General features: G+C 35.2%; 1 protein-coding gene and 4 long non-coding RNA genes across 38 annotated transcripts; 2 read left to right on the plus strand and 3 right to left on the minus strand.

Moving 5' to 3' along the window:
- Positions 1–93,227: 93,227 nt before the first annotated feature.
- Positions 93,228–906,710, minus strand: ADGRL3 (adhesion G protein-coupled receptor L3). 33 transcript variants are annotated; one of them, XM_053901514.1, is made up of 28 exons: positions 905,869–906,448; positions 726,147–726,215; positions 605,738–605,972; positions 586,283–586,486; positions 506,026–506,239; positions 424,787–424,896; positions 370,630–371,430; positions 325,827–325,907; positions 248,131–248,418; positions 245,944–246,047; positions 236,713–236,898; positions 233,656–233,694; positions 216,199–216,382; positions 215,156–215,278; positions 208,296–208,504; positions 207,110–207,286; positions 184,935–185,144; positions 181,631–181,851; positions 169,945–170,011; positions 167,786–167,877; positions 150,259–150,291; positions 142,427–142,453; positions 139,694–139,862; positions 129,138–129,263; positions 121,613–121,709; positions 102,190–102,318; positions 97,541–97,558; positions 93,228–95,627 (listed from the first exon to the last, which is right to left on the minus strand). In XM_053901514.1, the coding sequence occupies exons 3-28, from the start codon at positions 605,790–605,792 to the stop codon at positions 94,828–94,830; spliced, it is 4,764 nt and encodes a 1,587-aa protein (XP_053757489.1). In that variant the 5' UTR covers positions 605,793–605,972; positions 726,147–726,215; positions 905,869–906,448; the 3' UTR covers positions 93,228–94,827. The 33 variants fall into 33 exon arrangements, with proteins under 33 accessions (XP_053757489.1, XP_019324308.2, XP_053757498.1 ...); XM_019468763.2 differs by having other exon boundaries at positions 248,131–248,433; positions 905,869–906,445; XM_053901523.1 differs by lacking the exon at positions 102,190–102,318 and adding an exon at positions 119,146–119,187 and having other exon boundaries at positions 248,131–248,433; positions 905,869–906,444.
- LOC109278524 (uncharacterized) lies at positions 305,434–323,467 on the plus strand. The gene is made up of 3 exons (XR_002085706.2): positions 305,434–305,539; positions 315,853–316,064; positions 322,692–323,467. It is a non-coding gene; the product is annotated as an uncharacterized LOC109278524 (long non-coding RNA).
- A 3,769-nt stretch (positions 906,711–910,479) lies between the features above and the next one.
- On the plus strand, positions 910,480–923,267 carry LOC109278527 (uncharacterized). The gene is made up of 2 exons (XR_002085709.2): positions 910,480–911,540; positions 923,025–923,267. It is a non-coding gene; the product is annotated as an uncharacterized LOC109278527 (long non-coding RNA).
- A 33,236-nt stretch (positions 923,268–956,503) lies between these two features.
- Positions 956,504–970,253, minus strand: LOC109275462 (uncharacterized). Its single transcript, XR_002084166.2, has 2 exons — positions 970,162–970,253; positions 956,504–956,587 (listed from the first exon to the last, which is right to left on the minus strand). It is a non-coding gene; the product is annotated as an uncharacterized LOC109275462 (long non-coding RNA).
- A 33,491-nt stretch (positions 970,254–1,003,744) lies between these two features.
- On the minus strand, positions 1,003,745–1,011,167 carry LOC109275470 (uncharacterized). 2 transcript variants are annotated; one of them, XR_002084183.2, is made up of 3 exons: positions 1,010,724–1,011,164; positions 1,005,782–1,005,875; positions 1,003,745–1,003,878 (listed from the first exon to the last, which is right to left on the minus strand). It is a non-coding gene; the product is annotated as an uncharacterized LOC109275470 (long non-coding RNA). The 2 variants fall into 2 exon arrangements; XR_008421486.1 differs by lacking the exon at positions 1,003,745–1,003,878 and having other exon boundaries at positions 1,010,724–1,011,167.
- Between the last annotated feature and the right edge of the window lie 142,266 nt (positions 1,011,168–1,153,433).

The following is a 1,153,433-nucleotide window of genomic DNA, read 5'->3' on the forward strand; positions in this document are numbered from 1 at the left end:
TCTTAACCCGGGCGTGAGAACCTAATAAATAAAGAATAGCATCTTTTAAATAAATAAATAAATGGGGCGCCTGGGTGGGTCAGTCGGTTGAGCGTCCGACTTCGGCTCAGGTCATGATCCCACAGTTCGTGGGTTCGAACCCCGCATCGGGCTCTGTGCTGACAGCTCTGAGCCTGGAACCTGCTTTAGATTCTATGTCTCCCTCTCTCTCTGCCCCTCCCCTGCTCATGCTCTGTCTCTCTGTCAAAAATAAATAAACATTAAAAAAATAATAAAAACAATAAATAAATAATAACAAACAAACAAATAAATAAACCTAATAAAGAAGGATAGCTTCCTGAATGAGGACCTAGCCATTCAGAGACAAGCACCACAATGCAAAAAGGCCTATTGGTTACCTTGGGCCATCTGAATAAATGAAAAGTTTAGTTCTAACATGAGCTACTTGCTTAAATAGTTAAAAACAAATTATCTTAGGTGCTGCCAAGTTCAGTCAAAATGTGTTCAACTCAATTACTAACAGGCCTGATTAGCAATGAGTAGAAATCATAGCAAATATTTGTAAAAGTGTGTTTTTTTTTAAACATAAATTTGCTTTCATAAAATATATATGCATGATTGGAATATAAAAAAAATCATAAGTGCCAGGACTTTCCAGATCCCTGAGCAAAAATGTAAAATTAGTAACCTCAAACAATTAAAAATTATTTTAAATAAGTAATGTTTTAAAAATCATATATGTGATAATGACTTTCATATTATTTAGTGATTTTTGCATTTCCTCTTGCTATTATATTTATAAGACTAGAAATACCTTGAAATTAAAAAAAAATATCCTATAGCACTATTTCAAAATTTTCAATTGGGTGACATTGAGAATCTCATAACCTATTTTACTCTACCATAAAGATACTTGGAAAATAAATAATTTATTTCATCAAATAAGTATAAGAATGAAAGACAGTCTGAAAACTTACATACTAAAAATTCTAAAAATGAAGAAATATTCAAGTTGAATTAATTCTATGTCATACATAAACATGTAGATACATGCATAAATGAACAGCTCTTCCCATTATTTGTCCTTTGAATTCTATTATGTTTAGGGAACATATTGCAAATAAATAGACACATATGGAGGAAAATTTGTATTATATTCGTGTCTACAAGTGTGTGCACACATGCATGCACGTGCATGTGACACACGTGTGCGCCATACACTTATATGTATATTTCAGTCAAGATGCAAACGATAGAACCCTTTCAGGCAGGTTCCATAGAAAATGAATATATTAGTGAGTAGGTGGTCCCAAGATTCTCTGGAATCATGCTCAGAAGCTACATAGTTAGAGACATTTCCCAGAAAAATAATAGAAGCTGATCATGGACACAGACATTAGGGTCTCTGCTACTTAGATTCCAAAAAACTGAAATCTCTTCAACAGGCTGTGCCACAACTGCCAGATAGATCCTATGAGTGCCTCCCTCTTCATATCTCTCTCTTCCAAACAGAATTCTTAAATAGTGTGTCTGGTAGCATTTAGGTCACATACCCATATTTTAGCTATAAGAGAATCTGGAAAAGTAGAATAAATACTATCCATTTTCTAGCCTCCCAGCATCACCAGATATTTTTCTTGCACATTTAAATTTCAAACGAGAAAGTGCCCCACCTAACATATTGCAAAACTATTCTTCATGCATATGAAAATACAAGTGCCCTTATTCTCAAAGAGTGACATACCCAAAGCCTCATAGGCTTCAGTATCCAGTTCCAAATCAAAGATAGTATCTAGATGATAGTCATAACTCTTCTAAGTGTATGATAATGCCATCTTAATGTTTCCTAACTTGTGAACTAAATTGTAAAATATAAATATATAAATATAAATTAATAGGGGAAAGGAAGAGAAGAAAAATATTTGAAGGTATGTAAATACGTGTAAGATACTGCAGGGAGTATGAATAGATACTATATTCCCCATTTCTGGAATTGTTCATTATATCAAGTTTTGATTTTCTTTTTCCAATATATATTTGAGGTTTCTTTTTCCTTCAAACCATTCCTCAGTTGTTCAAGGTTCCGATTTGTGACGGAAAACCAAATTTTATTTCTTTTTTTTTTTTAATTTTTTTTTTCAACTTTTTTTGTTTATTTTTGGGACAGAGAGAGACAGAGCATGAACGGGGGAGGGGCAGAGAGAGAGGGAGACACAGAATCGGAAACAGGCTCCAGGCTCCGAGCCATCAGCCCAGAGCCTGACGCGGGGCTCGAACTCACGGACCGCGAGATCGTGACCTGGCTGAAGTCGGACGCTTAACCGACTGCGCCACCCAGGCGCCCCAGCAAATTTTATTTCTTAAATACAGAAGCATTGGTGGTCCTTCTTGTGTATTTCTATCTATGGTAGTCTTCCATTCACTATACCACTAGCTATAATAACACTATTAAGATGAGAATATATCCTATATTTCAAATATTTATTCCTATACCCATTGTGTAGTCTCTCCTTATCTTTGATAATCAGGATCAATCATCCTATCAACATTCTAACTCCCATTACTGGTCAACTTATAAGAAGCTTGTAATGATCACGAAGCACTTTCAGCTCCTAGTTCTATAAAAATATAGTTAAGTGTCAGGGAGAAGCATTATTCACTTGGCTGCTAAGACTTCCAAACCAACAGCCATGAATCATAATTTTTGCCAATAGGTCATAAGGAGTAAAAGTAGAGGTGATATTCTGACTCCTAACATCTTTGTTCCCAGATTGTTGGAAGAAAAAGCACCATATACTAATTAGTGGCACATAACATATGCCACATTCTTCAAGGTGGCATACCAGTCATGTCACAAGATTGGTACCATAATGTGTATTCAATAATCTTTTACACATCTATCAAGACAAGCTGCTTTTGGGTGATAGAAGTACATAGCTGGACCTCTAAGTCTAGTATGTCTAATACGTCTATGCTGTAATTCTGTCCCTGTAAAATCAGTTCCTTGGTCAGAAGCAGTGGTACATTGGCTATCATAAAGGCAGACAAGACATTCAATTAATCCACAGATATTATTCCTGGAAAAGAAAGAATGTAACTTTAAATATCCAAATCCAAACTAGTAATTTATTTCAGTGAGTCCAAATCACTGTCTAATTCATAATAAGTTGTCACACACAACAATGTGGGTTGTTAAGGATTATATCAGGGTTAAGCGTTTTGCTGCCTGAGACTTCTATCACTGGCAAACTTCAAATGTAACATAATCAATAAATGGCTAGATCGTGTTAAGGAAGGACATGTTGATTTGGTACATATTCTCCACACTGAAAGCAAGAATGGGCCCATTCAGTATTGGCGTAATTACTGACATTTATTAGTGAGGTCATCTTTTGTATCTGAATATTAATAACCTCCTTCACAGTGAGAGCCCTTAGTTTATCATTAGTGTGGGAAACAAATAGTCTCACATTCTAGGTACATTTTGTTCTCCATCTAAATAGCTCTTCCTTAACATGTCTTGTCAGCAGCCCTCCGTTCTCATTTCTTCTGAGTTTGAGTCCATGCTGAATTATTAATCAGTATCTATGAATGGGTATAAAAGGTACTTCGAGTCTTATTTCCTTCTAAGTGGGCAATGAAAGATATTGCCCAAAATTCTTCCCTTTAGGATATTAATTCTCCACTGTCTTTTAGGTACATCCCTGAGTACTATTCTAACACTGCGGAGGTCCATATTTCTTATATACCATGCAGGATGGTCTATAAACCAAAGCAAGTTCAACCTTTTCCTTCTTTGTTAATTAGTCATTGGGAACTTCTAATGAGATCATAGGAATAAATTAATGCAATGGATGAATTCACTTGATGATGGAGACTTACTATACATGCCCAAATTTATGATTTGGTACATCAGGTAACACCTCATACATAATGGTAGCTCCTCGTCCAAATGAAACTCAAATAGATGCTTTGAATTGGCAGAGCCTTCTAATTCCATGATCCAAGTTGCAAGGAAGGCTGGGAAAGTCAATACCTGGTATTTTCCTTGAGAAGACAGGACTTATAAGGAAGAAAATCACCCCAAACATGAAAAGGAGTGTTCAAAATGTGGTGAATAACCACTAAATATGAAAAATAATCATGGCAACATACTCATAGATCCTAGATGCAGATAGAATTCTCATCCAAATTAAAGATATTGAGACAAAGAATCAAATAACGACATATTACATACTTTTTGGTAGAAGATAGTGGTAAAAAAATAAAAGAAAAAGCTAAATTGTCTGATCTAGATATTCTTTCAAAGGAAGTTCAAAAAATCCACTGGAAAGAGTAATTCATTTATCTGTGCTATTTATTTAGAGCATATGACATGATGACTTCATTGCTAAGCACTAAAGTTAGAACATTGCCTGCATTCCAGTAGGAAAGCTTAAAGAATCATATAATTTGAAGTCAGACAGAACTCTATGATACAGACCCTCAAAGCATTGCCAAATATGGAGCTAGTCCCAACAAATGAGGCAAGTCTGTTGCTTACTGAATAAAAGTGAGCAGAGACAGCAAAATTAAAGATAAAAAACTCTATTAAAAAAGAGAGAGAATTTTGATGTCATCACAAAAATGTGTTTGTCCAGAAATGCAATGAGCTATATTGAATGGCACTAATTTCTAATCCATTCCTTCATAGTGATTAAAGAACTTAGTGAGATGTCTTGGTTCTTTCTGGTCTGTAATGTTTTCTAGGCATTCTTTCGCAGTGCCAATAGCCAGAAACAATGAAAGAATGAATAAAATGAAAATGACAGAGTCATTGATTTTTTTGGTCAACAAATTCCAAGTTGATAAATTATTTCCAGGTCAAGCTTCCAGTCAGGGTGTGAAATGTTTCTCTGGCTAAACTTTTTTTAAAAAGGCACTATATCACGCATCATCTTATTTCATTTTATTTTATTTTATTTTATTTTATTTTATTTTATTTGCTTGCTTACTTGGGAACATTTTTTAAATCAACCATATTGAATATAACTGACAAACAGCAGAAAGCACCCATTTTAAGTGTATAGTTCAATGCATTTTGGCAAATGCATACAGGCATGTAGCCACCACCATCATCAAGTTATAAAACACAATTATCACTCTAAAGTAATCCTTTGTTCCCCTTTCTGTTTATGATCCCTCCTCCTGCCTCCTCACCATCTTTTATTTTTAACCTACAAAAACCCCTAACATTTGTATTTTCAATTATTTTTTAATCTAAAAAATGGTATATATATCCTAAACTTCTAGATGGACATTTCATTGTCTCTGCGTCTCTGTAGCCTCCCAAATTTGTCTTCTCATAACAGCTGACAACAGTCTTCACAAGGTTAAACTCATTCTACACTTAACCATTATGTTTGTCTGTCATGGAATGTTGTTAAATCTGTAGGCGTATATCTCTTTATGCCTGCAATAGGGAAAAAAATCATTTAAATCTTTATATCCCTGTATTTCAAATATTATTGAGAATTTACTTTGTGCCACACATTATATTTAGTGTCAAAATATGGTGCTGAAAAGATTAAACAATGTCCCTGCCTTCATGTATATTACAATCTAAGGAATTGAATAAATTTACTATAAACAGACCCAATATTCTATTGAATCCTATAGTATATCATGTACAATTTTGACACCAAAAATATTTTAGCTGTACAGAATTTTCATATATGTTATATGCATATAATTAAATCTATATAATCAATAAGTCCTTTCATAAATAATAATTGCATATTGAATTATTAAATTTAACATTTATTGACTTCATTCATTTGGTTGGTTTGAAGAAGTATGATCTGCATGTATATACAAGAGAGTGGTTTTGAAAACTAGTTGTAAGAGTCTTCTTTCATTGAAAGTAATTAACAAGATACATTATATGGCAGCCAAACACTTCCACCAACATCTCTTCATTTTCTCCCCCGTATCTGCCAGCTTCCTTATCAATTTGACAGTTGAAAAGATTTTTAAACGCTTCTGTTATTTCCCATAATATTCTGACATTTAAAAAAAACTGTTAAAGATTAAACTTCATTATAAATGTCTTTCTTCTGAGTTAAAAAAAAAAAGTCAAAATCAACTCTACAACAAAAGATAGAAATGGCTCCACTGAATGTGTGCAAGCCAGGCAGCAGAACAGGCACAATCTGTATTATATGTTGCTCGATGAAATAGAAATGGATGATAAACTGAATGAAAAAAATATATACAAGCAAAGATGGAATACAGCCAGAGAGCTAGTAAATGGAAGGTTGTAATTAAGCAGGCACCTAGTGGATTAGAGGAAATTAGACCACTGCTGCTGTGTTTCTGCTGCCAGCACAGAATGCTTTTTAACTCAAAATAGTCAACAGCCTACCAAGAGGACTGTAATTATATATTTTTAATTTTATTTCACAGGGTATGATTGCAGACAAGAAAGAATGAACAAAAGTTGAGAAAAGGGCCTATGACTATCAATGATACTAAGCTTGATAAGTATATCAATGTGAGAAGACTTATTAAACTTTAAGTTTAAAAAGTTAGATTGTTTATTTCTTTTCATCGCAGTCATGTGACAGCCAGTCAAAGCCTCCCAGATAAAAATCAAAAGGTAAATATGCGAAGAATTTCATTGCCAGCATCCTGCACAAGAAACATCTGGCATCATAATCCTAAAATAACATATATAGAGAGCAAATGCCTCGAGCTGAATAAATAAATTCAAAGCATCTCAGGCTAGAGTATCTACATTTTGAATTAACTCAGTTTCCTTTGGAACTTTGACTGGGGGCCGGCTTTCACGGAAACTAAGGAACTCAAAAGTTTCCAGACTTGTCTATTAACTCCCTCTTCTCTTTATGCCAAGCCTGCCACCCACCAATGGGTCTATAACTCCCATTCAGTTATTTACTTCCCATGGGCTCTTTCAATGCTAGTTCCCCACAATATTCCCCAAAATGGCTCTGGTTTACTGTCCTTAATGTCAGAAACAAACCCAACAATTTATTTTTTAATGTTTATTTATTTTTGGGAGAGACAGAGTGCAAGCAGGGACGCACAGAGAGAAAGGGGGGACAGAGAATCTGAAGCTGGCTCTGTGCTGACAGCAGAGAGCCTGATGCAGGGCTTGAACTCATGAACTATGAGATCATGACCTGAGCTGAAGTCAGATGCTTAAAGCATCTTAAAGGACTGAGCCACCCAGGCAACTCATGAATCTGACAATCCCAAGACTTAAATCACTGATTTACATGCTACTCATTCTAAGAAAACATCTACTTCCAGCAAGTATTATGACAACTGCAGATTGAGTGGTAGAGGATAGTTAAAGCAAAGACTTCAAGAGATTGGAGACAAAAATTCCAGAAATCAATGCCTTGTCTAGTAATCTCTGGCCATCCTTTTTTTCCTCCTCCCCGCCCCCCCCCCCCCACCCCCAGCTCCAAATGCCACTGCTTAGGTTATAAATCTGCCTGCTTCCTCTTCCATTGCCATCACCAATTTTAACATTATGAATGGTTTGTGACTGGTTATAATTCAATCAACCAAGTTGCTATTGAGCACTTAAAATTATATAATTTTAGAATTGGAAAGCACTTTAGAGATGATTTAGCTAAATACTTTCATTTAAAATATGATGGTATTGAATCCCTGAGATAAAAATCCATTTGCATAGGGTAGCACAAGTTAAAGCTGGAAGGTCTATGTCTCCCAATTTTCAGAGTAGCACCTTTTTTTGAGAACAGTGAAAATGGAAACAAAGAATCGTTTCATGCCGGTCAATTCACGGAAATGAAAATGATTATTGAACATGTATTTTTCTTCATTTAAAAGAAAAATAATTTTATTAAGACTACGAAGAAAAAAGCATATTCTATACATTATATTGTTAACAGAGGTTATTTCTGAGGAGGGAGATAACTGAAAAATTTCACTTTCCATGTTGCATATGTAACCAGAATATCCCACAGTCTTTCAGCCTTCCAGAGTTACCCTTTATTAACATCTTCACAAAATCAACTCGAGTCTCCATTCCATAAAACTGGAACAGGTTCGTTCCTACTCTTGCTATCTCTGAACCTTCCTGAGATGCCATACAAAAGGGTCACAAAGGAGCACATAGACCTGTCCAGATACTTTGTTTTAAATCCCTGCTCCTGACTCAGTTTTCCATTACTCAGTAACACCCAATACTGCCACAAGTTGCTTCGGTTTTCTATGTGTCATTTTATCCGACATCTTTTGTTTAATGTTTATCATATGCCTAAAAGTGGTATAAGAACTTTATATGCATTAACTGATTTCATCCTGAGTACAACTCTATGGATTAAGTACACTTTACCTCCATTTTGGGGCTTAGGTAAATGAAGCACAGAGAGGTTGGTAGTTGTATTGTTGGAGCCTAGATTTGAACCAAAATAAGCCTGGCTACAAAGGCTGAGATCTCAAACATGTCTGTACTGCTTCTATTTCACTTCCAAAGGTACAACTAATATAATGCTGTTATGCAAATCTTCTACCAGATCCATAGTATGCTGGAGCATAATTACTGCAGTGCAAAAAATAAAAAATAAAAATTTAATGACAGCATTGTTTCTAAGTTCCTAGACATCTCTGCCACAAAAAAATCTCTTTCTTTTATTTGTTCTCCAATTTCTCACATTAAAAAAAAAATTAATGTTTATTCATTTACTTTGAGAGAGTGAAAAAGAAATTGAGCAGGGGAGGGACAGAGAGAGAGAGACTGAGAATCCCAAGCTGGCTTCACGCTGTCAGCACAGAGGCCGATGCAGGGCTTGAACTCACAAACCATGAGATTTCACAACGTGTGAAATCAAGATTTGGATACTTAGCCAACTGAGCCACCCAGGTGCCCCCATAATTTCTCGCATTCTTGTTCCCCTTTTAGGGTCATCTTTTCCTCTTTTTCCTCTTGACTTGAATCGTTGGAGCAAACCAGTTTTCTTTCTTGAGTCTTTTTTTTTAATTTTTTAAAATGTTTATTTATTTTTGAGACAGAGCATGAACAGCGGAGGGTCAGAGAGAGAGGGAGACACAGAATCTGAAACAGGCTCCAGCCTCTGAGCTGTCAGCACAGAGCCCAACGTGGGGCTCGAACTCACGGACCGTGAGATCATGACCTGAGCTGAAGTCGGACGCTCAATGGACTGAGCCACCCAGGCGCCCCAATCTCTTGGGTCTTTAATAGACAAAGGACAGCTCAAATATCATATTATTGTTTTGAATAAAAACTATTTCTCTTTTGTCTCCTCTCCACAGTAGCCTGGGCTTTAACCTTCATAATCAAAACTCTATTATTCTGAGTTTCCTTTAAAGTTTCCTCTTTTTAAAAATTTCTACTTTTCCTTTTAAAATGAGACTGTGAATATAGTTGAATTTCAGTTGACATTCTTCTTCCCATTGCATGGATTTTACAAAAAGAACAGATTGTTTGGAAACTAGAAGAAATTATTCTAAAGTTATAAAGTTGGATTTACACTTAATTCTTTAAAGTGTCAATATGGAAATTGACACTGTTTTCTAGCCACTAAAATGTAATACTGTGATACATTCTACTGGAATAGTAAAGAGTCCTTTCTGCTTTTTCATTCTGGGTATAAATGAAGGACTCTACTATAAATCAAATGAACTTATGTCTGTTAAGCTATGGGATATTAGGATATTCATAAAGAATCCAAAACAAACAAACAAACAAAAAAGTTACTTGCATGAATTTTTTTTTCTTCCAACTTTTTAAAAATGTTTATTTATTTATTTATTTTGGAGAAAGAGCACAAATAGGAGAGGGGCAGAGAGAGAGAGAGAGGGAGACACAGAATCCAAAGCAGGCTCCAGGCTCTGAGCTGTCAGCACAGAACCCATTGTGGGGCTCGAACCCATGAGCCATGAGGTCGTGACCTGAGCCAAAGTTGGATGCTTAACTGACTGAGCCACCGAGGTGCCCTGATGAATTATTTTAATGTAATAATTAGAAAATGTTCATCTACTATGCAATCATCATTTCAACTATTAAAAAATAATCATCTATAATTATTTAAGATGTTTTTTGCTTTTGATTACTAGCTTAGAATTTGATGAAAACTAAAGACTCTTTATGGAGAAAAGTATACATACATGTAGACAAAAAGAATTTTGTGCAAAATAATGGAAAGTTGATCCACTTTAGGGTCCAGGCATCTACTGATCTCTAGGTTTAAATTCTAGTGTCATGTTAAAATTATTTTTAAATGTATATTTTATATAGTTTATTAATCTTACTTTTAGTAATGAATATCTTTTTCTAAATTTAAGGTGTATTACTATATTTAATCAGATCAAAGTTAACTTCAATTGTAACAAGGCTCCTTATTTTATGTTTCATGAAGAAAAGAATCATCCAATTTTAACTGTAGGATACCACTGATTGTAAGATGTCTACAGGTTTCAGAGATATTAAAAATGTTTTAAAAAGTGCATCTTAGGGGTGCCTGGGTGGCTCAGTTGGTTGAGCAGTGGATTCTTGATTTCAGCTCAGGTGGTGATCCCAAGATTATGGGATCGAGCCTGGAATTAGGCTCTGCTGTGAGAGAGTGGAGCCTGCTTGGGATTCTCTCTCTCTCCCTCTGTTCCCTCCCTTTCTCTCTCTAAAATAAATAAAATGAAAAAAAAATTAAGTGCATCTAAGAATCAATGAATTATGGTATTTCATTTTTTATTTTAGATATGAATTTACTTCAAATAAATGAATATATGAATAGTAGGTCTTAGAGTCTTTGCCATTTTTCTCTATTATTTTCCAAGAACTGAATTCACTTTCCTTCAGAAATTCATACAGGTGTACCTGATTTTATTGTAGACCTATTATTTCTGAAAGATTATTTTAGCATGTCCGACCTTATCCTGCAAGCTTCCAACCTCCTTCTTGCTTAAAATGATATCTCATGACCTTAGCCCACCCACTGTAGGAGATAGTATAAAACAGGGCAGAGGCCAAACAGCCTTCAAGTTCTAGAATCATTTTTGTTCTCCTATTACCTAGAAGTTGAATTCTATCTTCTGATATTTTTCAGTTGGATGTCTTTGGATTCTAGGACTGAGATGTCTACCAGACTACACCTATTTTGGTCCTGTCTCCCTTATCAGCATTATGTTGAAATAAAAGGCTTCTGAATCTTTGATCCAAGTCTCTGCTTCAAATAAGTCCTAACACCCCCTTCTGATCCATCTCTGCCAGAAGTTATCACTAATGCTGACATTAACCATGGGGCTGGCAAGGAAGGTTTCCAATCCCAAAACCATCTGGATCATGGTTTTGGAATTGGATGGCTTTTCCTCCTTGTTTCTTCAAAAGCTACATTTCATATCATTATCTCCATTGTCATACACCAAAGGTCAAGAGTAAGTAAACCAAGAGAAAGCCGGAAAAGTTTAAACATTAAAGTACAGAAAGCACTTAGCCATACCAACATCTTGTGGTTTCTTTCTGTTCGTGTCCAGAAAGAAACCACAGGTGGGAATGTTGACAGGAATTAGGCTAAATTATTTGTGTTTTAATATCTTTAATTTGCTAAGGGCTCGAGAAGTCACTTGACTGATAAGATCTATCCAACTCATCAAATGTGTAAATAGTAGAAAAAAATTACTTCAATCTGAAGTATCTTTAAACAAAGGAGTGCAATTAATACTTTAGATAATTAACTTTCAATGTAATTTAGAAACTGAAAATATTATACAGGAGTTGGACACTAGCTTTTTATACTAAAAACTTGAATAATGGCTAAGAGATTTTGACATAGCTAAGCAAAACCCACAAATGATAAGCAATTCATAGACGTAAAAACATATTCGAAGTATTAGCAGTTAATCCAGAAAATCAAATATAGGAGACATATAATTTCCTACATTATGACATTTATCTAATAACAGAAATATACTAAGAATTTTAAACATTGAAAGGTGTCGATGCCACTACAGAATTTTTGTGTATGTTAGATCATTGACTTACATTACTATGACTTCAGGGTTTATATGCATGTGTATGCTTTACAGTTTTCAGAATTACAGCAGTACTTGTCAATTCTAAATATATATGTGTGTGTGTGTGTGTATGCAATATATATATGTATATATATGCATGATATATATGTATACATATATATGCATTATATATGTATATGTATACATATATATATATATATGCAGTCTATCTTCATTGTTCACAGATTTCATATTTATGAATTTATCTACTTGCTGAAATTTATTTGTAACCCCAAATCAATACTCTTGGTACTTTTGCTGTCATTTGCAATCATACTCATGCACAGAGCAGCAAAAAATTTCAGCTGCTGGACATTCACATTCCCAGCAGAAATTAAACAAGGCAACACTCTGCCTTCTTGTTTTAGCTTTCATACTGCAAATGTGTCCTTCTTGCAGTTTATGTAGCACCACATTTTTAAAAAACATTTTCGTGCTTTTTGTTGGTTGTTTTGCTTTTTAAAATGTTCCCTAAGCACATTGGCAAAGTGCTGTGTAGTGTTCCTAAGGGCAAGAAGGCTGTGGTATGCCTTAAGGAGAATATACATGTGTTAGATAGGCTTCATTCCAGCATAAGTTATAGTACTGTTGGTCATAAGTTCAATGTTAATGAATTAACAATGTATGTTAAGTAGGATGTCTTTAAGCATAAACAGAAATAAAAAGAAGTTAAGTATTGATCAGCTGATGAAAATGTGATCAAAGGCTCACATGAACCTAATTCTGTATTTTTCCCCGGGTGTAATGCTTAGTATTCACTAATCCTTCAGTGTTCAAGGAGATTTTACAGAATATAACTACCACAAATAACAAGAATCGACTGTATGTATGTATGTGTGTGTGTGTGTGTGTGTGTGTGTATAATGGAATGCCAAGTTCAGAGGACATCTGTTTTTCTTCAGTTTTCCACTACTCAAGATTTCTTCTTATTTGATGGAGAAGATTCTCCTATTATTTAAGCCTTGGTTGGCATGTAAGTTGGCAAGCTGAAGAGATCCAGATATTGTCTCTTCATAATCTTGGCAGTAAGGGTATAGTCACCTGACAGTTTCAGTCATTTGAAGGGAGATATTGAATGTTGAGTTAGGATGTGAAGACAAAGGTGTGGTTTTCAATATATTCTCGTGGGCAACCATCAGTAGTAATAGTATTTGGTCACAAAGACCAGACCAGACCAGACAACTTTGCAATGTTTCCAGAGCTTGGAATCTTGATACTAATGCTTCCTTGTTTCCTGTCCATTTTCTGAGCCTGATTCACCAGTCTTCACAACAAGATGGGCTGATACACTTCCAATAAATTTCTTTTCTGATAAGTTAGCCAGACCTTGTTTTCGTCACTTGCAACCCAGAATCCAGACTGATGTAACTATCATATGCCAAATGTTACACCAAACACTATCAAGTTATATTGAAAATCTATATGAATTTGGGATTATTTTAGAAAATATAAAACATATATGAAGTAAGTGTATTTCCCTTAAATGATTTATCATTTTATGTCTACCCTTTATCTAATATTTAATCTAAATTATATTGGAGAGAACCAGAATTTTTAAAAGGTACTTAATATATTTTAAAAGATTAATATGTAGTCAATAAAACTATTAAAATCTATATCAAAGGGTTAGAATAACCTTGAATTTGAGTCTAGATGTTAAATTATTTCACCGATAAATCGATTTAATTTTCACTTTCTTAGAAAGACCTTTCAAGATTTTTTACCTTTCTACAATCTTCTGAACCTTAGGGTTTGACATTTTCTCCTGCCAAAGTATCTTATAATTATAAAACATCATAAATTACTTTTCAATTCCATCAAAATGTATAAAAATTTATCTTACTAGGAATTAAAAGTTAATAAAGTCAAACAACTCTTCCATAGATGTTTCTTACAAATATAAGTTTAAGTAACTTGATAAAATCTGTATATTGATTTGCCACAGATAATTCAGTGTTTATAGGGTGATTTTCCTGGCATAAGGCATAAAGCCTTTTGCTTACACCCTCTTTCCTATTAAGCTGCATATTAAGTATCTAAATCCACCAAAAACATGCCTGTAGATAATTCTTGTATTTTATAAGCTATTCAGTGTCATGGTGCCTTTGGTTTTGTTTTGTTTATTTCATTTTCACATTTCAGAAGTGTTGAATAATAAAACTGTTTTCACAGATTATGTTACTCAAAAATTGTTTATATCTACTTGCAATTTCTCTCATTTCTTAAAAAAGATGGCTCTTGGTCCCACATGTTGAAGTGTTGAAGGCCCCAGGAGGAAGAAATAAGAGTTTTGTTACTCCTAGATTAAGCTTATTACTGAAAGCAGTAAGAATTACTCTTCACATATTGGAAATACAACTGTCAAGTTCTAGAAATAACAGTCACCAACCCCACCTGAGATATAAAGCTGACACAGACCCAAAAGAAGCCTTGTGGTTGCTGAATGTCTTGGCAGCTTCTAAAGCCAATGTTTCTGGGTATTTGTAAACTAAGTGAGCATATCAGGCCATCAGTGAAATATGCAAGTATGTCACCTATTCATATAAAACCGTTAACATTGAAAAGGAATTATACCAATGGTAACATGGTGACCAACCAAAATGACATGGCCCTTCTTCATCCACACTGTAGAAGACGGAAAAGCCACAGGCCAACCAGATATTCTGCATCCTATTATCTACACTCTCTGGAAAATTGCCCCTTTCACTTGCAATTTTTTAGACATCTTTTCCTGGAAATATATTCAAATTCCTAAAAAATCAGTTTTACGTAACAGGATATTGGCATTATTTTTCCAAATGTTTTCAATTGTCCAGTAAGACATTTTAACAAATATTGTTAATCCTAAGTATTGTTAACAAATATTATTAGCATTGTTCAAGTGTCCATAGCACCCAAAGCCATTTATAGATTTAATGCAATTCTTATCAAAATTCCAATGGTATTTTTTACAGAAATAAAGACAACCATCCTAAAATCCACATGGAATCACAAAAGACCTCAAACAGCCAAAGCAACCCCAAGAAAGAGTCCAAAGATAAAGCATTACCTTTGCAATCAACTAATATTTGACAAGTGAACCAAGAATAATCAATAGGGAAAGGATAGTCTCTTAAATAGTGTAGCAAAAACTGGACAGTCACAGGCAGAAGAATAAAATTGGACCCTTATTATACATTGTTCACAAAAAAATAATTCAGAATAGACTTAAACATAAGACCTGCTCCCAGAGATTAAAAAAAAGGGGGAAAGCTACTTGACATCGCCTTGGCAATGCTTTTTGAATATGACATCAAAAGCACAAGCAAACAAAGCAAAAATAAGTTAGACTAAATCAAACTGAAAAGCTTCTGCTTGGCAAAAGAAACAATTAACAAAATTAAATAGCAACCTATGGAGTGGAGAAAATAGTTGCAAATCATATATCTGATAAGGGGTTAACATCCAAATTATATAAAGGACACTTACAGCTCAACAGCAAAATAATTAACAATATGATTTATAAATGGGAAGAGGATCTGAACAGACTTTTTTCCAAAGAAGACATACAAATGGCCATCATGTATGTGAAAAGATGCCCAACATGACTAATCAGGAAAATGCAAATCAAAACCACAATGAAATATCACCTCACACCTGTCCGAATGGCTACTATCAAAAAGACAATAGATAAGAAATGTTGACAAGAATGTGGAGGAAAGAGGAAACTTGTACACTATTGGTGGGAATGTGGATTGATTTCTGCCACTATGGAAAATAGTACAGAGGTTTTTCATGATTCTATGATCCAGCAATCCTGCTTCTGAGTATATGTCCAAAGGATCTCAAAGAGATACCTGAACTCTAATGTTCATTGCATTAGTCCACAAAAGCCAAGAAATGGAAACAAGCTAAGTGTGCATCAGTGGATGAATGGATAAAGATGCAGTACATATATACAATAGAATATTATTCCACCATAAGAAAGAATGAAATCTTGCAATTTGCAAAAACATGGGTGCACCCTGAGGATACTATGTTAGAATAAGTCCAATAAAGCAAAATAAATACTGTATGATATCATTTACGTATGGAATCTAGAAAAAAAATCTAACTCATAGAAATAGAGTAAATGAGAATTGTCAGGGGTAGAGGTAAAGGATATAAAGGGATAGTAGTCAAAGAGTACAAACTTCCAGTTATAAGATGAATAATTTCTGGAGATCTAACACATAGCATGGTAACTACATTTAACAATACTGTATTATGTGCTTGAAAGTTGCTCAGAGAGGATATCTTAAATGTTCTTGCCACAAAAAAGAAATGGTTATTATGTGAGGTGACAGAGGTATTAACTAACCCTACTGCAGTAATCATATTACAGTATGTAAGTATATAAAATCATCATGCTTACAACTTAAAATTACACAAAGCTCTATGTCAACTATGTCTTTCTAAAGCTGGAAAACATGTCATATATTAAATGACAATAACTTATATGAAGAAACAAAGAAAGGGGCAATGTATAGAGAATTTCAGATGCTAGATGATAGATATTGTCTTTTCTCTGTGTGGTGACAGTTAAGAATCACATGAGAAATACCCATGAAATCTCTTGGTGAAGAGCACAATGAGAATAGCAAGTGAAAAGCCCTCAGAAAGGAACATGTTTTGCATATTCAAGAAACTGCACGTTGGCCAGAGTATTTGAACTCAGATGAAACCAGGAGGAAAATAGAGGATGAGATCGTAAAAATGCCATGGAAGCCACATCATTAGGGCTTCAGATTTTAGCCTTGTGGAGATGGGTGACAACTCTAGGGCTTTGTAGGGAATGGCATGATTTGACATGTTAAAAAGAATCCTCCTGGTTGTGTGAAGAGACTGAACTGTAGTGAGACAAAGGTGATGATAGGTCAGTTATAAGGTTATTGCAAAGGCCAGGCAAGAAATGATGGTGTTTTGGATGAAGATGGTAGCAATGGACGTGGTAAGAATTGCAGTGGAGGTGGCGAGAATGAGTCAGATTCTGTATTGTATTTCAAAGACAGACATGATACAATTTGCTATTGGTTTGGACGTTGGGATGGGACTATAGAGAGAAGTCAATGATAACTTTAAAGACATTGGCTAAAATTATGGAAACAACCTAAATGTCCATCAACTGATGAATGGATAAAGAAATTGTGGTTTATATACACAATGGAGTACTACGTGGCAATGAGAAAGAATGAAATATGGCCCTTTGTGGCAATGTGGATGGAACTGGAGAGTGTGATGCTAAGTGAAATAAGCCATACAGAGAAAGACAGATACCATATGTTTTCACTCTTATGTGGATCCTGAGAAACTTAACAGAAACCCATGGGGGAGGGGAAGGAAAAAATAAAAAAAGAGGTTAGAGTGGGAGAGAGCCAAAGCATAAGAGACTGTTAAAAACTGAGAACAAACTGAGGGTTGATGGGGGGTGGGAAGGAGAGGAGGGTGGGTGATGGGTATTGAGGAGGGCACCTTTTGGGATGAGCACTGGGTGTTGTATGGAAACCAATTTGACAATAAATTTCATATATTAAAAAAAAAACATAAAGACATTGGCTAACTAGCTTGAGTAATTAAACTGATTTTTACTAGGATGGGGAATTGCAGGGGGGAAAAGCAACTTTAAGAAAGAAAATCAGGAACTTGATTTTCGATACATCAGTCTGAGACATCTAAGTGAAGATGTCTATGGCAGTTTGATAAACATGCCTGGATTTCATGGAAACAGTTTAGGCTGGAGCTAGAAATTCGGAATCATCAGAATATTGATGCTTTTTGAAGCCATGTGGTCCAATGAGGTCACTGGAGGTGAGTTGCTAGATTGACAGGATAAAAGCTTCAAGACTGAGCCTTATAGACATTTTACCTGAACCTGTATACATTATAAAGAGTGGAAGCAACACGAGCAGGCTGAGGAAGACCAGCCTGTGAAGTAGGAAAAAAAACAATGAGAGAGAATTTTATCCCAGAATTCAGGAAAGAAAGTGTTTTAAGAAAGGAGTGATGAAATACTGCAAATGTTGCTGTTGGGGCTCGGGACATGTTACCTCAAAATACAACACTTTGATATATTGAATATTTTAAGCAAAAGGAGTTGGAGAAAAGAACAGGAGCAGGAAGATCCCTCTGACCTCTACTACTGCTCATACTTTTTCCCCTGAAACAGCCATCAAACCCTCAACTGAGATGCCTATACCTGGGGGAAAGGAGCATCCTTCTCTGCAAAAACAAAGGGACACCAAGAAGAATCCTAACAAACATCCTGCTACATTTCCTCCAGTTTATTACAATTACCTCATGTTTCTTAATTTACATTTCTCCATGACTGCACTCCTCAACAAACCTAGCATGAAATACTCAGGTCCAACTGTTTTCTAAGGCTTCATTTTCTTATGAAGGCTTCCATGTGGGAGACTATGAGGAGACTTCTAGAGAAAGAATTGTTTTACATGAAGCAGGAAGCCAGAAACCTCCTCTTTCCTAAGATTATGCAGCAAGAAATCCCTTCCCATCCATAGTGAAGGCATCATGAACAACAAAATGATCTGTTTGTCTCTCTTTTAATTCTTCTCGCATCCAAACATGAGACCACTAATTTTACCACACAGAGCACACCCTGCCCCAGGTGTACTTCTCAGAGCTAACCAAGTTCCACTATCCGTGCAAAACTAAAATCTGATAGAGATTAGATTAAATAGCAGTGGAACTAATCAAGGGGATACCTCCTGAATCATCAGGCTATGTTTCAGGTAGAGGATGAGTGAAGTAATTCTGGATTGACTGAGTAAACAAATCAAAATCACTTAAGTTACTTCATGGTTTACATAGGCTTTTTGTAATTCAGAAATAAGTTATATCAATGCTACCAAGCATGAAAGTGGCCTAGGGGTAGGTGCTTCATAAAGGTGTTACCAAAATAGTTTCATTTAGTATGTGGATAGTTGTGATGGGCCTCAGTGTCCCTACCCTGATTGACTGTTCAGATGTCTTGCAGTTTACTCCTGGTTTTATAGGACTGGGGCACAGACTATCTCTTAATACTTCTGGGATCTTAAGTCACTTGCATTGACCAACATCTCTGTAATACACTTCCTGAAGGTGTAGGTTTCATCTCCTGTTACCTATCATTTAGATTATCTGGCCCCCAAACACTTGTCCTTTTAATAATACCACTAAGGAGGTACAGAAAGGCATAGTTATCACCATCTGATGCTGGAAAATTGAGAAAAATCTTGCTGAGCATTTTATTGAAAAGCAAAGGAGGGTGCAGTTTTCTCTGCTTTTTCAAGTTGATGCACTTTGTTTCCATTTAAAGGATAAGAAGTATCATGTTTTTCATAAAATTACAAGAGATCAGTTTACAAGATTAACTATGAAGTTAATGTAGTTTACACTTCAGGGCTCTCATTAGACCACACTTCTCCCAAGGCCCTGGGAGGAGGCCTACTACGTGTGTCTTCCTAAGTTTGTACTTTATGTCTTACAAAGGGCTCCCGAAATGTTAAACAGGCTTCAGGCACCACAAAATCTGTATCCACCCTGCCTAAAAGTCTCCCATTTGATGGACACAGGGCAAAACAAATCTAGTCACATAGTACTAAGTATCATTAATTAGCATTTGTTGAATAAATAAATCCTCATAATTTTGAAAGAATATAATCTCTATTTTGTTTAATATGTGAAACGATATGTTTGAAGGGGAAGTAAAAGAATGAAATTTATTATGATCAAAGTGAGAACCAAAGTTGTAGGTTTATGTCACTTTCTGAACACTTTCAAACTTATTTTAGGATTATTGCCCCATTTTATCCAATAGTTCTTTTTGAGTAGGAATGATATGCTTCATTTATGTGGTAACAGTGTATAGGGTTTCATGTTTTAGTATAGTAAGCCATCAATAATAAAATCTTTGATTGTAGGTCTTAGGAAGACTATTTAAACTGGCATTTCTTTATGTGATCTTAATCTTAGTTTTTGTTTATCTCTAAAACTAATCAAGTAACATCTATGACTACCTATATGTTTGCAAAGCATAGTGACTCATTTTATGGAAATCCTTTCATTTTGAGACAAAAGATAACGTGAAACCTTCATCTATCTACTCTGTCTGCAATGACTTGTCAGTCTTTGATGTACTCATCAATCCTCCCCTGGCCATCCTATAATTTAAAAGTGGTCACTGGGACTAAGACAGAACTTCACTAAATATTGTTCAGTTTGCTCAGGGAGGATAAACTAAAATGAGTTTTAGAAAAAAGTGTTCGTGATTTTTATGTGTATAAATTCAATCTCTCTTTTCACATTCTCCCAAACCCAAAGTAAACAGGCAGAATTCAGCTTCCTCCTGACTCTTTTTCCAAATATTGTTTGACTCCATATCTGGGTTTTTTTCCCCTCAATTCCACAGTTGTTAAATGAAGTTGGATCGCAAGCTCAAAATGAAGAAAACCTAATTCTTGTTTTGCATGAAGCTATAGTTCTGAGAAGTAAACACCCCATCCACATGGGGAATTAAAGGCCTATAAAGCATGTGCATGATGGGGGATTTTTCTCTTCAGTTGTATTTTATTGCTTCACCTATTGACTTGAACATATTAATTCTCATGCATTTAATTTCTTGCACAGATGAGAGCATTAGGGTGAAAAGAGCAAAATTAAAAACTACTCGCACACATAAAGTATAATGATGCCAATCTTTCTCGCTTTTTTCTCTCTCACCCCCCCCATTTCTTCCAAAGCCCAAAGAACTGGAAATAGAAAATGTTATTGATAGGAAACACAGCATATGCATGGACTATCCCTTTGTCTTTAAAGAATGTGAAACAGAAGCAAGAAATAACTTTCCTATTAGTCTCTACAGACCAAAGTGATGAATAGAGCCCAACTGCTTCCCTTGTAAATAATATTACAGAGTTTCTGGCTCTCAGCTCAACTTTGTTTTTGACTATGAGCAGAACTGAACGTTCCTTGGTATTATAAAAATATTCTGAAATTTAAAAATTCTGATTGCTCATCAAATATATTACTGACCATTTTAGTTTTCATAGATAACTATGTATTGCAAATGACCATACTTGTAAATCTCTGATCTCTCTGGTTCTTTCTCTTGCAATATGCCTCTCTCTTCTTTCTGCAAAATCACTTAGAAATTTTAGTTTAGAAAACTAAATTTGCTCAAAGCAGCAAAAAAGATATTGGTAGAGATGGGCATATAAGATGTGTCATCTAAGCTATGAAATTTAATAAATATATCAAACCTTAGTAGGGGAAAGGATTTGAGTCAGCTATCCTGGCAATTTACATCACATTACCCACAATGCCCAGTACTTGGAATAGTGCTTAAGAAGTCATGATTACATAGGAAAGAATAAAAGAAAACCCTAAAAAAATGTCTGATTAAATCATTGAATCAAATTTGTGGTAATCACCTATTAACTTGTGCTGATAAATGCTTTTCCATGCTGTTTGTAAATAAATTTTAAAAAGAACATGAAAGAAAGGTAATTTTGTCACACAATAAGGGATTGCATTTTAATGCAAAAGCAGGTCTCTACAGGGCCATCAGACAGCTTCCTGGAGTGGAATAATTAAGTTTGAGATTGCCGGAGGAGACTGCAACGGTATTTTAGTTTATAGCCCCAAAGCCAAGGGGACCCATTAAAATGAAATAAGTGAAATTGTGCTAGTTCCTTGTAGGCCAAGTACCTGAGTGATGTCACCATCATCAAGGTAACGTACTTAAATGATACCAGGCTACATTTAATACTAACGGAATCTCAGACAGCCTTTCTGCCATACAGGGTAAAACAGTGCTCTAAGGAAAGAGACCTGACAGAAAATAAGCCATGAATGGGGGGAACAATTAATTAACGAGTCATTTGGGAGTTGAGAGAGCTGATAAACAGTCATGAGAAAGTCACTAAAATCTGATATTAAATGTGATTTAGCTGAATTCTCTTAGAAGGTAATTTCACATTGTGACTTCCAGACAGTCTGTCTCTAAAACCCAGTTTTCTCATCTCCAGTGGGAGATGTGGCGGACACAGCAGTGTTCTGACCCTGAATGACAAAATCTAAGCAACATAAGTGGGACTCAAACTCTTCTGGGGATCCCTACGTTTCAAAATGAACTGTTATACCATAGCCTGAAATAGTATGGTGCACACACGAAATGTTGAGCATGTATGATTCAAACTTTCTAATAATGGAAATGATAGAAACTAAAATGTTTCCATTGAGTGCTAAGTACTATTACACCCTATCTACGCATTGATGGCACTATAAAAAATATGTTGCGTTAAAAAAATGAATCAGTTAACAATATGGGCACTGATTGCTTGGATTCTAGTTAAGCAGCCTAACTTGTATGATGAACAAACAGGACTTGAGACATGAATAAACCAAGTTTCTTTTGCTCTCTCACCACTCTTTTAAACTGTCTTCAATACAGTCCATCTTTGTGTAGACCTGGAGCGAGGCTCAGGCAGGTGCTGAGGCTTTTTGCACATTCCTGAAGAATAGATCACAATATGATCGTTTTAATTGCAAATAAAATTTAAGTTCAGCAGTCAGAATACCCACCGTAAAATATTTGAAACACTCTAGTCTTGATATAGGTTTAATTCTCTTCCTTGCCCCCAACTAGAAGCTCAAGGAAGGTGGGCTGGGATGGTGCTTAGTGCTTCTGCTATCTGCCACTGGGTCCTATCTTTCCTTTGCTTGCAAGCTGTTATTTGGCTCCTTACTAGATTTGCTTCACGGGAAAGCCCTTAACAGATGATGAAAGCTGATTCTCATGACCTTGATTTTATGAGCTGTGGAATGGTTCTGTTCCGCCTCTTACCTAAAATTCCCTTGTCCTGGGTTGATTTGTCTCTGCTGTAAGTGAACTCTTGTGACCGTCTCCTAGTCCCAGGGTATTACGAGGGTGCTTCCAGCCTTCATGTCTATTAGATCCCTAATAAACAAAGCCCCTGCAAAACAAACAAGCAAACACAAATCCTCATGGTATGGCCCACATCTGGTTCCCTAGAAAATCACACACCTCCTTGCCTTGATAAGCCTGGAGAGGGAGGGCCAATCCCAATGAAGCCACCAAAGCTATTTAGTCAGAACTTCTCTCTTCCTCTTGATTTCCTGGTCAGGAAAGACCTCAGAACACATTCTGCTTTAGCTTCCTTTGTTGTGGTCAGGCACTGGTAATCAAAATTTCCTGATTATCTTAAAGATCTTCAACTCCAAGCCTAGGAGCTCCTCCTCTTCAAGCTAGGGATTGAATTTCTCTCCTTCAAAAAAGGATGGAAGAGAGGCTCCTGGGTGGCTTAGTCAGTTAAGTGTCTGACTTCTGCTTAGGCCATGATCTTCCAGTTCATAGGTTTGAACCCCATGTCGGGCTCTGTGCTGACAGCTCAGAGCCTGGAGCCTGATTTGGATTCTGTGTCTCCCTCTCTCTCTGCCCCTCCCCTGCTCATTCTCTCTCTCTCTCAAAAATAAATAAACATTAAAAAAAAAGAGGATGGAAAAGTCAACAGCTCTCTCCAAAGAAATCTCTTTACTAATCCCCTTCATAAAATCCTCTCTCGAGACCATGATCCTCTTGTATATTCTCTAAGTACACGAAGGTGTTCAAAAAGTACAAGAGTGCATTCTTAGTTTCTTTTAAAATCCCTATGGGTAGATATTTCTCATACTCACTTTGGTATCTGATATTATGAAAATAGAGTCTAGGCTGAAACTGAAGCAGGAAGAATCCAATACTATCACACAGCCTAGAGTCATATAAATGTCATGTTATCTTTGACTAGAGATAAGCTTATTAAGCTTACTAAATTAAATCATTAGAATGCACAAATGAAATGTACAGCTTTCAGGAATGTCACTTGGATGGTGTTGAATGGCTTGGAAATGAAGTGGGACTAGTCTGTATTTGAGCAGGGCCTGTCAAAGCCAATAGTGTTAGTGGATTTTAATCACTGAAGTAATGTATTGCCTCCATCAGTTAAAGGGCAAGATAATTCATTTATTCAGTGAAACACTGAAAATGAAGGGGAAATTAAATCTTTTCCTGTGGAATTATATAGAGGCAGAAAGCTGGGGCTTCAGGGGAACTAAAGGTGTTGGGAGTCATAGACCATCAGAATTTAGAATCTGATACCTAATGCGAAATACACCCCTCCAAAAAAAAAAAACAAACAAACACACACACACACAGACACACACACACACACACACACACACACACACACAGGCTTAAAATTATTGCATACAATTTCAGTCATGAACTTTAGTTTAGCACCCCTCAGGGACATGACAGTTATTTGTTAAGTGAGGTTGCTGCTTAGAGGAGCAATTTGTGTGTTAGATAACACTGTGGTTACATCCTTTGCCTAACGAACTTCTGTTAGTGGATCCCTTCAATAATTAGAGTCCATAATAGAAACGTTTATGAAAAACAATATAAAGGTATTCCTCCTGGAGTTTGCTCCTGCTCATCTATAATGGCAACCTGGGCTTTATTTCAATCTCCAAATTTAGATATTATATCACAGATATATAAAATTCTATAAAACTCTATGGTGAGGACAAAAATAATATGAAAATACAAAGTAAAGAGAATGAAGATACAGAAATGCCTGTTCTAAAAATCACTTTATTTTTGTTGCCCAACTCACTAAATGTACCCAAGTGAAAAACACAAATCTTTAAAATAAAATATAAATGAAGTTTCTATAATTGCTGAATGGGGAGAAATCTTAGGTATAACCCCATCCTACACTTTCTCTTCCTCACAACATCTATACTGCCTCCTGAATATATTAGATGCCCACCTTACATGTGCAAATTAAGCAAACATTTAGTTTAAATTATTACTAAAAATTGCTGTCTTATTTTTCAGTTTTATTAAGGGGATTTTTAGAAATGAGGAAATAGGAAGAACCATCTATAGACAAAAGGGATAAATAACTAAAAGGGAAAAGATCAGATAATTGGCTTCCTGCAATTTTATGCCTTCTGTATCTCTTTGGGAAATTTTTCTGACAAGTGACATTGATCTTCATAATGAGAATTTTCCCCATAATATGTGCACAAGTGTCTGTTTGTATGTGTGTGTGTGTGTGCATGTGTGTGTATATATATATATATATATATATATCAGATAATATTTGACCTCATTCTATGAAACATCTATGAATTCTCATTACTATTTTCACCTTTTCAGCATGTGCTCACTAATTAGAAATTCAATTAGAGAAGTAAAGCATTTGAAAATTAAATGACGTATTCTCTTTATAATGCTGGAAATGCTTTGCCATGTAACACTGAGCTTAACCAATTTATTAGTTTGCATTTTAAAATTTCCTCAGTCTCATTAATATTTCAATTATAACAAAAAATATTTTGTATATATCTAAAAATAACGAGACGATATTTAGGAAGCTGTATTTCTCTCATTTTAAATCTAGAGTTGAAAACTTTATCTAGTCAGGAGACCATCAAATGAATAGGCTCTCTGGCCACTGGTCTCAGGTTGAAGTTTCCACTATGCTATAAGTCAAACCAGATTATTTTAGGCTCCTGTTCCTCAGAAAAGAATACCATAATCTGAGGACAATGGTGTGGTAAAGGACATACCAGATTTATACACCAGGGAATAGATGAAGATCTATACATGTACATACATAAGGACTTCAGGATTTCATAGATCTCTAGAAGTGGGCATAGATCAGTGCTATCAAACCAACTTTGTCTTTTTATAACAAATATTTGCAAATTATTTGCAAGTACACACTTTAATACCCAGAAATGAAGATCATAGATACGAAGATCTACTTACACATAGATTTTTAAAATTTTTTTAAAGTTTATTTGTTTATTTTGAGAGAGAGCAAGAGAGGGAGATAGTGCACAAGAGTTTGACTGGGGGAAGGGCAGAGACAGGGGGAGAAAGAGAATCCCAAGCAGGCACCACGCTGTCAGCCTGGGCCCACGTGGGGCTGGAACTCATGAACCATGAGATAATGACCTGAAATGAAATTAAGATCAGATGCTTAACCGACCAAGCAACCCAGGAACCCCTACACATAGCTTTTTAAATATATATAATGCCCTGTCTGCAATTTAATTATAAGTAATAAGAAAGCAACTTAGGAAAAACAATCTGACATTCAGTATGTATACTTTTAGGCACAACTACACAAGAAGATTCATGAAATAGGTGCTGATCTCTATGTGTATAATCACGTAAATACGAAACTATAAATGTTGTCTAATTCAGGTGTGAAGCATTGAGGACTAAAATTCTATGAACAACTTGCTATTGCTAAAATGATTTTTCTGGAACAGCAGCTGATACTTGATAATTCTGGGTACTATTCTAAATAAAATAAAATGCAATAATCCCTCGATATACACAGTAATTTGTTTTGCTGAAAAAAAAATCTCTGGAATTATGCAAAAAAACTATTTATATCTCTCTCTATAAAAACATGCTTGAATTTCTATTCAAATAAATCTGAACAATCTTTTTTTTTTCCTGTGTGAATGCCCTATGTGTCATTTGAAAATCATATGGAACAAAGAACAATTGAATATATAACATTTCTGGTCACTTCTCACTAAAACAGCAAGTTGCACCTACTTCTAATCATTATGAAAAAGAAAGGCCTCAAATAGTATCTAAATGATACAGAGAATGGATGCATGGCCAATTAAATACAGAATGAACATTAAAGGCTATCTAGCAGAGGTTAGTGAGTGGTTTCAAGAAGATCTGCTGAAATTGGTTTGACAAATGATGTCAATGCCTCAGGTAGGTATTGAAATTCTTAGGTTGGTCACAGATTCCCCATTTATACTGATTATTCTATGCTCACTTTCCCTTCTAGCTCCTAAAATCATATAAGTAAAAAATACCTGATTTTAGTCCAACTTCTCATTTTATAAAAAACTAAGTTCAAAAGTGAGTTGGACATTGAATAACAGGGAAATCAAATCTTCTAATTTCTTTTTCTCTGGAAGGATCTAAACCCACAAACTTGACAATAACAAGTGGAGGGATTTCACGTAAAGCACATGTAACTGGTCATTGAATGAAACGTTTTCCAATGTCCAAGAATCAATGTTCAATGTCTGAAGTTGAAGACAAAGAGGCACTGACTATTCAACATTTTAAAGAGATCTGGTCAACAGCTAAGAGCAATCACAGCCCTCACTCTCACTCCTGAGCTAATTATGGTTTTGGAGAACCAGCCTTAACTTTGCACCCAGCTACTATTCCATCATTTTTCCTAATCTAAGAAAGAGGGTGGGTCAATGTGGAGTAAAAGATACATACATTAGGTTGTGTTTCTTGCAGAAACTGTAAGCTCTTCGAAGAAAATGATTACTCTCTGTTCCCACAGGGAAAGGGGTGCTGCTCCTCAAAAACTCTGAAACCATGTGATACTCTTAGAAATAGATTTCCTGCAAGAAAGGGAGCCTGGCATAACAGTACTTAAGTTAAATATCTGTTAGGCTGTAGACCCTTCATAGCAGGACAAGAAAATTAAAGAGGGGTGTGTGTGGAAGCAGAAGGAATAGAGTGGCTTCTCTTCAGTATTTGGCATGTTAAGAATATGTGGATTTCTCAGAGTTCAGGGAAATATAACTGAATGTCTGTGCTATCTTACCAGTATACCATGTATGAGGACTGACCCCAAAGCAAAAGGAAGACAGCGGCACAAAGTTTTAGAGAGACTGCTTGCCACAGGAGCTAAGAGAGGAAGGAAAGCTGAGCTTAAGACTCACCTTCCAGATCAGAAAACTTAGAGTGGGGATATTCCCTACCATTCTCTTAATAACTCGCATATGCAATCCAACATAGCAAATATTGGATGTCTGCCACAGAGGTGTCAAGAATACGTCTGTATTTGTTTCCTAAGGCTATCATAACAAATTGCCACAAATGAAGCAGCTTAACCCAACAGAAATTTATTAGCACACAGTTCTCGAGTCCAGAAGTCCAAACTCAAGGTGTCTGTAGTGTTGGTTTCTTCTCAAATATCTAAAGGTGTTGTTCATGGTGGCTGCCAGCCATTCTTGATGCTCCTTGGCTTGCAGATAGAAAACTCCAGCTTCTGGTTCTACATTCACACAGCCTTCCTCTCTGTATGTTTGTGTTTTCTCCTTTTCTCTCTATCATCAGGACACTCATCATTGGATTTAGAGACCACTATACATGCAGGAGAACCTCATGTTGAGATCCTTAAATTAATTACATCTGCAAAGACCCTATTTCCATATATGGTCACATTCACAGGTATCAGGGGTTAGGACATATCTTTTTGAGGCCACTGTTGTGTATCTTGAGAAGCTGTATGTGCCACAGAAGGGGATTTCATCACTTCCCACCTAAATAATAAGATAAGTCTTGTCTCCTAAGTTTTGCTCCCAGTTCTTGACAGAGAATATTTTGGACCTGGAAGAGAGTGGTGGAGGATGTATCCCAGAGCCACACTACACTTCTCAGTGCTGTCATCATGTCCTACAGCCAGGAATCTAGTCTGTTCTGAGGAGAGGAGAGGAGAGGAGAGGAGAGGAGAGGAGAGGAGAGGAGAGGAGTGAGGAGAGAAGAAGGGAGGGGAGAGATGGGAGGAGAGGGGAGGAGGAGGAGGGGAGGAGAGGGGAGGAGATTTAAATGTATTTGAGGCCCAATTTTCTAACTGGACTGCTTTAATAGTGAGAGTGACAGGGTTTAGAAAATCTCCCAGATACTGCTTAAGGAACCAGAAGAAGAGATTTGTTATAGTCTAGATGAAAGCAATGATAGAAGAAAAATTAAAAAAAAGAAAAATAAAACTGCTTATGTTTTTAGGCAATTGAATATAGACAGTTCAACAGATTAGTTACATGAACTTCAGAGTTTTAAATATATATATATACATATATTTAAAATATATGTTTTAAATATATATATATTTAAAATATATGTTTTAAATATATATATATATTTAAAATATATGTTTTAAATATATATATATTTAAATATATGTTTTAAGTATATATATATTTAAACATTTTAAATATATATAATATATATTTATATATTATATTAAATATATATTAATATATTTAATATATTTTATATTAATATTTATATTATTTATAATATTTTTATAATAATACATATTTTAATAATATATAATTATATATAATTTTTATAATAATATATATTATATAATATATATTACATATATTAATATATATTATAATAATATTATTTATTAGTATTTATAATATTTTTATAATAATATTATTTATAATATTTATATTTTTATATTAATATATTTAATATAATATATATAAATATATATTATATTAAAAAAATATATATATATATGAAGTTTGAAAAGGGTAGTCAAATTGTTAGAGGAAGGGGGAAGTGACAGGACACCAGTAATCAGATCACCTCCCCACCCAGAATGTATCCCCACATCCAGGACGAAAATCTACCTGACACATTATAACCTCTTGAATCATGTATTTAAAAATTTATTAATATGTCCTTTCTCCTATCTCTGGTGTTATGTTTTTCATGAATATACAAATACATGGTATCTTTTCAACCAGGATTTGTGGGTAAATCTGAGCTGAAACAATTGCATGTTCTATTTTATGGCCAGAATTTATAGAGGATGAATAGTAAAGTGGTTAGATGAAGAGTGTAGGAAATTTATCTCAAGACTGCAAAATATAACTTAAGTCTTAGTTCATCCTTTGGATAAGTGAAAAGGGCTGAAATTAATAATAATTTCAATATTTTTAATGGATAAAAATCTCACACCATCTAATCAGAAAAAAATCCATTGGAATATATATCAAATTAAATTAAACTCAATTACATTAAATCTTAATTACTTATGTATTACTGTGAGTAGTACCAAGAAGGGAAAAGACACAGGTCCTGTCTTGATGGAAATTAAAAGCTAACTGGAGACATTAGACCTGGAAAAGAAACCTGAAGAATTTAGATACCAGTGTGGAAAAATTTATAAAGAGTATTTGCAAAACAATAACATAAGATTTCAGAGAAGAGACGGTTAAAGAGGGTCAAAAAGGATGTCCTTTTTGAAGAAGTATAATTTGAAGAAGAAAAGATTTATCATAGGAAAGAGTTGCCAGGTGAGGGAATCATTTCTGTAGATGCAGATTCATTTTTTCCAGACATGGTAATCAAAAACCATAAGTTTTAGAAATGCCAATTATTAAGATAAACACCTTGACATTATTTTAGCTTCATTTTAGAGTCTGATATGTTTACCATTATATTAAAATGTACTCACTAGGGAGTGAGCACATCTATTTAGGGAAAAATGATTATTGACCAATTCTTCCAGAATTTTTTGTTATTGAAATAGTCTATTGAAAAGCTTTTATAAATATGAGAGAATTTCTATTAACAAATCTGCTGAGCTATTTCAAAGACACTGATCTCTAAGTATTGATGAACCCTTATAAAAATATGAAAAGCAATTTTTTCAACTAAGATGATGTGTAAGAGCTATGTTTTATGGGTATCAATGTATTTTTCCTATGCTAAGAATTTTTTTCATACAATTTGTGGCAAGTTTCATATGCATTCTTATTCTCCATGTGATACTCATAACACTGCCACTTTTATAGCTTCCCCCCCATTTATCTAATGTTCCTAAGAACTAACTTCCTTGCTTTTTCAATAGTCTCTGTCATTTATATGCCAGTTGATACTTATAAGATCATTATCACAAGCTTGATAGAAAACTAGGCCAAAAATAGAATTATATCTTATTTCTGGTTAATTGACTAAGAATTCGTGTTTATTTAACCAAATATATCTTGCAAATTATTATTGCTAAGTATTTACCAGGGGTTGATACAAGTTTTATAGAGCCTAAAATTCATATAACTTGGGGCTCTATTTAAGAAAAATAAACTTACATTCTTCAAAAAGCTGACTGTAGCATAAAATCAAAATTTAAGGGGAAAAATATTTGTATTAGTTAAGTACCTAACACTTTCATACACCTTTCCTGTATATTCTGAAAAATATATAAAATTAACAAAATTAAGACATACCGTGTAATTTAAATTTTCTTCTAGATTATACTGACCTACATAATTATGTAATCAAATTATGCTTATATTCTGTGAATGATAGCAGAATTTATTGATCCAAAATATCCTTTCTTGGCATAAGTATTATTTTGAGATGATTATTTTGAGAAACAGCAGACATAGGAGAAGCTCTGGAAACAAGTAGAAGTTACCCTTTTGAAAAGGAAATTTATATTTATAAAGGAAATCTCCATTTATAAATGTGTCTTCAGCTAAGTACCAAGAAGCGAAGGATGATTTTATTTATTTATTTGATTGTTTTTATTTTGAGAAGGATGACTTTAAATCACAGGAAAATCTTATCATTGGAGAAGGCCTCACTTAAATCTGTATAACAAACTTTACCCTCCTTTGCTTTACTTTTCCTGGTAACCTCTATAACTAGCCTCACCTCCACCCTCTACACACACACACACCCCTTTCTTTTTGTGTGTGTGTCCTTAGCTAAAGATGGTATTTAAGCCTGAGTTCTAAGCCATCTCAGAGTTATTCATTTTCCCCTGGATATCTCCCATGTATACATGAGGTATACATGTTAATAAATTTCTGTTTGTTTTTCTCTTGTTAATCTTTTATTACAGCAATCCCAGCTAAGAACTCAGAAGGGTAAAGGGAAAATTGTTTTTTCCTGCTCTACATCTGTATTCTTTGTTTTTCTACATTTACATATCCAATTGTAATTGAGTTAAAGAACAATTAGCAAAAGGTCAACCCAGCTACCTCTCCTTTCTCCCATTTTCACTTTCCATGTTCTAATATTTAAGAGTGTGTGACAGTATAAAGAGAGGCTAAACAAAGTAGATATGAATTAGTGTCCTCATTCCAGCCATTTCTCTATTCTTCCAATGAATGAATGAATGAATAAATGAATGGATCCTATGCAACATTTAACACAACATTCTGGGCACAGTGTCTGAAACATAGTAAGGACTCCATTCTTTTCATGGGCTTCAGCTATTCTTAAGAGCCCTTTAAAGGGTCAAAGACCATAGAAATAGTATACTTTTAAGATTACTTCTTGTTCTTACATCAATGTCTTAGTGAACAAGTGAATTTACTATTATTAAAGAGCCACAAATGAAAAAAAAATGATCTTAGACTCTCCTTCAACCATGGGCAGTCTCGTACAATGCTCTTATGCATGTTTCAGATGCAACAAGGCTGAAATACACACGAAGTCAGGTGTTTGCAATGATCAGAGATCTTGTGATATGCTTCCCTTTGAGACATGTTCTATCACCACATCACATACATTGCCATATCCAGTTATGATTTTCATCCTCTTAGGTTTTTTTGCAATCCACAAAAATACCCACAAAGTCTTTCTTTATTTGATCCATTCCTTTTTTAGTGCAAAACTAAGACAATGCAGAGAAAGCATAATGAAAATAAAATTGGATTTATAAATATAAAATCCTAGGTCCAGGGTATTCTCCAGGTTTGACTGTTTTTCTCCTCTGCAATGACAAAAAACAGTGTTATAATCAACATGCACAAATATTGGACAAGCCAAACTTGCCTAATCCGACTGTGAATTTTAGTCAGATTTAATGGGGATTCATGGCCATGACACAGCTTCCTTATATATCAGGGACTTAAAATACTGTCAACTGCACTTTTACTGAGCCTTTAAGTCATGTGTTGAGCATGCGAAGGTGAAGGATTCTATCAATTTTATTCCGCTCTTCCCTTGCCCTCTACATCGCACATCTCTGAATAGATTTTTCAAATAATTTCACTGAAATCAGGATTCTTAGAGTCCCCTCTGGCAGATCTATAAATCATATGCTGTAATAATGACTTCTATTTTCTGGGCCTTCTCTATTTTTCTATTTAGTTTGCACATAAGATTTTGTTGTCAGCCTCTCAACCTCCATGAAATATAAAGTTAAATCATTTAGCATGGTGTTCTGATTTTTTCTGGATCAGCTAATTTCGCTCTTTACTTTTGTCATGAGAGTAATAGTAATTTATCTTATACTCTGTCCACAGCTGCTTCTGAACTTCCAAAATTTCTATTGCTATTACAGAATGCACGTCTCTAACAGCAATGATTGAGAAACTTTTCTGAGCCTGTTAGCTAACAAAGAAATTGCTGGGCCAAAGAATTCACCTTATGATAAGTGGTCAAGTGCTCTAGAGTTGTTATCCATATAAAACAAAGAACCCTTGAGATGAGATGACCTTATAGAAGCATCAAAACCTGGCAAAGGAATAAGTAAATTTAATTGCCAAAGATATATACTTAGGAAGATAAAGGGGGCAGAGAAGACTAAACTATACAGATAACACCACAAACTTCATTTAATCATTACTGACACATACTCTAGCAGTTTTGATGCAAGCTGGCTGGGTCTGAGGACCCAGAGGGGTCCAGTAGGGCTAGTCAAGTGGGTCCTTGGCTTCGCACAGGATGGAAATCAAACTCAAGCTGAGAGGCAGTAAGAGCAGAGTTTATTAAAGATATATAGAGTATAGAAATGAACAGAGTGTCCAGGAGACTCAGAAAGGAAAGAAGAGTGAGTTTAATCTTTGCTTGGGGTCTAGGGTTTTTATTGAGGATGGTGGTCTTGTGCACATGCTTTCTCAGTAATCCAGGAACAAAGATGAGTGTTTAGGTGTCCTCCATAAGTCACTTATGGACAAAGCCAAGGGTCTTGATGAGTCAGTGGTCTTGGAACCATTCATGATGACCCTGCCCAGTCACTCCTTAGATGTTATCTATTGTGCCTGAAGATTCCAAAGAAATCATTAACTCCTTGACTTCTACAAGCAGGACATACATTCTGTGTTCTATAAGTTGTGTGTAAGACAGGGGTGTAGGTCCTAGCAAGAATAAAAGCAAGAAAAGGAGCAAAAAAAAAAAAAAAAACAGTTTTTCATGGGGTCCCCTTAGTTCCCCGTCTCAGTTTTATCTCTGTTTTTTTCTTTCTTTTTTAAAGTTTATTGATTTATTTTTGAGAGACGGAGAGAGAGAGAAAGAGAGAGAGAGAGAGAAAGAACAAGCAGGGAGGGCCAGAGAAAGAGGAAGATAGAATTCCAAGCAGGCTCCACACTGACAGCACTGAGACCAACGAGGAACTTGAACTCACAAACTGTGAGATCATGACCTGATCCAAAACCAAGAGTCAGATGCTTAACCAACTGAGCCACTTAGGCACCCCTATCTCTCCTTTATTTCTACATGATGCTTCTGAAATGGGATGCAGCAAGCAAAGTGAATCTGCAAGGGACAATGGAAATGGAAGGAAAAGTGATAGTTGTGAATTGTCCACAAATAAGTTGAGTGTCTTTTTAAAAAAAATCTAAGTTGGTAGCTGGTACATAGCTTCAGTCCTGAGATGATGGCAGATACCTGTTGTTGTGATTTTTTTTTTAATGAGAAAGAAGTTAAAAGCAAATTCAAGCTAATCCACAGAAAGAAAATGGCACCTTGTAGAATGACTTCTTTGAAAGTATTTAAATACTCAATGAATTAGAAATCTGGAGGAATATTACTTGGCAGACTTTCTTGGGGAAAAAAAAGTGAGTATAAGGATTGTAATGTAGCCAAACAATAAATGAAATAGAGACAAATTCATTTCTAAATATAGCACTTCGGTTTACAAACTCAAAACAATCATTTCTGAATTAAAAAAAAAATAAAAGCACAAGATGAAATTAAAAAGATAAGCCATCGAATCTCAAGGGTCCTTAAAGACTGAAGAGGCAAGCAGAAGAGATTCCACCTACACCTGCCTAAATAACCCAGAAAACCGCCAGAGGATTAGCAGAACGGAGTCTCCAGAGCCAAGCGCAGACGAGAGGCCCACGGAAGAGGGTAGGAAGGGCGGCGAGGCGGTGCGCGCTCCACGGACTGGCGGGAGGGAGCCAGGGCGGAGGGGCGGCTCGCAGACCAAGCAGAGCTCCCGAGTCTGGCTGGCAAAAGCGGAGGGGCCGGAGGACTGTGTTCTGACAACAAGCGCAACTTAGCGTCTGGGAGGTCATAAGTTAACAGCTCTGCTCAGAAAGCGGGAAGGCTGGGGGACAAAGGGAGGGAGAGCTGCTGAGCCCCCCGACGACAGAGCTCAGTTTGGTGGGGAACAAAGGTGCTCGCCAGCGCCAATCCCTCACCCATCCCCCAGCCAAAATCCCAAAGGGAACCAGTTCCTGCCAGGGAACTTGCTCGCTCCACACAAACACCCAACTCTGTGTTTCTGCGGAGCCAAACCTCTGGCAGCAGATCTGACTCCCTCCCGCTGCCACAGGGCCCCTCCTGAAGTGGATCACCTAAGGAGAAGCGAGCTAAGCCTGCCCCTCCTGCCCCCGTGCACCTTGCCTACCCACCCCAGCTAATACGCCAGATCCCCAGCACCACAAGCCTGGCAGGGTGCAAGTAGCCCAGATGGGCCACGCCACCCCACAGTGAATCCCGCCCCTAGGAGAGGGGAAGAGAAGGCACACACCAGTCTGACTGTGGCCCCAGCTGTGGGCTGGGGGCAGACATCAGGTCGGACTGCAGCCCTGCCCACCAACTCCAGTTATACACCACAGCACAGGGGAAGTGCCCTGCAGGTCCTCACCACTCCAGGGACTATCCAAAATGACCAAACGGAAGAATTCCCCTCAGAAGAATCTCCAGGAAATAACAACAGCCAATGAGCTGATCAAAAAGGATTTAAATAATATAACAGAAAGTGAATTTAGAATAATAGTCATAAAATTAATCGCTGGGCTTGAAAACAGTATAGAGGACAGCAGAGAATCTCTTGCTACAGAGATCAAGGGACTAAGGAACAGTCACAAGGAGCTGAAAAGCGCTTTGAATGAAATGAAAAACAAAATGGAAACGACGACAGCTCGGATTGAAGAGGCAGAGGAGAGAATAGGTGAACTAGAAGATAAAGTTATGGAAAAAGAGGAAGCTGAGAGAAAGAGAGATAAAAAAATCCAGGAGTATGAGGGGAAAATTAGAGAACTAAGTGATACACTAAAAAGAAATAATTGGGGCACCTGGGTGGCTCAGTCAGTTAAGCATCCGACTTCAGCTCAGGTAACGATCTCGTGGTCCGTGAGTTCAAGCCCCGTGTCAGGCTCTGGGCTGATGGCTCATAGCCTGGAGCCTGCTTCCGTTTCTGTGTCTCCCTCTCTCTCTGCCCCTCCCCCGTTCATGCTCTGTCACTCTCTGTCTCAAAAATAAATAAACGTTAAAAAAATTAAAAAAAAAAAAAAAAGAAATAGTATACGCATAATTGGTATCCCAGAGGAGGAAGAGAGAGGGAAAGGTGCTGAAGGGGTACTTGAAGAAATTATAACTGAGAACTTCCCTGAACTGGGGAAGGAAAAAGGCATTGAAATCCAAGAGGCACAGAGAACTTCCTTCAGACGTAACTTGAATCGATCTTCTGCACGACATATCATAGTGAAACTGGCAAAATACAAGGATAAAGAGAAAATTCTGAAAGCAGCAAGGGATAAACGTGCCCTCACATATAAAGGGAAGACTCATTACTGATCTCTCTTTTGAAACTTGGCAGGCCAGAAAGGAGTGGCACGATATCTTCAGTGTGCTAAACAGGAAAAATATGCAGCCGAGAATCCTTTATCCAGCAAGTCTGTCATTTAGAATAGAAGGAGAGATAAAGGTCTTCCCAAACAAACTGAAGGAATTTGTCACCACTAAAACAGCCCTACAAGAGATCCTAAGGGGGATCCCGTGAGACAAAGTACCAGAGACATCACTACAAGCATAAAACGTACAGACATCACAATGACTCTAAACCCATATCTTTCTATAATAACACTGAATGTAAATGGATTAAATGCGCCAACCAAAAGACATAGGGTATCAGAATGGATAAAAAAAACAAGACCCATCTATTTGCTGTCTACAAGAGACTCATTTTAGATCTGAGGACACCTTTAGATTGAGAGTGAGGGGATGGAGAAATATTTATCATGCTACTGGAAGCCAAAAGAAAGCTGGAGTAGCCATACTTATATGAGACAAACTAGACTTTAAATTAAAGGCTGTAACAAGAGATGAAGAAGGGCATTATATAATAATTACAGGGTCTATCCATCAGGAAGAGCTAACAATTATAAATATCTACGTGCCGAATACCAGAGCCCCCAAATATATAAAACAATTACTCATAAACATAAGCAACCTTATTGATAAGAATGTGGTCATTGCAGGGGACTTTAACACCCCACTTACAGAAATGGATAGATCATCTAGACACACGGTCAATAAAGAAACAAGGGCCCTGAATGATACATTGGATGAGATGGACTTGACAGATATATTTAGAACACTGCATCCCAAAGCAACAGAATATACTTTCTTCTCGAGTGCACATGGAACATTCTCCAAGATAGATCATATACTGGGTCACAAAACAGCCCTTCATAAGTTTACAAGAATTGAAATTATACCATGCATACTTTCAGACCACAATGCTATGAAGCTTGAAATCAACCACAGGAAAAAGTCTGGAAAACCTCCAAAAGCATGGAGGTTAAAGAACACCCTACTAACGAATGAGTGGGTCAACCAGGCAATTAGAGAAGAAATTAAAAAATATATGGAAACAAACGAAAATGAAAACACAACAATCCAAACGCTTTGGGACGCAGCGAAGGCAGTCCTGAGAGGAAAATACATTGCAATCCAGGCCTATCTCAAGAAACAAGAAAAGTCCCAAATACAAAATCTAACAGCACACCTAAAGGAAATAGAAGCAGAACAGCAAAGGCAGCCTAAACCCAGCAGAAGAAGAGAAATAATAAAGATCAGAGCAGAAATAAACAATATAGAATCTAAAAAATCTGTAGAGCAGATCAACGAAACCAAGAGTTGGTTTTTTGAAAAAATAAAATTGACAAACCTCTAGCCAGCCTTCTCAAAAAGAAAAGGGAGATGACCCAAATAGATAAAATCATGAATGAAAATGGAATTATTACAACCAGTCCCTCAGAGATACAAACAATTATCAGGGAATACTATGAAAAATTATATGCCAACAAATTGGACAACCTGGAAGAAATGGACAAATTCCTAAACACCCACACTCTTCCAAAACTCAATCAGGAGGAAATAGAAAGCTTGAACAGACCCATAACCAGCGAATAAATTGAATCGGTTATCAAAAATCTCCCAACAGGGGCGCCTGGGTGGCGCAGTCGGTTAAGCGTCCGACTTCAGCCAGGTCACGATCTCGCAGTCCGTGAGTTCGAGCCCCGTGTCAGGCTCTGGGCTGATGGCTCGGAGCCTGGAGCCTGTTTCCGATTCTGTGTCTCCCTCTCTCTCTCTCTCTGCCCCTCCCCCGTTCATGCTCTGTCTCTCTCTGTCCCAAAAATCAATAAAAAACGTTGAAAAAAAAAATTTTTTTTTAAATCTCCCAACAAATAAGAGTCCAGGACCAGATGGCTTCCCAGGGGAGTTCTACCAGATGTTTAAAGCAGAGATAATACCTATCCTTCTCAAGCTATTCCAAGAAATAGAAAGGGAAGGAAAACTTCCAGGCTCATTCTATGAAGCCAGTATTACTTTGATTCCTAAACCAGACAGAGACCCAGTAAAAAAAGAGAACTACAGGCCAATATCCCTGATGAATATGGATGCAAAAATTCTCAATAAGATACTAGCAAATCGAATTCAATGGCATATAAAAAGAATTATTCACCATGATCAAGTGGGATTCATTCCTGGGATGCAGGGCTGGTTCAACATTCGCAAATCAATCAACGTGATACATCACATTAACAAAAAAAAAGAGAAGAACCATATGATCCTGTCAATCGATGCAGAAAAGGCCCTTGACAAAATCCAGCACCCTTTCTTAATAAAAACACTTGAGAAAGTTGGGATAGAAGGAACATACTTAAAGATCATGAAAGCCATTTATGAAAAGCCCACAGCTAACATCATCCTCAATGGGGAAAAACTGAGAGCTTTTTCCCTGAGATTAGGAACACGATAGGGATGCCCACTCTCACCGCTGTTGTTTAACATAGTGCTGGAAGTTCTAGCATCAGCTATCAGACAACAAAAGGAAATCAAAGGCATCAAAATTGGCAAAGATGAAGTCAAGCTTTCGCTTTTTGCAGATGACATGATATTATACATGGAAAATCCGATAGACTCCACCAAAAGTCTGCTAGAACTGATCCATGAATTCAGCAAAGTTGCAGGATACAAAATCAATGTACAGAAATCAGTTGCATTCTTATACACTAACAATGAAGAAATAGAAAGACAAATAAAGAAACTGATCCCATTCACAATTGCACCAAGAAGCATAAAATACCTAGGAATAAATCTAACCAAGGATGTAAAAGATCTGTATGCTGAAAACTATAGAAAGCCTATGAAGGTAATTGAAGAAGATATAAAGAAATGGAAAGACATTCCCTGCTCATGGATTGGAAGAATAAATTTTGTCCAAATGTCAATACTACCCAAAGCTATCTATACATTCAATGCAATCCCAATCAAAATTGCACCAGCATTCTTCTCGAAACTAGAACAAGCAATCCTAAAATTCATATGGAACCACAAAAGGCCCCGAATAGCCAAAGTAATTTTGAAGAAGAAGACCAAAGCAGGAGGCATCACAATCCCAGCCTTTAGCCTCTACTACCAGGCTGTCATCATCAAGACAGCATGGTATTGGCACAAAAACAGACACATAGACCAATGGAATAGAATAGAAACCCCAGAACTAGACCCACAAAAGTATGGCCAACTCATCTTTGACAAAGCAGGAAAGAACGTCCAATGGAAAAAAGACAGTCTCTTTAACAAATGGTGCTGGGAGAACTGGACAGCAACATGCAGAAGGTTGAAACTAGACCACTTTCTCACACCATTCACAAAAATAAACTCAAAATGGATAAAGGACCTGAATGTGAGACAGGAAACCATCAAAACCTTAGAGGAGAAAGCAGGAAAAGACCTCTCTGACCTCAGCCGTAGCAATCTCTTACTTGACACATCCCCAAAGGCAAGGGAATTAAAAGCAAAAATGAATTACTGGGACCTTATGAAGATAAAAAGCTTCTGCACAGCAAAGGAAACAACCAACAAAACTAAAAGGCAATCAACGGAATGGGAAAAGATATTTGCCAATGACATATCGGACAAAGGGCTAGTATCCAAAATCTATAAAGAGCTCACCAAACTCCACACCCGAAAAACAAATAACCCAGTGAAGAAATGGGCAGAAAACATGAATAGACACTTCTCTAAAGAAGACATCCGGATGGCCAACAGGCACATGAAAAGATGTTCAACGTCGCTCCTTATCAGGGAAATACAAATCAAAACCACACTCAGATATCACCTCACGCCAGTCAGAGTGGCCAAAATGAACAAATCAGGAGACTATAGATGCTGGAGAGGATGTGAAGAAACGGGAACCTTCTTGCACTGTTGGTGGGAATGCAAATTGGTGCAGCCGCTCTGGAAAGCAGTGTGGAGGTTCCTCAGAAAATTAAAAATAGACCTACCCTATGACCCAGCAATAGCACTGCTAGGAATTTATCCAAGGGATACAGGAGTACTGATGCATAGGGGCACTTGTACCCCAATGTTTATAGCAGCACTCTCAACAATAGCCAAATTATGGAAAGAGCCTAAATGTCCATCAACTGATGAATGGATAAAGAAATTGTGGTTTATATACACAATGGAATACTACGTGGCAATGAGAAACAATGAAATATGGCCTTTTGTAGCAACGTGGATGGAACTGGAGAGTGTGATGCTAAGTGAAATAAGCCATACAGAGAAAGACAGATACCATATGGTTTCACTCTTATGTGGATCCTGAGAAACGTAACAGAAACCCATGGGGGAGGGGAAGGAAAAAAAAAAGACGTTAGAGTTGGAGAGAGCCAAAGCATAAGAGACTCTTAAAAACTGAGAAGAAACTGAGGGTTGATGGGGGGTGGGAGGGAGGGGAGGGTGGGTGATGGGTTGAGCAGGGCACCTTTTGGGATGAGCACTGGGTGTTGTATGGAAACCAATTTGACAATAAATTTCATATATTAAAAAAAAAAAGATAAGCCATCTTAGTAGTAAAATTTATGGATTGCTTTACGAATAGGACTGGCTTCTTTTTAAATGTTTAGTCAAAAAAATTGCATTCAGATGAGTTCAAAACAACATCCTATCACCCCACTATTATTTAACCATTGAATTATTATTAGAACTATAGCCTGTGGCTAAAGAACATATCCTTTTAAATTTTTCTTATGCAACAAAGTTGTGAAAAACTAATTAATTCTTCACCATTCCTACTCCAACCATATTCGTTGTCAATCTAGAGGATTCATGTGGTGACATTTTATGTTCCAATTTCAATCTTAGTCACAAAAGCAAGTCTTCTAATTCTGTCACCATTTCATGATAGACAGATGATTTTGCACTCATTCGACCTTTTCCATGCTCTGTTTGATTAGCAGCCCATTCCAGGTCTCTTACAATAAAAGGTAAAATGGATTAGCTGGTCAGAATTCAGAGTATTTAAGTAGTTAAAGCATAACAACAGACCACTGCTGGCATGTAATGCGCACATTAAAATTCTAATGACTCATTCCCCTGTCACAGATGAGGAAAGGAATAGAAATAGACATAACATGGATCTGTTCTTCTGAAACTAATTATAACAGGAATTTGCGATGGTAAAGACTTCATCCATTCATGTAAATCAGTGTTTCCTTTAGCTTTGGTTTGAAGCTCTTGGAGTTTACCAAAATTCAGATTTTCCGGGTATGGAATCAAGTTATTCTAGGATTGAGTATTAAAAGAGATTTTTTCAGGTGAAAGAACAGAAAGATGTGAAAGAAGGAAGAAAGAAAAGTTATAAACAAAGGTAGACTCTCTTTACTGACAGGCATAATTTAACAGAAAATTAAATATTAAAAAAAAGAAGAAATCAGACTCTAAGAAAAAGTTGTAAACATTCTGTCAGCAAGCCCTCTTGATCAACTATAGACCCAAACAGTTAAAACCAGAAATAGATAAGACCACTTACCGCATGATCTAAAACCCATTGTGCTTATTTCTTATCACACTTTCTTGAGGCATTGACAGACATTTTGCCATGATGGGAATATTCCATTGTCCAGACCAGAAAAGCCCTGATAGTAACAGAATGCATAGATCACACCCCACACAACCCCTTCACTACCCACCAATGCGCACTGAACACATACTGAGCCCCGCCCATGATCACAGGCTTCCCTCCTGCTATCTTGCATGTGTACCCCTAAACCTCTCTCTCTATAAAACTCTGGGTGTCCCTCTTGGTGGAGGAGGGGTCAGTTGTTAAAGCTTTAGCCCATAACCTCCCCCAGATGCTGGCACCTGAAATAAATTTCTCCCTTTCTCTTTTTCAAACTCTCATCTCTTGATTTATTGGCTTCTCTTGCAATAAGTTTATCTGGGTTTTGTTCAGTAACAGTATTGGCAAACCCAGCCAGAAGCTATGCTTTTGATTTGTCCAGCTCCCCCCCACCCCGCCCCAGGATTCCCTGGGATGAAGCAGGTGGCTATGGCAGCAAGCCAGGGCTTACCCATTCGTTTTCTGATTTAGTGACTATGATAGGTCAGTAACAATTCTATGACAAGTAATGAATATCTACACAAGATATTTCCTTTTTTTTTTTACCTATCATAGTGTAATACTAGATATTATAAATTACTATTATCTTACACTATAGGAAATAATAGTTAAAACAATCCAATAAATATATTTGTTGAATTTGTGGAGGTGCTTTGCAATGCACTAGTGATATCACAGAGACTAAACAGAACGTGTTTCCTGTCCTGGCCTGTACTGAGTCTCTAAGTGAGTTAGTAAGAGTGACATTAATCAAATGATCACACAAAGAAATATAATGCTGCCATTTTAATAAGTAATATGAAAGGTACCAGAATATGCCTCTCCAAAATACGCCCCTTTTGCTTATGGATTATTTTGGTCTTTTGTTTTCTTTTGTTTCTGTTTTGTTTTGTTTTGCCATTGAGGACCAGGAGATGCAGGAAAGCTCTAAAAACAGGGTACAAGTTTTTAATTTTCCTTTATGAAGGAAAATTACATTTGTAAAGGAAACTCCTATTTGTAAAAGGCCTCCCTCTCCCATGCCAAGAAGAGGACTCTTAACAACTTTTATCGACAGAGAAGGCTAGACTGCTTAAATCTGCATAGCAAACCTTACCGAATGAACCTTGTTTACTATACTTTTCCTGGTCATCTTGTCCCTCTTCCCCAGAAGCGTAAAACCTCTCTTCTTTCGTCTTAGCCTAAGATGGCATATAAGCCTAAATTCTGTTTTTTAATTGAAATATAATGGACATGTGTTTGTTATGTTAGTTTTGGGTGTGCAGCATAATAATTTGATATTTGTATACATTGCAAAATGGTCACAGGAAGTTTAGTTAACATGCATCACCACACGTAGTTACAGGTTTTTTTTTCTTATGATGGGGACTTTTAAGATTTACTTTCTTAGCAACTTTCAAACATGCAATACAATATCGTTAACTATAGTCATCAGGCTGTACATTACACCTCTAGGACTTACTCATTTTATAACAGGAAGTTTATACCTTTTCATGACCTTCACCCATTTCTCCTACCCCTTACCCCTAAGCCTAAATTCTAAACACCCTTTTGGGTTATTCATTGCTGGGTGATCCCATGTACACGTTCATGATGCACATGTTAATAAACTTCTGTTAGTTTTTCTCTGGTTTGGGCCAGTCTAATTAACAGAGCCCCAGCTAGAGAATTCACACATATGTGTGGAATATGACTAGATTTCTACTTAAAGCACCACATTAGTATATCGTGGAAAATGGGTTGATGGATGATAAGGCAACAGGAGATGTATGGGGCCCAGTTAGGAAGCTGTTGAGACTGAGGTGATTATAACCAGGATGGAGCAGAAGATGGTAAAGAAGAAAAGAAGTTTGAGGATACACGTGATGAAGCACTGGAGGGTTCACAATTACTGTCTAAAACTGAGAGGCAGTTGGATAGTTTAAGAAAAGACTAGAAGTTGTGAAATTTAATATATACATGATGCTGGTAAAAGATAAACAAGACAATCATAAAACTAAGAATTATTTAATCATTCATATTATCTTTTTTACTCATCATCACTTCAGGGAAGTGGAAGTTATTATTCTTTTATTATTTATCTTCAATTTGCGTATGGGGAAGCTAAACTTTAGAGAATTGAGGTGTCTCCCCTGTGATCACTCAGGTAAAGGGTGACACAAATAGGTTCTGACTCCAAGGTTGCAGCCTGTCTAAGGATTTCATCATCTCCTGTTTGAAATATGTTGGCTGGTTGTTGACGTAAGCCATTAGAGGATATCTGTGATCCAATAGGTAGCATATTGTCCATTTGGGGGGATGGTTTAGAATAACATTTTCCAATGTGCCTAGTATTTTATTACTCATTACATAAAAACAAAAAGAGCTCTATAAAAAAAGTTGCACAATCTTTATTGAACAGTGTTGTTTTAGATTGAATTAGTACTCTGAAACTTTTCACTTCATTGCCTCCACATACTTACCATGGCCTCAATATGGGTATGTTTTACCATCCCTTGACTTTGGACTTGATGAAATAATTTTCTTTGACCAAGGACATATAAGCAGAAGTAACAATGCCAGTGCTGAGCATGGACCTTAGGGGGTCACACATGTTTGTGCTGATTATTTTGCACCTTTGCCAGTGCTGTGAGAGGCAGGGACATCTCTGACTACCTCTCTGACACAAGAAGAATGAGAGACACTGAAGCAGGGCTATCCATTCTGTCTTCAGTCTCACTACTGTGTGTAGCCTGCTACCTAGTAATGTCCAACCGAGATTAGCCAAGTCCCAGAAGACAAACAGATGACCAGAATAAATGAGTGTTATTTTAATCTATTGAATTTTGAAATGGTTTGGTACAGAGCATTTTGTGATTTCTCAGAATCTTTAAAACACTGGGAGTCTGACGACCCCTCTTTTGGAGTGCTCCTCTAAACTGGCATTAAGAAATACTATGTTAGGGGCGCCTGGGTGGCTCAGTCGGTTAAGCGTCTGACTTCGGCTCAGGTCATGATCTCGCGGTCTGTGAGTTCAAGCCCTGCATCGTGCTCGGTGCTGACAGCTCAGAGCCTGGAGCCTGTTTCAGATTCTGTGTCTCCCTCTCTCTCTGACCCTCCCCTGTTCATGCTCTCTCTCTGTCTCAAAAATAAATAAATGTTAAAAAAAAATTAAAAAAAAAAGAAATACTATGTTAGAATGAGAGCTAGCAATCAGAAATAATATTTTTCAAAAAAAAATACTTTTCACTAAGTCTATCTTAGTTCAGTATGCTTTAGCTTTTCTGAGCAGCAAATGAGCATAGTAATATATGCCATGTTATCAGCTTGAAAAATTGCAAGATAGTCACCAATCACCAAAACTGCAGATAGTAGGTGAAATATTACTCCTGCATTCAAAGAGAGCTACAAAAATATTCCCACAGAAGTTACTAATATGTGATTAAATTGGTCCTTGACTGTTAGCTACCATCACCCACTTCCCGGTCTCTGTTAAAAATGACTGGAAGGTTCATTGAGGAAACTACTTAAAGGAAATCTGTAAGAATAAACAATGCTGTGATGGCTTCTCTCTTTCCTTCCTCTGTGGGGAGAGGAGGGTGTGTATCTCCACTGTCCCACCACCATCATGTGAAGAGAGATGCCTGAGACAATCATTCATAGGGATGACAGTGAAGTCTGCAAGAAAGAAGACTACATCTCTTTCACTAACTGGATCTTAGGCTTGCTGAGCTACCAATCTCCTAGTGATATAGAGCATCAGAGAATTCTTAGGAAAAAGTGGCATGAGTCCCCAGGATTTGGGGCAATATGTGAGGAGAAAAATATGGTACACATTTCCCTCAGGAAATTCAGAAGGTAGGATGCCAGCCAAGGAAGTACTTAATGACAAAGTAAAGGGAGTGGACAGTATAGGAATCAGGCCGTGGTGCACCTTCGTTTTTCTGCACAGCAAATGAGCATAGTAGGATATGTTATGTTTTAGGATGTTGAACATTTCCTATCAACTCAAACAACTTGGCTAAATTTATAATTTTGTTCAGCCAGGAAGCATGAGTTTCCTTGGGCCACTTGATCTGGAGCTGTGGACGAGTGGCCAGAACCACTGGGGTTTCACCCAAGAAAAGGGTGAAAGGAGGGCCAGCCAAAAAGTGTTACGTGCAGTGTATAAGCTTACATAAATTCATAGACACCCAGCACGACACACCGTATTGGTAGATTACAGTGGTATTCAACCAATAAAATATATGTCCTATTTCTCTGTTGCATTCAAATCCTACCTTGGTAGTATCAGAAGGACTGGGAAGGAGGTGGAGCAGGAGAGAAAAACAAAATTAGGCCTCATCCCTACTGCAGGTACCAGGCTACAGATCTGGTATGAGGAGAGGGAGAGAAAAAGCTTTAAAATGTATTTAAAAGCAAAAGAGATCATTTTTAAAATAGACAGTGACTATATACAGCTACAGAATCTGCCAGAGATATTTCTATCAGGTAGGGAAAGGAGACCTATATCAGAAGACAGTAATAGGTAAAGAATAAAGAATAAGGCTTTTCTTTTATTTCACTTTACTCATTTAAACCCATTAAAAAAAACTAGCCATACATGTGTATATGAGCGTATGTGTGTATGTATGTCTGTATGTATAGCACCTGTGTGGTAAAGACTTGGCCTTCCTTAGAGAGAGGTCTGGCCTTTGCCCTCAGCTTCCAGAATGTAATCTATGTCTTTGTTGAGAATTGGGGGCTGGCCACACTGGATCTTACTGTGGGACTGGGCATCCTAGAAAAACCAACCACATGATTTAGGGTAGGCACTCTGAGTCACATGGTATCAGTTGACCTGGTATGAGGGGTTGACTGTGTTTCCCCAAACTTCATATGGTGAAGCCCTAATGCCTAGTATTTGGAGATGGGGCTTTTGGGAGATAATTAGGGTTAGAGAAGTTAATGTGGGTACAGCCCTCGTCTGATGAGATTAGTGACTTTATAAGAAGAGACACTAAAGAGCTCTATCTCTGTGAACACACAGCAACAGGGTAGCTACCAACAGGCCAAGAGAAGAGGCTTCAGAATAAAACCCACCTTACCAACATCCTGAGCCTTAACTTTTCAGCTTTCAGAACTATAAAAAAATAAATGTCTGTTGTTAAAGCCACATAGTCTATGATATTTTGCTACAGAAGTCCAAGCAGAGTAATACACCTGGTGACTGAGTTAAACTGCACGGGCAACAAACAAGTGAAGCCTCAATAAAAACTGTGGACACTGAAACTCAGGTGAACTGCCTTACTTGCCAATGCTTGGAGTATGCTGTCACATACCAATGACAGGAGAGTGACTCGTCCAAAAGGCAAGGGAAGCTTCATGATAGATACCTCCCAGATTCTGCCCAATGCATCTCTCCCTTTGGCTGATTTTTTACTTTGTATTATTTCCCTGCAATAATTCATAACCATGAGTATGCTAGCATTCAGTGAGTTCTTTGAGTTCTTCTACCAAATTATTGAGATCAATAGTGTTGGTATGATGAAACTGATGGTTTTGGTTACTCCCACAATTTGCAGTCGATGTCGGAAGTCTTGGCCAGAGTTAGCAGTCTGGAGGACTGTGTCCTCAAAACTTACAGTTTGGCTAACTCTGTAAGAATATTTTTCAGTCTAATGGAATTCACATAAGTAATGTTGTCAATACAACTGATCTGATTAACACATTACTCATGTATATTTTTCTGATATACCAAACAAAAAGTAATACATGTCACTTTAGAAAATTTTAGGTAAATAAAATAGAAAATAAGAAAGAAAATTAAAATCATCAGAAATCATACCATCCAGGTATAATGCAATATGAGCATGTTAACATAGTAGTGTATTAATTTATATATTCTGGGTCACATGAGATAATATTACTGAAATATTGCTCTGCAGAAAGGTTGAACTACCTCCTAGGCACAGTTGGATTCCTAGGCTCAAATAATGTCATGTTCTAATATCTTTATTTGTTTACTTGTTATGCTCTTCTTTCTTCTATATGTAAACTTTATTCTCAGACTTGACCCAGTGATAAGATGCCTGCAGTCTCTAACTTCATATATTCTCAGGTTCAATTTCAGGAGAAAAGCTTCTGTACTAATAACCCTGGGAACATCCAAGATCTGAATGGATCCTCACAAGACACATGCCCAGCCATGAAGTACTGATTGGTTTGAGCCTAGATTACATGTTTCATCACCGGGGTACAGGCTGGAGTCTCTAAATAACTTTCAGGGCCTTTGTCAGAAGAGGGGGAAATAACTGTTGGAAAGTTCAAGCAAAAATCAATCAATGAATCAATCAATGGTTCATCACATTATACTTATAGACTATTAGTATTAGTATTATAGGCCACTAGCATTTCTCTATGAGCTATTTACAAAATTCACCAAAAATTTGTAGAGTTTCTTTGGGGAATGTTTTTTAAAAAAGTAAGGTATTGGGGCGCCTGGGTGGCTCAGTTGGTTAAGCATCTGACTTCAGCTCAGGTCACGATCTCACGGTCCGTGAGTTCAAGCCCCGCGTCAGGCTCTGGGCTGATGGCTCAGAGCCTGGAGCCTGCTTCGGATTCTGTGTCTCCCTCTCTCTGACCCTCCCCCATTCATGCTCTGTCTCTCTCTGTCTCAAAAATAAACATTTAAAAAAGTAAGGTATTAAGGTAATACATTTTTGTCTGTTATATTTCTTAAACATATAATTACTTCCCAGTTTTTCATGTACATTTAATTCGAATAATTTTTTCATATATAGAAATTTTTCTAAGGGACCAAAACTGAACATCTTTTGTAACTTCTTTCATTTTTTTTTTCTTAAAGTCCTCCCTGTAATAAAAATTTACCTGTTGGGGGCACCTGGCTGGCTCAGTTGGCAAAGCATGAGACTTTAATCTCAGGGTAGTGAGTTCAAGCCCCACATTGGGCATAGGGCCCAGTTAAAAAAAATGTTTTTTAAAAAATCACCTATATATTCTCATATTGTTTATTGTATTATTTTTGCATTTTGTTTTGTATTGTATATTTTTGAATAGTAATTTCATACTTGTTTATTGTTTTCTGTATAACATACAAAGGAAAACACATTGGCATGCTGAAAGAGTACTGCATATCTTCCTGAAATTTGACCTGCCTGGTTTTTGCTGTTTGAAAATGCACAGAACTGTGTAAACTGTTCATATCCTTTAATAAAAAATTAAAGAATCCTGTCATACTGTAGAAACCTAAGAATTGTGCTTCTTCCACATTGTTTGCAAAGACCAGCTGTCCATAGAGCTTTGCAACCACAGATCTTACCAATTCCCATCATGACAAGGGATGAATTCCTAATGACTGTATAGTGTGTTTTGTGGTCATGTTTGCTATTATTTGACAGTCTAAGGTCATTCCTCAGAAGGGAGAGGAAGTAATCCATTGGATAAAGATTTTATCTTATCTCCTAGTTATAGAACCTTTTACTCTTGTCTTTTTCTTATTTGGATTTCCTCAAAATTCAGCACCTTGCAATATCCTGGAATCACACCAGGAAACAATCCTGAAAATACTGGAAGACAGGAGCAGAGTAGGAAAATTTTGTCTCATTGTCTGGAACAAGACCATTGCCTCTGATACCTCTTAAATAGCAGAAGGAGACTGTCAAGATCCTCTCAGTTAAAACATTCCCAAGGGCTTCACTAAAATGCCATAGTCTTCTAAATAGCATGACTTTCTGACTAATTTGTAGCCATCTGTTTTCTATCTTTTTCTTGATTGGTGGGGCCTGTGAGAATTAGCACCATCTAATTCTATGGGAGCATTGGAGAAACCCAGTGAAATGGTTTAAACAATGATTGTAATAAATGTATATGTGCAACAGGGGCCTAATTGAAGGGCCAGATATTGAGTACACTATGAATTCTGTACTTCTTTTAATGCAAAAATGAAAAGTCTCCTTAGAAAAAGTGTGAAAGGACCCTAAATTCTGGCAGGTAACCTAGGAACCCACAAAAATCTATGCATGAGATTTACGTTCAAACAAGCTTCATATACTGTGACAATTACCTTTTACCTAGTTCTTAAACTTGTCCACTTTATCACTCTGGCCATTTTATTTTTTAAATTTACTTATTTTGATGAGAGAGCGAGAGAGAGGGGGGTGTGTAGGGGCGGAGAGAAAGGGAGAGAGAGAATCCCAGGCAGGCTCCGCACTGTCAAGAAAGACCCTGACACGGGGCTTAATCTCACAAAATGTGAGATCATGACCTGAGCCGAGATCATGACCTGAGCCAAGATCAAGATTTGGACGCTCAACAGACCAAGCCACCCAGGTGCCTCTCACAATTGCCATTTTAGAATGAAGCCACCATCATGCCTCAATTGTATTACTGTACTACGATCCATGCTGCCCCACCCAATCCATGTTCAATCTTGCCATTTTCCTCCTTTCCATTGTAACATGAGTGAAAGAAAGATCTTCCTAAACATCAATCTTAAAATAGCTTTCCATTTCAGGGACTTGTCTTTGCTCTTTCTATGAAATCTAAACATCTTAAAATGACCCCAGTGTCTTCATGATGTGGCTAACCTCTCCAGTTTTCTCTCTTCCCCGTCTCCTGGCATATGCAATTTAGCCATACTGAAGCTTTCGAATGACACACACTCTTATTCCCCAAGTCTTGCTTCAGGCTTTTCTTTCCTCTTTGAATATCATATTCTCCTTGCAGCCATATGTCTTATCTTGCATTTTACTAGTTTAAGGAGAGATGATTCTTTAAATCTTATCCATCAGACACTCCAAGTTAGGGTTAGCTGCCTCTCCTTTGTGGGCCTGAATATCTAATATTCCTTAGCATATCACTCTGTATTACTATTACCTGTTTTCAGTTTTGTTTTGGGTTTTTTGGTCATACTTACTATGAACTTCTTAGGCAGAGACTGGAGCTTTTGTCTTTATCAACCCTGTCCTGATGTAAACCAGATTTTTGGTCATTATTTATGTCCTGACAACAGAGAACTCACCCTGTGTTTGGCAAAAGGAAAGTTGTCATCTCAAACATCTTCAGTCGAGGAGGCAGCTGATGGTAATGTCCTCTAATCTAACCTGAGGAAATCTGCTTGAAGTGCCTTATTGAGAAGGCTAGAAGAGACCTGTAGATGTCAATTAATACAGGAGTGTGCAACATTAAAGTTGGTAAAAAAGAAAGAAAAAATAGAAACCTAGGTAGAAGGGACCAAAAATGGGTCAAAGCATCAGAGCAATGAAGAGGTTGGGAAAAAAGAAGTTTTAGAAGTACCATAGAATGTAGAGGTGCCTACGTAGGATCTTGTGAGGAAAAGGAAGAGATCCAGGTGTGCTTGGAACTCCAGTGATTGCACCAGGTGATGCTCAGAGATAAAGACAATGTTTACCTTTATTGCCTTTGTCATCCATATTCTTTGAATAACATAAGATGCGATGGTGTGGCTGTAAGGGAAGCAAGTAATATCTATGTGTGTAATAAAAAATTGGCCCTATTTCATAATAATCATATAGCTGCTAGCATTTACTAGCATTCACTTAAGGCCAGACAAGGTGTGAAATACTTTGTGTGCGTCATCACAATTAAGGTAGGCTGAATAATGGCTCCTAAATTTATCTACATCCTAATCCCAGAACCTGTGAATATTTCATTATCTAGTAAAAGGGACTTTGAAGATGTGATTAAATTAAGTATCTTGAAATGGGAAAATGATCCTGGATTATCCTTGTGGGTCCTAAATATAATCACCAGGAAGCCACCAGACATTGAAAAAAGCAGGAAACAGATTCTCCCCACTGAGCCTCTAGAAGGAACCCACCTGACCAACACTTTGATTTTAACCCAGTGAAACCAATATAGGACACTCGAGTCTAGAAATGTAGGAGAATCAACTTGTGTATTTATGTCACTAAGTTTGTGGTAAATTGTCACAGCAGCAACAGGAAACTCACCCACCACTTAGTTCTCACAACTACTCAAACCATTATTGGAAGCACAGAGAAGTTGAATACATTGACAGAAGCACGATTCAACTCAGGCAGTCTGATTCCAAATGCCTTGTCCTCAAACCACTACACTGCATTCCATGGCAAGAAAACCTCCTGAGTACGTATTCGTGGTCGGTCCAACCACATGCGGGTTTTTGATTAACCAATGTAATAAGTATACAAAAATGGAAATGTACATTTTGGGGAAATTTTTTTGGAAATGGTTTCAGTTACTTTTATGTTTCAGTTTCCAGACTGATTCCCACGTTAAGATAATGATTCCTTCTATTTTATTAAAGATTTTTAAAAACTATCCTAAGACATATTAACTCATTTGTGGTTATAATCATGTTGTTATTATATTTACATAAACAATACACTCAACTGTAACTAATGCATGATTCCATTCCAAACAAAAAAAGATATTAAAAAAATTCCTGATGTGCATAGTTGAGTACTAGAAACTTGAACCTGTAAGTTAGGAGACGTGAATTTCAGCATCAGATTTGTTTCTTAGAGTATAACCTTGAACAAGCAATTTAACCTCTCTTGATTCCCTTATCTATAAAATGTGTCATTTGCCCTTTCAGCCACCTTTCTTTTCTAAGATTCTATGAGTCTGTGATTCAATTTTCTCCTCAAGCATATTGGTGACACTGGATTTTTCCATATAAAAAGTTATATTTTGCCCTGTCCTGAACATATTGCTTATAGTTTGCTTCTAAACAGAAATCCATCCTTTGGCCTATTAACAACTGCTTTGGTCTGTTGGGAACTCTGATTTAGTAGCAGACTGAGACATTTTTAGTGACACTATCTGCATAGCCAAAATTTGGTAGAGGTGGTGGGGGAGCATTTATTTGGTGATTAGCATCTAACAAATACTTTTGCAGATTATCTCTAATCCTTGCAAAGACCCTTCAAAATAAGTGCATCCTCCTAATGAAATAATGAAGAATTTGTCAGATAGTAAATAATTTAACAGGATCTTTAAGTTAATAAGTGGCAAATATTGTTATCCCAAATCCTTGTCTTTCCCACAATTCATAATATATGATATAAAAATAATAGTTTCTGTATGTTGAACACCGTGTAAGGTTTTATTTTCTAAAGATGTTTACACAGGGGCACCTGGGTGGCTCAGTCGGTTGAGTGTCTGACTTCAGCTCAGGTCATGATCTCGCAGTTCATGAGTTTGAACCCCACGTCAGGCTCTGTGCTGACAGCTCAAAGCCTGGAGCCAGCTTCAGATTCTGTGTGTGTGTCTCTCTCTGCCCCTCCCCCATTCATGCTCTGTCTCTCTCTGTCTCAAAAATAAATAAACATTAAAAAAAATAAAGATGTTTACACAATGTATGTACCCCATCCCATATGTTCTGGCAATGTGACTCAAAATCTTCTCACCAAGAGGTGGGGTATCATTGTATGTGGGCAGGGGGTTGTGGCTGCTCTAACCAATGGAGTATGAGAGATTGATTTTATGTGACTTCTGAGGCTACATTTCATAATAAATGCAGCTGCCACCTGGCACCCGCTCAGGACAGTCATCCTTGAACCCCAGCCACTATGCTGTGAGGAAACTCAAACTAGCTCTCACGTGAAGAAGCTCATGGGAGGAGACATTGAGGCCCCCAGGTAGCAGCTAGCATCAACTCTAGACATATGAATTGATGATTTCTTAAGTTAACTCCAGCCTCCATCTTTCATCTCAGGCCAAGGACATTGTAGAGTGGATACAAACCATCCCCACTGTATTTCTGGACCTAAGGAACCCACAAACATGGATGTTTTGCACCGTTAAGTTTTGGAATAATTTGTTATTCCAAGCAAATTCCCTCTACTGGGAAGCCCCAGTAACTAGAATAAGTATGTAACATGTAACATGTACAGAATAACTTACAAATTTTCCATTTTACAGAAGTGAAAACAGGCAGAGATTATATGACTCACTCTGAGCCACACAGTTAATATATAAAGATACTAAATTAGAAATCAGGCTGTTTTGGGGTGCTTGAGTGACTCAGTTGGTTGAGCATCCGACTCTTGATTTTGGCTTAGGCTATGATCCCAGGGTCGTGAGATCGAGCCCTGCACAGGGCTCCGCATTGAGCGTGGAGCCTGCTTAAGATTCTCTCTGTCTCTACCTCTGCCCCTCTCCACTGCTCTCGCATGCTCTCTCTCCCTCTCAAAAAAAAATAATGAAAATTAACAAAAAATCAGAACTTTCCCCCCAATACTCATGTCCCATTCACTCTATTTTATTATCTCCTAAAAGAACAGCAATTTGGAAGTTGTTGAACTTTATGGATACTCACCAGCCTATATGACATTAAATTATATTATTTGGTAAGTCCAAGGCCATTCTCTATATGTAATCTGGTGCATCAAAAAACAAGCAAAAGCAAATAATATGATTTTAGGAAACCATATTATTTCTAGGCCATTTATATTTTGTATCTATTTTATCAGTTTCAATGACTTTGGTATATATTTTTATTTTGTCATTTTACATTGGAAAGCATAGGATTTTGTTTCATTTTGTTTGTTTTTGAGAGTTTTAGCCTTCACAAGATGGACAGCAATTAATACATTAATATAGTAATGCAATAATGTTATACTTCAAATACATTGAATAATTTGACTACATCAAAATTGATTTCAAATAAGCACTTGGAAACATATGTGGTTGGTTGTCTATCCAAAAACTATTTATTCTAGCTTTGATTTTGCTCTCAGAAATCTGATATTTTTTGGTATTTACCAGCCCTCTTTCCTGCTGGGAATAGACTGTTTTTAAAAGTAAGTAAAATAAAATTTGCTAATCTAAAGATTTTTGTCTTCCCGGAAAAGAATCTTTAAAAGAAATAATATGACAATTAGGAGGAGGAACTTCTCAAATAACATTTTAAAGTAAAACTTAAAATTCACTGACAAAATATATATCCTATATTTATTGCATTCTAACCCCAACCATTATTACAAAAAAGTCCTTAATATTTCATTTTTTATCATTACCATTTTCCTTGTACTTTAAGGGTAGTTTATTATAAACAGCTCTTCCTTTTTAAAATGAAGTCACTGAAACACTAAAAATAGTACTTTGTTCTGATTATTTCTTTTAAATGTTCTCCCATAATATGTCTTTTGCATTTCCTCTCTGAAGTCAGACATTTTTTCAAGTTTTTTAACCAACTGTGGAAATAGGTCAATAATTTCACTGTGAGATTAAATGTTGACCTTCCTGACCTTAGACATGAAAAAATATAAATGCTGGTATATGGACTCTCTAAATCTTCACTAGATTTAGAGTACAATACACAATTCCTTTTCAAGTACAATACACAGTTCTTTTTTTAGAGGAGAGTATTGTCCTTAGAGTAAATAAAGTATTTTGATTGATGCAACAGAAATTTGAGACAAGTTTTAAGATGTTGTGCCTTTTAGGAGTAATTTAATAAATTCAAGTGCCAGCTAACTTCCTGAGAAATTTTTGTCACTGAGAGAATCTGGCTCACAATGAATGAAATGGGAAGCATTTTAAAACCAAACATATGTTTCTAATAACTCTCTTGTGTATGCAATGCAGTGTTTTCAATGTAGATGAGGTACTCTGGTGACATCATCCTTTAAATTCTCTTTAGGCAAACCAGATGGTTGAATGTGTATGCAGTAAGAATGCTGTTAAGTTGTCCAGAGAGAATAGTTTAATAATCTTTAAGAATGTCACTAATATCCAACATGTGTATTTTTGAACGGGTGTTTGTATTGAAAAAAACTGAGGTCCCAAATCTGTCTCAGACAATTCTTAATTAAACTAAATGATAAAAGTTGCAGAACTTTTTTTTCAAAAAGCAACCTTTCCCTAAGAAATAGTCTTAAAAACTTTGATTAAGATACATTTCTGTATAGCAGCTAGCAATTTTGCTGCCATACAATAAAATGAATGACATTAAAATTTGTACCATACTACAAGTAAGGAGCTGTAATTTTTTTTCATGTCTAAAAACACAAAGAAAAGAAACTACTAAAGAAGTTTGGAAGGGAAACACACAAACAGGAAAATAAAAAATGGGAAAGGAGAAGCAGAACTCAAGCTTCTCTGTCCACTCAGGAAACTTTATAGCCCAGAGATTTGACAAATAAATCTTGTCTCCGTGGTTTTCTTATGCATTCCACATACACAATGTCATGGGAAGAGATTAGTTTCTTATGATGAAAGAATAAGTTTAACTGAGGTTGGAACTGGAGGAATCAACATAAATCGAGTCGATTCAATGAAGAAGAAAAGTAAAAATAAATTCTAAATTTGATACTTGGAATTTTTTTATCAACACGATTGCATTGTAATTATTGGTTTGCTCTGGATCCTGCCCAATGAGATTCCTCCCACCCTGAAACTTGAACTATTAGAAGGGAAGTTGAGCAGAAGAAAATACATGCAGTGAGAAGTGTTTTAGTAAAGAAGGTGCATCCTTCAATTGTGAATGGTAAGAGGAAATTAACAGCATTTTAATTATACATTCAATGTCAAAATAAGTCTGAATTCATAATTCCAACATTTGGGCTAGATTTTACTTCTCTGAGGATGTCACAAATCACTACTTAATCTTATATAAAATATAAAAGGACAATTAAAATTTCAAGTGAACGATCTATCCTTATCCTGAAAACTACCCAGAACATTAGAACGCCATTATTTACCAGTGCTTAGGATGTCTTCAATTCCATAGTGGTATAAAGTTTGATGGCATCTCACTGCATTACCATGAGAAAAAAAATGCATTGAACCTCAAATTACCTTGATCACAGAAGGAGGAATGACTTTCCTGATGGTGATTCTGGAAGACAGAACTGAGCGTGAGACTGTTGGCAACTTCAATGCTTCTATTTTGTCTGTAGGAGGCACCTATTCTGGTCTGTTTGCAGTCCCATTCAAAGGTATGGGAAGAAGTATGCTTTGTCTACTCTGGGAATGTGCAATATTCCCATTAATGAGTGAGTCTAATAGAGATTAATTATTAACAAACTGATTTACCCTTACATCTAAATTCACCTTTTCCAGTTAGTCATGAGAGAAATGAATGTGACATTTTGCCCTTTGTTTGACCTTTAAGTCTATCTTTCCATTGGTTCCAAACTTGAGAACAGAATGAAACTTGAGAAAAAAAATAAAGAATTCTATGTGTTTTATGCAAAGTACACTCTACCTGAATTTTTCATCGTATGAAATACATGAGAAATAAGAAACAAAATATTGAATCAAAATAATATTCCACCTAACCTCATGTCCTACAGAGATATTAAAGGATATTTGCAAAGTTCTTTAAAATCAATTTTTATGAGATCAAGGATTGCCTTTATGATTATAGGAAGGCAGAAATTTACCACAAAACTTGTAACCTGGAGGTTCTAACCTCTAAAATGTTGCATGAGGGGTGCCTGGGTGGCTCAGTCCATTCATTGAGCCTCCGATTTCGGCTCAGGTTCTGATCTCACATTCATGAGTTTGAACCCCGTGTCAGGCTCTGTGCTAACAGCTCAGAGCCTGGACCCTGCTTCAGACTCTGTGTCTCCCTCTCTCTGCTCCTCCCCTGCTTGTGCTCTGTCTCCTTGAGTCTCTCAAAAAATAAAATAAAACGTTAAAAAAGATTTTTTTAATGTTTCATGAATTATCTGCAGCAAATCTAACATTGAACCAGGAAATCAAGAAGCTGAAGTTCTATTTATGGAAAGGAAGCTTTGCAAAAAATATATAAACATCATCAAACAATCTCTTCCATGTTGTCTTTTTTGTGCTTACCTGTTTCTGAGTAGTACATATACATGGTGTAAGATTACATGAAGTCAACCTAAACAAAGGCTCAAATTAAAAACTCGAAATGGGAATTCATAATCAAATAGAGACAGCATACACTGTTTTCATGTTCCCATTCAGGAAGGAGACCTAATGGCAATAAATATCTAACCCAAACCAGCTATACTTGTCTCAGTAAAAAGAGGCTTACCAAAGAAGAAGGCTTCTTTTTGCAAGATGTTAGATTGAGTAAAACCATTTCCAAAAGTAACACGAGAACACTTGCTGTCATGAGCCAAATGAAATTAAGTAATGGTGAGCATATAAGTTAAATAATTATAATAATAACTAATCCTTACCGAGGCTAATCTTACGTCAGGACATGTACATTTATTTTCTCTTTTAATCCTCACAACTCAATAAAAGTATTGTAACTATTGTGTCCACTTTACAGACAGGGAAATGAAGCCTAGGAGGTTGATATAAGAAGCCTAAGCATAGGCAACTAGTAAAACATAGAACCCAAATTCAAATCCAGGGCAGTCCAACGCCATATCCCAAGCTCAAGTTAAAATGTGTACCATGATGATAAAAAAGAAGAAGAAGAAGAAGAAGAAGAAGAAGAAGAAGAAATAAAGAAAAGGGAAAGAAAGAAAGAAAGAAACATTAGTTTCTAGGTTACTAGTTAAAAAAATTCTATTTGCAAAATTGCAGTTATAGTGGATCAAATCTGAACATGACCAAAAAATCTCTGTAAATCTATGTAAATTATTTATTGTTTTTATTTTAGAGAGAGAAAGAGAACACTTGAGTCAGTGAGAGGGGTAGACTGATAGAAAGAGAGAGAGAGAGAGAGAGACTCTTAAGCAGATTACATGCTCAGTGGAGCTCAATCCCACAATGAAATCAAGAGTTGGTTACTTAACTGACTGAGTCACCCAGGCACCCCTATATAAATTATTTAGAAAAGCTTCTGGCTTGTAAAAAAAACCTTAATAATACTTGGCTAATAATTTTTTACTCTACAAGATGTACTTACACAAAAATTAAGGTAAGCTCAGTTAAGTGTTCGACTCTTGATTTTAACTCAGGTCATGATCCCAGGGTTATGAAATCAAGCCCCATGTCAGGCTCCACAGTGAGTGTTGAGCCTGCTTAAGATTCTCTCTCTCTCTCTCTCTCTCTCTCTCTCTCTCTCTCTCTCACTCTCTCTCTCTCTGTCTCTGTCTCTCTCCCTCTTTCTCCCTCTGCCCCCTTCTTCCCACTCCCTCTTTCTCTCAAAAAAAAATTAAAAATTAAGATATATTTTACCTCAGAACTGAAGATTTCCAATATCATAAATACCTACATCAAGGTTACCTGGATTACTTGTTTCCATTTGAGTTGTCCATTCAGCTATTATTTTTTGTTAATGAATATAAATATGTCATACCAGTAAAATTTAGAGATGCATTATCAACGGATATATTATGCTATCATTCATATATAAATTTGGAACTATTGATTCAAAGTATTAGGATCTGAACCTTAAATTGTTTGATTTTTCCACTAGTATGAATGAATTTGTAGTGATCTATAACTCTCAACATTCCCTTTATGTTATAATTACATAATATATAAAAAATTATGCACAAAAACATTTGATAGAGATTCTTCTTGGATATAAAGGGTTAACTCAAGAAATTAAAGGATTATATCTGATTAAGAGTAAAATGTACCTTGAAATAAAACCAATTTTCATGCACCTGATGCTGACTAGAAGCATGTTTTTAATTTTTAATGTGCATATAAATCACTTGAGGATTTATTAAATGCAAATCGTGATTCATAAGGGATAGGGCAGGCCTGAGATTTTAAATTTCTAACAAACTCCCTAGTAATACCAGGGTTGTTCCATTGACCTCATTTTGAATGGCAAGGGGTTAGAGAATGCAGCGACTGTTCACATACAAGAGACCCTGAATAAATTATGTGCCAATATCTCTTTTCTGGAAATATTCCTTTTTCTTTCCCTCAATACTGGTACAATGGCAGTCATCATGATAATACCTGATTGTCATTCACACGTCAGGGGTGTGCCCTGAGCTCAACCAATCAGTTACTTTTCAAATATTGAGACCTGAGGCACAGAGAGAATCAATTTAGTAATTCTCAATGACCTTGTGACTTTACATAAATTTCAGAGCAAGTGTTTTTGGTCATTTTCTACCTAGGGGACAGGGAAAGAGAAAAACTGTTTTGCAATGAAGGAGAAAAAATAAAGTACGATATACAGACAGAAATAGACATGAGAGGCACCAAGAGAGTAACTTAATGGATTTTTTAGTGTGTTTGCATTCAAATTCTATTCCCGAGGCCCAAGTATATTGCTGCCTTAATAAATTACCTTTTGCTCAAGCCGAGTGGGTTTCTATTTCATACAACCTAAGGAGTGCTAACTTTACACTCTAAAGTGTAATGTACTTTATCTTTATACATCTAAAAGCACGTGAGCTTGGGATCCATAATCACAGCCTCATTTACGTGAAGTGCTAGGAATCTGCACTAAGTATGTATATAATAATATATGTTACACACATGGACATTATTGTAATGAATTTTTGCATCAAATATTTTACTTCAGTACATCTGTTACTTTAGAATTTGGTTCTAAATAAATAAACATAGCACTCATTTAACTTACAGATGTGCAATGATAGAAAAATCTATTAAATGATATATAAGAGTGAATATTATATTCCATGAGCTAAACAAACTGTCTTTTAAAAATGTATGCATTTCTCCTTTCAAAAGCTCAGTAGTTATTATAATGATGAAAATCTCACATTAAATACATGTGTTGATTGCTAACAAAGGCACCAGAATGGTATTTTCCTTTAGATAAAGGTATTTTAAACTACTCCATATTATTCACAGTATCTATTCATATTTAACTGCTTGAAAGTTTAGCCTGATTAAGCAAAATGTTTACAAATAAGCAATGCCATAAAAACATCTCCAGTTTTGGGGCTCTGGCCAAATCAACTTCCTGTAAGCATTTAATGATGAATTCTATAACTGAATAGCTAATAAACCCATCTAAACTTAAATCTTATACTGAATCCACACATTTGTAGCAATCAGATCATTTCAGTAACACAGGTGTTATAAAACTATCACAGAAACTAGGATCTAAGGGACAGATCAGACTTATTTTTTCTCAAATATTTATATTAAGTGCAATGTAAGCTTAAAGTGTGGTTGTTAATCTTAAACAGAACTAATTACATTGTTTGAATAAATCACCAATATTAAATTACAGGAGCAAATCTATAGAATTGGCTTTGTGAAGCAGTAACTCAGACTGGTCCTCTGGTGAATTGGCAGCCCAGATTCACATTGGAGAGTTAACCCAAAACAACAACAGCCACAACAGCAACAACAAAAAACAAAACAAACAGAAAAAAACACCACCACCACCAACAACAAAAGCAACTTGTCATAAATCACGGTAAAGTTATTGGAGATTGCCAAGACTTCCAGGGATCTGGAAGAGGCAAATGAAATCTTCTCTAGAGGACCAAACTCTATCCTAGGACTCAAATAATTCCCATGAATAAATTCCCTTCAAAACATGAGCAGCACCAATAAGAATGTCAAAAAGTCCTCAAAAAATTAAGACACTATGTGTAGAAACACACAGACATGTAAGTATAGTCCCTTATGTAGCACATATCAAACAGTGGATTTATTTATTAGAGACCAGAAATAGATGATAAATTCATCATATACTCACGTTATTAGAATAAAAAATAATTATGCTGACTAAAATTAAAGAAAACACTAGTTTGAATTTATGTTCAAGGAACTAGAAACAATAACAACCAGCAGTTTTGAAAAAACATATAAAAAAATTGTATTTTTAACTTTCATATAAATATGAACATTGAAATTAAAAGCTCAATGAATGGTTATAATATTAAATTAGACACAACAGAAGGAGAGTTAGTAAAATGAAAGATGGAAGAAGTTACACATAGTGCAGCACAGACAGAGCATAGAAAATGTATCAACTTTATGACTTAACACTAGTAATATGTCAATTTATTAAGGATTTCAAGTAAGTAGACACTGGGAAGAAGGTTAAGAGATAATGAAGTTAACTGAGAATGTCTAACATAGTTCTATTTGGTGATCCAGTAAGAGAGAAGGGCATTAATTGGTGAAAAGAACAGGGATGGGAACATTCTATAACTAATGTAAAATATCAAACAAAAGATTCCAGAAACCCAATGCAGCATTTTTAGAATAAATTTTTAAAAATCCATACACAGGAACATCTTAATGAAACCACAGAACATCAAATAAAAACTCAGAGTATCAACATGGGGTAAAGAAAAGGAGAGGTTATTTCCTAAGGAACTAAAGATAGTTAACTTTTTAACAATAAAAAGTGAATCCAGAAGATAAGACAGTTCTATCCAGTTTTCAAAGAAAAAAATCATGCCAAATATTGCAGACAATAGAAACCAGGAAGTCTTTCAAACTCATTCCACCATTTCTAGATAGATCTGACATTAAACTCAGAAAAATTTATTGTAAGAAGGAAAATTAGAGAAAGATTTCTCTCAAGATAGATGCAATATCCTAAACAAAATAGCACATTGAAGCCAAATGAATTTTTCAAATAATATATCTTGGCCAAATGGTACGCCAGTTATATGAGAATAGGTGAATATTATCAAATTCATACATGTAATTGAACATGTTAACAGGTTAAAGGGGAAAAAAGTAATCATCTACTTGAGGTTGAAAAAAATGTTTAATAAAATCCAATACTGATTTATTATAAATATTATTAGTAAATAGGAATACAATAGAATGTCTTTAACCTTATAAAGAGGAATAACATTCTGAAAGGGGAAACATTAGAAGAGTTCTCTTATAATACTAGTGCTTTTATGCAGCATTGTATTAGTAGTCTTAGCAAGTATAAAACAAGACAAAAAAATGAATATAAAGATGCAAAGTAGAAAGTATATCATTACATAGAAAATCAAAAGGTCTGTAAATTGCTGCAAATAATTTAGTAAACTGGCAACACATACAACTAATATTTAATTAAATAGGAAAACGAAATTTATAGCAGTTGCATTTCTAATTACTAGTAACAAACAACCTTAAAATGCAATTAAACAGATATCACAATTTATAATACTGTCACAGGCTATCAAGAATATTTAAAAATGTTCAAGACTGCTCAGGGAAATTTTTTTAAGGTTTTATTAAATGATATTAAAAAACATCTAAATATAGGGAGTGATGTACCATGCCATTGGCTGGAAAACCTGATACTTAGAAATAGTACATCTCCTGATCATGTCCATTACAATTCCAATGTGTAACCAAGTTATTCAAAAAACATAAGATTATTCTAAAATTTTATATGGAAGAGTAACAGACTAATAGTAGCCAGAGAACAGGGGGAAATGAATTGCCCACCAAATTACCAGGAATTATTACAGGATAAAATGGCGCAAGGATAAAGAAAACGACAACCGAAATAGAAAACTCAAAAACATTTCCACACGTGTTGACATATGACAGAGGTGACATTTCAGATTGGTTGGGAAAGGAAGAATGTTTGGGGAAAAAATGGCCATCCATATGGAAAAAAGATTAAATTGAAACCACTTCACCCCATGTAAAAGTGCAAAGAAATAAAGACTTAAATGTCAGAAATGTAATGTTTTAAATGTCTTGGAGAAAAACCTATCTGAAATGTTTTTAGATTGAGGGGTATGGAAAAGTTTCTTAAAAATACATTTAAAAAAGGTTGACCATAAATAAAAAGACTTATAAAATTGAGTACATCTCAGTTGAGAATGGTTGTTAAGCAAAAGACACATTAAGTGAAAAATGTTATAAAGTGGAAAAAATATTTACAATATAAACAACGAAATATTCAAAATATTGAGATGTCATAAAAAAACTTCCACAAATCAATATGAAAAACTTTTAAATGATAAAAAAAAAATGGTCAAAGGGATAAAAAGTCTTTCCCAAGAAAAATTCATATGGCCAATAAGAGCATTAGTAGTGACCAGGGCAGTGCAAAATAGTACCACAGTGAAATACCATTTTATATATACTTAATAACAAAGATTAAAATGAATAACCATTCCAAGAAGAAGAGATAGAAACAAATCCGGGTTTTGTAAAGGGCCAGACGTTTATTTAATTTCTCTCTCTAAGAAAAAGAAAGAAAGAATAATAACAAATTAGGTACAATATATAATATTCATTTAGAATGAGAAAATAAATCATAACAAATTACAAGTTTTAAAAAGCTGATAAATACTACAAAACAGAAGCCAAAACAAATACTTCCTTGTGGTCACAGCTACATAATAGTATTTGCCTAGATCTTGGGGCTGCATACTTTTTTATGGCTTCTCATGTAATAACAATTTTGGAAAATTTCCAGTAAACAGAAAAGAAAGTTACTTCCAATATTTTCAAGATGGTTGAGATTTGTTTTTAATGTTCAGAGCATAGAAAATGTATCAACTTTATGACTTATCACTAGTAATATGTCAATTTATTAAGGATTTCAATAAAAATTAGGAAAACCTCTAAATTTGTTTCATACGTGAGCTGGGAAATTTCAGGGCATTTAAAATTTTCCTGTGCAGAGAAATATATTAAAGAATTATGTATTCATTAACCAAATTATTTTTGATAGCCTCATTGTATGGCATATTTATAGATGCTAGTATTTGTGGTCACATTAGCAGAAAAAAAAATATATATATATTTAATATAAGCCATGTCATCTGAAACATAAAGGACAAGATGCATCAGATATTCTAAGATGTGGTCCTTTATGTTGAGATGCATAAAACGTAAGATTGAACACAATGGTGTGCTTATTTGTAGCATCCTTACAGGCTTGTGTCCTATAAAACACAGGAGGTCTGATAGATTCTACTGTGTCATATAATATTTTAAACTGTATATTTATAATTGTACATGTGAATTATTGAATATACACCTGCCAGGATAGAGCTTCTATTCTAACCAAGCATCAAGAAGAACCAAAAAAATAAAAAATAAAATAAAATAAAATAAAATAAAAGGGAAGAAAAAGAAGAACCAAATCTTATGCTGACAATTTTAAACCTCTTTGATTAGAAGAATTTTCCACGGCTAAATTCCTGCATTCATACTTTTCAAAACTCATTTTTCCTCCACTTCACACAAATTTTTGGTGCCAAGTATTGTAGGAAAAGTTCATGTGGCAATTCAGTGTCAGGGTCATAAGTTCTGTGCTATGATGTCAGCTAAGTCAGCAAGATGTACAGTCTGAGGTCTTCTGGAAGGCATTCTGACACCAATATGGCAAATGAGAATTAATATTCAGGACAGTGACTCTATAAATTATGCAAACATATCTTTCTACACCTAGAGTACTTCTCACTTTAGCTGAACTACCCTCCCAAATTCCATGGCCACTCTATTGCCATCCATCTAGTGGAGAATACGCAATCGGTAGTTGAAAGAATGAGGGAATTAGCAGTGATACACAACCTATTTTCAGCAGATGCTCATTTAATAAAGTGACTTGAAGGGCTAATTGAAGAGTCATGGTACAGAAAACGGACTGGTTTCGTGGCCATGAAGTTCACTTAGATAGACAAAGAAACCTGAGTACTAAGTTAAACTGTTTAGTTTTGTTCCCAAATAAAATGTTCTCAAGTTTTCTCAATCTCATTACTCATTGAATGTAAAAGTATTCAACAACACACCTGCTTGTCTCACTCAGTCTTTATTCTTCCTCAGAGTTTAAAAGAGAGGGTTATCTAGTAGATGCTGGATATAGATTGGAATTAACAACCAAATTTGCACAGAGAGTGCCATTATGTAACTATTTTCTATTATCTAATCTCTTTTATCTATAGCTAGGCTGGATGCACAAGATCATCCGAAACCATTTCATTTTTTTGTTATTCTTTATTGTATTTTAAAGTCAATATATTTGTTTTGAGAGAGACAAACAGCACAAGCAGAGGAGGGGCAGAAAGAGAGGGGGACAAAGGATCCTAAATGGGCTCTGCGCTGACAGCAAAAAGCCTGATGTGGGACTTGAACTCACGAGCCCGTGAGATCATGATCTGAGCTGAAATCAGATGCTTAAGTGTCTGAGCCACCCAGTCTCCTCCATCTGAAAACATTTAAAAAATTATTTTATTTTAATTAAGGCTGGTGCCTTAGTTAAGTGACTATGTCCTTCATGCTGCAAAGTGACCTCCTGCCAAAAGCATTTCATTCAACTGAGAATAAGGACATCTGACACGACTTCCTCCTAAAGGTAGTGCGCATGCATCCTGTCCTGGGCACCGCAAACTAAGTTCTATTAAAAGTAATGAAGTAGGAATGTCAGTACAATTATTTGCAAACGGTTTGTTTCTGTCCAGGTTTTTTTCACAGTTCAGGGTAATAGCTGCTGCAGGCTTATAAAATTCCTATGCAGCAAAGCCTTACTGCATGATGTTTATGCGGACTTTAACCCGTAGCTGGCTGGGTTTTTTAGACACTGAAATGTCTTACCTAGAAGATGATATTGGCCTCAAAATTAGTCCCTAGCAATGAAATAGCAAGCGTCGCGATATTTAAACAAAGACTTAAAAAAAATCAAAATGTTTTGTTTATGATGTAGTCATGGAATTGAAGACAGGCCAGATATTTTTTACTAGTTGTAGGACTTGGGACAAGTTACTTAGATTCTCAAATACAACACGAAGGAAATAGTATCACCTAACTCATAAGACTGTGCTAGTAATCTTATGTGACTACCAAGTGACATAAACATGAACGACGTTTTAGTCTGGCATTGGCCATACAGTTAGGTTTAGTAAATGTTAGCTTATCGTTAAGAGTAAAAATATTACTAAAAATACTAAAAAGAAAATATTGACATAATTTTATCCCCTGCATCTCTAGATATAATTTTATTGATAATGATTTATAAATGCTTCTTTTCTTCTAGCACTCTCTATTGTATAGATAAGCCAAGGTTGCAGAATCATTCCAGAGAGTTGTAGGCAGACTTCTAAGATGGTCTATAATGATTCCTGCCTCCTGTTATTCCAGTCCTTTTATGATTCCCTCTACCCGTCTGTGGCATGAACCTAGTGATCTGCTTCCGAGGAAGTGAATCCAGCAAAGGAGATAGGATGGTACTCCTAACACTAGATTAAAATCTGACGGCCATTGCCAGCTCACCTTCCACTTTTCTTCTTGCTTGTTTGTTCTGATGAAGCAAGCTGCCAGGTTGTGAAGTGTGCTAGAGAGAGGTCTAAAGGGCAAGGAACTGAGGGCGGACTCTGACCAACAACGAGTGAGAAACTGAGGCCCTGAATTTGCCAACAAGCCGGTGAGCAAACCTGGAAGTGCAACCTTAGTTGGACTTTATGATGACGATGAGGATCTTGGCTGATATCTTGATTGATTGCAACTTGAGCCAAAACACCTAGCCAACCCTCGCTTGGACAGCTGATGGACTGAAACTGAAATAATAAATATTGTGGTTTTAGGCCACTAATTTTCAGAGTTGTATTGTATGCAGCTATAAACAACCAGTGTAAAGAAGAAGGACTTGAAACCTGAGCCATGTTTTCCAATATATCAAATGATCTTTAAAAGTGAATTGGGAATGTGAGTGAGAAGTCTTTTATGTATAAACTCCAGCAGCAACCATTTTGTAAAAGAGATTATACCTACCCTGTTTTTTAAAGATATAAACCTCCTTCTTATTCCTTTTTAAGTATTTTTCTCCCATAAAAATGAATCCAAACAAAAATTATTTCAAAAACTGTCTCTGTGCCCAACTGATGTATTTATGCTATTAAAAATGACTACTTCTGTGGGTTTAAAAGGCTTTATAAAGATTTATATATGATTTTTCTGGAGGAAAATTGGCAATAAAAAAGGATAACCATAGGATATTAGGCAATAAGCTCTCAAGTCCAGAAACAAAGTAATTTCTCTTTGTAGACTAAGCAGGTAGCACAGAATGCAGCACACAGACCATGGCACATGTTTGTTTTTCTTGCTGAATGAAAGCAACTGGATTTTTAAAAAAGAACGGTGCAAATAGAACATACATTTTGGAACCACCAGCAAAGTTAATTCCAAATGCTGCCTCTGCCCACACCATTATATGACCTCACGCAAGTCAATTATTTCCTTAGAAAGTGAAAATTACCCCTAAAATTTAATCTGATAGAACAAAAAAAAAATGAAAATGTGTCAAGAGAGACATAGTCTTTATAGATATTAAAATATATTATAAAGATAATAATTTTAAATGAAAAAAAACAGAAAAAAAGTAACCTAATTTGTTTAAACAGAAAAAAAATGACCTAATTTGTTACTATGCTAAATAGTAAAAGAATACAATCTGTTAGAAAGATGTTCAAAGGATGTAAAGCATTATTTCACAGGAAAATATACATGATTTGCTTAATACAACCATGAAAAGACCTCAAATTACTTCTTCTTTTTTAAGTTCATTCATGAAAAGTAACCTAAAACAGGGTTGCACAGCTGTTCATTCATAGGCCACCAAAGATAAAAACTAATGATGATATCTAATGTTAGCCAGGTTGTCAGATAACAAACTCTCATAATCTTTATGTAAGAGTAGAATGAAGTAGACTTTACTGAGGAAAATTTGCCACTATCAAAATTAAAAATCTACACACCCACTCTTCTAGAAAATACTAAAGACATGGTTGTGGTAGCATAATGTTGTATTTTCCAAAATTCCACCATAAAAAGAGACAGAGAAACTAAGATAGCAAAACCAAAGCCTCACAACAGGCAACTAGAGTCAAAATGATGAGATAGTATCTCTTTGGGCTCTCTATGGAGATAAACCACCTGTCACCATAAACTTGCAATGCATAGCACCTATAGGAGGGATAAGAATGAAGGAAATGGGCATCCGAATGACCTGAAAGAAGAAAGCCCAAATTCCAACAGGGTCTCACTAGAAAGCACAACTGAACACAGACAAGCTTTTTGCACAATCTGATTCCTGGTGCTTGAGTTCCACAACAGTCTCACAGGATGGAACAGTCTGGTTTCCATAAACACTCAAAACTAACCAGTGGAAACTTCCATCCTGGACAGAGTTCCACAATGAGAAGAAATTGTTGGGAGTAGAATCCAAGGTGAGCAAGACAGAGACAACATAGGTGAAAAAAGAGTATGTCCAGACAGGGAGAGTTCAGAGAGTATAAAATCCTATTTTTTAAAATTTTTATTTATTTATTTATTTTGACAGTTTGAGAGCAGGGGAGGGGGGAGAGAGAGAGAGAGAGAGAGAGAGAGAATCCCAAGCAGGTTCTGGACTGTCAGTGCAGAGCCCAATGTGGGGCCCAAACCCACGAACCGTGAAATCATAACCTGAGATGAATTTAAGTCAGATGCTTAACCCACTGAGCCACTCAGGGGCCCTAATTTTTTTTTTTTAATTTTATTTAAATCCAGGCACGTTAACAAATAGTGTAGTACTGGTTTCAGGAGTAAAATCATATTTTTTAACATCTCATGAAAATAAGAAGGAGCCCTGGAACTAAGAAGTTAGAAAAGGTGTTCTGACACACCTCTCCTTCTAACAGTTCAGGAAAAGCAATTTCACATAAGAAACAGGCGACAGAAAGGAATTGGTTTGAAGCCTATACAAAGTTTTTGGAAGTAACAAAAGAAAGTGGAGTAAAAAACCACCTACGGACAAGAAAGTAGGCCAGAAATGCTCAAAAGAGATGAAAATTATTAACTAAAAATTTCAAATGAATTAAGAAAATAGTTAAATAAAAGAAGTTATAGAAGAACAATATAGATTAGAATTTTAAAAGTTCATATAAGGTGACTGAACTCAGAAAAAATTACAAATTAAAGGAAATATAAATTCAGTAATAAAAATAATTATAAAAAACAGGTGGGCTACTAAACTCAGATAATCTTAAAAGAAATACAAAGGAAAAAGGAAAATTGTACAAACAAAAAAAGTAAGAAAAGCAATAAGAAATTTTGAGGGAAAGGCAGACTTTTTATTTTTTTTAATGTTTATTTTTGAGAGGGAGAGAGACAGAGTGCAAGCAGGGGAGGGGCAGAGAGACACAGAATCTAAAGCAGGTTCCAGGCTCTGAGCTGTCAGTACAAAGCCTGATGCTGGGCTCCAACCCACAAACTGTGAGATCATGACCTGCGCTGGAGTCAGCTGCTTGACCAACTGAGCCACCCAGGTGCCCTGGGAAGGCATACTTTTTAAAATGGGAAAATAAGCTCCAATATATCTAGAACAGGAATTCAATAAAATGAAATGGAAGGAAAATTAACTCTAAAATATGTATAACAGAAGTATCCAAACAAGAATATCAATACCAAGAAATAGAAAAATATTAAAAATTATAATTCAGGAAATAACCATATTGGAAAGGTATGCATACTGGAAAACTTGAACCATAATTGCCAACTTTGAGAACGTATTTTAATATTGTTATAGATATTTGCAGAAAAAATGAAAAAATAGCTCTGTGAACATTAAGGCAAAAATACCAAGTTACCTATGAGGAAAACAAAATCAGAATGTCATCAGATTTTTAATAGCAGCATTTTATGCCAAAAGACCAAGGATAACATATTTATATTTTACATACTCAAAAAAGCAAATGTGAGTCAATAATTTTTTTCAGCCAGATTGTCTTTCCAGCATTTATGACTTTTGTCACAATTACACTTTTTGAAAATCTATGAATTCAGCAAATATTGCTTAAAATGAATCTTCCTTGAGAAATCCACTGAGAAATTAGCCTCAGGCAATGAAAATGACTGGAAATATATTGAGATGAATATTGATGTGATTATCAGTGGCTACTAATACCTTATAAAGAGAGATAACCAGACATTATTTGCTTCCTGATGGCATAAAATATCACCTATGAAAGTCTTGCCAAAACTATTTTACCTGAATCTACTGAAGTTTCTGGATTCAACGATATTGTTGTAGAAGACATTCAGAGAATGAAGGAATATTGCAAAGACACCACAATGATATATCAAGCAAAATCCAGATTGTTGTAAACATCACAGAACAAACAACATGATTTCTTTAAGGTACACACACACACACACACACACACACACACAAGGCAAGAAAACAACAACAACAACAACATAAAACTTGAGAGATCTAATCTGTGAACTATATCTGGTTCCTGATCCAAACTATAAAACAATTGGCAGTTGAAAATATAAACGCTGACTAGATATTTTAGGATTTTAAAAGAATTATTTTTAATTTAAAAAAGAGCAAATGGTATCAGCTACATTTAAGTTAAAACAGTCATCATCTCTTAGAAATACATATTGAAATATGTATGAATGAAATGGTTGAATTGTTTCATAAAAAGGGATGTAAATTATAAAGATTATTTCCTTCAAAATGAAATAGGAGAGGAGGACATGGATAGGAATATAAATGAAACAACACTGACCAATTTTTGATAATGTTTGAAGATGGTCAGTAAATCTATGGGGGGTTATATTTATCTATTTTATTATATGTTAAATATGTTCCATAATAAGTTACAAATGCACACGCTTCTGACTTGGCAATTTTACTTCTAGAAGTTTATCTACAGATATGCTAACCGAAGTATAAAGATTATATGTAGAAAGGACACCAGAAGTCTAGAATTAACTTAAATTGAAGGTTGAACTTGGTTGAAAAACCTACTATTATAAAAACTGAGGGACGCCTGGGTGGCTCAGTCAGTTGAGCATCCGACCCTTGATTTTGGCTCAGGTCATGATCTCACAATTCATGGGTTCAAGCCCTGCATCCAGCTCTGCACAGACAGCATGGAACCTGCTTGGGATTCTCTGTCTCCCTCTCTCTCTTTACTCCTCCCACACTCACACACGGGTGAGCTCTCTCTCTCTCAAAATAACCATTTTAAAAAGATGAAAAAATATATATATATAGCATAAGAAGCTGTCTATGGACTACTTATAATGTAAAAAATTGCAGAAAATTATTTCTCATACCATATTAAATATACATATTAAATCTGTATATATAATTGTGGGTCAGTGAAAAATATATAATTACATAAGATGTATATATACATATATATATGCATGAAGACAGACATATACATGTCTGTAAGTACATACACATTGGCACATCCCCAGAAAGGTTTTAGAAGAATATACACCAAATTGATACCTGTGGCAAATTTATAAAATGCTATTTTTAAAATTTTTATTATTGCTTATCCATTCATCTACTCATCCATTCAACATGTATTCATACAGGCCTTCCCTGTGTCGTGTGCTATTCCAGGAACTGGGAACAAGGAATAACACAGACATAAATCACAATCCTCTTGAAAATAGAACGTGGAGGGACAAAGTATATGCCAGATAAATAAGTGAAAATGTTATGTGATAAGAAAAAGTCAAGAAAGAGAGTAGTAGGGGAAGATTGCTGGATTTTTCGATAGGTTTGCTAGCACAAGCCTCACTGAGGAAGTGTGTGAAGCAACTATGGGGATTTGGTTGGGAAGGAGCACCGCAGTAGAGAGAACAGCAATTGCAAGTTCCATTAGCAGGAGCACATCTTCTGTCCTTGAGGACTAGCAGCACAGAGAAGTGTGGCTGAGAGGACAGGGCGAGGGGAGAGTAGTAGGAGCTGAATGCAGAGGGTGCTGCATGTAGTTCGTCATGTAGGGCCGTGTAGGTCTTAGTATGGATTTACTTTTGGTTGCTGATGAGATGGGAGAGGCCGTCAGATGATTTTTGTGGTTTTGCAACCCTAGCTTTGAGGATTTTGCTTGTGTAGCTATATTGCTGTGATTTATAAGTTTGTATTGTTTCCGTACGAAAATATTTATAAAAAAACATCTGCAACTGTCTTCATATAATTTGGAAGTCTGACCATTTCCAAAAAAAAGAAAACATTGGCCTGCCCGTCAGCTGGCAGTCATCTCTTTAAGAAGCTATCAAATCAAACTTTGAGTCGTTTTTAAATACTTGGGTGTTTACCTCTAATAATCTTCACTATTTTTCCTGGTAACCACTTGCTAAAACTAGTCTCACCTGCTGCTACATCTAATTATACTCCTCCTGCTTGCTCCTCTTAATTCTCATAACAGAGTTATGTGCATATGGACAAAAGACGGAGAAGGTAGATACATCCAGAAATGCCTCCCTAAGCAATGTTTTACCAAGTGGTTTTACCAAAAGGTAAATATTTATCATCTATAAGTGATTATATCATGCCAGTCATGGTGTGTCATGTGTTACATGAACAGAGAGGTCCATCTTACTCAAGACTTCCAGTAAAATGACATGGCCTTATCAGGAGAAAAGCTAAATTACCTATGTGGCCATCAGCCCCCTAATAGGATACTACACCATTTGTTAAATGCCTCCTCATGGTGTGTTTGCGACTATGGCCCCTGCTAAGCCTTCTCTAGGGCTGGTTTCTAATTGAGTGATCAAGTGTTGGTATAGACAGCTTTTCTACATGAGTCAAGAAAGAAAAGAACGATTTGTGTTGCTACTGAGTTTTAATTGAAGCATACTTTAGTGTCTTTTGACTACTTCATTGCCGTTCTCACAATGATTACAACCTTGAGAGGGAACTCTTCTGATAACTGCTGGCTAGGCATGAGAAATCATGCTGTGCTGCAGCTAACTGATAGCTGAGATTTTCCCCACAGTAATACATACTCCATGAAGAGATTAGAATTAAATGGAATGGTCCTGTCTTAAACAGTCTACAGTGAGACCTTGATGCAAGCTGCAGTTTAACGTTGAAATGTAAGGCCCTGTCACTTTTATGTTTAAAAAAAAAATGGCATGATTGGTTTGTGCCTTGGGTCTCTGGCACCCTCTCCATCATCATCTTCGGAAGCATCTCACATTATTTCCAAATATTTCTTGGATAGGCAAGGACCAAATGCCAAAAATCCTCAGCTAATTGTATTAATCTGCCTGCTTTTGCCTTTTAAAAAATGGCATTAAGATGCCCTCTTCCTATTTTGGTCAAAAAAAGAAAACAAGTTTAACTGACTTACTACTCTATCAGTTAGGAATTATGGCTAGTTGCATGTGACAGAAAAGTCTAAATAACAATGACTAGAACAACATGGTGATTTATTATTGATCACGTTAAAATATAGGTCTGAAGGTGGACAATTCAGGGCCATACAGGAGCTGCACAGTCAGCAGGGACCTATGCTCCATCAGTCTTTCTGCTTTGCCATTTTTAGCATAGCTCTTTTCTTTTTCAAGGTGACCTAATGGTCCAAGATGGCTGCTAGAGTTCTAACCATTATGGTTATGTTCCAGCAAGAAAAAAGAAGTAGGGAAAGAAGGGTAAAGAGCAAACACACTGCCTCGCTGAGGCAACCCCCTTTAAAGAAACTTCCCAAAATTTATCCAAAGGATACAGGAGTGCTGATTCATAGGGGCACATGTACCCCAATGTTTATAGCAGTGCTTTCAACAATAACCAAATTATGGAAAGAGCCTAAATGTCCATCAACTGATGAATGGATAAAGAAGATGTGGTTTATATATACGATGGAATACTACTTGGTAATGAGAAAGGATGAAATCATGCCATTTACAGCAGTGTGGATGGAACTGGAGGGTATTATGCTAAGTGAAATAAGTCAGTCAGAGAAAGACAGATATCATATGTTTTCACTCATATGTGGATCTTGAGAAACTTAACAGAAGACCATGGGGGAGGGGAAGGGGAAAAATAGTTACAAACAGGGAGGGAGGGTGGAAAACCATAAGAGACTCTTAAATACAGAGAGCAAACTGAGGGTTGATGGGGGAGTGGGGGAGAAGGGGAAAATGGGTGATTGGCATTGAGGAGGGCACTTGGGATGAACACTGGGTATTGTATGTAAGCGATGAGCCATGGGAATCTACCCCCAAAACCAAGAGCACACTTTACACACTGTATGATAGTGAATTTGACAATAAATTATATTTAAAAAAATAAAGAAATAAGGAAACTTCCTAGAAGCAACATTAACGATTTCTACCTATGTCTCATTTATCACCTGTAGCTATAAAAAAGGGTAGGTAATAGAGATTTTTAGCTGGACAAATTGCAACTGTACTATAACATCAGGTCCTATTGGTAATAATAATAATAGTTTAATTATACACATTTTATGTGTGTCAGGCACAAATGTGTATCACAATTTCTAAGTGCTTTTCATAGATTAATTTGCTTAGTTTTTGGAACAACCCTATGGAGTAGATAAAATTATTATTTGTTTTGCAGAAGAGGAAATTGAGGCACTGAAGGATTAAGTAACTTGCCTAAAGTCAAATGTGAGCCAAGATTTGAAGATCGATTTTTGGTTGTGAAGTGTGTGCCCCTAACCACCACTCTTCCCACCTTTTTTTTTAAAGAGCCAGCTACTAAATATGTTAGGCTTGTCAGCCATGAGGTCTTTCTGAAGCTATGCATCTCGGCACTGTCACTCAAAAACAGTCACTGATGCCACAAAAGGAGTGGGCATGACTGCGTTCCAGTAACAGCTGCAGGCCATACTTTGTTTATCCGCTGCAAATATCCATCCTTCCCCTCCAAAAGGAGCAGTGATGACTGGGTAGGTAACACTGAGTTGTTTGCTCACCAAAGAGTGAGTTTATTCTGCCCCCAACACTTGATGTGTAAAATAGAGCACAACTGAAATCCTGCTTATCGAGAACTAAGTTTAGACATCAATGGATCATGGACTTAGTAATGGATGACTAATGTTTGTTCTAATTTGGTTTCCTTCTTTTATATCCTATCCTCTTAATAAATATTCAGTTTATGCTTTCTTGGAGGAGACTCACAATGAAGGTTAGTATATTAAAGCTTTTGTGGATTTTGTGATTAAGAAACATGTTTATTTTAATTTGGTCTTCCTGAATTTCCTTGACCCACAGAGTTCCCCCTACCCATTACATTCCCCCCTCCCACACCCCCACAATGTCTCAAAACGGAAGTTTATTAAAGTAGGTTGGGAAACAGTGACCTAAGTCTTCGAGTAACTTCCTTCCAGTATGCTTCCTTGCTGTGGAAATGTCATCATGATAGAGATCATTTTGAAGGCTGATAACTTCTTCTAAACTCTTTGAATAAGAGGTGTAATATAAACATCAATTTACAGGGGAACCACTAACCTTTGAGCTCAGTAGATCATTTTTTCTTTTCTTTTGAATAACTACAAAATGGAAATAGTTATCCAAAGGTTTTATCTCTAGTGCTTTGTGTCTCCGTTTTCAACACAGTAAACACTCTGTTGCCAAGCTATGGTAGATTTTGGCAGAGAAAATAACCCTAGGAGGATGTATTTAAAAAAGAAAGAAGAAAGAAAGAAAGAAAGAAAGAAAGAAAGAAAGAAAGAAAGAAAGAAAGAATAAAACCTGTTTCTTGCCAGCGACCCTCCACATTCTTTCATTTCTCTGTTACTTTTCTTCCCCAAACCTGCTTAATGTAGTTTGGGGTTCAGGTTAAAGTTCTAAGTTGATCGCTATAGGTATATATTACGAAGGAAGACAGATAATACCAGCCAAATAAAATGCAGGTCAGGCCACCTATCTTCTCATTTAGGAAAACAAAAAACAAAAAAACAAGAAATGCACTAAGAGGATGCCTGCTATGTACAAGGCATTGTTCTGGGTATAATGTTAAATGTTTGTGAAATAATTGGAAATAATTATTTGGGTAAGCTGTTTCTATCTAGCAGTAGTTATGTATTTATTAGTCTACTGACTCTAATGGTATACTGTAACTTAATATGTAGTAGTAAATAAATATCTAATGGGATAATTAAATCTCAATAGGGATATAATTGCCGAATAGCATACTAAAACTCTGGAGCCATCAGAGCTTCAGCTCATTTATTCAATAGGGTTTTATTATTTGCATAGACAGCTTATCTTTTCCCTCTAAAGGATGGCCTTTACAGCACCTATTTTCTGTAACAGTCACATCAAGATTTATTTGTAGCACTGTATGCTTTGTTACAATAGTCTTGAGAGTTATAATCCTCTTAAGCTCTCCCTTCTCTTAAAAGCATTTTCAAACACTTTGGGCATGAGACTATATAAGTCCCAAATGTGATTTAATCCTCAGTATTTTGGTTTGTTCTTGAAGGTGCTATTCCTAGTGAAAGTATATGTCGGTTTTGTATGTTGTTCGCATTTATGTAGGATAATGAGAAATGATCATCCTATCACCTTAAAAATGTTAGTGTCCTTAAAGTATGCAACTGCTCTAACATAAAGCCCATATACATAGACAAAAGAATAGCCCCTTTCAGCAGATTCCACAATTCCAAAATCTAGGCATTTAAATCTAGCAAACTTTCAATAAAGCATTACCATTCAACTGAATTTTGTTTTTAAACTTGGCAAAATTTAATCGTATGTGTAATTAAATCACAATTAGTCTTTAATTATTCTAATTAAAGATTCGTATCATTTCCTTATGATGGTCTCCCCTGTAGTTTGTTTTAAATTAAATCTACTGGAAATAATAAGTAATTTCTTCTGATGTATGTCCAAGTGTCTGCATCTCACATTTGGAACACTTCAATCTATCTTTTTATTGAGGCCACTCAATTAGTTTTTCCTTCTGTCTATGGAAATGCTGGAAATGCTTCAAAAGAAAAATCAAAATTTAGTAGCACTTCTACTTTGTTTATTCACAAAAACTCAACCACTTCCACTTAGAATAAAACTGAAGCTTCTAATAAATAAAACACAACTCTACACACATAAGGCTCATTGAGCAAAAGAGGCAGAACTGTAATTGTTTTTCACTTCTGACATTCTTTGGGTAGTGCTGGAAATCCTATGGCATTATACGAGACGTTGGATCTTTCCCTTGACTCACGAAATACACTGCATACATGTTCTTCCTCAAGTATTTGTGAAAGTGGGGGGAGGGAATGCTAAGATTTCTGTTTTTTTACTAGAATTGCATATATATATATATATATATATATATAATATTGTTTAACTTATTTTTCTTTCTAACAGTTGCATGTGAGTATGTGTATGGGTGTGTGTGTGTGTGTGCTTGTTAGATGATAAGATAAGCAATCCATATTTTAAAAAATGCTTCATTACAAAGTATACCTTTGGAAAAATCCCCACAATGTTATCTCAAAGATTATTTCTAACTGGTAGCAGCATTCTTTTAAACTGTTATTTTATTTAGATATATATATGGTGGTGGGGTGTATCCCTCAGCTCTTAGCCTTCAGGCTTGGTGAGAATACCAGCTTTTCTGGCTATCTCTTGCTAATCCTGGATTAAACCTAATAGCATTTTTATTTCTACCCTTTTTTTCAGGAAGAGCTTTCATCAAAACCAATTTAATTATCTTTTCAAGGACATGTAAGTGTTTAGAAAAAGTAGTATTTCTCTACTTCAAATTTCCAAACTTACAGAGTGAAATTCAGGACCTCGGTATAAGAGAAGAGTCCATAGAAAAACTAAGTATTCATTTCTGATTTTCAAATGTTTACAATTCAAGTTTATTAAGGAGAAGATAGAAATTAATTGTAACCAACATAAATATGCAGCTTTGCAATTGCAATTGAATTGTGAGTTTAATAGTTGTTTTAAATTAGCATTACACTGGTGAGATAGAAATGGAACTGAATAAAGATAACAGAGGTCAGTTGAATATGAAGCATAATATAGATATGAAAGAATGAAGTTTACAAGGCTCATGTCTCAGATGGACCATGCAAGCTGTAGCATTGTGACAACTGATAGTAGCCTAGGTGTCTTTGTCCAGCTTCCCCCTCACATCAGCTTCTGGTAGGACTTTGCTGCCCTAGTTGGAGATGTAACCAGTAACTTAGGCTGTGCCTATATTATGGTAGTCAATCCCTCAGGCAAAAACTGGTCCAGGGTAAGGAGTAAACCAATCATGGTGAATCTAAATCCTTCCTCGGGCTTTTCTTTTCTTTTCTTTTCTTAATTTTCTTTTTTTCTTTTCATTTTAAGTAGACTCTACAGCCAACGTGGGGTTTGAACCCACAACCCTGAGATCAAGAGTCATGTGCTCTACTGCCTAAGCCAGCCAGGTCCCAGTTTCCTTGGATTTTTCCTTTTTTTCTTTTTAGAGAGAGAGAGAGAGAGCAGGGGAGGGGCAGAGGTAGAGGGTGAGAGAGAATCTCAAGTGGGCCCCATGCCCAGCATGGAGTCTGAAATGGGGCTCCATCTCAGGACCCTGAGATCATGACCTGAGCTGAAATCTAGAGTTGGATGCTTAACCAACTGAGCCACCCAGGCACTGCAATCCTTGGATTTTTCTAAGCGGAGCCTTTATATATTTCCATGGAGCTATTTGATTGAAAATCCAAAGCTTCTACCAAACATGACTCTGTCTATAAAAAGAGATTGGCCTGTTACTACAATAAGAATAGGGAACAATTCTTAAGATTTATTTTGTGTCAAGCACTGTCCTAAACACTCCAGTAACTCATGATTTTAACTCCATTATTCCAAAAACCCTATTCAGTAGATTTTATCATTATCCCTATTTTACAGAGGAGGGAATTTGAGATACAGAGAGGAACTTTCTAGTCACAAAACTAGAAAATGGAGAAGGATGCTTTCAACCCAGGCAGCCTGTATTCAAAGCCTGGGCACTTGACCACCATAAAATACTGACTCTTAGTGGGAAAAAAATCAAGCTGGCGCATAGGGAAAACAAGGAAAAACAGAGAAATCAGACACAGGGAAAGTCTTTGTGTTCATTGTCTAGTTTCCAATTAGCCCTTGACTCACCTTTTCCTTCCCTGATTAAGGTGAGTCAATAAATCTCATTAAAGGTATTTTATGTTTTTATTTGTTTAGCTTAACTAAGTTTGAATTATGGTTCTTTATTTAAAACCAAAGGCTCTCAAGGGCGCCTGGGAGACTCAGTAGGTTAAGCGTCCCACTTCGGCTCAGGTCATGATCTCAAGGTCCATGAGATTAAGCCCCGCCTTGGGTTCTGTGCTGACAGGTTCTGGAGCCTGCCTCGATTCTGTGTCTCCCTCTCTCTCTCTGCCCCTCCCCTGCTTGCACTCTCTCTCTCCCTCTCTCTCTCTCTCTCTCCTATATATAAACATTAAAAAATAAAGACAAAGGATCTCAAAAAATACTCTAGTAAGAGAAGAGAAACTAGATCACATGTGAGGCAGACATATTGTAGTAGGAGGACTTAGCCAGGAAAATATGAAGATGAGAAATGAACTGATCAGGAAATTCTGATCCAAGAATTAGCTCCAGTGTGAATGAGGTATGATATTGAACAATCACATGTTCTCTGTAGTCCTCAGTGTACTCACCTGTGAAGTAAAGGGATTGAATTAAATGATTTCAAGGGTTGTTTCACATCTGCAATTCTGTGAATTTACACTGTACATGGAAAATAAGTAAATAAATGAATAGCTTAGAAAGCAGGGAAACAGGGGCGCCTGAGTGGCTCAGTCAGTTAGACATCCGACTTTGGCTCAGGTCATGATCTCATGGCTTGTGGGTTCGAGCCCCGCATCGGTCTCTGTGCTGACAGCTCAGAGCCTGGAGCCTGCTTCAGATTCTGTGTCTCCCTGTTTCTCTGCTTCTGCCCTGCTCACACTCTGTCTCTGTCTCTGTCTCTCTCTCAAAAATGTATGAACAGTAAAAAATATATTAAAAATTAGAAAGAAGGGAAACAAAGCAAATTCCTGGCTGGTGAGTTGATCTCAAGGCTGAGTAAGAGAAGATGCTGATTTATGGAGCAGAGAAACATCAATTAATATGTAAATGACCTTTACAAAACACAGAAACAAATGGGCAAAAAGAGTAAGGCTAAGATTAAACATAAGACACAATGGAGAACTACGTGGCAATGAGAAAGAATGAAACATGGTCCTTTGTAGCAACATGGATGGAACTGGAGAGTGTTATGCTAAATGAAATAAGCCATACAGAGAAAGACAGATACCATATGGTTTCACTCTTAGGTGGATCCTGAGAAACTTAACAGAAACCCATGGGGGAGAGGAAGAAAAAAAAAAAAAAAAAAAGGAGGTTAGAGTGGGAGAGAGCCAAAGCATAAGAGACTCTTAAAAACTGAGAACAGGGTTGATGGGGGTTGGGAGGGAGGGGAGGGTGGGTGATGGGTATCGAGGAGGGCACCTTTTGGGATGAGCACTGGGTGTTGTATGGAAACCAATTTGACAATAAATTTCATATATTGAAAAAAAAAGATTAAACATAAGAGGCAGACTTAGATTGATATGTAGGAAAGATTATAAAAGAGAAAAAGGCTTCCCCATTTCTATGAGAACTGGATGGAATTTAGGCCGAATGTGAGGGAGCCTGGTGAGGGATGTGGTCAGCTGGAGGTGATGACCGGCTAGAGCAGAGAAGAGCTCAGGTATGGCTTTGTGAAAAATAATGGGATAGAAAATCATTCTAAACTCAACCCAGTGGATACCATAAAACAAACATGTGGAAGAAGTGGAATAGATGATGTAAATAACTTTTCTTCTTCCCTTGTGCACTATTTTCTATTGCATAACTGAAGTAGCTGTCATAAAGAAGGGGTGGAGCATGGGCAAAATAGGTGAAAGGGATTAAGAGATACCAACTTCCAGTTATAAAATAAATAAGTCATGGCAATGACAAGTACAGCGCGGGCAATATAGTCAATATTATACTAATGCTGTTTGGTGAGTACGCTTACCGCGGTGAGCAATGAGACACACATTCAAGTGTCAAATCAGTATGTAGCACACCTGAAATTACTATAACTAGTGTAATTGTTATGTCAATTACGTGCAAGAATAAAAAGGTTTTTACAAAGGAGTTAGGGCTCTAGGTTCTTCTAAAATAGGAACATCTGATATTTCTATTCACAACTTCTCTCCCAGGGAGGGCATATAAATTCCATGTGAATTGATGGATCATTTCCCCTCTGGTCCCCTTCCCTGATTGTAACAGATACAAATAATCCATCATCGAATTCTTTCTTACTAATTTTGGGTAAAGCCTATTGAAGACAGTGCTCCAAGCAGGCATTACCATTTTATCAGTTGCCAAGAGAATAAAAACTTATTTGACATTCTGTTACTCTATCCGTGAACGTTATGTGTTAAGTATCTAGGGAATTTAGAATTCACTTTAACAAGGATATTTTGGGATAGCTGTGACACTGTGCTGAATACCACGTGTATATACATGGTCTGATAACAAATATTCAGAGAAATCTTGAAGAAGCTTTTGATCCATGTAAACAATTCCTGATATGTGTCTGTGAATTTTGCCTGATGTAAAATTAATAACTGACTTTTTTTCTGCTATGATAGTATTTATGGACTTTGAAACTAGTGATAGGAACCCAGATATTTTGAATAAGAATTTTTCTTCCGTTCATTAAATAATGAAAGATATGGGTAATAATCTAGCTGAATTTTATTTGAACAATATGTTATCCATTTTCATAAATTGGGAGGAAAAGCTTATTTAGGTGATTAACTAGATTCATCTGAGGATGAGAAGTTTACTATTTTGGTCTTTCCCATACATCTTCCCTGCTTCAAAAAAAAAAAGAAAAGTTGTGTAATATTTAAACATGATTAATGCAGATACTTATCCAATATTTATTAAACAGTTAACTCTGTGATTCTTAGCCCAAACTGCACATTAAATCACCTGTGAGCTTTTAAAATTAACTTATACCTGGGCACCATCCCTAGAGATTCTGATTTAATTGATATGGAGTGAGACATAGGCTATTTGTTTTTTAAATATGCTCTAGGTGATTCTAATTGAAGCCAGAGCTGGGAAACACTGAACTATTTTTATTGACCCTCATAATAACATATAAACATAGCAAAATAAGCTAATATCATTCTGTTTTCAAAATAAGTGAATAAAATATAACATTGAATTAGTGTGTTTTACACAGGGATTTGAATTAGTCTTGAGTCCTCAATCTTAGATATTACTCCGATTTGAATTTTTAAAGCCAAATGTTATTAGTTATTATTTTTAACCTTTTAGGCAATTTATAAACTACAGAAACTATGTACTCAATTTACAACTGTAAACACATTAATTTAAAAATTGTACATTATAGAAAAATAACATTCTATACTTAAAATTTTATTTAAAAAATTTTTTTTTAACATTTTTTATTTATTTTTGAGACAGGGAGAGACAGAGCATGAACAGGGGAGGGTCAGAGAGAGGGAGACACAGAATCCGAAACAGGCTCCAGGCTCTGAGCCGTCAGCACAGAGCCCGGCGCGGGGCTCGAACTCACTGACCGTGAGATCATGACCTGAGCTGAAGTCGGCCGCGTAACCAACTGAGCCACCCAGGCGCCCCTATACTTAAAATTTTAAAACAAAAGACCAAGCTTAAAAAGAAAGTTTATATTCTTTTTTCACTTTCCTATTTCTTCTTGGTAGGTTTTTCTGCATTAACAGAATTAATGGAATTCTGTTTTCATCAGTTACAATGAAATTGTGACAATCACCACTGTGCTAAAGACTTTCTAAGAATGTGAGAAATTATTAGCTTTAGGACGTATAAAGCTTATATTTTAATTCACTTTACCTTTCCACAACGCCCCCCCACATTTAAAAATAACTGTGAATTTCTAGACCATGACTTAATTGGTAGAATCAACAGTATATACTAAGTAAAAAATACATATTGTCATATCTTATATAAGCAAAGCATGAATATCAAAATAAAAATAATAATGAGGTTTAGTGAGATGTTTTCACCATTTGGAAATATAAGGAGAATTATTATTTTGGAGATCAGACAGGGTTCTTGCTTTTTAAAGAATCGTGATTATCTGAAGATCATGTTCATTAAAATCTAATTCATAATTATCCGGGCATTTGTCTTTAATACCATGGTGTGTTTGACTTCAACACACTTAACACACAATTACCAATATAGACAAGATCTTTTATTTCAATTTATACATAACATCTTCGGAGCCTGTTAACATTCTTGATACTTTGGGATAGATATTAATATTTTCTGATCCTGTGACTGGGAGTGAATCCTAGGTAAAGCATCCCAAGTAAGTAGAAAACAGTGAGCTGACTTTCACCTCATTAGATATTATACTGAGACAAGATTCTTCACTGTCAAAAAACAACAAACTTTTTAGTATTGTAATGAAACACATAATTATAACTATTTTTAGAAATGGATTTATCTATAAAATTCAAGATGATGTAACTTTCTGGGCATTCTTTAACTTTTCGATTTTTGCTGCATCTACCTGTGTGACTATTTCCCACTCTACATACAAATAGAAGACCAGCAAGTATCTCTAACTGCAACAATGAACTCTTTTACATACTCAAAAAATTAGTTTAAAATTTTCTAGTAAATATTTCTAGTGTGTTATATATAATGTTAATGAGGAAAATTCCACTTTGCTAAGATCTTTCTTATAGGCAATTGCTACATATATGTCTTTTACATATACATGCAATTACACATAGACACAAACACAGAAACACACACACACAGTCTCCCCATTTTTCCATGTTATTTTGGACCAAAATGATGGAGTAGAACAGTAATGGCTTCTGCTTCAGTTCTACTATATCCATAACCTACTTTGAGAATCCACTCCATATATATTTTCCAAAATATTAATAGATTTTTTTTTGGTAAAATTGAGAACTTTCTTGATTGTCCACAAAGAGAAACTTGTTTCCCCTTTTCTATAATATATCCCTTAGTATCCAAAAATAACCAGTTAGGGGAAAAATACCCTAAGGCATAATGTGTTACTGGGGAAGAAACAGAACGAGACAGTCGAAAACCTTGGTATTGGGAGGAGTGGCCACGCAAATGTGTGAGCGCTTGTTTGAGATTGAAACCCCAGACTACCGGACTAACACAAATCAAAATTTGCATTATTTTTTTAATGTTTATTATTTTTGAGACAGAGAGACAGAGCACGAATGGGGGAGGGGCAGAGAGAGAGAGAGGGAGAAAGAGAAGGAGACACAATCCGAAGCAAGCTCCAGGATCTGAGCTGTCAGCACAGAGCCTGACAGGGGAGATCATGACTGAAGCCCAAGTCGAACACTTAACTGACTGAGCCACCCACATGCCCCCCAAATTTGCATTTTAACAAGATTCTCATGTTATTCATGTGCACTTTACAAATGAGAACCACAGTTGTTGAGAATGAACTCTGTCTCCAGTTGCTGTAGCTAAATGGACTGGTAGCATTAGAAGATAGGGAACTATGCTAAAAGGAAGGGAGTCAATGGTTAGGGCAGAATTCTTATGGCAGGACTCATTTCATGAATTGTTCTTCCTCCACCTAAAGATTGGGACCAGACATTAGCGGGAATAATGTTACTATAACATTATCTTATCATGAGTTATAAAGTTATAAATTAATATTGGAGGGCGTCACACCTCCAGTATTTCATTAACATAAATTAGGGAAAAAAAAACTCAGTTGTAAGAAAAATATTTTGGGTGGTGTATCACAAACTGAGTTCCATGGGTTAATAGTGCTCAATGCATTGCTCTTCAGGTTCCTTGAGGATTTCAGGGCCAGATAGTTTTACGAAAGAGCGCAATATATAGTACTGTTTGCAATGTGTTCTCTGAAGTCTGCAATTAAAAAAAATATCTATTTTACTTTGTTTAATCTGGCATCTCCAAATATAATTAAACTTAGAACCATTTTTTTCCATCAAATAAGACCATTTGAAAACAGATTATAAAATGGTGTATTTGATCACTAGAAGTACAGCTGTTAAAACCGTTTTATAAAGATTAAATACTGAGAAATTGCATACATAAAGACAAAGAAACGTGCAGTTATTATGCTGTTTTGATAAGGGATGAAATAATCCTATAGATCAGTGTGAACCTTTCACTAGAATTTGATGTGGGTGTATAGTACTATTCTTTATCCATTATGTGTATTGGGGGTGAGGGTGTAAAAATACAAACAGGATACTAGTACTAACTCAGAATGTGTTTCAGAATTTTCTAAATAAGGGTTTCATGTGCACCAAGTACAGCATATATATATATATATATATATATATGGTGATACATATATATCACGCTATATATGTAATACACTTTTACACATATATATCACATACAAAATAGATAGTGTATTTACATTGTTTTGTTTATTTTTTCAGATATTATATTTACTTTAGAAATGAGCTTAGAAAAGTAATTTGTTCAAAGATAAAGAATTGGTGAAACCTCAGTCCGCCAAGTAAAATGGAGTTTACATAAACTTTGAGTGTCTTAAAAGTAGATTCTGTATGTTTTCAATGATTCCTTGGCTGTCTGTTACCCCCGGCTTCTTATTTAAATGAAAAGGGCTGGGTTAATTTTTTTTCAACGAATCATTTAGTTGATACAGTATAACATTGTAAAAAAACTCAAAATGGACTTTAGGCTGCGAGAGTGTGTTTCAAAACTCACTAGCTCTATGACTGTGAGATCTGAATTTCAATGTCCTCTGTAAAGTGAGCATGAATAAAAATCCATTTCACTGTATTATTAGAGAGATTAAATGAAGCAATGCAAAGTACCAGGCACATCCTGGGCACTCAGTATCTGAGGATTCCTCTTAATTTCTTTTCAAAATATCTCTTATGAAAATGTATTTTTAACATTATAAGGGAGAAATATCTGGATTAGATTTTCCCAGCTGATATTTTGTTCATTTTTCTGATGCTCAGTGTTAGTAAACTAAATAATCAGAATCCCTGACACTACAAAATGATGATTATATAATGTCCGCAACATACACTAATATTGATAGGGCCCTTTATTCAAAACAGGAAAAGCATGTCACAGCACAGACCTCTGTAGTCTTCTGTGCACCAAAGTCATCAGTGACTGACTGTCCTTACTTCTACCCAACAATACCCTAGTTTGAGGTGGGAAGAAATAAGATCAGGGGACAGATATGACTACATTTGATTATATCTCAGTATCGGCCGACTTTAAGGGCACGCAGTTCTTAATTTAACTTCCTATCTTTTCTGGAAAGAACAAATAACCTCATAGATACCTTGGGTGGTGGCAGCTCTCTGAAAAAGTTAAAAGAGAAAAAAAAGAATAAAAGCCCTTGCATTTTACTTTGGATGTGTGAAGAGAAGGGTGGCAGGGTGTAGGGATAGCAAGGAAATATATTAGGAGTCTATGTTTCAATTATCCTGCAGTCTGAAATACTGTCCCAAAACCAAAGTTTTGGTACTCCCATATAATAACAGTGACTACATCACTTATTGTTTACTGACATTTTTTATTGAGGTTTGTAGCTCATGATTTTACATGTGATTGTACAGAGCATTTAAGAAAAAAAAAAAAAAAGAGGTTGGAAAGGTTGTACAAGGGAAAAAAATCCAATAGATAGAAACCTGGTAGGTGTATATGATAAGATTAATTCCACATGTAAATATATGAGAATGGTAAGAGACCAGAGCCTGCGATAGCTATATTCTTGTTCCTAAAAAGAGAAATCGTTCCTATAAATGAGAAATAACTTAATTAGTTGTTATTTTTAAAAATAAACTATCATTTTAAAAAAAGATATATTTTGAATTAGATTTAATGATTGGCAAGTGGGAAAACAGTGTGGAAAAATGTCCCAGATTATCCTTCTACTTCCAATGCATTTACAGAAGCCAAATGAAAGGAAATCCAGCTGACTCTTTCTACACTTACTGATTTTGGAGGTCATAGGCAAAGAATAGTGTTAGAATATACAAAGACTTGTTTATAAATGAACACATTCTGATTGTCTACAGCTGTTTCAAGACACATCATTTTTATTACTTAGAATGGTAAAGGAAATCTTTATTCTGAAATGAGGCATGAAAATCAACTTTAAATGTTTTTTTCCTCATCTTTCTTGATTCATGATGGTATTTAAAACATAAGACATTGTGACAACTTGAAATTCAAGGCATTAAAAATGCTCTCCAACATGAGGCAGTGGTCAGCAGAAGAGGACATTGTGTTCTAGTCACTGTATTCTGTATCCCCAAAGACCTCTACCTACTGTTAAAGGGTTGATGACATTCTTGATTTTTGCCAAACACCTTTTGAAGTCAACCAGTCCATTTCATTTTGAAGCCAGGATCATTTACCAGTTTTACCTTCAGAAGAATCAGGGAATTTTTAACCTTTAAAAAGCTACTTCAGGTATGGATTTCAAACACATTTCCTTGCCAATGTAGTGTGAAATTCTGCAGTCTTGGGCCATTGAGACAAACTTAACTCTTTTTAAATTTAAAATCCTCCAATATTGGACTAACTGTAAAATTTTAATAACCTCAGATCACAGAGTGGAACATTCTCATTTTAAAATCACTCATTCTGAATGGCAATGTTAATCTAAATTAGATCCTTAGGAGTCGGCTTTCCTTTCCTCTTCTTTCAAGCTCTTTTCTTTAGCATTCTAGAATGAAAGAAGCATTGGGAATACTTTTAGACACATTTGGATTATGGAGTACTTTGATACATGTCATACAACTGTCTGCAGAATTTTATGAATTGGCTACAATAATTGAAGAGAGAAAGGACTTGAGAGTAAAATTTTCAGCTGTGTAATTATTTGTTCAGTCTCAATGTAATATTCATATATATAATAAATTAGCCTATAATATGCATATTGCTTGGTTACGGATTATTTTGCACAATGTACGTAATTCCAATTTAATATTAATTTAATGTTTATTAGAAAGATTCATAATAAAGCTCTAAAAGGTGCATAGCTACTGGTAGCATTAACTGTGTTGGCATACAATAGAATAAGCAGATTAGAGAGTGAAAGTGAATTGAGGCAAAAATACTTATATTTAAGAAACATTTATAAAAATCCATGTGTCCTTGAGATAAGGTGTGGCTAGACAAGAAATATCTAAGGAGTGCTGAAAGTGTTTAGAGTTTCCTGTGTAAACAGCAGGATAAAATTATCATATGGTATACTTCAATTTTTGTTTTAACACACCAGTAGCACTTGTTACACTGTTTAAAGTTTTTACCACTCTAAACAATTTCATTATTTTTTCCTGGATTTTTTTTTTCTTTTGAACTCGAATTTAGGTCCTGCTGCCTCACCATAAGTATGCCAACTTGGATCTGCCCTTCTGTTCATATTGTGATGGAAAAGACTTGCTTATCCCAACAGAGGTTTTTCCTTGTGTAGTCTTCCTCAACTTCTCCATTATAAATCAAAGTTCTCCTTTCACGTGCCTTCTTAAAAATCATAGTTTGCCTTTACCTTTGAAATACTCTGATGGGACACAAGTGAAATGAGAAAAGTTTGTGTGACATACTATTAAGAGAGAAATAAACATCAAAACATAGCTGAAATGAAGACATTTGAATAATAACCTACAGGTCCTGGATGTTGGAGACGTGTTTTTAATTTTTTTAAAGAGGGTAGGGCAATAAGTTTATTGAAAATGAAAATATGCAAAACTATAGTAACTACCTGTTATATTGCAAAAATCACAAAGTTTGCAATATTGTAAACAAGCTATTTCTTCTGCAAGCTGTAAATAAAAGGAATCAAAGTATGTAAGTGTATAGGTGAAAGTTAAAGATTGATTTCCCTTTTAAAGCAAAAGTGAAGTAGAAACTAATCAGGTTAATTAGAAAATAGGAAAGATTCCTCTTATGGCCTAAGCAGGAAAGAAGCAGCTACCAACATTTTAATTTAGAAATGAAAATTTAGATATTTATCAATATTTTTTCAGATGGCTTCAGAAGTATGTATTTGCTGATTACAAAATTGAATTTCTGGTTGGGATCCATCAAATCTATTTTATGAGCTCAAAGAAGCTTTCCACGTAGAATTCATTTGCACAAAAATGCTTCCATAAGCTATTTTCTAATGTTGCTGTTTCACTCTTGTGCTCCCATGTTCCTAACTAATTTATTAATGTGCAGAAATCTAACAGAGGATGTATGTAAAGTATTTTTAGAAATGCATAGTAATTTTTTATGTTGTGAGTTATAATTATGAACCACTAAACATGAACTCATCAAATCTTAATACCTTGGTACTACATATACTAGAAGATCGTACATATTGTTATTTTATCTCAAATAGTTTTGTAACAGAAGAAAGGACATTCTTGTCAGTATTTTTAGAATTGCTCAAAATCAGAGTCTGGGTTTCTTTCTTTCTCTCTCTAAATTTGCAGTAATATAGTAGTTCTGTAGTGTTTTTGTTTTTTCTAAAACACCTCAATCAGTAGCACTTTGGTATAATACTAACGCACAACTTCTGAAAACAAATGCTTCTTTCACTAATAGGAGCTGATTATTGATTAGTCTGGAGTTGATCTTTAGACAACCCAGAAACTGGTTTCCCTCTCCCTTTTGTTCTCTATACTGCAGAAAGTCAGTCTTTAAAAGTTTTTAATGTCATTTTTTAAACTAAGTAAACCTTTGTCAATGGATTGGAACATGTGTGGGGGAAAAAGCTGAAGATACTGGCTAAAATTAAGTCCATGGGTTCTATATGACTATTACTAATTCTCTTATATGTTTATCTCTATTACCATGGAAAGTTTCATCACACCAACTAATTTTTTAAAAACACTTAATCTTAAAAGATCTTTTATCAATATGTTGACATTTTTAGGTTAATGGGGATTTTCAAAGTATATATCATAAACTACACTTTAGTTTTGAGTCTTTGTGAATTTGCCTGATAGGAAGTTAAGGATATTTCCATTATCTACATTTTATTAATACAGTTTCCTGATTATTTGCACTTTGACATAATTGTTCTCATGCAAGTTCTTTTTTGTCATGATTATTTAAGCATGGCAATTTATTATTCAACTATAGTATTTTTTACTTTTAATAGAGTGGAACTGGAGAGATGTTCAAAAACTTAAATTGAAATTCAAATCTATTTTTCCTTCACAAAATGTAGTTTTCTCCATAAATACTATCAATTAGGAACATGGGCTTTGCAACAATCCAACAGTCTGTGAGTCAACTAGACATGAGATCTGTTAGCTAGTGTCCTGCAAAGTACCTTGGGAGATAGACCTCAAAAGAAAAAAAAAAAAAAAAAAAAAAGCTCGAGAGTAAAATATTACAAAAATATTATTTTACTAGGAAATAATAATTGGTTTGTTTTATTGGCATAACTTTTACTTCCAGCTATCCAAATGATGTGCTATGTAGGTACAGTCCGTCTGCTTGATGAAAATTTAGTTTTTTATAGAATTTCAGATAAGTATATCAGAAGTAGGCAGATAAGTAAGTCATGAATGGCACAGGGTATTGAAGTATAGTCAACCAAAGGTGGCAAAAAAACAATAAACTTTTTAAAAATTATTAATTTATCAATAGCTATGCATGAAAATACATGTGAAAAAAAGTCAAGTTTAGGAACTCAAGCCTTGCTAGTATAAAAAGGACTAAATGAATACATGTTAGATATACACAAATTTCTATTGAAATGTACACATAATTAGCTCCTATATCTACTGTTTTGTTTCAGTATAGTCACATAAAACTTGAGGGAACAATCTCTTTCTGTAAAAGTCTTTGGGATCTTGTCTCTCTGATAGCACATCAATTGTGATGTATTCGAATTCAAACATCTCACCCTTTCATCTTTATGCAAGGGCTTGGTAGTAACTGACAGTCCTAAATGGCCTTCTGCACCAGTTATGTATTCAAGTGATTTTCTTCAGTTGGTCTGTGTAAAGCTGGGGAGGCTACCTGTTTCAAATTCCATGTAATGACACATAAAAGATAGCGGGCAGGGAGGTAGCAATATCAGAAAATCAGAATTGGCAGCCTCAGCAAGCTGACTTGAGGTAGTTTCCCCATTGTTCTGTGAAACTAGCTTCTTACTGACGAGCTGCTTTCATATAGATCTCTGCTGAATTGGCGAAACAAGCATAAGCGCTCATAATCCACAGGCCAACTTTAGACAAGTTGTCTAAAAGGGGCTTTTTCATTACCAAATGTATTCTATGCAACAGATAGGCAAACCACCTTTCAGGTGCTAATATTGCCACAGTGTGGGATGTGAAAACCTAATTACCATTAAAGCTTGAGGTTCTCCTGCAACTCAAGAACAATTCTAGAGACTTAAAAATTACTCGTGTTAAGTGACTAAAAAGGAATGATGCATAAAATATTCTGAGGTGAATATTAAGATTATGATGTACTCTGGCCCAGCACAGAATTCTTTCTTTTGTCATATATTCTTAAACTATATAGAGATTACTGGTTATTCCATAAACTATTCCATCTCATCTTAAGTTAAGAAATTAATTAATAGGTAGGTGGTGTTCAGATTTGGGGGGGGGGGGAAGAAGTCACCAAAATATCATACACTACAAGATAAATTACAATTTGGCAAATTCATTCTAGCTTTGCTCTAGAAGGGACTCTATGTTTAGACACTGCTGGTAAAGGTTCTTCAGTAATTGGAGATCTAGAAAGTTTCTTTGAAAGGACTTTGTTTCATATATGGGGCAAGAAAAATTAGCATAAAAATGTCTTCTACTATCTTTATAAAATGGATATTCTCTTTGCCATTAAACTGGCAGCTTTGAGCCAACTGAACGACTTTAAATTTCTGACATCAAAATAGAACTTACAGGAAAGGAAAATAAGTGACTCACCCCCTCTTCAATTCAATACATAAATCTCTGATTGAAGCTGGTTTTTATAGTAAGCATGATGGCTGCTGCTTATAAAATAAGCACATAGTAGCTTATATTAACCTGCTTAAAAGTAAGTTATGCATCTTATTTCATTCAACATAAACATGCCCATCCCATTTTTCTGGTTTACTTTGTCTGCAAAAATGGTAAAATTTTGTGCTTAGGTTATTCTTCTAGGCAGATCTGATTTCTATTGCATGGCTCATTTGGGCCATAGAGTAATCGATTAGCAAAGTATATATAATGAAAACAGAAGGAAAGACGAGAAAAATGAAAAGAATAATTCATCATATAGTACATACATCAAAACAATGTCTTCTAAATCTCAATCAGTTGTTTATTGGTTGGCAAACAAGTTTCACTTTTACAACAAATATTAGTAATGAGGTCATCCAACTTTGAGACCATACAAAATGGATCATAAATTTAAAAAAAAATTATATGTGCTGCTAATTTACCTCTTGTATTCCTACATTACTTAAAATCCTGTCAAATAAATAAATTTTCCTGTTAATAAACAGAAGAGTTTAAAAAAATCACTTCAAAATAACTTGACCTTTCATTTCTTACTACAAGGGAGTGAATTTCCTTTAAAAATTGGTAGTGCGGGTGCCCACTTGGGGATCAGACTGAGCATTCAGCACTTTAATGCCTATGGGATACCGTTTTTTTTTTCACATGCAGAAGCCCCACTAGTTCTATTGACGCCTCTTGACTTCTAGAATCATAGCTACTGTCTTGGTGATCAACTGCTTGCCAAATATACTTTGCATTACAACAGATGTATACTGTAAACATAAAAGTTCGTCCTGCTCTAATCTGCAAAAATGCTCTTGGAAATATTCTGACTGAATAAAGATATATAGTGAGGGAAGGAAGTCTAATTTTATTTATTTTATTTTTTTGTAAAAAATAATTTGTTTGCATTACTAGAAAATGATTCTTATAAAGTGATAGTTTCATTTATTTATTTATTTATTTATTTTTTTTGCCAGGTGAAATTTTAAAGAAAAAATAAGGAAAAATAAAAGGAAAGAAAAAAAGAAGAAAGGAAAAAGAGAAGAAAAAGCAAAGAAAATGAAGGAAGAAAGAAAAGAAGGAAGGAAGGAAGGAAACTTTGCTCTCTTACTGGCAGACAAACTTGCAAGACCAGCACGAAAGAAAAAGAAAAAATATCTCTTTTTTTCCACTACATTAACAGGACTCAAATTCTGGAGGAACAGAAAGCTGACTATATGTGCAATGCTAGTATCTGTACATTACATAGAAATTGTTCAATTTTTTTTCTGCCATTAGTTTTATCATCAGTTAATACAGCAAATCATAAAATATGCATTTAGCATATAATTCTAGAATTCCCCTCCATTTCATTATTAATTTGTTGTTTTATTTTGTATTCCACAGCTATTCCCACTGTGGTGAATTCAGGTTGTGAGTGACTAAAAACCACTATGTGATACAGTTTTGCTTTGTTTTTATGTTTGTTTGTGCAGCACTCCAATCTAGATGCAGCATTGTTACTAATGTCAAACAACTGTTCTGGCCTTTTAAAAATCAGGTCCTTGTAATTATAGTAACAGAGCATCAGAGATGTTAGAACAAACACAACATAATTCAACAAGGCCACAATGAGCGCCATTTTCTTCATATCTCGTTCATTAACATAATGAAGTCTCCATCTGAGGGGGAAAAGACAAGAAAGGAGAGGGCACAGGGGAATTTCAGCAGTTATCTTTCTCCCCTGGGCTGACCTAAAAATCCCAGTTTAAAAAAAAAAAAGTCTGAAAGTTTGTGTTTGTCTTTCAAGAACAGCATAAAGATTTAGGAGTACACACATTATTACCACTGCTTATATCAACTCAGAACAGTCAACCAGGTGTTAGCAGTTTTGTCGGTTTCAATTTCTGTGTCATCTTCTATAGACTAGTGACCAAATGAGCTGGTCCTTTTGAACTTCCCTCTGGAGGGGTCCCATCTTTGTTTGGAGGAACTATAAATCCATCACTGCTACCGCGACCTAGCTGATAGTAGGTGTGCAGCTGATGGACGTGGTTTCTGGAGCCTAGGTTTGGCATGCTTTTGTAGTAAACATCTTCGGCATCACCACATTTGGCCGGTGGGGGTTCGGTCTGGGTGCTGGTGGTAACGCTCTCTGTGGCAGGCACACCAGCCAGTGCTGGCATGCTGGTGTACAGAGAGTCCCTATGGGGTGACTGGAGATCTTCTGTGTGCTCGTTGGTTAGCAAAGGGAAAAAACTCTCACTGTGGTCTTGGGGGAGCCGCCTTCTGGTGTAATGGTGTGGCTGGTGGTTCTCTGTGGAGTAGACTCTTGGGGGAAGCAAAGGAGCATCAGATTCCTCATGAATGAGTTCCAGGCCCAAACTCTCCTCGTGGTTGAAGGAGGTGGCGTCATCCAGGACAATGGCATCATCTTCACTCCCACTGCCAAGGTTATTCACCAGCTTGTTCATCAGATTCCTGTTCTGTTCACTGGAGCGCTCGTGGTTGTTCAGGTAAGACGGGATATAGTTGGAAGTGAGTTCCTTCAGAATCTTTTTCTCTAGGGCGGTCTCATTGTGGTTATAGCCACGGTCTATGATTTGCACACAGTTGCTCAGGTATTCGCCACTGGCAATGCTGTAACTATTGCCATGGTTACCATTCAGTGGTAGAGTATCCATGACACTTGTATCCCTGGCATTGTTCAGAAGCCCCTCTGAAAAAGATTACAAAACACTATGACATTTACATCCATTTGGCCACAGAACACACACACAAACACAAAGGCAGAAACATCCGACTATGAAGTATGTATAAATTGCTAGCACGTTTAATTAATTATAAAATGGTTGGAAACAAAACATACTATTAAGTCTATATGTACACATTTCTATATACACTCGGGGACAATTGATAGGAACCTTATAAATGGAAAAGTATCTAAAATAATTCTTTAAAATAACAATTTAAAAAACCTATAAATTTGTAGTTTCCACACAAACATTGCCTGATACTATTTGAAACATATTTGGTTATAACTTAGAAAAAAAATAACGCAAAATTTTGGTGTAATCATTCATAGCTTTCAATTTATACACATCAAAGTCAATTTAATAATTCATTACCTTTAATTTTACATGTTGTTTTAACATTAAAATAGGCATAATATTAACATAATTCATGTGTGGTACTTTGAATATTCTGGTCAAAAGTGAAAGAATCAAGCAGCTTGTAATAATTTGATATATAATTTTGCAAGATTAAACATAATTCCTACACACAAAACCACAAAAGGATTATGTTAAATTTGTCAAAATGATGTAGTCATGAAATAATGCTTAGTCAAATAAATGGCACATCAAAATAATATGCATCTAGGAACTTTCAAAACAAAAATATTTAGATTTACTTTCTAATATCATTTTCTACATATTAACCCATTAGCGATTATTTAGGGTCATTAGGTAATACTACAAAAGAATGTGTAAAGACACAGGTATCTGATTCCTAAAAACATAGTGTCAGTATTAAAGATTCCATGTCATAATGAGTGATGACTTTGTGTGCATATTAAACTTTGAATTTAAAAGAGATTGAACATTTTATTCTGGGAAGAAATAGTTGCAGTGAAATAAAATTTAACCACGTGCTTCTTCAAGGTTTTTGCATTCTCTTGAATGAACAGAAATCCAAGAATCTATAATAGTTCCAAAATCAGTTCAAATGCAACCACGAAAGAAAATAAAACACAAACATTTAACCAATACTCATAAGTAAGAAAGGATATTTCTTTACAGAACAATTAATTGAAGAATTCTATTAAACTTCTCAATACACTGCTAACTTGTGAAAATATAACATTCATTCTATATCTGTGATGCAGTTATGTTTATCAAAACTGAACTCCTTCTTTGCTGGTTTAAATAAAGTGTCCCAAATGTATCAATTTATATATGGACTTTTGCTGCATACTCTGTATTCAAGTAACAGTTTCTAAAGACAGCAATGCATAAAATTCATTAAAAAGCAGCCATCACAGACATAGGGTGAAGCGATTTATTTTCATGTTATAAGATATCTTGTAGACAAATCCACAATGTTAAGAAAAATAAAAGTAAATGTTCTTTAAAGGGCCATATGTGATGGGTGATTGCTGCTGTGGAGGCTGCCATGGTATGCATGATGGTTACGGCTGAGTGACTGATGCATTGAAACGTGTGTATTACTTCCGTTGTCAATGCATTAGGTACAGGTCGGAAACAACCATAGTAAAATAAAGTGGATATGCTGCATGTGACATATATGTGTATGATGGAATGTAGTAATAAAAAATAAAAGCTTATGAATTACTTAGCAAAAATAAATGCTTAATTTAAAAACAATTTAACTCACACAAACATTACATGAGACTTAACAACTATGTTGATTATGTGACACAGTAAAAGAATCAGACAACAAAAGCGTCTAATCTCTATTAACGTAAATTTATATAAGTCGATTCATAGGCTCTTTAGTTTTTAAATTGTGAGATGAACTGTTTTTAATAACTACATCATCTATATGTGATGCAATAAAAGTGAACTAAAAAAAATTACATTTGATATGCAATGTTTAGCTTTACTCCCATACTTGTCTCTCTGTAGGGCTCTAAACGACAGCATGAAGAAAAGGAAAGAAAAAACAACAAGTAAGCTTACAGCGACAGTAGAAGAAACATGAGTAAAAAGCAAATTGATGATATGCAGAAAAAAGAGTCAAAGGAAATAATTTCCACTGCCCCCAAATTCATGAGTCTGTGTTACATGGTTTATCATAATTAAAAATACTGAAATGTTAGTCAAAAAATAAGAACCCCCCCTTAACACATGCTAATAAAATGAGTCTTTAATAAGCGTTTCTACAGTTTATAACAAATTTTAAACAAAAACACATCTATTTTAAAGTTAAGATTATCACACCAACCAAGGAGAGTAAAGATTTGAAGGCAAGCCATGACGATTCCCACAACTGCATTTCAATATTGCATATATTTACGTGTATGTATGTTTGAACATACCTGCTTCTAAGAAATGTTATTTAATTTTAAAAATTTTCAGTAAAATTATAAATAAAATCTTTAGCATGTACACAGAGGAAAAAAACACAGTTGTAGTTTTCCATATTTGTGTCTTTTTTCCTTTATGAATCTTTTTTTTCCACGTAAAAAGGTTATATTTCCCCCATTATAACTATCCAAATGCTTCTTATCATTTGTGAATAATACTGATCAGAACTGTCATTTCTGGAGCTCATATTCAAAAGTCGTGAAACTTTGAAAAAAGAAAATGGTTAAATCCAACTGTTATTCTGTATCAAGACAACAGGAGGGGAAGAAAAATACCACCATCAGTGTCCGGTTTTCTTCTGGATTCTTGCACAATCATGCAATCAAACATTTTTAGAACTGATCCTTTAAAAAACAATCCTGGCAAAATTATTTTTTAAAAAACACTCCTATTTTAATCAGGTCATGAAGGACGGCTCTTGCTGATTTTGTTTACAGGAAGGTTAAATCATCCTAAAATCAAAACCAGGAAATTCATTGGGCTAGATCGTTTCAGGAGATTCCAGCTTGTTAGAATTTCACCATTCCTTTAAGAGATGGTTTTTGCACTTAAAAGTTGATTTGCTTTTCAGAAAAAAGACTGACTTTATTTCAGGATGGAGAGGAAGGTTCTCTTAATAAAGTTTCAAAATAGCTTTAGAAAAAATAATTTGAAATAAAGAGCCAAGCCAGTATACTAACAGATGCAAATCGTTTGTAAGCTCATTATGGCTCCTTCCTTAAATGACAGAATTTTAGAACTGGAAAGCCTATGAGAGATAACTGAAGCTCAATTCCTGCTTCTCAGAGATGAGGGAACTCCAGCCAAAATAGGCTGAACCTTATCTAACTCCACCCTGCTAACAGTGGAAGAACTGAAATCAAAAAGAAAATCTTGTAGATTTCCTCTGTGCCCTACTATCTAATTCTTCCACCTGCCTTAGGCTTTGAAGCCATCATAGAACATTTATTTATATATTTTATAATATAATCTTGTATTCTTACCACCTATCATGTATTCTTCATTATATCCTGTCCTAAGGGTATGTCTTTCTTTAAGTTCTATGGTAGAATTAGTTACTTTAAAATGTAAATTATTTTGTGAAATCATGACTTCGGCTCTATATGCTCTCTTGATAGGTTAATCTATAACAAGATTTATCTTGCAAAAATTGAATTTTCTAATCCTGATAAGAATATAATGGTCCAGAAATACAATGCATGAAGTTTTCAAAAATGTCCACAGATAGAATCTCAATCCAATATAATAAAAGCATATTAGTCATCTTTATTCCTAACTCTATATGCTTCAGTAACTCTATGAACACATCTCTACATATTTTAAATAAAGGCATTACAAACAAATATGGATACTTATATCTGAATGCTCCTTTGCTTGGATGGTCTTAGTGCAACTGAATTAGAGGACCCAATAGAACAGAACCAAGTGGTACTTCAACATAAACCACTCCAGTACATACCGAGCCACCTATATTTCATGTAAGATTTCCCCTTGCCAGTAAGAATATTAAGTGCATTCATCTGAAAGCATAAGATTAGTAGCAATATGACAATCACTAAGATTTATTTGGGGTCAGTGGTAAAAAGAATGATTTTAAGCACTACCATAGTTTAATATCTTAAAAAATATTAAAACATTAAGCCATTAAATAATTTCACCTCTGACTCTGAGAAACATTAATAAAAATTGTTTGCTCTTGTTTTTAAGAAAAGTCAGTAGTATTTATTTAATTTGCTGGGAAAAACAATAAACCCATTCAGAAGAATTTGTGTATTTATTGATCATCGTAATAGCAATATCCAGTAATAAATTCCACAGGAATAAAACCTTATATGGATATGGTATTACTTTAAATTCGCATCTACAGAATTTCACTTTGAGAGTGTTTACAATAGTGTTCCATCCTTAGAAAAATCGCCTAATTTATGATTCCAGTAAAAATAAAACAGGACAAGAAAGCAGATATTGAATTAGGGAAGACATACAGATTAATAATTGTTAGTTTTTTGTTACATAAGACATTAGAAATTATATCTGAATAATCAAAAAAGCTAAACAAAACGTGGTCTAAATTTTTACATGTTCTGAAACAATATTCAATAAGTAAAACAATTTTTAGTGTTTCTCCAACTCTGCGTAAAGTGAATAATGTAGAATAGATTTAATTTGCAGATATGGTATAAATCTTCACTTAACATCACTGAAAACGTACTAAGATGTCAGCACATTGCAAAATGTTTATAATGACACAATTATCTGTAACTTAACCTAATTTAAAAACAAAAAACAAAAAAAACCCAGCCTGTATAAGGTCTGCTGACTTGTTCTGTTAAGCCACATTTGTTATGTTGTGAAATATACAACAAGTGTTATGTACACTTCACTGAGGGCCACAATAAAATAGGGGCATTGACAGAGGAAAGACAATTTAGAGAGGGAACCACCAGGAAGGACCCAGAAACTATCTCGTATTGATGGCACCGGGGTGATTTTACTGGGGAAATGGAGGACTCAAAGAAGCCAGATCAATTGCTTTCAAAGTATTTAAAAGGATTGACACAGAAAGCAGAATACTTTGCTCTTCCTTGCTCTAGAAGGCAAATCAAAGTATCATGGTCAGAGGCAAATTTCAGCTCAGTGGAAGGAAAAAATATACATAACAAATGGAGGATTTCAACAACTGAATGTATGAAATCCTGAGGGGAGAAGGGTCCCATTAAAGGAAATGGGCACAGGCTGACAGAATGTCAGCAATGTGGTGAAGAGAATTCATGAGCTCTAACCCTGCTTTTGATTCTCAAAGTCTGATTCTTAGACATGCAGGCCTTCTGAAACTTGATAATTCAAAAATTCGCTAATTACTTCATCCTACTGAGATACAGTTTGAGCATATTCCTGAAGTCACTCTGTATTACTGACTTCAGAAATTTTGAAATAATTTAAAATCATCCTTTGTCCCTGGCAAGGTATCTGGGAAACTCAGAAGGTTTTAGACACCCAATTTCAGTTCTGCAACAAGCAAACTTTCATGGGATGGCCACTCACACCAAGTTTTACACACTCATGCCACTAATCTTTTATCTCTGACTGAGAAGGAAAAGAAAACACAGAGATTCCCATAAAGAATAATAGAAATTTTATTCAGAATTGCCTAGGAAAGCTAATATACTGCTAATCTGTCACATCCAACTTCAAACAACCACTTTTAAGTCTCTTTGTTATAGTGAATTTTCTTTCAGATATAATATTACATAAGTGGATCCCTAACTAGGACTTTTCTTTTAGGAAAGTTTTATTTGACTAATTTTTTTCCTGTGGTTTCTTCCAAATGATATGAATTGTTTTAATTTCTTGTGCCCCAGTACATCTTTATTCTTAGAGAAGGTAATGCCTGTCCAAACACTCATATTGTAAGTGGTTTTAAAGAGATTTATGCTTATTTGTTTGGGATGTAATTAAAATTTTATATCATTTAAAGTAATTAAATTTTCATATCATTCAGAAGAACCATATCCCAAAGCTTTGTTTTTCACACGTAGCCACAGCAGGAAAAAAAATCCCGACTGTCCTGAGTCACTCACACAGGCAATGGCAAGCTAGTGTGGAACCTAACTTGGTATTGTTCAGTTCAATAGCAAACGGAATGGATCTTTTCTCCGTGGCTTAGCTCAATGTAATTTTCCATGGAGCTGATCTAAGTGCTTTCAACAGTACTGATGCCTTGCACCTAGAGTATTCTTCATGGCATAACAAAGATTACTTTCTTGATCTTATACCATTAAGACTATCAAATCAAGTCTTTCTTTATTTTACTTACCTTAGGCAAATTCTCATTTCTCAAAATACATACATGGGTGTTTAATATAGAAATCAATCAACAACAAGACAAGCACTGACACGACACAATACATTTTATAACATTACAGAGAAACAAACACGTATTGGTGAATTAAGCATTTGTTTATCAGAAGGAGGGAAACCATTTGTTACTAAAGGAAACCTAAGGAAAATGGAAAATAAAAGCACCAAGAGGGGTGGAAGGCAAAGGGAGTCTGTGTGTCTGCTTCCAAAAGAAAGAAAAGGCAGTGGAAAGAACGCAAGATAGAATGTGGCCATAAAAGCTACATAAAATGGGACTCTCACTTGAAAAAATTAAGATAAACTCCAGCACACCTTGTGCGTTGTACATGCTGACAGAAGGGTTGTTACAGACCGCCGGTTCCCCAAGCAATGTATTATAGGGATTGTTAGTACCATGCGGACGAAGCAGAGCATTGCTTATAAGATGATTAGCCATGGCTCCTGGAGCAGCCCCATAGAAAGACAGAGAAAAAAAAAAAAAAGGTCAATCAGGCAAATGTGTTTGAAAAAAAGAAAGGAAACATTTAGAATGACAACAGTTGATATAGTCCTGATTACAGGCAGGCAGCTAATTAGACTCAAAAATATATGCCACTAAAGCACACATGTTTCCAATAATGCACATATCCAAGAGTCAATGGGAAAGAAATAAAATGGTTTATGATGTTGATTAAGCCATATATAGGGTGTTCTCTTTCCCAAAGTATAAGCAAGAGTATACTCCCATGCTTGCTAAAAATAAAAAATAAAAAAATGAAAGCAAAATATAGTCTTCCATATAAACAAAACACAAAACAAAAGCTGAAAAAAAAAGTTTAAAACACGGAAAGAAAAGCCAAAATAAACAAAACATTCCCTCATTCACAGAAACCGTTGGGTTGTTTTCAATGAAAGTAAAAAAGAATAAAAGGCAACATTTACAATAAAACACACATTTGGAGAGCAGTTGTGGACACAACAGAAGAATTTGACATTTCTTAAAATTCTAAGAAAAGGAATCCCTTACATCAAAATAAGATATAATCACTCTCGTTAGTACACTGTAGTAAGCATACTAATTAGGTGATTTTACAAATCTAATAATCATATGGATATTATTTTAAATATTTCAAATAAAGTATTGACTTCATAATATCCAGCATATATATAATTCCATTTTCCATTTTCCAACTGGTTGTTTGAACTTTGGCACATAAAGTAAGAAAGCTAAATTATTTCATCTCTTTGTAAATAGATGTACCTAGTGCCTAATATATCATTAGTATGAGTTGCAACCTCCAACCTCCAAAATTGTTTAACCAAAAAAAAAAGCAAAATATCAGAGGAATAGTTTTATTAAACATAATTAGGCCATGTGTAAAAAATGATAGACAGAATGCATGTTTATGTTAGATGATAAAGAAAGAAAATGTGACTGAGGAGAGGAAAATACAAATTGTATGAGGATAGTCAGATTGAACACAAGTATTTGTTAATTCAGTATATACATTAGAGAATGAAAATACAATCAGTAGACCAGGAGAAAATATTTGCAAACAAATTTACAAATATTTGCAATCCAAGAAAAGTTAGTATCTGGAATACAGGAAGAACTCTTAAAAGTCAACAGTAAAAACAAACAAACAGACAAACACCCAAACAACCCAAAGCAAAAAACTAACAACAACAACAAAAAACCCAATCTAATTAGAAAATGGGCCAAAGACATAAAAAGACATTTTACAGCCAAGGATATACAGGTGGCAAACAAGACCATGAAAAGAATTGCTATTAGCTATTAAGAAAATGCAGATTAAAACCACAATGTGGGGAGCCTGGCTGGTTCAGTTGTTTTAGCATCTGACTGGATCTCGACTCAGGTCATGATCTCACAGTTTATGAGTTTGAGCCCTGTGTCGAGTTCTGCACTGACAATGTGGAGCCTGCTTGGAATTCTCTGTCCATCTCTCTCTGCCACTCCCCCACTCGTGCTGGGTCTCTTTCTCTTTAAAAATAAATAAACTTTAAAAAAAATTATTAAAGAAACCAATGTGACATCACTACACACTTAAAATTTAAATGGTGACAACATTAAATGCTGGCAAGGGTGAAGAAAACTGGATCTTTCCTACTTTGCTGGAGGAATGTCAAATAGTATAGCTACTCTGGAAAATAGTTATAAAAGTAACCATTCAATTACCATACCACCCAGCAATTGTACTCTTAGACATTCATCCCAGATAAAATGGAGATTTATGTTCACATAAAAACCTATACATGAATGTTCATGCAGCCTTATTTATAATAGTCCATAATGGAAACAGCCCAGATATCCTTCAGCTGGTGAATGGTTAAGCAATCTGTGGCACATCCTTACCAGGAAACACTATTCATTAATTAAAAAAAGAACAATTATTGATACAACAAACTGGATGAATCTCTGGATAATAATACAGAGTAAAAAAGACAATCCAAAAGGTTATGTACTAACTGATTCCATATATATATATATATATATATATATATATATATATATATATTTCCATATAGATATACATAAGATTCTTAAAATGACAAAATGATAGAAATGGAGAACAGATTAGTGGTTGACAGGGGTAAAGATGCAAGGGGGAGGGAAGTGGAAATGGTCATACACGGGCAACATGAGGCTTCCCTGTGGCTATGGAGCTATTCTGTATGTAGGCTATGCTGGTATAACACAAACCGAGTCTTGATAGATAGAATTGCATTGAACTAAACACACACACACACACTCACACACACACACACACACACAAATGCAATGAAATATAAGTAATATTGAAGACATCTGAACAAGACTGCTGGGTATCGGTCAATATTCTGGCATGATTTTGTAGTATAGTTTTACAAGGTATTATTGAAGAACACTGGGTACAAGGAACACAATCTCTTCACTATTTCATATAACTGTAAGGGAATCTACAATTATCGCAAAATAAGTAATCTATATTGAATGAAACAAAAATATTTATTCATAGAAAATGCAAAAAATGAGAAGAAAAAACTTGGCCATGATAGTTTTATTTTATTTTTTTTCAAAATCATAGTTCTTTGTTATATAGCAAATTATCAATCAAGTAACACCTATTTTATCTATTTTTTTAAGTAAGCTCTATACCCGATGTTGGGGTTGAATTCATGATCAAGAGTCGCATGCTCTACCAACTGAGACAGCCAGACACCCCAAATAACAGATATTTTAACCTCAAAATTGGGTAAGTGAACATCTCTAGATTTAAAGTACAATATAGCTTGTCGGATTTATAAAACTGGAAGGTTACAATTCTTTCAGGAAATAAGCCATGTGTTTGCATCCTACACATTCCACACAGAACTAGCACAGAAGTAGCACAAAATTTTCCACTTATTAAATGCTCGATGAGTATTTGCTGAAATTGTACAACATACACATTTAAATGTTTTTAACAGAGTGAGACGGCAGATCTCCACTTTATCGTACAATGGATCAATCAGGATGTCACTTCCCACTGATAAATATATAGAATACCAGCAAGAAAAACTACAAAGAGTTGGCTATTGTGCCATTCAGATAAGAAACAGAATACTATACATCTTAAACATGTGTATCGTTGATGTTACACAAATTTATGATTGTTAGAGACCAGATTTGGCCTGCACAACATTTTAAAAAAGCAAACTACCTGTAAATTGCACCTGCTACTAATGTTTATTATTCTAGCCTTCAAGTTACAATACAATTACAATTCTAGCCTTCCAATACAAATAATTACTTTCTAAAATTACTCTAAGAATTTTAACAGAAAATGAAAGGTGTAAACAACTTAAAATGAACTAGGGTAAAAACCCTAAATATATAAAATTGCTAAAATTCATTATTTTCCCTCATAGATCAAATAAGGGTTAGATCTTTATGGCTGGAGCATCTATCTGTATTTCTTCTTCTTCTTCTTCTTTTTTTAAATGTTTATTTATTTTTGAGAGACGGAGAGACACAGAGTGCGAACAGAGGAGGGGCAGAAAGAGAGGGAGACACAGAATCCCAAGCAAGCTCCACACTATCAGTGCAGAACTCAACGTGGGGCTTGAACTCAAATCACGAGATCATGCCCTGAGCCAAAACCAAGAGTCAGATGCTTTACCAACTGAGCCACCCAGGCGCCCTATATCTGTATTTCTATATATTTTCCTTCATTACTACATATTTCTTAATTTGAACTGATTAAAAAACAAACAAGCTGGGAAGATTGCATGCTACTTCTGCCCACTTGCTTCACGTAGATTGCCAAAGAAAATATTCCTTTGTCATATCTGTCTCTCTCTATATGTATATATATTTTTCTATACCAATGTAAAAGAATATGCTCTGTGATTTAAAATAAGGAAACAATTGAGTTAGGAAGAACCAAACATAAGCAAAAAGCATGTGACTCAATATTTTTTCTGGCTGTCATTCAGTTTATTTAAAGGTTAAAAATATAAGAACAAACAATTTAATCACACAAAAATGGAGTTCTGTAATTGAATTCTAATGAAGCTATCAAAATTTTTGATAGATAGGCCATCTGGTCATAGCTTTCCTAGCATAAAGTTGTTTTTAGTTTTGCTAAGTGTGTTCTAAGTTTTGAATATACCTAAAGACACTCTTATTAGTGAAATTACTAATGTAGGAAGACTGAGTTTTTTTTTATTTGTCAATTCTTGCTAATCTGGAAAGTCCAGCAACAATAACAGAAATGCTATTGGTATACAGCCATGGAGTGATACAATGTTGACTAAATGGAACAATATTCAGTCCCAGCCACATGGCTTTGGAAGGTAGCTTCCTCAAAACCAAGTGTAACCCAGATCAGGTACAGATCTATAGTCACAATGAGTGACATACAGTCATAATTAAGATCCACCTGCTTTTAAATCTAAAACTACACAAATACTGATAAAAATAATCTAGAACTTTCCAACAAAATACATTTTCTTCTTTATCCTTGGTATTAAGAGCCTTTTTCCTGATAGAAGAAGGATCACTGGTTAAAGTTGCTTTTTTATGATGACTCACCTTTTTACATCTTATGCCCCATTTGAAATCAAGTTAATTAGTGTCACTATAACTGACCTTAACCCTAAAAATTGAGTTAAAATATAAGTGAGGGCTCAGTAACAGGAACTGAGGAATAGGATATCAAATTTGATCATTAGAGTTTTGCAGAGTATGAAGTTGTGGATAAGCTTTATGGGTTTGCTGGTTTGAAAGAATGAGGGATATGTTTGAGTAACCAGTTATCTGTGGTTTGATTCCCTAGTGTTAGAAGGCAATCATTTTCCATCATTTTATGGACACTCAAATCTTGCAAGAGGCTGTTTTTCCTGTTGCCATTCCAAACAAGTGCGATAAGGTGTTTTCGCATGGTTCCTACAGTCCATGCTCACATTTATGCATTTCAATTGTACCTTTGAAAGGTGGCCCTGTGTCAAAAACACTGGCTTGTTGCCAATGCCTAGATCTCTTAACTAAAAACTTGTACAGAACCTGTCTTCTTGGGTCTTTTGTGTACAAAGTTACATTTGTCTTTTTCCATAGCTGCACTACATTTCACTTGTCTTAGCTGAAGCCTATTCTGTTTGCTTCTGGCTGTTTCCCCAATTTACCCAGGTCACTTTGAATTCCGATACTATTTTCCAAGGTACTGTCCATCCTGTCTCTTCCTCTTCCTTCCAACTAACTTCTGATTTGTAAACTTCCCTTCTAATAGCTATGAAATTGCTGCAGACTTCCAAGAAGATCGGTGTTTACAGACCATCTGTCACTGTTTTTCAGCTAAAAAGTTAAGCTTACTGGTTAGTCAGGTTGAAGACACAAATAAGCTGATGTTGCTGGGTAGAGAAGATAGTTACAACACTACATATGAGAAAAGAATGTTTATGTACAAATTTCATTGGAATGTAAACGCCAGAAAAACAAGGAATACACTGGGTTTTATTACCGCTCTATACCAAGGGTCTAGAATAGTTCCCAGAGCTTGGTAAATACTTGCTTAAATAATGAAAAAAAGCCCATGTGAAATCTATGGCATCTTTAATGTAACAAACTAACACAAGTCATTTTACCAATTATGAGCAGTTTTATAATTTGAGTAAATTTTTTACAAGTGCCAATTGTCTAATTCCTAATGTGATTTATTTCCTTCTAACACTATACCAGGTATATTTAAAGCAGGAAAAAAACACTCATGTAATTATTTGGAAATACAAATTGCTACTTGAATACTAGCTGCAGATAATATGACAAGACGGGGGGAAAACTCAGCACAACCTACTGTGACTTAAAATAAAAAGCTCAAATTGGGTAAAAAAAAGCTCAAGGTAAAAATCTCAAAGCAGTAATATAAGAATAGTTGTTTCTTAATTATCTGACACACTAAATCCTGGGTACAGTCTAGTCAAAACTGCCTATTTGCTGTCAGAAACAAGGGTAAGGTCTTTAATAAAACCATGGAAAAGGAATTAAGTTGACTTTCAATATATGTGAATCGTCAACAAAACTGTCAACAGAGAGCCAACCAAGAGATCTTTATTTCTAGTAAAAGCATGATACAAAGCAAAAAGGGATTTTCATATTCCATGCTGAAAAACATAGGGAAGTTTTTCTGACAATTATTTGCAAGTCAGATCCCAAACCTACTGAAAAACATGAAGTGTAAAATCATAGTCATTTTAAGAAGAGTCTTTTTTACTTTATTTATACCTGAAGATAGAGATAGACATAAAAGTTTCTGAATGAGTGAAATTTGAATGGGATAATAATGAGTACACCCTTTTCAAATGCACAGGTTTACCACAAAAGTGTTGTATTTTTTTTTCCTTATGAAAATAAAATAGGTGTTTTGACACGGGCAGGCCTTGAACGACAACACTGTCTAGGCCAGTTCAGTGTGATACACGTAATTGAGGCCTGAAAACTGAAGGAAGAGCTGCAGGCTTTGAAAGTGTGAAGTGAAAAAAAGATCTGAAAAAAGATGACAGTTGAATCCCACTTGAATCCATATCATATCATTCAGAAACATTTTCAAACGTTTCTTCTTGACAGCAGGCTAACCACAGTACGCTGAAAAGCTCTTAAAATAACTTGAATTGTCACTCTGCTCGGCCCCTCACTTTTTTTTTTAAATGTACTTTCGTTCTTATTTGTCTTATTGGACAAGCAAAGGTGTATAGTTCTAGACCCTGGTGTTCTAACGAACCAACTGAATATCCCATTCCTGAGAGTCTCATACCAACATGTCTAATTTTCAAATTCTTGTTATTTATGAATATATAGGATGATAAATTTTTTGTTTGTTTTATTTCAATAAAACAGTTTCACCTGGATAATTCTTTCTTCTTTAATATGTTTTGTCCTCCATTCCATCCCCTCATGGTTCTCTCTCCCTTGATTCGACATATTTTTTGTTTTATGAAGCCATTTCCATGACATGGACTGACTAATGCATATCATTTGGAGTTATAAATAAAGCAAAGTTACTACTGGATAATGCCTCTGTGCTTCTGTCTTCAGAACATAATTTTGGCCCATCACGGAGGCTTCATTTTGTACAAGTAAAAAATAGCTTCACTAGTGACGGTATTTTCTACAGAGTTAAAATACTAACTTGAGCGTTAAACAAAGGGTCTTTTACCAGGAGATGGAGGGGTCAAGTTGTGACCCCCTTAAAATTGTATGTAAAATGGTTTAGGTGCATGTTTGTGAAGCCAGTTGGGCACCCACACATGACTGCTTTTCTTTCTGGTGAAAGGGTCCTATGGCTTTGATTTCCTTTTCAAAGAGCTAAGAAAACTGGCATAAAGAAAAAATAAAAAAGGTAAGCCTTTTTCTTTAGTGAGTTAACTTTATTTTAAAATTTTTTTAACGTTTATTTATTTTTGAGACAGAGAGAGACAGAGCATGAACAGGGGAGGGGCAGAGAGAGAGGGAGACACAGAATCGGAAACAGGCTCCAGGCTCTGAGCGGTCAGCACAGAGCCCGATGCGGGGCTTGAACTCACGGACCGTGAGATCATGACCTGAGCCAAAGTCAGACGCTTAACCGACCGAGCCACCCAGGTGCCCCTAGTGAGTTAACTTTAATACAAAGAAGAAAACTGGAAAAAATGAATCAGAAGGATCCCACACACATCTTATGTATGTAGGTATTACCCGATGAATTGCAGTATAACGTAATGGAAGAAAGTTATAACTCAGAATTTAGAAGTGAATAAGGTTTTAACATTATCTAATCTACTACCATCATTTACTACATAAAGAAACAGGTCCAAAGACATTCATAATCTGTTCAAGGTCACACCTGACTCTGGTGATTTTATTTAAACATATTTAAACAGTGATGTTTGAATATTTTTAGCATCCTCTCCCAAAATTATGTTTTTTTATTAATGTTTATTTATTTTTGCAAGGGGTGGAGGGGCAGAGAGAGGAGGACAGAGGATCCAAAGCAGGCTTTGTGCTAACAGGCTAACAGCAGCAAGCCCGATGTGGGACTTGAACTCATGTACTGCGAGATCGTGACCTGAGACAAAGTCAGATGTGCAACTGACTGAGCCATGCAGGTGCACCCCACAAACGTGTTTTGATAACATTTTATTAGGAGCCTTATAGGAGTGCATTACTTTTCTGTAATGGTCAATTATTTAATTTTCATATTCATGTGTTAATTTATATAACACAAAGAAACAAAAATGAAAGTAAATCGATAAGAGACTTGCACATCTATGGAAAACTGATTGAATAGGCATTGTCTATTTTAAGTACTTTGTTTCCTGTTTTTTCTTTTTCTGTGTAACAATGAAATATCAACATGCACACACAATCTACAGACAGTGCAAAAATGGTAAGTTCAACTTTAAAGGCTTATTTTATAAAATAGGAACAGCCATATAAATCAAGACCAAGTTGTTTATAATCATTAACAAAACTAAAAGAATCTGCATGCTATCCTTAAAAATTATATAAAATAATTTTAAAAACCACAGAAACCATAATTTTATATTTTGTACTGCTTTTATTCAAATAATTAATGAAATTACAAAGTGTCAAAGAAGAAATATTTTATTGAAAGCCAAGAAACCTTCATCATTTTTTTCTGAAGTCATAAATTGAAGAGCTGACATCTTGATTTATCACACTGTGCACTTTTAATAGCCAACAAGTTTGCTATTAAATTTTAATCAACCTGCCTATTAAATTTCTTTCAAATGGTTCGGAGATACCTCAGCTTTTTTTAATAGAAAATTCATTCACTGGGAATCTATTAACATGGACTTCAATGATATGTTTTCTCCAAAGTACAGATTTGGGTTATTGTTAGTTCAATACGAAATTAAATATTCTGAATGTAGAGGTGTTGTTCTATTGTAATATAGAAGTTCAAAGATTTAGATGTGGGAACCCTAGACATTACCTTGTCTATTTGTCTTTATTTTGTGCTAGATGACATTATATAGGTCTTCTTGTCCAGACGCATGGTTTTTTCTACAATAAATACTTAGAAGTCAAGTTACTGGGCCATATATTGCTCACATTTCAATTTAGAACATATTGCCAAAATTCTGTCAAATGTATTTGTATCACTTTACACTTCCATGAGAAATTAAATTTCTCAGATTCTTACTAGGACTTAGTATTGTAAGCCTGATATTTTTGCCAATTTCATACAAGTATCACACGATATCTCATATTACTATTATGCTTTGCACTTCCCTGATTACCAAAGAGATGGGGTCATTTTTCATGTTTATTGGCCATAAGGGTCTCTCATTCTGTGAATTGCCCGTTCTTATCTTTTGCCTGTATAAATCGGTTTATAGACATTCTTTATACAATGTAGGCATAACATTTTGTGTGTTATATGTTGTTTACTCTTTCTCCCAATATCTTACTGTTATGAATACTGTTTACATTTTGAGGCAAGAACATTACTTTTTGTTATAGTTCATAATCTTTGTTATTTTGTTTTTAAGAACTCCTTCTTTAATCTAAAATCTAAAGTGTATATATATATACACATATATATAGCTTTAAAGTTTAATTTTTTGTATTATATATTTATATTTTATATTATATAATATATATTGCATTACATATTATAATTATATATAATAATTTTACATAATTAGCTGAAAGCAAAGCTTCTCAAAGATCTTGGGTTTTCTGACAGCTCAAGACAAATATGGTAGAATTGGAACTTAGAATTCTTGGTGAATCTTGGCTGCACAACAGTGTAAGTGGTTAATCTGTAACGGAAATGATGAACCTATACTATTCAGTCATTCATCTCTAAAACTCATCCTTTGTAATCAAAGGGATATCTTTCTGTGTGCTGTTAAATTGGGACGTGTTGAATACATTTGGTCGTTTGTGAATACATTCCATAGTACTGAAAACAAAAAATACTAAGCCTAAAGATAACCAGCTGAGTTTGCTTAACCACAGGCAAAATAGCAGTAAATTACAGTTCTTTTTAGTAAATCAAAGGCATTTAGCATAAGAGTATTTATCTTTGTCATTCACACTATATTTAATTCATTTTCTCTACATCAGATTATCTCTTGATATCTGTTAATGGTATGTAGCCAATTCCACAGCTATATTTATTTATAAATCACACACAGCTTGTGCATTTTCATTTAATAAAACACACTTCAGAAAAAACCCGAAAATATAGTAACTACTTAACAATAGGAAATGATTTACCAATGTGAAAAAAATCTGACTTTTTGTATAATGCTCTGTACTATATTGACAGACTTTCCTATATTGAACAAATTGTATAGCTTACATGCAGAAAGTCTATCCTGGCTAAAACCTGAATATTAAATTTAGAACCAACATTTTAAAAACATGTCTGAGAAAAGTAAATTCAAAGAAGTTATCTATGAACAAAGAGATTCTTAATAACGTTCAGAGAAGGCCTATTTCATCATATAATCATAATTTTGTCCTTCTTAGAAATGAGGCTGTTTCAGGAAACTTACATTGTTTCCATTTGTCTACATCAAGATTAACTATCTTCTTTCAATCTGTGTATCCTCTCAAATCTTTCTTAATTCTCCAATGATTTTCCAGGGTTATAAATTACTTCCTATGAATGTGATGGGTAACTTATCTTAGTTTTTGAAGCACCCACATTCCTTATAATGATAAATTATGAAGAAAGACTATTAGGAAAATCATAGGAGAACCTATCAGATAAACACACTTTCAAATGACATGCAGTATATAAGGTTGAGCTATGTAAAGTATATGCTTCTGTATGTAATGTAGTTCAATAAAATAGAAGCTATTTTAATCAGATACTACACAATTATTGGTAATGACAATTTAAGTACTATATCTTTCTTTTTTCTTCCTTTTTTTAGTGTTTTTTTTTTTTTTTGAGAGACAGAGAGAAAGAGGAAACAAACAAGTGGGGGATGGGCATATAGAGAGGAGACAGATTATTCCAAGCAGGCCCTGTGCTGTCAGTGCAGAGTCCAATGTGGGGCTCAAACTCATGAACCGTGAGATCATGACCTGAGTCAAAGTCAAGAGTCAGATCCTTAACTGACTAAGCCACCCAGGTGCCCCATAAGTATCTTTTTCTAATGAGGGCTCTCTTTGGCTAACCCTCTTCCACAATTTAATTTTTCATATAATTGAATTAATCTCTAATTACTTTGAAAGTAGCAGATATAAGTTAATACAATCTATTTCTTAGAAAAAATAATTTGAACAAGTAATGATTTTGTTAATTAACTTTGGATGCTATAACTACATTATATCATCAGAACCTTTATGTTTATAATCCAGTAGAAACATTTTTCCAGATGAGAGGTACAGTCAGGTTTTGTTTTTAAATTTTAAGACAGTCCATAGTTTTTGTGAAAACTGGAATTAGCACATAAAATAGTTTAATTTATACATCATCAGTGTCTTTTTGAAGTTAACTCAAACAGATTTTCTACTCGTTCTAGGCATTTTCACATTGTCCTGACAAGGGACAATATCAAATTCAGGAGTATAAATAGCTGGGGAAAGTTGTATCTTTGGTTGGTTCTAATACTAAATCATTATAGGCAGAAACTATTTACCTGATTTTTTAACAAAATTTTTCCCTGACCAAAATGTTCATTCATCCTTTTACTGAAACATAAAAAATTAAAGTTAAAGGATTCTACCAGTAAAGTACCTTGAGGCCTTCCAGGAAAGAAGACAATGATTATAAAAATCTTCTTGCAACCTAAGTCCTAAAACTAGGACAATAATGCATAGCAAATCAGCATATTCCATACCAAACAGTTTTGAAAAGTATGGCCAACCCATTTCTCCATATATTTACAGTGTTTTAAAGCTTTTCTTTCACTAAATGAATAGGCTGAAACCACACTAAAGAACTATACCTAGAGCAAAATAAAGTAGAAGGAAGTCAATGGTACATGAAGGAAATTAAGAAATAAAGATGTTATAACTTGTGGTTTTAAGAATATCTTAATTCCATGTGAAGTGATAAAAATCACTTTGAAATACATTCTTGGAAAATATCTTTATTCTAATCTTAGCAAGCTTCATGAAAAACTGTCATAATAAGAAAAGAGTGAAAATTTTTGTTGTCATGAATAGGGTTTTGTGCTCAGATAGATCTTGTTTGGGATCTAGATTTTGTCCTTTAGGAATCATTTCACAAACCTGGCTTCTTCATGGAAATAAAGACAATGGATGAATAATGAATAGTGTACAATAGGCAAATTTGTAGCTGTACACATTAAAAGAGAAATCCCAAGTTGATCAAAAACTATAAAGAGCCATACTGTGTTCTATTAGAAAAAAGAATACCAGCAATTTCGGAAGAGAAGTTGAGTATGTGTGTTTAGTTGTTCAAAATATATATTTTTTGAAAAATTATATCTTCAGCGATGAAACAACAGTAATATTTCAAAAATCAGTGGAAATGTTTTATAGTGTTACATTTAGAAACTATCAAGGTATTTCACTGCAGCTTGTTTGACTAATAGTAAAGAAGTATGAGGGGGGCACGGGGATGGCCCAGTCAATTAAGCATCCGACTCTTGATTTTGGCTCAGGTCATGATCTCACGGTTCTTGAGTTTGAGCCCTGCTTTGGGCTTTGAGCTGACAGTGCTGAGCCTGCTTGGAATTTTCTCTCTTCCTCTCTCTCTGCCCCTTTCCCCTCTCTCATTCTCTCTCTCTCTCTCTCTCTCTCTCTCTCTCTCTCTCAAAATAAATAAATAAGCTTTAAAAGAAATAAAGAGATAAGAGATAGTGCGAACTATATATAAGGCAGTCAGATAATAAACCATAATAAAAAAGAATCTACACAGAGAATTCTCTTTGTGAAGGGATCTATAAAAGCTATAATAATAATAATAGTAGTAGTAGTAGTTGTAGTAGTAGTAAAATACAAACCATTTTTGCTACTGTAGAGTTGATTATGAGAGGCTGGATGGTTATGATTGAAATGATTTACATCAAAGAGACAAATTTAAAAGCAAAGCATAAGAAGGACTCACTGGACAAGCATTTTAAAAGTCTTCTTTTTCAGTTCCTACCAACAATTTATAGCAAGAATATTTGCCCCAATTGTGTAGAAATCAATATTTAATATACTTAATTTTGTAATGGAGAATTTATTCTGAAAGTTATTTGGTCTCCTTGAGTTAGGAATCAAGATACTAATAGCATTGTTTACTTATCTATTTGACATAGCATTTCACTTTTACAACCTGTAACTATTTTACTTTTGTGTTATTAAACTGATTTTCCTAACACAGAAGATTTCCTTATTTTTTGTACATTTTCTGATTATGTCTTTATTGATGACATGTATAAAGGAAAGGAATTAACACAGGAAGCAATGTTGCCTCATTTACAAATGAAGAATGTAAACGTCAAAAAATACTAGATATAAATGTAATGTGAATTTCATATGAAAACTTTATCCATGTCATATATACTTATATTTGTACTCATAATATCACAATGCTTATTCATAACAAAAAGTAATTTGTTATACAGGTTGTACTCTGATTTATTAGCTATGCACATCATTTAACTCTTGCAAATTCCTCAAATAGACGTCAAGTTATAGCAGGATCTGGTTAATGTTTACAAACAATTTTATAATCCTTCAAAGCAGCAAGGCTTTTGAGAAATATGACATATTTTATGCATATAAGCCAAATTTTATTTACTGACATTAATAAAGTGCAGTGAATGAGTATAGGGTTTCACCCTAGTGCGCTCTAATTTATAGAAATCATTAATTGCTGTGAAACACCACTTACACATCTTCATTTGCATTTTTCTTTAAAAACACAAAAGCAAAATAAGTTGAAAAGCCTGAATATTAATGAGGTGACAGGTGATTTATTGTGAAGTTTCTTCTGCCTCAGTGATCAACCTCCCGGGAAAGACAATACAGGCTCTGAGAAGACATGAGTTTTAAAATGGGAATGAGTCACATCCCTGCTCTGCTACACCACTGGTTATTTAGCAGGACTGTTTGAATTGAACTAGTGTTCTCTAAGCTTCTGAAGGGCAGGATAGGGCTTGGAGGAAAGAGAAGACAGTGTTTGCTTATTTTATTATCTAAGGTAGGGAGAAGAAATATTTTACCTTTATTGCTTCAATGCTAAAATATGGTTACAAATCAAAAGTGGAAAGCACAACTAGGCAGATGTAATGTGCATTTAACTTCTAATTTAGAATAGACAATTCAGTTTTATTAGTTTATCTCTTTTTTTTAGCCTCAAGGGTAGCACCACTTTAGATAAATTATTATTTCTTTTACTTGGCATTCAGGTAACTACTGTATTCTGACTACCTATTACTAGAAAAAAAAAGGGGAAAGAAAACCTTCAGTAGTGAATGATGAATTTTTATATCTAATTATCTCAGAGCACTGACAAGGATCAGTTTTCATTTGTTAGAAGATATAAGTGAACTTCTGAATAAAATAATGATAATAGTACTTGTGTTCCAGGCACTGTAGTAAGGAATTAACATATGTAAACTCACTTGGTCCTGTCAAGGTCCCTGTGAAGAGGGTGCTATTTATATCCTTATTGCATAGACACTGAGAAAATAAGCAATTTACCAAAAGTCACCGGATCGAAACCCCATTCTCAAAACTACTATGAAAACTACAATGAGTAAGTCAACAATTTGCAAATGTCTATTTGATGATGCTTTCCCCCTTTGTATCAACAATGTCCCTAACAGGTGATGCCTTTCAGTAGGTAGTTGTGCCACTGAGAGCCAAGATTTACCCCTAAAATTGATGAAAAGATCGTCGTAGGCCATCATAATTGTACTGATTACATAAATTTACTGAGAATGCATGTGTAGATTAATATGAATCTGCACCTTGAATGGAGAATCCCATCAACATTAATAAATAAGTGCTGGACATCTACAAAAGAGACAGTTTTCAGTCATACAACACATAGATTTGGCTTAAATAAATCTAGCTTTACCAGTCAGATCTCCATGTATAAAAATCTAAATTGCATTAATTTCTGTGGGAGGTTGATAAGACAGAGGGTGGGAGGTAGGGGGAAACAAAAATCCACCTTTGCTGGTCAAGCTATTGTTTCAAAAGAAGAAATGCCTTTTTGCTAATCCTGCCACTACAATGGGTTACATTTTTGTAATAACTCCACAGCTGAGGAGGGGTGGGCATAGGACACTTGTCATAATTCATACAACATCATATTGGTAGCAGCTATCTAGCAAAACTAGATTTTAAACTGAAATTTCTGATGTCAACTCAACTAATGAAATAAAAAGAAAATGGGAAATGCAATTATATTATTCACAATGAGATAAAGCCTAATAAAATCTAATTTCAGAAAATACCCCAATTTCTATACGGATCTATAAAAAGAGAGGAAATGTTTAACCATTAACTGAACTAGCAGAGCAATTTCTCAGAAATGCTTCAGTTTGGGATGAAACTCAAGTTTCAGAGGCATTGATGGTCTAACTCATTCAGGGCAAGGTTTGGCCAGTAGAGATTGTGGGTAGGAGATATGAGGTGAAGATTACTCTAGCTACATATTGTTTCTACCACTGCTGGGAAGTTGGAGCTACTGGAAAGTTGGGTGAGATTTCCAATACACCTGGGGGAGGCTCAGGGATTGAGGCCTGACTTCAAGATATGAACAAATAGTAAATATTTAAATGAACAAATAAATGAACCCTCCTGTGGCATTTGTAAAATCTTGAGTTTGGATCAGAGTTAAACTTCTTTAAAACTTTTTATACTCAACTACCACATTAATGCTCTTGAAAAGCTCCTTCAAACTGTGTAGGCAGTGGCATCAGGGAAATTAACTTGATAGTTGCCCTGGGGTACCGGCCTCAAGGAATTCTTAATTTATGAGTGAGTAGCATTGTAGCAAACAAGTCAGAAGCAGAAAATATGTCTTAAAACGCACAGGGAACCTTTGCAAAAACCCCTTCATGAATATACAGATTCAAAGGACAAATGTAATGGAAGGTTTTAAAGAGATGAGGTGACCAAATAACAAAATTCCAAAGAGAATATATAAGAATGATTACATGAACTGAAAATTATCAATAAATCTTCCAAGGTTTTGCATGATTCTAAGGAATAAAATCCCAACGGTAATCAAGTTGATCACACTGGAAAATCTAGGCAGGTAATCCGATACATAGGATATAACAAGTTGGTGCAAGAACAGAATATTAAAGATGGTTTGAAAAAATAAAAACCCTTGAGAAAGAGTTCTGTACTGCATGGTAGATGTTTTATTCTTAATGGATCCCAAAGATGATAATGATGAATTCCTGTTTGGAAGAATAGATGGTAAGACATACAGAATTATAAAATAATTATTCTTTTGATGAATTGAGCAGTGGTATGAATACGAAAGAAAACCTAAGGTAAAAATAGGAGTAGCTTTTAGACAACTTCTTGTAGTTTTCAAGGGCCAGAACTGTTCTAAAGACAAAAATAAGAAATTTAATATAACTGACTTGGAAAGAAAGGAAAATGGGGTTTAAATTAACAAAAAATTGCCAGCTGGTAAGAAACTAAGAATGAATGGGAAGTTAGAATATATGAAGATGCAAAGATGCAGTGCCTAGAATTTTTATTTAACAGAGAATATAATCTTTCGATTAAATAATGGTGAACAATTATGTTGCTGAGGTGACTGAAGGGTTTATCTCGAAAGGTGAATCTTGGATTCCACCTACCTAAATATGATACACACGCCTGAATGCAGGGAAGATAGGACCCTGGGAAATAAGACAAGATTAAAGAAGGAGGTTAAAGACGAACTTCAGAGATATACTATGAAGAAATAAAATTTTAAAGTACTCCAGGCATCTAAGACAAAAAAATAATGAGATGAGAATAAAATGAGTTTCTGACTTGGGGGAATGGGGAATTAATGTGAGAAATCAAGAAGATCACTCTGATGTCTACCACCATTAAAGTCACTGAGTGAAAGGAAGAATATATATCCTGAAGGAAGAGATCACTGGCTGGACACACTTCAAATCATAAATTCAATTTAACCCCCTCCCCAAAGTCAACATTAGAATAACTTATTGGGTGTCACAAGAAATTTTATACCATTCTTCAAGAGTAACTTTAAGAAATACTTTTAAAACTAAAGATTTTGCAACCAGATTTAAACATATGATTGGTCAATATGAAATATTATTTCCTTTAAATATACTTCAAACTGACCCAGTCATCCACATAATTACATATTCCAAGTTGATGAAATTCGTTACAAGGGACTAAAAAGTGTACAGAATGTTATTTGTGATTGACCTGAAAATCAAGGTCATGAAAACGTGTCCATTTAAAACAATTTTTAGTAAAGTCACATACCTTACAATCTTTATATAAATTTAGATCATAATACTAGACAACATAATAATTTTACATATTTTAACCATCTTTGCGGTAGGCAAATAAACAGTACATCATTAGAATACATGATCTCATCTTTTGTTGAAACAACAATTGTTCTATGGTTACTGTGATCATTAGATGCAAGATACTTCTAATAAAAAATCCTATTCATAAGGGTATCTTTCTTTCTAGTAACATACTGTAAATTTTCCATCTGTGGGATTAGACAATAAACAAAGTCTGTCACTATGAAAGCAAATTAGTTTCTAAATGTTGAAGGCATCTGTAAGTAATTTGTATTGTATGATTTGAAAGTATGTCTTAAGTTAGAGTATTCATATTAAAATAAATTTTCACAAACTAACCATTAAAATAAAACTTGAAAAAGAATATTTAGATGATACTATGTAAATCAAAATCTAGCAAATAAAAACAGATTAATAAAGAAACAAAATACAAAAAGGTATTTTTTGGAGGAATAATTGCACTCACTATTCCTACTCAGGCAGAAGTGACAGAGAAAATGTAATATCATTATTAGGTTATAGTTGTTATATCACTGCCCCAAATAACATATTAAGATTACATATAACATGGGTCCCTGTATCAGGTTCAACTTGGACACTATTAGTCCCAACTTCTTTTATGTAAATAAGATGCAAATTAATTGAGTAAAAGTAATTAAGAGCCACACCAGGATCTAAATTTTTCTGAATCATAACCCATGATTGTTAATTGTTTGTTTCTAAGTAGCATTTAATGTAACAAAAAGCTAACAGAAGCAGGTTTAAAACCAACTAATAATCCTAGTTCGGGGATAAGGAAAAAAACAATGTTGTACTCAATATATGTGTACTCAATATATACTTAATATATGTATCAAAAATATCTGTTAGGACACTGTGACTGGAATAGGCTTATGCAAATTCCACCTTTCCAGATAAAACTATACTCTAAGTATTCCCCAGCAATGTCTACAGTGTCCTCTAGCTCTAGACAAACATAGCATTTACTCATTTTGACTGGAGTTGATTTAATTCTAATCACCCCTGCCCCCAACACACACATACACTGAATAAGAGGGAGGGGAGGAGGGAAAGAGGGAGACGGAAAGACAGAGAAGAATAAAAAAAATCAACCACAAACAAAATAGTAGCTTAAGGAAACTTCACTTTCAAAGTCTAAATTGATGCCCTAGGCACATGATAACCAGAAGCACACACACACACACACACACACACACAAATCATAATATATGTATATATATATTTTTTCCTAGATCTTTAAATATGCTGGATAAGTTTGTAGATACTAAGATCAGATGAGATTTTTACCCCAAATACACAGGTTGTCTCAAATATGTATTAGACAGTATATTTTTACTTCCACAAAGACTATGAAATTGCTCTATGCCTGGGACAATGTGGAACTCTATGATGCTTAGCAGACTATATAGCCACATAATTGCCCATTTTCACTGCTTCCAATGAGGCCTGACAGCTCACCAGTTTATTAAAGTGGCAGATGACTAGAAAAGGAAAGTTCTCATTTTCTAACTTCCTTTCAGAAAAGATTTCCTGAAAACTCAGGATTCAAAAAAAAAAAAAAAAAAGGCTTATGAATAATGGAACATAGTGCTACACTCAGCCAGGTTTTATATCCTTGCAATATTCCTATCACTTGGAACAAGGTCCAGAAGTTCCGAAAAGAAAAAAAAAGAAAAAAAAAAGCAATGCATTTAAGAACTTCATAAAGTAATCACAAACATACTAAATAGGAAAAATCATTTCTACTTACCTCTGTTGAGTGACGCTGAACTGTTTATGTCTCCAGTAATGAAGGAAGACTCCGACTGCTTTCGGACTGTGTCATTCCACATTCTACGAATTCGGCTCTGGATGGGGTAAAGGCACAAAAGGAAATGAACTCACCAGGCAGTGAAGTTTCACACAAATCGTTCTGTTTCTTTCTGTTGTAGTTATACGAGACCTTTGGTCCAGCATCTGGCAAATGTGTAACTTTTACATGCTTGCAGTATGGTAGCATAAGAATATCAGAAACTAAATTAATGACAATAATTGGTTCTCATTAAGTGTCTTCTGAAATGCTTATACCAAAAATAATTGTAACTGAAAAAGCAATAAATGTAATGTACTATACCAATTGAAACATGTTGAAAGTATATGGAAGTGTCCTCTAGACAGTTAGAATTTTAATAATTTTAGTTTCCAGAGTGAAACAATTATTTTCATTGTAACTTTTATGGGAATGGATATTTAAATATGTATTAAATTGTCAGTTTTATTAACAAAAGATTTAGTTCAAGAATTCAGAAACTTGCAAGAGAGAAAAAGGTTAGTAAGAAAAGAATAGAGTATTATTAAAATGCGACTAAACTCAATATTTTCCATAAATTTTTTAAGATCAGTGTAATTTCACAGGTTATATATGATTTTGACTTTTCTTTCTCTCAAAGGAGATAAAGGAAGTCAGTTCACCCTATTCATTTCTTCACAGTAGGTAATTTGTAGAGAAGTGAAAATTCTTACATCATTATTTATATTCTCAAATTCAGTTTCTAAGTGCCAGATAACTGAAGCAGTGTAATATTTGTCTATTATTGGGAGGTGGATTTTTTCTACTTTATTGTTTTGCTATTTTATTGAGTTAGGGATCAAAAAAGTATTAACAATCCTGTGATGAGGAAACAAAATATTTTCAGTTTTTCCAAGGATGAATATAGTTTTAAGAACTATTACTCCTAGTCATGGTAGTGGTAAAACCAAGCTCTCAAATGGATTATGTTCCAAATATATTTGAACACCGTGAATAAGAGGAGTACCTAAACTTAAAATATTAGACAATTGGTTTTATAAATCTTGGGGCATTTCTACATTGTGTATATTGTTTTATAGGTCAGCAACCACACACAAAGAAACACACGTAGACACCAGACACACACACACACACACACACACACACACACACACACACAGAACAAAACTAGTAAATAAAAGAATAAGAGAGGTGCCTGAGTGGCTCACTGAGTAGAGCACTTGACTCTTGATCTCAAGGTCATGAGTTCAAGCTCATGCCTACTTAGAAAGAGAGAAAGAGAGAAAGAGAGAGAGAGAGAGAGAGAGAGAGAAAGAAAGAAAGAAAGAAAGAAAGAAAGAAAGAAAGAAAGAAAAAGAAAGAAAAGAATAAGAAAACTGGTGCAGGATTATAGATCCTCAGCACTTGAACACTTTCTATTGAAACATACTTTAAAACTTCAAACTGAAATACTGGGGACAATTCTCTCACATTTGTTTCTATTTGTCATTTAATTAATTAAAAATATTAATTAGGGGGCACCTGGGTGGCTCAGTCAGTTGGGCGACAAACTACGGCTCAGGTCATGATCTTGTGAGTTAGAGTTCCGCGTTGGGCTCTGTGCTGAGAGCTCAGAGCCTGGAGCCTGCTTCCTATTCTGTGTCTCCCTCTCTCTCTGCCACTTCCCTGCTTGCTTTATGTCTCTCTTTCTCTTCCCCCCAAATAATAGACAATAAAAAAAATTAAAAATATTAATTACCCTCTACTGCATACCAAATGCTACTCCAGAAAATACAAAGGGGAAAGGCAAACAAAAAAATATCTTTATCTTTGTGGAACTACTAGGTTAGTAAGTGATAGATACAACAAATTACCACAAAAATAAATGCCAAAGTAAACAATGTGCCCACAAATCTCCACAGAACCATTAATTATTATAGCTGAAGACTACAAACCCGAATGACTGTCAGTGGTAGAATGATGTATAGAATGATACAGAATAAGAAAAATAGAAAATCAACATAGCTTTCTGCAGCAACATAGATGTCTGAGGACAGGAAGAAAATAGAAGAGAATATGTGCTGGATGATGTCCTGTGAATAAGTATCACACACATGCAAAACAAAATACGTGAAAAATTAAGATGGTGGATATGTTTGAGGTGAATGATGGGGAAAGGTCCAAAGGGTTTCTGAGGCACTCCCAACATTCTAATATTTAACCTGGGGAGAGGTACTAAATCACTGTGCATACACTTATCTTTTGTATACTTTTGTTAATGTTTGTTATACTACATAATTAAACAAAATGTTTCAGTGCATATGAGAGGATACATCCTTGGCTGGGAAGTCTGTGAGCACTGCACTGAAGAAGTGATTTCTTAACAGATTTGAAGAATTTATGATTGTTGTTAGGCGACATTTGTATGAGCTACCCCATTATCTCAGCTTCTGTTAGTCTCCCCAACCTGAGTACCCACACTGGTTCTCTTGCCATTCCTTAACAAGCTAAGTATGCTTCTGCCTCAGGCTTGGTACAATTGCTTCCTCGGCCTGAAGTGTTCTTCCCTCAGATACACGTATGGATAACTCCTTCTTCTCTTTAAATTTTTGCTCAAATATTTTCTCCTTGAACGGACCTAACTTGATCATCCTATTTAGAATTGTATTCCACCCACCTAGCCCTGCTTTCCCCCCCATAGTCATTATTATGTTACACAACATGACCTATAACTACAATGTATTTATTTCTTATATTTATATATAATGTCCATTATTTAACATCTAATGTCTGAATTAGATCTGAGACTATCAAAAAAGAGAAGTTGTGTCTTTTTTGTTTATTGATGTATCACCACCCTGAAATACTATGTGGTACAAGATAAAGATTATATGTATGTATATGTAAAATATGTATTTATATGTAAAATATGTACTTTAATTAAATCTATGGAATTAGAATTAGAACCTAGAATTCTAGGTTATATACTATGTGTTTTTCATTTATTCACTCATTGAAATCACACAAGAGTTCCTTGAGGCAAGTACTCTTAGTGATTAGAAAATTGAGGTTCAGAATTTAATTAGCATGTCCAATGTCACAGGGCTAATAAATGACAAAACCAACATTTGAATCCATTCAACTGGCTCCTGATCTAGGAGAAAAAGGTGAAATATTGCAGGCAGAGGAAAAGTATACATTATATAGCACAGAGACAACACTTAAATGTTTATGGAATGAACTAGGATAATGTGGGGGTGAAAAGAGCAAGTCACAGAAGACAACATATAGTAATATACCACTTAGAAAAAAAGATTTTAAAAAGTAACACCAAACATCTTTTTTGGAGGGGGAGAAACTATTAGAATACATCAAGGAAATGAAGAACAGAAGTCTTCTCTGGTTGGAGGCACAGGAACTAATTCAAAAGAGGTTTCAAGAAGGCAACATATATGGAAAATGTTCAATTTCTGAGTTGGATGTTCACAGGTATTCATTTTATTACGATGCTTCACAATTTAATAGACATTACATACACGGCTTATGTTTCAAATTCATGTGATAAATATAAATATACCTAAAAAGTCAAAACAAATAGGAAACAAATGACAGATTAAAGAAAGGTCAAAGAGGAAGGATAATACTTTAGTCCATAGTTTTTATAAACACATACAAACACAAACCAATTCTATACATATGGCTGTGAATATCTGTCTGTGTGATTTGGGTACTACAGAGCTTTTGTAAGTGTTTATTAGCAACATGTAGGTAGGGGGAGCAACAGGTAGAGAGGACTTTCACTTTTTAGTCTTGCCAGTCAATGTCCCTCCGCTACCTACATGGAGGCCACGTGATCTTTGTCATACGTGGATGATCTCCTGCCACTTCCTGTCCTAAATCATCTCATTGGCTTTCTAAAGTATTCAAAATAAAATCTAAATTTCCGTACTCTTACAAACAATTACTGATCCATGTCTAGCCTTCTTCTTTGACTTATCTCCTATTCACTTTCACCCAATTTAGTCAATGACATTCTTTCCATTCCTGAGTTTGCCTGTCTCCTCTATCTTAAGGGCTTTGCATTAGATGTTCTCTCACCTGGAATTCTCTTCCCCTGAATTTCCTTCCTGTCATTCAGAATCTTGGTGTCAATATCATCCTCCAAAATAGTCTTTTTCCAGCACTTAATCCAAGTAGCCACCTGGAATTTCTGTATCAAATCACCATACTTGGCTCTCTACCAGCTTTTATAATCTGGTATTTTCTGTTGGTTTATTTTTTAATAAGTTTTCTATCTTCCACAATTAGAATGAAAGCTCTAGATCACAGGGGAAGGTATTTGTCTTTTAACCACTGTAACTTGAGAGCTTAGAAGATTGTCCTGCCATTAAATACAGGACATTCAATATTTTTTAGTAAAAAAATTATATATATATATATATATATATATATATATACACACACACACACATATAGGGATTGCTAATTTACAAGTTTTCTGACATGGATAAGGCATCCGTAGTCTCAAGATTTTATCTAAATATCAATGAGTAGTTTAGACTATGGAAGGTCACAGTTTATATGAAATACATTTATGATTTTTACTTGAAAAGATGATTTAAATAACTATTACTTTATGTAGGGTTGGATGGTCAGTTAATCAGAATTAGTATTATAGTCAGCATAAGGAAACAATGTAAGGTTTTTTATTTTGGAGGACTAGAATTGTGATATCAGAAATATAATAGTGAAGAAAAAATATGATACAGCTTTGAAATATATATCTGATATTCTATTCTGTAATAATGACACTAATAAGGGATAGCTGCTCCAATTTATTGAGTCCTCACAATTTAAGTGTTTTGAATACATTACCTCAATCTTCCTAACAACGTAACAAATAAGTATTATTACCACTGCTTTATAGATGAAAAAACTGAGGGTCAATAACATTAGTAACTTGTTTTTGGTCATGGATGATACATGCCAAGGCTAGACTTCTAACCATGGGCTACCACACAGCAAATTTATGATTATTCTGTTAACCTGCATTGCTCTTTTACCTTAAAAGTATGGCTAAACATTACACAACTCTGTTGTAACATAATACGTGAAACTTTCAAGTTGGATTGTTTCATTAGTGACTTTTGTCAAATGTCACAAGATGGTGGCTGATGAACTGAGTTATATGAAAAACATGTAGGAACTAATCAAGCTAGATGGCACACAGGATCTAAGCAATGTCAATTTCAAAGTTGTGGAAAAGATTATTACAAAAAGGGAGGTAAGGATTATTGGTGTGAAAGTAAAGGTGTGGAGGAGAAGAGCCTCATGCTAGAAGCATCATCCATGTGTACCCATAAAATTATGTGAGCCCTCAGATTATTAAACGTTTATTTATTTATTTTGATAGAGACAGAGAGGGAGTGAGTGGGAGAGGGGCAGAGAGAGAGAGAGAGAGAGAGAGAGCGAGCTAGAGAGAGAGAGAATCCCAAGCAAGCTCCACACTGACAGCACGGATAGAGCCTGATGCAGTGCTTGATTTCACAAACCATGAGATCACGACCTGAGCCAAAATAAAGAGTTGGACGCTTAACCGACTGAGCCACCCAAGTGCCCGGAGACTTCAGATTTCTAATTGGCTGATGTATTTAGTAGTCCTACACTCAGAAATCTCAGCCCACCTAAATTGATACATCTGTTCCCCCAAATTTGCAACTTTGTAACCTCAGTAAGGTATAGAAATAAAAAAAAAATTCAAACTGTTAATGATTGTGTATTATATGTAGGGAGAAGCTTCAGGATCATTATGATAATTTGTGGTTATTAATTTAAGTGTTAATAGTTGGGTAGGTTTGACAGTTACACGTTAGTTTTAAATGTTTAGTTACAAATGTTAGATTGATATTAAATATGTGGTTTTACTCATAAAAGAGAACTCCATCAGTTTGAAGAAAGTATTTCTTTATGAATATATTGTGCATTATCTTTCATTTATAAGTAAGAGTCATTCCAGTGCTACTTAGGTGTACATAATTGTCCAATCTGACATATAAATCAGACATATTAAATTTGTAAATGATATCCAAAGGTCAATGATACTTAATTTTCTTTATTTTTTAATGTTTATTTCTTTTGAGAGAGAGGAAGAGAGAAAGCATAAGTGGGAGAGGGGCAGAAAGAGTGGGAGGGAGAATCCCAAGCAGGCTCTGTGCTGTTAGCACAGAGCCCAACATGGGGCTCAATCTCAGGAACCGTGAAATCATAAGCTGAGTTGAAATCAAGATTTGGACGCTTAACTGACTGAGCCACCCAGGCAGTCCAAGGATATTTAATTTTCTAAGCACAAAAATGGAATTGTTGGTAAATTTAATCTGTTAAGTTTACAAGACAATCAAGCATTAAACAAAGAACACCTAAAGTGATCTTTCTTATTTCATATAAAATTACCAAATTTATAAAAAAATTAAGATCCACAGGTTGAGCTGAAAGGGTTAAGAAAAACTAAGTTCCTGATTTACAACTTTATCAATTTAAATTTAAGCCTTCTTTAGAAAAAAATAAAATAAATTGACAACCCTGAAAACATGATTGCTTTTCCCACTGGATCAGGAAATCTCCAAAATATTAGTCTGCTAGTCTGAGCTCAAACTCACCCATGGCCCACATAATCTTGGCATTTATTTATTTTTTTATTTTTATCATTTTATTTAGTTAGGCTACATGCCCAGTGTGGGACTTGAACTCACAATCCTGTGATCAAGAGTTTCATGCTTTACTGACTGAGCCAGCAAAGCACCCCAATCCTGTCTTATTTGATTGGCTCATTTTAGCATCCTGGAGTTGCTGAAATTTCTATATAATAATCTTTGGACTCAAATTGTGGCATGGGAAAAATGTCAGTCAGGTTACTCAAAAGTTTACAGCTTCCCAGGTGACAGTCAATGCAGCTGCTACCTGGAGTGCTGGATGGCCAAGGGCAACAGGTAGACCAGTTAAGCCAATGCTGCTGTTAATGTGTCCTTCACAGCTTTGAACTGTATTCAACTTATCACCACATGATAAATATAATATGAATTAGGGCTGTTTTTACTAAACATAGCATTCAATAAGTACATATTTTCAGTATGTGATAGAGAATTACTCTCCTGGTTAAAAGAGGTAATTCACTTAAGAATCATATATATAAAATATCCCTTTCTTAGACTTTTGGGGAAAGTGCCAAATTCCTTTCCTCACCATCTATATTCATTCAACTAGGAATAATCTAAAATCATTAATTATCATGCAAACTGAGACCCTAAGTTTCATAATTTTATTGCAATGTGGCTTCTTAAATTTTTGTCATAATGGTTCTTGTGTGAGACACTAAAACAACAGCAACAGCAACAACAACAAACTGGATGTATTAAACACTTGGGATAGAAGATAGTTCTGATCGAGGACAGCAACGTGTAACAGAATATAGGTAAGAGATATCTCATTTTGATTAACAAATGCTAGTTACCTGTGAGCCCGTGGAGTAGCGTCCAGGAGTTCGAGAACCAGATGTTTTCCCTGAGCCAATGGAACTCTCTGTACTTTTGCCACTACAACAATGCGTCCGCAGGCATTTCCCATACTCTTTCCGTACCTAGCCAATTAAACATTAACTTCTGTTAGCAAGTAATTCATTTCAGCTGGGAACTGTGGTATAAAATGTATGTTTTATTTTTAGATAATTAATATAATTATTTCCTTGCCCTTTTCAGATACAAGAAAGTCTGTTCAGCATATATTTTCCAATATAAAATGATACTCAAGTCATCAAGCTTGAAATTTTGCATAACTGGAGCCTTTTAAAACATGCACTCATGCACACGCACATGCCCAATCATGCCATAATGATACTACCTCTTAGTTCGAAGAATAAAAATGTAAGACTTTTTACGACCCTATTTTTAGCTTCATAAATTTGATTTGAAGTAGCCTATTGGTGCAATTGTTCTTTAAAGAGAAACTGAATGAAAAAGCTACAGAAAGAAGACGGGAGGGAGAGAGGGAGAGAGGAAAGGAATGTCTAAACACAGGAGAAAGGAATTTCCTTGTTTCTTTCATTTCTCTTAAAAGAGGTCAAATTTATAAACTTTAGAGTATAAAATTCAAAATAATTTAAATTTATGCCCTCATAATAGTTCTCCTGAATAATTACAGTTCACTCTTCTTTATTAAATTCTTAATCCTGCTTGTAGTATAAAATCATAGGAAAAACAGGAGATAAACATTTTTTAGTGGATGTTTTCCAGCAGGAAGACCTATCAACAGTTTCTGGGAAAACTTTTATCATGTTTAAAATTTTTATTACTGCCTATTTAATTAAACAAGACATACAAAAATAAAATAGTAACTGCCCTAAATCATCCTTCCACTATCTACAACAAAAATACTCCCTTACTCTGTGTTCATCAACTAAAAACACATTCTGGGACATTTTATTGGTTCTACATTCCAAATTTGCGTTCATTATGAAATAATGCTGTATATATAGTTATTCTTAGCTCTTTATCTATTGAATTCACATGAGTTCATCCGTTCCATAATACATGACAATGTCATATTCCAATGTAATTTTATTTAAAGCGACGTTATACGCTTTTCTAAGGGATGTTATTTAGAAGCAAAAGCAAAAAAAAAAGGAATGTGGATCATACATTAATAATAGCATTCGAAACTGAAACATTACATCTTAATATTGGAAAGCTCCTTCTATGAAAGATATAGCAGAATCAGAGATAGAATAGATTCAGAATTGTTTGAAGAATTCACATTTATTAAATGTTTATTCTGTGACCAGAACAAAAATATGGAGACAGGTGAATCAAAGCATGGAGGAGAAGTGCCTGCTGACAGTAGGTCAGAGCCCCAAGGAAGACTTCTCAGAGAAGAGGACTTTTGAGAGCACCTTCAAAAGACAAGTTGGAACCTGTCAGGTTGGACAACGAGGTTGAAAGAAAGGACAGACAAGAGAGACAAAGGCATTCCAGGTGTTGTGAACAGTGTGAGCAACTTTGAGGACTTTCTCTGACCCAGGATGCCAACATTACATTCTTTAATATACTTGAAATTATATTGATATGTTTTTCAATCTCTTCTATGCTACATTTATGATTAATTAGAAATGATTCGTTCTATTCAGTGTTTAAAAGCCAATTCATATTTTGTTAGTTTTTAAAAGAAATGTCTGTACCCACTTGTGTGTGTATCCAAGATATATGTGAACTAGGGAGTATGGAATGAAGAAGCTTCTAAATTTTTTAAAATTTTATTTTAGAGAGAGACAGAGAGAGAGAGAGAGTGCATCAGTGGGGCAGAGGGGCAGAGAGAGAGAGGGAGGTATGGAGAGAGAGAGAGAGAGAGAGAGAGAGAGAGAGAGAGAGAGAATCTTAAGCAGGCTCCACACTCAGTGCAGAATCCCACATGGAGCTTGATCCCATGCCCATGGGATCATGATCTGAGCTGAAATCAAGATTGGAGCACCCAGGTGCCCCAATAAGCTTCTGATTTTTAATTGCTATTTACTAGAAATTGTGCTAGGTCCCGCCCTCAAAATGACTCTGGGGAATAATTATTACCGACATTGAACAGATAAGAGCACTGAAAAGTTAAGCAATGAAAATAAACTGAAAGACTGAAAAGATTAAGCAATATATGCCTTATGTGAAAAAATCCACTTCTCATAGGTGCTTTACGATCAGAAAGTTCCTTCTAAGAGGCCACATTTCTAATATTAGTATATTAACATTATTATTAAAGCAATCTATTAAATTATCCCTTTCTCTGTATCTAGAAAAAATAAGGGCAGATGCTTTAGTTAGAATTTGAGAAACTTAAAATAATCTCCACCCAAAGGTAAGCATTATCAATTATAGTTTAATATTAGTCCTGAGTTAATAAAGTATCTCCAAAAACCTAAATTTTGATCATAACCTACATCCCACTTTGTTTTTCCTAAAGTACTCAACAAGTATATTTTTCTTTTTAGAAAAGAAAGTGTTTTTTAACGAAGTGATTTAAATCTAAACAAATATTTTAGGAGATAGAGATAGAGAAAGAAAGAGAGAAAGGAACCACTCCCTTTGTACACTCCTGGAACAAAGGAACCACTCCTGGTACAAAGGCAGCAATAGTGTATAAGCCGTAGGAATTCATCATGAACTATTTATATTTTTCAACAAAGGTTATATGTTCTAAACTGATTATATAAATAACCAGCAAATCAAGATATCTAGTGATGTCAAGTTCCAAATTCAGGTATAATTCTTACTGAATCTTTACTGATTTGACTTTATTTTTCTGCTATTAGATTTGAAACACTAAGCATGTGTTTTAAAAAGAGAAAAAATAAAATAACATGGGCTGTTTCTATGACAGATTTTCCTTTGGATTAAAATAAAAATTATTTGATTGTTCGATCATATCCATATTCTAATCCACTAATTCACATGATATTCCTCTTATCCCAATCAATATATCTTATTTTACTAATATTGTTCTAGGATAAAGAAGATGGGAAAGAAACTGTATCTTACCAATATACTCTCAGATCAGAAATAATGTAATATGATACCCTCTGAGATTTATCACATAATTGATTGTATAACAAAAGAAAAAGTAACAACTTTAATGTCTCCAGTATTACTGGTATCAGTAATATCATGCAATCCACACTCAGAATAGGACTGATAACTCAAAGTTTGATTTTTGTTAATGAGTTGAATCAATCAACAAATAACCCTATAAGCCAAAATATTTCAAAAATGGAATATTTCATATTTCTCTAATCAAAGCATATGACAACTACATTAGTATGGGTATATTATTGAATTCGATCAAATGGCTTAAGAGAAACTTCTTAAGAGAATTACGATTGTTAAAATGTCCATACTACCCAAAGACCTCTATAGATTCAATGCAATCTCTCCAAATTCCAATGTTTTTTTTCACAGATACAGATAAAAACAATTCTAAAATGTGTACAGAACCACACACACACTCACACACAGAGAAAGTAATTCTGAGAAAGAACATAGCTGGAGGCATCACACTTCTTGCCTTCAAACTATATTACAAAGCTACAGTAATCAATACAGTATGGTGTTAGTATAAGCCAAGAGACCAGAATTAGCCTTAAAATAAATGCTTCCATTTACTGTCAACTAATATTTTACAATGAAGCCAAGAATATTTGGTGGGGAAAAAGACAAACTCTCCAATATATAGTTTAGGGAAAACTAAACATGCAGAAGAATGAAACTGGGCCCTATCTTACACCACTCACAAAATTTAACTCAAAGTAAATTCAGGACTTAAACATATGACCTGTAACCATAAAATTCCTAAAAGAAAATAGAAAAGTTCCTGGCAATTGGTGCTGGCAATGATTTCTTGGACATGACATCAAAAGAACAAGCAACGGAGCAAAAATAAGTGGGACTACATCAAACTAAAAAGCTTCTGCATAGCAAAAAAAAAAAAAAAAAAAAAAAAAAAAAAGATCAACTAAATGAAAGGGCACTCTACAGAAAAGAGGAAAATATTTGCAAATCCTATTTCTCTAAGGGGTTCAAATCCAAAATATATCAAGAACTTGTAACACACAATGGCAAAACACCAAACAATCTAATTAAAAATGAACAGAAGAGGAGCACTTGGGTGGCTCAGTCAGTTAAACCTTGACTCTTGATTTCAGCTCAGGTGATCCTTTCACAGTGAGATTGAGCCCTACTTTGGTCTCCACACTGACAGTGCAGAGCCTGTGTGGGATTCTCCCTCTCTCTCTGCATCCCCCGTGCTCTCTCTCTCAATAAATATAAAACATTTTAAAAAATGAAGAGAGTAAATGAATAGACATTTTTCTTAAGAAGACATACAAATGATCCACATGAAAAGATGCTCAACAGCACTGCTCAAGGAAATGCAAATCAAAACCACAATGAGATATCACTTCACACCTGTTAGAATGGCTATCATCAAGAAGACAAGACAAAAAGAAAAGAAGACAAGAGATAGTAAGTATTGGTGAGGATATGGACAGAAGAGAGTCCCTGTGCACTGTTGGTGGGATTGTAAATTGGTACAGCCATTATGGGAAACAGTATGGAGTTTCCTTATAAAATTAAAAACAGAACCAGCAATCGATGCAGAAAAAGCATTTGACAAAATTCAGCATCCTTTCTTAATAGAAACCCTCGAGAAAATTGGGATAGAAGGAACATACTTAAACATCATAAAAGCCATTTATGAAAAGCCCACAGCTAACATCATCCTCAATGGGGAAAAACTGAGAGCTTTTTCCCTGAGATCAGGAACACGACAGGGATGTCCATTTTCATCGCCGTTGTTTAACATAGTGTTGGAAGTTTTAGCGTCAGCAATCAGACAACAAAAGGAAATCAAAGGCATCAACATTGGCAAAGATGAAGTCAAGCTTTCGCTTTTTGCAGATGACATGATATTATACATGGAAAATCCAATAGACTCCACCAAAAGTCTGCTAGAGCTGATACATGAATTCAGCAAAGTTGCAGGATACAAAATCAATGTACAGAAATCAGTTGCATTCTTATACACTAACAATGAAGCAACAGAAAGACAAATAAAGAAACTGATCCCATTCACAATTGCACCCAGAAGCATAAAATACCTAGGAATAAATCAAACCAAAGATGTAAAAGATCTGTATGCTGAAAACTATAGAAAGCTTATGAAGGAAATTGAAGAAGATATAAAGAAATGGAAAGACATTCCCTGCTCATGGATTGGAAGAATAAATATTGTCAAAATGTCAATACTACCCAAAGCTATCTTACATATTCAATGCAATCCGAATCAAAATTGCACCAGCATTCTTCTTGAAGCTAGAACAAGCAATCCTAAAATTCATATGGAACCACAAAAGGCCCCGAATAGTCAAAGTAATTTTGAAGAAGAAGACCAAAGCAGGAGGCATCACAATCCCAGACTTTAGCCTCTACTACAAAGCTGTCATCATCAAGACAGCATGGTATTGGCACAAAAGCAGACACATAGACCAATGGAATAGAATAGAAACCCCAGAACTAGACCCACAAAAGTATGGCCAACTAATCTTTGACAAAGCAGGAAAGAACATCCAATGGAAAAAAGACAGTCTCTTTAACAAATCGTGCTGGGAGAACTGGACAGCAACATGCAGAAGGTTGAAACTAGACCACTTTCTCACACCATTCACAAAAATAAACTCAAAATGGATAAAGGACCTGAATGTGAGACAGGAAACCATCAAAACCCTAGTGGAGAAAACAGGAAAAGACCTCTCTGACCTCAGCCGTAGCAATTTCTTACTTGACACATCCCCAAAGGCAAGGAAATTAAAAGCAAAAATGAACTGTTGGGACCTCATGATGATAAAAAGCTTCTACACAGCAAAGGAAACAATCAACAAAACTAAAAGGCAACCAACGGAATGGGAAAAGATATTTGCAAATGACATATCGAACAAAGGGCTAGTATCCAAAATCTATAAAGAGCTCACCAAACTCCACACCCGAAAAACAAATAACCCAGTGAAGAAATGGGCAGAAAACATGAATAGACACTTCTCTAAAGAAGACATCCAGATGACCAACAGGCACATGAAAAGATGCTCAACGTCGCTCCTTATCAGGGAAATACAAATCAAAACCACACTCAGATATCACCTCACGCCAGTCAGAGTGGCCAAAATGAACAAATCAGGAGACTATAGATGCTGGAGAGGATGTGGAGAAACAGGAACCCTCTTGCACTGTTGGTGGGAATGCAAATTGGTGCAGCCAGTCTGGAAAACAGTGTGGAGCTTCCTCAAAAAATTAAAAATAGACCTACCCTATGACCCAGCAGTAGCACTGCTAGGAATTTACCCAAGGGATACAGGACTGCTGATGCATAGGGGCACTTGGACCCCAATGTTTATAGCAGCACTTTCAACAATAGCCAAATTATGGAAAGAGCCTAAATGTTCATCAAATGATGAATGGATAAAGAAATTGTGGTTTATATACACAATGGAGTACTACGTGGCAATGAGAAAGAATGAAATATGGCCCTTTGTAGCAACGTGGATGGAACTGGAGAGTGTGATGCTAAGTGAAATAAGCCATACAGAGAAAGACAGATACCATATGTGTTCACTCTTATGTGGATCCTGAGAAACTTAACAGAAACCCATGGGGGAGGGGAAGGAAAAAAAAAAGGTTAGAGTGGGAGAGAGCCAAAGCATAAGAGACTCTTAAAAACTGAGAACAAACTGAGGGCTGATGGGGGGTGGGAGGAAGGGGAGGGTGGGTGGTGGGTATCGAGGAGGGCACCTGTTGGAATGAGCACTGGGTGTTGTATGGAAACCAATTTGACAATAAATTTCACATATTTAAAAAATAAAAAAAAATAAAAACAGAACCAGCATATGATCCAGCAATCTCACTTCTGGGTATATATCCACAGGAAATAAAATCAGGAACTCAAAGAGATATCTACACTCCCATGTTGATCGTGGCATTATTCACAATAGCCAAGACACGTAAACAACCCAAGTGTTCATCAACGGGTGAATAGATAAAGATGATGTGGTACATACAAACAATGGAATATTGTTCAGCAACCAAAGAAGAAAATCCTGCCATTTGTGACAACATGGATAGATCTTGAGGGCATTGTGTTAAGTGAAATAAGTCAGATGGGGAAAGACAAATATTGTATGATATCACTTATATGTGGAATCTAAAAAAGCTGCACTCATAGAAACAGAGTAGAATGGTGGTTACCAAAGGTTGCGGCTGGAGGAAATGAGAAGGTGTTGGTTAGAGTACAAACTTCCAGGTATAAGATGAATAAGTTCTGTGGATCTAATGTACAGGATGATAATTATAGTTAACAAACGTGTATTATATACTTGAAATATCTTAAATGTTCTCACCACCAAATAGAAATGGTAATCCTGTGAGTTGATGGAAGTATTAGATAACACCATAGTGCCAGTCATTTCGCAATATATGTGTATCAAATTAACACACTGTATGCCTTAAACTTGCACAATATTTATATCTCATTAATATGTCAATTTAAATAAAGGAATAGAAGAAAAATCTCCTAAGATATTTCTGCAATTTCGAACAAAATTACCTGTTTTTTGTTTTGTTTTTTGTTTTTGTAGGGAGAAAGTTTAAACAATTCCTTTTCTATATTCTGTGATGTTGGGTCATGTTCTTGATACCCAATAAAAATGCCATCAAAATTTAAAATTCAAAACATAAAAATGAATGAAAGAATAATATGCTTATTACTTGTTATTATAAAGCATAAAAGAAAGCTTCTCAGTCAGGGATTGGTAAATTTTTTCATGAAGGGCCAGATAGTCAACATTCAGGCTTTGTCTACAAAGAGGCAACTAGAGATGCTGCTTATGTACTTATTTTAAATTTTAAATGTAACCATTTAAAAACATAAAAACCATTCTTGGTTAACTGGCTGTAAAAATTAAAAGGCAGCTGGACAGATTAGGCCCATGAGCTGTTTGCTAAACTCTGTTCTAATGAATCACAAAATTGAGTTTGATCACATATATTTTTTAAAATTTCACTTATATTAAATATACTAAAAATTCTAGACTTGTTTTTGGATTCTGAGGTTTAATATCTCTTCCTGGATACCAAATGCAATTCCTACCTATACCAGTATGTATATTTGTAAGATGAGAGAAATAAAAATAATTATTGGGAAAACCCTATTAGATACTGGCCAATAAAAAATACTCAACATCAAAATAATTAATATATACAGTACAAAAAGTATTCTCTGCTCTAAAGAAAATTTCTATATAACATTCAAACTTTTAATTTTACTAGCCCAAATTGCTAGCTAATACATAAAATAAAAATAATAGGTAAATCTGTTTCACTATATTTGAAGATGTTATAACTGTTTATGATGGCTCAAGGTTCAATATTCCCTTATTTACACAGACAAATGCTACCTTTTCCTTAATCTCCTGATTTTGCTCCCATCTTTTTACATATATTTCTTGTGACAATCAGTTATGACCTTCTTCTATCAAAATGTAGAAATTTTTCCCAAGTGCTTAGTCTCTCTGACTTCTCTGAAATGTTTTATAATACTGGCTGTTGTCTACTTCTCGACATTTTCTCCTATCTTTAATTTAGTGTATCATCTTTATACTCATTCTTCTCATCGGACACTTCCTTTTTTCCATCTCTATTCCTATGCATCATTTACATGTCCTACTCTTTATACTCAAAGAGTAGGTAGACTGCTAGCTGTTTACAATACCTAATTCCTCATCTTCCTGAGGTAAAAAAGCTAGACTATATTTTCCAGTCTTCCTTGTAGTTTAGGTGGTACCATTGATAGGGTCTTATCTGATGGAAGGTGAGTACAAGTGAAGTAAGCCTCTTTCAGACCTTTTACACAAGATCACCTCTTACTCAGAGTACCTACTTGATGCCAATATTCAAACTGACTGTGGAAATCATATATTAACGTTGGTTGAGATTTCATCATCCTACATCCCTCCATGAGGAACCACCATCAACTGGGCCATAAGAATAAAAATAAATATTTACTGAATTAAGCAACTGCAATTTTAGGGGTGTGTATACTAAGTATTTGGGAGGATCATCCATTCTAATACAACCTCTTTTCTACATTAATTCTAATCCATTAGGTTAGAATCCATCCACTCCCTGATAACCTCTACTTTTCTGTAAGCTACATTTATAGGTCTGAGTCATCATTACTATTCTAGCGTTATTTATGATCATGTCAACACATTTATGTGTTATTTATAAATATAAATAATTATTTATAATTTATAATTATAATATATAATTTATAATTATAATAATTTATAATTATTTATGATTATGTCAACACATTTTTTGATACATACCACCACATACAACTGAAACAGAAGACAACTGGACTCATATTGACAAGCAGACACCCTCTCAAGTTTTGTCTAAGATCCCATCAGTCTCTCAAACCAAAATTCATAGACATTGATATATTTACTTTTTATTTATTTTTTTGTTGTTTTCCAAAGAAAAATTTTAGGTGGTGTTATTTCTTCCTTAGAAAATATTTTCACATTTTGACATTTCATTTTCAGAGCCACCTCTCAATATCTCATAATTATTTTTCTTACCTTCATGTTACACATGAAGAAACTGGGGCATGAGAAGGTTAATTAACTTGCCCACAGTCACATAAGCTTTTAAGTAGAAAAACTAGGATTTAGACCCAGACAGTCTTGGCTCAGGGGTCTATGTGATTGGAACTATAATGACCACATTTTTAATAGAGTTAAAAAGTATAAGATGAGAAAATCAATCTTGAGATTTCTAAAAAATGCAATGAAAGTATTTAGGGGCTAAAATTAACTTTGAAAATGAATATTTTAAGTCATTGTAAATGTGAAAAATCACAAAAATAGACCAGCATAAAAAATTAAATATTGCATTCTAATCATCTAACTCATAGATTTTATAAAAATAGGTTTTAAAGAAAAGAAGTACACAGACATTTACTTAGTACTTCATTATTCATTTAGGAAACAAATATTATTATAAAATGTTAAACATTTATATTTTCCAGTATATGCAAACTGTTTTTTAAAGAAAAACAGAAAAAACATATTTCTTATGCCATATACACTATCTCACAGCTCCATAATATCTTAGAAAGCTATTTCCAATACACAAATTCCATGTGTCTGACAATAACAATATTAAAGTCTATAAGGTCAAGCCTACAAGAATATACTTTTATTCATTGTCCAAATCAGAAAATATTTTGATTATTTTTGCAGTTAAATACATTCACTATTACACATCTATTTTGTGTCTTTTATTTTTACTATTGTAAAAATAAAATTAATAAAGTAATATATTCATTTCTTAGAGGCCAAAATATCAAGAATGATTTATATTATGGTTGGTTTGTTATCATGAGATACATATGCCATTTATTCTTGAACAGAGAATTTTTGCTTACCTTCTTTTGTAGGACACAATGGAAAATGAATATAAACATTCCCTGTAGAGAATTGAAAATGGTGAAGAGATACGCCATGATGACTGTGCTTTCATTAATATACATGAGTCCAAAGGCCCAGGTCAATCCTAACAGGCAGAGAAGAGCTATTGCACCTATAACCCATGACCTGTAGAGAGAAAAGAAAATTAAAGGTTATCAAATGATCGGTCGTTAATTAACACAATCATATAATATCAACAATACTGACACTGAAAAAAATGTTACGGTAAGTTTATTGACAGAAAATGTAAGACAGGTGGTATAAGTACTTTAAGATTTTAATGGGGACTACAAGTTTTCAAATTTGAGGAGATATACATGAATGAAAATGTTATGAACACAGAAATTCGTTTGAGCAAAAGCAGATTTGTACTATTCAATTATTCATGTATTTGCAGCACATATGCAAATGATATGGAGATGTAATTATGGTGAATGGCAAGGGGGAAAAAGTCTATAAAGCTATGTTAGTTTTCACTGGCCTCATTGTTATGATAACATTTGTTTGATTGGACTCTCTCCATTAGTGCTTCATCTGATACGCTTTTACCCCATTTTTCCAAATTTCCTCTTTTTCCATAAAAATTTTAGTATTACTGACAAAAATAGAGCTCATATTAGAAGGAGCCAGTATATGGAATATATGTATGAATTTTAAGAGCTCTATTTGTCTGTTTCTATAGTTATGTAAAACAAATGTGATACAGCGGGTGGGAAAAATTGTTCCACTCTGCATTGCAATCTACTTTGCCTTTGGATTGCTGTCTTCTAGGTTAAGCTGGACTAGACTTTGAAAATCAGGCAACTGGCAGCTTTGTTGAAAAGAATCTTAAAAGCTCAGGGCACCTTCATCTCTTTGAAGGGTCTATAAATTCGAAGGAGAAGATGGAGCTGAGAATGGGATGGAGCGGCATGAACAAAGTAGGCTAGAATGGAAGACAATTCTCACTCTCCATTCCCTTAGTTTCCTCCAGCTGCCATTCGCAATAGTAATCAACGGGTGACATAAGTCCATATATTCGTGGCCATGTGTTATGTACTTACTATCAAGGTAGAATGAATCTTTCCAATAGATGGGAATTCAATATGTGAAAATGGAATCCTTTTCAACTCCTCTCTAAGTGTATGGGAGAATAGGACCAAACCAGTCTAGATTTCTATATCCTCATGAAACCACCCTTTCCTTTCCCAACACACCTCATTTGAACAGAGTAAACTAATATTTCTTTTCATCAGACTACACTCCTCCACTTGCGTTGTCTAAGGAAGAAATGTTTATCGGGATTGAAACTTTGCAACATGAAGGGGTTAAAAAGAAAACACATGTATTTACTATAATCTGAAGCTGGGTTGAGTAAAGTTTTCAGAGAGAACTACATCTTAAGAAAGATATGGTCCCAAAGTAGTCAATTAATATTAAAGTCTTGTTAAAATAAATCATGAATATTTACTATTTTTCTTCAACAACCATCAGCTACTATATTCCATATTTAAATATCCACTAAATTTAACATGTTCAATTTAAAACATTAACATTATTGAATAAAGAATCCCTACAGGAGGTTTGCCATTGTATGTGGAATGTTTGCTTATATGAATTAGAAAACATCTTAGATATTAATATTTTATTCTATAACTAGATTAAAAATATGGGAACTTTCAAGGTAAAGCTCTCAGCTTCTTCTTACAGACATTGGAAAAAGGAAAAATGGAAAGAATACCATTAAATCAAGGCAAAATTGCTATTTAAATTTAGAAATACAAGTATAGGATAAAATCCTCAAGTTACTAGTATCTACTTGTAAACACATGATGGGCCCAAGAGTTAATAATATAAAACTGCAATGAGCCCAATTTCTAAAGAAAAAAATAAGCAAGAGCATGAAGAAGTAAGTGAAATGTCATTGGAGAAAATGAAAACAAAGGACTCTTCACCAGAAGAACAAACTGAAAGTCTACAGTAAGGTCACTCCTTGGTTGCCAATCAAGTTTATTGTGGCAGGACACGTAATTTTAAAATGTACAAAAGAAAAGAGCCCAAATATCAACACTTATGTTTACTCTTATCAGATTAGTACAGACTTGTAGCTTTGTGTCAGAAATTTAAAAGGTATATTCATAAACAATTAGATCATTAATCCAATGGCATGTGTCAAAATTAAAAGAGGTAAATTTGCATATGTAAAATTGAATTTTTGAAGGAGGCATTTTTTTTCCTTTTTGGATATTTAAAAGAGAAATCCAGTAATAACCAATGCAATCGGGTAGTTTCATACTCGTAAGGTCATTTTGAAGGTACCCCGCTAAATCACAAAATAATTTTAGATGAGTGATGTCCAAACAAACAACAGAAATGACAACATATGCAGCACAGAGGAACACGTCACAATGAAAGGAGAAAGCTACGAAAAGCGAAACAAGTCTGTACCACATGAAGTTGCTATTACTGTGGCACTGATTTCAGGTGATATCCAATTAAAAGAGGTGAAGCAGAATTTGTTTTTGGCAATACACCTGCAGCATATTTATTCTGCATACAAGTTGTATGCCTGATTATTTTCCTGCACAGTTTGCTTTTCTGCCTCAATGTGAATGACAGAAGCTCTAATGATTTTTCAGTACTGATCTGACAGCTGGTTCATGGGACCACACTGATAAATGGAATTTATCAGCCATTCAGGTCATTCTTACTTGATGAAGGGTCTGTTATCCTCATAGCTAAAGAATGCATAGACATAAAGACAAGAACACCAACATTAGCATTTTATGACAAAGATTTCATATGAAAAATATTCTCCTGGTCCCCAAAAGCCTCTGTACCCCACCTCCCTACAAGGCATCATAGCCTTCCCTCTGTATCCAGAAGGTAAATCCTAAAATGACCATGAGAACTTACATAACAAGGAATAAAATCAATTTTACAATACTGCAATAGCCCTTATGAGACTAAAAAATTCCACTTTTTCATCATGTGCTCATATTACTTGTGACTTGACATAGACATTTATTTCTTAGAGATCGCATTTCTCTAGAGAATGAGAAATCTTATGAGCAATCTGGAAAAGGCTTGGGGGGATACTTAGAATGACAGACTCCTTGTCACCTAAAGGTATCCTTATTCTGTAATATTAGTAGGTAAGATTACTTAATTATGGACAGTACATTTCTAAGTAATTTTAACTTGCAGATGATTGATCTGAGATAAAACTGAACACTATAGCCCTTTGAAAATAATCAATCCTGACCACTTTAAAATTCTTTCTGTTAGTGTATTAAGAAAAAATCTGAATAATTTTTTTCTAGTAATAGGAGCAAACATACAGCACCCGTTCATGATCACTTATGTTAACTAATTTGTTTTGTATCATTCTGATAAAGTAAGATCCCAGTGCCAAATTAGTAAAGATTAAGTTAGGGAACATTTCAGATCATCCTTTTGTAAACAGTCTGTTCAGTGAATTGTGACAGAATAGAAAAGAGAAACTCTCTGCTCTTTTCTCTTGCTAGGGGCAATCATTTCCAATATTACGCATACACAAATAAAGCCCTTGGGCCCCAACTGTGATGCATTTTTGATTAAAGAGAACAACTGATGGGAAACCTCGCTTCTCCAAAATGATGACAGAAGAAAGAATGGAGTAAGATCCTGGGATTTAAAGCCAGTTTGTTTGGAAATTACATCCTAGATAAGCCACTTAACCAGTTATTTGATCTCAGGCAAAAATTAACTAACCTGCGGTTGTGTCAGTTTATATATCTATAAAATGGTAATAATCATACATAGGTTTCTTGTAATTATGGAATTATATATTATATATAAAGTTCTCAGAATGGTTCCTGGTATGTATTGTGTACAGTAAATATTTTGTTACCATTAGACTATTTAAAGCTCGAGTAAAGTCACACTGAAAATATAGAATCTCTCACCCAAAGAATAAAACACCAAATAATAGACATTGAGTAGTCAAATTCACTTGAGGACATTTCAGGAGCAATATTATGCAGTAAAATAGATGCGGCAGAAATAAGTTTGTAAATGGAGCAGGGAATGACTAACTGTGCGGTCTAATATGGTGACTACTGGCCACATGGGTTTATTTAAATTTAAATTCTTTAAAATGAAATAAAGCTTAAAATTCAATTCCTTAGTCACACTAGTCACATTATAAGCACTCAAAAGCTTCAGTAGCTGCCATATTGAACAGTGCAGTTTTAGAACATTTCTGTGTTCACAGAAATTTCTATTGGACATTGCTGGACTAAGACATTCAAAGAAGGTTTTAAGCCAGAAAATGGAATTCCAAGTGATATTTAAATAATGCCATGGATATGTGAAAGGTAAAGAGTGAAGAATTTCTTAGAATTGTTTTTAATAGTTGTAAACTGTTCCTACAAAGAAAATCTTGTACTTAGGTTAATATTGAAATGTTATAGAACATAATACTATGAGACTTATCCCATTATATGCATTCCCACTGCATCCATATATTCCACCTGTAATTCCAAGGTTATGATTGGAATAACTATTTCTACCTTCATCGGTATAGCGGAACGTCAAGTAAAGAAAATTTCAGAGGCTGGCATATAGGAATATATGCAAACACACTGTACGAAATTGTACTGAGCTATCTAAACGTTTCAAAAAATAAAATACAAAACTTGCACTGTAATCGCTGGAGTGAGATGTTTTCCCATTAATAGGAAATATCAAAACAGGGTACAATTCAGCAGTTTTTGTTGGCAATTGTGGGAAAGCACCAGTTGTTCCACTCAATAACCCAGATTGTAATCCCAGCTTCACTTACAGTTAGCTACAGCCATGCATTTAAGTAGTGTCCACTGGGATGCGAACAGAAGCGAATTGTGACATTTCTGGGTCTTGCCAATTAAAGGATTGCAGTCGGGCTTCCCTTGACCAGTTTTTCCTCCCCCCCTTTGCTAGGAGAAAATGACAGGAGAGCCTCAGATTCAGAAATGGAAGCTGTTTACTGATGTGGAGCTGGCGTATTAGATTTAGACCACTTTTAAACAACAAATTTAGGCCACTATATTTTAGAGTATTCTTTTAACTGGGGCTTAGCCTGTGCAATAACTGATAAAGCATTTAATTTGTATATTTTAGCCATAAGAATTACCAGTTCATATTGAATATGAAATCCATGCTCACGGACAAAGAACCATTCATTATTTCTAGAATATAATAAATAATATACAATAATTCAAAATCTAAAGAACACTGAGGATTACCTAAAATATATCAGCGCTTTCCATCATCTTGTCAGATATTCTGTTGGCTTAGAGGATCTAGTTTAATAATGTCTTTCTACTAAATTCAAGTTAAATTGATCGTAATGTTGCTACCATTTATGGCGGCAAAACTGTATGCTATTGATTCATCTTTTTATTTATCTACAAAACTAGTCTCTAAAGCTCAATAATTTTCATTCTGATTTACCAATGAAAGCTTATTGAAATAAAGTCTCATTCCATGCTGTATGACGAAAACAATTTCAGTGCAGTTATCTTAAGATTTTATAAAAATATGGACACAAAGGCCTAACATGCTCTTGGCAGATGTTAACAGGAATTTTCAGGTTACCTTATAATTTCTAAGTGGTGACTTTCTGAAAATGAAGTAAAATGTCTTGTACATACAATTTTTAAGAAACAAAAAGAAACCATCCTTTCTTTAGCAAATATATTTTTTTGCCAAACATTTTAGTTTATTATTTTATTCAACTAACATCTAAAATTAAAAGCTTTAAATATTAATGTCATAAAATTATCTTAAACTGTGATCATTAGAATCAATATCAGAATCAAATTTTTATGGGTCTTTGCACAGGTTGATAATAATTATGCATATATTTATGTATTTTATAACAATTTCAAAGCCCACAAAAGGGCTATTAAAATCTAGCCCCATGGAAACAACTCAGAATACATCTTCAAGAGGACTGATTTCTTAGCCAAAATATTAACTGATACATACTAATACTGTGATATAAAGATTCATAATACAGAATATCAGTATAGACAGATAATGAAAGGATAGAAATAATGTGAATGAGTCAAGTTAATTGTCGGATATTTTTTTTCAATTTTAAGAGTTCAAAAGAGAACGTTTTTTGGGAGATATTTTTTGAAGGAAATATCTAAAATTCAAGATATAAGGAAGATAGATTAGTTAAATAATTTAGAACTTTCCCTTCTATTATATTTACATATAGAATTTTTGTTGTTGTTGTTGTTGTTGTTTTAAGTAGTGGGATGGGTAATGTTTGGTGTGAAGGAAGATGGAGTGATGGGAGGTGTATTTGAGAATTTAATCCCCATGCCAAAAGATCTGATCATTAAGTCACAGCAGGTAAAGGAAAATGAATGGCTTAGGCAGAATTGTAGATAGCATCAACATTCATCCCACTCATCCTATCAGGATGAATGCATTCTGGGTTGCTTGGGTGACTCAGTTGGTTAAGCGGCCAACTTCGACTCAGCTCATGATCTCACAGTTCCTGAGTTAGAGCCCCACACAGGGCTCTCTGTTGTCGGCATGGAGCCTGCTTCAGATCCTGCCCCCCACCTCTCTCTTTGTCCCTTCCCTGCTCACACCCTCTCTCCCCAAATAAACATAAAAAAAAAAGATGAATGCATTCTGGGATCCTCTGGAATTGGGTAGTTTGCTAATTGTTGTTGGTAATTGAACTGTATGTTTAATAGTGAGAAAGAGAGCTATCAAAGTGTAGATAGATATCCTGATTAGTATCCCAATATTTCCACATTCAGTATGCAGCTAAATTTACTTTCTCTGGTGTGAAACTAATTGTATCAAAGGAATAAAGACATTTCCCCTTGAATTTGGTTTAGGTTACCATAGCAATGAGAAAGGTATTGTCAGTGAATTTCTTATATAAATATGTATCTTATATAAAGTGTATTCTTCATTCTTCATTGAAGAAAAAATAAAAAGCTAACAAATACTTCTGCGTCTGTATGATAAGCAGGTTTTCTACTGTTCTTTAATCAGTTCCCAACTGAGGACTAAGAAGGATTCAGTTACCCACATTCTAAAAGGATCTGGCAACAACCCACACTAATGGACTTCAGGTAGAAGTAATCTTTGAGACACTGGTTTGCCAAACTACCAATCTGGGGTTCCCCAGTCTTTACAACTGGAATCATAGAGACAAGGTCTTTTAGGACTATAATGTTCACAGACTACAGGAAGCAGTGGAAAGAAAAAGGAAAGTAACACCTTTACTTGTACTAATTCCCCAGCAACAAATCTTAGCAGACAATGGGAATGTTTTAAATGGGATATATTTTTCGAGTTTTAAATTGATCAGACATTTAAACACCAGAATAGCCTGGTCAAGTAGCCACATCTAAGACAGCATTTAGAGATCTGCTACCCAGTGGTTAAGGAATATTTAAGATAGCATGCCTCAAAGAGTAGTGATCAGAGCAAAATCTAAATATTTCATGTTTCTACCTCACTCTGTTAAAAATGCTTAATCAATTAGTAACAGGACGAAATCGTGACTGTTTTATATTTCTTTCAAATGTATTTTATATATCAGGACTATACTATCCTAGAATTATATTCAATTCTCTCTCTTAACCACTACAGGAAAATTAAAGAAAAGTCATTTAGAATATAATTCAACATTTCTGAGTAAAATATGAAAAATGTTTCATTATGGTCATATGTTTAAATCACTAAGTATTAAAGACATTAAAAATTCTTAGAAAAATATGAAAGTCATATAACATCAATGTAGAAATTATCAACGGCAGAGAAGATGATTGTATTTCAACTATGGATTTTATTGCAATGACAGTATTACTGTTAAAAGCTATATTGCTACATTTTGTTCATACAAAATTTATTAAGAGGAGAATGAAATGAACCAAATAAATAAAATAAATAGCTTAGAATATATCATGAACACTTTCATTCCCATGAATCAATGTCCCTATAATAATATTACAGATTTGAAAGCATACACCAATATTAAATTTTTAATCACAGATTTCACACTGCTGATGAATTGGGTAAGTCTGAAATTAAGCAGAATTGAGTATAATAAATCAGGATCAATAAATATTAAATCAATGACTGATAAAACTTTAATTATATTATCTTTACAACTCAATGTTATGCAAATTTTTACAACCCAATATAATATGGTTAAAGAATTAATTTATATATGAAAGAAATTAAGGATATCAATTATGAGAATGAATAATGAGCATATATTGTACATAGCTACAATTTTATTACAATTCAGTGTCTCCATCTACCAGGTTTATAAAAAATGACTTGGTCATTTATGGTCATTTATGATTCATGCAAATAAGATATCAAATTTTGGAATCTTATGTTGAAAGCAAATAATATCACCCTATGATAATGTGTTAATTTTAATGTATAGAAGATAGTATAGGCAGGTTTTTCCCACTATCCTATGAAACCTGTCATAAACTCAGATGGTGTAAAGCAATGAAGGAGTTACATTAATTTATATGTAAATTTTTTGAGTGTTCCTACACCCCAAAAGTAATCTCTCTTGGACTTGTCTTTTTTTCCCTAAAGTTTACTTATTTTTTTAAGCAATATCTACATCCAGTGTGGGGCTTGAATTCACCATCCCGAGATCAAGAGTTGCATGCTCTTCTGACTGACTTAGCCACGTGTCTCTCTCTTAGGTTTTTCTGATCCCCTACAACACATCTTGCTAACAGATGCACAACATAAACTGAGACAAAGCACAGATGCTCACAGATACAATTCAAAGCTATGGTGACTTGATGCTGAGATGCTGAGCGTAGTTCCCAGGGAAGGAGCTTGGCAGCACCGCTCTTGTTGCTCAGGATGTGCACTGCTTCTATAACAGCTCGCTGCACGACAAACACTGAGCTCTAGTTTTGCTTTTCACCTTTTTTTTTTCCATAAAACGAATATCCTGTTCAGATTTTTTCAATTAGCAAAAATAGCTACCAATGTAGGCCTTTTGCAAAAACGAAATAGATTAGCAAAAACTTTTGAAAGTAGGGGGATACCTGTCATAGTAACTGAAAGCTTGGACTTGTGAATCATCTTGGCCTGAGTTTGAAAGCCAGCTGAGACTTTTACTAACTCTGCAAACTTGGGCTAATTATTTGACTTCTCTGATCCTCACATTCCTCATCTGTGAAATATGGATGAATACACAAAATTTTCCCCATTTTTCCATGTTGTGTATATTAAATAAAAGGGCTTCATTGGCAATCTTCAACACACACAAAAATATGCAAATTTACAAAATTTTAATTTACAAAAGTACCATATAAATATTTGCTATATTATAATAAATAATTACTGCTGTATACTGACCTTCTGACTTCAAAAAAGGGATCAAGGGAAAAATACAAACACAGTGCTACATCAGGTTTCCTTTTAAGTGTTTTGGAAATTCATATATTAAGTAGAAATCCAAAGGGGAAAAGGGAGTCACTGACTCTTTTTGAAATGATCCTTGGTTTTACCTTTAAAAAGCCTCAGTTTATACAATGTTTCATTGAAAATTTTCTTTGGGCATAGTAAATGCTGTGAATTTTTACATTCTCATTTGAAATGGGGTATATCTGGATTCCTAATGAACATTAAAGTCAAATCCCAGAATTCTCTGAATTAGATGAGAAAGCTAAATTTAATTCATAAACATGGTGTATCCTCAGTGTCAAAAAGTGCACTGAGGAACCACAATGTCCATTAAATGAAATCATTTGAATATACAGAATAAAAGACATAAAATCACATGTGAAATGTTCATAAAAACTCATTAAGAGATATCTGTTCTAAAATAGGGCATCATTAATATTTTGATGACTTTTTTGAAAATTTTAAATCATGAATAGGAAAAGATGAGATAAATGCTATCTATATAAAGAGAAATTTGTGTTTCTTTTTGGTATGTTTTATCTTGTAATCAGTGAAAAATGTGGCTTTAGTCCATAATATCTCAAAATCCATAAAGTAATAACTACAAGTTGAAATATCTTCTTTATTGATACTTGTAATTAAAACCACAATGTTTACTGTTCATTGTCTGAGGGCCAGTGTTTTTTAGACTCCCACAGAGTTTTAGAATTTTCTGTTTCTTCAGAACATGTGATTACTGGGCTGGTAAAATTTGGTCATTGCAATGCAAGGAGATGAAGTTCTTTAAAGAATATACTACATACTTTCAGGATTTCTTTTTTTTCAATTTAGAAGATGCACAAACTTTTAAGTTAAGTAAAATAACTCAGGGAATTAATAACTTTTTTTGTATTCGTGCCAAATGTGTTTTGACAAGTTGAATTGCTATTATACTCTTTCTCATGCCATATGGTATCATCACCTCTTGTTGCAACAACTTGTGATAGAAACATTCATCATACCCCTTCTGTGAATAAACACCTTATTATAAACTGCTTGTAAGAACAACTAAAACATAAAAAAAAGCACAACCGAGTATTTAAAACATGTCTGTACTTACTAAAGATTCCAATAAATGGAACCAAGGGAGGCACTGAAATACAACAGAAAGCAGACAAGTTTTATTTAATTGTGGACAAGTAAGGTAACCTTCATAAGCTTTAGTTTACTCACCACCACAATGAGTAAAATAATCTCGCTAGGATCTTTTCAGGGTTAAATGGAACCAAGGAAAGAATAGCCTATGGCTCTTAGGTTATCAGCTGGTATAAGCTATTGAAAAGCACTCTGAATTCTTGAATTTTTCATTCATAGGAACAGTGAAGGTCTGTTGGTAAAGAATTTGAAGAAGTTGCCCCCACACATATAGGGCATAAGAACTAATTCCTTGGACAGTGAGTAGGCCTAATTAATGATCCAAGATTTCTACCACATTCTACTTTTAATAAGATGTTGTTATTTACAATTAAATTTGTTACTGGGAATGTAATCTTGAAATTATGTCAATGAAGAAAAAAATTAAGCAATATAATAAGTAAATCCAATTTTGTAGATATATAAAAAGCTCCAAATAGCAAAGTTTGCTCAATAAAGGGCAGCCTCAATAAAGTACTAAGAATCAATATTAATCAGAAGGTATTCTCTGATGATAATGAAATCAAATTAGAAGTCAATTACTAATAAAATATGCATACATACACATGAGCAATTATCTATCTGTTGCTACTTCCAAAAATTCTTCAAGCCCCCCAAAACATTTTACAAATAAATTCTATCTAATATTCAAGTAATAAATAATTCTTTTCTTGCATAGGTTAGGCCTAAAAAGAAAAGAAGAAAAACTTTATGAGACTACTATAACTTAGCAAGTAAGGAAAGTTTAAGAGAATAAAAAAACAAATTATAACAACGTTTTACTTAAGAACTTACATAAAAATCCTAAATAAGCTATTAAATAGCAACATCTAATGGCACATAAACATCATGATCAATTACGATTTATCTCAGAAGGGTAAGGAATGCATTAAAAGAATTTAAAAGCTAATTCTGGAAAATATGTGGAAGACTAATAAAAGTCTATGAGTAGCTAAGGCAATTCTGAAAGACACAATCAAAATGGGAAGTCTGACTAGAACAGATATTAAGCAAGTTCTGGTAATAACATGGTGCTAGTAGAGGAACAAAGTGTACTCCATGGAACAGAAGAGAGGGCACAGAAACAAAGCTTTGATACAGGATAGTGTGGCAGCACACATCTGATGGGAAAAGATGGATTATTTAGCAAATGATGTTGGAAATTTGGCTCACTAGAGAAAGAATTCCAAATGTCCTCCAAAGACTACAAAGGCACACACTGTAGAGGGAAAAGTTAACTGTTTAAAAGTATGTACCTCTTTGTAACAAAGACAAATTAATAAAGACTGGACCCACTGGGCAGAGACATAACAATGGCAAAAGCATCCAAATTGTGTATCAGCAAGTGAAAGAAAAAGTGTACAGGAAAGATAATAGGAAAAATAGGAAAACATTAAAACTTGTTATAACAAAAACAAAAACAAAAAAACAGAGGGGTGTCTGGGTGGCTCAGTTGGGTCAGCATTCAACTTCAGCTCAGGTCATGATCTCTCGGTTCATGAGTTTGAGCCCCAGCTCAGAGCCTGGAACCTGCTTAGGATTCTATGTCTCCCTCTCTCCGTGCCCCTCCCCCACGCAGGCTTTGTCTCTCTCTCTCTCTCTCTCTCTGTCTCTGTCTCTCAAAAATAAATAATAAAAACATTAAAAAATAGAAAATTTAGCAGGAACAAATGGGCATAAATATTTTACTAATAGGGTTCCTCTGAGTATTACTAAAGATGTTACATATGTGCTGTTTCATTATATTGTACTAATGAAAGTTACTGAATGCAAGATCTGGCAATTTTAGAAACCTTTGTGCAGCTAATTGAATAGAATGTGGCAAATTCAAAGAAGGCAGAAAAATGTCATTTTTGACTTACATCTTGGTAGAAGTAATATATTACTATCCAATGATGTCAATACTTTTGCTGATAACTTATTACCTTCTATGCTCAAGGCTTGTTTTGTTGTTTTTTTTTTTTTTTTTTTTGATCTCGTAATTAAGCAGTTTTAAATTACAACCTTAAACTATCAATCTTCAGTTCTGGAACTGAGAAGACTTTTCTATTAGCACATTGAAGGATCTGATTGAAAATATTAACGTCCACAGAAAACATTCCAGAGTATTCTAAAATGCATACTCAAATAGCACATTTATAAAAGTTCCAGAGACTTTGATGACAGACCTTATTTAAAATACATAATTGTATGTAGTGGAAAAATCCAACAATTGGGACTCAGTCAAGAGAAAATTAGATTAGGAAATTTTCAAGTGCAGACTGAGAAGCTCAAGACACAACATCCTACAATACTGTCTGCACATTTTAATTACACATTCAATGATTTAATACATAATCCTTTATTTAAAGTAACTACAATTTATATGCTTTCACCACTTTTTAAAATGAGGTAAAGAAAAAAAATTATCATTTTAAAACACGGTAACACTCTTGTAAGAAAGCACTCCTGGAAATAGGAAAATGAGAAAAGTTGAAGTCTGAAAGAGTTGTTATTATCTTATTCCCTTGTTGTTGTTTTTACTTAAATGAGAGGTACACCCCTGCAATTAGGGGAAACTGAAATGCACTCAGACTATGTTGGTAAGACTTTCAGTCCATCTGTGTAGTCTACAAACCCTTGTGATGATTAATTTGCTAATCAGTGATCATTTATTTATTTTCTTTAATCATAGAGCATTTTTGTCTCCTTTTATAATTTGGAATATATTTAAGTAGTTTGAGCTGTGATTCTTAAGACTTATGTATCTCAGTATTTTCTAGGATTTGGGGAGAATATGTATTTATCTAAAGGCAGAGTGTAAGCAGCATTGTCACCCATCCAGGGACTTTTCTATCACCAGTTGATACTGGATAGGGACTCTATTGCCCAAGATGGTAAGTGCCCGCAAAAAGATAGTAAGTAATGAATTTGGACAACAAAAATGGTTACAGGCTTATTACTTCCATTTATTTTTTGGGGGCGGGGGTATATCTGTTAATCCAATCCAACTCTCCACCATTTCCCTTCCTCTCCCCACATTCCATCCTGTCCTTTGGAACTCACAGTCAAATATCAACCATTCCCCCTCTATACTAAACTTCATCTCTAGGTGTTTCTATAATCCTCATGCTTTAAGTGAAATTGTCCCCTGAGGACAGCACTTTCCCCAAAGACCACACAAACTCAAATATTTGTTCTCTCACAACCTTTTGGCAGTAGAAGTGCCATGGCGAGACCATGATCCCCCAGCTCCTTTGAGGTTTTTACCATCAGATGTTTATTACCACTTCAGACCTCCCATTTTTCCTACTCTTCACTTTTTCACTTTAAATCACTCCCTTTGTGTTCATACTTTCCTCCATCGCTAACCTTGATCCTATGACTTCTTACTTTCTTACCTCCTCTTTCACCTTTAATGATTCTAAGAAGCCCCAACTTTGGATAGGCAGGCATTGTTGGGGGGAAAAATAAAAACACAACCAAAAAAAAACCAGGAAGAAACAAAACAAACAACCATAATTACTTAAGACATGCTAAATTCATGACAACACAACAGTGACACTTAACAATGGCTGACATGCCAACTATTCTCTCCTAGCATATATGTTTTTCTACTCTCCATCTTCCTTCAGTGTCAAACTTTCTTGTCATCCTAAGCTCTCAGTTGAATATTGTCACCTATTTGCTTGAAAAAAAAAATGAAAGCAACCTGATATTTGCAAACACACTGGTGCACTGTGCAGACTTCACAATCTCTTGTAGAGCTCCTGAATCTATCCTCTAGCTGCTGCACGCTCAGCTACTAAAGGCTTACCCCTGTGACCTACGGATGACTGTCTTTGGGCATGAGAGCTATTATGCCACAGAGTCAGAAGTACCTGGGAGTTTACATTCCATTCACACCACACAGGGAGCCTGTGGTCAATTACTAACAGGTGTGAAATTATACAATACCAGCTCCTTTGCCTCAAGGTTGGAAAGTTGCAAAGTATAATTTACACTCCAGTGCTCCCTTTGGCATCTGGGTCAGTCTGAGACTTCACCCAAAATGACAACCTTGCGCGCTTTTCCCTCTTTCCTACACTGCTTTCCCTTACTTTCTTACTGATTTCTTCTGAAAGCAGTTCCTAAATAAATTGTTTGACTGAATCCTTGATTCAGAGTCCACTTCTGGGAGAACTCTACCTAGAATACTGACAGAAATGTTCCCATCTTCCAACACTAATCAATCAACTGTCTTCAACAGCACCCCTGCACACTATCTTCCCTCCTATTATAATGAAAGAAGTGCCTTTGTTCTTATAAAGCCAACATATCTGCTCATCCAGATGCTTCTAAAGAACTGTGCTTCTGTAGTGATTGTTCTCTCTCCTGCTTCATCAATGTCTTCTTCTCTATTGGTTCATTCTCACCAGGAAACATACTCTAATATTCTTTACTTTGAAGAAACAAAAATACCTTCTTCCTAGATCTCAGACACTCTCCAGACTCTCAAAGAATCTTAAGCGTTATCTTTTACTGAAAAATTTATCAAGTAATCCATACTTGATCACTTCTCTTTCTTAAAAGCTACTCTCTTTAGGCATCTTTACCCACAAAATTCCACAGTGCCCCTTTCATTGACAGAACCATTGTTAATTTTTTCCATATTATATTTGCCCACTCAGAAATATTCTATGGTTGACAACTTGTTCTATTCTTGGGCTTCCATGACATAATGTTATTACATTTACCTTGTTGACTATACTTTCTGAATCACCATTCCCAGAACAACATTCTTCTTAGGTGGTTTTATTCAGTAATTCACCCTAAATAACAGTAACTCTGAAATCTCTATTTCTAATCCTCATAAGACTGCTGTGCCATTAAAAATCCTGATAATTGCATTTTCCTTCATGATTTTACGGTCCATAACTTAAAATACTAATAGAATCACAGGTTTTTAAAGATGGGGCCCTTAGTGATCATGTAATCCAATCACTAGATTTAAAGATTCATAAGCACATACTCAATATAAAATGATGCTTACTGAAAAGAAAATCATCTCTTTTAAAATTAAACGCAATTTATTTATAGATGTGCAATGTGATATAACAAGGAATATACAGTAATGGTTAAGGAAATGGACCCTCAGGTCTGACAATCTGCTGAAATCCTAGTTCTGGCACGAACTAGCTATGAGATCCAAAGGTGAGTTAATTACCCTCTTAGAAACTTAGAAGGTTTATTGCAAAGATTAAATTTACACATGAGAAGGACTTAGAATTGTGCCTAGCACACAGTAAAACTTCAACAAGTTAACTAATTGTCTTATTATTTTGCACAAAATTTCAAATAGAAACAACACATAAAATCTCAAAGTGCTATCTGATCAAGTACAGCAATTACAGTAGACTTAGGGGCAGAACCAGGGAGTAGTGGAATCTATGACTAAATTTTTACTTACAGTATGTGACTGAAAATACACCATAGTATTTAACTTAATATTGCCTACAATATTTTACTTTAAATATCTTCAAGAAGCATTTGAAATGGGTTGATTTGGACTTGGAAGCTAACAGTCTTTCAGCCCAATATTACTTATTCAAAGTTTCCCACAGCACATTTTCAAAATCAGTAAATTTTGTTAAATTTTCAGACAAATTTATATATAGTCACCGAACTAAATAAAAATTACAATTTAAAATAATTTGTGTCATTTTAAAGAAAGCTCTGTTAGGAAAAAAAAAAGTATTTCCAGTTAGTTCTGATTACAGTAACCAAAACAAACTTTTAAAAGCCCCAAAATTATGATACGAGTGAGATTTCTTGTGTACTTCATTCAGCCTTTGGAAGTACTCATATCTTCTACATAATACTTCAAAGAACTATCCCTTAAATAACGACTGGGTAAAAAATGGCTTTTGTATTGAAAAACAATGATCTGCTTGGAAGTAATCAAAAGTGATTCAAATGCTTTCATTTATATTTGGAATCTACAATTCCAAATTTACTCATTCCTTATATAATTGTTTATAAGCTGAAACTACATTAAAATAATATATTAAAAGTAAATGAAATCATGTTTGTGAGTTTTACCCATAGTACATACGAGTTCATTTTACAAAATAGAATTAAACAAAATACCGGGTGCCTGAACGGTTCAGTCAGTGAAGCGTCTGACTCTGGATTTTGGCTCAGGGCATGATCTCACGTCATGAGTTAGAGCCCAGCATCGGGCTCTGTGCTGACTGTGCAAAGCCTGCTTGGGATTCTCTCTCTCTCCCTCTCTGTGTCATTCCCCTGCTCGTGTGCTCTCTCTCTCAAAATAAATAAATGAACTTAAAAAAAAAAAATTAAACAATACATTGCTAAATATTTTTAACCTTTATTCAAATGTTTAAAATTCAAGGAAAATAAAGAGCAATTATATTTTTAAATGAACAAAAAATATAAACATAGAGGAGGTTAAAAGTTTTTTATCCCCAGAGATGCCTGGGTGGCTCAGTCTGACTTTGGCTCAGGTCATGATCTCGCGTTTCATGAGTTCAAGCCCTGCATTGGACTCCACACTGACAGAGCGGAGCCTGCTTGCTTTTCTCTCTCTCTCTCTGCCTCTCCCCTTCTCTGCCTCTCCTCAATTTGAGTGCACTCTGTGCCTCTTAAGACAAATAAGAAAAAATTATCCCCAAATTGTAACTAGATTCTTACATTAATTTTTAAATGATATATATAAAGCAATTTAAAACACTATTTGGAGACAAATGAATTTTACAGTAATTAAATGTTCTCATTTTCAGAAGATTTGATTAAATTTTCATTATGTAGCTATACACACAGTAGCATATTAATAGAAAATTAGACTTGAGTTTTGGAAACTTTTTCAGAAGTTAGAAATACAGGATGACTCGGAAAAATGACATTCTTAGGCTGTTCTATCACTAAATGTTTATGGACATAATGTAGGGCAAGCCATTTTCAAGGAAAATTTTGTATGAGTACTATAATATTCACCATACTAACTTCAAAAAATCAAGATTGCTGTGGTATAACAAAAAAATAAATATTTGGTCTTTGTTCCTGGGGCAGACTTTCTCAAACCCTTGAAATCTCTTGAGTGATAACAGTGTCTTTTGTATGCTAATGAATGATGGGCAGAGAGAATAGGAAAGAGTGGAGGTGAGCAGAAGGGACAGGTCTGGAGAAAAAGCCGTGATTAGAGGCTTGGAACTTTCAGCCCCACTCCTACCTACAACTCCACCCCTAGTAAAGGGTGGGGGCCCAGAAATTGAGTTCTATCATTATTGGCCAAGGATTTGATCAATCACATCTTTGTAATGAAACCTCCACTAAAACCCCTAACAGATGCTGCAGTTCAAGGAGCTTCTGGGTTGGTGAACACTTTAGAAGGGCTGGAGAGTAGACTCCAGAGAAGCCACGCAAGTTTTACACTGCTGCCAACTCAGTCCCTCCCCCTTATGCGTCTTTTTTTTTTTTTTAAAGTTTATTTCTTTACTTTAGAGAGAGAGAGAGAGAACACAACCAGGGGAGGGAGAGAGAGAGAAAGAGACACAGAATTTTAAGTTTATAACAAGTATATATATTAATATTCATGTTAATATATAAATAGGGAAGTAGAGGATTAAAATAATCTTAGAATAATGTTATAGTTTTCAACGTTATATAACTTTCTTCCCAGGTAGACGAATACTTCTAGACATAATGGGTACTTATACGTATGAGTCATGATAGTTTACTACATTACTTTAAAGGAAAACATCTGCTGGCCAGTAAGTTAACAGAACTCAGTCATAATTTTATCATATAAAGGAAGAACTGTTTTGTCTATACTCCTTCTTATATAAGACGAACCTTCACTGTACACATAGATCCCATCCCCCTGCCTACTCAAATGTAGAAACCACACAATTCTCCCCTCTTGCCAACATCAACTACTTGTCCATTCTTACCAGATTAAAAGGAAGAGGCTGTAATCTCTATCATGCTGAAAATTAACCAATGGATAAAACACAAACAAAACTCCCTTGATCTTACATTTTCCTTCAGCTACTACATATCTTGGCTCTTATTTACAGAAAAAGATCTGAAAAGAGTTGTGTTTACATGTCATTTTTAACTCCTCTCTTCCTTTTCTCCCCTCAATCCACTCTAATAAGGCATTGTCAATCACTTTGCTAAAACAGCTTTTGTCAAATGCACAGGGATCTCCAGGTGGTCCAGTGATAATGGTTAAGTTCCCACCTTAACTGAAAGGCTTGATTCACCTAGCTTCCAGAATCTCTAGTCCTCTTCCTCTCTCACTGGATGCTTTTTCTAAATCTATTTTGTAGGCTCGGAATTTCTAATATGTCTAAAATTTAGTGACACAGGGTTATTTATAGTCATTGGTGTTATTATTTTATTTTACCCAATATCCCTTTATTTTATCCAGTATCATATAGATTTAAAAAAAAAAAATCCACCTTGACCAATTTTCCTGAGATTGCAGCCAGTACCCACACTTCTAGGTCTGAGGAGTGGCCACAGGGAAGCTGTTTGTGGGAAGGATAGCTGGAGCTTAGGTCCTGACTAACATCAGTGAGCTACCGAACTGACTCTGGAACCATCTAGTTCTGGATTGTTTGGGCCCATAAACCATCAGTGTCATAATTTAGACCACAATATGGGTCAGCATTTGATACTTACGGCAGGAGCTATCCTAACAGAAACATACGTTCTCGTGACTAGTGAGGGAAACCAGTGTGACTAGAATATCACTATCTTATTACACCATCACATACCACTTTTATATATATAGAATATTATATGATTTGAAAAAAATATTATATTAATGATATTAAATTATTTATATTAAATATTATATTAAATGATTTGAAAAAAAATATGCCACATACTTATCACATACCACTTTTACTATTTTACTGCTTTTTTTTTTTTCAAATCATTTCACTCTGCTTAATTTTTAAAGGAGATGTATTGCTGTGACAAACAAAAAAGGATTATTTGACATTATGGAAAATAATAAATATACAGAAAGAGAAATCAATACTAAACACAATTGGGGGGCCTGGGTGGCTCAGTCGGTTGAGCATCCGACTTCGGCTCAGGTCATGATCTCACGGTTTGTGAGTTCGAGCCCCATGTCAGGCTCTGTGCTGACAGCTCGGAGCCTGGACCCTGTTTCAGATTCTGTGTCTCCTTCTCTCTCTGCCCCTTCCCCCCTTGTGCTCTGTCTCTCTCTGTCTCTCAAAAACAAATAATTGTAAATGTTTAAAAATAAAATAAACACAATAAAATATAAAACCACTTCATGCAAACATAAAATAAAACAGACCTACACAGTGATGAATCCAAATTGAAATCTCCAGGGTTCATTGTCATTGCTCCAACGACCTACTCCACGTCGACACTGAGATGTTCAGTCTTTCAAAGTTATGTTGTTGAAAAAACCTCTCTTGACTGACACCTCATGTATTTTTCCTACAGCTTTCCACATCTTAGTAATAACAACTCACCCTTCCAGTACCCCAAGCAACAAACTTTGAAATCACAATCCACTCCTTTCTCTTATAGCCTATATAAAATAAATTCACAAATTGTCTTCAAAATAAATCCAAAATTTTAGTACTTCTGATTTATTAAATAAATTAATGAAAAATTAAAAAATAAAAATCAAATAAAAGTTCCTATATAAAAATTAAATAAAATCTGAATAAGATGGAATACTAATGTTATTTACTTATAATTTTCACTCAGACGTCTTCCACTCTTATGAAAATTTGCACTTAACTATTTTTGGGGAAAATGAATCTTATTGACTTCAGAAATGTTGGTTTCATAAAAAAATTCCATTTCCCAAGCTCTTCCAAATTCTGACTGCACACCTCACGTAGGATACAAAGGAAATCTCAGTCTAAGTCACATATAAAAAAAAAAACTGCTAATTTTTATGTTTTTTACTATAAAGAAGAACTACTTTTCCCTTAGGTAGGCAGCCTTTCAGGCTTTCTCATCCTTAGACTGTAACTGACTCTCCTAAATTTGATATGAATTTTATGTGATTATTTTAGGGAAAAGTGAAACTATTATTTGATCTTAAGTATAATGCAGAACAGTTCCAGTATGCCTACGACAGTCATGCTTCAAACTATTTTCCTCAAATGTCAGCTCTCCCAGTGTATAAAACAGTGATGCATAAACCACCTGGCTTCTAGAAAGATCATATGGGGATTTAAATACACTTTAATGAAAAAAAAAATTAGGAAAAAAAAGAGAGAGACAAACACTTTTACATTTCAGAAAACTTTAAAAGGCATGATTCAACGAGACTGGCAACAACACTTGCAGAATGCACACCTTTGTGAATCTGTGGCTGAAATTCATTTTCCAGATAAGTAATTGTGAAATGCTTTTACTGTGGAAATTAACTTACTCAGTAAAAGACTAACGGCTACTTACTACCTTAACTTGTTAGAAACAAATCTAGTGGTGTTATATCAATACACAGAACTGCACACAGTGTTTTTTAGACTATTACTCTTCAGAAACACCTGGATCATTTATGATAATGTTATGATGCATTTCCAGGGATCTTTAACCACAGACCAAGGAAGTGGAGGAAGACTGGGAAAAATGAAATAACAGATAGATGATATACCTTTCAGAATTTTCTTGAACATTATTGGATCTTATTATAATCAATAAAATAAATCAATGGCTATTTCTACTCTTTCTAGAATGAGAGTGCTTATGGGATATATGGGGATGAGCAGGTTTACCTGATTAAAAAAAATATATTTGGTGAAACACATCTTTACTATAGTGTGCTGACCCAGTAATCTTTTTATAAGAGAGGTGACAGTTTTTAAAAACCACATCTCTAAATATGTAAAATACTTAGAAATTGGTAAAATTTTCATTGGAATTTAGCAGCATCCGTGGTGAAAGGTAAACTATGAATAAAATCAATTGCTTGGAGATATAAGCTATTTTTTTAAGTCTTCATGGACTATATGGACTATACTGACCTTCCTTGTAAAAAACTTAATATTTCAACATTTTTATATCACTAGCTAATATTCAGAGAAAAATGAGAAAGTACTAAAACCATTTTCATAAAAACTCATCTGGAAACTTCGAAACGGATCAATACTTTTACTAAACACAACTCAGAACTAGACTTACTATCCTCATAAAGGTTCGAACTCTTTTTAGGATATTGCTCTGACCACAGTATAAAGATGATACCTGCTGTTTGAAACAGTGGCTGGCTCTCTCCTTTCTCCTTTCTCCCACATACCCTCTCTCTTCTAGCTACATATACATATATAGCCATCTTAATGTATTAACATAAGGAGAAAACTTAAAGCCTTAAAATATTCTGGTGATATTGTTGCATTTTTCAAGATTAAGTCAATTTGCTCTTCTGTCTTCTATTTACAGAGCCCTACACCCTAACGCCATAAAGTAATAATGTAATACTGGTAATAATGTAATAATGTAACATATTATATTCAAGCTGAATGTAATTCTGAGTTAACTGTTTCCAGCAACATCTAGAAACATAGTCCTCAAAGTGAAAGTTACCTTTAAGGAACAGAATAAGTAATTACTGACACTGGTGAGGTATAACTTTTTTAAAATTATTATTCGTCCCTTAAGTTATTTAGAGCCTTCTTAGATTTCTTTATGTATGGCAGGTGTCCAAATTCACTGAGCATACTTTTTTTTCTTCAGGACTAACCATAAAATTTGCTATTTAATAGTTAAATGAACGTTTTACTCCTATAGCCAATTCTTTCATAATAGAATAAGTTTGTTTTTTTTTAAAGCCATCCTTAACAACATTCTTAATGATACCTCATGGTAAACAAATTCTAGGCAGTCAAATTCTAACAGGATTTTGATATGAAGTTGAGCAGATTTGACCATGGAAAACACAAAGAGCCAAAGGAAGCAGTGTATTTCTACATCATAGTTAAAAATAATTATACCATTATGTATGGGCACAAATTATGTGATGTATGCATTATACATATAATTATATTTAATTATCTCAAAGCTCTACAAAGTAGACACAATTATGCCCAATTCAGAGGAGAGCCATGATGAAACTTACAAGGTAATATAACCGTTACAAGACTGAAAAGAAAATCAAACCCAAGTGTGTCTGACACTGAAGTCATCGCTCCCCTCTATTATTGTCTTCCCTTAGCAATTAGAGCACAGGGAAGAAGGAAGAAAAGTGAAAGTATTTCTTTGAACCATGTGACAATATGTTTGCCAACCCACCACTCCTGCTAAACCTAAGGTAAGAGGAGAGACCAGAAATCAGAAAACATGACTAAGGCAAAACTGGAAGTCTCGATGCCAAATTCTATATATGGGAAAGGGCAAAGGGACAAACACAAGAAAGGGAAGCTTAAGTTGACTCCTTGTCCCTCCATCCAGGCACTGATTTTCTTTCTTAGGCCTAAAAGCCTCTACTATGACTTTTTAGTCTTTAAAGTACCCGTGATGTTATTAAACCAATAATAGAAGAAATAGTTGATAACCATGTAAACAATACATTTTTATTTTGAAGGTAATTGTCAAGAGTGTTATAAATGCTCCTCAAGAAGTAAAGTTTTAGGGGGCACCTGGGTGGCTCAGTCGGTTAAGTGTTCAACTCTTGATACAAGCTCGGGTCATGATCTCACAGTTCCTGAGATGGAGCCCATGTTGGACTCTGTGAGGATGATAGTGCGGAGCCTGCTTGGGATTCTCTCTCCCCTTCTCTCTCTCAACCATCCCCCCCCCCACCGCTTGTGCACTCATGCACATGCTCTCTCTCTTTCAAAAAAATAAATAAACATTTTTAAAAATAAAAAAAAATAGTTTTACACATCATTATACTTCAGCAACAATGGAGGTTGACTTTGTGCTGGTAATAATTCAATAATTATTTTATTCATATTTACACATATGTATGTATTTAAAATTAGATTTTTGCTATGATTACTGTAAGCTGCAATTTCAACTTGTCAGAAACTCAACCAGAAACTGATAAAGACTGGAATTACTTTTTTTTTTTCAAATGATTACCTATTTTGATGAAAAAGAGACAAAAGACAAGCAAACAGTAAATAGAAATGTAGTTTTAAATTTTAATTACTTATTTAGAAATCTGAGAATTGGCATACCTCAGTTCCTCAGTAATCATGTTACCTATAGTAATTCACTCTATTATTTTTTACAGAGTATAACATTAATATAGTAATGAGCCAGCCAAATGAATTCTCTAAACTAACACAAAAATGTGCTTATTTTACTGATGATGAAATAAATTTTGATTTAAAATATAATTAAATTATTTTTAAAAAAATTAAATTAACTAAGGTAAATTGGAAGTCAGCCAGGCATAGTGTTAGGGAAAAGAAAGTGTTAGGGAAGGGAAACAGCAGAGTTAAAACCTGAAGCAAAAGAGAGTACATCCAGAGTGCCAGAGGGGCAAATGGCTTAATAAGAGGCCAGGGACACCTTGGTTGCTCAGTCAGTTAAGCATCAGACTTTTGATTTTGGCTCAGGTCATGATCTCACCGTTTGTGAGATCAAGGCCCTCATCAGGCTCTGCACTGATAGTTCAGGGCCTGCTTGTGGTTCAGTCCCTCTCTTCCTCTCTCTCTGCCCCTCTCCTGCTCACTCTTTCTCTCTCAAAAATAAATGCATAAATATTTACAAACAAAACAAAACAAGAGGTTAAAGAAAGAAAGAAGCGACTAGACCAGGAAGGTTTTGTAGGGTGGGGTAGGGAGTCTGGACTTTTGTGTGACAGTAACAGGAAGCCACTGAAGAGTTTTACCCAAGGGAGTTGCACAGTGGGATTTGCTTTTAAAGAGATCGCTTTAGCTGAAGGTGGCAGCAAGAATCAATACAAGGAAAGATATTACAAGACCACTGCAGTGGTTCTGCAGAAGTTGATGGTGGCTTTTAAAAAATGGTGGCAGGGGTGCCCAGGTGGCTCAGTTAGTTAAGTGGCTCAAGTCACGATCTCATATGAGTTGGAGGCCAGCCTTGGGCTCTCAGTTGAGAGCTCAGAGCCTGGAGCCTGCTTTCAATTCTGTGTCTCTGTCTCTCTCTGCTCCTCCCTTGCTCATGCTTTCTCTCTCTCTCTCTCTCTCTCTCTCTCTCTCTCTCTCTCAGAAATAAATTTAAAAAAATTAACTAACTAACTAACTAACTAACTAACTAACTAACTAAATGGTGGCAGTGAATATGGGGAGAAGCAAACACATTTTAGATAAAGGAGAGATCTATGTGTGAAAGAACATGCATAATGAAGGCAGTAAATATTTGATAATTGAATGAATGGTTTTAGAAAGATGTTGACTTTCGAAAGGTCTTATATGTTGGCTTTTTTTCCTCAATAAAGTGAACAATCTTAATAAAGTGGCTCATCTTAATCATTTTACAAAAATACAAAAAAAAAAAACAAGAAAACATTATTAAATTTTATACCCTGTCTTATATACTGAAAAAAAGATTATCCAGATAAGTTTATAAATTTATAAAATTTATTTATAAATAAATACTCTCATATCACCTGTAATATTTAAAACTACATTATTATACAGATCCTTGCGAATTTTTCAAAATAAAAAGGATGCCAGGCTTTGTGCTTTCCCTAGTGATCAAAATCATTATTACCTTTTTAAAATTCTTCTTTCCTTACCAATTATGCCCTGTTGATTTCTTTACAAGTACTTCTTAAATAGTTAATATATTTTAAATAAAATGAAATGTCCTTCAGATTCTGGGAAGTGCAAGGAATATTTTCTTGAGATTGCTTTCCTATTTTCCCACATGCCCTTGTGCCCTGCAAATGGCCTTCTTTCCTACTTGATAGAGGAGAGTGGGCAGAAATCCCTCAGTTTACTGCCCTGCCCTGCTTCTCTACCATATCTACATCATCTACATTACTTATTTCATCCAGTCTCAGTGGAAAAGAACACCCTTTCTTCTCTTACCTAGGTAGAAAAGCGTCCTTCATGTAATCTAATAGAGTAGAATTGGTTGACCGCTATTCTGGATCTCATTCTCTACAATTCCTCAAGTCGCAGCTATAACAGTGATTCCCTTTCTTATGTTTCTAACCACTCTGTTACTGTTCTTCTCCATCAGCACGTCCATACCCTGTTTTTTCCATCTCAAAACTATCCCTTCTAATAACTACTTAATTTCTCTTCTTGCGTTATTGACTCTTTAGAAAAAATCATCAAAGGCTGTATATATATTCCTCTGCTCATTTGATGGTTGGGTATGTTTCATTATTATACCCATTTTGTCTTATTTTTATTTTTACAAGTAGGTTATTTATTTATTTATTTATTTATTTATTTATTTATTTATTTATAAGTAAGCTCTGCGTCCAATGTGGGACTTGAAGTCACAAACTTGAGATCAAGAGTCACATGTCTACTGACTGAGCCAGCCAGGTGCCCCATTATTGTACTCATTTTAAAAGGACAGGAAGGCTTCACAAGGTTAGATAAATTTTCCAAAGGCTATAAACTATAAAGCAGTTTGGACAGAACTTAAATCAAGATATTCTCATTTAAGGCTTTACTTTGCTTTGTAATATAAAGCTTAATGCCATCAATGTCATTCATGTAATTATTGCCATTTGTGTGTTTATTTTTCTAAGCAATAACATCATAAAGACTTGACCCATATCACCTGAAGAAATATATATGAATAATTACAGAACAAATTGGTCTTTTAAAATATGTGACTATAATAAGCACAAGACCTTTTTTTGTGCTTTTTTTTGTGCTTTTGATTTTTTTATGTTGTAAAAGTTGTTACATAGATACCAAAGTATTCACTTTTGATAGTACTTTAAAAACAACATAAATGGTAATAAAGTATTACTTGCAGTTTGCTTTATACCATAAAATAAGAGACAAAGAAGTTATCATTTATACTAAAGTAATAAAAGTATGATATGGCAAAGAAAACTTATTTTATAAGCCTATGTATTTATTTATTTATTTACTTACTTACTTATCTAAATTCAATTTCATCAGGAACAGACAGTCCAAGGAACGAATACTACAGTTTAGAAGGGCAGTCTAATTGTACATAATTCAAGAAAGTAATGACTATTATCACAACTAAGTAACATTACGAACTACAAAAGTCTACTACTCATTGTAGATAATTCTTATTTTCCTCCATTATATTATTTCTCTAATTTCTTAGCTATCCTTTTCAGTAAATTTAAACAGATGACTCCTTCAACAAAATTAACCACTTAGTGTCAATACACTTTTGTCACTAAAGTCCTTAATGTATTGCTTTATTCTATAACATTCATTAAAGGCCTACTATGGGCAAGAAACTGTGTCAGGCACTAAATGTAGATGAAAAATGGGTGACATAGCTGCTATCTGAGGTAGTTCGAGGAGAATGTTCAAAAGTCACAGGTGACCTCATGAAACGTCTGAAAGTACATTCATTTAAATAAAAACATTTAGCCAGGTTAATACATAGCACAGGCAAATTATATACAATTACAATTTAATATATTACATATATTAATGACTAATGTACATCTCCCCATTACAATCTCTCTCAAGTGTCCCAGCCTCTGAAGGGACAACATAAAAATTTGGTTATACTGAGAAAGTATTTTTCTTTTCAGAAAATGTAAATTAGCTTCTTTTGTATATATATAAAACAAGTACTACTAGTGTGGAAAGGAATGTGAATATTTTCATACCTCTGCATGGCAAGGGCTTTCTGAGCATAGAGAAATAGAATTTGGATTAAAGGACAAACCTTGGAAGTTAAAAGATAGCTGAGTAGATAGAGAGACTTCTGGAGTGATTTACCTCCCAAGAGGGAAGCGTTAACATTTCAAAGGGGTTAAAGCCTGGAGCTATATATTTATATACCATAGGACTTTCCATGGGGAGTTGGGTTTTCTCTTCCTCTCTCAGAAGGAGAGGGGGGCCAGCTTCATAACAGCTCCTCTACAATTGCCCAGATTAATAATCTTGGGGTTCTTCTCCTGTGGTGTAAAATCTCCCTTGTGCTGCTCACAGGGTCACCATTCTACTCTCTTCACATTGCTCTGAAGGGGGAGATGGGGTGTTGGTAACTGATGTGGTTACTGCTCCAAGAAACAACAGTCTATCCAGATACAGAAACTTTGTATTGGCTCAGGAAAAAAATAATAAATGTACATCTTAAGAGCTTCTCATGTTGAAAATCAGAGTTTTGGGAAAAAGTTTTTTTGAAGACAAAGCTTCATTATACTTATTTTCAGGCAGATCAGGTCATCTCAGTAGTCAATAAATGATCTTATTCAGCAAAGACAACACATCGATCCTCATCATTCTGTCACAAGATTTCAATAGAATTAAAAGTAGGGATAATTTAGAGTACCAAACTTAGGATGGCTAAAGAAAACAAAAAGAAAAATCACTTACTTGATATTATCAAGGCAGCCCGATTCAGGTTTCAGAATGGCAGTATGATGAAACATTTTATATAAAGCAATCCCAAGGAAGATTACATTAAGCTGTAATGTAAAAGGTACTATTATGTAGCATAACTGGAATAAAAAAAAAAAAAAAAAGTAAGTCTATTCTCCATAACAGATGAGTTGTTCTGGGAAATTAGCTCTCACTATACTTATAAAGGAATTGGATCATAGATGATTGCCTAGTATTTTAGCAAAGGCAAGAAGCCACTTTAGGGAGTTGGGATACCAATGAGTTACAAAGCACCATTATGCCAAAATACATACAAATAAAAAATCAGCAGCAGTTGGAATGATGCTGTGGAAATTGTAAAATAACTCAAAGCCAGGTATATGTTGAAAAAAATGGGCGTCTGGGTGGCTCAGTTGGTTAAGGTTCCAACTCTTGATTTCTGGTCAGGTCACGATTTCTTGGTTGGTGAGTTCAAGCTCCATGTCAGACTCTATGCTGACAGCATGGAGCCTGCTTGGGATTCCTCTCTCTCCCTTTGTCTCTGCCCCTATCCTGCTTGTGCATGCGCACGTGTTCTGTCTTCTCTCTCTCTCTGTCTCTGTCTCTCTCAAAATAAATAAACATTAAAAAAAAAAAAAACAAAAAAAATTATTCCAGGTGTGTTACTATTTCTGCCCACTGAACGTGGCCCCAAATTTACTGTTTGGGGATATATTTTGTGAACACAGCCCCAAATTTACTATTTGGGGATATATTTTGAAATGTTACATTCCAAAAACATAAATACTAAAATCAATAATATATTTTTGAAGAGCTAGATCAAAAGGATTATAAAATGGTGGTAAATTCTAATGCTACAACAAACTAGGATTAAAGTCCAGAAAACACTCAATGATACTGTTATATCACTAGAATCACCAGAGAGAGGATAGAACTTAAAGCAAAACAAAACAAAAAGTTCCAGTGTAAATTCCACATATTACATATATACAAACTATAGAAAATATATTGAACTGCCCTTTGTGACCTGGTTTGTTTTAATATGTTCCAAAATTTAGGATTGGTGGGGTCGAGGAAAATCCAGTTATAAGCCCTACTGAAGTTCTCTCAATAATACAATTCTACAATCCTTTATCAAATCCCAAAAAGTCTGAAAAGTGAGAGTATTAAAAAATTAATTGAGTGGCCAAAAAGCCTAACCTTAACTAAATCTATTTGGTGGGAAAACCGAACTTGTACTGACATAGGGTTCTTCTATCTTTATTCGATTTGCTTTTACTTTCCCATTTTTTTTTCTGCTGAATTATTACTGTTTGGTTTTAGAGTCCTGCCTTGTCCCTACTGTTGATATTCATTGATGTGTTTGCTTTGGGCAACTGTTTATTCTCTACTAGGAATTCTATCTAATATGCAGTACATGTACCATATTGTCTTTCTGAAGTTTGAAAACTTTCTGAATTCTAAAATATGCCTGCTTCAAAGGATTTCAGATAATGAATTGGATATCTTTATCTTATTCAGAATCAAGAGGCCATTTTATCTGGAGAATGACTTTGTATTATAAAATGATGAGTATATAAATAATGCCAAAAATAGAAACTAAATTACAATAAATAATTCATATTTGAAATCAAGATATTATGCATCCAAAAATACAAAAAGAAGTATGATTCCGAACACTTGTGTAACTTATTTGTGCCATTCTTAAGTGAAATCCTTCTGAATTTTAAAGTTTTTGAGATTTATATAAAAAACAAAACTGGAAGGAATAGTAAGGTATATTGCCACATTTCCAATTTCTGATTTCATTCATAGTTCAAATTATTTAAATAAAAGACAGGAAAAATATACTGTTGTGAAACTTGAAGTCATTGCTGTTCAAAATCCTACAAAACCAAATAGATTATGTTGGATCAGACTCCTAAGGAACTATGGTACTGCACAAATATTTGCAAAGGCATGTTTTCTACTCCAACAGTGTTGATTACATTTTTTACAAGATAAAAGTAGACTCTAATGAGTGTCTAATTGCTTGAGTCATATAGGGTCAAAAAGTAGATGCTTTTCCCAAATTCACCTATGTAAATTAAAGATGGCCAGATCATAGAAGTTTTATCTCTTGACCTGGGAGACACATAGTGAGGAGTTCTTACCATAATTATCAAGGTCGCTGGTCCTATAAAGCTCCAAATGAAGTAGGTGTCAAGTCGGAGCCAACATCTGCAATGAAACACAAGGGAGAGAAGGGATTAAGGACTGGGTATGGGACATACATCAAAAGTGAGAGAGTGACAGAGAAGAATGTGAACTGCAAAGCATCCCACTGGGAGACAGGAAATATTACATTGCTTGTTCATTTAAATGCTGAATTATGTGCCCAATTTCTGACAGCACTATTGATGGAGTAAGATAATTACCCCTGGAGGAAGCAGGGAAAAAATGGCACTAGGCCTATTTGCTAAGTCCTTTTGTGTCTGTCATAGGACCCTTAAAAAAAAAAAAGAAAAGAAAGAGAGAAAAAGCCATACACATAGCCATTAAATCGAGTAGCTTTAAGCTATCCTTTTCTCTCCAATTATGGTGCTACATAACCTGTCTATCAGCTGTCAGGCAAAGTGACATTTTCCTGTCAAGAAGATCTGAGGAAATTCAGTACAAAGAAGAAATAAATTTGGTATCAGAAGATTGAAGTTTAATTAGGTTGGGCAGCCAACCTTTGAGAGTTCTTGAGTCTGAAAAAGTGCATTGTTACTGCCAATGCTTCTGGGGTTGCAAATGATCCTTAGCATCCCGTGAAGTTGATTCATGACCCAAAAGTAAATTATTAATCACTTAATTTCAGTCACATTTAATACTCCCCCAATTCTTAAAGCCTCTGGGAAATTACATTTTCATTCTTCAGGATGACAGGAAGACAAAATGGAAGTGACTAGTTATGAGAAAGATTAATGTAAATTTTGAACAAATTACATTTGATGTTAAAAATCATATCTTGAATTATTTGCCATTTTGCTATATTTGAAGAATAATCAAAAAAGAAAACACCTCCAGTGGAAAATATTCAAGAGTGGTTTGCTAAGTAGTCTAAAACTGCAAGTCCAAAGTAGATAAACATTTGATTATTATGAAAATGTTACTTAAATCTCAGCAATAATGGACTACCAGAGAAGGTATGAAGAAAGGAACTTATCAATGTCCATCGGTAGAGGAATGGATCAATCAAATGTTTTCTATTCATATGAGGAAATGTTATAAAACAGGTAAAAGGGAGGAGGTGGACTTTTATATGTCAACAAGAGAGATCATAACAACAAATGCCTTACACCTTTGAACATGCATTTCACCCTTGAACAACATAGTTTTGAAGTGTGTGGGTCCACTTCCATGTGGATTATTTTTTGATAAATACAGTATAGTGCTGTAAATGTACTTTCGCTTCCTTGGGATTTTCTTAATAACATTTCCTTTCCTCTAGCTTACTTTATTGTAAGAACACAGTGTATCATATATATAACATATAAAATATGTGCTAATTGACTATTGATATTATCGGTACGGCTTCTGTCTGGTCAACAATAAGCTATTAGTAGTTACGTTTGGGGGGGATCAAAAGTTATACGCAGATTTTGGACTGCACAGGGGTCAGCACTCAGAGCTCTTCAAGTGTCAAGTGTATATTTAAAATATTACTTATATTTTTGACAGATATACACACACATATAAGTAATTTTATTTAATTGAAAGGGAAAAAATCAAACTCATATTAGTGTTTGCCTCTCATATGAGAGTAGGAGGACTAAAAGTGGACCAAAGGGCTTAACCATATGTTTTATTTTAATAATTACTGGAAACAACATGCCAAAATACAACAGTCTAACATCTGAGTGATTGAGGCAGTGATGTTTATTATGTTTTTCTTTTGACTTTTCCATAACTTATTTTTTTAAAAAAGGTTAAATCCTAAATTTTTAAGCAAATTAAAAATAACCATATACTCTGAAAACATCAATTTTAAAACAACAAAAATCCAGCTTTCTTCTACTAAGTTAAATATATGTAATTTCAACAGAAGTTTAATATTTGTCCACCAAAAAGAAACTGACTACAAGTTCATATTTTTTACATAGATGGATATTTTTTCCTATATTCAAGATAAACATAACAATCCTACTTGAAAACATGCTATCATGGAAACAATAAACACTTAAACTGCTAGCTCTTAGCTTGCTTGAGTAATTAGTTATCTTTTTGTTGGTCTGTTGTCCAAAAACTGTGGTCATGGAAAATAAAAGTATGGTGGTGCCAATAAGCAGAATCAAACCAGAAAATTCAGGTTTGAAATATGAATATTATCTTCATGCTGACCACAGGGTAGTTTGCTATCACCCTAATACAGGTGTGTGTGTGTGTGGAGGGGGAAGACCAGAACAGAGGAAGTATTCATGAATCTTTCTTGGTTCTCATCAAAGACCATATTTTTCTTCAAGACCTCAAGATAAGAACAATAAAAGACAAAGCATGGACATTTGCCCATATTAGAACACGAACACACACACACACACACACACACACACACACACACTGTCCAAGAATGCTGCTGAAATTATAACATGATACAATACTAATAAATTTTGTAATGACTGTTAATAGTATAGCTCCTGTTGTTTTGTAGGTCAAACATGTTTTTGAGAGCTAATCTAAGACATAAAACACATCTTCAAATTCTTTTTAAAAGAAAATGTGCTTCAAGAACTTCTGAAAAAAATGTTACTCTACAGGTTAAGGATTCTTATAAAGATAATTTAAATTATGTTATTACAGAGTGCTTTGGACTAGGTAGGGAATTTAAAAATTTTAAATCATCTCACCAAATGTGTTGTTAAAATGAAATAATGCCATTAAATTTTAGCCTTACAAAGCTTTACTTTTTGGAAAACAGTCTCAGCAAATGCTTTATTTGGAAATAAACATGCTTTTGGCATAGTGATCTTTAAATGTGGAACTGAAATTACTTTAGAAATTATTATTTTTTTATTTTTTAAGAAAGTGCTACAATATCTATTTGGTGTAATAGATTTAAATTCCCTTTGGAGAGGATCAGTGAAAGAGGCAATATGAAACACTTAAAATGTACTGAGTAAATCATCCCTTCTTGAGCACTCTCTGGGCTTGACTATCTTCTGGAAGGCAGTGTGGCAAAAATCCCTTTTCTAATTCGAATGCCATATGGCCACACCTGCTGTTGTTTTTGGCCACATGCTGGTTTTCTCAAAGCTTTCTCTCTTTCCCATTAACTACCTTAAAAGTTTGAATGATTCCTGCCCCGAGTTCCCTGTGACAATGTTGAAAGAATTCACCTGGCTTTAAGGTAAAGGAGAGTATTATGTCAGGTGTTTATTACATGCATGGACACATATATCCCATGTCATGGTATTCAAGAAGTCTAGGCCATTCAGTGTGATGTGGCTATAGTGAAAATGCTCAGGTTAAGAGGAGACAAATGTGAGAGGAACAACTTACTTCATGAAGCACAATAAAGTCCAGCTTGCAAATGGCTAGACAGACCTGTTATTGAAGAATATGATTTATCTGAAAATTGCCTTCATCCACTAAGCAATATTTAATTTGTGAAGTCATTAATGTTAATAGACCATTCTTGCTAATTTTTAAGATATGTCAATTTCTTTTTCTAATGAAATTCAGTCATACGAATATAATTTATAAAGGATGTTTATACCAGTACAAAAGAGATGGCTTGCAGTTGAAAAAGCAAGTACATTCTGACCTCACTACATGCTTATTTGAAGTCATGTTGAAAAATATTGTGAGATCAGATATATTTTGGAATTCAAAGGAGCACTTGTCATATATCATAAACCTTGACTTTTTTCCCATTTGTCTAATACAAAGAAGTCATAAAAATTATCTTTTTGTAGCATTTTTCAAATTGTAAAACCAGAATATATTGTTATATATTTGATGAAGTCTTACTATATTAATACAAGTTTACTGATTAAATATTCAAGAGAACTGACACTAATCCACAAGGACATACTATTATTTTATTGCAGAATTATTCTCTTCAAAAATGTAAGAAATCATATTGCAAATTAAATAATAAAGTGTTGATATTGGATCAGTCTTCCATAAAAATGTCAATTATCAATCTAGCCTTTATCACCTTCATGTATACACAGAAATAATAAAACAAATTAATTTCTCAAAACAAGACAAGAGAAATAGACAAGAACATACTTCTAAAGCTTATTTTCTTTTACTATTAAATTACCATTTTATTATCATTAGTCATTTTAAAAAATGTCTGATTCTGTATTTAGAAAACTGGTAAGTTAATTACCCAACGTATATTAAGTGCCACCTAAAACATTTGTTTTACAATGCTTTTAGATTTCAGTAACATTATCAGAATCTACTTCCTTATGTCAAATTAGCATGTTTAATATAGTGTCATTAACATGCTCTGGGACATTATATTTTGTTGCCTATTTAATTTACTCTTATCCAACTAGATATCTGACTATTCTCCAGGGTCTGAAACAACGTAAGTTAACAATGGTGTTTTCTTCATTTTCTACTCGACTCCAAATTGCAGACTGAACCATCCTTGGTGAGTATTAAATGTAGCCAGCAAACAATATTTGGCTACTACTAGACCATAAAACTTACAAGGCTTAATTATATCAGGTTGTTTATGAGAGTTTGTATAATACATAATATTTCTTTTCTCTGTAACATATGCAGATCTCTTTATATTTGTACTACAAATATCTGGCAAGATTGAGAGAGAAAAGAAGGAATAAAGAGAATTGGGGCAAGAAAAAAAGGAAGTGAGGGGGAAAAGGGGCAAATGTATACTTCAAGCATAATAACTTTGGTTCTAAACTCAGTGCATAGTATGTCTGTTAAGATTTTTTTAAGTTTATTTATGTATTTTGAGAGAGAGAGAGAGAGAGAGAGAGAGAGAGAGAGAGAGAATATCCCAGGCAGGTTTCATACTGTCAGTGCAGAGCCTGATGTGGGACTCTAATTCATGAACTGTGAGATCATGACCTGAGTTGAAATCAAGAGCCAGATGTTTGACTGAAGCCACCCAGACGCCCTTGTTAAGACTTTTTTTCCCCCTGTTCAGATTTTTTTTTTAACGTTTATTTATTTTTGAGATAGAGAGACAGAGCATGAACGGGGGAAGGTCAGAGAGAGAGGGAGACACAGAATCCAAAACAGGCTCCAGGCTCTGAGCTGTCAGCACAGAGCCCGATGTGGGGTTCGAACCCACGAACTGCGAGATCATGACCTGAGCTGAAGTCAGACGCTCAACTGACTGAGCCACCCAGGTCCCGCCCTGTTCAGATTTTTTAATGCCATTTTCATCACAGCACACTCATGCATCTAATCTTGAAATACTTTGTGAGCAAGTATATGAACTGGAAAAAATATTAGCAGAGTGATGCAGGAATGGAGTGTGACCAGTGGTAGTCAAGACTAGCATTTGTGGTTCACCTACAGCTTGGGATCGTAGAATTCAGCACTAGATCTCATACATGAAATGCAGGTTATATTATCTTCATGTCCCCAGTATGTTACTTGAAAGATAAATGTTTCACTACTTCATCAGCAAAATACATCCTACACTTTTAGGGTGGACTACAAAGGTTAGAAAAGCTTTATTATTACTAAATGTTGGAATATATCCCACGGTCCCACATTGCTTAAGTTAATTGAGGCAACAACATAAGAATTGTAATCACTACTCTATAAATGGATGTTTTTAATACAATTTATTGTACTAAATTAGAACAATGTTGCTAATCATAAAATCTGTATTTCTTTATTTGTATCAGACAAATAATAGTACCAGTAACAATAATATTTCTAATTCAACAAATGCTTATATATACCAGATACTTTACATATATGCTTACTTATATATAGGGGCGCTAGGTGGCTCAGTTAAGCATCCGACTTTGGCTCAGGTCATGATCTGGCACTTTCTAAGTCCGAGCCCCACATTGGGCTCTCTGCTGTCAGTGAAGAATCCACTTTGGGTCTTCTGTCCCCCTCTCCCTCTCTGCCTCTCCCCTGCTCACACTCTCTCAGAAATAAACATTTATTTATTATAAATTTAAAAAAGATATATATATATATTCATACACATACACATATACATATCTATTTAATCATATATACAAAAACACATATTCTCAAACTTTGTAATAGTTTTGCAAGATGCTTATAGATTGGAATTATAGATTGGAGAATGAAACTCTGGAAATCTAAGTGACCTGTCCATAGCTACAGCCCCTGAGGTGGGGCTGGAGCTCAAGGCCCCAAGATCTGAGTCACATGCTCTACCCACTGAGCCGGCCAGGAGTCCCCATCCAATTCAATGTTATTTAGCTGGGCTCCTTGTTTAATAATATTATAATCTAGTATTTAAAAAATATCAAGGGGCTCAGTTGGTTAAGCGTCCAACTTCGGCTCAGGTCATGATCTCTCAGTTCATGAGTTCAAGCCCTGAGTCAGGCTCTGTGCTGACAGCTCAGAGCCTGCAGCCTGCTTCGGATTCTGTCTCCATCTCTCTGCCCCTCCCCGACTCGTGCTCTGTCTCTCTCAAAAATAAATATTAAAAAATATTTTTAGGGGTGCCTGGGTGGCTCAGTTGGTTAAGCATCTGACTTCAGCTCAGGTCACGATCTCACAACTCATGAGTTCAAGCCCAGTGTCAGGTTCTGTGCTGACAGCTTGGAGCCTAGAACTGGCTTCAAATTCTGTGTCTCTGGCTCTCTCTGCCCCTCCCCCACTCATGGTCTGTCTCTCTCAAAAATAAATAAACATTGAAAAACAATTAAAAAAAATCAATACTCACTTTTCTACCCAAATGATTACATTGGTTGAATAATGAAGTGAAAATAAAAAACTGGGGGTGGGGGTTTTTAACCAGCACAGGGGAGACTACCTCTTTTAGAGTTGTTCTTAAACTATTGAGCTAGGGAGACAAATATAAGACTTAATAGATGATTTATAATAATTTTCAGATCATAAAATTTGATTTCAATTATTTTTAAGACCTTGGTTATGCTTCTAGTACTCAATGATGTTCTGATTCACTATAAATGTTTATGACCTAATTGACGTATTTCGGAAACCCCTTACAAATACTCAAGCCCACGTTTTAAATCTTGGGCTATTCTTTGGGCTTTACTCTGTTCCAAGCCCTCCCTCCTCCTGGAACCTGCTCCCAATCCTTTTCCCATCTACCCATCATGTTAACCACTCCTTTCTCTTATATTATTTGATTGTGAGGAAAGTGGTATAAACTATAAATGTGATTTTCTCTTTAAAGAAAATTTAACTGTTAAAATGGTTTGCATTTTTTTGGTAATATTGAGGTAATTAAAATTTACATGAACTAATTAGTTTCAGGTCATAAAATAAAAGTATCTAGCACAAAAATTCCAAATCAGCTCTGTTTAAATTATCGTTAAGTCAATGCCAGCCTTTATTGTCTGACAGTATCATTTATTGGATGACGTCACTGAACGTGCATACGGATAAGAGTGTAAGAGAGACTAAGAGAAGAAACAACAACAGAGATAAAATTGAATAAATGCCCATTGTTAATGGTACAATTTAGAATGTAGTCCACCAGCTGAGAGTTACTTATTTTTTTAAATGACTATACTGGTCTTCTAAACTCATTTTTTGAATGTCCAATTATTGTGACTAAATGTAATTCTAAGTACATTCTCGAGAATACTGTCAGCACAGATAAAAAGATTTCACTAAACGATATCAGAAAATAATAATAAAATTATCTTACAAGCATTGTAAATTGATGGCAAACTAAGCAACTTCTCAAAAACAAATTATGTGTGTTTTGTGTGTTTGTGTTTAGTAATCAACAACCCTAACAACATTTCATAGAAAAACACATCATAACGCATCAGCCATATGAAATATGATAGTTACCACTATCTGCATCAAAATAACATTTATTTAACCTACAAAAGTAATTTTATCTCTGATTTTATCTCCTACCATTGATATGCTTCTCTACTTTTTAGAAATGTAAGCAATTATTACTATTATTATTATTATTAAAGGTTTCAGAGATAAAATCTCATTGGCAGTATAGTAAAATATAAGTACATTAAGAGGAGAGAAAAGGGAAAAAGGTTTATTATTATTTGGATTACTATAATATATATTCAATGGTTTTATTCTAGATGTACTCTAAGTGGTTGAAACTGAGGAGTAAAAACTTAATAATAATAATAAAGTTCCAATAATAAGTGAAATAGATTTCCAAGACATAAAAATTCAATGTATTGAGCTTACTAAGAATTTACAGAAAGTGGCTGATAATATGTTCTGAATTCTGGCTAATTCCAATTTATTTAAGACTGGATTTGTATTTTAAAAAAAGTCAATGTAGCATATAAGAAGGGGCCGCTGGTAAACAGACAAACAAAAGGAACAGTGCAATTGAGATAGTAGATTTACATGAAAAAAAGAGTCAGGAGATGAACAGGGAGTCAGGAATGCCATCCAAAGTCAAATAAAAGCAATGAACAATAGTAACAGAAACTGGAACAACAAAGACAGATTTGATAATAAGGAACAAGATATATAATTCTATACATAGAAATCCTTCGAGTTGTGTAAAAATTCATTGCTTATATTTTTCTTTGAGAAGATATCTTGATTAAACACCTGATACAAAACATGATCTGTTCATTTCAGCTTCTCAAGTAAATACAAATGACTGAATAATGTTTCTTTCTCCACACCTGCTTCTTCAATGGGCAAAATAGACACTGGATTGGATGAATTCCCAATCGGTAGAAGTTAAACATTTTTTTCCATGTATTCTGAAGGTCTCTCTGTGGACAATGTATTTAAGATGCACAAAAGAGCCACCAAATGCTCTATGCCTGCCTATGATAGAATTTTAAGCAATTTTCCTTATTCTCCTCTCTCCCTCTTTCATCTATCCTTCCTTTTCTCTATATCTGCTTTGTTGCTCTTTGTGTTGGGAAAAATCATAATTGTGGAACCGAACTATTATCAAGGCTTATTTTAAATCAGTGCCTGGGAAGTAAATTAGCCTCTATTCCCACACAGTAATAATGTCAGTAAATGAGAGCTTCCAGTTATGGTGCAGGAAATTAAAGCAATGATGGCCAAAGATTGAACAGTCACAAGAGACTTACATATTATTGATTCTAAGAAAAGATAGATTCCTACTATCCAGAAAATGACATCTGTCTCAAAATAAATGACTAAAACACAAAGCAAGCAAGTCTGAGTCAGTTTAGTAACAGGAAAATTTGGAAATATCTAAAAAGAAAAAAATAAATAAAATAAAAGCAAATCAGGAACTGCAAGAGAGTAAAATGAAATTATTGAGAAGAATATTCGAATGCTATAAGGTCACAAATAATTACATATCACTCAATTTAATATCTGAGAGGGGATGTACATTAATTAAAGTATAAAATCCGATGGCCTAAGTGTAGTGACTGCTAGAGAGTTCCTTTTTAAGTTGATGAAAACGTAATAAAATTAGACGGTGGTGATGGGTGTATAACTGTGAATGTACTAAAATCTACTGAAGCATACACTTTGAAAGAGTGAATTTTATGGTATGTGGATTATATCAATAAAGGTGTTATTAAAAACAACAACAACAACAACAAACTTTTGATTTAATCCCCCCACCCCTAAGAGGTCTTTAGAGGCAAACATTTTTAATGTCTTTGATCCTAATTTGTTCTACAGTGGTCACTGGGATCTACAAAATGAACTCAGACTTGACCACAATTCATAAAGGTCAGGTTAAGAAATTATTATTGTTGCATTTAGACAAATGGCCTCATATAGCCTTCACCGTACTCTGGGCGGGGGTGGGGGGGAGGGGGGACAATCAACAGAAGTGAGACAGTCTTCTTTCAATCACAGTGTTCATGCCTCGGAACAGACATGTATTCCACTTTAACTATGCTCCCAGTAACACTTCTGCTTGTCTTCTCTCCTTATGAATTCTCTCTTCTGGGAAGTGAGCTGCTTTATTGCCAGCATATTCAGGCTGCTGATTGCTGGTGGCAAGTCATGAAATTTGGCTTATTAACTTCTGTACAAATTGATGTTATCTAACCTCATCTGAGCCTTCACTACTGCTTGGAAATCTTATTAATGTCTAATTGGCTCCTTAACACATTTTCCATAGTGCTCATTTCAAGGCTTTTCAAATCTCCTGTCCTCTCCAAATGACCTCACCTATTCACTCAGCCGAAGTCAGGTTCTTCTGCTTGATGGAAAAGTTCTTCCACTTCGAAATTTACCTTACCTTTTCTTTCCTTTATACTCATCTCAGAAGAGAGGGGTCATTTTACTCTTCCCAAAACATCCTAGTTTAGTGGAAATAAATCTGACCTGTTTTATCACACACATCTGCCACTAACTAGCTCTAGCATCATGGGCCTGGCAATTAATTATCTGATCTTTGATTTTTTTTCATCTGTAAAATTAATGTCTTGGACCACGTGAATTCCAATGCCACTTTCATTATTAAATAAGGTTTTCCTAATCTTATGTACAATCTTATGCCTTTCTATCCCCCAGGACCTTTCCTTTTCATTCAGCCTCTCTCTATATTAAATACAAATGAAGCATAAGATATTTTCTCTCTATTAGTCTCCTCCTATCAACTTGATTCTTCCCACCCTAGACATTCTTCGGACATTATTTTTAAAAATTCTTCTTCACTACTGTTATCATGAGTTAATCCTTTCATTATTTCTCAAACTTTTTCAGGGTGCAGGTAATACTTGAAAACTCTACTTTCTTGCTATTGACTTCTCTCTTTGAATCTTACAATTTGGTTTCTGCTTCCAGCGCTAGCAAAATAATTGTTGCAAAGGACAAATCATTTTTCCTCAGTGCTTATCCTACTTGAATTATCTTTGATATAGAACACTACAGATGGTGTTCTGAAACACCATCCTGAAACTGCCTTCTCATTTTCCTCATGATTCTCTTTCAAGGCTCTGGTCACCTCTCGCCTTTCTCTATTTTTATTTTCCCGCCTCAATCTATGTCCTAAATGTGGGTATTCATCAGAGATCTATCTTGGTCTTCTTTCTAATGTTTTTCTATTGAAACTTTCATTCATGCTCAGGGCTCCAACTGTTATATTGATGTGGATTACAAAAATATTTTTCACTGAATTCCTTTCCAGTATGTTGGACATCTCTACATGTATGTCTCACCAATTTGAACATATACTGAAACCAAAATTCATCTCTATGACCCATTACTCACCTAGGGAAAAAAAAGGGAAAAATACAAGCTGCCCCTGTTCCTATTGTCTCTCTTTCTGTTAATGATATAAATTTATTTCCAGTAACTAGAGCTGACAGGTAAGGAAGAACAGAAGCCATTAATATCAGGGACTACACTGTCCTCTGAATACACAGTTTCTGACATAGCTAGTTCTACATTTGACAAATGTCTCAATGTTCTGAAAGATATTAAAACAATCATCTTCTTATAATTACTCAAGGGTATGATGTAGTTGTGGGACAATTAAGTTCTTTTCTAACAGAATCATACTGAATCTCAAGGTTTTTTCCTCTTTCTACCTCATAACAAAAGTATACTCATGAATTGAATTACCCCCATTTGCTTCTCCAGTTCAAACATCTATTGCTATGAGGTGACATAAAGACCTTAGCTTCCAAGAAAATACAAGGCATTTATTTGAACTAGATTTCAAAAGAGAAAAGAAAAAGAAAAGGAAAGAAAACATAAACTCACACTTTATCTGTTCCATAACTTCTGTAGTCTACCGCCGCGGACACAGCCACTATGAGCGCAGGCATCCCATAGCCAACCAGGTAAAAGTATTTCCTCCGTGAATGCTCACTCTCAAAAACCTCCACCAGCATGATATAGAGTTGCACTCCCTCCAGGAACATCCAGGTGAAGGCCGCCAAGAAGAAGAAATGTAGTAGGGCAGCAAAAACTGCACAGGCAATCTAGGAAAGAGAACAAATGATTTGAATGACAACCAAACGAAATATCATCAACTACCATAACATCAAAATAAATATTTATCAGGGCGCCCGGGTGGCTCAGTCAGTTAAACGTCTGGTTCTTGATTTCGGCTCAGGTCATGATCTCATGGTTTGTGAGTTCGAGCTCCGCATAGGGCTCTGTGCTGATGGCATGGAGCCTGCTTGGGATCCTGTTTCCCTCTCTCTCTCTCTCAAAGTGAATAAAAATAAACTTAAAAAATTTTTATCAAGACTGCGGTAATACAATAGGTCTGCCAAAAAATAACCTAAATAAGATTCTTAAATTTCAGATATTAAAACCTAATTAAGTATAACCTACCTTTCAAAACTATATCTAACATTCTGCTAATAATGTCTTACAGATGACAGCATAGTATTATAAGGAAAAATAATAAAATTTAGGAAAAAGTTCTAATAAGAGCCTAGTTATTGAAAATTATTTCTGAGATTAACGTTTTAAAAATACAACTATGAATTATTTTTCTTGGCCTTAATCATGGGTGTTCTAACATATTAAATTCTTCAATTGTAAATGAAAGAGAAACATTAAAACCAAGGAGAATAAAAGCTCGTAAAATTCAAAACGAGGGGCACCTGGATGGCTCAGTTGGTTGAGCATCTGACTCAGTCTCAGCTCAGGTCACGATCTCCTAGTTCCTAGGTTGCAACCCTGCAGCAGGCTCTGTGCTGATGGCATGGGGCCTGCTTGGGATTCTCTCTCTCCCTCTCTCTCTGCTCCTCCCCTGCTCATGCTTGCTGTCTCTCTCAAAATAAATAATGATTAAAAAATAAAAATAAAATAATTATAGTATTTTGTGATGGGATCACCAATTCATTTTTATTATTTGCTTGTTTATTTCTTCCCTGCTTGATTTCAGAAAGGATTTAAGGTGGCATTGGGAAGTTCATACTAAAAAGTATAAAAGTAGGTTTAAAATAAAATAAAATAGAAGGCTCCAGAGTACTTTCTTTCCCTCTATTTCTTTCTTTCTTTCTTTCTTTCTTTCTTTCTTTCTTTCTTTCTTTCTCTTTCTTTCTTCCTTCCTTCCTTTCTTTCTTTCTTTCTTTCTTTCTTTCTTTCTTTCTTTCTTTCTTTCTTTCTTTCTGTTATTGTAAAAAATGTTGGCCTAGAAGACAGCCAGCCCCTACCTTGGCATATTCTCTAAGGCACTACGAGTTTCAGCTGACCATATATTAGTTTTCTTATGTGAGTTCTGGAATTCTCACTCCTTGGGGAAGCAGCAGTCTTTATTTTTAATTTAAGAAATTCTAGTTAAAAATCTATAGCTCCTACTAGAAAAAGGCAACAAATTTATAGAAATCATCAGATTATTACAGATTCAATGATAAGTATGATCCTTGAGACAGAGACAAAGGCCAAGTCAGTTTCACCAAGTAAGAGAGATGGCGATGAGGATGTCTCACGTCACCAGGCTAGAGACAAACCCGAGCCTACTCACCGTAGAAAAGGCAGGAAGAGGACACTTATCCAGCAACAAGAAGAAAGACAAGTTGGGCTAAGATGCACTCTACTCAACTTTTTCATATCAATCTTTGTTCTCTAGGCTACTTGTCAGAAGTTAGTTTGTGCGGCACACAACGTGTGGTGAAGTTTGTCATACCACATGTACATTAGGAAACAAAAGTATGAATAAGGTTTCTAAATGAAAAGAAATCACACAGCATTCGAATTGCAGGTTAACAAGAGAATGAAATGATTTCTTCTTGGAAATAGCACAGTTTTCCATTTCTTGCTTTTTAGAGTTAGAACCTCAACTATTAATTTTTGTTATCAGAAGACTTAACTCTTTTGGGAAAGCAATGTGCACTTTGATTGCTTATTCATATGTATGCATTTATGGGAAAAGCTGTCACATTTGTGTATGATAACCAATTAAAAGTAAAATCACCATAATTGTACCCTTTACAACCATTAATCATGAATGTGTAATCACAAACATGAATCCAACTGCATTTTTATTATAAAGTACTCCATACTTATGGACACATACCAGAGAACAGCATTAAGGGAATGAATTATTTATTATGCCTACACATCTTCTAAAAAAATGGAAGTTTTTTTTTCTCAATTGCAGTTTAGTCATGAAGCAAACCTGCGCTATGTGCATGAATCCTAAGTAAATAGAACGGGCCTCACAAAAAGTATAAGCAGGCATAGAGTCTGTTGAATAATTAGATACTATCTGTTATTCACGTTTTCTGTTTGGTTTCACCCAAAACAGTTGGCTGGTGCAGTTCCTTTCCCCCTTTTACTTTTTCTACTTCTTCCCTTCCTCTCTTTCATTTTCTGATGACCGAACATAGTTAGTAGTAAAGTACAAAGCTGGCATTAAAGATGTAAAAACAGAACTTGCACAAATGTGTGTCAAACAAAATTTGGGAAGAGTTTATAAATTCTAAAAATGACCTACGGTTTAAACTATTTTCCAAATAGTTCAATTAAAAAAACTCATTTTATACATGAAGTTTTTAATGTGATATAAACTGATTTTTTTTTTAAGTATATGATGGGGGCACCTGGCTGGCTCAGTCAGGAAAGCATACAACTCTTATGAGGGTTGTGGGTTGGAGCCCCACACTGGGTGTAAAGATTACTAAAATAAATAAATAAATAAACTTAAAAAAAAAGAGTATGTGATAAACTTTGAAAAATAACAATTGTATCTATCAGGAGAGATATTCTTCAATGCCCCACATGATTTTATTTAACATTCATCAATATTCTGCTCTGATAAAAACAAAATGAAACAAACACCCACACATACAAACTAATGAGGAGATACAGTTCCTTAGAATTGCAAGGTTATGAACAGAATTTCTCAAGAAATGCACATTCATACATCCCTAACATTCACTGCCTCTTTACAACAATGGGGTATGAAAAAGGGAAACTGAGTAAGATCTGAAAATTAATAATTATCTTAGACAACCAGAAGAGAGGATACTTTCAAACAAGAATATTTTGGGTATTAGAAAGCTGGAGATGGAGACATTTTTTCCTAACATCAGTGGAAGCTGCTTACTGGTTGGTCCGTTCGATTGATCCCAATCAGGAAGAGCAGTTCAGCTACAAAAAGGCTGATGCAGAGGTTCTTGTGGATGGTGTTACGGTCACTCTGGAGCCCACGGAAAAAGCAAAATGTGAAGATGCAAATCAGGAGACAAACAAGGGACAGCAAAATTCCAACCCACGTGATCACATCCAGAAGAAGGTCATGGACCGCATCACTGTGCTGGAAATACAACAGAAAAGCCATAAGTTGCACTTAGCATAACAGATTGTGAAGTCTTACGAGGGCCTGGATTCATAAAGCATGATTATCATAATGCGCTAAATATCCTATGCACACACAATGAATAAGATAACTTATTGTTCAGGTTTTCTAGTCCACAGGTAAAAGATTTTATATTTTCTGAGGTTTAAATCAGTTTGCTATTCAGGGATGTCAGTGGTGTTTGTACCTTTCTTGATTAAATATGCTTTTAGGATGCAAATGGTTGAAGCAACCTAACTTAATTCTGGCCTAAGATTTCAGGGAAAATTTTATTTTTTCAACTCATATCACTTTTTTAGGTTAATTCTTTGACAATTCCCACTAGGGAATACTCTATTTAAAAAATTAAGCTATATGCTTAAGGAAGTGGTGTCTCAACTGAAATGCTTTTTCAATCACCAAGGGATTTTTTAATAAAAAAATACAATTCCTCTGTTCTGTAGGTTCTTTATTAAAATTTCTAAGGTTGAGTTCATAAAAGTATGTATTTTTATAAAGATTCCCAGTTAATTCTGATGAACAGCCACATATGCGCACCATTTATTTAGTGGAAGATCTAAAAGAGTGAGGATATTCACTGGATTTATATTCATATTGAATGGCTTAAGGAGATCAGGAAGTTTGATCCTTGAAGGGTTTGCATGAATAGAGCCTGTTATACATAGATGGAAAATAAGCATTCAGTATTACTATACCCCATAGCAGCATAAAACAGATAGAGCTAAGAAAAAGAAAAAGCTCATAAAAGCTTCTGTACTAAAACTGCATTTTTTTTTGGTTCTGTTAAAATAATCTTGTGAGTTCCATACCATCCATGTTCCTTGTTCTTTGTACTATCTCATTTCTGTCCTTGTTCCAAGATTCCAGATTCTATTCCTTCCCTATGGTAGACCAACTCTACCCAAAACACTTCTGTGAAGCATTAGAATATATAGTGGCCCACACAGCAGCATGCCAAGGTATTGGAGCAGAGTTCAGAAATTGTCCATGACTGTCAATGCCTCTTTTCTTCACAGGTTTCTGGAAAAGCCGTGAAGACCTAACTTCCATAAGTAGGACTTCTTCTCAAAAACCTAACATTAGATTTTTTAAAAATGTAAGTGGCAAAGGGATCTTTATGATGCCATTTATACAAAATTTTAAAGGACAAAAAAAACCCAGTGACTTCGATTTTTATGGATATGTGCATAAGCAGTGCAAGTGTAATATGAGGATGGGAAATTTTTTAGTTAAAAACAAAGAAATGCATTTCTAATTGACATCTTTTTCCACTGTGTAGATCATACACGTTGATTGTTATTTTAGGATGGAGGTTACTACATTTGGTTGTCTTCCACACTGTTAACTCACTTTCAAAATACATAAATATCCAGGTTTTCCAGGGTTACTTGTGTCTATTCAAACTTCATACTTTTAGGTTTTTTACAAACGTCATACAAAGATTATTCTGAATATGAAAATTCTTACAAGTGAGTCCCTATGCTGTAACCTAAATCATAGCTCTTCTCAGATTGCCAGATGAGACTTCACAGTTGTTATTTGATACAGAACTCTGCTAGCACACTGTCAATGAAACCGTTTTGAAATATTCCTGCATAACTCTAGGTATATTTCTCGGAAGGAGCTGAAATCATGAAAAGAAAACTACATGAAATTTTGCTTTAACTGCTTTGTTCTCCAGGGGACACTACTAACATAGTGTTGGGTCTCAGATAGCTTAAATTACTTTTACTATTTGAATGTGGAGAGTGGTTAGTGCTACCCGGTTCCCTGAACAGAGGGCTATTTGCTCTCTTCTTTGACTCAAAGGAAAGATGCTGTGTTTGAGTATCAAGCACCAATGTTCAGCACAGCAGTCTTCTATAATGGGAAAGATGGCAGGTATAATACATTCTCAAATGTATCCTAAAGACCTAAAACACTAACAAGAGAGAGAGAGAGACAGAGAGAGAGAGAGAGAGAGAGAGAGAGAGAAGGAAAGAAGGAAAGAAAGAAAGAAAGAAAGAAAAAAGAACAAAAGAAAGAAAGAAAGAAAGAAAGAAAGAAAGAAAGAAAGAAAGAAAGAAAGAAAAAGAAAGAAACCAAAAAACTCCTGCCTTTGTCTGGGTAGTTGCATTATTAGAAATGTATTTACTTTACTCAGTGCCTTCATAAGTCCATCAAAAACCCCATGCAGAGTTATTAAGAGAAGAATACCAGATGTCAAAACATCAGTAGAAAAAGTACATTACACTCAAAGACAGAACAAAAAAAGTCTAGTGATTAATTCACCTTTCAGGTATTCGTGTCTAGCTCAGAAATCATCAACACCAACCACCCTGTGCTTACTATACTGTGATAGCAGCACCCTTCAGGATACAACTCACCACTTGAATTTTATAAATAAGATGAAAGGAAAAGAACAATGGATATTAAATGCCAATAAAAGCTGTAAGTATAGCCTTCTTTATCATAGCGTACCATAACAGAACTTTCAGAAGGCCAAGCTACGAAAAAAACCACATCCCCTTCAAGAGGATGGCCAATTGAATAAAACTTAGGCATGGTGTAACAGTATGATGATGGATCAAGTATTCTTATTTCCAAGGTTTGATGTTTGTGAGCACTATATAACTCAATCACCCATAACATGTACTATACGTAACATTATGTGCCTTGAAATCTTATTAATCTTATGTCTTATTAATGTTTTAACCCAACATGTAGTACTACTAGGTTTGACAAATGAAAAATCCTTAATAAATATTTGTTTTTGAATGATGATGATAATCGCACTCTGCTTAGACCAAATGCCTTAGAGCTGAATTACCTATATCAGTATAGGTTTAACATCCCTTTAATCTCCAATGAATGCTTAAAAAGGTTTCAAGTATTACATGTTAAAAACTGAGATCCTCATCATATCCTGTTTCTCCCTCCACCCTGCAAACAAACACTTCTTCCCTCTGTTTTCCCATTTCAGTAAACAACAACAACAACATTCTTTGAGGTATTCTTGCCAAAAATTTATGAGTCACGTTGATTCCTCTCTTTCACATGCCACACTTTATCCACCAGGACATCTTGTGGGCTCTGCCTTCTAAAGCTGGTATATGCCCATCACTTCAACTACACCAAAGTGGTTGGAGCCATCCATTTTTTTAGTAGCCCCCTAACTGATCTCCCCACTTTGATCCTCACCCCCCTTCCCTCTATATACAACAGGGAAGAGAGATTATTTTCAAATATAATTCAGATGATATGACTCATTGATGAAAGGCATCCAATGTCTTCTATCTCAATGACAGTAAAAACCAGTCTTTCAAAGGTCTGCAAGGCACTATAACATCAGCATCTCCATGGCACCATTTCCTATTCTCCCCTTCATTCAGTTAATTCCACTGAGTTGTCCTGCTCCATTCTTTGAATATGTCAAAGACGTTCCAGGCTCAGAATCTTTGCATTTGCTGTTCCCTTCGCCTGGAATGCTCTTCCAAAAGGCAGATGCATGGCTTACTTGATACCCTCTTTCAGTCCCTCTTTCAAATGGTACCTTCTCATAGTTTTTCTGAGTCACCATATCTGAAATTGCAACCACATTTTCCCCATTCTGACTCTTTCTCTATTACTTTTCCTGCATTATTTTTCTCATCAGCACTTATCTACAGTATATATTTTGTTAATATTGCTTGTCTACTGTCTGTGTCTCCCTCTAGAAATTATACTCCAAGAGAATAAATTGTTTTATCTTTCTAATCACAATTGTATCCACAGGTATAACACAAAATTATATACCATAGAGTGGATGCACAATATGTTGACTGAATGACTGTCTAATTATCCCCATCTTCTAGAATGGATTTAAATTATAAACTAAAATTTGTATCATGCTGTCCATTCATTGCACAATCTTTGGAACTCTTTGGTTTTTAAATCACACACTCTAAAATCTTAACTAAAAGGTAAAGAAAATTAGAGCTGAAGAATGAGAAGGATGTTACACCATAATATTTTAAGATATGTTGAAACGTCAAGGTGTTACATTAATTATGACAATTGAGGCCAAACTATGCAGCGAAGCAAGAAGACTTCAGAAATAAGTCTTAGGGTCTAAAGGCATGGATTTAACCCTGCCACTCTAACTTCACAATTGTTACCTTGAACAAACTACTTAACCTTTTGAGTATCAAAAGCCCCATACACATAGAGATAAAATGACTGAGGCTTCAGCGTCTTGTGATAAGTAATTAAGATAATATATATGAAAGCAAGAAAGTCAATGTTTCTTATTTCCTTTTTTAAATTTTTTTATTGTTTATTTATTTTTGAGAGAGAGAGACAGAGAGTGAGCCAGGGAGGGGCAGAGAGAAAGGGAGACACAGAATCCAAAGCAGGCTCCAGGCTCCCAGCCATCAGCACAGAGCCTGATGTGGGGCTTGAACTCACAAACCGTGAGATCATGACCTGAGCTGAAGTAGGACGCCTAACCGACTGAGCCACCCAAGTGCCCCTCTTATTTCCTTTTTTAATTTGAAAATAGTCTGGATTATTTTCTTGTTTGACAGCAGCCTTCATTTAAATAATCAAAAGTCTGTATGAATGATAAGTGTTGGATCAGAAAAATAATAACTGTGACAAGAATAAATGTTAATGTTATTTTAACTAACATTAAACATTGGACACAAAACATTATTCCAACCAACTGATGAATTACCTAAGTTCACTTTGTAACATTGCCAGTTTATTTTATGTTAATTATATTTGTGCTATTGATGAATTAAGGTCACAAAGTGCCTGCATTATCTGAAGGAGGCAGATTTTAACTTTAGAATCTGAATTCTACATACACTATTGCACAAATGTGTTTATAACTTTTACATAATATAACACAAAGGTGCTCAATTTCACCTTTATATTCTTCTTTAACCTATAACAAAAAGACAAAGTAGCAACGGAAGATATATACCTAATCCCCACCCCCCCAACCCAGAGTCTGACCATACATAGATTACTATAATCTGTTGGGAAGAATTCTTGAAAAACTCACAAAAAAATTTTTTAAGACAAAAAATCCAAAGATTCAAGGAGATTAACTTCTTAAGAGAAGATGGAGAGGTGTGAAAGGAAATCTTCAAGCAGAATGACAGAATGATTCCCAGAATGATATTCCAGAAAGAAGATACTTTTGGAAAATGAAATGATTCTATACTCTCTAGAAAGAAATTTTTATTAAAACAATATTTGTTTTTCAGGTTTTCTATGACATTTCTACTTATATTTGAAATGCCAAATATTTTGTCAAATCTACACAAAGTGTGTGATTTTCTGTTTTCTGTTTGTCTCAGTGAATTTGCTTTGCCTATCACCATGGAGAGCTTACAGAGTAACACAAATGTCACAAAAGGGTGAGTGTCACATTTGGGGGAAAAAATGCCCTAAACAATGATGTTTTGTGGAAGACACTCTGTCAATGTAAAATACTCAAAGATACAAACAGGTACATTTAATGAAACTAAATCCAAATCTATGGAAAAGGAAAACGTGACTTTCGTCTCATGATTTTAAAATAATTAATCTGAGTACACTAAGACCTTTGGTGGAAGTCTTGATGTTTCTAACTTTATTGTCCAAAAGGCAAGTCAACAAACAAGATGGAGAAATAGATTGTGAAATGTTTTTCATTTTAACTGCATAAGTGTTTCCAGATGGGACATGAACTATGTGAATTAATTTGTAAACCCTCCGGATGGTTTTTCTTTTATCATAATTTTAGAAAGTTATATTTTCTAGACACTACTTAAACAATCACTCCATATAATTATTAATTCTGGGCCTGTAATTATCAAGAACCTGTTTAACTTTCTGCATAATAATGTATCATTTAAATGTTCAGTCAGATTTGTTAAAGCATAATAATATGATTTTTTAAATTGCCTCTTAAACATTATCTCTTTCTGAAATATTTGGAACATAACTAAAATAAATTTTCTTTCTTTTTTGCAAAAATATGAGCACTTGCTTTGCTATTAATGTATCACAAAAGCATAAGGCCAGTAAGGTTACAGAAGACTATTTTCTGATGAATGTTGTGTAAACTGTGTAAATCAGTTCCTAGCATTGCTCTAACTCTTGGGAGACAGGTCATCAGACACAGTTCACTCTGCAAATACTTGCAAAAATAAAGGGTTCAATGCACTCAGGAAATTAGGATTTCCTTGTGGAAGAAGATGAAGGTCAAGGTTGAGTAAGACAGTGAGACGAACAACATAACCGCATTTAATATTTTCACAGTAAATTAACCAAAAAATCAGCAAAACTTTTCAGATTTGTATTACATTGAAAAAAAAAAACAATCTAAATATTTTCAGGCGTTTATTGCTAAGAGAGAAATACTGGCACCTAAGAGCACACAAAAACATACATAACCAACTGTCCTTTGGATTCAACAGAACTTATTCAGCAAATCTTGGTTTCAAAAGTGTAGCATAGCAGCCTCAAAGTTATTTGACATTTTCTTGCTTTGAATTAAAAAAAAATAATTCACCACATTTGGTGAGCCAAATTTACAACCACCATAAAGTAAGGAAACGGAAAAGAAGATAGTAGAAAATGTAGGAACTAAGTAAGTATCTTACTGGCGCTGCGTTAAACACAGTAATAGGTTAAAAAGGGTAGATTAAAGTTGATGAACCAATAATAGATTAGTGATCAGTTAGAACTTTTCAAAGGCAATGAAATGACTGAGCAGTAAATAAGAAAGAAGATTTTATAAGTATCTGGGATGAGGGTAGGGAATGAAGCTAGGCAGACAGAAAATTCCATCCTTAGTGTTTCTAAGTAAAGTAAGGTGATGATGATGATGATAGCCAAAATATAACTTTTAAAATGTCATACTGTGTTCGAAGTGCTTATTTGTTTTATTTGGATATGCAATCACATAAAACATTATGATGTGATATTATTATTATCTCCAAGTTATAGATGAAGGAACTGAAGCACAAAGAACAAGTAATTTACTCCAGATGATTCACCTAGTATGCAACAGAGAAAGGATTAGTGGTAGGGTAAGTAACTGTCGAGGTTTGCTCAGGACTATCCTAGCTTTATGTTTTCGAATGCTGGGAAAGATCCTTCATGAAAGGATCTCAGCCTTTAGAGATGCTTCAGAAGTTTGGGAGAAAATTATAAAATCTGTATGATAGTCTGGCTGAACACAGGCTGGAAGCTATACTATCTGCAGTGTCAAATTCATGTAGCATTGATTACCCATTTTCTTTAGCGACTCCTGCTGTTTTTCACCCTGACTCTTGATGTTGGCATCCGTTATTTGCACTTCCCAGTATCGGATCATCCAATGTTGCATCCCTCTGAGTGATAACAGTTTCACTGCTTGTGATCATGTCTTCCTCTTTGACTTTGGATTGATTTTGGTATGTATCCATTTGTATGTATCCATTGCTTTGTATGGATTGATTTGTATGGTGCTTTGTGCTACTTCAAGTCTTAACACTGTAAATATTGTGACCATGTTTCTAACAATTCATTACTGAAACTGAGAATGACAATAATATAATAAGATGACAATACTAAAACAGGCCAAACAACTGTGCTATTTTAAAGACACATGGAGGGGGCGCCTGGGTGGCTCGGTCGGTTAAGCGTCCGACTTCGGCTCAGGTCATGATCTCACGGTCAGTGAGTTCGAGCCCCACGTCGGGCTCTGTGCTGACAGCTCAGAGCCTGGAGCCTGTTTCTGATTCTGTGTCTCCCTCTCTCTCTGCCCCTCCCCTGTTCATGCTCTGTCTCTGTCTGTCTCAAAAATAAATAAACGTTAAAAAAAAATAAAGACACATGGAAGAATTCATGAAACCATATTGGAGAAGTAAGCAAAGTAGAGCATTTCGTACAACATGCAGAAATAAATTTGGGACCACACATGAGAAAGAAGGTTGTATGAATGTGGATATGGAGGTTGAATCTCACAAGTTTAGGATGAGGCAGGAAAGTTTTTATAAAACCAAAAGTTTGTTTTTAATCTCCCCCCAAAAAAGACACGAATGCTCAGTTGAAATGAACACTCATTGAATGCATTGGAGTATACCATAAGAATAAACATTCATTACTGTTTGTTCCCATTATTGTTTTGTTCCTGACTTGGAGATTGCACATTGCAGTGCTGTGAGAAAACAAAAGGGGAAATTTGGATAGCCAATGTTTTGTCCCTTCATAGTGTAGAGCTGATTCTGTCAGATCTTAACCAATGACCATACTTTCTCTAGTATATCAGGTGACATATTGAATCATGGCAACAAAACATGTTTCCCCTAGCTCTTAGGTATTTTGATTTGAAACATGGGGTTTGAACTTTCTTTTTTTTTAATGTTTATTTTTGAGAGAGAGAGAGAGAGAGAACCTGTGTGAGAGGGGAGGGGCAGAGAGAAAAGAAGAGAGAAAAGAAGAGAGAAAAGTCCAAGAAGGCTCTGTGCTGACAAGCACAATGCAGGGCTTGAACTCCCTAATTGTGAGATCATGACCTGAGCCCAAATCAAGAGCGGGACACTTAACTGACTGAGCCACCCAGGTGTCCCAAAACATGGAGTTTGAAATCATTTTCTTGATTTCTATAAAAGTTTTAATGGAACTTCAGAAGACATAAAACAAAAGATTGTTGACACGTTGTCCAGGCACAAAATAGACTTTGCACATCTATGTGCATATTCAATAGACAGTGCAAATGTAAATTTTGGAAAAGTCAATCCAGCCTATAAACTTCTTACCTACTAAATGTCCTGTATACCTTGTACACAAGGTAGCTATAAGGAGATGTGGTTTGCTTACTATGATAATGAAGTTTCATAATGAAACTTTTTGGTCATTTTTCAGTTCCCTCAAAATGGGCAGAGGTGTTTTTTTTTCCTTTTCTTCTTTTTTTTTAAATTTTCTAGAAAGGGAAGGAGACAATCTCCTAAGACATGTACCTACAAGATGGATATCATTGCTGCTGGCCATAGAGAAGACGTGAGAATATTGGCCTTCTATAAAATCATATTTTCAAAGTGTGGGACAAGAAGAATGTCTTTCCCTAATTTCCCTAATGACATTCCCTAAGAATGTCTTATATGACAGATAAGAATGAAGAAAAAGATTATAATAAAACAAATTTTTATGACGTTTCTCCAAAGCTACTGAACTCTGAAAAAGCTATAAGGAACCAAGAAAAAGATAGACTGACTCCATTTGAGTTGCATGAATTTCTGTGTAGGTTAGGACAAAACCCCATACAGAGAAAACATTATTGGGGATTTAAGATTTTCCAAAAAAAAAAAAAAAAAAGTCACTAGAAAGGGCAATCAAGTTAAACAGGACTTTCTCATTCCTTTATTAAAACCTTTATTATTATTTGGAAACCAATCTTGATTTCATAAAGTAAAGTCACCTCACTGCTTTAAAACCATTATCCTTGATAGTGTTTTACATTATTTAACAACCAGTGTGCTTGGAAGTGTTTAAAAATGATGAATATTTTGGACACGGAGATGAATTCACAGATGCAAAAGAACTGATTGACAAACAGCTGGTCTACCAAAAGAAGCTTCTAGATACAAAGTGGAAGGACATATTTAGAGAGATGAGAACTAATTCCTACAAATCTAAAAACCTATTAGGTAAAGATATTAAATAAAATCCTTTGTATTCTATGCTCAATATTTTTCTTGAAGGTTTTATTTTTAAGTAATCTCTACACCCAATGTGGGCTTGAACTCATAATCCCAAGATCAAGAGTTGTATGCTCTACCAACTCAGTCAGGCACCCCTAGGCTCAACATTTCTGTTGAGAAGATATTTAGTTTGATGTCATCACATTGGATAAAACATAATACTAGGAATCTATGTAATATGGGCTTGGTAAGAGCAGAACCATAGGTCAAAGTGAATTTTACTTCTGACTTTATTCAATTTTAATTCTCAAAAAAAAAAAAAAAGACAGAAAAAGAAAGAAACATGTCAGAGCTATTTCTATTAAATATGAGTAATCTCTCTCTCTCTCTCAAAAATAAATATAATTTTTTTAAGGGAGTGCCTGGGTGACTCAGACGGTTAACATCGACTTCAGTTCAGGTCATGATCTCACAGTTTGTGGTTCTGAGCCCCGCGTCAGGCTCTGTGCTGTGTCTCCTCCTCTCTCTGCCCATCCCCACTCACACTCTGTATGTGTGTCTCTCTCTCTCAAAAATAAACATAAAAAAATTTAAAAAATATGAGTCATATCTGTTTAATTATGTACTAACTTTTTGAAGTCTCACACTTACATATCTTAAAAATACACAATAACATAGTCCCAAAATTCAAATATCCAATAAAATTCACAATATCAGAGGACAGAAAGACACATATAAAAATGTTTTATAGTTTTTCACACTTATTAGCCCTACTATTAATTAGTGTTAAAAACTATTAATGTCATTATTCAGTAGCAATAACACAGATGTACATAATTACTCATTAAATATTAAGTATATTTTTGATCTGGTAGTGCTGTTTCCCAACAAGCTCTCCAAAAAGTTGCTCACTCTAACTGGTGGCCAACTACTCCATGCTTTTAACAACTTCACCAACAGTGGAGAGAACCACAGATCCTCTCCCATATTCCTTTTCTGACCAATTTTACTAAGTTCCTTAGAAATGGACAGGGCCAGGCTTTCAAAGGTAAAAACTTCCTTAAAATATCCTTTGAATGCAATGATTAAATCTAACAGTTTTATTAACACGGTTTGCCAGTGATTATTCAGCAAATTTCCTAATTCTCATACAAAATGGGTAATCTCTACTAAGATTGTTTCCATTAACACACACACACACACACACACACACACACACACAATTTTTGAAACTACATCTTAAAGGGGTTAGATGATATGGAATATCATAGAGGAGCTGAAGTACAATGAAAGGAAACAATGGAATAGCCAGACTTGAATTATGCAGATATGTTCATTGTTATATATGTATCATTCTTCTCATCCAGTAATTTCCTTCTGCATGTAAGCAAAGATAAATTCACCACAATAAGAAAGAAAAGTTTTAAAATAGAAACAAATCAACTTAGGTTTAAAAGAGAAAGTAATTTTGCATAACTAGATTATGAAAACCATACAGATAGAAACTACACCAAACCCTAAATATATACTAAAATTTTGGTAGATTCATGCTAAGAATATTCCTTGTATGCCTGCTATACTTCAGGTACTAAATAAAACAGAATGTAGATATAAACACTCAGATACACACACACGTGCACACCTCTTATTTTTACACCATTATTCCATTTTCATTTGATTTTCTTAACTAAAGCAATTTCAGGAGAAAGAAAAACGGGATAGTAACTAGGCTTTCTTTTTTCCACTCTCATGAATAAATTTATTGCATTTTAAACAGAATAGGGGTCTTCCAGATAATAACCCTGGGGACAATTACCACACAGGCCTATAGACAATAACTTAAGCTAACATTAAATTTTACAAAATTAACATCTTAAAAGTTCTATGAACTGGTAGTTAAATCAGTAAGCAAGCGACCATAGAAAACCTTTAAATAGTAATGCTTACACTATAAGGATACATGTAGTAAACTGGCAATTCTTTGAATTGTCTATAACAAGTTAGGAAAAGTGGTTCAGTTCAGCCACATCTTTGTTCAAATGCTTTTCAAATCTCATTTATACAAGTAGACCTAGTTGCCTACCTTAGAAAGCTATATAAATAACTATTCTGGAAAGCCTAGCCTAATTCCTCTGGAGTCCAATAGTTCTCTAGCTTTATCACTTTTTTTACTACACACAATGGAATGAAATAGGCTAGGCAAAAAGAAGAACAATCGCTGAATAGTCTCAATGTTAGAAAAGAAAGTAAAATTTTGTGATCTGGAACAAATAGAATACAGTTAGTAAACACATCAACTAGTTCTAACGAAGAACAGTATAAGCAATTGAGGATATTTTTAGGACATTAGAATGGAGAAGGTTTTTATGCTTAGTTTATTTGCTTGGTTGGTTGATTATACCTCCTTAAGCATGGGAAAATTGTGTAAGTAAAGTCATTATATTTAAAATAATTTAAAAAATAATCTTTCAGTTAGTCAGTGCCAAAAATTGTTGCATGAATGAAGAAGAGACACAATCAATAAAAAAGATTATGTGTTGATTGTATTAGTATTGATTTATAATTTCACTTAAAATGGAATTTGGGAGTGCTGATAGTGCAGGAATTGACAATGTCCGTCTAACCAACACTTTGAAGGGCTGGAAAGTTATATGCAGTTATGATAATATCTTGCTGGAGATCTAGTATTAGCTATTTCGTTGTAAAAAAAGAATCTGTCACTTCAAAAATTGATGCAAAGCACTGGCCTACACTCTTCTCTTTTTTAGGGAAAACTTAGCTGTGTAGGGTTATATAAAAATCATTATAATTTATTAGAAATAAAACTAAATATTCAGGTCTTGACAGCTAAGTATTCCCAGGCTCAAGAGCTCAAGGGTTTGGAGGTCAGGCAAGCATATAGTGAATTAAAAAATATTTTAAGTGGGGCATCTGGGTGTCTCAGTTGGCTAAGCGTCTGACTTTGGCACAGGTCATGGCCTCACAGTTCATGAGTTCAACCCCACATCAGACTCTCTGCTAGCTCTCTGCTGGCCCTCTGGCTGTCAGCATGGAGCCCACTTCGGATCCTCTGTCCCCCTCTCTCTCTGCCCTTCCCCTGCTGGTTCTCTCTCTCTCAATAAATAAATAAACTTAAAAAAAATTTCAGTAAAGTTTATAATTCTCAACATGATTTTAATATTTTTTTATTCAATCCCTAAAATAATCCTGAGATAATGTTAGAAAAAGTTACTAGTCTTATGTAACTGATTTAATAGTAGGAACAGGAAGTTCAAATGATTTGCCTGAGAACAAGAAGCAATTTCCTTTGAACGGGAATCATGACTCTAAGTCTCCTGATTTTTAATTCTCGTTCTAAGTTCTCTTCAGATTATAAAGTGGGCAAATGAATTATGATGATAATACCTATTGTGGTATTGTGAGCTAAATGAAACAATGTATGTAGACATTAGAGACATGATATTCATCCCTATTATTATAGGATATGGTGCCCTTTCTGAGAGGGGAAGTCCTCACCCAATCTCCAGCTTTGGAATCTCCATAAACTTGATTACTTATCTTTTTTTTATGTTTATTTATTTATCTTTGCGGGGGGGGGGGGGGAAGGGGCAGAGAGAGAGACACACAGAATGTGAGGCAGGCTCCAGGCTCTGAACTGTCAACACAGAGCCCAATGTGGGGCTTGAACACATGAACTGTGAGACCATGTGGGACACTTAACAAACTGAGCCACCCGGGCACACCTTGATTACTTATTTCTTATAAAATATTTCTCACTAGAACTGCAGATGAATCTCCAGTTCCTATTCTCAGTCAAGCTTATTTACTGAAGATGATAAAGAACCTAAAAATTGTAAGTATGAGGATCCACTCTGGGTATGAGAAGACCACAGGTCTCTTTCTACTTAAAAATTCCACTACAACCCAGAACTAAAACAGAGAGAGTGTTATTAGTACTCTTAAAAATACAAATTTTACTGAAAAAATATACTTTAAAACCACAAAAACCTAGGCTCATTTCATGCTACTTCAACCCTGTCTCTCTCATTTTGCTTAAACAGTTATGTGCCTTCATCTAGAACATATTCCTTGACACTTCAAGGACAAGTTAAAGCTTGTTCTTATGTGTTTCCATAGCATCCTATACCACAATGATAAGACACTTCTCACGAAATTCTGATTTTAGTGATTACTTATCTGTATTACTAATTAGACCATAAGCTTTGCCTCTCACAAAGACAATCATCAACCACTTGAGAAACAAATAAAGGGTACAGGAAACACATTACAATTTTTAAAATGAGATTAATAAAATCAAGTTTTCAAATATATTTCAACAGACTCCTCTTAGTTACAAAAAGTTCAATGTCCTATTCAATGTTCTAATAAGGGGCCTCTTGATGCAAGAGGAAGGATATATAGCATTGCCCACAGGGTTTTCTTGCCAAAAATGTTTAACCCAAATCTAATTATGAGAAAATAATCAGAAAGATTGAAATTGTGGAACATCCTACAGGACAAATGGCCTGGATTCTATGAAATGTTCTTTTCCTGAAAGAAAAAAACAGGTAGGAAAGCTTCTACATTAAATAAGGTTAAATAGATGTGGCAATTAAAGGCAAAGTGTGATTCTTAATTGGGACCTACATGGAAAATCAAAGACTATAAAGGACATTATTAGAAGTATTGGAAAAAATTGTAATGGCTTCTGTACTAGAGGGTAGTACTTTATCAATGTTGAATTTCCTGTGTGCATTCATGGAACAGACGAAATGTCTGTGTTCTTAAAACATGTATGCTGGAAGACTTAGGAATTAAGTATTATAAGGTCAGTAATTTACTTTTGAAAAATCAAACAATACTGCTAAATATATATGCATACATACACATAAAAGTCAGAGTCAAATGCAGCAAAAATTTAAATGTAAATTCAGAAAAATGGTGTATAAATTTATTGTATATTTTTTGTTTATTGTACCATTCTTTCAACTTTTAAAAAACATTTATTTATTTATTTATTTATTTATTTTGAGAGAGAGAGAAAGAGAGAGAGAGAGAGATAGAGAGAATGAGAATGAGGGAAGGGACAGACAGAGAGGGAGAGAGAGGAAATCCCAAGCAGGCTTCAGGCTCAGCACAGAGCCTGATGCAGGGCTCCATCCCACAAACCATGAGAAAACGACTGGGCTGAGATCAAGAGCCAGACGCTTATCTGACTGACACCCAGGTCCCCTTCAACTTTTTAATAAAAGTTCTATAAAAAGACTAGAGGGAAAAGTGATAGAAGAATTTTTAAAAAGGGCACCTGAGTGGTTCAGTCTGTTAAGTGTCCAATTCTTGATCTTGGCTCAGGTAATGATCCGGGTTCCTGCATTAGAGCCCCGTGTTGGGCTCTGTGCTGATGGCATTCTCTCTCTCCCTCTCTGTCTGCCTCTCCCCCTCTTGTGTTCTTTCTCTCAAAATAAATAAATAAACTTAAAGAAAAAAGAAAGAATTTTTAATGGTTTTTCTTCAAATCCATAATTTCAGCTGTTCTCTCTCTACAAATAGCTAATTTTGGTTTTTTTATTTAAAAAAAAATTTTTAACGTTTATTTTTGAGAAGAGAGAGACAGAGCATGAGCGGGGGAGGAGAGAGAAAGAGGGAGACCCAGAATCCGAAACAGGCTCCAGGCTCCGAGCTGTCAGCACGGAGACAGATGTGGGGCTCGAACTCACGGACCTTGAGATCATGACCCGAGCGGAAGTCCGACGCTTAAACTACTGAGCCACCCAGGCGCCCCAATAAATAGCTAATTTTGGATGTACCTGCTCCTTTCACAAACTTAAGAAGTTTGACACTGGCCAGTTGCCAATTCCTCTTCTCAAACGCATATGCAAAAAAGTATCCTCCTTGCTATCACCAGATAGGTTACCTTTCTTCTTTTCCTCCCTATCCTGTACAGAGATAGAGGGAAGAATCCATAAAACTTTCCTCTTCTAATAATTTCCCCCTTTTAGAGCAACTTCATCAGAAGTCACACGAAAAAGACTGTAGGCAATTGGTGATCCAGTGTAGTTTAGAGGGAAGTGACAGGGAGACAGCACTCTTCGTTCCTTATTTATGCAAAGGAGCATTAGAGTTGAGATCATGTGGTACTCTGGGAGCCATGGTGGTGACAAGAAAATTCTCCCTTCACACTCACTCATATTTTGAAACATCTCCCTTGCCTACTGCTCACAGTGATATGAAATCGTAAATATTCTCTCTGACCTAGGAAATTAAAAGATGTGTGTTTGCAAGTGTCTGGTACAGAGGGAGGGGTGTAGGTCACTGAGGAAGTTGGTGCTGTCGTTCTTTCATTAACTAAAAGGGATGTGTTGCTTCTTGGACAAATTAACTTAGACAAATTAATGCCTAGACAAAAATGTTATGAGTTCTAGAAAATCACAAACTGGTACAGACTTAGTTCTAGGTATGTTGGACTTCAGACTAAATATAGTAACTGATTTCAAGGAACTTAAAATTCAGAGGAGCTAAAAGAGACACAGAGATAAGCTATCTTGCAAAGTATATATTCCTCAGTGTAAAAACTAACCCACACTTTAAGGAAGTATATATAACATTTAAGGTCTGGGTATGGCTGAAGTTTCGTATGTATTTCAAACTTGTAGATATAAGCCATTTAATATATTACTTATATAACATATGCTCAAAACTCTCCTGCAGCTTTCCATTGTACTTTGAGTAAAACCTGAACCCAAATTCATTCTGAGGTCCTATAAAACCTTCCATTCTAGACCCTTTGGCTTTTTCCACTAACGCACTTTCTCTCTTACTCTTTCCACTCCCACTACACTGTTCTTCTTGAAGTTCCTCAAACACATCAGAATCACCCTTGGTTCAGGATATTGTTCTTGTCCCATGTACCTGGAACAGTGTTTCCCCAGATGATCTGCATGGCTGACTCTTTGATTTCTCTCTGCCCTTAATACCACACTAGTGTATAGTGAGACAGGTAGACAATAAAACAGCATACTAGCCAAGAAATAATTTCAAATTTTAATAAACCTATGAAGGAAATACATCATTATAAAATGGTTCACTACAAAAATCCAAGAATAATTCTTGGTTCCAAAAAGGCTGTCATTTTTTTAATATAAAGTTACTATTCAAGATAAGTAATATAACAAAGTCTTATATGTTTGACCATTTTCTTTTTTGTGGAATATCCCGTATTTGGAAGGTATTCAACCTGTCAGCTTCTAGGTTTTTTTTCTTTAAATAAACACATAGTTTAAAGTACTATATGCCAATTATGATTTTTAATCTCTACCTCTCCCTCAGTCCCATCACCCTATATTGACTGGTAAAATTAAAAAAAATAAAAAAATTTATATGGTAAAATTTAAAAAATGAGCATAAAAATTTGGTAATAGAAGTATATAACCTTAAATATCATAAACTAAGCATTTTATTTTTCACTAATAAAATCATTGCTTAAATTCAAAACAATTTTTATTTTGGCATTTAAAGAATAAATAAAAATACTGTTTTTAAAAAAATAAGCACTTTCCTTCAGGAGCAACCATTGAAACTTGCAACATAAAACTATCTATTTTCTTGGAGCTTGGTAAAAGTTTAACTCTAAAATATTTGACACACAGAATCTATGATATGACACTAAAGTTTTCTAAATTGTCACTATTTTGAATCATTACCAAATAAAGAAATAAATGCAATGATTTCAAACAGCAAAATCAATGCTTATACTTGGACTGGAGTGAAGTTGGGTGGGGACAATACACAAAACACAGAAAAAGAAAGAGATGCAAACATCAAACTAAGGAAAGTAAAGACTTTTAAAAATAATAAAAATCAATATTGAGTTGAACTGACAGGAAAAAGTTTTTTTTTAATTTTTTGTTATTCTTTATTTATTTTCAACATTTATATATTTTTGAGAGAGAGAGCCTCCTCCAAGTGGGGAAGGGGCAGAGAGAGAGGGAGACAGAGGATCCAAAGCAGGCTCTGCACAGACAGCAGCAAGCTCCATGTGAGCTCCAACCATGAGACTGTGACCTGAGCTGAAGTTGACACTCAACCAACTGAGCCACCCAGGTGCCCCGGGGTTTTTTTTTTTTTTTTTTTTAATCTCTCAAAGAATTACAATGTGAGTCGAGGAAGGAGCTAGAGGTGATATAAATGGTCAACCTTATTTTAAAGCATTTATTACAATCTTATTAGAGTAAATAGACAATAGATAATAGAAGCAAACTCACAAATAATTAACCAGCAAGATTGCCACCCTATGGTAGAAGCAGCTCCTTCCTTTTTTAACCTGCCTCAATTGACCCAGCTATTGTTGAAGAAACCACAGACCCCCAAATGGCATCACTTAGGCTAAATCACCAAACTGGGGCTTAATACCTAACCCCAATTGCAGTTTCAACCTACCCTAAGAAATGTAACTCTTAGCCAGTCAGGAATTTTCTGGTTAGTACCCATGAGGTAATCTCTCACATAGGCCCTCTACCACCCCCATCCCCCATCCCCCAAAGGTGAGGTCATTACACCTAAATAGATCCATGCCCTTCCCCCAAGGGAAGGTGACCTTGCCTGAAACAGTCCTTTACTTTATTTTGCTAATAGCTTCCGTGTCCTCTCCTCTCCTATAAAAGCCTTGTATTTTGTACAAATCATCAGGTTTCCTCTCTACTTGTTAGATGGGACACTACCTGATTCATGAATCGCTTATTAAGGCCAATTAGATCTTCAGACTTAGTTGACTGTTTCTTCTTTAAAAATACAAAATCGGGGTGCCTGGGTGGCTCGGTCAGTTAAGCGTCCAACTCTTGATTTTGGCTAAGATCATTATCTCACAGCTGTGAGATCTAGCCCCTTGGTGGTGAGATCGAGTCCCTTGTAGGGCTCCAATTTGGGTGAGCTGGGCATGGAGGCTCCTTAACACTCTCTCTCACTCTCTCACTTTGACTCTCCCCCACTCTCCCCAGAAAAAAAATAATATGAAATCTCTCTTACCACCCCATTCAAAAATCAATGTTAGCCCTTCTTTCCCTTGATAAATTACGACTTGATAAACTACAAAGTGTAGGTCAGGGAACTGTTTTGCCTTATTTATTCCTCAGAGTATTTGGTGGGGGGGCGGGTAGGGTAATCTGAAATTTTAAATAGTGTGGACAGGGTGAGCCTCTTTAAAAGGTGACAGTGAAATAGAGGCTTAAAGGAGTTAAGGAAGTTGGCTATGTGGCTGTTTGGGGGGTAATAGGAGGGGGCGGACTTTCAGGTCTAACTAATAATACCTGATGTGTTTGTGGAAAGCAAGGAGGTCTGTGAAGCCAAGTGAGCAAGAGGCAGAGTAATAGGAAAAAAGGTCAAGAGATGCTCAAGAGGCCAGAATTTGGGATTTGCTCTTATTGAGATAAGGACTCATTCAAATTCAACCAAAGATATGAAGTACATGATTTGCATTTTGAAGGGATTACAGAACTGATTTTTGAGAATGAATCAGACAAGAGTGAGGTCTGACTCACATTTTAAGAGTACCCCTCTGGCAACTATACTGAGAATAAATTTAAGAGGGGGCATAGAGGGAAGCAGGGAGACCAATGAAGGGCCTATAACTAGAATCAGAAGGATAGATGACAGTGGCTGGAATCTAGGTGGTAGTGATAAAGATGCTGAGAATCTGTCAGATCCTGGATCTTGCAGGATATGCTCATAGGGTGAGTGTGCGGTATGAACGAAGGAAAGAAACAAATCAAGGATGGTGCATGGCTTAGGGCTTGAACACCAGGAAGGGCAGAACTACACAGAAGTGTAGCTCTAGAATGGAGACACTTATTAGAAGCCTAAGTGGATATAATAAGTCAGCAGCTGAATCTAGGAGTCTGGAGTTAAAAAATGGAGATACAAGTCTGGGAATCATACGATGTTTAGAGCCATATGAGCATATGAGATCATCTAGGGACAAAGAACAGATAATGCCTATTCTAGATCTAAGATTACACTTGGGCCAGAGAAGCAATGAGAGGTCACAGAGATGAGGAGGGACCAGCAAAGGAATCTAAGAAGGACCAGCCACTGAGGAAGGAAAGAAACAAGAGGGAGGGGTATACCCAAGGTAAAGTGTAGAAAGTGTTGCAAGAATGCGGTCAGTGCAAATTCTCCTCACGTTGCCTTACTAAATGCATCCTATTCATCCTTCAGAACAGAATCATTTTTTGATAAACCTTTTCTGAGCAGCCCTGCCTTAATAAATGACCTTCCTCTGCATTATGAAATCACAGTGGAAATCTCATTTACAATACTTATCAAAATTATGACTGCACCTTCACTTCTCTTCCCTTGCCTACTTCCCTCTCCCCATCAAAAATGTGAGTTTCTTGATGGCCAGAAGCTTCCGTGGAATGCTGGAGCAAAAATTATCTCTGGCAGATGGGAAAGAGGAACTTACAATTACTGGGAGCTTCCCGTGTAGCAGCCAACATGTCAATACCTTTACTTAAGTGTTCAAAATGTTGATTTAAAAAAAAGTTCCATATAAACAGCAAAGATAACATAGATGATAGGTAAGGGCAGCATGTATGGTGCACATGTGGAGTCTGGAAGGAACTGGGGTACCCATGCATCAGGGTACCACAGCTTAACGGCAACTGCTATGAGATTACTCAATTCCTCTTGCTCTCTTCCCAAGCTCATCAAACAAAACTACCCAATGTAATTTCGTTTCCTTCATATATTTTCCTGTGGAGTTAGAAAGTGATGGACAAGCAAACAACAAATATCTATTCCAACTGGCTGCTGTATTTCTCACTCTGCACAGATTAAATTAGTGTTCTATTTTAGAAATTAGTCTAATGTAAGTTCGGTTAGTGTATTTCTTTGGGACTTGTCGTGTTGTTCAAACTGCTTGTTTTCTGTTTTTCAAGTGCCAAAAGCATGCTGTGAGATCAAAATGACGCTGACTGGCAATCATGAGACTATGGTACTGAAAACCAAGACATCTAGGGTGTCTGACTAACAGCTAAGGGAAAATATTTTGCATTTATATTATCTCTTGTTGACCTATAATAATTGTCATCGTCCGAATTCTTGCATAATGGATTGAGGAGATGTTGATATACAAAACCTTGAACAAAAAATGATATTTTTTTTATTGTTTCAAATAAGATCCATTTTGTGTTTGAATTTATTCCCTAAATGGAAAAATAGAATCCCAGAGCCACACTCACACATTTCAGGTTTAAATCTAACATTTGTTGGTATAGCCAGTCTTGCTAAACTAGATCAATTTGTGACACTCTGAGAAAATAGCGCATGTAGTCCTTTCAAGATCAAAATTTCAACTGCGCCGACACAGCTAAGGTAATTTACTTTCAAGATGCTAACAGGGTTTGGATTGGGTCTCCTTCTGGGATATCCATACTATCTCTAAATTCAACAGTGTCAAAGAATATTTTGGATGAAATCATTTGGAAAAATGACATCAAGTAGATAAAACCTTTGCCACAGTTTTTATCTTTGAAAACATGTTGGAGAGTAATCCTTACTCTCTTTTTATTGACATCAGGGAGATGAGAAGAGAAACTGTAAGTATATACTTTCTTGGTACTAACCCATCAATCTCTATAACCAAGCTAATAAACTCTTTGTATTTTTATGTCCTAAGTATATCTGAAATTAAATCCTCTTCATGTCTCCTATGGCAGCCCACATCATGCCGGGAGGAGACTGATACAGCCAACTTAGCTATGTTTTTGACTTCGGAAACTACCTATCACCTGGATTTTTCCTTAGAATAGGGTTTTCTCGAATGGACAAAACCCACTACATTATATTAGAATTTGCTAAGCCCTTTGCATTGCCAGGCATTTTTTATTGTGCTAATGGCTGTTTTCCCAAGAGTCATTTTGGCATATTTAATCCTATGCATAGCTTGTTAGTTTCCAACCTACCACAGATGCTGGGGGTCCTAGTTTGTTTTGTTCATGAGATCTCATTTATTCATACAAAGTAAGAGCAGATGAGACTAAGGGGAATTTTATAAGCACAATTTTATTTTATAAGTGAACTTCAATTTTATAAACTATGTTGATAATAGAACAAAAAAAGGCTTCTTTGAATCATCCAGGAGGATATGGGTTGAACCATAGAGAGTTTCTGAATAGCATTACTAGAAAAGTAGAAAATCTTTGAGTAAGACTGGTCTGTGGAGTTAGGGCTTTTTACAATGGTATCCTGACCATATGCTTAGACATCTTTATTTTATGGTATGTATCTTACCTTAACTTCCACATGTGCCATCAGTACTGCAAAATTGGTTAAGTGGTTACAAGAGCATGTAGTATGTGTCTTATTTGTTGTTAGGAGCCGACAGCCTTGTGTTGACCAGTAACCTGTCATTGTGCGCTTGGAATAGCTCCAAAATGAACAGTTAGGGTTGAAATTCTCCTCGGACTGCTACAGGGAAAAAAAAATCAATAAAGCCAATAACTACTTTATGATCACGTAAATTAGATAGGCATTTTTCTTTACATTTAACACAAGTTCATCCTCTGTTCCAACTTTTATGGAGATGTATACCAGTGTTTTTTGGGTTTTTTTTTGTTTTTTTTTCTTTTTTTTAATATATGAAATTTATTGTCAGATTGGTTTCCATACAACACCCAGTGCTCATCCCAAAAGATGCCCTCTTCAATACCCATCACCCACCCTCCCCTTCCTCCCACCCCCCATCAACCCTCAGTTTGTTCTCAGTTTTTAAGAGTCTCTTATGCTTTGGCTCTCTCCCACTCTAACCTTTTTTTTTTTTTTCCTTCCCCTCCCCCAAGGGTTTCTGTTAAGTTTCTCAGGATCCACATAAGAGTGAAAACATATGTATACCAGTGTTTTTAAAGTAAGTGAGCTTCATCAAGCCTAAGCAAATTTGAATATATGTTGTTTATTTCCTCTGAGTAGAGGTAAGTTTACTTTTTAAAAAATTAATATTGGTGGAATACTAGTATCAATGCCTCAGAATGCCTTCAACTAATTTCAAAGTAGTGTACATTATAACGAATTTAAACAATCAACTTCTGAAAACATGGTCTTCAGAAATCTTTGTTCAATTTACAATATAATCTTTCTACATACATAAAAATATACCTATGTACAAAGACATGATTACTTGTAACATCATATATGAAGTCACGTCCAATTCCACTAAATGTATTGCTAGCTCTTTTTAATTATGGAGACACATTTATAAATCCATCTACAAATATTTTTACCAGAAGCATTTACACGTTAAGGAATTACTATCCTCCTTCATTTCTGAAAAAAAAAATCACCACTATCATTTTATACATAATGAATTGCTTACCTGTTGAATAATAAGAAAAAAATTGAGGGAAAATTAATATACTTCATGTTCATGCTGTAACAAATACAAATAATGCACACAGCTAAATTTAACATGCCATTTTCTTACCTTAATATGTTTAACAGTGAACACCACAGGATCAGCTAAATAAACTTTATTGCTGAACTCTTTGTTTATTGCTGCTGTAATAACAGGGGAATTGACAATAACAGAATGATTGGTGGACATAGCCTCTGTTCCCAACTTCATGCTGGCATTCTCCGTGGACAAATAAGGACCCAAGTTGTTATACAGGACAAAGGCCACTCTAATTTCTCCTGAAAAAAATGTAAATGTGAATTATAAGTTGGGAAGAAACTCTGATTATTTCATACATCCCATTTAATTTAGATAGTGCTAATTACATGATAATCAAATCCACACAGTACTTATTTACAACAAAATTAAACATTCATTTTAACTATAGTGCCAAGTCATTCATGAGAAAAGAAATGTCAAATGATGCTGAAAAAAATTACATTTTGGTATTTCACAAGATGAATGCCAATCCCTACCTCACTCCATACTCAAAACTTAAAGACAGATTATAGACCTCAACATAAAAACCATGAAGTCTCTGGAACAAAATGTAGGATCTTTGTGATCTTGGAGTAGGCAAGGATGACTTGGATAGACCCAAAAATATTAACCATAAAAGAAAAAAAGTGGTAAACTGTACTTTGTGAAATTTAAAAATGTGTCTATCAAAATATAGTATTAACAATAATATATATGAAACTCATGACTCTCTATAGCATTTCTGCTGATCAACAAATAAAGAATAAATAACACATGAAAGTGGCAAAAAACATAAACATATATGTTAGAAAAATCATGAAACATTATCAACATCATTAATAATTATTGAAATAAAAATTAAGGAGCACATTTAGATACCATTTGATACCACTGGAATTTTTAAAATCAAAATGACTGATCACACTAATATTTATAAAGACGTAGAACAACTGGAGCTCCTGGCCACTGCTGAGGCAAACGGAAAATGCTTCAACTATTTGGAAAATGGTGCTTTCTTACAAAGTCAAACATCTACCCCTTCTAGATACGTGAAAACATATATCGGCAAAGAAAAAAAAACTTGCGTACTTGCGTAAGATTGTTAATAGCATTCTTATTCATAATACTCCCCCAATGGAAATAACACAAAAATATATCAATAGACAAATAAATGATGGAATATTAATATAATGCATTATACTATGCATCAATAAAGGATGACTGATAGAGCAAAGAACAAACTACTATTAGAGTATGATGACAGAATCCCCGAAATATTACGTTCAGTTAAATACAGACAGAAAAGAGTACATTCTATCTGATGCCAGTTGTATAAAGTCTAAGAACAGGCAAAATCTGTCTATAGAGACAAGAGTGAGAAGAGAGTAGTTTAATCAGATGGGGAGAAAGGGTAAGAAGACTGGAAAGGAGTAATAATTTCTAGGTAATAGAAGAGATTTGTACCTTATTTTATGTAATATTACAGAAGAAATACAATTATCAGATTCATCAAGCTGCATACTTAAGCTATGTGCATTTTATTGTATGTAAATTTTATCTCAATTGCAATAAAACAAACAAACAGGAATTCAAAATCCTTATCTGTCTTAAAATTCAATTACCATGTTCTTTCAAGGTCACTTTCTCCATACATCCTTCCACCTTATCTTTTCCCTTATGACTATTTCTTTCCATGCAATCTTCTGTAAAATGAACCTTCTTTTAACATATTTTTTATCATATCATTTTCTTTTTTTTAATGTTTATTTTTGAGAGAGAGTGTGCATGCAAACAAGGGACAAGCATGCAACAGAGAGAGAGGAAGAGAGAGAATCCCCAGCAGGCTCTGTGCTGTCAGCGCAGAGCCTGATGTGGGGCTTGATATCATGAACACTGAGATCATGATCTGAGCTGAAATCAAGAGTTCAATGCTTAACTGACTGAGCCACCCAGGTACCCCCAAATGGATTTGTTTCTTAAAATAAATCAATCCCTATGTCTTCCTTCCAGTATGAATTCATATCAGTTCACCAAGTGCCAGGCACTATCCTGACTACTGTGGTTACTAAGATGAGGGTATCTCCATCCTTATCCCTGAATCTTAGAGTCAAGTGAGAATAAAAACAAATAAATTTTAATATATTTCTTTTGAGGAAGGAGAAGGCTGTGCAACATCTACACTGTGCTCCCATGTTTGGAAAATTCTCTACTATTAGGGATTTATAGACACAAAATGGATGTATATCTGTTTTCCCAGCCTGTCTTGCAAAGAGGTTACCCTGGGCAACTCAGCTAGATGCCTTCCATCAGATGCACTAGTCTCTGACTTTGGATGAGGAGCTGGTGACACAAGGAAGCAGGAGTGGAGCAGCACACAGCCTTCACTTGTGCTTCACCTGTGGCAGCAGTGACATCTCACAGCAATGATTCTGTGTGATGATCCAGACTGCTGTCAGCCTCCTTGCTCTTGTATGTTTTCTGGGCCTGATTCTCTAGCATTCTCTGATTCCATGAAATATCTATTATCCTTTCAGTAATTCAGCAAAGAGATTATGATAAGAGCTTCATAAATAAAAGGGGAATTCTTAAACTTCCAACCCATATCTGTTAACCCAGTATTTAGCAAACAATAGTAATTCATTAAATACTTCCGGTCTGTTATAACACAGTATTAAATTTTAGTTTTCTCTAGATCCAAAACAAAAATACTAAATTTTGCAAGGCTATACTTAAGAACATCTATGTATTTTTCTTGTTGACAGTAACAACTTTTATTTTAACTGGTATATAACTGGCTGATAATTCCTATCAATTTCCACCTGTGGGCCAGTGTCATATGCACATTTGCCTTGTTTTACCAATGCATTTGGTCACATATAATTGTTACAGATTCTCCACTCCAAAATTAGTGCTTAAATGTGACCTAAAACATGCGAACACACACACACACACACACACACGCACACACACACTCACACGCACACATTACTTTAGTAAATAAATGAGCACAAAACATAATATGACTAATATAGTCATATTTTTAAAAAATTTGTTTAATGTTTATTTATTATTGAGAAACACAGACACAGCATGAGCATGGGAGGAGCAGAGAGAAGGCAAGACACAGAATCTAAAGCAGGCTCCAGGCTCTAAGCTGTCAGCACAGAGCTGGACACAGGACTTGAACTCACAAATCGCTAGATCATGACCTGACCCGAAGTCAGACACTTAACTGACTGAGCCACCCGGGTATCCCCTGATATAGTCATATTTTAATTGTCATTAGCTCACACGCTTACTTGATAAATTCTTAGAAGTTTATCCATGTGCCAGGCACTAGGGTTACATCAGTGAACAGGTAAGAAAAGGTCCCTGTTCTCATGGAGCTTACTGTCTAGAAGGCAAGTCAGATGATAGATGGGCAACTTAAAAAGAATAATAATAAAGTTTCATATAATAGTAAGTGAATAACTGCTATGAATAGTAAGTGAATAACTGCTATGAAGACGTATTGGTACAAAATGGTTAATAGGAAAAGAGCAATTATGAAAAAGTAATGCCAAAATGCCCAAATGAGAAATGGATAAAAAAGATGTGGTATGTATGTATGTATGTATGTATGTGTATATTACCCAGCTATAATTTGATGGAATATTACCCAGCCATCCAAAAGAATGAAATCTTGCCATTTGCAATGACATGGATGGAGCTTGAATGTATTATGCCAAGCAAAATAAGTCAGAGAAAGACAAATACCATATGATTTCACTCACATGTGGAAATTAAAAAATAAAACAGGGGAGCCTGGGTGGCTCAGTCGGTTAAGCATCCAGTGTCAGCTCAGGTCACGATCTCTGAGCTCTCAGCTCAGGCCTGGAGCCTGGAACCTGCTACAGATTCTGTGTCTCTTTCTCTCTGCCCCTCTCCCACTCGCACTCTGTCTCTCTCTCCCTCAAGAATAAATAAACATTAAAAGATAATAAAATAAAAAATAAAAAGAAAACAGATAAACATAAGGGAGAGAAAAAACGAGAGAGAGTAAGCAAGGGAAACAAATCGTAAGAGACCCTTAATGATAGAAAACAAACTGAGGGTTGATGGAGGGAGGTGGGGGGGGATGTGCTAGGTGGGTGATGGGTTTTAAGGAGGGCGCCACTTGTTATGATGAGCACTGGGTGTTATATGTAAGCAATGAACCACTGAATTCTACTCTTGAAACCAATATTTCACTGTATGTTAACTAACTAGAATTTGAATTAAAATTTGAAAAAAAATTAAATTTTAAAAAAGGAAAGAGTGGTAGACCTTCAGGGAGACAGAGAAAAACTTCCCTTCCTAAAGAGGCAAGATTTATACTGAGCAGTAAATGATAGAGAAGCTTCTAAATAAAAAAATGTATAAATTGCATTCTAGGAAGAAAATCAAAATGCAAAAATCATACACAGAAATACTCTTGGTATTCAAAAAACAGAAGCACGACTAGACAAGAGAATCCTTGTGCACTGTTGGTGGGGATATAAATTGGTGCAGCCATTATGGAAAACACTATGGAAGCCCCCTCCCCACGCCCCCTGCCAATGAAAAATAGATCTAGCATATGATTCAGTAATTACACTTCTGGGCTTTTATCTGAAGGAAACAAAAACACTAACTCAAAAAGATCTCTGGACTCCACATTCATTGCAGCATTATTTATAAGAGCTAAGACATGTAAACAACCTAAGTGTCCATTGATGAATGAATGGGTAAAGAAAATGAAATATTATTCAGCCATTAAAAAGAATGAAATCTTGTCATTTGTGATAACATGGATGGACCTTGAGGGCATTATGCTAAGTGAAATATGTCAGATAGGGAAAGACAAATACTGTATGATCTCACATATAGGTGGAATCTTAAAAATAACAAAACAAACAAAGTAAATTCATAGAAACAGAGAACAGACTGGTGGTTGCCACAGGCAGGGGGTTGGTGGGTAGGCAAAATGGGTGAAAAAGGTCAAAAAGTACAAACTTCCAGTTATAAAATAAATGTCATCATGGGGATATAATATACAGCATTGTGACCACGGTGAATAATACTGTATTTTATATTTTGAAAGTAGCTAAGAGGGTAAATCTTAGAAGTTCTCATCACAAGAAAAAATGTTATAACTATATGTGATGATAAATATACTTATTAAACTATACTTATTGTTGTGATAGTTTCACACTATATACAAATATAGAATCATTGTATTGTATACCTGAAACTAATATAAAGTTATATGTCACTTATATCTCAATTAAAAAAAAGAATCAAGAATAGACTGGAACATAGACAGAATGTGAAAAACAGACATAAAATGGGGCAGATGAGGCAGGAAAAAGGGGATGAGCCCATGGTGTCCTAGTGAAATTATCTGATTTCATTCTGAGTGTAACTGGAAGAGAACTGGTCAGATTTACATTTCAGGAAGATCCCTTTGTCAACAGGATATCCTATTGGGGGGTGGAAAGAGTGGAGGGAGGGAAACCAGTTAGAAAGCTAATGTAGAAATATGACTTTGCTCCACAGAAAATCTGAATGCTGCCTCAAAATTCACATAGTCAGATTAGAATAGAACAATTTATATGCTTAGTCTTATAACATTTCCAACACTTAAAAAATAATTGTGTTCAGCTGACAATAGCCATATTTTGTTTTTCTTGGTATTCTTCTTTTTTTTTTTTTTTTTAATCCCTCACCCGACACTATGAAACACCAGCTCTGAGTTGGTTGCTACAACCTGAGGCTATCTTCCCATTATCACCTAATAGGTCAGAGGATCTCACTTAGTTTGTAAAAAGAATGGTTTTTAGGGGTGCCTGGGTGGCTCAGTCGGTTAAGCGATGGAGTTTTGGTTTCTGCTCAGGTCATGATCTCAGAGTTTTGTGGGTTTGAGCCCCATGATGGGCTCTGCACTGACAGTGTGGAGGAGACTGCTTGGGACTCTCTCTCTCCCTCCCTTTCAGCCCTTCGCACACTCACACTGTCTCTGTCTCTCTCAAAATAAATCAATAAACTTAAAAAAAAAAAGAAAATGAATGTTTTTAAAAATTTAATAGTAGTGAAAAGAATGATTTAAAAATGTAATACTAGTGACACTTGAGACATATTTTCTCTGGATTTATTTTATATTTAAATTTTTTTTCCACAGTTTAGTTCTCAATGAGTTTAATTCTAATTACATTCAGTGAATTTACTCTAGAAATTACTCTAGTATTAAACCGACCTACATTTACCATTTCCTTTTCCTGAGGTCATCTTTTTTTTTTAAGTTTGTTTGTTTGTTTGTTTAGTTAGAGTGAGGGGGGAGGGGCAGAGAGAGGGAGACAGAAGATCTGAAATAGGCTCTGCGCTGATAGACTGTGAGATCATGAACTGGAGCCGAAGTTGGAGGCTCAACTGACTCAGCCACCCAGGCACCCCCAAGGTCATCTTCTCACAGTTAAATTTTCTGTATGTGTTGCAAAGAAAAATCAGAAACACTTTCAAAAATAAGTGAATAAGGAAAAAAAGACATACAATTTTAAAATTGGAATTAAAATGTCCATTAAAAATTTTATAAACTAAATCTGTCAACTCGGGGGGAGTTACTCCCTTGAAGAAAAAAGTCAGATATCTGGATTTTGCTGGTCATTAATTCTCCTCACTTTCAAGTGTCTGACATTTTACTCCAACTGAAAAGGAACAGAACAATTTCCAAATCTGACTGAGAATTTTGTGGACACGTACATTTCAGTGTTGCTGGTGCAGAAGATAAGAGGAGAAAGACAATAGTTGAATGAGAGGAGAGCTTTTGGATAGCAGATATAAACTCCCAAGCCAAGAAACAAGGCATTGATGATAAGTTCAATTTCATCATGCTTAACAAACAAACGCTAACCTACCGTTTCGACCATTTTGTTTTAGAGTATTTGCGGAAAGCTGGATAGTGCTTCCATGACCCATGTTTTCTGGAAATTTTAGGTCTTCTAAGTTTCCTTCTGTGCTCAGCCTTGCAACTTCCAATTCTGTTAATGGAAAGAGTTATCAGTCTTCACTGAGAAATGCATCAAAGCTAAGATGATTTCCTAAATCACTAAAATATTTCTGAAATCAAAACACTGGAATTAATGTTCTATTAATTTATAGTAGTCAAAATTTATAGTACTTCAATGTTTCATTTAGAAAGTATTTCTTTAGTATTTTAAAGTAAAGCAAACCAAGCTATTAAAATCAGGTAAATAAGAATACAAATGTATCAATTATAAAGCCTAAAATTTAAAATTCAAGCTCAAATCCTTATACTTTGTCATTTACATTAAGTTTATTTTCAAAATGTATCTTTATCTTGTGAATTAAGTAAAAATCTTTTTATAATCTAGAGCTGCACTATGATATCAAAATTGATGTGTCTTTAAATCTAATAAGCTTGAAACAGCTTTATCAAATCTTCTGAAATAAAACTGTCAGCTACATCCTTATGCACAGTAAAAATAGATTTACACTCCTTATGAGCCAATAACACAATTACAAAAAATGGTTTTATCACCTTCACTTAAATGACTGATTTCTTTATAGTATATAATTCAGAGACATTCTTATTATAACTGAAGTGACCCATAAGCACTGTATTAGGAGGATAAAAACTTTAAATAGCACAAATACATGCATAGATACATTCAGACATACAAAGCAAAGGACCTCACTGTGATTGATCTCAGGTTAATATATCCAATATTGGAATGTCCTAAGGAGGATAACATACCTGATTATGAGGACCCTTTTAAGCCAATGGCAGGTGATATCCTTCTAATTATAGAAAAAAATCACTGATCTCCACTGAAATAAAAATCACTCATAATATCTGGGCTACCACAGAATTTTTTTTCTTTTCTCTCTTCTGCTGTACAAGGGTCTCTGGCCCTTCTGTATAACAAAGGCCACTTACGAATATTGTCTGTGTTCTCCCTGACAATGTCAGTCTTCAAAAGGTTATCAGCCAGCACAAAAGCGCTTTCCTCCACAGTGTCAAGCAACATGGTGGCTGCACGTAGTTGATCACTTGTAGTCAGGTCTCTCCATGCATTTGAGGCTTGTGGCTGGAGGAGGTTGTTAACTGTCTCGACCATTGCCTACAAGAGGATGAACAGAATGACAGAGGTCTCTAGTGAACTCACAGAGCTGTCAGAAATCCAGGTGTACATGTTGCTCAGCAAGCAAGGATCAGCGGTGTGCATGAGCTCAGTATTGTCCCAGCCTCCCCTGTGACATGCTGCAGCAGAAGCATTCATTATTTTTTTTTCTGTTAAAACCCTAGCTGAGACTGCAAGGCAAGAGAAAAATCAGCTTTTGTTTTGAAGGACAACAAATAGATCTGTGCTTGCTTCTTAGAATCAATAGCAAAGGCTTCAATAAGACTATAATCACATAATTAAATTATTTGGCTGGGGAACTGTTGGCAAGTAATTGAAACCAACACTTTTATCATATTACCCACAGAAAAAAAAAAAAAGATTTTTTTCCTATACATCACCATAAAACTACATGCTGAATACAACAGATGAAAGGGATGACTATAGACAGGACAATATAAGAATTAGTTGCCTATAGGTTGAGGACTCACTGAGCAAAGAAATTTTTTTCTTAACCAGCTGGTAAAATGTCAGAATGGGAAAAAAATATATCAAAGCATACATACTCCCAGGGGCTTTGGATATGTTATGTGTGAAGAAAAACCTTCTTCATGCTGTTTACTGTTAGGGAGGGGAGTAAAGAGTTGGAAATTGCTACCTGTAGCCCTTAGGTGTTTTCCTTTTAAAAAAACCAGCAGTAGGTACCCACAGAGATAAAGCACCAGAGTTCTCATTGCTTCATCCAAAAGAATCATCTCCCTAGTTACAATTTATATATTTCCCGTGGTTAGCTTTATGCTCTAGGTTACAAAGGAAAAAAAAAAAAGTTCTCCCAATAAGGTCTTCCTAAGGTTTCATTCAAACGGAGAATTGCAAAATAGAAAAATATAAAACCTGCAGTTTTAAAGTGATCATCCCTGATCCCGTTGATTATGAAATATGTATCTAATCGTGAAATAAACTTGAATAAACGGCCAACACAGGCACTTTCTACAGAGCGCATGGGTGTTTTAAAACAAGACTCCCGTTACTGACACGCTGGAAGAAGGATTAGGAGAGATTGAAGAAATATCCATTACACTGCAGTGTTTTCTTCTGGCTGGTGTTTTCATAGTAACCAAGTAACAACTGTTAAAAATTCAGCTTCATAATGAAACACCTTGGCTGCCAATTAACACCAGCTTCAAAAACTAATTTGCCTTTTGATAAGAGTTGTTTTTTCTTGATATTTTTCCCCCGCGATTCCAAGTTCTGGCCAAAAAGCAACATCACTGGACGTTTATTTAAAATAGTCCCACTCGCAACTTGAATATTTTGCATCATTTAAAACAAAAAAACTAGCAAAAGAACACCAAAAAAATCTCTCATGAGTTTAATGACTGGGCGTTTTGACATAGTTCTGTCATTTAGTTTTGTCATGTGTTCTGAGTTTAAAGCATGACCTAGAAGTCAGACAAAAGCATTTCCGATCACAACAAAACGATCTGCTTTTCAGGACGTCCTCCATAGGGATAATGCCAACAGGATATGCCAAAAAGGAGGTGCCACATAGGAAATAAATGAACAAAAAAAGTTTAGGTATCTTCAGAAGCCAGAGAACCTCGATCTCTCAAGTGCAAAGCAGTATTCTTTCTGTGATTAGATGATCCTTTGAACTCATTGGAAATGCTCTGAAAACCCCACATGCAACAGAAAGTATGCCTGCTCTTTAAGGAGCAGCCATTTTAACATTATTTAACAATCTTACACTGATTAATTTAAACCTTACCTCAGGGAAAATTTTACTAGGGATAAATGCAGTATTTCTGCTCCACCCTTTATTGTTTTTATTTTTTTTTAATTTCAAAAAATGCAAAAGGAGGAAAAAAGACAATAAAAACAAGAAAAACAAACAACTGTAGTCAACTCTGAAAATGTTCTAAAGGCTACCCATTTACAACAGACTGCTTTAGGTAAAATACCATGTTTGAATGGGTAACAAACCAAAGGTACCCCTTACTAATTTATCTTCGTTTTGCACCCAAAAAAATGTATGTAGTGCAGTATTTTTTATAGTTACAAATTTTAAGTACCATTGCAACTTCCCAAATAAGTTATAATCTTTAAGGAAGCTTTCTATTACAGCCCAAATGATTTCCAAGTTTATTGTAGAAGTGGGAGACATAACATATAGTCCTAAAACCTGGATGGGTTAAGACACAAATCTAATATTTATTCATTCTTCTTTAAAAAGCATCTATTGTGACTGCTTAAGTGTAAATTTAAGGAAATGGCAACACAAGGATTGGGAGACAGAATCCTGTAGTGGTAAAACTGGAGTATGGGATTTGGAACCACATCTCCTGAGTTTGTACCTGGACTGTGCCACTTACTAGCTGTGTGATGTTGAGCAAGTTACTTAACTTGTCTGTACCTCATCTGTAAATTAGAGATGATGATATAACCATTTTATATTGCTTGGCAATATAAATGCATTTATGTTGCCTGGCTCATAACCCGTGCTTAAGGTATAATCTTACATTGACTTTCATTGGATATCCAAATCCAGTTTGGGAGGAGGGGGGTGTTCACTGAATGAAGCACATGTCCTATCTGATAATTACAAAATATCCGTTCTGAAGTGAGATCTGTAAGGAATAACTTCTACAATGCAATCTTCATAAACTGTTTCACTACTTAACTGCTGTAAGACTATGCCACCTTAAGCTGTGAAGAATAGGAGAGTACAGGAACATGTGTATTAAATAATTCATAATGTGTATTTTAGAGGTTTGAAAAAACAGTCCTGTTTTCTGCTAGTGTAATACAGTGTTTAAACTTTCCAAAGTTTGCTGATACGTCCCTGTTACCAGTTTAATGATGCCAATTAAATAGTCACAACTCTTCAGTGACAAAAGAAGATCTATATTTTGTTTTCCTTATACATTTCTGCATTTGTATATTTTACCCACAAATGATGACATGAGGTCAGTGTGTGTGTGTGTGTGTGTGTGTGTGTGTGTGTGTGTGTGTTTGGTCAAACTAGTTATTTGCATTGCTTTCATCAGTTCAACAACATCTCCTTACAAACATATTGACTTTCATTTTATTTGGTTACAAGGAAATGAGCTTACCTATGCTTAGAACCAAAATTAAACAGGGAATGTACAATAAATTTGATTAAAGTAAGGTACTGGGACATCACTTAATGTCCAACAGCTCTCACCGATTTCTCTTTTTCTGCTATATTTTTCTAATCTAAAATTTATATGATAAGTTTGGAAGAAAATATGCTTGGTCTTGCATTTATCTTAAATTTATATTCTCAAAAAAATGATTTGATCTGGGAGGAAAAAAAATCACCTAATGGTTTTGACAGGTACAGACTGAAATAATCTAAAATTCAGAAAAGTAAATTTAATAAAAAATGTACTTGTCAGAAACAAAATGCTAACTCACTTTATTATTTTTTGTAAAACACTAGAAACTGGATAGGAGACAGCACTGGAAATTTGCATTCTAATAGTCACTAAATTTCTGTGTGTCTTTGAACATATTTATGTTTTCTAACCAGTCAACAAAGTGAGAACTACACAAGAAAGTAAATCTCATTATGTTCCAACATGAGGGGTAGTCAGGGGCTTTTGACTATTAGATATTACTCTTATTATACAGTTGTATAGTTTATGGATAGACTCTAAAGTGACTTTTGACTGTTTCTAAAAATCAAAAATAAATTAGAAAGTGTAAAAGTCACTTGAACTCACCCCAGGATCATGGGCATCCCATATCCTTCTGGATACACATTTGCGTTACACACCATTATTGGACCACCAATCATAAAATTCAGATCTTAAACAAATTCATTTGACTAGTTTTACTCATAGCATATAATTGTAGTATGTTTGCTAAAAAATGTTATGAAGTGTATGATAATACTATTTCAAAAGGAAGCATTTACTTAATTGCTATAACTACTGTGAAAAATTTGGGGGAAAACCAGCTATATATCTCTCTAGTAACAGCTTTTGTCATTATTCCAAGAGTTCATGCTTGTGAAATAGTCTAGGATCAGTGATGAGAAACATGTCAATGGCACTTCTTACTCAAGAGGGGGGAGTAAATCTCAAACTAGGAAAGCAAAATCACCTGGAGAACTTAGTGACCCCTCTCTCTTCACTTGAAAACCACCAAAGATCCAAACAGAATGAATGCTTTGTAAAAAGATATATTACTTTACCACCATTGCATTTGTCTGAAGATAGGCTTTTTAATCATAAGCTCTTTTTAGGTTTTAGCTCAAGTACAAAGAGTTCTTCCATTATCAGCATACCTAGGGAGAATCCCCCTGCCTGTAAATCTGTTATCTGTTTTGTTTTCTCTGTATCATGTATCATTACCTAAAGTATATAAAATATTTATCTTAGTTACTTATCCACATGACTAATTTAGATCTCTCACTCAAGAAAAGGTATGTCTCATGAAGGCAGCAACTCTATGTCATTTAGAAGTGCCAAAACTGTGTGGCATAGAAGTGTTCAATAACTTTTTGCTGAATGACTGCCATCCAGTGAAGGTTCATACTTAAGTGAGTTTTCTCCATTTTCATGCTAGCAGGAAAAAATAATCTCTGAAGGTATTGGTTTTATAAGAGCAAAAGATATGTAAGTACAAAGGAAAAAACCCTAGGAACTAGCCAATATTACCTGTATCCTTACCATTTAGAGATTCAATGTCATAATGGATTCCCATTTTAGTACTTATTCACCTTGACTATAACTATCCATACTTGTGGTCTGGCTTTCTCACTAGATTACAATGTTTATAGCGAGAGACTGTGTTCACTGGTGTTTTCCCAAAGTAAATTTTAGTGCCTTGAGATATTTTAGGTACTCAATAAGTGCTCATTGAGCAAAATCATTAATGACCTTATATACAATGGGAAAATGAAAACATCTAGTTCTATAACTTTTTGCCATGTCTCCCAAGAGGTGTTCTGAGGGTATAAAGTGCTCAGATATCATCACATGATTTGGAAGGAAGACAGGCTGAATTAGAGAGAATTAAGAAGACAATCAGAGTTCAAAAGGAGAAAAGCAGAACCAGAGGTTATTGTAGTAAATGCAATCCACTATGCATAACAACAATATATTCTACAAAACAGCTTTCCAAAATGTTTTTAAGTATACCAAAGTGCACTTTCAATGTAATGCAATGAGGTCCTATTAAGTATGTATGATATGCAAACAACTAGGGAAGTCACTGTTGGAAGAGGTTAGGAAAGAGAAGAAAAACATAGAGTCAGCCTTCAGTTTGTCTACACTCCAAGGCAGAAGGTAAGCACAAAATAGAGCTAAAAACTCACAGCATATGGGACAAAAAGTAATGAATTCTTACACAGGAAGAACAAGAAAAGATCCCAGAAGGTGTTTGATTTTGAGTTAGAGACTAAAAGATGAATAAACTTTCCTTGATTATGATGAGGAAATTTGAGGCTAAAGAACATAATAAGCAAGTTAATGATTAGAACAAAACCAAAGCGGTAGGAAGGCAGGGAATGTGTTGAGTTTGGGATGAGGAAAGTGTGTGGTGCCTGTAAAGAGAGTGTGACAAGGTGAGTGTGATGGGAGAAATGGTAGGTACAAGTCAGATCTTAGAAGGTCTTCATTCAGTATGATAGAAGTTTGGGCTTTACTGCATAGACAATATTAAGCCACTAAGTATTTTTAACAAAGGAGCTATATGTTTAGATATCTATTTTTAGAAAATTTTCTCTGAAAACATATCAAAGGATGAATTGAAAGCAGAATTATGAAGATGCCTCCTGCCCCCCCAAAAAAACAGAATAGAAAAGTAATTCTATATTAAGTTTACTCATTATTTTTAAAAGTTATTTTGTATTACAGTAGAACAAACATTTATAAATGTGCAAATTATCATTAGGCAGCCCATTACAAAGTTAAGAGCAATTATTCCCTCTTAGTGCATAAATTTAAGGTAATAAATTGCTGACAAACTTTTGACAAACTCTCCAGTAATTTGAAATTTTATTTTACTCTTTACTTCCATATCTTTGTTTTTTGATGTGTTCTCCTGAATATAGTATTTCTTTGCCAATATATACGGTAATCATTATGCTGAACATTGCTATTTTATTCTCATGTATTATATATACAGTTATGTTTAAATATTTTTCTTCATGTATAAATCTCAGGATATGCAGACAAAGAGAATTAAATGTGTTCATTGCTCCTAACCCCTGCTTTCTAACTATATGTATGTGTGTATATAATATTATATAATATATGACATATATTATAAAACATACAATATATAATTACATATATAATACATAATATAGTTTATACCGATTTATACTTTTAAAAATTAAACAACTTTCTTTAATTCTTCATTTTTGACTTGTTGATATGAAAGTTATCAGTTGGGAATAAAATAAGATAGAGCAAAAGTTTAAAATTGTTGCTGAATAGGGCACATTGTATTCTAATCTACCTTTATATATTGATTCAAATCAAAGTTTTAAAGGTCAAATGTTAGAGGAGTCTTCAAAAACAGTTTTGAACTTGCTGGATTTTTTTTTTTATTAGAAGTCAAGTTGAGTGACTGATATTTACACATCTGATCAATAAACCTAAGGTTCTTTTTACAATCACTGTCATTTAATATTATTAAGCATATAAAAACTACTAATCTCTGAATTCCCTTTTATATTACAGTGAAGTGTTGGCATTTTCAAGTCTTAATTAAAATTAGATTATATAACACGACTGACCTTAATATAGTAATAAGAGCCCTTAACAGTAGAACAAGATGAAACTAAAATTTCATAGAAAAGACTGCCTCTTTAAGACATCCCTTGTTGCTTAAAAAGGTACTCCTTTTAGCAAACTATAATTTATTGTACTATTTAAAAATCTAATTTAGAATTAAATGATTGAATGCTGTCAAATCTATATTGTGTTATAGGAGGTAAACAGAGCTATAAACTTGATTCAAACGTCTTGCTAATTCAACATTTATTCACCAAATATTAACTAAGTACCTTCATTTGAGATGCTGCAAGAAAGTCAGATGTTCTCCTGTCCTTAAAAGTGATTACAATATAGTGAGGGCAGTTAATTACACAAGTACAAACATGGCAAACATTAACATAGTGGAAACAGTGTTCAAGTACTGTATCGAAAAGGCTCCATGAAGTACAATTCCAAGTTTAAATTCAACATGGACCAAACAGGCAAAAGGTAGAGCATGTACATATAGGTCTGGAGGTGAAAGAGAACAAACACCTCCAAGGAACTGAAAAGATATCCTATGGCAGAGCAAAGAGTGCTGAGGGTTCCATGACAAGATAGTATGTGAAGGCTAGTTTTCAAAGATGTTTGCAAAGCATGTGTGCAATTCTTCTTAAAGACAACAAGAAGTCACTGAAAAATTTCAAGTAGAGGAGTGATGTAAATTATAATGGTTAATATTTATTGAGAATATTCCAAACTCTGATCTGAATGCTTTATGCATCAGCTCCTTTGACTTTGACAATAACCCAAGGAGGTAAAAGTGATTATTATCCTCATCTTGTGGTGAGAAAACAGACTGAGAGAACTTGAGTAACTTGCTTAAGGTTAATTAGCTAACGTAGGGCAGAACCAGGGTTCAAATCCATGCATTCTGGCTATGGGGATGAAGAAAAGCAGAGATTTAAAAGAGAAGCAAAGCTTTGTCTATTAAAATGCAGAGGGCATTGAACATAATGAATTCTTGGTTTCCCTATTCTGAATGCTATGTACTTGAACAGCATCAATTTAAAAGGTCTACAGAGGCCTGGTAAGGGAGGAAAAATCTTTCCTCAACTCCAATCTCTTAGGTTCTATAATGGGACCTGACAATTAAACTGACATAAGATAAACCAAAGACAAGTATACAAATTTTATTTAATATTTTTATGTGCATATAGGAACTCACATAGGAAAAAAGATTTAAAGAAGCAGTTAGGACTGTGAGCTTAGATGATTTTTTAAACAAAAGGACAATATATTTGTAAAGAAGTGACAAGATAAAGGAAAAGGGTTTAAGCTTTCAGGAACAGTATATTGTGGGAAACTGACTAGGAAATATATAGGGGAATCTAATGGAAGATAAGGGTTATTTTAGTATGTTTGTTGCTTTCAAATAATCAGTATGCCAAAGTGGTACATCTGGGGCATGTTCTTACCCCCCTCAGCTGCAGCTTACTTAAACATCCATTCTTGACATACACGTTTAGGCAACATAAATTTAAGTAAGAAACAAGCCATTGGTACATCCGACATTACCCAGATAAACTGAGTAGAGGAAGAATTGATGGCCCAGAAACATTAATGATAGAGAAAACGTAGAAAGAACTGTCAACACCTGAGATGAAGAAAAAGGAGCCAGAAGAGTGTTGTATCACAGAAGGGAGGAGAGTTTCCAATGGTTTCAAAATGAATTCAACCATAAAAATATCCAAAAAGCCCTTCTTCTTGAAATAATAATGACTCTAGATATTTTTATGAGAACTGGTAGAATGGTTATAAAATAAAGAGAAAAAACACCCAGAGAAGCTGTTCTTGAGGGAAAAATCGGTTCAGTTATATGAAATTTCACTTTGAAGTAGGGCATCTAAATATATAAAATAATGTATATTAATAAAAAATTTAAAAGTACACACTTGTAATGTATTTTTTAATACAGAAGTATATAAATTAAAACCTGAAAGATGGTTTATGGGATAACACCACCAACCTCACCAGAAAAAGAAATCACTCTAACTGTCATGGATCCTTCCAGACTTACAAATATTTACATGTATATACCAACAAATGTGATTACTACAAGTATGCTTTTATTTGTTTTTTTGCCTCTAATGTACCACACCTACCTTTCTAAATCAATGCAAGATCTACCTCATTTCTTCCATAGCTAAAGAGTATTCCATTATTTGGTGTAGCAGTTTATTCAACCCATTTCCTACTGATGAAGGGTTAAGTTGTTTTGTTGACGTAAACCATGATGCAAGTCTACCTTGTGACTATCTCTACACATTCATTCCTTTCAGTGGAGGAATGCTGCCCCATTGCATGGTTCTGCCACAAGCTAACCCCAAAGTCCTTAATGTAGGCAGAGAGAACAATATGGTTTTGTGATTGTATGACAAGATTGATAAAAATAAAATTGATCACAAAAACATGGATAAGAATAAAAATAGTCTTCTCTGGTAGGATTTTTAAGAGGCTGATAATAGTGATTGCTATAAAGAGCTGAATGCCTAGGGAGATGATGGGGAGATCTTCCTGTTTAGAGATTAGCATGAAGTGATGACTGGAACCTAAGTAGCCATCATCTCATTTTTTTTTTTAAGTTTATTTATTTTGAGAGAGAGAAAGTATAAGTAGGGAGGGCCAGAGAGAGAAAGGGGGAGTGAGAGAGAAGCCCGAGCAGGCTCCACACTAACAGCACACAGACCAATGTAGAGCTTGAACTCATGAACTGTGAGATCTTAACCTGAGCCAAAACCAAGAGTCCGATGCTTAAACGACTGAGCCACTTTGGCACCCCTGCCATTGTCTCATTTTGAGGATGGAAGCGCATGTTTTAAAGATAATAGAACAGAAAAACAGATGAAGTCTTGGTCTCTGATGTGGAATTTTCATGCTAGTCCTGGACTGCATTTCTTTTTTATGCATATGAATAAAACCCTGGTTTGTTTAAGTCACCATAGTAAAGTTTGTGATACTACGAGCTGTATAAAATTCATACATTAGATAAGGGAAAATATCAAAATTATAACTCTGTAGGGAGCAGTACTAAAAAATCATTTGTTTGGTTCCAAGCCATCAGGCAACTACTTTACTGCAAATTACACCTTAAAACTTCCATTTCTTTTCTGACCTGCATCAGAAAAGGTAATGATAGTTTCAGAAAGTAGGGTCTTAAATCTGTAATGCTATTTTTAATATCTGTTTCCTTCTGGTTAGCTATGTGATCATAGAGATATTAAAGAAATAACAAAGTAAACTGATGTCTATCCTTTTTTTTGCACAGAAATAATATTTATATAGTCTATGTATTTAAAACTTTTCTGAAAGTAAACCATTCAGAATTCAATGATGCATTAGAAAGAACGTTAAATTTACAATTAATTAATGACCCAGGCTTTGGTCAGAAAATTATAAGAGAGAATACAACTTGGTGAAAAGAAGTGGGAAAATGTTTTTGTTTCAGATGAAACTATTTTATTTAAAAACAGAAGGGGTTTTTTTGACCCTCATAAGAATTACTTCCCGAAGCATTCATAAACCATGTATATACAAAGAGCAGCTGGAACATTTTGTTTATTTATAGGAATGTGCAAAATGGAAGAGTCGGAAATGACTGTAAAGCAGCCATCACTGCCTGACCTGACACATTCACCATAGGAATTTTGAGAGATTTCCCCAGAATGATGTTCAATGCACGTCAAAGGAGGATCTCCATCATTAACATCTGTCATTTGGAGGTTTTTTAATTATGAGATAGATGAAGTGACCTGTCCATGTTTTAAATGATAACCTGTATAATTTACTCTGCTACATTACATGCTGTTTCACTGTCTTTTGATTCAACGACTGCTTTCTCACAGCATTTAATAACTACAACTTAACAGGAGAGAATTCTTACAACTTCTTTCTCTGAAGAAAACTACTCTGGTTTTGTCGATGGAAGTCACTTTCTTTGATCTCAATGTTTTTCAGCAATAGGTTCAGGGCACCAGAAACACGCAGGGTGCAGATTTATATTTTCTCTCTTACTGACACAAATCAAGTGCAGATTTATCAAGCTGTGAAATATATTAAGTTCACAGGGTTTTAACAAAGGGTTACCAAACCTCAAGAACCTGCTGTGATTCAAACTACTTTCAGATGTCCTTTTAATTATATTAAATGAAAGTTTGGGTTGGCTTTGATGCTTATGGGCAAACATCGAAATCTCTTGAAAGAGCTGCTAAAAGTACTCCCTGTTGCTGTAGTTAATATACTACATTGTATGCACACCACTAGCCAATTTATTCTAGCCACTTTAACAAGGATATCCAGCCTGACAGGCCACACAGAATAGTATCACAAGTCAAGCAAAGCACAAATCATTAGAGGACTCTGAAAGTTGTTTGACATGCACCACGGAGCTCTTTGTCACACAGCCAATTAAGTGACCAAACAAGGAACTTGAAAATACTCATTAATTTCTTCCTAGCAGTATAAATGGAGGTTAGAATCCTTCCTGTCTCATGCACCAAAGGCAGACAAGTAAAACGGGCATAATTCAATTTGCACTTTGTCCAAGATGCAAGTGGCAACTTAGGTTCACAAGAAAGTCTGCATTGGAGACAAAAGAATGAAAGGAATAGGTAAAAAAAAAAAATCAGAAAGTACACATAATAATATAGATATATGGGCTTTGGGATTTTTTTCAATTAATCAACAGTTGACATTACTTTTATCCTTGAAAACCTGTGTCAGCATTTCTGAGCGGATTCAGACATTGACATTATTACCTCCTCTGTGAAATACGAACTGGAGTGGATTCCCGAATGTCATGCTCTGCAGGTTTCCCTTGTTCCTCAAGGCTGTTCTTCAGCCTCTCTTGTTGGTTTCTTTTCTCCCTGACCTCTTAGAGTATGGCAGTATCCTGGGGCTCCGTCCTAGATTCTTTCCTCTTCTCTCTACACTCATTGTGTTGATGTATTCATCTAGCACGTTGGCTGTAAATGCCACTTGAAGTGAAACATTGCCAAATGATGATTTCTAGCCTGATCTCTCAGCCGAACTGCATGCTTATATAACTAACTGCATATTTAACATCTGCATTGCGCAACTAACGGGAATCTCAAAGTTGACATGCCCCAAAGTGAAGTGCTTTTTGTTCTGGTCCCAAGTTGGTCACAGACAGACTGTCTCAATAAATAGTGACTTCATCCTTCCAGAAGCTCAGGCAAAACTTTTTGTCATTTTGACTCCTTTCTCTGACATGTCACATATGATCCCTTAGCAAATCCTGTTTGGTACACTTAAAAAGAAATCCTGAACCTGAGTAATTATCTCAGCATCTCACACTCAGTGAGTCTCAGTGAGACTCAAATGAGTCTATTTGACCCTATTGTGCTTGGTCACCCTGTTTCAGGCTTTAGTTTTCCTCCAGTAATCTATTCTTTACTTTTAAAACACATTAGGTCACATCATCACTCTGCTCTGAAACCTACAGTGGTTTACTGTGTCTCTCTGAATAAAAGCCAGCATCCTTATGATGGTCTGTCACATCTGAGCCCTTGCTACCTCTTTTACCCTCTTCTCTTTTACAGTGCACCAGTTACAGTCCATTAAACGTCCCACTTCGGCTCAGGTCATGATCTCACAGTTCATGGGTTCAAGCCCCGCCTTGGGCTCTGTGCTGACAGCTCCAAGCCTGGAGCCTGCTTCAGATTTTGTGTCTCCCTCTCTCTCTCTGCCCCTCCCCTGCTTGTACTCTGTCTCACTCTTTCTCTCTCTCAAAAAAATAAACATTAAAAAAAATGTAAAATTACAATGCACCAGTTGCACTGGCCTCCTGGAATACCACAGGCATGTTTCTACCTCAGAAATTTTCTGTCTCTCTACGAGAGTGCTTTTCCCCGTGTATCTGCATAGTTCACTCCCTCACCTCCTTCAGAGTTTTGCTCAAATATCAACTTGGTGATGCATTTCTTTTTCTCCTTAGTATTTATCATCATCTCATAGGCCATATTTTTCACATACTTACTGTATTGTTTATATTCTGCCCCTAGAAATATCACAGCAGGATTTTGCCTGTTATGTGTGTTGCTGTATCCCAGTGCTGATAAGGTTATTGGGCTCATGTGCTCAACTATTAACTCCTGAATGTTTTTGTTGTTAATTATTACGTGGTATTTTTCCATAGTCGGAGACAGACATTGTTTTGGCACTGCTGGTGCCTAGCCCAGAGATATCTAGTGGATAATTAAGGCAAAACAAACAAACTAAATTAACAAATCCATAATGAGCAAATCATAGTCATGAATTAAAATTAAAAGTGTGTTTCAAATTCTTTGTAAGCTTTAAAGAACACAAACCATCTGCCTTTGAAGAAAAAGAAGGAGAATGGGAAGGAGAAGGAGAAGGAGAAGGAGAAGAGGAAGAGGAAGAAGGAGAAGGAGAAAGGAAGGAAAGGAGGAAGGAAGGTAGGAAGGAAGGAATAAAACTGTGTGTGTGTTCATTTCCATCTATCTACCAATTTTTTCCAATCAGTTCTCAGCCTGACTGTGCAGGTAATAGCAGCTTCCAAAGGATGACTCAAAAGATTCATATCCATAACTGTATGTTCTTATATTTTCCATTAAGCAAGGTCAACTGCAGAATCTACAGGGCATATGTGCTGCCTCTGAGATCTGGAGAACAAAAAGAATGGCTGATAAATTTTTTAAATATATATAATGCTTAGCTAGGAAAATGTCCTGCTTTTAAAACTGTGAAAAATGAATGCCAGTATGTCTTAATATTTCCTTCTAAAGAAGAGAACAATGCTAACAAACATTACTATTTAAAAACTGGGCACAGGGTTGACAATTGAGAAAAAAATGAATATCTAAGTTCTGGTTTCATTTATACAACATGAAAGCAGTTCTTGAGTGGTTTGAGGTCAACCTGTACTCCCAGAGTCTCATGAAAACCACGGATGTCTCTTTGGAGTCATATGACTTTTCACTGGTTCACGTACCACACTCCCACACCCACCCAAGCCCCCATTCCATGACTGGAGTTAAGGACTTTTGCAATCCACCTGTACTAGAATGACTATACTCAAAAAAGAGAGAAAATAACAAGTGTTGCCGAGGATGTGAAGGAAGTGAAACCTTCATGTATTGCTGGTTGGAAGTGTAAAAGGGTGCAGTCACTTTGGAAAACAGTTTTACAGTTCCTCCTTTAACACAGCGTTACCGTATTTTCTATTTGCTTTTTCCTTTCTTAATATGATGATTTTTTGATCACAGTGTCCTCTGAAAACAAAAGGACCTCAAAGCAAGTTATGTGTGTATTTGAACTTAGCAGTACAAAATTATTACCAAACAGCCATGTGAACTGAACCTCAAACAAGAAGGAAAATAAAACTATTTTATTCTATATCATCCCTGAGATAAAATAAAATAAATCAGTAAATGTAAACCAGTAGATCTATCCTGACTCCTAACACCAAATAATGAAGTCAGTTCTGGAATAGCCATATCTTAGGGATTTGGAACATGAGATTCAGAATCAGGAAGTCCAAGCTTTGAATTCAGGACCCCCTTCATTACTATGGTACGATCTTGTTAAAGTCACTTAATTTTCTCCCTGGGTCTCATTTTCTCCACTCTAAGTTAAAAATAGCAATAATTGGGGTGCCTGTGTGGCTCAGTAGGTTAAACATCTGACTCTCGATTTCCATCCAGGACGTGAACTCACAGTGCATGAGTTTGAGCTCCACATCAGGCTCTGCTCTGACAGTGTGGAGCCTGCTTGGGATTCTCTCTCTCTTTCTCTTCCTCCATCCCTCTCCTGCTCTCTCTCTCTTATAATTATATCAAAAGATTGTTGTGAATATTAAATAAGAATTTATGCAAACTGCTCCACACTGCTCCACAGCAAACTGCTCCACAGGCCACAGAATTAGTGCCTGATAAATGCATTTATTCTCAACAATAAATCACTGTTGATGTTGCAAAAACATTACAGACACGTTAGGACAACAGCATTAGTGCCTTCGGTGCTAGTGGGTGACCTTGGGCCAATCATCTCATCTCTCCAGATCTCAGTGAACTCATTTTCATTTTTAAGGTACCTTTTATTAATATAGGACATCACAGTATGTGTTACAGATGTAACACAAGCCTTACTTCTCTTTCTTGGCATAATACTTAACACTCTCTTCTTGAATGAAGGTATCTATTTTGCCCCAGACATGATAATGATTTTTTTTTTTACTATGACTTGTATCAGTTTCTATCTTTTGGTAGTGAACAAAGACTTTAGTGTAATCTATATTAAAACTAAATGAAAAAAATACTGGACCCAATTTTTTTGTTTGTTTTTGTTAAATTTTTTGAGATACAAGCATACTAGTGTTAGGAGATTCGCATATTATTTAAAAAAATCAAAGCAATCACCTTTTAATTATTTACCTACAGAACAGTATTCAGTTATCATGGCTGCCAGATGATAGTTCAGTTTTTACTGTGCTTTTTATGTTTAATAAACAAATGTAGGAAGTATGAAGAAGTAAAAGACTGATCTAGATAAATCATAGAATAGACACAGTACCTGTAAACAATTAAAAGCTAAATGGATTTGATGGTCAAAGTCAAACCTAGAAGAATCATTGTTTATACCGATGTAAAGGCCACATTTTTAAAGAATCTCATGTTTAAACAGCTACATTTTTTTCAAATTTAATGCATAAAGCACTTCTAGTGTGTTTTAAACCTATCATACACATAGCTCAGAAAGTGCTCCAAACCTAGAAACAATAGGTAACATAAAACAAGTCTTTAAAATTCAAATAAAGTTTAAAGTGTTATTTACCCTAGAATTTCATAGAGTGATCATCTATGTTAAAATGAATAGAAGTAATGCCATGTCTTAGTGAGCAGAACATTTCTACTTCACAAATATTCTGTTTGTATTTGGTCTTATCAGATGTTTAGTCAATAACTGAAACATTTATTCATAGCCAGGCAATTATAACACCAGGAAATCAGCCATTGAATAAACTGTGCTATTAATTTTCCATCAGAGATTCATGTTTGAATGACCATGCATTTCACAGATTTAAATACCAAAAGGCTAATTATCTCCAAGGTCCTATTAAAGGGATAGCATAGATTGCAATCAAAAACAATCCTAAAATTGCTAAAAAATGATCTTCAGCTTTCATTGCTGAAGAATACTTCAATTTCTCTACCTATTATACATATTAAGAGGACAGGAGATATATCTTAAGGGAATATACATATAAGATATATATATATGATATATATATATATCATATATATATGATATATATATCTAATATATATGATATATATATATCTAATATATATATAAGATATATATTAGATATATATATATCTAATATATATGATATATATATATCTAATATATATGATATATATATATATCTAATATATATATAAGATATATATAGAATATATATAAGATATATATATATATAAGATATATATCATATATATAAAGGGAAAAAACAAAAAAACAACTGAATGTTACTTACATTCAAAGATTCATAAATTTATACAGTAAAATGCACATTAAAAGCTTATCTTTCTAATATTTGTTTGATGTAAATTATTGTCTCTCCTCCTTTTTGAAGCCTCAAGTCCTTATCCCATTCCTTAGCTTAGAATAACATTCAATTGCCTGACTGCCTTCCAGTTCATGTCTTTGGGGGGTTCCTGTACATCTGGAATTAAAGTTGTTTTTTTTCTCCTGTTAATCTGTCTTATGTCAATTTAATTATTAGACCAGCCAAAGAACCTAGAGGGGAAAAAGGAAAAAAAAATTTTTTTCAAACCTCTACACTGCCTTCCTGCCTTGTAAAAATAACTATAAAGGTTGTTTCTGTCATTCTTTTCACACAGACCCCATAAACAAAGTAATGGTTTCTACCCTGCTTAGAAACAAATTACAACATGTTAGCTGGAGAAAAATTATATTTATATCAGGACTAAAATGTTCATAATGGGTGGGAAGGTAAGACAGTCACCATGTGGGTGGAATATTTTGGTACAGAAGCACGATGTTCCAAGTATTCTGGACTATTCGTTGTCTTATATGGCTGATTAAATGTCATTTCTGAATGATTTGCTACTCAAATATTAGCTGGCCCAGTGTATTAATGAAATGCTTTCACACACACACACACCTCTGTGAAGAAATTAGAGATTTACGTATTGCACCCAACTCACCTTTTAGTTATGATCAAAATTCTCACATTCCAAGTTACACCTCCTTGTTGGTCTGTGTTCATCTTGGATGACAGAGCATGGGCACTGCCAGATTTCTTTTCTGCACATACCCTTTCATATGTCTTTCTGTCCCCACCCTTCATGCCCTCCCTGAAATCCCTTTAGCTCAACAGGGTACGTTACCGTTTTTCTATCAGATGCCCATCAATGCTATCACCAACAGAGACAATTCAACAACTTAACACATTTATAAAAACGCAGAAAGTACCTGGACATAGGCTCTGCAAGAGCGCTCTCTTTTCTGAAGCTGAATCCATTAAGACAGCAGATTAAACACAGAATAGAAAAAACAAGTTAGTGACAGAAGAAAACAAGAAAAATAAAAGAACGCATCTACACAAAACACCTTATTCTGTTGTACACTACTTTCTAGAGGAGAATGAAAGCTAAGCAGCAGCAAAATGTAAGCCATGGCTTGAAAGACAGTCGCCAACGCCCTTTCAGAATAAGCCAGGTGGAAACCGTATGGTATAAAGTTGTTAATGATGGGAGGAAATCTGGGAATAAATGTAGTAGAAATTAGTAATAATCATTACACTTCAGTTATTAGAAATGATTCATTTCACATCAGGTTAGCGGTTAATTCATGGGCCACAAATGAAGACATGAAGTTAAGGAAGTTATATCAAAACTTTGGAACCCACATTGTTTGTGGTTTAGAGATTATAGAGACGGTTAATATGCACCACAAACCGTATGTTCAAACACAAAAAATTCTGTTTATCAGAAAAATAGAAATGTCCATTCATTATGGTTATTTGATTCCAAGGGAAAGATACCAACAGATAAGTAACTTCTGATTAGAAGAATGTGATTCATCTTCTGACTTATCACTGCTTTTATTTCTTGAATAATTTCTTCTCACAGTTTTGACCAAAAAAATTTATACATTTTAGAAACTTCTGTGGGATAAGAAGCCTGTTTTTATTTGTTTGCATACTGAGTGATGTTTTTCTGGGCAAAAGGTTAACAACAACTCATATTCAATCCCAAACATTTTTTTTTCTGATGATGGAATGAATAATTAATAAGTTTAATTGCCCTGTTTAAATAAATGACACAAAATTTTATAAATTCGATTGTGATTTTCTCCCACTTCCCTATTTTCTTTTTTCCCTTCAGTAGCCTTGATTGTTGAAGGAGAAAATTACCCAGGTTTAAGAAGCAGTTACTCTGATGCCTTTTGTGTGGCTAATACTCTCCCAACTTTAATTCATGCATTCTTCAAAGAGCACACTGCAGTTACTTCTCTACAGAATTAAGTGAGGAATGAGTGCGAGTAAATTGCCAGCGCTGTCATTTGGATCACTGACTCGCATCTTGGTGTTGCAGGACTCTAAACCCTTCAGAATTTCAATGTGGAGTTCAATTGATTTGTACCAAGTTGACTTTGCAAATCTGATGGGTTATAACTGCTTCGGGGAACAGTGGGAACCACAGGATATGAGAGCAAGCCAGCAAGCATGTGAATAACCTTTGCCCTCCCATCTCCTTACCCCATCATGCAAATTAACATATGACAAACCACATTATATAAACAACTGAAAAGAGCCAAATGGGAAACAAAAGAAAGCATTAAAAAGCTTCACAAATGGAAATTTGCCCATTATGTAGTTATTTGATATTCAGAGTAGGCAAGCTGATTAGCTGTAGCCAGTTAGAATGTGACATTAATTGCCAGCTTTACCTGATATTGTCAGACATCAACATCATTTTTAAATAAAGATACAAAGTATTGCTATAACAAGTAATGTTATGGATATGTAACATTAATAGAAATTACTACCTCCAGTACATTAGGATAACAATAGCTGGCGGCAATATTCATTAATAGCATCCAGTCAGCCTGGGTAATAACACATTAAAATCACAGCATGCCCAGATTACATAGGCCGCTGTGGATTACATTTTATCAGGGACTTGGTTGTGATTCTGTCAGGGGTATAAGTGACAAAAATAACTCCTTCATGTTCAGCATGAAAAAAAAAAAACAAACCTCTAATAATAATTTATATCTACTAGATAAAACAGAATCTGTTTTCTGAGGATGAAACTGCAGGAAAAACTGTATTTGCCAGATAAAATAGTAGGCTTTCCTATATCCAACCATCATTATTGGAAAAATTTCTCCATCTTTATCAGTGAGACTTTAGTCTAATAAGACACAAAAGAACTTAACATATTAAAACACCACTCAGAAGTCATTTGTCATTCTAAAGGGGAATGTTCATTTAGTGAATTCCATTGAGGACTTTAGTCTGTTACTGCCAAATTCTTGCTTTATAAAGTAGTAGGACTATCAGACATTCAAGGCCTTAAAATCCAGTTTCCATAATTGATCACTTCTCCTGCACAAATATCTTTCAGGGAACGTATGTCATTTGATGGTAGCAATTCTAGTTTGTTTTTGATCATGGAGTAATTTCACCATGTGATTTTATAAGTAATAAATTATATTCCTTATAAATATGTAAAATATATTGTATGTATTTTATGTAGTTATGTAAGTTAAGTGCTTATATGGTGTATAGGTTATATACAATAAACAAAATGCTTGTATATGTTTATATAATGTATATAAATATATTGTATATTTATAAGTATCAATAAGAATATATAAAATGTATCTCCTCTGAAATTTAAAAATGTATTATTTTCATTATTCAAATTTGCGAAATACAATGAAACCTTCTAAGTGTTAACATAGTGAAGTAAAATCTGAGTAATTTAAATATCAAAAGGAAATACAAATTAAAACCTAATTACTTGCCTCATGAGTTTTTAAGTATAGTATTAATTAGATTAAGTCATTTCATTTTTAAAACATCTTTAATGAATTGCTAATATCCTTTCTCATTGTTGCTATTTTCTAAATTTATACTTATTAGACTTTTGTTTATTGCAATTAGACATTTGTTTTATTGTAATCATTTTAAAATAGAAGTTTAAAAGGAAGAAAAGAAGCAAAATAAATCACATTTACTCGTATTGACCTTGCCAGAATTTAGCATTCAAAACAGTAAACACTAAAGAAAATAGAATTGTAAATTCAAAAAATTTACATTTTTTGTAAAGAGAGAGATTATCATTTATTGTGTCTTTAGAGGCCAAATAGGGTGGGTCATCATTAATAATAAAATAGTGAAGCAGACTGAATGTAACTAGTGATGCTCTTTAGAACGAACGAATTTTATAGAGAGAAATTAACCAAGGAAGGCTCACTGATCCTACTACAGCTTTAAAAATATATAGCTGAAGTCCTTACCTTGTTCAAACTCCGTGCAGCACTATCTTTTCCACCTGGGGTCAAGTTCCGGAGTTGTACATCTAGGAGCCCTACCAGCTGGTCCATGGCACGGACTGAGTAGGTGATGTCTCCAGCATTCAAATGATTTCTTGTTTGTTCAGCCAGCTCTCTAGCTATGTTGGCAGCTGTCTCTCCAGATTTCAACTGCGGTTTTTTGAAAACAGAATAAAAAGGAAAGAGATCTTAAGTAAGGGATTTTATTGGTCTCTGTGAACAATTGTTTTTGCATGGGAATTATAATCATCAAGCCAAGACATAGTTATTTAACTCCAGCTTCACCTGGAAGATAGTCTCAGGTTTTCCTACTAATCCATCTTTTCCCACAATACCTAACTTGAAATTCATATCTTTAGGAAAGTCCCCGTTGAGGAGTCTTCTAAAAATTGTTCTCACCCTAATTATCCATTTGAGTGGTCACATCTAAGGTTTGCCCTATGATTTTCTCTGTGAGTTTCTAAATTGGATGCTGATGAGTTGTGATGATGCAGTTGTGAATCCCCAACCATATTCTAAGTTCTAAGAGACAAGCACAAAGTTTCCGTTGTGCCTAATTTAGCACTTAATACACAATGTATACGGACTGATGCTAAAGTCTGTAAAAATTTGTCCCAAATACAATCCCTGTTTTTCAAAGGGTCTTCATTTTCTTCTTAACTAAATATGGGATTTTGTTCCCACTGCACTAGGTAGCAAATTACTGCTGTTTCTAGCATCTTCCTTTTCTGAAGCTACATGCTTATTTTTCAACTATATTCTATAAAGATATATCAAACTGTCAATATCCCAAAGATGTTATTTAAAAAGACAGATACTAATAACCCATGCTCACGTGAACAAATGTGATAGCTTTGGGTAATAAGAAGATAGGGATATCTTACAGTGTTACAAGTTAAATATATAATAGTGTCATGTTTAGGAAACTTTTTTTAATAATTTTTTTTTACGTTTATTTATTATTGAGAAGCAGAGAGACACAGAGCATGAGTGGGGGAGAGGCAGAGAGAGAGAGGGACACAGAATCCGAAGCAGGCTCCAGGCTCCCAGCTGTCAGCACAGAGCCTGACCCGGGGCTCGAACTCACAAACTGCGAGATCATGACCTGAGCCAAAGTCGGTCAGCCACCCAGGTGCCCCGGAAACTTTTTTTTTTTTTTTGGACAGTCCTATATAAAACTTAGGGTCACACAGAGAAAAGTCCTTTCTGTAAGGTTATCTTCTAGCAGGTATTCAGGCTATAAGGAGCAAGACTAAGACTCTTAGTCATGTAAGTTAACACTATCTCCTCAGGAATGCTCAATAAATATTTACAGCAGGATTGACTATTAAGAAACAAATAAATAAGTTAGGGTTATCGGAACATCTATATCATTAATAATCATATCCTCAAGTATATTTAAAAATCCAAATTGAAAACGAAGCAAGTATAGTAGTAACACAATGTTGGGAAGGATTTGTGGAAATGTCTATCACCCTCACAAACAGCTCCTGGGCATATATATTTGTATAGGCCCCACGTAGAATTAATTACCAATGTCCATTAAATTTTGTAATGCAAAGACTATATAACTGAGGGATTTCTCTTATCACTATCAACCATAATAAATAATCCCACAGATGTAAAAGAAATATTCAAAGATGTTTATTCTAGCTTGTTTAAAATACAAAACAAAATGGATTATGACCTGCAGAAAACTGCTCATGTATATAAATATCATGGAATATTGTACAATGGTTTAAAAGTATAAAGGAGATCAATGTCATTAACATCAAATTTCAACATGCAATGCTGAGTTAAAATAAATGCAAGTATAAAAAATATTTATTTACGCTAATATCTATTAGCATGCTACTTGAAATAAAAATACAAAATGTAAGTAGCATATAAACATGCTATCTATGAAAAAGAAATACAATACATAAAACATGATATTTTTATGTGTTTATTTTACATATATTTAAGCACGAAGTCTGAAAGATGGGAATCAAAGGAAAAATCCTTTTCTGTAATGTTTAAATTTTACAAGAAGAATGGTTAAAGTAGTTATTATATATAATCAGTGTTTTTTAGAAATCCTTAAAATTATAAAACCCACACTAACTTTAATAAATTTGTAAAATATGGTCAAGAGCTACATAGCTAGATACCTGTAACCAAATGGAACATATTATAGGGTTCAAGGATAAGTACATAACAAATTCAATGTGGATCAAAGTAGCATTCATGGCCCACTGACTGTCATGAAAGTATTTTCAAGTGGTCTCAGAGTGAAATAAATGTGGTTATAATTCATACATTTTAATTTTATATACAATGTAAGGCTGTTTACTGGTAATCCAATAATCTGTAAGTGATTTACAAAATTTAGTATTCGTTAATTTAAATCAGTGAGAAGCTAGGTATTCGCAAAGATTTCAAATTCAGTATTCCATTCAGACTTATTGAATGGTGCACATGATACAAGTGCCTGGTAACTTTGAAAAACTCTTAGTGTGCATATGAATATCCAGTGGTTGGAATTCCCATAATTTTCCAAGAGGATGTTCTTTTAATCAACACATGATACACAGTGGGCTGGCATTTGCTGTAGTTTCTATCTATGCTATTCCTCTAATAATGAATATATTTGTAGAATTCTATGGTTTTACTTTGTTAATCACTGTTGTACAATTGTTCTTTTTAAATTTTTTTTAAAATTTATTTTGAGAGAGAGACAGTGTGAATGAGGGAGGGGCAGAGAGAGAGGAAGAGAGAGAGAATCCCAAGCAGGCTCTGCACTGTCAGCACAGAGCCCAGTGCGGGGCTTGAAGTCACAAAATTGAGATTATGACCTGGGCACAAAGCGAGAGTCGGACACTGAGCCACCCAAGCACCCCTGTACAATTGTTCTATACCTTTGTTGGTTGTTATATTGTTTTCTTCTATTTCTTTATTGACATGTATTAGTTTTTCTATGAGAATGGTCAGGGCAGACGGACCTCTAGAGTCTTTTGATTTACTTAAATGGTCCGTGTTGAACAAAGTTTGAGAGGCATCTGGGGTTAGAGGCATACAAGTAAATAACATTAATGCAATGATGCAATTTTATTTTATTTCTTATGTTTATTTATTTATTTGTGTGAGAGAGACAGCACGAGCAGGGGAGAGGCAGAGAGAAATAGGGACACACAGAATCCGAAGCAGGCTCCAGGCTCTGAGCTGTCAGCACAGAGCCCAATGCAGGGCTCAAATTCACAAACCGTGAGAACATGACCTGAGCCGAAGTTGGATGGTAAACAGACTGAGCCACCCAGGGGCCCCAACGAGACAATTTTAATAACAGGATTGTATATGAGGTATTATGGGAATATTAGTAGAGGGGTAGAAAACATCTGGAAATGGGGTGGGAACGCAACCAAAGTAAACAACTATAATAACCATGGTTTGGGAAGACAGGATACTGTAGGTACAACAGAAAGGAAAAGCACACTTTTCCACCTTCAGAACTCAATATTGATACCTACACAGTATAAATTATATTGTCTATGAGGTAAATATGTACTGTATCTTGCTTTAAAAATAGGATGAATATCTCTATAATTTCAACAGTTATTCACTCTACATGTTCATTTGCTTTTTTAACTAAAATTTGAATTTCTAATGGCATCATGCTAAAGTCTGAGGCTATAATACTAAAGAAAATGGTTCCCAATAAAAAGGAGCTTACGTACTAGCAATGGAAAGAACTCTTAATAAATTAGCTACAAAATTATTTAATTTTAATTTTGTGGAGTGCAATACAGAATCCAAGTTTAAGGGCCTTTTACTCGACTGTATGAAGTTAGGGAATAATTTAGGAAATGCTTTTCTAAGGAAGAATGTTTCGTGTGAGGAAAAGAAAGGATTGGGTTAGGATATAGGTGAGGGCCTCTAGGCAGAGAAGACACTTTCAGGAGGGAGGGGCATGGGGTCCTAGGGGAACTGCACAAGGGGTGCTATAACTGGAATTTAGGTGGCCAGAGAAGTGAGCAAGGGGCAGATTAAGTTGTCCCCTTCATAAGTCATGATGAAGATTTTGTGGATCATGCTAAGATCAAGGGAAGGTACTAATACGTCTAAACAGGAGTGATCTAATCAGAGTTGTGTTTGAAATCAAATGCAGGAGAATGGATTAGAGGGTTCAGGAGTGAATGAATGAATGACAGGGTACTTGCTAAGAGGCTACAGCAGCAGAAGCTATTGTGGGTTAGGGTAGCAGCAGTGGAGAACAGTGGAAAGTGGGCTGATTTGGGAGAGACTTATAAGTACACTGACAGGCCTACTCTCTGAGGGGAGGAGAAGGGAAGAGAGGCACTCCATGGTAATGCCATTAACTGGATTCTCCAACAGCCATTATGACCTCAACATTCACCGCTCAGTTCAAAGGTTGCCTTTCCAGATAAGGCTTTCACTGACCATATTCTTTCCAGTGGCAGCCAGAGGTTACTCCCCTGTCCTGATGGCCCTATTTACTTCTCTCACCCCAGCAGTCAGGGACCACAAGTATCTCATTTCTATACAACAAATACATGCATATCTCGAATCTGCCTCAAGCTTCTGCACAGAGGCAGGGTTGAAATAATGTTATTCTGTGTATCTTAGCTTACAGACCTAGTGAAAATGTCTGTCTCTAACATTTCTTTCACTAAATTCTACTGAAGTTATTTCTCAGCAATAAGCACATACACTGAGAAATCTTACGAGTTCTGTGAGGATTAGTAAATTAATACCTGTATTGAAATGGTGGGATTATATTCAGGACTTGAATAGGGGAAGGTAAACCCTGCAGCTTTAGTTGAGGATAATTATGACAGAGATGGATACTATTTACATGTCAAATTTTGACACATGTAAAAACAATTTTCTTTGAAATAAGCTTTGACATTTTATGAGATTTATTACATCAAACATTAATCGGGTGCCAAACCAATTCATGAAGGAGTTTCTCATAGTGTTTAAGTATATAGCTATCATTTCTTTGAAAGATCTACTTATGCTATTTTGCTGTAAATCAGAGTCAAGTAGGTATAGAGACAATTAAATGCTTCTATCTTACAATTGAAAGTAGGTTAAATAAGCCTGAAGTCCTAGAAACCCTACCAATCTCTGATAAAATTAAGAAGCAATTTACAGAATCTCTATGGAGATTAAAAGAATGGAGAAATTAAAATGTGGGTGACAGGATTCGACTTTTTCCTCCAAGGCAGGCAACTGGCTTATTTTATACAATTACATAGCAAAAATTCTAGGTATTCACATCCTTCATTAGAAAACGCAGGGAGAACTCTACTTATCTCAAAATCTGTCAGTAGCTTGTGAACCAACAAAAGACAAGACTCTTCAGTTTGTTAGAAACAGAAAGACTATTTTCCAGTGACAATTCAGTCATTTCTTTTCCATATAATAGTTGAACTAGGCAATGAAGGAGGAAGCTTACCTCACTTCACATGCAAAGAAATATGAAAGCCATTCAAAACTGTAATTTCAAAGAATTTTAAATTGACTGGAGGGAGGGTAAAGTGCAATCAGCTCTTTAAAGGTATGCAACACAGAAAATATAAACTCCTTTCGGAGAATCTGAGTCTAACCTAGAGATCAAGCTGAAGTGAGAAACTGTATTTTAGTAAGCAGTCATTATGGCGAGAAAATACGATATTTTGCTATATATGTGTGAAAAGGCCGAGCTCTGAACCAATCTGCTTGCTGTCAAGAAAAGCTCGAAAATATTTTAAAAAATTAATTTGAAGACTAATCTATTTTTCTATCCACTCATCTACTTATCTTTGAACCTGCCTTTCCTTCTATCCATCCATCCATCCATCCATCCATCCATCCATCCATCCATCCCCCCACCCATCTAACCCTTGACTCATCTATCTATCCACCTACCTACCAATTTTTCTCTCTCCCTCTCTCTCCCACCTCCCTCTCTGTTGCTGCTGGAGTAAAGGCCACGTTGTGCACAAATTTTTGCCTTGCTCTTTCTGTACATATTATGCTTTTATTAAACCTCATCATTATGAAAGTATTCTTGCTCATTTGTAACAAATTTCTTCATGAGATTCTGACTTCAAAGGCTTACATTTTCGCTAATAAAATATAAGCTACACTTTATCACCACACAAAATTTAATCTATAATTTCACCAGTATGGAAGTGGCCTGAATTCATTCATGGATCAGAAGCCATCAAAATTATTTGCCCGTTTTCTCCCTTCTGGCCTGACTGCAGGGGTGGGGGCAGAGGTGTGTGTGCATAACTCATTTCTTAGCAAACATGAAAATATAGTTTGCATTTTCAAACTAAAGTAAGCATCCTGATGCATGTACTTGTGTATACTTGCTGTCTACAGGGGTGCCGGACACACAGTGGGTGGATAGTGTTAGTGATAATGAAAAGAATAGTCCTCCCTGTGGTATAGATGCTGAGACTGTGATCCAGAAGTGTTCTTTCCTTGAAAGCCTTCAGGAATTCCCTGAGAAGTACTGTACAGTCATAAGGGAGGTGCCTCACAGGCTATGATGCATTCACTCAGGAGCTCACGAAGATGGGGACATTGAATACACTGTTTATACTGAATCACTCCCTCCTTTCTTTTCTCATCTGTGCTGTCATTGGGGGTCAAAAATGTTCCTTCATTTTAAAAGTTTGAAGTTCACAAGACTACAAAAGGGGGAAGAGAGAAGGAATGAACCATGAAAGATAACTCTTTCACTTTAATTTTTCAACATGACAAAAAAATCCACTAGAAAAAGGGGAAAAGGCCACTTCCTGGGTCAAGGCCACTTTCCATCCTCCTCCATCTTGCTCTCTGCCCTAGAGGGTGAACTCAGAAGGATGTTATTCAGAGCGCCCCTCTTCTCTGGCTTCCACTGGGCTTGTCCAATGGGGAGGGTGGGCAAGGGAATGGAAGGAGGAGGGAGAGTGAGGTCAGTGTATTTATTTCCCTTTGGTCTTCTTCTGAAAAGTTGCCTGGGGCTAGGCTGAGTCTCTTGTCTGTAGGCCATCTTTCTTCTCAAAGACATCCGCTTGCAATTTTTTGTCACTCCATTTATCCAGCAACAGTGGGCCTGGGGTTGGGAATAGCTCCACCTCTGTTACTAGCACTGGGTTCTTGCTCAATCCCTCGCAGTTCACCTTTGCTCCCCCAATACTGCTAGAAACAAACCCTTTTCCAATGTTCTATCTGTTGTTGGGACTCAGGTACTGAGGGACGAAATGAGCAGAAGTATGAATTCTGTGAAAGATGCTTTGGAGAGTTAGGGAGATAATACGGACAAATCGCTCAGTGAACACTGCACACAAATTCTCTCTTGGAGGTTTACAATGTTAATATTTAAAAGTGTTGGAGTTTTATGGTAAAGAAACCTGTTCAACTACCATTTATATTCAATGGATAGCATAAATATTTGGAGGTATGAGGGGCACACCAGGTAAAAGGGTGGACAAAAGTGAAGAGAGACTAGGGAAGTAAATGTGATGTAAAGGCAGGAATTCTGTGCAGTTTAACCAGTGTTGTGGCTATGCGTGATATCTTGATAAAAGTAGACCCAGCTAAAACCCCAGCTCCAACACTGACGTTGGGCTACTTATATAATCTGATTCAGACTACTCCAAATCCTCCTGTTATTTTTGAAGATTTTATAAACTTATGAAAACTGCAGTGAAGGTATTATTATAAATTCTCATTGCCTAAATTCTATAATCTTACTATAATTATAATCTTACACAATTTTACAGACTCTACAGGATTAAACAGAATTGCTCCAGAATAGTGGAACATATTTGTTATATTAAAAAAAAAAACAAAAAACACCCATCCATAAATCAAATGGGCAACAGCTGTCTGGTCTTTGCAAAGAATTATCTCTTTTGTCATAAGATTAGGAGGTCTGCAGAGGAAAGAAAAGAATTAAGCATCATTATCAGTTAAAGTCACCCAGTAATTCCTGCAATGAAATAGTCTAACCATATTCAGGAATTATCATGAAAACACTCAGCTTTCTAGGTGAATTATTACTGAATTAATATCAACCCCTGGGCTAAGTATGTAGGGAGTATTTTTTAAAAGTTGCTAATGTAAGGAGATATGCTACTGATCTCTTAATCTGATCACATCCAGCAAGAGTTATTTGCCCTGGGGTCTGAGCTACACTGTAATAAAATCAAAGGACATAAAAACTGTGGCAGGAACAGTGCTGAAATTGGAGAAGCATCATTATGAACAGCAACAAGTGTGGAGATGCATATGTAAGAGGGTAACTAGAGTCAATATAACCACTGTTCTCCATGATTTAGGGTAAATAGATAGTTATGGCTCATCTGCTAAATAATCTACTGGGTAGATATTTATGGATTATTATTCAGTATATTACTGAGGATCAGCCTGGTTAAAAACAAATAGAGAAAAGGGCAAATGGCACAGACAGGCTTTTAGAAAGGCCATCATTCGTAATATTTCTCAGGAAAAAATCTCTTTCAGAAATTCCTCAGCATAGCTAATGTGCCATAGAAGGACTCTTCATTTTAGGAGTGCATAAATCCACACAAATTGCTATAATAAGGATTCATCCCATAGCCCTTTTGGCATAAATGCACATCTGGTCTCTGTTTGTAATGAAATCAATTCAAAGCCCCACAGTGCATTAATAATAAAAATGTTCAACATATTGCAACCAAATAAGCCCTGAAAATTTGAGTCTGCAAGATTTTGTCACACGTACATATACTTTTAACACTGATAAATGATTAGGTTACAGAACATTTATCAAATAGCTTAAGATTCCAAAGGTAGACTTTTTTTGGTAATTGTTATTTTCACAGGAAAATCCATATGCATGTATGCTAGATGTTTTGCTTGCTTGATTTATAATACCTCTTGGACTTTTATACCTATAGTTCACAATACCATAAAAATTTTATTATTAATAAAATTATCATAAGCAATACTGCCTGGTTTAGAGGAAGTTCATGGATTTGCCCTTTAAGAACAACAAAATTCTAGATTAGCTCATCGCATATCAAAGGGTGTCATTAAATCTTAAATAAAAATATAATGGAAGAATATTTCCACATTAATTAAAAAAAGATCTTAACCAGTTTGTCTGCACCAGCTAGAGTCAACAGCAGAGGATCTAAGTTTGGGAAAACCTTCCTTGTCAGTCACGTGATTTACCTTTTGTGTTATTTGGTTGACCCAAGGAGAAGAACAGTTGCTAAGATCCGGTCCTTGGGGATCCCAGATTCCATCAGGAGCCAGGCATAGATATGTTGACACTCCTAGAACAATGAGAGAAAAAGGTCTGCTTTAAATACTCAAACCATGTTTCTTACAATGACTTTATATCCATGTTATGTTTAAATATGAACACAGGCAAAATGGAGATCATTAAGCTAAGCTAATGTTTATTGAAACACCACATCCAAAGCCTGGCAGACAATGGACACTGGAGAAATGCAACCAACCAAACAAAAACGTTCAATATTTTTAAAGCACTTGCTGGCAACTACACCAGTTACAGAGGACAATTTCATAAATGAGATAGATGCGGTGCCTGCCGCCATGGGGCTTATCGTGTGGGTTTTCACACAAGGCAAGGTAGCAGTTGAGTCTTAAAGGAATCAGTTTGCAGGTTTTTCAGGAAGACAAGGTAGGAAAGGGCACTCCAGGTGCAGAGAAGATATGTTGTCCTTGGGAAACCTCAAATGTTTTAAATTGAGGTCTAATGTACAGGAGAGTTATGTGTAACGGGCTTGGAAAGGCAGGCATAGTGAGATCATAAACTGCCTGGTCTGCCACCTGTGGGTGCTGGAAAATCAGTGAACATTAAGCAGAGGAGAGAAATGAGCTGATTAAGGTTTTAGTAAGATAACTGTGGCAGCAGCAGAAAGGATGAATTTGAGGGGGAGATGTGAAGGTTTGGGGGACACTATCGCAAAAATTCAAGTGACAGCATGTGTGGGTCTAAACAGCAAAGGAGACAAAGAAAAGGTTAAAAATAAGATTTCAGCATAGGCACATTCACCTGGGAGGGCTCTAGAAGGCTCCCTTTAAATCTCTCTCCCAATTTTCACAGAACAATGGTGACATATTTCTGTCGTGCTTTCAAACTGCTTTCAAATAAAGTACTTCACTAACCTTCACAACAAACATTTGATGGGGTGGTGGGGGGGGGGGGCTGTTATTATTTCTCTTTTTAGAAATGAAGGAAATGAGGCCCAGAACGAAGGGTACAGTGCTAAGAGGCAAGGTTTCAAACTGTTGGAATCACACTGAGTCCAGTAACACAAGTGAATTGCACCCTTTCCTAAAGGGAAAAAAGATTTCAGAATATTTTTAAACACTTTGCTGAAAAAAAAATTAAATGTGCACTTGTGTAAAAGTCAATATTCTTTTTGGTCTTTCTACCGGTTCATATACTATAGAATTCAGAATGCTATATCCCCACTGGAATAGTTCTAAGAGAAACCTGTTTGAAGCAACCAGATCAATAACACCCAAAGGCGTAGTCACTATTGTTAGTATAGTGACATCTATTGTATATTTGCTTTCTTTACATATTTTATGGAATAAGGCACATTTTATTTAGTGTATCAAGTATTAGCTTTATGAAGATCAATGTATGTGACAATAAGAAAACCAGGCATTTTCTGGCTTAACGATTGTAAATAATAATATGGTTACCATTGGGGGATGTTATGAATCGCGACAGTAAAAAAAAAAGGGGGGGGAAGTAGAGTAGAACTATTTAGCTCTTAACTGTCTCTCAGAGGAAACAATGAAGCTTGCTCTCTCTAGTGGATATTGAGTAGTGGGAGTCTGACTCCTGTCTATGTGAAGAGCCCTTGACTGTTAAAGGATGGCTATGATGACTTATGAAAAGGAGAGTCAAACTTCCTCTTCCGTTAAATTTTAGGTAGTTTCAATGATCATCTTCTAATGTAAAAGTCCTTGACCCCATTTTCTGCAATGAACAGTTGATGGTCGGTGCCAAGGACGAGAACTAACTCCCTTCCAATCCATTGATTCGCTCTGGGCTGCTGCACAGAAGGGCTGGCCTTCAGGAGTAGCCAGGACATGCACAGCCTAACTGCAACTCCACCCAGGGACCTCCCCCCGTGGGCGAAAATACTGACCTCACGTGTATCCCCACCAAATCCTCACCAGTGACTTCTTCGGAATGTATTTTCAAACTCTGAAAATACACTGCTTGAAATCGTCACTCAGCTGAGTTCAGAATTCAAGTGAACTAACAAAAATATGTAGTGACAAACAAACAAAAACACTAAAGAAACAATTGCGAGAAAAGCAAGCTAAAGCAACAGAATACCTTTCTTTAGCTTGGCTCTAGGACACACTTACCTATAGTTCCTGCAGGGCACGGCTGCTTTGCCATCTGTCCTTGACGGGTCTTAAACCACATGATTTCTCGGGCTTCCACGGCTTCACAGCTCTCTTCCAGGGCTGGGATTTGGGATGCTGCTGATGGCAGATGTGTGGTAATGTCGTCAAGCACCTCCACAGCTGGAGATGGGGTGCTGGTACTCCGGTTTCTTCTTCCTGACACTGATGGGGTAGTACTCCTGCCTGGGCTCCAAGTTGTGGTCCGCAGGGTGGTACTGGTGGTGGTACTTCCCATGCCAAGAGGTCCTGTGGTAGAGATTTCTGAAATAAAATTCAAAAGAAAAGACCTACATTGCTTGCTCATCGCCTCAAGGTGTCCTCATACTTCAGAAACCATTTTCATTTGAAAATTCCAAGAGCCCTCCACATGGGAAAAATAAGCCAGTGCCAAGGTATCAAAGTGGCACTTCAGGATGATGACGGTCAGCTGACCAGTGACAAATGAAGGCTTGTTCATGGTTCTACTCAGCTCGAATCGCAGAAAAAAAAGTTAACAGCATAATTCAACTCTTTAGTAAGCTTCTTAATGTTTCAAGCCTTTGTAACAATTAGAGGATTAATACTTAAAGCCCTCACCTTAGAATATTCAAACCTGGTACATAGAATGGGAGAAAGCTATCTAAACTAGACTTTTCACATTAAGTATAACATGAGTTTCTAAAGATGAAGCAATTAGGGGGAAAGGATCGTAAAAAAAGGGCCTCAAAAATTAAAGTGCTCTCAAGCTAAAAGAGAAAAGACAATTCTGAGTAGAGTCTCTTTAACTTGACGGTCTACCGATGCTCTTAGAACTGACCCATCTTAACAAAACTGTGTGAAGTATAAGTGGTTTCCAATCAGTCGTGCCATTAATTATTGTCTAACTAGATTTGTTAAAGTCTAGTATGTATTCCAAATTCCAAATAAAACTAGTAAGGCTCCTTGACCAGATGTTAATAGGTTATTAAGCCTATGAAGTACTCAAAGGAATGTTCTAACAATACTATGGAAATAATCACTGCAGAGAATCACCTTTCTGGGAAAATATATTCACATTTCCATCATAGGAATGCAAGAGTATGCCAGGCCTCCACGTACATACATTGCATTCCTCACTGTAAGGTTAGAAACTACGCTTAACCTCACTTACTTGCAATAAACCTAGGGACACCGGCTCTAACCAGATTCAAAGTAGCTCAGGGTTATGGAACTCAGGGAGTCCTGTGCTAAGCCTCCAGATGTTTGTCATTCATTGTCTGCCGTCTTTAACATGTCATCAACTTGACTCTGCTATCCCAGAAGAGAAGCCACATCCATCACAGTGTTTTTAGTACGTATAAAGCTTCCCCAAACAAGACAGAGATCGCGGTTGCAAGGGGGTATGGATTTCCTGAACATTTAATCACTGAATTGTAGCATTTTCTGACGTGATGCTATTTTTCTAGCTGTCTTGCCTATTCTGTTCCTCTTTGTAGCTTTCTTTCTTTCTCTTGTGTTTTCTATGTGAATGTAATGTTCATAAATTCATTGACTCAAAATTCATAAAGGAAGAGAGGGTATCTTTTTTCCTCTTCTTCCATTTATACCATATTCCCCAAACTGCCAAGTCTTGTTGATTCTGTCTCATTTTTTTACTTTTCTCTCTCCCCAATCACCACTATCTGCATTCACCCCACCATCATCAGTGGATGAATACAATAGCCTTTTAACCTTTTTGCCAGTGAAAGCAATACTAGAACAGAATGGCAATACTGGTATTTCCGTATCTATTTTTGCAAAAGCAAAATTCAGAACTCATAAAATAAAATTGACACAATTTAACACAATTCAAATATAAAATTTAGCAACATAACTAAAGTTGAATTCTTAAAATTATAAATAGTAGAAACATGAGTCTAATGTATGTTGTTTGCATTTAAATTTATTGAAATATCTCAAAAAGAAAAATAAAACTAAGAAATATTAATAACTTGAAATTAAATATTATTTAACATTATATTATTAAAATAAATTAATATTAAAATTAAATAATATTGTTCTTAATAATATTAAGTATTAGTCTTAAAAATAACATGTCAGTGGTGTCATGGCTGGGATACAAGAACCTTTTTGTGCAAATTTTTCTGGCTGATGGAAAAATTCTCCTTAACTTTATATTACTTGATAAAATAGTAAGGCAATAGTTAAAAGTTAACGCCAAGTATTTTTTCTGGCTCCTTCAACTTAAAAAATGCCATGTCTCATTTGTAGTTTCTTGAGAATTACATAGATACTCCAGAATGCTTTCTAAATGAGTGAATTTCTTTTCATTTAGATATTTTAATTAGCATACAATGCTCTATGAGGGAGGAGATTCGTTTTGCAAACATTTTTGCCCTGATAAAACTGCACAATACCCCATGTAGCGAAAACATGGACCAGCCTATTGTCTCAATCACACAAATCATAGGAAAGGAATGATGACACATTATCACAAGATGCTTGTCTACTGTGACTCTGGACTTGCCAATTTTGAATAGATTTGTCTTTTAGCATAGATTTAATATATATATCCTATTTAAATGATTGGGATTTCAGATTTTTAAAGACTACAGTATCACACCAAAAGGTACTTAACAATAGCACAGCATAATGGAAATCAATGTTCATTATTTTTCTCTAAAATTATCCCATTGAAATAATTTTCTACCTTTTGCCAGAGGCATCTTGTAGGGTATAAATTGAAATGTGTTACTCCCCAGATTAAAATCCCTTAAATCATTTCTGTCTGCCCTCTGAACACAGATTGGACTCCTTTTCTTCGTGCCTTAAGCCCTTCATGAGTTTATTCCTCTAGCTCATTTGTAATGCTTCTTCATCTTTCAGCTCTACTATTAACCCATACAAAATTACCAGTAATTCCCCAACTGCACCCTGTTCTTTCTGCCTCAGGGCTTTTGCACATGCTGCAGTGTTCCTGCTCCCATTTCCACCTGGCTAATTTCTGTTTAGCCTTTGGGGATTGCTTGGATGCCATCTCCACCAAAGGACCTTTTCAAAGAACCAAGATGAGGTTATATACTAATATGTTTTATACACGATTACTTCCTCAGCTTTTAGCTTTTTGTCTGACTTACAATAAATTAGGTCTTAGTCAAAATAGATGACTATCAGGGATAGGTGAAAGAGGCAGGGGAGAGTCCAGTTCTGAAATGTCACACAAAAAAGGAAAAAAAGATAAATAGAGGGAAATAACAAATGGGGTCATTAAGAGTCCTTATAGTTGATAGGCTAAAAAAGTTATTTTATAAATGCATTTTAATGCTATCATTAAGAAAATTACCAGATAACTCAAATGAAAAGGAGCAAGAACTCTTCTTCCCCAAATTGACTCTATCTTACAACATTCATATTTAAATTGAATACACTCTTGTGAAGCAATGATACCGATAAAAGAGATTTTTTAAAAGTTTGATTTGTTATGCAGTACATCACAAGGACTCAGTTTAATACAGACATACTAATGTTCAGGATCGATATAGAACTTATTTCCTTGGAACTGTGCTGCAGAGAGATGTATACAAGCAGGGCCATTTCATATCATTGGACTTTCAGCAGAATAAAAGTCAGATTTAAAAGCTGTTCCTGATTCCCCAACCCTTCTATTCCATTTACTGCCATGTAAGACTCTCAAGAGTTTTGTTCAGTGCCATCCTTCGGCAGAATAAGTACTAGTGATATACATGTCATCACCAGTGCCCAAGAAAGAACCTGTCTTATTGTAGATACTGTAAAAAAAGATGTAGAATCACTGAAGAGTCATAGCAGCACACTTTGGCCAAGTTCCAGCCCATACCGTAAGCCACAGGAGTTTGTATTCTTCTATCTTCCAGTAAGGAAGAAATGATATGACACTTTTTCACTAGATTCTGTTATCGAGTCTTACCTGATAATGTAGCTACTTTAATAAAACTATGTTATTAAGTGCCTCGTGTGGTTGTGTATCAGGGAAAGTTTAAAAGAATATAAAAGAAAATAAGTGCAAGTGACTATCTGCATATAACACTTTATCAAGCTTGGGTAATTTTCGTTACTATTTTGTCATTGCTATTGTGTTTATTGTACTTATGTAGCTTAGCATTTTCATAAAAGTAACTAAACTCCACATTAATAATTTCCCTCATACTTAACCTATTTCCAGAGGAAAATTTCAATTCTCCTGTTTACTGAAATAGATTGCCCATGGTCTATTTCATTCTTACATTTTGGTTTATTTTGTTTAATTTATGTCTCCTTCAATTTCCTTGAAAGGAATAAATATTATTTTGAATATTACTACAGGTTATAGTTTGTGGAGTACACTCATGGAAAACAGTGAAAATCACCAATATTTGTACGGTGCTTTACATTTTTCAATGTCCTTCTTTATCTCTATTATCTGACTGAATTCATTGCAGAATAATTATAACTATGAATTCCTTATATTATAAATGAGAAAACATAGGCTCAAATGGTAAGTGAATCATAATTAAACATATAGAAAGTAAATCAGTTTCCTCTAATTCCTCCATGTTTTTATAATAAGCTATCAAAATGACATTCTGAATTGTTTCATGCATTCCACAACCATGAGTCTATCATATGCTTTAAGAAGGGACTTAAGTAAATACAATGATTCTAAAAAAGACATTACTACTCTTGATCACAAACCATATTTATTATTTTTGGGATGGACATTGTTAATTTTTCCCCCCAAAGTCGTACATTGAAGCCCTAACTCACCTATAACTACATTTGGAGACAGAGCCTTTAAAAAAGATAATTAAGGTTCAATGAGGTCATAAGTGTGTGGCCCTAATCCAATAGCATTGTTGTCCTTAAATGTGGAGGAAGAGATACTAGGGAGACATGCTCACAGAATGCTCATTTTGATAGCTTATTATAAAAACATGGAGGAATTAGAGGAAACTGATTTACTTTCTATAAAGGCCATGTGAGAAGGTAGCCATCTCCAAGTGAAGGAGTAAGACCTCAGGAGAAACCAACTTACCAGCACCTTGATCCTGGACTTTCAGTTGCCAGAACAGTGAGGAAATGAATGTCTGTTGTTTAAGTCACCTAGTCTGTGATATTTTGTTATGGCAGCCCTAGCAGAGTAATACAGGCATCTTCTAAAAAACTATAAAATTTAAAACAGAAGATTAAATTTCACAGTAGAAGAAATGTTTACCTTCTGCTCATAAAGTGCATGAACTTTCTTTCTGATTCGCCTTTATTTTTTCCTTTCTTGTCTAAGATATGTATCCCCCTTCATGGTTTTCCCTTTTCTAATCTGTGTTAACTTCATTCCAACATATAACATTTGGCTAACTACAGAAACATTTCCTTCTCCCCACCCTCCAAGTATTTATTTAAATCCAAGGTCAGTTATTGAAGAAATCTTCCCAAGGGTTTGATATAGGAAATAAGAAAACTAAAACTATAACAATACTCCAAGTGGCTTTTGGTTATTTGTGTAGTGCTCTGGGTAGAAAGAAATTCTGCCTGGTCTCCATGGATATCAGTTGGTGGCAGCTGATTTGATTATACCTAGTTTTTAAAGAGAAACATCAGTTTTATCTGTCATGAAATTATCCAATTCTCTTCAGAATCCATTCATTATATTTGGCTCAATGGCCTCTTAAGATAGTGAAATTCCACAAATGTGAAGGAATATTTATTTTTGTAATTTAATCTATTTACATTTTCTGATTTTTTCATAGCCTATCATTCTTATTGCAAATAGAGGAAAATATCTGTTCTAATTAAACATGAATTTGTAATAGACTTATTATGTAAAATAATAAGCTAAAATATGGGATTTAGGGGCAACCTATTAAAATTATCTGCTACATATTGAGTCCTACTATGCCAGGAACTATGTGGTATGCTTTATATGTGTTCTGATTTAGTGCTCCTAACAATCCTTGGGTAGATATATTTACCTTCATTTCAGAGATGAAAGAAGTCAAATTAAGTAACTCTCCCAAGCTTATAGACTGTCCAGTGACAGAACCAGGAGTCAGTCCATCAAAGTCCAAACCAAGTCCATCAAAATCCTTCCCTTTTCATTAGGACGGTGGTGGTGTTAACCACGCAGACAAAATTTAATAACAGAAACACATATGTAAAAATTCTTAATGAATGTGGAAATTAATTTGTCCCAAACACCACTAACATGTACTTTTATGGGTATTACTATGGTTCAGACCTCTTGGGCACTTAATGAACTCTTATTATCAGATCAGGCACTATTCTGAGCACTTTACAGGAATTGGCCCATTTAATTCTGACAACAAATCTGTGAGGAGGTACAATTAATTGCCTTCATTGTACAGATGGTGAAACTGAAGCACCAACAGATTCAGTAATTTCTCAAAGGTTAAAAGTTCATAAGTAGAAGAATAGAAAAACAACTGAGGCATGGTTAGAGAGACCTCACTCTTAACCATACTAACCTGGAGGGAACATTGAGAGCCTAAACTTGATCCACAAGAAAGCAGCCTGCCCTCTGCTGTTAAGAATAGAGGAAGTAATCATCTTTGAGCTAATTTCTGTTTATCATTTCTAATTCTCCTAAAGATTCAGGACTGGCTGAGAAAAAAACTGTAGAATCCACAAAATTTAATACATTACTCAGCATTCAAGTAGATAATAAACAAGCAGCAAATAATAATGTGAAATAATAGTTGGCTTTCTTTGAGCATATATTATACACCAGGCAGTGTGCTAACACTTTACATGCGAAATGGAAGTACAGAGAGGTTTTGTGAATTTCCTAGCTTCACATAGTCCATAAGTGATAAAGCCAGCATTTAAATACAAATAGTTTCACTCCCAAACCTTTGTGTATCTATGTTATCTGACAAAAGGTTTAAAGTCCTTTTTTTTTTTTTTAAGTATTATATATGGTATACATTATGTGCCTATAAGGGAGTTCAGTTCTAGGAATTACAAGATAAATTCATTCCATCCATATTTATTAATCAACTATCATGTGACAGGAGTTGTATTGGGAATACAATGTTGAATACAGTTATCATGTTCCTTGCTCTCATGATGCCCCCTCTAAGAGGCTTTTACAGAAAACGCTACTGAAAATGATAGGAAATAGAAAGAAGAGAAATACACCAACTATATTTTTCATTTGGTATACATTTAATAGTGTTTGTCTCATATTACACATTGTGCTGGGCACCAAAGATCCAGAGGCAAAGCAAAGAGTACCACCCTCAAGAAGATTTTAATATACTGCATTTTGTTGAATATACAACATCATCAATTATTCTTTGTACCACTTATAAAAAAAATCTCTAATTAAACTCTGACATGTCTTCAATTGTTAGGTGCACTCTAGCTTATGAAATATTAAAAGGTGAAATCATGAGAATCTTAAAGTTGGTAAAACACTATAATAACAGAAATGTCTTCTTTTAACACACTTAGATAAATACTCAATCATTTAAGAGAGATGTGACTTTGAACAAATTATAATACTCTCTGTGCCTTAGTTTTTTTTTCACTTAGATGGAGGTAATATATATACTTATTTGAGAAAAAAATATACTTATTTGAGAAAAAAATGGCAGTATGGATTTAAAGTACATAGCAAACTAAATGACAGTGAATAATACATTAATAAATATTTACTATCAGTAATAATATTTTTACTTATTCCTTGCTTCAACCAAAAATTACTGATTGCTTACTATGTGCCAAGTGCTATTCTAAATGCTGGGGACATAGAAGTGAACAATAAAAACAAAAAAAGTAAAAATCTCTGTCCTCATGAAGCTTACATCTTAGTAGGAGAGATAAACAGGATAAAAAATTCAAATATACAGTATATTAAAAAGTACTAACGATAAAAATAACAGACAAAGCAGGGGAAAATAATAGAAAGTGCTGGGAGAGGGCAATTACAAGTTTTAATTGGGTGTCAGGCATGGACTTGTTGTTAAGGTGACAAGTGGCGGACTGAGAATCAGGAATAACAGGGGGCCTTCCAGTTAGAGGAGTCAGCCTCTCTAAAGGCCTACGCACAGTGAGGTGGCCAGTGTGGCTGGAGGAATGTGTGTGAGGGAAAACAACTATGAAATGAGACCAGAAAGGTGGTGGGGACTGTAGCACATAGGAATTTATAGGTATGGTGAGGACTTTGGTATTTATCTGGTGTGGAAATTCACTGGAAGGTTCCGAGCAGAGCAGTGACATGATCCGACTTAGGTTTGCTTACACTGCCGTGGTTAAGAGTAACTGAATGGGCGAAGAGCAGGAGTAGGAAGAACAAGTGTTTGTGTGGCCATACATCTGAGGTGCTGGTGACGATGATAACGACCAGCATGCTGTGGGGATCCACATACACCCACGAGAGCACGGGGTCTGATAGAGGAGGTGATGGCTTTTGGGTCTGGATACGATGATCCTCATTGACACATAGTAGGCCTTCAATAATTGTTGACTGAATTGAACTGATTTAACAAAAGGAGAGTTAGTCCTTCTCATGTGAATTCTTCTCTAGCTCCATTCAATTATTATCATTTATTTAAACTTAAAACAACCACATAAACATATTGATCTCATACTGTATAAAAATATTCCTGAGGGCTCCTGAGTTATAATCAACAGAGGCATCTCAGTGTGCTCTTTACTGTAAACCTTCTAGAAGTTTTAATTTATGAGAATATTAAGTAAACCCTGGTGGTGACAAAACCATGCAAACTGGGGAAATCAGTTCAAGTGGGTTTGAGTTTGCTGATTTCTCCACGACCAGTAAAACATTCAAGAAGGGGAAGTAGTTGAATTGCTGTTAGGATTTAGAATAATTCCTTACTTCTAGCCTCAATATTATGTTTTATTCCCCCAGATTTGACATCATTATTATCCAGTTACTGGAGTTATTGCCTGAGATTTGCAGTGACATATGTTTTATTATTAACTTGTGAATTGTAGTTTACCTACAAAGATAAAGTGATACTGAAATAGAAGGGTTATGCATGATTTATTTATAAGCATAAAGTTAAAATAAATTCAAGAAAAACAAAATTATCCTCTGTATTTGGAAATGAAATATTCAAGTGAACAGGGAAGAAGCGTTCATCATTTACGCTTCAAGTTTTTTTTTTAAGGAATGCAATTTTAGTAATTTTGATCTATTGCAGATGTTTGAAAAATATATACATCCTTGTCCTTGTTACCTTTGCACAAGTTTCTAAGAAACTGATAAAACGTAAGCCTCTACTATGGGATAGCTACTGTTCTTGGTTATTTGTTTTTGTTTATGTTTACGGTCTGGAAAAATAAAGGATATTACATTGCTATTTAAGTATCTTGAAATATTTCTTAACCCACCCCCCCTCCAAAAAACTCTAGCATTGATTTTTCATCTAACCTGAGAGTGCCATGAATAGGAGTTCCAACTAGCTGCTAGAATGGGCATATGAGTTTGCATAAAACATAGTCCCTCTCTTCAAGGAGTTTACAGGTTGGGCAATCTAATTTTATCATCAGTTGTAGAAAATCAAAGGGTGGCTCTTCACCATGCCCATCATTTCTCTCACACTGGTGAGTCCAGGAAACAGTCCATTTTTTCACATAATTTAAATAATAAAAAGGAAGGCCGCTGTGTAATTGGCATATAAATGATTAATTTCAAATGCAACCACAACCATATTGGATAGCCTTCTAAATGACTTACTAATCAACATATAGATTAAAGACTTGATATATGAATTAAGTCTATCTGCCAAAATCGCAATTAAACTCTACAATTCTTCCTGAGTACAGGGAAATTTGACATTCTATTTTGTTTCCATACAAATATACTACCTGGGATACATTGAGTACTCACTCATGCATGTTAGGTGAGTGGGAATAAATATCTATGCTTTATTTTGAAAAGAATTTTCTGAAGATCTATGTATATATACTACTATATCTGAATTACATTGACATTTTGATAAAGTTGGATTAAATAATTTGATCAGCTACTCCAGATTACATTTTGTAAGATTTGATATACAACAGTTTCAAATTTTTACATACACAATATTCAAAAGCCAAACTACAACTGTCAGAAACTATATAGACTCAAGAAACTTAAATATTTAAATAGATGCTATTAATTTATAATTAGTTCTCTTGAAAATAAATGTCTTTAAAAAAAAGGCAATATACTCAAAATGGAGTCCATTGTGCTAAGTCCCAAGTCAGCAAACCAAGACTTAAAACTTAACCTAATTGCAGTTTCAGCAGCTCCTAGGAATGTAACCTTTAGCCAGTTAGTCTGGAAATACCTGGTCAGCGTTAATGACTAACCTGCCCTGATAGACTCTTTCTGTTCCCCATAGGAAGGTCACCTTGCTTAAAATATTCCACTTTTCGCCAGAAATTTCCTTTTCCTGTTCCCTTCTGTCTACAAAAACCTTCTACTTTGTATAGCCCCTTCCTAGATGGTGTGCTGCCCAACTCATGAAATCATTGAATAAAACCAATTAGATCTTTTACCTCAGTTAAATTTTGCTTTGTAACAAAGGAAAGGGTAAAAATAGCCCTGTTGAACTGAGAATTAGGCCACTGAATGATTAGGCCAAGGTATTTTCTGTTATAGACTGAGGAACAGAATTCAGGGCATCTAAAGCAAATGTTTCAACTAGTCCTCACGTTGAGAATTTAGCAGCTTCTCCTCACTCATTTATGCACCAAACTATTTTTCTTTCAACCATCATGCCAACCATGCCTACCCATCACCTTCCAAATTAATAGGGTAATAAAACCTCCCGATTTTGCTTTCTCCTGGTTATTATTGTTATTTAAGAGGATGGAGTCGTGCACTCCATAGGTAGTGATAAGTAGGTCAGAGAAGCAAATTGCTTAGGGGGAATCTGCCCACAGGATGATGATTCTCAGGTTTTTCTATTAAAACAGAGAAAGAAAATATACATGTATCTGCACAAATACATGCACATCACACATATATTCCAAACTGCTAGGGAAAAAAAGTAAATAAAATGGATATTTTTCTTCTTGAAAAGAATTATGTTCATTTTCAGAGATCTATGAAGAAACCTCAAAAACTTCATAAAACAGTGCATTTACTGTATTAATAATACAGTAAAAGGCAGTGGTATCCTGGAAAAAGCATTGATTTTAGGTTCAAATATTAGATCATCATCACTAGTTATTTGGCTTTGGGCAAATTAATCCTCCAGAAAGTCAAAATTTCCTTATCTTTAACAATGTGGATCTCTATGTTTACTTTGATAATACTGACACAGGATAGACCTTCAGTAATAATATAACATTATTATAATCAAATTCAGGTTATCCCAAGATGCCATCAACTTTCTTTCAGGAGAATTATCAACAGCCATCTAACTTATGAAGGTGAAATACTTTTTGCGAGTCTATTAACAGAGAAGATAGGCCAGCCTGAAATAAAATCATAAAGCTTATCTTTTTCACCTCAGTCTCTGAATGACATTTAAAACCCCCGTAGTAATTTACCACCCACTTTATCCAACCCAGCTTTAGAAAAGACAACTGAGATTGTTAGTTGTGCTCCAATGGGAAATTATTTTTTAAGACAAAAAATAATATAAATAAAGAAAAAATTACTTCAAAATCATGTGCCTGCTCTGTGGTATTTCAAATTTTAAGATGATCAGATTTGGGAGCATAAAAGATATTTCAAAACATTAAAAAAATTAGTATTTAGCTTTGAAAGTAAAATGGGGGGCTTGAAAGAAAAGAACCATTTTAAGTCAATATTGAAATATATAATATGAACAAAATCACGCTATTTTGGATTCAAAATTGTAGACAGTCCATATAATTTAGGAGTCCACAAGTGATAAAATTCTTCCTGGAGCCTGATCTCTTGGAAATACAACCTGATCTTAATGTAGAAGAGTGTCAAAATTTGTGTAACACTCTCTGCAGGCCAAGTAGCCCAAAGGCCCCATGAAGACAGACTGTTGCTGTTTTGCTTGACCACCATCATCAGCGACTTGACACAGAGGAGAGGCTCAATTAGTATTTGTCCAATAAATGTACTTTATCATCAACTGCCTTGATTCACTGCAAAATATTCATAACAGGACTTGCAAATTTGATCACTGATGTGCTGAGAACATTGCTTTACTTATTCTTCATCACTGTTCCCATTCTTTAAAAAGCCTGTTCTATTATAATAGTCTTAAAAATGAAACTTTTTATTTTGAAATAAGTATAGACTCATAGGAAGTAGCAAAAATAGTAAGAACAACCCCTTCCTTCAGCTTCCCTCAATGACACGATTTTATATAGCTACAGTATAATCTCAAAGCCAGGAAATGGCATTGGTACATGGCTGTACCGGTCTGACTACAGACAGGCTTTATATAGAGGGTTTTACCTGCATTCATTTATGTGTGCATGCTTATGTTCTATGAGATTTTATCTCAGGTATAGATTTGTATAACCACTGTCACATTCAAGAAGCAGAACTGTTCCATCACACAAAAGAGTTGCCTTGTGCCACCTCCTTGTATTCAAATCCGCCCCCACCCTCCCCATAGCTATCTCCTGGCAACCACTTATCTATTCTCCATCTCTATAGTTTCATTCTTTCAAGAATGTTACATAAATAGAATTATAAGCATGACACCTTTTGAGATTGACTTTTTCCACTAAGGATAATGTTCTTGAGGGCCACCCAGGTAGTTGAGGCTATCAGTAGTGAAGTCATCTCCCGACATCATCAAATGAATACCTATAATCTATCTTTCACCTTGTACCTGGAGTGATCTTTGAAAAATGCAAATCTGATGCTGTTGCTCTTTAAAAGCTCCCAACTGATCGTACTATAAAGTCAAAATCTTTAAACATGACCTAAAAAGCCCACTAATCCTCAGCTTGCCTACCTCTCCAGTCACCACTTAAGCCTCCCTGCCTTTGCTCTCTCTCTCTTCTAACCATCCTGGATTTATTTCCTGTGTCCCCAGAAAGGCCCCTTCTCATCTTCAATGATGCAAATGTCTTTCTGGAACACTCTATGCTCAGTTTTAGGTATTCTTCCATCCTGTGTCCCACTCCCTTTACTTGGTTAAATCACTAATCCTTTTGATATCTGATTTAAAGTAATTGTAAGCAGAAATGGGAAAAAATTAATGAAGTTGTTATTTTAGACTACTCATACTTGTATTCAACAAATGTTTATTATTTTTAGGATACAAATTCACAACAAGAATTTAAGATTGCATTCTTTCTGAGAGTGATCATTTATTACACCACTAGCCACATAGAACCACATGAAGAGACATCTGCCTATAGGTACTAGCTCCTGTACATTCTAGCTATGACACTTTGGGCAAATCTCTAAACCAAGATGAGCATTAGTTCTCTTTGAAAAATTTGGCAAAGTAGACTTATGAATGATAATGCAATATTCTACATCCAGTATAGTTCCTGGCACATAATAGGTGCTTAACAAATGTTTTGTGTACTTGCAAATATCCATTGAAGATAAGCAAATGGTGCGAACATAAAAGGAAATCATATGAAGGAAACAAAAAAATCTATTTGTATAATTTCCACATCCCCTAAAATTATGCATTATAAACACAAATGATATAAACTAGAAATTCTGAATTCTCCTATGAAAGTGAAAAGCACACTTGGTACCTATGATAATACTTTATTGGTCATCACATATATATTAAATATCCCAGAATATGTCTTATAGCATATTTAGTACATCAAATGGTATCTGAAAAGAACAATACTTAGTTACACATCTTAAGAGGACACAAATGGATAAAAGATTCGATGTAATCATAAAATTCTTATTAATATTTGCACCTCACTGCTTAACAATGAATCTCTATAATACTACAACCTTTGTAGTATTACATTCCCATCACTAGCATTAATTTCCAACAATGTAGAAATTAATATGGCTTAAAGACAAAAGGAAACATAGCTGCATACAAAGAATAAAGATGCAGCACACATTTAAAGTAAAAGTAAACAGGTACAGTTCCCCAGCAAGTGCCCAGTAAACAAAATTCATTACAACATATTTATTATAACAAGCTAAATTTAATTTATGGAAAGAGGGATTCAATACCTATTTTTGTGTTATGTAACTCACAATACTTTCAGTTATTCGTCATTCAAGTTATCCTATTTACGATTACACATATTTTTTTTTATTTTTACTTTTTTTACAGTTATGTATTTTAAACACAGAACGATCTTCATGACTCACTAGCAGTAATGGACCCAAGACGGCCTTTCTGCTCCCCAAAACCCCCAACACCAACCACCAAATGATGTGAAGATTCTTAATACAGAGAACGAAAATGAAACCAACAGAGAGGTAGGCAAGGTAAAAGTGACAAAATATAGGTCTACAGAAAGAGAGGAACAAATAAACTAGGCAATTTTGTGAGTTGATTATAGAAAGAGCACTTTGATTATTTCAAATATTCTACACATGTGAAAAAAGTAGCAGTGATAGTCACCATGTGACAGTCATCTGTGATCTCCTTTTTAGTTCCCTGAATGACAATATGTGTATTTTACCGTCAAGTATCTTACATTTAGCCAATTAACTTTTAATGGATAGCAACTATTTTTTTTCAATTGTCAAGTTAGTTAACATACAGTGTAGTCTTGGCTTCAGGGGTAGATTCCCGTGATTCATCACTTACACACAACACCCAGTGCTCATCCCAACAAGCGCCTTCCTCAATGCCCATCACCCATTTTCCCCACTCCCCTCAATCCCCTACCCCCCATCAACCCTCAGTTTGTTCTCTGTATTTAAGAGTCTCTTATGGTTTGCTTCCCTATTTGTATCTTATTTTTCCTTCGCATCCCTTATGGTCATCTGTTAAGTTTTTCAAATTACACATATGAGTGAAATCACATGATATCTGTCTTTCTTTGACTGACTTACTCCACTTAGCATAATATCCTACAGTTCCATCCACAGTGTTGCAAGTGGCAAGATTTCATTTTTTTCATTGCCGAGTAGTATTCCATTGTGTATACATACTCCATCTTCTTTATCCATTCATCAGTTGATGGATATTTGGTCTCTCTCCATACTTTGACTATTGTTGACAGTGCTGCTATAAACATTGGGGTGCATATGCCCCTTTGAATCGGCACTCCTGTCCCCTTTGGATAAATTCCTAGAAGTGCTATTGCTGGGTTGCAGGGTAATTCCATTTTTCATTTTTTTGATGAACCTCCACACTGTTTTCCAGAGTGGCTGTACCAGTTTGCATTCCCACCAACACTGCAAGAGGGTTCCCCTTTCTGCACATGCTCACCAACATCTGTTGTTTCCTAAGTTGTTAATTAAAGCCACTCTGACTGATCTGAGCCACTCTGACTGATCTGAGGTGTTATCTCAATGTGGTTTTGATTTGTATTTCCCTGATGATGAGTGATGTTGAGCATCTTTTTATGTGTCTGATTGCCATCTGCATGCCTTCTTTGCAAAAGTGTCTATTCATGTCCTCTGCCCATTTGTTCACTGGATTATTTGTTTTTCAGGTGTTGAGTTTGATAAATTCTTTATAGATTTTGGATACTACCCCTTTAGCCAACATGTCATTTGCATATATCTTCTCCCATCCTGTCAGTTGCCTTTTAGTTTTGTTGACTTTTTCCTTTGCTGTGCCGAAACTTTTTATCTTGATGAGGTCCCAGTAGTTCATTTTTGCTTTTATTTCCCTTGCCTATGTCAAGTAAAAAGTTGCTGTGGATCAAGGCCAAAGAGGTTGCTGTCTGTTTTCTCCTGTAGGATTTTGATAGTTTCCTATCTTACATTTAGGTCTTTCATTCATTTTGAATTTATTTTTGTGTATGGTATTTGAAAATGTCCAGTTTCATTCTCATGCATGTTGCTGTCCAGTTCTCCCACCACCATTTGCTAAAGAGACTGTCTTTTTTCCATTGGATATTCTTTCCTGCTTTGTTGAAGATTATTTGGCCATATATCTGTGGATCCATTTCTAGGTTCTCTATTCTATACCATTGGTCCATGTGTCTCTTTTTGTGCCAATACCATACTGTCTTGATGACTACAGCTTTGTAATACAGAAATAGCAACATTTTTAAAATGCAAAAACAAACAGAATATATAGATTCCCTATGATAAACTGTTAAGTGGCCCCATGATCAGTACCTACTGGTGTTCATACTTTAGTGTAATTCCTTACTCTTGAGTGTGTGTGAGATCTGTACTTGCTGCTACCCCAGAGAATATGGCAAAATTGATGAAATGTATGTGATCATGTACATCATTTACATTATATATTGTCTGCCTTATGAAAAAAACTTATCATTTTGGCTTTGAAAAAGTAAGCTGCCATGTTGTGAGCTGCCTTTAGAGAGAGTCAGAGGACAAGGAGCTGAGGATAGCAAGAAACTGAGGTCCCAGAGTATATAATACTGCCCATGACCACATGCTCTTGGGAACAGATTATTTCCCAGTCCAGCATTCAAATGAGAACTCGTCCCTGGGTGGCACTATTATTGCAGCCTTATAGAAGACTCGCCGAAGCTGAGTCTGGACTCTTGACCACAGAATATCTGAGATGATACATAGGCATGTTTTAGGCCACTATGTTTGTAGCAGCATTGTTATAGACCAGTAGATAATACAAGCCCTAACTCTTTTCCCAGTTTTTGTGAATTAGGATGTGATTTGGCTTCATATCTTTATTTACAGCAAGAATTCCCAACCTTGGTACTATTGACATTTTAGGATATACAATTCCTTGTTGTGTGAGTGTGTATATGGCGTGTTTTCCTGTGCATTGTAGAATGTGTAGCAACATTCCTGGCCTTTATGCACTCGATACTGGTAGTGCTCATTACACCTCCAGTTGTGACAATCAAGAATATCTCTAGAAATTGCCAAATGTCCTTTTGGGATCAAATTAGCTCTGTTTGAGAACTACGGATATACAGGAATTTCTTCATTTACCTCTAATCTGTATTTGTTCAATGAGAGGGCTACTGCATGCTGATAATGGTTTTAGGATATTTTAAATACAAATGAATCTACATATGAAATGGCTCCAAGGTTGCTTCTCAACCTGAGAAATGGCTCAAAGGCTGTAAATAAAAGGAAGTTGAATGGGTTTCAAAAACACCAATTCTGCCTTTTCAATTTCAGTAATTCAATGTGCCTAAGACACGCTTCCACAAATCACACATTAATATTTAAAAATTGATTTCATTTTGCTGTTTTACTTAATGAGGACATGCATCACAATGTAACGGGAAACCAACGAAAACCACAAAATATGAAGCATCCCAATTGCATGCCTGAATGCACTCAAGAATGGGGGTGGGGGAAGGAGTTAATGAGAGAGAAATCAGGGCGGCTTCATGTTTTCTGATTTCAGAGATTACACTACACAGAATGAACTCTGCCCGCCTCTTGCTTGTTACAGTATGTCTGCCTTCCAAAGATGTTCAAATGCCTCTCGTGTCCAGTTGCTTTCTGAGTGAGATATCTGAGGATGACACTTGTTGCTTCATTGCTGCTCCATTCAACGATCACAAATTATTACCTTTCACATAAACATACCTCATAGATGTGTTCTCAAGTTAAACATTTAAGGAAGAAATCATGAAAAACACACAAACTAGCTCTCTGAAACTAGTTTATATCTTCCCCTTCCCATTTATTATACAGTCGGCTTCACATCATTAACATGCAAATCATACTGCACTACAGTGCATTTTAAACAAAGAACTGAAAGCAGAGCTTGTAATTTCCTTATGGGTTGATAAACAGATTTTGCTCTAAGAGCATAAAATAAACTCTGATCACTTTGTGTGCATTCTTTGGATGATGTAATAATTTCAAAACGAAACAAAGAAAATTACTACTTTTCTCACCTTGCCCATGGTCACTGGTTAAGTTGCCCCAATTTTAGTGGGAAAATCTAAGTAGTGTGGTAAACAAAGTTAAATTGGAAAAATAATCTCTTTGTTGTTGTTTGTTTTTTTCTGAAAAATAAAATGTTTTCTCTTGCCCGAATTTCTATTCGTTCTTTAATAAAGTTAACATTGAGACTAGAAACTGACTTGTGAATAGATTTAAATAAAAGTCTGATTGAGGCCATGGGAAAAAAGTCCAAATGAAATAGTAAATAAACATATGTAAATCATACTACCCATCATATATCTTCAGTGTCACCTTTCTTCTAAGTACATGATCATATAAACTATTACGGATAGGGTAGGAACATAAAAAATAGTTTCAGAGACACTCTCTTACTTGAAAGAAAGACAGAGATTGAGTGAAAGAGAAAGGGGGGAGAGAAAGAGAGAGACACAGAGAGAGAGAAAAAATTTTAAAAGACACAATTGCCTGCCTTCGAGAAGGCAACACAAGGAACAATGATCACCTCATTCCCTTGCTCCCCTCCCTTCCATGGTTCTCTCCTATTTATAGCGTCTACGATTGAACTCCTTCGTGTGTCTGTAACAGATCCTCAGTCTCAGGGCTTCTTCCCTCCACAGATCACCCCTCTGATCCAGCTATTTGAGAACCATTGGTACTGCCCAAACATACCAGGTTGCTTGAGATCTGGGTGTATCTGTCACTTTTTTTATGTGAACAAATATGTACTGAATATCCACTACATGCCAGGCATTTTCTAGAGACTAGAGATAAAGCAATAAAATCAACAAGCAAAAGTTCTTCCCTTTTGCTTGGCAAATAATAAATAAGTAAAATAGCTGCATGTTAGACAGTAATACATGCAAAGGAGAACATTTTGAAATTTATTGGTGACCAAAGCAGGCCTAACTGAAAGGAGACATTTGAAGGCGATGAAGCAGTGAGCCACACAGATAACAAGGAAAGCTCATTGCATACAGAGGGGATGGCAGGCAAAAGGAACATGACTCTCTGCATCCTTCTTGCTTTAACTTTTAAAAAGTAACAGCTTTCTTGAGATGTAATTCATATACTCTATAACTACGCCATTTGAAGTATACAATACAATGGTTTTTAGAATATTCATTGAAGTGTGTATCTATCACCACGATCTATTTTAGAACAATTTCATGGCCTGAAAAGGAAAGCCCATACCCATTAGAAGTCACTCTCCATTTTCCCCATACATAGCTCTAGGAAACAACTTGTCTGCCTTCTACCTCTACAGATGCGCCTGTTCCTGACACTTCATAGAAACAGAATTGTGACTGGTTTACCTCATGTAGCATAATGTTTTCAAGGTCTGTCCATGTTATATCAGAAATCAGTACTTCATTATTTTTAGTGGTGAATAATATTCTATTTATGAATATACCATATTTTATTTACCATTCATCTGTTGACGGACATTTGGGTTGTTTCTACTTTTTGTTTGAGTACACTTTTCAATGTGGACAAATGTTTTAATTTTTCTTGGTTATATACCTAAAAGATCAGTTGCTGGGTCATATATAGCTCTATGTTTAATCATTTAAGGATCTTTCAGACTCTTTTCCAAGGTGGCTGCACCATTTTATAATCCCACCAGCAGTGCAAGAGTACTCCAACTTCTCCATATCCTTTTCAACACTTAGTTATCTGTCTTTTGAATACAGCCTATCCAATGGTTACCAAGTGGTATCCCATTATAGTTTTGATTTCTATTTCCTTGACAGTTGATAATGTTGACAATCTTTTTGTGCTTGCCAGACATTTGTATATTGTTTTAAGAGAACTACGCCCAATTTTTAATTGAGCTATTGGTATTTTATTATAGAGTGGTAAGAATCCTTTATATATTCTGAAGACACATTTCTTATCAGTCATGTAATCTGCAAATAATTTCTCCAGCTCTGTGAGTTGTCTTTTCACTTTCTGGACAGCACCTTTTGCAGCACAATTGTTTTACATTTTGATGAAGTCTGATATACCTATTTTTTTCTGTATTACTTGTGCTTTTGTTGCCATAGCTAAGAAACCACTGCCTTATCCAAGTTTATGAAGATTTATTCCTGTTTTCTTATAACAGTTTCACAGTTTTAGCTTAAAAAAATATTCTGCCAAATTCTGTTCTTTACATTTTGGTTCTGTATTACATACACTTTGCTCCAGGTGAACCAGTTTGTGGTTGTCATACAGGTTTTATCTAGACAGGTTTTAATGAGATTATTTGGTTTATGTTTACTGTATTTAAACTGCCATTTATGGGGCGCCTAGGTGGTTTAGTCGGTTAAGCCTCTGACTTCGGCTCAGGTCATGATCTTGCAGTTCACGAGTTCAGGCCTTGTGTCGGGCTCTGTGCTGATAGCTCAGAGCCTGGAGCCTACTTCAGATTCTGTGTCTCCCACTCTCTCTGCCCCTCCCCTACTTGCGCTCTCTCTCTCTCTTAAAAATTAATAAATAAATAAATAAAAACATTTTAAAAAGATAAAAAATAAACTGTCACTTACGTAGGTCCCAGAAATTATTCCTAAATTATTTTAGTTGTAATTAAGAGTGATCTCACCTCGTAGTTTCTTTGCAGAGGAAGTTAATTATTTAAAAAAAAAATGTATGAATTTTACTAGCTAGTTCAAATTGGTCAGTTTATTTCATTTACCTGCATGTTCTTCAGGAAATTTCACTGTTGTTCCCACATATTCTCAACTGAATTGTTGTAAGGATTAAATATCATTGTAGATATGAGAATCTAGCATTTCAACTGACATGACTGCCCTGCATACAGTAGGCACTCAATAAATGTGAGATACAGGGGTACCTGGGTGTCCCGGTTAAGTCGGTTAAACATCTGACTCTTGATTTAGGCTCAGGTCATGATCGAACAGTTAGTGAGTTTGAGCCCTGTGTTGGGCTCTGTGCTGACAGTGTGGAGCCTGCTTAGGATTCAGTCTCCCTCTCTCTCTCTGTCCCTTTCCCCCCTCCTCAAAAATAAATTAATATTTTAAAAAATTAATGTGGGGGCACCTGCGTGGCTCAGTTGTTAAAGCTTCTGACTTCAGCTCAGGTCATGATCTCACAGTTCCTGAGTTCGAGCCCTGCACTGGGCTCTGATGCTAAAAGTGCAGATCCTAATTGGGATTCTCTCCCTTTCTCTCTCTCTCTTTCTCTCTGCCCCTCTCACCCACTTTCTCTCTCTCTTTTTCTCAAAAATAAACATTTAAAAAATTTAAAAAATAGTGAGATACTATTATTTTTTTTCCTGGAAAATAATAATCACAATACCTACTACCTCTTAGTGTTATTATATAAATTAAAACGTGGGTCCTTTCCCTCCTTCCTTCCTTCCTTGCTTTCCTTCCTTCCTTCCTTCCTTCCTTCCTTCCTTCCTTCCTTCTGTCCTTCCTTTCTCTTTCCCTCTCTCCATCTCTTCCGTTCTTTTTTTTTTTCTTTTGAGACAGGAGAGCAACACAGAGATGCCCCAGTCATGAAGACAGCGTGCTGTGGCAGGAGGCAGAGGTGACTGAACTGGTGTGGACGAAAGCACAGGTGCCACAAACACACAAGATACAACATCCCTGTGCCTGATAGAGCAAGAAAATAGCTTGCTCCTATCACCAGCTGGGCTGAAGCTTCTGATTTGCTCTCTGCCCATTCCTCCTTCAGATCAAGTATCATCTCAGTGAGGGCCTTTCTAGGTACATTCTCTAGAATTGCCACACACCTCTCTCTTCCTTGCTGGCATTTCCCTTTAGCTGTTATCATTACTTAACATGTTTTAGCTCTTATGTTTAAGATGAATTTTGAGTTCATTTTTGTGTATGGTAAGGTATGGGTCCAACTCCATTCATTGGCATATGGATATCCAATTGTGCTTGCACTATTTGTTGAGAAGACTACTATCCTTTTCCCATTGAATTGCTTCGTCCTTAAATTCTTGTGTCTGACTCATCATTCAAAGCAACTCAACTTCCATTCATGCTGTCAACAGTTATAGAATTGTGTGACTTTATTGTTTAAATGTTTATTTATTTTTGAGAGAGAGAGAGAGGAGAGAGAGAAAGAGAGAGCATACACAGTTTTGCACAAGTAGGGGAGTGGCAGAGAGAGGGAAGGATAGAGGATCCAAAGCGGGCTTTGCACAGACAGCAGAGAGCCCCACACAGGGCTTGAACTCATGAGCTGGGAGATCATGACCTGAGCCAAAGTCAGTTATTCACTGGCTGAGACACGCATAGAATTGTGTAATTTTAAATCTCACATGAGTGCAAAGAGTTTCCCAAGAACAGGAACTATGTTTTTGTTTGTTTGCCTTTTTTCATTTTGAATCTCTCAGTGCCTGTTATATAATTGGCTCTTAGTAATGCTGGATAAGTTAAAGAAGGACATTTCGAATGGATCTCAAATTATTGGTAGTACTCTGATGATTAATGGTACCAGTGAAAGGATTTAAATTTAGGTTGCGAAGTTATGAAAGTGGGTTGAAGGGATACTTTCCAGTATCTTGAATGTCTTGCTAAGGACTTTAATTGCCAACTAAATTAGAAGTGAAAGATTCTGTGGAGGCTTAGGAAAAGAGAAGGAAGTTCTGTTTTAGGAAAATTAATTTCGCTACAAAATGTGGAATATAAGGGGAAAAAGGAAGAAGAGGTAGAAAGAAGAGTATAAGGGTGATTATAATAAACAGTAGAGTTAAAACAAAATAAGGTCACAACAGCACTAGTAATGGAAAAGATAGTGTACATTTTAAAATGCATTCCTATTATTAGTTTGTTATTGAAACAGAGATGTCAAATGCCGAATTGGAAATTCATAACCAGAGCTCAGAATAGGTTTGGGTTAGATGTGTAGATCTGGTAATTATCTATTCAAATGCGCTAGCAATACATGTGAGGACAGATGAAGTTAATGAGGAGAGAAGGAGGCAGGAAAAGAGAGAAATCTCTTGGTGTTTAAAAGAATCAGAACTGGAATTTAAGATTTCCTGAAGCCTAAAGGGAAAGAAAAGGATGGAAAATATGTGAAGAGCTAGAGAATCTTGATGAAAGTCTTAATCACTGAATTGCCTTCATATTTCTAGGACATTTATAAATGGAAGACATATTTTATTCATTTGTAAACAAAAGCAAACACATTCCCTTGTCCCTGGGAACATATATGTCTCAATTCACATTTTTTTTGTTATGTGTGCATATCTAAAACATTAGCTAAGCTGAATTTTCTATAAGTAAATAGGATTAAAATAGGATATTATAAATTTTCAAGCTAGATAATAAACGATAACATACACAGAATGGAAAAAAAAAAAAAAACACAATACAATCCTTTCTCTTTATGGTGCCACTTAAGGAAATATATTACAAGAGAATTTTATGAAACAAATCCATATATTTATACAAAGTGATGCATATTCATACTGCATATTAGAGAAGAGATGAAAAAATGCAAACACGGTGTGAGAAAGTGGCCTCCTGATTATTGCCACTTTGAAAAGTGCAAAAGATATAGTGATAAATATATAACCTACACAGATATACCTAAGAGTTTATACAAAATCTAAGAAGAAAAAATTTAAAAAAAGTACAAGACCCAACAATACGTACCTAATTATTATAAACATCTAAATACATGCTAAAAGGCATAGTTTACATTTCTGGATTGAATTATGTAGATATGCTAAGTAGTCAATAGAGAAAAAATCTCTGCTGTTCATATTATTCTCTATGGGCTATCTTATATTCTTTGATTTTATCCCATCTCTTTCACTGGGAATTAAATACATGACTATATTTATAGGTATGACTTTATATAGCAATGTTATCAAGAATATTATATTTGTCATACCAATACTGTAATTTATTTAAATCATGTGTATATCACTTATTACCCTAATACTGAATGAGAAAACTCTACAGCAACAACAATGTCATTCTTACTCTTATATATTTAACTAACCTAAATAAAAGATTGTCCTTTTCTGTAAACCTGCATAATATGACACTTAGGAATTAAAAAATAATGTACAATGGCAACATTTCAGTTAAGTGATATTTCCCCTAAATAAGAAAAGATATAAATTCACCTTTATCATGAAGGCAAAAATCCATTATCTCTCATCAAGTACTCCACATGTATTTAGTAAAACTCTAAGATAAAAGTTATTTAAGGAACTTCAAAAAAAATTAACAAGTAATACTGTTTTTTCTCACTAGAACAACTTCAAAGAGCAAACCCAAACTCTTTTCACATTTTATTATAAACATTGGACAAATTTAGCAGTTTAATGTGCTGCTTAAAAGACACCATACCATGAATGCATGAATCAAGCTGCATTTTATAACACCTACTTTATTTTTTTATTTATTTAAAAATTTTTTTTTAACATTTATTTATTTTTGAGACAGAGAAAGAGAGAGCATGAACAGGGGAGGGTCAGAGAAAGAGGGAGACACAGAATCCAAAGCAGGCTCCAGGCTCTGAGCTGTCAGCACAGAGCTCGATGTGGGGCTCGAACCCACAGACCGCGAGATCATGACCTGGGCCGAAGTCAGACGCTTAACCGACTGAGCCACCCAGGCGCCCCAAGCACCTACTTTAAAGAATGTATACATTATTTGATGTTAGACGCCACTAGCTCCTCCTTAAAATCAACTTCATTTAAATTCATTTGTTTGGTAATGTTTTGGGGAAAAAAATATGGCAACCTTTTGGAAAGGCAACGTCAGTAACTATCAAAAACAACTACTTAGAGGGGTTCTTGGGTGGCTCAGACAGTTAAGTGACCCACTCTTGGTTTTGGCTAGATCATGATCTCACAGTTTCGTGGGTTTGAGCCCCGCGTCGGGCTCTGCACTGGTAGCACAAGACTCTGCTTGGGATTCTCTCTCCTTCCCTCGTTCTCTGTCCCTCCCCAACTCGTACTGTCTCTCTCGAAATAAATAAATAAACTTAAAAAAAAAAACAAACTACCTTAGAAATATTGCAGGGAATCAAAACAAGGTCTGTCTGACTCCTAAGGTGGGTCTTCTCTACTTAACTGGGTGAAATTTGCTACTTTCACCCCTTACTACCTTGCTAAGTTCCTGATCACATTTTACGTGCCTTAAAACCCTCTCACAGGCTTCCCTTCTCCACCTCCTGTCTCTCCACCCTTCATGATAGTCTTCCTTCTCTTTTCCTCTTAAGTTTAATTCCTTAACTTACTACTGGGTGTTAATATGAATATCTCAAAAAAATATTTCCATTTAGATATAGGTTTCTGTTTGGTTTAATCTAACCCGTAATAATGCAAATATTCCTTAGCATATCTGTTAAAGAAAACAGATATGGGCTAATATAATCCCTTTTCTGTTTTTTGTTTTTTTTAACGTTAAAAAAGACAGAATTTGAAGGCCAAGTGTTAAAGAATTTTCTGTGTTGTAACCAAGAGAAGCTGGCAACACAGTCAGTATGATACTTACACCGTCTGTACATAATCTCTGCTGTGCCTATAGTTGACTCTCACAGTACAGCTAAATGCCTTAAGCTTCAAAAGAGCAGAGGAGTTTTTCTTTTATTTGGTTTTGTTATTTAACAAGTACTTGGGAGAACTTGTGACACTACCTTTAATCCCTAAAATAGAACTACACCAGAAGTGAGAAAATAATCTTCCCTCCAAGAGGGCTTGAGGGCATGCTCAGGGGAGAAATGCAGTTTAGTTAATGCCAGAAAGGGGAGAGTCTTCAGTGAAAAGAGTTGAGTATAGGGAGTTCCTTAATTATGAAGCTTCCGAAGGCACAGTTGAAAGCTTGGAGACATTTTGAAATCTGAGTGTTTTCCTGACTCACTGTTGACAAGAAGAAGAGAATAGAGTAGCTTTGAGCCAATATCAATAGCATCTGACTTTCTCCTCACATGGAGAACATCCATGCTCAGTCACCAGCTCCAGAGAAGACCAATCTGATGTCATTAAAGACTGCAGACAATCCTAAGTAACAAACATGAAGAACATACTACAGCAAGCATGGTGAGATACTCCACCATCAAGACTAACTTATTTGTTTTCCCTTTGGTTAAACCTAATGAGAAAGGATTTATGGGAGCTCAGTATGTGTGCTCCAGAGTCTGGGGACAAAGAGGAGAAAGAAAGACCAGGATGCACAAGGAATTAGCTATAATTCTACTCTAAAGATGAAAACAAGGCTACATGAGTTTATCAGGGACCAAGAAGGGATGGGGGCTGTCCTTGAAGCACAAGGTGACTTTTTGGAGGTGAAAAGTGGTATCTACATTCCCAGGGGCATAAGGAGGAAATGTTAGTGGTCAACAGCTGAAAATCATTCATATTCACATGAAGCACAGTCAAGTATTTTTCAATGGGGCCATTTGGCTTTCAAAAATCTGCCTAAGCCAGAGATTCATCTTTATGCATCTTCCTAAGAGAAAGCTATTTTGACAAGACTTTTCCTGTGCCTTAGCCCCTCTCCCCTTCTCCCCTCCCACACTTAACCATCTAGGCACCAACAGGAGAGAAGTGGAAGCATTAAGTGAACAAAATGGAGAGAAAGCCTCTAAGCATCCATTTTGCATGGCAAGCATCCCACCTACATCACTGAGGAGAGGGGTAAGTTATGAAGAAATTTTATTGCAAATGAAGTTCAGAAATTTTGCTACATATGGAACTATACATTGAAATTTTAAAATTGGATTGTTCTTAGAACTAAAAATTATGATCATGAAGCAAAGGTGGCTATAAGGGCAGGGGAAGCATATGGTAGAATTAGAATAAATGTGTTTTACGATTGGACTCGGAATCTTTATTGAATGTGCTGATTGCAGTCAGTTGATTATTTTGGTAGATTGAAATGCTGAACCACAGCCTTTCAGACATCCATGCTGTTTTAAAAATCTTGTCCCAGGTACTACCAACTCCAAGTTGATAGGAGGCAAAAGCCTAATAATATTTTGAAGCTACTATGACCTGATATTTAGGGGCTTTTTGTTGTTGTGTATTTGTGTTTTTTTTAAGTAGCTTTGATTGTAGAATGGGGATAGGAGGCAATTGCTAACTTCTTTTAGTTACTAGACAACCAACATATCTCAGATACTCTGGTCTAAAGACAATAGACTATTAAAATAATCATTCATAATACCAATGATATGTCAAAAAGCAAATCAAAACAAAAATCACACCAAGAAATAACCATTATAAAAATAAATGTTGCTATTTATGCCTTGACCAACCTTCCTCTGTGTGAAAGTTATTTTAAATAGCTAAAATATATTAGCAAATTTATTATTTATTTTCATTAGGGAAAAAAAGAGATTAGCCTCAAATATAGTCTAGGAGATCAGCAGGTCTCCATAGGGACAATGGCAATATTTAGAGATATTTTTGATTATAAGAACTGGGAGGGATGACATCCAGTGAATAGAGGCCAAGGATCTCCCACAATGTTCAAGACAGCCCATTAGAACAAAGAAATATCCCACCCCAGGTGTCAAAATGAAAAATAGGCATATGCCCAAAGTGTTGAGGTTGACAAAAGGGAGTTGAGAAGTAGGCCAGAGGGAGAAAAAAGGGGCATAATCTATCTTATTGGACTAATTTTTGCCATTAAATAAAATGTGTGTGTGTGTGTGTGTGTGTGTGTGTGTGTGTGTGTGTGTGTTGTTTCAGGGATACTTGACAAATTTACCTGTTAATCTGAAGTGGAAAAGTGTCAGATGAGTAAAAAATTATCCTACATTAGTATGATTAATAAAAACAAAGTCCTGCTTTGCTTTCTGTGTTGAATATTTGTTGACTTTGCTTCCCTCTTCTTGGGTAAGCATTGCATTTTGCTTTGACAAACTGTCCATCCAGCCTATGTGCCTACAAACTGATAAAATGCCACTGAAGATGCCCTCCCCTTCCCTGGACCAGAAGTAGGTCTGTGAATCAAGCTAGACCCAACTAGATATACTGGGAATCTGCATCCTGGGTGAAGTGATATCAGGGTACGAAGGAGTTAAACTAAAGCCCTGAAGAAACAAATTCATTCAATTCTATTTTGTTTTGTTTTCCCTTGGATGGTTTCAAGTTTCTTACCTGAAATATTCATTTTGTTCTTAAGATCAAAAAAATTTTTTTCATAGTTTATGCCTAGTTTAAATCAAACTCATTCAGTGAGGTATAGGTAAAATATTTAGCAAATTACATTTATATATAAGTAATATCTTCTATATTCCTTTAAAAAATATCTTTTCTATTCTAACCTAACAGCCTAAAAATAGGCTTGTAATGCTTTCTGCATTATCATTTAGATATTTAGGCCATTCTGGATCAAAGTAGTAAACATGTGACAGTGTATGTCTGCTAAACAAAACCACAAAGTACAATTAAATGAAACAATAATAGTATATAAATACTATGTTTCTGATATTGCATTTTAGTTCAACAGATTCACAATTTTATGTTTTTCCAACCTGTTCCTTTTATGTGTCTCTGTGACACTATTCACAGAAGCCTTTCAGTTCAGTAAATGTAACATTTTTTTTTTCAGTCAGTTCTATACAAGATTCAAAAGAATCTTGTTTAAAGATTCCATTTTTTGCTCCAGTTTCTGCTGGTGACTTTAGCTTTATTTGGTGCCTCACCCGTATGAAGTTATTCTAACTGCAAATAAAAGGAAATAGAAGATCAAAATTCTGCCCTTCTAAAGCCAGAATTATTAGTTTCTGCATGTGTTTTAGGCAGTAAGTGATGGTCACAATAACATCTAAAAGCTTGGCTTTCTGGTGAATGAGCTTGATTTAACATAAGTATCTAATACTCTGGGGATTTGAAAATGTTCAAATCAAATGTGAGATAAAGAACCAAGATTTTACATCGGACATGCCAATATTTACGGAGACTCAAGAAAGGCCTTTTGCACTGAAGAGAAAACTAGTTAGCTTGCCTTCTTGCTTTGATAGCTTGAATTCAGTGGGGAAATTGTTATTGGCTTAGAGAAGTTATCTGTCTAGATCAATTTCCAATGTCACTTGCCAATTTACTGATAAATTAGAATACATGACAATCATTCATGAGTAAATTGATTTGAAATGGATTTTTTTAAAGTTTTTACACTAAAGACTTTAATTCAGTAACTGAACTTGTTTTTAATATTTATGTATTTATTTTGAGAGAGAGAGTGTGTGTGTGTGTGCATCTGGAGGGGCAGAGAGAGACAGAGAAAGAGAGAGGGATAGAGAGAATCACAAGCAGGTTCCCTGCTCAGCACAGAGCCCAACTCAGAGTTTGATCTCATGACCATGAGATCATGACCTCGGAAGAAGTCAAGAGTCAGACGCTTAACTGACTGAGCCACCCAGCCACCCCTCAGTAACTGAATTTTCAAGGATGAGATACGTAGATACAGCTCCGTCCTGTACCAGCTAAGTGTTCACCATCTTTCACTTAAATATATTGATACTATTTTCAAGGTTTTGATGAGAGCCTAACTACTAGTCATATACAATGTACTTTATAATAAATTTTGTCAACACAACAACACTTTCCTTGCAGAGCTAAGCGTTCAGAATAATCGATGCTGACCAAAGCTTCACATGGATAACTGCATTTCATTGCAAACACCTGTTAGAGTGTAATTAATTTATAGGTAAAAATCAGTCTTTTCTACAACTATGCCACATAAAAACAGATGTTTATGAAGTGATGCTTGTATGTTTTCAATTGTTTAAACTGTGTCCTCATGCTGGCAGTGAGGTTTTGTGTCTTTATTGAAAATAATGAATCACTGCCCTGAAGTTAACAAAGTATCTTAATTCCTCCTACAACTAATGTGATGTATTTGTAAGACTTGGGTTAAATAATGCTTGAAAATAAAGTAATTACATGTGTACTTAAGTGTGTGCTTGTGTGTGTACTGCTATCAACATAAAATATCCACTTTACCTCGCTTGCCTAAAAGATGTCTATGCCACTATTTCCCCAATCTACTGAAACAGGATAATTCTGGTGATGAAACTTAGGAAGCCGAATTCAGGGTGATTTAAAACCTCCTCCCACCTCCTACTCATCCTGGGATGAGTAACGCTACCCCAGTACTTGTGTTGGAGCAAACTTTCTCAAACTTCAGCAAACACAAGAATTGCCTGGAGAGCTGTCTAAACACAGCGTCCTGGGTCACCTCCCAGTGCTTCTGATTTAGTCAGTCTGGGATATAGTATGTGAATTTGCAGTTCTAATAGGCTCCAAGGGGAGGCTGATGCTACTGGTCCAGGGACCGTACTCTGGATTGCACTGGCTGTGAAGAACAAGAGGATCGGTACATGCAAAGACTTGGAGCAGTGGTTTCCCTGGGGTAGTGTTGGCAGTGGGGCTACATGTAACACCAAGGCCATGTGTGAGCAGACAAGAGTAGGCTTTGTTCTCACCCAGGGCCAGATTACTCAGTATCTTATCATCATAGGCCGGTCTCCTCTTTTAACCCACATTTGACAATGCCAACAAACAACTCTAGTAAAAAGTAGGTCAGGCCAGCTGAAACAAGCCAATGCCATTGGTTGGCTGATCCAGACTCTGGCTTGACATAGTTACGGCTCTACTCCATAGTTTCCATCTTTGGTGCAGACGTATTTTGAGCAACAATATCTTCCTCCCAAGCTCTTTTGAATGTGATCTTGCCACAGAGAAATCAAACTGTCCTGGTTTTCTGGGACTTTCTTTTTTTAAAACTGAAAGAATTATGTCATAGTAACTCCTTCTCAGACCTGGGGAAACGTAGAGAGTTGGCCACTCTACCCTGCCATTTCCCCATCAAAAAAAGAGTCTAATTCACCTTCCTTGAGTCTCAGCTATCTGTCCCTAATAACTGCCTTGCAGCAAGAAAATGTTCCTGAAGTGATTTTATATGACTTGCAGGTCAAGGTCAGAAAAGTTTATGAGGTTTCTACCGTTCTTTTGGGACACGTGTTGAGTGCCTTAATTGGGACACTTTCTTTCAGAAAGCAAAACCCATGCTGAGAGAAGTCACTTCCACATGGAAACACCATATGTAAATGGATGCTCCAGTTGTCAGCTTCCAATAGTGTGTTTGGCCTTCAAGTAAGCAAGCCCCAGCAGTAGCCATGTGAATGGAGAAGTTTCTAGATTATTCCACCTCAGTCATTCAAGTCACCTCTACTGTTCAGGTCTTCTCAGCTGGGACCAAAAATATCATGGGGCAAAAGCAAATCAACTCGACCATGCTCTGGGTGAAGTGCTGACCTCAGAATTCATGGGCAGAATAAAATGAAAGCTTATGCTACTCTATTTGGGGTGGTCTGTTATGCACTAATAAGTAACCACAATCCCATCTACTCAAAAAGGTAGTGTCCTTGTTTCTATTTAGACTTGGTTCTGTGAAGACTGTTGCTCAAGCATGCTGCTTCGCTATTGCATTTAATCTTCCAACCCTTTGAAGCTTTGATTTAATGTAATCCAGCACTCTACTCTATCGGAATACTTCTCTAAACATTAAAAGCGCTGGCTATTCACTAGGCATTACCCTAATTCAATAACCTATACTATTTTATGCGCTCTTCCCAACACCCTGTGATGCTATTATCCCCATTTCACACTCAAGGGGACATCTTATTGGCACTGGATTCCGAATTCAAATATGTGCTTCATTCCCAAATCTTTGCTTTTAACAATCATCTTTCCCCAGTCCTTACCTGGTAATCCTGAAACCGGTTTTCTTAACTGGACTTATTTTTTTGAATGTTTATTTATTTTTGAGAGAGAGAGTGCACAGGGGAGGGACAGAGAGCAAGGGGTACAGAGGATCTGAAGCAGGCTCTGTGCTGACAGTGGACAGCTCAATGTGGGGCTCAATCTCATGAACTGTGAGGTCATGACCTGAACTGAGCCACCCAGGCACTCCTGGACCTGTGTTTTTTTGAAAATACAGGACATAACTGGGGTGCCTGGGAGGCTAAGTCAGTTGTGTGTCTGACTTCAGCTCAAGTCATGATCTCACGGTTCATGGGTTTGAGTCCCCACGTCGGGCTCTGTGCTGGCAGCTCAGAGCCTGGATCCTGCTTTGCATTCTGTGATTCCCTCTCTCTCTGCTCCTCCCCTGTTCACAGAGTCTCTCTCTCAAAAATAAAGATTTTTTAAAAATTAAAAAAAAAAATCAAGAGCACATAACTGCCTTTCTATACCTCTCCTATTCCAAAATTGTGTCTTCTGGCACAAAGCAGCACCCTCCCTACATGCTCACTACACTAGGAAATAGATTTTAATATTTCATATGTAGACATGCTGTCCAATTCGATACAATGTGATGAGTGATTTAACAGAGTAATATTTGGCAGCTTGGCTCAGGGAAGAAAGCAAAGAACTAAGGATTAGACCAAATATAGTTCTTATCTTGGCTCTATCGCTTTCTATTGCTGTGTAAGTTACTTTCCACTTGCTGACACTTAATTTTCTTACTTGTAATAGAAGGATGATGATGATGGTGATAGTGATGATAACAACTACCTTGTAATATTGCGATGATCACTAAACGAGAAAATATAAAGTTCCCAAAAGAGTAGTTGCCACATGACAGGCACTCTCCTGGCAGCTATTAATAACATGAAGGAGCTCTGAGAGACGACTGCCCTGCAATGGAGCATTTCAGTGGCAACTCTGAGCGTAGCACCCAGGGGAGGTACCGCAGATGGAGTGGAGTGGATGAGAAGATTGGCATGATGCTGGCATCAACAAAGGGGCCCAGATATTGGCATCAGCGCACTGTGTCAATGCCAGCATCGTAAAAGTCTCTGCTCCACCCAGATTCAGAGAGATAAAAAGATTAGCTGGCAGCTGTTGTTATCCTATCTCTGCTTGTGGGCAAATTTGTTCATTTTCTGATCAGTAACGCAAATAATTCCACATTTCATTCCAACTCTGATAATATGATTTTGGACAATGCGAGGAAGTAGAAGGGCTTAAGTTTATCTCCATATTGTTATGGAAAAAGACAAAAGAAAGGAGAGAATGGTTAGTTGTCCCACCATAGACACGGAGAAGGAATACAGAAGTGCATGTACACACACACACACAATACACAGCATACCAAAACACATCACACACACATACACACACATCGTAACAACACACACACACACGCACAAATACCACAACATACCCAGCACACCCACCACACCCCCTGTACCCCACGACTGTGTTTCTTAACTTTAAGCTGCATGGTTAGAAGGCCCCTAGGGAGCAGTCAGAGAAAAGACAAATACCACATGATTTCACTCATATGTGGAATTTAAGAAACAAAACAGATGAACATAGGGAAAGGGAAGCAAAAAATAAGATAAAAACAGAGAGGGAGGCAATCCATAAGAGACTCTTTTTTTATTATTTATTATTTTTTTAACTTAAATCCAAGTGAGTTAGTTAACATATAGTATAATAATGATTTCAGAGTAGAATTTAGTGATTCGTCACTTACATATAACACCCAGTGCTCATCCCAAGTGCCCTCTTTAATGTCCCTCGCCCCTTTAGCCCGTCCTCCTTACCCAACACCCCACCGGCAACCCTCAGTTTGTTGTCTGTATTTAAGAGGCTCTTATGGTTTGTCTCCCTCTCTGTTTTTATATTATTTTTGCTTCCCTTCCCTTACGTTCATCTGTTTTATATCTTCAATTCCACATATGAGTGAAGTCATATGATGTTTGTCTTTCTCTGACCGACTGATTTTAAGATGCAGCATTGATATTTGATATGCATTGTTTCATGATATTTGCAATTTACATTATAAAATCCTTCTGTATCAAAAAAAAAAAAAAAAAAGAAATTAAATGCCCTGCTGACTCAATCCTACTGAATCAAAACTCTCTGCAAGTAATTCTGAAGTATATCCAGTAGTTAGAAGATTTGTTTCAAAACCACAAACATAGATATGCACCTTAAATTTCTATTTTTCAAGGTAATTATAAAGATTTCCACTTTGAAAGATATCCATTTTCTTTTAGTATGCTGTTATTTTATTAACATAAAAGCAAATGAGACCATATTTTTCCAACTAAGACAAGCATCAGAAAAAGATAATGTTACTTTTTTAACATAAATGATCAGGCACTAACTTGCCTCCCTTAAAATTGGTTTCACTGATGAGATAACTGGCCGTGTTTAGTGGTTCCCTCTTGACTGCAAATAATGGCACTGTCATGCTACATACTGTAGAAATAGATGATTATCACAGATCCCTAATCACAGCTATGTCCCAGAATTTAATCAGAACAAAATTATAAATACATGTTTAAAAAAATTAAAAAAAAAATTTAATGTTGATTTGTTTTTGAGAGAGAGACAGAACATGAGCAGGGAAGGGGCAGAGAGAGAGGGAGACACAGAATCTGAAGCAGGCTCCAGGCTGCAGGCTGTCAGCACAGAGCCCAACGCGGGGCTAGAACTCATGAACTGCCAGATCATGACCTGAGACGAAGTCAGATGCTTAACCAACTGAGCCACCCAGGCGCCCCTGTTTTAAATTTTTTTGACCTCTGAATTTCCTCTACTTCTTACAAAACTGAACTAAGTTTTTGTTTCTATGTCATGCTTTTCAACAACTTAAAAACTGGAAAGAGGGAAATAGTATTGAGAAAATACAGAGTTTGGTTTACTAAAACTTACTTGATGATTAGGGTCTTAATCACTTTTAAACACCACAAAATTACAAAAAATGAACAAAAACATTTAACACAGTACTAATTTGATCTGAAAATTATTTCAACGATGACAAGAATTTTAGTTTCTTTTCTGCTTCTGTAGGTAGGCAGGGGAAAAACAAAAAACAAAAAAAAACAGCTCCCAAGTTCAGGTGTGAAACAGTTCTAAATAAGGCATCCCAATCTAACCATCCATGCCATAGACGTTTTTCAAATACCTCTATTGCAGGTGGTGCATTAAGCACTGAAAAATACACAAAAGGGTGAGGCAAGAAACGCTGACGGAATAGTAAATATTTTATATAGCTAATATATTTATAAAATAATTACGGGATTATCCATTACAAAACAGGATTTGTTTTACTTCCCAAATCTCTCTTATTGACTCTTATCTCTTAAATTCTGGTGGTTCCTTAGCCATGTCTCAGCCATACTCTTTCCTCCATCAGTTCCTAGGTGAGCTGGTATTCACAACCATCACTTGATATGCTTCCTTATATGCTGATAACAAAACCATTCCTATCCCTACAAACACATTTCTTTGTAGATCAGGGGTCAGCCAATTAAGGACCTTGGGTCAAATCTGTCCACTGGCTGTTTTTGTACAGTCCGTAAATAATTTTCCCTTTTTTTAATAGTTGGAAAAAAATAATATTTCAAGACATGTGAAAACAATATAAAATTTAGATTTTAGCGTTCATAAAGTTATAGTAGAATGCAGCTACACTCCTCTGTTTACATATTTCCATTGCTGCTTCCCACCTATTAAAACAGCACTCAGTAGCTGTGACAGAGACCTTATACAGCCTTTAATGATGAAAATATTTAACACCTGCTTCTTTATAGTAGAAGTTTGCCCAGCAGCAGCTCTAGATCATTTTATTTACTGTCCTTTGGGCATGGTACCTCTGCATCCCATAGATAGCTCAAACTCACTATGTTAAAACTGAATTATCTTTCCTCACAAGTCAAAGTCTGTCCCTTTCAATAATGAAGTCATTTGAGACATCTTTACTCTTACCACTTATCATGGATCAAGTTCCAAGAGATTCTGCCTCATTGAAGTTTCTTGCATTTATCTTCCTCTCTATCATTATTGCTAAAGCCTTAATTCAGACCTCTCACATGGGCTATTAAAAGTCATTCAACACTTTCTCAGTCGTCTACAATCTCATCTCCCTCTAAAGTTGTTCTCAACTTCCTATCCCATCACACTTAAGGGTTGTTGTAACAATACTCTGAGGTGTATTATTTCATCATAGTGGAGGAAATTAGTAGTGTTTGGGTGGTAGAGAGATAAAATATAGTTCCAAGACACTCCAATAGTCAAGGCACCCTCATTGTCCTTGATGAACAGCTGCTAGAATGACTTGATCACATTATTACCTTATTTAAAACTCTAGCTAGGCTTATAAGCTCCATTATAACTGGAGTATGCATGCATTTCCAGGATTTTCTTTTCTAGAACCTTTCTCTTATACAAATTCTGCTTCCAGAATGACTGAGGAATTCTCAAACACTAACGTTGCCTAAGTGTGACCTAGTGCTTCTGGATTATGTCTATGCCTTTGGTTTCCCAGATCTATTGGCATGGTGAAATATACCTAAGCATTGGGACCACCTCTTCTGCAAAGCCTTTTCAGCTATCCCTGATCTCTAGAATTGAGGACTCCTTCAATGCTCTCAATGCACCCAGACAACTAACTTACTTAATTGCTCTTATTGACTGTATGTTCATTGTCCTTTACTAGATTGTAACCTCCTTGACATTAGGGACTAAGTTTGTATCCCAAGACATAGCAATTCGTAGGCATTAGAGAAATGTTGGCTGAAAAAATGAAGGGAACTGCATCTATCACCTTTCAGATGACAATTCGGTAAGTATTCTTTTCTTCATTGATAGCTCATAATCCTCACAGAACTACCTCAGGTTACTTAAAATGGATTATTAAGTCCCAATGTGGGCCATTTGTCTATGTTATTGGTAACAAGTTGCTGGTATGTAAATCTGTCAAGGTATTTTCAATAGTCCCAGGAAATTTCTTGAAAGTAAAAAATAATCTTTATTAATATTCCCTATTGCTATTTCTACATTCTTTATTGATAGTTCACTCACTAAACAAGGTCTTTTATATCAGAACTCTTATCTGTTGAAAGCAAGCAAATACCATACACTTTTTCAGTTTTTTTTTTCTTCTGGATTTGAATGCTTCCAGAAAGTATTGAATCATACAAAAACTTAGTCAATTCTAGAAATGTGAAACTTTGGTCCTGTAATTTTACTTATTTTCTCTTTAATTACCTTTTTATTATGCAATAAAAAGAACCAGGTTCTAGTTATTACATAAGAGTTGTATAGATTCTTTGCACCGGATTCCTATATACGTAGCACTCAGTTTCCCCTATTTTTAACGTCTTACACCACAATTGTAAACTTGTCACAAGCAGTAACACACACATACTGAAGATGTTAAGTAGATTATGCTATCAGTAGTATACAAGTATTCAACAATTCTGTTGTACACCTGAAAGTCATATGATGTTATATGTCAATTATGCTTTAAAAACTCCCACCAGTATTAACAAATTATTATTAAATATAAACTCCATAGTTCATTTGAATTTCATTAGTTTTTCTCTAATGTCTTTTTTCTGTTCTAGGATCCCATCCAGGAAATCACATTACATTACTTGTCATATTTCCTTAGCTTCTTCTGGACTGTGACACTTTTCCACCCTTTCCTTGTTCTTACAGATGTTAACAATGATCAATGCTAACATCATCATTGATAATTACATCATATCAAGTGTCTATACTATTAACATGTTTTATCGATGATGGTGTTAGCTTTGGTCATCTGAGTGAGGTAGTGTTACCCAAGCTTCTCCCCTTTAAACTTACTTCCTGTTTGTTGTTGTTGTTTTTCTTTCGTATTGTAGTTTTTGGTAGCAAGTTATTAGGTGTGACTCACACTAAAAGTGTGACAATTAAGCTCCATCTCATTGAGGAGGGAGTATCTACATAAATTGGAATTTGGAATTCTTTTCCACAGGAGATTTGTTTCTCCTGTCCATTTCTTTATTTATTCAGTGGTTCACTTGTATCAGTATGGACTCGTAGATATTTATTTTATACTCTGTGATGTAATCCAATGCTATGTTATTTAATCTGTTGCACAAATTGTTTCCGTTTTGGCTATGAAAACTGTTTTGGGTTGGTTGCTTTCTTCTCTTTGGCATATTCCCATCATTTTATTTGTTGAGCACTTCCTTACTCTCTAGTACTACAAGATTCTCCAGGCTCATTTTCATATTTTCTGCCCAGCCCCAGACTCAGACATTTTTCCAAGGAGCCTAGTTCCCCCCTTTTTTTTAATATGAAATTTATTGTCAAATTGGTTTCCATACAACACCCATCCTAGTTCCTTTTATTGGAGAATTCTATTAGAAACCAAGACGTGGGTGCTGGATGGTTTCTTTTATTTTCTACTTTGACTTCAGTTTTGTGAGGAAGGTATGGACCAGTGAAATTTCTGGATGTCCTCCATTACAAAGCAATCACTCCTTCTAATGAATATGAATACAATATTCACATACATACGTACTTCTACAAATAAAGAGGCAATAAATTCCCAGATATAATGGCTTAAATATGCAAAGATAGAAGATTTCTTAGAAAATATACCAAACCATATCTGAAAATGATAATTATAATGCATCAACACCCATCACTACCCAAAAAGTTAGATATACTTTCAATGTCAAGCAACAGATCTACTAAATACAGGCCTCAGAAGGGTCTATAAATAAAAACAACTATGTTCATTATAGGTCATACTTCCCACATCTGGCTCTTTCTTGTTGAGTTTTACAAATGAACCTATCCCTTGAGACTATGATTGAGGATACTGGAAAATAAGAATAAATCTCAAATACATATAAATATCAGTGTAGGAACGCAAATCATGTAAAGAGAAACTGCTTCAGTAGGTGGGTCAGAGGCAGAGGACAAAACGTGCTTCTGTAGTGTCTGTAGGAGAAAAATGCATTTTAACATAATTAAAGTAATAATAATACTTTATAGACAGAGAGTGTATTTAAATTCTTCCAGGTATTTTCATAGTCATTATGCTGAAGCCAAAACTGAAATTGTGTAGTAAAATATAAGAAAATTAGCAAATGACGGGGCAGTAGTTCAGTCTGGTTTATTGCTTTTGTTTGCTTCACACTGTGAAAGCTTACTGGTGGTTTGGGAGATAAAAATAGAGTAATAATATTCCACTCTCCTCAGAAATCAAATGGTGGCATGAAAAAAAAAAATTGGTCTTGTCCTCAGTAACTGGCACAGAGCTCTGAAAACCCTTGGAATTTTTCAAGCGGATAGAGTGTCTTTTATTATGCATTAAAAAATCTTTCTAGCATACCTGAGTTTCTGCTAATGAGGTGACTCAGGGTGGATACCCAAGATAGCTTCAGGAGGAAGCTGGTTAACAGAAAGACCGAATACATGATTAGAGTGGATGTTTTAGTCTCATCCACCAACCTCCTGGGAGGGGAGCAGGGTCTGGAAACTGGGTTGTAAAAACTCTTGAACAACAGGTTTCGAGAGTTTCTGGGTTAGTAAACACAGTGATATGCCAGGAGAGTTGTACACTCAGAGAGGGAGGAACCCCACCCCCTCCCCATACACTGCCTTATAAAATACTTCCATTTGGCTGTTCTTGAGGTGTGCCCTTATATTAAAGCTGTGGTCATAACTGGAGAATTTTCTTGAGTTCAAAGCTCTATGAGCTTTGTTTTACCTAATTACTGAAACTGAACTTGTAGTCAGCTGGGCAGAAGTAGCTTGGGCACCCACTTGTGCCTGGCGTCAGAGGCGTAGACAGTTTGCATGGCCTGAGTCTCAAACCTGTGTGGTCTGCTCTTATTCTGGGAGTTAGTATCAGAACTGAATTGAATTGTTGTAAACCCAGTTAGTATCAGAAAACACCACATACAAACAATATGGAAACAGACCTTAAATAAATGACAATATTTATTAAAGATACAGCATTCAGTCCCATTAAGTTCCATTAAGACTGTCTTTTTTTCGTGCCTTCAATTCGGTAATAAGAAAAACAAAAACAAACCAAAGAACTAGGAACTATTGTTATTTTGAAATTACAACTGAAAACTTTTTTTTAAACATAATATTAGGCACTGGTAGCATTCTAAATATATTTTTAGTCAAAGGAAGGAAGTAGCAAACTGAGAGAGAAACACTAGGGATACTTTTTTTCACAGAAATTAAAAAGGAAAAAGCACGATCATGGGCTATGGATCGTTAGCCACTTAGGAGATTGGGCAGTTATGATGCAGTTATTATGCTACAAAAACTTTAAACTTTAAATGGAATGTTAAAATACTGCATGCTTACAAACTCTGAGAATTTGAAGGAGGCCATTTTATAAATAAATATAAAAGCAGGGAGTAAATCCTAAGGAAGCTCTTGAAAAGACCGCATAGCTAACTGCCTAGAACAGTGGTTCCCAAATGCCAGCCCAGGAACACATACCAATCCATTTCAATTTTTACCAGAACTCAAAACAACATCCTTATATCCTTATTCTGAGATTGTGACCTTTATTCTCCCCTTCCCCAGTAAGAAAAGGTCCAGTACAGGTTCTAATATATTCTTTATGTGTGTGTGTGTATATATATATATACATACATACATATATATACACACATATACACAAATATATACATATGTAAATATATATACATACATATGTACATATATATACACTTGCATACTTATATATACATACTTACATATATAAGAATATATATAATTATTATCCTTATTTGGCAAAAGTAAAAACTGGTCAATCTTGTGTTTCTTATCCCTTTTTTGTGTATACATATATTTACTTGGTTAAGTTTTACGGGTACAAGAAGTCTCCTTTAGGGACTTTAGGGCCTGTAATTGTTAGCATTATTTGGGCGAGTTGTGCCAAGGATAGTAACAGATTAAGAAACAAGGCTGGAGCACAGAGTTGGATTTAAAACAATCCGCAGTGCATTTCTTAAAGTTACTTAAGAACAGGCAAATGTCTGTGAGGACTGTTGGTGGCTGTGGTCATCACTGACTGTAGAAAAGGGGTTATTACCACAAGAAGGTGCAATCTTGACTTAGACCATTTTCCTAAGGGGAAAAGTGCGAGGGTGATTAAGAGGATGTTTGTTCCAAGCTTGCATTAAAAATCACTGCCATTCTAGTGAGAGACATTAACTCATTGTTCAGTAGATATTAGACTGCACATGTATTACGTCTATGTTAGTTCGGTCTGGTTTATTGCTTTTGTTTGCTTCACTCATTTTGTGAAAACCACTTGAGGGCATTAATACTTGTTAAATAAATATTGAAAACTTTAAGGCAAGGGATTTCCATAAATTCACTTATTAGCTTTGCAATTTGGGACAAGTTATATTTTCTGGGCTTCAGTTATGCTTTGCCTGCAAAACAGAGACATAGTGCCTACTGAATAAAGTTGCTCTAACAATGTAAAAAAAGGGTACTTAAAAAAAAGTGCGCACAGTGCTGCCTGGCACATGCCCCATAGTTAATAAATATTAGTAACACGAGTCGGCAATAGCAGTAGTAGGGTTAGGGTCAGGATCAGAGGAATAAATGGGCTTTGATTATAAAAAAAAAAAAAAAAATTCCTAAAATGTTTGTTAACAAAGCAAATTCTCTTTCACCATCACAAACCTAAAGAATCAGAACCTCTGAGATGGGTACTGGAATCTCCATACCAGATAATCCTTATGCATATTAAAATGTGAAAACCATCTTAAATAGATACTGGTTTACATTTATTCTACAGGTTTATGTTTCTTTTAAAAACATATTAATTGCTTGAGGCAATCAGTGAGAACCAGAGTATTAAATTTTGCCCCCAAGAGTCCAGACTATAGACATTGTGCTAACCAAGGAGCGCAGAGAAGGATAAGGTGCAGATGGGGACACACTTCTAGGGCACAAAAGAAGTTTCTTCTATAGCCAATAGCTGGTGATGATCAAAAGAAGGGAGTTAAATGCATTTTTAAAAAGCAGGAAGTTGAATTCTAAAATTGGATTCTTTTGTGGAAAAATATACCTTCCCAGCAGTTCCAAACATTTTGAGACTTGATTCAAAGATTTTCCATATTTAATTGTACACATTCTAACTAAATGTACTAAGCAGACTAAATAAACTATGACATCTGTACTCCAAAAACAGGTTTTTTTATGATACTAAACGATGCATCAATGTAATATCTATGCTAACTAGGCAGAGTTTAGAAAGACAAACTTCCACTTTTTTAATCTTAAAAAAAAATCTGTTCTAACAAGGAAATGAAAACAATAATATGACCACCCTCAAATTTGTTATTTTTCATCCTGGAAGCTTCCCAACATGTAAACTTTAAGACCTAAACTTTAAATTGTTTCAGAAAAACTTAAACACTAACAATATATATTTTAACTATGACCTTTTTTTCTCCATAAACACATACATAACTACATAATCAGTTCTGGACGAACTGAAAGTTATGCTGATCTTTTTTTCTAGGTGTATGGCAAAACAAGTCTTCACTATGTTGTATGGTGACAATGTCATTTAGATCTAAAAGGTAAATCTATTGCATCCATTATTTTCTACCCAAAACACATAAATTATTTCACATATCATTGAAGAAGTTGATTCTATATAATATCTCAAAAAGGAAAACAATCTTCAAAATATAATTTCAGGGAAGACCAGTTTAGAGTGATATCCTTTTTCCCCCCTACGTTTATTTCTTTTGAGAGAAAGAGAGTGCACGTGAGTGGGGGAGGGGCAGAGAGACAGAATCCCAAACAGGCTCTGTTCTGTCAACGCAGAGTCCAAAGTGGGGCTGGATCCCACAAACCATGAGATCATGACCTGAGCAGAAATACACAGTTGGACACTTAACCGACTGAGCCACCCAGGTGCCTCATAGTGATATTCTTAACAAAATCTCTACCAGAGTTACTCTGTATAACTGTCACCTACAAATGACACTCAAATGCATGAAACCAAGAACCTTAATTTGTTATTCACACTATAGGTACTTAATAAATGCTCCTGAAATGAATACATATCTCTTTCTGAGCTATACATACCTGCTCACTTAAGTGGCTACTAAGGATTTTCATAATTTTTCTGCATAATATGACTTTTATATAAATCACTGTATTTAAAAATAAATAAAACTTGGATATTAAAACAATATATGTGATAAAAATAGTAGATACACAAGATAGAATTACATCTTTTAGAGTAATAGATATGAACTATTTAATTCAAATTTCCTTTTTTACGCTGAATGATTAAAAATGCCATTGACTCACTTTTTAGTTCACTTTCATTATTAAGAAATGTGTTTTTTTTTTGTTTTTTTTTTTTTTTTCCAGTAAGGTAATGCCTTGGGGGAGATGATTCCATTTGGGGATAGAATTTCCTTTTTAAGTGTTTATTTATTTATTTATTTATTTAGAGAGAATGCATGCATAAGCAGGGGGAGGGACAGAGAGAGAAGAGAGATTCCCAAGCAGTCTCTGAGGTGTAGGCACAGAGCCAGATGGTGGGACTCAATCCCAGGAATGAACCCTGAGATCATGACCTGAGCAGAAACCAAGAGTCTGTTGCTTAACTGACTGAACCACCCAGGTGCCCGAGAACAGAATTTTCAGTAGTAGTATATCTTCATAGTAAGTGATTTATAAATTTGCTTTATCTAAAGTTATTTTTTTTGTCTTTTGCCCTTTGTTGCAGTATATTTTTCACTTAATTACAATCTTTTGTGACATGGAAGATATTTAATGCTGCTACAAAGAAGTCACAGACCAAACCCAAATAGATTATCCACTTCAAGGGTAAAATGCTGAGGGAAAACAAACAAACAAACAAAAGGTGTCTAGAGAGATTCCAGAGAACCAGTGCTGTCATGCTGACATTTTATCTGTCATTAGCAATACGCTTTTTTCTTTCACAGTCTGAAAATCTTTGGCCTAGAACAAAATTAGGCAAAGGATCTAAAATGGATGCGGAGTATTTAGTTAGTTCCTCAAGTTAAGTTTGTCATCTCAGTAAGGATGGTACGAGAAGCTCAAGTCACAGCAGAACCCATTCTAGTGTTTTTATTTCACTGCTGATAAGTTTGTGTTAAATGGAATAATAGCATTTAAAACTAGAACAAGAAACTTGATTACTTAATTCTTCTAGGATTTAGTGTCTATACATATAAAATGGAAGAAAAAATAGCTCAGAACTATTATGAGTATAAAAGGAGAAACAAACACGAGGTGCTTAGCAGAGTGCATAAGGCCCATGGTGTATCCTCAACAAATATTAGCGCATGTGAACTGACCATCACAATGTTCTGAATTAAGGAGTTCCTCTGCTCACCATTTTCATCCAGACCTGTATCAGATGACAGTACATATCTATTAGGAGTTCAGATTCTGATGTCCACAAAAGGAGAAGGTAGGAAAATGCAATAATGCTGAAAATCTGCCTGAATATGCTATATTATGCCATACAACTCAAGTGGATATTTTTAAGTCAGTCTGCTTTGCAAAAGCATTGTTTACATGTAATGTGTTTATACTTAAAATACCCAAGGCAATGTTTACTGGAATATGAAAATATTTTAAGCAGTCCTCAAATTAAGAATAAACTAAATGTGTTTAGTTATGTTGATTGCATTTTCTCTTTGTTTGTAAGAAATGAAGTCACAGCTGGCATTTAGATATTAAACGGATATAATATCTATGAGAAAGAATTGGAAATTTAACCCAAAGAGAATTAAAATCAGAGACAAGGAACAGAAGATACAGAACTATCTCTAAAGGCTACATATAACTTCTATGTAAAATGGATAAGAACACCTTCCAAAAGTGCTGCACAGAGACTGTTTATTGGGGTTACATAGCAGCTGACATGCCAGCTTGTGCTCATTGAATGAAGGGGGATCCAGTGTTTGAACCACATCTCTCAAAAATTATATAAAACATCACTGTCATCACAGAAAAGTAGAAAACACACTGGAATCTATCTTAATGATACAGAGAGCTTCAGCACTAAGTGAAGTTTGGTAATAAAGAGAGCAGGCAGCATTTAGAAGTTTGTGCCCTAAGGAAGCAATACTTCATTGGTAATGCAATCTTAAAAAAAATATTGAATTAAAGTGAAATTTGAGCATTTCTATGGGCAGAATGGGATTTTCACAAATTGTAGTAAGGGCCTTAATAAAGAAAGTGACATACATTTTCATCTTTTTGTGAGAAATGAAAAAAAATAATAAAAACAAAACAAAATAATCAATAGAACTTACAGCAGAAACAAGGAATCCAGACCAATTTAAAATGAATAATATTTTTAAAACAGTGGCTAAGACATTTCACTAGAAGAAAACTGGTTATTACCATCATAAACTTCACTGTGTATTGCTAAGAGCTTAACTTACTAGAATGTTTATACTATACTTCCTCTTTATCCAAGCCGATTCAGTAATTATGAACTATTTAGACAGTTACATAAAGCAGACCTTTAGTGATATGGACAGAAATATGAATACACTGGAGCTCTCTTCACCGCCTTCTGCCATGATCTAGATGCCTGTGACATCAGTAGCATGTCTCAGAAAATTCCTCAATATATTTCGATTTTTCTCTTATTTGTATGCAGGAGAGTTGTTGAAACAGTAGTCATAGGATGCTAAGTTAAGTTTTTAAAAAGTATGATCATTTAATTAGTTTCTCCTTGCATGAGGTAATACTATTAAAATTATCAACATAGGAGGAAAAACTACTATTATCTCATTCCCAAAACTAGTTATAATATATCGAAAAAAAATTTGGATACATGGTATTATGGTTTGACATGTGTCTTCCAAAAAGAGCTTGGTTAAAGTCTTAAAGTTGGTACCTATAAGTGTACAAAATTAGCATCTTGTCAGATACAATCAAGTTAAGATATGGTCAAACTGAAGTTGGGTGGGCCATAAACCCATATCCTGGTGTGCAAAGACAGACAGAGGAAAGGAAGATGGAGGCAGAAAAGGGAACTACACTGATACAAGCCAAGGAACTCTTGAGGCTACCAGAAGCTTGAAGAAGCAAGGAAGGATCTCTTCCTAAAGACTTTGGAAAGATCATGGTCCAGCTGTTACTTTGACTTTGAACTTCTAGCCTTCAAAATTATGGAGAGAATAAATTTCTATTATTTGAAGCCATTAAAATATAGAGTGCTTTGTTACAGCAGCTCTAGGAAACTAATACACATGGTTTCAGAATTAAAAATAAGAACTACTATAACTCAGCACCAAAAATAGGACTGGTTTTATAAGATAAAATTTTAGATATAGGACTTAATTAAAACATTAGAACATTCTGCCTTTCTTCTATCACTGTTTAAATATATATGTGTATATATGTATACATACACATATATATTTACTTATATTTATTTATTTTCATTTAATATAAATTCCTACTTGGGACTTTTCTTTTAAGATTTTATTTTTAGTAAGCGCAATACCCGATGTGGGGCTCGAACCTACAACTCCAAGATCAAGAGGTACATGCTCCACTGACTGAGCCACCCAGGCAACCCCTCGACTTGGGACTTTTAAGCAACAGAATTCTATGATAAAAATTTAACAAATCTTCACAAAAAAAGTGTAATATCAACTTTCACACCACACACACACACACACACACACACACACAGTACCTCCCCCTTGAGTTGGCAAACTTTTTTTTTTTTTTTAATGGTTCTACAGAGTTGGTAAGATTCTGGGTAAAGCTCTGTCTGCTTCCCCATACAGAGCTGCTTAGATTATAAATTGGTATTATATTTCTGCAAAACAATTATCAATGAACATTTAAAAAGGTATTATGGCATTTTGCTATTGTTTAGACATTTCATTACTTAAAAATTTTGTCTAAGGACACAATCATGGATATTTACAAAAAATATAATCATGCAGTTTGCAATATTTATGGCAGTGCTATTTATAACATGAACTAATTGGAATTATCCTGTGTCCCATAATATTAGATTGGTTGAATACATTATATTATACCCCTACAAATAAAATATTATAACAACATGAATAATTTTGTAGAAAAACATTTATTGATGTGGACAGTTTTTCCATGACCTATTTTGAAGTTGATAAAATAGGTTGCAAAACAGAATGTACAATAGTGTTCCCTGTATAAATAGAACAGAAGGCTAGGTAGCTATAAAATAAGATAATAATATCAGTAACTTCTGGGAAATGGGTATACAAGTAATTTTGAATTTTATTCTTTTTTTTAATATGCTTTACATGAGTATGTGTATTGTTTTTTAATTTTTAATGTTTGTTTACTTTTGAGAGAGAGAGAGAGAGAGAGTGAGCGGGGAAGGGCAGAAGAGAGGTAGACACAGAATCTGAAGCAGACTCCAGGCTCTGAGGTGTCAGCAGAGAGCCTGACGTGGGGCTCAAACTCACGAACCATGAAATCATGACCTGAGCTCAAGTCGGATGCTTAACCAACTGAGTCCCCCAGGTGCCCTGAAGCATGTATATGTTTTTAATTAAAAAGTAAGACTTTATGTAAATATAAAATTTCACAAAGAATAAAGGATAAAAAAATGTTATGCCAATAAATGCTGTGAAAGCATACTTAAGACTACACATCAATAGAATAGTACTGGTGGAGACAATTGCTGACAAGAGTTGGCTTACCTGCCATCATGTAAATATCTACATTGTCTCAGTTTAAATATGTTACTAGATCCCTCTAATCTCTTCCAATTTTCCCCCAAATTGCCATATTTCCCAGGAAACTACTGATTTTTATCATTAAAGGTTCATAATACTACTGAGCCAATTCTGGGTTACTAAACAGTGCACAGTGGAGTGATAATTGTTAATAAAAGAGAAGAGAGAAAGATAATGAGAGACCTGACCACTTTTCACGAACAGTCTCTTGATTGTCCAAAAAGGAAGAGGTAAGGTGGTGTTCCAAGAGATTTTATGCCTCAAAGAAAATTAAAATGCAAAGAAAATACCAAAACACAAAATTATAATAAAGCTGTTTGTCATACATATTAGAATGTATTCGATGACTGCGCTTATCCACATAAAAATTTTAAAATAAATATAAACTGGAAAGCTGGCTTTCTTAAAGAAAAATCTCTTCCTTCTTTCCTACTGTCCGTCATTCCTTTTTCTCTCCTAATTTTTAATGGGCTGCTACTGTGTGACCATTAGTCTAGACACCCAAATCCCCTGCAGGAACAAACAGTTCAGTTGTCTTTGGCTGACATGTCAACAATAATTGCACAGTGTGTGGTTAAGTGTTAAAGAGAGATAAATACATGGTAGCACGAGAGAAAGAGGAAGCTGGTCAGAGAAGGGAAAGAAAACAGTCCAAAAGCAGTGAGTGCGGTTTGAGTCTGTTGGAATAACACAAGTGAAGAGAGTTTGCAAAAAGGCAAAGGTAGTTGGAATAGATATGAAGGCTACATTAATGGCAGTATTTAAAGCAGTTCAAACCACAAAACAGTGAGTTTAATGCCAGCACTCACTTTTAGACAGTCTTTTCCTAATTTAGAGAGGAAAAAAAAAGTATATATAGTTAATTTTTATTCTCAAACCTCTTTTGACTGCTACTTTTGTTTTACTGACAGCGACTGCTATCAGTAAAACTAGCACAGGAATAAAGGAAACAAAGATGAAATAGAAAACACAAAAATATATATAATTTTCACATTTGTTATGCATTTTTGAGAGGCAGAGATCCTCGTAAACGTGATATAGGCACAGTCTACTCGTGAAACTGTTATTGGATCTTATGCTAGAGTATAAAAGATGAAGTTTCTCTGTTAGTGACAGAAAATCCAACATAACAAATGGCTAATGCGAGGGATCATTTTATTTCTCTCTCTTAAAACAAGTTTCTGGGCTGGTATGGAAGCAGGTATCTTCTATCATGTTCTTTACTTTTCCTTAATACATAGGGGTCTATTTTGTGATCCATAATGGCTGCTGTAGCATACTGCAACCAGCCCATAGGAAGAATAAAAAAGGGAGGGAGAATGACACCTTTATTCAAGAACAGTTCCAGATATGTGGAACATATCATTTCCATTTATGTGTTATTGGTTAAATCATACCTTAGCTGCAAGACAAAATCTCTTTACTCCTAGTAGTCAGGAGTCCGGCTAAAAATGAAGGCTCCGTTATCACAGAACAAAGGGCAAACAGATACTAGTGGGCATCTAGCTAGGTGTCTATGTTACATGGATTTTGCATCTCTATAAGTTTGTATCTATAAATTAAGAAACAACATTGACTTTGACCCACTTTCTAAAAGTGAAAGAAATTAAACCATTTTATAGCATGAAAAGTAAATCTGTTTCTCTGTTCTATTACACCCTTCCCACCTAGACCCACATTTTGAAAGATTTACTCCCCTGGTTCTCTTTATTTCCCTTGTCCATTTAAATCACTCAATACTTTTACAGAGGGGGTAATTATTATAAGAATTGTAAGTTGCTCTTTTTCTTTTCTTGCACATATTTCCTCATAGCCTACTACTGAAAGCAATTTATAATAGCCCTTTTAGGATCAGCACTGGAACACCTGTTTCCAATCTCCAATGTATAAACTACATCTTCAGTGCAGACCACATGCAATCATGATGAGAAGCATCTATTTAACTGATCTTTTTAAGAAAATGATACCAAAGTCATCAGCTACTGAAAACAGCAAATGATGCATCCTCATACAAAACACAAGCTGCTTTTGAGTAGAGTTTATATAGACTCATCCTCTAGCCTTAGGATTATGATAAAATTGATGGATTTTATTCATCTGAAATCAATACATTAATAAGGTTTTGGTTTTCTAAATGATATGTAGGTTTTTTTTTTTTTTTTTTTTTTTTTTTTTTTAACCGCATACACCTGAGAAGATGGCTCTTTGGCCAGATGCTTTTTTCTCCTGCAGGAGAAAGTCCACAAGTGTCTTTGTGCCTGCGTAACCAAGTGTAAAAGAAACCCAGCTCACTGGCCTTTTCAATCAACCAGTCACTTAAATCTAACCTCTGAACGTACCAAAGCAGAACTATGAAGACTTACAGCTTTTAGAGATATCCCTTTAGTTGTTTAAAAAGTAGATATCTTGTAGATCAAAAAATCCATTAGACAATAACAGAATATAAACTTGATTATATACTTAACTAGGTAGAAAAATTCACAGGAAACAAACAAAAACAGGGTGGGGGAGAATGGAGGGAATTTTAAAAAACGCTCCTAGCCAAAATACGATTTTCTTAGCCATCTGTAAACCTTTACCTTAGTTCTCTCACATGAATAATATTTTAACTTATATAATTTATTTTCACATTTCTCTTTAAGATACTGCTTTTGGTATTTAAAGGTCTCAACTATACAGTGCTTTTCACTAGTACCTTTTTTACATCTCTGTGTTATGAAATTCTGCACACATAGAAATACAGATTTAAATTTGGCTTTGGGAGTTTGCCATTTCATAAAATTTTCCCTTAGGAGTTTCAGCTAATTAAACAAATGATTGCAAAATACCCACAGCGTCAACTTTGCTGGCTCTTACAACTGACTCAAGCCCAATTTCAGTCATCTATCTCTATGTATGCCTGCTTCTCCCCATGCCCCACACCCTCCCACTACAAGTACTTACTACAATAACAACGTGTGCCAAGGTAAGAGTGAAGTTTAGGCAGCAAGGAATTAAAAACTTTCAAGAAAACATCAGGCACCTACACTTAACTTCAGTATTCATACAGGCATGCAGCAATGGAAATCATTTTCTCCTCATGGTAATTTATTTTACTCTATGCGACAAAAATTTTTCTTCCATTCTACAATTTTGAAATTATCTCATGGGTTGAATTATTTCACGGCTGTGTTCCTTCTCCTCAAAAACACTGTGTCCTTCTTGTGTGACATATTCTTTGAAACAAATCTGTCTTGCCCTTACAGGGAGGCAGAATTTGCCACCCCAAAATGTGCCACTTTGGCACGTGGATTATTTCCAGTTTAAGTCAATCAAGACCTAGCAGACTCAAGAAAACCTTGCACCTCTCCTTTGAGTACCTAATAGAATTTAGATAGGGGGCCTGTCCAGAAAGAGGGCTAATACCGATGTAATTTTTTATCTGAAAGCCCTTTCTGTTTGGCAAGACAAACATCTAATTAATAAACATAGACTCTTCTCATCACCTTGTGAATTACCCTCTCCCCACTGAAGTCGCAGGCCTCCAGCTCAATCCTTAGTTCAGGAGGTATATAAGCCTCAACTGACTGATTTGCCCTTGAGTTTCATATCTTTGGGGTCCCCGTACAAATAAAATTGAATTTGCTTTTCTCTTGTTAATCTGTCTTATATCAAATTATTGATGAAATCAGCCAATAAATCCAGAAGGGGAGAAGGGAAAGTTTTTCTGCCCTTATACCTTCTTTAACTTCTTGTTCTCATTTCCATTTTCAAAATCTCTTCAACTATGTGGTGCTGATGTAAAGTTTTAGGTCACTTACAATGAGCAGTTAGCCGAAAAGGTATGGAAAATAGACACTTCAAAACGAATTTCTTTAATGGCACAAGCTACTGTGATTTTGACTTGAAAATCACCTGAGAATATTTGTAAGGCCTAAGGATGTATATGGAAATTTAAGAAACTACATAATTTATATGCAAATATATAAGTGAGCCTCCAGCTTCTTGGAAAGTCCTGGTGGGAACCAGTAATTTTTAGTTATGCCTAAGGAGTTTCATACTTTGAATTTTCAAATATTCAAGGTTTAAACTAGGATTTTTATTGTTGTCATGGTTGTTTTTGATTAGGCAAAATGAGAGACAGAAAAAGGAGAAAGACCTAGAATATAGAAAGTAAGAGGTGAAGAAAGACAAGGGGCAGGGTCAGGGCTGGCAGACCAGCTAATGGCTTGTCTTTCAGAAGAATGTTAGATATTTGACTTTAAAAACCTATCCAATGTAAATTTTTAGTTTACGCTGGTAACAGACACCTGGAATTTAGTTATTACTGTCCCTAGAGATTAGAGGAAGTTCAAGGAGGAAATCTTCATTAGACTTGGAATAGAAAAAGAGGACAGAGGGAGGGAAACAATTCTAAAAGATAAAATTTAAACCCAAACAAACAAACAAACAAACCGCAAACAACTTCTGGTCCTATCAATGAAGAGGGAAACTTTGTCTTAAGTATCATATTTTGGTAGATTATCCAGAAGTAGCAGTAATTCTTTTAACCCTTTCCTTCTTCCAAATTCAGATGCAAACTCATGAACTTGGGCTATTTCCCAAATTATCTGACTCATTCTTCTAGGGGAAAATTCTCATTTCAAGAGGGGACAGTGGGAAAACTAACAAATAACAGCAAACACCTTTATCATAACCTCCCAAAGGCCCCAGCACAGTAACTAGTAAAATAAACACTGAAAAAGAGAAAAGTGAAAATAGAGAAGTTCATTCATGTTTGGCCAGTTAAAGTGATTTAGAAGAGTGAGCTCACACTTAGACTCCCAAAAGGGTATACTCCAGATGTGTTATTACCACTCACGAACTCTTAGACCTTCCCTTTCCCTAATCTGTTAAAACGCATGCCAAAAGGCCCCATATTGAGTCATTTTGCTAAGCCTCATATTACCAAACCAAGACTTAATTACAGTTTTGGCTCTCCCAGAAATGGAACCTTGAACTGGTAAAACAGGAAGTGGCTTGGTCAGCACTAGTTAGGTATGTGGTCTAGGTCTGATAGGCCCCTACCATCCCCTGTAAGGAAAGTAACCTTGCAGTATCCAACCTGCTTTTTTTTTCCCCCTAGAATAGCAGTCCCCTCCCCTTACCTGCATTTTCTCTTTGTGCAGTTTCAGTTATTCATAGTCAACTGTGGGTCAGAAGCAGATGATCCTCTTTCAGAACCACTATCGGAAAGTCAGTAGTAGCCTAATACCACATCACAATGCCTACTTCATTCACCTCACTTTCTGTCATCACGTAGCCATTTTATCATCTCACACCATCATAAGCAGGGTGAGTAAAGTACAATAAGATATTTTGAAAGACAGACCACATTTATATAACTTTTATTACAGTATGTTATACTTGTTCTATATTTTTTTAAGTTTTTTTATTTTGTGAGAGAGAGAGAGAGAGAGAAAAAGAGAGAGAATCAAGTGGGGGAGGGGCAGAGAGAGGAAGAGAGAGAATCCCCAGCAGACTCTGCACTGTCAGTGAGGAGCCTGATGTGGGGCTCCAACCCACGAACGGTGCAATCATGACCTGAGCCGAAATCGGACGCTTAACCAACTGAGCTACCCAGGTGCCCTTGTTCTATTTTATTATTAGTTGCTGTTAATCTTTTACTGTGTCTAATTTATACATTAACCTTTACCACAGGTATGTATAGGAAAAATATAATGCACATAGTGTTTACTACTACCCACGGTTTTAAGCATCTGCTGGGGGAACTACTGTGTAATTTTCTTGTTCCTTTTCCCTTCCGCTCATAAAAATCTGTCATTTTGTATAGCTCCTTGGTGTTCTTTCTATCCGCTCGGTTAGATGCTGCCTGATTCGAACTGAGTGTTGCTTAAGTAAACTCTTATTTAAAAAAAAAAAATGCCTCAGTTTATCTTTTCACATATGTAAATAGAAATTTATATCATTTCATGTGTGTTTGTGAAAACTAAATGACACAACTAGTTAAAAGTTAATTCCTTTAAATAAAAAAGGTAACATCATTCTATGATATTACATGAGAACCTAGATTTGCCTTTTTTTTTTTTTTTTGGCAGACTACAATCTTTCATGGTTTATCTCCAGAACCTATAACTGAATCAAAAGCAACCAACTAAAAGAACCAGATACACTATGGCAATGAAAAAGTTACCATGAGAATAATTTTTCTCATTAGTTAATTCAAGTACCACAGTATAACTACGAACTTTAGTCATATAAAAACAAAGAATACCGTGGGTAGCAGCACACATTTTAAAACTACCACAAAAGTATGAGAGTTTTCAATACTGTAGCACACACCCTCTTCCTGCTCCACTCCCCCACCACACCCTACTTACCAAGTTTCTTTAAAGAAAATCACTCTCTCAACCCAACTCTTCATATTAAGCGATGGTGAAGATCACTTTTGTGTTAGTCTTACTAGGATGCAACTCAGATTTTTTAAAAGATTGTTTCCATCTGCTTTAGGCACTTAGACACAGAAATGAATGAGAGTTTATAGACAGAGCCATTTAGTTCTCATTTGATTGAACCAATCCTTTTATCTCTGCTACAATAAAATATAACAAAAGGAAGTAATCAAATGAATCAGCATCTTCAGTCTTACTCTTAAAGATGAAGGACACAGACCTTTTTCACTTTCAACCAGAGAAGTCATAGTTTTTCTTGTGATAAGATTTCAGTCATTAACATAATACAGCTGATGATTTTTCAATTTTTCTACTCTAAGATGTGACTGATATACATATTTATATATTATATATCTTTATCTATAGTTAACCAAATTAACTCAATTTTACATGTTCCTATGCAGTTTTAGTTTACTCCATGTAAATAAAATTTGAAGTTTCAACAAATAGGAGAATGGTCTTGAGTTTTACCTGCTTGACAATCTTATATTAAACAGAATCCTCAATAACACAAATGCTTCACCACCATGAAAAATTCTATAAAAATTTCCTGTTTATTTCTAAGTTTCCTTTTTTATAGAGCTAGGTTTACATTGCTTCTGGTAAGTCATTTCAAACCACTGTAAACACACTCTTAAAATAGCTCTGCATTTTCAGAACTACTCACGAGGTTTCTTCATTTTAAATTTGATATTTATCTTTATATATAATGAGATGGTCAAAGTGGTTCATGAACACTTCTTTCCCCCTGTGATGAAATCCAGAAAGTGTAATTATTACTAAAAATCATCACAATGTGGTTTATATTTAGCTTCAGCTTGGGGTCTGGGTAATGTGACCCATTGTAATGAGAATCTGATGAGAAACAAACTTTATCAACAACAACAACAACAACAACAAACAACACAGTTCTAAACCTTACTCCTGACTGCATATAAGTATCTGACAAATGGAATTCAACTCACTTCTTTTAACTCTGAAATAACAATGCAAGGCCAATCCCCCTGAAATCCTGTCTCTGGGAAATAAGGCATAATTACTGATAACACTGTGTGTGATCTTGGCTGTTTAGAAGGCTATCTTAATTTTAATTTTTAGGTTGTTTCCTAAGACATACTAGTATTTTGCTACTTTTGTCATAACTTTTACTCACTACAATAACAGTATTACTGTTTACAATCTTTTCCAGAGTCCTGGCTCTAACACTTAATAGTTCTGGATAAGCGACCTCATCTTCTCTAAGCCTCAGTTTCTTATTTGTATAATGAAGATGATGATACTACTTTCTCAAGTTTCCATGAGAATTAGATATAACCAAATGAAGCACCAAACACTGTACCAGGTTTAAAATTGCCATTCAGTCAGTGGTGACCTTTCTGGTTCTTATTTTATTTGCTAATGACATTTCTAATGATGTTTCCTAAGTCTTGGATTTCAATTTTTCTTCTATTATTCAGTGTTACTCCTATAGTTACAGTTGGACAGAAGCTGAGTAAAAGTCGTATTTTAAATTACATGTTTATAAAGGCAAAGATTTCACATGACCGAATAAATGGAAATCATTACCTTTTTTTTCCTAATTGAGAATGTATTAGAAAAGTTCCACAGAAGTAAATTTGTTTCATAATAAATACTGTTGTTTAAAAGCAAAATGTTAATAAGTGCTATAATAAGCATTCATGAATAACATTGTTATTCAAGGAAAAATATTAGCATACGGAAGACATTTGGGTTTTACATTTCTCTTGACTTTAAATTATGGTACTTCAGATTCATATAGTTTTAGAAATGAACAATGTCCTGAATATCACACATTCAGGATCTGATTGGTAAAAGGAACAAAAGACTATAAAGTTTCATTTAATCATATAACACTAATGATTTAAACATATAGCACTACTCCAAATCATACAAGAAAAAAGAAAAACTCCAGTGGATTTTATAAAGGAAACAATGCACTTAAATGGTTTCCACTTGGCTGTATGACTTTAATGATGCCAAGGTCCAAATTATTTGTGTAGCAGATACGATTTGAACAGCACATACAACAATGAGTTTACATAGCTTGATAGAACCTTGTTATAAAACATTTTTCTCAAGGATCACAGGATTTTGAAACTTTAATGTATGAATGGTTTTTCTACTCTAGAAAATAAACAGATCAAGTCACTTGACCTATATGAAACATAAAAAAAGAATAAATCAATAGTAAAAGTATAAATTCTCAAACAATTATGGCATTTTTCTTTAGATATTATTTAATCAATTTCTGCAAAGAAATCCATTATTCCCAAATCCCAGCAGTTTAATGGATATGATTACAATAATGGTCCTAATTATACCCAAGAGGGAAGAGAAAGCTGCTTACATTTTGGAATTACTCCATTTCTTACTGCACTGAAGGTAATTTACATTTAGTTGCCCTATAGCTTAAAAGAGATGCTATATCTCAAAGTTGGCTATTAAATTCATCGAAAATTTATTGGATGACTAGTGTTCAAGGTAAGATATGTAAATATCATTGTTTATAGTCTTTTCATTGTGACCATACACACCCTAAATAAATTATAGTTGACCCTTGAACAATGGTTTTGAACTACATAGCTCTAGTGATATACAGATTTTTTTGATACAGTACAGTACTGTAAATGTATTTTCCTTATGACTTTCTTAGTCACATTTTCTTTTCTCTAACTTACTTTATTATAAGAATACACTATATAATACATATACAAAATATGAGTTAATTTTTTCAATTATTTGTAAGGTTTCTAGTCAACAGTAGATGATTAGTAGTTCAATTTTGGGGAAGTCAAAAGTTACATGTGGATACTTGACTGAGGGTGGGGGGGTGGGGTTGGTGGCCCTAACCCCTGTATTGTTCGAGGGTCAACTATATAATTGGACCACAGGTTTCTTCCATGTTGCTGATTGCAAATGACTGCTATGGTATTTTCCACTCTGTGCTGTTTCATTAAAGAAAAAAAAAATTAAAAAGATTTTCACCTTTAATAATAACATCTTCTCTTATTAAACACTTAAAATATTTTAAAGTACATTTTCTTGCATTTGCTTTGTCACTTCGCAGGGGTTAAGCCCAATATCAGGGTCTATGATAACTGAAACCACTCACATCGTTTTCAAAGACCATAAACATAGGTAGAACAAAAAGGCAGTATTTACCACTGCACAATTTTAGTATGAACCAAGTGCCCTTGCAAGAATTATGCTAGTTTCCAAACAAAATCTCAGTGGAACCCACATTTTTCCTACCACTTATATAACATGATATATGCTTCTATTCCCAATTTAGTCTTGGCAAAACCAGTAACAAATAAAATGAATTTGAGGATAAGTTTACAAATAAATGTGTATTTTTTCTTTTATTTTCTACATGGTAATATCCCTTAATGGTTTTTACTTTGCACAGAAGAGCAATCAAGGTCTTGCCTGCAGACACCGCAGAAACTATATGCGCCTCTACATAAAGCTGATGCTCAGAAAGGTAAGAAAAACAATGATTCTAAACCAGTCAAGTGATTATAAAAAAACAAGTTTTCCAATAAGGTTCCAGATGAACAAGCTAGATATCTGATGTGGCAGATCCAATGAAGCCGTGAGAAAAAAATAGATGTAAGATAATGGGAGAAAGGACAGTAATTTACCAGAGGTCCCTGCCAAGTACCAGATCGGTGGTTTAGAACAGGCACTGAGGTCTAGTCAGTGTCTAGTGCTTGAACTGGCTCAGAGCTCTTCTATGTGAAGCTTACTCTGCAGGGTTTGGAATATTTTGCTAGCCAAATGCGACTGGCTGCCAGCTCCCCCCTGATTCTGCTTACACTTGCCCAAGAGTTCAGATCTGTAAACGAGTGCTGTCTTCGATCCATTCATCTGGGGAGTTTGCATCCCTAAAGAGTCTCAGCTAGAGTAACTTTAAGTCACCTTAGTGTGATTTTTCACCAAATAAATCTGAACAATATTTTCTGGGTTGGTCATTAAAAGATCATCTCCTGTAACCTGAGTATCTTACTGGGCTTTACACTTTACAGTCATTCAAGTCAATGGGATAGTCTATAGACTCATGGGTCTCTTGACCACTGGCAACTACAGAGTAGAAATCAGAGGCAGTTAGGTCAATGCCAAATACAAATTTATTAGTGCAATTGCATTCTTTCACAGTACCAGGGCTTTGAAATTCTTTAGGATATTAGAAACGAATTCACTGTTATATACCACCTATAGCATTTTCCCCTTATTTCTTCTTGATGACATCTTTCAGTTGTGTAAGACAAACATTCTAAATACATGATTCCTTTAAGCTTCTGACTCCATGGAAGAAGTCAGTCTTCGGCCACAATGCTTCCAGTGCAAGTGGTACCATTCATCACCCTGAAAGCCAGAACTGAGTGGAAGACAGCCAGGTCCATAATATTATGACATAGGCAGAAGCTTCTTTTTGGCAGCTCTGGCTGAATTTCATATAGTAAAAAAATAATCCTGCTATGGTATTGGTAGTAAATGTAGATTCATTCTCACACCACCCAACTCTATTATCAGTCTGTTAATATTTTCCTATCTGTAACACTGTTTCCTTCTAATCTGGTAGGTCCAATAGTTTTATTGATTGTTAAATAGTTTTTGAGATTTTTCCCCCCAAATAGTGGGTCTTACCACCACCCCAGTGCTAATATCATTATACAGGAGTTGAGACATCTCTAAAGGGAACTTTTTCATAGATAATAATTCATCAGGAATCTTAACAAGAACCGAAGTTCTAAGAGTGATCTTGAAAATAGACACATACACATAGACTGTATGTTCGCACATTCAAAGAAAAGGACCAGAAGATTCTGAAGATGATAGTAGAGAACACTGATTTTGCTTTTATTTTTATTTTATAGAGAGCGAGTGTGAGCAGGGGAAAGGAGCAGAGAGAGAGAGAGAGAGAGAGAGAGAGAGAGAGAGAGAGAGAATCACAACCAGGCTCCATGCTCAGCACAGAGTCTGACACGGGGCTCAATCCCACAGCTCTAGGATCATGACCTGAGCCAAAATCAAGAGTCAACTGCTCAACCAACTGAGCCAGCCAGGTGCCCTGAGAACACTGATGTTAAAATACTACAAAGTAGTTCCTTTGCTCTTTCTCTCAGCTTCCCTCTCATAAACCTATGCTTCTCTTTTCTTTTCACTCTCTGTCCTGTATATATCAGCCTGTTTGATGACAGTGCCACCTGTGAACATATACTTGTTTACGCTGTCCAGCGGAAAAGTTTTTTAATTGTGTTAAAGAACACATATAAAAATTGACTCTTAACCACATTTTAAACGTATACTACAAAATTGTTAACTATATGCACATCGTTGTACAACAGATCTCTAGGGAGAAGTTTGTTTGTTTGTTTGTTTGTTTCTTCCCTAAAGCACTGTCACTTTACCAAAATCAAACTAAAGTTCCTTAGTAAAGAAAACTGAAAAACTGCACTATTATTTTGGACAGATTGGTACATTCACATACGGAATTTTATATCATATGTGATTCACATTTGCTCTTTTCTCAAATTTGCTAAATATAAACAAATAGTTTTGTATTCTAAAACCCCAAAAAGGTATCGAATTATTTAAATGTGTTTGCAAAAGGGGCCAGCATTAGGAGAAGGAAATTTACAGTGAAAGTGACGTGAATGGACCATTCATTTGTATGGCCACTAATTCCATAGGGCAACTGATCATAAATTAAGTGCCTGACATTCAGTAATAGATGATTATATCTGACATAATGAAGTTATAATGGAAGGTGTTCGCACACTGCTTGACTATTAAGTGCCCATTTATTGTCCCTGCACCAGGTGTGATAGTGATAGGCTATACAAATCATCCAGAAGAAATGTCAAAATAGGCTCCTTTGCTGATAAAGCACCACACATGTTTATTAATACAGCAGCTTGTCTTAGAACTGGCCCATCTGCTCATTTAAAACGAATCTTTTTCCTATAAATATTTCAAAGTTAAGAGCATGACCACTCATAATAGTTTTAGAGAAGTAGGAATGGAAAGAGGAGAAAGGCAAACTCAAATAAAATATTCTGCTCTTCCTTTTACCTGAGGTACGTTTAACAGAAGGGGCAGGGAGGTAGTTTTTAATGTGGCATTTGCTTTGGATTAGTGCTGCATGAGTGTAGGCCATTGAACACGGTCCAGGCTCCAGCTGTTGCTGGTGCCAGGTGGGAAATGGCAAATTTCACCAATGTTTTCAAAGTACACATTTCAATAAAGTCCAAAATGAAGTACTCAATTAAGAAATTCTCCAGAGCAGTAGTTCATATGCATTTAAGCTCATCAGAAAATATTTTAGCTGGGTAGATTTTACAAAGAAAAATAATACTACAAATCTTTCTTAGGGGAGATGATTTTAAAACTCTGAGGGTTTGCTTCTAAGTCCATTTTTTTCTAAGATTTCAACGTCACATTTTTATGTAAGAGAAAAAAAAAAACAACAGAAGCAAAATGTGAATGTTTACCTCTCTTCTTTTTAAGAAATCACAAGTACAAAGCTAAGACATTTTCCATCTGGTGTTCTGAGTTTTATACTCTTGCTGCGCAGCCTGTATGTTCTTTGTTCTATCTTCAAGAATGGTTTTATCTAACCAACAAACAAGTGTGCCCTGAGGCACCCCTCTCAAATGAACACACACATTTGAAATGAAGAAGTAAAATCCTTCAAAATAGTGAAACAAAGGAAAGGCATGGACCATTTGGTAACCAGAGGTGGTTTTCACTCTATAGCCTTGGCTTCATTTATTCATTCATTAAAACCTAAATAAAGTCTGGCAGGCATGCCTTTCAGGTTCCAGGAAAGAACTTTATCAGACTCAGTATCACATAAATCCACTAGTCATACTTTTCTAAATAAATTACATCTTGTGATAACTAACCACCTGGTGACCAGAGGGCCAATTCAATTACTTGTAAAAGGCTAAAGGTCTCAGATACCCTTGAAATTATTTTTTTTTACATCTCCCATACACTGAAAGGAAACAATTTCCAATTATGTTTTATGTTACATGTATTTCCAAAAATTGATAATGGGTGATCTTTAGTTTGGATATGAATTACGTCTGTCTTCCAGAACACCATCAATATCCACCCAAATTATCCAAACTGGAAATCAAATAATTATCTCCTATTTCTCTCTCGTATCCAATCACCAAGTCTTATTATGCTTTAACTACAATGTCTAGGAATCTATCGTGTATTCTTCCTATTGCTACTGTTTTTTATTTCGTACTTTCAAGAAACCTTTCTTGAAATAACTTACTAATCTCTCTGCTCCCAATCCATCCTACGCATTTTAATCAACATTTCTATGCAAATTATGCCTTCTATGCTTATGTCCTTTGTAGTTTCCCAATGTCTATAGGACACTTAGAAATGCTAGGCTTAGTACACATAAAAATCTACTACAATCTGAGCTATAAGCCCTTTTGCCAGTTTCATCCTTCGCAGTTCATACCACATCAATTGTGGACACAATTGTGTCTAGTTCCAGAGGCAATTCAGACTAACCTGACCAACAGATTAACAGCCTCCCAATCACCAGCCAAGAGTCTCAAATGATGCTTGTTTTAACAGAATCAGTATTCTGTGTGTAGCATGAGAATATGATCCTTATGGGTCTAGCAAATGTAGTCTTTTCATTGCTTATGTATTAGTAAGTGCTCTTCTTCCCTGCAGGGACTATAACCCCTCGCTTGGGCATTTATTGGAATCCAGGCAAGTGTTCTATCAGGTCCTGCTTCCAAAGGGCTCAGCACATGGTCCCACAGCAATGTGAATTTGCCTGTTTCCAAATCCTTCTGCTATTTCTTAATCACAGAAGAGAAGTCACACATTATCTTAGGCTAGTAATGTGGAAAATGGAAGGGACAGAAGGGAAGAGAATCTTCAGAGAATTTAAGTGGCAAGAGGGAATTCTGTAAATGAAATTTTAAGGAAAAGCCATACCAATATGATTGGATTTATCTCTCTTTAAGCTACTTTCCACCTAGAATCATCTTTTAAAAATTGAAATCAGATTATGTAGTACTCTGTGTAAAAACCCTTCAGAGGTTTTTAAACCCCTCAGCAATCTTAAAACCCTAGCTCTTGGGGCAACCGGGTGACTCAGTCAGTTAAGCATCCAATTCTTGATTTTGGCTCAGGTCATGATCTCATGGTTCCTGATGAAGGTGCAGGTGTAGCCTGCTTGGGGTTCTCTCTCTCCTTCTCTCTCTGCCCCTCCACCCCCCACGAATAAAAAAAAAAGAAAGAAAAACAACAACAACAAGAACAACAACAACTCAGCTCCTTTCAAGACCTACTAGGCTGACAAAAATTCTTTGCTTGACCAAACTTTAATTAGACACCTGAACCTTCTCTTATGACCCTCTGTGCACTTCCTTGTAAAATCCAGTTACAGTAAGAACCCTACTAAGTCATGTCAGCCACAACCCCCCATTCTCTCCATATCTGATCACCCTCTGTATCTGATCATGTTCCTCATCCTCTACCAACCCCTTGGTGATGTCTGATCACTCTGGCCTGTCTTTAGCAAGAATCCTATCAAGTTGCTTCCAGAGTCCCTCTGGCCCCTAACATTTCTTCTTAATAATTTTCCATCCAGGGATCTCCTACCCTGTTCCTTGGCTATGCATGTCCACTTGTCCATGCTGTATTTGAAGTTGATGCCCACTATATACCAAGGTTTCTTTTCTCCCATTGCAATAGTTCTGGGAAAAAATGTGTTTATACTGTTTTAACTACTGTCCATCTTTGTTTTTATCTTTGGAAACAAAAAAAAAGTGCCTGATCTGAACCCTATGTAAGTACTCTGTCTACATCTCCAGTTGCTCATCTCGCTATGTTCCAGAAGTATCATGTGCATTTATCTGTTTAATTTTTGTTCATTTTAACTTCTCTCCCCTGTCTAGAGTGTATGCTTAATGAAAAGCCAAGTCTTGACAGATTTGTAAACTGCACAATTCCATCAAATCCTGGCATATATGAGGCCCTAATCAGTATTTGCTTAGCGAACAAATGAATTAACATACCATGACTATTCCAATTCAGGGCCCTGATCATACCATCCTTCGACTTCACGTGGCTGACTCATGTTCTTTTGTTTGTTTGTTTGTTTTAAATCATGTTATCATTTTATTTTCTTTCTTTCATCATGGTAAGTGTACTCTTTCATCTCCATCCCGTATTTCCCCATCCCTCCAGCCACCTTCCTTCTAGTAACTATCATTTTGTTCTCTATATTGAAGAATCTGTTTCTTGGTTTGCCTCTCTCTCTTTCTCTCTCTCTTTTGTCCTTTGCTTGCTTGTTTTGTTTCTTAAATTCCACAAATGAATGAGATCATAAGGTATTTCTCTCTCTGCCTTATTTCACTTAGCATTATACTCTCTAGCTCTATCCATGTTATTGCAAATGGCAATATTTTATTTTTTTCAATGGCTGAATAATATTCCATTATACACACACAAACACACAGACACACACACCACCACCACATCTTTATCCATGTATTGATAGACATTTGGGATACTTTCCTAGCTTGGCTATTGTAAACAGTGCTGCAATAAACAGGAATGTGTGTATGTCTTTGAATTCGTGTTTTTGTATTTTTTGGATATTCAACCATGCAATTACTGGATCATAGAGAATTCCATTTTTAATTTTTTGAAGAACCTCCATACTGTTTTTTACATTGGTTGCACCAGTTTGCATTCCCACCAACATTATAAGGGGGTTTTTTCTCCATGTTTTTGACAACACTTGTTTCTTGTGTTTTTGATTTTAGCCAATCTGACAGGTGTGAGTTACTATCTCATTGCAGTTTTTATTTGCATTTCCCTAATGTTGAGGGACACTGAGCATCTTTTCATATGTCTGTTGGACATCTGTAGGTCTTCTTTGGAGAAATGTCTGTCCATGTCTTCTGCCTATTTTTAATTGAATTATTTGGAAAGAGAGAGGACCCAAATAAACAAAATCACTAATGAAAGAGGAGAAATAACAACCAACACCACAGAAATAGAAACAATTATAACAGAATACTATGAAAACCTCCATGCCAACAAACTGGACAACTTAGTAGAAATGATTAAATTCCTAGAGACATATAACACCAAAACTAAAGCAGGAAGAAATAGTAAATTTGAAGAGACTGATTACTAGTAATGAAATTGAAAAAGTAATCAAGAAACTCCCCAAAAACAAAAGTCCAGGACCAGATCGCTTCACAGACAAATTCTACCAAACATTTAACTTTTTAAAAAAATTTTAGAGAGAGAAAGAACACACATGAGTGGGGGATAGGGACAGAGGGAGAGAGAGAGAATGTTAAGCAGGCCCCATGCTCAGCACAGAACCTGATGCAGGGCTGTATCCCACGACTCTGGGATCATGACCTAAGCTGAAATTAAGAGTTGGACACTTGACTGACTAAGCCACCCAGGTGCCCCTCTACCAAACATCTGAAGAAGAGTTAATACCTATTCTTCTCAAACTATTCCTATATATATACATATATATATATATATATATATATATATATATGTATATATATCCTATCTATCTATCTCCTATATATATATATATATCTCCTATATATATATATCTATCTATATATATCTATAGATATATATCCTATATATATATATATCTCCATATATATATATCTATATATATATATCTCCAATATATATATCTATATATATATATCTATATATATATATATATCTTCTAAATTCATTCTATGAAACCAGTATCACCCTGATACCAAAGTCAGATAAAGACACATGATACCAAAGCCTAATAAAGACACCACAAAAAAAGAGAACTATGGGCAAACATATTTTATGAATATAGATGCAAAAGTCCTCAACAAAATATTAGCAAACTAAATCCAATAATATATTTAAAAAAATCATATACCACCATCAAGTGGGATTTTTTCCCAGGATGCAAGCGTGGTTTAAAATTCACAAAACAATCAACATGGTATGTCACATCAATAAGAAAAAAAGATAAAAACCATTAAATCCTTTCAATAGATGCAGAAAAAGCACTTGACAAAGTACAACATCCTTCATGATAAAAACCCTCTGCAAAGAAGTTCTAAAGGGTACATACCTCAACATAATAAAGGTCTCATATGAAAAACCCACAGCCAACATCATAGTCAATGGTGAAAAAAATGAAAGCTTTTCCCTTAATGTCAGGAGCAAGACAAGGATGCCCTCTCTTATCACATTTACTCAACATAGCACTGGAAGTCCTAGCCACAGCAATTAGACAACATAAAGAAATATAAAAGGCACCCAAATTAACAAAGAAGGAATAAAAGTCTATTTGCAGATGACATGATGCTATATATATGAAAATCCTAAAGACTTTATCAAAAACCTAGAACTGATAAATAAATTCGGTAAAGTTGCAGGATACAAAATCAATGTACAGAAATCTGCTACATTCCTATACACTGAAGCAGCAGAAATTGAAATTAAGAAAACAATCCAATTTATACTTGCACCAAAAACAAACAACCAAACAAAATCTAGGAATGAACTTAACCGAAAAAGTGAAACACCTGTACTCTGAAAACTATATAACATTGATGAAAAAATTCAAGACAATGCAAAGAAATGGAGTCATTCCATGATCATGGGTTAGAAGAACAAATACTGTTAAAATGTCTATACACTCAAAGTGATCTATATGGATTTAATGCAATCCCTATGAAAATACCAACAACATTTTTCACAGAACTAGATCAAACAATCCTAAAATTTGTAGGGAACCACAAAAGATCTTAAACAGCCAAAGTAATCTTGAAAAAGAAAAAAAAAACTGGAGGTATCACCATTCCAGATATTAAGTTTTACTACAAAGTGGTAGTAATTAAAACAGCATGGTATTGGCAAAAACCAGATAACATAGGTCAGTGGAATAGACCAGAAAACCCAGAAGTACACCAACGATTATATGGTCACTTAATCTTCAACAAAGGAGGAATAAATGCACAACGGGGAAAAGATCGTCTCTTCAACAATGGTGTTGGGAAAACTGGACAGCAACATAGGAAAGAATGAAACTGGACCACTTCTTTCACTTTTTACACTTATACAAATATAAAGTCAAAATGGATAAAAGACCTAAATGTGAGACCTAAAACCATAAAAATCCCTGAAGAGAGCATAGAAAGCAATCCGACATAGCCTGTAGCAACATTTTTCTAGATTATGTCTCCTAAGGCAAGGGAAACAAAAGCAAAAATAAATCATTGGAACTACATCAAAATAAAAAGCAGCACAGCGAAGAAAACAATCACCAAAATTAAATGGCAACCTACTGAATGGGAGAAGGTATTTTCAAATGACATCTCTGATAAAGAGTTAGTATCCAAAATATATAAAGAACTGATACAACTCAATACACATTCACTTTCATCCTTCACAGTTCAGCTGACAGTCACCTCCCTAGAGTGGTTTTTCTTTTCTTTTTTTTCTTCTTCTGATTTTTTTAATGTTTATTTTACCTTTGAGAGAGAGACCAAGCACGAGTGGGGGAGGGCAGAGAGAGGGAGACACACAATCTGAAGCAGGCTCCCGGCTCTGAGCTGTCAGGACAGAGCCTGACATGGGGCTCGAACCCATGAACCATGAGATCATTACCTGAGATGAAGCCGGATGCTTAACCGACTGAGCCACCCATGCACCCCTTGATTATGTCATTACATAATTGATCTATCGTTAACTTTCTCCGATACACGGTAAAGCCCATGTGGGCTGTATTGCCAGTACCCTGTAAAATGCATGGCAAATAGCTGGCAGTATAGTACTGTCACATCAAAATTCATCTGACTTAAATTCAACGATATGCATTCAGAAAGAATTTGGGGGAAAATCCACTTAGCATTTTAATCAATGACAGCATGGTCCAGAGTGACAGGAGGATAGGGACAGTGTTCCCTCAGTTCTCTGTTTCCCCACACTGTTCACCACGCATCGCCACAGCCAAAGGAGGTTTTAGGTATTTCTATTTTCACATTTCCTGATATCGAGGAATAACTCACTGTTGGATATATTGTATTTTATGGATAATTTAGAGGATGTTTGAAGATGGGTTATATTTTTGTTTTTGTTTTGACCTTGCTCACTAACTTCAGAATCTAACCCATGCATAAGATGCAACCGCATAGAAAATATTTGGTCAGTACTGAAGGAAAGTTAGTCTTTCAGAGAGGCACAGAGAAAAGCTAACATATAGTTTTCTTGTCTGATACGTGTTTGAAATTAAAGGCATAGACATTTACAGAAAAAAAATATGGTTATTTTTAATGTAAAACTACATCATAATTAAGTCAGTAGGATTTGAGGAGGATAAGAACATTGCAAACCATCTTGAGGACTTATTTTCTTGATCTCACCATGTCTGAGCTATACTGAGTCTTAGACTGGAACGATAAAGATTGCTTCTAAATTATATTAAGCAATATTTACATAGCATTTTATAGGGTATGGGTCAGTTTCACATATAATATTTGTTATTTGATACTTAAACAATCTTGGGAAACAGGTTGTTGCTGTGGCTATGCAAGTTTTTCTGTGATCATATAGTTAGCAACCGGGGTGGATTTATCAGATTAACAAGCATTAATATTTAAGCTGTATACTTCCATGTAATTCCATCTAGGAGAATGTGATGCCAAACTTAACAGGAGCATCTGCTCCAGTGAGGGAAATTGTCTTTTTTTTTTTTTTCCCCCTGAACTCAAGGACTGAAAATAATTGCTGGACGCAGAAATACAACTAACAGAGAAAAGTACTTCTTAGTACACACTGGGGGAGATAAGTGTCTCTTGGTGTGAAGGTAACACTCTTTGGGGTGTTACAGGATGAATAATAGCCAAAGTCAACACTTTCAATAGAGAAGAATGTGCCTTTTAGCAGCGGAAGAAACAAGATCCTCATTTGCTGACTAGTGATATGTAAGTGGATGTTGCGTCCTTAACAGTCCCAACGCTTACTGTCCTTACTGTCTAGGGATCCAGATGTATCTAGAGAAAAGAGATCTTACCTAATCTTAGGCAACTGACTCAGAGTAAAAGGTATTTTAAAATTTAAGGACTTATCATATATAAATTTTATCATGTTGTCTTTTACATCTATTGTAAAGAATTGTTATATTAAAGAAGATACTCTGGAAGGGAAGGATCATGTGCATGAGTACACCAAAAAATTGGAAACCCTGCAGCTGTGAACATTCAGTAGGTGGGAATAAGGGTGACTCTTCCATCTGGAAGTCAAAACCTCCTCCTTTGTCCCATGCCAGGCTTTGGTAGTAGCAGTCAACACGACTGTCAGCTAGCTGTCTCCTCCAGGCAATAAGACAATTATTTTTAGTATACTAGTATAAAATTATTTTCATAAATAATAAGAAGCATTTGTGGGAGAGAATATTTAAAACTACAAAAATAGGATATTTTATCACAATGTCTGATTTCTTGTTTTATGGTATGATTTCAAATATTTCTTTTGAGAGAAACAGAAAGATATTTTATGAAAAGAGCAAAAAGGAACAGTGTAACATTAGAACAAAGATATTCTACTTTATTGAAGAAGACAACAGACACACAAACAACTTTTGTGCCATATTCTGTTCTTAAGATGACTAATAGAAATGGGTGAGGATTTTTCTTTAAAATGCCATACTGTGGATAGTTAGACCCCCCCACCCCATCCTTTGTGGTAATATGTTTCATTACTAATTACTGGCTAAAGTATGTTGTTTTGGAAATTAAGTCATAGTTCCTTTTGTATAAACGAAAAACTGACAGAGCAGATTTTTTATAGATGCCTGGGCTTGAACCTGGTTCCAATGTGTAATACTTAATCTGACCTTTATGAAGTTAAAAAAAAAATCTCTCTTCGGCTCAGTTTTTTCATTCACAAAATTACAACAAGAATACTACCTGCTTCATGAGATTCAGGAAATTAATGAAATAACGATCCATATCATATGCTTCAAATACAGCCAGGCACAAATGTTATGTGTAAATATTAAATGTTCTAACCATGTCCACTCAAAAAAGATGGTATCTACTGGAATATTCAGAAAAATATTATGATTGGTTTTCTATGGGAATTGGGAGAGAGGAGGACATATGGATAATTTTCAGTTTGTACAATTTTTAAAAGTTAATTTGAATAATAAATGTTAACTATTATTATTATTACTATCATTATTACTGACTACCGATAAGAAGTTGTGACATTCAGAAAACGCTAAATATTTTCTCTCTGAACAAGATAAAGCAGCTACACTCTCATCTTTTTGAATGAGAATAAAAGCCAGATAAAACAAAGATAAGTCAGTCCTGGAATCCATAGAAGCAATCATAGGAGGGCTGGGCTAGTGAGCAATCTTAGGAGAGAAAACAGGGAGCTGGGGAGGGGCATCAGGTAGGGAAGTATGAAATTCAAGGAACTGAACCCTGGTCATAGCTGCTTAGACACACATCCTAGTTCCAGAGACTTTCCATTCCCTGAGCAACAGGCTCCATGGAGGAAACATCACATTCGAGTCAAGGATCATTACCGCTGGATCTGCCACCAGCCACACTGAACCTGAAGGAGGATGTTCAGATCACAACGATATCAAGCCTCTATTTAATACCTTTTGAGTACTAAGAATATCATTCCATGAGCCAGTGTGGAAGTAGAATCCAAACAATCTCTATCTCCCTTCTCATGCAGGCTTATTGAGAAACTACCAGAACAAGATGACCAAGAACCTACTGCAAAAAACTACCAGGTCACACTACTCCTGGAATAATTATTCTCAACATATGAATTATGTACCACAAGGGCCTGCAGGATTGTGCTAAGTTGTTTCAAATGATAAATGTTGGCTTTTAAATAATAACTTATATTTGCAGAGTATGTTATAATTTATAAAACAGTCACTTATCCTTACAATATTGAATAAAAAGTATATTTTACCATTTAGAATTTAATTTCGATTAAATCCAACCCAATTCAATTATTACCATACAGTGTTACAGGAGTATACATGACTCTAGAAATACGATGATGATGACGAGTAAGTCTGAATGAAAAAGTGATAGTGTCCTTGTAAGACTTAAATGAGACAATGCAGATAAAATACTTTTTCCTGTGTCTGACACAAGACACATACTCCATAAATGGGAATGATGTTTACCATTAACAAGCTCTATATTGTAGGTATTCGCAGTGTACTTTAACACACAGTACAAAAAAATGTTTGGCATTTACAAGTGAGGGAAAAGCACGTTATTTAACGTGGTCAAAGCAATCTGTTATATGTAAGTTTCATGTTTATTCCCTTGGGTTAAGGGTGGCTAAAACTAGGAAATTATGTTCTACCATATAATGTCTGCTAACAAGATAAGTTAGAAAAAAAAAAAAACACACGAAGAATACTAAAAAATAGGCCTGGAGTCTCCTCAATAAGAATGCCAGATGTCTTGTTCTTATTTTATTTTAATCAATCTCAAATGTTTTTACATTCCACTAGACAATATCGTGCGCTAATGTCTCTAATGTGTGATGCTAAATCTTTGGCTATAGCCTATTTTTAATATAGATGCACCAGGCAGGACCATCTGTTTATTTTGAACTTTACAAAATATTTTCAACGTGGATTTGCTGAATGTAATTCCATTTGCACATGAAACTTAATGCCTGGCATTATTCTAGTTCATTGATTATGTGCCAACTGAACCATATTTATATTACTCTATTATAGCAAACTAAAAAAAATAGATGTAATCTCCCAATTACCCAAATATTCTAGCTTATTTGACATTAAGCTTCTAATTAAATATAAGATCTTACCTAAAGAAAGATTATACAAAGTAAACATACTGGTTTCACCAGCTTTATTACTAGTTGTTTACTGTATTGGAAGGTGGAGAGTACCAGTAACTGTCAAACTTTTTATACAGTAGAACATCAGAAGTATCATTCAGACTTTTTCAGAAAAGAATGTCTTTTCTTAGTTCTTGACAGGAATTTATCTAATTTGAACTGCTAGTGATGTTATGAAGAATTCCTAGGTTGGGTTCTATAATTGCTAAGGCTCTCACACAATTACACAGGAAAACCATGAAGCAAAACAACATCAAAAACAAAACAATAAGGTCTCAACTCCAGGGCATGCCTCAACTGGTGTATCTGAATCTCAAATAATAGACACCTCTGCTGATAGGATTCTGATTCAGCTTCCAAACAATCTCCCACCCAAGCACTTCATTGAGTCATTCTGCCCATAATACAGACACACTCTGGGGTAAGAGGTTTTGTATTATGAGTACTAGGGAGGCAAAGGAAAGGTCAGGGACAAAGCACAGTTGGAGAGGACACATGACCTTCAGAACTGCAACTTGGTTTGTTTTTGTTTTTCCAGAACTGCGACTCTTAATGAATCTTGCTAAGAACTCCAATGCGTTGATTCACAAATCTGCTACAAAACCACTGAAGTAGTTTTTCATTCCCAATTATAGTATAAAAAATTGGGAAACATGTCTCAAAAGCATGTAGAACATATTTGCATTCAGAAACATATAATCAATCCCATTAAATTTACTAGAAATTATAACAAACTAGTTTTAATAATGAAAGGTTTAAAAATAATAGTGCTTCTAGATGAGCCTATTTTTTTAAGTCCTGATTAACGAGACATATGGCAAGAAAAATTACTATAGTGGTGAATGCTGATTCAGGATCTTATTTTTATTAAGTAGTTTATAGTGAGGGCTGTGACAATTTTTCTATTTATAGTGGCAGCTCTGGTTAATTACCTTGTAATGTATTGTGACATTAATGCACTAGTAAACTATTGGAATTTACACCCCTATTCAGTAATAAAATCTGTAAATTGAAGAATGCAGATAAAGCCATCACAGGCATAAATTATGTAACCAAATGCCACGTATGATTCCATTAGACTTAAAGAACAGAATCTCTCAAATTTACTTATCTGTGGGTAAGTTCCACAGAATTAATAAACTCCTGCTATTTTGAAATGTAGATTACATTTTATTCAAGGCCATTTAGTAACTTGCTAGTACATTTTCCTATGGTTACTAAGAGCATGTTGGTCAGAATTAAAATGCACAATACTGAAAAAGAAACATATTATGACAAACAAATGCATGAATGTCGTATTTTTTTTCCTAAAAAATGATAGAAAGCTGAAAGAAATCAAGACAACCGAAAGGAGGGAAAATAGTGACACGTGGATTAAAATCAAAATGATTCACAGGTGATAAAGAACTTGAGGGGATAAAAAAAGAAAATATGATAAAAATGTGATTTTTGACATATAATAATTATTATTATTGGTTTATTTTTATATTTTTAAGTTTATTTATTGATTTTGAGAGAGGCAGAAAGAGTGCGAGCTGGGGATGGGCAGAGAGAAAGAATCTCAAGCAGGCTCTGCACTGTCAGTGACATGGGATTCAAACTCACAAAACTGTGAGATCATGACCTGGGCCAAAATCAAGAGTCGGATGCTCAACTGACTGAGACCCCTAGGTATCCCATTATTACTTTTTAAAATGTTCATCTATTTTCAGAGAGAGGGGAGGAGGAGCAGAGATAGAGAGAGAGAGAGAGAGAGAGAGAATCCCAAGCTCTGATGTGGGACTCGATCTCACTAACTGTGAGATCATGATCTGAGCTGAAATCAAGAGTTGGATGCGCAGCCGACTGAGCCACCCAGGCACCCCTGAGATATAATTATTTAATTATTTTTCAGAATATTATTTCACAACACAATTCCAAAGTTACCAATTATTAGCTCACTATCTCAAATACTCAGAGCACAATCACTATATATACATAAAAAAGTACCAACTAATTCAAAATATTTCAGATGAGAACAGAATAAAATGACAAGATATCTGAAGCAATCTGATGTGTTTCTGAGTGTTAGGTAGTTAACATTTTCTATTGAAGAGTCCCTTGTGTTAATATTGGTAACCATATTAATAACATTTTAAACATTGCTGTTTTATTTTATTTTTTTAAATTTTTTTTAACGTTTATTTATTTTTTGAGACAGAGAGAGACAGAGCATGAACGGGGGAGGGTCAAAGAGAGAGGGAGACACAGAATCTGAAACAAGCTCCAGGCTCTGAACTGTCAGCACAAAGCCCGACACGGGGCTTGAACCCATGGACCACGAGATCATGATCTGAGCCGAAGTCGGACGCTTAACCGACTGAGCCACCCAGGCGCCCCGAGACATTGCTGTTTTATATGGCTACTTTAATGAATGTCAGAAAATTAAATATGCGTTTCTTATAAAAATATAAGCCTACAAAATACATAAAGAATTAACATATAAAGCAATAATTCCTAAGACATCAACATGCAGGTAGACTAGTGGAAATTGGTATAGGAAGGGAAAATAAGATAATATAGAGACACAGAATATAGACTTTGAAATATCAGCTCAAATGTCTTATATTCTCAATATGTATATAATTATAGTAGCAGAAAAATGGAAAAAGGAAAGCAGGTTAGGTAATGTCAGTTTTTAGATACTTCAAAGGATATTTTTATATATCTCACATAAAAAAATCCAAGTATTGGAGCTAGAATTCCATATTATTTAAAGAACCTGATATCTTATTGTATAAATTCTTATAAAAACCTAGAATATACCTCAGAATTTCTCTCTGTATTAGATATAGACAGTAATAGACATATCTAGAGTTCATTTATATAATTTGACTGCATACAAAATATCAATTACAGTATATAGTTAATTAAAAATAACAAATGAAGGGGGTGATGGCTGAAAGTTGAAGGGAAATACGTTGTGGCTCCAAAGTAATGGCGTTACTATGGCAACTCTATCCCATTATTAATATTTGTTTTTAAATGAATTACTAGATAGTTTTTTTTTAAAGGCCAAGATTTTTTTCAGTGTTATGGTGATTAATACAAATCTCTTTATTTACCTATTGAAGTGTCCTCTTTTGAATACTGCAGTATTGTGGCACATGAGCTAATAACTCTTAACTGTAATTGTATTAATCACAGAACAGTCTAGGAATGACTCTGGGTCAATGCATGGAAAGGAATGCTAAGAGAACTAGAAGTTATCAAGACAATCATTCTAAGAGTGCGATTTGAGGGAGAGAGCAGCAGAGACGAGTGTTGGATTCTAGTAATTCATTCCTTACCAGGTCAATACCATCACTATTTTGACCAAGATGATGTCATTTTATTTTATTTATTTTTTAAAAAAGTTTAGTTTATGTTGAGAGACAAAGGCAGAGAGAGAGGGAGAAAGGGAATTCCAAGCTGTCAGTGCAGAGCCCAATGTAGGGTTTGAACGCATGAACCGTGAGATAAGACCTGAGCTGAAATCAAGAGTCAGACACAGGCACCCCAAGACCATGCCATTTTAAGGGGTAACTTTTAATAATGCCTACCTACCTTCTAACTCTTCAGGGTCTAGTTTATGCCAAGTATTTGCCAGGAACTTGATACTTATTATTTTATGTAATTACCCTAATGAACTTGGCTCAGGTGACATTATTATCCTTGTTTTACAGATGACAGACAGAAGCTGTTTAAGGTCTTAACTGGTTTGCCTGGCTTCAAACTCCAATTTCCTCCCATATGCTATAGAAGTGACCACAAAAGTACATAGTAATAGCCACATTTTTTATCTAGGGCCTACCACATGACAAATTCTATTCTATATTATCCCTAATCCTCACAAAGACACTGTAAAGTTGTTATTTCTGATCTTCTGCCTAGTAGTTCAGGAAACTAATGATAAAATGTCTGGAACTCCCATGTTTAAGTTAATTGCCTCTAAATCCCTTCATTTTACCAATGTTTGTCTTATTTCACTCTAAATTCATTTTACCCTTTTCAGCTTTGCTATGGTAGTCTGAAATGATCCCAGTTCCCCTCTTTTCTATATCCATGGTCCTTTGGATTGTGGCTTCCCAATCAACATATAGAGTCTTTTTCTCCCTTTTTATGTCTGGGATTGGCTATGTGACTTACTTTGGGCAATGAGACATAACAAACATGATACAAGCAGAGTCTTGAAAAATATTTGATCTTTGGGACTTGTCTGCCTATTGTTGGGAATCCTGTCATAATGAGAATGAGCCTGTGCTAGACTGCTTGGTGATGACAGCCATACGGCCTTCATCCCAGATGACATTAAGGTGACTATCAAGCATGTGACTGAGTTCCTTCCCCTATAAAACCAACCAACTTGCTAGCTCCTAAACATCTAACTTCAGCCAAGTTAGCACACACACAACTCAAGTAAGTGTGAGAACTATAATAAATGTTTCCTATTTTAAACTACTACATTTTGGAGTGTACTGTTATACTACCCTACGCCTGATTTTACCACACTCTTCCCAAATCAGACTGGGATGTCAGAAGAAATGAATTATATTAAAGTCACCAACTTGCATAAATGGACCTCCATCTTTGGTAGGGACAATATTCTACTAAGGATTAACATGTCTAAAACAATGCACCAATTTAAAATTCATCTATTCCTCATGATGAAGGATTATGTCTTAAGCATCCAAGCAGTTAATCCATATTAATTTAGAGGCATTTCTGCTCCTTTTCCCTAAGTCTGTTCACTCAAATGCTATGTCTCTTCAGTATAAAATATGCATGCTGAAAAATAAGACACGGATGTCTTAAATGTAATAACTGAGGCAAGCACAGGGGACATTCAGAGAACAGATACACTCCCTTCTCCCTAGTGCATAGCCAAGGAAGCCCTGACAGAGGAACTGAAGACCTTGCCATAGTAGCAGACACGTTTCTAATTTCCCAGTAATCTTTTACCCGGATGACTGAAACTCCCTCCCCTCTGTTAATCTCTTCTTATCTACACTGGCTTCAGAGATCTTTTTCTTATACCAAGAACATAGTGTTATAACGCAAAACCTCACTAATTTAGAAAAACAATTTTTATTTTCATTTTATTTTAGAAAAAAAAATTTAAAAATTAAAAGTATTGCAGGGGTGCCTGGGTGGCTCATTCAGTTAAGCATTTGACTCTTGGTTTCGGCTATGGTCATGATCTCATGGTTTGTCGATTTGAGCCCCCCTTTGGGCTCTGCACTGAGAGCATGGAGCCTGCTTGGATTCTCTCTCTCCCTCTCTCTCTCTGCCCCTCCCCTGCTCACTCTCTCTGTCTCCCTCAAAATAAATAAATAAACTTTAAAAAAAAGTATTTCGTAACCTTTTTTTTCCAGGATAAAATATAACCTTGCCATGTGATACAGAATCCTTCCCAATTTGCCTTCCCACATCTTTTCAGTCTCTTCCTTGAGAACTGCTCTCATTTTACTGTGCACCAAGCACATTTCTTTAAAATGTCACAACTTTCACAATTTTGTGTTTTGGTTCGTTCTGCTTCCATTTCATGGAATTCCATTATCATCCCTTCTTCCTTTTCTTCTTGAAAAAGGAGGATGCATCCTTCAGAACCTAGGTTGTCACCTTCACTTTCAGTTACTTAAAAATCAGTGTATAAGTTCCTCCTATGTCCAAAGCATAGAGCAGTGGCTGAAGGAGAAATAATAATTATGACACGTTTTGTCCTTGAGGACCTTACAGAAGGAAAGGGAAATATGCATGCTGAAAAATAAGACACGGATGTCTTAAATGTAATAACTGAGGCAAGCACAGGGGATATTCAGAGAACAGATACACTCCCTTCTCCCTAGTGCATAGCCAAGGAAGCCTTTACAGAGGAACTGAAGATAAAGCAGAGCCTTCAAACACTGGCAGAAACTAACTGGGCAGAAAAGAAAAGGTAAGAGATTCCTGGCAGAGGAAAAAACATGTATAGAAAACTTGCTCATAAAAGGCAGACCTAATGACTTTTATTGTATCAAGTGATTGATACTGTTGAAGGTATAAGAAAATATCCTGAATCACTTAAATCTGAAAAAACAAATTAACCTTAGAATATTTGGTATTTATAAAAAAAAAAAGTCTATATCAATTTCATCAACTTTGAACATTATAATACATTTTGAAAATAATTAATAATATTTATTTAAAGGTATAAAAATTCTGTATTTAGATATGGGAAAACAAATGTTACTTTTAATTTTTATTTTGTATGGCTGGTCATTTTTAAAAATCTTTAAACTGATGGTATCAATTTAAAAAACGTAATTTTAACATATATTTTAAAAACTAAATGATGATATTAATGCCATAATGATTTTTTAAAACATAATAAAATATAAAATATCATGTTGCAAGGAAATAAATGTCAATATGACTTAGTTTAAGGCATCTTAATTTCTTTTAAAATAAGTAGAAGAAACTTTTAGTGAAAAAAAAAAGTAATGGTTATCTGGTGATCTCTGAATCTAGGTTAGTTTTCAACTAGTCCTCCATTAGTTGAATCACAATATAGCTCTATTTCTTATTTTGTTTTATGAATATTTCTCAGAACGGTATTTCATATTTTAGTTTATGAATAAGATTTGCTCTTTCTGTTCTCAAATTCTTTATACACAATCCCCACCCCCCACCCCTGCTTTTTAAACAGGTACTGTATTGCAAAATACATATTTATAACTATCTATAATTTAATTGTCTCCATCAAAATAACAAATAGTTTCTTTTTCTTTAAATAATAATAACCATAGTAATAGTAATAATAATAATAATAAACAACTCACCTCTCACAGGGGGTCTTTCTAGCTCAGAGTCCAGGTGAATTGGAGGAGAGATGTATGACACCTGCCCATGATGTGCCTGCCCTGTTGACCCAAAAATAAATATTAAGAAGACATTGAAGTTATGCCTTTATACATATATATATTTGATTTGTGTGATATCACATTATCTTTCTTCACACTGAAATAACTGTCATCAAACTGTGTCGACAGATCTATTCAAACACAGGAGCATTATGCATCATCCAAACACCAACCAATCACATCAGTCCTTTTTTTTTTTTTTTTTTTTTAAATGTTTACTTATTTTTGAGACAGAGAGAGACAAAGCATGAACGGGGTAGGGTCAGAGAGAGAGGGAAACACAGAATCCGAAACAGGCTCCAGGCTCTGAGTGGTCAGCACAGAGCCCGACGCGGGGCTCCAACTCACGGACCGCGAGATCATGACCTGAGCTGAAGTCGGCCGCCCAACCGACTGAGCCACCCAGGCGCCCCATATCAGTCCTTCTTAACTACCATTTGTTTCTTATTATTGGATTACAGACTCATTGTGGAATGACACTTTTAAAAATACAATATAAATGATTTACAAAAAAATAATAAAATGGAAGGAAAAAAGACATGAAAAAACAAGTCCACATTTTTTATTGTTATTAAACAGACAATACGTAATCTGTCAATTTGCCCTGTTTCTAAAGACTTATTCTCAATTTACGCACTTATTTCATTGCAGACCAGTAATATACAGTCTTCAGACTGGCATCAATGTCAAATAACACTCCGATAGCACTTACTTACATAACTTTATAACTAGTTAATTTGTATTTTATTTTTTTATAATTTACTTCTGTTATTTGAAGAAAAGTACCCCTTCGTGCTAAGTGTATTTTTTGGAAAAAACAATAATTAGCCATGATATAAAAAGTAGGCAGATTGTGGCACCTGGGTTATTCAGTCGGTTGAGCGTCCAACTTCAGCTCAGGTCATGATCTCACATTTTGTGGGTTTGAGCCCCATGTCCAGCTCTGTTGTTGACAGCTCAGACCCTGGAGCCTACTGCTGTATCTTCCTCTCTCTCTGCCCCACCTCTCCTTGTGCTCTGTCTCTTTCTGTCTCTCAAAAGTAATAAATAAATGTTTAAAAAAAAGTAGGCAGATGAATTCATTTTCTATTCCTTGTAAAACATTCTGTCAGCTCACAAACATATTTGTAATATGCTTTCTGTCTTACGAGTTAAGGTGTTGATTTGAAGGCCAAGATGCTGATTGAAAAAATTGCTAGCTTAAAAACTAAAAATTTTTCTAATGTTCAAAGTAGCTACTCGTTGCATACTGATGATTCTGTAAGCAATTAGAATCATGAGGTAAGAAAGCACGATCACAGAGTCAGTCCAATTGCTAAAGCTACTTTTTAAAGCTATTTCTAAAAAAGGTTTGGGTATGAGTGGAAGACCCACCACTTTCCTTCTACAATGGGAATATGCAGTTATATTTTACACATTTACTATAGCCATTTACAGGGTTGTTAATCTCTTTTCCTAAACAAGGAAAGTTAATGATACATAGATTATGATAACAGTTAGAGTAACCTTCCCGTTTCAAGTAATATTCGACTTGTAATAAACTCTGCTGATTCCTCTTATGAGGCACATTTCAAATAATTAATATGGCTCCCTGTTGATAGAAGCTGCTGTTCCTCCCAGCATTTTTCTAGCTAACGGCAGACACAGTGGAGACGTAATATACAGAGCCCCTCATAATAGTAACTAAGAATATTGTACATTCATTGGCCATGTTTCAGTGGAACACTAAAGGCACTGTTATAAAAGAAGTAAGACAGTGACTGTGCACTGTTAGCAGTCCATGTGTAATACAGCTTATTAAAAACTTCACATTATCTTAATTATAAAAATGCCTAATGTTTACCTTATTTGCACACTTGATTGCAAAATCACTTTTTATTTTTAAGGTCCTGTGTCATTACAAATGAACTGGTTTGAAACTTTATTGATCATGTAAATAAAAATAAGCATCTTTTACATTATGTTGATTCAAGATAATCTCAGCATATAAAATAATATTGATTTCATGTCTAAGCAAGGAACATGACTTTCACCACGTATAATAAGTATCATGCATTCACACAGACATCATCTCCATTTATGCAACCATGTCACTATGGGAATTAAAGGTAGGTATTATGTCAATATATTCATATTTTAAAATCAAAGGAACAAACAGAGGAAATGGAGTAACTTGCTCAAGCACACACAGCTAGTAAATTGCAAGGCCAGTAGTATTTTGACTCTAAATCTGAAGTGTTTTCAAGTAAATCAGAATATTTTTCTCAAAGAAGGTCTCAGTATACTAAACCTGGGGAAAAAGTCTATAGATTTTAGTGATTAAACTCTGACAAGTAACTGCTTGTGCAACTGTCACCCCTACATTCAGTTTGAAGTAAAAAGTCCCTTTAAATGTCACATTTGCCTCTGTTCTTGGGATAAGCATGTAACTTCAAGAGTGCTCAACAGGGATACTTCAGGTAGCACGAGATCTCACTGTGTATATCCCTAAGGGGGTTGGAATATCAAAGAGGCAGCAGAGTGGGATGAGGATATTGACAGTCAAGTCCTGAACTTGGTTTGCTGTAATTTCCATTCTCTCTCCAATGAGAACTCTAGCAAACTGTGGCTGAGTTGTGGCGGGAAGAGCCACAGTGGCAGGAATTGACAGGGGCTCTCAGCCTTAGAGGAATGGCAGAAAGGCAGCAATAGACTTCAGTTTGGTGATTGAGATTTCTGATCCATAGAATAAAATCCAGAAATTTTGGAGGTTGCTGTTGATTAACTACATAAACCAAATACTGAAAGAAAGATTTCTGCTTCACTTTAGATCAATGATACTCATGCATTTGTCTCCACAAATATACATAAAAAGTTATAAAACCTATTCTAATCTGTGCTTAACTAAGGTAATGACTCTCAGGGAGGTAATTACTTCTCATCAGGGACAGCATTGCACAACATGAGGAGTTACAGTTTGTAAAAAACAAACAACCCAATGACTATCAAAGATCTATCCCCTCATTAAAAATTACTGTAAAATAATAATAATAATAATAATAATAATAATAATAACAATAATAATAATAAACTGTGGTTAAAACAATAACTAACTTCCATGTATCTTCCTCCTAGACATTATGGCAAAGAATATTCAACCAAAAATGTGAAAACCAAAAATCTCCTAAAAAACAAGAGTCCAGAGCTGGACAGCTTTCCAGAGGAATGCTATCAAACATTTAAAGAAGAGTTAACACCTATTCTTTTGAAGCTGTTCCAAAAAAATAGAAATAGAAGGAAAACTTCCAAGCTCATTTTATGAGGCCAGCATTACCTTGATTCCAAAACCAGACAAGGACCCCACTAAAAAGGAAAACTGCAGACCAATTTCCCTGATGAACACTGATGCAAAAATTCTCAGCTAGCCAACTGGATCCAACAATACACAAAATAATTATTCACCATGATCAAGTGGGATTTATACCTGGAATGCAGGACTGGTTAAATATCTGCAAATCAATCAACATGATACATCACATTAATAAAATAAAGCACAAGAACCACATGATCCTCTCAATAGATGCAGAGAAAGCATTTGAAAAATACAGCATCCTTTATTGATAAAAAAAAAAAACAAAAACAAACTCAAGAAAGTAGAGATAAAAGGATCATAAAAGCCTTACATGAAAGACCTACCGCTAATATCATCCTCAATGGGGAAAAACTGAGAGATTTTCCCCTAAGGTCGGGAACACAACAGGGATGTCCACTTTCACTACTGTTATCCAACATGGTATCGGAAGTCCTAGCCTCAGCAATTAGCCAACAAAATGAAATAAAAGGCATCCAAATCAGCAAGGAGGAAGTCAAACTTTCACTCCTTGCAGACAACATGATACTCTACATGGAAAGCCCAAAAGATTCCACCAAAAAAAAAAAAAAAGCAAAAAAACCCAAAAAACTGCTAGAACTGTTCCATGAATTCAACTAAGTTGTAGGACATAAAATCAAAGCACAGAAATCGGCTGCATTTCTATACACCAATAATGAAGCAGCAGAAAGAGAAATCAAGGAATCGATCTCATTTACAATTATACCAAAAAGCATAAAATACCTAGGAATAAATCTAACCAAAGAGGTGAAAAATCTATACACTGAAAACTATAGAAAGCTTATGAAAGAAACTGAAAAAGATATAAAGAGTGAAAAAAATACTCCATGTTCATGGATTGGAAGAAGAAATTTTGTTAAAATGTCAATACTACCCAAAGCAATCTACATATCAAAATAACACCAGCATTCTTCAAAGAGCTAGAACAAACAATGATAAAATTTTTATGGAACCGGAAAAAAACCCAAATAGTCAAAGCAATCCTGAAAAAGAAAACCAAAGCTGGAGGCATCACAATTCCAGACTTCAGGATGTATTACAAAGCTGTAATCATTAAGACAATATGATACTGGCACAAAAACAGATACTTAGATCAATGGAACAGAATAGAGAACTCAGAAATGGACCCAAAATGTATGGCCAACTAATCTTTGACAAAGCAGGAAAGAATATCCAATGGAATAAAGACAGTCTCTTCAGCAAATGGTGTTGGGAAAACTGGACAGTGATATACAAAAGATTGAACCTGGACCCCTTACTTACACTATTCACAAAAATAAACTGAAAACGGATGAAGAGCCTAAACATAAGACAGGGAGTCATCAAAATCCTAGAGGAGAAAGCAGGCAAAAACCTCTTTGACATCAGTCGCAGCAACTTCTTACTCAACATGTCTCCAGAGGCAAGGGAAACAAAAGGAAAAAACGAACTATTGGGACCTCATCAAATAAAAAGCTTCTGCAAGGTGAAGGAAACAATCAGCAAAACTAAAAGGCAACTAAATGAATGGGAGAAGATATTTGCAAATGACATCAGATAAAGGGTTAGTAACCAAAATCTATAAAGAACTTCTCAAACTCAACACCCAAAAAACAAATAATCCAGCGAAGAAATGGGCAAAAGACATGAATAGACGCTTTGCCGAAGAAGACATCCAGATGGCCAACTGCACACGAAAAAATGCTCAACATCACTCATCATCAGGGAAATACAAATCAAAACCACAGTGAGATACCACCTCCCCCCTGTCAGAATGGCTAACATTACCAACTCAGGCAACAACAGATGTTGGTGAGGATGCAGAGAAAGAGGATCACTTTTGCACTGCTGGTGGGAATGCAAACTGGTGCAGCCACTCTGCTAAAAAGTGTGGAGGTTCCTCAAAAACTTAAAAATAGAACTACCCTATGACCCAGAAATTGAACTACTAGGTATTTATCCAAGGGATACAGGTGTGCTGTTTTGAAGGGGCACATGCACCCCAATGTTTATAGCAGCACTATCAACAATAGCCAAAGTATGCAAAGAGCCTAAACATCCATTGACAGATGAATGGATAAAGACACACACACACACACACACACACACACACACACACACAATGGAGTATTACTCGGCGATCAAAAAAGAATGAAATCGTGCCATTTGCAACTACATGGATGGAACTAGAAGGTATTATGCTAAGCAAAATTAGTCAGTCAGAGAAAGACAAATATCATATGACTTCACTAATATGTGGAATTTAGGATACAAAACAGATGAACATAATGGAAGGGAAGCAAAAATAATATAAAAACAGGGAGGGGACAAAACATAAAAGGCTCTTCAGTATAGAGAACAAATTGAGGGTTGTTGGAGGGGTTGCGGATGGGGGATGGGCTAAATGGGCAATGGGGCATTAAGGAAGACACTTGTTGGGATGAGCACTGGGTGTTGTATATGGGGGATGAATCACTGGAATCTACTCCTGAAATCATTATTGCACTATATGCTAACTTGGATATAAATTAAAAAAAATAGTAATAATAAAATAAAATAAAAATGTGATCAATTCAAAAGAGCATAGGAAGATAAAAAGCAAGGCAAATGCATACTGGTTTTAAAGATCTGACTAAAATATTTTAGACAGGGAATATACCTGCCTTCTCATTTATCACTTTCTTTACCATGCTCTACTGTCTTACACTAGACTTGTCTTGTTCTTGTAACAGAAGCTTTATATATCCAAGTGTGAAACCACTGCTCCAATTTTTCCCTTACTTTTCCAAATTAAAAAGATATAGATTTGTTTACTTTTTTTCTCCTGAATTTTATTTTATTTTATTTTTTTGGATTTTAAACTCAAAGAATCATATTGAGATTTTGATTAGAATTGCACTAATTCTTTAATTTGGAGGATAAACTTTTAAAATATTTTGTCTTCACTTTCTTTTAAATGGATCTCCATTTTTGATCTCCAAATTGATCTCCATTGTTTGAATTGTCTTTAAATAAGTTGGAATAAGATAATTTTTGAAAATGTTTGTACTTTGGTTATAATAATATTTCATTGTTTAATCATTCTATTTTCCCCACTTAAACGAAATTTTGAAATTTTCTTAATAACTTTCATTGAACTTTTTTGATGGCTATTGTTGGATTTATTAGTTATTGACTTTGATCTTCTAGTTCCTTCAAGGTAGATACACTGATAACCAAGCTTAGTTATTTTCTGTGATCTTTGTTTCTTATATGAAATATATTCCCAGGTTAAGATTTATCTATATACCCTTTTACTTAATTATTTTGTGCCATGGGATTTAAATTTCACACATTTATATTATAGGATTAATGCAATTTAGAGGAGTTTCCTGGTGTTGCTATTCACCTGTCATTTTACCGTAAGTTCCTACAAAGTATTTACCAAAGGAATAAACAATACTGAATGATAGGTTTCATAAAAGAATTAAAAGGGAGAGAGAAAAAAAAGCTTCATGATTTATTGCTAAAGAGTCAAGGAAAACAATGGCAATAGGGAAATTGTTGGGTAGCTTATGGATTCTGGAAAAGCCATTAATGTTTTATTTTCCATGTCTTTTTCAGCTTTCATCTAATTTCTATTTTATTGAGGAATCCTGTTCAATTTCTACCAATTTCAAATATAGGAAAGGCTTGACTAGCATTAGGTAGAAGAGAAAAGCTTTTTTTTTTCTACTGTCAATACTTTACTTGTACATCAGAGCACAGAAATACATTTTTAGAACCACAGAATTTTGAGGGAGAAAGATATTTGATAGCTTATAGCCCCAACCCACATTTTAGAATGAGGAAACTGACACCTTGAGAAGTTGGTGACTTTCAAAAGTCAAATCAAGGTGGTAGTTGTCAAGAGGATGGTAAGAAAGGGATGCTTTACAGCTAGCCTGCAGAAAAAAATAAACATACCCTCACTGTCTTTTAACTCTGAAGCTTTATTTAGTAAGCCATTATTTTCAAGGCATGTGGGGCATAATCTTTCAGATGTGTTAAGACATTAATTATTTATTTATTATGAAACTACATACATTTTTCTCCTGTAAGGCTATATCTAAAAACCAAAGGCTGTTTAGTATAAAAATAAGATCATGTCCTGGGCACAGAACTACCTATGTTGGTATCTGGACTCTGCCACTTTTTAACCATTTAACCATTAGCCATATAACTAATCAGCCAGGAACTATCAAGTTGTTTAACTTCTATGTGCTTCAGTTTCCTCATGTGTATAATGGGGATTATAATAGCACTTACTTATAGGGGTGTTTTGAAGGTTAAATGAACTTATGCATATGTAGTAATTAGAACAGTGCTTGGTACATAGTAAGTACTTAAAATTTCTAGCTATTATTATTATTATTACAAATTCATTATATAATTAATTAATTTATCAGCCAATATTAGTTGAGTACCTGATACATGACAAATGCCTTTCTAGATACTTGGCATACGTTATACAACAAATTAAAGGCTAATGCACAGTCTTATGTAAGGGGAGACAGTAAGCAATTAATACAATCAATAATACATCAATGATACTTTATGTACAAGATGGGGCAATGGAAACAGAACACACTAAAGGGGATCTAGAGCAGCAGAGGCAAGCTGCAATTTTAAACAGATGATCGAGGAAGGCCTAATGTGATTTCCATGAATAGCATTTGAAGAGTTCAAGAGAAAAGTGACAATATCTGACTCTGATAGGAAACTGTTAAAAGATAAAAGTACAGATAAGGGCCCAAATCTAATATTAATAATGAAGAATAAAATAACACAATGTACTGTATCAGATGCTTTTTCCCCATGCTTTTGTATTTCAAATTGTACACATATTGATAAACATATTAATACTATCACCAATGACCGAAGAAGAAAAGAAGACATAAATAAAATATGGGTATAATTTGGAAATGAACACAACTTTTTTCCTAAAGCAAAAACACACTTCCCACCATAAAGTCCCCATTGGTTTCTCTAGTTACATCATCTTTCAATTCAAATTTTTCTCATTTTCTATACAGTAGTGTAAACAAGTTTAGTAGTATATGGCCCTCTAGGCAGATTTCATGCCTTTTGTTTGTTTGCTTTAAATTTTCAACTGCTAAACTTGATTATTTCCTCTAGAGGCATGACATTCCCCCTCCTTAAAAAACAATAAAATAGATCTCACATTTTTTGCTCTTGAAGTTTTAAATAATATTATCATTTTCCTTTTACAACCTTCTTTAGGATGAGAGCAGGTTACATCTCTGAATCTCTCTGTCCTACGATAATAATGATTTCATGCGGAATGTGGGAATCTACTTACTAAACTACAGTTAAGAATGGCATATGGACTTTTTCTAAGTTTTTCAAACACTCTGAAAGTAGCTAAGTCTCCTTCTCAATGGTAAAAAAAAAAAAAAAGTTTAGTTTCTTGTTGAAAATAATCTCAGCTACTGATAAAAAATATCAGAGGTCAATATGTTGTTTGTGCTGATGGAAAATTGGGTGTGCCTAGCATTATAACAGCTTGCTTTTTTTTGTCTTCAAATCCCAGTCTGACTGTAACCATCTGGCATTTATAAAGTCAGCTTTAAGGTAAAGACGTAAACACCAATCAAAAGTAATCATCAAAGAAAAGAGCTGTAAAGTCGCCAATTTGATACGTATCTTTTTATACTGACTTCCTTTTCCCCCTTTATCTTATTATTCATACTTATTCTCAGTGAGTTTAGTAAAATATGAGGTAGCAAAGAAATCACAACATGCTTGACTTATTGAAGATATAAAGTCATTGATGGAGGCGCAAAGGTCACTGATGGCCTTCTCCCCAGTGGATATTACTTGCATACAGAAAACAGATGGACTAATCTGAAGCAAAAGTAACTTTCTTGTTTGTGTGTACATGTGTGCATTTCATTCAGCAAATGATTTTTCAGGACTCACTTCCTTTAGTGGCCAATCTTAACCATACCATATAAGCAAGATAATACCCCTCCACGAAAGAAATTTAGGTTTAGATGTGGATTAAACAACAATAGTGAAGCATGATACATACTTTGATAGAGATCCGAGAGAAGGGCAGGACAACAGCATCTAACTGAGGTAACTGAAGTAAGAGAAAACAGTACCTGGAGGACACAATGTCAGGTGTTGAAGAAGGAGAAGGAACATTATGCGTGGATGCTTACAGATCATGTGACTTAGAGGGATAGGGGACAGGGAAAAACAGGTGGAAGCAGGCAAAAAAAAAAAGATGATTTTAAAATAATAAACATTTTCAGAAATGTACCCCCCCCAAAAAGAATAAATAATACATCCCTATTACCCAGTTTTAACAATGGTCAATTCAGGGCCTATGTGATTTCCTCTCTGTCCCTCAATGCCCCCTTCCTCATTCCAGAATGTTTTGAAGCAAATCCCAAACATCATATAATTTCACTTGTACATTATTTGAGTATGTATCTATAAACATAAGGCCTTTTTAGAAACAACCATAAGATCATTATGATACCTAAATTAAGAAGTTATATTATGAAAAATCAATTTAATGTCAAATTCAGGAAAGCAACTGTCTGGAAGAAATCAACAATCTGAAAGAAACGAATTCTGCTGGCCTGCAAAATATCTCATTGGTCCTAGTGTTGAAATTGTGTTGGCCTGAGGAATGCTTTATATTAATGATGAATTTCAGGAGCTCACAAATATAAAGGGAAATGTATTTGACAAAACCACACACATATATTTCTCTCTTTCACAAGCATGAAAAATAGATTTGGTAGTTAAATGACAAACATCGAATTCTGGAAGCACCACTTCAAAAATTATTCCATGAAACCTCAAAAACCTATTGTCGCAAGCATTACAACAATAAACCAAAAAAATTGGGGCATTTATCTTCCCTGAATTTCTAGTTTTTTATAATCCTCCAAAAATAAATGGGAATGAATATATTAAAACTGAAGATCGTGTTAATAAAAATGGTTATTTTCTAAGAGCCTAATACTAGAAGCACCCGGCGAGCCAAATATTGTTTCCTATTTTAAAAACGTGAAATCTAAAGCTCAGTAAGGTTAAGTGTATTTTCAAAGGTTACACAATAGTGTGTGTGGGAATCAGGTTTCAAATCCAGAGACCATGTTCTTACTCTATAACTCACTGCCTTCACATCCTATAAATATACCAACGGGGGTGGAGAGAGAAGACAAATATACTATAATTTATGAAACATTAGAAATTTTTAGTTCTCTATTTCTAGACTACCTAAATTTAAGTGTTGATATTACTAAAAGACTAAATCACAGAATAATCAGGATTATAAACTTACTTTTCTTAGACGATGAGCAAAACATTAAATTCTCAACAGGAATGTAGGTATATTAGCCCTCTCCTGGCTCTTTTTTTTTTCTTTTAAATGGATGCCTTCAACAGGGCTAGGGTTCAGTAATACAGATCTCTTTGAATCATTCTGATTTCCAAAAACTGGAAAAAAAAGACTTCAAGTGGACTTCAATCCCCTCCTCTCCAAATTATACCCACACTTACATCTTTGCTGTTTTTTTTTTTATCATCATTGTACTGAGTTCATGTTTGCACATGGTAAAGTAAGAAGAAAATGTTTTACTATCCAAGAGGTTAATATTCAGATGTATAGAACTGAGGGTATGTGTGTTCAGGGTGGGCAGCTATGATAAACTAGATTAGAAAAGATTTTGAGTAACGTAGGCAAACCTAATCAGGAGAACTGTGATGTTAGCAAGAACTTAGGGATCAATAATTCCAGTTGGTTAATTAACAAAGGACATAAAAAAGGCTGTTCCTAAGCCTCCTTCACTGCCAGAGCAACTCTGATTTAATTCTGAGTGTCTGAATTACAGTCACTTCAGATACTTTGCTTATAGCTTATGTTGGGTAGAATAATGGTCCCCCTAAAGATGCCCACTTCTTAATCCTCAGAATCTGTGTCTGTGTTATCTTAAGTGTCATAATGATTTTGCAGACATGATTAAGGTTGAAATGGGAGATTATCCTATCTAACGATGTGAATGCTTGAAAGTGGAAAAGGGAGGCAGAGGAATAAGAGGGATATATTGCAAGAGAGACAAGGCAAGTCATTGATGGCTTAGAAGACAGAGGATGTGGACCAGAACCAAAGAATGATGGTTATTTCTAGAACCTTAAACAGACAAGGATCCTTCCCAGAGTCTACAGAGAGAACTGATTTTAGCCTGGTGAGACTCGTATTGAACTTTTGTTCTAGAAAAATATAAGATGATAAATTTACATTGTTAAAGCTTCAAAGTATGTGGTGATTTGTTCCAATATACAACTTAAGAACTGGCATTTATTTTAATTCTAAAAACTCCTGTTATTCAATGTACTAGTTATTTGAATAGATATTATATGTACATGATACATATTCAACTGGGACAAAATGATAGCATCTAACCCACCTGCTGACTTCCCACAGGCAATATCTCTTTCCAGTATTTTGTATATCTTTGTGGAGTTATTCAATATCTTTATAACACATACCTGCACATACACACATATGCTCACATGATCATATATATATATATATATATATAAATATATGTATATGTATATACATATATATATATATATATATATATATATATTTGAATTGTTGCCTATTAAAGCACACTGATATTCTGCATTTTGTTAAGCCTGTTCTAAAAGGTAGTTTAGAGCTTCAATTGTTTAACCATAATTTTTTTTAATGTATATCGATCCCTACATTGCATTTTAAGAATGCACCATGATCTAAAATGTCACCAATGGCACAGATTTCATGATATTCTTTTAATCAGAAGTAGAACATTTCAGAAGTCAATGTAATAACTTAATGATTGCAAATAAATGGGTGGCAGAGGAATGATCACAAGAAGGATGCTAGAACTCTGTAAGACTAAAGTTATTTGTTATGTTAACTCTCCTAATTCTCTTAATATTTGGGAATATGATTGGCCATAATACAAAGTGCTTTTGAAGAGAGAGAGAAAAAAAAAGATGAGGTGGTTTTTTGATATTTTACCTATGGTTAAATACTACATAAAGGGCATAGTCCATGAATTTCTTGAATCTATATTTTTACTTATAATTCAATTCACCTATCAAAACAATGTCAAAAGAAGATACCAATTATTTAACTTTTTTTAATATGCAGCCTAGGTATCAAATTCCAAAAAAACAAAAAGAGTAAAATAAGCTTTATACTTATTTTATCTATTATGATGGTTAAAAATGTGTGCTCTCCAGAAATTGTGTACCACATGAACAACTGTAAATGGAATGTATGTGTCTACATTTATAATTATATTTATGTTCACATATATGTGCACAAACATCTAGGCTACTTTCAAATTATTCTAGGATTTCTTAAACCTATTTTAACATTTGCTATAATTTTATAAGCAACAAAAAGGGAACAGCCTTTCCCTTTTCTAATCAGTCTTAATTGGAATAGCAATCTAAATGTACACATCTTTTAAAACTTTTATTATTTTAATCTTATTTATTTTGAGAGTGAGAGAGAGCGTGAGTGGGGGGGGGGAGAAAGGAGACAGAGAGAGAGAGAGAGAGACTGAGAGAGAGAGAATCCCACGCAGGCTCCACACTGCCAGCACAGGGACTGACATGGGGCTTAAGCCCATGAACCGTAAGAACATGATCTGAGCCAAAATAAAGAGTCAATGCTTAACTGACTGAGCCACCTAGGAGCTCCTAAATGTACACATTTAGTGAAGACTTTACAGAGGACAATTCAGATATAAAACTCTATGAGGGTTGGAAGCATAGGAACTACAGTTTCCATGCCTTCTCTGTCATCCTAGGACCCACTTGAATGTTTCAGACACTGTAAGAACTCAATTCATTTCTGGAGAAACTTCATATTAATGACCTAAAAGAAATTAAGACAACTATTAACTTTGTTATACTTCTAATCATAAATAAGGCAAAGGGTAAAGCTCCAGGAAAATTTCTTTCAAAACTGGAGACAAATTCACAGTGCAACTAATTTTGCTTACTTGAGAAATGTTACAAATTTGATAACTCCATTAACTTTCTCAGCCTGCTCATTTCTCACAGAAAACATTCATGGGGTTTCTGAAAAGGTCTTTACCAAAGGACACACATACTAATTCCCCAAATATAGACTTTAATTTAGTGTATTTATGTAAAGTAGATTTAAAAAATAGTCTTTTACCAAACATCTAAAGAAGAGTTAATATCTATTCTACCAAACATCTACTGATGTATTTTTATTGATCTTATTTTCCCTGGTAAAATAATTATTATGTAAATGGCAATTACATCATTATGAAAAACTGTGAAAAGCCTGGATAAAGTGACACCATATTTCTATTATTTATCTGTACGTAATGGAACTGAAAATAGTTGATGCCATTAAAGGAAAGACTGAATTTCTCTTTTCAGGAGAAAAGGCTATGGTGCCTGAAAAGTGATATTAAAATTACTTCAAAGGAAAACTAGCAGGTGAAAATTTGCTTCTAGAGCCACAGAAGCAAGTGGCAAGAGGAAAAGTATAGACCAGGGTATTTACAACAAAGAGGTTTGTTCTCCAGAGTACAGAGCCAGGAAACTGGCCTGCTGTGCTTATGTTTTTAAAGTTCTGCTTCAAAGACTAACCCAGCATGCTAAGAAAAACATAAAATGTTAAATTTTCCTGTCCTCCCTGCTGATAGATCAGAAAACATCAAGTAACACTAACTCAAAAAGAAGAATGGTAAAGCATGTTAAAGGTACCTGAAACAAGGTTCATAAATGGAGAGCAACAAAATGGTTAACACCTCCTCTATAGCCACCTCCCCTCCCAAGGAAGGGTCCAAAATATGAAAAGTAGCAGCCTGGATTGGACTGAATAAATGCTACCAGTGAGGAGTATGATGAAACAGATCTCAAAGTAAAAGCTACTCATCATGTGTTACTCTCAAATGATGCCCATCAGGCATTTTTCCTGTCAGCTTCCAAGTAAGTAAAACTTAGAGAAGGTAAATTTATGGGAAGGTTAGAATGAGACCTTTGGATACCAGTCAAGGTAAATTAAATGTACCTCAACTTACTTCAGAGAAGAGTAAAAAAAATTCAAATATATTTATTACAGGAACAGTGTTCAAATTTCTTTATATGTATAATGATAGAATGAGGCAAGATAATGAAGAACCAGAGGAGGTTTTCACAAGAATATATATAAGATTTGTGAAATTAACTGGTGTTTTTAAGAAAAGAGACAGGGAGACGCTCATTTCCGCCACAATTAAGTCAAAATCTCTCCTTTCTTTTTATCAATCCATGTGGCCTGGGGGAAAATCTCTCAAGAAGATAGCCCAGCAGGAGCTGCCAGCATGGTCAGTTAGTTGAATGAGATCAACATATGCCCCAAGTTACCTGGTTTCAGAAAATTCCACCCAAAAGTATTATATGCATAGCCTTACAAAAGGGAGATAAGAATGACCCAAGCATAATAAAACCAGATTGGCACATGGAGAAATAAAAGGATATGGGTATTCTCTTAGGATGATGAGAGCAAAATTTACCACCTAATTCTTTTCAATAAACTCTAAAATATATCATTCTATAGAATGAAACTGCCTGTAGTGAAATTTTGACAACTCCCCTCTGTGTGCTAAAATGCTGTCAGCTGAAAAATTTGAACTCTTTGTGAAAATTGTTCATTTTTGACAGATTTATCCTACTTTTATGTTTGCAGTCTTAATCAAAGGAATTTGAAAAAGTTAGAATTTAGCTTTACACTCAAAGTCTTGGAAGCACTATTAGCATAATTTAGAGGCAGTAGGGCATTTACAGTTATCTATAAAAACTGTAATTATCATAGAAATGAAAATATTTAAAAAGTAACAATACCAAGTTCAAGATTACACACACACATTCTCACACGCACACACAAACACACACACACACACACACACACACACACACACACACACACAGAGCCTGTTTCTGTTTTATTCCTTTGCTCATTGTTACTAAATTGTTAAGAAGCTTAGTCTTGGCTGGACCTTACAAGGCTGAGCTGAGGTAGGTTTCACGAACCCGAATCAAAGTCACATATTCTAGAACACATAAGCTTCTGTGGTGAAGCAGTGTCATGTCATGGTTAAGAACACAGGACTTTAGAGACACACGGCCTGCATGTTTTCATGTAGTTACATCACTTACAGACTCAGTGGCCTTAGTCATACTCATCTTTTAGTGTCAGTTTCTTCATCCGTAAAAATCAAACAATAATAATCCTGTTTCACAGTATTGTGGTAAGGTGTTTTTTTTGTTTTTTTTTTTAAGACATATATACGAAGCAGTGTGCCTTCTACAGAAGCACCTAAATGTTGAACGACTGTCATTATCCTTGTTTATATCATCATTATCTCACACATGTTTCCTCTGAGACAAACAATACCAACACAGCTAATCAAATCCCTTTGAGCACAGGTTGTTTTTTTTGTTGTTGTTGTTTTGTTTTGTTTTCTTAAGTTGGTGATTAGGAGATGGTATTTGGAGTTGATCTTCTTAGCTGAGGATCAAAGCACTGTCTTTAAGTGAGGAACACCGAGCAGATTGGTTAGCCTCTGAGAGGTTCCACGTCTCTATCTGTAACACGGGAATAGTGATAGATATTTCATAGACGAGGGGACAGCCAACTATAGTCCACGGGCCAAATTTGGCCCATGCCAGATTTTGCATGATCTGTGTTCTAAAATTGTTTCTCAATTTTTAAAAGGTTAGAAGAAGAAAAATAAGTAGAAGGAGAAGGGGACGATGGAGGAAGAGGGCCACCAACAGTACCAGCAGCACTAGAGACCAGGTATAATCTGCAAAATCTAAAATATTAACTATCTGGGCATTTATACAAAAAGTTTGCTAATCCCTGTCTTTGAATTACTGTGAATACGCAAGAAGCCAATATAGGAAATATGCTAAGCAGAAGACTTGATATAATTGTAGCTATGTTCTTGCTACTGACATTCTAAGCATTCACATTAACAGTAAAGGAAGCAGTAATTCTTCTTGGGCCACCTGTAACTGCTAATGCGGAAATCTCTTATATTCTAAACTCGTTAGAAACTTTCAACAGTGTTCCTTCTCTGGTTAAAGAAATATGCTAAATAAGGCAGAGGCAAATATACAATATTATTTTTGCCAGGAATCATTTGGCAAAAACAGTTTGGATCATTTTGTTTCATGCAGCTTCACTTAATGGAGTCCTACATCAAAGATCTCCATCAAAGCATAAGAGACTCTTAAAAACTGAGAACAAACTGAGGGTTGATGGGGGGTGGGAGGGAGGGGAGGGTGGGTGATGGGTATTGAGGAGGGCACCTTTTGGGATGAGCACTGGGTGTTGTATGGAAACCAATTTGACAATAAATTTCATATATTGAAAAAAAAGATCTCCATTCAGACACACATATACACATAAACTCACACACACATACAAAGTATTGTGGGTGCTGCATTGTGTGTACCTACAGTTTGTTCAATTTTGTCATAATGGACTATCACATACTATGGGAGTCAGAAATGATAAAAAATTTCCAATGTTATTTGGTATGATTTTAGCTGACTTCAGTTTCTTTTCTTTATTTTAAAGTTTACTTACTTTGAGAGAGAGAGAAAGAGAGAGAGAGGGTGCACACATGAGTGAGTGGAGTAGGAGGCAGAGACAGAGGGAGAAAGAGAGAGAATCCCAAACAGGCTCTGTGCTGTCAGCTCAGAGCCTGATGGGGGGGCTTGAATTCACAAACCATGAGATCATGACCTGAGTAGAAATCAAGAGTCGGATGCTTAAGTGACTGAGCCACCCAGGCACCCTGAGACTTCAGTTTCTGATGTGATCCCTTCATCTTTAATTCAGGGAGAGACACCTCCCCATCTCCACCAAGAATTATTCTGGTAATGAGGCACAGACACTGATGACAGGAGGAAGTCCCTTAAATATTTTGGGGTGGAAAAAAACTGTGAAGAAAGTATGACGAAGATTCAGAATGATTATGGCATAAGAACCTTTCCTAAAAGATCCCTTCTAGTGGGAGAGACAGGCATGTATCCAGACAGTAAATTTACAATGTGTTAATTGCCATAAGAGGTACAACAGCAACAAAAATAGGAAACAAGCATCCCTGTTTTGGGTGAAACCATCACAGAAGAGATAAGGCTCCAGATGGCTTTCAAGTAACGTGACCATAAGATCCTACTGACACCCACATTCAGACTTCCTGTTTGGTTGGCTCCCCTTTTTTTTCTCAAATGTTCCAATGTGGGTGATAAATGGTAAGATCATCACAATCTTAAAAAGTCCTGAGGAGTTTGCCTCTTGAATGAGGAAAGCAGCATCAAGGTAACACCCTGTGGAAAGATTGATTTGCACGCAATAGCACAGGGAACACAACAGTCCATTGTTTTGGGGTACAAACTACTAGGAGTTATGAGATAAGAGCCATAAGCAGGATCAGATGATGGCAGTCTTTTCCAAAATGTTGCAGAATAACTGTTTGGGGGAGTGAAATTAAAAAATAATAATAATCCTTTTTCAAAAAGTAAGTTTCTTTGGGTTTCTCTCTGAATTCAGTACACCTCTAAGAAACAATGGAACCCCAGGAATAGCTGAAAAGTATTCCTTTGAAGAGAGTAGTTGGTACACTGGACAAGTAACTAATTTTCATTATATATTTTATTTTCAAAGTTTGCATAATATATATACCTTTTAGCCATAGTTAAAGGGAGAGGAGTTCAAATGATTTCTTCAGGGTCACATATGAACTGAAGGAATGCACCTCAAGAATTCTAGTCAGTAGTCACTCACTAATCATTCTTGATCTGTTCTTTTTTCAATCCAGGGTGAGCTCAAACTGATTCTTTTCATTTTTTAGAAACTAGTTATTACTGACCCTATTTGATATACAGAAAAATCCAATGAATAGCTCTTCAATTTCTCAACAGTGGCCTGACATAAAATTATTCACGTAAGATGCATTTATTGCTCAGGAATTTTTCTGAGCTGCTTAGGCATGAAAAGAGGTTAAGAGATATGAAGTTATTTATGTGGAAGTAACTGTGAAAGCAACAGCAATAAGTGACTTTCTTAGAATAATTTGCAGTTAAGATCTATGCCGAAAATGGTCATTAGTTCACAAGCAAACATGACAGAAAATTGAAGGAGCCATCACCTAACAGTTTACTTCATTTTAGCTCTGTGACTTACAAATGAGCAAGTGCTTCTTATAACTCTGCTGCTCTATTCTTCGAGGCAGTCAATCATTGCCAAGTATATTTGAGTTCCTCTTCACTAAGAATATCTCCACGGGCAATAGTGAACAATCACTCGTCTTTCCTTTCCAGGAAACTCAATAACAGGAAGTTTTTATTTGTTTCAAATTGTGAGAAACAGATAACCAGAAATGAATCACGGCTATTCAGATTATCATCATCTTTTAAACCTAATTCACAGGAAAACATCACACTCGTTATTTAAGAAGAGACAGGTGTTCTTTTTTAGAATAATTGGTTTAAACCAACCGATTTGGTCTTTTCAGAAAGTATTATAAGCAGAATTTCCTTCCTGTTTTGAATATGTTAGTCAAGTACAGTTCCACTGTACAAGCTCCTACAGTGGAAAAAATACTAAGGACACCATGGTGCAATAATTCATCCACTTACGTGCTTACTTTGTGAGGACAAAATTATCCCCTGACTAATGTTTGGGTAACAAGTGATCCCCTTTCCCACAAACAAGCTTATAAGTAGAGGAAATAGCAAAATGACATTTTGTGTGAGTATTGTCAATGAAACTAGGTCCCAAGTTTAAGACTCTTTTAACCACATAAAAGAAATATGATCTGGGTGGTTCTCTTAAGGCAATATAATGTTATCAACTATGACTGTGTCTGTAAAGTAAGTTATGGCATCATGAAGATGGCACCTAGCATCCTTTTGTGTAAAGCAGATTACCTATGATTGAATATGCTGATCGTTATATATACTATTAGGAATTTATTCTACCTTCTCAAGCTCTTTAATGTATTCAAAATCTATTTTTTAAGTTTAAACTTAAATTATTATTTTTCTTTTTTAAACATCAAGTATACAGAATGCATTCTCATTTATAATATGAAATTAGATGACATTATGACTGCACATTGTTTTTGGTATAGACTATGAGTTGAGGTCATATTTCTTATGATAGACTTCATAGGGTTTTTCATAGAACAATAGGGAGTCAAGAAAATAAACTACAGGATTTAAATTATTGTTTTGAGTTTAGGAAATATTTGGTAGTGGTAACACAGGACAATCTGAGAGTGGAAAGTAAGGTGGAGAGGAGTGTTGGAGACTAGAAACTGGGACTTGAATTAGTTGTTGTCAAGAGGATAGGCAAGAGAGGCTGGGAGCCTGGGATAGTTTCACTTTTCACCCTTCAAATACTTAAAGGAGACACACTTCCATCAGAAACAGTGACACATAATAGCAGCCATTCTCAACAGGTAAAACTCTGAAGGATGAAGGGGTTTCAGACTCTTGATGTGTATTGAGGTGATTATAATACACTGATCCCTCCCACCTCCCACCTGAATAGAGAACCAGTCGTTGAACTAATACAATGGGAGTAGAAAGGGGGATTCCAAGAATATGTGATTAAAAATAAATAAATAAATAAATCTAGTTTTCTAAAATTTGAAGAGAATGGATGCAAGTGAAGTGTTTTTACTGTGTCAACACTATTCTACCTTCTGTTTTTGATGATTTTAAATAATATGGCAAATGCATTTCAGTGTAATCCAAATAATATGATTACATAAATAGATGTAGAGCCCAGCTATTGTCAGAAGAGCTGTGTGATATTCCCAGAGTTTAATTTAGGATTATAACTGTTTATAATGAATATTCGTTTTAAGTTATGAGTAAACAATGTCACAGTAAAGAAAAGAACCTATTTATTTTTAAATGAGAAATTTAAATATGAAATATACAGGACAGGTCAAAACCTACAAGCATAATTATCTGGAGTGACCAAGAAAAAGTTAAAAGTTAAACTGAGTTAACTTTGCTAAGGAAAAAAAAAAAGTGTCATGTAAAGATTTTAGAAAGGATCATTCCAAAATGATTAAAATGTATCTTAAATGTTGTAGTGCTTAAAATTCTCATTTAGATGGAAAATTTATCTATTCAGAATGACTCATTTTCTGAGGGATTCAAATAGGAAAACTTTCATTCTATTTTTAATGATAGGTGCTGAGAAAAGGGCATGGCTCATTTATGCATTTGCAATTTACATTGTATATTCCAGTTTTAATTATGCAACACTTTTTCAGTATCTTCAAAACCTTCAGCAGTTGAGTTACATAATGTATGTTCTAGTGTATGAACATACTTTGGAAAAAATGAAAATAATTAAAAATTAATTACATCTTGCTGGTAATGAAGACTTATTTCACCCCTTAGAGAATTCTTTGAAAGTGGACTATCAGTCATTTTTATTATGAAGTACCAATTAAATACTTAAAATTCAAACTTGTCAATTAAAAAGAAGCTTAGTATTGCTATTATGTAGCAATAATATCCCATGCATAATTAGAAAAACTAAGCAAACAGTAATACATTTTAAACTATGAAGAAATAAATAAACTTTTAAATGTTATATAATTGCCAACATTTTTGATAAAATCAGAAAAGAATCTGAGATCTTCCTTTATCAAACCATAAAGCAATTGTTTTCTTCAGCAAATTCGATAATTAATTGGTCTGTTTTTAAGGGTGTCATATAAAACCCACATAGGACATTTCTGCTTTCTGAGAGTTTCTTCTTTTATTAATAAAGACTTGATAAAGACCTTATATCCATATTTTTCACTTGAATCATTTAGTGAAAACTATGCCCAGAAAATATAAATTCAGAAAATATATACTTTTTATTACAATAATAGGTCTGTTCTAAAATCTAAGGTATATTTATTTTAAGAAAAATATTCTGAAAATAAAAAGTGAACAGTATAAATAGCACCATTTTAATGCATGTGTTTATGCCATAAATGGATACATCTCTAAGCTTCTATATTAAAATTCATTAAATGATTCCTATTCTCTGCTTAAACTTTAAAAGTGAAGAACTGACTTCATATAAGATCCCATAATTTGACTGAAGTTTTAAAATATGTAATATATATATATATATATATATATATACACACACACACACACACACACACACACATATACATATCTGGAGGAAACATAGTTTGATATTTCATAGAAAGAAATCATATTTTGGAAAGTTGTAGTTGGTTTTCTTAACCATAAACTCATCATGAATCAACAAAAGGATGCAAATGTTTAACTTTAATATACCTTTTTTTCTATGTTAAAATGGTTTAGTATTCTGAACAAAGTCAGATGTAGATTAAAATCTTGGCTACTAGACTTACTAGCTATGTGATCATGGAGATAGAGTTAAATCTTGTAGTTCCCAGTTTCTTCATTTGTAAAATGGGAAAAATAAAACCTCACAGTTAATTGAAAAGTTCAAGAAATTTTAGTGGTTACTGTTGATTGTCAAACAACCTCTACAATGATCACATTATAGGTCTATGTTGGGCCTAGTTTGAGAATGGAGATTAAAAAAAAGAGAGAGAGATAAGAAGTCTTGGGAACTATGTCATAAAGATACATGGTTGAATACGAAGGATGTTCAGACTGAAGAAGAAAAGAGGAGACAGGGGCAATTATTAAGTTTGTGATGGGCCATTCTATATTTTTAAAATGATGATTTATTGCATCCAGCTCCAAAGGGAAGTGGGAAGAACTTACTAGGCTGGAACAATGAAGTCAGTTCTCTACAGTGGAATCCAATCTTAAAAGTGGAACCCACATCACACAAGGCAGAAAAAGGATAACCATGGACATTTACAGCAGGTATTTCAGTATAGGGAAAGAAGATGGATATAATAATAGCTCATTGTTTTGTCAACTCTAGTACTTCATAATTATGTATAAACACACATACATGCAGTTACATATATAATTATATATACATTTTATTTATAAACTTATTTATAAATTTTAAATTTATATATATATTTAAATATATATATTTATATTATTTTATAAATATGTTATATATTTATATATTATAAATATGTTATATATATGTTTATTAAAATATTATATTTATATTATACTATATATATACTTAAATGTATATATATTTAAAAGCTCATATTCTCATTTATAGAAATGGATCCTTATTGTCACAATTGTGGCCAGATATCAGGTTATGTAGTATGCATTTTTAGCATCATTACTTCTTTACATTATTTTCTTTATTTTTCTTAGTCTTTTTCAGTTTTAATTTATGTGCTCTCATTCTGTTTTAAGTACCAATGTAAGCCATCTTAACTCTTTCTGGATTTGGGGGGAACTATTCTATATCTTCATTCTGGTAGTGAATTCATGACTGTATTTTCCAAAATTGGCAGAAACCTACACCAAAATGGGTGACTTTTGTTTACTATGTATAATTTATTCTGTCATTAAAAAAAATGAAAAGACATTTTTAAAAGAAGGTAGAGTCTAAATAAAGTAAAGAAAACATATCTCATAAGAAATTCTGGCAATTTACAATTTCACAATTCTTGTAGACTGTAAGAAAAACAGATTTTTTTAATAAAATGTGCATCTGTTTATTTTGAGAGGGAGAGAGGACAGAGGGTAAGTGGGGGAGGGGCAGAAAAAGAGGGAGAAAGAATCCCAAGCAGGCTCCACACTCAGCACGGAGCCCGTGCAGATCTTGATCTCACAACTGTAAGATCATGACCTGAGCCAAAATCAAGAGTCAGATGCTTAACTGACTGAGCCACCCAGGCACCCCTAGAATTACTTGTAATGGGTTTGCTTTAGATATTAAATTCCATTGGATTGTTATTTCTCTTCATAGGCATAAACTAATACTGAAATCCCTCAAAACACTAAGGTGTTACTGCATAATATTATAAAGAACATAACAATAAGATTTTCAAAGAACACAGTGCTAGATATGATCTGACAAAATATTATTTAATTCAAATTCACTGTCATATTCTCTTTTTTAATATGAGTATACATCAATATTTACTAAATATTGATATTTAGTAAAATATTTGCTTTTATCAATAATGATCAAAAATTATCCTATTAATTTATAAGGTTGTCTGTGGGAAAACAAAAAAAAATCATTTTTTTAAATATTCAATGTTCCCACTCTCCAACATGATGATGTCCTTTTCAGGTAGGTGATATGTTAAAAGGTAAAAACAAACAAGTATATATATATATATATATATACATATATATGTACATACATATGTGTATATATGTATATACACATATATATATGTATATATATATATGGAATATAATACTTGGTTGGCTAAAGGCAATAGTAACCAAAGTAAGGGTGCCTTATCAAATATCTTTTTTTTTCCCCTCTCCTTGCTCTCTCACACCTTTTACTTTTTTGAGTACTATTTCATCATTTTATAAATACTTTTCCTATCCTTTCTCCATTTGGTTACTCATTTAAAGTCTGTGTCCTGAACTGGACTGCATTCATTTTTGGCAAGAATCATACTTTTATGTATGTTAAATCCAGACACGATGCCCACCAAATAACCTCACTCAAAACAGAATGAATGAATCCATGAATGGATGCTTGAACTTTAGGAAGAAGAATAAAAGAACTATATACTGAATGCTAAAAACTTTTTACCAATCACATTCCAAACCTTACACATTTCTAATAAGAAGAAATGGGTGCTTTTGAAAACAACAATGGATGAATTTCTACTAGCATTAATGTAGATACGTATCAGTGGAGACACAAAATTAACAATTCTACAGATGAAGCTGTAAAAATTGTTCAGCAAGTAAATATAAGAATATATCACTATCTTAGATATGTAGCCTTCAAGTTTCTAAGGGAAATCTTCCATTGTCCAATTATATAACACTACACATCTAATATCACCGAGCCAGTGTTACTAGATGTGGCAACACTCTTATTTTTCTGGATTACTTATGGATCGCCTAAAAATATCGTAGACTTAGCATACCAGGAGAAAAGATCAATTCCCTTTTAAATACAAATCAAAACCACACTCAGATATCACCTCACGCCAGTCAGAGTGGCGAAAATAAACAAATCAGGAGACTGTAGATGCTGGAGAGGATGTGGAGAAACGGGAACCCTCTTGCACTGTTGGTGGGAACGCAAATTGGTGCAGCCACTCTGGAAAACAGTGTGGAGCTTCCTCAAAAAATTAAAAATAGACCTACCCTATGACCCAGCAATAGCACTGCTAGGAATTTACCCAAGGGATACAGGACTGCTGATGCATAGGGGCACTTGTACCCCAATGTTTATAGCAGCACTCTCAACAATAGCCAAATTATGGAAAGAGCCTAAATGTCCATCAACTGATGAATGGATAAAGAAATTGTGGTTTATATACACAATGGAGTACTATGTGGCAATGAGAAAGAATGAAATATGGCCCTTTGTAGCAACGTGAATGGAACTGGAGAGAGTGATGCTAAGTGAAATAAGCCATACAGAGAAAGACAGATACCATATGTGTTCACTCTTATGTGGATCCTGAGAAACTTAACAGAAACCCATGGGGGAGGGGAAGGAAAAAAAAAAAAAAAGAGGTTAGAGTGGGAGAGAGCCAAAGCATAAGAGACTCTTAAAAACTGAGAACAAACTGAGGGCTGATGGGGGGGTGGGAGGGACGGGAGGGTGGGTGATCGGTATTGAGGAGGGCACCTTTTGGGATGAGCACTGGGTGTTGTATGGAAACCAATTTGACAATAAATTTCATATATTAAAAAAAAAGCAATTCCCTTTTAAGGAAGTAATTTTTTAAAATATCATTTTAAAAGCTCCACTGTTTCTTCATGACCAGGGTTTTACTTTGAAAATGTTAGCATTTTCATTAAATTAATGTTAGCAAGAGAGGTTACACTTAAACCATTAAGAATAATCAAGCAGTATGAGAAGGATGAAGTCACTGCAGTATGACCAGTTACCATAAGAAATCTCTGATAATGTTAGTAGGAGCACTGCATTGATGAGATTTTATTTGGTTGAAGAAAAAGAAAAAGAGAGACCAAGAATATTATTTGAATTTATTCTGAGAATCTCTGGCAGAAAAGCTCCTGGAACAGATTCTATGGCTTCTGGTAACCTCTCTAAGTCAGTTCTATTATCAGTTAATGGGAAGTCATGACTCAACATGGCATATACTCAGTTAGATTCCAAAACATTATTAAGAATATATTTTGTTTCCATGTTAGGAGTTAATAATATTTCTGAAGTTGGGGCACCTGGGTGGCTCAGTTGGTTAAGCATCTGACTTCGGCTCAGGTTATGATCTCACAGTCCATGAGTTTGAGCCCCGCGTCAGGCTCCGTGCTGACAGCTCAGAGCCTGGAGCCTGCTTCGGATTCTGTGTCTCCCTCTCTCTCTGCACCTCCCCTGCTCATGTTCTGTCTCTCTCTGTCTCAAAAATAAATAAAAACATTTAAAGAAAACTAAAAAATATAATATTTCTGAAGTTTGTTCAGACCCTAAAAACACTGTCACCTACTTCGTATGAAGGTCTCATGTTGCAGACTTGTTGAAGCTAATTTTGCAGATTCTGCATCATTTTGGAAGTGACCAACATTTAGGAAGGAGGAGAGCATTGTAGAGTTAAAATTGGCTGAATTATCTTTTTAATTAAATTATGTTTTAGAGAAGAATGTTTATCCTCACCCTATGGTTTTGAACCACTTGCTAATGCTGCCTGTAAAAAGAATGGAGTATAAATACTTTCACATCCACAGAGTTCTCTTCAGATATTTGAAGACACCTTTTCGTTTCCCTCCTAAGCCCCCTTATTTATTTATCAATAATCTCACTCTCCATCCACGTATCTATCTAGCCATTTATGCAGTTAACCCTTGTATGTCACCATGTTATATTCATTATAACTTACATACATATATATATTAACTCACTTCTCCTCAACAAAACTGAGAGGTAAGTACTATTACAATTCCCATTTTATATAAGAGGGTACTGAGGCAAGAGAGACCAAGTAAATTGTCCAAAGTCACACAACTAGTAAATGAAGGAGCCATTTTCAAACCCAGGCAATCAGATTTCATAGACTTTAGCTAAATATTCCAATCATTCAAACTTTCATCAAATGTATCATAGTTCCCAGAATATAAAATAATGGAGATGCCCTCCATTAGATGGCATTGAGCTTAAAATCTGGTGCCCAAAAGTTCTGAACCAAGTTCTTAGGAACCATATCTTAGGAAATGGTCTGACCAAATGGGGAAAACATGAAATTTTATCCATTATTCTAAGTGCTTTATCTTCGTTGTCGTCGTCGTCATCCACATCAACACTGTTGAAGACTGATTTCATCTTTACCACGTCATACCGCAAAATACTGATACAAATTTAATCTGTGGCTCTTCAAATCCTGTAAGCTGGTTACTGACTGACTGTTGAGAGGACTGTTCGAGGCCTTGCATCCCAGTATATTACACAATGACTGGCAAAGAGTTAAGTCAACTATTTGTTGGCTGAAAACGACTGAAGTTCCCCTCCCCACTCCCCTTCCCCCATTGAACAACTGTCTAGCAAAATCTTCTCATTTTGGAATTATATAGCAAACAAACCTAAACAGAGGACTTTACATTTATCTGTGTTAGATTTCAACTTTTTCGTTCTAGGTCCTTGATAAAGTCTGTCCATACCCATTTGATTCCTGATTTTATTATCTGGTCTGTTAGAATATTCTTTCCCTATAATCTGCCATCCAGCATTGCAAATTGTCACATCTTCTATATCTTCATCAAATCTATTGATTTAAAATATTGACCAATGACAAAGTTTGTCAACATGCCCGGAAGACCACCGTCTAGGCAGACTCTGATCAATCTTGCAAGATTTATTATTTTATCAAGATTTATTACATTAATTTGGTAGGCTTTATTAAAAAAATAATACAAAATTTGGTTACTTGCCATGCCTAGATTTTATTCAAGAGTGCTATCTCCCTAACTAAATTATAAGTTTCTCATCTATGGGGCCCACGCTCTTACATCACCTCCCACGACATTCAGGGATGCATTTCGCCCACAACAGATATTCACTAAATGATGAAAAAATGAAATCAAATATTTTTGAGTATGGCCATGACTCATCTAACAAAGATTCTTCATTGGCAGGCTTTATATACAATTTCCTGGAACTATCTATTTTTAAAATATTCTCCTATCACCAATCTAACTTCCCTTTGATTTAATAACTTTTGGCACTTCTTATTCATATGAAGTCCATATATAGGACATTTATAAATAAGAAAAGAAATCCCTTTTTCTGATTAAAAGTAACCTCTCCAGTCTATGGGAATACTTAATCACCCATTCAGCATGGCCTGGAGAGGAGACACTGCTGATGGTGGCATGAAAAAAGAATAAAGTAAAGCAACATCACCTGCCGTAATCCTAATGCATTCACAAAATCAGTCATAGTATCTGCTTAGTTATTAATGCCAAGAAATATAAGTTTAACCTCTGTTTGGCCCTTAGGCAAAATTGATGCTGTATTAACATACTCCAGTATGAGCATTTTCATATCATTATATCAAATACTACATGACACTCTAATGCATAGCCAACAAAAATGAATTTCTGATAACACCAGGTCTAGTCAATGGAGCCTGGGAATAGTTCTCTTATCAAAATCCAGAGTTCTTAAGTGGGCTTATGATGCATCAAAGTCACTTATAATTAGAGGAAAATATCAGCAGTAACTATGGGATTCTTTCCAGTTATGGATTTCCTGGTGCTTGAATTAAGATTTCTTTGGCTCTAACATGAAGCAGACTAACACACTCAGACTATGTCTATCAATATTTCTGGGCTGGAGAGCTCATAGAATTTCAGGATTCTTGGTAAGCTGTCTGACTTCTTTACTGGCAGAGTCTTCTTCTATCGGAGTGAATTCGTTATTAAAAGATAATTGCTTATTTTTTGTTAAAGTAATCTTCCCTTTTCTACCCATGTAGTAGCTTTATGTTACGGAAAAACAAAACAGAACAGGGGAATGGCAGTCACTGTCCTCAGACATGAATGAGTATGTGTTTATCTGTACTATTCTTTTGAAACTGAAAGCAAAGGATTCTAACCTAATTTTTCTTGTAATCTGACTGTTTTCCTCATTTGTCTGAGGCTTATTATGTGTATCTGTGGATGACTACTGTAATATTTTTAGCACTACTTATTAAAACTCATCTCTTGAAGTCTTGCTCAATATTGCTAATTAACTTCTTCATTACCATAAGCAGGCTGCCCCGCCACACTACTGTCATAAAATGTTTTAAATGAATAAACAAAATCATGGAATATAAACAATGATACAGCTGCTCATTGTTTATACAGCTCAGCAAATAATAGCCAAGTGCTGCAGACTGAATCAGGGAATATTATTCCTTCTCATTAATGGAAAGAAGAAAGGAATTTAGTATAAGCATGTCAAAATAAGAGAGTGCTCACAAATTCAGGATGCATCAGCATCGCATCTCTGCCTCCGGCACTCATCGATACTCTGCCACATGATAACTATGCCCTGCTCATCCCATTTCAAAGAAAATATAATCAGTCCACTTGGAGGCTCAAAAGAATAGCTTCAGAATTTAAAAGAATCAATCCCATCACATATTCATTCTTATTCATTTAAGATCTTGAGTACAGAGCTAGACACAAAATTAAGAATTCAGCAAGTATTTGTGAATAGCACATTATATAAAAAAATTTTAGCTTTATTATATAAATTAAGGAAATCTAAAAGCCCTCCAAATTATCTCAGAGCAAATATATTTAGTATCTAAAATAAGTAATCACGATGACTAATAGTGAAACAAGAAACTGATCCACCTTTTAGATTTTCCTTTCTCCTACAGTTTAGAAAAAAACTTACATTTATGTGAGGCTTTAACATCATTTTATTGCTTTTACTATTTCACATTCTTTTAATTTTTTTAATGTTTATTTACTTTTGAGAGAAAGAGAGACAGAGCATGAGCAAGGGAGGGGCAGAGAGAGAGGGAGACCCAGAATCCAAAGCAGGCTCCAGGCTCTGAGCTGTCAGCACAAAGCCCAACATGGGACTTGAACTCGTGAACCATGAGTTCATGACCTAAGCTGACGTCAGATGCTTAACAGACTTAGCCATCCAAGCACCCCTATTTCACATTCTTTTAATTAGGGATAATAGCAGAATTACCTTACATCCTAATCAGAATACAGTCTAAACAAATAAATCAAACTTCACACAATGAGAACGAATGACTGCATTTTTAGCTTTAAATTGGGGGGAGAGTTGGCATAAAATTAATAGAATTAAAGGAAACTAAACAAAAGATCTTTAGAACAAAGAACTCCTACTCACCCTAGCCACTAAGCCAAATATTTCCAGGGATAATTCTGATGATATGTAAAAAAATAGGTGACAGGAAAATCTAACATAAAGAAAAGCTTCTCTTAAAAATAGTTGCTTCATTAAGTGAGATAGCACCCCCATGCACAATTTTAATTGAAAAATGAAAAAGAGATACAAAATTTTGAGTATCCTTTAGCATATCAGAATATTTAATTAAACAGATTCACGTCTGAAAATGGCTTTTAAAGTTTAGAATCTTACTGGGTCAAAGCCACCAGATATTTCTGTCTTAAAGGAAAAAAGTCAGAGCAGCACGGGCTGGCCCAAAGGTTACACATCAGCCTGATTCAGGATGGGCACATTCTCTGCACTTACCCAGATCTCAGCTGGCAAAACTGAGGGCCACTCACGGCAGCCCTGAACAGCCAGAATAAATGACCACAGTCAGAAAGAGTGATTAGAGTCAGGCAGCAGCACAGCATTTCCAAACCCCTCACACCTCTTCCTCTGTCCATGTTTAGGAAAGTCATTGGAAATGGACAGAAGAAGAAACCATCATGTGCCACAGACTATGTGTTAGTACATGTGGAAAATTACAAACATAAATGAAGGGTTCGGAATTCTACCAACTCCTACTTTTGAGTATGAAAGAAAGCTTTGCCTTAAATTAAAATATAGAAGTGTGAGGTTCTGTTCATGGTGAGGATAGGATTCTCCTGCTTACTACATTCCTTCAACTATAGTGACAGGACTAATTTATTTTGCTGCTCATTTTTCACTTGTTTTGTTTTGTTTTGCTTTCCCAACCCACAAACAGACCATGAGTGGTTGCAAAGCACTGCATGATTGCCTAGAGTCTTACTGCTGTTCTCACCGTGTTAATTTATTCCATCTATTCAAGGTGAAGATGAATGGCACCTTGCTTTTGCCAGGACAAGCTTGAGAGGGGACGCTGTTCTTTTCTGTCAACCACACAGGTAGTAATTCTATGAGGACACAAAAGAGGCTCATTTAATAAAGCAAAGTGATACATTTTACTTCCAGAGTAGCCTTAGCCCAGAGAGGGGGTAGTTAGTATATATTTGCTCTACAGGTTCTTAATGCATTAAGACAATATTTGTGCTAAAATGTAAATTCTGTTTAACCATTAAGGAATCTAGAGGAGTGATTCTTTTCCAAACCTAGAACCACCTCTAAAAAACCCTATCCCTGGGCCTCATTTCATATACTGAATCAATGATGGGGTGGGAAACAGACAGGAAACCTGCATTTTAACATGTTTCCCTCAGCAGTGAGTTATATGGCCTCTTTCCAGTAGTCATTAGATAAGAGATGGGGAAACACTTACTTAAAGGTAATCAACAAAACAGTCACATAAATTCTAAAAAACAAAACAAAGCACCTGTTTAATATGTTTATTACACTCTATAGTATATACTAACCTTGTAGGGGTTATGGCACACACAGTAATTCTCAAATTTAGCAGGTTGTTAAAAATAGATTACTGGGATTCATCTCCAGAGTTAACCTGGGATGCAATATGACAATTTGCATCTGTAACAAGTTCCTTAGACCACACTTTGAGATCTATTACCCCATATAACTTAGGTATCAGTTACTTATAACTGATTTGCAGAGTGAAGTTTTATCATACAAAGAAATATAAAAAGAAGCTTCCAGTAAACCAAAATATTTAAACCCACTGATTACTAGAACAAAATTACTTGCCTCCCAAAATAATTACACAAAATTGTGATATAACATTCTAACACTTTCTCTACAATAATTTTTTAATATCATTATACCATGAAAATAACTATTAGTGTTTTTCTCTCATCAAAAATATTCATTGAATAATCTTGTTTTGAAAGCTAAAAGTCAATGTTCAAAGAACATACTTAAGTACCCTTTCCTAGGAAATATAAGGATGGGCATAAAAAGGGCATAGTTGTATACATAAAACAAATAATATTGACTCTTCCTGGTGGGTGAATTTACCTGTTTCACTGTCAAAGCTAAAAGAAAAAAGACTTGTCAATTCTGATTAGAATAGCTGACTCTCCTTTCATTCATATTCAATGTTGGCATAGTTAAGCTATTAAAAAGAAATGACAGACTCAAAATGGAGTCACTTGTGCTAAACCCACATCACTAAACCAGGGTTTAATACTTAACCCAATTCCAATTTCAACTTTCTGTGGGGATGTAGTCTTAACCAGTTAGTCTAGAAGTTTCTAATTAGCACCAATAAAATAATGTGCCACATGGACCCTCTCTATCCCCCAAAGGAAGATGAGGTAAACTGTTCTTTCCTTAATCCTTCCCCTTCTAGCCTAAAAAGCCTTCCATTTTGTACAGCTCCTAGTGCTCCTTTCTACTTCCTAGATGGCTTGCTGCCCAATTCATAAATTGTTCAATAAAACCAAGTAGATCTTAAAATATTACTTGAATGAATTTTTGTTGTTTAACAAAGCTTAGTTTTCTTTTTATGTTTTTTTTTTCCTTTTTCAGTGTTTATTCTTATAAGCAACTGGTGAAAACTGCTGGTTTTAACTGTTTAAAAGTCAAAATCAATAGAGAGTACCACTAGACCAAATAATGTAATGAAACATTGGAACTATTTCTAAGGTCTCTGGAGAGATCAACTTACTCTGTTATTCCATATTTCTGTACGAGAGTAGATTCAATCTGGGTTACATAGTTTTGTAGGGCTCTGTAACCAAGGAGTAGAGGCAAAGTTTCTAGGAATGCCCAAGAAAAACTACACGTTTTTCTTCTTTAGCAAAGAAAAAAAAAAAGAAAATACCAAAAAAAACTAACAATAGATTAGGTCTTCTCTCTTTTAGTTTTGCTCTGTCAGTACGACTTTGGCATTTTCTTATTTGTGTCCTAGTCACCAGGGGGTGCTAATTAGTTGAGTAACTATCCTGACACAATTTGAAGGCCTTCTTACATTCCCTCATAGAATTCTAAATAGATTATCAGTATTCTATTCATGTGGATCAGTTTTCAGAAATGTATTTCACTACTTGAAAGACTGAACATATTCACTAAAGAAATTTGGTAAAACCCAAAAAAGCTCAAACCTGAATAATTTAGAGCTTAACTACCACTAAAATTCTGAATTATATGCTTATTAAAATACATACTACTACTAGGACTGCTAAAAGGCTTGTCCTTATAAATCATTTTTAAAGCTTTATATAGAAATTTTCAAATATAAACAAAAGTAGAAAAAAGTATACTGATCTAAATTCCATATCATTTAAACCTGCTTAAAACAACAACAACATCAACAACTTTAGAAGTACATAATGAACATTTCTCATATTAAATATCCTTATACCATATAACCTTCTTAGTTGTCTTGTTAAGATATTTTAATCAATGATACAATAATTACATGGAAGCTTAATTGGAAAGTGAAAGTCAATATATTCAAGAAGAATAGATGTATTGTTTAGGGGGAAAGTTCTCAGAGAACAAAATTACACAGAAATAACTATGGGACTCTGTTAATATAGAAGAGTTGCATCACAGATACATTTAACTGACATTAATTCAAGAAGTTATGTTAGGCAATTAAAATACTATAAAATATACTTTGTAAATGTACTTTTTAGTATGTAGAATATACACTGCATAATAATATGTCATATTATATCTGTACTCTATAGGGATATGTATGTTAAAGATTCACTGTATTTTATAAACTATAAAGGAGTTTCAAAAATCAATTGCTTCTCTTTAATTTTTACTTTCATACTTTAATGTATAATGCAACTTCACTAGATTAATATTTTTTATATTCTTTATGTGAATTTTGTCTTGAAGTTCAACATTTTATGGCACATCTCTTTTGATTGGTTTATCTTTTTCATTAAACCAGAGAACTAAAACCCTCATCTTCATTCATATATAAATCTTCCTGTTCACTGTTTGGGTTAGACAATTTTAGCTTTTCATGCTTACAAAAATGGGTACTTGAACCTGCGTTGTGGTATTTTAAATTCCTAATTCTGGAACATGTTCAGGAGTCCTGTTCATCCACTGACATACTCTGCCATGTTCCTAAAAACTTAAAAAGTATGGTCATACTAAAAGATATCATGGGAATCCAGAATGCATGGCAAGTTAACACATTCATATTTAGGAAAAAAAATTCAGTGAAGGTGATATAAAAATAATTTTGAAGAAATTAAATTCTCAAGAATTGCTCAATACATTCAATAGTTGCAACACATGATAAGCTACTATGGTTCATGCTTGATTAAAATTCCAGAGTAAAAATTTACTTTTCTGACAAGAGAGGGCTTCTTTTACTAGAAGTGTAATGATTTCAAAGAAGGAGGTAACGGATGTTGGTGCTCTGGGGAAATTATAATCCTGGCTTCTTTGAGTTATTAAAGCAACATGGGGCTATATGACTAGAAAGGGGAAATGCCACTTGAAGATTTTTTCTGACTTACCATTTCATAGGTACCAACAGTTGCTTTGATGTATCAGGTTCTAAGGGAGGAGTGATCACATTACCTGGTCAGTGTGGATGGTAGTGGGACTCTGCCATCCACACTGACCAGGGCTTTTAAAGTCTCTGGTGCCAGCCAGATAGCTGTCACATCCATGCCTTCTATTCCAGTTGCTTATTATACACCTGTGCAACTGCACGCAAGCCTCTCTGTCATCCTTTCCTACCATGCCCTGTACCCTTTCACGGAATGAGGGACGGTCTGGTATAATCTACTTTTATGTTATTTTATACGGCGCTATAACGAACACCTTTGTACAAGCCTGTCTTCATATAAGTATGAAAGTTTCTCTAGGGAGGAAACCTAGAAATAGATATGCTAACATACAAAATAAGCCTATCATTTAAATAAGGGTTTTACCAGACATTGCCAAGATGCTCTCCAAAATGGTTATGACAATTTACATTCCAACCATAGAGGTATAAGCATTCCATACTTTGTCCTTTATTTTATCTTTAACCACTTAAGGTAATTAAATCAATCTTGGAAATAGCTTTTTAACATTTTTAAAGGCATGTTGTTTCATCACCTTCCCTTTGAGAAAAGTGAACTCATTCATTTCCTGACCATTTAGAAAAAGTTTCATGTTTATTTTATTTTTGAGAGAAAGAGAGAGAGACAGAGAGAGAGAGCATGAACAAGGGAGGGGCAGAGAGACAGAGGGAGAATCTGAAGCAGGCTCCCGGCTCTGAGATGTCAGCACAGAGCCCTATGCGGGACTAGAACTCATGAACCATGAGATCATAACCTGACCTGAAGTCGGACTTTTAACCAACCGTGCCACCCAGAAGCCCCTCTTGTCCATTTATTTTTAGGAAACAAAAAATATTTATTTCCCTTTTATTTCTCTCTTCCTTAACTTCTTTCTTCCTTCATTTTGCTTTTCACCATTTTGCCAATCTTACTTATAGAAAACAGAAAAGTTGTGCTAGCCATACATCTAAATGATAAAAATTGAAATAATAATATATGTTAACTAGAATTAAATCTAATAAAAGCCAGTCCCCAAATCTCCATGTGGACCTTCTAATTGTTCAGAATTTCTGCAAAAATTTCTAATTCTTCCAATATTCCAATAATTACATCTGTTTCCTCAAGCATTTCCAAGAACACACATACATATCTCCCACACCATATCCATGCACCATTATATCACATTTTATTGGATGCTTGTGTGCATTATAATTTTTTCCATTGTAAATATAAAATGTTGTGGCTCCATGATTCAGTCAAATAAACCTGAGCTTCTTTGAAATCTACATTACAGGATTCCCTGGCCAGGTGACTGTTTCTGAGACTTAGTTTCCTCACCTGTACCTCAGACCATTTTTTTAAGGGTGAAAGTGTGTGTGTGAAACCTAGTGCAATTTGGTGGGGATGACAGTCCCCTACGGTACCAGTTGCTGTTTCTTGTCCTTACTCTAACTGAAGGTCAGTGTGTCCTTGCTGCCTTGCATTTCTACTTCAGCTTAGCTGCTTTACTTACCTTCTAGTACATGTATATTGCCTCCCTGCCTTCTGCCTTGCTCCTTATGCCTCCCTGCCTTCTGCCTTGCTCCTTAGCTGTGGTACCTGTATTCCTTTCAATCACTGCCAGATGCTAAAGGACATAACAGAAAGTCAGACAGACTAGGATTCTAACCGCAACCCTGGACCATGTATGTGATGTTCGTGTTATTGCCCTTCTCTGACCCTCAATCTCTTCATCTGGAAATGAAGATGGTGCTTTCTTTGCATGATTTTTGTTTGGGTTACATTTGATAATTTAAGTAAATGGCAAGAAAAGGGAACATTCAGTAAATAGTACGTGATGCTACTATTTTTTTGACACCCCCTTTTCTATTTCTTTTAATTTGTTTTTAATATTCTGTAATCTCTGTGAGGATAGGGTCATAGTTCATAGTTGTAGCCACAGAGCATAGCACAATGCCTGGCCTCAACTATACTTAAAGACCTGTTTCCTGAGGGAGAGGCTGGGAGGGAGGGAAGGAAGGAAGGAAGGAAGGAAGGAAGGAAGGAAGGAAGGAAGGAAGGAAGGAAGGAAAGAAGGGCCAATCAATTATTGGTCTTCTGACTTAAACCCAGTTTTGACCTCCTGCTTCTGCTTTCTACAGCAGGTCAGATTTTGTGGATGAATTTCATCTCTGGCTTTTTCTTAGTATTTCCAATTCCACTTTCAAGCTTCCTTTCCACAAACGATTACCACTTATGTCTCTTGGTGGGCTTCTCTATAAAATATAAAACTCTAAATATTTTGTTTAATATGTAAATATGTCTGCTATATGGCAATCTTATTATAGATTTTGAAAAGTTTACTGTTTTAAAAATCAGTCTGTTTTATATTTTTATTAAATACAGGTTTCCAAATAAAAGTGCCATTTTCTTTTTTTCTCCAAGGAAAAAGTTTCTTCAAGGACATTTCTTATCTTTTCAAAAAAATAGCATAAAAGATCAATTTAAGTCATGAAATCAACCAATACCTAACACTTCATTCATGCTTGTGTATTTTTGGTAGAATTGTTTTTTCTAACATTATTTCTAAAAATCTAAATTTTAAGGCTAAAATATTTCCATCACAAGACACTTTGGAGAGAAAGGACTGGATAATTTTAATTTGTCTCTCACCTGAGATATGTGGATGCAAAAAGGTTGCCCATGAATTTGTACTACTGAAGAGAATAATGAGAAACAGGCAGAGTTCTTATTAAGCAAATAAAAGGGAAATGTTCTCCACTTGTTTTCAGGAAAATCTGACATGTTTCTTCCCAAAAATTATACAGCATGTATTTTACCTATCATTTATGTATCTTAAATTATTTGGTCATTAATCAGTATAATTTGAGAATTAGGCTTCCTGATGGAAAAGCCATTAAGAAGGAAATACCTTGGTCCTTATATTCGTACTTTTGATTGTCACTCTATTCTCAAGTACTTGAACATTATCTAAAATTTGAAAACAAAACAAAACACAAAGAAATAAAGCAAATGTCAGACTTTGCTTTATAACAAAATCAATTCTCATTTATCCGTGGCACTGTGGACGGAAGCAGAGCATTCTGAAGCGGAAACTTTGGATAATCAGAAATCTCATTTTAGTCACTATCACCAACCCTGAGGAGATGTGCTAATAACGAAACTATTTCACTTCCACCTGTCTGCCCTCTGCTGGACGTGCTAACGAGCAGTGAAATGGCTACAGAAGGGACAGCTGGTGTGAGTGGGAAGCTTATTCACAAGTCATCTTTTTATGACTGTGTGTTACATGGAGAAATGATTTTGATTACACTTCTAATAATGCTACATTTATCAGGGACATCACTCTGTAGGGAAAAAAATATAAGTTAGTATCATCTGTGAACCTTTTTATCCTCGGCATCTTATCTTCTACACATCAGATTAATGGCTAACACTGGACTCATCGGCTGTAGAAAGGCAGGTCAAGTTTTGCTTTGTACAGGACTGTGGTTTGATATTCAGAGCCTGAGAAGCAAAAGGTGTCATTCTGAAAGGGTTTAACCTTCAATTATGAAGACAGAAAATACAAGAAAAGTAAAAACAAACACAAGAGAATTCGGCTGGTGTGAAACGGCAGCGGAATAGCTCTTGCAAATTTTGCAAGTTTTGGCTGTGCTCCCTGAAAAATCACCAGCAGCAACGCCCTTCAGGCAGCAGCTGTCACTACAGGCAATGAAGCAGCATTGAGAGGAAGAAGGGGGGCTCCTCTGCAGACAGGGAAACAGCTGATGCATAAAAATACAGACTGGGATGAAATTAGCAACAAGTAGCTGACTATTTTTTCTTTTTGTAAAGTTCACTCAGTTACTAAGATAGATGTAAATTAAACTTTAGAGACAATGTGGCATCTCAAGTGGAACTGTGAAGTAATCATAACCCAGAGGCTCAGGACAAGTTTGATTTAAGATCACACTACTTTCAGGCTCTGTTTTGTGATTAGGGTGCATCATATTTAACTAAACCGTTCAGGAAGCGAATTCAGCTACCTATTAAACACGTGACAGTTTCAAAATGCTCAAGATTCTCTGCCCAGCACTCACATTACTCAGCTGTCAAAGTAAAGGGCTCAGATATATGATGTGAAAATTACATTTTAACGAGGTGTCATGTGTGTTTAAAGTTCTTATTCATCACTACATAGTCACAGCTTTTACTGGAGACGCAAATGCACCTAATTAGCATATTATAAGGACAGAAGGTTCACCTTATCTGCATTGTTAAACTGTTATGTGTAGGCTTTTTGTTGCTGTTTTAGATTCTATTATCCTCAGCATATATAAGAATGGATACATTTACATAATCTGAAATGGCTTTCAAGAAAATATGGATTGTGTTAGGGAAGCAGAAGAACAGGCATAAGACAGTAACTACATGTCTTTATTGTTCTGTCGTTCATACTGATTGTTTGATGTGTTCCACTAAATCTCAACCAGTAGACTTTGAGATGTGTTAGGCATGCTGATTTTAGGAAATTTTTGGAAGTGAGCTTCTCTGCCTATTCTTACTGTCAACCTAAATCTACTCCCTCCTTCTTTAGTAGAAAATACTGGAAAACATCTGTATATTTGACAAGGGAAGTACAGATGTTCTGTGGGCAGTTTAGAAGCAAACTGGAAAAGCCAACAAAAAGGTCCCACGTTCCACTGCCAGTCATTAATGAATAATGGACTCAGCACAAGGTGGTTCGTGACAAAGAACTAAAGAGTTAAAGTCAGTCTATATGTCACTTATAACAGCTAAAGGGAAGTGATGCCACTGATTCCCCCACACTGCATGTATCAGGATTCAGGTAGTTCTAGAATTATTTATAATGCCAACCTGAGAATCATTCAAATAACCTGTGAAACAGCTTAGTATTGTTTGGAGGGTTTTAATGTCTATCTTACAAAACAGCTAACTGAAAGCAGTGAAGAATGTATAGTTCATATTGAATCTTTTAAGATAGGAAGGATAAAGGCTTAGTTAAAAGTGCATCTGAAGAAATTTCTAGATCTGATAGCTCTAGGTTTGGTTTTCTGCTCAGAAAAGAACAGAGAAAGCACTTTTGCATTCACGTTTGCATTTACTTTATACTCAGGTGCTAATGCTTACACACATTTCTGATACAGGTGCCCCGAACTGATTCAGCTGTTCAGACAAAATGTATTTTGAACAGAGCATGATTATTACTCATTTCTGAATATGCCACACGTTCCATTTTCTCTGAGTTGAAGAAAATCCTGGAACTCGTCAACTGAAAAATTTGGGAATACGTTCTGAATGTGAAAGTCATTGAACAGTTGCTCACTTTCTTCCCTATTCTAAGACTAGTGACTTTAATTTCTTCTAATTACTTCTGAAAGAAAGCGCATTAGGTGTTAATGTGCTTTGGCACTTCTCCTTAACACCTGCTCAACTTCCTTTAGGTTACCAAAGCTCAATATAATCTTCGTGAAGAAGGGAAGAAGCTGGGTGCAGGTGGTGGGGTGGGGAATAACTGGGATGACTCATAAAACTTCTAGATTATAGGAAAGTGCGGCAAATAGTGAAGATGACAACCTGAGAGGCATATGTGCGACTTTTTCTTTTTAAGCCTATTTAGAGAGAGACAGAGAGAGAGAGAGAGAGAGAGAGAGAGAGAGAGAGAGAGAATCTGTGCGAAGGGCACAGAAAAAGGGAGAGAGAGAATCCCAAGTGGGCTCTGAGCGGTCAGTGCAGAGCCCCAACCAGGGCTCGAACCTACCAACCGGTGATCATGACCTGAGCTGAAATCAAGAGCCAGACACTTCACTGAGCCAGCCAGGCGCCCCTGCATACATGTAATCTTTTTTTTTTTTTTTTAATTTTTTAATGTTTATATTTGAGGGACAGAGAGTGCACGAATGGGAGAGGGCAGAGAGAGAGGGAGACACAGAATCTGAAGCAGGCTCCAGGCTCTGAGCTGTCAGCACAGAGTCGACGCGGGGCTTGAACTTGCAGACCATGAAATCAAGACCTGAGCTGAAGTCGGAGGCTTAACTGACTGAGCCACCCAGACACCCCATGCATACATGTAATCTAATTAAACAAATTTTAGGACTAATATTCTTATTTTCATAATATTCTGAATATTAATATGTATTTTAATGCATTCTTGTATTTCCAAAATCATTCAACAAATCTTGGCAGAGCACCTACTATTTATTTACCAGGCACTCTATAAAGACCTGTAAACCAAAGTGACTGAAGCTATATCAGCAAGATTATTTCAATGTGAATCAAAATCTCATTAGTTCTGGAACAAAAGCTTTTTATAAGCTGGAAATTCTTTGCATTTGTATGTTCTTTACCGTTTGAGGCAGAACTCTATTATTAAAAATTGTTTTTACAAAATGTGCAGGTATAAATTATGTGAATAGCAATATGAATAAATACGGACTCATTTTCCACTACATTCATGCTGGAAAACTACAGAAAATGCTGGCAAACTTGCATTAATATAATGCAGAATAAATGATGACAGTTTTGAAAATGTTTTTAGGCAGAAAGGAGAACAAGTTTGAAGCATTTTAAAACTTTGTCCAGAGGAATAGGCCCATTAAAGCACTTTTCAAGGAGAAACTTCACTTAAAATTAACAACTGAGCATTTGAAAGACAAGTTTAAAAAATAAAATTAATTAATTTAAATGGCTATGGTTGAAAACAACCTGTTTCACCTACCACCATTCCCAGGATGGTTTCATTTGAAAAACAATACAAACAAATGTCCCTAACAAAAGGCAGCGGGATTAGCCCTTTGAGAATGGGTGCTGGGAAAAGTAAGGGAGCAAAGTGAAATGACTTCTGAAGCTACTTTTTAGGATATTTCTGAGACACCATTTTCCTTGATATTCTTCCTTAAAGTTTACCATTTCAAAATTTTAAAAAGGACTCTTGTTAAAAAAGAAAATGCATCTGATTTCATGGCTGAAGAACAGATACAACTTTTTAGAGCACACATCTACAGCAATGTGTGAGAACGACTACAGTGAGAATGACAGATTAGATTTGCATCTAGAGAGTGCCTGGCCTGTGGGGATACTGAGGTCACTTCCACCAGAGGAACAAATCTGGCGACACTGCCTCAGGAAACACACTTTCCACGACAAGTGTCACAGGAGGGAACATGAATCTGGAGTTGAGCTGCCCTTCAATCACTGGGCAGGTTTTGAGTAATATGAGTTATAGTGACTTAGTTTCCTCATTTAGAAAATGTGGCTGGAAATGATTTTTGTAGGGTTGGTGTGCAGCTGTTTGATTGTTATTGCATAGATCGTCTCATTAAAATCTAACAATAATTTCCAGAGGTAGGTGTTATTTTTTCCATGTTATAGTTGAGAAAACCCAGACCAAGAGGCTGAGCAATGTGTCCACAGTCAACACCACAGGCAGAATTCAAGACCAAGTCCTTCAGACTCCCAGGCTTTTACAGAGCTGCATGCTACTTGTGTGGACGTTCCACCCAAGGATTGCTATATATACAAGGGGAACATGTTTGCCCCTTAACTTCTAATACCCAGATCTTTCAATGTATAGAAAAGTGATATTTAGTAGAAGTAGAGCACAGATACCCCTTTGCATAAAAGCTTCAGAAGTGTGAATTTTCATTGATTTAGAGCAAAAATAGCCTGCTTCCAACAGATGGCAACAGCAAACACGCTTCAGATTACAAACTCAGAATTAGACTTCTTGACCCTAACATATTCATGGGGAGTTGGCTTCTGTACATAAACATGTAAGAAGATCCATAGTAAGAATTTACTACAGGCAATTTCTTTGAAAAATGTCAGCCTAATTTACTAAAGAAAAACACCCACCTGAAACTGTCTGTGAGGAGTAAGACAAACAGCCTCTATCAATGCTAATTGAAATTCTCACATCCACACCGACGATGCATAAAATTTACTTCTACAGTTTTTCTTTCACCTTTAAACTGCAGTAAGTCCACACCAAAATACTAGCTTTTCAATCTCAGCATTCATGCATGGAAATTGATAATATTTCTTGCGATTATATTTACAAATTTAATACAGATGAAATCTTACTCGTTGCAAAACAGACAAGGTCTTCATAGATGGAATCTTACTCACTGCAAATCAGACAAGGTCTTTATTGTCTTATAAAAAGAGAGAAAACTGAATCTCCTGGCATAAGTTAGGAATTTGTTTCAAAAGCTGAACTTTATCATTTCTCAATGTTTACCACTTTAATATCATCCTTTTAACAAACCTGAATACTAGTACGTTTGGGCAAAATAGTTCATATTTTAACTCCCATAAAGAGACAGACACATAACATCAAATGAAATAGTGCACTTTTCCTTATGTCCACAATTACAAAGACTTATCCTATATATGTATACACACATATGAGTTTATTACTGTACATTAGAAAAATCTTTGTGTCATTCATCTAAAATGAGACTATGGTATCACCTTGCTCTTTAAGGATAATTTAGAAAGCTAAGAATTTGCTTCAATTCATCAAATCTAAATCTAGAATGCTAATTAAATATAACCTATTCATTATTCTATATAAAAATAATGTATAATATTTTCTATAAATAAAATTTGAAGTATGTTACCATCCCTTCTTCACTGATTAACCACAAAATATGAATTATTATTTCTTTGGAGGCAATTAGAAATTACGTTCTAATGTAATTTAAATGTCAGAAAAGGCTAAGAAACACACAGAGAGTTTTCATTAACAAGATATAAATTTTAAGAATATCACAGCTATGAAAAAAATATTTTCTGAGAGTACTGCAGATGGTTGATTCTTGCTTAGGTTTTCAACTGAAGGGTGTCTTGAATTGAAAAAAAAAAAAAAAAACTTACCTATACAGTGGTGAGCCAGGTACCGTACTAGGTCTAGGAGATTTTTTGAGGATTTAGTAAGGAGAAGTTGCTTTTGTTGCTATTGCATATTTAGGCTTCTCCTTCCATAGGAGGTAGTTCAATATAATACCAGCATCGCTGGCCATGGAAAGAACTGCTGTCACTCTGACCAAGGCCTTTCAGATTAGAGAAAAGGCCAACTAATTTCTCATTCTATCAGAATAAGAAGTGGAAAGCTATTCATTCATTCATTCATTCATCCACTTATTCAACAAAGAGTTACTAACCCTTTATTTTATATATGCCACATATATACTAGTGTCTGATAAAGCAGAAATAATGGCCACATTATATATATATACGTATATATATATATATATATATATATACGTATATATATATACGTATATATATACACATATATATAAAGGATGGGTAAAGGTCACTGGCCATATGGAACTTAGAATCTATTTGTGTAAGAAGATATGTATATAATGAAATAGTTAGGAAGCAGAATGGCATGCTAGTAAAAGCATGGTAAAAGCAATGCAGAAAATAAGTAATATTAACATGTAAGCACTGAAAGACAGAATATAATCTATGAACTGCTATATTACTATCAAAATTCAGATACCTGTACCTTAGTTTTCCATTACACTTTATCATGAAGAAGAGCATTATTGGTAGTTAAAATAATTGAATCTCTAAACTAAGATAATTCTTTTCAGTTATATAAATAAAAGTTTAAGATAATAGAGCAATTTGTCACTATCTTTAGACAATATTAAAAGGAAACAGTATGTCCTAGAGAGGAAAAAGACAATTTCAAATAATTAAAATTAAAAACTATTTGTGGTTTGTTCAAAACAGTGTTTTGCATTGTTGTTTCTTACAAAATTGAGGTCTGTTTTTTTCCTCTATTTACCAGTTATAAACATTTTTCTGTATACGTCCAATTAGGTACACTCAGACATATCTACACGCGAACTGACAATGTTCCCAATAGGAGTGGTCATATACAAAGCTGTCTGCAAAGTGAATATATTGGCGTAGGGCTCCCGAAGCATCATATCAAGGCAGGCCTTGACATTTTTCCAAGTGGAGAGGGCATGTCACAATTAATTAGACAGGATGGCATTCTATTTTAGCAAAGCTTTTGTGCACTTCCCTACACAAAGAGCTAACCAGCTGATAATAAAAATGTCCTTCAAAGAAGGACTTAAGAGTGGAGACTAGCTATACAAAGAAGAGAAAGTTTCTTATACCTTTTTTTAACAGCTGAAAGTAATTAATGACAACATTTTTAGACGAAAAGACAATGAACAATTTGCAGGTACATAGGCCAGAAGGAAGACAATAAAGGTAGTCTAATCACATGTACAAGAAACTTATTGAAAACAAACTATAAATATTTCCCCCTTGAGTATCATCAAAAGTCAAACTTACCTGATCGACTATCCAGAGGTCCAAAATCCAAAGAGTATTTCACGACGTGATAGTTGTTCCAAACATAAAGAAGGTTGTCCCTGGGGTTGTAATCCACAGCTGCTATGTACTGGTATGAATTGGGAAATGGTACATCCACCAAACTATCCTTACTTTGGTCAGTGTTATAAATGTAGTCAATCTTATTCCCTGTGGCCTCATTGTCATCATCCTCATATACAGATTTGACCACATACAGAATCCCACAAATCATAAATGCGTTGGAAGCTGATCTTTTATCATATGCAGTATCCCATGTCCCTTCAATCCGTAGAGTATAAGGGTTCAATTGACTAATGACAATTTTACCATTGTTTTGTTCTGTTGCATAGATCACCCAGAGCCCATTTTCATCCACTGCCAGGTCTATGTCAGATTTGCCTCCCCATCGGTAAGGAGAGGTATCATGGTAATTGGCATTTGCTATGATAGCCTCTCCACTCTTTATCCTAGTCCGCAAATCAAACTTTACTATGTTCCTGGTGCGTTCTTTGTTGAAAAACAAAGCTCCATCATACACTACAAATCCTGTGCCATCCACCCTGTGAGGGAGCTTGTAGGTTGTAGTTGGCCTTCCAGCAATGAAGTCATCCTTGGATGAGTACTCAGTCAGGGTATCAGTTCTGTAGGGAGTCCAGGGCATATAATAAATCTTGTCAGAAGCCTGCAGAGGGTCTTTGCACCATGCCCCAGACTGGTGGTCAGATTCAAACAAATGTTCACTCTGGTATACTCCTTTTAGTAGTCCAGGGCAAAGAAAAACTGTTGGAAGGGAAAGAGTTAAAATAATAAATATATTAATTTGAATATTGTCACATATTCTTAGTTTTTACCAAATGGACTGTACTTCTAACAAGAGATACCCACCACCACTTAATTATTTTGCTGCATTCTTCTGAGTATGCAAACCGTCTTACATATTGATTTTGACTTTTGTTCAAAATCATTTTGATTTCATCTGCTGAAAAATGTGGCCTCTCCATGAGTAGTTGTGTTTTCCTTTGATTTTTACCTTTGTAAACATGTTATACAATATTTTTGGATATACATATATAGATGTGATGTACGTCTATGTATTTTACAAATACAAAGGTTTATATAGAATATTTTTACTTATCTTATTTGGAAATTAAATATATGTATATTGATTTCACTCTGATATTAGCCATTCAATAATTTATCATTAAGAAATAAATATAAATCCAATAGTAAATAAGTATAATAATAAAGGAAAAGCAAAGCCCTGTAGTACAGGCCACTGAATCTTCTAGCAAAAAAACTCTTAAAGCTTCTATAGCACACACAGAGCATGCAACCCATACAATTAAAAATGAGTGATGGATGGATACTGGGAGGAAAAAGAGAAAGGAAGAAAAAGAAAGGAAAGAAGGAATAAGAAGAAAAGATGAAAGGTTACAGAGAAGAACCCAAGATCTAGATTTTAATCAGTTAAAAATGTCCTGTTAAATACAGTAGTATTGGAACTTAAAAACATGTACCTTTTACTGTTACATGAGAAGAACATTAAAAAACAAGATTACTTGCTACAATATTTTGCTGCTCATACTTCAGATCGAAAATGGGCAGGAATTATCTGATTTATTTGATTTTTAGTATGATTCAGTAGCGCATTCTGTGAATAGTGGTAAGAAGTTTTGGCTGGCTTGTAATGAAGGGACCATAAAGCAATGTTTCCCAGAGAGTGGTCCTTGAAGCACCTGTTTCAAGTGGATATTACACAGAAAGAAAACAGAGATCCTTAGCCATATGTTTAAGAAATATCGTATTAAATAGAATTGTGGCAGAGACTTGAATAGCTTTAGTGCATTAGCGAATCTCCAAGGCAGAAGTGGGGGGGGGGTGAGCAAATTTCACAAACTAATTTGATCGTGGAGCCCCCTTCCACAGAGCCTGTTTAAAGTGTAGTGTTCTGTTGAACCTGCTATGGGAAACACTGCTCTAGTATTTTTTTGCAAAGAAAACACACTGAAAAATAATCATGCAGTCCACTGTTATGTTTGAAGTGATTAGAACTGTATTGGATAGAGCAATTAAGAAAGCATAAGGAATTTGAATGTTGACCCATATTTTAATGATTAAAGTATTATTCTCTTGTTATTAGTGATTAGGTCTTCAACAGCAACTATAAGCCTGGATCCAATGGAAAACAATCTAAGATAAAACTCAGCTAGGATGTGCAGGTTATTAAAAAGGAAAGTATATTATTAAAGTGCCCAAAGTTTTACTTTTGTAGAAATGAAAAGTTTGAGGGCAAAGTTGGCTACCAAAATCTTCCATAGCAAAGATAGAGGGCCATCATCAATTTATACTCAATAATAAAGTTGATGATTAGAAGAATTTCACAGGATTCTAATATGATGGCTATAATTATAAAGAATTGGATAGGCATTGTGTCACCATTGCATATAAACTTTAGGTTTGTTAATAATCAGCCCATGGTAACTAAATTAATTTATTATAAGGCATTTCAGAAAACTATCTCCCCTTTTCCCCCAGTAGTTAAAAATTAAAGGAATGGGGAAAATCACACCAGAGCTATGGAAAATTATCTACTAGAGAAATAAAAACAGATCTAAAGTATTCACTATCCATCATCGTCTACCGGATTTCTAACTACTTATTTAAAAGTAAAGAGGAAGAAAATGCACGGTTGAAATTTTTACATGATTAAACTGTTTTAGGATAAAAGGATCAAACCAGCACTGGTCATCACAACAGATTAAAGTGAAGTTGAGCAGCAGAAGTAGTAAATAAATTTTCATAAAATCGATAAGAATTAATACAAAATTATTTTAACTAAATGTTAAACTGTTAAATAACTTAGCCTATAAATAGTATATAATTTATGAAAGGTATTTAATTACCTTTTTGTTCCACTTCTATTGGAGAGAGAGAAGTACAGAGAGAAAGGAGAAAAGAGAATAGATTAATGGTACGGTATTGGCCAAGCACTTTTTATTCACCTCTTCCAAACTGAAAGTTAATAATTTACTTCATTCACACTTGCTTTTTGAACATAATGTTTTTTTTAAAAAAACATTTCCCTAGTAAAATTATTTGTTAAAAAAGCAACCATATTATAAACTTAAAAAAATATAGTACAGACTTGGAAAATGTAAGGCAAAAGTTAATCAAGCTAAGATTGAAAAAAACAAAAAACAAAAAACAAAAAACACAACATACAATTCCAAACTATAGACATAGGAAATTAAGATTCATAATAAGAACACCAATATTTCCCTTTTAAAGTTAGGAAGGTAATTATACATATAAAGCTTTCAAATAGTTTGACTTGCCTCATTTATAAAATATTATAGTTTATATCACCATTCAACATAATAGTCTTGCTTTTTACCCATCTCAAGGATTGATTTCTTCAGAAGAAACTACTCTGTAACTTGTTTCATAAGGCCTAAGATTTTCCATGTCAGTTTTATGAGAAATAAACCTCATGTGGTACACATTAACACGGAATTTCCTCACACTAAATAATGGATTCAGAATCTTTATTGAAGAAACTTCTCTCCCTCCCACTCATCAATATTTGATATTATGGAAAAATATCTTTCAGAAAAATCTGTTATCAGAGGGTTGACATAAATCATGAGCCACCTGTTCTGGCCTTTTCTGAAATTCTTAACTGAATCAACATACTCTTGTAAGAATAAATTCAGATCCTCAACCGTGTTATGGCTATGCATCTTTCAAATTAGATCCCATTATTATTTTTAAGGTACTGACCAATTCAGGTCAGGGAAAATTCTGGGAAATTGTAGCATTCATGTAACCGATCAAGAAGCATCTTGTTTATCTTACGAACATTTCTCTCATTAGAGACAATTTGCCCAAATCACAAAAAGAAGAAAAAAGGACCAACAAAAAACAAGAGGAAGAGTTGGAGGGAGAATGGGTTCATAACACAAACTTAAAAATCACAGATTGCAAATGATAGAAGTCTAAAAAACTTTGAACAGAATGGATAAACCAAAATAGTATTGCACAATAAATAAAACTCTAAGGAAGTTTCAAAACACAGGAGAAATACTGTTTGGGTAATTGCATTTAGGTGAGATTTTGTGCTTTGACCTAAGCTGTTGTCTTCTATTGTCAAAATCACATTCATTTCTCCCCATTCACTTTTTTGAAAGCTCAATATTACATGTGTTAGAACGCAAAGCTAGTATATGCCAAAAGTTATGCTTAAGAAGTTGCAAATGTAGTTTTTTAAAAAGATTCCTTATCTCATTAATACACAAATCTTATTTTAATAGTATTTCTAGGACTCTTTTAGCAATTCTATACTCTTACAATTTATCATTATGTTCAATCTTTACTGAGTGACTGCAGTGTTCATTGGACTATATGCCTCACTACATATCAGTTAAACTCTTAAGACATGCACTTCATGCTCTGAATAGAATACTAACAAATCTGGGTTCAGACTGACAACTAGAAGAAGCATAACTAAGCACCTTAAGAAATTATTCAATCAATAGTCTCAAAAGTTTGGACTCAAGGCACATTACAATGAAAATGGAGGTTGGGAGTGGGAAGTCATACTAAAGTTGACATTTTTTCAACAACTAGGTTACAAAAGAATTTCTAGAACTAATTTTGTTCCTTGAAATACATCTAAATATATATCCTTTTGAGAACTGTATATAGAAGGTTTATATTCTGAAACATCAAATGTGTACTCATAAAACTTGAGTTTTATTTTACATAAAACTCTTCATATTATTCTAAAGCACAGTTACCCTAACTTCTTGGCAACTAGTATTTCCCTTTTCAACAACTACTAAATGAGGAAGATGGGATATGTGATCAAAAGTATTGATATTTGTTATTCTCATCGCTTCTCTGCCTTTTGGCTAAGATCAAGTGTTATTTGTTATTCTGTAAATACTATCTTATAATTTAATGGATATTGTTATTATTTTTAAAAATTTTAATGGCTATTTATTTCTGAGAGAGAGACAGAGTATGAGCGAGGGAGAAGGCAGAGAGAGATGGAGACACAGAATCTGAAGCAGGCTTCAGGCTCTGAGCTGTCAGCACAGAGCCTGATGCAGGGCTCGAAACCACAAGCTGTTAGATCATGACCTGAGCCAAAGTCAGATGCTCAACCAACTGAGCCACCCAGGCATCCCTGGATATTGTTATTTTTAAAGAACTTTTACTTCTATCTTCTCAATTGTCATTAGGTAAAATTTTAATGCTCTGGTCTCAGTCTAAGAATTGGTATAAGCTGTGGCTTAAGTAAAGCGTGTTTCTGTTACTTGCTGGTTACTCAAAATTAAGATTTATTAGGCAGTTTCACTTTGGAGAAAATTATTATGTTCTTGCTTGCCTATGTCATGACTGGCTGTAGCTCATTTATCATTTATTTGCTATTTTCAAGACTCTAGTAAAACAATCCTATAATTTAAGTAGAAACAAGCATACACAAATCATATTCCCTTTAACAAAAACTGGCAAGGCAAACATAATTTGTCACTGAAAAGCTTAGTAAGATCGAGGATTAGCCAGTCACTGTCCATCATGTGGTTCTGACTCTAGAAGCTTCTTTCCCCTGGGGAAACAAACAAACAAACAAACAAACAAAAAACACTCATACAAACAAACTGTATGGACACAAGTTAACACCCTTGACACTATATCCTTCATAATGCCTGGTGCATAAGTACTCAGTGAATAGCTGCTGAATTAATATATAATCAAAATAGAGGTGATTAATTCTGCTTCTTAATGTCTTAAGCATGTAGTAAAAAGAAAAAAAATGGTGAAAAGAATCTAGATTTGCTATATATAATCATATGTGCAATGTATTATCTGTACAATGCCTTTGTATTTTAATGGATGTGGAGGAAGGTGCAATTCATGTGCAATATGTATCTCCAACTAATTAAGTGTAAAACTGGAGGGAAAAAAAGGGAAATAAGAAAAACTATACGAATAGTCTTGAGAATTATATCGGAGAGAACAAAGTGTTGCTATAAAACAGCCTGTAATGATCTAAAAACACAGACCAAAAATACTCCCTTCTCTCCTCTCTGTAATGAGATCATAAATAAATGAATCGTACGATGAAAACTGTGTTCAGCCTTCTTCAGTACCTCCTGTCTTTTGGTCTGGTCCAATATCCTGAATTCTGGCATTATAGTGTCACTGTTCATTTCCAATCCTCTGTGGAACTAGTTACTCTCTTTTTTTCTCTCTTCACTTTTAATCCCCAAACTATTTTTATTGTCCATTCAGCCTCTGCAAATATGTTTATATATTTCCTCAAAGTGATTTCATTGTTGTCCTTTGTCAAACTTAATGTTGTAAGCTATATCCTGTGGTTAGAGTAAATGACAAATTCAAACTAAGGGTAATTTTATTCTGTATAAAAGGCAGAAACAGGAAAGAAAAAAAGACTAGTAAATTTTGTCTTTATTTCCCAACAGTTCATAAAAGAGAAATAATATATAGCCAATAGCCATGTTATTGTTTAGAAAAAATAAGATGTTATTAGTTCTATCCATATCTATACCATATGCAGTACTTTTGAATTGCATTTTTTAATTAGAAAAGGTATGGATGAGAGAGCATATGCACGCATTGCCAGTCTTTTCCAAATTGCATTGCAAATTACAGAGAAATAAAATTGTTGCGTGCTAAAAATTGTTAGAACTAAATTGTCATAACTAAGAACTATGAAATTGTATCTAATTCTAATATAGGTTAAATTTTCTTTTATTTTAAACTGTAAGTCGTACTAGATATTTCCCATCCATGTTATATAATCCAATGATGCCTCTATATTTCTGTAACATACAAATAAAAATATTTATGGGGAACAAGAGATAGTTATACGACATTAAAAATTATAAGTACCTTTTTTATCATTTAAATTTATTATTATTTTAAACAGCATTATTTTCTTGGTTACATTTGGCTTGGACTATTAAAATACCCTTATCACTGGCCAGCTGGGCAGTGAAGGAGACAGCAATAAAGGAAACTAAGTGAGTAATAAAAAATCAGTCTTGGATGAAAATTTGCTGGTGTATCATCTATAAAAAAGGCCATCTATAAGTGAATAATCAGAAGTTTACAATAATACTTTCACTTCTATACCACTCTATACTTTAACAAAATGTTTTCATATGAATCACTTGATTTAGTTCTTCAAACAACACTGTGATGTGGTATTTGTTATTCCTACATCAAAGATGATTCAACAAAAACTCAAGGGTTAAAGGAGTTGACTAAGAACAACCTTGACAGATGGAAGAGTCTGTCATTTGTGTAATAAACACTGGCTCTCACTACCTGTAAACTCAATGAAAGTGTTTGTTGCATTCTTGCTCTCCATTTCCTTTCTGTCAAGAAATTCATGTGAGAGTGCACTTTGGAGGGCATATTTAACACAAATGGAATCTTCCTGAGGGTAAGCACTCTGTTACAAGAACATTCGCTAAGCATGTGTCATGTGCCATATATTGCCCTGAAGTTTTTCATACAGTACTCATTCAATCATCTCTGAGAAACCTTATGAAGTAGATATTCTCTTTATCTTAACTTTTCAAATGAAGAAACAGGTCCCTTCCATCTGTCTCAAAGAGGCACTGCTCTCTGATTAGTGAGTGGTAGAGTTGAAATTCAAATACAAGTGATCTTATCCATTGTTGCATCTCCAATATGCAGCACGTAAGAAAAGTGCAATTAGTGTTTCTTAAGCCTCCATGCAATGATGAGTCGTACTGTAGTATTTTCAGGGAATGAGACTGCATGTCATGTTTTTCAGGGCTTTTAACCCTGAGACTACTGATGCAAAGCCTCTCCAAAGAAGACAAAATAATAATAATTTTCTAAAAAAAAAAAAGTTTCCTCATTTCTTGCCCAAGGAAACAAGATGTTTCTTATCACCAGAAACAAAACTGTGCTGAATACCTCATGTCCTGTTAATTCTCATTATTCTGAAACAGAGAAAATTCTCTTTTTCTATTTCACATACACCAATAAAATACAGAAGCACTTCAGTAAATAGAAATAAAAAAGACCTGTGAAGTTCATTAATTTTGGTATACTTCATATCAAAAATTCTGACAGACATCTGTCTCTTTCAGTAAATAAGGTGCTAATCCTTTATTTAATGAAAAGACATGGGTAATCTCTGCAGCTCAGCTTCTAAATTATGTTTTTCAAGTAATAGCCGTGCACTGGTGAATAAAAGTGCTGCCCAAGCACCTCTGTATTACAATGGCTTTATATAATGTGTTTCCAAAATTATTACCTTCTAATGAATTTCATCTTGGAGTGTGTAGATTGAAAATGTCAATAATTTACAAGATGCTTTCAGTAGCCACATTCTAATTCAAACACTTAAATACAATATCAATAGAGGGTGCAGAAACTGAAACTACTTTTTATTTTGTATTAACTTGCCATCCTTTTGATGGATCTGTAAAATCTTCCTGCTAATTTAGCCTTTTAAAAGAAAACGGTGCTATTAGTAGGCTCTTTGGAGAATATATCAGTAATAGCTTCTAGTAAAAATAATAATTTTTCTAAAATATTATTGGTAGTAAAGACAACATTACATTTGGTTCATCAATGATGTACCCCCATCATAATGACCTGTTACCACTGTGTAACAACAGCATGGCATTTAAAGTTGCTGAACAAGAAACAAAGGCAGAGTCCCCTCAGAGTGTGTAAGACTATAATGTATATTTATATTAGGTCCACTGAATGTACTTGTTATTTGCAAGACCTTTAGAGCTGTGAATACAGAGACATGTAATTATAATCATAACACCTAACTTACTGAATGTGTAACTATGTGAATAGTTTTCCTGAGGATCATTTTATTTAATCCTCAGAGAAACTTTGTGGATTTGGTGGTTCTTTTACGAACATGTTACAGAGAAGGAACTGATCTCTGCCTCAGGAAAAATTGCAGTCTAACAATTGGTGATTTTCAGTGCACTTATTTACCAACAATAAGCTATTCTGAAATGCTTGCAGAGGAACTTGTGTAAAGAGATAAAAAACATACAAAAATAGAAGTGAGTAGCAGAGAGAGGGCATCGTTAAGAGAAGTTGTAGTTAAAAATAAAACAACAGTTTGACTACAAACTGTTCTAACTTCTTGTGTAAAATGTCATCCATTTGTTCCTGAGAAATATATTTTTGACTGATTCCTGTTACTAGGTTCTATGCATCCAGCTCTGGAGATGCAATAAATGAGATCTTTAAAATTCATCTAATCTAATCCTACATATTTAGTAAATATGTTGTAATTACTGTGGTTTGGGGGCTGAATTCTTTTAGATGTCATTTATTCTCAGCCAATATGTTACAAATAAAAAAACAAATGAAGCCAGAGAATTAGATATTAGCCCCAAATCACAATTTACTTTTAAACTCTTAATAGTATTAAAAACAAATTATTAAGTAATGTAATATTTTTTTTTATTTGTTTCACAATTTTATGTATTGTGAGGACAGGAACGACTGCTCTAATTTTACTGATGAGAAAGATCAGAAGCTGAAAGAAATCAAGTTACTTTACTTTTTTTTTTTTACTTTATTTTATTTTTTACATTTTTGAGAGAGAGAGAGCACACATAGGATTTTTCCATTTCTATGTCTTATTAATCCTATAGCCTAATCATATTCTTCATAATGGTTTATTCATTCTTATTTCATATACTCCACACTTCCATATATTTTTCAACTTTCTCTCACTCTGTTGCCCTTGTTCAGAATGCCTCACATCTTCTCCTATTTCTAGTTAAGCCAAATTCTACAGTAGGTTCGAAGTTCTTCCTTCATGATTACTGCTTTATTTAGCAGTCCCATGTTGAATAAATGTGTGATTTCAGCTTAGTTTGTGGGGAGGGAGGTGTCCAATAATGTTCTAGTCTGAGGATTGGCAAGCCTTTTCTGCAAAGGGCCAGATAGTAAATGACACTTTGAGAGACACATACAGGCTGCACTGCATAGCTGCTGTCATCACCGTTGTCGTCGTCATCTTTTTTTTTTTTTTAACATCTCTTAATTAAAAAATGTAAAAGGTATACTTAGCTCATGGGCTAGTAGAAAAACAATCCAATGGATGTTTATCCCATGGCCACTGCTTGCCAATATCTATTCTAGTTCATTTCAATTATACTGTCTCATTTACCATTCTCTTGGCACCCGGTATTTTTGCCTTCTCCTGGAAACATTTGAAGGTTCTTGAAGGCAGAATAGTCTCTATCATACACCCAGGCATTACTGGGTTAGATTTCATTGTCCTGTTATAAGTGGTGGTAAATAAATGTTGGCACTGACATGCTTTTAAAACCACAGGCAAATGGCTCCAAATATAAACTTCGTATGGTTTCTTCAATGATATCAACAAAAGAGAAGAAGACAAATCTTACAGATAGCAAAGCGTGTCTTTTATTTCCGCTAAGAAGGCACAAAAATTCTCCGTAGGTAGAACATCTTATCCCTCTACAGTGGAGTCCATTATCTCTTTAGCTACCTATACAACTGCACATTGCAAAATATTTATTCTACAATCAATTGCTAGGATGATTTTGTAATCTCTGTGAAGTTTCTCCTTAATATTAAAACAATAAGTTTTAATATTAGTAAAATAGTAAATAATGCTATTTACTTAGCATTTATACTATATTAGCCTATTTGCCAAATATATTATCTATATCATCTTATTCAATCTTCACAACAACTCTGTTGAGATTATAGTCACCATTATACAGATGGGGAGACTGAGTACAGAGGCCACTAACTAGCAATTGGTAGAGGTGGCATTTGAACTTCTAGGCCTACACGCTTAACCTCTATGCTTTGCTCTTTGGCTAATAAGAAAGGGATTAGGGCAAAAATAATGAGGATAACTAATATTAATTGAGTGCTTACTGTTTACTAGCTTATGGTTTTAAATAATTTACACATATTATCCACTTAACAATTACATTACTGCCATAAAGTAGACAGTATTACTACTTCAATATTGGAAAAAAAGAAACCATGATACAGATAAATTAACATGACAGACCAGGATCCAATGCCAGGCCTCTGATATCAGAAACCAAGTGCTAAACCACTATCTTACAAGTACATGGTACTTGCATTATTTGTTATCGTTGAATAATTTCATTAACTGAGCGAGGGAATAGAGTTCTCACCTACCTCTATTACTTTCTAAGTGCCAGCCCTGCTCCACCCATTAAGTTATATTTAATGGGTATAGAAAATACCGTTTTTGATGTCCTGCTGTCAGTGACGATATCTGATTGTGATTGCAACAAAGAAACAAAAAGTTTTTTAAAGTTAGTATTAATAACTGGCAATAATGCATATTGAAAAAAATTATTATACTGATTTTTTGCTAAAGAACTTCTCAGAACCATCTAGTTAAGATCTGTTTTCAGACAAGAGGCTTTCTCTGGATATCTTTTAGGGCAGTGTCAGATTCCAGACTCACAAGGCACAGTTGGTCACTGTAAAGTGAGGGGCCAGTGTTTGACTTAAATCAATAATGTCTGCAGAGGTGAAACAAATGCAGGGGTAGAAGGATTAAATGTGCCAAAAAGGAAAGTGGCATACATAAAATCGTTTGCTACTTTTTTTCCTAATTGAAGGGGAAAAAAACATGTTTTATTAATTTTGGAGCTTAGAAAACTATAGAAGTAGCAGTTTTCTCATAGGAGTTTCCTGTTTCTTTAATTCTTCAGGGTCCATCATAGTGTATCTGTGACAATTCTGTGTCAAGACGCCCTTGGCCCAGCCAAACATAGTTAATTGTGTAGTAAACAATTTCTACTTATTTCCGACTTGCAGTGGAAAACATTCACAATGGGGTCTAGCTCAACAATGTTATAATATTTGACCCAGGAACTGTGTGCTCCTGAGAAAGAGGGCGGATTCTTCACAATCTGGTTTCCTTATGGACTTATGTCCTTCCTTTGAAAGACAGTGACAGAAGGAATAAAGATTCCTTAAACGAGAGTTGTGCATTAGCTAGGTCAAAGTGAGGTAACAAAATGAGCAGACAGCCCCCCAAATGTATGTAATGCAGTACAATACCCAAAGCTAAGATATTAAATCTAAAATTAAATTAAAACAAACAGACAACAAAGTGTGTTTTCCCTCCCATTCTTTATAACACTCAACCAACATCTGTTCAGTAATTCACTGAATGCACTTTTTGTTTATTTTACTGAAATGTGTCAGTTGAGAGGAAAAACAGAGTTTTAGGGAATGAAACAAGTCATTACATTATTCTTTTCCTATTGGACTGGTGGCAACATACTTCACTGTCTGTTTAAACTAACTAGCCTCCAACTGTTTGTAGAAGCAGCTCCCTGTAAAGGATCATAAGAATGAATTTGCTCGTTAGAGCACCACGTAAGGCACTATCAGTGGTATAATATTATTAGTGTCTATTGTTGTTGTTTACTTTTTAGTGAAATAACCTTCCTTGGAGACAAAATTAAATAAAAAAGCAATTGATATCTAGTCAACTGCAGTTGGTATTTATTAAAATTTTAATTTCTTATGTGTAGGCACAACATGAAGTATATACAATTTTTATGAAGTATTTATGTAAGTACTATTATTATGTCTACTGTATTAGGTCATTATTTTAAAAAATACAACATTAAATACAAATACATTTCAGATAGAAAATATATCTCCTTAGAAACCCTCACACTGTGACATACTCTGTTAATCTACTAGAAAGTTAGTTGTATATATTCAAGGACTCTCTCCATTTTCTTCACTGCTGTGTCCCACCATCCAGAATAGTACCTGGAATGTGGAAGCTATTCAGTAAATAGTTTGAATTCGTTAAATCAGTACATCTCTTACCTTTGATGCTTTTGAATAAGTGGTATAACTTTACTCATATTACCAAAGGCAAAATAAAGGGAAACGAAATTTTAAAATAAAATGTAGATGTGGATTGTGTAACTGCTATGCTGAAGTGAATATTTTCTAAATATGAGGTTTAATAAATCCATGTGATTTTTAGCTTAATATCTAATTACTAAAACAAAACAAAACAAAAAACTACTATACTCTGTTCCATTGTGCTGCATTTTACAATAATGAATACTGAAAACAAAATAGCTTGCAATTTTGGGCATTTTTAAATATGAATGAATAAATGCATAATTTGAAACAAGCATTTACGACAACAATAGCTAACAGTTGTTGAATGTTTACTGTGTGAAAACACTATTAACTCATTTAATTATCAAAACAGCTCTTTAAGGTAAGTATATATTGTCACCATTTTATAGATCAAGAAAGTATGGGATAGAGAAATTAATTAACAAATCTTAAGGTCACAAGTCTAGTAAGAAACAGAACTAGGATTTGAAAAAAGATAATCTTGGCTGTAAGATTTATGCTCATTGGATGGTCTGCATAGTCTCCCAAGAAGATTACTGGTCATTTTATATTGACTAATTTTTCTCACCCAGAAAATGAAGTAACACAATGGTGCGATACACTATTTCAAACTTAACAAAGTTTGAAAAATAGATTCAAAGTATGATATTTTGCATGAAATCTCAAGTTGTGAATTTTGGCTGATTTGCCACTTATCGAAAAACTACGTGACCTCTGAATCTGGTATCTACTTTTATTCTACTTTGCTTTTACTTTATTTTATTATCATTCTTTTAAGAGAGAAAGAGCATGTCAGTGGGAGAGAGGGGCAGAGGGAGAGGGAGGGAGAATCTTAAGCAGGCTCCATGCTCAGCAAACAGCCTGACACGGGGCTCCATCTCACCACAGACCATGAGGTCATGACCTCAGCCAAAATCAAGAGTCAGAAGTTTCACTGACTGAGCTACCCAGGAGCCCCTGGTATCTACTTTTAAGTAAATGACATATACATTTGGAAATAGAGTATGGAGGTAAGTTTTACGTTTCTTAGATTTCTCACATGGTATTTTTTCATCCCAAACAATGGCGTCTTAACTCACAAGTCTTCCCTGAATATCAGCTCACTTGTTACATGTGTAACATGGATTCATCAGATCATGGTGAGGTTCTATGCTCTATTGTGTCTACCAGTTTTAGAGAGGAGAGATGTGAGATGGGAAATAATAAATCCTTCACAACAACAGTAAGAATCAAGAGCTTATACCATCAAAGGAAAAAGAGAATATAAAATTCTGGTGTGCAGCAGCCTATGAGAATGGGTTTTCCTTCTTTTTGAAATCAAATGTAGTTTCTACACCTACTGAAGAACTGATGTCTGCACATCATGTCTACGTTAAATTTATGCATTTGGAGAAGCCAGCAGGTCTAATGAATCTTCTCCCTCAGCTTAGTCAACTATATATTGTCTATTTGAATTCAGGGCCATTAAATACTTGCAAAGTGTTTACTGCTCTATACATATTATTGGTCCTGTCACTGAACGGTGCCCTCTCTCTGTTTTATAGCTAATGTAGCATTTCTCCATGGCATCAATAGATTAAAACATTTACTACCAGAAAAAGTATGTGAAAACGGAACAAGCTCATTTTGCTACAAGCTAACTCAATAAATCTGTCTAGTTTACTGATGTTCACTTTCATTTAAAATTGGTACATATTTATCTTGCACACTTCAAGAAGGCAGAGAGATAAATTGTTTTTCTGCTTTTGCTTCTGGCAGCAATGCTACTTTGTTAATATTAATAAATGGCAGTTTAATAGGACCAGATCTATATTTCTGATATGTAGTTGGGAATATTCAGAAAGGGCCAATGAAGGGTATATTAAGACTTTAAAAGAATTTATTTATCGTTTCTAGAGCCATATGACTCCTTCACTAGAGAAAGAAGCAAGACAGTTGAAGTTAATTGGTTTAATTTTATGACGTTTGATGCCTTTCTTAAAGCTACCACCAGAAAAAAATGGGTCATTAACAAACTTAGTTTATTTGCATTTGGACAAATAAAAAAGCAAATTCAGTCCATAGTCTTAAACTCATAATGGAAGGATAAACAAAATGTTTGAAATAGTCAGCACTTCTCTTGACAGTATTGTAGAGGGAGAGGGTTTTTTTTTTTTTTTGTCTTTTTGTTTGTTTGTTTTGTTTTGTTTTGTTTACTCTGAAAACAAACACATTCTTGCTTTTTCCGGTCCCTTTCCTCCCACAGAAGATGGTTGTGGACATGGTTTATGTAATTGATCCTCCACAGCCATTCTGACCAGGTAGTCAAACATGCAAAAGTTAGAATAGGTGCATGGGATAATACAACCTGTTTTCTCCCAGTTCTGTGATAATTACTTTATCCTTGGTTATGATAATACAATGGAAGAAAAACATTGATATTCATCAAGCCAGATCATGTATGCAAATGTAAAATAGCTATACTACATCTTTTACACACCTACAAGTCCAAGATATCTAAGTAAATATATGCCAGCATTTTTGTTATGACACATTTTATTTTCCCTCTGAAAAGCTGTGTGTGAATGGATGCCTTGCTTTCATTTTTATATACTATTTTTTTTGCACATAAACTTCCATTTTTACACAAGAAAAAGCAAGTTGGTTATAGGACTACTTTCTCCCTAAGTATCTCTTTTGGATGAAACATAATGATTCTCCTACATCTGTGCCCTTGCACATACCGCTAATTTAATACTGACTTTCACAGTCTCCAACACAGTTATCTAAAATTGGGTAAAATCCCTCCTCTTCTACAAAGTTTTTCACAACTTCCTATGTGAACCATACCTTTCAAGAGAGCCTGCTTTTGAAAGATAAGCTTTAGGTAGAAAGTTCTGCTGAAATTGATCACCTTGAGACTTCTGGAGTAAGACATCACTCCAATTAGTGTGCTACCAAGAAATTCAGTAATCAGTAAAATGGCAGAAAGGCACAGATTCTCATAGTATCGGCCAACTGTTTCAAACATGTAAGTGTTACTGCACCAACAAGATGACAGTTGCTTTCCAAGAAGGTAGACAGTATGTTAAATGTTAAAAGAGGTGGTAAGAAGATTAACGTTTTGTCAAATCAGATTTACAAAAGGCTGTGTGATATTTTCCTAATAACACTAAATAACTAAATGGTTGGCAAATACTTATGGATTGATTATGCCTACAAATGTTTGGAGGTATTCAAACATAATCAATTCAAATGTTCCTATATGGCATAATACTCTCATTTGGAATCCCCAGAAAGTAGAGGACAAGGTAAGGACCTTGATGCAGGTAGTTTATTTGGGAGGTGATCCCAGGAACTAAGTGTTAAGCAACAGGGAGAGAGAGATGAAAAAAGAAGAAAAGCTACAATATGTGTTATTATTGAAGTTGTCACTGTTGGCAAGGAGGACCAAATTCTGCCCAGATCTCTGAAAAATATAAAACTGGGGTAATGATGCACAGGACTTTTCTGCCAGTGACTGAAAACAATCTTCACTGGCATGAACTTCCCTGCACATAAGCAGATGGGTGCTAGCTGAGCAAACTACTGGTCCTCAGGAAGTCTTATGGCAGAATGCTGAAAGACAAGTAGGAGGCATTTGAGTTGACAATTAGGTAACTGGGATAGGCCTGAGTGCCAACAAAATAGTTCACTTTGGGTCTGGGTGAAAACAGAGTTGAGCCAAGGGAATACTATGTATGCCAGAGGCATCTGCTAAGAGTATCTATGTAGTTTCTATGACTACTGAAGAACTGATGTCTGCACATCATGTCTAAGTTAAATTTATGCATTTGGAGGAGCCAGCAGGTCTAATGAATCTTCTCCCTTAGCTTAGTCAACTATATATTGTCTATGTGAATTCAGGGCCATTAAATACTTGCAAAATATGTGTGTGTGTGTGTGTGTGTGTGTGTGTGTGTGTGTGTGTGTGTGTACGCGCACATATGCACATATGTAAGCAAAACAGTACCTACCTTAATCTTGAACTTTTTTTCATAATGCCCATTTTACATTAATTAGTATCATTTCGATTTTGGATACCACAAAAATTTGTTTTAACATAGCAGTTTTTCTTCACTTTTTCTCCAGGTAAAAAAAAAAAAATACTACCGCAATATTTCTAGCTCATTTTTGTAACAGCCTTTCCAGTTACATACAGTTAAGAGTGCAAGTTCAGAAAAAGATTGTAGCTAACGGTCGAAATCATACACGTTCCACAGAGCTACTGCTACAGGCACAGAAAGAGGAAAAATAGAACTTGTTGTAGCTGATTCTGTCTACTCTCATGTCAATGTTGGGAATGGAGAAAGAAGATAAATCACTTAGATCATGACTCTTGAGTTCACAAGCAGCTAAGGCTCAACTGACAAGTGGAACTTCAGCAGAAATAATAATTATTTTCTATTACTTTTATGCTATAATAATGTTCAGTTAAATGAAGCCCTCAGATTGCCCTTCCTATTCTGGTAAGAGAAAATGTGTTTAGAGAGGCCTCCATCATAAGAAATTATTGAAATACTTCCCACATAAAAACCATAGCTCTTTTTCTAGAGCCTTACTTCTTTGGCCTTTTAAAATACAACATAGACCAGCTAGTTAAAACACAGTGCAACACTAGCAGGATTCTTGAATAGATAGTATGAAAGAGATAGGCATGCTTGCAATTTTAATTTATATACTTTCATTTACTAACTTATGTCTGGAAAAGTGAGCCCTTGAAACTTTTAAGATTCCAGGAGAACATAATTTAAATCTATAACTAGATCAAGGTCAATTAATCTACACAGTGAATTAGCAAGTAACTGAGATATTTATAAGCAATTTAAAGGCAACAAAATGCTGCTTTGGTGAACACTGGGTGCACAATAAATACTTGCTGATTTATTGATGTAATGAACATAATGATGAGTTAATAAAAATTAATTTCTAGACTAAGGAAAAACATACCAAAAAAAGGGGGGGGGCATACTCAGTCCTCATCACAGAAGCATAATTGGCTCCAAAATGTTTTCTCATTGGAGGGAAGAAGCAAAAACAATGATTAACTACTGATATAATTAATATAAAACAACACTAGGTGCATGAATGTAAAAATAGAGTCCAGAGTCAAGTTAGTGATATGGTAATAGGCATTCATATTTGCATACTTAAATAATAATAAAGTCTTATCATTATATGTATATATAAGTACTTTTTAATGAGGAAGGCACTTAGAAATAGTTGCAACATCAGTCCCCATAATTTTCCAAGTATCTGGGTGTTATGCAACTCAGATACCTGAGTTTAACTGATAGACAATCTTGAAAGCATATGACAGTCATTTCTGTCACAAAGGATAATCTTAATTTTAAAACAACACATTTCAATGCAGAAATGCAGAACTTAAGTGTACACATGGTGCTATATCAAGAGACAAAAGGAACTAAAATCACAGCAAAGAAAAAGGCTTCATTTGTCTCTATGCAGATGGCAGCCAGCTCTTGAATTTAAATAGGTGACAAGTATGCTCATATAATGTCATCAGCCATGTAACAGTAAGGACCATGAATGGGATGAGAATATCCTTCCTTAAATATGGCACCTTGACATATTAAAGATTTTAAGCTGAAAGCTTGTGTGAAACAACAGGTGCAAGAAGGACTCTCTAACCTTCCCCTCATTACCTGAAGCAGGTCATAAGGCCCTCTTATAAGAGGTGCCCTCTCTGTAACCAGAAAAAAGGAGCATCCTTATCTCTGAAGACAGAAGGATGTCAGGAGGAATCCAAGAGAACAGGCCTAAATTTCCTCCGGTTTATTACCCTTCACTCATACCCTTTTAGTATATCCTGTTTTCCCACAACTTTCTGCTCTTTGTCAAACCTAGTACAAAAACTCAGGTTTAACATTTCATAAGGTCATCATTTCCTTATAAAGATTCTATTGCCATATAGAACTTATGTTAAATTTGTGTGTTTTTCTCTTTTTAATCTGTCTTATCAATCCACCATATAGGTTCCCACCCAGAGAAACTAAACGGGTAGTAGGAAAAATAATTTTTTTCCTCCCCCTAGATAACTGTAAATAAAAACTTGCAAGAATTGGGATACACTGTAGTACATTACACACATTAATTTTTTAAATTCCATTGAGTTGAGTGATTGATTACTATATACTGGGCACTGGGTTAAATATTTTACATATAATTTCTCATTTATTCATTTTGTAGTTATAACTTCATGTTGGGGTTGAGGGATCTAGGGCTCATGAGCAGAATGGCCCAAGGACACATAGCTCCCAGTTGACAGGCTTGGGATTTCAACCCAGATCTGTATGATTTCAAAACCTATACTCTAACTAAAATGATATGCTGCTATTTATGGATATAACACAGGACAGTATCAAATGCAAACATTTAATATAACTTTATGTGCAAGGATTCCTAAAACTGTCCAAAATATTTTTCCCTGATACTGTTTCAAGCCAGGGGTATTCTAATTGACTTACTGAAACAGTGACATCTCTTAGTTTTATAATTACAGCAAAATATCTGAGGCATATGTTTTGAGACAGCACTGTTAGGTTTGCAGCATACCCTATTGCCAAATGGATCCTAACTTTAATAATGCACAGAAAGAACTGAAGGAAGCACCAGCAAATATTGTCTACTCTTTATGTAGAAGGAACTCAACATTGCAGATGAAACACCATCTATAAATGGTGCCGTGAAATACATTCTTCTAATAAAATACCAGACAAATAATATTTGATCACATTGTGATTACTGACAATCATGCTACACTAGGTGTGTTATAAAAAAGCAATCTCTGATATAAGTGGAGCTGTATTAAGAAAATTATGTCTAGGGGGGCTTGGGTGGCTCAGTCGGTTAAGCATCCAACTTCGGCTCAGGTCATGATCTCGCGGTCCGTGAGTTTGAGCCCCATGTTGGGCTCTGTGCTGACAGCTCAGAGCCTGGAGACTGCTTCAAATTCTGTGTCTTCCTCTCTCTCTCTTTGCCCCTCCCCTGCTCGCAATCTGTTTCTCTCTCTCTCTCTCTCTCAAAAAAAAAATGAATAAACATTTAAAAAATTAAAAAAAAAAAAGAAAATTATGTGTCTAATAGGTCATTGAAATAATGGGATTGGTCTTTACCTAGGAATAATATCAACCTTTTGGTAACTTTCCTACACAGTTGACAGAAGTGTATATAACTCATTATATATCACAACTCCTTCACATTCTGTGCTGTCACATTTTGATCAATGTGCAGAATATATCATTAATACATTAATAAGAAGTATTATATCTGTTGCATGGGGTGTTAAATTGAGTGGAATTATGTGGTAACATGTGGGGCACAACTTATTCCAAGTATAGCCAACACCAAAATAAAACAAAATAAACAAAAACCCTGTAATATTTACTTGAAATGTATGAAACTTGCTTCACAATTATGAAAGTGTAATAGGTCAGCAAATAGTTATGTTGACAGGCCAGCACACTAAATGAATATACAGTGCTATATTTGTGAATGAAATTTAATGCACTCAAGAGAACCACCAACATTCTGGTATTTGGATGTGATTTAAATATACACAAGTTCACAACCACTGAGGTATACTCTAAGCATAATCTATAATACCCTTACTCAATATAATTCTTTTGGAATTAGACCTGTTGGCCTGCTACCTGGGCAGACAAATTAATGGATCAGCCATCCAGGATAAAGGCAATGGCTCCTATGGGCAGATACCTGGAATACTGCAGGCTAGGGCCTCCAGAAGAGTAAAGGGACATTACGAAGACAGGCCATAGAAGGCCAGGGTCTCCCCATCAATAAATTTAAGGCTATTTTAAAGTTTAAGACTGGATCAATGGCTGTTCCTCACCACTGACCCCATTGGCTTTTCTTTGTGTACATATCACACAATATCACACTATTGTTTCTGAATAAAGTTATTAAAAATATTTCTTTTATAAATACAGAAATATAGAATTTCACAGAGCCTTTAACTCCAAAGGCTAGGGCAAACGTACCACGTAGCCACTGAATTCAGAACTGCTTTTTTTTTTTAATGTTTATTTATTTTTGAAAGATAGACAGATTGTGAGTGGGGGAGGGGCAGAGAAAGAAGGAGACACAGAATCTGAAGCAGGCTCCAGGCACTGAGCTGCCAGCACAGAGCCTGACGTGGGGCGGGGCTCGAACCCAGGAACTGTGAGATCATGACCTGAGCTGAAGTCAGACACTTAACCGACTGAGTCACCCGGGTGTCCCCAGAACTGCTTTTAATGCCATTGTTTAGATATTTGGATAAGATGAAATACCCATCTCATGTTCCATTAACCAAATTCAGTTTAAGAAATAATAAGCTTGTTTTCTGTTAATTATTTCAAAGCTTCAACCATAGCAAAACCAACTTGGCTATAGCAAAGCCTTATGCTTCTTCAAGTAACTGTTGCCTAGGGAATAGCATGCCCACATCCTGATAAAGGTCACTGGGACTCACAAGTCACTCTAGGAAATTAGAAGTATTTGCCTACCTAAATCCTATACAATTATGTGTAGCTCCATATGCCTAAGTATTAACACCTTGAATAAGGCAGTCATTTGATTTGCAATCATTAACAATGGTTATACTAATCATTACTGGCAGAATTCAGACTGATCTATGAAAAAATAATTTACTCAACAAATAATTCATTGGATGGTTTATTTTCTTTGGCAGGGTAGTGCAGTAGTTGAGAGAATAGGCTTTGAGTCACAATAGTTTCAAATGAGGTCAAATCCTGCCACTACCACTGCATAGCTGTGTATCATTGGATGAGTTACATAATGTTTCTGTGCTTCAGTGTCCTGGCTAAAAAAAAAAAAAAAAAAAAGTATAATAAAATTCTCTACCTCTCCAGCTATTTATGAAGCTTAAACAGAGCCTGGCATAGAGTAAACACCTGGTAACTACCAGGTATCATTATTACTATTGTTGTTTGTTTGATAAAGACATGATTCCTCCTCATTGAATAAGTAGAACATTAAATACATCGGAAAAATCAATAACGTTTAAATAGGAAATAAAGTACCATGTGAGGTATAAACTGGGCTAAGATAATTGGCTAAATTTATGAATGTGATACAAATTGTCAGAAGGGTGTAATATCAAGATCAATTAAGACTCTATGAAATGTCTATGGGTAAAGTAGGGCTTAAACAAAATTCAAGAATTGTTAAGAATGGAATAGATAGAAAATCTTAAAAATCTCTTCAATTTTCATTTATAACTGAAAAAAAATATAAGTAAAAAACATCATCATGTATTTCTCTGAATTTTTCTTGAATTTTCCTATTTCTACTTAAAAAAATACATCTAAGAAAGTCTGGATTTTCAACTTGGAAATTTTGCATTAAAAGGAAATCTGAGACCTGAAGAATGTAAACAACCAATAACTTAGGGGGAAAAAAAAGTACCTGTAGAAACATGTTTTAATCCTCCCTTTAAAATATTAAGAATGCTCAAGTTTTTTTGGTAGTGATAGAGAAAAAAATAAAGCACCCAGCAACTGCAATTAAAGAAATGCATTTGAAAGGTAAGATTTATGACTGTGATACATTTTACTGTACGTAGAATGAGACAATTTATTATAGCTCTAAATCCCTCTACATCCCAAATGACACTTATTGTTGGCACAGACGCCACCTTCTCCCAGTGCCAGTGTAAATTCACATGATATTTTTTATGAATAAACATGAAAATGTCAGCAATACTAAACAAAAGGGAGATGGCAAGCTTGGAAATAAGCCAATAACTGTGCCAAATGACCCATGAAACTTGAATTTCAGAAGGGAGTATCTGAAATTTGGGTAAGTGGAAAGCAGCATTCTGAAGAAAACTTAAATCGCACACTATAGCCACAAAAGAAGGGAAAGAGTAAAAATAAAACAGGGTGACCCACACTGAGTTTGAAACAAAGCAATGCAAGCAGTGACATGGTGAGGTAAGCCCTCCATGGTGCCTGTTAACAGGGTCCTGTTAGGCTTACATCAGGTATGTGCGCACATATGGGCCTATCATCAGGGGGTCTCAGAACAGTGGATGATCTTACATACCACAGAGTACGTGCTGGGATACACATAAAGAGAGAGAAGCACATGAAACTCTGGGTTTTCATTTCTTACCCATAATTAGTTTTCATTTGCTTAAAAAGATTCTCAGTACACTTATTTGTACGTGCTTCAAAGAATTTCTAAGCTCTGATTAGGCACCTAAAGATGTCCACATGCTTGAACAGGGTTAAAGCAACGTAGCCTTAAGAAAATCAAGGTCAAGCACACGCCTTTAAAATCCGTTGAAAACACAGTAATATCAACACCTTAAAAAGAAATTTAAAAACTGCCATTTAATTTTTTAAGTCAAAACTGTCAGTCTGTATTTCACTTGTCTTTGCAAGTATTAGTACTCACAGAAAGGTACGTCATGTGAAAATGTTTACCGATTGGCAAGTGGAGAGACTGGTACATTTTTTTCAATCAATCATCGATTTGCCGTGATATCAAATAACAGAGCCTGGGCCAACCTGACCTTCTTTAGCAATTATAATTTTTATGGTCCCATTAAAATCCTTCAGCCAGTAATGGTGTTGCCCCATGAAGCACTGGTAATTAGATTTCAAAACTGTTACACATTAGGTCTTCTACAGAGCACTGGAGCTGCCCCAAAGAAAGAGTACCCCGCTCAGCACTTTTGGAGCAGGTGATTCTGGGTCCTCAATGGCAATTGACTCCTCCCTCCTCCTAGGGCACCGATACTATTCCTCATCTTTCGTCCATCCTGGCTTCCAAACAAACCTTTCTTTGTCAAAAGGAAAATGGCTAAAATAAACATCAAAGCAAACAATAGAAGAGACATATCATAAAGGAGCATCATATAGTCTGGTGGAGGAAGGGGATATAGATTCTCTGGTGACAGGGTTTGGTCTTTTTTTAGCACCCATTTCGTCTGTCTCTCTGACTCACTGCCCAGCAAGACCGTCCTAATTTGCTCTCCCTAACAATAGAAATAACAGTCTTGATGTCTACCACTTTTATAAATTGATCCATTTTTCCCAATACCAGATCCTGTCTTTCTAATAATACCTGGCATTTTAACTTCAAACTCAGAATGTTTGTGTTTTCAGATGTTGGATGGATAAGCAAAACCCTGCATCATTACATATTTTAAACTGGATGGATGTATCCCACATGCTGTGTGTGTAAAAATAATTAAATACTAGGTTCCCAGAAAAACCCTTACACTCCTCAGACTTAGTAACTGAAGGGAATTTTTGTATTTATTAAACCATTTACAGTTCCCCAAAGCATTTTCACACTAGGGTCGGAAATTGGTCATGTTTCTTAGTCAAGATTAGTGTACCGAAAAAATTAAAAGCAATATTTGTTGAGCATTTACTTTGTGTAAGGTACATTCTAAGCATTTCAATTTATCTAGTTCTCCAACAATTTTATACCATAGATAGTATCATTATCCCCATACTACTGATGAGGAAACTGGGGCACAAAAAATTTGGGCAAATTACTCAAGAATCCAAAGCCACTATGATAAAACTACTTCACAAATGAAGTAATAAAACACAAAGTCAAGTTGTGGGGAAACAAGACAGACAGGTGCCTTTCGTACAAAGAAGGAAATGTATGTTTAGAGAAACATATTAGTGACATTGAGTTAAGGCAAATCAAGATTCTAACATGAATGAGGAAATGGCTCCTAAATGCCTAAACATGAAAATGGAATCACTTACAAACTGTATCAAATCAGTACAACTTTCTTTATAGATAGAAAATCAGAAAACTCAGGTATAAATATTTTACTGGACTCTAAACAGTTTTGACAAAGTTCACTCTGATACATAAGTGGCTAGAACATAGACATAAAACAAAACAAACAAACAAACAAGAACCAAACAACAACACCAACAAAAACAATAGGAATGACTGATTTAAGAGGATTTAAAGGGACACCCAAGGGGTTGGGCACAATAATTGTAGCCAAAGAGATTCCTGGGTAAGTTAAAGTCGCACAATTATTTCTTGTGGCTTTCAGCAAACCTCTGTCCTTCATACTGATCATTTTAATATTAATATTCATTTGATGAAATCAAAGACATAAAAGTAAAATCTGTTCACACAAAGCTAGGAGCTCTAATAAAAAGGAATTCAGAATGAATATTTGAAAAAGTCCTTTAAATGCCAGGCAAGAATAAAGGGCTGATAGTAATAAAATGTAAATGCAAATTCTAAAGTAAAGTTATAAAATAACCTTAAAAAGGTGTTTCATTCATGTATAAAAGTTGTATAATTACTAGAAGAATTTTAAAAATTCATATAAATTGAATACAATTGACTGAAATTCAAAGGGAACAAGCCCTCTGATCATGTTGTCAAAGGAGATAAAACACACAGTGCCTTAGAAAAGACAACTGAAGTACTGTTTTCAGTTCTGAGCAACATATTTTGAGAGCAACATCCATCAAGTGGACAAGACCACAGAATGAAACTGGAAAGGAATGGGATACAGAAACCATGAAAAAAGAAACCGGAACAATTAGCAGGAAGAAGTCTGTCAGGGCTGGTATTCCTACCACTCTTTCCACATCCCAAGTCCCCTCCAGTAAGTGGGCTTTGTAACTGACCCGGCTCCAGGGAGATTTTAACACTCAATCATCAGACTACTGGCTTTACCCTTTTGTTCTAATTCCACAATTCCTGTTTTGTGAGTTTTCTTCATTTGTTTATCCCTAATCCTCATGCTCAGATTCAAACTATTCTTTTATCTCATATCACCCCCACCCTTTGAACATTCCTCATATCTTAATAACTAAAGAGCTTCTCTCTATTGGAATCCTTGTTCTATCACCAAACATGATCCTTTTATAAAAATATTTTCAAATATGTATTCTCTAGGTTAATTTGTTTTCCATTTTATTTAATTTTAGAGAGAGAAACAGACAGCACAAGCCGGGGAGAGGGGTAGGGGGAAAGGGAGAGAGAGAGAATCTTAAGCAGGATCTACGCCCAGTGCAGAGCCCAACACAGGGGGCTTTCACAACCTCGAGACCTCGATCTAAGCAGAAATCAAGAGTCAGATGCTCAACCGACTGAGCCATCCAGACACCCTTAAAATTTTTTTTAAAAGGAAGATGCCTCTAAGCTACCATGGGGTTAATAACTTCCTTTAATTATTTCCCCTTGCCTTTAATGTCCTAATTTGCATTTGTGGTTCTAGAAGATGAGGGGAAAGAGGGTAGTGAGAGCTTATTATTTTGTGTCCTATAAACTTATTTAAGGATGGATAGAATCCTGTCTCCCTTCAATGTCCAGCATGGTTTATGTTCCATAGGATGTACTTTGAGAAATGCTGCTCTACAGAATTCTATAAAGTAATGTACTTCTTTCTCTTTAAACTTCTTTCTCCTGGTTTTTGTGACATTAGGTTCTTTCCTAGATTTTGGATTAACTGGTTTCAACTTTGACATACCTTCTCCATATACATCTTCAGTTTGTTTTTGTTCTCCAGCCCATTAAATTTTCCATATTTTGTTGTCTACCTTTTTTTTTTTTTTTGGTTATTTTCAGACATTCCCATCACCCTCGAAATTTCACTTGTACCTTTATACCAATGATTCTAGGATGTTTAGTCCTTCCTGAGCAGCAGCACAGAGGTGTGGTTCAGTGTATTGACTCTGAAGGAGTTCAAATCTCAAGTCTATGTAGTAGCTGTATGACCTTGGATTTCAGTACTATTTGCTCAACAAGTTTTGAGAATTAAATTAGGTTTCAGGCAAAAACATCTCAAATACTTATTATTAGCTATTATTTTTCTTTCCTAAGCCAAGCTCTATTCTGACCCTTCAGGCTGTCATCACTGTGGAACACTGTAGACGTCACTGGCACCTCAAACTTAATGTATTTAAGACTTCCTTTAAACCCCAAATCACTGAACTCTACAAATCAACATTTCTTGATTTCCTATTGTAAATATTGGTATTAGCACTTGCACGAACACTACAGCTCAAAACTCAGTTCTTTACTTTTTTACCACATTCAAGACTTTGTTAGTTTCTGGGGCACCTGGGTGGCTTAGTCTGTTAGGCGTTGGGACTTCAGCTCAGGTCACGATCTCACGGTCCGTGAGTTCAAGCCCCGCATCAGGCTCTGGGCTGATGGCTCAGAGCCTGGAGCCTGTTTCTGATTCTGTGTCTCCCTCTCTCTCTGCCCCTCCCCCATTCATGCTCTCCCTGTCTCAAAAATAAATAAACGTTAAAAAAAATTAAAAAAAAAAAGACTTTGTTAGTTTCTGTCAAATTTTCTTTCCACCTCACCCCAATCTCATTCCTTTTCGTGACTGTCATTGGTGCCTTGGCTCAGGTGGAATTACTCAGCATTTAGATTGTGGCACTCATCTACTGATTCATTCACCTACCCATTCTTACCAAAATCTAAGGCATGTGAATGTAACTGACGTAGTATTTCCTAAAAGTGTTCTGGCAATACTTTTGTCGCTTTTAAATTGATATTTAAAAGGAAGATTTGTCCTCTCTTCAATCAAAACTTGGTATTTTATATACTACTATTCTCTAATATAAATTTTCCTTGGGTTCTCTGGTCCTGTTAAATTTCTTCTTTCATATTGCCATTTGGTGGCACTCAGGGCATTATGTCTACTAATTCAAGTGTTTTATGAAATTACTTACTTATTTTGATAGACCATAAGCACTCTGAATATAGAAACATTGTCTTATTCACATTTATATGTTCCTTTTCCCCTTTAATTCCAGTGTAGTTAACATATATTGTTATATTAGTTTTGGATGTACAATGTAGTAATTTTATAGCTCCATATGCTACTCAGTGCTCATCAAGATAATTGTACTCTTACTCCCCGTCACCTATTTCCTCTTAAATCACTTTCCATAGTGTCTGGAAAATAACTGACACAGTATGTGAATTTATTTATGTACGTTTCATGAATTGATTCATATATAACCTCTTTCTCTCTCAATGGTAGAGAGAGTCACTTCTCACTAAAGTAATGGTTTTATTTTCAGAACTCCTACAATACCATATCTAGCCCACATGACACGTATCTGAGCACTTTCCTATCAGACTGTAACTTCTTGTAAACATGATTTATCCATAATACTTTCTTTTAAATTAAGCAATTTTCAAGTAGCTCCCGAATGAATGCAATAGCATATTTTATTAGAAAATTCAATACATTTCACATTACTTATTCCTATATAATTGAATAGATTTCTAGAAGTGACTATTATCTGTTTAGGAATCATTTAGCATGTGGTTAAGTGATAAAAGCAACAACAACCAGTATACAATGTTAGAAATTAAAGTCCTAATGGGTTTTCTATGTTCGTACTCTTAAATCCTCTATTTCACAATTTGACTGAGAATGAATTTTTAAATCCCAAGCCTGCTTTAAGCCCTTCAATAAACTTAAATCAAGTCTAAAACCTGTTCTCTAGCTCACAGTACCTATAGGATCTGAATCAATCCTATGTCCTCCTCTCTAACCTCTCCTGATTATATTTTGTTTCCTGCTGCAGTTCGTGCATAATACCACAGGACACAGAGTAGCCAGCTAATAAATTACTTAAAAAATGATAAAGAAAATTAAATGTTAGAATTGATTAGAAAAAAAATATTTCTCAAAACATCATACACTCTTTTGCAGTACATCTGATATTCAGCTTACTCCTTCCAGTTTTTTTTCCTCATTTTTAAATGTTCATTACATTATAATCAGAATGCCGTCTTAAAATCGCTTTTGGAAAACTGAGCTTTTCTCCTTCATCTCCTTTTTCCATCTGTAAATCTGAAAGACTCCTTCTCAGCTTGTGGCTATGTCTCACGGATGTAACATTGCAAACATGAACAAGGTCATATTGGAAGTGCTCAAGACTTATTTGGATGAAAGATGTTACCAAGTAGAAAGTATTATTACCATTTATGATAGGATTACATTCTGATTGGGAAAGTATAAATGGGAGTCCCTGGAGGAAGAAGCACACTAATGGTTTAAGTGAGATGCTGAAGCCTCAAGATAAACTAATTTAAGTCAAAGCTCCAGAGTTAAAAAAGAAAGTAATTTTAACTGGATTAAATAATGCCACCCATCGCGTAAGAATACTCTGCCATTTACATAAGATACAATTTTAAAGTGGATTTTCTGGAAGTCTATGTAATATGCAATTATCTCAGTTTATAAGCAGGGGCTGGAATCAAAGATCGAAATACACTGTGACTGGATGAAGACGCACTCTCCAAAATGATTCTCGAACATACTTCATCACACATTTTTCCTAAGAAAAACTCACATTCTACTAAAACTTATGCATATAATGTATTTAATGTGTAATTAAGAACATTTTCAAAATAAGTATTTGAGAATGTCAAAAGAACTTGAATGAGTATAATCTCTTTTCCACTCTGCAAGGCCAGCGACCAACTGTTTTTCAGTTTGGGCCTCAGCTTTTCGCCCAATGTCTAGCATATAGCACTCAAGCTCAGTAAATGATTTTTTTTTAATGAATCATAAATTTTACAATCATTAAAACTGTATAACTACATATAACAAGTCTGTTTGGGTACTAGCATATCAAAGGAAGAGTCAGAAACCCAACAGACAAAACTAACATGAGTAATGCTCTCTTCTCCAAATCCTAATTTTCAATTGTGGGAAGCACCTTGAACAGCATTTACTTATTCTAAACATCCCTCCATACCTGAGAGATAATGATATAGATCACACTGCTCTGCTACAGTCGAGTGATCTCTCCTGGGCTGCATGTGGCAGAAATGTCTCTGTGGTCAAACAGCAAATGTAACAAGCTACTTTCAGAATAGTTAAGTGAGGTTCCATGTAATAGCACAGGCCCTCTGAAGACGACTTGGAGCGGAAGCTTTGTACCTGCCTTATGGGTTTCCAAAGAGGGCACTGGCTCAAGTTCAAAGACACAGCAAAGTCTCTTAAGTAGAACCAAACTATGGTACAATTCTTAGGCCAGCTCTTGGAGAATTTAGAAATGGACAGAAATCCAGGTGATATAGTTTTCTTGAAAACACCTCTGCTTCTTGTACAGGGTGCTGTGATGGTTCCCTGAAATTTTGCATGCCCCCTCATGGACAAGAAATATATAGTTCATGACCACGTGGGACTTGAGGGATATATCACTTATTATTCATACCAAAGGCATTTAATAAATATTTGTAGAAGGTATATGAGAAAACTTTTCTTCTGTATTAGGTGGAATTTAAAAATATAGCATGTGTTACAAGTACAATTAAAATAGAACCTCGTTGGACAAGTTCCCTAAATAATTACATTAATGAATTATCACTTAAGTCCATGATAACAGTGGTTAAAAAGAAAGAAAGTAGATAATTAAAATCACAGTTGGCCTACTATTTCTTACGGAAGGAAAATGACCATGAAGGTTAAGTATCACCTGCAGGTAACTGGTAAAATTCAGATGGCTAAAATCTTGTCCTAGGAGGCCAACTGCTTCTTAGAATAGGATATGTCCCCTGACTTTGTGGATTCAAAGTCAGATGTCGATTTGGAAATAAATTTAATTAAGAAATTTAACCCTCAAAAATGTACCACCAAACATTTTGCTAGAGCCTTCCTTTGTAATATGTATTACAAATGTAGTTACTGACTATATTTAATGACCATTTGCTACACTACAAAGACAACATCTTAAGGGCAAGAATCTCCTCCATTTTATTCATTGTTCTATGATGATTCCTTAGCGTGATGTCTATATATTAATTGCATACAAGATTAAACTATTGTGCAAATTTTGTAACTTTTTGAGTAAACCAAAAACATAACCTTATTGAGTAAACAGAATATTCACACATCAAATGTGACCAAGTTTTTCGTAAATTAAATTTCTAATTGTTTCTTCTTTAGACATAAAGTCAGAATATTAAGAAAGTGACTATAAATTTTTCGATAAGGCACGGCAAAAAAATGAGATCATTATATGATAGGTGCTGGATTACAAGTAAAATGTGGAAGACATGCTGTTTTGAAATCATTTTCAGTTGCTTGCTTCAGAAATAATTTTGAGAATTACATAATATATACACACATATACAAAAATGCCCAATATTTGAAGAAACAGTGTATACGGATTATCATAAACCAGTTAGACAATAAATATAATACGTAAGACCTGCAGATATATTTCAAACTTTCAGCACTGGGAGACTATTAGAAATCATTAACCACCTTGACAAAGAATTTGGACTTCTTAATGTTCTCTTAAATAGACTCACAGTATATCTGTTCCATATTACTATACATAGTCTTTACCAAATTTCACAAGAGCTATTTAATATCAAGCTGAAGAAAGCTGACACGACCAGTCTTTTCTTGCCAAATATTGGAAAATTTAATTAAATAGACATTTGACTTCAAGAAGGCAATGTTGAAAACTAAATAAACTTTATCCTTTTAACCTTATTGACTGACCAAAGTAACGTGAAAACATCAATACCTCATCCGCAATGAGAACTCATATTGGATGAACTTTGTCTCTGTCAGGGATGTGATTACTAATGGAGGTGGTGGAACCAGACTTAAAATCAAATTACTCTGATGTGACAGCTTAATCTCAGACTTTACATAATCTTGATTCTACCACTTTGAAACTTCTTGGTGATTTAATAATACTGAGTTTAAGGGTCTAACATTACAAGCTTTAGGCATGCCAGTTACAATTCTAGTGTGCTAAATCTTCAGTTTGTCTAAAACGCATATGAAAACACAGAATAAATTTTGGTGGGACTAAAGTTACCCACTTGCTTCGAAACTTTGGAAGAGTGAACATGACAGTTAAAGTATAATCTGGTTATTTTATGTAGGAAACTTAAATAAACAGTGTTAACAGTGAGTGAAAGCATGATAATACAATGGTGTGAAACAAAAGGACATCCTTTGTGTTATTTTTCCAATTATTGCTTTTCTTTTCATAAAAGCAAAGAGCATTAAGCCCTACAAAGCTAAGAAGAAAACAACAACAAAAACTGCCCTTAACGTTAAGTACTTCTGGCCATGGATTTTGGCATTTTCCCCCCGAGTTCTAAATTACTTCCACATGGGGAAGCTTTACAGAAAATGACATTATACAATAGTTTAGGGACATGAAGGGATTATTACAAAGCAATAATAATATTTGTGGTAAAAATTCAAACGTTTCCATGCCAGTCAGGAACACACTGAAGCTACCCACCACACGTTTATTGAAGGAGCAGAATCATTGAATTCTTCAAAGTATAAAATTCCAACTAAGTACAATAATTGTAATATGAGATTGAACAGGAGAGGGGTTCTTCAAAATTTAAAGACATACTGACACTATCAATGAGAGACTTAGAAAGACTGAATGACCAATGGTCAGATAGAACATACATAAAACTCCAACAACCAGGACTGTGATTTTATAGTTTTTTACATGGAGTCTGAGAAATAGAGGGGAAAGAAAGAAAGTACAGAGAAGAGGGAAAGAAAGAAATGCCAAAAAGAACTAAGAAAGAGAAATGAGAGAATGCAACTAGATATTATGTAGAAGATATTTTCACGTAAGTCCGAGGAAGAATTTAGTAAAGGAGGAGGCGATACATGGTCACAACCACTGCAGAGATAAAGATGACTTCTGTGAAAAATGAAGTCTGACCCAAAAGAAAGTTTCAGATGATTTTTTGATAAAACATTATCAGTAAATTCAGGGAGGCAAAAGACTGCAAGGAGGTGGCTACTAAATGCTTAAAGTGTGTCATTGAGGTAAAAAATAAAAACAAAATGTCCAGCTTTGCTGCCACTACGGAAATTAATTCATATGTGTCACAGTCCCTCCTTTTTTTGAGTAGTTCAAAGTTATTTTGCTTCTCCTTTGGTACATGTTTTCATTAAGTGATCTGCACTACCTGTGACAGATGTTATGAGGCACTCCCACAGTTTATGTAATGACAATTTTCCAAATCAAATGACTGTACAGGTACATAAAGCATATGCCTCAAACATCAGCAAAGGCTAGAAACTGTCAATAGTATTGGGTCAGTCACTTTGCTGGAGAAGTAAAGGTCACGGTTTCAATCCCGTTTGGCTTTACTCTATAGCTTGAACCATTAACTCTGGTCAGCAGACAAGTTCTCTTGTGTCAAATGGCAAATATCTCAATACTGTTTGAAAAGTAAGATAAAACACATGATTCTAGCACATCAAGATAACCTTACTAGTAAAGATTTTAACATCATTCACCCTATGATATAAAGAAGCAATAATAATAATAATAATAATAATTATAATAATAACCATGATCAAGTGGGATTCATTCCTGGGATGCAGGGATGGTTCAACATTCGCAAATCAATCAACGTGATACATCACATTAATAAAAAAAAAGAGAAGAACCATATGATCCTGTCAATCGATGCAGAAAAGGCCTTTGACAAAATCCAGCACCCTTTCTTAATAAAAACACTTGAGAAAGTCGGGATAGAAGGAACATACTTAAAGATCATAAAAGCCATTTATGAAAAGCCCACAGCTAACATCATCCTCAATGGGGAAAAACTGAGAGCTTTTTCCCTGAGATCAGGAACACAACAGGGATGCCCACTCTCACCGCTGTTGTTTAATATAGTGTTGGAAGTTCTAGCATCAGCAATCAAACAACAAAAGGAAATCAAAGGCATCAAAATTGGCAAAGATGAAGTCAAGCTTTCGCTTTTTGCAGATGACATGATATTACACATGGAAAATCCAATAGACTCCACCAAAAGTCTGCTAGAACTGATACATGAATTCAGCAAAGTTGCAGGATACAAAATCAATGTACAGAAATCAGTTGCATTCTTATACACTAACAATGAAGCAACAGAAAGACAAATAAAGAAACTGATCCCATTCACAATTGCACCAAGAAGCATAAAATACCTAGGGATAAATCTAACCAAAGATGTAAAAGATCTGTATGCTGAAAACTATAGAAAGCTTATGAAGGTAATTGAAGAAGATATAAAGAAATGGAAAGACATTCCCTGCTCATGGATTGGAAGAATAAATATTGTCAAAATGTCAATACTACCCAAAGCTATCTACACATTCAATGCAATCCCAATCAAAATTGCACCAGCATTCTTCTTGAAGCTAGAACAAGCAATCCTAAAATTCATATGGAACCACAAAAGGCCCCGAATAGCCAAAGTAATTTTGAAGAAGACCAAAGCAGGAGGCATCACAATCCCAGACTTTAGCCTCTACTACAAAGCTGTAATCATCAAGACAGCATGGTATTGGCACAAAAACAGACACATAGACGAATGGAATAGAATAGAAACCCCAGAACTAGACCCACAAACATATGGCCAACTCATCTTTGACAAAGCAGGAAAGAACATCCAATGGAAAAAAGACAGTCTCTTTAACAAATGGTGCTGGGAGAACTGGACAGCAACATGCAGAAGGTTGAAACTAGACCACTTTCTCACACCATTCACAAAAATAAACTCAAAATGGATAAAGGACCTGAATGTGAGACAGGAAACCATCAAAACCTTAGAGGAGAAAGCAGGAAAAGACCTCTCTGACCTCAGCCGTAGCAATCTCTTACTCGACACATCCCCAAAGGCAAGGGAATTAAAAGCAAAAATGAATTACTGGGACCTTATGAAGATAAAAAGCTTCTGCACAGCAAAGGAAACAACCAACAAAACTAAAAGGCAACCAACGGAATGGGAAAAGATATTTGCCAATGACATATCGGACAAAGGGCTAGTATCCAAAATCTATAAAGAGCTCACCAAACTCCACACCCGAAAAACAAATAACCCAGTGAAGAAATGGGCAGAAAACATGAATATACACTTCTCTAAAGAAGACATCCGGATGGCCAACAGGCACATGAAAAGATGCTCAACGTCTCTCCTTATCCAGGAAATACAAATCAAAACCACACTCAGATATCACCTCACGCCAGTCAGAGTGGCCAAAATGAACAAATCAGGAGACTATAGATGCTGGAGAGGATGTGAAGAAACGGGAACCCTCTTGCACTGTTGGTGGGAATGCAAATTGGTGCAGCCACTCTGGAAAGCAGTGTGGAGGTTCCTCAGAAAATTAAAAATAGACCTACCCTATGACCCAGCAATAGCACTGCTAGGAATTTATCCAAGGGATACAGGAGTACTGATGCATAGGGGCACTTGTACCCCAATGTTTATAGCAGCACTCTCAACAATAGCCAAATTATGGAAAGAGCCTAAATGTCCATCAACTGATGAATGGATAAAGAAATTGTGGTTTATATACACAATGGAATACTACGTGGCAATGAGAAAGAATGAAATATGGCCTTTTGTAGCAACGTGGATGGAACTGGAGAGTGTGATGCTAAGTGAAATAAGCCATACAGAGAAAGACAGATACCATATGGTTTCGCTCTTATGTGGATCCTGAGAAACTTAACAGAAACCCATGGGGGAGGGGAAGGAAAGAAAAAAAAAAAAGAGTTTAGAGTGGGAGAGAGACAAAGCATAGGAGACTGTTAAAAACTGAGAACAAACTGAGGGTTGATGGGGGGTGGGAGGGAGAGGTGGGTGGGTGATGGGTATTGAGGAGGGCACCTTTTGGGATGAGCACTGGGTGTTGTATGGAAACCAATTTGACAATAAATTTCATATATTGAAAAAAAATAAAAAAAAATAAAAAATTAAAAATAAATAAATAAATAACAAATAATAATAATAATAATAATAATAATAATTTCCACCAATAGGGGAATGCCTAAATACACTCTCTACATCAAACCATGAACTGTCTTAAAGACCTTAAAAAGAATTAAATAAAATTATTCCAGCTGACTCATGGGGAACTTCATAAGACATCATATAGTGAGACATATATAGTGAGAAAAGCAAGATGTATATAACATGATCCTGTTTTTGTAAATATACACACACAGACCTACTTAAATCAGTATCCATGCAAAAGTCTCCAAAGGACATCTGAGTATATAGAGAACGATTAAGAATATACACTAGGTGTGTGTATACATGTATACACACATACACACGGGCGTACCTATAAATATTTATCCTTCCTTGAAACGCATTGTGTGTACGTATGCATGAAGTGATGCCTAAAAGAATGGTCATTACAAGATTAGTTGAATTTATGTCCAGTGGTCGAAACTCAAGTAAACTTTACTTTCTTCTTCATACGTGGTTATCGTAGCATTTTCATTATTTGCTTATTTATTATTCAGGTAACCAGAAAGACAAAAAGGCATTATATTGTAGGATCAAAAGGCAAGTGGCTTGGCTTCAATTTTATCCACCAGTCTGAAATCAGCATGGACTGCCCAAGTCCACTTCCTCCTAGATATTATATGAGTATTCTGTGATTACTGATACTTGATAATCAGGTATACTTGATTATTGAGAAACAGAAAACAGACATTTCTCCAAGAATGGCATGCAGATGGCCAACAGACACATGAAAAGATTTTCATCATCACTTACCATCAGGGAAATGCAAACAAAAACCACAATGAGGTATCACCTCACATTTGTCAGAATGGCTAAAATCAACAACACAAGAAACAGCAAGTGTTGATGAGGATGTGGAGAAAAAGGAACTCTTGTGCATTACTGGTGAGAATGCAAACTGGTGCAGCCACTATGGGACACAGTATGGAGGTTCCTCAAAAAGTTAAAAATAGAACTACCCTGTGATCCAGCAATTGCACTACTGGATATTTACCCAACCAATACAAAAACACTAATTCAAAAGGATACATGCACCCCTATGTTTATAGGAGGATGATTTTATTCTTTTTTTTTTTTTATTTTAGGGAGGGAAAGAGAGTCCACAAGCAAGGGGGAGGGGCAGAGGGAGAGAGAGAGAGAATCTCTCAAGCAGGCTCCATCCTCAGCACAGAGTCTGAGGCAGAGGTGGGTGGGGTTTTATCCCATGACCCTGGTATCATGACCTGAGCCAAAATCAAGAGTTGGATGCTCAATTGAGTCACCCACCTGCCCCCATAGCAGCATTATTTTACAATAGGCAAGATACGGAAGTAGCCCAAGTGTCCATCTATCGATGAATGGATGGATAAAGAAGAAGTAATATCTATATATCTATATGTGTATACAGATACCTATATTGATATATATAGAATATTATTCAGCCATAAAAAAGAATAGAAATTTGCCATTTGCAACAAAATGGATGGATCTAGAGAGTATAATGCTAAGTAAGCCAATCAGAGAAAGACAAAGACGGTATGATTTCACTCACGTGTGGAATTTAAGAAAAAAAAAAAATGAGCAAAGGGAAAAAATAGAGGGAGAAACCAAGAAACAGACTCTTAAGTATAGAGAACAAACTGATGGTTACCAGAGGGAAGGGAGAAGTGGGAGTGTGGGTGAGATAGGTAATAGCGATTAAGGAGTGCACTTGTGAAGAGCACCAGGTGTTGTATGGAATGGCTGCCTCACTGTATTGTACACCTGGAATTAATACAACACTGTAGGTCAAAAAAAGAGTTTCACATGTGTTCTGTACCGAATTAAAGTTTTAAAAATAAACATCTGTACTTAACTAAAACAAACTTGTGGTGGTCTGAATTATGTTCTCCCCACCCGATGTCCACACCCTAATCCTCAGAACCTGTGAATGTTTTAACTTTCGAGGCAGAAACATGGTTTGGACTTTTTCAAATGTGATTAATTTAAAGATTTGAGATGAGAGGATCCTGAATCACTCAGGGGGGCCCAATCTAATCACAAGGGTCCTTATGCGAGGGAGGCAAGAGAGTCGATGTCAAAGAGACGTGAGGACAGAAGTACAGGTTGGAGCGATGTGCTCTGAAGATGGAAGAAGAGGCCACGTGTCATCAAATGCCAGTAGGTTTTGGAAGATGGAAAAGACAAGGCAACAGGTTTTCCCCTGCCACCTCCAGAAGAAAAGCAGCCCTGTCGGTACCCTGATTTTAGACTTCTGACCTCTGTACCTGTAAGAGAATAGACCTGTGTTGTTTTAAGCCACCATGTTTGTGGTACTTCAATATAGTAACACTAGAAAACTAGTGCAAAATCTCAACTATTAACAGCAACAGAATATTATAAATAATATCCAATTCAGGACAAGAGTTACAGACTAAGCGATAACGACCATTCCACTCACCAACTGCAGTTTTTCTCCCTACTTGTTCTAATGCTAGGCTCCAAACAGTGATTCTTACTTCCTGATGAAAAGTCATTTAAAGTCAAGCACAAGCCACTCTGGAAAGCAGTGTGGAGGTTCCTCAGAAAATTAAAAATAGACCTACCCTATGACCCAGCAATAGCACTGCTAGGAATTTACCCAAGGGATACAGGAGTACTGATGCATAGGGGCACTTGTACCCCAATGTTTATAGCAGCACTCTCAACAATAGCCAAATTGTGGAAAGAGCCTAAATGTCCATCAACTGATGAATGGATAAAGAAATTGTGGTTTATATACACAATGGAGTACTACATGGCAATGAGAAAGAATGAAATATGGCCTTTTGTAGCAACGTGGATGGAACTGGAGAGTGTGATGCTAAGTGAAATAAGCCATACAGAGAAAGACAGATACCATATGGTTTCACTCTTATGTGGATCCTGAGAAACTTAACAGAAACCCATGGAGGAGGGGAAGGAAAAAAATAAAAAATAAAAAGAGATTAGAGTGGGAGAGAGCCAAAGCATAAGAGACTGTTAAAAACTGAGAACAAACTGAGAGTTGATGGGGGGTGGGAGGGAGGGGAGGGTGGGTGATGGGTATTGAGGAGGGCACCTTTTGGGATGAGCACTGGGTGTTGTATGGAAACCAATTTGACAATAAATTTCATATATTGAAAAATAAAAAAATAAAAATAAAAATAAAAAATAAAGTCAAGCACAAGGCTACCTTTTAGGCACCAGAATAGAGGGAAGTAAAATACTTAACGCTTAACCGGCTGAGCCACTGAGGTACCACCCTTATTTTTATTTTTTTTAAATTATTTTTAAATGTTTATTTTTGAGACAGAGAGAGAGAGAGACAGAGAGACAGACAGACAGACAGACAGAGAGCATGTGCGAGTGAACAGGGTAGGGACAGAGAGAGAGGGAGACAGAGGATCCAAAGTGGGCTCCACAATGACAGCAGAGAGCTTCATGAACTGTGAGATCATGACCTGAATCAAAGTGGGATGCTCAACCAACTGACCCATACAGGCAACTTACCCCACACTCTTATTTTTAAATGGGAATTGTACCACCTAAATAAACAAATTGCTGTGAGAAAAAATGATATTTTACACAAAGTAGTTAATGTAATATTGACACTTGGTACTAGCTCAGTGAACCGTATCTATTATCAGAAAAAAAGCTCTTATTTTTCTTCCGAAAATTTTCTTTCCTTTTTGATTAGGACAAAGAGGAAGAAATTAAGTTGAGGAGTTATAGTCTGTTTTTATTAAACACCTCAATATATTCTTTTTTCAATCAGTTGTTTCCTGGGTTGTCAGCCTCTAAGTCATTCCTGTTTCCACTCCAATCAGGAATGAGCTGCTAAATGTTTAATGATTAATTTGCATCAGAGAGTTACCTAGCAACCACCACTAATATAAAATTAGATCAGAGTCTCTGTACAAGTCTATAATCTACTAAAAGGATTCAAAGATAGATGAATACTAGTCAATGTCAGAATTTTAACTCTTAAAAACACACCCAGATAATCTCAAAAGCTCATATTGGGAGGGTACAATATTTTTTATATCTTGGTATTCAGAGTTTTATGGCACAGTGTTTTCAACAATAAGCTAAATATCTATATGGTAGGGAAGACATTAAAATAACAATAGCAAATTCCTATTGAGTGCTAATTGTGTGCTGGAAACTACAGTGAAACCTTGGTTGGCAAGCATAATTCATTCCAGAAACATACTTGTAATCCAAAGCACTTGTATACCAAAACAAATTTCAATAACCATTGGCTCAGTTGTGATCATGTGACATTCTGCATCACGTACTACTCGTATTGCAAGACATCGCTCGTTTATCAAGTTAAAATTTATTAGAAATGTCATCTCGCAGAACACTTGTAGACCAAGTTTCTCACAATCCAACGTTTTACTCTAATTCTACTGTGTATATCACTTATTTTAAGTAAAAGTAACCTTGACGTGTTTGGACTGAAGATATAAATCACATTTCAAAAGCATTAGATTCATTTGGAGATGTCTAGTAAATAATTAGACTCTTCACCCTAATATCCAACATAGAATTAAAAATAAGTCCTGGCCTTCCACTATGTAAGTTAAATAAAATGACAATCATGGTCTTCCCATGTTGGTTCCTATCAACTCTGGATTTTCAACAGTTAGAACCTATGATAAGTAGGATTTTTAGTGAATAGCTCCTACTGGTGTTCAAGATACTGCCTAGGGATAAAGATAAGGTATTTCATCATTTTAGAAAATATCATCTTATTCTCACAAGGAGCAGCAGCTGGTATCCAATCAACTAATATAACTCATCATAAACTCTCGGATTTTATATTAGAATCAGGGCTCCTCACAAATTGAGAGGCAAATATTGATAAATGAGGATTGCTGAGTCCTAAAGACAAAGAATAACATATGTTTCTTGCTTCACAGAATAACATGTTTCTTGCTTTACACTTATCACTCATTCTTAAAAAGAGTAAAACAAGTCATCTGCTGCAGGCCAGTTATTCATAATTTAGGAGATTCAAGCTTGGTATTTGAACCCATTTAATATGAGTATTAGAGAGTTCATGATAAAGAAGGGATGGGGAATTCTTAGAGCTCTGACTTGTAAATATACCCAATAATATTCTTTTACCCGGAAGTTTTCTTTTTTTTTAATTATGCTTTATTAGGTATCTCTTGGTAAATAAAAGATTAGAATAAGACCAAAATACTGCCATTAAAAAAAAAAAAAAAACAGCCTTCTATTAGACTTTGATACACACAAGTAGGCAGTTATCAGTTCTACTGGCACTTGGGCAATCAGAATGAATCCAGAAGAAATAAAATGGATTCATTGTTGTAGGAATAAATGCATTTTGTTTCCAACAAAGTTGAATATGATCTCCCTCCTGAGACTTTCCTGTTATCTTGATGAACTTAACTCAATGAGTTCTCTAAGAGGTCAGGAGAACAGGAAAGGGAACAATAAGTCAAGGAAAATAATAGTAAAGGAAACCTTATGTTCTGGTTTTTGGGGAGAGATTAATTCTTCTATAATCCCATTAGGTGTGTGTGTGTGTGTGTGTGTGTGTGTGTGTGTGCATTTAACTGTGGATAGTTTTTGACATCTATGAAATTTCACTATTACTGAGCACTGAACTTATTTCAAACTGTTCTAAAAACTAAGACAAGAAAACATTTGTCACACAAATTTGGATGCCTATTTGAAGGCTTTCAAAAAGCAAATGGTTAGTGTGTAGTTATTTGGTATATAGCGAACATTAAAGCAAACTGGACAGCCAACCTTCTCTAAAAATGTTTACTCAGGGGCTTTCTGGAGGTGATTTTGAAATAAATTTATGAGGAATGCCATGCAGCTTAAAATCTAGCTCCTTCCACAGAAAAGACTATCCTTTTATAATATGGAGAAAGTTGGATTTTTTGATATCTCAGCATGCCATCATTAATTGTGTTAGTTATGGGCTATATTGAAGGCAAACAAAAACCAAATAATCAAGCAGTCACATTAGGACCATTTTGAATTCTAAAAATTTTCTGGAAGAATTTGAATTAAAATGAGGAACTGGGTTAGACTGCCAAATTTCATTTAAAAATGATATATTCAGATCATTTATATTTTTGAAGGTAAGCTTACTCACTCCTTCCATCTCTAAGCTACAGAAAGACTACTTGAAATAAAAAAAATAGAGTAGCATGATGGAAAAAGAACTTGACTGACAATCAAGAGCCAGTAAGTTCTAACTACATAAACATTGATTATTTTACTTATTCTGAGTCTCAGTTTCTTCACCCATAAAAAAAAAAAAAAATTAAAGATGGGTTTAGATTGCTTTAAAATTGAATTCCACTGTTATTACCTAGAGACAGTATGTGAAGACTCATATAATAGAGGCTCAACCAATATTTGTTGAATGAAATAAATGAATGTAGTCAGGATCCATCTGGACACATTTGAGTACATTGATACATCCGTACCTCTTGCTGTCTATGAGAAGAAATAGGGCTGGAGATAAATTAATTGGTAGTAAAAGCTAACACCAATGATAAAAGTATGAAAATAAAAGATACTATGCCCAAACTCCACGGCAAGCTTGGTGTGATTTATGCAATTGCCAGTACCAGCAGTCAAATCCAAAGAGGTGCAGAGCCTGAAATTTAGGTGATAAAAGAACTCACAGAAACCCAGTGGGCTGAATGTGGATTCAGAAAAGTTGCTGTACAAGTCTTAGTTATCACTTTGGGATTAATAAGAATATCCCCATAAGAAAGAACTGGTTTAAAATCTAAATCATATGCCAGATGCCCTGATCGAGCTCTGAGAAGGACTCAAAATCCAGAGGTGATCTGAAATGAAAAATGGAGAATTAAGACAGAAGTCTGGGAAAATTATACCAGTAGTCCAAAGAACTAGAGAAAGATGTAACTCTACAATGCCTGGGGCTCCCCAAATCCTGGGATAAGTTAACAGCATTAAATAATTTCAAGCCGCAGTGCATGATGGTACTGATTGTCAAAAGACTTTGAAAATGGCTGAGAGGCAACAGGCATATTAAGCTGAATAGCTACGATATACTGGGCATTTCTAATGTGGCTGTCACTGTACAAAGCTTTTAACATATATTTCATTTTAATTTTAAGTTTCACCGAAACTCTGTAAGTTGATTATCATCCCTATTTTCTCTGTGAAGGGTTTCGTTCACAGAGCAGTAAAACAACGTCATTAGGACATAGCTAGTAATTGACAAAATCAGAACGTAAATTCTAAGACTCTCATTCTTAACCACTATGTTATATTCTCCAATGCTTGAGAGAACTTGGTAATGCGAAGACAGGGAAAATGTGGTAGGAACTGATAAAGAGCAGAGGTAATATGTCTTTGCCATAGAGATGCACTTAGAAACAGCCACTTCTTTTTCTTCCGTATCACTTACTATTCTATTCTGCCCTGGTTTCTGTTCTAATTGAAGCTGAAAAGCAATAAGCATAGAGAGAAGATAATATGTTTATAATACATATTAATAAAAACTAAATGGTATTGAGTTTCCTTGCCAGTCTTTGATTCTACATTGATGTGATTACTTGAAGGAGGACAGAATGGTGAGGAGATTATGGGTTCTTGGAGGTTAGGAACCACTCATAGTTGGAGGCATTATTATTGGAGGCATTTGAACACTGTGCAATATTTTGAAGATAACTAGGTTTTCATTAAATGTTGGTAAAACTAAATTATATTAATACATACAGAACAGACTTGGAAGGCCATATATATGGGCTTAATTCAAGTATTATAAGTCAGTTATTGCGAGAAATTCCTCTTTAAAGATACAAGAAAATTTACATGGAAACTCACTACATTTATTCATACTATTTATGTAGTTCATATATTCACAATCAAGTCCTTATTTACTGAATTCATTTTTTTTGCTGCCTCACATAAATAGTAGATATGTGTAATATAGCAAAATTAATTATACTAAATACCAACTTGACTTGGGATTGCCTAGGGTTTGATACATTTATAAAAAGAAGTAACATGATTTCTGTCTGTTTATAATGACGTGCTGCATATCCTACATCTAGCAAGTCTATTACAGAAAGTTTAAATGGTTTTCTTTAAAAGTATCATGAGAGGGGCACCTGGGTGACTCAATCAGTTAAGCATTCAACTTTGGCTTAGGTCATGATGTCATGATTTGTGAGTTTGAGCCCTGCATTGGGCACTCTGCCGTCAGTGTAGAGTCTGCTTCAGATCCTCTCTCTCTCTCTCTCTCTCTCTCTCTCTCCCCCTCACTCTCTCTCTCTCTCTCTCTCTCTGTCAAAAATAAACATTAAAAAAATTAAAAAAATATGAGAAAAATACGATAATCTTTACTTAGAAAGAAAAACTATGTCTTTGTTAGTCCACATCCTAAGTAAACAACAATTAAAAAAACAATTTAATAATTTTAGGGAAAAGATAATATTATAATAAGTTTTATTGGTATCCTACTGCTGTTGTAACAAATTACCACAAATGTAGTAGTAGTTTCAAACACTTACGTCAGAAGTCTGGTGTGGGTCTTAAGGGCTGCAATTAAGAGGGTGGCAGAGGGGCACTTGGGTGGCTCAGCCAGTTAAAGCATCTGACTCTTGGTTTCTACTCAGGTCACGATCTCACAGTTCATGAGTTTGAGCACCACCTCGGACTCTGCACTGACAGCATGGAGCCTGCTTCAGATTCTCTCTCTCTCTCTCTCTCTCTCTCTCTCTCTCTCTCTCTCTCTGCCCCTCCCCACCTCATGCTCTCTCTGTCTCTCAAAATTAATAAATAAACTTAAAAAAAAGAGGGTAGCAGAATTACGTTCATCCTGGAGGCTCTAGGGGAAAAATTATTTCCTTGTTCTCTCCAGCTTCACAGAGGCCACCTGCATTACTTGACTAGTGACCCCTTTCTGTATCTTCATGTACTTCACTCTGCTTCTGTTGTCATATATCCCTACTTCTAACACTGCCTCCTTCTTATAAGGACATTTGTGATTACAGTCAATCTACTTGGGATAATCTAATATAATCTCCTTAACTCAAGATTGTTAATCTAATCACCTCTACAATGCCCCTTTTTGTCATTTAAGGTAAATATTCACAGGTTCTAGGGATGAGGATATAGATTTTTGGGGTGGCATCATTATTGAGTCTGCCATATAAGAATTTAATTGTTAAAAAGTCTTTGGGCTTACAGAGGGTTTTAAAAAATTATTAAGCAATTAAAAATGTTTACAGTGTTCATAGGAACTGTGATATCCTACCATTTGAGAAGTTTCTCAAAAATAAAACTATTAAAATTTACATATATTTTCCCTTTATCACTTTATTATTATTATTATTTTTATTTTTATTTATTTATTTTTTTAATTTAAGTGGGCTCCAGGCCAAGCATGAAGCCCAGTGTTGGACTTGACCTCATGACCCTAAGATCAAGACCCAAGCTGAGATCAAGAGTCAGAGACTTAACAGACTGAGCCACCCAGGAGCATCAACACTTTAGCATTTTAATGAGATATTGTGCTGAAATTTTAATATTTGAATGAAATACTTTCAAACCAACTGATTCAATTTTTCTAGCTTCATAAAATTAATGATTAAAATACAAAAAAAATAACTAGGCGCTTTTATACTATTTTGATTTTACATGTATTTAGAAAAAAATACCTGGACAACTAACTCCACAGGTAAAATACATCATGATGTTTGCTACAAACCCTTTTTAGCAATAAATACTTTGGAAAATAGCCTTACCTTCACATGTTTTCACTAGTTTTCTTCCCATATGCAGTATATTTTAAAAACAAAATGCTATATTCCATGTCTTTTTTAATCCTACATGTTTATGCAATTCAATTAGAGCACCTTATAAAAGTTTCTTTGAATTAAGTTTAAGTGCACAAGCTCTATAATTTTACTATTTCAAATAAAGCAAATGAACATACTTAAGGTAACCTCTCAAAGTTTATTTATGTCTATATAACATTGTACTTCCTAAACCAAATCTTTTCCTAATTCTGGCATTGCAATTAATTCTTTAATACCCTCAATTTATCTTCGTCCCTTATAATCAGCATCTAAGCATACATTTACATAATATTAATCTACTCTAACTATATACAAAGCTTACCTCGGTATTGATGCCATGTGACATTTGGCTTATTTGATGAAAGTTTACCTTTATGTTACTGTAGAATCATGCAATATGTTTCACAATATATACTTTAAAGAGAATGCCAGTTTAATTTCATTCAGCAAACATACTTTGATTCTTAATAAATCCTAGAATCTTCAAAGAAATTTCTGTTTCACTAGCAATGTTATTAACAATATTAATTGCAGGCTTGTAGCTCTCCAATCCACTGGCCTCCATCTTGACTGGACTGTGGTCACACCGACTTTCTATCAGGTATGAGAGCTGCCTGACCTCTTCCCCACCTGGCAGTCTTCATTGCTGCTGCTCTCCCTGCATTGGAAGTTCTTTCCCAGGCTCTTTGTCTGATTGTCCTATCCCCATTCTTCAGGTCTTTCAGAGAAGTCTGTTACCACACCTTACATAATAAGCTGATCCTTTCACTGCTCTCTATCATACAGTCATGTTTATTTTCTTCTTGCATTTTATTGCTATCTTTGATGATTGTATGTACTGGTTCATGTGTTATTTATTTGCCTTATCCCCCAAGCCTGCCAGCTTCACAGGGCCGAAATCTATTTTTCCCCAGCACCTAACCTAAGGACGGACCCATATTGGGCACCAAAAACCTTCTGTTGGTAGAATTATTCTTGGTATAAGAACTTACTATCTTTTGAAAATTAAGAAATATAGTAACAATTTAGAGTGCTTTTACATGTATTAGCACTGATTATATCCAAACTCTAGAATAAGAGTTGCAAAATTTAAGTATCTTCAGAAGCCAGGAGACATTTTAAGTGATTATAGTGAACCACGTAAAATACAATAAATGCTGGATAATACAACAAATAGAGAAGAACAGACCTCATTTATGTTTAAAAAAATTTTTAGCATTTATTATTTTTGAGAGACAGAGCATGGCAAAGAGAGAGAGGGAGGCACAGAATCGGAAGCAAACTCCAGGCTCTGAGCTGTCGGCACAGAGCCCAACATGGGGCTCAAACTCATAGACCATGAGATGGTGACCTGAGCCAAAGTCCGACACTTAATCAACTGAGCCAACCAGCTGCCCCTTATTTAAGAGGGAGCAGCCCCCAGCCAGCTTCAGTCTATCATTGCCCAAGGAAATGCAGGCCCAGTATTGCTCCAGACTTTATGTTAAATCTGTCTTTCCGGGGTTTGAGAGGCTTACGGAATCCCTCTGCAGGCTGAAGCTGGCCCAGAGCCACTACAGGACAGGTTTGCACCCGATTCTACGGAGGGATCTGGTCCTCCTGATCACATTTAGGCTCTTTTCCAGCCCCACTGTCTTTGTATGAAAACACCACCTTGATACTAGATGTCATGCAGTCTTAATGTCCCAACCTAGATCACTACAGGAATTACACCAGATGAAACATTTTTGGAACTAATTCATCTGAACATAATAGAGCCCTTAAGAGACTCTCCACCAGTTCTTGTTCTGTGGCTCATGGGATCTTATTTTTCTGGACCTGGTTGTTACCTGATTCTGGAACTGCTACTTTGTATCCCCCACCACCCCCCCAAAATTTTTTTTTAACTTAAACCAGTAAAAACTGTTTTTTTAAAGATTTGCAAGCATGTCTTATTAACATATCAGTTAATTGCCTTCAGAAATAGTTTTACTGTCTTTTCTGTGATCCACACTGCAATAAGTAATTAGGTCTCACAGGGATCACAGCATACACAGAGGTCATGATTTCCACCTGCCAATCAACAGGTTCATCTCCTGTCACTGTTATGTTCTGTATTTTATGAAAACACCAAACACTTTTGGTTTTACATTCACCATACAGTTTCTTATCTTACATAGTCCCATCTGCTAAAAACGACTGTCGGGGCGCCTGGGCGGCTGAACGTCCGACTTCGGCTCAGGTCATGATCTCACAGTCTGTGAGTTTGAGCACCCCGTCAGGCTCTGTGCTGACAGCTCAGGGCCTGGAGCCCGCTTCGGATTCTGTGTCTCCTTCTCTCTCTGCCCCTACCCCGCTCATGCCCTGTCTCTCTGGGTCAAAAATAAATAAATGTTAAAAAAAATTAAAACAAACAAAGAAACAAACGACTGTCCTTCTCACTGGAGTCTACTCATTCTTTAAGACTCAGCTCAAGGGTCATCTCCTCTAGAAAACCTTCCCGGAAGATACCCATCCCCATCCCATACTAGCCGCTATGGGAAGGGCGTGCCTTCTCTGTACACTGCTAACGTGAAATGCTCCTTTGCTTTGCTGAACTAATGACATTGTAACTTTGGGGACCTTGAGCCCCACCGGACTAAATTCTTTGAGCGCAGAATCTTTTTTCAGAGCTTTCTATGCTAATATGCAGCAATGCCAGCTATATCACAGATGTTGAGTGACGACAGATAAGTGGGAGGTCTTCAAAGCAAATGACATCATTTAGTTGAGAATAATTTCCATAAACATATGAGCAGATAGACAGAGGTACGAGAGAGTTTAGGATTAGGACCTCCAAGAAAGTACAGTCCATCTAAGTTTCTTGTTTTGTACCAACGAGGGCAATTTTTAGGCATATAAGCAGAACTTAAATTAACTATCAGCACACAATTTATGGATTATCTGTTAGGTACAAGATATTGTGAAATAAAGAAAAACTATTTGAAAGAGAAAGAAATAAACTGGGGGGGGGGAGCAAAAGGAGAAAAACAAAGAAAGGAAGAATTTGGTTGCTTTTGTTACAAATATCATTCTAAAAAAGAGAATTTAGATAACTGCTCTTACAGATGGAATAATATTTACGGGACAATACTTGCTATGTTGCATGGAGGCATAGAGAAGAATAATGTGAAAAACAAATGGGTTGCTATTAGCATTCTTGAGGAATACAATCACCAATTTGGAAGAACTAAAATTCATATAATCTATATTTTTACCATAGATCTTCCCTCTGAACTAATAAGGTATTTTCTGTAGATAAGAGCTTCTTGAATTTATCATTAGAGCAATAAATAGAAGGAGCCATTTTGACTAAATTTTCTTTTTTCTTCAATCATTTAATACATATTTCTTGAATGTCTCCTATAGGTCAGAAGCTCAAAAAGGTGGTGAAGCATTGTTATTCAAATTATATCTTGACATTTCTGTGATATCTTAAAAATTAAACATATGGGTTAATTTCAGCACATGAGTTTTAAAATTTTTTTAAAACTTTATTCATTTTTGAGAGCAGGAGAGAGAACATGCAAGTAAGAAAGGGGCAGAGAAAGAGAGAGAGAGAGAGAGAGAGAGAGGGAGAGAGAGAAAATCCTAATTAGGCTCCATGCTTTCAGCATCAGAGTCCAATGTGGTGCAAGAACCCACAAATTTTGAGATATGACCTGAGCTGAAATCATGAGTCAGGTGCTTAACCGACTGAGCCACCTAGATGCCCCTCCGCACATGATCTTTAAAATCTGTATTTTTTACATGATAAGAATCAAAGAATGCATATATTAAAAATGAACTGATTTGACCATTAGTTGCAAAAATATATTTAGTTATTTATAATTAAAGAATTGGTCTGTTTCAAATGCTGAAGAAAAGCGCAGCACTTTTTCTTACAGTAAGAGATGAAACTAACAGATTATGAAATTATTTGTAAATACTGATTTTCCAACAAGATGACATTTTGCTTGTCTTTCCATAGACGATCACAAATAACTCTTCAGATGGCTAATGTGTATGGTGAGAAAGCCTGCAAGTGCTATATAACATGATTGGTTTAATCAAACACTCATTTCGAATAGCTCTCCAAATCGTGCGCTTCCTCCTCCCCCCATTTCCTAAGAAAATCCACCATGAGAGAAGATTGCTAGAATAACTAATAAGTGCTTTGTATTCCTAAAAGGAAGAGACAAAGAACTGAAGAGAAAAGCTGGCTTGTGAGAGAAGACAAGCACTTTGTGAGTGTAATGCGCGTGAAATTGTATGCCTTGGAAGAAAGACAAATTGTCAGCAGGATACAAAGTAAAGATTCTCTGTTCAGAAAAAATACTCCACGTAGGTGGTTAGTTGTTTTATTGTTTTCTCCCTAACACAAATCTTCCCTGTAAACCTGCTAAACAAGGGTAAATCTACTGGAAGATGCCACAATTTCCATCCCCAATCAGGCCAAAAGGGATGGAAGTGAGGCAAGAAGGTGGGGAGAGCAAAAGTGTGGCCCCAGTAAACGCAGAGGTTTAACCTCTGGAATATCTGGGTCATCTCCCGGGAGAAGAAAAAAAAAATCACTAAGGAAGAAAAACCTCAAAAGAAAATGTGAAAGCTGTAAAAGTCACACTGGAACTAAGGTGTGACAAGAACAGAGAAAAGTATTGATTTCATCTGTCCCAAATTTGGTGACAAACAGGGTCTCTGTGAGCCAAAATAAGAAAATACAGACTGGAGGGAGAAATTGAGATTTAGAAAAAATTAAATATAACTTTAGTGATTCAGAAAAGTTGACAAGACACTCTAAGAAAGTGGCCTCACAAAATTGTTTATAATCACTATTTTTTTCTCATTTTCTTTCCCATCAGCATCTAAAAGAAAGAAAGAAAGAAAGAAAGAAAGAAAGAAAGAAAGAAAGAAAGAAAGAAAGAAAGAAAGAAAGAAAGAAAGAAAGAAAAAAGTCATACCACTTGATTCAGGTTAAGGTTCTTCTAGAACTGTCATTGTTTAACCATATACGTATTTACTGACTCCTAAAACTCTGTGCAAAATTTATTGCAAGCTCACTTTAGATATTTTAACTCCACGTTCCTTGTGTGATACAAAGAATTTTGCTGAATTTTTATCTATATTACCTGTAATATGCTTATATATCATTATTTATACGCTTTCCCACATATTTTTTCCTATATTTCTTTCTATATTTTCATTCTTTCTATGTTTTTCCATGGGGAAATATCATCTTAAAAAATCAATATTACCATGGGAACACACACACAGGACATATATAAAAAAAGAAAATACCAATACTAACATTTTTTCCATAGGTTAATATTAAGAAGAAAACATTCATAAATACCAAATGCATCGCTTATATACAGTGAAGTTTTTTGTCTTAAATTAAAAATGAAAATGGATATTACTGAATTGTATAACAAATAGAACCTACCATAATTTGTTTATTCAGTTGTCCAAGTAGAAAGTTTTAAAATACTAATAATGAATCCTACATCTGAAGTTTACCTTCTAATCATACATTAGGGATATTTCAATAAGCATATTAAGTACTAGGATTTCTCTTATCATACAATTGGTTTAAATAACTTCTTCTTAAGGTACTACTTAGATAAGAGCCTCATTCCAAATTGTGGGTGGCATTTTAACAGCACAAACTAGTTTTTGCCATTATGCTTTGTTACGTGTTTGAGGAAATGGAAGTTTGCAGTGATTCAGCGGCCTGAAGAAAGGCATTAAAACCTCTTAAAAGTAAGCAGCAAAAGAACAAAAAAACTCTAGGCTCTTGAAGCATTTGTTTTCATCGTGTGCCATTGCTGTACTGATAACAATTATAATGGTTAAATACTGAATGAGATTAAATAACTCATGAAAATATCAATGGGAAACTCTATGGGGAGAACCAAAGCTGAGTCCTTAAGAACAGGTACTTGAGACAGGCTCCACTCTTGGCTCAGTCATTATCCAGCTATTCTTTGTTTTACATGAAACGTTAGCTTATCCTATTGTGCTTCAGTTTCTTCTTCAGAAGAGCAATACTCATACCAAACAGGGAGGAGGATATTGTGAGAACTTAATAAAATAATGTATGTAAACATTTAACCCATGTGGTAAATGAGATGTAGTAAGTGCCAAAAAATGGTAGCTATTTTAAGTAAGTGATTTTTTTTTTTACAACATTGAAAAAGTCTGTGTATTTTATGCTACAGATAAGAAAAAAGAGCTTAGGGTTGGTCTAAATCACAACTTACTACAGATCAGGGAATAGGTCTACAAGGTGAGATCCAGAAAATTTTAATAGCTTCTCAGCTTAAGGATTAATGCTTTTTGTTAAGTAACCAGACCATATTCTGAACCCACGCTCCCTGATCTCTGGTCGTTTTCTACTAAATAAACCTCCCTTTCAAATAAGTCATTATACTTTATTTCATGGTTTATATATTCTTTTGCATTTTTTCCTATAAAATCATTTTAAATTTACTAAGTGAATGCCTATTTGTACATTACACTTTTAACTGAAGATAATTTAAACAAACACAATCATGCTACACCGTATAAATCAAACCAGCATATAAACTGGCGAGTGGCTGCACCTAAGTTTATAATTCTTATTTAATGAAACAATCAGAAAAATATCTTAATATAATACACATCCTTACTAGACAACCAGTAAATTTTTAGGATTATCAGAAACCTGTATAGATAGGATATTCAGGAATCAAATTGTTTATCTCTGAAGATTTATAAGAGAGAAGGGAAATGTGTAGTAAACCACACTCTTTCTATGCAAAAGCATATGAACAAATTCTTACTTATATTGAAATGATTTAAGTAATGATTTTTCAAGATAAGTTTGGCAGAGGATTTTGGAGGAACTATCCTCAAAGAAATTCTGAAGAAATACAGAAAATTGAAGAGACAGCTGTGAAATTCTTTAATATTTAAAAATTGTGAAAAAATCTAGCTTGACAGTTTCTACTTCAGCTTTCACGTTTCAAAAATATGATTGAAAGTTTCCTCAAACTGTCTTTAAAAATGAGGTATTCCTTATGGTATATTTTTATAAAATGCCTTTGGAAACAGCTATTCTATATAATTCACAAAGATCTTACTATATAATCCAAATATAATTGTCGAAGTTCCAAAAAGGACTCCAAAAAGTGTTCTTTTTTAAAATTTCCCTAATGAACAATAACTGGTCAGGAAGAGCTTTATACTTTCATAGAAGGGTCCCTAGAGATAACAATATATACAAAGCATAAATTCAGTTGAGATTTCAACAAAACCTATGCACTCATGCTGTTTTCATAACAAGGAAAATTAGCTTATAAAACATCACTAGATAAACTTTCTCTAATCAATCACACTAAAAAAGCAAAAATGAAATTCTCTCTTGATTGCTTTCATTATTATTTTAAAATTTCAATTCATTTCTTGCTGGCCAATTTGCTCTCTATTATTGGATTATGCACACTTACAGCTTAGGAGTAATGTGTTGCTTCTTAAATGAGCAGAAATGCGGCAAGCTGACAACTATCTCTTAGCACAACAAACTTGTTGATCCTCAGGTACTTTCCTTCTGAGATGTCAAAGGAAGTTGGAACCTGGGATTTACTTGTGATCCCAGGTGTTTTGAACTTTGTGGATGAACTGATTATCTAATATGAGAATGTAGGATTTCCTAGGCAATCTTTACTAAAGAATCCCATGAACAATTAACTGCCAGATCAAAAATATTTTTATGAAATGGTGATTCTTCCTTTGGGTGGAAAGTCAGAAAAAAATGTTCCAGTTTTGATTGTTTGATCCTTCATTACTCCTGAAGAAAAAAAATGATGTTGTTGGCATATACCATATCTGACTTAAAAGCTGCAAAGACAAACTTCTTGAGGCTGCAAAAGATAAATTCTGAAGAGTGCTTTAGTTAATGTAACTTTTGTAATTTCTTTTTAGTTTATTCCTTCTGGATGAATATATTTCTAGTCCTCCAAATGTTGACAGCACTTATAGATTAGATAATACAACTTCTACAAAGTTCAAAATTTATCAATTTCTATACCACTAATGTAAGTATAATAATATATATTATATCATATAGACAGCCATATATTATATTATATTATATTATATTATATATTATATTATATATATAATACTTATATAATATAATATGCAAGATATTATTCATTTTCATTGCTTGTTTGCTTAGACCTAGAGGGAGGCAGTCTCCTTTTTTTTCTCTTAACACTTTTCTAAACGTTTTATATTCTTGCATTAAGAAAAGGTTTAGAATAAGTATGGATATACAGAAATGTATAGTCAAAATGAATACTTCAGGATCATTCAGGCAACGTCTAATTCTTCCAATGGTGGGAGGATTTATGATCCTGAAAACTTAAGTCTTTAAAAAAATGTATGTAATACTTCTTACACTTTCATGGAGAATATTTGGTCAATGCACGCAAAACAATGCTTAATGTCTTTTCACAAGAAAAGTACAGGAATATACATACTGTAAGGGACACATTCATACTGCACTTCAAGGTATTTATAGGTTCCTGGACACGGGTCTGGAAAAACATCAGGACCTGCCACCACTGCGCACTGTGTTCTGTTATTGCACCTGAAATCAAAAAAATAAAAAAGAAGAAATAATAAACTTATGGGAAGTGAAATCATGATTAATACCAGTGCTGAATTTATTTTGCTTCTTGTTATAAAAATTTAAGTATGGTTTTGCTCAATTTAGAGTTTTAGACTTTGGAAGGAAATATCTGTAGTATACTCAAGAAAAAAAAACAAACCTAGAAATAAAAATCAACTCATTCAGTTTACTCATACTAACGAATTTGATTTTTCAGTGAACACAGTGCAACTTTGAGTTAGAAATTAAATACTGCTTGAGCAACACTGGTTCTTAGGATGGCACCAACGTGAATACAAATAACTGTTTGGTAGGAATCACTCACTGTCGTTGTTAAAAAAAAAATTGAAAAAATATAACCACAGAGTTTTATCAGAAATATGTAAAATACATTCAATGATTATCATGACATCCATTTTAAAGGCAGTCAAAATATAATGTGGAAATGCTTTGGCCAAACCTAAATCAATAAAAATTTAATATTTGAGTATTAAAATCTCTTAAATATCAATTAATATATTACTAACACCATAAGTAAAGCCATTTTTATGAACTGATTCTCATGTTCCTTGTGTTTGGCCAAATAATTACACTAACCTCACAGATGGCTGTTCACAAATACCAATATCCTATAACTTAAAATAACTTTGAGTCCCCAAAGAGAATAATCAAAAACCACTACTAAAATAGAAATATACACTAGGCATCCTTTGTGGCAACTCGGCTAAACAAATCTGGGCTGCCCAGATTTAATCATGGGTAAGTATACATATAATGAAATTGATTCTTTGATTTGGAGTGGCTTTGCCAAGGTAAATTTTACTCAGAAATTGTCTACGTTCAATAATTTATTGATAGGTACATTTTTCTATAGAAAAATAATGTTTTCCAACTATTATATTGTCACTAAGTGTACAGGATGAGGCATTCTACAGTTATCCTGTTGTATGTTCTTGTTTATTCATCTCAGAAATATACTACCTCATGGCTAGAATTTTCTGTTATATCTACTTGAAGATATGCTTTATTCTATGAAATGACCAATACTTCTGAATCATTGTTTGCATACTGGCGGAATAAGGGAGCACCGAAGGAAGAACTCATTCTGATTTACTGTGAAAATACCTTGGGTTTGCTTGAGGCTACCATTTGTTGGCCTTAATGAGGATTTTTCTTAGTACCTAAATTAAAATTGATTCATTAGTGAATGTTGTAAGGTGAAAAATATATTCTGTGCTTTCAGTGGAAGATTAATAAAAGCCAATATTCTATACTTTTTATGCAATTTAGCATGATAGTTAATCCTGAGGAACAACATGTCCCTAATGTTCTCTTGTGTAGATTTAATGTCTAAGGATGATTGTAATAACGGTAATGTAAATGTGGCTGGCCTCACACATAAGAGGCAAGGAGACACCTTGCCATTTTAGTGTACTCAGACTTTAAAAAATTGGAGTACTTCCCTTTTACAAAGAAAATCTTTTGGAAGGAGATGTCTCAAAGTCAAAATACGTGTTTCTTTGCAGTTAAGGCATACAATTTTCATATCACACCTGGAAAAAAACTCATAAATCTATCTCAGATGTTTATAAAAGGAGCAGCTATATAAACTTAGTTATTTCTGTAATTTGTTAAAGAAAGTTATCATCAGGATTGCATTTGAAGTAGTAATAGTTAATAATGAAAGAAGTATACATCATAAAATTCAATGAGATGTAAATATTTTGTAAATGTAGTATTTCTGATCTGCAGTTATTAAATCATCGGCTTTCTTGGTCTACTCTTGTTTTACACCCTATTATCAACCTTTCATTCTGATTTCTACAGCTGATATAATAAAATTCATTTAGAAGTTGTGTCTATTCTTCTAATTCTCAGATACAGAAGGGCAACTACATATCTTTTATTATTTAATCAATGTTTTATATCAAAAGACAGATTACTACTCTATGCCCTACTACTTTATGCCCTATTTATGAGCAGGGCATAAAAGTTAAAATTTATAATTATGGAAGTGTTTGTTGCACAGAAAGTGGTCTTGAATCAGAGATTTCACATGGTTATGTTTGAAGAGTCTCAATTAAAAAATATAATATGAACACTATTCTAATCCACCTATCCACTTATCTATCTAGACATGCACACCAAACAGTATTCATACTACTTATTATTTAAGATATAAAAATATAATTTATTTATGCATATTTAAGAAAATTAAAATAAGTGACCATTTGCTGTAAAAATAAGCCAAGTAAGCCTTCTAATTAATGAGATAGTATATTGAAGAGGTATATAAACAAAAACATGCTATATCAATAATATATTTGCAGTCATTATCATCATTGTTCTGGATCAAACAAGGCTTTACAACATTAACTTTTCAAAATAATTACATACTTTATTAGTATTTATTAGTATATTATATTGCATTATATTAAATGTTCTTTATAAGTTAAGATTCTTAAAAATCAGGGAGACAGGTAGACAATCTCTAGAATATTATTTTTGTATAAGATACATTATAACATTGATTGCTTGAAGACCAACTACACTTCAAAAACATAAATTTAATGGTTCTGTCTTCTGTTTAAAAATTTTTCTTAATGTTTATTTATTTATGAGAGAGAGAAAGGCACACGCACATACACATACACACACACACACACACACACACACACACACACACACACACAGAGTGCAGATGGGGGAGGGGCAGAGAGAGAGAGAGGGAGACACAGAATCTGAGGCAGGCTCCAGGCTCAGAGCTGTCAGCTCAGAGCCCGACATGGGGCTCAAACCCACAAACCATGAGATCGTGACCTGAGCTGAAGTCGGAGCTTTAACCAACTGAGCCATCCAGGTGCCCCCCGTCCTCTCTTTTTGTATGACATCAGTTACTATAAATTAAAATGAAATTAATTATACTTTTGATTAAAGATTATTGAACAATGAACAGTTTACACCAGTGAGAGCACTTTTATAGTTATAAAAAATAAAGTAAATTCATTCTAAAATATTAAAGATGATAAATGTGAAATAATCAAATGTTCTCATGTGCTTTAAACTCAGATTTTTTCATTGTTTACTTTTAATATACATATAAATTAAAAAATGATTTTCAGTATTCCTGATATTAAAGATACTTCTATAACCCACAATAAAGGATGAGAAAAGACTGCCATAATATGGTTAAAGCATCCTAATCCACTAATATTCACAGAGAAAACATCATAATCTTAGAAAGTATTAAGGCTTATTTACAGTGATAAAAGTTTCAATATTTTTTCATCAGAAAGTCTATGCGGTTAAAAAAAAAATCCACTCCAACAATAGTTTTGAGGATAAATGGCTGAAGGGGGCCAAAAGTTATACACTTCCAGTCATAAAATAATTAAGTCATGGGATACAGGGTACAGTTCTGGGACTCTAGTTAATAATCCTATACTGTACATTTGAAAGTTGCTAAGAGAAGACAGTCAAGTATAAGCAGATGGCACTGACAGAATTCTCAGAATCTCTCGGAGTTTCACTTTTCACATATATAACATGGAGCCAGTTATTTAATTACTGCACAAAGTTGCTATGCTTATAAAAATTCATTAGGAAAAAGTGTGAAGTACCATATATATGCACAAAGTATACTTTTGGTTGTCATAGCACAACTATTATCATGACTAACATTAGCCATTTGTTTCAGGATAGGTTAATAATACTTCATTCCAAAACACTGGGTCTTTTGAGAGGAACTTAGAGTACAAGTGAGATAGCACACAAAAAAGCAGATAAACTATTTGGGTTTAGAGTAGAAACAGGAGAAAAGTAGATTCCCATTTAAAAAAAATCAAAACTGTAAGCCAGATCATTAGTTATACATAAATTACTTTACCTAGGACATACTAAGTCCAAAATGTAGAGTAACAACGCCCTATATCTGTGTAACCTTTCAAACTTGGAAAGCATATTCACACAAATCCTACTTGTCACTTCTTTTATCAGATGAATATTATTACCTCCAATTTCACAGAGGAGGGAATAGGTTTGAAAATGTTAAATGACTTTTCAGATTCTCAGAATTCAAATCATGGTTACTGGACTGCTGAACAGTGACCCAAAAACCATGGGACTGCTGTCTTCTGAGACTGTGAGTCATGCATTTCATGGTCACTTTGGGAAACTGACTTAATTCACTGATAGGTTCTCAGGAGTACTTGTGATGATCCGATGAGGTACAGACCAGGCGTAAAATATCTAAGTGGCCCAGGATTCCTTTGGTCGTGATGTGCATCAGGCATTCCAAGGAGATCCCGAATTCAAATTAACATTACACAACCAGGCCCCTGCAATCCAAATTGGTATGTAGCAACTGGAAAGATCAATCTCTGAGCATAGGAGGAAGAAAGGATGAATGAATATTTATTCAGATGTTTCCAAAAGAAAAGAACAACATCATGTCCTTTTAATTCAACCCACATATAAACCTTCAAGGTGCCATCTACTGATCAGGTTTATTTAGTAAATGTTATTTAATATGTTGGATGCTATTATTAGCAGTAATCTTAAAGCAATATTGTTTAATTTAAAATAGTGTGTTATGATGACTGCCAGGGAAGACATACATAATTCCAGGGCTAGCAACAGGATACAAAATCATCACAGTTTACTAATTCATTCAGATCATTCACAGTTTACTAATTCATTCAGATATGGTTAAGAACAGTACAGGAACAAAATTAGTTAAGTGTGATATGAAGAAGTCATCTCTGGGGAAAAAAAAATTCCTCTATTTGCAAGCTAGGGCAGCATATAGTGAAAATGATATTGCTGAGTTTATGTGTATATCACCTATTCAGATAAGTTCTTATTATATATAAAATAATTAGCCTATTTTCTGTTAAATACAATAAATTTATCTTTGTTTTAACTTCAATACCCCAGATAAAAATTAGCAGCTACTGGGGTGCCTGGGTGGCTCAGTTGGTTAAGCAACCAACTTCGGCTCAGGTCATGATTTCACGGGTTGATGAGTTCGAGCCCCGCATCAGGCTCTGTGCTGACAGCTCAAAACCTGGAGCCTGCTTTGGATTCTGTGTCTTCCTCTCTCTCTCTCTGCCCCTTCCCCACTTTCTCTCTCTCTCTCTCTCTCTGTTTGTCTCTCTCTCTGTGTCTCTCTTTCTCTCTCTCAAAAATAAATAAACATTAAAAAATTTTTTTAAATAAAAAAAAATCAGTGGCTATTGTCTCGTGTTTGGTTACAACATATTTATAGGTTAAGCATATAAACATGATCCTTAACTATATTTCTTAAAACTTCTAATATAACAGATACAAGGATGGTATTAGTTGCTTCTACAGCTCTAGTAATTGAAGTAAAATTTTGTATTTATGTACTGGGGGTCTAATCCACTGGTGTTCTCCATTAATAATCACTTCAACCACATATTCTTATTACACTCTAAAATCAGTGTGTACAGGGGTGCCTTGGTGGCTCAGTCGGTTGAGCGGCCAACTTCGGCTCAGGTCATGATCTCATGGTCTGTGAGTTCAAGCCCCACATCGTCGGGCTCTGTGCTGACAGCTCAGAGCCTGGAGCCTGCTTCGGATTCTGTGTCTCCCTCTCTCTCTGCCCCTCCCCTGCTCATGCTCTGTCTCTCTCTGTCTCAAAAATAAATAAAAACACTAAAAAAAATTTTTAACCAGTGTGTGCAAACAAGCCATTCCCGGGAATGTTAAGAAACTTTTCACATGATGCCTCACCCATGTAAGTGTTAAATGTGTAAAACTCCACTGAAAATCACTGCAATGATAAGCTATGATAGTGGAAAAATAAGTGCTTTGTGTCTTTTTGTTAGCAAAATTAGTCATTTGAATTTACATTATCACTTTTCAAACAGCATTTATATAAAAGCATGTATGTGAAGAAACACACATACACTTAGTAGACCCAAGTATTTCCCAGTATCTAAAATATGGCAGATCAGTGTCTGAATCATATAAGACACTATTCTCTAAGAGGAAAATATTTTAGAGATAGGTTTATGCCAAAAACAAAACAAAACACCACCATCATAATACTTTAATGTTTAAAATATGAAAACAGTTTAGGTAATCAAGTAACTCAATTTTTTAAATGCTCATGATAGAATGTAGCAATATAAAAATGCACAGATTAATGTGTGAGCATCAACAATATTTTGCTCAATGTCAATCAACAGAACAACTCTTACACATTCTTTATTTTCCACTGCCTGTCACTCAGGGACCTGCTGATCTGGCATTCATTTTGAACTTAGAGGCCTGGAAATGAGAAGGCAACTATTTCATGGCAGAATATGAATATATACATGTCATAAAGAAATCATCTAGATCTCAAATGGTAAGAGAACTAAGTAGTCTGAGAGAAAGAAATCAATCATTATTATTAAAAAAAAATTAATTCTGGGGTGCCTGGATGGCTCAGTTGGTTAAGCATCATCCAACTCTTGATTTAGGATCAGGTCATGATCTCACTGTTTGTGGGTTCAAGCCCCACATCAGGCCATGCACTAGCAGTGTGGAGCCTGCTTGGGATCCTCTCTCTCTCCCTCTCTTTCTCTGCCTCTGTCTCTTTTCTCTCTCTCTCTCTCAAAATAAATAAAAAAATTAATTCTTACATTGTAGCCATACACTTAAGCATTTACAAAACAGTTTGGCAATGCTGTCTACTTTTTTTTTTATATGTTACAATTTCTTTTTTAAAAAAAATTTTTTAATGTTTACTTAATGTTGAGAGAGATAGAGGTAGAGACAGAGCGTGAACAGGAGTGGGCGGAGATAGGCAGACACAGAATCCCAAGCAGGCTCCAGGCTCTGAGCTGTCAGCACAGAGCTGGATGCCAGGCTCAAACCCAAGAAATGAGAGATCACGACCTGAGTCGAAGTTGGATACTTAACCGACTGAGCCACCCAGGCACCCCTTATGTATTACAATTTCATTTAATTTTTATATATTTAAATATTGTATGTATCTCATGTTGCCTATTTTGTATTTTACTTATATTTTTATAGTAATTTGAATCAGTTATTTTTCACCCCATTTTTCACATGAGAAAACTGAAGCCCAGCAGGCTTAGATAACTTATCTAAAATCCTGCAACTAGGAAGTGACAAACAGAAGGCAAATGCACCTCTTCCCACAACAAGGAATTGTGCCTTTGAACTTCTATGTCAGCTCTTTGGGTTGGTCTCATTCTCACAACTAGGGTGTGACCAGAGGCCGAGTTAAGTGGCAATTTAAGAAGTAAGGAAAGTGATAAGGCCCCTAATTTGGTGTTTTCATTTTTGAGGAATTTATTCTAAATTATAAACTAAAAATAATGCAAGATCTCATAGAACACAAGTTGATACTGTATGCACTTCGCAAGGTAACTGCCTAACCTCAAGTCTCTCATTTTCTACATTCCTTTACATTGAATTTCACAAACATTCCTTTACATTAGAAAAAGGTAATCTGACACAAGCAAGTGAAAACAAGACCAAAGTGATTAGTGAGGAGCATAGAAACTAGGATACTGTATTAGTCTTCTTGTTGCTTCTGGGACTATAACAATCTATAACAAATTTAGTGACTTAAAAACAATGCAAATCTATTCTCTTGTAGGTCTGCAGATCAGAAGTCCAAAATGAGTCTTATATGGTTAAAATCAAGCTGTTGGCAAGGTTGGTGCCCTATTGAGGTTCTGAAGAGAATCCGTTTCCTTGTTTTTTTCCAGTTTCTAGAAAGAACCTGTTTCCTTGTTTTTTTTTTCTAGTTTCTAGAGGCTGTCCCCTCATTCTTTGGCTTGGGCCCCACATCACATTACCTTTTCTCACTTTGACATGACATGATCTTCCTCCCTCTTTGACCTTTTGGCTTCCCTATAAAGACCCTTGTGATTACATTTAAGATAATCTGCCTATCTCAAGAGCCTGAATATCATCACTTATGGAAAGTTCCTTTATCCATATAAGGAAATATTCTTAAATTATAAGGATTAGAATGCCAGTTCAGCATATTGCCTGCCAGCACTTAAGTAAAAAAACATATTGAAAACTCTCTCCTGAGGTGATCACCTTCAAGAAGTCTTACATAATAAGATGCATGTCACTGCAGTAGAGCATGGCTAAGTTAGTGTTCATTGTCTCCATAAGGAACAGTTTTATTTATTAAAAGAATGAATAGGCCTCCACTTACATATATTATCTCCCAGTACAAATAAATGTTTTTAGTATAATTTGGCTAAAAGACATCATATTAAGCGTTTGTTTTCTTTGATCACCAAGAAATTCTCAGTGCATAAATCTTGTTGCAATAGATGTGGGAAACTAACCTATATTACTTGACAGAGGCAAACTTTTAAAGCATTTTACAGAAATTGGAATGTAGTTTGACTTTGGACCTATATAAAACCTTATAAAATATGAAGTACCAAAAAACACTAAGAAATTATTAATGAAGCCCATTGGTTCATATTAAACTGAATTTATGATTCTGTGTTACTATGCCATTCTATAAACAAATTAAAAAATGACTATTTCATGTTTATGGACTGAAATAATTTTATTTTGACAAAACCCAATTTAAAATAATAATTCTCTACTACACTAAAAAGATATTGCTTTCTTATGTTCTAAACTTTACCAGTAGCAATTTAAAAAATAGAAGCCTTTTCAGATTCTCTTCCTACAATACAAATTTACAAACTTATGAACCTTAAGGGCTTATTCCTGGGAATTTTTCAAATTGATTTAATAATACTCTAAAAATATAGAAATACATTTGAAAATGTGGTAATCTTATAAGGAAGTCCAATTTCCCAATGTTCTACATATTTCTGGGTAATATTTGAAAGAACAAATTACCATAATCATCAGTCAACATCCATAGAATATTTATGGAGCCCATTCCAAAAATAAAATGATTAGCTATGTCAGACACATGAGTACAATTCATAGAGGCATACACCCATAATAAATGGAAATATGCTTTTAAAATTAACATATTCACAAACATTGCTTGGAAAAACATTTGAGTCCCGTTCTGTACCAATGACTTCTAAGCTATAATCTTCTTGTAGCTGAATGTTATAACAATGGGAATGCTATAACAATATAAAGTTATAAAGGGCCTTTTCAGTTAAAAATAAGTAGCATTGCATGTGTATTAGTGTATTACCACCTATGTAGGACAGCATTTCAGAGCTGAACATTCTTTACCTGAATGTATGGTTACCAAATAAATCAGTGTGTGTCTGCATTCATTATCTGAAAGTACACCAAACAGTGGTATTGCTCATTTTCTCCTAACTAAAGAGGAACAATATTTTATATGCATATATATTATATGCATGTTTTTCTTAAGTGAAGACAATGTCCACTTTACTGAGAGCTAGTTAGGATACTTCTATATAGTTTTTCCAAGACTACTTATGTTATTGTACTTTCTCTTTTTTTTTTTCTTTTTTTCTTTTTAAGTCAGAGACAGACTTACTTCATTATACTTCCTCAAACTTTTGCAAGGCATTTTTTTCCTCCATGAGCCACAAAAAGGTCTTGTCTGCATGACTGGGCTAAGACAAGGAATGTTATCCTGAGACATATAGTTAAATCTGTTTTTTTTTCTTTTCAATATGTGGCATTTCTAAATCAAACTGTTTATACATGAGAACAATAAAAATATATAAAATAAAACTTCAGAAAGAGAATTGCAAAGAAAAAAGGAATTTTAGTAACATTGGATACTGAAGTGAGTTAACCTGAAAGCCTATAAAAGGATCAAGATGAGCTGAGAACAATGCCTTTGGCTTCCTCACATTTGCTTTTAATAAAGTGCTAAATGAAAGCAAGTGAAAACCTGTGTGTGTGAATGTGTGCATATGTATGCATGCCAATAGTATACACAACATTTATATATTAAAAACAAGACTTCCAAAGCAGGAATACACAGCAGAGAGAAATGATGTTTTCTGTTTAACTCTGTCCTTATAAATTTTTTGAAGAGTTCAATAGTGTTTTTTTTTTATATTACATAAAAATAATTTTAGTTGTCTTCATAATTTGTAAAGATAGTGTTAACAGACATGGTACACAGTAACTAAGAAAGAAAGCCCACACCTGCCAGTGATTGAAGACCAATAATTTTCATGATTTTCATAATTCAATTTCAATAATTTTCATAATTTTCCTCTCCCCTTAGATGTTTCATCTCTCACTTCTGGCAGCAGGGCTTCTTAGGCTTACTCTATTAATTCCACTCATGACCTCAGATAGAGATACATGTCAAGCATAGATAGAGATACATGTCAAGCATATCTCTTTCTTACCTGCTTTGATTTATGGTATCACCAGAAAGCTATAAATACAAGATAAATGCTATGACATTTCTCTGTATCAGAATGCTTTAGGCTGAAAAAAAAATAGCAAACATAAATAAAAGTGGCTTCAAAATAAGGCTTGCGACATCTCACGTATTAAAAATTAGAATATGGTTTGTTACAACTTGGTTAATTCGGAGATTTAACAGGCATCACCGTGGCTTGAATTCTATGACAATCTGTTGGATTTTGTCTTACGGTCCTAAGATGACCACTTGCATCTGCAGGTGTTACACAGAGATGATACAATCTTGAAAAAAGTAAGTCCTATCTTCTGTTTTTTTTTTTAAAGTAAGGATGTTATATACATAAGCCACTCACCACCATTCTTACAGAACATTAGCCAAAAGTAACCAATGCCTATGCGTATGTCAGCATGCCTGTGCTTAAAAGAGTCACACAAGAGAAATGAAATCCACATGACTGGTTTGCCCAGTGAAGGTTCATCATCACAGGGCCAGAGGGGCACACAGAATTCTCTGAAGGACTGCACTCTTTACAGGAAAATGAACAAATCAACCTTTTGCTAGTGAGGAAGAAGGGGGGAGTGGTTAGAGAATGGATTTTTGGAAAGCAAACAACAGCATCCGTTTTCTCAGTTTCTTTCTCTAGTGAAAACACCTCATATTTAAGATATTATAAAGTTTATAGCACAATTACTAAAAAGAAGAGACATATAAGAAAGTATTTTTCAAATTTAAACACAGCATTTTACTTTGAAAGAATATGGATAAATACTGTGATGTATAGAGTCTGGATAAATACATTAAAATGCATCTCTATTATTGGATGATAGACAGCCATGAAAAGTGATGAGGCCAGCATTACCCTAATATTAAAACTAGATAAAGACACAACAAAAATAGAGAACTACAGGCCAATATCTCTGATGAACATAATTATATGAAATATCCTCAACATAATATTAGCAAACCAAATTCAACAATATATTAAAAAAAATATTCACTACGATTAAGTGGGATTTATTCCTAGGTTGCAGAGGTGGTTCGTTATTTGCAAATCAATCAATGGATACATCACATTAGTTTACAGTGAACATACCTCAACAAATAAAGACCATCTATGAAGAACCTATAGCTAATATCATCCTTAATGGGGAAAACCTGAGAGTTTTTCCTCTACGATCAGAAACAAGACAGGGATGGCCACTCTCACCACTTTTATTCAACATAGCAGTGGAAGTCTTAGTTACAGCAATCAGAGAACAAAAAGAAATAGAAGGCATCCAAATAGACAAGGAACTAATAAAACTTTCACTATTTGCAGATTACACGATACTATATATAGAAAACTTAACAGACTCCACCAAAAAACTGCTAGGAATGATAAACAGACTCAGTAAAGTCACAGGACATAAAATCAGTGTACAGAAATCTGTTGTGTTTCTATATACCAATAATGAAGCAGCAGAAAGAGAAACTGAGGAATGGAAATGGAATCTTGCCATTTTTAGTAACATGGATGGAGCTAGAATAAGTCAATCAGAGAAAGACAAATCCCGTATGATTTCACTCATACATGGAATTTAAGTAGCAAAACAAATGAGCAAAGTGAGGGGAGGAGAGGAAGAGAGAGAGAGAGAAGCAAATCAAGAAACAGACACTTATCTATAGAGAACAAACTGATGGTTAGCAGAAGGGAGGAGGGTCTGGAGATGGGTTAAATAGGTGGTAGGGATTAAGGAGGGCACTTGTGATGAGCACTGGGTGATGTATGGGACTGCTGAATCAGTGTATTATACACCTGAAGCTAACAGTACTCTGTATATTATTACCTAACTGGAATTTAAATAAAAGCTTAAAAAAAAGAAAGAAATGATGAAGTAACTCTTCCTTTACTAACCTGAAAAAAATCTTCTACATTAAAATTTAAAATGAAAACATTAAAAAATAGTTTTATAGGTGTATGTATGTGTAAATGTAGAGAATAACTCTGAAGGACTTGTAGCAACAGTGATTATCACTGACATGTAGGATAATTGTTATTTCTTGGTCCATAGTACTTTTTCTCCCTTTTAAAACAGCGTGAACATTTGTTATTTCATGATCATTTCAAAGCATATTTAAAATTTAAAGGCAATGATAACTCTTTCAGGATTATCCATATTAATTATTTCACATTCTTAGATAACTTTCAACTCTTAAAATTTTACGTAATAACACCTATAACAATGCAGCTTTCATGTAAGTTATTTTTTTGCAAATTTCCCCAAAAGTTTCTCTGAGACTTACTGCACATCTATCTCTAAAGCATTACAATTATTTTTTTATATTGAGATGAGATATAGCCTTTTTCTAGAGAAAATTAAAAGATGTAAGTCACCTAGGAACTCTGGCACAATGGAAATCAACGCTGCCAAATACCCAGCAAGCTAGTACATATCATTTACATCTCTGTGATGGTTGCTAAAGGCTTTAAGATAACAATGTTAATCTACCTTAGAATGAAGACAATTATGACATCTTATCATGAGAATAGACAAAGTCTTCAGGAGTGTTTCATATTTGTTTTTTTCAGACTTGTGGACCTGTTCCATAACTTAGAGAATCATATCCAAGTGGAGTTGTAATACTTACTCAACACAACACAATGAATTATCTGGGACACATGCTGCATAATATATGCATGATTGAGAAAGCCACCAACAATTTAAGGTTTGCGGTGAAAGAGAAAAAGGGGAAATCTAGTATCACAAGCTATTTTTTAAAGAGAATAAGCAACCGTTAGGTAAATATAATGTATTTATTTTCTTGGTTGCCATTTTCAATGCTTGACATTCTTCCTATATTTGGAAGAGATAGATAGATAGAAAGATAGATAATTTACTGAATATCTCAAATATACAATTTGAGCTTCAAGTGAAAGAACTTTGCGTTACTGAACAAAAACAAGATTAAACACTTTTATATTTCATTAGTTTCCTTTGTGATTATGAAATCACAAATATGAATTAGTTTCCTTTGTGATTATGAAATCACAAATATGAAATATAAATATGTAATAGAATGCCTAACGCACCATTGTAGAAAAACTTATAATGAAATGCACACAATCATTACCCTCTGCCTTAAAACAGAGCTAAAATACCAATTAATATCTATATTTTTTCAATGAATATTGATATTATTCAATAGTCATTACATTATTCTTTCAAGACTGTTTCCTTTAGAGAAACAAAGTTTCATAAGTACTCTTGACAACTAGCAAACACACAATAAAAACTAAGGTTTTTTATGAGTACTTACTATGTGCCTATCATGCACTAGATTCATTATTCACATATATTCTAACACATAAATTAAATTCTAACACATAAAGATTGCTCTAATGTAAAGCAAGCTTTTCAAGAAAGAGTCCTTTTCTATTTTTATTTATTTTTAATTTTTTTAATGTTTTTATTTATTTTTGAGAGACAGAGTACCAGTGGGGGAGGGGCAAAGAGAGAGGGAGACACAGAATCAGAAGCAGACTCCAGTCTCTGAGCTGTCAGCACAGAGCCCGAGGAGGGGCTAGAACTCTGGGCCGAAGTTGGACACTTAACCGAGTGAGCCACCCAGGCACCCCAAGAGTCTTTTTTTAACAAAAGAAAATATATTGGGGCACCTGGGTGGCTCAGTCGGTTGAGCGCCGACTTCGGCTCAGGTCACGATCTCGCGGTCCGTGAGTTCGAGTCCCGCATCGGGCCCCTGTGCTGACAGCTCAGAGCCCGGAGCCTGTTTCAGATTCTGTGTCTCCCTCTCTCTGACCCTCCCCCATTCATGCTCTGTCTCTCTCTGTCTCAAGAATAAATAAACGTTAAAAAAATTAAAAAAAAAAAAAAGAAAATATAGTCCCTCCTTTTCTAAGAAAAATATGATTCTAGTACAGAATAGTAGCTGCAGTTTGATTGATTGATTTTGATTGAAAAGTCTGTAATCAAAGTGATTGTTTTATCTTTGCTATTGTTAAATGGATTTATATTGTATAATTCACAATGGATTATATACATATTTGGAAAATATACAAAATATACCAAGTATTGAGGTTATTGACAATGCTTGAATGTGAAATAATATTAAGATACTTAAAATGGTTAGATACCCCTTGTGATATAGAAAGTGCCCTAGAATTAAACTCAGAACTTACATTTGAACCTACACTATTGCAAAAATCAAGACAAGATACATAGCCTCTCAGGGCCTCAATTTCTGCTTATTTGTAACTACAATCTATGATTATTTTGAGCTTCAGAGCAATAATGTATAGGAAAACACAGCACAGAACCTGAGATGGTGTAGGCACTCAACAAATGTTAGGTTACTGAATTGAGGATGGATGACAGTTAATTACAGAGAATTAATAACATAATAACTCTAAACATAGAGTTAAACAATTAAAAAGGCAAAAAATAAAATAACCTTTTCAAAAAAAAAGAGAAAAACAGAGAAAAAGCCTCTTGTAAGTATTTCATTTGGAATTCCAAGTAAAATAAAACCACCTCAAGCCTCGTGGTCTCCCTTTTGATCACCTGGGTTCAACTTAGAAATGTTAGTAGAAAGAAGCCACTTAGTACTATGTGCCTCAGTTTTCTTCCTTCACACCGGATTGCCATGAACTAAAATTAATACATAATGACCTTTACACCACTACGCCATCAGATTTTATTCATGAACAGCTTCATTAAAATGCTCTTGATTAACAGAGACAAAAATAGAAAACCATTTAGTTTGGGACAATTGTGCTCCACTTTAAAACCATGTTCATCTCCAAATACATATAGTATTTTTTGACTTTACAGGACGGTAGCTCTATCCCCGAAGATACATAATGATTAAGAAATATCTGTCGAGTTTTAGTAGTTAGTAAAATGGGCTATATGTATATAGTAAAAAAAAAAAAAAAAAAAAAAAAAGTAAGGTTAAAATTACATATATGCTTTACTTTAAGAAAGATTCTGAAAAGACCGGTTTTAATAAATATAGAAGCAAATCATTTATCCTTCTGAGTTTTACTCTACTCATGTGTAAAACAAATGTAGCACAGGTCTCACTGATACACACTTAACACAGAGAAAACCATGTAAAGCCTCTTGTGTTGATCAAAAAATATCATTCTACTGAAGTCTGGAAAGTTTAGGTTCCAGTATCTATAGCATAATACCTGGCATTTGATAAGGTTTTCAACAGATTCTGCCAACCATACTTCCTGAATCCCTTTCTCCTCCCTACCTCCTAACATCCAATCAGCCTTGAACCCTGTGTGTGTTTCCCTCATCTCCAGGATCCCCTCCTAACCAGCTTCAATAGTGCTTCTTCACCTTTTCTCAAAATCTTCACTTGATAGTGATGACCCTTTATTCATTTCCTCCAGGTGAAAATTCAAACATGACATATATAGGACCCTGGGAAAATGACTAAATTCTCTTTGTTCCTGATCCAAGGTATTCCTACTTCCTTTCTCTTTGTAACAACAGGAATATATAAATCAGATTGTTAAGCATTATGCGACATTATCAATCCTTGTAATCTTTTGTATTACAAGACCTGTTTTTTAAATGGTGAACGATGTTTTGTTCATTTAATTGACATGTATTGAAAGCCTACTACGTGCCTGTGCTAAAAGATAAAGATAGATTGGATATGGCTCATGCTCTAAAGAGCTTGAAATCTACCAGAAGAGATACACACCTCAACAGGTTATTAACATACGATGAATTAAGTGCAATGACAGATATACGTACGTACAAGCATATCACAGTGACATCGGGTGACATACAGTCACTATTCTAGGTTGAACTGTGTCCCCCCAAAAGATATGTTTAATTGCTAACCCCCAGTATCTCACAACATGACCTTATTTGGAATTAGCCTTGCTGCAGATATAATCAGGTAAGAGGAAGTCAGATGGGGTGGGGCGGGGTGGGTCCTTAATCCAATGTGATAGTGTCCTTCCAGGAGGGGGGAAATGTGTACACAAATAGAGACACCTTGGGAGAACAAAAACTTATGACAGAGGCACAGATTAGACAGATGTAGCTGCAAACCAAGGAGCACCAAGGCCTGACAACCACCACCAGAAGCTAGGAAGAGGCAAAGAATAATTCTTTTTTTCTCTTTTTGATGTTTATTTATTTATTTTGAGAGAGAGCGAGAGAGCAAGGGAGGGGCAGAGAGAGAGAGAGAGAGAGAATCCCAAGTAGAATCTGTGCTGTCAATGCACAGCCCCATGCAAGGCTTGAGCTCTCAAGATCATGACCTGAGCTGAAATCAAGAGTCAGAGGCTTACTCTACTGAGCCACCCAGGCACCCCAAGGAAAAGAATAATTCTATCCAGAGTCTCAGAAGCAGCATCCCCTGCTGATTTCTCAGCATCTCTGTCTTTCAGAACTGTGAGAGAATACATGTCATTGTTTTAAGCCACCTGGTGTGTGGTACTTTGTTATGGCAGCCCTAGAAAACTCATAACAGATAGTTAACATGGACAGAATAAAGGGGATTAGGGCAGGTTACCTGGAGAAGGTGACACCAGAACTGAGTGCTAAGAGCGCTCACCTCGGTTAAATCAATGAGACTAGAAAAGGAATTTCAGGCAAATAAAAACAGAAAGGGAATTGAAACAGCATGGTAATGTAGAGATCTAGAAGCCATTTGGTGCTCTTGGAATAGAAGCAAAGGCTGACAAGAGAAAGGTTAGAAAGGTGACCAGAGGTTTAGATATAGCGATTTTGTATAACATGTTCATAAATGACAGTAGCTAACATGTATTGATTGCTTCTCTGTGTTCAGCACTGTGCAAAGTGCTTTAGGTATAATATTGCATGCAATCTTTACAATGACCCTAATGGAGATGTGCACATGCGTTAAGTGAGAAACCCAGGCTTTGAGAATCCATGTGATTTATGTAAATGCTGTCCAGCTGCTTATTAAATGAGTCTAGACTTGATTTATTTGGTTAAGTGGAATCATGGAATGTGTTATAAACAAGGAATTAATAAGCTCTTATTGCTTTTGATATAGGTTAATCTGTGATTTCTGTAGACAATGAATCTGTGGAGGATAGGCCTACACACATAGGGATCTCATAACAGAAATGGAGAAAATGGGTGAACTGAAGAAGTATTCAAGAGAGTAAAATTAGAAGGTCTTCCTAATCGGTAGGAATGCCAGGAATTAAAAGGAGGCAGGAACCAAGGAATATTCTAGGCTTTGGAAACAGAAAGGCTGGTGGTACAACACACTAAGACAGAGAATACATGTGGGGGCATAAGTTACAGTAGATCTACATTAGAAGGTGACAGAGTACTGGTTCTGTGTTGATATGTACACAATAGGAGTTCTGAATGGCTGCTGATAAACTTCCTGTGGCCCTCAGCAAGAAATCACTCCTCGGCTATATTGTACTATAACGTGGCAGAGTGGCAGACGACAGCACTCTATTAAACAGACTCCCGTCCCTTGCTCTTCGATGTTTATTGTCCCCAAAGAGATTAAGATATAAACCTAAATCTCAGATGTCAAAATCAAGAACTTAGGTATTCATCCTTTGGTTTTTTAATAGATAGTCTGAAATACTTAGCAATTTCCAATAAACCACACACACATTTATGTAATCACATTTTGTTGTTGTCTGTGCTTTCTCCAAAGAAAGAACCATTTCCAAATTAGCCAGAAAGACTCGAATTTCTCAGAAAAGCAATTACAAGACATGGTTTAAGTAGTCAGCTACAGAATGAAAAGGAGAACCTGGTTTCTTCAGTCTTGTGTTAAATGGGAATTTTTACACTACGTTTTAAAGAAATGAGTCTCTAGAGAGAACAATACCTATGTGAATAAAATTCTCCTATCATCAGATATTGATTTGAGTTACCATCGGTTAGCAATATATTTTTGAACATATGCAATTATGAACAAACTTTTATTTTCCTAAGGATATATAAATATCTGTAGATTTAGCTCTTGAGGGTTATGATGTTTGAGTGCATTGTGGAGATGACAGACAGTCCCTAAAGGCAGGGAATAGGTGGCTGTTTCTTTCTGCAGCAATCCCTATGGTCTAATTATAGAGCGATAGGATACTTGCGTCAGCTTGAGTGAAAGCCACTCTCTTGGCTTCTCGGCTGGAAGCAAGTTACATAAAAATGATGGAAAGAAAATGGAGAAGCCTAAAAGCAAAGTATAAGAATGGACAGGAGCAAAGGAGAAAAAAAAACACATATGTTTTTTATTGGTTACCACATTTCAAGCATTTTAATCCACTTGATAAGTAAACACATTTTACAAATAAAAAGTATCAAAAGGACAGACTTTTGGCAAGTGTATGCAAACTAACGGATTTGTTTGCTGCTTTTGCTAAGGGAAAATAATACTGGGAGACTGCCATTAATAGCACGCCAACTTAGAAACCCAGTAGAAGTTTAGCAAAGATAGAAAACAGAAGGGGATAAAAATTAAGTAGCTGCAATGGCTAACTGGACCTGAAACGTCTGAATGGACGTGGACAAACAGTCAACTAGCAAGTACGACAGTACACGCTGTGTGACAAGGTGGATAAAGCTAGGAAATGTACTGTTTCAACTCTCCATTTAGAGAGTACAATGACTTTTCTTGACATTAGTGTGGGACTACTCTAGGAAAGTGGCATGCAACTACCACATCTCAACTTGCCAAAATTTACAAAATGGTAAGACAAAATGTTAAAAAATAAAAACCCTTTTCTTGACTTGTGTTTCACCGAGGAACCAAATAACTCATTTATACAGTCATTCGTAACATGCAGTTCACAGATTTAGATTCCAAAATTACGGTATATACGTTTCAGTGAATACTTATTCTAATCCGCAAGGTCTTGCTGAGTTGATTGCATGCAGCAAATGAAATAAAGTGTACCTGAGTACATTTTTTGTATGTTTCAACCAATTCATATAACTTTATTGAACGTTTTTTCCCCCCGCTGGCAAATGGTCACATATAAGTTTAATTCGTAAAGAAAAACTAACTTAACGATTCATATTAATCTTTTAAAAACATTTTAAGATATTGTCTTACAGTTATACATGTAAGCGATGGCATCAAAAGAAAGGTGGTGAAAGACGGAAAGTCTGCTTCACTAAAATAACGAATGCCCCTTTGGCAATAAAGGGAACATTTAATGCTTTATTTCAACAACAAAAACATACGATTGCAAAAGTGCATCCAAAGCCACTGGAGAAAATCAAACAGATAGGGACTAAGTCAGTCACCAATCCTGAATTTCAACTTTGACAAGGAAGCAGGTTTTTTTTTCATATCAATGAGTAAAATATATTCCAAATTTATCTAGAATCACAGTAATCCAAAGGAAATACATGTTTTTGCTCAAAATATAAAATTATAACACTGTATTTGTTTTAATTTAATTAAAGTTAACTGAATATTTAGCATTCCATAAGAAGAAAAGTAAAATAAGTCTTATTTGAGAATTTGTCTCATTCAGAGGTCTTAGTTTCCATTTTATACCACAATTTACTTCAATAGTCAGCGTACAGAAATCGCTGATTGGAAAAGGTTTTGAATGAATCCATAAAACTAAAGAAAAATGAAGGTGTCAGTTGCTAATAACCACCACCTCAGTCTTGAGCCAAAAATGCTAAATAGGAAAGACAGGTATTTGCATAAAAGCAACACAAACTTGAGGCCAATTTTTTCCTCTTGTAAAGGAATATTTTAAAGATGTTTCCCTGTTTTTTATTTTAATTTATCTTAGTTAATACTGACTCAATTGTAAGCATGAGGAAATACTATTACATGCAATCATAAAATATTTGCTAGCAAAGATTTTATATGTGTATAAGTGCTTTTATTATATTGATTTTTAAGTTACATAACAGAGGTAAGAAGCCATCCTTGCATAAGTTAAAAACACTTGCTTAAAAATTAGTCATAGTTGAAAAAGAATCTTGGGTCCATCAATATCAGCTATTATTATTATATTATAATTTACATAAGTTACTTAATGTCTCTAAGCCTCAAATTCCTCATTTGTGTAATATAGATTGCACCCACACCTCAGGGGGTTCCCATGTCAATTAAAAGAGGCAAGTCATATAGTATGTGTAAGTACATTCCTGCTCACAAAAAAAGACACTTTCTTTTAGGTATCAATGGTACTGATGATAAGAGCCATACAACAAATAATAGTAAAAGCCAGCTGACTTAGAAAGAACATGTCTCTTGGGGGTGGGCGCCTGGGGGGCTTAGCCGGTTAAGCATCCAACTTTGGCTCAGGTCATGATCTATCAGTTTGTGGGTCCAATCCCTGTATCACACTCTGTGCTGACAGTTCAGAACCTGGAGCCTGCTTCAGATTCTGTGTCTCTCTTTTTCTCTGACCCTCCCCTGCTTGCTCTCTCTCTCTCTCTCTCTCTCGAAAATAAACATTGAAAAAATAAAAAGAAAAATCATGTTTCTTGGAGAACTACATCCTTAAAACATTGTTTCCTTCCCATCTCTATATACTTACATATGCAACAATTAAAGAATAAAGTTTTCTTTAAAGTAGATTCAGGTCTTATTACTATACAATACATTTCTATTTCAGGAAATAAGAGAACATGACATGGAATAGAATTCTAAGTACAAAGGTGTAAAAATAATTTTACTATTTAATTTGCAAGTCAATGATTTATCCTACAGTGTATTAAAAATTGTATATATTCATCTGAAAATGCTTAAAACTCAGCACATAGGTAATAGTAAGAGAATTGAACTTAATATAAAAATCACATCATATTTTTATTTACATTCCATAATGATTTTCAGAAATTTTATAGTGATTTTGGGAAATTTTGGTACTAAGAAAAAGTTCAGATATAAATTTTTTCTTAATAAAAAAAGTCACATAGATTACAAAAATTTTCATTATCAAGGACATAAAAAACAAAAATTTATTGAAAGTTTCAATTTTGAAAACTACCAGGATGTACATAATCTGAGAAATTCACAATTTTACCATTACTGTAGAAAATCCTAAGTATATGGATTTAGTGCATTATTGCAGTTTCTCTAGAACAACTTTTCATGTTAATTGACTGTTGCTGACATCTATTTGCTCACCTAGCACCTATCCCTATAAGAGCATCTGGATTTTGTTCTGTATGTTCTGTAGAATCATTTGCCCATATTCTCAAGCCATTTGGGCATGTCTACCATGCCTACCTAATTCATCTCCCTGGTCACAATGATTAGTCAATAATGTCCAAACTTGGAATTTTTGCTGAAAACCCTGGGGAAAAAAAAAAAAAAAGATGGCTGGTAACCTAAAACTGAAATTAAAAGATCAAGCACATAAGCCTGGCACCGCTGTGTGCCAATGTGCTGATACCTTTAAAAGGATGCCCAACACAAAGGATAAGAGAAGTGGAGAAAGACAGACTTCTGATGTATCCTAAGAGCTCCTGGATGAAGACAGACCTAAAGTCAATTAAACCTGGGGTTTTTCAGTTAAAGGAGTAATTTCTTTGTGAGTCCTTTTAAGTTACGCTTGATTGAGCTCCTTGCAATGGAATCTTCAATTGTTGACTTTCCTTCAAGCCAGATGACATGTTACCATTGCAGAAAGAAAGCCTTCACAGAGACACAAATAAGTAAGTTGTGTTACAACAGGCCTAATTCGGAAGGAGGGCCTTTTGCTTGCTGTCCCCTGCTTTGTTTAATCAGTCATTTTTTATTTCGATAATAATAGTGATCTTTAACTTTTAGACCAGGTAAAAATTAAGGTGAAAAAGTTATTAAAATCTTATGCATTCTATCATTAAATAACACACAAAAAATTACCCCACTTTAATTATATAGCTATGCATTCCATTCATACGTTGGTATCTAAAAGAAAAAAAAACTTCAATATTTTGCAATATTCTGATGAAATTATCTGTACTATCGGCCATCCCATGGATACTTGATAAAACATAGAAAACAAATTGTTTTCTCTTATAAATTTTCCAGTTTCGTTATAGGGCATTAAAGACATTCTTTATTAATATGCATATACAAACTCTGTCAGAAAGATTGGCTAAAATACATACATATATACATATATACTTAATCTAATTACCTCTTCTTTGACTTAATAAGCATTTAAAATTTTTAAATAAATTTTTATTTTTTTAAATTATTTAAAAACTTATCTTAAAAAGTAATTTATTTTGAAAAATATTACTCCAATAAATGTTTTAGCCCTCCCCACAAGAAATACTAGTCTCTCTGAAGAGTTCTCATTCCAAATCGTAAAAGCATTATCACTTGAAAAGTGTTTTCAAAAATGCCTTTGTTGGATAAGGGTTTTGTGTATAAGAAGTGCTCTCATTTAGCAGTTAAAGACACAGAAATTTAAGTAATTTAGTGATTTTTAACTTATTTAAAACACAGTTATAAATATGTTTAGTGATATTTTAGTAATTTTGGAAACAGTGTAAATATCAAGGATTTATTTTCATTGTGCACACTTACCCATTTTCATCACTCCACTTGCATTGTTTGGGGACTGTAATTACCCTTGCAATATGATCCAAAAAGGATCTGTTTTCTAATGGACCATTAATGATTTGCTAAGATTTCTAACCTCATTCTCATATGGAAAGTGCCTCCATAAACTAAAACCTTTCCTCCCAACATTTTAAAACTATCAAATTAGCAGAAAAAAATAATTCATTTTGTCCAAGAAACACAACGATGAGGTGATCATATTATTTAAATAAATGTCTTTGTCCTTCCACTGATCCTTGGCTATATTTTTCTATTACTCCTTTTTGTTTTACTTAAGTAGGCAATCAAAAAGATATTCAAAAATTAAGTTTCTAAAATTATTTACCACTCACTGTCCAAAATAAGCATGGATTTTGCCAACTCACTCTTACTTCACATATAAATATAGGAACCATATTAACTTTCATTATTTTAATATTGTATTTTATTTAAATTACTTTATGTACTATGGTTAAGGTGAAGGATGATCTTTATCATGACCTTGTAGCAGATAGTCAAGCTATTCCTCTCCAATTCATGATGATCTAGGTCATAGTATTAAAAAATATGTAAAAAAAAAAAACCTAGAAAACATATTAAAAAGACAATATAAAAATATAAAAAATACATTTTTATATATAAAAAATAAAAGTATAAAAAATATAATATAAACAATATAAAAAATAATAATAAAACATGAAGGCTAGTATTCACAGCTTTTTAAATAAAACTTGTGATAAAAACAATAAAATTGAAATTTACTATTTAAGTTTTAGTAATATATCATCACAAAAAATATACAATGGAAAAACTTTAGCCAATATAAGAGTACTAATAATAATGATTGAATATTGAGCCAGATAAAGTCTTTGGAAGCTTTATCTATGTTTCTATTCGATACATTTTTTTCTAATTTTACTAAGTATGTATTGATAACAATTACAATCTACTTTTTAAAAAGTATTAAATATTTGAGAATTTTTCAAAGTTTAATTTTGATTATAGTTTATAAAATGGTATTTTATTTTATTGATTGTCCTGCTTAATGAATTTGCGTGGTACATCCTGATAACATAAGAAGATATATGACAACATTTACTATTGTTCAAGCCACATACTAAAAGCTGATATTTTGGGGCTCCTGGACAGCTCAGTCAGTTAAGCGGCCAACTCTTGATTTTGGCTCAGGTCATGATCTCATGGGTCATGAGTCTGAGCTCTGCATAGAGCTCTGTGCTCACTGCACAGAGCCTGCTCAGATCCTCTGTCTCCCTCTTTCTGGCCCTCTCCTGCTCATGCACATGAGCTCTCTCTCTCTCTCTCTCTCTCAAAATAAATAAACATTAAAAAAAAATTTTTTAAAGCTGATATTTTCCTTGGTAGATTCAGTTGCCCTAAACTGCTTCTCTACTTCCACATTGCCAGATGCTTACTTTATATATATAGATATGTAGAGATATAGATAGATACATATAGATGTATAGATATCTCTGTTACCTGGGTCACAAGACTCTTCCATTCACACAGTGGATTATAGTTCTAACTCCAATTGCCCATCCTGAAAATGGTCACAGTGAAGGCTAGACAAGACTAGATCAGTAAATTTTTGTCACTTCTAGTGTAACAAGAATCACAATTCCCTCCTAAAATATGAAGGATCACTATAACAGGAAAGAAAACTGAGATGCGTACTCGTATGCATAAAGGCACACACATACACTAGGTGAGTATTTTGTAGAGCTAATAATTTACATAGAAGCTGCACCAAAGGTACTTTGTTCTCATCCTGACTTTGCTCCTCATAGGTTGAGGAACAAACAGTGCGACAGATACATGAAAATCTTCTCATCTATAAGGGGATTGGACTCTCTCTAAAATTTTCATCTTTAACAACCAAGGATGTAAAATCATAAGACAATCAATCTTTAGGATTAGCCTCGAAAAGACTCTATGTTTTCTTAAGTGCTAAATAAATTTTTACAAAAAGTATAGATCTTTAAAATGAAACAATGTGACAGAATGCTAAACCCTTCGACAAAGTACATAAATAAACTATAAATCTAGCATAAGAAATAAAAGACCTCTAGAAAACAAAGGATAGTATAAACAGGCAAAGCAAAGTTCAACCTATAAATTCACTGAGGACTGAAGGCATAAAAGATAAATATATTCTGAGAATAAAGAGAAAACTACAGCCCTAAATTTTTTATTTGGCAAATTTAGATGTTGCTGCTACTAGGGATGAATTAATTATAGATCTGCATATTATTAATAAAATACTGAATACTACAGGGATGCATATCTTGTTATCGTAGTATAAAAACTTATGAACTTGATTTTTTCATTAATAAATAAGTGATTGCACATCCACAGATAACAAGATAGCACAATATTTATTAACATGCACTTCCAAAATGTGTTTTTAATTTCAAATACCTAATTGCAGAGCAATATACATAGCAAGATCCCTTTATATGTAGAAGGGGATATGTGTAGTATGAAATAAACATGTGTAGTATGAAAACATGACTGCTAAAGTGGTTCCTTTTAAGGATTAGGATTTGGTGTTGGGGAATATTATTTCTATAATTTAAAGAACTTAAAAGAGGGAAAGATAGCATATGGAATACTAGAAAGGGAAGAATGAAGTCACAGGAAACTGTTCTTATGATGTACCTAGTACTTTTAAAGGTGTAAGACCATTTTTTAAAATTACCAGATCCATTAGCCCTCAATTTCCTTGTCAATAAAATTGGAACAATATCTAAATGACCAGATTAGGTGAGAAGTAATTGAAATGATATATGTAAGGTACCTAACAATGTCTGGCACGTAGCAGCGACTACATGAATGCCAATTTGCTACTTTTCCTCCCTGTTCATTAGTGAAGGGTAATAATGTTTCATATTGTAGACTGTTCTTTCTCCTCTAATTAGAGAATAGAAACGTAGCTTATTAGACATTTAGCTTCACAGACTAGAAAGAAGATTATTAAGCATTGGGAAAGACTTTTTTAAAACCTAAAACAAAAACCAAAAAAAAAAATTTCTAATACAAAACTTGCTACCTGTTACTGATAAAAATGACAATGGAGACAAATCCTTAACTTGACTGTTTTAATCACTTAGGAAAGGAATGTGTGTCATTCCAACATAGCTGAACAGAAACACACTCTGTAAGATTGTTATCAATTGAAGAACTATATGCAGATTTCATTCCTCAACTATTAAAAGGTACTCACTAAAACCCTAGATTAAATATAAAAGATTTAAAACTTCTGCTCTGCAAAAGATAATGTAAAGAGAATGAGAAGACAGTCTAGAGACTAGAAGAAAATTTGCAAAAGATATATCTCATAAGAACTATTATTCAATGGGCTCCTGGGTGGCTCAGTAGGTTAAGCATCCGACTTTGGCTCAGGTCATGATCTCATGGTTTGAGTCCCACATCAGGCTCTGTGCTGACAGCTCAGGGCCTGGAGCCTGCTTCAGATTCTGTATCTCTCTCTCTCTCTCTCTCTCTCTGCTCCTCCCCTGCTCACGCTCTGTGTGTGTCTCTCTCTCAACAATAAATATTAAAAAAAAAGTATCCAAAATATACAAAGAACTTTTAAAATACAACAATGAGAAAACAACACAATTAAAAAAAGGGTCAAAGATCTTAACAGACGTTTTGCCAAAGAAGATATACAGATGGCAAATTAGCACATGAAAAGATGTTCTGCCCTATATGTTATGTGGAATGCAAATTAAAACAAGATACTATTACACAGCTATTAGAATGTCCAAAACGTGGAACTCTGACAGCGCTAAGTGCAAACAAGGATGCAGAGCAACAGAAATTCTCCTACATTGCTGGTGGGAATGTAAAATGGTACAATCACTTTGGAAGACAGTTTGGTGGCTTCTTATAAAACTAAACATACTCTTGCCATAAAATTCAGCAATTACATTCGGTATTTATGCAAAGGAGCTGAAACTCATGTCTACAGATGTTTATAGGAGCTGTATTCATAATTGCCAAGATGGTCTTCAATAGGTGAATGGATAAATAAGCCATGTATATCCAGACAACAGATATTAATTATTCAGATCTTAAAAAAAAAAAGGGAGAGAGAGAGAGAGAGAAAGCTATCAAGCCATGAGAAGACATGGAGGGAACTTAAATGTGAAAGAAGACAATCTAATAGATTATACACTAGGATTCTAACTATATAACATTTGGGGAAAGGTACAACTATGGACATAATAAAAAAAAGATCAATAATTGTGAAGGGTGGGTCAGTGGCAGGGGTGAACAGGCAGAACACAGAGGGTTTTTAGGGAGGTGAAAATATTCTGTATAATATTATAATGATGGATGTTTCCTTATATTTTTTTCCAGATCCACAGATCTGGTATGCAACAGCAAATGTGAATGCTTAAGTATACTATGGATTTGGGGTGAATATGATGTGTCAATGTAAGTTCTTTGGTAAAAAATATATGATTCTGATGAAGAACTGGGATGGCTATGCATATGTAGAGGCAGGGGGTATCAGGGAAATCTAACTTCTTCTCACCTTTGTTGTAACACTAAAACTGTTTTAACAAAATAATAAAGTCAAAAAATTTTGAAAGATGTATCATTTAATCCAGAATACGGAGTATTTGGAGAAAATTAAACAGAATCTCATTCTCTCAAACTCTATTTAATTCACAAAGGAAAATAAATTTAACATAGAAACACAAAGCATTTTTGTTTAAAAGAACATAAAGAGCCCATCCAAGTGTAGCACAGGAATAACAATTTGATCCACTGATCAATATGTATAAAGAATATTAAAAATAGGTCTAAGTATGAAGTGGTAGAAGTCAACAAAATTTTCTTTTTTTTAAGTTTATTTATTTTGAGGGAGAAAGAAAGAGACGGAGAGAGGGCGAGAGAGAATCCCAAGCAAGCTCCATACAGTCAGTGTGGAACCTGATGCGGGGTTTGAACTCACAAACCATGAGATCATGACCTGAGCCGAAATTAAGAGTTGGATGCTTAAATGACTGAGCCGCCCAGTCGCCCCCCAGATTTCCTTAAAAAAAAAAAAGTGTTATACACAAATACCTGAGTCCTAAATATGTGGCAAGTCCTGAGCCAGGGATCACTATGATAGATAGATAGATAGATAGATAGATAGATAGATAGATAGGCAGACACTCATAGGATTAATTCTATGGAGAAAAGATGGATATTGACAAATCAAAGATGATGGAAATGTGTCACAAATATAAGGTCACATGGAGAATACACAATATTTTGCTCACAAAATCCCAGATAATGCCCTAAAAAGGCAATTATGCCTAACCATGTATGTATATAGGAATCTTCTGCAAGGCAACATTAAGTTTCTCACTTCAGTTCACAGAAGGCAAAGATGGTCTCCAACGGATGTTGTCGGTGTCAGAATGATCTGTTCTGTACCTTATTCTCAAAAGATGACACCTGCTAAAAACATAGTATTAGTATTTAATTACTTTTGTCTTGCTTTGGTCTATTCAAAATAAAGGTATATTCAATTAATTCCTCTTGCCATATTCTGTTTTAATAGCTTTGGCTGGCAGCAGCATGATCTAATCTGATTATTTGGCCACAGCAGTTTAAATGATTCTGAGTAGTTAGTCTGCTAAAAGTAGCAAGAGGTGTTAACTATTCTGAACACTTCTTGCTTAGGGAGATAAGGATATTATACTCTGAACTGCTCCCCAGATCCCAGCTGTTGCAGGAAAGTCAGAAGTCATTTATTCAGACAATTCTGTTCTCCTTTAATGAGTGTGAGCATTGGTTAGCCTTTTTGAAATATAGACGGTCTCAATTGTTTTTCCACGTAATCTGTAATATGAAGGACGAAGTAGAAATCTAGATGGATACTAAAATGATTTGAAAAGATGGTCAATATTAATTAGGATTTAATATGGGATATGTAACTGAAGTTTAAAAATTAGGGTTATGAACACATAATTCTGAATGAGAAATATGTGTGGGCTCATTCTCTTTAATTTTACCCACTACTGAGACTACGATTTTAAAATCCTTTTTAATGAGATTTTATGACCTCTCTGCTACTTCAGTTTAGACTTGCTTCAGTAGAGTTTTCAGGAGGAGATTATAATATGTTTTATTAATTGAGTAAAATAAATTCCCCTAATGAATCAGTCCTATTTTAGATGACAAACCTACTTTCCAGAGAGATTTTAATTTATATTCACCCTTTTCTATGTTGAGTTGCAAATGTAACTCTTGAATGTCCTTTTTGAAATCTCATCAGGATGTAAGTTTTGATAACCAATTACAGAACGCAGCAGTAATGTTTAATTCTATTTTTGGAGAGAGTTCTTCTAATTAAAAAAAAATTGTGCACGATCATTTTATTATTAAGGGAGTAAATTATTCACATAATACATTAAACTTCATTCCCAAGTCTTATCCTCCTCTTAAGAATGTTGTAAAGACCTAAAGTCTCTTAATAATCATCACAACACACATAACAGCCTTGGGGAAGTAGGGCAAAGGAGATGGCAGAAAAATACAGTTTAAAAAATGGGTTTTCTACTTTAGAGCATAAAGATACTTCGAGTTGGCGTATTGTCTACTTCGGGACCTAGGGCATATACATAGGAAATAGGCCCAGTCTTGTCTCTGGTGTCCTGGCTGCTTTCAATAAGTAGGTTTTCATTGAGGGACATGTAGGTGCCATGTAACCAGCTTAGGGCAAATGGTCAGTTCAAAAAGTCACCAAGCCTTTTGCCCCTGGAAGCTCAAAGAGAGCTCCTGTACATAAATTAGACAGAAGAACAAGCAAGTTAAGTGAGGAAGCAGGGGCGGGGGGGGGGGGGGGGGGACTAAATTTACATACTACTGAGCTTTTAGTAGACGAAATTTACTGAAGTGAGTCAGAGTCAAAATACCGTTATTTAAGAATCTTGGCCACTGATTGCCTCAATGATTCTGAATAAATAAGCATGAATGGCATTATTCCCTCTATAAAGAAAAGGAAATCATACTGAGCCTTTCCTGTTTAACTCAGAGTAGTTTTGAAGCCTGAATAAAATACTATGTATGTAGAATACTTTGTAAACCTAAACTCAGAGTATAAGCAGTAATACAATTTATAGCAGTAAGATACTACTAGATTAAAACATAGTGTACATTAGCCCACTGATAAACTCCAAAACAATAACAACAACAACAACAAAACACCAAAAACTATATGCCAGAATAAGGAAATGTGAGGGTGTTCTTTATTCCAATTTCTTTCCTTTTTTTTTTTAGTTTATTTATTTTGAGAGAGAGAGAGGGAGAGAGAGAAGCAAAGAGAGGGAATCCCAAGCAGGCTCCTCACTGTCAGCACAGAGCCCAATGAGGGACTCAAACTCATGAACCATGAGGTGAGGTATGATGACCTGAGGTGAAGTTGGATGTTTCACCAGCTGAGCCACCCAGGCAGCCCTCCCATTTATTTTCCAAGTTACATAAATACAATGAAGAGATCTTAAATGTATTTCAATCAGTTTTGACAAATGCCTAGATTCATCTAACCCAAACCACTGTGAAGCATAGGATATTCCCTTTATACCAGTTCCCTCACATGCCTTCCTACTGGATCCCCACTTGGCTGGCACACACACAAAAAAAAACCTGATTTCTATTACCAAGAAATCTTACAGTATATACTTTGTGGTGTCTGGCTTATTTCACTCAACTATGTTTTGGAGAGTTATTAATTTTGTGGCATGTATCAGTAATTTCTTTTATATTGGTGAGTAATCTCATATTGTAGGAATATGCAACAGTTTATCCAATCTCCAATGGACGAACTACTATAGGCCATTTCCTGTTTGGGGCCACTATCAGTAAAACTAGCATGAACATCTTCTATCTTTTTGGATATCTGTTTTCCCAGATAAATACTTAGGATTGGATTTACTGGGTCATTAAGTTGATGCATGTTAATTTTTATGAGAAAATGGCAACCAGTTATCCAGTCTGACAATTTCTGCCTTTTAATCAGACTATTTAATCGGACTATATCTATGCATTCATTATAATATTTGGATTTAATTCTACTATCCAGGTGTTTGAGTTCATTTCATCCAATCTGTGTTTTGTCTCTCTGTCCTCTTTTCTGCCTTGTCTTGGGCATGGGTAAATCCAGTCTTTTCAGTATTTATTCCCTCTTATCTTTACTGACTTTTCATTTGTGCCTGCATTCGTTTGCTAGGGCTGCTGTAACAAAGTACTACAAACTGGTGGCTTAACCAATAGAAACTAATTGTCTCACAGTTCTGGGGGCTAGAAGTCCGAGACCAAGGTGTCAGTAAAACTGTTTTCTTCTGAATGTTGTGAAAAATCTGTTCTATGCCTTCCTCGTGGCTTCTGGTGATTTGTGGACAATCACTGGTGTTTCCTGGCTTATTGAAACATCATTCTGATCTCTGTCTTCATCTCTGCTTGGCATTCTTCCTGTTGTTTGTGTTCAAATTTCTCCTTTATATAAGGATACCAGTCACACTGAATTAGGGTTCCATGATCCTCCAGCATGACCTCATCTTAACTAATTATATCTGCAATAATGCTATGTCCCAACAAAGTCACCTTGTGGGGTACTGGGTTAAGACTTAAACATATGAATTTGAGAGGAGGGGACAGAATTCAACTTAGAACAATGCCTCTCTGCGTTGACTTCAGTTGTTGTTGAAAACATTACTACACATATCTTGAACTCATCCCAGTGTACTTTCAAAAAATATTCAATTAGTTCATAAGAAATATAAGAAACCTACAATAGTATATTTCCAATAATCACCCTCCCATCATTTGTGTTATTTTATTTACTTATATTTTACTTACTTTATATTTTACTTCTATATATGCTATAAACGTATTAGGTTGCTTTTCTTTTTTGTTAATCAGAGAATATCTTTAACAAGATTAATAATATGTGTATATATTTTATTGTATAAAAATATGCATGCATATATTATGTAGAGATATTCCTGTATGTGCCTCTCTATATATCCATATATAATAATAAGTTCCTTTTTATATTTATTGACATGTGAATCTTTGAGGTGTTCTTCACCTAGAAGATTACCAGGTACATAACTGGTATCATTCCCTGAACTGAACACTTTTTTTTTTTTTTTAAGCATATCTTGTAGTGGACTACTCTTAGAGAAAAATTTAGCTTTTTTTTTTTTTAATTTAGAAAAATTTCTTCATGTCACCTTATTTTTTGAAAAATATTGTTTGTGGAATATTAATTCTAGGTTGACAGATAGGTCTATTCTATTATTTCATGGCTTCCACTGCATTGGATGAGTAACAAAAGATCATTCATATCACTTGCCTTATATCTGATGTGTCCTTTTTCTGTGGTTGCATTCACAAGTTTTCTTTATCTTTGATTTTCAGAGTTTCTTTAAGTCATGCCTAGATATGTCTTTCTTTGTGTTTATCCTGCTTGAAGTTACCTGACTTCTTGATCTGTGGGTCAACGTTTTTCATGAATTTTGGAAAAGTACTAGTTATTACTCAAGTATTTTTTTTTCCATTATTTTTCTCTTTTCTTCTTAGGATTCCAATTTAAAGATAATCATACAGAAGTCAGTTACTCTGTAATAGTTCTCCCTGTGTTTCAAGTTAGGAAATTTTTATTGTCTTGTGTTTGGCTATGTTCACTGATATTATCCTTCAGGTGTCAGATTACTGTTAAGTCCATGAAAAGAATTATTCATCTCCAATGTAGTAGTTTTCATTTCTGGCATTTACATTTGATTCTTTTTCACAGTGTCTATATCTCTGCTGAAATTCCCCATCTGTTCATATATGTGGTCTATCTTTTTAAATAAGTTCCTCAATACATTTATCATAGGTATTTTTTTATTTTCTTTAAAAATGTTTTTAATGTTTATTCATTTTTGAGAGAGGGAGAGAGAGAGAGCGCGCGCAGGAGAGGGGCAGAGAGAGGGAGACACAGAATCTGAAGTAGGCTCCAGACTCCAAGCTGTCAGCACAGAGCCTGACGCGGGACTCGAACCCATGAGCTGCTAGATCATGACCTGAGCGGAAGTCAGCCGCCCAACCAACTGAGCCACCCAGGCGCCCCTCTTATAGGTATTTCAAAATCCCATCTAATAACTGCAATATCTTGACCATGTCTGGATCTGGTCCTGCCAAAGACTGCTCTGTTGGCAGGGCAGCACATTTTCTTGCTTTTTTGTGTATTGTGATTTTCTGATTGTAACCTTGTGTGCAAAAGAACAATAAAGACTGAGGTAAATAATATTTAGACAGGAAGTGTACATCTCTTGTTTGGGATGGTTGTTAGTATAGCTGGTTGAGTCAAGCTAGTGTATAGCGTAGATAGATTATTATGAGTTCAACTGTGTCACCTCAAAATTCATAGGTTGAGGTAATCCCCACTACCACTCACAGTGGTTGAAAATAGGGTCTTTAAAGAGGTAATCAAGGTCATATGTTGTCATTAGGTGGGCCCTAATCCAATATGACTGGTGTCCTTAAAGGCAAAGGAAATCTATACACATCAACACACAAAAGGAAGACCATGTGAAGACAGAGGGGGAAGACAGCCATCTACAAGGCAAGGCAGAAGGCTTCAGAAGAAACCTACTCTGCTGACACCTTGATCTAGGACTTGTAGTTTCCAAAATCATGAGAAAATACATTTCTGTTCTTTAAGCCACTCAGTTTCTAGCTGTCTGTTCTGGCATAGCTCAAACTAATAAAATGGGTTTGGACCCTTTTGTCCTTTCAATTAAATTCAGTTCACCACTGGCTTAAATTATGAGAGCAAAATACAAAACTTTTCATTATCAGGACTTGGAGTCCAAGTGTCTTTTTCCGTTGCTGTTGTACTTTGTCTTTGGATGCCTCAGAGGTGTATTTCAGCTCTCCTTTCCCTACCCCTGGGAGACACGGCCCCTTTCTGGTACTTGTGCTAAGGCCCAGAGTGCCTATGGGGTTTCTCTCAGTTCCCACCTCTGCCTTCAGGGTACTGGCAGCCACCTCTGCCCCATCTTCATTTAACTGGCTCTGTGCCATGTGTGACTTAGAAGACTTCTCTCTCAACTCTCCGCTCCCTCCCCTGATGGAAGACACACACTGACTCACCCAAGGGAGACCCCTGTGGGTCCTTTGCTTTCCCCTTGCCCTCAACCACTAGCAGGCTGCATGGGAAATCTCAGCTCTCCTAGCCCTTTCCCACCAGCACTCAGTTTAAGGACCAGCCTTGTGTGTATGCATCTCAGATGGGGGCAATCTCTCTGTCACTTGTTCAACAGAAGGCCCAGACTGCAAAGCGTTATATTAGTTCTCATTCTCCGCACTCTGCCACTTAGCGTGCCTGCAACTCATCCGGTGCCCTTTCAGTTCCCTTGCTCTTGCCCCAATGTCTTTCATGACCTCCCAGTGACGACTGATGGAAAAGAGAAAGGGACTAAGTAAAGATTCTCCTTGTATCTTCGACTCCTAGGAATTCTAAACTCCTAGACCTGCCTACACTTGGCATTTAAAAATTTCAAAGTTCAGCTGTGCTATTTTTTTTTAAACTGCATCTATAGTGACTTCTTCCTCCCACATCTCAAAATTGAAAGCAGCCATGGGTACTATACATCCTAGGAAGCGTTTGTCAAATCTTGGATTTTGATTTATTCAACTGCTTTGGGCCTGGCTCTTTGATGGGCTAAAATAACTGATCTTGTTGTTTACTTGGCTTATTTTTATGGTTAGGTTGGGAGGGATGTTCTCTTGCAAAATTCTACATCCTAAATAGAAACAGCAGCCTCACCACATTTATATTTAATTATCCTTTCTCATTTCCCTGTTCCCCTCACTCTTCTCTTTTCTTCCTGGCTGTGTGTTTTCATGTTCCAGGGGTCACTATATTGTTTGAAGTTTTCATTCTATTTTTTTTTTCATAGCTAACATTACCAAGTGTTCACTAAGTAAACACAGTGTATTGACGGCATTACAGATATTATGCCATTTAATTTTCAGAACCACTCTATAGGGAAAATACTTACTGCTGCCCCCTTTACAGGCAATAAAGATGAGTCTTAAGTAACTTGGGCAAGGTTACAGAGCTTAAAAGGGGTGAATTTAAACCCAGATGGTCTGACTCCATAAGGAATTCCGGACTGATAGACTTTTAACTTCCCAGAACACTAGCACTTGTTTCTTTTCTGTGCCGTTAGAAGATGGGAAATCATATGCTTACAGAGTATTGCAACTGAGAAGTGATTTGCAATCAGTATTAATATTGAGATTCCATTCATTTTATTTTTTTTCCATTTTATTCACTAGAAAGAGGAACATAAAAGATAAACTTAGAACTGTATATGAAATAGCTGTTAAGCCTAAGTGTGTATGCCAAGTAATTTCCCATCCTATAAAACCCAAAACTGCAGTATGAATCCGGTTTAATCAAGTTACTAAATCAGGAATAAAGGAATAAGAAAACTAGCTTTGGAGTCCCACTCCAAAAGTTACTATGTGTGTGAGTACACAATGTAATTGATTCTCCAATATGCAATTTGTTCCTCAGTTATAAGTAATAATAATAATATCTATAATCTTCACAGGGTTACTGCAAGGACCAAATAAAATAATACATGTGCAGGCACACCTGAAAACCTGTAAGAGGTGAACATCACTGTTATTACTGGGAAGCTCCAAACTTTAAAAGTTATCAATGTTATTTTCTAAAAACAAAAACAAAAACAAAAAAACCTCAAAAAATGTAATGAGCCTTTTAAAATGTCAATAACATAAACTTGTATATAGTACATCAATGCCACCCATAAATGGTAGATCAACTAAGGTGAAAAACATTCTGGAAAACCAGAGAGGTCATTTACCTCAGCCAATAGTAACAATGTACTGATAATTTATATTTACATTTTTAAGGAAAGTAATAAGAACTATGTGCAATTATCCTTGGCAAGAGAAATAAAATAAGCATGAGAACAGAGAAGTTGTTTGGGGGTAATGAGGCTCTGAAAAGGGAGACAATAATTAGCTTCCTGATATAAAACATCAAGGACCAGTATCTAGATCATTTTTATCATGGACTTAACAGGCATGACACCAGACTCTACATCTAAAGGCTGAACAAAGACTCTTTCTAAGCTTCTAGGCAGAGGGGGGAAAAATTGAAAGTAGAAAGAGCAACACAGAGGGCAGTTCTCTCATTGATTTTTAAACAATATATGCTTTGATGATGACTATTGCTTCCTTTCATTAACTTAAAAGAACAAGCTAATCCTCATGGAGATTTAAAGACTCAATAACATATTCTCACTCTTAATGTGACTTTCATAATATTTATATAGACATTTTCTTGAACTTATAAAAATTATTATGGCCTTAAAATTTCTAGTACACAAAGTTAAATATTTTGGGGGACAGCAATTTAAAAATGGAAAACATTTCCTGGTATTGTCATTTTAAATAAAATCATATATGTAGATATAGGCAAATAAAAATTAAGGAATGAATGATCAAAATTAATATGGTTTGACTTATCCTAACTATCAGCAATTATTCCCTTGGAATTGATGTGTGTTATAAAAGCTGTATAGATATTTTGTTTCATAGTTCTCTCATAGACACCTTCCTGATATACGTATGTATATAATAGTTTTTACAGTTTTTTTTTGAAATTAACTTGTTTGTTTTAAAAGTAACCAACATATGTTATATTTTAGCAAATAATTTGATTTTAATTAAACTCGTGTTCTTCCTCTAGGTAGTCTAGTCCACAGAGGTTTAGTAACCATTTTCTATATGCCTACTACATAGTGCTATTTCATAATTATTTCAATGCAACGTGTAGAATGCAGAGGCTCAGAAAGATAATAAACAAAGAGAAAGCAGTTAAGAATCCCTTCTAATGGTCGACCTCAGCGTTTTCCAAACATTGATCTACAGAACATGAGTCTCATGAGATACCAATAGATATTCCATGATAAAAGGATTCATTGGTCAAATGCTTTAAAGCAATGCTGGGATAATCAACATTAAACAGGTTTCTTTATTGTAGAACTTCTCAGAGCACTAATGTACACTGTGAATCTCCAAGGAGTGATAGAATATGCAGCTTGACCAAATTAATTTGACCTTAGAAATGTTTGTGGTTGTTTTTTTTTTGTTTTTTTTGCTGAACACTCATTAATATCTTGGTGGATATGACAATTCCACCAAACTGAATTTAGAAAGTGCTGAGATAGATGAAATCAGAATTAGGGAGATACCATTGGAAATGCCTAGAAAAGTGTAAATTCATTAAGTATGGTAAAGAAATGACAATAACTACCAAGAAAAACCTCTAAGAGTGTTGTAAAAGAGCATTAGAGAGAAGGACTAGTCAAAGATAACTGCCATGGTGTTTAGCTTAGGAGATGGAAAAAAATGGAATTATTGATGTAAATTGAGATTCTGATAGTTGTGTCTAATTTCCATTAGTTCAATTATTTAATCATGCAGTAAATATTTATGTAGCACTCAGAATTATGGAGACTAGGAAGAGGGCCTGTGAAGGAAAAATTATCCTTTTTTCAGTAAGCTATAGCTTAATGACCAAACTACAATCTCATCTAACTGATACAATCTCGTCTAAGCGATAGGCAGTGTGTCTGCCTACTTCATCTTTCAGAACTACTGTCAACATCCCTGTCAATAAAAAGGCTCCATGTCCATATATGCACTTTGCATGTATTCATATATCTACTTTGTGGCTGAGATTTATAATCTAACCTAGGTAGGTTTGTTCCTAGGTATTTGGCTAGCCAGCCTTGTTTGGTTTTTTAAACTGCATGACTTCTATGGGACTTTTTAGCCATGCACACATATTAGCTGTAAAAACAAAAACAAAAACAAAAACAACTCCCCCCAAAAAAACCCCAAACTTTTAACAATGAGAAAAATAGAGTGGAAAAAGAAAGAGAGAGAAAGTAAGGGGGAGAAAGAGAGTGGGGAGAATATGGAAAGAAATGTAACTCTTGGGTTCCTGATGTCTTTATAATCCCTTCTTTTCTTAATTTTGTTAATGTTTATTTATTTTCATTTTTGAGAGAGAGATGGAGAGACAGAGTGTGAGTGGGGGAGAGGAAAGAGAGAGAGAGAGAGAGACACAGAATCCAAAGCAGGCTCTAGACTCCAAGCTATTAGCACAGAGCCCGATGCGGGGCTCAAACTCACAAACCATGATACCATGATATAGTGACATAAGCCAAAGTCAGACACTCAACTGACTAAGCCACTCAGGCACCCCTTTATAATTCTTTATTATAGAGCGATGTGAAGTCAGTTGACAGCACAGTACTTTTCCAAAAAAAAATTCCTTTTTAACCAATAGATTGTTTACTCAGATCCCATTATCTGCAGTTAAAAGACCTATGATTAAAACAGAAATGTCATGCATAATAGTACATATATGAAATTCTAATAATGTCATTAGTGAAAAAAAATTACTTCACCTTTAAGTCACATTATATTAGTTAGGAGGGTTAACGTATGCTTGAAATATAACATGTGTATACACATATTACAATAATTTAATAGCCAATTCAGTTCAGAAAACTGTTCAGATCTATACAACACCCTGAAAGCCATGCAAAGTACAATATCCTTTAAGTACTGATTTCACAGGATTAATATTTCACATTTAAACAAGGTGGGTATGCAAAATACACAGATGAAGAAATCTGTCATGTTGCTCTCACTCTGGGGTGTTAAAATGGCAGTACTGGGAGGCATATGCCCAAAGATTGGCAGGAATTCTGTCAACAACTTAGCATAGTAATTGATGGGAAATACAGAATGTTTAGACAGAATTGATTAGAATTAGTCTCTACAGAATATCATGCCAACACATGGATACAATTAGGACACATGTTCAGTGAAAATGACTCTGATTCTGGAAATCTGTATTGTGATTTTTTTGATAAATCCAAATTATTTAGATTTTCTTAGAAATGGAAGAAAAACACCTAATAGAGCTTCAGTGCTAATAACTGATGGCCCTGAATAAAGTTAAAACACATATGTGTTAAAATTCAAATATAAGCTCATAAATAAGGGAGGGGGCAGAAATAACTAACCTTATCAGGTTGATATGGAGATATACATTTATCCCCACAAGCTATCATTATTCATCATTTGTAGGGATAAGCTATCATTTATCCCTATAACTATCATTATTATTCGTTGCTAGTGACTTACAAGTTGTCCCTTCAGAAAATGAAAAATGAATCTTTTTTTTTTTTCCTCCAAAGCAGTTTTAAGGCAAAAAGTTTCCTAAAGTGAGTCTCCACTGCATAAGGTAAGTTGCACTCATTCACACCTTACTGATCTGCAAGTCATATCATTCTCACCAAAGTCTCACTGGTCTTCTCAGCATTGATTTGTTAGTGGAGTGAGGTCACAAGATCTCACACTCCAGAGACTTAGAGGCTCTCATGCAGGCAAAGCTGTATTTGCTTTGTAGGAAAGAGGTGCCATGTAAACAGAAAGTATCACTACCATGTCCTGGCAGCACCTACTCTCTGGGGGTTTTATATACTGTCAAAAAGAACAACATCTAATTTTATTTACTTTGATACTAAGATTCTTAAACAGGCCTGTCCCTCAACTTTATTTTGAAGTAAGAAAAGTTGAGTTTCGGCAAAGCAGTTCCTTAACTTTACAGACATCTCTTTGAGAAATAAATACTGCCCTCAAAACCTCAACAACAAGAACAACAACAACAAAATGGAAAGAACAGTCTGTAAAAAAAAAAAAAAAAAAAAAAAAAAAAAAGAATCAACTGTCTTTATTTTCATCCTACTGATTACTAAGTCACCACATTATTAGCAGTAGGTTGGGGCAGTCTCATCAGATTGGCAGTGTGGGGTCATGGTTAAGAGCAGAGAAACTATGGGAGCACACCTGCTTAGCTTGGTATCCAGGTTTCAGCACTTGATGGCTGTGTGATAACTGTCCAAGTGAGTTAACCTCTCTGTGCTAGTTTTCTGATAAAATAGTATCAGACAGTAATTGTACTCATATTTAAGGGTTGTTATAGAAATAATTAAATTGATAGCAAGCCTCACAATAGCCATGTTATGTGGGTATTAGCTACTATTATTGCCATTATTAGTATACTGTATACATCTTTCTACCATATAATTAAGTTAATTCTAATAAGGGCTTCCATGTAATATGCACCAGTTTGGCCCAAAAGTCGCTGTTATTCAGCCTTGCTCCCAGCATTATGCCCTTGTTTCTTCATTTCCTTTCTTCTCTTTAATCCCTATCATACCCAATCACAAAAGATATGACAATGACTCAAAGATAATCATTAAAGTAATGTGTTCCTATTAAAAAAATTAACGCAAAAAAAGGTATAAATGATTGGAAAATTAAGGCACTATACACAGGCAGGGTGGGCTGAGGGAACTGTCCCTTTTGAAGCATGACTCATTCTACTTTGTAAAATGCAGTCTGCTATTGTAATCCAATATACTGAGGTAATATCTGTTGTTAATAGTGATCAATGCACCAGCTCTGAAGGAAAATATGTGAACATTTCAGAAAAGAGGGGTTTTATTTGTCATAAGCTATAAGTAGAAAATAAGGCAAAATGAATAGAGATCGAGATGCAAAATTCTGCAGCACAGCAGAATTGCAATACCTCCTGATATGTGAGGGAAACGATACTAAAAATTATGAAAATTAATCAGAAGCAACCCAGAGTAGAAGGTTTTTCTAATTTATCTAGAAAAGAGCAATATCTAGATTAAAATCATGAACTGATGCAGCATATGATTGTTTTAGGTGGTCGAATATAATGGCGCCCAATGAATTTAAGAAAGGAGGACAAGAAGTCAAAAGGAAATATAATTGTACGCTATCTTTTATGACAGATACATTGCAGGGTGACTAGTATATGATATTTCATTCAATTTTTTAAAAAGCTATATATTTGATATTATTTCCATTTTAGGATTGAGGAGAGTAAAAACCAGGAAGATTAAAATAAGGGAATTTCACTGATAAAGAAAAATTGTTATGCAACTTAGGCACATACCCCTTTAAAGCCTGTGTTCTTCCATCAGACCAAACTACTTCTAGTGTTTTTGTTCATAAAGGTAACAGAGTGTGCAATTTAAAAAGGAGGTAATTTGTAAGCATAAATAAGAAAACATATCATTAGAGCTAAAATATAATTTTTAATTAATGATTAATTATACTGTTGTTGCTCTTGATCCCTCTTGAGGAAGAAAAAAATTTACTACTTCAACCCTGCCAGAAGGTAGAAAATACTAGCAGGATAATATAAGAGAGGTCCAAAGGGGAAAAAAAATAGCCTTTTTAAGAAGTTTGAAGAGAATGTAAATAGCATATCGTCAATAACTCCTGTTTTTTACCTAGCTTTTATGTTTGAAGAAATATGCTGAATTTTGAATTATATGAGAGTATAAACCAAAGTGGTTGATAAGTGGCTTCATCCAAATATATGGGCATTGACAGAAAAGGAAACAGAGCTCAAGACACAAAGAGAAAAAGTTATTCTGCGTAACACATTCATTTAATCACTATCAAAGTAAGATTTCTGGATAAATCATTAAATTGTATAAAAATAAACCCTGAGAAATTATTTAATATCTCTATCTATAGTTTTCTTACTAGATATGAAGACCAAATAAAAGACCATGCTAGCATATTCTAAGCTGTAAAATGCTGAGAAAATATAAGTCAATGGCATTTAACTACAAATACTTAGATTTCTACTTAATAAATAGTTAACACACTTGCAGAACTGCTTGATCCTTGCTCAATGGTACACAGCCAAAGAATAAAGCATGGAGCAAAAGAAAATACTGTCAATCAATGCAGTATCTTTCCTTTATGTATTTACTGTTAAAAAACCCCACAGTTTTAATGATATGAGTAGCATGCCCACAGCCACGCCTTTATTTGGCTTTATTCTGCCTTCAAGTAGCTTGTATCTTCTCTGTGAAGTGTTCTTCACCACACTGTGTTGAATCACATGCTTCACCAGTGTGATCTCCTATCACCCTGTGTTAATCCTATCCACGTTCTTAGCTTTGTATTGCACATCTTGTTCTGCCTGACTTCTCCTTAAAACTACAAGGTCTGAGAGGAAACAACTGATCTATTTTCTAATTCAAAAATATTCAAATTAAAGAGTAGAAAACATTTGGGTTTGGGGTGATATATGCACATAGCATTTTTTAACATTTTAAATTAACAGTGTAACTAATATGTAGGAATATATAAAGCAATTAATATATACATAGGCTTTATTCCATTTAGCACTCAAAATTACTACCCAAAAAGAACAAAACATTATCATGAAAATACTTGAAGTTTATAAATTAAGTTGATGTACTTTTTGTAACAAATACGATCTTGCTTATGATTTTTTAAGAAGGGCTTTTCTGAACACCTTATATGTAGAGCAACTTGGCCTATACCATCCCCAAAACATATTTTATCTGGTTTGTTCATTGATTTCTCCCAGTGCCATGAACACTGCTTGGCATATACCACACACTAAATAAATATTAAACGGATGAAAAACAATACTTTATACCTTAATGTAATTACACTTAGGGTCAAAGTCAGGTAGCACTGTTTCACTTCCTACATCTCATTTTCAACATTTAAGGCTCTCTTGGGATCTTTATCACCATCTAAGAAATTTTCCAAAATACTTTATAGTTTTCTACTTCAAAAATAATAAGCTATGCATACTTCAAAAAGAATTGCAAGTGTATCACATTTGCATTTTTTAGTAGAAGACAAAAATTCAGCTCTAAAGTATCTGAGAAAGGGTACATTAATGATACATAGCTACTACCATAGTGTAATTTTTAAAAGATGTTTTATAAGTTTTTAAAATGTATTTCTTAACTGCCTATAATAAAATATGTAAGCTGCTTTGGAGGTATCCTAACTATTAGATAAAATTAAGTTGCTGTAGTTAATCTTGTCATGGGAATGATTTTTCTTCATATCAAATGCTTAACGACATCTCTGATTCATTATGTTCAGAACATAGGTAGAATGCTATGCAGCATGGAACAACTCGGTCTTTCTCAGCTGAAGTTCTGCAAGATAATTAAACCTTATGTAGTGACACCTGGGTGGCTCAGTCAGTTAAGCATCCGACTTCGGCTCATGTCATGATCTCACCATTTGTGGTTCGAGCCCCGCGTCTGGCTCTGTGTTGACAGCTCAGAGCGTGGAGCCTGCTTTGGATTCTGTGTGTGTCTGTCTCTTTCTGCACCTCCCTCGCTTGCACTCTGCCTCTGTCTCTCTCAAAAATAAACATTGAAAAAAAAAAAAAAGAACTTATGCAAAATGACTTGATTGGCTATCTTCTCAACTTCTTCCAAGGAGGGTACAAGATTAGTTTTACTCTAGACATACAGAAAAATAGTAATTCATTATATGCAACAAATGCTTTATGAGGCATTTAGTGTTTAATTTTTTCAAGAAACTCCGGATGGGTAGAGCTTGAGTAAGCACTCAATAAATATTTGCTGAATCAATCTTCTGCCCAAACCTTGTCTTCTAATTTTTCCTCTTTACTATTATCTACTGAGCAATATAAGCCAAAATAAACAAACAACAAGCAAACAACAACAACAAACAGACGTCATCCTGAACATTTCTCAATGTTCCTCTCCATTACTATATCCTCTCCATTACTATTTGTCCAACTGCTTATTACCTTTCCTTTAAACTCTAATCAGTAAGAGCTGTCTTCTTCTTAAGTTTCTTTATATTTTGACAAAGGAGAGAGAGAGAGAGAGAGAGAGAGAGAGAGAGAGAGAGAGAGAGAGAGAAGGACGGGCAGAGAGGGGTTGGGGGGAGAGAGAGAATGCCAAGCAGGTTCTGTGCTGTCAGTGTACAGCCTGATGCAGGGCTCGATTCCATGATCCATGAGATAATGACCTGAGCTGAAATCAAGAAACTGATGCCCAACTGATTGAGCCACCCAGGCACCCTAATAAGAGCTGTTTTCTGACTTCAACCTGGATAGCCTCCCATCAAACTCCACTCTGAAGCGAGATCTTTCCAAAATGCAAACCTAACAGATTCATTTGCACCACTGCTTAGATCCATTCAACAAATCTTTAATGTTTTTAGGTTTATACCAAAATGCTATAATGTGGCCAGTAAGACCTTGCATGATATGACACATTCTTGCATCTCTAATATCACTGTGTACTCATTCACCACCTTGCACTCTGAGCCCCAGTCACACACTGGAAAGTAGTCTTTAAGTTCCTTAAAAAAGCCTTTAGCCATACTATTTCCTCTTCTTTAAACACTATTCCTATGTGAACACCACACACCTCCTGACTCTTCTCCTGTATTTCAGTTCATTTCTCTTTAAGGGTGATTTCGCATACATGCCCTTACTCCCTAAACTAGCTTAGATTCCTTTGTTAAACACTTACAGAATAGTGCTCCTATCTTTCAGAGCACTTATATCAGACTAATAATATACTTGTTGGAGTTATTATTCGATTGTCTTCTTTAATAGAGACTATGTTCTCCCTATCACTTAGAATAGTGCCTAACACATACCAGGAACACAGTAAATATTTGCTGCAAGAATTAAGATCAGGGACAAGATGAACACTCATTAATGGTGAGCACAGGGAATGATGAAAGAGACGGTATCAGTACCTGAAAGATAAATGTGTATTATCTTTGGAGAAATCTAGGAGTATTTCTTAAATTCAAACCTCATAAAAGAAGATAATACAGTATTTTGTGTTGCTGATTCACTCATATTAAAGTCTTTTCAAATTATAGGGTTGTGACCACATGAATCTGCTTGAACATAATCCCTCTTCTTTTTTCTTTATTTCAAGTTACTTTTTGCCTTTGTTTTATCCACTTTTGAAAGGACCAAGGCATATTGATCAGAATAGTCTCTTGGAAAATGAGGACATGGCTGTGTAAGGACTAAATTTATCAGAAAGGTGTGAATGGATACCACTGCATCAGGGAAGAACAACTCAGGACCTTAAGTTGGAGAGGAAGACAGGTGGCAAAGACAAAATGGAACAGCAGAGTAAGGTTTGAAGAACAGGAGACTGGGTCATTTCCTCAAATTTCAGATGCTACTCCAGGCTCCTGTGTGGGAAGGAGCATTAATTTGTTAAGCAGGCAACAATTCCATGTTAGCTTTCCAAATCCTTACCTATTTACTAGCCTACTAACATGACCATGGTAAGATACTAAATTTTTTTTTTCATTTTTATTTTTCCTTTTGAGATGAAAAAACTGCAGACTAACCAGCTGGTTTTCTCCACTTTTGCTTGAGTCTTCCTCAGAAGAATGGCACCATAGGTACTTTAGGTGACCAAACTTGTCACTGTGGAGGAGGAAAAGGGGAAAAAGACTACCACAGATAGAGTGGGTTCCAGTAAAGGACTAGCTTGACTGAACTGCACTGCTTACTAGCTGTGTGACTCTAGGGAACATTTTAAACTCTCTCTGGGTCAGTTTTTTTGTTTTTTTTTTTTTTTGTTTTTTTTTTTTATGGAAGCAAAATTTTATCTAATCCTTGTGAGGATTGAATGAGATAATAATAACGTAACGTGCATACCAGAATGTCAGGCACAGCAAATGATAAATGTTAACTATCCTTCTCCATGATCACCCTACCACCATCACCACCACCATTATCATCATTTTATCATTATTAGTGTTACTTTCATTACCATTATCCCACCACATGTATAAAAAGATACCTTGGGCTCCTGGGAGGCTCAGTCGGTTAAGCGTCCAACTCTTCCTTTTCAGCTCAGGTCATGATCTCATGGTCTGTGAGTTTGAGCCGCACATCAGGCTCCATGCTGGTAGTACAGAGCCTGCTTGGGATTCGTTCTCTGCCTCTTTCTGTGCCCTTCCTGCATGCGCTCTCTCTCTCTCTCTCAAAATAGATAAATAAATAAACTTTTAAAATAAAATAAGATGATACCTTAACAGATCAGACTGATTTCTGAGAAAACCTTTGGGGAAATGGAAGCTAATGGTGAGAAGATAGGAGTCCTTTGTAACACCCAGGAAGGAAATTACATGGACTTTTTTTTTTTTTAAATCTGATGGCCATAATACTAATATCAATTTTGGTTTGGATTAATACTATCTTCGTTTAACAGAATATCCCCAATCTGAATATGGAAGGGTTAACACAAAGTTTTAAATTAAAATGAAGAGATCTGGCTCACTGATGTCAGGTCAATGGTTGTACATAATTTTTGTTTAAAAGACTATCTTCTTATTTTGCAATGTTTAAAAGAGATGCAGTCCCAAATTCTTCTTTGTTTTGTACACATGCCTCAAACTTGGCTTTGTAAACTCTCAGAAAACACTGAAAGCGACATCATTTTAAGATAAATACACCAACAGCAGCCACAGACATGTAGGGACCTCTTGATGAATTAGCACTGTGGTCTAACTGTCTGACTGAAATTTTGCTTATAAGTATAGACATAGATGAAAACAGCAATTTTTTCCACCCTTAGTCTTCACTTAATAAATTCTAGAGGTAGAGAGTAATTGGCTTTTTCCCCTTTTAAGGCAGGAAAGGAGAGGTATAATTCTTTTTCTTTAATTTTAAATTTCACAGCAAAAATTAGAAATACTTTTTTTTAAATTTTTTATTTATTTTTGATAGACAGAAAGAGACCGAGCACAAGTGGGGGAGGGGCAGAGAGAGAGGGAGACACAGAGTCCGAAGCAGGCTCCAGGCTCTGAGCTGTCAGCACAGAGCCCGATGTGGGGCTCAAACCCGGGAACCTTGAGATCATGACCTGAGCTGAAGTCAGACACTCAACTGACTGAGCCACCCAGAGGCTCCTCACAGCAAAAATTAAAACCACAGGGGCGCCTGGGTGGCTCAGTCAGTTGAGCGGCCGACTTCGGCTCAGGTCACGATCTCACTGTCCATGAGTTCGAGCCCCACGTCGGGCTCTGTGCTGACAGCTCGGAGCCTGGAGCCTGTTTCAGATTCTGTGTCTCCCTCTCTCTCTGACCCTCCCCCATTCATGCTCTGTCTCTCTCTGTCTCAAAATAAATAAACGTTAAAAAAAAAAATTCTTAAAAAAAAAATTAAAACTACAAACAAAACCCTAAAAATTGCCTCATTGTACTCAGATTAATTAATCCTGGTGACAGTAAGTGAAAGGAAAATTAGCTGTTTGGAAGAACTAAGCAAACATTAAGTAAAAAGAGTAATGTTGGTTATACTGGGAATGATTAATACACATACAAAGATTTTATTAATGTTGAGTGTAATATTTTTTTAAAAAGTTGAGGGAAGAGGAAAGGAACACAAACGATAAAATCCCAACATTAAAAAAAATGAAATGTGGGGCGTCTGGGTGGCTTGGTCGGTTAAGCGTCTGACTTCGGCTCAGGTCATGATCTCACGGTCCGTGAGTTCAAGCCCCGCGTCGGGCTCTGTGCTGACAGCTCAGAGCCTGAAGCCTGTTTCAGATTCTGTGTCTCCCTCTCTCTCTGCCCCTCCCCTGTTCATGCTCTGTCTCTCTCTGTCTCAAAAATAAATAAACATTAAAAAAAAATTTTAAAAAAATGAAATGAAAAAAATGAAAATTAGCAATTTTTTTCCCATTAAGTGTTACTAACATCATGAAACGTACTCTCAAAACTACAAATGCTAACATTTCTGGGGAGCTCACTACATCGTGAGGTGAGATCCACTGGGGAAAAAGCAGGGGGTACAACATCTTTCTTAGAAATGATCAGTTATTACTATGCGTTTATCATCATTGCTATTGTTCAACTCCAGACAAGAACTTAATCTGTGATAATTTCATTATAATCTTCAGGCTTCAATCGATCCATGTTGTTAAAATAAATTATATAATACAGAAGGAATATAGGTAAAGAAGCAGCTAGGAAAAAGTAAGAAAATATGTGGGAAAAGGTTAAAAAAGCATTAGTCAAAATTAAATCAAACCAGAAGAGTATTCAGTATAAATGTACAACTCTTGGGATAAGGGAACTTCTCCAGAGTCCTAAGGAGACTTTCTTGTTTAAAACAAAAAGAAAGCAAAAAGGAAGAGAAACACAGAAACAAAAACAAAAACAATAAACCCAAAAAATCACAAGAGTTACTAAATTGAATTATTTTAAAGCACGTCATAATTTATATGACATACACAATGCACCAGAGTTGGGCATCAGTCAACTCAACTGTTTCTTTGTCTACTACTGCAAAAGAGATGAGGGAAAGCGAACAAAAGGCATCTGAGAGACACTCGTGTGGATTCAAGTACTCGGACTTCTCTGAGAGTCTGGCTTATTAAGTAACTTTATTTTAATTTTATTGTCCACCGACAGAAGGACCTGGTACTATCAATCCCTGCAGATGCAGTTGGTTTTAGGTTCCCCACAATGTCATTTTAGAACTGAAATTTCTCAGGTATGCTCACCCATCTACTTTCAAGCTTCCCAAATCCTCTAGCTATTGTTTCCTTTACCATCCTTCCCATTGTTGTAGAATTTATGTCTTAAAAAAACCCTTTACTCTCAGTTTACTATGGGTTTCAGAAGGTAGAGACATTAGTTTTCTGAGTTAAACAGACTACATTTACTGGGAAGTGTTTTTGTTCATGTTCTGTATTAAGAACCCCCAACTGCTTTCTTTAAGAAAAAATCCTAAAGCCACCCCTATTTAATTTACATATATTTAAATTTGTTATTTATTAAATTAAATGTATAAATACAAACTTTTATATAAATATGTGCATATACTTCTTAAAATATGAAAAGAAGAATCCTGAATTATTTAAGAAAGCTTTTAAGTACTTTTCAGTTATAATTTTACTCTGCTCTGTTCTATTTCTTTTCACTGCTCTATTCTTCCTAACCTTAACCCTGGTTTCAAGTTCACCAGAAACTTAATGCAGACAAAATTTTAACTATTTGTTCTTACTAAGATGAGTACCAGTGAATTTTTGCTTAGTCAGCAGTTCCCTTCAGAAATTAAATTTGCCTTCCCCCAAATGTAAATTATGTGTTTCTCTTGAAACAGTTGGTATATTTTGAGTAAAGACAGAAAGAAAAATATGAGCTAAGTTCAGCCCCTTGAATTTCTAAGTGTGAACTGCTCTGAATGGCACCCTGGTGGCCCAAAAGCAGCAGTGAGCACCCTTGGGAGTTTCAATTACTAACCAGGAGTACCTTGGACCCTAAGGAAAAACTGGATCAAAAATATTATAAAAGTTGCTATCAATCCAAAAGCATGACAGAAAAATAAATCTGTAACACCTTCTACAAAAGCCTAGTGATCAAGCTATTGAAACCAGAATATTTCAAATATGGATCTGAGTGCACAGAAATGTCTTTTAAAAAATAATGTCAATATCTCCTTTCAAAGAAAATAATTATTTTCTTGCCTTTGATTTTTTAGAGAAAAAAGGTATTTTGGGTAATTTGTTTATGGAAGATTACAATAAAGAGGCTAAGTAGAAAGGACAGAGGAGATGTACTAGGACATAACATGTATTCAGTTATTAGTAACAAAAGCAAACAAACAGACTGGCCCTTCTTGTTCTAATTTATAACTAATTATTGGCCCCAAGGCAAGTTGGAATGTGCTTCTCAATGTGAAAGCAATACAATGAAGAAAGAAAGAAAAAGATCATAAAACTTTATAAAGCCTACAGTGTGACTGGTAGATTGCAAAGCCAGCCAGAGAGTTTTCCTCTCCTTGTATAAATGATCTTTTTGTAAACTGAACTGCAACTACTCCCTTAAAAAGGTAGAGTTCCTTTCTCCACAAATTGTCTCTGGAATTGGCAATAAGACTGCTTTGCCTAATGGTTCATTAAAAAAAAAAAAAAAAAAAAAAAAGACTCAGGCAAGGATTTGAGACATGCTTGTGCATTGGGCTTTTCTCTGGCTTGCAGCTCTTTGGAACTTTAAAACAATCACTGTATAAAGAAGCCTGGAAATCGGGGGCACCTGGGTGGTTCAATCAGTTGAGCATGCAACTTCAGCTCAGGTCATGATCTCACAGTTCGTGAGTTCAAGCCCCACGTCGGGCTCTGTGCTGACAACTCAGAGCCTGCTTCAGATCTGGGGCAGCCCTCTATCTGCCCCTTTCCGTCTTGCACTCTTCCAAAAATAAAAAAAATAAAAAGAAAGCCTGGAAATCAGAGACTAAGGAAAGCTCAGACAAGCAGCCCTATTTGATCCCTCCAGTAACCAAACAAATCACTCTGCCAACCACTAGATATATGGGGAGAGCCATCCTGGGCCATTAAGCCCCAGCCTAGCAGGCCCAGATCATCTCAGAAGACCTACACAGCTAACAAACAGAACTGTGGATTTGATAAATGCTTATTGTTTTAAGATCCCAAGTTTTGGGGCGAATTGTTAAATAGGAACAGCTGATAGAATAATTTTAGGCACTATCTTAGTTTGCCTGAAATTCAGAAGGATAAAAAATATTTTGCAACAATTATTAAAAATATACAACTGTGGGTGCCTAGGTGGTTTAGTCAGTTAAGCAACCAACTTTGGCTCAGGTCATGATCTCACAGTTCATGGGTTTGAGCTCGTCCGAGCTCTGTGCTGACAGCTCAGAGCGTGGAGCCTTCTTTGGATTCTATGTCTCCTTCCCTCTCTGCACCCCCCAGCCAACCCCATTCAATTTGTCTCTCAAAAATAAATAGAAAATGTTAAAAAAAAAATAAACAACGGTTTTTATTTAAAGAATGTAAACCACAGTTTTTTCGCATATTCATTCTGTTTCACATCTCTGGGCTTCTGCTATTAGAAATACCTTCCTACTTTGCTTATTTTTCCAAGATAGAATTTTTCTCAGGAAGATATCTTTCAATTTCAAGATTGGTCCAATAATTTCTTACTGGATTCCACTAGAACCCGATCACACCTCAATTCCAGGGCTTACAATATTGAAATTATCCAGTAATGTACCTTTTTTCCTCTCACTAGATTTTAGAGTCTTCAAAAGCAGGAAGATGTCTCATTGTCACTGAAACTCTAATATTCAGTCAGGCATTCAATATTTTTAAATAGTAGATATTGAATCTATGTTATTGAGCTGAATTTACTAGCATGAGATCTCAGATTTGGCTGATACAGAGCAGTCAGAGAGACCCTAGGTAGGTCATAGATGTAGGTAGATGATTCAATTAGAATTTATTAAAAACAAAAATACTGAGCAGGTTGAGGTTTTTTCTGTGATAAGGAGATTCCAAGCGTGTCTTCAGAGTTCAAGCTATGTTGCTGTGCAGTGTTGGTGGTATAGTGGTGAGCATAGCTGCCTTCCAGAATTCAAGCTATGTCAATAAGATCCACAGTTCAAGAAATACAAAGTAGAGCTGTTATTAAGAAGCACTGACGTGACTTGAGTTGAGGCCGATGTTGAAGTATTTGCTCCCTCTTACTTGCCTGTTCTAAACATGGAGCAGCTTTGTAGGAGAAAGCTCTTTCTGATTGAGGAGCGGAGGTGCTGGCCTTAAAGGAAGCCCTCACACTAATTGCAGAAAAAAGTGAGAGGTGGAAGAACCGGTCAGTGATCATCAAGAATAATGGGAGAAATTAAAGATCTTGAAAGAAAGTGTTCACGAAACGGCTTAGTGAAAGTAAGTGCTTTGGGTTTTGAAGTTTAAAAAAAGTATATGGTGTAACAGGTTAAAATGAAGAGAGAAAGGGAAAAAAATGAAAATATGAATATATTCAATCAATCACCAAAAATTCTGAAGGCCTACATTTGTCATGAGTTACATACACATCAAAACTGATAAACATATTAAATAAAAATGCTATGCTGTTTAAGGTTATATTTTCACATATTCAAAATATTTAAAATATCCCATTCTGGGGCTCCTGGGTGGCTCAATTGGTTGAGCCTCTGACTCTTGATTTTGGCTCAGGTCATGATCTCACAGGTTTGTGAGATCGAGCCCATGTCAGGCTCTGGGCTGTCAGTACGGAGTCTGCTCGGGATTCTCTCTCCCTCTCGCTCTCTGCACCTCCCTCGCTCATGTGTGCACATATGTCTGCACCCACTCTCTCTCCGTCTCTCTTCCTCAGAATAAATAAAATAAAAAGAAATCTCATTCTAATGAACAACACAGACTATCTGCATTTTGTAACCAAATCCCTTAGGATTCAAAATCAATTAATACTATGTCTATAAAAGTACTTGTGCAACTCCAGAGTTTCCTGAAATGTAGTAAACATAAGAAATATCTGATGTATCTTAAAGATTTTATTTTACGAAGGAATCATAAAGTATAGAATCATGTTTAAATAGTAAAAATCCATCCAAATTAATATCTTAAAAAAATTTTTGGACACCAACATGAGTGAATATAACTTATTTATCATATAAAAGCTTAGTCATTATCATTAGTCACATGGTATAGTATGGAGAACAGAAGTGAAAGTCACAAATTGGTATGAGAAATATGGCCTTTCCTATTCCAGGAATCAATCAAAATTATAAAGGAAATCCTTGTCAATGTGGGAGGTTGTAGTCAATAGTTGGATAGAGACAATTTATCCAACTGGTAAAATAGCACTGCTTTAAAAAAAAAAGAAAGAAATCTGCTGTTTGTGAAAAACAAGCCTTCTCTTCATATTGCTTATAATTCTATACGACATCTATTCAGGACCGCAAAATTTAAATTCTTTTCTCTTGATTACTGAAGTAAAAATCAATCTCCAGTAGTGATGAAATTGTTTTGCCCACTGAACTATTCAATAGCTTTCATTCTCAAAATAAAAATAAAAATGCCCTTAAATTATACTTTAAAATGTTAATTGGGTGAGTTTTAGGCATCCACCATGCACATTTTCATATTTTTAATAACACACTGCTTTTAAAAACTTTTATTTCTAATAACGTTTTGGTTTCCAATGTATCCCTAAGTTGCAGTAATTATGTAACTACTAATCATTCTGATTAAATAACTTATTCAAGTCTACCTTTTCCTTCCTACCCCTTATATCACCAACCTCTTAAAATAATTATCTTTTGAAGCATTTTATTCGTGTCTAATTCCCTCGTAATTTTCAGTGTGATCTTTACTATATTTCCAATGTCCTTCCTGTGATTAAATAAAATAGCCAGTTTTATTGAAATGTGTATTTTCAGACTCTCTGAGTTATAAACTCTCTCCACATATTATTTTCTATAGAACAAATTTGTCCTTTATATCAAGGTGTCTTCAAAAATTTTTGAACAAATTCTGCCTTGATGGCATATAATTATGAAGAAAAATATCAGACTGATAAATTCAAATATATATATATATATATATATATGTATTTGAGGTTCTTTTTAGTGTATTTATGTATTTTCAATAAAGAAAATCTATGAAAACAGCTTTCAACAGAAGTCATAAATTCACAACAACAAAATGAGTCACTAAATTGTATCAGACAATCACTTTATTGACACTACTATTGCTCTTAGCTCAAGCCCTCATAATTTATTATCTCCCATCGTTTCTCTGATGTCCAGGGACATTCAGTGTATGTAAGAAAATAGCTTCTCTCTTATGCATCTAAGAATGGTATTACCCACGGATCACGCTTGGAAGAATTTCCAAGACTCACTCAAATAAATTTCTACAGGACTTAATTTTCTCACAAAAGCCTAGCTGAGAAATTCAGCTTAAATGGTAGCCCTAGTGAAAATTCAAAAGAATGTCATATAAAATTTGGCAGGTGGCAGTTGACAAGAGGAGGGACTGTAGATGATCTGTGGTCATGATGTTTGGAAAAAACCATACAACACGTCCGCCATCTTAGAGATGCATGATAGACATAAACATACTGAATTTTCTCACAAGTTCTATAATAATAATAGAACAGCACTAACAATAATACAAATAATAAACCTGTTTATCTTTGCTTGACTTAATATTTCTAAAACATGGCACATTGTGCAATCCTTTTTCACAAACTCTCCATGGACACCACCTAAAACCAGTGTTTGATTGAAACTTTGGGACATACTGGAGAGCTGAAATACCCATCTCCTACCTTGTCATATTGTCTCTCTCCACATTCTGGCCATAGAAACAATTTTTTAAAAACCCAAGCCTGTTCAAGTTATAGTCCTCAGCTTAAAATTCTTTGCCAGCTTCCTATCACCTAGAGAACAAAACAAAAATGCATTCTCTAATCTGGTATTCAAAACCATAATTCTCTCCCTTTCTCTTTTTCCATCAGAGTCCTCTGCTATTTTGTCGCATAACACATACATGATTCCGACCAGAATACACAAATTCTTTCTCACATCTTTGCTCCTTTTTGTCTTTCTGTCTAACCAACCAACACAACCCTATTCATATTTCAACATCCAATTGAAATAGAACCTCTTGCTCAAAGTTTTCCCTTTACATTACAAGGCTGTTCCTACTTTGTTCCCAGAGTCTTGTACTAGCTTCCATTTTAGCACACACAGTATTAATTTAAATATTTTTTAGTTGCTTTCAACCCTCTCTAGACTGTATACCTGAAGGGCAAGACATGTGTTCTACTAATCTTTTTATGCCTAATGTCTAATGCAATGTCAGGCACATTAAAGATAATTTAATAATTATTACAAACAAGTTTTAGCAGTCATAATTCAGGATAACAACAGATTTCATAATATCTTCATCCTTATACATGCCTCATGTTAGTTTTTATTCCCTTTCAAACTGCACTTTTTTCCCCTTATCATTGGCCTATAAATGAATAGTTTCCTTTTCATCATAAAAGTTTTTTTTTATAAAACATTTTCTATATTATTACATTGCTTATAGAAAGTTCCTTACTTTTGTTCCAGTGAGAAAGAAGAACAATACTGTACATTCCTTCTTAGCCACACCATTCAAAAAAAATTTTTTTTTTAAATGTCTTTGGGGCACTTGGGTGGCTCAGTCAGTTAAGCATCCAACTCTTGATTTCAGCTCAGGTCATGATCTCATGATTCATGGGATTGAGCCTGGCATGGAGTTGTGTGCTGACAGCGTGGAGCCTGCTTAGGAGTCTGTCTCTCTCCCCCTCTCTCTCTGCCCCTCCCCTACTTGCACATGCATGCACACACGTGTTTTCTCTCTCTCTCTCAAATAAAAGGTTTTTTTAATGTTTCTTATATTCCAATATTTTAAACACTGGTATCTCACCATGAGCAAAAAAACAAAGTCCCCATCCTTACAGAGCTGATATTCTGAAGAAAAAAACTGAAGGAAAAAAAAAAATAAATAGATTACATTGACTGGTAGTCATGTCTAAATTAAATCAGGAGAAGGAGACAGAATGAGAAGTGTGTCTGATGATGTGTGTGGGGTAGAGGGATTGCTATTTTAGACAGGGAAGTTAAGGAAGAATTCTTTTATGAGGTGAGTTTAAGCAGAGACTAAATTAAGTGAGCATCATGCCATGTGCAATATGTCCTTTCTTGGCACCCTGGATTTTTTTCTCTATTAGACTTGACAAATTTACCTTAATTCTCTTAGCAATAGGGTGATTACTATGCTAAAAGGTGCTTCAAATCCAGTGTGGCTTGTTGAAACTATCAGAGACTCGCCTTTATATTTTAGTCATCAGGATCCCGATTGATTGCTCACATCCTGCAGTGAAAGTTTTCGCAGTAGGGATGAATGGCACACAGAATAAGCAGTGACCTTAAGCATCAGCTGCCTCATAGCAGACAACAGCAGTTGTTTAACAAGATCAATCACTTTCTTAACTGCATGCTACAAAGTTTGGAAAGAGACCCTTCTGAAGTTCGCCACTTGGGATAAATTCAATTTTTTTGAGATCATTCTCAATGTAAGCATGCATAATGCTATTAGTGAAAGTAGTGTATTGAGTAGGATGCTGGCAGCCTTTGAGGGTTTTTTAGTGATAACTTTCAACTTCTGTGCGGGTTGGTGACTGTGAATATCGCAAATACAATGAGCAGTAGTACCTTTTTACTTTGTAGTATTTTCTGGAGCTCTAGGTATTTTATTTTCTTTGTTATAAAATACTTCTTTTTTCAAGTCTATTAAAAGTTGATCATTATCCATAAGGCATTCTTGTTACTAAGTTTTGGACGAATTCACATGGATGATTCTGATACATACCATTTAGGAATTTGACACGTCTTTCTTTACAGCTGGAATCTTGCACTCAACTGTGTCTAGCTGTGACGTGGCTGTGACAGGGTTCATTTTTGTACATGATATCTTCCTACATTTGCATCTCAGTTTATCCAATTCATTTAACATTGTATTACCGTTGTTACCATTAAATCTACTACTGCAACATGGAAGTAGGACACACTCCTGACGGGTTTTTTAAATATATAACAGTTCTTAGAAACATCAGTGAAAATTTCCAGATGAACCCGGGATTGTACACCTAGACCTGAAATATATCATCCTTCATAGTAAAATATTCAAAACAAGACACATAAAAATTATGTTCTCATTTACATTGTCTTCAAAGCTTCCTCCACCTAATATAAAGAACAAATAATGAAGGAACATATCCAGGACCCTAAACGTGTGGGCAGAATTTGGTGAAAATGGGGGAATACGGTGGGAGATGAAGTCAGACAGGAGTTGAGGGTTCACATCATATTAAGTCTTCAAGGCCATGCAAGGCACAAAATATGATTATTTAATTTTAAGAGGGAATCTATTCCTTTAACATGTTTAAGTTACTCCAGCTCCATGATGATAGGGACTATCATATCATATCATTTCATATCAATATGAAATGGGATGATTGAGTGAATTGGAATGATTGAAAAAAAAAAAAAAGAAGAGAAAAATGAATACACCCTAAGATATAAAGAGGCTTAAGAATGTCTTTTTCCCTTTCTCCCTTGAAGTAGACAGCAGCTCCCAGTCATGCCCTGGGGTCTACATGTCTTAAAACCTCATGTGGGGCTACCAATCTTATGCTCAAACTGGCTAAAGTGGCGAGCACGCTATTTCACATTTCAGACATCCATGTATATGACAATGAATGATTGAGCAGTGCTCAGGGAGATGAAATCTATAAATGGCTTGTTACTTTGCCTACTAGGTTGCAAAAGCCAAAATCTGTAACCTTTTTGTAGACAGCAACGTAATCCATTTTCCCATTAATAAAAAAAGAAACTGATGCTTGTATTTAGGGGCTTTTTATTTTTATTATTATTTTTTAAGTTTATTTTTGAGAGAGAGAGAGACTGAGACAGAGAGCAAACGAGAGCAGCGGAGGAGTAGAGAGATAGAGAGAAAGAGCAGGGGAGCAGAGGGAGAGACAGAATCCCAAGCAGGTCTCAAACTCACAAACCATGAGTTCATGATCTGAGCCGAGACAGACACTTAATCAACTGAGCCACCCAGGCTCCCCTTTAAGGGCTTTGTAAAAGTACCTTTACTTTTACATTGTCTCTCAAGGTGTGTTACAATATCTACCAGAGGTCATTGAAAGCAAGGAGAAGATTATTGCCATAGGTGAACTCTTTAGAAACTACTTTAAAAAAACTTCATATTTTTGGTTGATCCAACAAATAAGTAAGGGTATATATTTTCAGGACAAAACACAGGAATGGACCATTACTCTTCACTACTACAGTCTGGGGTGCCTTTGACTATTGTTTCTGATTTCTAATGAGTCTTTTAGCAGGCTGTATCACCTGGAAAGTTTTCAAAGGTGAAGAGAACAAGCTTCCCACCAGTAAATGCTTTATTTGATACAATTCACAATAACTTTATGGCAGAAAGACAAAATGATATCAAAATCATGCCATGTATTATGCAATATTTGCTTTTGTTTCTAAAGTTCTTGTATTCATCATATGCTTAAAATGGTTGCATTTCAATTTGATGAGAATAAAAGGTTTTTTTTTTTCTTTCAGCTTGTAAATTAGTATGAACTTTTTCCAACAGGCAAATTAAGCAAACCCTTTCTCATGTTTTCAACTTTTATTCTCTTTAAATGATCAAATTTCCATCTTGTAATGTGCTAAGTGAATAGGAAATGTACATGGTTTATACTAAAACAGCAGGGTAGATGAGTTATCGATTACTAAGATTCCTTTCCATTAAATTTACACTTACAAATTTAAAAATACAGTCAAAATCTTGGGGCGCCTGGGTGGCTCAGTCGATTAAGCGTCTAACTTTGGCTCGGGTCATGATCTCACCTTTTGTGAGTTCAAGCCCTGCATTGGGCTCTGTGATGACGGTGTGGAGCCTGCTTGGGATTTTCTCTTTCTGCCCTTTTCCCACTCGTGCTCTCTTTTTCTCTCTCAAAATAAATAAATAAATATTTTAAAAATATGTATATGGTATTAATTCCAAATGTAAAAAGGGTATTCACCGAAGGTATTTTTTCCCTTCAGAGGCCCAGCTCACCTCCATAGAAGTACTACTCTGACGGCTTGTTAATACTCATCTTTCAAATGGACTTTCACTATCAAATTAAATTTACCACAGTTACTATGGTAGAGACAGCTGGTTACTAAAAAAAAAATAATAAATAAATAAATAAATAAAAATTGTGTTGTTTATTCCAAAATGTGGGGAGTGGCCGCTCAAAGAAACCACAGAACCGAACATGTTTATCAGGAGTGGCTATGTGACTAGTTCTTGCCAGAGGACTGTGATTGGAAGCGAATGGGTGACCTTTCCAAGGCCAGGGTTTCCGGGAGCTGTTAAGGGATCCTCAGCATCTAGCCCATGTCTGCCCTCCCAACAGGCAGGGGACTCCCAGGCCATTGGGAACAAGGAAATCACAAGTTAAAGGAATCCAGGTTCTTTGATAACCATATGAAAGAAAATTACCTGCCAAAGCATCAACTGTGAAGTCTTATATGGACAAGAAATACACTTCTGTGAGTTTAGCCACTAAAATTCCAGGGTTTACCTATGAAAGTGTCTTGAACCTCCCTGATACAGAATGGTTCTACGTATATTGGCATTTTAACATAACAGACTTGAAGTGAACAACAATAACAACAACAAGAACATTTTACCTATGCCTAAGAATATGAAAAGATCTTGATAAGTAGTTGTCACTTTTTAGTCAAATTACTAATGCTAATTATATGCAAATACTCTTTACCTCACTATCCCTTCAGTATTTATTTACATTTTTTTCTTATTGAAGTATGATTAATATGCAGTGTTATTTTAGTTGTAGGTATACAATACGATTCAAGAATTCTATATATTACTCTATACATTAGTCATTATTTGTCTTTTTGACCTCTAGGAAATGAATTTCTAACTTAGAAGAAATAAAAAAAGACTGTCACTTTCAATGTATTAATGTAATGTTCTGCTCCCCTGATTAAAACATTTTTTTTCCTTTTTTCTTACCACTAACAAGCAGATAACATGCTAGAAGAATAACATGTGAACGTTTGCCTATATCCTTACTAAAAATCAGCAAAAAATTTGATCTGTTGACCATCTCACTATAATCTCTGTGAAGTTATTTCTAAAGGACTTCCCTTAAATATTTAGACTATGGTTATTCTTTTAATCTGCTAGATCGTTTACGCTACCAAAAGATTAGGCTGTATGTACCTTAAGTTGGAAGTAATTTTTCTCTGTCCATCATGTCCTTTAAGGATCAGTCCTGCTGTAAGAAGGTGACCTATCATGTCTAAATTTGAAATTACACATCTTCTAAACTGTAGGTTGCTGACTTGCCCCTGGGCAATCTTTGGAAATAGAACCCATGAGAGATGAAGAAACAATGCATTACTCATGTAAGGTTAGAATTAAGAATGGCTTTCAGGAATGTGGCAACTATCTCAAAGAAGAGTACTAAATTAGTCAATAAACCTATATATTGAATGTTTGCATCATAGATTCCTTTACATTAAAAATGAAATAGTTTCCCTTTATGAAAGAGGCATAGGTATCATTTCCCTTATTTTAACATGAAGTGCTCATAAAGATATAATTAATTCTGGTGGCTAGAATTCACATGCCATTTAGGCCAGGTCTCTCCTGGTACACATCCATAATCTTGACGTAATTACTAACACCGCCCACCTTCGCTTTCAAAAGTGTCTCTGTTTAGATAAAAATACATATCATCCTACATGTGACACACCTTTGGTAACTATTATATATTTGTTTCATTTCAATTTATTTTTTGGAGGGAGTTTATTGAAAGCAGCAAAAGAAATCATGGATAATTTATGCCCATTTTATTCTGTATATGAAAACCAACTACTCATGGGCCATTTTTTAAATTCAGATCAGAAGCTGGAGGGTCCTAATTTGATAAATTTGTTATCACAATGTTACACATTTGAAAATAACACGGGGCATACCCCAGGGAAGAAAGGATTAAGACATAACAATATTAGGTGCAGCTGAATTGCATAATCAGGACTGCACATATAAATACAGGAAAGGAAATGCAGGAAGGAGAATTCTAAACTATTGAAATACAGAGAAGCTGAACTAAATAATATCAATTAAGGCATGAAACAATTCTTCAAAAATGAATCCTAAATATTTTGGGTCTTTCTGCCATGAACCATGTTTATGTCTTCAATTTTAAGAGCTAAACTATTAAATATTAATAGCCATGAAAATTAATCAGACACATTCTTACTCATAAATGACTTTATGAAACCTAATAAAGGTTTTAAAATAGTCTTTAGGGTGTAGTCCAAAATAGTATATACAGCATATTGTACTTTGCTTATTAATTATATATTCGCACATGTCTGCACAGATAGAATTTATTATTTCAGAAGGTGAAGGGTAACACATGGGCCTATATTTCTCTGGGAATACTGATGAGTAAATTTTAATTAATCTCAACATTAAACAGTTTGGAACTCAGATATCTTTTTCCATGTAAAATTGGCAAATGGACTAACCAATAAGAAATTGTTGGCAATGATTTCCCTGCCTTATCCCTGCTGTGACTTCCTCTATGCAGTTAATAGCTTCACAGTTGATAAGGCTTATCTACATAAACACAAACAAATAAGCATTATCATACATTCTAACAGAATGCTAAACTGTAAAAAAACCAAAAGAAACAATTTTAGCGTGCACGCACACACACACACACACACACACACACACACACACACACACACACACATTATTACCTGTCACCTTAATCTTAAGAAATTCCAAATAAATTCACAGATAGTCAGTGAAATATTAATTTTCCCAAAAAGATAATAACGTTGTTTCAAAAACACTCTCACATGATTGAGCTGATTGGATGCCACTAGCAATACCCTCAGGTGCATTTCTAATCTCATACCTTTATGCTGTCGTATATATCAATCATATAGAACATTCCCAATTAATAGTATAAATAAAAGGCACGATAAATTCCATATACCTATGACCTTGTAGTGTTTCCCATAAAAGACTATGCCCATAAAAATAAAACAGTCACATGTTTAAAAGATGAAACTAATGGATGAAAAGTTCACCTCTTTCTCACTCATACAATCTCCTTGTTCACATGAGGTAAAGTATGTGAAAAGGCCAGAAAAAGCATGAAATAAATAAAAGAATAGCTAAGTAACAAATCTCGGGTGTCTGGTGCCTGAATAAGTCATATTTTGAAAGTCACGGTTATATTTCTATATTTTTCAACTATGAAAAATCAAAGATCATTTGCCCTGGTTCATTTGATTTACTTAAGCAACATCTTCTCAAATTACAAATAAGTGAAAGCATACCATTTCTAATGACATCATGTCTGAGGGAAAACAATTTCTAATATGGCTATAATAATTTATTACTTTACTATCTGGCTCTGACCAAATGCAATTATGAGGACCTAGTTTTGACAGGACTCCAGTATGTGCTGCAAAGTTATACCCCGATGGTCTCCACCTCCTCCTTCCACCACCACTATCCAAAATAACCCTGGAGTATAACTACATGCTCTGATTTTCAAAGTAAACTGAAACAAATTCTGAGATTGTCCATTGAACTTGAGAGATTGCTTATACTAATTAAGACCCCTGAATGGCTGAACTGCACTTTAAGTTAAAAAATTAAATGGAGCCCCATTCATTGACTTCTTAAAGTAACCATCATTCATAATAATTCATATTTTTATCCTCAGATTCAGTAAATTACAGTAATATTAGAAGTAAAATACAAGTTGAATCTCTTCTTCAAATTTAACTTGTTTGAACTACAATGCATTCTTTAAATGGTGCAAATTTAAGAATTTAAGAGATTTTCATAAAAATCCAATTTCTGGCTTCTTGTTAATAATAATTTAAAAAAAAAAAATCTAACTGCACATGGATAGCACTCCAACATAGCAAACGTTCTAAACAGTGCACATATCTTCAGTTTCACACAATTCTTATCATTAGTCCCCCTAAAGCCATCAGAATTTATCTTTATACTTCAATATATAAATAAATAAACACAAATTGAATGAGTTTGCAAAATGCTGTTTTCCCTTCTACATTTCTAATATTTGCCTCAGTTTTTGTGTGATTGTTTTGGAATTTTTGTGTTTTCTTTCTCAGTTTATTTTATAATGCTGTCTGTACTTACATGTTTTTCTATTTCTCTGTATATACGTTTGAAATTGTCTACAGCATTTCACATTAAGTTAATGGGAACAATGTGTTGTTAACTTGGTCAATGAAAGAACGAATAGCATCATTAAGCGGTTTGTGTCTGTCATGTTCAAGGACACCATCATGGCGGGATCCGAAGGAGCAAAGAGACAAGATCAAAAAGGCAAAGCTGTGTGTACACTGAGGGATCCAGTTGTAAAGGCTATATGGGTACTTAATCCCTTTTCATGTAGGCCTGTTCTCCTGTGGTAGTACCATCATCTATTTTCCTAAGACAGAACCTTGAGATTTATCTTTTCATTTATTTCTTCTCTCACCCTCCGCTTCCAATTAATGATGGATTTCTCTGGACTCAGTCTTTCTCCATTCATTCCACAATTGCCAAGAACAGTCTCATATCTGGACAATTTGTTACATGTTTCTAACTGGTCCTCAGGCCTGCATTCTTTTTGCCCTTCAAATCTATCCTCATTATGCACCTAGACACAAATTTTTCTAACGCAGGAGTTTATTTCACTTCTTCACTTAAAATCTTTCAGTGGTGCCTCTTCAAGCTTGTTATGGACAGACCTGTATCCCTACCAATTCATGTGCAGGCGCCAATCTCCAATGTATATGGATTTGGATTTTTTTTTTTTAATTTTTTTTTTTAACGTTTATTTATTTTTGAGACAGAGAGAGACAGAGCATGAACGGGGGAGGGTCACAGAGAGAGGGAGACACAGAATCTGAAACAGGCTCCAGGCTCTGAGCTGTCAGCACAGAGCCCGACGTGGGGCTCAAACCCACGGACCGTGAGATCATGACCTGAGCCGAAGTTGGACGCTTAACCAACCGAGCCACCCAGGCGCCCCTATGGATTTGGATTTTAAAGAAGTAATTAAGATTAAATGATGTCAGAGGGGACAGCCCTAATCCAATAGAACAAGTGTCCTTATAAGAAGAGGAAGAGACCCCTGGGATGCACATGCACGGTGGTAAGGCCATGTGAGGATGCACAGAAGCCATCTGAAAGCCAAGGACAGAGGCCTCAGGAGAAAGCCAACCTCCCAACACTTGGATCTTGGACTTCTAACTTCCAGAACTACGAGAAAATAAATTTCTGTCGTTTAAGTCGCCCAGTCTGTGGAATTTTGTTATGGCAGCCCTAGCAAGTGATTAAAGTCATTATAAAATCTAATACTCTGAAAATAATGGTCAAGGCCATTATTTGCCTCTATATGCCTCATCTTTTACTACACTCTGATTTATACTTTAACTTCCAGTGTCACTGAACAGCATCTATGCAATTCCATACTTCTCCCCATGTCCATGCTAGCCCCTTAGCCTCCAATGTCCTTCTGATGCCTGTCTCCTATACACCCTAAGACTTAGCTCAGATTTCATCCTCTGTGTTTCCCAGTACACCTCAGGCTACCCTAGGACCCCTGATTTTAGTCCTTAAGTTATCCACATCACTCTCACTGCATCGGCCCCATTGAGTCGATGTAATTGTTTATGCAACCCTCCCCCCAACTCCCATTAAGCACCCTTATAGTGAGGAACTCTTTTCGTCATGTTAAAGTTCCTGGCATTTAGCATGATTCCTGACCCAGCAGCCTATGTGGAAGCATCTTTAGTAATAGCTTATCTCTATTGTTAATTTGAGTCAATTTGTGCTATCAAGCCTGGACTTGCTCAGCATCAGTTTTCAATACTCATTTCACATACATAAGCTCTTAATAAATGTCTATGCAACACAGAAACTCTGGATATTTGTCAGATGTTTGAAAAATGAAACTTGAACTTTTTAAAGCAAAGTGATTTTATTGACAAAACAAAACAATAGCCTTTAGGTTTTTCTTACTTTCAGTTTGAAATCAAGGATCCTAAACTATTCATAATTTAACTGTATCTCCAGACTACAAGTAGCACTACATGTCCATCACAGTGTTAATACAGAATATGTAATTACTAAACAGAGTGCACATTCTTGCATTTATGATGACCTATTCAAGTGGAGTAGCTTGATGCTTCTAAGACGTAGCACCACATTACCTATTCAGTATTGTTGCAGATACTCAGTTGCTACTGTTATTTCTGAGTAAAGGTCAAGTTCTCTCTCACAAAACATAATAGTCTTCTTCACCCAATACATACACATAAAAGGTGAAAAAAGATTACTTTTTGAAGATCGAAATTCTGCAAAATGTACTTCCTTCTTTTCTTTTCTCTGTTTTATTTTTTCCTCCACTTTGGTGGATACTTTGTCCTTTATGTTTTACAACCAAAGCATGTTGCCATAACAGATCACAGTTAAGGCAAAAGAATAAGGAAAATCTAGACAAAAATCCTATTCAGGTGGTAGGAGGAACTGAAATGCCTTCAATAAACTACAGTCTTTTGACCCAATCTTCTGTGAACATCTGGTTACCCAAGTAACAGATAATCCAGGTAACTGCACTTTGGTTTGGTAGGTATCATTTTACCTTTATGATAAATGTAAACCCTGCAGGTTGTTTACTTCAGCCTGACATCAAAGTGATTTAAAATCCCTTAGAGGGGAAATGGCAAATGGTGAAGGATGACAAGCAGAAGACTGGCTCTTGTGGACACTAGTCCCAGGCCAGACACACACAGCAAACGGAAGCTGCCTCTCTGGTCCTGCCCTATATATAGCACTCTTTTCTATCCTCTCCTTAGTGTGAAGAAACCCACATGACCTTTCTCCCTTTCTGGCTTAGAACCTTGGCCAGATACCAAGGCTGACACCTTGGAGGTAGATACTCAGTAACATTCTTTTAGGACCAGAGCTTTGGATAGAAACATGTTTTTCTTTCCTCTAATATCTGACTCTCTACTTTCTTGTCTTTTCATGATGAAACAAGTTTAAAGGCTTCCAAAAAATGGAATAATTGGGGCATCTGGGTGGCTCAATCGGTTAAGCACCCAACTCTTGGTATCGGGTCAGGCCATGATCTCACAGTTAGTAAGTTTGAGACCCGCATCGGGCTCTGTGTTGATGGCATAGAGCCTGCTTGAGATTCTCTCTCTCCCTCTTTCTCTCTGTCTCTCCCCTGTGCTCTTTCTCTCAAACTAAATAAACTTAAAAAAATGGAATTAACTTTTAATTTCCATTTTAGTGCATGGTAGTTTGTTCCTATAATGAAAATGTTCTATTTTTTTGTAGATTAATAGACCTCATGTGTTTATAATATTAACTTACAATTTTTTAATTCATAGTTAAATAGTAAATAATTTTAATGTGATAATTACTGTTAATAGCAATATATGTATATATGTGTGTGTATATAGGTGTATGTATATATTATATATATATATATATATATATATATATATACATATACTTTTTCTGTTAGAAATGAATCATACCATGTGCTGTGGGATATCTAACAATGGTTCATTTACTAGGTGTAAACAAAAGATGTTAGGACTCTGTAAAACTGCAGCAATTACTTCTATAGTAGAACATATGGAATTGTTTCATCGAGTTTCAAAGTGCAATTTGAACTAGAGGAAGGGGAAGAAAGGATCATTTGAGATTTTACATTGTTTTAAGACTTTTTTTGTGCTGTCACATAATATGCAATTTCAACAGCTGAAAAAATTCAGAATAGAATTCATGGTTATTTCATTCCGATGAGCAAACTATGATGATATTTCTCTTTTTAACTTTTTGGACACTTTATTTCAGAGGGAAAATACCATTGATTAAAACATTAAGTAATTTTAAAAGCTGTGTTGTTATAAAGTCTGGTCCATGATCCCACACCCAGTTTCTTTCATTAGCTTGACCTCCACAACCTGAAGTGGAGGTTCAACACAGCAGGTTGCAACACAGCAGGTGCAACACAGACACGTGTCCAGGTCTCAGCTCAGAAGCACTGGCTCATGTTCAGGGGAGAGTACCAGCCCAAAGCTTCCATGTTAGTCTCCACAGACCAGTGATGGAAAGAGAGGGGAAATTTGCAAAAGACTGAGATTCCACCTTGTAACAAAACTAAACTTGAAATTTAAATTTAATTAGTACCAAACATTTCTTCTTTCCTGCAGAATCTCTGTCAGATGGTGGAGCATCCAACACTCTAATTGCTGCAAGACTAAAACTAAGGCACTGGTTTTCTTTCTTTCAATGCTGAAATACTAACGTGGGGAAAATGTTTGCCTTCTTTTATTAGTTTGGTTTGGTTTTTGTGGGGGGAACTGGTACTGAAGAGACCTCAAACACTCTGAGGGTCTGAGGCTTCCATTGGCATTGTTATTTGTAGTAAAAGGTAAACCATTTTGTGATATTCTGTTTAAAACACTGACTTGCCTTTGGAGTACGGGATGGAGAATTTTCATGATCTCTCCAGCATCTATTTATCTCATTTTCTGTCAAGAACATACAGATTTCCTTTTGGTAACCATTCTTCCTTTATTTTTAGGAATGTGCTTTGCCTGGGATTAGAATCATGCTTAGCCATGGTGCCATTAAACTGAATGCCAGAAGGAAAAAGGGCGGGGGGGGGGGGGGCGGTAACTAAGAGGAAAGGGAGTAAGTTTGGGTTTTCAAAGAGCTTCTGTTTCTTGTTAATTTTTTCTTTCTGAAAAGATTCTGAATGCTGAGAGATGGGTACACTATTCCCAGATCCATGAGCTTATGTAAAAGAGCCTACTTAAATAATTTTTTCTCTAGTCTTATGGAGGAGGGTCTTCGCAAGGAGAATTCTGATCCTATTTAGGCTTTGTGGCTTGTTAGCCTACACATTGTCCAGCTATACTAGAAAATGTGTGGTAATATATATTTCGAGAGAACCCTAAAGTTTTCTAAACTCCTAGACTGGGTTGTCCAAGAAGCATCTCCTTGCAAGAGTACTTCTTATCATTTTTACTAGTAGCACACTTTGTATTCAAACCCTTGTAACACTTAATAGTTTCTGTTCCACAATTTGACCTGCTGGGTTTTAAATGCAGTTGGCTTCCCACTGTGCCTGTTATTTCATTAAAAGGAATATGTTGGAGTGGTTACAATGCCTATAATCTCTCCTAAAATTCTCTGTTAATTACTAATGTAAACAGTATGTGGGTAACTGTTCCTTATGTGGTCTATCAAGATGTTTTCAACAACACTGGCAGAATGGCATGATACTGGTGAGACAAAATTCACAAGGATAAGACCTCCTTTTCTCTAAAAACCTATGAAGGTTATTGTTTGGGACCTATCTTTAAGAAAACAGAGAAAATTTATAAAATTTGATTATTCAATCTCGAACCTAAAGGAATGATCTGTGGAGACACTTCCAAGCCACATTCTTACCAATCTAGTGACATTTTCACAGCTCAAAACACAGCCTCTTGCTGCTGTGTAGATGAACTCCTAAGTGTAAGGCAAACACTCTGGAGAGACGCTAATAGCCCTGGTTATGTGTGTAATCTACAGGATGATGCCTAGCATTGTTATTTCTACTAAAGGGTGAACCCTGTTGCGATGTTTCAAATACAATACCAAATTATCTTTGGATGAGGGAATGGAGAGTTTTGATTATCTCCCCAACAACCATTTCTCTCATTTTCTGCCAAGAACATAACAGATGTACCTTGGATGAGCATTCTTTCCTCATTTTTAGGCATGTGTTTTGCCTGAGACTGGAATCATTCATAGGTCCAAAGACAATTTTAAAGTAAGACGGTGATGACATTCTTACTTAGGACTATGAAGCCGAAGAAGTGGGGTGGAAAAGACAGACTGCACATACGAGAGACATGAGACCTGAGGTCCCAGGAGTTAAAGAAATGAGAGCGCCCCAATAAAAACTTGTTTGACTTTCAAAGGTAAACTTAATGTGCTTCATGGATTTTCCCAGAATCAGAACTTTTTACCCATAAGTCATAAAATAAAAGAATTAAAAATAAGTAGAGCAAGAAAAATATTTACACATGTAAATACATCATGACACCTATCTTTATAATATAAAACTGATGTATTGTTGAAGTCATACTGGGGAGATTTTTTCTGAGACAGGAATTCTTTAAACACTTCTCTTTCGACCTACACAGGAAAACAAACATCAAAATCCAGAATGGCACCTCTTATTCAACAATAGAGAATAATGGAAAACCACGTATCTCCAGGAATAGTAAATAAAAACCACATTAGCACAGTGCTGCTACACATGTGGAAAAACATAGATTTTACTATCTTCATTATGAGTCTTCCAGGTAAGTAGTTTACTTCTAAACTGTTCAGTGAGACAACATGTAGTAAGACGCAGGGCTTGGGTTTCAAACCAAAGTCTACTGCAAAGATTTTAAAGTGTATGCACCAAACAGATAAGATGAGGCATAAATATCTGAAGAATAGGGGGTATTTACTAAACATCCTCACAAAACCAGAACAATTTTGGAGCTCCAAAAGACGTTGTTTTTCTTAAATAGCGTCTAGACAATTGTTGAATATTCCCTTTCCAATGTGTTTCCTGTTATAATTAGAAAAACATATTTTTAAATTGTAAAGTCTAATGATTTCAGCTAAGTTTTCTATATTGCCAACGAATAAGAATATTTTATAATATCAAATACCAATTATTCTGCTTTCCAAAGAAACTAGTTCTGAAAACATATTTATATAATTAAAATAAAAGCACAGGGTCACATTTAACCTTGGATCACTTTGCCTGTGTGAGCATCAATACTGTCAATAGTAAAATAATTGTGTACGCTCTTCCTAACAAAAATATAAATATTTTCAAACATAAGAATAAAATAAATGGATCAGAAACATATTCCTTTACTTCTTAATAAATGAGAGAAAAAGTAAACCTGATATCTTAAACCATGAGATAATAATTTAACTATTTGATTCCAGGGTAAATATATGGTATTTTTTCTTGAAATTCATCCGCATCTTAGCAATACACATCATAAATACCCTATACATTTATATCTCAGAAGTTGTGTCGTGTGTGTGTGTGTGTGTGTGTGTGTGTGTGTGTACGTGCGCGTGCGTGTGTGTACGTGCGCGTGCGTGTGCGCATGCGCGCATTGGCACAAGCATGTCGGCAGGCTCGGCCTACTACTTTCAGAGTTGCCCCTTTTAAGGATACACTGAGCTCATGCCATCCCCATCAAAACAACATTTTCTTCAATTATTTTCTGCAAGAAATTGTGACACAACAGAGTAAAAGAATCTAGGAGATAAGATTTTATGCTGCAGCTTCGTTTTATCATTTTCTGCTGACATGCTTTTGTAATACAATTACAGCGATCCCATATGCATCCAACCACATCGCAGGAAGGATTACCTTTTCCTTTGTGTGCACTAACGTGTAACACTTTTGATATGTGTTTGCACCTCACAACGTTCACTGAGACACATTTTTGGTTAGTTTGCAGAAGGAGGCTCATATCTCATTCCAATATCCATGTGAGCTTGTCCTGCTCTTATTAATTTATTCCTTTCCACTTCCATGACTTTCATTGAAATATTATACCACACATAATGTTTGTTGTTATAGTTGCAGATTTTTTTTTTTTTATGTCACAGCAGGGAAATGCTATTGGAGGAAATAATTAAATGTAAAGTCATTTGAAGGACTCTACATTTTCTTTAGAAATGAAGTTGGAAAGTAATTCAGAAGCCTATCTCCTCAGGCAAGGATGATATACTTGAATTCCTTGGAAAGGTGAAAGGCCTTTTATTAGGACAAATTTTGCAGAGACTAATTTGTGAAAAAGGAGTACATTTTTCTGACCCTAATTTCTAAAATACCTACAGAGAAATAATTCCCACATTCTAGAAGGTTGTAAGTGATGAAACTGGTCATAGGTATTTTTATACCATAATGAAAAGAAAAATATTTGTGGTCTGGGTAGAGAAATATAATAGAGTTTAGTATATAAGTTAAAATACATAGATATAAACATATATCAGAAGTACACAGGTAACATGCCTGAAGGATGTGTTGCCTACGGCCAGGCTTTGGTGGGTTTCACAAGTATAATTCTAAAAAGAAAATAAAAATTCCTATTATTATGAAACAAGTCAATGCTACCAAAATAGGAAATAATATTAGAATATTATGTTTGATAAGATGCTCATATTGATAGAGACCTGTCATGAATCTTTTACAAAGCATTAATATACTATATTTGATAAGTAAATTCAAATCTTCAGAAGTAGATTAATTAAATGTAAAATATCCAGACTTGTTTAGATGATCAGTGGTAAAGGTTGGGAACCTCAAAGTGTATCTGAATAAATTAACAATATCAATAATTTTAACTGAAAAGGTTCTCCTCATTTCAATTATCTACTCACCTTCAAACCCATAGCCATCTAGTTTCCTCCTTGTGTAACACCCATTGCTTCTTGCCTTTTTTATTACTTCTGAAGTATGTTTTCCTCTTTTTATTGCAATCTTCCTGTAGACTTCTATTCATTTTGAAACATTTACTTCCTCGATACACAAATAAGTCTAAGAAATAGCTCCAAATGTTTATTTTCATAAGGTTGATGGTACTAACAGTTATGGGTAATAGCATTTTGGAAAGACTTCAAGTCTTTTCATGCCAAAACACACATACATATATTTATCTATCGAAATTACTCCATACACATGAAAAACATATTTTGCTTTTGCCATTTGGTAAACTTAATCACAAATAAATATATTTCTGATATACATGTGATAAGGTAAATATCTAGTTTTATGGAAACCATCAATTAATGCAATTTTTCACATTAACAAATATTAGGGATTTAGTTATTATGCAACAACTTGGGAAATAACATTTCTCTCAGAGTTAAAGTACTCTCACATCAGCACATAACAGGAAGATTCACAATGTATTACCAAGAATGATTTACTAACTATATTTTTTGTAGTTTTTTTCACATTTAGCTGTATTTGATAATATTCTTAATAGTAAAGAAACAATGAATCAACTAAAGCTTATGGCCAGTAGAATATTCGTGGAGGCAAATTTAGCAATATTTTTAGCATAACTGAATTTTTAGAGGATATGAAAAATAAAACAAAAATATTAAACAGGCATACACTGATTATATAACAAAACAAACTAACTATAGTGTAGTAAAAATAAAGATCCGATTTCATCTTTATGACTTATTAGCAAAAGCTTTGTAAACATTTATGCCATCTAAAATCTCATTATACAAAACATTGGAAATTTTAAAGCATTCTGTTCCTTATATTCAAGTTTAATTAAGAAAGGCTGGCATGATACATTTTCTCATTTGCAAGTATTTCAAAGTACTCATGTAATGTATTTAGTTTTCTAACTCATGAGCCTGCCCTCTTCCATAGTTTATATATGAAGTGACATTCATTTTCCTTTATTTTCATGAACCATACAAATTTCTATTTAATACCCATTATAAACAATATGTACATTTTTACTGAAGTATTGCTATAGATAATTGTGTCACCATGAAATCCAAAATGTTAAAAACAAAATCTTATCTCACAGATTTTTTTTAACTGAACATTTTCATTACAAGTACTTAAGTGTTTTTGCCTGAAAATTTATCCTAAGGCAGAAAATAAATAAATGCCACATGATTTAATAAGTTCCATGCCATGTTTTCATTATTTGGATGTGTAAAAGATAACCAACCTCTAATAGCATATGTGTGTGTGTGGGATGAACATGCACGTGTGCGTGCGCGCACACACACACACAAACACGCACACACATGTATATTTTCTTTTCAGTTCTAGCGACTGGTTCACAACTGTTTTTTCATTTAGTCTATTTTATTAAAAATAGTACACATTTTATTTATTTAACTTTTTTATGTTTATTTATTTTGAGAGAGAGTGGTATGAGTGGGAGGGGGCGGGGGGGGAGAGAGGTGGGGGAGAAATCTCAAGCAGTCTCCACACTCAGCAAGAGCCCAACTCAGTACTTGATCTCACAAACCATGAGATCATGACCCTAAGCCAACATCAAAAAATGGATACTTAACCCACTGAGCCACCAAGGCACCCAAAAATAGTGCACATTTTAGACAAAGCACAGAAGGTGATGGATTGCAATATTTATCCTGAATTTTGGAGCTGGATTGCCTAGGTTAAAAAAGACAGCTTTATAGGAAACTATGTACCTTTTGGATGTTAATTAAACTCTCTATGCCTTAGTTCTTCCATCAGTGAAGAAGACAACAGTATCCATTTCACAGGAGTGAGGGAAGAACTAAATTGGTCAATTCACAGACAGTGCTTAGAACATTGTCTGGCTTATAGGAACTTCTCAAAACATCTCGCTTTATATTTTTATAGCTAGAAATATTTAGCATTGGTAATACAATCAGCTCTGTTCTATCAATGCTTGTTTTTCCAAGAAGCACTACATTACCTAAAACACTTTATAAGCACAATTGATTCAAATAAAAAAGAGGTTTAGAGTCTGGAGGATTTCAGATTCACAATTATTAAATTATTTCTACCCAAGACTTTAATAAAAAATGTGTGTACAGCTGTAATTGGATATTAATAAAACCAGAGTCAAACCAATTCCAAAGTTTGATTGAATGTTTGCATGAGAGAAAATGAGTTTCTTTTCTTATCATCATGATCATGATCAAGAGCACAGTTCTTAACTTTTTTTGATACTTTATCATTTTATCACCCTTGCGACAATAAACAAAGCCTCAAATCTCTCAAGCAAGACAGTACATTGGCTTAAAATAAATTCGTCATCAAGAAAATTTCTATGTGCTTTAACTACCTCACTGGTACAATAGGAATGATAATAATGGTTATCTCTTAGTGTTACGGGGAAATATTAATGAACTAATGAAAGGTAAATTCTTTACCAGAGTTCATGGCAAATACAAAGCACACAATAAAAGTAAATAAGTATCATTATCACCAGTAACAAGTGAATGTATTTCCTATTTATACAAGCACATCATACCCTGAATATTAAAACTACAGCTAAAGGTAAAATTCCTGAATAATCAGCAGACAAGGAAAGGATATTTTCCTAAAAATCTAACCCAATGGCTATATCGATCAATTTTGTAAGGTTGGCTTCTTATTAAAACTTTACTCTTCTTTAACCAACAGATTAATTGAATTTATAAATTGTGGATGGATTTGAAACTTTCACTGGCTTCTTCTGATGTACTGAGAAATGAAAAGAATTTTTCTGATAACAAAAATTATTTTTAGAATCTTCGAAGAAGAAAAAAAACAGTAAAAAAAAAAATCATGGGCTACATACCCAAAGAGAGCAGCCATGCTTACGCCATTGTATAGTAAATAATTTTAGGTAACTTTTTAAACTCCATGTTCCTCAGTCTCTTCATCAGGAAAATGAAACCTAGAAGGTAGTCAAAATACTTGGAGACTCACTCCCTCAGTAGCCTCAGCAATCTTTAAAATTACTAATGACAGAGCAACTGAAGTATCATACTGAATGGCTGCTAAATATCACTACCACTTAGTTTTCTCCAGAGTCCTGCGGTATCCAATAAATCAGTGACAGAATTTATGTTCATAATCTGCTTCGTTCTTTTCCTTATAAACTTAAGCTATACTAAAGATAATTACTAGAGTGTTTATACCCTATATACTCTCCTTTTCAGAAACTTATCCTTTTTTCCATGGTGATATCTTCTAAATATTTTCCACAAGATGTCAAGTTCTTCAGACTGACCACAAAGTGTAAAAATAACTAAAGAGCTGGAGGCGGGGAAACAATTAAGGTGCTCATTCAGTATATATATTTAAAAAATATTATACTTTATAAATCAAATATACAACAGAAATATAGTCAATAATATTGTAATGACTTTGGTAGCAGATGGTTCATCCACTTATCGTGGTGAGCATTTCATAATGTATAGGATGATTGAATAATGATGTGGTACACCTGGGAACTAACATAATATTATATGTCAACTATACTTCAATATAAATAATAATTAGCTCATGAGGGGTGCCTGGGTGGCTTAGTAGGTTAAGTATCTGGCTCTTGACTTCTGCTCAGGTCACGATCTGACGGTTTGTGAGTTTGAGCCCTGTGTCAGGCTCTGTGCTGACAGTGCGGATCCTGTTTGGGATTCTCTCTCTCCCTCTCTCTCTCTCTCTGTCCTTGCTACACTCGCTCTCACTCTCTTTCTCTCCCTCTCTCTCATAAATAAAGATTTAAAAAATAATAATTAGTTCATGAAAAAAACTCTAGATGATTTTAAAACAAATACATTGAGTATTATGCAATGTAAACATAATGAAGACAAAATATAACTAATTTTCAGCCATAAGTGGAAGTGAAAAAAATATTTGCTAAGTATCAATTCTCCTACCCTTTGTCACTCTTTAAATCATAGAATTATTAAGATTCTAAAAGACTATTGGTTTATATGAGTTATATTATTATGTGCCATATTAGCAATTAAAACTGAGAAATTTTTTAAAGTACATTATTGCTACTGTCTTTATCCCTGCTAAGATGGGATCAGTTTCACCTACCACTGCTTTGGCATGATGTCTAATACAATAAAAAAGGCAAATAATAAGTCAGTATTGTTATGAAAATAGTTTTGGCCCTCCAGAAATCCCTGCAAAGAGCTCAGGAATTCCAAATTTCCATGAACCACACTTTGGGAATGACTGCACAAAGGGTTAACATTCCCCATGGCCAGTAACAGACAGACAACATAACTCCCTTTAGCTTTTATCTTAACCAATCCTGAGATATTTTCATCATTTACTAAACTCTTAAATTTCAAACACAATTCATTCAAATTTCATAACATAATTTCATTCAAAATTAAATGTGAATAGCAAGAAGTACTAGAAAGCATTTTAGTAGGACATTCCCAAAATATATTCTCAGAATTGAAATAGGCTGAAATATTAAAAAGGAGGTAAATGGCTTCCAGAAAGGAATTTCCCAACTTCTCCATATTCTCTACGTTTGGGAATTGATAATTACCTTTCTTCCTTCCTTCATTTACTTTTTTTTCTTTACTAAACATGCACACAAAAAGTAATCCTTAAGGCAATGAGTTACATATTATAGTTTCTATACTCAACAGTTCTTTTTACTGCATAGAATGTGCATTCAATGGAAAAGTACCTGATATGAGGGATTATTTTTGATCTGTTATAATTCAGAAGAAAAATGCAAGATATAATGTAATAATTTGGTGAAAGGAGCAAAGGAGAATACTCAATTGAAAAACTCATGTATGTATACACAGTTATTGCAGAACATTTACTCAGTTACATACACATAAAAACTGCCACTGACATTTCTTCTTTGACTGCTAAAGAGTTCTTAACTTCACCAGGATAGAATACAACAAAAGCCAAGATCTTTTTGTAAGCTGTAAAATCCCCTGCAGTGGTACTGATATAAACTGAAATATAACTTTTTCAGAAAGGTGAGAAACAGCTTTCTCCCTCTCCCTTCTTCCCTTCCTCACTCCTTCCCTGACTTTTTTTTTTTTTTCATGTTCCTGATGTGAATATGACATGTGAAAATGTAATCTTGCTAAAATGCTGGTAGAAGATGAAAAGTAAAACCTAGATCACTCATTGAAATAGAAAAAAAAATCATCCTACTTTATATATTTAACATTTCTACTTGGTAGAAAACTCTAGAGGGTATTTGTTAAATGGCTAGATTATGATCTTTGATTCCAAGAGAATGCAGAATACAAGCAACATATTTATATCCATGCCTCCAAAAATAACTGCTATTTCTTTGATTTGTCCCCACTGAAATGCCCACTAAGTCTCACTTGATTTCAAATATTCACTTTTTAGATTGAAACATAATGCATTAAGAATAGACATATATAGAGGCACCAGGATGGCTCAGCTGCTTAAGCGTCTGATTTTGACTCAGGTCATGATCTCACTGTTGGTGAGTTCAAGCCCCACGTCAGGCTCTGTGCTGACAGCCTGGAGCCTGTTTCAGGTCTGTGTCCCACTCTCTCTGCCCCTCCCTTGCTCACACTCTGTCTCTCTCTTTCTCTCTCTTTCAAAAATAAGTAAACATTAATTTTTTTTTTAAGAATACACACACACACACACACACACACACACACACACACACACACACAAAAGAACAGACATACAGACAGAATATACCTTAGTCATTGCATGGGGTAGGAGGGAGATGGGGATTATCACATGGGCATCAGACTCTCAATGTGGTGATGGAAATATTCTAAAACTGATTTATGATGATATCGAATCACTTGGTAAAGTGGTAAATTTACTTTAAAAATCATACTCTTGAAATGAGTGAATTATACAATGTGTAAAAATGCTTCAGTAAAGTTATATATAAAAATGAATGCAAGGAATGAGAGAAGCTAGACATCAAAAATCATATACTATATGAATTCATTTACTTAAATTATAAAATGGGCAAAACTGATTTAAGTAGCAGCAAAACACAGGGATGTGGAGTATGGCTGGTGCAGAGCAGAAAGGGCCACATCGGAGGTGCTATTAATGTTCTGTGTCTTCAGCTGGTTGTTGTTTAGATGAGCTGGGTTTGTGAAAATTCATTAAGTTGTATATATTTATGATCTGTGCACTTTCCCATATGTATATTATACCTCAATAAATATACACTATGTACACATATATACCTGTTTGCAAATGCCTTTTCAATTTGAAAAGTGTAAGCAATTCTACATAAAGTAAGACTGTATACCACATACTCAAAATATGTATCCAAAGAGTTGGGATGAGCATATCATACAATATTCAAACTTCCCACATTTAGATGGAATTTATGTCCAACTATAAAGAGTAACTCCAATAGGACTTTGTATTGACAAGGGGATAGATAGCATCAAGTTAGTTTATCATCATATTATTAAGATTTCCTTTTTGTTTTTAAAGTTTATGTATTTATTTCTGAGAGAGAGACACAGCATGAGCAGGGGAGGGTCAGAGAGAGGGAGACACAGAATCTGAAGTAGGCTCCAGGCTCTGAGCTGTCAGCACAGAGCCCGACGTGGGGCTCAAACTCACGGACCGTGAGATCATGACCTGAGCCGAAGTCGGACACTTAACCGACTGAGCCACCCACACCAATAAGCTTTTGAAGCCAAGGCAGAACAGGATGGATGAAGTGTTATTGAAGGGAATCTGTTTCCTCATGTTCTTTTTTGGTGCCCAGGCACTCATATTTTATATATCTACTATCACTTTGGTCTCTTCTGGTTCCACCAATGCTGCCATCCTTCAAGGATCAGCTTAACATTCTCTCTTCAATGAACATTCCTTAATATTATCTAGCTGAAAGAGCTTTCCTTTTTTTGAACTCCTCAATAAATGTAAATGAGATAAAAATAAAATATTGAGCAAACAATCTAGCTGTTTACTTTTATCTGCCAAAGAGCTATAGTTTTGTGGGCAGGGACCATGCCCAGCTTATTTATCCACCAAACTCCAAAGCTGTCATGGTGAACTTCATGTTGTGTATTTTCAAGTGTTAGTGGAGTTAAAAATGGAAATACATCTATTAATAACTGAAGATAGCATGAAACCTCAGCTGAATTCAAAATGTAAAATTTCTGCAGTTATCAGTTGCCAACAGTCATTTTCACATTTAGATTCTAAAGCTGTATATACCATTTTTTTAAAACTCACTGAAGTGTGTAAATGTAACACAAAAAGAAACAAAAATCATTCAGAAATAAGAAAGCTTCCAAGTGGCATCACACAATTGGAGAGCAGATTTCCTTATTCATTTACATAGCATTAAACATAAAAAGTTAGTTTTAGGTAAAACCAACAGAAAGTCTGCCCTCTAGAAGCCTACAATTTACTTTAGACAAGGCAATTGTCTAGGATGTGATAATATGGGTTTATTAATGTTTAGATGCAATAAAGAAGGATGTAGATAATAGCAAGTGAGATTAGAAGTTCCAAGAAGGATAAAGAAATGTGCTCTGACAGTTTAAGAGGTCTTCTAAGTAGGATAATGAAAGAAGAGGTAAAAGCTCAGAACTTTCAGAGAGGATGAGGCAAAATGGTATAAGAAGAATCTGGCTCTCCTGGAGCAGATATCAGACTGCATAGTTTTCCTGGGGAAAAACATGGAAATCAAAATAACTAACAGTTATTGTTATAGATACATACATAAAAGTAACAATTTTGTGTATGTATTTGTTCAATGTGTATTCAAACATCTACATGAATAATATTTCATGCCTGTCCTTGCCTGTGACATCCAGCTAATTCATGAGGCTGAAGTAAGTTACAAAACCTTTTTAACAAGGTTATGCAAGGATACACAAAAACCTTTCACATTTTGTAATAATAATCCTCCAATCTAGAGACATGCTTAAAAAAGTTTAGACGCCAATATAATGCCTTTCTAGAAATTTAAATGAGAGAAAACAATAATTATCTAAGATATTTTTTAGAAAAAGTTTCCTCATAATTTTAGTTTCAAATGCATTATTTAAACTGTACATATCATTATGAATATGATACATCCATATCGTAATTAGAAATTATTAGCATTATTTAACATGCTGTCACTGGCATGACAGTGAAAGCTCATTAATTATAAAGCAGCTTAAACAGACATGGCCATCTCATCTCTCGGGAACTTGCAAGATGGAACCTAATTTCATCTATCCAAGAGTCAAAAGCATTTATTTTGGCCAAGTGTAAATGTAGTACATTTAATAGTCAAGATACAACCAAGGAACTTGCCTCCACACAAAATTAACCACAGTTATTTCAGCTGACAATTCTCACTTTGAGAAACCACCAGGGGGGCTTCCACAAATGACTCACTCAGGGTGCTTAAAGCCATTTCACTCTGCAGATTTGTCACTTTCCAGACACATCCCATCTAATTCAGCCGCTTGAGAGGATCCATTGTAACTATTTTTTTGCAATAATTATAAGATTAAGGGCTTATTTTGGGAGCCATTAATAATATCAATAAAAGGATTAAAACATTTTCAATGAAAATCATAAAGAGATCAAAGAGCTAGTGAAGTTAATGCTTCTGCTACATTGAAATCAAAAGCTAATAACCACTGAAAAGCAGAATTTCCTCCTCAACCCACACTTCAAATGGATTCAAAGAATCCATTTTTGTATGTTGTTCTGACACAAACAAATAAAATAACAATTTAGTCACAGTGCCCATTCATTCTACTCATGGAAAACCAGGCAGGACAGACCTGTTACCACCTTGCGCACGATGATAATTCAACTTTTTTAAGCAGATCATCAGAAAATTTAATTATAGTTGGAGGCATGTCAAATGTATAACAAGAAGAGATCCACAATGAGAGAGAAACACATGAAGAACCAAATGAAACCAAATGAACTTATATCAAGAGGAATCCCTAATTTAAAAATTTTATTTCTCATTAATACTCACCTTATCATGACTTAGGTTTTAGAAACAAACAAAAGCCATCAGATTTGCTCAGAGAGACCATTATCCTTCAAGTGTAATACAGATGCTTTGTTCAAAAACCTGGCATATTGTAATTTCAATTAATAACCTATATAACAGTAATTTATAGAAAATAAGACAGTGATTCTACCAATTTATTAATCACACACATAGATATCAGAATTTTAAGCATCGAGAAGACAAAAGGTTAAAGTCATTGATTTTGTTTTTATGTACTTAAATTTGTTTATTTTTACATATGTTATGATTTCCCCTATATTTTAAGAACACTTGAAATAATAGAAGTGTCTAAATAGAAAAATTATGAAAAAAATTCACTAGATAGGTCATTTGATTAATTATTTAAAAATTACTTTGTGAGCATATAGTCAGAAAGTATGAATGCTTATAGTAAATTAATGACTTCACTAATTTCTGAGAAATCATAGTAATAGTGAACAACTATTTGTAAGATATGTAATATTTAGCCAATTTATCAAGAAATTTTAGTATAATTTAAACCTTTTACAGTATGGATTCCTATTGAACAGTCTCTGCAGAATTGAAGACCTTCTTTTCCTTTTCCAGTGATATCGTATGATACCTTAACTTACCTTATTTGAATATGGTAATATTTTGATTAGTTTAAGTGAATTACGTAAACTAAATAATAAAGAAATAATTTTTCATTGTTTTCAAGGCCAAAAAAATCATGAATCAATAGTCTTTTGCTACATTTTGATTAATGGCTATAAAAATTGCTTATTAATTTTTATTCTTTTTCCTACACTGAAAGGAAATATTTATTAGCATTAAAATAATTTTTCTGTAGCTTCTAAAGAAAATTACATAAAAGTCTGTTTTTGAAAACTGTGAAAAATAAATTTAGTTTCTCATCTAATCAGCCCAGTTCCAAAGCACTCAGAGTAGACCAGGCAACATAATAACTAATCTAATAAATTTTAATAACGTCCAAATGCCATTTGCAATTTCTAATACTAGCATTTCAGTAATATGGGGAACTAATTTGATATGGAAAAAGTAGTTCAAATGATTCTAAAACACACATACTATTTGTGTTCTTACTTAAGGTCAATAGGTCACACAGATGCAGGCTGAGAGCTTACATTAAATGTGTCCAAGAAAAAGATTATTAGAAGTATCATACCTTTGGGACATAATCTTATAGGCATCTGGCAGATAGCATCGTATATTCTCCATCTGAGCAGGGTCAGAGTCACAAATTTTGTCATCAGTCCTCCCATAGTTGGCACTTTCTATCATGATGACATCTGTTCCTGGACAGCGGAGCTCAATGGGGTAGCTCTCACAGGAGAGCTCTCTGCGGACCACAGCCATCGGAATTGGGGCACGGCTGAAAGCTACAGGAAGGAGGAAGAAGAAATGTAAGTCGTCTTTATTATGCACAAAGGAGAAGTACACGTGTTTGCCTATCCAGTGTTTGAGATAAAGTAACACCAAAAAACACAAACCGGGCGCAATTAACAATTTTAACTAAAATAGAGTATTTCTCACTTCAATAACTTTACAGGATTTTTAAAAATCTAAGAATAACAGATATTTCTTAAAAATACTATCTAATACAGTTTTCGTATACATGGGGAAAAAAACCCTCTGGATTTTCTAAAATTTTGGCTGTTATATGAAATAAAGACTATAAAGAAATATTACCCCCCTCTCCCCCACTCAAAAATATTATCCAGTTTGTAGAGAAAGATTCTCAGGTAAATCTCAGGGGTATCATGCATGTGTTTTTTTTTATCTTATAGAAAGTATTACCCCAAAATTGCATTTTTGTTGAGTCATATCGTCTTAAGTATTCTATTTCAACTTCAAAACAGTTTTCATTTTTCAGTAATAATTAACATAATCAGTGCACTTTATGATTTAATTGTAGGGATAATAAGTGTTCTACAAGAAAATAGAGATTTGTATGGAGAAAAAATAAATTTTCCTTCAGCTCCCTCCACACACTTTCCCCAGCCCCCACCACCACTGTCAAGAGATAACCAGTTAGAACTGTGATGACTCTCTTACTGAATTTTCTACAGAAAAAACAAATAGACATTGTATGGTTCCTCCTACTCCTTTTTACATTTTATTCAGGTATAGCACACTACACATGTTGTCTGATACCTTTATCTATTTATTAATTTAATGGATATCTCTTTTCATCTGTGTATTGTAGCCCTCAGTTTTAATGGCTGCATTATATATATCTATAAACATTATACAATTGATCTTATATTGATGGGCATTTGGGAATGTCCGAGTGTTTTAGTCATAATACTGCAAAAAAGCATAAACATATCTGTATACCTTAGCTATAGTATTTTAGAAAAAAATATAGTTATCCCAATATATTTTATGGTATATTTTTATACCATAAATGAAATTGGTGGATCAAGTGGGAAATACATTTCAAGTTTGGCAAATGTCAACAACTAGATATCCAAAAAACTTAATAAATATGTACAGCTCTACCAGGATCACTTTTCATTTCAAAATTACATATTACCAATTCCCTTAAATTTTGCCAATGCGGTAGACAAAGAATGATACAGTGTCCTTTTTAAATTTTTTCAGTATTCTATTTGTACAATGAAACATATTTTCATATGTTTATCAACCCTTCATATTCCTTTTATTTATGAATTGTTTGCTGATATTTATACATGGTTTGCTATTGTAAAAGTTCTTTTTATAGCAAGAAAATTTTAAAAATATCCTTCATATTGGTGGCAAATATGTTCTTTTAGTTTGTTGTTTGATTTTAGATGTTTGCTGAACATATATATTTCATCTTTATACAGGGAGTTTCCCATCTTTTCATGTCAAGTTTAAGTTTCCCACTCCCAGATTGTGAACATAATTAGTATATTATTGGAAGAAAGTCAAATGTTTAATTGTAATAACTCAGGTTTTCTTTTAAAAGCATAGAATTGAAATTCTCAATTGTTTACCAACTAATAAGTTGATTTCTACATAAAAGAATTAATTATGGAGATAAATGGGAAGTATAGATATGCATTAATATTTTATTAATTCACTAATGTGTACATATATAAAAATATGTATTTAAATAAATATATGCAACTTTTCTTGTGGCTCTCTTACTAAGCACGAAATGTGAAAGGAAAGGAAGGGAGGAGAGGAACAAGGAAGTGAAAATAGAGTAGAGGTGGGTAAGAGAGAAATTTTATTCTATAAATATTTTCACTTGAAACTTAGAGGAAATACTTGTTTTTTGTGAAACCATAACTATTATTTCAAAATTGAGAATGAAATTAGTTTTTACCTCATTTCTATAATGTTTTGGAAAAGCTATAACTGTACCATACACCCCATGCATAACTTGTGAGCAGGTCACTTAAAGTTCTCAAGAAGCACACACAGGTAATTCCATTCTGGTTGTCATTCAACATCTCCTTTGTGTCCTCTCTCTCTCTCTCTCTCTCTCTCTCTCTCTCTCTCTCACACACACACACGCACGCACGCGCGCGCGCAGCGCGCGCGCGCGCACACACACACACACACACACAAGAATCTAGCACATCCACAGCATTCATGGGAGAGTTAACATAATTAGAGGTTGGTTGTAACATTATTTTTAACATTTGGTCTTGAGCCAAAATTTTGACAGGGTATTCCCACAATAGAGAGACAATGCATTTCTATTGTTTCTAAAATAAAATATCCTTGTTTATCTATCACTCTGAAATTAGATGGCTGTTAAAACATGAAGTCCTTTTTAATAGTGAGATTCTATTTTTAAGGATAAAGATATTTTCATTACTGTACTTAGTATTTTAAGTAATGGAATCATTGAATGATAAAAATATTCCAATTTGGCAATCCAGTTTCCTGATTTGGTCAATTTAAATGGGATCATAGAGGTTGTTTTTGTTTCTTTGGTGTTTTTATTTTTTGTTTTTAATAAAACGTTTTGAAATCAGAATTTCCAGTAAATTTTTTAGCATTTGCTAAAAGGCAATTTGTTTCTTAACTTCAGTATAACTATTTAAAAAATACCATTGAAACTGCTTCCAAACATTGAATTGATCTGGCTATATTTTAACTTAAACAATTAAGTTAAATTAAGTTTAAAAAAAAAAACAAGCTAATTTAACAAGGAAACAAAACAAATAAGCAAATCATACAGTCAAAGCATCTGTTTGACTAAGTGGACAATTTGGTTAATTAAATTCATCAATTTTTGTCAAAACATGTGTATGTAGACATAGCTTTATTCTGGTTCTCAACTGTCAAAAATATGATTTAGAACCAGACACTAGACAGTTGCAAAGTCAACTAAAATGTGGAGGCCAAGATTTTCCATGTATCTCTTTTGACCCTGTAAGAATTATGCAAAAGTTATATATATATATATATATATATATATATATATATATATATATATATATATATATATATATATGGCAATTTTTACAGAGAGCCAGAGTTGATTTGTGGATGCTTTCTTCCATTTAACATATAATTGCATTTGTATCAGTAACCTAGTGATAAACTGCACTCCTAAATGATGGATGCTTTGTTTAAAGGAATGTATTACTGGAAACTATAACATTATCTAATTAGCTATTTAAATTACTTTTAATTATGTTGCTAAATGCTTTAATCAGCAACGAAAGTCCAATGGGGGAAAATATGCTTTAAGTTAAAAGTTGTGTTGTTTCTTGTTTTTTAACCATTCAGTTACTGTGCTAACAAGAGACAGATTTTCCCTAAAGATTAAGACATGGAAAATGTCAACAATTCAAATGCAGGAGAGTCCGTGAAATCATCTATTACATACCGTATCAGAGTAATGTTACATTGGGCATTGTGAAGTGGCTGTGGAAAAATAATGTGAGGCAAAGAAGGCATATTCTAGAACTCCTTCTCACTTTTATTCCATTTGTTAATCTGTTATAACAAAAAATAGAGTATTATAATTTGATGTGTAATAGGTATTAGCTGAATAAACTGGAAAAATTTCAGATGTAAAATCTGATAACCGGGTACTATGTAGTATATACTATGGAACTACCCACTGACCATGGAACTAAGGAGTCATGGATGAAATTAATCTCCTCTAAGATGGCCAGAAACTCAGCAACTGCCCGCGTTCCATGGCAAACACACACCTAATGAAAAGTGCTCCTGACCAGGGATTAAATAACAAGAGAAGAAACCCCCTCTTCTTGCTCACTTGTTTGCAGCACAAACTACTTTCATGTTTTGCTTTTCTGAGGCCTCAACCACTCTGTTGTTGAAACCTCTTCTTTCTCTCTTTGGCCTCTCTCTTCTACTGTTAAGCCCTCTTGGTGACGTTTGACTCAAAATGCCCTAAGTCCTTGGTGAACTGTGGATGGTAATAACAAAGACACCGGTCTAGGGACGGGAGGTGGAGGTGAAGGCAGAGAGTAAAAGCTGGTGGCCAAATACTAGTCAAATGATTCTTTATGGATCCCAACCAAGTACGGGGCTCAGAGTCCTGCTAGGAGAACCTTAGGGTTTTAGAGGGGAGCTTTCGAAGAAGGGGATGTTACTTGAGACATAGGATTTTAGGGCACAGGATATCTGTCAATAAGAATAAGGCTAAACACAGACACAGAGGCAAGCAGCCAGTTAGGTGAGTGAGAGCATAACCCAGTGTAATTAATTATATTTTAAACGTGGTGAATTTAAGAAGTCAGAATAACATTAAAAAATTTTCAACTATTAATTGGGTTCAGAAGAAGAATACAGGCTAAAACCATGGTAAGGACATGAAGTGGTGTACTGGGTAGCTATAGAGTAGAAGGGAATGGCTGCAGAAGTTGGAATATCCATAGCCACTAAGGAGGAGAAGAGTCCCACAGAGAGAGGCTCTGTGGATCTATTCAAGGAAGAATCTGATTAAACAGACTAAGCTGCCTACCACTTACCACTGCTTTGAGGATAAGGAAACTTACTTATAGGACAGATGAATCTGTGTGTGTGTGTGTGTGTGTGTGTGTGTGTGTGTGTGTGTTTGCATGCACATGTGTGCACAAGCACGTGTGCATTTCCCCAGGTCAAGTCTTCAATGCCCTATTTAAAGCTGGTTGGATTTTCCATGAATTATTCCACATACTTAAGAACCCATTCAAAAAAATAAAGCCTGTAGACTAATCTGCATTTAGCAGAGACTGAAATCTTCAGCCTGCTCTATATGTTTGTTATGAATATAAAAATATTAGCAAAACAGCTTATGTTTGTGTTTATCTTCCATTCCTTTACCTTTGTGCTTTGTTTAACCCAAATCCTGTGTATTGAAATAGAATTAAATCTACCAAATAATTTTTTTTAAGAATGGATAAGAGAATGCAAAATAGAAGGCTATTTTGTGGCAGTAAGGACAAGATGATTGCTTTCAATGAATAATGACAGGGAACATATTTGATCTATATTTAGGAACAAAAAGAAAACTGCATGATTTGGTGATTGGCTGAACAAGAAGAATAAAAGGGAGGGTAACAAAAATAACTACCATGCTTCTGGCATAAGCAAATGGCTAGATTATCGTGTCATGAACAGAATCTGGTAGGAAGTTGAATACAGGTTAATGACTCAGAAAGGAGATCTTTATAAATTTGAAAATTGTAAGGTGGTATCTGAAATCAGAGCAGTAGATAAAATAACCTAGGGAGGGAAATACAGATTTTCTTAAAGAGGTCCACATGGCAGTTTTCAAATATGTTTACAATTCTTTGACAGTTCTCCATTTTTATTCCCTTTTCATTTGAAAGGACACTACTTAGGCACTCACTTCTAATGGACATAATGTGGTAGAAATGAGTGTGTGATTTCCAAAAGTAGTTCATTAACAAGATACTGCAGCCTGAGGCTCTCTCTTGATCACTCATTTTGTGCAAAGCCAGTCACCACATCTTGAGAACACTGGACCAGCCCAATGGAGAGGTCAATGGAGAGGACAGCCAAGCAAGGCAGGTTGGTCCTCCAAATACCAGAAATCCTGTTTTTGAGGAAATACAACTCTATGAGAGACACTGAGCCAGAATCAACTAAGTAAACTACTCCCATATTCCTAACCTAAAAAACCAGAGCAGATGCTAAATGCTTATTGTTTCAAGCCACTGAAGAAATGTTTAAAAGGTGGACCCTGAAACCAGTAGATAGATATTGAAGAATTATCAAATCAATAAAAGAAAAATATGATGAATGACCCACACAGACAGTCTAATATTACCATCCCTTTGCTCAAATGATCACTTAGACCACCAGATTAAATATATATACATATATAATTTTATTTATAATTTAATTTATATGAAAAAAATATACAAATAAATGTGTATACACACACATACGGTTTTCAGCACTTAAAAATGATGATTACTAGGTGCTAAGAATATTTTTCCCCCGTATGTCAATAATCATGGGGTGGGGGGAGCTCTTTTGAAAACTTTAAAAAGGAAAGAGATCGGTTTCTTATAAGAAAAAAAGTAAAACTATTTGTAAATCATGGTTAATGATTTTAAAGGTGTTTCTTAATTATGGAGAGGGACACAACTCTCTGAAAGTGGGTTAGTTTCTACTTATCACCAATGACTTAAAAAAAAAAAAAGTCATTACTTACATGCTGCCCCAAAGCAAATACGTCCAATTTTAAGTTTCAAGAGAACCTATGACATAATTTTCTTAAGTATGTGTATTTTCTCTGTACCATTTTACATGCCAGCACACTTATGCAAGTTTTAAAAAATGTGCTCTGAAAGTCAAGTCTGAAATATATGGCAGCAAAAAATAACATTTGAAACCCAATGAAATATCAACCTATCATGTACTTTCTTTAAAAGTACATCTGCTGTTGGCAAGGATGTGGAGAAAGGGGAACTCTCGTACACTGTTGGTGGGAATGCAAACTGGTACAGCCACTCTGAAAAACAGTATAGAGGTGTCTCAAAAAGTTAAACATAGAACGACCTATGACCCAATTGTAGTATTAGGTATTTACCCAAAGAATACAAAAATACTGATTCGCAGCCGGGGGGCGGGGGGGGGGGGGGGGGGTGGACAGAATGTTGATAGCAGCATAATTAACAATAGCCAAATTATGGAAAGAGCCCAAATGTCCATCGACTGATCAATGGATAAAGAAGATACCATATATATCTATATATCTATATATCTATATATCTATATATATATATAGGTTGGACGACCAACTTCAGCTCAGGTCACGATCTCACAGTTTGTGAGTTCGAGCCCCATGTCGGGCTCTGTGCTGACAGCTTGGAGTCTGGAGCCTGCTTTGGATTCTGTGTCTCCCCCTCTCTCTGCCCCTCCCCTGCTCACTCTCTGTGTCTCTCTGTCTCCCAATAATAAATAAACGTTAAAAAATTTAAAATAAATAAATAAATAAATAAATAAATAAATAAATAAACAAACAAAACTAATTAAAAACAAACTAAAGAAATAACCAAAGACAATTATGGTCTGAATGGAAAATACAAAACAAAGCAAAATAAATAAAATAAATAAATAAACAAACCCCCCAAAAAACATGAAATTTAAAATTTCTGAAATTACATGAAAAAAAAAGTACTACTGAATGGAATATTATAAAACAGTTAATGAATGTCAAGCTATTCTTTTGACTTAAGGAGCTTTAGCATGAGGGTAACATTAATTGTGCTTTTTGAGGATACATATACAAAATGGTGGTCTTCAAGTGAAATTGTTCACACAGAGAATGTCTAAAAATTTAGCAACTGTTTGAATAAATGAATTCATATCTACTTGTTATGACTTTTCAACATTCAATAAAATTATATTCCACACTATCTTCCAATTATATTCATGAGGGATAAAATTTCTAAAACTGTGTCAAATTTCACCTATAACAATTATTCCAATCTTTTTCTAAATGTCAAAAACTCAAAACTGGCTGTTCAATACGTTCTTAAGAGTACAATTTATAATTTCAAGATAAATAAAAACTCAGTGAAAAGAATTACACAATTAAAAAAAAATAAAGAAGATATGCTAATGTAATTCTCAATGCATACTGATCACCTACAATGTGGCCGCTAGGAGTTATTAACCATAAGGCATGGGTGTTGTTTAAATTCTTCCTCCACACTGGGGATTATCTCAGACCAAGGAGTGGTTCTGCACAGAATGGGATTCCAAAAATCTGGTAGAAGGAGCTTTAGAGTTATCACATAAAATCAAGAAAATGATGAAAATTCACGTGTGTGATGATTAATTTTATGTGTCAACTTGACTAGGCTACAAGATGCCCAGGTAACTGGTAAAATATCATTTCTGGGTGTGTCTGCAAGTATGTCTCTGGAAAAGAGCATTTGATAAAGTATGTTAATAAAGAAGATCACCCTTACCAATTTAGGTGGATTATCATCTAATCTTCTGAGGGCTCAAACAGAACAAAAAAGCAGAAGAAGTATGAATTTGTTCTCTGCTTGAACTGGTATAACCATGTTCTCCAACCCTCTGACATCGATGCTTCTGGTTCTCAGGCCTTTAGACACAGACCAGGATGCACACTTAGTGGCTCTCCAGATTCAGGCGTCTGAACTCAGACTGAGACTTACACCACTGCTTTCCCTGGTTCTCAGGCCTACAAGTTGGACTGGAATTATGTCACTGGCTTTTCTGTGCCTCTAGCTTGCAAACACTAAATCATGCGGGGCTTCTCAGCCTCCATAATTACCTGAGTCAATCCCTCACAATAAATCTCTTCATATTAATATTATATATTAGAATATAATATAATATAATATAATATAATATAATATAATATAATATAATATAATATATATGTGTGTGTATATGTGTATCTTTATATATCTTTATATACATCTATATCTTTGTATATATATCTTTATATATGTCTATATACATATGTGTATACACACATCTATACACATATGTCTATACACACGTCTATACACACACATATATACACATATATATAACATATACACACATATAATACCCCTAAATATGGATCCATTTATATGGATAATTGTGATATATAAAATGTTATAGTTTCAGAAATTTTATTCATCAATATGGTTGGAAAACAATCTGGAAAACACAGACTAACGAGTGTGGCAAGTCACAAAAACCAAGAGATGGTATCCATGATTACTAAAAACAAAAGGTTACAGGATAATGACACCAAGACCAGAAGAGTAAAAGTCTGGAGCAAGGAGGACAGATGGGGCAGAGGATTTAGAGCAAAAGTACTGAGAATCTTCCTAAGTGTCTCCAGAGAACTCCAGAAGCTTGTAGTTAGAGAATGCACACACCTATGCAAGGCTTAAAACATCATAAAGCACAATGAATTGTGTAGAACCCATTAAAAAATAACGGAATGATAAATATGTGCTTGGGTGCTTAAAAAAGATTTCTTGAAGGCAGCAAACTTGAGTCGGACATTAAAGATGAAACAATATGTGAATACAGGAGGAGAAATAACAAAATATTCCATCCAGATCAAAATTCTGAGTAAAGAAAGAGGTATTCAGAGTTCTGAGAGGATTTCAAAGAAAGATCTGCACCTCCTTGTTCATTGCAGCATTATTCTCAATAGCCAATACATGAAAACAATCTAAGTGTCCACTGATGGACAGATGGAAAAAGAAGGTGTGGCATATATACATACATAATGAATTATTATTCAGTCATGTAAAAGAAGGAAATCCCTCCATGTGTGATAACATGGATAGATCTTGAGTATACTGTGCTAAGTGAAATAAGTCAGACAGAAAAAAGACAAAGATCACACTTATATGTGAAATCTAAAAAAGCCAAACTCATAGAAACAGGGAGGTGAACAGTGGTTGCCAGAGGCTGGGAATGAAGGAAATACGAGGACGGAGGTCAAAATCCATAAGCGTCCAATCTTAAGATGAGTAACTTCTTAGGATCTAGTGTATAACACAGTGATTATAGTTCACAATTCCGTATTATGACTTAAAGGTTGCTGGGGTAGATTTTAAATGTTCTTACCAGAAAATAAATGGCAATTATGTGAGGAGATGAAGATATTAACTAATCCTATTGTGGTAATCATTTTACACACGTAAGTACATCAATCAATGCACTGTACACTTTAAACTTACACAATATTATATGTCAATTATATATCAATAAAGCTGGGTTAGAAAGAAGATACATTCACAAGGGAATCAGAAGCAGATGGCAGAACTAAGCAGTGGTCAAATCAGAAAGAGCATTAAAATCAGATTCAGAATACAGTCCAAATTATATACAGCAGTATTAGATTACAGTGTAATATGATATCATAACTATATTAATATAATTAATCTTAAAAAGCATTAGCCAATAGATTATTCAAACAGTAAAAGATACCAGATAGTAGAAAGAAAGATAACAGAGTGTGCAATTAATGAGGAAGATGTTGTGATAAGGGTGAGATGATGATGATAACTGCTGACATTTATCGAGTGCTTTCCATGTGCTGGTGCTTTAAAAGTATCATTGCATTTCAAAACCAAACAATAAAGGCTTGGCAATATTATCATCCCTATTTATACACGAGGAAACTGCAGCTTAGCCAAAAATGGTAAGGATGGGAGGGATGACTAGAAACTTATGTAGGTAACAGATGCAATGACTCTCCTTGTGTGCCACACAGAAAAAACAAAGGAAGTGGGCTTCTCCTAGGAAATACATAAGGCAATATGAGAATATCACCCTAATAATCAGTAATACAAAGTTCACAGATTCTCACTGTTTTAGTGACACGAAGTCTAATTCCTGAATATAAAATGTAAAGTAAATATTCTATTTATTGTTCCTAGCAAGGTTTTTTGTTTGTTTTATTTTAAATAGCATAAAACATAATAGCATATTATTACTATTACTATTCTGACAATTCTAAGAAATTCTTTCCTAACACTTTGATATTATATCACAAAAATTAATATGAAAATTTCTTTGTGTAAAAACCGCAGTAAGATAGAAAATCATTACTTAATTTTAAAATGTGGCATTAATTTTCAAATGTAGTATTTTACTTTCACTGCAGCATATAAATAAGTAATGTTCTTTATTTCAAGTCAACAAACCTAAAGTTTATCTTATTATTTTTTATTTTTTTATGTTTATTTATTTTTGAGAGACAGAGTGAGAGCCGGGGTGAGGCAGAGACAGACGGAGACACAGAATCCGAAGCAGGCTCCAGGCTCTGAGCTCTTAGCACAGAGCCTGACACGGGACTCAAACCCACGAACTGTGAGATCATGACAGGAGCTGAGGTCGGACACTTAACTGACTGAGCCAGTCAGGCGCCCCAAAGTTCATGTTATTCTTATATTACAACTAAGGAAATCTGTAGTAATACAGATTCTGACAGAAGAAATGCGTAAGAAATTTAGTGAAGGGTAAACATAAAATTTTGAATGAACAGTGATGTCACAGATTAAAACGGAGCAAAATTTAATTCTGAAGGAAAGAATTCCTAAACAGTGAATAAATGCTCTAGGTCACAGCACACACCATTCAGAAATACATAGGCAGCACTTCCACTGGCTCCCTCCTCCCCATCCCACCCCACACAATTCACCCGAAAGGATAAAGAGATTTCAGTAGCTTATAATTTTTTGTTTTATCCTAAAGAGGAGTAATACTAAGGCATTTCTTTCTAACACAGCAGCATAAATCTTCTGCAGAAGAGCCCTGGTAATAACCTCTTGGTGGGTAATCTTCAACACTGAAAAACATACAACAGTTTTTATGTAAATCATTCACCCACAGCTCTATAACAGCATATATATATATATATATATATATATATATATATATATATATATACACACTCACCCAGTGTTGAACTGTTAGTACCTATGTAATCCACCTGGAAGTAGAACATTATACCTAGCCATAAAGAGCCTGACCAAATCTGTTAGCTCAACACTGTTACATTTTCTAACCAAACTTCTGGATCATCTGTTTAGAGCAGCTAAAAGTTAACATTCATGCCACTGGAATGTATTTGTTGGGAATAAGTATTTGAAAATTAACTGTGCTGCTTACAGAATGAAATGCTTATCCTTTATTTTATTCCCAGTGAAAATATTTATTAGCAATGTTTTCAAGCAAATAGATTTTCATTAAGAAGTTGACTCACACTGAATAGTAAAAGTAAATCCTGTCTTAAAGACTGGGAATCTCTAAATATTTAATAACATCAGTAAATGAGGAAATGTATTAACCAACCTAATCTCTCAACCTATAAAACGTCCAGTTCCTTGCCAAATACTCAAACTGTGGGATAGGAAGGGTAGCCAGCTAATTTTTTTTTTCATAAACACCGATGACAATTTTCTATCCAAAACAGAAAGAAAATAGAATGAGAAAAAGCCTAGCCAGAATGAAACTACAGATGCTAGGCAAAACAAACAAAACAAAACAACAAACAAACAAAAACAGCACAAACTGGATAATTCTGGACAATAAGTGAAGATCTTTTAAGTGAAAGTGAAATCTCTTTGGGCTAGTTCAAAAATGAATTCTCACCTGCCACCATTTTGAGGCAAAGCCACCAGAAACACTCTGGATACACACATTTTTATCTTCTTTTTAACAACAATAAAAACAACACAAATATCCTGAAAGGCAGAAAAGCAGCTCACACACTTAAGATTCTAAAGCCTTATAAACTGACTTCCAAACCACATTTGAAAAAAAAAAATCACAGGAAATACGTGATAAAAGCTAGACCAAGGATTATTTGTATCCGTAAGAAAACTGTCATGAAATGACATAGGGCATACAGAGCACACTTGTATATTTGTTCATCTCAACCACAAAATATACCATTGAGGTTTGTAAAGCATATTTTCCCACATACAAAAAAAAATTAATTAAAATTCTTTATAGAATACATTTTCAGGGACAAAAGCAAGTTTCTTGAAATAGGTTAAAGTCAAAGTTACAAACATCCTCCCCAATGTTTCCTCAAATCATTAGACAAATAAATTGTGAACTAAACAGGCATTTTCAAAGTGATGGTTGAGAAACACATTCTGTTATGCCTCAATGATCAATATCAATTCTCCACATCAATGATTAACTTCATTTACTCATTCAACAGACATAAATTGGGCACTAGGGCAGTGTCAGACACTGTTCCAGGTTGTGGGTATTCAATGGTCAATAAAACATTGATTCATGACCTCATGGAATTTGCAATATAGATGGGGGCAAGGGATAAACATTAAATAAATACACAAATAATTAAGTCCCCAAATAACCATGCGAACCATGATGGAGAAATAGAACAAAATATGATACTCTGAGAGAAAATAGCAGTGTCACCAAATGCTAGCTTGAACAATATGTCTGTCTCTGGTGTACCTAAGAAAGTTCAGAGTGTCCAAAATGATTTTAACAAGAGAATTTTCAAAATTACTAAAGCACAAGTTCAAAATCTCATAATGCTGTTATTCAAAATGAATTATATCATTAAGTCTTGCTCAAACTCTTTTTTCTTTAATTTTTTAATTCATTAAGTGTACTCTTTAATGGTTTATGTTTATTTTTATTTCTTTTTTTTTTTATTTTTGAAGGAGAGCGAGACACAGAGCATGAGTAGGAGAGGAGCAGAGAGAGCGGGAAACACAGAATTCTAAGCAGACTCCAGGATCTAAGCTGTCAGCACAGAGCCCCATGCGGTGCTTGAACTCACGAACCATGATATCATGACCTGAGCCGAAGTTGGATGTTTAACCGACGGAGCCACCCAGGTGCCCCGATAAGTGTACTCTTTAACTCCCATCCCCTATTTCCCCTATCTCCTCACCCACTTTCCCTCTGGTAACCATCATTTTGTTCTCTATAGTTAAGAGTCTGTTTCTAGGTTTGTCTCCCTCTTTTTTTTTAATTTGCTCATTAGTTTTTTTTTTTATTTCACATATGAATGAGGTCATATGATATTTGTCTTTATCTAACTGACTTATTTTGCTTAGCAGTATACTCTCCACCTCCATCTATGTTGCTGCAAATGACAAGATGTCATTCATTTTTATGGCTAAATAATATCCCACTCTGTTTGTGTGTGTGTGTGTGTGTGTGTGTGTATTACTTCTTCTTTATCCATTCTTCTATCAATAGACACTTTGCCTGCTTCTATAGTTTAGCTATTGTATATAATGTTACAATAAACACAGGGATGCATGTATCCCTTTGAATTCATGTTTTTTTATGGTGTCTGTTTGTTTGTTTGTTTGGTAAATACCCAGTAGTGTGATTCCTGGATCAAGGGAACTTTATTTTTAATTTTTTGAAGAACCTCTATGCTGTTTTCCACAGAGCTGTACCAGTTTGCACTCCCATCAAGAGTGCAACAGTTCCTTTTTCTCCCTATCCTTGACACTACTTGTTGCTTCCTGTGTTTTTTATCTTAGCCATTCTGATAGGTATGAGGCAATATATCACTGTAGTGTTGATTTGCATTTTCCTGATGATGAGTGATGTTGAGCAACTTTTCATCTGTTGGCCATCTGAATGTCCTCTTAGGAAAAATGTCTGTTCACGTCTTCTTCCAGTTTTTTAAATTAGATTATTTGTTTTGGGGGCATTGAGTTGTAGCCATTCTTTACGTGTTTTTGGATACTAACCTTTTATCAGATATGTCATTTGAAAATATCTTCTCCCATTCAGTAGGTTGCTTTTTAGTTTTGTTGATTGTTTCCACTGCTGTGCAGAAACTTTTTATTTTGAAAAAGTATTTTGCTTTAATTTTTTTTTAATGTTTATTTTTGAAAGAGAGACAGTGTTAGCAGGGAAGGGGTAGAGAGAGAGGGAGACATAGAATCTGAAGCAGGCTCCAGGTTCTGAGCTGTCAGCACAGAGCCCAACATGGGGCTTGAACTCATTATCTGAGAGATCATGACCTGAACCAAAGTCGAACACTTAACCAACTGAGCCACCCAGGTGTCCCTGTAGTATTTTTCCTTTTATTCCCCTTGCCTCAGAGGACATTTCTAGAAAAACATTGCTATGGGTAATGTCAGACAGATTACTTCCTGTGTTCTCATCAAGGATTTTTATGGTTTCATGTCTCACATTTAGCTCTTTAATCCATTTTTAGTATATTTTTGTGTATGGTGAAAGAAAATGGTCTCGCTTCATTCTTCTGCATGTGGCTGTCCAGTTTTCCCAATACCATTTATTTAAGAGACGGTCTTTTTCTTATTGTGTATTCAGTCCTCCTTTGTTGAAGAGTTACTGACCATATAATTGTGGATTTCTTTCTGGGTTTTCTGTTCTATTCTATTAATCTATGTGTATTTTTATTACAGTACCAAACTGTTTCAATTACTTCTACTTTGTAATATAACTTAAAATCTGAAATTGTGATACCTACATATTTTTTTTGAGAGAGAGAAAGAGAGAGAGAGAGACAGAGAGAATATGAATTCCAAGCTAGCTCCATGCTGTCAGCACAGAGCCCGATGTGGAGCTCAATCTCATGAACCATGAGATCATAACCTGAGCCAAAACCAAGAGTTTAACTGACTAAGCCACCCAGGCATCCCACACAGGAGAGTCTTTAAGAGACTTAAATTTATTATGTTGAGATATGTTCCCTCTAGACATAATTTGCAGAGGGTTTTTATCATGAATGGAGGTAGTACTTTATCAAATACTTGTTCTGTGTCTATTGAAATGATCATATGGTTTTTATTATTTTTATTGATGTGACAGATCACATTGATTGTTTTGTGAATATTGAACCGCCCTTTAGCATACCAGGAATAAATCCCACTCGATCATGATGTATGATTTTTTTTAATGTATTGTGGATTCAATTAGGTAATATTTTACTCAGGATTTTTGCGTCTCTACTCATGAGAGATGTTGGTCCATAGTTGTCTTTCGTTCTTTCTTTTTTTTTTTTTTTTTTTTTTTTTTTTTTTTTTTGTGGTGTCATTACCTGGTTTTGGTATCAGAGTGATATTGGCCTCATAGAATGAATTAGGAAGTTTTTGTCCCTTTTATAATTTCTGGAATAGTTTGATATGAATATGTATTAACTCTTAAAATGTTTGCTAGAATTTGCCTGTGAAGCTATCTGTTCCTAGATTTTTGCTTTTGGGGAGTTTTTTGACTATTGAGTCAAACTCTTTGCTGGTATTCCGTCTGTTCAAATTTACTATTTTTTCCCACTTTGGTTTTTGTTAGGTTATAAGTTTCTAGGAATTTATCCATTTCTTTTAAGATGTATAATTTGTTGGCATATAGGTTTTCATAATATTCTGTTATAATTGTTTGTATTTCCATGGTATTGGTTATCATTTTTGTTGAGTCCTCTCTCTCTCTCTCTTTTTAATGAATTGTGCTAGAGTTTTATCAATTTTGTTGGTCTTTACAAAGAAGCAGGTTCTGGTTTCATTGTTTTCTCTCTCTCTCTCTCCAAATATATATATTTCCTTCCTTCTGCTGGATTTGGGTTCTTTTTTCCTACTTCTTTTAGGTGTAAGGTTAGGTTGTTTATTTGAGATTGTTCTTGTTTCTTGAGGTAGGTCTGTATTGCTATAAACTTCCCTTATAAAACTGCTTTTGCTGCATCCCATTGGTTTTGGATTGTTGCGTTTTCATTTTCATTTGTTTCCATGTAATTTTTAATTTGTTCTTTAATTTCTTGGTTGACCCATTGGTTAGTATCATGTTATTTAACCTTTATGTATTTGTGCTCTTTCCAGATTTTTTCTTATGGTAGATTTCTACTTGCATAGAATTTTGGTCAGGAAAAATGCATGGTAGACTTTGATGTGTTTTTTTTTTTATTTGTTGAGACTTGATTTGAGGTTTATTATGTGATCTGTTCTGGGAAATGTTCCATGTGCACTTGAAAAAAAATGAGTATTCTGCTGTATTAGGATAGAATGTTCTATCTGTTAAATCCATCTGGTCCAGTGTGTCATTCAAAGCCACTGTTTCCTTGTTGCTCTTCTGTTTGAATGATCTGTCCATAGATGTAAGTAGAGTGTTAAAGTCCACTATTATTTTATTATTATCAGTTATTTCCTTTATGTTTATTATTAATTGTGTTATGTATTTGGGTGCTTCCATGTTGGGTACATAAATATTTACAGTGTTATATCCTTTTGTTAGATTGTACCCTTTATTATTATATAGTGCACTTGTCTTTTGTTATAGTCTGTATTTTAAAGTCCATTTTGTCTAATGTAAGTATTTCTACCTGCTTTCTATTGAGGTCCATCTGCATGGTAAATGTTTCTCCATAACCTCACTTTTTTTTTTTAATTTATTTTGAGAGAGAGAACATGTATGCAAGTGGGGAAGAAACAGAGAGAGAGAGAATCCCAGGCACTAATAGTGCAGAGCCTGATGCAGGGCTTGAACTCACCAATGGTCATTTCAGGACTTGAGCAGAAGTCAGATCCTTAACCAACTGACACACCCAGGTGCCCCCCATACTCTCACTTTCAATATACAGGTGTCTTTAGGTCTGAAATGCACCTTTTCTAGGCAGCATACAGATAGAGGAATCTTGTTCTTTTTATCTACTCTATCGCCATATATTATTTGTTTGGAGCACTTAGTCCATTTACATTTAAAGTAATTATTGATAAATATGTATTTATTGAGATTTTGTTATTTGTTTTGTGGTTGTTCCTACAGATTTTCTGATCTTTTTTCTCTTGCTCTCTTTGATGGTTTATTGGTTTTCTTGAGTGATATATTTGGATTCCTTTCTCTTTTTTTTTCTTTGAATATCTATTACTGTTTTTTGATTTGCAGTTACCATTAGGTAGCTTTCCATGTAACATCTTCTGTATATATCAGTCTATATTAAGTTGATGGCTGCTTAAGTTTAAACCTTTTCTTTATTCCTTTCCCCTGCAACATTTTAGGTATGTGCTGTCTTATTTTACATCTTTTTATTTTATAAATCCCTTGACTTATTTTGTAGAAGTATTTATTTTTACTGCTTTTATGTTTTTTACTTTCCATACTCTCCCTTATGGTCTTTCCTTTCCACTCAAAGAGTCCCATTTAATACTTCTTTCAGGGATGGTTCAGTGGTTATAAACTCCTTTGGATTTTGTTTGTCTAAGAAACTCTTTCTCTTTCTATTCTGAAATGACAGCCTTGCTGGATAGAGGACTCTAGGCTGCAGATTTTTTTTTTCCCTTTCAGAACTTTAAACATATTATGCCACTCCCTTCTGGCATGCAAAGTTTCTGCTGATAGTCTCATGGGGCTTCCTTTGTATGTCTTTTTTTTTTTTTTAATCACTATTTTTTGCCATTTTGATTATTATGTGTCTGTGGACCTCCTCAGGCAGAATTTTTGGGGGCGGGGTGGATCTCTGTGGCTTCCAGATGTGAATATCTGTTTCCTTCCCCAGATTGGGAAAGTTTTCAGCTATTATTTCTTCAAATAAAATTTTGTCTTCTTATCTCTTTTCTGAGATCTCTATGATGTACATATTATTATACTTGCTCAAACCCTTAGTAGAGGAGGCTGAAAATGTATTATTATGAAAAGACATTTACTTGAATCAAGTAGTTGTTGAAGGAGAGAGCAGAAAGGATGATTACAGTCACAAATGGCTTTCTGCACTTCATAGCAAAAAAAAGGATAAATGAAGAGATAAATTGCATTTATTTCCCTACTTCAATCAAACCATATCACTTTGTAAGAATATTTAAAGAAACATGATAAAAAGAATATGCTCATGGGGCGCCTGGGTGGCTCAGTTGGTTAAGCAGCCGACTTCGGCTCAGGTCACGATCTCGCGGTCTGGGAGTTCGAGCCCCGCGTCGGGCTCTGTGCTGACAGCTCAGAGCCTGGAGCCTGTTTCAGATTCTGTGTCTCCCTCTCTCTGACCCTCCCCTGTTCATGCTCTGTCTCTCTCTGTCTCAAAAATAAATAAAAGAATATGCTCATTTATAAGTAGATTTTCAAATATTTGATCTAATTGGCATAGAATGTCGTAAATATTCTTAAGAAAGTAGCTATGAAAAGATGTAACCTTTAATAAATAATATAGAGGTGCCTTCTAATATTAATAATAAATTATGTACTGAGGTAGTCTAAAACAAGTTTGCTACGCTATTTCTAAAAGATTTATGTGAACAAAGATATCTTACAGATTTTAATAAGTTCCCAAATTATTATTTCAGGATTACAAGGTAAAATGAAAGTTATTTTTAATGAATCATTTTAATACCTAGAAATTTGCCCAACTCCAAGACATAAATACATTATTATAAGTACATAAATCTAAAATTATTTCTTAAGTTGACACATTTTCCTGTCAACCATATTGCATTCACTAAACTGAACTTTAATTATATCTTGCCGATCAACTATTTCATATTCATTTTTCATTTGGATATCCTCTAGTATTTCCAACATCCTCATTTAATGTTGACTCTTATTGATATATTTCCTTATTTTTCAAAAGGATTCTGTTCTTAGTGTTTGAAGAAGATTTTTTTTAACTAACTTGTCCATCAAATTGATAAAGTGAGTCCAGAAGGCATTTTGCCAACTTTAATATTTTAAAACTAAAATTTCAACTTAATTACTAAATTTCTAAATTGATACATTGACAAATATTTATGAATGACAAGTATATACCTCATTGCATTTATCCCACTTATGCTTGTTTTTTATGTAGAAGAATCACAAATCACATACTCACATACATGCATATATTTGCTTTATGAAAATGTGCAGTTTTAACCTATTTTCTTACTACTACTGATGGTTTAAATCTGACAGAGCCATATTCTTTCTCGTATTTTGATTTCAAAATCAAAAGGTGACCAGTTTTTAAGGTGACCAGTTACCAGATATGTCTTAGTCATAAAACAGAGTTAGGCTGAATCACAGAGGTCACTTGCTTTAAGAATGAACATATTTCTTACTTTAAACAAACAAGTAAAAAATAACCATAAATGTGTTTTTTCAGTGTTCTTAATTTTTTCTTGTTTTTAAACTTACTTGGCCAATGATGTGTTTTTTCTTCTCCCACATAAACTTTTAAGAAAAAGAGATCCTTGGTTATAAAAAAAAATCAACTATCATTCCATAATAAAATGAGAATAATACCTAGTTTTCCACAGTTAACATGATTTTGTCTGGTTATGTTTTATATCTGTCCAAGCCCATAGCATAATGAATACAATGTAGCAGTTTTTTTATAGATACATGTTGAATGCAAGCCAGTAGAGGTTTCTTTAAAGTTATTTTTTTATATTCATCAGTTTTAATTGAACAGCCTCTTCTTTCAAAGTCTCTCCAAAAAAGAGATCCTATTCTAGTTCATAAATTGATGAGAAAGTGAGAATCGTTTGACTTCTATTCACAGACATGTAATTAAATACGACATGAATGTCAATTTAGGGAAAAGAAAATCCCTTACATCATATAATGGATATAGAGGTTTTCCTGAAAGAGAATGGGGAGATGGGAAGAAGCAGAAATCATATATATGTTCACTCAGTCACTCTTACTCAATGTGCATTAAATGTCTATCTACTGTGCATGAAATATGTTTAGGCACTTGAAAGTTTGACAATGAAATTAAAATGTTTTCTATTCAGGGAGCCATGACTAAGATTAATGCAAATATATTTAAAGTGTGTACTAAAATAAAAATTAAATCCAATTTAACTAATTAATAGCTCTTATTTGGGAAAAAAAACCCACAAAAACTTAGAGCAAATCTGAATCTTTCCTGAAAATTCAAGAGTATAAAATATTAGGGCCAATACAAGTAATACCATACATCATATTTATTTTATGGAATTATATTTTCAAATATGACAGAACAGATCCTGCTGGATCCTAATACCTAACACTGCTTAGCATGCAGTGGGTGCTCAATTTTTATTGAATAAATAAATGTCTTTACATCTCTAGTTTTCTGCACTAATAAATAACTGTCACATTGGGCCCATGATTTCACTCAGAAGACCCATAAATCTTATTTCAGAAATGCACTAAGAATTTGGCACATAAAAAAATATGAATTTTTGGCAAAAGATGATCATTTACATAAAGATGCTTGGAGATTCAAAGTACCAAAAGCATTTTGTTATTTGGGTGGTCTCAAAGATGAGGTCATATCACAGAATGGGACCTTGAAAACACATGGAACTTTCACATCTGCAATAATTATAAATCTCTGCAGTAATTGCACATGACATAAATTAATGCAGTGCTATTTATGGGGAAAATGGATTGCGACATAAGTAAGGTTTTATTAATCACAAGCTGCTGGTATATTACTTAATTTATAGGTTTTTGAGATACCACATTGCCATAAACACCACCAGTTACATGGTTTAAATTTCCTATGATTGGATAATGTGTATTTCGAAATATGTATTAAAGAATATGTTCATCTTAGTCTCTGAGATAATTCATACTGTCTCATAAATTGCTCTATTAAAAAATATATACATATAAAATTGTGCTTCTTTTCTCACATTACATCTGGGTAAACTAAGAATTTTAACTTCTGAGTTCAAGGGCAGATTGAGCTATAAATTGATTCACAGAGCAAAATAGAAGACCATGGGAAGTTGAATAAATTGTGGTTTTCAGTGAAGCAAAAAGATGACCCAAGGAAGAATAACTACACAAGACAGAGTTCAAGTCTCTTCTGTACTTATGGTCCTATGAACTGGTTCAGTAGAGGAACTGTAGGCCCACTGGAATAATGTTTGCACTTCTAAAAAAAGTGATGAATTGCATGATTATAGTGTTCTGTATAGTTTATGGTCTTGTTTACCATAACATTAAATCTCTTAAAGCAGGTTTTGCCAAGAAAAAGGATTTAAAAGAAGCCAACAGAATTTCCGAAAACTCCCTAACAAATATTATTAAAAATCTTCAAAAACACGCAAACAGTTCATTTTGGGAAAAATCATCTGATGTAAACCTCTTATTATTTGTAAGTTAATACAATTTATTTATCTATCTATTCAACCACTCATTCAACAAACAGCTGTTGAGTCTTATTATATGCCAAGAAATAAGCTTTATTCTCAGGGAGATGAATATGAATGTAATGAATATAAATGTTATGGTTCTTATCCAAAAGCTATTTATTCATGAGCAACTTTCTCAAACTTTTTAAGTTTTCTTCTGTATTAAATGAAGATAATAATTTGAACCTCCTTCATAGGAATTAAATCAATTGTCTACCATAGTGCCAGGCACATAATAAGTGCTCAATCAAAGTTGCGTATCTAGTCTGTTTTGATATTGCTAGGGCTTTAAGTGTATTTAAGAAATACATACAAAATCATTCCTAGGAGATGGAATGGTATAAAAGCATAGAGAGCCATCTGGGGTTTCTAAGAGCATCCAGTAAAATAACTATCTGCCTCCATGCTGTCCTAAACATCCATGTTCCTCTGGCCTGAGCCCACTAATTGCCTTGATATCTGCATATGTAGTTTCTTCTGTCTGCATTCTCCAGTTCAGTGTAAATCTTCTTTGGATTTTATGATTTTCCTCAGACCAAATCTTGTGTCCTTTTCTGTGTCTTCACTACCTAAAGACGTCTTTTGAGATACTCTTGATTTCAGAACCTTTTTGATCAACCCTCCTTCTAATCCTCAGCCTCAGTCTCTTCCATGCTCACCCATTTCTCCGTTTGGTTTCACTTAAACAAACAGTAAGAAAATATAGGTTTATTCAGGAAATGGCAACAAATTTGTCATATTTGCTATAGCTATAGGTAAAAGACAAGAAATGATATATTTTACCAGTGAAAATATATATTAGGTTGTGTTGAACAGAGCCCAAGGTTTGGTTTTTACTTCATTCAACAAATAATTATTGAGCCCCTGCTGATAGTTCAAAGAGCTGGAGCACAGGGATAAACAGACAAAAATCTCCACCTTCATGGAGTTTAATTTCTGAGTGGAGGAGAAAAAAATGAGCCATAAATTCATGTTGTGCCAATTAGTTGTAAGTGTTATGGTGAAAAACATAACAGACCATAGTGTAAGTTCCTGACATTAAGCTTTCTGATTGTAGTACAAGTGCCTGCCATTAAAGTTTTGATTGCTGAGACATCCATTTCAAAAAACATCCGTCTTGAATAAACATTGCCAGCTGTATGGCACAGCTACTAGCAAAACAAACAAGCCTAAGCCACCCACAGTCGTGACGTTCTCTTTTTCAGAAAACCCTGGGTAGCCCAGATAAATAAGTCCTGGAGAGACCCTCCTTATCCCTTCCAGAGTTCTAATTCCCATTCCTATGCTTTATATTGGCCAATAAAGAGTGAAACAACAAAACCATAGACACCCACCCTTAGACCCAAATGGAGGCAGAGACCCAGGCCAATGCTCTTTCTTTCTACCTGCAGCCTACGTGTATGGCCCTCGGGTATGCTGTGTACCCTCTAGGACCTATGAGTAATCAATCTTGTTCCCCAAAGTTCCCAGATAGGTTTTTTTGTTTTGTTTTCTTTTTTCTGAAGTGTGTCCTGGGATCATAGTAAGAACCACAAGGGCCAGTTCAGCCACAGCACTGACCCCTATGGCAGAAATGTCTATGGGCGCTCACTACAAGTAATGCAGGCCCAAGTGAGCACCTCATGTGTTCCCAGCTAAGGGTACCAATACCAATCAATACACTCAGGATGAAGGGAGCATAGACTATGAGGGCAGGTAGGGAGGTGTTTCAAAGAGGTGGCATTGCTGTCTCTGAGGCAAGTCTTGATTTGGTACATAACTGCATATTAGGAAGAATAATCTGCATGAGAAGAGCAAGATGGACGTGAGAGAATTTAGAGATTTAAAGATAAGACTTTCACATATAAAAAGGTTTAATGAAATATTTAGCACTTAAATCTGAAGCACATATATAAATCAGTCTTGGGGAAATATAAATGATGGTTATCTAAATTACAAATGATATGCAAAGTCCATAAGTTAAGAAAGATTGCCAACAAAAAGTTGTATAGAAATGTTCATAGTAGCAATATTTGTAATAGCCAAAAATGGAAACTACACAAATGCCCATCAATTGATGGATAAACAAAACATGGTATATTCATACAATGGAATATCTTTCAGCAACAATGTTTTAGAACTTGATATATGTGGTTGCTGCACCTCACTGCCAATATATTAAATGTCATATAAGTGTGTAATTTTAAATAGTTAATTTTATACTATGTGACTTGGACTTTGACAGACAAATTAAAATGAAGGAAAAAAACCTTAAGTACTGACACATGCCATAACATATATAAATTTAAAAACATTGCATCAAGTAAAAACAGTCAGTCACACAACAGAACATATCATATTATTCTATTTCTATGACATATCCAGATAGGCACATCTATAGAGACAGTGGATTAGTGGTTGCCTAGGGCTTGGGAGTTTCAGGGAAAGGGGTGAGTGATGGCTAATAATTATAGTTTTTCTTTGTGGAATGATGAAAATATTCTAATTTCTAGATTGTGATGAGGCTTGCACAATTCTGTGAACATACCAAAACCACTGAATTGTATACTTACAAGGATAAATTTTATAGTATGTGAACTATATCTAAATAAAGCTATTATTTTTTAATGCCAAATAGAAAATCTAAACAGAGGAGTGTTTCAGAAACTTTTTTTAACGATGATCCTATAGTAATAAATACATTTTTATCTTTAACCCAATACAAACCTCATACACACAAATGAACAATGGAAAGAAAAGTCTCTCCAACCAATACCCACTATATAAGGTTCATTCAATTCTATTGTAGTTCATTAAAATAATTCTAGTCTCAATACATTAAACTAATTTTGTAACTCAATCGTCAGTCATAATCCATAGATTGAAAAACATCTTCTAGAAGATAATAGCATAGATGAGGATTATCTGAAAGATGAGAATGATTTTGGTGAACAAGGTAAAAATAGAAGAAGAAATAGTGAAAGATAAAGAAAGGGAAATTAAAGAAATAAGAGGAGAACGGTCATTATGCTTCACAGAGTCAAATGGAATAAAAAGGATCATGAAGGAACCAGCAATCAATATCAGATCATGAAAAATTTTCAGTGATAAAGACTAAAAACGGCCATTAACTTTAATGCTATAGACTGAATTTTTGTGTCCCCCCAGAATCATATGTTGATTCTTAATCCCCAATATGATTGTATTTGGTAGTCTTTGGAAGGTGATTGGGTCATGAGGGCAGACCCCTTATGAATAGGATTAGTGCCCTAACAAAAAAGACACCAAAAGGGGCGCCTGGGTGGCTCAGTCGGTTAAGCTTCCGACTTCGGCTCAGGTCTTGATCTCACGGCTTGTGAGTTCGAGCCCCGCATCAGGCTCTGTGCTGACAGCTCAGAGCCTGGAGCCTGCTTCGGATTCTGTGTCTCCCTCTCTCTCTGACCCTCCTCCGTTCATGCTCTGTCTCTCTCTGTCTCAAAAGTAAATAAACGTTAAAAAAAAAAAAAAAGACACCAAAAATATTCCTTGTCATTTCACCATGTGAGAATACAGCAAAAAGATGGCTATGAACCAGGAAGCAGGCCCTCATCAGACAACAAATCTGTCAGCACCTTAATCTTGGACCTCTAAGCTTCCAGATCTGTAAAATATTAATTTCTGTTGTTTATAAATCGCCCAATCTATGGTATATCTGTTATAGCAGCCCAAGAAGACTAAGACTGCTGGAGCCAAGCTATCCCAGCCTGAGTGGCAAGGCCAGGGCTGTGGACGGATTGGTGACTGCAAGGCGGCCCACCGACACGGAAGCTTCTTGCACTCCCGCTTTTAGGTAATTCGGCCTTAAAACAACCTGGGGTATTGTCTGTTGGGGAATTGCCCTCGACAGGCCCCCTGGGAAAAGAACCATTAGGAAAGAAAATAAGGTTCCCAAGAAATTGAGCGGCCTTACGTTTAGCCCTTGCCATCCCCTATGGAGACTCCTCTACTTACAGGAAGGATAGCCTCATGCATTTGCCAGCAAAGGCGGCCAACAAAAGAGAGACATATGGATCTGAAAGCCCCACTCCAGTAACTAAGTAGTGTATCTATGGACGCAGGTCACTCTAACCCCTAGGCCCACTTGGCCCCCAGGAAGCATTCCAGATGATGATTGAACCTAGTCGGTAAGGTACAAAATGGTTCATTGGTTCCTAGGTTCATTGTGTCTCTGAGAATGTATGAGGCATGGGTTTCTAAGGCCCTCTTGGCCCCCTCCTGGCACCTCGGACCCAGGCAAACACTTTTGTTCTTCAAAACCATGAATGGTTCAGGGAAACAACTAAGAGGTCATGTCCCTGTAACTGTTCCACTTGAGGTGTTGAGAGATAAATGACCTTTCATGAAAACAGCAAAGCAAATACTTTATAGATTATAGATAAACATAGATATATAATAAAAACAATAACAGAAACTAATCAATAAGCAAAGGGCAGGAGGGAACGTTATGAGAAAACACTCATGTTATTCCTTATTGGGTGATGACACAAAGGAACAATTTTAGAATTGGGTAATGCCAGAAAACATAGATGACGTATGCTACAAGGAAATCACTAGCATATATAATGCCACGTTTACTACAATAAATCAGCCAGTTCACACTGGTGTTGTCTGTGTCCATTTTTATTTATTTTTTTATTTTAGTTTTTTATTTTAGTTTTGTTATTTTCACTTTTTGGCCGACGCCGTTCATCCTTTGGGAACCCTGGACCTGATGGAGCTGGACTCCGGTATAAGACGTTTAGTTAACCCCTTTGCTTTAGTACATTAGAGTGGGGCTAATATACAGAGGGTAGAAATTCTCTGTAATAGAATTTTGACTTCATTACTTTTTAAATATATGATCAATGTATTGCTTAATTCCTTATAGCCTCAGATATGAATGTTAGGATTTATTTCACAATTCTTTCATCTACTGATCAAGAACTGGTTCTATAGAATAGGAGGAAAGAAAGGAAAACATGAATTTGGATCCACTAAAGATAAAGAATATATTCAGTTACAAATTTATCAGTATGAGTTGGAGAAAATGTATAAGAGGATAGGGTATATGGTATACACTTTTGGAAACTATCATCATTATTATTTTACTTTGTCTATTCTCTTGTTTGTTTCAGCATGTCTTGCTAAGAAAGCTTAAAAACGTTTATAGATTTTTGGTGTGAGGCCATGCCAAAAGATTAAAAATGAAAGGAAATGATTATATATTGAAAGAGAAGAAAGATTTCAAATAAAGTTAGATAATACACTAATAATATAACTTGGTAGATTAAAAGATACATGAAAACATACTGAGGAAATATATAAAGTGCCATGATAAGTGGAAAACCACAACAAAACAAATTAGTAATTAGACTTAATTGACTTCCTGCCCCGACGCGAATGGTATACCAAAGACATCAGTGAATTCGGTAGAAAGTACCAGAAGGGGCTAAGGAGCAGCAATCTAGCTAGATGTTTAGATGATGGAAAGACAGAAGTCTTATCCTTAAACTTTAATGTAGTTTTTCTTCCTAATAAGCAACTACTTACTCAAATAGTACTACAAATTAAGCTGTGACTAAACAGTCTGAAGATTGCAAATACTCTATTTTTCCCATTTATGTATGCATTTGCTTAAATATTTTTAGTAAGTGTATCTAAGCACTTTAGTAAGTGTTATCTGGGGGGTGGGATGATGAAGATCAGGCTACCTAAAGGCCCATAAAACATTCCTTGACACTGAACTTGCTTGAATTGAGTTAGAAACGAGTATACCAGTTAAACTTGCATTTTAATATTTACTCTACAACTGAACTAACTGTATGACTTTGACAAATTATTTAACTTCTCTGAGCCTTAGTTCCCTCATCTGGAAAATTACAGAGTTGATAAAATCAAAGGTCATTTAAAGTTGTAAAATTAGTTGAATTTTTATTCTATAATTTCTGGGTTCTTGCCCTCTATTTTCTACTAATTGCATAGCATTTGGCAAGTCCCTTCTCTGCTTCAGGCATCTATTTCCTTATCATTAAACATGGGAAGTAAAGTAAATGATTAATAATGTTCTTTAAGCTTAGAGCCCAAGTTGAGTAGGTGATTGATGATACAATATGGGCAGGTCCATGTTATCTAAATTAGGATATTGTATTTTTGTTGAGCAAATAGATCAGCTTTCATCAAAGAAAAAAATTTTAATTTTAACAATCGAAGGGAATAAAATGGGTACACATGTATTGCTAATGACAGTAAAAATGGCACAAATTTTACACTAAGTTATTTTTTAAAAACATTGTCTAAGTAAAGTTAAACTTTCCTGTATAAACTATTGCATGTTATATTTAATACTTAATTGTACTTAGGAATCCTACCTATCTTATCTTCACCAGACATATTAAAACTATTGAGTCCTATGCCAAAACATATTTTGTAAATTTCCTCTAATATACCACAGATACCAAGAGAAAACATTTATATTGTAAAAAATACCTTGAAATAGCAGGTATAGCCCTACTGGGAAAAGAGAAAATCAGTTATTTTTTTTTGTTTTGTTTTACTAAAATTCAACTTTCCTATTATGTGTTGAATTGTGTCTCCTGCCAAAATTCCTAAGTTAAAGTCCTAACCTCCAGTATTTCAGAATGTGACCTTATTTGGAGACAAGATCTTTAAAAAGATAAACAAGTTAAAATGAGATTATTAGGATAGGGCCTAATCGAGTAAAACTGATGTCCTTCTAAGAGGAAATCTGAACACAGGGACATGCATAGAGAAAAGATTGCATAAGAAACAGGGAGAAGACAGTCATGTGTAAGCCAAGAAGAGAGGCCCAGAACAGACCCTTCCATCACAGACATTAGAGGAAAGCAACCCTGTGAACACCTTGATCTTGAACCTGTGGCCTCTGAAACTGTGGGAAAATAAATTTCTGTTGTTTGAGCCACCAGTGGGAGGTGCTTTTTACAGGAGCCCTAACAAACTAATAGACTTCCTATAGTTCTTGGGCAAATTCTCTCATCTTCCTTTTCTAAGAATCAATAGACTTTTAGACTTTTCCCCCTCAAAACTATGAATTAGAAATTATAAAACTCAAGAAAACAGTTTATAATTCATACGAAGTCAAGCAAATTGGGGGGAAAAGAGGGTCATTTTAGCAGTATTACAGCTAATATTAATAGACCCCCAATCAAAGCACATTGAGGAAATGACAAGTTTAGTTCCAATATATTGTCAGTTCAGCAAGAGTTATTATCCTCTATTATCATTAGTAGTCCAAAATAATATGTGATTAAATATGATTTAAATATAAATTTTAAGTCTACTTAAAACACTAATATAGAGCTAGGGCCATCTTATGAGTAATAAATTCACTCAGGCAAGGCTGTGTTTAGAATTAGCAAACCATAGGATAGATGGCATGATAAGAATAAACATTATGCCATATATATATATATATATATATATATATATATATATATATATATATACCACTAAATGGGATCTTCCAGCTAAAAATAGTTTCTAAAGTCAAGAATTAAATTCTCTAAAGTGAGAATTAAAATAAGAATTCATATATATATAGATAGATTTTTAATGAAATTTATTGGTTATAATTTATAAGTTTCCATGAAAAAGAAATAGAACAACAGTTAGTGTGTTTCATAATAGAGAGGAACACATGCAGAGAATATTTGCCTTTCCTGCAAGAACTTGACCAGTATTTACTTAGCATAAGGCTGTGGAAATTTCAGGTATTCAAAAATTCTTCTAGAGTTAGGTCAAATACCCTGAAGAGACTTCTGTTTCCTCCTTTCCCAGACTTCTGAATCATCTGTTTTAAAAAAAGCAGTAAATCAGTCATTTTTCTTCCTGCAGCAGAGGTGTTAGGAAACCTAACGTACCTAGAGTTAAATGAGATTACAAATGAGATACAGGTTGAAATAACTGCATCTTGATAATTAGAAGGTCTATCATCTTCCAAAACATGCATTACTTTATCAACAATTTTCCTAAACCAGAGAATTGGAAATGTTCTTTCAAAATTATGTTAAAATGGCATTGTTAAATAATGGAAGATAAGCAGAATTAGTTTCTCTTTTATCTACTACCAAATAAGTGATTCAACACGCATCCTAGTAGAAATGAGTCTTCAATGGCAGAATTAATTTTCCCCGGATGGCAAAAAATTTGTTGTGAGAGTTTATAGTAAGTACTGATCAATATTATTAATAAGGCACACTCATACTCCTTAAGAACCTTGAAGGAAAGTTAAAATAAAAGGTACCATGTTTATTTATTTAGTTATATGATAGTATATCTTTCTCTATAGTCCAGATACTTAAGTTATTAGCAACCCAAGTAACCATGACATTTTACCTTAAAGAAAATTGCTACAACCTTAAATAAATCAGAAGATCTGAATTTTGGTGACAATGAAAACAAACCTATTACTGGAGAGCAAACAGGCTTATTATCTCTTTCCCACCATCTCACTGCCACAATAAGGAGATTCATGTATAGCAGACCCTAAGCAGTGGGGGACGCCATATGGAATCAGCCAGATGAAGATGAAAAAAAACTTCTATAGGTTGTTATAAAGAGGTAGATTATCTCCCATGTCTTTAAATTAAGGTTAAAAAAAATTTCAATGGGATTTGGAGAACTGAGCCAATTTGGTAGTACTGGGTTTCTCTATCCCTGCCCACTTAGTGACCTCCAAAAGCATGTGGTCACCATAATTATTTTAGGTACTCAGATTATCCCACCATTTCCCAAAAGACAATCACAATCATCACATTTTCAGGATATAATAATTTGACCCTTGGAAATTGAGATTCTCTTGGTGACTTACAGGTCAAGTATAATCAGATTACCATAATTTTTTCAACTTCTACTTTGAAATATACAAGAATGATGTTATATACCAAGTCATTTCTAGATAGATAAGAGACACCCTATTAACTATTACATTATTACATTCATTATCTCATAAAACAAACAAGAATTTATTGCAAATGACAAGCTAGTCACCATACTAAGCACCAGCGATTTAAAATAACAACACAAAGTCACATCCAGCATTTCTCCCCAGTTTGTACTTCTGGTTTGTTTCTAGACAAATAATCAATAGCAATATAATAGGGTAAATGCCATAATAGAGCCTGGCAGGGTAGGCCACGGGAGCAGCAAGGTATCTCTAATGTTGTCTGGCCAGGGAAGGAGTCATAGCACAGGAGGGCTTCTTTAGGAAGTAATGAGTCTTGAAGCTGTATCTTCAAAGATAATTAAAAGTTTGTCATGTGAATCAGAGGGGGATGGTTAAGCATCAAAGAGAAAGAAGAAGATTCCATGTCGAGTGAATACACATGAATGAATACGGCATGCTCACAGAGCACTAAGTGAACTGAGTTTCATATTCTATTCCTTCAAAACTAATTTTGTTCCATAAAATATGCATAACGCTAGACTAAAAAAATAACATGATTGTGATTGTGCATAAATACTTTATTATTTCCTCTTTAGGTCACCAAATTATGCACATGAATATGGACATAAGCAAATTGGGAAAAAGGCACAAATATTTTACTCTTGCTTTTCTTGTTTCCTACGTTTTTAGTCACACTTTCATCCCCTTATGGTACTGCCAGAAAAAAAAGTAACACATAACAAATATGTCCACACACTAAGCACAAAATATTATAAAGCATGAACATTTGTGCTGGAAAAACCTACTGCCAATGTGTCAGATGCACTGACTATTAGTGTACAAGTAAGAGCCAAATCCAGTCTAATCATACTAAATGCCATGGTGGGTACAATCCAAGCTTCTATTTTTAAACTTTTTTTCATTTTCTAATTTTTATTTAAATATCCAGCCAGGCCATAAACAAAAGCAGCTTATATTGGCAAAGGGAGGGCAGCTCACAGAAGACATTCAAGTTATCATGCAAAAAATGAAGCGGACTGAAAAAGAGTTCATAGCCATGGATCCATTTATCTACAAATCATTTTATTTATCATTCAAAGAATAACATTTGGAATTTTAGGTAGTGAGAAAGTGACAGTGGTTGGGTGGTGATGATGGTGATGATGATGATAATCAAGGAGTGCCCACGCAGACAGCTTCCTCTGTGCCAAACACGGCACCGAATGTATTGTATCTTTCTCATTTATTCTTCACATAGCACAGTATGTGGTGATAATAATAATGCCTAAGTATGACTAAGCCCTCATTCTTCAACAGTACCTGTGCTGAGCACTATTCTTATTTAAACCTCAATGCAATGATCATTTACACACAGTAGGCTTCTTTCATTCTTATATAACCCAAAGGGTATTATAATCTACATTTACCAACGGGAAAAGAAGACTCAGAAAGTTTAAGTCAGTCACTATAATACCTTAAAAAAGATTTGGATATGTCAAATATGTTCTTCGTGGCCTAGAAAAAGGTACCCATTTCTACCAGGACCTTAACAGGATCTTGCTTTATAATAAAATGGTCCCATGGGAGGATTCCTACAAGAGTTCTTGAAAAACAGGGAGTTCTGTCTTAGCTCCTTACTTATCATAATCACCACCATCACCACCCCTAAAAGACAGTAGCACCAGTAACAACATTATGGGTTACAGGTTTACCAAAGGGCTAAATGTAAATGTCAGCATGCTATCTTTTCTTACTCAGCCTCTAAAATAGGCATCCAATAATACAAAAATAAAACATAAAAAATAAATTAGAAAAAAAAAAGATGGGGGGGGCCCCTGGGTGGCTTAGTTGGTGGGGCATCCGGCTTCGCTCAGGTCATGATCTCACAGTGTGTGAGTTCAAGCCCTGCGTTGGGCTCTGTGCTGACAGCTCAGAGCCTGAAGCCTGCTTCAGATTCTGTGTCTCCCTCTCTCTGCCCCTCCCCCACTTGCACTCTCTCTCTCTCTCTCTCTCTCTCAAAAATAAACAAATGTAAGTTAAAAAAAATAAAAAATAAAATAAAATAGGCATCCAATGCACACTAGAAAAGTCTACAAGGAAGCCAGGAACATGTAAGAAAAATGATTGAAAAGTGTTTCAATTCTATCAAAACCTCCATTCAACTGTACTCAGACTTTTTGTAGCCAGAAAATCCAAGATATTGTTATAGAACAGAATATAAATCAATAACTTTGAATTTTGAACTAACTCAATAGAGGCACTAACATGCAAGATATATACTCTGACGTTCCCAAAACTCTGGATGCTTTTTAAATCATATTTCACAAGCCACATATCAAAATTGCTGTTTCACCCATAAGTTCTACACAAGGTTTTAAGGTAAAGATCCATATTATAACAACAGTTTTGTAAATATTCTTTTTTTTTTAAATTTTTTTTTTAATGTTTATTTTTGCGACAGAGAGAGACAGAGCATGAGCAGGGGAGGGGCAGAGAAAGAGGGAGACACAGAATCTGAAACAGGCTCCAGGCTCTGAGCTTTCAGCACAGAGCCCAACACAGGGCTCGAACTCACGAACTGGGAGATGATGACCTGAGCCGAAGTCGGACGCTTAACTGACTGAGCCACCCAGGCGCCCCAGTTTTGTAAATATTCTTATCCAAGTAACCTGTTATTCCTTTCTCATGAAAAATTGCTGCACTTCATCATAGTTCTTAATAAATGAATTTTTTTAATTAAAAATTGAAAAAAAACCCCCTGAAAATCTGTTCAATGACTTAAGGTAAAATGACCAACGTATACACTTTTATACTAAATAAACTACACCCTTTGAAAGATTCCTAAGGTTAGATTGGAGTGCTCTTATTAATTCCAACTCTAGAGACCTAAAGCACTTTAGCCGTATAGAGTGAAAGACAGGCAGTCAGCCTGCTGGAGAATTTTACAAGTAATGACTTATAAATGACACTGTAAGGAGCTCTGTCCACTGGAACAGGCAGTGCCATCATTAAAATGCCCAATTCTGTGGAGGGTACACATTGATAATAAATGGGTTATCGACTTTTACTGCTTTATTTTTACTAAAACCACATAGTGAGTCTACAAACTCCAGCAATTCCTGGTGCCTGACGTCTGTGAATCAATGACATGTTTGTAATAAAAACAACTGTACCATGCATCCACTAAGGATACATAATGGAAATCTGTTTTAGATTATATATGTGTATGAGTGTTCCTGCTATTTAAGAATGAAGTATTCTAGAATGTGTATGTGTGAAGAATCATTTTAATCTGATAGCGTATTAAAAATCATTGAGACAAAAATGCTTTAATTTAGGTCATACTCACTATCGGATTACGACTAAATATTTTTGAGAAGAAAATTTTGATGAGCCTTTCACTTGAAAAGATCTAAATTTAGAGACTGATCTCTCTCCCTTTCTTTTCATTTTACTTCTTATTTCAGTGTTGAAACTATCTGCTTTATCCTGCTGTAGATTAGAAAATGCAAACTGGAAGCTTTCTGGTAAATCCTACCCTCAGAACTGCTTTAATCACCCCAACAGTAATGGACCGCAGAGTGCTTTAAATATATTAGTGTCCATACATCTAAAAATAAGGAGATTCAACAACAAAAAATTCCCATTTTGGCTTCTCTTAAAAAATATGAAGACCTAGCAATGCTTGGGCCCAGGTTACTACACTGTAAAACTGAAGGTGACCAAATGACTTCCTCTCCAAACTGGGCTCCCTCAAACCGACCTACCTAGCCTTCACAACTCCCTGGAATCTTCATCACTGAGGCTTACCTACCTACTGCTGTTTTTCATCTTAATCCCCAGCTGCTTTCAACACTTAGCTTTACTATTTCACATGATCTCCTGGCCCTGTAGGAATCTTTGTTTGTTGAGTCCAGTTCAAGGCGTTTAGCAAAACCTTTAATTCTTAAATTAAAAACTCTTAAATTCAACCTAAGGAAGGTCTTTTCCCACTGCAATTGATGCTCTATACAGAGGGCAGAAGAATCCTTAGAAAAGAGAAAATCAAATCATGTGATTGCTCTGCTCAAAGTGCTCTCATTTGCCTCAGATCCAAAGCCTTTACTCTGCCCTATCTAATCCCCCTGACACACAACCACTCCTACCTCCAAAACTCTCCTCTTGCTCAGTACCCACCTCATTGCTCAGTATACGTTAGTCACACCAATCTCCTTGCTGTCCCCCACACTCCAGGCTCACAGCCTTTTTTTACTTCTTATTTCTTCTGCCTAGAATGTTCTTTCCCAAAATGATAGGAAAAAGATAGGATAAAATAGGTAGAGAGGAAAAGGTTAGGACCTGAGGTCCCTGGGTGGGGAAAAACACATATTTTGGAACAATGCCGGGAGTACCTGACCACAGCAAACTTCCTCAGGTGTAAAGTTCTTCTTAAAAATGTAATAGACACCATCTACTCTCCCTCAGGTTTCCCTTAGGAATTTGACAATAGACTGGACTAAAAATAAGTAGACCATAAAACGTATGACCCACTAGGAACAGTATGGCCATAGACTACCCCTCATACAACAGAAACAAGCCAAACAAAAAGGAATGACAGCATTTAGAGTTACTTAGCCAATAAGGGTAGACTACGAAGAAACAAGGGAGAAGGAAAGGGGGCCAACAAAAACCTTATAAAACAAGGACCCTTGCCTATAGTCTGTGGGTATTAACTTTGGATTGTTCCCTTTCTATACAGAGAGGTTTCATGCTATTCTTACTTTATGAAATTATCTCTAATAAACTTTTGCCTGCTGCTCATTTTATTGTGTCTACCTCTTCATTCTTTGAAGTGGCTAAACAAAAACTCTGGGTATTAAGGTAAAAAAAAGAAAAAATCCTGCAACACCAAGATATACCATTGCTCAGAAGTCACTTTTTCAGTGAGATACTCTGTTTATATACTTTATACTTGCAACCTCCCCATATTTCTGCAATCCCTCTCCCCTGCCCTATTCTTCTGCACAGCACTTATGATGAGGGAGCATAAGGCAGGCAGAGGGCAAAGTACAAGCTAGCACACCATCACCCCAGGTGAAATATGTGTGATATTCCTTGGACATTCCTGGCTATGCAAGGACAAAGGGAAGGACAGAAAACAAATGGTTAAACTGATAGAGTTTCCATCAGTTTACAAATATCTTAGTAAATTACAAGAAAGAGGCAATCTTATCAATAACCTAATATCCAGAAACCTATAGACTCAGTGTCCTGGAGTTCCAACATCACATAGTGATGTGGGGAACAACGGCAAGAAAGAAATCACAGGTACAATTAAATTTCTTTATAACCTGCAGCCCATTGACAAACACTTGAGGCAGGCAGAGTAAAATGTTTCTCCAGGAACTCCCTATGGTCTTAATGTTAATGCTTCGCCAGAGGGAAAAACAACCTTACCCTGAAAATAGCTACATCTCCAGTAACCTGTGAGTCTTTAACATATGGAAAATTCCTTTAAGAAACCTCCTCTTGACTTTATTTGCCCCAGGCGCACAGTGTATAAGGAGTCACTCTTCACAACCCCTGTGCAGCTCTTCCTGCCCATGGGTCCTGTCCCAGTGCTTTAATAAAATCACTTTTTTGCACCAAAGACATCTTCAAGAATTCCTTCTTGGCCGTCCGCTCTGAAACCTCACCATCACCCCAAAACTTCATCATTAATGAGGGAACATGGGGCAAGATGAAGGCAAAGTGCAGGCTAAGCGCACCCCCCTCCCATGTGGGACAAGTGTGATATTCCTTGAACACTCTTGGCTACCCAAAAACGGGTGAGGACAAAAAACAGATGGTTAAACTGATAACACCAGTTTACCAGAAAAAAGCAATCCCATGAATGGCCTAAAGTCCAGAAACTCCCTACTGTCTTAATGTTTTGCTAGAAATAAAAACAACCTTAGCTTGACAATAGCTAGGCTACTAGTAAGTCTTTAGAGTGTGAAAGTCTGTCTGGAAACTACCTCTGGACTTTATCTCCCAGATTCCGTAACACTGTTACCCCCTACACTTACAAAGCAGCTCTTTCTGCCCAAGGGTCCTGTCCCTGTGCTTTAATAAAATCACCTTTTTGTACCAAAGACATCTTCAAGAATTTCTTCTTGGCCATCAGTTCAAGACCTCCTGAACCCTACCAGCATCCCAAAACTTCATCAATATAATTACCATATTTTTAAACCATATTTTCAACTTTTTTATCCCTCTGTCTGCTAGGCATTTCCCTAGAATGCCTTCTCATGGGAGCAGAATATTCTGCCCCTTGCTCACCTCTATCCTACTCTGTTCTCTGCCATCTAAAACAACTCCTGCAGCAGTGGTACTCAATGTTTATTGAAAAAAGGCAGAATGTGTAGAATCTTGATTATATTTATTTATTTTTAAACCACTTCATATGTCTTTTGCATTCACCAAGACAAAGATGCCTGCTACTTTTTACTTGGGAAATAAAGACATACAATTCATTAAAATTAAAACATGGCTACATAAATTGGGAGACCGTTCTCTTAGTGGACATTTAATGAAATTCTAAAGCAAATGAAAGGCATCAGCATACATCACCCCCAAATATGCCACAGTGGCATAAGAATTATTTTGAGCTGAGGCAATTAAGAAATAGCAAACACAGGAGGAGCTCTCTGCCCTCCTACTTTCCACATAAAAAGCAGGGAATAAATTTCCCTTTTGTCAAGGAAATTTACATCTGTAAAGGAAATTTCCATTTGTAAAGGTATCCTCCTCTCCCACTGTAGGAAGAAGAGAACTCTGGGAACAACTGTTATCACCTGAGATTACTGGACTCTGCATAACACGCCTTTTCATAAAGGACCCTCCTTACCTACATTTCTATTCACCTTATCCCAACTACCCCTGCCCCAGAAGTCTGAACACCCTTTTCTTCTACCTGGGGTCTTCGCCACACTTTTTCTTGCTTTGTTAAAATGCAATATTAGCCCCAGGTCTAATTCATTCCTTGAGGTTGTCACTTTGTTTCTGTTATACCCCATGTGCATGTGAAATAAACCTTTTCTCCTGCTAATCTTGTCTTTTGCCAGCTGAATTCAGAGGTTCCAACTTCTGAATCTAAGAGAGCAAAGTTTTGCCTCCTCTACACTGGCATAAATTTAAGTCAGTGTGCCCAGTAACAGTATTTTATACATTTAGATACAAAATTAATTTTCTTCTCTCTCCCTTTCTCGCTTGTGCACGCGCGCTCTCCTCTCTCTCTCCCTCTCTCATCCCACCGCTCTTTCACACACACACACACACACACACACACACACACACACACAAATGGTGGTTAGGACACTCCTTGTAGAAAATATCAATATAAATGAGAGAACTAAACAACTAAATTTAGGAGAGAAATTTTTGTAAGTTAAAGTAGAGCAGAATTCGTCACCCCAATATACGTTTCTATGGCATAAGAATTATTTTAGGCTCATTATTTTTAAGAAACTACAGATTCAGAAAAAGCTCTTTACCTCCTCCTCAATTGCCTAAATTTACATTGGAAAGGGGGCCTGTACCAGAGAGCTATTCCCAGAAATACCTTCTACCCTAAGACTCTTATCTGTTTAACAGGGTAACCTCTGTTTTCCAAACACCTTGTTTCCCTTTCCAGTGAATGACCTTATGCCCCCTTGTGTCCCTAGACCCGTATCCTTTCCTTAGCTCAGCATATTGTAGAAACTTCAGCTGGTGGCTACACTTTGGGTCTTATATTTGTATGGGGCTCCTGTATGTGTCTAATTTGTTTTTCCCTCCATTAACCTGTGTTATATCAATTTAATTAGAGCAGCAAACAACCCTAGAAGTGAAGAATGGAAAATTTTTCTGTCCCTACAGTAGGTGACCAGGAAGGGACTAACTTCACCGACTAGACACTGCTCACTCTGAGGCTACTGCAGCCCAAAGATCCTGGGACTCCTAACACAAAGCTGGCAGGAGGTAAGAATTCTTACCACAGCAGTTTCCTGGACCTCTGCCTGCAAGGTCCAGTGGAAGTGAGAGTCCTATACATTCCCCATTTTCCTTTTCTAATGGAGATTAGCTGGAACAAAAAAAAAATTGTGGAACTAGTTTCTTGGGTACAACAACTCTGATAAAGATTTGTTTTGTGTACTCCTGTTTTCACTGATCTTTTTCCTTCTGACGATGGTCACCATTTTGCTTTGTCGGTCTGATGTCTCTCATTAGAAGGAAAACCACAGTGTAGAACACAGGCATGTAAACCTATAAGCCTATTATTGGAGCTGTTGTCACCAGACCAGCACCTGTTTAGATAAACTTTGCTGTGGGTTAATGTGCAAATTAGATAAAGGCTGTTGCTAAGGGACATCTTGGAAGCCAAAGGCAGAAAACTGATAGGCAGAGGCTGAGCACTTAAAAGCTATTATGGCACTCACCACCTAACTCAAAGACTCCCATGTTAAGAAAAATTGGTCATGAAATGAGTTAGATTGAGACTAGGTCATCCACCACCCCCAAGAAAATGTCCGTGCAGTAAGGTACTCTTTAAAACATCTCACAATTCCCACCCAGCAGCACATCCCTCTCAGGTATTAGTTTGGCTCCAAGAGACCAAAATCTTGGGTCTCCTTTTTTTTTTTTAAGAGCTTTTAAAAGCTCTTAAAAAGTGAATTAAAAAAAAAAAAAGGTAAGAAAAGAAAAGAAAAGGAAAGAAAGAAAGAAAGAACAGATGAGGTTTTCCTTTTTATCTTTTTCTAATCTAGCAAGCTAGGCTTTGTGGTCAGTGAGAATATTCTCTCTGGTCTCCACTAGCCAGAAGGTGCATGTACTGGCATGCATCTCGGTCGCCAATCAACTCTACAGAGGCCCTGAGACACGAAATCTCAAGTACACTCTTTCTCAATTGTGCCAGCTCTCAGAGGAATTCATCATAAGGGGTCTTGTCATTTCAACCTTCTTATCTTGTTAGTGCTAGAAAATTCCCATTCCATAGCACCTGCCTGGTATCACAGATTAGCAGGTCTGTGATTAGAGGAAACCTGTATTATCATGGGAGACCAGAGACACCATTTTCACTATACAATTCTTAATGCCTGTGACAATGAAGTTCTTTTCTATCTTAGGCTAATTCTGAAAGTGAAATTTCTGGATTTTGTGACAACTGCATCTTTTTTACTCCCATTTAGGATACCTCTTACACACATGGACATGGTTGAACCATGAAAAGATTTAATGGTTTGAGTCACTGACATTAACACAAGACCCTTCTTGTCAATGTCCAGATATGACAGGGAAAGACAAAATAAAATGGGTGGAGAGGGAAAAGTTAGGACCCAGGTCCCTGTGTGGGGAAAACACTTATTTTGGAACAAAGCCGGAGCCACTGACCACAGAAAACCCCCTCAGGCTTAAGATTCCTCTTAAGAATGGAACAGACACCACCCACTTCCCCTCAGGTTTCCCTTAGGAATTTGACAAAAGACAACTAAAAATAAGTAGTGGACCTTAAAACGTATGACCCACAAGGAAAGGTCTGGAATAGCCACCCCTCATACAAAAGAAGCCCATCAGGAATGGACAACCAGTACCCAGAGTTATCCCGTCAATAAGGGTAGAAACTGAGAAGGAACAAGGGGAAAAGAGGGGGGTTGTTACCAGAACCTTATAAAACAAAGACACTTGCCTATAGTCAGAGCATTCACTTTCATATATCCCTCTCTGCAAAGAAAATTTTCGTACTATTCTTACTTTCTAATCTTACACTCTAATAAGCTTTTATCTTCTGCTCATTTTATTTTATGTCCACCTCTTCATTCTTCAAATTGGGGAGACAACAAAACCTGGGTATTGAGGTAAAAAAAAATCCTGCAACATAGACAATGGATCCTGTGAAGTGACTACATTTAAAAGAAAACAATTATTTATTGGTACCTATGTTAACACCAAATTAAAACACACACACACACACACACACACACACGAGTATAATGGCAGCCTTAGGGACTCCCTTAACAAGGTGAAAGAACAGAAATTAGAATTTAAGCAAAAATTAATGTTCACATCCAATGTAAGTCCCCCTTCTCAAAATCCAGTCCCATATGCCTGTTTCAGCTTCCCTTTTCTTAGAAGATTCACAAAGAGCACTCCAACCTGATCTCCAGGCCCAGGATATGAAGGTTACTCACATACATGCTAAATACCAGAAATACCTGAGATAGGCACTAAGGCTCACATTGCTATTTCTTACAACTACTACTTTCCAGAGCTCTGCGAGCTTCAGGCTTTCTTATGCAATGTCTTTTGTAGATATATCCTACAGCCTCACCAAAAGAACTCATGTCCCTTGGACAGCAGCAGATTTTTTAAATTATAAAGCCCTTTCCCCTTGACATTCAGAAGATCCTACCAAATTTAGAAAGGAATTAGCATCAGATGGAAAACTGGGTTAAAAAAAATCTTAAATGTCTTCTCCACAAATATTAGTAAAAACCTCAACTATCTAAATAGGTAACCTTAATTTATTCCATCTGCCAGAAACATAGTTTGGATTAAACTTGTCTTCTCTCACTGTATAAAATAGTGAGTTCTGCATTATTTAATAAAAATATTTATTTTTGTGAGAGAGAGAGAGCGTGAGCGTGCAGGGAAGGGTAGAGAGAGAGGGAGACAGAGGATCAAAGCAGGCTCTACTGATAGTAGAGAGCCTGATGTGGGCTCAAACTCATGAACCATGACATCATGATCTGAGATGAAGTCAGTCATTTAACTGACTGAGCCACCCAGGTGCCCCAAGTTCTGCATTATTATAACTGTCTCATGGCTAAAATTTTGAAACTGTAAGATCTGTTTATATCTCTTTCTAAATTGATGAGTGTCTATATATGTATATAGATATGTGACATGTTTCTACTTCTGAATGGTATCGCCAAAATTAAATTCTAAATTAAAAAAAAATTTTAATGTTTATTTATTTTTGCATGAGCGTGGGGAGCTCATGAGCAGGGGAGGAGCAGAGAGAGAGGGAGACACAGAATCCGAAGCAGGCTCCAGGCTCTGAGCTGTCAGCACAGAGCCCAACGTGGGGCTCGAACTCACAGACCGTGAGATCATGACCTGAGCCGAAGTTGGACACTCAACCGACTGAGACAATTAGGTGCCCGATTTCTAAATTATTTTTTTGTTTATTTGTTTATTTTGAGAGACAGAGAGAAAGCATGTGCATAAGCAGGGGAGGGGCAGAGAGAAGGAGAGCAGAATCCAAAGCAGGCTCCACACCATCCACGCAGAGCCTAATGTGGAGCTGGAAACCACGATATGCAAGATATGACCTGAGCCAAGATCAAGAGCTGGATGCTTAACCAACTGTGCCATACAGGTGCCCTTTTTTTCTAAATTATTATTTTTTTTAAGTTTATTTGTTTTGAAAGAAAGATAGAGTAAAATTAATTTTTAAAGAGCTTTATTTAATTAGCTTAAAATCAAGCACTTACAAATTAATTATTCCTAGAGTTCTCAGAAACTAAAGGAAATGCTTTTCAGGTTCATGTGGTCTGGAAAAAAAATATTAGGTACTAAAGTTAAAGTTCATTGTTTTAATTAAAACAAACATATCTCTAGATTTATCAACATTGAACATAATACAGACATACAATTTTTATTCTGCCTGGTTTACTAGCCAAATAAGTTCATGTTTTATCTCCTTCAAATTTTGTTAGCAAGAAAAATAGCTTAGGATGATAGCTGACTTTGTCTAATGTCTCATGTAGGTTTTGTGTGTCATCTAAACACAGTTGTTGGGAGAAAGTGATTTAGGTAGACATAAGTGGGATAAGACTTTTGGTGAACTTTTTAGTATAATTACATTTTATGGGAGGCATACTTAAAAATAGCTTCCAAACTAGTTTTTGGTAACTTGAAATGTTAGAGTTTTGCTGAGTGAAATGAGAGAAATTCATCAAATATGTAGATTATTAGCAAATGAAATAAAATAGTGAAACATTAATTACTAAACTAATTACTGAACATAAATATATCTACTTTTGGCTTGCTTCTTACAGAGAAATGAAAAACATTTGAGCCTATTAGTATATATACCTTGTGCCCCATTAAAAGATGATACTATAAGGAAGTACATATTTCTAAAAATTGTGATATGTATTAAAAATTTTGCCAATCAAAAGGCTGCTGGTATAACAGTTTACAACTACTTACTTTTTTCTTCAGTTTTGTTAGAAATTAAGGTTTCTAAGAGTTAAGATTCTAATACATGTGATTAAAACTATTAGAAATAAAAAGGGAATATCTATATACAAGACAACTTGGATGTGTCTTTGGGTGAAAAAAAAAAAAAAAGGTATGAGATAAGGATATCTTTTTGTTAAGAGAAAAGAAACTAAATTTGTCCTAAAGTAAAAGTGGTTATTTCAAAAATGGGAAAGGGAAGAATAAAGGACAAATTTAAACAGAAAGTATGGAAGAGAGAAAAAGAGAGACTCTTACATGTGTAATCAAGTGGGCTAAAATTGAATGAGTTTATTAAAAGGGTTATAAAAAATTAACCTTTAAAATTAGTAGTGTATTTAACATAAAGCTAAAACAATTTCCTTTTAACTGCTAAAAGGACAAAGATTTCCTCTACTGTTGGTCCATTCTTCATACTAAGATATTGTGAAAGGTTTTCCTTTACTTTTTAAGTAATCTGTCTAGAAAGCAAAGATTTTGTTTCTTACCAAAATAATTTCCTATTGTCTTAAACAGGCCTTTGATTACTTAAGAAAATTGAGCCTTGTCAGTATTAAAAGAGTAAGTTTTGCTTACAACTATGTAACAATTTGAATTTGTCACTGAGATCTTTTATCATCACTTTGGTTAATTAGATAATCAAATATTGTTTCATAATGGTCTGTGGTCTTCACTTAGTCAAGTGTCCCAATCTTTTGATATTTTTGACAAAGTTCTCCAAATTAAATTCTAAATAAAGTCTTTTGAACATGTAACTAACTTTAGGATTTTCAAGAGGGTCCCTGAAACATCTCAAAAGATTTGTTCTGTTTATAAAAAGAGATGTTACACTAATTAGGCTTACTTGATATGTGAAATTATGTGGGAGGCATTATCCAACAAGTGATTCTAAACCTTCTTAGATTATATTTGTGTGAATATAGGTTACTAATGTAAGTATTCTAAGAATTTTATGAAAGTCCTGGAAAACTAATGTGTCCTGGTACAATGTTATCAGTCATAATTCTAGGTATTATCTTAAAATGTTGGATGTCACAGAAATAAGCAAAATTCTTTGTCAAATGTATTAAAATGAACTCAGCAGATCTTTAATCATGGCCACTCTGAATTCTTTTCTCATTTACAGTTTTTTTACTCTGATGCTTTTGTAAAAGTGCTTTATCATTATTGAGATTCATGGAAAGAACTTTGAGTACAGATTTCTGATAATTTAAGATCGTACCATTGAACTGGGTAAGAATTTTAAAATTTTCTAATAGAAAAATTGGATTCATGAAACTGCTAACAACAGATCAAGATCAGCAAGAATTAATTACATGGGACTGAATAAATTAATGATGATTGATTATAATTCTTTATGACTTTTTGTTTGAAACATTGCTGGTTCTTTCATGTTTATTTTTCCAGATTTAGGATTTTTTTTCTCTTAAGCTACATATAACTTTAGAACAAGTATATCTTTGTGAACAAGAATGAAACCAATTTTCTCCTTACCTGATCCTTCCAGAATTTAGAACTTGTGGTGAGTGAGTACTCTTATTTTTTGTGACAATATATTTATTTGCCTATGTTCAATAAGTATCGGTCTTCTTGTTAACAGGACACAAACAGAAACTGGTTATATTATCAAGGCTTTGACTGGAATGTCATATTTGAAAATATACATAGAATCAGATATGCCAGATAGTCTTAAGGAACTAGATTGACTTTATGAAGCCAATAAAGCCTTTTGGGAGTCAGGGAGGAAAAACCAGCCTGGTACCTTTCTTACACAGTTCCCAACACCCTAACCAGATGAGTAATAAAGATCACTTCCTGGTAGATGCAGGAATCTCAGAATGTTTTGGGGACCTGGAGAAAAGAGTAATTTACCAAATCTATAGATATTACAGGGTAAGTCTGATGGCAAGGCCATTGCCTGGCCTCCTGATCCTCAAGAGACTTTTTAAAAGTCCTATCTCTTCCTGATCAAAAGTTTCAGTATAGCAGAGTTAAAAGAGCTTGTATGATCAGTCACTATTTTTGCTGCACTTACATAAATGATCAAGTCAAATTTAATGAATTAAAAATTATCTTCCAAAAAAGTAATATTAATTCGGTTATCTTCAGTAGAAATGAGGGTGATTTTAGAGACAAAAATTATGTTTCAGTAAAAATTATAGTATACACTTGTGGGTATCAGATTCTAGTTCTGTTAACTGTCCTTGAGGTTTTATTATTTACTTATAAACTGGACTGGATCCTAAATTCATCTAGTTTCCTTATCTGACTGTAAATCTCTAAATTAACATTTCCAATTTTCTCCCTTTGATGTGGAATCATTGAGAACTAAAGCTGCCCCTTTTCTTGAAGCTCTGCAAACTGGAGCTAGCCAATTTGATAGAAGTTTCAGAAAAATCACCACAATAGCTTATATGTGGACAGTCTTTGTGCCTGTTGCTCTGTGGCCACTCTGAAAGATCACCAGGAGAATTCAAACTGCAAACAAGGAAAATCTAGCAGATTGCCACTGTCTGCTCTCATTCCATCTTAAAATGCTTTGAGTCTGACATCTATAAATCTTCTTGACTGGCAACTCTCAGGATTCAGACACTGGACTTATAATTTGTTCCAACTATTCAATCTTTGTTTTTCTTTTGTTTCCATATAAATGCCTTATGGTAACTGCTTGATAATATAAACCTAACTTTGGGAGCCCACCTGCAAGGCCATCTCCCAAAATAAAACACAAAATGTTTCATTGTGCTGACCTATTCTTAAGACCAAAAGTAGTTTATAGGATATGGAAATATCTACCAATTTAGCTTCTGGATTATGAAACTTCTTATGTCAGGGTCACCTGGGTGGCTCAGTTGGTTAAGCTTATGACTTCAGCTCAGTCATGATCTCACAGTTTGTGAGTTCAAGCCCTGCATCAGGCTCTGTGCTGACAGAGCCTGGAGCCTGCCTCAGATTCTGTGTCTCCCTCTCTCTCTGCCCCTTCCCTCACTCACATTCTGTTTCTCTTTCTCAAAAACAAACTAACAAACAAAAATTTGAAACTTCTTATTTCAAGTTTTAAAGGTGGGACCAAAAGGAACCAACTTTTTTCATCCCAATATATGTCTCCTTGGCATAATGATTATATAGACTCATTATTTTTAAGGCACTCCAGATTAAGAAAAAGCTCTTTACCTACCCCCTCAACTGTCTAAACTTATATTGGAAAGAGGGACCTTCCCAGAAAGAGGGCTATTACCAGAGATAATAGGTCAAACTTTGTTTCCAATTCATCCCCTCTTGTCTTCCTGCAAATGGCTTTTTCCCCTGTTTGTATCCCTAGACTCCTACCCCTTCCTTTAGCTCAGGATGTTATAGAGGTTTCAATTACCTGAATCTGCATTTGGCGCCTCATATTTTTTTAGAGTTCTTGTACATACAAATTTGTTTTACTTCTATTAATCTGTTTTATTTCAATTTAATTTCACCAGCCAAAGAATCTAGAAAGGAAGAAGGAAATTTTTTTCTGCCCCTTCAAATCAAATAGGATCAAATTTTTAAAATGTAAAAAACGTTCCAAGTCTAATTTGCAGTTAAAGTCTATAACTAATATAACTTTGAGATTCTCATTAAAGACCTTTTATTCCAAATTGGGGAAGGCTAAAACTATATCTTAATAATCTTATGAATTAATGAGGATTACAATGAATTCCTAAAACAAAGATTGACAAAATTGACTTTTTTTTTTCTTTGAACAGCTTTCACTCAAAAACATTCTCTTCAGTCTTCCATCAAGTAGAGGCAATGCCCTAGTACTAATTTAAAGAAAATTCCACATAACATTGATATGCAAATTCTGATTGCTTCAGCTCAAATGCTCTTAATTTGCATAAGCTAATTTAAAATGGGCTGTTAACTCTACTTTGAGCTTGAAAATCTGAAAACCCAAAGATGTCAATTGTAGAAGTTAATTGAGAAGTTTAGAAAATTTCCACCAAGTCTAGAAAACATCCTGTTGCCTAGCCACTGATTAACCAAATACTTCCACTGGTGAGATGTTTAGAACAACAGGCTAAGCACTTGAAAGAAAAACACTCAATAAATTAGAATGATTGCAATTTCCTTTTATGCCCACAATTATTCTTTGTAGCTAAATAATCATTCCTTTCATTATATTGTAAGGTCACCAATAATCAATAAGTCCATATGGGGGAAAATATTAAATAATGGTTCAAAAATCACAGTACCAACCAGTTGTGTAATCAATTGGAGAGGTCAAATCTATTTTAATGCTAAATAATTTACACTGTTTGGTTTTCTTTATTTAGCATTCTGGGACATACCGTATGTTTATGGGAGCATAATTAATAGTTGTGTTATTTTATCCAGCTAAAAACTCCTTTTCTCTTCTGCATAAAAATATGTTTTGCATTTTGTCTATTGCACTGAAAACTTATTTATGCTTATTTTTATTATTATTTTTGATCTGGGTTATATGTCGTAAGTACAGAAATGCTTATGTGCACAGACATGCTTTCTTTGGCTTTGGAATTTCAAACTAAAGGAGGGTGAGAAAACAAAGGAGTAAAAGCTGTTTCATGTCCATCACAGCACATTTATATACACTTTGATTAAGAGAGACCTGTCCAGGGAACATAGTAACATATCCCAATGTGAAATATGCACCCATAACCTACACCCATTTCTTTTTTTTTTTTTTTTTAATATTTATTTTTGAGAGAGAGAGAGACAGAGCATGAGCGTGGGAGGGGCAGAGAGAGAGGGAGACACAGAATCCGAAACACGCTCCAGGCTCTGAGCTGTCAGCACAGAGCCAGATGTGGAACCATGACTGAGCCATCCAGGTGCCCCACCTACACCCATTTCTAAAAATGACTGAAGGCAGCTTATACTGTAAATGGCACAGGTGCAATAAACCAGTGACCTTAAACATGCATTGAAATTGTCACTAAGCAAGACTCCCACTAACCCTGTTTCCTTTTCACAGGAAGGTTGACTTTATCTTTTAGAAGCAAAAAACAGGAAGAACTCCTACTGGTCTAGACCAGTTTGAGCTTGAACACCAACTCACACCTGCACAGATGGACAACGGAGTGTCCCATAGCTGTCTCTGCCTCATTATAATGCTAAAAATCTCTGTCCAATTAGGAGCACAAACCTCATTAACATAACATAGGATGCATGTATTAGACATGTTTCCTGAATACACATAGGCAACTTTATGCACCCCCCCCACCTATGACGACAAAACTCCCTTTTCTGAATATTCATCCTGACCCTAAATATAAGGAACCCACTCACTCCTGCTCAGAGAGTTACAGCTTTGGACATTATTCCCCATGATCTCTTTATTTGCTGCAAATAAATTTTCTGTTTTGTGACAACTTTACCTAGTATAGTCTTTACCTGTGACTTACCAGGGAATTAACTCACCTTAGTGTAGTTACAAAATTACTTATAACCATCATCAATAAATAAATCAAATTAAAAATACTTATTATTGCTTCCCCCTATTAGGCAAAGATTGAAAGACATAGAGTTATAGAGACAGAGACAGAGAGAGAAATAGAGACAGATTAATCTTTGTTTCCCAGAGCTTGACATGGCATTGGATACACTGTAGACTTGAAGAGGTTCAGGATAAGCTTTCCCAAAATGTGCCAGTTTGGCATGTGGATTATTTTGAGCTGAAAACAATCAAGGCCCAAAAAACTCAGAAAGAGTTTTCTACCTTCCCCTTAAATGCTTCTGAGAATTTAAGTAGAGGGCCTGGTCCAGGAAGGGCACTGTCACCAGCGATAACTATAAATAGTATGGGCTAAGTAGCAATAATACAATGAGTATGGGTTAGGGGGTGGTAAGCTGCAGAAAGCTGAGAAGCTCATATTTGTTCAAATTCCACTCTGTGTCCCATTGTGTCTGACTGGCATGACAAACATTTGTTAACCAAACATTTACTCTTCCCATCTACCTGTGAATGGTCTCTCTTCCCTTTGAAACCCCAGACTCCTAACCCCTTCTCCTTAGTGCAGGATGGCACATAAGCCTCAATTGTCTGACTGCTTTAAAGCCTCTCATGTCTTTGTGGGACTCCTGTATGTAGACAATTAAATTTGTTTTTCTCCTGTTAATCTGTTGTAGGTCAATTTAATTAATAAACCAGCCAAAAGAACCTAGAAGGGTAAGGTAAAATGTTTTCCTCCCCCCCCACAGACTTTTCATAAATATTTATAGAAATAGATAGGGCTTGAATATAGGATAGAATATGAAGAACAAACAAGAAAACAGAGGAAGAAGCTAGACAGAAAAGGAATTGGGGGGAGGAGCATACAAGGTCTAATAATATATTTATGGCCTTTGTATAACAAAGACAAGTGACACAAGCCTTCCACAGGTTAAAAGGAAAATATGATTCAGTTTGGTAGTACTACCCTGTGATGCAAAGTTTAGTAATCTTTTAAGGATTTCCTTTTTTGTTGGTTTGCCTTTGTGTTTTTTTTTTAATAAAAAATACTTTTAAATTACAAGGTCTGAATCAAATATTTGTAACTAGTTACCTAAACTGCAGATTAGAAAGTTAAGAAAGCAATTGGTAATATATTCTGAGAGACAAGATTATAATGAATGATACTATAGCAGGTTCATTCAAATTGCATTCAGTTTGGTTGAATGAATTAATGAGTAAGGACGTGTATGAACCTTTTAATGTTACTAAGCTGCTGCTCCTATATTTATTGCATCTATTCCCTAGACAATCATTTATTCTGTATTTCTAATCAATATGTATCATAAACATTTAAAATAATTATCCCCAAAATTCATGGTGTTAAATAATTTAATCCATCTAACAAAAATGGTGGTTTCGTTTCTCCCTTAGTGGGTTGGCAATATTCCAGAATATTGCACCCCAAATATGTCTCTTTGGCATAATGGCTATTTTGAGCAGATTATTTTGAGAAATAGAAGATATGGAGGAAGCTCTGAAAGCAGAGAAGTTCCTCTTTTGTAAGGGATATTTACATTAATGAAGAAAATCTTCATTTACCAGGAATAGATGGATGATTAAATAACAAGAGAATCTTATCAAAGCACTAACTTAAATCTGCATAACAAAATTTACCTTTGTTTATCTTGCTTTTCTTGGTAAACTCCCATAGTTGACCTCCTATATGTTTATTTTGTATTTAGCTGGGAATGGTATTTTAGGTGGTGGCTTAGGCCACCACAATGAGTTGTTCCTGTTTCCCTGTGTATCTCCCATGTGTAAATGAGATGTATATGTTAATAAACTTCTTTTTTGCCATTCTCTTGTTAATCTGCCTTTTATTACAGGAGGCCTCAGCCAATCACTCAGAAGGGTAGAGGGAAAATTATTCTTCCACCTGTGCATCTATATTTATGATTAGATTAATATTACAGTTATATAATAACATATTATATAATATGTGGGTGTGTAAATATATATACCTGTATAAGTGCATATACAATGTGTATACAGTGTATATACAAAGTGTATAAACAATGCATACACAATATGTAGTTCCATGTAGTATCTCTATAAATTCAGCATTTTCAGAATATTACAAACTATTTTCTTTCTGTGATGGCCAACATAGGTTTTAAAAAATCATGTTCTCAGATTTTAGTTACTCCTCATCATTGTTTCTTTCAGTGATTCCTTGCAGTAATCCAGGCATGAGTATATTTGTTTGACATGAATATATAGTATAAATGCACTCACAGACTGTATACATGCTAACCCTACCTCGTATGAATACAGTGCTGTGGCTTTCCTCAGTTATCAAGTCCTTCAGTCTCCTCTAGAATTATAACTCTTATTTTTGATATATGATAAAAGCAAAATAAGGAAAAATAACCAAAATACTTAACATTAAGATGTCCATAGTGTCCATATGAACACCAATTTTGAAGAATGACTGCAGAGCTACACTTGTGTCAAGGCCTTGTGCTGGAGAAATAGCCTCAGAATCCTTAGTTTAATCTAGAAGGATTATGCACAGTGACCCAGTGACCCTTGGATCAAGTGTTTAGCAACAACCTACTAACAGATGAGATCCTAAGAGAAAAGGACAGCATTGCTACAATGTGATAAATATCTTCAAAGTGAAAATTTACAAGTGCCTAGTCACTCTCACACACAAGCTGACAAGAGAACTGAAAATCTTGTGACTAGTTCAATTTATAATGTAAATAGTGAAATATTTAGGAATTACCTGGATTTATTGTGTCATTATTTAACAGGGCAACTACTTAGTTGGCCAGCTCCCAAGATTAATGGCCCATAAATTAATAAATATATCATGGCTCTAAAACTAAGCATTAGCCAACCTCTCAAAATCAATTAGCCTTACAAGTAGGAATACATCTGGAATCAAATTTATATTCCTTCCTTTGTTATCCCTTGACTACTGCAAGTATCACTGATTTACCACTCACCATAGCAAAGTATCTAAAAAATGTTCTCTGTTGCTCCATAAAATGAATCAACAAAGATTATATGACAGTGAAATAATCTGTATTCCCATAATATTTTATGGTTACATCCAAATAGAACACATACACATGCATGCATACATCTCTGAATTACTACAAGTAATTACAAGCAAGGCATGCCTCTTTCTAAGAAAGTACACAAATTTCAAAATTATCTTTTCTAAGAGAGGTGAATTATTTTATCACGGTGATTGTCATTATTAACAGTAGTCTTTTTTAGCATGTGCCAATTAGTCCTCTCATCCTAAAAACCACAAAAGGAAAACAGTCTACTTCCATGAATCTACTTAACTTTCTAGACCTCAACTGAATCCCAAAGTAAAATTATTTTGATCAAAAATATTGTCTGCAAAAATGAAGATACTGTATGAAGAAAATGAAGCAAACATATCTCATGTACTTAAAGCCCAGGAAGAGTTTCCTGTGTAGTTGATTTCTTCCACAACAAATATATACAGTTTCTACAGCCCAAAACAGAATAACCCTTCAAATGGTTTATTTCATGGTGTTGCTGTTTTGCCAGAAAGGTAAATACTTTTCTTTCTTCCCATACCATTTTGATATGATGAAATTATACCCTACAATTATTCTCAAGTCAAAACAATATTAGATTTGTCACAGATTGCCATATTTGAGTATTTTACATGTAATTTAAAAACCAAACGGCAATCTTTAAATGTAAACTTCTATGATAAAAATGAGGGGAAAAAAACCACAGAGAACTGCATTTAAACATAAGAATTTATGGCTAAGTTTAAGTTTGTATCACTATATTGCTGGAAGAAAATAAAATTGGCCAACTTCTTCAATAGCCACATTATTTATTAACAATCAGATTCAGGATCTATCTAGTTTTAATTATTCTGATTAGTTAAAAATATTCCCTAGTGTTTAACAAATGCTAGATATTGTTTAAGATCGTGTGAAAGCAGCAGTTACTAAGTCAGACAACACATGTGGTCTCTTACCTTTCATGGTCTCTTACAAATCTCATGGTCTCTTACACCCAAGAGGAGCAGGGTAAAATTTGGGAGGAAGATAACAAATAGCAACAATAAATACTACTACTACTACCATCTAGTCTTCTGCAGTGAATTAAAATAGAATGATGCAATAAACTATCTTGCTTTTTTGCCAGAGAAGGTCTCTAGAAAAGTAACAAACTGAGGATTGCAGAGGAAATACCCATGCAAAAATAACCAGGAAGAACAACCTAGGCAGAGGGCATATCTAATGGAAAGGTCCAAAGTGAGAGTAAAGTTTGCTGAAAACAGAGAAAGAAAAAAACAAAGACAGCATAGCCAGTTTAAAGGGTAAGAGCAGCACAGCAATGTGCTGATAAATGTTTAACAACTGCTTTCTAGTAATATACATGTGTGTATATAAAAACATACCTTAAGTATGTTACTGATACAAAAGATGCCCAGCACATACAATGGAGTTTTACTCAGCATTCAAAAATAATGAAATCTTGCCATTTGCAACTATGTGGATGGAACTGGAGGGTATTATGCTAAGTGAAATTAGTCAGAGAAAGACAAGTATCATATGACTTCACTCATATGAGGACTTTACGAGACAAAACAGATGAACATAAGGGAAGGGAAACAAAAATAATATAAAAACAGGGAGGGGGACAAAAAGAAGAGACTCATAAATATGGAGAACAAACTGAGGGTTCCTGGAGGGAGTGTGGGAGGGGGATGGGCTAAATGGGTAAGGGGCATTAAGGAATCTACTCCTGAAATCATTGTTGCACTATATGCTAACTTATTTGGATGTAAATTTAAAAAAATAAAATAAAAATGTAACTGGCTAGGCACAACCCACTGTGAAGTTTACTCTGCATTAATAAAGTTTTCTCCAACGATGTCTTCTGTTTAGACAATCATCAAAACAGTAAGTAAAGCCTGACGTATAATGTTTACCAATATCAATGATATAAATATTCCCTGTAGAGTTAATTCCAAGCTACCAACATGGCTTCACTGTATATGAAGTTGGAAAGAGTTATACAGGAGCAAATAATTATACAGTATTTCCATCATACACATTTAACATAATGAATAAACACACACACACACACACACACACACACAAAACAAGAGCACAGATAACAGGAAAAGGTGGTAAAATGATTAGAAAGTAATGAGCTCTGAGAATGTATTTCATTTGCTTGTAAGGCAGTTTACTTAATTGTAGGATTATATGCTATTTGTAAAAGTTGGTTTTAACAACTGTATGCCAAATATCTGCAAATTTAACAAGTGGTTCTCACAGTTCATTGCTAGCTGACTCCTGCACTTAGTGTGGATATAGTGATATAAACGAGGCTGCAGATATAAACAGGGACATAGCTGCTAAGGGCTTTATAAGCCAATGCAGGGAGTTTTTATTTCATTGAAAGAATTAAAAAAAAAAAAATCATGGGAAAGGTTGAAATCAAAAGAGAGGTATGACTTATTGTCTTTGAAAATGTTCCCTTTCAGTGGTCTGGAGAATTGATTTCAAGCATCTGTGAATAGGAAGGGAGGACCCAGAAAGATAGAAGTCACTGTGAAAGTCTAAGGGAGAGATAATGAGGGCTTCAAAAAGAAGATACTCCTTGCAATGATGTTTTGATGGTAGATGGACAGGACTTATTGATGAGGGATTGAAGGGCAGCACCTCTGATTTTAGACCAGATTAAGAAGACCCACATATCGCATTCATAGAAACTCATTTCTACTCCTTTTTAGGTCATAAGAAAGATTTCTGAAAGCTCAGTATCCAAGGATAATGAAAGAGAGAGACACAGCACTGAACTGACCACAGAGCACAAGAAGAGAGTGTGAGACTAGCTGGTGAGGTGGGGGGAAGGGTGGAAGGCAAGGATGGATTAAAAATCCATAGATGGTGCAGAAAATCAGAGGATGGTGTGGCTGCTTTTGTTTAAAGTCATCAATCTGCAATCACCTGGAGTCAATGTCTGAGCACAGTTCCCTCTCTCCCCACACTGCTTAGAAAAGCCCAGAACTGCCTGGAAATCCTGAGTTGGAAAAATGAGATATAGAGAAGAGGCCATGCCCACCCTTTTCTCCTTAGAGTTTGATTTTGTCAGCCCTGCCTCAGGGTGGATTTTCCTACCAAGCAGAACAGAACTACCTTCAGGTTTATCAAGGTGGGCCCCAGGAGGGAAAAACTCCTTTAGCCTTCAGATTGAAGGATGATAACCTGAGAAATCACAGTGACAGCCTGATTTATAACTTTTAACTATGACATATGAGATGCAGGATTCCATTTAAACTGTTCTAGGCCCCACAAATGTTAAAGGCAATGTGGAAAGGAAAAAGGGAAAGGAAATAGAAAAATCTATGATTTCTCAATTTTTAAAAATGAATATTGGTAGGATTCCCTTATGAACTTCACACAATCAATCTGAATTCAACAAATTTCCAATCAAAATCCAATCATCAATTTTGGGAAGAATCTGACAATCTGTTTTCAAATATTTTAAGCCAATTGTGAAAAAGAACAGTAAAAAGAAGGAACTTGTTCCTGCAGGTGTTAAGCAATATTCCGAAGTCATAGTGGTATACTGGATTAGCTACAGGTTAATGAACCAGTGAGACAGAACAAAAAGGCTATTAGTTTATGGGAATTTGTCATATAGGAGGAACGTCACAAACCACTAGAGACAGCTTACATTATTTGACAATGTGTACTGCAAAAAAATGACTCACTTCATCTAAAAAGTGCTGTATTTCTAACTCATAAAAAATTCGAGTTAATTCATTTGAATTCTAAGTGCAATTCGAAGAGTGAAAGGTAAACTATGATATTGGGTGAGGAATGGTTTCTGAAACACCTGCAAATTGCAAATTAACAGGGGAAAATGGAATGTTCTGACTATACCTCATTGAAAAATTTCTGTCCAAACATACGTAAAGAGCAAGAGAGAGGAAGAAGATATTTAAATAACTGAAAATGGCAAAGGCTTACTGTGGAGGCAGGGACTATAGAGTCATTTTACAGAAGAAACTATCCAAATATTTAATTAGTACTGAAGGAGTATAATCCATCTCAAAAGCAATCCGAAAAAATGCAATCTAAAACAATGAGATACTACTTCATGTCTATCAGGTAGACAAAAATCAGAAAGCTGGCTTCTACCATGAAGCTTCAGAAAGGAAAAGAAAGCTCTCCAGACCTGTTTGTTCAAGTGAAAACTGTTGCCTTGATTCTGAAGAGCAATCTGTCAGGGCTTAGTGAAGTTACCTACTTGTGTAAACTTTTATCTCTCCCTTAACTGCCTAAAAGAATTTAGATAGACCTGGCCCAGAAGGAGAGATATTACCAGAGATAACTTTTTTATCGGAAAGACTTATCTGCCTGTCAGGGAAAACACCTGATTACCAAACATCTGCTTTTCTTTATCTTCTTGTGAATTTCCCTCCTCCTCTTTGAAGCCCCAGGCCAATATTCCATCCCTTACCTCAGGCTGGCATATAAACCTCAATTGCCTAAATGTCTTTGGGTCTCATAGTTTTAAGGGCCTCCCATACGTATAACTTAAACTTCTTTTTTTTCTCCTGTTAATCTTTGTTATGTCAATTTAATTATTAGACCAACCAAAGAAACTAGATGGGAAAAATGGAAAAATTTTCCAGCCCTTCAACCAGCGGTATGGACAGAGTTCAAGAATGGCTCTGAGTGAAAGAAGGAATAAACAGATAAGATGAATAGCACAATACTATCTAGAAAACATTTATTTTCTTTCTTTCTTTCTTTCTTTCTTTCTTTCTTTCTTTCTTTCTTTCTTTCTTTTTTTAGGATACATGTACATTTAAGTAAACTTTGAAAGCATGACTGGAGGAATATACATGAGATACACTGGACTACAGTGGGGAAGGAAAAAGATCTTGAGAAAGGGAAGATGAAAAATATGTATTATTTTTCCATTGCTGCAGTAACAAATCACCATATATTAAGAGGCTCACAACAACACAAATTGTATTATTTTACGGTCGTGTAGATGAGAACAGATGTGATTCTCACTGTGCTCCTTTCTCAGGTCTTTAAGGGAGAAATCTAACTTCTAAAGGCCCCCTTTCTTCATCCTCAAAGCCAGCAAATGTTGCATCTTTGTGCTTCCTTCTCTATCCCTCTATTTTTGCCTCCTACTTCCACTTTTTTTGTTGTTGTTGTTGAAATATAATTAACATACACTGTTAGTTTCGGCTGTACAACATGATTCAACAGTTGTGTGCATTACTTAGTGCTCATGATGGTAGGTATAGTCACTATGGGTCACCATACAATGCAATTACAATGTTATAAACTATATTCCCTATGCTGTATTTTTCATCTCTGTGACTTAGTTATTTTATAACTTATTTTATAACTGGAAGTTTGCACCTTTTAATACCTTCATCTGTTTTAACCCTTTCCCCCACACCTCCTCTCTGGTGGTTTGTTCTCTGTATGTAAGAGTCTGTTTATTTGTTTGCATCTTTGTTTGCTTATTACTATTTTTTTTTATATTCCACATAAGGGAAATCGTATGGTATTTGTCTTTGTCTGCTTCTTTCATTTAGCATTATACCCAATAGTATACTCATTTTTTTAAATGAGTAATAGTCCATTGGGTGTGTGTTTGTGTACACGCATCACTCCTTTATCCATTTGTCAATTGTAAGACACTTGGGTTCCTTCCATATCTTGGCTATTGTAAATAATGCTGTGGTAAACACAGGGATGCATATATCGTTTCAAATTTGTATTCTTGGTTTTTGGGGGTAAATATCCAGTAGTGGAATTATTGTTTTAATTCCTGAGGTACCTCCCTCCATATTGTTTTCCACAGTGGCTGCACCAATTTACATTCCTACCAACAATGCAGGAGTGTTCTCATTTCTCTGTATCCTTGCCAACACTTATTATTTCTTATGTTTTTGATTCTAGTCATTCTGACCGGTTTAAGGTGATATCTCACTGTGGTTTTGATTTGCATTTCCTGGTGATGAGTGATGTCGAGTATAGTTTCATGTGTCAGTTGGCCACTACATGTCTTCTTTGGAAAAATGTCTATTCAGTTCCTCTGCACATTTTAATCAGATTATTATTGGGTTTCTGTTTTGTTCAGTTATATAAGTTCTTCATAAATTTTGGATATTAATCCCTTATTAAATATATTATTTGCCAGTATCTTTTCCCATTCAGCAGGCTGCTTTTTATTGTGTTAATGGCTTCCTTCACTGTGTAAAAGCTTTTTATTTTGGGGTAGTCCCAACAGTTTATTTTTGCTTTTGTTTCTCTTGCCTGAGGAGACATACCTATAAAAACGCAAATGTTACATCTTGGTGCCTTTCTTCCATTTCCCTCTGACTCCTTTTACCTCCTAACTTCCACTTTCAAGGATACTTAAGATTCTGTTAAACTGATTTGTATAATCCAGAATACTCTTTCTACCTCTAGGTTCTTAACTTAATCACACCTGCAAAGTCCTTTTTGCCAAGTAAGGTAAAATATTCACAGGTTCCAAGGGTTAGAATACAGACATCTTTAGGTGACCATTATTCTGCCTACCACAGGGAAAGATAAAAAATAGTAAAAATAAAGACTGAACAAATTAGGACGAGTGATGATAATAAGTATGACACCCAAAGAAGAATGAATGAAACCAAATTCAGTGTGCTTGAGGTCGTAAAACAGAAGAAGTAGCAAAAAGGGAAGGAGGGAATGGGGAATTGTCAGCTGTGTCAAATGATGCTGAGAAGTGAATTAAGATAAGGATAGAGGAAACCATCAATGGATCTGGCAAAATGAAAACATTTAGTGAACTTAATGAAAGCAGTCTGAGGGTCGGGTCGTGGTAGCAAATAATGCAGGTTCAAGTGGACTGAGGAGAGAACTTGAGATAAGGAAATGATTAGAAAACACAATGTCACATCTATAATATGTGTTTTTATTACCCAAAAATCTCCTAGTTAAAATGAAATGACACACACACAAAAAAAATAGCACCAAAGTAAATTATTCTATCTCTTAATGGAATATCATGCAAATGCAATTATTATAAACACTTTCTAAGAGTATGTTTTCAAAATTTTGGTTGAAAAAAGGAAAGGTAGGGGCGCCTAGGTGGCTCAGTCGGTTGGGCATCCGACTTCGGCTCAGGTCACGATCTCACGGTCCGTGAGTTCGTGCCCCGCGTCGGGCTCTGTGCTGACTGCTCAGAGCCTGGAGCCTGTTTCAGATTCTGTCTCCCTCTCTCTCTGACCCCCCCGTTCATGCTCTGTCTCTCTCTGTCTCAAAAATAAATAAATGTTAAAAAAAATTAAAAAAAAAATAAATAAACGTTAAAAAAATTAAAAAAAAAAAGAAAAAAGGAAAGGTAAACATTATAGTATAATCACAATTGAATTAAAATAAGTGGATGCACAGATAAAAGGATAGAAAATATGTAAAAGCCTTCATAGTGGCTGTCTTTAGCAGGCTGATATATGATTTGTTTAAATTTTTCCTGTTTTCCAATATTCTCTCATGAAGATAAATGTTTTCACTTTCCAGAAATAATGGAAATTCTTAGACATACTAAGATTCCTCAAAACTGTTTTTGTTTGAACTAAAAAAGAAAATGTAAATATCTGACTTCAAAATGTATATATGTGCACAATAAATAAATTGTAAAACTGGATTAGAAATGCAACTAGGATTCATAACTGGGTCAGCCCATTACCTACAGAGAAGTTAATTAAAACTTCTGGGCTATAATTTCCTCATTTGTAAATAAGTGGATGGGAAATATCTGAAATGTTGTAACTTAAACATTATGAGAGTATTCAGATTCAAATATTATTTTCATGTAGTCATCTTTATTATATAAAAATCTGTATAATTTACTTCTATCAAAAATTATCAGAGGTGCCTGGCTCAGTTGGTGGAAAATGCGACTCTTGATCTCAGGGTTGTAAGTTTGAGCTCCTGTTGGGTGTAGATATTGCTTAAAAATAAAATATCGTAAAAAAATAAAAACTATCAGAAAAAAAAAAACAAAAAACAAAAAGAAAGTGAACTCTCTTGGACCATTTCTAATTATCAAGGTTTGTCAAAGTTTGGATGAATTTGCTACAACCCCATAGGACCATGTCAACAAATACAGTCACAGGTATGGATAGACCAAAACATTTAACGTGGTTTCAGAAACTCAATCACTTCTGCTACTGAAATACTGGCGTATATATATCTGAGGCTCAACCCATCCATGGGCCTGTTTGGTGTCTTTCTTTAAAGGTTGTCTGTTTTGATAAGAGAGAAAGGAAGGCCACACTTGTAGCCACAAGGGAACTTTGGATAATCATCTAGTTCTTTTTTGCAGAGAGTTCTCTCTGGAAATGTACAGAAGCATGGCTCTCCAGGTAATCCAGCTGAATGGCGCTCACATTTCATACCGTCTGGTTTTGCAATGACAGTTTTCCCATCATAATGACTTTGGAAGCTTAGCTATGAGATAGGAGCAAATCAACTTTAAGAGTAGAAGAATATCAGTAATTCATTTCCAATCCTTTCTCTGTTTATATTTCCTGAGACACATCAGCCTTGAAGGATATAAAAATGGCAGCCTTGTGGTCATGGGATTATAGAAAGAACCATTACAATGTCTGGCTAAAAGAGTAAACTATATGCGATTTGCCCAGCTGTCAGGGGGAAAAAAAAAAAGCATCTACCAGAAAATAGCATCTGCTCTACCCCTGCCCTCACTAACAGCCAGCTGTTTTCAGTTATTCTCACCTGCTGGCCAGGTTCTCTCAGGATGAACTTTTGCCAGGGGTGAAACAAATAAAGACAGCCAAAACTGAGCAATCAAGCTACTTCAGTCCTTTTTGTGCTGCTGGGGCATGAACTCCTTCTGCCCATCCTGCCCTGGACCTTTGGTTTCCAATGGCTCTCCAGGCTGCCAGCAATTTCTGTGAACTTTAGAATGCCCCTCTTACCCTGGCTCCAATAACAATGTCTTAGTGCTTTCTGCTTATCAAGACTCTGGGTCATTATCTCCTTGGCTCAGTCCAACTGATCCTAATTAGGTTGTGACTAAAGGTGTGTGGCAGTTCTTGTTTTTGTTTTTCTTCTTCTTTGTGGGAATATTTCTTACGTCAAATTTAACCTTTGACAAAAGTCTAGTGAAATTAATGTTTTATATTTTAACTCCTTTTCTATACCCAAGGATGGCCCTTTCTGTCACTAATTGGTTGTAGTAAGCAATGGTAGATTTCCAATAGGCACACATTTAATCTCTTTTTAAAGTGTTCCTTTGAAACATCAACCCATTAAGATCTAATTAATCCTCAAGCACAATAAATTCAACTTGACAACTGTGCTGTAGTCTCAAATCTTGTCCCTCAAGAATCTGCTATATTTAATCCAGTTTTAGGAATGTGTTTAATAATTCTAATGTCTAAAACATATGAAAATCTTAGGTTGCTTGAAGAAAGTCTATTGTATTCATCCAGTATTAATGTTTGAAAATGTGGTATAGAAATGAAGATTTCAGACTTGGTGGCACATTGCCTGAGTTCAAATCCTAACTCTGCCATTACTTTGAACAAGCCATTTAATTGCTTTATGCTTCAACATATTTGTAAAAGGAATAGTAATGGTGCCTACCTTATAGGTTGGTTATAAAGATTAAATAAGTTAATCCATGTATGTGCTTTTAAAAAATACCTGATATGCAGTATATTTTTAATAAATAAGCTATTACTATTGGTGTTGTTCTTATTCATCTGTTTTTTTTCTTTGCTAAAAGTATCAACAATAGTTTCAAACTCATCATTAATAAATTATTTTTTCAGGAAACTTATCAGACATTTGAAGGAAGAGCTATGCTTTAGAAATCATAATATTGGAAAATTCATAAATATGGACTTTTCAAAAATAGAAAATAGATAACCTAACCATCTGCCATTAGACACAGCAAGCAAATAACAGTGTTGTGACAGAGAGGCTAATGCTGGAGAACAAAGGAAGAGTCCTCCAAAATCTATTTAGATTTTATTCAATGGTTCTTTTAGTCACTAAAACTAAAAAGTGAAACTAGGGAAGACAGACAGAATGAAGGTGACAGAGGATGCAAATGGTCTCAGAGAGATTACAATCCCAGTAATTGTAGCTTCCCACGAATTTTACTTATTATCTGAGTCTAAGCTAGTCCCATCATTTCCCAGATGAGAACTCAGAAACACACAGGTCAGAGGTGCTGTCTTGGATTACAAGTTCTGGAAGAAAATGAGTCAGAACCAGCGCCCTTGGCTTATCTCGAGATCCCATTTGCTACCTCATAAAAACTTCATATGTTCGAGATCTTAGATTGAAATACCAAGGCTGCATGTTCAAAAGTTCATCATCGATGTATTTTACCCACAAGACTCCCCAAAGACGACTAAATTTAACTCTGAGCTTTAATTGGCCTGAAAAGTCCTTATCAATAACAAATGCTATCAACCCTCCTGTAGGTTTGCTTATTCTTTGTTTTACGACAGATGGCTTTTCCCTAATTAAGACTCCTTTCAAAATACAGAGATTATGCACTGCACCTCGAGGAAGCAAATCCCTTTCTCCTAAGAGCCCCATGTTCTTAATATCCAAAGGAACTGAGGCAAAGAAGCTGAACATAATCCAGTCCTCCTTTTCCAGCTGGGCTTTCATTTCATACTTCACTACAGTTTCTCTAATCCCCACTTTCTCTTTGGGTTGCAGTGTATGGCAAGCACACAGCACGTTTAAAATCCCTGCTGATCCGTTGAGATGCTACACAGTGCATGACAGAGTTTGGCAAGCATGTGCATTGAGACCTTTTTTTTTTTTTTTAAACATCTAAATAAAACAGAGCCTGTGTTACCATCAGTTTTACTCAGTTTTTGAGGCCACTAAATCTTCTCACTACTCCCAGGGGTGCCCCTTCATATAACAGACATCATCCTAATTGGGATGGGACCAAACAGCTGGATTACAATGAAGCATTACCTATTGGCTGAATTACACACACACACACACACACACACACACACACACACACACACAGCATCCCACAGAAACAAGACTTACAAATGAGTGCTTGAAGACTCATTTCTCACTCTGACCCCCGGGGTCAATGATGTCAGAGAAACTATTTCTGAAGAGAGCTCTAGAGTGGGAGTGAACAATGAGGACCAACAATAATGAGCAGCTCTTGAAGGTCACAGCTGTTGAGCATCTAATTGTAACTTGAAAAGCTGAGTCCCAAGTTATTAATGATCTTGCTGATAAACTTTTTTTTCCCACTCCAAGTCATGTAAGCTTTTATTCTAACTTCAAAGATAAAGCAAAGAGCTACCAGGCTATAGAGGCAAGGCTTTTCCTGTTTTGATGCAGCTGTGAGTATGTGCTGCCTCACACACTGGGTGGAAACTGGTGACCTTCAGATAAATTGAGGCTCCTCTTCTGATTCCAAGATCTCTCTTAAGGGAAGAGATCATCAACTCTGCCAAATATTTTGTTTTAGCTTGTTAGCTACTTAGTATTAAAAAACAGACTGAATGGATAAAATAAGTAATTTACTCAACCAAAATGATCCTTTTCATATTTTATACACATGTAGCAGAAAACACAACACCTTCATTTGAAACACAGATGCTATATTATGTATTTTAAGTTGGGTTATGGGAGGTGGAAATAATACTACCACAGGCTAACTAACAAAAATTATACTGAAGGATAAAAAGAACTGTCTGCTTTTCTCAGAAATCACTAAAGAAAAGGTCATGCTGACATGAAGAAATATAAGGTGTACCATTAAAAAATTAGGAAACAGGGCACCTGGGTGCCTCAGTCAGTTAAGTGTCCAACTCTGGCTCAGGTCACGATTTCACGGTTGGTGAGTTTGAGCCCTGCATTAGGCTCTCTGCTGTCAGCACAGAGCCTGCTTCGGATCCTCTGTCCTCTGTTCACACACTCTCTCTCTCAAAAATAAATTAATATTTAAAAAAATTAGAAAACTCATCACATATGAGACTTCCATTCCAGAAAGCATCCCATATCCTTCAACAAGGATTTAAATTGGGTTTGCTCTCTTTTCTGCTTCATTTAATCTATTGGTTTATAATTTCTTCCCAAGTAGGGGTTAAATCTCCAGATTTCTCTGATTTATCTAAACAGAGTCATTTATTTATACACGGTACGTTCACAGTAAATGCTTGCTGAATGAAGGAAATGAAATGGTTTAATTATAATGTCTTTCCAACTGGAGGGTTGTTCATTGCTCTCACCACAGCAAGCCACTAAGGTTCTTGAATGAACCCCTGAGGCTGTCACAGAATGATGCAAGGCACTCACCTGTCCTCCCCACCTCCCCCAACTCCCCAGCAGCCCTAAGGGAATTAGTGAGCAGCTTCACCAAGCCCGGAAGCAAACAACCGAAATCTGGACTGCAGCCTGTTAGTACAATGTTAAGTTAGACTAGGAGCAAAACTTGTCTCCTGTAGGGGAAGGATGAGAGCAAAGCATCTAATTATTTTACTGAGATTCAGGTTTGTGAAAGAACATGTATGCAAATATACATACTCATTTTCTTTTCTTTTCTTATTCTTTGCTTAAGAGACTCTCAGTGATATGCCATACAAGCATGACAATATTTTATCAGCTATTCCTTGCTTTCATAGGTGGTGGTCTACAGATCACAAATATTTTGCTATTTGCATTTTAATTAATATACCATTAAAGAACTATTTATCCAGTGAATATCATGAGCCACAGATGATATTAAGAACCCTAGCAAATACATCATAAATAAAACACAGTTCTGTATCTCAATTATTTTATTTTTAAAAATTATTTTAATGTTTATTAATGAGAAAGAGCATAAGCTGGGGAGGAGGGTCAGAGAGAGGGAGGCACAGAATCCAAAGCAGGCTCCACACTCTGAGCTGATGTGAGGCTCGAACCCACGAACCGTGAGATCACAACCTGAGCCAAAGTTGAACGCTTAACCAACTAAGCCATCCAGGCACCCCTATTTCAAGAATTTTATAATCAAGTAGGAGGAAAAGGTGCATATACACACAACTATAATACGACAGTGTGATGAGTTCCCTAACACATTTAAGTGCCAAGCGTTGCCATCTACACTTATACTAATTCCTAGAAACTGCCAATAATGCACAGATCAATATATTGCCATCATTCTTCCTTCTCCATACACCTACAAAATGAGGAAGTTTCTGCCAAACTCAAGTCATTTAATCATCCATCAAATCTCTTGATATTTTCACATTACCACAGCAGGCTGGTAGTACCATTTTTTTTCAGTAGTATCAGATCACCTAAGCAGGGATGCAGGAAAACTTGAATAATGAACGGGGAGACCCCCATTCACTTCAAACTAGAATAACAACATACGTGCAGAATTCCAAAAGGCAAATCTCCCCACAGTGTCTGTTCACCAAACTTACATAAAATTCCATGTTAAGTCATGGAATTTTCTAGCTATGACAAAAACTGAAAAAAAAAAAAAAAACCTGTTGTATTAAAATGAAACAATTCATATATCTATATAATCTGAGATTTTTTTTTTTTTTGAAGGGGGAGCAAACCCAGTTACTATATGGTATTTTTAGTGTGAACCTTGAAAGCCCAGGGAACAACAAACCAGCAAAAAGAGTCAGAAATGCTATCCAAATTCTCTTCACTTCCCTTCTACATCTATACTAACCCTTCTGGGACAATTCATACATTTATTTGATTTTTCTCTCTGTAGGTGATATCCAAATCTGTTGCTAAAGATCTGATCTACTTTAATTCCCATTATTCTCAAAATTCCTATAGAACTGGCTCATGAACACATGGAAATTTTTCAAATTGGAAAGTAAAATCATTACTTTCCTCAGAAACCAGTATTCCTTGCCAACTATTTAATTCAATGTACAGATAAGGAATATATAAGCATATGTTGAACTCACAGCCATAAAATATTTTTAAAACCACATATAATGATTTCAAAGCCTTTTTTTTAATATACTCCCTTTTTAAAGAAATAATGAAAGTGCTTTTAGTTTTTCAACTTCAAAGTCTATGGTCAGAGTGTCTCAAATATTTTGCCCCAAGTATAAATTAAAAGTGTAATTTTGCACATTTCAAAGTAGTTAACGCATGCATTTATATTCAACTTGCATTTAGACCCATTTTTAAGTGGAAAAATGGACTTGTCTTCAGGGTTGTAGTCCTACAAATAGACTCAAGAGATAAAAGCTTTATTTTTCTTTTCCATAAGCGTCCAGGAATTTTAGATTTGGCAAGGACTTTACAAATAATAGCCAACCTGCAAATTTTATAGACGGGGTATTATAAAATTTACCTCAATTTACATAGTTCTACAAAGTAGCAGATGGTAGATTAATACTAAGGTGACTATATACATTATCACTCAAATAAGGACACTTTGGAAAATGAAAGTGGACACTCCTAAGGGTTCTTGCAGGACAACACGTTACTCTGGGAAAACCAGGGCATATGGTCATCCTCACCATAACACACACAATGTGTATTTGCTGTTTTAATTGAAAATAGTCAATCTGCCATAGAGACAAGAAGCAAACAGTACAGATAAAAGTTATTTCTTACATATACATAATATATAGGCAAGTAATTTGGGAGACATTGGCAGAATTCACAAAATGTATTGAGAATAGACAGTAATATAGAATTAATGGAATGTGGGTCTATTAAACTTCAATAACAAGAATGGAACAAATAAGTGTTACTAGAATGGGATGTGAAGACCATAAAACTAAAATATTCATAAACCCCATATCACATTACCTCTACATTAACAGGATACTCAAGGGGATGTGGAAACAGCCCCAGGTGTGGCGAGGGAAGGCCTCCTTTCCCCTCCCCAGCAGCTGGGAAAGGAAAGAGGCCCAGGTGCCCTGGCCCTGGGTTGGTCCAGCCATTGTGGCCCCTGGGGTTGGTGGGCTGAGGGCTGAGGGTAGAGCCCCTGGGAGGGTGGGGCAAGTTCCTAGGTGGGGCTCGAGATCCTTCCTAAAAAGCCATGAAGCTTAATACCCATGAATCCCAGCTCCGCGGGGTGGGAGGGGGCATGGGGGCGCAGAGCCCAGATGGGGGACCCGGCCTGGCCTGGCCCATGAGGGGAAGTAATGGAGAGATGCTGCCTGTGGGGGAGGAGGTGGGGACGAAGTGTCGGACCAGGAGGGAGGAGGACGTCCAGGTGGGGTCGCAGGGCGGAGAGGCACGGCCCCCAGCCCAGCCCAGGCGCCTTTGCGTGGGGTCAGGAAGGTAAAACAAAACAAAACAACCTTCTTCCCTTGAGGACATCCATTATGGCCTCTCTCTGACCCTGTGTGTTCTCTGCTTGAGAAACTGATAGAAGCTACAGCAGCATAAAACACTGAATGGTGAGCTACAGGGTGGTCAGGTATGCAAGTACTCGCACCTCTCCAACAAGGTAAGCCAGTGTTCCCTCCAGGCACCTGAAACTATTGAGCTTCCTTCTTTATCTGGTCTTCGTAACCACAACATCAGGAGAAATAGCCGATGACATGGATACTGCAACACTGTATAAAACACAATTAATGTGTGATGCTTCAGTCAATCCCATGGAACCCTATACTAACTGTGTACACCAACTCTATAGCTTTGTCCTTGGCTTCCCACTACAGAATGAATGAACCACATGGTTCCAGAATCTTGTCATCTTCTTGGTCTGTGAGCCTTTAAGTTCCATGCCCTCTGTTATAACTTCCCTGGTAGTTTACGACCAGGTTATCATTTATTGATATAAATTCCCATACAACAGAACATATCTCCAAAATCTCATTAATTTATTTACTCATTCAACAAACATGAGTGCCTTTCACAGATCATGCTCAATTTTGGGTGCTTGGGATATAAAGGTGAAAGTACACAGCCTCTGTTATCAAACAGGGTCCAAGGAGGAAAACAGGAGTCAACAGACAAGGTATGATAGTGTTGTCATACCATGGCCCCAGGGATCAAGGAAAGCTTCCCAGAGGAAGTGACACCAGACAATACAGAACAGAATGAAAGAGAGAAGAAGGGAAAAATAGGCTCATGGACATATTACTTACTGACGCCATAACATTTTCTAGGTGATGCAGATTAACTCATTTAATACAACACACTATGAGTTATTGTTGTTATTATTCCTAATTGAAAAGTAAGAGAAGCTTGGAGAGGTTAGACATCTAGCAAGTAGAGGAGTCCAGATTGAATGCCAGGAATTCTGGCCCAAGAAACTATCCTCTTTATCACTAAATGACACTCTTATCCCAAATGCTATGAACTAAAATATGACTAGTTAGAAAGGCAAAAGAGGAAGAGAAAGACATGGCAATGAGACAACCCAAACCAACAAGAGTTAGACGTGCCATGGGTATGAGGAGGAACTGTAAGAGATTAAGCTGTTCAATTAGGCAGGGCCCAGAAAAATGAGATTACTGAAGCTCTTACAAAATCCCTATGGTGTTCCCTGTCACGTCGCCTCACAACTCAAAGTCTCCATCACAATCTTAAATGGGAAAACAAGTAAATACCTTATACAGCATGAAAAACAAAAACAAAACAAGGCTTGACATTTTCAATTAATAATAACTTTCTTTAGATTTACGGCAATATCTCATAAAAACTCTACATTGTCTAACTACAACACAACACAAATAAAGGTTTTAACAGAATGTATATATAATCTAGAGTTCTATCCATGAGTTACCTAACCATTTCATCTTCGCTTAAATTTCACACATGTAATGATTATATGTAAGCTTATGGAGATGCACTTATGTAATGTGTATGTCAACTAATACTGTTGAGAAATGCAAAAACGGATCTCACACAAATAGCTATTCAACACTACTATGTTGTAGTAGGTGTTTAAGATAGTAAACAGATTTGTATAATGGGAAAAATATAATATAGATAAGAAATAAACCAACAAAATACATATCTTCATATGCTGTTCAGGTAATTCTGCTAGAATATCTTCCCCTTATAAATAATCATATTTTTTTTTCATTTGTTATAAGTAATTACATTACTTAAACTGGGTGAAATCAAATTTATAAATATCAGATGAACAAAATGGTAAATTTTTTTCCAGACGTGAAACTGTGGGAATAAATTACTTTAAGAAGGTCAACAGTTTCAAAGAAGATTGAGAAGTCAATCTTTTTGGATTCTTAAAATTTAAAAAAATAAAATTCTTAAGGTATTTACTTTTTAACATAGAAATGAAGGAGGATATAAATATTTTTGTGTTTCAGAAAATGCACTGGAAATAATGTTAATTTTATTTTCCATATTTCAAGCCTAGTTTTGATAAACATGTCATTAATGACAAATATTTTTGCCATAGTATAATTCTTTTTTTTTTTAATTTTTTTTTAATGTTTATTTACTTTTGGGAGAGACAGAGACAGAATGCGAGTGGGTTAGGGGCAGAGAGAGAGGGAGACACAGAATCAGAAGCAAGCTCCAGGTTCCGAGCTGTCAGCACAGAGCCCGATGCGGGGCTCGAACCCACGAACTGTGAGATCATGACCTGAGCCGAAGTCGGTCGCTCTACCGACTGAGCCACCCAGGCACCCCGCCATAATATAATTCTTAAATTCAAAATGATTTAAGTATTTTTTTTTTAACGTTTATTTATTTGTGAGAGAGAGAGAGCACGCCAGATAGAGTGTGAGCAGGGGAGGGGCAGAGAGACAGGAAGACACAGAATCTGAAGCAGGCTCCAGGCTCGGAGCTGTCAGCCCAGATCCTGACGCGGGGCTCGAACTCACAAACCATGAGATCATGACCTGAGCCGAAGTCAGACGCTTAACCGACTGAGCTACCCAGGTGCCCCAAAATGATTTAAATATTTAAATAAGTCTTCACTTTTTTGTTTTGTTTTGTTTTTTGGCCATAGGCGACATTTAAAATATTTAGATTCATTCATTTAAAATGTATTACAATATATGATATTTAGTGTAATTATTAATTTGTAAGTGTGATCCAAAAATATTTGTGTTCTTCTGTTCATCTCAAGCAGCATTATAACATACCAGGAATAAGTTTTTAATTTTTACTACTTTTTTTTTTTTTGAAAGAGAGCGAGCAGGGGAGGGTCAGAGAGAGAGGGAGAGAGAGAAGCTGAAGCAGGGTCAATGCCCAGGGTGGAGTCCCCTACATGGGATTTCATCTCACAACTGTGAGATCATGACCTGAGCCAAAATCACATTAATGATTACCTTGACTGTGCCACCCAGGCAGCCCTGGGTGCTTTCACTCCAGGACTACTTTGAACTAAATGAAATGTATTAAATTTAATATTAAATGTATTAAAATTAACCAGCAATCAAAAAGAAACAGGGAAATGCAATCCCAAAAAGGGAGAAAATCACTAACCTTGGTCATACTTCCTTAATTCCATCATATATACTTAGAAACCCAATCCTCTATGATTTGCTCTACTTATATATAGGGCATGAAGTTAAGAAATATCACAGAGATATCAATTTATCGCTGAGAATCAAAAATACTTTCATTTATTTTTATCCATTTAGCACATGCTCTGTCATCATTATGTACATATGACTTTTCTGTGGATTAACATTAGCAGAGGTTGCCAGAGGGGCAAACCATAAAAAAAAACTTTGGGACTTCCCTTCAATTTACCAATTGTGTCAACCCGTGATTTGATCCCTTTCAATGGCTTATAATTCTTTCTTTCCTAAATGTTCATGTATCCCCAGGATCTCTCATTGCTTACTATCATCACTGCTTTGGATAATCTCATAAACCCCCATGGCCTTAATTATCACCTTTATGTTGAAAACTCCTAACTTTATTGCTAGCAATAACTTTTCTCTTGATATATAGATTCATATGCGAGAGTTTGCCTCACCTTTTATACCTCTAGTTCAAAACCTCTAAGATTAGGCTCACCACTTTTTCCCTGAAAACCAAAGCTTCCTCTTACATCCTAATTCTGTAAATGGTACCACCCAGTCACCTAGGCATCTTTGATTCTTCCCTCATCCTCACTTCCTACATCCAATTAGCCAATAGCCAAGCACTGCAGATTCAGTCTCCATGCATCTCTCACTTTGTTCCTTCTCTTTCCATCCCCATTGCTATCTCCCCAGTTCAGATACTCATTACCTTCTGCCCTACGGCAACAACCTACCTGTTCTTCCACTTTCAAGTCTCTCTCTCTATCCTAAATTTTAGCACATAATTCTGACAGTCTCTACACTGCAACTCTGATCAAGAGCTTCTAAAGAATCTCAACTGCGGACAAAATTATGTACAAAGTCTCACCCTGACATTTAAGACCCCCTACAAGATGGCTACAATCTACCCTTCAAACTTCCTGTCCCAATACTTCTTTCTTCATGTCTGTATTGTTGGTTAAACTATTCACTATTTGCTAAAATTGATATAATTTTCACCAACTAAAATTTTGTTCACATAATTCAATACTTTGGAACACACCCCATCGTCCAACACCTCTTACCTATGCTTGCAAATGATGGTAGGGGTTTTCACAAGTTAGTTTAAATACCACATTATCTAACAATGCTTTGCCCATCCTCCCTTCTCTTCCTTCCTTATGTCACAGCAGGAATGCCATTTCCTCCTTCTTTAAAATACTATAGCACTTGCAGAACACTACCTTTGACCAAATCCTAGTCAAATGCATACTGGATTGCCTATCGGCTGGGTCTCCAGCAATGGACTGGCAATCCTGGAGGAAAGGAACTGCCTGACAGAGGTTTCTATGTACATTACAGGCACAAAGTGTATGAATTAACTTGAGTTAGTTTCTCTTCTAAACATTTATACTCAATGTTCAGTTATCCAAGCTATCAACCCATAAGGTGCCCAAAAAACAGCCAGTATTTTGGAGAATTACTGTGTCTCTTCCTCAATCTAAACAGAAATATTGACAAGGACTAAACAAATTCATTGAAAATTCTTCATGGATCTTCCATTACATATCTCTCACATAATTATTACAAAACAAAGAGCCAAAGAAATGGTAAATATTAGTAGGTAACACTTACTAGGTCTCGAGGACTATAGGCTTAATCATATTTAATATATTTATATATGATACTTAGTCATTACAACAACAATGTATGTACTTTTATTATCACACTATACAGAAGAGATAACAAAGATTTTTTTTTTAAACATAAGTTCTTGAACTTGGTTTTAAGACTGCTAATAAAACATAAAGCTAGGAATGAACCCAAAGTTCATGCATTAATGATAATTCCATACTACTATCTGTCTGTAGCAGTAAAAGCAAAATAGTGAAGAATTAAAGATATTTCTAATAACCAAGAAAAAGAAATTGATTCTTAGGAAGTAACAGTTGGAAGGGAAAGTCATCAACTTAAGTAACCATATATATGAAAGAAAGAACAGAGTGCCTGGCCAAGTTTCTATATTTCTGGACTGGAGACAATATGAAACATTCAGAACCTAAAAACCCAGACATAAGCTGATCTATGAAAGTATGATGTTCTATGCACAGTACCTGTCATGCCCTTCCCTTTCATCTTAATTTAGGGTTAAGACTTCTATAAATACAATGGAAGTTTCCTCTCTGTATCTGAGGTACACTGATCTCTTTTACCACATACATTGAGTTGGGGGAAAAAAACAGAAGAAAAAGGAAGGGATTTACTAGTAATTGACTAATTTATTCTGAAAAGTATCTGTCATTAGTAGTGTCAAATTTGTTCCTTGGGACATACATACAATTATTAGCACATGGCAGATACTCAATTAATGGATTAATGAAACAGTGTGCAATACATTCCTAACTAAATCAAAGGAACAAAACCTTGTTTTGCCTAATAGTCAAAGATTAACATCTACTTCCCATTATTCATATTCTTTGTGATAAGAAAAACCTAATGGTGAAAAATATAATTTCTATAAGCATTTTGAAAAGCTACTCACATACTACTGAGACGGAAAGGGAAAATATAGTTTACACCAACAGAAACAAAGAATTTATCCTATTTTCCTTTAAATACTTGAAGGCCTAACTCACTAACACATTTATTTGCAATTGGATTCATCATTCTGGTATTTAGACCATTTGGAAAAGAAACTCCTAAAGAAATGCTTTGAAATCATGTTTAGGGATGTGAGGTTTATTATTTTATTTTTAGCTCTATTTCCCTAGAGGCCTATTACCCTTCTGCCCACATAAAAATATAATATGGCCCTAAATGCATATAAGAATTCTAAAGAGTGATGAGCCAATAATATATTTTGTGTATCAATTAGACCTGACATTTTGTCTAAAGTAGCAAACCTCACTGAAAGGCAAATACAAGTGAACAGGGTCTTTTATCTGAAATAATATTATATTGTCATATGAAACAAAAAGCTAACACAGCACTTTGAAGGCCACATTATACTGTTCTCTTGCAGTAACAATTACATCCAAAAGGCTGAGCTTGTAAAACAGGGTTTTCTGTCACTGTAGCAATATTACTCTCTGTTCTTCTGTGACAAGTTCCTTCATCCCCTACCTCCCCATGAATTCCTAGACTCTACCTACATGCATCAGACTATAATGTAATAACAAAATTAGAACCAGCTTTGCCAAAAATTTGGGAGTAAGGGGAGTCAGATTATGAGAACATGCCAGAAGGATAACTTATCAAAGTCAATATAAGTAACACTAATATAAACATAGCAAGGGTAACACAGTCTCAGATTTTCCAATGATCATCAGTTATAGTAAATGAAAACATAAAAACCAGTACAAAGAGAAATGGTTTACCACATGCCCATGAACAACTTTCAGAACATTCTAGCTGAGAATGGGGAGAAGGATAGGAATTGTTATGTCAAGAATAGGGCTAGAGATGGGTGAATACGAAGGAAAATCAATTCAATTCGACCCTACATCGAATTTTTAGCTGAGCTGAAGAGGACTCAGGTGGCAGAGGACATTCCAACCAGCAAAGATAATATCATTTGCAAAGATGGGGGGGGGAATGTTTTGTCTGGTAATTTGACAGAACTTCCATGAGGCTGAAGAAAAGACATGTGTGGAAATGTATAGTCTGAGATAAGAGGAAATGTTACTTACTGGGTGTATATGTTCTGGCCCATGGGTATTAAAGCATCTCACATTTACCTCTCCCCGTTCCTCATTTACTCCAGTGTCCATTGATTTGCCCTAACATGTTGGTGAGTTCATGGTATATAAAAGAATTGACTCCATTCCCAAATCATTTTGTCACAGGTAACCCAACAAATGAGCTTTTGCTACTCTTTCCCTGCCTCTATCAGTTTGTTATAACGCCGTTGCATGTACAATTAGGTGAGCTCTGCACTATGTTCTCAGATTTATGACTTTAAAAGTTATCTTTTTTTAATGAAGCTTTGATTTTCTGTACTCTTAACCAGTGAGAATATTAGACATTTCTTCACAAAATATCACCACTTTACAATGTCATCAAAGGATATGCTATTTTAATAATCAGTTTTAATTAGGCAAGAGCATAATTCAAGATTCATTTTTGAGATACTCTCAAAAGGCACATGGAGATTATATTGTTATTATTTTATTAAACTGTGTGTCATGTTACACTGTTAGTGAGTATAAATAGGAGATTAGTCTCCTGTATTCTTCCAAGTTTTGACATGGAACATTGTACTGAGAACTGAATGAATGTCAAATACATCTAGGCCTGCAGATCACCTGTTCTAACTGTTCAACCTGTTTCCTCACCGTAGCAATAAGGAGTACATATTGCAGACACACATATATGGTAAGAATTCTGTCAGCTGTTTCATGGGAACACAGGACAGTTTGAAATCAGATCTAATCTTGGCTCCACTAGAGCAGAAGGAAGGATGTATTACTGGAAAGCAGAAGGAAGGATAAATAAAAATCCTACGAGATGCTCTTTTGTTACAGACTATCTTATCATACCTAAGCCAAAACTGAATGCCTAACAAAGAATGGTAATAACTTTTTTTGCTCCTTTTCAATGAGAATAACTTAGGCTCAACAAATAGCATTTTTAATTATCCTTTTTTGTTTGTTTGTTTTCAGATTTGTATATTGTAATGAAGCTATGAGTTCTTAAATTTGGGGCCAAAATTTAGGTTTCTATTCAAAGGAGTATGTTGAAGAAGTTACTTGTAAGTGTTTGGATAACACGATCATTCCTTACCAACATTCTCTGTTTCATCTTATCTTTTTTTTTTAAGTGTACTTATTTTTCAGACAGAGAGAGACAGAGTGTGAGCAGGGGAGGGATGGAGAGAGAGGGAGACACAGAATCACAGAATCTGAAGCAGGCTCCAGGCTCCAAGCAACACAGAGCCCCATGCAGGGTTCGAACTCACAAGCCATGAGATCATGACCTGAGCTAAAGTCAGACACTTAACTTGACTGAGCCACCAGGCACCCACATCTTGTCTTTCATATCTAAGTGGTACAATCATTTTGTACACAGGTGTAGGTGTGTCTTACTTTGGGCACACTACAGAGGGGACGTAGTGGGTGGCAGCCAGGGGGGTGCCCTTTATAAAATGACCAGAGGCACAGAGCAGCAATCAACCTCCATAATCGGCTGAGATGATCCAAGATGGATACGTGTAGAGGTCCTCAGGACTTCCCAGCAACCCTTGCAGTGGGGAGCCCATAAGCTTAGTAAGCTTATTTATTTTGAGAGAGTATACATGCACAAGTGGGGAATGGGCAGAGAGAAAGAGAGAGAGAGAGAATCCCAAGAAGGCTTCCCATAGCATAGAGCCTGACATGGGGCTCGAAATCATGAACCACGAGATCATGACCTGAGCTGAAGTTGGACGCTTAACCGACTGAGCCACCCAGGAGCCCCATCATACTTTCTGGCTTTTGAGCCAAAAACCTGTTTGTCCTCTGAGTTTTCTCTCTGGCCTAGTCCCATGTTCCATTAATCTCTAACTCCTGCCAGTTGATCCTCATTGCCACTAATGTCACTCACTCCTGGAATCAGGTCCACCATTATTTCTTACTTGTAATAGAATAACTTTCCTATCTCCAGTCTTGAAGCCTCTAGTTCATTGTTCAAATGCAGCAGCAGGTCAGTCTTGGCTTAATTTGTCTAAGGTTAATTTAATTGTTCCCTCCCTGCCATCAGAAGCATTCTAAACTCTGCATAATGTTATATCTGATCAGGCCATTCTGATCAGATCTTTAACCACTTCTCCATAGAATTTCTGCTCCTACATTTAGCATTCCCCCTCAAATATGTGCCGGTCAAATCTTGTGTTTATTACCATTTCACACACAAGGGTCTTGCCTCTCTTTTTTTTTTTAATGTTTTTAATTTATTTTTGAGAGAGAGAGAGAGAGAGACAAACAGACAGTGTGCAAGCAGGGGAGGGGCAGAGTGGGAGGGAGACACAGAATCTGAAGCTGGCTCCAGGTTCTGAGCTGTCAGCACAGAGCTCAATGCAGGGCTGGAACTCTCGAGCTGTGAGATAATGACCTGAGCCGAAGTCAGGCACTCAACTAAGGGAGCCACCCAGACGCCTGGTTCTTGCCTCTTTTGATTGCAGGGGAGAAGTATCCTCTAGCAAGCATTTGCCATACTGTACCCTCTTACTGTCTCTCAATACTCACTGCAGGATCAAAGTTTGTGGGTTTCCCATCTGTGTCTTCCTAGCACTTAGTGCAGTACCCAGCATCATTTACACTCAATCCAGTGTCATTAAAAAATAATAACAAGGGCAAGAATGAATGATGGAACACCCAGCATTTAATAATTCAGGCTAATTTTAAAGGTTGGCTTTTGCTTAAAGTAACAAAACAATAAAATGGACTTTTCTACTTGCTTATAATTATCATAAAAGCATTCCCCTTTATAAACATAAAAGCCTAAGAGTGGGGAAAATGAGAAAAGAAAATGATGGTAGAGTTTGATGTGATTCTCCAAAAGAAGTGATAGAATACACAAGTCCCTTGTAAAAGCATCTTGGCTCTTGCAAAAGGTAAATTTTAAAATGAGCACAGGGTAGAGTTTTCATCACTTGTCAGGACTGAAACGGTTTAGCTGTGTTCCGAGTGGACCCTTCTGTGAACTCTGCACACCACATGCGTGGCTTGGAGAAGGGTTATTTATATATTATCTCAATGAACTTTTTATGCACCTGCATGAAAATCACAATTAAAGCAAGAAAATGTTGATAAAAAACACATTAACATTCCTTTGCCTTCAAGGAAAAGTCTTGATATCTAGTCATTAACTGGGCAATCTGCCCTCGACTTCCTTCTGCCTTAATACTCTAAAGAGAAACATGTCTTCTGAGAACAGTGTTTTTAAACTCTTCATGCTTTGCTGCTCTACTGTGAAGTCCTAATTCCTAGGAATCCAAATACTCGTTAACTCTTAAGAACTGTTATTAGCTATTCTGAGTCAAATGAATATAAAATTTAAACAAGAACAAAGTTTAATTTTTAACCAATAAAAAGGTTTTGGGGAGTTTTGTTGCTATTGTTTTGCTTTTATTTTTACGTTGTTAAGGCTGCTTTTATTTTTACGTTGTCAAGGCTGCTTTTGTTGGGTTTCTACTTGCTTCTGTGGCTACCTATAGAAAAAATACAGAGGTTACAGGGCACCTCGGCACCTCGGTGGCTCAGTCTGTTAAGCGTCTGACTTCGGCTCAGGTCATGATCTCATGGTTCATGAGTTTGAGCCCCCTATCGAGCTTTGTGCTGACAGCTCGGAGCCTGGAGCCTGCTTCAGATTCTGTGTCTCCCTCTCTCTCTGCCCCAACCCCACTCACGCTCTCTCTCTCAAAAATAAATAAACGTTAAAAAAAGAAAAAATACAGAGGTTAGCAATTTTTAAAAGGAATATTAGTTTGATTTTTCAATTAAAGTCACATTAATATCAGTCTTTATTATTTATATTTATTTCTGAGTGTTCTGTACCGTAGAGTATCTTGTTTCTGTAACAGACTGTTGCTTGTATTTTGAGAAAGGCAGAGGGGAGCAAGGGAAGGTTGACATTTTGTTTGCCTTCTTCCCTGTCTTTTCAACTTGAAGAGCTCAAAGAAATACGGTATTTCTTATTTCAGTTTCATTTTTAATACCTGCCCTCGCTCTATGTATTATCTTCTATATCAGGAAAGATTATGCCCCTGTAATATTTACTCATTTTTCTTTATTATTTCCATAGGTAGCACTACAAGATTACCTTCAGTTACTCTTTGTTTGGATGATAAAATTACTTTTGCACAAGGCAACTTTCAAAACACACTGTATCATTATAACGGGTTAACATGATTCTGCAGTCTCCTTTTTAAAATCACATGACATTTACCTCAGTCTCCATTTAGGAGATCACATGAAGTTTGCCTTATACCCTCACTTTCTTTTCCGTCTAAAGCAAAATATGATGAAATTTTCTTATTCATAAATTGATAGAAAAGCATGATTTAAAACTCATTACTACGCTGTAACCTGCTATATATGTCACAAACGGTAAGAGCTAATATCAAAGAAAAATCTTATAAGCTATAAGTGTTGGGGAACATTTAAAGTTGGCCAATTTCTAGGGGCACCTGGGTGACTCAGTTGGTTAAGCATCTAACTCTTAGTTTCAGCTCAGCTCATGATCTCATGGTTTGTGGGATGCAGTCCCATGTCAGGATCTGCACTGACGGCATGAAGCCTGCCTGAGATTCCTTGCCCCCAACCCCGCCCTCTCTCTTTCTCTGCCTCTCCTCTACTCGTGCTCTCTCTCTCAAAGTAAATAAACTTTAAAAAGTAAAGAAAATTTAAAAAAATAAAAATAAAATCAGCCAACTTCTTAGTAAAAGTTCTCTAGGAAAAACTATTCTGATATTCTGCAATTTTTTTCTTCTCAAAATTGAATTGCCAGCAAGTGTGTATATGTTAATGTTAGTTCCTGATTTAAACATTTATAACATTTACTGAAAAATTAAACTTCATTTCTGGATTCCTTCTTCACTACTGCTAGAAATTATGATGAGTGTTATGTGCATTGGAGTAAATTAAAAAATATTAATTTTATATAATCATTTTACAATACAAATCCAGGGCATCATGAGGAAAACTTTGAGACTGTTAAAGAACATTCTGAGAAAAATATGACTGCATCCAATTGAGACAATTTCAGGTTTGAAATGGTAATACAAAACAGCAGAAAAAAAATGTTTTTAAAGAATATTTACTACACTTTCTTTCAATTTTTTGAACATACTTGAGTCAATCTTACACACTTTTGTAGAAGCATAGACAATCATCCGTCACTAATCATCAACACCAAGGAAGAAATGTTCATCCAAATGGAAAGATTCTAGAACATTGATTGAACGATATAACTGAATGGACAGACCCACCGTGAGTGCCAAGTCATTTTTTCTTTGTGGCTGTAGTAACTAAAGAGTTAGATTTAATTCTCACAAGTCTATTAAATCTAAGATGAGTTTATGATACATTTCCCTTGGTCCCTGAACCAAAAACAAAGTATTCTAACTCATTTTACCAGAGAATACCGTAACAGGGTTAAGAAGATAAGCTCAGCTAATACACTGGTATTTTACCTTCCTTTACCAGTAGTTTTGTATGAATATCCACTTGAAGAAATTAAGGGGTAGGAGAGGTGACACTGTTTTAGGAAAAGACTTGATATTCATGGTTCTACCAGTCCAATGCTTCCCAGCCTTTTTCATGTTGTACTACACAAAGAAAATTATAAATATAATATATATTATAAATATAATATGTGAAATATATACATATTGTATTTAATAAATTTATCCATTTGTATAAATATCATAAATGAATAAATATTAATATATATTACATATGAATATGTACTACATGTATAAAAATATATCACATATATTATATAAATATATATTACATATTATATTTATTATATTACCTGAAGGACATAAGAGGGATAAAAGTGACTGTATGGAGTTTAGTGAGCCAAAAGAATTACACTGCCTAAGTATTACATACAGATAAGATAAAAAAGTATTGGGGGAAAGAATAGTATTGAATTTTGTGCAAATATTGTATAATATTTCTCACTAGACCTTCAAAGGATGGATGTCATTCACTGCACTTGCCAGCTGCAAAGACAGTGTTATAAAGTACTCTCAACATTTTTAATAAAATCAGGTTGCTTCTATAACCATCACTTTTCTATCAGATTTTATGCTTCAAATGACTATGTATAAACCCCAACCAAGATGTTTTCATGATACTCTCCTCAAAATCTTGCTAGTTTCCATTGATGAGAATTTTTTTCTTCAGACAAGCAGATGATCAGAAATGTTAAAACTTATCTTTTACAATCATCACATTTTACAGTAGTTGAAATTGTCACTAAAAGTAATTTTAAATTTCCTGTGATAATGCAAAGAGAGTTCAAACCCATTCAAAAATTTAAAGTCAAACATTTTGACGTAATGATGAGTCTCTAATGTCAAACAAGCATGCAGTGTTAAAAAACTGCTAGGAGACCACGAAGTCCATTAAATCAGCCACAGTGAGTGGATGCAGATAATCAATAAATGAGAAGACACATTTGGGGCACCGCCTGGGGCTGAGCCCTCTAGGAGTCCCTGCCCAGCCACCCCCAGCCCCCTTTCCCCACCGCTGGCCGCACCTTGGGCTGCACTCTGGGCTCCTTGGGCACCTGGACCACGAACTCCTCTGGTAGCTCCACGGGGCCCTTGTCCACGATGAGCAGTGGCACGCTCGGCTGCTGGCTGCTGAAGGAGATGTCTGGGTGGCAGAGCGCCTCCTGGGCTGCGCTCAGCATGTCGCAGTGGGGCAGCGAGGGCTGGATGTCGCTCACTGTGCTTGCCACCTGCGGGGACCGCAGGGCGCACCATCAGACTCCGCTCAGCTCAGGCTGGCTGCAAAGAAGCCCGGCTAGAGACTATTCCCAAGGCTGCTCTCTGCTGCGGGCCATAGTCCCTGGACTCCAGCCACCCCAGGACCCGCTCAGATAACCCTGGAGCTGAGGAGAACACATCCCCTGGTCCGTAGTGTGATATGGACTGTGCAGTTCTGTCCTAGCTAATCACGATCTTAAATAAGCCAAACACCTCATCCTAATCCCTGACAATGATTGGAAAATTAGACACAATTTTCAAGAGAAAGCTACTTGAGAAAATATACATTTTATATTTTATAGATTCACAGTGTTCTGCTGTAAAACTATAGGCACTAATATCTGCAAGTATAAATAAAAATGTTAGTGAACTGAGTACATGCAAAAAGCTTGATAAGATAATGGGTGTCAAAAGTTTCAGAGAGGTATTTATTTATTCTTTATTAATTTTGTTTTGTGTGTTGTGTTGTTACATTTACATGGATTGTTTTATATGTTTCAGATCATTTAATAGTTTTTGAAAGACACTGTATTAAGATCTGTGATGAACATTAAGGTGAAAAGGAGATACAAACATTTTTGCCATTTAAATACACAGTGATTTTACTGACAGATGGTACATAATACATAAATGAATCAATATGGAAGACCAAGACAATAATGAAAAAATAAAATTGTAAACATAGGATTTTTTTAATAATTCACAAAACAGTAATACACTGTATGCTATGAAAAACAGAGCTATTTGAGTACAGGATTTTATTTTGCTGGTGAATTGGTACAGGAAATACACATTTTTCTACACTAATTCCAACTAGTGTGATAAACACGAATGATAATGAAAATGCCCCCACTAACAGAGAGGAAAAGAGTTTACAAGGGAAAACATTTTGCTTGACACAATTATTTTTAACAAACATGCATATTTGAAAACACATTAATAATGCTATATGGCCATCATTCAGCAGTCAGGAGAGAAAGTAGGAAATTCAATAATGCAAGAGAATTTTATAATCATCTTTCTAATCCTATAAATTTATAAAGTAGAACTATAATTTCTTGACATATAAAATTTGCAAATTAAGAATGAAATACATGTTCTCTCCCAAATCACAGGAACTATATGGCCCTTACAGAAAACAAAAATGATACTAAGAAATTTGTCAAACAATCCATCTATGATTAAAAAAAAATAGTTCCGAATATAACTAGTCTCGAATATAACTAAGTTCACCATTGCCCTTTTATTTATTCTCATTATAATGGATAAGTACTAAAATATCTGGGCAAAAGGTAATCTCAATGCTATTTTGATAGATTGTGTAAATGAAAAAGGTGTCAAAGAAGGTAACAAGTTTCAAGACCAAAAAAGTTGTGAAAATCAAAATCTCTATCTCCTTTAATGTTTAATTCCAATGATGTTATTTTCTGATCTTCTGACTTCTAAATATCCTGCCCTCATTGCCCAAAATATGACTAATTTTAAATTATTTTTTACGTGAATACATACAGGCATGTTTCCCCTAAATCTTTATAAACTGTATTATGGAAGGAAATGAGCAACAGATGATAAAGCTACATTTTCCTAAAAGCTTTGGTTATAATAGAGTTGAAAGATTTCGCCCTCAGGCAATTTAACATATAAGAACACTTGGAGTGATGGAGCATGCACTTATTTGTTCATTCAACAAATATTTATTAAGTTTGCATTATGTGCCAGGTCTTTTTCTAGGTGCTGGAAGATGTTGGTGAGCAAAACAGACCATGTACCTATTTTAATGAATCATCCATTCTGGTATAGGAGAAAAAGAATATACAAACAGGCAATTTTTAAGTGCTATAAATGTAAGTCATCTACAGAAAGTTTAAATAGGAAAATATGTAAAGGCTACTCTGCTTAGGGTTTTATGGAGGACTTATCTGTGGGAGTAAAGTTTAAACTGAGATCTCAGTGAGACTGGAATTTGCTAGTCACAACAAAATCAGGAGTAAAGAACATTCCAGGCTATCACAATTCCTCAAGTTGGAACCACCACAGTTTATTCAAGGAATAACACAATGGCCAATGAATCTATGTGCAGTGGGCTGGGAGAAGAATGGTTTGGAATGAGATCAGAGAGGTAAGCAACACCTAGATCATGAGCTCATACTGAATGAAGTCCCTGGGAAGGAAGAATAAGGCAGGATAGGGAAAAAGACTTGGCAATAGTGACCTCTACTCAACTAGAGATTATTTCAAAAAAGGTCAATCTCTACAGTAAGTAGAGAATAACACATGTTTAAAATGCATAAAAGGTGAAACCATCATCAGCTGAAAAATATAATATGATCTGTATTAAAGGAAAGAATATATACTTAAACAAGAAAAAAGAACATTCTCAAACTCACTAGAAAGCAAAATCTAGGGACCTAGAAGGAACAGGTTTGTATTAGAGATTTAAATGATTTCATGGAGTGAGACTGAGGAATACAAAATACTGGAAAGTTAACTTGACTTTGTTAAGTTGAAGGAAATTAGACTCTGATTTGTTCTATGAAGCTGGAGTATTTTATGTATCTGCAGATCTGACTCTCCTTTAACCTCATCATCTCTATAAAAGGAATCCAGCATCACCTATCAGTGTAGCAAAAGTGAAGTAGCTATTACACTGCCCACATGGTCAAGGTCTAACAGAACACAGCCAAAATCTGAACTTTTGTTTTAAAATATTGTATATGTTACTGTTAAAATATTGTATGACTTCTGGGGAAATATTTATTTGAGTTATAAATATAAATCTAATTTGTCTTTCTGAAGCTATTATAAAAATAAGTCTCTGAGATAAACATCAGAGTTTATAAGTCTGGTATTCCATTAGAAGCACAGGATCTGAAGTCTGGAAAGAATCATTCAAATCAAATGCTAGCTAATAATCCTTGGAGCATGCCTGTTTAAAAAACTCCCAAATTTCATGCGAAGAGGCAGTGATCAGAAGCTTGGTCTGTCCTTGGGGCACCCAATTCTACCTGAAACAATAAGTTCTTCCTCATGTCAAGAAGGGTGATATCTATACCCTGGCATTCTCCAACCACTTGTCTAAATTCTACACCAATGGCTGTGCAAAACACATCAAGTTGTTCCTGGAAGGTACTTGTCTTCAAGTATATTTGAAGAGACCTTTATATTCTAAATGTCTCTTCTCTTCTCAAGATTACTAAGGGGGAAGATAATTTAGAAGCATACACGTATATCCCTCTCACCCTATTCCCCTCCCATCTCCATTTGAGACCACATTTTCAAACTCTGTTTATGTACACAAAGATGTCTCAAAGGTAATTTTGGTTTGGGGACAGGAGGTAATGATAAGGCCAATATATCTTGTTGTTCTTTCTTTCTAACCTTCTTCAGAAAGAGAGAGAAAGAGAGAGAGACAGACTTCATCTTATCCCCTTTAAAACTTGCATATCTGATTAAGACTTCATATTTTTAATTTTTTAATGTTAATTTATTTTTGAGAGAGGGAGAGACAGAGCACTACAGTAGGGGAGGAGCCGAGAGAGAGAGAGAGAGAGAGACTCAGAATCTGAAATAAGCTCCAGGCTCTGGGCTGACAATCCAGAGCCTGGCACAGGGCTTGAATCCATGAACCCCAAGATCATGACCCAAGCCAAAGTCAGACGCTTAACCAACTGAGCCACCCAGATATCCCAAGACTTCTTATTTTTAAAACAGAGAGATTCACTCATATTTTACAAATTTGAATTGCTTTAATCATAGATAATATTTAATATTTATAAGTAATATGAGTCATTGCCATATCCAAATTCTCTACATAATCAATTCATACTCAGATTTTTTACTATGTAAACACTTTGATTTTGTTTTCCTAGGGGGCAGACATGAAACATGAAAATATTTCACAATGTACTGAAATGATCAAAATATTTCTCCCATGTTTATGTTAGTCTCCAAATATCAAAAGCCATCACAGCATCAAAGCTCCTGAATAACAGTTCAGGGTGAACCTAAGGCAAGTAGTAAAAAAAGGAAAAACAATGAGCACATCAGATGTTAAGTATATATGATGGCAGTACCAGAATTTTCATATCTGTGGAGCTTTAAATTGAAATAAATATAAAAAATCATATTTTAATGAGATATACTTTGAGATCAATACTGACTTATAAATAATAAAAATACTAAGTAAGAATTATTTCTAACCAATTTCAACTGTTTCTGTTTTCTTGTTCTCCTTATATGAATAATTTTGTAATTTATTCAATGATTCAGCTTCTACCCCCAAAACATCTATTGATCATAATAATGACCATGGGATGTTAAGATATTTCTAAGGTGAGAGAAATGCTAACAACGAAACCCCACCAGAACATATTTATCAGAGTTACTAGTGATTTCACTTTCATATGCTAATGATTTTTCTCACAAGTTATTTTTGTCTTTGGGAGCAATATTTTACCATATTTTTAAAATAATTAGCTAATTATGAGCCTCGTAAGAGTTTAACAGTACTATAATTACAACTATGACCCTAACCCACTGTTCAATTTTACCTTTCACTATTATCTCTAGGTTTACATAAACACAATATTGTTTTCTTCCTTAAATGAAACTTAAAAATTTTACTTGTTTTGTAATATTCTAGCTCATTCTTCCATAAGTTGTTTATTTCTCATTTAAATCATAGTTCTACAAAATAAGGCAAATGCTCAGTAGGTTATTAAAATGTCATGGGAAGAAGCCTCCATGAGATGTTTAGGAAATTTTTGAGTTTCTCTTCTAACAACTATTTGAAATGTCACTGCATCATTAGATTGATGGCTCTGAATCTATTTTTTCGTTTTATTACTGATACTACTACCTGTGACTCACTGGATGATTGTTAAGTATTCATTGAGCTACTGTGTGCGTAAGTGTTCAGCTAACTGCAAAGTGCTATGTAAATGCTAGAATTTATACTGAAATACTTATAACAAATGGTTGAGTGATCAGGAATGTCTAATCCAAATTCAGTGCAATATACATAATGAGGAGAGAGGGAGGGGTAGGGAAGTGTGGAAGGGAGGGAGTGGAGAGAAAGAGAGGGAAAGAGAGAGAGAGGGAGAGACAGACAAACAGACTATCGCTTTCATTCTTTTTCTTGTCAGTAAAGGCAGTTTTCCAATTCTGCTTCCTTATGCATACTGAAAGGCTCTGCCTTTCCCTCAGCACCTTCATTTTGGCCATATAAGAAGATTACTTCTTTCTTGATTTCTCCCTAAGGTGTATGTGACAGCTGGATAATTTCTTTATAGGCTGGGTAGTAATCTCTAACAATAGTCATAAAAGTTTCAATTCAAGCAACTGACAAGGAAGCCACCAGGTAGAAATTACAACATGGAAGTTCCAACACAGAGAAAAATCTGTTTCAGTTCCGGTTCTCATAAGAAAATGGTTCTGTAGTGATGAATTACCCACCTGTGTATGATGAAGCAACTTTCATAGTATACCTGGATATTACTCAATTTAACTCAAGAGACTTCTCCAGACAGAAATGCTTCATGAAGTGTTGGTACGCCCTATGTGGGTAAGCAATTTCCCTCCAAGTAGGGTCCTTTATTATTTTTCTCTACTACATAGCTTATTACAGTAAAATAAAATACATTCTGGCTAAACTGTCACTAGAAGACTGAACAATCATGATATAAAAGCTGGATGATATTCTGAAAATAGTGGGAGAGTCAAACACTTGATTATGAATAAAGCTAAATACAGTGGGGGAAACTGTAGTTCGTTCATTAGAACGGCCACCTAGATCGTAATACTGTGATGTAAATACCTCAAGTATTGGTTAAAATGAATAAGCACAGAGTAAAGTTTCTGGGGATATAAATTTATTTTAAAAATGAAGCTTCTGACATGAAGACATTATTTTCATTCAAATTGAATAAAATGTGTATTATATATCTTATTCATCAGAGGAGTAATAACCAATACACTTTCTTTTCTAACTAAAAATATCTGCTTTTTTGTAAACATAATACAAACGGATTTAAATTCATGGAAACCAATTTGACAGTAAATTTCATATATTAAAAAATAAAAAAAAAATAAAAAAAATAAATAAATTCATGGCACAAAAATAAAACTCTGGAATTTATAATTCAGAAAATACTGATTTTCTTTTAATTTCCTTGTGTCTACTTCCCTGTTAAAGTATACTAAAACTTTAATGGTATGGAAGCGACGCTTTCAGAATGTTGTAAAGTCAATAATTTCCTTCCTTACAAATCTTTAAAACAATAGTAATGGGGCACTTTCCCTGATCCAGTGCCAATGATACTTGATGTGTGGGAAAAACCATTGAAGGCCACATGTATTTTGGGAATGCAAGCTGGTGCAGCCACTCTGGAAAACAGTATGGAGGTTCCTCAAAAAACTAAAAATAAAACTATGCTACGACCCAGCAATTGCACTACTAGGCATTTATCCACAGGATACAGGTGTGCTGTTTCGAAAGGAAACATGCACCCCAATGTTTATAGCAGTGTTATCAACAATAGCCAAAGTATGGAAAGAGCCCAAATGTCTATCGATGGATGAATGGATAAAGAAGATGTGGTATATATATACAATGGAGTATTACTCAGCAATCAAAAAGAATGAAATCTTGCCATTTGCAATTACATGGATGTACCTGGAGGATATTATGCTAAGTGAAATGAGTCAGTCAGAGAAAGACAAAAATCATATGACTTCACTCATATGAGGACTTTAAGAGACAAAACAGATGAACATTAGGGAAGGGAAACAAAAGTAATATAAAAACAGGGAGGAGGACAAAACAGAAGAGACTCATAAATATGGAGAACAAACTGAGGGTTACTGGAGGGGTTGTGGGAGGGGGGATGGGCTAAATGGGTAAGGGGCACTAAGGAATCTACTCCTGAAATCATTGTTGCACTATATGCTAACCAATTTGGATGTAAGTTAAAAAAATTAAATTAAAAATGAAAAAAACATATATTTTGACAGAAATCTATCTTGTTAGTGAGTTCTTCCTATCTTAAGTTAATCATAACTGGTATCTCTGAAGATGGTTGAGAAGAATGAAAAAATTTTATGTATTTTTGTTTTTTTTTGGTTCTAAGAGGTTTTTACCCCCACCATCCCTCCTCAACACACACACAAAATGAATGTCTAAATGCTGGTTAACAAGAAAGCAGATACATTAACAGGCTAGCATGTTAAAATGATCTATTTTATTATGTTGGTTGTATTTACATAGAGTGTGATTATTATTGGACACCTATGCTTAAAAATTGACACAGTGGTTTTTATCTCAGTGCAGAGGCATGACATCCAACCTGTGTCCTAACAATAGCCTGTAAACTATAAAACATGTAGGCTATCACAGCTCTTGCCACTGTCCTGAGCTATTGTGACTAATCTGAAAGGCTCCCTTTTAGCCCAATGTGCAGCATTCCCCAGAGGGATAGCATCATACTAGTCTGCTGCTTTGAATTTTATGTATTATCTGTCTTCATTATTAAATCATGTGCCCTTAAAGTTGCATGGTTTCACCAACTTCACTATCAAAAGGGAAAAGAAAGGGTCGTTGCAAAATAGTTGCCACCATTGTTGATTTGTCACAAGAGCTACAGAAAAGAATAGTCCTGATCTAATTCAGGTTGTGTCTATGATTACTACTTTCATGGTACCTCCAACAGATTGGTGAGAAGCGGTAATAGGTAAAAGCCAACTGTTCATTCTTTTTATGAATATATAAGGCTTTTTTTTTTTTTTTGAGGGGGGTTGTCTACATGATCTACATGATCTAAACGTATCTGCATTTTGTTCCTCACGTCATCTGTTATCCTCTAATGCAACAACAATGTTTCAAAGTCATCTGAGTACAGGGGAGAAAAAATTCAATCATTGTAAAATGCTATTTTGGTTTTACATATTATTTTTACCTTTGCATTTAATCAAGATAATAATTTCTCTGATTTAGCTCATTGTACTTATCCCCCTTAACATTAAACTAATAATACCAAAGTCAGAGTATATCTGTCACTCACTATTCAATTTCTTTCAACCTTGGATGAATAGTGAAGACAGGACATTTTTTTTTTGGGTTTATAGTCTAATTAAAAGCAACAGGCTTGCACTCTGAATAGCTTTTCAACACTCTTTAACATTTTTTTTAAATGCTGATCTAAGCTTAAGATGTTCATTAGTAACTCATTAAAGACTTAGTTACAGTCCAGTGGATGAGTCCTGAATATAAAGATAGAATGTGTGTACAAATGTGTAGGCTCATAATTAGAGAAACTGTCACATTTGGGGATTAAAAATACACAATGCAGTCTTTGAAAAACACTATGGAAAGTAAGTGACCCCAAGATGGTGTTGGATTTTAAATTTTGCTTACTATCCAGGTCATTTGTTTTTTAAATTCTAATTCCAAAAGGTATGTTTTAATGACCACATTCTCCCAGTATTAAATGTGTGAGGCTTTGTGTTAGGGCCTTTCTATACATTATTTTACTTGATCCTCATACTATAACAAAGTAGGCCTAATTATCCCTTTGACAAATAAGGAAACTGTGAATCACATTAGTTAAGGTCACATACCTTGGAAGTCACAGAATTGCAATTAGACTCTAAGTTTTGAAATCTTTCTTTTCATTCAATAGGGGCATGCAAATTAGGATTCTAAAAGCAGCTTAGATTGGACAATATTGTAAACTTCAGTTTCTGGCTTCACATAAATATTACTTCTAAATATGTTGACATCTTCCTCCATTCATGGTCCCTTAAAACTGCAGGAGCTGTTCCATAGCAACCTTTATAAATCATGCATTATCTTTATTTAGCTTTCTCCTCATCTTTTCTTCTCAAATAGTAATATTTCAGATAAGCCTAGTATGCTGAAATAGTGCAAATTTGTTAGGATTGTTGCCATATAAAATCTCAGGTTTTCTTCTGATTCTCATCTTTGTTTGTTTAAAGCTCCAGTGTGAGTGGGTCCAGGAGTTGCCAAGCTGGCTCAGTTGGTAGAGCATCTGACTCTTGATCTCGGGGTCATGAGTTTGAACCCCACAATGGGTGTGGAGATTACTTTAAAAAAATAAATCTTTAAAAAAAATAAAGCTGTGATGTGAGTGGCTCCAAAAGTCACTATTATACAATATGCAGATTTGATAGAATAATGAATTGCATAACTTTCTTGAGATTAAGAAGCATCCAGCAGTTTGCAGAACATATTAGAGAAAAAGTATCTATGGAAATGAAATGAAAGATTCAATATTTACAGTATTATTTGAGTGAAAATACAAAAATATATAAATAAGAGGATTTCCAAAATATGGAAAGACTAGAATTCAGACTAGACCAAAAACAGAAACACTTTTGGTCACCAGGATTAAAGGTTAATGTTCTTTATCATGTTCTTAGGCAAGAGTAATTGGATACTACCAGAAGAATCTAATTAATTACCTTGATGTTTTGTATAGAAGTCACTGCTATATAATTCACATATTAGAGTGAAATTTCAATCACTGTCCATTACTAGTTTTTGTCATAATAAAAATCTGAATTAATGCACTATTTCTAGAAATTAAATATGTAAGTAAAAGGGAGGAGGCATGAGGCTAGATAAACGGTATATGATTTCCTAGTGAATATAAAATAGATGAGATTTAAGTGGGTAAATCCAGGCAAAAAGCTTCTCTTAGACTATGCAGTCAAAAGAACTCTTAAATCTAAATGTATTCTAACAATATTTTCCGTTCTTTTCTAATAAAAGGTATTTCTATAAAGAACACTCAGAACTTCATAATAAAAAATCATTAAGAAATGATTAAATATTTCTCCAGGTCAGATATACACACAACCAAAGAGCACATGAATAGAAGCTCAACATCATTATGCATTAAAGATATGCAAATCAAAACTACAATGAGACACAATTTCATGCCGATAATAGCAAGTGTGGTGACGATGTGGTAAAATGAGACGCTTCATATTGTTTGGATTGTGTAATTGTGAAATCACTCTGGAAAACAGTTTAGCAGTATTCAGAATGCTATTATGTGGCTCAGCAATTTCACTTCTACGTGTAACCAAGAGAAGTAAAAACAGGTCCGTGCAAAAACTCGTGCAGGAATTTTCATAACAGCATTATGCAGAATAGCCAAAAAGTAGGAATCATCCACATTTCTATTAACTGATAAATACGATGTAGTATGTTGCCACAAAGGAGTATTATTTGGCAATGAAAAAGAATCAATTACTGATACATGCTATGATAAGCATAAATTTTTAAAATGCTATGTTAAGTGAAATAAGTCACAAAAGATCAAAAATGATACAATTCTACCTATACAAAAAGTCCAGAATAGGCAAATCCATAGAAATATAAAGTAGATTAGTGGTTTCCAGGGACTGGGAAAGGGGAAACCAGGTGTGACCACTAATGGGTATGGGGTTTCTTTCTGAAGGACTGATAATGTTTTAAAATTGACTGTGTTGATGGCTACACACCTATGCATACAATAAAATCCTCTGAACCACATACTTTACATAGGTGAGTTTTATGATATATTAAATGTATCAATAAAGCTGTAAAAAAATCCCTCCATTTATACATTTAAAAACTATATTAGTGCATTAGATCCACTTTTCTTTGTTAAAGCTACATGGTATCTTTTATACATAGCTTCCTTTATCTCAAGAGGACTACACCTTTCAGACCCCTTTATAGGTGTAGCTATGGAGTTTTATTTAATGGAAATGGATGCAGAAGTAATGTGCACTATTTCCAAGAATATCCATAAAAATTTTCGATTAGAATCTCCACAGTGCTCCTTGCTCCTCCCTGCAGACTGGAAAGGCAATGACCCTCAGAATGACTTTGGAAGCTTCACAATATTAGACGGGTTCTATGTATAACTGTGAGAGCAAAAGAATGACATCTATTACCATTTCCCACCATATACACATGCCCTGATCAGAAACACTTACCTGCTTTGGAATGTTTGGTGAACAAGGAAACATTCTCTGGAAACCTTTATTAATTTAGGAATCTGCTGTGACTGCAGCCTACTTTATACTACTTAATATGGTGTTCAAAAAAGGAGATTAAAGTAGATAACTCAAAGAGGACTTTCTCCAGAAATTTCATAATATATACTTTGAAACACACACACACACACACACACACACACACACACACACACACACACAAACACAATTGGTTTGATCCCTACTTTAGTACTAGACAATTGATTTTCTGAGGAGTCCTTCATACCACATTGCCACACAGACATATAAACTGCAGTGCTATTTTATGGATCTCATTTTTACAGTTGATCACTTTGCCTAATTTTGACATTTTTATCTTTAATTACTGTATTTGTAAAATATATATTTTTATGATCACTTGGGCAAGTGCCTTATTATTCTTTTTCATTTTTACTAGTTTTCTTATTTAATATTCAATATAGGTTTTAGAATAATTCTGTTGAATTTCTACATAGAAAAGCTCATATTGGTACTTTGAATATAGTAGCGCAAAAGTCTATACAAAATAATTTGGCAATATTCGTTACTGTTGTTGTACTCAGTCTTTTCATTCAGGAACATAGTATGTTGCATGTTCTCTTTAAATATATTTTTAAAATTTTTTTAACATTTTTTTATATTTTGAGAGAGAGAGACAGAGTGTGAGTGGGGGAGGGGCAGAGAGAGAGAGAGGGAGAGACAGAATCTGAAGCAGCCTCCAGGCTCTGAGCTGTCAGCACAGGCCTGATGAGGGGCTCGAACCCACAAACTGTGAGATCATGACCTGAGCTGACGTCGAACGCTGAACCGACTGAGCCAACCAGGTGCCCCTACATGTTCTCTTTTATAACTCCCAGTAAAGTTTTAGACATTTCTTCTCATAAGTTCTATGTATTTCCTCCTATGATATTTCCTAAGTAAGTCATACATTTCATTGCTGCTTTGACTCAAATCATTTATGAATATGAGAATCATATATCTGAACTGTAAATGTTCTCATTATTCTGAGAAAGCTTTTCCTTTTAGAATTTTCTGAATACATCATCATACCCGGCAAATAATATTTTAACATTTGAATGTTTATTCTCATTTGTATTGTTCATTATTACAGTAGCCAAAACTTGTGGAATTGTTCTAAACAACTGCATTAATAACAAGCAAGGTTGCATTGGTAATTTATTAACATTGACTTAATATAGTTATTAATGAACCTAAAAAGAAGTCTTTTTTTTTCACTCTCTATTTCTCAAGAGATTTTCTTCTAGGGATAAAAAGATATAGTCAAATTTTATGTACAGGTGTGTTCCTTTATAGTGCTATTTATAATGGCAATATGTCAATGACCTTCACTTTTGAGCTATCAGTATATGGTTAGGTAACCGATGGCTCCTACATATGATACATTTTTTTAAATTTAAATACAATACAGAAATATCTACATTTTAAGGTTAAATCAAAATGAAAGACAAATTTCATTTCTAACATTCCAATTTTAAAAAATATATACACATACACGACTACATGGAAAATCTAATAAACATTAATATTTATTATATCATTGGGTCATGGAATTATTGGATTTTTGCTTTCTGAGTTAAATTTGTATGAGGAGAGTTACTTTGACAATAAAGTAGGTGACACTGGCAATGACAAACAAAGAGATATATGAGACTATGTGCTTGTACTTTACCAGTAAGCTATAACCTTGACTTCAGGGCATTCAAATCACCACAAACTATAGTGTGTATAGATGAAATAAACACCTAAAGCTTAACAAATGTCATTGTGAGAGCCTATTTTATACAAAGATTACTTCTATTACTTCTGTAAATACAACTATCAAATTTTTCTGGCAAATCATTAACTACCCTAGCTTATTTGGTCAAATGTTTCATTTCAGATAGATTTTTTTTTTTAATAGGAAGACAATTTTCTATACTGAAAGGACCTAATTCCTGCTATGATAACAATATAGGGCAAGTATAGAGATAAAACAAAATGTAATTATTAACAAAATGTAAGTTACTTGTTTTCAATTTATCAGTTAAAAACTCAAAAACAGGGGCGCCTGCCTGGGTGGCTCAGTCGGTTGAGCGTCCGACTTCGGCTCAGGTCATAATCTCACGGTTCGTGGGTTCGAGCCCCGTGTTGGGCTCTGTGCTGACAGCTCAGAGCCTGGAGCCTGTTTCAGATTCTGTGTCTCCCTCTCTCTCTGTCCCTCCCCCACTTGCACTCTGTCTCTGTCTCAAAAATAAATAAACATTAAAAAAAAACTCAAAAACAAGTAGAGAATGAATGAGCCCTATTTTTCAACAAGGTCTTATTCTAAACTGCCAAATTAAAATAGATCATAATACAATATATTGTCTCTTATTTACATAACAAATCAATGAGACTCTTTCAACTACTGCATTTCAATTTTTTGCGTGGTCATTAAAGAACCATTTAGCAATCAGAATGGAGGAAGTAAATGCATGAAATATGTATTATAGCTACTTACATGAAATTATACATGTGAAAACACTTATTCTTACATTGAGAATGAAAGTAATTAGCAATGCAAACAAGAGGAAAATAAGTAGATATTTATAAGTTATGTAATCCAATTGTTTTTTAATTTCACTCTACACCAAGAGTACAACTACCCTATTGCAGTCCTGGTCAACCCCAAGGCCAAGAAATATAAAAAATAAGATACGATCCTAACCACCCCCAAATACTCTGACCTAAAATCTGAAGATAGGAAAATGCTATTTTGCTCTCACAGTAAATACATGTTACTCATAGAGTATCAGTACCATATAATTCACATATAACACATTTTGCAAGTGCAAAGGCAAAAGTTCTTTTCCAATAAATAACCTGCATACCGAGTAGGTAGGGAAGGTTTCTGAACACGTTCTTGTAAAAGAAAGCTATCACCTATGTGTATTTGTGATTTATATTGTGATATTAGAGATTGCAGTTAACTTACAAAATATATATTTTGAAATTCAGTACCAAGTGGGTAATGCAGATGGTGTTGGATGTGTTCCACAGTAGCCTCATATATCATGACCATGACAAAGACTTTTTTCTGTATAACATATTTGACCATAAACATAGTGGCATTACTGGGAGTATTACAAATTATCTAGGCTGGCAAACATTATAAACATTCCAAGGATGATTAATTTCTAAAAATAACAAAGTTAAGCAGAGCTTAGAAGTCAAGCTGACTTTTTTCACAATCAATAAAATATGACTTCATAAAGAGAATTATATGGCAAGATGCTATGCAGTGAAATGTATTTTTATATTTTCTCAAGCTTCATATTTTATTAGAAGTTAAGAAATGTGCATATTATTTTAAATCACTGACACATTAAACAGTATTATAACTGTAAAAATCAGATTAATAATAAAATGCAAATTACATAAAAATATAGTACTAAATATATATGGGTATGATCAACAGTTTTGCTCTTAATAGCTGATTATTATAATTAATTCCTTGACCATAATAAAAAACAGCCTATAAAGTCCACAAATATATAAATACACATGCAACTTTAAAAAATAGACTGTCAGAAAAAATATGCATATGGTGGTTAGAGAAGGATTTTTTTAAGCCTCATTTTGCATGCAGAGGTACCATAAATATATTGTTCCCCTTTACCCACAGGAAGTTCCAATTATCCTGTTTTCTCTCTTTTCAATTGTGATGCAGTTTATAAGTACAATTTAATCAAGAGGAGATACGGTTAAAATATCTGAGCACCCCAACCACCTTCTCAATCCATTGTGGCTTGGGTACCAGATCTCTTAGCCCATGTATCACGCTGGACATTGGTATTCCTTTACTGCCAATCATAATAAGCCCTAGTGCCCAGGTTATTATCAGATTATTGTTCTCCAATTCCCTTCTTGTCCCTTGCTCCCAACCACATCAATAGAACAACAACAACAACAAAAAATCCTTTATCTTCATGCTACACTACATTAGTTAACAGCAAAAAACTGGCCATCTGCTTTAGTGGTTTCTTTTTACTTCTGCCAGGTCTTGCTGCATTATAGATAAGGGTTTATGGCTGTACGGGAAAGGGGCACAGTCATGGAAAACAGAAAAAAAGAGAAATACAGAGGTACACAGAGACAAAAAAATATGAACAGATAAACACAGAACCAGAGACATTTCCTACCTTAAAAATTGTGTATATATACATATACAGTGTGGATGTACTGATTAATTTTGTTTTCCTATATCAAACACTGGCCAGACTTTCTAGGATAACATGGAGATTATTCAACTAACATAAACACTTTTCAGATTTATTCTTTAGCTTACTTTCTAATTTTACCCATGTGGAAATCAGGCACAACATGCACCATCAACAATTATATATTACCAGTTATGTAGTACCACCACTGCAACTATATACAATCATATACTATAATATGTTATTATATATAGACAATTATATACTAAACCTTCATGCATACCAGCTTGAGAATTTGTTTAGAAACTAGTACCTAGAATATATTGTAAAAACTTAAATGGCAAGGTTCAAGTACCAAAAAAAGTGTATTTCAATTCTCACAGTAAGATGAAGATAATTTGTAATTCTTATCTAATTCTCAGAGTGTTAGCTCCATCTCAAGGTAGTTAGGAATAGAAAAATACAAGAAAGATTTACCAATGCCAAGTACTACCTTCGAAGCTATACATAGATATTATTCTATTTTCTAAAATAACTCTGAGGGAATAAATGTTCATGCTTGCAGATAAAAAGCAGGCTTACAAATTTTTAAGTTGCTGTTAGCTCCTTGAGGGAAGAATTAAAATCTTTTGTTTACTACCATATTTTTAGTAGCTGGCCCAGTTTTCTGGCTCACATTGGGTGATAATGGATATTTGTCAACAAGTTTACCAAGTAACACGGTTACAGAACTAGTAGCTGGCAGAGCTGAAATTTCATCACAGGTCTGTAAGACTTCCAAAGCCCCATCTGCCTGTGCCCAGAACCTGGAAGAGGCAGGGGATCTGCATGTCTGCCTCACCTTCTCCCAAATGATCAAAAGAATTGAGATGGTTTGCTCTGCAGGGAAGAAAGGCCTTCATAGTAATTGATTAACTACTGGCAGTAAGGCCAGAGCTCAAGAAGCCAGGTCCTTCATTTTAAATCTCATCTAGGTCTCATAATAGTTGTGTAACTTCAGTCAAGTTCCTTTACCATTCAGTATGTCAATGTTTTTACTGTAAAAAAATGATAATGATAATACAGTAAAACCTTGGATTGTGAATGACTTGTTCTGTGAGTGTTCTGCAAGATGAGCAAACATTTCTAATAAATTTTAACTTGAAAAAAGAACAATGTCTTGCAATATGAGTAGCACATGACATCTAATGTCACATGATCACAACTGAGCCAATGGTTCTTGAAATTCGTTTTGATATACGAGTACTTTGGATTACAAGCAAGTTTCCAGAATGAGTTATGCTTGCAAACCAAGGTTTTACTGTAATAGTAAATATATTAAATCCATGAGAATGTTGTGAGGATTAATTGTATCAATACATCTAAAGTTCATGGCTATGAAATCAGTAGCCATCGTTATTATTTGCTCTGGAGAAAAAAGCAATTCAGGTCATACCCAGATAACTTAATTCTCTATGGTCAGGAGTAGCAAATGAAGCTGGACATCTCAACAGCAGTAGGCAAAGAGATGCTACCAGGGGATGTTTCAGAAACAAGAGTACGTCCTTCTGTAACTGTGACATCATTTTAACTCAGCTGTCTAAAGTTCCAAGTTATGTGGTATTCCTTTAAGACAGGATTGGTAGGGATTCTAAAAAGAAAAAAAAAGTCTATCTTCTAATATCAACACTGATCAAAGGTACATGCATTCCTGTATTTATAAGCAATCTGGGTTCCAAAAGGCTGTTCATATGAAGAAGCCCTTTATTTACAAGTCAGAAATGGCATCACAAAAGCAGTGGGGAAGGCCTTCTATAGAAGACAGACAAAACTGACTTGCATTTTTTCAGATGTGAAGTTTTAAAATTCCTATTCAAGGTAATAAGGATAAAGTTTATAAATAGAAAGCTTCTATATTATGTAGCATAATATGGCTCAAAGTCAAGATAATATAAAGTAGTTCACATGCAGCGGAAAGGATTACTTCAGTTTTAGCCCAACATATTTTATATACCAGATCAATTTTCTATTTGCTCTATTAGGAGTTTTTAAATACTTTTCAGAGTTACTCAGAAAGAGGATGAGTGTGTGAATGGGTGTGTGTGGGTGGTGGTGGGGAGCGGGGTGAGACAGGTCCAAATCCAAGTCCCATGATCTATGGCTCAGCCATGTTTGGGGCCAACTGAAATACATAGTGGGTATCAGTTTCTAGAAATCAGAAATTTCACCTCTGAAAAGAGAGCCTCTTACAATGTCTATTTCTGCTATTTTTAATCTACCTTCCCCTAACCAAGTATAACTTTAGACTGACTTTTTAAATATGAATTTTATGTATACATATAGAGAGAGTGAAAGAGTTTTGATTTTTGTTTTTTTCTGATTATCAACATCAAATGAAATAGCTCTTACGGTTAGCTAATTTCCAGTTGTTACAATGAGAACAAAAATAAACTAGTGAGGCAGATAGTATGATGAAGAAAATTAACATGTTCAAACACTGAATACTTGTCATGCACTGTGCTAGATTCTCTACACATGCTATTCATTTAATCCTCAAAATAACCTTATGAGTGAGGCATCTTTATAACACCAAAAAACCTAATTAGAATAATCTTTAGATATACAGATAATTAGAAAAACACTTGTTTAAAGGGACAGAATTCTTTTATTGTCCCTTACCACAAAATGATATATGTCCCCAATTATGTGAATGTAAGTTCTCCATCAGTATATGGATCAAAGAAACATTTTGAAATTGTTGATGAATTTGCATCATTTAAAACTAGATGGTTGTACAGGTTTACTTTCATGTCTTTAATAAAGCACTACCTTACATTTTAGTGATTACTTTAGAAAACATGTGCTAAACCAGGGAAACTTGAGGGAAAAAATGTCAAAAGACACAGAAGGTATTTTATCCAGTTTTTATAGTGACGGCAGAATGTAATTCAGGTTGAAAGAAGAATATGTGCCAAATTCAGAATTGCATCCCTGATAAACTACAACAGATATTTGTAGTCAATTAAAAACCAAAAGTGAGCTAAAGAGGCTAAAAATTGATTTCAGGTGCTTGCTACACTATACTATTCTGAGACCTCCTAAGCAGTGGTAAATACAGCTGTGTCCCTTTCTTTGCTATAATTGCCATTAATGTATGAGAGAGTAACTGTGTTACACCTTTTTCATCTTAGTGCAAAACCAGTGATAATTAGTAGAAGACTTTAAATTGTCAATAAGTTACATATGTATGTAGACTCTGCCAGTTTTTAGAAAGATTCAGTGAATATTCTACTCAGTCGTATAGAGTTTCTCTTATTTATTAATTATCTTTCACAAAATTTGCAACGATGTATCATTTAACTATCACATTTGTGTTATAAATACCAAAATGTCTAAATGAACAAAATATACAGTTTTTTATAAGGTGATTAGTTTTCTTCCATAAAATTATCTTTCAGCATATGTTCATATCATTTTGGCATTTTCTTTCTTTCTTTGCATTAAAAGGTATATGAAAAAAACAATTTTTGGTTAAATGAGAGGTTTAGTTTGCATTCTGTATATTAAAGACTGAACACAGTAGTAAACACTCAGAAACAAACAATTACTTGGTGTAAGAAAGCAGATTTTGGGGGTGTTTTCTTTCAAATATACATACTTATTAAATTAAAAAGTATTGTAATTACAAAAATAGGAAGGCCAAAAATTCAGAATAAATGATATAGTTAACAATTCAGATGATTTTCCACATGTATGGTAAAAACAAATAGTAAAACATGCAAGAATTCTTAAAAAATACATTTCAAAAGCTACTTTCAGAAATCAAACTCAAAGTTGTATTTATTGCAGCTCATGGTACATATTATGGCCTTTTTAATTTAATTTACTTCTATTTATGCAGGCAAAAGCTGCTAAATCATGGAGCAAAGATTTACAAGAAAGGATCCAGTGCAAATAGGGACAACACGAAGCTTCGCACAAAAATCTAAGTAAAGGTCTTACCTTGAATGATCGGTGCTATGAGCATCATAAAGACTAGTAGCTGTGATGGCCACATGGCTGTGAACTCGGGCGTGAGTGCCTCAAAACTGAGTGTTCCCAGCGTGAAACAAAATGACTGTATTTCTGGTTCCTCTTCTGTATTCCAAGACCGATGATTAAAAAAAAAAAAAAAAAACGACTTTCCCTCAAAAAAAAATCCTCAAAAACAGAAACACCAGTATCCCAAATTTGAATTCTGCAAACAAGAAAACAAAATGGATTATCAAATACACATATTCTCATCTTAATTCCTTGAAAGTTCATTTGCTGACTTGAACATCTGTATACCTCCCTCCCTTCAATCTAATTTATTAAGGCGTCATATATAAAAATGAGGAAGTAACCTGCAGGACACTATTTATGCATATATCACCACAGAGTTTATTTCCCTGCTTCCAAACTGACTGAAAGAAATAATTCAGTCTCACTGGAAAACTTAATATCAATATGTTATATCAATTTGTTCCATAATAAATCAGCAATTGATTTGTATAATTTGTTAATATGTATAGAGTTGGGGTTTATTTTATATAAAAATTTTCCACAAACCTATTTTTTTACTAACATTAGAATAATAAAGCAAAAAATTAATTCATTACCATTACCATAAGATTCATTGATCACCATATACTACAAGTTAACAAATAAAAGTTACATGTATGAGTCTTACTTTCATTCTAGTCCCTGATATTCAATTCAGAAATCATTCTAAATATTAACTATATTATTTTCCAAAGCATCTTTGTACATTAATCCATGAAGATCTTAGATTTATGTTAAGTACTTATGCTTAAATATAGCTAATTCATTCAAAGGAGGTTTACTGAATATCCACTGAAATACAAAGCACTGGGCTAGGAACACAGGATAGGAGACTGAACAAAACATGGAAATGATTCTTCAGGATCTTACAATTTAAGATGTGGAATCTTGCTTAAAAGTTTTAAATATGTATGGAAGACATTAAAAACTTTAAGCATTAAGGAAGTTATTTTACTGAACCAAACTGATAGAGCTGCCTTCTCTTAAAGACTGCACAGATTTATCTTAAGAAGTAAAAAGACCGAAAGAGCGTGACCCAAATTTTGAAGATGTTTTTCACAGTCAGCACCTTTAAAACGGATCAATCAGTACAAACTGGGTCGTTCTCCTTCTCTCTCTCTCTTCTAGAAAGCCCTATAGAAATCTCCATATAATGAAATTTATTTCTATCAGGAAAGGAGTTTGCATTTCAAACCCAATATTTAAAACAATTTCATATTTTGGGTTTATAAATTTAAAAGTTTTCCAGAAAGGGTTATACAAAATAGAGATAGTTTACTGAAGCCTGTATTGATAAATCTCATTCCGATGAAATAAATTCCAAACATTTCTGAAATATTTGCCTTAGTTATAAGGCAAAACTACACAGATTTATGTGAATTTCTGGCATTGTTACTTATAGCATGGCACTTAAGAGCACAGATTCTGGAGCAAGACCACCCAATTTCAATTATTAGCTCTACCAGTACTGTGACCTTGCTTGAGCAAGTCATTTAAACCCTCAGTGCCTCACTTCCCTAGTTGATTCATATGCCTATATGAACATTTAATGAGCTAAAATTTGGAATCTTTAATTATATATGTAAAATATGTACTGCCCAGCACAGTGTCTAGCACATAAGTGTATGTCTTCAGATTATACATCTCATTAGTTTTCAACATTATCCTATTCATCCTTTTAACATGTATGTATTAAGAAGCAAGACCATTCAATAATTTGGCTCAAAAATGTTTTGACTCACTATGGTATAAACAGGCTCCAAGAACACTAAATCTGAACACAATAGATTAAAAAAAAAAGTTTCATCTCACAGACACATTGTAAGAAAATGAAGCTCACAGGAGACAGTCTAATAATATTTTACTTTGACAAATAGGAATGATGAGAAAAGAAGTGGTTGAGAGAAAAGAGAAGGTATGTGGAAAGGAAGCATGTGAAATATTTCCGTTCCTTTTCCTATTCACACTCTGACAAAGAAATCATTCAGAACTTATTCTTTTTTTTTCTTAATTTTTTTTTTAACGTTTATTTATTTTTGAGACAGAGAGAGACAGAGCATGAACAGGGGAGGAGCAGAGAGAGAGGGAGACACAGAATCTGAAACAGGCTCCAGGCTCTGAGCTGTCAGCACAGAGCCCGACGCGGGGCTCGAACTCACGGACCGTGAGATCATGACCTGAGCCGAAGTCGGACGCTTAACCGACCAAGCCACCCAGGCGCCCCCAGAACTTATTCTTAATTGCTATGTGTGCAACGCTTTCAAAGAATAACTTTTGGAAAAAATTGCTAATTTAAAACATTATTTAATATACATGTGATAATTAATGGGCACTCAAAAATGGATACTAAAACTGACTGATATACCACCAAGTAAACACTACTTCCTTATTCTCAACATTTAGTTACTATGTCTTTTCTTTTCTTTCCTCTAAGTCCATTCAATATACCAGTGTCAAAAATTGGCATTAGATGCATGTATGCACAAAGACACACACAAACACATAAACATACACAGAACTACTTTGCCACTGGAAATAACCGTGGGTAGCCACTAGGCGAATTATTTATTCATTACTTGAAAAATATATACTAAATACTAACTCTGGCAGATACTGAGAATGCAGAAGAAGGAGAACAATTTTTCTCACAACTCACACTCATGGGAAAAACAGAACACAGGAAAGGAAGTTACAAGATAAAGAAGAGCCTAATTATATTCTCTTATTTATTTTATTATTTTAATTATTAATTATTTATTTTATTAATTAATTATTTTAGTCCCTATCATATATCAAGAAGTATTCTGGATATTATAAAATTATCTGCTTTAATTCTCCATACAAATCTGTAAAGCAGATAATATGATTTCATGTTTACTGAGGAAGAAAATCAAAAATGTTATGCAACAAGAATTCCAAACCAAATGTCTGATTCCAACACCAGTGTTCTTTGCTCTCTCTATAGTAGAAATAAACAAGAAAATGTAAGAGGATAATTAGGGGTATTAATTGTGCAAAGGAAGGGGCCAATGTAGCAAGTTTCCCAAAAAGATTTAGGCCTTTCTTAAATATGTTCTTTTTTAAATTTGTTTAAATGTTTATTTATTTTTGAGAGAGAGGGAATAGGTGGAGGAGGGGCAGATAGAGAGGGAGACAGAATTTGAAGCAGGTTCCAGGCTCTGAGCTGTTAGCACAGAGCCTGACACGGGCCTCGAACTCACGAACCACAAGATCATGACCTAACCTGAAGCCAGATGCTTAACCGACTGAGCCACCCAGGTGCCCCTTAAATATGTCATTTGATTGTGAAGAGTGGAGAACCTGGAACAGCATGGATACATTAGGTAGACATAGCGGGGCAAAGAGAAAAGTGAAGACATGTTTAAAAAGGAAACCAGACTAATTGTAACATGGTATCCTTCGGAGGAACAGGGAAAATTATTTCCATAGTGAAATATGAGTATTACTATTGTGAATTCTTGTTTTAGTGGAAATTAGAATATTTTATTTCACGTTATGTATTTCCACAATGATAAAACAGTGGGAGAAAGTTACTTTATAGAAAAGATAAGAAAATACATATTATTTATAATAATGATTTGTTTTAAGATATCATAGCAGGACACGAAACCACATCTACTCAGATATTTTTCATTGTGTTTGAGCACAGGAATTTGTTTTCATGATTATCGGGTAAACAGAGGTGAGGAAAGAAATTGAGAATAGAAGCTATTATTTAAAGAGGGTAACATGTCCTCACGATCCAGTAACACCACCCACCTATCGTTCACCCACAGCCCCAAAATAATGTGCTAATATGGGGGCATATATAATAAAATTGCAATAATTAAACCATATAATTTAAAAATTTTTTTTTAATGATTATTTATTTTTGAGACAGAGAGAAACAGAGCATGAATGCAGGAGGGTCAGAGAAAGGGGGAGACACAGAATCTGAAGCAGGCTCCAGGCTCTGAGCTGTCAGCACAGAGCCTGACGAGGGGCTCTAACTCACAGACAGTGAGATCATGACCTGAGCCGAAGTCGGAGGCTCAACTGACTGAGCCACCCAGGCGCCCCAAACCATATAAATTTTAATAGATACTTTGAAAGACAAGATTGCTCATAACCTATAGAAAGACAAACCATTACTGCTTGCCTACTAACAGTGAAAAAAAAATAGGAAACTTTCAGGGATATTTTGTTTTCTAATTTATGCTATTAACTACCAAAACAATCAGTTTCATACAAAAGGGATTTCCACTTAAGACATCTCTGAAACAAAGCTCTTCAAACACACACAGAGAAGAAAAACCAAGAAAAGGCACCAAAGACTCATTAAGTCACATATAACAAGAAAATTACACATAAAAAAGACTCGCTATTGATATAAAGCATTTAACCAGTAAATTTCAAAACACAGTTCCACCTACAATAAATTTCTTTTGCCTTCTCTAGGTACCACACACTGTGCTAACACTGTGGGTCAAGGGGGAAGAGTGTGGCTACAAGTCTAAGATGTAGTTGCCCTTTTACAACCACTGACAGTAAAATATAAATGCTAAAAGGTATATTTACCAATAATTATAGCGCTGTGCAAAATGTGATGTGTTACGTGAGATGTTCTAGGAACACAAAGTGAAAAGCTGTCAGATGTTCTTTTGTAAATGCAAGGGATTTAAAAATTATACTTGACACAAAATTAAGGTTGCCAGAGGGAGGGAGTGGTAATAGGCAGAATGGGCAAAAGGCAGTGAGAGATATAGGCCTCCAGTAACGGAATGAATAAGTCACAGGGATAGAAGGTACAGCATAGGGAATATCGTCAATAGTATCAGCATAGTGTTGTATGGTGACACATGGTAGATATACTTGGATGAGCAGAGCCTCACATATAGACTTATTCAACCAATATGCTTTGCACCCGAAACTAATGTAACATTGTGTCTCAACTATACTTCAATTAAAAAAAAAATATGCCGACCTAATATTCTGGTGTTAAGGCAAGATTGAATACCTCTCTGAATCTCAGTTACTGCAAGTATAAAAGAGAGAACAATATTCACCTTGCAAATTGGTTGTGAGGTTTACAGATAACACAAAATATAGCGTGACAGAGATTATCACTGATCATGCATGTCTGTTAGTGTGTGTCTGTCATTCACCAACTTCCTTTGCTTCCTTTATTCCTTCAAAATTGAGGGATAAAGGAAACACCTGATCTCCACCCCTCTCACTTCCAAGTTTGATGACTAATAGCACAGGTATCTGGGTATGTACACTCTCCTTGAGAATTCTATAGCTGAACAATGCACACTAAAGTAATGTGAGGTTTCATAAAGGAGAATTTTCAGTGTTTCTCTCATTTAAAATATACTATTTATGACACTAATTTCCAATAATAAACCAACACACTAATGTTTTAAAAATTATTCATAAAAGGTGGCATTTCTAATTTTTATCAAAGATTACCAATTATGGCAAACAGTTTTGCCTGCTACCCTATACAAATCATTAATCATTAATATTTAAGATTATAATTATGAAACTGTTATTTGACTGATGTTCCATTAAAAGTTAAAAAAAAAATCACAAAATGGAAAGATATTCTACAAATGTGTTATGTAACCAAAGCCTTCTGTCATAAACTACACAGATCATCCCTTATTTGTTAGATTTAGACTAACCTGCCCTCATATCCAATACACTTACACTCTGAAAGTATTTGAACTTTTCTTGTTATTGCTGAAACAAAAGTTCTTTTAAATTTAAAACATTGATTTTACTTTGGGCAAATTCTCACCTTAAATTGTTGTGTCATAATTTGTTTTCCCTGTTTAAGTTTTTGATATGACCTTCTTAAATCATATTTGGAAGCTTTAATTTTTGTTGTATATTCGTTTCCTTTCTACACTCCAAATACTATTTATCTTGGAATTATTACCTTCCTTTGAGCTACTCTTTTTTTTTTTTTTTTAAGAGAGAGAGAGAAAGTATGTGTGTGAGTGGGGAGAGGGGCAGAGGGAGAGAGAGGATCTTAAGTAGTCTTCTCTCTCAGTGCGGAATTGGACACAGGGCTCGATTCCATGACCCTGGAATCATGACCTGAGCCACAAGCAAGAATCTGACACTCAACCAACTGAGCCACCCTGGCACCCCAACATTTTAGCTACTCTTAATCACATTTCTGTAAGATAATTTACTCTCTCAATCTTTTTCCAAGGAAAATTGCATTTTATTATTAAACTCATAATAATAATCTAGTGAAGATACTATATCCTTTTTGTATTATTTGTACATTTTCCCAAGTAATAAATGTTCATTTATCACAAGTTTTGCTAACTATGAACTTTATTTCATATGAACTTTATAAATTTCAATTAATCCATATTTTACTTTGCCTATTTGCTTCTTTTTGCCATGTAAATCTTTTTCAGAGGTCAATCTTTTTACATGTTTAGTGCACGCCAGATGTATAAAGTGCCACGTAGCTCTATTTTAATAATTAATTGGTTTATAGTCCTATAGCCCCATTGCTAATTATAATATAGGAGTGTCCTATATAACATGGTTTGTTTTTCCTTATTTCATATAGGGAAATCATAGCTATTAACTCAAAGGAAAACAAAAAACCCTTACTTTTTTTTGAGATTTTTTTTTGTATTTATTTATTTATTTTTGAGAAAGAGACAGAATGAACAGAGAAGGGGCAAAGAGACAGAGAGGGACAGAGGATCCAAAGCAGGCTCTGTGCTGACAGCAGAGAGCCTGATGTGACCCTCGAACTTACAAATCATGAGATCATGACCTGAGCTGAAGTCAGAAGCTTAAGTGACTGAGCCACCCAGGCACCAAAAAACCCTTACTTTAGAAGTGTTTGCAAATATCACTTGGGTATTATCTATAATTCTTCCAGGGTTAGTACCTGGATTCGGAAATTTGAATGATTTGAAATTACATTCATTAACAAATCAAATATTTACCACAATCCTTCTCCATAAATTATCTTTTTTGTTATACACAATTGGCATATGGTAACCTATGAAAAATAATATAAATATAAATGTGATTAACCTAGCTCTTCTATCATTTGTCACTACCTTAACAAGTAAATATCCATTACAGAGCATCTATGTAATCTGATTTATGTGCACATAGCTCACTACATTTATAAATAAGATCTACCAATTGTAGCCCAAAAAAGACAAGTGTTTTTGAGAAATATTAATTTAATAAGACTGGAAAATATATTTCACCTAAATTATTTAGTGTGGCACAAATGCTTATATGAGAGGCTTTATTCAAATCTAAGATTGCAAGATTTCTATGATTTACCAGTGCTGCATAATCATAAGTACATATACAGCAATGTTTCATAGTCCATGTCCTATGAAATGACAGACGACCTTTTCTCCCAAAAGTGTCTTTCCAAAAGTAGTTTTACATGGACGACTCCTTCTGATGTGAATGGATATTCTATGAAATAGTTAACTCTTAAGGTAAAGAAGCAGGTTAGCAAGACAAGCTATTAGATTATAAGATAGCTTCCTCCCACCACAATCCTATAAAATATTAAAATGTTTGGTGTGATCATCACTAGGTAGAAGTAAAAAGAATTTTAAAGGAGTTTAGACTGAGTAAATATGTATTTTTTTAAATTTATTTATTTGAGAGAGAGAGAGAGAGAAAGAGAGCGTGCGAGCACACAAGCAGGGGAGGGGCAGAGAGAGAGAGAGAATCCCAAGCACGCTCCATATTGTCAACACAGAGCCCAATGCAGGGCTCAAACTGAAGAACTGTGAGATCATGATCTGAGCAGAAATCAAGAGTCCTACGCTTAACTGACTGAGCCACAAAGGCGCCCCTTAATGATCTTATTATTTTAATGTCAGCTATAATTGGCAGTTTATGAAATCTATACATATTGTGTTTCTTTTAAAGTTTTCTTGGTGTTTGCTAAAAGAATTATATCTATTATTTCTTAACTGAGAGAGTGCAGGTGACTATACTATTACTTTGGTCCTCGTATTTGTTTTTAAAAATTATTTAAAAGTATTTAAAAAATATTTCTGTTTTAAAAATTAAACACTTTAACATTTTGACTCTGAAAACAAAAGCATTGCAATAAGTTTAAGAATCTTTTCTTTCTTTATTGATGGAGAAAAAAACCAACAACGTTGTATTAAGTAACTATTAACAAGTATTTAACTAGGGAGATGGGGGGATGGGTTAAAACGGTGATGGAATTAAGGAATGCATTCGTGATGAGCACTGGGTGATTTATGGAAGTGTTAAATTATCTATATTGTACACCTGAAACTAATAGAATGCTGTGAACTCATTGGAATTAAAATAAAAACTTAACAATTAAAAAAAAAGTTTCCATAGATTAAAACAAACAAACAAAAACACACACACAAGAAGAAAATGGTGATGGTCATGCAGACGAATCATACACATTCTACTGATACTTGGTTAGTCCTACTAAGTTTCATAGATGACCCTGTGCTTTAGCCATACAAGGGTACTTGCAGACTCTTGAATATGCTGTTTTCTCATCTCCAAGCCTCCATCCTCTTTTTTATAACTTCACTCATCCTTCAAAATGCAATTAAACAACTTTTCTGGCAGAACTTCCCTGTCTTCTTCCTTTATATTCTCACTGTCTAGCATTGGGCCAAGTACTAGGTACCCAATAAATTTTGAAACAATGATAAATGATACAGGGATCAATATTGGTACTGAGAAGATGTTCTTCCTTTCACTGAAGAAGGCATTGGAAGGAGACAAAGGTTTCAGAGATGAGGAAGAAGAATGGAGACGTGAAGAATATAAAATTCTTATGTATGAATTCATTTTTGGAATCACATAAAATTGAGCCTCTGATAAAAACAAATGAAACAAGGTAAATATTCAACTACATACCTTAATTGCATCTGAGTGACCAAATTATTTGCATCAAAATTTATAAAAAAGTATTTAACTACCATGCCTACTTAGTAGCAATAGGGAGCTGAACATTTTAGTAATAAATACTCTCTTAACTAGTACTTGATCCCTTTGGAGATTCAGAGGAGAGATAATACAACCATCTTGTTTAATATTTTCTTTCTTTCTTTCTTTCTTTCTTTCTTTCTTTCTTTCTTTCTTTCTTTCTTTTTTTAATATAGGAAATTTATTGTCAAATTGGTTTCCATACAACACCCAGTGCTCATCCCAAAATTGTTTAATATTTTCAAGAAATATTGAATTCAATCTACCTACACATGTGTTCCTTTAGTAATATGTACCAAGAGATCTTCAGTGAATACAAAGAATGTAAACTTTTTTTTGGTCATAGGAGATATGTCTCATATACATATATATATATATATATACACACACACGAGTTTAAGCCCTGCACATATATACATATATATATATATACATAATATACATATATATATACATAATATACATATATATATATACACAATATACATATATATATATATATATATATACACACATATATGTATATATGCATTATAGAAAGGAGAGGAAGAAAAGGAAGAGCAGGAAGAGAACACTGCAGGAGGGCTACAGGAAGAGATAACAAAGGAAATACAAATAATGAAATACAAATTCAAATATAATAAAGACAAGAGTTTTAAAAAATAGAGGAAATAATCCAGCTTGGAAGATCTGGAAGACCTTCTAGAAGAAAATGGTAATTGTGCTAGAATATGAGGAAATGAGTGAGATTTCACTAAACAGTGACTGAAGGACGAACGTTGTGGGTTAAGGGTTGCTGTGAAAAAGGTAAAGGTGATAGAAGATAGCATATTACAGAACGGCCAGGTGTCTGTCTGTCAGGTCTACTGAGTAAGGAGGAGCTGCAAAAAATAAATACACAACCTGTTGGAGGAGCAGAAGAAAAGATTTGAAAGCTTCACAAAGGAATTTGAATCCAATTTGGTCAGTTTTCACCTGTGTATTTTTGTAATATTTAAATATCATTTTGCAATGCATTGAAAGGCAAACATGACATAAATACATAAAAATCACTGCAAGTACCATCTTTGGAGAATGAGAGTAAATATTTATTGTGAATATTTTCCAAAAATTTTTAGAATCCTCTATATTGCTCCTGAACGCTTGAACATTTTGTTCTGAGTTTAATTTGTGTAAATGATCTCTGGTTTGAAATAAAGAGCTTGAGTTAATAGAGGTATTAACCTAAATAGAGATATCATACGAATCATTAAATTAATGAACTAACTAGTATTTATACAGTACCCAACATGACACCATACCAAGATAATGCCATCTTTGCATTTTCATAATACGATGCTTTGTCAGGGTTCCAAACTTCCCTAACACTTCTTAGTGGCTATTACACTATTTGAGATCAAATATTGATTCCAGAGAATCACAACACTTTTAGATACAATGGTACTGCTATCCATTTGGCAATGCATTACCCCCAAATGACAAACTCTAACTGTACTATTTAGCTTTATAGATGTATATTTTATAACACATTCAGATCCAACACAACCTGGAAGAAATTCAAACATATTACGTATGTGTATGCCTTGGCCTAGATGTGGATATAGCTATATTTTTCTTAATCCTTCCTTTTTTTTAAATGTTTATTTATTTTTGAGAGAGAGAGACAGCATGAGCAGGGGATGGGAAGAGAGAGGGAGACAGGGGATCCGAGCCTAACTGAGCCATTCAGGTACCCCTGTTAATCCTTTATTTCTGCATTTAAAAAAAAATACTAAGCTCCTGTCTTCAAGTATTAGATATTGCATAAGACAGAACCATCAGAAGCAGCAAGAATGAAAGGTATAACATGAACTTTGGAATGAGAAAAAGTGTTAAATCTTCTCCAAGTTGTAAGCTGTATGACCATAGGCAGATTACCTCAATTTTCTATACCCTAATGTTCACATCTGAAATTAATACATATTCCACCAGGTGGTTATAAGGTTTAAGTAAATATAAATAGTACCTATAAAGATTCCTGGCAAGAGTAGGCATTTAATACATAGAAAAATCTTTCTTCTCATTTAACGTAAGTTTTATGCTCAAAAGTAGGGTTAAAAATGGTAAATGAAATGACATCTGGTGGTAAGTAGTACAGAAGAACATTTGATAGGAGTTTGTGAATGGTTAAGTGGGAGAATGGATAGAATCAGAAGATACACTGAAACACTATGCTTTTAGAAGGTTAAATTGGTAGTGGTCTATAGAAGAAAATAGAGAGGAAAGAAAAACTACCTTACCATGTCAATGACAACATTTTTCAGAGTTAGTATGGTAGGAGTCCACAGTGACCTAGAAGCCTAGAACTGTGACTTAAAATAAAGATTATTTGAAGAAAGTCAAGACAACACATTTGCAAGTTGTATAAATATCAGTTACATGTTTTTCAGGGTGGGAAGAAAAAGAAATCACAATGGGAAACTGAGGGAAAAAATGAAGGATGGGCACAGAAGATACAGAAAAAAAAAGTTAAATCAAATTAGAAGTAGGAAGAGTAGTTTAGGAATACAACTGCATTTTTCTAGAATTTTCACTCAAGTCTGCGTTCTTCCTTCATTTCTTCCCTATCCCTCCCTCCATAAGTTTCAGAGAGGTCTGAGCAAAGAAAGACCTCTTTGTATTCAGTTAGTGTTTTTTAAAGGTCACTTACAACACTTTTCAAGCAAGGAAATGCTAAATCTCAACAAACTGTCTGAAAAACTAGCAAATGACTTTTTTCATTGCTTAAGTACAACACCTATCTGCTTATGATTATATTTCAAATACAGTTTGATGCTATGTTAGAAAACAAGTAATCCAGGAAGCTCATTTTAATAGGAAAGTTCTCTAGAGTAAAAGTCCCATGTAATTGTCTTTCAGATAATGTTATAATCTAATAAGTGTCTATTAATGTTTAGGAACAAATTTGGATTTAATGAACATGGCTATTTTTGGCTTTAGGGCAGCATATCATTTAACCATGAAACAGATTGATGTTTTACACAGGATCATTTTCTTGCAAAGTGTCCTTGAGTTAACCTCTTCCCCAAGATCCTACAAAGCATTTGACTGAAGTCTGTTTCCAACAGGCTTTGAATAAGAGAATATTTGCTTCTACTGATACATGCAATAGGAAATAAAATAAGTTTGAAATTAAGGTAAGTAGAAATAATTATGTTAATGCAATTAGTTTGGAAAACAATTCAACTGCTTTAAATGAGAAGAAATTAGGAAATGGATCTCATATTCTTTCCATACATCTGATTTGTCAATAGATCCTTTACTTCACTCTTTAAGAATAAAAATACAGTTGATCTTTACACAATGCAGGGGTTGAGGGAACCAACTCCGTGCAGTTAAAAACCCGGGTATAACTTTTGACTCCCCCAAAACTTAACTAATAAATAGTTACCAATAACATAGTTGATTAGCACACATTTTTGTATGCTATATGTATTATATACTGTATTTTAGAATAAAGCTAGAAAAAAGAAAATATTAAGAAAATCATAAGGGGGGCACTTGTATGGCTAAGTCTGTTGAGCATCCAACTCTTGATTTCGGCTCAGGTCACAATCCCAGGGTCCTGGGATGGAACTCGCATTGGGCTCCAGGCTGAGCACAGAGCCTGCTTAAGATTCCCTCTCTTTCTCATTCTCTCTCTCTCTCCCTCCCACTCCCCCCTGCTTCCCGTCCCTCTCCCCCAACTCATGCTCTCTAATAAAAAAAAATTAGGGGTACCTGGGTGGTTCAGTCGGTTAAGTGTCCGACTCTGTTTCAGCTCAGGTCATGATTTCATGGTTTTTGATTCTGAATCCCAGATCTGGCTCTGTGTTGCCAGTGCAGAGCCTGCTTGGGATTCTCTCTCTCCCTCTCTCTGCCCCTCCCCTGCTCTCTCTCTCTCAAAAATAAATAAACTTAAAAAAAAAGGAAAACATTTTTTTTAATTAAAAAAAGAAAATCCTAAGGAGAGAAAATACATTTATAGTATTGTACTGTATTTATTGGGGGAAAAAATCCATGTATAAATGGACCCATGCACTTCAAACCCATGTTTCTCAAGAGTCATCTATGCTCATAAAATCTCAACTTTTTATTATCAATGTTAGTCTGAATCAATAAGTCTAATTTCATTTCTAATAGGAGTCTGTGAATCTATTTCAAAATCTAAAGTGCAGTAGGCAAGATAATCTTCTTTATAACAACAGTAAACAGCTATTGAGCCCTTACATACCCAGACACTGTCCTAAGAGCTCTTCACATATTAATATATCAATCATTTAATTGATTTTAAATATAAGCATTATGGTTATTCCTATAGAAACTCTAAAGAAAGGGACTAATATTTTTTTTTTCATTTTTTAAATGTTTTATTTGTTTTTGAGACAGGGAGGGAGAGAGAGAGATGGGGGGGGGGTCAGAGAGAATGAGCAGGGGAAGGGCAGAGAGGGAAACATAGAATCTGAGGCAGACTCCAGGCTCTGAGCTGTCAGCACAGAGCCTGATGTGGGGCTCAGACATGGAGCTCGAACTCACAAACTGTGAGATCATGACAAGAGCTCAAGTCGGAAGCTTAACTGACTGAGCCACCCAGGCCCCCCCAGAAAGGGACTATTGTTATTCCTACTTGACAAAAGAGGAAACGAGGAAACGGAGGGGCTAAGAGTGTAAAGAGCTTGCTGAGGTCATATAGCTAAAAATAAACAAGCCCAGATTTACACCTGAACAGTCTAGACCCATAGTGTGTGCTTCCATTCACTTGATTCTACCGTCTCATACTTCTATTGACCACTGATTCCAAAGCAGTACTAGTACAAACTGAATGTTTGTGTCACCACCCCCCCCCGTCCAAAGTTCATATGGTGAATACTAATGCCCAATATGATGGTAGTTGTAGGAGGGGCCTTTGGTGAATAATTAGGTCACAAGAGCAGAGCCCTCATGGATGGGATTAGTGCCTTTATAAAACAAAGTCCAGAGAAGTTTCTGGCCCGTTCCACCATGTGAAGTTACAGAAAGAACATAGCTGTCTATCACCAGGGAACTGAACTCTCACCAGAACCCAACCATACTGGCACCCTGATCTTGAACTTCCAGTCTCCAGAACCGTGAAAAATAAATTTCTGTTGTTTATTAGACACCCAGTCTATGGTATTTTTGTTATAGATTCCTGTGCTAAGGCAGCACTTTACGTAAACGTAAGGTGCTTTTAGCTAGGTTTGGTTAGCATTTAATTTAGGAGTTGTAGGAAATAAGATGAAGATTTAGGATATAGGCATACACTGACATATTCAAACAAGCTTCAGATTGAGAGAATCATGCAATCAACAAAAAGCCTTCATTAACTTCACTTTTAAATAACTCCTACCTAGCATGCTGTATGTCTGGTACATTTGAATAGACAGCAATGGCCCATTTTATTCACGCTTGGTTTGGGTATGGGGTAAGACCACAGACTTCATTAGGAGAGCAAGCCAGGAATGATGATTTTGGAGGCCCTTAGGTGCCAAGAAAGCGCTTCTTAAATTATACAAAAAGATGAAAATAATCAGAAAAATAAAATAAAAAGATATCTCCCAAATAAAATGTTGGATACTTCAAAACCTATCAATCTCATTCCAATCAGCATGACTATTTAATTACTGAAGTATTTTTTTCTAAAAAGGGAACCGAGATTACTCTGATTCTTACCGAAAAAAGCAGATAGATCTTCAAAGTAGAATTGTTGTGACTTTATCATAATTATTCTAATGTCAAGATTCAAATTGACAAGTGATCAGTCAAACTAATCTCAAATGTTTCTAACATTTGTTGGATTTTTATTATCTACAGAGGCTTTATGATTGGGCTAGATTAGTACTGTCTTCTGTTGTTTTCTTGTTGGCAATTTTATAACTAAAATTACCTGAGTACTTCAAGATTGAAAACCATGATAATATAATACATCTAGTGTAAGTTTGTGTTATAATTAAAGTTCCAGAGTTTGATTTAAAACTGCCATAGTCACATTTTTCCTGTAAAAATTAAAAAAAATATATATCTTCAATGCAAATAGCACTACAGTTGAGATTTGTTAACAAGCTATTTCCATAGCTGGGAACAATGAATTTTAAACGTCAAATTCGGTGACCAGAATCATATCAAGCCACATTAATGGCTTCAGGGCTGAGCTAGAAAACAACTTATTCTTAACACTATTTCTCCGAATACAATTCTAGCCACAAAGAAACGGACTTAAAGTCTAGAATAGCGAAGTTATAAGAAATGAAGTAGTAATGTCAAAATCATTCTATTCCAATTCCTTCAGGCAGATAAGGAAAAATACACATCTACTCACACTTTCTTTGAAGACTTTCCAAAACTGAGAGGAATTCAGGGGGAAGTTAAATTTCATTATGAGCTAGTGGACTATATCACAGTTTCACTGTGGCTTAGTTATCATGACTGGTCAGTTCCATTCATCTCTTTCATACAAATATTTTGACTTTAAACATGATATTTCACATTGTAAAAAAAAATTCATTAAGTCTCCTTTTCAAAAGCAGTTTAAAACAAGTATTAATAAGAAAATAATACAAGAGTGGACATTTAAAAAATGTGTATCAGACAAGGTCTAAAAATAATTCTGTTAGAACCATCTTAAATAAAAAGGGTATCTATGTTTTAAATATACTTCTTGAGATTATGAGAGAAATGTATTGTGTTTTGTGATTCACAAAGTATTCCAAAAGAGCTTTTCCATATTTCATTCCTTGTAGTTAGTATATCAGTGGCAACCAGGCAGGAGAGAAAATACACATGTTTTGAAATTATCTCATCTCAGTAGGGTACACCTGGATAAGTCTCAAATTAAACATTTTCCTTAATGGCCCATTATGGAGTATCAGTGCCTAAAATACCCAAAGGGAGTCAGGGACCATTACTGCCAAGGGAGAGTTTCTAAGGTTATAGCATATGATGCAATATTTCTGCTGTAACTTTAGCCTGACTAGAAGTTTATTTAAATACATATGTATGGTCTTAAAAGCAATAGCTACCACAGTAAGGTTTAGCATGTCCCTAAGACACAGATTAAAAAAATATGAATGCATCAGTACATTTTTATAGTAATGCTTTGATAATTAGCATTTATAGGTAGCTACCAACTTGTAAAACAGGCCTTTCTACAAAGTTAACTTTTATTAAAATGTTTGTTTATTTTTGAGAGAGAGCGAGCAAGTGCACACACGGGGGAGGGATGGCGGGGGGCGTGGAACACAGGATCTGAACTGGGCTCTGTGCTGACAGCAGAGAGTCTGAAACAGGGCTCGAACTCACAAACTGCGAGATCATGACCTGAGCCCAAGTCAGACGCTTTACCAACTGAGCCAGCCAGGAGCAACAATCAAAGTTAACCTTTAAGACAGCTCCTTCGATCTCAAAATATATTCTTCATGGGGAAGGGAAAAACAAACAAACAAACAAAAACTAAAGTAAACTTAACATTTATACTAAAATGCATATAATTTTGTAGAAATAATCATCATCATAAAGCTGTTCTTTAGGGGTTCTTAATAGGTGTTAACACAGTGACAGCATTTTACACATATCATTTCACTTTAATATATAAAACAACTGTAACATGGAGATATTGGCATTCCAGCTTTCAGTATTAAAAAGCCCATCAAAAATACCTCCTTAACTTTTAGAGCTTTAATTAGTAGGCCAACACCAAATGAGTAAAAAGAAGAAATCAGAATGAAACTCTCCTTTTGCTCCATTCCTCTTACTTCTGTTTGTCCTATCACTGTAGAAACTAACATTAAATAGAATAAGGGAAAAGGAAAAAGAACCAAATTATGTCTGAGGATAAGTAAGTAAAGGGTTGTATGCAAAGAAAAAAAAAATCAAAAGTAAAAAAAAAGGAAAAAAACGAAAAGAGGTAACTTCCAAGTCAGATCCTGTTTAGATTTCCATAATTAAAGAGTTTTATAAGATAATGTATGATACTTCTTTTTATTAATGTACATATTTACTCATTCATATATTGAAATATATATTTATATAAACATACACATAACTATACACAAGGGCATATAATTTTAGTATACCATTCATTCATATTTTTATCCAATAAATGTTGCAACTCAAAATTATTGTGGTTTTAATAAACTACTACAAGATAATGTTTATGAATCATTAAAAGCTGTCATTAGTCAACTACTACATTTCAGTGTATATCCGGTACACTTAACAGTGAAAATAAGGGGCGCTAGGGTGGCTCAGTCGGTTGAGCTTCCGGCTTCGGCTCAGGTCATGATCTCACGGTCTATGAGTTCGAGCCCCGCGTCAGGCTCTGTGCTGAGAGCTCAGAGCCTGGAGCCTGCTTCAGATTCTGTGTCTCCCTCTCTCTCTGACCCTCCCCCATTCATGCTCTGTCTCTCTCTGTCTCAAAAATAAATAAACATTAAACAAAAAAACAGTGAAAATAAATGGCACCTCAAATTAAATAATTTCACAGTTGTCATTTAAAAATTACACTGGATGATTCCTAAAGATATCTACACAAATAATATATTTTCTGATGTAACAAGAAATAAACTCGATTAAAAATAGTGACTTAGTTAAGACAACTGGAACAAAAATAAACAAAAAGTCTTGGTTAATGGGAAGAACAACACTTGAAAAAGAGCAGTCTGATTAAGAAATGTGAAAACAAATGAGCTAACCATAAAAGTGACATACATATCGTACCTATAATAATTTACACTGCATCCTCTGTACTTTTCAAAGTGTTCAAAAACTAGAAACTTCAGTGAAATCATCTCACTGATTTAAGCAAGGTAGAATTTTAAAGGATGACTTTTTTTTTTAAATTTCCCATTAGGTAATAAGATATCTTATATAATTATCCCAAGTTATATTTAAATTAATTTAGGCCAAATAGCAACCCAATCTAAGTAAAGACACTGAAATGCATAAGAAATGAAAACTTGAAAAATAGAAGCATAAAAGTGACCGTCCAAAATTATTTTAATAAAGATTATGGCTTAAGATATATGCCTGTGAGACATCAGTTTTCACAAAATTTTACTTTCTTAATAATTAAGACATCTAAATTAGCTTAATGGCTTCTATTTACTTAAAGATACCACTGCTTGGGTCCCCACAAAAAGGCTTTTTTTCCTTTTTGGTAAAAATACCTTTGAGTTATGCGATTTAAGAGTCACATTGATGTTTCAGTACATGAATCATTTCTTTGTTCAGTCCTTTCTCTGCAGAAGGGTGATTTTACAAGGACAATTCAGAGCACCTAGGTTCTAAAGTAGCAAAAATTGGCAAATTGTACAAAAAGATATATAGTGTCATTGTTTAACACTTGGCTCTAGCTAGATATAAAGTAGGGGAACACGGATTGACTATGATGGAAAATCCATCAGAGATAGTCAAGCTGGAAGAATATTATATGTATATGTATGATAATCTGGATCATTTTTAACTAACATTTTGTTTAAATATTCTCACTATTTATTTCACAGTGATAGGATAGCAGGTAAACAGTCAAAGTAGATTATTCTCTATCATGAAAAATGTTGAAACATCTTTATGTTAAAAACATTTCTTAACTTAATAATAATATGTGTATGAATTTTTCAAGAGTTAAAAAATTGTGTTAATTAGAATAATTAAAAATCTGTCTTTTACCTGTTTTAGAATCAGCATATATCTATGCTTTATGGTTTGCTTTTGCCAGCATGTCTGTGATTATTGAATAAGATACAGTTAAAAGCAACCTAAAGATCATTTTCACTTTGCATTTTAGACATTGATTTTTTAGTGATTTTAAAAAATAAGGTGTTCCCTGAAATATGTCAGGACAATTGTATTCAGGAAGAAAACACAGTATTGCTTTTATGAAGATTTACTATAGATTTTTTTTTAATGCTATGCATGAAGAGGACATAATTTAAAAACAGTACAAATCCTTTACTTTTTATATTCTAAAAATGTTTGAAAAAAAGGAAAGATCATTACTTTTCTGTGTGAAAGCATAAGATTATTTAGTCAACTAAAGTGGTGGTCTTCTAAGTGACCCTCTTTCTCTTTTCTCTATATTTATTTGTTTGTATTATTATTATTAATTTTTAAAAATTTGTAATGTTTATTCTTGAGAAAGAGAGACAGAGTGCAGGTGGGAGAGGGGCAGAGAGAGAGAGAATTGGAAGCAGGCTCCAGGTTCTGATCTGTCAGCACAGAGCCCAATGCGGGCTCAAACTCATGAGTGGTGAGATCATGACCTGAGCTGAAGTCAAGACTTTCAACCAACTGAGCCACCCAGGCGCCCCTGTCATTATTATTATTATTATTATTATTATTATTATTATTATTATTTTAATGGTTTTTTTTGAGAGAGAGAGAGAGAGAGACAGAGAGAGACAGAGCATGAGTGGGGGAGGGGCAGAGAGAGACACACACACAGAACCCGAAGCAGGCTCCAGGCCCTCAGCTGTCAGCACAGAGCCCAACACGGGGCTTGAACTCACAAGCCACAAGATCATGACCTGAGCCAAAGTCGGACACTTAACCGACTGAGCCACGCAGGCGCCCCCATGATTATTTTTTGAGAGAGAAAGAAAGAGAGAGAGAGAGCATGTGTGGAGGAAGAGCATGTGTGGAGGAAGGAGAGAAAGAATCTTAAGCAGGGTCCATGCCTAGTGCAGAGCTCATGAGGGGCTCAATCCCGTGACTGTGAGATCATGACCTGAACTGAAATCAAGAGTTGGACATTTAAGTGACTGAGCCACCTAGATATCCCTAATGTATTTTTATCTTTAATAAAAATGTATATTTTAATATGTTGTGTTCATATAAAACACAGATAAATACAATTTATCTCAAACCCATGATCTTAATAAAAGTACCTAATTAATATATAAAGTCCCAATTATTCCTAACATAAACGCTTCCATTAATTAATTTTATTTAATGGCCTTTCATTATCTTTTCATGTTTGTATTTTTTTTTTATCCTAACAAACTATATCAGTTTTGTCCACATGAAGAACATGTATGTTTGTGGTGAGTCTTGTTGGTCTTTTAAAGTTGGATTTTTTAAAGTCATTTAAAGTTTCAACCTCCCTCATTACACCCGGGGTCTAATGACTGAGGTCACTTCATGGCATCATCAACAGTACACATTATTTCGAGGGTGTTATTGTACCTTTATTTTGCCTCCTTCTTGTTATTTTTTAAATTATTTATTATGCAAATAAAACTTTGTTATTACTGGGTCATTTTAGTCAAAATGAAAAAAAAAATGCATGAAATCCTTTCATTGGATTTGGTCACACCACCGAGTGTATCATCGCATAATGATTAGGTCATTGACAATTACATAATGTGAGACCCTAGGTGTCTGAAATAAATGATTGTTCATTACCACAGCCAGCATATTACTAGAGTTGTGTTAGGGACATTTTAATTTTATAATTACATAAAAATATCAATATTCACCATTATACACTGTTCAGTAATCAACTCTATCTTTTAGAGGAATTGATTATGATTTAATAGTAAGAATTCTGTACACCTCAAGGAACTAAGAAGAACAAATGAATCCCAAAGTTAATAGAAAGAAGAAAATAATTAAGATTAGAGAAGACATAAATGAAATAGAGACTGAAAAGAAAGTAGAAAAGATCAATGAAACCAAGAGCTGGTTTTTTGGAAAGATAAACAAATTTCATAAACCTTTAACTAGACTCACCATGAAAAAAAGACGGCTTGAATAAATAAAATCAGAAATGAAAGAGGAGACATTGCTATCACAGAAATACAAAGGATCATAAGAGACCACTAGGGACAATTATATGCCAACAAATCTGACAACCTAGAAAAATGAATAAATTCCTAGAAATATAATATGTAATCTTCTAAGACTGAATCATGAAGAAAGAGAAAACCAGGACAAATTACTACTAAGAAGATAGAATCAATAATTTAAATACTCCCTAGAAATGAAAGTCCACAAGTAGACAATTTCAGTGATCAATTATACAACAAAAGGAAGAATTGATACCAACACTTTTCAAACTCTTTTAAAAATTAGACAAGGAGGGAATACATGTAAACTCATTTTATGAGGCCAGCATTACCCTGATAACCAAAACCAGACAAAGACACCACAAGAAAGGAAAATTACAGGCCAGAATTCCTGATGAACATAGATGTGAAAATTCTCAACAAAATATTAGGAGACCAAATTCAACAATACATTAAAAGGATCCTACACCATGGTCAAGTGGCGTTTATTCCAGTGATGCAAAGACGGCACAACCTGTACATATCAATCAGTGTGATACACTGCACTAATAAAACGATCATCATATGGTCATCTCATTAGATGCAGAAAAAGCATTTGATGAAAATGAGCATCCATTTATGATAAAAACTCTCAATAAAGTGGGTATAGAGGGAATGTATGCTACCATAATAAAGCCCAAACATGGCAAGTCCACAGCTAACATCACACTCAATGATGATAAGCTGACAGCTTTTTCCCTAAGATCAGGAACAAGACAAAGATGTCCACTCTCACCACTTTGATGCAACACAGTATTGGAAGTCCTAGCCAGAGCAATTAGGCAGGATAGATAGATAGATGATAGATAGACAGACAGATGCCATCCAAATTGGAAAGGAATAAGTAAAACTGTCACTATTTGCAAATGACATGACACAATATATAGAAAACTCTAAACATTCCACCGAAACACTAGAATAAATGTATTCAGTAAGGTTGCAGGAAACAAAATTGATATACAGACATATAGGTCATTACTATACACTAACAATGAATTACCAAAAAAAAAGAAATTAAGAAACAATCCCATTTACAATTTCATGAAAAAAAAAATCTAGAAATAAATTTAACCAAGGAGGTGAAAGGTTGGTACACTGAAAACTGTAAGACAGTGAGGAAAGAAATTCGAGAAGACACAAATAAATGGAAAGGTATCTGTGCTCATGGATTGGAAGAATTAATTTTGTTAAAATGTCCATACTACCCAAAACAATCTACAGATTCAATGCAATGTCTATAAATATCCCAATGACATTTTTTACAGAGCTAGAACACGCAATTCTAAAACTTGAATGGAACCACAGAAGATATCAATTAGCCAAAGCAATCTTGAGAAAGAAGAACAAGGCTGAAGGCACCACCCACCCTGATTTCAAACTATATTTCAAAGCTATAATAATCAAAACAGCACAGAATTTGCATAAAAGGAACACAAATGAACAGAATAAGAAGCTCAGAAATAAACCCATGCACACATGGTCCATTGGTTTGTGACAAAGGAGCCAAAAATTTACAATAGAAAAAGGACAATTTCTTTAATAAGTGGTGTTGGGAAAATAGATGGCAACACACAAAAGAACGAAACTGACCTCTATCTTACACCATACACAAAAATTAAATCAAAATAGATTAAAGACTTGAATGCAAGACCTCTAACCATAAACATACTAGAAGAAAGCAAAGGTGGTAGTTCCTTGGCATCAGTGTTGGTGATGATTATTAAAATTTCACACCAAAAGCAAAACAAAAGCAAATATAGACAAGTGGGACCAATCAACCTAAAAATCTTCTATACAGCAAAGAAAACGATCAACAAGTGAGAAGGCAACCTACTGAATAGGAGAAAATATTTACAAATCATAAATCTGATAAGGGGTTAGTATCTAAAAATGCAAATCAAAACCACAATGAGATATCCCCTCACTCATGTTAGAATGGCTATTACCAAAAAGACAAGAAATAAGTGTTGGTGAGGATGTAGAGGAAAGGGAACCTTTGTGCACTACTGGTGAGAATGTAAATAGGTGCAGCCACTATGGAAAACAGTATGGAGGTTCCTCAAAAAATTAAAAATAGAACTATTATATGATCCAGCAATTCCACTTCTGGGCATTTATCCAAAGAAAACTAAACCACTACCTCAAAAAGATATATGCACCCCCATGTTCATTGCAGTATTTACAATATTCAAGTTTTGGAAACAACCTAAGTATCCACTGATGGATGAATGGATAAAGAAAATGTGACATATATATACAACGGAATATGATCTAGCCATTAAAAAAAAGAATAAATTTCTTGTTATTTGTGACAACATGGATAAACCCTTGATGGCATTATGCCAAGTGAAATAAGTTAGACAGGGAAAGACAAGTACTGTGTGATCTCACTTACATATGGAGTTAAAAAAAAAAAAATCAAACACGGAGTAAATAGATTGGTTGTTGCCAGAGGCAGGGGGAAGGGGAAAAATAAGTAAAGGGAATCAAAAGGTACAAACTTCCAGTTATAGAATAAATAAGTCGTGCGGATGTAATGCACAGCATGGTGACTACAATTAATAATCCCTAATTGCATATTTCGTCACAAGAAAAACATTCTGTAACTATGTATGGTGACAGATACTAATTGGACTTACTGTAGTGATCATTTCACAATATATGCAAATCATTATGTTATACATCTAAAACTGACATAATAATGTAGGTCAATTATATTCTCGATTAAAAAATTCATATCCTTCGAATGTAACAATGTTAATTTTAAAAAGTAGAAATAATATCATTAAAAGTAATATGAATATGGATTATACATTTTAAAATATCATGTAAACCCTGTATGCTCATTATACCTTTGATGTACATCTTTCCAGTGAATTTACACTATATTTTTATCCTTCAAATTTCTTTTATCACATTAATCTAGACATATGCACCTGGGTGTTTTTCCCAAGGCTGAGCTTAATAAACAGTTTATGACTTATATTTTCTCTAATTTGCTAAACTTCTTTACATTTACTTATAATAAAAAATACTTTTAGAAAGGTTTCCAAAGAATAGCTCCCTTTATGAGCTATTTTATTTCTCCTTTCAGAGAGGTTGATACCCTCCATTTTATATTTTTGCCAATCCAAGAAATGTCTTATGGCCCAAATGTATTTTTCCCCAAGGAACTCCATAGGGAGTTAGGTAGATAATATTAACCAAGTATATTTTGAGTATATGTTTTTCTACCTTGGAGTATGTGTACATGTGTTCCACATACATAAAGTTTATAAATGTCCAAGTATCTTATCACAAAGTCCTTTTTTAAGTATGTAAAATATCTACCATGGGTAGTTGATTTATACTCAGGGATAATTTGCTTATTCATATTAATTTTCTTGTAACAGAAAGGAAAACTTGGATCTGGCTGGGAGTCTAGTGTAAAAAAAAATGGATTGGGAATTAAAATGTCAAAAATGCACCTTATTGATAATTTTGTCTAGAGTTGACCTGCTAACAACCAATATCTAAAATAAAAGGGAGAGAAGAACAGGAAATCCTTATCAGTTTAGATGTATACAAATCAAACAAAAATATGTTGAATGTCATTCATATATGACCTATGCTACATAAATAAAAATGTTTTAGAGTAAATCAACATTTTTTATTCACCATGAAAACATATTATCTGCAATAAAATGTGCTTTTATTTCATATAAACCTATTTAAAACAAGCACACATATGCACATTTAAACTTTTGATAGACCCCGGGCACCTGGGTGGCTCAGTGGGTTAAGCATCCGACTCGTGATTTCAGCTCAGGTCATGATCTCGTGATTTGTGAGTCTGAGCCCTGCATGGGGCTCTGCACTGACAGCATGGAGCCTGTCTCTCCCTCCCTCTCTCTCTCCTCCTCCCACGCTTGTGTTCTCTCTCTCTTTCAAAGTAAGTAAACTTTAAAAAATGTTTCTTAGAAGAGAATGTATTATTACAAATCAATAGTTAAGGACAAATATGTTGAATACTGCCAGTAAATATCAAACTATAAAATATCTTTCTTATCTAAATCCAAGAAATAAGTATAAAACAATGATGATCTTTATTCCAAACAGAGATAAATTGTTTCATACTGGATTCCCAGTTTTTAAATTCAGACATGAAAACATACAGCAGAGGCCAAAAAGAAAAGTGATTGGCAGTCTGGAGAACATCAGTATTCCCAGTGATTAAAACAGTTAATGTAATGGAAAAGTTTCTTTGAATTCTAAAGAGCATTAAAAAATACATTTCAGACATCATTAAACCAAAAACATCCATTAGCTACTCTCAGACATGACCCCACTATGTTTCTTTTTTTTTCTTTCTTTTTGCTATGTTGACTCACAATGTTCAGCCAAGAAAGAAAAGGTTCACTAACACTATTACCAGAATCACCCTGTGATAATGCAGACGCTTTTATACAAACACATACTTCAATGTGAAGTTGAGTATTTTAAAATTAAACAGAAGAAACACAACTGTCTAAAAAGAAATGTAGCATTAATCCTTCTAGCACAGAGTTCATCCTAGATACCCATAAAAATTACTCTGACATAGATCAACTTTTTATTGGCTTTTGGAGATTCTGTTCCAAATGAAGTGATTATTATTTTATGTTCTATTCTTCAAGCAAATTTATAAGGAAATAAAAACGAAACATGTGACTCTTGAGATATTTTATGGAGAAATTAAATAAAATGGTTTAATATATATAAAAAGTATAAAGTCCATATTTGGGTAATTATGGTGTGTTAGAACTTAGGAAAACTGTTAAAATCATCCATTTCAAGCTTTTTTTTTTAAAGACAAATGTAATGCATTAAACATCGAAAACTGATTATTTTTTTCATGAATTCTGTAGTAAAAACCTATTTTATGCCAAAAGAATTAATTTTTAAAATAATAAAGATAAGGAAGTATCATAATATTATGGCAGAATGCACTGACTCTAACCTCAAAATACACTCCAGGACACATTTTGAATTATCCACAGTTTCTCAAATCCTTTAAACCAAGGAAGGAGAAGATAATGTTATATATGACTTCCCTAAGCTCTCTGAGTCCTTTCCCTATACACATTTCTTACTACTGGGATATACTATCAATTGCCCTAAGCTGAAGATGATGTAAAATACAGTTGGGAAGTAACTTTCTGTTTCCAAGGAACTGAAGAGTTTAGTTCGAATTCTTGATTCCACACATTGTTGTACCAAGCACGTTTGTCTAAAGAATTTATTGGTTCTTGAATCATTAATAGCTTTACAAACAAACAAACAAATGGGAAGAGGAGTCTTTTGGTTAAATCTTCTTTTTTTTAAATACTTTTTGATTGGAACATTTTTTTATTTCTTTTTTTATTAAAGAATTTTTTAATGTTTATTTATTTTGGGGAGACAGAGAGGCAGAGTGGGGGAGGGGCAGAGAGAGAGGGAGCCGCAGAATCGGAAGCAGGCTCCAGGCTCTGAGCTGTCAGCACAGAGCCCAACGCAGGGCTCCAGCCCACGAAGCACGGGATGGTGACCTGGGCTGAAGTTGGACACTCAACCAACTGAGTTGGTTAAAAAAATACTTCATTATTTTTTTAAATGAAGTATCACTATGTCTTTTAAAGTAAATGTAATCACAGCTTAGTAATAATAAAACAGAAATGATCACCACACCAAAGCTTGACCATATTGCCAGATAAAAAATTTTGGCCATGAGTATTCTAACGTAATAACGGGAAATTTCATTAATTTCCTTGGTACCTTTGTGGTTTTATATTATCTGTATGGATGCCCCAGCTATAGTTCATGTTAGTTTACATGTATTGAACAAATAATTACTTAAAAGCTATGAAATACGGATGTTTAACAATTATGTATCAAACATATTTCTGTCTGAAAAATGCTTTGTCAAATCATAAAGAGTAAGATTTGGTGCAATATATTTTCATTTATTTTTGTGTATTTCTTCAGTGTTGTCACATGAACTAAGTTCAATTTTTTTTTTCCAGTGGGAAGTAGGAGGTGGGACAGAAGAGCCCTGCCAATAAGAATATGTAATAATGTGCAAGAATATTTGTTGAATAATCAATTATGATAAGAAAATGTAGAAAGAATACTTCATTTAGAAAGGAATTAGCCATAAGATAAAATAGTATGTCTATTGTGCAACAGAAAACCTTACTTACAGATACAATGATAAATATGAGAACTCTTATGACCCAAACTAAGCACAGCCAGAAAAGGGCACACGGCCCAACACAGATTGTAATGTTGCTAATTCACCCACACTTCTCCAGATGCTGCTTTATACTTTAAGAGTCAAGTCTAAATTTTCAACTAAAATGTTTGTGTAGTATCATGAAGCTTTTTAAAATTAAATGTCATCCTTATTTTTCATCAGTATATGATCTACAGATTTGCTTCACAATGAATAAGATGATGCCTATAGATTTCAACACTAAATGTACATAGTCTATAAATCTACTGAGGTAATAGAATTTAGAAGTTTCATTTATCCCTGATTTAAAATTCTCGAATTGAAGTTTAAATCTTTGAGGTACTATCAAAGCTCCTGAGGAATCTCTACAGTCGTAGCATTTAATGCAAGATCTTGGCAGGTATTTTGACAAAACAAAGAAAATGTAAGATATATTTTATGAATATTAATCAAGACCTACAGTTGGTAGTCATAATTCATCACTGTTTCAAAAAATCAGAGTGGCTTTGCTAACATTTCCCAAATCCACCTTTAAAATACACCTTTAGAGAAAATTTCTTGCCATTAGTACTGTTTCTTATATACTTCAAGAAAGATATAGTACCATGGGGACTAAGTGCGACTCTCAGGAGAGAAACTATAAGACTTTGTCACTTTCAGAAATGAGCTCTGAATTCAACCAGAATGAAGCATTTTCCTTCTCTCTCAGCTGGGCTAACAGTAGTTTTGTCAATGGTATTACAACTTATTCCTTCCTCTTCAGGTTATAACAAAATATGTTTATAAATTGTACGATTGAAACAAATACTATCATATTTTTACACAGAGAATTAAGGACGCTATGACATGTGTCACACAATAAATGCTACTAAAGAACAAATCAATGATAAGCAAGCACTGTAAGAAAATTCCCCAGCTTATGAAAACTCTGTTCAGAATGTTCAATTAGAACACAGTGAGAAGACATTTATTTTGTATTTTCCCTCCACATTATAAAATAGTTTTAGATTAGTCTAAAATAGTTTAATTGATTGTTATGATGTGTACACATTCCTTGGTGAGAGATTAATCATTTTAAATTAAAAACGTAACTTTATGCAATTGGGAAACAGTGATTTAATGAGAGTTGGACAGTAATTTATATTAATTTAACAAGCAACCAAATCTTGTGGGGGAAAATGATTTATCTTTGGAAGAGATACACTGCATTTGGACAAACAGGTGAAATATAATAACACTAAAGTGAAATATATTTATGCTTTCTATACTAATGAGGTAATTCCTTAGAGCTAAAGCTTTGAGATATATAGGTCTTTTCCTCTTAATAAAGTCTATCATGATGCTGATGAAATTAACATATTCATTCTAATTTAGGGTGAAAATAAATTATGAAAGGAGTACAACAAAGACATTTCTCATTTTGGAGGATTCATTTTGCTATTTAAAGTGTTCTCACTGTTCCTTCTTGTTAGCCAAATGAATGTTTTAACAGTTCCCTCTTTAAAAAAAAAAATCAACATTTTAAGGCAATAATGATGCCACTTTAGATCAATGAATAATCTCAATATCCTAAAAGTACTATTAAAACACCTAGTGAAACTTGTTTGTCTACACGTACTTAACTTTGAGAACCTCATCTAGTAGGGAGGCAAAAGAAAGTGTTATTGAGTATGTTATCTATACTGGAATAAAAATTTTCTAAAACGATTCAAATTGTTATTTTTCACCACCATTCACAAAAGGTGATGGGACCTTTTTCACATTCTTCTATTTTCCTTATTTAGAAGTGATTCACACAAAATATCTGTAACTAAATGCCCAGGCTACATTTTATAGTCTTACAATCTTTGCAAGATTGTCTTACAATCTTATTGTACATCAAAACTTCCTCTTGTACAATGTTCTATCTGCTGCCAATATGGTAAAAGTAGAGACTCAGGCATGAGTTCCCTAACCATCTATATTGTTAATCCATTAGTTAATCTCTTCCCATCAGAAAATAAGCCCCATTTTAGTAATATTCATGTATTTCTCCACTGCAAAGCTTTTCCTGACAATTCCTTAAAATACCTACTCAAAATTCTATCACTCTCATTTGTTCGCATGTGTATATCTCCTCCTGGACAACAAGGCCCAAAAGGATAAGGTCATGTTTTACTCATTTTTATGATCCCATCAACTAGCACAAGGCCTCACATCTTATAGAAGGTCAATAAATATCTGCTTCACTAAATTGTAACACAACAAGCCCATGATTAATGTTCCAGATAACAGAGAAATTAGAGTTGGTGAAGTCAGAAAGAAAATGCCTGAAAATCGTTTTTATTCCCTAAATAAAACTAGTTAATAATAAGGGCTAATACATATTAAGCTCCTAGCATGTCTTATGCCATATTATAAATATGATATATGTTTTGGGTTTGTCTTTGTCATTGTTTTCCTTCATTTATTTTCTGTGCAGTCTGGAATTATCCCATGGCAAAGCTGAGCCACAAAAACTTTCAAAAACTTACACAAATACATGTCGCCAAACTGATAAAGGACTGGAGCCAGGATTCAGTCAGGCAGTCACAATCTAGAACCTGCTGTGAACGTATATTGTATATTCTCTGCCTCCGATGACCAAAGAAGAAAAGCTGCTTCCGTTCATTTACCAGTGACCCTTGCCCCGTGTTTGCTTTGCACCAGGCCCTGTACAAAGTACCTAGGGTACAAAGATGAATATGACTCATACTTTTTCTTTTTTTTAATCCCTGGTCTCTATCTTTTTCAGAAATACATGAATGTCTCTCATGCTTTAAAAGAATAAAAAAGACACACACCCTCAAACGCATGCGAATAGGTGTCTTTTTCCTTTCACTGCCAAAATTCTCATCCTAGTGACCAATAAATGTTGATTCTGGTACATCTCAGCCACTTGAATCTCTAATTATTTGAATCTTGAATCTCTATTTTCAGTCCAGTTTCTGTCTCCTTCACTCACTGAAAATTAAAAAAAAAAAAAAAAAAAAACAAACAAAAAAAAACAAACCCAAAAAACAAAAACACACACACAAAAAAACAAAACAAAAAAACCCTACTGGCCTTATTACAATTGTAAAATCCAATGGTCTCTAAATAGTTTTCAATCAACTTAATTCATTTGTAGCTCTGAAGACCCTTATCTCCAATCAGATTCCCTAGCTCCTAAATTTCAATCAGATGCAAGGAATATAATGAAATAACACCAAATAATAAAGAAACGTAAGTATAGTTGAGCCCAGTACCTCACTTTACAAATTGGAAACCTAAAGAAGTTCTCTCAAGGTTTTACCTTGAGTAAGACATAAAGCCATGGTTAAAATTTAGAGATATCGCTCCTAAATTTATCAATATTTATCTTAATACAGATCTTTCTTTCTGTTTCTACCAAATATGAGCCTCAGGTTTTAATATCTGTAGTAGGCAGCCTTAAGGTGGACCCCAGCGATTCTTGCCTGCGGGTATCCGCACCTCTCATTGAGGCTGGAGTGGACTTATTCACTCACCGCTAACAAAAAGTATATGGCAGAAATGATCGGATGTCACTTCCTAGATGATAGATGGCTTCCATGTTAGGCACTATTGCATGACTCACTTTGGGGGAATTCAGCCACCGTGTCATAACCCAGTCCTATACAGTGACACACACAAGTGAGCCTGAAGATGGATTCTCTTCCAGTTGAGCCTTCAGGTAAGACTCCGGCCCTGGCCAACAGCTTGACTGCACCCTCATTAGAGACACAGAACCAGGGTCACTCAGCTAAACAACACTCCGATTCATTATCCATATATATTTTCAGATGACATTTGCTTCAAGATGGTAGTTTGAGAGTACTTTTTTTTTTCACCCAGCAAAGATAACCAATACAACATCTTATCCTGAGACTACTGGAATAGTTTAAATACCTCTTTAGCCCACACCAGTTTGCATAATTCAACTTCTTCATCCTTCCAAAACTATCACATGGACCGTGTGTTTCTATTAACCAATATCCCATAAGCAATGTCTTAAACATAATAGCAGACAAAGGATATGCAAAAAAACACTGAAGTTAATACTCAAAGCCAACCATAATCTTCCACTTTGTGCTAACAGATTTATTGCTTCTCATACAGATCTAGTAGTTTCCTGTTATTATTTGTGATCTTAACATTTGAGACCTTTAAAACAGGTATTAAAATCTTACAAAAATGTTCAGATTTAGCAAAAACTTTGTCAGCAATACCTATATTGACTACTTCTGCAATTCCAAAAGTCACTATTAGCAAAATGTTTTTGTCAATCAGATAAGAGCTGCCCAGTTTTAGTGGTTCTACTGTTACTTTCAATTATTTATTAAGGGTTTTAATACAAAGTTCTTTAAACTCAGGTGTGCCTACCCTGGGACTATAGAAAGACTCTCTAAAAGGCATGGGATTCCCTAATAATTTTAAGAGCATCAATTTCAGGATCATAAAATTCAACATATTCTCTTTTTAAAAATGGATCTGTCTCAGAAATTATCTGGGATCAAGATTTTCCTCCCCAGTCCCTTATAAAAATCACATTTTTTTTCTGATTATATGAACAGCTTTCCTCCGCCTAGAATCTTACTATAATATCTAAATGTGAGGGGCACCTGGGTGGCTCAGTCAGTTAAGTGCCTAACTTAAGCTCAGGTCATGATCTCCTGGTCCGTGAATTTGAGCCCCACATTGGGCTCTGTGCTGACAGCTCAGAGCCCGGAGCCCTGCTTTGGATTCTGTGTCTCCCTCTCTCTCTCTGCCCCTTCCCTGCTCACACTCTGTCTCTCTCTCTCTCAAAAATAAACATTAAAAAAATATGATTAGAAGGGTAGAGCTGAATTTAAATTAGCCTTATCTAATTAGTATAAATAATCAATGATGAAAAATAAAGCATCCAGCTGGTAGAAAGCATACCCACTGCTTTAGAGTATTTTTTTTTAACAGAAAGGAAACAATTAAATTAATTCTTATCATGATAAAAAGATACTGTTTCCTTTTCCATCCTAGGCATATACAGTTAGAAGCCTTGGAGTTATATTTGACTTTTCAAACAAATCCTCCAAAACTATACCTTAAATGAATTTCTATAATACACATTCTCTTGGCACTTGAATTTTGCATAATATTCTCACGCTGTAAACTATAAATTGTCTTGAAAATGGACAACCTTTAGAACTTGGAAGATTCACATGGCCAAATCTATTTATCCCCTTTTCTATCCAAGTCAACCTCAAAAGAGTCACTAATAAACTGCAACTCTGACCAATGCTTCTAAAGAGAAATCCATGGGGCTGTGAGAGCTTACATATAGAGGTCATTACTTAGCAAAATTTTCCCCATACTGAACACCTACTACGTGCAAAGGTTAATTCATTTAATCCTCATAATAATTCTTTAAGTTACACACTATTATTATCATTTCTTTTACTGATGAGGAAGCTGAAGTACAGAACAATTAAATAATTATTCAAGAAGGTATCACTGTTCACAAAGTCACATAGTGGTAAAAAAAAAAAAAAGAAAAAAAAAAAAAAAAAAAAGGATTCGAACAAGGAAGGGGTGACTCCAGAGCCTGAACTCTAAACCTTTCTAAAAACTGAAGGTTGAACAGGAGTCAATTAAATGTCATGGTGGTCAGACCTCCCATTTAAGTACAGAAGAAAAAAAAAAATCCAATACTCATGCTTCCTGGAGTTAGGACAAAGGTATAGGACATAGCCCAGGCAAGTAGAACATACAGTCTAAAACTCTGAGTCTGGCTCAAGATGGACGAATTTAATTAGTACCCTATTTTGCTTTTTATTTCTTTTTTCATTTTACCTATTATTTAAGAAAAAGGAGCAATATAAGTACAAAAGGGTAGTTGTGCTGATAGTCAATGACTCAAGTAGGGAAGCTTTTTTTCTCCAGTTGAATCTGCAGTGGAGGCTCTGCTAAATACCACTCACTCTCTTTATGCCAGCCACTGTAACAAAGCCTTTATTACTAAGTCCATTAAACAAGAAACAATGGCTTCTCACAGTTGTTAATAATTATCCTAGTCCTATTTCCAGCCTCTACTGCAAGAGTCTCAGTGTTCTCTCCACTATTTGCAACATGCAGATTCAAAAGACACTATTATTTTGGACAAAGGGAAGGAATTTTTAACTCAGTTGAGGTTAAGGTTTTGATAAAGTAAAATGTTATCTAAAACGCTAATCATCTTGTAGATCACAGAATATTTAGGACATTCTGGAAAAGACTTAGGGAGAAACAGTTCCCTTCAGGTGGACTTGACAAAAGCAGACCTGTTGAAAAGCGATCCCTCACTAGCCGTCCAGCACTGGTTTTCCAGCTGCACTCTTAATGATTCACCAAAGCCAAAAAGTCAGGAAAACAACTGCTAAAAGCAAGCTACCTGGTATTTATATGCCTGGCAATAAAACACAGACATGGTTTCACAAAAAGTTACATGACCCTTGCTTCAGGGATGGTGGCAGCTCTATGGGTAGGGGTTCAGGAAAAGGGATGGAAGAAATTACGCCAATGGTAACAGTGTTTCAACAATGATTTTTACTTTGTTTTATTTCCTTTTACATTTAATTCCTTTGCAGCACCTGTTGCAATATGTGTTGCAATGATTTAGAGAGCTGTTAGCCTAAAATGATTTTTCTAACTATAAAGACTACAGGGGAAAGCCTGTTAGAGCCTGGCTATTTATTGCTTCCCTAGCACACAAGGAAAGGAAAGCAATATGTGCATGAATGTGGCAGAACTTAAATTCATGTATGTGGAATCGCTTAAAATGAAATTATTGTACATTGTACGTAGCATAGAAGTGTTATATGTGGACTTTTACAAAGCATTATTTTATGAGGACAGTAGTAGATGTTTCAAAGAAAAAAAGGTATAGTTTGATATATTTGGGACTTATGCATCAATATTCAATGCTGCCATTTTAAAGTTTCCTCAAGACATAAACCAATCATCATTAAAATCTGGAAATATCTTGAAAGACATACAGAATTATAATGAAACTGTCAAAACATTTAGAAGGAAAAATATCAACTATTAATGAAAAACATCATTAATGAGGAGAAAAATCAATGTGATTATCATTTAGTTTGTCAAGAAAGAATCTCAGTTCCATGAAAACTCCTAAATCCATTTGTTCTAATAAGGAATCACAGTTGACCCCTGAAAAACACGGGTTTGAAACACACATGTCCACTTACACACATTATTTTTCAATAAATACTGTATAGTATTATAAATGTATTTTCTCTTATGATTTTCTTAATATTTTCTTTTCTCTAGCTTACTTTATTGTAAGAATATATAAACATTATATATATAACCATTATATATATAATGTGTGTGTGTGTATATATATATGTGGGTATATATATATATATCACAAAATATGTGTTAATCAATTTTTATCAGTAAGTCTTTTAGTCAATGGCAGGCTATTATTAAGATTTTGGGGAGTCAAAAGTTATACTTGGATTTTTGACTGTGTGAGGGATCAGCACCTTTAACCCCACGTTGCTAAAGAGTCAACAGTACTTGGCAATGTTTCCAGCACACCCGATATTTATTAGAAACATCAAAACTCAAGGGGTTACTATTCTTCAGCAATAAGGGTTTAACTTTCCTTTTTTTTATTTCAATTGTTTAAATGCTATCTGAAATAGGAAATCAAATGTCTCAGAAATGAATTCTTCCAAAGGGTATGTTTGCAAGTTCTCACAACTAGAATAAAGAGATAAGTTTACTGATACCCAGACAGTACCACCAAGGCTTATAAACTAGTCAAGAGGACTATAGATCAAGTGTTCACTAACATTTAGTACTACAAAAAGCTGGAAAATAAAAAAGGAAATAGTTTCAGTAATATTGTTTTAGCTCTTTATATCAGGAAACATTCTAAGTAAAAATTTACATAAGATCATATAATTATATTTTTAAAACCAGAATACATTTTTTATTCTATAAAAAATGCCTCAGTGATAATTTTTTATATAACTAAATGCGTCATCTTGAAATAAATATCCAATGGAGGCTGATTTTAGATATTTCAAAAATTAAAAGGATAGGCAATTAGATCATTAGAAGCTAATGCCAAAAAACTTTAATAAGGTTATAAATATGTTACTAGGTCGCTAAACATGAATAATCTCATCAATCCCCTCTCATCAATCTCATCTTCCCCCAACCAGGGAAGGTCCACCCTGCGGCCCCCACCCCAAACCTCTTGGTTAAGAATTGTACAAAATTTCAAATTCTGGATAAAAGTACCATCTGACACATAAAATCAATCAATCAATGAAAAATAGATTTCTGCAGTTCACAGTTTCGCTTAAGAAACTGATACATTCCTATAAAATGTTCAGTATAAGTTTTCCCCAAACTTGATTATACTCAGAGAACTTATGTTTGAGTTACAACAAGAACATGTAGAGTACCAATACATATTCCAGAATGTGTCATCTCTCTTTAGAGGAATATTTGTAATCCTTATTTTGATTATTAATTGCACAGTTTATCAAAGAATTCAGATTGCACCTTCACTTTTTATATTATATTTAGCAAATATATTGAAGTAAATAATTATGGATTGCTAGAGTTTAGAGGACAAAACGACATCAATTGTGTGTACTTTGGATAGCACTGTAATAGGTTTTTTTGTTGCTTTGTTTCTAAAGCTCTAGCTTCCTCCTACAAAAGAGGCATTTTGACCAGTTAAATTATTCCAAAATTCTCTATTCCAAATATTATCATTTGCCTCATACTACATTATTGACTAACACCTGGTAAATCACATCTCCTTTCTCCAATTCATCCCCGCAACACAGAATAACATGCATTCTCTTCTCTGGACATTTGTGTTCTTCACCATGTCCCTTTTAACCTATTATCTGAGATATCATGGTAAATTTGTCTTAACCAGGGTCTAATTTATCCTTTCTTTGACAAAAGACTATTAAGTACCAAGAACAATTTTTTTTTTGCAATGATTACAATATTCCTCCCTGGTGTACATAGCAGCTCACTGATTAAAAAGAAAAACAGGCATACAGCCATAGTTATGAATAGAGAAGTGCATATATGTGAATATATATAAATATTTCCAAAGTTACAAAAATTAAAAATATACATGAGAGAATGAGAATTAAGTTAAAAAAATTAATGTTTATTAATTTTTGAGAGAGAGAGAGAGAGCACGAGTGGAGGAGGGACAGAGAGAGGAAGACACAGAATCTGAAGCAGGCTCCAGGCTCCAGCTGTCCACATAGAGCCCGACATAGGATTCAAACCCACGAACCGTGAGATCATGACCTGAGGTGAAGTCGTATGCTTAGCTGACTGAGCCACCCAAGTGTCCCATTTTTTTTTTAAATGAAAAGTGGAAATTATTGAGGGAAAGTAGAATCTGCAAAGTTTACAAATGGGATAATGAGGTGCCAAATAATTAGGAGGTGACCTAGCTATACTCACATAAACTGTTCTAAGGAAACTAGAGATCACTTCTATTCCAGAGTGTTTCAACTTTATATGAGTACCTTTCATTGACACATTTTTTAAAAGAAATTATTCTCCAAGTATATCTACTTCAGTCTTCATTTACTTTACATATATAAGTGTCCAATGTGAAATACAATCAAACTTCTCATTAATTTGTTAATTAATTCATTCAACAGTTATTTATAGATTAGCTGACACTGGATTTCTTTAACTAAATGTATGTTAAGCACTAAATTCCTTAAATGTATTGTCTACCATACCATAAAAATAATTTCAAGAGTAGAGAATGGAAGTCAAATGTAACAGCAATACATTCAGGTCCTTAGGCAGCTATCAAGCTTTGATGCTGATAGATGAGAGGTTAAAACAAAACATATCTAAGATAAAATGAATGTCCCCACTAACACTTTAATGTCTGTATCTCTATTATAAGCATTAAAAATTTAGTATTATAATTATTTATTTATATAACTCTTTCTTCTCCTTGACTTTGAACCCCTCCAGGCTGTGTCTTATTCATGTCTGCATCCACAGGACCTAAACCAAAGCTTGGTATGGCAGGTAATTATCATATGGTTGATGAATAAATCAATTCATATCTATAGTGTTAAAAGAGTTACCTTTAAAATGTGTGGTTCCTATTTTTTATGCATCATTTTAAGTCCCTTAAACACACTTTTTGCATTCAGTCATTGTAATAACTTTGCAATTTAAATATTAGCACATTTATTAAAGTGACCATTAAGGATCAAAAAGACACAAGGAGCTTGTCTAAAATCACCGATGCTCACATTCAAGCTGGGATTTGTTTGATTTAAAAATTATTTTCTTCAGGTGACGGGGTGGCTCAGTCGGTTAAACTCTTGGTTTTGGCTCAGGTCATGATCTCAGAGTTATGAGATCAAGCCCTGCCATCAGGCTTCACCCTGAGCATGGAGCCTGCTTGGGATTCTCTATCTTTTCTTTCTCGCTCTCTCTCTTTCTGCTCTTCTCCCATATGCATGCACACACTCTCTATCTCTCAAAAAATGAAGTCTATATAAAATTTATTTTATTAATTTTTAAATTTGTTTTAACATTTATTCATTTTTGAAAGACAGAGCGTGAGCAGGGGAGGAGCAGAGAGGGAGGGAGACACAATCTGAAGCAGGCTCCAGCCTCTGGGTTATCAGCACAGAGCCTGATGCGGGGCTCGAATCCATGAACCATGAGATCATGACCTGAGCTCAAGTCAGACACTTAACCAACTAAGCCACCCAGGCATCCCTATTAATTTTTAAATGATGCATTTTTCCAAACTATTGTTGTTTCAGTCAAATCCTTGGTTTAATAAACATGGAAAAGCATCGTTCATTCAAACATCTATTCAATGCCTACTCTATACCAGACATTCTAAGTCTCTGGGACAGAGCAGAGAACAAAACAAATCCTATGAAACTTAAAATCTCTCGAGAATATTTAATTCCTAAGGAATACTGAGCCCATTCCTTGGAAACTTAAAAGCATAAATAATATAATATAAAATGCACTCATGCATGATCTTATTTATGTATCTGCCCCTAGTTGGTCTGGAAGGTTGTACGTCTTTTTTTTTTTTTTTTTAACTTATTGTTTCAATCTCATCTTTTTGTTTTTTTTTTTATTTAAATTTTTATTTAATTTTTTTATTCAGTTAAGATATAGTGTAATAATGGTTTCAGGAGCAAAATTTAGTGATTCATCACTTACATATAACACCCAGTGCTCATCCCAATGAGTGTCTTTCTTAATACCCATCAAACTAGACCAACTATAACTTCTATAATGGAATTTATCCAGTAGGCCTTTTATTCTTCGTACCCATATGAAATACCAATGATATAAAATGTTTAGGGATTTTTAAAAACTATCTAATAAAAAAATAATATGATGATGAGTTAAAATACATTCTATAGTAATTTTAGAGATGACTAATTTCCCCAATGCTTTGTTTTCTGTTACTAGTTAATGTATGAGATAACATGGAAATAAGATTAAAATGAATCAGTTAGTAGAAATTATTTTAAATGTTACTATCAACTTCAAAACCCTTCAATTTTTCACATTAAAAATTCATAAAAATTTTATTTTGCATAAGATAAAAACAGAGGCAAACCACAAGAGACTCAAACAGAGAACAAACTGAGGGTTGCTGGGAGGGGTGTAGGAGGATGGGCTAAATGTATGATGGGTACTGAGAAGGACGCTAGTTGGGATGAGCATTGGGTGTTATATGTAAGTGATAAATCACTAAATTCTGCTCCTGAACCATTATTACACTATATGTTAACTAACTTGGATTTAAATAAAAAAAGAAAAAATCAGATTGAAAAAATAAATTAAAAAAGAGATACAAACTCCCAGATATGAATAGTCACAGGGATGAAAAGAACACTGTATGGTAACAGATGGGAGCTACACTGGTATTGTGGGGGCTTATTGTGGTATTATATAATATATAGAATTGTTGAATCATATGTGGTACACCTAAAACTAATATAACATTGTATAGCAACTATATTTCAAATATGAAAAGTTTTTAAAAAAGAAAAAAAGTGACTCTGCAAGTTTTATTGTATTTTGATTATATAACAAAAGTGTTTCCCATGTAAAACTCATGTATATTATTTTTCCACTCAAGAGCCAGCCCAAGAAACCAAAACGAGGTATGATGTTATTTTCTACAATCATGTTGGACAAACTTACCAATCGATAAAACATATTTTGGGCAAATCATTTGGCAGTTAGAAATGCCTCATATTCAAATAATTATTAGATATTTTTGAACATTTAATTTTAAAATTATAAGAAATATAAATAGAGGGGCACCTGGCTGGATTATTTGGTAGAGCATGTGATTCTTGCTCTCAGAGTCCTGAATTCAAACCCCATACTGGACCTAGAGCTTACTTAAAAAAAAATCTTTAAAGAAAAGGACATATAAGTAGAAAGTACAGTATTTGATTTTCTTTTAATAAAATACAATAAAAATTCATCTAGGTTATATATAAAATGAGCAACCATATGTCTTTGCAATTATATTTGTTATATTTAAACATAATTATATGTATTGTGTTAGAGCTTATAACAAAAATGTGGCTATTTGTACATTGTATTTATACTATTAAAGAACTTCTCAAAATTATTTCATAAAAATCTTCCCATCTTCCTCCGGACATGTTATACTAACTTTAAATCAGATAAATATTACTATTAAATCAAATATATTTGAAGATTTGGCAAATTCCTGTATTTTTATATTTGCATACATATATGCGTACTTGCAGATGCTTTTTTTTTTAAATTTTTTTTTAACGTTTATTTATTTTTGAGACAGGGAGAGACAGCATGAACGGGGGAGGGTCAGAGAGAGAGGGAGACACAGAATTTGAAACAGGCTCCAGGCTCTGAGCTGTCAGCACAGAGCCTGATCCGGGGCTTGAACTCACGGACTGCGAGATCATGACCTGAGCCGAAGTCGGATGCTTAACCGACTGAGCCACCCAGGCGCCCTGCAGATGCTTTTTAATTGATATTTTTATTGATACATAAAATATTTTATTTAAATGTTTATTTATTTTTAATTTTTTTAATGTCTATTATTTTTGAGAGAGAGATGGAGATAGTGAGTGAGGGAGAGACAGAGAAAGAGGGAGACACAGAATCCGAAGCAGGCTCCAGGCTCTGAGCTGTCAGCATGGAGCCTGATGCGGGGCTCAAACTCACAGATCACAAGATCATGATCTGAGCTGAAGTCAGGTGTTTAACTGACTGAGCCACCCAGGCACCCTGTATCTATTCATCTATTTTTGAGAGAGAGAGCATGAGTGGGGAATGTGCAGAGAGAAAGGGGGACGGAGGATCTGAAGTGGGCTCTACACTGACAGCAGTGAGTCTGATGTGGGGCTTAAACCCAGGAACTGTGAGATCATGACAGGAGCCAAAGTCAGACGCTAAACCAACTGATCCACCCAGGCGCCACCATATATAAAATATTTTATTTTTATTTTAAGTTTATTTTTATTTTGAGAAAGATGCAGAGAGCTATTGGGCAGGGGGGGGGGGGTGGGGCAGAGAGAGGAGGAGAGAGAATCCCAAGCAGGCTCCACACTGTCAGTGTAGAGCCTGACACAGGGCTCTAACTCACAAACCATGAGATTGTGAGCAGAGCAGAAAGCAAGAGTTGACGTTTAACCCACAAAGCCACCCAGGCACCTCTAAAATACTTTTAAATGTAGCATTAATTAAATTTTTGTAATGTCTACATGTGTCTTCTAAAAAAGGCCCAATATTTTAAAACTTATTTAAAGGTATTTTCCCAATCAGTTGAGCACAACAACTTATAAAGTACATTTAAGAAGGACACCCCAAAGCCCTTTGGTTCAACCTGAGATTCAGAACATATTAATATCAGAGGAACAGTTATGTTGTTCTGCAGACTACTGTGCCTATTGTACTGCATGAAGCATTCACTAATTACATATACCATAAATACAAATCAGTTGTCTGCATTAGAGTAAGTAGCAAAGCATGTGTGTGTTTGATTCAAATGTGAAGGTTTTCTAGAGGACACATAATAAAGGCTCCATCCAAATTTAAAGCAATTTCAAATCAATCAGTCAAAAAAGAATACCTTCATTATCAGTTACATGCAAAGCATATTCCTTATTCTAATATTAAAATGTGTATTACACAATGCAGACTCTTTAGGAATTGTAGTATCAGTTAGATGTTACTTTTAAATAATAGAAATATATTTTATTTAAGTTTATCTATTCTGAGAGAAAGAGAGAGAGCCCGAGTGGGGGAAGGCAGGGAGAGGGAGAGAGAGAGAGAGAGAGAGAGAGAGAGAGAGAGAGAGAGAGAGAGAATCCCAAGCAGGCTCCCTGCTGTCAGTGGAGAGCGGGACATGGGGCTTGATCTCATGAATCATGAGATCATGATCTAGCTGAAGTCATGAGTCAGGTGCTTAACCGACTGAGCTACCCAGATGCCCCAGAAATATATTTTAAATGTTTTGATTTTAGAACTTTAGTGAACATGTTTTCCAAAAGTCTAAATTAAATGCAAAAGGTGTTACAAAGATCTCTGAAGTAAATGGATATTTTTAAATATCATATAGATAAAGAGTACAGACCAAAGGTTAAATTTAAGACATAAAAATGTTTTGGCAACAAAAGTGAATCTGATTTAACATGTTCTAGCTAACAGTCTTGCTTACCTAAATTTCCAGGACAGGCATTAATGACTCATTTAAGTTTCACTCTCTTCTGTATTTCCATGCATGCTCATCCTAACATGTCAAACTTAGGAATGAAGTATAAAGATGTGTTTTGAAAACATAATTTGTTCTAATACAATTGATGTCTTTGGGAAACTATCTGAGCATAATACAATGTCTGCATTTGCTTCTGTGAGATTTTGTAGGCAAGAAACCCTACGTCAAGGGTCTGCAAACCTATGCAAAACAAGCAAGTAGTCTGTTTTTGTAAATAAAGCTTTATTGGAGCCTTGTATTTGCTTTTATGTATAGTCCATGACTGCTTTCGTGCTTCTAGGTTAGAGGTGAGTATAAAACAGACCATCTCTTGGCCCTTTAGGAAAATGGCTGTATGCAACTGACCCGAGCTGCAGGAGAATACACAAAATGCACGAACACATCTTCCAATGTCTACTAGTGACTTTAGTTTATTTTGTATTAGTGATGACCATCTACAACTAGTGACTAAACTTTCCATCAAATTTTAGATAACACTCATACAATAACTCATAAGCTGACATCCGTTACCATAATCAACCAAAAGTCTTTTTCAAAGTAAAGCACCATATTTATCGCATTTATCATGTTCTCGTCTTTTCTTTTTAATGAAGTTTTTGAGTTCTGTGCCCCTAAACTAGGCTTTGTCACATTAAGGTAAAGCATAAGGGCGCTAGGTGAAATGTGAATTTCAGATTACAACGTATACTTTTTCAGTATAAGTGTATCCTGAGTATCGCCGGTCATTGTACACACCCTTTCCCCTCCCCTGTCACCATACATAGGATCAACGGGAAATTAAGAGGGGCTATGACTGCTCCTTTGTCATGTCCTTCTATGTTCAGTTTAAATTTAAACTCTGTCACCTTTGGAACAATATGAGCTCTATAAAAACGGAGGTTTATATATTTTTTTCCCACTGAACACCCTGAAGAAGGGAAAAAAGCAAGCATCAGAGCAATGGGCCATTTAAGCAACTCTGATAAGGCCCAAATGTGACAAACTTTTCATCTCTTTGGTGTCATCATATCCCTTGCCAATTATGTTTTAGTAAATAATATGTTCCTACTGATTCAGTGAAAAGGACAAAACATGCCCAAAGCATGGAAGAGACTGCCACCCAGTCTCCTCTATTTTGGAGCTACTGTCTCCACACTAATATTTCCTTCTCCTTTCAGAGGCCCCCTTATCTCAAAGTTTCACTCCTCATCCACCTTACTCAGGAAACAATGTGATGAACTCCCTTAGGTACACCATAAAGTTCCACAGGGCTCAAGATGCTATCCTTCCCATGAACATATGCATTTTAATAAAAGACAAGAATTCATCTTATTGCAGACTTCACTCATTAGCAAAGTAAAAGGTTAGAGGATCCGAGGGCTTTCTGGCACCCTTAACATCACAACACCTAGACAATAATTTACTGGTCTATTTTTAAGTTAGGCCCAAATTAGAAACACCTAATGACAGCATATTTCTTCCTATCTCCATGTACACATGCAATGGTTCCTAAAGGACTATTAAAATAAAAGGTCAAGTATAAATTTTATAATAAGATGCTATTTAATGGCATCCATAAATATTATATTTTTATCATATCCCATACAGTTAATAATAAATGCATAGACATTGATGATGCTTTTGTTAATCTGATTTTGTAATTACTTTTTTTTTCTTTTGGTTTAAATTAACACAAGGCAGTCTCTCGGGGTAGAGAAAAGATTCAACTGTGAGTTGACTCACAACAGATAAAGGCACAGAACTAGAACTGCCTGTAATTTTGAGGTTTATCATTGTTCCAGGCTGAGTTCCATTTGTTACAGCACAATGTTTATATATATCCATTCAATATGGTAGCTACCAAGATCTGTGTTGGTGAGTTAGGAAAATGAAATAATTCAGATTCTCATAATTTTTTAAGTCCTTACTGGTTCTTAAGATAAGTGCATAAAAATTTAGTGTCCTGAATGAGAATGGACTTAAAATTTAACAATAAAATGTGTCCTTAATATTTAATATGACAAATTTATTTATTTTTATTTTTTTAAGTTTATTTATTGTGTATGTGAGAGAGGGAGGGTGTGAATAGGGGAGGGTCAGAGAGAGGGAGAGAGAATCCTAAGCAGGCTCCATGCTGTCAGCACAGAGCCCTATGAGGGGCTTGAACTCACAAACCGTGAGATCATGACCTGAGCCTAAACCAAGAGTTGGACACTTAACTGACTGAGCCACCCGGCACTCCTAGTATGACAAATTTATAAAGATAATTCATATGCACTAGAAAAATGACCTAAATATGATAAAATAAAATTCACTTCTGGCTATAATATAAAGTTCATCCATTCAGTTTAGTAATTGCGCATTTATAATAACTCACAGGCAGGGCTGTGTATCATATTTTCCTCCATATCGTTTTTCAATGAATGAATATTATTTTATTTCTAATGTTTTGCTTATCCTATCCCAGTAGAATATGCATTCCAGGAAAGTATTTTTTCTACTGCCATATATAAACCAAGGACCTAAAAGAGTATTTAATCAGATATCATTAAACATTTGCTGACTAAATAATAAACGGAAATACAAGAATAGCTTAAAATGCAATGTCTGTACAAAAAAATTCTACCATGTATTTTGAAAACGTGAGCATATGTTTTTTTTTGTTTTTCCCCTCTACATTATTTAATAGAATATGAAGAAAATATCTACTCTTTAAGTCTTATTGTTGTTTTTAATATTCAACAGAACCCCTAAAATATATTAACACCAATTATGTCATAAAACATTAACATGTTTTTGAATAAATATCTTATTGGTGATATTTTAAACATAGTAAATCCATTAAAATAAAATGTGATACACAGGAATTACAAAACTAAATAGAACTGAAATCCTGAAACCCTAGAGTCATACAAATCACATTGCAATTTCACTATTTCAAAAAACAAAGTATCTAAAAAAATGTTTAGAGATAACAGAATTCTGAAAAGGAAATAAAGCCCTCGCAAGTTCAGTTTCTTAGCAAGATGGCATTATATTGTCCTATTTCAGAGATGGAATAAATGGGTATCGGAGATCAAATTTCAGGAATTTACCTATTCTAGTCTATTACATTCCCTAATTCTTTTCTCCTAACACATATCACCATCTGGAAGTCAACAGGAATATTATTAGATCAGGTTCATGTCTTAAATAAATTTATAAATCATATATCTAGTGCATATTTAGTATATAAAGAACTGTCACTGGAGGTGATATTTCTAGTCCCCAAATTATATTAATTCTGAGCAAAAATTACTAATAAAGGTTTTATTACTTTTTCATAAGTCTCCTTGATTATCAAGCAAAAACTTTCTTTTAGTTCAGAAAAATTAAGGAAAAATTGAGTTAATATAAGTGAACTAAAGATATTTGACAATTGTTTCAACATATTTTTATGAATTAAAACACCATATCTATGGACATATCTACTTAGTGATATTCACTTCCCAAGAAACAAATGCAAGTCAAATAGAAGTGGTCTCAAATTATAGTGTAAAGCACCCCATTATGACAAAAACAAGAAATACTATCATATGCAATCTAGTTTTGGATAATTACAGTCTATAAATATGTAAACTCATTGACAAAGCATGTTGACAAATTTGTGGCAAAAAGCATTTCATTATATTTGAAGACCTCCCAAAAGACTAAATTCTATATTTGCAAGACCTTAAAACCCAGTGGTTTTTTATTTATTTTTGGAGACTAGGAACTTCAGGACAAAAATCAACATCACACACACACACACACACACACACACACACACACGCGCGCGCGCGTACGTATGTGTATGAATGTGTGTGTGTGTGTGTGCATGTGCATGATTTTATACAGAAACTCAAGGCATTCAGAAGTAGCTAAGAAACTCTAACCTTGTCCAATCTAATCATTTTACAAGTCAGTTAAATAAGAAATGTTAAATGACTTTCCTGAAATTCATGCATGTAGTAGCAGACCTTCAAAGGAAACACACATGAATCTTAATTGCCAGTTCAGCACTCATTCTAGAATAATATACTGAATCTGATCAGTCACAAAGAGCAAGAAAAAAGTCAGAAGGGATTAAAAATGTAAATTAAAGCCCCATTAATTTGATTAAATTCCCATTATTCAACAGTATGTAATTTGCATTTTAACAGAGGTTTTCAAAGTAAGCTACCGCAGAACATGACTGTTACATGATTTAAGCTGAGAATTCTGTTATCAAAATTGTATTCACAGAAAAGAAGTTAATGGATAGATTTCTAAATTTTAAAAATCTCTCCCATTTTTCTTAACGTATAGGTAGGTAAGTAATTTAATAAAAATAACTAACTTTATTACTTCATGTTTAATAATTAATTTCCCATAATCTTCCAAGTTAAGCAGAAAAACTACCAAGTGAAAGAATAAATACCAAGCATCCCTAACTTTTTAAACTAGTAAATAACTCTACATCTAGAAAAATATTAACTTTTTAAACTAGTGAATAACTCTATATCTAGAATTAACTTTTTAAACTAGTAAATAACTCTATATCTAGAAAAATATTATTTTTTAGTGTTTATTTTATTTTTGAGAGACAGAGCATGGGTGGGGGGGGGGGGGGCAAGAGGCAGAGAGAGAGGGAAACACATAACCGGAAGCAGGCTCCAGGCTCTAAGCTGTCAGCACAGAGCCCTACGTGGGGCTCGAACCCATGGACTGTAAGATCATGACCTGAACCGAAGTAGGACCCTTAACTGACTGAGCCACCCAGGTGCTCCTGGAGAAATATTATTAAAGTGGGAAAATTTATATTTTCAAACTGTGATTTAATAAAAGGACACTGTTTTTGTTTGTTTTCAAACAGTGGAAACAGCCACTGACTCACATTCTAAAAATAGTTAAGAGCAGGAACATTGCCCCATGACATATTAATTTAAGTAAAAGACATAAACTGTACATGTATTCTGGTCCATAAAGACTATCATCAGAAGGAAAATCATGAGTATACATATTTCTCTCAAGATAATAAATGCTATTCATTGGGAGGAAAACATCAAAAGGAAATTTATAAGAGAAATTGAATTATATAACTCCCTGAATCTTACCATATAATAAAATTTGTATGACTAAATTTTAATGAATAAATGAAAAGATGGGAAATCCCAACTCTTCCTTCTGATAACTTTTTCTACATATTTTCAGACCCACCTCAATACACCTCATTTCAAAAGTCCTATTTACCTCTTCTAAAACCAAAGGTATCCTTACACAGTTTTATCTGAACCACATATTATTTTGTTTGTCCTTATTTGTTCCCAAAACTCCAGGGGCTGTTTTACTTTACATTTCATCTGCCTAAGTTGCACAGCCAAGACAGACAGTAGTTATGGAATAGAGACCAGTTAAGTAGCTCGGTCATTAAGCACCTTTCATGTTTGTTTTATAATATTTCTTTCAAATATCTGGTGTATTATCAGTAATATGAAGAATTAATAGACAATTTGGTAGAGGCAAAGAGAATGAAACAAACAGAATTCCTGGCACCTATGTGAAAAGTTTTTTTGCTGTTGTTGAACAAATAACTAAACACGTATCTCTACATTGTTATGGATAAAAAGTGCTTTATATATAATTGTAAAGTAACAGGTTTATTTAATTTCAAATACTTCACTGATATAAAAGAATGTGGTTTTTTAGTAGAGTATTAACTGAAAATATTTTTCCTTAATTCAGAATCAAGTAAAGAATAGAATGAAGTAGAATGGAATAGAATACAATAAAATGGGATGGGATGAGAAGAGATGAGATGTTTGGGGATGTTTGGGGATGTTTGGGGATGTTTGGGGATGTTTGGGGATGTTTGGGGATGTTTGGGGATGGGATGGAATAAAGTAGGGTGAAGCAGAGTAAAATAGCTGTAGACTATTAATATATAATAATGTGATGTATTATACTTATAAATCCTTGTCTATTTCCCACTAATCAAATATGAATTCAAGCAGAACAATGTTTTCTGGGATTTTTTCACACCTACAATTTCATGGCCTAGTAAAAGGCTGATGCTCAGGAAAATTGGAGAATACATGAATGAATTATTTAGAGTCATGTGCCCTCAGCATCCAGCTTCACGATATTGCTAAGCTCTCACATATTCTAACTTTTTCTAGTTTTAAGTGTCCTATCTGTAACCCTTATCCTAGGAAAACATTTCCAACTACAGAAATATTCCAAAATTATGATTTTCTTTTTTCACTTTTTTAGTTGCTTTCCCACTGCCTTGTGCACTCCTCCAACCTTCAAGTGATCTTCTTCCTACTTCAAGAGTCATCATTAGGCGCATCTGGGTAGCTCAGTGGGTTAAGCATCAGACTCTTGATTTTGGCTCAGGTCACGATATCACCGTTCATGAGAATGAGCCCCCTGTTGGGCTCTGCACTTCATGCACAGAACCTGCTTGGGATTCTTTCTCTCTCTCTCTCTCTCTCTGCCCCTCCACTGTTCACAGACTCACGTTCTCTCTCGAAATAAATAAAATAAACTTTTAAAATAGTCATCATGAATTAGGAAATAACCTCTTTGAAACGTTTCAAATCTAAAAGTTTTCATGTCCCAAGCCACCACATTTTTTTTTTCATTATTATATTTAGGTACACAAAAAGGAGACACACAAAAACTTAGTTCTAAGATTGTAAACTGGGGGGCACCTGACTGGCTCAGACTCAGGGTTGTGAGTTCGAAACCCACATTGGGTGTAGAAGATTACTTAAAATCTTTAAAAAAAAGATTATAAAGTGTTTTTTTGAGAGTTTTTTTTTGTTTGGGGTTTTTGTTTGTTCTTTGCTTTTGCTTTAACAAACGTAAAATATATTACTAGCCACATAATGAAATTTCTCCTGTCTAACCTGTAGTGAGAAAGGATTTTTTTTTCATTTTTTAATGTTTATTTACTTTTGAGAGAGAGAGAGAGAGACAGAACATGAGCAGGGGAGGGTCAGAGAGGGAGACAAAGAATCCGAAGCAGTCCAGGCTCTGAGATGTCAGCACAGAGCCTGATGTGGGGCTCGAACTCACAGACTGTGAGATCATGACCTGAGCCGAAGTCAGACACGAACAGACTGAGCCACCCAGGTGTCCCGAGAAAGGATTTCTAATGTGAATGGTATTCATGCCTTCCTGGTAATGTGAGCTCTAAACAAAAGGAAATCCAAAGATAGATACTCCTCTCATTTCTTCTCCTCTCAGAAGAAAAAAATATCTTCCATTCCATCCTATCAAATATTTGTATGATTGTCTAGTTTGTGATTTAAAGAAAGTATCTGTATATGAGTCTACACAGACAAAAGTCTAAAGACCATATATGTGTATGTATATCCATATATGTACACACACACACACACACACACACACACACACAGACTTGAACACAAACAAAAACCTACCACTTGTTCAGTCAAATTCTGACTATAAGCAAAATAGGGTGTTCTAAATCTCTAAATAAGCTCACTATTGTAATGTTTGATTTATTCATATTAACTTTCTAGGGTTATAAATCATGCTCTTCACACTCCAGTACACTGTATTAATATATCATATTTTCACCAAAAAAATACTCATCCTATTTGCATACATTCTCATTGTTTTGTTTGAAAAATAAATCTTTCTTCTGAAGTAAATTTAAGAATGCAAAGCACTGTGTCATGTTATAAGTTATCTGAATATTATCCTAAAAGAAAGGTAGGACTGAAAACAACTTAAGAAAATAAATAAAGGAAGAAAGGAAGAAAGGAAGGAAGGAAGGAAGGAAGGAAGGAAGGAAGGAAGGAAGGAAGGAAGAAAGGAAGGAGGAAGGAAAAGGAAGAAAAGCCAAAAGCACTTATTTTTGCTAAAGATACCTTTTTTCTTTCTCTCTTTCTCAGTGAAACCGGTATTCAGAAAGCAGAGGCACAAATTTTCTTCACTTCTTGTCCAAGGCTATGTTAAGGTGAACCTTAGTCATGGCAGTTGTTTAATTAAAACTTCATGCTATTCAGAGCTGTGGAAAGAACTGTAGGTTCAAAGACAGGCCACCATGATAGCTGAAGCTTTCCTTCCTGGCAGGCCCTTTCTTAAGCAGGTTACATATACATTAGCTCATTTAACATTCACAACACCATTACGAAGTATCCTAAATGTAAGTAAGCTGAGGAACAAAGAATATAAGTGACTTGCCCAAGGTCACTCATCAAATAGCTAGGAGAGCCAGGATTTGAAACCAGACTCAACCACATACATTCTCTTTTAACAACACTACATTTTACTTCTCCTTTATAAATGTTTCTTACAAACTGTATATGAATTTAAACTGTATTATCTTGCATATTCATCCCCTTTTCAGGAATATCTTATTTTAATTGTTCTTCACGATAAATTGCTATTTAAAATTGATTATGTCTAGACATGGGTTTTGAGGTCTTTTCATGCCAAAGTACTTTCTTCCCCAGAAAAAATGTAAAAATAATGAATTTTTCACTACCACAAACTTCAAAATATTTTTAATGTCTATGTATCAGCTGCTATTCTAAAATGATCTATAAATTGCAAGGAGAAAGCTGTTACTCTCCTTAAGAGCAATTTTAATCCCAGAAGTAACTTTCTCAAGAATTTTTTATTAGTGCCAAATCACAGAATTGTCGATTAAAATATTGTACTAAAAACTGTGAGCATTAACAACTTTGTATTCCCAATCAAAATATCAGCTACCATGGTGTTGTATATACAAAATTAAAGATAATGGACAGCTCAGAAAAAAACAGAGTGTAAAATGTATTCCTTTGTGTGGTGCCTGGGTGGCTTAGTCGCTTCAGTGTCTGACTTGGACTTGGGTCGTGATCTCACAGTTCCTGGGTTTGAGCCCCGCATCGGGCTCTCTGCTGTCAGCTCAGAGCCTGAAGCCTGCTTTGGATTCTGTGTCTGCCCCTCCCCCCCAATACTCTGTCTCTCAAAAATAAACAAACATAAAAAAATTTAAATGTATTCCTTTGATTTTAGGTAAAGCTAGGAAAAATAGCAAACCATTATAAAGGAATAATGCGCCTGACCATTGCCCCTCTGCCCACAGCATTACCTCAAGAGTTAGCCATTCACAACTACGACTGGGTGAACATGGAGGTCTTAAGTGAAATGAAGTCACCTATATGTGATCCTCAAAGCAGGTCAGTTTATTTATGTTCTGGTTACGAATTTTAAAATACACTTTTTTTTTTTTTTTTTTTTTTTTCAACGTTTTTTTTTTTTTTTTTTTTTTATTTATTTTTGGGACAGAGAGAGACAGAGCATGAACGGGGGAGGGGCAGAGAGAGAGGGAGACACAGAATCGGAAACAGGCTCCAGGCTCCGAGCCATCAGCCCAGAGCCCGACGCGGGGCTCGAACTCACAGACCGTGAGATCGTGACCTGGCTGAAGTCGGACACTCAACCGACTGCGCCACCCAGGCGCCCCTAAAATACACTTTTTATTTTTGCCATTTTATTAGAATTATGATCATTCTAGAAATCAGAATTTATGATAAATCAGAGAAAGTAGCCTTTGTCTTTATCTAGCCTTAAATGCCAAAAAATATCCAATAATAATACTCTAATCATGAATATTTTCTTTATGTCTAGCAACATTTCTGCCCTCCAGGGAGAGGACAGAGGAATAAAGGATTAAAAATAAAAATTTACAGGGGGCCTGGGTGGCTCAGTTGGTTGAGCGTCCGACTTCGACTCAGGTCATGATCTCACCATCTGTGAGTTCAAGTCCTGCATCGGGCTCTGTGCTGACAGCTCAGAGCCTGGAGCCCACCTCAGATTCTGTGTCTCCCTCTCTCTCTGCCCCTCTCCCACTCACACTCTGTCTCTGTTTCTCAAAAATGAGTAAATGTTAAAAAAATTAATTATATATACAGATATAGATTATATAGACATAGATTGTTCATGGTTTTGCTACTTCTTTGTAAAAATCTTGACTAGTATTCAATATAACATAAGCTTTTTTTCTTTAACAAATCTAAAAATAAAGTGATATAATCAGTTTGAGTTTATTTTTAGTTCTGTTAACTTTATACTTCAGGCTTTTTACTTTTTCAGTTACCTCTTAAACCTCTGTAACATAAAATGATCTGTGCTTACATAAATTACATACTTTTAATAATATTTTTATTTACAATTAAGTGAAATAGCTAGGAATGAGGAAGATACAAGCCTTGTTTGGAATCACACTTCTGTTAGTTTGAAAAGCGATACTATTTACTTCTATCAACTCTATGGGAAATAGGTAATGTTCTCAGCAAATGTGAAGTTTATAGAGTCTATAACAAGAAAATATAAATGCAGATAATAAATAATTTGATCAATTTTGAAATACTGGCTATGTGGAAACCCATACTAATTCAATTAAAATTAACAAATGAACAATGACAGCAATTTGAAAGCAATTCAAGTAAATAGAGATATACAGATATTTTGAGATATATATATGTATATATATGTATACATATCTTTACTTGTATATATATCTACATGTATATATAAAATGTTCCATATACATATATATATATATGTATATATCTTTACTTGTGCATACTTTATCCACATATATATAGTACATGTGTGTGTGCAGGTACTTATGCAACTTTTAGATACTATCCCTAGTGCTTCTACCTATTATAATGTTTTTAAAAAATTTTTTTAATGTTTATTTATTATTGAGAGGCAGACACAGAGCGTGAGCAAGGGAGGGGTGGAGAGAGGGGTGACACAGAATCTGAAGTAGGCTCCAGGCTCTGAGCTGTCAGCACAGAGTCCAACATGGGCTCGAACTCACAAACTGTGAGATCATGCCCTGGACCCAAGTCGGTTGCCCAACCAACTGAGCCACCCAGGTGCCCTATTATGTTTTTTTAAATAAGATGAAGGGGTTAATGAGGGCTAACAGAAGTCCCTCAATCAGTGTGGCAGAGGTAAAACTATGTCTTTATATAAGAAATGGACAATAATTATAAATTAAAGATTGATGTGTACCTGTGAATTCAAATCAATTTTCAATTATCTGCCCAAGCATGAAGTACCAGGTAGAACCAACATGACTTTGTAAAGTATAAATACTTCCAAATCAATTTATTTTCTCCTGCGATAAACTTAGAGGCAATGTAGATAAGAAGAATGCAATATATTTAATCTGTGGATTTCAGTGATTTTTCTGATTTTCGTCAATATGGTATCCATTACAAACTAAAATGATTATTTTGTGACTCAACAGGCCAATATCTAAATGTCTAAAAGTTATCTGATAATATAAACTAATCCAAGTCAATAGTTACCCCCAGGAATCAATCCAATGGATATAAAACATAAACATATGTGTAAATTTTTTGAATAACGTGATTAGGAATATGATAATCAAGTAGACCCCTGTCCTACTTTGACATTGCTTCCCAAATGGCCTTTCCACCGTTCTCTTCCTGTACAAATTCATCTTATATATCACTTTTTAACCTGTAATATATTTTCATGCTATTTATCTCTTAAATCCTTTAAAACTTCATACTACCTACAAAATAAATTGCAATGTCCTTAGACTAATATTCAAAAGCTTTCGTAACCTACTTCCATTTTATCAGACCTTACTCAGAATGTTCTTGCATTGCTGTTACCAAATCTTTCACCGCAGAGCTAGTCTCTTCTCTTCTATGAATTTTTCCCAATTACACTATGAGTCTTCTGAACTACAATAGTAGTTATGGCCTTTATTATTTAATTATAACGTAGTATATAATTTCTAATAATATAATTTATGCATGTCTTTCTGAGCTACTGGAAAATGAGACTTAAGATGAATATTTCCTAAGTAATCTATATAATAGATTTTAAAAACTCAGGAAAACAGTAAGTCCTTTATAAATTGCCAATCTAGGGCGCATGGGTGGCTCATTCAGTTAAGCATCCCACTCCTGATTTTTGTTCAGGTCATGATCTCATGGTCCTGGGATTGAGCCCCACATCAGACTCTGGAGTGAAGCCAGCTTGAGATTCTCTATCAAAAAAAATTAAATTGTCAATCTATTTTATATGCTGGCATACTGCAGGTATTTTGTAAAATAAGAGTTGTCTCATTTGCTTATTCTGTTTCTAAAGACAGCACATTATGAGATCTTGCATGCCAAAAATGCTCCAAATCTCAAAATGGATTGTGGACATATCATATTCACTAGACTTGCCTGCAATTTTAGAGATAATGAGAAAGATACAGGATTAGACTTACATATTTTGTGCCTTAAAACCCTGTTAATGGTTTACGAGGTGTCAAGGATGCTTTCAAACACCAAGCAAGGTACAGTTAAAAGAGTCCCAAACATTACCATCACAAGTTCAACAAAAGAAAAACTGTCTCCCTTTTCCAGGAATCAACAAAAACTGAGATAATATCTTCAAACTCTGGAATATTATCCTGAATGTGACTATTGATCTAGGTCAGATTCCCTGGAAAGCAGACTCTGAGACTGAGATATTTTTGTAGGGAGGTTACTGGGAACAACAGGCAAGAGTGAGGAAGTAGATCTGGGAGGACAAGGCAGAACTGTGATAAGGGGAAAGGATTCAGCCTATTCCCCAGGAGACTGCAAGGTGAGATGGCCCTTGAGGGCTGTCATGGAATGAGGCAATGGAGAGGGTCTGGGTACCACAGTATTGACCACTCATTGGAGGAAGACTTTCATAGGACAGAGATATAACCTTGAACAGGGCAATGGCCTGCCTGAGAGAAATTCCCACGGAGAGATTCAGCTATTAGCCTAATGCAGCCACACTCCAGGCAACTGGGGAAACTACTACTAAAGAGGGGGAAGCTGGACAATCTATACAACATCATTACTACTAGTGATTTCTTTTGTGTAGGTAGAAGACAAGGGCTTTGGAAATAAAGTAATATAAAATCAGAGTTCAGTATATATTAACCTTAGTCTATTGTAGCCAGTCTGCTTGCTACCATACCATCCTGGTGACTTCTGGGAAACTGAGCCCTATTCTTGTTTCATTGAGATCAGAAAAGATTAAGGGAGGTTGCTAACCAGTTGATGTAATATCCAGAATATGTCCTGAATAGGCTATGTGTTGGGCTAATTCAAACATATAAACTACGTATACATACAGAGAAAGAGCGCCTGAAGATTACATTTAGGCTTTCGGAAGACATAATGTAAGCATCACCCAATCAGATATTATTTTCTGCACCTCTGACCTTTTCAGGAACTGGAGCTCAAAGTTTGAATGCCCATTTATAACAGAAAATATTTCTCATCTCTATGCCATATTTGCAGAATGCTCTAAGCTTTTCATTTGTTTTTAATTTCTTAGATAAGTAAACTCTTTTATTTACCTTGATAGTATCTGAGCTACTCTATCCATCAATCTAGAAACTGTTGAAATGACATTCAGCACAGTGTTTGTACATCTTTGTGACATTTTTCATTTCATGTGAATTTTCATAAGCTTATAAAATCCTTCACCATTCAGAGGCAAGTAGTATTTGGCCCACTTTGTTAATTAAAATATTATATCTTTTATATTTATATCTTTAAACCATCTATATAATTCATTAGCCATATGGTATGAAAGGGGGTCAATACATTTTTACAGAAATGTCTAACAAATTATTAGAGGAGTAGTTCTTAAATACTTATTACACACACACACACACACACATATATGAGTGTCAATTTTATCATATATTCAGGTCATGTAAAAATCTACAAGGGTCTGCTTGTGACCTGCTTGTGACCGACCTGAGCCAAAGTCACACCACTTAATTCTAATAATTGTCTGACTATTCTTGTACTAAATTTACTCCTTTAAACAGATTTAAACTATTAAATTAGATAATAAATGCAATAGTTAGTAAACAGTAAGAGCTTACAAAGTGGTCACTAAATTTCTTTTCAACTATTTATACCTTGAGATTAAATTTTAAATAATTTCATCAAACTTTAATCTTATAATTGTGCAACTCCATAGGCACTTATATAATCAACACTTTTATTGTCCATCAGGTCACTTTATTAAGCCTCGATTTCAATAACAAATAATTGCATTTAAAAGAAGCTGAGAGAAGAAAAAAAACAGAAAGGGAAAATAGAAGTCATTAACATAATCGTCTTAAACCAAAATATATAAATAATTATATTTCATGTAAATGGGCTCTATGTCAATTAGAAAACTCTATGTTTTCAAGGAATAACTAGACCAAATAAAGTCCTATGATTTGCCCCAAATCACACTACTGAGACACCCAGTTTGGACAATGAACATAACATTCTATTTATGTAACATTCTCTAATTTGGCCTTAGTTACTCACATCACAAATTATCATCATCTAGAGAACAGGGTAATGTAATTTCTTTAGTTGATTTTTTTTTTTGGGGGGGGGGGGGAGTATCTAATTTTTACCTGACTAAATAAGGACTCCAGAAACCAACAAAAATAAAATGTTTATATTAAACACCTTCAGTAAATATAATTAATACTAATCCATGGCAACCTGTGTTTCTCCAATATACATAATAATTATATTAGAAAATGTAAAATCTTACAAGAAAAAGGATATAATAGTGTTTTTCTAGGCAGGTCTGTTAGAAAAAGCAGTGTGATATTCTAATCCAAAATAATAACTGTCTTATTTAGATTTTTGGTTTTATGGCTTCTCAATAACAAGTCTGTTGGGTCTAGGAAGAATAGTAAAGGCTTAAAACTGAAAGAAACTTGTGTCTGCAGTCTCGCCCATGAAATATGTGGTATATGTATAATCAAAGGTTGCACTGAATAGAATATTTATGTTTTTTTCTAAAGTTTATTTATTTGTTCTGAGAGAGAGACAGAGACAGCACAAGTAGGATAGGAGTGGAAAGGGAGAGGGACAAAGAGAAACAGAATCCCAAGTAGGCTCTGCACCGTCAGCATAGAGCCTGATGTGGGGCTTGAACTCACAAACCATGAGATCATGACCTGAGCCCAAGCTGGATACTTAACTGACTGAGCCAGCCAGGTACTCCAGGATATTTATGTTTTTAATATTTATGTAATTTTAGGCAATTTTAATTGATTAATTGAAATTAAATAATTAACCACTAGATCTCTAAAAAATATTCATTTTGATATAGCTTTACAAAATCTCTAAAAATATAAGACCAAAAAATAATCCTTCACTAGTAGAATATACGTCATTATAAATAACCAACTGATGATTGTGAAAGTAGCGATAATGTAATAATTTCCTTTGAAAGAATGAATTCTTGGAGCAGTTAACTGTCAACACATTAATCCATTTGTTATTTATTTAAAAGAAATTTTTTAATGTTTGTTTATTTTTGAGAGAGAGAGACACACAGATTGTGAGTGGGGGAGAGGCAGAGAGAGGGAGACACAGAATCCGAAGCAGGCTCCAGGCTCTGAGCCGTCAGCACAGAGCCCGACGTGAGGCTCGAACCCACGAACTGCGAGATCATGACCTGAGCCAAAGTCAGATGCCTAACAGATTGAACCACCCAGGCGCCCCTAATCCATTTATTTTTTAAAACTCTTAAAACTTTCAAATTAAAATTTAATTGAATGTAAACACTAAGATGGAAAAATATACATATTACTCTCATATTATTATAGGAAATAGAAATAATATATTAAAATAAGCATTGATTTGAATTTAGAGATGAAAGACTAAATAGCTTATGATAAAAGTAGTTAAAAAATAATTACAAAAAAAATAACAGTTCATATTTTGACCAGCATTGTTCTTTTTTTGTTAACTTTTTTTAATGTTTATTTTTGATATAGAGAGACAAAGTGCAAACAGGGGAGGGGCAGAGAGAGAGGGAGACACTGAATCTGAAGCAGGCTCCAGGCTTTGAGATGTCAGCACAGAGCCTGACACGGGGCTGGAACCCACGGACCATGAGGTCATGACCTGATCCGAAGTCAGACACTTAACTGAATGACCCATCAAGGTGCCTCTGTTCTTATTTATGTGTTTTATGATATTTAAACCTCACAAAAGTGTATACGGTCCCTACAATTATCACTCTTGTTTTGTATTTTGGAAAACCAAGGCACAAAGTAAACACACACCCACCAAGTAGTGAGCCAGAATAAGCACTCCAGTGAGGGTATATAAAAAGGCTGGAATCAATATATCCACAACTAGAGTAAGGGATGCTATAGGGTTGCTACTCCCTCTAGAAAGTTTGAACTTAAAAATTGATTACTTTGTATTTTTCATATTTGACTAAATTCCTTTTTCTACCCTTGTATATAAAGAAACCACATATGAATAATTTCCATTTTCTCACAAATACATTACTCGTTAACCCCATATAATCTGACTTTTTCTCTTAACAATCTACAAGGGCCTTTATCATTATTTGTGTGAATATCTTATTAATCTAGAGCAATATAGAGAGATAAAGTGATCTTAACCTTCAACTCCAGGTTTAAGTTACAATAATGAATTCAAGTCATGACTAAAATTGCACAGTCAATCTTCATTTGTTTAAGTTAATAAAAAGAATAATGAAATGTCTAGAAAGAGTTTGTTCTGAATAATTAAAAGATGAGTGTAGGGTGGGTCATATTCTTTTGTAAAAGTATCTCTGTAGAATAATTATAACTACCGTTGAATAACTCTAGGACATAATACATCTATGATAGAGAATGTAATTATATTATCTAATGCTTACTGTCATTGTACATTAGATGAACATTAGACCCAGATATTCAGGGCTGCTATTAGCCCGTAGGATTAGTTTGTGCAAATTCATTCAATAAAGACTCCCCATCCATGCATACTTACCCCCTACTAGAGTATATGCCTTCATAAATATAAGCAGAGTGTGGGTTTCAGGCTTCATTGGCCTCTTTGACTTGGACAGTAAACAACCTGTACATCTGTACATGACAACCTTGTAAATATTAGAAAGCAGTACACATGAAAAATGTTGTCCAAAAATATCATGTGATTATTTTGTTTATAGCCTTTGAAACTGTGCTGTTATGAGAAAAATCAAATGGAACACCAGCAAAGAGAAAGAAAAACCCAAAAATAATATTATCCTTTAAGCTTTTAAATGCCTTCTTTCTGTTCCATTTTAGGGAAAGTACAGGCAGCATATCCATCCATACCCCATTATTCTTAGCAAACTATATATTCTATAGATTATATGGTCAGATTATATGGTACCTGTGGTCAAGAACTCAAAAAGACCGGAAAAACAGTGGATTATTTTTTCCCCTACATGTACATTATCTTCTCATCTGAAATATTCAAACCATATCACTCCAAAGTCTAAAAGTGATTAATCAAGGTTTCTTACTTATCAAACTTCCTTACTTATCTTACTTATTGATCAAAGTGAGCTGAAAAATCTAGCTTTAATAAAAAATAAAAAAAAAACCTAAGTGATTAAGTGAACACTTCAGTTTATTATGTTGACCTACAAAACCCCAACTACCCTCAGTAATTAGCAAAAGAGAGGCACTGCCCAATTTCAACTTCCCTGTACACAACTTCCACTGTCATTTTTGTCTTTTAAGGCTATTAATGATATATATTTGAATCAAATTTCAACCTAATAATGTAAAGTCCACAGGATGTAATGTGTACCACTGACCAAATGATTCATATGCTAATTGTCCCAAGCACTTTATATACATTTTGTCATTTAAACCTCACAAGAATCTATGAAGTACTTTTACTGTCTTCACTCCACCAATAAGGACAGAAACTGAGGCACAGAGAGGTAAAATAACTTGCCCCAATTCCCCAAACAGGCTCACTGTTAACCAGTAGCCTGCTTAGAATTATTTCCCAAGTATTTATCTCTCATTATTGTCCCTTTGTCCACTTCTTCTCAATAGTTGTTTTTTTTTTTCAGTTTTGCAATTGCTAATAATTTGCTAGCAAATACATTTTTTGTTCTATCCTACACCTATAAGAACTTAAATAAATACACACCTGGCTGTTTGCAACAGAGAAAGAAGCAGGGGAAGATTTTATCAACACACCTTTAGTGATTTCAACCAATACATATTACAGCTCTATGTATGCCACTAAGCAAAATTGTGGGGATTGAACAAAAACAAGATTACCCTTGCCTTTATAGGTGATAAATCTTCTGTGACTTTCAGTATGCTCACCTATATTTCCTCCAACTATCCTAGACAGGACATGCAGAATATATCTTTTCCTATGGGCAGCACTGCCAGGATCAAGAATGTACTAGGGCCTAGGTTTTCTTTCAAGATCCAGAATCTAAAACATGAAAAGATATCCCATATGGAATATCATCATTTGATGATGATCAAAACATCATGTTTTAATAGTTTGTCAGTTATCAATCCCACCTCTCAGGTTCAAGAAATCTGATCAAAATGTTTATTCTAAGGATCCATGGATTATGGAGGGAAAGAAAACTATAAAATCTGGTTCATGATTAGCTTATGACCATAGTATGATCTATGACAAAACAGGTCACACTGGGGGTGGGTGAGAGCCAATACTGTATTATAAGAAACAAAGTGAAGGTTGAATGAATTGAGAAATAGTGACACAAAGGGATATCTGTAATAAAAGATCAAATGACAAAATAAATGATAAAAAGAATGCAAGATTCACCAAATAGAAAGATGTAGTGCCCAAAACAAGATCTCTGGAATTTATTAGATTAGGAAAGAGATAAACATCAGAGAGCAGGCATACACAAACTGGAGTAAGGAAACAAAATGCAGGTTGAGATAAAGTGAGCTCAAGTCAGAGGCGGGGTCCAAATATCAAGACAAATAGCATTCATCAAATATGGTTTGTGTTGGGAGTGGGGAGGTCCACTGGCCAATCCAAGAGTCTGGACAGGAGACAAAGCTGGAGATTCAAGAAGTGACAGATTTGGGAGGATGGTATTAAGGGCCTATGACCATAGACAGAGCTCCAATATTCTTAGAAGTTGCTCATCCAAGGAATTAATTACATTAAGCTAATATACCAAGTGAGGAATAGTACAAATATACCTTCAAAAATAGAATGACATCACATGCCGAAATGTTTTGATTTTAAATGTATAGAACTGATTTGATATTGTGAACAAGAAGTGCCTTTTTATTCCAGCAAATATAGTCCCTTTGCTGACATTAGATAATATAAATTCCTATCATTATTTTTCACCTAATAGCACACCCTGACTCAGGAATGAGAATCAAATATACGTGCAATGTTTTTAAAGTGATACCCACTGAAAATGAAACCATCTAATCTTGTGTTAGTGAATTAATGAGGTTTTCATATAAATTTCACATAATTTATAGAATTTGTCCTTGTACTCACCATCACGCTCAGTGAATAACAATAAAAAGTTTTGATATTTGAAGTTAGTTATGGCTTATCTCTATCTTATTCTTCCTTTGAAAAACTGATATGTGATTCTTCAGTGAGGTACAGAAAGCCAAAATATGTTATGAATTTGTGTATTACTCCCAAACCACCGGACTGGAGTAAAGGAAAACCATCACAGCAAGTACCATAACATATGGTTAGTGATGTCTTCAAATTTCAAGAAAGATAAAAAAAATTAAATGTTGGCTATCTTGTATGCTAACTTTATTTGGACATTTTTAAGGGCTTCCTTTGATAATAAAAATTTACAAACGAGCAGAAATAATAAATAGCATCTTCGTTAATGATAAAACAATATGGCTTTAATTACTTTGAAAGAAAGAAACCCATTATATTTTAAGTAAGATTAAATAACAAGTACTGAAATATTGTTTGGAGTATATGTTCCTGTAAATCTTCATTTAACATTTAAAAATAGAATATTTATAAAGAACTAGCTGTGTATGCTGCAATGGGATTTGGAAATTACTTCATTTGCTGGTAAACAGACTGTGCTGCAAAAAACAAAGAGTAAGTGGCCTTTAGTTGAGGAAGCTGGGTGACTTCATTGATACAAAGCTGGCTGAATTTGGCAAGAGAAAGGTCAGAACCAGTACACTAGATTTAGAACAAAATGGTTTTGTATCTGACCCTCTCAACTTCTTTTTAAAAATGCTATAGACAGCCAGTCCATTTTATGTTTACAAGACACATTAAATATAATTTATGACAAAAATGAATTTCAGTCAAAAAATATCCTACAGCAGTCTTGAACAAGAATGTTTTACATTTCTTCTGTCTAGTCATTAAAAAAATAAACAAACAAATAGACCTTCCATGCTTGGGAATGGAGATCTGAAGTATATGGTTATGTTGTGTGTGTGTGTGTGTGTGTGTGTGTGTGTGTGTGTGTGTGTGTGTTTCAAGTATATATTATTAAAATAATTGTGTTTTGACTTCAAGGAATGTAGATAAAAGCCTAAGAATTTAATAAGCTTAAGACAAATCCATTATGCTAGTTCCCTCTCCCAAATTCTCCTGCTTTATTAAATTAGTAGCATTATCACCTACCTAGTGTTTGAGATGATCATCTAAGTGACCCTCTCCTTTAAACCCACAATCAGTTAAATACGATTTTCTCTTCCCTTTCACACTTGCCTCCTTCCATCATTATTCCCTATCCCACTCCAAGTGTGATATTCTCTCCTAGATTAATGGATACAGTTGCTCAATGATCTCCCTCTCAGTTCTGCCTCTTTAATCTAAGATTGGCAATGTCATAAATATGATTGTGTCATCTCTCTGCTTACAAGGACCCAATGGCTCTTTTAGTTATTCTAGCCTATTTTTAAGCCTAACCTCTCATCATTTTTCCCAAGTATCTGACACTCACCCACTCCACTCACTCTTCCCTAGCAGAACACACATTCACACCTCCTAAAATCATCTAATACTCCTCCCTTTACTTGTAGTATCTTTCCTATACTCAGACTTATGCTTCGATATTTAATTCAGATATAACCGTCCCATGCAAAATAACCAACTCTCCTATTTCCCGAATATTTTATTTCAACTAACATTATAGTTAACATCAAGGTATTTTTGTTTGTTAATGCCTGGTATTCTATTTTAAGTACTGCCAAGGGGTCTTATTTGTCTCTAAGGCATGCAGTATAACATACACACTAAGTGTTCCAAATGTTTTCTCAAACTCAAAATAATCAAATTAATATGTTTTAATGAACTGAGTATTATTCGATAAGGAATAAAAGTATTTGTAGCTTTGGTGAAGATAGCTATTTGCTCCCTGGAACTCAAATTATTCCAGTAGTTGAATCCATTGCTCAAATTATTCATTGGGTAGCATAAAAATCTTCTCAAGTTTTAAATAAGAATAGTATGAACATCTTCAACCATACCATCTAGTCAAATGTGGTAATACTATAGAAAAAGCATATCCAACCAATTTCTCATAATCAGAATCAATATGATTCCAGCAAATATAGTACTTCATATGAACTAAGAGCTATTAAATTATATCTTGGTAGCCAAGATTAGAATTTAGATGAAGCTTGTTCAAATCAATAAAAGTTTATTGAACATCTACAATGGAAAATGGAAGGCTGAATCAAGTATGGCTTGTTCATTCATGGAAAAGATTATTTCCCATTGGAAAAAGTTATCTAAACAGAATCAGGGATTGATGAAATTCAGGAAGGCAGTTAATAAGAGGATGGTATGGAGGATAGGACATTTCAGGGAGGTAAAAGAGCCATGAGCAAGGACTTGAACATATTAAAAAGTAATGAAAAGTTGTCTAGCTTGATTTAAGTTGATTATTTGTGAAGGAGATTTCTGGATGTAACCAATACTTGTTGACATGCAATTATGGTGATGGCGAATACCAAGATGGCAAGCGTGCCCTCTAATTCTTTTTGTAAAATGTGTAGGCAATGAAGATTGTTACGGGATAAAAAGAGTCTTTACAATAATTTCAGAAAGATTATTCAGCAGTAACATGTAAGGATAATTTGTAGGGCTATTTGCAGGCTTTAGAACACGCTGAATAGTAATGATGTATAAAAGAATTTTATGCATCTGAGGGATGCTGCAGATATAGAAAAATAAAGCAAACTAGCAAACAGGATAAAAATCAACATTATGTGCCTCCTAGGTGTAGATGGCAATCAAAAGAGAGAATAGAGACAAAAAGAATGTTAAGTCTGGATATTTTAAAAGGATAACAAGAATAGTAATCAAGAAGAATACGGGGTAAATATTGGTAGGGAGGCAATGAAATTTCGAGGGCATTTTCAGGCAGAGGTATTGGTCAGGCATTTGGAGATACAGGTTGGAAGTCAGAAGACAGGGATTGAATAACAGATATCAATTTTAAGACCTATCTGCAAAGAAATGAAAATTGATACAGCAAGAATAGAGCAGAGAGGAAATACAAAAAGAAGAGGAACAACAGGAAAAAATAAATTTGAGGGAGTCACTTGAAGAGACCTAAATCAGCCATTGGTCCTACTATTTATTTACACAATGTTGAACGACTAATATAACCTCTCTAAGTCTTAGAATGTTGTGAAGATGAAATGCAAAATGTTTAACTTACACAGCACATGACTGATTATATATTAGGACCTCAGTAGGTTAACTGTAATTCTATTATTGTTCTGTTGCCATTGTCATCCTCATGATCATCTCCACTAATATTAGGAAAAGAAAAAGGTGAGGAACAATGACAATCGGGATAATGTAGCACAATACAAATCATGACAGGAGAAACGAGTAGAACATCGCTGGTCAACAACATACTGTGTTACATTATATGTATTTCCATCTCGACCTTTTCAAATAGTAATTCCACTTCTACCATCTGCAGGTGTTAGCCTCTTATAAAATCACCCCCATCGTGCTCTCTTAAGAAAAGCTACTCACAAACTATAAGGAATCTACTGAACATGGCTGATAAATCTGAGAAGTCCTATGAGACAACAGATGGTATTTTATAAATAGGCTTGTATCACCTGTTACATGACTTGAGCAGCCCAATTACGAAGTCCTCTTTTCTAACCTTTGTCAGTCTCCAAATGAATGTGAAAAAAAAAAAATCTAAATGCAAGGACCATAAACTTTCTATTAAAAGAAGTATAGGACTGATACATCATTGAAGGGAATAGCTAAAATTGCAATAATTTTACTGCATATTACAAGTAGACATATTAAACATTGTATACCCATGTGTGTTGTGCAAGGGGAAAAAAAGGATGAAATAGAAAGAAGGGGTCAAAGGTACAAGATAAGTGTAGGAGAAACAGTAAAGGTAGAATATTTTTTCTCAAATTTATACGTTTTTAAATGTTTATTTCCGAGAGAGAGAGAGAGAGAGAGAGAGCGAGCACAAGCGGGGGAGGGGCAGAGAGAGAGGGAGACAGAGAATCCATAGCAGGCTCCAGACTCTGAGCTGTCAGCACAGAGCCCTACTCAAGGCTCAAACTCACGAACAGCGAGATCATGACCTGAGTCTAAGTCAGATGCTTAACTGACGGAGTCAGACACTTAACCGACAGAGCCACCCAGGGGCCCTGAAATTTATACTTCTAACTGTCATCTTCGTAAGAAAAACAAGAAAGCTGTTTAAAGAAAAAAAAAAAAATTCATCCAATATATTTATATCTCTTTCCTTAGCAAGAAAAATGTCACCTCTGATTTATAAGGGTCACTCTCAATCATTACTTAAGACTAGATCTCCACAGAAGGGCAAACTAAGAATATATCGTTGCTCTTATCAAACACTGTCTTTAAACCTCCAACGGTCTATTTTACTCTTCCAATATTTTCTAAGTGTAGTGATCTCAGAGTTAATAGATGTCAGAGATTTACAGAGAAGCTTCCTTATCAGATGTAGTCTGAATCAGCAAGTTTTAATTGAACAGAATATTATAAATTGCTGATATTTTCACAAGCATTTTGATTTTGCTATATAATTTTTTAGCTCAATATCATTCCTGTTATTTAAAATCCAGTAAATGAGAGTAACATAACCTGTAGGGCCAACCTTAGGGTATTAACATTGCATATTTTTGCTTAGCTAATCAATTAATTCAACTAATATTTATTAAGTTCCAGATACTATGCTGATGCTGAGGACACAATAAAGACAAAAGAGTCTCTCGTATGGAACCTAGCCTATATATCAAATAGAGAAAAATTCAACATAATAGAGAGGTAGATAGACAGATAATAGATTCTCTTCTGATAATACTTAGTACTATGAAGGGAATTAAATAGATTAATGTGAAAGTGACAGAGTGATTTCAATACTTACGGACAGTTTTATATTTTTGTATGCATTTTAGCATGCAAATTCCTAAGAAGAGTATTAAAATATTCATAACTTTTTTCCACTCTGTCATATTCATATTCATCACCTCACTGGGAGCACATTTGACTTATCATTCCATCAAAAAAAATGCTTGCAAAAGACAATGGGTACCACAATGTTGGGTATAAGGAATTCCAGGAAGTACAAGGTATGTTGTCAGCCCCTATGGAGTTTTCCAGGTAGCTGGGGAAAACACGGTACAGAGGCCTAAGAAGTCGATCACAGAAATCTGTTAACAACATTAATGATTAAGTTCCATATATAAACATGTGTCACAAGAATTCTGAGAAAAGGGCCACTAATATCCAGTGGAGAAGAACAGTATTGACAATGAGGGCATGTTTTGGCAAGGGATGGAGAAGGATGACAAGAGTTCCAAGCAGGGAAAACAGCATGAACAGATTCTGGACTAAGCTTGTCTGAGCTGGTCCCTTATAGGAAGGGAAGCTTCTACTGAAAGGAGGTTTGCTTGAGAAGAAGCTTGTTCATGCACTTTTATCTGCATCAGTTAGTAATTCAATATTTCTGAGGAGAATGATATGATGAAAGTGATATTTTACAAGAAGATTCTGAGACCAGTATGCGGTTTAAAAGCAAAAGAGAAAATTCACAACAATTAGAAGGTGACAGCTTTAACAGAAGCTCAAATAGCAGGGGCAATAGGAAAACACACATATAAAACTATTACCGAGCAAATGGAGAAGACAACATGATGGATGAGATGAGTAGGTTAAGAATACAGAAAAAAGGGGCGCCTGGGTGGCGCAGTCGGGTAGGCGTCCGACTTCATCCAGGTCACGATCTCACGGTCCGTGAGTTCGAGCCCCGCGTCAGGCTCTGGGCTGATGGCTCGGAGCCTGGAGCCTGTTTCCGATTCTGTGTCTCCCTCTCTCTCTGCCCTTCCCCCATTCATGCTCTGTCTCTCTCTGTCCCAAAAATAAATAAACGTTGAAAAAAAAAAATTAAAAAAAAAAAAAAGAATACAGAAAAAAAAAAAAAAGAGTTGTCAAGTTTATTGCCATTGACAGGAAAACAATGTAAAGCATCTTGTTGTCTTATTGCCAGTAATATTATGCTACATTAAAGACTACTACTTAACAAACTTAGCAGTCATAAAGAGGACATGGATGGTTTTTAGGATGTCTTCATACTTTTAGCATATGTTTCAAAGATTTTTAAAGCATTCAGTATGTTGCATATGTTCCATATAGTGGTATACTCACCTTATCAAATCCTTGAAAAGAATTTAATTGTAACATACCAAAATTTGAGTTTGGGAATCAGTGGTCTACTGCCCATTACTTTCTTTACCTCTAATATGATTTTTCTATATTCATATGTAATAATATTTTTTATAAATCCATCTTCTATTTTCTGACTTTTAGGTTCCTATCAAAATTATTTAGTCCAGCATTATGTGCTATCTTCAGATATTTATAGATTAAGAAAAAACAGGAGGGAGCTTAAGGGGATGGTGAAATAGGTAGAGATGATTAAGAGGTACAGACTTCAGTTATAAAAGAAATAAGTCTCAGGGGACAAAGTATAAAAAAAAAAACAGAGAAACAAATAAAGTTGGTAAGTGCTAAAGATCTGTTAAGTTCAAGGCTCCTGGAAATTTCAAGTAATCACACATTTTTTTTTCTATTATCTATATATGCTGATCAATCCCTGTATCCAGCCTAGACCTTTCTCTTCTATGCCAAGTATTACACATTTAGATACAATTTTCTAACAGTCTCTGTAGATGGACAATGGCTTTGGATCCCATCGTTCATTTTATATGAGGTATTAATTTTCTCATCTATAAATCTTACCACTAGAGTTTTCAGACACCTGATCTTGACAATTATAGGGAGACTATCTATTGCTATACTTTAACTTTGGGGAACATCATACTGTTTTACCCCACTGTGCCTTTTAATATATTTTCTCTACCTGCAATGAACAGCCACCAAAGCTACATCTCATATTTTCCTACAACTTGCTTCCTTGTGAATACTGGCAGATTTAATTGTTCTCCTATATATTTCAGCAATGTCCCTTGTACATACATCTTATATTTATAAGTCACTCTTCCCAAATCAGCTATAATCTACTAAAGGACGCACTCTTTGAGAGAAGAAACTGTCCAGCTAGATATGCATCACAAGCAGGAATACAGAAAAATAGAGTGACATCAGTAACTTGCTCATGGACTGCATAAGTCAATGAACACATAAGAATAAGAATGAGCTTATGCATATAAGAAGTGATCCTGGGCACTGATCATGTTCTTTTTAGGGTGGGGTACTGATCAAATTGCATGTCCATAAATGTTTATTCCAAAAATGAGTCAAAATTTGGAAATACTTTAAATTTTAAAGAGAAGCAAAAAATGAATTAGAGTTGTCGCCTCTAATTCTTTCAAACAACAAATTCTAAAGCTGATAAGACCTAGAAGATAAAGAGGATGTACTAACCAGTACTGACAAGAGTACTGAATTATACATGAGCAACTCACATTTGAAATCATAAACTTTATTCAGTACCCATCATCTCTTACTCTTGATTACATGTAAAATGAAATTAACTCTTTTTGTCCTTTCATACTAATGAAGTTATTCAGAGTACCCCAGGTCTGTAAACACTTACATACTAATTTAATTATTAAAATAAATCCCAAAATTATAAAAAGTATTTATTATGAAAGGTTCAGAATTTACATATATTTTGTATTAGGAAGTACGTGTGCTTTAACTTTTTGTACATATTTTTAAATATGCTAGATTCTATAAGATTAAGAGGTTCCTTTTCAGTTTTTGTATTTTAAGAAAATAAGATTAAAAATCACGAGAGACAGAAGGTGATGAGTAGGGGAAAGAAGACACACTAGAACTCAAAAGGATGAAAATGTTCATAAAATGGACACATTCTCTCATTTTGTCTCAACTTGACAGACTGTACTATTATCTGTTCCTAAAAAAATAACCGTAACTCTGTCCCTTGAGTGACCTACCACCAACATCCAATAATTACAACAGTATGTGTATTCATCAATATACATGAAAAACCTTGGAATATGAGTTTACACATATATGATCAAAAGAGCAGATGCACAAGAATTCATACACAACACATATATGTACACAAACACTCAATTTCCTTGTCCTTATTAAAATGGAGGCACTCATGGGGCATCTGGGTAGCTCAGTCAGTAAGGCATCTGACTTCGGCTCAGGTCATGATCTCATGGTTCATGGGTTCGAGCCCCACATCAGACTCTGTGCTGACAGCTCAGAGCCTGGAGCCTGCTTCGGATTCTCTGTCTCCCTCTCTCTCTTTCTCTCTCTCTCTCTCTCTCTCTCTCTCTCTCTCTCTGTCCTTCTCCCACTTCTCTCTCTCTCTCAGAGATAAACATTAATTTTTTTTTTAAATGGAGGCACTCGTAAATAACAAATACTATGAAGCTGGTATAGATCCATATTCATGTGTAAGCAGATGCAAAGTGCATTTTTTTCATATAAGAATGTCACAAATGTAAATAAGAGTATTTTCAAATACTTATTGAGCTTCTCTCCCATCTAATTTTCCCTATTGAATTTTTCTGATCTAGTAAAGACATCTCCTATATTCTATGTAAACAACAATGTTTTACAACCTCTTTAAAAATAAATGGTTCTTGGGGTGCCTGGGTGGCTCAGTCAGTGAAGCAGCTGACTTTGGCTCAGGTCATGATCTCATGGTTTGTGAGTTTGGGCTCTGCATAAGGCTCTGTGCTGACAGCCCAGAGTCTGGAGCCTACTTCGGATTCTGTGTCTCCCTCTCTCTCTGTTCCTCCCCCGCTCATACGCGCTCTCTCTCTCTCTCTCTCTCTCTCAAAACTAAATAAAGTTTAAAATAAACAAATAAATAAATAAATAGCCCAAGAATAGACTCAACATTTTACAATACACAAACTGCAACACATACGTATAGACTACAGTTTAGATATAAGAATAGCCTGCAAAGGGAAATCTGTAATACATAGGACATGCTTGGCTAGGCCAACATGGAAAGGAGTATTAAATGGTCCAGTGTTCCAAAGTTTTTTAATATGAATCCTGAAATATTCTTAAAAATATCTGACTTAGTCTGGTATTAAAAATGATTATCTTGAGATCTTTAAAATTTTGTAATGGTGACTATTACAAAACTGACTTCTAACAAATAAATAAAACTGACACAATGAAGATTAATATCTCAATGATAACTTTAATTTGGACTTCTCAAAATAATGAATTAGCTAATTGTTGTTGTTTTCTTTTGTTTTAATTCTTTTAAATGTTTATTTATTTTTTAGAGAGAGAGAGAAAGAGTTTGAGTGGGAGAGAAGCAGAGAAAGGGGGAGACACAGAATCCAAAGCAGGCTCCAGGCTCCAAGCTGTCAGCACCGAGTCGGATGTGGGGCTCCAACTCACGAACAGTGAGATCAAGACCTGAGTTGAAGTCAGATGCTTAACCAACTGAGCCACCCAGGTGCCCCTATTGTTGTTGTTTTCTAATTAGCTATTTCTAATTTGAAAGTTCTAAGCAGGAAAGTGATGAGGTTTGATTTACCCTTTGGGATGATTTCACTGGTTATTTTATGGAGAATGGACTGTCTGGGACAACAGAGTAAGTGAAAGACTGGACAGGAGGCTAAAACATGTGTCCAGGTAAGAGATAAACATTTGGATTATGTGTTGATCAGAGGAGATGGTAAGAATTAATGAACTTTAATACATATTTCAGAATGAGACAGTATTATAGACAATAGACTACAGACAAAATAACTTTCCAGGTCTAAACCTAAACCAACCTTTCTATTTTCACATTGAAAATGAGCATATATACATTCATCAAGAAACATACTAGTGTGTAAAACTTAAGAACTTATGAAGAATCCATATATGTCTGGCAGAAGTTGAAATTTAAGCATAGGATTATAAAGAGACCCCCTACTTTTACTCTTTATATATGCTGTTATTTTTCCTTCTTATTAGGGGGTATGAACTCCTTTTCAAACAATGAACAACACTTCATTCATGAAAGAAAATTATATAATTGGCAAAGTCAATGATGCAATGTTAATTTTAGGGACTACAACCTCCATAAAAAACCAATAGTTCTAAAAAAACCCAATAGTTCTATCTGCAAAAAGGATATAAAATTTAAACGGTCAACTCATAAAAATTCACCAAAATATTGTAATCATATATAACCATATGTATTACTGATAAAATATTTTCAACATATACAGCAAAGCAAAATTGTTCTGCCATTTAAAAATGTGGGTTACTTTGCTTTTAATTCATCATCTATAATAAATGGAATTATGAATTCTGTTTTCTACAATTTTATGTTTGAAAACTGTCTCATAGAAACTGATATCTTTAAATCTGTGTCCATACTACCATATGAATCAGTTTTATAAAAGTGAATTATAACTATTAATATTTGAAAATATTTGCAAAGTCCATTTGGTTTCAAAAATTAGAATAGACCTCTTCAGTTTTAAAAATCTCAATTTTTACAATTTATATCAGTTAAACCAAGCTGTATGTTTTAAAATCAGCTCTAATCAAAACCTCTAAAACTGGCATAGCTGAAGAACTTTAGTTAATTTTGAAATTACTCAATGAATAAGAAGTTAAATATTCATTAAACGCAGTAGCATTAAGTACACTTCTTGATTCAAAACTACTACATCTCAAATTTGAGAAGTTTTAAAAAGCAGGATTCAAGATAATCATTAAGCTTTCATTGATGTTAAAGAAAAAAAAAACTTCTCTGTTGTGTTCATTATCTATTCTGACTTTAGAAACAAAGGATTAAAATCAGAATATCATTTTATTACTATTTGGATACATGGAATTTTATAGTTAGATAACATATATTTGGAATTAAAGACATACACATACATTGTATTTGCAACACTGCTTTCATCGTAATCATGACTCCTTCTATCAAAACTTATCTCAGTGTCAAAGTTCCAGAAAGACTTCATTAATAAGGTCATCTGAATTTACCCCAAATAGTATCAGGGTACATTAACACAGGATTTGTCAGCGAATCTTGCTCCCTTGGCTATGGTAGACATCATCATCAAGGTATCATTTATCAGTGATTGTATTAGAGGTTCCTCCAGGAAACCCCAAAGAGCCCATTCATTCCACAAATATCTTGTGATACCTCTGGACCAGGTGCTGATCTAATTGCTTAAAAAAATGACAAGAACCCAAACATATCTAATCCCTGCCCATAAGAAGCTAATATTTTAATAAGGAGACTGAATCAGAAAAGTATAAGTGACTTATACTAAGTTAGTGGTATATAGGAATAAAATGAACATTGAATCTCTAGGAGACATATTTTGGGAGGTCTACTTAATAGGACCCGATGGAGGAGTAGCTTCTGGGGTAAGACAGAGACATCAAGAAAAATTCCCAAGTTTTTCGCATGATGAAAGTCTTATTTAACAAAATAGGGAAGATTGGTAGGTGCAACAGCTTTTGGAAGGCAGAGAGAAATTTTAAAAAATCTTTTTTCAAATGTTAACTTTGAGAAGATGATGAGACATCCGAGTTGAAATGTCAAGTAGGCAGCGGGAATGTATGAGTCTGTAGCTCAGAAGAAAAGTCCATAAATTTTGTGAGTCAGTGGCATAGAGTCGGTACTTACAAAACAGATACGTAAGAGTTCAAGTAGGAAGAAAAGCAAAAGAGTAAACTCGGTATTTACTAACAGGTAAAGGAGGATAATCAGATGGCATTACCTACAACTGAAAAGGAAATACAAGAGACATAACTTGGTTCATCACATTAAAAAAAAAAAAAAAAGGAACAAGTGAGACATTTAATATTGAGACTTAAGTAAGATGAGACTGGGAATTATCCAGCATACTTTGCAACACAGAAGTTATCACACAGGCCACTGAGGTGACCTGATAATTTGAAAAATATTCACAACCATGAAATTATCAAATTATCAAAAGTCATGCTTTTGTAAACATTTCACCATCTAATACAATATCTAAACATCTTATCCAATGTGTACATATTGACTAATTTAACAAACTTTTATTAGATTCCTACTGACAAGCTATCTGTGGGCTGACAATTGAAAGGGGAATAACACACCAATGCAGTCTTTATATATAATGGGCCCAGAATGCAGTGATACAAATACACATAAAAGACACTGAAAATACAAGGTATAAGTGGTATAGATGAAACACAGAAGTCCTTAGAATGTAGGAAAATAATCATGTCATTTCTCTATTCCACACATTTTGCATCTACATCTAAATGCTAAAATAGCACTTACAAGGACTACTGCTTTTATAGGGTATGCTTATCTTGTGCTTTAAGAAATTAGTAACTATACGCCAAAATGAAGCACCAGAAACACCAAAGACACCGAGCATAAGAAAAATATTATAATATAAATAATGAGACACTTGCAACGCTAATTTAGGATTAGTAGAGAGTTCAATATACTCGTTACTGATCAGATTTCTGTTGCCTTTTGAAAGTTAAAGGCTGACTTATACTCTTATTTGCATGATGGGAAATACATAGATATGAAATGCATTAAAAATGGACAAGCACAGAAGAAATATATCATGGCAAAACTGTCACAACCAGGTTAATATGACATAACAACTTGACTTAAAAGAGCCCACTTTTTTAGCTTTAGAATTATCACAAATAAAAACGTATGATAATCACAGAATCATAAACGTAGCAGTACGATTTCAATTATATCTCAAAATAATCCAATATCAAGAATTTGGTCTTGAACTAATTCTTTAGGGGAGAAATTCATTGGTTTACATATGTCAAGCAAAGAAAGTGATTCTGCAAAAGGCTACAAGAAGGCCTAGTAGGTTCACCGTGCTATTATTAATGATTTAAAATAGCAAATATTTAACTTACATCCTGCTACAACACTTTTGAACACTCACGTTGATTCATTCACCATACCAAAACTCTGAAGTAACTACTTTTATCCCCATTTTACTTATAAGGAAACTAAAGCCAAAAAGCAATTATTAACTTATCCATAGTTACTTAGACAGAAAGTTTACTGATAATATATTTTATTAAGGGCTTAAATTATTTTTAAAATATTATAAGACTCTATTAGACAAGTACATGATAAGGTAGAATTGATATCAACAATAACTTATAATGCCTTTGTTCTAGATTTTCTGGTTTTCGTTTTATTCCAAACACTTCTGATACGATGATTTTACAACAGAAATCTGTCCTTTTCCAGTCCATTTTGCTGATATTTAGGTCTGCTCTCTGTGCACCACACAAAAAAATTACAACAGTTTAATGTCCGTGAAACTTGTTAGAAGTGGTCCAGTTGCCTAAGACTGAGCACTCAGGAAAAACAGTTGTCCTCTATCTCAGTAGGCCATCTTCCCTTGAGTGGCCTCTGAGGAGATAACCACTTCCCCTGACAAAGGAAGCAGCTTCTACTCTCCAATGAGAGCAACCAATGTGGGGAAGGGGACAGATGCTGATGCCAGATGGTCTGCACATCTATTGGTCCTGTTTTATAGAGGGACTGTTTAAAGCACCTTAAAGATCCTGTTTCATGGTCCATGCAGTTTACCTCAGATTCCTCACAAAGACAGACTGTTTAAAATTAAAACGGCAGAAACTATACAGAGGCTGCATCCCAATCCACCTCTTTTCTTTGGTCACAACCGATGATAATAGTGATTACAATGGCAAGTAATTTAAATTTAGAGAGTCAGTTTATCGCACACTGGCATGGCTCAAACTTTTGGGAAAAGGCCAAGACTTATGGAAGGAGAATGGATATGAGCAATCAATGATTATTTGAACATCAAAGACACTGAGTATGAAACAACTGTTTAAGGCTCATTACTATTTTAATAAGCATCTGGAGGCTTTCCTGAGCTCCTGGTTTTAATGTTGTCACCAAACCTCCGCTATCCTCAATGACAAAATACTGAGTGAAATACATTCTGATATCAACATATCAGATATGGGGTGTGTTCGCAAGAAAAGCTTAATATGCATAGGGAGTTAGTGTTAGATCCAATTTCTTAATTCTGTATTATCTAAGGGACACTGAGAAACACCACCTTTATAAGGAATGAGAAAAGAATGAAATTCAGCATATAAATTTTTCAAGTTGTATTTTCATATCTCAGTTTTATTGATTGTGGGTTTTAAGTACAAGCAATGTTAAAATGTACATTTCAGTAGGAATAAAATAACTTGGCTAAAAGAATGAGAAATAGGAATAAATTTTCATTTGAATTCAATATTGTTAATGCATGTTGCATGTACACAGTCTTATTCTCCTTACAGAGGTTGTACTCTAAATTGAAATGTCATTGGTATACTTTTTATAAATCAGAAGTGCTAGTTCATGTATATTTTATTCTCTATACCAATCCTTTTAAGACATAATTAAATGCAAACAAACAGAAAAGAACTAACCCGAATCAATGTGTCCTTCTGAATGACATATCCTTCATACCTGCAAAGCCATCTCATCAACTAGACTACTGCACTCATGCTCATAAATTTGAAAAGGTTGGTTGATTCCCTTCCAATCCCATTTACATTTAGAAATATGTAGCCATATAACTTATTTTTCTATTAATTTATAAAGTGCTTCAGTTATGATGAAAGGCATAATTACCTATTTGTTTCCAAAGATAGGTTAATATTTTGATTATCTTTATATCGCACTGTTGATGTCGAGCTTTTGAATATCAACTGAAATGTTAGACAGTTTTTGTTGTGTTTCAGAAGACAAAGCGTTCAGTTAGGATACTCCAAAGCTGTCGATGGGATCATCTTTCACCACAGCCACTTCAGCCAATATATGGATAAAATGATTCATCACTTCAACTCTACAAGCCATTATTTCTAATTAAAAACTACCCCATAAATACCTATTTTATTGTGACGTCTGTGTGGTAAATAAATTCAAGTGATCAGTAAAACACTCACCAAGGAAATTACCTTAAAAAAATTACTTCATTTCCAAGTGTATCTTCCTAATTAAAATGACTATTTCCAATTCATATTTCTGAACTGTAATTTATGATAACTTGAATCTCTGAACATCCAATACGTAGGCAAAGCTATTGCCCTAATTTCTTAAATCATACTGCCTACAAAACAGTAACTGTCTTTAACCATTTATTGGCCTTTGACTTTTAATGGGTACAAGAGAATTTACAGAGCAACCTCTTATTTTCAAAGATAAAAGGGAAAAGCTGATCAAACTCCAAAGTCATTTTTCCCAGCTTTCAACAACAGCAAGGATAAAATCCATTTCTATTATATCTATTATGAAGTTACCTTGGAATATACTGAAAGATATATGATATATTAACCCACATAATCATTAAGATTACAGCCGAAGTGCCTTCTCTCTCTCCCAATTTACTTAATGTATGCTTGATTCATCTTCACCTTTAACTTTTCAGCTTGCTTTCTACCCATATTTCCTTCTTTAGAAAGGCAACATAACACAACGGAAAAAAAATTAGGATTATGTTTCCTTGGATACGGATGTGAGTCTTTACACTGCCATTTACCAGGAGTACTTCTTTGGGCAACACAATTTCCTTTGCTCAGTCTCAGTTTAAAATTGTCAAGGTTCAATTCCCTTTATTTCCTATGCTCCCAAGTAAGTAAATAGGAACTATATGTTCATGAAGCAGCTCCTTTATAGACCTAACTTTTGTAACGATTGGCACCGGTGTTTTTCTGAAAACTGTCTTCAGTAGTATCTCCTGTGACATTGTCCATCCCTTCTGTGTCTCCTTCTAATCTCTACTTAATATTAATCCTTCTCAACTTCCTTCACTGACACCTCATCTTCTATTACTTTTTTAAATGGAAGTGTTCATCGAAGTCGCATTTTTAAACATGTTCTTAGTCTACAATCCTTCTTTGGTTTACTGCTACTATATATACATTGTGCCCAACTCTTATCTTTTTTTTAATGTTTATTTATTTTTGAGAGACAGAGAGAGAGACAGGGTACAAGCAAGGTCCAGGGGTGGTGCAGAGAGAAAGGGAGACACAGAATCCGAAGCAGGCTCCAGGTTCTGAGCTGTCAGCACAGAGCCTGACATAGGGCACAAACTCATGAACTGCGAGATTATGACCTGAGCCAAAGTTGGACACTCAACCGAGTCACCCAGGCACCCTGCCCAACTCTTAACACTGGTCTTGCTTCTAAGTTCCAAAACAATGCATTTCCAACCGCATCATGAACAACAGACACAACCAAGATTTTCAGCAAGTCTTACAAAACTTAAATATCCTACAACCATTACCCTCTCCTAGTAACCCCAACTCTTAGAGTCCCCGTGATTTCAGTCTATTACAATTGCATCACTGGCCTTCCATTCTTCCCTGCTACAAATCCTGTTACAATGTCGGAGACTTTCCTCTTCCACATTCTTCACCCTCACCTAATCATAGGAATTCTTTTAAACCAACTACAAAATACCCCCTTTCACCATCCCCTTCCTTTTATTTCTATAATTCTAGAAGTTGAAAGTTCTTGTGAAGCTTGGCTCCTAACTTATCTTCCACACTACTGCCAGGCAGGTCTATTTGAAATGGACTCTGCCTATGTTTTCATCAAGTGTGAGTAGGCTTCATATGACTATAGCATTCAATCACTCTCAAAATTCACCTACAATATATCTTCCAGCTCATGTCTTGTTAACCTCTCCACACTAGATTCACATTCCCTGAAATGCCATGGAGGTTCATGGCCTCTTACCTTGCTCATGCTATTCCCTGAGTCTCATCCCCTCCTCTTCTCCCTCTGCCTATCAGAATCTTAACAATTCTGTTTCTTAACTGAAATGATCATTGCCTTTCTAATAGTTTTACTGGGATAGTTGCCTCTCAACTCTAACACCTGACTCCTTAGAATCCTCCACTCCTGCCATACAAAATACTATGTGAGCCAGATAAGTCAAATTGTAAAATTTATGGAGTAACTGACTCAGACAAGCTATAGATTGTTTTACCTCAAAACTCCCATTAGTTCTCAATTTCAAAAAAATTTTAACCCCTCACACCAAAATTAATGTCAAAACTCATAAAATGTAGTCCTCTTAGAGTTCTCAGCAATAGTAGGACTAAAATTAATATTATTAAGACTAATATTAATATTAAGACTAAAAAGTAAATATTAAGATTAAATATTAAGACTGAATTTAATACTATATTAATATTAAGACTATATTAAGACTAAAAATTAATTTGTCTTGTCTACATTTCTCTTAAAATTTCACTGTGAAAATTGTTAGTTTTTCTGTTATCTGCTTAACTTACTTTTTTTGGCCAAATCAAGATAGCAACTCATAATTTCTACCTAATCTTTAAAAAATTTTTTAATGTTTTGTCTTATTTTATTTAATAAGACCGTGAGACCATGATGTGAGCAGAAGTTGGATGCTTAACCGATTGAGCCACCCAGATGTCCCATGTTTTATTTTATTTTATTTTTTGAGAGACAGAAAGAGATAGCACGAGCAGGGGAGGGGCAGTGAGGGAGACACAGAATCCAAAGCAGGTTCCAGGCTCTTAACTGTCAGCACAAAGCCTGACACGGGGCACAAACCCCCAAATGTGAGGTCATAACTTGAGCTGAAGATGGATGCTCAACCGACGGAGCCACCCAGGCACCCCATCTACCTATCTATTCTTAAGTCTATATACTTAATGTGTATATAATGTTCCTTTATGCATCATTCTGATATTAAGAAAATATGAAATCCTAAACTATTCATAAAAAATAAAATCACATAATGAAATTTTATGCAAGTGAAAACTGTGTTGGCAGATTACTATTAATCAATAAGACAGTGTGATACCCCTTCTACACTTTATTAAACTTTACAGTATCAATGACTTAGATATTCTAAAGCATTTAAATTAGCATGAAATATTCATTTGCATATGCCACATAAAAATAACAGAGACTAATTTTGTTTTCTCTTGTTTCATGTTTATAGAAAGTATCTTGGAAACCATAGTATATAATATAACCAAGTATAAATAAGATGCTCCATAATACTTCCATTTTATCTTATCTGTATTTATGCATAAACATGATATGTTTGTGAATATGTTAGTACATATTGATAAGTATAGTAATAACATATGTTTGTCACAATCTTAGTTGAAAATACATGATGAGAAATCAAATAAACTAGATATCAAAAAACCTCATTTCTTACTTAGAAAAAGCCAAATACCTAAGAATGTTTTAAGGCAGACATTTTAAAGGTATTCTGGTTGGTTATTTTTCTAGAGATACTGAAATAAATATTTGCATAGAAGGGTTATAGATCCATTTGAACTCTAATAGTTAATTTAAATGAAAGATTCTGAAGACTCCCAACACACACACACACACACACACACACACACACACACACCTGATGATTGTTCTCCTTCAAATATGGAAAGGTATAAATATACAAAACAATAGCACACTACATTTGCCTTTGTTGGGACAAATTTTCTAGTATCTCCTTGTACAAGTTATGAAAGTTATGTAAATTAAGGGGTGAGGAGTACATTTAGGTGAAGGACATTAAGATTATATTCATCTTGATGAGCACTGAGTAATATATGGTATTGGTGGATTACTATACAACATGCCCGAAACTAACATAACATTGTATGTTAACTACACTAGAATTAGTTTTTTTTAAGTTATACAAATTAAAAGATAAGGCAGGAAAAGATTCTCAAAGGTGGTGGTTTCTCACTGGGACCTTCAAGGATAAAGAGGTATTTTCAAGACCAAGAAAGATGATGGAACAAGTTAATGATGACTAAAAAAAAAAAAAAAAAAAAAAAAAAAATCCCTATCTAATTATAAAATTGTGAGTGGTATTTGGCTACAAATATACATACCAGCAAGTTATGTTTTTGCTTTCTTTTTTTTTTAAATTTTTTAACATTTATTTATTTTTGAAAGACAGAGAGAGATGGAGCATGAGCAGGGGAGGGGCAGAGAGAGAGGGAGGAAGACACAGAATCCGAAGCAGGCTCTAGGCTCCAGGTATCAGCACAGAGCCTGATGTGGGGCTCGAACTCACAAACCGTGAGATCATGACCTGAGCTGAAGTTGGACACTTAACCAACTGAGACACCCAGGCGCCCCTATGTTTTTGTTTTCTTGAAAATAGATACTAAAATCAGTACCATCAAGGTATTTTGACTCATGATTATCAATCATACCTGTGGAACTATGTAGAATCAGATGACTTTACTAATGTTCCTAATATTGAGTTATTTGATACTATAGATCATATTTATTATAAACTAGTTTTAATTAATTTGTAAAATAAATACAAAATAAAATTGTTTTGAAATCATAGGGTAAATTTTCCTACTTGTACTCAGCATCACAGCATATAGAAATATTTTTCATTCTTCCTCTGCATACAATGTAGGAAAAATAAGCAGGTCAAATGAATAAGGCACTAGAGCAATAATATACTGCCATAGAATTATAAATGATTCTTCTTGTTGACACTATTATTAGACATCTAGTGTTTTTCACATGCATCTCATTTGATCTTCACAGCAATTGTGTTAATTTGTTAATAAGATGGCATTTGCCAGTTTTATAGAAAACTGATAACAGACAAGTATTTTGCCCTAGGTTATGCAGTTCTTAAGAGAGACGAAGCTAAAATTTGAATATAGGTCTTCCAATAGCGTTCTAAAATAAGTAGTGTGGGATTTTTTTTACCTGGTACACAAATTTCTTTTTTTTTTTGACACAGGTGATAGAAAAAGAACTATTTGAAGAATGAAGTTCAGGGGCGCCTGGGTGGCTCAGTCGGTTAAGCGGCCAACTTCGGCTCAGGTCATGATCTCGCAGTCCGTGAGTTCGAGCCCCGCATTAGGCTCTGTGCTGACAGCTCAGAGCCTGGAGCCTGTTTCAGATTCTGTGTCTCCCTCTCTCTGACCCTCCCCCGTTCATGCTCTGTCTCTCTCTGTCTCAAAAATAAATAAACGTTAAAAAAAAAAAATTTAAGAATGAAGTTCAAATTCACCTTACCAAATAAGTGCCTGTTTTGACCTTGGGTATGACCCTTGATTCCTCTATGCTTTTGTTTCTTGATCCACAAAATGAGATTCTGAACTAATGTTTAAACTTTTGTCTAGTGAAATATTTATTATTATTCTAGAGTTTGCCATGATAAAAATACCTGTGAAGAAACACCAAACAATGTGTATTTAAAGAAGCCAAAAATGTTTTAAAATTACTGATTAGTAAATCTATTGCACATTCACATAGCAAAGCCACCTAATGTAAAAGAGATCATGACAGAAAAAAAAAAAAAGAGAAGAGAATACAAATGTGGACCTTAACATTTTTAACTGTGTAGTCATACCCAATCAGATCTAAAGTTGTAAAAAAAAAAAAGAAAAAAGAAAAAAAATATTATTTAAAATATTAAATTATATTTTAGTTCTCTGAAAATACAAAAATCAATATAGTTATAATGATTCTAAAAACTCTACCAGCTTGAATTGTACCTACATTCTTAACACAATAATTATTATCTAAGCTATGAATTTTGAGAACTATAAAGCCAACAAACACCATAAGACCACACCTTAAATAAGGAAACTATTCATATGTATGATACAGGATTTCTATTTATAGTCAATAATGTAATAATATAGGAATTAAATTAAAATACTTTTTGCTTCCTATGTATTAGAGCCTTTAAATTTTACTTTATGCTACCTACACTCCCCTCAGAAGTATGAATATTCACCACAGCTAATAAAATTAAGTACTGAGCCATATTACTTTAATTAACACATATTAACTGAATGAATAGAACATTTTACTGGAAAGTGAACCAAACAAAGATTGGGCCATATTAATTTTCTGAACAGAATACTGTTTCACTATTCAAATGATCTGTTTTAAACCAAAGTGTTTTCTTTTGCAGAATTTATCAATCTATCATTTTATCAAAGAATAAAACACTTAGCAAGACCAAAAAAAGAAAAAAAAGTGTCTTATCTGAAGTCTTGAAGTCTTATTTGAAGACAAAAGCAGGTCAGATGTTCAGAATTTGAAGCATGCTCAAATCCATAATATCAAACAATTGCTATGGCAGAGACTGCTGGGTGATTACCCAATACCCATTCTCTAGTTCCTCCTTACTAACAGAACTCTCATTTCTTTCAGCAGAAGGCCTGCTCTCATCTTAAAGAGAAATTACACTTCCACTCTTTCAGATAAGCAAGAATACAAAGCATCATTTTTTTCTAATGAAATAGGAGTAAGTTGTTGAGTGCAATGCCTAGATAATCTCCAAAATGAATGGCAGTCTTAGATGAAAGGTGCCTTTTGCCTCTCTCCTTCTCCTTTTCCAGCCAAACCATGGTGACTGTCACTCCAATGACCATTTGCAAACATGAGAAGGAAGGTCACATGTAAGAACAAAAGAAAAGCTTATTTCTATGAAACCATATCAGCCTCCATACCCTGTGTCTGAATGACTCATCTTAGGAGAAATAAAAAATCCTATCTTTAAGCAATTTGGACCAAACTCAACAGCTAATTGATATACTTGCCTAAAATCTCTCATTTTTTAAAAACAGTTTCAATAAATGCTCTTGAAAGCATTCACTGCACTACCACCAACATACAATCAACATGATCCCCCTTGACTTATTACTCAGCAGTCAAAATTTCCCCCAAAAACTATCTCCCTCACCAAAGTTCATAATCCATATGCCTCATTTATGGAGTATGGACCCGATTTAAGCACAAAATTGGATGCTCCGTTATATTTATACACACGTCCTCTAAAGTGAAAACAAACAAAGAAAAAGGAATTTGGCTTAACTATTTTTATTTTATTTTACTTTTTAATGTTTGTTTATTTTTGACAGAGAGAGAGGCAGAGCATGAGCAGGGGAGGGGCAGAGAGAGAGAGGGAGACACAGAATCCAAGCAGGCTCCAGGACCAGAGCTGTCAGCACAGAGCCCGAGATGGGAGTTGGCTCCAACTCCCAAACCGCGAGATCATAACCTGAGCTGAAGTTGGAGGCTCAACTGACTGAGCCATCCAGGCACCCTTGGCTTAACTAGTTTTAAACATCTATTATCATTTTAATTAACATTAAGGGAGACTTTTCTAAATTATCCCAGAAATAACCATACAGAAAACAATTAAACCAAACAATAGGATTATTTTCTAAAGTAGTGCCTTATAGACTATCTGTGCTGAAGGATCCCCTTTTTTTAATGCAATCTATCATAAACCGATTCTTTCATAAAATATACCACCTCTCAGCAGCAAAACAAGTCCACTGCTCATGATTTTGGATAGTAAAACAAATAACAAATTGCTATAAAAGTTTCCCAAAAAAGTTTCCCTTGCCTTATCACACACTGGAAGCCAGCAGTGAGCACACCATATAAATCCACAGCCCATACTTTGTTGCCACTTTTATAAGTCATTTACATTAAGATTCAAACATGTAGGCAAAAATATTTTTCTAAATATTATTACTATACATTCTGATCTAATTTAGTGTTCAACCATCTTTTCTTTACCACAAATTGGAACTGAATTAAATGAAATCATTTGAGGAAACTAAGTTTCTGATGTCATTATTCCTTAATTTGGGGGGGGGGAGTAAGTTCAATGGCTTTTTGAAAGAAATTTAAAGGTTAATTGGTTTATTCTAATAGATGTAGAAATATTAAAAACACTCAAAGTTTTAGCTTTTACTAAAAATGTACTTGTTTTAAAAAATTTCTATGATAGGTCTTCAGCCAAAATTGATACAGACATGTCACTATTATGGTTGTGAAAATATACTAACAATAATTTCAAATCAACACATTACAAATACATTATTATATTTCACATATTTAGCTTATTATAAAAATGAACACATAGAGAAAAGGACTCAAAAATCAGTCCTTTTTATAATCTCAAAATTCCATTCTGTAATAACTTAAACTTCTTAACAATGAATATGAAGGAGTTTTGATGGATGTTTAAACCACAGAAGAGACCAATGAAGGGAAGAAATAGTCTTCAAAAGGCAAGACTACTACTAAATTCTACAATGCTTTATTGGAATAATAGCGAAAAGAAAGAATGATAAGTTGATGTCAGAACATGGCAAAAATGTCCTCATCTAGATTTTCTACTTTGGGAAATGTCATGCCATATTATTCAAATGTATGTCCCTGGTTCTATCAAGTAGATTATCTGAAAAGCCAAAGATATGTGGTACATAAAAAAAGAAAAAAGAGGGGAAAAAAAGCACTTTAGTTAAATAAATGGTTTATTTTGTTTTGTTTTTCATGAGAAAGATGAAGAAGAGAAAAAGGAGAGGAATAAGAAGTTATTGGTGAAAGGAAGTAGTAGTTACAAAAAATAGAGGAAAATGAGATCAACTAACAACCAAATTTATGTTTGGTTTATTTTGCTACTCATTAGAAGGTTATCTTTATAAAAACAGCATTTCTTGGGGCACCCAAGTGGCTCAATTGGTTGAGTGTCCAACCTTGACTCAAATTATGATCTCATGGTTCATGGGTTTGAGCCCAGCATTGGGCTCTAAGCTGACAGTGCGGAGCCTGCTTGGGATTCTCTCTCTCTCTCTCTCTCTCTCTCTCTCTCTCTCTCTCTCTCTGTGCCCCTCCCCTGCTCATGCTCTCTCTCACTCTTACTCTCTCAAAAATAAACAAACATTAAAAAACAGGATCTCAACCTCAGGTAAACGATGTGCTAGGTGATAAAACTTTTAACATTGTTGTGGCCTTTATGTAATAAATTTCTAAATTTGGAGCTTCCATGATTATTAAGTGTTCTGCAAAAATTGTTTGATACACTACGATGGAAACACATTTTGTCTTTCCTCAATAACTCTTTAGTTCTGTATGAAAACAAAACAAAATCCACTAGAAATAATAAAGAAACAAGGCAATTATTTATAAATAAATAACATTCTTCAAGAATGAATTAATTATCAATACATGAAAGGCAAGCTAATATAACTGTCAATTGCTTGGTATAGGACTTTTAATAAATTTTTTTCCAGTTTTTTGGACATATAATAGACCTAATTTTGCATTAGAGTATACAACATAATGTTTTGATATATGAATAAATTTGAAAATGATGATCACAATAAGTTTAGTTAGCATCCACTAATATGCTTCAAAAAACCTAGTTTTAACGTTTTTAGTCTTTTTATTCAAGACTATTCTTATTAAAAATATTAAAAATATTTATTTATTAAAAATTATTTATTTATTTATTAAAAATAAAATATTTTCTAAAGTCAATGAAAAAAACTAGGAAATAGCTATAAAAATATAACATCTCCTTCCATTCAGATACAATTTAGAAGCCAACTTAGAATACTGGTTGCACATTATTGTCAAATATCTTTAGAACAACAACAAAGCTATGATATAGATTAAGTAAGTATTGTATTTACTTAGGATTGCCATAAAAGGTTGGAGAATTTAAGCTGAAATGATAATATAAATCTAAAAACTTTATTAATATTAATTTGATGAATACAACTGAAAATTTTTATATTTTTAATTAAACTTTACCAAATTTGCCTTTTATAAACAACTAAGTAAAAAAACACATTTTTATATGACAAATACCAACTCCTATAACCAGAAGAAAAAAAAAAAACAGAAAAAAAACAGAACTATAACTCTTTCATTTAATATATTATTGCAAAAAACAAACCACGCTCGTATTTTGTCTATCTCCTCTCTTCTCTTTCCCTTAATACAACTACAAAAACACTGGTTAACCAATAATGAGACAGTTAAGAAAAAAAAAAACAAAAAAAAAACAAAAAAAAAACAAGCATAACAATACAATTGTTGGAAATACTCATTTTTATTATGTTACTTTAAATAACTCATCTCTTTACCAGAAGAGGTGAATAAAAGATTCAAGTAAATAAAAGCCTTCTCTGGGAATAAGAGCAGTATGTACTTACCATATAAAAGAATAAACAAAATTATCAGCTCCAATGCTCAAAATAATTAACATACACTGAGTGAGAGAAAGAATATTCTTAGCAGTTCCTGTTTAAATAACATGCAAGGGACAACGTTTTCTTATATTTGTGAAGCATTTTTCACTGAAGAGTTTATGAAACTTTATTATAGACTTTAACTAGGCCCAACCAGAGGCAGGTGGAAGCTTTTGTTTTACTATTATTCCCGTTCTATCAGGTAAGTTAGCTCCCAGGGTCCCCCCATTTCTATGCAATGCTTTCTGCTTTCTGTGAAAGAGTGACTTCTGAAATAATTCCCTGACCTGTTTCCCAGTGACATTAGGAATTCAAGTCTCAACAATATGGTTTAACCTAAAATTGAAAACAGAACCTCTAGACATAAACGTTCACAATAACTGTAGGAAAATCATACATAGCTATCAATTATGCAGAAGTTATTTGAAAATGCATAATTTTAATAAATTGATCTGAAATCAGTAAGACACAAGATATACCAGGTCAATAAGTTTGGTTCTTGTTTGGCTTGTTATTCCAAGGGTCCAGAACCCAATATAAAGGAAAGAATGAAGTAAAAGAAGGAAATAAGACTTAAATATAGTTTCCTATTAACAAAAGCAAAACTACAGTAATTTCTCATACTTAGGCCAACCCATTATTAAACTGTGAATAAACAAAGGGCGAATATGATTTCTTTTTATCTGTCATACAGAAAATGTCTAAAGAATCAATTTGTCAAATGAATGAATTAGTCTGGATCACTAAAGAAGAAAAAATACTGCCAATTCAAGAGAAGGAATAAGATAATTAAACAAAATTAAAACAACGTAAAGTTTATGTACAACTGTGACAGTTAATGTAAAAATAACGGCAAAGGTGTGGATTGGTATAACCCACATTAAGTTAGTAACTGTTAAGTTATTAATTGGTATCTTAATAGATGGAACCATCTATTCAGACAAAATTTAGTAATAATCTGGCTTTCATATACAAAGATACTTATCAGTAAAACATGTTATCTTAATAATTTTCATTAATAGCAAAAATTAGCAATAACCCATTCACTCTCCTTAACCCTGAATCTACAGATATTAGTAAATATATTCAAATTGGTATTTTCTGAAATCAGAATGGTATCTGGAATTGTTCTTACTAAAAACAAGTTAGGGGTGCTGGGTGGCTCAGTCCATTAAGCGTCTGACTCTTGATTTTGGCTCAGGTCATAATCTCAAAGTTCATGGGATGGAGCCCCATATTGGGCATTCTCTCCCTCTCTGACCCTCCCCTACTCACACAGGCTCACGCACTCTCTCTCTCTCTCTCTCAAAATAAATAAATAAACTTTAAAAATAAGGTAAAGAGAATACTGATCCAAGAAAGAAGGTATACATGTATTTTACTTTTTTTCTATTTCTCTAGCTAAGTAAAACTAAAAACATTACACATAAAACAAACACCAGAAGACTATGAGGAGTGGCAAGAATAAGGCAAATGATTTAGAGACCTATAGATTCAAAAACAATGTGGCGGTGAGCTCCCTGTTGTTTGTTTGAACTTCTATAACCCAGACTTGGAACACAAGAAGCTGATAACCTGAAAACGCCAACAGGTATGGGCAAAAAAAGTCCAACTAAAACTTGCTCTAGGAAAAGAGGCAGCATAATAATTCAGAAAACTTCTAACAAAAACCACTTTACCCCAGGCAAACAACGCAGAAAAAAAACAAAAAACAAAAACAAAACACTGTAGCCCCACCACTATCCATGCCACCAAAGGTCAAGAAAAGCTGATAGCCCTACCTCCACCAGGTTATAACAAAGCACCTCAATGCCACCCACCCAAGAGTGGTGGTATCAGACAAGGCCCAGTGGGAAGTTTGGACTTTGATCCCTCTAGGCAATAGCAATGATTACCCAACTCCATACTACCAGTAAAGATTGCAGGGAGAACCCGGATATTCACTGTCAACCAACAGTAATGAGGCCCCACTTACAGGGTAGGTTGAGCAGAGGCGAAGTACAGACAGGCCTTCACCACTGCTCACAGGTAAGGAGGCTCCACTGCTCTTTGGTGCCATGGGAGGCCACACAGGGAATAGTAACAAAACACTATTAATCCTCCCAAGTAGGGGCCCATCCATAAAGGACTAGTGAGAACTGGGAATCCCAGCTCCACCCAACAGTAGTAAGAAGCTCCCTTTCTGGTTTTAATGGTGGCTAATTGGGGAATTTGGACTTCTAGCTCTATGGTATCTTACCGAACAAGGCAACACTCAACCTCATCAGTTGGGGCAGTGACAAAACCAATCAGCTAAAATAGAAGACTTAAATAAAATTCACAGCTTCATAACATAATACATAAAATGTCTAATTTTCAACTGAAAATCATTCTTCACTTGAATAACCAGTAAGATCTCAAACCGAATAAAAAAAATTGAATGTCAATGCTGAGATGACAGAGATGTTGGAATTATCTGATTTTAAGACAACGATCACAAAAAAGTTCCAATGAGCAATTATAAAAATACCTGAAACAAATGATAAAAGGCAATTTTAGCAAAGAAATACAAAGTCTCATAAACAACATAAGATGAAAAGATCTAAATGGAATTAAAAAAAAAATTAATGTTTTATTTTTTTGAGAGTGGGAGACAGAGTGTGAGCAGTGGAGGGGCACAGAGAGAGGGAGACACAGAATCTGAAGCAGGCTCCAGGCTCCAAGCTGTCAGCACAGAGCCTGACGTGGGGGCTCGAAACCACTAACCATGAGATCATGACCTGAGCCAAAGTTGGATGCTTACTGGACTGAGCCACCTAGGTGTCCCTAAATAGAAAATTTTGGGCAGAAAAATACAATAACCAAAGTTAAAAACTCAATCCATAAGCTCAAGTGCCAAATGGATAGGAAGGAGAAAATAATCAGTTAACTTTAAGAAAGAACCACAGAATTGCCCAATTTGAACCATAGAGAGAAAAATTTAAAAAAAAAAAAAAAACCTCAGATGCTACAATGTTTCCTGTTTTGTCAAACATTAATTGACCATATATTGGGTTCATTTCTGGGTCTTCTATCCTGTTCCATTGATCTATGTGTCTATTTTGTGCTAGTACCATACTGTGTTGATGATTACAGTTCTGTAATATAACTTGAAGTCTAAAATTGTGATGCCTCCAGCTTTGCCTTTCTTTTTCAAGGTTGGTATTTGGTATTTTGGGTTTTCTATGGTTCCACACAAATTTTAAGATTGTTTGTTCTAGCTCTGTGAAAATACCTATTTGTATTTTGATAGGGATTGCTTTAAATGGGTAGATTCCCTTGGGGAGTGTATGTACACATTTTAACAATATTTTTTTCTTCCAATCCATGAGCATGGAATGTTTTTTCACTTCTTTGTGTCATCTTTAATTTGTTTCATCAATGTTCTATTGTTTTCAGGGTACAGCTCTTTTACCTTTTTGATTAGGTTTATTCTTACTGTTTTTGGTGCAACTGTAAATGGGATCAATTCTTGATTTCTCTTTCTGCTGCTTCATTATCGGTATACAGAAATGCAACGGATTTCTGTACATTGATTTTTTTATCCTGCAACTTTGCTGAATCTATCATCAGGGAAATACAAATCAAAACTATAATAAAGTATCACTTCACACCTGTCAGAATGGCTAAAATCAACAACAGAAGAAACAACAGGTGTTGGCAAGGATGCAGAGAAAGGGGAACCCTCTTGCATCGTTGATGGGAATACAAATTGGTGCAGACACTCTGGAGAACAGTATGCAGATTCCTCAGAAAGTTAAAAATAAAACTACCTTACAATCCAGCAATTGCACTATTAGGTATTTACCCAATGGATAGAAAAATACTGATTTGAAGGGATATATGCACCCCGATGTTTCCAGCAGCATTATCTACAATAGTGAAGTTATGGAAAGAGCCCAAATGTCCATCAACTGATGAATGGATAAAGAAGATGTGGTACATATATATACAATGAAATAGTACTCAGCCATCAAGAAGAATGAAATCTTGCCATTTGCAATGACATGGATGGAGCTAGAGTGTATTATGTGAAACAAAATAAGTCAATCAGAGAAAGACCAATACCATACGACTTCGCTCATATGTAGAATTTAAGAAACAAAACAGATAAACATTAGGAGAAGGGGAAAAAAGAGAGAAAGGCATATCATAAGAGACTCTTAACTATAGAGAACTGAGGGGTGAAGGAGGGAAAATGGGTGGGGCATGGGCTAAATGTGGGATAGGTATTAAGGAGGGCACTTGTGATAAGCACTGGATATTATATGTAAGTGATAAATCACTAAATTCTACTCCTGAAACCAATATTACACTATATGCTAACTAACTAGAATTTAAAGAAAAAACAAACAAAAATTGAAAACAATTAAAACAAAAATTCAAACAAAAATTCAAACAAACAAACAAAAATAACAGGAAAAGCAGTTCATGAACCAGGCAGACCCAGTCTATAAATAGAAAATGCCACTATCAGAATTTCACAGCTGAAATCACTGTTCTTATGACCTATTAAGGGTCAAAAAGACAAATACAGGAAATTTTATTACTTAGACTTTAAGTCAATATATTTAAGCTGAAGGATCAACAGCTTTTTTTTTATGGCTGACTTTTAAATTAATCTATAATAATATCTTTAAACAACTCATAAATAAGGGGTGCCTGTCTGGCTCAGTGGGTTGATAGTCCAACTCTTGGTTTCAGGTCAGGTCATGATCTCGTGGGTTCGAGCCCAACGTGGGCCTCCTACATTGTCTGTGCAGAGCCTGCTTGGGATTTTCTCTCTCCCTCTCTCTGCCCCTCCCACACACATGCTCCCCCCCCCCCCCCAAAATAAATAAACTAAAAAAAAAAGTCTCATAAATAAGCTTAATAGCATGTTAGATATAGCAAGAGGCAATACAAACACTTTGGCATCATAAAAACTCCCGTGTTTTCTTACAGAATTAAAACAAAATCAGGCTATCACAATATTTAGATTTGAACCTCACTCGAAAACCATACTTACTAGTTTTAAGAATTTTAAAATGCATCGTTATTGATGTTTTTATACTTTATATAAAGTAATCTAAGTTAAAAATCAATTTCCAAGTTAAATACTGGTAAGTAGAGGACTTTTCACAAGGCTTAAGACAGAAAACCAGGCTTCAGTCCAAAGTCAGTCCTCCATATCATTAAGAGCTGGAAAATAAATGTGAGGCTTCTGGTAACCTATTCTCATAAGCAAGGAATGATCAAATTAATCTCTGTACAGACTGCAACCAGGCAAATCTTTATAAGCAGCAGAGCAGGGAAAAAATGGACAGCAGCTAATACCCCCATGGGCTGCAAATACCCAGGTGCAGGGTCAGTAGTTTAAAATAGCCTTTTCATTGGCCAACTGGGGCCCAGTAGGAGAAATAAGGGACAAGCTAATAAGTTTGGCACATTTGGAATTCATTGTAGGCAAAAGGAAGGGAAAATCTCCACAAAAAGAAAGCATACAGGAGAGTATAATAGTCAATTTAATGTGATCTTAAAAAAAAAAAAGAACAGAAAAACCCTTACTAGATGTTAAATTTTGTAAAACATCTCAGAGAATCCTACATCTATTTTGCAAACAGTACTGGGGCTCTTGATTTTAACCTTTTTGTATCTTATTTTCCTTTCCTTCTCCCTCCTTCCCCCATCCCTACTACCTTTTCCAAAATACAGTGCAGACTCACTATCCTGCATATTTGGTGGTTATTTTTCCAGATACATTCCTCATAGATATTGTCTACATAGTGTTATGGAAAATTATTGTATAATTTTGAGTCTGTGATTAACAAAAGAATCCCTTTATTTATTTATTCACTCATTCTCAAGTGAATTCATTCATTCAGTTATAGAATACACACATTTATACTGAGAATGCAAGCCAGAAGCCAAAGAATTCTTATAGATTTAAATAGACGTTTGTGAAATTAATGGTATAGTATGTCCATTACATATGAGCTAATCCAGCCTCCTTCCTCTCTTGGGATATGAATCTCTATTGCCTTTTACCAATCCTTCAAGATGTTCTATAAGATGACAGAGAAGCTGTTGTAATAGAGCTTCATTTGGAAGGTAAAACAAGATACAATGTAAACTAAAAATTGATTTACACAGCTGCCGTTTTCCTTTTTCTTGTGGACAACTCTAAGACACCATCAACAAGTCAGGAATAAAGAAAGATTGTGGGAACCTTAAAGGAAGTTTGAGGGCTTCATGAGATATAAAGAAAGGAATAAATGATTAACTATTGTATTTATTGTATTATACTTTCAGACTTTGTCCAAATCTTAAAGGGCTAGAACTATTCTTTCATAATTGATTTGAGCAAAGAGAAAATTAATATGTGAAAAACTAATGACATACCTACTTCTGCAATATGAAAGCAGGTTATTATTTAAGGATATTATTTGGTTTAATTCTTTAATGTAAGTTTTTCCATGTGGCTCTAATCATGGCTTCTGGTTGTAAAAAAAATACTTCAAATTATTTTTGTTATGAATTCTGCAAAATTATAACAATTATAAGGTTTCATTGTATCAGATTTAGCCATTGAACATAAATTTTATCATTGAAACCAAAGTACACAAATCCTGCTGAATTACTTATATAATTACTTACCTAGCTTACAATGCCATAGGAATAAAATAAAACCAATACAAATCAGACTAAATAACATCCATAACATTCTATTTTGTTATCTTAAATCTGAGTTGTAATATGAAACCACATGGTCTACTTTATGACACTTCATTCCATGAAATGATTTGTTGCATACAGCATACTGTTATTAGCTAAAGGAAATACCAATGACATCATTTAGCTATTATAGGAGATAAGCTCACCTATTAAAGAACAATACTAACTGTGTTTTATATTTTCACTAACGTGGAATATCAAATGAGTTGCAAGAATATTTTCTTCTACAAACACATTATGTATAGTTAAAAGTGTTTGAACTCCCCTTGCCTCTCCAAATATGAATGTGAATGTAATATTGCAAAGGGTTGATAATTCCACTAATTTAACAGCCATATTACCTATCCTGTTGAATTTTAATAAACAAGAAACTTAAAATAAGAAAAAGACCTTAAAGCAATACAAACATGAAAATAACTTTTTTTTTAGGGGCACCTGGGTGGCTCAGTTGGTTAAACATCTAACTTCAGCTCAGGTCCTGATCTTGTGGTTCATGGTTCGAGCTCCACATCAGCCTCTATGCTGGCAGTTCAGAGCCTGGAGCCTGGTTCAGACTCTGTGTCTCCCTGTCTTTCTGCCTCTCCCCCATTTGTGCTCTGTCTCTCTCTCTCAAAAAAATATTAAGTTTTTTTAAAAAGAAAATAACTTTTAAAAAATAATGTGATTCATCAATACAGATTTATTAGAATATATAATACATATATAGAATATATTATAATTTAAAACACAGTAAAAAATTCTGTGTGTTCACCAGAGAAAGAATCTTAATAAAATATTGCCTTATTTATCTCCCTTAATAATATATAGAATGTTGGGGTGCCTGGGTGGCTCAGTCGGTTAAGCGTCTGACTTCAGCTCAGGTCACGATCTCGCGGTCCGTGAGTTCAGGCCCCGTGTCGGGCTCTGGGCTGATGGCTCAGAGCCTGGAGCCTGCTTCCGATTCTGTGTCTCCCTCTCTCTCTGCCCCTCCCCCGTTCATGCTCTGTCTGTCTCTGTCTCAAAAATAAATAAACGTTAAAAAAAACTAAAAAGAATATATAGAATGTTTAAAATGCACTAGTAATTCATAGGGATTACTATTACTATAATAATACAGTAATACATATTACTGTTGTCCTTTCTTAAATATTACAAGAATTAAGTTATTTGACCTGTGAAATTCAGCCATTCAAGTTATTCTTTTAGGCAGGGTCAAAAATTACACCACAAACCAGAGCAACATAGATGGAGACTGCATTGTGCAGCATTTCGTTCTCAGTTTCAATTCAAAGCTTGGCTTTCCCGCATGGTAACTGGATGACCATTCACAAATTATTTCTGCTCAGTTTTCTCATCTATACCATGAAAAACAAATAGAATTTGTTCTCAGAGAGTTGGTGTGAAAACTAAACAAGTAAATATATATAAGTAAATAACAGGTGTCCAGGGCTTTCACAATAAATGTTAACTATTCTCATTAGGAATGTTTTTACTATTTCAGTGAATAAATGGCTAACCTGTTTGAGGTTTGTTTATTCCTGGTAAGATTTCTGACTTCAAATACATTTTGCTGAACTAAATAAAATATAATGCAACCATAAGTCACATCTGGCAAGAGTATTTCTGGTAGGCTTAGCATTACAGTGACAACTAGATGTTGAATTATACAGATCAAAATGCTTTCTTCTTCTGCTGTGGTTGACCACGACACTGAGCAATGTTAATTATTTAGAAAGCTTAGCATTTGGCAATGTGAAAAACATGTTTTGCATTTAATACAAAGAAGCCTCTCAACACAACAATTTAGTAAAGTTAGGGTCTAAATTTAAATTCCATTTTGGATCCGTAAATAAAAAAATCTATGTCTTATAGTATTAATTTTTGCCCATAATTTTAAATATAAATATGTTTACATATGTTTATATATACATATATATGTTTTATGTATGTATGTATATATACACATATATGATTTATGTATGTATGTATGTATACACATACATATATACATAAACATATACATATATATGTTTTTAGTTCAAGATTATGGGGGATTTGAATCAACTGAAATAAATAATATGTACCAGAATACAGTGTATTATTCTATTCAACTTAATAGACTGTCTTCATGCCAGAGGAATGCTGCAATCAGTCTTAACAAAAGTTTTTATTGTCACTGCAAATCTCAAGGAATCCCTTTGGATATTACTACAGATATGTATCTGGACTACATAGATCCTACTAATACAATTAGGAATCAGTGCTAGGAATATACAAATAGTATGTCTTCTAGAACTGTGCCCTTCACATAAGAAATGTAAATAGTTACTATAATCAAGCATAATTAAGACTGAGTTCCTAATATACATGGAAAAATTTGTCAAACCCATAATTTTATGTCTCTTTTCCGAATGCAAGCATTATTCTCTGTAAAATCATGATTGTTTCTTAATCTGCCACTATTTTTGTATTCTCCATAATAAGCCAAGGAGCAGTGGTTCCAAAGACTCTTGACATCTACATTCCTTCTTCAATTATTTCCATTTCTTTTCAAAGACAGAAGTAGCTACCATGAAAACTTCCCAAGATCAGACCTGGGAAAGGGCTAGTAAAAACTTCTGGTCAAGTGGAGTGCAACGTAAGCACAGTCACCACAACTTTATTTGCATCTCAGTTGTCTAGATACATTCCATCATTCTCTCTGTTACTCTCATGAATATTACAAATAGTTTTAAATATTCTTTTCAATATTAGGATGATACTAACCTACTAGAGTTCTAAAAAGGAAAAAAGGTTTTTATTTAATCCATTATTTTTATCATGATTCTGATACTTTTGACTTAATTATTCAAAACATGAATAGATTTTCCCCCTTGATATTAACCAGACATTTTTTACAAAGGACAAAGTAAACATAAGTAGTGCCTTTTTACAGTATGAAAATTTTTATTTTTCATTCTGGGTTGTGATAAAAAATTGATGGATTGAAAAATGTTTCCACTGCTTAGCAGTAACACTCAGTTGAGGCATCCTCAATATTAATAAATATTAAAGCCATTTCAATTTTTTGAGGAACCTCCATATTGCTTTCCACAATACCTGCACCAATTTACATTCCCATCAACGGTGTGTGAGGGTTCCTTTTTCTCTACATCCTCACCTACACTTGTTATTTCTTATCATTTTTTTTTATTTTTTAAGGTAATATCTATGCCTAACATGGGACTTGAACTCAAAACCCCAAAATCAAGAGTTGCATGCTCTATGGACTGAGCTAGCCAGGCGCTCCTATTTCTTATCTTTTTGATTCTAGCCATTCTCACAGGTGGTCAGGTGATAGCTTACTGTGGTTTTGGTTTGCATTTCCCTGATAATGAGTGATGTTGAGCATCTTTTCATATGGTTTTTGGCCATCTGTATTTCTTCTTTGGAAAAAATATTTATTTAGGTCATTTGCCCCATTTTTAATCAGATTTTTTTTTTGGTGCTGGTTATCAATTCCTTGTATTTTTTTTGGATATTAACTCCTGATTGGATATATCATTTGCAAATATCTTCTCCCATTCAGTAGGATGACTTTTTGCTTTGTTAATGGTTTATTTCACTATAGACAAACTTCTTATTTTGATGTAGTCCCAATAGAATATTTCTGCTTTTGTTTCCTTTGGTTTATGGGACATACATAGAAAAATGTTGCTATAGCCAATGTCAAAGAAATTACTAGGTTCTTTCCCAGGAGTTCTATGTTTTCAGGTATCATATTTAGATCCTTAATCCATTTTGAATTTATTTTTCTGTAATGTTTAGTTTCATTCTTTTGCATGTAGTGGTCAGTTTCCCACAATCTCTGTTGTATATCTTGAAATCTGGAATTGTAATACCTTGAAATGTGTTCTTCTTTCTCAAGATTGCTTGAGGTATTTGGGGTCTTTTGTTCCATATAAATTTTAGTATTATTTGTTCTAGTTCTATCAAAAATGTTGGTATGTTCGTAGGGATTGCTTTGAATCTATAGGTTGCTGTCAGTAGTATGGACCTTTTAACATTATTAGTTCTTTCAATCCATGAGCATGGAATATCTTTCCTTTTGTTTGTGTCATCTTCAATCTCTTTCATCAGTGCTTTATAGTTTTCAGAGCACAGGTCTTCACTATATCTTGCAGCAATTCCACTACTGGGTATATACCCAAAGAAAATGAAAACACTAATTTGAAAAGATATATGCACCCTTGTGTTTACTGCAGCATGATTTGCCATAGCCAAGGTATGGAAGCAGTCCAAGTTACCATCAACAGATGAATAAAGAAGATGTAGGGAAGGGGTGTGTACGTGTGTGTGTGTGTGTGTGTGTGTGTGTGTGTGTGTGTGTGAGAGAGAGAGAGAGAGAGAGAGAGAGAGAGAGAGAGAGGAATATTACTCAGCCATAAAAATGATGGTCTTTTTGTCATTTATGGCAACCTGGATAGACCTACAGGTCCACTTATTACACTAAGTGAAATAAGACACAGAAGGACAAGTACCATATGATTTCACTCATATGTGGAATCTAAAAAACAAAAAGAAGCACAATCAAACCTATAAATATAGAGAACTGATTATTTTGGCGGGGTGGGGGGGTGGTGGATGGGCAAAATGGGTGAAGAGTGGGAGATACAGGCTTCTAGTTATGGAATGAATAAGTCACAGGGATAATAGGTACCACATCGATAATAGTCGATGATATTTTGTTGGTGTTGTATGGTGAAGGATGATAGCTATACTTGTGGTGAACATAGCATAACATATAGTACTGCTGAATCACTATGTTGTATAACTGAAATTAACGTAATATCGTATGTCAATTGTACTCAAATTTTTAAAAAAATAAAAAACATTCTTCCAATCCACGGAAACAAAAGATCAGTGGTTTCAAGGGGTGGGTCGGGGGAGAAATGAATAGGTGGAGCACAGAAACTTCTTTAGGATAGCGATATTATTTGTATGATTTTATAACAATGAAAACCCACAACACCAAGAGTGAATCTTAAGATAAACTATTCATATTGGGTAGTTATAATGTGTCAATGTAGGTCCATCCTTGTGTTAGACAGAAGCTAGACATGAGCAATGGAAGGAACACTTCCAGTCAGAGTCCCAAGTCCTGGAAGGAAATGATACAGACATGAGCCTGAGGCAAGGATGGTGATAAATAAGCTACATATCAGAAGCCTGGGGGTACAACATCCTGACTTTAAGGCTTCCAAAACCTTGGGAATGACAGATCATAAGACAGGAATAAACATGCACTCTTCTCTTCCACCTCTGCCCCAGCGTAACCTCTAGACTCTTTATAATACATTTGCATTGCAGGTACACCCTTGTCCCCATGGAGAAAGGCTGTTGTGACAGTTCTGGTATAAACCTTGGAGGGCCACTCTCAACCCATGGGAGGAGTCTCCCAAGTAATTGGAAACCGTGTCCATTGGAGATCACCCCACTATAAGTCACAGCACATCCCAGACCAAAGAGACCCAATAATATGCAATCCCAAAACAATTGAGAGGCCGATTGTACCTGGAGGAACATGTCCCCAGCTCTCCCACCTTGAGAGATAATAAAGTGCTTAGTGCTTGCTACTTTCTTTCTGGCTGTCTTTATTCCAGTGGCAAATCCCCACAGAAATCTTCTCTTGAGAAATCCAAGCGCCGAGACCTTCATTCACATGAAGCAGACTCTGACTGGATGACACTTGGTTTAAAAAAAATGTACCACTCTGGCAGCTGTATATTTATATCAGGGAGTCCTCTATGTATGTGTGGAGGAATGGGATATATGGGAAATCTCTATCACCCTCTCAATTTTGTTGTAAATTTAAAACTGCTCAGAAAAAATGAAGTCTTAAATTAAAAGCTAAGGAAAAATATACATATAAATGTGAGAATAAAGAAGTGTCAAATACGGTTCTAAACTTTTTCAGGTAAGTTGTTTCAAATTCAACTAAATAATTTTTATAGACTGTGGACTCAATCCAGTATTTCTGCGGACCACAAAGTAAGTTGCAGTTGGAAAAGTTCAAGGTACTATTCCTCTCACAGTATCTGAACTGTAGGAAAGACTACAGGAACATGCTCCCTGTAGTTAAGGGGGATTTTTTTTCACAAGCTGCTTTTTTCTGGAACATTCCCAGGCCCCACGAGGCCTTCTATGAACTTACCAGGCTAAGTTAGCTTTTTTTATTATGCATTACATATGTATTCTTTACTACTATAATGTTCTCAAAAGTACTGTTCCTTTCCTCAAAGAACTTATTTCAGTTTGCAATTACACATCAGTTCATGAAATTATTTGTGTAGCGTCTGTCTCTGCCAATATGATGTAAATAACATAGTACCAGGAACTTAGTGATCAACTGATTGATCTATCTCTACTAGAACAAAAAGCTGGTAAAGAGTCGGTATTATGGACTGAAATGTGTCCTTCTGAAATTCATACATTGAAGCCCCAAACCCCAAGGTGATTGTATTTGGAGATGGGACATTTACAGAAGTAAATAACTTCAAATAAGGTCATAAGGATGAAGCCCCGATCCAACAGGATTAGTGTCCCTATAAAAAGAGAAACCAGAGAGCTCACTGCCTCTATTTCTCTCTCCATGCACACGTATGGAGGAGAGGCCATGTGAGGATAGAGTAAGAAGGCAGTTATCTGCAAGCCAGGAAGAGAGGTGTCTCCAGTAACCAAACAGACAGGCACTTTGAGATGGGACTTCTAGCCTTCAGAACTGTGAGAAAATAAATTTTTGTTGTTTAAGCCACCTCAGACAATGGTATTTTGATATGGCAACCTGACCAAATACAGTAGGTAAATAAAAAGATGCGAATGAACGATAAAAGATAGGAGAAAACAAACAAAAACAAACAAGCAAACCTCTTTCCCCTAAATTCATTTTTTCGAGACAAATAACAGCATTCAATATAACTTTCAGGCATTTGCCAGACTTGATTCATTCTGCCAGAAGGAAAAAATGACTTCTCTAACCGATGATTTTAGGAAAGGAACATGGCATACCCGGGTCTTTTCTTTCCCTCTCTCCTCTGTGGGCAGTTAGGCACACACAAGCAAAGCACAGATTCAGGTGTGTTTGGCATCACCCTACACGGAGAGAATTATATGTATCCCGATGAGCATGAAAGTGCTTAATTCTGGGATGGAGTATTAGGGAGCCCACGGCAGCCATCTGTGTAAGCTATGTTCTCCAACCACTTATTAACATTTTGACCTCAATCTACCCAAATTCTTGTCTAGCTCTCAATTTGATCAAAATTCACGTGTGAAAAGTGTGCTATTAATTAAGCCTATGAAACCCACTTAGATGATGTTAAACAATTGTTTCAAAATAGAAGGGATCATCAAATATTCAAATGATCAATGTGAACTATATAGAATTTTAAAATATAATTTTGAATGCATAGTGTTTAGTGTTTACTAATTTTTATCATGCAGGTAAACAACACACTTTGAATGTCAATAAACAAATAGCCTCTACCCAAAACAACACAAAACAAAAATCAAAAGAGAAAAACAGGGTTTTAAAAAAACAAGAGATTAATCTGCCACACTGCTTTTGTATGTCCCACAGCTAAGAATGTTTTTGTTTTTGTTTTCACATTTTATAATAGTTGGAAAAAATTAAAAAAATATTTCAGGACATGTGTAAGTTATATGAACCTCAAATGCCAATGTCTATTGAACTCTTATTGGAACATAGCTCTGCTCATTTTTAATGCACTGACTACAGCTGCCTTTGCTCTGCAATAGCAGAGTTCAGCAGTAAGCACAGAAACCACATCTCCTGCAAAGCCTAAAATGTTTACTACCTGGCCCTTTCTAGAAAGTTTGCTGACCTCTGCAACAGACAAATGGTCTATAAAATGGTGTTTGATTTTAAAGTATGACCCATTGGCATTCATCCATGACTAAGTATTAATAGAGAAACAATCTATGTAATCTTATTTGAATATATGTTACAAGTTTCTGAGCTATCGATCAGCACTTTCTATACTTAGAAATGAAAACAGAAAAAAATTTTGTCTTTACCTTCACTTATTCTCAGCAAAAATGTCGCTAGCTCATATGCTCCTTGAAACGTATCTTATATAATGAGAAACTTATAACAAGCCCATTATAGATGCTCAATAGAGCATTTCTACAGTACATGAAAAATTCCTTATCTGAGCAGGTCTCAGTTGTTCCTACAGCACAAACATTTCTCACTCATGTTTATGTATATATATTTTTGAATTGTATGAAACATATATACTAAATATTACATTTCTACCCCAAATGAAATAGGAATTTAACAGAACAGCTTAATTATTCCCATTCTTCTTCTTTTTTTTAAATATAATATATTATCAAGTTAGCTAACATACAGTGCACACGGTGTGCTCTCGGCTTCAAGAGTAGATTCCCATGATTTGTCGCTTACGTAAAACACCCAGTGCTCATCCCAACAAGTGCCCTCCTCAATGCCTACCACCCGTTTTCACCGATCCCCTACTCCCCATTCTTGAGTAAAATATATTCTTTAAAAAAATCTTCTCCAAATACATTTTACCCTTAGTGACCAGTGTCTTCAATTACTTTTTACTTTTACAATCATTTTATGATCCAATGCTCTACATGTACTGAACTAGTCTCATTTCTTGCTTGGGATTCTTTTCATGTTGATGATGAAATTAACTTCATAAAAATGGAACTTTAAATAGCATCTTAATCTAAATATTCAAAATGAAAGATTATAAGCAAAAACCCAGTACTACAACTCTATGCATTTAAAAAGTTTTCCAGTGAAAAAAAATTCTTTTCCACATGAATTATCATGAGAGCCCTAAAGTCAGATTCTGCAGATATTTTAAAAATGAAAATAAATTGAATACATTAAAAAATGCAAAAGGTGCTATAAAAATAATCATTTGAAACCTAATGAAAATACAGAAGCCCCATGAGAATCACAACAGACCTTTCAGTGTCCTGCACAAACACGTGACATACTATTAAGCAAATATAATTAAGGACAAGGGAGCTGGACCTTTTTTTCCCTTTTTTTTTCTTTCTTCTTTTTTTTTGGTAACTTTAGCTGCACATATGGAGCATTTTGTTTCACTTCTGGTTTACTTTCTTTTAATCAAAGACCCCCACTGTAATGCCTTCACACAGGGCTCAGTGTTGTAGTCACCATGGAAACCATAATTCTGAATGTCCTAACTTGTGTGATTAAAATTTAACACAAAGTAACATTGATAGTCTCCCTCATTTCCACTACTACCAATATCCAATTCTAATTAGCAGCACAATAACTGGTTTGGAGGGAATAAAGAGCTCTGAAGCTCTGACTACTCTAGCCTCACATCGCCAGTTATTCACAGGGCATCTCGTGGACAATATATAGTGATGGTTCTCTTTGACAAAATGTAGGGTTGAAACAGAGGAATTATTTCTAGTTGACTTTCCACTCTCCTCTAGAAAATAAAGTGTATCATTTTCTTCTTACATAGCGTAAGAACTTTTTAAATTCTCTATTTCGCTTGCCTGTTCAACTGGAACAAAAGCTTTTTATAATGGTCTAATATACGGAGGCAATAAAACACTACATGACATTTTAATTCCTCAACTCCACGTGGAATAATTATATTCATTTCTGTAATTATTACAATGCTCTCCTCAACATGGAATTAACCCTTCTAGATATATTCATCATTAAGATACTACATACGCAAAACCTTTTTATTTATCGGACATTTAAAAATCCAACTGGATCTTTTCCTTTTTCTTTCTTTCTTTCTTTTTTTTTTTTTTTAGGAATACGCTAATAGAAACTGATAAATTCTCAGGACTCTATTAAGGACATATATGCTCTCTTGCTGATTATTTTGATTTGCAGAAAATTATATTGTCTCAGGGGCACACTTGGACTGATCATATGCTCTGGTTCTCATCGCCTGTGCTTAAAACTAAGCATAAATTTATTGCATTAGTCAACACAACATTTTAAATTTGGAAATTATACTCTGTCATTCTGACTGAGCTTCTTGTCTACCTTATCATATATAAGAGCAAACATGAATGACATTCCTCCCCACTCCTAAAATCCCAAAGGAAAGAGTTTGAGTTTACACAGCAGGAGGGAAGATTTTAAATATTAAACATTTAGTGTCAGGAGGATACCTTGCTCATTAAGTCCAATGTTCTTAAATTTTAAAGTAGAAATTGAGGCCCATAGAAGTTAAAGGATATCCTTAATATATCCAGTAATGGAACCAGTACTAGCTGGCTGAAGTATTCATTTAGCATTTTTATTCATTTACTACAAAAGCATGACGTTTCCATTATTAGCTAACAACATTTTTCTACTTTTTATTACAAATCTAAATACCTTAAAAATATAAAGTACATGTAGTCTTTGTAAAATAGATCTTGAAAATTAATGGAATTGATCCAAAAGATGAAACAGGGATAAATTAATAATTTTGTTATTATATTATTGTCTAATATATGATTTATGATATTTAAAATTTTGATTTTATACTGGAAATAATCTGCTTTTAATATTACATCTTAGCCATAAAATGCACAAAGTCAGTGCTAAACTAGTCGGCAGTGACCTTTACCAATGAAAAATATTTTAAAAAATCATCTCTATTCACTAGTTACACACAGTCCATTTAATGTTACTTATTAGCAAAGATCTATTTAGTAAGCAATTTATTTCAAATACCATTTTGACATTTGAATAAATAATAATTTTATTAATGTCTGACTATAGACAATTTCTATTTCCGGATACTCTCTACTTACAAGTAAGGGATTGTCCTGTCCTATAAATGGTCCATTCAGAACTTTTATTTCTCATTAGAATATGTGAATAAATTCAAGTTACCCTAGTATAAGTTATTCTTTCCTTTTCTGTAAAAAAGAATCAAAGAGAGAAAAGGACCAGTGGGGGAATGTGCAGAGGGAGACAGGGGTTAGGGAGACAGTTATGGAAGGAAAAAAAAAAAAAAACATATGCAAAAGAGAAGAGAAGAAAGGGCATATTCCTTTATTTACATGTTCTCTACATCAAATCTGATTCAGTTATTGAAATCAATATTAGATTTTGAAAGATTCTTTGAATATGTCATTTCATATTTCAAGAGTTTACCAAGCAAGTCGAACACATAAATGTAAAAAAAAAAAAAAAAAAAAGGTTTCTATATCAGGGTGAAGTTGGAGGATAAAAGTACAGAGGAAGCCCAAAAGGTAGAGTGGTCAGCCAGAAAGGTATAAAAAGAGACATTATTTTACTACATAATAGTGAATCAGGTTAATGTTCATAGATAGGATTATCACAAATTAAACTTGCTAAACAAGTCTGGATGAAGACTTTAAATATAAAATTCTTTGCCATGTAGTTAAGTGCTAAAAGATGAGAAAAAAAGATAAAGTAACTTATCTCGATGAAAAATTACATTATTCAAATTGAACTCTGGTGCCATTTATTGTTAATATATTTATAGGCTAATAATTATCGCCCCCATGATATCTAATAAAAGGTCTACTTTTATTAGACCTAATAAGATGGGTATTTTCAATCGATCAAAATCCAAAATTCAAAGCTAAAATCATATTTTCTATCTTTAGAGTTTCAAAGGCTGTTTCTTCTTTAATAAATTACTTTGTTTATCACACTTCAACTGTTCCTTAATATTAATTAATACCTAGACATATCACAAAGGACACTGACAAATTTTCAGGATTTTATTTTCTGTAAAACATTGTTCAATGATTTCTTTTTCTCAGGGTAAAATACATCAAAACTAACATCCCTCTGTTATTTCATCATTCAGAGGCTAGGCTGGTGGATGTGACAAAGACTTCTAAAATATCGTGAAGAATGATTTACTCCAGAAATTTCATCACAGCATCGACTTACAAAGTCCAGATTTACTTCCGTTTCAAAATATGTGTGTGGTATGGTACTCCACTGACCAATTTCTTAATCATACATTCCATTTCTACAACCATCTTTGGAGTAAAATGCAGAGAAGAAGTAGAATCTTTAATATATACTTTAAAATAACTTCTTTGAAAAAAAAAAGAATTCTTGAAGAGATCCAATATACCACTTAGGAGCCTGAAAAGACCAATTACTATCTTCGAATTTTCTGTGGGAGATTAGGAGCTCTTGTGGTTATTCACATTTCCCAAGACAGGTACTTAAATGTAGCAGTTAGAAAATACAGGGATCAAAACAGGCGTAGTCTCAACGAGCATTAGAAACACTGCCATTCTAGCTCTGTGGTGCAAAAGAGCAAGGAAAAGCTGGTCAGGACATAGGTATGAGCTATCTAGAAATCAAGGGGTAGAAGAAAGATGCTGTAAAAAAATACAATTCTCTGGGGAACTAAGGTAGTCTCTGAAGGGGTTTTAAAAATCAGGACCTGTGGAAATCATGTGCTCTCATATTTTCATATCCTCACATTTGCCCTATTTCCCTTCTGGATATCTTTTTGACTATGAGTATCTAATGCTAACCAGACCGCAGCAACGGAAGGCAAATCTGCATCACTTACATCTGTCCTGTTACTTAATTTCTTTTGTAAAATTTTTTTGAAATTCAAAAATTTTTGTGAGAAGAAAGCAAAGTGTTATAGAGGGGAAAAAATAAAATAAAACAGAGGCTGTATTAACACGCAAGAAAGAAAAAGCTTGTGCTGGGGCGTCTGGGTGGCTCAGTCAGTTGGGCGGCCAAACCTTGTTCTTGGCTGAGGTCATGATCTCATGGTTGGTGGTTCAAGCCCTGGGTCCCAGCACTGTGTCTGGCTCTGTGCTGACAGTGCGAAGCCTGCCTGACATTTCTTTCTTTCTCTCTCTCTCTCTCTCCCTCTCAAAATAAAGTTAAAAAAAAAAAAAGCCGGTGCTTAAAAGTCATAACTTTATCTAATTTTGCAATAATTACTATGTGATGATGTAATGATTTGATGACTTTTTTTATAAAAATGAACTAGAAATTGTATTATTGATATATATTGTTTTATGATTTTAACAATTATATTGAAAACTACTAATGAAATATAAATCTTTATTCTACTAAATCAAATCTCCATTCCTCTTTGTAATAGTAATGATATCTTCCTTACAAAAGTTTAATAAATGATTAAATAAGTTACATGAACTTATGTTTCATACTGCGTAAGACATAACAGATAACCAGTGATTAAGAATTTGAATGTGAGAAGTTAAAAAAAAAAGTCAAAGCACTATCCGAATGTATGTTATTGGGGTCAACTTGTACATGAATTTATTCATGGGAAGTACATGGATTTACAGTAAGTACATTTTATGTTAATATAACAACAATAAAGGCTTTCCTCTTGGATGAGTTATTTGGTTGTGACAGAGAAGGCAGTGACTGGGAAAGTCAAAAGTGTGCTGGTTACTCTTGATTTTTACCCATACTACCTGTTCTCAGAGATCAAAGCCCTTCGAATGATAAAATACTCAAAAACTCAGTTCAAATCCATCAAATTGGCAATAGTTTTCCAATCTAAGTCAAAACAAGAATCTCTCCTTCTAGATCGACATGACAGATGTGTTTATTATAACTTGATATAAGTATATTCACAGAAAAGTTTTAAAATACCAAAGTTTGGTTGATCCAGGGCATTATCAAGGAGAGTAAATTAAAATCTTTAACATCATTAATGGCAGAAATGGGCCAACATTAATAATTGAATTTGTATTTTAAATATATTAAACATGACTATAGATAATGTGAAAAATGTAATATTATTTTATTAATTTTAAACTTTGTTAAAGTTCATTTTCTGCTACAGCTAAAGTTTAAAGAATTTTGTTACTGGATACCTTGTATGTACAGAGAATGTGTCAATTATTTGGGTGAAATGCACAATCTAGGGATAACTTCACAAATAAAGCTTTTTCCTTTTTACCTAAAACAAGCTATAGTAAACGCAATTTGAAAAATGGATCTCAATTCACATGTGGTCTTCAATTTATGGTGAATACAGTTTGGTGGAGACTCCATTAGTTCATTATTCCCTATTTGTGTCTTAGCATTAGCACAATGTGCGCTCTCAGAAAATGGAATAAAAATACGATTAGTGTTACTCTTTCTAAACGAACAGTTGAGCTATTCTCCTCCATATCAATGTTTTCCAAAGTGTTTTACAGTATTAAATTTATTGCCTGGCATTCTACTGAAGTCTGTGCCAGTCAAAACATCTGCTATCTTACCATTTTCTTATCTATTTCAAATGGGTTGCAATTGGCTATTTTTTTCAATGAAAGCTTTAATTTGCTGTGGTATTTTGCTGAGTGGATTTAATAGCCTATTATAATCTTCATATTTTTATTATATTTATTGTCTACTAGTATGCTTTACCCATGGTTAAGAAATAGTCCAGTAAAGCTAGAAAGCACCTGAAATAACACAGTACGGTGAAGCAAAGTTATTAGAATGATCTGTATAGCCGTTTGCCCAAGGATAATTTTTCAGAAGCTATATACTCAGCAAAGGTTTTATAATACACTTCCTCTGCTCTTTTCCTATTAGCAATGCTTTTCAAAGGTGGTATCAGAGGGAATTGCGGCTAAAATATTTACCGATAAACGTAATCAGAAGCATCTATTTTCTATGGATATTTATATATGCCCAGAATAAATGTCAAACTTTCATTTTCAACAACTTATCACTAGATTATCCATAAACTGACAATCCAAAACCATTGCTAATTCAGTGCATTTAATCAGGGATGAAATTAAATTGAAATGAAAAAGAAACCTATTAAAAACTTAATGTGTAGAATAGTTAATAACACTGAGGATTTCTTCACTCATGGCTGGGAACTCTGAGACACAATGTAACAAAAAGTGTTTGTCTACAAAATTCAGTTTCTTCAAATTTACAATGGAGACTTTATATGATTACACATGCATCACCACCAAGTTTTATAAAAATCTAGCCATTCACAATTTTTGGCAACAAAACCAGAAAACAACTGCTTGCTTCCATTACACTTGTAAGAGGCAATTTGAGAAGTTACTCCCCAGGAATTAAATTCTGTGGATAAACATTTTAGCTAATTGCATTATTGTTCTCAGAACATTGAAGGCAGCACTAAGCCAAACTAAGAAATCCAATTTATTTGTTTCTTTCTTTTTGCAAAAGCAATTAAATTCTCTTCCACTAACACATTTTAGGACTCAGGAAGAAAAAATACATAGACTGTATATTAGATGGATTGGAAAGATATAAAAGAAAGGTTTATTTAAGTATAACATTTATGTTTTAAAGAAGGAAAAATGTGGTCCCCTTGGGTTAAATAAGTTCTAAAGGTATATATATTTCAAAGGCTTATGTTAAAGTGCAGTGAAGGGAGTTGATCATTGAACTTTCATCAATGCTGAGAGCTCTGCTATTTGCCAACAGTTTGCAGAATACTGCAGCTGGCACTTGTACTCCCATGCAATGTTTTTTATCTGATTGTTTTATCCTACCTTTAATGCATCGCTCATACTTCCAAGACACATGTTCTTTCAAACAACAGTATTACAATAATACTTTAAAATTAGATCTCTAGTAAATACATAATATAAAAAGGGCCTCTTCCTACGTCCTTAAATTTCCTCTTAAGTATCTCTACCTAACACTATCACTCTGAAAAATTATATTCCTCCAGAACACAATATTTCCTATTCCCTAATGAATACTCTGGTTTTGTGATGACCATCACTTAGAGGGGCCATTCTCTGTTCTCCAGTAGTAAAATCCTTCTCATATGCAACCAGTACTTCCTTCCTTTTTCTCATGCTTCTACTATAGTACTTGGGATATTGTAATGTAGCTACTTGTACATGTTTCTGTATCCCCATCTAGACTTCCTATTTCCTTTAAGTTAGGAGAGCATTATCACTCCAGAACACAGCAGAGGTCTTACACACACCAGATACTAATATAATATATATGAAATAAGTGACTTTAAAAAGAAATTAAAACTAACGTGGTTTAATCTTCATTCCTCTTAAGGATTTATGACATTCCTTAGCCTTTGAAATATGTCACTTCAGGAGCAACTGGGTGGTTCAGTTGGTTAAGCAGCCAACTTCAGCTCAGGTAATGACCTACAGTTCAGGGATTTGAGCCCCGCATCAGGCTGTCTGCTGTCAGCACAGAGCCCACTTTAGATCCTCTGTCCCCCTCTTTCTCTGCCCCTCCCCTGGTCATTCTCTCCATCTCTCTTTCTTTAAATAAACAAGCAAACAAACAAACAAACAAACAGAAATATATTACTTTGTGAAGTAGTAGTTATTCTGCATTATGCATATGCAACCAAAGTTGATGTTTTTAATCAATCTCCCCTATTTGTGTAAGCTTTAAATTGTTTCAGAAAATACATATTTACTCTGAAAAACTGAGAATTTATTATGAAACCTAAGTTTCATAATTAAGGGGAGTTCTAATTAAATCTGGAAAAATTTCAAATACGGTTCCAATAAAATAGTCATGTAATACTAAAAACTAGGAACATGAACATACATTAACTCATATTTACTCAACATAAAAGAAAATCCAGAGTTTTTCATATTATTAAACTTCTGAAAAATCAGTAGGGAAATTAATAATTGTATAATATTCAAACTTTCTGGAATAGTCGGTTGATTTTTTCAAAACACCAAAACTGTTTTTCAAAATCGTACATATTTTTTAAAGTTTTTAAAAATGTATTGTACATATCCTTGCCAAATGACAAAGTACATTAAACACACACACAAAATTACTTTTTCTACTCAATGATCCAAGACCATCACAGAATTGCAGCATCCTATTTTTTTTTAAAGCAAGAAGGTCCTTTATGGATAATCCAGTGCTGCCCTCACTAATTGGACAAATGAGAATACTACAATCCAGAGAGATTATGTGATGTTCCCTGGGTCTCATAGCAAGTTAATGGCAAGACCAGACCTACAGTAAAGGTAACCTGATCCAGAGTTCTTCCTAATAGGAACCATATTTGTAAAATGTGTGTAACTCAAGGGGTCTGGATACATATAGAAACTGTGTTCTGACATATTGATCTAGTCTGCTATAATTACTAAAAATTTTTGTGATGACTTTTAGTGGTTACTTGGTTCCTATCCTTAATATACAATGTGAAAATTCATATGTAGTTTTTAGTATTTCTAAATACTTACTATAAACCATTTTCTTGTGAGGGTCTTTTCTATGTAAAAAGCACATAAGCTTTAGTTAGAATAAAAGAACTGAATATTGCATCCAGTGCAGAAATATTTAAGATTTAAAAAAAAATTTTTTAATGTTTATTTTGAGACAGAGAAAGGCAGAGCGTGAACAGGGAGGGTCAGAGAGAGGGAGACACAGAATCTGAAGCAAGCTCCAGGCTCTGAGCTGTCAGCACAGGGCCCGATATGGGGCTCGAACTTGTAGAGTGTGATATCATGACCTGAGCCAAAGTCGGATGCTTAACCGACTGAGCCACCCAGGCGCCCAAGCTTTATTTTTTTGTGGTTAGTGTTTAGGGATAATTTACTAAAGAAAACAAGACATACTCCTAAAGAAAAGTAAAAATTATCATGGAAGGAAAAATCATAAAAGTAGCATTTTCTATTTGGAGTATATCATTTTTCCTACTTAAATTCAGAGACCAATAAAAACAGGTCTTGACGTAATCGGACTAGTGTTACAAAATTAATAACTTAGCACTTGAAGAAGACAAGTTTCTGTACAACACTGATTTAAGTAATAACAATTGCACTTAAAATAGAAATAAGATAGAAACAGGAACAAAATCCAATAAGACAAAATAAAACACAGAAATAATTTAAAAAGCATATACATGCACTTACCAGGTAACCGAACAATCCAATTCGTAGGTATTTACCTTAGAGAAATGAAAATTTGTGTACACACATACACACACAACATATGAATGTTTATACTAGCATTATTTTCACTAAAAACTGAAACAACCCAAGTGTTCTTCAACAGGTGGACAGATAAATGAACTGTGAGACAACCATTCAGTAGAATACTGCCCAGCCATAAAGAAGAAATGAATTCTTGATATATTCAAAAAACAAGAATGAATCTCAAAGACATTATGATAAGTGAAAGAAGTCGGTCTCAAAAGACTACTCACTGTATGATTCATTTATATGACATTCTGAAAAAGCTAAAAATATGGATTGAAGTACTATGGAATAAAGAACAGATTAGTGGTTGCTATGGGTAACGGACAGAGGCAGCGAATGACTAAGAAGGGGCAGCACAAGAAATTTTTAGGTGATAAAACTATTTGTACCATACTTGTAGTGATGAAAACACAATTCTACACAAGTCTTAAATCTCAAAGAACTGCATACAAAAAAATAAATAAAAACAAAAAATAAAAACAAAAACCTATAAGCAGAGATAGATACAGGGACAAATAACAGTCACAGCTGCATGTGTGTATACATTTTTTAAAATTCCTCAAAGATTTACAATGGGTAATTTTAAACATATATACTCAATCAAAAATATAAAGGTATATACCTAATTTTAAAAATCATCAACAAATCATTCTTCTGCAAAAAAAATTCAATAGCCCATAATGAAGTGTTTTTCACTTTTAGCTGTGGCATAAAATTCCAACCTATAAATATTAGTAGCACGGAGCAGATCTCTCTCTATTCAATATAGCACCCCTGGGGCACCTGGGTGTCTTAGTTGGTTAAATGTCCGAGTTTGGCTCAGGTCATAAGCTAGTGGTGAGTTTGAGCCATGCATCAGGCTCTGTGCTGACAGCTCAGAGCCTGGAGCCTGCTTCCTCCTTCGGATTCTGTGTCTCCCTCTCTGCCCCATCCCTGCTTACACTCTCTCTTCCTCTCTCAAAAATAAATAGACGTTAAATATATATACATATTTATATTATTATATATTATATATAATATAATAATAAATATATAAAATAAAATAATATAATAAAAATACAATATAATATATATATTTATAGCACCCCTGATTCAGGCAGAAATGAGCAATCTCTTTTGAATCATCTTAATACCTTTTTTATTGTATCTTATTTAATACACCATGTATTAAAGTCAGTAGTGAACAGTCTAAAATGAAGATCTGTTCAAGTATAAGACTCAGGACACAGGATTCTGTCTAGGTCACTGCTAATTCAGGATTTACTCATAAAAATAAGAAATAATGGAACGTGAACATCACAATCCTCTTAGAGTTTTGACTGGACTAGTACTTTCCATATATCACCCATATCAAGGTTAACTATATAAGGAAACAGCTGTATACCCATCAATACTGTTTACTGTCAACTAGTCTTTTAGTTTTATCTTTAAAGTATTGAGTTAAAGGACATGTCCAGGTATTTTCAAAAATTATGGTGTTCATTGCCTTGTTTGCCACAGCAGGAAAAGGCACGGTGTTTAAAACAGGTAAAGACATACTACAAAAAAATTACAGGAGATGAAGAATGAACTGTGTTTGCTCTGATCATCAGTCCCTCTTATCAGAAAATTTATGTATAATTTTCTTGAATGCTCAAAGTTTTAAAATTCTGTTTTTATTATTTTTTTCTACTAGTTTTAGGAATTCAACACCGTTCTAAAATATAAGTGTTTTCTGTGTAGGTTGTTGGGGAGGTAAGTGAGGACATGTTATTTTATACAGAAATTGACATTTGTAACAATAATCAAAGAAAAAATGAATTTTTAAGTCATAATTATTTTTCTGCCTCATATACGTTTTAATTTACTAAATGGCAAGCTCTTACCAGACGTTTAAAATATAACATTTAAAAATGATTAAAGGAAGGTGAGGAAACTAGCAAACAAACAACAACAAGCAAACTAAGATCTTATGAAAGTAAAAGTTGAAAAGCAATTTTAACAACACCTACCAAAAGCTTTAAAAAAAGAGTCATACATTAGGACCTAGAATTCTACTACTGAAAATCTATTTGAGGGAACAATCACTTATATACAAAAAGATTTATATAAACATGTATCTCTGTAGTACTTATAAGTAAAATGTAGTATGATGACAGCAAAAATTACTTAAACATTTTTGTATCCTCATATATGTGCATGTATATTTGTTTATTTAAAAGGCAACTAAAAATTTACACTAAAATGTAAACCATGGCTTCCTCTGGCTGTGAGGTTTTGGATCGTATTAATATTCTCTCTTTGTCATATTTACTAAATTTTCTGTAATTAGTATACATCTACTTTACTACATAAAATCTAACATTTTAAATGATTAAAATTTAAGTTTAGTCATTTCAAAATATAAAAAGTTTTAAAAAAATGTTTAGTGAATAAAGCTACGGCTACCAAAACTACTCATCCAAAGATACTAAATTTTTGGTTATAATTTATTTAGTCTTTGTAAAACTCCATTAAAAAGGCTTTATTTTCATTTATGATGAAAAAAGTACTACCGTTGTTTTATATATAATCCATTTGCTGTCTACTGCTTCATGGCCCATTCTGTGGTTTAAGCAGTGGCTGACAACTTTTGCTTTGCTCAACTGACTGGCAGCTATCATTTGAATGCTAGACTTATCTTTATGCAAATTTCCAAAGGTCACCATTTATGCATGTAAATTCTGAAGGGCACTAACTCTACAGCTGACAGATTCTGACAGCCACTATATTTCCAAGAATGGAATAAGCAGGGAAGACTATCTGAATAATTAATGTGTTTTTACTCTGCCCATGGCCAGTTCTTACATCCTGCACTTTCTGACTGGTTTTCAAATTAATTAGAAAATGTAATCTCATGGCACACCAAAACTTTTTTTTTTTTTAATTTCTATAAACAAATGGTAAAGAAATGAGACAATAATTAATGACCCTCAGTTCAAGTGTTATATTAGTAGAGATCACTCCTATCTGGAGATAAAAATAAACATCTAGTTTTGGATATTATTTCTGTAAAAGAACATTATTTTTGTAAAACAAAACAAAACACAAAGAACTCTGCTCCCTAAAGTTCAGTATATGGCACCATTAAGCCATGGGGTTGCGATTTCAAACTTGAGAAACATCCCACCGAGACTTCAACTCTCACGACTGAAATGCAGTCATTAAGACCTGCCAACTTACCTTCTAAATAGTCTCAAACATATTACTACTACTCGATCCCCAGGGTTGTTGCCTTAAACCAGGTCTTCATTATGCCTCACCTGGTATTTCCCACATAATCCTCCTGCCTATGGCCACAGTCACCCACATTGCCTCCCGAGTTACCTTTCTAATGTCCAAATCCACGAATAAGGCCAGTTACCCAATATAAAAGACACTTAAAAACAGAAATTAAGAATGGGGTGCCTGGGTGGCTCAGTCGGTTAAGCGACCAACTTCAGCTCAGGTCATGGTCTCGTGGTTTGTGAGTTCGAGCCCAGAGCCGCATGTCAGCTCAGACCCTGGAGCCTGCTTCAGATTCTGTCTCCCTCTCTCTCTGTCCCTCCCCCATGCTCTCTCACTCTCTCTCTCAAAAATAAATGAACATTAAAAAAATTTTTTTAAATAGAAATTAAAAGGATGCTCTCAGGAGAAAATATTTAGAATATATTAACTAATGGGAAGAGATAATAAATAAACTTTTCTGTCATGTGGTAATATGTGATCTGGAGAAAAGTAAAGCAGGATATTCAGGGAAGGCTGCCCTAATAGAGGATAGTTAGAGCCTAGGAAATAAGCATGGGGAGAATGACAACTGGCAGAGGAAGCAATATGCTAAGTCTCCCAAGTAGAATAGCCTGTGTGTTCAACAAATGGTAATGAAGCCAGGGTAGCTGGAATGCAGAGGAGACTGAAGGTAGACCAGGGCTCTGAGTTCTGAACACTGAAAATGATGTAGCAAGGAAAAGTGAAGGATGTTGTAATTCTTTAGGCAAGAGGGGACTGTGATCTGAACCAAAGTAATATCCAAGGAGAGGTTCAGAAGTAGTCAGACAGTATCTGCTGATAGATGTGCAATGCATACAAAAGAAAATCTGAGATTCACTCCAAGGATTTATGCCTAAGGAACAGGAAGAATGGAGCTATTAAGCAAAAGTTTCCTGAGAGTGATGGAGTGCCTGGTTGGCTCAGTCAGTTGAGCATCTGACCCTGGATTTCAGCTCAGGTCATGATCGCATAGTTCGTGGGTTCCAGCCTTATGTCCAGCTCTGCACGGACAGTGTTGAAGGCTGCTTGGGATTTTCTCTTTGCCTCTTCCCGGCTTGTGCATGCACTCTCTCTCTCTCTCTCTGTCTGACAATAAATAAATAAACTTAAAAAAGTTTCCTGAGGGTGAGGTTTCTGAACGGTCCTTATTTTTAATTAGTTTATTATTTTGAAAACTTCAATTTGACACTTTGGGGTTAAATCCATTCCGAGAGGTGCCATACTGTTGACCTTTCCAGTATGTCCTTCAAGGCTCAAAAAACTGTAGTTTATTTTACAAGCGCTTAGTGTTTGCAAGTGCTTAGATATGCCTAGCTCTATTTTAAATGACATGTAGTACATGATTTTATTAACCCCATATTACCAATGAGGAAACTGAAGTACAGAGAGAGTAAGTAATACCTCCCAAGTCATCCATAGTGTCTCTCTTCAAATTTTGACCTCTTTGCTCTGCTTCCTCTCACAAGTGGTTTTTTATTTCATTACTAAAAAAGAATAAATCTAAAGGTTCCCAGGGCTGATAGTGGTAGGAGGTGGGACCTACAGAGGGGCACAAGAAGACTTCCAGGGATGACAGAAACGTACTTGATCTTGATTTTGGTGTCAAGATAAACACAGCTTTACGTGTTTATCAAAACAGAAAAATTGTACATTGAAAATAGAAATTTTACTACACATGAATTATACATCAATAATCCTGATTTTTAAAAATCATTTAGCAAATATCCTAAAGTGGCATAAATTGGTCATAAATTGATATGGAAATATATATACTTTAAGGTGAATCTTTCACACAACATAATTTGTTTGACAAAAGCAGTATGCGTAATGTTGTCTTCCAACAGTATTTACTGAGAATGTAATATATTTTTATTTTTCCCATATAATTTTTCATGTGTGATTTCAGCCATTTTGACCACAGCAGGAAGTTCTAGGCTTTTTCCAATGATTTGATTCATCCTCTACAGGAATTTGAAATAAAGCATCTAAACATTTATCAATGTTCAGTGAAACTTTGTAAATGATTAAACTGAACATGACTTTAAACATTGCTGAAAAACCTGGTTATCTGTGCTTCAGATGTCATTAAGTCTCGTATTAATGTTGCTGTGCTCTACCAATAACTTATACTCAAAAGAAAATTTGTCCTTAAGACAAGTTTAATCACTTAGGATCTAAGAGACAAATCCCTATTTCATAGTTTTGATTATTTTGAGTTATGTTATAATAATGATGATGATCTGATTTTGATTATCTTGATTATTTTAAGTTTTAAACTATCCTTAATAAATCTAAGTAGATTATTAATGTTTATATTAAATAATGAATCTGAAAAATATCCTATAATAGGAGGAGGGAAAACATCAGCTGTGCAGTTTTTTGTTGTTGTTGTTGTTTACTCAGGCATGTATTAATCAAATAGTCTTCAATTTATAATTTGTATTTTGTAATTTGTATTTAACACTGTAAAATCAACTGTTTAAATATGAGTTGTGTAGTCAAAAATTAACATTAATTTGAGGCGCCTGCGTGGCTCAGTCATTTAAGCGTCTGACTCTGGTGTTTAGGCTCAAGTCATGATCTCACTGGTTGTGGAATCAAGCCCCACTATTTGTGCAGAGCCTGCTTGGGATTCTTTCTCCCTCTCTCTCTGTCCCTCTCCCACATGTAGGTGTGCACACACACTCTCTATCAAAAAACAGTAAACTTTAAAGATTGACATTAATTCAATTAACACACTTATCCAAACACATATAATATCAAATCAGTACACTAACATATTCTTAGAAACAATCACTGCCATCAAAATCCCATGAGATAACATCTGATTTCCGTAAGGATGGCTATAATCAAAATAACAATAACTTTTGGCAAGGATATGGTAAAACTGGAACACATGACTGGTGGGAAATGTAAAATGGTGCAGCCCCTTTGGAAAGCAGTTTGGAAGTTCCTCAAAAGTTAAAACACTCAGTTACCACATGACCCGGCAATTCCATCCCCAGTATATATCCAAGAGAAATGAACACATATGTCTACATAAAACCTTGTGTATATTCATGGCAGCCATTATTCATAATAGCCAAAAAATAGGAAAAACAAAACAAAACAATGTCTAACAACTAATAAATGGATGAACAAAATCTGGTATACCCAAATAATGGAATATTATTCAGATATGAAATTGTGTTCTGATTTATATAACAACGGTAAAAGTTGACATTATGTTAAATGAAGAGGGCACATACAAAAAGCCACATATTTTATGATTCCATTTTTTATGGTAAATCTGTAGCCATGAGACACAGCAAGCAGGCAACAGTGAGTAACTGCTCATGGGTTATAAAGTGTTTTTCAGGAAAGATAAAAACATTCTGGATTAGATACTCGTGATAGTTACATATCTTCGTGAATTTCCTAAAAAATGCTGAATTGTACACCTTTTAAAAGAATGAATTTATGGGATGCAAATTATATCACAATTAAAAAACAATGAAGCAATCCCTGTCAATCAATTAACACTGTAACAAATCCCTATGAATCTTCCAGAAACTTCATATATGGGTGCCTGTAGCAGTCATTATGTTAAGTATTACAATGTCTCAATTATTTCTTATACCTTTTTTTAAAGTTTATTTATTTTTGAGCTTAAGAGAGAGTAGGAGTGGGGGAGGGGCGGAGAGACAGGAAGATAGAGAGAATCCCAAACAGGCTCCATTCTGTCAGTGCAGAGCCTGACATGGGGCTCAGACTTACAAAACTTTGAGATCATGACCTGAGCTGAAATCAGGAGTTGGTTGCTTAACCAACTGAACCATCCAGGAGCCCCTTTCCTACATTTCTTAATGAAAATAAGTATCAAGAAGAGGTTATGAAACGTTCTCCTCACAACCCTAAGAATACCCTTAAGCACTCTAGAGACACCTCAGCTGGAAAATTAAGCTCTAGTCCTGCAAACCTGCTCATCTTCTAACATTGTCCCACTGTGTGAGTAATCCTTCAGCAACATTAGAAACATTAGTCTTTCACTGGCCATGCCTTGCTCCTTTATGTACACTTTCATAAGCTATTCTGTTGGCTTGGAATGCATGACCTCACTTTTCCTGCTCCAACAACCCCTCAGTGACTTCATAACTTCCATGAAGATTTCAAGGGCCTCCAGCAAAAGTGACTTGCTCCCAACTTTGTTTCCTTAACAGTTTGTCAGGGACTTTTGTGAAATGAATACAGTAATCTCATAGTTTCTTATCTTTCCCACCAGAATTTAGTATATCCAGAGCAAGCACATCTAAGTCTTGCATGGCTCAATTTTTAAAAAGATGACTGAATCAGCCTGTTTTTTGCTAATTTCACTAAGTAGCAAACCACATTTCCTATTCAAGATAGTAAAAGAATGCCTGCAAAATTTATATGTTAATGTATAGATAAGCTAGTAAATACAAATAAAGTAGATTCAATCATAACTACTGTGGGAAACAGAAAATGATGTTTGCCTATGTGAATATATATGCTGAAGAAATCTGTGGCAAAGAAATTGAGGCAAGAATATCTAAAGGAAGGAATACTAATTGGAAAAATTAAGGTCTACAATGGTGAGTACAATATCATATCTTAAAACACTCAGTACTCTTAAAGTAAAAACTACAGAATCTCTGAAAATAGATTTTTAATAATTTATAATCAAACCAATTGTATCAACAACTCAAAATGAACATGATTTAATGTGAGTAAGAAAATTGGTATTTCTACTTTTAAGTTGTGTTTTTATAATAATTTATATTCTAGGTATTACAAAGTCACCTTACAGAAATGTACTTTGGTAACTTCAAGAAGAAAGGAAATTCCAATGTTACTCTTGGTTGATTAATATCAAGGCCTACAGAAAACACAAATAGACACTTCTCTAAAGAAGACATCCGGATGGCCAACAGGCACATGAAAAGATGCTCAATGTCACTCCTCATCAAGGAAATACAAATCAAAACCACACTCAGATATCACCTCATGCCAGTCAGAGTGGCCAACATGAACAAATCAGGAGACTATAGATGCTGGCGAAGATGTGGAGAAACGGGAACCCTCTTGCACTGTTGGTGGGAATGCAAATTGGTGCAGCCACTCTGGAAAACAGTGTGGAGGTTCCTCAAAAAATTAAAAATAGACCTACCCTATGACCCAGCAATAGCACTGCTAGGAATTTACGCAAGGGATACAGGAGTACTGATGTATAGGGGCACTTGTACCCCAATGTTTATAGCAGCACTCTCAACAATAGCCAAATTATGGAAAGAGCCTAAATGTCCATCAACTGATGAATGGATAAAGAAATTGTGGTTTATACACAATGGAGTACTATGTGGCAATGAGAAAGAATGAAATATGGCCCTCTGTAGCAACGTGGATGGAACTGGAGAGTGTTATGCTTAGTGAAATAAGCGATACAGAGAAAGACAGATACCATATGTTTTCACTCTTATGTGGATCCTGAGAAACTCAACAGAAATCCATGGGGGAGGGGAAAGAAAAAGAAAAAAGAGGTTAGAGTGGGAGACAGCCAAAGCATAAGAGACTCTTAAAAACTGAGAACAAACTGAGGGTTGATGGGGGGTGGGAGGGAGGGGGGGGTGGGTGATGGGTATTGAGGAGGGCACCTTTTGGGATGAGCACTGGGTGTTGTATGGAAACCAATTTGACAATAAATTTCATATATTGAAAAAAAATATAAAGGCCTATTTGTCTTCAAATGATTTGCTAAATAAGATGCAAATCATTTATGTTATTAATATATGTAACAAATTATTTTTAATAGCACATTTATTTTTCATAGAGCTAGAGTATACTTCCTCACAATGGCAAATATTTTGAACTACATTACTTACATATTTGTCCACATGAAATGTCAATTTATTTTCCACAAAATATATAAAGTTCCATTTAAGTAGCTCATTAAACAGTTTTTAATATGAACCTCATAAAAACATACATTAACTTGAATGTAAACATTCACTGAAATACACTGAAATGACTAACAATTATGATTGGCAAAAAATAATCTAATAGTTACCTTAATTTTCTCTTCAGTAGCTAAAAGTCCATGTTCTTTTCCTCCAATTTACTGAACATTTAAACATTCCTGTAAAAAAAAAAAAATACATTACATGATTAGACAAGAATGTACTACTTTATGGTTACTTTTGTAGGACTATTTGAGTATACTTATGTATTTCTTATTGTTGGTCAACTATATTTTTTCCCCACAATGTTTGGGGTATAGCAGCAGAGCCATGGTATAAAAATGAAATTCAATTCACCTGTGACAGATCTTCCTCAACCACCTAATCTGCTGTAATGTACATTGGGAATAATTAATGACTCTGGTAGGTATTGGAATTTAAACATTTTCCTAATTAAAAGAAGATGTAAGATTTTGTAATAAGTTCTCTGATTTCTTCTTGCCATTTGCAAAAACGTGCATGGAGCTATAATCAATTAAGATAAGCAAAATAAGTCAATCAGAGAAAGACAAATATCATATGATTTCACTCATGTGGAATTTAAGAAACAAAACAGATGAACATATGGGAAAAAAGAGTGGGGGGAAAGAGGAGAGAGGAAACAAACCACAAGAGACTCTTAAGGACAGAGAAGAAACTGAGGTTTGATGGAGGGAGTCAGGTGGGCGATGTACTAGATGGGTGATGGGCACTTGTAATGGGCACTGGGTGTTGTATGTAAGTGATGAATCATTAAATTCTACTCCTGAAATCAATAGTGCCCTGTACATTACCTAACTAAAATTTAAATAAAATTTTAAAAAAATGATCATAAAAGGGGCGCCTGGGTGGCTCAGTTGGTTGAGCATCCAACTTAAGCTCACGCCATGATATCACGGTTTGTGATTTGAGTCCTGTGTTGGGCTCTGTGCTGACAGCTCAGAGCCTGGAGCCTGCTTCAGATTCTGCTTCTCCCTCTCTCTCTCTGCCCCTCCCCCACCCACACTCTTTCTCTCTCCCTCAAAAATACATAAACATTTTTTAAAAATTTTTAAAAGACCATAAAAAATAAAATAAATTATATGATTTCTAAGAATTTTCTGGGTTGTTTTTTTTTGTTGTTTTTTTGCAACAGACACTTTTAATAAGATCCTGGGATATATTTAATCACTTTTATCGTTAGAAATGCTGTGGAAAAAAAAATGAGACATGTATCTTGCCACTTAATCAGTATATACAAATACATGCTCTGTGAATTTATGTATATACACAGATACTGTGATTATAATAATTTAAACGAATTCAGATTTTAAAAGTAGAAAGGAATAAACAAAAAAATAAGACTTAAGTGGTAGGTTTAAAGGGATTTTTTTAGTCTTTATTTTTCTTTAAATCACCATAATATTTCTATTCCTTTTATTATTAAACTAATATCAATATGGCAAACATTTTATTAAAAAAAAAGGAGGAGTGTCTTTCATAGTATTTTCTTTGGGATTTCAATGTTTTCTAATGGTTCTGCACTGGTCATATCAAAGTCTGAACTTTCTAGTGAGTCTATTTAAGTGCTTTATATGAGCATCAGCTGCATTAGTTAATTACTATGATACTTAGTATTTATTATGCTATTAGTAGTAATATGCTATTAGCAAAAGCCTAAGTAATCATATATGTGCCAAAACAATGACAAAATCTAACATGTATTCTATAATCTTGTCCCCAAATGGATAAGAAATTAGATATGTGGAGAAACTCATTAGCATAAAATTAAAATTAAGCTCTTCATAGAATCACTATTGATTACCATCAGATATATAAGAAAACAAATTAGTGGTAAATATATTCACTAACAAAAGCATTATATTTTGGTTGAGGATTTCAGATTATATTTTCCTAGTGAATACCCACCCATATTTGGCCAATTAGTGAGGTTTTATACCATAAGAATAATTCATTCCATATTTGAATGGCACACTTGACTACTTGAACAGGCAAATGCAAGCAATTGTTTTAGTCAATTCTTGGCTGTACATGTAAGGTATTTTTTTCCTGTTTTTTTTTTTTTTTCCATCCAATCTTAACTAACATTCTACATCTGATCATGGGTAATGAAAGCACAGGCTCTCCTAGAAATATCCTCAAGCTTTACATTTTGTTTCCCCCAATAATGAAATACATTCTGAAATCCAAACATGACTTATTCCATGAAGTTCTTTCTCCCCAACAGCACCAAACCCACTCAACCACAGACAGAACCAGTCCTATGTTCCCTGATGATCCTATACCACTTTTTATATTCTTCTATTTGGCTGAACCCCTACAACTGCTTGAGAACAGAGGCTGTGACTACCTCTTCAGTTGATATTACCCCTTCCTAAAGAACTAAGCATTTAACAGGGCCTCAAAAATTCTGACTGGGTAAACAAAGTATTTTCGTTTTAGTTAAAACAAAACAAAACAAAATTCTAAGTATTTATTGGAAACCATCTGTATTGGCCTCACATAAATTGAGACCAAGAACAAAAATGCAACATTATATGTGTCTTTGAGTTTGTTTGCTTAACTATCTTTATAGGTCCATTTTCTTTTTGTCCATAAGATCAGAGATTCTTTAATTTACAGTTTGGCTATAACTGTCTCAATGCTTCATTCAATTATATCCCTCTAGGCATTTAAGAATTAGTAGACAACTCGGACAGAAGAACAAAGTTACACGGGGTCACAGCTTCCTAAGATGAAGGAGACCAGGACTGAGGTAAATTGCAGAAAAGGAAAAGGGGAGTGCATGTCTGAAGGGAATTGAAAACCAAAAGGAAGGGAGGAAGAGGTCATATCAAATCATATCAAATGATACTGTTCCATCAGCATGAAGTGTTAGGATAAATTTCTTTTCCAATAAGTAAACGTGATCTAAAAGATTTTTATTTTTATTTCTTAATGTCTATTCACTTTGAGGGATGGAGCAAGGGAGAGGGATAGAGAATGCAAGCAGGGGAGGGGCAGAGAAAGAGAGAAAGAGAGAATTCCAAGGAGACTCTGTGTTGTCAGCACAAGCCCCAATGTGGGCTGAGTGTCACAAATCATGAGATCATGGCTTGAGCCAAAATCAAGAGTCAGAAACTCAACTAAACTAAACCACCATGCACCCCTAAAAGGGATTTTAAAACGAACTACTAGAATCATTTTTGAGCAATGTGACTACTTCGAAGGAAAGCACTCAGGAAGGATAGAAAATTTGGTGTGTTTATATTTTTATATTTTCATTACCATTCAAAAGTGACATAAAAAGAAATTCATCAGCAGTTATTGAAATTCACTCTATGCTTTGCAAATTATAGATGGAAATATCTGAATATTAGATAGCTTTAATTAAAAATTAAAAATTAAATTAATTCATACTTTAGATAAAACTTTGTTATGAAGCACATATGTAAGACAGCAACAATGGAAAATAAAATGGTAAGGATCTGATTACTAACTAAAAAAGGGGAATACATAATAAAGATAAATGTTCAAGGCAAATTTTCTAATTCTGAGATAGCAAGTTTAAAAAGTAGAGCAACATTCATTCATTCACCCATTCATCCACTACTTCATCAAATATTTTACCCAGTACCCAGGCACAGTTCTAGGTGCTGTAGATTCAGGAGTGAACTGAACAGACAAAACTAGCCCTCAAAGAGTTTATATTTACATTGTGGCTGAGGAATGGGAACAGAATGAGAAAGAAACAAACTTTATACTCTCCAAACACTTTTAGTAACATTTTAAAATTTTAAACACTTGATATTTTTGAAGATTCTATGTTCCTATTTAACCTTATTTTTTTTAAGGTTTCAAACACTTTATATCTTCACTTCACCTTTATAACATTTCTGAGGTTAGTAGGAACATTTCCTTGTTTATTTCACAAATAAATATTCTGAGACACTGAGTGTCAAAGCCAGAATTTGAATACAACTAATCCAAATTCAGTCTATACCCTCCAGCTTCTCAAATAGCATTGTGCTGATTATTATTGTCCATATTTGATAAGAGGATGCTTGCAATGAAAAACCACAGGCTTTCTTAAATGAATTCTTTACGAAATAATCATCTCAGAATTTCACAACATTGATTATGGTTTGAAGGCACCTTCACATTCTAATATTTAAATAAGATTCCAGGAAATCCAAGTAAAAATTAGTCTGGAATTGAGATGAAAATATATTTTATTATCTTGGTCTGTGTGGCATTAATTATATTTATGTGACACCTCCCACTGAACTGTCCAATAAAGGTTCAGGAAGCAATGAATAACTCATGGGTACAAACACACTTTAAAAAGATCATTGTAGTGTCAGGTAAAAGATGGTTTGCAGCCTAAGATGACACTAAAATGTTTTAAAAGATCAGTGAGAACTGAGAATAAAAAAAAAAAAAATAGAGTGAATTAGTAAACTACTTATAAGGTAATATATTTTTTTTGTCTATGAGAGTCCTTAAATCATTTTTAGAACAGTTAAATACTAGATGTCACAATTTTATTATCTGTAAAAAGAGGTATATGGCCTCATATCTATCATTTCAAATTACTTGGAAGTTAAATAAGAAAATAGGAGTCGAACTGTATATAGACACATTAACTACACTTATGACATTCAACCTCCATTACTAGATTTTCCAGTGCTGTCTCTCTAGCTGTGATGTTATTTTCCAACTACCCAGTTTCCATCTCCCAATCTATTAGTCTGAGTCATCTTCAAATATCTTCTACTTTCAGTCCATATCAGTAACTATTAGCATGTACCACCACATTATGTTCTCAGGAGACTGTTTGAATTTGGCTTTCATCTCTATTTCCGAATGTGCCACTGATAAAGATTATCATGGTTATAAGGTAATAGTGCTAAGGCAAGATCCCAAAGCATTTTACACTTAGTTTGACCTCCTGCCAACATGTGGTCACCACTGGCCCCCATACTTGGAATACTACAATAGCAACTTACTTCTTTTTTTTTTTTTAATTTTTTTTTAACATTTATTTATTTTTGAGACTGAAAGAGACAGAGCATGAATGGGGGAGGGTCAGAGAGAGAGGGAGACACAGAATCCGAAACAGGCTCCAGGCTCTGAGCGGTCAGCACAGAGCCTGATGCAGGGCTTGAACTCACGGACCGGACCATGAGATCATGACCTGAGCTGAAGTCCAATGCTCAACCGACTAAGCCACCCAGGCGCCCCACAACTTGTTATTTCTTATAGTGCCATTTTATCCCTGTTTTATCTACCTTGCAAACAGCTGCCAGAATAATCTTAGACCTCATTTTCCCCATGATGATTTCTGCACATTAATCCACAAAACATCCTATTGTTTTTCACAGGGTCTGGTTTTCAAGACCCTCTACAAGATGAGTACATTCTTTTCTATTACGAACACCTTTTTGACACTACTCTACTTTACCAGACAGAATTTCTGCATCAGCCAGCTGAGGTTGCTGACTGGTTCCTCAGACAGATTATTCCAAATAGAGTGGTTTGTTCATGCACCAAGGATGCTGTGTAGTTCTGTACACTTATAATTTTTTTTAAATGTTTATTTATTTTTGAGATAGAGAGAGAGCATGAGCGAGGGAGGGGGAGAGGAGGGGAGGGGAGGGGAGGGGAGAGGAGGGGAGGGGAGGGGAGGGGAGGGGAGGGGAGGGGAGGGGAGGGGAGAGGAGAGAGAATCAGAAGCAGGTTCCAGGTTCTGAGCTGTCAGCACAGAGCCTGACGTGGGGCTCAAAATCAGAAACTGTGAGATCATGACCTGAGCCAAAGTCGGAAGCTTAGTCGACTATACTTATACTTTGAATACTATGCTAATAGTGTGTGAAGGTCTCATCCTCTAAAGAAATTAGCCTCAAGACTTAGAGCACAAACACACCTGTAAACTTATGGTGCATTTTAAATCAAGAGTACAAAGCCTAGTCCTCAATGGGTCAAATTTTCATATAAAATCATTTTCTGCCCCCATGAATGCAAGCCATTGTAATAAGGAAGGTATCTTGGTTGTAATTTTAAATCGATAATAAAACTGGACAACATTGACAAAAACAGTTTGTTTCAGGATTGTGGAACTGGCCAGTCATCCAATAAATTAAGCGTTTTTGCCAGAAAAATTACTCTTCTTTTGGTAAGAACTGTGGGGTTCCTGTAGTATTTTTGCCTGGAAATTCTGTTATTTCTCACCCCAACCTCCAGCTAGACACTTAGATCATAAAACAAACCTTAATGAATTTAAAAGAACAGAAATTATACAAAGTAAACTGTATGACCAAACCAGAGTAAAATTTAATTTTTTTTAGAAATCCCCAAATAATTGGAAATTAAAAAAAAAAAACTTTTATAAGTACCTTATGCAAAAAAAAAATCACAAGAGAAATTAGAAAATAGTTTTCAACTGAGGAAAACTAAAGCAGAGTATACCATAATTTAATGGAATGCAGCTAAAGCAGTGCTTAAAAGTAAATTCATAGCTTGAAACATCTAAGAAGAAAGAGAAGAAGAGCAAACTAAATGCAAACTAAGCAAAAAGAAGGGAAGAATGAAAGGAAAGAATGTGTGACAGTGATCAGAATATCAACGGTAATATGAAAACATTCCTACTGCTTGTTATTAAAATCCCTTACCTTTTCTAGCCCTTAGTATCTTCATCTTTAACATGATAATTAGAATAAATTATTCACAACCCTCCTTCTCACTGAAAAATACAATTAATATTTTCTGGACCGGCAAACAAAAGTATAAATGATATTAAAAATATGCACTACATCGACAACTAATAGTTTATTAACTGAGGGAAAGGACCATAGATAATCCAAAACAAGAAATAATCTTGAAAGCTTAATCATACATTACACACATTTTCACTTATAAAAGGCTAACCCTTTTACATTTTAGTTTGATGACTATCAAAAGAAGTTATAATTAATGAAAGATAAGGGAAAACATTTATTATAGTGACAGTCTGCCATCATACACACATAGAGAGGAGAACAGAAGATAGCCTAGAATAAGACAACATAGGATAAAGTAGGGTAAGACAGGATAGGGAAGGGAAAAGAAGTATGCTTAATTAATGTCTACCATATACCCTGCCACTGGGTGATATCAAGCATTAGAGCAGTATATACAAAGACCTTGCCTTCATAGAAGAGAGTTTTGTACTTATTAAGATCAAATTTCAGAGATTAGTCCTTTTACTTATTTCCTTTAGTTTCAATTCACCTAGATGGAGATTGTTTCTTCCCTCACAGAAATGGCAATGTCCTGATTAACCAATCAATTTATCAGAAGTCCATGGCATCCATAACCAAAACTCTCATCCCAACAGGTTTTGACTAAGGTAGTACCCTTGAATGGTAATTCTTCCAGGAATGGGGTTTTTTTCTGTACTCCTTCAGCTTATAAAGATACAAAAAGGCTGGGACATTATTCATTACCAGGTATCCAAAACGAATGCAAAGCTTTCATACCTACAAACACCTCTTTCTCAGAGTTTAGCCTAGGAATGAAACAACTGATGCTTTAGCTTATATTGTGTAAGGACTATGCAGCCACTGCTCTAAGAAGACTTGGTGGGTTTCCAGGAACATTATTTCCTCAGCAACATATTGTCTTCTTTCTCTGCTTGAGAAACAGCTTCCATGTTATCAATATACAAAGCAATCATTCAATGTAATCTGTGTTTTTACCCCTCAAAAGTGCCTATGTTATAACTATAATTGCACATAACACATTCGCATCCTAATGAAAGTTTCCAAATTCTATAATAAGAAGCTATGATGCTATTTTCATTTGTAATAAAATGTGCCTACATTCCATCCTTTTAAATAATCATTTATTGGTAGAACACACTGAAATCTGCCTTTTTACTTATATCTCGTTGTGTTTTTTTTTTATTTTTTTATTTTTTTATTTTTTAAAATTTTTTTTTTTAACGTTTATTTATTTTTGAGACAGAGAGAGAGACAGAGCATGAACGGGGGAGGGGCAGAGAGAGAGGGAGACACAGAATTGTAAGCAGGCTCCAGGCTCTGAGCCATCAGCCCAGAGCCCGACGTGGGGCTCGAACTCACGGACCGTGAGATCATGACCTGAGCTGAAGTCGGATGCTTAACCGACTGAGCCACCCAGGCGCCCCTATATCTCGTTGTGTTTTATCGCATGTTCAAAATTTAAACAGGGAACTTCAAAAATGCCTAGAAACAACAATTCTGATACATGAAAACATCTTTTACTTTAAACATTATCCTATCCTTAATTATCAGGTTCTTAGTTCACAAAAATGTACTTCCCCTTCGTGGCAAACCTAGACAAATAAAACAGCTTAATCTCAAACTATTAAATGTAGTGAAAATAGCCTAAAAACAAGTTATTGTGCCTATGTGCTACTGAATATTTTCTACAGACTCATGATTGAATTTTTATAGATTTATACAGTTTCTTTCAGTTCTAGAAAAATGATTTTTATTTCCCATTTCTCAATCCCTGTCACCTGATCTCAATTCTAAGGAAAATCCAGTATGCCAGAATCCTAAGTATTACTAACGGTGAGAACCTAGTGTCTAATGAAGTGTTCTCAAAGGTTTAAGAAAGTTTGGATTGCCAAGCCAGACACTGAATCTCAGATAAGCTTCTTCCAAAAATTCTCATTCCTCTGGTCATTAAAAAAAAAAAAAAATCAATAGATGTAAATCAAAGTTTAAAAAGCTTCTGAGAAATGACCTCTGCTAAAGTCTCTTGGGGGCTTTCCAACTGTGCAGGGGGCAGGGTGTGGGATCAAAAAGCAGAAAGAAGAAGTAAAGAAATGTTTCTGAGCAAGTGAAAAAAAAATCTAGCTGGAGAACTAAAAGGGATTAGCTTACATATCAAATATCAGATTTCCATTGCATTGCTACGCTGCTTTCTCCTCTTTTTTCTGTCCCATTCTTGCCTTGCCCATAGTTCATTACATGAAACTTTATTTCCCCACTTCGTGTAAGATTTCAAGCAGAAAATCATCAGTACTGAAATCTTTAAAATGGTATGCTTTACATTACACAGTAATAAGCACCTTATCTGAGACTCCACCATCTGGAAATCAGACCAATTTAACACACAGCCCTAAATCTGGAAATATATTTAAAAGAAAAAAGAAAAAAAATCTCACAATGCACGAAAATCCAGTGAACTTGACTCACAGAGAGGCCTTCAGTCAAAACTTATTCTTTATGTTCTCCAGTATTCTAACAAAGAGAAATCAGAAGCAGAAGCAGCAAACAGACTTAACAACCACCACAAATACCTTAAGATCTGAGGAAAACTGAAAAGTACCTAGAAAGAACTGTGGAAACAGTGTTATTCAAACTGTCAAACATCTGGAGCTCTGTCACGTTAACTGAGTGGATGTTTGCCTCGATTTTTCAGGAATTTTTCTGTACCCAAAGAGGCCGCCACCGAAGCAAGACTCTATTTAACTGAAGTTTTACTCATGTACAATTCAAACTAAACATCAATCAATAAGGTCCAATTATGCTGGCATAATAAGACAATTAAAAGTTAACAGCTGTGATAAAGTATAAAGGATATGTGTATGTTTTTGTGAATTTATCCACCTCTCTTGAGGACATTACTTTTTAAGCATATTTATTTTATTTATATCTATATATACATAGATAGATAGATATAAAGAAGAGTATATAAATCCACATATAAATTTGATATCACATATCCATGATGGAGTAAATCCATATCAATCGTTCCAAACAGTGTATATATTTTTTTAATTAGTTGTCTTTTTTGGGGGGGAGAGGTGGTAGGTTGAGCATATTTCTTCATAGGACTTTTAAAAATAAAAAATGTTGCCTGCAAGCATTCAACAATTTTTTTTAAAGTAAGGGCTATCCAATTAGAACAGTATTTTTCAGAATAACAAGTAAAAGAATTTAACAAGGGAAATTTCTTAGGTGAATTAAAATAGTAAGTTTTTTTTTAAATTTAGTTAGTACTAAATTATAGTTTACATTGCTACTGAGTAGGACCAATTTACTTTGAAGTATACATGCAGAAGATATAAAGGAAACATTAATAGTTAAAATAGGAAAAATGGTTTTTTTTTTAACTTTATTTTGAGAGAAAGAAAGAGTGTAAGCAGGGGAGGGGCAGAGAGAGAGAGAGAGAGAGAGAGAGAGAGAGAGACAGAATCTGAAGCAGGCTCCAGTCTCTGAGCTGTCAGCACAGAGCCCAATGCAGGGCACGAACTCACAAACTGTGAGATCATGAAGTGAAGTGAGATGCTTAACCGACTGAGCCACACAGGGGCCCTAAGAAAAATGTTTCTATTCTTGCCACTTTCCCTCTTAGCAAATAAAGTTAATTTCTCAGATTCATACAGAATAAAATACACAAATATGACTTGACCTATAACTATAAATGAAAATTAATGTGTTTCTTATTCCTTCAAATACTATTTAAAGCTAAATGACCATGTTTTATAGAAAACACAGTCTTATCTCCATCTTCTCTTACATGATTATACACCTATTATGACTATCAGAATAGCATGCTATGGTTACTACTGCCAAAAATCATGACCAAAGAAGAATAAGATATTTCCAGGATAGTGGCAGAAAAGAGGTTTCAAAACTTGGCTGAAATAATTTTTCACCTGTAAAATCAATTTCTTTCTTCTATTGCTTCACAAAATCCCTAATAATAGGCAACTGCTTTTACATTCTGTATTTCAATTTAAATTATATTTGTTTAAAATGGATGAAAGTTTAAAATGCATAAACTATATATATACTTAGATTTCAAGTAAAGAAAACTATTTATAGCCATTTTCATTCAATAATCAATCCAGCAAAGAAAGCCACAGTAAACCTGGAGCTGGGTTAGCTAATAGTCACAAAACTGAATTAAACATTATTCCTGCTGCCAGAACACTTACAGCCAATTGTGCAAATTCTTAATAACGTACAGCACTCTTGGTTTGAAAATATTTAATTATCAACATTAGGGATAAGAATAATAATAGCAACAGTCACAAAACAACAGCAATAAGCTTAAGAGGTCAACTAACTTAATCAAAGCACGATTTAGATTACAATCTGGACAAACTGTGTTAATAGCACAATGGAGTACACAAGCAAATATACTGAAAATATTACCTAAATATTAAATAGCAAATAAAACGAAAACCTTTCTCTACTTCACTGCAGGCAAAGAAAGTCAAATGCAACTTGATCCAATTAAGCCAATTTAGGATACACAACTACTTAAAAGCTTGGGCCGTACTAAGTGATGAAGGCAAAATGGATTGAGTCCAAATCTACTTTATTTGTTTAGATGCTATTTATTATGGCTATATTTTATTATACAATAGTAAAAAAAATTACAAGGCGACATCCTGTTATTTTCCACTGGGAAAAATCTTACAGATGCACTATTAAAACTCAGCACAGACAGCAGCGTGCCAGGCTGCATTCCACTTGTGCCTTTACAGTGGGTCAATAGACACTGATGTTTATGCAGCTGATGGTAAAACTAGCCTAATTATTGCCACTTAAATCCATAAAAGTGTGGCTTTCTAGACAACTAGAACCTTTGACTCTATACATATTGTAAGGAAAAGGGTTGTTTTATCTTTTTAAATGTTTATTTTTTAGAGAGACAGACAGAATGTGAGCAGGGGAGGGGCAGAGAGAGAGGGAGACACAGAATTAGGAACAGGCTCCAGGCTCTGAATGTCAGCACAGAGCCTGACGTGGGGCTTGAACCCACGAACTGCGAGATCATGACCTGAGCTGAAGTCGGATATTGAACTGACTGAGCGACCCAGGAGCCCCAGGAAAAGGGTTGTTTTAAAATAAAGCAACTAAAACACCGTTATGTCTTCTTAAAAAACAAAATGTCTTGGGGCTGTCTAGGTGGCTCAGTTGGTTAAGCATCCGATTTCAGCTCAGGTCATGATCTCACGGTTTGTTGGTTCCAGCCCTGCATTGGGCTCTGTTCTGACAGCTCAGAGCCTGGAGCCTGCTTCAGATTCTCTCTCTCTCTTTCTCTGTCTCTCTCTCTCTCTCTCCACCTGCGCCCCGCTCACACTCTGTCTCTCTCTAAAAAATAAACAGTACAAAATTTTAATATAAATAAATAATTAAATTAAATAAAATGTCTTAATTTCCCCCCTAATACTACTACCCTATTTTTCAGGGTAGCTAGCATATCATGAAATTGCTATCATCAAATTGTAAACTGTGAGCCCTAGTTCAAATCAGTTATCTAATAAATAGTCTTATTTGTTGAGAAAGTGAATGAGCTTCACAATCACAAAAGAATAAAAAGCAAAAGAGAAAAGGAGGGAGGGAGGAGGGGAGAGAGAGACGGGGTGGGGGGAGAGGGTAAGAGAGAGGGAGAGAGTGAGAGAGAGAGAGAGAGAGACAGAGAGAGAGAGAGAGAGAAACCAAGAAATAGACTCTCAACTATAGAGAACAAACATGGTTACCAGAGGGGAGGAGGGTAGGGGTTGGGGGAAATTAGTGATGGGGATTAAGGAGTGCACTTGGCCTGATAAGCACCAGATGATGTATGGAAGTGTTGAATCACTATACTGTATGCCTAAAACTAATATAACACTGGATGTTAACTATACTGGAACTTAAAATTAAAAAAAAAAAAGATTATAATCAATTTCAAAAGAAGAGTTAAGATAATTACTTTTCTAAGCCCTATAAATATCATCTTTCTTCCTGTCATCATTACTCACATCAATCCACATTCATTGTGTACTGAACATGTTGCAAGCATTATACAGAGTTCTAACCATACGAAACAGAAAGACTATTTTTTGCCGATATTTTAGGAAGAGACTCAGAAGATAAGGCAAATTAATTTTTTTGGTTAGTATTTGCCACTTCCAAGGACACCAATTGGTGTCCTACAGTTCTATCCATTTTAGGCTAGAAATGGAAATATTGGGCTGCAGAGCTTGAGTTCTTGGAATTGCTTTCAGTTTTGAAGCAGAATCAACTTTAGATTTATGGCCCTAAAGCACTCCCTCAAAACTATGCTGATTCAAAAGCTAACAGTTCCTGACACACAACAGCATCCGTGCAAAGGACACCTGGACCACCTGAAAATGTAGGGCAGGGATGGCACTGGAGAGGACAGACACACTTTCCTTGCCTCCAATATGTGGATAGGATTCTTTCTGAGGTATTTTAGCTTAAATGATCTTGAACATCAAATAGCCTGTGTTTGCTGAGAGTCTCCTCTATGCCTTTCCATTTCCCAAAGTATGAGTCCCTTCAGCAGCTCCGTAGAGCTAAAGCAAATTAGATTTTCCAACTTAGAAAAGCCAGTTATGCTTCTGAGTAGTTGATAGCATTAAAGATTTTTTTTTTTTTTGCATTGTGATCTCCAAAGTAGTCAAGTAAACTCAACATTACAATCTCCCTTTTTTGTTTTCTGCTTTTTTTTTCTTTGTTTTGTTTCGTTTCTGTTCAGAACAACTTTAGTTAGGAAGATGCCTAGGCTGTAGCATTTGCATGGTAGTCATAATGTCATAGCCATTGTTTTATGACTTGAGCATAATGGTGTTAGCCAACAATACCCATCTCATCTCATCTTCCATTTTCTTTACCAGATAAATATGGGGGTGGGGGTGGGTAGGGGGTCATTTAGAGAATATCCTACTGCTTAATGTTCCCTCTAGAAATTCAACCTAAGGCTAAAGTAAGATTTGTCATAATTGCTAAAAGAGTTTGAAGAACATAGTTGCAGGATTATTCTTTATTACATCTATTATAATATCAATCACAACAGAGCTATTCAAAACTTGATAATGACATTGAGATACTATTAAAGAGAAAAGGCCACGGCACATCACACTATAGTAACTTTACCATTATTTCTGAATTTGGTGATCTCTCAAATGTCCTGTCCTCACCGGTAACACCAACCTGTTTGTACACATGGTAACCCACACTTAGAGTGTCCTCAGATTCTCCATCTGTGTTAATGGCTTCACTTATTTGTTCATTCATTCATTCTACATTTATTTGAAATCTACTCTACTCTAGACATTGCAATATTATGTGTGGCATAAAAATAAAGAACATGAAAGTCTTGCTTTCTAACAAACTTAATGCCCTGTGGAAACACGTTGTGTAATTAAATATTAAAAAACATGAGGTAAATACTATTAAAAAAAAAAAGAACTGATAGCAACATAGATGCACAACAGGTTTTTATGCAAAATGAACATAACAAAATCTTGCCTTGTATATTCAATACTTCATATTTCACGTATGATTACCACACAATAACAGGATATTCCATTACTAAGTAGTTTGACCACTCCCCCAATTATTTATCACAAATAATCCATAAAACATATAAAATACATATGTAATAATAAACAGCCCATAAAGCCTGGCTGTGCTGATTACAAATTCTACCTCTGATATTAGCAGCAATGAACTTAAAGTGTTTGAGCCTCAGTTTGTTCATCTGTAAAATCAACACTGCAAGTTATCTTAAAGTGTTATTAAGAAGATTAAAAGAGGGGTGCCTGGGTGGCTCAGTCAGTTAAGCACCAGATTTGGCTCAGGTCATGATCTTGCAGTTCACGAGTTCAAGCCCCCTGTCAGGTTCTGTGCTGACAGCTCAGAGCCCGGAGCCTGCTTCAGATTCTGTGTCTCCCTGTCTCTCTGCCCTCTCCTGCTTACACTCTGTCTCTCTCTCAAAAATAAACATTAAGGGGTGCCTGGGTGGCTCAGTAGGTTAAGCGCCTGACTTCAGCTCAGGTCATGATCTCACAGTCTGTGAGTTTGAGCCCCACGTCGGGCTCTGACAGCTCAGAGCCTGGAGGCTGCTTCAGATTCTGTGTCTCCCTCTCTCTCTGCCCTCCCCTGCTCACACTGTGTGTCTCTCTCTCTTTCTCTCTCTCAAAAGTACATAAACATTAAAAAAAAGTTTGTTAAAAAGATTAAAAGAAATCATCCATCTGAAAACACAGAACTGTCTTTAGCAAATAGACAAGTTTTTTAACCTATTAAATGTTATAGTTGATATTTTACATACATGTTTTTAAAATCATAATTTATAAATCATATAACACAAGTATCATTCAATAGGTGATAAATCTGCAGCACAAAGAATGTAAAACATTCTCAACACAACAGAGTTACTAAGTGGCAGATTCATAAGAAAAAATACATCCACAATATTCACAAAAGACAGAAATAAGTGACACATATTGAGCATCATAACCAATATGCTCACAACTGTAGCCACTTCAAGAGATGAGTAACACTACCAGAAAAATTCTTGGCAACAAACAGCAAAACTTCTTCAAATATCAAAAAAAAAATCTCATTGTGGTTTTGATGTGTATCTAACTAGCTAAATATTACCAGCTTTTAATTCAATCGATCTTTTTTTAAATCGAGGCCTTTGTCTCAGGAAACCTGATAAAATGAAGTATAGATATCATTGGATTTTTTATTAATAAGCAAAGGAAGAATATTATATAATCACTTCTGATATTTTGTATTACATCATTCATGAAATTACTTCAATGAAGTTTAATCTTCAAGTCTTTTGGAGTAAATATGAAATTTAGATATAAAATTTACATAGATCATATAAGATTTAGATATAAAAATTCACAGTGTTTCAGGTGAAATTATATACTTGTTTTTGCTTCTTATCAAGTTTATAATCATTTAGTTAATTTAGTTCATTAATTATGTTTAGGTTAATAACTTTGTCCTATAGTCTTAGAAAGAATGATTATAACCATTTTCAACAATACAATTTCAAAAACACAGTAATTGTTTCAACAATTGAAACCGAAAATTCCCTTGGGGCGCCCGGGGGGCTCAGTAGGTTAAGCACCTGACTTCAGCTCAGGTCATGATCTCACAACTTCTGACTTCGAGCCCCACGTCAGGCTCTGCACTGACAGTGTGGTGCCTACATGGGATCTTCTCTCCTTCTCTCCCCCCCGCCCCCCTCTCTCTGTCCATCTACCACTCATGCTCTTTCTGTCAAAAGAAAAAAAGAAAAAAAAACAACCTAAAATTCCCCTCACCGGAGTGGGAAGCTAGGACATCTCTAAGGGCATTACCAGTCTTACATTATGATTATCACAGTCATCTCCTCTAAAACTGTTAGGACAAACACCACTCATGCCAATAAACTGTGAGAGAAGCCACTGTTATAGTAACACATTCAATATAAAGTTCTAATAAGATATATCAATTCCTCAAGCTAGACAGTTTTATCAATAATACAGAGTTTAAACTCAGGGAAAAGGTAAGAGCTACTCAGGAGGCATTGGTGACAAATGTTATGCTCTGAATTAAAATATAAAAAGGATCAGGTTTTCATTGGTAAATAGCTGTACAAAGCTTTGAGAAATAGGCATTAATAATAGACACTGACATATAGCAGAAGTGTCCAGGAAGTAATCATTTTTCCTTACATAGATTTACCTTATATACATAAAATAAAATGAGATTTTTAAACATACACTTGTATCATAAAAGAAAACACATCCTTCCTCCAAGAACTTCTCCACTTCAGCTCGCACACAGTTAATTTTCTAAGTCCTTCAACTGTTTCTGGATCTCTTTCTTCAATTTTATGACCAATTATGCAGGTTTTATGACTTATGCTTTTTTTCCGTATTTATTTTCAGAGAAAGAGAGGGAGATAGTGGGGGGTAGGAGCAAAGAGAGAAGAAGAAAGAGAGGAAATCTCAAGCAGGCTCCACAGTTAACGCAGAGCCAACAGAGAGCCCATCATGGGGCTCAATCTCATGACCCTGGGATTATGAGCTGAGCTGAAATCAAGAGTCAAATGTTCAAGCAACTGAGCCACCCAGGCACCCCTATGCTTATTTCTAACAACAGCAGCAACAACAACAACATACTGCAGTATTCTTAATTACATTTATAATTTTTTTTCTAATTTTTAATTTATAGAAATCTATCAGTTTCCTATATACCCACTACTCTCTGCCAATTCATACCGTTCACGGCTCTCAGAGTATCTGTCCTAAAGTACAGGCAAATTCACAATAAAGTAGCTGGTTTTACTATGTGCTAGGCCTGGTTGTAAGCCATTTACATACAGTGACTCATCTAATCCTCACAACATCATGAAAGTAGCTATCATTACTGCCCTGATTTTAAGATGTAGCAATAGAAGCCGAGAAATTTATTCATAATTGGCAGGACCTGGACTACAAATCAAGCCTGTTTAACCCCAAAGCACATGCTCTTAACCACTTCATTTTGCTCTCTACTTTCTTCGACTGGCTTAACGCTGTTTGTATTTCAAGACTCAAACCAAAAGCAAATATTTCAATAAAGCTTTTTAAAATCATGCAATCAGTCAAAACAAAGCTCCTTCTCTCTTCTCAGAATATGTAGCTATTCTTCTCTGACCCCTTCCACTTACTAAATACTTGCTATATACCAGGCACTGCTTTATACACACATCACCACACAAATGACATAGATAATAGAGTTTCCTCCATTCCACAAACATAAGAAATGAAGGCCAATGACATTTAAAAAGTCACAGGAAGTCAAAGGGCCACTGAGGACTCAACCCAAGCAGCTGCGCTCAACATACCATGCGGAACACACAACCTTCTACTGCCTCTTGGAAAGAAGAGACGAGGGCTCATATCCAGGGTCTCCTTTTCAGAATATTCGATTCATGGCCTTTGGTGGGTTATAGTACCTCTTAGCCTCAGTTTCTTCACTGGTAATATGAATATAAAAACAGCGTTTACCTCACAGTATTGTTTACAGAACGAAATAACACAAGTACATGCTGCTAATCCTCTAGAGGAAGAGCTTTGAAAGTAACCATATCCTCAAAACTGTTGCATTAAATGTCTGAAGGGTTGTAGCCTTCACTATTTGTAACTCTAAGAGAGAAAAGTCCATTGAAATATATTGTATCCAGCAACTATGTTTACCCATCTAATATCCAAAACCCTCTTAGGGTTTAGGTTCTGGAGGCTTCTAAACAAAGAGGTTTTCTTTTAAAAAAAACTACCATGTGAAGGTAATTTTATTAATATCACATCCTCCTACTTAGCAGCTCTTAACTCGTAAGAAGTTTGGGCCAAAGACCATTTCTTAATTTCTTTTGTTCTTTTCTTTTTGGTAGCTATAAAAATTATTTGGTCCATGCCCTCTGTCATATACTTGAAGGCTGCCATCACCCTTTTTTCTTCAGGCTGAATAATCTCAATTTCTTTGGGAATTTCACATGTATCGTCCTTTCTAATAATTTTGGTCACTTTTAAGATGCCTACCTCTAATAAATAGCACTTATGTTGGATTAAATACTGTAAACTATATTCAAAGTTACCTTAGAAATATTTATAATCTTTAACATCACAACATGGCACTATCTAGCTCCCAAGGCCACCTGGGGCATAGACTATTTCCTTCTGGGTCGCCCTCAGGCATCTCCCGTTATGTCCTACCTCTCATACATTTTGTTGAAAAGACTGAAAGAAATACCCTCCATCCTATGATACAAGAGTACAAGTAGGTCATTTTTTAAGATATTTCTCCCATAGAAATCCGATCAAGATAGAAAACCAATACTGCAGAAAATGATTAATCAGTATTATATATAATACTATGTACATTAATGACAATAACAACAGGATAAGAGTGAATACTAAGAACTGATTATGTACTAAGTGATTTAAAATTCATTCATCCAGTAAATACTTAACTAATTCAACAAATGTATTGAGTCTCTCCTATGTGCTAAGCATTTTTTCTAGGTGCTGGGAACAAAGCAATGAACAAAACAAATATTCCTGACTTTGAGGGAATTAGATAACAAAACATGCTAAATAAAATATAGAGTATGTTTCATAGTGTGCAGTGATAATAAAACTGTGTAAGAATTTAAAAGTTTTAGGTAATATGACAAAAGAAACTTTCAGTAAGAAGTGACATTTCAATAAAAAAATCTAAAGGAATGAAGGTAGCAAGGTATGTGGATTATCTCTAGCAAGAACATTCTCAGCAGAGGGGACAAGTGCAAAGGCCCTCAGGCAAGAGGTGAAAGGATTTTATATACCAGCAAGGAGACTAACAGGTTGGAGTAGAGAAAGGAAAAAAAAAAATGGTGGAAGAGATCAGATAGCTACCAGGGAGCTAAATCTTTATTTTGGTACAACTTTGTAGGCTATCATTCATATTGTCTTTTATTACATGGGTTAGAAAGCCACGGGAAAATCTTGGGCACACTACAATTCATGACACATTCTTAAACGATGATTGTGGTTACAGTGTTGGGAACAGATTACAGGGGCCAGGTGGACTAGTTAGAAAGACAAGGCAATAATCCAGGTGAGTGAGGACGCATTTTAGTTACAAGGTAGTGACAGGGTAAGCAGTGAGAAGAGGTGGAATTTTCAATGTATGTAAGGAAGAACCCATAGGATTTGTTTGTGAATTGAATAGGAGGTGGGAGAGGAAAAGAAGTCAATGTTTTCTACATTTGCAGCTGAAGGGACTGCAATTTTCTGAGGCTATAAAAGCTTCAGAAAACCTTTCAGAAGTTTAGCATTAGACATATTAAGTTGGAGGTATTACAAGTCATAGCGTGGATGTCTCACAAAGTGTCTCACAAAGAGCCCAGAGTTGTTGTAAATGTTTGGGCAGAGATGAAAATTGGGGAGGAATCACCACTTAGATAAGATTTAATGTCAAATTAGAAGAGATCACCAAAGAAGAGAATACAGGCAGAAAACAGAAAAGTAGCAAAACACAGCTCTGGGCATCTCTGAGATTGGGGACAATAGAGAGAAACTATTGAAGAAAATTAAGAGAGATGCCAGAAAAATACAAGGAAAGTGGTGCCCTAAAAGACAGCAGAAAAAATGTTTCAAGGAAGAGATGACCAGTATTGAAGGCTACTGAAAGACCAAGACGAGAAAACTAAGACTTGATCTCTTGATCCACAGCATGAACATGGTCAGGATTAAAGCTGGATGGTTAAAAGAGGATGGAAGGAGGAAATTTCTGTCAGCACCTCTCACCTGCATACCTGTGCATAACTAGGGGAATACTAAAGCTAAGTAAACTGCTGTACTTAATCACCCCAGTTCTAAGGTCAGTACCTGAACCACTGGCAATATTATAACTTCCTTCGCATGTCATGTGTAGGGGACTATTTCCAATTTCTGTTAGAGTAACTTTTTTCATAGAAATGCTCCATTGTGTATATATTGAATATTTTCTCCATGAATTCTGGATTCTTGCCTTTCTTCCCAAAGAGATCAAGGTGTTTAATTGGTTTTTGACAATTTTCATGTGTCTGAAAACTGTGATATTTGTATATTTTTATCAAGAGGCTCACCAGTCATGAATGCCAAATAGCCACACACACACACACACACACACACACACACACATACACACACAGGTGGCTTTTGATGCCTAAATGAAACGATCCCTGATATAAAAAAATATAAAAGTCTTAAAAATACTTACAACATAAAAGAAGCAAGAAACCAAGGTAGATAGATATAGATACACATGATATAGATATAGATATAGATATAGATATAGATATAGATATATAGCTAGCTTTAGGTTTAGATATAGATAGATACAACAGTATAGTTGTTTTAAAACACATATAAAAATGGTAAAATAGTATTAAATATTTTTAAAATTTGGTGACCTTATAAGTGAAAAGCTCTTATTTTCATTTTTTGTATCCCTTAACAGATACACATTAACGATAATGGAAAAATATCAACATGTGATGTTATCATTCAATTTAACAAAAATTCTACTGCACTATTTAGTTCTAATTGTACTGCAATTCTTGCCCTTAAAAATTTTTCTTGGGGCACTTGGGTGGCTCAAATCAGTTGAGCATCAAACTTCGGCTCAGGTCATGATCTCACAGTTCATGGGTTCGAGCCCCACGTCAGGCTCTCTGCTGACCGCTTGCTCAGAGCCTGGAGCCTGCTTCAGATTCTGTGTCTCCTTCTCTTTCTGCCCCTCCCCTGCTCACTCTTTGTCTCACTCTGTTTCTCAAAAATAAATACATGTAAAAAATTTTTTTTAATATTTTTCTTAGTCCAAACTATTTTAATGATAATATACAAACTGAAATACATATTGATCTTTAAAAAAATCAATTTAATTTAGGACATTTATACTGTAAAATCAGAAAATGTAATCACTTGATAAAGAAGGCTATGAACCATTACTTGTCCCACATTAACATGATAAAATAAGCTTGAAAATTTGCTAATGCCAGTGGATAATGGACTGAATTTGTAATGACAGGATTTAAAATTAATGTCACTTAATTGACTAATTCAATCATCTTTGCACATATAATATGACCAACATTTTACTGAAAATAAAAAATACAAAGCAGTATATTGTGTCAGTAAATTGTATCACCAAGCTGTCAAATACCAAGGAGTAAGTTGAAATAAAGCCTCAAAGTGTTCACTGAGGTAAAAATACCTGATGTCTCAACTGGTTGTGTGAAACAGAAAACAAACAAACAAAACTTTTTCAGGACAGGATTTCACAGACATGATATTTTAATTGATTATTTTTTTACACGAGTCTTTTTCCTGATGATGGTAAATAATAAAACGGATTTGCAAGAAGTTTTCTTTATGGAGAGAAACTGCAAGGAAAATTTTAATGTTTGTTTTTCATTTAAAATGAGACCAAGCAAAGAAAATTAAGAAGCAAAAACGGAAGAAGCTATTTAATATAATGACCTTGTTGAATATCCCATGGAATGAATTGTGTTTGCTTCACTAGAGTATTACAAAATGCTTACAAAAATGAAATAAAAACTATGATTAGTATTATGGAAATGAAAAAAGCTATTGTAGATGGCCATTAGTTACATAACTATTTTTTCCTCTTTAAGGAAAAAATAATATTGGATTCTTCCTCTTAATATGTGGAATCATTTTTACTGCATTAACAGAAACAATGTTCCATTTCACTAATGAACTACCAGAAGACAGTGCATTTGAAGTAGCCTAAGTGTTCTGAAAAGAATTTTATGTAACATATTTCTTAAGGCTTAAATGCACTCTCTTCCAATATCATTGTTTTGGAATGCAGAAATCTATAATCACACAAGTAGACAACAATAAGAATACATACTAGAGGCAAGTAATTTGATCAGGAGCAAAAGCTTTTATGTTCTTAAAATTTTAGAAAAAAGAAAAGGAATTTACCATGAATAAAAGAAAGAAAATTATGGTCAGATTCATATAATCTCCTCTCTCCACTGGTCATAAGTATCACACTCTATAAATAATGTTCTAGTGTTACGTTTTCCTACACAAATAGCACCCACATATATACTTGTGTGGATAGAATAATTAATAAATTATTAGATTGTTATTATTACTGAATCTTTAATAAAAGAAACCAAATTGACAAAAATGTAATTATTATTACTAAATCTTAAATTAATAAAAGGAACCAAATTAACTAATAGATTCAGGATTTTACTTCAAAACTTGAATATTACCATGAACCTCATATCTGCACCCAAAAGACTATACTCAAAATAATTTATTCTCCCTACATTTAATCATCATTTATTGAAAACCTGCCACTTCTTGTCTTCTCTGCCAGATACACAACTCCCATAAGAAGGCTCATATAGCCCACCTATACATAAATATCTTGAGGAGATAGTGGGGTCAATGGTCTGCTGGGACAGCCAAGGCAGGCTTTGTCTAAACAGACATGGCCACAAAGGGCTCTGTTACACACCCTCTACAAATTAAAAATACCCAATTTTCACATCACCAATTTTAGAAAGATGTTTTTCATATTTTCATATGATGTTTTCATATTTTGATACATACCTTCACCTGAGAACTACAAAATGCTCTTAAACCAAATACAGTATCTGCTTATACATAACAGGAACCAGCTCAATTTCTGTGGCATGGATCTTGCATTATTATCATTTAAGGACTGAGAAACTATTTAAAAAGATAGTCTATGGGTACAAATACATATTTGGAGAGTGAAATACATGTCTCAGAGGAAGACTTCTTAGAAGAGGCTTAAAGTAAAATTAACACAATACTAACAATCTAATAATATAATGCACACAGTTGTGGCATCTGTTTACAGCTGATGAAAGTATTTTATTTTATTTGATACATTTTTGAGCAATAAACAGATTTCATTTTGCCAAATTTTAAGATCAGAATGTCAAACCTTAGTTGCATCTCAGCTAATATCACCCATCAGGCAATAAAAGAATTTGCTTTAGAAAAGAAGTCACTATTTTCACTATGAAAAAGATTCCTATTTTCATAAAATAAATCTAGTCTTTATATTTCCACTTTTAAGTAAAAGGGCCAAGGACAAATTATTCTGGTCCACTGACCTTAAATATTCCGATCAATTCAGACTGAGACTGAAGGAAAAGTTGAAACCAGAGACTGACCTACTCCAGCAAATATAAACTGAAAGGAGAAAAAAGGCCATAAAACTATACCACTCTTCAAACCAAGGCAGAACAGAGAACTCAAGGTGAACACTAGAAGCTTTTTAAAGAGTCTTAGCAAGGTCATGCTGATAAATTGAAATGAATAAGACTTGGAAGTACCAATAAATCATGCTAATTTCTTCAGAACCCACTGTCCTGGCCTCTCTGAACCCAGAGGTAATGGGCAGATTATTCACATTCCTGATTAATAATTTTAAAAATTTTATATATGTTACAATAGCTTATTGAGTCAGAGTTCAAAGTCTGTATTCTATTTGGGTCACTACAGCATCAAAAAAAAAAAAAAAAGTCTTATCTCCGCGTAATAGAGGGCTTCATACGAAGTATATAATATATGCCATTGTGCCCCATTTCCCGAATAAACAACCTCAACCATTAAAAATTCTTCTCAAATAAACCCTTCCTTTATTCCTATAATTGTTTGTAGTGCTCTTAACATAATTTTTCCTTAAACAATTGTGTTCCTGTAAGTCCATTTTATATTGTAATGTAATTAACTTAGAACTTCCAGGTATTTAGAATAAACTATTTGATAGGAGCAGCATAGCTTAGTGGTTAAAAACATCAGCAGTGCAGCTAGACTGCCAAGGATTCCATCCCTGATCCTCCACTGGTTTTGAGACCTAAGGCAAGCCACTTAACTTCTCTGCACCTCAGTTTGCTCCCCCATGTAAAGGGAATGAATCATTACTTGCATCATAGGGTGGCTGTGAAGATTAAGAGGTAACAAAGTCAATCACTTAGAGTACACAAGGCACACAGTAAAAACAAATAAATACTTGGTATTACAATTAGTTATATACTACATGTTTCTGAGAGAAAAGAAGAAAAACACAAATGCAGAGTATGGCTGGGTAAGTGTTCTACCATGAAAATGAAAATGAGACTATTAAATCCACTTGTGGTATTAGAAAAGTGGCAAACAATACTAGTTAACTTTATTGCTTTAAAAGAATTAATTCCAACAAGAAAAGTAAATAGAAAAATGCAAAGCATGGGTTTATAGCCATCAGCTACACATAAAAACTGCTAAAAACCTTCACTCTGTCATCTCTTTTGGAGGGTGAGTGGAAGCTAAAGTATTTTGAAATCATTACCCTTAGAATGACCTTTAACTCATATATACTTTGGTACTTATATCTAAAAATATTTTCTATTTAGCCATTATTCTATTTTTACACCTGATTTAATAACTAGTTAATATCACCCACTATCCAGTTTGTTTTATTGTTCATTTTTTTAAAAAAGGATCCAGTAAAAGTTTAGATCCAGTATTTAAATGTTTTTTAAAGCTTATTTTTATTTATTTTGAGAGAGAGAGAGAGATAGAGAGCCAGTGGGGGAGGGGCAGAGAGACAGAATCCAAAGCAGGCTCCAATATATCAGTGCAGAGCCTGGGTAGAGCCCAGTGTGGGGCTGGAACTCACAAACTATGACATCATGACCTGAATGTAAATCAAGAGTCAGATGTTTAACCAACTGAACCACCCAAGTGCCCCTTACATATGGTTACTAATGGTCTCTTAATCTAGAAAGACTCCCTCCAATAGTGGAATTTTCTTTTTTTGAGTATAGTTGACACAAATGTTATATTAATTTCAGGTATGCAATATAGTGATTCAACATCTCTATATATTATGCTATGCTAACAATGTGGAATATTTTTCAGTTGCACCTTTCCAATGTTAATCGCAGTTAGCTTATTTTTTGTTCAGGTATAATTGACATAAAATATTAGTTTCAGGTATAGAACATGGTGATTGGATATTTACATATATTGCAAAATAATTACAATAAATCTAGTTAACAATCATCACTATATAGTTCAATTTTTTTCTTTTCTGATGAGAACTTTTAAGATTGACTCTTAACAAAGTTTAATATGTAATACAGTATTATTAACTATAGTCACTATGCTGTACATTCCCTCCTTGACTTACTTATAACTGGAAATTTCTACCCTTTGTCTCGCTTCACCAATTTCTCCTTCCCATCCTGTGCCTTTGACGACCACAAATCTATTCTCTGTATCTATGAACTTGCTTTTTCTTTACTTTTTTTTAATTGTACAGATAAGTAAGATCATATGGTATTTGTCCTTCTCCGACTTATTTCACTTAGCATAATGTCCTCAAGGTCCAGCCATGTTATCACAAATGGCAAGATTTCCTTTTAATGGCTAATATTCCTGTGTGTGTGTGTGTGTGTGTGTGTGTGTGTGTGTGTGTGTGTGTGTGTTTGCATCTGCATGCGTGCGCCACATTTCTTTTATACATCCATTGATGGATGCTTTAGATTGTTTCCTTTCTTAGCTATTATAAATAATGCTTTATATCCCTATGTGATAAACGTAGGGATGCATATATCTTTTTGAGTTACTGTTTTCATTTTTTTTTGGATAAATACTCAGAACTGGAATTGCTGGATCATATACTAGTTCTATTTTTAATTTTTTGAGGATTCTCCATACTGTTTTCCATACTGGCTGCACAAATATACATATCTAACGACACCACACAAAGGGCTCCCTTTTCTGCACATCCTCACCAACATTTGTTATTTCTTGTCTTTTTTTATAATAGCCAATCTAAAAAGTGTGAGGTGATATCTCACTGTGGTTTATATTTCCAGAAATGGATTGTTTAGTACAGAGTGAAGAAAAGATGATAAAGTTGCTTTCTCCAAGGTTAGGGTGACTTATCTATTACTTTTATATGATACAACCACAAGACATTCAGGAAACCTTAGCCTTTTAGTCAACCCCATCAACAAATATTCATTGAGTACATACTTTCATCACAAACAGTAGGCTATATCAGAAGCATCTGCCCTTTCCTTTCTTATAAAGGAATTCTCAAACATTGTTAATCAATTAATTAATCTTCTCTCCAGTTTATTTTCATATTCTTCTCAACTTTGAAAGGTCTTTATGTTGGGAAATATAGCAGGAGCAGAAGGGACATGTGAGAGGAGAGGAGCCTTTGTAATCTACTTTCTCAAATCATCACTATGTTGGCCATATCATCACCACCTCCTATCTTTTACTCTCTTGGCTTTCTATTCCCCAACTAGTTTATCAATATACCACTGCCATGGCAACTGATGAGCATTTTTGATTTACACATTTTGTTCAGACCTCTTTGTTGATGTAATTATAAATACTTTTCCATTTTTTCCCCAAAATTTTTCATTTCTTTCAATACAACTACAACATCTCAAATCAGTATCGCAAAACAAAATTTGACATTTCTAACTTAAATTTTCTAACTCTCACTAATTATATCCAGTAATGATGCCCATCAAATTCCTCCTTTGCCCATTATCTTCCTACAAATTTAACATCACAATCTACATATAAACATTAAGATGACGTGTGGGAACACAAAACACGCTGCTTCCCTTTTGCCTCAAAGTTATGACTAATTGAGAAAATTATACAGAATTTATTAGAAAATGCATAGGTAAATAATGTACACATTTATATGAAAATGGTTTGAAAGATAAGGCTACCTATTAAGATAAAAGCTACCTCCTTGGGATAAAACCAAGAATATACATATTTTATCCATATGCACACAAATATCTAAATAACTAAATAGGCTAAATAGGCTTTTCACCAGGTTTTCCGTGGAAACAATTCATAAAATAAACTTAAAATGCATTTTAAATAGAAACTATGTAAAATGGCAGAGTTTGATATGTTTATATATGTGTGCATATAACTATAAACATATATAGGTATATATGCACACACATAAAATATATATACACACAGACTTACTTACTTCCTTATTCAAAACAGCACACATCTTAACGATAACTTACACCACCTGGACCACTTTGTCTGCCCAGAACAGCAGCAACTTCTCCTTCTGGGAAGTGTGAGGGGCCTGTCTCCCTAAGCCAGAGCAGCTAAACCTAGAAGATTCCTCTCTTGGGATTTTTCACCTGGGGAGTCAAATGAATGAAGAGACTCAGTTTCTTTCCTTTCATGTTCAGCTGTAAGTCTGAGAACTAGCAAGCACAGAAATTTTCAATTCATAACATATCACTCAAATCATTAGGTGCCCCAATGTATGAAAGTAGTAATTAGGAATAACCGAAAGACCACTGCATCACTACCCTTAATTTTACACTTTTGACAAGACAGTTATTATAAAGATCCAGGTTTGCCTACAAAGAAAGAAAATCATCACAGTATTTTGGAAGAAGCACACCTTTTCATAAAAATTATACTCTCTACTACATAATTACTTTTCAGTATTGAATTCAAAATCCTAAAAGCACTATGACAGGTATATTTTCTTAACTGAAACTATTACACATATGGGTTCATGCTCCATGGATGTCAGGACCTCAAATAATTTTCTCTAATTGATTATCAGCATTGTATTTGAACTTGTTTCCCTGCTTCCAACCTGAACCCGTTCTGAAACTGTCTCTACAATACCCGGTCCATACACATTAAGCATTCAACATGTATCTGTCAAACTAATAAATTTCTAAAATAACTAAATATATCTTAACCTATTGACAACCTTAGAAAGTGACCTGGTCCTGAGTGATTACTAAATACATATTTGTAGAATAAATGTTAAGAAGTAGTGAATGTTTATGCTTTTGATGGCTAACTCAAAAATAAGCAGGAGCAGGGCGCCTGGGTGGCTTGGTCGGTTAAGCATCTGACTTTGGCTCAGGTCATGATCTCACGGTCCGTGAGTTCGAGCCCCGCGTCAGGCTCTGTGCTGACGGCTCAGAGCCTGGAGCCTGTTTCAGATTCTGTGTCTCCCCCTCTCTCTGCCCCTCCCCTGTTCATGCTCTGTCTCTCTCTGTCTCAAAAAAATAAATAAACGTTAAAAAAAATAAGCAGGAGCAAGGTATAGTGTGAAAATACCATCTATGAAACATTGATTCATTCATTTACTGATTCATTTAACATTGACTATAAATAAGGCACAATTTTATGAGCCATGGATAAATATCACAAAGAAAAAAGCCTCACAGACCCCACAGTTTAATGGAAAATAATGATATCTAACATTTTTTTGAGTGCTTACTTTATATAATAAAGGTACTAGTACTTGGCAAGCATCATTTCCTTCAATCTTCATTGCAACCTATAAATCAAGTACTAATATTATTTAACAGACGTCAAAAGAGGTAAGCAGTTATAGCCTTTTGTGTGATCCAGCAAGGAGTCTGGACTTGATTAAAGTTGATAATGGGACACTGTGTTTTATAATACGGTGAACCTTATAAAGAGAAAAAAATAGAGAACTGTGGTGTGTCATTTTAGGAAGAAGAGATTTGTGGTTAAAATAACCTGGATTATTGCTGTGTTATAATTTCTATTATTACTGAAAGAAAAACAATAATACTTAATTACCTTTAAAAGTAAAATTATATCATAAATGGTTCTCAGTAGAATGGAGACATTTTAAAATTGCTATTGTGTTCTGTTATTCGGGGAACATTTATTAAATGTCAAAAATTGTGGGGGTGCCTCAGTGGCTCAGTTGCTTGAGCGACCGACTTCAGCTCAGGTCATGATCTCCCGGTCCCCAGCTTTGAGCCCCAAGTTGGGCTCTGTGCTGACAGCTCAGAGCCTGGAGCCTGCTTCAGATGCTGTGTCTCCCTCTCTCTCTGACCCTCCCCCACTCGTGCTCTGTCTGTCTCTCTCTCTCAAAACTAAATAAACATTAAAAAAATTTTTAATATTAAAAATTGTGAAGGAGGGGCACCTGGGTGGCTCATTCAGTTAAACGGTCAACTCATGATTTCAGTTCAGATCGTGATCTCACAGTCCTGAGATAGAGTCTACATTGGGCTCACGCTGAGTATGGAGCCTGCTTGGGATTCTCTCTTGCTCTCTCTGCCCCTTCTGTGTGTGCTCTCTCTCCCTCTCTCTCAAAAAAAAACAAAAAACAAAACAAAACAAAAAAAAAAACAAAAAAAAATGTGGAGGAAAAGAATCCTCATATGGATGGAACATATTTTTAAATAGCAAAATAAAAGTCTGTTTATTATCAAGTTTTACTATTTCATAAGATTCAAAATGTTTGGTTACATTTAAAAATTGCATTGCTTTTTTATACATGGTAACTAGGAATATCATAAAAATCATATTTACTTATCATTCAACCATAATCAATTCTAATAGAAATAAGATAAATATGTTAAGGCAGCTAAATCTATATATCTTAAATAACCGTATTCCCAACCTCTTCAACTTCAGTTCAAAATTCCCTTTTGAAATTATATTAAAAACGTTTAAAATAATAGTTTTTTACTTTTTAAGTCTAGATTTTTTTTACTTTCAGTTGTATTATTACTTTGCCATTACGCCAGATTTCTACATTCCTTAAGACAAATTTAGCTAACTGGTGCAGTGGGAGACAAAGGAATAATTGATTTAAAAAATTAACCACTGAATATTAAAAGGCAGATTTATCAGGTTGCCAGGTCTTCCAGTTTATGAAACAATGTCTAATAAAATGGCAGTCATGATTTACTAAGGTTTTAAAATTCATTATTATATCTACCATATTTTACACTTTTGACTAGTCCTTTTCTCACATTTAAGCTTTCTGTATCATAGAAATTTATTTTTGCTCATTAAATAACCTTAATTCTGTCTTGTAAAAGTTTAATTGGAGAATTATGTGTCCACGTTCCAGAGAATATAAGTTTTGTTAATGTATTTTAAGAATATACATTTATTCTGGTAGTACTACCAGGATACTCGTTTGAATATGCCATGTTTTTTCTCCCCACAGCTCTGCTTTATAATAATAAAGAATATTTATTACACGATCTCACTGAAGTACCCAGGGAAGAATAATTGCAGAATGTTAAAAAGAGAAAGCAGATGGGGCGCCTGGGTGGCTCAGTCGGTTAAGCGTCCGACTTCAGCTCAGGTCACGATCTCGCGGTCCGTGAGTTCGAGCCCCGCGTCAGGCTCTGGGCTGATGGCTCAGAGCCTGGAGCCTGCTTCCGATTCTGTGTCTCCCTCTCTCTCTGCCCCTCCCCCGTTCATGCTCTGTCTCTCTCTGTCTCAAAAATAAATAAAACGTTAAAAAAAAAAAATTAAAAAAAAAAAAGAGAAAGCTGTGGCTTTTTTGAATAAAAAAGAAAAAGATTAGTATCTTGATACTGGTTCAAAAATTACCCTCCTTGCAATTTCAAACAACATAAATAAATGCAAAATGAAGAGCCAAATGCATTGGAAAATAACCATATTATGATCATTTTGATTAAAAACATTCCTATATGAATATGAAAATAAAGAGTATCTTATCTCTGGATTTTCAAGTTTGATTTGCTTTGCCTTCTTTTTGGTAATCATTATTTTCTATTTTTTCAATAATATTTGCTTTTTTTACATATTGAGAAAAAGTACAAAAATATCTAAGAGTATTCGCTGCTGGTTTTAGATGATGGGGAAACATTAAAAAGTCAGCTTGTCTGTCTTTAAGAAATGATGGACAAGAAATAATCCATTGAGGTAGAAATAAAAATTACAATCTGAATATAGCTTCTTTTGATCACTGCAGAATAAAGATATAAATTTTCTAATAGTACTTTTAACAAGTACCTCAAGCTGACTTTTTTCACCATGGTAAAATAAATGCAATTTCTCCATATAGAAGATACACAAAGTCAAGATTCATTTTAAAAGATAGCATTGATCAACAGGCCAATTCCTTGTCTTATGATTCTGGTTTTGAGCACAGCACAAAACTTCAACATTTTTTTCTCACAGAATATGCAACATCTTTGAGTATCTAACTTAATAAATTGCCAATGTCTGTGATAGGTCCTTTCATTTGACTGGAGTCATTACTTTCACTAGGCTTTTAAATATGAATCGAGGGGTTTAAACACAGGCATAATTTGCACTAGCTTTCTTTATTTCTAGTGAAGTCAGGCATCATACTGAAGGATTTATAGTTCAAAACACCATTCTGAGTAGTTGTGAGTTATATACTGAAAACCAAAACAGTGTTAATAACACACTGGGCTCTACTGTTTGGTAATGCATTAAGCGATACCTGTTGGACTGAAAGAGCTAATGCACCTTCCTCTAGCTGTAGGAAGTGACTTAGTCACCGGGCAGGGGGCGGGGAGGGGGGAATATAATTTAATATACCTTCCCACCTGTTAGAAGGAAATGAAAAAAAAAAAAAAAAAAGAGCTATCTCTCCTTTTTTTTTTCCCTTACAAAGCTGGAAGTTTTCACTTTGATGTAATGAAAGGCATATAAAAAATTTAAAAACAATTCTCATTACTAATCTAGGGAGGTCTCACATATCAATGGAAAAGCTTAAAGTTTCTTGTACATTCACATATGTAATTTTGGGTGCTCTGAAAGTTGCATTAACTCTCACAAACATCCTGGACAGTTACAGGACACAGAATAGTAAAGCACGGATCATGGCATCTAAGGACATCTATACAAAGTTGTCATGCCCCCAAGTATTTATACTCTTTCTCAGGCTAAACAGTTTTTCTACATTTCTTTATATAATATGATCTGGAACTTCTTCACCATCATAATTTTTCATAATTAGGACCTCTAAGAATGGCTGTCATTCTTAAGTTTCTTTATGTCAATACCAAGCATAACTGCTTTATTCTGGATAAGATTAATTTTCATTAATGACACCACCACAATGTCAAACCGTGGTAAGGTAACTGAAACCTAAAACTTCCAAAGTGATGCCCACGGTTAAAATAACTTTGGTTCTTTTCTTACGCAAACCTGCCACTTTTGACAGATCAAATGCATAGGAAAACAGATAAATGTATCTGTTTCAGCTGGTACTATAAATTCCTTGCAGGTACAGGAACACCCGAGCCACACATACAGTAAGCCCTCGATCAGAACTGCCAAATGAATTAAACCCCCTCAGTCTTATCTACATGAGTAGCTCCAAACCCACTTCATGTCAATATAGTAATTCCTCAGATGATTTCTTGAATCATAGAAATCAGATGCCATGAACCTCTTCAACTCATGCAAATTTTATGGCCTGAAGAGAACAATGTTGGAATTTATTCTGAAATGTATCATTTTGCTACCAAGTAAGTGTCCTCTGCAAATAAGGAGAAATTACATTTGATGTCATTCTTCAACTCATTAATAAAATGTTGAACATTTTATAGGAGGACAAAAGAGACACAAAAGTGTAGTATGCCACAGAAAACTTCCTGTCAGAAAGTATCAATAATGACGATCCTCTAGGTAGATTTCTTGAATCTGTTAATAATAACTGCCCTTGTACTTAGACCAGAGTTTTTATTCCTGGCCATGCAATAAACAGAGATTTCCCAATGCTATCACATGGGCTTTTTGTTTGACTTAGAAATGTTTCCTATAAAACAAAAATCAATAAATTAAATGAGAACTCAATCAACATCACAGCCGATAAAACAATTAATTTTTAGAAATAACAAAACATGTAATTATTTAATCATAACAGTTATCAAAATTAAACATAATTTAATTGCTTATTCAGAGTCATTAATTATGTAGAGTTGAAAAATTACACTATTGAAGCAATCATTTAATCATTAGAGCTAGAAAAATGTCTAAGTACTAATTCATTATTTCTGCTATGCTCTTGGGAAATTATATCCCATATTTATAATAAAACTAACATAATTATTTAAAAATGCATAACTAATAACATTGGCATAAATCTTTAATATGCTAAATCAATATCTGAAGAAAGGTCAAATTTAGAAATATTTTCTTAAAAGATAAATTTAGGACAATGAAATGAGCAAACAAAAAAGGGATGTATACAATTTATATAGTTCTCACTCACATGTACTACACTTAGTTAACTTAATTAAAAGCTAAATCTCTTTATTACTTAATGACTAAATAAGGTTCAACAATTATTCTCACGAATTTCATGTTGCCTTAACTTGTAAAAGAAACTTTAAAAAAAATGCTTTATAGCTCTGACTTTTATGATGCCAGGAAATACCTAAATTTGAAAACTCTCTTCAAGGGAACAGTAGACAGAAGCAGAACTTTTGGCTGACCTTTTAGGGGACATTATTCAAGGATTCATATGCTGCAGAATTACAATTAGTCTCTGACAGTGACTTTTGTTAATCAAGTTTGCATTTCCTTTGAACTTTACAATCCTGTACATCCGTGCATCTGTTTAACTTGTACTTACTCAAGCAACCTATCAGAATCACTAGATTATGCAAAGCAACTATGGCAATTCTTATATATACATGCATTTCAAAAAAAAGGCATCTTTTTCATTTAAGTGACTTTGAAGGAAGGTCTTAAAGAAACCTTCATTTTCCCTGAGTGATGACTGTGGAATAAGGGATTACTTGCCATGCTGTAGTTAATAAATCATAGGAACTGTTTCTCTCTCTCTCTCTCTCTCTCTACCATATAAAATACTGCTGATCTCTAAAAAAGTCTTCTTAAAGAAGGACCACTGTCAATGCACTATTTTATTTGTGGGTGATACATAGCATAAATCCATCTCACTGAATTATGGAGATACTGAAGTGCATCTATCCTAGACATTCTTGGTGACTGAACAAGCATATAAAGTAAATTAAAGAATCATGAAATTAAAGATCAAAAATAAATAATGCCAAAGATAATCTGGGCCAGCATTTTCCAAAGTGTGTTTAACTGAAGTCAAGTTCTGCAGCTTTGAATTAAGTGTATGAGGCTCCATAGTCAAATAGGTTGAGAAATGCTAGGATAAACAATGTTAAATTGTTTTTTCTCCCTATAGGAATTCTCAGACTTTAAGATGTTATTATGCACTGTAAATTTGTAAGAGGAAATAATATGCTGTGTTTGCCAAATTCATTTGACTGTGAGATTCCTTTTTTATGTAACATCTGGGTCTAGCATCTATTATATTTTAGAAAATGATGATCTAGTCCAAACATCACAATTTATATAGCCTAGATTAGTGAAGTAACTTGCCAAGGTTATAATACTAGTCAGCAAGAGAGCAAAGACTAGAACCCGTCCTGGCCAGGGTCTTCCCAACATATCACTTGTGACACATAGTAGGACATCTTGCCAGGTTGGTATGATAGAGGGAGAAGGAGCAAGGCTTTTGAGTGTAGTTGCAAGGCTATTAGCAAAATGACGATATGGGATCTAACATAGATAAGGAAAAAAATATCAATGCATTAAACGTATTGATGCTATGAGGGGAGGGGAGGAGAGGGGAGTAGAGGGGCGAAGGGGAGGAGAGAGGAGGAGAGGAGAGGAGAGGAGAGGAGACTGTAGTCAGAAAGGTTAGGTCTAATTTTTGTGGTTATGAAAGTTGAAATAAATATATGGTGATGATAAGATATAGGATAATCACAGCAGACGGGTAAAGTAATAAGAAATGGTTAAGCCTCAAAACTGAGAGGTGTTAAGGGGCACCTGGGTAGCTCAGTCGATTAAGCACTAGACTCTTGATTTCGGCTCAGGTCATGATCTAATGGTTCCTTGGATTGATCCCTACATCAGGCTCTGCACTGACAGCATGGAGCCTGCTTGGGATTCTCTTTGTCCCTCTCTCTCTGCCCCTTCCCTGCTTGCACACTATCTCTCTCACTCTCTCTCTCAAAATAAACAAACATTTAAAGAAAAAATTGAGAGGTGTTAAAATCACAGCTGTTTGAAGTTACTGAAAACAAGGTTAAGGACTTGGTGAGACTGACCCTTGAAGATTTCCTGAATGAAAAAATGACTAGATTCATCATTTCAGCAATTAGAAAGAAGGTGGTAAAGCCCAGAGACAAGAATCTCAAAAGAATATGGCTTATCACAAAAAGAAGAGAAATATGAAAGAGAAAATGGCCACTAAGGAGACGGTGATACCTTTTTTCCCCACCCTGAGCTATGTGGGGTATGTCAGGTATGGATGCCCAAGACATTCTCCTCCGGGGTCACTCAGAAACATACAAATTAGAAAGGAAACTTTACATCTACATGACATTTCTCTGGAGATAGAGTGTGAGTTTTCATTATCACTATTAAATATTTGTATAATTCAATAGTTTATCATTGTTTATCCCGATAATGCAAGGGAAGCTACACAATAAGTAAATAGTCATGAATTAATAATTTTGGTCAACTGACAATCTCCAGAGGTTTGGCCCAAATTTTAACTTTAAGCCAAATCTATAAAGTGCCTATAACAAATAAGAAATAATACCCTGGGACTCCAAGAAGTGAAATGGATTGTATCCCTTCAAGCATCATAAAAACCCTTTACCAGCAGCATGGGAATGCTGTAATAGGCATATTTAATCCTACAGTAGGGAATGCAATTGATACAATCTATGTGGGAAATAATTTGGCAAAGAGCATCAATCTATTATAATATGACTACTATTTAACCCAATATTTATATAACTTCTATGACTTAAGAGACTAATTAATACAGAGAAAACTTTACGTGAAAGATACTTACCTTATTATTCAAGATTGCTAAAAATGGAGACCTATTAAGTATAAAAATAAAGACACGAAGTATCATAGTAGTGCTATATGATAAATAGGATAATCAGCATATTGGTGTTTCAATGTTTCTAATGATGCAGGTATAAATGCCTACATTATAATGCCAAATAGGAAATTAAAAGATAAAATTGTGAGCTATCAACAGAGTAAAAATTATGCATAGGGAAATACAGATTGGAAGTAAACATATCACAATAAAAATAATGCTTGCCTCTAGATGGTAGGAATATAAACCTTTTTTTTATTCTTTAACATTTCATAATTCTAAAACTTCTACAATGAATACTCATTATTTTATAATCAGAAATAAAAGTACTTGCCCTAAAATACCAAGATCCTAGTTTTAAAATAAGCATGTATAAGAAAAACCTCCATTTTAGAGTGGTTTGCAATGTTTAGCAAAACACTATTTATTTCATGATTCCCCCTATAATTCCACTTTTACAATTATACTCTCCCAAAATAATCGCACCAAGACACCAATAGGTATGACCATGATGTCTGCCGTATTTATATTCAAAGTAGGAAAAAACTTAAAACAACCCAGAACTCCAACTATAAGCGACTGAATAACTAAATTGTGGATCTTGTTTATAAAAGACTACTATAAAACTGATAAAAGAAACCTACATACACTAACAGGAATATTTCTAAGATAAGTTTTGAAATCACAAAAACATCTGAGGGAACATTCTGTATAACAACTGTGTTTTAATTCTTAAATGAATATTTTATGTGCTTTATATGTAGATGCCATATTTATGCACAGAAATATCTCATTTATAAATAACAATCCCATATAGGACACAGTACATACAGAGAAAAGTCTAGAAAAATACATAGTAAATCATTTACCTTATTTACTTATGGGCAACAGGAGGGGCTGGAGTTTTATACTTTAACTTGATATACCTGTATGCTTTTTTCTAAGAAGTCGTAAATTCCTATAGTAATAATATATTCAAATAAAATTTACCCAAATTAAAATATGAATATTCCCATGTTAACAAATATCTCCATAGATTAATAGTTTTGAAAATATGAAATATAGCTATTCCTCAAAATTACATTGATTTCCATAGGTTATATACTTAATAAAATAGTTTTACATAAAACAAGAACAAAAGACCCACACCCCACTCATTATACCAAACAAGACAAAATATACATACATCTTAAAAATATCAATGTTATTTTGACAAAGTTACATCTCAGAGAGTGCATTTAAAGCAAACTATTTTAAAAGAATTGTTATTCAATCCATTTCTGGCCTCAAAGTTACTATGGTGCTTCAAACTAATATAACTCCCAGCATTGTACACCCCACCCTACCCCCATGCACACAGACACAGTTCAAAGGAGGAAAAAAAAAACCTATAAAAAACAACAAACAAAGTCCTTTGGCTCCTGATGTATCATTATTTATTACCACTACTGTTGCTAAATACTAGTGAAAAACAACTTCATAAAGAAGTCTTTAAAGGAGAAAGTTCAGCATAATTCTCCAGACGAGTTGTAATATTCCAGACAGAGCAAGATAAATAAGGTAAGACAGATGAACTGGTATATACTGCATTTAGTCAAACTGGACAAAAGCAATATTGTTCAGTCACCACCAGTGACACCATATTAAAGTCTACAATACAGAGAGGTAGCCAAATGACACATTAACTCATTCTGCTTTTATTAAGCACTTAGTATGTGCCTGACCTTAAACTGGGGATTTGAAAAAAATAAACCTACACAGAAAGAGACAGTATGGAAATAAATGCCCATCCCACTCTCCTTGCCCCCCAAAAGTGAGACAAAAACAATTAGAAGTTGTTAGTTGCTATAACAAAGACAAGCATGGAAGATATGGTGGGAATGAGGAAGGTGAGAAAGGATTTACCGAGAAGGTGATTTTTTGGACTGGACTTTCAAATGAGGATTAATAGAGCTAGTCGGGCTACCCTCTGGTGAACAGCAAGCAGTCAGATGTGAGTAGAGCAGAATTATTCCCTAGAGCAGAATGTCCAATTTAGTTTGAATCTGAGTGATGATGGCTCTGATGCATGTCCTGTCTAAAATACAAGCCTAATCACCACATCACAGTGTGAAAGTAAAGCACTTCATCTTCAGATGGAGAACTTAAGGAAGTGCAGAACAGGCCGAGTTAGATACCCTACCCCATCTCACGCTCCTCTTTACATGGCAGCCACGGCCAGTTGAAAAAAATAAATCCCGAACGAGTATTCCAATAATGTTGTTTTTCAGTTATTTGAGCGAACTGACGGCTTCTATCCGCCTGAAGAGTTCCTGCCAGAGTACCTCCTCTGAGAATAAGCCAGCTGGCAGCAGACGGGTTCCAAAAAAACCTGAGCTTCACAAACCCAAGGACCTAGAAATCCAAGATTGTCCCCCTGGGCTCCATCATCACACAGAACCAATTCCAAACTATGGAACCATCTCTGCCAATTCATACTAATATACAGAGGGCAAGACAATTTTAGTCCTAAGACTATTTAAATATCTGTGGAGCTATATGTTCTCACTAGAACAAATTCAAAAGAAAAAAATATTTTTAAAATGTAGTATAAAAGAAGTTCACATTCCCAGTAATATTTAAAATACATGAAAAACCTCTTACGTGGTGTAAATGATAATCAAATGGATGCTATTCAAGAACAATGAATTCAACCTCTGTGAGTTGGGGCACCATAACTTAATCATCAAAAGTACAGTGAGGCTAGAAGGTATGTATTTTATATCTGAATCAAATAAAACAATCCAATACCAGCTCATTCATTATTCTGTATACATTTTCCTCAGTTACTGAAATGAAAGATGGTGGCATGGGTGTTTACTTAAAAATCTCTCAGATCTCCTTTAGTATAAAAGAAACAGATCTAACTGCATTGTTGAGCTTAACAAACATCTAAGTTAAACAAAACTGTGCTGAGACCCACAATCAACAAGTCTGTAGAGTGTCTATGTTTCCTTGACACTCCTGATCACCTAATTAAAGACTGATGGAAGGCTGAGTATTTATGACGCGCTGTACTAAGGGCTTGTGCACATGTTTTCACCAAGTCTCAAAATAAATATCTAGGAGTTACAACTATTCTTATAATTGTTTAATAGGAAGTACTGAGAAATGAAGTGTCCTGAGCAAAGGCTAGAATGAAGCGTGAGTTTGGATCAATCACTGTTGGAGTCAGTCTGACAGAAAAGCATTTAAATACTATATTGGTGGGCCTATGAAGAGAATGTTTAAATCTCCCTAATACTACCATCAGTGCTCAGTCATGAGAACAGTGCCAGAGATTAGGAATCTAATCACATCACAGTAGTGCATGTGTGACCCATGGAATGATCATGAGTCAAGTTTGCTGGCATGGGGAAACAGTATTACTTGGTAAGATTTAATGTAAAATACACTTTCATAATACTGTTACATTCTTTTAGCTTACCTAAAATTCCTAAGACTAGAGTAAGGCATTTACATTCATGTAAAATGCCCATTATAGTTTATTACACTGACTTTCACTTAGTAGTTATTCAATTGTTTTTATGATGAATAGAAAATATATTGTGCTACCTGTACAATATTTAAAAATATATACAAAAGCTGTGTGTGTGTGTGTGTGTGTGTGTGTGTGTGTGTGTGTACATACAGTGTTCTTCCGGTGATCAAATTTAGAAATACATAATTAAATCAGCCAAGTTGATGAACAGAGCTGCATAGAGAATGATTTAGAACATTAGATACCACACATGACAATCTTTCTCAGTGTCCTTCTGCTATGGTTTCTGAACTTCTTGTATGAAAACCAAACTGCCTACTTACATACAAATCTCTGTGCCACAACAGTACCTGATATATCCAGTCAATCTCTTCTCTGTTTCATACACACACACAAATACCAGTGAATCAGAGGCACGATGATTTTGAGAATCACCTACAAACATAATGAACAGAAAGGCGTATTCTGCATTGCATGGAGGTCTTGAAGTACTACTCAGAAGATGAATTAAAACTCAACGTTAAGGGGCATTTGGCTGGCTAAGCCCCATGTTGGGCAGAAAGCTTTCAAAAAACTCAGTGTTAGAGAGATCATGATATATTTTCTTTTAGAGAGAGAGGGCACGTGCAAGTGGGGGAGACTGAGAGAGAACCTTAAGTAGGCTTCATGCTCAGCATGGAGCCTGATGTGAAGCTCGATCCCACAGCTGTGAGATCATGACCTAAGCCAAAATCAAGAGACAGACACTTAACAGACCAAACCATTCAGGAGCCCCTCTTTTAATTACAGTAGCTAAAAGACCTAGGACCTGCCTTGTATCTATCTACATTTATGAAAATATCAGTAGACATGGCTATCTTTTTAGTGTATGCATGTGTTTAAATAAGGGTTTTCTTAGGTATTTATGCAGGTCAATGTTCTGCATAAACAACCAAGGTACAATAATATGAACAGACTTACATGTCTTTAAAGAAAAAACAACAACAACAACAAAGAATCTCCAAGGAAGCACTGTCATGGTCACACCTTAAGTTGATTAAATGAGGAAACACATGTGAAGCAGAGTACTAGGCATGTGCTCAATACTTTAATGTGTTCATTCAAGTATCAGCTTACACAGATTTTTTTGTACAGAACAAATGAATGCACCATTTCCATCTAAGTCAAAATTTCGACAAAACAGAAAAGAGGAAAAAAGGAAGAAAGTACCTGGAATTTCACAAAGCCTCTGCAAATTCCCTAGGAGGGGCCGCAGGGAATGATAAAAGGCAGAGGCATAGTATTTCATTAGCTTGCTGTAACATCCCGATTGTCTTACTTTTCTTCGTAACTCAGGGTTTTAATTCTGTCTCTAAAGTAATGGGTGAGGGTGTGGAGGAAAGGAAAACAAGCCCGTTTAATTTGTAATTGTCACTTATCTGCTGAAGATTCTGTCATTTTTTTTTTTTATTCTCCAAAGCACCTCAGTCATCCACAGAGGAGACAATCAACCAAGGAGGTAACCATATAACCATAAAGAGGTCAAAGGCACCTCTTCCTTTGAGAATGCAGTTCAGGGGTAAGAATTCTAAAGGACTGCGGTGGACAAAGCAGGAGATTATAAGGATCAGAGAGGCACTTCTAAAGCAGAAGCCAAGAATAATCAATGTGGCCACCTGCCAAGGAAGGTAACTGCAGGAAAACAAAGGCCAATTCACCCACACCTCCGCAGGTAGGAAATTGGCCTCAAATGTTGCCCACTTTAGCCTAACAAATGAATCAGGTTTTAAAACTAGGAACTTCCCTCCTCCCTCAACACATCACATTATGAAAGTATGGAACAGAGTGGGTAACTTGCGTGTATTTGCCTCCCCATTTCCAGAAAATCCTGTCTTCAAAGCTATTTTTTTAGGGATTATAAAAAGACTAAGAAATACAAAGAATGCCTTTGTGGCTCAGCACACTGTTTATATCCAGATATCATGAAGCTTTGCATTCAAACCCCAGTTGTAATGGAGTTCCACAGTAGAATGGGTACAGTGAATGCAACCACCATGAATGTTGGCAGATTATTATACAAAGGGCAGTTATCCCACAGAGAGGGCTGGCAGGTTGACAGGGGACCAACAAACGAATAAACTGAAAGGCATAATGAGCCCGATTTCCACCCTAATACACACACACACACACACACACACACACACACAGGCACTCACTCACTCACTCCAAAATACCAAATAAGCTACCAAAATAACCTGCTACCTTCCATGCTCCTTACACTGCTTTTAGAGGGGAAACTCTAAAACTGGCAGACCTTCTCAGTCAGCAGAGTCTAACGAGAGAATTAAAATAAAAGAAAGGAAGAGAGGCTCAGCTTCACAGACCTTACAGGACTGCATAGACTTGATTGGATTCTACAACATGGGCATGTTGGAAGGTATTTTCAATCCATATGGAGTAGGGATAACAAACAAATCATTTCTCAGGTCCAACTCATTTTTGAAATGGAAAAGAAAAACAGCTATCCCAAACCCTTTCCTCACAAAAGGAGAATTTTCAGAGATTTGAGTGGGAGCATTTTGTTTAGATTTGACTGCCAATATGAAAATGTAGCTTGTGTAGTCCAGCACTGATCTAAATACTACTCACCAAATTTTTATTTTTAAGGTGTACAATCTGATATGTACATTGTGAAACGATTACCACAATTAAGTTAATTAACACATTCGTTTGAACTGTTTTAAAGGGAAGATCGATGTTGTATACATTATGCATTTTATATATTACAATTAAGTTCTTATACAATACATCATATATTTTCTAGTATTACTAGTATCTATAATATTTGTTTTCTATCCAACCTATTTTCCATATACATAATATCCTTGGTTTCCTTATTGCTAATCTGACAATAAATAAAATATAATAATCAGGGAAAAACATTTAATCACAGTTTACATTAGATATTTAGATGTAAACAATAGTTAATTGAAAACTTCTCTACCTTCATGCAATATCAATGATACATCAGGTCAGAACACAAAAGTCCCTTCAGAGTTTGAAATAAAGTGTTTACAGGAATGAAGAAATATTTCTCAAAATGGAAATTTGGGAATCAGATGTTTTATACACATACATGGATATTTTTTATCTGTACTTCCATTTTACCTCATGCATTGTCCTAGAAATGCACAAACTGTGGGAACTCTGATACTTATTTGAACATTTACTCCTTTCAGCCAGTCTTTGCCCCAATGGCTGCAACTGTCAAATCTCTTTTTTCCTGGGTAAATTGCTCTAAGTAAAAAAAAAAAGAAACTGACATTCCACTCTTAAAAAAAAAATGAAGCTTTTGACATTTCAGGATGTTAATAGATGGATAAACTGCATAACAGGAACATCAGTCCTGAAAGAGAATTTGACCTGAATAGCCATACATTGCACTCATGCATTTATAATTTGCACTAGGAGATGAATGAGAAAAGATGAAGTAGAACCATTTTTCAAGATGCATGCTGTGATTTCTCATTACAGGGATAATCTTAAACAGTCACGATATGTCTTTAAAAGCTGCATAATTTTAAGAATGAAACAGAATGAAAAGGAATCTATGCATTGAGCAGTGCTTTTCTAGGTATCCCCTATTTACATGAGACAAGCCCATCCTCACAACCTGGATATAAATTCTCCATGAAGTGTTTTTAAAAGAAGTTTTCTTCAAATAAAAAAATAAATAACTGTTACTAACCCAACACTTCATTAATTTTTAATAAGCTGGTCCTATTATTTTTAAGCAAGTTTTCCAAGGAAAAGTAAATAATTCTATTTTTCATAAATAGTTTATAAATGTATTTTTAAAAGATTTATATAGATTAATTAAATTTATATAGATTATAGTCACTCTTTTGTGTTTAATGAGGAAGCAAATAGCATGCCTCCTATATGAATTTAGGATATTTTATTCAATATCATAATAGAATACCACTTAAGACCAGATTTTGCCCTCATTTAACCTATTAGGATGACAAATCTCTTTCTAAATCCAATTTGGTGAATAGAAAAATCCTAACAAAGCTGTCTCACCAATCTAACTTGACAGAATTCAAAAAGACATTATTTTATGGTCTTGTCAAAGAGTTTTTTAAAAACTATGTAGTGTATAAAATCATATTTACGTTTATTGTTCCTAATCAAAATTAAAAAGATTAACATGTTCAAACCCAACTAGCAACAGAGGCAGAAGGTTTTCCAGAGTCTCAAAATATGGCTCAGGAAATCCTGCTTCTAAGGCACATTTTCTAGACCTATGGAAACTGGTCACAGTTTAAGGAAAAGAAGGTTGCCCCAAAGGACATTTAGCGATAGTGACCACAGTGTTCTCCTTTGAAAGCTTTAGGTATTTAATTTTAGAATGCTTCCTTTTACTTTCATTTTATGCCAACATTCATTCACCCTACTAAACTCTACTACACATAATTAGTATCTCTTCAACACAGAGTGTTTTTCTCAGTTTCTTTCCTGATTATACCAGAAAGAGGAAAGCAGTTTACAAAATGTTCCAAGGGTAGAACTTCTTTCCTTCCTTCCTAATATTCCAGAAAAACTACTCTAATCCTCAGATAAAGGAATACATTTAAAGTATCTGCAAACAATGGAAACTATTTCTTATGTAATTTTTGCAAATAAAATTTTATATTGAATGATGTTTTGGCAATACTAAGATCAGAAAGTTCAATAAAATTCAATGTTTAAATAAGAACATATCCAGAATAAACACCATAGAAGTGACAGTCTCAAATAAAATTGAGGAACTTCTAATTTAGTACATTCCCAGGATATTATACTATATATTTTGTGATGTTTTACCTGTACCCTAAACAATAGAACACTGAATAAAGTAGAATCCCATTAGTTTTTAATTATAAGGATTCAAAAGTTCCAGAGTTCAAATCATGTCCCCTGAGTCATTACAGTGCTGTGGTAAAGCCTTATAGAGCATAGCTAATTATCACAAAGATATAGTTCTGTCAGCAATATTAGCATGCTTACACCGAAGTTAAAATTTCCCTATATATGCTCTTTCATTTACAAAAAAAAAAAAAAAAAAAAAAAAAAAAAAAAAAAAGCTTCAGTAAGTATTCTCATGTGCTTAGGACTTAGACTCAAACCAACCATTTTTATCTGTGGTTTATTGGTAAGGAGACAGCTTTTTAACTCTTGCACCTTGCCTCATTTCCCCAAAGCAGAAGAAATAAATCTCATCATTTTACTTCTTTGTGAGAAGTATCACATAGGTGAGAAGTTCACCCATTAATGCATTATGGATTTTCACCATGCCAGCAATCCAATGGTCAGGGCCATCAAAGACAATAAATTCTTTAACCTTGACCTAACATAGACTAGTGGGTTTTCTCAAGACAAAAATCCACAAAATGTGAGGTGGCAGCTTTATTTTCATTGAAATGTATCCACTTTTCAATTAATTATATAAAAAGTAGAATATTTTAAGAGAATTGTGGAATACTTCAATTTTCCTTACTACCATACATAAGTATATACATTTATTTATAAGCTAAAAGCAAACTCAGATATATATCATAACAGGAAAGAGCACTTCACTAATTTAAGTGACATTTTCAGTTATTCTGTCAACCTCTAACCATTTACTTATTTGAACTAATGTTCCGTAGTTCATTTTGGTCATTAGCATTGATCAGCAAAAGAGCTTATATTTCACAGACACATTAAAACCTTAATTACCAACAAACCCCAGCTAAGTTAAACTCTATTTTTATTGTATACAATTTTTAAGAGAAAGAGATAAATCACCAGAAAATACATTATAAATCATTATTCTTAAAACGCTGGTAGCCAGAGTAGGTCCTGGACTCAGGAGATATGTCACATAATTTCATTCATAACCCACAATTATAATTAGAAACTTCATATTTCAAAAAATGATCCTTAGGCACTATAAGATCTCATATCAAAGAGGATATATCATTTCTATAATGCCCTACTTAAAAATTAATGTGCTAAAGCATTTTAGAAATATTTGTAATACAAATGAAAAATTTAGGTAACTAGTTCACACTTCATAAATTTGAAGCTCCTTTAAATCAGCATACTTAATTATCCAAAAATTCCATTTCTCAGTGATTTCTTATACTTTTGAATTTTAACTGTTTGCATTCCTAATAGTGGCATGTGCCCATTAAAACTTTTCTTTTTTAAGGTTTAATCCACATTATTTTTTTTCTTCTTTTTTTTTCTTTCCAAGTTTTTATTTAAATACCAGTTAACATACTGTGTAATATTAGTTTCAGGTGTAGAATTTAGTGATTCACCACTTACATACAACATCCAGTGCTCAGTTTGTTTGTAAGTCAATTTATGATAATAGCTCAAAATAGAAATAGAAGTCACTAATAAAACTCTGAGCTTCTCTCCCATTCATGGGTGTAATTCCTATTCCTACTTTACTTGCAAAGTATACGTTATTATCTTCTACTTTGATTAAATTGCTTATTCAAAGCAAATGATTTGATTTTTTTTTTTTTGGAATAAAGCCTTTGCAGAGAGTAAATTTTAATAAAAATTTAGCCTTATTAAGCCAAAAAAATGTGTCTACTGCCAAACTTGATGATAGATTTAGAAAACCATGATGGATTTAAAGCCATATAAATATCTCTTTTGTGAAAAGGACACGTACTAAGATTTTACAAGGTTCATTCCAATGAAAAGAAGCCCAAGACATAAGCCAATGTTTGAATAGTCAGAATCAGTGCAAGGACAGCTTACTCCAAAATCACTCTCAAGGTTCTTACCTTGCTGGTATATTCATTAAGAATAGTCCAAACATTCATGAAACTCCAATTTAGGGAAAATACTCTACAATCTCTTATCTACTGCAATAAACATAATTCCTTATCTTTAGGAAGCTTACAGGCTAGAGGGGAACCAAGAACAGGAAACTGTAAGTTGGTAAACGCCTTAAAAGCACAATGAATAGGGTGTTCTGGAATTGTAGAGGACAAACGTTTACCCCTACACCTCCAGCTTCAGGGGAGGCTTCCAGGAGGAGAATATACCTGAACTGAAAAATAAAAAATGGGTTAGATCTACAGAGGTTTTAAAAAAATGGGAGAAAGGAACAAGCCCCGAGAGCATAGCAGAAAAGAGCATGAAAGCAGAGTTCTCTTGGTAGCTCGATGTTAACAGAAGATAAGTGTGAGCAAGAAAGTAATCAGTGAAATATTCTGACAGACAAAAATCAGATCACAGGAGCAGATGATGACGTACAATCTATTATACCACGAAGGCTTTGGATGGTCTCTTAGCAAACAAATACGTCCAGTATCGAAACTCTGGGTTAGACAGTAAAGGGTGGTAAAAGCTACTGTCCCAATCAGTATGTCTGCTCCTATTTGTGGTTATGATTCTAGAAAGGTTTCAGGACAGGAAATGAAAGACTAAAACCTAAAGGCAATGCACATTTACTAGGCAGTAATATAACACAAGAAGAAATGTACCCTACCGTCATGTCTATCACAGGGAAAAACAGGGTCTCTCAATGGGGGCACAAAAGCAAATGTGGGGAAAAATTATTTGTTCTAGGAGCCTGAAGTAAGGCATTGCAAAATGTTTTAACATTCCTGTGTCCCAATCACTAAATGCCAGTGGCAACTCCCAGTCAATGTGACAAATGAAAATGTTCTTGCGAGTTTTCAAATGCTACAAGGGTGGTACTATTCTAGTTAAGAATCATTGGCCTGGATGGCAAATATCCATTAAATACATTCTCTTCCCCAATTAGAAACCAAGTTTATAGAGCACAGGTCTGTATCACTTTTATATATCATATAGTATAATATATATGATATAATCACAGAAAGGACAGTTGTACATTTTGACAGAACTAAATTCACATTTCAGTTCTATCATATACGAACAGCATGATAAGAAAATTTAGTTCATTTCTCTGAACCTCAGATTCTCCATACATATAAAGCAGGCAACAATGCCTACCTTATGCAGTTGAAACACTGAATAAATAAAGAGCACATATAAATAGCCTGATAAATTATAGATACTCAATACACAGTTATAGAAATTACAGTTCCAAATGTCTTTTACAGTAGATGAAATGAAACCACATTGTCTAAGAGACTTGGCCCACTCCCATAGAACAATGAATGTGCCCACCTTTTTATCAACAGTGCCATGAAAGAGGCTTAAAGTCCATGTTCCTAGTTCCCCAAACCAGGAAAGAAAGATGGATTTGAAATTATATGCATTCAAGTTAGAAAAATGACTACTAAATTCTGTGAGCAATTATATACATTTTTGTATACTTACCTGCAATTTAGATCTAGTAATGTTAAGTACTTAAGGCTAAAGTTAGCCTTATGTAGTATATATATTCCTCAAACTCAAAATTCCATAATGTTTAATAATGGGCTAAGTAAAACATTTTAATGCCTGTATAGCAGAACCATAATAAATGAGATAGAAAGTCTAAGTGGTAAAATAATTTATAATCAATGATAGACAAATTATTAATAATCCAAATACTGAGAAAAAATTCCTACAAATTGAGCCAAAAGTGACACAGAAAAATTAATTTATGAAAATTTAAATAGGGTGCCTATCTGTCTCAGTGAAGCATACAAACTTTTTTAATGTTTATTTATTTTGAGAGAGAGAGAGCGTGTGCATATGTGCGCATAGTGGGGGGAAGAGCAGAGAGAAAGGAGAGAAAGAGGGTGTGTGTGAGCAGGGGAGGAGCAGAGGGAAGGGGAGAGAAAAATTCCCAAGCAGGCTCCATGCTGTCAGTGCAGAGCCTGATGTGAGACTTGAACCCAAGAACTGTGAGATCATGATCTGAGCTGAAATCAAGAGTCAGATGCTTAACTGACTGAACCACCAGGTGCCCCTTAAAAAAATGTTATAGAAACATAATTGGTAGTATTTTTTTGGCTATGACATAGTTCAAAGTTAAAAGACTGGCAACCAAGGGCTGTTGGTGTAAGCACCAAGGAAAAGAGCATTTATTTCAGGTACTATTGGAAAGAGTGCCTCCTGGAAAAACTTTTCTGATAATCAAATTGGCTGGACATGCTAAAATTTACAATACACATCTTTTATCCTGAAATTTTACATATAGGTATTTATCCCAGAGTTATAATAAGACAAACATAAAAATACATGCAGAAGTATCCTTTCCATCATTATTCCCTCTCTTCGGAAAGCCTGCCCACCTACTATCTCCACGGCTCCTACTATGTGCTCCATCTATCTGCGGTACTCCTCCCCTCCTTGAACCTAACTGATTAGAAAGGAAGAGCCCCTTGACCAATGCCAACCAGATACTGTTTCTCTCCTTGGAATTTGGAAATAAAAGTGAAAACATTAATCAACCTCAAGTTGTGAGGACATATAGTTATGCAACAATCATCTTCCACTAAATAACCCCAACACAAAGACTACCAACAGATGCCAAAGAGAAGCGAAGATGATGAAATATGCCCAAAAGTGACCCCAATTCATTTATTCTTGATTTCAGGCCCTAAAGGATGTCAAACTTTGAACATCCCTAGGTTCTCTGAGGTACATCTATACCCTTCTAAGCCATCTCTACGTGCTCAGACAGCTTAAATAGCTATATCCTGACACAAAACAATGAATTAGACATAGTTATTCCTCTGTCTTGTTTATGGTATTAGAAAGCTGGAAATACCCCCATATGTCCACCATTAGAAAATCAGCTAAATATCTGAATCTTGTACAGCCATAAAGATAGAACACAGACCTACATATATTGTCTTAAAAAAGAGTCATGACATATTGTTGAGTAAAGAAAAACAGTTTACGGAATACCATCAATTTAATAAACATGCAGAGAGAGATATCTGGAAGAACAGTGATCTAAACTGAACAAAATTTGCAGCACCGGGGTGGCTCAATCGGTTAAGTGTCTGACTTTGGCTCAGGTCATGATCTCACAGTTTGTGAGTTTGAGCCCTGTGTGGGCTCTGTGCTGACAGTTCAGAGCCTGGAGCCTGCTTCTGATTCTGTGTCCCTCTCTCTCTGCACTCACGTGCTCTCTCTCTCTCTCTCTCCCAAAAAGTAAACATTAAGAAAATAATAATAAATTTAACAAAATTCATTTGTGTATCAATATCAGGTGATTTTATTAATTTCTAGAATTTTCTATATTATTGGCTTTTCAGTGAACATCCCTCTCTTTTTATATAAATCAGGAGAAAAAAAATCAAATTTCTACACTAAAATCAGAATCCAAACAAAAAAAAGAAAAGAAAGAACAGGAAGAAAAGTCTAAATGACCAAAGGACTGATTTTTCATTTCAAACAAAGGATGGTTTGATCCCTATAGGAAGGAAACTCTGACATTACTATCAGCTTTCAAGACCAGGGACAAGCTATGATACCATACTGTTGAAGATCTGAGTTTCTATTAACCAGCTCTTCTTTTTTTTTCCCAAGTACATCACTTATTTTATTTTATAAAGTTATTTGCAACCACAACAGGAGGACACGCAAGAATAGAGGAGTTATTTTACTTAAGTGCTAAGGGTATAGCTTTTAAATTTGTATCCTGTCCTCCAGTTGTTCAGAAGCAAGGGGGAAAAGAAATCTATACACACCAGTCCTTCATCTCTGCTCAATTTAGCTCTTTGGTGGGCAAAGAATTCTTTATGGCAAACATCCAAAGCATCCAAATTTCAGGCAGCTTGACAGCCCTTTCAGCCAGTTCAGTCTGAACAGAGACAGTAATCAAGTCTCCCACTATGAATTTTATTCACATCGTCAGAGCAGGACTGATCACGGAGCAGGTCAAATCACTGCACACTACTGACTGGAGATCAATTTTCAGTTTGAGGGACTATGAAGAACAGTACACAATAAGGCAGGAAGAGGACCAGGAGATTTCAATAGTGTAACAAACCAAACCCATGAGACCCTCTTTGTATAGAGGCCGATAACACTAGTAATCACAGCAAAATTTAGGAAGTTTCTTACGTGGAATAATCTGCTAACCAGAAAGTACAAACAAGAAAAGTTCTCTTATCATTCTTAAATGATCAAAAAAAGTTGTTTTTGATTGACTATTGACAGAGTTACAAGGATCTATAACTAAATAATACTATCCCAAACCAAAATATAATATAGTCAGTATCTGACCAATTAGCTTTCCAATAAGTTTGAGTTTCTCTAAATCCAGCATTCAAAAAAAAAAAATGCAATGAAAAAGCACTTGAATGAGAAAACATGTACAAAAATAGAAAAGAAAACTAGGAGCACATTTATAAGGATGTTTATGTTCTTTGCCTCAACCAGCAAAATGAAGAAAAGAAGATGATAAAGCTCAAGATATGGCTTATGCTAGATATGTTTTTGAAGACTTGGATGTACTTAGGTTAAAAATAAGGACAATGGAGGGGCGCCTGGGTGGCTCAGTCAGTTAATCGTCCGACTTAGGCTCAGGTCATGATCTCGCGGTCTGTGAGTTTGAGCCCTGCATCGGGCTCTGTACTGACAGCTCAGAGCCTGGAGCCTGCTTCAGATTCTGTGTCTCCCTCTCTCTCTGTCCCTCCCCCACCAACACTCTGTCTGTCTGTCTCTATCTCTCTCAAAAAAATAAACATTAAAAAAAATTTTTTTTTTAAAAAGGACAATGGAGAAAAAGAAGGAAGCTCTAAGAATATTCCTAACATATGGCATTACATTAACGAATCCATTGGGTGCTTTCACTTTGTGCCATAGTGACTTCTTTTCAGAATCATAGCATGGAATAAAATGAAGTCAAAATAAACCACAGCATCCCTGTCTTGTTTGAAGTAAAATATATAGTTTAGTTCATTAAACACAACTATTTTCAATATTAGGAGGCAGTGTATCAGATTTGAGCTCTTATACAACAATTCACATAACACTGTATCAAATAAATATGCTTAAAACTACCTAAATATATATTTATACTGTGGACCATAATAACTTTATTTTAGTATCTATGATAGCCCAAAACTACTCAAACGTTAGGGGGTACATTTTCAGCACAGCATGAGCAGATTTAGCCCAGAGATTCCCATTAACATCAATGAGAGTTACATGGTTCAATCTTAACACACACTGCGTTGAAAATTTACCCCAAAGCATCAGTGCAAAAGCTCCCCCAAAGAAAGGAGATTTAAAATTTTCCAACACAACTCTGGCTTTTTCAGTATAATTACCCATTTACCATTCTTTGAGAGAGAGAGAGAGAGAGAGAGAGAGAGAGAGAGAGAGAGAGAGAGAGATAGCATATAAGCTGGGGAGATGGCCAGGAGAGAGACAAAATCTGAAGCAGTCTCCATTCTCAGCATGGAGCTCCATGTGGGACTCAATCCCAAGATCCTGGGATCACAACCTGAGCCAAAATCAAGAGTTGGATGCTCAACCACCTGAGCCACCCAGGTGCCTTCCCACTAACCATTCTTAAATTTATAATACAAGTTGGTATTCTTTCCCTTAACAGGAGTTGTTTTATCTTCAAAGCAACAATGAAATAGTTTAGTAGCACATTTTGATAATGACGGTTCTGTTCCCCATTAACCTCAAAGAGAAAGAGAAACTCCTCAAAGTATTTTTTAAAGATTTCACTCAAAAACTTTGTTGCTGGATGGCTAAATAGTCTTGTGCTTACCAAAATATACTATGTTAACTATATAGCTTTCTGTTTACTGTGGATAACCTTCAGTGCAAAGAGAGCATTAAATGTTTTTGTATCTTATTTCTTCAACTTTCTGTTTTACATATTTTCCAAAGTTTGGGCTCATAAATTTAAATTTGTGTTTAAATTTAGAGCTTATTGTATAAAATATAAAAGTAGTTTGGCAAAAAATACCACTCTCGGACAATACCAACACTCACACAATTCTCAGGCTAAATATATTCCGATATCAAACTCTGAATTCTTTTTTTTAACTACATTCCTAACTGGAATAATTGGCTAGCTGGATATATAACAATGTTGCAAAAACAATTCTTAATTAGAATTAAGTTCTTCTAAATAAACTCTATTTAATAATGGTTTATAGATTTTGCCACATAAGTAATTTTAGCTACTGCTAGAAATAATACTAGTTTGCTAACTAAATTGTTCTCGATTTCTATCTTTTATAATAGTTTTAAAATAGTCATGATTATGGTTTATGGAAAATATCTAATAAAACATACCAAATGACCATATACTTCCTCATGTGTCTCAGACAACATTTAAACAAAGTGAATGTATTGCCACATATTTAGCTCCTTGCTAAAAAGATTAGCAAATTCATCCTCTTACATCCAGCTCATAGCAAATGGCTGCTACTCAAAAACGCTTCCTGTAAGATTTTTTATATATGCAGTATTTTTTTAGATTAACAAAATGTACTTTTTTTTACAATGACAAAAATTTTCCAGGTATGTGAAAATAAAGGAGAAAAGATTACAAGTAAATTTTAACTACAGAAAATTATTTCATGCTTATGGAGATTCAAAATTAAATTACATGATTAAAAACAGTTTATACAGGATCTATTTTTTTCTATAACAATGAAACAAATTACACATGTTTACCTATGGTATTCTCAAATAAGTGCTCATTTGAAACCTATATGCAAATCCCAGATTTCCTAGAATTCCCACTGAGATGCAGACAAATGAGTCTGTTTTATTACCTTCATGTGGATTCCAATAGGTTATAATGGTTCTGATGTCAGAGGACTCCTTCTGTGTGATAATACATGCAATGTGGCCAAAGAGACTTCAAATTCCTCTTAACACAGTACATATTAACAGCACACAAACACCAGAAATATCTCACTCAAGAGAGTTGGTAACCTGCAAACCAAGATGTCAGGTTTCATTTGGGTTAAGAGTATTTATGTTGGAATGAAATACACTTGGTTTCCAGTCCCAGCTGAGGGTCCTGCTTCCTCCTCGCTTGTACAACCACAGGCAAACAATTTAACTCTCTAGGTCCTGGTTTCTTAATTTCCTATATGCAAGTTATACTTTTTCTTAATTGCCTATATGGAAGTTATACTTTTCAATGTAACAGGTCCTAGTATTCCTAAAAGGACAAAATTCTCTGCAATATGTCAGTAATCAATATTTATTTTCACTCACTGACCCCCTTCTCCTCCTATATCACAGTAGTTGAAAATTAACTTTTTATATAATAATTTATTATAGTTTTACTCCTATAATTTATTTCATGTATCTAGTAACAAAAGACTACCATTAAATTACCAAGAAATATAAAGAATTTTGTTAGCAAAAAAAAAAAAAAAAAAAGAAAGAAACAAAGAAAAAGCTAGAATATAAGATGCATAGGGGCAGGATCTTTTCTATTTTAACTTGTCCTCAACACCCAGAATTAGTATTGGAACATGCTAAATAAATATCTGTTAAAAGAAAAAAAAAGGAAAAGCTAGTTAAGCAAATAAGAATTTATATACAACTTTCAAAGTGATGGTTTTTTATTGAGCTACTAAAAAAGTTATTTCTACTCACACTTCAGTAGTACTTCTGCCTTAGAATATAAGCATATGTTAATATACAAATATTGCACTGTAACATAAATAAAAATAACAGTACAAAATCTGTTATAAATCTTGTATACACTATTTTTAAGGAATGCATTTCAGTGAACTCATCTGTAAAGTCAGTTTTCCACAATAAAAATTCTAGTAGAACTATGAGAATAAGGTTATTGTTTGAAACTTTCAGAATTTAACATTCTATTTCATGTATGGTTTAATGGATTATATTACCCAGGTGCTTGGTTAAAATTTAGCTTCTCCCTAACTATGCCAATGTAAGTACGAAATTCACAGCATTTGTCACAGACAGGAATTGTGAGAGCTAAAACAGAAAAACGCAAACACGTTTAATATGCAGCCATTGCTATCAAAATCTTAAATCTAAAAAATGCACACCAGAGTGTTCTGTAAATATTTTCAAATTCAGTATAAAGAAGATATATCATCTGTGCTATTTCCATACTTGTGTGTTAGGCTGCCAGGTCCTAACAGGTGAAATATTTGGCAGATTACTTCTCATTTCCAACAATAAAAACTACAAATACACACAAACCTATGTCTGAAGTTGAATTTGTAATCAAATCTGGTTTTGCTTTTGATTTTCTGAGGTGATTTAATGTTTGATTATAGGGCTATATATTCTTTAAAATAATAAGCCTACCTTACTATCTGTTTCTAAAACTCCCACATCCTCCTTCAAATCAGAAGAACATCAGAACACAATCAATCCCTCCTTCAAACACTTATTTTAATATATATTCATTAACCTTTCTGGTGATGCTTCGTTTCCAGGCATGAAATATCTTTTATTTAGTAGGTACAGGTGTATATATAGAACATGTCACAGTGTCTCTAGATTGCAAGATAATGTAAAATAGGCAAAGTGATTTATCCTGGGTTGCACAAAACCTAAAGAAAAGCTGTGGAACTGATCATTATTAGATCTACCTACTTCCCCCTAATCAATTTACGTTATTTATTTATTTATTTTAGACATTTACTTATTTTGAGAGAGAGTGGGTGTGTGTGAGCAGGGGAGAAGCAGCAAGAGAGGGAGAGAGAGAATCCCAAGCAGGCTCCACACTCAGTGCAGAGCCTGAAGAGGGGTCCGACCCACCCTGAGATCATGACCTGAACTGAAATCAAGAGCTGGATGTTTAACCGACCAAGTCACCTAGGCACCCCTACATTACTTTTAATTCTCTTAAACAACTACAATTGAAATCTATAATCAAAAAGTAACAGACAAATGAGTAGATTTCTTGATACGTGCTAACCACACATCTAGGTACTTTACAAGTATCAACTCAATCTTCTCAAAAACTATGAGTTCAATTTACAGATGAGCAAACTGGGGCAAAATGAAATCACCTGCCAGGAGCTCAGTTAAAAGGAAGAAGAGCTGGGCTGCCAATTCAGGTGGTTTCACTTAAAGTTCTAGTCACAACAATTAGCATATGCTTCTTTGACCACAAAGATAGGTTAATGAGGTAGACAGAAGAATGGGTTCCCCACCCAAGATGTCCCTGCCCTGAACCCCAGAACTGGTGAATATCTTATGTTACATAGCAAAAGGAAAATAAGGTTGCAAATGGATTTAAGGATGCTAAACTTACACAAGGAGACTATCAGGATTATCTAAGTGGACCAATGTAATTACAAGAGCCCTTAGAAAGGGAGCAAGGGAGTGAAAGAGAGGAAACCAGGGAAAAGGCAACAAAACTTAGCTTTGAAGACAGAGAGGTGAAACCATGAGCCAAATGCGGACAGACTCTAGAAACTGGAAAGGAGAAGAAAAGAATTTTCTTCTAGATCCTCCAAAAGGAACTCAGTCCTGCCAATATCTTGGCTTTATGCCAGTGAGAACCATTCCAAACTTCTGACCTCCAGACTATAAGGTAATAAGTCTGTGTTATTTTAAGCCACTAAATTTGTAGTAATTTGTTACAGCAGTGTAATGGTTAATTTTATGTCATCTTGGAGGACTATAATGACCAACTGCTTGGCCTAACACCAGTGTAAATGTTACTCTAAAGGTGTTTCTTTAGATGTGATTAACATTTGCAATCTGTTGACTTTACGTTTTGTTTTGTTTTGTTTTGTTTTGTTTTTGAGAGAAAAGGAGAGAGAGTGTGAGTGGGGAGGGGCAGAGAGAGAGGGAGACAGAGGATCCAAAGCAGGCGCTGTCAGCGAATAGCCTGATGCAGGGCTCCAACTAACAAACCACGAGATCTTGACCTGAGCTGAAGTCGAACGCTTAATCGACTGAACCACCCAAGAGCCCCTACCATCTGCTGACTTTAAATAAAGCAGATTACCCTTCATAATATGGGGGAAGGGCCCCTTCCAATAAATTGAAGGCCTAAGAGCAAAGATCAAGGTTTCACAAGGAATAAAGAATTCTACCTCCAGGCTGCAACAAAGAAATTCTACCTGAGTAAGCAGCCTTCAGACTCAAGACTGCAATATCAACTCTTAACCTGACTCTCCAGCCTGTGTAAATTCCTTAACATAAATTTCCGTGGAATGCCTGGGTAGCTCAGTCAGCTGGGTATCTCTTGATTTCAGCTCAGGTCATGATCTCATGGTCCTGGTTCTGGGATGGAGCCCCATGTCAGGCTCCATGCTATGTATGGAGCCTGCTTGGGATTCTCTCTCTCCCTCTCTCTCTGCCCTTGCTCTGCTCATGCATACACGCCCTCTCTGTCAAAAAAAAAAAATCAATCTCCCTTTCTGTGTGTGTGTGTGTGTATAACTTATTACTAGTGACTTTCTACTAGTTCTATTTGTTACTACTATCCTTAGGTATATCAGTATATCAAAAAATGTGCCTTGGGCTGCCATAAATAAAATACTACAGACTGGGTGGCTCAACCAGAAATATATTTCTCACAGTTCCAGAGGCTGAGAAATCCATTAAGATGCTAGCCAATTTGGTTCCTGGTGAGACTCTCTTCCTGACTTTTCACTGTATCCTCACATGCAGAAGAGAGCTCTAATGTCCCTCTCACTTCTTATGCGGGCGGTTGTCCTATAGGATTAGGGTCCCACACTTACAGCCTCATTAACCTTTATTACTTCTTCACAAATCCTATCTCCAAATGCAGTCACATCGAGATTAGGGCTTCAACACACAAGTTGAAGCAGGGGACCAAATTCACTGTATAGCAGAGGCGAAACAATTCTGCAAAGCACATGCACATATTTTAACACATTCATATTTAAAATTTAAGAGAATTATACCGACAGGAACCCCCTACCCTATGCAGTTGCTGGGGATCTGCAGTTTATCACTTAATGATGTAACTAAATCATTTGTATACCATTTGATAGTTTAAAAAGCACTTTCAAACACATTACAAAAAAAATTTAATAGTTACTCTCATTTTATGGATGGCCAAATTTGAACTCAGTGGGATATACTAATTCTCAATATATGAGTCTCACAAATGGTGAACTGGATTGAATCTACACCCTTTGATTCTAAATTTTACACACTTTGCATGCTCAGAAGTGCTCATCAAATGCAACCTATGGGAGAGGGGGGACATTTTCTAAACCAGTAAAATGCATAAAGTCAATTTTCAAGAATTAGCCAGATATTCCCATCCTTTTCTCACCTAAGTATAAACATGGAAGAATACCCAAGATTCTTAACAGAATAAAAGGTAAAGAAAAATTTTAAATAGCTTGGACATGTACAACAGAAAGAAATATTGTTGTACATATTTTTATCAAATTACTTAGCAATTTAGTCCAAGTGATTGCAGAGGACCAAAATTTTCTTTCCCCATAATGAAACAAAACTAAAAGATTGCATTTTCCTTGATTGGTGTTTTTTCAGTTTCCAAAAATGCCACATTTCTATCTAAAATTTTGTTTAGATTGTTCACCAAAAAATAACTTTGGAAAGGAAGTGTAAGGTAGTTTCGTGCTTGTTTTAAAACCAGGCAGCCTGGTTCGTAATTACACCATTTAACCAGTTGTCATCTAGACAAGTTACTTAATATCTCTAAAGTTTCCATTTTCTTTTAACTAAAAGGAACATAATAATGTAAGACGGCTATCATAATTAAATTAGAGAAGTAATTTATAGAACCTGCCAAATATCTGATAACTAGTAATTGCTAAGTAAAGAGGAGATTTCACTAGCATTGTGACTGTGAACATGATAATCCTATTTGGAATATTTTCAATTCTCTGGAATAATAAATTTGCCAAGCAAAACAACCAGGAAAATTCAACTGAAGGAGTTTTCATCTTTGGACAATCTTCGAGGTGTCGTAACGGGGTCAGAGTGTGGTGTGCCCTACGGGTGTAGTGTATTGGGTGGTGCAAAGCTGCTATCCTGACAAAGCTCCCTGATGACACTTAACCTGAAGACTGTTCGGAGCATCTTTGCCATTCTGCGAACTAGCAGGAGACAACTCCACAGAAGAGAGTGACAACATTGCAGCACACAGTGTGTGTGTTGTGAGTTCTTCAGGAAAGGAGTGATAGCTCAAATCATGAGCACTGTGATGATATGACACTACTTCATGAGTCATAAATCTTCTCGAGCATTATCTCAATTGATCCTCTAAACAATCTTGACATGACAGCAAGGCAAATACAATGGTCCTCTGGCTGCTGGATAATTGGAGTTCTGAAATGGTAAAAATTTGGCCCATTAGCAAAACCAGAATCTCCTTGTCCAGTGTTGCTTGTAACAATGTTTTTCCAAAGTAGAGTGAATTTGAAGAAATCATTTATTTTCACTAATATCCTATTTATCTTCTTTTTAGAATGCCCCCAAATAATAGCTCTCTTTTTAAAGTTTTACGTCAGGGTGGAGAAGAGGAAAAACGATTTTCAGAAGATATTTTGCTATTAACGCTGTTAGCGTGACAGGTTAGTGGCTGATCTAGCCCCTGCATACTCTATAAGAAGAGAAGCTACAATCTTCACTCTGCCTTTCTTTCTGCAACCAAAAAATATGACCAGGAAACAAGCTACTTCGCTTTCCACTAATCTGCATTCACATTTCACAATTCATACTTACTGTGCCCTTCAAAAAAGTACCAAACCCAATGCATAAAGAAAAGCCTACTAATGTCTCCCTTATGCAAGAAGAAAAAAACAAGTTAATAGCTTTTGATGTAAAGAGATCCATTTCCAGCCCTCCTATAAACCCCTTAAGGATCCTGGCAGTACATAATGAATGTACTCTAACCACTCTTTGAATAATGACACGGCAAAAGCCTTTGCGAGGTTCCTATTAATCTTTGGGTCAAAGTGCCTTCAATCTACTAGTGTACTTGCAAATGGTTCCACCACAAATCTGCTATATATTTTAAAAAGTTAAAATAATTGCTACTTCTTTAGTGGGACCAGCAGCTTAGAGTAGTCTGCCAGATCCTCTCTCGAATTTAGCTCTAAGAAATACACTAATGTGGTTAAAAACCATACATTCCAGTTCAAGCCACACGGTGGATAACAAAACAATCATACAACCAGAAAGTGACCACAGTTTTCAGAGCTGTAAGGGAATTAATTTTTTTTTAAATGTTTAGTTATTTTTGAGAGAGAGAGAGAGAGAGAGAGCAAGTGGGGAAGGGGGAAGGGAGACACAGAATCTGAAGAAGGCTCCAGGCTCCGAGCTGTCAGCACAGAGCCCCACACAGGGCTCAAACTCAGGAACCATGAGGTTATGACCTGAGCCAAAGTCAGACATTTAATTGACTGAGCACTCAGGTGCCACTTCAGAGTTGTAAGGGAATTTAGAAGTCAACAGTGTTTTCATTTCTACAAGTTTCAGGGTTTAATACTTTTCCAGGTAATAAAATACTCCCAAAAGTTAAGTCTCAAAACCTTAATAAAAACACTTAAAAATAAATCCATTTACACTTTAAAATTTTTGTATTATCAGGAATTTAATTGCTAATTATCTTTAACAAAATTTATCTTGGGTAAGAGACATTAGAGAAATGGCCTAAAACTGTCTACCTCCCTTTTCATAGTTCAAAAGAGGGGGGAAGGGGGCAGTGGGGAGAGGGAGGGAGAAAGAAAGGGAGGTACAACATTATACATCAGACACTTGATACGTTCACAAAAAATGTACTCAAATATTTAAAATGATCCCAAGATGAACAGTCCTATAAATATGAAAATGACACAGAACTAAATGGAATAATTCCAAATCATATCCTGAATCAAACTAACTTTTTTTATAGTTCACTACAACAGTTCTAGAAACTTACCATTATCTTTCACCTGGAAAATTGCAAAAGCATTGTAATTGATCTCCTGCCTTTTACTCTTACCCCCAACTCATCCCCAGTTCATTATCCATGTAGTAACCAGAATGATTTTTTACAATGTAAACGTAAGATCTACCATTCCTCCTTCTTCTAACTATCTAACCTTATTTTAAAGTACAAGAAAATCCAAATTTCTAACTGTGGCATTTTAGGACCCTACGTAATTCAGACCTAGTCTTTCTAACTTTATATTTTATCCCACTTGGCCTGCCATACTAAATGCCAACCAGTTTGGCCTTTTCTCCCTTTGAAGTAAACCAAATTTGTTTCAAGGCTCTTGCATTTGCAATCCCTCCAGCTCCTCAAGAGGCTTCTTCCTTCTTATCATTTGGGTCTCATTCTAAATCTTAGTCCTTAATGGAACCTAGGTGAACATTCCCAGATCACTCTACATTTCTTTACCTTGTACTATTTTAATTGAACTTAGTACTATCTGAAATCATTCTATTCAATAAGCTATTTATAATTTTTTTTTCACAGTCCATCCCTCCCACCCCTCAGCCCCTGCCAAATAGAATTAAATTTCCTGAGAGCAGGGATAAATTTTCACTTACTGTTATGTCTCAGTGCCTTAGTTCACACACACAATAGATACTCTCAATAAATAGCTACAAATGAAACAGTAAAGTATAATACTTCAGAACTGTATTTTTACACATGATATGTATCTGGAAAATAGGGAGAAACAAGACACTTATTCTATAAGTTCACTGGACAGTGTGCTTGCTAAAAAGTAGTGTCATCTTCAGGACATTACTGAGAGCAATCTAAAAATGGTTTTATGGCATTTTAGGAAACAGCAGTCAAAAGGCCCATAAAGCCAATCAAGTCTGGCTCCTATATGTTGTTTGGTCCTTACTCTTCTTCCAGGATTTCCAGAAGTTGCTGGTAAGAAGAGGAAGTGTCCTGTTAAATCTACATAGCCAAGACTTCAACCAAGCCCATCCTGGTTCCCTGCCTTCACAGTCCCTCCTTCAGGATTAACTGAACTACACTTTTTTTTAGGCTTATATTGAATTACTTTTTAATTTATTTATCTTTTAAAAGTTTTAATCCCAGTATAGTTAACATACAGTATGATATATTTCAGGTTTACAATATAGTGATTCAACTATCCTATGCATTAGTCAGTACTCATCATGATTGAACAACACTTTTTAACACTGTCTTTGGAGGTTCAGTCCCTAACGTCCTAGAAAATGGCTTTATACAGAGCCCTTGCCTAATATCCTGAGGCTCACCACAAGGGTATTTGTGGCTAGTTTAGAACTTTTACTCGATTCCTTGAGTGGTTTGGAGTGACCTATAAAGCACAGTTATTAATTCTGTGTCTTGGAATTGGGGTAGAGAATCAAACACTGTCTACAGTCAACCATGGACCGGATATCAAATCAGAAGTAAGGGTGTGAATCCAGGGACAAGGCACCTGTAAGCTACCTGTGAGGTAAAAACTGATCAGTTCCTCCTCTTGAGAAGACAGACCTGATTCTGATCAGTCTCAGAAAGTGTTAGCTCTGTTTTGAACACTCCTCCCTGTGCACACCTTCCCCAGGCCTCTCTTACAACTTTCACTATCCCATACCCTTCAAATCTCAACTTATTAGGTAGACTTCCCTAATACCCTAGGTTGCATCAAGCCCCCAGGTATGTATTTGCACTTAAAAACATTAATTACAAGTTCTTATTATAGTAGCTACCTAATAAGTATCCAATGACTGAATTAATGAGTGATGAAGATGATTAGGTAATAGATTTCATTTCCAACAAAGCGTGAAAAATGCTAAGGCTAAGCAGAATTTCTTAACCATTGTACTACTGACATTTGGGAGTGAATGCTTTTGTTTGCTTTGTTTTTGTTTTTGTTTTTTGTTTGTTTTGCCATGGGAGGCTGCCCTGTGCTTTACAGAATGTTTAGCATCATCCCTGACCTCTTCTTTCTGGATCCCAACAGTACACATTGCCTCCCCACCTCAACCATAACAACCAAGAAATGTTTCCAGACATTGACAAATATCTTCTGGAAAGCAAAATTGTCCCCAGTTGAGAACCACTGGATTTGAATAAACTAGAATCTGCTGCAAAATTAATACTTTGCAACGAACTAACAGTATATGAAAGTCCTCACCTCCAGCAAGTGGAAAAGTTAAAGTGTCCAAGAGGTTACTACATGGCAAAAGGTGGATATGCTCAGAAAACACAAAGTCAGTATGTGCTAGGGGTGGGTTCATGCTCAATAAAGAAAAAGACACATTCACCTGTTAGATTAAGGAGAAATGACTGTTGTATTTAAATTATTTTTTAACCAGTTGACTTTATTTTAGAGAAGTTGACCAAAAAAAAAAAATTGAGCAGAAACTATACTGTTCCCTTATAACTACTTCACCCCATCCCTCAAAACACACGCAGTTTCCCCTACTAGTACATCCTGTATTAGTGTAATATACTTGTTACAGTTAATGAGCAAATATTAATTATTAAATACAGGCCATAGTTCACATTACGGTTCGTTCTGTGTACTGTGCATTCTATGCGTTATAACAAGTTATGGGGACATATATCAACATTACACTGTACTACAACTTCACTGCCATACAATCCATCTGTGTTCCACCTTTCCCTCCTTCTCCCATTCTCATGAGTCCTTGGCAACCACTGGTCTTCTTACTATCTCTCAAATTTTCCCTTTGCAAAAATATCACATAGTTGGGCTCTTTCCGTCTCCAGCCATGGTAGTGAGAGGAACTGCCACCATGTCTGACCCCCTGCAATGGATGGTGTTTTGCAACAGCTCCAGCTTCCTGATCAAGAGGTACATGCAGACATACAACACCAAGCCCAATAGCCTGGAAGGCTCACATCCTCTTCTCCTGCAATGGGCAGATAGCAAAGGTGTAGTGGTGGTCACGAAGTAGAGATGAGGCCGGCGAAAACCCACCACCTCCTACAAGTAGACCATTAAAAAGAATGCCTGGCTTATGATCCACAAGGCTTATGATTGCAAGAAGTATTGCCCAGATCTATACATGGCTGCCATTCGCAGACTCAGCGCCATCCTGAGCAGCCAGAAGCCCGTGATGGCAGAGGCAGCTGCCCACCCAAGAGCTTCTGGGCACCTGCCCCTACTTCCAAGGCAATAAAGATGTCAACCACCACCACCACCACCACCAAAAAAAAAAAAAAAAAATCACATAGTTGGAAATCTAGAGTATGGAATCAGACTAGCTTCTTCACTGAGAAATATGCATCTAAGACCCCCCCCCCATGTCTTTTAATGCCCTGATAGCTCATTTCTTTTTATCTATGAATAACAGAATAATATACTATTGTCTGGATATACCACAGTTTGTGCATCCATGCACCTAACAAAGGATATCTTCCAAGTTTTGGCAGTTACAAACGAAGTTCCTATAAATCTTCATTTACCGATTTTTATGTAGACCTATGTTTTCAACTCATTTGGATAAATACCAACGAGCATCATTGCTAAATCATATGTAAGAGTATTGTTTTTATATTTATATTTAATATTTGTTTATTTTTGAGAGAGAGAGAGAGAGAGAGAGACAGAGACAGACAGCAAGCGGGGGAGGGGCAGAGAATCCGAAACAGAATCCGAAACAGGGTCCAGGTTCTGAGCTGTCAGCACAGAGCCTGACGCGGGGCTCCAACTCACGAACCATGAGATCATGACCTGAGTCAAAGTTGGATGCATAACTGACTGACGCACCCAGGCACCCCAAGAGTATTATTTTTAAAAAAACTGCCATACTGGGGTGCCTGGCTGGCTCAGCTGGAAGAGCATGAGACTCTTGATCATAGGGTCCTGAATTTGAGCCCCAGGTTGGGTGTAGAGATTATTAAATGTAAATAAATAAAACTTTAAAAAAATAAACGCCTTAAAAACAGAAACAAAGCCTGCCCTACTGTCTTCCAAAGTGGCTATATCATTATGCATTCTCACTAGCAATGAATGGGGGTTCCGGTTGCTCCATACCCTTGTCAACATTGTCTGGCGGCAGTGCTTTGGATTTTAATCATGCTAGGAACTATGTGGTGGTATCTCATTACTTTCGTTTACCATTTTCTAATGACCAACGATGCTGTGCCTATTTTCACATGCTTCTTTGCCATCTGCATATCTTCCTTTGTAAGTTATCTGTTCAGATCCTTTGCCCACTTTTTAAGTGCATTGTTTTTTCTTCCTATGTCCTTTAAGAATTGTTTGTATACACTGGATACCAATCTTTCATCAGATCGGTGTTTTGTAGATTTTCTCCAAGATAATGACTACTCTTTTCATTCCTCTTAACAGTCTCTTTCAGAGAGCAGAAGTTTTTAATTTTAATGAAGTCCTATTTACCAGTGCTTTCTTTCACAGATGGTGTCTTAGTTGTTGTATAAAAAGTCTTCACCAAACTCAAGTTTACTTAGACTTTATCCTACATCGTCTTCTAGGAGTTTTACAGTTTTGAGTTTTGCATTAGGTCTTTGATCCATTTACTGAGTTAATTTTGTGTGAAAGATGAACGTGTTTCTTGCTTCGTACGTTTTGCATGTGGATAGCCAGTTGTTGCGATACCATTTGTTGAAAAGACTCTTTCTTCACTAAGTTGCCTTTTCTCCTTTGTCGACCAGGAGTTGATCTTATTTGTGAAGGTATACATCTGGACTCTTTTCTGTTCCATTATCTTTTAACAAAAAAATTATCTATTCTTCCACCATTACCATACTGTCTCAATTACTGCAGTTTTTATAGTAAATCTTGAAGTCTGATAGTGTCATTCTTTTAGCTTTGTTCTCTTTCTAGATTTCTGCTAATGTTTTATGAGCACTAAGAAACCTAAAGTATCTAGGTGTGCATAATATGGTTTGAAAGTAGCTCTCAGGGCAAAAGCATAGGTTTTGTTAAATGAGTTGATGGGAGCGTTAACTATGGGCAGACAATGGAGCTCATTCACCACATTATAAACTGTGGGCAGAGATGGCCCTTAAAATATAGCTTCTGGTCTTCTAGCTCTTTTTGTACTACCACAGTGAGATTAGGAGTCATATATTCCAGAAGGAATAACAACAAAATGGAGGCAAACTGGGTCTACAAATCTTGATTTATGGAAGAAGTAACCCAAGAAAATCTCCTGATACGTATCAGTTAGAAGCAAGAAACAAATCTTTATTGCATCAAAACTTTTATTTTTAACTGCAATATATCCTACATTATCCTGAATAATACCCTAGAAATAGTAGTTGTTTTTTCGTTTTGTTTTTGTTTATTGTTTTTGTGTTTTGTTTTGTTTTGTTTTTGTCAGCATCATTCAACAGGGTAAGAAGCTCAGAAAACAGAAAATGTACCTAAAGTTGAAATTTGGCACAAAGTAGAATGTCCTTACTTAAGATCTGGATATCCTTTATCCTTTCTCTATCAAAATAATACAAGACAGCTAAGATATTAACTATTCATCTGAAGTCACAACCTGGACTAGAATATACCCATTCCACTCTTTCTAACTCCTGTGGAACATGCATAATTTATTTAGAGGCATTAAATTTGTAGGGTCCACAAGCACTCAGCCTGAGGTGATTCAATTATCTTCCCCTGAAGTGGGACAAGTAAAAAGCAGCAGATGAAAGAAAAGGGAACAAAGGAAGTCTTAAAAAAAAATAAGCTGATCTTAGAGGGCATGGAAAAAGCATTTCTTAGAAAGTAGTAATTGTAATGAGGATGCTCATCATTTTCACATGCTATCTTTATTCCAAAAAAGCTCAAAGGATTTTGGATTTGATCTTGCAATTTCAATACATGTGTGACTGCTTGAGAAAACTAATAATTCTCACAAGATATTCTCTTTGAAGGCACCAAAGTGAAGGATATAATTATATGTCCTGATGGATTGATCACTTGACTACACCCTGGAATAACCCATGCCCTTGGCAAAGAATGGAAAATCGGTATTCTTCATAAAGAGAAAGCAGATTCTTCATCTAAGCAGCCGTCGTATAGTCAGGAGAGATGGAAAAACTATCTGTACAGAAGCCAACACTGTTGGTATAGTTTACAAAGAGCCTCAGCACTCTATTCTTCCATTAGCCTGGTCATTTAATAAATTATCTTCGAATGGTTAATTGGAATAAGAGTTGGCCCATTTTTAAAAACTTTTTTCTATTTATTACGTTTTATCCAAGAGAAAGGAGGTCTCTACTTAAGAGCTCTCATAATCTGCACATGATCTTAGAAACTGGGCAGTGAGACTACCTAGAATGTTTTCTAGACCTTAACCTTCCCATGACTTTTTGAAATTCAATAAGCAGAAGACCCTTTAACAGTATATTGCATTCATATCTAACGTTTAAAGGTTAAACAGTATATATACATTCAGCACACAATTTGTGCCAAATGCCAAAAAATAATAATTCAGATCCCAAAATGAGTTCCTGATATATGTAAAGTTGCTTGCAAAGGAGAAAAACAGATAAATTAGCATAATTCTTTCTTTCCTCAATATCCTTGGCAGCAAAGAACAAAACCCCCCACTGGTAAAAAGCTGCTCCATCTGCCATCATATTGCAAGAACAGCTTGCTTTCTTGAAAAGATGATTTATGGGACAACCAAATCAGATCTTTCATTTTGGGATGTGGAAGACTGTGGTAGTGAGGTTTCTGTGGAGAATGTCCATCTATTGTGGGTCCAATGGCAGAAATGCCTAAAAAAGCAATACTTTGAACTAAGGGAATTACCAGCAACCTATCTTCCCTTTCCTTCAAACCTCTTTAAGGCATGAGGTTATCATTCTTATCTAAAGACATTGCTATGTGTACATGATTTATTAAGAAAATTGTGCACAGAAGGATGAAATTTTTTAGCACGATAAATGATCACTGCTACATCGCAATATGGAACTGTTATGGTGGAAGCAAATCTCTTGCTAATCTACACACATAGACAATGAGTAGATAAGATGCTAGTAACACATCCCAGCAGTGACTCTTCCATATTTTAATCTGTAGATGCAAAAGGGGAGGGGGGTAAATGATTTGACTTAAGTCCCCACTATAAAACTGTAGCAGGACCAAATTAGAGTACCAGATGTGCTGACCTGAGATACTAAACCACATAGCAGACCAAACTGTCTTACTTTACTGAATTCAAAAAGGTTTCCACAAAAATAATCGACAGAAATGAGTTCCTTTCTTCCTCCATATTTTCCCCCCTCTAGAAAATCAATTAGAAATGAGCAACATTTAAAGCTTTGCATTTTCATGACTCAAAATAAATTCTGATCTCTTGAAATTTTCTGAAGGAGTATTCTTGTGTCTACATATGCAGCAAAAGTATAACAGAAGAATATTTTACTTTATTATAAAGAAAGGAAACATAAAATGGAAAGGGAAAATGGTATTGCTTTCCACTATAAGACAGTAAACTATAATACTCTTATCAATTAAATAATGTTGATTGTGCAAATTTCTCCTTCCTTGGCTTCATGACCTTCAGAACTGTAATTTAATGATGAGAGTAAGATTTCAGACACCCTTTTAAGACAAGGCAAATGTTCAGAACTATTATTCCATTGAGTTTTACATATGCATTTTCATTTTTCTACTTTATGACTCCATTAATCTCTCATTTTCAACAGCCTCCATTTTTAATTAAAGTACAAGTTTTGCAGACCTTATTTTTATTACTGACTGATGCCTTCACTAATGGTTTTTATTTTATTGTGAATCTCAAATGCAGTTATGGTGCCAGGTTGAATTCACACACTAGCAGCAGCAGTCTTAAGTGAGTGAATGGGTTAAGCAGAGTTGTGTCCCCTGTCGAAGTCTTTAAAATTCTAGAGCATAAATATGCAAACACACTAAGGTCACTTTCATTGAAACCTCAAGGTATATGAAAGCCATAAGCAGCAATGAACACAGATGAGCCCCTTTCTCTCTCCTTCTTATGACACCTTCTTGGGCAGTGCTGGTGCTCTGCCATAATCTTTCCATACTTAGGAGCAGGTCAGAGAGGAGATCCTGCTCTCTCTATCCCATAGTTGTTCCCCGAAAAGGAGTGGAAAAACTGGTACAAAGCTAGTTTTCAGTGAATCGTACTCAACTAGAGCAGAGTTCATATGCCAGGGTCCTCTCCGTTTTTCTGGGCCCTTTCCCTTTTGCACAGACCTGCACGCCCAGGAGTATCTTTTCCTTCCCACTCCAAATTCATTAGAACAAGCCTTGTTATGCTAGCTTTCAGGGAGATTTAGATTCTCCAGCTTCTGACTCTACAAATAGGTAGGTAAGACCAGTTTGGGGGGATGTAGCTGGAAAACTTGCTTTTTCATTGAATCCACATTATTTAAATTAGCTTTGATGATTCTAAAAGTAACAGTTTGATCTTAATTTCTAATTAATTCAGGAATGAAACAGAAGGGTACAATTAATTTGTACTAAACACTCCACCAATGGGATAAAAAATTAAATTGCTAATTATCCAGTGTCTGGACTATAGAACTCACTTTTCAGTACAGTATGTTATATATCTGAATTGTACTCTGATTCTTTAAAAAAATATTATGTTTATATAAAAATATATATCCTTTCATCCACATTGTTCCCATAGTTTTATGAACATCTATATTATTTGCATTGTCATATTCCTTATTCATCGATATCTGTAATTCATAAACTTATTTGTTATAAAATGAGTAACTCATCAAAAATAGTTTTGTCAAAATAAAAATTAGTAGCATTAAAACATAAAAATAAAACAAGTAAAATAGTTTTACAAAGAGCTCAGTCTTTAAAGACCACTGTTTAAATTCCACCTCCAAGATTCACTGGATATGTGAATTTGGGCAAGTCACTTACTATCTCTAATCCCTAGTTTCCTGATCTGTGAAATAGGGATGACAATATTACCTCATAAATTTGAAGGTAATGTTGAAAATAATATCTCAGAATGGTGTTAGGCAATTAATAAATGGTTTACACCTTTTAGATATTGTCAGCATCATAGGGTAATCTTATACATAACCATTTTATTATCATATTAATTTTCAAAAACTACATTTCCAGGCTTATGGAAAAATAGAAAAGTAGAAAAATAATCTTTAAAACCATGATTCTGGTTTTTCATTCTCGTCTTGCCCACTAATTGTTAGACATTGGGTAAAGTCATTGTTTCATTATGAGCCTCAGTTCCTGCATGTAAAAAATGATGCTTTAGAATTGCAGATTTTTTGTATATGGCAATTTAATAATGGATATGAAGTGGTTAGTACAGAATTAGTGTTAAATAAATATTATTTCCCTTTCCTCCTTCACTTGACCAAAAGAATGAGTTCTTTTTTTTTTTTTTTTTTTGCTTTATAGCAAGAGACTAACAATAGAAATTGTAGCCTTTGAGCTTTATCTGTTATAAAGGCAGATACCCTTTAAAATAAAGTTCTAGGGGCACCTGGGTGGCTCAGTCGGTTGAGCGTCCGACTTTGGCTCAGGTCATGATCTCACAGCTTGTGAGTTCGAGCCCCGCATCGGGCTGTGCTGACAGCTCGGAGCCTGCAGCCTGCTTCAGATTCTGTGCCTCCCTGTCTCTCTGCCCCAACCTACTCACATTCTGTCTCTGTCTCTCTCAAAAGCAAATAAACATCAAAAAACATTTAAAAATAAATAAATAAATAAAATAAAATAAAATAAAATAAAATAAAATAAAATAAAATAAAATAAAATAAAAAGTTCTAGGGGCACCTGGGTGGCTCAGTCAGTTCAGTGTCCAACTCTTGATTTCAGTTCAGGTCATGATCTGTCTCTGTCACTCTCAAAAATAAATAAACATTAAAAAAAAAAAAAAAAGAACATTCTCAACTCCCCTGAATGTTTCCTAAGTGCCCTTTTCCAGTGAATTTTCCGTACTTTTCTTTTTCCCCCATTTTCTAGAATTTTATCTTTTAAGTTTATTTTGAGGGGGGGGGGCAGAGAAAGGGAGAGAGAGAACCCCAAGCAGGCTCCGCGCTGTCGGCACAGAGATTGATGCAGGGCTTGAACTTCCAAACTGTGAAATCATGAGCCCCCTGGCATCCTGAGAATGTTATAAATTGTGTTTTAGGTGCTACCTACACAGTTGTATGTAACTGTCAATAATGATTGAAAAGAACATTTAAGAGGTATACATATTATTTTATTTTAATCAAGTCTCAATGTTTTTAAACTCAAGCTAATCTGAGAATTAGAAAAACAAAAGACTTTATGAAAAGATACTGTCCATCTTCTTTCCAGGAACGGTTACTAAATAATCACAGAAAAAAAGTTTGAAACAGTAGGCAACATTTAAAAACTAGTAAAGATCACAGGGAAACCTAAATATCCTACTTCTCTTTAAAAATCAGAAGACTTGGTAAGAGTGAATCTACATTTCCTCAAGGCAACAGTCACTAAAATTGAATAAAAACTAACCATCTAGAAAAAGTTTGCCCTGGCCCCTCCCAAATCTAGTGTTTTCCTCCATCAACTATCCATACTCTTGAAAACAGAAATCTCACTGATACTGTAACCCATTTTAAAATACCATATGTAACATTGTTCTTGGTACTTCAAATTGAAACTCTCCTTAGAAGAGATACAAGATGCTACTTAAGTCCTCTTAGGATATAATAATGTAGAAATTCTAATATATATATGTCCTAAGACTGAAAGCCCAAATGTAGCCTAAAACTCATTTTTCAAAGGAAGATACTCAAAACTGAAGTATTCTAACAAAAGTATATCTTGTTTATTATAGACAAAGTAAAATGGTTGAAAAAAATCATTTACAGCATCTGTTGTTTCAACGAATTAAGAGCCTTAAATTATTCTTACAAATGGTTTATGCAAGGCGCAAGGTTTAAGATTGCTAGGAACACTAGCTTTTTAAAATTTTGAACAATACAATCTTATCTTCATAATTGAATAATTCAATCCTGTCTCATAATTTAGTGACTTATAAATATAACCCAGAACTCTTTCTTTGCTAAATTTGAGCAGTAGTATGCAAAGACTCAGGAGTTACCACCAGTGTGCTACATTATCAAACGTGATTCCTTTCTAGGACTGGCAGATCATGATTCTTCTCTTAAGATGGGAAGGACCTTCCTAGTCAAAGGTTCATAACGTTCTGGGATTTCCGTAAGCAGTCACTGTATTAGCAATACTCATTAATGAGATTTAAATCAATGAGAAGGCACCCAGGAGAAGTTACACCAAGGCCCTTTGGAGCTGATTAAAACCGACACAACGAAAACCACAGACACACGTTATTATAAGAAAGCCACACATACACACACGACACACACATAATACACACAATTAACTTCTCCTAAAGGAAAATCTGAAAATTATAACAACAAACAAAATAATAAAGGGATAATAAGCATACAGAAGCTAAAAAATATTCATATGCTATAAAACTGAGTGGGAATACACTAAGTAAAACACCTCAGGTATAAAGCTTAACAGAACTTTTTCTGTTTTTTAAAGGGCCTCCTCACTGCTTTGTTGCCATTTAACAGTTGGTTTTTCAATGGCATAATCCAAAGGCAGAGTGGGGTACTCAATCGCTTTATCCGGTAATACGAACAAAGAAGCTGGAACCGTCATGACCTGGAGTGCGCAGAGAGGATTCCATCTCAATAATACACTGCGTGTTCCCTTGAGAGTTGCACAACTGTTGGATTAAAATCAAATGTATTTCCCTACAAAATGAGAAACAAGGATGGAGTCGATTACCTGAAGGCAAACCCAGTCACACAACGGAGTCTTTACTACTGCAAATGCAGCAGAAGAGCAAAGTAGGAGGGCTACATTCTACAATTATCAGCAGCACTCCACAAACAACATTGTAGCTCTCAATTACCTGGAGAGACTGTCACATCTGTGCACAGCAGCCACAGCTGCGACCCCAGGCACAGAACCAACGTGTTCACACCCTTGAAAAAACATCCTATCGATTATCATCTACTAATGCTGAACATAATGACGGGAAGAGTGCAAAGAGTCTGTGTTGTGTTTAAATACATGTCTTTACGTTGTGATTTCCGCAAGGTTTAGTATGTCTTTTTTTGTTGTTGTTGGATGCATAGTTTATGTAACCATCCAAAACTAGTGTGCATTCTTTAGTATTTATTGAATTAAATGAGGAAAACAAACGATAGATACAAAGTAGTCTGTGGAATCATTCATAAAATTCACCATGATGTTTAAGAATCACTTATTTCTGGGGCGCCTGGGTGGCTCAGTCAGTTAAGCATCCGACTCTTGATTTCAGCTCAGGTCATGATCTCACAGTTCATGAGTTCGAGCTCTGCATCAGGCTCTGTGCTGTCAGCGAGGAGCCCACTTGGGATTCTCTCTCTCTCCCTCTCTCCCTCTCTCTCTGTCGCTCCCCCACTCACTTTCTCTCTCTTAATAAACATTTTTTGTAAAACAATCATTTATTTCAAAACCCTGAGAAAGAAAGCTGTACTAACTTTAAAAATCCCACGTTTGAGACACTTATTACTGCCACCTGAACTGCAAAAGGAATATACATCTAATTAATTGGTCTTTAGTATAAAAGTATAAAACTCCAAGCAATCAATCAAAGAAAATGATAGAGTCAGTCCTGTAACAGTACTTTCCCATAATCAGTTTATGTCACACCTACTTTCAGGTGAAAATCACAGGACCATTTAATATTATATTCACTAGAGAGGAAGAAAGATTGGATATATTCAAATCTATCAGTATCTCCTTACTAACTGTTGACACTTAGGTAACATCTTCCATGTGCAAGGTACTGTTCTAAGTACTTCACATGTACTAAATTATTAATTTCTAAAACAATCTATAAGAAAGACACTATTATTTTTTAAATTTATTTATTTTGTGAGAGAGAGGAAGAGGGAAAGGGAGGGGCAGAGAAAGAGGGAGAGAAGAGAATCCCAAGCAGACTCCGCACTGTCAGCACAGAACCCACCATGGGTCATGACATGATGACCTGAGCAGAAATCAAGAGTTGGCTGTTTGACTGACTGAGCCACCTATGCACCTCAACACCGATTTACAGATGAGGAAACTGAGTTACAGGAAAATGAGGTGCCTTGTTTTCCCCTTAAGACCACACAGCTAGGAAAAGCTAAAGCTGGGCTTTTGAAGAAGGCATTCCATCTCCCAGGCTCTGACAGTCTACTACGCAGTTAGTATCTAAGCTATTCTCCCAAGAAGCAAATGTTCGGTGTGTTATCTCCATACTGAAAAGTTACAAATCTGGAAAATAACATGAGTTTATATTATAAACTAATCTAACTTATTTTAAAAAGTTTATTAGCATGTATACATACTAAGGAATATGATTCCTTTTATACGTTGCCTTTAAAAAATTTATGTGCAGCAATTTTTTTATTAATTTAAAAAGAGATACATTGGGACTCCTCTTTGAATTCAGCATTTCTGTTAGAACTCATTTTCACATTCATTAATCACTAATGTTTTGGGATACCAATGAGATCTATACCATATTTAATAGTATACTGCAGTCTCTTGGGAGTGGATTTTATTTTTTTGGAAAGTCAAAATGCATTTTGAGCCAAGCCAGGTGTGTGAAGTGATAGGAAGAAATAGTTCATGCAGTTTTTTGCAAAACAGTAGTACTTACCTTCTTATCCATTACTGATTATAAAGATAATTCCAGTGAGAAGTTTCAAAAATGATTCAGCAATATCCTCACCACTAGAATGTGTAGTTTTCCAAAATGACTACTTTAAAAGATGGTCTTATTTGCATTAATTGCACTAATTCTGAAAGTTTGGTTTTAAAAATCACATTACCTTGTAGGTCTATGTCATAATCTAAGATAAATAACGAATTAGGATTTTTAATGGTATTTTAAAAATATGAATATGCATTATGATATATATTAAGTTGTGGAACCTGAATAATAAAAAAAATCCACCATACTTTAGAGGTGAAATTAAACCTCTGGTGCCCTCTGAGGGCACCTGGGTGGCGCAGTCGGTTATCTGACGTGGGCTCAGGTCATGATCTCACAGTTCATGGGTTCAAGCCCCACCTGGGTCTCTGCTGCCAGCTCAGAGCCTGGAGCCTGCTTTGGATTCTGTGTCTGCCTCTCTCCCTTCCCTTCCCCTCCCCTCCCCCGCTTGCACTCTGTCTCTCTCCCTCTCTCAAAAATAAATAAACATTAAAAAAAATTTTTTTAATATCCATGACTGGAGGAATTTGTTTCCAGCACTCAACAAAAATTTTTTAAAAAGAAGAACAAGAGAGACAGTGACTGTTCAAAACAGAAGTAAATGATGCCCAGTTCCACATATTGTTCAAATTTTACTAAAAATTCCCAATACCTATTTGTTAGATAAAAACACGCAACGACCAGACAGATTTTGAAACACCTGCTTCCACTAAGCAAGTAGCCTCCACTGTACTATCTTTAGCTCGGGGCAAATTCTCACTGTCCCAACAAACGAGTGGCTCTTAGCGCATCGCCCTCATCTTACTATACCTTCAGCGCTTCCCCTCATCGTTCTTTCCCCACGATTACCTATTATCAGCTTTGAAATAAAATCCCCCTATGGCAGGAAAGGCAGACTCCTCCAATGTGGTCTCAGGCACAACCTTCCGCCAATTGTTTCCTCTCAATTTACGTCTGCAGTAATACTATGCACTGGTGAGTCTCAAGTACCTCAAAGAAAATTTCTTTAGAGCACGGATCATGATATAATCTTTATAATGTAATCTAAGACTCAAGCAGATAATTATTCTCCAGCGTTTAATAACTACCTTCAAACTCATTTCCAGGCATTTATTTCGTGCCGTTGCCAATCTTGATCTGCATGTTTCTGAAGGTCAAATTCTGGACTTTCCTTCTTTCAAACAAAACACACACACATGCACACACACACTCTAGCGATAACCACTAAATAAATAAATTCATTACCTGGGTATCTGCTGAACTGGTCATAGATAACATTTTGTTACATTTCTCCCATCGTTGTTATTGGTTTTATTATTGCAGATTTGTCCTCACCAACAGACAGAATGAGATTTGTTCTTACTCCTAATACTCAAAGAAATCTCTCTTTCTCTACCAAAATTGCTGCTTTGGTTATTTCACCACTAGGGGAGTAAAACCAGGAAGAGCAACAAACAGTTATCTGTTGGCCCTTTGGGGAGAAAGAGAAATTTTTACACCAGCTCGGATGGTTGTAAGTGAATTTAAAATATTGACACAAGATTGGCAGCTGCCCACAGTCGGCCTGAAAGGTTTACTACTGGCAGGAACTCCCAGCAGCTGCTTGTTTGAAACGTGAGAAAACATTTGGACAGTTAGGATAGCCTGATTTCCCCCTTAAAATCTGTTTGGCAAAACTTCCTGGCAGTTCATATGATCCTGTGAAAGGCTTTTTAAAAAGTGTTCACTTCTCGACACAAAACTTGTTCTGCCAGTGTAGACGGTATTTTCAAAAGCCTTGTTTTAAATTCACGATCTTTTTATTGCTAGCTAATATTTTTCCTTTAGCCAATACACATGTAAAATGGACGGCAAGACCTGTTTTTATAATAAAACAATGAAATGATCCATAGTGCAATAGTTAAGAGATTACCAGTGCCCTCCTTGAAAGTTAACTTTCTTATACCAAGTAGAGATTAGAACAGAGACCATGATGCACATCTTCATCAGTGAGTTCAAACTCTCTTTTAAGAAATGGCTCTAACAATGCTAGGATTTACAGAACTTGTTCTTAAGCACTAAGGTCAATTTGCAGGAACAGTTCAAACATCTTAACTTAGTTCTGCAACAGTCAATGTTAAAAACCAGCATGAACCTTCTCATTCATCCATGTACTCTGCATAAAATAACCACTGCCCAGGGATGTGTAATTTGTGTACTCAACTTTTATAATAATTTTCTGAGCATTTCCTTTCCTTAATGGGTGTTCCTCTCTCACTTTAACTGCTTTCCTCTCATCCACTTTCAAGGATGTCATGGCCTCAGCATTGCTACCCCTTATCTAAGGCAGAGCAATCTAAAGGATATTGATTTATGATGGCTATGTAATTTACACACTCTGCAATTTTCCTGTATGATTTATTCAAAGAATAGATTGTACATTAAGCTTGGCATTCATTAAGCTGGCCCATTCCAGTTTCATATTAATCCTGTATCAGATATGTTTGGAAGTTTTATGCATTTAGAGCATGTACAGTTGTTTGGCAGATTTTAAAGTATATGCAAAATCTTAGTAACCCTTTAGAAACATTTGCATTGAAACACCGAATGAAGGCCATGACACCAGTAAGATGGGATCACATCGAGATAGAACACAGCCATTGTATATGAGAATGAGTTACTCAGTGAATATGACTTTTAAGAAGTTGATAAATTTCAACTACATTTTTTCCTTTCATTAATATAAACATAATAAAATAGTATGACCTATCCATTATTAATAAATGTAAGCTAAATATATTCTTAAATCTATGAAAAAAATCTACTTTTCAGCATTCTGCTATGCTTGTCTGAAAAAAGAAACCTGGATCACAATATTTGATGTTAAATAACACAATTGAAAACTCTAAAGTTAATAATAATAATAATAATAATAATAATAATAATAAAGGATACCATATACATTTTCTACTATCAACTTAATATTCTTGGTAAGCTTTTAAGAAATTATCTCTATTATTTTGGATTTGCTAATGAACAGGGAATTGTTAATTATTAAGCTTTTGTCAACAACTGAGAAAATATAAAACATAAACCTGTAAGAGGATTATCCAGATTCTTAACAATAGCCCTCATGTACATCAAAGAAAAAGAAAAGGAGCCTTCAGGTCAGTTCATGTATGCATCTTTTTTCATCTAGTCAAAGCTGAATTCAAATTCATATAAAGCTCCTCATTTGTTCAAGTCCATACTCCAAAAGTAAAGCAAATCTTTTCAAAGATGTCAAGTGTTCAGCAGAAGGTGGCATCATTGTGCATAGATTGATGCCTCTAATTCCATATGTGACTTAAAAGAAAATTGCCAGCAAACTGACAACCTGAGTCAGCATTTCATCTCATTTCCTTTATTTTTGGAATGAGAAGGAAATTAAGTGAAGATGCAGACAAAAACATGGGCTTTCATTTAAGACATCAGTAGAAAAGAACATGATCAAGGGCATTTAAGATAATGAGAACCTGACACTACACAAATGAGTTCTATGAAAGTGTCCCTGACACAGGCTCACGATGATGCTGTATAAACTAATATTTATATTTATGCTTTGATTGCAATATGTAGAGTGTTATTTCAATGTTCTGAACAGTGATGTGCCATGGAACGCCATAGAAAAAGGGGGGGAGGGAACGAAAGACAAGGTGTGGGAGCAGGGTGGAGGGGAACACTCAACTTGTAACTTAAAATATTATTTTCTAATTTAATCACAAATATACTGTATTACATATTTGAGAGCTGGCTAAAGGTTCAATGTGGCAATGTGCTTATTGTTTCCAATGTAGAAAAGACTCATGCTAATTCTGTGCATTAAAATTATTTAAAAATTAATAATTCTTCAAATAATCACAGAGTTTTGACTGCTCACTCACTGAACTACAAAAACAAAAGCTGACATCTGATTAAGTTATGGTAGCCTGCAATAAATCATTTGAAGTCATTTATTTGGAAATGGAACCTTTTATAACCTTTTCTATTTTTAAAACATATCAATCTAATCAATTTAATTTTCAGCACAGATATTGCTTTTCTCTCCCTGTCAAAATGTACAATGGGATTTCTGCTAAATAGAAGTAATTAATTTTTAACTACAGAGGTAAAGAACTCTGCTATTTAAGGATTTAATTTTATTATTATTTTTAATGTAGCAATGTCCTGATGGTTATTATTTGGCTGAGTGAATTGAAGTGAGGCTCCCTGGGCAGCTGCTGACATAATGACTGATTGTGTGCAGAGCTGAGAATGTGAATGATAAATTTTGAAAGGCTATGGAATTTGTGAATAACAAAAGTAGCTACAGTTCCTAAAATCTAACCATTTGTTCTTGGCAACAAAAGAAGACTCAAAGGCTTTTGTTTAATGAAATGATTCACAAACAGGAGACACAGGAATTAAGGGTTATCTCTACCAGCACAATCCAACAAGCAGCTTGTGTGCCAAAGTAGATGGATCACAAATGCAGGCTGGTTAACATGATATAAATGGAATTAGTCTGATTCTATTCCCCTTAATATTATTATGATAGTCTCATGACAGCTTTCTTAATGTCTTCATGCTTTTGTGCAAGGAAAAAAAAAAAGCACATAGAAATAGGAATCATTAAATAACTTTTGCATGGACAGGTTAATGATTAATTCAAGAATATTCAATCATTAAAATACACTCGGGGTGGGGGGGGTGGGAGGCGCCTGGGTGGCTCAGTCGGTTGAGCATCCGACTTTGGCTCAGGTCATGATCTCATGAGTTCAAGCCCCGCGTCGGGCTCTGTGCTGACAGCTCAGAGCCTGGAGCCTGCTTCTGCTTCTGTGTCTCCCTCTCTCTCTGCCCCTAACCCACTCACATTCTGTCTCTGTCTCTGTCAAAAATAAATAAACATTAAAAAAAATACACTCAGGGGTACCTGGGTGGCTCGGTCGGTTAAGTGTCTTACTCTTGGTTTCAGCTCTGGTCATGATTTCACGGTTCATGAGATTGAGCCCTGCATTGGGCTTTGCACTGACAGCACAGAGCCTGCTTCCAATTCTCTCTTTCCCTCTCTCTCTCTGCCTCTGCCCCACTTGTATGCTCTTTCTCTCTCAAAATAAATTTAAAAACATTAAAAAAAGTACACTCAAATTAGTTTGTAATGAAAGTGTCATAAATTGTAAAAAAAGATGTTTAAAAAAGAACTGAAATCCTTAGGTATAATATGTACTAGCTGTGTGATCTTGAGGTGCTGATTCTTCTTAAAGCTCAGTTTCCATACATGTAAAATGAGTATCTACAGAATTTAACAAGCCTCTCCAAGTAAAACACAAAACAGAAAGCCTGACAAACGGTAAGTATATTAATGTTGGTTTCTGGTGATGGAGGAAACAGTGGTAAAAGTGCCATTCCAGAGGGTATCTTATTTAAGCCTCATAAGAATCTCCTGAGATAATTAAAACAAACCCTTGAAGGGTAGCAGAATATGCCACCCTAAAATACGACTGTAGGAGTTTAGGACATCTCACTCTGAAATATGCTGCTTTGGAATACTAATTATTTTGAGCTGTAGGCCCATGAAAAACAGCAAATGCAGGGAGAGGCTTTCTCTGAACTCAGTTATCTACCTAAAGACAGATTCTCCAGAAGAAACTCACTGTGCCTCCTGGGGAGTTCCGTGAACCAGGGAAGACTGACCATTATCACAAGAGAGGACATGAAAAACAGACACCACACCCAAACAAACTTTGTCACAAACTATCACACCTCCCAACTATTTTTCTAACGGCCCATTCATCTGTCCTAAAAGTCATTCACTCTTCCTTTGCCCTGTGGTCCTTCTAGCTGGATTTAGAATGAAACTGACATGAGACAGATGAACAGAAAAAAATCAAACGTAATGGGTCTACGTACCAGGAATTCACACAGACATGAAATTCCAAAGGTAATGAGGCAACATGAGCTTATATGAGCTAAGGAGAGAGGCAGGGTCTGAAGACACATAGAGGAGAAAGCTTATTAGCAAGAAGGTGAAAAGAGATGTTTGGAAAAATAAGGTTGTCCTGTTATGCAGATAACGTTCCCAGGCAAAGGGGAGTCTCCATTAATAGCTCTCTTTCTGGTACAGGCTCTCCTTTCCAATGTAAATTTAGGCAGTTGAGGGGGAGGCAGAGAGCTTTTCCTGCATCTGCTGGGTTTTGATTACTTTTAACTCAAAATAATCTTCATGTCAAAGTGGCCCATCTTGGATAGCCTTCCCTAGACTCTTACACCTCTGTGAGGCCTACATCCCTCAAACTTCTCTAATCAGATGGTACTGAATACTGAATTAGCCCCCTCAGGAAGTTACTCATTTTTCCCTGGGTATTGCCCAGGTATAATTACGTATATGTATGTCTTAATAAACTTCTGCTTTTCCCTTATTGACCTGTCTTTTATCACGTGGCTTTCATCCATGAACTCAGAAGAGTAGAGGAAAAATTAGTTTTGCTCTTATACCCTACATCAGAAATGAGACAATGGGGTAATCTAAGGTAAAAAAATAAATAAATAAATAAGATGGCATTCAGTGAGTTCTGTGACACTCAAAAGCCCACCTTTTCCCCAGGATACCCTTGTGTCAATTAAAGGGATATGACACAAATTAAAAAAAGAAGGGAGAAAAGTCCTTTGTTAGGAATAAAAACTAAAAGCTTAAAAAAGCTTTATAAAAATAACAAATTAAAGCTTTATAAAAATTCAAGGTAGAAACGAAAAATGTGGCAAATTCTTATCATCACTGTTAATAAATTAGAAATTAACTTAAATATTTTTGTTTTTTCCACAGCTTTTCAAAATACATATAAACATTCCCATTCTACAGACAAAGGCTTAAAATAAGCAATTTCGCATATATTATATAAGGCATAGAGCCAAACTTAAAAATTGATTAGGTTGGCAGTATATTCAATTCAATTAAAGGAACACCAAGAAGAGAGAGAGAGAGAGAGAGAGAGAGAGACTCTCCTTTCCAAAAACACCTCTGGGATCTCTTGAGTAATGATTTTCAACACAGCCACTCAGATCAAAATTATCCAACTTATCTAATAAGTAAAACAATAGCTTTAAAAAATAAACTGTTAGCTATGCAATCAAAAAGTATGACAGATAACATCAGATTCAAAAAGTGGCTCAATAATTATGAGTAAGAAATCAATAATAATTTGGATAAGGGTGCAATTCTCAATTACAGTGCTATGCACTGATCTCTTGTTTTGATGTTGTTTATAGTTTCTTAAGGAGGTATAGAGAGAATACCAACTACTATAAAAGTGATATTACCTTTTGAAATACCTTGGTGATAGTTTTCAAATAGTATGAGTATCCTCAATGTACCATAATAATGTGTTCGTAATTGCATAGATTTAATTAAAGTAACTTTGAAGTAATGAGTCGAAGAATTGACATATAAATTATATATTTGAGCACTGCTACTTTCCAAAGTAATATTTTATAAACATAATTCAACAAGTTTTGCTTTGTGGAAAGCAAGCTACTTACTTCCAAAAATAAAGGGACACAAAATCTTACCTTATGATAATATATTCTGGAAATATGAGAGTCTTAATTTCCAAATGAAGTTTCAAATAAAGACTTTTGCTATTTACACTTTCTCTGTTTTGATGTGAAGTAATCTCAGTTTTCTGGAAAAAGAAGACCAAATAAATCCTTTCATTCTAATACAGTATGTATCATCCTCACTGTGGATGGATCTTAAATCCTTAAGCAATTTATCTATCAAAATATAAAGCAACGCACTAACTTCCAACTGCTAATTTTTATTTCATGTATCTGCTGAATTTACAAACCTGCTGAAAGGCACACCGGGGCATCAAAAGCTCCCTCAGGGCTAGGTTTGCAGGCATTTACCAGGAAAGAGCAGTTGAGTTCCTCTTTGTTCCCAGCCCCAGACTTTCAGTTAACCTGAGATATTTGTGTAAAAAAAAAAAAAAAAAAAAAGAAAAGGTAAAGAATCACTCTACCTTCTTTATCTTTTCCTGTGACTCTCAACCTGCCATGTTCTGGGTCCGATTTTCATTGCTGCACTCTGACACAAGTCTACCTCATCACATAATTTGTCAAAGCAACAACAAAAAAACCCCAAAAGATATTAAACTAGTTTTTGAAACCTCTTATGTATTATATGGTGATCAAATCTTTAGCAGGAAACTTGGTGAGGTATGAAAATAGATTTGGGGGGGTGGGCATCCGAGTGGCTCAGTAGGTTAAGCATCCTACTCTTGATTTCAGCTCAGGTCATGATCTCATGTTCCCCACACTGGGCTCTGTGCTGACAGTGCAGAGCCTGCTTGGGATTCTCTCTCCCTCTCACTCTCTGCCTCTCCCCAGCTGATGCACTTGTTCTCTCTCCCTCTCAAAGTAAACAAATAAATAAGTAAATAAATAAATAAATATCATCTCTTTAAAAAAGAAAATAGATTCAGCAGAATCATAGCAATTATTAACTTGATGTTCAGTCACAAAAATTTCAGTACATTTATTATTTGCTTTATATTTATGAGGTCTATATTTTATTAATAAAAAAGCATGTATATAGTCACACATATACATGTACATTTACAAATATGTTTGTTGTTTATCTATTTTTTAATTTGAAAAACACAAAAAGAGCCTAGATTGAGACATACGTAGCCATTAACATTAGACATTGTCTGATAACTCCAAATACTAGCTGTACAGAAAAGGAAAGGGGACGAACAGAGTTATGGTGCACATTTTCCCATATTCAAAGAGATTAAGACACCTCTCATTAAAGGGCAGAATATATTTTATATGCCACTTTATGAATCATGTTTCAACAAATATAAGCTGCTTCTGATTACAAGACAGAACATAATTTTATGTATCGTTAAGGGAAAAAATATGTTGCCAATTAAACTGATGGACTATTATGATGCATCCAATTTCAGATACGCTGAAATATAAATACAATGTAGGTCTTGAAATTGATAAATTACAGTATGTTCTAGTCATTATCTGTTTTATTCTTAAACACCACAAGAGAGCTTTTCATATCCACAAAGTGGAGACACTGGTGGAAAGAAACTTAGTTATTTGCTCTAGTAACACAACTAGGAAGGTCACAGCTAGGAGTTAAAATTAATCCCACATTGGCTGATCCCTCCTCAATGCTTACTGCTTCTTAGATCTGAATTATTAACAGACTTGAAATCAGATTCACTTATTTAAAAGTTGGTAAACAAATATTTGGGACCAACAGAATGTTTCTCTATCCAGTGACTTTCTTCGGGGATTATCAACGGATAGAGCATTAATCAGAACATTCTTATTGGAATCTAATAATTTCTGATTAACAAATACCGTTGTAATGTAGAAAACACAGGTAAGGTGTTTGCTAATATTATACACAGCACAACTGCGTATATCATAACAAGTAAAATAAGTCCGTAAGCCTGAATTCTGAGTACCTCAGGTCTGTATTTACTTCCATTTACAGGAAAAGGAAGAGTTTTAACATCACTATGAAGAAATGGAAATAAATCCATTTTGGAAATGTCTGAGCAACTGCTTTAAATCATATGGCTTACAGGTGAAATCAAGAAGGCTTTATTCAACATATTGAATACAAACCTAGCAGAAATTATGTTTTATGCAGACCCCTTCCAAAGTGCTATGGTAATAGTGGTTTAAAGGACAAAAAAGAAAAGGGAACACAACTGTTCTCTCCACTCCAAATATCTGCACTCTTCCTTCTGATGAGTCAGCTCCATGGCTCTTTTCCCCTCGATACTACAGCACTTGAGTTTGACTTTGGTGTCTTCTACTTCACAAAACCTCCAGCTGCTACATAATGTGTGTCAGCAGTTAACCAACTCTGTTTCTTGTTCATGGCTGCTCTGCTGAGGCGGGTGTTCAGTGTGTGGTAACTAGCTATAGATGGGATGGAAACAAAGCCGTGAAAATGGTTCACCTGAGTAGCCTGTGATGTCCCCCAGTACTGTTCCACTGGAGCCTCAAATTGGACAGGCGATCTTAGGAAATCAGGGGTCAGATGACATAGTCAAGCCATTCAGGTACACATTTTGTTAAAATTATTCTTGGTTTGTTGGTCAAGAAGGTTCTATTTGCCTTCCCAGCAGTGCAATCTGAAGACAGGGAGTACTTTGAGAATGGGCATGAAAGAGACCATAAAAAAGCATCTAAAACTCTCCACCTTTGTAAACCAGATTATTTCCTGCCTTCCAGCTACCTTCCAGTGTTCAGGACTTTCTCTCTGACTCTGGTCTCTAACTTTGGTATTTAGCAAAGAAAAGCCCCCAGGCAGACCCTCTGTTATGTTATTCACTCCAACACCACCATGCACGGGATGTATAGCATGGTCATGAATGACTATGTTGCAGGCTATCTTGAAATTCATGTTTGTTTTTTTTTTACATGTTCAAATTATGGATACACAGTTATACATATACACACAGATATGTTTTTACATAAACAAAAGATAATTACAAACATGTGCACACTTGCCATCTAGTTAAACCATAATCTGATTCCCAAATCTTAGCGTGCTTTCCAGAATAAGCCATAGTAAATGTTACTAGTATCATAACTGTAGCCTCAAAACCCCCAGACACTATTCTATGTTATTATGTTTTTTGTCATCAAATTTAGAAGACTTTCTCACTGAAATAAACAAACTAGATTAAATTTACTTTCTTTCCCAGAATGGTATTTTATACTTCAACCATAATGAAAAATGAGTATATTTCAGTAAACCTTAGGGTCATTTTAATTATGATTTTGGCCTCCTTATAAGTTATACCTGTTGATTTACTGAGGTTCGTGCAGACTTTGGTATTAATTGTGGCTCTATACTTTTTGACCCCACAAACTTTATACCAGTCCACAGACACTGAAGAAACACCATTCCCATCTCATTTATTCAACTCTGAAGGGTATAATATTTGCTCTTCCTCTTTCAGTTGCATGATTTAAAAATTAAGGGCAATTAAAACTACTTTTTTTTTTTTACATCAGAGCTTAAAACTGATGCTTTCAACAAAGCAGTGTATTTCCAACTACCAAAAATTATCATACCATAAAACATAAAGACCTACCCTAAAAAAATGCAGATTAGATGTAAAAGAAACAAAACCTTCTCCTAAATAATTTGAAAATGGTCATTATATTATTCTTATTGTCTCTGTTTTAAATTCCTCTCAACAGTAGCCATTTTTTTAATATACTGAAAATGGTATAAGGACATAAACATCTTCCATAAGAAGTTATTGTGTGGTTTCTGTAGTTAACCATTCATTCATTTATTCAAATATGTGCACACACACACACACACATTTATTAACTCAGATGAAATACTATGCCTTTGAAATTCAAAATAAATATAGCACAATTCCTATTTACAAGGAAATATAATGGTATGGCAATGATCTTTTTTTTTTTAATATTTTTTTAAGGTTTATTTTTCTTTGAGAGAGAGCATCAGCAGGGGAGGGGCAGAGAGAGAGAGAGAGAGAGAGAGAGAGAGAGAGAGAGAGAATCCCAAGCAGGCTCCACATTATCAGCACTGAGATAGATGCGGAGCTCAAAACCACTAACTGTGAGATCATTACCTGACCTTAAATCAAGAGTCAGACACTTAACCAACTGAGCCACCCAGATGCCCTGGACAATGAGCTTTATTTCACCAATTTCTAACTTCTTTCAGTCAAGATCAGTATTTTCACTAGGACTCTAAGTGACTTAAAGGAAAAGAGGCAGTGTATTCTTAAATCATTTTTTAGAGTTCATTCATTTCTTAAACATTTCATTTATAATATGTGGTGCTTATAATATGTTCTATTATTTATATGTAGAAATATAACTTCTGGAACTAAAACAATAATAATATGCTACAGGTTTACAACTGAGGAACATGAAATTAATCAAAGGTCGACTTGGTCAAGGCCCAATTCATTGTAAATAAAATCACATACCAGGATAAAAATAACTTAAATATAGTCTTATATTCCTTAACATTGTATGTGTGTGTGTGTGTGCATAGACAGATAATGGGATGAATAATGAGAGAGATAAAATATGTCAATAAGCTTTTAATTATATGACAATGCCATATAATTAGAATACTGAATTTCATAATTAACTATTTAAATTTTTGTTAGCCAAACTGGGTGTTCTGATAATACGAAGGACAACTCCAAGAGGTCATTTATGCTAAATTAATCTCAGATAAACTTTGTAAGTTACACATGTTGTGGCTGATCAGAATGGGCACATTCAAAAACATGGTAATAGGGGCGCCTGGGTGGCTCAGTCGGTTAAGCGGCCAACTGCGGCTCAGGTCATGATCTCATGGTCTGTGAGTTCGAGCCCCGCGTCAGGCTCTGTGCTGACAGCTCAGAGCCTGGAGCCTGTTTCAGATTCTGTGTCTCCCTCTCTCTCTGCCTCTCCCCTGTTCACGCTCTGTCTCTCTCTGTCTCAAAAATAAACGTTAAAAAAAAAAATTAAAAAAACAAAAACAAAAACAAAAATGTGGTAATAATCAATATAATTTGGTGACCATATACAATTATGGAGCCTAAGAGTGTTAAAATCCTTTTATAAGTAGATCAAATATTTAATGGACACATGAAGAACCACAACACTTTGGGAATTCAAAGGGAGGTAAGTTTTGTTTGTTTTCCATTTTTCAAAATATAAGTCTAAGTACCAATTCTACAAGTCTTACAAATCAAATGATAGTGACAGGAGGTAAGTTACTTACTGCTTACCATATTTTAAGCACTATGCTAATTGCTTGTGTGGATAATTTCATTTAATCTCCATAACAACCATTTAACAGTAAAGTAACCCAGGGAACAAAGAGCTAAAGTAAGTGGCCCAAGGTCACTGAGCTCATAAGTGGTAAGCTGAGTTATTAGCCCTGACATTTTGTCTTCAGTACCCTATTACTATCTCCTAACATTATATTGGAATTGTGAAATATGCCTTTATTCTTTTTTTATTGATCTAATCTGGAAAAAAAAAAAAAACAACAACAGTCATGGAGACAATCTTTGGTATATCAACATCCAATTATCTGCCTTGTTCAAAAGTTTGAAAAAACTGATTTAGAAGTTCTGATTCTAATAGCATGAGAAAAAAAAACTATTATGTTAGAACTTATCTCTAAATGGATATCTTAGTATAAGTTATGACCATGTCATAAAGATAATTATTGCCATAATATATATCCCTATAATTTATTATTCAGCATGTTAACAGTCTTCTAATGTTGGAAGTGACCAATGAAACAAAATTATCTATGTCATAATTACTTACGTCTGGTATATAATGATAAGTATCTTAATAGCCACATTGTGAGAGAAACAGAAACATGGCATGAAATGTAAACGTTTCTCTGAGAAGATGCTAATATTTTCCATAGGTGAAAATATACATAAAGTGTTTCTTCCTAATAGATTACACTGATCATGTAATTGGAATAGAAGGATATAGAAAGTGGTGTCCATTTAAGCCCATGAAAGGAGAAAAGTTTGACAAGTAGGAAATGAAAGGAAAATATGATGAGGTTATTTTAAATTACAAGAATTCCTCAGTTGGGGTACATTGTAAAAATGTATCTTTCTATAATACATAGAAGCATTTACACATCTCTAGGTGTATATAATATTGTATGGGTGCATTGTGCATATACGTGTATAATTTCACTTTGCTTTTTTGAAAAGTGAACCAACGTGTTTGACCCAATGTGTTTTCACTATTAGTGTCCTGAGTGAAGAAAATTACAAATATAATAAGTTTAGCATGATGAGTTTTTATTATATCAAGTATTTTAGTAAAATGGCACTCTCCTAAAAATTCAGAACCACTGAAAAAGCACAAGAATTAAATGAGAAAAGGTGGATCTCAATACTAAGTCTTCAGTGGGGACCTGGCCTCTTACTTCCATGTGTCTACACAAAACAGAAGGAGCTGTCTCTTCCTAACTTTTGGCAGTAGTTGGAGACATTGGTCACCCAACTATTCTCAGTCACGTTCTACCTGGCACAATCCCCATTATAGGTATTGGAAACCTACTTACTTAATCATCTTCCTACAGATAGGAATTATTACATATCCTAGCTCTGGCGAATGATATGGAAAGGCAGTTTGCTGGGCGAATTCAGAAAAATATTTGTTAAATCCACCATTTCCATCTTTGAATGCTGTTATGTCAGGACCTGATGCCAAGATAATCCGAAAACCATCCTATTACCTAGAGTTAACAAAACTACATAGCAAGGATGTTGAAAAGAGACTGGTCCTTGATGATTCAGTTGCAAGGCCAAACCATCACAGGTACCCCTTTATTTTGGAATTTGTATTTAGTAAGCAAATGTCCTTTTTAAAAACATATTTACATATTTTGAGAGAGAGAGAGAGAGAATGTGTGTGTGAGTAGGGAAGGGGCAGAGAGAGAGAGAGAGAGAGAGAGAGAGAGAGAGAGAATCCCAAGCAGACTCTGCGCTGTCAGCATAAAGCCTGCCGCAGGGCTTGATACCACAAACCATGAGATCATGACCTGAGCCAAAATCAAGGGTCGGACACCTAACCAACCAGGGGCCCCACAAGTGTTCTTTTATTTACAGCCACTGCCAGCTTGGTCTTCTGGTGTGTAGAGCAAAAAGCCCCTAAATGATTCAATCAAAGAGAATGATTTACTTGGTGAAATAAATATATCTTAGGGACCAGGTAAAAACATCCTTTGGTGAGGGGAGGGGCATGGCAGCTGGAAAAAACAGAGCAAGGTTTTCTCCCGGCAAAACCCACTCACACTATTAACTACATAACACTGAGAAAATGATCCTCTCCAAAGCAGCCCTGTGTTAAGGGGAGGCCTAAAAGAATTATATTCTGCTCTAGTTATAGTGTTCTACTAACTTTTCCCAATACACTGGATGGGTGAAATCATATTAACAACAACAACAAAAAATCGTAAAAATCAGTGGAAGAGTGTGAATGTCACTGTCCAAAAGTATAAAAATGTATGCTAAGCCCTCTCAACCTATCAATATTCTCAATGCCCATGAGCTCCAAAAAAATGAAACACACTTAGTATCACAATGAACATCTATTAGTTGCCACCCCCTCATCCATTATCTTCTTAAATAGTACCCCAAATTTCCTAACAATGGGAAATTGGTCTCACATCCATCCAGACATCAGCCAATTAATACGTGCCATCCTCATTGCCATACAGATGGATTGGGAGAGGTATACTCTCCAAATCAAGCCAGTCTGAGCAAATGGCATTAATCCTAAGACATTTATAAAACAGTATGGGAAGACAACTTTCCTCTTTCTTATCAGAATTTTAAAGAAAAAGCATGTAGTCCTTTGTGGGCACCATCTTTGAATCACTAAATTAGAGAGCGAACAGCGAGGAAGCAGGACCAAGAATTGGAGAAAGACGAATCTGGTCCTGATCATACCTCTTGATTCATGTTTAAAGTTGTCGCTTGAAGCCAGACATAAAATTGCAACTTATTAGTTGCATCAATACATTCACAGATTTTATTAAGTCATCCAGGTCAGATTTTCATCATCACTGCTTAACTATAGTATTTCAAATCTTACCTCAACCATTTAACAAATATTAAATAATTTGTTATAGCTTACTAAAGTTATATATCAAAAGATACATATTCCTCAAGGAGAACAAGTTTTTCTCAAGTTACCAAGAATTTTAATCCGTAATCCTATACTATCAATTTCTTCTAAAGAGGTAAAGCTATAAACAATACCTTTAAAAAATGTTTGATCAGGGGCATCCGGGTAGCTCAGTGGGTTGAGTATCTGACTCTTGTTTTCAGCTTGGGTCATGATCCCAGGGTTGTGGGATCCAACGCCGCTTTAAGATTCTGTCTCTCTTTGTCTGTCTCTCTGTCTCTCTCTCTCTACCCCCGTCTTCCCCTTGCCACTCTTCCCCACTTGCTCACTCTCTCTCTCTCTCTCTAATTTTTTTTTTTAAAGTTAGCTCAAGTATAGCCTACATTTCTATGCTCCTGGTTACCATTCATGAACCTGCTTACAGAATTCATTTACAGTTCAGTTAATGTACATCAAGTGACATTTATTCAAACAATTATTTCCTACAATGCAGAAAGAAGTAGTAAGTTAAATTACCTCCCTTAAAGTGGGTTTTTTGTGGTTTTTTTGTCTTTTCAGGTAATTTTTTTTAATGTTTCAAGAGCACATTAAAGTAATCCTCAATAGATAGGTATAATGCATTAAAATGGAAATGTCAATATATTGGAACAGGATGTGTCACCTTAATGTCATCATCAAACATATTTGTACTCTTGGTGCAAGACCACAGCACCGAAGATTATGTTAGTAGACGACTGTTACTAAAATCCTAAGATGTTCAAGGGGACAAATGGTCATCAAAGTGCAACTTCTGTACTAGTCAACTTCTACATTATGACTACAATAGCTAAATATTTTGTATATGGAATGCTTTTATTTTGGTGTGTGCAAATGTATTTTCTACTGACATACAGACAATATAGTCTCCTCTACATACTGAAAATTTCTACTATAGCTCTCCCCAGGTTTGTCAGGGCTGTTGAATCATTAAACATGAGTTAAGTGAAAGTAAAACTGGATGCTGTTTTTTGTCTTAATAATTTGAGAGTGGCTGTTGACCTTTATAATTGTCAAAGAACACAAATGTCCTATTTATGAAAAGGTAAGAGGATAATATTTGAAATAAAGAAAATGTACATAAAACTAGTGACCTCTACCTAAAAAAAGATTTACTTTATACTTTTAAAAGAAATATTATTACCAACATTATACATCTAGAAAGTGTGCGTGTGTGTGGGGGGGTGTAGGTATGGGGCATGTTGTTTTGTTTTCTTTTACCCTTTTTCTTATCTTATTCAAATTAGAACCTCTAGAAAGAACATACTGCCAAAAAAAAAAATCAATGAATATGATGAATTTACATTAAGAACTTACAACCATCCACTAAGTTTATCTGGAAATACAATAGAGGGAAAAATTCATGTCAGACGGAATTATTATATTGAACTGTTTGCATAGTTCCCAATTCACCAGGTGATCATATGTAATTCACCAATTTGCCCTAGTTACATGGATACCATCTTGAAGTGTCAGACTGAATTTATCTTCTCTCATTTAATGACTTCTGTCACTATCTCAAATGCTCTAAAATATTCTAGAAAACAAAACTTTTCAATATTACTTCCAAAAGAAACAAAGGCTGTCAAAATCAAACCTTCTTTAAAACTCTCATTGCCAATGCCAACCAGCTTTCATGACAAAGTGAAAATCTTAATTGTTGAAAAAAGAAAAAAAAACACTAAACAAGTGACTCTATATTCTAAGCAAAAAACAAACTCCATTGTTTTCTGAGGATGACATGAATTTGGCATTACAATCTGTGTGAAATATTCTATGGGTTCAAATATCTATGCCAAAAAGATAAATCAAGTTTCAAATAATGGTATTTTAAAAAATACACTATATATCCCCATGCCAAGAAACTGTGAAATAGTTGACCACAAAGAGGATTAATTTTACAGCAGAATAAATCAAAGTATTTTAATATATTTAAGATCTAGTTTCATTTTTTAAAGGATTCTGAGGGAATTAAATACCCTTCTGCAGTTCTCCTATGCATGAGTTGGAGAAAAAAAGAAATGGGAAAAGGAAAAAGGAAAGCAGAAGTCAAAATTGCCAAGAAAAAGCAACTGAATTTTAAGAAATTTCCTAAAGGGGACTAATCTCCTCTCTATTCTTCTCTGGTCCTATGTAAAATGAATTTAAGTTCACTGGAATGCAGGAAGAGCAACGCGCTTCACAAAAGCTGCAACAATTTCTAGCATGATGCCATGTTCCCAGTCGGGTTCCTTTAAACCCCTACCTAAAACGAGAACAGGTTAAAAGTGAGGTTAGAAAACACATGTTTTTTTGTTTACAACAATGAATGACTGTCCTGCTTTCCTACCTCTGGAGCACAGAGTTTACCAAGGGGCACAGAACAGCGCTGAGCAAGACACTAACACTGGAATTTGCAAAGTGTGACTGTGGAACAGTGCTGCCCAGGGAAAACTTAAATACATGAGGGTCAAGTCAATGGATTCATCAGCAACCTCGGTGCATCGCCGAGAAAACAGGAGAAAAGTACAGATAAACATCTTACGTTTGAGAAAACATATTTGTTAAGATCAGAAAAATAACTATTTCTAGCCAGCAATAAGCAAATTACAAGAAACAGACACATCTACCCTTTAGTCTGTCATATATATATATATATATACATATATATATACACACACACATATATACATATATATGCAATGCAGCATCCCGTAAATGAGAACTAAAAACATTTATATCTCTCCCCCATTTGTTGACAAACATTCTGTATTTTTACTTCGGAAGATAAATCTGCAATCCTTTTTTTTTTTTTTTAGGCTGATTTAATCAACACAGGCGGGAAAACCTTCTGTTACAATTAACATCTAGAGATACGGTCTTTTATGTGCATTATACCGGCTGGTTAAAGCATTATACCAAATAAAGCTAAGGTCATATTTCTTTCTTTTTCTACAAGATTAAGTAATTCTTCTTTCATTGCCAGAAACCATACACAACTACCTATAGCCAAACACCTCAAAAATACATACTTTGTATACTAAGATCAAGTTATTATAGAAAGATTAAACAAAGCCATGTGTAAAATGTACAAAAAAATGAAGAGAAGAGGGGAAGGACCGTTCAAGTGACATGATGAAAGGAGGAAGAGAGGAGAGAAGGGAGGAAAGGAAGCATGAACAATCTCTTTATTAATTCACAACATACGCTGATACCTTTTCCAATTTGATATCCCACCCTGCTCCACCCCAGTATGATGCAATTTCATCATCTGTTTCTGTGTTTTAAGGAAAATACACAATTCTTTTAAGGAGAAGACTTCCATTGCACAATACAATAAATGAATGTACCAATGTAAAATTTGGGATACATCCCCCCCCCCGCCCCAGTTATTTTGACAGCTAGACAAACTTTAGTTAAGAGGAATTAGAGGTGGGTTTCTAAAATGTCCATAGTAATTAAACCAAAATATTATTTTTAAATATAAACTTCCAATTTCCTTAGTAGTCAAAAACACTGATTAATAAACTTTAAAACTCTGCATAGTTTTAGACAGAAAGAAGATGTATCTCTGGATCCATCATTCCCATGTAGCTCAAAAATGATATGTGGTGAGATGTCTTGGCAAAGAGTAGGCACTAAGCTTTCATTTAAATTTGCCATAAAATTTTCTGTACCTATCTGTGCAGACTTCAGACTATTAGTTAGGTTAGGTTAATATGAAGAAAACAACTGCCCATTTTTCCTTGTAGAAGACTTAAAAGCAGTGGAGTAAACTGATACAGATATATCAGAAGGAAAGCGAGTAGTCTCAGTGATTAAGGAAGTTGGTTATACCTCTTAAATCAGTTAATATTCTTTATATGTGTTATGAAGTTATGGTGAGTCATTACTTCTGGAGAATGCGTGAGTTGTTACTTCTGGGGAATGCTATCACAGAAAAAATATTGCTTGTTCAAGCAGATGCTTGCAGGAAATGTGGAGTTTCAGACTATAAGCATCATCTCACACTAATTTAAAGGCCACTGAAAGACTGAAATGGCAGGTTATTTTATCAATGATAAACAATCCAGAATGTATTGAGGTCAACTATATACTGGGGACAAGACCACAGCCTTGTGACTGTGGATGCAAACAGGTATGGTTATAGAGCTGGTGAGTCTAAAGGGAGAGAGCTCTCTAGAGTATGGACCTGAACCCTATGAATCATCTCAACGTCAGAAGACATTCCGGACTCTGGACATGTCCCTCTCAAAAGTGGGCCAGGATTTAGAGGCAGTGAGGTGCCAGAACTACTCCACCTGGTGGAGAGTAAGCTGTCCTGGGTATTTGGAAACAGGTAGGTACTAGAAGAGCCTGAGGACAAATGCAAGCCTTTGAGATCTGAGATTCTGTAACATTTGTAAATTACCAAGTGTTGTTTTGGGTTTTTTTTTTCCCTTGTTATCCTTGAACTTTACCAGTAAAGTCTGAACCATTAGAGTCTAATCTCTACTGTACTTTGGAGAACTGTACCATTTCTGAAAGTTAGTTGCAAACAGGGAGAGCAATATCTCTCGTTTTCTAGGCCACAAGGGTGACAGTATTTGTGATCAGCACAGTTGAGGGTACAGGCAAGGGCAAACCTCATGAAAACTGTCAGTGCCTGAGGCAACTGATGCAAACAGAAACAAAGAAAGGAAGAAAAGAAAAAGAAAAGGTAAAGAAAGAAAAAGCAGGAATTGAGGAACATGAAGGACCTATTCATGAGTACGAATGAAGACAGTTCCCCTAAAAACTTTCAGGTTTTAGGGCTACTTCTGTGGAAGCTAAGTTTTAACCATCAAGCCAATGGTAGGTATAGTTATCATAAGTGCAAAAGCTAATAATCCCAATACATTCAAGCGATACATTTGTCACAACTTGCAAAGAAAACATAAATGCAAACGAAACAGAGGATACTTTTATTTTTCCAATTGTATTAGACATTGTGTGATGCAATTACTGATAGCCTTACTGAAGACCCCTAACAAAGTGTGATTAGCTACTTTGCTAAATAATCTTTTACTGTGTTTCCTTAATATTTGTTCTCTTTGGCATAATAACACATTACTAAGGAACTGTGCAGATTAAAAAAAAAAGTAGGTGGACCATGATTACACAAAAGAGACTTGGGGCGCCTGGGTGGCTGAGTCAGTTAAGCATCCAACTCTTGGTTTTGGTCAGGGCATGATCTTGTGGCTTTGTGGGTTCAAGCCCCTCACTGGGCTCTGTGCTGGCAGTGTGGAGCCTTCTTGGGATTCTCTCTCTCTCCCTCTCTCTCTGCCCCTCCCCTACTCGTGCTGTGTCTGTCTCCCTCAAAATAAATAAATAAACTTAAAAAAAAAAGATTTGATCTAATATGAAAATGTGTGCTTTTCAGTAGGAGGCAGTTCTCCATATTTGAAATCTTTCAATGGATAACAGAAATTCTGAGTCTGCCAAGTAATAATAAATGAAATAACTACTAGTTGTAACCTCTGGGCAACAGGTTTCAACTATTTGTTAAATTTAAATCGTGAGTATAACAACCAATATCAAATCTGAATTACTGTAGAATTTCATACTTTTATTTGTATCAATGCTATTTATTTTAAATCTGCTACCAATATTCACCCACAATAAACAATTCTAGGCAATGTGTTAGGCTAAAAGATTATAAGTATAGGAACCAAAAAAGAATTTACCATGTTAAATATGACAAGTGTTAGGATCTCTGTAATGCAGCCACAAATCATCTAAAAAATTACTCAAAAAACTCATAAAATGTTAGGAATTCAAAAGCATTATGAATCTAACTTCCCATATCCCAAAGCCAACTTTCCACCGATCTATAGTATCACACATGCAAAAGACATTTGCACTCTCTTACTATCTTACACGAATATTAAAATGATTACCAATCAATTTAAAAAACCAAATGTGGATTTTAAATGTGATATGAAACCTCATTATCCAGTACAGATTTTGATCTTGCAAAAGTAGCCATTAAACACAGTGTTTAAAATTATGAGACTTACCTTTTTTTTAATCCTCTTTAACTGAAAAACTCTATTATCAGCTACCAGTACTTCAGAGAAAGAATGAAGGCATATAAATGGCATTCTTTAAGACCCCTCATGAAGCCTGCTACTTAGAACTTTAAGATATGCAAATAATTCCCAAGCTTCCTCTCAATGAATGATTAGGAGAGACTTTATTTTATTGTATTATATATTTTTTACATGTTCCACATTCGGAAGGCAAGCAGCTGCCCACTCTAAAGTCTAGAGAGCAAAAAGAAAAATTTGTATTTTCCACTGGATGTGGTTCCCAAAGTTAGAAGAATCAGAAACTAAAAGCCAAGTGCCTTTCCAGCACAGAGAAACAAAACAAGTAGTCCAGAAGACACAGTCACAGTGGTTACTCTAGAAAGATGATACTGACAATAACTGAACAAATTTTCTAAGCCTTGGGGGAAAAAATGTACTCTTCTAATCTAACACTACCTTTAAACTTTCCCCCCAAATCAATGTTATGGTGTTGTCATTTAAAAGAAAGGGCATGTTGTACACAAAACTGTAACCAGACAACTAACCAATGTTCAGTCAAGGTCAGCCAATGTGCCCAGATCTAAAAATGAAATTACTTTGCCCCACTCTCTCTTTCCTTTGCTTCTTTGGCCTTATGACATACAGAAGGAATCAAAGGGAGAGGGATCCTTCAGCCTAAAGACTCTGATGTCTAGATTCTGCCTTCCTTTCCATACCTGTTTGTAACTTAATGCTTTATCCAGGAATCAACTCCCCATAGATATTCTTAATGATTAATAAGTTTTACTACATGTACCTTCTCTTAACATGTTTAGCTCTTCATTAGAGTAATAATTTTATGTGTAAGAAATAGTATTCTTGAGGCAAAAAAAAGTTAGTTCAGAGAAATATTGTCAGACTCATTTTAAAAAAGGAACTTTATAGGTAAAAAGTTTAAAAATAGCAGCAATAGGGGCGCCTGGGTGGCTCAGTCGGTTAAGCGGCCGACTTCGGCTCAGGTCATGATCTCACGGTTCGTGAGTTCGAGCCCTGCGTCGGGCTCTGTGCTGACAGCCTGGAGCCTGTTTCAGATTCTGTGTCTCCCTCTCTCTGACCCTCCCCTGTTCATGCTCTGTCTCTCCCTGTCTCAAAAATAAATAAAAAATGTTAAAAAAAATGAAAAAAAATTAAAAAAATAAAAAAAAATAAAAATAGCAGCAATGGATATACCTAAAAATTCAGTTTTGAATATCATAATCTTACTGGTCTTTGGAATAGTACCCCGTTTGGGCAAATAATCCTATCTGATTTTTTTAAAAAAACTTAAAATAGCTTTATTGCTTTGTCAGATAATAAAGTGGTATTTGCTAATTTTCAAAATTCTAGACAGATATAAAGGCACATATAAATTTAAAGATATCAGAAACTACTAGAAGACTTATCAAAATATAATATCTTTATAGACAATATTCCAGACCTTTTTCTACATTATACCTATCAGTATGTTTTACTATAAAAATAGGTCATATAATGTGACTCATCTTTCTTATTCAGTAAAATATTACAGCTATTTTCCAGGTCAATAAGTGTACATTTTGCATCAATGTTTCAAATGTTCCAAAGCATTCCACCAAGTGGATACATCACAATATATTTAATTAAACCTTTTGTAAGACATATAAATTGATTCTGATATCTTGCTATTAAAATATACATCTTTACATGGACTTTTGTAGCTAACTACCTCCTTTTAAAGAGGTATAGGATGTCATCTTAATCATTAAACAGTGACAGTTTTTTTTAATTTAGAAAGCCAATCTACTCTGAAATAATTTTCTCAGAAAAATAATCTCAGATAATAAAAAACTATAACTTGGACGGGGGATTTTAATTTAACATTATCCAACATTTAATCTCCACTAATGTTTCCCAAAGTAAGTGCTGTATTTCAGAGCAACACAGTATATTAGGTGTATTAGGGACAGGAAACAACACCTTATACAAAAACCTCTTTTACTTCCATTAATTTATCCTTTCCCTTAAAAAAATACTTTAAACTGATTTTAGAGAGCAACAAATCAACTGGGTTTATATCTCCTCTAATAGTATCAGCCCCTCCTGGGGTGAATGTACCACAACATATATTTCCAACATATTTTATACTTCTCAGATGCCTTTTACATGTATTACTACATTTAATGCTGAAATATTAATCACCTTCTAGTGGTTACAACACATAACTATCCTTATTTTCCAGATGAAGAAACTTTGGCCAAAAGAGGCTAAGTAACTGGGCCATAATCACATATTTATTAAGAACCAATGTAAGAACAACGCATTTGACATCAATCTCCTAAATCCAACTGTTTTTGTCATAAAGCAAGGATGGGGAGGAGGGGTAGGGGGTAATAAAACAAAAAACAGATGGAAAAGGAGGAAAAGAAAAACAGCAGCAGAAACCAGTAAAGTCCACAAACTGAGGACAAACATGGGAAAGCCAAACATAGGAGATTATTGTATTACTCATGTACATATAGAATCATAGATGTGACCTTACCTATCAAAAATCCAGCCTTATAGAGATGAAGGGCTAGCTCTAATGTTTTAGTCCTGAGCTTAAATATCATCTGTTCAAAAATTATTTCCTTGATCTCACACTCAAAATTCTCTCATGTTAATTTTTTTTTTTTTTTTTTTTTTTTTTTTTTTATTGGATGCTCAGTAAATGTATTCTGAATGGATGAATGGGAAGATAGTCAGCTGGCTGCTATAAGAAAATGACTCTTGTTCAAGGAAACAAATATTTTTAGCTAATGAACACAAAACAAAATAACATTCCGAAATGTCAACAAAGACTCAGTTTTTGATAGAGCAGTTTAGTTACATACAAGTAAGGTAAGTTTCAGAAGTTATACCTTTTTGGCTTCAACACCCAGTCCACATAGATCGATCTATATCTATCTATCTATCTATATCTATATCTATCTATCTATATATGTGTATATATATACATATATATATATACATATACATGTATGTGTATATATATATATATATATGTATATATACATATATAGATAGATAGATATTTAAAGCTTATATATTTATTTTGAGAAACAGAGAGAATGTGAGCAGGGGAGGAGCAGAGAGGGCAAGAGAGAATCCCAGGCTGACAGTGCAGAGCCTGACATGGGGCTCAACGCAGGGCTAGATCTCACAACTGTGAGCCAAAATCCAGAGTCGGATGCTTAACCGATTGAGCCACCCAGGCACCCCTCAGGAGATCTATATTTTAAAAGGAGCTGCCCCTAAGCTGAAATTTTACAATTTCCATTATCGAATAATGCAATATCCTTTTTGAAACCAGTCTAGACAGACACAACCTGCTGGAGTCTGAAATATTCTTCTTTTATGATCATGAACAGATTTGGAACAATCACATGTTTAAGGCACTAAACTGTACTCACATAAGAACCTTATTATTAAAGGAGTTTTGTTCAGTATGAATTAAGCGTTGGCATGTCTGTATGCAAAAGATACAAAACCTGTGGAGTAAACTAGGCATTGATGCTGCACTGTGCTCTTATTTACCCCTTTTTGTATATGTGCTCAAAACTATCTCCTACTAATAAATCGTTTCTTTTCCCCTTTGAAATATCACTGTAATGCACCCTAAGATATTTTGCAACTGACATCATTTCTTATCTTCAACCCTTAAGGCTACCAGAAATACCGTATGTGTTTATAGTTTTAGAAAAGCCAAAATTCCATTTGTGACTCGCTAATGAATTATCTTTGCTCAGAACTCCAGACTTCTGATCCGAGGAAAAAAACAACTTTAAAATTTAGCTCCATGCTGGAGGGCAAGAGAAATGGCAGATGAAAAACACCATCTTTTCGGAATATAAACATGATCCATGCCATCACCGTAAGTAGACAAACCTGGCTAAAAAAAGTTAAAGCAAAGAAGTGAAAGGATCGGCTATGTCTCAGTGGCACAACTTCAAATCTAAAGATCCTGGGGAATCATTATGCAATTTTACTTTAATCTGTTCTCTTAATTTCCTGACCAGTCCTTTGGAAATTGTTGACCGCTCACAGTCACAAAGCCTTTCGACTGAGAATTTACCCAGCAGGTATAAATACTTGGCTGGCTTCCCTCAGGGGTTTGGCCCTTACTGCTTCTTCTATAGGTATGAAGGTCTGGCTTTCTTCTGCTGAAGTGTCCCCTCCTGATATTTGCATTGCTTGGCCTAATACGAACAATAGCATCCCTTATTTTTGTAGTTCAATAGAACCTGTAATACATTTTGACATGTATAAATTTATCCGATCCCCACAACAGACTTTGCTGGTATACAATATAGATCATATTACCCCATTTTTATAAATGAGAGAGGTGGAATCCACAAAGGTTAAGTAAGTGTTCTGAACACAGCTGTCTAGGTGTGGCTCTGGGGCTGGGTTCAAGATCTTGAGACTTCTATTTAAACATTCTTTCCACTATATCCTTGTGATTCTAGATTCTGGATTCTAGTCAATTCTATGCTAAGGGTGACTCTAGATGTTGACTCTATCTAAGTAACTGAAACTTTGATCAAAAAATAGTATTTCAAGTAAATAAATATGTCATAATTTAATGAGAAGAGGAAAATAAAACCAACACTGGTGTTAGGATCATGCCCTATGCTGGGTACTTCATATGTTACCTGCGTTCATCAAAATAAAGCAATATCAACCATTTACTACAGTACTTTAATTCATGTGCTATTCTAAGATTCACATACGTAACTCTAGTCCGTATAAGTGGGTCAGGCCTATATTATCATCCACAAAATGTGGAACTTGAGGCTCAAGAGGTCAAATGACGTATTTTTCAAAAGTGTCAGAGACTGAAATCAAGTCTCTGGCCCTCATAATATTTAAAAGGGAATATAATGTATATAGTATAAATCCCACCCATAGGTAGCCATAAACCATCAAAACACACTTGCTGGAAGTTCAGACATTATTTCTGAAAGTAAATACATAAAACCTGAAGGATTTATTTTCTAATAACTAGAAAATAAGAAAGAAATAAAAATTTAAACTTGTTTAGTACTTCAAAGTTTCCACTTTCTTTCACAATCATTAATTATCTGATTTTCACAAAAATATCCATTATGTGTATTGGGCATTACCTCAATATTATAGATGAAGTTCACAAGAATTTAAGAAAGTCAAATAACAGGCTTAAGATTTAAAAATCTTTTAGAAAAAAAAAACATTAAAATACACTTCCCCCCTAAATTTTAGCTGTGTTCTTACTAATGTACCAGCTTGCAAAAAAGTGGGGGGTGGGAAGGTGGGGGGCGGCTGTCTAAGGAACACAGGCAACCCAACATAAAATGAAGCTCGGTTACACATTACCAACTCAGATGACTAAAATGAATTAGAAATGAACAGCAGGGATTCCAAAATCTGTAATACAAAATGATTCTTTAACAAATCTGTGTAAACCCCACTAGAGAACAAAATACTTTACAGCCCAGAAAGCTAGAAACGAAGAAAAAGTATAGTCAAGATCTGGAATAAAATCATGACTACTGGGAATAGACATTCACTAAATGCACATATAGCAGAACTGAGCGCTATTCTTTTAAGTCAGAAAGAGGTTAATGCATAGCAGATGAAAACAATACATTCTGTACACTGCAACCATTACACGTGTGAACCCAAGAGTTGTATGGACCAAAATCGTTAAGTGGCGTAAAAACATCTAGGCTTGTGGATGACATGCCTTTAATGGGGTAGGTCAGGGTTAAGCTCTAGAGTTATCTTGGGGAGCGGGGGGGGGCTTCTGTTGTGGACAGCAACATTCTAAAGATGTTGAAAAAATATATAATATAATATATTCCTTTCGGCCCAGCAGCAAGACCTTTATTTAAATGGATCGCTTTGCTGAATAGGATAATCAACTTCCTTTGTCTAAGTCTTTGCCCCCAGGTAACTATTCCTCATTTTGCCAGAATAATTCTCCCGTCTTTCTGCTTTTGGCCCACACTTTTATTATTATGCACTCTGATGCCAGCTTATTGTCTTTTCCCTAATATCTGTCTTTGACCTGTGTTACAGTCCCAGATCCTATGCTTTAAAAAATAAAAAGCAGAGTCACAAATGCCTACTTCTTTAATCTGTATTTAGTGTTCTACTTCTATTTTTAAGAGAACAAATTGACTCTGCAGGATCTCCCCTGAGGCCAACAGACATCACTTTTATTTTAGATATGTAAGTAACCAAGTCCCCAGTCTGACCTGTCTAGACATGGTTAACACTCAAAGGCCTGCAGGAACCTGGCAGGTTATGTAAATGAGTCAAGGGGACCCGGCAGAAACAATGTGGAGTAGTGAGAGCTATGGTAAACTAAAAAATGCATGCTCCTTCTAAAACAATCTACTTCAAATTTCTAAAGAACATGGAGAGACAAACTTTGCAGACTGGATAGATCACGCAGGACATCTGAGATTCCTGGAGAAAAGAACCAGAAACCCAATGCTCCCTTAGGATAACACAGTGACAGAATAGTTACTCCTAATCAACATAAACTCCTATATGCACATCCTATTAAAACAGAAGCCCTCCGGCTACCACACTAGTCTGATGCTCTTGGAAGTACTTTTTTTTAGTTATTACTAAAAGGTACTTTTTTGTTGTTACTAAAGAAGGTGTTAGGGCTAGTATAAAAAAACACACATCACAGGCATCACTCCAAGTTGATAAAGGTAAGATTCCTACCCTCAAATAAACTTACAGCACAAAGAGGAGATAGTCATCTGATAATACAAAGGAGTGAAGTTCAGTACAGCAGACAAAACCTGACAGCAAAGAAGAACTACTTTGTTCCTGCTATAAGGACAATATTTACTGTCTGGGAACAGTACAGAAATGGACTCTACCCTCTTTACATAAACTCTGAAGGCTGGAACTGTACTCCATTGCAATTCGAGACCACTGTTCTCCAGAAAGGAGAGTAAAGCCCAGAAAAAGAAAGTGACTTGCCAAAGGTCACAAAATTAGTGCAAAGCCAGGAGCTGATTTCTAAGCTGTTCTTAACTCACCAGCACTCTACCTCTGACAGTCACAGAAACACATAAAGAAGAGACATTATGTATCCTAAACATGTTATTTTTTAAACATTTGTTCTGATAAAATAGTCATTCATTCAGCACATTAACTGAGGAGTTCTAGGCTAGATACTGGGAGTACAAGTTGCTAAATACAGCATAAACTGTCCTGCCCTCACAGAAATTCAGCGTCATGGAGAACTGGATGTTTGCATCATGGGGCCAACATAGTTTCAAGCTCATAACACATTCTTCTCTTCTTGTCTTCCACTAATGGGATACAATTTGGAACTCCTCAGTTTCATACTGGAGATGGCAGTCTCTCCCGCGGTTTATATAATAATGTTCACATTTATCATTTTTATATTTGCTCATTAAAGTGTTAGGGATTCTTCATGTTGAAAGGTAGGAAAAAAAAAAACCACTCGTGCCAGGACTTTGTCATCAAATATTTCTCAGACTTCCACACTTTAGCTAACTTTCTCTTGCCAAAGTTATTCAAATCGCAGTGGCTTCTTCCTCTAATACTGCTACATATGCACTTAAGATTTCTTAATTCTTTGCTCATTTATTATGTTGCATGTAGATTCACCTACAAGATGAAGGTCATTTTAGCATCCTTTATTATAACCACGATTGCAGAAGACAATAGATTATTTATTGAAAAAGTCAGAATTTTTGCAATTTTTCTAACCATTAATATTTACTCTATCAATTTATTTTAAAATGACATTCTTTATGCCTACAGACAGATATCTTTGTGGCAGTAAGTATTTTCCAAATGCCTATTAAAACGTGCACTAGGTAAATAACAAAGTGTCATTAAGATCTGCACCAGAAATTCCATTTGGGGGGACAGACATTAGCAAGAGAAAATGTGCCTTAAAACCTGGCTTTAATGTTTTTATGATACACAGAATTAGTAAATTTGAACTAGTGTGGAATCCGTTCTCACATGCCACATGCTGGGGGGGGGGCGGTGGGTAAGAGACAAAAATTTTACTACAGCTTTTATAAAACTACACTTCCATTTTCTAGTGCACTTCTCTTTTTCTCTTTGTCTTTTAACATTGGCTAAAAACAGATGGAAACAATTAAATGCCACAAAATATGTCACAAGGCCTTTCTATACAAGCCTATTGTGGGGCAAGTACAGGATCTCTGTACAGTTCTGCAGAAATGGCTCCGTAGATGGGCATATTCAGGGCAAGAGTGGCAACTAAGCCACACACACTTGCATGGAGTAAAGACGTTAGGCTGGTTTTCTCCATATTCAGGACAGTGCCCCTGCCAAGTGCAAAAAGGCACATATTACACCGTTTGCTTCAAATACCATACTCAGGAAAAGAGAACTTCAGAAGCGGAAGAGTCATCTTAAATATTTATTTTCCACTCCAAATCAAATAAATTCCACACAATAAACTAAAATCTGGTCCTGAGTGAGTCAACGTGTACCTTTGTCTTAAAAACAACAGCAACAACAAAAATAAGAAAGCTAACACTTATGCCAGAAACTGTATTGAGCATTCACATGCTCCTTTTCATTCTATCCCCAAACAAAACAAAACAACAAAGTAGGTTTAATCATTATTCCCTGTTTATTAAGGAGAATATCAAGACTTAGAAAGTATAATTGGGGCGCCTGGGTGGCTTAGTCGGTTAAGCATCCGACTTCGGCGCAGGTCATGATCTCACAGTCTGTGAGTTTGAGCCCCTCATCGGGCTCTGTGCTGACAGCTCAGAGCCTGGAGCCTGCTTCAGATTCTGTCACCCCCTCTCTCTCTGCCCCTCCCCTGCTCATGCTCTGTCTCTCTCTCTCTGTCAAAAATAAATAAACATTAAAAAAAATTAAAAAAAAGAAAGTATAAGTAACTTACCCAAAATCATATAGCTAGCAAGAAGAAGAAAAAAAATCCAGTTAGATGTTAGAATCTACAGTATAATATACTACATCACTCCACATAATAGTTTAAAGGATATTTTATTTACCTTCAACTTATTATCTATGTAGAATATACTTTACACACCAATCTGAATGCTCTTCGATGGGCATTTGATTACACAGAATCTTGATAACTTTTACTTTAAATGAAGGTTCCTTTTCATAAACATCAAAATGAATTCAATATGATTGACAATTCAAATCATTCAAGACTTAATTTTCCTCCTAAATATTTCACATGTCAATTGAACAGCAGAAGCACTGCGAGTTTTAGGTATAGCATCATATCATGGAGTCCTCGCCGAGGCCACAGCAGTATTCTTAACAGCAGTGCGTCCCTAGCTGTCTGGGGAAACGTTAGAATAGAGCACTTTCCACTTAATGAAAATCATGATTGCATTTTTTCCCTTTAAAAAGGATGCTCAAGAAGTAAAATCTACTCTACAGTCTGCAATATATAAAATACAGTGCTTGCACAGATATTTGATTTATGTGAATGCAACATTAATCTTACTAACAAATTACCTTTAAATTCATTTGAAAAATGTAGGATTTTACCCTATCTCTGCCTTTTTTTAGACTCACTTCCTTTGCTTATTTTTAAAACATACAGTTTCTGAACATACTTCATGTTTTTGAACGTAAATTGCTTTCATCAAAAATTTAAGTTTGTCAGAAAAATCCAAAAAATGGACACACAAAAATTCAACAGTCAGTATCTCAAAACACAGCTTGTTTTAAAATTCTATAAAAGCTCTGCTTTAGCATAAGCACAGATTTTTATGAGAAAGTAAAATGTTTTAATGTCCTATAAGACACCATTACTTAGACAAATCAGTTGTTCTAAATAATCTCCAAATATACAAATTATATGGAATTGACTATGAATTCATTCTATTATCTGAGTACCTTACAAAGATCAAGCACTTTAAAAAAAAACAAAACAATGTGTTTCGCCTGTAATGGTAAATTTAATACATACTGAAGGGTTCTTTGTTAAACAGACACATCATTTTCTTCCCTCTTGGTTTGCATTAAACATCACACAAATGAACAGCAAGAATCTAGAATTAGATAGAACTATATATCATCCATTCATTCTCTAATGAGAATGAACATCTATGAAAAGGAAACCCTTCTACCATTTAGCGCAAACAGAAGAGAGGTTCATGACATCTAAAAATCTACCTCTTCCAATGATAAGTGACGTTTTCCTCTGTCCCAGTTCTGAGAAAGGTCACTTACACATTAATTCTGGGCTGGCCATGAATGCTGCTTCTGAATAATCTGACGCCCAAAAGCAGTGAATACTCTTCCGTAAATTAGTGAGCTCTAGGACGCAGCTGCCTTCAGCAGAGATCAGAAAAGAAGTAGGCTTCTCTATTTTCCTTACCCATTTGAGCCCTTAGTAATTTATTTTTTTCCTTAAATGCTACAAAATCAATCTTATAAAGACCTACTTCATACCAATGTGTACATAAAAGTTCTATGTACATAGCATAGATTTCATTTTGCAAATTTTTCCCATTTATTTTAAAATCTGAAATACTAAAAAACTTAACAATACTCTGTATTCTGAGCCTCGGGTAATTATATCTCCTAATGCCACAGTATATAAACTCATGTGAGATGAGGTCTTTAAAAAACTGGGTAGCATTCAATTCTGTCAAATCTTGACAGGCAAGGACTTTAGACATTCGATGCAACACAATTGTGAAGAACAAAGATTTACCACAAATAATAAATTTCACAATTTCAATTTACCTTCTTGGCTCCTAAGGGCATTTGAGCTTATAGTCCTAACTTAGACTCTAAAGATCTGGATTTGAATTCTGGTTCCATTACTTCTTAGTTGAAACTCCCTGAGCATTATTATTATTTTTTTTAATGTTTATTTACTTTTGAAAGAGAGAGAGAGAGAGGGAGCACAAGCAGAGGAGGGACAGAGAGATAGAGAGAGAGGGAGGGAGGCACAGAATCTAAAGCAGGCTCCAAGCTGTCAGAGTAAAGCCCGACGTCGGGCCCGGACCCATGAACTGTGAGATCATGACCTGAGCTGAAGTGGACTGAGCCACTCAGGCGTCCCAATTTTATAGGAAAAAAAAACCAAAACACTAATACCTATCTTTAGCGTTTTCTAAGAGAAGGTCTCTTAATGTTCCTCTCATATAACAGACGTTCAATAATGTCTACTAAAAGCTACTGCTTTCTTCTCGCTTCCTTTAACAACAGATTTCCTCAGTTTATTATGAGACAGAGTTTTCTAGGAATGAATGTGCCACACAAATATTATCATTTCCCATATTTGTAGTATGAAAAGAATTTGGAAACCACAGCATCAGGTCTTCCAAAATGAAGTGTTGACATAACTATGGTCAATGAGGGAACTGATCAGGAAAATCATGAAACGAAAATCGGGTGTTTCTGACATAGCAAGGACTCCATATTTAAGGAAACACTTTCTCAGAGGCAGGTGTTCAGGACATTCTGCATTTCTTGGCCATTCTTACATTTCGTCTGCTTGTTGGCAGTGATAATAAAAACATGCTTCTGATAACATTAATTTCCTGACAACCTCTCCAACTGCCTTTGCGTTGTATATGTCTTTCCTCTGATGCAGTGTTACATGCAAACCCGCTGTAATTGCCACTCCCTCCTTAAAATGCTTACTTAGGACCTTCATGATTACACAGACATATGTTTCCAGGAATATCTAATCTCACATAAACAGATTTCTTTTCTTATTAAGAACATTAACTGAAAAGTAATACAAACAATATGATTCCAGTGTGGGAAATATTGGTGCTGATCATGTAAAATTCTCTCAAATTCCCACCCTCTACAGAATTGAATCTGTCATGCAACAACATGCTATGAGCACTTTAACCCTAAAGACTGCCTTTTATGAAAATACAGAAGTAAACAGGGTCCCTGCACTCAGGAGCCTACAATTTTCAGTTTAGTCTTAGAAGCTGTAACTATTATTCCTGGGCCTCTAACATTTAACCTTTACATATTCTGACCTTTAAATGTGACTGTTGTGGCAAGCTCCAGGGGTCTAAATTGTTTGTACTCTGATAGTTAGAAACAAATTGGTATCTGAAAACAAATTGCTTTACATAAACAATTTTAAACAATTATTGTGTCTTATAAACACAGTAACCAATCTCTTAGACATGATATTTTGGAAGAAAAAAAAAAAAAACCCTGCAAGTTGGAAGAACTGGTTTTTCCAGCAAAAATTTGATATTTAACTTGGGCATGCTACCTAATTTCCTTTGGTCTCAGTTTATCCATCTGTAAAACAAAGGAGCAGAGCTATATAATTTGTAAAAGTTCTTGCCAGCTCTCAAATCGATCTCATTTAAATCTTTTACTCAGATGAGTTAAATGGCAAGTTAATAAATCATCTATTATATTAAATGTGATGGTCTGAGTAAGGCTTTGCCCAAGAATGGCAAAGACTTGCATTTTGGTATAATTTTTAAGATAATGGCTCTCGCCAAATTTAGAGCCAGTCAAATCTGACAGCTTGTTCTACAAATGACATTAATACTTGAATAGAGCATTAGGCCATATTTGGAAAGTGCTTGAAGTAGCAAAGCAAAATAGATTTTATTATGGCTTTATTTAATGCCATGCTTCAGAAAAATCACAAATCAGTTTCATTAAATTTAAACACAGACACATTTAAAACTTGGCAAAGGGGACTATGATAATGAAGAATGATGATTTCCCTACCTTTCTGGTACAACCAGTCTGCACACTAGCATGATAAGATTTAATCTATTCAAACTGGAAACAAATAGGCTCTGTGCAGAGTTCAAGTGCATGTAGTTAAATTTCTCAAAATCAGACCTATTGTTCTCAAATTCGTTTAGAAATCCCTTCTCAAAAAAGCACACACACGAGAACAGGGAGGACAATGTGAAATGCACCAATAAAGCATATGTGCTTTTAAAAAGGGAGAAAAAGAATGTCTGAATTCTCATTCCACCTTGATGTTCTAATTAATATTAGTCATACAGCAGACACTGCACTGACTAGCCAAAAGTTTATAATGAACAGAGAGACTTACTTCAGAGTCTCTTATCAGTGTAGCTCCCTTGGGGCCACAAATATTGATCACTTTCATTGAATAAATACTAAAGTAACAACAGGAATCCATTATGTCTGACCTAACACGAATTTTTAATTGAACAAGTTACTATCTGAATGCCCAGGAAACAGTGGATATACTATCACTTACCATTCACTTCCTAAAGCTCTAACTATAAAAGGGCAAATAATTAATGAGTTGGCAAAATTATTCGTTTTCCCAAGAGTCCTCTCCAAACTCCAAGTAAATGTCCTTAGTCTTATAGAATATAGTTTTTGCCATCTGAAAAACTCTTACCATATATTTCCAATAGTGTAGTAGCAATGTTTCTCAAAAAAATTATCTTGCCAAATTGATAAGTGATATATTAGAGGTTTAACATTTAATTTTACCTAAGGTCTTTTTCCAAATATGTGTCATATTTAAATATGTCACACGCAACTGGAATAAAATGAAAAGGAAGGACATTTCTTTCTCTTTAAGAGTAGATTATTAGCACTAAAAAGGTACACCACAACTCTATGTTAAACTTTCCAGAGGGCATTTCCATAGGAAATTAAGATATATGAGTATCTTCCTCAATCCACAGAATTTCCCTCAAAATTGGCTGAGTCCAATAAATTCTTATACACTTTATTAGACCCTAAAACATAACTGATAGCAAGAAGATGTAGATTTAGTAAGATTAATCAGAAAGCAAAAGGAATAACTATCCTTGAGCTGAAGTTTACTGCATCTGAACTGAGGGAAAAAACGAATTCACCAGAGAAAGGCCAGAATTACTTCAAATTGGAATACTGGGCCTATAACTTTTACATTAAGAAGTTCACTTTGCCCACTCAAAATACAAATAACTTTCAAAAGATCTGAAGCAATATTAATCAAGATATATTTTCCCCCCTGGGGCTTATGGGTGGCTCAGTTGGTTAAGCGTCCAACTTGATTTCATGGTTCACAGGTTTGAGCCTACCATTGGCTTTCTGCGTCAGCGTGGAGCCCACTTTGATCCTCTGTCTTCCTCTCTCTCTGACCCTCCCCCTGCTCATATGTGTTCTCTTTCAAAAATAAACACTAAAAAAAAAAAAAATAATACATATTTTCCTCCCAAACTCTCTATACTTTTTTTTTTTCATTTTGATCGGTCAATAAATTGGATTCATAATAAAAGCAAAATAAATTTTATGGGTTATCTAAAAAGTAGATTCATATGTTTTAGAAAATCAATCATACATTTACATGGGATCATAAAAAATGGTATCCTGGCCAACCTGATAATTATATATATTTATAAATTTTAAGTGAATTATCAAATTTTCCTTGGCAAGATTTTAAACTAAGGTCATATTCATATACTTCCCCCAAACTTACTTGATTAGGATTTTACATCTCTAAAGCTTTCAACATCTCTTTGAAGATACATGTGTACTTATTGCACAATTACAATATTTTAATCAAATTGTGGAAATAAAAAAGTGAATATAACTAAAATACTCCATACCCTATTCCAATTTAAGACGTATAATGCTTCTCTGAAATAGATACAGAGATTCAGTCCATAGACAGTCTGCCTTTTAACTGAATATCAGTTCAAAGTTTTTGTTTACCAGTACGTGAGAGAGAAAAGGCGCTTTTGTTTTTCTTTTTCTTTCTTTCTTTCTTTCTTTCTTTCTTTCTTTCTTTCTTTCTTTCTCTTTCTTTCTTTCTTTCTTTCTTTCTTTCTTTCTTTCTTTCTTTCTTTCATTGAAGTATAGTTGACACACAATGTTAGTTTCAGATACACTGTTTTTCTTCTTATAGAGCTATGCTATTAACAGAGGGACAGCATCCTTATTTACCAAGCTAACAATAACCCACTTTGATCTTTCTAGTCTGTGCTAAAACACTGAGGGTAGATTTTAGGTAAGCTAAAACCAAAAGAAGGATAAGGAAATGGGACATTCTGGGTGCAAATGAATCAAATTTGGGCCTCCTCAACTCTCCACGGCTAATGTGACAGTGGAAAATGGGAGGAGGGTGCCTGCAGGTTGGCCAGTCTCTGAGATCAGTGATGGTACAGTGGTGTTACAAGTACTCTTTCTATGTAACTCTTACTTTAAACAGATAAATCTTTTGGGGGGGAGGGGACAGAGGCTTTTATTCACTCTAAGCTGCAGCTGGGACCCTCATGGAAAATACAAAAATGCTGATTGATGACTCACAAATATCCCAAGCCAGTAATTTATTATAGGAGGTGTTTATTTTGCTATTACAAAAGTTATTATAGGTATATTCCAACTGAGTTGAAAGTTTAGTTTTCCAACTAGAACTGTAGCTGCTTTCATTTATACAGTTTATTTATGTCTGCTTAAACCTTTTAAACATATTTAAAAATATAGCATTTTATGCACCAAAATTACTATTAGGCTCAGTATGATAATATTTAAGGAAAATACTGGGGCACCTGGATGGCTGACTCTTGATTTTGGCTCAGGTCATGATCTCAGGATTCATGAGATCAAGCCTCGTGTCATGCTCTGCACTGACAGTGTGGAGCCTGTTTGGGATTCTCTCTCTCTCCCTCTCTCTCTCTGCCCCTCCCCCACTCACACACACATGCTCTCTCTCTCAAAATAAATAAATAAATGTTTATATATATATTTATATACATACACACAATACATCAAAATTAAGAATATTTGCAAAACTACTGAATAGTAAACACTACTAATACTAAAATACTACATGTTACTAATATGCCAACATTATATACTAAATACTACTAATACCAAAAAACTAAATTAAAATTCATTTATGAGCAATAATCCTGCACATTTCCATTACTGAAAATATCATACTAAACACTAATTCTCCACCGCCTTACTACAATAATGTTATTATGAATTTACTATTAAAGAACAAAGGCACTAATATTAGTCTATAGTTTACTTTACTTACTGGACTACTACCACTTGGATCCAAAAGATTTTTAAGTCAGACATAAAATTTTTTAGGATGATTAAATTTTTACACATATCAAACTACCTTCATTCTATAAAGATAAGCATTAAATTCTAAATAACTAGATTAGGAAAAAAAAGTGCTTCCTAAAAATTCTTATCCCTATATTTTTATAACTGTCTGTAAAAATGTATGTACTACAAACCTCAACATAGGATTTGCTGCAGAACATCCCTCGTCCACAAATTCTATCGAAAAACACTGGTGTTTAGTCAATCAAACCAATATGTGACAAAGCTCTTCAAACAGAAATAATTTTAAAATTGAATGGCATGTTTCTTAAGGGTCTAGAATCCCTACTCTCTAAAAGTCTCCCCAAATAAAAGTCATCTCTTTTCTTCTGCCTTATGAATATGTATGAGCACAATTTAATCTTTCTAAATTATCCCTAAATGCATTGAAAAAGGTAACACAGTAGTGAAGCATGGAAAAAGCCTAGAAAATGGAGCTCTGTGGTAAGTAGTACCAAGCCTGAAAGCTCAAAAAACAAAGAACCAAGTCCAGGGTCTAAAAGATGCTTTGGATAGAGTTGTGCAGGGTGGCTAAAGGAGGCCTGAAGGAAGAAACCCAGAGCACCTCTCTGAAAATAAAATCACTGTTCGGCTCACTACAAAACTAAAAATAAAAATCTAACCTGAAATGGTACAAGCTACCGTTGAGTTTGTTATCAAATTGTAATTGCCTGAATAAAATTCTATAAATATATCAAGACTTAAAGATGTAAAATAGTAAAGATGCAAAAATTAATATGTTAGAATTCCTTATTAATTTTACACCACTGTGGATAATTTTCCCAAAATATTTACGTGCATTGATGAATGTGTTTTTTGTAAGGACTAAGGAAAAGATCAATTTCAAAATGCAAACTTTGAAGATCATTATTTTTTTAAGTTAATCTTTTAAGTTCAAATGAAACTGTATTGAAGGTCAAAAATCTTAGATTGAAGCTAATTTTTCACATTATCTTACTATGTGTGCCAGGACCTCCCACTTACTGGAACTGACTGACCTCCACAGTTTGTTATATTGCTTTTATTCAAAAGCCAGTTTGATTCAGCACTTTTCATCATGTTCAAGGCTAGTAAATTTCAAAACCTGTCCAGTTTAGCCAATTATCTCCCTTTTTCTTCCCCTAACAAAACTCCTTATGTTACACTTTTTATCTTATATTACTTGGAGCTTTTGGCCACAGAGATTAGAGGTTGTTTATAACCCATGGTATATCTGCTACATTGTTCTGCCACTATTCAAAGCCACCTTATTAACTGTTCTCTTTTTGTTTAGCCGGGGAAGATAGGGAACAACTAGTGTTATCAAGGGGTAGACACGAACCCTGGAAGATACAGCCTAGAATGGTCCCGTACATGCCAGCCCCGCCAAGGAACCAGGGAAAAGTCAGTTATTGAAAGAGACGTGGGAAATAACCTTCTGAACTGTGAACATGATGAAGAAAGATCATCAGCAAATGATGAAGTTTCACTTATTAAAACCCACTATCTGTATCCATGTCATGAATGGTTTTTATCCAGTTGTTCTTTGGTAGGTCTTAAGTTCCAAGAAATGCAAAAATATTAATCAAGTTGATTCAATTAATGAAAATTAGTTCTAATATTCTGTATATAAAGATAACACCCACTACTGATCATTCAGATGAGCACGTTTTGAAGGGTTTATGATTTTTCTTTCCATCTTTCCCAGGTAGAGACAGATGGTTGTGAATTTTCACTAATACTTTTCTGCCTCTAACTAACATGATTAACAATACAGCTTTACAGATGACTGGCTGTAGCCCTGAAACATAAGATGCCCTTTTTTTGACATTGTTAGTTGGACCTAAGACCTTGGCCTTCCAAACTTGTATTGGTACCTACTCAAAGGCTGTGGTGTTTTTAAAGAAGCTTTTTTCTTTCCCCCAGACATAGTATATGGTTTCCATACAATGTATTTTTCTTTTCCTTTTCCGTTCTGGAAAGCACAAAAGATAAGAAAAATTTCAGTAATGGCAGTACTGGTCATAGATCAATTTACACTACTCTGATAATTGTCCATTTCATTAGGTAAAAGTATGTTTAACCAGGTTTTCAATGTCTTCCAGGCACAACATTTATCATTATGGATCTATAATTTGACATAAAGAAAACAAATCTTTGTGTAATTCACACTGGTTTTGCTTTTGTTGAATACACACATCAGTGATTTTTAGAATGGAAGAAAGAGAGGGAGAGAAAATTAGAATTTTGAAGTGATTTAGAAAGACAGCATCCTTCATACTCTTATTATATGTCTCAAATATATTTCATCATGTCTTTCCAAGTTTATAATCACTCTAAGCAAAATCTGAACCCAGATAACATGGTTCTTTGCTACATCTGCCCATTTGGAGTTCTGTGTGTAGAGGGTAGCTTAAGGAAAAGGTTAATTAACACAGCTGTGACCTACATGGAACATTTTCTAGGCTAGGACAATTTCAATTCAGATCCCCTGGAAATCAGTTGACTGGGATTCTTGGCTTTCTCCCAGGCAGTTTCTTAAAAAGGTTACTAGCTTAATTGAATGAAATCAGTGTCTGCGACCATCAACAATTATCTATAGAGCAATACTTGTTATTAGACTGAATAAAATCAAAGTTAGAAACCAACCACAATTATTTATGGAGCAGTAATTCTCAATATTGGCCAGTTTGATTGCATCTGTAACTATTATGGAAACTTCCTGAAATCTATGTGTTTATTCTTTCATGCAGACACTACACAGATAATCAAAGATATCAACAAGTTCATCTCAAAATAATTTTCATTTATTTCTAAGAAAGTCAATTTAAACCTGGATCAAATGAGGGAAATCTCCCTGAAATGGTTAAATACACATAGGCTATTTTCTCCACAACTATGAAGTTCTCTGTTTTACGTTTGCTGTTGACCCATCGCTTCCACTTTATGGCCAGTTTGTTCCTCACTATTCCAGTACTTATGTCTCCCTGGCCCTGGGAACGTTTTTCGATTCATTTGAGAAACCTGTGCCCACAGTTTTGATAGACAGAACTTAAAATGACCAAGTAACATAGTCATAATCACGTTGCACTGAATGCCTCATTACATGCCTAGGGGCACACCATGTATCATTTAAGGCTTTTTCTGCCACCTCACAGTAGAAAGACATGCCATCTAAATGGGAGAAGCTTAGAAGTATTTATTCTTCTTGCACAATGAAGGGCTAGAATTAAACTTAAAAATCCATAAAGATCAGACTCTTCTGTGGTCTTTTTTTAATGTACCAGGAACCAACCATTAGGTTCCTCTCCCCTAGGAATAGTTCATTTTTTTTTATAAGAATAATTACTTTGGGTGCCTGGGTGGCTCAGTTGGTTGAGTGTCCAACTCTTGATTTTGGCTCAGGTCACGATCTCAGGGTTTGTGCGTTCGAGCCCCATGTCAGGCTCCGTGCTGCCAGCAGAGAGAGAGGGCCCCAAGCAAACTTCCAATCCAGGCACCTCTCAATTTTTTTTTTTTACTGCCAAAGTGAATTAATACATTATTTTAAGTTCTTTCTTTCTGGGAGAATTAGGGGTATCTTTACTACAAAACTTCTATTAAGTAGTGTTTTACACATTGTAAATCTCATTCCAATTATTACAGTTAATAATGTTAGTGAAACTATATTTTATACTTAGAAAATAATATAGCATAAAGCAACTTGAGAATGAACTGTTTCTGCAATGATTTTACATTTGCTGAACTTTTAAATTTAGCTATTCATTATCTTCCTAATGACGAAATATACCAAGATTACATTCAAAATTTTTCAGAAATCTCAAATGTGAATTTTTTCTCCTTGGTACTAGAGTCTAAACTCATCTAAACATGCACAGTTCCTAATCCATCTGAATACTCTTCTGTAAATCTCCTCTGGCACTACTGCTGAGACCAGAGGTGCTGGTGCTTTGTCCAGAAATATTGTAAAAGACATGTCCTTTTGTGGTTGAATTTTAGCAGATTTTGAGAATGGTGGTAGTGCATCACAGGATAAAAGTAATGAACAGGTTCCTCATTATCCAAAAATAAGAACGTAAGACGTCTACGATTCTTGGTGAGTAGGTGGCATTGTAATTTTGTAGGACAAAATCAGAGGAGACAGAAGTTTTCAACTCATATTTTCCTTCTCTTTTCTAAATCAAGGTAAATGCTCTTAATATTGACTCTGATGGAACAAATATGATTAGGAGGAAATGAGGGCCCAAAATAAAGGTCATGGGAAGAAACCAAGGAAGAGATTTTTAATTAAGTTCAGGTCCAGGCAACAAGTAGCCCAGGTTAGTCGAACATCTGACAGCGGTGATTACTAATAGACCGTTCAAAGAATGTGAAAGCAAAAGTTGCCCAAATTTTTTCAAGACACTGGAGTCTAGAAATAACGCCATGGTGAGGTCAATATTTCTTCCTGGTAAAACTGAAACAGCTATAAAATAGAATTAGCATTACAGAAGAAAGGGGTGACTCCCGAGAAGGTGACCCCAAACTGAACTTATTTTCTAACTTGAAGAGTTACTGTTATCAGGAAGAATTCAGATACTCAGCATCTGTATGGAATTTCATAAAGGTCCTTATTACAAAATAAGACACATAATACATAGGAAGGAAAAATGTATAATTAGGGTAGTCCTGGATGGCTAAATACCCATACAACATAGGTGGCTATAAAAAGACCATAGATTTCACAGAATCTATGGCACTGCTAAGAAATAAAATAATTTTTATAACTGTTACACATTAAAGATGGCCCTTTTAGAGAAATCTTGATTCCTTCAATGTGTAGTAATGTTGAAAGTGGAAACTTGTAACCATGGCTGGCTGCACCCTTCCTGGATCTCTGTTTTTCCTCTTCAATCTCCTCTTTCCTTAAGTCCTCTATCTCCCCTTGAAGTCTAACATCTAGCCTCACTGAACTCAGTTGCTTGAAAGAACAATCCTCTTTACCTTTGGACCCTCATACATTGTGTTTCCTTCTGCCTCAAAGACTTTTCTCCTCCCATTTTGCATGGTAAATCCTAGAGCCGTTCAGAACTCCATTTAGATATTACTTCATTTCAAAGAAGATGCTCTTTGACTTCCCTGGCTGGTTACAAAGCCCTTGTAAATACTACACTGGAACACTATATTATGCTTTTGTATCATACTTTACTGTGATTCTTTAACCTCGTGTCTCTTTTACTCAACACTGTGCTTGTAAACCACCTCCTGAAAAAACAAAGATCTCTAATCTGTAGTCCCCAGCACCACCACACATCACTTCGACTGACTTCAAAACACCAATCATTTGAAGTCTTTAAAAGACCTTGATAAATTGATATCTTTCTCTAAATACAGATGAAGAGACTAGATTTGGTTGCACGGATGACAAAGGTCTTAAGCAAGCCTCTTACATAAGGTCACAGTTCAATCATTTTGGGTCAAGGTGTAGTATGTGACAGAAACTGCTAAGCATTTACTTTTTTGTTTTTTATTTTTTTAATGTTTATTTTATTTTAGAGAGAGAGAGAGAGAGAGAGAGAGCATGAGCAAGGGAGGGGAAGAGAGAGAGGGAGAGACAGAATCCCAAGCAGGCTCCCTGTTGTCAGCAGAGCCCAATGCAGAGCTTGAACCCACGAACCATGAGATCATGACCTGAGCCGAAATTCAAGAGTCGGACACTTAACCGACTAAGCCACCAAGGCGCCTTTTTAAAATATCACAGCCACCCTGAAATACACATTTATGGATGAAAAAAAATAATACTCAGTGACATTAAATAATGTTTCCAAAATCAGAAAGTCAGTAAATATCAAAAATAAGACTCAAAACTACATTATCTACACCAAAGCCTTTGTTTTTACCATCACACTCTACTTCTGACATAAATTACACTACACTGCACTGTCTCTAGTCATTTCATTATTTATTAACAAGTAGATCAAGCAATGCCCAGGGAAAAAACAGACAAAAATGTGCACCTGTGTTTCTTCCTATAAACAGCTGTTGGCTAAATGCTTTGGTAGGAGATACAGCCTTCATCTATCCCTCATCCATATAGTTTAGACAACCAAACTATTGTTAGTTCCAAATATTCTTCAAATGTTTCCCATCTTTACAGGTTTAATATTCAGTGAAACCATCTTCAAATATCTGAATTATTCTCATCTCTTCCAACTCTGACCTCATATGGGATTAGTATCTGGTATGTCCATCATGTGTTTTGACATTTAATCATACACATCTCATAAACACCAATTAAATTTGAAATTCCTTGATTGTAAGAACGATTTTTATACTTCCTTAGGAATCCCTGAAGCCTCCAGCAGTGTTAGATAAGAAGCACTTATTCAAATGTTTCCTAAATTGAATCATAAAGTAATGATTTTTGAAATTGTAGAAAAGAGAGAATCTAGTATGTCCCTGGCATATATCTTGGTAACCTATTTGAGTCTGCATTGATTTGCATCACTTTATAATAGAATCACATAGATTTCCAATGAAAGTGAGTATTTTAGAATATAAACATGTTCAAAGAAAAAAAAAGAAGTACAAGAGTAAGATATGAAAAGCGAACACTGCCATTTCCCTCCTTCCTCTCACCATGTCAGCGGTGAGACTTGCTTGTCAGGCTAACTTGCAGCTCAGTGAGACTTCAGGCAATACAAACACCATGAAGATAAAACTGCAAAGACTCTAGGTTGCTTTGCTTGGTTGCTTGGTTTAGGAAGAACCCTCACCAATTCTGAGTAGTGACAGTCTTCTATTAAATCGTCATGCCATTTGTCTTGATTAAAAGATAATTAAATATGGTGGCAATGAGAAGATTCTGGTCAGAGATTTTATTGGAATAGATCATGAATTAGTTTTGAGATAAGCTCAACTGATGGAGAGGCATGCCTGAAGTGATATTAAGACCTAATGAGGCAAAGAACAAACTGAGGGTGGATGGGGAGGTGGGGGAGAGGGGAAAATGGGTGATGGGCATTGAGGAGGACACTTGTTAGGTTGAGCACTGAGTGCTGTATGTAAGCCAATTTGACAATAAATTTTATTTTTAAAAAAGAGCTAATGAGGCAAATGTGGGAATGTTTTAAAGTCTTGGAAAGACAGGTAAAACCACATTAGTATCTTCTTATCTTGGATATGGGATTCAAGAAAGCAAAGTATATATGGACTATTTTTATTGCACTTGCAATATTCAAAGGTATCTAATTATATTTCCTAAAACTGAGTTACTTTATTTTTATGACATGTATGAATGATATATTACTCCTGAGGTCGTTAACTTATCTATTGCTTATAATCGTATTCATGTTATAGTTTGGGGGCTGCAAGGGATGGGTATGTGTAGTAGTACTCGAGGTTTACTCTTCCACTAGTTAGACAACATCTCAAGAATCTCAGTGACAATTCATTGCTTTCAAAAAACTGAGCACTTACTGTATGCCTGATACAGAACTAAGCACTTTATGTACCTTATGTTATTTAACATAACAATCAGAAGGCAGGTACTATTTGCATGGTCGTTATGTATATGGATGGAGATTAGGGAGATAAAGTAACATCCCCAAAGTCACACATCCTAGAGAAGTAGATCAAAATCTTGACCCTAAGGCCCCATGAGCCATTTTATGATGATGTCACATATGCCACATGCTTACACATCCGAGGGTCCTGATAAGTTTTAAATATTGCAAGAGCAATATGGATGGAGACAGGATTCTGATATAGATGGAAAAGAAATCATCAGTACCAAAACTATGGTGGCTTGTATAGCAAAGTGTGTCTTCATTTGTGGATTCTCTGATGTCATAAGGAAGTGTTTTGTTGCTGTTGTTGTTGTTGTTGTTGTTGTTGTTTCATTTTTGTTTTGGTTTTGTTTTTTTCCTGGAACCCCAACTGCAATTTACCAAGGGGCCTGGTCCGTGAATCCATTCAGCGCTAAGATCCCTTGGGATTACTACTATTTAGTTTTGATGGGGTAGAAATGTTAATGCCCAGCCTAAAGTTTATAAAAATAAATCAGTCCTGGGGGAATCAGGGAACCAGTAGCTAAAATGTCCTTCTCACATACCTCTTCTTATTCTCAGAGAAAAAACAGGCAGCTGGGACCACATGCACATTTCCCCCACAAACTACTATGCCTTCTGCTCAAAAGTGCACGTATACACACACACACACACACACACACACACACACACACACACACAACCTTAATTAAGCAAAATGGATCCCCAAATAGTATCCAGTAAAATAATCTTTTATAAGTTCATATAAGCTGACTACAGAAAACAGTGATAACATAACATTACAATGTTTTGATTTAAACTTCAAGACTATTAACCAAATCATACACACCAAAATATTAGCAATAGTAAGTTTTTTTAGTTGACTTTTAATACTTATCTCCAATTTTTAAAAATGGAACTCACAATATACATTTAAAGTATTCCTGAACTACCTTAATGTGTCTAATTGAAGTTCAAAGAACTTGGATCTTTTTTAATACACACCTCATCTGTAAATGTAAGCAAATAGGTTTGCTGGCCCACACAATATAAACCTGCTACCAAAGGATTATAATGGCTTACAAAATACCAATAATAAACAGCACTAATTAGAAACCATGAGTAAACATTAAAACTATATTTTCAATAACTGTCTTTTTTCTCCTCTCCAAAATCTGGAAGCAAATGGAATTTGTTATTTCTTCCAGCAGAGTTAAAAATTGGACCAAGATCAGTTTCTTGACATTGTGATCTATCACAGACTACTATGATATTATTCATAGGAGGGCAAATGTGTCAGGGGTAGACCTGGGAATATGGATCTAATAGAAATGCTGCATTTCAATCCTGAGAAATTCAAGATATTGGAAAGTAAAGTAAAAGCAGTGAATATATTTTACAATGAAACTGACGCTAAGAGCTATGGGCAAGATTTGTCATAGGTTTGTGGAATGGACATTAAGAATTTTTCAGTATGCTTTTGTGTTCAGCTGAGAAATGTTGTTTTAAAATTTTCATGTTTGAATACATGCTAAAATTTGGTTTTAAGTGTACCTGTATGTGTGTGTACAAAAGACCTCAAGCACAAAAAAATAAGAAAGCGAATCCCAAAAGTATTAGGATTTGTTAATAGTAAAGATATTAAATTTAGTTTGTCAAAGGTACAGATTCTTTTTCCATAAATACAAATGACAGGATATGACTACAGATAGTCAAATGCACTACAAATTTAACTAGCTTTGCATTTTAAAAATGTGATTCTATCCTGGATGTCCTCAGTCATCCTTCGAGTTTATAAATCTAGTTTGTTCCCAGATTATACTTGATGGAAGGTAAAAATTAACATAAAGTGAATTACTGGCAAAGGAAAAATGTGTTTCCTGTGTTTGATTCAGTCTTCATTAACTGACAATGCTTCTTCCCACAAAACAAACAAACAAAAGAAGCTACCCTCTGGAGATTTATCTTGAGAGATATAAATGATGTTCCTAAAAATGTCAAGTCCTTGGAGCGCCTGGGTGGCTCATGGGTTAACCGTCAGACTTCGGCTGTGCTGACAGCTCAGAGCCTGGAGCCTGCTTCAAATTCTGTGTCTCCCTCTCTTTCTGCCCCTCCCCACTCACACTCTGTCTCTCTCAAAAATAAATAAAACATTAAAATTTTTTTTTTTATGTCAAGTCCTTTTACTGGGCTCATACCCAGAAGAAAAAAAAAAAAAAATGTTGGTAATTATCAGTCCCAGCTAAGAGAAAACTCTTGCGGTTTTCGTAAAGTCTACTCAGCTTTGCAGAAAAGATAACTTCCGATTTACTTTTAAATTCTCTCCCAGCTAAAGACAAAGAAAATGCTGCAGTAATTTAAAGCAACATGCAATAATCACAAACAAGGAAGGAAAAGGCACACATTTTGAGATGAATGGTATAAAAATTAAGGATAATTAAAAGACAGCCAAACAACTAATGTTCGCTTTGTCTCAGAATTCTCTATCAAAGAGAATGACTGACCACTTGACTGAAAAGAGCAGATGAAAACCTGGTCAGGAAGAAAAAGTGAAGCTGAAGAAAATGTAGAGAAACACTCACCTGCTGGAGAAGTATTCCCATCTCCTGGACCACCTGACCAGAGTTTTGTGTTTTTCTGTTTTTGTGTTGTTTTTTTTGGTTTTATTTATTTATTTAATTTTATTTATTTATGTATTTTTTGAGGTAACTTGCAGCATAGATCCAACAACTGCAGTAATCTTTGAAGGAGCTTAAAAGATTGGAGTGGGGCCAGAACACTGCAGGCAGACAGACAAATGCATTTTCAGTTTGTGAAACGGAACAGTAAATTCTTCAAAATATTGACAGAAGAGTTTTACTTTATTCTTTTAAAAGCTTCCATAACAACTTATTAGGAAATGATGTGTGTGGTGCTAGAAAAGGATTATTGTTTACCTTATAGCGTGGCAATACTAAGCATGGGCTATCCGAAACCAATGAGAAAGAGTAGAGTGCAGTGGTTAAAAGTAAGAGCTTTGTGTTCAACCTCCCAGGACTAATTTACCACCCGTGTGATCTGCTGAGTAATTTCCATTCCTATATTTTGGCTTCCCCACTGTAGAACAGTAATAACAGCCCCTCTACATAACACTGTTGTGAAAAAATAAATGCATTTAATAGATCCCCAGGACAACATAAGACAATAATGCACATCTCTCTCACAGTAAATAATCAAAAATGGCATCTGACTATAACATCATCCTTTCAGAACACATCAGACACGTATGGCAGGGAAACGCAGAGGATAGAGTTTAACTGGTGTCAACAAGGCAATAGGCAAGATCACTCATGACAGTCTCGTCCATACACTGGAAAACAGACAAAATCAAACTGATGTTTGAGAGAAGAACCCAAAAATCATTTCATAAGAGGACCAGCTCAATCACTTCAGGGACTCTAATGCACCAGTCTATGTATACTATAATTTTGGTGCCATATGAGCTCCTTCAGACCAGAAGCTCTTTTCTTGAGAATTTTCCACTTTAAAATTTCACAGAAGTGAGCAAGTCTGTGTTCAAGAACAACGGCTATATCAACCCTGACTGCCAACCACAAATGGATTCAGCCGTCAGGTAACGTCATTCTAATACCAGCCCACAGCCCTGTTCTTTAACCTAATATGTGGTCACTATATTTACGTTACACTTGTAATTACTTTGTGTACATGATCCATTCCATTCTTCACATTAATGTAAAAAGTACAAGAGTGTTAACAGCGATAAGAAGGGACATATGACAGTAATGAAATGACAGTAAGAAGGGGACTGCTAGTGCTGAGATGTGCACGGAGTCAAGATCAGGATGACTCTGAAAGACAAAGAATAAATCAGAAAACAGGGAAAACATTCTAGGATGATCCACAAGAAAGAAATGTGACCGGTATAAAGGGAGAGTTTTGAGTATGTGGATTACCAGAGGGTCAGCATCAATCTGGGATGCCTGTGAACCTGATGTTAGTCCGGGAGACAAGAAAGTTGTTCAGAAATTTAATAGGCATGGTAACTACCTCTGAGGAACTTTCGTCAAAATCCAGGGATAATTATAGTTACCGGGCAAGTTCACACTCGTACAACATAGCAATGAGGAGTGGAGATCCCCCCCAAGGGGAGGAGTCTATTTGGGGGAATGATTCACAACAGAGTATCTATCAGCATGAAGCTGAACAGCATGCCTGGCTTTACAATGGAGATTAAAGAACGAACAGACCTGGTCTTACAGAGTCACTCATATTCCTTCTTTTTCTTCTTCTTAGGAGTTTTAAAGTAAGTTCAAACAGCACTAAGAAAGTGGAGTATTTAACAATAAAACCTGGGCTTCTGGCTTCTTGAAAAATAATCTGAGAATCTGGCAACACTTAAGCAATATATACCTAACTCATTAAGGATTTCTGCTTGGCCCTTTGAAGCTTCTGAATTTTCAAACTTCTACAGAACTGGACCACACTCCCACGTGATGGGAGCGAATGTGGGACTGAACACTAAATCCTTCTTACACACTCTGACTAAACTGACTCTGAATATAAATACAAACGTAACTGGGCAGACAAAAATGCACAGTGAGGTTGAGAAGTGGTTAAAGTAGGAAAAGCTAACAGTAGAAAGCTTTCCTTTACTCAACCATTAATACTGCTAATGCTATTTCATTGTGTAACACTTTGATCAGGGTAATGTTTACACTCAGAATTTACTAAAGGTAAAAAATAAAATTGGAGGCTTTATTTTAGAAAAATAATCAGGATCACAGAACCATAGGGATTTACAGCTACAAAAGCCTTTGGAGATCATCTGGTTCAATTTAAGAATGAACTAATTTGTACGTAAAATTTCAAAGCATTAGAAACTTACTTTAATTATAAAGCACATAATAATCCTAGCAATGAACTTAGTAATTTATAAATTTACAAAAAGGCTGTGACTATATTCTAAGCCATGTATATCTCCATATATGAGTGAAGCTGAACATATATATAAACAAAGTTGTGGACATGTCACACGCTAGGCTTCTCTCAGCTCCCTGTGCTCTCACCCCTGTGACCCAGTCAGGATGCTTTAATGAATACGCAAGGGGATCCTACAGCACAATATATTCCCTGGCCTGTTTGGAAATCAGACAACAGTCCCTCCTGGCATTCAGTCTTTGGTTCAAGATTCTCCTCTCTTTTTTCCCAGCAAATGAGAACCATGTTCACCACTGGAAAAGAAAACGCTGGTTACCTACCTGTAATAAATACACTAAGCCAACACCCTAGAGACAATCAAGGAGGCTGGTAATGACTGTCCTATTCATAGTGCAAATACAAAAGTAAATTACCAAATAATAAATGCTGAATCTTTGGAATTTGGAGAAGCCGGCTTAAAAAAAAAAAAAAAAAAGTCTGGTGCATGAGTCAGAATCATTAACATAATGTTGCCGTGTCTGCAAATTTCTGGCAGGTTAATTTTTGATAGCTGGGGAACAGCAAAGCTTCCAACCAATTTTCTAAATCATCTTTAGGCACACATCCAGGGGCAATCACCTGTAGACTCTGCCTAAAGGCCCAGGTATGTTTTGAGAAAGCAGTCAGATTCCTGAATGATTTACAAAGTTAACTGTCAGGACTGCTCATATAACCAGCTTAGACTAAGAATAAGTAACTAAAAAAAATAGGCATGACACATTTTAACCTCTGTTTCCTCACCTCACTCAGAGGAGAAAAAGCATCAAGAAAAGGCATTTTTACCCTGGCTATTCAAAGAATTTTTAGTCTCCTACTAATGCAAAGTGCTCCTAGTATGAAATCACTATAAATACAAACGATATAGCAGTCCTGATAGCAGACAGAAGAAAGTATGGTCATTTGGATGTAAACATATTTCCTTTTAGTAAGGTAACAATAGTATCATTAACCACTGGATACTATAATCCCAGGTTTTGAAATAAGCTATCAGGGCCCATTTAATTTGAGACAACTGGAATACAAATCATGATCCAAAGTGCAACAATCTGAACAAGTGAGCTATTAGAACTAAGTTTGATGATATGCTGTTGCTTCCAAATAGATAACGGATGAGTATGGAAAATTAATGAGATATTCACATCCGAAACATAAGTGTAAGTACAGACCTTAGAAAAAAGAATGTTCATCCGCGGTCATTAAAAAACTTGAGTCACTATTTTGTTGACAATGGATTTTGACCTTTAAGACAAATTCATCAAAGTCACTTTCATTTTTCAAATCTTTTGACAAAATACTGTGGTGATAATCATAATGGTACAATATTGGCAAATATTATATTGACATAAGAATTATTTGCTTCCTATTATTCCTTTTGGCATTTTAAGAGTGGTTTACAAGCTTTTTTTTTTTTTTTTTTCTAATTTAATTAACATTTATACTGGACTTATGGTAAACTTGGTAGTTGTACTAAGTTTTAAAAACAGGCAATTTCATCTTCATAAAAATCTTAGAAAAACTTCTGTGTAAGAAAAATAATGTATGCCTGCCTGACAACCACAGTGACTTTTAAACCTTTTAAAAGGAAGATTTACCCTAGTGTTAGGAGTGTAAAGATCCAAGATTAGCAGGATTAAAAGATAAGATTACATTTACAGTGATTTTAGGCCATTGATGAAAACGTTTAATGCTTATTAGAGGGAAATAGATTAGAGTTACACTACTTTGGAGAATTATTTACCAAGAAACTATGTTCATACCAAATCATGTTTATTCCTCGTCATCTTTCTTTCTTCTACAAGGAGCAGTCACTGGAGATGGCCCCTAGATCTCTGACCTCTCTGCAATGACACAGAAGGTTTATGTCCCCTCCTCTGGAATCCGGGAGGGTCTGTGGGTGCTTCAACTAATAGAATGTGGCAGGAGTGATGCTATGTGGCTTCCGAAGCCAGGTCATAAAATGCCATGCAGTCTCCCCCTGGTTGCTTGGAACACTCCGCCTCTGGATGTTCCCCCTCCAAACACAGCTGTCATGCTGGGAGAAGTCCAAGCCATGTGGAGCGGCCATGTGTACATTCTGTGGTCAATGGTCCAGCTGGACACAGCCTTCAAGTCACCACAGCCCAGAAACCAGAATGAAGGAGCCTTCAGATGATCCAGTCCTCAGACCTGAGACACCCCGAATCACCTCGATGCCCTGTCAGAACTCTGCCCACAAAATCTGTGGTCATAATAAAATGGTTGTTGTTTTATGGCATCAGATTTGGAACAGTCTGTTACAGAGCAATAAATGGACCATTACCCTCGTTAAATTAGCTGGCTATCTAAGCCTGTTTCTAAAATAGTAAAAGTAGTAGTACTACTAACAAAATAATTGTAATAGTCTCTTCCTCCAGATATACTGTTAACACTGCGTTTTCATGATTGTACTTAACTCTCCCTCATAGACCGATAAAACAAGTATAATACATATTCCCATTTCTACAGACGAGAAAACTAAGTCTTTGAGAGTATAAGTAATCTTCCCAAGGAGCCAGAACTAACAAACACCAGAACAAGTATTTATCTGGAGTTATTTGGGATAGGTCAGTTATTTATTAGTAAAGCACTGGTCATTTGGTAGGAAAACAAGTACAGTTCCTTTCATAAAGTGCATGTCAAAAATGTATTACTATAAAGGACAATAATGTACAATCAATCTCATAGTCATTTTAAAATGGCAATAAAAAGAATATTAATGTTAGTATGACTATTATTTCATTCTCAGAGTATCTACTTGGAGTAATTCAAATTGGAATAATCTGTAATTCTTAGAATTCACGAGAGGAAAACAAAGAAGTTAGCATCTAGACAGCAAAAATCAACAGTGTAAAATTGTAAGGGCTCCTTAAAGCCCACCAGATAAGCCCCTCCCTATCCATCTTCATATAAAAGGAAGCAAACACCACAAGAACCTAATTGACCTTAAAAGATCTAAAGAAAATGAGATCCCCACAGTCATATTATTTTAAAAAAGGAGGACCTCAGAGATTAGCCAATCCAATCCTTCCTTTGAAAAGGAGAACAACCATGTGACTTGCCCAGGGCGGCACTTTTCTGACCCCCATACAGAGCCCTTCACTAAAGAGCTTCTGCTCTTCTTTAGATAGATTGATTGTTCCCGCAAACTCTGTAGTTCCCAAAATTTCAGAATAGATTAATCATTGTTGTGGCTAATCTTCTTCCACTTCAAAGAATGACTAATCCCCAGTTCTGAGTTATATATAGGGCATGAAGATAGAAATAACCACGTTGTATAAAGCATATAGAATAGAGACAATACAAAGAGACACCAGTTACAATGCACAGATTAGTCCCAAAAGTGAAGTAATTCACAAATTAATGTGGATCATCCTGTCATAAGTGTCCATAAAGCCTGGAGACTTCCTACTGCTTTAATGTTATGATAATGATAAGGGAAATGAGAATGAGAAAACAACCATGGTGGTATTTACTGTGTTCCAGGACTAAGTATCATTCGTACGATATTCCCTTTAACCCTCATACAAACACCATAGAGAAGACACTGTTTTTCCCGTTTTACAGATAAGGAAACTGAAAATTGGAGAAGTAACTATCACGTATATGGACAATGACTAATGACTAGCTGAACGTAATTGTTGGCTGAACATAAAATCCATTTTCAACTTTTTTATTTTATTTAATGGGGCAATTGCACCCAGTTAAGGGTGATTAGGTTTACCAACTACTCTTTCAGTTAGGTGTTGGCCATGTTATTAAGTTCAGGCTAATGATATATGTAAGTGTTGTGTTGAATTCCCTGGAAGGCTACAGATTCAGCCGAAAAATGCATTCCTTTTGTCCTCCCTGTTTTGCTTCCTTCCTTCCTGCAACATGGAATGTAGATGAGATAGCTAGAGCCCTAGCAGCCATCGTGTAACATGAGATGATCCTGACAATGAAAGTTAGAGCCAACAGGATGAAGGAGGCAGGAGCCTTGGACTCTGAAGATCATGAAGACAAAACAGAGTGATTCATTGCCTACTGATAAACTTCTCTTCCAAAACAGGAAAAAAAAAAAAAAAAAAGAAAAAGAAACTTCTGTACTACTTGGACCCCTAATATGCTGGATATTCTGATAAATCCTTAGTATTACCTTTCCAGAAAAAGGTTTGTTTCCTTGCCAAACAAAACTGTTAGACACAGTAAATCCTTACTATTACCTTTCCAGAAAAACGTTGCCAAACAAAATGCTGAAAACTCCTTTATAAAAATCAATGCATACCTAATAGTCTAGGTTACTGTAATTTCTATTTAATCCTGCAAATGACCTATACTTCAAGAATTAATGTACAAATTTAAAGATTGGCACTGAAGGCCATAATTGTCTAAACTGTATGACTCTGTTTGGATCATATTGCAGGCAGGGAGGTGAGTTGGGTAAAGGAGCTTAGCAAGAAAAAGATAGCTTAAGGGAGAATCAGAAATGCTACAGTTAGTGACTCTAAGCTTTATGCTGTGCACGTAGAATACAACCAACCAAGAAATTCTACCTATTATTTACGCAGTGACAGATAAAGGAAAATGAGGTGTAGCTCGATAAACAAGCTCTCTCCTAAAGCAGATTTAGACACTATTCATTCCCTTCTTTTCAGTTTAGAAGCCTGCTTAGCTGGAACTGTAGAATAAATTCCAGCACTCAGAACACTTCAAGGAGGAATAATTTTCAAAACTGGCTCAGGCTTTATTTTTCTTCACTTTGAAATTGATTAGATGTGCTGGTAAAAGAAAAATTGTTAGGGTCTCAAAGAAAAGAGAGTACTTTAGACAAATCTAAGATAGCTAATTTTAAATGCTCTAGCTATTAACCATTGCAGCCCATCGGTCATCAATCCACAAACAAATCTTGTCAGATTGGGTTTTACTGCAAATCAAATTATACTGAAAGGTAAAATAATCAATATTTTAATATTAACCCCGTATTTGTGGTGTAGTCAACTGATTATCAAATAGCAGTGAAATGTGTTTTTTAAAGGACTTTAAACAAACAATAAATGGACTAGGCAATAGAAATAAAATCACTGATGAGCTGCTTCGTAAGTAATGGAAATCAAACTCAATACTTGCAAAGAAATGTTACATGAATAGTAATTTAACTTTTCAATTTAGAGCATGCCTAGTCATATGTAACTTTGTGAAATGAAGCATTTCAACAACTCACCATGGGTCTGCTTTAGAAGATAATCCAGGAATCTATAAGAATGACAAAAAAAAATTTACTCTACAGTAGCACTGGCTCTAACTGCTAAAGAAGCAAAGACAAGTAAATGAGAATGTTTAGATTCAGTGAGTCAACACTGCATTTCACACGTAGAGCAGTTTGCCCCTCTAAAACTTTAAGTGGCATTCAAACTAAGTTACTACACCCTCCTTGTGGTAGTGGTGGTGGGTGGGGGGGGGGGGGGGGGGGGTTCTGCAGTAAATAGAATAGCTCTAAAAGATAAATCAAACTAACTTTGTTGTGAATGGTTTCATGTTTGTTTCAAGTTTTACTAATAAACAGAATTCAAATCGGTTTCTTTGCTATTAGCTCTGTGAGCAATGAAACATAATCATGGGAACAGAGCCAGCATGCAATACATTAATTTTCAAATAAATAAGGAGTCAATGAATGATGCACCAGTTTATGTTCCACAGGATCTGGATATTGCAGCACTAGTCATAACTGGCTGGATGATATCGATTAACTCATTCAAGAGAGACACAAAGGCAGAAAGGCAGTGAAAAAGTTTTAGAGGCAGATATGGATTCAAATCCTGAGTAGCCAGGGAACAGGAAAGGCATTTGAAGGCCTGAACTTCAATTTTCTTAACTGTAGAAATAAGTTAATAATGTATAACTTCCATGGCTACTATAATGCATATAGTACATATTTGTCTATGTACTAGTCTATGTACTTTGTCTATGTACTGTCTATGTCTATAAATGACAAGTATCATTAATATTATTATTATTACTATTATTGACATCTTTGAGGATCATTTTATTATATAAGAAATTGCAGAAAAGTTGAGAGGATACACTCTGATTTTTAATGTGAAAACACAGTAAAATATAAAACTCTATAAAATACAAATGATAGGGGCACCTGGGTGGGTGGCTCAGAGGGTTAAAAACCTGACTTCAGCTCAGGTCATGATCTCGCGGTTTGTGAGTTCAAGCCCCACGTCGGGCTCTGTGCTCACAACTCAGAGCCTGGAGCCTGCTTCGGATTCTGTGTCTCCCTCTCTCTCTTGCCTCTCCCCAGCTCATGCTCTGTCTCTCTCTCTCTCTCTCAAAAAAAAAAAAAAAAAAAAAAAAACATTAAAAATAAAGAATGTAAATGATAGCAGAATCATTCTTCTGTAATTCCTCCAGAAGCCCCTGCAACTAACTGAAATTTGCCTGAAAAATTTCAATACTTAAATACCATTCTGAGGCAGGGAAACAGGTAACTGTGAATTACGGCAATAGGTGGGAAATATGGTGGAAAATAAGCCATTTGAAATAGTTTAACTCCCATCACAAACTGTGCAGACAATATTTAAAAACCTACCATGTTTTACAACTTGTATTACCAAAAAAGTGAATGCCCGCATGAACTTTCAGAAAAGAGCTAAATATTTTCTAGAATTTACAGCACACAAATGACCATATATATCTTGGTCTGCCTATAGGAAAGAGTATACAGGCAACATTTCTACTTATAAAAGTGCCCCTGAATTGATATAGAAAACAATGAAGGTTCGTTGTGGATTGTCTTCACCTCTCTGTCCCCAGGATGTAGCTCAGTGTCTGGAACCCAATAAATTTATGTTAACTTACTGACTAAATAAATTTAGCTAAAACCAAAAGTGATTGCTTTTCATCATTCTCTGAAAGCCAACGTGCTCATAATAAGGGCATCTGAAACTAAACCAGATGATAGAAAACTATTTTTTAAAAAATCTCCGTGTCACATTGTTTTATTTTCACATATAGTATTTGCCTGCAAGATAGCCTAGTAGTAGCATTCAATTTGTCTTGTCTTATAGATTATAAATGGAGCATCTTTCCTATAAGCACATGATAAAATTTGAGACCACGCAATAGGTAATCCTAGTCAAAAGCACTCATCCCAATTCTGATCCCTTACCAAAAATAAATAAATAAATAGACAAAAAATTTTCAGTCTGAAAAAATAATTAAAACCTCATTTGTGATTGAAATGTTACACAGGAAAAGGGCTACCAGCATAAATCTATTATTTTGAGCATAGTGAATCTTCATTTGTTCTGGACAAAACACAATTAAAACAGTAACATTGACAAAAATAAGACAAATGAAAACAAGTAAAATTTGTATCTGACTGGGAGATCTTCAAAGCCAATACTGTTAAGTTCCAACCTAAGTACATGTTTAAGTTTCAGAGTATGGTGAAACTTGACAACTTTGGGCATATGCAAATAGCCAGGTCCTGAAGGTTTGCACTTTTTCAAAACACAACACCTTTTAAGAGTCCCAAATGTGCGGCAACGTAGCAATGACTACACTCACCCCTGATGCTTGACAGAAGTTCTATCAGGCACCATCTAGCTTCTCCCAGACTAGCCCTACTATTAATCATCTTACAGAAAACTCTTCCCTGATCACCTGTTACACGACAGATAGCAGCTGGGCTCTTTTATGTAATCAGGGACTTGGGTTTTCAAGGTGGTGAGGGAAAAGAACCAGAAGCTTGGCAGCTGTGAACCAGTGGCCCTACCCTTTCACCATATAACAAAAATCAGCTGTTGCCTCAACAGCTGGCAGGTGGCTGACGAATATGAGAGCCCAACAGAGTTGTAGATTTTATGTAGAAAAGAGCCATAGGTAGGAGGCAACAGACAGTAGCAAAGGGAAGAGGTGGCAAAGGGGGGAAAGAATCACAGAAAAAAAAACAAGTGGTAGCATAGCTATGCTAACAAACTGGCAGGAATGACTGGCAGAAATCATGGCAGCCTAGAACCTAAGAAACCGTTAAAAACAAAAACAAAAACAACAAAAACAGGCATCTGCCTGAAGGTATTTCATTGTCCTACCTGAAAGGAAAACTAGATTACCTTTTGAACTATTTCCTCATCCTTCCATCTGTGTACCACTTAATGCTATTCCTATGTAGTGATATATTTAAAGTATGATAATTATAAACAGGAAGAGATTTGCGACAAATGTAATGACGACTCTGGCTTCTCCAGCAGACTGCATTTTGAGACCGATAACATGTTCACGGGCATTTATTTACCTAGCAAACCGCACTGATGTCTAGCCCAGTACATGGCACATGGTTGACAACAATTACTGAAGCATGGACATAGCCTACATTAATGTGAGAGAGAAAGGTATGAACACTAGGCAACAACACTATTTGTGATATGCTAAAAAATGAACAAAAGGAAGAGACTTGCTCTGCCGGCAACAAGACATAGGAAGATGGGTAGGAGGAAGGGGCAGGAAGGAGGAAGATGGGCTTTATAAATTGAGGTAACATCCTGCTGGTCTTGAAGGATGACTAGGGTTTATCTGAAAAGAAACTTTTTACAAAGGTATTTCTGAAAAGAACAGCACATGCAAATACAAGAGCATGATAGATGGGAAAGAGAGCTGATTGGGAGGCAGCAAAAGGATTTGTGGAGCAGTACTCAAGCTTCTGCCGAGGCTAAACACCTTACATGTGTAATAGCACTGATCCACAAGTCTATTTGATTTTTCTTCAGCCGTCCTTGACGGTCTGGCAAGGAAAGCAGAAGGACAGCAAAACTGAAAGTGCTTCAGAGAGAAGAGGATGAGAAGGAAGGACAGAAAGAATGCCCAGGATGCTGTCTCTGCCCTAACCCACTCACCAGACCCTAAACACTGCCCTTACCCACTCAATGGTCCACAGCCCAATTCACACCAGAATCTGCAGAAGAGTAGGAGGGTAAGGAGAGGATTATGTGGAGGGTTTCCCCTTTTACCAAACCCTTCACTTCTCTCTATACAGGCGATCTTTCATTTAAAAAAGGGATGGGGAGCGCCTGGGTGGCTCAGTCGGTTGAGCATCTAGCTCTTGATTTCGGCTCAGGTCATGATCTCACAGTTCATGAGACTGAGCCTTGCATCTGGCTCCACACTGACAGAGTTGAGCCTGCCTGGGGTTCTCTCTCTCCCTCTCCTTCTGCCCCTACCCCACTCACTCTCTCAAAACAAATAAGTAAACATTAAAAAAACAAAAAACAAAAACAGAACACCAAGTACATGGCACAGTAAGCAAAGACGAGTGGCGGAAATAAAAGAATAGACAAGCAGAAAGAGCAAAAGTCATCCAGTGAAGTCATAGCAAGGTGATAGGTGCAAATGTTTAGGTGAAGATTAATCTGGCTGCCTACTTCTCCAGCCACTGTACAACATCCCCAGTATCATTCTATGTCCACCATAGTCCATACATTCTACCAACTTCCAGTCTGTGTTTTTATGGAGGCTGATCCCATCTGTGTGTTTCCAATTATCGACTCAGGATACATCGGTTCCAGAGTAAGAAAACCAAGAATGGATTTTATTTGGCTCTATTTTACGAGTTTATTTTGTTATTGCACAATAACCCTAAAAGATTAAATGCTAGCTTTATTTTCTCACTGTCCCAGATTTAAACTCACATAATATAAGAGAGTATACCATTCATATATTTACACATGCATGCATCTATTTAAAGAGAGAAAGAGAAACATCAGTTTTATGTTTGTTTATTTATTACTTGTATAGTTATTTAAGCCTCACGGAGAAAGAAAAACAAGTTCTGCAACTCCTTTATGATTCTATTTAAGAGACTTTTATTTATTTCTATTCTATCAAATGAGTGTTTATATCATTAAAACATTTTTATAAGGAAAATACTCCCCAAAGCGAAGATGGCCCGAAATACGAGTCCAATCCCCAATCTGTTTTCTGATCAGTAACGTGGAATCCCTCCCCTTTCATCATATTTACAACTACATAAATCAGTGTAACTGGAGTCAGCTAATAAACTTTCACAGCCAAAGGTCTCACACTGAAGTCCATAACCCACAAATATTTGCTCTATAAAATATGACAGATTGGGAGAGTTAGGTAGATCTGAATAGCAACAAATAATCCTAATCTTTGCATTCTATCAATGAACTGTATTTAAAGTTGCCAATACAAATTTACCTTCAGTATAAAAAAAAGTAAGTCCAAGGATAGTATTTCATTAAAATATGTTATTAGTAAAGTAAAATTGAATTTAAATCAATCTTAATAGTGTGGTTAGCTTTATTAGATTGCATGGTGCAATAATGTCCTTTAACTTATTTTATGATGATGGTATTAAAATCAACCTTGGGTTTCATTCACAAATCAGACATAATAGCCTTTTAATATTACTTGCCAAAGATTTCTACTAATACAAACATGACTTCCCTTTAAAGGTCCTTGAAAGAAGAGGAACTAGAATGGAAATTTAATAATTTTCCTTCGAAACTCAATGATGCCTTTAAACAAAAGCCAATATTAGAACTAAAAAGGCCTTATTTGAATATTATAAGTATATATCATTTAAAACTTAAGCCAGTTTCTATTAAGATATATGCTGTTAGGAGGAACCCCAATGCCCTCTCATGCAGAAACTTCTACTCCCAAGAGAAAAACACATTAGACAACCTCTTCATTTCTTAGTCACTGCTGCCCCTGGGAGAAGCAGAAATTACATGGTAGGGAGGACCTCCAGAGTCTGTCCATGCATTTACATTCTTTAATTTAGCAAGAGAAAGGTGTAAAAAGTCACCATTTGCCCATAACCTAGGGCTCTTTTCTCTCTTGGTGTGGATAAGTTTAACTCAAAGGGAGAAGTATTTGAAAAACCTTTTGATGCGGGTCCAGACTATGGTTTCTAGTTGAGACCTAACAATAATAGAGTAAATGATTGGATCTCTACCTGATACTTGTGTTAATTTCCCACTTGGTTTGAAATTCAACTCTCTCCACCGAACACACAGTGGGGTCACAGTGTTCTTACTAATCCAGTTTCTGAAATTATACTCATCTTTAAATGTTTATATATAACATCATCTGTTTCAGTGAACATTTAACTGATTCCCTTGTTGAAATTACATGTTTCTTCTCAATGTTCTCATGTCACCTTATAGTTTGGTTATAGCTTACAATAAACTCCTTAAACCCTAAAACAATCCATTATTGCTATACCCTTTAAACAGTGCCTTGCACAGAGCTATTTGATGACTGTTAAATTCCAAAAGTCATATATTCCTTAATATTAAAATATTAAAATTAAAGAATGTATTTATGAAGAAGGAAGAGAACGACAGTCTACAAAAATGAAATCATTACATACATTCTATTTACCCAACAAATAAAAGTACATTCCTAAACAGTTTGGGGGAAACTGTTAGCCAACAGCCTTCAGGCAATGATAACTTGTGCACTGGGAATTCTATGTATTTTCTGCACTGCTAGTTCTAATGTTCATGAAAAATGCATGCAACTGTTTCATTGGAAAGCTCCTCACTGATAAACCCCGACCCTGGTTTTTCTTGGGATTTCACATTAATCCTAATTTTATGCTTACATGTAGATAAGAGATTTAATATTTAAAATAATGCAAATGCCCTTTGTTTCAAATATAAATCATTGTATGAGATAACAGAATAAAGAGGAAAACTGCAGAAGCATTCTACTAGCTATGCACAGGTTTCCTTGTGGCAATTAACAATCTTGTGTGTTCAAAAAACACTGAAGCACAAATTCATCGGTCTGGAGGACAGCTATTCACCTCATTTAACAAATATTTACTCAACACCAACTACATGCCTGTCCTCTGCAGGAACTGGAGGTAGAGCAGTGCAACATAATAAACACAATCCTCATCCACACTGAAGCTATAATTGGTACAAAGAGATTTTAAACAGGAAATCAAGCAAATAAAATCATCACTGATTGTCACTCGGGAAAAATGGGGGCAAGGTGAGAGATGGGCAAGGCCTTCATGATCAGATATGTTCTGATATGCAAATCATGCCACATACCACAGCAAATTTAAAAAATTTTAATATTTAGATACATTATGAACTATAAAACATATTTTCCTCTAATAGTGCACTCCTATGCAAAATAAGAGAGTACAAATGATACTAAGAGTAAATGGTATATCCAATTTGCATTTTTGCGCACACAATTTGAAAAGTCAATACATTATGCTGCAACCACGTGATAAATATGTCGCTGCTTACTAAAATCTCAGAAAGGTCCCAGGTTAAAAATGGACAGGGGTAGCTCAGTCAGTTAAGAGTCTGACTCTGGGTTTCCGCTCCGGTCATGGCCTTGGGGTTCATTAGTTCAAGTCCCACGTCAGGCTCTGTACTGGCAGCATGGAGCCTGCATGGCACTCTAGCTCTCCCTCTCTCTCTGCCCCTCCCTCGGTCATGCTGTCTCTGTCTTCTCAAAATAAATACATTAACTTTAAATAAACAAAAATGGACAGGGATAGAAGGGAGGACATTTCTAATTAAAATCTACAGATTCTAAGGAACTTACAAATTTTATGACAATCAGATATAAAAAGCACAATTAAAAATATTTTTCTTTATAATATGCGTCCTAAAAATAATGAAAATAATTTCGTTCAAAAGTATTTCCAAGACACTTAAAGATTAATCTGGCTAAAAAAGGTATTGATAATGTATTTTCAAAATATTGATGCCTCACTCAAGAATCTACATGACGTCCAATTTCCAGATGAAATACTAACCCTATGCCTGTCATTCAAGATCTTTTGATATCTATTTTGACATAGCCTCTTCCAAAACCTTTACCCTAAACATTTATAAACCTGTCATATAAGTCTTTGTCATCTTTATTGAACCATTCTATCCCTTTATTCATCTCATCCCTAAATTATTTCTATCCCTTTAGGCCCAACACACACTATATTTGTTCCATTAATAGTTCATTACACTATTCCTAGGAATTATCAAAGATTTATACTCTCACTATAAATCCTACCATATAGGTTTGGTATGAATATGTGTGCATAGAGATACAGTTATTTTCATGTAAAAATAAGTACAAAAGAACATTACTTATATGATTTAAATGAAATTATGAACATAAAGACCTAACAGTTAAGTGCTCAATAAGTACTGTTAATATCGACTAAAATCATACCTATCATTAGTTTCAACAAAATCCTTCATTAATTCATTCAACAAATATTTATAGCAAGTACTATGCATAAAACTATAATGAATAAGATAGATTTATTTCTCATGAAACTTACACTAAACAAGTAAATGCATGAACAAAAAAATCATCTTTTGGCATGCATTAAGAAGAAATAAACATTTATGGAAACACTGCCAGTAGCTCATGAGTATATCTCTATCAAAATATCTATACATAGCTCCATATATCCATTGAACTCTCCTAAATTTTGCTAATAAGATATGTAGTAAACATAGAAAATTGTCACCTATTCAACAAAATTTTCTTTCAGCACTAACAGAATTTTTTAAAAAATTATAAAGATCTTTACATCTGTTTTAAACATGTCCAAGTAAGCTCTATTTGAAAGATGAACCTTTCTTTATATTAAAGTTGTGGAACTGAAGGTCCTGCTTAGAGATGAGAAGAAAAGATCTTCGAAGATCAATTGGGGGAACACTCCTATTAATTAGGTCTGAAAACTAAACCAAAGTGCTTGCCAAATATTCAATGGCCTTACTATCTTTTGACACTCAACTAAATACAAATGCAAGTAAACAGACATCAGTTTATGAACTTAAAACAGCCAGTTCTTTCTCAAGAATGTATTTCTTAACTATTTTCTAATTCTAAAGTAACAACCCTTCTACTTCAGTTTCACATTTTGTTTTACCTACTTTTTAAAAATATTTATTCATTCATTCATTCATTTATTTTATATGAAATTTATTGTCAAATTGGTTTCTATACAACACCCAGTGCTCATCCCAACAGGTGCCCTCCTCAGTACCCATCACCCACCCTCCTCTCCCTCCCACCCTCCATCAACCCGAAGTGTATTCTCAGTTTTTAAGAGTCTCTTATGTTTTGGCTCCCTCCCTCTCACATAACTCCACACCCAAAAAACAAATAATCCAGTGAAGAAATGGGCAGAAAACATGAATAGACACTCCTCTAAAGAAGACATCCAGATGTTTTACCTACTCTCAATAGAAGTGATACCCTGCAAGAAAATCCTCCTCCTTTTTCTTCATGTTAAAATTTCATTACATTCAAGCACCACTTAAACTCTTAAAGAAATAAAGCATTATACCTTGCTGCAGCTTCTTTGCTTTGTTTTGTTTTGTTTTGTTTTCCTGTAAATCTACTTTGACTCATTTGTTACTTTTTCTCTGCCTTTGTATCTTAGTGGGTAGGCAGCAAACAGTGAGGATACAGATAGAGACCATCAATTATTCTGCTCACTCAGAGTTTAAGTGTTCTGTTTGATGTCTCCTGGGAGAGAGTAACATCCATAGTAACAAATGTAAATGCACTTACTGTAGGGCTATTTTAAATGTCACCACTAGTTTAAAAAAGACAAAAAAAAAAAAAAAAAAAAAAAAAAGAATCTCTATAGGACCATGTTTCTCTGGGCACTAGGAATCGGCAATAATTTTCCTCTTTCAATGCTACTGGCTAAAGTCTCATCACATTGAAATTTGATATATATTAAGCAGTCAGCCACATGTTTACATCCCAGTCTCTACCTTCAACCTAAAAATGTAGCCTAACATTGTATATGTGGTCAAACTGACTTGAATTTATATGAATATTTTATCATTGATGCTTTGACATTCTCCGTCTGACATTGGTTGTAGAAAACATTTATATCAAAAAACAAGAACAAAAAAAAAAAAAATGGATACACCTAAATGTATCCATAAGAATTCCTAACTAAAAAAAAAAAGAACTAGAATAGGTACACATAACCGGACAGGGCTTTCGGGAGAGGAAGTAGAGACATACATACATGCTGCTCACAGATAATATAAAAAGCCTGCCTGTCTGAAAGAAGAGAACATATTTATTTTAAGGGGATTTAGCTACTCTCTAGGTGTTAATTATTTTCTTTGCTAAGTTTAACTAAGCTAAAATAAATAAATCATTTTTCTATATTTTTTAAAGGTAGGTTATGAGAATGAATATTACTTAATATACATAGTATGTTTTTAAAAACAGTGATAGTTACTCATTATTAACATAGCCTAGGTGCTTTTAATGAAATACCAGTGTTAATCTTTATGATAATTCGATTACAATCTTCAAATTATAGATAAAAACACTGAAAAATGAATTATCAAATAATATGCTCTCGGAAGTAGCATAGAAAGGATCTGAATCCAGGTTTGCCTACATCTTAACCCCAATCCTTAACCTCTGCAACTCTGTGTCTCCAGATGGGGCTCATTGATCTTAAGTTGATTCTCAAAATACCTTTGGAAATAGAGTGGGTGGTACCGAAATCAGCACAATCTGGAAACCAAGAGTCATGACTTTTACAGATAGCTTTAACATGTATGTATGTACATACATACAGTATAAGAATTTACCCTTTCACTAGTGTTTACGTTCCAGTATAAAACATTTGGATAGACCTTGAAAACAACCCTACGTTTACACATATAGTAAAAGGGGACTGAAAATACTTTGCTCTTAAGTGAAACTTCAATTTGTGGAAATGTTTTTGGTGACACAGTGATTGAGAGTATCAATAATTTGTAGCCTCTCTCATAAAGAAGATCTAAAGAGGCAATGAGAAGAAAACACGGAGCCCTATTTGCTGCAGCACTCAGTCTGTGCTCTTGTACTTTAAGAACAAATGCTAATTACTGTTCAGCTCTAATGCTAATCTCAGCATCTGCTAATTAAAAGATCACATCTTCTGCAAAGTCAGCATTACCATTCAAATGAAAACATTAATCAGTTTGAAAAACTCAAAATCAATCAGCTGAAAGGAGAAAGTTGTAGGCCTTCAGCACAAACTCAGGAGTGCAAAAGAGCCAGTGTCAATTTATATGCCTCAGGAACACAGATTCACATTGTTACAAAAGTTACTCAGAGATGTATTTCGCTGTGTTTCCTCATTTCACCCTAACCATTTCACTACATAATTGTTTTTATATGCAATATCACAGTATTATCCGGCTCTTAAAGAGATCTTGTTTTACATTTAATGCACTAGAGATGTGATTACTGACCAGATTTTTAAAATAGATGTTGCAGACTTTTCAAAAAGCTAATGTAACTTAGTGAGATATTTCCAGAATACTAATAACTGCAGAAAAGCCCAGCTGCATTAATTATTTTACAGCTGTTTTGTTTTTTTTTTTTTTTTTAAGCTAACCTAAGATTCCTTTTTTGTGCTCTTTATCAATATTCAGAACATCTAAAGGGCAGACTGAAGTTCTACTTCAGGTCAAAGAAAAATAGCATGTTTCTCAGCTTCACTCATGAAGTTGTCATAGACAAAAGACTTCTGGATTTTGTTGGTGGTGATCTCTCCCATCTCGTTCGGTGTTCTTCCCTGTGTCAAAGAATGGAGACTACCGGAGCCTTCTCTCTCTTGGTGGAGCAAAATGCAGCTATCCTAGTTCAGTTAGCCAAAGAATATTTAAACAGCCCAACCCACAGAATTAAAATTTGTGATATATGCATAGATAAGAGATGGCAAAGGGAGCCTGGGTGGCTCAGTCAGTTAAGTGTCTGACCTCAGCTCAAGTCATAATCTCACAGTTCATGTGTTTGAGCCCCACGTCAGGCTCTGCTGACAGCTCAGAGCCTGAAGCCTGCTTCAGATTCTATGCCTCCCTCTCTCTCTGCTCCTCCCCTACTCGTGCTCTCTCTCTCTCTCTCTCTCTCTCTCTCTCAAAAATAAATAAAAATATTAAAAAATTAAAAAAAAAAGAAAACAGTTTAAGGAAAATAAACTTAAATGATTTCTTACTAAGTCAGTAACAACAATAAAATATATATAAAACTATAAGATGGAATACAACTGTAAATGAGTAAAGTAAGTTTTCTTTCATTTTGAAAAATGAGTAAATAATTATATGTAAATTCATGTGTACAGCAAAAAGATATTAATATAGTAACATCTGGAATAGAAAGTCAAATTCATAGACTTGCTTATCTAAAAAGATAGGAAGAACATAGTCCTGGACAGATTTACAATAATGATTTCATCAGGCAGACAAAGAGTTTTGATATATACCACACTACGGAAACTTAGCACTAACTCACTTTATTGAATTATGAAATAAATAATATGTTTCCCATAACAACTTCATGTGACAACTGTAATTCAAAGGAATTATTACTCTAATTTATCATGTTTTTCTTACACTTAATAAGATAGTCAACATGAATCTACAGATCTTACATTGACCTCCACTAACAAAGGCTAACAATCATTAAAAATAGTTATCATAATATTGATACATGCTCACAAAAATCTTATATCATATGTATAACCCCTAAAAAGCTTTATTAGAATAACGTTCATATGTAGTAAAGACTATTTTCATATAATACCAAAAAAAAAATGAACAAGAACAGCTTTGAGTGATATAAATTTTTATCTCCAAGATGCAGAGTAGAAAAATGGCTGGTATGTTCACCAAAGAAAAAGCTCAGGGTGTTTCCTCACTGACGCATGTTAGTGAGGATTCAATCTCACATACTTAGAAACACTGATGAAGGCTGTATATCCAGAAAAAATAAAATAAAATAAAGATCTGTCAAGAGCAGACTCACTATATCCAAGCCCACAGGGACTGATGATACATAAACAGAATGTCAACTTATTAATTTACAAGGAGAAATAACCTTCACAGGGACCAGGATACTAGAGGTCTCATCCAACAGTCCATTCCATCCCTAAAGGCAGACTTCAGGGAAAGTCAAGCAAGGAATCAAAACAAGAGGAATCAATTCACTCAAGTATTTAAAGACCTCCATGCCCAGTCGAGTTATCTATCTGGCCACAGTGACAGTCTCACCAGTGGGAGAATTCCTTTTCCATATATTCACGGTTAACCATGAATTTTCCATATATTCACGGTTAACCAATTCTCTGCAGTAACACATTCTTTCAAGTCTAGTAAAACTTCAACCCAGCCCTAGCAAAGCGCTTCAGCCCAGGGAGCAATTCAATCACTTTGAGATGGCTTTACACACCTAGACTTTATTCATTCTGTGCTCATCTCACTATCTAAGGAATTTTTGCTTTGTGTCTTTCTCAATTCTGTAAGCCAGGCTTGGTCCACAAGCTCTAACACACTGCACTATCATTCAGAACTATAAGCTGATAGTTTTAAAGCTTTATTCAATCAATGACGTGCCAGAAAGATTTGGTAATTTAGAAATTAGCCAAATCAGGGGCTTGGGTTGCAAATTAAGACATAGAGATCAACTAATTCAATACTTTTTTCAATATCATAAACAAAAGTTGAATACTTTCATTTAATACATATCTACTGAGGGGTGCCTGGGTGGCTCAGTCGGTTAAGCCTCTGACTTCAGCTCAGGTCATGATTTCATGGTTCATGAGTTCGAGCCCCGCCTCAGGTTCTGTGCTGGCAGCTCAGAGCCTAGAGCCCGCTTTTGATGCTGTGTCTGCCTCTCTCTCTGCCCCTGCTCATGCTCACACTCTGTCTCTCTCTCTCTCAAAAATAAATAAACATTAAAAAAAAAAATACCTATCTACAGAATGCAAACTTTAAGTCCATAAGGCTGACTTTTGGAGTGTGGATTTAGAGGCTGAATGGATCTAACATTTATTTAGTGCCTATTACTAGCAGGCCCTTGGCCAGATAAATGAGAACATTTATCTGGGATATAGCCGTGAGGTAGGTACTGTTTCTGCACATGCAAAGGAGCAAGCTGAGCTCCCTCCCCCGCCATCTCTTCTGGGAACTTGCTTTGTTGTTAGTCCTTCTTTTGCTCACGTTTTCACTTCTGACTTCTGAACTCAATACCATTTTAGCCTCTCACATTTTCATGGTGCAAGTGAGCAAGACAGCAAGAAAAAAAAACTCTCATAAATGTCTACAATTCTCCTTTGGACACCACCAAATTTTTCCCTTTTCTTTCCCAACAAATGGGGAAGTAATTTAAACTTGCTGTCTGTTCTTACTCACCCTTCATTCAGTCACCAACCAACTGTAGTCATCTCTCAGGCACCACCACCTTTCACTCAAACTGCTCTGGCAAAGTCACTAATCACGTTTAAGCAAGACCTTCTGAAACATTCTCTCTGCTTCCATTTTTAAATTTTTTTTTAACGTTTATTTATTTTTGAGACAGAGAGAGACAGAGCGTGAACAGGGGAGGGGCAGAGAGAGAGGGAGACACAGAATCTGAAACAGGCTCCAGGCTCTGAGCTGTCAGCACAGAGCCTGACGCGGGGCTCGAACTCACAGACCGTGAGATCATGACCTAAGCCGAAGTCGGACGCTTAACCGACTGAGCCACCCAGCCGCCCCTCTCTGCTTCCATTTTTAAACCAAAGGGATTCTCCTCCCAGCTCTTTGGCCATTCCTTCCTGTTTCCCTTTTCTAGTTTTCATCCTTCAATGTTAGGAGTTTCCCCATGACTTTATCCTTGGCCATATTCAATGCCCACATTTTATACATTAAATTCTTCCTGGTAATTCAATCCATAATCTTGACCTCAGCCTCCACTCAAAGATGCCCAAATCTGTATCTCTAGCCCAGATTCTCCCCTTTGCTTCAGATCTTATATCCAGCCCATACTCATGTGTAAGGGAAAGAAATGTCCTACACTGAATGCAATACTTTCCCACAAATTTTTCATAAAAGGACACCACACTTCCCTCTATCCCCTCACTATAAGTAAGCAATATGTAAATCAATCTTGTCTTCCGCTTTACTGTCCACCTCTATCTAATTTAATCATCAATTCCTGAATAAATTTTTTACTTCCTTAGGTCCTCATACATCAGCACCCTTCTCACCATTCCCATGGCTCCTGCTTCCTTGGGTCCTTAATACTTTTCCAAGAAGCATATAACTGGTCTCTCTTCAAAGTCTAAAGCTCTCCATCCATACTCTACACCTGCTAACTGCAGGAAAATCCAAACTTCTCACCAGAGTGTCAAGGCCCAGGAATAGGCTCATACCTACTATCTTTCTAGCTCTAATCCTCAGAATTTATTCTGACTCCTCCCAAAATCACACCAATACACACGCACACAAAATTTATTCAAAAGTTCATACTCTTTCTGTCACAGCATAGAGCACAATATTCAGGTCAGTGCCACATTGATCCAACACCTAACACAACCTCAGCAAACCAATTTCAACAAACTCTTTTGTTGACTGGCCTGATTCACGATATGTGTTAAAACCAGAATATAATTATTGACATTGTAAAATTCTCTTCCCAGTTAAATGTCAACAGATAATTCTCACTTTGCCAGTTTAGCATGGGCCAAACCACAATTTCCACCACAGCAAAAATTTTGAGCAAAGGGTATTAAAATATTCTTCTCTGTCACAAATTAAGACATCCACCACTATTAACCGGGCTCGTATTTTGCCATACCAAGACTTTTGAATTACTTAGCAGTTTTGGCTCTCCATAAGAAAAAACTACACTAACAACATAGTAATGTTATTTAGGATGGAATACTGAATATGTGGCTCTAGAGCTCATAGTTATTAGCAAACAGTTCTGACATTCTATAACTTCCAGTGTCAAGACAAAATTTAAATGTGATGCTGAGCCTTGAAGGCAAAATTTGCATTCACTCAGATAACATACTACTTTCCTATGCAACTGGTTACCAAAACTGATTAAAAATATATTAAGTAACTATTATACCAAACACATTTTAAGATATAATAAACTTACTGTGACACTAAAGAAACGTTAATTTTCAAAAGGAAAAAATATCTTCTTCTCAAAAAGACTGTTCTCATTGTGGAAGGAGGATGATAAAATTCTTAGCCTAAGCAGGTCATTTATATTTATCATCTTCATTCTTTCAGTAAAACTTGCCCTGTTCCTTATTAGTCAATTAAGTTTTCCCTAACAAAGGTCCTTGAAATTCTACTACTTACCTACAGAACAGGGTTCATATCTATAGCTATGGACTATATATTACAATACCCAAGAGGTAGAGTGATAATTTTCATTTCCGTATTCATTTTCTAATTTGTATACAATTAAAAGCTGTAGAGAAATCTGGATTAAACTTTCTTATATACTTTCACATCCTTCAAGTCTTTGTTCAAATGTTATCTTCTCAATGAAACTTACCGTGAACTTCTATTTAGTGTGACAACCTGCCTTCAAACCCCCCAACCTGTCACTCCAATGCCTGTACCTTTCTCTGCTGTTTCTCTATAACAGCAATTACCTTCCAAGGGCAATAGAATTGACTCAGCTATTAAGTTTACTATGCACTTTATACACACACACACACACACACACACACACACACACACACACATATTGAATATATATATTCTCTCCTCTACAAAAATGTTTCACGAGGGCAGGGATCTTTGTCTGTTGTCTATTTGCCCCCAAGTAACCAGACTAATGCCTGGTTCTGAACAGGTACCCAAATGTATAATTGTTGAGTGCAGACTACATAATTTAAATTCACCTGTTTGTCTCTTAATGACTGGTTAATAAGCATTACAGGAATCTATGATGAAAGCGAGACTTGTAACCCTGGAACATTCCTATGGTCAGCACCATGGGGACTAACCTCATCTATCTTCTCATATATTGTAGGGACCAACCCCAGAACACTCCTCAATATCCTTCTCCAGGGCTCAGGAGCTCTAGTTTCCAAAGCTGTCTGCCTGCCATAACAGAGAGATCACTGCCACAGAGGCTACTCAACTGAGCCAAAGACAGTGGCTTTCGTGCTGACTTCGTTATCGCAGCTTGTTCCTCTGTGAGTGTGTGTATGTTGGTAAGTTATTTTTTTAAGTTTATTTATTTATTTTAAGAGAAACAGAGAAAATGTGAGTGGGGAAAGGCAGAGAGGGAGAGGAGAGAGAGAATCCCAAGCAGCCTCCACGCAGTCAGCACAGAGCCCCATGCAGGGCTAGAATGCACGAACCATGCGGTCATGACCTGAGCCAAAGTTGGACGCTTAACCAAGACTGAGCCACTCAGAAGCCCTGCTGATAAGTTATTTTAACCTTCCAACAACTTCAACTTCTGGCTCTATAAAATGAAGCATTGGATGGTAAAGGTAATATTCTATCAGGGTCAAAAAATACAAACATTGCATTATTTTAGCAGTATAGCTTGGGAAGAACAGTTAGCACATCTTACAACTAAATGGATGAAAGAAGAAAAATTAGTATACAGTATAAAGGGAGGGGAGCACTTAAAGAAAATCTGAGCATTTAAATGAAAGCATTTAAACATCTTAAAGAACTTAAAACCTAAGCTTAATACCTGCAATATAAGACATTATTATTATTATTATTATTGGGGAATATTTACATTTCATTAACATAGTCAAATAAACTGAATAATGATTTTTCATAATTTTAATTATAAAGTAAATCTGTTTTAAAAGTCTGTAATAATAAATACTCAAGCACATAATTCAACAGTACAATAACATTCAGAACTACTGAGGCATCATCACTCTCCACATTCAAGCTGACACAGAGGCAACAAAATCATCCTGATTGACTACAACTTTGGGTAAATCATGGTACTGATGAAAGTCCCACAATACAGCATGGCCTCCTTCGGCTGTGTTTTTTTCAAAATGCCCTGATGACAACTGAGGGCCAGTCTCTTAACATAATATAATATAGTAAAATAATACATACAAAACAGTTGATCGCTTAGTCAATTGCAAGCCTGATTCTGCTGCTTCATACACATCATCGTATTTAATTCGAACACCAATCCTAGGTGGAAGATATCACCACTCTTCTGTTTTTAGATTAGGAAACTGGGGCTCTGAGAGGTTAGCCACTAAAACAAGGTCATTATGTTTACAATTTTCCTCATCTATCTATCCATCTAGTAATGCTTCTCTCAAACAGTGTCCTTCCTTTCCTTATTCCAAGCTAGTGGTTTCACTCTGGCATGGGAGTAGTACAGCACAGTCCGAAGTATCTCTTCACTGGGATATGCTGAAATACACATTCAGTCAGGTACTGTGAATTACAATGCAAATGTCTCAGGCTACAGAAACTTTTGCTTGATTTGTATTTATAATTTACCATGTGCCAGGCAGTGAGATAGATCCAGAGGATAAAAGGAGGAACACAGATACTATGTGCGGGGAAAAAAAACCAAAAAACAAAACAGTAGATAGTTACAAAAAGCCCTGTTAAGTTGTTGTGGCAAAGGAAGTGCAGTTGCTAAGACAACGCGGAGATGGACAACCTTATCCAGATTTGGGGGATGCAAGGTCTAATGGGAGCCCTGAAGGGTAAGGCTGAAATAGCCAGGGGAAGAGGGAAGGATGAGGAGATTGAGGTTGTAAAATACAGTGTTCCTGAAGAAAGAAAACAAAGGCCTCACACTGTGAGACTGTTTTTGTGTTTCAACCCCCTCCCAACAACCTCCACAAATTATTTCCCTGTGTGAATCACTAGTCTTCTGTTGGCCTCTTCCTTCTTCAAACCCTCTCACCTGGAACTACAGGATGTCTTCCAACTTCAGTTTCTGCCCCACCCTATTGCCAGACAAGCCTGCAAGTACGCCCAGCTTAACTCCACCCACAGAAGTCTCGTAGATTTAGTTTTATTGCCACAAACTGCTTATGTGGCGTGCCTGGCTCCAGCCCTGTACACTGTTAGGACCATCTCCTCACAGACATCGTTCCGACAAACTTCACTGTGTCAGGCCACTCCACACAATGGGGCTTTTGCCTCAGTTTCCCTGTCTGGCACAATAAACACCTGTATGGCCTGGATGCCTGCGTGGGACAAAAGCCTGCCTGACTGGGCCCAAGCCACCCTGCTCTTCTTCCCCAGGAGGCTATCTGAATTCTTTTACCTAAGACTAAAATATTTGACACTGATCTGCAAGCTCGATAAGCCTCAATAAATTATTAGTCATATCAAGATACAGACTTCTCATTAGTGCATAGTAAATATTTTGTTGAATGGGTAAGTAAATCTGTACTACTATAAAACTCACATGTGACAGGCGGTTGAGATAAACAGTAATATGCATCTTTTGTAAACATAACATGCAAATAAAAGAAACACACTGGGGATTGAAAAGGTTTAAATGACTTGGGGGAAAAAATCTCTCATTATAGTTTCTTAATAACTTATGCAATAAACCCCACACTACAAATTCAGAAATGATAAAGAAGGGCTGCCACATTAGGGATATTTACAATATTTGAGAGTTCTGCTAAGTACTGTTCTACTTTAATCAAATTTTTTGGGACTAATCTTCATGATTTAAAATTAGTCCCACCCAATACTGTAACAAGGATAACGACAGTAGATTGGCTACCGAACATGGAAAACTCACTATGTGCAGGAACTGTTAAGGGTTTCTGTAAACAGGACAGGTTGCTTACCACCCACCCCCCCTTTTCCCAAATAACAGAATCTTAATTTTGTTCAGGATGAGAAAGTATTATGGGAACGTCACTTGCTTCCCCAGACATTTTTGCAGGTAGGGTGGCCCGTCTTATGATGAAAGACAGATAAGCTGAATGTTGTCTCGTAAAGTGTTCCTCTCCCAATACTGGTTCCAAACCCTCCCAACCACATTTTGTCCTTCGGCACGTGGCTGCCAGGAATGCCTGGAATGTAAGGGGCTGAAAGTAAAGTATCCCAGGTGTGACCACCAGGGCACATACGATACCAGAGCGACATTATGAGGCTAAGGGACCAGAAAGAACAGGAGTTTCGGGTCTTACTGTCACCATGAACCTGCTGCACTACTTTTGGACCGCTCACCTCGGGATGCATGGTTGTGTGAAAAAAATAAATAAATAAAGGTCTATTGGGTTAAATCTCTTTAAGCATATTTGCATGCATTATTTCACTAGGGATTAACAATATTCTTATTCCAGGAGCCTAGCAAAATAAAAACGCTCCTGTGTGTGTACTTTTACTACCATGGTAATAAGGGGAAGATGTATTAAAGTCACCATTGTATAACTTCCCCCTTTTCTCATTGTCATACGAATTTATTCTCATCTCTCTACTTTTCATTATTCATATGGTTGCCTGATCATCTGCCCATTCTTGCCCTATTTTGATAAAGCAAGTACATTTATAACAATCTCTAAATTCATTTAAAAATAAATTAACTAATCTTTTCTTTATCTAAAATGAAAACAGCAAAAATACCAAAATTATGTGATACAAGTTTTAATACTGTAACTTCTAACTTCTAATAATGTAACTTAAAACTACAAGTTTTAATAATGTAACTTCTAATGTCTACTTCTAACTAATGATACTTCCATTAATTTATCCTTAATACTCTCTCAAACTATTTCCATACAGTATACTCTGATTTAAATCCTAAAATGATGCCTTCTTTAAAGATTATAATAATTAATATTAAATCCTCATTAGGGACCAAACACTCTGCTGTTTAGATATATTATATCTTTAGATATATCTATCTCTGCTTTAGATATATTCTCCCATTAATACTGTGGATGTACGTACCATTTAGCATCCCTGATTTTCCCCAGACTCTGGAACATGCCAATGTTGCATGGCTAAAAATGCTAAAGCCAAGTCCTAAATTCAGGGTAGTCTGACTTCCAAACATTATTAAGTCTTTACAGTTAGAAACATTTGAAGATCAGATATTTAAATATTTATTTTTAAGTACATTTTAGATTTTTGATTTATAAAGTCCTTTGATGTTAGCCTGGCTTTTTTTCATCCATTTACAAAATTAAATGACTACACACATGGTCGTGAAAAAAAAAAGTTATAAAAAAACAACAACAACTATACTCCCAGTGTTAATCTGAAGACCAAGGAGGAAAATATATCAAAATTTAAATCAAACATGGGGTGCCTGGGTGGCTCAGTCAGATGAGCATCTGACTTCTGCTCAGGTCATGAGCTCGTGATTGAGAGTTCCATCCCTGTGTCGGGCTCTGTGCTGACAGCTCGGAGCCTGAAGCCTGCTTCAGATTCAGTGTCTCCCTCTCTCTCTGCCCCTGCTCAATGCTCTGTCTTGCTCTGTCTCAAAAATAAATACAAACATTAAAAAAAAATTTTTTTTAATTAAAATCAGACAAATCTCTGCTAGCCAAAAATTCACGTTTTCTCAAAACAACATTATGAGGCTAATAATGCCTAGATGGGGCGACCAGAGAAATTGTCTCCATTGCTTTATTAATTTGAAAGATTTAATTCAAAAATTCAGCATCTATAAAACTCACGTGGCACAGGCCATTCTATAACTATGCATTATTCATAAACAGATGAACAAGGCTTCAATAAGCTCCAAAGCAAAGACACAAACACATGAAATGCTGAGCTTACTGGGCAAACCACTGGGAGCCTAATATGACTGATGAGAGTGAGGAATGTATGGGTCAGGATGTATGGGAATGTGACGGCCAGGGCCAAGGCATACGGGCTAGAGGATAACAGGGCAGCCCTCTAAAGCTTTTCCTTTTATTGAGAACCTCTCTCAAGTCCTGTTTCAGTCTGGAACAATTACACTGTAGCACCTACTATCTTCTACTATAAGAATAGTGGTTATTATGACTGATGAGATTAATGAAGTACCTACCTTTTACAGTGTTATGGTTCTAACCTCAAACTAGAATATTTAACTTGATTCTACATCCACAACCACTAGGAAATACAGAATTTATCATATTTTGGAAAAGATCATTTAAATGGGGATACAAACAAATGTTAACATCATTAATATTTAATGATTTCCTAAAATAGTAATGATACAGGCTTCCCTACTATCAGAAAGTTCATTTCATGCCACTTTGCTTTTAGACAAGACCTACATTAGTAGGGTATTCCTTTTCTCGTATGATAGCATCCAGATATGTACTTCAGGATAAGAAAAAAGGGACATCATTCTCATGGCATCATGGATTAAAAGAGGCTGATCAAACTTCTGTCACCACTATTTGGAAAAAAAACAAATAATGGCAATAACTGTCCAGCATACATAGCTCCAACTATAAGTTCCTCCACATTTAAATACACCCCTACTACATTAGTGGAAAAACTGGTGAAATTTGTAAGATCCGCGTTGTAGAATTGAGTTCATGGTATTACACTAATGCTTATTTCTTCATCTGTTTTGGGCTGCTACAACAAAATACCAGAGACTGGGTAACTGATAAGCAATAGATATTTATTTCTCACAGTTCTGGAGGCTAAAGGTCTGAGATCATGGCATTGCAGGTTAGGTGTTTGGTCAGACTTCCTGGTTCATATATGACCATGTGTCCTCACATGGCAAAAGGGGCTAGGAAACTCTGTAACTTTTTTTTTTTTATGTTTATTTTATTATTTTTGAGACAGAGAGAGACAGAGCATGAACGGGGGAGGGGCAGAGAGAGAGGGAGACACAGAATCGGAAGCAGGCTCCAGGCTCTGAGCCATCAGCCCAGAGCCCGATGCGGGGCTCGAACTCACGGACCGCGAGATCGTGACCTGAGCTGAAGTCGGATGCTTAACCGACTGAGCCACCCAGGCGCTGTAACATCTCTTTTATAGGAGCACCAAACCTATCAATGAGGGCTCCACCTTCACAATCTAACCAACCTCCTAAAGACCCCACCTCCTAAGACCATCGTATCAGGCATTAGGATTTCAACATAGGAATTTTTGGGGAACACATTCAGACCATAGCAGTTATTTAAGTGATAACATTATGAAAAGCCATTTAAGGGGTATATGGGGACTCTGTACTATTTTTACAGCTTTTCTCTATTGTTGCAAATTGAGCTAAAATAAAACGTTTAAGAAAATTCTCATTTCTTTTAACATAAAATTTTAGAGTAGCTTGCTGAGCAGTCAGATGTCAGAGAACATCAAATGATGACCATTTCAAGTATTCAAAGCTTTAGAATATCAGCATATCAGAGCTTTTACTGACTGTGTTTAACAATTAGAGCTTATTAACCTTTGATTTTTGACAAAAGAAAGGTTTTACAAAAGATAGATCTATGAATAAAAAATGAAAATCTAAGTGCTACATTTGAACTTGTGGAGAAAAACATTGTGTTTCATTAGTTACAAAATTCCAAGGCTCGGCTCAGGAAAGAATTAAAAAAACGGATCACTCTTTTCCATTATGACTGTAATGTAATTCTTAGAGATAAGAAACACTTTATGGGAAAATATGTTGCCAAAAGTAAAGGCAAAAATTCCTCAAGTCACCTTTGCAGATATCCTTGTGAGGGCAAATCAAAGCTGCACCCCTTCGTTCACGTAATACGCATTTATGAAGCACATATTCTGTGCTAGGCACTGTAATTAATGGTAAGCTCCAGAACACAAAATGTAAAACAAAAAGCTTTTATGCTCATTGAGATATAGAACTTACTCCCAAAGCACAGGTTTGTAAAATAATCTAGTTCTAAATATCTAAAAAAGGTCAACTATGATTTCCCAGTAGGGTATATCTTCTGTTTCTGTTTCTCCCTCACGGAGAGTTTGTAAGTATCTCAGTTGTGAAGATACTGAGGTTCCACTTTCATATACCTTTTTTTTTTAACTCTGGAGATAGCAGAAAAGAGTTGAATTTTGTAAAGTGCCCATTTTCCATCAGGTTTGTTTGTTTGTTTGTTTGTTTGTTTTTGCTTTTGCTTTGTTTTTCGAAACTAACGCCTAAACATCTCCAGAGCTTGGTGAAAGTACAATTTCAGGGGCGCCTGGGTGGCTCAGTTGGTTAAGCGTCCGACTTGGGCTTAGGTCATGATCTCACAGCTCTTGAGTTCAAGCCGTGTATCCGGCTCTGTGCTGGCAGCTCAGAGCCTGGAGCGTGCCTCGGATTCTGTGTTTCCTTCTCTCTGCCCCTCCCCCAATTGTGCTTGCACATGCTCTCTCCCCGCCCCCCTCAAAAATAAATAAGCATTAAAAAATTTTAAAAAGAAAAAAAAAAGTACAACTTCATGCCACAATCCCACCTGAGGTGCCTCTCAACTACTCTGCCAGGTAATCTGAAGTAGAAGCAGAAAACCTCTCCAAGTTTTCATTCTTCCATCTTCCCATAAAGGAAGGCCAACACACAAAGGTCAAATATATTCTACTTCCTAATTCAGAGATTATTCACCTCAGGAGTGGTACTTGCATTTCTCCTAAGGTCCAGAATCTAAAAAGAGTCTTAGAAAATGAATGTTGTTCTGCTATACACTTCACATCAAAATCTCACTTCTGCTACTAAAGACTCTAAAGTTGGGGTGCCTGGATGGCTCAGTCGGTTGAGCGTCTGACTTGGGCTCAGGTCTTGATCTCACAGTTTGTGAGTTCGAGCCCTGCATCTGGCTCTGTGCTGACAGCTCAGAGCCTGGAGCCTACTTCAGATTCTGTATCTCCCTCTCTCTCTCTGCCCCTCTCCTGCTCATACATGCTCTGCCTCTCTCAGTCTCTCAAAAGTAAATAAACATTAAAAAAAATTTTTTTTAAAAAGACCCTAAAGTTAAAATAATCACACATGCAAAGAAAACAAGAGAGTCCTGACATTGTGGAAAGCAATGAGATAGGTCAACAACAACAAAAAAAGATTTCTGTCTCCAACACTTCAAAATGAAATGATTTATTTGCTCTTCCAAATTCTAAAGGTTGTCTAGTTACAGCTAAAATAAACTAACGGTGTTTTCTTTTAAAGAGGTAGTCATTAATCTCAGCCAATTGGATAACTATAGATTCTGAGGCAGTCCTCACAAAGCTAGGAGAAAGGTTTGTGCTAATGTCTGATGTGAAGCATGAGCATTGTAATTGGGTTTAGAAATGTTAATGTTTATGGTAATATTTGAACTGAAGAGGAACAATAGAGAACTAAATCTAAGCTTGGCAAAAGTGACTAACCTGTAATGGCAAGATGAGTCATCATAAATTCTGAATGGTAATTCTTGGGGAGACAAGGATTAGGGGTGGAGAGCACTCTGAGTGGCTGCTACAGAAAAAATGAGAACATGAGAGTTTTTATGAAAAGGATTCAGAGAACAAGAAGGTACAGAGCAGTGATGAAAAAAAAAAAATTAAGAAGACCAGGAAAATATTCACTGGAATATTCACTGTGACCATGGGCCAGGAAAAAAAAAAACCAAAAAAACAGATACAAAACCAAATCCAAAGAACATGATGAGCTAAGTTTGTCACTGAAAGGTCAGTTTTGGCTGTTGATAAGCCTCAGAGAATGACCCTTCTTCTAAGAATGAAGTAAGATTAGCCCCAGAATTAAACTGGATGTCACTAAAAGAGTAGAAGGAAATAAAAACAGAGATGCCTAATAAACAGATGCCTGTCAAAATATAATAATCTATACCTTAATAAAGTAAATAACAAGGTGGTATTTGTAATTACTCGTACAGATAAATCTTTACCATGGTATTGAAACTGATTTTTGTACATCTTGCAAAGTGAATCACATTGCTTGATAGTTAAATGGCATTAAGTTAATGCCCCCCGGACAGCACTGAGGTTGAAGAGGATCGGGCAGAAAGGATAATGTCCCTGTCAGTATGGAAATATGAAGGGCAGAAATGGAAAGGCCATGCACTAACCCAGTAGCTACATGCTTCTAAAATTCTCAGGCTTACACAGCCCCTCAACTCTGGGGCCATAAACTCCAGGAAGGTGGGTTCGGTTGGGAACTAACGAGTCCATAGTACCATTCAGGGAACAGCACAGGTCACAACACCATACCAAGGGAACATGGCTGTTCCCACTCCCTGGGATCACTGGACTGCCCTTCCATCCCACCAGGCAGCTGCACTGAAAGCAGCAGAGTGCAAGTTGTTACATTCCAGGAAGGAGTTATAACCTTGGGGTGAAATGATAAAATTGACTTTTTTTCCCCTCCTTTTGCCAAGGGATAAAATACAAAGCAGATTCTGGCTTAGAAGTGATAGGCCTGGAGACCATGGAAGGGAGACACTCTTCCCTCCCATTCTCCAGAATGTTTGGGGGATCATGCAGGAAAGGGTGGCTGGTGTCACATTCTGAAGATCAAGTTTAATGAACAGGAGGACCCTCCCCCATTGTATACAGACGGTTTCAAGCTCCACCAGACTTACAGAAGGTGTCAGAAATCATTACGTGTCACTGTCTAATCAGAGAAGGCGGTGAGATAATGCTCCCAGGTCCCCAGAGCCCACCATTACTCACTTAGGTGCCCACCCAAGGATTCCTAAATGACCACAAGCCTAGGGCAGCCCTGAAGTTAGCCAGGCTGCTGATCCTGGACCAGGTCTGCAGAGGATTCGAGGTGGGTCCCTAAAGCGAGCAGCTGTGTGTTCATTTCTGCACCTCTACGGGACCACTATGAATTATTAACGTCTTCTCATGCGTTCTAAACACCACCACTCCTTAAGCATACACTTTTTTTCTGGCCTTAAAAAATGGAAGGTTTGGGGCACGTGGCTGGCTCAGTCGGTAGAGTATGCGACTCTTGCTCTCGGGGTCATGAATTCAAGACCATGTGGGACTGAGAGCTTACTTTAAAAAAAAAAAAAAAAAAAAAAAAAGGAAGGTTTATAACACAACTTTTCTTTATTCCCTCCAGAGAAAATCTGGAAAACCCAGTCCACTTTTTTCTCCTTCAACTAAGTACAAACACACAATGTTTTAGTAAGAAAACAATAAATCTATAATTTGGGAACTTTTAATTTGTGGACCAAAGTCAACCCACACATTTAAAGTTTCTGACCACTACTAAATCACAATTGTAATAAGTTTTAAAAGAATAAAAAAGTGTCTCCCACATTCATGTAACATATATTTTAATGTCAATAAAGACCCAAATAAAGGCATATAAACACATTTTAGATATTTAAAAGTTCACCCAAAAAATTATACCTATGAAAAATAAACATATTAAAGTTTTCTGAAAGCTGGAATAAAGAGTAATAATAAAGAAAGTTAATGGCATGAAATTCCCATCAGCTCTGACTTTGAGAACCCACTCAGGTATCCACAACAAGGGGCACCTGGGTTACGTGGCCAACTCTTGATTTCAGCTTAGGTCATGATCTCATGGTTCATGAGTTAAAGCACAGCATGGGGCTCTCCACTGACAGTGCAGAGCCTGCTTAGGATTCATTCTCTCTCTTTCCCTCTCTCTCTGCCCCTCCCTCACTTTCATGCTCTCTCTCTCTCCTTCTCTCAAAATAAATATAAATTTTAAAAATAAAAAATAAACTTAAAAAAGTTATTATCAATATAAGTTTTCATTTACCACTATAGAAATTTTATGAGTACAAAAGGTATTGACTAATTAAACAAGACATTAAAATATTAAGATGAGAGGTAAACAAATATAAAGGCACTTACCTAGTATTTTGTGAATTTGGATTTCTGAATGTTATGTTTGGCAACTCCCATAAATCATACATTCAAAATCTGGAATCTGTTAACATTGCCCTGGGAAGCTGATTACTTGCTTTCTAGATTGTTGTTTCTATTGTGCTTCATAAGGCATAGGGAGGCAGACAGAAACTGGCCAACATAAGAAGGACAACTCCAAATGACCTACCTCTTTTGCCCAGACAATCATTAAGTCACTAACACTCAGACACACACCCTCCACACCATAGGAAAAACATAAAAATCAAATATGGGTTGTTACCCCATAGCGTGTGGGCAAAACACCCACATGTTGACATATAAATCTTAAACACAAGTAGGCATTTGACTGACAGCACCACTCACCAATCTGGTTTTACACCTACATCCAAAACCACCCTGTTCTAGGAGAAGCTAAGAGTATTGTTTCACTCCTCACTCAACTCACTGAAGCAAGAAGACCAATGAGCAATCCATAAAAGGACAATTTTGCATCACTGTCTTTGCACTGCTCATATTTTAGGTAGTATCTAGGGCTGCAAAGCGACAGCCCGTCAAATACGCTCTCTGCTCTTTTCTCAAAATTCCATAATCAAAGCAAGAAGAGATAAAACTAGTCCTATGATTCCCCCCTCCTTCCTTAGCATTCTAATTTCTCTCTAAAGAGAATTTTGTGACATGCTTCCAACCAACTTCCTATCTACCCGTGAAGAAGAACCCTTTCAAAACTTGCTTTCTGAAGAGGACATGAATAAAACCAAGATAAGAGAGAGAACATGACTTTGAAAAAATATCTGAGACTCATCCTTAAGAATCATCCTTAGAGGTAGAAATAAAATTCCAACTTCAATCTTCATTTTCTGTATTTCCTCAGTAAATGGCCTAGACAAACATCCACGTAAACTGGAACAATCAATTAGCTCCAGTAATTATTATACAGCTCATGGTGGTTTTCTACGATGCCAGCAATTTTCTCTACAAGCTTTTCATATATACGACAAAAATCAACAATTAGAACCATAATACCAAACATCTTACTATATAACCCCTTGTGTACAGGCCCCTAAAACAATATAAATTTAAATTTCAAAACTTTTATTGCGATAGAAAAGCAATGTTGTTGATCCTGTCTTAAGAGGAAATTATTCACTTTCTGGTCTGAGTTCTCCTTTCCACCTTTCTTGACTACACAATAAGATGACTAGAATATGTAAACTCATTCATTCCTTACAAGTTTGGTCCCTGTACCTATCATGATATCCTGCCATTCTTCTCACTGGCATTTCTAATGGAGCTTGAAATTAACTTTTTTTTTTTTTTTGGCTTTATGCCTTATTTTATTTTGTTTTGTTAGTCTGGGTTTTGTTTTCCTTTAAGTGTCTCACTTTATGCACCATTTCCTGAGAAGTCAGTACAGCTCTGGAAGCAGTCTTTCTTAACTAACACTATAAACAAAAGAAGGAATATATAAAATGTTAGTATTTAAATTTCTCTCATGAATTATAACGGATTTTAAAAAAGGTAAAGATAAAGATGTAGGTTTGGGAGAAAAAAAAACCTTGACAATATGATAGTATTATGTTTGCAGAATAAACTACACAACAGTGTCTTAACAAGTAGCCTCAAGATGATATAAGATTAACACAAAGCTACAAGGATATATAATCTAAATGAAAAGTAGAATCTAACTCAATGCCTCCAGAAGGATAAAAAGAAGTAAAATTCATAAAAATAAAAAATCTAAAAGGCTTCTCTGCAATTATGGTTATGATGGAATTGGCACAGCATGGTTTTAACCACATTGAAGATTAATATTTATATTCAACAAATGTAGCTGGAAAAATGTTATTATATCGCCTCCTTTTCTCGCTAGGAGCATGCTGATTGAAATGGATTCATTTATCTAAGCTGACAGCTAGACAAAACTATATTGTGAATATTTTTTATCTCTGATTAAATAAGAACTTAGCAACATCTGGTTTGCTACAATTACCCTGTATTATTCAAAATAAGTTTTTTTAATACGTTTAACTGTGTCACACTGTGTTTAACAGTTGTTTTTAATACAACATTCAGAAAAAAATTAAAAATTAAACAACTTAGTTATGGAAGAAAGTATTAAGTCAAAAATTCATAGAAAAATTATGAACTAAATTTTAGAGCAGTTAGGATTATAAGTAAAATCAGAAATTTGGTTACCCAGAATAAGAACCTAAGGTTTTTTATGTTCTTTTAAAAAGTCCTTTCAGCTGTCAACACAGGTTTAAAATTGTATCTCCTCTACATACTATAATTTGAGAACAGAGAATATCCTATACTGAAATAACAGTTCTTCAAGAGGACACAAATATTGACATCATATTACAAACCTATCCCTAAAGGGCAAGTTCTCACAGGCTAAATATAAAAGGCACCAACTCCTAGTTCATGCACATCTGCAAATGCTTTCAGAATCCTGCCTCGAAAATATTTTTGAAAACTATACTGTTTTAATTATGCATGTCAATTGTATATTTTTTCTCAAAGGTGACAATACATTTGCTGAATATTATTTCATTATAATCCCTCATTGTCTTATATGTGTTTATGAAACAATCATTTCATTCAACATGACAGAAGTTGGTTCAAGATAAAGGACTCTGAGCTCATAAACTGTCCTCTGAAAGAATTATTTCTGTGACAATAACACTATTTTCTTAGACTGTCACTTGTATTTTTTATTTATTTATTTTGAGAGAGAGAGAGCAAGGTAGGAGCAGAGAGAGAGAATCCCAAGCAGGCTCCCTACTCTCTACACAGAGCCCGACGCAGAGTTCAAACCCACGAATGGTGAGATCATGACTTGAGCTGAAATCAAAAGTCAGACACTCAACCAAGTGCACCACCCAGGCACCCCAGACTGTCACTTTTAAAATGAGTAATTTTCTTCAAATTCTAAAAAATAAATGATTTAGGGGAAAAGGTACAGTAGGGAAAAGGGAAGGTGAATCCTCCCTGAAACACTGCAGACAAACTGCATTTTAAATTAGGTATGTATGCCTACAGAATCGATAGAAATAAGTAATAAAGGCATTTCTGGCATTCTTATCTGACAGCACCTACAAGTGTTCAGGCTTCCATTTGTATCTCATAAATTGCTGGATAATCATCCTTTTCAGAATAAGTCAGAGATAAAAGATAGTATGGTGTACATGAAGTAACATGGCAAAATGATTCCAAATGGAAGGCCACGAAAATTGAAGGCAACAGATAAGAAATGTGATGTTAATCTTACAAAAAGTTTGCAAGCAACGAAAAAGAAAAGATGGCTTGAATCACTGTGTTCCACTCCTTCTTGCTACATGGAGCAAGGGCGATAGTTCCTATATTTCCCATCTGACTCTCATATGTAATAATCAAACCTTATGACAATGCACTACATTATATGAATGAATTTAATTCTCACAATCCTGCTGTGAAATAGATATCAATAGCCCAATGATACAGAGAGGAAACCAAGGCTCAGAAAGTGACCCAAAGTCACCCTGCTCTCATACAGTACGTCCAAGGTTTAGCCTGAAGTTCATCCGCCTCTATAGCATGTTCTAAATCACTAAGTCTCATAGACACAACCAAGTTATTAGAATATGGGCTCTTAATTTTTTAAATCATACAAGATGCATTTCATGTATGATGCTTTATCTTACACACTATATCAACACCTTTAAAAAAAGCAACGTATGAACATAAAACACAAACCTTATTTACATATTCGGGTGCTCCAGATTATGAAAAGCTGAAAGCAGCCCCAGCCTTCAATGAATTTATATTTCCACAGAGGTATAAAGCAAAACAAGGAATAATCAGAAGCCATGGCACGATGTCATAAATGCCATAAAATCCATATAACAAATTGCTGAGGAGAACTAGAAGAGGCACAGGGAAAAATAAAATATTTAAATTATTAATGAAAAAGATAAAAGCTAAAATGCCTTAAATGTTCTTTAATAATACACAATTAATATTTTTGCATTTGTCACTCAGATTATCACACCACTGCAGAGTTGCAAGAAACATATGCTACTTACAGTCTTTTCATGTGTCATTAAAACAGGAATCCCTTTGAATGACTTCAATAATGAGAATTTATAAATATATTACTTGAACTATAATGCAAGAACTTTGTGGTTTGAACCCTCTTAACTATAGCTCCAACATAGGACTTTTATGAAGCATTTAAAATACAAATATATAGGGGTGCCTGGATGGCTCAGTCAGTTAAGCATCTGACTTCAGCTCAGGTCATGACCTTGAGGTTCGTGAGTTCGAGTCCCACATCAGGCTCTGTGCTGACAACTCAGAGCCTGGAGCCTGCTTCGGATTCAGTGTTTCCCTCTCTCTCTGCCCCTCCCCTGCTCGTGTTCTGTCTCGCTCTCAAAAAGAAACAAACATAAAAATTTTAAAAATAAATAAAATACAAACATATAAAAATTCTACTTTTAGGTCTCCAAAGAAGAAATTTTAACATTCAGGTAAAAATACATCCGATTGAACAATTGGGATAGAGTATTATAACTACACCAGTATATCAATAGGTAGTAACAGGAGTACAATGAGTAACAAGTTTAGATGAGATCATTTAACCACTGATCATCATCGCTTAGATCACCTGTGTCCTTACAATCAAATTAGAGTACAGAATATTGGAGTCAAAAGGCATTATTACTGGGGCACCTGGGTGGCTCAGTCAGTTGAGTGGCTGACTTCGGCTCAGGTCATGATCTCACAGTCCGTGAGTTCAAGCCCCATGCCAGGCTCTGTGCTGACAGCTCAGAACCTGGAGCCTGCTTCGGTTCTGTCTCCCTCTGTCTCTGTCCCTCACCTGCTCATGTTCTGTCTCTCTCTGTCTCAAAAATAAATAAAAACTTTAAAAATAAAAAAGGCATAGTTAATGCAAATCTCTTCTTTATACATGACCCAACTGATGCCAGAAAAAGGCAGGCTGTGTCCTACACCTCCCAGTTGCACAGCAGAAGCATGGACTCTCATAGAACTGGTCTCTCCACAACCTTTTCTTGTTGCCTCCTCCAATTATGTCTACACAGAGGAGCCAACATGATCTTTGCAAAATGAAAATCCGATATCGTTATTGCCCTGCTTAAAGCCTTTAATATCTTCCCATTGCTCCTAGGATAAAGTTCAAATACTTAACCTTAAAAAACAACTGCGAATTCAGGGCTCCTACTTACTAGCCAGATTTCATGCCACTACCTCTCTCAGTCTTTGATGTTCCCCCCACTAGGCCTTCTCTGAATTTCTCTCACATGAACCAAGCTCCTTCTTATTCTACAGACTGAAACAGCCTTCTTCAAGAAGGTGGTCTGCTTGGCCAATTCCTACTTATACTCCAGAGCTCAGCAGGATGAAAAACCCTCTTATCTAGAGTGGCTGAGATCCCTGAGCCTAATATTCTCATAAAACTCAGTATTTTCCCTTTTTTTATCTCTATCACAATTGTATTTAATTTTATCACATAGGAAGCACCCAACTAACATTGATAAATGGAGGAAAAGCGATTAATGGTTCCAAATTTACTGTCTTCTTACTATAGTATTTCTTCTCTATTAAAAATTTTATTTGCAGGGATGCCTGTGTGGCTCAGCCGGTTAAACATTTGACTTTGGCTCAGGTCATGATCTCATCGTTCATGAGTTAGGGCCCCACGTCAGGCTCTGTGCTGACAGCTCAGAGCCTGGAGCCTACTTTGGATTCTGTGTCTCCCCCTCTCTCTGCCCCTCCCCCACACATGTGCGCGCCCGCAAGCGTGCTCTCTCTTTCTCTCAAAAATAAACATTAAATTTTTTTTTTAAATTTATTCACCTAAGATAATTTTCCTAATCCATATTGATCATTTTTCTCAGACTCTTAAACTAATATCTGTTTTCTAAAATATGTTTTACTATTATTCTATTAATATGAAATGATTTGTACTAAATAACAATAAAATCAGCTTTCTCCTCAAACACTGTGGGAAGCCTCCAGAATTTAAAGAATAAGCTTAATTCCAGAAGTGAAGAGATAATACATAAAGTATACTCTTCTTAGTTAATGATAATTCCACATTTCCTTTAACAATTGTTTGCCAGATTTGCCAATTGCAATTTGCCAATTGCTATTCTTTGACAAGGAAGCAATAATAACCAGAGCACTACCAAATGTTAGTACTGGTATTCCTAAAGCTAGTTCCTCACTTCTACAGAATTCCTCAGGAACAAAAGATAGCAGCCAATGAGGATGGGGAGAAATTGGATAAGGATGAACAGAAACCAACCTTCTAGAGTAAAACAACCTCCCGGGCACAGAAACACAGACACACATCTCCAAAACTAAACTAAAAAATCTTGGTTTCAACATCTGTATAGATCTTGAGTATTCTCCTCATCTCAGATCTACACTACCTGCCCATTCTTTATGGTCAACAGATAGTTTATTTTATTATCCTGAAATTTAATATTATGGGCAGACAACTGGTATTAAAATATTCTCTCTGCTAACTTACTTTGTCTGTAGAAGGAAAAATTCAGATGTGTTGTCCCTACTGCCGAATCAAAACTACTATGCTCAATTTTCTTTTCTTTATGCAGCTCTATTAACCTCTTCCACTGGAACATGTGTGGGTTTGTGATGAGCTCTTCTGATGACAGAATGTGAAGGGAGCAGTGAACCAGTATACTCTCTAGGGTGCCTAGTCAACCTTCATATCTCAGTTCAAATGTCAATTGCTCTGGGAAGTCTTTCCAGATCCCACCCACCCTCCAATACAGACAAGGTCTGATCCTGTTGCTGTAACTCTCATACCATCCTGGACTTGATCTTTGTAGCACTTACCACAATTTTAACTGAGTAATTCATGATAATAGATGCATTGTTTAATGCCCCTTTATTTCCAAGATTTTGCAAGTGCTATGAAATCAGAGGCTGTTTCTGCCATGTTATGCCCCATATAAATGCTAGGATCCTGCAGACGTTTGGTGCTAACAAACATACATAGTGGGGGTGTCTGGGTGGCTCTAGTCAGTTAAGTGTCCAACTTCAACTCAGGTCATGATTTCATGGTTCATGAGTTCAAGCCCCACATCAGGCTCTGTGCTGACAGCTCAAAGCCTGGAGCCTGCTTTGGATTCTGTGTCTCCTTCTCTCTCTGCCCCTCCCACACTCACACTCTGTCTCTCTCTCTCTTTCTCTCAAAAATAAGCATTTTAAAAAAATTTAAAAAGCATAAGAGACTCTTAAAAACTGAGAACTGAGGGTTGATGGGGGGTGGGAGGGAGAGGGGGGTGGGTGAGGTATTGAGGAGGGCACCTTTTGGGATGAGCACTGGGTGTTGTATGGAAACCAATTTGACAATAAATTTCATATTAAAAAAATAAAATTTAATTAAATTAAAAAAACAAATATATATATATGTATACATATATACATATAGTGAATGACAAAATTAATGCCTTAATGAAGCTGGTCTTCTGAAAACTGCAGAAAAAAGCAGAACAATTTATAGAGACCCACTTAGGAGATACCAACCTCAACAACAGATGAAAAATTAACACTAATAATAAAAGCCATCTATGTGCTAAATGTTTTACGTATATCGTCTCATTTAACCTTCACAATAACTTTTTTTTAATACGAAATTTATTGTCAGATTGGTTTCCATACAACACCCAGTACTCATCCCAACAGGTGCCCTCCTCAATGCCCATCATCCACCCTCCCTTCCCTCCAACCCCCACAATAACTCTTAAAGGTAAGTGTTTTCATCCCCATTTTAAACCTGAGGAAACTGAGGCATGGAGAAATTAAGTAACTTTTACAAGGTTTTAAAGACAGAGGTTTGGAAATCATGCATTTGTTAGTCCCAAGTTTACTCTCTTTCTTTGCTTCTTCATGTATGTTTATTACTTTCAGTAAAAATCATTTTTTTAACAGGGAACTAAATGTACATTAATGTTTCAACCCTAAAAAATGTGTAATAATTTTATGTAAATAAATTCAGGTATTTAAAAAGGGGGGGGGGGGGAGATGGGGGAACACTGATTATCAATAATTCAACATTATACTTCTGCTTTATAAATAAAGAGATGTTGAAATTGCCTTAGTATAAGATAATAGTACCTTGGGCCCCAAGCTCTAGATATGGAATTCATTTGATATATAAACACAAGGGGAAAAAAAAACTGATATGAGGAACTTTATCAAATCCCATATCAAATCTTAAAATGATTTATTGCTAAAAATTAGCATCCTTAATATAGAGAAATTTGAGATAATATTCTTAGAGTCCTTAACATTTTTAAAGAATGTAAAATATCTTCATTACGTCCAATTCTTTTTAAACCATCACAACTAGAATGTCTAACATTTTACTGTTTTACAATATACTATTATCGCATGCAATCTTGTGCTTCAGCCCTTTAAGGATGTAAGGCGGAATTCTTAAAAAACCAGGGCTCCTGGGCGAGCGGTCAGTTAAGCGCCTAACTCTTGATATGAGCTCAGGTTATGATCTCGTGGTTCATGAGATCCAGCCCGCGCTGTTAGCGCAGAGCCTGCTTAAGACACTCTTGCACTACCTCTCTCTGCCCCTCCCCCACTCAGGCGCTCTCTCCCTCTCAAAATAAATAAACATTTTTTTTTTTAAAAGAAAGAAAATTCTTAAAAAAATACAACTACCTATAATGTTTTCTGAAATAGCAACTTGCAAGCACAGGTATTCTAATGAGCTTTATACCATTTTATTTTACCTCGTGGATGTTTCTCATAAGAAAGAGCCCCTAGGCCTATCCACAATTTACAAATGAAACAGACCAAAAGAAGTTATGGGACCAGTGTGATCCAACTACACAGTGGCTCCTCCATGCCTAAAATCAGAAATGAGGACACTCAAGTGCAGGACCGAGAAATTCCTTACTAACAGCAGCATATGTTATAAACCAGTCATGTCACTTTAGACAGGTCACTTCAATCCTTGACAACTTAATGTCTTTTAACTTTTACTTTATGGTCGTAAAGACACTTAACATGAGATCTACCCTGTTAACAGGTTAACTGTACGATACAATATTGTTGCTATAGTTAACAATATCGTAGCAGATCTCTAGAATTTCCTCGTCTTACATAACTAAAACCTTACGCCCACTAATTACCAAATGGGGAGTTGCTAATCAACAGCCATTTAATATTTACTTTCAGGAAATAAAGTGTGCTACGGTGTACTTTTTAAGATTCTTTCTATGCCTTTATGATTTCATATGCAGGTACAGAGCAATTTACAGTGGTACTTGAATTTATCTTGGAACGGTAACTTCAAAAACTGCTTTCATGTTCAATTGTTTCTTCTAGGTCCATAAAGCACATTCATGCAGTTATACGTTCACTTATTTGTCAAGCTTTAAACTCTGTCCTATAAATATGTTCTGGTGCAGATTTAAAGACATTATAGAAAGTGAAGTAAGAATTGGTTACCAATCTCACCGCTAGAAATATACCTTATATTTACATCTTTAAGACTGGAAGCAGAAGTCACAAAGATGCTATTTAAAGTACAACTGTTCCTCCCTTTGACCAAAGAGTGAATTACTAAAATCAAACTCACCAGGTACTGTCATGACTATAAAAATTATTAAAAGTTGAATTACACACCTGCTGGTTTCCTCTTCCATCTTACTTAGAGCCTCTGAACACCTCACATTTTGTACCCCACTCTTATTCTTATGGATAGGTCTCTAATTGAACTTACACCTGGCAAAATCTGAGTGCATGTTTACTAATGACGAGCCACATTGTACTGCTTACTTTTCTGTACTGACCTCTTTCTCTTTTTATGGACAACTTTCATTTACTTTACATGTGGTTTCTGACAATTTACTTCTACTTTTTCCGCTTAAATTTTAAAATAGTCCAAACCAAGCCCACCACTGTTCTTGTTCCCTATGGGTTTGGAAAAGAACAGCTTTGTCAAGTTGATGTTTTAGATGAACTCAAGAGATAAGAGGTCTATTCAGAGCAGAGAACAAAACTAAGAAAGTTTATGAGGACATAAATTGGATGGTGTACTTCTTAATTCTTCATAAATCAGTTTCATTATACTGTTTTGTTTTAATATTATGTTAAATTCAAAGACATTAGGCACGGTCCTATTAAAATGTTAATGGCCAGTAAATTTCATTATTTTATTCATATTTTACTAACCCCAGCTTTTACACATTGATAGACATGAGTTAGTAATTCTTGTGAACTACCGAACACAAGTTGCTAACTTTACTTAGTGTATAATAACCTAGAGTTAGTAGCTACTAACTATACACAACCGAGAGTTAACAATTCTTAAGAAAGAATGTCCAGAAAGTTAGGAGGACCACTTATGCACAGACAACAACCATGCATGTGGATCACTGTGACCAAGCAGTAAAAGTCAGACAGTAATTATTTACTCTTTGTCCTAGTAATTGCATTTCAAGGAATCTGTGCTATAGAAATCATCAGAAAATGAGCCAAGCTTAACATTACTTGTCCTAGCAAAATATGACAACCCACATGAATACAGAAATGTTTAAATAAATCAGTGTATCACACTATGAAATATTAAAAATTATGCTTTCAAAAAAAGGAATGGCATTGGGAAATTAGAGAGAATTATATAAACAGTATATATAGGTGAACCTCAATTCTACTAAAACAAACATGCATACGCATAAAATATAGATAATATATAGATATAATATGTGGATAATCAAGCTAAAATATGTGTGAAATAATCTCTGTGAACATTGAGATATACCACTATGATATATTGGGTGATTTCTATTTTGACTTTATGTATCTCCATATTTCACAAGTATTCAACATGAGCAAGTACTATAATCAGGGAAAAAACCTTTTTAAAATATGATTGTTCAGAATTTAGAATGAGCTGCATTGGGAAGAATGAATGGAAATCAAAATTCACCTATTATGGGCACCCAAGTAGAATCAAAAGAGCACACATACACGATGAACACTTGGATAATACCAAAATTCCAGAATAGCATCCACCATGCTAAGACAGAGTAGCAGGAAAGGAAGTTAACACAGCCAGATAACTGAAACAAAGCAGACAGACGACCATCCTCTGACATTGATACCGTGTCCCTGATACATATAGTTCATTCATTTGTAATAAAGTAGGTTAATTTGTCAGTTACAAACCTAATGCTTTCTTTCATACCCCAATACTTTTGTGTTGTTGCTCCGTATCAACACTCCCTATATTTAAGGAAGAAAATGCACATACACACCACTGCAATCTATCATCCACTATTCAAAAAAAATTTTGAAAAAATGTCTCTTCAGAGGCTCTATGCAAATTTCATTTCTGAACACGACTGTCTGCAGCCCAGCAGGCTATTTCACCATGATAAGATCACACATTTAATCAAATGCACACAAAAAAACAAATACCCACAAAGTTTGCTTAATAATGTCAAATTAGAAAAATACAATGTTGACAGCCTACTAATTTTTAGTACTGTTTCTTCTTCTAGGATATGCAACAATATGAAGTCACATGGGAGTTCTTCTAATTAAGTTTATACTAATCTTTTAAAATTCTCCCAAATTATCTTCATATATTACTATTTATATTGAGTTGGAAGTTAAAAATGGAAAGTCAATACAACTTTCCATTTTGAATAAAGACAAAAAAATGCTAAAATTAGAAGGTTTCCCAACTTCTACAAATAATACTTCTAAAGCATCATTTCATTTGAGCCGGTCAAGTGTCCGCATTAAATACTACCCAAACTCTAGTTTTTGTAATAATGGATCCATTATTTTCAATAATGCCTGTCATGTGAATAACATTATTATTAGATAGGTTGAAGTATATTTTCACTGCATTCTTTAGACACCTAATAAAGTTATCCTAACTCAATTATCTGAAATGTCTTACTTTATATGCTTTTGAATATTCTGCTCTAAACATAAGGTTTACTTGACTAAACATATATTCCCATGGGTAATATGTCATAATGAGTATACTATCAAGTGTAAAATAATTAGATGTCTCAATGGGTGGATTCATAGCTCCAAACTCATCTTTTCTGTTTTTACTTCTTTTTTTAATTCTTTACTTATTTTTGAGAAAATGAACTATGCACAGAGGAGGCCCAGAGAGAGAGGGAGAGAAAGAATCCCAAGAAGGCTCCATGCTGTCAGCATGGAGCCCTATGTGGGGCTCAAACCCACGAAGCGTAAGATTATAACCTGAACTGAAAGCAACAGTCAGATATTCAACAGACTGAGCTACCTGGGTGCCCCTCTGCTTTCATTTCTATCTGCATTTCTTTCATGCTGTATTTTTTTAAGTTTGTTTATTTGCTTGTTTTCGGGAGAGAAAGAGAGAGCATGAGCGGGGAGAGGGGCAGATAGAGAGGAGAGAGAGAATCTCAAGCAGGCTACACACTGTTAGCGCTGAGCCTGATGAAGGGCTCTATCTCATGAAACTGTGAAATCATGACCTGAGCCAAAATCAAGAGTTGGATGCTTAACCAACTGAGCCACCCAGGTGCCCCTACACTGTATTTATTCCCATGCCATAAGTTTTTGTTTCTTCAGTTTCTTCTGGGACAATTTTTTCTCCATGTAGTTTAGAAAAAAAAATTTTTTTCCATTTCAGTAAGGGCCATTTTACTGTGGCTGGTGGAGCTCATACATAAGATAATTTAACCATGAGTTCTGTGTCCGATGGCACATCTTGGGAGCTCTATTCACCTGGATATGCTCAATGCCTCAATAATTTACATTTAAACCTGCACCTACATTAAGGTCAGTATTCCTCTGCATTTTGAAGCATGTGTAGCAAAAATCCAGCTCTCTATGTACCACCAAACTGGTGTCCAGTGCCCCTGTTTGAAATTGTATAGTGGTAACTCTACCATCATAGGACAGACCAGCATATGTTAAGTAAAGTCACATCTTTCAAATATTTGGTGGCTTTTCAGATATACATAGCCTTGACAACTCAGGCAGTTTCACAGGTGTTCTTGAACCTGTAGACTCGAATCCCCCGATTTGCATGTGTTTGTTGAGTTTTCTAGGTCAAGTAAGTAGGAAAGCATTTTCCACAATCACCCTGGCCACTTACAGGAAGAGAATAAAACCCATTTTTAAAGGTTTTCTTAACCAATTTTCCTAATGTTTAATCTGTCTCAGTTAACAACAGATCACTGCAGTGGACATTTGGGTTTTAACTGACTTTTTCGGTGCACAAAATCCCTCTCTTAACTAAGTCTTTCCTTCTTCAAGCAAATTATATATTTGTCCGTAGAGGACCTACACTACCTTACTGACTCCACTAATCTGGTGACAGTAGATTGATCTAAAGCTTGATATCTACCTGAAACTGTGGTCAAAGGGAAAGGAGCCAGTGGGCAGAGAGAAGGAAACACAGTAGCTTGGGTAGGGGTATGCAGCTGGAGCAGAATCCTAGTGGTACTCAAGGTACTTTTTTTTTTTTTTTCTAATGTCTACATAAGCCTTCATTCTTCCCTAAGATTCTTTAGGTAAGAAACACAATAACCTCCCAATAAATTAATCATTTCAGCCTAAAGCTAGCTGGAGGTCTCATTGCAATTAAAAGAGAAATAATGAATACATTCATTTTACTAAATCTTGTATGTTGAATTTAGGTCCATAGGACAACTGACATGTGATAAAATATGCAGCATTCTGGAATGACTTTAAGAATATCTAACTGTCATACATAGAAATTGTTGAAAATTAAAGTGAACTTTAACTGGAACTCAAAAAAATGTGTATTACTTTAAAAGAAAACAGTGTCTGAGCTGTTCTTCCAAAGTCAACTACAGTCAATAATATGATTAAACCTCAATAAACAAATTCAACGGAACAGTTAAAGCCAATATAAAGAAGAAAGTCTATAGATACATACATGCCTCACGTTAACACAAAACTATTTCTCAATAGATTCTTTGTCCACTCCTTGAAGTCATGATCAGTATTCTGAGTCAAGGTTCAAACAACAACCATCGGTCATTGACAAATCAAGAACATTGAAAATTTGAAGAGAACAGAAGACATAAACATAAACCAGCTGAGCCCTTCCACTCTTGCCAGCAATAAAATCTCAGACAAAAAGATGACCATCAGTCAAGACCATTTACTCTTATTCAAAAGTATTTGGAAGAGCTTTGAGGAAAGGAAAAGGGGAAAAAACAAAACAAAATAGAACAAAACAAAACAAGAGACTGTTGAAAAACTTCTTACAGGGTCAGCTGTCAATGGAATGCATTTTAGTATTCAGGTTACCCACCCATGCAGAACATCAAAAACTGGGCTTGAGTCTCTCCCCTATTCTCACAGGCTCAGGCTACTGTGGAACCACTGGGGCTGTCCTGAATAGTAACACACTCTGCCTCTGCGGGACACATAAACACCAACACAAGCTGATCAAACAGAAGGGGGTGTCGTTTCTACTTGGCTTTCGTTTTCTCGAGTCATACTTTACAACACTTGATTCTGGTACAATTTAGCCACTCAGCTGTCCAACGCTCAGCTTATTTTTTCATTCATTTTCACCACCTACCATGTTGTGGTACACTCTTTCCGCTTTAACAAAAATGCTGGATAATTATAGGTAGGAGTCACACACCTTAATAACGTCTTTTATTGGCAACTGTCACTGCCATACAGATGTTATTTCTAAAATGTGGACTTATTTATGACCCTTTCAATATTTCAGGTCTCTAAAGCAATTTTGGGATTTGAATTTTAAGGGTCCGTCTGCATTTATAGCAATCTTCTGAGGACGTGAACTTTAGGATTATAAACCTTTTAAATTTATAGAAATCTTTAAATCTTGGAAGTTGATGATGACTTTATTTGGTTACAACATTGTAGAAAATCCTGATGCAGTTAAAGCTTAAAGAGCTGCTGATGCCATGAGAAAAGATGATCAGGAGTTTAATTTAAAATGTCTTAAGTTAAATTGCTACTTTCATTTTATACATGATTTAAAGTCAATCTTCAGGCACAGCACTTGGTGGCTGTCAAAAATATTTTCCTATCAGGATTATACGATTTTTGGTGGGGAATTAGTAGCAGAGCATAACATTTTAAGATTAGGAGGAAAAACTAAAAAATAGGTACTGAACAAAAGGTTAAGAAAGGAGAGAAGGAAAGAACATGGGAAAGCCAAGAAGATCCCTGAAACCTTTCTCAACTGCTTAAGAAAATGCTATTGATTTTCATAGTTCATCGAGAACGCTTCAATTAAAAAAAATGATATCTGATTTAGCTAAATTTTCTTACTAATGGCACTTAAGGACATTTCTAATAATACTGTAACTAACAGTATCAGGTACCATTCATTAAGTGCTCATACTGTCAGGTATTTTTCTGTTTACTTCCTATTCCCCTCCCCAGATCAGCAACGTAGCTTTTATTACCTGTATTTTACAGATAGAGATGATAGAGCTAGAAAATTGTGGAAAGGGGATTGTATTCAAGTGCCTCTCATTCCAAAGGCCATTTCTGAGAAGTTCATAATTAGGGACAGTGCCCAGCTATGCCCATCTAAGGAATATAACTTAGTTTCTACAACACTTGTCAGCATTAACCAAAGTGGAAAAGACAAGTACTGTAACACTAATTTCATAGTGGCAGGCCTAGGTCAGAAATTAAACCAGCCACGGAATATATTCCCCCCAAATGTACTTAATTTATAAATAATAGATCTCTAAAGCTTTTGCATAGATGTCGATGTGTCATTCAAAAGTATTACAGGGGCGCCTGGGTGGCGCAGTCGGTTAAGCGTCCGACTTCAGCCAGGTCACGATCTCGCGGTCTGTGAGTTCGAGCCCCGCGTCAGGCTCTGGGCTGATGGCTCGGAGCCTGGAGCCTGTTTCCGATTCTGTGTCTCCCTCTCTCTCTGCCCCTCCCCCGTTCATGCTCTGTCTCTCTCTGTCCCAAAAATAAATAAAAAAAAAACGTTGAAAAAAAAAAAATTAAAAAAAAAAAAAAAAAGTATTACAGTTCACCAGTCAAACTTTAGCATCTAGTAAAACTAATCTCTATGTGGAGCCTCCCTTACTCATTAGGCATATTACCATTCACAAACAAACTGAGTTACATTAGATAATTACCCCAAAGATCCTTTTCACTGAAAATGGCCTGTTGTGATGCTTGGATAGTGATTAACAGACTAAGAGTGCAGTGAGTCGTCTTGATATCACTTCAGAAAAGTGATTTCCTCCCTAATAATTCCCAAGATACATAAATATTCAATTAGGGTCTTTGAAATCTAGTTTTAATTGGGTATTCATTCTCTACCCAACTTCAAACTTAGCCTAAGCCAAGAAAGGTGTTTTATTAGTTCTTACTATAAGTAAAAAAAAACAAAAAACAAAAAAAAAAAACCACACAAACAAAAACAGAACTTTTCATGACTTTTAAAGTGGGAGGGTAAAATAAAGCCAAGATTATGTTTTATATGAAATTTTCAAATTTAAGAGCCCTTAACAGACATACTCTAAAGCAATGAGGTGAAACATAACTGCATATCTGAATCACATGGGGAGTTGATTAAAGTTTTCTGGGACCTTTCTGAGACTCAGCAAATATAGTAATAATGACAGCAGCATATAGTTGCATCTCCATTATTATGTGCCTGGAACTCTTTTAAGCACTTTGCATATATTTTCCCTTTAAATCTTCACAACAAGCAATGAATCAGGAACAACTGTTATGACCAATTAAAACATATCAGAAAACGGGGCACTTGGGTGGCTCAGTTGGCTAAGCGTCCGGCTTTTGATCTCTGCTCAGGTGATGATCCCAGGGTTCATAAGACTGAACCCCACACTGGGCTCTGCACTAATGGTGCAGAACTTGCTTGGGATTCTCTCTCTCTCTCTCTCTCTCTCTCTCTCTCTCTCTGCCCCTCCCACTCAGATGCTCTTGCACTCTCTCTCTCAAAGTAAACATTAAAAAACATATCAGGAAATTGAGGCATAGAGAGATCCAGTATCTGACCCAAAGCCAAGTAAGTTATCAAACCTAGGCAAAGACACCACAGAGTCCCTTCTCTTCACCACCACACCACTCTGTCTCTCCAGATATCAGAATATCCAGACCCAGGGCCCAGATTTTAAGTATTCCCAGTAACTCTTCTGCTACTGTCAGCAAATCAGGCTGGAGACCTGCATCTTTAAAATTTCTATTTCAGTAACTGGGAACCAAAAAATGAGAAACAAGCTTTCTACACTGGAAAGAGAATACTGAAAATGTCAAATAATAAAACATCCAACCTACTTGTGTCTTTTTAAAGTTTGAACAGTCTACTTATTTTTTCTTATCCTACATGACTCCTTATATGGTCAGATGAAGAGACACTTGTAAGGACAAGGAGACAGATCTTGCAAAAGCCAACACCAGTGGTTCTTAGACCTTCCGGTCCCAGGGCCTTTTCACATGCTTAAAAACTGATGACCTAAAGCAACTTGATTGTGTTGATGATAGCTATCAATATTTATGTACTAATAGGTAAACTGAGAAAAATTTAAAACATAAGAATACACAAGCACACATGACATATGCTATCAGAGCAACGATTTCATCACAGATCATGTGCCTTCTGGAAAACTCCATGGTACACTTGTAAAAGTATGAGAGTAAGGGGCGCCTGGGTGGCTCAGTCAGTTAAGCCTCCAACTCTTGATTTTGGCTCAGGTCATCATCTCATGTTTGTGAGACTGAGCCCCACATGGGGCTCTGTGCTGAGCATGGAGCCTACTTAAGACTCTCTCTCTCTCTCCATCTTCCTCTCTCCCACCTCTCTCTCTCTCTCTCTCTCTCTCTCTCTCTCTCTCAAAAAAAAAAAAAAAAGTATAAGAGTAAAGGCAAATAACATCATAGCATTGTTACAAAAATGTTTTCTTTTTCCATTTCTTTTTACGTACTCTGAAGAGAGCTTTTCCTGAACCTGCTCTACAAAATAACTGACCCACAAGTTTTACCAGAAAGAAATATTCAGTTGGGGGATTTAATTTTCCATCTCTGAGATAAGTTTCACAAAAAACAGAATTACCACCAATATTATTCCATTTAGATTCTTCAGTAATATGGACCAAATGGTAACTTCTTCAAATGTGTACATATAATCACTCTGATAAAGAAATTCATTAATACTAGAACTAAATTCTTGTTTTAAATGTCAGTAAGACATAAGCAAGACATAAATTATTAGGATCTACAGAATCTTCTATGATCAAATGTAGAAAGAACTCTCCTTCTTCCACCCGTGCCCTAAAACAAATGGAGAATCACAATTAATTCTGGGTAGATGGCTAATTTTTAATGTATTTGTTACTGCATGAGCACACTTCATAATTCTAAGAAAAAAGTTATAATGGCCACTTATGCAGTTGAATTAATTTTATAGGGCCACACAGATAGTCAGCATGACATTAAAGAGTTTTGAAGGGATATATGCACATCTTAGGACTCATAAACGCTATCTAGAGGCATGCTCACACCACTTTTTCAAACTGGCCAATAAGCAGCAATACCATAATCACAATGAATGAAAAATCTGGATTTCTCTCCCCATTGATCAACAACAACGACAACAACAACACACACACACACACACACAAATGGAGACAACAACGGGAAAATGTCAGGAGGACCTTACTTGCATTTGAATGTTCTACTTTATATTTTATTATAAAATAGACTTTCTATAAAGAAATTCATTTGCATTAAAGAAAGGACATAAATGCAATAATAATCTAAGTGTAAATATGTCCTTCAATGTAAACAAAAGCTAAATTACAATACAGCCTCTGTCTTCAGGGTTTCTCCCTATGTGAGCAAATTCATATTTGAATGTAATGCAAATCTAAGAAATCCAAGGGAAAACAGCCATTTGCAAAACTTAAGATCACCTCCCTCTAATTCCAACTGCTCTAGCCATCCATACCATGCTAAATTAAGGCTGCACATTTCTCAAAAATTGCTCTTTGTTCTTAAATACAAAAATCAATTAAGTTTTCCTTACTGATTTCTGGGCAAAAATGCCCCCCTTCTAACAGTCACTGTCACTCTTGCTTGGCAACCCTTTTCAGGGAGAGTTTCAAGCAGCAGGTAAAGTGGTCCAAATGAAATCTGAAGAACAATTCAGTTTAGCATTGTATTATTTGACTAACTTCAACCTTTTTGCTTTTATAACATGTTTAAATCTCCTACTTCGGATTTCCTAGGCTACATACAGCTCACCAAAGAATCAAAGACAAATCAAGACCATAAAAAATTTGCCTTTCTTAATTACTAGAAACAATGCCAGCCACAGTAGCTGGAGCCAGTACGTCTCACACTTGCTATTATTCCCTGTGGAAAGGAATATTTAAATCTCCAAACTGTAAGAAGATCATTAAGAAAACCTTCCATTCATGTTTCTGAGGAGAGCTCTCACTCTGAAGGATAATCACACCAAGCCACTTAAAATGAGACATCAAAAGCATTTACCCATCAGGCAAATCACATGCTGGTTTATCACTCTTCAGGCCAGGGATGCCTGATACAGCCTAACAGGTCAAACTAAAATATTTAAATAGTTCACATAAGCCTTTATACTGATCTTTCCTCCCACCCAAGTGTATAGAAATAGTCTAGGCCACCATACACACCAATGGAGCAGGTTATTGAATATTTAGTGATATGAAAGTGCTATGGGATGGCCTTCCACCACTTTGACACATTCACCTTCAGCTAAAGACAGCACAATACACTGACAGACTAGGTTCTAATGACATCAGGACCTGTGGAATGTATGACTGCTAGCAAAAGCAGGCTGCTAGGAAACAAAGAACAGATCTGATCAAATCTTCTAGTGTAAGGGCTGGGAATCATTACGATTAGATCTTCTGAAATGACAGGACAAGTGTCCCTTAATCTTCAGAAATATTTACAAGTGTAAAGACTTTAACACATATCCCCTAGAAATCAAACAAATGTATGAAGCTAGAGCCTCATAAATTAAATCACAATTCTCTAAGTTTTCTATGAATATGACGGCCACTAGCAATCGTGCATAAAAACAGAACTTAATCAGAATCAGGCATCAGTGATTCTTTATTCCTTTTTTTTTTTTTTTTGTGCAAAAGTCTAAGCTTTTTCAAGAAGTCAAGATCAAAAGAAAGAAAGAAAGAAAGAAAGAAAGAAAGAAAGAAAGAAAGAAAGAGAAAGAGAAAGGAAGGAAGGAAGGAAGGAAGGAAGGAAGGAAGGAAGAAAGGAGAAAGAAAGAATTAGAGTACCTGGAAAATAAGTACCTTTTTACACTTACAGTGCTATACTTTTAAAAACAAAATAGAACACAGTCATTTGTACCAAACACCAAAGCAGTCGGAGCTGATCTACAACTAAGGAATTTAGTAGCTTTTCATTACTGAAACTGAAAAGCAGGCTAGCTTTTTAACTTTTTAAAAACCATTCATCTTTGTACATTTTTAACCCTTGCTTCGGTGACAAAAAAAAAAAAAAAAAGAGGGAAACAAAGCTGAGAGATATTTCAACACAAATATCCTTTTAGCTCCTACACAAATTATCTGGAAACCTTGGTGATGCTATAAAAGAACTGACAATTCTGTCTGTAATCCACGAACAGACAACTTGGGCGCCAGAACTCCGGGTCATTTGGTACCATTACAGACTGAAAAACAAACCAGGGAAATCTAGCTAAATTCTGTTTAATCTCACAGGGAAATGAAGAGCATTCTGCAAGTGAAAAATTACTAAAGTGTGCCTTTGTAGATTCTACAACGCCATTCTTTAACTAGTGTTGATAGCCCATATGACACTAAATTAGCAGACCGCCTATTTACTTCAGAGCAAAACCCAGAAGGCAGTTTTTCCTTCCTGCCAGAGTCTATGCGTCTCCTCATTTCCCCAGCAGCTGGCTGGAAGGATGTAAAATCAGAGGTGCAAGAAGGCTTATACTTCCTAATGAGTAATCCACCCAGGAAAGTAAACACAACAGACACCAGCAGGTTCGGCTGTAAAGGAGACTGTGGCAGGGGTGCTTACACGGTTGTTTACAATGTGCCCCAACTACCGCAGGCAGGGTCACACACAGGCACAGGGAGGAGACACCCAGAGGTGGCTCACACACCTCCAGTTCGCCCAATTTCTGGGATATCTCTGGCCGTAAATAAAGCAGCGCGGGTTTCTATCAGACTGAGGGAAGTGACCAGAGAATTACAGGAACTAGGGTTGTGCTGGCTTGACTCGGCTATGTGAATGTGCCCCGGAGATGACTATTCTATCCCTTGGTCCTCATCAGGGCCAATCTGGGGTGCGTAGAGCGCTGCACCAGAGACTCACGCGCGCCACGCATCTCGCGGAGGTGCTCCTCACGGGGGCAGAGGGGACACCGTGTGGCTTCCTTGCAACCCCTGTGGGGCCTCGCGGCCTCCTCAAACCAGATTTTCGAGTTAAGCGGATCCCAGGCGATTTCGATAAGCAAGATCAGCTCAACTAGCATCGGCTCTGCCATCCCCACAAATACCTCCGGCCATCCCCAGAGCGCGCAGGAACGCGCGCACACTGTCACGCACACGCCGACCCCACCGCCAACTGACCCTGGTAGCAGAGGTCGCCCCCACCCCTGGAACACACACCCACCTATAAGTGGGGGCCTGGCACGCTCAGCCCTTGAGCTCCGGCGGGGGACCAGTGGCGGGGGCGCGGAGGCACCTACGTTCCCCAGAGCCGGAGCGTCCCCTTCTCCCGCTGGAGGCTCCGGGTCGCCCGCCCTCCTACCTGTAACCCAGCCGACCGCGGATACCAGTGCTCTTTCCACCCCGCCCTGGCATCCCCGGTGCCCCGATTCGTGCAACGCCGTCCCCCGCCCCGTGCCCACTCCCAACACCGCGCCGCCCCGGGCCACCCACGAAAGTAGCAGCGTTTTCCAACCAAAACCTCCTAACAAAGCCTGGGCAAGCAGCTCTAAACCAAACTGCCGTGAAGGGGACACCACGGGCGGGGTACGGAAAGGCAGCGCAGCTCTGCCACTCAGGGGCGCGACCTGGGCAACCGCGGCCACCATGGATGCTCCAGACGGGCGTCTAGGAAGGATCGCGGTGAGCTCGCCGCCCCTCAGTCCCCATCACCCCAGAGCGCAGCTCTCACCCGGTCCCTGTCTGCTCTCCAGCCCGCTCCCGCCTCCAGCGGCACCAGCTCTGGGTCAGCGGAGAGAAGGCGCCCCCTGGTCTGCTTTCAGCCCCCACCAAGGGATGACACTGGGGTGAGAGTGGAGGGAGAATTCCCGGGGTGGAAATTCCAGTTCCTACTCGCAGCGTGTCGGACTGCGAATGCGCCGGGTCTGCTCTCCCCTTCATCCCTCTCCTCCGCCAAATCGCCCAGTTGCTGGAAGAACTCGAACCCGTGCCAAACCCCAGCGCCCACCAGCCAGGAGGCTCCCTTTCCCGCCCCGCATCACGATCGGATGAGTGTGCGTGCGGGCGAGTGTGTGAGGGCGACTGTGTGAGTGGGTGGGTGAGTGTGCGTGAATCCCGCACCCCCTCGGTTGCCCGCCCCGCGGACGCCGCCGCCTGCGCCGGGCCAGGGCTACCACTATTAGGAAGAGTGAGAAGAATAAATTACCTTTCGTAACCGCCGGTCCCTGAGATCGTCCCATCAGTTGCTCAACAACCTGCAGCCGAGTGCAGTTTCCACAATCCAGCCATGGAGCCCGGGGCAAAAGACCGGCCGGCCCCGGAGAAGACACCCCCACCACACGCCGCAAGGAATGATAACCACAGCGCAGAGAAAGCAGCAGGAGGGTGGAGACCCCAGCCAAAGAAACAACAACAAAAAGTCTCTCCTTCCCCCTTTCTTCTGCTACACAGCCACGGAGAAAGGGGAAGGGGGGGAAAAGAACCAAAGATTTGTCTTCCTGTACGTTGTCTCGCTTCAAACACACCGAGGGGGTAAAAACGGAGCAAAGAGAGAGCAAGGTTCAAATGTCTCTCCCAGTCCACAGTTGCACAACTTCGGAGTCGGGCTCCGTCTCCAGCAGCGGCCGAGAGACCCAAGCGGCAGCTATTAACATGCGGCAGTCATAGCTGGGGCTGCTTCTCCTCCCGCTGCTGCTGCCGCCGCTGCCGCTGCTGCTGCCGCCGCCGCTCAAGAAAAGACGCTGCTGGAGAGACCAAAAATCTTCCACCATCCCCCCAGCCGATCTTTATATCCAGTTCTCCCACCCCACCCCCTTCTCTTTCTTTTTCTTCTTCTTCCTCGTCCTCCCCTTTCCGCTTGGGAAAGGGAGCAGTGGAATAGGTAGGGGGAGCCGCGACAGCCAGGGGTGGCTTCTTCTCCGCCAAACCCTCCTCCTTCTCCCGAGGTTTTCTCCCCGCGGAGGGTCTCCTCTGGCGCCCGCAACCTGCGCCGAGAGCCGGAGCGAGGGCCACGCAAACTCCTTCCCGAGTGCACGGTGGGGGCGCGCGGGCGGAGCGGGCGCCCGGCTGCCGAGGGCTGCGTCCCGGGGGTCGCGGAGCCCGGAGCCCGGGGGGTGGCAGATTAGCTCGCCGGCCGGGCCGGGCAGCTGCGGGCATGTGGGAGCTTCATCGCGCGGCCCCGAGCTCCGCGCCGCCGCCGCCGCCGCCTCTTCGGTTCTTTCTCTTCTTCGACTCTCCGAGAGCGAGCAAGGCTCTGGCGCTCTCCACACACGCACACTCACACACGCGCACACACGAGCGAGCTCCTGCCAAAGCAAACCGTGCAATCCGCGCGCGCGCACACCCAGAGAAAGAGGACGGAGGCAAAAAAAAAAAAAAAAAGAGAGAAGAAAGAAAGGGGAGGGGGCGAGTCACAGGCGGCGGCAGCGGCAGCTGTCGGAGCGGAGGCAACGAGCAGTCCGGGGAAAACCAGCAGCGGCAGCGGCGGCGCCCACCCGGACCAACGGCAGCATCTGCATCCCCGCTCCCGGGAACTGGGGCGAGCGGTGCCGGGCGAGCAGGAGACCCGGCGACGCGCCGAGAGCGGGTCGGAGCGCGGGCGCGCCGGGGCCGTGCAGCCTGCGCGCGGCGGACGCAGCCGGGGCCCGAGCCGAGGCCAGAATGAGCCGCGGGCTGGCGAGCGCCAAGAGCGCCGAGAGCTGGGGAGGGGGCTCGCGCGGGGGGAAGGGGGTGGCAGGTAAAACCCGGATCTGGAGTGCACTCGGGCTCCGCCGCGCGGACTCCACCTAGCAGCTCGGCAAACGCTTGGAGGTGGGAATGAGAGGGCTGCTACAAGAGGCTTCCCTTTCAGGGTTTGTCAAACAAAGGGTACATCTCCTCCCGGCTTTGAGGCACGCTTCTACCTCAGCCCCTCTCTCTCTACCTCTCTTTCTGTCTCTGTCCCTCCCCTCTCGCACTCTCGCCCCTCTTCTTTTCCTCCACTCCACCCCAGGTGAGTAAACGTCAGAATGAAAGTCCTGCCAGCTTCTCCTTTTCTAGGTGCAGATTATTTCATATTTTCATTATGCAGGTACCTAGTCTCGGTGCGTTTTCTGCCTTTGGTCCATTTTATGTTTCTTCAAACTTACCTCAACGTGCAAGTTCATTGCAGACTTTAAAGTATCCTCTGATAATCGGACGTGGGGATTTCATGATTTTATTTCACAATGTCAGTAAAAATTGCCATAACGGATATAGAAAGGTGCCGATTGCAAAGCAATGCCTTCTGATGGTGGGGAAAGCCTTCTCAAGTTAACTGAGTGACCTTGGTCAATTACTGAGCCCCTTTGTGCTTTCTTTATAAATAAGATAGAAGGTTAAGCGGGTAATTTATAAGGTCTTTTCCTCCTCTAAAATTTCATGATCTAAAAAGACTAAGGTGTTATTTTCTGTACCAGTAAATTCGAGTTACAATTATGAGAGAAAGTAAGATTTATTATATGCATTCAACAAGCACATTATATCCAAATTGTATTTGAATGTATATATTCAGAAGGGCTCTAATGCCCGTCCAGAGCTCTTTGGAGGTATAATCAACCACAGTACATCTGAAGAACCCAAAACCTCATTAGCATTAACAGACCATACCCAATACTAGTGACTATCAAAATCTCATGGGTTCTTCAAAGCTCAATTCCAATGCCAAATGCTCCAAAAAACCTTTTCTTACCAACTCCGATCAAAATAATCACCCCTTTTCTTATATTCCCATAGCACTTTGGTGGTATATCTAGGATAACACCCATTTCATTCTGTTGGTTTTTTTTTTTTTTCTTCTTATTCTTTTAAATAACGAGTAGCTTGTCTGTATGCCTCCTCAGATTATTGGATCTTCCTTAAATGCAAATTCCAAATTTTAATCATCTGTATAACCTTAGATTACTATGTATCCACAGTACTTTGCATTGTAATTCCTTTAAAAAAAAATGGGAGAGGGCTTTCATGATATTGCTGGATTCTGACTGAGATGTTCACACACTTAAATTAGGCTACTTGAATTTGCCTAAAATAAGGCATCCATGAACTCCCCCGATTACATAAAGAAAATATAAACTGACATCTGAAGTCACTTGTTACTTAAATAATTTTGGAAATAGTAGGCTCTAGCCAGTTGTGACAAGAGGCTCTTATTTGTAAAGGAGGCAAAATGGAAAGTACCCAATTCATCTCCTAAATGGATATATGTGGAAAAGCAATAAAATAATAAAATGGGAATGAAAGGTATGGTATAGGTATTAAATGTTATTAATGGTAGCAGCAGAAATATAAGTAAACGGTACCTATAGACCAATTTTTAGAATCAATCTTATCACATCTTGACAGTTTCAGAGGTATATGAGAGAGAAATTAAATTTCAAATGGAAATTAATATTTCAAGAAATAAAATATATTAACTGAAAACTATATATATATTAAGTTATTAAATATGAAACATAGTAACTGAAAAGTAAGCATATTAAGTCAAATAAGTAATTGAAAGTATTCACCAAAGGATCATAAATAAAGTTATAGACAAAAAAAAAAAACGAGGAAGAAAGAACCAAAAAAGGGGGGGGGGGGGGCAGTGAGTAAAAAATAAGTTAAAGAAAAGCATGGAAAGGAAGAGAATAGGTTAATTATTTATACAATTTAATCAAATGTCAATGTAGCAGCTTTTATAGCAGCTACCTGTATGTTAGGCTCAAACTTCATGCTTCCAAATCCTCTTCAATCTGATAAGCATAGTCTTCTATATTTAAGACACAAAGCATCCTACTCCATTGCCAAGAAATCCATGACTCTTGCCAATATCTTTCTATGGTGAACCTTCTAGAAAAATAAAATCTAGTAAATTCTGTGCCTTATTTGCTACACAACTATATTTAACATTTTCTCAGGGACAAGATAGCATCCAAGATGATGACTGAGCAAAGATAACTATTATACATGGTAGTGCTGTGTGCTAGAGTGGGTTTTGAATATGATGGCACAGTTGACTTTAGCTCTATTAAAGTTGAAAAAAGTCAATATTTACCATGTATAAAAGAACTCTCCTAAATTTAAAAAGCTGAATATCCAATGAAATAGGATAACCAATATGAACATGTTTTAATAACTAGTAAAACTCGCTGACCAAAGGATTCTTTCAAATTAATAAATACACTAAGATCCCCAACAGGGTGAACGTGAAGAAAAGAACATAGATAATCTGTTCACAGAATAGGTAAACACAAATAAATAACCAATAAATGTAGAGAAGGATGCTTTGCCTATACAAACAATCCCATACATAAAAATTTACGCAATTGCAAGATCTACCAGGTTTCATGGTTTGCCCAGGAAATTAGGTGAAAAGTAACAGGGGCCTACTCTAAACTCTAAAAAAAAAGTGTGTTGAGATAGGCATGCCCCTATGCTCACAACATACACTGACACATTTTTCTGGAAAGAAAGTTGAAAATGTATGTCAACTGACTTATAAAATATGGATGTCATTAATCCAATGTTTCTATTTACAGATACAACTTCTACAGAAATAAACAGAGGTATGGACAAGGATTTTTTACAATGATATACATCTCAGTCATAATTGTTATGTAAGGGGAGTGAGTATGTGAGGTATGTATGTATTCAGAGAGATCTTGTTTTTTCATGCTCAGTAAAAGCCCTCTTATCTGATTGGATTGGTATTTAGTTAGTGGGAAAAATGTTGGTTAAAGCAAAAAAAAATTTTTTTTTTTTTTAATGACCCATACATTCTATTTTAGTTAGGATTCATTTTTGCTACAAGCAACAGAAACACAAAATAACAGCAACCTAAACAAGATAGAAGGTTATTACTTTTTCAAGTGAAAAGTCTATCAGTTGGTGATCCAGAGTTATTATGGCCCCCCAAAACATCCTGGGTGTAGATGCCTTCTTTATCTTCTTGTGTGGCCACCTATGACCTTTATTCCCAGTTTCAGTTCTAGCAATCATGCCTCCATTGCAAAAGTAAAGAAGAAAAGGAGGAAGATAAAGGTATACTCAAACCCGTGACGTTTTCCTAGAGCTGTACACACCATTCTTTCATTTCATTCTTAGAAATGCTGAGATGGTAACACTTAGCTAGCTACAAGGCTAATGGAAAACATTGACTACTTCAGGCAATCATGTGCCCAACTCAAAATCAGATTTTTTCATATTTATTTTTTCCTAAGACTATAACTTATCTGTGTGCACCACCCTGAACAGAGCTTTGCATACATTAGGTTTTCAGTAACTGACTGAATGGCTAATGCAGACACTAGACAATGTCCCCTTCACATGAAGTGACCTTTTGGTTCAACTTGATATAAACGTTCACAAAATTTGAAATTACTGAGCTTCTGCCATCAAGAAAAATACTCTCTAATAGCTGATCGAATATCAGTGGACAGTTAATATTGTAAATGCTACTGGGCCCAGACACACTGACAAATCCAGGTAATCAGGATTAAATTACATCTGCAAAGCAGGTAGCAAATCATAGTACTCAGATTCCTAGTATGCCATGGCATGATGAGAATTCTAGGAGGCCTTGGGTTCACTAGAATATTTACTTAAATTTAGAATATGTGGACTATCAACCTATTTGATTGCCCTAAGGGATAGCTTAAGTCTAAGAAGTGCCTGGTGATGCTCTCTGTTCCCTGGAATATACATCAAAGGGCCATTTAAAAGACTGTAAAATCTTACCCAGATTATATCGACCTGCTAATTTGGTATCTTCTTTTCTCTCCTGCCTCAAGCAATTTACCCTTATTCTTTTTCAACCCATAAGAGGATCTGTGTATTCTACATTCTTCAAGACCTGGAAGCTTATCTATACATATAGATAAGGTAAATCTAGATCTAGATATTTTTAAACTCTTTTAAGTTCATTTATTTATTTTGAAAGAGAGGAGGGAGGGACAGAGAGAGAGAGAGAGAGAGAGAGAGAGAGAGAGAGAATCCCAAACAGGCTCTGCATTGTCGTCACAGAGCCAGATGGGGGCTGGTATTCACAAACCATGAGACCATGACCTGAACTGAAACCAAGAGTCTGATACTTAACTGACTGAGCCACCCAGGTACCTCTAGATATTTTTTTAAAACAGCTTCTCCTAACTAATCCTAAACTTTTCCAAATCCTTTTTTTTTTCTTCCCAATGAAAGAGTCTCCTTAGAACTCTGTGACATAGTTTCGCTAATGTTTGCCTACATGCATGTCAGTTTTGGAGGACTGTGAAAGAAACAACATGATGCTTCTTCTGTTTCTTTCCTTCTTCTCCTTCTCCTTCTCCTCCTCCTCCTCCTCCTCCTCCTCCTCCTCCTCCTCCTCCTCCCCCTCCTTCTATTTCTTCTTCCCCTCCTCCTCCTCCTCCTGCTTCTTCTCCTTCTCCTTCTTCACCTTCTTCACCTTCTCCTTCTTCTTACTCCTTCCCCTCCTCCTCCTCCTCTCCTTCTCCTTCTTCTTCTTCTTCTCCTTCTCCTTCTTGTAACTTTCCCCATTGCCTTCCCTTAGATCCAACAATTAAATTACCTTTCATGGCTGCAAATTAGGTTCAACACCAAATATTTTCAGCCATATACTGTAAATGTTAGTAATAGAACACTGGCTCTTACAGAAGTACTCAGCACATATACAAACACAGTTGTCTTAAAAGAAGTACATCATAGTGTCTAGATTCTAGATTCTAGAAATATGAAGATATTCAAAAACCAAACACTGTTTTCTTAAGGCCTCCTTCTTAAGAAGACACATATGCTTGTACTTTGTAAATGAAAATATCATGGTCAACCAGAGATAATCAATAATGACTGCCATGTTCTCGAAAGGAAGGAAATAGACTTTTTGTTCCTTTGTAAAAAATTGCCACTCTGCTGGGTTCTGCTCGCCAGCCTCTCTTTTAAGACTATAGTAGACACCAAGAGTAGATACCTACCTCATAATTATCTCCCTTTTTCTAAGAATGGTTCCTACATGCGAGGTGACTTTGTCCATACTATATGGTCCTGTCGATTGGCCATGGTTGATTGGTTCAGTAAAGGCAGCCGACCCAAGCTTGGCTAATCAAAATCATTCTCTAGGATTTTTCAGACTATACTACCCAAAGGGTCTCAATATATCCCTGAGGGTGGAGGAAGCTCAGCAGCTATCCACGGCTATATATGCTGCTATATCGTGCTACCTAAACCTGACTTTGTGCAATAATTTCCTGAAGAATGCAGTCAGATTTTTAAAATGGTTAGTCTTAATCAGAACTTCTTTTTTCTTCTGCACCTATATATAAATTATCAGATAAGATGTACTCAAGGGAAGATTTTTCTAAGTGCATGTTGTTATAGTGCTAACATGCAATCTGTGTTATGTTGGTACCTAGGAAATTAGGTTCCCCTTAAGATTGCCTACTGGATTTTCCAGAAAGGTGAACTCATAGAAGACATATTGCATTATTCTTCTGGGAATGTTGGTCACATTATTTTTGTAGGACTCCGAGTTAGATGATTTTCTCATTTCTGGTATCTGCTTCAATCATACACCTCACTTCTTTTCTTATAAAAGCAAAATGAGACGTGGTAGGAAAAATAATGGCTGTTGTCTACTTGGCAACAGGGTACTTGGCCCATAGTAGATATTCAGTAAATGTTTGGTGAATGAAATAATTCAAGGTGAGTGTTACATCATATATACTATCAAATACATAATGTATATCTATTAAACTATGTCCAATTAATATTAATATATCTATCATTCTATTAAGATTATATATTAATAGAAGTTGTACATCTAAATGAGAGCCATCAAATTCAAATTAGTCACCTTGACTAGGGTAAGCAGCCATTGCTCAAAACAAATTGAACTCTTTCAAAATCATTTTATACTATAGCATGCTTTGGAATAGCCTTACAACATTAGCAAATCTCTTGCTTTTAAAGTACATTTGATTTTTTTGTTGTTGCTGGGCTAATGATTTCGATCGACTTAAAAAAATCATCAGCATTAAAGAACTGTATTAGAGCTTGGAAATCATCTAATTAGTGATCAAGCCAGGGGATAACATTTTCTGTTCAGAATAAATAAAATATGACTAATTCTTTCAGTTGATTAATTTTAGACTATAACTTCTTTTAAGTAATGATCATCACCTGCTATGGGATGGGTCTAATCCTCCCAAGAAACCAGCAACATATTAGGCCCATTTTATTAATAATAATACTAATATTCCGATACTGTATACAGTATAATAACTTTCTCAAGGCTAAACAGTCAGTAGAATATACCATTTAGACAAGTTTATCTTACTACCCCTCTGCCTGTATTGGTAGAGATCCTAAAAGCAAGTTTTCACAATGAGATGCTCCCTCCTCAGCTACAGTTCATTGGATCATGGAAGGGTGGATGTAAGTTGCTTGATCACCAAGCTAATCAAGTCTTGTACCTAGGGAAATTGGAATTGGGGTTGAGAGAGTCATTATTTCTTTCTCTGAATTGGCCATGTAAATGACCAAACTGTGGTGTGACCTTTTTTTCCTGCCGTATTAATTCAAGAATCAGAGGTGGTTCACTCTTGAGGAGAGATATAGACTATTCTATCATCAGTTAAACTTGCTTTTCCACCCAGCAAAAGCGATGAGAAGGCTAAGTTACAGAGAGAAGATAAAATACACTCACAGAGAGGAATGTAGATAAACCGCAGAGAGAGATTTTGAATGGCTTTCTGGGCCCTGGTTCTATTTCTTTCCTCATATCCAGCTGTATTTCTGTACTTAATTGGAAAATAGCCCTAGTGGTGTTGTACTTCATTCTTCTTTTTGATGAAGCCAAAAGTAGCTATCAGTGGGTTTTGTCTGGTCATTTCTCTCCTCACACTTCTGGAAATAGTATATCTCTTCCTTGGGGTGTCCTTTTCCTCTTCACTTTATATATTGGTAATGATCTGTCCATTTTGATACCCAGCCTACAGAGGGAAGGCACATGATTGAGGCCAAATTGGATACTGTAAATAGTTCTCTCCATGATTTGTTACAGATGACCACATGACTTAAGCCTGAATATTCAGATTACTTTCCTGTGATTTTTTTTTTATATGAGCAAATTTTCCCTCCAGATGAAACACATCTGGTGTGTTTTCAAGTTGGAATGGTATAAATCTGAAGTATTTATTTATTTATTTATTTATTTATTTATATTATTTCAAGCACGCTCTCTCTCTCTCTCTCAGGGATTTAACAATTAGAAAAATAGAATAATAACTTTCCTCCAATTTCTCTCACAAATGGTGAAGAGATTGAATGTATACATGCTAATAGCTTGGTATATTCTTACCTTAAATTATTTAATATTAGATTTAAATGAGATATATTAGTGGACATCTGGGTGGCTCAGTCGGTTAAGTATCCAACTTCAGCTCAAGTCATGATCTCACAGTTTGTGAGTTCAAGCCCTGCATTGGGCTCTGTGCTGACAGCTCAGAGCCTGGAACCTACTTTCAGATTCTGTGCCGCCCTCTTTGTCCGCTCCTCCTCTGCTCTCACTCTGTCTCTCTCTGTCTCTCAAAAATAAAAATAAAACGTTGAAAAAAAATTGTAATGAGATATATTAGTTATATGAAAGGTTATGGAATAACATTCCAAATCTATACTGTACATGTTACACTAAGGTATGCATACTGTGTTTCTGATTCTATAATGGTTGGGATAATCCTGGGTCAGGACTCTAACATGGAAAGTGGAGCCGGCGGGGGGGTGATATATAAGCCTTTTACACAAAGCTTTTGAGGTTGTACTGGACAGACTATAGGTAACCAAAAAGAGGGAAGGTTTCTTAGCATTTTATTTATGGGCCTGCATGATCCTTACCATATCCACTCAGATTCTGTTCACAAGAACTCAGTCATATGGTGACACCCAACTGTAAAGGAAGTTGGCAAATATACTCTAGCTTTGGGTCCAGGAAGAAACCTATGTAAGTTTATAAGCAACTATGCAGCTCTTGCCATATACTCTTTTGGTGGTTCTGAAATAAAAAAATATGGAGAACTGTGTAGCCCAATCACTGCCAAATAATTGAAGTGATATTTAGGCTACATGACATGGTACAAAGAGCTCAGGATGTGAATTCAGAAGACTGTATTTTCAGTTTTGTTCTTACCACTGACTCACTCTGTACTGGGAAAGTCACTTAATATTTCTAGGCTTTATTTTCCCTATCAGTAAAATTTGTATATTAAAATATCTGTCCTACCAGCGTTCTTGGGTGGCTCAGTCAGTTAAGTGTCTGTCGGCTCAGGTCATGATCTCACAGTTTGTGAGTTCGAGCCCCACGTCAGGTTCTGTGCTGACAGCTCAGAGCCTGGAGCCAGCTTCAGATTCTGTTTCTCCCTCTCTTGCTCTGCCCCTCCCCTGCTCATGCTCTGTCTTTCTCAAAAATAAACATCAAAGCAATTTTTAAAATATCTGTTCTACCCACACTACAAGTTTATTGTGGCTACCAAATTAAATATATTATAAATGTAGAGTGCTGTTCAAATGGAAGATCCTTCTTAGGACACACACACACACACACACGCACACACAACTATGCTATTTGCACACATAGAATTCCATGTGTATACTCTACTTCCCATGTTTTCCCATGCTGTTTGACTCTCTCCTCTATAATGTAATAACCTCTTTCAGGGATGCTATGAAACACCTTACATTGTCCTTCTCCCTACGACCAAAGTATTCATTTGCACAGCTGGAGGAATGTAGGCTGCTCACAAATGAGTCCCTCAAGTATTTCCCTCTCTCTGCTGAAGGGAGATGTCTTACTCAAGATTTTGTTGCCTCCCCAGAGGTCAACCTGTATTCAATACCTTCACAGGGGTATTTATAATAGGCCTATTTCCTATTTCATGATGATTCTGAAGGACCATCCCAGGTTCAGTGAATCCCCACTGGAGTGCCTGAGGGCTCTACTGCTATTCCACTTTTTCCTCCTAAGTCCCTCTCCCCCGCCCCTTCTCCCCCCACCTCCTCATGCCCACCCTGTATTTTTCCTGAGAGCACTCCTAGATACATCTCTTATTTGCAATCCTCTGTCTCAGAATCTGCTTCCCAGGACACTTGACCTAAGATAGGCTTCTCATTCCTATCCTTGACCTCGCTATAGTTTGTTCTCAGCATTCAGCCGGAGAGATGCTGTTAGAACTAAATGCTTATATGGTTCCTAGAGTCACTATAAAAAACTACCACAAAATGGGTGGCTTAAACAACAGAAATTTGTTGTTTTACAGTTCTGCCAGAAGTTGGAGCTCAAGATGTCAGCAGAGCTATGCTCCTTCTGAGTGTCTGAATCAAATCTCTCCTTGCCTCTTCCTAGCTTCTGATGGTGGCCATCAATCCTTGTCACATTTCAGTATGCAGCTGCATTGCTCCAAACTCAACCTCTGTCATCACATGGCATTCTTCCTGGGTCTCTGTCTTTTCCTTTTCTTGTAAGGACGCTGGACATACTGAATTAGGGCCCACCCTAATGACCTCATCTTAATCTCATCAGATCTTCAAAGACCCTATTTCCAAATAAGGTCATATTCACAGGTACCTGGAGCTAGAACATCAGCATAACTTTTGAACATCAGCATTCAACTCATAACAGCAGTGCCCCAAATCCTCCACTTACTCTCTATATCACTCAGAGTAAACCTGAAGTGGCCTGCAAAGCACTATACAGTCTGACCCCTGAAACCTGAATGGCCTGATCTTCCACTCCTCTCCTCTCCTAGAGATCACTTTCCTGCGGCCATAGTAGCCTCCTTGTTGCTTCCTCACTTGCCAGACACACCCCCATCTCAGGGCTTTGCATCTGCTTATCTGTTTACCTAGAATGTTTTTCACCTAGAGATCTCTGCACCACTCTTTACCTAACCTACTACTAATTTGTGCACAAATGTTGCTTCTCGGTGATGCTTTCTCTAACACTCTATTTAAAATTACAAACAACCTTATCCCACACTCTATCGCCATCCATTTTTTCCCTCCATAGAACTTCTCACCTTTTTAAAAAAAATGTTTATTTATTTTTGACACAGAGAGAGTGAGAGACAGAGTGCGAGTGCAGTAGGGACAGAGAGAGGGAGACACAGAATCCTAAGCAGACACAGATTCCAAATCAGCTGTCAGTACAGAGCCCGATGCGGGGCTTGAACTCGGGAACTGCGAGATCATGATCTGAGCTGAAGACACTCAACTGACAGTCACCCAGATGCCCCATCTCACCTTCTAATATACCATGTAATTTACTTCTTCATTGCATTTATTACAATCTGCAGTATGACTTCTGTGGTCTCAAGGCAATTTTGCCTTAATGGCCTCTTCCTCCATTAAAAAAATATTTATAATTGTATTTTATGGCTGCATTGATATAAAGAAAAATATGATCCAGGGTGGATGCATTATTGTAATATTCACATTTTTTCTGGTTTTAAAAGAAATTACAATTAAAAACATTTTTGTGGGCCTCCAGAAGGATCCTGGGCATTAGGCCCCATGTATAATGGATAACTTGGCCCTGGGTTTATAACTGCTTCCCCATCAGAAGGTAGGCTTTTGGAGGATAAGGACTCTTGCCTATTTTACCAATTGATATTTCCCCAGCAAGTAAAACAGGGCCTGGCATATAGCAATGTTCAATAAATATTTGCTGAATATACAAGTGGCTAAAAATATCATTTTGATTTTCCATTAGTTTGCCATTCCCTTAGTGAAATAGGTTTGTGTGGCCTAACCTAGAATGTACTGTTATTTCCACTTGAATACTTAAAACTTCAAGAATAATTCTTTAAGAGCCTAAACAATCTTTGAACTGACCATAGGACTCCAACCTTATATAACTCTTGGGAACCATGGGAGTGAGCTAGAGGAATTACTCCTCTGTATCTGTTCTTGGTGTTCTGTAAAGTTCTATGCTCTGTCAGGAAGTTATTACAAATACTATAAGGAACATTTTTTTTTTGAACTTAAAAAAACTTCCTTAAACAATTATAAGAAAATATCTTGCCAGCTTGAAATAAACCATAATATTGAAATATCTTCTAAGTAACGAAATAAGTCATGAAAATGCTTAAGATAATTTTATAAAACTAAACTAGTGTGGTTGCCATATTACAGAGATTCATTTTAATGAAAAAAAAGAAAAAAAAAAAACTCCATGAAAATTGGTGGGTCTCAGGTGGTAGAGCAAGGATAAGAGAATGACTAAATTTGATTTGTATTTATTAGAAAAGGGGAGATCAGACCTTCAATTTGATTTGGGAAAACCGAAGTTAAACTTGCAGGGGTAAAATATAGCTTATTTTTTACTGAAGAATCTTGGTACTTATGAATTTCTTAGGATAAAATGTGGCCACTAAAACCTTTTTGAGAGGAAATGTTATTTCATGGGAGACAAAAATCATTACAGTGTTGCATACATTTAATAATATGAAGAATATTCTAATTTACAGCTGATGAGGAACTTTCATGGTGGTTTTCTTACCCTTTCTGGAACTACTGTGAAACTTCCCATTTGTTCTACAGGCAGCAGTCTTATTTGTTTTTCTTGGAACTTGACTAACAGTCAATATTTAGGTATATATGTCTGTCCCCCATTAGACTGTTGGGGGAAGCATGAGCAGTTTATTTTAGTACATATATCACCCAGCATGATGCTTTTCATATTGAATAGATATTCAATGAATGAACTGTTGAATGTGAAATGATTTAACAACTATGGACATGGGGTGATTTTCTTAAGCTTGTTTTCATTATATAAATATTTAGGAAATTCTTTCCTTTGAAGGTTTCTTTTTTTGCTACCTGACATGTATCTGCTTCGTTTACCTGCTTAAGATATGGGGTCCCAACCCTGTCAGAGTAGGGCAGAAGATGGACCCATTATCTACTTATCTAATACTTGCCTGGAAACTTGCTGGGACATTATATACATGATCTCACTTAATAATAACAACAACTTAGAGATATAGGAATTATATACTTCATATGATAAATTAAAAAAGGCCAGGGCTGACTAATATGCTCAAGGTCAAACAGCCAATAAGTTAAAGGGTGAAATTCAGTCCTAAATCTGTCTAATACCAAAACTTACATTCTTTCTCACACGAACAAAAGACCAGCTCTACAAAGTAATATGACATTTAGGAATGGAGGATGCTTTTAAGGCAAGATATTGAAAGATAACAATGAATTTTTATAAAGTAGCTTAAATTTTAATTCAGTAGCCACTACATTAAAATAAGAATTTTGAATCATAATGATCTGCCAGAGAGACCTATATGAAAATAATGAATACATTGCTAAGAAAAATGAAGACATTTACAGTGACAGATACTGGTCCATGGAATTTTATATCATTTTTACATCCGTATTTTGTCATGTCCAGGTCAATTGTGAAAATGATTCTACTACTTTTATATTCTTTGTGCTTCTTTACCTTTTGTGATGATTTATTTCTGCCTGTCTCCTTTAGTCTTATATGTCGCATCTTCACTTGCATTGCTGATTTTTTTCTATCTTACTTCTATGAATTCATTACTTATCCAAAGTTTCTTTATATCTTCTTCTTTTTTTTTTTTTTTTTTTTTTTTTTTTGGTCCTCCTGAAAGAACTTATTACAATACTATCTGTGTGATTCCAAGAAGTCCCAGTGTAGACCCATGCAATGCTTCTTCTCAGATTTCAGAGCTAGGGAAATATCTCTTTCCTGATAATTTGGTTTTCTGCCTTATTAGCTATTGAGAGTGATGTATCCTATTATATTTCCCTTTTGCTTTGAATGCCTGAAAGATAAGCATTTGGTTTTGTGCACAATAGCAATAGTTTCCCTAGACTTCGTTGTCTGGGATGATTATTGTTCCCATCATTACTTGTCTGTTGTCATTGTTTAAATGATGTTACGGTTTTCTCATGTGTGACCTTAATCTGTAAGAGACCTCCCTTTCTTTTTGGAGGTAAGAAAAAAAGAAAAAAGATGAGGAAAGAGACTGAAAGAGACAGAAAGAGACGCGGGAAAATTAAACATTTCATCAGTTTTGCATCAAATTTGGTTCTGCCCTGTTTTCTCCAATTTAAGTTAATAATTTCTGTCTTGCTTTGTATGCAACTTGGAGTAGCTGGGACAACTGATTTACTCTTTTGTGCTTGACAACATGTGTTCATATCTCATGTCCTTTAGGAATGGAGCACTTCTTTATTTTGTCAAACTTTTTCTACAGCCTGTCTTTTTCCCAGATTGGAGCCTTCTTTCTGAATGCCAGATCTACACAGGAGGTCTTGTTATCCTTGGCCAGATAGCCCCAATTCTGAATATGAGCCTCTCTGTCCATCTGTCTGTTGCTATGTATATGTATGCACACACGCCTGTATGCACACATGTTTAACATACACACATATGCATGTTAATGATATTAAGAAAGTCTAATAGAAGGTGCCGGTGTGTATTTATATTAATGCTAACCACTGTCTGGGCTGTTTCTGTTATCTGTGCCACATTTTAGTTGGTTGGCTTTTGCCTTGCTATTTGCCTTTCAATGTCCCTTTTACAACACAGCATCTATGTCTACTTTGAGATTCATGCCCACCACTGCCAGCTTTAACACACAGCAGGATAATCTGGTTTCATTTTAAATTCTTTTATCTCTCTAAAAAGTTAGAAGGAAACATTGCTTTATAGCCCTTTAGTTTGGTTTGGACTTTGACGCTATGTTGATAGTAGGTTAGGTCAGCCTGCCTGCATGTACCTACATATGTTTATATGTATATACTTACATTCTGCCATATCCAATAAAAAGAATATTCCATTCTACAAATTAGTTGTGCCACTGACATATTGTCCTTCTCTGATTCAATTCATCAGAACTTTACTGGATCTCTACCATGTACAAGGCACTATACTAGCTCCATAGTAACAAATACAAATAAGACATGAAGTCTGTTGGGGCGCCTGGGTGGCTCAGTCGGTTGAGCGTTCAACTTCAGCTCAGGTCAGGATCTCGTGGTCCGTGAGTTCGAGCCCCACGTCGGGCTCTGGGCTGATGGCTCAGAGCCTGGAGCCTGCTTCCGATTCTGTGTCTCCCTCTCTCTCTGCCCCTCCCCTGTTCATGATCTGTCTCTCTCTGTCTCAAAAATAAATTAAAAAAAAAATTAAAAAAAAAAAAAAAAAAAAAAAAGACATGAAGTCTGTTCTTTATGGAGTCATGGTCCATGCTGGAGACAAAAATACCTATGATATAAGTGGAGAGAGATATGGGTCTTGACAGTGATTCAAATTTTGTGGCTGACATGTTTCCTAGTGGCACACTTCAGGGTTAGACCTAGGGACTTCTGTGAGTTGCAGAGCACTAGCTGTCACTGTCACTTGTTTCCCCATTTTTAAAAAAAAAAATTTTTTTAATGTTTATTTATTTTTGAGACAGAAAAAGACAGAGCATGAACGGGGGAGGAGCAGAGAGAGGGAGACACAGAATCTGAAACAGGCTCCAGGCTCTGAGCTGAGAGCACAGAGCCCGACGCGGGGCTCGAACTCACGGACCATGAGATCATGACCTGAGCCGAAGTCGGCCACTTAACCGACTGAGCCACCCAGGCGCCCCTTGTTTCCCCATTTTTTATAGTGGTGGTAGTACTGGATTATTTTAGGAATAATCTTGAATTCAAACACATGTATGCTGGCATGTGAACCTGAATAGATTACTTACCCTCTCTATAGCTCATTTGCCTGTTAATAATATGCAGTCATATGTATTTATTAAATGTATAAATATTGTCATATAATGTATATGCCTGGCACAAAGTTGTTTTAGAGGATACGGTGGTGTATAAGACACGTAAGTTTCTGTTTCATGAAGATTAAATTTTAAAAGACAACCATACTGGCCCAACTGTAGTAATATAGAATTACATACACAATATATAGTTTACTAAAGCAATATTTTATGTAAGTATTATTGCATATTTGAAAGATATTCAATATATTCTAGGTATTTATTTTTATTTATAGGTAATAAAAAGTGAACTTTTTCTTGCATCATGCAGAAATCAAGATATCACAAAGTATTACATATGTCATATGTATCTAATGTTTTATCTCAAGGTAGAGAATACAATATAGTAAGTGTTTTTTGGCAACTTTCACTCAGTGCAGAGATGTCACTGCTTGATTTGACATTTCACTGATTCTTGAATCTGGCAGTTGAGATGAATACCAGAGTTCCTAACATGCTATGTTCTGGGTTTTAAATCGCCTTCTGGCTCCTCTATTATTCTCTGAACTTAATAAAGACATTATGCCCATGTGTTTTCCAGATCTCATAAAGCGTAAGGCGGTGTAACCTAAGGTGCTGGAGGAAGGAGTCAGTAGATGCCTTAGAATGGCCCCTTTCATCCTGATCACACGGCGTGGGACATTAACATGGATCTATGCTCTTCTCCAGCAGCTGGACCCAGGGTAACTTCTGAGAAATGCTGACCTCTGCACTGACTTTATGCAGAGATGAAAGAAATGTGTGTGCGTCTTAAAAGCAGTGATTAAAGATTTGTCGGACTTTCTACTATTCTTTCATCATTTACCCAAACCTATGAGTGTGACAAAGTGTGTGTCATTAGAAGGCTTTTGTTAAAAAGTAACCACATGAGATACACGTGATGATGTGTGAAGGTTCCCCACCCCCAAAAAGGTTTGTTAAGAAGTTTCAAATACTAACTTTTAGATCATCTGTAACATTTTACATCAGAAAGACAGTGTTTCTGAATGTAGATATATTGGGCCTCAGTTTACTTGTCTGTAACTCAGGGCCAATAATAGAGGGTCCTTGTGATTATTAAATAAGTTAATAGGTATGAAGTGCTTTCAAAAATACGTGGCAATAGAAAGTGCCCCCCCACCCCAGACAGGAAAAAGGTAAATAACTTCACCCAAGTCATGCTGCTTGTTACTAATTACCTATACTGCAAGAATTGATGTATGTTTCTTGACTTATAGTTTAGCAAGAAGTTGAGAAAGATACTATACAAGTGATGTTAATTTTTTGTGCTCACCGTGTTCAGCCACTGAGATTTTGGCATTTATCTCTTAGGCAGCCTGTGTTACTAGAACTATTACCCAAATTGTACTTAGAAGTGAGGAGAGCTGTAACAACAACAACAACAACAACAACAACAACAACAAAAGCCTAAAAGATATATCTCTTAGCTTGGTAAGACGTCAGTGGATGGCAAGAAAATTTGTGTAAGAGGCTAGAAAGATGGAGACCCAAGGTATACAGTGGCAAAATATCTGGCAAGACCAGCTGCAAAATCCTGGAAGGTGAACTGTATGTTTACCAAATCTGCATCCATCAGAGTACCCGAATAAATTAATGAATGGGCAACGCCTCTACCCACCTGTTGTATTTTAAATGAGTGAAAAATGAAATTCTACTTTGTTGGTCATTAAAAATTTAGGTTCATATGTTATTGCAGGTAGTGCCACATAAACTAATACAGTCTTTTGTGTAAACATCAATTCATTACTTTGGTCTTAATTTTTTCTATTTACCAAATACTTTCTTACTACAAGTTACTTGAATTTTGTGATGTTTTAATCCAAAATTATTTGAATTACTATTAATGAAGGGTACAATTAAGCACTTGCTTTTTGCCAGGTACTGTGCCAAAATATTTAAATTGTCTCACTGGCACTTTATAGTGTGACCCACGGCAGATGTACAATCTATTCCTTTTTACAGATGGGACAACTAAGGTTGAGAAAGCTTAAGTAACTTCGTTAAAGTTATAGGTGGTACATGAAAATTGTTAGTCACTTAGGATAAAGTTATCCTGTTGGCACAGGATAAAGATGAGGTCGATGATACTCAAACTCGTGAATGTGGATGACATATTTTAGAGACAATATGTTGTATGGGAAATAAATAAAACAAAAAAGAGGAGACAGAAAAGAGCCTGGTGCAGTACTTGAGAAGTAGCTAACTTTAAAACATGGGTAGAGTAAAAGAAGCTGTCAAATGAGAGTGATCAGAGAGTCTGAAAGGTAGGAGGAAAAACAGAAGAGTATGATTTCATGAAAACAAGGAAAATGAATGTTTCAAAGAGGGAATAATCAAGAGTGTTAAGTGTTGAAGAGAGGGCAAAGAAAAGGACCAAATGATGAGTTTCCTTTAGAATTATAAGTGAAAACGTGACCTTGGCAAGAGCAGTGGAAGAGAAGGAGGTGAATCACACTTATGGTGCAATGAGCTGTAAGTGGAGGTAAGGAAATGAAGACAGGAAGTAGAGACAACATTTTGAAGAAGTTTGTGGAGAGAAAAGAAGTATAAGTTAGTAACTGGGGTGGACTGTGGTGTTGAATTTTGGGGTTTTCTTTGGGGGGTGTGTGGGGGAATGTATTGGGAAGAAATAGGAGGGGCTGATGATGTAGAATAGAGAACAGGTAATTGAGCAAACATGAACGTCTTCTGAGAAAGCCAGAAGAATATAATCCAATATGTGGGACAAAGATTTATATTTTAATTTGAGGAAAGGTGAAAAGGATAGAGGGTGATATAAGTAAGTAGAATTATTTTAGCTAGGGAAGTTAAGACATTTTTTTGCTGGTGTGTTCCATTTTCTCTCCAAAGAAGGATATAGCCAGGTGGCTGAGGATGAAGACTGTTGAAGGTTTGAAGAGCGTGGGCATGATTTTAAATATCTTCAAAAACTAGAAAGAGAGCTGCTAGTAAAATATAGACATAATAATACAGGTTTTCAGTTTGGAGGAGCCAAATGAGGTTGAAAGCTAAACGCATACAGATCAAAAGCACTAAAATTTTGCATACTCTTTGATCTACTATGTTTGGACTAGAAATTTATACTAAATGAGTAATTATAGATGTACCCAAGATATCACCATGAGGATATCCACAGTAGAATTGAGGATATTGAAAAACTGAAACTAACTTGAATACTTACTGATAAAATTATGGTACATTTGTAAGTAGAATATCATGAACCCATTAAAAATTGTGTTTTAGAGGGGTGCTTGGGTGTCTCCGTCATTTAAGTGTCCGACTCTTGATTTCAGCTCGGGTCATGATCTCATGGTTGGGTTCATGAGATCAAGCCCTGTATCAGGGTCAGTGCTGGGCATGCAGCCTACTTATGATTCTCTCTCTCCATTTGCTTCTCTCTGACCCTTTCAAAAGAATTGTGTTTCAGAATATCTAACAGCTAGAAAGATGTTTGTAATATTCTAATGAAAAGTAGAGGCTGTAGAAAAGAACATTCAGTATGATTTTCCTTTTTTTATAAAAATAGATGTACTTACTAATGCAAACAAAAAAAAGCAGTCTTAAAAGTGGTGACTTCTACATGATGGGATTACATGTGACTTTTTATTTTTTCTTGTGTATGTTTATACTTCTGTTATAAGCATTTATAATACCTATCATTAAAAATACCTAAATTTTTAGAGAATTTATTAAGGATTTAGTGAGAACCTAAAATATGACCTATGACATAGTACAGATACCCCAAACCATTGTTGTGGGGAATATTATTCCATGTGCTGTTAATAGGTATCTCTAGGGGCAAATCCTCACATAGGTTTGGAAAGTTTTGTTTTAATTAAGATTTCATAGGCATGACATAATGTTATGAATACACAGAACTTCTAGTATGCTAATTTTCATTGGGAATCTTCTTTCCCAATTTTAGTTGCCACTGAACCCTTTTTGCATGAAATAAGGGTTATCAGTCCCTAAGACTATAAATGTTCTCTACATTGGGTGCCTTGTTGTCATGAGACTGGCAAGAGCAGGTACATGACATTTTATGGGTTGATGAAGATTGTCAGTTTTTCGAAATCCATCTTCAACAGGGCACTACTCAATGTACAGAGTTTGATTTTTCTCATTTCAGAGATATCATTTTTTAGGTGGCAGAACTTTTACACAGCTTCAGAAATGCAACCGTTGTGACTTTTAACCAATTTAAATCAATGAAACTGTGTGTATGGTGCTCATAAAAGTAGTTTCTGAGAGGTAGGCCAACCAGTGCTATGGAAAATAAAGATATATAAAATGTGCCAACATACAAGTTTAAAATCTAAGCTTTTTATTGAATGGCTTCTGTCTTTATAGCATCAATGAGTACAAAATTAAGGCTTAATTATACATTTTATCTTTTTTGTAATCTTTTGACTTTATTTATGATGCTTTATCTTGAACCTGTGAAGGTATATTTATCTTCTTTCTATTTATCCAAATGTATTTACCATCCTTCTACTTATTCAACTATTCTACTTATAACCTACTTCTTATATTTTAAATGAACACATGCCAAAAATCCTATATAAATCACTAAGCAATGAGGGAACCAGTAAGATGTTACTACCAGTTTGCATGAGAATCCAAAGAGCTGTACCCATAAAGGCCTATGGTGCATGTTCAAATAAATTTGCTTAATACATGTACAACTGGCAAACTGGTTAATATCTACAGAGCAATAATCCACTAAACACAATTTGCACTTCGATGGTCGAGTATTATTCACATTACAGTTGACTCTTGGAACAACATAGGACTTAGGGGTGCTGAAAATCCCTTACTTCATGCAGTTGAAAATCCACATATAACTTTTGACTCCCCCCAAAACTTAACTACTATTGACCAGAAGCCTTACTGATAACGTAAACAGATTACCACATATTTTGTGCATTACATATATTATATACACTATTCTTACAATAAAGTAAACAAGAGAAAAGAAATGTTATTAAAATTATAAGGAAGAGAAAACACATTTATAGTACTATACTGAATGTATTGAAAAAATTCTTTGTGTAATGGGACCCATGCAGTTCAAACCCATATTGTTCAAGGGTCAACTGTATTTTGATATTCTACAATTTACAAAATTATAAAATAGGTTAAAGACAATGAATAGTACAAACCCCAAAGAGTCAGATAACCTGGAAGGGTGTGTTCTAGGTAACACAGTTTTCTTTTTTTTTTTTTTAATTTTTTTAATGTTTATTTATTTTTGACAGGGAGAGAGAGAGAGAGAGAGAGAGAGAGAGAGAGAGCATGAGCTGGGGAGGGGCAGAGAGAGGGAAACACAGAATCCCAAGCAGGCTCCAGGCTCTGAGCTGTCAACACAGAGTCCGACACGGGGCTTGAACTCACAGACCAGGAGATTGTGACCTGACCCGAAGTCGGACGCTCAACCGACTGAGTCACCCAGGCGCCCCTAGACAGCACAGTTTTCTACTGAAAACAGTTGGCAATCTTTTTGATACCTTTGAAAGTCTTTCACAGTTTTCCCTGACAGTCTCTGCTTATCTTAAAATTGTGATAGTCACAAAGAAAGATTTTCTTTTTTTTATTTTTTTAAATTAAAAAAATTATTTATTTTTGAGAGAGAGAGAGAGACTGCAGGTGGGGTAAGGGCAGAGTCAGAGAGAAACAGAGAGAGCCTGATGGACTCGAACCCACAAACTGAGATCATGACCTGTACTGAAGTCAGATGCTAAACCAACTGAGCCACCCAGGAGCCCCAAGAAAGATTTTCTTGATTATGAAATAAGTCTGGTCTCACTAGGTTTGACTTGATTATTCGTACATGTACACTAAAAGTATTAATTTACCACAGAGGCCTTCTTAAACTTTTTACAAATCAAGAGCCATATAATATTTAACCATTACAAACAGCATAAGGTTAACTTCTTTCTGAAAAGTTTCATAAGTCAGTTCAAATTTGACTTATAAAAGCTTTTGTTATGTACTATCACAAGGTGACCAAATGAAGCTCATGATATTCCCTCCACTATATTTCACCTGAATTAGTTCTAAATTTGGGTGATTTTTCTCTCTTCTCATAGTGATCCAAATATCCAAATTTTCCTGACCTAATGGGAAGTACCCTTCCTTACTACCTGCTAGGCTGGACCCTGCAAACCAGCCATCAGGCAGTTTCCCCAGGAGGGCTCTATAAGCATTGTCTTCATAATAAAGCTAGCCTTTGTTTCTCAAAAGCATCTTGTCTGTCTGATGAAATAAGCATTGTTTTCAAATATGACACTCAAGATAAGACCATGGTTGTACAATCATTTTGTTCTATTAACATCTGGTAAAAAGAAAGACTTTCTTATCAAACCTATGTAAATAACTATATTGCATAAAAAGTAAGGAGAAGTAGTAAGAGTCTCTCAATTTGGTGATCAGTGAGAATTAGGTATCATTTAAGAGACTGCATTTCAATTTACCAAAATAGAGTTTACTGAATTGTTCTGGTTTTCAGATAGCTTAACAAACAGAAAAAAAACCACAAACCTTTCTTACATATTCATGAAATAGAACAATAGTCCCTACTTAAGCATTACATAAAAATTCCTCTCATCAGTTCATACAGTCCTAGAAATCCTGACATAGTCCACTGGCACAGTTGAAAAGTGGTCTAGATACCACCTCACTCTGGTCAGAGTGGCTAAAATGAACAACTCGGGAAACAACAGATGTTGTGGAGGATGTGGAGAACCAGGAACCCTCTTGCACCATTGATGGGAGTGCAAACTGGTGAAGCAGCTCTTGAAAACAGTGTGGAGGTTCCTCAAAAAATTAAAACTAGAACTACCCTACGACTCAGAAATAGCACTATTAGGAATTTATCCAAAGGATACAGAAGTGCTGATTCATAGATGCACATGCACCCCAATGTTTATAGCAGTACTATAAAAAATAGCCAAATTATGGAAAATGCCCAAATGTCTATCAACTGATGAATGGATAAAGAAGATGTGGTGTGTATGTGTGTATATATATATAATGGAATACTGCTCGGCGATAAAAATGAATGAAATCTTGCCATTTGCAATGATGTGGACAGAACTTGAGGGTATTATGCTAAGTGAAATAAGTCAGTCAGAGAAAGACAGATATCATATGTTTTCACTTGTATGTGGAACTTGAGAAACTTAACAGAAGACCATAGGGGAAGGGAGGGAAAAATAAGTTACAAACAGAGAGGGAGACAAACCATAAGAGATACTTAAATACAGAAAACAAACTGAGGGTTGATGAAGGTAGAGGTAGGAGGGTGTGGAAAATGGGAGACAGGCATTGAGGAGGGCACTTGGGATGAGCACTGGGTGTTGTATGTAAGGGATGAATCATGGGAATCTGCTCCCGAAGCCAAGAGCACACTGTATACACTGTATGTTAGCTAACTTGACAATAAATTATTAAAAGGAAGAAAGAAAGAAAGAAAGAAAGAAAGAAAGAAAGAAAGAAAGAAAGAAAGTCTAAACAGTGTCAGTTCAGAAGCGTGTATCCAACATTCTTTTACCTAAAGTGTCAATAGTCTAAAGTCCCAAGTACAGTCCTTTTCCAAAAGGCTTTGAGACTGTCCTTTGTTGAAGGAGACTGATGGTTTTTTTTGTTTGTTTTTAAAGATGTCATTGACTGTTTTATCTTATTTTTTTAAATGGTCTATTTTTTTTGTAGAAGAAAAAATCTTGAGATATATAATGATACTGAAATAAAACACATGTATCAAGACTATACAAAAAAATATCAAATAAACACTGAAGTAGGACCTATGACATCTACAGTTTTATAAATTTGATGGGTATCATCATTTAAGAACAAATGGCCTAGAAGATGGTATATTCAAATGAAAGAAGTAAGGTGGCCTATGAACATTTTAAGTAATAACTAAAACTATGAGTGATGACATTATATTATTATTGACTAATATTAAAGCATGAACAGAATTCTGAAAAAATAGAAATATAGGAAAACTTGAAAAAACTCTTTCTTAAGAGCTTTGATCAATGTTTTCCCTAAGGTTGAAACATTTTGAAAGCAAGGGCATTAACAAATGCCTAAAGGCTTCCCATCAAGTGTGAATTTTCTTGAATATTTATGTTAATAACATTTTACCACTCTTCAGTTTAACCTAAGGAAGTCTGAGTGTCTCTTTTGATTTGACAATTCTTCCCATGCAACTATCAAACTAATATAATTAAGATACTTCTAGCATCTTTTAAGAAGTGAAAGAGCTAATATTTGTGGTTTTCCAGGGACCCTCTGAAATAGTCTGATAGTTTTAGATATAAAAATATCCTGAAATTTTAATCTTATTTTTTTACATTTAAGATCTGAGTTTTGAAAGGTAGAAATCAAAAAATGTTTCAGGAGAGATTTGGACATTTGGTTTAGATAGGATCATGGGTACCTGAGAAATAATACTTGGTTTAACTATTTCATTAAAGTGATAATATAGCACTAAAAATTTAGATGATAACAGGATTGAAAAGAACCTTAGTTCTTTGATAAGCTATAACTTTAGTTTTTCTTTCTTTCCCCCCATTTAAAAAATCAAGGCTATAATAAAGTTCACATAAAGCACAGAAAAGTTTTCTGCTAAATCACAGAATTTTACAATGTAGGCAGATAACACAGAGGGTACACAATTACCTTTCATATTGTAGGTGAAGGTATTAGTAAACCAAGGAATCAGGATTGAACAAATTGCTAAAATTTTAACATATTTCATAGCTTCTCTTCAGATTGAAATATTATAATCCAAGATAAATAAGTTTGTATACAAGTTTAGTTCTTCATTATGCTTTTTCAGATTTTAGAAGTGACACATTACTTTAGGATAGCTATTAGGGAATCCACCAGGTAAAAACTAATTTCATAATTATTTTAAGATATTATTACTGTCGGGGCGCCTGGGTGGCGCAGTCGGTTAAGCGTCCGACTTCAGCCAGGTCACGATCTCGCGGTCTGTGAGTTCGAGCCCTGCGTCAGGCTCTGGGCTGATGGCTCGGAGCCTGGAGCCTGTTTCCGATTCTGTGTGCCCCTCCCCCGTTCATGCTCTGTCTCTCTCTGTCCCCCCCCCCAAAAAAAAAAGATATTATTACTGTCAACATGCAATGCATTCATCATTACTCTCTTCAGAGAAATAAAAAAAAATCATCAGTTTTTATTTCTAATGTGGTAACTATGGGTAACTACACATAAACAAAGTCTTGGGGGGGATCCTCAATCATAAAGGTAGGAAAAGACCAAAAAGTTTGAGAACTCCTGATGTGGACAAATTACTTTTTCCCAAAAAAAAAAAAAAAAAAAAACCCACAAAAAAACCCACAAAAAAACAAAAAAGTTGCATTCTCACTATATTGCCTGATCTCAACCACTCATATCAGTTATAACTTTTAACAAAGTGACTTCTATTTCTTTACATTTTTTTTTACTCTTTATTTATTTTTGAGAGAGAAAGAGACAGAGTGTAAGCAGGGCAGGAATAGAGAGAGAGACACAGAATCCAAAGCAGGCTCCAGGCTCTGAGCTGTCAGCACAGAGCCCAACATTGGGCTCCAACTCACAAACCACAAGTTCATGACCTGAGTCAAAAATGCTCAACCGACTGAGCCACCCAGGCACCCCAAGTAACTTTTATCTCACAGAGAAAGCTAGGTGGGTTGAAGAGTGGAATAGAGAACTATCTGTTACACGATTATAACAGATTGCAAAGTTTTTGAAAATAAATAATAAAGTTTTTGATAGTCACACATCCCTTTTACACTTTCTTGAAGTGGCAAAAATGAGCATTCATTAACATCACCCCAAGATACAATCTCTGTATAGCACAGAAAGAATAAGTAAAATATATAAACTTTATGTGTTGAGTATTAATCAATGGTTTTGACTTTTCAGTATTCTATTTTACAAATTAATTAGGTATCTAATGGTTATTAATTAATTCAATATTAATCCAAAGTTTTAAGGTGCCTTAAAAGATTTTGGAAATTATCTACAAAATGTAACTACTTTTGAAATCACAAGTTTCAGAACAATGATTCAATTTAATTGAATACAAATTCATATTTTAATAAGTTTTTTTCAGAGAGGAAAGAGAGCAAGCAGGGGAGAGGGGCAGAGAGAATGAGAGAATCTTTTTTTTTTTTCTTATTTTAGAGAGAGAGAGAGAGAGAAAGAGAGAGAGTGCATGCATGCTAGTGACCAAGGGGCAGAGAGAGAATCCTAAGAGGTGCAGAGAGACAGAGAGAGGGTGCAGAGCCTGGGCGGGGGGAGGGGGAGGAGGGCTTGAGCTCACCCAATCCAACTGAACCACCCAAGGAGCCCCAGGGAGAGAGAATCTTAAGCAGGCTCCAGGTTCAGCACCTGTTCTTTCTCTCTCAAAATAAATAAATAAATAAATATTAAAAAAAAAAGAAGAACAAGTCCAAATGGAATAAACTATATTCTTTCATTATACTTAAAATAGAGAAAATTTGAAAACTATGTCAGAGAAAAGGCATGGTTTGTTTTTACTAAACCAGAATTATGTTTTTAAAATGCTTATTCATTTATTTTGAGAGAAAGAGAGAGAGAGAGAACAACGCATGCATGTGTATGCACAGAAGCAGGAAAGGGGCAGAGAGGGAGAGAGCCTGGCCCGGGGACTGATCCCACGAACCGTGAGGTCATGACCTGAGCCAAAATCAAGAGTTGGATGCTTAACCGACGGAGCCACCCAGGAACCCTGAGTTACTTTTTGTAAGAAGACATTTTTTTTAATTCAAGCAAATTTAAAATACTAGAAGTTAAATTTTCTCACTCTGTAGGCATTTTAGGAATAGCATATATATATTTACTTGTTTATCTCTATAAACCTGTCAGAGCATGTGAAAATTAAAACTTAAGAGAGTTTAATAATATACTTTAGTAATATAATTATTAATATTGCTATAAAAGCTAATATTGATGCATTTATTGTAATCAGTAACTGTTCTAATCACAATATGAAATACCTGATTTATTCATCACAACACTACGATATTAAAATATATATGTAGACATTGTTATCTTCATTTTATAGGTGAGGAGACCAGGACACGTAGAGGGTACGTGTCATACAGTAAATGAGCAATTGAGTCAAGATTAAGATAGCTATTTTAAGGTCACAAAGCCAGTAATTGTGAGACTGAAATTTTACCTTGGGTTGTGTGACATCCAAAGTTCACGCTCTTTCTTCTTCCTCATATTGGTCCCTGGTGCTTTAAAAAACAAACAACTGAAGCCATGTACCTACAAAACTGTAATATGAAGCCAAGTATTATATGACCTGAACGTGTTATAAGTTGCTATTGGGTAGAGTTCAGAGGAAGACTGGACTGATTCTGGAAACTTTAATGGTGGCATTGACCCTTTAACTCAATCCCCTTTTGCCACATTTAGCACAGTAACACAGGTCTTAACATTATTTCAGTAAGTACATTCATGATGTTCCCTAGGAATTCTGTAATTCTTTTGTAAGGATCCTAAGTCTGGAAAATGAGCTTCAAATAGGAGATACAGACCCAAAGAAAAACACAGGTGTCCCCAACTTTTTGAAAGTTTGTGCTATACCACTTCCTGTCTACGAAAGACCTGCATTGTTAGTACCTGTTCCCACAAATGGAAAGAAGTCTGAAGAGAATTTTCACTTTTATGAAATAAGGCGGAAAGGGAAAATAATTTTCAGCGTTTGTTTGCAGCGAGCTGTTATAGAGGCAGCGCGCGCACCCCAAGCAGCCAGAGTGGCTCAGCAAGCTCCTTCCCTGGAACTACACTCAACATCTCAGCATCAAGCCCCAATAGCTTTGAGCTGTTTCTGTGAGCATCTGTGCTTTATCTTGATTGATTTTGTTTATCCCGTCTTAAGGTATCAGAAAAGCCTAAGAGAGGTTATTTTTTTGTCTCTGGGAATGCTCAAAAAATTTTCCATGTAAATTAATGGTAATTGCTTTTTCACTTTATGCCATTTCAGTTTGTGAAAGGTTTCATAGGAACGCTCTACTTTTAGATGGCCAGGAAACCTGTTAAGTCACATATACCTCATTTTATGGGGAAAAAAAGGGGGGGGAGGAAATCGGTGTTTTCCCAGGGAACGGAAGGTGAAGACAGGCAGTTGCGATGAAAGAGTCTGGCAAGGAGAGGCACATTATAGATGCATCACATTTTCTAATTTTCATGAGCAGGGAGGAGGAAACAAAGGTATCAACAAACATTCTGAGTAAATACAGAGGCTTCCTTCATCTAAGCCTGAAATGTGTTCCAGGCAAAATTGTCTTGAGTGCCTAAGCTAAAGTAATATCCAGGACCAAGGCCTGGGAGGGCTCACCATGAAAGCAACCTTTGAGAAACTTATCATGACACTTGTATATTAGCAAGATGAGAAATGTACACTGTGGGATTTGATTCCAATAGACACAGTATACCTGAATTTTAGTTTTAGTCATTTTACACATATTTCAGATACACTGTTAAAATTGTTTTCTATTAACTCTTTTGAACCACTGCATAAGACACTTGTGGGTGGAGGGGCAGGCCACCCAGGAGTATCTGTCACCTATCCATCTATCGAATGCCTACTAAGGGCCAAGAACTTAAAAAAAAAAAAATATATATATATATATATATATGTATATATATATGTATGTATATATATATATATATACACATATATACATACACACACACATATGTATATATATATACACACACATGTATATTTATACATATTTATATGACTACCTACATGGATATTATTTCACAGATAAAAGAAACTCAGTTTAAAACAAAGTAACTTCTTTAACTTCCAAAAACTAACAAGGGGCAAGAGTAGGATTAGAACAAAGATCTGTCAATTCCAAAATTCATTCTCCATGTAAAACTGAATCCAAGAAAATACTGTTTTTCCACCCAAGTGTTGAACAGGGGCTCAAGCCAACCAAAATGTCATTTCTTTCTTCACCCTGCCAACTGCAAAATAAAGTGGACTGCAAGCCCCAGGCATCTCAGACATGAGTTACATAAACCATAAACCATATTTAATCATGATAAATGTGGGTAAAGAGTTCTTGGATATTCTCTCATTTATTTAGTGTTTATTAGTCATTCCTCAATCTAGCAATTAGAATCTGGGAAGCTGGAAACTTCAATATGATTTTCTCTGCTAAGTAATTTTTAGCATACACCTGTAGTACACAGTTTAAGATCTAGTTCAGAAATAAAAACCGTTCACATACCAGTGTGAAATTTTATACTGACCAACCTTGAAATAAATACACGTGTTGAATTATTGAAAGGGTCCAAAATTCAGAAAAGGTAATTCACATTGACGTCTAAAGCTCAGATCTTAAATGTTTTACAGGTTTGTTTCATTTTAATGACTACTAAAAAAGGAAGCATTGGCAGAAAGAATTCATTTTACCCCATTTCAGGAGACTTGTCTGTAATATTCAATAATAGGTGTTAATATTGGCTTGTTTTAAAGGTAAGGGTTTATACTTCATATATATGAATAAATCTGTAATCTAACTATTTCATAACAATTTACTATAATCCCACATATTTCTAGCCTACGTTTGTTATTACGATTTCCAACATGATTTTGTATTTGATTTCAATTTTATTATTGTGATAGCTTTTACTATTTTATATTATGTAAAATAGGTTTCAAACCTTGTGGGATATAGTTAACTATAATCACAGAAAAGCTTTTGATTTTTGAAAAAAATAAAATTATGGTCCTCTGATTACTAAATATTAATACATTTTTCTTAAACAGAATAAGGAATTTTGCATCTTATTTTTTCTTTTTATTCGGGCATTAATAATTTTATATCTAGATAATATCCATTATTAGTGTAATATCTCAAAACTTCTGCAACAAGTAGGCTTTTACTAATAAAAAAACAATCTTTCAAAAGAAAGTTGATACCATTTTGGGTAAGTAAAATTTTCCAAAGTAGAAATGAAGAAAAAAGAAAAAGTTTACTGTATGCTTGTTCTTGTATTCCTAAACATTTTAGTTAATTCACATATTTAGAAAAAAATCTTCAGTGTTATATTCAAGAACCAAACAAAAACAATTAGCATATAAGTAGAATCAATACCTCATAGGTAAATGAAGATCAGAGTTTATTTAGATGGAGTAGAATATGATTTTCACGGAGCTTCTTATTTATTGTTAAGCATTTTCTGAGTTTCCTTCTGACCAGATATGGCAACAATCTTCTCAGTTTCTCACATTTCTTTCTTTTTTAAGTTTATTTATTTATTTTGTCAGAGAGTGTGAGTGGAGGGGGGCAGAGAAAGAAGAAGAGAGGGGGTGAGAATCCTAAGCAGACTCCACGCTGTGAGTGTGGAGCCCAATGTGGAGCTCAATCTCACAAACTGTGAGACCATGACTGGAGCTGAAATCAAGAATCAGATGCTTAACCAATGGAGCCAAACAGGTACCCCAAGTTTCTTACATTTCTGAGGGGAATCTCATTAAAGGCATTTCATATAGGATACTGGTGACAAGGTTTATGAATTTGAAACGTAGTCATTAGGAGTATCTTTCAAAATAAATCTTGAATTTTTTTTTTTTTTTTCTAACTGGAAGTCCTCAGAGAAATTAGCTTTAAACTTTTGGGACTTCCTCCTAAACGTTACCAATCTAGGAGTTCTTGTGCCTCCAGAACTCTGGTAACTTTAATGTTAAAGATTGGGTATCTCTTGGTTAATGTAGATTTGATTTGCCAGATTTGAAGAACAAAAATTTAAACTCTTCTCAAGTATAGAGCTGGACATGAATCATCTAAATAACTATCAACCTGTTATTAACTGTTGATCCACTTGTCATGAGGAATTTGGAAATTGGTCCGTAAGTGTCATTTTGTAATGTCCATGTTACGCTTTTTTAGTTAAAAACAACATAGGCTGAGTAATGGTTATTTGGTCTTTTTTTTTTTTTTCATTTCAAAAAACTCTGATGCTAATTTTCTCATAAATAATAGAAGACTATAATGCTTTATTTTAATTATTGTATTTTTTCAGTTTATAACTTCCATATAATAATATTTTGTTATATCTCTCTTCTCTAATGAAATTCTTCACTTTATTTTTTTGTGACTGTGGTTTGTGTTTTTTAACTTTAAAATGTTTTATTTATTTTTGAGAGAGAAGGAGAGAGACAGACAGAGCATGAGCAGGGGAGGGGCAGAAGGAGAGGAAGCAGGTCCAGGCTCTAGCTGTCAGCACAGAGGATGAGGGGCTCGAACTCAGGAACCATGAGATTATGACCTGAGCCGAAGTCAGAGATGCTTAACCGACTGAGCCATCCAGGCACCCTTGTGACTGTTTTCATTTATTTTCTACAACATTTTCATAACAGTTACTTTAAATCTTTTTGTTAAGTAACTAACATTTGAATTACTGGTGGATCTTCTTTTATCACTTACTGTTTTTCTGTTGTTTTCAACCACATGGTCCTGACTTGGCATGACCAGTTATGTTTGACTGAATGATGGATATAGAGATTCCAGATAATGTTATCTTGGGTTTACCCTTTCCATTAGTTGAAGAGAGTGACTCATTAATCCAACAGAGAGTTTATTGCATAGAGGCTGGTTGTAGTCCTGGTAAGACCAGTGTGTTTCTGATCCACCCCTGTTTCTCCAGAATTTTCAACTGAAAGTGCACTCCATTTTCTTGGACCTTACTTCTGTCTTACCTGCTGAAAAATCTAATCAGCTTTTCAGAGGTCTTCTACTTAAGGTTTTAGTCTCCAACCCCACAGAGACTGGCCTGAGTCTTGCAAAAGTTTCCACCAAAAGCTTGTTCAGGTTCTTCTTGCAAAGAAGTTCTTGGGTTTTTCATCAGTATAAATATCAGATTCCAGCCTTCTGTCTTTGCTTAGAATTTCTGCATAACAAACTATCACAAATTCAGCAGCATGAATAACAGCAACCACTTATTAGGTTGTATTTCTGTAGGTCAAATGTTTGGGCATGGCACGATTGAGTTCTCTGCTCACAGTTTTACCGGACTGACACCAAAGTGGCAGCTGGGCTGTGTGTTTACCTGGAAGGTTGAATAAGGAAGAATCAGTTTTCATACTCATTCAGGCTGTTGGCAGAATCTAGTTTTTTGTAGTTGTAATACTGAGGTCCCCAACTTTTTGATGTATGCTAGCCAGTGGTTACTCTTAGCTGTTAGGTACTATCTGCTATGCCCTGCTGTGTGGCCTTTTCCATTCTCAAACACAGCAAAGGAGAATTTCCTTCATTACCTCTCACATCTGGAATCTCTCACCAGGAACAGCCAGGTCCCTTTTAAGGCTCACCTGATTAGATCAGGTCCATCAGGGATAATCTCTCTTTCCTAAAGTCAACCATACCATTTTGCATAACCAAATCACAGGAATGATAACTGTCACATTCAAGGCCTTTCTCATGATTGACAAATGCTCCAGGGGAAAAATGATCGTAATAGTAAACTTTTTTCAAGGTTCTTCTGTCTTTGGAGTTTTATCAACCTTGATGCTCACTGCCTAAACAACTCTCTGAGCTTTCCACTTTATCCAGATTTTCTGGTTGTTCTAGGTGGAGCATTGTGTTGCAAGCTGCTCCATTCCACTTGAAAATAGACATCCCCATTAAGTCTTTACAATCCTTGAGTTACAAATTTCTAGCTACAATAATAGCGAGCCATGATTTAATCCTTTATATTATCTCAGTTCACTAAACAAAAAGTGATTTCACAAAGATGATATCTCTTGGTTCCTTGGTTTGGTAATTGCTCTGTATAACTCATATCAGAATGCTGTTTTCTTTCTTTTTTTTTTTTTAATATGGAACTCTTCATGAATTTGTGTATCATTCTTGTGCAGGGACCAGGCTAATGTCTATATCAGAATGTTGGTTTTGTTAGATGCGGTTATGTTGGTTTTTAATTCATTTATTTTTATATAGATTTTAATATCTTTAAAGAGTTTTTAACAAAATTTTTAAAATATAATGTATTGTCAACTTGGCTAACATACAGTGTATGCAGTGTGCTCTTGGCTCCAGGAATAGATTCCTTGATTCATTGCCTACATACAACACCCAGTGCTCACCCCAACAAGTGCCCTTCACAATGCCCATCACCCATTTTCCCCTCCCTCCCTCCACCCACATCGACCCTCAGTTTGTCCTCTGTATTTAAGAGTCTCTTATGGTTTGCCTCCCCTTTTTTTGAAACTACTTTTTCCCCTTCCCTTCTCCCATGGTCTCCTGTTAAGTTTGTCAAGTTCCACATATGATTGAAAACATATGATATCTGTCTTTCTCTGACTGACTTATTTCATTTAGCATAATACCCTCAAGTTCCATCCACATTGCTACAAATGGTATTATTTCATTCTTTCTCATTGCCAAGTAGTATTCCATTGTATATATAAACCACCTCTTCTTTATCATTCATCAGTTGATGGACATTTGGTCTCTTTCCATACTTTTGCTATTGTTGAAAGTACTACTATAAATATTGGGGTACATGTGCCCCTATGAATCAGGACTCCTGTATCCTTTGGATAAATTCCTAGTACTGCTATTGCTGGGTCATAGGGTAGTTCTAGTTTCAATTTTTTGAGGAACCTCCACACTGTTTTCCAGAGTGGCTGCACCAGTTTGTATTCCCACCATCAGTGCAAGAGGGTACCCGTTTCTCCACATCCTAGCCAACATCTGTTGTTTCCTGAGTTGTTCATTTTAGCTACTCTGACTGGTGTGAGGGGATACCTCAGTGTGGTTTTGATTTGTATTTTACTGATGATGAGTGATATTGAGCATTTTTTCATGTGCCTGTTAGCCATCTGGATGTCTTCTTTAGAAAATGGTCTATTCATGTCTTCTGCCCATTTCTTCGCTGGATTATTTGTTTTTTGGGTGTTGAATTTAGTAAGTTCTTTATAGATTTTGGTTAATGTTTTTTAATCTTTTTATTTTTGAGAGAGAGACACACACACAGAGCACGCGTGGGGGAGGGGCAGAGAGAGAAGGAGACAGAGAATCTGAAACACGTTCCAGGCTCTGAGCTGTCAGCACAGAACCCAACATGGAGCTTGAACCTATAAACCACAAGATCATGACCAGCGCTGAAGTTGGACACTTAACTGACTGAGCCACCCAGGCCCCCCGAGATTTATAATATTTTAAAATAAATATTTAGGGGCGCCTGGGTGGCTCAGTCGGTTGAGCGTCCGACTTCAGCTCAGGTCACGATCTTGCAGTCCCCAAGTTCGAGCCCCGCGTTGGGCTCTGGGCTGATGGCTCAGAGCCTGGAGCTTGCTTCCGATTCTGTGTCTCCCTCTCTCTCTGCCCCTCCCCTGTTCATGCTGTGTCTCTCTCTGTCTCAAAAATAAATAAACGTTAAAAAAAAATTTTTAAATAAATATTTATAATCAAATACATATGAAAATCACGTTGGGATTTTGAGACTCTGGGATTTTGAACATTTTTTCAGTTTCACCAAATTAAATTGAAGCATCTATAAATAATAAAAATATTTCTAATCGTATTTAGAAAGAAGGCAACTATTTTAAAAAAGATGACATACTGGGATAAACTCAGTCAATAGGATAATTAATCTTCTTTAGAAAACTTGCGAAATTCTGGAGTTACTCTGCACTAAGGAAACATTAATTCTGGCATTCCTCTAGATTTTGAGGGAGGAAATCTTAGTATTGCTACCACAACCTGTAACATATACCAACTAGAAATTTTGAATCCTTAGAATTTTTAAATTTTTATTTATTTTGAAATTTTAGGTTTCATTATTTTTTTAGGTTTTATGTATAGATTTTGTTCATTTGTTCATTTATTTACAGGAAGGGCTGGGATTTTTCTTTTTTTTAATTAAATTTATTTTTTTTTAATTTACATTCAAGTTAGTTATCATATAGTGCAACAATGATTTCAGGAGTAGATTCCTTAATGCCCCTTGCCCATTTAGCTCATATCCCCCCAGTAACCCTCCAGTAACCCCTCCAGTAACCCTCCATTTGTTCTTCATATTTAAGAGTCTCTTATGTTTTGTCCCCGTCCCTGTTTTTGTAGTATTTTCACTTCCCTTCCCTTATGTTCATCTGTTTTGTATCTTAAAGTCCTCATATGAGTGAAGTCACATGATATTTGTCTTTCTCTGAGTGACTAATTTCACTTAGCATGATACCCTCCAGTTCCATCCACATAGTTGCAAATGGCAAGATTTCATTCTTTTTGATTGCCGAGTAATACTCCATTGTATATATATCCCACATCTTCTTTATCTATGCATCCATCGATGGACATTTGAGCTCTTTGCATACTTTGGCTATTGTGGATACTGCTGCTATAAACATTGGGGTGCATGTATCCCTTCAAAACAACACACCTGTATCCCTTGGATAAATACCTAGTAGTGCAATTGCTTGGTCGTAGGGTAGTTCTCTCTCTTTTTTTTTTTTTAATTTTTTGAGGAACCTCCATACTGTTTTCCAGAGTGGCTGCATCAGTTTGCAGTCCCACCAGCAATGCAAAAGAGATCCTCTTTCTCCGCATCCTCACCAACATCTATTCTTGCCTGCGTTGTTAACATTAGTCATTCTGACAGGTGTGAGCGGGTATCCCATTTGTGGTTTTGCTTTACATTTCCCTGATGATGAGGGATGTTGAGCATTTTTCATGTGTTGGTTGACCATCTGGATGTCTTCTTTGGAGAAGTGTCTCTTCATGTCGTTTGCTCATTTCTTCCCTGGATTATTTGTTTTCTGGGTATTGAGTGTGATTATTTTTAAAGTTTTTAAATAGCTAGTCCTAACCAAGTTGACACATTATTTCACTCCAAAATTCATATAATTAATCTGAGAAGAAATTGAAAAAAAAAGAATAATGAAAAAATTAAATTCCATTTTTAGTTCAGTTGAATTAAGTACATTATATATAAGTATCTAATTTTTAGGTGCATTTAACTATTCATAGAAAATATGCCAAATGCTTACTTGCAGTTGGGCAATTACAAAAATCAATACATTAATTATTTAATCCCATTAGCACTTTAACACACTATACAAGCAACACACACACATGAAAAACATTTTTTAAAGATGTTTTATAAATCTTAATGTAAAGCATTTAAGTGACAATGTTATAACCAGATATATGTGAAAATGCCCATATTCTCATTTTTGCAATTCATTACAAACCATTAAATCAATGCATATTATTAAAATAGTATTTATTAAGTACCAACTGTGCATAATAGTCTAAGTACTTTAGGCAGTTCATTCTTAAGACAAAAGATACTTTCTTAGCTTCAGATCTCAAGAAAGATTTCATTCTGAATTTTGTTTTACAGAGCTCCTTAATCTTTGTGTTGTGGATGACCTTTGTAATGTAAAAATCTTCAAATTATCCAACCCCCTTCCCCTCACCCCCCACAAAAATCTTTGTGGAAATAAGGAGAGCCTCTCTTTGCTTTTTGTAAGAATTAAATAATAACTACCCTCATGAATACAGATTGTATTTTAAATTTATTTGAGTAGAAAGTATAGTTTTTGTGTTTTATAAATTTAAGAACACATTTGACGGAATTGGCAGATTATTCAGATGACAGGCTGTTGTTAAAATGAAATGTTAGTGTTCACATGCCTATTAAATATATATAAGCACAATGACAAAGGTAAGGGAAATATTGATGAATAATAAAAATGTCTCATATTCACAATTAATATGTCTGCACTTCAATAATTATTTTCAGGTTCCCCCTTGTATTATATTTAACTTCATGGGATTCTTCGATAATGCAAGGATCAGAGAAGTAAACAGTTTTATTATATTTGCTCTCTTTGGAGTAGTGTAGTATAGTAGATGAACTGTAAAGACATTAAATCTTTTTTTTTTTTTTTTTTGAATCCGTCTTCATCTGAAAAAATAGGAAAGTAAGACACACCTTGGAGGGCTGTGAAGATTCAAAAACACTTAAGCAAAGCAACTGGCCACAGGTTTGAGCATGCATTCTCAAAATGTAGCCTAAAGCAATTGTTATTTAACTGAAAGTTTTGGTAAGTGAAAATTTTAAGAAAACAACTTCAGCTCAAATTTAAAATTATCACCTTTCATTGAACAGAGAGGTTTATATCTTTATAACATAAGCACTCAAAAAAGTTTACTTATTTTCAAAAATTGTTTTAGGTGTCGCGCTGCAATATTCCAGGAACCTGAATGCATTTCTGAATGTCTCAGGGTATCTATAAATGGTCCCATTCTCCTTGGTACTAAGTTGAAGAGTCCTCAGGGTTTACTACCACTTTACACAATTTTCATTGCTGTGCTTACATTAATTTATTTAATACATTGTTTCGGGACTGAATTCCAATTTTTCTGATTTCTCAATAGCTCTAAGGGTAGAGGTTGTAAATTTTTGGTGGTGGACTCTCCCTTGTTTCTGGAAGTGAACACATTTAAGAAACTTCATAGCTGGGGCGCCTGGGTGGCTGAGTCCGTTGAGCATCCGACTTCGGCTCAGTCATGGTCTCACGGCACCTGAGTTCAAGCCCCGCATCAGGCTCTGCACTGATAGGATAGCTCGGAGACTGGAGCCTGCCTCAGATACTGTGTCTCCCTCTCTCTGTCCCTACCCTGATCGCACTCTGTCTCTCTCTCAAAAATAAATAAACGTTAAAAAAAATTAAAAAAAAAAAGAATCTTCGTAGTCATGCACATGTAAGGTAAATAACAAAAATATAAGTCTGTTTTTCTATAGAGACACACAAATGAGAATAATCCAAAAGAAATATTTCGGGCTGGGAAGCTAAGCAATCTGTTTTGTAATGGAATTGCTTTAGGTAGGGATATCTTTGTACAAATAATTATTATATTATCTGAGGGCTCAGACTGGATGTGGAGTTTGGGCAGTTAGAAAAGACAGAATTTAAGAAGGGGAGTTTAGCTTAACTAAATGTGAGTTCTAGGACCATGGAGACAAATCTGGGCAAAGAGAAAGGACAACCACTAGGGACATGCAGTTCGAGGAGATCTTTCAGACTTGAGGATTAATTTTGAATTTTGACTTATGTTATTTCTAAGCTCTTAGGATGTTCAATTCAAAGTCTCAGATGAGTAGTAATTTAAAGAATAGAGGGAGAGGTTGTATTTTGTAGTGGAAATAAGTCAAAGAGCCCTACGACTTTTTGGACTGATAGGTATCTACTGGTCAAAGAAGATGAGGAGTATCAGAAGTACTGGTGGAAGGCACAAGATTTCTTGTAGTCATCAAGATACAGGTGCCAGGTGACTAATGTTTGAGCTTAAGGGTAGATTGAAGGATGCGATTAAAATTTTAGATAGCGTAAGCACCGTAGGTTCTGCGGGAAACAAGGAACTCAGGAAAGCTTCAAATGAGGTGAGAGCACAAGTACAGGGATGTCTGGGGAAAGAACATTTGATGCAGAGGAAACAGCAAGCACAAAGACCCTGAGATGGGAATATGCCTGTTGTGTTTGAAAAAATTCAGGGAAGTGTGAGTGACTGCCTGGTGTTATTCAAGAGAGAAATCAGAAAGGTCTTTAGGGTCTTATAGTTTATAGTGAGAGTTCTGGCTTTTACTCTGAGAAGACTGGAAAGCTAAAACTGAAGAAAAACTAGAATGGATATTAAAAAAAAAAAAGAAAAAACAAAACCCAACTCTAACTGCTCCCACAAGAGTCAGGGCAGGATCAGAAAGACCACTGGAGCATGTGGAGATGTGAGAAAAACAGATTCCAACATTTTTTTTTTTTTTTTGACTGGTTGGTCCTTCCAACCAGAAGAACAAAGGTGTCATTTACTGAGATGAGGAATCTTGAGGGAGAAGCAAGGGTCATGCAAGGTGAGAGGGATGAAAGGCTACCAGCAAATTTGTTTTGAATATCATAAGTCTGAGGCCAAGTAAAGATAAGCAAAAGACAGTTGTATGGACAACTTCGGAATTCAAGAGGGAAAAACCCTATAGTGGAAATAATATATATCTTTAATATCCTGCTACCTACTTTAGTCTTATGAGAAAACTTTCATTCCAAGTGGTAGGTGCAGATGTTCAGATACGGATGGGTGTAGAAATATGTTAAATGTGGAAACATTGCCTTGGAGGGGCACACTGTGGAAGTTCCTAGCAGAATGTAACAAGATTTATAAAGAGGAGCGCTGGCCAAAAAGAACAAGATGACAGAGTCTACCTTTTCATAGTTAGCACTGCCTTGATCCTGAAACCAGCCCTCTCTTCTCAGGTGGAATTCTTTCTCCCCTCTCTTCCCATTTCCTTCTATAGCCTTTTTTGTTTTAAGAGGCCACGTTCCACACTGATTTGTAAATACAGGTGTTTACAGGTCTAACTCTACCATTAGATTGGGAGTCTTTAAAGAGTGGATTCATGTGGATTATTGTTTACACTTCCTGCTTCCAATACAGTGCCTAATAAATTGTAGCTACTTGATGTTTATTTATTGAATAAATAATTGATTGAAGCTTTTCCTATGTCCAGAAACTACGAATTTAAGCTGCTGGATATTTCCAGTTGGATGTTCTATAGTTGCCCCAAATATAATATATATTCAAAACAGGATTGATTTCCTTATGCTGAAAACTTTCCTTTTATCCCGGATTTTTAGTGTCACTTAAGGACATAACTTTGCAAGCAGATGTATCAAAACAGAACTTTCCAACCTTGACTTTCTTACTCAAGTCTTATGCCATAATGCTCTGTGTCCTATTAATTCAGTCTCTGAAGTGTCTTTGGAAGTAGTTCTTCTAATCTATTCACATCTCTACTCCCTATGTCAGACCCTGCCTGCTTTTCTACTTTTGCTCGCTTTTCCCCTACATTCCCCCCATATCACAGCTAATTACAATCCTTGAAGTCCAGCTTAAACCTGCATGTGGCATGCAGCATATTTTTTTGCCCTCTCCACTAGCTCAGTGCAGCTCTATAGCTCATTTGGTATCACAGGGGGGAAACGGACACATTTATTTCACATTAGCTTGTGGTTTTCTCAGCTTTGCACCTGAACGCTTAGCACATTGCCTTTCATAAAGAAGACACTCAGTAAATAATCGTTGAATTGAATGAGTGTGTGTGAATCCTGCTTTGCTGATTCTTTGACACAATAATTCTTTGCAGTGGAGGAGTAATTGCCACTCATCAAAAGTCATTCTCTTTGATATGTTTGCTTTTCACTTATAATAACCCTTACTATCCAGTAGCAGGATATATTTAAAAGACACTTTTTAAAACAATATTTTCCAATTTGAAAAAAAAAATTCAATCATTCAGCGTAAGTTATTTCTTCACTTCTAGAAGGTCTAATTAGAGATGATTTTGTCAGGCTGCCGCACCAATGTATTAAAATGCTACACAAAAGTGCTAGTCTTTGCATTCTAAAGATTTTGTGGCATACTCTTTGTCTGGTTGAAGAAACACAATATTTTAAATTTTTATTTAAGTGCAGTTAACAGATATTTTGATAATGCATTAGAAATGGAATTGTGCACATAAATATTTCACTTTGCATTGATTATATTTATCACCCTTTTAGAGCATAACAGGCAAATATGCTGTCAAATATTCTTGAGAAGAGAGAAAATTGAGTCTATTGTTTTTCCAGAGAAGTGAATAGTCATTGTATCACCTTAAAAGTGAGGATTTATAGGTATATGTTTACAAATTAGAGGGAAAAGATATAGAAAAATAATTTCATTTGTCAATACTAACACAGAAAGCAACGGAATGCTTGAGCTGGAATGCCGAATGCAGGTCAGCCAAAAATCTTCAGGTTGCTGTGAAATTTTGTGGATGGTCACCTAGGCTATGGATCTTTTTCACTCCTGTGAGAGGAGTATTATTCCAGGTAAAGGATCTAATGCAGCAGTTACCTACTAAATATATGATTTATGTGATAGAAGTATGTTATAACCTTTCTGAATCTTATAATTCCAGATCCGTCGTATTTATGGTTATACTCGAATAGATGTGCAGACACTTACTTCAATTCTGAAACTCTTCTCTTCTCTCCCCAGTTCTCTCCTACTCTATATTGCTTTGGACTCTGTCTTTGTCTACAATGAATACCTCACAGTGTAGCTGAATGTAAATAAATAATAATGAACCACGTTTTTCACTATCTCCTAATCAATGCACACCTTTCTTGTTTTATTTTCCAGTCTCTAATTACTTTTATTATGTAGACAATCTTAGTGTCTCATAAAAGGTCTTTTCCTACTCCATATATTCTTTCTTCTTTCTCTCAGCCTATTATCTGATTCTGTATAATATTCTGACAAAGACACACCGCATAAAAGAGAAGATGGCACAGAGAAACTAAGTAGAGAGACAGTACATTCTCTTTAGTTAATGAGGTACAAAGACTGGGAAATTTATGAGTTAATATTTTCACCCTTTTAACACATTTACCCTGGTCAATCTTCACAGATGCCTTCAAAGGCAAATCCAATATTTAAATAGGACTTCCAGATGATCCTTTTATTGACAATCTATCATGCATTGACTCCCTTTCTTTTTACTCTTCTACTGGGGGTAGAGGAGGAGGAGGCTTGGTGAGTGCTGTGTAATTTACCTGGAAAAACTCCAGAACTAGTAGCAAGAAGAGACTTACTGTGTTCATCACAGTCCTGCCTCTCTAATTTTATGTTGGGGGAAGGGGGCTTATTTATGATTTATTTCCCTCACTTTTCAGGTATTACACAACTGTAGTTTGAGAAAGAAATTTTGTTTACTTTATAACAATATTAATAGCTGTTAACCACTGAAAGATCTTTGCGAAAACCAGTGCAAATGTGTAACTGTTTCGTTCTGTCCAAGCTGAGTTCTGAATGGATATCCAAGTAAGCATGGTGATTCTTCTTAGGGCCATTCTTAACCTGTAACTAGTGGAGTTCACTGATTAAGACCAGGTAACTTGTTTATTTCAGTCATCTGGGATCTTTCATCTTTTAAAGCCAGAGACAAAGCCCTTTTGGTTTATCAGATTCATCCCATTTTTCAGTTGGAATTTCTTTAGTTGATCCGAATTCCTGATAGCTTCTAATTTGTCCTCATTTTCCTCTACAGCTCTGATTTGTATTACCAACAGTAAGATTCTGCGAGATTTTCAAAAGAGCCATGGTTTCCAATAGGGCTTATGAATTCTTTATATTGCTTTCATTTTAACTTCTGAGCCTCAACGTCTTGTTCAACTGTCCCTTGTGGAACTGCCAGTTAGAGTTAATACAGCTTGTACATGAGAGAGAATACATTCCCCCTGGTTTTAATGTACATTTATGAACAGAGGTGTCTTCTATTCTCTTGTATACTTGTTCTAGTGAAGTGGTTGGCAAACTTTTTCTGTAAAAAGCCAGGTAGTAAATATTTTAGATTTTGAGGCCACCTCTGGTCTCTATCCCAGCTTCTCAACTCTGGCCTTGTATATGAAAATAGCCTCAGATACTGTGTAAATGAATGTGTGTGACTATGTCACAATAAAACATTACTATGGACATTGGAATGTGAATTTCATATAATTTTCACGTTACCAAATATAATTTTTCTTTTGATGTTTTTTCTGGCCACTTAAAAAGTAAAAACTGTTTTCATGGGTGGCTTAACTTTTTCTCCTTAATGTTTATTTTTGAGAGAGAGAGAGAGAGACAGAATACAAACAGGGGAGGGGTAGAGGGAGAGGGAGACACAGGATCTGAGGCAGGCTCCAGGTTCTGAGCTGTCAGCACAGAACCCGATGTGGGACTCAATCTCACAAACCTTGAGATCATGATCTGAGCAGAAGGCTGATGTTTAACTGAGCCACCCAGGCACCCCTTGTGAGTGGTTTAAAAAACAAGAAAGAAATGTGTAGTGGGCCCCTGAGCCATAGTTGCCTACCCCTGTTCTACCACAGTTGAGTTAGTGTCTTTGTAGAAGTACTATTTTTTACAGTTTTAATTCCCATTGTAAGGCTTGAAAACAAATTAAAAATGGTGGCTTTTCTCTGCCTGTAATTTTTTACATTTCTACTCAATGTCTGTAGTATATTCCAGTTATGATTCAGCATCTAACAGCCTTTGGAAAATATTATTTCTTGCTTGTTTTCCAAGTTCTTTAGGCAAATAACTTGAACAAAAACTTCAAAGTTTCTTTTAATTCTAAGTCTTCTGTTATCACACCTGCCCTCCCACGCCCCCCACAAGATTTGGTCTTGTCCACAGAGAGATGAGAAGAAGCCACTCACTTATCCATGCAAGGTGAACTTGGAACTCTTCTTATTTATAATAAGGACTCCAATTTCTTAAGAAACTGAATGTGGAGATATGTGGATGTGTCGTCAATGGGTAAGCAAAGACTATATTCACTTTTGACACTTTTTTTTTTTTAGTGTTTATTTATTTTTGAGACAAAGAGCGTGAACAGGGGAGGGGCAGAGAGAGAGGGAGGCACAGAATCTGAAACAGGCTCCAGGCTCTGAGCTGTCAGCACAGAGCCTGACATGGGGCTCGAACCCACCATCTGTGAGATCATGACCTGAGCCGAAGTTGGACGCCCAACCAACTGAGCCACCCAAAGCGCCCCTCACTTTCGACACTTCTTAAGGGAATAGGCTTCTTTTCTCAATGTAGTGGACTATGTGGGGCTACATCTGTTTGGATTTATGGCTCATATATCCACTTCTAAATAGATATTTTTCTCAATTTTGCATCCTTGACTTCGTATGGTCATCTTCATAATGGCTCTTAAACTTTATAAGGTACATAAACTTGATTGTATCATCATCCTAAATCCCTAGCAGTACTGATTTTTATCTGAGGATTATTTTGAAATCTTGGATAGCCCTCTAAGGGCTGGATCCATGTGTCCAAAGAATTCCAGTGTTTGAGTGATAAAGCTCCATCTAATGGAAGCTCAATACAGAGTCAGAATCCCTTCTTTACTCTGGGTTTCAGTTACCTCCACCACCCAGACATCAAAAAATATCCCTCTTTGTTCATGCTACTTTAGCCCATGTGACTTCTCTCTTTGCCCCTCAGATTTATTACATGTGTCTATTTGGCTTCTTGTGGTTTTTCTTCTCCCATTCCTCACATCTTTCTCTGCACAGTGTCAGATTCTGCACCCCAAAGGATTGGATTGCACAAGGTGGGATGTTTGGTGGGGGGAAGCTGAAGGGTCAAAGAACATGATCTGTGACGGATAGGATTTGCATGTGTCCCAGATTCTAGGAGCATCTGAACATTATAAATCCTAGAATTTACTGCATTATCAAGATTGAAGTGGGAACCTAACAGTGTCTTTCAAATAATAATATCAGAAATATCTGTTTCTGTTCTTCAGTTATATTTTCTTCCAAATGATCATCTTTGACTTTAGAGAATATTGTGAGAAATTATATCTTACCTCTCAGTTCAGAGGTATATACTCTTGTTCAAGTAAATAACATGTTTACTTGCTATTAAAATACAAACATTAGGATGATTGCTTTATTTACTACATTAAGTTTTATTTTCCAGTTAGATCAAGCAAATCATGTGAATAAACTTGAAAAAACATTTAAAATGTCCATATTTTCTTTTTAAAATGGAAGTACTGTTGGTTAATGAGAACTAGAATGAATTAAAGTATATATTCATCAAATATTAAATGAAATAGAAAGTTGTGATATTGATGGATCTGGGAGGACTTTGACAAATTGTCTACATTGCTAACCCAAACCTCACAATATTTAGCTCATACAACACTTAGCTCACACACACAATTTCTTCTCACACCTAATATAAAAGTCTGGAACAACTTTGTGGTTTTAAATATTAATGGTCTGTAAATATCAAGCAACTTACATGTGAAAAATGCACCATATCACCAGCATTAGATCACATCAAGTTTGTCTTTTAATCTAGTGTTTTAGTCCTTAAAACCAGCATTTCAATATAGAAGATTTTTATGAGGCTGCAAAAATTTCCTTGTATTGGCCAAGATAGGTCCTGGGTAATATTTCAGTCAACCTCTCTACAAATGTCTCATGGGTAAATAGTATTCAGTGTTCATATATTCTCCTTCTTCCCATCTTACCCTGCGGTCACTTCATCATCTTGAGCCACAAGCCCTTTCTCCCATGGAAATCAAACCATTCCTAGGCAGTAGCACTGCTTATTGGTCTGCAGAATGAATTGCAGACAAAGGTTTTTCTAATGCCCTTCTTTTTACATCTTAGCAAGTACAACATACAGTTATTTTCCACTTTTGCTTGACATCTTCTAGGCAAACACGTTCTAAACAGGCAGGTTTACATAGTGAAGTCAGAGTGAACAGCCAAAGAGGCTGGCTGTAAAATCATCCTTCCTATTGAACAATTATTTCTAGGTATTTTTTCCTTTTGCTCATGATGACTTTATTAGGTGGCTGCTATTTAATCCCTACTCCCAAATGAAGAAAAATGATGCTCAAAGGGATGATGTTTCTGGCCCAATGTAATGCAATAATAAGTGAAGGAGATTGGAAAACTTCACTGTAATTATAATCTTGCTCCATATCACAGGCTGAACTCATGTATTAACTTGATTCATGAACTTGTCTTAGTCCCTTAACTTTCTAATTTTCCAGTTACTGATTTGTTAAGTAAAGATAACAATATCTTTCCTTCTCACTTCACACAGGATCAAACTGACTCCAAAATGATGATATGTAAACATCCATCATATGTAAAATGTTTATACATGTGATTCCTTAGGCATCTCTTCACCATTCTCTCTACTCTTTCCTCACTTTTGCCTTTATCTACAGAACACACAATTTTTATTTATATCCTAAACAGAAAGAGAAATATGATTTCTTACACCTATCAAGGAAAGGAAGTCTTACATTTTGAATTTGAAATCATAGGAAATAATCTCTAGGGCTCTTAAAATTACCAAGAAATCTCAGAATCCTCAGAAGGCTTTCAATTCTTTCTAAATTAAAAATAATTTTATACCAAACACCAGAAACAGGTGCTTTCATTTGAAAATTTGGAAATAATCTGAATTATTTTATTGAATAATTGTTAATCTTCCATTGGACATGGGGCTAGACATATAATTATTAATAAGTCTATGATATTAACATATTTGCCATCTAATGGAGAAATGCACATACAGACACGATTACAAGTTAATAAAATAAATGCTAAAATTGAGTTCTGTGTTTACCATGAAATAGATTCATTTAGTTTACAGTATTCAGTATGGAATTTGGAAAGAATGGAGAGAGAAAATGGGAGGTGAAGATTCAGGTGATGGGAGGAAGAATGGGGAATATATTCTTTTTAAAGGTGACTTGTGATTTGTTCAAAGTAACATGGCAAAAAAATTTCAATGAATGAATAAGTAATTGAATGTTCTATGTTGATCAAGTTAAATAATAAATTTCATTGTCTTAAAAATCTGTTGTGATTGGGATTTTAAGTCATTGGAAAACAAGACAATTTACCATATCTACGGATTCATAAGTTTCAAGCAAGCCCTGAAATGAGGACCTCCTCCCTTTACAGCGATATTTGAAGAAAAATTTTAACATTTGTGATCCTGACAATGTTGCTGTTGAGTTCAAATTTGGCTATTTCTCAAGCCTAAGATGTCTCTGTTAGCTCTTCTGGGACTGGAGCAGCTTCAGAGTGCGGATACACGTGGGGCAGACGGTGACTTCAACACCCAGTTTAATAAACCAGTTTTAAGAATTGACAAGTGTTCAGTTTGACCTTGAAGTTTCTGAATGCAGCCCAGGTTGGACAAAGAAGACAAGTCCATGCAAACTCACTCATTCATCCACTTACTCATTATTCTTTCACCTGAAATGAATCAAACCCTTTAAGAGAATAGCAGTATTGCTCAATTTTTAGTTTTATTTCATGTCAGTATATACCTTCATCATAGTGGACATTTTCACATTAGGAACACGCAGCTGTGTATAGTTCATAGGGATGAGATTGGTAGGTACAATGATCCTCTTTTCCTTTTTCCTGCTCTTTGTATTTTTGAAGAGAATTCATTATTATTTGAGGTTCTTGCCTTTCCCTCAAATACTACAGGTGAGAGCATGTGGTCTAGTCCCCACCAGTCACAGTATGTCGTTTTCCTCTGGCCATACTGGTAAGGTCAGGAAAAGACAAATATGCTCTTATTGGCTGGGACAAAGTACCTTTAGGACACATTTTCTTGAGCTACTGGTAAAGAGACTTTTTTTTAAAACTCTGTGATGCTTAACTGGTAATATGTAAGTTAAAAACATTCTAAGTTTTTGTTAGATGTTACATCATTTTTGTTACATGTAGAGAATAAAGCCAATAGAAGGGGAAGCAGAGACAACAGATAGAGATATGAGAGAGAGAGAGAGAGAGAGAGAGAGAGAGAGAGAATTCTGAAGCTAGCCTAATATATTCAGGTTTCACTTTTATCCTATTTTTATTCTAAACAGAATAAGCTGGATTTCATTCATTGCAAGATTTTGACAAATATGACACCTCAAATGTGCTTTGATGATGGAAACAAGACAACTAACTCATCCCTTTTTCTTTTTCTGGTAATTATGAGAAGGTGACACTCTTCTGATATTCCAAATCTTAGAAAAGAAAATAAAAACAAATGATATGTTTTTAGTTTTGGCCTTTATGGTTGCATTTTGAATCAAGATAATTTCAAAATTTATTTGAAAAAATATAATGAATTTTAATCATGAGCATGAGTTATATTTGGCATCCAATTCTTCAGGGATTTTCTCATGTTTTTGAATTTTATTAAATTCTGATCAGCCATTATGATTAGTGTTGGGATTAGAAGTTAATAAGTGAAACAGTTAAGTATGGAGAAGAACAGCTGTGCCTTAAAAATAAGTGTAGTTATGCAAATATTGAATTAAATAATGTTTCAAAAAATTCCTTGAGAATAATGAAATGTAGGAAAGACCCAAGACTTAGAGAGAAGCTTTATATATTGTTTTAGGTATGTATGAGCTATGGACATTTTATTTTAGTGGTGGGATGATGAGCATAAGAAATAAAAGAGGAAAAATAGAGTTGAACAAAGTCCTAGAAAACAAGTAAAGAAGAAGAGGCTTACCGTCATTGTTTTGAAGATCAAAGTTGTCCCTGGTTCTCCTGGATCAGAGACATACTAAAATCAATGGGTGATATAGTGGGGACCTTGGATCATACAAAACTCAGAAGACCAAAATGGATTCGTGGGTTAAGCCAGCATCTATACAAAGGACAAAACATATATATATATGTATGTATATATATATATATATATATATATATATATATATATATATATAAAGTGCTATACAAAGGACAAAACATATATATATATGTGTGTATATATATATATACATATATATGTATATATATATATACACACATATATATGTATATATATATATGTATATATATATATATATAAAGTGCTAGGGGGAAAAAAGAGTAAAATCCATCACACACACACACACACACACACACACACAAAGATAATTTTGTTATGCTGTTTTTCTAAGATGTGATTATACCAGGGTCTGGGACCTTAAAATCTGCTGCAATTTGAAATCTTTCTATAAGTGCCAGATAAATTTAGGGAGCCAAGAAATATACCCACATAGGGAGAGCAAAGCATAAGGATTGGGACAGATATGGATGAACCTTACTTGAGGAAGAGTGAAGGTAGCCTACTTACCACATTGATACACAAAGAAGTAAATCGAATAGTCTTGCTGTAGGGGTCTATTATATCAAAGCAGAAAATGCATTCAGCATAATTTAACACAGGACTTGAAAACATTTTTCTGTAGAGAGGCATATAGTAATTATTTTAGGGCTTGCAGGCCATGTGATATATGTCCCAGCTACTCACATCTAACTGTGTTGTGCAAACCCAGTCATGGAATGGGTGTAGCTGTGTTTCAGTGAAGCTGTATTGGCAAAATGTCACTTTAGTCTGTGGACTCTGATAGAATAGATGAAAATATGCATGAGTGGTGTTCTGGGGGTAAAAATAAATGCCCTGAAGGGAGTGTTTGCTGATTTCTGTGGTATAAATTATCACCACCATGGCTAATTTCAAACTACCAATGGTTTGAAAACCAACATGTAAAATTCCCGAAAATCAAACATCAGCAATTGGGATCCCATACAAGACAACTGAAGGGCTTTACAAAAACATGTTTTACTTATATAGAAGTGAAGGTTCTGTTGTCCCAATCTTTAGTTTTTAAGATCCTGCAATCTTTTTATTTTTTTATTTTTTTTATTTTTTTTATTTTTTTTATTTTTTAATATATGAAATTTACTGTCAAATTGGTTTCCATACAACACCCAGTGCTCATCCCAAAAGGTGCCCTCCTCAATACCCATCACCCACCCTGCCCTCCCTCCCACCCTGCCCTCCCTCCCACCCCCCATCAACCCTCAGTTTGTTCTCAGTTTTTAACAGTCTCTTATGCTTTGGCTCTCTCCCACTCTAACCTCTTTTTTTTTTTTTTTTTTCCTTCCCCTCCCCCATGGGTTTCTGTTATGTTTCTCAGGATCCACATAAGAGTGAAACCATATGGTATCTGTCTTTCTCTGTATGGCTTATTTCACTTAGCATCACACTCTCCAGTTCCATCCATGTTGCTACAAAAGGCCATATTTCATTTTTTCTCATTGCCACGTAGTATTCCATTGTGTATATAAACCACAATTTCTTTATCCATTCATCAGTTGATGGACATTTAGGCTCTTTCCATAATTTGGCTATTGTTGAGAGTGCCGCTATAAACATTGGGGTACAGGTGCCCCTATGCATCAGTACTCCTGTATCCCTTGGATAAATTCCTAGCAGTGCTATTGCTGGGTCATAGGGTAGGTCTATTTTTAATTTTCTGAGGAACCTCCACACTGCTTTCCAGAGCGGCTGCACCAATTTGCATTCCCACCAACAGTGCAAGAAGATCCTGCAATCTTACATTATTTTTCCTCCTTCCATGTTTTCTGTCCCTGCTCCTCAGATCTGCTTCCTGGAGTCACATTCCCTAAAAAACAAAATGAAACAACACAAAACAAACAAAAAAAAAAACCAAGTATGTGCATCTTTGGCTTGGGAATTCCTCAACCTCAGACTTACAAAACATTTATATTTTATATTCTTATTTATTTAAAGGCTTACTTACTTATATTTCCCTCATACAAGTAATAAGATTTTGAACAAGCACCTATATTATAGATTGTCAATGAGTTATTTAAGAAAAGAAGACAGCTAGAAATTAGTTGATGAATTTATATTGTAGACCTATAATGGAAATTACTACATATAACGAGGTATTCACAATCAAAGGAAACATAGTACAAAAGAGAGTACGTTTAGGAAGATACCCCAGAAAGGGTGGGCTGAAAGGGAACATAATTATGAAACAAAGAAATGATGAGAAACAAGCTTGCATTCATTTAGGGATGTATAAAAACTCTGGGTCCAACTACTCATTATTAGACCATTTTCATAATGAACCTGTTCCAAAAAAGTCGAAGTGGATATGCACTTGGTGCTAAATGAGTTTAGAAATAAAACAAAGCTGGAAAAGATTTCTTTTATCCTCTGTCCAATTAGAAAAACCAAGTAGGTCTTTGTTCTTGTAATAGTCTATTTGCTTAAATACATAGACAAGTGGCAGGGGAATCATTTAAATGTTTGCAGGCAGTCAACCACATTAAAGAATCACAAGAAAACAGGCTGAACTCTGAAGTCAAACTGCCAACTTTATTCTAATTAATAACCCTAAATTGGATAGCTATTAATGGATTGTTAATATTTGAGAGATATAAATGTTGAGGTTGGAGGATGAAATTAGAGGTAAAATAAAACAAAATCATCACCATACATGACATTTTTGGTAAACCATGTAGAGGTAAACGAAGATTGAACATCTTTTGAGATTTAAAAGATTCTATGATATGATTAGTATGTGACAACCAAAATGTTTTTCTCTCACATTACGTTACAGTCCTACCTTTACATTGGTTTATTTATCCCCCACTAGTCTGTCATAGAATCATTCTGTTATCCATCTAGTCTGAAATTTCCCTCAAGAGTTGCTTATAAATGAAATATATGAGAACGGGGTATATGCTCTACAGAAGATCATTACTTAGTCTTTTAAAAAATGTGAAATCCTGAGCACTTAAGGTAGCAAGATTCAGATCCTGTTCTTTAGAAACTTACAGTCTCTGTCTTCACTTTCTCTGTTTCACTTTCATGTGAGGACCCTGCTTCAAACTTCCTAAGTAAAGCAGATTAAAAATTTGAACTGCAAATAGTAATAATTTCTCCCGTAGTCCATTTGGGCTGATATATAAAATATCCTAACTGGGTGGTATATGAACAACAAACATTTGCTTCTTAACAGTTGTGGAGCCTGGGAAATCCAAGATCATGGCACCTGCAGATTTGGTGTCTGGTAAGATCCTGCTTTCTCATTGATGGTATTCTTTTCACTGTAACCTCACCTGATGGAAGGGTGAGGGAGCTTTCTCAGCTTCTTTTATCAGGGCACTAATCCCATTCATAAGAGTTCTACTTTCACAACCTTCTAACAAGTCCCCACCTTCTAACAATATCGCTTCAGAGTATGATTCAACATATGAATTTTTTTGAGGGGTGGGGACACAAACATTCAGTCTATAGCAATTTCTAAGTGCAGATAATGTATCAGGTCCCCCTTCCTTCTCCCTCCATTGGATATCCTGGCTTATCAGAGTGCCTGGCCAAAAGTGAAAAATTAATAAATATATTTGTAATGAATTTTGAGTAAATAGTTGGGGATTTAATTAACAAGCAATTACACTATACTGAGATAGGAGCTTTAATATATGCCAGGTGTAAAGGAGCCTGGTTAAGATCAAGGGACTATGGATATGAAACTTAAGATTTCTTCTTATTTTTATGACCCCCTTTCCTGTGCTCTTTCTATTTTTTCCCAACAGAGAAGAAATGCTCAGAGTGATTTGACACAGAATTGGCAAATTGGGATAAAGAAAGTATAAGAGTAGAAAAAAGAGAAAGAACTGGAACAATGAAGTTTCTTTAAAAAATGCAGTATCTAGGGGCACCTGGGTGGCTCATTCAGTTAAGCGGCTGACTTTTTGCTTCAGCCCAGGTCATGATTTCACAATTTGTAGGTTTGAGCCCCAAGTAGGGCTCCATGTCAACAGTGTGGAACCTGCTTGGGATACTCTCTCTGTCTCTCTTGGCCCCTCTCTTGCTTAAGTGTTCATACTCTTTCTCTCTCAAAATAAATAAATAAAATTGAAAAAAATGTGGTATCTAATGGCTGAGGAGAAAATCTTTCCTGTCTGTCACAAACTATTTTGGAGTCATTTATTTACATTATGGGTACAAGCTGTACCCTCATCTTTCTTCCACAGAAAAGGATCCTGGGCAGCTATATTTGTTCTACATGTCCTAGGTCTTTGTTCACAATCGACTGGGCCAAATGGACTCTCTTTCCTGGGAATTTAGAATTAGCATTTAGGAAGAGCTAGTACATCTCTACAACAAACTAAAAATAGGCTATGTATTAACTGCAAACCATGAAGAGCCTTTGACAACTATGTGGACTGACAAGCAGAGAGAGGAGGTCGATAGGAAAAGAACGAAGCAGATGTCCAGAGAGAAGCAGAGATGAGTGATAAACAGAGCACGGGTGGCCTAATGTCTTGGAGGTATTCTGGGTTCTGAGTTTCACGCCTTCCTGAAGCCAAGCTAGAGCCAAATTTTGGTTTTTATTACAAACTTTTATTGCAAAAATGTTGTAGCTTTTGTTTTGTTTTACAAATCATCTCTTTCATGACTTTGCCCAAACATCCCCTTTCCATTCAAACCCAACTTCGTGACTTGGCATTTTAAATAATGCCAGTTTTACTCCCTTTCCTGTTTTGAGCTGAGTTGAAAGCTCCTAAAATTTACCTGTTGAAATCATAACCCCTAGTACCTCAGAGTGTGACTGTATTTGGATATAGAATCTTTAAACAAGTTAACTAAGTTAACATGAAGTCATTAGTGTGAGCCCTAATCCAGTATGACTGGTATCCTTTTAAGAGGAGGAAGTTTGGACAGATACACACATAGAGGGAAGATATCGTCAAGATACAGGAAGTAGAGGGCCGACCAGAGAGGCCTGCAAGAGAAACTTTCCTCGTGGCTCTCGGAAGAAACCAATCCTTCATCTCAGACTTCCAGCCTCCAGAACTATGAGGAATAATTTCTGCTGTGTAGGCCACCCAGTCTGTGGTGCTTTGTTAAGGCAGCTCTATCAAACCAATTCATCACCTCACAAACTGATCTCCCTGACATTGTACTATCGCATTATTAAATATATTTCTTATGTATTGTCCTTTTCCCATCACTAGAATGTAAATTCCATGAAGGCAGGGAGTTTTCCTGTATTCACTGATGTTTTTCTCAGGTCTTTGAACAATGTCAAACACATACATACATGCATGCATGCATACATATGGATTTTTGTTAGCACATAATCGTCTAGGGTAGACACTAAGAACAATGTGAAGAGTGAAGGTCACTATATAACTCTGGATAAATCAACTCAATTTATAATAATCTTAATTATCTTATATGTGAACATAAAATGTTTAGATTCCCTTAAAGTATAGAAAATCCCATCATTCTGTGAAGGGATGAATATTCAGCTTTTACCTTTTTTGCTACTAGAAACATGTTTAGTCTTTGTACTTCGAAGTCTTTGCTGAAGTTCCTTGGAGCCAAGAATTTTGTTTCTTCTACTTTTCTGTGTGGACCTTAGGCAACATTTGTGTTTCTCCTTGTTTTTAGAAATTTCCCTGTGAGTTGTCTATATTGTGACTTGGGAGTGAAATAAATGCGCATATATTTAGATTCTCAACTTTATTTTCAAAATTAATAGTAGGCTGAAAATTCTTGTTAGTTTTGGTAGAAATTTAATTTTTCATGAAAAAATTTAAAGTTGTTTGTGGAAATGAATGACTAGTAAAGAAAATTCCGTTTCATAAAATTACATTATTTCCTAGTCAGCCTCATTTGAATGACTACTAAAGAAAATTCAGTTTCATAAAATTACATTATTTCCTAGTCAGCCTCATTAGAGCACTTTTCTCCCTTTTATTCTGTGAATTAACTAGTTAACAGATAACTGTCCAAGCTTACCTAACCTTTATTTTGGAAACAGTTACAATTTGCATTGCAAGATTAGTTCAAATTTTATTATTCAGCGTATCCTTGACCTCAGTGGTTAAAACTATTAACTAAAGTAATGCTAATTGTGGTGGCGTTTTTTGATTTAGACACTTGTCCACTAGGAATTGGACTGAGACCAATTCATTTCATTCTGGCTACTGAAAAGACATCAAGCTGTAATAATTTTTGGTCACTGTTCAAGAGTTTACGCTAATATAAAGGGCACACAGGGTAAAACTCAATCATAAATACCACCCTATACATTTAAGTGGATGTTTTTGTACTAAACTGGGTGAAATAATGAGGAAACTATAAACATATTTTAATATTTTGCAACTGAATATGAAACATCATTATATATTTTATTCTGATATATTATCGTTTTCATCAGATGAAAACGACAGTGTGTGTGAAACCTGTATTAAAAACTAAGAAAGATATTATTTGCTTGATCCAATAAATATTCGATTGCCTAATATTCCTAAGGTACTATAGAAAGAATACATAGAGTCCCAAGTGAGTAAGGCATGATGGTGGCCCTCAGGAGATTTATGATTTAGTAAAAGTAATGAGATTTGTAAATAGATAATAAATGCGTATGTAAGATAATTGATAACATTTACTGAATCCTCATCCTGTGTCAGGCACTCATTTAAGAGCTTTATATACATTATACCAATCAAGCCTTTTACCTGTATTTCAGATGAGTATTCTTTTATTGATAAGTAAACTGAGTCACAGAGAGTTAAAGCAACTTTTCAAGGTCAGGAAGTTAATAAGTAAGCATGTTGGAATTTGAACTTGTGATGTTGGCTTCTGAATCACACTGTTAACCTATTTTGTCTTTAAGATGAAATTTTTAAAAGTAATATAAAAACAAAACAAAACAAAACAAAAACCCTACAAACTTGTTTAATGACTCACATATGGCAGAAATCACATCTATGTTGGGAGAACTCAAGCGTCTTAGGATGGATGCGTTTCTAATGGACCTCAATTCATTGAGATATGTGGAACTTTGGAATGAGGTATCATCTTCAAGTAGACAGACTGGCTAGTTTCTCACCAAATCTTTTTCCTGTGCATAGAACTAGACTACCTTTTTCATCCTCCCTTGTAGGTAGGTATAACCATGTGAATGAATTCTAGCCAAAGGATATATACACAATGTAGAAATGTATGAAGTCTACAGAGTTCTAGGTCAGGCCTACAAAACCTCCCATGTATGATTTTTGCCCTGTTCTTTTCCTTGATGCATAGTCTCTGGATATCAGAAGCCAAATAATGAAGATCAGAGATGACATTCACAATTTGGAAGAGGCCTAGATCCCCAAATCACAGCTTGAAGGAGAGCCGGCCACTGATTAGAAAAACCCATTTTAGGTATTTTTCAATGAGCAATAAATGTTTTCTGTTGTAAGCTACAGAAATTTCGACACTTGTGGGCTACAGCAAGTAAGAAGTAAGCCTATCTTCACTAATATAGGGAATATAAGACAGAGTGTCATAAGGATGATAGATTAAATTTGCTTCTCACCAGTGGATAAGAAGTGTAATGTTAGGTTCTAAAGCCAATATGAAGGTTAAAATTGCCCATGGCAGAACTATTTTTGGAATTCCCTATACAAGTTGATATATATATATATATATGTATATATATATATGTATATATATATATATATATATAACATAGTACAATATAAAATATAATATACAAAGTCAACCTTATACAACCTTATAGAAGATTATGTCAGTTCTTTTCACTCTTGCATTGTTAATGTTTTCCTAGTGTTAATTAATTATTCAACTTCTTCCTTTAGTATATTGATGATACCATTACCACTTATTTGTCTGGCCACCTGAACCATACATTTCATTTCTTTTTAATGGAAAAGAGACATAATCTTTCTAAAATGTTTGGCACTTTATGTATTGGCTGTTTCAGCCTCAGTTTCTGCCATTGTTTTCAGACACACTTCTAATATGATTTCATGGAATTGAGGGGCAGTTTAATATCCTAGAAATAACACAGGCTTTATAGGCAAGGACTTACGTTTGACTTCCAGCTCTAACATTGTTCAAGTTGTGTTGTGGATCTTGGGTAAAAAACTTAAATTTTTGGAACTTGTTTTCCAATTAATCAATTGGAGATAAAAATACATACATGCTAAGATTGTTCTGAATACATGTGTATTCATATTATTTATTGGGTACTTATCATGTTACATTTTCTAAAATAATTACCTTATCATAAGTTCATAATATTTTCCAGGTTTCTGTGTTTTATTAAACTTTTTTACTTTTGGCCTGTACATGTCACACATTCTATTCTGAGTTTATCGAGTTCCCAGCTCAGGAATAAGCAATGTTTTGGTTTATTTTCTTCTCTTTCTCTCTCTTTTTTTATCTTCTCAAATCTCCCAGTTTCCATTATACTTTCTTTCAGCACATTGTTAACTCTGTTTACTCCATTTCCGTTAAGATTGATTACTTATATTAAAAAAATCTTTTTAAGTTAGTACATAAATTACTAAAATTTTGCACTTGTGGCATCCTTAATAACTAGTTCGTGAAAGTGCTATTATCTTTGCTTAAGAGTAAATGACTTGCCTGGTGTTCCACATTATTTGGTGACAGAGCTAGAACTAAAACACCAATTAACAATTATTGAGCACTTGCAAGTTGTGTAACACTTTTCATATACTAATTTCATCCTCATAAAAACTCCATGAATTAAGTACTCTATTATCATCAAATCACACATCAAATCACAAATCACAAATCAAATGAGGAAAGGGAGGTGCAAAGAGGTCCGAGTTGTTTACCATGGTGACATGACTATTGTTTGGTCTGGTATTTGAACTCAAATATCTGTGTCTAAATCAAGCTACTATTTTTTTTAGTGTTTTTACTTATTTATTTTGAGAGAGAGAGAGAAAGAGAGAGCTCACACAGGAGGGACAGAGTGAGGGAGAGAGAGAATCCCAAGCAGGCTCTGCACTGTCAGTGCAGAGCCCAATGTGGGGCTCGAACTTAAGAACTGTGAGATCATGACCTGAGACAAATACAAAAGTTAAACGCTTGGTGACTGAACCACCCAGGTGCCCCTAAATCATGTTACTATGTCGATTTACATTAGAGTGTATACAGTGTTTGGTACTGTGACTAATACATCTTATGGGTGAAAGACATTGTTCTTGAACTAGTCAGCAATCTGAGGTCAACATAACTAAATCATCTTGCTATTGTACAATTTGGAAGAAAGTTTAGCTAAGAAAGTATGGTAGGTACATGGGTTGACACTGGAGATCTTAAATGCCATATTTTGCATCTATGTGCTTAAAGATTGAACATTATTGTTTAAAATTTTAAAAACTCAGATTAAAAAAAATGAACAAAGTATAAGATTAAAAAAATACCACTTCAATTTTAGGATTGAAACTAAAAGTTTAAAAAAAAAAAGTAAAATAAAATCCCAATTGTACATGTACTAGAAAATGTTGTTTTTTACTAGGTCGTGGGATAAATTTCAGCTTTTGGGAAAAAATATGAAAGTAAAAGCAAAAATAGATTGTTTAAATCAAATTAAAAATCTAATGTGATCATTTTTGCCTTACAGTGATTATTTATATTATGAAGATCTGTAACTGTATACTGTGTATCAGTTTGATGAGATTATTTTAGACAGCTGTATGCAATATGTGTTGGTAGGCAGGAAATTTTTTTCTATAATGCTACAGCCACCCTTTCTAGCTTTGGCTGAAGTCTGAAATGTATCAGAAAATACACTATTACTGCTTCACATTTATTCTTTGTAAGTGATATCCACGTAAAATGAACTCATTTAAAAAGTTAAAGTTTATCATTTTCCAGCCGACACTGTGGTCTCAACGTAGGGATTGAAAATGAGGCCGTGTTTCTTCTCCCCCTCATATATCTCTGAGAAACATGAATTTTACAGCTGGAATTCAGCTGACAAATTTGGTTGTGACCTGGTAGTCATAGTTCTGTAAAAAGACAGCAATAGGTATGGTCACAGAACTAATTATGTTGATTATGGATGTGCTATTTTTTTAAAAGTGGCCTTTGTAATTTCTTTGTGTATGACTTATAACCCATTTATTTAATTCTTTCTATTTATTTAGACATATATGTAAAATTATATATTTTATATAATGTACCCAAATTAAATTCACTTTTATGCTTATACATTTTTAATCCTATAGTCTTGCACTAACATTTGTTACTTAAAACATTAATTTTCAATAACTTGCCATTTAACTAGGAGGTTGATTAATTGTGGGTCAATGGAGAATAGTTAAAGAGAGACTGGGTGGCCTTTGCCTTCAATCACATGTAATTGAAACACTATTTCTTGTGAACAAAGCACTAGAATTAGAAGTGATTCCAAAAAATTCATATGATTTGTGTATATTGGTTGCAATCTGATGAGAGAGTGAGATGAGAAGACTCATGTTGACACTGTTTTGGGGTCACAATTATGCTTTTTACTTAGATTATAAATTGATAGGTTGGAACTGGGAGGAGTGAAAAGGATATAGAGGGGGCTAAAAACCCACCTGCGCATGGGCACCACCACAAATGAGAGGATATAAAAACAATTTAAACACTTGTTTTCCTGTTCTTTAATCAGCTGATGGACAGAGATACAAACAACAATCCTAAGACTGTGAATTCATAATAAAAGTGTGAGCCGAACGCCTGAAGCAGCACAAAGTGAACAACTGATTCTGACTGGTGGATTATGACACGTGTCATCAAAAAAGTTATACTTGAACTGAGTCTTGAAGGGTAAGACTTCAAAAGTTAGAAATGAGGAGGATAGATCTTCCACACACAGGCAATAGAATGACCAGAGACATAGAGGCATGGCGGCATATGATCGTACAACAATAAGTGACCTTTTATAACCAAAGATGGATTCCACAGTTGGGTGGGGAAGGAGGAGGGGGTGGGACACAAAGCAAAAATGAGGTATAGATTTCATTTTAAAAGACCTAAGTGCCACTCTGTTAAGGATATTTATTTTTGGTCTGCCCTTCATGTTGCTGCTTCTTTTAATAAAAAGCACTTTTTTACTAGTGTGTGTGTGTGTGTGTGTGTGTGTGTCCAGAGATTATCTTGTAAGAGCTGCCCATGACCAGATCTAAAGGCAGACCTTTGTGTTTTGGAATGTGCAACTTCTAAGCAACTCAGACTGCTGAGTTAACCATTTGCTGCCCACAGATAATGCCAAAAGTAGTAGAGAATCACCAGCATCTAAAATGCTGAAGTCTATTAGCAAACCAGTACAAGGAGAGGGAGGGTGAAGTTTGAAGAAGACTATTGAAGTTACCATAAGGTATCATGAATTCGAAAGCAGGAGTATGTAGTGCAATTAGGCAGGCTAGGTGGGTTTGGAGAAGGATGTGGGTTCTGAATCATTGCTTAGCTGTCATCTGTGATTTGCTTTTATGAGCTTACAGCGACTAGATGCAAAGACAGATTAATAGGATCCAAACCCCAAAATAAGTCAAGGATAAAACTGAAATAACCAGAGAAGAAAAACGAGACATTTAAAATTTTACTCTCTCCCTTTTTCCCCTGAAGAAGGCGGCTCTTGCTTAGTTTCTCTTCTGGTATTCTAAATCCTCAAAAGGAGAATGGGATGTCCAGAGTTGGCTTAAACACTATTTTTTTTTTCCTTAAGGGAAGGGCAAAGGCTGACCTTAAGGTGGCAGGATCTATGGGTGCTGTATATATAATGCATTGAGTCTTATCTTTAGCTGACTCTTTTCCAGCATTTGACAAATGGGGTAGAATTTGAAGCAAAGGAAGTTATATTTTTTTAAGAACAAATTTTGTTGGTGGGTGGATAGAGAAATATTAGTTATATGAGGTAAGTAAAAAGGAACTGTTGTGTCCACAGAGCCAAAGAAAATACAAAATGAGTGGCACGTAGTAAATCTACACCACTCCACGTTTTTGCATAGTATTGGTCCCTCTTTTCTCTCCACCAGATCACATCAAGTCCTCTTTCGTTATACTCTCATTCCACACCAAGTTCCCTTTCTGACCCATAAACTCCTAGCCAGAGCCCTTACTCCTGTCCTCTCCTTATTTGCTTACTCAGACGACTAATCCTTAGCTACTCCCCAGATGCAATGCTGACTCTTCTATATCATATTTTCAGGAGCACAAAATTCATCAACTGATGAACAACAAATTTTTTCTTGTGAATGACTGCTCCAAGTGGTTGGTTAGATACAGTCCTCAGAAAGATAGGAAGTAGGAAATCCAACTGGGTATGTTTGCTTTGAAGTGACTCTCTGTTCTAAGCCGTGTGACTAATAAAGTACCTAACACATAGTTGAGGCTCAATAAATGTTTATTGTTGTTCGTCTAGGCCAATGACTTCTTAAGTAGCTTATGGAATACAATATACAATAGAGGAAAATACAGGAATTGTCTAACTGTCCTCAGTGGAGAAATGAACCAGCTGCAGCATGAGTGTGAAGTGCCCAAGAACAAAATAAAAATAATATTTTGAGATTTATTTGGAAAATAGCTGTTTCCTAAGGCCTTGCAGATTGCGGACCAGATTTTATCTTTGTGTAATTTTCTGTGACAGCTCTCTAATCTGCAGTGAACAGAAAACAGCATTTCAAGACAAGCCTTTGTTATTTTATTATTTATGAGAGCAGTTTTCATTGTTAAGACTTTGCAACCTTCTAAGATAGTGAAGTTTAGTGTGTGAATCAGGATATTCTCGCCATTTTATAAATATAATGACTGATGGATTTTGAAGTTCTATATTATATTAAGGAATGGGAAGATAATAGGAAGTATAAATTGAAATAAATATGTATTCCTTTTTTTAAATCCTTGAATTATTTTAAACATACATCTGTAATGGATAGAGATCCTTATGTAGATAATTAAACACTTTGGAAATGTTCTCCTTTACTTTTTTATGGAGTTCGAAGTGGTCATTGAAACCATCCAACAACCAATAAAATACCGTGAATTCAAGTAGGAATGTGGAAGCTTCTTTATCAATTTCTAGATGTGACAGCTCCAGCTAGTTGCAATGATTTTATTTAATGTTGTCTGCTCCAATAATTTGCTATTTGAAAGGTCTAGCTAACAAAACAATATCTTAATTGATACAAAGTTATGTGATTTTCATCATAAGCCAATATTTAGGGAGTTGTTCTTCCCCCCCCCCCCCCCCGTTTATTTATTTTTGAGAGACAGAGCATGAGCAGGGGATAGGAAGAGAGAAAGGGAGTCACAGAATCAGAAGCATGATGTAGGGCTCGAACCCATGAACCGTGAGATCATGACATAAGCAGAAGTCAGATGCTTAGCCAACTGAGCCACCCAGGCACCCCTGGAGTTGTTCCTTATTATAAATTATTATACTCATGATTTCAACCGATTTGTAAGGATGAATCAAAATCATTTGAAAGACCCCTCCCATCCTTGTTTTAAAGTAAGCTCTAGGCCCAATGTGGGGCCTGAACTCATGACCTGGAAATCAAGAGTCTCATGCTCCACTGACTGAGCCAGTCAGGTGCCCCTAAAAGAATTTTTTAACTTTGTCCATATTTTTGTCTCCAAAAACTGGAATAGAGAAAACAAGTTCAGAAATAAGAGAGAAATTCTTAGGGAAAAGTTTATCCCACATGGATAGAGCAATATCCATTGCTATTTTAAAAAATAATTTAATATGCTGCGCAAAAAATGTCTTTTTGTTGTCTCACTATTCAAAGTGAGAAATGGATTAGCAATTAACATATGGCAACTCTCTGATGCCTTAATAAATGGAAAAGAGCTTTTGCTCAAAGCTGTTGGAGCTCTTTCACAAATTAATTGACCCTAACAGGTGGATATACTGTGCCCCATGTTCCAAAGGGGGAAATGCGTACAGCCAGCTTAAAATAAATTCCAAAGTTGTAGAACATATCTAAAAGATAAATATTCCTGAGAGGTGAATTTGAGGACAGCTTTACATTTTCTTGTCTTACTCTGGTAACAGAAGGCATCATTTCCATCCTTCCATTCTGACCTCATATATTATAGGACTAGTTTTGTCTTCGGTTCTAAGCCTGCGAGAGGAATTCTAAGCTCCATTTCCACAAAGTTACTTTTAATAAGCTCTATGTGATTATACTAAGATTTTTTTTGGGGGGGTGGTTACTCTTGTTTGTACCTATCCAACATTCCACATTTCGTTTAAAGGTCACCTACTGTATATTTTATGTATGTGACATTATGGAAAAGACAAAGCCCTAGTGAGGAGTACAGATCAGTATTTTCCAGGGGTCAGGGCATGCCGTGATTACAAATAATAGCCCAGTAAGTTTTTTGGGTGGCGATGGAACTATTCTGAAGCCTTATGGTTATGGTGGTTACACGAATTTATACACATGTTACAATTTCTTGAACTGAACACCCCAAAAGATCAATTATGCTAAAGTAAATTTGTAGAATAAAAACATTTGTTAAGATGATTTTATTTTTTGTACTGTCTTAATTTTTTTCTCTTACCTTAAGTGGTAGAATGATGTATAAATGGTTTTTAGGAAGAGCTGACAAAGATATTTTCAGAATTATGAATAAATTCCTAAATTTCTGAATATCTGTTCATTTTATTGATGGTTAAAGGGATACTGTGAAATCTTTTTGTAATACAGTCCTCAAGGGCTCAGAGCGAGAGATCACCTTAGAATTGAGATCCTTTTATTATCTTTACCTTTTAAACTTCTCTGGTAAAATGAATGATAGTCTGCTTTTTGTTAAATTTTTCTTAGGATTAAAGTGTTACAGTGAAATTTCAGTGCATTTTTCCAAACATTTTTCATAGTTTTGCCAGTCTGGTAGGTGGAATGGTATTATATTTTTAAGTTATATTTTGATTAATAATCTCAGTTCATATTCATATATATACATATATATAGGTTTATCTTATCCAGTATGGTAAAGCTAATTGTTTATAGTTTACATCTCCATATTTTCAAATCTGAATCATATTTCATGATAGGATAAAATATATAACAGTAAAGGGAGTTTATAAACAATAAAAAAGTATTACAGAATAATAAGAAGGTTAGTGTCAATCCATTCAAATTGGCCATGAATTTCAAAAGTGTTCAGATTTCAAGTTCTAACTGAATTGGGTAATTGAGCACTTCTTTATATTTGCCTGAAGAATGTACCTAAAAACCCATTTCTCCCTTGAGTGGTTTTGATCAACAATTAAATATTTATACTGTAATGTATACCATGATGAAATTAGATATATTTTTTTACTAATAAATGGCAACACCAATGGTGTCCAGGTTTTTAAGCCCTTATTAGCCTTTGGATTTTTCTACTTACGTTTAAAGGTAATAATTTCCTTCATCATTTAACATTTATCAACTTCCATCCTCAGATATTCAATTTATTATACACATCTAATGAAAGAAAAAAAATAGTTCAGATATATACATATTTTTTGAATATATAAAGGCTGCCTTAAGAATTTAAAACAAAGAGAAATAAATGCAACTTTTGAAATTTACTGAGCATTCAGTTTAAAATACAAATTTCAGGACTTATATTGGGTTGGGATAAATTTAGGGTTGCCAGCCAATATTCTCCCTTTCTCTTTCTCACTCTCATTGATTTGTTTGCTTGTTCACTAAAAATCTAGTTCACAATTTTTAGGAACCCAGAGTACCCTAGGATTATGGTTTTTACTAATTAATAAAATTGCTAGTAGAGATTCTCTGTGTTGATGTTTGCCCAGGGTCATCCCTAGAGAAAAGGGAGTAAGTGAAAGGGAAGGATTGAATTAGAGAAACTTGTGAGAGTAAAATGATTAAAGAACCCATCCTACTTCCCCTTTAAACCCCTCTGATTCACTCACTGTTTATAATAAAATTATTTTAGGTTTAAATATGTGTTTATGTGAAGTGAGTTTTTAATTATAAAAGTTTTTCAGCATGGTATACATTGTGAACATTTTTTTTTTCAAGGACCTTCTAGATGTCAAGTTGTACTTATAATGAATTGTGTGGATTGAAATTTCATTTCTACAATTTTAGATTGTTGAGTGAGTCAGCAGGGCCAGTTGTCCAAGCAACAACAACAACAACAACAAAAGTATAACTGTGTGTAGTAGGCAGAATTCTAAAATGGCCCTGAGGATCCCATCCCCTCCCCTTGATTGTGGGAAGGGCCTGTGAATATGATGGAATATCATTCCTGTGATTATGTGACCATATATTGCAAAAAGAATTCTGTATATATAAATAAGCTCCTTAATAAGTTGACTTTGAATTAATGAAAAGGGAGATTTTCCTGAGTGATTCTGATATAATCAGTCAAACCCTTAAGACAAAGAATCAAACAGTAGATCCTGCTGTCTTTGAAGAAACAAACTGCCATGTTGTGAACTGCCTTAAGGGGGTTGTGGGAGATTGGTAAGGTCCTCAGGAGAGCTTCTAGGAGTTGAGAGTGTTCCTGACGTCCAATAAGCTAGACGATGGAGACTTCCATGCCTACAGCCTCAAGAGACTGAATTCTGCCAATAGCCAGGATTGCAGTTCCTGGCTGCCATCTTGATTCCACCCTGGTGACACTCTTAGCACAAGAGCCAACTTAATCTGTACTTAGATTCCTGACCCAAGGAAAATGTGAGACAATAAATTTGTATGGCTCAAAATAGCTAAATTTGTAATAATTTGTTACATAGCAAAAGAACACTAACATTACAAATGAGTGGCTTTTAAAAAGGTAAACCCAATGAATATAAACTTCCATGAAATAATACTTATGAAAATTAGTATTTATTAGGATTAATAAGATACTTTTTAAGAAATGTTACAATTCCTGTGCAGTTTGATCAGGCAGGAGGTGTTCAAATTTCCAGAAAAATTGGTGAAATTTCCAGGAGGCCAGATCATTAGGCAGCGTTTTCAGTGGTAAAGAGATAATTGTTTATGGCTTTAGAAATTCCTTCTTCATTAAAAAGTACAAAATGAAGTTACTACCTTAGCACATATATTTTGGTTATCTATCTCTATTAAAGTTAAACTATCAGTTCTCAAATAAAATATGATTCAGATTTTAAGTGCCAAATCATTACCCTCACTATGTTCATCAATTAACTGCACTACTTTATGGGAAGTGGTTGGCTACGTTTTAAGGTTTATTTACATGAGATATTACTGTGTATATTTGTGATATGTATGGGCACAAATAGCTGGGAATAAGCCCTAATATTCTGGTCATGGGACCTTTAAAAGTAAATTGCTTGATATAGATAAAACAAAACAACAAATATGAATCACAATGTGAGATTCAAAATCCATTAGCTAGAAGATTTTTAATTTTGTTTTGTTTTATTAGAAGATACATATTTTATGACATTTTGCAGGATGTCTTCAAATTATTGCTTGAAGTAGTCATCCTTGAACACTTCCTCTAAATGCTTCATTAATGATAGATCTACCACCTGTCTCCTCATACTTAAATAACAAGAAAGGTGATTTTAAGAATGGTATGACCTTGCTCAATGATCTTATACTTTTATTAAAGTCACAAAAATATATTTAAACATACATATGTGGGTAAGTTAGAATATTCTCTACAGTAGATTGTTTTATTATTCCTAATCATACTCTCCCTTCTCTAATAATTACATATCTCCTCTCCCATCCACTTGCCGTGTAGTTTGCCATGCCTCTGAGTGGATAAAGTAGGTTTTCAGATTACTTAGTCAGTCTTGGCCATCTGGCTCGTGGGAACCAATGGCATTGGAGCAAAAGAGATCTTGTTTCACTTTAAAGCTAGAGGCTTTAGGACATTGCCAGTTGCCGAGAACTTTTTGTTGTGCCATGAGAAGAACACATCCCAGTAGGAGCTGCTCCTTCAGCATAATCTGAAAATGAAAAAAAATGGTGGGGAGCAGAAGTGTAGCCTGGCAGCCAGAACTGACATGCAACTCAGCCATTCACATACAAATCTTTTGTTGTTTTGTAAGATTTTGATAATTGTTTCCCCAACAAAACTGAAATTTAATTTTCTCTGAGATGAAAATATGACTATTTCATTTTTTTTCTGAATCGTTTCTCTCACTAGTTCTTTATTGCCTTCAGACTAAATACCAAAGTCTTAACTGGTCTCGAAGGTCGTGAATGTTTGGGCCCCTACCGGATTTTTTAAAAACAGTTTCTAGAAATCACCAAACATTCTCTCTATGTCAGGAATTTGTTTCCTACCTTCCTTTCCACCCATTGCTTCTGACAGCAGAAACAACATATGCAAAGATCCTATGGTTACATGTAACTATATATATATATATATATATATATATATATATATGATTAAATGATTGCTGTCTTTCCTACTTTACTTTGTAACCAAGATAATAGGGATTGTATTGTTTGTTCAATATTTTATCCACAGTACCTATCACAGTGCTAGGACATAGAAGCCTAATAAATATATGTTGAGTGAAGCAGAAAATGAAATCAATTGTTTTGATCTACCATTTTTATTCCAAGAGACATCACATGTTGTCTTCAGAATTAGAGCTATGTTTTCTTAATTTTTAAAAAGTTTATTTCTAAAGACTCAGAACATAATGTTCCTATAAGAAATGTAAGAAATATGCTTTTAAATATTACTGCAATATTTTTTAACTCAAAAGTGTAACTAGCATCGTGCATATCCGTCTTTAATAATTGTTTCTCATGGAGCAAGGATTCATTTTCACTTTCGTTAGTGCCTAAGACTAGTTGAATGGTTTTCTGTTGCCATAGTAACTCAGTTTTTACAGTGGTTTTCTTCATATTTTAAACATTATATTATTTCATTAAAGAAACTTAAGAATTTGGAGGCAAATAATATTGTCTGTTCTTGATGGCTAAAATACACACAATTTCATATGCTTTCTGCATATATTTAAATTTGACTTTTAAATTATACTTATTTTAATGTAACTCCATTCTCTTTTGTGGTTTGCACTTTGTATGGTCCAATTTACAGAGTCAATCTTTATTCTTTCTTAAGTTTATTCTTCTCAGTATGTGTTTTTAATAATAAAAAAAAGCATTGCTTTAATCTATCAAATTTAAGGTTTAGCTATTCAGACCTGAAAAGAAACATGGTGTAATATAATGCCGGTTGAGAATAGACCAGAAGGCAATTCTTTTAGACATACTCAGAATTCCATTACATTTATCAAAGATTGAAGGGCATATAGCTAAGGTGTTAACTGGAATATGGTTTGTTACAATAAACATGAAGGTGTAATACTTTGGTAAATATGAACCAAAATGAAAGGATGAGTATTTTCTTTTCTGATTCCTAAGCAAATATAACTAATATTCTTAGTTTTAGGAGATACAGATACAATATGAGCAAGGAGAAAAAGTTTGGAAGGATAACTTGGATATAGCTGTGGTAGATCTTTACACAAAATTGTATTTAGGGTCTTTTTAACTATTATTAATATTCAATATTCTACCTTGACAAGAAGTTTGGAATAAACTCATAATGTGTGCTTTAAAAGTTATGTAACTGATTTCTTGTGCTTTTGGTGTTTCTATTTTGTTTCTGACAGTTATACTTTTTCTTTAAGTGTTGAGTCAATAATTTAGGACTTTGTAGAGATGCAGTTATGAAAATTCAGCAGGAGCCAGCCATGAGTGGGTGAGATTTTTGAGGGCCAATTTTTTTATACTTGGTGGTGTTTGTTAGATGATTGAGTACTTTAGTTTAAACCAATGTAAAATAACACCTTTCTCCTTTCCACAAATATCACTATAATTCTTATCTGGCCTTTATATGTTTATACTCTAGAATGAATGAGTTTTGAGACTTTCTTGGAAGTAAAGGGATTTAAAAATAGAGTTTGGGTAAAGAGAGAATAAAATAACAAAATAAGGGGAGGAAGTTAGCAAAATGTTTCATTTTCTTGGAATATTGAATGAAGTTTAAATTTTCGGAAATGAAAAAAAAAGGAAGAAAGATAAAAGAAAAAAAAAGGAAAAATGAAGGAAAGCAATAAGGAAAGAAAGGAAAAAAATTCAGTTTAAACATCTAAGGGCACAAATTCATCGTTTGAGTATGCAGATTTAGATTTTGCAGAGAAAAAATATGTAATGGTGTGCCGATAGAACTACTACACTATGGTAGATGATATTACAATAATTCTGTATTTTGAGAGGCATTTGTATTAGGGAATCCTTTTGGTTCCCTGCAATTAGTGCTTTGTGCACCCTAATTAACTTAATGCCCATCAATTATCGAATATTGTTCACACCTAAAAAACACATTTCAGTAAATTGTACATATAAATGGTAGATTATTAAGTAATTCTTTCCAACTTCATTGTATTGGCTTGAACATGTTGATGGTGATGACAATAAAGTAATAATAACTTATTTTATGTGTAATATGTACCAGGTACAGTGCCTTTTTATCATAACAAATCAATGGGGTAAATATTTAGCTCCAGTTTTGCAGCTATGGAAACTGAAGCACAAACAAGTTATTTAACTTTCATAAAGACCATAAATACTATTAACAATATTTTGGAGATTTGAACAAGTATTTTTGGGGATTTCCCATGCTTTTGCTATTATGCCCTCTTGCCCCTTCAAATGCAAAATTAACAGATGTATATAAAGAAAATGGTAAAGAGAATGATAGTTACCTATGTAAAGTATATTGTTTTTAGAACACTAAAAATGGTTTCTTTTAATTATAATATAGTAATAGGTAATAGTTTTTATGGTGTTTCTTCTTTGGAGTTGTATGTGGAACCAAGAGGTCAAAGATCATCCATTCAATTATTTATTTAGAGTTATTATGTGTAAAGCATTATTTTAGGTCATGGTGTTAATAAGCCCTCTTGCTCAAGAGTTAAAACCAGAAATAGACAAGACCACTTAACTGGCGCAGTAACTGAAACTCATTGTTCTTATTTCCCGTAACACTTTCTTGAGGCATGATGAAGATGTTTTGCATTGACAGGAACATTCCAACCTCCAGACCAGAAAAGTCCTGATAGCAACAGAATGCCTAGGAGACCACACCCAACACACCCCCTTCCCTGCCCACGATCCTGGGCTGAACACCTATGGACTCATGATCACACGCTTTCTGCTTGCTCTCTTTCACATACCCTGCCCGCCACCCCAAACCCTTTCTATAAAACCTAGGTGTCCATTTAGCTGGTGGAGCAGTCGGTTATTGGGGCTTGAGCCTGCCACCTTCTCTGGCTGCCAGCACCCAAAATAAATTTCTCCTTTTCTCTTTTCTAAACCCTCCTCTCCTGAATTATAGGCTTCTCTTGTGATGAGTTTATCTGAATTGGTTTGGAAACATTGCTGGCAAAACCAGCCAGGAGCTGTGCTTTTGATTTGTCCAGCCCCCTTGGGATTCTCTGGGTCTGAGCAGTTGGCCCTGGCAGCGTTCCAGGGCTTACCTTTCCTTTCCTGAGTTAGCAGCTGGAATAGATCAGTCCCTAACAATGGAACTGAAAAATTGCAACATAGCTCACTCCAACAAAAAAGATTATTTTGCATAAATTTTATCCTTCAACAACTGTGTGAGGGTAGAGGGCAGGTTATCCTCATTTTATATTAGGAAATGGGGGAACCAATAGGGTTCTTCTGAATCGGAATGGGAAAACATGCCCTTGAAAAAATTATATTTGGGATTAATAGCAATAAACATGCAATATGAGATATGAAATAACTGGGCCACTGTAGACTTTTGAAAATGAGATATATTTTGGGGGGTGCTGGGTGGCTCAGTAGGTTAAACAACTGGCTCTTGTTTTTGCTTCAGGTCATGATCTCACAGTGGAGAGACTGAGCCCTGTATGGGGCTCTTTGCTGGGTGTGGAGCCTACTTTGAGATTCTGTCTCTCTCTCTCTCTCTCTCTCTCTCTCTCTCTCTCTTTCTCTCCCCCTCCCCCACTCATGTGCTGTGTATCACTCTCTCAATAAAAAATGAATAAATAAACAAACAAATAAATGAAAGTTGTTTTCTAGTGTATAGATCATGTAGTTTAGAGGTGCATATAGTTAGAAGTATTGTAGGAGACCAAAAGCATTCTAATTCGTTGGCTTGCCTTACCTACTCAGGGGCTAGGGAGTTTTGGGTAAATAAAATTCCATTTTATTAATGAGGCAGCCTTGTCTAGCTGTGGAAAATTCAAGAGTTTTGGATATATATATACACCCATATGTGTGTATGCACATGTGCATATACTATTTATAATGTATATGTCTTCAGGAATTTTACTAAATCTCTCTAAGCTTCAGGATATTTGCATTCAAAGAGATCCTAAATGTATGATAGTACTACTTAATATTTCAAATATCATACATATAGGAAATTTTCAGTCATGCTAATTCTATTCTTGCCAGCTTCCCCTACTACTTGTTTGATCTATGATGCTTATACATTCCATGTCAAAATCTCTATTTTTCTCTCATTTCTCAAGTTTTAGATCTCAGAAGTAATGGCTTGAATCTTTTGCAAAAAATTTTAGTAGTGTATTTATATATATATGATTATCATGGAAAATATGAAGTTGTTTATATCTGCATTAAGCCAGTTTGGTTTCTATCTTGCACACGATTCTTGAAAGCTTCAATAAAATTAATTTGTTTTACCCTGTTAGATAATAAAGAAGAGGAGAAATGCTTAAGTTTTATGTACAGTTGACAAAGAGGAAAGCAAAAGGCAAGAGAGAGGAAGAGAGACAGAGAGAGAGAGGGAAGAAGATTGAGTGAGAGAAAGAAAGATCTACATGTTGAACAAAAGCAATCCCCATTATTGAACAAGAAGAAATGTGACTGGCAAATGTCTGAAACTTAATTTTAGTAGGAAAAAATTGCAGAGAAACGATCAGAGAAAACTCCTAAAATGTCAATACATGAAACTGATAAGAACTCATTTAGATAAACTGGGGAATTAATTACTTATACAGAAACCAAAACCACGAACTGTGAAGTAACTGATTTCAAAACAATGGACTCTTTTCTGTCCTATGGTTGAACACAGAACAGATCTACAGAGAGCCTGTCCTTAAGTATTTCTGAACATAAGTACTGGTGTTCAATACTGACATTACACTTTTGACAGAAATCATGGAGGATATTTAGGTGAAGGGTTAACAGAACTTCCCTGTTTTATTTTGATGTATATTGGAATATTCTATCAATATCTAACTTGACTATTTTCAATAAATTAGGTAAATTATATCTATAACTTGCTTAATAAAAAATTTCATTTACTTGAATGTTGTGACTATCTGATTTTTAAAAATTTTACAGTAAAAATTTTTCAGGCAGCTAACTGAAGCTACCAACACATCAATACGTAATGTTTAATCAGGAATCTTTGATGAAGAGAAAAAAAGTTTTCTGGATTATTGATAGCTAATATCATGACAATTTTCAAAACAGAATATCCAAATGAAATTGGGAAAACAACCAAACTTATCTGTGCACTAATTTTGTGTCAGGCATCGTGGTAGTGCACTATAGGTTATGATGTTTTAATCAGATGACATCACTGTTTGAAACCAGTCTCCTAAAATCTATGCAGTGGCCGAATATAAGTAAATCACTGTGACTGGAAAAAGTTTTTTTTAAAGACAGTTTTATTATTTTGTTAATGTTTATTTATTTATTTTTGAGAAGGAGAGAGAGAGTGAGCAGAGGAGAAGCAGAGAGAGGGAAAGAGAGAATCCCAAGTGGGCTCCATGCTGTCAACTCAGAGCTGGACGTGGAGCTCTAGATGTGGGGATTGATCTCATGAACCGAATTGTGGGATCATGTCCTGAGCCGAGATTAAGAGTAGGACGCTTAACCCAGGCACCCTGAGGAAAAAGTTGTTTGAGAAAAACATGCAAAGGTACTGCTGTGTTCTGAGTTTCTTAATACTTTAAAGTTCTTTACTTAAATGCTTATCTCTATCCCCAAATTTCAGAGGTACTTTTGTTTGGCTACATAAAGACGCAACCATACTAGGAATAGATTAGATGCCATTACCCATTTTGGAAATCCGTTATACCAGGTATATTTTCTTGATGCTCATGCGTAACTTCCATTAGTGTTAATGAGAGTTGCATTCATGCATGGAGTAGAGAATAGATCCATTATCTCTAAAGGGCAGTTTCCTTTTTAATACATTGCTCAAGTTTCATTACATGTTTCCCTTTTGTCTATATTATGGAGACTCAATTCTTCATTTATAGATGGGGGGTGTATAACTGTGGATAAACCTCCTTCATCAGAGGTTTATTCAGAGAGTTTTTAGGCCACAAGAGTGGAAGTATTATCTTTTAAAGTCTCTGTTCTTATAAAACTGTTACTATCCTTGATCCACTTAAAACAATAAAATAGTTTATATTTAAATAAAACAATAATTCCAGTAGTTACTGAACCAATTGTTGATATTTGCAATCATTTTCAAACCTACAAGAAATAATTTCTCCAGCAGCTTCGTTTCAATACAAGGGAAAGGAAGCTGTCAATGAAAACTTAGGTATTTCTATAACATTGGGTCAAATAATATAGTCGCAAGTAAAATATTTTGGATTCTTTTTTTTTCACATAGGTTAAGATTCTTTAAAGAAAAGAAGAAAGGTAAGGAAGGGGAATGTTTTTTTTTTGGACAATTGTTATATAGGTGTTTGTAAATAATAATAAGAAATAACCATAAAGGAGGTTGCCCAGCTATTTCCTGTATTCTACATTTGTATAGATTTCTTCTTAGGAATTCCCTTATCATTGGTATGGATGATGAAATGTGCCTTCAATGAAAGAATTCTTTATTGATACAAATAACAAAATGTTACTCCTTTTCTGTCTCATGTACTAAACAAAAATATATTGAATCAATAAACTACCATGTATGCATACAACATCCCTTCTATATTATTTGTTAAAATATATTAATAAAAACACAGCCTTTGTTGATAGTTGTCAGTGTTTTGTAATAATTAATGTATAAATTGTATCACCATGCATTCAGAGTGACCAAATGAAACTTGGTGGCTGAAAAAACTCTCAAATCCAATGCTACCTATAAAAAGTAAATGAAATGATTTTTTTCTTATGCTAAATTACTTGACCAAAATATCTTTAATAATTACCAATATTACCAATAATTGTTAGTTACCAGTAATTAGTGATAAAGATGTAACTGTGTCCCATCTGTACCATGGATGGTATATCGGAGCTGTTCTATAATCGAAATTAGATTTGCAACAATGACCAAAGTTTTTAGTACAAGTTACTGTTCCCCTCTCCTTTCCACTCCATTCCTTGGTCTACAAGCACTCTGTGGAGTCTTTGCTGCTCCTTTTCAGATAATTTTTCCAGATTCTGTCTTCTGTCTTCTCCTTTAAACTCTTTTGCCTGTTTTTTTTTTTCTTACTTCTATCCTGTTCTTTAACACCTGAATTTTCTCTTTCAAAATGTTTGTGACCATCTGACTGGCTTTTTGAATAGGCTAGATTGTTAGATTGCTGCCTTTGGATCACTACAAATGCTAACATTTCTCATACTGTTCTTCATGTCATTATGTCATATCACTGTGTGCATCTATCACAGAATTTCCAAGATTTTCTCATTGCCATATTTTATCCCCATGTGGCTCTGTATATTTCCTAATCTCCATCTCCCTTTCCTCCTTATTCCACAGAATTTTTAGCATGTGCCGTCTGGAGCCATGGTTTTAGTTGAATAGATCAGTGTCCAGTATCAGATATTACTTTGTCTAGAGCCTTTCTTGCAAAAGGGCTTGTCCTGCATCTAACTCTAACCAATGTGATATCAATGGATCTATTACATGGGACTTTCAGCGTGGCTGCTTAAAGAGAACTAACACAATTGAAAGGGTTCCCATAAAGAGAGCCTGAATTTCCTTCTTTCAGCTTGAATGAGCACATATTTACTGGATTTGGTCTCATCTGAATAATAACAGTTGAAATTGAGAAGGAGAAACATGTGCCAGGATAGCAGAGCATAAATATGTGAATTTGAATCTCCAATATTTTGATTATCTCTCTCCAGACTTGTTTTACATGAGCTATACTATAAACTTACATAATGTTAAAGTAATTTTTATATGGTTTCCTCTGTCATGTTCAGAGAAAAAACATATCTTGACTGATGTACCTCCTAAACCTGCTCCTTCTTCTGTTTTCCTTTTATTGGTGTATGGCAAATGTATTTTCCTAGTGGCTTAGATCCAAACCCTTGAAGACATCCCTGATTCTTTTTCTCATAGCCTTCTGCTAATGTATCAAAAGTCCTATAGGCTCAACCATCAAAATATATCCAGAATCTGACTATTTCTCACCACCTCTACTCTATCATCATCTTGATCCAAGCAACAAGTCAGTTGGCTTATACATCTTTTCAAAGAACATTTGGTTATGCTGGTTTTCTCTATTGTTTCTCTTCTCTCTTAAGTTGTATTAATTTCTGCTTTTGTCTTTATTATCGCCTTCCTTCCCCTTGCTTTAGTTTTATTCAACTCTTATTTATCCAGTTTCTGAGAGTGAAAACAGTAAAGGAAGAAAAATAATTTTCTTTCTACACTTCCGAGTTCTCAGCTGGGATTTCTGTAATAAAAAGCAGATTAGCATGCCAAAAATAAACACAAGTTTTTAACCTGTATACTTTATGTATATAAGGAAAATAACCAGGAAAATATAAGTCACTCAAAGAGCTGGCTTAGAATTCGGGCATACCTACCATCTTAATGGGGAAAAGAGAAGTGTCTTAGGGGAGGGTAAATGATTTTTAGGAAAGGCGAATAGGTCCATAGAGGAATAGATGGGAACTATGATAGTTTTTGACAAAATCTGTCTGGATGTGGGGTCAGCTTTCTAGTCTCCCCTCCTGTAAGAAGTGGATGTTTCCTGGTTGATGGATCTCCTAGGGCAGGGATTTCTGACAATAGAGTTCCTTTTGGAGGATCTGTCTTTAGGCAGATAAGGGGAATTCAGAGAAAACCTTTCCATGTATTTGCTGTTTTTCATGTGCTTACAGCTCAAAATAATCACTATGCCAAAGTGGTATATTTGGGGGTGGCATATTCTGCTACCCTTCACAACCTAGTTTATATATTTGATATCTTCTTTTCTTTTTTTTAATTATTTTTAAAAAATTATATATATTTTTTTATTCTTGGGAGAGTGCAAGCAGGGGAGGGGCAGAGAGAGAGGGGGACAGAAGATCCTAAACCAGGCTCTGTGCTGACAGGCTGACAGCAGTGAGCCTGATGTGGGTGCCTGACTCAGAGCTTATGAACCACGAGATCATGACCTGAGCCACAGTCAGACACTAAACTGACTGAGCTGCCCAGGTGCCCTCTTCTTTTCTAATATGAATATTTATGGCATAATTCTTACTCTAAGCACTGCTTTAGCTGCTTTTCTCAAATTTTGACATGTTGTATTTTCATTTACATTTAATTAAAAATCTATTTTAGGGTCTTCTGAAGCATTTAGAATGCTCTGTGTATTTAGAATATGTTGTTTAACTTCCAAATATTTGTAGATTTTCGTAATATATTTCTATTATTTATTTCTAGTTTGTGTTCATTATAGTGGTTCTTATTCCAGGTAAATGGAATAAGCATAGTTTACCCTGTCTCTCCTGCTTAAGACACTATAAAACTCGGACATAATGATTAAGCAGCAATTTGAGGATTCTGAAAGGAAAATAACAAGAATACTTTTTAGTGACTCAGGACTGGTAGTGATTTTACCATTTTTTCCATTATTTCTAGTTTGGGTTCAAGTCATTGGCTATCCAGAAGTGGACATCAGCAACGATATAGAGATCTCTAGAAGGAGCCCCTTATTTCATGTTTAGGGAGCAGGAAGGAAATTTGGTAGCAACAGTCGTGATAGTACTACTACAATGATGCCTAAAATGAGAGAGGGGAAACTTTCTCTTCGATCAGAAGGACTGTGCTCCCAAGAGGTGGGAGCAGCCCTTACAGCTTTGAGTCTCTCTCCACCCTACTGTGACTCCACTCTGTATGCAAGAATTATGTGGCTGAGTGAGGTAAATATAGCCCCAGCTTTCAGGATGGAGGACTGAAAAGGAGAGTCCTTGGGAATTGGAAAGTACAAGGGAACTTATGGAGAAGAGGGAGCTTGAAAAAGCAACCTACATAAATGTGTCATGAACTGTTGGGCTCACCACTGAGTTCTATACGCATGGATGTAATCCTAAATAGTGTATTAACAACTTTAAGAACTGAACTAAGAGATAGACCCCCCACTCAAGTTCCAGGCTGAGCAATGAGTGGAACACACAGAGAACAGATCCAAATAACATCGTAAAGGCTCTAAAAGTTGAAGTGACAAGGAAACCAAAACCTATAGAATGTTGGTCAGTTCTTGAAGCCTATACCCCATGGGGTCGATTGCCTGCTAACATAGAAACTTCAACATTATCCATAATACTTAAAATAAGACCCGAAGTCTCATAACACAATTTTCAAAATGCCCAGAGTAAAATTCAAAATTATTCAACATGTGAAGAGCCAGGAAAATGACAACTCACATGGAAAAGATGATCAACAGACTCTAACAGCAAGATGTAGGAATTTTCTAAAAATACATTAAATCAGTCCTTATAAATCTAGTGGAAAGATATATGACTTTTTATTGTTGGCGTTATTCTTGATCGCTTGTTCTGGGTTGAATAGTGTCTCACAAAATTCATATCCACCTGGAACCTGAAAATGTGACCTTTTTTGTAAATAAGGTCTTTGCAGTTACATCAAGTTAAGATGAAGTCATACAAATTAGGTTGGACACTAAAACCAATGCCTGTTATCCTTTTAAGAGGAAAATTGGGCAATAGACACAGATAGACAGTGAATAAAGCCATGGGAAGACAGAGGCAGAGATTGCAGTGAAGCCAAGGAATGCCAAACACTGGTAGTAACCATCATAGAAGAGAAAAGGAAGAATTCTCTTCTGGAGACTTCAGAGGAAGCATGGCCCTGCCGGCAACTGATTTCAGACTGATAACCTCCAGAACTGTAAGAGTATGCCTTTCTGTTGTTTTAAGCCACTAACTTTGTGGCACTCTGTGGTTACCATAGTCTTAGAAAACGAACATACTACTTAAGGTGGTATCTTCTAAATTTCTCCACTGTAAAGTTATTGTACTTCCCTTGTTACAGGCAAGTCACTAAAGCCAACCTAGACTCAAGAGGAAGGTAATTAAATTTCACTATCTGGAAGGAGAAGTAGCAATGCATTTGTGGACACATGGTAAAAACCATTACAATTTTTAATAAATACTTTTGGGGAAATATTTTGAAATTTGGCAAACATTCTGTTTCGCTTACAGGTTTACTTATTAGCTTTAGCATTCATCACTGGACTGCCTGTGTATTGTTCATTCCTTCTACATTTAGTTATTGGAATTTTCCATAAAGAGATTTGTTCCTTCTCCTCATTTATTTATTTATTCAATTATTTATATTAGCATGGGCATATGCATATTTATTATATTCTTTGGGTTTGTAATTCAATATGATCCTTATTTATTGTATTGCAGAAATCGTTTCAGGTTGGCTATTGGGAACTCTTTCTGTTTCACGTCTGTGCCCTTAAGACAGGGGCTCCTACTCAGTCTCCTTTTCTTGAGGTTTTTCTTACTTTCTTTCTTTTTTCTAATTTTTAAAAATGTTTATTTGTTTTTGAGAGAAAGAGAGAGTGTGATCAGGGAAAGGGCAGGGAGAGAGGGAGACAGAATCGGAAGCAGGTTCCAAGCTCTGAGCTTTCAGCACAGAGCCCAATGCGGGGCTTGAACCCATGAACCATAAAGTCATGACCTGAGCTGAAGTCAGACACTTAACCAACTGAGCCACCCAGGCACCCCAAGCCTTTTCTTACTTTTTTTATACTGTAAGATACTCCAGGCTCACCTTGTATTTTCTCAATTTCAGCCTTAGAACAAGTCATTTCTTCAAGGATCTCTAAGTCTTTTTGGAATTAGGTATCTGGAAACCAAGATCTGGGTGTGAGATGTACTTATTGTTACCGGATATCAACTTTTAGGTCCTTAGCTGACAAAGTTAGAAAATACCTGTATGTATGCATGGATACACATATATCTACTGAACCTGTATGTATATATATTAACATAAAAATAAATTCATACTGATATTTTTGAAACTAACAGCACCATGAAGTTCATTATAGCCTTTCTTCCTTCCTTATTTGTAACTTCCTTCTCAGTGAGGCAGTGAGAAACTAGGTCTCACTATGTACAATTTATTTAATTATATGTTCAACCCTATATACATGTAAAGTAGTTTTAGAATTGCTAAACTGCCCCTGACAGACAAATTTACCAACAAGACAACAGTGGTTGTATACAGTTCTTTTTGTCCTTAGCTTTAATATCTAATCAAAACACTGTTTTACAGTTATTTATGTTGACTTTTTTTAGCCTTCAGTGAAATTATGCCTTATATTTGTAATCTAATAAGATTTTTTTATGTCACAGTCTATATTCCATCATGCAATTAACTGACATCCTGGTTGATTTTTTAAAATTTGCAAACTAGAAACTTCAATCTTCGCTGTGAATAATCCTATGTGTCTTGGCAAAGGCAAGAGTCATGTACCTAACACCAGAGTACTATGTAAAAAAGTTCCATCACTGTAAAATTCTCTTCTGCAGACTCTTGAAGGCAAAGTTCTACCTCTACTACCAATCTCTGGTACCACTGATCTGTTTTCCATCCCTAAAGTTTTACCTTTCCCAGAATGGTCATATGGTAACTCTATATTCAATCTTTTGTGCAGTTGGCTAAATATTTTCCAAAGTGATCACACCATTTTACATATTCACCAGCAGTGTGTGTGTATTCCAATTTCTCCACATCCCCACCAATGTTTTTATTGTCTGATATTTGGGGCGCCTGGGTGGCTCAGTCGGTTAAGCGTCCGACTTCAGCTCAGGTCACGATCTCACAGTCCGTGAGTTCGAGCCCCGCGTCGGGCTCTGGGCCGATGGCTCAGAGCCTGGAGCCTGCTTCCGATTCTGTGTCTCCCTCTCTCTCTGCCCCTCCCCCGTTCATGCTCTGTCTCTCTCTGTCTCAAAAATAAATAAACGTTAAAAAAAAAAAATTTAAATATTGTCTGATATTTTGATTGTAGTCATCCTAGTGGGTTTGAAGTGCATCTCTTTTTAGTTTCGATTTGCATTTTCCTAATGACTAAAGAGATTCAGTCTCTTTTACTGTGTATTTTGGCCATTTGTATATCTTATTTGGATACATGTGTCTTCAATTCCTTTGCTAAATTCTTAAATTGGGTTGACATTCTATTATTGAATTGTAATAGTTTTTATATGTTCTGGATAATAAACCATTGTCATATATATAATTTGCAAAGGTTTTCTCCTATTCTGGGTGTCTTTTCTCTTTCTTGGTGGTATCCTTTGCAGCATGAAAGTTTAAAATTGTGATGAAATCCAACTTATTTTTTCTATGGTTTTGGTTTAGGAAATTATTACCTAATCCAAGGTCACAAATATTTACACCCATGTTTTTTTTTTCTCTAAGAGTTTTAGAGTTTTAGCTCTTACATTTCAGTATTTGACCCATTTTGAGTTAATTTTTGTATATGGTGGTAAATCCATGTTCAATTTCATTCTTTTGAATGTGACTATGTGGTTGTCCCAGCACCATTTGTTGAAGAAACTATTCTTTCTTTATTGGATTTCCTTGTAGAAAATCAATTGACTGTAAATGTATGGGTTTATTTCTGAATTATCAACTTTATTTTGTTAATCTATATGCTTATATTAATACCACACAGTATTGTTTACTGTGGCTTTCTAGTAAGTTTGGAAGTCAGGAAGTGGAAAACCTCCAACGTTGTTCTTTGTCAATATATATTTTTTGGTTATTCTGGGTCCCTTCCATTTCCTTATGAATTTTAGGATCAGCTTGTCAGTTTCAACAAGAAGGCCAGTTGGGTTTTCATAAAGATTTGTTGCCTCTATGGATTGATTTGGGGATTCTTTTCTTTTTAAGCCATTTTTCCCAACCTAGTTTATCCACAGACTAATGTTATTTAAATCCATTACAATGTCATTACAAAGGAATAAAAGGAGACAAATTAGGGGGTAATAAAGATGAAATAAAATGGTAGTTTATGAGGCATGGTGAGAAGGGCAGTTAGGAATATACTTTGTTCTAGAGCGGTTATTCCCAGATGCTTATGGAGCACTCTTTGCACTCTCAAAAATGGTTATCTTTGTATAAGGCTAAATGATAACCCTAAAAGACTTTTAAATAAATTATGTTTGTTTTACATTTTTAGTGTTATGATGTAATTTAAAAATATTATTTTGAAATGTCATATTTTAATATCACGGTGTTTGCCAATTCTGTGTTAATTCATAAATCTATTTTCTCTGTTTTAATTGCCTAAAGGCTTCAAATTCGGGAATATTCTTAATGAATCTCTGATATCAGTCAAGATTCTCAGTTGTAAGAAACAGAAATAACTGGATAATTGAAAAAGAGAATGGTTTTGTTAAAAGGATACTGAATAGCTGATTACCTTTATAGGAGGGCTAAAAAATTATGGCAGAAGTTTCCATTGTGACCATACTGGTCCCATATGCTAATCTTAGCCTACACCACAGGAGATTTTCAGAAAGACTCCGGTAATCACATTCTGAGAATATGAATCCTCCACCATATTTTAGTGTTAAAAACTGGCGCTTATAATGGAAAATTTTTAAAGCTCCAATTTAGCTTAAAGCTCTCTGTGATCATTCAATTAAATTAGACAAATGTGCATTGACCACCCACTCTGAGCACTTGGCTAGGCTCCGATCATGAGCCCTGCTATGTTTGACTTGGCTTGCAAACAACTTAGCCATGTTAAATGTGTTTCCTTGCCTACCAGTGAATGAGAAAGGGGAACTCTCCAACCCTGTTGGGTTTTGATACTAAACAGCACATCCCGAGAGCCCCGCTGCACCTGATGTATACATAGAGAGCAGGAACAAGTATAATTACAATCAGGCTTCTGCTGGCTGTGCTTAAGATCAACGAGTCAGCAGAGTGCCAATCAGTGCATTTCTGCAGAAGCTTGTGATAGGAGCTTCCCTTTTCTCACAGCAAGATGGCCTGTTTGTGGGAAACAAACAACCCCGGCATGTTTTTCCACCATGTAGTGCCCCCCACTTCAAAAAAAAAATCTCAACAAATTGAGAGTGCCAAAGTGGTTTCCTGTGGTGTTAAATATAAGGAATATCTTCAAGATGTTGCACTTTGGAGCTCTTTATGGCAAGCAGGCAAATCGGTTGAAGCAGCAAAACAATCAACCCTTATGAACTTGTTTATGCACTTTGGTAAAGGCCTTAGCCAAGAAGCATTGTGTGTTGATGGCAAGCTTACATGTTTAGTGTCACATGCAAACATTTTTGGTGGCTCATAAGCTACCTTTATGTCTGTCAAAATAAGAAAGTCTCTTTGGTAGCATAAAATATCTTAGTCACGGGAACACCAAATGTCTGAGAGAGTGAAAATGGTTTATTTTTAAATGATATACTTATGTAATAGAGTTCAGGCTAGCACCAGAATGGTTTCTGACTCTGAATTGAATTTTCACATCTCTAATAGGAATATTATTTCTTAATTTCTATCATACAAACAATTTTTACATATGGCTTATATAAGAAAGTTCATGCTAACTAAGTCCGAAGATGTTGTGCCTTTATTTAGTAACGACATTATTTCTTGGCCTGGCGTGGTTCACATCCTATTTCTTTCTTTTTTTTTTTTTTTTTTAGTTTTTTTTTTTTTTTTAATTTACATTCAAGTTAGTTATCATATAGTACAACAAAGATTTCAGGAGTAGATTTCTTAATGCCTCTTACTCATTTAGCCCTTCCCCTCTCCCACAACCACTCCAGTAACTCTGTTTGTTCTCCATATTTAAGAGTCTCTTATGTTTTGTCCCCCTCCCTGTTTTTATATTATTTTTGCTTCCATTCCCTTATGTTCATCTGTTTTGTATCTTAAAGTCCTCATATGAGTGAAGTCATATGATATTTGTCTTTCTCTGCCTGGCTAATTTCGCTTAGCATAATACCCTCCAGTTCCATCCACGTTAGCTGCAAATGGCAAGATTTCATTCTTTTTTGATTGCCCAGTAATACTCCATTGTATATATATACCGCATCTTCTTTCTTAATATATGTTGTACTTTATTTCATATATCTAATTTATCTTTAACACATAAACTTGTGATCTTGCTATTTACATTGAACAAAAAAGGCCAAAAACACATTGACAAACGCATTACTTTGTTTTGTAAGTATGCTGATAATTCTTTCTGTCATTCAGTACTTCCACCATCTAATAAAGTTCTATTGCAAGAATCTACTATGCAGAATGCCTTTAGATTAAAAAAGAGTAGAAATTTACTTCTAGATCTTTCTGTTCTTAAGAGGAACTAAAGAATGGGTGTAATGGTGTGTTTCTGGAAAAAATTGTAGGCCAATCTGACTTTTTCCTTCCTTGTTCTTCTAATAGAGGAAGAATAAATTGGTCATAAAATATCTGAATTTCTTTGGGAAAGAGTCTCACAACATAACAACCCTTGAGAGAGGACACAAAAATGACCTAACAACCCTGAAAGTGTTCTTTTAAAGTCTATTACATACTGAAGTATTATTTTGAAATGGAAAGCTTTTTTCTTGCTTGATAGCTTTGATTTTCCAATGTTGTATATGATTGCCTGCCTTAGTGTGCAAATTCAAATTTCAAAAGGCATTTTTTTTTTCTCCAAGAACATTCAGGTTGTGTTCTGCTTTGTGTTTTAACCTTCGTTTTGTTTCTAGTCAGAATATTACCATTTTTAAATATGACTTTAAGGTGTTTAAACCATTTAGATTTTTATCTACTTTGATATAACTTTATTGATAAAACATATATATATTTATTTTAAATTGAATAAATTGGAAGTTTAAAGTGATTTCAAATGTGTTGTAAGTTACTCAATTTTATGACTTTTTACTATTTCTATTACCTCAAAGTTCGTTAGACATTTTTGAAGTTTATTTATTATAGATATAAAACTTTTATAACACAAAGGACTAAAATTCTAAGATATTATTATTTTGATTTGAGTAACTACCACTTTAAGCCTTCTTTACCCTTAGTTAAAAATTGAATATTTCTAATACATTATATAAATCTTTCTTGATCAAATGCTTTGAACCTAATTAATTCCAGAAGGAGCATTGAGCATGGATCACCGAACTATGGTAAGTTGAGGATTTTCTGCATTCCCAAATATAACAATTAAGATGATTTAAAAAAAGGGGGGATACTTTAGAATGAGCAGTGTCTGAATATGATTAGAGTTTGCATGGCTTATTCTTCTAACTGGAAGTTACCTCCAGAACACTTGCAAATAGTGAGCAAAAGAGAATTCAATGCCAGCTGTGACTAGTGTCATAGTTTGGAGACAGGCCTCCAAAAAGCTTGCAGGCTATATGAAGAAATTCTGTCTTCCATCATGTAGCATGCAAAAGCCTTTAAGTATTTTAAATTTGGGGATAAACAATCAGGTTGATGTTTTTAAAAAGATTTCCCTGAAATTGTATGAAGATGCAGTTAGAAGATGCGAGCGTGGTTGAGGATATTGGAAGTTGGAAGCCTACTGCAGTATTTCCAGTAGGAGATGGTAACAGCTGGGACATAGGTGGTGGTAGTAGACATGGAGAGAAGTAAATAGAATCCTTAGGAATTAAGGTGACAGATTTTGGAAATGGATTGAATATGAGGGAAGAAAGATGGAGATGCTCCAGATTGCTTGCACAGCATTCGTCTTGCATAGATGGTTTCCTGGTCATGTCAGCCATTGAGATGTGGCTGCTGTCAAGGACTGGGCTTCTTTAACTTATCGTAGGAAGAAATGTGGAGGTAATATGCCAAAAAGGTAAGGGTGGTTTTTAACATTTGTTCTGTTTTGGCAAACTTTTCAAAGTGCATCTCTATTATTAGCATAATATATAAGAAACTCATCGGTGTCTAGGCTATACTTACAGAGTTTCCAAATCTACCTTTTAAACTGTATTAATTAAATTTGTCCAGGCACACACTGATGTTGATTTTGTTTTCTTTTCATGAAAGTAACTCTTTGTTTATCTGCACCGAAGCCTAGTTATCTGTCTTCTAGAAGGTAAGCAAATCTCATTCACTCTTTTTTTGTATTGCATTTTTTACTCCCATAATGAAATTCAGAAAGTTGCTAGACATAACTAGATAATTGTTGCTTGTCAAGTAGTCATTAAAAGTGCTTTCAGAGCAAATAAATAAAATGCATTTTAGATAGTACTCTTCTTCCTGATTTTGACATCTGTGGGTGGGTCCTGTATTTAAAAGTAGCTCCTTTTTCTCTGCTCACCATACACCACATTTACACTCTGAATTCCCAATTAAAAATGGGTCTCAGCACAGTGCTCAGGAAGATTCCTTCCCCATCTCTTGTTTGAACATTTTTGTTCTTTTGCCACCCAGAAAGGAATGGTAGTGGGGGCAGGCAATGGAGGTGAACTTATAGGAGGAGGAATCATAACTTTCCTTTTTTTTTTTTTTTAACAGGAATTCATTCCTTCCCAGTAATCTCTGCATTTAAACATTTCTAGCAAGCTATTGAAAATGAACAAATTTATTTTTATCCCATTGTGAAGAATCTTGAGGTCCATTCACAATTGTTGCATAAAAAGAAGCAGGTAAATTAGGACTATACTGTCTGAATTTATTCAATGAGCTCATATAGCATTTTTCAAGGTCTCCTTTATTTTTCTCCTTAGGAAGCCTAGTTTATCCTGTAATTTGAACCATGCAATCATTTGTCTATGCTTCATTTCTATCTACAGAAAGGCTGAGCTAAGTTATTTTCTCCTTTATGGCCAGTGTTCAGGTAAGTTCTTTTCCGGATTAAATCCTAACTCTATCACTCATTTTCACTTAGCTGCTATTTGAATAAAAAAAGTTTTTGAAATCTGACTTGGTGGTTTCCCCCTGCATCACCCACAATCTTTTCTAGTTTACAATCTTTTCTGAAACTCAAGACATTAGTCCCAGCTTCAAACTGTGTATTCTCTTTTGTTTCCTTCTATCTTTATGCAATCAATATTTGTAATAACATGGAAAAAATAATTAACAATTGACATTCAAATCCACCTTAGGAAAGAATCTACATTTATTTGGAAAAAGCCAAGTAAACATTTGTGAATAGAACAGGACTCTGAATCTACAGGAATGAATGGGACTGTTCTGCTAATTAGAGGGTAAGAGATTTGTTTGTTGCTCCAAAAAGGCATAGGGGAGACAGGATGAGCAAGGGAAGGAAAGAGGAATCAGAGAGCTGCTGCAAAGTCATGGTCATGAGCCCTTGCATATAACCACTATTTAGGACACCATATTAGTTTCAGTATCCCACCCCAACAAGAACAACAGAAAAACAGAAATTAATAGCAAAAAAAAAGAGGAACAAAAACATTAAATGTAAGAATCTGAGATATTGCCTTCAGTGAAGGTAGTTTATTGGGAAGTGGTTTTATAGTCAAATGTGAAGAAGGGGGAAATGAGACAAGGAAGGTAACAATGCAATGAAAGATGCATTAATAAGTATGTTTTGCTATGGAATCCACCCCAGTGTGGGCCCTCTTAGAAACTCTTAGATGTCCCACTGGAGGATAAGTTTGATGGGGAGGCTGGGGCATCCCCTAAGCCCATTTTCCATTCATTTAGGGTTGCCTTTGACTCCTTCCCACTCCACAGTGCCTAGAATTGTGCCTACGGGCAGCAGAGTGAGCTCCTGATGCAGAGATTACAGATCCCATCCCACCTTTGCCTTCTATCCAAGTCTTGAAGAGATTGAATCATGAAGAGATTGAATTGTTTCCAGGATGTCTCAAGGCAAGGGATGGAACTTTCAAGGATGCAATGTGATGGGGGCAGAGAAAACCATGACAAAATAGGTTGCAGGAACTAGTAGAAATTCTTGGGAAGGTTTTAAACTGTAATAAGACTGAAGTTCAGATCCAGATTTGACCCCATCAAATAGTAGCACTATTCTCAATAGTCAGAAACAGGAACCCACCCACACATCCATCATGAATACAATCCATCATGGATTATGAATTGTGGCTCCATTCATACAATGGAAAACTATGTAGCTATAATAGTGAATGATCTACATGTCTAACTAATAATATGGATGAACTTCGCAAACATAATGATGAGTGATCGAAGCCAGACACAGAAGGGTATATACCTGCATGATTGTATTTATACGAACTACAAGAACAAGCAGACTGAAGTTCAGATCCAGATTTGGCCCCATCTTTGACAGGTAGGAGATCTTGACTTTAATCAGTGAACCCTACAGTTCCCAAAACTAGGGGTTCCGCGAACCATAAAATCTATCTAAATGACTTAAGCAGCTTAAAAATAAAAGGGATGGAGTGCCTGGATGACTCAGTAGGCTAAGTCAAGATTGGCTTACATCATGATCTCAGGGTTCCTGAGTTTGAGGCCACATTGGGTTCTCTGCTCTCAGTGCAAAGCCTGCTTTGGATCCTCTGTCCATGCCCCCTTTCTCTCTCTCTCTCTCTCTCTCTCTCTCTCAAGAAAATAAACAAACAAACAAAAGGCCAATAAATAAATAAATAAATAAATAAATAAATAAATAAATACAAATAAAAGGGATCTCAGGGACTCCTGGGTGGCTCAGGTGGTTTGGCATCCGACTCTGAATTTCGGCTCAGGTTGTGATTTTGCATTTCATGGGATTGAGCCCCTCATTGGGCTCTGCGTGCTGGAGCCTGCTTGAGATTCTCTCTCTCTCTCTCTCTCTCTCTCTCTCTCTCTCTCTCTCTCTCCCCCCACCTCTCAAAATAAAATAAATGTTGAAAAAAAATAAAAGGGATCTCAGTATTCAATTTTATTTCCTTGTTAAAGGACTGAGTTAATTTTTTAAACTTTTCTCTTTTAAATCTATTTCTCTGTCTCTGTCTCTCTATCTCTCTATCTCTCTGTCTCCCATTAGAACACAGAGAGGTAGGATGGCCCATCATGCTATGTGTTTAAAATGATAGCTGCTACTTAGCTCAAGTAACTTCTACTGAAATGGTCTCTACAAAATCAAGGAAACTTTTCTTTACCACCCTTCCCTTTTTTTTTTTGGCTGTTGTTCTTTGATATATTCTCAGCATATAGAATGGTGCCTGGCCCATGGTCAGAGCTCAGGGGACACTCTATGAATGAAAGAGTAAATTGGTTACATGAGACTAAGCAGATCGAGTGTTCCTGAATCTTCAGATTTTTAAAATATGCAATCTGAGAATCTGAATATTTAGCTGAGCCATTCTGATTTTTAGATATTGGAAATCAATTTAAAATGTTAAATAATTCTGTTGGTCTCCCTTTGACAGACAACTGAAATATACCAAGGAAGACTGCTATTCTACCACAAATGCTCTATGGTTTTTATTTGATTCTCTAAACATACATGTGTGTCTTAGCAAATTTGGCACCCAGTATAAGCATCTGCAAACTTTTAATCCTGGAGGGTTGTCAGAACATAACTAATTGGAATCTCCAGTCATTTATCATTACTTCTTAGTAATAGAAGTTGTGAATTCACAATTATTTTGACATGAGTTATATATATAATTATATATGTTATTTTACTTATTTGTTTGTTTATGGTTGGGGAGGAGGGTTTAATGGTTCCAGAGCTTTCTCCTTCAATTGCTACATAATTTAGCTGTCTTTTTTTGTGTGTCTTCAGATACCGGTAACTGAAAGCTTTTGTGAAGGACCCATATTCAGTGTTTTTTCTTCATGAAATTTTCTCCCAACTTTTGTCTTCCTTGTTGTCTTTCTTTTTGAATATCTATGAAGCTTGCAATCTTTATCACTCATTTTATAGTCTTGTTACCATGAAACTATGTGTATCTGTCTTATTTACTCAATAATAATCAAAACTTCATATAGACTGTCTTAGTTAAAGCTTCTTATGGAATTCAAAGCTTCATTTCTATTTTTCTCATATTTTATCCAGTGCCTAGTACAGCACTGGGCTTAAATGGATGTTCAACAGACATCTGTCAGAAAAAATTTATCAATATCTGAACACAGGGAGACAAAACTTTTCAGAAAACAGAACCTTTTTTCCCCACTTGACATTTTCAACACTGTTGGAAGCACACCCCTTTCCCATTGCTCTCAAACATGAAACTTATATTAGTCTTTGCTTCTTTATTTTTTTCCCCTGCACGGATTTCAGTTAAATTCAATTTCTTTATTCTTAGCACCTGAGTCTGAATAATAATCATGTAGGAAATTGTAAATTATTTTTATTGATAATCTTCTAAAGCTTTCCTTTCTTGTGGTGTAATATTATAAAATATACTCTTTAATTGACCAAATCCTCATTTTCCTTAAAATCCTGTAGTTTCTCCTTGTTGACATTTGTGTCCAATTTGAATTTTGGATGACTTAATTTGCAGTCTTCTCATTGCTCTTCTTTTCTTGTTTGTTTATTTGTTTGCTTTTCTTTTACTCTTAGTCAAATATCTTTGAACCAAACAGAATGGCCAGTGAGGTCTTCTGCTGTGTGTGCATTCAATCCTCTTTCCTAGATCCCAGAATATTGGTCTATTGGTTTTCAATGAAAAATTTAATTAGTGCAGGTGAGACTATCCAAGTTTGCATGATCGCTGCAGTTTCCTCTCTTTGTAATTTGCATGGGAAGTCATATTGTAATCTAAGCCACTTATTAATTTGCCATAAGAAAGTATTGTCACAGAAACCATAACTGCTCTAAAATCCTTTTGATCAGCACATTCTTTCTCTGTTGCAGAACCACATGGGAAGCCAACTCATAATCAAAATGTTGGTTGGCAAGTGTAGAATTAGAAGCAGTATGTTTAGATGACTCAAATATTACATGGGATGAAGCTAAAATCACTATCGTACAACTCTCTACAGTTGCAAGGTTTTCTAACAGTGTGTTCTGAAATCTTGGTAGGTAGAAGCTGTAAAAACTGTCATATAAAAAGCTACAGGCAGCTTCTTTAACGGGTAAGGACTTGAAGACTGCTTTGAAGCTGATTGTTCCTTCACTCTGGGAAAACCTTCTGAATGGGCCTTTAATTGTATAAATGTAAAGCAAGAATCACTTATGAATAATGTATTGTTCTTGAAGAAAAATGTGATGTAATTGCTCACCTGAATAAAAACATTTTGCACTATGCAGCTAAGTGTGCTGTTTGCTAATGTTTGAATCTGCCTCTGCTTGTGTAAGTTAGTGAAAGTCTCCTAGCCTCAGTTTCCTCCTTAGTAAAGTAGGGATAATAATATCTGGGAAGATTAAAGAAAGTAATACAAGTAAACCGATTTGAATGGGGTCTCACATCTAGTAAGTGTAATATTAGGGATGATGCTTCTGCGAATATCATTATTTTTTGAAAGAAAAGTTTCATTTTATTGGGACTGCAATTTGCCAGTAAATGGATTTTCATTCTTCCTGTAGATGTGGGTACTTTGTTTTGAAAGAAGATGGCTGAATGTACTGTAAATCTGATCTTTGCTTGTTGCAGCAAGACCTTGTATAAAGTCTAAGGCTGCAAGTGCAACATGGGAATGGCTGTTGATTGTACACATAATGAACCCAAATGGTTAGAGTAATATGCACTACTATGCTCTGCCATGTTTGTCTGTTCCTGGGAGTATTTTTTTTTTTTATTATTAACTTTCCCACCCACAACTATCTTGAGTACAGAAAGATTCTGGGACAGAAAATTAGAAGGTAAACTTTTAAGTGAGGTGGAAGGGAAATTGTTTATTGGCTTTGATGAAAGGACTCTTTGGGTGGGCAGACATGGAAGTAGATGACTTCCAACCTCCTGTATGGTTGGGAGGGGGTATAAATTGTTCAATATCCTATGAAATTTAACTGCAGTGGGGCTAAGGACCTTTGTGAGTTGTGCAATATTGCTGCCTATTAAAATGTATTCTCCCTTTTTCCTCTGGACTGGAAATGTTGGACAACTGGTTGGTTAACTATACTACATTCTTCACCTTTCTGTAGAGTTAGATATTGACATATGACTGAGTTGTCTCTGGTGGAATGTGAATGGAAGTGCGTTTCATTTTAAGGCCTGGTTTATCAGAATATTTTGCCATGTTCTTTTCTACTTCTGCCTAACTAGTATGACAATGACCAGAGAGATCTTGGAACTCAGATGTGTTGAAATGGCAGAGTCACCATCAGACTAATTGAATGACTGCATGGAGAAAAGCCAGAGTTGGCCTGTAACCCTCACTCCGACTTTTATGTGAAAAAGACATATTTCTTAAACCACTAAATTTTTGGTGTTTGTTTCAACCAGTTTGCCTATTGTAACCAATCCAGAAGTTAATGTTTGGGCAGTGGTGCCACAGGCTAAAAGTTGGAGAAATATATGATATCATGGCAAAACATTAGCATTTATGGAAACCATCTCCAACTATAACTTGGAATACAGACCACATGCTCATATAGTTTTAGGTGTAGTAGTTGAAAAGAGACAGAATGTTTATACATGTTGGCTGCCATTCATTGCTTCAAGTAAGATACTGTAAGAATTGGCTGGTTTGTGTACAGAGATTGATGGGGAGAGAGAAAATTCACAGATAAAGGGCCTCACAGGGTTGGAGAAGCTAGCTGCTTCTTTCTGAAACCCTAATAGGAAATATGATTGAGAAAGGCTTCAAATGCAAAGGCCCAATAAAATGTCTAAGTTACATGAAGGTATTCAACCTTCCAACAAAAAATCAGATAAAGAGTGATATCTTCTCATCCAACTATATTTTATTTAATTAATTTGTTTTTATTTTTTAAAAACTGTTTTATTGATTTTTTATGTTGATTTATTTTTGAGAGAGAGAAAGAGAGAGCATGAGCAGGGGAGAGGCAGAGAGAGAGGGAGACAGAGGATCCAAAGCAGGCTCTGCACTGACAGCAGTGAGCCCAATGTGGGGCTCAAACTCACAAATCATGAGATCATGAACTGAGCCGAAGTTGGACGCTCAACCAACTGAGCCACCCAGGCACTCCTTACCCAATTATTTTAGATGTCCTTAGGGTAGCTATCATTAAGTGTACATACACACACACACACACACACACATACACACACACACACACACATGCACATACACACACATACACACACCCTGCAAGGAAGTTAAAAAAAAACAGGCTGAAGGATTATTTCTAAGAAATTATTTTGAGTATGGGCTACCGACACTTGGATGGGACAGGAAATAAACAGACCAAAAACCTACTTCATTTCTGAGGCACTTGTACTGCTAAGGATATCTTAAGCCTCACCTGAGAAAGCTTTGGACTTTCTGATCTGTAAGGAAGACATACACACAATGTTCATCTCAAATGTGCCATGGAGTGTGGCAGAGAAGAAGGAATCTCTCAGAAGGCAAATTCAGCAGCCTCTGAGGATCATAATCAAGGAACGCATGTACATTCTCCCACAGAGCAGAATCCTAACTAATCTGGGGATTCCTTCTATTACCAGGTCAAGGTTTTATACAATGCCAGCTCAGTAGGAGTGCATTGTTTTAATGGACTATGATTGCTGAATTCCCTAGTATTCTCTTTGAAAGAAAAATAGACTTCTTTTTTGAGCAGTTTAGGTTTACAGAAAAAATTGAGCTAAAAGTATAGAGATTTCCTCTGTGTTCCTTCATCCCAAAGCCTTCCTCACCCCAGTTTGACCTATTATTAACCTCTTCCATTACTGTGGTACATTTGTTATAATTGATGAGCCAATATTAATACATTATTAACTAAATTTCATAGTGTGCATTAGGGCTTACTCTTTGTAATGTACATTCAGTGGGTTTCGACGAATATATAATGACTTGCAGACACCAGTTTAATATCACACAGAATAGTTTCTTTTTCACTGTCCTAAAAATTCCTGTGCTCCACCTATTCATGCCTCCCTTCTTTTTCAAACCTCCACCCACCCTGGCCCAGCCCTAGCCCCTGGTAACTAATCTTTTTACTGTCACCAGTTTTGCCTTTTCCAGAATGTCATATAGTTGTAGTCATATGGCATGTAGCATTTTCAGAATGGCTTTCTTTTTCACTTAGCAATCTGCATTTAAGATTTTTCCATGTCTTTTAATGGCTTGATGGCTCCTTTAAAAAAATTCCTGGATAATACTCCATTTATAGATGTACCAGTCTGTTTAGCCATTCACCTATTGAAGGTCATTTTGGTTGCTTCCAGGTTTTGGCAATTATGAATTATTCATACGCAGGTTTTTATGTGGACATACGTTTTCAGCTCATTTGGATAAACACCAAGGATCACGATTGCTGGGTCATGTGGTAAGAGTATGCTTACTTTTGTAAGAAACTGCCAAACTGTCTTCTAGAGTGGCTTTCCTACTTTGCATTCTTCCCAGTAATGAAGAGAGTTTCTGTTTCTCCATGTATTTTTTCTTTTTTAACACATATTTTTGTTGTGGTTATTCTGCTTCATGAATGTATATTGACTGGACTTGGGGAAGATAACCTTTATGATACTTCTCTGTGCTGCAAAACAAAATAACCCATTGAGCCCTGGTGGGGAAACTTCACATTCCAGAGATACTGGACTTTGGAGTGGATGCAGTGAGTTGTCTCCTTGGAGAAGAGAAAGAGTCTATTTTATCTGCATACAGATATTTGATGATCACAGAGGTAGACTGTGATGGAGAGGACTCTATGTCCCTCATAACCTACTCCCCCTTTTTCCATTGGGATAGAATTGCTGGGCACATGGCCAGCCAACAACACAATGTTTCCCAACTTTCCTTGCATTTAGGTGTAGTCATGAAACCATGCTCTTCACGTTGGTTCCAGCGTTCTATATGAGTAGGGATAATGTGTGTCACTGCTGATGCAAGCTATGAAAACTCCTAGACATGCCCCTGTATGCTCTTTCTCACTTTTCTTTGGGCTTGAATGGTGATAATCAAAGGTGACCAGAAGGACGTTGGAAACCATATGTTACAAATGACCAACCCTGTAAGTCTTGGTGCCTGAATAACAGCATTGAGAACTACCCTGATGACCTAAACTCTCTCCCCTTGGACTGTTATGTGAATGAATAATGAACTTCTATTATATGTGAGGTTCTATTTGTAACAATAGCTGTACCTTTTCTAAATAATACATCCCATAATGTAAAGTCCATTGTCCATTATTCTCATCTTGTCCTAAGCTCTAAGAGAGCTGCCTACCTTTTAAAAAATAATGGTCATGGACAGGGAGGTCACAATCTCACTCTAAATTGATTTCCTCAGTGTTGTTGATGGGGTGATAGGCAATGTAATACAGAAGTAAACAAACTGGCATCTAGTTGTTTCTTTACTACCTATGCCTACCTATATTTAAATGTCAGATTTTGTTAACTTGGGAAAACTTGTTAACTTTCAAACTTTAGTTTATTTATCTGAATAAGGGGGAATAATGATGCTTATTTTATAGGTTTGTTGTAGAAATTAATTAAAATAAATTGGGTAGAATATTTAGCATACAAATTTGGCACTTAGGTACTCAGGCAACATTAGCCATTAGCTAGATCTTAATTCTGTGAAGTTGGAGTTTATACCCACATTTAGTGGAGAGTCTGGTGTTTAAAATAAAATAAACAAAAAATGTTTCTGCTATCCTCGTAGCCCCTGGGTGAAATACCTTTCGACTTCAGTCAGAGTGAGAAAATGGGGAAGTATAAAAGACAAGGGTTTTGTTTGATTTCCTGGGGGAATAGCTAATTTCTCCAAATAAAGTAAAATAATAGCACCTCCCACTGGGCAGAGAGTTTGTAAAGAGAATTGCTGAACTTCTCCATAACCGAAAATCCAGCAGTCAGAGCAGATGCCAGAAACAGCAGTAAGGGGGTAACACAATGAATTGCAAACGTGTACAAAGAGTTCAGCAACTGGCAACCACTTGAAAACTGCAGTGAGCATGTGTTGCATGGAAGTTCTTGGCAGATTAAGTTCAGAAATCCAGCAGCAGCTGAAGCAGTGAAGACAATAAATAGCTTAAATTGGCAACCGACACTTTTAGCAAACACTTATATACACATAATGAAAACAATACATAAGACTGTGAAGGAGGGTGGGAAGGGGGATGGCTGGGATTCTGAAGGAGGTCACCAAGTCTAAATGTGTGGGTTAACTAGACTATGTATCACTGTCAAGGGTCCCCACGAACCCTGACAATGACACCAAAGAAGAAATAGAAGAGCAGAGAAGTCAAGTACAATAAATCAAGCCCTCCTTTCAAAAAGAGGATGGTGAAAAAAATTGGAGACAAGAGATTCTCCAGCTCACTAGATAAACAGGAATTGATGGTCAAATCCAAATGTAATATTCATATATATATATAGACACACACACACACACACACACACACACACACACACATATATATATATATATATATATATATATATATATATATATATATACATACACATTCTTCCCATGGTAAATTCATTTAAGTTATGATTAAGATATTCTCAATTAAGTTCCTCTTTGTTATAGTTCCCAATTCATAATTCTCACAGGGAACGATTCTACTTTAAAACAATGCAGCATTTTGGTCCTAACAAATGTCTGGCTGTTATAATAAAGTACAGTCAGTGATTAATTACATTGAGTTGAATCCATCACTTTCCAACCTTTGAAGAAAAAGGAGGAGATAGGCTTAAACAATCAAAGTTGAGTTTAAATTCTTCTCTGGTATCCTGCAAATCAAATGATGGTAGAGAATGACTGAAATTGAAGTGCAGAGAAAAATCTGTAGGTGAATAACTCAAAGAAGCAAGAATGCAATTCTTTTTAGAATATTATCTAACAAATGAAGCTTCCAGTCTGGGCAGGCTGACTGCTCACTCTACCTCACCTTGGCCACACAGTCCTTGCTTCTGAGCTCACTTTCTGTGCTCACACCATTTTTTTTTCCGTAATGGTTTTTTCGTAATGCAAAAACCTTGCTCCTTCCTCAGAGCCCAGATTAAATCTTCTGACCTTCTTTCCATTGTTGAACTTGTGTAGCATATAGTTCTTTGAACCACATAATTTAACACTTAATTTTATTTTATGCCCCTTTAATAATTCCATGTATGCAAAATCATATTTTGCCAATAAGAGGATATATTCTTTGAGTAAAGGGCACAGGTCTTTCAGGAACATGGCTGACATTTAATAAATATTTATTGATTGTTTAATATGCTTCCTAATGCACATAAGTTACTCTTAGGAAGTAATTATACAGTGGAAGACTCTGGCTGAAAAAAAATTGATGCAGAAGGATGTTGAGCTGAGAACTGGATAAAAACAAAGCTTACATTAATGGTAGCGAATGACATGATTAACACCTTTTCTGGCAGCCTTGCAGCTTGAATTTGATAAAGGAAAGTAATTTCTCCAAAGAACCAAAAGCTAAATTGAGTGATTGAATTTAACTCCATAGTGTAAGGCTGTGTTAGTAGATTTTTAAAAAGATGACATTTGAGTGTATTTTAAGTGCAATACATCAATCTGCCATTGAGCTAATGAACTTCAAGTTGAAAATCACTGAGGAGTTTGGTATAGATGACTCCTTCAAGTATCCTTGGGGAGGCAAGATGTGTAGGTAATTGAATGAAAATCTATCTTGACTGACCCCAATGACAACAATGTCCAACTCACATTACAAATCACCTGTAGTCTTTAATGGACTATTTTTTAATTGCTTTAAAACTGTTAATGGTAACTACAAGGGAGCAGAGTGTTTCTTATTTGTTTATTCCTCATCAATAAAATAAATTTCTAGTGTTTTTTTTCTTTATCCCTGGCAGTTCACAATTACCTTCAGTTGCTCTAGTTCACATTTCACTGGAGGAGAAAAAAAGCACATTTGGTTGTCTTTTATTTTGCTAATCTCTCTGTCTTTATGAATGCCTTGAGATTATGGGATCAGATTTGTTCAACCATAAAATGTGGGAATAAACGAGTAATTGGTGACTGTAAACTAATAAAAAGGAAAATAAAATGGAGAAACACCTTTTTCCTATGAGTTCTTGTAGGCCTGCATCCAACTTCACAGCCCAATTAAAATATGATTTTCTGTTTTTCTAAAGGGAGACATAAATGTTTACAGACTGTTACACAAATAATATATTATGAAGAAGTCATAAAATGAATATGTGTTTAAGTAATGGTAAAAATGCATGAAACTGAACATTAAAATATGTAGTAATATTAATAAAAACAGAGAACCAATAGCTAGAATATTTAAATTAGTGCTTGACCAAATGTGCTCTTTGAAGTACATCATCAGAATTACTTGGATGCTTAGAGTGCAGGTTCCGGGATCATACCCCAGATCTGATAAATCGGAATTTGTGAAGGTGAATTACAAAAATCTATTTTGTAAAATAGTGTCTCCAATGATTCTTATAGATGCAGGAACTAGAAAACTATGAAATGCACTTGACTTTTTAATTCTTGACTTTCAAAAATATGTCCAGAAAGATAAACATCACACTATTAATAGTGTCAACTCTGGACTACAATGTTGAAGGAGGGAAAACTCTTTTAATTATACATCTTTGCATTGCCTTTCCCCCAGATTTGGCATCCTTTAGTAATAAAGAGAGTACAAACAAGTGATGGTTTCTGATATTATTATGAGTTACATTTTGTCTGTGGATTCTCACCTCCAACTCATATCCTTTGCTTAAAAGTGGCATATTGGGAACATCTTGGTGTGGCTCAGGCTGCCATAACAAAATACTGTAGACTGAATGGCTTAAACAACAGGAAGTTATTTTCTCAACTGTTCTGGAGCATAGATGTTCCAAATTAAGTTCTGGCAGAGTCAGTTTCTGTTGAGAGGTCTCTTCCTGACTTGCAGACAGCCACTTTGCCCTCATGTTCTTTCCTCTAAGCCTGGGCAGAGAGAGAGAGAGGGAGAGAGAAAGAGAGAGAGATGGAGATGGAGAAAGGGAGAGAGGGAGAGAGAGAGAGAGAGAGAGAGAGAGAGAGAATGATAAAGCTTGTGATCTTTCTCCATCTCTTCTTAAAAGGACAATAATACTATCAGATCAGGGCCCAGTTTTTATGACCTCATTTAACCTTAATTACTTCTATACTTCAGGAGTACAGTACAGCCATGCTGGTGGTTAGAGCCTCAACATCTGAATTATGGGAGGGTTGGGGGTGGGGTGGTACACAAACAGTCAATCCATAAGAAGGATGATCTTATGTTCTGACTGAGCCATGGTGAGGGAAGAATTAAGTGATCTTTGTCAAAATCCTTGAAGATAAGTGAAGGATCAAAATGTAGAGACCAAATGACTAATGTGGTGCAAATGTGGTTAAGAATAATGAAATAGAACATAGATAAAGAAGTGGGAAGAACAGGATTAAATTGAGAAGAATCCAGGAAGATGACCACAATCAACAGTGGGCAATTCCTTTTAGAGGCTAACAATTTCATAGCTGAGTTTCCATTTAAGGACCCAAGACTCAAAGATGATCCTAAGTTTGTTAACTTCTTTTATGCTTTCAATTTGAAATTACAAGATGAAAACAATATTTAACTCATTTTTATTTTTAAAAAGGTACTGCTTAATTTAGTATGAATGCTATGAATCTGACATTGAAAGCCCAAGTTGTTTATTCTAAATATTGCTGAATAAAACCCAGTCCATTAACAAGAGAAATAGAAACAATATAACATAGAAATATCACTAGTATAAATCTGGAATGATCTTGATATATTCAGGGACATAAACTAAATGGCTAAACTTAGTTCATCTAGGAAAAAAGTCTCTAGTGGGAAAAATATAGAGAAAATAGACATCTTGAATTTTCTATTTTTTATCCTATCACTTTCTCTCTTCCTCTGGATGTAGGTTTATGTGATATGAAAGATCATGTTGACTCAGAACAAGGACAGGTTTTGTTACATATGTGGTGATGTCTGCCTCTCCCACTCCTGCTCAGCTGTGGACTTCTTTGCACTTTATGTGAAGATGCATCCTTGCTTAGTTCCTGAACTCATGTTGGCAAATAACAGGAACACATTTGTTATTTCCATCCCACCAATGTGACAGGGTCTAGAAATAGTTTTGATGTTATTCAATCAGGATCCGATATGCCTAAAATGAATTTATTGTATCTGGATGTTTACCCATCTATACTCTCCATATGGACCTCATCAGTTTGCTCAATTGTGCCTTCAGGTACTGGTAACTACTAATTTTCTCCAGGGGGTAACTTTTTTCAACTACTTACCTAAAAAGAAAATAACACTTTGATTTACTTGTGGTATTGCCATAGTATATGTCTTATTCCTGATATAGTTATTACCTGTTTCGTATCTTCTGAACGACTCCATAGCCTGATACCAGGATTTTGTTATACACCTGATTTCAAGTCATTCCTGCTTCTTTGAACTTTGACTCTGTGCCCTTACTTGTCTGGTTGGAGTTCCTCCATCTTCAGTGGCTATTAAAACAAACCATGGCGGGGCGCCTGGGTGGCTCAGTCAGTTGAGCATCTGACTTCAGCTCAGGTCATGATCTCAAGGTCTGTGAGTTCAAGCCCTGCGTCGGGCTCCATGCTGACAGCTCAGAGCCTGGAGCCTGGTTCAGATTCTGTGTCTCCCTCTCTCTCTGCTCCTCCCCCCACTCATGCTCTGTCTTTCTCTCTCTGTCAAAAGTAAATAAAATATTTTAAAAAAAATAAAAAAAAAAACATGGCCTCTTTGGGCACTATTCTTTATACAGTGTGCCCTCCTTCAGAGTCTTGCCCTAGAGAAATATCAATTGTTTTCAGTTACCTCTCTCGTATGGTCCTCGTTTCCTCCTCTTGTCCACTAGCCATGTTTCTTGTTCATCATGCTTGCTTTGAAGCCAAGCTCACTCAACGTTCAACTGAAAGAAAGTTTGAGTTATAGTTCACAGTGCTTGATAAAAGACATCTTGTTTCATAGAAAGAATATATATTTTTGAATCATAGACACACTGGTAGAATTGTCACCTCCAAGAATTTCCCAGGGCTTAGCAACCTCCCATCAGTGGTGGGATAAGATTGTTTGATATGAATTCAGGGGGAAAAAAAAAGGTTTCCTTAGGGAACCTAGCCATCAGAAAGTAACTTGCCCTACGGACTAGTGTGTTGGTGGAATGATGGACCTGGTGCCCACGGTTATTTCTATTTTTGAGAGGCCGACACAAACCTGGGTTTACTCCCTTCCTATGTGGCTTTTGCTATTTTACGTTATATAAGATATTTTGACAATGGAATATTTTATGCTCCAGCTTATTCTCCACTCTGCATTTTTCAATACATACCTGAAGTAAAAGAAACAAGTCATGAATGCAGTTTGTATGATTCTTTTATAATATTCCATCAGCAGTGTTGTAATGCCATTTTTCTTGGATACAAATGTAACAACAGCATTCCTACTTTACGTCTACCTACTATTTGACTGACAATCTCATGTTTTTACTAAATGATTCCCGGTAAGTTTACACAATCTTACATATTCAGCTTGAAACCATGCCCCTGGTAGCACCCCTTATTTGCGAAACCAATTATATCCTTATGTGCTTCTATGCACTTTCGAATGCAGCTTCCTGTTACTACAGTGTATCCATTTGTATGAAATCCATTCTTTTCTTCCTCTTCTTCTCCTTCTTCTGTCTTATTTATTCACCTTGCATACTTTGAGCTACTGTGTGGACCATGTTCCCTTTGCCTTTATCACAAAGAGCCACTTTCATTTCTCTGGACTTAGACTTTCTTTCCTTACTTTTCTTACTGTAACTGGTAGTTCAACGGCAGGCCTGTCTCGTTTACCTTAAGCTTGTTTCATAGAGCTTTTCAGCAGAAAACCTGAAAGAAGATTATTTAGGTACTTTATGTGTCAGTGCCTTATAAATTATAAAATACATTAATTTTATTTACAAGTGAAAAAAAAAAAAAGAGCCTCAGAGAGTTTAAGTGCTTTCTCCAAGGCCACATCAGTAGCAAATGATAAAATCAGATGTAAAGAAGGGTCCTCTGATTTTTAAGTCCAATAGATAAGTAGTATCTCATTGGCTCTTTTACTGGTATGAAAATAAAAAAGAAGAATTTGTAAGCACTCATTGACTTTATAACTAAGGTAGACCTTAGTTATATAGCTGCTGGATTCATTGAAGGGTAGTAGCAAAACCCCAAACTGTCATCCATAACTGTCTTCTTTGCTGAGGTCTTGATCTAATTAGAGTGTCCTCACCCTGTTAAAATATAGTTAGAGGGCATTTTATGAATTTTAGCTGAAGAAGAGAAAACGAGGTACTAATTATCTGATATAAACAGTATAACAGATTTTGTTGTTGTTGACACATAATTTGAAAGTTAAACCATTTCTAGAAAAGAGCAAGAGATATTTTAATGTGACATAAAGGGAACCCATCTGGGACAAGAATCTCTTCACTTATAAATCTAGAACTTAAAATCCAAACATTTGGATTTTACTATATCTTGTTTTTACTATAATTTTTATAAAACAAAGAACTACTGGGAAAATTAAAAAAAAAATATGACCTATTTGTATGTTTGATTATAGTACAAGTACAGATATGAGGTTCAGCCAACACTAGAATTTCAGGGGAACTAATTTGCTGAATATATATTTATTTTTGATTAAAAATACTGTTTATTAAACCAACATTTTAATGAAACTAAGTTACCAACTGGGCTTAGTTCTGGAAAAATTTTAAGGTGCTTAAAATTTTTTTTGAGGTTTATTTATTTTTCAGAAAGAGAGAGAGAGGGAGAGAGACAAAGAGTGTGAGCAGGTGAGGAGCAGAGAGAGACACAGAATCTGAAGCAGGCTCCAGGCTCTGAGCTGTCAGCATAGAGCCCGATGCGGGGCTCAAAACCACGAACTGTGAGATCCTGACCTGAGCCGGTCAGATGCCTAACCAAATGAGCCACCCAGGTGCCCTGGATTTTAAGGTTTTTAACTGCTTAGCTGTAGTATCCTGTTAGTGCAAGTTAAAAATAAAATAAACACGATATTATTGTCACTGGAGATTGTTATTATTATTTTAAAACTCTGTGTTTTTTAAAGTTTATTTATTTTGGGAGGGAGAGGGAGAGAGAGAAAGAGAGAGAGAGAGAGCGAGAGAGAGCGCTCTGGTGCAAGCGTGCACAAACAGGGGAGGGGCAGAGAGAGAGCCAGAGAGAGAGAAAATCCCAAGTACGCTTTGCGCTGTCAGCACGGAGTCCGAGGGGGGCTCCATCTCACTATCTATGAGATCATGACCTAAGCCAAAATCCAGAGTCAGATGCTGAACTGAGCCATCCAGGTGCCCCTGGAGATGATCATTACTGAAATTGCTTCATCTTCAGATAGGAAACATTGGAAAAATAATCTAATCTTCTTATTCTTTATTTTTGGCATCTAATTTGCCATGCACCACCTTTATATATAGATATTTCTTTCTGAAATTGCTATTACACATATTGTTTTCTCTTAGAAACCTTTCACTCGTATTCATTCTCTAATCACTTTAACTAGATCACAGCAATAATTTTCTGATGTCCTGCTTCCAGTCTCTCTTCTTTAAACCTGTCTTTCATACTGTTGTCAGTTTAAGCATGCTAACATGTCCCTTTCTTCTTGTCACTCGGTTAAAATAATCAATAATTTATAATGAGTTTAGGTATCTATAAAAAACCAGCTGGTAAGATGGGTGGGAAGTTCAGGTGAGAGAACTAGCAAAGAGATAATTAAGGGTTTTACAGAGTTAGAAGAGAATCAATATCAAAGAGGTGAGTTTAAAATTAGGAACTAGAAAATTAAACTGAGAGGGAATGGCTCTAGAATCGTGGCTTGCAAAATTTTCATCATGACTTGAAATGAGAAATACATTTCATATTTTGGCCAGGTATACACATGCATAATCACCCATCTACATGCCTGTGAGTGCACACACACACACACACACACACACACCATGAAACAAATGTCACCAAACATTAGTGTGATGCATCAGATGTTTTCAAGTCAATTCTCTTTTATTTTATTAAAAAACACCACAAATTTGTGGTGGTAACCCACTGAGTTCACTAGTGAGTCTTGACCTGCACTTTGAAAAATACTTCTACTGAAGAAAATAGCTGCAAGTGTTGAGCCATTAAGACCTGAGAGGAAAGAGTTTTAAGGAGTTTTAAGAATCTTAAGGAGATTCATATAGGGAGTCAAAGACAGCAGAAATATTAAGATAATGGTTAAAAGGCCTCAGTTGGATTTAACAATCATAAAATAATAATAAAGTGGTGCCTATTGAGTACTGATTTCCGTGGTCAGATGTGGAATAAAACCAGACTGGGAAGGGCTAAGAAACAACCAACTGAGGACAGTTGTGTCCCTAAAGAAATCTGAAAAAGGCATGGGGATATTGTTTACTTCCACTTTACTAAAAGAAGTAGATTCACACAGGATAAGAAGTTTACCACCCTTTCACAGGTAGTGGTACCAGAACCAGCATTCAAACCAAGCCAGCTCATACTCTGAAGCTTAAGATTTCCCCATCATGTCACAAGAGGGCATGGCTGATGAAGACCATGGTGGGATTGATGCTTTGCCTAATATTTTGTCCTCCATTAATCTTTCCCTGTTCATTTAGCCACATCTTCCTTTGGAGCATCTATTGAGGAGTATTTATTGTACTCATTAGGCACCTTTCAAATACTGTTTTTATCATGGTTGGTTTACATGTCTTATATGGCCCACTAGGTATTTAAGTTGAACCTCAGCAGAAATAATGTCCTATTCTTTAATTTTTTTGGTGATGGTGAATAATACCTTGCACTTAGAATATATTAGATAAACATTTTTGGGATAAGGAAAAACACTAGACGCTGTCCAGTCTTTGAAAAGACTGTTGCTTTAGGAATCAACATGTGTTGAACCTCACTAGGGTGATTGGTCACAAGCTATATGACTAATAAATAATATTAAACTCCTCACTATTCTTTCTAATTTTTTCAAGTATCTTGCAGACATGTAGTCTCTTTGGAAATCTTTTCAAAGCAGCATAATCTTTACGTTTTCTGTTTTGTTTCTGAAAGTACCTCTAACTCACCTTAGTTAAGTAGAAGCAGTAATTTTTTTCTTTTAATAAGCCAAATGATACACTAGTGTCCTGCTTTTCTACTGTCGCCATTCTTTCCTATCAATTGGAGAAATCTGTTCTAAAAACCTAACAACTCACCAAATGCCTCTTACATATATCCTGACAATTATAGCAATTTTTCATTGTGATTGTGAAAAATCTTGTGGTAAATAGATCTACTAAGCTTGAATCTTTTTTTTTTAGTATTGTGATTTACTTTAGTTAGTATTTCTATAGGAGCTACAAAATTTTATAGGCTAAATATATCTTAACACTTGAAGTTCCAAGTTAATTTGTCTGCAATTAAAACATTTCTTGTTCTATGGATTTTGTAAGCTAGCTCGATTAAGCCAAGTCAAGTTTAGTATGGCTTCTTAAATAAAGATCCAGTATATCTTTTACATTCTTAACTCTATTCCTAAGAAATTGCCTCTTTTTGAAAGCATGGAAAAAAAAACTATTAGAGAACATATTTTTGTTGAGTAGCAGCATATGTGAAGTGAGGGCACTATTTGGCTCTAAAACAATCCTTTCTCAGGAATTTTGTATCCTGTTGATATTGTACGTATTTCTCATCTTTGAATAAAAAGAGCAGATTTCTGCACTAACCAGAAAGGAGTCCATATGGCATTGTTCTGGATTCCCATTGTAAGTTGAAGGGGAAACTTCACCCTCCCTGGAGCCCTTGATGTTCTGCAAATGAAGGAGGAGGGTGTCCTCAAATTCCTTGCAGGAGGAATCCAGTTAGGTGGGTTGACTTCTAAATGGAATAAAAGGGAAAGTGATGGCATCTGCATCGGAAATTTGAAGAGAACCTGGGAGCAACTCCTGAAGTTACCATGAAAAACCTGGCTAATGTCAGTGGCATATCAGTCCAGGAATACTGGCCAGTGACTGTGCTAAAATTTGCTGCTGCTGCTGTTGCTGCTGTTGCTGGAGCCACTCCTGTTGCTGGCCACTTCGTTCCTGGAATCTTCACTAACCAGGTCCAGGCAGCTTTCTGGGATTGCAACTTCTGATAGTAGCTGACCCCAGGGCTGATACCAGGCTCCCACAGAGGTCTTAGGTTAACCTGCTTACCTTTGCTCTGTGTAACCCAGATTCTTCTTGGCACTATGCAGGCATTGCTGTCTCTTGCAAGAAAAAAAAAAAAAAAAAAAGGAGAGAAAAAAGACATACAGAGAGAGAGAGAAAGAGAGAAGGAGAGAGAAAAAGCTCATTTAGTGGGACTGATGTGGTGCATGCTGGTCCCGGAGTTTCTGCGCATGTACAGCGCCATCTCCCGTGAACACTTGCGGGAGCTCAGGCTCCAGCTCTCCTTCTACGGAGATCCTGAAAAGGTAGAAAAGGAAGAGCAGACCACTGCTGAAAAGACTGTGACCAAGGAGGAATTTTAGGGTGACTGGACTGCTCCAGCTCCCGAATTTACTGCTACTCAATCCGAGGTTGCAGATTCACCTGAAGGCGTGCAGTGCCCTCTGGGCCTATTCAGCAGTTCTTTGAGGACAATTGGAGCGCTGAGCAGGCGACTGAGATGGCCCTGAAGACCCCTCCGGGTAGGAACAGCCACTGCATTGTCTTAAGCTATTCTTTCGCAGACTCCTAAACACAAAATGGTAATAAGGTTGACGGAAAAGAGCAGTTAAGGGGCTCCTGGGTGGCTCAGTCAGTTAAGCATCTGACTTTTGGTTTTGGCTTAGCTCGTGATCTCACGGTTTGTGAAATGGAGCCTCCTCGTGTCAGGCTCTGCGCCGAGAGCTTGTGGAGCCCGCTTAGGATTCTCTCTCTTTCCCTCTGTCTGCCCCTCCCCGCTCGTGCTCTCTCCCTCTCAAAATAAATAAACACTTGAAATAATCATAATCATATTAATAATTATTACTCTGTCAATGATGATACCTTGACAACAAACCTGTGAAAGACTGTTGCCCCAACTATCACGAAATGCTGCCCCTTCCACTCTAGCAATGGTGTTGTTGTCCATGATGTACCTTCACTGTGGAGAAACAACAGAAACATTTCGGGGGTTTTCTTTGTTACGGATCTTGCAGTGAGGTGCATTCAGTGCAACAAAGTAAGACCTTGTGCACAGTTTCCCACAGTGGTACTTTTACAAATGGTGGTTAGGTGCTGAAATACCGTTAATATTATACTTAACTAAGTTCTAGGTAAAATATGCTTACGTGGGCTTGCTTGCCTAGAAGCATAATATTATTTTTTCCCAGGAAGAAAATGTGCAGTTTCTTCACAACTGCATTATATATATATATATATATATATATATATATATATATATATACACACACACATGTATATATAAAACAACAAAAAAACCCCACAAGTTTTCTGTCTGTTAACCAATACCCTGCATTTAAAATCCCTGCCTGGGGGCACCTGGGTGGCTCAGTCGGTTGGGCGGCCAACTTCGGCTCAGGTCAAGATCTCGCGGTCCGTGGGTTGGAGCCCGCGATGGCTCAGAGCCTGGAGCCTGCTTCTGATTCTGTGTCTCCCTCTCTCTCTGCCCCTCCCCCATTCATGCTCTGTCTCTCTCTGTCTCAAAAATAAATAAACGTTAAAAAAAAAAATTAAAAAAAAATAAATAAAATCCCTGTCTGTGCATGTAAAGATAGACACTCATGCACATAAGATGAGGCAGTGTGGGATAAGGGGACTAGCCCTTAATTGGGAGACTACTACCGAGATCAGGTGCTACTAGTGAATATCTGTGCGAGGAAATTGGACCAGATAATACCCAGACTTTTCAAGGTGGGGAGTTTTATGCTTCTATTTTGTTTGTTTACTAGAAGAAATCAGAAGTCACTTTTAACTCTTTTACAGAGTAAAAGTCTTAGGCTTCATGAAGAGCTGCTGTTGCAGACTGGTCAGTCTTCAAGACAACTGGTAGGCTGCAGTTCCTCAATAGATCACTTGCCTTCTATCTTCTTGCATTTAAAAAGCACCACCATCTTCATACCATGATCTCTGGGTACCAGGACTTTCAAGTGGATGAGTCTGGAATGTGTTTTTTTTTTTTTTTTTTTTTTTCTTATAGTGGAGCTTAGGCCCCTGATTTGCATTGGAAAACGTGGCTCTTAAGAATTGAATAATTAAGACTAAATGAAGAAGTTGAGCTATCATATCATTTGACAAACAGTTTTGAATATTTTCTGTGTGCCAGCTACACTATCTCTAACCTTGTGGAGTGTACATATTAATGCAGTAGGAAATAAAAAAAATAAAAATAATTCAAACATATAGTATGTAAGAAGGTGATAAGTGCTAGGAGATGACAACACAAAACAGCAAGATAAGGGGGTTAGGATTTGGGTGAGTGTCATAGTTTAAAGTGTTGGGGGGGGGGCAGATAATCCTTCCTAGGAAAGGTAAATTCTGAGTAAAGACTTGAAAAATGTGAGGGAAGTAGCACATGGATATCTGGAAAATTGTTCCAGGCAGAGAAAATAGCTGGCGCATAGGCCCAAGATGGGAGCATGTCTGGTGTTCTCTAGAAAGAACTTGGAAGCTGTTGTGTCTGAAGAGAGAAAACTGGACAACAATGGGAAATGTGGTCTTAGCCATATCACGTAGAGGTTCACTGGCTGCTGTTAAGAGTTTGATTTTTACTCGAAACAAAATGTTAATCATTAAGTTTTCCTCATCAGAAGGAAGACAAGATCTGATTTTCTTGTTATCATGCTTATCTTGGTGGCTGTGTTGAGAATAGACAGTTGAGGGCAAAGGATAAAGCAGAGAAAACAGGGAGCTGTTTCAATGATCCCCGTAAGAAATAATAGGGGCTTGGATTAACATGGTAAAGTAGAGGTGGTAAAAAGTGATCAAATTCTTGATATATTTTGAAGATAGAGCCTGTAGGGTTTCCTGACTGTCGTGCTGTTGTGTGATAGAAATGAAGAATGACTTTGGATTTTTTGGTCAAAGCAACACAAAGGATGGGAATCCGAAAGACTGGAATCCAGTTTGGAAAAAATTAAGTTCAGAATGTCAAGTAGGCAGTAAGAAATAGGACTTGGAATTCAGATTAATCTCTGGCATCAAGATACAAATTTTGGAATCATTGGCAAACAGAAGATATGGAAAGCCACAAGACTAGCTGTCAAACTCCAAAGGAATGAAGGTAGAGAAATAGACGACCAATGACTGAATCCTGGACCACTCCAATATTAAGAGGTTGAAAAATGATGAAAGATCAATTAAAAAGACCAAAAAGAAGCAATATATGATACCAGAGGAAAACCAAGAGAATCTGATGGAAATCAGAAGGATGAAAGTATAGTAGGAGGAAGGGGTTACCCAATTTTTCAAATTTATTTGGTAGATCAACTAACATCAGGACTTGGAATAGGCCAGTGGGCAAGCAGTATAGAAATAATTGGTTACTTTAATAAAAGCTAACAGACACATGAAAAAATGCTCAGCATCACTCATCATCAAGGAAATACAAATAAAAACCACAACGAGATACCACCTCACACCTGTCAGAATGGCTAAAATTAACAACTCAGGAAACAAAGGTGTTGGTGAGGTTGCAGAGAAAGGGGAACCTTCTTACGTCCTTGGGAATGCAAACTAGTGCAGCCACTCTGAAAACAGTATGGAGGTTCCTCAAAAAGTTATAAATAGAACTACCTTATGACCCAGCAATCATACTACTAGGTATTTATACAAAGGATACAAAAATATTGATTCCAAGGGACACATGCACCCCAATGTTTATAGCAGCACTATGAACAATAGTCAAATTATGGGAAGAGCCAAAATGTCTGATGAATGGATAAAGAAGATGTGATATATACAGTGGAATATTACTCAGCCACCAAAAAAATGAAACCTTGACATTTGCAATGATGTGGTTGGAGGTAGAGTGTATTATACTAAGTGAAATAAGTCAGAGAAAGACAAATATATGATTTCACTTATATGTGGAATTTAAGAAACAAAACAGATGAACATAGGGGAAGGGAAGGAAAAATAAACTAAGATAAAAACAGAGATGGAGGTAAACCATAGGAGACTCTTTACTATAGAGAACAAACAGGGTTGATGGAGGGATGGGGTTGCAGGGGATGGTCTAAATGGGTGATGGAACACCCATCACTTGTTGGGATGAGCACTGGGTGTTATATGTAAGAGATGAATCACTAAATTTTACTCCTGAAATCAATACTACACTATATGTTAACTAACTTGAATTTAAATAAAAACTTGGAAGAAATAAAACAGCAATGGAGGGGTTAAGTGGTTTAAGAGAGAATGGGAGGAAAGGAATTAGAGACCATTAACACAGACACTTTCAGGGAATTTTGGTGCCTAGTGGAGTAGCAAAACGGTTGAAATGGAGTAAAAACAATGTTTTTTGAAAGGGGAAAAACAGCATATCTACTTGTGCATGAGAAGGATCCAGTTGACAGGAGAATTTGATAATTTTGGATAGAGAAGAAGGAATTGCTAAAGTGTTGTGATTAGGTAGGTAAAAGAGATGAGCTAGGGTATGAGTGAGAGACTGACTTACATTAGGTGTGGAGGGACTAGATCTGGATCAGTGTTATGCAAATAGAAAGAGAATATGAGTCATACATGTAATTCACTTTTTTTCCAGTAGTCACATTTTAAAAAGTAAAAATAAACAGATGAACTAATATATTTGTTTATCTAATATAGTCAAAATATTATCAATTTAACATGTAATAACATAAAAATTATTAATGAGTAACTTATATTCTTTGTTTTATATAAGATCTTCAAAATCCTGTGTGTACTTTATATAGTGAACATTTTAATTTGGTCACTAAATTTTTATCAAAAATACTTGATTGTTATTTAGATTTCAAAAAATGTACTAAAAGCACATTTATATGTATATATATGTGCAAGTGTTCCAGACATAATTAAAATCACCAATAACTGAATTGAGTAATTTTAAATTTAAATTCATATTAAGTAAATTGAAGTAAGATTACTTAGTTTTTCAGTTATACTAGCTATATTTAAGTGCTCCATGGCCACAAGTGGCTAGTGGCAATATCAGACGGGCAGCTCTACAGTCACAGGCAGGTTGGTAGAGGACATTGAAACAAATGCTGGTTGATAATTAGACATGGTGAGCGGGTCTTAGGAATTTTCTTTTGAGTGTCCCAATTTTATTAGTGAAGTTGGAAGTAATATTTTCAGCCTGGGATGAATGCATTAGTCTGGACTACATTGGAAATAAAATCTAAGTTTGTTCAAGACCCTTACTAATGTTTTGGAAAATATAAGGAAAACCCAAAGGAGACAAACACCATCAGAAAGATGTTTCACTCTTAGGCCTAAAGCGGAAAGGGGAGAAAACAGTAGTAAGTGGAGGCACTGCCCTTCTGAAGCTATAGATTTGGAAGGATACAGCAAATGGTAGAACCACAGTCTATAGCAGAAAGTGAGCAGCAGGGAGATATTATGACCCCTTTCTTCGACACTTTGATATCCTGATGAAAACTGCCACTGGCAAACTCTGGGTAAATTTATAGGGTCAATTCCCAGAGGCCAGAGTAGTTAAGGATAGGGCATGTATCCTAGAGGTAGGAGCAGTTGAAGACACTGGCAGTTTTGGAGAGGAAGTGTAGGTTTAAGGAGAGACATATCATGAAGTAGTTATCTGGGAAAATGAGAGCATAAGTGAACTAGAAAAAGATAAAGACTATATCAGCATCTTAATGTTTTTCTCCCTCTCTTTTCAACAAATGTGTATTAAGTGCTTACTGCATAGAGTATGCACATTGAATTGTTCTAAGCCATGAGGACAGAGTATTAAAGAAGACAAAGCTCATCTTTATTCTACCAGTGAGGGACATGGGCAATAAATAACTGAACAAATAAAAGATAACTTTAGATAGTGATGCATTCCATTTAGACAATAAGTCTTTGGATTGGGATTGAGGCTACCCCAGATTGTCAGGAAGGACTTCTTTTTAGCAAGTTATATTTGAACTTGTATTTGGATAACGTGAAGGAAGCAGCCATGTGAAGATCTAGGGAAGAATATTCTTGACACATGAAGTGCAAAGGCCCCCAGACAGGAAAACTCTGATGTCTCGGTGAGAAAAGAATAAGAACAGTGTGGCTGGATGGTACTGAATTAAGTACATTGTTGTACCATGCAACAGGAGATTGGAGAGGTAAGATGGATTGTGAAGATCTTCCTGTTGTTGTTAAATGTGAACACTTCAAAGGTAGCTGTATGGAGGACAGACCAACAAGAAAGACTTGCAGAAGGCCAGATGAGAGTGACCAGGATGAGGGTGGTAGCAACTGAGATGCTCAGGCTCTGTTAGATTCATATCTGTTAGATATGGAATATATTTTTAAGTCGAGTTGACAGGACTTTCTAGCTTTGCTTCTTTCCCTCCCTCCCTTTTTTCCTTTCTTGCACAAATGCTGAATGGCAGGGTGCTAGTATTTGGGATCCTGAGATAATTATGGCAAATTTCCTTACCATCAGAAGGAACAAGGCAGAGGTGGGAAGGCGGGCAGAAGGGAGTGAGGGTGCCAGAGCAGGCTTGTAAATGAGGATATGTGCTTGATGGGAGATGCACTATGATACGTACACCCTAGATGAGAGAGTGAGAATTCCACTGGGGTGGACATCCAGGAGGTAGGGATCTGGAAACTTTTCAGAAAAGGTAAATGCTTGAGCTGAATTTTGAAAGACGAGTAGGTGTTTGTTTGGTAGGCAAACAAAGATGGAAAGAACACTCGTGGCAGAAGCAGCAGTGTATGCAAAAGCAAGGCAGTGTGCAATATCCTGGCATTTTTGAAGAGCTGCAAGGCATGCAGTATTGTATGAGTTGAGGTTGAGAAGAGTGGGTGGATGAGTGGGAGAAGAAAATGAGAAGCTTGATAAGAAGCAGCTGGAAAGGTAGGCTGGGACTTGGACACTGAATGTCTTATACAGTCTGATAAAGAGTTTGGGCTTTGTCCCTTAGCCAAATGAGAATCTTCAAAGGGATATATAAATAAGGAAACTCTCGATCTTTGATGTTTTAGAAATGGCAAAGTGTTAGCCATTAGTCAGCCACTAATCCATTCTCCATTAGTAAGAGGATAAGACAAGGGACAAGTAGATTTTTAAAAAAATTAGTAGCTTTATTTGCTTCAAAACAATGGTTACTAAATTAGTTCATAATTACTTATAACAATTCACAAAATCCATTTGTTATTTTCCCCAATAGTATATATATAATTATAATTAAAATAAAAACCTTATTTTTGTGTCCATGTGTGTTATTATTGTATGGAAAATGTCCAATTCCTTTTATAAGTTTTAGAAACTTTGTGAAGCTGCATGTTGGGACCTGCCAGCCAGATCGTCCCTTGGGTCCCTTTGACGTCCTGTGAGCTTGTAACTAGAACCAGCAGGTAGCTCTCTGCTCCCTTTGCTGATGTTAGAGAGTGGCCCAGTTAAAATAGTTCATATTATCAACTACAACCTTAGTAAGTTAGTTCTCAATGAGCTGAATGTGCTTAGAAGTTGCAGCAACCAAACTTCACTCATGGTTGGCAGGGTTTAGGTATGAGTCATATGAACACCACATAGAGATATCTGTATTGTTTAATGATGCCATCATTGAAAATGAGAGAGAAAATTGGCTCAAGGTTAGTTTATCCTTTGGAAGGCCAACAGCATTATACTGTTTCTGCAACTACTGTCTTATATTTGTGTAGAATTTCCTAGCTTGCGAGTTACCCTCACAAATATGCAGTAAACCCCATATTAAGCAAAACGTCCATAAGGTAGTTATTTTCTCTCATCATCTGTGTTTTTGTGACACCAGGTTCTTTCTACTTTCGTGAATATCAAGTGACAGTACAAGACCAATGCAAACATTGGTCCTAGAACATAGACAATCTGACACCATTAAACCATAATGTTTAAAATTATCATAAGCTGGACAAGGCCAATGTGAAAAGTGGAATACAGCAGAACATCTGAACACCTGCCTTGTTTAAAGTTCAGCTGGGACAATTTCAGGAGAGTTGAAAATGCAGATGGACTTCTGAGTTGCACAATCTTAAACCACAAGATACGGCTCTAGATAACTTAGAAGTAAGTGCAACTGGAAAATTGGCCAATGGATGTCAGGATTGGATCAGTTCTATTGGTAGGAAAAAAAACAACCTTGAGTCTAGAAGGCAGCTTCCCCAGGCCTAGTGGAGACATTCATCAAAATAGGATTGATCATACTTGTCCACAGAATGGAAAGGGCTGTTAATTCAATATTATTTTCTTCCATCTTTCTCCTGCACAAAGACTTTGGTTCTTTAAGACCCAGGACAAATGCCATCATTTCCATAAGGCTCAGTTCAATCTAACAAGAAGAAATAATTTCTCCTTTCTCGTGATAGGCTCTTCTAAACGTTAAGTGAATACAGTGGTGTCATCTTGAAAAAGATAAACATCCCTGCTCAGATTTTTTTCTTACTTTATATTCATATCCATGCAGGGCACTGAAATCTGAAGATGGACTTCCTAATTTGAAATATATTAAACTTTTACTTTATCTCTTTCTGGTTCCATTTCAGTTCCGTTTCTTCTTTTAAATTTCCCCTTTTTCCTCAGCACTGTCATCAGACAGCTATCATATTCAGATGCTTTAGTGAAGATTTTTATTTCCATTTGCATTCTCTGGTCAATTTCGAGATGGGTGTCTGTTTGCTGTGATTAGTATGGAAAGGAAGCAGCTGTGAGTAGGGAGGCGCTGGCAATGAGGATTTTTGCTTTTCATTTTTTTGCCATTGGTAGAAATTGTCTAAATAACAGGTGTCTATCATCATAAGTGTGAGGACATGTTATTTTTATCACTGTGAGGGCCAGATCCAGCCTCTAGGTACTCATTTGAACTCAGAGAGGAGTCAGCTGTACCAAGTCCCTGAGAATAGATTTCACCTGTAAGATTCTGGGCTTTGACCTTCAATTGCTTCCATATGTAGGACTTCCACTCCTTAAGCATTTCTACACACCTTTGCCACAAACCTCATGAATATAAACATACCATTCATTGGCTATGACATAATACGAAACGTTTCTTCACAATGAAAACAGACTATTGGCATTTAACACCTACAATTATACGTAGCAGATAACGTACCTTCAGTCATTCTGTAAAACTGAAACCCTTTTTTGCTGTCCTCCCACCCAGCCATGAAAATGTCTGATGATAGTTTGAAAACATTTCACATTCCACAGATATATTTGAAGCACTTTTATGCTGGTGGCAACATACCATTAGCAACATACAAGATCCTAAAACCTTTTCTTATTAATTATTTTAATATAAAGTGACTAATTATGTGGAATGGGAAATCCTAATGCATGAATGCACAGGAAAGCACAGAACTGTGCCCCATGCACAACTCTGCTCTGCACACTCAGAGTTCAGATGGCATAGCAAATTACTCTCCTTCCAATCATTTAGGTCATCAGAACCCACTTGCTGTGAGTACATAGCCTTTTAATTTAGCAGTGCAGCCTCTCTACCTAAAACAGCATGAGCCAAGCAAAGTATAAGACAAACACAATGTGCTGATTGCTGTAGTCCCTTTGACATGTTTTGCTGAGCCATGAAATAAAAAGGGGAAAGGAATATGACTGCTAGGTGCTATTGGTAAGTAGAGAGATATATCTCCAAAGTGATGTAATGATGATTCCCAACTTATTGAAGATAGAATGGATAGATACATATTTTACAATTTCTGGTAGCTAATTCCAGGAGAAATTATGTTTTTCATTTAGCTTTTAAATTACTTGCTGCCGATGGCACATTTTTTTCATCTGTGTATAACCACCTTTTATTCTTAGTGCTGTGCTCACGGTAGGCATTTAATAAATGTTTTACTCGATTTGAAAGTGTTATCTACAAATTAGTTCTCCAGCTAATTCTATGTCTTCTATTTTTAGTAATTACTGAGGGCACAGATTGGTATCTTTTGTATTAGATTTGTAAGTCTTACCAAAGTGCTTTGCACACAGTAGGCACTTAACAAATATTTTTGAATAGAATTTTATCATATTAAAATGAAAGGAATCTTGTTTCCAATAGTATTAGTTTAACAAGTGACTTTAATATGAGTTAGTTTTTAATTATTTTTTACCTTTGTCACAAGTATGAGTAAGTGCCATTGCTTGACTGGGATTTAGAGTTAAATCTGATTCCTTTCTCTGCCTTGTCACACAACCCAATATAAAACAAATTCTGTTTGCTGTACTGCTAAAATATAGCCTGAATTTTTCTCCATCCCAATTACTACCACCCTAGTCTGAGCCACCTAGACACTCTCTTTAAGAACTGCAACAGCCTCAGGGCGCCTGGGTGGCTCAGTCAGTTAAGCGTCAGACTTCTGTTCAGGTCATGATCTCAACGTTAGTTAGTTCGAGCCCCACCTCAGGCTGTCTGCTGTTGGCTCAGAGCCTGCCTGCTTTGCATCCTCTGTCTCCCTCTCTCTTTGCCCCTTGTGTGCTGTCACTATCTCTCTCTCAAAAATAAATAAACATTAAAAAAAAAAAAAGAACTGCTACAGTCTCCCAGTAGCCCCTGTTTCTATACTCCTGTCCCCCTGCAATCTCTCACACAGCAATGAAACCATCTCTTAAAAAAAAGTAATTTCACTCTCCAGCTTAACACTCTTCACCGGCTTCTGCTTTAACTTAGAATTAAACCGGAGTTCTTTAACAGGCCTAAAAAGCATTCCATTGTTTGGCGCAAACCCCTTTCTCTCTGATTGCTTTTTTTTCTCGCCACTTCAGTCATTACACCATGGCTACATCAGTCTACGTTCTAGTCTTCAGATCTCCTAAGTTTGTTCCTTTTTGAGGGTCCTGGAGTTTGCTCTTCCTTGTGCATGGACTGCTTCTCCTTCAGATCTTTGCATAGCTAGATCCATGGCAAAATTCGGGTTTCACCTCAAAGATCACCTCCTCTAAGTGGCCTTTACTTCCCTCCTATATGAAGTGCTATCATATCATGTGCTCACTGTCCTGTCACTGTGTTTTATTTTATTCATAGCACCCATTCTCATCTGATAGTCATTATTGTGTTTCATTGTCTTTCCCTTTCAAGTAGAATTTAGAAGTCATAAAAGCAAAGACTTTGTCTTATTTATACTGGTACATAAAAATATTAATAAACAATTTGTGGAAGAATGAATGTGCATATCTAGAAGGCAGATTTTGAGTTTAGTAGAAAATGTGATGAAAGCACACTATTTGTGATGATTTGCTTTAAATAGAACTCCCTGTAAAAGATCATGGATTTAAAAGACTTATTCCTCAGCTGTTTTCTTTTGATGTGTTGGGAATCATCATATTGATTAAAACTTTCAAAATATAGTTCTGAAGACTTTTATATATGCTGAGATAAATAGGGACAATTCAAGAGATGTGGCTTTGAGTTTCAATATATACAGTCCTATTTTCTGGTATAGAAAAAAGGAATGAGTGAGACCAACCACTTTCTAATATGTTTTAATGTTTTAAAATATTTTAGTGAATGACTTGACTTTCAAACAGGAGAATATATGAATACATATACATACATACTGACATATGGGTGTATACATATATAGTTTGCTCGTAATACCTAACATAGGGTTGTTAGTTTGCACAGTACCTGCAGAGTGCACTCTGAATTTAAATTATCCTTATTAACTTAAAGAACTGGTCAGAAACAAATAGATTGAAATTCAGTGAGAAAAAGTACAGAGCAATATGTCTTGAGATTAAATGAATAATGGGTTTTTGTACCCATTTAATTACCTAAAGCTATTGTAAAATATTATGTGCCAGATTTATGTATTATGGTAGACAGTTGCATGCATAATGTGGTTTTGGTTTAAATATTTTTATAGAGTAAGAAAATAGTAAAATATCTTGTTTTACAGGACAAGAAAATATACTACAGGCCAGTAGTATATTATACTACTATGCTATATGTATATATACTACACTACTAAGGGAAATACTGTATCTCCCCATCCCAATATATCTCTGAACTACGTGCCATATTGTTTGAAATTGCACCATTGCGGAGTCACATTACATTGAGTTTAAGTCTTATTGTTCCAAGCTGTCCTTTGAAAACACAACTACATTCTTTTTCCAAAGCTGTTATCAGAGCTCTGGGATCCTGACTGCAAATTTTGAGGATGGTAGAAAGAGAGTCAGAGAGCCAGATGATATTGCAATGTAAGGTAGGGCCAGGGTGGTTGGCCATAGGGTGGTGGCAATGTTGACTGATAACTTACCAAAGGGGTGGGCATCACTGCAATGGAAAAGGGTGTGGAAAAGACTGGTCAGCAGCTGCTGCAGCCAAATTCACTTACCTTGCAGTTGTGCCCTAGGCAGGCCCTGTCATCACACTCCTTTTGGTGCTAAGCCCAGATCTGTAGGGACTGATTAATGCTGATTACCTTATGGCTCTTACATTTTATGATCCTACTATCATGTATCCCACTATCATGTTCCTTTTCTTAACTACAGTCCTACACTGGTGTCCCATTGTCATCTTATCTGCTATGATTCCTGATCCTTCTCCTCTATACTCATACATCTGGTCCTATCCCACTTTGTAATTGGGCAGCCTTTTTATCGGAGGCACCAGAATTTCTTCTCTTTTATATATTTTTTAAATGAAAAGACCTGAATATATGTTCTGTCAGTATAAGCTCTGCTTATAATAAATTGAACTGCCAACCTGAATGAAACATACATTCATGTAAGAACTTAAAGATCAGAAGTGGGCAGTAATATATTCAACCAGCTTTTGAGTACTGGGAATTGGCATCACGGACAAAAGAGATTACAGAAAAAAACAAAAAACAAAAAACAATGGATGCAGGAATAAACAGTGAGAAGCAACAGACAGACCATGTAAGCTATATGATAAGAGAAGCCCAAGCAGGTGGTGAGTGAAGAAAGGGCAAGAGACCTTGCTTACTTCCCTGTACCTCCCATTTAAAAACAAAGGCCAGAACCCAAGAAATAAAAACATTAAAAGGGAGAGAGATAAATGTAAAACCTTACTTAGAAAAAAGTGAATTTAATATGCAGAAGTAAACTCCTCTCTGGTTTCATTACTTCCATTCTACCAACTCCACATTATTTATTTCTACCAAATTAATCTTCCTAAATCACAACTATAATTATGTGTCTCACATGCTTAAAGCAGACATGCGCGCGCACACACACACACACACACACACACACACACAATCATTTTGCTAAATAATCTCCTTTCCTGGCTTTCAGTATCCTTTACTTTGTCACTCCATTGGATGGTCCTGGTCTAAATGACAAAACTTCTCTACTTGCTCTTCTCAGATTGTTAACAGACTGTGAATTCATCATGTAGAAACTCCTTCATATTCATCATTGTAGGGCCAGTAATAAGCCCAATGTCTGGCCCATAATAGAATAAGCATACTCAGTCCTTTATTGCTTTTGAGCTTTTGCTCCTTCAATTCTCTGTTGGGAAAGCTTTCTCCAACTTATCTATAGAGAACATAATTACATCAACATTTCCAGAACAATTTCAGTTACTTTTTCATGATTCCACCCAAGTAAATGTATCCATTTTCTTTAATCATTTCTGTATCACTTAAAAATATTTTTAGTTTTGGGGCGCCTGGGTGACTCAGTCAGTTGAGCATCTGATTTCGGTGCAGGTCATGATCTCAGGGCTCATGGGTTCAAGCCCTGAGCCGGGTTTTGTGCTGACATCTCAGAGCCTGGAGCCTGCTTTGGATTCTGTGTCTCCCTCTCTCTCTGTCCTTCCTCTGCTCATGCTCTGTCTCTCTCTCCTTCAAAAATAAATGAACATTAAAAAATTATTTTGAAATATTTTTAGTATGTACTTCCATATTTTATCTTATGTTATAGTTTTCTGTATTACTGTCCTTCTTCCTAGAGGACTGTAAAAATTTTGAAAGATAAAGTCTGTTTCTTACTTTTGCCATCTCATATAGTTCTTTGTACAGACAAATGTGCTCAATATTCTTAAAATGAACCAATGAGTTGACCAATAAAGAAATAGGGAAAAGAGGCTCTCAGTTAAAATAAAATGCTGAGTTATGAACCCACTCTGAGTTTTAAAAAATTGCACTTGTTTTTCTCTCAACCAGTTTCATACTTCTAAAGAGATAAATACGTTTCTGAGAACTCTGCTGTTTATTTGTACAGAATTAGGAATTTAGGATGATTGTCATATCTTCCAAAATAAAAGACTGTGATTCATCCTTAGCTGTCTTCCTGGAATAAAATACCCTTCCTATTAAAGATAAAACAATGTAAAACTATCACTCTTGAATTGAGACAAAAAGTTAACTTAAAAAGAGACGGGAGAAGTGCTACTCAGATTATTCCATGTGAAAATATATTTCAGAATGTTTTGTAAACTTATGGAATACTATGTAATTTGATAAAAAGATCTAGAACCTCTAACATTTAACTATAGCTCAGGAGCATTAACATGGATTGTCAAAAATATGCTAATAGCATGCAGAGACAGAGCACTCATCTAGAACTCTGATAGAATTGTTTTTTTTTAAAGATACATTGAACCAGTTTATGCTGCCACCATCTTGTTGAGACAAGACAGTAGTCCTCCTCCTCAGGGTGTGTTTTTGTTTTTCTCCACACTGGTGTTTCTATATATCACTGTTTCCCAATGTTTCTCAGTCTGTGAAACATCCGTGAACATGCCAGGATAATAGAGATGGGATTTCAATAGAGTGAAACTGAGGGAGAAAGGAGATGATAACTAACAACTACAAAGATTTGTAAGAATACACACATATACATGGGCATCCTCCCTTCTCATGCTGGTTGTCACCATTACCATTGACTATATTCATCTTCCACCTTCTTGGTTTAAAAGTAAAGACAAAGAGTTGTGTGAAAATCCAGAATGTCAGCAAAATAAGATGTCCTGATATAGTTGTCGGGAGGGAGTAGTCTGTGACAATATTAGTCACATAAATAATTAAAATAAATAATCTACTAACTTAAACTAAAAATAAATTGTCCTTGCTATTATTAATTATAAAGTTTTAAAATCATTAACTTATAAGAACTCCAAGTAATAGATCTCTAAATAAATAAGATGGAAAATCTTCTCAAAAGAAAAAATTTCCAAAAGAGAGCATGATGGAAAAACAAAATAAACACAAAACAAAAAATTGTCAAACTAAGACTGGTATTACAGGGAGTGTTCTTCTTCTTCTTAAAATCCTGAATTTGGGAATACTTATTAATATTTATGAACGTGGCTATTTCATATCTGGACATCTTTCCTTTATTAAAAATTAAAGCTTTGTAATGGATGAATGGAATCTTGTGAAGCACCTTCAAGTTCTTTACAAAAACAATGGCATGTAGATTAAAGAGCTACTAGATTTAGAATGAGCACATTTTATCTATTTATTTTTCTTCTTCTATTTAGTTGCAGAACAGTTAACATACAATGTTATATTAATTTCAGGTGTACAATACGGCGATTCAACAATTCTGTGCATTACTCAGTGCTCATCATGATAAGTGTACTATTAATACCCTTTACCTATTTCATTCATCACCTTACTAACCTCCCTTCTGGTAAGCATCAATTTCTTGTCTATAGTTACGAGTCTGTTTTTTGGTTTGTCTCTTTCCTTTCTTTCTTTGTTTTGCTTAGCAAATTCCACACATGAGTGAAATCATGTGGTATTTTTCTTCCTCTGACTGACTTATTTCACTTAGCATTATTATCTCTAGAACCATCCATGTTGTTGCAAATGGTAAGTTTTTATTCTTTATATTCCATTTTACTCTTTATATTCCATTGTGTATACACACACACACACACACACACACACATATATGTGTATACACATATATTTATATACATTCCACTTCTTTATCCATTCATCTATCGATGGACACTTGGGCTGTTACCATAATTTGCTTATTGTTAAGTAATGCGGCAATAAACAAGGGACACATAAATCTTTCAAATAAGTGTTTTTGTTTTTGTTTTTTGATACAAATATCCAGTAGTGGCATTCCTGGATCATATGCTAACTCTAATTTTAAAATTTTTGGAGGAAACTCTACCCTGTTTTCCACAGAGGCTGTATCAGTTTGCATTCCCACCAACAGTACGTGCAGGTTCCTTTTTCTCCACATTCTCACCAACACTTACTGTTTCTGGTATTCTGATGTTAGCCACTCACACAGGTGTGAGGTGATATCTCATCATGGTTTTGATTTGTATTTCCCTGATGATGAGTGATGTTGAGCATCTTTTCATATGTCCATTGGCCATGTGAATGTCTTCTTTGGAGAAATGTCTGTTCATGTCTTCTGACCATTTTTAATTGCATTATTTGTGTTTTGGTGTTAGGTTGTATACATTCTTTGTATATTTTGGATACTAACCTTTTATTGGATATGTCATTTGCAAATATCTTCTCCCATTCAGTAGGTTATCTTTTAGTTTTGTTAATATTTCCTCTTCTGTACAGAAGCATTTTATTTTGATATGGTCCCAGTAGTTTATTTTTGCTTTGTTTCTCCTGCCTCAGGAGACACATCTAGAAAGAAGTTGCTGCGACCAATGTCAGAGACATTATTGCCTGTGCTCTCTTCAAGGATTTTTATGGTTTCACATCTCACATATAGATCTTTGACCCATCTTGAGTATATTTGTGTGTATGGCATAAGTGGTCCAGTTTCATTCTTTTACATGTAGCTGTCCAGTGTTCCTAACACATTTGTTGAAGAGACTTTTTCCCGTTGTATATTCTTGCCTCCTTTGTCAAAGATTAATTGACCATATACATAATTATGGGTTTATTTCTGGGTTCTCTATTCTGTTCCACAGATATCTGTGTCTACTTTTGTGCCAGTTCCGTGCTGTTTTGATTACCACAACTTTGTAGTTTATCCTGAAATCTGGGATTGGGATACTTCCAGTTTTGTTCGTCTTTTTCAAGATTGCTTAGGCTATTCAAGGTCTTTGGTGGTTCCATACGAATTTGGGGACTTTCTGTTCTAATTCTGTGAAAAATGTTATTGGTATTTTGATAGGGATTGCATTAAAATTGTAGATTTCTTTGGGTAGCATGAACATTTTAACAATATTTGTTCTTCCTATCATTGAGCATGGGATATCTTTCAATTTGTTTGTAATGTGTTCAATTTTTTGCATCGGTGTTTTACAGTTTTCAGAATACATGTCTTTCACTGCCTTGGTTAAGTTTATTCCTAGGTATTTTATTCTTTTTGTTCAATTTTAAATAAGATTGTTTTTTTTTCAATTTCCCTTTCATTGGTGTAGAGAAATGCAATGGATTTCTGTATATTGATTTTGTATCCTGAGACTTTACTGAATTCATTTATCAGTTCTAGTAGTTTTTGGTGGAGGTGTTAGGGTTTTCTATACAAAGTATCGTGTTATCTGAAAACAGTGAAAGTTTAACTTCCTCCTTAACCATTTGGATTTCATGTATTTCTTTTTCTTTTCTGATTGACTATGTGAGATTTCTAAGATGTCTGCTTAAAGACACATTTTTTTTCCCCTTTCCTACTCTAGTAATGGAGATGTATTGGTGGCTCCTCCAATAGCCATTTTTGTCTATGTGGCTACCTTGGGAATGGAGGTCATTATGCTGTGGCTGGTGGAGCAGAATGTTAGTAGGAGATAGGGGAACTGCCACTTGTGGAACCACCTAACCTGCCTTTAAAACTGCCTACCTCATGTCTTTAATTTTGAGAGAGAAATTAAATTTTGCATTAATTAAACCAATGACATTTTTATGTTTTCCTTATATGCAGCCAAATCTAGTCTTTAAAGAGGCCCACTCCTACAGAAAGGACATAAGCTGATTTGTCTCTTTCCTGTACTCAGTGAAATATGGAAAGATCTGAGATCCATATGGTATAGAGAGGAGTAGGGCAGGGGATATGAAATAAAGCAGGCATTATTCCTCTACTCTGGTCTGAAATCATGTATCTTAGCAAAAAGAAGTATTCTAGTGATCCAGTTCAAGTTACCCAGATTTGCTGCTTTGGAATTTAGGGGAAATTAAATTAGAAAATTTGGTTTTATTCCCTTTCCTTCTCGGGGTGGGTGGTAGGTATTTATATTTCTGGGCTCCTTGTTCATGAAGTCATGTAACATCTTGATGCCCCTTTTCCTCTCCATAGCACCAGTCCCGCCACAATTCCTTGCCTTAAACTGATTGGAGCTTTGGCATCTACTGTCCAGGAAGTGTCTCTGACAGTGTTCATGCACCAAAGATGCCACAGCCTCCTTTGGTTATGATATTTGGCCAAAAAGTATTCCTTAATGATGGTAATATGTTATTAGAAAAGGAGCTGGGTGCCTGGATGGCTTAGTTGTTAAGCATTGGACTCTTGATCTTGGCTCAGGTCATGATCTCATGGATCATGAGATTGAGCCCTGCATTGGGCTCTGCACTGACAGTTTGCAGAGACTCCTTGAGATTCTCTCTCTCCAGCTCTCTCTGCCCCTCCCCCACTCATACACACACACACACACACACACACACACACACACACACACACTCTGTCTCTTTCTCTCTCTCAAAATAAATAAACTTAAAAAAAAGGAAAGGAGCTACTTTTCAGTATATGTCTAGAGTCAAGTTTTAAATAACAGAATTGAGCAAGAAGGTTGGGGACATTTATCTAATTTTATTTTCTTTTTATATGGGGCAGTAACCTAATGGGCTAATACTGAACATATCTTAAAGAGCCAATGATTATAACACGGAGTAGATGTTTATTTAATAATCAAAACTTTGCTGATTTTCTCCACTGAACAAGATTCACCTTAAGTATGTGTTCCCAAGAAATAATTTCTAAAACTTATGTGGGAATTATAGGTCTAATCAAAATGAATAACCGTATTAGGTGAGAATATCTGGAATAAATAGCTTGCCCATTCTCTAAAAACAGTGATTTTAAATATTGCCAATATTGAGGATACATTTGCAGTATGATTTGTCAATTCCTTATCATAAACAATATTTTTTATAGTTTTATTTAGCCATAACTAACGTTATAGGATTTCAGAAAGCCCATCAACGAATGGATCTTCTATCACACAAAAGACTGTTTTTGTTTGTCTTTTTTTTCCCTAGGAAAGAAGTAGTAGAAGCTGGAGAGAGAATGTTATTTCAGAGATATGAAAAAGGTCAGGCCTAATAGAGATGTAGTATTCACAGAAAGGATGAAACAGAATTAATCACTCCATGTTCATAATTCAAGAGTTATATAAGTACTCACTGGGCTTAATAGGATATAGAAGTAACCCATTCTGAAAAATAATCTGTAAAAGAGTGGGTCACACATTGGGAAAACTCAAATTCTAATACAAGTGACCAGGAGATAGTCTTGAGGGAGAATAACTGAACTAATTTCCATGTTTAAGGCTGAGAGAATATGTTAACCCTAGGGAAATGGTCTGCATAGAGTTTAGAAAGGCCAATCCAAAGAAAAACAGTTGGAATATTTATGTAGTGTTTCTCAAGGAAAATGGAAACTAGATCTGACCAAAGAAAGAGTTCCTTACACTCAATAAAATGCATGCTCAAAAGAGATTGTCATCCTATTTCATTTAAAATGCACTGCCCAAAGAATTAACAAGCTAATATTACTAAAACAAAGAAGTAGGTGGGAGAAACGCAGCCTTTAACTTAATTTTATCCAAAGGACACACTCTTGCTTTGAATAACCATGTGTAAAAGAGTCATCCACATTAAAAGAAACTAAAAGCAAAATTATGACTAGAAATCAAAAAGATGTTTGGCAGGAGGAGAGTGAGAAAAAGTGTGTAACCACAAAAAGCAGTAACTCAGGGTAGAGAGTAGTATATTTTCAGTACAATCTTATCAGCATCTGTCTTTACCAAATCCTATTTCTATATCTGTCCTGGAGAGAGGAGAGAAATGTAATTCAAAGGATTATGAATGGAGTGCCTTAGATGTAGGAACAACTTACTCTCAAACATATTGGGTCCAGATTCATATATTAGACTATGAGAATTTGAGAGAGAGAGAGAGAGAGAGAGAGAGAGCGAGTGCAGTCATTTCCAAATAAGGACTGGGGAATGGGTTGAGGATACATGCTTTATCATGGCCAGGTAGGTAGAATTTCTCTCGGGAATATCCACTCGAACCTAACATGAAAATATATCACAGCTGCTCTAGCAAGTATTCTGATACTGAAGGGATGTGTGAATATTGTGACCTTCAGATCTCATCATAAATGTCTTAAAATATCATATTAATGATTAATATTTATATATGAGTTAGGGGAGCACGGAACCCATACTAACTAAAAGTCATTGGAGGGCAGAGTCTCATTCAGTCTTCTATTATCATCTGTGGTAGGCAGAATAATGGCTGGAAACTAGGCGTATATTACTTTAATAGCAAAAAAGGATTTTCAGATGTAAATATCCTGGACTACAGCAGGTTGGCCCAATCTAATTACAAGAGTTCTTAAAATTAAGAACCTTTCCTGGCTCAGAAAAATAAGATAAAAGATGGAGTAGATGTTTGAAGAGAGGAACTCAACTCATCATTGCTGGCTTTGAAGACTGAAAAAGGAGGAGCCAAAGCATATGGGAGAAATCTAGATGCTGAGAATGGCCCTCAGCTGACAGCCAGCAAGAAGACGAGGATCTCAGTCCTACAACTGCAAGGAACTGAATTCTGGCAACAACTGGAAGCAAGGGAAGGTTTTCACCCAAAAGCCTCTAATAAGTAACACAACCTGTTAACACCTTGATTTTAGCTTAGTGAGACCTGTGTCAGGGTCCTGGCCTACAGAATTGCATGAAAATAACTGTGTTGCTTTAAACCTCTAAGTTCGTTGTAAGTTGTTATGATAGCGATAGAAAACAAATATCTATCAACAAATAGAAAATAACATTTTGTCTGACATCAGAAGTGTACAATACAAACTTTAATTAAGTATGAGTCATTTTCTCATTAAAGATAAAAGAAAATCTACTCAAGACCTTTTACCTCTCAAACTTAACCAATATTTACCAAAGTGTGTTGCTCAAAACACCCCAGCTGACAGATACTTTGTGGTGATGGGTGAGGGTTATAAAATATATTGAAAGAAAGAGACAAAATCCTTATTTGATGATTCATAGTTCACACTAGCATGGTAAAGACTCAAAGAAATACTACAAAATGAACTTTATAAACTCTATTCACTTTCATGTTTCTCAAACTTATTTGACCTTTTTTATTCCCATGTTAAAGAAAATATCCTCTGGAAGAAAAATAAGGACAGCAAGACACTGCTATTTGCCTGGCTTAAGCCTCTTTTCTTTATACTACAGGAGAATCAGTAACCTTATTAGTAGAAAGCGTAATAAAATGATCAACATATTTAGCAATTATAAAGGCCATATGGTTAATAATAATACCAAAAGGATAATGTTCTGAAAGAGCAGACTGTAACATGGCAGGTCCATTTATTCTTTCAACAATATCCAACCACAAAATCATTTATCTTTAACTTTTCTTTTTGGTGACAATTTTCTATTTCTTTATGTATGTGCAGAAATATTATTATAATGTCAAGAAGTTACTCACTTATAAAAAATCCATGCCTTTGATCTCACGATAATATTTTGGCATTAAATTGCATAATTTTAAAAGGTTGAGAATTTTATAACATCTCAAAAAGGTGATAATACTTAACCAAATGCAAGAGAAAATATTTTTTTAAGAGAGAGCCTGCAATCAGGGAGGGGCAGAGGGAGGGAGAGAGAGAATCTCAAGCACACCCCACATCCAGCATGGAGTGGGATGCGGGGTTTGACCTCATGACCCTGAGATCATGACCTGAGCTGAAATCAAGAGTTGGAATCTCAAAGCACTCAGGCACCCCAGCAACAGAAAATATTTTAAAAATTTTCCCTGTTTCTTCCCAGATGCCTGAGGATTTTTATTAGAAAGAAAAAGGAGTTAAATGATACAGACTCAAAATTTTATACTATTCTTAAAAATTGAAACGTTATTTTTGCTTTAACAGTTATTCAACAAGTGGCCTAATGTATCAAACTGGAAATCATAGAACTAAAATTTAGTCTCTTCTATGATGTGCTTCTTTACAATAGCCTTGCATTCTTCTAATGGAGGTTAGTATGATGGTAAAACAAAACTTCCAACTATAATTTCTCTCTATTATTGGACTCATAGGGATTGATTTTACAATTCTGAATTGCAAAGCAAAAGACTTATACTGTTCCTAAACTCCAAAGTTCACTTTGACAAGTATATTATAAATGTTCAATCAAATATTAAAGGTCAAGTTTCACTGAAGTCATTGTTACCCAAATCCCAGAATTCCAGAATTTTGAGTCCATAGCAATAATCAAATAGTTAAACACAATTTCAAATAAAAGATCATATATATGTGTATATATATATATATATACACACACACATACATATATATGTGTATATATATATACGTATACATATATATATATGTGTGTGTGTATATATATATATATATACACATATATATACATATATATACACATATATATATGTGTGTGTGTGTGTGTGTATATATATATATATATATATGTTTTATATTACAACCAAAATATGACGATAGAACAGTTTCATTTGTAAGTTGAAATTTTCCATCATGACTACTTCAGTTTTACTAAAGTCTGAAATTTCAGCCTCTCTTCTGACCTTTATTTAAAGTCTTGTCTTTACATATGAAATATATTAATTGTGGCACAATTAATCCATTATTTCAGCCAATATAACAGCTGATATCAACCACTGTAAGTCTGATGTAATCTACATCAATCATGAAAATGAATGAAATGGATGATATTGCCAGAGCCTGGTGTCATGATCAACAACTACTCAAAGACATGGCTGGCTGTGAAGATTTGGATGATCTAAATACTTATGCCTCCAGCCACATGTGAGCTAAAATTAAATTTTAGGAGTAGATTTGGGTGATCTTGAATAGACATTTATTTTAAGGTGAATACCTCCATCTTGTCATTTTGTCTAGTTTACTGTTTTCTTGTGTGTGTGTGTGTGTGTGTATGTGTGTGTGTGTGTGTGTGTGTGAGGAAAGCCTGGTATGTTCCTGCTCCTGAGAGCAGGCTATATTAATGGCTATATTAAGAAGAGTTCCTGTACTGTTTTGCATCTGGTGATTCAGGAAGTGTTTCAGAATGTGTACTCTGTTGTTGTGTTTTGGCTGCTCCTTTCCTCAGGTTAGTCCTCTGCAGAGTTTCTTCTTGCCTGCAGTGACGAGTGTTTGGACCATGCAGACAGTTATTTTAAACACTTCAAAAAATATTGTCTAAGAGACTGGAATAAACAAATATAGAAATAATCCTTTTGACAAATAAAAATTATTAATATAACAGTTTACTTGTCTCTTATAAACTTGATAAAGATGATTTAAGGATGTGGGAAGGTATTTGGGATAATCTTTAAACAAGAAAATTCTCCTCTCTCTCAGGTTTATACTCAAAACACACAAATAAACTGAGTCACATAACTGACTGAGTCATTATGAACATCAAAGTTGAGGGAAACCATTAGACTTACCCTTCCATCTCTAGACTCTACTCTCTCTAAACAAGGCCGCACTTCTGTGAGACCTAGCTTAGTAACCTTAGACACTATTTTCTGTTTTTCTTACTTGCATGAGAGGTAAAATTAAACTACTTGTTAACCATCAAGCAGGGCTCCTCTAGAACACCATGGAAATTGGCTGCAACTGTGTGTGTAAGCCAATCAATATTAGCAGGATGTGGAGGTGGTCTACCAGGTCACTGGTCTACTGACTAGCTCAGGAAGGCTGTAGCAGGAATCTTGGAATGTGTCCTCCCTGATTACGTCAAGGGAGAGTCTGAGGCTTGTTCTACCATGATGCTACTCTTACATCCCAGCTCCTGATGATGCATGACATAGGAAGGACTAATGATTTCCTAATAAAGATATTTAATAGACCTCAAATTTTCAAGTTAGATTCCTGTCATTGATACATCTGTTTTCTGCCTTTGAAGGTGATGGTCAACAGTAGACTTTAGGGCACTAGTTTCTGTGAGTTTCCCCCCAAGAAATGCTTTCCAAAAGACTTGCTTTTTGTATGTTGGTTCACCATTCACTTTGATGCCTGACTTGCCGCAATATCTGAAGTACTATCACCTTGTCTTTATTTCTTGCAAGCTGCAAGTGCACAAGTTAGATACCATTTTATATAGTTAAAATGGAATAAAATTAAGAGAAATTTTTGATGAAAACACAAATCTTGCCAAGAAAACAAATACTGGCAATAGAGGAGAAAGAGCTTAAGATTTTACTGGCAAAGTTTAATTTTAAGAACCTGATATTTCTCTGAAGAAATATTTAATATTGAGAGCCTTTCATCAGAAAATAGTATATATTCTCTTTTACCAACTAGGAGGCAAAATGATGTAGTCAAAACATCCCTGGATTATAAGTCAATAGACATAGATTGTGGATCTGACTCTGAAAACAAATCAACTGTGTAACCTGCAGCAAGTGACATTCTTTCTGAAACTGTTGAAAAGAGACATTATAATAGAATGAGCAAGAACTGACATGGAAAATGAGGAGTATCTAATCCAAATGCATTTTGTAGCTTGAGCTCTGAGCTAGTAAATAATATGTATTAAAACACTCCTGTATGGTAAAAGATGGGCACCCAAATATTTGCATTTTAAAAGGCTTACCAATTCATAACTATGGTGAAAATATTTTACTGTTAAGAGTTCAATGTCTATGTGTCCAGTGCTGAATGAGGAAGTAGATGAGGACTATAATACAAACTTCCCCTGATATAGAGTATATCTAGCAACTTCATACAACAAAATTACTTCGGAATAAATATAATTAGTACATTTTCAGAAACATAAAGGCAATACAGAAAATAGTCACTGCCTCTTCAATTATTAACTACGAAGTTTTGAGAAAATATTTATATGTAAGGAACTTTCAAAATGTGTTCGCTCAAGGGAAACACCATAAGACTATCAGCAGATTGTCCAGCAGAAACTTTGCAGTCCAGAAAGGAGTGGCATGATATATTCAAAGTGCTGAGAGGGGGAAAAAAAACCCAAAAAACCAAACAAAACAAAAAACCCCGCAACTAAGGATATTTTACCCAGCAAGGCTATCATTCAGAATAGAAAGGGAAAGAGTTTCCCAAACAAAAGTTAAAGAAATTCATGACCACTAAACCAGCACTACAATAAATATTAAAGGGGACTTTTTGGGTGGGAAGGAAAGACCATAGCAGCAGTAAGAAAAGTAAGAAATACAAAAATAATAAAATTAAGTGTATCTATGAAAATCAATCGAGATTCACAAAGTAAAAGGGACATAAAGTATGACACCATATACCTAAACTGTGGAGTGGAGAAGGAGAAAGCATGAGGTCAAACTTAAGCAATCATCAACTTAATGTAGATTGCTATAAGCATAAAGTATTATATATAAACCTGATGGTAACCACAAATCAAAATCCAGTAATAGATATTCACAAAAAAATAAAAAGAAAGGGATACAAGTATATCACTAAAAAAAAGCCAGCAAACTGTTAGAGAAAAGAGCAAAAGAAAGGAACAGAGAAGAACTACAAAAACAACCATAAAACAAGTAACAAAATGGCAATATGTACATACCTATTGCCAATAATTACTTTGAATATAAATGGACTAAATGCCCCAATCAAAAGACATAGGGTGACAGGATTAAAAAAAACAAACACTCAACTATATGCTGCCTACAACTCATTTCAAACTTGTGACAAGTGAAGGGATGAAAGTAAAGGCATGGAAACACATTTATCATGCAAATGGAAGTGAAAAGAATGCTGTGGTAGCAATACTTACATCAGAGAAAATAGATTTTAAAATAAAAACTATAATAGGAGACAAAAAGGGATACTATGTAATCAGAAAGGGAACAATCCAACAAGTAGATATAACAGTCCTAAATGTTTATGCACCCAACATGATAGCACCCAAATACATAAAGCAGTTAATAACAAACATAAAGGAAATAATCAATAATAATATAATAATAGTGGAGAACTTTAACACCCAACTTATATCAATGGATAGATCATGCAAAAAGAAAATCAACAAAGAAGCAGTGGCATGACACATTGGGCCAGATGGATCTAACAGATATATACAGAACATTCCATCTGAAAGAGCAGAATTCACATTATTTTCAAGTGCACCTGGAACATTCTCCAAGATAGATCATATGTTAGGCCACAAAACAAGTGTCCACAAATTCAAAAAGATTAAATTCATACCATACATCTTTTCAAACCACAAAGCTATGAAACTAGAAATCAACCACAAGAAAAAATCTGGAACCACAAGAAATCAACCACAAGAAAAAATATATGAAGGCTAAATTACATGCTACTAAGCAATGAATGGGTAAAACAAGATGCCAAAGAGGAAATTAAAAAATACATGAAGACAAATGAAAACGAAAACACAGTGGTCCAAAATCTTTCAGATACAGCAAAAGCTGTTCTAAGAGGGAAGTTTATAGTAATATAGGCCTACCTCAAAAAGTAAGAAAAACCTCAAATAAACATCCTTACACTAAAGGAACTAGAAAGACAAGAACAAAAAAAACCCCCAAAGACAGCAGAATGAAGGAAATAGTAAAGATTAGAGCAGAAATAAATGAAATAGAAACTATAAAAAAAAAAAGAACAGCTCAGTGAAAACAGGAGCTGGTTCTTAGACAAGATCAACAAAATTGATAAACATTTAGCCAGACTCATGAACAAAAAACAAACAAACAAATGAGGTCTCAAATAAGCAAAATCAGAAATGAAAGAGGAGAAAAAAAAAAAAGAAATGAAAGAGGAGAAATAATAACTAACACCTCAGAAATAAAAAGGATTACAAAAACTATGAAAAAGTATATGCCCACAAATTGGATGACATGGAAGAAATGAATAAATTCCTAGAAACATATAACCTCCCAAAACTGAATCAGGAAGAAATCAAAATACTGAACAGACCAATTACCAGCAATGAAATTAAATCACTAATTTAAAAACTTTCAACAAACAAAAGTCCAGAACCAGAGGGCTTCACAGGTAAATTCTACCAAACATTTAAATAAACATTAATACCTACTGTATTCAAAAAATAGAAGAGAAAGACAAGCTTCCAAAATTCATTCTATGAGCCCTGAATTACCTTATTACCAAAATAAGATAAAAACACTACAAACAAAGAGGACTGTAGACTAATGTATCTGATGAACATAGATGCAAAAGTCCTCAACAAAATATTAGCAAACTGAATTCAACAATACATTTAAAAATATTCACCATGATCAAGTGGGATTTATTCCTGCGGTGCAAGGGTGGTTCAATATTGACAGATCAATCAATGTGATACATCACATCACCATGTGAAAGAATAAAAACCATATAATTTCAATAGATGCAGAAAAAGCATGTGAAAAAATACAACATCCATTCATGATAAAAACCCTAAACAAGTAGGTTTAGAGAGAACATACCTCAATATAATAAAGGCCATATTTGAAAAATATATAACTAACATCATACTCAAATGGTAAAAAATTAGGAGTTTTTCCTTAAGGTCAGGAACCAGACAAGGATGTCCACTTTCACCACTTTTATTCAACATAGTACTGGAAGTCCTAGCACAGCAGTCAGACAAGAAAAAGAGATAAAATCAGTGAGGAACAAGTTAAACTTTCACTGTTTGCAGGTAACACGATACTTTGTATAGAAAGCCCTAAAGACACTACTATAAAACTACTAGAACTGATAAATGAATTCAGTAAAGTCTCAGGATACAAAATCAATATACAGAAATCCATTGCATTTCTCTACACCAATGAAAGGGAAATTAAAAAAATCTTATTTAAAATTGAACAAAAAGAATAAAATACCTAGGAATAAACTTAACCAAGGCAGTGAAAGACATGTATTCTGAAAACTGTAAAACACCGATGCAAAAAATTGAACACATCACAAACAAATTGAAAGATATCCCATGCTTAATGATAGGAAGAACAAATATTGTTAAAATGTTCATGCTACCCAAAGAAATCTACAATTTTAATGCAATCCCTATCAAAATACCAATAACATTTTTCACAGAATTAGAACAGAAAGTCCCCAAATTCGTATGGAACCACCAAAGACCTTGAATAGCCTAAGCAATCTTGAAAAAGATGAACAAAACTGGAAGTATCCCAATCTCAGATTTCAGGATAAACTACAAAGTTGTGGTAATCAAAACAGCACGGAACTGGCACAAAAGTAGACACAGATATCTGTGGAACAGAATAAAGAACCCAGAAATAAACCCATGATTATGTATATGGCCAATTAATCTTTGACAAAGGAGGCAAGAATATACAACGGGAAAAAGTCTCTTCAACAAATGTGTTAGGAACACTGGACAGCTACATGTAAAAGAATGAAACTGGACCACTTATGCCATACACACAAATATACTCAAGATGGGTCAAAGATCTATATGTGAGATGTGAAACCATAAAAATCCTTGAAGAGAGCACAGGCAATAATGTCTCTGACATTGGTCGCAGCAACTTCTTTCTAGATGTGTCTCCTGAGGCAGGAGAAACAAAGCAAAAATAAACTACTGGGACCATATCAAAATAAAATGCTTCTGTACAGAAGAGGAAATATTAACAAATCTAAAAGATAACCTACTGAATGGGAGAAGATATTTGCAAATGACATATCCAATAAAAGGTTAGTATCCAAAATATACAAAGAATGTATACAACCTAACACCAAAACACAAATAATGCAATTAAAAATGGTCAGAAGACATGAACAGACATTTCTCCAAAGAAGACATTCACATGGCCAATGGACATATGAAAAGATGCTCAACATCACTCATCATCAGGGAAATACAAATCAAAACCATGATGAGATATCACCTCACACCTGTGTGAGTGGCTAACATCAGAATACCAGAAACAGTAAGTGTTGGTGAGAATGTGGAGAAAAAGGAACCTGCACGTACTGTTGGTGGGAATGCAAACTGATACAGCCTCTGTGGAAAACAGGGTAGAGTTTCCTCCAAAAATTTTAAAAATAGAGTTAGCATATGATCCAGGAATGCCACTACTGGATATTTGTATCAAAAAACAAAAACAAAAAACACTTATTTGAAAGATTTATGTGCCCCTTGTTTATTGCCGCATTACTTAACAATAAGCAAATTATGGTAACAGCCCAAGTGTCCATCGATAGAAGAATGGATAAAGAAGTGGTACACACACACACACACACACACACACACACACACACACACACAGACACACACACTGGAATATTACTCAGACATAGAAAAGAGTAAAATCTTACCATTTGCAACATGGATGGATCTAGAGAGAATCTAATGCTAAGTGAAGTAGGTCACAGAAGGACAAACACCATAAGATTTCTCTCATATGTGGACTTTAAAAAACAAAACATACAAAGAAATAAAGAAACAAACCAAAGAACAGACCCTTTACTAGAGAGAACAAACTGATGGTTATAAGAGGAGAGACAGATGAGGGGATGGGTAAAATAGGTGACTTTTTTTTTTTTTTTAAACAGTTGTCACTCTTTTTTTTTTTTTTTAACGTTTATTTATTTTTGAGACAGAGAGAGACAGAGCATGAATGGGGGAGGGTCAGAGAGAGAGGGAGACACAGAATCTGAAACAGGCTCCAGGCTCTGAGCTCTCAGCACAGAGCCCGATGCGGGGGTCGAACTCACGGACTGTGAGATCATGACCTGAGCTGAAGTCGGACGCCCAACCGACTGAGCCACCCAGGCACCCCAGGTGACGGGTTTTAAGAGTACATTGTAATATATAATTGTTGAATCACTATATTGTGCACCTGAAACTAATAAAATGTTGTATGTTAACTATGCTGAAATTACATAGCACGTATGTTTAGATATTAGTTACCAGCACAGAGTCACATCATTAACATACTTGGTACTAGGGGTGCAAGAAAATTATACTTTAAGCCCTATGCTGCAAATAAAATTTCAGATTCTTCTATGTCTAAAACTTGAAATTTTCTATGAACTATTTTGAAGTTATTTAGGAAGCCTAGAGAATTCCATGGTGCTTTTTAAGTTAAATTTATGTTGATAAGATATATAGATTTGATTTTCACCATTTCAACCATTTTTTAAAAATCTAAGTCAAATCATATACTTTGGGTATACCATTCTTTCCACTACAGAGACAGAAACACTATACTTGATGGCTTACTAGCTGATAAACAACAACAAGAAAAATACACTTTTTGTTTTGTTTCTGCTATGGGTGTATTTATTTTATATATTTAAAAAATGATGATTTGTTTCTGTTGTCTTAGACATTTATATAAATTAAGCAATGTTAAATTTTTGACAGTTACCTGAAAGTATTTTTAAACAAACATTTCATGTACTACATTTACTATGTGTCAATTACTCTTCTAAAGCTTTATAGATTTTGACATTGTGAATGCTCAAAATGACTGTAGTTGATGAGTACTAATACTTTCCTTACTTAGTAGATGATGATACTGAGGCAGAGAAACAATAAATAACTTATTCAAAGTTGTACAGTTGTTGCTGTTATTTGAACTTAGGTAGACTGACTGTGTGGAATGTATGCTCGATATCACCATGTTACAGGTTCTCCAGTAATACATGCTCCATTTCTAAAGTACCAAACTTACTTCAAGAACTTACTGTTACTCTTTTAATTCAGCACAGCAATTATTATTTGATAGTACACAAATAGAAACTCCAGGAAGAATAAGCGAAATGTTTGGTCTTAGCTGATTATGTTGATTGGAGTTGTAAATAGAACTCAGATTTTCAGACTTCAAACAAATGCTAAAATAGCATGAGCTTTCTAATCTATTTTCCCCCAGAAATATTCATGACATGTCTCTCTAGGAAAATACATTTTGATCTTTTTCAATAAATTGTTGAGAGATGAAATGTAAGTCCAAATTATTTAACCTTATTTTCTTTTTTAAATATATTTAATAATTTTTGAGTCACAAGAATACCATATATCATGAAGTTAAAACCAAAGATTTTATATGAGAAACTATGCTCCTTTTGTTGCTTACCAGATTATAGTATTTGTTCATTTGAAAACACATTACTGGAAGTATTATACCTAGAGTCATCTAAAAATTATGTCTATTTTCCAGGGACTACTACTTACTATTTGATATACCTTATTGCCTTAATCTTCTTTTATAAATATTTTAATGTTTACTTATTTATTTTGAGAGAGAGAGAGAGAGAGAGAGCGAGCACATTTGTGTGAGCGGGGAGGGGCAGAGAGAGAGAGGGAGAGAGAGAGAATTCCAAGCAGGCTCCACGCTGTCAGCACAGAGCCTGATGTGGGGCTCAATCTCATGAACCATGAGATCATGACCTGAGCCAAATCAAGAGTTGGATGCTTAACCAACAGAACTACCCAGGAGCCCCTATTGATTTAATGTTTGTAGAGATTATATATCTATATCTATATTTCTATATCTATATCTATATCTATCTATATCTATATATATTTATTTATAAATTTATATATTTACATATAAAGATTATCTGTATATGAAAATTAGATAGATGGATAGATAAGGTAATAGCAAATCTAACATTTGAAAAGCAGTTAAAAAAATAACAATTTTAAGCCTGTTGAATACTATCAACCTCAAGCATGATTCAAACATTTCAGATCTTCACAGAGACAATTAGGAAATGAAAACGTTTATAAACCATATGCAGCATGTGTTTTACAACCTTTGGGTTTTGTTTTTGGTAGCTTCTGAATCATTGCTGCTGTTTGTAATCTGCATCTGTTACAAAATTAAATAAAAATGATAAAAATGTAGTTCATAAGAATATAACGAAAAAACAAGGAGAGTAGGAAATGCATTTGTTTTAGGGAGGAGATGAGACAATAATGAGTTTGGGGTACATAGAGGAGAAACCTTGTTTGAAGTCCCCAGAGAGGCCTAATGGCATCGCATTGCCTGAGAAAATACATGGAGGCTCAGGGTATAAACTCAGTCTTCAGTGGGCTTCTGACCAGACTTGGGACACAGATGAAACAATTAGATTTAGAAGACACTTGAGTGTATAAAATATCTGCCAAAGTATTATATATTCTGTTTTGGCTTAAACCTAACCAATATTTACTTTTGGGATTTAGATACATCTGGAAATCTCAGACAGACAGACTGAGCAGGTGGAGCTTGCAGAAACTTATTTGTATGACAGAGAAGCCTTCTAGGAAAGAATTATCTCCTAAGAGATGAGGGAGTTATCCTCAGTTTTCAAATAGAAGGAATGATGCTGAGAATACTCATAAAGGTTTGCCATATAAATTAATCCCTATCCTGCCTTTCATGAACTCATGTTTGAATCCTAAGTCAAGAGAGCTCTGAGTACATAATGCAAAACACTGGGGACCATGGCCGTGCTGTTTAAATTCTTCCCTAAGAGACACAAAAAAGCAAGAGACATTCTTTCCCATGTAGCCAAAGATCATAATGGAGTTTGGCTTCTCAAGATCTCCCATGTATCAATAATATTGGCAGTGGAGAGCAGCAATAGATGTCAGCAGAATCAGTTATTCCTTAAAAACTGGTGGTATATTGTGAGGAGGCAGCAGTGTTTGCATGAGGCTGTTGTATAACATTCAGAGGGAGAGGTGGAAGTGTACACAGATGGGACAGTTCTCTGTGGAAGTGGTGATATATCACAGGAAAGAGCATTGTCTGGAAGAGGCATGATGGTAATATGCACTCAAAATGGCAACAATACCTAGCAGCAGAGTTCGTACCAGGCAGAAATGGATAGACTGATGGAAAGCAGTTTTTCTCTAACTGCTGGAAGCAATGGGGATAGTAGATGCTGTTGGTGTTTCTCTCAGCTCCTCTTGACTGGTTCAGACACTTATTCCCTAGTTGCTGTATGTGTTATCTCATTTCATCTCACAGATGGTCCCTTACCTATAGAATTGCCCAACATATTCCTCATCGTTCCTAGCATGCAGCTGCAAATGAACAGTGGCTCATGACCACTGGTCAATTATTGCCAGTATGGTGACTCCTTTCTTTGATATCTGGAAGCAAATTTTCCATCTGGGTCACTTCAACTTCTAAACCTTGGTTTCCAGACGCATGTATTCTAACTACTAGGAACACATCACATACAACTACCATTGGCTAAAAGTCTATACTGCATTTTGAAGAGTAGCACCCCATCCACTCTTTGTGAAGAGAAAAATGGCCTGAGGAAAATGTGTATACAGGCACACGAGCAGTATCAAATTGCTTACCTTATAATCAATGGCTTGGAAAGTTCAAGATTGGAAGATTAGGGATAAGAAGGTCTGGAAAAGAAACATGTGGATGGGCCCAAATGAGTAAGCACAAAGGGTGAGGCTTTTTGTATCATATTCTGATGCCCACCAGAGAGCATCCACTGCTGAAGAAGAATTGAAGAACCAGATGGACAAAATGTCTCAGTTAATAGATATCAGTCAGATTATGTCCTTGGCCTTCTTAATGCTAGTGCCCTATGGTGGCAGTGAAGGAGACATGGACCTGGCAGCATGGGCTCCCTTACATGAAGGCTGGACATTCAAGCTGCCCACAACAAAGAATGACATTGAGCTCCCAGCATAGCATAATTCTTTGAGGATACCACTTAAGTGGCTTGGTGTCAAGTGGTTTATATCATTCTTGACACATTATGAAAAAGAAAATGTTTCTGATTGAGCTTGACCTGAGATCCAGATCCAGGTTTGCTTTTTTCCCCTTCAGTTCCTCCCTCCACAACATTGTTTAAGGGCTCATGGTATCTGACCCAACAATGTGGGATTTTGTAGAATATTGCCCTGACTTCATATACGTATGTTTTAGAAATAAGTTGTAGTGGTGAATTCTAACCATAGAATCCACATAGCACACCATCTAAAAGCTGCTGGCTGAGAGAATCAGTTTGGTGATGAATCACTGAGCTGTTTGGGTGCTGTCCTCAAAGACGTCTGAAACGAATGGCCATTAACTAATAGGTAACACTATATGGAGCTGTGTGTATCCAATAGTTAGAATACATAGGTCTAGGAAACAAGAGTGGCTCACCTTTTCTAATCATTACCCATTTAGGAATTTGAGATTTTGATCTTTGCAACTTCAGCCTCTATAGATCCTGAGATTCTGATTTGCAGAAGGATCCAGAGATTCTTCGCTAGAGGACACAGTGAGATTTTCACCAAACTTAAACCTAAAGATACTACTTGGTTTCTTTGTACACTTCAAACTAGGAGACCAGTAAACAAGGAAATGTTTGTTTCTGAGTATGTTGACTCTAACATACTGGCAGGGATAATTGATCCTGATCATCATGAGGAGGCATAGTTGCTACTATACATTGGGACATCTCTATAGCTGTAACAAAATGAATGATAAGTATAGTAACCATGGTTTGAAAAAGGCATGATAACCAAGGGTTATCTCACAAGGCAAACAAGAAATTCTGACAATCAGAAACACCAGAAAGTGAGCAAGAGAACGTAGAAAGGGTAATGGAAGAGGGAGATGTTTTGGTTATGGGTTTAGGAACAGGTACAGCAGCAGGTGAGGCAGTTCATCCCACTAACCCTTCTCTTGTAAGGGTTATGGAAATGAGATTAACCAGAATCCTAGAAAAGCTATGCTCAGATGAAGTACATTTAATGTGACAAACAAGTGGATTTGAGTTATACAATAAATGGGTATTGGTGCCTCATCTGGGTTCCTTTGGCATCACATATACTCATCTTCCTGTTGCTCTGAATGTTGGCTAATGATAACTCATTGCTCTCCCTTTCTACCAAAAGGGTAGAGCCTCATCGTTTAACCTCATGCAAACCACTAATATTGGGACTACTAGTTGGGGAATACTGGCTTAGAATAAGATCAAGGATTGTTATCCCAAATCAATGTCACATCTTGTCTCTCTAGTGTTCCTACCTCTCTAGTTCCTGTGATCCATGGGCATATGAATTATTGGCCAAACAGAAACCACCTCCCCTACTTCCTACATATAGACCTTGGCCAATGACTGTGTGACATTGAGTGTTCAAAAGGGAAACTTCTTGCCTTAAGGTGGGCTACCTTTATGGTGAAATTTAAATTTCAGAACTTAATTGTAGGATCAGAAGGAAGGTAGTCACCAACTGAGACACATCCTTGCTTAGCTTCCCCTTCACCCTCCTGTTCTGTCTTGCTTCTCTCATCCCACTCCTCATAAAAGCACTGTCCAAAAAGCACCCAAAAAGAATCCTCAACTCAGGCTATGGAGCACATCCTAAAGGAGTGATGAAGTGCCTTCCCACCTTTCAGCAGGAAGGAAGATTTGATGTTAGTCATGACCAGGGGCAAATCAAAACAAATAATATACAAATGGAGTTGTCACATAGTTTCTGAACAGAATTGCTCATGAATGCATGCAGATAACTACTGGGGCATTTGCTATATAACTGGAAAAAATTCTGCCAAGAATTGGAGAAACTGCCGCTCAGAGCAAGAATAAGTAAAATTTATTGCTAATATGTCTCTATTTTATACCCTGGACTGGGAAATGTGGCAAATTACCATAGGAAACAAGTATTTCCAGTCACTGAATTGCTTTTTGTCTTCCATTCAGATTATTCCATGTTGTGTTATATGTGGCAAGTCATTGTGGCAATCCAAAAATGGCTTATTATGCATGGACTCAGAACTAATAGAGTACATGATTTGAAGTATAGTTCTTCTGGGCCATAGTGAATTCTGATGAATGATATTTACCATATTTTGTGATTTACTTTCATAGTACTTTTAAACATTGCAAACTTGAGCGTTATTTGACATAATTTTTCTATCTTCTGCTATTACCTTTCTCTTCATCAAATCTTTTTCTAAATAATTTATTTGATTTCCACTTTTTGAACTTGGAAATTACAATCCAATTTCCATGAGATATAACTTAGGTCTACTTAGGTTTTTTTTATGGTACTATACATATCAGTCATACACAGACAGTTTTTAGGTTTGTTTCCACCAAAGCTACTGATATGGATATTTGTTTTAATTGGATTTTATTAGTTGAGACCTTAGAGCAATTTTAATTCCTTCAATTTCAAGTTCTATGCACACATCTATTTTTTCTCAAATAATACTCATCACTTTAAAAACTGGCCAGAGCTGAAGTGAAAAAAAAATGACCTGAATATCAATTATTAGCAAAATACCAGTGCATTTTATCTTAGAAGAAGACTGATCACAAGGATTTTCAAGGGTGTTAGTCTATCTTCATGCTTTCAGGCTAGTACTAAACCTAACAGTTGAGAGCAGAGGATTTAATCTCTTTTTAGTTTATCTTTAAACTGAAAATGATTCCTTTATATTTTGAGATTAATCTGGAAGCTAAAGATACCACAATTCTCTCATAAATCACTATCATTTCATAACTATATAGCAATCAGAAGATCCTTAACACCTAAAACAGCTTGAATAAACTTCTACTTATCAGAGAGTTGATGTCTATCAGTTAGGACCCATAGACTGCTGAATCTAGGCGTATCAGTCATTTTTGGAACTAGAAAATTTCTTTTATTCATAAATACTCCCATATTTTCCTGTCAAAGTCATTGTGACTCCATCACTAGATATTTGTTTATTTGGCTTAGGGCTTTGCTTCTCTGTGATTTGATTTAGCAACCTGGATGTAGGGTATCTAGGCTGAATTGGTTTGCATCCTTATCTGGGACTGTTTTTGCACAGGGGAAAAATGGTATTTTCCTTCTGGCCTCATTCTTCTTTCTTTCTAAGGCTTTAAATCAGAATGAATACGATAAGAATAAGATTCCTAAGGACAATTTTCCCTATCTACAACATAAAACTCGTCTAGTATTTCCCAAACTGTGTTCTGTGGAGATGTTAATAAATGATATGGTTTTCTTTGAATAGATGGCACGGTGGCTGCCTTACACCACAGCAAGAATTACAATGCAATTAGAAGCTTTGAAAAATGTTACAGAAAATAATCTTGTTTCTTTGTTTAAACTTATACAAATAATTTTTGGTAGCATATCGTTTAACCTCATGCAAACCACTAATATTGGGACTACTAGTTGGGGAATCCTGGCTTAGAATAAGATCAAGGGATTGTTTTCCGAAATCAATGTTGCATCCTGTCTCTCTCATGTTCTTACATCTCTAGTTCTTGTGATCCATAGGCATATGAATTATACAGCATCCTCACCTGGGAACTTCCAATCTGAATGTGATAACAGTGGGTTTCTGTACTAATACTTTTTCAAGAGTATTTTTAAAAATTTTTTAATGTTTATTTTTGAGACAGAGAGAGAGACAGGGTGTGAGCATGGGTGGGGCAGAGAGAGAGGGAGACACAGAATCCGAAGGAGGCTCCAGGCTCTGAGCTGTCAGCACAGAGCCTGATGTAGGGCTGGAACCCATGGACCGTGAGATCATGACCTGAGCTGAAGTTGGATGCTCTACCAACTGAGCCACCCAGACGCCCCACAAGAGTATTTTTTTAGTTACAAGTTGCGGAAATGCAACTCAAACTTGCTTATACAAGGATTTTCATCATGTGATGAAATTGGAAGGTCATGGACTCAAAGAAAGAGCTTCAAGATTGAGAACAGGTCTGGGGATATCAGACTCCAGAAGCAGAGGTCTGATGACATTGGGTCTCCATCTAGCCTCCTCTCATCTGATATTGCTACTGCTTGGCTTCATTTCCTTTTACATCAGACACCTTTTTCCCATGTGGAGTGAAAGGCAATGGCTTCACATTCATAAAACTCCATGACCTTAAGTAGAAGGACCCTTTTCACTTGCTTCAGACAAAAAACTCAAGGCAGGAATCTGGACTATATGATACCATATAATCGGCTTGGACCAATCACTGTGGACAAATGAATTGACAAAATGAATCTAGACCTGGATTATATGCCTGCCTTTTAAGCCTTTTCAGGTGGGTTATAGAATACCTTTGAATTGAAGAAGTAGTTCACAAAAGGACAAGTTGGGGGAGGGGGAAAAAGAGGAGTTTCCAAACAGGTAATAATAAAAATATTCATTATATTTCATTCTTTGATAGACACAAAGAGTATCTGAAAACACATTTACTCTCTTGTATCTAAAATATTGTTCAGTTACTGCTTTAGAATCTCTGGATTATATTCACTTTCCTTAATAAGGTCTATATGTACCAGCTCATGACCTGGCCATTTATGTGCTAACTGATAAATAAAACCACAAAACAAATACAGTAAGACCCCTCTTTTAGAAACAGGGAAAATGGAATATAACATGCAGAGATCAGAACTCCAAGATACAGATTTTATTCTAGTAGACACTGGTCTCTAAATTATTTCCTCCCTGGCTATAGAGTGAATTCTACAAGGGAGCAGCCATATTTCCTATAAGCAAAAATGGCTGGAGCTCCCCTCACCTCTATCCTCCATAATGACTCTTCAGAGGGATATTGGAAAGATTCCTGTCTGTGGACAACACCAATTTGGAAGTTCTTTTCCTCATTTACATGAGTTTGGGAAATCTTGGAATTGCTTTAGAAACTAAATAGTCATAGGCCTTTGTTAGCCAGGCCTGGGTGGCAAATACTTAAGTAACTGGTTGGATGCCAGGCAACTAGATTTTTTTCTGTCTGCACTAACTTCCTAGGTGGCCTCATGTATTTTCACAGATTTAAGCACATGTATGAAGGTCAGTAAATATATAACATCCCACATTTCTCCTGTGCATGAGACTTGCGTCCCAAACTCTTCTTTGGAAGTTCCAATGTAACAAGACTAAACCAGTGAGTCTTCTTACATCTTAGTATCTGGCTCTATGATTCACCCATATTCTCAGGCCAAACACTCTTATAAATCATAGATTTATGCACAAATCCAAGTTGTTTTTTTTTTTTTTTTTTTTCCTGAATCTGAGTACTTATCACCACTTCTACTGCCATCATTCTGATTTAAGCCAACATAATCTCTTGACTGGACTACATGCTTCATATACAGAAGCTTCATAACTAGCCTCCCACTTGTACTCTTGACTCAGCAGCCAGAGTAGATTATATTTTAAAGTTGTATATCAGATAAAGGAAACTTCTCTGCTCAAACAATCCTATTGTTTCTTTGTTTTAAAATAAAATTTAAATCCTGACCATAAGACTCTACTGTCTTGACCACAACCATCTGTGAAGTCTCATTCTGTTATGGGCTCCACCTTACTCAATTAATTCTGACCACACTGATTTTCCTGCTATTCACTGAACACTTCAAGCTCATAATGCCTCAGGGATTTTCTATTGCTGTTTCCTCAGCTCTTTCTATCCCTAGATCTGAACATGACTTTCTTCTTTTATTTCAAGTTGCTCCTCAAATGTCACCTCCTATAACTTATGTTGTTTTTTTCTTCATAATGCTTATATTTACCTGATATTATATATTATTTGTGAATTTTCTATAACCCTACTAAAGTGCTAGAATGTGATCTCTCTTATTATAAGGCTTTCTTTTGTTTTGCTCATTGCTCTTTTCTAGAACGGTATCTGGAATATTTTATCTATGTCTCTATATGTATGCATATATAATTATATATACATAATTATGTATCATATTTAATGTGTGCAAAATTATTTCTATGGTTAGTAACCAATGCCTAACTCATGATCATTTAATATTGACCTGCCTTTTTGGTTTTTGTTTCTTGGCAATTGCTAGCATAGACTGTGTTTTTAATCTTGTTTCTAAGTCTAATAATAAGTGTCCAGCACTATTTTAAATGTTTTAACAATGCAGTAGTTCATTCTTCTATCTAAGCAACACTATAGGGAAGATAAAATAGTATTACCCTATTTTAGAGAAGGGAAGTGAGGCATAAAAGTGTTCACTTACTTTTCTAAGTTACACGCTAATAAGAAGCAGAACCAGAATTCAGCTGAATTAATTTGGCTCCCCAGTCTGTGTACATGAATACTGACATGACACTTTGTCCCACCTGGGCCCTGGCTTCTTCCTCAGAGCACTGAGCAGCACTGGGTTTTGACGGGAGTCTAAGAGAACATCATCCCACAATGTGTTTCAGAGAGGCTTTCTCAGGAGGCTTGTGCCAGGGCCTTCAGATTTCTCACTTTCCTGGTACCATCTTGGCTTGAGGAGAGGGCCCACCCTCTGTTCATGCAATCCTTTGGGACAAATTGCTTCCATGCTTAGCCTAGAAGAGACATTTTATTCCCTCATAATTCATGGAAAATAACTAGGGACATGGCCAGTTCTCAAAGTAAGAGACTGTAAAATGTGTTTAGCTGCACACCCAGGTGAAGAAACAAGTTAAAAATAAAACAAACAAACATTTAACCAGAATTATCCAACAGAACTTTCTTTAAAAATGAAAATGTTCGGGGCGCCTGGGTGGCTCAGTCGGCTAAGCGTCCGACTTCGGCTCAGGTCACGATCTCACTGTCCGTGGTTTCGAGCCCCGTGTCGGGCTCTGTGCTGACGGCTCAGAGCCTGCAGCCTGTTTCAGATTCTGTGTCTCCCTCTCTCTGACCCTCCCCTGTTCATGCTCTGTCTCTCTCTGTCTCAAAATATAATATAAATAAAATTTATAAAATTTTTTTATAAATAATAAAATAAATAATAAAATAAATAAACGTTAAAAAAATTAAAAAAAATGAAAATGTTCTATTGTACTGTCTAATAAGGTAGGCACTGGCCATATGGAGCTACTTAGCACTTGAAATGTGGTAGTGTGACAGAGAAAATGAATATTTGATTTAATTTTAATGAATTTAAATGTAAATAGCCACGTGTGAATGGTGGCTTTCATATTGGAGAATGCAGACCACTTGCACAAGGCAATAGGATATATGTTTAAGGATGTTAATTGGGCTTTATTGGCAATAATAAAAATTTAGAGGCAAAATGAATAGCCAATTTGGGAGTTTGTGATATGACCCCCCTCAGCAAATGGCTAAAATATTATGTGTTAAATATTGGTGCTTAGGTTCTGAGCCTGTGGCTAGAAATTTAGGAGACTTTGTAGAAAATATCAGAGTATCAGAACAGATTGACTCTTTAAAACCTTGGTAAGGGACTGCAAAAAGCACCATTCTTTGGTCTAAGGCAAGTGTTCTCAAAGTATGGTCTCAAACCAGCAGCATCCGCATCACCTGGGAACTTGTTGGAAGAGGAAATTCTCCAACACCACCCCAGACCTACTGAATCAGAAATTCTGGGGGTGGGGCCAAACATTTTGAGTTTAATAAGCCCTTCTGACGATACTGACACATGCTAGCATTTGAGGACCACTGATCTAACCACTGATCTAAGGCAATAGTCCTCAACCCTAGCTGCTCATTAGAATTACCAAGGGAACTATAAAGAATAGGGTTGCCATGGCTCATCCTCAGAGATTTTTATTTAATTGTTATGTGGTAGGGCCAAGTATTTTTAAAAGTCCCCTGGGTGATTCAAATGCACAAACAGAATTGAGAACCAAAACTTAGGTGACCCAAACTGAAAACAGAAAAGGAAACAGATCACAACTTTATTACCAAGACATTTTCTGCCTGTGGTTCACAGAAAAAAAAAAATGCTGGTGAGTGAGAAATAAATCTTAATATGTTGAAGTGTTTCGTTATAACATGTAGCCCAACTTGATTAGTACATGCCCTACAAACATGTTAGGGACTGTGATATAACATTCTTAAGTACCAATAATTTTTCTTCAAATACTACATACATTAATTAATTCATTCTTACTGTCATTTAGTATTGATTAATTCATTCTTACTGTCATATAGTAGACACTTGAATGCAGTTTCATTTTTTTATTTCTTTGTAGGTAACTTTTTTCTCTTGATATTTGCATAATTATTTTTTATTCATTAAATATTTTATATATGTATGCATTTATTTTTTCTTGGTAAGTGGTGAACCTTTTAAATATTCAACTTAATGTTTATTTTTAGCTTAAGAATGTTTCTATTATTTCTTCGATTATTACTTTGGATCTGTTTGCTTTATTCTATCATGAATTCTTTAAGGTCTTTTTTTCCCTCTATAGATTGAATTTCCTGGATCTAGTTCCTTTTTCTTACATCATTGTTTATCAGTCTGTTCAGGCTGCCATAAAAAAATACTACAGGCTGAGTGGTTTAAACAATAGAAATTTATTTTCTCACAGTTCTGGAGGCTAGTCCAAAGGTTCTGGAAAATTTGGTTTCTGACTCGGGCTCTCTTCCTGATCTAAACTAAAAGTGATATAAAGTTCAACTTTTTTTCAATACGCTTGTAACCTGCAGTTTTATTTTCAAAAGCAAATTGCAATAACTTTCTCCACCCACAACCCCAAACATTTGACTGGATTGTTGGGTTTCTTGGAACAAGGACATTAGGCATTAAAAGCAGTTGCTTCTCATGAACAATGACTTCCCTCTAAAGATAAGCTAACCTATCTTGAAATCTGAATTGATCAATTTATTTTTAATTTTAAACAAATTTCAACCTCAATTTTAATCTCAGCACTCATATATTCAGTGTTTATTAAGTACAGAAATACCAGAACTAAGTTATTTAAGCATTACTCAGGAAAGTGCATTGTGTTCTCATTTCATTCAAATTGCAAAATAAACATAGAAAAAGGTAGGCTATGCTGTGATAACACACAATCTAAACCTCTTAATGGGTTGAAATAGCTAAGGTTTATTTCTTGCTTATGCTTCCTGCCCATTTCTGGATAGCTAGGAGCTACCATCAAATCTTTCTTACTCTAAGCCAGGATTTCTTAACAGTGGCACTGTTGACATTTGGGCTGAATAATTTTTATTGCCCCAGGGAGAGGCTAGGGTTGTCCTGTGCATTGCAGAATACTTCATGCAGATCTGGCTTCCGTTTACTAGATTCAGGTAACTAGATGTCTACTCTCCAACTTGTGCCAACCAAAAAGGTTATCTTTAGACATTGTCAAACATCCCATAAGATGGCACAAGTAGTGCTTGAGAACCACTGCTTCCAAAACGCTACTGTCAGGACAGAGGGAAAGAGCCCATGGAGGACTGCACATTGGCTTTTCAAACTTTTGCCTGGAAGAGATTCAAACCACTTCTGCTTATACTTGACTGGCCAAACGTGGCCATATTTAACTTCCAGAAGGAAGGGAAGTACAGTCCTATCATGTTCTTATGAGGAGAGTAAGAAATATTAGGGACCAGGATTAATGACAATCACAGTTATACATTTTGTGAGGAAATAAATATTTTTTTTCTTTCTTAAAAAGTAGTGTATGTTTCACAATGGTCACTGACTTTAATCATTAGTAGTTTCAGCACATATATGTAAAGTAGAGCAACTATTTGCTATATCTTTGAGGATATATGGGAAAATAATTACTAAAGATCTAGTGATATAAAGGAATACTACAGAGGTGACTGGGTGGCTCAGTCGGGTAAGTGTCTGACTTCGGCTAAGGTCATGATCTCATGATTTGTGGCTTTGAGTCCTGTGTCAGGCTCTGTGCTGACAGCTCAGAGCCTGGAACCTGCTTTGGATTCTGTGCCTCCCTCTCTGTCTGTACCTCCCCTGCTTATGCTATGTCTCTCTCTCTCTCTCTCAGATATAAATAAACATTAAAAAAATTATAGGAATACTACATCATCCTCAACATTTTGTGTTGAATGTTTACCATGCAAAGAACTGTCCTATGGTCTGAGGTTTATAAAAAGAAAAAAGAAAAGAACACATACTTTTTGAGCATTGTTTTAAATGATTTTTATATATAGCATTTTATTTAATCCCCCAACAATCTTTTCAGGAGGTATAATTACATACATTATTTCATTGAGCATTATGAGAGGCAGGGGGTTTGAGTCTGTGACCACATTTATTCAGGTGGTAAGAAACGGACTCTGGATTCAGATTCTGGAATCCCGTACTCAACTCTGTGCTCTCTTTATCATATTACATCTTGGCTTCTCAGCCTTCACAACCAAGGAGCTCACAATTTAGATATGGCATATATGCAAACATATCTAGCAACAAAATATTTAGAGGAATTATTTCTTTATACTTGAAGTTATATTAGAAGCTAGAATAATTTGTTGTCTCTTAGGGTTAGGGAGAATATTAAATACACTTCAGTAAAATTCAGATTGACTATATAATTACAATTTATAATCTAATTTTCTGATTGTTTAAATGTATAATGTTAAAACTTATAAAAATATCCTAAGATATACTCATACTGTCTAATGTCTTTTTTATGGTTTAATACACTTGAAACCATAGCAAACTAATAGGAATAGAACCAGAAGACAGACAATGTTAAAAACATGTAGGACAAGTCAGTTAGAAAAATATAATGAATGGAAGGAATCTACTGTAAGATAAAAATGCTATAAATACCATATAGTTCCCACCAATAAGAAATTTACTTGTTTTAAAAAAAACCCAAATGCTGGCATTGTCTAGAAAAATGTAACGCATTTATTTATAATTGTTGTAAAGTTGAGGTGCTAAAACTTGTTCATCAAAACATTTTGACTTGCAGTAATGTTTATGTTCCCGCATTTATATTAACAATTCACACACCAGTGAAAATGGATAAACTGCCAATACCTGATTTCTGTCTCCAGTTTTTCAACTTGAAATCATATATACTTAGGTACTTTTTGACTCCATGGGGAAAAAAGATATCTAATATTCAGAACTACCCATAACAGGAAGAAGAGAAAATTGTTTTTGAGAACTTGATCAATCATAGGGTATAACAGTCTCTCATTAGTAGGGCCTCTCCTGACAGGTGCAGAAAAAGGAACCAAGACACTCTAGCAGCACTACAGCTGTCATCTGGGAGTATTTTAGGGTCAAATATATCATGGAGACTTTGACATGGTAGTAACTCGTTTGCAAGCATCATTTTCAGAGACTGGTTTGTCTACTCAAATTGACCTCACAGCCATTTTGGAAGACAGTTTGGTGGTTCCTCAAAAAATTAAACATAGAATTACCATATGCCATGGCCATTCCACTCCTGGGTATATGCTTGAGAAAATTGAAAACAGGTCCACACAAAACTTGAATATGAATATTGACAGCAGCATTGTTCATAATGCTCAAAAAGTGGGAACAATATAAATGTTTACAAACTAATTCATGACTAAAAATGTGGTATATCTATACAATGGAATGTTACTTGTTATTTAGCCATAAAGAGGATTTAATCATTCTTTTCTGTCATGTTTGCATTATATTGGACATGGATTAGAAAACTTGGAAAAGCGTCTGGATGTGTTCTTTTTCTTTTGATGTTAGAAATATTCTTTGTACAAATGTTCGTGAGTTAGGGATTTTTTTGTTGCTAGTAACTGAAATTGACTCATCTAATTTAAGTAAAAGAGTAGCTTGTTGAAATACACAGAGAAGCTCACAAAATTGACAGAAAAATCTGAACAACCAAGCTTTTGGCAGGAGAGGAACTAGGGCAGTGTCAACTATCAGTAAAGTCTCTTTAGATCCCTTTCTTTGGGGAAGTTTGAATTGGTTTCTTTTTTTGCCCCAAACAAAAGGTCTCACATATTACTGAAGTAACCTACTAGCACAGAAATGCAGAAACAGAGAAAATTCATTATTTTCTAGTGAAACATGTCCAACTGTCCAGATAGTGGTGACCTTTAGAGCTTGTTATGGTAAGATGCGAGTGACCTTGATACAGCATAAATGTTTGTGCCATCCTATGTTGAATTCCTTACAGACCCAGCTCAGGTCTTCCTCAGCATCTTCTTGTGTCACTTTATGTGATTTCATTACTAGTTTTTATATGGATCAATCAGGGAATGGGATGATTCTGATTTTGTTGCTTGTTCAGCAGTCTCTTGATCCTGAAAGTCTTGTGAAAAGACATGGTCAAGAATGGAGTCAACCGCTCACACCTAGATGGTGGAAAAAGGCCATTTTTTAATGTTTGCTTGTTTGTTATTGTTGTTTTACCTCATGTCATTCTGTTCAAGATACAAACATTCAGGAGAGAGGTTTTGATTGTTCTGGTTTAGGTCTTATGCCAGTCCTTGGCTGTCCTACTTAAATTATATGAAAGGTGGAGTAGTTTCCCACAAGACATTCAAGGAACTGTACCCCAGGAAGGTGTCAGGTGACAGAATTACCTCTGAACTGGCATTATTCTATATACATTTTATGTCATTTCCAAGGTCACCTAACAGGAGCGGTAGTCATTAATAAAAATTCATCAGGAAAAATGCAATTTCACTGGTAGGGTAAATGAATCATGGCTTCCTCTCAATTCACTTTAGTTTACTAAGTGTCCACAACTGGGCAGGGAACTTACTGTTCTCCAAAATTTAGGGAAGGGTAGGGGCAAACAGTGTTAGGGTAATTGGCTCACAGGGGAGACATTCCTGCTAAGACTTATAAAAATAAAACAAAAATGAAGCAAAACACATTGCACAGAGCACTAGAACATAAATTATCATTGTTTAGCAAATGTCTTTTACAAATATGTAGCTCATATATAATTTAGTGTACTTAAAATTTTTTTTTTAATGTTTATTTATGAGAGAGAGAGCACAAGCAGGGGAGGGGCAGAGAGAGAGAGAGAGAGAGAGAGAGAAAGAGAGAGAGAGAGAGAGAGAGAGAATGAATCCGAAGCAAGCTCTAGGCTCTGAGCTGTCAGCACAGAGCCCGATTTTGGGCTCAAACCCATGAACTGTGAGATCATGACCTGAGCCAAAGTCGGACCCTTGACTGAGCCAACCAAGTGCCCCAATTTTTTATGTTTTCCTATTAGGGAGTTTTGCTCAGCTACCAGGTAGTGACACTACTTCATTAAGGAAGCAGAGACCACGACTTTCTTACTTTGTTATTTTTTTCTTTCATAATATTGCACAAAATGATCATTTTGAGGGCTCATGAGTTTTAGATGATAGACTATTACTTTTTAAAATCCATATATGCTCTTATGGAGACCAGGAACTTTTGGATATAAAACAAAATTCAAAGATTTTAATTATTTTTGTGTAACCGACTTTTATTTATGCCAAGCTACACTTTCAACTTAAAAAAAAGTTATTTGGAAAACTCTAGGAAATGACTATTTCTCAAATCTTCATTTCATACGTTAGTAGTGCTGTAATTTATAAAATTTATTTTATAGGACCTGGCGATTTATTCTTTTATATTTTCTTTTATTGTTTATTTTTTCCTTCATGCAAATTTTTTGAGGGCAGGAAAAATTTCACACAATTCTCCAATACTTAAAAAATATTTTAAATTATAAAAATTATAAGTAACTCTATGAGATATATCTTATGTATTCCTCCTCTGAGGTAGCTAATACTGTCATATTGATTTACAGATGAAGAATTTGGGGCTTACAAAGGCAGCCTGTAATATATATGTAGTAAACAGAAGTGTTAAATTTCAAATACCAAAAGTTTGACTCCAGGGCCTAATGTTTTTTTAATTATGAATACTACTGCTTTAAAATGATTCTAAACATGTACCAGATACTTCATAAATGCCTGTTGATTTGAATGGAATGACTTTATATGCTTAACAGTTAGAATATTTATTAACTCAACAGTTGCTATCACTTAGCGTAAAGAAGAGTTTGCAAGCCCATATGATAAATCAAGCTTATTTATCTACATCAGTCAGTATCTTGCTAAAAGAAAAGCACCTTTTCCTGAGAAGGGCAGCAGCCAGTAGCAATGATTTTTCAATAATATTTTAGAGGGAAACACTTTATTATTAAGAAAATGAGTACTTTCTCACTAGGAACTGCAGAAGCCAGATCACATTCCCTAGCCGCAGCAGGTGGTTCCCAGAGTCACTGATAGTCAATAAGCTTCTAGAAGAGCAAACAGCAGCGGGCCTCCCAAGTTTCAGGGCCTCACAGCAGTGGAAAAGGAATCCATTGCTTCAAGTACTTAGGGGGTAAAACAAAATCCAGTAGTTACCAGTTTTCCAGGCTCTGGGTTTCCACCTGACAATGAAAAACACCACTACAAGCAAGCATAAAGAAAGAGCAGCAGTGAGAGTGAAGAAGGAGGGAAAAATGAATTGTTTTGGAAAAGGGAATGTGAGGAAGAAAACAGGTACTTAGAGCAATGGGCTTCGAAGGAATTTGAACCCATGTTCACATAGAAAAGAAATATCAGTAATCATGTAGAAGTCCTATTTATCATAGGGTGGAGATTTTAAGTTTTGTATTGTCTCTTGTTAAATGACCTCATATTATTTTCAACTATATACAGATGTGGTGAGTTACATGAAATAACGTTTTTTTTTTTAAACCTCATATTAGAATGCAAATGTCTTACCCTCACAGGCTCATCACATATTAACATCTGCACTGTATTTCTTAGATCCTACTTTTGAAGAATGAGTGTAGGCTTTAGGGTGAACAGTGTTTCCTCATGTCTCCCTAATTTTACCATTCTAACTAAATCTACATTTCTTACTGTTGTTCCATTTATAGACATTTCAGGCATCAAACATAGCTGGTAAAATCCTAAATGGAATCGAATTTAACTATGAACCATTTGAGAAGGTTCTTTAAACATTTTAAGTCATGTTGCATTGAGGTTGTTTAAAGACATCAGGTCCTCAAGGAGACAGCAGACTAGTAATTTGAAAAGAATTATTAATTTGTAAAATGGGACTAGCTACTAAGAGAGGGTAAAGAGAGTTCTAGAGAATATTGGAATAGCAAGTGAAAGGTTGAGGGAGTATACACAGGAAGGTACAAACCTGAAAGAGATACTACCTATAGCAGTGCTGAAATTCACTCTTCATAAGAAGGAACACTGGATGGAGGAGGTTTCCTGAAGTGTCACACACAGACCAAGGTCGGTGAGGGGGAAAACACCTACTGGGGTTCCAGGGAAATTCTCTAGGTCACTGTCCATTTTGATTCTGGAAAAATGTTCTAGGAAGCAACTCACTACACTGTTTATTGGAGTGTCAGCAAGACCCAGGAAGATACTGTGCACTCGTGTACTGGTGAGACTTTGTAGGAAGCTGTTGCTGGGATGATGGTGAAGAGTTTGGAGTTCAAGCCCTGCTAAGTAAGAGGGTCTTACTGAACACCTCAGGTTTTCCGCTGAATCCCAACTAGGTTCTCATAAATCCACAGATGACCTAGATATTGGAACTGGCTGACAAGGCACTTCTCAATTTGGTATGATGCATGAGTAAATAGAATTTAAACTGAGAACAACAGTTTTACTAGGATGAAGAGATACAGTTTGGAGATTGGATCTGCCAGGTGACTGGAAATTGAAAATGAAATTACTGTGATTTCTTTTCTTTCTATTTTATAATAATTAAGAAAGTATTATACCATCTGTGCTAGTTATCAAAATTCATCCTTCTTTGCCCTGCTTTATGATGCTGGAACTGGACTTGCAAAAATTTTTTTTTTTCTTTGCCATCTGGCCCAATATTAGACCTTATCAGTAAAAGGATCTGATAGGACATTGTAGAAAGAAAGGCTTCACTTATGGCTCCCTGTGCTTTTCTTTTTGCTGTAATAAGTGCTACAGCCAGTAGGAATCTTACAGTGGGTTACACAGTGACACATGCCTTTGAGTAGAAATAATTCCAGGATGAGAGCTAGACACTTGAACTAAGAGAAAAATAAAAATAGGACCACCAAAGATGACAACTAAGATTCCATAAAATTAAGGTAATAAGCTAGTACTTTGTGGTTAAGCATATCACAAATTTGAATAATAACAGATCCAAGAAGTTCAGCCAAACTCAAGTAGGATAAATACAAAGAAAGGTACATATAGGAATGTCATCTTTAGAAGACCAAAGATACAGAGAAATAATTGAAAGTAGAGGAATAAAGGACATATTACCTATGTACCATATACATATATTACCATATTATCTATAGTGGAACAATAAGAAGACCAGTCATGTTTGACTGGTCATAAAACAGAAGCCAGAAGACAACAAAATGGCATCTTTAAAGTGCTAAAAACAAATAAAAAACACTATGTAACTAGAATTTTATGTCCAGTGAAATTATCTTTCAAAAGTAAACACAAAATAAAATTTGAAGATTTGAAACACATTCCAAAGAATGTTATGGAATTTTATTTATCAGAAAAGAAAAATGTCAGCAAAAAAATTGACCTAGAGAAAAAAATAAATAGTGTTAAGGAAAATGAATATAAAAGCTATCTCCAAATGATTTTAGAGTCTTTACTTTTTTCTACTTTTTAAAGTTTATTTATTTTGAGAGAGAGAGCAGAGAGAGAGGGAGAGAATCTCAAGCTGGCTCCCCATTGCCAACATCGAGCCTGATGCAGGGCTCGAACTCATGAAACCATGAGATCATGACCTGAGCTGAAACCAAGAGTTGGATCTTTAACCAACTGAGCCACCAAGGTGCTCCGATTTTAGAGTCTTTAAGAGATAATTGACTAATGTGCAAATAATAAGAAAGTATTGTGGGGATTATAACATATGTAGACATAAAAGCTATGAAAATATGAGCCAAAGAATGGGAGAAGAAAATGGAAATATAGTGTTTCAACTTTATTAAACTAGAACACTACTAGAACCCTAGAACATCACTAAAAACAAAGCAAAGCAAAGCAAAACAAAACAAAATAGAAAGGAAGTATCACTAGCAAGAGAATAGTGGAGATAAAATGACACCTAAGTCTTCCGTTTATCCAAATGAAGGTAGAACACAAAGAATAAAAAGAGCAAAGCTCAAGTTGGATAAATAGGAAAGTAATATCAGGATTGTAAACTGAAATCCACTCTCATCATTAATTACATTATATATATAGATTGATAAATCCAATTAAGAGGCAGAAATTGTCAGGATAAGAAAAAAGCAAAATCCAACTGTTACCTATAAGAAAGTCACTTTTACACATAAAGACACAGATTAAATGAAAAAGAAAATATTGAATGAAACTAAATGATAGAAAAATATATGCAGAAGGAATCTGGAGTGTTCATATTAATATTGGACAAAATAGATTAGGACATGGAATACCGCCAAGGATACAGAGGGAAATTTCAGAATGATAAGGAAATCAATTCATCAAGAAAATAATCCTAAATGAGTATGCATAGAAACATGATTTTTTTGAAATATTTTATACCACTTGAAAGATTTTATACCAAACTACATAACTTTAAGATTAATTCTAAATGATAGTCATCTAGACTCTTTTGACACTGGTGTAAGGATACCATAGATCAAGGGAAAGGCATAAACCCACAAATACAGTTAATTGATTTTTGACAAATATGCCAATTCAATAAGGAAGGACAGTGTTTTCTCAAACCATTATTTTTTAAAAACATTTATTTATTTTTGAGAGAGTGCAAGTGAGGGAAGGGCAGAGAGAAGGGGCAGAGGATCCAAAGTGGGCTTTGCATTGACAGCAAGTGAGCCTGATATGGGGCTTGAATGCATGAATCATGAGATCATGACCTGAGCTGAAGTCACTCAACCAACTGAGCTACCCAGGCGCCCCATCTCAAAACCATTATTTTAATGGAAAACTCCAGACACCAGAAATTTTATATTATCTGATACCATTTGCAAAATTCTAAAAAATTTGAAAATATAGGGACACAAAGTAGACCAGTCAGTGATTGTCAGAGCCTAAAGTAAGGGTGGAAATTTGACTAAAGTGAGGGGAGAGGAACACAGGATAACTTTTTGGGATCATAGAAATATTCTGTATCATGATTGTGGTGGCTGATATATGACTGTATATATTTGATCAAACTAATTGAATTATTCCCTTAATATTGTGAAGTTTTAAAAAGTAAGTTTTATCTCATTAAACTACATTCATAAAATGTAATTCACTACATATATATAATAAAGGAGAAAAATTACATGGACACTATGATCAGAAAAAACAAAACAAAACAAAACAAAAACCTCAGCCAAAACAAAACAGGTTTGATAAAATTTACCATTTATTGATAGCAAAAACTCTCAGTAATTTAGTAGAATAGAATGTCATCAATCTGATAAAAGGCATCTACAATAATCTAAAATAATGCACTTTCTCTAAGGTCAGGAATAAAGCAAGGATATATGCTTTTACCATTATATTCAACATTGTTCTGAAAGTCCTACCAGTCCAATAATTCAAAAAAGAAATGAGGGGCATAAAGATTGGATGTAGCATCTCCCTATGATATAAAATAAAAAAAAAAAAAAAAAAAAGAGTTGCATTGGGGCACATTGATGGCTCAGTCAGTTAAGTGTCCAACCTTGGCTCAGGTCATGATTTCATGGTTCGTGAGTCTGAGCCCCACATGCAGCTCAGTGCTGACTATGGAGCCTGGTTGGGATTTTCCCTTTCCTTCTCTCTGCCCCTCCCTTACTTATACTCTCTCAAAATAAATAAAACTTAAAAAAAAAAAAAAGAATTGTACTTCTGTAGACTAGCAACAGCACATTGCTACACTGAATAGTACTGTATACTATTACAATAATTACAGAGAAAAATTAAAGAACAAATAAATGGGGAGATATACCATGTTTGCTATTAAAAGACTCACTATATTCGGGTGCCTGGGTGGCTCAATCGGTTGAGGGTCCGGCTTCAGCCCAGGTCATGATCACGCCAGTTGTGAGTTCGGGCCCCGCATCAGGCTCTGTGCTGACAGCTTGGAGCCTGGAGCCTGCTTCGGATTCTGTGTCTCCCTCTTTCTCTGCCCCTCCCCTACTCATGCTCTGTCTCTGTTTGTCTCAAAAATAAATAAAACATTAAAAAAATATATAAAAAAAAGACTCACTATATAAGATGTGAATTTACCTCAAATTTAGCTATAAATGTAATGAAAACCCAATCATACTCCTAGTAAATGATTCTTCTGAGAGAGTAATAAACTGATGCCACTATGTATAGAAGAATGTAAAGGCCCCAGAAGAAACAAAACAATCTTAAACATGAACAAAGTGAGAAGACTTATATTACTTAATTCTAAGACTTATTTTAAAGATGTAATAATCAAGAATGTGTGACATTGGTATTAGCACAGACAAGTACATCAATGGAATGTAAGAAAAGCACAGAGATAGATCCACAATACACAGATTATTTTAAATAAATGTGTTTATGCAATCTCAAGAGGAAAGGGAAAGGCTTTTAAACAAATATTTCTGAAACAATTGGATAAGTATGGGGGAAAAAAGAATGTCGACTCTTTTGAATAACATTATCCAAAATCAATTCATGACAGATCATAGAACTAGTCATATTAAGTTAAAACTTTAAAAAATTCTAGGCCTTAGATTAAGGAAATATTTCTTAGGAAAATAACATAAAAATAAGTGCAATTAATCAAAATCAAAACCTTTTCCTAACCAAAAGATACCCTTCCAATAAAAATCAAAACATTCACAATACATATATTTGGCTTTTGTGAATGACATATAAAGAACTTCCATAAATCATTAATACAAATAAAAACACATCAATAAAATAAGGGGAAAAGGCTTGAGCAGATTACAAAAAGTATAAAAATGGTCAATAAGACATGAAAATATGCTTAACATGATTTGTCATCAGGGAATTATTAAAGCACAAAGAGATAATGCTTCACATCTTTCTAGATTGTTAAAACTTGAAGACTGACAATGACAAATGTTTATGAAAGTATGGAGCACCTGGAATGATCAGATCTTTTTAAGGCCTGTGAAATTGTACAACTACTTTAGAAAGCTGTGTGGCAATTTCTTACAAAGTTAAACATTTCCTATCCTCTGACTCAGGAATTTTACTGTTATTTATCCAGGAGAATGATAGTATAAGTTCTCACAGGAATGTGCACAAAAATGTTAACAGCAGCTTTATTCATGACAGCCTTAGACTTAAAATAACCCAAATGTCCTTGAACAAAAGAATGAATAAGCAACTTAAATCTATCATCAAAGGAATACTTCTCAGCAATAAAAAAGGGAAAAGTTTGATTCTAGACTGGATCCTAAATAGGAGGGAAAGATTGCAGAGAAAGACATACTTGAGAGGACATAATTGACAAAATTGGAATATGGGATAGTTTTATTAAAGGATCTTATCAGTGTTAAATTTATTGAATATAATGTGATTTTGTAGAGAATATTTAGTTGTAGATAACCCACTGAGTATATATAGATAAGGAACCATGACATGTGTAACCTCTCAAATGTTTGAGAAAAATTTTACATATTGTATAAAATGTAAGGATGGAGATATTAATATGTGCATACATATGTATTCGTCTATGTGTGTGTGTGTGTACAGTTGACCCTTGAACAGTACAAGTTAGAACTGTGTGGGCCCATTTATACATGGATATTTTTACTTACAGTATTGAAAATGTATTTTCTCTTCATTATGACTTTCTTAATAATTTTCATTAGCTTAACAGTATATAATATATATAACATACAAAATATGTGTTGATTGTTCATATTATTAGTAAGGCTTCTGGTCAACAGTAGAGCCTAAATAGTTCAGTTTTTAAAGAGTCAAAAGTTATATTTGGATTTTCGACTTCATAAGGGGTTGGCACCCCCTAACTGTGCTCCCAAACCTCCATGTTGTTCATTGGTTAATCTTATATATGTATAAAACAAGAGAGAGAGTGCATACATAAATGTCAAATAAATAGGCAAATTCTGTCAATAAGTGCATCTAGGTAAGAGATATCCAGTTTTTTGTGTTATTACTCTAATTCTTATACATTTTCTCTAAATTTGGAATTATTTCCAAATAAAAGATTATTTAAAAAAGAAAAATAAATACTGAAAAACCCAAGGATGTATCTTAAAATACTACTTTTAGTGGAAGAAGTCAAACACAAAAGTGTACTTACTGTATGATTCTGTTTAGGTGATGTTCTAGAATAGATAAAGCCAATTCATAATGTTAGAAATCAGAATTATGGTTGCCTGGGCAGGCAGTAGGAAGTGATGTCATTATTGACTGAAAAGAAAACAAGGGAGCATTCAGGGGAGAAGGGAATGTTTTATATCTTGATTTTCTTGTTTGTTACAGGAGTGACATATATTAAAACTCAGGTATCTGTATTGGGTGGTACCCTTTATGGAGAGGATATTTATGGAGAGGATATCTCAATAAAATTAATTATAAAAAGGGCATTTATAAATTGTCATTCCAGCAGGAGATGTAGCCAAACAAAATCAAGTTGCCTTTTGGCTCTCATTGAAGGATCTGTATTGAAAATTTGCTTTCTGGGCCTAATACTAACATCATTAACTACCATAGCCTGTGACATTATTTTATTGTTTTATACTGACTGTTTCATTGTTTTATACTTTGTCCATCAGGAGAGTTTATGAATCTGAGTATGTAATTCACAAAAATACAATTTTCCAGTAGTGTGTTGAGTAAGTTAGCAATTGGCACTATGCTAAAAAAAGGAAAAAATAAATTTCCATGTAACTAGTCCCACCAAGGTCAGTTCCTAGCTACCAATGTGATGTCACTAAAAAAGCAGTTTGGAAAAGATTGTCAATATTGGTGTTGGGGTAGCTTCAGCACACCAGAGGTTTAACTATACAAATGCAGTATCTACATATCTAAAGAATGCTTTTAATAACACATAACAAGATCCAAAATCGTCAGTAGAAAGATCACTACCTACTGCCTGCTGTTTGGCCCTTTGGATATCATTGACTGATTATTGGTGATCGTATATCCTATTTTGATTCTTTTCTGTTTTAGTGACTTTTCTTTTTCAGCTGAATGTCAGTTTCTTTACCTCTGTAAATCTTGTAGCAGAAATCTGAGTAAGGGTCATTTAGGTCCATGACTAGCTGAATAAGCATTGGATACTGCTGATGGTGATTGTTTTTTACCTGGTGGCATTAGGAGATGTTTGCAGACAATGACATTGTCAGAATACTTATCCTTTCCTGTAGGTATTGCCCTGAAAAGTCTTGATTTTGTGTCATCTCTGATTAAAGAGGGCCTAGACTCTTCTCCTCAATACATGAGGCAGTTCTTCTTCCAGGGGATTTCAAACTGCAGGCTTCTTTGAAAAATGTATGGAAAGGAAAGCTTTTCCTCTATTCTCCTCTTTTTTGTCTCAGTTTTAAATTAAAGTAACACACACTGATCTTAAGTCAATGGAAAGGTTTAGAGTTTTTAATAAGACTATTTTTAAAATTTATTTATTTAGTGCGCATAAGTGCGGGAGGGACAGAGAGAGGGAGACAGAGAATCCCAAAAGACAGCATCACGGAGCGGGATGTGAGGCTGGAACTCACAAACTGGGAGATCGTGACGTGAACTGAAGTTGGACACTTAACTGACTGATCCACCCAGGCGCCCCAAAATTATTTTTAATGCCAAACTGTAAGGGCATCTAGGATTGTAAACAAGAATTTTGTCAATTCATCATATGATTGGCAACTTCACTTTATAAATCTTTCCTCACTGTAGGTTTTTAAAAGACCCGAGCAATTAAAAAATCTCATTAAGTTCCCGCTAATGTTTCCTATGTGATATTTTGAGGTAGTATCTTTCTCCTATCTAACCTGGTCATTATATCTGCACTGTTCTACAGTATTGTAAAAAAAAAATAAGCCAACTATTTTATGTTGTCTGCATATATTCTGTCCCACTCCTGCTTTTTTCTGAGCAATGAGTGTAATTCAATTTAATTTTGATTGTTAAATTTTTAGTATTTTATAGTTGTATGATTTTGACTCAGAAGACAAAATTAATACAAGGCAAAAATAACTCTGATTTATCCTACAGAAACATTGTAGAGACATATAAAATTTAATTTTATGGAAGTTCATCTCAGTATTATTTATATTTGTGAAAATTCCAATGTATTGAAATGTAAAAAATGGCAAACTATATAAAATTATTCATATTGTATAAAAAATTTTAAACTGTAAACATGAAAAGGAAGGGTATAGAGGAATATTTAAAGATGGGGGATATTATGTTAGTAACTGAAAGGTCAGGTTATAAATATATAGGTTATGATTTCATTTTTATTTAAAATGCATGCAAAGAGAGAGAAGGCAAATCACAAAACAGACTCTTAACTGCAGAGAAAGATCTGATGGTTACCAGAGAAGAGGTAGGTGGGGGAATATGTGAAACAGGTTATGGGGATAAGGAGTGCACTTGTGATGAACACCGGGTATTGTATGGAATTGCTGAATCGCTATATTGTACACTTGAAACTAATAAAACACTATATGTTAATTACCTGGAACTTGAATAAAAACTTTAAAAAACAAACAGTGGTGCCTGGGTGGCTCAATCAGTTGAGCGTCTGACTCTTGATCTCAGCTCAGCTCACGATCTCATGGATCATGGGTCTGGGCCCCAAGTCAGGTTCTGCACTGACAGCACAGAGCCTGTAGGATTCTCTCTCCCTCTTATTCTGCCCCTCCCCCACTTGCATGTGCACTCTCTCTCAAAATAAATAAACTTAAAAACAAACAAACAAAATGTGTGCAAAAAACATCAGGGATCTTTACTGGGTGACAAAGTTATGACACATTTTTTACTTTTTCTTTGTGCTTTTCTATACTGTATAAACATTTTAACATGAACATATTTTTCTATTAAGGAGAACCTTAATTAGATGAAATGATTTGTGTGACAGGATAATAGAAACTAAAAACAAATTTAATCATTTTATCTTTTTTTTTTTTTTTTGATTAGTGAAGAAATAGGTAGAGTCATTTTATCCTTAAAAATGGTTTTTCTCTGCCATTACTGCTAGGCCTATAAGGGTTTTTCTTCTTTTATTAAGAAGGAACTGAAACTTATGCAAGCTATTTTATATATATGAGAGTTTAATGTAAAGCTCAAGTTCATCACACTACTAGGAAAATATGAACTATCAACTCACAGACAAGCAGAACTGGAGAACTGGCGAACATACAAGGACTCACGGAGAAAAAACAAGATCTGAAAAGAGTCTGATTAAGACTTCAAAGGAGCACTGGGGTTTCTTCAAGAAGAGCTTTTTTCCTTCTTCCTCATATTTCCTTTCTCCCCTTTTCTTTCTTCCCTCCCTCCTCTCCTTTCTTAGATATTTTGAGTTCCTACAAAATTCTAATCACTGGGGATACAGGCAAGATCTCTGTCTACATTCTCCTGGATGAGAAAAATAAGGGCTCTTAACCGGTAAACAAATAAGAGGATTGCAGGTGGTAAAGCAAGCAAGCAAACAAACAAACAAACAAAACAAACAAGTAAGAATTGCAGGTAGTGAGTAGTGCTGAAAAGAATATAAAACTAGATGATGGGTTAGTGACTAGCGGAGGGGTTGGGAAATACATGAGGATGCCTTAAAGTGGGTGATTAGGGGAGTCCTTTCAGAAGAGCTGATATTTGAAGAAAAGATCTGGAGACAAAACATTCTAGGTACAGGTGCTCAGTGAGCAGGAGGAAAGGGTAGTATAATATGAGCTGGCGAGTAGGACCTGGGTGGATCATATGAGACCTTACATTTTATTCTCAATACAATAGGAAGATCTTGGTGGATTTCAGGAAAATATTCAAGTGTGATAGGATGCATAATTTAAAAGACTGCACTGGCAGTTTTATGGAGAATGGATGGATGTTAGTGGGCAAAGATAACAACAGCATAGCTACAGTTAGGATGCTTTTACAGAAATCCAAAGGGCATATATCTTCTCCCTCGTCATTAAGTAGCTGGCTCCTATCTTCCATCTAATTATTATCTCATTTATTCCTCTTTCCTTATTTCTGCTTTTGACTCTGTTTGTTCCCTTGTATCCACTCTACTTTTTGGTACCTCATAATGTCTGTGTCCTCATGAATTTGGCTCTCTGTGATTGTTCATTCCCAGATTCAGCTTCCCTGTCTTTAGACACCTTTTGATCTTCTGTGTGCAGTTGTTCAGGTTTAGGAGCTTCCATCAATTGCTCAGTTTTCTCCAAGCCCAAATGCCAGAGAAAATCAGGTTAATTACACTTATCTTGCTTTATCACCCAACATCATGTGTTGCTGGTGAGCCTATAGATTATTGTTGGACTTGAATTAAATATCTGTTTCTAATTCAAACACAAGGGAGCTAAGACAAATTGTATAAGTCATGGCCATCTATGACTACCCCCTCATCAGGAGCTGTGAATGGAATGGTTTCACTTAAAGAGAGCCAGGGGGAGTGTTGGATATCAGAACTGACATGCTGATATAGCTATGTGGCATTTTTCTTTTGGTTGATTAGTAGATAATTCTAGTAAGGAATCCAATTAATCAGAAGAATTATGAGTAAAAGAGGGTTGCTTCCAGGGAATAACAGGAAATAGGTATTTGAATCATGTGTGTGTGTGTGTGTGTGTGTGTGTGTGTGTGTGTATGCATGTGTGTGTTTCTGGTTAGTAAGCCACACTTCAGGAGGAAGGTATGTGTTATTGCTTTGGAAGTCTGAAGTTGTAGGCATACAATAAAAAATAGTATCCAATTTAGAAAACTTTATATATGTTTACTCAATTTGCCAGAGGACAAACTATTGAATAACAATATTGATTGGAAGTATGTTCTAGCTTTTAGGTGTATAATGATTGAAGAGCAATTATGGTAAATTTACAGATTAAACCAAAGTTAAGATTAATAATGCCTATATCTATCAAAGGTCTTGAAAAAATCTTTGCGACTTGTAGTACACCTAGTACATTTTTTTAACCAGATTACCAGTGAGGGTGAAATGTTATGTCATAGTCACTCAACCTAAATTTTATTTTACTTATTTTTATTTTTTTAGATTCAAGTATAACTAACATACAGTGTTATATTAATTTCAGGTATACAATATAATGATTCGAAAGCTTATACATTACTCCGTGCTCATAATGGTAGGTGTAATCTTTATCCCCTTTACCCATCCATCCATCCACCTCCCTTGTGGCAACCATCAATTTGTTCTGTATTTTTAAGAGTGTTGTTTTGTTTGTCTGTCTCTTTCTTTTTCTTTCTTTCTTTCTTTCTTTCTTTCTTTCTTTCTTTCTTTCTTTCTTTCTTTCTTTCTTTCGATGGTTTAGTAAATTCCACATGTAAGTGAAATCATATAGTATTGTCTTTCTGTGACTGACTTATGTATCTTAGCATTATACCTTCTAGATGCATCCATGTTGTTGCAAATGGTAAGATCTTATTCTTTTTTAAGGCTAAATAACATTCCATTGTGTATATATATACCACTTCTTTATCCATCCATCTATCCATTCATCTATCAGTGGACACTTGAGTTGCTACTTTACCTTGGCGCTTGTAAATAATGCTGCAATAAACATAGGGGTGCATATATATTACTGAAATTTGTATTTTCATTTTCTTTGTGGCATCACTGGTAAAATGGTAATCCTATATTTAATTTTTTGAGGAACCTCCATACTGTTTTTCCACAGTGGTGGCACCAGCTTGCTTTCCCACCAGTAGTGCATGAGGTTCCTTTTTCTTTATACCCTCCCAACACTTTTTATTTTTTATGTTTTTGATTTTAGCCATTCTGACAGATGTGAGATGATATCTCATTGTCGTTTTGATTTGCATTTCCCTGATGATTAGTGATGTTGAGCATCTTTCCATGTGTCTATTAACGAACTATATGTCTTCTTTGGAAAAATGTCTATCAGATCTTCTGCCAATTTTTAAAATTGGATTATTTGTTATTTTGGTGTTGAGTAAGTTCTTTGTATAATTTTGATATTAACCTCTTATCAAATATATCATTTGCAAGTATCTTCTATTCAGTAGGTTGTCTCTTTGTTTTGTGGATGGTTTCCTTCACTGTGCAAAAGATTTTATTTTTGTATAGGCCCAATAGCTTAATTTTGGTTTGTTTCCATTGCCAGAGGAGCCATATCTAGATAAATGTTTCTACAGCTGATTTCAGAGATTGCTGCCTATGTTCTCTTCCAGGAATTTTATGGTTTCAAGTTTCACATTTAGGTGAGAGTGGATATCCTTGTCTTATTCCTGATCTTAGAGCAAAAGCTCTCAGTTTTTCACCATTGAGTAAGATGTTCACTGTGGCCTTAATTACATTGAGGAACATTTCTCTAAACCTACTTGAGAATTTTTATCATGAGTGGATGTTGTACTTTGTAAAATAATTTTTCTGCATCTATTGAAATTATCATATGGTTTTAATCCTTTCTTTTGTTAATGTGATGCATCACATTGATTGATTTATGAATATTGAACCACTTTTGCATTCCTGGAATAAATCCCACTTGATCATGGTCAATGATTTTTTTAAATGTATTGTTGGGTTTAGTTTGCTAATATTTTGTTGAGGATTTTTACATCTGTGTTCATCAGAAATATTGATATGTAGTTTTCTTTTTTGTACTGTCTTTCTCTGGTTTTGGTATGAGAATAATCCTGGCCTCAGAATGAATTTGGAAGCTTTTCTCTCTCTTCCTTTTTCTCTCTCTCTCTTTCTCTCTCTCTCTCTCTCTTTTTTTTTTTTTTTTGGAATAGTTTCAGAAGAATAGGCATTAACTCTCCTTTAAGTGTTTGGTAGCATTCACCTGTGAAACCATCTGATCTTAGACTTTGTATTTTGGGAATTTTTTTATTGCTGATTCAATTTCATTGCTAGTAACTGATCTGCTCAAATTTTCTTTTTCTGGGGTGCCTGGGTGGCTCAGTCGGTTAAAGCATCTGACTTTGGCTCAGGTCATGATCTCACAGTTCGTGGGTTTGAGGCCTGTGTTGGGCTCTGTGCTGACAGCTCAGAGCCTGGAGCCGGTTTTGGATTCTGTGTCTCATTCTCTCTCTGCCCCTTCCCGGCTTGTGCTCTGTCTCTCTGTCTAAAAAGTAAATAAACATTAAAATTTTTAAAAAATTCCTTTTCTTCCTTATTCAGTTTTAGGAGGTGATATTTATAGGAGTTTATCCATTAATTTGTTGTCCAATTTTTGGCATAGTTTTTACAATATTCTCTTATAAACCTTTGTATTTCTATGGTGTTGATTATTATTTTTCCTCTTTCATTTCTGATTATATATTTTTTTATTTTTTTCTCTCTCTGTCTTTTTATGAGCCTGCCTAAAAGTTTATCAATTGTGGATGTTGTCAAAGAACCAGCCCCTGGTTTCATTGATCTGCTCTATTGTTTATTAAGTGTTTATTTAATTTATTTCTGCTTTAATCTTTATTATTTCCTTCTTTCTGCAGTTTTAAGTTTTGTTTGTTCTTTTTCTAGGTAATTTAGGTGTAAGTTTAGGTTGTTTATTTGAGATTTTTCTTGCTTCTTGAAGGAGGCTTGCATTGCTATCATCTTCCCTTTTAGAACAACTTATGTTGCATCCCAAAGATTTGGACCATTGTGTTTTCATTTTTATTTGTCTTCATGCACTTTTTGATTTCCTCTTTGATTTTGCAGTTGACTTATTCATTGCTTGGAAGCTTGTTATTTAACCTCCACGTATTTGTGTTCTTACCAGATTTTTTCTTGTGGCCCATTTCTAGTTTCATGCTATTGTGATTGGAAAAGATGTATGATATGACTTCAGTCTTTTTGAATTTGTTGAGACTTGCTTTGAGGCCTAACATGTGATCTGTTCTGGAGAATGTTCCATATGCACCTGGAAAGATTGTGTATTCTACTGTTTTAGGATCGGATGTTCTGAATATATGTTAGATACATCTAGCCCAGTGTTTCATTCAAAGTCAATGTTTCCTTGTTGATTTTTTGTTTGGATGACCTATCCATTAATGTAAGTGAGGTGTTTAAGTTTTCTACTATTGTTGTATTACTGTCAATTATTTCCTTTATGTTTGTTAACTACTTTATGTATTTGAGTTTTCATATGTTGGATGCATAAATATTTAGAGTTGTTACATCTTTTTGTTGTATTGTTCACTTTATGATTATGTGATTATGTGGTGTCTTTCTTTGTCTCTTGTTATAGTCTTTGTTTTAAAGTCTATTTTGTGTAATATAAGTATTACTACCCTGGCTTTCTTTTCATTTCCATTTGTATGATAAATGTTTTTTCCATCCCTTCACTTCCAAACTTCATGTTGTCTTTAGTTCTGAAATGAGTTTCTTATAGGGAGCATATAGATGGGTCTTCTTTTTTTTATCCATTCTGTCACTCTATGTCTTTTGATTTGAACATTTAGCCCATTTACATTCAGAGTAATTATTGATAGGTATATGCTTATTGCCATTTTGTGACTTTTTTATGGTTGTTTGTAGTTCCGTTTCTTTCTTATCTCGCACTCTTCCCTTGTGGGTTGATGGCTTTCTCTAATGTTATGCTTGGGTTCTTTTCTCTTTACTTTTGCATATCCACTACTGGTTTTTGATTTGAGGTTACCATTAGGTTTACATATTCCATTCTATACATATAGCAGTGTATATTAAGTTGATGGTCACTTAAGTTTGAACCCATTTTTTTTTTTTATTTTTTTTATTTTTGGGACAGAGAGAGACAGAGCATGAACGGGGGAGGGGCAGAGAGAGAGGGAGACACAGAGTCGGAAACAGGCTCCAGGCTCCGAGCCATCAGCCCAGAGCCTGACGCGGGACTCGAACTCACGGACCGCGAGATCGTGACCTGGCTGAAGTCGGACGCTTAACCGACTGCGCCACCCAGGCGCCCTGAACCCATTCTTAAAGCACTAAATCTTTACTCCCCTCACACGTTTTATGTATACAATATAATATTTTATATTTTTTTATTTTGTGAATCTCTTGACTGATTTTTATAGATATAATTAATTTTACTACATTTGTGCTTTAACCTCCATACTGGTTTTATAAATGATTGATATACTACTTTGGTTGTATTTGTATATATCTGTGAATTTATTTTCCATTCAAAGAAATTCCTTTAGCATCTCTTATAAGACTGGCTTAATAGTGATGAATTTATTTAATTTTTGTTTGCCTGGGAAATTCTTTATCTCTCCTATTCTGCATGATATCCTTGCTGGATTGAGTATTTTTGGTTGCAGTTTTCTTCCTTTCAGCACTTTGCATATATCATGCTACTCCTTTCTGGGTTACAAAGCTGAAAAGTGAGCTGATAGGCTTTTCAGGTTTCCTTTGTAGGTAACCATTCTCTCTTGCTGCTTTAAAATTTTTCTATCACTACTTTGCCATTTTAATTATTATATGTCTTGGTGTGGATCTTCTTGGTTGATGTTTTGCTTTTTTTCTTTTTTTTTTCCTTAAAGGCTCTTTGTGCTTCCTGGATCTAGATTTCTGGTTTCTTCCCTAGATTAAGGAAGTTTTCAGCTATTATTTCTTGAAATAAGTTTTCTATCCCCTTTTCTCTCTTATTCTGGGATCCCTCTAATATGAATGTTACTATGCTTGATTGATGTAGGCTGACTGGGTGTGAGGACCCAGAGGGGTGCCTTATAGGACCAGCCAAGAGGGTCCTTGGATTCATGTAGAATGGAAATTAAATGTGAGCTGGTAGGAAGTTGAGAAAATAGTTTATTGAAGATGTAGAGAGAGCAGATATAGACAGAATATCTGGGAGACTCAGAAAGGGAACAAAGAATGAGTTCCATTTTTGCTTGGAGTCTCGGGTTTTACTGAGGAAGATAGTCTAATGTACATGTCCTCTCAGGCATCTAGGAACTGGCTAAAACATGGGCAAGTGCCCAAGTGTACTCTGTAAATCCTTTATGCCTTGAAGCCAGGGATCTTGTCATCAAGGTGTCTGGAGTCAGTGGTCTTGAAAAATATACATGACAACCTCACTCCTTAGATGTTATGTATTGTCCTGGAAAACTCCAGAGAAGTTGTTAACACCTAGACCTTTACAAGAAGGAAACACATTATCAGTACTATAAGACATGTATATGGTGGGGTGCAGGTCCTAGCAAGAATACAATCTAGAAATGGAAAAAAAAAAGCAATGTTTTTTCATGAGGCCCTTTCAGTTTCTCTATCTCATGATGATGTTGCTGAGTTCCCTTAACCTATTGTCATTTTTTATTATTTTTTTTTCTTTTTGCTGTTCTGCTTGGTTGTTTTCTATTCCTTTGTCTTCTAGCTCATTGAAGCATTTTTCTGCTCCTGCTAGTCTACAATTTATCCCTTGTAGTGTCTTTTTCTTATTTCAGTTATTGAGTTTTCATCTCAGATTGGTTCTTTTTTATATTTTCTCTTTGTTAAACATCTCACTGAGATCTCCCACTCTTTTCTCAAGTCCAGTATCTTGTGACTGTTACTTTGAATTCTCTCAGCGTAGTTGTATATCTCCATTTTATTTAGTTCTTTTGATATGATTTTATCACGTTCCTTAATTTGGGACATATCCCTCTGTCTCTTCATTTTGTCTAAAACTCTATATCTGTTTCTGTGTATTAGGAAAATCAACCATGTCTCCTGATCTTGGAAGCTATGGCCTTATGAAGAAGAGGTCCTGTAGTGCCCTGTAGTGCAAAGTCCCACATTCACCAGAACCTGGTGCTTCATGAGTGTCTCCTGTGTGTTTTGCATGCACCCTGCTGTGGTTGAACCATGTTTGCCTTTAATCCAGTCATTTGCAATGGCCTTCTTTGTCTGTTGTGGGCAGGGTTTGGTCCCTGTGCTATTAAGAGCCAGTCTTGGTCAGACCAAATGCTTGCCCTCAACCTGTTTGCTGGAACTGCAGTTGCACTGAACTGCAGGGTGTTCTCCCTGCATTGTCCCTTGAGAGGCTTTCACTGGTGGGTGGGGCTGGCAGTCAGGCCAGATGTTTGCCTCCAGTCTGTTAGGGCTGTCTGTTAGGGAGCCTGTGGTCAGATCAGACATTTCTTCCAGCCTAGTGCTGGGGCTGCAGTAGTACTGGTGTGTGTGTTAATCTTCCTCTCTCCTCAGAGCAAGAGTCACCTTGGAATGGTGCTGGCTACTGTTGGGGTTGCTTGATGAACGATAGGCATCTAGTACTACTTTGGAGGAACTCCTCAAGAGTGAGGTGAGTTTGGTGAGGGGAGTCTGCAGTAGAGTATAGGGTCGGTGTGCATGGCATTAGCAAGCTAAATGGTGAGTGTTTATGCTAGTTCCTGTAGGTGTCTGAGTATGTAGGTTTGGGGGGCAGGGGAGAGCAATGGTGCCCACCAGCTCTTTCGTTCTTGGAAAAGTCTCCTAAGGATTTCTGCCACTTCTTTGCAAGTTCTGAGATTAGTTGTAAATAAATCTTCCCTATCCTCCAGGTTCTTTTTTAAACTGATGCTTTTATGCTGTATCTTGGTGGAGTTGTTTTGGTATGCTGTACCCTTAAGGGCAGGGTCTCAGTTTCCCATTGCCCTAAGGCTCTTCTGAGTTGAGGCTACAGATTGTTAAAGTTCCTGGTGTTAAGCCCAGTGATTGTAAAAACTCAGGAAGTTAAGCGCCTGCAGTTTTCAAACCCTAATGTTTTAGGAACTTGTCTTCCCAGTGTGGGTCCTCTATGTCTGAGGTGTCTGGGGTGGGGTCTGTTCTTCACCCTTCTCTGTGCTTGTGGTATCCCTCCTATTTGTGGTTAGTCTTGCTGGTTAGCTTGGACTCTACCCTTCCTACTATTTTCAGTGTGGACTCCTCTGTATGATTAATTATGGGGAGTATGTTCTGATAGGCTTTGTTTTATTTTCTGTGTCAGTTATACTGATGTGGCTTTTATCTAGGTGTATTTGTGAATGAGGTGAGCTTAGGATTCTTCCACTCTGTGATCTTCCCAGGCTTCTCAGTCTATATTTTATATAGGTTTCTGTATCATTTCAGTGTCTTATTCCGTGAAATATGATTACATGATTCTAGTCAGTTAAGTTTTTTCATATCATTGTGATTTCTTAACTTAGAGACTGTTCTGTAATGAAAACTAAACAACTTATTTTCTGATAAACACATAAATAAAAATAAAAGAAGGCAAAATGATAGGAAGATTGTTTTTAAGACTATTGGCAATTTATTTAATGTGATATCTGGTAACAAATCTTTCAACTTCTTTCCAAAGACAATTTGGTGAGAAGACTGTGTCTTATTCTGGACTTTAAACACAGTGTAAGAATCTCCTGCAAATGGAAGAAAGTATAATTCTAACTCACTTATTATTTTATATTTCTCAGCCAAGATCTGCAATGCGCTCTCAACAACCAGCATTTTGCCTAAGAAGAGAAGCATTGTGTCATCCATATTAATTACACATCTTGGGTCTGGCAGTAATGTCACTACTGGTACTGCCAAATCTGTGAGTCTCTTTTCAAGGATATTCCTTGGGTATATTCAGTGTTATGCATGATTGGATCAGAATTGGGACACAGAGGATTTTTGGCAACATTTGAGAATTTCATACAGATAAAAGGAAAAGAATTAAGTTATAAGTGTTTGCCTACTTTGCTCTGTGGGGCTGATTGCAATAATGGGTAAAAAGTATTGATTGAAATCTAAAAAGGCTAAGTTGATCTATACAACATATGGCTGAATGTGGATCCATGCAGAGAGAGTGTATAACAAATGAAATAAAATGCAGAAACAGTAGAGGTTGTTTCAGGTGGAAAGATTTTTGGAAATCAAATACAGCGTCAGAGAGAGGAGAGAGTTCCTGAGCAAGCCATTGTGGATATTGGGGAACAGAAAATAGCAAAGACATAATCTAGAGCATATTGTTCTGTGTCATGCCATTTCATGCATCTCCCTTTGTCTTTCAGAAATGTGAATAAGAATATATTTCAGTGGTTTTGGGTTATACTTTTATCTTTTGAATGTGATAGTATATGGAAATTTGCCACAAAACAGAAACAAGAAGGCATAGTTGTATTCAAGTTAGTTAGGCAAAAACATTAGCCCTGGAATACACCTCAGTTTTCCATCTTCATTCTCTTAGAGAAAAAAACAAACCCAGAGAAGTTTAAATAATTTGCCTGAGGTCATATAGTGAGTAGGGGAAATCCTAGTATTAGGATCCAAATATCTTTGCTCATATTTCAGCATTTATACATAATCTCAGTTAGTGGTACACAGTTGCATGGTATTAATATGCTCACTTTATTATTGGGTGTTATTAAAGAAATTGATATTAGGTATGAGAAAACAAATTTAATTCAATGTTTATGCATGAGAAAACAATAATAGTACTAACCTTTTTCCAGTTGCTTTCAAAAAACAAAGGTTAATAATGACGAAAGAACAGTGCAGTATCCAGATATCATCATACAACTTTCAAACAACTACCACACTGGGAAATATTACTGTTGGTTTAATTAATGATAGCATTGTTGGTACCTTCTTGGCTCATTACCTTTAGACTTTATAATTGTCAATCGATTATCAATATCTAGTAAACATCAATAGGATACTTATATAACAACAAAAATCAATATATTTTATTTATTTGTGAATTTATGTAAAAAGAAACAATATCATCTAACAACATTCCAGTTATTGTTCCATTCATTCTACATATGTTAATGATTAACCCTCATAGTAAATTTATGATGTATATGTATTGACCTTGTATACATTTACCCATATACATATCCCATTTTTTACAGATGGGATATTTAGACAATAGAATTTATTTATTTACTATTGTGGTGAGAAACACATAACATGAAATCTACCCTCTAAATAAATTTTAAGTGTGTAGGACAACATCAAACATATGCACATTGTTATGCAGCAGATCTCTAGAAATTTTTCATCTTGCTTGACTAAAATTCTATACTTATTCAATAGCAACTCCCCATTTCCATATATTCCCCACCCCTAGCCCCTGGCAGGCACCATTCTACTTTCTGCTTCTGTGAGTTTGGCCACTTTAGATACTTCATATAAATGGAATCGTGTAGTATTTATTCATTACCGACTGGCTCAAGATTCATCCATTTTGTAGATTATTGAAGCATTTGCTCCCTTTTTAAAGGCTGAATAATTTCTATTGTATATGTGCACTACATTTTCTTATCCATTCATCTGTTAATGGGCAGTTAGGTTGTTGGCTATTATGAATAATTCTGCAATGAAAAATGAGTGCAAATATCTTATGGAGAATCTATTTTCAGTTCTCTTGGATAAACACTCAGAAGTGGGATTTCTGGATCATATCCTAGTTCTACTTTTAATTTTTTGAGGAACCTCTATACTGTTTTCCATTTCAGCTGTACCATTTTATATTCCCATCAGCAGTGTACAAATATTCCAGTTTCCCTGCATCCTTGCCAACCTTTGTTATTTTTTATAAATGATAACCATCTTAAAAGATATGAGGTGACTTCTGATTGTAGTTTTGATTTGCATTTCCCTGATGATTAGTGATGTTGAACACCCGTTAGCAATTCATATTTGTTGTTGTTGTTGTTGTTGTTGTTCTTCCAACTGAGTTGTAGGAGTTCTTTATACATTCAACATATTAACCCTTTATCAGATATAAGGTTTGCAAATATTTTCTCCTACTCCATAGGTTGCCTTTCATTCTATTGCTTTCTTTCTTTGCTGTGTACAGGATTTTTAGCTTGATGTAGTCCCACTTATCTACATTTGCTTTTGTTACCTGTGTTGTTGGTATCATATGCATTAAATTATTGCCAAAATCAATATCGTGGAGCTTTTCTTCCTTCCTTGTAGGATAGGAGTTTTATAGTTTCAGGTCTTGGGTTTAAATTTTTATTCAATTTTGGGTTGATTTTTGCTTGTGGTGTAAATGTCTGGTTTCATTCTTTTGCATGTGGATAGCCAGTGTTTCCAACATCATTAGTTAGAGATTATTCTTCCCCATTGTGTTATTTTTGTCACTCATGCTCAAGATCATTTGACCCATCTATGGATGGGCTTACTGCTGAGCTCTCTTTTCTATTCCATTGGTCTATATGCCTGTTTTTATGCCTGTATCATACTGTTTTGATTACTGTGGCATTGTAATATGTTTTGAAATGAGGAAGTGTGCTGCCTCTTTGATCCTCTTTCTCAAGATTGTTTGCCTATTTGAGGTCATTTATGATTATATATGAATTTTATGTTTTTTTAAAACTTTTGTGAAAAATGGCATTGTGATAATGATCGAGATTGCATTGAGTATGTAGATCACTTTGGGTAGCATGAACATTTTAACAATATTAAGTCTTCCAGTCCATACACAGGACATCTTTTCATTTATTTGTGTTTTCTTTAATTTCTTTATGGAATGTTTTATAGTTTTTAGTGTATAAATCTTTTGTCTCCTATTTAAGTTTATATCGAAAAATTTTATTCTTTTTAATGCTATTGTGAATGTGCTTTAAAAATAATTCCTCTTGGGGTGCCTGGGTAGCTCAGTTGGTTAAGTGTCCGACTTCGGCTCATGTCATCATCTCACGGTTTGTGAGTTTGAGCCCCGCGATGGGCTCTGTGCTAATAGCTCAGAGCCTGCAGCCTACTTTGGATTCTCTGTCTCCTCCTTTCTCTAACCCTCCCATGCTCATCCTCTGTCTCTCTCTGTCTCTCAATAATAAATAAACATTTAAAAATATAATTCTTCTTAAGATTATTAGTTGTTTGAGCACAGACATGCAACTAATTTTTGTATGATGATTTTGTTTCATGACACCTTGCTAAATATGATTATTATAATAGGTTTTGTGGAGTCTTTCAGATTTGCTACATATAAGATCATGTCATCTGCAAACAGGTAATTTTACTTATTCCTTTCAAATTTAGATACCTTTTATTATTTTTCCTACCTAATTGCTATAACTAGCAATTTCACTACTAATATGAATAGAAGTCATGAGAGTGAGCATCCTTGTCTTGTTCCTGATGTTATTAAAAAACTTGCAGATTTTCATTGTCTTCTATGATGTTAGCTGTTACTTGTCATATATGGCCTTTATTTGTTGATACAGTCTTCTATTCCTAGTTGAGAGTTTTTAATCATGAAAAGTTGCTGAATTTTGTCAGATACTTTTTCTTCATCTATTGAGGTAATCATATGATTTTTGTCTTTCATTCTGCTAATATAGTGTATCACATTTATTGATTTTCATATGTTGAGCCATTCTTACATTCCAGGGATAAATCCCGCGTAATCAAGATTCATGATCCTTTTAATGTACTGTTGAATTCAATTTGCTAATATTTTGTGGAAGATTTTTGCATCTTGTTTATCAGGGATATTGGCAAATAGTTTTCATAAATTATCCTTTTCTGGATTTAGTATTAGGGTAATGCTAGTCTTAGAAAATGGGTTCAAAAGTATTCCCTGCTCTACAATTTTTGTAAGAATTGCAAATAATTCTTTAAATGTTTGATAGAACTCTTCAATGAAGGATTCAGGCCCTGGGCTTTTCTGTTTTGGGAGGCTTTTAATTACTGATTCAATCTTATCATCAGTTATTGGTCTGTTCAGATTTTCTATTTGTGATTTAGTCTTGATAGGTGAGATGTTTCTAGATATTTTCCATTTCTTCCAGTTATCCAATTTGTCAGGATATAGTTGTCATACTATTCTCATAATTCTTTTCATTTCTGTTGTATTAGTTGTAATGTCTCTTTCATTTCTGATTTTATTTATTAGAATCTTCTTTTTTTTCTTAGTTTAACTACAGTTTTATTATTTTTGTTGATCTTAAAAGACCAACTCAGTTTCTTTTTTTTTCTTTTAGTTTTCTGTATGTATTTTGTTTATTTCTTCTCTGGTCTTTATTATTTCCTGAATTTTGATAACTTTGGACTTAGTTTGCCTTTTTTCCTACTTATTTGAGAGTCAAAGTTAGATTTATTAATTAAATACTTCATATTATAAAATTTAATGTATAAAATATATCATGTAATTAACAATTGAGTATATTAATTATTGTATATAACTATATAGTATATTTTATATTGATTGCTAGTTAAAATTTTATATAATTATATTTCTTTATATTGATAAGATATAATAAATATAATAATTTTAGTATATGATATTTATATTATAAATCTAACATATTAATTATATGTTTCCTCATTATATAACATGAAGAAAGAAAATAAATGCATTTATTCCCTGGAAGCATTACACTATATTTTCTGAGTTTTTTAAATGTTTATTTATTTATTTTTGAGAGAGAGAACATGAGCAGAGAAGGGGCTGAGAGAGGGGCAGACAGAGCATCTGAAGCAGGCTCCGTGCTGACAGCAGAGAGCCTGATGCAGGGCTTGAACTCATGAACCACAAGATCATGACCTGAGCTAAAGTCAGATGCTTAACCAACTGAGCCACCCAGGTGCCCCTGAAAGAGTTTCATTAGTCAAATTTTTGACATAAAATTTTCATATATCACTCATATATGTATTAAAACAAACATTTAAATGACATTAATTCTTGGCTTATCTCTAAAATGTCTTCACATTCAGATTCTTCTGAATCATGTTTTAGCTTAGTCATTGAGGTGTGTGTTTTTCCACACAGTATTGCCTTTTGTGGTTTCAAGAGAACTGGTCATGCAGTACTTATTAAACAGTCCTCCACTAGGTAGAAAAATGGAAGCTACAAAAAAACATAACATGTGGTTGGTGGACAATGCTTATATGGATTTGTCTGGATCAACACTAAATAATGCTTATGAGTGTTACCAAGAACTCTGGATTTTGATGGATTAGTTTAAATTCAAGCTCATCCATTTGTTTTTTTTTTATTTTAAATTTTTTTTTCAACATTTTTTATTTTTATTTTTGGGACAGAGAGAGACAGAGCATGAACGGGGAAGGGGCAGAGAGAGAGGGAGACACAGAGTCGGAAACAGGCTCCAGGCTCCGAGCCATCAGCCCAGAGCCTGACGCGGGGCTCGAACTCACAGACCGCGAGATCGTGACCTGGCTGAAGTCGGGGGCTTAACGACTGCGCCACCCAGGCGCCCCTCAAGCTCATCCATTTGTAACTGACTTCCCTTAGATCGATTCCAATACCAGGTAGAATAGTTGTGATGGTTAAAAGAGCTGATGCAATGTGGATACAAGTTATCCAGATGTGTTTGCTCTATGAAAATTCATCAAGCTATATAATTATGCACCCTTCTCTGGTATGTATATTACATGTCAGTAAATTATTTTTTTTGATGAAAAAAAAAAAAGAACAGTCCTCCACTATTGTCTCCAAAACTTTCTACTAAATAGCTGTCAACCATTCTGTAAGTTTTCATGTTGCCCATTTTGATGTTAGTACAAGGACTGGCAGTGAAACTACACTATTGACCATGGCCTGGTCAACAGAAATTATGAGACACTATTTGATTTCAGAAATGTTAAGATGTGAAAAAAAGGAGGTGTTATGATCAGTGACATATGGTAGCTGAAAAGCTTTCCCTAGAGGATATGATTAATATATCAAGGCCAACCTGGAAAGAATTTTTAATGTATTTAACATTATGCCACAAGACTTTGCCCTTAGCCCTACCCTGTTCAAAATAATCATTAATATTCTAGATGACATGAATATCAAAATTATGCATTAAATAAAGCTGGTGTGAATAGTCAATAAAATGGTCTTTATTATCTAGTAAAGAACACAATTGAACAGGAAAAATGTAATAGGGAATTATTATGGTACCATATGCACTGCTGCCTCTGCTCAAAGTGAAGTTTCCCACTGATTCAATTTAATTTTCTTTGGTGAAGGGGCAAGATCTTTCCTTCAAACCCTCAGTCCAACATAGAGTATCCAAGTTCAAAGCTTTGTTTAGGGGGTAGGCATGGAGAGCTCTGGTGGCAGATTGTCCAGTACATTTGATCATCAGATTGTAAACAGATGATGAAATGGTGGACAGAATCCACACTGAGGGACAACTTCCAGGCCTTTTCTTTTTCTTTTTCTTTTCTTTTTGACTCACAGAAAACTGAAAGCTCTTTTCAAAAATCTTTTTTAACAAGTATTTTCTTTTCTATACAACTTTGAAACCCTCTTACATTCTCACTGTTGGTGAGGAGTTTAAGGCTCATTCAAATGGTTCTTCACCACCTACTTTGAGATTTATATTTAGTTTGACATCTCACTTTGGTATTTGACACTTCTTATCTTAAGGTCTCAGCTGAAACTTCCATTTAAAATTTTTTTTAATGTTTTTATTTTATTTTTGAGAGAGAGAGACAGACTGTGAGCAGGGAGGGACAGAGAAAGGGAGACACAGAATCCGAAGCAGGCTCCAGGCTCTGAGCTGTCAGCACAGAGCCCAACGCAGGGCTCGAACTCACGGTTTGTGAGATCAAGATCTGAACCAAAGTTGGATGCTTAGCTGACTGAGTTACCCAGGTGCCCCTAAAGCTTCCATTTTAGCATTCTGTTACAAGGGTATGTTTAAGATGCTGCACCAAAATGTATAGACTTTTACTGGTCCACATAGAAAGATTGCTAAGTAGACTATCAGAAACTATAGCTTTTGAGCTTATATCTACAACAGATTCTTTATATTAGAACTTTTCAACATTTTTGGGTTTTTTGTTTTGTCAAAATGCCCACAATAAATGAAAATTTCTTATGTGATACATTCTCACACATAATTTTAATCATCCTAGTCATAAATGTGATACTTTTGCAGTTATTCAAAAGAGCATATTGGGGTACCTGGTTAGCTCAGTCAGTTGAGCATCCAACTCTTGATTTTGGCTCAGGCCATGATCCCAGGGTTGTAGGATTGAGCCCTTGCATCATGTTGTATGCGGAGTGTGGAGCCTGCTTAATATTCTCTCTTTCTCCCTCTGTCTCTCTCCCCCACCCTCTCTCTCTCTCTCTCTTTCTCTGAAATAAAAAAAAATATTGACTTTGAGGTAAGAGAGAAATTTATGAATGTAGATATTCTCTGTGTGAGTGAGAAATTCTTTGAGTGAGAAGTTCTTTGTTCTAGAAAACTGAAAATAAACTGAAAATTAACAAAATTTTGTTTTTATTTTATTCTGAATAACACATTACTTGCAATATGGTTCAAAACTACTACTGATAATGTGTTGAGACTCTTTGTTGAGAATTCCTATGTAGTCTTGAGGAAGTTATTATTATTATTTGTATTGAAGTATATTTGACAATGTTACAGTAGCTTCAGATGTACAACATAGTTGAGGAAGTTGAGGATCCTTTCCTAAATTGAAAATAAATGAACCTGAAGATAATTTATTGCTACATGTAGGATGAAGAGTTATGATTAATCTCAAAACATGTAAAAGACCTATGTATTTTAGTTGAGTTTAATGGATACACAATAAAAATATTAAAAAAAGATGTTTATAAACAATTATTAGTATATATAAGTCAATGTAATTATTCATTTTGAAAGAAGAAAAATCTACAAGACAAATATTAATTAAGATTTCCATCTATAGGGGCACCACGGTGGCTCAGTTGGTTAAGCATCCAACTCTTGATTTTGGCTCAGGTCATTATCTCACAGTTTGTGGGTTTGAGCCCTGCTTGGGATTCTCTCTCTGCCCCTCCCCTGCTCAAGCATGCATGCATGTGTTCGAGAGCATTTTCTTCTCTCTCTCAAAATAAATAAATTAAAAAATAGATTTCCATCTATGATTTTGATGTTTCATTTTTAGTTTGCTTAGGTAAATTCTTGAGGCTTCTTCTTCTTCTTCTTCTTCTTCTTCTTCTTCTTAATTTAAATAATCTCTACATCTAATGTGGGGCTCAAATTCATGACCCTGGGATCAGGAGTCACATGTTCTTCCGACTGAGCCAGCCAGGTGCCCCAAATCTTGAGTATTCTTGAAAAAAGTGGAAAGTGTATGTTATAATTGAATTTGCTTCATTACTTCTAAAAACTATTTGTTTAGAACTATTGCCTCTTGCAACAATGTGGATAGAGCTAGAGTGTATTAAGCTAAGTGAAATAACTCAGTCAGAGAAAGACAGATACCATATGATTTCACTCATATGTGGAACTGAGGAAACAAAACAGATGAACATATGGAAAAGGAAAAAAAAAGAGTGAAGCAAACCATAAGAGACTCTTTACCATAAAGAACAGATTGAGGGTTGCTGGAGGGGAGGTAGGTGGGGGATGGGCTAAATGGTTGATGGGTATTAAGGAGGATGTTTGTTATGAGCACTGGGTGTTATATGTAAGTGATGAATCACTAAATTCTACTCATTTTAAAAAAAAATCTTTTTAATGTTTATTTATTTTTGAGAGACAGAGTGTGAGTGGAGAAGGAGCAGAGAGAAGTGGAGACACAGAATCCAAAGCAGGCTCCAGGCTCTGAGCTCCAGGCTCAGAGCCCAATGTAGGGCTCGAGCTCACAGACTGTGAGATACTCACAAACTGCGATATCATGACCTGAGCCCAAGTTGGATGCTTAACTGACTGAGCCACCTAGCAGCCCCACTAAATTCAACTCCTGAAACCAATATTAAATTGTATGTTAATGGAATAGAATTTAAATAAAAATTAGGAAGAAAAAAAGAACTATTACCTCATTCATTTTGATGGTGCAGCTCCTCTTTTATGTTGAAAATCCTTTAAGCAGGTTAGTAGTTTATAATTCAGTCTAGAAGAGGTAAGATAACAGAGAAGTCAAGGAAAATGATCAACAAATTGAAGATCTACTCTTTAAGCAACTATTATTACACTATCTTATTCAGTGTTTTACCTTTTCATAGGATATTTTGAATGCTAAATTCCCATCTTTAGTAGTTTCTTGTGTCACATAATAGCGTCCTTATGCTTTTACCATGTAGTTGTAATGAGATATGATGTTACTTTAATAATATGGCATTTACTTGTTTTCTATCCAGTTTGACAGGTCTCAACCATACCTGCAACACTGGAATAACCTAGAAAGTCTTTGGAAAAGATTACTGTATCTCAACCTAAGAGATTCTGATTATTTTGATTAGGGATGGGGCCAGGTTTTAGGTACTTTTGAAAAGTTCCTTAGATGATTCCAATGTAGAATCTGGCCTGAAACATACTTCTGTAGACATTGCAGAATAGATGTGAGTTAAATTGAAAACATTTAAAAATAGCCAAGTTTAGGGGCACCTGGGTGTCTTAGTCCGTTAAGCATCCGACTTTTGCTCAGGTCATGCACTCGCTGCTCATGGGTTCAAGCCCTGTGTCTGGCTCTGTGCTGACAGCTCAGAGCCTGGAGCTTGCTTTGGATTCCGTGTCTCCCTCTCTCTCTGTTCCTCCCCTGCTCTCTCTCTTTCTCTCTCACTCTCAAAAATAAATAAAGATTTTAAAAAAATAGCCAACTTTAGGAATAGAAAACAAATGTAAAAATTTTGAAATTTATGGGTACTGTAGGTTGAATATGATATTGTGTTAGGTCTATGAAGTCCTCTTACTTCCTTGACTAAAAGGTTATTTTGCTGTTCTAGACAATGAAATATGAATAGAGCTCAAGATGGACCTAACCTTGGATTGAATTCTTCAGAGAAAATATTTTTTTCTGAGATTCTGATACAATACATTGTTATGTTCTCCAGAGGATATTTAAGTTTCTGGTAGTAACTAATTTATTTCAAACCAAATATTAATCTACATCTTTGGTCTTTGCATGCTGTTCTCAAGACGTGGTCAGGAATATCATGTCCTTAAGTAAACCAAATTCCATCCAAGACCTAATTTTAGGGTAGGATCTGAGTGATAAAAGTTAGGAAGAAATGCATTTTTAATATTACTTGTTCTCTATTGTATTACTAGTATAAATAATTTTGTTTTCTCTATTTGTTACTATTATTATTGTTTACTATTTTTTTTTTTTAAATTATTCACTGCCAGTGACTTCTATTTGTGGCATGGGATTTATGACTTTTTGTTCATTATTCTGGATGTGAGTGAAGTTTAAAATGGGAGAATGTTTTCACTCCAGGAAGCCTTAACTGAATACTCATTATAAACAATGCATAGATTTGTCTCCATGAGGATTAGAAAGGTAATAAGACAAATACCTTGTCTTCAAGTGTTTTATAATGATGGGAAATACAACTCAATATTAATATGTACAGTTCAGAATTCTGGGAGTACTATAATAGAAACAGGATAATTAATATTAACTTTTAAAAAACCATCCCTGTCTTATATTTTCAAAACTATTAGAGCATGCAGTTTTGGCTCTAAAAAATGATTGTCATTATAGGTGGATTTGACTAGGCAGAACAGAATATGATTATGGTTCTCCATATAAAAGGTACTCAAGCCAATTATATGAATGTGTTCTAAAAATTGTGGTATTTTGACAATTTTTTGAGATATGTTTTTACACAAGCAGACATATAAAATGTAAATTTTGCAGGAGATGTTCTTTTGATATTATAATTTTAAGCTTGTAATATTGACAGATAAGAGACAAACTTTCTAAATGACTAAAAAAAGTCATTTTAATGAAGCACAAAGAATGCTAGTTTTGCCTGTTGTGGCTATTGGTGGCATCCCATATCCCAGTGACCCACCTGGGATTACATGCATTAACAATGAAATTCCCATGGGGCACCTGGGTGGCTCAGTCGGTTAAGCATCCACCTTCGGCTGAGGTCATGATCTCACGGTCCGTGAGTTCCAGCCCCGCGTTGGGGTCTGTGCTGACAGCTCAGAGCTTGGAGCCTGTTTCAGATTCTGTGTCTCCCTCTCTCTCTGACCCTCCCCCGTTCATGCTCTGTCTCTCTCTGTCTCAAAAATAAATAAACGTTAAAAAAAATTAAAAAAAAAAAAAGAAGCAATGAAATTCCCAGTGTGCTTCTCCTTCTTATCCCAAGGGTGGGGATTCTTTTCCTCTTTGCCTAAAGTCTTTCTCTGGTTATGGTGCAAGCTTGTTCTATAGCACATGGCAACCAAGAAGTACAAGGTCATGAATATTCTCAGAGGAAACCTTGTCCAATGGGAAAGTGGTCTTCAAGGAATGCCCCAGGCTCCCTTTCTCAGGTGCAGTGATTCCTTTTTTTTATTATTAATTTTTTTTAACATTTATTCATTTTTTGAGAGACAGAGAGAGAGCACAAGCAGGGGAGGGGAAAAGAGAGTGGGAGACACAGAATCCGAAGCAGGCTTCAGGCTCTGAGCTGTCAGCACAGATCCAAATGTGGGCTTGAACTCATGAAACACGAGATCATGACCTGAGCCAAAATCCGAAGCTTAACCGACTGAGCCACCCAGGCGCCCCTCAGGTGCAGTGATTCTGATGCAAGTTTCATATCATCTCTCCGAGTGTACTTAAAAGACTATAACCCTATAGAAGTAATCTGCTTATTGTTGGTATGTGATTCGGGGATTTTCTTCTTTCTTTTCTCATTTTTAAAATTTGTGTTTCTAAGATAATGATCTAAAATCATCTCTTTGTGTAAGCATTTGTTTTCGGGGCAACCAAAGCAAAGACATCTCTCATTGAATAGAAGCCTTGAGTTTGGGCTGTGCATGGCTTTTCACAATAAAGACTAGATTTCTCTGCTCTTTTTTCAGCCATATATGAGCATGTAACCAGTCTTTATTAAATAGAATGTGGATAGAAATTTTTGTTGTCTCTTCAAGGTTGTACCCTTAAATATTAGGGACATCTTGTCATTGTTCCTTTTCTCTCTTCACTGGATGGACATAAGCAATCTTGACCACACAGAAGAAGGCTTTTGCAGATTTGGGAAAATACAACAGAAGTCTGGATACCAGACATCATAGAACCTCTGCAACAGAGTCCAGTGCTTGTATTTAGGCTATTACTTAAAAGAGAAACAAGTTTCTCTCTTATTTCTCTATCTCTCTGTCCCAGCAGCCCAAACTATATTGAAATTATTACTCTCTTATTTCTGAATCTCTATGTCCCAGCAGCCCAAACTATATAGAAATTATTATATTGTCTACACAGATTAAATATAAATGCACAGGATTGTACCTAAGAGCAGACTTACATTATAAGCCTGGTGGAAACATTTTTTTTCTTTAGTAACATATATCACACCTAGATAGAAATAAGACTAAGACAGAATTCTCTAAGAGATGATGCTCACCTCATTTTAACACTCTAAATGTGAGAATTTTAACTGAAATTGTCAGGTAGAATTGTATCACTGCAGGAACTACTTAAAACAATACTTGAAACAATTTTTCAGCTTAAGCAGTTATAAAATGAAAGTAGGAAAATACAATTGAATGTTCTCTCTGGAATGAGAACATTGTACATTTTATGATACATTAGCCTAAGCATACAAATATTCAACAATAAAAATAGTTGTTGGTTGTGATATGAACTTCCAGTTCTTCCCAATGAAGGACTTTGTAATGATGAGGTTACTGAGAAATCATCTGCAGTTTTTTCTTCAAAATATACTTGCCAAGTTAACAAATCTGTATTAAAAAAGTAATCTCTAAGCATTTGATGAACACCAGAGGACGGGAGGCAGGGTATTAATCAGCAGTGCTGAGTGTTCTTTGTGAGTTGGCCTTGCTATTATTTTAGGATTCTTATTTTCAGGTTTCAGAACACTTTTTGTCTGTGATAGTATTTTGTTTCAAGCATGAAGTTTTAATCAAACATTTTCCATGGATATTTTTCCCTGCGACAGTTCCTACAAACTATCTATGACTATTTAACTTAAGAATGGATTCTCTCTGTAATTGGAGTTTGCTGTTCTGCATTTGTGTTGCTGTTATTTTCTGTATCCTGTGGGTTCTTGGATTGACTGGGAGTGTTATATTTACTCATTCACTCATTCACTCATTCACTCATTCATTCACTAGTTCAGGCATGGTAATAAGCAATTTAATGTCCCTTTCTATATAGGGATCAAACTGAAGACATGCCTTTCTTGGAAGGATCATGATATTCCTTTAACTAATATCCTGAGCACTTGTGGCATTGGCTAGGGTAGCCTTATTTATAACCATCTCATTGCCATGAAGTGGACTCCATTTTCTTATATTTCGTCCTTTGGTGGTTATATTTCCACTGTAATCACATATTATCAATATTATTCTACAAAAACACTAGGTTTCTTTTAAGATAACTTAAAGTTGAACTTCCTTATTTGCTCTGTATATAGTTTTCAATTTGTTGTTAATGACTTATTTTCATCTTGTTATGTTTGAGATTTCTAGTATATATAGCTTTGCCTCTTCATTTAAAAGGTAATTGTTTTGGTCCTTCTTAACAAGGTGAAGAAGGAAAATGCAGACATTTTGCTACAGCAAGTCTGTGGAGAACCCACAGAGCCATGAATAGAGAGAAAGTTTATATTCTGAAAAGGTCAGTGACTTATATTGGCTGAGATTATTTTGAGCCCTGGTTTTCTTTATCAAGTGCTCTGAATACATTATTGTTAATCTCTTTGTTAACCTAATGAATTATTCCATATATAATACTCACACTTAAGTAGTGTCATAAGGGTAGAAGTAAAAGGTTTTTTATTAACAGAAATGTGCACACTAAAATTAAAAATGAAAAGGAAATTGTTCTGTTTCCTTTTGGCCTCTTCATTGATTTCAGTGAAAATACAGCATCAAAAGTTTAGTGCTATCTTAGTTCATCTTTTATGAAAACAACTGTGTCTCCTGTTTGAATTTAAAGTAAAATTGACATCCTGAATCCATCTCAAAGTATTTTGGGATCATAAACACTTGAGTTTTAAAATCATGGCTTAAACTACATATGAAAGACACTTGGCTTAAATGATTTGTTCATCATTTCCTCATTATTGTCTTCTTTAGTCTGATTTGAGGAAGTGGGTAAAGTCACATAGGAATGAAGAGCATGATAAACATTCTTACTCTGTTCTTTATGCTACTTGTAACACTAGTCAGTGAGGAGATTCTGGAGTAGATGAGGCAAAAGAAATTTCCTCCTCTAATACATTTAGATCACATTTCAAACTGCCAGAAGTGGTTCGGCATCTTTTCTCCCCAGCCTGGCAAATTAGGCTATTTTAACGTGATAAAATATAGTCTTGATGAAAACTTTTATTTTTAGTTTGGTATCTTATAAAGGAGGCTTACAAAATCACTGTGTCTGTGTATGTGAGTGTCTGTCTACCCCCATATGCTGTCATAGACAGTTGGCACTGCCTTGGCAGCTTTGCAGGATCAAATTGCTGCATTCAGTATTCAGTGAAAACAAAAGCAGCACTGCCTCTTCTTCCCATCTGTAAATGAGAGAAGATCAGTCTCCGTAGGTCTGAGTCTTTTGTTGTAGTCAGATAGTTATAAAAAATTATAATAAGCTCCTTCGGGGCAGGGAAATGTTCACTTGACTTTGTAACCACAGAGCCTTGCCAGTACCTGGCTCATAGGTTCTCAATAAATCTTTTTTAATCAATTTTTTTTTTTTTAAAGAGAAATTGTATCATTGCTTCTGGATTGTTTCAGAAGTTTTAAGAAAGTATAGTAAACTACTTGGTGATAATCACAGCTTCAGAACTGAGGTGAGTAACTCACAGGAGTCTTCAGCAAAACCTCACTTCTGTGAAGACTATTCTGCTTTTCTTCTTCCTTCCAAATCTCCTAGGAATGCCTCGCGTTGGTGGGAATTAACCCAGAGATTCTGGGAAATGTAGTTCCCAGGCTTTCAGCCCCTGTGGTGGGGACAGTAGAAATGGGAGACTCTTGCTGACTTGCCAAAAGGTAATGGAGCATGGCTTTCTAGGCAGAACTCTTATACGTATTAACTGGAAATGGACGTATGCCAGGTAACAAGGAGACTTCAGCATGACTGGTCCAGAACTTAGACCTTTATAAGGATTAATTGCATATTGGTTTCAAAAGGACCTCATGCAGTGTTTTACTATATGATTTGAGATGACACCAGTATATACAGGCAATTCCTATGCATGTCCTTTTGGGATTTTTCTTATGGGCATGCTTATTAAATTGTCACTTTGAAGAGTCCTTGTAAACAAGGGCTAGTTATTGGAATACCTTGGGGATATACCTTATGGGTGCTGAGATTCTCTGACACTTCAGTTATAATTTTTTTCTTTTAGGGAAATCAGAGAAAACTAACTACTGATCTTGGTAAGTTAAAGGATGTTTTGTTTGTGGCATCTATCCATTTTCTCTTAGAGATTTATCTTTGTTTGGAAATAATTTTTGCTAATTTTTTAGGATGCTTCTATCAAAAACTGGGAGAAAATGTGTCCTCTTTGTTATCCTGAATGAGGCATGTCACTTCCCAGGCCCACAGTCTCTGCCCTCAAAAATAATAAAAAAAAAAGTTTGGAAAAATTCTCTCCCCATTAGACCTTAAAAAGTGGCTGGGACGCAGTAGTTGCGCAATACATATTTGCTAAATGAAAAATGAAATAAAACACCATTTAGGATATCCATGTTTAAAAAGTTTTAATTTTATGTTGTTACGAAACATCTCTTTGATGTGGCTGATGGCTGAAAAATAAGTTTACCTTCTGTTCATGTTGTTCTTCAGTGTTGATTTAATGCTACCGTACCTTCTAGGAAACCATCTCCTTGGGAAAGCCAGTAAAGCCTACCACCAGATACCTTCTTTATGTAGATAGGAGCAAGATGTGTTAGCAATTGCTGCCATAATACTTCGGGAAGACAAATGACTCGAATTACAAGACCTATCTTACAAACTGCTATTCACCCATCAAGGCTCAGGTTTTGTGATTTAGGCAATTTCTTGCTTTCTTTTTCCTTTTTCTCTACATGCATAATATTTTCTACATACCTCATTTATCGCATGTTCACTTTATATGAACTCAATTTGGCCATATTTATTGAGTGTCTGTCTTGTATTACACGTTCTACTAGGATTAGCATACAGACAAAAATATAGTATCATTTAAAGAATCTGCAGTTTTGTTGTGGAAACAGATGGCAAACTAGAATTTTAATATTTTGGGTGAAATAGAAGCATAGAAATGTCCACTGGCTGCAATAAAAAAAAACCCGACAATGCATTGAATTTAGAGAGGGGTTCAGGGCTGGAAGAACATGTTGTTCGCTTTGTATACCTAGCAACAATTAATATGATCTCAATTAATTCGCAATACATTGATTAATAAATTACCAGAGCAGAATTACTAGTAGTAATGAATAATTAAAAGTATGTTTTTGATTGATCTAAATGTCACATGGCATATTCTATTTTGAAGAACAAATTTTAAACATTTAATTTGTACATAATTCCCTACTAAATTCTGAATTTTTCCACAGCTCTTTTGTGCTCGGTATGTTAAAACCCAGCATTGATTCTAAGTGGGAGGTAAATTAGGAAATTTGCTTGCTTTCTTGGTAGTGATAGAAGTGGAGTGCTTCCATATCTTGGAAAATCAGTTCCTTCTGGCTACCTTTGGTTTATATTTAACTCTAAAGATAATATTGGAAGTGATTCCATGAATTTTTCAATGGGCAGGCTCAAATATAATTCAAGGTGTACTGAGAATAAATTTTGCCCCACTTGAGCACATGTGAAAAATTTTGCTGTCTTTTAGGTACACACTTGACTCATCCTTAACTCATACAGTGATGCATGTTCCCAACACATCACACCAGCCTCCTACAGTTTTCCATCCCAGAAACACACCACTAACTCCACATGGCACAACACCCACCACTCCTCAGGCCATCAGGATCACTATCATGTATTTTCACAAAGATATGCAAGAAAGAACACACACGGCTCTCCCACACAGCTCGGGACAATCATGCAGAGTGAAGCACAATCTATTCTGGTTTCATATCCCTGTTTTCTAAAGGTGAGTAGGCAGATACAAAGATGATGATGTTGTAATAATCTTTGTGGTCATAAAAAGTCTTTTAAAATATTCAGCAAATACATTCCTAGGGTTGTTCAATTTTTAAAACTAACTCTTCGTTGGTAGGGATCAATTCACCCACTGTTTTTTAAATAAATGCTAGGTTTTTTGGCATAAATTCTTTCCCATTACCATCAGTCTCCTCCTTATAAAGGTAGCCAATCTAGACGGTCAAGAAAAACCTACTCTTGCATTTCAAATTCGAGCAAGCCTTATTATTGCCGGCCTTATATTGAATCCCTATTTAAAACAAAACAGAACTAAGACAATAAGTTGGGACGCATCCAAGTCAGGATGCTTCACAGATAACAGAAACAAGAAGGTAATTGTTAAAACGTGGGAAGATGTCCTTTAGGCATTCAGGTATTTACAGGCTACCTCAGCTTTGGCACTGATATTTCATGGGTGCTCTGCAATAAACTGAGAATCAGGAGACGTGGCTCCTCATCTCAGATATGCTGCTTAGTGCTTATGTGACTACGGACAAATCACCATATTTCTTAGTCTCAAATGTCTCCTAAGTAAAACTGGGTTTTAATCTAAGTAAAACTAGATTTATGCAGTGGTATATAAAGTAGTACAACTCAACTGGAAAACACACACACACGCATTTTTATTAGATATATATCTCTGGAGAAAAAAATTGGGAGAGTGTAAGGAGAGCTAACATTTATTAAACATCTATAATCATCTTATATAATCTTCAAAACCCTCATGGAGTTAAGCCTCTCCCCTCCTGCCCCTCATTACTTACTGGAAAACAGAGCCCAGAAAGCAAGAATTATTTGTATAATAATCCCAAACTAGTAAATGGTATAACGAAAATCTCAATCTATCACACTAAACTATCTCGAATTATCCTTTTCTGCCAAGATAGTATTTTAATTATGAGTGATTTACAAATTTAGGAGTATGTAAGTATTTAAAGAAATCTGTAATTATTAATAACTTTGGTCATAAGAAAAGAATTGTACTGTTGTTGTAAAGTAATATTTTATATTTGATTGTATGGACCTAATTTTTTTTAATGTTTATTTATTTATTTTGAGAAAGAGAGAGTGAGAATGAGAGACAGACAGAGCATGAGCATGTGCAGGGGAGGGGCAGAGAGAGAGGGAGACAGAGAATCCCAAGCAGGCTCTGCACTGCCAATGCAGAGCGTGATGTGAGGCTCAAACCCAGGAACCATATGATCATGACCTAAGCTGAATCAAGAGTCCAACACTTAACCCACTGAGCCACCCAAGTGCCCTTAAAATTTTTTTATTAAAAAAAACTTTTTTTTTTAACGTTTATTTATTTTTGAGACAGAGAGAGACAGAGCATGAATGGGGGAGGGTCAGAGAGAGAGAGAGGGAGACACAGAATCTGAAACAGGCTCCGGGCTCTGAGCTGTCAGCACAGAGCCCAACGCGGGGCTCGAACCCACGGACCGCGAGATCATGACCTGAGCCGAAGTCGGCCGCCTAACCAACTGAGCCACCCAGGCGCCCCAAAATTTTTTTAAATCTATGTTTAATTGTAGACCAGTGGACATTTTTGTACGTGCATATTTGTACATATTTCTGGTTCCTTGTAAGGAAATTTTCTGGTTAAAGGGTCTGACTTTTTTGAACCTCTCTATTCATACTGAAAAGTCACTTTCTAAAAAGAGTTGTAAATAATTACACTTTGAATTGAGTCCATCATTGTGTCTGTATCTAGCACCTATCCCCAAAATAAAAATCACTATTACTAAAGATATTTACTAGTTTGATTAGTAAAAAATGATATTTATTTTTTGTTTTAATTTACATTTATTTACCTATATTGAAGGTGAACATCTGGTTTTATATAGGTTTTTATATTATCAGTTTAATCTAGCTAGGATTTATTTTGGTGTTTGAGGTGAAGTGAGGATACACTTGGAACATTCCCTAATTGACAGCCAGTTTTTTCAACATTACTTGTTCCTTAGCGTCATCTCTTTATTGATCTGTGATACTTCATTAATAATATGTTAATACTTTTTTACAATTGATACTAGGTGATGCTTTTAGAGACTATATAGCCTTGTAAATATTTTTTGCCAGAATTCTACTCTGCTTTCATAATTATAATTTTAAAATATCTTTTAACAGCTCATGGTAGAGTTCTCTCATTTTTATTAATATTTTTTCCAAACTACTTTTGTTAATATCACTCTATTCTTTTAGATACACTTCAGAATAAACACGTGTATAAGTAAACACACACGCACTCACGCACACACACACATACATGCATGCATTTTAAAAGAAAATTCTCTTGTGTTTTCATTACAAATGTATTACATTTACTAATATATATCTGACAGGAATTGATACCTTTATATTATTTAATCTTATCATCTGGGAACATGATATATGTCATATATTCCAGCCTTTAAACATTTTTTGGTTATTACAAGTTACGGGCAACCGATGCTATGATAAGTAGAAACTCTAAGAAAGTTAGAGTCAAGGCACAGGAAGTGTAGAAGCATGGCCAGAGGGTAGCTGAGTCAATGAAATAAAAAAGCAATGGAGAAATGAGCAGGGGATTCTTGCTGCTAAAGGATGACTGCACAGTGAGGGCTCAGGAGCATCCTTAGTCCTCTATATGAGTCCAGTTTCCAATAATTCCTGGTTGTGATTTCAGCAGTATCCTAAAAGGTGTCCTATGCCCTTAGAAGCCTGGCTGTGGGCTGTTCCTATTTTGTTCTTATATTCTGGTTTATTTTAAATATTATTTTTAATTAAATTATTTTTTAAATTAATTATCCTCTGAAGTAGCCTCATGATGTCTCTTTGCTTTTTTCTTCCTTTTTCAAAATGCAAATATAATTAATACACAGGATTATATTAGTTTCAGGTGTACAATATAGAGATTCAACAATTCTATACATTACTCAGTGCGCATTATGTAAGTATAACTTTAATCCCCTTCACTTATTTCACCCTTCCCCCCATCGACCTCCACTCTGGCAACCATCAGTTTGTTCTCTATAGTTAAGAGTCTTTTTGTTTGTCTCTTTCTTCTTTGCTCATTATTTTTTAAGTTTAATTTGAGAGAGAGAGAAAGGGAGAGACAGAGAGAGTGAGAGAGAGAGAGAGAGAGAGAGAGAGAGAGAGAGAGAGAGAGAACGGGATGAGAGGAGGAGAGGGAGAGAGAGAGAATTCCAAGCAGGCTCTGTGCTGTCAGCCCAGAGCCCCACATGGGGCTGAATCTCAGGACTGGAAAGATCATGACCTGAACCGAAATCAAGAGTCAGATGCTTAACTGACTGAGCCACCCAAGCACCCCTGTTCATTTGTTTTGTTTCTTAAATTTCACATATGACTGAAATCATATGGTATTTATCTTTCTCTGACTGACTTACTTCACTTAGCATTATATGCTCTAGATCCATGCGTGGTGTTGCAAATGGCAAGATTACATTTTTTTTATGGCTAATGTTCCATTGCATTATATACTACCTCTTCCAATGTGTGATGAAGAAAGTGGTCTAGTTTCATTCTTTTGCACATACCTGTCCAGTTTTCACAATACCATTTGTTGAAGAGACTATACATCATGTCTCTTTTCCCTGAAATGTAAAAAGGGTTAAAAGATAATAATTACTTATTATTTTTAAATTTTATTTATTTATTTGAGAGAGAGATAATGGGGAGGGGCAGAGAGAGAATCCCAAGCAGGCTCTGAGCCCAATGTGGGGCTCAAACTCGGCGAACTGTGAGATCATGAGTGAGCCAAAGTTAGACACTTAACCAACTAACCTACCCAGGTGCCCCATTATTTATTCTTTTAATGCATTATTAAATTTGACTTGGTAATGTTTTGTTTTCAAATTGTGCATTATATTCGTGAGATTTGACTCCTTTTGTTTGTGAGTATCATAGAGTAGAACTTTCTGCTACTTCCTTGATTTGGTCGCCTCAGCACTCCATTGCACCGAGGGTGATTTTTACAAAAAAGAAAAACACATCCAACCATATGGTTGATGAACACTTGGAATATGTGCGTTTTCCTTCCAGCCTCTAAATTTCAAAGCAAGGAAAACATTTTAGAATTATGGCAAAAAGTGTTGCATTTACTAAATGAATCCAGATTTATTTATTTATTTATTTATTTATTTATTTATTTATTTATTTATCTATTTATTTAAAGTAAGCTCTATGCCCAATGTGAAGCTTGAACTCAAAACCAGGATCTTCTCTTTCTGTGTCCTTCCAGTATAAAGGACAATTCTTTTGTTTTGGTCACTTACAAGGGATTGCCTGAAGGCCAAATCAATTCTAGATTCTTTTTTTATTTTTTATTATTTTTTTAAAGTTTATTTATTTTTGAGAGAGAGAGAGAGAAAGACAGAGCTTGAGTGGGGGAGGGGCAGAGAGACAGGGAGACAAAAATCTGAAACAGGCTCTAGGCTCCAGGCTCTGAGCTGTCAGCACAGAGCCCATCACAGGGCTTGAACTCATGAACTGCAAGATCATGACCTGAACCGAATTCGGACCACCCAGGCACCCCGCCTAGATTCTTTTAATGTAAGCCTGGTTTTATGGACTGATGTTTGTGTCCCCCATCTCCCAAATTCATATGTTGAAATCTTAATCCCCCAATGCTATGGTACTAGGAGGTGGAGTCTTTGGGTGATTAGGTTATAAGCGTGGAACTCTCATGAATGGGATTAATGCTTATAAAATAGACCCCAGAAAGCTCTCTTTCACTCTCACCCACATGAAGATAAAACAACAAAATGACCATCTACAGCTTAGAAGAGTGTTTTCTTGAGCCCCTGACCATGTTGGCACCCTGATCTTGGACTCAGAGCCATCAGAATTGTGAGAAATAAATTTCTGTTGTTTATGAGCCACCCACTCTGTGGCATTCTGTTATAGCAGCCTGAAATGACTAAGACAGCCAGCAGGCTAAGAATGCCTTTTGTACTTTTAAAGGTTTGTGAACAAACAGACAAAAACAAAAATGGAAATGTAATTGAGACAGTATGTGGCTGGACCCACAAAAACTAGCATATTGTCATCTGGCCCAACTCCCTTTCTTCAGTGAAAGTCCTGTGATTATTACTGAATTGGCTTGGGGCATAGGACTGTCACTATCTAGTCACATTGATCATGTTCAGATTGGCCAGGTTTAGGTTTCATGCCCACCCCTGGAACTAAAAATGGAACTAGCTTTATCTGAAGTACCTGGACTGAGAGTTGAAGAGGTATAGTTGCTCTGAGAAAGATCAGAAGAAAATCTTCTGGGGCCAAAAAATAATAAATGTCCAACATAACCTGGCAGGCCATTTTGAAGGTAATGTATTCTTTCTTGAGAGCATCAGGTTGCTACTGAGGCTTTTTATTGTGTCAAGAAGAACGCTTATATTTGTGTTAAATATATTCCAGTATCAGGATTAATTTCAAAATTTTACACTGTTGTTTACTCTGAGTTTCGCTTCCCATTAGCACTAACAGAATTCTTTCACCTGCAACGCAAAGGCCTTTTCCCTTGCCAGATTACTCTGATGAGTATGACTAACAGGTTCTGGAAGCACAGAAGCTAGGATTCAAAAGAAGCTTCTGGCCAAAGTTACAGACACAAAGATTTAGATGTGTGCTAGCAGAGTGAGTTTTCCACTTCCAGAAAGTAGAGAAGATTCAGACTGAGAATAGAGGAAGAAACCATGACAACTGAAAAAGAAGGAATGACATTTATTCCTGGAATAGGGGTGGAGTGGAGTGGGGTGCTGTGGATTAGTAGAAAATTTCTCTTTTAGAGAATAGCTTCTTCTCAAACTTGAATGTACATATGTGTCACCTGATTTATTGTTAAAATGCATATTTTAACAGTAGGATTGGGATGAAGCCCAGGAATATGCATTTCTTTTAAGATACCAGGAGTGAGATTACTAGGGTTCCATGGACCCCACTTTGAGTAGCAAAGGTACAAAGTACTAGGAAGCTGCTTGGAAGCTGATTCAGTGCCCAACTCTTACAACTGTCCAGAGAGAATTAAAATCTGTATTGGGCAGCTCATTTGCCATCAATTCAAAGCGGCATTTGCCTCGCAGCTTTTGCTTCCCCTCAACTCCATTATCTCATTGCTTGCGAAGAACCCAGAAACAGAGGGCCCTTACAGTTTTAACTGAGCCCTCTGTCAGAGCAGAAAATACAGGTTTGAACAATTTGGTGGTGGTTGATTAACGAAAGGAAAGCTTTGCTTCACATCCACTATAGGACTAGATATAATCAGTTCAAAATTTCTCTCTCAAGTAACAGTAAACATACAACCCCTTTAACACTCCAGTACCAGTATGGGTGATGGATTGGAACAGGAGGCAAGACAAGGAAATAAAAGCACAGGATGCTGTAATATTCTAGAGGAGAACTGATAGTGTCATAAATTGAGATGGAGACAGGCAGTTGAGATATATAAAAGAGATCTGGAGAGATACTGTCAGAATTGATGGAATTTAGTCCTTAATTTCACATGGGGTAGAGAGGAGAGGAAGGAATCTTGAATAATATTTAGGTTTAGAATTTGGGAAACTGGATTTCAATATTGTTTATTGAGCTAGAAACCATTGGAGAAGGGACAGGAGGAGATATTCGGGATTAAATATTCAGGAAAATACCTATGATGATTGAATTTTGGATGGAGGCTTGAAGGAAGGGTGAGAATTTTATAGATAGAGAAGCAGAGTTAGTGATGATTAAAAGGACCCATCCAAAGCCTAATTAAATCAGCTACTGGAGCTGTGATTGGAGATGTGAGTGTAGGGGATAGGGAGCAGAGAGCAGAATGAGCCTTTAAAAGTAGGTGGAGGTAAAATCTCAGAGATTTTTGAATGCTAAACAAAGACCGGCAAATTGTTTATGAAAACCAAGGGAAGCCATTCAGGAAATTAAGCAGAAGAGTGACAAAATCTAATACAGAATAGAAAGAGAGAAAGGGAGCCATCTTTTGTCAATGCATTTTATGTAACAGGGTTTATATTAATTATCTTGTTTCAGCATGGAGGATGAATGGCATTGGGCTTTTAAAAAGATAATGGTAAATTACTGCAACTCTAAGCGAGAGAGGTACAACTTCATTCTTAAAACACAAGGAAGCTTTTCTTTAAGAAATGCACCCTAGTTAATATTCATTTTAAAGGTGGACTACATAGGTAAGTATGATTACAGTATGTAATAGTTAAGTATGTGAAGTATGATCAACCTTTATTACAATGATCTGTGGCCACTATGCATACCCCCACTGTAGTTAGTATTGTTTGTTTGTTTCATTTGTTTGTTTTTGGTGATGAGTGCAGTCTTCTGTGTACCTGTCACTAATGCACTCCAAGGTTTCAGGAAAATCTATAATGCTCCTATCAATCCATGTATCCACATTAGGTCATCTAACTTTTTTTTTTTTTTTTTTTTTACATATCTCTCTTAGAGGTCTTTACCTATACAATATAGATTGCTCTCTAGGCTGGAATATAAATACTGTTCTGAGAGTTCTTTTTGCCTCAATTTTTGGAATTCCTTTTTCTCTAGTGTTGAATCCTGATTCCTAGGTATCATCTCTTCCTCTTTTGGTTTATTCTTATTACATTCTTATATTAGATTCTTGATAAGTGGTGCATGAGAGCTATAACTTTTTAGATACTACATGTCAAAATAGTTTTTATTCTATTTTCCCAATGACTGATAATTCAAGTGGATATAGAATTTTATATTGCAAATATTTTTTCCCCGAGAATATTAGAGATACTCATCCATCGTCCTCTGTCTCTAGCGTTGCTATTGATATGTTCTATGCCATTCTGATACTAGATATTTCATGTGACATTGTTTTTATTTTTATAACTGGAATCTGTTAGGATGTTTAACATAGTCCCAAAATTTTCACAATCCTATGATTTGTTGAGAATATATTTTCATTTATTTAACTGGGTTTTGGATGGGTACTTTTAATTTGGAAACATTTTTTTCTTTATTCGGGGAAGTGTTCTGTTATTATTTCTTTTTTAAATTTCTTTTTAATTTTTTCTTTTCTTCCTAGAAATTGTAATATTTAGATGTTGGGGTTCCTGGATTGTGCCTCTAATTTTCTTATCTTTTTTTCTCTTTTAATATCTGTCTTTTCTTTTGTTCTATTTTCTTAAAAATTTCCTTTACTTTTCAAAGTTTCTATTGATTTTGAATAATTTTTTACTACAATTTTAGTTTCTAAGATATCTTTATTCTCTTCTCTCTGAGGATATTAATTATAATTATATGATGTGTAACATACATGTTATATATGAACATATATAAATATGAAAAGCTATATTTGATTATAAATTTTTCTTTGGAGGTTTTCTTTTGCTTCCTAATTTGTCACTATTTCTCCTAATTTCTTTTATTTGCTAAATTACTGCTATTTTTTCTGAATTTGTTATAAGAGGCTTTTCAAATATCTGGAAACATTTGGTTTTGCAGGCAGAATTCTAAGCAAGTTCTCATACTCAGTGTATATACCGTGTATAATCCTTTCCCTTTCGCTGTAGTGGGACCTGCGAATATGGATAGTCATTCCTTTGTTTAGAATATAGTCACTCATGAAATTCCCGTGTGTTATAAAAGACTCCCTCTTTGCAGACTGGAGAGAGATTTTTCTGTTGGACTTGAAGAAGCAAACTTCCTTGTTGTAGAATGGACCACATGGCTAGAATCTGAGGTTTGTCTCAAGCAGCTAAGAGTGGCCTTCAACTAAGTCCGTAAGAAAACAAAAACTTGAGTTGTACAACCATAAAAAATTGAGTTTTGCCAGCCACCGAAACCACCAATTTGACCATTGGTAATGAATTCTTCCTTAGTCAAGTTGTGCATGAGAACACAGTCTAGCTGATGTCTTGATTTCAGTCTTTTGAGACTTTGAGCAGAGAACCCAGTTGAGCAATGCCTAGAGACCTTCTGACCTGGAGAACTGTGAGCTAGTTAAAGGATGTTATTTTAAGCTACTAAATTTGTGATAATATCTTACACAACAATATAATACTAATACATCTGATATCATGCTTTGTCTTTTCCTATTTAAGAAACACCACAAAGTGGTTTAGAAGCTCTGAGTACATGAACAAGCTGTAATTACAGTCGCTTAATTAATGTCTGGTCAAGCTGCACATCCGAAGATTGGCCTTTCTTTACCATCTTTTAAAAATAGCACCCATGATACTGTCTGTCTCCTTACATTCCCTAAATTTTCTGAAAACAATAAGCTATACATCCAGAAATTTAACTAATCTTAAGTAGAACAAACACAAAGATAATCATAGCCAGATACATCATAGTCAAGATGCTGAATGTCAAAAAACCTTGAAAGCGGTAAGAGAAAAATGATTTGTTGCATATAAGCAAATCCCAATGATTTCATCTGAAACAGTGGAGGCCAGAAGGCAGTGGGGCAACATACTCAAAATATTCAAAGTAATGAATATAAAAAACAGAACCAAACTGTCAACTAAGAATCTCATATTTAGCAAGATTATCTTTCAAAAATTAAGATAAAATAAAGGCATTCCAGGATAAGCAAAACTGAGAGACTTGGTTGCTAGCAATTCAACCTTACAAAAATATTAAAGAAAGTACTTTGGGATGAAAGCAAGTGACACTTTACAGTAATTCAAATCAACATACACACAAAAAAGTATCAGTAGAGGCAGTTATGTAATTACATATAACAGCATAATTGCATATTTGTTCTCCTTTATAAAAAAACAATTTAAAAGTACTTGCATAAGACAATATATATATATATATATAATTGTTGCATAAAAATATATAATATATATATAATGCCAATATATAATATAATTATATATATATATATGTATATATTATGTCCAGCTTATAGCATATAGAAATGTAATGTATTTATCAAAAACAGCACAAAAGAGATGGGTGGGAGCAAAGCTTTATATGAGCAAGGAAATGACATCATATGGTAGTTTGACTGCACAGGGAAGAAATGAAGAGAATTAGAAATGATAAATAGGAAGATTAATATACAAGTTCTAAAAATACATATTTTCTGTTCTTTCTTCCTTTAAGATATAAGATTATAAAATGTGCTAATTATACTAATGTATTGTAGGGTTTGTAACATATATGTAAGGAATATGTTTGACAATAATAGCACAAAAATAGGGAGAATAACAAAAAAATAGGGAGAAAGTTGTTAAATTTCACTGGAATCAATATAAATCTGAAGTAAATTCTGGAAGTTAAGATTCCTCTATCATATATATGTATATATATCTATCATATATATATATCTATATAGGTATATAGATATATATATATGTATATACCTATGTGTATATAGATATATATATATACATATATACCTATGTGTGTGTGTGTGTGTGTGTGTGTGTGTATACACTATATATATATATATATATAGTGTAAGCTCCAGAGCAATCACTAAGAAAATAGCTCTAAAATATAATGAAAAATTATTAAAATAATTAAGATGTTACTAGAAAGTGACTATTTAACACAAAGGAAGGCAGTAAAAGAGGGACAAAAATGATATGAATCACATAGAAAACAATGTAAAATAATAGATATATATCTATATTTACAGTAACATTAAATATGAATGAATTAAGTAATCAAGTCAGATAGTATGGAATTGCACCAAAAAAGCCAGGAGTCAACTACATGCTGTCTTTAGGAGACATACTTTAATTTAAATTTAAAGATATAAATACTTGAAAATAAAAGGTTGGAAAAACTGTATCGTGCAAGCAGCAACTGTAAAAGAGATGAAGCAGCTTTATTACAAACAGATAAAAGACTTGAAACAAATGAATTGATATATGAAAAGCCAGAGTGGTTGAGTAATACTACTGATTTCTTGAGGAACCAATATGCAGTAACTGAAGGGCTTTTTGCTGGGGCTGGTTACTTACTACAAAGAGGAATATTCCAGCCCCTGTCTGTGGCAAGATTGGGTAGTGTTGGTGTGGCCTGAGCTAACTGGGAACTATTCTGAGAGCTTGAGGGGTGGGTGGGCCTGAGAGGGACTTAACCGTTTCAGATGTGAATGTTTCATCTTCTTTTTTCAAGAATAGCATCTTTCTACCACCCTAATCTGTGCCCATGTTCTCAAGACTAGATTTTTTTTAGGTTCAGTCTCTCTGAAACTAGAGTCCTCTTCTAGGTGGAGACAGAGTAATTGCCTAAATGGGAAATGTAGCAAAAGGGATTTGGGGGGGAAATATTAACGTTTTCAATTTTTTAAAAAGTTTTTAATCAATTTTTTTAGCCTTAACTCATATTTTGGCCTTAATCTTCTCAAGCCTTTCTAACAGAAATTTCTTTTTTCCTAGCTGCCATATGATTACCCTCAATCTGCTTTCTGTTTTCCAAATATTTGCTTATTTTATATATTATCTCCTCTTCTTCTTTTTGTGTTTTTGAGTTTATGCTTTCCACCCCCTCCTTTACTGAAATTTTGGTGGGATTTTGAAGGAAGCAAAGATAAATGCAATTATTTAATTTATTATATTTGATCTTAAAGTATGGCCCCTTGAAACTAGGTCAGCAAATTAAAAATAATACAAGTTCACGTAAACAGATCTTGGTTAAGAGATTGAATCAGTCTTACACTGATGGTACTATAATAAAGAAGTTACATAATTCTCTGAGCCACTATTTTCTCAATGGGAAAACATACATAATAATACCTACCTCATTGGTATTATGCGAGAAAAGATATATGTATAGTGCTTTCATGGCTTGTTTCTTTGTGGCTGTAATCATCATCATCATCATCATCGTCATCATCATTATCATCATCATCCTGGCTCGAAATAAAATCAATATGGCCCCAAGTGTCTTAGATCAGTGTTCAAATTCTTCAGCCATTTAATAATTTAATATTATTATTTGAGTTGAATAAGATTCTTCAAATAACAAGGACCAATTATATTTCAAGCTATTGTTCTGCCTTTTTGGTAAGGAAAAATCTGCCTTAAAGAGAATGTGGATCACAATTTGAGAGTCTATTAAATCTGAAGTAGAGATGAGAAAGCTGGATTCATTTTGAAGATTGGGGTGGGCTGAGGTGCTAGTTAATAGAGTGGCCACATAGTTATAGAGGCATAATAAGAATTTAAATCCTTAGAAATATGAGATTTGTGAGATGTCATGACTTGTATAAGATGCTTGGGGGAGAATTCAAGATATATAGGGAATTTTTTGGTTCATTTTCCAGCTCATTGCATTTAAAAAATTTTTCATTTTCCTCTTCTTTGTCTTAAGATTTTAAATATGATGACTTTATGGCCATAAGTCTTCCTTGATTAATACTACTTGCTTGTATTCATGGATCATGTTGTCTTTAGTAATGAATAATTCATTCATAAAATAATAAGCACATTCTCATCATTCCAAATGAACCGTATGAGTGTGAAGCAGAAAGTTAAATAGCTCCTTGACATTCTTGTGAACCAGTAGCACCTGAGTAGAGTTTGATTGACTGAAATGATAAGAACTAAGAATAATAATAATAATGATAAGAGAATTAAATCTTCAGGAATCAGAAGAAGTAAGTGCAAATATCTCACTGTCATAAGTAATAAAAACTTGTTTTTCAGTATTTAATGTGTACATCAATGTATTTTAAAATGTGATTAATATCAAAACAACTTTTATTTGTACACATTTTCTGAACAAGGGCCTTCCAGCCTTCATAAATGTTGTCTCTGTATAGAGAGAACTTTATTCAGAGAAAATAACTTGAATGGGAAATTGTCCCATTAATTAAATGTTTTTTTTAAAGAATGGCTGCTTTGCACAAATTTCATGCTACTGGATTTAAAATGACTGTATCTAAATACTGATTAATAAATTATCCATGTATTTTGTGAACATTCTCAAGGAAGGTAGTCTGTAAAATAATAAAACTGCTGAAGCACAAATATTTATCACTGATCCAATAAGATTTAATGTATCCTGTAAATGCAGTATTATATATTTTATGCTTCCTCTGTCTTTGGTGCAATATACATTCATTTTTTCCCCGTGAAGTTAATTTCACAATCAGTAGATATCTCTGCACAATGTATTCTTACAACTTCATGGGTACTGTAGGTTTACAGTCATTATTTTTTTTCCCAGGTAGTGATAAGGAACCAGACAATCTGAACCCACATTGTTTATATTTTGAAATCATGGATGATATCTAAGTCGTAATTATCTTTTATTTACTTAGATATAACATATTTATATGCTTTTTTCCACTTACTGTGAAGTATATCAGTAGCTAATCTAACAGTTTATGTAGCATCATGGACATCAAAGCCAAGTTCAGAACAGGATGCATTTGCTTAAGTAACAAAATGAAGGGAAATCTGTTTCAGTTCTTGGTTTTGCATGATTAGGAGGGCAAAATGAACTTCTGTTCCTCCCAGTTGCTTGAAAATACATAATTCAAGTATACACAAATATTTGATATGTGTATGTGTATATATGTACACATATATATTTATATATTCACTGTAACATAATAAACCTGTTATAATAAATAGAACTAATTTTGTGAGGAACAGGGGTGCATATTAAAAGAAGCTGGATAAGGGATTGAGATTTTTCAGTTCTAATGCCAGTTCTGTCACTGCCCTGCTTTGGGAACATACACAAATAACTCATTCTGTTTACTTTTGCTCTAAAATAGAGATTGTCACATCAACTCAACTAATGGTTTTGTGAGATAAAATAATGAATAAAAAGGAATGAAAAGCGAATGGCCAATGATTGCTATTGAACCACTTCATAGCCTTGAGACTGGAGGTGAAAGGATACTTAACTTTTTGCATTTACACATACTTGGGTTATTGGGTTTTTGAAGTCAAGTCCTGGTTATAAACTCTGAAGGCAACTGTTCCTGAATCCTGTTACTCTTAATGGAAACAGCATTACCTCTAGGATTCAATGTAATGAGTTCTAGCCCAGGCAATACCACTAAGTCTACAGGGTCAAATGGTATTTCTCAGGGAACATATTTTCTCACTTGAAAAGATACAGTAATCATCCTTCTTACTCATATAGTTATTGTGAGAATCACAACACTTTGAGGGCCAAGAAATCTGTTTGGAAAATATGAAATGTTACATAAATGTAAGATGATATTTCTAAAGGTGTTTCAGATTCAAATATACCATAGATTAATGGTTGGAGATATTCAGAAAACTACAGTGACTTTCATCTCAAAAACTATTCATACCTCCATTTTTGTTTTTTGGCTTTTTTTTTAGTTAAAATTATTTTCCCTCTGTTAGGAGTTCTAACAACAGTTTTTAGTACTTAAATCATAACTTTGTAAACTTCTAGATCACCACTCAATCACTATTCATTCTTTTCAAATGTAATCTATACATATATTTTTTTCTTTCTCAGTATGCATACAATCTTCATTCTTTATCAACCATATTTGGCTCCCCAAATTAAAATAAAACTATTTTATTGTCACTAAGCACTGTTTAGTCACCAAAACTGAAGACTTCTTTTCACTTCTTATTCTTATTATACTATCTACAGTATTTGAAATGTCCTATGCTGTAGATACAGAGAACAGATTGGTGATTGTCAGAGGCAAGGGTTAGGGCTGGACAAAATGGGTGAAGGGAGTAAAAAGGTACAAATTTACAGTTATAAATAAATAAGTCATTGCAATGTAATGTAATACTGTGTGGCAACTGTAGTTGATAATACCATAAGCATATTTTCAAGTTGCTAATGGAGTAAACCTTACAAGTTTTCATCACGAGGAACTGTAACTATGTATGATGACATGTTAATTAGACTTATTGTGGTGATAATTTTACAATATATACAAATATAAAATTATTATGGTTTACACTTGAAACTAATGTAATATTATGTCAACTATACCTCAGTTAAAAAAACAACAACTGATCTTTACTCAAAAACAAACAAAACACCAAAACTATGCTAAAATGCCAGTGAGTTCCCCTCCACATCTTCCTTTCTTTTGCATATCTTCTCCTCTGCCCATGAAGCACAGTTAATCCTCAAGATTTGTCTTCATCTTTTCTCTCATTTTTTCTCTCATACTTATTTTTCTTTCATTATTGAATTCTTCAACTATCCATTCAAATGAGGTTAAATGCCAATTCTATCTTTATCCCTAATTTCTACTACTTCTCCGTTACTACTTCCTATTATTTCCTAGTTACCTTTAAGGTTGGAAAAACTTACCACCATATTATCAACATGTTCAGTTTTTCTGATCTCTGTTATCTGGGTCATCCTCTGCTGTTGGTCTCAGTTCTTTCCCTATCTTTACATGGTAAAATGCTAAAAATGCAATGGTTGCATACATTCTGTGGCTTCTAAAACATTTTACCAGTTTAATTAGAAAGACTGGAAATTAGTAATTAAGTACAAGTATATTGAATTTTAAATAAAGTAGTTGTGTTATTAAAATTATAAAAAATGTAAAATTAGATCACTGTAGGTTGAAACTTTATATTCAGTTTTGCTCAGTTTTTATTAAATGAATCCAGTCATTGGGAGAGTCGGTATCTATTTCTACTTTTAATAAGAGGGGGTGGTCATGGAGAGAATTATATGGAAAGGCAAGATTTAATCCAGACCTGTATTATGCATTGCATTAACTACATTTTTTAAATCCGGTTTCTAAATGAAGGAGAGAGATTTCTGTTCTATCATTCAAAAATAATAAATGCTTAAAGGATATAGAAAATTTTACTAGAGATTTTGGAGGATACGAAAAATCAGACCCAGTTTTTATGTCAAGGAACTTGGGGTCTTAATGTAAACTTACATGGAAAAAGATATGTAAAAATATTTATAATACTAGATGGAGTGAAATAAGTGCCTTAAGAGAGAGAGAGATAAAGTGCTATGCAGATTTTATGATATGCAATAAAATATATGTGGCTTGGTGTTTATAGTCCTATGCAAACTCCAATTTTTATTTTTTCCTAGATGTCTGCAGTTTTTCATAACAAGAAACTGAATAGTATAGTGTCTAGGCTCAGAGCCAGACTGCTTAGGTCTGACCTACAATCAGTCACTCATTAGTTGTATGCTCAGACCAATTTAATTAACATCTCTGTGCCCCAGTTTCCCCATCTGTAAATTTGGGACAATAAAAATAGTACATACTTCACATGATTATTGTAAGATTTAAATTAGATTTATTTGTAAAACATTCTGAACAATGTCTGTGCCCTAGTAAGTGGTAAATACATGACAGCTCAATTTCTTAATGCTGTTACTTCTGTTTTTACTTGGCTTCGATTTTAAATGACCTTAATTTGAACCTCATTGTTACTGACTTCCAAAACGTTAGGGTACTCTCGTCTAAGAATTTGACAATAGACAATGATCAACAGTTTTGATCACAGAATCAGGCAGATATTAGGCAAATTCCATCCAAAATTATGGATGAGAATCATCTTATCAGTAAAATTACATGTTCTATGTAACATAATTCTTTTGTTTTTTAAAAAACATAATTAAAACAAAAGCATTTTTAATTTCGAAAATGACAGGAAGGAGGGGCACCTGGATGGCTCAGTCAGCTAAGCATCCGGCACTTAATTTTGGCTCAGGTCAGGATCTCACGGGTTTGTGGGTTCAAGCCCTGTGTGAGGCTCTGTGCTGACAGTGTGGAGCCTGCTTGGGATTCTCTCTCCCTCTGCCCCTTCCCCGTTCTTGCCCTCTTTTTCTCCCAAAATAAATGAATAAATAAATTAAAAACTTTAAAAAAACACAGGAAGGAAAATTTTCCATTTTTTCCCGTGTTTGTCCTAAATTATGTTATCTGTCTTGTATAAAAGTCTCCAGAGGCAGGTTAAGTTAAAAATACTATTCATATGTATGTACACCCAATTTTGCTCCAGACTTTTTCAACTATAAAGGATATTTAATGTTTACAATGTTTGTGTATAATTTCGCATTTCTTTTAACAATTTTTAAAAATTTTTAAAATTTCTCCTTTTAAAAATTTTCTGGGGCGCCTGGGTGGCTCAGTTGGTTAAGCGTCCGACTTCGGCTCAGGTCATGATGTCACGGTCCGTGAGTTCAAGCCCCATATCGGGCTCTGTGCTGACAGCTCAGAGCCTGGAGCCTGTTTCAGATTCTGTGTCTCCCTCTCTCTCTGACCCTCCCCTGTTCATGCTCTGTCTCTCTCTGTCTCAAAAATAAATAAACGTTAAAAAAAATTAAAAAAAATTTTTCTTACCAGGCTGGAATCTAGGCATTTATTTATTGACAATGTCCCTGAAACATTGATCCCTATTTAGTATTGTTTCAAATGCAGTGGAAGTTTGCTTGTGAGAAGCTAACTAAAATGTGCAAGTCTTGATTATATATAGTTATATTTAAAAGCAGAATTTCATTTTTCTGTTTGAATAAATATTTCTCAGAACTATATATGATATGAACATTTTTATTATTTTCTATGTCTATAGTTTGAGATTAAAGTTTTAACATCTTTTATGTTGGGATATTAAAATAAAAAGTAAAATTTTGGTAACAATGTATAAATAATTTCTCAGTTATAGATAATTTGAATTTGAGAATTTGTTGTGTCTGACATGTTGTCATTATTAGCATTTTAAAATTGAGAAGATTTGAGATTAAAAGCTTTAGACACAAAGGTGAACTCCATCGTTGTTAAAAAAATTCATGAATATACGTGATGGGAAGAAAATAATAAGTGTGTTCAAGTATAGATGTAATAAATTTCACAGTAAAATTTTAGTCATGTAGAGGAATATTTGTCAAATCTTTTGACTCAGAATATTCTTCTTATATTATTATTGTCATTACATTTTTAATTAAAGAAGTATAATAAATAACAAGCTATCTGAGAGTATTCAAGTGGACGTTTAAGATAAAGAAACAACATACTCTTAATTTCCTTTAATTTCATTACTAAAAAGATAATAATATGGAAATTGGGAGGGAATAATATACTAGAGCCTTTTGGAAAGCTGCGATCAAATTTCAGTTCATTTCCAACACTTGTTTCAACTCCTTTCATTCATAATAGTTGTTTCTTAAGGGGACATTTTTATAATGAGTCTTTCTTGACTGGGATTTCCTGTCTATTTGCTTCATTGTGGGATTCATTAAAAAAATGTAGTATATATCTAAAAAATAGATATATTTATATATAATTTTATTATTAGAACATGTAACACATAAACTATCATTATATAATCCTAAAGTAAAATGTATAAATCTAATTTAAGGAAAAATTTAGACAGGGGATCTATATGAGTAGTCATTTGCTATTATTTTCAAAAATGTTCTCAAAAATAAGTCAGAAATGGAGTTTAAGAATGTAATTAAAAACAAGAATGGCAGAATCCTATGAATGTGGAACTACAGACCGTTCAAACCCATGCTAGTGAAGGTGAATAAGATCCCAGCTTGGGACAGAGTTAATTTAAAAGTGTTCTTGGCTGCATGAAGAAGAGGCATGCAAAGAACTTCTCCCTGAAAGAAACCAAAATAAAGCAAATATTTTAACACTTGGAATAATCAGGAAGGAATGAGATAGGTGCTGCCAATGGTGATATATGTATGAAATGGGAAAAAATTAGAAATATTCAAGTATTTTTTAAGGAACTTTTTAAAGTTTATTTATTTTGAGAGAGCGAGGGAGGGAGAGCGCATGTGCACCCCGTAGGGGAGGGGCAGTTAAGGAGAGACAGAATTCCAAGCAGGCTCCCTGCTGTCTGCCCAGAGTCCCACGTGGGGCTGGATCTGAAACTGAGATCATGACCTGAGCCCAGATCAAGAGTCAGTGGCTTAACCGACTGCACCCGCTAAAAGACAAGACTTGAAATACCTTTGAAGTAGTCTCATCTGATTCTTACCTGTCTCCCTCTCCTTTGATACAAAATGATGAGGGAGGCCAACACCTTCATTTACCCCTTGCACCTGCTTTCTCTCATTCTTATCTATTACTTGGATTAATTCATTCTCAAAAAATATAAATTATTAATATGTCATATTATGTATATGTCTGTCTATTCTTTCCATTTGTTATGCTGACCTTGGCCCTAACAGTTTCCCTCTCTTTCCTTAACCTAGAATTGTGGTTCCCAGATTTAGAAGGGTTGACCAAATTTATCTGGTTAAGTAGTTCCTCGCTCATGTCCCTCATTTTATCCATCTATAAAATGAGTGTCTTACTGAATTACAATACCAAAAATTTGGAAAAATTTGGTTGGTAAAAATGTCTCTCTTTAAATCACTTGTGAGGGAAATAAATAAGAAATATTAGCATACTAGAAACATCAGAGTATTTCTAGTGTACAATGCAGACTTACATAATTCACATGAAATTGGTTAAAGAAAGTGCACTATAGGAAGTGTTCAACTATGATAACCAAGTCAATCAATTCTGCCACTCAGCTTACTATGACTTGAAAGGTTCTTGTTGGCCTGCTCAAACTGTTAAAATTATTGAGGCAGATATGCTCTTTTTCATGGAAATTATAATACAATTTGATTTTGTTTACTTTTATGAATGGGTAGCTCAATCAGACTGAGCTCAGCTCTGAGGGTAGCTCAGTCAGTTGAGTGTCCAACTCTTGATTTTGGTTCAGGTCATGATGTCCGGGTCATGGGATTGAGACCCTCACTGGGCTCTGTGCTCAGGATGGGGCCAGCTTAAGATTCTCTTTTTCTTGGAGTGCCTGGTTAAGTGTCCGGCTCTTGACTTGGGCTCACTCAGGTCGTGATCTCGCAGTTCGTGAGTTCCAGCGCCGTGTTGGGCTCTGCACTGACAGTGTAGTGTGAAACCTGCTTGGGATTCTCTGTTTTCTCTCTCTCTGCCCCTCTCCCACTCGTGCTCTCTTTCTCTCAAAAATAAACTTCAAACAAAACAAAACAAAACAAAAAATATTCTCTATCTCTCTCCATCTCCCCTGTTCATGCATGCTCTCTCTCTCTCTCTCTCTCTCTCTCACATAAACAATAAAACAAAATTAAAAAAATAAACACAGGTGGACCACACAATTGGTCTCTCAAATGCATACATAATGCTTAATCACATTTTGAAATGTCTAACATCTTATTTTGTTTAAGGTTCAAACTCTTATTTACTACTGATCATTGTTCTTAAAGGTATTTTTTGCTTTGATTAACGGGGCGCCTGGGTGGCTCAGTCGGTTAAGCATCCGACTTCGGCTCAGGTCATGATCTCACGGTCTGTGAGTTCGAGCCCCGCGTCAGGCTCTGTGCCGACAGCTCAGAGCCTGGAGCCTGTTTCAGATTCTGTGTCTCCCTCTCTCTCTGCCCCTCCCCTGTTCACGCTCTGTCTCTCTCTGTCTCGAAAATAAATAAACGTTAAAAAAAAATTAAAAAAAAATTCAGATATCTTTCCTTACTTTTTGTTTATCTATTTATTACTTATAATGATTTTAGAGTTCTTTCATTTTTATATATACATGTATTTAAATACGTTTAAATACATACATTTATTTTAAAGCCTCTCATTTAAAATGTTTTCCCTTACACTACAAAAATGAAATGCATTCAAAGGTGGATGGAACTAAAATACAATAGGCCTGTAAAAGCTGTGGGTTGGTTAGGAATAAATAATCATTTAAATATGTTCTGCTTGAGAGGTGACACAAGGAAGTTTGTTTTTCAAAATTGGTTGAGACTTCCTAGTGAAATAAAAAAATATAGAACCATAATTTTGTTTGCTATGTTTCATTGTCACTGATTTTAGTTCTTAATTGAAATAGATTGTAAAATGCCTTTAAAAAATCCATGTTTAAGATGTTGTCAAGGATGCACAGAAAAGGGAACCCTCTTACACTCTTAGTGGGAATGCAAACTGATGCAGCCACTCTGGAAACCAGTCTGGAGGTTCCTCAGAATTTAAAAATAGAACTACCTTATGACCCAGCAATAGCACTACTAGGTATTTACCTAAAGGATACAAAAATACTGATTCTAAGGGACACATGCACCCTGATTTTATGGGAGCGTTATCAACAATAGCAAAATTATGGGAAGAGCCCAAGTATCCACGGATTGATGAATGGATAAGGAAGATGTATTACAGATATACAATGGAATATTACTCAGCCATCAAAAAGAATGAAATCTTGTCTTTTACAACAATGTGGATGGAGCTAGAGATTACTATGCTAAGGCAAATAAGCCAGTCAGAGAAAGGCAAATAAATGATTTCACTCATACATGGAATTTAAAAAAAAATATGTGAAATTTAAGAAAAAAACCAGATGAACACAGAGGAAAACAGAGAGAGAGGCAAACCATAGAACAGACTCTTAACTATAGAGAACAAACTGAGGGTTGCTGGAGGGGTTGGGGTGGGTGGGTGGGTTAAATGGGTGATGGGTATTAAGAAGGGCACTTGTGGTGAGCACTGAGTATTACATATGAATCACTAAATTCTACACCTGAAACTACTATTACACTGTATATTAACTAACTGGAGTTTAAATAAAAGCTTGAAAAAGAAAAAGAAATCCATGTTTAATTGTTTGAATATTGTGTTTCCTAGAATTTAAATCCTTCATCATTCTGTACGCATTTAAGGATTTGTCATTTTTAATCAATATCTTTGCATTCTAAAGCACTTTTATAATGGCCTATTAAATATTTCTCATATGTTCAAAAATCCTTAGAGTTACATCAGATGATACCCGTTTTTTAGATGTAAGAAAATGAGAAAGATTGTGAATCTTATCCTTAGTTATAAATTTGAAATAATTTGAATACTTTAAAGTTAACTCAAGAAAATGATTTTAAAAAACAACACATTAATTATTTAATAAGCAAAACAATTATTGCCATCTGCCTTGCCATTGTTGTGTAATAATAAGGTGAACTCTATGTTTTTAAATGCATATAAACTGATGATATTTAGGTGTGCAATTCTAGGAGGGTGAAAAAAGTGTTTTTCTCTAATTTACTAGAGATTATAAAAGCTAATACTCAAGAGGATCAGGTTTATATTTGTAAAGAATTAGATGTGAAACCATAAAATATATTCTCATCGTTTCATGTGGGTGTTCTTAATGATTACTCAGGACCTGTGAAATATGTTGTTCAGGCAAAGCCATATGATACTGCCACAAATAAGTCTAAAGTGCTGCTAACTGGGACTCTGTATTGTATCATCTCAGCCTAATTCATTTATAATTGAATAATAAGATCTGAGTAAAGCCCTGGTGTCTGTTTACCACAGCTGGTATGATTGTAATTTATTTATATCGATGAAATTACAATAGAATCAGCAATTATATCACAGGTATTAATGGAGGATTACATTGCCTTAGAACTAATGAGCCAATGGTATCAATATTTTGGGATGGATAAATCCATAGGAAATAATAGCAGATATTAGTTTACTAGACACTTACATGCTTTTATTCAATGGACATTTACAAAATTTTTAAGGAGGCCAAAGTCTATAGAGATAGGGGTCTGCAAACAAAGAATTATCTTTTAGGTGGACATAATCATGGGAGAAATATATTACACATTGTATGGTCAGGGTGGGTTGTGATAACATTTGTGCTAAGAGTAAGAGGGTGAGAAGATAACTGACATTTTAGGGGTGTAGGGTATGTGTAAAGGCCCTATCTATAGAGATAGAAGTACCCTTCTTTTAAAAGATTGTGTGAAGTTAAATGAAAGAAGCTAGGATTTGGGTAAGGAGTGAGCAATTGTGTGAGGAGTTTTTAAGTGGGGGTGACCATGAAGGAGTAGATGAGCCTGAAAGGATAGTTCAGAGATTGCAAATGTATTTGAATGGTGAGTTGTTTAGACTTGTATGAAATGAGGGGGAGCCTGGGTGACTCAATTTAACGTCCAACTCTTGATCTCGGCTCAGATCATGATCTCACGGTTCCTGAAATGGAGCCCTGTGTCGGGCTCTGTGCTGACAGCATGGAGTCTGCTTCGGGATTCTCTCTCTCCCTCTCTCTCTGCGTCTTTCTCTCTCTTTCTTTCTCAAAAACAAAACAAAGCAAAAAACAGACTTGTATGAAGTGAAAATTTGTAAAAATTCCAAAAGGGAAGTGACATGATCACAACTATATTTAGAAAGTTAAATGGGATGCTGGAGTAGAGGTATGGTAAATGAGTAAATAGCAGAGAGGAGAGCTTCTTATTTCTCTCAATGGGAAGCTATTGAAACATTTAATGTGAGAGATTAAGCAGGTTTGGAGTGAGGAAATAACAGTTGGAACAGAGAAATAAACACATAGAGGTCACAAGGAACAGATAAAAGAATTTGTAACATTTCAATATAGTGGATAAAAATCCTATTTTCAATTTACCAATCACTTACATTCATCTCATACATAGACATTTGTCTAAAATTATTTTGTTCCTCTCTCATTAGATTGACAAAGCTTTAGTAATAAAACAGTCTCTCAAATGGGCTGAGATGAAGTAGACTTAGAAAAACCAAACTGAATGGAATAAGAATACAGTTTCACAGATTCTTCTTTAAGGTAGTTATTAAATTGCTCAAGTTTTCTAGAGATTTATCTACATCTGGGATTACCTAGAACATTAGTCCAAAAGTCTAGTCCCACATTCTTGGGGTTGGGACTTATTATTTTACATGGATTGAAATAACAAAATTATAATTGCCTACATACTTTCTGGCAAATATTTTGCCTTGCTGTTATTAATCTGGCAAAATGTGAAATTCTTTAGGAAAGAATGAACTTGACTTTTGACAGTAAAAAATTATAGATAATAACTATTCGACAGAGATGCAAAATATGCATTTTTTTTCCTGCTCTGTGTTGGCATCAGAGTGACCTTTGGCCTGCCTTGCACAGAAGGTTCCAGTCACATTCGGCATGGATTATGGCACACTGAGCTGCTTCTCAACATATTCTTACAGCCAGAAGATCTCAGGAGGGATTCCCTGTGGAGGATGTTGTAATCCCCCACTGGATGATTTTTTCCTTCTTCTTTCTTCTTTTCTTTGCTTTGAAGAGCTGGACAAGAAAGGTATCTGTGCTGAAAGCTGAGTAAACCTGGAGGGCAAGTGCTGACATTCATGAGATCAGAGTCACTCTTGCAAGAGCTAACCAGCAGGGTAAACAGTTTGCTATAACTTTAATAAATGAGAGTAATAGAAATGGTATCAGATCCGTTAATCTGCACACTTTTCATTTTCATACACAGCTAGTAGTCACTGAGCTCTCTTTACCACACAATTATTTTTTTTCCAATTCCCTTTGCTCTTTCTCTCACTTAACTCCTCAGCCTGTATAAACCAAAGGCAACGTTCTAAAATGTGATGTGATTATTGGGAACATTTTTGTTGATAAAAGATGCTCACACAACAGGAGGAAATTAAGTTGTTACTGACATTTCTCTATAGAAAGTGGAATTCTCTGCAGCTGAAAGACCACACAGTGAAATTTCCATTTAGCAAACTCTCTATGACTGTGAGAACTTCCTGGTAATATCAGATACTGCGATTTCAGACATATAGACTTAAATGAATAAATGGCAGTGTTGAATATGCTATGGTGCAGAATTCTAGCTCTCTAGGGAGTGTCCAGTGTCCTACATAATAAATCACAGGAAAGGATTAAAAATAAATTAGGACAATCCTATACTTCTATTTTATTCTTACACTAAAAGACTTGAAAATATAGAGGAAAGATCATTTCTTACTTTATATTCCCAGCCAAGTCTCTGTAAGAAAGCTGGATAAATACTACATATATGAGGAAAGCTTTCAAAACCAGCAGATTTTAATTTATAAGCATTTACATTTCATCCAACGCTAGGATTTAGTTACAAGCCAAGATTGAATCGGCGAAGAAGTGCCCCTCATGATGCTGTGTCTGTTTCTGTCCACAGTGGTGGTCTTGGATGTTTTAAAGAGTTCCAGGTATGTGGAAATATTACTTTTGCTTTAAATTGGAGAAGGAAGACTTTTCCAAGTTGACCTTTTATGTTTTATGGTGACATAGCCTGAGCCAATCATAAGTTTTCCCATGGAAAATTCCTTTAAATTTTACTATTGATAAGGTCATTAATGCCATGTGAAGACTAGATGTCTCATTATAGCATTTAATGCAGTATTTAGTAAAATAGCATTCGTTTTTCCTCCTGTGACACAGTAGGATTCAGGTAAAATCTTTTTTTACAACTTTGGTAACTAGTTAATGTCTATCAAAGATGAGAAAAGTAAAATATTTATCTACACTGAGACTGCTTTCAACTTTATGGTGTTTCATATATATATGATATTTTGATTATATTATTCTGATTTTCTCTTTTGACTTTCTATTTATAAGGACTTTTATCTAGCTAAATTGAAGCTTCTGTTGGTTTCAGACAGTGGGTAGATGGGATCAGGAATTTGTGGCAGTGTGCAAAGTTTAAGATTGAATTAATATTTAATTTCTGAAAATCAAAAAAATTCACAAGAAAATAGGTTTGAAAGAATACCTTGGAGTGGCTATTTTCTAAATTTTCTTAATATACCAGTGTCTATACATCAATGCACAAACTTTTGAAAATTTTCCTGCTCTTCCTTTTAAATGTTTGTTTGTTTATTTGTTTATTTAGAGAGAAAGGGAGGGAGAAAGAGAATCCCCAGCAGGCTTCTCGCTGTCAGGGCAGAGCCTGATGTGGGGCTCTATCCCATGAACAGGGAGATTGTGATCTGAGCTGAAATCAAGTCAGATGCTTAACTCACTGAGCCACCCAGGTTACCTTGAAAATTTTCCTTAAGTGTAGAGAAGACACAACTTCCGTCTTATTGGCTTGGTACCCATGGTAGAAGGTATGATGTAAAAGCAGTAGATAGAGAGCTCAAAGCCCATTCATTTTTGGCCCCAAGGAATTTTGAGAAATAAAGAGGGAGAAAGACAGAAAAGAAAAGGAGTGAAGAATCTGGGCCCCAATATCCCATTTTCAGACTTTGTTTTGTATAGGAGAAAATGTGTTATATAAGTTGAAGGAATGCCAAGTTTAGGAACCCTTGCCTACATTCATCTCTGGAATTCTAGGAGATGGCCATACAAAGCTAAATTTTGTAACTCACCATTCTTGCCTGAAGAAGAGAGGTGGTTTAGCTTTGCTGAGTTGCTTGAAGTGACGATGAGGTATGGGCAGAATGCTAGCATGACCCTGCTCCCACTGGGAATGTTTGAGAGGATATGACCCTACTGCAGCGGTTAGAGGTTTAGGGATGGGTAGCCTTTTCTAGGTTCTGGATGGAACACATGGAACAGATACAAGGAGATTGGCAGTATTGGCAAGGGCTGAGGTGAGGCCTTATGAGTCAGAGCATACAGGTAAGACCTAGCTCACCACTAGGTCTTGACGCAGCCTTGCAGAGCCCTGGCCATGAATGACAGCAGGGGATTCTAGCCCAAGGAGCAGTAGCCAGACAGATAAGAAATCTCCTCAGACACCAGAGGAGCCGAAGGACACAGGGCATTCCAGTACCCGTCCTACTCTGAAGTCATGAGAACAAAGTATGCCCCCTGATATACATATACCCCACTTTGAGAAAGAGAAGAGTGAAAAGGTAAGAATGTAAAGATGGATCATCTACCTGAAAAGCCTGAGCAGTCCACCTCCCCCCAGATCCCCCGAACCCCACAAAACTTTAAAAGAGTTCTGTGAGGGACTTGGACTTTTAAGTATAAAAATCAGAAGTAACTGAAATACTGTTATTTGGTAGGAATAAGTTTTCTTCTATATCAGATGGGCTCTGGCAGAAGATCAGGTCAGATTTAGAGAACAAAGGAACAATATTTTTCTGTGTACCTTCGAATATTGTGGGAGAAAATTTAAGAATCCTCCATGTTTATATGATATTCTGTACACATTTGGGTCTTATAACCACAGAAAAATCTTACTCATAGCATATGACAAACATCATAAAAATTGGGAACCTCTGCATTAAAACAAGGACAATTTTTTAGTGTATTAGGATTCTATCACTTTAGAACAAATTATCACAAATTTTAGTACCCTAAAACAACATGCATTTATTAGCTCATGGGTCTATAGGTCAAAAGCCTGGACAAGTTTGACTAGGTTCTTTGCTTAGTCTTCCAAGACAGAAATGAAAAGTCTCAACAGGTCTGAGCTCTTACCTGTATGCTCTGGGGAAGAATTCACTTTGAGCTCATTCAGATCATCTGCAGAATCCAGTTCCTTGTGGATTGTAGGTCTGAGGTCCCCATTTTCGTGCCGCCTGGGATTACCCTCTATTCCTTGAAGCAATCTTATTTTTTTTTCTCAAGTGGCCCCCTCCATCTTCAAATCAGCAATGGCACACATCAAGTCTTTTTCATGCTTTCAATATCTCGAATTTCCTCTTCTGCTACCAGTTAAAGAAAACTCTGGGCTTTTAAAGGTTGATGTGATTAGATTTTGTTTGATTTAATGGAGTTATCTCCATTTGGATTAAAACTCAGTTGATTAGTAACCTTCATTAAATCTGTAAAATCACTTTTACCATGTAACCTAACATAATCATAGGCATTATTTCTCATCAAATTCCCCTTCTCAGTCCTGTGGATTAGGGAAAGAAACCATGGGGGTAGGGGGTGGGGGAAGGAGGACCATTTAAGGGTTACTCCTACCACTATGATTTCTTCTGTGTGCCTTTTCATATAACAGTAAACCCTAATAATAAAGTACTGTTGACTAGGAGAATAATGCTGTTGATAACAGACATGATTCAAAGATTAATTATTAATAGTCAATATTATTAAAGACCCATAGGTGTATGTATTTCTTATCATGAAAAAAACATTTACTGAATATTAGAAACTCTGCTGTGCTGAGAGCATACCCAGGCAAATTGGACACAATGTCTTCTTTGCTCAAACCTTAGAACTTTCTCCCTAATGATTAAAACAACACAGGTTTATGATGGAAAACTGGAAAATATAAAAGGGAATAGAATAATAATAACATGCAATCCAACCATCTAGAAATAACCTTTATTTACATTTTGACATATTTCCTTTATGTTGTATTTCATATATATATTATATTTACAGTTAAAACTATAGTTAAGGGTGTACTTCATATACATCTTAGTACACCTGTTTTACCTATAGTGCATTAACATTTTTCTGTTTATGAAGAATTTTATAAATATTAGTTTTAATTATTTAGTAATATTTCATCATATAGAAGGACCGAATTTTAATTAACCATTCCACTTATTGTTGGATATTTTAGTTGTTTCTGATATTTTGTAATTATAAAAATCTTGAAGTCCACTGTTTTTTCGCATTGTGGTCATGGAATTGATTATAGAGAGAACTGATAAGCCATATAGAAGACAGGGTAAAATGAAAATTCAACATTACATATATTGAAAATAATTACAAATAATTATAGATGTAATGGTCAAAATCAGTGCTATTAACTTCTTATATGAAGGACTGTACAATCTAAAATAGTCAAATAATTTCTTTAACTGAAACAATTACATCTGAGGAGAGTAAAATAACAGTCTCCAAATTGTTTGTTTTTCCCACTTTTATAGATTGTATTAGTCAGTGTTCTCCAGGGAAACAGATGTTTAATAAGAGAAATAAGATGTGTATACATACATCCTATATATCATATATATTTTATATATATGGTATATATTATATAATGTCTCTATATGATATATGAATATGTATTTATCTCTTGCTGTATAATATATATTATATATGTATATAAATGAAAGAAAAAAGCGGGGGCAGGCTCAGAGATTTTAAGGAATTGGCTCAAGTGGTGTTGGAGACTGACAAGTCCAAACTCTGTAGGGTAGGCCCACACACTGGAAACCCAAGGAAGAGTTACAGTTTGGACTCTGAAGGCAGTCTGCTAGCAGAAGCCCCTCTCTCTCATGGGGGAGGTTAATTTTTTTCTTATGGCCTTCAACTGATTAGATGAAGCCTACCCACATTATGGAGGACATAAAGTCTACTAATTTAAATTTTAATCACATTCAAAATATACCTTCACAGAAACATCTAGAATAAAATATTTGGGCACTATGGCCTAGAAAAGTTGACATAAAACTAACCATCACACAGGGTAACCATCACGCAGGGTAGTTATGAAGAACCACTGACAATAGGTATGGCTGAAGTTTGCAAATGGGTTCTTTGTGTCCTCTGAATTGAATAGATTTAAGATTTCCTTTCTAAGAAGGGCACTTGGGTGACTCAGTTGGTTAAGGGTCTGACTCCTGATTTCGGCTCAGGTCATGATCTCATGGTCATGATCAATGGTCATGAGATCAAGCCTCGTGTCAGGCTCCACACTAGACCGTGAAACCTCCTTAAGATTCTCTCTCTCTGCCTTTCTCTGCCCCTCCCTGCACACGCTCTCTCTCCCTCTCTCCAAATAAATAAATAAACACTAAAGAAAAGGTTTTCTTTCTAAGAGACATAGTGACATGAGAAAAAGTCTGAAAAAAAGTTATCATCAGTATAGAACAAGAAATAATAAGTGGGACCTGCAGTGTCCTTAAAAGACAAAACAATTTTTCTGCTTTTTAGCTGTGCTCGTAGGAAGATTAAATATCATTTACTATTTTGATGAATATCTCTCCAATGACACCTCTTGGTAGTAAAGATAATTTTAATAAATTAAAAATTGAATTAGATAATATTTAAAGGAAACATAGTGTTTTAATTTTAGATGCATACAATTACTCAAACAGGAGTAACTGAAAAAACTGACTAGCCTAAGATATTTTTCTGAGTACAAACCATATGGGAACTTTCATTTATGAATAACTAGGAAGACATTGTAATTAATGTATTTTTTATATGTAAATTGTTTGAGAAACTCTTGAAAATAGGCCTTTGATTTGATTATTTAAAATAAATCCTTAGCTATTTTGTCTATACCATTCATTTATAGAATCTGAAAAGGATTGGCTAGATAAACTAAGGTAAACTTCAGTTTAAATCCCTCTTAAATTATTGAAAATTCCAAGGGATTGTGAGTTAATAAAATTTATCATGCTTATGTTAATCTTTGGAATGTATACTTTTTCCTCACAGTAGAATTCTGTAGTATACTTATTGTCATATAACTTTTACATCAAATATCGTATCAGGAATATTATTGGTAGTTTAAAATTAGTGCATTAGAAAAGAAGAAGCATGTAAATGTGATTTTTGTAAACTTGTTTAAAATTTTAGTCTTTTCTATAGGAATATGTTTTAATTTGGGGATACCAGTGTTTGCTACGGGGAACAGGCCATTTCAAATGGACCTCATTTAGTATTTAGCAGTATTAATTGATATGATTCTTCAATAAATTTCCCCCAAATGAAATGAAATACAGATTTCAGTTCTTACAAGGGATAATAAATTAACAATATCATGGTATGAACTTAAAAATCAGTAATGGAATTATTAGTTTTCTGACCTAACCAAGAACCTTCACTTTGATCAGAGCTTCTTAGTTCTATGATTAACTAGATGATCCTAGATTGCATGGCCTTTATTTGAGTAAGATAATAAAGAGTTAGCACCTAGAATGCAAATCCTATCGGCCATGTAAAAGGTTCTGTACCTCAATTCTAAATAATACTTTAAGGAGCGTTGATTGATTGTTTAAGAATAAGGATTAAAACCTACCATTCTCTTAATTTAGCATTATGGTGAGTCTTATTGCGAGATTTCTTTAACTGAAAATGAAGAATATGTCATACATTAATCCTGAATATTAGTATTTCTTTTTAATTGCTTCTGGGCTTACATTTCAGAAAAATGTTAATATTTTTCCAAGTGAAACCAAGAGGAGACTAGCATTTATGTTTTATTCTTTTTTTCCAAATTGTAAGTGTTTTTCTGACCTTTAAATACTAATGAAGGGAAATAAAATGAGCATAAAATATTTGTCTTAATTGTTTTGTGTTTTGTTGCTTCATTATGAATCTTCTCTTAACAGCTTAATTTATTCCCAGTGTCATTGTAGGGGGAAAAATATCAAGTGGGCCTCTGAAGGGACATTGGGGATTTCAAAACAATTTCTGAAAGCAAAAGAGGATCACACAGGTGGCACCATTTATTAATGTAGATAACTTGACTGAATTACCCATAATCCAGCAGAATTACTATTTTTATACTGAGAGAAAACTCTTTTCATACCATTCTTATAATGGATAAGGACTACTCTTTCTGAGACTGGTGGTTTCTCTGGGGGAAATTGTGATTCAGCAAAATATGGAATACTTTTTGAGATTACTCTGAATGATCAATGTCATTTTCAAGGACTGGGGAGATCACAGAAGTGAGTTTTTTATCTCCACATTTTTTAATATACACATTTTCAAATAAAATCTTAAAAATTATCTTCACCTTCTGAATCCCGGATTTAAGTAATACAAAGTTATTTACTTAGGTTATTATTTTGTGATGGCTTTAAAAGGCTCTTTTATAAAGTGAGGAAATAAAACTGTTTTAGAATAATGTTACATATACAATATGCATCTGTTGGAATATGGAGTGGTGGGAAGTGACTACCTACACATTAGCTATAACTTCTTTATTTTTTTCGTCAAGGATATAAGAAGGAACAGAAGAAACATGACTACACATAGCAAACAAGAATGAAACATGTTACTATGGCTTTCTCCTTGTCTTTTTGCACCTAGTGGGCACATAATGCTTTCTGTGTAGAAGGGTTTCTACCAGATTGAGAAGGAAGTCAAAAACTTTTCTCTTTCCTTTTAGTCTAAGACTTAAAATAGTGTTTATGAAGAAAGTATACCACTTCAGACCTCTATTTAACAACAACAATAAATATTGTATGAATATGGGTATGAATATAAATCTAATCTTACTAAAATGGTAACATTTTACACTTACCATATTCCAGGCACTGTTCTTTAGGCTTTATATATATTGCCTGATTTAATTGTGAAATCAGTTTTAATAGATAAATAACTATTATAGCCTTTGCTATATTTTCCTAAGTGGTGGATAGAATGAAAAAGATATCTGTAATCAATCTTATGAAATGAATTAAATTCAATAATATAACTAAAAATGTAAACTTAACTTTCATAAATACTGGGTATCTTAAAATATTTTCACATATTTTTTCTAGTTTCTAGTTTATGCTGATGTGTAAGTACTTCACAAACTATTTGCAGTCGTATGAGCACAGAAGAAAATCATGCTCACTATCCACTGAGTAAAAATTTCAGAAAATGCATATTATCTCAAAGGCTTTAGAAATAATGAAATATACAATAAAATTAATACACTCCTCTATCCCTATCATTAATTGAAAGAAACACCAAAATTGTGATGAAATAAAGTAGATGTAGATTCATTTTCCTGCTCCTTATTAAAAGTGATTTAACGGGTAGAAAGGTCAATTGAATATTACCCACTAGTGATGTACCTAGTATTGGCTATTCCCACCTTTTAAATAAACCAAATTATTCAATCCCTTAAGTAAAAAAACCTATTATTATTATTCTCATCTGATGTGTGGGAAATGGAGGCACTGAGAGCTTAATAATTTGCACACAGTAAATTAGATTAAGTGACTGGTTGGAAATATTGAACTTTTAAAATTCATGGGTTAATTTCAATACTCCCCAATAACATCTGATTTTGTAGCCCAGAGAGAGACCCATCTCATTAACAATTCTCCTTCTCACTATCCCTTTCATTTCTTTCACTTTCTTTTCAACTATCGTACCCTCCCTCACCTTAATCTCCAACACATTTTCTTTCTCTATTTGCTTTTTTCATATAATGTATGTGATATATACAAAATGATATTGGCAATACTTACCATGGTGGCCAATTTTATGTGTCAACTTGAGTAGGCCAATGGACACAGATATTTCATTCTGTTTCTGCAAAGGTTTTTTGATAGAATGAACATTTAAATCAGTAGACTTTGAATAAAGTACTGTTTTGTTTTGCTTATTTTTTTAACTTTAAAGAAATGTATCATACTTGCATATATTTTAGTTTTTTAAAACTTATTTTTAATCCCCAAATTATGCTTTAATAGTTCACCTATGATGTTGAATGTAGCTATAGTTTATTATCCCTGCTCTATAGTATGCCACTGTGTTAGTATAATACTGTAGTTTTAAATTTATTCTCTTGTTTATGGACATTTACTTTGAACCCAATGTTTTAGTGCTTCTGTAAACCTTGTACATGTATCTTAGTATACATGTGAATGTGTACTTAGTATACATTTCTTGGAATGTACCCTGGAATCAAAGTGTTGGTTAGTAGAGTATGTGAATGCTTGAGTTTTCAAAAAAAAAAAAGGCCATCATGCATTTCATGAGTAGTGTATAGGTGTTTCCATTGATTCATATCCTTTCCAACTGTAGATTTTAAAAATTTTGCTAAGCAAGTAGATATGAAATGGGACTATTTTGTCTATTTGTATTTTTCTTATGATACATAAGCATTCTTTACTCTGGATACTAAGTCTTTGTCAGTTATGTGTGTTACAAGTATCTTCTTGCACTATATGGCATCACATTCTTTGATGTATTTTTGACAAACTGATTTTAAGTAGTCAGGTTAATAGATTTTTTTTTTAATGGTGTGAAGGGGCCATATTTAAAAATGATTTCCTCATTCTAAATCAGAATGATATTATTCTATAGTTTTATGCATAAAGATTCTGTGTTGTTTTCCACACTTAATTCTTTAACCCATCTGAAATGGATTCTAAATAAGTGTGAAGTAAGAATACTTTTTTTTTTCAAATGGATTCACCAATTGTGCTCACAACATTTATTGACATCTCTTCTTCTCCTTTCTCCCCTCTTACTTCTTTCTTCCCAATCTGGATACTATGTTCATATTTTCCCCAGTTCCAAGCTCTCTAACCTGTTGCATTGCTTAGTTTTTATCTCTTGGCACAAATGCTACATGTTCAAACACTATAGCTTTGTGACAGGTTTTGATATCTGGAAGAAGTTCCCTCACTTTATTCTTGTATCTTTGTCCCAATTATTCTTTCTTTTTATACTTCCACAAACATTTTAGGATCTGCATTTGGAATTCTTGTTAGAATTTGATTGAGTTGATTTTGTAGATGAATTTGGTGTAACCCTACATCTTTTCCCTAATCTAATGCTTTCATCCATAAACACAAGATATTTATCCATAGCCTTTGATTGTCTATCAATACATGTTATAATTCTTTTTTTTTTTTGCATGGATCTTACACATCTTCCTTTGGACATATTCCTAAATATCTCATCAGTTGGTAATATGTATTTTAAAATAATTTTAAAATAATTATGTGTTGCTGATATATAGAAATGCAATTGATTTTTAAAGTACCAATCTCTTAACTATCTATCTTGCCAAAGATATGGTTATTTGCAATAATTAGATTCCAGAGTATTTTGAATTTTCCATGTAGATTGTGAAGTCATCATATAGGATGAATCTTTTATTTACTTTCCAATTTTTAGGTCTTTCTTTTTCTTGTCCTAATTAATGTAAAGAACCTTTAGTGCAATTTAAAATAGAAAAAAACCTTCACCTTATGCAAAATATCCAGAATCTGACCTTGTCTCTTCTAGTGCTCAATACCAATCTGGCCTAGGCCGTCTTTATTTCTTGTGAGGATTACTTTAATGGCTTCCTAAAAGTTTGCCCTTACCTTTGCTCCCATTCTGTCACCCACAGTTTTTCCTCAATAACACAGCTAAATGACTTTACAACTCTCTAATGGTTCTGCATTGAATATAGAGTAAGAGCCAAGTCATTACAAGAGGTACAGTGCTCTGTAAGATCACCCTTCCCTTAATCCTCTTCCCCTCGCCTTATCTCCACTCCCCTTGTTTTTGCTGCTTGCAGCAGACACTGTTGATTCCCCATCACACACCACATAAGTGTACCTCTGACTTCATTTATAGCTATGGTGATGGTTATTTCAAATGCCCACTAGCACCATCTTTCTTCAAATACTTGTTTGTCTTGAGCCTTGTTTGACCCTTGTTTCTCGGCCCATTGCCTGACTCTGGCAGCCAGAAGACCACTGAGTCCACTGCAGGGGCAGAGCAGAAGTGCCAGTTATGTGGTAGGTATTTCAACCAACACATCCCTTAACCTATAAGGTATGGAAATTAATGGATAAATATTCTTGCCTCCCTCTCGGTGGTAATTCTAAGATGCATCCTGGGCTAGTCCTCAGAAGAATCGAGATTCATCAACTCACCTTTTATCAGCCACTGTTTCTCTGCCTTACATTCCTCCCATCCTTTTGCATGCTTCTCAGGATCACCTCTCAAATTCTGAGCATCCAAGTTCTGGATAATGGGATAAATATCAGGGAAACCCAGTCTAGAATGCTGCTTTGGCCATGCTGGCCTCTTTGCATTTCTCAAACATAAAAGTCTTACAATAGTTTCACTGTCAGGAATTCTTTTTATCCAGATGTTTGTTTCATTTTTCTCATAGCTTTCATATGATTCCCAAATACCTTTTTCTCAATGAGGCTTATCGTGATTACCTATATTTTTAACATTTAATTTTAATTCCTGTTAACATATAGTATAATATTAGTTTCAGGGGTACAATTTAGTGTTTCAACAATTACATACAATACCCTGTGCTCATCACAAGTGTTCTCCTTAATCCCCACCACCTATTTAACCCATCTCTCCACCCATTTCCCCTCTGATAACCATCAATTGTTCTCTATAGTTGTGAGTCTCTTTGCCTCCGCTCCCTCTTTCTTTCCCCTATGCTCATTTGTTTTGTTTATTAAATTCCACATATGAGTGAAATCACATATTTGTCTTTCTCTGACCTATTTCGCTTAGCATAATGCTCTCTAGCTCCATTCACATCATTCAAATGGCAAGATTTCATTCTTTTTTTATGGCCAAGTAATATTCCTTTGCATGCATATATATATATATATATATATATATATATACATATACATATACATATACATATACATATATACATATACATACATGTATATGTATATATATATACATATATACATATACATACATGTATATGTATATATACATATATACATATACATATATATATACATATATGTATATATGTATATATATATATATACATTTGCTAGTTAATGGACATTAGGGCTGTTTCCATAATTTGGCTAGTGTTTGATCATGCTGCTACAAACATAGGGTGCGTGTATCCCTTTCAAATAGTACTTTGTATTTTTTATATTCTTTGGATAAATACCTAGGGGTAAAATTGCTGGATCATAGGGTAGTTCTATTTTTAACATTTTGAGGAAACTCCATACTGTTTTCTAGAGTGGCTGCACCAGGTTGCATTCCCACCAACAGTGTAAGAGGGTTCCCCTTTCTCTGCATCCTTGCCAGCACCTGTTGTTTCTTATCTTGTAGATTTCAACCGTTCTGACAACTGTGAGGTGATATCTCGTTGTAGTTTTGATTTGTATTTCCCTGATGATGAGTGATGTTATTGAGCATCTTTTCATGGGTCTGTTGGCCATCTGTATGTCATCTTTGGATAAATGTCTATTCATGTCTTCTGGCGATTTTTTAACTGGATTATTTGTTTTTCGGGTGTTGAGTTTTATAAGTTCTTTATATATTTTGGATACTAACCCTTCACCACATATGTTTGCAAATATCTTGTCCCATTCTGTAGGTTGCTTTTAGTTTTGTTGATTGTTTCTTTTGCTGTGCAAAAGCTTTTTATTTTGATGTGGTCCCAATAGTTTATTTTTGCTTTTGTTTCCCTTGCCTCGGGAAGCATATCTAGCAAGAAGTTGTGATAGCTAATGACAAAGAGGTTATTGCCTCTGTTCTCCTCTAGGATTGTAATGGTTTCAGGTCTCACATTTAGGGCATGACTACCTATTTAATGATACAACCTGTATCACACACGTCCCTTCCACCCTTCCACTCCTGATTTTCTTTAATCTGCTTTACTTTTCCTCATTTTCATTCATATTTCATATTATAACATTTATCATATATATTTAACATTTATAAATCTCGCCCCATGTTGGGCTCCATGCTTTGCATGAAACTTACTTAAAAAAAACAAATAACATTTATAAATCTTTATATTTTCAGATTCTAACATCTATGTTGTTATTATTTGTATTTACTGTTTATTTTCTATTTTCCTCTGCCAAACTGTAAATTCCTTGAAATCAGGTACCTTTTTCTGTTTTATTCACTTCTATATCACAAGTGCCTAGAAGAATGCCTAGTATAGGTTTAATCAACATGTTTTTAGTAAGTAAATGAATTAATAGATGAATCAATGGGCATCTTTGACTTGTTTGTCATTTTAAAGTAAAAGATTTTAATACTTCTCCACTAAGAATATTTGCTGTAAGGTTTTGGTAATAAATGTTTATCAGCTTAAGAAAATTAATTTCTACCTATGTTTTGAATCAACTTGGCCTGTGTTTTTCTTTCTTTACTGTCATTCTCTGATTTTTCTCTTTTGAAGTTAATGGAGAATGGTCAACTTTTTTACTTTCTGGAAGACTTTTATAATGATGGAAAGACATATTTCTTTAAAGTTGCATAGAACCCTCCCCCCAAACTATATGATGCTAGAGGTATGTCTGTGTGTGTGTGAATTTTGCTTCAGAGTCTATAATTGTTAGAGGACGATATAGTGTTAAGTAAAGTTTGATGTTTTAATTACATAAGAATCTGGTAATTGCATGTAAGTATTCAAATGAATGACATAAAATTGTTAGTCTCATTTTATTATCTTTGTATTCTCTGTTGCATCTGTATCTATGTACTCTTGTTTTCCTGATATTGTTTATTGGTTACTTCTCTCCTGTTTTCTTAATCAGACTTTCCCAATTTTTACGTATTATATTATTCCTTCAAATATCATACTTCCTCCCCCCCATCAAAGTTTTGGCTTTATTTTATCTTTGCTTTTAGATCTTTTATTTGTGTTCTTGTCTTTACTTAATCTTCCTCTTTCTACTTTCTCTGCATATACTCTGTTCTTTCTCTAACATCTTAACTTGGATATTTATTTCATTAATCTTCCATATCTTTCTTTTGGAATGTAACCATTTAAGACCATAAATTGGTACTGATTTCAGTATATTCTGCAGGTCTGCTTCTCCCCCAACTGTCTCAAGAGGACTGATAGATATTTTGTTTTTCGAATTTCAAAATAGTTCTAACCAATCCATTGAGTTTTTTCTAGTTCTTATGTGCTCTGTGCTATGACAAAGAAGTTGAGTAATTCATAATCTTAACTGTCAGTCCATTGAGCTCATATTTTAGTGAGAAACAGATACATGAAACAGGCAATTTACAATCTACTGGCACAGGGGCAACACAGGGGATAAAAGGTAGTATAGGAACACAGTTACAAACTATTACCTTTTTTCAAAGCAATGGAAGTTATAAACCAGTATTTGATTATTGAGTAAATATGAAGTGCTTCAAGTGTGGTTATTAAAATGGAAAACAAAATTGCTGTTTTTACACCATAATGAATTTTGATGCCCGGGGAAGAGGGAATTCCTCACAGTTACTTAATAAATTTTCATATATGCTATTGCCTGAATCATTTCATTCTAAATAGTTTAGTTTTCACTATGGTTTCTTCTTTGACTCAAGTATTGTTTAGTCATATATTCCTTATTTTGCAAATATACACGAATTTTTTAAAATTGTAGTTTATTGTTATTAATATCTAATTGTCAGGATTCTCCACATTAACAGAACCAATCGGATGTATGTATGGCACATATAATTTTGGAGCCTGACACGTCCCAAGATCTGCAGGGTGAATCAGGAGGCAGGAGACAGGAAAACTAATGTTTCAGTTGAGTGGGAAGGCAGGAAAAACTTGCTGTCCCAGGTTAGAGACAGTCAGCCAGGAGGAATCCTTCTTTGGTAGAGAGGGGGTCAGACTTTTGTTCTATTCAGGCTTTTGTTCTGTTAGATGAAGCCTACCCACTTTAGGGATGGCTGCCTGCTTTATTTATTCAGCCTGCCTATTCAAATGTTGATCTTTTCTAGAAATATCTCTCAGATACACCTCAAATAATGTTCAACCAAATGTCTGGGTACCCTGTGGCCCAGGCAAGTTGAAACATAAAATTAACCATCACACTAATCTTATTTCATAATGGTTATAGAATGTGATCCCTATGACAAGTCTTTGAAATTTGTTGAGAACGTATTTATGGCCAATCTGTGACATTATTTCATGTGAAATTGAGAATAATATGTATTCTCTAACTGGGGTACAAAGTTTAAATATGCACGTGCACACAGGTATGTGTGCATGTTTGTATGCATATAGATGTATGACACAAATAGGGTATTCACTTTAGCAAATAGAAAACTTTGAGTCATTTTTTATTTAAAATACAATGTGGCTAGGAGGTTCAGAACTCACACCAACAAAAAATGACAATAGATTCTGAGACTTTTTAGTAATGTACTGAAATTTTATTAATCAAATTTTGTATTTTAAAACAACTGAGTATCCATCCTTTACTCGTTTATTCAACATTTTATTTACCATATTTTCTGCATTAACTTTTTCCACCCCTCAGTCATGTTCTTTCTAGTTTCTTAAAGCTTGTACATTGGAATCATAAAAGAGGGAAAGAGACAACCCTCTGCTATACACAATTACAGCTCTTCCCTGAGGCGAAGGATACAGAATGGCCAGGATGACTGGATGGAGAGTATTGGGAATCATGAGGAAAGAGGAAATAAAGCAAAACATAAATTCCAAAACATCAACCCCCCCAAAGTTACTAACTTAGACAGAATTTTCCCTTCAACTAAGATAAATTGTCCATTCCTAGGCTCAGTATGTTCCTTCTGAATGCAAATATGCCTTCATACACTCACATCCTTTACAAATTTGCTCTAGATGTCAAAATGAGCCAGAGTTTACCTATGTTCATTTGGTCCATGTAAGTCTGAGAGTGTAACTTAAATTACCAGGAAGGTGTTCTGGGGGGCAGCCTGTTGTAAATCTCGTGTTATTATTCATAACAGTATCGGTACTAATTTTAAAATTTAGGCATAAATAAGCAAATGAAATTTATAATGCTCTGGCCAATACTGAATCTAATACGTTTGCTGTATTGCTGTTGCCTCAGCGGGTACTTCAGTTTCAAGCTGAAACTAACCATTGAAATGTTTTGACCCTAGATCACAATGATCAATTCCAATTTTTTCACGAGAGCATTACTGATTTGTGTTTCTCAGTTTAATCATACTATGATCGTATCTTCCCTTTTGGAGTCTCTGGTAGATATATAGACTTTGTTATTGTTAAAACGAGGGAGAATAAAACCATATACATATATATTCCAAGTTTGACAAATAGTTACTGAAAAAGTATATTCAGCAACATTTTTCACATTCTGTATGCCTAATTTTAGTCGTATAAAATGTTTTAATTGGCCAATTTACATCTTAGAATGCAAATAAGAATTGTTTTACATGCTTTCCCCAGATCCCCTAGCGTTCCTTTTTGCCATGTTTCTGTGTTTGGAAGGTGCCCTTTTATTTGCTTTTGCTTTCAATAACTTGAGACATTTAAGGAGGACTGCTTTTGCACTTCAGAGGTCTCTTTGCCCCAAACAACTGGATGATGCTCCTTAAGTAATGGCCAATGGGAGCTGGGGTACCCAAGCCCCAGACTCCTTGCCTTGGCTCCAGGCAACTCCAGGGCAATTTATACTGCAGAATATCTCTGCAGGGTCAGTTTGAAACTACCATTCTGAGACTGGGGCTCAGAAGGCCTGTCTATTCTTCCTTCTTTTGTTTCCCCTACCACTTGAATGGTTTCCCCAAGAGCATTTCCTTATAAATCATTTACATATAGATCCTCAAATCAAGGTCTGCTTCTGGGGTACTTGGCATAAATATATTTAGCCTTAAAATCACAGGTAAAATATGTCTCTTCCCTCATCTTTAATTTGATGGAAAATACACCCGACTTTACTCTTCAGACTCTCTAACAGTTTTGATTGAAGTTTCATTTTTGCAATACATATAGTAACACAATTTTATACCTTGTACTGCATTCACAGTTGACTTAGTTATATTCCTAATATGCAGATGATTCAAAAGCCATTGCATTTGAAAGATCCATTTTATCTGTAGAGATATAAAAAACTAGACTTGAGAGTAACAGAAATTACTAAGAATTCTCTGGTGTATTCTATGGAGTGTGTAGTCACTTGTTCCCATTGAATTCTATGTAAGAACTTGCAATTCTTCATGGCTAGTTTTCAGAATTCTTGGGCTGTTGAAATAAATGGAGAGTCTTACTAACATTAGTGCAGCTAGATAAGTCACTGAAAAAAGCTACAAAAATAAATTTATTGTATAAATAAATAAATAATAAATTCGTTTATAGACTTTTCTGCATATTGTATAGCTAGGGAAATGGTTCTCTTCAAAAAAAGAAAAAAGACAAAGAAAAAGCAAGTAATGAGTCATTTGACATTGACTAAGCTCAAATATTTGTAGTGGGTCAAAGTTGGTGAGGGTTTCTTAGGAGGAGAGTATGCTGCTGGGAGAAACCAAATAGGAAAAAGAGGGTTTTTATAAATGATCAAACCATAAAAAAGTAAAATAGAAACTACACACCTAAAAATCATTCAACTGCTGTCACAGAATATAGAGGACTGAAAAGAATAGAAAGTGGGAGACAAGGAGCCAGGAACAAACAAATGAAATGGAGGTTTTTAGAGGTCTTTGGCCAGATGGAAGAAATATTTGTTTTAATCTATCACAGTGGTCATAATACTATGTTATGTGCAACCAACTTAAGTTATATAATTAAAAAGCACTCTTTTATCAATTAAGTCAATTTTTTAATTGTAAAACCTAAATTCCATTTCCTCTTCAAACATTTAGGCAATATTTTTGAAGCTTTTTTTCATCCAGGCCAAAAAAAAGTTAATTATACAATCAAGATTGTATAATTCATGTTTTTTGTTATATAGATCTACCAGTTAATTTTTGGAAAATAAATAATAAATTCAAAAAAATCTGGGTAAAAAAGGAAATACTGATTACAATTTTAAATGTGAGTCATAAGCTTTTCTCCATTTGAAAGCATTCAAAACTAGATATATGCATGATTTTATTTATTTATATTTATTTATTTATTTAGGGAGAAAGAGAGAGCATGAACAGGAGAGGGGCAGTGAGAGAGGGAGAAAGAGAGAATTGCAAGCAGGCTCCACTTGGAGTGGCGCTGTCAGTGAAGAGCCCAATGTGGAACTTGAACCCATGGACAATGTGATCATGACCTAACCTGAAATCAAGAGTTGGATGCTTAACTGACTGAGCCACCCAGGTGCCCATATGCATGATTTGTTAATAAATATACCTGCATATCAAAATGTTGGTGAATAAATATGATTATTTTTGTTTTAGGTAAAATTGCAAACAGATATAAACTTATTTGTTGCATATGTATACAAACTTATTTCCAAATAATCGAGCAACTACTGGTCGCATTTATGTGGCTATAGTAGACAGAATTCTCAGATTATACCCAGCAACCCTACCCTTGTATAATGTCTTCCCTGTGAATATATATGGACCTGAGAATATGAGATATCACTTTCCTGATTATGTTATATTGTACAGTAAAAAGGAGCATTTCCAGATTGACCCTGACCTAATCAAGGTAAGTTGTTTTTTTTTGTTTGTTTGTTTGTTTTTTTAAGCAAAGAGTTTTTTCTGGCTGGTAAACACAGAAGTTGGAGAGGACCACTCCGCCTGGCCTTGAGGACATGAATTACCAGGTGTTGAACTGTCCAGGAGGATCATGTGTCAAGGAACAATGTGTGGTCTCTAGGACCTCAGAGTAACCCCCAGAACAGCTAACAAGAAGGCAGAGACCTCCCTCCCATACCTCCAAGGAGGCAAATTGTGCCAAAACCAAAGTGGGCTCAGAGACAGGTATTTTCTGAGTCAAGCTTCCAGATGAGAACACAGGTTGGTTGATACCTTGATGTCAGCTTTGGAGACCCTGAGCATAGGACCCAGCTAACTAACAGTCCTAACTCGCAGAAACCATGAGATAATAAGTTAGTGTTGTTTTAAGTTGTTACATATATAGTAATTTGTTCCACAGAGACTGAAAACTAATACAGTTGGATAAGTGGTGTTTTCTTTACATTCTTTGCCAAGACTTCAACAAATTCTACTTTTGCTTCTTTTAAATTCATCACATAACATGGTAAGCCTTAAGGCATGGGTAAGAAGGAGTTTTATTTGGACTACACACAAAATAATATGTTGATTATTCATCAAAGTGATGTTTTAGTAGATATTTTAGTATATTTCTTGACATAAAATATGTTCCCAATATATTGTTAATAAAAAAAGTTTTGAAACGTGTTCAGTGCTTGATTCCTTCTTATTCTAGATATGTGTTTATATATAATTGTAAACATTTATGTATTCACACCCTACATGATACTTTGCAAGGTAAATACCAAATGTCAATGAAAAAAATTTTAATTGTTACTTATTTCAGAGAGAGAGTGGGGGAGGGAGGAGGGGCAGAGAGAGAGAGAGAGAGAGAGAGAGAGAGAGAGACAGAATCTGAAGCAGGCTCCAGCCTCTGAGCCGACAGCACCAAACCTGATGCAGCTTGAACTCACGAACCATGAGATCATGACCTGAGCCAAAGGGGGACGCTTAAATGACTGAGCCACCCAGGTGCCCCTAGGTATGTGTTTATATAATTGGAAGCATATAAGCATTCACACCCTATATACACACATGATACTTTGCAAGGTAAATACCAAAATGTCAATGAAAGTTTTTGATGGTTGATGCAATTGAAGTGATTTATATTTTCTTAGTTTCTGTAGTGAATATTGTGGATTCTAAAAAATATATACATAGGAAACTAAAAAAGCACTTTCCTACCAGATATTTAATATGAGGTCCTGGACCTTAAGTTTTATTTTCTTTCTCTTTTCAAAAAAAATTAATTGTTATTATTTTCATTGAACTGCTAAAAGTATTTGTAATATCTGTGCTAGAGTTATTCAGAGAAATAGATCCAATAAGACATAAATAGATATATATGAGGAGATTTAGTATAAGAATTGGCTCACACAAGTATGGATGCCAGGAATCCCACAATCTGCTATCTTCAAACTGAAGAACCAGGAAAGCTGGTGGTATAGTTTGATCTATAATATAAAATCTATAATCTATAATCTGAAGACTTGAGATCCAGGAGCTCTAATATCTGAAGGCAGAATAAGATGGGCATCAACAACTTAAGAGAAAAAGAAAATTCTCCCTTCACCTTTTTGTTTCTTCAGCCTTCAATGGATTAAATGATGCCCACCTACATTTGTGAGGACAAATCTCTTTATTCAGTCTACTGAATCAAAGGCTAATTTCTTCCAAAAACACCCTCATAAGCACACTTAGAAATAATGTTTCAACAGCCATCTAGGCATCCTTTAGCCCAGTCAAGGTGACACAAAATTAACCATCACAATGTGTCCAATATATCAGAATAATATAAGTAAGGGTCACCCTCGAACCACATATTGAACAGAAAGGCCACAACATGAGTCCCATGGTAGATCTGTCATATACAAATCAATAGCAAGGATGTATTAATGCCTCAACAGTGCCCTTATAAGCACTGGGGACAACAGTGAGGCAATGTGTCCTTGTCTGGTTGACATTAGAATACTGTTTATGCACAGTACACATTTCTTTGTACTGTATTTACATAGCTTAATGGGGTTTTGAAAGGTCAGAATTAGAGCTGTAGACATTTGGAGCTGTGAATTACATAGAGAGGCGTTGTTGAATTCTTAATTATATTATTAAAGGCTTTACACAAGTCTAGTTTCTACCAAAGAATAGATTGCTCTTGGTATACATTAATTTAAAACTTGTATTTTCACTTATTTTTCAGATCTCTGTATCAAATAAGAAATTCCTATGTTCCAGGTTCACATAAAATAAAAACCTGGTCTTCCTGCACTATTCTATATTTTTCTGTAGTATATTTGACTTTTTTCTTTCTCTAACTGGTGAATACCAAGAATTATCACTGGACCAGGATGAATGTGTTTTCTGAAAGTATTATAGGAAAACTTTGGAAATGTAATGCTAACTGAATAAAGACACTGATTAGTTTAAATTGTTTTTCCATTGCTTTTTTAAGTTTCTCATATGCATTTTTAAATAATCCCAGAAGGAAGCTGTAGAAACAATCGAAGTTCCAAGTGACTTCAAGAAAAATGACTGTGCCAATGGGAATTCTGCAGAGTTTGCAACAACAAAATAAGCGAAATTTCTCCGATCATGGTGACTTTATTCTCTTTTATGTTTTTCCTATTATAGCACATGTGAAAAAAGAGTTTCCTGCTTATAAGTGAAACTACATTTATTCTCTGCTAGCAAAAGTTTGTTCTTCATCTAGGAATCTCATAAATTGGAAGAAAATAGGTAAATAAGTCAGAAAGCAAGTGAATCCTTACCAAGTAATTCCTGTGCAATTCCTTTGCAATTTTAATGGAAAGTGAATGTTTGAAAGGCAAATGAGTTTTCAAAACTATTTTAAGTTTTAATAAGTTTTGCCTGACTGCTTTTGTGAGAATAAATATAAGATATTTGAGTAACCTTAGGCTGACCATTAGACCGAAAACATTGTTTTAGCTCAAAAATGAAATATTGATGAACAGAAATTGTTTGATGATAACAACAATAAGATAAATCATATAATGCTAAAAAGATAGTTGACATACAGGATGAAAGAACAGAGTTCAAAAGGCTTTTGACAGGTTAAATTGAATGGGACAAATTTACTGTGTATAAATGTATAGCTTTGTACATAGGTTTAATGTTATATCTACAAAGTAAAGAGAGGGAGATCTGATTGCCAAAAGTTTGTGTGAATGAGTCTTGAGTTTTTGTATTTCTCTTTGGCTCCGCTAAAGCAATAACATTACTAGTATTGTCTTCCCAAGCTTTTGCTGGCTTAAACTACCTTAATACTAGTATTAATACTACATTAATAGTCCTTAGGTGAAGTAGGAAAATCAATCGTCACGGGTCTGCCACAGTTACACCACATCTGACCTATTGTATTCAATTTTGAAAAGCTGCAGTTTATAAATAGAAAAATACAAAGGGTAGTGAGGATGCTCTAATTCTTGATATAGTGACCTAATTAAATGTATTTGTTTGAGAAGGAAAGGTAATATGAGAGCTGTATTATTACAGCACAATAGTTAGCTTGAAGAGCTGTGCAAAGAAGCTTCTTGGGTTTAATCCAGTGCCACTGGGCAAATTACTTAACCTTTGGTAGATAACCTCAGTATCTTTCCCCTATTTTCCCATATCTTCCAAACAGCATTAGCAACTGGGTCTAATATTTAGGATTGTTGTTAGCCTTTCATTAAAAGATATGCACTAAACATATAGAACCATTCCTAGAACATTGTGCTCAGTAAATTGTGGTTATTATTGTTCTTGTTAATATACTACTAAATATTTGGAAAGAAGTTCATGTGGAAAGGAATAAAGAATTCTGACTGGTTTCATACAGCAGAACTATTAATGGTGGGTTAGGCTTAAAATGAGGAAGATTAAATCAATATAAGAACTTGACACAAAGTTACATGGTCTTCCTAGATGAAATAATAAATTTCTATTCCCAGATGATTTCTAAAAGCACACATAAAAGGTCATATATCAGGGAACACTAGAGTGAATGGGAGAGTCAAGGAGACACTATCTATAGTTCATTTCAACATTAAAGACCCTGTTTCTAAAATGTTTTGGAAAAACATTCCCTGTTTGAGAAAATGAATATTTAAAATATAAGTTATGTTTTATTTGTCAATTATACTTCAGTAAAACTTAGAAAAAAGAAATAAAATAAAATATGGACTATCATAATTTCTAGAAACTAAAATAATACATATTCTGTCTTAAATATGCTCTTATTTGTTGTTAAGATGCTGTTGAGTTGGTATTAAGTAATGTTGCTGTAAAGTAATTCTGAGCCTTGGCCAAAAAGCAAAGCATAGATGACATTGATAAAGGAACCTTTATCAATTGTAATTGATAAATTACAATTAAATTGTAAATCACTGTAATTGTTGTTACAGTGAGTCTGAGTGAAGAGATTAGACAGGAGATTTTGATGCTCTATTCTTTGGTACTTTGAGAAATCACACTTCTGAGTATAAGAACCCTCACGTGGAATAAGGTTATTAACTATTGACTTTTCCAATTTCTTTGAAAAAAAGTAATCATGTATTCAATGATTACTCACAGGTTGACTTTCCTGTGTGGGTTTTTCAGATAGTTTCATTTAATGTTAAGGCCATTTTTCTTCACTTATGTAAACCCACCAACTTCTTCAATGGAGTGATCAAGTAGAAAGATATTATTTTGCACGGATATTGTAAATGAAATACATTGTTGCTTAAGTTAGAGGGAAGATTTTTATTTGTAATGATGAAGTCTTGAGTCTATAATTATAGTGAAGGAGCAAGATAACGGGCATATGCTGTATGATTTGTATGCTGATGTGTACACAAACACACACACACACACACTCACACACACTCACACAAATTGGTTATGTGTAGCCAGGGAGGACTTCTGAATGATATTAATAGGCTGCATATATAATATCTCTTAAAAGTTACTGTGAATAGTCTTGTCACTCCTAATATGAGTTAAGTTCAAATGGATTCATTGTGGAGAATTTTCAGATTCTTTGAAATCTCAAATTTTTTCTTCTACCTCTAAGGTATAGGAGGCAGCTGTGAGGCACCAATGCAATGAAATGAAACAAATAGATTAATAACTAAAATTTCTTATAGACAAAATCCAAAAAAACTCAGTAGACATAGTTGTGTTTTAATTTATATGTTGACTTAGATGAGCCTCTCTTTATTTTTTTTTTTAATTTTTTTTAACGTTTATTTATTTTTGAGACAGAGAGAGACAGAGCATGAACGGGGGAGGGTCAGAGAGAGAGAGAGACACAGAATCTGAAACAGGCTCCAGGCTCTGAGCTGTCAGCACAGAGCCCGACACGGGGCTCGAACTCACGGACCGCGAGATCATGGCCTGAGGTGAAGTCGGACACTTAACCGACCGAGCCACCCAGGCGCCCCAAGATGAGCCTCTCTTTAAAGCAACGAAGATGAAACCAGTGGATTGGCACCACACACATTACAACCAATAAAAAGAAAATGAGCTAACTCCTCAAAGGGGCATTACCCTTTTTCTGATTGAGCTCTGTATAATGCTGTGCTCTGTGGAAATTTTAATCGTGTCTCACAGTGGAGCAGGCTAAGAGACCATCAAACCTTGCACCTTATCTGTGCTTGAACAGTAACCTAGCATTGACCTTTCTGTACTGGTATGCTAACTGCAAGTGCAATTATGAGATTGAACCTAATTTACCATGTGGACCTACCAAAGTAGGATGCCAGCCAAAATCAAGTCCATATTCTGCATGCATTCTAAACTAAAGCATTTCACATTTGCATTTGAACAAGTATTTACCATCATACTTTTGAGGTCTACATTGTCATATATAGCCAAATTTTCAAAGCTCCTATGAAAATTACTTCTATATTTAATTATCTTTGCATTGTTTCTGCCTTCACAGATCTGTGCCTCTTCTTTGAGATGTGTTGCATGTGGGCAGATGTTTAATTTGGGATGATTTCCAGTTGTTATTTTTTAAAACTTATTATCAGAGTCCTCTTCATTTTACAGAAATATATCAGCAGAAATGAAGATGCAATTTGGATAAAAAAGACATATTCAAATCATTCTTATTTTGAAGAGAGAAAAGAATAGATGTTGAAAATGTAGTTGAAAATATAGATGTTGAAATCTTGCCTGAACGTAAGGTTTTTAATGTAAAACTTCTTATATTTGTTAGCAATTTGTCTTATTTATATACATAAAATCAGTTTTAATTCTCTTATTAATTTTATGTTTTTAGTTTGATAAAATTAGGCTGAAAAAAAAACCCTATTTGAAGGCCATAAATAATTCAATGAGATCAATTACTATAAAACAAGTGTTTGAAAATTTTATTGAAAAAGGAATTTGAACAACTGTATTCTTTTTTTTAATGTTTTCATTTATTTTTGAGAGAGAGAGAGAGAGACAGAGAGAGTGCAAGTGGGGGAAGGAGACACAGAATCCAAAGCAGCCTCCACGCTCTGGGCTGTCAGCACAGAGCCTGACGTGGGGCTTGAACCCACGAACCCTGAGATCCTGACCTGGGCCACACTCCTTGCTCTATGACTTTGTAGCTTGCTTTTTATGTTTTGGAGTCTATTTCTCCACTCCTTGAATCTGAGTTGGCACTGTTACATTTGTTGGACTGGAGGCTGTGGCAGAAGCAAGACTGTGCCGTTTCTAAGCATAGACCTCAAGATGCCTTAACACACAAGAACCTCGCTGGAAAACCTGTCCAGCTACCACAGTAACAAGGCTGAAACAAAAACCTGCCGGATGATAAGATTGCCATTGCCCAGACTCCCCTGTCTTCCATGCAGCAGTCAGTTAAGCCTCATGAGCACAACTACTTCATGTCTGCAGACATGTGAATGAGCCCAGCTGAAATAAAAAGAACTGCATAGCTGTGCCTGGCCCTAGCTGACCTACAGAATAGTGAGCTAAGGGTTGTTGTTTTAAGCCACTGAGTTCCCCCAAAGTTTGGTTTGCAGCAAAAAGCTAACTGATATTAAATCTGCTCATTTAGAAGATGACGTATATATACATCATTAGATAATTTTACTTTGTAGCTAGATTTTATACATTGTCCTTGTTGAAATGTTTTTACTTTGTTCAAGTAGGAGTATGAATTTAGAAATTGGCAAATAGGCATTTTAGGTCATTTTCTTCTTCAGATTAAATTTAATACTGCCAAAACATTGCTTCCTTCAAGAATTTGTCATTGTTTTCTCACCTCACCTCAGAAAGGGGTTTTCCTTATATAACAGGGACAAAATAGACGATCTCGGACTGTAACTGAGAACACAACATGTGCTATTCAACAATCTGTAAAAAATACAGTCATTGTTTTATATTTCTAGTTTGCGAGATCAAGGAATATTTATCTCTTTATGTACGCTCCTACTTTTATTCATTAATTAAGAATAGAGTTAAAAATTCTTGCCATCTGTTTCTTTTTTAAACAATACAAGCATATGTCAAGTTATTACCGTGGCTTGTTTATTCAATGAGATAATGAAATTTTTCTACCGTGTTTTTTTTTTTTAAATATTTAAATCCATTTCCAAACTCTGCATATTGGGGAAATTCTTTATGTTTCTGAGAAAATGAATTTTGAAATAAAGCAAAATACTGAAAGATAGATGAATTATCATATATTCAATAACTTCACATAATAAATTCTCACAACCAGCCAGTAACTTTAATGGTGACTATTTTAAATTTGTCAATATTATTACAAGAATAGTTTATAGCAGAAGGCATAAAATAGGCAACTGAGAAGTGTTTGAACTTACTAAATAGCAGAAGGGTATATTTATCATAAAAGACTCATCTTTTACAAGTAATCTAAAATTATAACAGTAGTTGATTTACTTTTATTATAATCAGTATTTCTTATAATTCATGTATTAATTCAATGATCTTTACAGTATTACCAAAGTATTGAATTAGTAATGTTAATTCCCTTGTGAGATATACTAGGGTTAATATAATTTTATACCTCTTGTTGTTATAATATAACTCTACTATTAGCTTCTGTTTACATTATCCTTGAATAATGACAGATAATGTGGATATTTTCAACTGATGATATTCTTTTAAAATCTGTTAAGGTTATAGTCTCTTAAAGTATTTTATTTTTATTTTATATGTTTTTTAATGCTTATTTATTTTTGAGAAAGGGAGACACAAACGTGAGTGGGGGAGGGGCAGAGAGCAAGAGCGACACAGAATCCGAAGCAGGTTTCTAGGCTCTGAGCTGTCAGCACAGAGCCCCACGTGGGGCTGGAACCCACAAACCGTTGAGATTATGACTTGACCCAAAGGCAGACGCTTAACTGACTAAGCCACCCAGGCACCCCATCTTAAAGTATTTTTAAAGTGATAGTGGTAGAAGGGAGTTAGAGATGGTGAAAGGTGGTGGTGGTTTTGTGTAAAATTGTGGATAGTACACATGCATTTATGAAATGAAGAAACATAACAAATCTAAGTGGAAGTCATAGTCTTTGTCTTTATGGAGATACTGACGAGATTTATTTCATTTATTGATAGATGAACTAACTATAGTTTGATAAGTTGGAATCTTCCTACATTTTTAAAAGTGTCATACTCTCTGATTTTAGCTTTTAATGCAATGTTTTAGTCATCAGATTCATTTGGGATAGGTGATTTATAATATCAGATATTTAATACATTTTTCCTTGTATTTAAGTATCATGGAAAAAAAGATCTTTCTAATTAGCCAAGTTTACTAACACTCTTTATCCCCTGATTTGGGTTCAATTTTTATGGATGTTATGAGCCATATATTTCATATTTATATTTCAAAATCATAAGAAAGACACATGAACACACATTATCATCTTGAATTATTCAGCAGATCTTCAAAATTTTGAATAGCTGTGAATTTAGAAAGGTTTCTTTGCATACCAATTGGAGAAATCTAAAAAATCTGGTAGATATTTTTTATGGAAAAGAAGAATGAAGAAATAGTGAAAAAGTGAATAAATAACTCTTTCAAGGACATTTTAAAATTAAACAATACTGTTGATCTTTAAAAACATTACTGAACTGGGGCACCTGGGTGGCTCAGTTGGTTAAGCACCTGACTTGGGCTCAGGTTATGATCTCACCACTAGTGGATTCGAGCCCTGCATCAGGCTCTGTGCTGAAAGCTCAGAGCCTAGAACCTGCTTCCATTTCTCTGTCTCCCTCTCTCTCTGCTCCTCTCCCACTCCTGCTCCGTCTCTTTCTCTCAAAAATAAATAAACATTAAACAAAAATTTAAAAACATTACTGAGCTAATTAATTTACTTATTTATGAGTTCAAACTCAGTGTTTACTTGCTATAACAAAATTTGGAAATTTATGTTTAATGAGTCTTGCTCCAAGGCCCTAAAAATTATTTCCATTTAATATTTTATAAAAAGAGTTCTGCAGTGTTGATTTCTTTCAGTGTTTGAAGAAAAATAATTTTTCTTAAAGTTGCTCAAATGCAAGTTGTTTTTTAAGGTAAGATATATTGAAAGGTTGCATGATGGTCTTGGAATAGTGGAGTATCTTCAAAAACAATTCTCTTGCTAGAAATTAAATACGATTTAAAATAAATTTTTGAGTCTAGGACTAATCTACATTATTTCATTTATTTTACAAATAGTTTTATGAACTATGATATGACAATCTTTAGTAGTATAGTCTGTTGATTTAAACATTCAAGAGCGAAGTGTTCTAACATGTTTACCCCAAAACTGTTTCCATTAGAAACTGTAACTTCAAAAAACCACAAACATTTTATAAAATACACTAAAGAAATTTTAAAAATTTATAGGTCAGAGTTGGACGGTATAGAGTCGAACCTTGAACAACATGGGAGTTAGGGGCACTGACCTTCTGCACAAAAATCCAAATATAGCGTTAGACTTTCCAAAACTTAACTACTAATTCCTATTAGTGACTGGGAGGCTTACAGATAATACGAACAATCGATTAACATATTTTATACGTTACATGTATTACATACTGTATTCTTACAATAAAGTAAGAGAAAAGAAAATGTTATTAAGAAAATCATAAGGAAGAAAAATACATTTATTGAAAGAAGGCCACATATAAGTGGAATCACACCGTTCAAACCTGTGTTGTTCAAGGGTCAACTATACATTCAGTTTTACATAATCTTCACCTAATACTATAAAACACCAAGATATGTCCATTGTCTCCTTTTTTGTGACCTTTCTTAATTTTTTAAAAGAAGAACATTTGTGGGGCGCCTGGATGGCTCAGTCGGTTAAGTGTCCGACTTCAGTTCAGGTCACGATCTCGCGGTCCGTGGGTTCGAGCCCCGCATCGGGCTCTGGGCTGATGGCTCAGAGCCTGGAGCCTGCTTCCGATTCTGTGTCTCCCTCTCTCTCTGCCCCTCCCCCGTTCATGCTCTGTCTCTCTCTGTCTCAAAAATAAATAAACGTTAAAAAAAAAATAAAAAAACATAAAAAAAAATAAAAGAACATTTGATTGTTTTTTTTAAACCAAAGTTAGATATATGTGAATAACTCTTTGGGGGGAAAAATTACATGACTTCAAAAAACTAGTATCTGTAGTGCAATGACTATTTGCCAGGGAGACCATCAGTCAGTTTGTTATACATGACATTTATGATATGGTTCAATGGATGAAGAATATGAGATAAAAGATATAAAAGGGATTTAGATTACTGATTCATCCTCATTTTCAAATCATTTTTCTGATACTTATCTCTTTTTTTGTGTTGATATCCCCAAATAATTTTTATGGAAGCAAAGCTCTATTCAAAGTCAGTAACCTTGCAAAAGGGTTGATCATTAAAGTCTGCCTTAATTTCAGATTTTATTACATTGTTACTCCTTTTTTACCTGTGTAAATATAATAAAAACAATTGATGGTGGCTTTGGTGAACATTTTCATAATAATAAGATAAATAATACTATGTAACAATAATGTTGACAATAATGATAATGGTTTCAGGCAGAAAATATGGTCTTTGAATGACAAAAGATTGTAACTGTAAGTAAAACAATTTAGAAGCAAATCTCTTTGACAGACTGCTGTTTTTCTGCTTTCTAATATCTATTCCAAAGTCTATTTTGTAATGCCACCTGTACTCGTTTGTAAATATTCAGGCTAAGATCACATGTTTTGTTGTCACAAACAGGGTAATAGCTTGCACCTGGACTAAAAAGAAAAAATCACAAAGAAGACCTTGCTGGAAAGGAATTCAGCCTGTGAGGGGGTGTCTTGTGTACTTTCCCCTTGTCAGGACTGTTATTTATGCCTCTTTAGGGTGGGAGAGATAAATTCTCAATTCATAGTTATCCAGCCAAGACTTAAAAGGTAAAGAGATTTCATTCTTTTGCCTTTCAGTCTACCTACTGGAGTTTATCATACTCAGTGCCTTGACAACACACACACACACACACACACACACACACACACCTGGTGATAATAAAGGTGCTTGCTCAGTGCAGTTTAACTCAAGATCCAAGACCTTTAGAAATATGTAAGGTGCATATGAAATCAAATAAAAAATGTTTCTTTTAATGACTATGCGTCATTGTGTGTTATTTTTTTGTTGTTTTTCCCCCTTACATGTTTCAGGGTGGAAATGCAATTATCCAGGTGATTGGTCTGTGGGAGGAATGTTTTAAAGCAGGAATGGTGTTTGACCAAAAATCCCCAAGGGGCTCGAAAGGACGGGGGAGCAAGACAATTTCCATGATATTTTCACTTTCCGAGTTGTTATGGAATGTGCTTTCATTATTGCAACTCCTTGAGTCCTACAAGCTCACTAATAATTGCAGTCATCTCTGAATAGCTCAAGTGGGAGCAGTTGTCTCTCACAACATCCCAAGTAAGACTCTATACTTAGGAGCTGTTCTGTTCTGGGTACATGCGAGGAGTTACAAGTGCTGGGCTTTTGCAGAGAATTGACTATTCTTGTAAGAAATAGTGAAGGTGTAGGTGAGAGCTTTCCAAAAGAGGGGATTAAATGCCAATTTCCCAGATACCTTTTCTATTTTCCTTTGTTATACAGCTGATGTTGGTACCAGAAGTTGGAAAACAACAACAACAACAACAACAACACAACTAATAAAATGAACAGACTTGATTGCATTGTCTGGCATCCAAGCTGAGGGAGGAAATAGAGGAAGAAAGGGGAAGGAAATAAAAACAAATATTACTTCGTAAAAACACAAAATCAACACACCAGAAAAAATATTCCAATAATTTAGAGATCAGACATTAACAAGCCAGAAATGGCCCTAATGGTTCTACACTATTACTCTTTAAAATTTATAAATTATATTTCTCTTTGTATTTTATTTGAAAGAGTAATTTTATACCAGTTTTCCCCCATAACATTTGTAACTGCAGTGAATTATGACAGACCATGAAGTAGCATTGATTAATCTATGCTTAAGGGTCCGATTCTGCTTTCTATGTTCTATGACCAAATGGAGTATACAGATGGTACAGAATGAAGCAGGCTTCAATTACTGGTTAGAGCTATCAACAGGGAGATCATATCCTCCTAACCTTATATTGCCTATTCTGAACTTAATTCTTTATAAATTAATATATAGTAAAATAGCACCTAGTAGGACGTGACTAGTTGATTATAATTACTTCTTCCTTAGCATTCAAAATTTGCTCTTCACTATTGTCTGATACATTCTGTTCATTGCCATAATAGAGTTACTGACATTCAATTCTTGGAACAAATTATATTTTAGAGAATATATGTTATGATCAATCACCTTATTGTTAATAAATAACAGGGATCCACGGATGCTTGATCCTTTTCATAATACCGTAGTAGATGATCAATTAAATGTTTAAATGCGTTGTCACAATTTGGGGGAGCTTATGATGCTTATAGAATTATATAAAATATAGAACATATAATGAAAGCATAATGCTTTAAGTCCCAAATAGTAATCAGTGAAGTTTCCGTAAAGTATTGAGATTCTTAAATTATTTGTGGGAGCTTCATGTAAGACATAATCGTCTTTCTGGATGGGTTTTCAGGAACCATCGACTTCAGAATGTAAAATTTTAATATATATTTTATGAATGAGTAAATTAATTCATGGTCATTTTATTTATATTACATCTGTAAAATGAGGTTAATTCCAATGGAATGTGTAAAATGTTTGTATGTGCATGAATATTGTATTACACTATATTATATTATTAATGCTCTGAATAATGATTTAAAAAATACCTTGAATAGTATTATTTAGACCTTGATGTATGTATCTACCACTCCTTGTTGTATGATATCAGCCTATTGACATATTTATATTACCTGCCTGGTAATATAAGGCATTTTTTATTTGCACACCTGCAAAGCTACTTAAGATGTCAAAATATGAAATAAACAAAGACATATTAAAAACACAAAAAAAAATACAGCATGAAATTGCTCATAAGCCATTTAGTTGCACATATAGCATTTCTGGGGCATCACTATTAGTTTATTTTGCCAGAGAAATACTTTTGATAATAAAAATATTTGTTGCCTTGTAGCTTAGAAATTCAGTCTGTTTAAATCAACCATCTGGCCTAATTAAGTGTTCAAGGAAAAAACTCAGTTTTGAAATACTGTGTATCCTAACAAATCATTGATATTGATACCTGTTAAAATATTTGGGAAGAAATTTATAATTCCCATTGGATGTCTTAATGATTTGTAACAACATGCTGCAGATAGAATGAACACAGCAAACCTCATTCATTATTTCGGAGTTAGGTATATAGAGGCTTCCTTACTTTTTCCTGGGTTTTCCTTAGACTAATGAGACGTGTAGATAATTTTAAATTTCTGTCATGAGGCTTATTGGTTGTGTTGCTTTAGCCGATTTTTGTTACGTCAGTAAGCATTGGTTTACTCTTCCAGAAAGACTTATGAGCATGAAGAGAACACGTACAATGTGTGTGGTACATAGGAAGGACTTCATGTACTGTCTGTTATTACACTCTAATTAGAAAATACATTGGAAAACAATGGCACATAATCAAAGCAACAGATAAAAGGCTTTGTCATTTTGTTTTGGTCTGCATTATGTGTTTGTCCACTTGTTCTATACATATGCTTTTCTATTCTCATTTTACTTTGAGTAATATCATCATCAGTTTGCCTTCTCTGAATTCATACCAACAGATGAGGAAGGTAGTATCCGAGTGCCAAAGTACTCTGGGCATTACTAAATGATTTCATGGACTCCTTAAATCTGGGTCATTATGAATAAGCTGTATGTTCTCGTCAATCCATATTGCCAACTGACACTAAGTTGGTGTTAAAACTGGTCCTCCATAGTCTTACACCATCTGCACCTGTGTTATGGCATTGCCCACCTGAAGTGAACAATGAGGAAAACATAAATCTTGGTGCTCAGCTCTGCATATGATGAGTGATAAATAAGTTGTGAAAATTATGAAGTAAAAAAGTAAAATGTTGATCAAAAATTCCATCATCTATCCCATTAATATGGTAAATTCCATACATTTCTCTTCTCATTGTGTTACTTGTTACATTTTAGAAAGGGTTTTCCAAGCAGCATCAAATCCTATAAATGTGTTGGAAAAGAATACATGTGACCTCATTG

This window comes from Panthera pardus, unplaced genomic scaffold, assembly GCF_024362965.1.
Source record: "Panthera pardus isolate Hobbes unplaced genomic scaffold, ASM2436296v1 HiC_scaffold_13, whole genome shotgun sequence".
NCBI classification, from domain to species: domain Eukaryota; kingdom Metazoa; phylum Chordata; class Mammalia; order Carnivora; family Felidae; genus Panthera; species Panthera pardus.

Bases quoted from the DNA above. Each gene is read 5' to 3' on its own strand.
- ADGRL3 (XM_019468763.2), bottom strand. From the start codon at position 605,792: ATGTGGCCATCACAGCTACTAGTCTTTATGATGCTCATAGCACCGATC. The intron at 208,505-215,155 runs GTAGGTTAGCGT...CATTTTTTTCAG, and splicing joins AAAACAAAATGGTCGAAACG to GAGAAATTAGAGTGGCCTTT. The intron at 129,264-139,693 runs GTAAGCAAAAAT...TTAATTGGCTAG, and splicing joins ATTGTGTCCTACAAAAGAAG to GTACGGAAAGAGTATGGGAA.